The sequence below is a fragment of the Monodelphis domestica genome, chromosome 4 (genome assembly GCF_027887165.1).
Source record: "Monodelphis domestica isolate mMonDom1 chromosome 4, mMonDom1.pri, whole genome shotgun sequence".
NCBI lineage: Eukaryota > Metazoa > Chordata > Mammalia > Didelphimorphia > Didelphidae > Monodelphis > Monodelphis domestica.
In genome coordinates, this window is record NC_077230.1 from 275,302,114 (window position 1) to 276,422,074 (window position 1,119,961).

General features: G+C 40.0%; 3 protein-coding genes, 3 long non-coding RNA genes and 2 pseudogenes across 12 annotated transcripts; 6 read left to right on the forward strand and 2 right to left on the reverse strand.

Moving 5' to 3' along the window:
- Nucleotides 1-4,674: 4,674 nt before the first annotated feature.
- On the forward strand, nt 4,675-51,996 carry DCPS (decapping enzyme, scavenger). 2 transcript variants are annotated; one of them, XM_001372330.5, is made up of 6 exons: nt 4,675-4,910; nt 8,477-8,651; nt 35,189-35,334; nt 42,846-42,959; nt 50,257-50,367; nt 51,624-51,996. In XM_001372330.5, the coding sequence occupies exons 1-6, from the start codon at nt 4,710-4,712 to the stop codon at nt 51,888-51,890; spliced, it is 1,014 nt and encodes a 337-aa protein (XP_001372367.1). In that variant the 5' UTR covers nt 4,675-4,709; the 3' UTR covers nt 51,891-51,996. The 2 variants fall into 2 exon arrangements, with proteins under 2 accessions (XP_001372367.1, XP_007495164.1); XM_007495102.2 differs by lacking the exon at nt 42,846-42,959.
- On the forward strand, nt 40,396-42,806 carry LOC103094949 (protein C1orf43 homolog; annotated as a pseudogene).
- Nucleotides 51,997-77,658: 25,662 nt separating the features above from the next.
- Nucleotides 77,659-127,781, forward strand: ST3GAL4 (ST3 beta-galactoside alpha-2,3-sialyltransferase 4). Of its 2 annotated transcripts, none has more exons than XM_056794587.1 (11): nt 77,659-77,885; nt 121,611-121,686; nt 122,036-122,105; nt 122,802-122,882; nt 123,148-123,245; nt 123,666-123,726; nt 124,479-124,574; nt 124,941-125,130; nt 126,098-126,241; nt 126,446-126,589; nt 127,024-127,781. In XM_056794587.1, exons 2-11 carry the CDS (start codon nt 121,671-121,673, stop codon nt 127,108-127,110), a joined length of 987 nt encoding a protein of 328 aa, XP_056650565.1. In that variant the 5' UTR covers nt 77,659-77,885; nt 121,611-121,670; the 3' UTR covers nt 127,111-127,781. The 2 variants fall into 2 exon arrangements, with proteins under 2 accessions (XP_056650565.1, XP_056650564.1); XM_056794586.1 differs by lacking the exon at nt 77,659-77,885 and adding an exon at nt 79,904-80,049.
- A 14,240-nt stretch (nt 127,782-142,021) lies between these two features.
- On the reverse strand, nt 142,022-922,004 carry KIRREL3 (kirre like nephrin family adhesion molecule 3). 2 transcript variants are annotated; one of them, XM_007495106.3, is made up of 18 exons: nt 921,603-922,004; nt 918,017-918,444; nt 345,556-345,633; nt 290,973-291,122; nt 279,722-279,871; nt 204,851-205,008; nt 193,616-193,766; nt 182,397-182,502; nt 172,497-172,645; nt 171,435-171,562; nt 170,160-170,286; nt 162,045-162,145; nt 158,699-158,897; nt 156,705-156,740; nt 153,172-153,279; nt 145,212-145,321; nt 143,688-143,774; nt 142,022-143,224 (listed from the first exon to the last, which is right to left on the reverse strand). In XM_007495106.3, the coding sequence occupies exons 2-18, from the start codon at nt 918,069-918,071 to the stop codon at nt 142,781-142,783; spliced, it is 2,337 nt and encodes a 778-aa protein (XP_007495168.1). In that variant the 5' UTR covers nt 918,072-918,444; nt 921,603-922,004; the 3' UTR covers nt 142,022-142,780. The 2 variants fall into 2 exon arrangements, with proteins under 2 accessions (XP_007495168.1, XP_007495170.1); XM_007495108.3 differs by lacking the exon at nt 156,705-156,740 and having other exon boundaries at nt 921,603-921,964.
- LOC130453796 (uncharacterized) lies at nt 143,220-163,035 on the forward strand. Its single transcript, XR_008911352.1, has 2 exons — nt 143,220-143,840; nt 162,546-163,035. It is a non-coding gene; the product is annotated as an uncharacterized LOC130453796 (long non-coding RNA).
- Nucleotides 307,518-309,799, forward strand: LOC130453795 (uncharacterized). Its single transcript, XR_008911351.1, has 3 exons — nt 307,518-308,215; nt 309,224-309,446; nt 309,588-309,799. It is a non-coding gene; the product is annotated as an uncharacterized LOC130453795 (long non-coding RNA).
- On the forward strand, nt 323,739-349,292 carry LOC103104418 (uncharacterized). 4 transcript variants are annotated; one of them, XR_008911350.1, is made up of 6 exons: nt 323,741-323,866; nt 325,957-326,088; nt 332,174-332,302; nt 341,225-341,446; nt 345,533-345,666; nt 347,710-349,292. It is a non-coding gene; the product is annotated as an uncharacterized LOC103104418 (long non-coding RNA). The 4 variants fall into 4 exon arrangements; XR_468013.3 differs by lacking the exon at nt 325,957-326,088 and having other exon boundaries at nt 323,739-323,866; nt 347,710-348,116; XR_468016.3 differs by lacking the exons at nt 323,741-323,866; nt 325,957-326,088 and adding an exon at nt 324,926-325,043.
- A 126,834-nt stretch (nt 922,005-1,048,838) lies between the features above and the next one.
- Nucleotides 1,048,839-1,049,469, reverse strand: LOC130458977 (40S ribosomal protein S3a-like; annotated as a pseudogene).
- Between the last annotated feature and the right edge of the window lie 70,492 nt (nt 1,049,470-1,119,961).

Here is a 1,119,961-nt window from a genome sequence, read left to right on the forward strand (position 1 = left end):
TGGCATTTTGCATGATGTACTCAGTATATAAGTTAAATAAATAAGGTAACAATATTCAGCCTTGGCCAATCTTAAACTAATCAGTTGTTCTATGTTTGGTTCTAATTGTTGCTTTTTGACTGGCATACAGGTTCCTCAGGAGACAAGTAAGATGATCTGGTACTCCCAACTCTGAGGCCTTGCCACATTTTGTTGTGATCCACACAGTCAAAGGCTTTAGTGTGGTCAATGAAGCAGAAGCAGATATTTTCCTGAAACTCCTTCACTTTTTCCATAATCCAGAAAATGTTAATGATTTGATCTCTAGTTCTCCCTCTTCAAAAACCTGCCTGTTCTTCAAGGAATTCTCAGGTCACATAAGGTGGAAGCTTGCAGGATCTTAAGAATAACTTTTACATAATTTCAAACACCTTAATCAAGATGAATTGTCTTCTTTTTGTACAAAAATATTTATAGCTGTACTATTTGTGGGGGCTAAAAAATGGAAAACGAGGGGGTGTCCCTCAATTGGGAAATGGCTGAACAAACCGTGGTATATGACATTGATGGAATACCATTGTGCTATAAGGAATGATGAACTGCTTGATTTCTATAAGAACCAGGAAGACCTATATGAACTGATGCGGAATGAAATTAATAGATCCAGGAGAACATTGTACCCAGAAAGTGAAACATTGTGGGACAATCAAATGAAATAGACTTTGCTACTAATAGCAATGCAATGATCCAGCAGGGATTTATGAGAAAGAACACTATCCACATCTAGAAAAAGAACTTTGGGAGTAGAAATCCAGAAGAAATTATATGATTTATCACTTGTTTATATAGGTATGAAATTTGGGGTTTGGTTTTAAAAGCTTACTCTATTACAAAAATGAATAATATGGAAATAGGTATCAAGTGATAATACATGTATAACCCAGTGGAATTGCTTGTCAGCTCTGGAGGTAGGGAGAAAAGAGGGGAGGGAGAGAATCATTTAACCAAGTATATTAAGTTAAAATGTAAAATAAAGATGAACGGTCTTGTGACATAAAGCAATTAAGTGAAAGAAGCCATTACAGTAACAATAAATATGGGGGGGGGGGGAAAGGTCATTCTACTCTCCTTCATTTGCAGCTCTTCCTGGTTTCAACTTCATCGAACAAGATGCCTCTCCCAGGATAAACAGATCACTTTTAATTTCATCACCATAATGTTAATTCAAGCCTTGGAGACCACCTCCTTCAGCCTCCTCTCCTAAATAATGATGGAAGGGACAACTTCAGAGAAATTAAGGAGACCTGTATTAACTGTTACAGAGTAAACTGAGCAGAACCATGGGAATAATTTATGCAGCAACAACATTGTAAATACAAGCAGCTTTGGAAGGACTTAAGAACTTGGATAAATGCAGCAATAAATCATGATTTCTGTTGAGTACTACCCAGGAATCCTGATAGAGAGGTGATAGACTCAAGATAGAGAATGAAGCATATACTCTCTGGGCATTACCAAAGTGGGGATTTGTCTTGTCTGAAGATGGAGAGCAAAACATGAACATCCTGGCTAAAATAGTCCTAGATTGGGAATTAGGAGTACTAGGTTATGCTCTTCTAATTCTGGGCCTCTGTTTCCTTCTCTGTAAGATGGGGATGTTCATCATGGTGGTCTCTAAGGTCTCTTTTATTTCTGATTGTCTAAGTACCTATGAGATTTGGGATCCATTTGACTGCAACTCAGGCTGGTCTTAAACTGCAGGAAGAATTAATTGAGCCAAAAATGTCTTTGCTGGATCATCATCTTTGTCCTGCCCCCTAAATATAGGTGTCCCCAACAAAGTTCTGCTTCTCAATAGTCTGTTGTCGACCTCTTCAGCTCCTGTAGGTTCAAATACTTCTAGTCAATCTATCAATTAATAAACACTTATTAAAGGCCCACTATATGCTAGGCACTGGTACTAAGTGCTGGGTACACAAAAGACAGTGTCTACACTCTAGGAGTTTATAGTCTAATGGGGGAGACAAGTAAACTATGTAAAAACAAGTTGCTATCAAATTTACTTTCTTTTATTCCTTCTACATCTTTTTGGTTACTATTAACCTCACCTGACCAAAACCTGTCCCTTGCGATATAAAAATTTACTTAAGAGCCTTTAAGCATTCATTAGACAAAAATGTAGAGCAAGACTCTCAACTGTTCTCAACTCTGGTGACATGTAAACCTTCCTTCTCAACCAAACTATTTGTGAACTCTCTAAATGTAGTTCAACCTGTAACTTGACTTAGTTTACCTATAGAGTTTGTTTGATGAAGTTTGTTTCCTTATGAGATGAGATTATGACTCAGTTTAAATTTATTCATTTTTTATGAGCTAAAGGAAGTGTAGGATTATGGATTTATCTTCTCTTCAACTTTTATAGCCTAAGAGGAATGTATAGGATTGCAATACGTAAATGAATTATTTATCTGTCATTCCAACCTAATTTTGTCTATAAGAAATAAATACATATCTGGCAGCAATTACTCACCACATGAACTCATAGAACAGATATTTCTCCCATAATGAAGCTACATATAAGATGGAAAATAATTAAGAAAAGGAAGGTTACAGAATTAAGAGGTGTTGGGAAAGTCTTCCTTTAGAAGATGAGATTTTAGTTGGGACTTACTTAAAAGAAGTCATTTGGAGAAGTGAAGGAGAGCATTCCAGGCATGGGGGACAGTCAGAAGATGTACCCAGAGCTAAGAGATGGAGTCAAATTATATCAAAGTTATAATAACAAAATATACCCAGCAAGGAAGCCAGTATCACTGGATCAAAGAACACATGGAGGAAAGACTAGGGCACAAAATGTGAGAGGGCTATGTCATAAAGGGCTTTGCAAGCCAAACAGGAATTTGTATTTGATCCCTAGGTAATGGGGAGACAACAGAATTTATTTACTAGGTGGTTGTGTGTGTGTGTGTGTGTGTGTGTGTGACAAGATCAGACCTGTGCTTTAGGAATTCAGAGGTTAGAGGGAGGCTCAGGGTCCTGGGGACCCACCAGCAGGTGATTGTATTGGTCTAGGTGTGAGGTGATAAGGGTCTGCTCTAGAGTGGTGGTGGTAGTGTCAGAGAGAGAAGGGGGTATATTTAAGAGATGTTATAGAGGTGAAATTGGGAGGCCTTGGCAACAACTTAGATATGGGAGGGTGAGTGATAATGAGGAGTTAAAGATTATAGGAAATGATTCTAACAATATGCTCAGACCCAATTCCTCTTCTGGACTCTAGACTCTTCTCCTGAAAGCACTGAAAACTCCACATGCCATCTCTCTTTTTTTCCCCCAACTCTCCCTTCTTCCAATTTAATAATTATCCTGAGGCACCAGTTAAAAATCTTCAATGGATTCCTATTGCCTCTGGCTAAAATCTCAACATCCTAGCTTGGTATTTAAAACACTCCAAGATCAGATTCCATCTTTAGAGATCTAGTTCATATTACTTCCCTTTACACACACAGAATATTCCAGCCATGGCTGGAATTCATCATTCCCTCTCTTACTGGAATGCATTTTTTTTACCTTCAATATAGAATTATTTAAGATTTGAAAATATTATGCCTTTTTATACTCACAATATTCCCTGGAGATAAATGTTATTATTCTCTTTTTTGTTGTTCAGTTGAATTCAACTCTTGGGTTTTCTTGGCAAAGATACTGGAGTGGTTTGCCATTTCCTTTTCCAGCTCATTTTACAGATGGAATAATTGAGGCAGAGTCACACAGCTAGTGTCTGCAGTCTGATTTGAATTCAGTTCCTCCTGACTCCAGAGCCAGCATTTTATTCACTGTACCTTTTACAAATGAGAAAACTGAGACTGAAAGAGGTGGTGACTTGCCTTATGTCACATAGCCAGAGAGGAACAGTATTTGAATTCAATTTTTTTCACTCTAGGTCAAGCGTGGATCATATCCACTGTACCATCTAGCTGCCTCCAAAGTTCAGCTCAGATGCTATCTCTCTGGTCAGACTTTACTGAACACTGTGCTAAGTATTGAGGATATAAATAAGAAAAAAACAGTCTCTGCTCTCAAGGGGCTTGCAATCTAATGGGACAATACAACACATAAAAGAAAGCTGGGGACGGCGGTGGGGAAGTTTATTCTCTTTTTTTAAATGGAGTTTAGGGTTTTGCGCCCCACCCCCAGCAAAGAAAGGGGCAGAGGGTACCGATGAGGTGTGAGTACCAAGTCTGATTTGATGTCGCAAGATATTTCCCAGTGATGAGTTTGTTGGGGAAATGGTGAAGAAGTCACAGAAGTCCAGAATGAGGGAAATGAGATGTCTGGTAGCTCTTGCTCTCTCTGCAAAGCACCTGGCATTTACTTAACTGTAGACTTGCTGTGGAGTCCTAGTAGAATGTAAACTCTTTGGTAGTAAGGACCATTTCTAATTTTTTCCTATTTGTGTCCCACAGAGCCTTACTCGTAGAAAGTATTTAAGAAACGATTTGGAGCATCAATTCCTAAACTCATCCCACAACCCTCCCTAATACCCATCACATTCGTACAGCTTGTACTAGTAATATGGATACGCAGGTTCGGAGACCGAGGCTTTGAGACCCGCGGCATGATGGGAATTGTAGTCCAAGATCTCTTTCCCGGACTTCCCAAGAAAACTGCGAAAAGACAGGACCAGAGGCTCTGGTCTTCCTGCGCATGCGCACATCACAAAAGGAGCTAGCATGGCCGACCCATTAGTTCAATCCGGCAAGAGGAAACGCGAGGAGGAATCGGAGTCAACCCAGACTCCTGGGCCCAGAGGCGACAAAGCAGCCGTAGGGAATGGAACCGCTGCCTCCACCAGTTTCCCTTTTTCCGGCTTCCGATTGCAGAAAGTGCTCAAAGAATCTTCGCGGGATAAAATAATTTTCCTTCATGGGAAGGTACCATTCATTCCGCTCCTTGGGGGAGTGAGGAGGACGGGACTGTACCAAGCCTTACTTGGGTGGTTCATTATTTCTCCACACCTCACCCCTCCCCGCCTTAGGCTTCGGGGAGTGTACCAATCACTGAATAAGGAATACGGGATGTACCAACTAGGGTTTAGAAGAGGGAGAGTGACGGCATTGACTCTGCATTGAACTTAGAGCCCTGTGCAAGACTTATTCTTGTTCTGATATTTACTCAGATTTAGATCTCGGGGGAAGTACTTGGTTGTGGCCCTGACACTTTAATTTGCTTCATGACCCAGGGCCATAATAATAATACCAGCAAATAGTTACAGCTAGCATCTACGTAGCACCTGCTGTTTGCCAGACCCATTATACTTTACAGATGAGAACACTGAGGCAAACGAGTTGAGTGACTTAACCGAGACCACCCAACTAAGTAAATGGCTAAGGTTAGATTCGAAGTCATCTTTTTCAGACTAGACCCAGCTTCCCTAATTCACCACACCACCTAGCTTGGCTCTAAGTTACAGCCTGAGACTCAGTTTCTATTTAAGCTCCTTCAGGGCAGAGGTCCGTTGCTGCTTTTTATATCCCCAGTTCTTAGAATGATGCGAGGCATAAAGGTGTTTAATGTTTATTGAAATATTGTTGAATTTGCCTGTAAAATGGCGATAATCCTTATTTTACCTATCTTACAAGGTTGCCTTGAGAAATTCACTTTAAAGACTTTAAAGCCCCTTAGTGATGTATATTATAAAATGAATTATCATTACTGACCGCTAACAGCTAGGTGGTGAAATATATAGAATGCCTGGAATCAGGAAGACCCAAGTTCAAATCTAGGCTCAGATACAGCTTTGTGACCTTGGACAAATGACTCAATCCTGTTTGCCTCAGTTTCTTCATCTGTAAAATGAGCTGGAGAAGGAAATAGCAAACTAATCCCCTATATTTGAAAAAAAAAAGGAAAGAAAAGAAAAACCCAAATGGGATCAGGAAGAGTTGGACATGATTGAAATGACTGAACAACAACAAAGAAGAAATCCAAAGAATGTAGGAGATATAATGCCGCCTTCAAGGGCACAGTTTTAATCAGGGAGACAAGAGAAGGGTCTTTATTTTTATTTTAAAAACCCTTACCTTCTGTCATAGAACCATACTAAGTATTGGTTCCAAGGCAGAAGAGTGGTATAGGTTAGGTAGTTGTGGTTAAATGATTGCCCAGATTCACACAGCTAGGAAGTGTCTGAGGCCAGATTTGAATCCAGATCCTCTCTACCTTAAGTCTGGCTGAGCCACCTTGTCCCCAGGACAAATGTTTTTAATAATAGTAGTAGCTCAAATTTCTTTTGAAATTTAAGTTTTTTTAATTGAAAATTTTTATTTAATTAATTTAAAATATTTGTCCACAGTTACATGATTCATGTTCTTTCCCTCCCTTACACCCCCCCACCTCCAGCCCATGAGCAATTCCACTGGGTTTAAATGTGTCATTGGTCAAGGCCTATTTCCATATTATTAATATTTGCACTAGGTTGATCCTTTAGAGTCTACATCCCCAAACATATCCCCATCAATCCATGTGATCAAGCAGTTGTTTTTCTTCTGTGTTTCTGCTCCCACAGTTCTTCCTCTGGATGTGAATAGTGTTCTTTCTCATAAATTCCTCAGAATTGTCATGGGTCATTGCATGGCTGCTAGTAGAGAAGTCCATTACATTCAATTGTACCACAGAGTATCAGTCTCTGTGTACAATGTTCTCCTGGTTCTGCTCCTTTCACTCTGCATCAATTCCTAGAGGTCATTATAGTTCAGATGGAATTCCTCCAGTTTATTATTTCTTTGAGCACAATAGTATTCCATCACCAACAGATACCACAATTTGTTCAACCATTCTCCAATCAAAGGGCATCCCCTTATTTGAAATTTTAAGTTTTGTGAAAGTGTTTTGCAAATATTATCTCCTTTGATCCTCACAATAGCCTGGAAGGTAGCTGCTATTTTTATCCCCTTATAGGTTAGGAAACTGAGATTAAGTGAATAGTCCAACGTCATACTATTATTAAGTGTCTGAGGCAGGATTTAGGCTCACTTTTCTCTGCCTCCAGATGCAGAATTCTATCTACTGTGCCTCCTTGCTGACTTTTATTATTAATAAAATTATAAATAAAAATGAGTAATCGTGTTAATAAATATAACGGGGCCATACACAAAAAGGAACTGAGAACAATTACTGAGCAATTATAAAACATTGACTATGTGTCAGGTGCTAAAAGATCTAAGACAAAAAATGGAAACAATCACTAATCTCAAGGAGCTCAGCAAGAAGATATTCTTTGAGAAATGATAATAGATTAGTAATAGCAAAGAGGGTACCACTTAGTCCAAATATCAGGGCCATGAGACATCCCTAACTTTCCCAGACTTTGAGATATCAGGATCTTTCACCTATGGCTCGATTTTGAGGTTGCTAGCACTAGGCATCTATATCTCCTTCTGACTAAGTTCTCTTGATTTCTCATGTCTCTAGTCCAAAGCTCTTACTGATGATGGTCACCAAAGTACTCTTTAATCTAAGAGTGGGGAAACTAAAATTCTGATTCTAGATTCAATACTGACTTGCTTGGGCAGGTTTAACTTCTTTATGGAAGAAAGGGGCCAGGTTAAGGTGATAGGGCAGTCCTAGCTTCTGGTTTCCCACAAGGACCAGGATAGAGTAAAGTCAGACAGGCTCTGGGGTTGTAAAGGTTAAAAGTTATGGTTGAGACTGAATGTAATAATTATTTGGTCGCCAAGGATTTTATTTATAAAATCCTAAATGAAATACCCAAGTCAGCTGGAAATTTTATGGTGATTTAATTCATAGTGGAGGAGATTAAGGAGAAGGAAGAAGGGAAAGGAATAGGTTTTCTCCCCTCACCTAGCTAGTACCAAGGCAGGAAGAGAAAAGTGATAAGGTTTTGGAGTGTGAAGGAGGAAGAAGTTAGCTTGAACTCCAAAAAGAAGGGCTAAGCTAAGATGCTCGAACCTGAATCAGCTCCAAGGCAAACTCACTGCCAAACCCGGACAAAATAACTGCCACCACTCCAAGATGTAGGAATGCCTAGCACGCTGCCAGCTAGAGTCGCCTCTCCAGGGAAAGAGGAAGAGAGAGGAAGTGATGTGCCCTATATAGACGGTTTTACATCACTTTCCTGCATCTCATTTTTACTAATGATAGCTTAGCTTGACTTAGGACAGCCCAGGGGTCTGTCTGCTGTTTCTGCACATGTCTGTTGAAGGCCATCTCCTCAGATAATTAAATCTTTCAGTTTGGTGCAGACCTTTCTAATCTTGTTAAACTAAGGAGGGGGGGGGGGGATGTAAGAGTTTCCATAACCTGATTCTGTTATTCCAAGTATCCCCATTGTTACTGATCAGGAAATAGCTAAATCAGATCTTCTAAAGTACAGTCTGATTAGGGTGGAATAGTTTTAAAATTCACAGGGTATTCTCCTCTGCTGTCTCTGGGCCTTAGTGATTATTCTGAGCTTCTCTGATGCTTCCTCTCCCCACAGGTGAATGAGACCTCTGGGGATGGAGATGGGGATGATGCAGTTGTTATCCTAGAGAAGACTCCCTTCCAAGTGGATCAAGTGGCTCAGCTCCTGCTGGGGAGCCCAGAACTCCAATTGCAGTTCTCTAATGACATCTACAGCACCTATAACCTGTTCCCACCAAGGCCACTGAGTGGTGAGCATGGGGGATAGGATGGGAAGACAGTGATGATGGGAGGCTATACAGGCAGATTTCTAGGGTTCTGTGTGCATGGTAACTGGGGAAGGAATCCGGGGCTAGAGAATAGAATAGATTTTGTGTGCCAGTAATAGATTTTAAAATGTGAAGAATCTCCATCCTTTCATCCATCTCTGTGTTGTGAGATTAAAGCTTACCAATTTTCTTTCAATAGTTATATTTCATTCTATTTCCTTTTATAATCACACATCAGTAAATGCAATGCACTTTTTGCAATGTACTCTGTAGTTTTATTTCTTGCTTTGGCTTTACTTTTGCTTACACTTAGCATTAAAGCACCGATTTACTTTTATGAAATCTTGCAACTGTCTTTTTGATTGATTCACTATTGGTCTCTTCATCAAGAAAGGTTTTCTCCTGCTTCTTTGAAAATGTCTTCATATCCTTGATGGCAACAAATACTTAGGAAACAAAGAACATAACAAACACTTTGGTCTCTTATTTGAATAAATCTCAATTATTCTGTCTAAGAAATCTTAAATAATTGGCCACTCTGGATTTACTTCCTTAGAAGTTGTCATTTTGTTAAATGTACCCATTAATTTACAAGGGTGGGAAATAATCACAACAAAAGCCACTGTGATGAGCTGTGAACAATGGCACCACCCAAAAAAAGGCTTTTTTGGCCATATTTTAAATTCTGTTTGGATAATTTTCTGCTACCACAAACATCCCACCCACAAAATTATGGAATTGTCATTTAAAGATCATTCTCTTTTTCACTTTTTTTTTATTTTTAAGACTCTTACCTTCTGTCTGATACTGAGTATCATTCCAAGGTGGAAGAGCAGTAAGGGCTAGGCAATTGAGGTTAAGTGACTTGCCCAGGGTCACACAGTTAGGAAATGTTTATGGCCAGATTTGAGCCAGGACCTACCATCTCTAGGCCTCTCTCTCTACCTACTGAGCCACCTAGCTTCACTGCCTTATCATTTTTATCATGCCTATAAGTCACCTCCATCCCCACAATTGTATCTTTGATATTTTGTAACAAGCATTACCATTTTTCCTGCTCTTCATTTTTCAAGGGCTAATTACTTCATTTCCTATAGTCTCTAGTGGATGATTCTGGGCTCTTCCTTTTCCTTCTAAATCATTTTTGCTTTATTCAAAGCACTGTTTTAGGCACTGAAAGAACATTGTTTAAGACTAAGACATAATCCTTGCCCTTATCGATTCTATTGAGGCACAAAACAGAAATACACATCTTGGTAGTACACTATATTACCTCCTAAGCCCATCAGAGGAATAAAACAAAATTATCCATAAGTTCTGAAGGGACCAGGTTGGAGTTTGGAGGGAATTGGGTAGAACTTCAATGTAGTTACTTAATTCTGAAGCATAGGTGTGAATTCAGTGAATGAGGAAGCTTAGGAGGCCATTCCAGACACAAGGAAAGATACAGAGGAAAAAAAAAATCAGATTTTTATCAGAGTTCAGAGCCTAGTTTGGAGGGGCATAGGATCTATAGAAGAAAATGTGAAATAAGATTAATAAAGTGTGATGCCAGACTGAAGGTGGCCTTGAATAATAGGTGAAAGGAGTCAGAGGTTGACTTGCTTGGCAATTGGGGGCCAGGGAAGTTTTTTTTTTTTTAAACCCTTACCTTCCACCTTAGAATCAATACTATGTATTGGTTCCAAGGCAGAAGAGCAGTAAGAGCTAGGCAATGGGGGTCAAGTGACTTGGACAGGGTTAAACAGCTGGGAAGTGTTTGAGGCCAGATTTGAACCTAGGACCTCCTGTCCCTAGGACTGGCTCTCTATCCCAGCTGTCCCCAAGATTTTTGAGAAGAGTAACATGACCAGATTCAATAAAAAGATTACAATCTGGTAGAAAAATAGACATATTGTAAGGGAAGAGAAGAAAATGAAAGTAATAAGATCTGGTAGGAGATTATTACAGTAATCTAGGTAAATTAAAATAAAGCCCTGTACTAGGTGGTAGCATTGGGAATAAATGAGGGATAGGTGAAAGATACCAGAAAGTTAGATTCAATGGGATTTGGTAACGAATTACATATAATAGGAGGCAGCTAGGTGGCTCAGTGGATTAAGAGCCAGGCCCAGAGATGAGAGATCCTGAGTTCCAATCAGGCCTCCCACTTCCTAGCTGTGTGACCCTGGTCGAGTCATTTAACCCCCATTGCCTACCCTTTCTGCCTTAGAACCAACATAGAGAATTGATTCTAAGATGGAAGGTTATTGCTTAACAACAACCCAAAAAGCCATAATAGGCAAAGGAAAGAAGAGAATCACAGATAATAAATGTTTATTGAATTGAATGACAAACACCAAGATTTCCAACACAAAAGACTGATGAATGGTGGTGCTACTGATAGAAATACTAAAATCAGACAGAAAAGCAGATATAACTTGCTTTGGGACATATGAATTTGAAGTGACAGAGAGATTTCTAACTAAAAACTGTGTAGGTAGTTAGAAATTTGGATCTTGAGCTTAGAAAAGAGGCCCAGTCTGAAGATACAGATTGGAGAGTTACCTACATGGTATTTTATACTATGGGAGAGAATAAGATTGGACAGTATAGAAAGACTATTCTGCCACAGCATGGCCTTGAGGGGCGGGGATGGAATGATATTACAGGGAAAGGACAGAAAGACTGGCCTGAATGAGGAGGGGAAGGGTGAGGACTACTTCTTCTGTCGTCAGAGGGAATAAGACAAGTGATAATGCTGAGAGGTTTTGTTAAACAGAAGAGAAGAGCTGATGTGACTAACTTTGGATGGCTTCTTCTGAGTGAAAGAAGCAGCTAAGTCTTTTCCTCTAAATGTCGAGAATAGTACAGTGGAGAGCCAAAGGAATTTGGAAAAAGCTTTGGAATGGCTTCTTCCTTCCCCATCCAACCCCTCGTTCCCAGACTATAAGAGTAATGGTCCATTTATATCATAAGCCTGATTGCCTTCTGTGGGGCCTCCACAATGTCCTGGCTCTCTACAAAATCACAGAATCTTGAGTTGGAAGATAATCTGAAAGTTATTCATTCCAACCTGTACTTGAATAGGAAAACCCTACATCCGTGTTGGTGAACCTAGGGTATAGGTGCTCCCTTTCCCCTTTCCACACATGTCAGAGAATATTTATCATATGACCTGCCCCTCTGCCCAGCAGCCCAGTGGGAGTGCTTCCTCCCTTCCCCCTCTCCATGTCCACCTGAGGACATTCCTCACATGACCCACTCTTCTGCCCAGTAGCCTAATGGGAGCATTTCCTCCCTTCCCTGTCTGGGGTAAAGTGCTGTGGGGGCTCACATGTGGTATGAGGGTGCAGTTTGGGCACTTGGTCTCTAAAAGGCTCGACATCACTGTCCTACATCATCTCCATCCAATGGTTGGTTATCTGTTTTCCTTGAAGGCTTCTGCTGAGGTAAAACCTACTCCCTCCCTACTACCCCTCTTGGGTAACTCATATCATTCTCGTTTGTTTTCACGTACACATGTTTTTGTTGCTTAACTCACAAATTCAAAATAAATTGCCTATAGGATTTGTTAATGATAGCAGCAAAATATTATGTATATCATCACCTAAAGCTAGTAATTGTTGGTTTTATAATAATTTTCTTAGCCTCAACCTCTATTTCATTTATTCTTTCCAAATGACCTCCCTATAGTTAGAGAAGAATACCGCCTTGTGTCTTGCATCATAGTTCCTAATGATGAAACACTATTCCAGAAAATTAGGACATGCTACCTCCCATGCCTCACCCATCAGATTCCTTCTCTTCTTCTTTAGGAATTTCAGTGACTTCAACTTCTGTTTTAGTTAACAGAGAGGCTATATGGTCGGTCCTTCCTTCCTTCCTTCCTTCCTTCCTTCCTTCCTTCCTTCCTTCCTTCCTTCCTTCCTTCCTTCCTTCCTTCCTTCCTTCCTTCCTTCCTTCCTTCCTTCCTTCCTTCCTTCCTTCCTTCCTTCCTTCCTTCCTTCCTTCCTTCCTTCCTTCCTTCCTTCCTTCCTTCCTTCCTTCCTTCCTTCCTTCCTTCCTTCCTTCCTTCCTTCCTTCCTTCCTTCCTTCCTTCCTTCCTTCCTTCCTTCCTTCCTTCCTTCCTTCCTTCCTTCCTTCCTTCCTTCCTTCCTTCCTTCCTTCCTTCCTTCCTTCCTTCCTTCCTTCCTTCCTTCCTTCCTTCCTTCCTTCCTTCCTTCCTTCCTTCCTTCCTTCCTTCCTTCCTTCCTTCCTTCCTTCCTTCCTTCCCTCCCTCCCTCCCTTTACCTTCTGTCTTAGAATTGATATTAAGTATCATTTCCAAGGCAGAAGAGTGGTAATATGGTAATAGCTAGGCAATCAGGGTTAAGTGACTTGCCCAGGGTCACACAGCTGTGACATGTGTGAGGTCAAATTTGAATCTAGATCCTCCCAACTCCAGGCTCCAATGTGCTACTTAGCTGCCCTGAGGCTATCCAACTCTTACCACTTTAGCTGGGACACTTACTCCCTTTCGAACCTTATTCACATAATCTCCAATCATAGCAACATAACTGATCTCAGAGGATTTTTTTTTTTGAGGCTAGATCTCCCTTTCTCTCCTAGACCAGTCCCCTCTGTTGATTAACATGGGAGCTTTGACCCATTCTATTTCCAACCTGGGCCAGTTCACCCCTCCTTAGGCAGCCTGGTGGTCTCCTAATCCCAAAGTTTCCTGTATTGGTGCCAGACTTAATGTGGACATTTGAAGAGTTTTAGCCTTATTATACCTCAGAACTCCCAAAACTCGGGCATTTTGCCAAGATGTCTGGCACTGAGAAGTTTTGTATAAATGTTTATCAACTACAAATGATCATTCAATAACTGCATTCTTAGCAATGGGCACTGTCATGATTTTCAGAATCTTTTATTTTCATTCCAGCGTTTTCTTTTGTGTTTTTTGAGTCAATGATTCTTAGCCTGGAATGTACTAAAAGCCAGCGACTGCCACCTCCTAGAACTCTGCCTTCATCAGTGGCACGTATGACAGTTAATGTATTAGTAACTCAAATTTTCTTTTCATTCACTACTACATCACTTGTTTTACTTAGCTTTATTACATCTGTTTTATCATAAAATTTACCATTTGTTCATTAAACTTTACTTTTTCATAGTCACTAGTAGTAGTCTCTAATTGTTCATGAATTTCTTTTTTTATTTGAAAATTTTTATTTAATTAATTAATTTAGAATATTTTTCCGTGGTTACATGATTCATGTTCTTTCCCTTCCTCCCAACCCCCTCCAACTCCACTGGGTTTTACATGTGTCATTGATCAAGACATTTCCATATTATTAATTCAATGATTTCTTATATCCACTTTTAATTTGGGGATTTTTTTACCCTCACACTTCAAAAGCATGGCATCATTCTTTGTCATAAAAACCTTCCCATCTTCTTAGAGTCATGAATATCTTCAAAGTTCAGAGTCAGTATTTCATTTCCAAACGTACTGCCACTAGAAGTAGCCAACCTCCTTAATTAAGCTGACTTTTTTTTCCTGTTGTCATCCAAAAACGTTTACTATCACAACAGGTGACCTAAATTTTAGCCTGTTTAAAATGATTGGATCAAGTGCTTCTCTTTTGATCTCTTCAGCAATTATGACCAAGGACTTATGGTGACCAAATGAAATTTCAAGACCTGGGATGTGAGATTGAACTTTTTTATTTATTTTATTTTACTTCATATTTCTGATCTTTGACTTCATTAATAAAATATGGAGAGGACATGTGTTAAACTTCATGCTTTTAATCATTACTGCTTTTTCATTCATTATTTTTCCATCCTTCCCTATAATGATTCACTTTCACACAACCTTTTTCATTTCATGAAATATTATGTTGCCTGTTTATACCATGTCCATTTGCAGAAATTATAGCCATCTGAGTGATTTCTTCAGGGGGTTGTGACGGCTCTAGACTGCTCCTTTCATCTCAGTAATGATAGTGGCAGTACCAGCATCACTCCTCTCCACCAGATTTAATCCTTTGCTAATCTTCTCAAAGCCTTCCTTAGCAATGTCTGTGCAAGGTCAGTGGCGGTGATAATAATGTTCCAAACCTCTTCATTTATTTCATTAGCAACATCCTGAACTCATATTTTTATTTTTGTTCTTCAAGGCATTCACTTTTCCTAAAGTCTCATTGTCTCTGTTACTTTGAGACTTCCTCAGCTCTGTTCATTGAATCACAGTTGACTCTTTTGGCCCCGTAACAGCAACGACTTCCACTAAAAAGACCGACACCTTGAAGCTATTAGGGCTTAGGCATCTGCTACAAATTTGACATCTTTAGCATAAGCACAAGTCAGGTGGGGAAAAGTGAGTGTCCTGGATCCTGCTTCTCTCTGATGAAAAAGTGTGAGCAACTGAAGTGTTTTTTTTTTTTCCAGAGGTGGAGGTTGAGGGTGGGGATGGGGCAAGTAAGTGCTCAGTGCTGTTATTAGTAATGAGTTCAAATTGTTAGGTCTCTTCCTCATATGTAACCAGGTCCACCCATTGATTCTAGTTCTGCCTTTTTGAGCATGATTCCTCTTTTGTAGATTACTGTCACATGTCTCCTAAGCCTTCTCTCTTTGTTTTGTTTTTATTTTTATTTTCAAATATTTTTTCATGTTTCCATGATTCATTTTCTTTCCCTCCCCACTCCCAGAGCTGATAGACAATTCCACTGTATTGTACAAATGTTATCTTTTTCTAGGCTAAACACTATCAATTCCTCTCATTGTTCCTTATGTAGTCTGAGCCAGGTTAGATTTGGAGATTCCCAATCTGTGTCATTTTGGGGGGTGGAAAGTTTTTACTGAAGGGATGCATAGCTTCCAGTATATGATGTAATACTGATGAGAAGTACCATATCTTAGAATCTCGTACCTGGAATCAGGCTTTAAAATACTCCTGATAATGAACAAAAATTCAAGCATTTCTAATTTAGATTATTTAATACATATGTCTACTTATTGTTAGGGTAGCATCAGCCACACAAAACTTTAAAAAATTTTTTAACATTCTTTTGACAAACATGAACTTTCCAAAAATAAGTAAGAACTGAAAAGAGGATTGAATATAAAATCAAAAGTATCTTATTTTTTTAAGTCTACATTAAATTTCACACAATAGTACCAGTACTTCCCCTTCTGAATCTCCTTCTGCCCTCTTCGAAATAACTACTAATTAGAACTTCAATATGAATGCTACTCAGAAAACAATTTCAGTTGCTTCTCCTGGTATGGATTCTATAGGAGACAGAGGTTAGGGACAAGCTCTGGAGGTTCCTCTCCTTCCTTATAAAGTATATATTTGAGATGACCATTCAGAGCCTAGCCATGAAAAGGAAGAGACTGTTTGTCATTCAGGTGCTCACCCACAGCACTGAGCTAGGGCCAGTCATGGACATTTAACAGCTTCAGGGGGATGTGGAAGTTGTCTCCAGTCTCCTTACTTTATAGATGAGTAGGTGGGATAAGACCTTTGATCAGGTTCTTTAGGGCAGTGCCTGGGTCTTGCATCCCCTGAGAGAGGCCAGAAAAGGTGTTTAATAGATGCGGAATAAATCCTGATTCAATTCTGAGCCAATTGGACAGCAGCCACAAGGTGGCGGTATTAGCGTGGCACTGTGGGTAATGCACAGCCTGCCCAGGGCCAGAATGGCCAAGGCTCTCCACTGAGCCAGGCCCAAGGTCAGAGCACCATCTTCTGTCTCCCTGCCTGCTCCTGCCCTTCCAGACACAACATACCAAACATGCTCTTCCATGGTGGGGGCTCTTATCCTGGGCCCCATGCATTTGTTGTCTTTTAAAAACTATCTTGAGGGGCAGCTAGGTAGCACAGTGGAGAGAGTGCCAGGCCTGGAGGTGGTAGGGTATGGGATCAAATCTGGCCTCATACACTCCCTAACTGAGTGATCTTGGGCAAGTCATTTAACCCCAATTGCTGAGCCCTTAATACTCTTCTACCTTAGGATAAGATAGTGGAATGGGTTTTTGTTGGTGGTGGTTTTTTCAATCAATATTTTGATAATTATATTTCAGTATAAAATTGGTGTTCTTTGTCATCCTATGTATTTTATTTTATGTATTTAAAATCTAAGAAGGGGTCTGTAGGTTTCACCACATGACACATGCCCTAAGAGTCAGCATTCTTAGCTGCCTTCTCGTTTTATCACTCAAATTAACAAGCTTTTATTAAACATCTATCTTGTGTCAGGGCATTGTGCTGCATGTTGGAGTCACAAAACTCCTGGGTCAATTCAGAAATTCCTCCATCTTCGAGGTTCTTCTCTTATCTCATGAGATCCCTTCCTTTCCCAAGTTTCTACCTATCTGCAGGGCATTTCTAGCTCCTAGATCTGCTGCTTCATTTTGTTTTTTTTTCTTTTTTTATTTAATCAGTATATTTATTCAGCCTTTCCCTCCCCTCCCCTCACCACAGAAGGCATCATCTGGCAAAATACGTAGATTATATTCTCACATTTCCACGTCTCAGTTCCTTTTCTGGAGTGAACATTTATAAGTGATTCTTCCATTATTAAATCTGTAGCTGTATTTAATGTTCTCTTGGTCCTTCTTATTTCAGTCTTCATTATCTCATGTAATTCTTTCCAAGTTTCCTACTGCTGAATTTTTACCCTCAACTTCTCCCTTATACACTTTGGCAGGATTATTCCCAAACCTTTGGAGCTCAGAGGTCTTTAAAGATCATCTCTCCCAGTTCTCTGATTTTACAGGTAACATCCAGGTTAAATGAGTCATCCAAGGATGTATAAGAAGTTAATGGCAGAGCAAAGTCTAAAGTCCTGGGCTTCCTGATTCCGTACAGCAGTGTTATACTTGTGGTGGGGTTTTGGTAGAAACCTTCATGATTTGGTGACTAGCACCTAATCTTAGTGCTCTCTCCAACCAACCAAAGTAGGTGCTGGTATTAGAACATTTCCGTTGAGCAGCCAATCTTGTTCATCCTCTGGCTTTATCTAATCCTACTGCTCAGACACTCATGAGTCTCCCATCATTGGAGCCCATTCATCTGAGATCCTTGTGACATCATACCTGTGGAGGGAGATAGTGCTGAGAGAGGGAGGGGGTGTTGACTTAGAAGCCAGGTTTACTTTCTGAAAAGGCCAATTGTTTTCTAGGATACAAAAAAGGGAATGGAATCTCTGGTTGGGTAGGAGGAGGCTAGAATATGAGGGTGAAGGGGGGTCAGGAAAAAGAGGAACCAATTCTTGGGAGCCATGCCCTAATATGCTTCCAAGAAGCTTTGGGACTTTAGCCCCAGGCCAGTTGGTTTACACCCTATAGTTTTAGGCTATATACAATTTTGAAAAGTACCAAATGTCATTGGACCATATGGCATTTTACAACCATTTGCAGAAGCTGTTAAGTTATTCACAAAAGAACCATTACGACCTCTAACATCATCAATCTCAATATTTATTATTACACCAATTTTAGCCCTAACCCTAGCCCTAACCATCTGAACACCACTACCTATACCTCATACCCTTATTGACTTAAAATTAGGACTCTTATTTATCATGGCCCTATCAGGACTATCAGTTTATTCAATTTTATGATCAGGATGAGCATCAAATTCTAAATATGCCCTAATTGGAGCCCTATGAGCAGTAGCCCAAACAATCTCATATGAAGTTACATTAGCCATTATTTTACTTTCCATTATACTCATCAATGGATCATTCAACTTAAAAAACCTAATAGTTACTCAAGAAAATATATGATTGATCATGGCTGCATGACCTCTAACCATAATATGATATATTTCTACATTAGCTGAAACATTGATCTCCTTTCGACCTAACAGAAGGAGAATCAGAATTAGTATCAGGATTTAATGTTGAATATGCTGCAGGACCTTTTGCCATATTCTTCCAACAGAATATGCAAATATTATTGCAATAAATGCTATAACAACTATCCTTTTTTTAGGCCCACCATTAAACCATAACCTCCCATATGCTAATACCATTGATTTCATAATTAAAACAATACTATTAACAACAGCCTTCTTATGGGTTCGAGCATCATATCCATGTTTTCGATATGATCAATTAATATATTTAGCATGAAAAAATTTTCTACCAATTACCCTAGCATTATGTCTACTATTTATTTCTATTCCCATTGCATTATCAAGTATTCCTTCACAAATATAATATATCTGACAAAAGAATTATCTTGATAGGATAAATCATAGAGGTTTAAATCCTCTTATTTCTAGAACAATAGGAATTGAACCTACATCTAAGAACTCAAAATTATATGTGTTTCCTTTACACCACATTCTAGTAAGGTCAGCTAAATAAGCTATCGGGCCCATACCCCGAAAATGTTGGTTTACACCAACATTATTCTTTGTCCTCCCTGATTTTACATGGAGGAAACTAGAGCCTCAGAGAATGTGGTAGGGCCCAGAAGGAATATACAGAGAAGGCACTGCAGGGCAAAAGTACCCTTTGCTATCCTGAAGTCTGTCGAAGTGAAAGTTTTTAGTTCAGACTTTTTCTTCTTGGATTTTGAGTTTTACTTCTTTTATGCTGGGCTTCCTTTCCTCTTTCTGTTTTAAATGGTTATCTGCATTAGGACCTTTCTTTTTCTCTCTGGGGAAATGTAACTGAGAGCATTAAGGAGGGTGGTTGGCCCAGTTGCTGTGGTTACACAGAACTTCGAGGGTGACTTTGGCCCTGTACAGAATTGGTACAATGTGGATCATTTCTCTAGGAGCTGAAGAGGAGGGCTGGGTACCAGGCACTCCAGGCTCTGCTCTATCACAGGCCAGCACGGGACTTTGGCAATATCCCATCTTCTCCTGGTTCCTCTTCAGCTCTTTTTGCAGCTGAGCCAGAGGAGAGTGTCATTAGAGAAATGACAGTTGTTAAAAGGATGCCAACTGGGGATGCACAGCTGGGGATGGTTGTGGCTAGATTTCTTCTAGAGAGACTCTGTGACCTTGACTGGTCACTTCCTACCTCTCAACCTTAGCTGCTGCTTCTATAAAACCAGAGGGCCAGACTTGGTGATCTTTGAGGTCCTTCCCAGCAGTGCCAGTTTGTGAATCCAAAGGCTGTGTAGCTAGCGCTGCGGCTTCTCTCATTCTCATTTGGTGGAGGGTAACGTAGCTTTGAAAAAGCTTTAAATTGGAGCAAAACCTCATTATGGCCTGGGAAAGACCAGAACAGAATGTTGCTGAGACACGACAGGAAAGTTTGTCCCAAACCTTTTGCCTTTTTGGATCTCAGCACAGTGTCTGACACATAGGAGTTGCTCAATAAATGCTTATGGACCCCCTGAATGACTATCCCTGGGTTTTATAACTGCGGGATGGAAAAAGCAGCCTGAGACCTAGGTTGGATCTGGCCCCTACTACTTATGGGATTGTGAGCAAATTACTCATTTTTTTCAGGCTTATTTCCTTATTGGTAAAACAAGGAGATTGGACTTGATTTCTAAAGCGCTCCCTAGTTCTAGATCCTTATATTTTCTTTTCTTGAAGCCATAGACTCCATCTTTAGAGAGAGATCAGTTGGCATTTAAAAGAGAGTTAGTGGAGGGCCTCCCAGATGTCTTTTCCATACAGTGCTGGAGGGAGAAGGCCAGACTGATCCCAAGAGAGGTCAGCTCTTGCAGCTCAGGCCCAGTTAGGAAATTTATGTTTTGAGGAGCCAGAGTCCTTGGGACATGAAAACTCTTTAAGTATTGCTTTCAGCAAAGTTGACCTACATTTCTTGGAGTATTTCAGGATCTCCTTTAATTTCCCCACATGTGTGTGACTAGCAGTCATATGGAGCACATTAGTCAGTCAACAAAAAGTTATCAAACATCTTCTGTGTGTAAGTGCTAAATCACACTGTTACAGGCCTCAAGGAATTTACTTAGATGCTAGGTGGGGGAATAAGACATACCCATATGGAAAATTAATCGGCTATCTAAGGTATCAGATTAGTCTATCAGTAGGCATTTATTAAGTTCCTGCTATGTGCCTAGCACTGTGCTAGACTCTGGGAACATAAGTACAAAGAACGAAATGGTCCCAACTTGAATCCTCTTGAGAGAGAGACCATTTAGAGAGAACAAAGACAAAATCAGTACAAAGGAAGAAGAAGCACTAGCCATGGTAGATTAGGAAAGGCTTTATGCAGAAGGTAGTGCTAGAGTGTAGCTAGTTTCGTGGAAGCAACAAACAGACTCGGACACACCTCAGGAGACTGTGGAGGACAGAAGGGCCATGGGACCACAAAGAGTCAGGTGCGACTACAAGCACTAGAACTGAGATATAACAGATAGAAGTGATTCTGCAAGGCAGAGATAGTGAGAGGGTGTATTCTAGGCATGAAGGGCTGTGGGAGCATGGGGGGCTGAGGGGTGAATGTGGGAGGGGGAAGCATGCAAGAGCAAAGAGGCTGATTTGGCTAGTCCATAGAATGTGGGAAGGGGAATGATGGATAAAGAAGCTGGAAAAATATATTGGGGCTAAGTTGTCAAGGACTTTAAATGCTAAGCCCTTCCTTTAGATCCTAGAGTCAATAGGAGACCATTGGCTTTTACTGAAAAAGAAAGTGATAGTCCGATATGCTTGGCAGTGGTATAAAGGATGAATTAGAGTAGGGAAAGACTGGAGGCAGGAAGGCCAGTAAGGAGACTGTTATATTGTTAGTCTTGGCAAGAGCTAATTAAGACCTGAACTATGTGGGAATAATGAAAAGGAGATCACTGCAAGAAATGGCAAAATTTGGCAGCAGAATGGATATATGAAATGAGGGACAATGAGTAAGGGGTTGTGAACTTGGGACACTAGGAACATGATGGTGCCTTGGACAATAAGGAAGTCCAGAAAATGAGTGGGTCTGAGGGGAATGAGTTCTGTTTTATAAACGTACTTGAGATGTCTATGGGGTAGCCATTTTGAAATATCCTTCAGACAATTGGTGATTGTAAGAATGGAATTCAGGAGAGACACTAGGGCTGGATCTGTGGGTTATCTGCGCTTTTCTTTTTGGACACTGTCATCTTTTGGATTAGCTGTCCTTGGACTCAGCCACAAGGGTACACACATGGAGACTCAAGAGAGCTAATGCCACAAAGTGAGAAAGTATGGGGGGAGAACAGAAGGAGGTCCAGAACAGAGCCTTGGGATACAGCTGCATTTAGGGGACATAGTGTGGATAAAGAGCCAGCAAAGGAGTCTGAGGACAGTCAGGCAGGTAGGAAGATCTCTGTGATCTCATTTTGAGCATTCCCTCCAGTAATTCTGATCCCAGTCCATTGATTCCTTCCCATCCATGACTCTTGTTTGAGTTTTTACTATAAGCTCACCACAGGAGTCACTTAATATACCAACCACTCTTGCTTTTCCTCCTTTATCAAGAATCTGCCAGTAGGTGTACAACCCTTCCATCAAATGTTCTCTCTTGTTATTGCCATAGGACCAACCTATCTTCTTTCTCACTCATATGTTTTTTGGATGACACCTTTTATTTTCATTTTCCTTTATCCAATCTTGTTTTAATGTATCAAGCCTGCTCACAAAAGCCTGCACAGAGTCTGAGTACTCCATTATGGCATGGAGGTGGCCCTGGGTTCTTGCAGGCAACGCACAAGCCTAGGCAGGTTCTGCCATGCTTTAAAGTTCAGTCGAAGCAATGGATTGGTTTTGCTTTTTGAGACCCATATAGCTAAGTAGACAGAAGCTCAATCAGCAGTTGGCCAGTCATGGGGATAGATTCTTTGGCCACAGCAACCTACGGAACAAAGGAGACATGTTCTCACATGTCAGATGAGTGGTATGGAAAATGAGCACTGAGCCAGAGCAGGCAGGGGAGATTTCTAGCAGAAGGTAGAATGTGAGCCAGGTTTTGGGGTTAAGGTTTGGATGAAGGTATGGGGTAAGGTAGGGAAGCATCGTGCACAAAGGGGCAGGAGGAATGTGTCTATAGTCCATAGAAGAGTGTTGGTTCTCTTTTCTGTGTGAACAGAGGTTTGATGTCCACTCAGTATTTGAAGCAGGGCTTTAGAGATGAGTCAGGAGGAAGGAGGCCCAGAGAGTTAGGGCAGGGACTTATTTTAACATCTCTTAGTGCCTCAAGCCTCCCCTCCCAATTTTTTTTAAAACCCTTCTCTCTTAGAATCCATACTAATTTAGTTCCAAGGAAGAAGAGCAGTAAGGACTAGACAACTAGGGTTAAGTAACTTGCCCAGATACATAGCTAGGAAGTGTCTGAAGTTTGAACCCAGAACCTCCTGTCTCTGGCCTGACTCTCTGTTTACTAAGCCACCTAGCTGTCCCTCTTCCAGAATCCTTGAAGGCATCAAGTTCTTTTCTTCCTCTTTTTGTGTACTTCAAAGCTCCCCATACCAAGATATTAAAGTTTTCTCGAAGATTTAGAAGGAGGTAAGGGAAGCAGGAGATAGAGCAGATTGAGTGACAGGCATCCTATCATGGGTTACTCTCCACTACAGGCCAGTATGGGACTTTTGAAGTGTCCTGCCTCCCTTGGGCCTTCATGTAAGTGTTCTTGTAGCAGAGTCCAAGGACAGTTAATAAAAAAAGATGACTATGTCTAAAAGGAAACCTTTGTTCAAGGCATTAAAGAAAACTCAGGATCTGTACCAGCTGTTTACCAGTTACCTGATCCCTCTTTTTTTACTTCCCCTCCCTCTTCTTTCTAGACCTGCTCACTCCTCCCCACCTCCAGACCTATAACACTCTCTTAGTGTGTTCAGGATCCTCTTTCCAGTTTCTTTTAAAGGTCTATCTTCTGTGGAGGTCTGGCTTCTTTGAGTCTACTGAAAAATGTCATTGCTTCAGGACACCAAATTGTGTTGTTCCCACAGCCAGCAAAAAATTAACTAGCAAATTCTCCTTCTGAGATGGAAACCCTTAGTGGGGCCAAGACCCAAGTCTTGGTGGGCAGCTTCAGGGCACTTGTCAGCAAAAAAGTTCTGCTTACTCAGAGGACCTGAGAGCCAGGCTTGGGCTGGACCCAGATTGCCCACAGCGGCAGCTTATTCCATTTCTTCATTTGGCTCTGTCTTTAAATTCCAGGCTGTGGTAGCCTGGTCCTTTTGCCTCCTCCCACATCGGTGGTTAGTCTCCTGAAAGCCTTTGTGTGGGTCCAGCTTTAGGTTTCAGTGGCTGCCAGACCCCTTTTGGAGAGGACCACCCTGCACCTTTTCCCATTCTCCCCTTTCTCCTTATTAGTCCATCCCCAACCCCAGCCTCACCCCCAGACACAAATAGGAGATAGTATGTGGCACAATATTTCCCCATCAGCTTTGTGTTGAGACTTGGAGTCTGTATTTTTCTCAACAGGATACAAGGAAATGACTTGAGATATGCACTTGGGGGGAAGGATTACTTTTTTATAGCCCAGGACGTCATATATGGTACTTCCTGTTCTGGTATGGCCTGCTCCCTCTCTTTTAGAATAGATTTTTTTTTTCGGAATTTATTGCCCTGAACCAGAATTCAGACGTGTGACTATTTCCATACACCCACCAGGAGTCACTGTCCTGATCCTCATATTTTGCTGAGTGACACAAATAACTATATAGACATCCTACAATATAACATTTCCCATCATCAAAGTCTCATAGTTTCCTTCTCTCCCTCCCCCCTGAAGCCAGCAATGAGAATATAGATGGAAGCCACTTTTTGGTCCTCCTCTGGTTAGGCCCTGGGTGGGGGTGCTGTTCTTCTTAAGAGAGCAGGATTTGATTCTGAACCTGGAAAACCATTCAGCTCTCTGGCATTTTGTCATTTAGCCTACTGTGGCTGGTGAATAAGGAGAAAAAAAGGCTGAGTCCCTACTCCCAGCCATAGCCTTCAAAAGATTGGAAGGAGAGGTGGAGGAACCAGGGTCCTAGAAATGAATCCTGGCAGACCTAAGACCATGCTTAAACCAGGCCTCTGCCTCAAAAAGCAGTTTTAATCTGTAGTGGTACCAGGTAATTAGTGGTTTGGGGATATGTTGTTGAGACATCCAGCAAGTGAACCACACCCTTTGGCCCAATTGATCCTCTCTTTGGAGGTACTTCTGCAGTTTCCCTGAGAGGGTGGAGAATTTACTCTGTAATTCTTGGGCTCCTGCCCCCCCAGCTGTTAACAATCCCCTTGCCTGAATGTGGAAGCTAAAACAGCCACTGCTGGCTTACCCCTTACCTCCAAATGGCCCATCTCTTACCTTTTACCTTAAGCGGAGGAGGATAGAGAGTGTTGGCTAGCAAGAGAAAGGCCCTGGGATAGGGTTTCTTAACCTAGAGTCCAAGAACTTGTTTTTTAAACAATCTATTTTGATCACTGTTTTTCAGCATAATTGGTTTCCTTTGTAAACATTTTAAGAAGAGGTCTAATAAAGGGATTGTGGGACTCTCAGAAAGTGAAGAAGCCCTGGCCCAGGAAGTGACACCTCTCTCCCACCTGCTTCTGCCCCATTGGCTCTTGATGTCCAAAACAACTCTAACCTTGGGCCTGAATTCAGGCCGGCCAAGTTGTGGTTTCCAAACCGCTTTGACCTCATTTTGAAAAGTCCACATCCCCAGATCATGCCTTGCTATTGTTTCCCTTTTCTCTCCTGGGCCTAGCACATCTGGGTCAGATAAATAGAAACTGGTTTATTGTAATGAAGGGAGAACAAAAACCACAGCCTGAGCCATGAAAATGATCTCATGCAGTAGAAGTCATTAGGGACCACTGGAAAACAGTCTTGTTTGAACATGTGTATGGGAAGGAGAGCAGACTGTATGTGGTTTGCATTTTCGTGTTTCTTTTGCAGTGGCGTTTTCCTGGGGATTTGGGTAATCTGGGTTTGGCAGGGAACAAGAGAGGCATCTGCTCTTCACTCTCCTTCAGGCTGCCCCCACCTGCAGCACTGTCTCTTGCCTTCTGCCTCTGAAAACACCTAGTCCTGGGGGCCATGACTGCAAATTGGGAATGGACAAGGGACTTGGTGGTCTGCCCAAGAGCATCGGAGCCAAAAGAGTATTCAGGCTGTCAAAAGAAACGTATATGTCAGAGAAAGGGTGTGGTTTCAGGCTCACTGCAAGCTCTCATATACCCCACTTCTTCCTCCCTTCCTGTCCAGGCTAGTCTGTATCTCTTGGGTGTCCAGTTGCCATCTTTCACTGTTCAGGGCTGAATTCAACCCTAGTACTTAACATCCATGCATTTTTTCTTTCAAAAATTCTAGTAGTAATCTTGTTCCCTTAAGTCTTAGAAGCTAGGCATCTCTCTAGTAATTATAGTCTCCCAATTGAAGATAATTCTCTGGAGAAGTTGTTTCTAATCTAAACCCATTGATGAAATCCCTTTATGTATATGAATGTGACCCTTCGACTACCATTTTGTATTTAAATTCTGCCTTTGATATGTAGATATAAAAACTTTGGTGGCTTTAGTCCTCCTTGAGAGGGACTCTGAGTTAGGCTAGAGAAAAGAAAGGTCTTAAAGCAAATGGATCTAAGAACTGATTTGTTTATTAGCTAGATCATTTCTCAGTCCTGAGATAAAAACAGTAATCTGACCTAGGACTTGACACTTTGTCTAGGCTTTAGACTGGCTGCTACTCTCTCAGAGAACCCAAAGATTGCAAACCAGAGCCAAACCCTTAGCAAGAAGAATACATAGAATTCTACATTTAGAGCTAGAAGGAACCTCAGAGGCCATCCAGTCTAATTCCCTCATTTTATAGATATATAAACTAAGGCCCAAGGCAGTTAAATGACTTCCCCAAATCACACAACTAGAGAAAGCATGAAACAGGATTTGAACTCAGGTCTTCTCTTAAAACAGTCTGTCTTAATGGAGACCCATTTCTGTTTAACAAAAATTTGTCCAGCATGTTGTGTATCTTTCACTAGCTTATCACTTTGAACTTGGGCCTCAAGTGACATTCCAGTTCTCTTTACAAGTTGCTGTCACTGGATGGCTTTGGACAGTCTAGACATCAGTGATTAGGTCTCACTTTTTGGGGGGAAGCAGCCAATTTAAATTATATTTTTCCTTATTTTTTTCCTCCACGGATGGTAACAGAGATCTCCTGGTGGTCTCTGATGATTGTTTCTGAATTCACAACATTTCCTACCTAGTTCAGGGCCCTCATCACCTTTCTCATGGGCTATTACCTCAAGTTCTTCCCTTTTTTTCCCATTCCAGTTCATCCTCTACTCAGCCACCAACCTGATTTTCCTAAAACATGGGTTAGACATGTCAATCCTCCTAACTGCAATCAATAAAACACAATGGCAACCTATTTTTTCTGGAATGAAATATAAAGTTCTCTGGGTGGCATTTAAAGCTCTATATTACCCAACCTCTTCCTGCTTTTGTAATCTTATACTTTATTCCCCTCCATAATTTTTGTGATTCAACATCATTGGCCTCCCTGAAGTTCCTCAAATAGAACAACTCTATCTCTGATCTCTATGCCTTTGTCCTCAATGTTTTTTATTTCCATGATCTGCCTCCTGGCTTCCTTCAAGACTTGGCTCATATCCCATCTTCAAGAGATCTGTACAGGTCTCTTTCCCAATTGCCACTGCCTTCCCCTCTCAGATTAGTCTTGTATTCACCTGTGGAATGGAACAAAGAGGAGAAAGAAATCTGTCTAGATACGTTCCCTTATCCTTAGTAACTGTCATATAGTCTTCTGAGTTTTAGAGTAAGAAGGTACCTTTCAAATCACCTAATCCAGTTCTTTAATTTTATAGATATGTAAGCCAGGGTCTGGGGAATGGGTGTGACCACGTTAATAACAGAGACAAGTCTAGTCTTGGTTAGTCTTGGCTTCTTTATAACCCACTCTCAAACCCTGGTACCAGCTATCTATCTCAAATGTCATAAATCACTTCCTAATCACAAATTCATTGGCCTTTTAAAAATGTTATCTTTCTTGACATCTGTATATAATTGTTATCATTGACTACTCTCTTCTTCTGGATATTCTTTATTTCCTTGTCTTCAGAAACATTTTTTCTGGTTTTCCTTCTTTTCCAACTATTGCTTGTTTCCTTTACTAGCCCATATCTTGATGCTCTTTCTTCCTAACCAATCTCATTTAATTCCATGGCTTTAACCACCATCTCTGTGCTGATGAATTTGAGATCTATTTCTCCAGCCACATATCTATCTTTCTCTAGTTCATCTTCACCTGGATCTCCCACCATTGTTGTAAACTCAACATATCCAAAATTAAGCTTTTTATACCTCTAGCTTTACACTCCTATTTATATGGTCACTATTTACTCAATCTCTTTTATTAGAAACCTTAGTATTATCTTGAAATCTTCCTTATTCCTCATCTTTCACATCCAAGATATGTTCAATTCCTGTCAGCTTCATCTCTGCAAAATAGAATGGATTGGGAAAGTATATAAGTACTTTATGCCAAATCTCATGATAAGTTTTGAGATACAAATAGAAAGCAAGAAAGTTCTTTCCTTCCTTTCTCCCTTCTTTCCCTCCCTCCCTCTGCCTTTCCCTCTGTTTCTCCCTCCTTCCTTTCCCCTTTCTTTCTTTCTTTCTTTCTTTCTTTCTTTCTTTCTTTCTTTCTTTCTTTCTTTCTTTCTTTCTTTCTTTCTTTCTTTCTTTCTTTCTTTCTTTCTTTCTTTCTTTCTTTCTTTCTTTCTTTCTTTCTTTCTTTCTTTTTTTTTTTATAAAACCTTTACCTTCCATCTTGGAATCAATACTGTGTATTGGTTCCAAGGTAGAAGAGTGGTAAGGGCTAGGCAATGGGGATCAAGTGACTTGCCCAGGGTCACATAGATGGGAAGTGTCTGAGACCAGATTTGAACCTAGGATCTCCCATCTCTAGGCCTGGCTCTCAATCCACCAAGTGTAAAGGATAATTTTAGCGTTGTGACCTAAACTATATTTAATTGGTCGCCAGGGAAAATCACAAATAATAAAATACCCAAATCAGCTGGAAATTATGATGATTTCAATTAATATAGCGAGAAGGAATTAAGGAAAAGAGAGAGAGAGAGAGAGGAAAGAGTTAATTTAAACTGCTCTGGCTCAGACTGAGCCAGGCAAGAGTTAAAGGCCTTGGCTAAGGGCCTCCCTTGAGAGTCAAAGGAAAAAGGAAGTCAGTCTTATCACTCACCATGAGACCATCTCAAGGAAGCTTTCTGAGGGAGCTCCTCCAGGCTTGAGTTCCAGGATCGAACTGGCGCCCAGGCCACTCACAGGAAGTGATCAGCCAGATCCACCTCTCCGGGGAAAGAGTGCAGAGAGGAAGTGACGCACCCTATATGGATGGTTTTATGTCCCTTTCCTGCGTCTTATCTGTATCAATGGTAGCTTAGCTTGACTTAGGACAGCCCAGGGGTCTGTCAGCTGTTTCTACACATGTCTATTGAAGGCCATCCTCCTAGATACTTAATCCTTAAGTATGGGTGCAGACATTCCTAACCTTGTTAGACTAAGTAGGGTGGAGCAAATGTAAAGTACTATAAGACATTCCTGATTCTGTTAAAGAGAGTGTCTTCATTGTTACAATCAGGAGATAGCTAAATTAAATCTTCTAAAGTATGGTCTGAGTAGGGTGGAATAGTTTTAAAATTCACATGAGCTACCCAGCTTCCCCCCTTCCTTCCCTCTTTATTACCTTTTTCCTTTTTTTTCTTTTCATTTTCAAAAGTACAATAAAGTAAAATAAAATATTTTAAAAGTTCCTGGTTCCAAGGATCTCATTCTAATTAGGGGAAACAAGAGTTCAGCTTCAGGCAAATGGAAAAGCCCAGGGTAGACAATTCTTGACCAGTGATTTTTGGTTACTGAAAGTTGAAGTACAATGGGATTCTGGGTTATTTCAGAGAGAAGTAGGGATGAGGTAGATCAGCATCCAACTAGGAGAGAGAGCTTTTAACTCCTTGTTAAAACTGGTCAGTGGAAGATATTGGGTGGAGCAAGTCTAGAGGAGGACCAATTCTCCTGATGGCAATTCTCTTGAACTTTCAGGCCCCTAGTTGTCTTCTCTGTCTCCTTTATACTCTTGCTATTGCCTCTCGCTCTCTTTGTTTTAATTTTATTTTTATCATCATGGAAAACATACTTCCATACCGGTCATTGTTATAAGAGCAAAGTCATACATTTTATTTGGGGGTTTTGGTTATGTATGACCAAACCCCCCAAATAAAACCATAAATACATTAATATAAAAGACGACTCCAACAGTTCTTTCTCTGGAGGTGTATAGCACTCCCATAAGCTTAAGTCTTTCAGGATTGTCCCAGATCATTGCATTGCTGAGAGTAGCCAACTTTTCACAATAATCGTCATACAATATTGTTATCATGTACAGTGTTCTCCCAGATCTGCTTATTTCTCTTTGCACCAGTTCTTGTAGATCTTTCTAGATTTTTCTGAAATCATGTTGCTCATCATTTCTTATAGTACAGTACTATTCCTTCACCAACACATACCATAGTTTGTTCAGCCATTCTGCAACTGATGGACATCCCCTCAATTTCCAAATCTTTGCCACTACAAAAAATAGGTGCTATAAATATTTTTGTACAAGTAGGTCCTTTCCCTTTTTCATTATCTTTTTGAGATACAGATCCACGAGTGGTATTACTAGAGGGTTATGCAGAGTTTCATAGCCCTTTAGGTATAGTTCCAAACTGCCCTCCAGAATGGTTGGATCAATTCACAACTCCATGCATTAGTGTCCCAATTTTGCCACATCCCCTCCAACATTTACCACTTCCCTTTACTGCCATATTTGCCAATCTGATAGGTGTGAAATGGTACCTCAGCATTATTTTAATTTACATTTCTCCAATAAGGAGTGATTTAGATTATTTTTTTCCATATGGCTATTAATGGCTTTGATTTCTTCATCTGAAAAACACTTGCTCATATCCTTTGACCATTTATCAATTGGAAAATGGAATGTATTCTTATAAATCTGACTTGGCTATCTATAAATTTGAGAAATTAGACCTTTATCAGAGACATTTATAATAAAAAAAAATTTTCCCCAGCTTATTGTTTCCCTTCTAGTCTTGGTTACATTAGTTGTGTTAATGCAAAAATTTTTTAATTTAAAATAATCAAAATTATTCATTTTACATCTTATAGTACATTCTATCTCTGGTTTGGTCATAAATTCTTCCTTTCTCTAAAGATCTGCCAGGTAAACTATTCTGTGTTCCCTTGCCAGTCTCTTACAGGCATTTCTTCCCACCTACCTGGACAATTTCAATAACCTCCTAATAGACATTTCTACCTCAACTTCCTACTCACTGCAACCTTTACCTTCTATCTTAGAATGAATACCAAGTATTGGTTCCAAGACAGAAGAGTAGCAAGGGCTAGGCAATCAGAGTTAAGTGACTTGCCCAGCGTCACACAGCTAGGAAGTTTCTGAAGCCAGATTTAAACCCAAGACCTCCTGTTTCTTAAGCTATTTAGCTGCCCCCAGGGATCATGTCTTAAACAAACTAGCACATCACACATTATTCTGTACTTGGTAGGTGTTTAATATATCTTCTGATTGCCAAGTCAGTGCTCTTTTTGTTAGACCCCTATCTTTTTACTACCTTGATCTTGCCTTCTTCTCCAGTGCCTTCAGAGAACTAAAAGTCTGTCAAAGGAGCCATAAACAGAAGGGAATTCCCTCTGGTATCTAACTTCTTACATACAGGCTCCTTTGCTTTACCTAATTCATCAGGGAAGGTGTCAACCTAAATACTCCCATTGGACATGGAATCATGGCTGTCAGAATTTTTACCTTGGAATGACTTTCAGGAACTACTTAGTCCAACTCCTGTTCAAAGCATGGTTCTCTTTTCTACAGCATCCTCTATAAAAGAAGATGTAGCATCTGCTAGAAGATCTCTAGGAACAGACTTCCCTATGTCCAAGGATAGCATGTTCCATTTTTGTACAGCTCTAATTGTTATGTGCAGCCAAAATCTACTTTCCTGTGACTTCCTCCTCATTTTGCCCTCACAGACCAAGTAAACACATCTAATTCCTTATGTGACAGTTCTTTAAATATTTGAAGACAGGGATCATTTCTCTCCTAAGTTTCATCTTCATGCCAACACCTCCAATTTTTTCATAGACTCTCATTTCTGGTCTCACTATCTTACTCATCTTCCTGTGGACGTGTCAGTAGCTTTCTAATAATATGGTGGCCAAACCTGGACACTGTCCTCTAGATGTAGTCTGATTGGGGAAGAGGATAGTAGAATATGGACATTTTTAAATTAAATAATAAAAACTTTAGATTTAGGAATTGAAAGAACATTGCCTTGCAGAATGGTGGTAGGAAATCCACAGCAAGCTGAGACACAGTCTTCAAGAGTTGGCTTTCCCTGTAGTCATTACCCAGCCCTATTTCTCACTCAGGAAGAACCAGAGCTGCCAAACTCTAGGAAGAGAATGAAGGTAGCAGTCATAAAAGCACCTTTATTTGCAGAAACCAAGGCAGCTAAACTAGCTGTGGCTGGGGCAAGATTAACTTCCTTCCCTCTCTCCTAATCCTCTTCCCTCATTCATGACCAGGCCTATTTCATCCCTGGCTTCTCACAGCATATACTTGCAATTCTATTACCAAAGACAGATGTCCAGAGGCTTTAGTGAACTCCATGTTTCCTATTTGTCCCTCCCCCACTTTGCAAGCTCCTTGCGGGTGGGATTCATCAATCTTTACTCTGATAAACTGCAGGGCCTGCCTCCTTTCTTGCTTCCTTGAGTGTCTGTGCTTGATTTCTGTAGCACCTCATTATGTCCCCAGCTGTTTATGTTTCTCCCAAAGTAGTTGGAGCTGTTTATGTTCTCTCTCTAAGGTTATTTGTGGGAAGGAAGCTATAGGGGAGGGAAGCTGGCTGAAGTTAGAGAAGTTTGAATGTCCCTTTAAGAATGTGCTAGTAGAGGAAGGAATGGATGGTTAAGGTACCTTTACCTTTGAGGAAAGAAAAACTGGTGTTTGGCTAATCTGCCCTTAGGGCAGGCTTATGAACTAAAGAAGTTACCAGGTATGACCAGTTTTGAGCCCAGAGCTTGGCCAGCCTAGCTCACTCCAAAGCAGAGTATTTGCAGGGCCAGAACTCACACATCCAAGCCCCATCAGTGTGGGGACAAAGCTGCTTAGCCCCAAATTTGCAGTGGGCATTGGCTACCAGCCAACCCCGTTCTGAATGGAGTTGCTGGGTGATCATTTCTGGCACTGTAATAGATGATAATGAGGGGGTATATTTGATGATCCTTGAGAGGAATGATTGATAGATCTGGCTTTCAGTCACTGTCACCAACTTCACCAACAGAGCAAGTCAGAGAGATTATCCAAGTCTAAGAGATAAATCAGCTCCTCCTTTCCTGGTATATGACAACCAGCAGAAGTCAGGTCCAGAGTTCAGCCACAGTTGGCTTTTGCTTTCAACTGTTTCCAGGTAAAATTCCAAATGGAACCTTGGTTTGATTAACAGCTGCTTCTGGCTTTTGTGCATGCTTTCCCAAATTCCTCTTTCATAGGCACCCCTTCAAATGGCACAAGTGCAGGGTGCCAAAGAGAAGTTTGTTGGCTCATCAGGATTTCTGATACATAAGACAAAAAAAAGTTGCTTTCTGAAAATCAAAATCCTAATTCCTGAGTGGGTCTGTCTCATGGATTGGGCCTACCAGATTTGGACAGCTCCCTCCTTCTCAACTGATACTTTGTCTTAAAGTGAGGAATTCTATCACTGCTCTGCTGAGGCTGACCAGCAGTAGGCACTTGGCTAGAGCAGCCCACTAGGATGATCTAGAAAGGCCTCGTATTTGAAATGTGACTGAGCTTGGAAGGAGCATGGTGTGCACACCAGGAACCAACAGGACCAAAGTGAAGGAGTTAGGAGAGGTCCTTTGAGGGGTCAGTGAGATTCAGAGCCCAGATAATACTGGCACAGAAGATGGGTGGGGGAATCAACAAATAGGCTTTGTCCAATGCCATTTTGTTAGAGAGGTGGAAGGACTGGGGAGCAGCCGGTTGAGGTAAGGAACTAGAAGCAAATGAGGTTGCTCATTCTCTCTGCTGTAGTGGGTGGATCAGTAACTTCCTGTTGAGGCAGGCTTCTTGACAAGCCCTGGCAGACGGCAGTTGGCCTTGGTGGCTCCCTGCTCTTAAGAGGCTTAGAAACAGTAAAGTGTAGCAGGCTTGTAGCTTAAGGGTATGTCTAAGTGCCAGGCTGGAAGAATCAAACAGGCTGAGTCCTACCTGTGCTTCCATTTGCCCTACCACATGCAAAGAGAGTGTGTACAAAAGGCTTTTACTCCCACTTTCCTAAACTAGAACACAGAAGTAGGACTCAGGATCTGAAATAAAAGACCTCAGAAACAATTTAGTTCAACCTGCTCATACCTGAACCATAATTCTCTTTGTGACCTATCAAACAAGTGGTCTGAGGTAGCTCATTCCACTGCCAGATAATTGTTTAGAAGGGAAAAATTAAGGGATTCTTCCAGAGGCCCCAAATCAGGGAAAACATACAGAAAAGGCCAGGTGGGTAGAAAAAAAGCCATTTTTGCCTTAGCCATTTTTGGCCTAGTTCCTTTATCTCTTTGAGCCCAAACTGTTTTCGATCATTCTTTTATACTTGTTACCCCCAGAGTATAGCTCCTTTTACTTCTCATTAGTAGAGAACTGTGTAATGATTAATATAGGGGAAATAGGCTCTCCACATTGCCTCCTGACATCTTAAAGCACTATAATTCTCCAAGTGGAAGGTGAATCACCTCTTATCCTACAAAATAACATTGGATTGAACCTGGACTGTGAAAGAAGGAGGTGACTGCCTCTCATTGATGCCTGGCAGATAGATTTTAAGAAAACCGAATGGGTCTTTTTTTTTTTTTCCCCAGAATAGACTAAGCTCAGGAGGTCCCAGGAATTTTATTTTAGGCTAGTGAACCAGCCACCTGTAATAATTGCTGAAGGTCAGGGCCTTATTGTATGTCTCACTTTATACCATCATGATGAATTTCTAGAAGAGACAGGGGCTCACAAGGACAATGAGTTGTGGGTTTTTAAATTAATAATCCATAACTAAATATTGTATTTTATAAAGTTTTATTAATAATGAATAAAACAAAAGAACTGCCTGACTTCAGCCTGGTCACAGGTCCAAGAGAGGAAGAGGGAGGAGTTACAGCCACTTAAATACAATCACGCAAAAAACGTGGGGATGTAGGAAAATGGAATTTTGAGAAATACTAAGTGACTTCTGGGGGATGAAGTCCAAAAGCTCAAAATATCCATTTATACGGAGTAAAGGTTGACCAAAGTGAGGAACTCTTTAACTCTTCTCCTGGACCTAGACTATGTTTAATAAAACAAGAGTTTCTGATTGTGGTTCATTAAAGAGACTGGCAGCATGGGCCATTACCCAGGATCTATGACCTTCTCCTTCTTGGGTCCCTTTCTTCCCTGCACTCCCAGCCTGTTGGAGGTGTGTCTGTGAAAGTTATGTTAACCAATCATTTGGTTTGGTTGCAGATGTAAAGACAACTGTGGTTTACCCTGCCACAGAGAAGCACCTGCAAAAGTACTTACGCCAGGACCTCCATCTGATCAGGGAGACCGGGGAGGATTACAAGAACATCACTCTACCTTATCTGGACTCACAGAGCCTCAGCATCCAGGTGATTCTAGCTGCCCCAGAAGAGATATATGTAGGAGTGAAGATCATGAGGCCCTTCCCCCAGGGCTGGACTTATTCTGGACCAACTTTGGGAGTTGGGGAAAGAGTAAGAGCAACTTGGCCTAGTGAATAGGGTATTGGACTTGAATTAGGAAGACAAGTTTGAATCCTCTCTCTGACATTTACAGCTTTGTGATCCAAGAAAAACCATCTAACTTCTCTGGCCCCAGTTTCCTCATCTGTAAAATGAGGGAGACCTGTAAGGTCTCTTTTAGTTCTAAATCTATGATTTTACAAAGAGTGTCTAATTGAAATTCGGTGGTGGTGTAACTTTGAGGATCCCAGACCCAACTGGACTTTATATCCATTTTAGGAACTTATATGACTAATGTAGCTCCCAAATTGACCAAATCTCTATGATGAATTTGCCATGATTAGTCCTCCTCAAACCATTCCCCACTTTTATCCTAATCCAGACCTTTTCTCCTAGGTGTAGCTCAAGCAAACCAGTCCCCAGGAATTGAAGCTCAGGGTGAAATGTTTTTCCTGTTTACTATCTATTTTCCTTTCTTTATCATCCCACATTCAATTCAATAAATGCTTAAGTGCTTATCCCTTTGCTAAGCGCATTGTTTCTCCCTTAGAGGGTGTCTTTATCTACTACTTGAATTTTTAGGTTGACCCAATCCTTTGAACGTCCTTTCAGCCCTTAGACAATTTGACCAGGAGACCCTAGCTTCACTTTGGCCCTAATCTGTCTAACTGAATCACTGCTCAGAATTTGGCTGTGTGACTATTTGAAATTAAACCTGGTTAATATAGGCAGCATCCTCATCATCTTTCACAATCCCCTCATATCTGGATCTTTCTAAACATTTTGTTTTCTAAGCATTATATTTATTCTATTCTTTTTAATAGAAACTGGAAGCAATGCAATTGAGGTGGTGATTTTGACCTGACTCAGCCTTTGTCCCACTAAAATGAACTATCCCTTTTTTTTCTAAAACCCTTATAAGACAGAAGAACAGTAGGGGCTTAGGCAGGCTTATGTGACTTGCATAGGGTCACATACTAGGAATTGTCTGAAGCTAGATTTGAATTCATGTATTCCCAACTCTGGGCCTAGCAGTCAATCCACTGTGCTACTTAGCTGCCCCTAAACTGTCCCTTCTTTTAAAAGTTCTCCCTATCCTATCTTGTTGTTCATTAGAAGGAACAAGGATGGGTCCCCTACCTTTAGTTAACAGTGGGTACTAGATCCAAAGTAGGGAGAAAGTGGAAAGTAGAATTGAGACCTCCTTGCTGGCAAGGACAGTCCATACACTTCGATGAACTCCTTCCCCAGATCAAGACTTTTTTTCAGGTATTGATCTCTTTTTTGTAGGCAAGTTAACCCCGAACCAGCTCAGAAACAAAGCCCTCCCTGGAAGTGGAACCAGTCTCCTCCCTTAAAGTGTCTTTCTTTGTGGTGAGCAGATGCCAAAAGAATGCACCACATTTGCTTTGTGGCCCGGCCCCCAACACTTACTGTCCCTGAATATCAGCATGAGAGACAAGCCTTTCTAAAGCACCATCTATGCAGAGCCTCTTTTTAAAAATCCATTATGTGTAACTACCTCTGCATAACTCCATCCATGGCTTTCCTGCCACCCTGTGATTTTGATCTGGCCCTCTAAGTCTTTCATTGGTGACATTCCCAGGCTTTGATGGGGAAAGAACCCTCAGAGAGTATTGTGTGGTTTTCTCCATATGCTTGCTTGGTTTAGCAGCTCTAAATCCTGGCAGCTGCTTTCCCCTCTCCTTCCACTGGTCCTTGGGAATCTGCTTAGTTCCCTGCTTAGTTCACTGCTTAGTGGTGGAAGCAAATTGCAATGTGATTTCAGTTACTTTTGTCTTTGGTTTCCCAGCTTCCTCTCTCTGGGCTGGGATTGGGAGTTCTGACTCTTGGTACCAAGGGTATGAAAAAAGCATGTAGAAGTGGGGGAAAGAAAAGAGAGGTATTTGAGCAAGTCCCTGGGACTTCTGTGCCAATTTGGAAAAAGGTTTAGTTGAGAAACTGAGACAGGAATGGTGGTTTTTGCTGAACCTGCCAAAGTCAGCTGTTTTAAGGGCCTAAAGGTTTTTTTCTGACCTCACCATCATGTCCTGCCTGGCTGCCACCTCCAGCTGTGTTAGTCATGTCTGATAAAAGCCCATTTGTGTGAACTTGGGCACTAGCCCTTATTAGAGCTCTCAAGCTGCAACTGACCAGTACAGCCACTGAGGCAGATACAGATGGACAAATCTAGGTGGTGAGTTCACCCCCAGAGCTGGGGAACCCTATATGCTATGCTGTCTAGCCTATAGCAGCAGAAATGAAGGCAGAAGCCCATGGGGGACCCAAAGGGGACAGGGTCACAGTGTCTCCCTCCCCTTCTTCTTTATGATGAACATAAACCCCATCCCATCCATTCCTTCTGTTTTCTCCTCTCCTGCCCACATGTCTTTATCAGCATGTGAAGACAACATTAAGGTTTCTATAATACACTTTGTAGCCAGCCTGTCTCCTTCTGTCATCCAGCTTCCCTTTATCTCATAACAGAACTTACAGTCTTTTGCAATCTTTTTTTTCAAGGCTTCTTTCTCTTCCCTTTTCTACTCTACCTGAGTTTCAGATTACCAACTATGGGTACCTACAAGGTACATTCTCTGTTAAGCAAGTATTGGGAAGAGAATAAAAGCATAGTCCTCAGTCCTCCTAGCTTCCCTAAGCTACCAAGTGCCTTCCCAGACTATGTCCCTACAACCTGAGCTTCAGTCACTCCAATCCTCTACATAATTGGACTTCTTAAAAGTCCTCCCCTTTCTGATTCCTTTCTGTAAAATGGCTAATCAATGGCAGTTGTAGAAGGAGTCTGGGAATGAATATTTCATATTTATAAGAGAGTTCTAAGAATCAAAAGAAATTAACAAATGGATCTAGAGAAACATGGCTTGGTTAACCTGGGCTCCGAGTCCAACTGTCTTCCTTCCTTTAATCTTGGCCCCTAAACTCCCATTTCTTCAGAGACTCCCAGACCTATAATATAAAGTGATCTTGCTTTGGGGACCCATTCAATGACAGAAGGATCAAAATCTTCCCAGGACTGATTGACTTTTGAGATGGGCTATGCAAAGGACCTGAACAAAGACAGAATGTCATAGTTTGGCTGGAGGACCTCTAGCAGAACATCTGTCTGTAGTCTTTTTTTTTTTGGTTTCTCAGACAAGGACATGGGTATTCCAAAAGCCTGCTTATCTGTTGGAGTCTTGCTGGGGTAGCAGAGGACTCCAAAATAATCAGGACTCTGTCATCCCTAGTGGTGTCATCCTCAGAGCAAACCAACACTGACCATTCTGCTAGCTCTCCATGAAGACACCACTGCAAACTCCTATTTGCCCTTTGTCTCCTTTGCATTATGACCTCTAAAGAGCACAGAATGTGAAGGAGGTGGGGATTCCAAAGGCCTGCCTTGCCTCCTTCCCTTTCTGGATCTTGGAAGGCAGACATTTGCTTTTGGGGTGGGAAGACCATGTTTTTTAGTCTGAAATAGTATAGAAAAAGCACCAGGTTGAGCCTGAAGCATATAGAGCCCTGTTTGAGCTGGGCTTGATCCTAGTGATAATTAGACCAATGATGATTTAATATCTTTCTTAGAGGGAGGAAACTTTTTTCAACCTCTGAGCTGGACTTTAACTTCAAGAAGCCTGTAATTGGATTCTGTGAAGCTTAGCTATTTTTGAGGTTATGGTTTATATACTCTTTTTCTCTGCCTTTCTCTGTCTCTCTCTCTATCTCGTTTTGTTTTCTTTGTTTTTCTCTTTCTCCCTCTCCCTCCTCTTTCTTATACCCTTCCCTTCTAAGGAATCAAAGAATTTGCCCAATACAGAATAGCCGTCCTCTAGCTAGCAAAAAGTTATAGGTGCTTTTGCCAGCCACCATGGATTTTTTTTTTAACCCTTACCTTCCATCTGTGAATTTTAAAATTACTCCACCCTACTCAGACAGTACTTTAGGGGAAGCTAAAGTTGTAAACTCCTGCTTGAACAATGAAGGTACTTAACTCATACCTTATAGTGAAGCTAGAACTTTAAGCTAAGTCTGTTTTTAGATCTAATACAAAAAGGTGTTAAGTAACTATAAAGGTTAAATTAATCACAAAAAGGTCAAGTAACTAACAAAGGTGAATTTAACAAAGAAGTGTGAAGTAACTCAACCGATATAATCTAACCAGAGAAGGTGAGAACTAAAGAGTGGACAGTCCTGGAGAAAATCTAATCAAAGAAGGTGAGAACTAAAGAATGGGCAGTCCTGGAGAAAAGTGTCTGCTGTGATTGGTAGATGTGAAAATTTAGGGGAGGTGACACAAGAGAAAAGATCTTTAAAGGGAGGTCTAGATGAGCAGCAAAAAGGCAGTTCAGTCAGTTCAGAGGAGGAACTGAACTTGGAGGATCTCCCTCAGACAGTTTCCTTGAGACAGTCTCGTGATGAGTGATAAGATTGATTCCCTTTCCCTCAGGCTCAGGGAGGCCACTTTGGCTAAGGCCTTTAACTCCTGCCTGGCTCAGCCTGAGCCGGAACAGTTTATATTAACTCTTTCCTCTCTCTCTCTTCTCCTTAATTCCTTCTCTCTATATTAATTAAAATCACCATAATTTCCAGCTGACTTGGGTGCTTTATTATTTGGGATTTTCCCTGGCGACCAAATTAATTTAGATTTTTAAGTCACAATGCTAAAATTATCCTTACACATCTTAGACTCAATACTGTGTGTTGGTTCCAAGGCAGAAGAGCAGTAAGGGCTGGGCAATGGGGGTCAAGTGACTTGCCCAGGTTCACACAGCTAGGTAGTGTCTGAAGCCAGATTTGAAGCTAGGACCTCCCATCTCTAGGCCTACTTCTCAATCCACTGAGCCACTCAGCTACCCCTGGTCACCATGTTTTCTGACTGGGCCCAGCTTTGACTTCTCCCATAAGGAAGAAGCCAGAGAGCACCAGGGAGCTCTGGGGCCATTGCTACTATGGAACCTGAGCTAACAAAGCTTGAGGGAGGCCTTGGCATCCAGCAGTAACTGGTTGTCTGGGTTGAACATTGAACTGATGATGACCTACAGGAGCTTGATATTTGTGCTGTTGTTCATTTTTGTGAAAAGGCAAATAATGCATTTTGCTATGAAGTCTGGAAGAGACCTTCATGCCCCTGTGGGGCACAATGCTCCTAAGGATCTGAAGGAGGATGTTGACATCCGACTATTCAAGGTGTAAGAGTTTAAATTTAGGTTTTATGCTAAATATAAGAATTCTAAAGTAATATTTTGGTCACTGATTTAAAAAATATTATAGCTTAAGTCAAAATGATTTTTAGCAGCTTTATTTACAAAGAGGTGGAAAGAGTGAAAATGGGAAAATGTAGATAAAGAGACAGATTCTAATAATCCTGCCAGCCCTTCTCTGGTGAAGTGAGGCTCAGCCCTGCATGGGCTTCCTCATGTCCCTTGTCCCCATGTGGATTTTCTGATAATCCTCAGCCAGAAGTCTCGGTGGTATCTTTAGCCAGAGTTCTACTCACCCAGCAGGCCAGGTATAGCATCTAGGGAACAGATCTCCTCCAAGCCAAGGTAGGGATCTCCAGAACCAATCTCTCCAGAAGCCAGGAAAGGAATGAATGCTAAACCATGTTGGTCTCTTTTTATACCCCTTTTTTCCACAACACTTCCTGTCATTCCTCCTTCACATAAAACAAATGGCAGTCTTTCAATTTGCCTAGCACTGTCGGGGGTGGGGGGAGGAGCAGTGGCCTTTGGAGTTGTCACTTATTCTAATAAGTGACTTGTAAATTCTCATACTTAATGGTAAGTAAGGGTATTTTAAGTTCTTGATTTGATTAGTTAAAAATAAGCAAGGGGAGAGTTAATCCTGTCTTCACAAAGGTCCAGTTTGTAAAGTATGAACCTCAGATTCTTGAAGAGGATGATGCCAGACTTTTACAGCTGGAGACACCAGGAAATCAACATTGCTACAACTCCCTATACAGAATGAAAGCATTGGATGCCATTCATGCCTCTGAGATTCCATTCCATTCAGAAGGCCAGCATCCTTGTTCTTTGATGGCCAAGAACTTCTGATCATATCTATTGGAGCTTCAAAACACAAGTACCCCTTCAAGGGTATCCAAAAGGCCCTCATTGATACTCTGCTAGATAGTTATGAGAAAGCAGGATCTGGCACTGAAGTCTTTGGCTAGATGGAATATCTACACTATCAGGAAGCATTGAATAAACTGGCTGCCTCATCAAAGCCTGTGATGGAAACTCCCAGTATCAGCACCAGTCAGCAGCTAAGGATCTAATACAATTTCCTAAAGTTTCCTCCGGACAACTATTAGGTCACCTATCTGCCCTCCAGCCAGAAGAGTAAAAGAGCCAAGTACTTCCTAGAATTGAAGAGTTTTAAGCATAACTACAACACATTAGAGAGCACCCTTTAACTGAATTTGAGGGGAACCATAGCTAATGTGGCTTCAATAAGAGAATCCAGTTTCAGGACCCAGAAATTTCTCCAGGGCAGCAGACAGAATTGATATCATTAGGCCCAGAATTCCTGCAGTGTGTGCCTGGAGATCCTTCTTTCTCTGGTCTGCTATAGAACTACACATGAGAGGCAGTCTTCCCCCCTCCACTAGCATTTTTTTTGGATTTGAACCCACATATTCTCTCTCTGTCTATGTCACTTTCTCCTTACCCCAACTCCTTTTTTTTTATCATAGTTATTTTTTGCTCTCTCCTAAAGTCAGTTTTACTCTAAATGGGTTAGTGGGAGTGGGGGTGGAGAGGGAACACATGATGATAGAAATGGAAACCACAGAACCCCTACCTAACCCAGTTGGATGGGGACACCAGCCCATGGACATGTCATTTAAAGTTATGGAATAAGAAGGGCAGGAAGAACTAGGGTATTGTACTTAAACCAAGCCCTATTGAGATTTGTATTGTGTTTAGTGCACTGCCTTGCCTTTCTTTTCAAGGCAAATGACTGAGGGGAACTGTTGAGATACAGGCACTAATTCCTTATTCCCCCCAATAATTCATGCATTGCTCTCACTTTATAAACTGGCTATTTAGTAAAACAGCTGTAAAAATAAAAAAAGCTATGGGTCTTTGGAAAACATAGTCTTATGCAGACAGGACATTAATGCATTGTTAGTGGAACTGTGAACTGGTCCAACCATTGTGGATAGCAATTTGGAACTATTTCTTGATAGGGGAACAGTAATGGGGAAAGAGGGAGAAAAAGAAGCAGTTTTGTTGATTAAGAAAATAAAAATGTAATTTTAAAAAGTTAGCTGGGGTGAAGAAGCATGGCCCCAGGGCGGTTTTTTTGTTTCATTTTATTTTTAAACAAATATGTATACATGCTGTTGCCATTAATAAAATGGAAATTCATTTTTTAAAAAATCCCTCAAATGCAGTTCTTGTTCTTTCTTCTCTTCCTAGTGGGTATATAATATTTTGGATAAGAAGGCTGAAGCTGACCGGATTGTATTTGAGAACCCAGATCATTCTGATGGGTTTGTTCTCATTCCTGATCTCAAGTGGAATCAAAAACAAGTAAGGCATTTTTTTTCCTGGGGCTTTCCCACCTCCTTCAGTGTTCTGCTGCCTGACTTTCTGGCAGTCCTCAGTTCTTGCCTCCTTTCTTTGGCTCCTTCGAACAGATGAAGATCACCAAAGTGGATCATTAGGTTCTCAAATTCAGGAAGAAAAATTGGCAGAGCACATACCTGTCATACCCAAACATGTGGGTGAGGAGAATTGGCCACATGCCTGCTCTGCCCCTCCTCCCACCCAGCAAGTCAGTGTTTAATGAAAAGTACAATGATCACATCCTGGCCATGTGGAGGATTCCTTAATCAGCCATGCAGCTCCCACCAAGAGGTTCCAATTTCCATTCTCACTTGCAGGAGAACCTCTAGCAACAACCTGCATCAACCAAGCTTTTGTTTGCACTGGTAGCTATTCCCTTGGACATTGGCCCCTATTGTCAAAGTGGTTCTGTTTTAGTTGGCTTCCAGGGAATGGGGATGAATCACAGCTCACTCTCTTAGGCTTAGGGATCATGCACCCCAAGGAAAGCTTCAGTTAATTAAATGTATGGAGTAGCCTCAATTAACAACCCAGGCTTTCTTTTCTCTATATTTTTATTGTTGTTATTCAGTCATTTCAGTCATATCTAACTGTGTGACCGTATTTGGAATCTTTTTTTTTTTAAACCCTTACCTTCTCTCTTGGAATCAATACTATGTATTGGTTCCAAAGAAGAAGAGTGGTAAGGGCTAGGCAATGGGGGGTCAAGTGACTTGCTCAGGGTCACACAGCTGGGAAGTGTCTGAGGCCAGATTTGAACCCATGACCTCCCATCTCCAGGCCTGGCTCAATCCTCTGAGCCACCCAGCTGCTCCCTCATTTGGGATTTTCTTGATAAAGATGCTGGAGTTGTTTGCCATTTCCATCTCCACCTCATTTTACAGATGATGAAATGGAGGCAAACAGGGTGAATTGACTTGTGCAGGATGACACAGCAAATAATTGTCTTGAGGCCAGATTTGAATTTGGGAAGATAAGTTTCTGACTCTATAACTGGCCCTCTATTGTACCACTCAACTTATCTTTCTCTATGTAGGAAGCCCATTTTTACTTATTAGTTCTCTTACCTGGTCTCTTATGTAATTCTCAGTAGCCCTACCTTTTAAATGCTTAAGAGCATTATTTGAACTATTCTTCATTCACATGTGAACTTTTATTTCTCTATTTATATATCTCTAGGCCTGGATCCCAGTTCACTGAGCCACTTGGCTACCCCCAAGCATTTCTAATACTGTTAAATAGTATTGGTGTTAATGGGTTTCTTTGTTTCATTCTTGATCTTATTAGGAAGGCTTCTAACTTATCTCCATTACAAATATTTGCTGATGGTTTTAGATAGATACTTCTTATCATTTTAAGAAAAAATTCATTTATACTTGTGCTTTCCAGTGTTTTTAATAGGAATGAGTATTGCATTTTGTCAAAGGCTTTTTCTGCAACTATTGATATAAATCATTATTTTTGTTACTTTATAATCAATTGTGTCAATAGTTTTCTTAATATTAAACCACTGCATTGCTGGTATAAATTGTATTTGGTCCCAGTGTATAATCTTTGTGATACAATGTTGTAGTCTCCTAGCTAGTATTTTATTTGGGATTTTTTTCATCTATATTCATTAATGAAATTGATCTATAATTTTCTCTCTCTGTTTTTGCTCATTCTAGTTCTAGTATCAGCACTATATTTGTTTCATAAAAGGAGTTTAGTAAGACTCCTTATCTATTGTTTCAAATAATCTATTTAATATTGGATTTAGTTCATCTTTAAATTTTGGTAGAATTCACCTATAAGTTCATCTGGTCTTATTGCTTTTTTTCCTTTTTAGGAAGTTCATTTATGGATGGCCTGTTCAATTTCTATTTTCTAAAATAGGTTTATTTAGATGTCTATTTCTTCCTCTTATTGTCTAGACAGTTGATATTTTCATTATTATATTTCTTAACATTTATCTTTTTTTGTGAGTCCCTTACCTCCCTGGTGATAGTAAAAATGGACAATGGCATCTTCTTGTGTCTAGGAGAAGGCTGAAATCTCTATAGGATCTGCAGTATTGATAGCATCAGGATAGGGGGCTCAGCAACCTGGGGAATGGGGAGGAGCTAGATCCAAAGTTGGAAATGAGTGATTCCCTCTCTCTATACCTATTCTGAATCCTTTTTTTTAATTTAATTTTTTTTTTATCATTCTCTTTTGGACTGAGCCTGTTTAACTTCTGTGATCTTGATGTCAGGGCCTTGTCATAGGGCCCAGTTTGGGCTTTGTCCTTTTTCTTCTCCATTAATTCCTTCCCTTTTACTTTTTTTTTTTAGCCTCTAGGTACTTTCAGGCTTTCTGATTCTTTTTTTTTTTTTAATTTTTTTTTGAGGCTTTCTGATTCTTAACTGAGCTGACCTCTGGAATGTTTCAGTTGTATATTTAATCTCTGTACATTCTCCTATCACCTCAAGAGTACAATTAAAGACAGGGTGAAGAGAATTTGGTTCTTAGAAGAGACCTAAAAATCTGAAGGAGAGAACCAAGAAAGGATATCTTTTTTCATTTCTGATAAGGGTAGCAGGGATCCTACTTAGAAGGGGGATTGTGCAACCTCTAGGCATTTGTGGCCTGGGAGGTATGGTGGGAATTTTGAAGGGATTTTCCAGACACGAAATCTTGAGTACTTCATTAGAACCAGGTAAGATCAAAGAAAAGGACCCCATCTCAGTCAAGAGATGATGAGAACACCTGCCTGCCCTCTATGGTTAGAGCCTTCTCCTTGTCTTTACCTTGGCCTGTGGGAGTTAATTGGGATAGTAGGAAGGAAAGAACTGCCAGCAGACAAGCCTGAGTTGGCTTTGGACCTGTTTTTGGAGCGGGTGGAAGATGAAGCTGCTGAGCCAAAGAACACCTGTGCAAGCAATGGGAAATACCCCCAGGACAACTCTGCTTAGCTCAAGAATCAGCTTCTACAAAACTCCTGACCTTCTCCGTGTGGCCACATTCCCAAGAGGCCTGGGATTCAAGCTAAGTCACAAGGTGGTGGATAGATGGTGGGTGTGAGAGATTTCAGCATCACAAGACCCTTGAAGATTCAGGTCTCATGATTTGTAGGAGATTTAAGTCTGAACAAAAGGTTGACAGTAAGCATACATAAACTTCCCCACCCCCCTAAAAGCACTGATTGAGTTTGAGCCTGAGGGTTCCAGAGCTAAAATGTGTTTCTTATTTCAGTTCTAGTACCACAGTCTCTCATGTGCCATTCAATCACAGAGAATTTCGGAATTTCATCTGCCTCTCAGCTACCATCATCCTTAGTGGGAACCAGGGAGGTCCAAAGATTTTAGGTTGTGATTAGAAGAGCTGACTTCATCAAAATACTTCTTATCAACTATGATGGTATCATCCATAATTTTAGATCAATAATATGATCTCTCTTGTAATTGGCATATATTTACTTCATAATCTTCAGCATAGTCAGTGACCTTTGTGTGCTGCAAAGAGTGACGCTGACCTTCATTAATCTCTTGGACAAGGGGATCAACCATATTTTGGCTTTTATTTGAGTTTAGACTAAAGGGTTGAAGAGGAGTGACTGAATTTTGCCTTCAGGATTGCCTTCCCCAGAAAGGATTTTCCTTTTCCCCAAATGGAGTGTATCCAGATTATTTTAAGTATGAGAAGGCACTTCCTTTGAGGGGAGCTGGATGATCTGCTGAAGCAAACCAGGATATGTGGCTTTCGTTTACTCTTTCTGTTTGGACTTACCAAACATTTGCCTACTTTGTCAAAACTATTAGGCAGTAAGGTTACAAAGATGAAAAGCAATCCTTAGCACTTACTCAGGACAGAGTGAAGAGAACAGGGTTCTTGGGACATAAGAGTTAGAAGCAGAGCAGCACCAGGGACATGTTGTCTTTCTTGTTTCTGATAGGGGTGGCAGAAATATTGCTTGGGAGGGACATCATGGAGCTTCTGGATGAGGTTTAAGGGCATGCTTGAAGGAAGGGGGGGGTAATCAAAATATGCATTACAGATAGTTAAGGCTAAGGGAAAGGTTCAAATGATCCATGAGAAATTTGAGGTGAAAGAAAGAATATTAACTCACATTTTGTAGTGTTTTAAATTTTACTGAGCATTTCCCTTATAATAACACTGTGAAGTAGGCAGTAAAGTATTTTTACAAATGAGGAAACTGAGGCAGACAGGTTAAGTGACTTGCCCAGAGCCACATGACTAGTTCTTTTTATTCCAAATCTAATTTTCTCTTCACTGTACATAGTCAGAAGGATGCATGGAAATGTCATCAAAACCATCATCTGTCCTGGTCTTTGAAAAGAAGAGAAAGAGTTAATCAAAAAAGGAATGAGGAAGGAAAATGTTATAGCCATGGGGGATGATGGTTATAAATGTAAAGAAGTCAAAAAGAGACAGGGGAAGGTCTAGGAAGAACTAGGGGTTGTGGTTGGTTAGAATGTGTTCGGGGAAGACTAGTACCTCTGGTGGAAAGGATGGCTGAACCGACTTCAGGGCTGCTTATTCTCCTTCCACCCAGCTCTTACCTATGGCTCCTAGAAGATGTAGTATGTACAGAAGCTACACCCAGGACACCATCTTGGCAGACAGACTAAACCAGGTTGAAGGTAACCCATGGGCTGCATGTCCATTGGTGAGTTAGGGGAATGTCAACCCCATAGGTTGACATAGGAAGACTTCTCCAATAGAATGGGTTGATGAGAACAATTTGTTCCAATGGTCAGCCATGAAAACAGCAGAAATTGGCACTGTGGAGCACTTAGAGCTTGGTTAGACGTTGAAGAAACCAAGGGTCACCCACTGCATCCCAAGCCATCACCAGTCATTTTGACTTTTGCTTTGCCATTGAACTTTGTTGACTCTGAAAGAGAGTGGGGCTAATGACTTTGGGCAACTCTGCCTCACTTAAATCTGATTTATACACAGGTCAGGATATCACCCCATATCGTCATTGGTCTTCACTGAAAACTGAAGACAATCAACAGTATTAATTGGAACTTTTTACTGATGGACAAGTGAAATCCCTTCTCCATTTGACTTTTTTTGAGTATATCACTGCATTGTCAAACACAATAAATATTCCCACCACTTCCTCCCCTTGGGCCACGCAGTCTCTGGTAAGCTTACTCTGTCCCATGAAAAGAGGTTGATGATGCCAGCTTCCCTTGGGCAGACTGCCACCATCTGAGTTGTCATGTAGATTCCTGGTTTCTTCTCAATACCTGACAACTTTGTGACCTCCCTGGAGACCTGTAGGGGCCCTCCATTAGGTTGGCACATTCTAGAGAAACTTGGCATGGTTTCTATAGAACTGGTCTTCATCACTTCTACCCCCTTCACCTGAACTCCCAGAGGATGACAGTCATTTAGCAACCTGATTCAGCCTTCAAACTGACATGTAACATCAGGATCAATGCCCCATTCCATGGCAGTGGAGCCAAGAACTGTAATTCAGTGTGTCCTATTTAGCATTTGTCAGCAGCATTCATCCAAAATAAAAGCTATTATTTGGGAGCACTGTGGCAGTTGATACATAGAAGAGCTAAAAAAAAAAAACACACCCACATGTCAAGAATATTCAGTTCTTCCCAAGTTTGAAACTTAGTTTTCTTTTCTAGCTGCTCCTTGATTTCAGCAGTTTCGTGCTCCTATCCAGTGGGTTGGGTCAGGGACTTTCAGGTCTAAGTAGAGGGTCAAATCACTTTGCCTTCTAAGGTACCAGCTGAGAGAAAGGAAGCAGGACAGGCTGCTGCTCAGGTGTACCGAAGGCAATCAATGGCGAAAGCTCATTTTGTTTTGGATCCAGGACCCCAAGGGATTCAGAGTGATTCTTTACCACCTGAGATAATGCAGTGAGAAATGCAGGGTCTTGGTACTTACCCCCAGAGACAGAAATGTTTGAAGCTGGGAGCCCTTTAGAATATTCCCATAGCTGGGCTTCTTGTATGCTGGTGTTGAGACCCCCACCCCCACCCCACTTTTTTTTAACCCTTACCTTCTGTCTTGGAGTCAATACTGTGTATTGGCTCCAAGGTAAAAAAAGAGTGGTAAGGGCTAGGCAATGGGGGTCAAGTGACTTGCCCAGGGTCACACAGCTGGGAAGTATCTGAGGCCATATTTGAACCTAGGACCTCCCATTTCTAGGCCTGGCTCTCAATCCACTGAGATACCCAGCTTCCCTTCCTTCCTCCCTCCCTCTCCCCCAGCCCCTACACTTCTGAGTTAGTCCATGGCCCTGATCTTTGGGGAACTTGTGGGGAAAGGCTTCTTTTGGTTAGAAGTAGAAAAAAATTCAGTCTATGACATAGGAGCTCACTGATTTTGCTTCTTTAAATTGGTGTACCACAAAATTTGACTCTATTCAAGAACAGGAATGAAGATAGCTCAGAAATGTTATTCCAGGGACTCAATAGGGATGGCAAAGGAAAATAATAGTAATAGCTAATGGAGCAGCTCAGTGTGGATAGAGCCAGGTCTAGAGACAGGAGGTCCTGGGTTCAAATGTGACCTCAAACACATCTTAGTTAAATAAGCTTGGGCAAGTCACTTAACCCCCATTGCCTAGCCCTTACTGCTCTTCTGCCTTGGAACTGATTCTTAGTATTGATCCTCAGGCAGAATATAAGGGTTTTTTTTTTTAATTGGCAATAGTCATTATCCACATAGCATTTTAAGGTTTGTGAAGTGCTTTATAAATATTATCTCATTTGATCCTCCCAACCACTTCATGAGGTAGGTGCTGTTAATATCTCTACTTTCTAGATGAAGAAACTGAGGCAGAGAGAGAGATTATGTGACTTCCCCAGGATCAGATAGCAGGAAAGTGTCTTAGCAGAATTCAAATTTAGGTTTTCCTTACTCCAAGTCCAGGGCTCTGTTACCTGCACCACCTAGCTCACAAGTTATAGTTTACTTCTTGGTGATATTTACAGTAAATACAATCAACACAGATAGTTTTACCCCACAGAAAAACCAAAAAGCCTTTAATCTTACTTCCTCAAGTTGAAAGATTTAGAAAACTTATGTTTATCGTAGCATCCTCCTCAAAGCCATGATATATGTATGCTTGTGTTTTGCTATCAAATTCATCCTGGAATGGATGGTGTCTGAAAAGCAGTGTGTCTAGTTCAAGGTACCCACTGCTGCTCCTGATGGCTCAGGGGCCAGGGATCCGGGCCGAGCATTATGGGAAGCCAGGGAGTTGGTGAATCAGTGCCTCATCACTACCTGTCCTCCCTCGTTGTAGTTGGATGACCTCTACCTGATTGCCATCTGCCATCGCCGGGGAATCAAGTCCCTACGGGAGCTGACTGGGGAACATTTACCTCTACTCAGGAACATCTTGCAAGAGGGTCAGGTGAGCCACTATAGAGGTCTCAGAGCCCCACCAGGGCCTGGCTCTTCATTCTCTCCAGATCACTCCTCTCATCCTTCCCAAAAGTCCATTCGGCATATAGCTTTCCCCTAGGAGCCTGCCACTAGCTTATCCCTAGTGCATCATCCTTAGAATAAACTTGGCTGGCATGAAAGACCCTCCTTGTAATCTAGCTCTGCCCTGACTATCCAAGCATGGCTTCTACAGCTCTGTAATTCAAGCCCTTGGCACTGGCACTGGCCAGACTGGCCTCGTCATTATCTAAGCATTCCCACCCACTCGGCAGGCTGATGTCCACCCTGTGCCCCAGGCTCCATGCAAACTCTAATAGTTTTTCAAGCTCCATTCCACATTGCTCAAACTCTCATATTAGTTCTTCCCTCCATTCCAGGGGCAGACTATCTCCTACAGAGCCTGAAACTACAGTAGCCAAAAACTGAGCGAATGTAGTTGAGGTAGTTCCCCCCTCGCCCTCTGGTCTTCTAGTTGGGAAAGCTGTCTCTTCCATCTCAAGTACAGGAGACTTGAGGGTAGAGCTGGAGGATGAGAGTTAGGAGCAGTAGGTTACTGTAGGGTTAGCCAGTACTTGGGTACATTAGCTCTCAACTCCTGACTGAAAGTTTCATGGGTGGTTGAACATGTGTCTGGCAGGCTTTCCAGAAGTGACCAGGGATTTGTTATGGCTTCTCAGCAATTTCTGTTTCCTCTTCCTCCATGGCAAGCAATCTTCCAAACTTGGGGTCTTAATTAAAACCCATCTCAGCACCAAGATCTCATCCAGAGCCAAATTGAAGGCCTTCCTGCCTACCAAAGAAGCCAAGTTCAGATTTCCCTGGCCCTCAGGCTGCCCTAGCATCTCTCAGCCACCCCTCCACCAGCCTCTGCTGCTTATGTTTTTCTAATTCCTAGTGTGGCCCTGACCTTGTTTTCTTCAGTTGGGGGTGCAGATTCCTTCCACCTACTCCCTTTCCTGCAGTAGGAGGAGGAAAATGCCTGGGAGTAATCAGAGAAAAGGACATAGTGTTAGTCTCAGTGATCTTTAGGAACCAAGAGACCTTGTCTTTAAATCCTGGAGCTTTCCATGTTCTGAACTGATAGGGAAGTAGGTTGTAGATGACAAGTGAGAAACAGTGATAAAGTCTGGCCTCTTGGCCTAAGCCCCTGATCCTGTGTGGTGTTTTGGGAAGGAGACTGGAGTGGACTCAAGTTTTGTCTTTGGGACTCCTTTCTTTTCTCAGGAGGCCATCCAGCAACGCTATCAAGTGAGGGAAGACCGACTTCGAGTTTACCTGCACTACCAGCCCTCTTATTATCATCTTCACGTGCACTTCACTGCCCTGGGCTTTGAGGCACCTGGCTCAGGGGTGGAGAGGGCACACCTGCTGGCTGATGTGATTGAGAATCTGGAATATGACCCACAGTATTATCAGAAGCGCACCCTCACTTTTGCCCTGAGGGCTGACGAGCCTTTACTTAAACTCTTCCAGGAGGCCAAGAAGAACTGAGAGGCTCACATGTGGAAATGGGGGGAATTTTTATCACCATGTTGGTTTTTTAAAACTTTTTGTACTGGTTGGTTCTTTCCCAATGAATAAAATACCTGGTTCACTAGGCCTAGTGTGACTAAATGTCTTGAGGATTGGGAGAATAAGGAGATGGGGGAAAGGACTGGGTTTTCCTCAGGTAGGTGGTGTATCCTTGTTGAAGGTCTTAAAGAAAACAAGGGAAGAAGCTTGGATCTTCACCAAGCCAGTGGTGCCTACTAATCCCCAGATCCTTGTTTATTTTTCTTGGCCTTTTATGGCCTTTCCTTCCAAGCAACTCTCCAACCCACTGGGGCCTAGAGATTTCCTAGAACAACCAACCATAATATCTTACTCTACACATTCCATTGAGTCATCTGGAAACTTCTCACTTTTTTTTCTCAAACATTTGGTTTACCCATTGCCCTTTCCTGCTTCCGTGTTGAGATGTGGGAGTTATCGAGGTGGAGGTAGAGAGGAAACTTAAATAAAAATCAGATGACAAATCCTATAAAAGAGTCTATTGTTCGATCAACAAACTTTTATAGGGCATATAATACAGTGAAAGCATCATACCACAAATATACTGTGTAAGTATATTAAAATGTGTGTATAAGCATAGCAATATAATAGTATAAATATGTATATAGAAAATGAATACATCAAGATGATAGCATATAAATTAAGTCTAAAAACTTCAAGGGAACTCTAAAAGAGTGATTGGTGGGTTTTTTTTTTAAGGTCTTCCTTTATCTAATTTGAATTTTAGAACTGAAAGGAAACTAGAGATCACCTTATTCCAAGTCCCACTTTTCCAGTGAGCACATTTCTTTGTGACAGCCTCAGTTGCTTACCATCTCACCAAAGCTGAAGTCCTCTTCTTCAGAAAAAACAGAAAAGCACAGTAATAAAGAGACAGTTGAAGGTATCTGGGGGAAAAAAGACCAGGAGCTTCTGGCTCAGGTTGTAGCCAAGGAGGTCTGGTAAGGCCCAAGCTGGCAAATAGACTGCCACTGTAATTTGACCAGCAAGATGACTGTATCCCTGCCAATCCCTTTAAATTCTAGGGATTTGATAAGATAGAGTTAGAGGGAAAAGAATTCCTTAGGTGACTACAAAGGCCTCAAGAGAGGTGGGGGCTGCAAGTCTGGGTCTGTCTCGTGCATGAATAGGACCCAAACCACGTACTCTCTGCAGGCTCTTTCAACAAGTGCTGAAGTCTTTGGGCTGTGAAGGTTGAGCTCCTGGGCTCTCTGTATCCTTGGGTGTGCTGCTCAGGCCTTGTTTACTCCAATCCAGAGCCATTGGGAGAAAACAGGCTCTTTGTCCTTTTCCCTTCCCCAGAAATGAATGAGGACTCTGCTATCCCCAAAGCCTGAAAGCAGCAAGATGAACCAGTCAGTCAGGGCTGAGGTTTGAATTAAGGTACAAGAAGTGACTATGGGAAGACCTCTTGTTAATATAGTGAATTGAGATTTACTTGTTGCATGAGCATCACTGGAACAGTCCATTGCTAGTGAGTACAGACAGGCAGCCCCTGGGATGGGGAGATGGTTCCTGCCTTGGGAAACTTGCAGTCTAATAAAGATTTGCCATGAGTGTGTACGTGGTGCTTCTAAGATAAAATAGGGCCAGAGGGAGAACTTCAGGCCATTTTAAATGGGTCTCAGTGCATAATTTGCCAATCATAGTCTTAAGTTCTTTATTCATCCTCTCCACTTGGCCTGAGCTCTGGGGGTGATATGGAACATGGAATTTGGGAGTTATCCCCAAGCAAGAATATATTTGGTTTAAGACAGAATTGGTAAAATGACTCCCTCTATCAGAGTCAATACGTGCTGGCAGGCCAAAACGAGGAATAATTTCCTTTAAAAGTATCTTTGCAACAAAATCTGCTATGGCTCCGGTCGTAGGAAATGCTTCCGGCCATCTGGTTAGTTGATCTACTATGACCAGACAAAATTTATAACGTCCAGCCTTTGGCATTGTTATGAAATCTATCTGTAGATATTCAAAAGGTGTGTAAGCCAGAGGACATCCCCCAAAGGCTTTTCCACGATATGCATGTTGGTTATATGCCTGACAGATAGGGCAGGCTGAACATACTTTAGAGGCTATAGTAGTTATACCAGGGTCTATCCATACTCTCTTGACAGAGTCCACAATGCCCTGGGTGCCCAAAATGACCATTTTAATGAATAGATCGGCAAATTTGGTTATAGAAACTTCTAGGGAGCAGGGGTTTTCCTTCAGATGACACCCATACTCCATTAATCTGTTTTGCTTTATATTGTTTCCATTTTTCCACTTCCTTTTCATTATAGGAAAGTGATAAATTTAAATTATCAGTGGTTGTTAATGTTAAAATTAATCCAGGTCCTTCTATGGCTGCTAGCTTTGCAGCAGCATCTGCTCGGTCATTTCCTCCAGAGACAGGGTCAGAGCCACCTGTATGGGCAGAGCAATGAACTACAGCTAGGGCTTTAGGCAGTTTGAGAGCAGAAAGAACTTCATTAATAATTTCTGCATTAGCTATGGATTTTCCAGCTGAGGTTAAAAATCCTCTTTGGAGCCATAACATCCTGACTGAGTGACAAATGCCGAAAGCATATCTAGAATCCGTATAAATTGTTGCCTTTTTATCCTTGGCAATTATACAAGCTTGTTTTAGAGCTATGAGTTCTGCTCCTTGAGCACTAATGTTAGAAGGTAGTGAAGCTGACCATTCAGTGGCAGGATGGGTGTGTTGTATTCAGATTTGCAAGGGATTATTATTCCCTGCTCTATTAATGAGTTAATAACTGGTGTAATACCCTCAATTGCCTCCTTTGAGAGGGGATACTGAGGGATAGAAGGAGGTGGGCTAGATTTAGTTTTTATCTGCACAGGAACAGCAGATTTAAGTAAGCCTACATCAGAAGAAGATGTGGCCCAAAGAGACTCCGGTATATCTTTAGGTATTTCAAAAATGGAAGGTTCTTTTGCCTCCTGGTTTTCCGAGAGAAGTACAGGGAGTAAATTTAAAGATTCCTCTGGTACTTCTAATGATAATGAACCATCTGGGGAGCAGGTTATTGTGGTTCTGAGTTTGCATAGAAGGTCCCTCCCCAGCAAATTTAAAGGGGAGTCAGCTATCAAAAGGAAGGAGTGTTGTACCTCTAGGGGTCCTACAGACACCATTCTAGGAGGAAGTCTTTTAACGCTTTGGGTTATTCCTGATACTCCCATTACATTCTCTGAGCCAACAGAATAACATTGTAAATCAGGTGTTCTCTTTAATACAGACCAGGAAGCTCCGGTGTCTAATAGACAATCATAATAGGTGTTACCCACCTTTAATGTAACATGGGGTTCATTAGTTTGGGGGGGCAGTGGATAGGGACAACGGGTAGTAGGACATCAGGGTCCAGGAAATCAAAGGTTGTATCCTCTGATTCCTGTGCCCCAGCCCCCCCCCCCCCCCCGGACACCATCACTGTGTTTGGGATATTCCTTGGGCACCCCCCTGAAGGGCACCTCTCTGAGGGTCATTAGTACCTCAAGTATTTTTTGGACGAGCGCCATTTCTCATATATTGTTGTTGTTCATTATCATTATAATTTTCTTCATTTGGAGCATTGTCATTATTTTCCCAATTCCTATTTCTATAATTCTGGTTTCTAAAGTTCTTATTTCTATATTCATTATAGTTATTTCCATAGTCATTATAATTTCTAGAATTCTGGTTTCTATAACCATTATCATCATTTCTATAGTTATTATTTCTAAAGCTATTATTAAACTGTGTATTCCTTCCAATCATCTTAAGAAAGGTTCTACATTCCATCATTTTGTGGCCCTTCTTCTCACAGAAGTGGCAAGTAATGGATTGATAATTGGATTTCTGGAGAGAGGCAATTGTCGTTGGTACATTATCATGCCCTCTTTCTAATTTAGTTATCCTATCTATTAAATATCTAATTTTTTTCATCATTTCCTCCATGTCATCATTATTTTCTTCCTCCTTTTCTTTGTTTCCCTTTAAAACATATATAGCTGTTTTTCGCAATTCTTCAAGGTCCACCTCTAACCATCTTGGGCATTGTGTTCTAAAATAATTCTTAATTGCTTTGCAAGAGTTATTTACAAAGATCCTTCTAACTTGTCTTAAGCTACTCTCTTTAGTTAGGCCCCAATCTAAGTATCAGTCCCCAAACTCAATGGAGGGTGTTTCTTCCTCCTTTTGCTTAATATTTTCAAGTTCCATCCACTTATCTGTACTGTCTGCACATTCCTTCATTGCCGTGAGGATGGCCTCTCTACAACAGTATAGTTGTAGATAATCCTCAGGATTGTTATAGTCCCATTCGGGATCCTGAGATGGCCAATGTGCTGCATTACGCCCCCGGGTTTTGTTGACATGAGCAATTATTTTATTTTTTTCACGTTCAGTTAAAAAAGCCTGTAGCAAGTTCTCAACGTCCTTGTAAGACGGATTATACTGAAAAAATATGTCTCCCATCTTTTTTGCTACTAGAAAAGGATCTTGTTCATATGTGGGGATATTTCGTGTAAATTCATTTATTTCTTGGGGAGTAAACGGTATCCTATGTCTTAAAGTCACCACATCCCCATTCCATCCTATTTCAGGTACTTCTCTTAGAGGAAACAGGCCTCTAGTTGAATTTTGTACCTGTGGGTCAGTTTGACAAGGACAGGTTTCTCTAGGAGGACAAGATCTCCTTTGCGTTGGAATTTGGTTTTCTGTAGGAGAGGGAACATGAGAAACTGGGATTGCAGGGGAAGGGTTTTGGGGATTAAATTCAGTCAAGATTTGCACTGCACGAGAGAAGCAGTCTGTTAACTGGGCTATAGGGAAGGTGTTTTCCATCTCTTTCAGGGAAGGAAATTTCCTCATTCAAAGGTTCAGAAACAGGTCTGTTTCTGGTAGAGTGGGTGTTTGCCAATTGATCCTGTAAGAAACATTTTAGATCTTCTAATTGGGCTTGCATTTTATCCTCAATTTTTTCTATTTTATCCTCAATATTTTTTATTTTAGCATCTCTAAATATAGTATTGAGGAGTACAAAAATGACAGTACCTATTAATATAAAAATTTGGAGGTATCCTACATTCCTCAATGCCCCTAATTCTTCAGCTGCCATATAAATGTCAAAGAATGTAGTACTCATTTATATATATATATATATATATATATATATATATATATATATATATATATATATACATATATATTGTAATTATTTCTCTAACAGTTTTCACAAAACACGTGGGGAGCAGGGCAAAGCAACAAACTTTCCACAGGGTTTTTTTTTTTCTAATCTAGGAAGTTGTTCCTTAAGGGAAAGGATATTTAGAAACAGCTCTTCCAGCCAGGACTTTAGGGTCCTGTTGCTGAGATTTAAAACAGCTTAATTTAAGGAGAAAAAAGGCTTTTTACTCACCCGTTCTTGCAGCTGTAAATTTGAAGTCAAGTTAAAAAAAAAGAAAACAAAACTGACTGATATGCAAGTAATAAAGCAAAAAAATAAAGGAAAGAGATTTCACAGAAATATTTTGAGGGTTTTCTCACCAAATTCATGGTCAGCCATAAACTGTGATAATTAAAATGTTTGGGAGCAAGGGAAATATATATATCAATTATGACCGCTGAAATATGTTTTCTACTGTGTCTTGGTTTTATATAAATATAAGATGGTTGTCAGGGAATATATTTCCAATTTATGAATATGCCCAAACCAACTGGGTTTTATAGAGAAATTTAATTTATAATACACTGATTAATCAATAGAAAAAGAGAAGAAGTAAGAAAGGAATAAGAATGAATAAATCAGTCAGTTGGTTTTATCACTCACCCAAGATCTCTCTAGGTAAGGCTTCTCATGCCAACCTCAGGCTCCACTTTCAAGAGAGCCTCCTTTCAAGAAATGTTTCCAGAGAATTCTCCTCCTTCAGAGCCAGCCTTCTTTCCTGGTCCTCCAACAGAGCAACCTCCTCAGTCCTCCTTCAGAGCCACCTCGCTCAGAGCAAAACCTCCTCCTTCTCTCCTCAGACCCTGCTATCTTTAAGGAAACCATCCAAGTCCCCTCCCCTCAGTTCTCACATCTACCAATCACTGTCCATGGCTCTAGCTTAACCCAGGACCATCCAGAGGTCTGTGGCTTTGCACATGTCTGTTGAAGGTAATATTCTCAAATAATTAAATCTTGATCCTTTGCTGCAGCCCTTCCTAAATCCTTTTACTCTGAGTAGGGTGGAGATTGTATTTTCCAAGACCTGGTTCTGTCATTCCAAGTATCTCTATTGTATTAATTCTAAAATCAATCATGACTCAAAGAACTTCCTGTTCTATGTTTAAGCATAGGTCAAAGCCCTTTCCATTGTTTAGCAAAAAGGTTTCTGTCCTAAAGTAGTCTTAGGTAGGGAGGAGAAGGACCCTCCCATGCCTAGGGTTTCACATTCCAATAGAGTTTCTTACTATCAGTAGGAAATTTTTTCCAGTATGAAATTTCCCAATGGGGAAATTTCCAACATTCATAAGTCTAAGACATTTTAAGGTTTACAGTGGGCATGTGTGTGTACATATTTACTCAAGGTAGCTAGTACAAGTATTGGAGGAGAAAAGAAGGGCTCTTTGGAGAAGTTGAGTGACTTATCCAAATTCATACAGCTAGTGATTCCAAATCCAGGACTCTTTCTACAATACCTCACTTCTACCTCATTAATCCTTACACTATATGTCTGAAATATTAGGCTCATAGGACAAATGGAAAAGCCAAATTGGGAATGCCCTCTGACAGGACCACCATGAAGCATAAAATGACTCAAAGGGGTCTCTCAGTTTTTAATAGCCCTCAGGGCCCAGAGTACAAAAGCATTGAGTGAGTGCATGCCAGTGACCTTGGGCCTTTATCACTGTTGCAAGATGAAATCCCCTCCAGCTGGCTTTACACAAAGTACAGAAGTCAAGCAAGGAAATTTCTTTATCTTTAAAGAGAAAATCATAGCAGGCAGCTGGGTGACTCAGTGGATTGAGAGTCAGGGCTAGGTTCAAATCTGGTCTCAGATACTTCCCAGCTGTGTGACCCTGAGCAAGTCACTTTTCTCCCCCCCCCCCCCCCTTGCCTGACCCTTACCCCTCTTCTGCCTTGGAACCAGTACACAATAATTAATTCTAAGAAGGAAGATAAGGGCTTAAAAAAGAAAAGAAAACCATAACTGGGAGAAGCTGCTTCTTGGCAAACAGATAGGCAGAGACACCAAGCCTAGGATTTTGAGTTCTCTTTTTTTTCGCCCATAGAAAACAAAAATCAGTACAAGACTTGAACTTTTCAAGTTGATTGACACTCAAATGGGTAAATTATCTCATTCACTTGAATGCCATCCATCCATGCCCATCCTTCCTGTGTGACTTGTCCAAGAGAATCCTCTCATAAGTTAGCCACAGAACCTTCACAAAAAGTGTTTCTCTTATTTCTCTTAGATACTAGGGAGGACAGAAGTAGATGGAGCTTTGAGGCTGTCCTGACATCCCTTACCGTGGGACCAGCCCATCTTCTTTTCCTATCATTCAGTTCCCTGCTGACTTTCTTTGGAATTCCTTACTGGGTATATGTTGCAGCCTGCTCATACCCACCATGTCCCTCTCCATTGGCCTCTGTGTGATGCTCATCTTTAGTTCCTTAGAGTTTATTGGGTTCCATGTTTCTCTGCCATATAACAATAGTGCTAGAATACTGGTATTAAGAAGATTTTGCTTTGGGGAGGAAGTTTGGATTTATTAAAAAAAAAAAAGCATTGCAATTTCCTGAAGGTAGTTCAGCCTGCCCTCTCCCTTCTGTTTAATCTAAGTGCCTGCCTCCTCCATAGAAGATGGGGTGGGCAGTGCTTATATTACTGGCCTGTAAATCAAATTCCTATTTAATCAAGTTGGTTTATAGTTTTTTGTTTGTTTGTTTTTTAAAACCCTTACCTTCTGTCTTGGAATCAATACTGTGTATTGGCTCCAAGGCAGAAGAGCAGTAAGGACTAGGCAATGGGGGTCAAGTGACTTGCCCAGGGTCACACAGCTGAGAATTGTCTGAGGTCAGATTTGAACCCAGGACCTCCCATCTCTAGGCCTGGCTTTCAATCCACTGAGCCACCCAGCAACCCCTGGTTTATAGTTTTTGGTTGAGTAGTATAACTTCTGTCCACCACACTTACTATAGAAAAGGCGGAAACTACAACTCATCTGAGCAAACACTGATTTTCAGTTGTTCTCAGGGCAGGGTAGGTCACTGATAAGGAAATTGTTAAATATGGGAGAGAATTTGTACATAAAGACATCTTACTACACCATAAGAAGTGATGATGAAAGAATTCAGAGAAGGAAGACATGAAGCAGTAACAGGAAAACTAGATGACTACAAGACAATAAAATGATTAAAGAACAGGTATAAAAAACTGAATAATATTCAATTATAATGACCAAGCTTGACCTCAAGGAAAGAAAGAGAAAATGCACCTCCCTCTCTTCTTTACAGAAGTGGGGACTCTAGGTAAGGGCATTGCATTGTCAGGCTCAGTTTCTCTGAACTGCTTTCCTTAACCTGCCCTTGCCCCCTGCCTTTTTTATTCTACTTATTTCTCTTATTCTATTTATTCTAACCAGAACTGAGTTGTTGGGTAAAAGGTGGGGAGAATACATTCAGAAACAAACTGATTTTAAAAATAGTTATCTATAAAAATAGAGCCGGGGGCAGAATACAAGAATTTTTCTCAGATCCAGACCTGGGAAGATAAGGAGTCAGTAAATTAATAAGCTGCCACACCTGCTCCTCTTCAAGCTCACTCAGATCACAGAATAGAGTCCCTACTAATAGAAAGTGATATGATAGAGAAGGGAATCCTACCATACTTCTCTTCAGATCAGGTATATTTCTGGAAGGGTGAGTTTTTTCATTCCCCTTCACTAGAAAATACTTCACTAACCTCTGACCAAGGGCTGTAGGCATTAATGAACTTTTTAGACCAAACCAAACCCCTTCTTTTTCTTCATGCAAAAAACCAAATTGACTTGACAAAACATTATAAACATTTCGTGCCAGGCCATTCAGATTTCTGCTTACGTCAAACACACTAGATACCAAGAGGAAGCAGGAACTCAGGTTTATCACCCATCTCTTCTCCCTTGTCACAATCTTTTTTTTTTGTAAACAGTATTTGTTTATAAAGTTTTGAGTTCCAAATTCTCTCCCTTCTGAACTTTACTCCCTCCCACTAACCCCTCCCATATATGATATAAACTTTACATGTGCAATCACACAAAACATTTTTCATGTTAGTAACTTTGTGGAAGAGATTACAGATTTAAAAAGAAGAAAGAAAATGAAATATAGAATAGTTTAGTTTACATTCAGATTTCATCAGTTCTTTCATGGATGACAGATAGCATTTTTCATCATGAGTCTCTGGGATTGTCTTGAATCTCTGAGAATAACTAGGCCATTCACAATTGTTCATCAATAAATATTGCTGTCATTTTCTACAATGTTCTGGTCCTGCTCACTTCATTTTGTGTCAATTCATGTTAGTCTTCCCAGATTTTTCTAATGTCATCCTGCTTGCCATTTCTTTTAGCACAATAGTATTCCATAACTATCATATACCGCAACTTGTTCTTCCATTCCCCAATTGATGAACAACCCCTCAATTTCCAATTCTTTGTTACCACAAAAAAGACCTGCAATAAACGTGTTTGTACAAATAGGTCCTACCTCCCCACCTGTTAAAAAATATCTTTGGGATATAGACCTAGTCATGGTACTGATGGATCAAAGGGTATGCACAGTTTTCGAGTCCTTTGAGTGTACTGTAGTTCCAAATTGCTTTTCAGAATGGTTAGATCTGATAGCAAACTCCACCAACAATGCATTAGTGTCCCAATTTTCCTGCATCCCTTCCAACATTTATCATTTCCCTCTTCTGTCATATTAGCCAATCTGATAGGGTGAGGTGGTACCTCAGAATTGTTTCAATTTGCACTTATCTAATCATGAGTGATTTATTCATTTTTAAAATCCTTACCTTCCACCTTAGAATCAATATTATGTATTGTTTCTAAGGCAGAAGAGCAGTAAGGGCTAGGCAAGGGGGAGGGGTAAGTGACTTGCCCAGGGTCACACAGCTAGGACGTGTCTGAGGCTAGATTTGAACCTAGGATCTCCCATCTGTAGCCCTGGCTCTCAATCCACTAAGCCACCTGACTGCCCCCTCAAGAGTGATTTAGAGCATTTTTTCATACAACTATAGATGTCCCTTGCCACCATCTGCAATCATTCCAACAAAATTCAACTTTTATCCCCTTACAAGAAATGTTCTTGTTGCTGTTTACTCATTTCCATTGGTGTTTTAGAGTGTTTATCATTTTCTTCTCCAGTTTATTTTGCAGATAAGGAAACTGAGGCAAACAGGATTAAGTGACTTATAGATAGTAAGGTAAGTTAAATGAGTCTGAGGTCATATTTGAACTCAGGAAGATGAGTCTTCCAGTCTCCAAGCCTGGCACTCTATCCACTATAGCACCTCTCTTAGACTATATTGATAAGCCCCATTTACTGAATTCCATCTGGGCTGCTGAGATACTCTGAAGGGATTGGACTCAATGATCTCTGATTTCCCTTCCTGCTCTAGAATTTTGATCCTATAAAGTAGTATGATGATACCATTGGACATGAAGATAGTGCCTGATCTTGGGAAGCTGGCAGTTGGATAAAAATCTGCATTCTGTGTGTGTGCATGTGTGGGTGTACATACTCAAGGTAGCTACAGAAAACAAGGCTCTTTCAGAAAAATTAAGTCATTTACCCAAGATCATACAGCTAGATTTAAAGCTAAACCTAATGATTCCAAATCCAGGACTCCTAACAGTGCCACATTTCCTACCTTATTTATTCCTGCACTATTTATCTGAAATCTCCCCCCCCTTAATCCCAATGCTATGGTGCCAGCCTTGAGGAATTAAAGGACTTGCTTCAAATTCCATTCTGTCACTGGTTGCTGCCAGTTTGCTTTCTGACAAGGCACTTTTCCTCTGTTGGCTTCAGTGACCGCATCAGAAACATGAAAGGGTTGGACTTGACCTCTAAACTTCCTTACACATCTGAGCCCATGATCCTATGATCCTACAGGGCACTAAACCGGAAATACTACTTCAAATCTCCTGGGTGCTGAGGGCTTCTCCAAACCTTGGGCAGCCAAATATGCAAGCCCAGCAGCCTTCCTTTTCCACTTCCTCATTAATTTGTTTTTTTTCTTTATTTCTGCATATGAGGAAGAGTTGTTTGTGTTTTTCTTTAATAAATTGTTCAGCTGTACTCCCTCAATATCTTTGCACACATTCCCCCTGCCTTAGAGCAGCACAAGGAGTCTGAGACCAGGGATTATGTCTCTAAAGGCTGGTTGCACTCTCTGTCCCACATCTTTAATCTGGTAACCTTGGCCTCTTTATATACATTCTCTCATTTGATTAGTCAATCGAAATTTAATGCTGATTTCCTCTCCTGTACCTCTTGGTTATGCCCTTCCATAAATCCTTCCTCAAGAATCTACCTAGGTTGGTAGATGACTTCCTCTGGATACTGTCATAATCCTTAAGTTCAATATTTGGTCTGTCATCCTTTGTGTGCACCATCTGACTGGACCACTCTTTATTTTTCTCCAATCAGGCTTTTCCCAGATATCTTTTCTGCTACTTTTTGTATCCAAATCATTTTATCCTTGACACCCTTTTTATACCTACTTTGTATCTCTCTTTTGCTCTTGGAATGTCATACTTCTGACTGTTTGAATTTTGTGTCCCATGATTTTTAGACACATAGTATCACTCAAAAAAAGACTAGTGTTTTTAAAAGATGGGTTTTTGTGTCAGAGAGCAGCTTGGGATCATTGAAAGTGTTGCACAATTTCCCAAATGCAATCCAGCTGGCTCTCTTCCTTCTGTTCAATTCTGGAACTAGTTCATTATCCATCTGTAAAGTCCAAGATATGCATACGGATGCACCAGTTCTGTGTGGGTGCCCATCCAACTGAATATCATAAGCTGGACAACAGCCATTCTTCATCCTCTTGATTTTTCCTGTGTGGATAGTTAGGATGATTTCGTGCCTTATCTTTTTTTTTTTTCCTAAGCAAGGCAGTATTATTTGGGAGGTTAAAAGAAAATAATTGAAAAGGATAATTGATCAGCTTCTCCTATTCACATTACTTTCCACATTTCAAGGCAATTGCCCTCTAAATGAGTGCTTTTATGTTAAAGTCACCAACATAATCAGGGAAGAAAGCAATAGAGCAAAGACATAAAACTCCTGAATCCTAATGAAAATTCCTGAAGGATTTTCTTGGTATTCAGCAGAAGTTTCTAGTAGGTGGAGAATGAATGAGCCGCTTCTCAGGTCTCAATTTGTGTCTCCACCAGCTATCTGAGACTATAGACTTTGGGTGGCAGAAGAGCAAAAAATTCTAAAGAGCTATTAAGGAGAGTGAGGAGTGGAATGGGGATGGTGGAGGGCACTTTCTCTTTTTATTAAAAATAAAAAAAGGTTTATGTCTGTCCCACACTAGAGGTGCTTCAGTTTTCTAGTTCCCAGGAATTCTAGGTCAGTGATTGGCAGAAAGGGATGATGAGCATGGGATCAGTGGGCTCATCCTTCTTATCTCTGATTAAGATATAAAAATCTGTTATCTATAAGAACTAGGCTGCTAGAAAGAAAAAAAATCCATTTGTGCGGAGCAGAGTTGTTTTCATCATTTTGAAAATGGAGTTTCCTAGCAGTTAGGAATGCTAGACAAAATAGTGAAATTTCAGAAAGTCACATAGGCAAGAAAAAAGTCAACAAAGTAGCCAAAGGAGTTGTCTCTAACTTAGTCAGGCCAATGCCAAGGACAATTACTTCAAGTTGCTTCTCTGGAAAGAACAATGAAGCCTTTGTTTTAAGGACTAATAAATTACCCTTTGGATTCTATATGTAATTTGCTGACCTAGGATGGGAGAGAGAAGAATTCACAAGGATTACTGATATAAATTTAAAAAGTTTCCACTTATCAATATAGTGTCATATGCATATATTCTTTCTCTAGCAAGAAATATCAATTCCTTTAGGTTCACAAGAGATTGCATTTGCCCTTACAAAATTCTTAAATTGAAACACAGTCTTATGTACATTATTAACCAAGGAACAGAACTAAAGGGACTATTTGTTGTGGCAAACATTACATCAGTTAAAATTTTTTTGGTCCATCCACAAAACTTTCAGGGGCAGCTGGATGGCAGAGTGGATAGAGTGCAGAACCTAGAGTCAAGAAGACTCATCTTCTTGAGTTCAAATTTGGCCTTAGATGCTTATTAGCTGTGTGATCCTATGTTTAACTTAACCTTGTTTGCCTCCATTCTTCATCTGCGAAATGAATTGAAGAATTAAATAGCAAACCGCTCTAGTATCTTTGCCAAGAAAACCCACATAGGATTGCAAAGAGTTGGACAAAACAATGACTAAACAACAGTCTAAGATTATTTCTTTCCAGTGGTTATGATTCTCGTTGAGGAAGCCTTCTACTATCTGCGCCTTCAAGCAATATACACAGAAGCATGTGCTGAAGGCTAGGACTTCTCTAAACAATCTCCTTCTTCCACCTGGATCCCTTACTGCACATCCTCCATGATAATGGCTGTTACTCTTCTCAAAAAATTCATCTTTATTTTATACCTTCCTTGAAAATTTCCAGAAAATAATTGAACAAACCTGCTTTCATGGTTGTCTTTTAAGGAATTTGGCATAATCTGTACGTATGGATATAAGGCATCATGTGGAGGGAATGAAAGAAAAAGCATTTATTAAATGTTTTGCCATGCACTGTGCTAAGTTCTGGGGCTGTGAAGAGAAAAAGCAACATAAATACTGTTCCCAAGGAATGCACACTGGCTCCAGGGCAGATGGAATTGGGGAAGTCCTAAGAGTTTGTTTGGGGTGGGGGGCAAGGGGAGATACAGAACTACAAGGCTTAGAGGTCCCACGGTCGGTATGATAGTGCTGGGGGATTTCAGGGCTTAGAAGCAGGGCAGATGATTAAGGCCTGCTGGTCCTCTATCTTATCACAAAGAACAGAGTTGTTGACTTCCATTTCTTTTAACTCTTATGAGCAATCAAGCAATTCTGGGAAGGCAAGGGGCTCAATGCCCCCCTCGTGGTACTCTTTATTTTTTAAACCCCTGCCTTCTGTCTTAGCATCAATAGTATCAGTTTCAAGGCAGAAGAGTGGTTAAGGGCTGGGCAATTGGGGTTAAACAACTTGTTCAGGGTCACACAGCTAGGAAGTGTCAGATTTTAACTCAGGTCTTCCTAATTCTAGTCCCAGAGCTCTATTGATTCTATCAAATAAAAAAACATTTTTTTAAAATAGCCACACAATAAACACAGCTCTTCTATTCTCTCCACATTTCAGTCAGTGCTCCTAGGCAGTTATAATATTTTGCTTTGTACTGGAGCATATGGGTTGTTCAAGGAGGAGGAGCATCTTTGGTGCCAAGGCTTTCCAAGACCTTTCCAGAGTTGCTCATCACCTGTGGGGTCCACCTGGCTCTCGGTTCTCACCTGTGCCTCCAAGAAGCTACAGCATGTGCAGTGGCCACACCATCTCGGCAGACAGGCTAACTTAGGTTGGGCTAATTGATGGGTCACTGACTTATAGATGAGTTGGAGGAGTGGCTATCCCAAGGATACAAAGACTTCTCTGGTAGAATAGGTAGATGAGAACAATTTCTTCTGGGAGTCGAGTGCTTGAAGTTTGGCTAGACATTGAGGATGCTGAGGTCCTTCACGGCAGTCCTGGCCATTTTCAGTTACTCTGACTTTTGTCTTACCACTGGACTTAACTAACAATTTTGTGCAACTCTACCCACTTAAATCCAATTCACCTGAGAGTCAAGATATCACTCTGTAATGTCATTGGTCCTCTGGGAAAGGAAGAACCAAACAACAACCTCTTAGGACAACTATCAATGCACGTATCTTGTCTTTCTCATTAGCCTACAGTCTCCAGTGTGAATAGTGGCTGTGTCTTACTTATCTTTGAATTCCCCCTCTGCTTATTAGGCTTGTTCATAACTGTTGTTCATTAAATGTTTGTTGAATGAATACATAAATGAATGAGTGAGTGAAATTAGAAATGTAATTTTTTATGATAATAGAAATAGGAGCTCTATCCTGAATGTTGGGGGAGTAGGTTAGAAATCTTAAAAACAATGGGCAAACTGAGGGAGGAATGTTTTGCGAGTGAGCAATTATTTTCTCTTTAGAGTCTGAGATACTGCAAGAGGTATTAAGTTTAGATGCTAGGACAGGGTTCCTAGTGGTAAGGGGGAAGGGAATTCTAGAATGTTCAGCAGAGATAGTTTTTCCAGGCGATTTTAAAGAAAAGGCAAGAAATGAATTTTTTTAGGACTGAGTGCTGACCCCGTTCAGAGATAGGGGCATGAGTGAGATGACCTTGTATAGGTCTTTTCCCGTTCAAAGGCTCTGCTTGACCCAGTCAGCTTTGTGCAGTTACCAAACTACTGTCCCTGCCATCTAGAAGCCTGGGAAAAACCCGACTTGCTGGCTTGGCTGTCCAGTTGCTTAAATCTGATAAAAATAGGAGCCGAAATACCATCTCTAGGCTGCTATTTTTAAAAAGCATCCGAGATGCCAGATTGGGTTTATTTTCCCTCAACAGAGAATGGCTACAGAGACTTTCCTTTCTTCCAAGAGGCAAGATGCTAATGTGCTACACTTAAAGGATCAAAGCCAAGAAACTGGCAAGACATTTTTCATTGCCCATTCCTGCCCCTCCATCATCCCACTCCCAACACCCAGTGGTTGATAGTGTTAGTGGAGCCCATGGGGCACTGTGTTTATCTTCCATGTCCACATGTATTCTGGCCTCATGATAGTGTTGCTCTTCTTACTATGAGAGACTTTTTTAATACTCTAAGAGATAAATGTTTTTCTACTTTCAGAGAGAGAGAGAGAAAAAAATTGAGGCTCAGAGAAAGCAAATAAATTATTGAGTAACAAATAACACAAAACTTGGGGTTCTTTGACTTAACTCTTGTATCTCTCTAACCTCCAAATGTAATGATTAGTGGTAAAATATATTTGAAATGTGAATACATGAGTTAGATTCTTGCCTCTGAGTGACAGTAGGTAAATCACTTAACTTCTCTGGGTCTCAGCGTTCTCCTTATAAATAAAATAAGGCATTTGGACTAGATGACCTCAAAAGTCCCTTGCAGCATATATCATGGTCTATGTTCCTGACCTCTAGTAAAAAGAAGAGGCTGCAGTTTGGCTGGCCTTAGAGTCTGGAAGACCTGGGACCAAGTCTGACAGTAATTGCAACAAATATTAGCTGTGTGATCACTGGGGAGCCACTTAACCTCAAAGTGGCCCTAGGACACTTTCCAAGACTATAAATTGTAGAGGAGATATTGAGTTGTTTTGATTGAAGAAATTCCATTGGGCAATGAAATACTGTTGGTATTTTGTCTAGACAAAACCAACTTATTTCTATAGCATTTTTTAGTACTTTGCTCCTATCAGCCTTCTGAGATAGGAAGAATAAATATTACATTCACTTTATAGCTGTATCAACTAACACCATGACCTCCTTGTGAGCAGGCAGCAGCTGGTTGATTTTTTGCTTTTCTATGCACAGTGCCTGGTACACAGTAGGCATTTAATACATGCTTGTTGGCTGAAACAATGGTCTCATAGCTTTTAAGCAAAAAGAGTAGCATTGGCATAAAGGGCCTCTGGATTCCAAAATGAACACCCATTCCCAGTCTTTCTATTTCACCAAGCTGTATCTCTGAGAGGAAAGGTCTCCCCTCTTTCTTTCTTTCTTTCTTTCTTTCTTTCTTTCTTTCTTTCTTTCTTTCTTTCTTTCTTTCTTTCTTTCTTTCTTTCTTTCTTTCTTTCTTTCTTTCTTTCTTTCTTTCTTTCTTTCTTTCTTTCTTTCTTTCTTTCTTTCTTTCTTTCTTTCTTTCTTTCTTTCTTTCTTTCTTTCTTTCTTTCTTTCTTTCTTTCTTTCTTTCTTCTTTCTCTCTCTCTTTCTTTCTCTCTCTCTTTCTTTCTCTCTTTCTCTCTCTCTTTCTTTCTTTCTCTCTCTCTTTCTTTCTTTCTCACTTACCTTCTGTCTTGGAGTCAATACTGTGTATTGGCTCCAAGGCAGAAGAGTGGTAAGGGCTAGGCAATGGGGGTCAAGTGGCTTGCCCAGGGTCACACAGCTGTGAAGTGTCTGAGGTCAGATTTGAACCTAGGACCCCCGTCTCTAGGCCTGCCCTCTTTTCTTTCTAATGAACTCCTCTAGGAGGAGCTGGCCTCTCTCTTTCTTTGTATTAATTAACTTTGTTTTATGTATGTCTCTTTCCTTCTACTAGACTCATTGCTTCAATCAGTTTTGCTCATCTTTGTATATGCCTTAGCTTTTTGCATAGTCTAGATGCTTGAATAAATGTTTGTTAACTTGTTGGGGGTGGTATAGTGAGGCAGCACTAGAAGAGAGTACTGGCCTTGCACCCAGAAGACCTTGTCCAAGCCCTAGCTTTGCCATTTGCTTCCTCATTCAGGGAAATTCTCACCTGTGGCACTAAGAAGCTGTAGCATGGGCAGAGGCTCTTGGCAAAATGGGCTAAACTAGTGTTGAAGATAACCAACAGGCCTCAAACCCATTCGTAAGTTAGGGGGTGCCTACCTCAAGCATAGGAAGATTTCCTCTGGTGGAATGGATAGATGAGAACAATTTGTTCCAGTGGCTATGAGGGTGGCTGAAGCAGGAGTGGCAGAATTCTTAGAGTTTGGTTAGACATGGGAGACACCAGAGTCATCCACTGCATCCTGGGCATCCTGACTTTTCTCTTGCCAATGCACTTGCCAATGATGATTCTGGAAGAGAGCTCAAGGGGCAGTTAGATGGCTCAGTGGATAGAGAACCAGACCTGGAGATGGGAAGTTCTGGGTTCAAAGAGGACACCAGATATTCCAAGCTATGTAACCCTGGGCAAATTACTTAATCTCCATAGCCTATCCCTTAATCCTCTTCTGCCATAGAACCAATATTAAAGTATTCCAAAAAACCATTATTGTGAGAATCAAAAAAATGCTAGGAAATCCCGAGGTGCCATGTAAATATGAGCTTCTATTATAGGAAGTATTTGATGAAACTTCTCTATTTCCCTGTCTTTTAGATGAGCTACATGATTAACCACCTTTCAATAAACTAAGCTTTGTCAAGCTTACAGCTCTTCCAAGATTAGACATCACCTACCTAGATGCATCTGACGTACAGCAGGCACTTATTAAATGCTTGTTGATTAGTTGATTGAGTTAAAATGGGACTCTGACTTCTCCCTTCTTGGATTTAAATTCAGTAACAAGTATTGTTATACACCTACTATTTACAAGGGACTGTGCTCTACATTAGCCCTTGGCTGTGGTAGGTGTTAGACCTAGCCTGTAGCATTTAACTTTACAGTGACCTGTATTGTTCTCTTCCAATATTAAAATATTCCAATGTAAGGTAAAGGGATTAAAAAACCCTATTATTACAGTTCTTGTGTGTGTGTATGGTCTCACTTGGGTTTCCTTGGATGCCGTTACATACCCCATCATATACCTCAGTGTCTAGAAAAGCACTGGAACATGTAATCCAGAACTCACTAGATTTGCTTCAAGTGACCAAATAACCCAGCTCATTGCAGCTGCTTTGAGTCTTAGATTTTACTGAAAAGGCCGACTGGACAATGATACTGAAAGCAAGAGGTTTTTGTTATAAGGATTTATAAATTTTATACAAAGAAAAGTATGAGCCCCAGAATGAGTCACTTTGAGAACAGGGCAGACCTAGAGCAAGGGAAGGGAAAATTATACATCTCAACCATTAGAAAAATAAAGGATGCGATAAAATCATTCAATTGAACAGGATGGACATTGATGATTTTATGACAGGCTACTCTTTGGATCCAGTATGACATACACAGATTATTTATTTGGAACTAGCATGGCACACCCAGATTGAATTTTTGGAATTGACCTAGAAGACCCAGGTTTCATTTAATCCTTTTTACTCTTCCCTGTTGACTGGCCTTTTCTCAATTCTCCTTGAAGTCTTTGACTTTTTAAAAATTTTACTTAAATGATTTAGAATAATTTTCCATGGTTACAAGACTTGTATTCCTTCCCTCCTCTACCCCACCCCCCTCCCGTATCTGACGCACAATCCCACTGGGTTTAACATGTGTCATTGATCAAGACCCATTTCTTTATTATTAATATTTGCACTAGGGTGATCTTTTAGAGTCTACTTTCCCAGTCATAGCACCACAACCCATGTGGTTGTTTTTCTTCTGCGTTTCTTTTCCCACAGTTCTTCCTCTGGATATGAATAGTGTTCTTTCTCATATGTCCCTCTGAATAGTTCTAGATCATTGCATTGCATTGCTACTAGGAGAGAATTACATTTGATTGTACCACAGTGTATCAATCTCTGTGTACAATGTTCTCCTGGTTCTGCTCCTCACACTCTGCTTCAATTCCTGGAGGTCATTCCAGTTCACATGGAATTCCTCCAGTTTATTATTCCTTTGAGCACAATAGTATTCCATCACCAACATATACCACAATTTGTTCAGCCATTCCCCAGTTGAAGGGCATCTCCTCATTTTCCAATTTTTTGCCACCACAAAGAGTGCAACTATGAATATTTTTGTACGTCTTTTTCCTTATTTTCTCTTTGGGGTACCGACCCAGCAGTGCTATGGCTGGATCAAAAGTCTTTGACTTTTTAAGAAATAATGAAGGTGAGTCTGAGAGTAGTTAAGTGATTTGCCCAGTATCAAACAGAAAGTGATTTATCCAGCACGCATGAGGATTCACCCTCCTCTTCTTTTATATTTTCACTTTATATTTATGCTATTTATGCTTATATTTTTACTTGATATTGTAAGGAATTAAATTAATGGTTTGACTAAATATATGAGGATTCTAAAATAATCTCGTGGCCACCAATTTGAAATATAGCTTAAGTCAAAATGACTTTTAATAGCTTTTATTTACAAAAGGGTGGAAAGAGTGAAAAAGAGGGTAGAGAAGATGTCTACCCTATCACACTAAATATTACTCCAGTGCTCAGCTGAGCAGGGCTTGTTAACCCTCTACCAGAGAATCCAGAGTATCATCCACACGACCTCCTCTAAGAAGGGAAGGCCTCTCTGAAACTAAACTCTCTCCAGATGCCAGGAAAGGAAGGCCAGCTACTCACTCACCCAAGATGCAGTCCAACTCCCAAGTTACCTCCAAGAGGCAGGTCACCAGTGGAAGGCAATGACTGTGACAGAGAAGACTCTCAGCCAAAGAAGTTCAAGACTTTTATAGTCCTTTCTTGCCTCTTCCCCTCTCACAGTGGCCAATCACAGCTTTCAAATTGCCTAGCACTGCCGAGTGGCAATGTTTGTAGAATTCACACCTCTCATCCTCTGAAGGTGTCAACTTCTTATCATAGGATTCACAAGTTTCTAATTGATTGGGTTAAAAAGGTGGAGCTCTCCAAGTAAGTGACTTGTGAATTTTCTTACTTGATGGTTTAAAAAGTGTTAAGTAGGAGTGTTTTTCAGTTTTGGTTGATCAATTTAAAAGTTGCTGATGCTAGGCAAAGAAAGTCTGATTCTCAGTTCACAGTGTCTTTCCAGAATGTATCCCCCTTGCAATTGGAGATGGTTTTTGTACTTGTATCCTTAGACCTATTAAGTGTCCATCACTGTGCTAAGTTCTGGGAATGCAGATTCAAACAAGACAACAACCTCAAGGAGTTTACATTTTAATGAGGAAAAACAACACACATAAGAGAGTGATGACCAGAAAGAGGCATTTTTGTCTGGAAAGTTCTTTTGGAGAATAGATGACCACAATAGGATCCAGGTACAAAAGTGAGCTTATTTTATGGTTGCTCATTTCAGAACTTGAGGAGTGAGTGAAAGGAAAACTCCTTCATCAACCAGGAAAATAAATCCTACCCCACGTAAATGTAGAAATTTCTCTAGGACATAGTCTCTGGTGTGTGGGGAGGTTGAAGTGCCATTCAAGGGGGACTCTGCTGGTATTTTCTTGAAATAATGTTCCCTAGAGGTTATCATAAATTAGGAGAATGGAGTACCATAGAATGCCCTCTGGTGTATGTGTGGGAGATGGGGGATAATCTGAAAAATTCTGTTAGTAGGAGGGGAAAGGAGGGAGAAATGACTGCTGAGTCAATTGGGTTTAAAAAAAAGATTACCAAGCAGCTGTGAAGGGGATTGTTGAGATCAGATAACATAAATTTGCAGTGGCCTGATTTGGGACCTTTGTGTGACTTCCTTCAGAGAAATTCCAAAGCTTGTGAGTTAGAGTGAAGAAGGCAGATGGTGGACTTTGTTAAGGTCTGAGCAAAAGCCTAGGGTAGAGGATAGTCTAATTGAGCTAGTTATCCACAAGGTCAAGCCTAAAGGGAGTCAGAGAGGCCAAATGGGGCTATACTGTGAGAAAAGGGTGGTGTGGAAGAATTAGAGGCTGACATAAAGATGAAAAATGGTTTTAGGAAATAGACATTTTGGAAGGCAGTTTGGGTCTAGGCTCCAAAAATTTCATGCCCTTCATCCCAGTGAGAAAGAAAAGAACCCATCCTTGCAAAAGTATTGATGGCATCTCTTTTATGTGGTGGTGAAAGGGAATTTTTCCCTAACAGGCCACAAGCAACTCCCCTCCCTCCCCCAGCAATGCTAGGCAAATTGAAAGGCTGTGACTGATTCCTGAGATGTGATGAGGAGAGCTGATTGGTGGAGAAAACTGTATATAAGTGGGAGCCTGAGAGAGATTGGGGTCTTCATTCTCGGGCTTCATTCTTGATGACTCAGCCTCTGGAGTATGAGCATGATCTCTGGTGGGATTCTTGGTGGTCTTGGCCTCATGTGTGCTGAAGGTTCTCAGTGGTTTTCAGTGTCATTTGGCAACTTGAATTTTGGCTTCCTGATCCAGACTTTGGATTTTGGTGAATATCCAGCTTCCTGAATTGGAGAATTGAGCTGAAGAGGGACACTTACTCAGGTGAGACTCTTGCCTATCGGTTTTTGTGGCTCAGCCTCTCTGGTGTTGGTTTTTGGTTGTTGGAATGCCTGACTGGAGATACTCTCGTGGACTGGTGAGATTAGGATTAGGACTGAGGGTATTTTTAGCTAGTCGATATTTTCTAACTCCTTCCTATATTTCCCACTTTAATATCTCTACCTTGCTGTAAATAAAGCTACTAAATAGCCTACTGATTCATAGTTTATCTTTAATTTTTATAAATGGCGACCACAACAAACTTTTATAACTTATAAATTTCATCAAACCATTTTTAACCCTTACAGTGGCAATGATCTAAATGCTAAGGGAGTATTCTTAGTTTTCACTGGGGAACAATTGAACAAAGTATATATATATATATATATATATATATAATGATGAAATGGATGGTTTTAGAGAAACCTGAGAAGATTTGTTTGAACTGATACAGAGTGAAATAAACAGGATCAGGAAAATAATACAAAGACAAAGGATTTCTGAAATATTTAAAAACACTGATCAATGAAATGGCCTACCATGATCACAAAGGGCTAATAACAAAGAATGCCATCTCACTCCTGACTGATAGAGAAATGATAGATTAAATATGCAGAATGAGACATATTTGTGAATAAGGCCAATGTGGGAATTTGTTTTGTTTGACTATGCATATGTGTGACAAGGATTTTTTTCTCTCCCTCCTATGGAGGGAATAGGTGAGAGGGAGAGATAAATAATGCTTGCTATTTGAAAAACAAAACAAAAAAACCCACTGGGTTTTAGGGGATGGATTTAGGGGAAGCACAGGAAGAGATGGAAAAAGCCTCTGGAGTTTATTGCTTAGGGGACCCACATAGCCATCTGTATCCTTTAGAAAAATCACTTTGGCAGCTGTGTAAAGGATGGATTTGAGAGTCCCAAAGCAGGGAAACTATTTAGGAGACTATCTGATGGTACAGGAAAAAGGGGAGGAGAGCCCGATTTAGTGTGGTAGCTATGAGCAGGGAGAAGGGAAGAGAAAGGTGAATTGTTGTGGAAGTAGAAATGGCTAGATTTGGAAACTGGTTGGTTATGTGGGAGTGAGGGAGAGAGAAGGGATGAACCTTGAAGGATGTTGGTATGTTGGCTGGTAATAGGGAAATTTGGAAGAGATGTGGCTTTGGGGAGAAAGATAATGCCATGAGGTGTTCCATACATACTATAATCCATTTAGGCCTATGTCACTGAGCTAGTCCCACACAAAAGGAAAAGGAGGTGGGAGGACTCATTCATGTCACTGCCAAAGGTAGTGTGGGATTGTTTCAGTCACCAGGAGAATCTGGTGGACAGGAGGTGGTTTTGTTTAGGGAGAAGGGCAGGAATTTCCTCATTGATACCTTTGAAACAGCTACATCATCAAGGAAGGGGAAGGGGAAGCATTTATATAGTGCCTATTATGTGCCAGGTACTACCTTTAGAAATATTTTGAACCTCCTAATAACTCTGTGAGGTAGGTACTATTATTATCCCCATTTTACAATTGAGGAAACTGAAGCAAATCAAGGTTAAGTGACTTGCCCAGGGTCACAGTATCTGAAGCCCAAAGCTGCCCCTGTGGGTGCCCAAGAAGCAGATATATAATTATGTAATTATTGTGGGAGGGACCAATTCTGGGTTCAGAAGCTGGAAAACTGGGATCTTGCATAAGAGAGCAAAGGGGCAGAATGAATGGGAATTGTTAAGAGCATAAGAGTGTGTGTGGTTGTGTAGGAAGCAAGCCCCTTAATTGGCTATTATGGAGAAGTTAGCATGGAACAGTTTTTTTACCTTCAGATGAGCTGGTCATCCAACCTTCAGGTCAGACCACTTCCCTATTTTGGAGACTACAGCAGGTTTTAGGGAGGTTGCTGAATGATGTAAAAATAGTGGGGCAAGGAACACTGAGTATTGGGAAGGGGAAAGTTCAGAAAAGCATGGAATTTGGAGAGGAATGTTTGGATGGTATAGATTTCATGGAGTTAGTGGACAGGAACCAGAGTTTATCTAGTGAAACTCTTCTATGGATGTGAGGCTGTGGACAGGGTGATTACAGTGCAGAAGCTATAAACCTCAGCTCAGGACCATAGGAGGAAAGTTTAAGTCTGAGGTTTATTTTCAATTTCACTTCAAGAAAATATTCTGAAAGTAATAAACACTAAATAAAATGGACATTTTAATATATAAATTCGAACAGAAAAAAAGAATTGAATATGGAACTGCAGATCTTTATTTGCTTTTCCTTTTTTAAAGATATATTCAACATGCTACTTTCAAAGTTGTCCTGTTAAGTCTGTTTCCATCTCATCTTCCTTTTCTGTACATTAAAAAAGAAAAGTTTCAATGACCTCTTCTTTCTGTTCTTACCCAGGACTTGTCCAAGAAGTTCTGCCCAACTGACCTGGCAGCCAGAACTTTTTAGTAGAGAGCCTGTGGCCTTTGCTGACCTTGTTTTTGTTTTAAAGCACTGAATTCCCTGCTCCCCCCAACTACCCCCAATTCTTTCTTCTCCTCTGTCTCCCAACAAAGAGATAAAGCATAAAAGCACCTACACTCAATCTGGGAGTCTCATGCAGAGCTCAGTTTAATTCAACATAACACTAATTAAGAGCTTACTAGATATAGGGCAACCTACTAATGATGAGGAAAGAAATAAGATGGAGAGTGACTTCCAGTCCTGGGCACCCTGTATGGGGTGGGGGTAGGGGGTGGGAGGTGGGGGAAATGTGCCAGGGAAACAGAAACAAGTCTTAGACGTTCTCTCTGCCTTGGTTTTGGTTTCTCCAGGGGGGAAAGATAGGTCAGAGCTTGCTGGCCTCTATATCTCTCCCTCCAGACATAGACTGAGGGACCCATTATTCTTTCTGTAGGGAAGTCTGAGCAATTCCATACCCTGTATGCCCCTGCCAGCCTGCCCTGCTCCCCAACAGGCTGTAGTCCTTCTCTTCAGCTTCTACCTGTCAGCCTGGCCCTGGAGAATCCGATGCCCATGCCTCCAAAGCAGCAGTGTTTCCCCTCTTCTTTCTTTTCACCTCCCCTTTGCTCTTCTTCCCCACTCTTCCCTCTCCCTTATCCTCTCCTCTCCCTCCCCTCCTCTCTTCCTTCTCTTAATTCTTTTCTTCTTCTCCCCTCCCTGTCTCCCTTCCCTAATCCCTCCTCTCCTCTTCCCTTTTTCCTTCCCCTCCTTTCCTCTCTTCATCCTCCCCCTTTTTCTTCTTTTCCCCTCCCTGTCTCCCTTCCCTAATTCCCCCTTCCCTCCCATTTTCTTTCCCCTCCTTCTACTTCCCCCCCACTTCTTTTTCTCTCCCTTCACCGTTGTCCTCTCCCTCCCCTCCCAAAGTTTACTCCCATCCCTTTTCTTCTCCTCCCTCCCTTTCATATCCATCCCCATCCCTTCCCTTCCTTCCTTCCCCTCCCCAGTCCCTTTCCCTTTCTTTTCTCTCTCCTTCCCTTCCCCTCCCCAGTCCCTTTCCCTTTCTTTTCTCTCTCCTTCCCTTCCCCTCCCTTCCTCTCCTCCTCCCCCTTCCCCCTTTTCTGCCCCCCCCCCCCCCCCCCCCCCGCTCCTCACTGAGCTCCGGGAGCGTGTGCGCAAGCGTGTCCATCCCAGAGCCAGCCCCTTCCCCGCCTGCCGCCGCCCGCCCGGGTCCCCTCCGGCGCGGACTTTCCCAGCTCCCCCGACCATCCGCGGTCCGGGACAGGCCCCGGCTCCTGCGCCCCCTCCTCCTCCGCGCCTGGCCGCCCGGCACCTAGCGGATCGGAGCGGCGCCCCCGCCCTGACCTGTCCGGCCGCCGGGTCCGCCCCGCCCGGAGGGTGAGTACCGCGGCCAAAGAGGGGAGGGGAGGGGTCGGAGAGGAATCCTTGGGGTCTCCAGGGGAGGGGGCCGGGGCCTGGGGCGTGGAGCCGTGACTTGGGTGAGCTGAGGGGGGCGGTGTGAGGGAGTAGGAGGGAGTGCCTGGCCGCGGCCCGGCCCCCCCACGGCCCCAGTCATCTGGGCTCCTCGGGGGTCTGCAGAGAGTTGCCTATGGGAGGGGGCCGCCGCTGCCGCCCGGCTGCACAAAGTTTCTGTAGTCCGGATGGAGGGCATCCTCTGGAACCCTGGGATCAGGTTGGCAGTGCCCACGCGGGCTGAACGCCCAGGCTCCCAGGGTTCAAGCAGTGGCTTCATTGCTCCGGGAACTGCTTCCCATCCACCCCTCCAGCTCCTTTGGCGTTGGGCGAGCTAAGCGCCCGGCAAGCAGACAGAGATCACCCCTGGGCAGACAGGCTCAGAGCTGCCAACATGTCTGCCCACTGCTTCCCCCTTCACTTTTGTGCTTTCCTGCCCGCTCATCACTTCAAGGCTTTGCCATGTGCCCTCAAAGACGTGGATTTGGCCTGCTTTTGGACTAGTAGGCGGGAAGAGGAATGGTGATCCTCATGCCCAGACCTTATGGCCACCCATGGCTCCGGAGAGCCCTTCGGAAGCCTTAGGACAGCCAGCGATTGCAGGCGCCTGGTGACCTCCTCTCGGGGCTTACATATTAGTGTCAGAACTAGCAGGACTTTGGGGAAGGGAAATCCGGAGGCTGTGTCTTCCTACTCTCTACTGCTGCCTCCTCCTCCCCAGGCAGCATCGTTGGGGTCCCAGTAGAACTTTGAAGTCTGGACCCAGAGCTCCAACCTTCGGGGCTCACACTTTCTCTTTTGAAAAGATCCCAAGCTAGGATTTCTTGGCAGCCCCAACCGGGTTCTTCTCTCCAGTAGGTCTAGGAAGCTGTGTGGGATGGATCAAGGCTCTCTTCTTTTGCTTAAGCTGTGACATCCATTTGTGACATTGCTGTCCACACCCTCAGTCCTGGTATCAGCTGTTGCCCCAGATGGACTTGGAGCCCAAGGCACCCCTGCTGTCATGTTGGGCAGGAACCCCAAAGCTCTGCTTCCCCCAAATATACCTAGAATGATCCTAGCTGCCCAGCTGGGCAGGATCCTCCTGCCCAAGGCCAAAGCCTGGCCCAGATAAGCAGAACTTTGGTTCTATTTCTAAGCATCCATTCTTAGCTCCAATCATGGCCTTCACAGTCTAGTCCACAGCTGGGAGGCCTTGAGACACATGATGCCCCCTCAAGCCACCCTGGACTTGTGATGAGAAAGGAAAGGGAACGCAGGTGTCACAAGTTGTTCCAACTCACAGATTGAGAGTTGGTAGTGGAGTGTGGTGTGTGGCATGGAAGAGGAAAGTAATAGAAAAAGCAGAGGGATGTTTCAGTTTAAAGGGTGGGTTAGATGTTTAACCACTGTGAGGTTGAAGGGGCACCCTTCATCCTGGGTGTGCCAGGTTGTGACTGAGAAGCCGTTGGAGCCTGCTCAGTAGTCTTTTCCTCTCCCCTCTCACTTGCACCAAAGGAGGGCCTCACTTCTCAGAAACTAAATGAGGGCCTGCCCCCTTGCATTAGATTTAGCCCTTGTTACTGACCTAATCTAGGGTTTTTAGACCTATTTTTCTGGGTAGAACTGTATTTCTCTCCCTTGCTGTGTTTATCACAGGTGTGAAGAATTAGAAGAATGGCTAGCATCTAAATAGTGCTTTAATAAAGGTTTGCAAAGGGCTTTATCTTTGTGACTTCATTTAATCCCCCCAACCCTGTGAGGTGTAGGCACTATTAGTAAGTGCTAGAAGTAGGGTTCAGATTCAGGTCCTTTCTGACTCCAAATCTACCAGCCCGTCCACTAGGAAACCCAAGGTTGGGAATACTTCTAGATTACTATTCCTCTTTTCTTCTCTCCTTATCCTGCAGTGACCCAGACAGTATCTTAATCTCCTGCTGGTCCCAGCTTCCCCTGCTTGTCCTAAGCTCCCATAGCTTGGTCACCCAGTGGACTCCTCAAGACTGTTTACAGGCTTTGGAAGGACCTGGGGTTTGACCCTCCCCTCATCTTGTTAGCCCTTCTTCCTTCCCTGCGTGACCTTGGGCAAGGACAATACAGCAGCTGACAGGTATATAACCCCGGAAGGTCCCCAAAGTGCTTTTATTTACATTTATTTTTTCACTTCTCTCTGGCCTCACCTTCTTTGTCTGTGAAAAACAGGGGGTAGAGTTAGGTTAGGTTCTGTCTAAATTCTTTTCTAACTTAAAATCCTGTCTGCCTCTGAATCTCCTTTCTCCCAGCTGAGGATCTTTTCAGAAAGTGCAGCTTAGAAAAAGTGGGTAAAGTTTCTTGTGCCCTGGCCCCTTTGGTGTCACTTTTTTCTCCCCAATTCTGTTCTCTGTGGTTGTTCTGCTGCCTAGTCATTTCCCTCTCCTTCGGAAACCTTACTGTCTCTGCTTTTTCTGTTTCTTTAGCAAGTTATGATGGGCCCAGTTGGGAAGGGCTGGGGTTCCAATCTCTCTTCCATCTTTCAGGCTTGCTTTGAGTGGGACTCCTGCAGGAGGGACAGGACCCTAGATATAGATTATCTAGTCCAAACCTTCCTATCTATCTACCTATCTATTTATAGTAAGAAACTTTTACGTTTTTTCAAAGAAAGTGAAATAGGAGGGGGAGACTTAACTAGCTCTGTGACCCTGGGAAAGTTACTTCTCTGGGGTGATTTCCTCCTTTATAAAATGGAAGAACCAGAATAGATTGATCCCTAAGATTCCTTGAGGTTTTATGATTCTCTAATTAGTCTGCCAAAAGTCACAGAGCCCCTTTGCTCTATAAAAGAGTAATGCCAGAGTCTTAGCCTGAAGGCAGGGTGATTTCAGAGCCTCTGGTTCCAGGCCTGGGTAGATGGGAGTCTGGTTCAGTCTAGAGAATTGCACCACTGATAATTTATATTTGTATGTACTTTATCTTTTAAAGTACTTTTTTGTTCGTTATCTTGTTTGAACTTCACAATGAATCCCAAGGGATTGAGGAGGAGGAGCTGGTCTATCCCTTGACTCCTGAAAGATGGCCAGGGAAAATTTTCGAGGGTCTTCACTCCACTGAGTTGACTGGGGCATTGCTGCAATGTCTGATGGGCTGAAGACAGTGCTCTGGGCTTCGACTGTCTCTTTAATTCTCTTCCTTCCACTAGTAAACTGGGCAGGAAAGATCTGCGTATTTCAGCCCTCCTCCCCATTTTAAATAAAAGAGCATTATCTAGAATCCTTGTTTCACATGGAGTTTTGACTTTCCCTCTGTCCCCACTCTTCCTCAGCTCTGGTTCAGAACTTTAGACCCTACTCCCTGTGTAAGTAGGGGAAGCTAGGTGGCATAGTGGATGGAGCACCTGGCCTGGAAGTCAGGAAAACTTATCTTCCTCAATTCAAATCTAGCCTTAGACACTAGCGGTGTGATCCTGGGAAAGTCACTTCACCCTGTTGGCCTTGGTTCCTTGTCTGTCAAATGAGCTGGAGAAGGAAATGGTAGACCATTCCAGTATCTTTGCCAAGAAAACCCAAATAGTGTCACGAAGAGTCAGGCCACTACTAAACGATGACACCGTGTAAGTACAAGTAACTAGGCAGCTTTTCCACATCCACGTCTGCAATCATAGTGCCCTCTCCTTCCCATCCTCATTGTCTTGGTTTGGTGCCTATGGTTTCTCCAATGGGAGTGTGTGAGTGTCGGGTCTTAGATAAGTTCTTATTTACTTTGCTAGTAGTCCTTCCTGGAATCGTCCCACGACAACACATACCACTCCCCCACCAGCTATCATTAAAGACTGAGCAGTCATATCCAATGACATCAGACTTTCTACCCTTTCTACCCTGACCTGGAAGACGATGCTGGACCTCCAGAGTCCTTCGCTTTATTTTCTTGCAGCTAGATGATTCAGTGGGTAGGACAGTGGGCTTGGAGTCTGAAATAGTTAATTCATATTTCGCCAACCTCTTTTAGCTGTGTAGCCCTGGGCAAGACACTTAACCGCTGTCTGCCTCAGTTTCCTCAACTGTAAAGTGATGTAGAACCAGTGAGACAATACTTGTAGTACTTAGCACAGTACCTGGCACTTAATAAATGTTCCTTCCTTCCCTCCCTTCTACCAATGGACACATTAGTAATTGAGAGTGGGAGGAGGGAGAGGTTGAAGGGATAGTTGGAGTGAAACAGAACCCTCTTTGTTTGGACTTGGAGACCAGAGATGTCAAACTTGACACTGGCTGCTTATTCTTGCCTGTGGAGTCAAATGTAATTGGTAAATGTTTAACAAAATAAATAAAAGCACAACATATATAATATCATTTTGTGGTTTTCTAAGTGAATATGTGACCATCAGGGATCTGTTTTTATTGAAGTTTGCCACCACTGTTGGAGAGGGAAGTGGCCATCTCCAGGCTGTTTAGGGGTGCACCAATCTCCAGGATGTGGGACAGTGGGGCATCTACTGTAGGAACTGTGTTTCTTGCAGGAATGTTTAGGCTTTGGTTTAAATGTTGCCTTGGTGATTTTTCAGGACCTCTTACTTCGAAGGCTTTTCTCTTTGTTTCTTCGGGATTGACTTCAACTTAGACTGGTTTGTAGGTCTTGGGAGCCTGAGCAGATCTTGGTCTAGCTAAAGGGTTCTTGTGCAAAGCTTTCTTCCTACCTATGTGATCTTGGGCAAGTCACTTTCCTTCCAAAGTTTTCTCATTTGTAAAATGAGAGACCGGATTAGGGAGTTGATCTTTCAAACCCTTTCCTGCTTTAAATGCCATCCAAAGGAATGAAGTTGTGATATTCTTCCCCTCCCCAAGAGGGGCAGAGCTGGGGTAGATGTGTTGGTTAATTAGCTTGGCCCAGGTCTGCTCAACCACTCCAGCACAGAGCAGGCACTTAACAATACTTGTTTTAATTGGATTTTATATTAGACTTCATTTCCAGTTCATCAGGAAGAGGAGGGCTGACTAGATAGGAGCCATGGTTTCTAACCTCTCCCTCAGTTTTCCCACCGAGACTCACAGGACAAAGCCTCTTTGCATTCTCTGGGCAGAGGTGCTGGAACTGGGCTTGGGAAGTTTGCTGAGTTGGACGCCTTCCCCACGATGCTCTCCTTGCTGCCTTGGTCCTCTCTTGGGCTCCCTGGGCTTTGGGGTTATGCTTAGGAGACAGAGGATGGATTGGGGTAGGTCTGAGAGGCAGGTGCCCTTGTGGGTAAGGGTCCAGGGACTAAGGAGAATGTGGGATCTACTCTCCTTTGGTCAAGGTGGGGAGGGGAGATGGCATTTGTGTATGGGATAGAAGTCCTCCCGACCCCCTTTAGCGAGTGGTGTGGTACAAATTTATAGGATCTACCTCCAGAGGGTCTGTGCTCACTGGCCTGACCCCAGGGCTAGGTGGCTTTGCATGCCTGAGAGCATCTGTATCCAAGGTTGGGTCTCTGCCAAGTGCATATAGTAAATTCATAAATGTTTTCATTGGAAGTGACCTTAGAGCACAATTGCTCTTACTTTACAGATCGGGAAACCAAAAGCAGCGTTGTCTTATACTCCTTAGCCTCCATCCCCTGCATCTCTTCCCGGAGGCCTCAATAACCTGAGCTCAGCCAGTTGGAATGTTAGCCCCTCTATCCATCGGGTAGGGCTCCCTTCCCTCCCTCTCCCCGCACTGTCTCTCTTTCTCCGGGTTCCCCTCCTCCTTCTCTCCCTTTTCCGCCCTCCTATAATTGCTTCCATCTGGCCAAACGACTCTGACTCTTCCTTTGGAAACAGCGTTTCCAGACTCCAGCTTCCCACACCACTGAATAGACCGATCCTCAAAACCATCAGAGACATAATGGAAAGAGGAGTGAGGGAGATGGTTGCCCAGGTTTGAGTTGTCTCCATCTGGAAATATCAGATTTGAGGCTGAAGTAGTAATAAGTAACACTTATTTAGCACTTCAAGGTATGCAAAGTGCTTTACATTTATATCTCATTTGAATCTCATAATAACTCTGCGGAGTAGGTAGGGATATTCTCATTTTACAGATGAAAAAACTGAAACTTAGAGGGTATAAATGACTTGCTCAGGATCACACAGCTTGAAAGTATCTGAGACAAGGTTTGAATTCAGGTCTCCTTGACTACCAAGTTCTCTCTTAAACCACCTAGCTGCCCTATCCTTGGAGTAGCAGTGGCCAGCACTGGGGTGATGGCAGCTCCATTTCAGGGATGCCCCCTTTAAAGCCTGCCTGTCTTGGGTCAGAGGGAACTTAGCTGAGATCTGAATCCTCCCCTCTGAGTTCTGATTGTGAGCATTCTTCCTCAGGAGTTGCTGGCAAGTATGGGGTTGTGGAGAGAGTTCTGGGTAAGGAGGCAGGGGATAAAGGTTTAAATTCTGGCTCCTCCTGTCCATGTGACGTTGGATGAGTGATTTCCCCCTACTTAGCTCGTGGTTTTTTCCTCCATCAGGTGAAGGAACTGGATTAGATGATCTTGAAGATCACTTCTTGCTTTCAGTCCTGCCATCCAAAGGAAAGGATTTATGACCTTCCTCCTCCACTATTACCCCCATTCCCACTATGAAATTCTTAATTAAACAAGCATTTATGAAGTGTCTACTTGGGCAAGATGAGAGACATCAAGAGTGGAGAGCCTTCTGAGCCTGCATGACTTGTGTTCAAGATCAGCCTTTGACACATCCTGATCATGTTAACTTGGCAAGGCATTACTGAAGTTCTTAGTGTCCAAATGTCTTTCTAAGACTGGAAGTAGCCCAAAAGCTACCAGTCTGCCTCTGGACAGGGATTTCTCCCTCTACCTATGAAATCATGGATAGCCTTTCCCCTCTCTCAAGTTTGCATTCTACTGGAAAGATAAGTCAATGCAAACCTTAGTAAATATGACTCTTAGCAGTTCCAGCCTAGGCAAAGAAAGCTTCGGTCAGAAGTCTGTGCAGCCAAGGAGGAGAATCCTGGGTCTGATCCTTCTAGGTTTGTGCTTAGGTGTGACCTGGACCTGGATTAGGGAATCATGTCCTGTTGCTCAGTAGTTGTTCCCATGGGATGGAGAGAGCCAAGGTGGTTTTCCCCTCTGGCTGTCCTGCCCTTGAACTGTGGCTAATAGACACCCAACTGTATCTCAGGGACTTGGTGCTGGAAAGCTCAGATATAAATGGAGACTCTCTTTGAATGTCCTGGGGTTAGGGGATGGGTTGTCTGTGTTTCGAAACCCTTGCTGTGCCGGGGTGGCTGTGGCTGAGTACTCTTTCCAAACAACTACAGGCTCTTTTCAGAGGCTGTAATTTCAGGCCTGGGGGTGGGGGCTGAAGATAGTCTGTGCCCATCTCTCTATATCTGGATTGGTTAGAATCCTGTTTCCCAGTCACTTCTTCTCAGCCTGATATTCAGGACCAGTAACTTTCATTTCCAGCTTCATTTCCCACCACTGCCCCATACACACCCTTGTACTTTGGTCAGGATGATTTTCTGCTTACCATCCCTGGCATGCTCTGCCTGGAATGCCCTTCTTTTTCTCTCCCTTTCCAAATTGTTGCCATTCTTGAAGAGCAAGTGAAGTGGACTCTTAGAACCCAGGAAAGAGGAGGAACATGGGAGGTAGTCTGAATCTTGACCCCTAATGGGTAGAGTTTCTAGAGATCTGAATTTTAACCCAGTTCTTCCACTAACTAGCTGTGTCATCCAAGGCAAATCTCTGTAGGCTTCAGTGAGACTTTAGATGATCTCAGAGGCTCTTTTCAGCTCTGATATCCCTGGTCCCATTGATCTCTGGGCTTCATTAACTATCCTGCTACTCTGGATGAATAAATTGGGTCCTAGAGAGGTGAGGTCCTTGGCTAGAGAACATACATGTAGTTAATGATTCAGTGCTCTTACTAATACAGTGCTATACAATCTTCTAATAAGAATTTGAAAGCATTTTGAAAAGCTTTGGAAGGATACTATCTGGATGAAAGGTCCTGGCTTGTTCGGAGTCTGGGTAGATTATAAGGTTCTGCCTCCATGCCCTCTTGCCCCTGCTCTGTCTTGTCTTTCCTGGTCAGAGATCTGATGGTAAGGGTAGAAGAAGTTACTCAGCAGGTCTCCTCTGAAGACAGAATCACATAATAGAATTGGGAGGGACCTTAGAAAAGCAATCAAGTTCAATCCTCTCATTTTATAGATGAGGAAACCCAACCCAAGGAGGTTAAACCCAGGTCACACAAATAATAAGGGACAGTCAGTGCCAGTGTCTGAGACAGGGTTTGAATTTAGGGCTCCCTGACTGCCAAGTTTAACATTCTCTTCCAAGTGCCACGAGCCATCCTAGCTTTGGGGTAGTGATGGCCAATACCCCTGTCAGTGTTGGGGTGATGGAAGCTCTACTGTGGGGATGTCCTCTTGTAGGTCTGTCTGTCTTGGGTCAGAGGAGACTCAGCTGGTGGCAAAGTCCTCTGGCAGCTCTTCATACCCTTGAAGGTAGCTATCGTGTTGTCCCTAAATCTATCTTTTGCATGATCCCATTTTCCATGTGTCCAGACTTCCTAGTCATCCTTCTGTGGATGTGCTCTATGTGGACTTAACTGGGAAAGAACAGTGCTCGGCAGGTTGGCTTAGTAGAAAGAACACTAACTAGATTTGAAGGTAGAAGAACAGGGTGCAAACCTTGAAGACTGCTGTTAATGACCAGTGTGACCTTAGGGAAATCACTTAACTGCTCTGGATTTCATCTTCTATAAGATGACTAGGTGTTGTTTTAGCTTACCTATTCTAGCTTGGTATCCTATGATTCTTACCTACAATAATAGAAAGATAGCTTTCTTATTGTCCCCTGATCTCTGTTCAGCTCAACTCAATTCAGCAACATTTATGGAGTGCCTTCTAACATTTAAGTCACTCCTAGTTTTGTGGTCTTAGATAAATCACTTAAACCCTGCTTGACTCACTTTCCTCAACTGTAAAATGAGGATAATAATGCCATATACTTCAAAGGGCTGTTACAGCGATTAAATGTGATGTTTATAAAGGGTTTGGCATGGAGCAGGCTTGCGATAATTACTTTTTCTCTTCCTTTTGCTTCTCTTGGGCTAGGCAAAAATAAAAAAAAAACTGACCTAGTCTCCACCCCTCAGGGAGCTTAGCTTTTCCCAGGGGTAGGGTGGGGAATAGACAAATAACACAGTTGAAGATAATACAAGTTTCATAGATATTTTGGTAGGACAATCAATAGAGACTTCATTGGAGGTGGTTCCTGAGTTGAGCCTTGAAGTAAGATTTTTAAAGGCAGAGATAAGAAAGGAATGTGCACCGGGTATTCACAGAGGTGAGTTTAAGTTCAAAGGATTGCTAATAATCCAGATCCAGTTTGGTTGGAACACTGTGTGAACAGTAGTAAGGTGGAAAGGTATGTCTAGGCTAGCACTAGGCTAAACACCCAGTTTCATGGATGATCCTTGTCTCATCCATTTGGGGCCCTGCACCAAAAGCTAAGTCTTCTAGATGGTAGGTGGGCCTCTGGTGTCTGCATGTATGAGGGGAGAGATAACCCATCTTGGGCTCTGTGTGACCCTCCCTCCAGACAGATTTCTTCCATTCCCCCTGCATACACAGATACAAAATACTTCTCTCCCTCTCCTTTCTCATCCTATTCTTTCTTTTTTCTCCTCCTCTTCCAACTTGATCACTCTCATCAGAGAACTAATTTGTTCTAGATCTTTAGCATATGAAGGGTTTGCTGTCCCTGAAATTGTGTCATCGAGTGGGCTCATCTGAGGTGTCCAAGCTAAGGAGTTGCAACAGCTGAAGATGTTAGCCACTTCAGCTGTTTATAGTAGATAAACTTGTTTTTAACAATTGTTTCAAGAGATAGGAAAAGATATACAGCTTCTATTTTTAACCTTTTGTCCATCATTTTATCTCTTTGGTGATGGTAGGCATTACCCATTCATTTGGCTATTTCTCAGAGTGGGGAGACCAAGTCCTCTCCTGTCCATGTTGGGGATTAGCTGAGAAGACTCAGGGTTCAGGAGAGGGCAGCCATTGGATCAGAGGGAGCATATTCCCTTAGGGTGAATGCCTCTTGTCCAGGCCATGTCACCATTTTTATGGTTACTGTGTGTCTCTAGTCTTGTATGTGCCCACCCATCATTCTGGGTTGTGCTCTGTGGCCATATATGTGTTGCTGTAGCCATGTAAATCCAGGTTTGGGGTCAAATGCATTCCAGGCCTCCAATCAGCAACTTGCCCTGGATTTGTTTCTTGAGTTTAAGTTTTGGGTGAAGGACGGGTTGGGTCAATGCCCCCTGCCCTCCACGGGTGTCTCCTTGACAAGACCCCTCAGCTGTGCCAAGGGGAAACAGCTGCACTAGCTGATTCTGGCTCTGTATGGATTTGATTTGACAACAAAGATCCCTCTGTGTGTTCCCAGGCTTTTTACATAACTAGAGGGAGAGATGGGTGGGGTGTGGGAGAGGCGGGGATGGGGACAGAGAGACACCAAGATGGGGGAAATCAGGGAAATGTAGAGCACAGAGAGAGGGATCTGAATAGAGAAGGCATATTGGGAAATGGGAAGAAACAGCTGGGAATAAACCTAATGAGGAAGAGCAGTGGAAATATAAGGAGTGAGCAAGAGAAAACTGTGCCCCTCAGTTTGTTTCTAACAACCCCACTTCCTGCTCTGGTTGGTTGGGTGGCTTTTCTGGGTCCCTTGGGCTTGTGTTGCTTATATTTTAGCTTCCTGCCTATTAGACTTTCTTGTCCCTGGGCAGGCACAGAGAAGGGGCATGGCAGATGCCCAGGGGTCAGATCCAGCCCTGTTCTCTGGCCAACCTTAAACATAGGACCAAAAAAAAAAAAAGAAAAGAAAAAGAGATCTGGTCTTCTCATGACTGAAGGAAGAAATTCTGAGACTTACCTGAGACTTTTCCTCTCTCCTTTCACTCATTCCACCCCTGGATTCCTATGTACTCAGAAGTTCCAGGATAAAATTCTAGAGTTGGAAGGGGGCCTTCACACAGTCCAGCTCCTCATTTGGCAGGTGAGAAGCATAAGGCTGCGTGGTGACTCCATGCAGGTGGCTGGACTCAGGAAGTGCCCTGAATCCAGGCTACATCCTTGATGCACTTAACTGCTCTGTGGTTCTGAGCCCTCTCTTTGGACCTGGTAGTACCAGTCAGCTCTAGCCTAGTCATGCTGGAACCCCTGCCCTTAGGCAGGTTGTTAGGTCTTCTCCCTTTTCTTAGTTTTACTCCTTGATGGTTCAGGAACCTGCCACCCTTCTTCATTTTTCCTTTGGGATTCTGCCCCCTAAACCCCAAGTTCATCAAAGCTTTTCAGCACTGTCATTGCAACTTTCTAAATGGGAGATGAATAGGAAGGAAAAGAATCTGTCCTGAACAGCTGGACCCAACTGACCAGTGAGAGGGAGACCTAGATTGGTTTGTTCCTCTCCGAGAGGGAATTTTAGAAACTGTTGCTTTTATGAGTGTGAAGGGCCTCAGAAGTTAAATACAGTCCAGGAAGAAACAATCCTGGGATGGTTGTCAGGAATCCTAGTTCTTCCCTTTTGGGAACTTGAACTCTTGACTTCTCTGAGTGCCTTCCTTTTGTGGGGCATAGATCAGAGATTGAGAGCTGGAAGGAACTTTGGAAGTCGTTTAATCCAACCATCTCATTTTACAGGTGAGGAAACTGAGGCCCAGGAATGTTAAGTGAGTTGTCCTAGCTTACCCGGGAAGTAAGTGGCTGAGCTGTGATTTTAATTCAGTTTCTTTTGACTGACTCCAAATCCATTGTCTCTCCATTATTTAACATTCTTTAGTTTTAAAATAGTACCCAGAGTCTTGTCTCTATCCCTTTTAGAAGTTGATTTAGGTGGCTGTTAGGTAAGTGAGGGGAATAGGCTCTGAATGTCTCCCTGCAGCCGGTGGCATTTATTGTTTGGAAGAGGCAGGGATTTTGGCTGCCACTGGGCAGGTCTCAGTCTGGAGGTGTCCTGCTTCATCTTTGGCACAGTCCCCATCTGGACCCAGGGCCCTTGCCCTGGAGGAGGTTGAGCTGGTTGACTTAGTGGGGTGGGGAAGGGGAGTGGGTGTGTCCCAAACCTGTTCTCTGGTATCTAGCCTCTCTGCAGAACTCCAGTCCTGGGATTCCTGAGCCCACAAACCTTGCCTGGGCTGTTCAGAGGATACCATTTCTCCCAGACCCCTGTCCTGGGGCCGTTACCTACTGACTGAAAGAGAGCAGAGGCTGGGAAGGACAGAATGGTTAAGGTCTGTGTGGGCATCGAAGAAATTTGGGGAATTTCCAAGGGTGTATGCATAGGAGGGAGAGGGATAAGCGTGTAATTGTGTATAGCTGGCAGTGTGTGTATGTGTGTGTGTGTGCGTGCGTGTGTGCTCAGAGGCATCTCCCCAGGTCCCCTAATGGTTGCTTCTACCTCTCCTGGAGTGCTTGGATCCTCAGCCCCTCCTCCCGGCCAGCGGCCTAAGCCTTCTTTTATATTCCTGGGAATGTCTCAGGGAGAAGAGTGGATTGAGGGCAGCAAAATGGTCAGGAACTGGAGCCCTTTTAGATCCAGGCTCAACAGATGCCTTCTCTTCTGCAGTTCCCAGAGCTTAGCTCATACACCTAGAGCATCTGCAGGCTTGGCCAAGGGGCCTGTGCTCTCTTCTTGGGATCTGGCCTTGGGGATAGCATCCCCTCTTTTGGGCCTTATAACCAGAGGGAGCCTTCCTTCCTTCCAAGACGACTTGGGGAGGATGACGAGGTCCCCAGGCATTCAGGTGTGCTGCCTTCTGTTGTGCCTGGCTCCCCTGCTGATTGCTTCTGGGACCAGCAACTTGACAAACAAACTCTGGCTTTGGTAGAGGACAGCCAGAAAGGAGAGAGCCTCAGCCGCAGAAACTGGGATACCCCAATAGAGAGATGGGGGAAGGGAATTCCCTTCCAGAGGGGGCCCAGCCTCCTGACACAGTAAGTCCTTGGGTGGGTGATGGGCTAGAGAAAAGAGGTAAAGTAAAGCCATGAGCGCCTTGACGTTCATAGCTGAGGGTTTGGATGGTTGCATTCATGCAGGGTTGTTTGGGTTTGGAGAGTCAGTGTGCGTGTATGGAGGCAAGGGTGTATTCTGGGGCATGTGTGTGTGAATCTGGGGGTTGTATTTTGTAGGGGCATTCTGTATGCGTGCCCATGTAGGGGATGTGGGCTTCCAAGTTTGGGGAAGGTATGAGGGGTGTGAATACTCAGGATCAGGGGAAGACTTGTGTTAGCCACCTTTCCCTGACCATGTTGGGTTTCAGCCTTCATGCCAAGTCCAGTTCTCTGTCCAGTGTTCCAAGTCACCTCCATGATATTGGTACCCATGTTATAAAATTGTAAGCTTGCTGTGAAGATCAAGCCAGGGAATATGGTGTAATTTATAAACTTTAAAAAACTTTATAAACATTATTTATTCATTCATCTATCAAAAAACTCTTCCTTCTGTCTTAGAATTGATACAAGTTTCAGTTCCAAGGCAGAAGGGTGGTAAAGGATAGGTAATAGTTAAAATAGGTTAAATGACTTGCCCAGAGTCACCCTGCTAAGCAATATCTGAGTCCAAATTTGAGCCCAGATCTTCTCAATTCCAGGCCCAACACTCTATCCACTGCACCACCTACCTGCCCCAACATCCATTATTAATGAGTATGACTGTGTGAATTGGGAGAACCATTTGCCTGGGACAAACTTTAGATATTGGTCTCTGGAAAGAGGCCAGGGTAGAACTATGTTTCTTGGAATCCAAGAGCCTGTTTGGTAGCTGGCAGTCTTCTGTAGATTTCAGAGTGGAGATGAGCTGTTTGAAGTTGGGGTGTGGGGGAGCCTTCCTTCCTCGATTCCCACAAACACCTTATTCTTGGCATGATCCCCTTGGTACTGTCAGCAGCCTGCATAGAGACCCAGTGATGCTAGTGAGCCAACTGTAACTTTGTTCCTAGCCTTTCCCTACAAAAACCTTGGGCCCCCCGCCATGATGCAGAAAATGTTCAGATCTCCTGGGCTAGGCAAAGGCTTCTTCCCTGAGAAGCCCCTTTCTGGTCTGGACTTGGTGGGAGCTTCCAGCCCTGGGTGAGATGCTCCCCCAAGGGAGGCTAGGAGAGGGAGGCTGAAGCAGGACTTGGCATGGTATCTGTCCTGAGAGTAGGTGCTCGATAGATGCGTATTGGTTGGCCGCAGCAGGGACAAGGGTTTATCTCATCTCCGCAGCTCAGAGGCTCACGGACTACATGGGAGCTGCAGGACCTTGTCTTTCCACCAGGTATGCAGAATTGAAGCTTTCTGCAGGAGGCACAGAAAGGCTTCATTGTGCTCCCCACTGTAGCACCGGGCAAGACAAAAACTGAGACAATTCCCTGGTTAGCCCTGGACTGCAGAGGGTAGCCTAACTTGTTTGGTGTTCTACCCAGGGAATGGCAGGAGCTGTACCTTTGGCTCCCTGAGGGTACGTGAAAGAGAGGGTGGGGAGGAAGGAATGGGAGGTCAGAAAGGCCAAACTTGGGCACAGGGCTAAGTACCTGGAGTTTAGAAGGTCGGTGGGCCCTGAACAACCGTATCTCTGACCCTGGAGCTCAGGCTGGCCCAGGAGAGGACAGGAGAGTCCCATTAAGAGCTCCAGGGGAAGAAGGCTAAGGACATCCCTTCCCTGTCACAACATCAGGCTGTTTGTTTTTTCAGGAGGGAGGGAGTAGGAAATGGAGTTTCTCTTATATAGGACGCAAGACCATTCCAGACTGGATCAAGCAGTCTGGGGATCTGAGTCAGTACCCCCAGCACATACTCTGTTTGAGTTGTCTATACTTCCGGACATTGTTCCTCTTTCCTATCTCACTGTCTTATCCATTGCTAGCTCAGCATTTTGCCCTGGTGAATGCCTTTGCATCACCCTGGTTGGCATTCTGGCTGATAATCCCTTGGCATGACTAGTGGCTCAGGAAAAGGCCAGCCTTGCTTCTCTCTGCTTGTCTCTGCTTGGAGGGCAGCCCCTGAAGGTGAGGCCAGTGAATTTTGCCAACCTATCTGGTTCAGGATGAGCTCCCTCCTCATCTTGTTCAGGAACTTCCTTCTCCCGAAGGCCCTGGGGCACAGAGGAAAATCTCTGCTGGCCTTGGAGTTAGGAGAGACTGGTTCAGATCCTACTATGTACTGGCTGAAGAGATCACCCCACTTCTTCAGTAAAACGAGAACACCAGTGCCTGTTAGAGTTCTCCTCCAGTTATATCAAACCAAGTGATGGGTGTAAAGCTCTTTGCCAGGATCATAAAGAGCTACAAGATGCTAGCTTTCTTCTTCCATGGGTCTAAAGGACCTGGGCTTTAGATGGAGTTGGCAGTCTGGAGTGTCTCAGGTGATTTGTCTTTCTCTCTGCGCTTTTAAACACAGGAGGTTTGGCATGACTTATTCTGGGGATGAACATTGCCAGTGATCTATGACTGCTAAATGCTTTGACCTTTTCTCTGCACTAATCCTCCTTGATCATCTGCAGCTTATGACAAGGAAGGTACTCCCATTTCCCATGATTGCTGCAATAATGCTTGTTTGATTCTTCTACCTGGCAGGCTCCTCCTCAGTTTCCTCTGCTGGATCCTCATCCATCTCCTGGCTTCCGAGTTCCCTAAGATTCTACACTTTTTTTCCTTTCTCTACATTTTGTCCCTTGACGAATTTATCCATTCCCATGGATTATTGTTAGATGACTCTCAGATGCCCTTATTCAGCCTTAATCTCTCCCCTGAATCAGAATCACAACAGCCTCCCTCAGCACAGCCAATTAACTATGTCCCAAGCAGAACTCATCCTCTTGCCTTTTAATCCTGCCTCTCCTCCCAACTTCACTGTTTCTGTTGTGGGAACCACCCTTCTTCTAGTCAACTAGATTTGCAATCTTGAATTGTCTTTGACCGTTCATTCTCTTCTTGATGCCCCCTCAGTTGTACCACCATATCTCTTGCATCTGTAGCATGCCCAAATCCTAGTCCAAGTCTGTGTCACCTGGACTATGGTCATAACTCCTAATCAGTCCCTCTATCTTTCATCTTTTTCCTCTTTAGTCTGTGCTTTACTCAAATGCCAAAATAATCTTCCTAAGGCATATGTTTGACCACATCTCTTTCCTGCTCAAAAAACATCAGTGGCTCCCTATTACTTCTGGGATAAAATACAAACAACTCAGCCTAGTATTTAAATAAACCTCTCTATAACCTACTCTCATCCTTCCTGAATACTATTTCAGAGTATTCCCCTATTTAATCAGCACCTGGTACAGCAAAACTGGCTTCTTTTGCTGAGCTCACATGCCATCTTCTATCTCTTTGCATTTGCAGTGAATCATTCCCCTGTATGCCTTCCTCAACTCTTCTTTTCAGAATTCCTTTCTTTCTTTAAGGCTTACCTCCTCCATAAAGACTCCCTTATCTCTTTCCACACCTTATTCTATACTTTTCTGTGCATGTATGGATGTATGCCTGTATGCTCCTTGTGGGACATCTATATTGTCATCCTGAGGGCAGGGATTTCCCCCCCTTTATATTCTCAGTGCCTAGAAAACTGCTTATGCACATGGCTAGTGAAATAAATATATGTCAAATTAAAGGAAAGATCTCCCTATTTACCATTTCATCTAAGAGGGGTGTGGGAGAACCTAGTAAGTAGAGGGAACTATAAGGCCTTAGGAAATTGGGAGAGGCTTTGGCACAGAGGTGCCATATATATATATATAATATATCTAATAATATATACTAAAACATAGTTTTGCTTAAAGCTTGATCAATATTTGATTGTCAAATATTGATCTACTTTTATTGTTCATTTATTTCCTTTATGCCCAACTCTTTGTGATCCCATTTAGGGGTTTTGGCAAAGATACTGGAATGGTTTGCCATTTCCTTCTCTAGCTCACTTTACAGATGAGGAAACTGAGGCAAGCAGGGTTAAGTACAAATGTAAAATCCTGAACCTGAGTATGAGAAATCAATGGCATAGTTAACAGGGAGGGGGAGGAATTTTTGTATACAGTGGATGCCTGATAAATGTTTGATAAATTGAATGGAAAGGCTGACCAGATGCATTAGTGGACTGCGAACCAGTCATATTATATAGCTGTCAAAACGTTAATTTTATGTTAGACATCACTAATAGATGGACAAGGAAAGGTGATAGTCACATTTTGCTGGCCTGACCACATCTAGCACATTGTGTTCATTTTCAAGTGCCACATTTTTGGAGGGACATTGAAGGACATGTACAATGTATGCTTGAGGAAAAGTGACCAGGATGGTAAAAGGTTGCAAAAACATGTCATATGAGGAAGCATTAAAAAAATGGGAACTACTCATGCTGAAAAGGGGAAGATGACGGTAATATAATCACTGTGCAAATGTTTGAAAGGTGAGGTGACTTATTCTATGTAGCTCTAAAGTACAAAAAAAGTCAATGGATATAAGTTATTGGGAGTCAACTTTTGACTGAATTTAAGAAAAAGTCTTGAAGGTATACTTTAGGTGGAAAGAAATCAATAATCATAACAATCATTTATTTTTAAATCTTTGTTTATTCATTTATTTTTACTTTGGTCAATTTCAAACATTATTCCTTGGTTACAAAAATCATATTCTATCCCTCCCATTCTCCCCCCTCCCTTCCTGTAGCTGACACGCAATACCACTGGGAATTGTGACCTCGATCAGAACCTATTTCCATGTTGTTGAAGTTTGCACTAGGATGTTCATTTAGAGTCTACATCCCCAATCATATCCCCCTCGACCCATGTAATCAAGCAGTTGTTTTTCTTCGGTGTTTCTACTCCCACAGTTTTTCCTCTGAATGTGAATAGTTTTCTCTCATACATCCCTCCTAGTTGTTCAGGATCACTGCATTTCCACTAATGAAGTCCATTACATTTGATTGTACCACAGTGTATCAGTCTCTGTGTACAATGTTCTCCTGGTTCTGCTCCTCTCACTCTGCAAAAATTCCTGGAGGTTGTTCCAGTTCCCATGGAATTCCTCCACTTTATTATTCCTTTGAGCACAATAGTATTCCATCACCAACATATACCACAATTTGTTCCGCCATTCCCCAATTGAAGGGCATCCCCTCATTTTCCAATTTTTTTGCCACCACAAAGAGCGCAGCTATGAATATTCTTGTACAAGTCTTGTTCCATATTCTCTCTTTGGGGTACAAATCCAGCAGTGCTATGGCTGGATCAAAGGGCAGACAGTCTTTTATCACCCTTTCGGCATAGTTCCAAATTGCCCTCCAGAATGGTTGGATCAATTCATAACTCCACCAGCAATGCATTTAATGTCCCAACTTTGCCACATCCCCTCCAGCATTCATTACTTTCCTTTGCTGTCATATTAGCCAATCTGCTAGGTGTAAGGTGATACCTCAGAGTTGTTTTGATTTGCATTTCTCTGATTATAAGAGATTTAGAACACTTTTTTATGTGCTTATTAATAGTTTTGATTTCTTTATCTGAAAATTGCCTATTCATGTCCTTTGTCCATTTATTAATTGGAGAATGGCTTAATTTTTTTGTACAATTGATTTAGCTCTTTGTGAATTTGAGTAATTAGACCTTTGTCAGAGGTTTTTGTTATGAAGATTGTTTCCCAATTTGTTACTTCCCTTCGAATTTTGGTTACATTGGTTTTGTTTATATAAAACCGTTTTAATTTAATGTAATCAAAATTATTTATTTTACATTTTGTGATTTTTTCCTAAGTCTTGCTTGGTTTTAAAACCTTTCCTTTCCCAAAGGTCTGACATGTATACTATTCTGTGTTCACCTAATTTACATATAGTTTCCTTCTTTATGTTCAAGTCATTCACCCATTTTGAGTTTATCTTAGTGTAGGGTGTGAGATGTTGATCCAAACCAAATTACTCCCACACTGTCTTCCAATTTTCCCAGCAGTTTTTATCAATTAGTGGATTTTGGCCCCTAAAGCTGGGATCTTTGGGCTTATCATAGACTGTCTTACTGAGGTCACTTACCCCAAGTCTATTCCACTGATCCTCCTTTCTGTCTCTTAACCAGTACCATACTGTTTTGATGACCACTGCTTTATAGTATAGTTTGAGATCTGGTACTGCAAGGCCACCTTCCTTCACATTTTTCCCCCATTATTTCCCTGGATATCCTTGCTCTTTTATTCTTCCAAATGAACTTTGTTATAGTTTTTTCTAATTCAATAGAAAAGTTTTTTTTGGTAGTTTGATGGTATGGCACTAAATAAGTAAATTAATTTGGGTAGGATGGTCATTTTTATTATGTTAGCTCATCCTACCCATGAGCATTAATGTTTTTCCAATTGTTTAGATCTAGTTTTAATTGTGTGGAAAGTGTTTTGTAGTTGTGTTCATATAGTTCCTGTGTTTGTCTCGGCAGATAGATTTTATATTGCCTAGGGCGATTTTAAATGGAATTTATCTTTCTAATTCTTGCTGCTGATATATGTTGGAGATATGTAGAAATGCTGATGACCTATGTGGGTTTATTTTGTATCCTGCAACTTTGCTAAAGTTGTTGATTATTTTTACTAGCTTTTTAGTTGATTCTCTAAAATTCTTTAAGTGGACCATCATATCTGCAAAGAGTGATAGCTTGGTCTCCTCATTGCCAATTTTAATACCTTCAATTTCTTTTTTCTTCTCTAATTGATACTGCTAGTGTTTTAGTACATTGTTAAATAATAGAGGTGATAATGGGCATCCTTGTTTCACTCCTGATCTTATTGGGAATTCATTTAGTTTATCCCCATTGCAAATGATGTTGGCTGATGGTTTTAGATAAATACTGTTTATTATTTTAGGAAAGACCCTTCTATTCCTATACTTTCTAGTGTTTTCAATAGGAATGAGTGTTGTATTTTGTAAAAGGTTTTTTCTGCATCTATTGAGATAATCATGTGATTTTTGTTGGTTTACTTGTTGATATGGTCAATTATGTGGATGTTTTTCCTAATATTGAACCATCCTTGCATTCCTTGTATAAATCCCACATGATCATAGTGAACAACCCTCATGATGACTTGCTGGAGTCTTTTTGCTAGTATCCTATTTAAGATTTTTGCATGTATGTTCAGTAAGGAGATTGGTCTATAGTTTTCTTTCTCTGTTTTTGATCTGCCTGGCTTTGGAATCAGTACCATATTTGTGTCATAAAAGGAATTTGGTAGAACCCCCTCTTTGCTTATTATGTCAAATAGTTTGTATATTATCGGGATTAGATGTTCTTTGAATGTTTGATAGAATTCACTTGTGAATCCATCAGGCCTTGGGGATTTTTTCTTAGGGAGTTCTTTGATGACTTGTTCAATTTCTTTTTCTGATATGGGATTATTTAAGAATTCTATTTCTTCTGTTAATCTAGACAACTTATATTTTTGTAAACATTCATCCATATCACCTAGATTGGTATATTTATTGCCATATAATTGGGCAAAATAGTTTTTAATGATTGCCTTAATTTCCTCTTCATTGGAGGTGAGGTCTCCCTTTTCATCTGTGATACTGTTAATTTGGTTTTCTTCTTTCCTTTTTTATGAGATTGACCAGTACTTTGTCTATTTTGTTTGTTTATTTTTTTTCAAAATACCAGCTTCTAGTCTTATTTATTAGTTCCATAGTTCTTTCACTTTTGATTTTATTAATTTCTTTCTTAATTTTTAGGATCCCTAATTTAGTTTTCTTCTGGGTATTTTTAATTTGTTTGCTTTCAAGTTTTTTGATTTGCATGTCCAAATCATTGACCTCTGCCTTCCTTAATTTATTAATATATGAACTCAAGGATATACATTTTCCCCTGAGTACTGCTTTGGCTACATCCCATAGATTTTGAAAGGATGTCTCATCATTGTCATTTTCTTCAATGACATTATTAATTGTTTCTATGATTTGTTCTTTAACCAATTTTGGAGAAATGTATTATTTAATTTCCAATTAATTTTTTATTTGGTTCTCCATGTACCCTTACTGATCACTATTTTTTATTGCATTATGATCTGAAAAGGTTGCATTTATTATTTCTGCTTTTCTGCATTTGTTTGCCATGTTTTTATGACTTAGTACATGGTCAATTTTTGTGAATGTACTATGTGCTGCTGAAAAGAAGTTGTATTCCTTTTTGTCCCTATTTATTTTTCTCCATATATCTATTAACTCTAATTTTTTAAGATTTCATTCACATCTTTTACCTCTTTCTTATTTATTTTTTGATTTGATTTATCTAAATTTGATAGTGGTAGGTTCAGATCTCCCACTAGTATAGTTTTACTATCTATTTCCTCCTTCAATTCCACTAGTTTCTCCTTTAGAAATTTAGATGCTATACCATTTGATGCATACATGTTGATTACTGATATTTCCTCATTGTCTATACTCCCTTTTATCAGGATGTAGTTACCTTCCCTATCCCTTTTAATCATGTCTATTTTTACTTTGGCTTTGTCAGATATCATGATTCCAACTCCTGCCTTCTTTCTATCAGTTGAGACCCAATAGGTTTTGCTCCAACCTTTAATTCTAACATTGTGAGTGTCTACACACTTGAGGTATGTTTCTTGTAGACAACATATGGTAGGATTTTGAATGCTAATCCACTCTCCTATTTGTTTTCATTTTATGAGTGAGTTCATTCCATTCACGTTCAAAGTTATGATTGTCATTTGTGTATTCCCAAGCATTTTGATATCCTCTCCTAATTCTGTCCTTTTTTCTTTTGCTATATCCTTTTAAACCAGTGGTTTGCTTTCAATCAATCCTTCTAATCCCCTCCCTTAATATGCTTCCGTTTCTGGCCTCTCCTTTTTTGTTCCCTTCTTATTTTTTTAGGGTCTGTTAAGTTCCCTCCCCCCCGTTCCCTCCTTTTTTGTACTCCCTTCCCTCTTCCCCCCTTAGTTTTCCCTTCTCACTTTCCCTGTACGATAACATAGAATTCAAGACCCCAATGGATCTAGATGCTCTTCTCTTTCAGAATTGATTTCATTGAGAGTAAAGATTTAAGTATTACCTATTAGTACTCTCTTCCTCTCCTTCTTATAAGAGTATTCTTCCCCTCCCCTTCCCATGTGTATTTTTGTGTGATAAAGATTATCCCATTCATTTTATTTCTTCAAGTATCTCTTGGTGCCATCTTCAATTCCCCCTCTCCTCCATTTTTCTTCTTTTTGCATATCATCTTAGCACTTATTACCCCAATCTCTTCCTGTTAATGATTCTTCTAATTGCCATAATAGTGAATATAAATTTTGAGAGTTGCAAATAACATTTCTCCATATATTAATACAAATAATCTGATCTTATTGAAGCCCTTAAAGAAGAAAGTTTGAATAAAAAAATTTCCCCCCTTTTCCCTCTCTTTCTTATTTACCTTTTTGTGTTTCTCTTGATCTTTGTGTTTGGATATCAAACTTTCCACTTAGTTCTGGTCTTTTCTTTGCAAATACTTGGAAATCTATTTTGTTGAATGCCCATACTTTCCCTTGGAAGTATATAGTCAGTTTTGATGGATAGGTGATCCTTGGTTGAAGACCCAATTCTCTTGCCTTTCTGAATATCATATTCTAAGCCTTGTGGTCCTTTAGTGTGGAAGCTGCCAGATCTTGTGTGATCCTGATTGTTGCTCCTTGGTATCTGAATTGTCTCTTTTTGGCTTCTTGTAGAATTTTGTCCTTAGCTTGAAAGCTCTTGAATTTGGCAATTACATTCCTTGGAGTTGTCTTTTGAGGATTTAGTGTAGAGGGTGTTCTATGAGCTCTTTCAATATCTATTCCTCCTCCCCCCCCCCTTGTTCAAGAACATCAGAGCAGTTTTCTTGGATAATTTCTTGTAGTATGATGTCAAGATTTCTGTTTATTTCTGGATTTTCATGTAGACCTATTATTCTCAATTTGTCTCTCTGTGATCTGTTTTCCTGATCTGTCATCTTCTTAGTGAGATCTTTTATGTTTTCTTCTATTTTGTCAGTCTTTTTACTTTGATTTATTAATTCTTGCTGTTTTGCAAGATCATTGTCTTCCAATTGCCTAATTCTGGATTTTAAAGACTGGTTTTCCTTTTCGGTTTGGTCTATTCTGCTTTTCATGGCTTCCAACTGTTTCTCCAATTGGGAGTTCTTGTCCTTTAAACTGTTATTTTCTCTTTGAACTATTTCCCACTTTTCTTGCAAGAAGACTTTCATCTTTTTGATAAACTCCAATTTAAATTCTTCAGGAGCTCATGGACAATTTCCATTTTTTGGGAAGGTTTTGGTGCATTTATATGGATTTTCTCTACTATTTCCTCTGTAGCCTGGGTTTTTCCTCCATAAAAATTTTCCACAGTCAACCCCTTCTTCTTGTTTTTGTTTTTTTTGTGGTGGGAAGTTATTCTTCCTGGGCACTATTTGCCATCACTGTGGAGGTTTTTCCTTCCTCTTTTAGTTAGAAATCTGAGTGAGATGGACAGACTCTCTGTGTATGGAGTTAAGGAGCAAGGATTATGCCTGAGTCCAGCTCTCAAATCTCCACAGCTTCTGCTGTTTGCTGCCTTTCTCTGTGCTATCTTCCTGTGAGCACCCATGGTCTGAACTCTTTAGTCTGTTGGGGTTTCAGGTCTAGCTGCTCTTAGGGGTAGGTCCTGGGTGGTCTTAGTCAGCTGCCAAGGACCCAGAGGTACCCCTCACTCACTCACTGATTCTAGTGCATGCTGGCTCTGACTCTGGCTCCTTAGGTGGGATGGGAATGGGTAGATCAGCTCGTGTTTTGATGGGAGCTTTTTCACCCCCTTATAGTGTGGAAATGCCCAAATCCTACATACCTTCAATGCTGCGCTGTACTGTAGAGTCCCTTTGTTCATATGAATTTGATTTTTTTGGCCTTTTGAGGTAGTCTATATTGGTAGGTGCAGAGGAAAGGAAGAGTCCTGCATCTAGACTGCCGCCATGTTTACCAAGAGTGGCTGGGCTACCTTAATAAAGAATTCATAACAATCATTTAAATCATTATGTACCTTGCTCTTTGTCTCCATAAAAATTCTTTTGAGTTAGATGCTTTTTTTCTTGTTTGCTCATTTTTCCTACCTCTTTTCTGGGAGGTTAGGGTACCCTCTTAAACTTCAGTCCTTCCTTGATGCTACCCTTAGCTTATTTTCCGAGTTTCTGTCAGTTTTAGTTATTCAGAGATGGTATGATGGCCCAAGAGCAAGGAGCAGTGAGAGCCTCCTCCCACTGTTAATTCAACTTATCCTTGAGATGCCGATTGCTTAAAGTCTTGTCTCAGTCTTGGGTGTAAGCTTTTACTGTCACTCTGAACTTGATCAGGTTAGGGGCTGCTCAATTCTATCCCAGGCTTAGGTGCAAAATTTTGGTCTCTATGTACTTGATCTAATTAGGCACACAGTTGAATTCCCTGTCCTGGAGCTGTGCCCTGATCCCCTGGCAAAAAAAAGATTGGGGACCCCTCTCTTGGGTTAATCAACTACCCCAAGCTGGATTCTATGTCCTCAACACAGGTCCAGACTGGAACTCCTGACTTCCTTTGAGCTCACACAGATCAGCCCCCTTCAGCACAGACTGCCATGGCCTGGGATTTCAGACTTCACCACATGTTTGAAACCTCAAGGGGTGTGGGTTGGCTTGGACCTCTGTTCACCCAGGCAGGGTCTCAGGGAGTGAATGTTGGCTTGGACTTAAGATTACAAACCTGTCACTGCAGATGTGGGGCAGGAGTGTGGGGCTTGTGCTTGGCTTGCTCTTCATTTCTTGCTGTAGTCTTGCTAACTGTGCTCTACTCTCACCTCAGTACCCTAGATGTTCTCTGCCTACCTTTTAAGTCTTTCTCTTCTTGAAAGTTGTTTTTCTCTGTCTCCTTGTTGGTTCTTTCACTCCTATATTCATTTTCTGGTGTTATTTTAATATTGGTTGGAGAAGATTCTCATGGTGACTCTGAGCTTCTCTACTGTGCCATTTTGGTTCCCCATTTAAATCATTATGAATTAAAAAAATAAAATATAATAAACATAAAAATGAATATTCAAATGAGGATGGTCATATATCAAGTATAAATTCCAAATGATTTAAAGTTTATTCTAATGAAATAATAACAGGCTGCATCTTGATTTAAATTCATCCCCTTTGGATAGTCTATATTCAGTCTGTTCAGGATGGTCATCTGACTTTGAAGAGCATTCCAATTTGCTTTACTCTTTTGGCTTCTGTATAGACAAGCCTCCTTTTTCTTTCAGAAGTGACAAAGTGGGTACCTCTCAAGGGTTGTGGATGGTGGAAGGAGAGCCCCCTGGGCTTGGACTTGAAAGAATATGTCTACCTTCCAGGGTTGGTGTAAGAAAATCTCCTTGTAGCCTTTTATAGGATCTAGGAGAAGTAGAAGAGACCTTATTATACAACTCCTCTGTTTATCAGTGAGGAAACTGAAGCCTGGAGAAATTAAAGGACTTGCCCAGAGGCACAGAGCTAGTTTGGGGTTTGAACCTAATCTTCCAGACTGAGGTCAGTCAGGCAGTCAAAGAGCATTCCAGGCACTGTGCTAAGAGTAGGTAATGCTACAAAGAAATGCAAAAGGCAGTTTCTGCCCTTAAGGAACTCACTGTCTAATGGGGAAAGAACATAGAAATAATTATGTACCAACAAAAGATAGGCATAGAAACTAGGAGTAACCTCCAAGGGAAAGAACTCATAGTCATCCATTACATACAAAGTGACTACCATGTGTTAAGCCCTGGGGTACAAATGCCAAAAAAGGAAACCAATCAGTGCCCTCAAGGAGCTTATAGTTGAACAGAGGAAGTCCTGGGCATGGTCAGGTCTGCTCTACAAGGCAATCTTGGAAATGAGGAAGAAGGCCTTTTTTAAAACATAGAGGCAGCCAGCAATGAGGACACAGCTGGCTCCAATATGTGTAGCAGTTACAGAGGAATAAGTGACTTTCCTATAAAGATGAAAAATGCTTACTATTACACATAGGAAGAAATGGGTTGATGCCATTGTAGCTTTTCCTCATGGTTAAGGATGCCTGTTGTTGTGAATCATTTTAGGCAAGCCAGACTCTTTGAGTCTCCATTTGGGGTTTTCTTGGCACAGACACTGGTGTGGTTTGCCACTTTTTTCTCCAGCTCATATTATAGATGGGGAAATGGAGGCAGACAGGGTGAAGTGATTTGCCCAGTGTCTGAGTTGGGTTTTGATCTTAGGATGATGGATTTCTCTGAGCCCAGGCCTGGTGGTCTCTCCACTGTGTCACCAATTGCCCTCCAAGTCTACTGGGGCAAAGGTATTTCTGGATATCCATTCGCTACATTCTGGTTGCCCGTTTGCTCAACAGAGGAAAAGTCAGGAAAGTCTCAAATGAGCGGGAATGAGGTTGGAAGACAGAGGAGAGATGGAGAGGATTCCTGCCCCCAGGGACAGCCAGGAAGAAGGTGCGGAGCTTGGAGGGGCGTATCATGGAGCAGTCGAGTAGAGCAGATTAGGTGGAGGGGAGTACAGTGGAAGGCGCCTGGGCAGCTGGAAGGGATGGGGTTAGGAAGGACTTTGAATTCCAAACAAGGCATTTTGTATTGGGTCCTGGGCAGCAGAATTAGAGAAATGGATTTTTAGTTTTCTACTATGTTCCCTATGCCTTAAAAGCACTTTAGAGGCATGAATTACTGAGTCCTGCCTTTGCCATTTATTATTTGTGTGTCTGTGGGTGACTCACTATCCTTTCCATTTCTCAATTTTTTTCATTTCTAAAATGGGGATAATAATCATTGAGCTACCAACCTCACCTCATGATGTTATTGTGAGGAAACTGCTAAAAGCTCTGCAAAATAGGAGTTATCCTTTGAACCCTGGCTCTCCTACTTATTGGCTCTGTAATTGTGAGCAAGGCATTTAATAAAACAGAGGTTCAGGTAGGTTATCTGTAAAATGAAGATAACAATAATGATCCTGACTCTCAACTCTTTCCTGATGAAAGAGAGAGAGAGAGAGAGAGAGAGAGAGAGAGAGAGAGAGAGAGAGAGAGAGAGAGAGAGAGAGAGAAGAATGAATAAGGGAGAGAAGGAAAGAAGTTTAAATACCCACTCTGGCTCAGGCTGAGTCAAAGTGGGACATTAAGGCCCTGGATAGCCAAGGCAAGGAAAGGGATCAATCCTTATCACTCACGTGACCAATCTGAAGGAAAGCAGTCTGCGGGGCTCCTCCAACTCCAAGCACCAGCCTCCGACTGCCTCTCCTCTCCTCACAGGAAGTCCCGAGAACTCCAGAGGCTGTTCTCTACCTCACTTCCTCCGTCTCACATGTGCCAATGGTGGCTGTAGCTTGACCTAGGACCGCCCAGAGGTCTGTTCTTTTTTGCACATGTCTTTTGAAGGCCATATTCTCAAATAACTAAATCTTGAGTTTGCTGCAGCCCTTCCTAATCTTGTTACACCGAGTAGGGTGGAGATTGTAATTTCCAAGACCTGATTCTGTTATTCCAAGTATCTCTATTGTTATTGATCAGGAAATAGCTAAATCCCATCTTCTAAAGAATGGTCTGAATAGGGTGAAGTAGTTTTGAAATGCACAATCACCCCCTGAGGCCCGAGGAAGACTAGTCTCTCTGATGGGTCTTGTAAACATACCAGCTATGAAATTACAATAGTTAGAAATAAGAGGAAATAGGAGAGGTAGAGAGAGAGAGAGACAACAAAACCAATGTTTTGCTGGACGCATTGACAAAAACCAATTAGGGGGCAGTCACCTTTGGCAGAAGAGTGTACATTCAAAATAAATTCAGTCAACCTTCAGTTCAATCAACCACGCCCCAAGGTTTATTCTTGATCATGATGTAATGTAGGTTTTCTGACATCTTTCTGCAACAGTTCATTCTCTGGATTTAGGAGTTAGCAAGCTTTTTCCTTGAAGATCTTTCTCAAACAAAAAAACTTTTCAAAATCTTGCATTTTTATTAAAATACAATCCCCCTCTGAAGTGGGTGTTAAAAAAATCCAGTTCAGGGGGCAGCTGGGTAGCTCAGTGGATTGAGAGCTAGGCCTAGAGATGGGAGGTCCTAGGTTCAAATCTGGCCTCAGACACTTCCCAGCTGTGTGACCCTGGGCAAGTCACTTAACCCCCATTGCCTAGCCCTTACCACTCTTCTGCCTTGGAGCCAATACTCCAAGATGGAAGGTAAGGGTTTTTATAAAAAAAAAAATCCAGTTCAGCTCAGGATGCATTGTTGAGTTATGGGAGTGTATGAGTCAGTTATTAAAAGAATTCAAAAACAATAAAAACAAAACAAACAAAAAACAAAACAAAATATATATGTAAATGGAAAAATAAGGAAGAAAGTTAAACTTTTGGGAGAAAGGGAAGGAAAAAAATTCAAAATCAGAATAAAAATACCAAAATCTATATATAAAATGTTGAATAAAGAAGAATAACTTCATAATGGGCCCTTGTAAATGTCCAATTTAAAGTAATTTCTATCCCACAAGTCTGTAGAACAGAATGCAGTAATATTTCACTTACCCACCTGCAGCCAAGACTACAGGAAGTTGCTTACTATAAGAAGGAAAGGAACCAGAATTCTATTTTGATAGGGAAGCATCATTCCCTGGTCTGACTTTTTTCATTCTCAGGGATATAGGGAGCCAGCATCAAGTTTTGGTACTTGTATGAGTATTTCATAAAGAGTGTAGATACAAGGAAGTCCTAAGACTTAACGTATGTCAAGGGTCGCAACCTCGAGTCCACATTACTATTTCCTGTGTGCTCTTCTTTACATTTGAGCAATGAATACAAGGGTCCTTCTCTCCAACCTTTATAGATGTTGGAGTAGTTAACAATATTTGCAATGGTCCCTCCCAGGAAGGCTGAGTTGCTCCAGTATGCTGGAAATTCTTAATATACACCTTGTCTCCTAGGTTTGGTCATGAAGTGAAAAGTCTAGTGGTCTGGCTTGTACTGCAGTTCCGGATTCATGGAGTTCATGCAGTTTATGCTGTAATTCCTGTACATAGGAAGCAATAGTAGTATCTCCCCCTAATAGTGATGTATATGCTGGGGAGAAAAGCTTAGCCTGCATAGGTGGATGTCCAAAAATCATATCAAATGTGAGATATGTAAGTCTCCTCTAGGCCTGCTTCTAAGATAAAATAGGGCCAGAGGGAGAATTTCAGGTCATTTTAAATGTGTCTCAGTGCATAATTTGCCAATCATATTTTTAAGTTCTTTATTCATCCTTTCAACTTGGCCTGAGCTCTGGGGATGTTATGGAACATGGAATTTGGGAGTCATCCCCAAGCAAGAATATATTTGGTTTAAGACAAAATCAGTAAAATGACTTCCTCTATCTGAATCAATATGTGCTGGCAGGTCAAAACAAGAAATACTTTCTTTTAAAAGCACCTTAGCAACAAAAGCCGCTGTGGCTCAGGTCGCAGAAAATGCTTCCAGCCATCTGGTCAGTTGATCTACTATGACTAGACAAAATTTATAATGTCCAGCCTTTGGCATTGTTATGAAATCTATCTGTAGGTGCTCAAAAGGTATGTAAGCCAGAGGATGCGCACTGAAAGCTTTGCCATTAATTGCATGTTGCTTATATGTCTGGCAAGTAGAGCAGACTGAACACACTTTAGAGGCTATGGTAGTTATACCGGGGGCTATCCATGCTCTCTTAACAGAGTCCATGATGCCCTGGGTACCAAAGTGACCATTTTTATGAATAGATTGGCAAATTTGGTGATAGAAACTTCTAGGGAACAGGGGTTTCCCATCAGATGACACCCATACTCCATTAATCTGTTTTGCTTTAAATTTTTGTTTCCATTTTTCCACTTCCTTTTCATTATAGGAAAGTGATAAATTTAAATCATCAGTGGGTGTTAATGTTAAAATTAATCCAGGCTCTTCTATGGCTACTAGATTTGCAGCAGTATCTGCTCAGCCATTTCCCCTAGAGACAGGGTCAGAGCCACTTGTATGGGCAGAGCAATGAACTACAACTAGGGCTTCAGGCAGTTTGAGAGCAGAAAGAACTTCATTAATAATTTCTGCATTAGCTATGGATTTTCCAGCTGATGTTAAAAATCCTCTCTGGAGCCATAGTATCCCGACTGAGTGACAAATGCCAAAAGCATATCTAAAATCCATATAAATTGTTGCCTTTTTACCCTTGGCAATTATACAGGCATGTTTGACAGCTATGAGTTCTGTCCCTTGAGCACTAATATTAGAGGGCAGTGAAGCTGACCATGCAGTGGCAAATTCTGTGCCTACAGAAGCTCCAGTGCAGCGTATGCCTTCTCTCATAAACGAAGAACCATCAGTAAATAAGACCAGATCTGAGTTGTTTAAGAGAGTGTCCAAGAGATCACCTCGAGGCTTTTCTGCCATGGACACTAGTGTTTCACAACTATGTAATGGTTCTCCTGAAGTTGGTAAATCTGGAAGCAAGGTGGCAGTATTAAGAGTTGAACAGCGCTTCAAGGTAATGTTTTCATTGTTTAACAAGGTTATTTCATACCTTGTAATTCGCTAATCAGAAAATGCCTGTGTTCTATGTCTTAGCAACAATGCTTCTACCTCATGTGGGCACATAATTATTAATGGGCATTCCAATACTAGATAACAGTTTTTGTCACTAGTAAGGCTGTAGCAACTACTTCTCTAAGACATGGTGGTGCTCCTGATGCTACTGGGTCCATTTGGGAAGAATAATAAGCAATTGGGCACTGAGAAGGTCCCAAAATCTGAGTTAAAACACCTGAAGCTACCCCTCTTTGCTCATGTACATACAAAGTAAATGGCTTGTTGTAATCTGGGATGCCTAGAGCGGGGGAAGACAGGATAGCCTTTTTTAGATCTGATAGAGCTGACAGGTGTTCTGTTTCTAATTTGAAGGGTTCAGGGACCTTGTTAGTGTTATAAGGGGTTTAGTAATTTCCCCATAGCAAGGAATTCCTTGTCTACAAAACCCTGTTGCTCTCAACTGTTTCTTAGTGGTAGGAGGGCTTACATTTTGAATATTCTCAATTCGTTTGGGAGAAATAAAGTGGGCACCTGCAGTCAGGATGAACCCCAAATATTCTATTTTAGGGAGGCACCACTGAACTTTATCCTTCGTGATCTTATGCCCTCTTTTGTGCAATTCCAAAAGAAGGTGTTTGCTATCTTCCTGACATGTTTCTGCATCTGTTGAAGCCAATAGTAGATCATCTATGTACTTGATTAATTTGCTATTTTTAAATTTTATATTATCTGTATCTTGGCTCAAAATTTGCACAAATAAGCTCGGGTTGTCTACAAAACCTTGTGGCAAATGACTCCAGGAGTATTTATGGCCCTGCCAGGTGAAAGCAAAGATATGCCTTGAGTTCTCATGTATGGGTATAGAAAAGAAGGTTGAGCACAAGCCTACTACTGTAAAGTATGTAGCTGTGCTAGGAATAGAAGAAATAATAGTATTGGTATTGGAAACTATGGAGTGTGTCTTTATATGTGCCAGGCCCTGAGAGGGGAACAAATACAAAAGTGAAAAAGGTCTCTAACATCCAGATTCAGCATCATCTGTGGGAGGTGCCTTGAAGGAAACCAGGATTTCTCAGAGAAAGGCAATGAGGAGTCCCTTTCAGGGCCATCAGCTCAGTTTCATGGAGGCAGGGAATGGTGTACATGTATGGGAGAAGCACCCAGAAGGCCAGCCTGGCCAGCCTGCAGTGTGTGGAGAGGACTAATAATGTGTGATAACATCTGAAGAGTAGATTGGAACCAGGTTGTAAAAAGCTTTAAATACCAGGGGGGATTGCATTTGATCCGAGAGGCAATAGGGAGTCACTGGGGTTTGAGTAGGAGAGTAACATGGTCAGATTTGTTCTTTAGGGAAAAATCAGTTGTGCTGACTGGCAAAAAGAAGAGACTTGAGGCCAGGAGAGCAATCTAGAGGCTCTTGTAAGAATGGTTCATGTGTTGGGGGATGAGAACTTTTATTTGGGTGGCAGCTAGGAGAGTGGGGAGAAGGGAGTAGACATGAGAGAGGTTGTGAGGGTAGAAGAGACCACCAGATTTGTAAGTGTGACTAGATATGTCGGGTAAGAGTGAGGTGTATCTGGGGGACTGGAAGGAGGGTAGGGGCTTGGCAAATAGAGAAGTTCAAAAGAGAGGAGGATTTTGGGGAAAAAATGAAGTTTTTACATGTTGAGTTTGAGATATCTGTGAGACATCCATTTTGAAATGTCTAGTAAACAGTTGGCCTGAAGCTGAGGGGATGCATTAGGGCTTGCAATATAGATCTGGGAGTCATTTGCCTAGAGATCATAATTAAATTCATGTGAATGGATGAGATTATAGTAAGAGAAAGACTAGAGAGAGAAAAAGGCCCAGGACAGAGTCTTGAAATACATCAACAGTTATGTAGATGAGATCTAATAAAAGTGACTGAGAAAGAACAGTCAGGAAAACCCAGAAAGGAAAGAATTCTTCAGGAAGAGACGCCAGCAGTTGTGGTAGAGATCAAGGACAACAAGGACTGAGAAGAGGTCATCTGAGTAGGCCATTAAGTGCACCTTGTGGACTTTGGCAAAAAAATCATTTAAGTGATGACACTGGAAGCCAGATGATAGTAGATGATTTAAAAAAAGGGCAAAAGGGGAGAAAGTGAGGATGACCAGCACAGTTCGCTCTTACTTCGTGTTTGATTGAGAAAAGGATTAGAGGTATAGGATCATAGATTGCAAGGGTGAGAGCAAGGTTTTTTTTTTCCCTTTGGTAGCAAGGGTTTTTGTTTTGTTTAGAATGGGATTGATTTGATTGTATTTATAGGGTGCAGAAAAGGAATCAATTATAGGGAGCAATGAAAGAATAGAGAGAGAAAGAGAGCATCACAGTGAGGACAATCTATTGGAGAAGGCAAGAGGTCATGGGATCATGGGCTTGACCTTGTTACATCAATCAGTTTCAATCATCTGCCCTAGTTACACCTCCACAGTCAAATTTCTACCTTTGCAAAAAAAGGTAAAGAAGTACATTTTCATCTCTTTGGGGCCCTGCTTGGTTGTTTGTAATTTACAAATTATTTGGTTTTGATTTTTCCTTCCATTTTTTCCAATTTTGATTGTTCTTTCCACTTACAGTGTTGTCATCATCATAGATTTTGTGGTTCTCCTTACTTCACTTTGATTAGTTCATATTAATCATTTCATTCCTCCTTGTATCCTTCAAATCCTGTTTGTGCATCACAGTTTACTTAGCTATTCTCCAATCTATGGGCAGCTAATTTATTTCCTTCCTTCCTTCCTTCCTTCCTTCCTTCCTTCCTTCCTTCCTTCCTTCCTTCCTTCCTTCCTTCCTTCCTTCCTTCCTTCCTTCCTTCCTTCCTTCCTTCCTTCCTTCCTTCCTTCCTTCCTTCCTTCCTTCCTTCCTTCCTTCCTTCCTTCCTTCCTTCCTTCCTTCCTTCCTTCCCTCCCTTCCTCCCTCCCTCCCTTCTTCTCTCCCTTCCTCCCTCCCTCCTATTGATGCTAAGTATAGATTCTAAGGCAGAAGAGTGGTAAAGGTGAGGCAATAGAGGTCAAATTAGAACCCAAGGCTTTCTGACTCCATATTTGACACGCTCAACATTGTGCTACCTAACTGCACCTAGCTAATTTGTTTTTAATTCTTTACTGCTACAAAAATGCTTTTATAAATATTTTGGTGTATATGGTGCTTTTTATCTTTGACTGCCTTGAGAGTCTGTGTGTATATATATATATATATATTTATATATATTTATTTATGCATGTATAATAATGGGATTTCTGAGCCAAAGGGCATTTTGGTCATTCTTAGCATAGTTCGAGAAGGCTTTCCTGAATAATTGGACTAACTTATAACTCTACCAGCAGAGTACTGGTGTGCCTTCTTTCCAGAACCCCTCCAGCCCTGATGATTCCAATCTTTTGCCACCTTTACCTATTTATGAGGTTTTGAGGTGAAATCCCACAGCCATCTTTACTTCCATTTCTCTTATTGCTGGTGTCTTTGGTCAGTCTTCTGTATTATTTGTTAATAGATGATGGAAGTTAATAGAAGAAGTACATCCTTTGAGAATTGCTTATATCCTTTTACTGTTTTCTAAATCTGAGATTCTATAATTCTGTATTATATGTCCATTACTATATTCCAGGCATACTTTCCATACTATTAAGTCTAAGTGATATCTAAGAGCTTGTTTCCCTTTCTCATTGAAGTTTCATGTTTATTTTATTAACCATATAATTCACTTAAATATGTTGATACCTGAGGTGATAAGTATGGTTCCAAACCTCCTTTAATCTATCAACACATTTATTAGTTAATCATTTAGTATGTGCTAGGCACTCTATTTTTTGAAAATGGTACTAGGAAAATTATTAAGTTGTTAAGAAACATTTTCTACCTTTGCAGGAATGAATCTCAGATCCTTTATTGAGAGCAGATGTTTATAAGGAGCCTGGGAGAGAGAACCTGAAAGTACTGGATACCTTAGGTAGGGGAACCAGGTGTCATTGGAGGGATAGGCAGGGACCAGGAAGACAGACCTGTTTGCTTAGGGCTGGTCCTGTCCAGAGGGAACAGATGAGAAAAGCCAGCTTGGGAGTTCCTCCAACTATGTGAGTTCCTTGGCTAGTGGGAAGAAGATAGTGGTCAGGTAGGTTCTCTTTCTGTGATTGGGGCAGGCTTTGGTCTTCCTCTTCTTGTCTTTGTCACTCTCTTCCCTGGCCAGGAACTTGAATGACAGGGGCTGCCATCACTGATCTGCTTCCCATTTGGTAGCTTCTGTCAGGCTTTGGTGCAAGAAGGAGGAGATGCTGATAGCTGCTGGGTTTAGATTTCCTCTGGAGGCCTACCTTACCAGCTCTAGGGTAAGAACCTTTTTCTTGGGCCAGGTGTACTGTTTGTTACCCAGTTGGAGGAAGTCACCATGTCTATCTGAGGACTCCAGCCAGTCCAGAGTGAGGAGAAAACCTGATGGATATTTTGAACTTTTTGATTCTTCTACCTGCTTTGTTTTCCATGCCTCTGGCCATAGTATGTGTTCCTGGGACTTTGTATGGACATGGAAGGTAAAAATGTCAAAAATTTAAAAGGATGCTGGTGGGAGTGGTTGTTGTTCAGTTGTGTCCAACTCTATGAATTTCCTTGACAAAGATACTGAAGTAGTTTCCCATTTTCTTCCTCAGCTCATATTATAGATGAGGAAACATAGGCAAAAAGGTTTAAGTGACTTGCCCAGTGTCACACAGCTAGTAAGTATCTGAGATCAGGTTTGAACTCAGGTAGATCAGTCTCCTTGATGTCAGGCTTGGTAGTCTATCCACTGTACTACCTAGCTGCCCTAGAAAAATAATTAGCAATCTTTAAATTCTACCACTGAAGTGAAGTCTATCACTGAATGGTGAAGTGGGAGATTGGGGGGTAAGGTCAATTGAAAAGATGCTTATTTTAGCTAAGAAGTTAGCCAAAAATATTCTGTTATGTTTTTTAGAGGAAGAAGAAGGATCTGATTAAAATAAACACTTTGAAAAGTTTGTGGTTTTTTTAGGGAAATGTTAGTTGTTAATGAAAAAATAGTTCAGTTAAATTTTAGTTTCCTTAGTTTGAGGAATAAAAATGATATCTTTTGTGATCATATAGATAATAAATGTTTGCTTTTAAAACAATGTGAAATTCCCTTGGTGTATAGCCTAATGAAATGTGTTTCACATGCCTATTAATATTAAGGATGGCATTGCTGCTGGTGGGTCCTCTTTGCCTGGGTGAATAAGCCATGGCAAGATTTTGCCAGCTTATGATATCTGAGCTGTCAGCTTTTCCAGCTGGGGTGGGCTTCCCAGGTAGGAATGTCTATATAGACCTGGTAAAAGAACCATTCTCTTAGCCTGACTGGATCTTGCCCTTGCCTGGTAAGTCACTCCCAACTTAGTATGATTGCTACTTGCCTGGGTTGGAGAAGGAAATGAAGACGGTATTTCTGGTTATTCCAAGCATATCAAAGTTCTGGGGAAAAAAGTAGTCATCATCTTAGGTTTTCATACCTGGAAGGGTTCCCATTTTATATATGAGGAAACTGAGCTTGAGAGAGATTAATGAACTTGTCCTTGCCAAGCATCCTGACTCATACATATATGGCCCAGTGCTCCTTTTGCCACATCAAAGTACCTCCTCACTGTTCATTAGATGACTAAATTTAGTACTTTCTAAAAAAAAAAGTCTATATGCATGAATGTGATAGTGCCCCCCTTTTATTTTATTTAATTTATTTATTTTAACATTATTTTATTTGGTCATTTCCAAACATTATTCATTAGAAACAAAGATCAATTTCTTTTCCTCCCCCCCCCCCATAGCCGACGCGCGATTCCACTGGGTATCACATGTGTTCTTGATTCGAACCCATTTCCATGTTGTTGGTATTTGCATTAGAGTGTTCATTTAGAGTCTCTCCTCAGTCATATCCCTTCAACCCCTGTAGTTAAGCAGTTGCTTTTCCTTGAGTCCCCCCCTTTTAAAAAAATGAATTTCTCCAAAATTCAATTTGTCATTGTCCCCCTTTTCTATAATTATTCAGCCATGCTGGACTACTAGTAGTTCCCTGAACTTAATATATCTGATCACTTTTGTGTGTTTGCAGCAGCAAAACCTCCCCTCCAGAAAGTCACTTTCTTCTCCTCCTCTTCCTCTTCCTCCATTCAGCACCCAGCTCAGGTAGTTACTACTTTTTCCATGAAATCTCTGATTCTTCCCTTTCTTAATGATCTCCCTCCTCCAGTTATCTTGCTTTTGCTTGTTTATGATATGATTTATGATCTAAAGATCATGAAAGATCTTTGAAGGCAAAGACTGTTTATTCTCAGTGCCTTTTTATCTTTGAGTTTAGGACATTGTCATGCACATCATAGAGGCTTAAAAAAAGTTTGTTCCATTAAATCAAAACAAATATACATCAAAAAGAGGCCCCCAGACATCTCTTTATAAGTTTATACATTAGTAATGGTTGCTATTCTATAGCAGTGGAGGGTATTTCCACACTGGGAAGGTCCTTATGATAATGAAACCACAGATACAGCTAATAAATATGATATGATGGAATTTTATTTTGGAGGAGGTGGGGAACAATTATGGAATTAAAGGAAGAAGGATTAATGGAAGTCCAGAAATTAGGGAAATCTTTGTGTTAGGAGGACAAAGTGTGTTTTTAAAAAATATTTTTCCATATTTCCATGATTCATTTTCTTTCCCTCCCCTCTTCCCTCCCAGCCAGAGCCAACAAGCAATTCCATTGGGGGTTACCTATTTCCATATTATTCATTTTTGCTATAGAGAGATTTTTTAATGCCTAAACCCCAAATCACATATCCATATATACATGTGATAGGTGATATCATATGTTTTGCTTTTGCATTTCTGCTCCCATAGTTCTGAGAAAGTGTCTTAATGATTAACCCTCTCAGCCCTATGACATAGAAGCCCTTTCCATCCTGATAGAGCCAAGACTAAGTTTAAGGATTTATTTGGATTTTGTCATTTACTACCTTACCTTGTAAAGAGGAGAGACACATTGACCACTGGGATAATGGGCCAAGACAAGAAGGTGAGAAAGAGAAGTCCTTGTCCAGGACTTAATGATGGCTGAGATAAAAAGTTGTCTTGGGAATGAGCCAGATGTGCTGAAAGGACCCACTAGAGGTAAGAGTAGGGACTCCAAGCCCCCAGACATCCCTGGGTGATCTCTGGCTCGTCTTCTTGGTGCCAGAGTGCGGGTCCTGGAGAGCAGTGCCTGGTTGGGCCTCAGAGGAGGAGGGTGTGTATGTGGGGCATCACTATGGTCTTTGCATTTGTTCCTAGTATAGATTAATATCCAGTCCTTAATCTGTCACATCAAGTGGGCACCAGTTCATTGGCGCCTCCTTAGGAGCCAGGCTCATTCCAGGAAGAGCAAATGGCCAGAAGGCATCCTTCAGTTCTCTGTGTACCTGCTCCCCTCCCTGCCTGGGGACTGTACCTTCCACAAGGGGAAGGACTCTGCTTCTGCCCTGGGGCCAGGCTCTGTAGGCACTGACTCTCCCATGAAGCTGACAGAAACCCAGGAGGAGATCTTTTATTCTAGACTGAAAAGTTCAGCTCTCCATTCCCACAGTGCCTTAGTGGCTAGAGCACACAGGAATCTCTTCTCCAAGGACTTGAGATGAAGACAAAACAAACCATAGGTCAGGGAGGCACAATGTTCTATACTTCTGCCCCATCTTCACTTTGGAATAAACCCATGTCTCCTTTGTGACAAGTCTTAGGCCTTCCTCTCACCACCACAGATTCAAAAAGCAGTCTTCAACCTACCAACTCACCCCTTCCCTGGCTCCGGGATCTGGGGGGGCCCTAGACATAGGCTAATACAGGTTAATTATTCTTATGGAGGTGGCTCTGTTTGTTAGCCTTGAGAGGCAATGTGGTGGGGCATTTAGTGAGCTGGACTTTCAAGTAAGTCAGGAAGACCTGGGTTCAAGTCTTTCCTCTTACATCCTGACTGTGTGATGCCAGAACATTTTCTTAACCTCTCTAGCAACTCTGAGCCACAAAGTTGCAAACCCTTTGCAGAGCTGCATTGGTAGGAGTTTCCTCACCAGGAACTACTAATATAGATGATGTCAAAAGTTCCCATTGACTAAAAATTGCCCTTTTCACTCTTTTCTTTCCTTCCTTGCTGTTTCCCCTCCTTCCCTCCCTTCCTCCCTGCTCCTTTGCTTCTTCCCATCTAGGAGTCTCTTGGGTTTTGTCCTCTTTCTTTTCACCTGTAGCCTTAGCTAGAGAATCTCAGGGGCATCCATTGTTTCAGCAGCACACACAAACACTCTCTCTCTCTCTCTCTCTCTCTCTCTCTCTCTCTCTCTCTCTCTCTCTCTCTCTCTCTCTCTCTCTCTCTCTCTCTCTCTCTCTCTCTCTCTCTCTCTCTCTCTCTCTCTCTCTCTCTCTCTCTCTCTCTCTCTCCCTCTCTCTCTCTGCTGGTGAGGCTCAAAAGAAATATAAAATGCCATTTGCCATTTTTACCCTTCACTCTCTAGGTTTGGTGGAGTGATATTGATGTTACAGAAATAATAGCATCTATTTTTACAGTACTTTATGGTTTATAAAGTGCTTTACAATGTGTGTAAAAGAAAGTACTTTTCCCACAACCCTGATGGTTTTGGGAATCAGAAACAGATTATGGCCCTGACATACACTAGCAGGGTAACCCCCTGGTGAGTCACATCATTAGTTTCTCTATGACTTTTTCTTGTCTTTTTAAAAATTAACTTTAATGGATATCTTTTGTTCTTTCATCATTCTTATCTCTCTAGCCATCCCTCTTTTTCCTCCCTTTCCCAGAGAACTATTTCCCAAATCAAATAATCAAATAAAAAAAAGGATAAGTAGGAAATAATTGTTGGGAAGGACTTGGAATCAAGAAGGGTTGAGAAAGGCTTCCTGTAGGAGGTGGATTGAATTGGGACTAAAAGGAAGCTGGGGAGGTCAGTCAGAGTAGAGGAAGAAGGGGAAGCACTGTTCACATCCATATCCTTCTACATCTACAAAGAAAGGAAAGGAAGTACATTTTCTTATCTCTTCAGGGCTGAGATTGGCTGTTATAAATAGAATTCAATTTAAGATTTTTTGGTAACAAGTATTCTCAAGCAAAATAAAACCCAAGTTAGCTATATCAAAAAAAAAAAAAGCAATTCTCTTTCTATATCCCTCTAGTTTATCAGTTTCCTGGAAGTATGATTGGTGGTAATTGCACTGATCAGTCATTTAGCATGTTACAGTTGCTTTCTTTTGCTATATTGTAATCTTTACATAAATTCTTATGGTTCTGTTCATTTCACTCTTTACCAGTTCATACAGGCCTTCCCAGATTTTCTCTGAAAAATTTTCCTTCCTTCCTTCCTTCCTTCCTTCCTTCCTTCCTTCCTTCCTTCCTTCCTTCCTTCCTTCCTTCCTTCCTTCCTTCCTTCCTTCCTTCCTTCCTTCCTTCCTTCCTTCCTTCCTTCCTTCCTTCCTTCCTTCCTTCCTTCCTTCCTTCCTTCCTTCCTTCCTTCCTTCCTTCCTTCCTTCCTTCCTTCCTTCCTTCCTTCCTTCTTCCTTTCCTCCCTTCCTTCCCTCTTTTCCTCCTTCCCTTCCTTTCCTTTCCTCCCTCCCTTCCTTCTTTTGCTTTCTTGCTTACTTTCTTTCTCCTTACCTTCTCTATTGGAATTGATAATAAGTATTGGTTCTAAGGCAGAAGAGTGGTAAGGGCTAAGTAATAGAGGTTAAAAGTGACTTGTCCATGGTCATATAGCTAGGAAGTGTCTCATCACTTTTGTCTTCCCCTTATTCAGTGAGCTCCAAAGTATCCCCATTGCCTCTAGGCAAAACAAAATGTTTTTTTTTTTTTGTCATTCAGAGCCCTTCATAACCTAGCTCCCTACCATCTAGTCTTCTTATACCTTACTCACTGACAGGTACACATTGATCCAGTGTCGCTGGCCTCTTGACTGTTCCACAAACAGGATATGCCATCTTTTGGCTCTGGGCATTTTCTCTGGCTGTCCCCCATGCCAGTAATCCTCCCCTTTCCTCCACTCTATGACATTTGTGGATTCCTCAGCTGAAATGTTTGTTACCTTCAGCCCCTCTTAATTCTAATGCCTTCCCTTTGCCAATTATTTCCTATTTATCCTGGACATAGTTTGCTTTATTTATATTTATTTATATGTTGACTCTCTCTAGATTACATGTTCCTTGAGGGAAGGGACTGTCTTTTGCCTCTTTAAAAAAACAAAAACAAAGCCCTCCAGGGCTATAAAATAATGTCTAGCATATAGTAGATGCTTAATAAATGTTTATGGATTGATTGATTGAATAATGTCAGTCATTTTTCAGTTGATGGACACTCATTTTGTTTCCAATTCTCCACTACAACAAAAAGTGTTGTGATATAAAAAAACATGTTTTTTTTTTTTTGTGCTCATGGGAGCTTTCCTCTTATTTCTTTGGGGGTATACATTTAGTGTTTCTGTCACTTTGTCAGTGGATATGAATAGTTTGGTAACTTTTTGGTTGGATTTCCAACTTTGACACTTTGTTTCTTAATCTTAAAGCAAGAAGAAAAAGATCTTTGCACTGCTCTCGGGCTTTATAAGAAGACTGTGTTTTATAAATCTGAAGGCTGTGGAGATGTGAACTTTTTATTATTATATGAGCCATTTGAGAAATAGCATAAGAAAGTATATGGTAAATACTCTAAGATTTCAAAAAATAGTGATTAGGATGAACACTAGTGGGAGGAGAGTCCGTGTAGAGGAATTGGGTCTTACAGGATGGGTAAGGTCTGAATCAGGAGAGAGGAAGAAGAGAAGGGGCACAAGAGGTAAGAGAGCATACTCTGAGACTTCAGGCCAGAATGGACAGAGTGACTTGGGGACAGTGAATAGATTAGCTAGTGGAGAAAGTGACCTCTGAGGAATCCTTGTCGACAAGTCCTGCTAATGGCAATTCTTGGGTGCCAGGACACAGACTTTATATTTAATAGCACAGGCTTGTTGATTGACCCTGTCATCTTCCATTTAACTATCAAGTCACTTAACTCTCATGGACCAGCCTTTTCTGATCTTTCTGGGAAGCTATACTCTGTATGGATGGAAGGTAAGGGTTAGAAAAAGTGATCTGAGATCTTTCCAGAGTACAAACTGAACACATCACCCTCCTATTCAGTAAATCCCAGGGGCTCCATATCACTTCCAGGATCAAAGATAAAATCCCTTCTGGCCTAAATTACCTCCCCAAACAAGATCAGCTCTCAGTGGCTTCCTGTTACCATCAGGACCAAATATCAAATCCTCTGTTCAGTTTTGAAAGCCCCCTTCCTGCTTTCCAGGCTGCTGCTGGTTTTTTTTTTTAAACTCTTACCTTCCATCTTAGAACCAACACTGTATTGGTTCTAAGGCAGAAAACCGGTAAGGACTAGGCAGTGGGGATTAAGTGACTTGCCCAGAGTCACACAGCTAGGTCAAGTCTGAGGCCACATTTGAACCCTGGACCTCCCCTCTCTGGGGCTCTCTGAGCCACCCAACTGCCCCCCATTTCCAGGCTTCTTAAATCTGAATCCCTTCCATACTTCAATCCTGGGGCACTGGCCTTCCTGCTTTTCCTTACATACCAGTCTATCTCTCAGCTCCGACTTCCTCATTGCTGCTGGACATCTCCATGTCCTGGCTTTCTTCAAGTCTTCACAGAAATCCTTCTTTTGGCAGGAAGCCTTTCCAGGTCCCCCTCCATTTCCAGGGCCTTCCCCCTGGGATTAGCTCCAAGTTATCTTGTCTTCTGGGGGTGTTTGCTGCCTGTTAGACTGGGAGCTCCTTGAGAGCAGGGACTTCGACTAACTGGTGGCACAGAGCGGGGACTTAATAAACGTTTGTTCACTAGTGACTAGAGGCTAGTGATTATAACAGCCCATAGATAACCCCCAACAGGTTCAGTGGGGAAATTCTGTTTTGGAGTCAAGAAAAACCTAGGTTCTCAGTTCCTCCTACCAGTTGCTTCTCCTCTCCACCTCAGTTTCCTCAGCTGGGAAATAGGTGTGATGATTCTTGTGCTACTTTTGTCATGGGGTTGTCATGACTTGAAAGTGTGTTGTAAACTCTAAAGTGCTCCATAAATGAAAGGTTATTTTTATTATTTCCTTTTTCTCTACATCCCATAAAATTCCTGGTCAGGATTTTGGCTAGTCAACTCAAAAGGAAGTAAATAAGGTTATGTTGGCCAGGAGGGGAAGTTGAAAGGGAGGTTCTTGCTTTGGGGCACAGGGAGTATTCTTCTGGCATTAAGTGTGGAAAGGCAACAGTCTTTGTTTTTGGGTTTCCTCGATCACTGGGAATTTTTCGAGATGTTTCTGTCTGACCACCCTGCTCTGATTTCTTGGCAGGGCCGGAGTGTCACTAACCTTGGGTTGTTGGGATTGGGTAAACATAGTTGCAGTTGGAACATGAAGCAAAGCTTTGCCAGATCAGCTTGATCCCTTTGAGAAGTTGGGGGCAGTTGTCACCACATGCCCAGCTGAGCCTTTCCTAGGAGGATGGAGTAGGCTTGGGGGGAACCTCTCTTGCCACGGAGAGGATGTGAGAGTGCCTGGCATTTGGTTGTATAACTGGAAGGATTCAGCAATGAATGTTAAAGCCTGAGTTCTGCTCTCTCTGAGAATCTCACAAAGTACCTGGGCCTCAGTAAGGCAGGGTTGGACTTCAAGGTGTAGAGTGGGCAGGTCCTAATTAATAATTATATAAATTAATAATTAAGTTTATAATAAAGTAGCCAGCTATCAGGCAGGCAGACAGATAGCCAGAAGTATGGCCTCCTTGAATGAGGTCAAGAAGTGAGGTTTCTTTACTTTTTTCTTTTTGTTTTAATCCCCTATCTTCCATCTTAGAATCAATACTGGGTCTTGGTCTCAAGGCAGAAGAGGCTAAGACCTAGGCAATGGGGGTTAAGTGACTTGCCCAAGGTCACACAGTGAGGAAGTGTCTCAGGTCATATTTGAACCCAGGACCTCCCATCTCTAGGTCTCTAGGTCTGATTCTCAATTCACTGAGCTACCTAGCTATTCCAAGAAGTGAAGTTTCTGGGGCCACCAGACACCTGCTTCTCTGTCTTCCTAGGTGGCCCAAGGCAGCCGAGATGAGACCTCTCCTTGGGAGCCGTGCTACCTGTTGAGAAACATGATCGGCAAGTCTCGTGAGTGTCTTCCTGGGGGTGGGGAGTGGGGAGGTGGGGGTTGGGGTGGGCCTGCCTCCCTCCAGGGGAGTGGGTGCTTCTTGCTCCCTCACCTGGGGGGAGTAGGGTGGGACAGGGAGCTCGCCTCTGGATCCTTTGAGAATGATGGAGAGGGGGAAGCTCCTTCTGTGGTAGTACTAGACAAGAGGACAGGATGATCTTGAGTAGATGGAGATAGCTAGGATGTGCTTGCTTAGCGGGGATCTGAGGAGCTCCAAAGGGACAGGCAGGGGACCACAATTAGGATAGGTGGGATCGGGGTGGTGGTCCCCTGGATCTCCTCCAGTCTCTTTGCATCTCCTCTCTTTAGGCTGGAAGATCTTGGCCGTGGTGGCTCTGTTCCTGGTCATGGCCTGGTATTCTATCTCCAGAGAAGACAGGTATGTGGTACCTAAGCAGAGCTTTTATCTCCATGATAGTCATTTATCTTCCAGTGTAGAGACCTGGAAGGGGATGGAGGAAGGGACAGGCAGAGAGCAAGGGCCTAGGGAAGTCGGAGCAGGCCAGTTAGAGAGCTGCTTGTTCTGGCCTGGTGTAGCTATTATAAATCCCTAAATAAATTCTCCTTTCCCTTCCCTTCCTAAGGAAGTTCCTGAACTTCCTTTCAGTGGAGAGGAGAGTACTTACACTACCTGCCTCGCAGGGCTGTTGGTGACTTTTATATAGAAGAAGTAATGTAGGGAAAGCTTGATCAATCGGAAAAGGACATCCAGCATCCCCTGTTCTTGTTTCTTTCTCCTGCTTCCCCTCAGGACTGGTAGACTGGGTAGGCCTGGGGCAGCTCTCTTCTGGCTGGGACCCAGGATGGACCACCACAGGGGAGGTGGGAGTAGGAGTAGGAGTTGGGATCAGAGCTTTTGTCTGCATGAGGCCTGGGGGTACGGAGGCCACACAGTTCCTTTCCTAGAGGCCTTCATGTTCTACTGGGCCAATGTCTATTCTCTCAGTATCTTGGATAATTCCAAGGGCGGTTCTGCTTGGCCTGCCAGGATTTGTGGTAGGTGCCAGGCTCGCAGGGCCTTTGGGAGATGGTGGGGGAAGCTCTGACTCCCCTCCTTTCCTTATCTCTGTTCCAGTTTTTATTTCCCTGTCCAAATGGAAGGGCTGAAGTGCCCCCAGGGGGAGGTGGAGAAGAAAGCTGCTCAGCTCATTGGCAAGTATGTGAGGCTGGCATGAGGAGAGGGCCAGGCTCTATGGGCAAAGCAAGAGACTAGGGCTGATTTCAGGGTGGGCAGGTGGGTGCTCTGTGAGGGCTAGTAGAGAGTATGGCTACCTGTGAGAGAGCTGTAGGGAGTGGAGGGAATCAAACTGTTCTGGGCCAGGCAGTGGGTATGATGATAGTCTTGGGCAGAAGCCTGGCCCTGGTCCTCATTCATAGATGCATGCACTTCACCCTTTTCCTTCCTCCTCCTGGGGCTATAGCTACTCTCGAGACCAACCCACCTTTTTGCAGTTGAAGGATTTTTTCTGGATCCAGAAGACATCTACCTACCAGCTGCCTTACGGTGTCAGGGGGAGCGGTGAGTGCGAGGACTCTGGCAGGGCTGTTAACTCCATCCTTGGCCTTGCTTCCACCTGTCCTGGGACCCATCCTTACACACTCATCTCCAGGATGTTGGCGAGCTTGGCCCCAGCCAAGGGGCTATCTGAGGGGCTCTCAGTCACTCAGTTGTCCAGCATTTACTGTGTGTCTCTTGTGTAGCAGACCCTTACACAAGCAACAGACCTTGCTCTTGGGTGGTCTTCATTACTGCTGTCCCATCTAGACCTCTGGAGCATGAGAGGAACCCAGATCCTGGAGGCCTGAGGGGAGGGCTCCAGCTGGGAGATTTCTGTGAGATAGAGGAGGATGGGACACTTTGGGGAGGAGAAAGAAGGGATTTCAAGTCTGGGGCCCCGTGGTTGCTTTGACCATCTCTCCAATTCTGTTATCCTTGCAGAAGATGTGCTCCTGCGGGTTCTGGCCATCACCAATTATGCCATGCCAGAGAGTATCCAGAAGTGAGCAAAAACCATCCCCTACCCTCACTTCTACCCCTTATCTGTCCCCACTGAAGTACTAGTACTGCTCCTCTTCTTTTCTTCATCCTCCTCTCATCCATTTCTCCCCTCCAGCTTGGGACTGTGGAGCACCTTCTCTGTCCTGATCAAAAGCTTCTGGTCCTTTCCACCCTGGACCGTCCTCTTGTCCCATCTTGACATTCCTGGCCACAGATCAGCCCCAGTGAGCTATGAACACCTGGTCCCCTGAGTCAGAACCAGGCCCAGGCTAAACCTCCCTCTCTCAGGAGGGGACCAAGTCCTCATGGCAACAGTCTGCTAAAGGTGTCACCTTAGTGATGGGATGGAGATAAGCAGGAGGATGCTTAGAGAGTCTAGAGCAGAATTCTACTGATTCTGCATTTGTAATGCTCCCCTCTGCCCTGTCAGCTTTCCTCTCCACCCTGAAGTTTCTCTTACTCCTTCTTTGCTGTCTCTTGCCACTAAATCTCTTTTTTCTCCTTCCTTGGCACCCTTGAAGTCCAATCTTAGGAATTGGATTCCAATTGGATGCCAGGTACCCCTGTGACTCTGCAGCAAACCCCCTGGGGAATTCTGAGAATGAGTCCCGTGGGGGTGGGGTTGAGATTTTGGCACATTTTTATGATGTATTGATGAAAGGGGAATCAGAAATCGGTTGTCTGGCTGTAGAGGGAGGTGGTTGGAGGAGGTGGCCATGTAGGATTCCCTGACACTCTCCCACTTTGTGACAGGCTGAAGTGTCTCCGGTGTGTGGTGGTGGGGAATGGTCATCGACTGAAGAATAGCTCTTTGGGAAACACCATTGACAAATACGATGTGGTCATCAGGTTAGTTTGGTGTTCTGGGCTGCTTTCTCCCTTCCTTCCTCCTGGAAGTGGGACTGATAAAAGCCCAGTGCCCTGCGGTGCCTGTCTGGGAGAAGAGCCATGTCTCTAGCCTTGAGGGATCACCATAGTGTCTTTTTTCGGAGAGTTAGTGACTATCAGGAACCCTGGAGTCTACTTCTTCCACTTCCTTCCTGTGTGACTTTGGGCAAGTTACTTCTGCCTTTGGTCCCCAGTTTTCTTACCTGTGAAATGGGATTGCCTTTTATCTTTTAAGTCCCTTTTACCCCCAAATCTATGATGCTTATAGAACGTGGGTGACAGGCAAGCTCCTCATGAGTACTGATCAGACCCTTTCCTCCATCCCAGGCTGAACAATGCTCCAGTGGTTGGCTATGAGGGTGACGTGGGATCCAAGACCACCATGCGTCTGTTCTACCCAGAGTCTGCCCATTTCAGTCCCAAAGTGCAGAACAACCCCGACACCCTCTTGGTTCTAGTGCCCTTCAAGGCAATTGACTTTCATTGGATTGAAACCATCTTGAGGGATAAAAATCGAGTGAGTACAAGGACCTGCTGGGGAGGGTAAGCTGGTGGTCAGGGACTACAGACTGAGTCTCCTCCGACCTTGTCTCTAGGATGCCTAGAGGGTCAACAGATGGGGGATATCAGGTCTTGGATCTCTGGAAACTCACATGGAATTGCTTTATTTCACTTAGGGTCAGTCCCAGAGCGCTTCCAGCGCTGGTGGATGAGGGCTTGGGCCTGTTTGGAGATGTCTCTGAGTAAGGGCGCAGCCTGCAGTGAGTGTGGTGGTGACACTATACTGGGCATCCTGGCACCCAGGGTGCCTGGCCTCTTAAGCTCAACCAGAAGCATACTCAGGGCATGAGAGCTGCCTGGCACAAAGCAGTGCAATTCCCTCCATAGTATCCTCTGGGAAACAGAGCATTCTGTGAGCATAAAGTAGGGCCCTTTAGAGGTTATCTCCTCCTCAGAGCAGGACTGCAGCCTAAAGCAGTGGCAATCTGTTTGTTCCCTCGCTTCTGAGAGATCTTCAGGAGAGATTCCACAGCCTCCAGCCCAGGGCTCAGCTAGCCATTCAGACATTTTACCTACTGTGGAACTCAAATCCCTCTTGGGAGCAGATCGTGCTACTTGCTGATGGGGAGAACAATTCTCTTTGGTCTCCACGTAGTGACCCAGCCTGTATAAAATACATCTTTCAGCTGTGCTCGTCCCCTACGACAACCATTGGCGACACCCCAGTCCTCTTCCTCCTCTTTTCTGGATGGAGCTCCTGCTTCAGGTGCCTCCTGCCAGAGACCCAAGACCTGATATCCCCCAACTGCTGACCCTCTAGGCATCCTAGAGAGAGAAGGTCAGAGGAGCCTCAGTCTGTAGTCCCTGACCACCAGTCTGCCCAGGCTCCTCTGTTTCTTATCTCCAAGAGTCTTTTCCCATCATTTACTCCCTTTCCCAGAGTGTCTGGCAAGCCCATTTCATTAACTCTTCTCCCACCTCAGGTACTAAAGGGCTTCTGGAAACAGCCCCCCCTCATCTGGGATGTCAATCCTAAGCAGGTTCGGATTCTTAACCCCTTCTTCATGGAGGTCACTGCTGCTAAACTGCTGAGCCTGCCCATTCGACCGTCCCGAAAGATCAAGCAGGTAATTAGTAGGATGGAAGGAGCAGGCAGAAGGCAGGGAGAGTGGGGGAATGGAGGTGGAGGGTGTTGAGGACTGGGGAGAAGGGGTTGGAGCCTGCTCCCTTGGGTGAGCCAGAATCTGAGGATCTTTCATCCTTAACCTCTTAATTTCTCCTTTCCTTCTCTGCTCACTCCCCACTTGCCTTGGCTCCTTTCCCCCTCCTAGAAACCCACCACAGGCCTGCTAGCTATCACCCTGGCTCTCCACCTTTGTGATCTGGTCCACATTGCTGGCTTCGGCTATCCAGACTCCTCCAATAAGAAGCAGACCATTCACTACTACGAACAGATCACTCTCAAATCTATGTCTGTGAGTTTCAGATATTTCTCTGGGGGCTCTGCCCTCCCGTGTATCTCCTATGGATTTGGATAGAGAGAGGGGGGAGGCAAGTTTACAGGAGTGCCAGATAAGCAAGCCATGGAAGATGAGGGAGGGGAACAGGGTGGGGGGGAAGGGATCCAGGCTGGCAGGAATGGAAGCTGGAGTAGTTCCAGGGGGACAAAGGAAGTCAGCCACCGTCTGGTTTTAGGTCAGGACTAGACCCCACATGATCAGATTTCCAGGCCAGGATTCCTTCTATTGGGTCACTCTTGATATTATTGTAGTCTTAAGCTTTTGTTCTGTGGAGAAGCCAGGCCTTGGGAATGAGGGAGCTCCTGGGGGTTGTGACAGTTGTGAGGAGGGGACTTTCTTGGGGGCTGGGAGGGGGAGGACCTAAGTGCATTCTCTTGAACTCTCCAAAGGCATCAGAACACAACGTTTCTCATGAGGCCCTGGCTATCAAACGGATGCTGGAAATTGGAGCCATCAAGAATCTTACCTACTTCTGACTTGGGCAAGAACTGTATTATTCAATCTGTGTGCCTCATTGCCAGAGGACCAACTCTTGCACAGCTGTGGGGTGTCCTGGTGCTTGCAAAATGCCCTTGGACCCAGCCCTCTTTAGATACAGGGAAAGGGTCCTGAGACCAGCCAAGGGTGGGGCGGGGGCAGTGCCCCAGGCTACACCTGTGAAGCCCAGGGCCCATCAGGTTGTGAGGCCCTGGAGTCTTACTGAAGAGCGTGAGACAGTCCAGAAGTATGGATTGGTATTTTCACAGCCACTTTCCCCATTGGAGTCAAGAGACTGTTTAATGTTCTATTTAATTGGGGGCTGGGGGTGGTGGTGGCAAGAAGAATTGATGCCTCAGCCACATGAGGAGTTATGGGCTGGTCCCATAATACTCCCAGGGATGTCAGAACCAGGGCCTTCATGGGCACGCAGTATTTTTTCCATTTTTTTATACCCACACAAATGTGATGGGGCCTTTGAGGCCTGGACTCAGAGTAGACAGCCCAAGAAAAAGGCAAAGATTCTGGTAATATTGTTTGGGGAAGGGGCTGCAGCCTCCCAGCTGGCATGGGAGGAGAATGAAAGCATGAAGGGGTTCTTCAGAGGAGGGCCCCCACTTTTTGAAAATAGGTTTATTAACCTGTCATTAAATATTTTTCCTCAAAGGAAGATGGAGTCTCTTCTTGTGTCTTGCTTGGCCAGTTGGGGATACAGGGGTAGGTAGCAGAGGGCTCAGAGCGGGGCTGGAAGATCCAGGGAGCAGCCCATTGTTTGCAGGGAGCAGCTATCCTGAGGCTTCTTGTTCTCAATCATCCTCCCTGTGTCCTTGGGGCTAGGAATGCCTAGTTGTGAAGGGTGCATTGCCTCTCCCACACAGCTCATCCCGGCACTTCTGACCAGAACCTCTGCTGGTGTGTGCAGGTGCCCTCCCCTCTGTGTCTCAGCTTTGGCTTTCTAGTGACTGCCTCTGCTTCCCAAAGCGCCTGGCCAAAGGCTGGGGAGTGGGGCAATGGGGCAGGCAAAGATGGTAGGGACAAGCCCTCCATCTCTTCCTCTCTTCCCAGCTGGGCCCCACTCATCACTTCACTGAATCCTAAGTTGTCGGCTAGATTTTGGAGAGTTTGTGGAGTTAGACATCTGGAGCCAGATTTCCCTCCCCTCAATGCTCTGTCCAGGAGAGCTGCTGCAAGCCAGGCTCTCTGTGCCATTTCCAGAAGAGGAGTGGGTAGGAAGAGGGAGAGGCCTGGGGACAGGCCAGCATTCCCTTCTCCAGCCTCTGCCATCCTGGGCCGTGCATGCATGCTGCTGCTCTCCCTGCTGCTGTCTCCCCACCTACTCCTCCTAGTCCCCCAGTCACTGCTGGCTGCCAGCTGGGCCTCCTGCCACCACACATCTGTTCTGATTTGTCTCTGGGAGGAATGGGACCCACAGCTGTGTTCCCAGCCTTTCCCAGGGTCTGGGAGGTGGCCAGTCTGAGGCAGGACAGACAGAAGGGCTAGAAAGCATTCCTTGGGGGTGGGGCGGGGTGGTAGTATGGGTCTGTATGTGCAGGGGAGGCCCTGGTCTGGGGGAACAGGGAAAGAGTCCTTGACTCACTACAAAGATAGGGGGCTCTTAACTTGGGGGCCAGGATTTCAGAAACTATGATTTTGGATGGGGGAAAAATTGCATCTTTATTTCTACTAATTGCCAACTGAAATTTAGCTTCTTCATTTGTACAAAAAACTTTGATTCTGAGAAGGGATCCATCCATTTAACCAGACTGCTGGAGGGGTCCAGGACATAACCCTTAGACTCGGGCTTCCTTGGTGCTTTGAGCCCCTTGCTCTCACTGTTCCAGGAAGTGAAGTTGCATGCTGGGGAGACTGCTTGGCTCTATTTCATGACCATCCATTTAATTTCTAGCCCCAAAGCTAAGAGGGGTTAGAGCTGGAAGCCAAGATCTCCCTGGAGCTTCGGTACCAATCCCTCACAATGGGGAGGAGGCTCTGGGGTGCAGCCCCCTTGCCCAGCCTTGCCTCATTGGTGTGGGCAGCTAGACTCCTGGTTTGCCTCTTGTTCCAGAGTCTGCTCCCCCTCTCTGAGACCAGGAGGAGTGGCTGCTCTCACATTTGATCCAGCTGTTCTGGATTTCAGCCGCAGTCTGTTACTGAATGTGCCTAAGCGTGAGCCAGAGATCTACCCCCTGCTCACAGTCCTCAGCTAGCTGTCACACACACATACACACACATGACACATACACATATGTGGTCATGCTCCCAAAATAGACATCTGAGAGACTCAGCCATACATCTACAGTCACACATGTCCTTATTCATCTGTGCACATGGGGGAACTGCAAATGCATAGCCATGCGTGTGATTGTCACAAAGACGATGAGATATACATGCACAGAGAGCTAGATCATGTCCCTGGGGTCAGGATGGAATGGGAAGGGAAAGCTTGGGCACATCTATAGGGCAAGGAGGTGGTCGCAACTCCATTGAGGACTCTTCTCTCCCCTCTAGGAAGAGGAAACTGTCCTCTCCAGAAGGTTACATAGCTGAAGTCTTGTTTAGGATAATAAAGTGAAGAATAAACTTGATACACCTGGGGAGAAAGATGCCATTTTCCTGTGGGATGCTTCAATCATGGAGCTGAGCTGGGTCCTGGGGAGCCTTAGCTAGAGAAAAGTTTGCCAGTGAGTTTTATTTTTACTTTTTTTGTGGATACACCTAGAAAGCATAGTACTGTGATTCAGAGTGTATGGTGGGTGGGAATAAGAGGGAAAAGAGGGGGTACAACAAGGGAGGAATGGTAGTTAGGTCAGTGTTATCTTTGAACCAAGGGATCCAAGCAGGGCCCAAGATGGTCAGGAGTTTGGGAATTCTGTTGGGGTTTAGAGATCAATGACATTTTGGTAGAGTGAGAAGAAGAAAAGGCAGCTTGGTGGAGTTGATTCACTGTCAGTACTTCCCATCCAAAAGGCCCAAGTTAAGTCCAAACTCAACACTTTACCTGTGTGACCGTGGACAAATCACAAACTAAGTGCCCCAGGCAACTTTCTACCAAGATACATTTTAGAGGAGTAGCCAACTGGTGCCTGAGAAAGGGTTCTTTCCTCTTCCACTATATGGAGTTCCCTACAGCTATCAAATCTTAAATCTATGCCCTTTTGCCTAACAAAAAAAAAGTCTTATGTCAAAGTCATAAGGGGGGGGGGGCTTGGGGAATATTGGCTCTGTTTGCCATTAGACTTACATGAATGAATTGCTTGTCAGCTTGTCTAGCATTAACTACATTACCCCATGTTCTATTCAGATCCCAAGATGCTACCTTAAAGGGGCATTTCTGGTAGGGGCTGAGGGAACTTTGCCCCACTTGTCCACCTTTGGAGTAGACAGAGGAGGAAGGGGAAAGAAGAAAAAAAATGGAGGCCATAGTTTTGGAACTGGAAGGGCCTTTTGAGGTCCTCTAGCCCAAACCCATCATTTTACAAGACAGGAAACTGAGCCCTACAGACTTCCCGGTAGAGAGGCGTTAAGGAGGGTTACTGAGGGAGGGGGGGGAGGGCAAAACGGAATATGACTACGCATGCGTGCTTGGATTGAGAGCGGAGCTAAACGGCTCAGCCGTAGGGAGGGCGGAGAGGGAGTGTCCCCACCCTCCTGCAGGACTCTCAGATGTCAGTTACTGTGCTGTAGTTTGGGTAGTCTGCGCTTGCGCGGTGCCTCTGCCCATGGTCCCCCGGGTAGCTTATGCTGCCTGTTACAGCCCCGCCTGATTCGAGGGACTCGAAGGAGGGTGATGGGGGCTTTCAGGCGCGGAGCATGCTCGATTCTCTCCCCGGGAATCCCAGCTCCAGGTTAGGGGCTCCTCCGTTTTGAGACGACACCCCAAGCCCCGCTGGGACAGGGGAGGAAGGAGGAACGGAGCTGTTCACTTGGGGTGTCCTCCCACCCTGAACTAGGAATCATACTCTGCAGGGCTTTAGGGCCAGCTTTGCTCTCAGAGTAAGCTGATGGTTCATTCTTCCTGCAGCCTTTCTTGATAGAAGAAACACACCCATTCCCCTTGCCACAGTGGACACACTTTATTCTCACCCTATTCAATAAAAATGTGCACTTAATGCTTGTCTTGCTTCATTCACAAGCCCCACTTTGCTCTGACGGCAGGGGGTAAATTGAATGCCAAAAGTATGGCTGGAGAGGAGAAATAATGGAGGGGAAAAATATCTCTGGAGAAGAATCATTTGGGTGATAGTAATAGCCTCCTGTCGTGATTCAATTTTGATGGCTGGAACTGCGCGCCAGACTTGCACTTTTAAAGTATACCGTCTGTCCCCAAAGACAGTGTCCAGCCCGGTGAAAGGAGGGGCAGAAATGGTGCTTGGAAATGATGCTTGTTTTTTGTATTGTTCGGTTGTCTTGCCAAGAGGATGAGGGTGGGGGCGGGGGGGGGCGGAGGATGATAGATAAACTCAGGGAATGGCTTAAATACTTAGAGGGACCAGACGGAGAGCTGTGCCCAGTTCTGGTTGCCACATTTAAAAAGGAACATTGCAAGCTGGATGGAATGTGTTGAGAGGAGTGTGACCAGGACAGAGAAATCATGCCATAGGAGGATGGAAGATTGGTTGAAGAAAGTGGGGGTATTTTGCCTGGAGAACCTTAGCGGGTGGACAGATCACTGTCTTTAAATATTTGAAGGGCTGTCATGTGGAAGAAGGATTAGATTTGTTCTGCTTGGCTCCGGAGGGTAGAACTGGGGCTAGTGGATATAAGAGAAGCAGATTTCAGCTCAGCATAAGGGGGGGGGGGTGCTGCCTGGCAATTAGAGCTGTCCAGATTTGAAATGGATTGCCTGGGGTGGTGGTGTCTCTGAAATGTAATGCAATAAAGTTGATTAAAAAAAAAAACAGCAGTGAGTTCCTGGTCACTGGAAATTTTCAAGCAAAGGTTGGATAACTATTTTGGAGGTGATGCTGTAGCAGGATTCATGTTTTGGACCAGATGATCACCAAGGTTCTCCTCCAACCCTGCAGCTGATGATCCAATGCTATGATTCTATAATTATGAAAAGACAATTGGCATGGGGAGTAGGTATGACAGATTTGAAGGTCCAATTAAAAATAGATACTCAGGTGTAGTGTGAAATGAATGGTATGGAGTAACAACAGAATTATAAAAGAAAGTCTGTTAAAGAGGGGTAAGAACTAAGTGGAAGAATGAAAAAAACCTGACAGCCAAAAAGGTGATGTGATCTGTGGTTTCTTTAAGAGAGTCCTAGTGTTCAGGACTGGTGGTGGGAGTGATAATCCCAATGTTCTTTGTCTTGTTCAGATCACATATTGAGTCTTAAGTTCAAATGTGGGTCTTCTATTTTAAAAAACTCCTTGATGATCTGGGGAACATTCAGAGGAGGGTGATCAGCCTTAATGCCATCTTTCATGAGAATCAGTTGAAATAACTGGATTTATTTGCTTTGGGGGAGAGAAGACTTTGAGGGCAATCTTAGCTTATTTTTGAGTATTTGAAGGTATGTAGGGATTAGGCTTCAGCCTGGCATTGGGAGATAGAATTAGGAGTAATGAATGGAAATGGCAAGGAAGCAGATATAGGTATGGTGCAAGAAAAAATCAAACAACTTTCCTTATCTTTATAATGAGCTGGAGAAAGAAATGGCAAACTGCTCTAGTATCTTTGCCAAGAAAACCCAAATGGGGTCACCAAGAGTGAGACTTAGCTGAAAAGACTAAACAACAAAAATCATATGGACTACCTCAAATAGTATGTTCCTCCTCACTGAAAGTGTTCAAATACAAGCCAAGTAGATATTTGTCAGTTATGTTGTAGAGTGAATATACTAGAAAGCCTAAGAAATTCTTTCTAACTCTGAGATTCTGTGAAATGATCCATATGCAAATAATAATCAGGTGATGAGAGTGCTCTCTAGCAATGCTTTCAAGTTAAGGTCAGTGAACTAACTCTATGAGTTTTTGGAGAATAACAATAAGCTAACATTTTAATAGGGTTTTAAGATTTGTAAAGTACCTTATAAACATCTCATTTGATTCTCACAACAACTCTAGGAAGTAGGTACTATTATTATCTCCATTTACATATAAGAATACAGAGCCTTCAAGAGGTTAAGTGACTTGGCCAGAGGTACACAAATAGTGAATGGTTGAGGCTGGATTTGAACTTGGATCTTTCTAATTCCAAGTCCAGTGCTTCATCCATTGAGGCCTCCCACTTTTAAAGTAGAGACAGAGCATTATATCAATCAAAAAACCAAACCTTATTAGAGATGATGAGGGTGGGAGAAGAATTTGCAATCACAAAATTGGAGAAGCTTTCTTATAATATGCTAAAAATATTTGCTATATTTAGCATCTTGTTGATGCTCTACCAAAATAAATGCCCCATAAGCTCCATTTTTAGTGATTGACTTTAAGGATGTGGTTACAGACCCTATAGCTGAATTTCCTGTTAAGCTGTTGCTTAGTCAACTGACCCTTCTTGATAGGGGGCATTTGTGGGTTGCAGGCTGTGTCCAGCACTGGGGATTTCCTTATATTTCTTGCCTGTAGACTTATTTGAGTAGAAAAATCACTCCCTCTGAACCAGGAGGGAAGCTTGTCCCCTTTATGAGAAGGGGAAAAAGCGGAGGGAAACCACAGCATCCTGGGGAGGTTGAAATACTCTTGTGATTCCATAATTTATATAACAAGGAGAGGATTATGAATTCTGGGAAGTAGGAGATCTCATATGGTATTTCAAACTCTCAGAGAGGGCCAAGCTTCTCTCTTTTCAAAACAGGCATAGGCATTTCTCAAGTAGAGTTTGCAATGCTTAAGGTGCAAAAATTTGAAGGAAACGTGCAAGAGCTCAATCATGAGAGTTGCTAAACCTATTTAAAATTCCACTAAACAGCAAAGGAAATTCTCATTCTAAGTGCAGTAAAATGCTATATTTACACACAATACTCATTTGTGCTTTGTAAACTGATAAATATTAACTACTTATTGGGAAATCAATTTATTCACATTTATTGAGGGTCAGTTACTCTGGATCTTGTTTGTCGAGGGAAAATGAAAGCAGGGAACAAGTTAAAGAAGGAGACTGACTGACTTCATTGCCCTTTTATAAAGTTTCTTCCATTTTCCTTTTCCCATAGGTATAGGACCTACTCAAATCAAAGTAGCTGTTACAAAGCAGGCTGGTGAGAGCTTGCTTCATTTTGTAATTAAAATACGTGCATAAGAATCTCTCCACAATTTATGCTCCAGGTCCATTTTGGGTTGGCTTCATTGGCTTCATCTTTGGTATTCGCCTCCATTCAGCACTGCCTCCAATGGCAGCATCGATATACTTATATTGAATACCCAGGCAAAATTTTCCCAAGTTTTTCTTGTCTCACTTGGAAGAGGATTCTTCAGTCAGGACCACCTGAACTGCTGCCCCTGTCTGTGCAATTAAAGGATAGTTTTTGGCTTGAGTGACCTCATCCATGTAGATAAGTCACACCCCAAACATGTGGAGTTGGCTACACTAAATTATGTGGAGTTCTTCCTTAGCTACCGTCATTTTCAACTCAGCTCGGGTTCCAAAGTGAGATCTTGGAGAAGCCACTCTTCTTAGTTAAAGTCCATTTGCTTTATCAGGATTCTACTTTAGCTTCTCACTCAAACCTTCCCCAAAATTAAACATCTGACTTCAGTAAAGGTAGCATGGGTGTGATTTGAACTTGAGTCTACCCAACCAAAGGATTTCTGCAAATTCTAGACTCAGTCTAAGAATTCTCCCTGGGATACCTTGTATGTGTGTGTGTGTGTGTGTGTGTGTGTGTGTGTGTGTGTGTGTGTGTGTATGTGTGTGTGTGTGTGTGTGTTTGCTGATGTGAAGTGATGTAGTTGGTAGAAAAGGATATTTTCAGTTGTGTGGCACCTCCTGTGGTGAAATAGCCCTTTTCCCTAGGAGGGAGGAAATATTGCCTCAGCATGTTGTGTTTATTCATGTCTTAATATATCTCTTGGGAAGTGCCCTTCAGAGATACTATTGTCTTGTATATGAGGAGCTTTTACTCTATCCTCTTTCTGGGAGGGAGAACTGATGGATGGAATAAGAAGAGAAATCTTCAAGGAACTGAAAATGGATTTTTTTTTGAAGGGGAGCAAAGTTATTCCAGATTAGGAACCGGGTCAGGTGATTCTTAAATCTATAACCCTTGATCCTTTGCTTTTCTATTTTGTTTTGTTTTGATTTACTTTAGAAACTTCTTTTTAAAAAACAAACAACTAACTTTATCTAGATTGAATTCTGGGAGAAGCTAGTTTATTTCAAGGTCAAGATAACTAAGGGAATCTGAGCCACCCTTGGGGTTCAGTTGTGGGAGGGGCAGAGCTGACAACATACATGGGGGTTGTTAGAGCATGTTAGGTAAACCTGAGGTTAAGGAAGACTGGAAATCAACTCTGGCTTTACTGACTAAGCATATTCCTTCCTTGGCAATTGGAAATTCAAGGTTCTAGTTCCAGGGTTGGATTTCTTTCAAATCCTCTTTCCCTTAGGGAGAGAAACCATGTGTGTTCTTTGAAGTCATTGTTTCAGAGAAAGAGTAAAGGAACAGAAGCAAAAATATAGACAGACAGAGATAGACTGAATGAATAAAATTCTATGATTTATCATTAAATGACTCAAAAAGGAGAAAAGGACCAAAAGATGTATTTAAGGAAATTCTATTTAAGTAGAAGACTTTTAAAGTAAAGCAGTCTATAAAATTATAGGGTCTGAAGCAGTGAAAACTTTCATTTACTGCTAAAGACAGTCCTCAGAAAGGATGAGGAAATGTGAAAGCAAGTAGAAAGGGAAGCAAGTTGATGTTTCTTACATTAATAACTTAATTCTTCAATTTTCCATATCCTGACTGAAAAAAAGAATAAGGTAACCTTTTTTCTTATTTCTGTTTCAAACTGTTGGAAAGATGGAGCAATATGATTATAGGGAAAGGAATCTGAAGACTTACCAGAAACTAGATATTTAATAACAGAAGAACACCAGGCAAAAGAGGATGCTGGGTGATTGGTGATTCTTTCTTGTCAGGCATTTTTGCTGCCCCAAGCTTCAAGAGTTTGCGTTAATTCCAACAAGCAACTTAGGTAAGAGGATTTAAAGGCTTTACAAATATGATGAAGTCTGGTGTAGTTAAGTGATTATTAGAGAAAAGGTGCCAATGTGTAATGTGTACCTAAGAACTGATATTTCCTTACATCTTACTCCAAATGGCATTTTAACATAAATTTAACAAAAATGTAGATGATCAGTAGAGTTAAATATTTGTGTTACATATTAATAAATGCATTATTTTTTATAGAAAAGGCACATTTAAATGTGGACTTACCTGGGGAATGTAATAATTAAAAGAGTGGTTGTCATAAACTGTAATAATTAAAATAGTGGAAGACATAAATTGAGGCAGTTAAAAGAGTGGATGTGTAAATTGTGACCGCAGAAAATATGCTTTCAAGACAGTGTCTTGTTTTAAGTCAAATATAAGGTGGTCGCCAGGGAAAAATTCCCAATTATTAAATATACCCAAGTCAACTGGGTTTTATCATACAAATGAGGAATTAAAGAAAGAGAGAAAGAGAGAAAAAAGGAAATAATGAGAAAAGGATAGGCCAGCTCTGGCCAGCCCTGGCCAACCCAGGCCTAAGCCCTAAGAGAAAGATCAGTCAGTCCTTAATCAGTCACCACAAGATTTGTCCAAGCAAGGATTCTAGTGACACCAGGCCAGCTTCATCTCAGCTGACTTCACCAGCTCAATCCTGAATCTGAAACTGAATGTGAATCTGAATGTGAATGTCCCTCCAGCTCTATCTGAGCTCCTATTTAAAGGGAATTTTCTCCTATGTCACTTCCCCTAAGTCCTCACATCTACGAATCACAGTAGACGTTTTCCAAAGGACTGACCATTCTTAATTCACATCTAAGAAGTCTAAACTTTTGATTAAGTTCACACCAGGAAACCTCTGAGTAAGTTTCTCATCTCTTTGCTCCTTGTAAATTCACAAGTTGCCTGACCTTTATAGGTACTTAGCACCCTTTTGTATTAGTTCTAAAAACAGGCACAGCTTAATAACTTTTTGCCTTATTATAAGTATGGGTTTAAGTACTTTTCATTGTTCAGCAAAGAGTTTATAACTTTATCTTCCCTTAAAGTATGCTTAAGTAGGGGTGGAGTAGAGGTCTTCCCATTCCTGATCTAAGTAGAAGTCTCACATTCCTGATCTAAGTCCCTTCATTGTTTAAAATGGGGAATGGTCTTAACCCAACCTTATGAAGTAGGGTCTGAGAATTTTCAAGGTTCACAGGAAGAAATTAATTGCTTTTCTTTTTCTCTATGAAACAGTATTACTGTCTACCTACCTAGTGGCAACAACTTTAACTGATGGCATAATGCTTAGAAGGAATTTGGGAAAGTACTTTGAAAAGTCAATCCTATTTCAGTTATGGCAAATATCACAAATAGTACAATGAGGGCCATTCCACTTCTGGGCATCCTAAGCAGTGAAAACTGGGGTGTTTTTTTTTTTTTTGGATAACTCTTCTCTCTCATAAGTAGTACACAGTTAATTTTGAAGAGATTGAGGTGGATGGGCATAAAATAATATTTCATTTGTGTGGGATCTTATGAAGAAACTAGACCCTTATTGTTGGAATGTCCATTATCATCAGTATCATTACTATATCTGATACTGGAAAACTGAATGATCTCCTTTTGAGAGAGAACCATCAAAGAGAAACCAATGTGGGCCAGGAAAGGCATGAATGTTCAATGAATTCAGAATGTGTCTCTTCTGAAATCTCACAGTCTGCCAATGAGCAGTGTATTCTGGATAAATATCAGAATTTAATGGAATGTCTCAATGGGAGGGTGGTTTTTAAAACAGAGGAGAAAAAAAAAACCTCAGTTAATTTTTAATTCTAAAAGGTGGGCTCAAATCAATTAGTAGTGATTTTAATGACCCCATAGGAAGTCTAGAGGCTACTTCCTACCTAGGATAATAGATTTAGAAGTGGAAGGGATCTCAAAGGTCATTTAGTCGAGCTCTCTGATTTTATAGATGAGGAATCTGTGAAGCCAGTGAGGTAAAGGTCACACAGGTGGTCAGTAACAGAACCATGAGTCAAACCCAGGTTCTTGTATTTTAAGTCCAGTGTTTGTTCCACTATGATTATGCGGCCTCTCAAGAAGAAGTAAATAAGTCTAACTTTATTTAAAGTTAGAATTAGCCTGTAGAGAATGCTCCATATAAATAAATCTTGGTCAGAAAAAGTAGATCAAGGACAATAATAGGTCCTCTTAAATAACACCATGCCCAAATCTCATCTATCCTGAAAAAAAAGTTACTTAGGTCCTACCATCCTTGCAAGATCCTATATGTCTACCTCTCTTCCCTTTTACAGCCAAACAGCTACAAAAAAAATTCTTTGTACACGTGGCTTCCACTTCCTCTCCTATCACTCACTTCTCAGCCCTCTGCAATCTGGTTTCCTGCCTCATCACTCAACTGAAACTGCTTTCTCTCAGTCACCCATGATCAGATTTCAATCTGACTTCTTTTTCTCAATCCTCATTCTTTTTTTTTTTGCACCAGTATTTGTTGCTGTTGGCCACTCCTTCTTCCCAGAATACTCTCTCTTTCCTCCAGGTTCTCATGCTAACTCTCTCTGGAGATTCTCCTCCCTGTCTAAAAGTCCCTTCTCCATCTCTTTTGCATAGTACACCCCACCCCATTACTGTTAATGTGCCCCAAGGCTCTTCTATTTTATTCTCTTGGTTGATGACTTCATCAGTTCTCACAGAGAGTTTCCAAATCTATATATTTAGATATAGTTACTCTCCTGAGCTCAAGTTGTTCTGTACTAACCGCTATTGATATCATAAACTGGATGTTCTGTTGGCATCTCAAACTCAACATGTCCAAACGGAACTCATCTTTTCCCCTCGAACTACTCCCTTTCAAAATGTTTCTATTTCTGTCAGGATTACACAGAATCCTTATAGTTACCCAGGTTTTAAGCCTTGGCATTATCCTTGAGTCTTCAATCTCCCTCACTCCCCATAACCAGTCAGTTGTCATTTCTCTCTCACCTTTGCCTCCTTCTCTCTATACACGTGGCCACCACTCTTACTCTGGTACTTATCACATCTCACCTGGACTATTGCAACAATCTCCTAATTGGTCTCTGTGCTTTGGTCCTCTCACCTCCTCAATCCATTCTTCACTTGTTCAACTGATTTTTTGAAAAAGCACAAGTCTGACGATGCTCCCTTCCTAGTCAATAAACTTCAGTGATTATTCATTGCTGCAAGCATCCAGTTTAAGCTTCCCTTTTTAGCTCTTAAAGCCTTCTATAGTCTTTCTCCAATTTATCTTTTGACCTTTCTCTTCCTTACTCCATGGTCCAGCCCAATTGACCTTTTTGCTGTTCCTTCCAGGTGACCCTATCTCTGTACCTTTATATAGCTGTACTCTATGCCTTAAACGAACTCCCATCTTATCCCTATCTCTTAGCATATCTTATTTCCTTCAAAATTTTATTTCTGGGATAACTTCTATTTCAGGTCCCCCCCCCCGAAATTCTTTCCTTGCCCCATAGCTAAGCGCTTACTCCCCACATTTAACTTGTCTTTAATTTGTATTTATTTTATATGTTTATTTATATACACATTGCCTCCCTCCATAGGGCTGCTTTATTTTTGCCTTTGTCTCTGTAGTGCTTCAAACAGTGCCTGGCATATAACAGGTACTCAATAAATGAATAAATGTTGACTGATTGATTCCAGGAGTCATAGAGAGAAGGGCAATGAAGGTATTTGGGAGTTCATTGTAGGACCTAAGGGAAGACTCTTTGAGAGCAAGGTAGGCAGGGTCAGCTTCAATCAAAGATTCTTCAGACAGAGTTGAGGCAAAGAAGAGGAAACAGAATCAGGGTATGCCCCTTAGATGGTGGCATTTAAATTCATCTCTGGGGTTAGATTTAGGACAAACTTTCTATACTCTCTAAACTTATCAGTTTTATATTTTCATAAGTTATTTTTATTTTCTCTTAGTTTCCAAGTCTTTAAAAAAGTCTAGCTTTTGTCTTTTTCTCTACCAAGGGAATAAGATGTTTGTTGAAACTAGGGTAAAGATAGTTGGAGGGGTGATGGGGGAGGGAGCCTCATCAAGCCCAAGATAGACCTGAGGTACAGAGCAGGAAACCTCAGATCTATCAGAATCCCAACTGTGAATAATGTTCCCTATCTGCCTATGTATCTTTCTTCACCAGAGAGCATGGGGGCATCATCTATCCCTATGGCTTTGCTAGGCTTGTTCAAGTATGGCCAGCTCTGAGCACCAGAGGCAAAGAGATTTGGTTTGACATTTATGGAAGAGTTTCAATCTATTATTCTAAGTAATGTAAAGAAATGGCAAAAAGTCACAAATGTACTATATTGGTGGTAAATCTGGGAAAAGGGAGCTTGACTCCTTTCCAGCACCTCGAGCCCAGTTGATGAGGTCCTAGGCTAGTAATAAGACCTTGGTGGGGGTTGGGAGTTGCAGAGTCTCATTTTCTGACAGATTTTCTTTTGGAGGTGACAAGGGGTCTCATGTTTGTTTCAATTCTCACCTGAGATAAGAGTAGCTTAGGAGGGGAGGCATGCTCCCTGTTCACCCTATATTGGAATGTGTGGTGGCAACTATCCTGTGGCTTCAGTCCACATTATATAGGATGTGAGTAGTCCCCCCCTGGAAGAATAAGCCAGGACTGCCCACTGCTTTTCTCCCCCTTTTACCTCTTTCCTTTCCCACCCTCATGCTTCTCACAAATTTGCTTGTGAGGTTACAAATAAAGCTCAAAGCATCTTGTTTCTCTATCCTTTGGTGGGATTTGCTCAAGAAGACCTGATCTTTAGTCTTAGGCAAACACATCATGAGACAGACTGGGAGAGGTGACTGAGGAATATAGCCCAGAGGAGCTGGATAGGTCACTGCGGATGCTGCTTTACTTGCATCTCCACAGTCCCTCGTAGCATTTTTCTTCTTGGTTGCCCTTTCTCCTCATCAAGTCCTTTCTTATCTCTTCCTTCTTCATATCTACCTCTAGGCTTCCTTCAAGTCCCCAGCTAAAATCTTACCTTCTCCAGGAAACCTTATCCAATCCCCCTTAATTCTGCTGCCTTTCCTCTGTGAACTATTTCCAGTTTATCTTGTGTGCATCTTGTTTGAATATAATTATTTGCATGTCTTCTCTATCAGAGTGGGAACTCCTTCAGATAAGGGACTGTCTTTTGCTTTTCTTTGTAAACCTCCCCCCACCTCCCAACAGCACAGTGCCTGGTACATAGCGGGCACTTAATGTTTATTGACTATCTTTTTCTATTCCCTTCCAGGCCCTGAAACAAAGGCCTGAGGACCTGAGCACTGGATGTTCTACTATCTGATTACTGGAGTGGAAAGGGAGCTTTCACTGATGAATCCTAGAATTCTGTTTCTTTGAGCTGTCCCATGTTCTTGGGGGGCTGCTATCCTTTCCACTGTCCCAGTCCACAAGGGTATATGAGATACATGCAAGGTGGAAGGACATAGTCTGGCTCTGCAAAGAAACTCTTGGGATCACTTATCATGTACCAGCTATTGAGGATATTAGGAAGAATGGGAAATGGGCAAAATACTATCACCCCGAATCAGGTGGAGAGGTAAGTCAGGCTATATTGCTATCCCATAAAATGGAGGAGACAAAGGAATATTCCATGCCCAGATCTTCCTTTCTACTCTCTCATTATTGTGACTCGCTCTCAAATCAGTCCACTTTGGAATCATGCCCATTTTCATAAGACCCTGTCCCACCTTTCCACTGAAAGAATCCTGGACCAGAGAAGCTCTCACACCTCTTATATTAACTCCAGTTGTGCTATGGGGATACACAAAGCAACAGGGAGGTTCTGTGTTACAGAAGGAGGGGTGGGTTTTGGCAGGGGCTACTTTCAGGGGAGAAACTCTCCCTCATCCTCCTCCCTCTCAGTACCATCAGCCTCCAAATGGGTCAGCCCCTGCCTCAGAATCCAGGGATGTTGAGTCCAAAGACAGAACTTCAATAATATGGACACAAAACACCAAACAGAAATGGGGGAATTTCCCTACCAAGTTGGTTGGGGATGGGGCACCCCAGTTAGGGCTGCTGTTGGCTTCCCAGTCTCCAAAGTAGTAGCTATGAACAGCAGGAAGAGATATGGGTTTTCTGGGGTGACTCAGTGTTAGGAAGTGATGCCTGATTTCCCCAAGGCTGTAGAGGGACACAGGAACAGGAACTGGGAAAGTATGGATACCTGGGAGATAGAGCCCCAAGAGTGGGCAGCAGTTTCATTAAAGCAAAGTGGTAGCTGCTACCAGTACCTGTGTGAAGGGAAGGCTGGGGGCAGGAGGTTGTCCAGCATTGGGCTTTATGCCCTCAGCTATGTTCTTTGTCCATATTTCCCATGCCACGGTCAGGGAGAGAGATTTGTGCTTGATCAGAGCTCTGAAGTGGGATGTTGTCCTAGGGATCAGCTAGTCCTGGGGTCCCCTCCACAGTCCCCTTGGACACCAGGGTGCCCTGTTCTCCCTCCCCAATCCCTTCCCCATGGGTTTGGGTCCTTCAGACGTGAGTCTGCATCCTCCGCTGCAGGGGCCGGCTGGGGTCCGAGTTCTGGGAGGAGGACTGAGAGTGGTGGGAAGAAGAGGCAGAGGCTTTGCTGGCCTTATCAAACTGCACATAACCATCCTGCTTGCCGCTGCTGCTGACGCTGCTGTCACACTGCGTGTCCAGGAAGGAGCTGCTGTCGCTGAGTGAGCCTCTCTGGAACTCACGCTCACACAATTCGATGGAGGAGCTGCCCATTCCCAGCACAAACCTCTGCCCATAGTCGTAGAGGCGACTCTGGCCGCTCAGGGTGCTGTAGATGTTGGTGAAGGACATGCCTGTGGGGACTCGTTGTTTTCCAGCAGGGCGAAGGTCGGGCTGGCAGCTGGAGAGTGAGATGGTGGGAGTGGAGTGGTGCTCCTTGAAGGTGTTGACACTGTAGTAGCCATTGGTGGGGTCCTGGATGGTGAAGAAAAAGAGAGGGTTAGGTGGGGCTTTCAAGGGGCTTCTGGAGAGATGGAGATACTATGAGGAGGAGATGGACTAGAGGGGACTCTGGAGTCTAGGGCATCAAGGACATGGCTGCTTTGTGAGTGGCATGTGTTTAAATGAACTGAATTATATGGGTGATAGCTGAACACTAGAAAATAAGGCCATCCCTGGAAATTGCCACAAAGAGCCCTGGCTCTTTAAGCTGTTTTAGTGTGCGTGGGGGTGTGGTGGTGTCCATTTGAATGGGCGCCTCCTCTGGTGGCCTTCTACTCTTTCTTGCCCACTAGTCATTTGGGTTTCCTTGGGTTCTCCCTGGATGCTTATGGGGTTGCATCAGCTGAATGCTGGAAGTTGCAGTAGATCTGTAATCTTACTTGTCTTCCATCTCTGTCAATTCCCACAGCAAGCCTTCAGGACCTTTGCTCCTTACCTTTAGGTTCTGAAATTCCTTCTCCTCCTCCTTGAGGACCTCCAGCTGCTTCAGAACTGAGTCCTGCTGGAATTCCCCTCGATCCATCTGCAATGCAAAGGAGGCTTTTCAGTGGAAGAGAGATGAGTCAACACTTCCATTTTTTCTCAGAGGGTAAGTAGAGGCATCAGAGAGTTAAAGATGGTGCTTTTCCCAGATTGGGAGAAGCTAGGATGAAATCTCAAACTATAATTTTTGCTTCCCAGTCCTATGCCAAGAGAATAAACAGAGGGAAATGGGGCTCTTAGGATTCTACTTGCCTTGGTCTGGGCCTTGGGGTTTATCCTTTAAAGACTCTATTTTCCAATTACAAGGGAAACAAATATTGACTATGAATCAGAGCTCATACCAGACTAGCCCATTTTCCAGTGCCATGCAATGAAGGGAGAAATGAAGAGTTGGAATGGCACCATTTCCCCTGCCCCAGTGAGTAAGCAGCAAGCTTCATCCAAAGCAATGCCATAGATAAATGAAAATGGGCGTTATCAGCTAGAAGATGGAAAATAATGAGATACGAGGCTAAGGAGAAACTTGTGCACATGGCATTAATACTAGATGCTTCATATGTTTTTGTTAAGTGAGCTGATAACCACCATGACACATATCCTCATAACATATCATTTCCTGTTTCTTACATTTCTCACTTATGATGTTTGTCCAAGGTCCCTGCCTATGCCATGAGCACGGCCTCTTTCCTGCTCCCCGCCCCTCTCTCTAACTGCCTGGTATCTTCTTAAAGTCTTAGGGAGAGGCAGTGCCATTTCTCCTGCCCCATCCCAGGCTCCCTCCACTGGATTCTTTAACCGCACCCTTTCCTCTTCTAGAATGACTCGAGTTCTTATTTGTTCTGGGATCCTTCCTGCTCCCCCACCCATAGATGGTCCTCCAAGGCCAAGGTCCTTGGCCATGTCACCACATGGGGATGGGAGTGGAGAGTGAAAGACACAAGGGAATTGGTTTGGACCTCCTTTCTGTCAGATCTATTTCCATTGCCCTTTCTAGGGAATATAGTGGTGACTGCCTGAGGGTTTGGAGCTCAGGTGGGAGGCTGCCAGGTTAGGAAGCTGGCCTCCTTCTCATCCCTAAGGACATGAAGGAATGGCCCTCATGGAAGGAGCCATCTGTGGGTGTCCCAGCACTTATTCAGGGAACCATTACCATTACTAAAATTATTAAAAATTAACATTAAACATTATTAAACACTGAAGTCTTGGCTTCTCTTCTCCTCACCCCATGATCTTTCACAGAGGTCTGTGAAAGAAATACTTTTGTGGTGACAGAGAGAAGAGGGGAGGATGTGGAAGGGACCTTGGGCTGAGCCCTTGACCTGCTGCTTTATCTGGTTTTGTGGTGATTAACCCTGACTGGCAAGGGGGACAGGGGAGATGTGTTCTCTCCTTATTGAATCAAGCTGATGTCTCGAACTTCAGTGGGGGTAGTCAGGGCAGGTGAGGATGAACATGAGGCAAGAGACAGCATTTTTACCATCAGCTGCTTGATGGTGGGATGCTCCTCAGAATCTCTCCCTGCAGCAGGCTCCTTGTGGACAATCTCCACTCTGATGTCATTCTTTGCCGACACAACACCTTTCAGATCTGAGTAAAAAGTGGGAAAAGACAGATGATAAAACTACTCCTGCCCTGCCCTCACTCCTCAATAGCCATTCTTGTCATTTACCTTTGTTCTTGGTATCTTTCTTTCCCTATTGCCAATGGCCCCAAGTGGGGGACCCTGATCTTTTAGAGCCAAGCCCCCTCTGTCCCACTGCTCTTCAATCTTCAGTTTAAGAGACCTCATGACTAATAAAGCCTTGATTTGAAAATGTAGACCTGTTGTTTGTGGATATCTGTGTCCTGGGCATTTGAGCTATATGGTGACCAGAGCTCTATTGATTCCTAAGATATTACTCCAAGAATACAGAGCATATTTCAGGGTCCTCCAGCTTTAGTACTGTATAAGATTCTTCTTCATCACTCTTGTTATTCTCATTTATAGGGACAATTTCAGTTGTTGCTAGGGCATTTGGCATTACTTCAGATTCTGTTATTTCTTTTGCATTTTCTTCAGGATGTTTCTCTAGATCTTCTATCTTGCTATCAATATTATGGGTATAATGTTATTTTGCATGCAAGGCATGATACCACTGATCTTTTTCTGAAACTTTGATGGATGTAGGAGTAGTTAAAACCACCTCCAAAGGGCCATTCCATCTTGGTTCAGTAGATGTTTTTCTAACAAAATTCTTCACATACACTTTATCTCCAGGCTTGATATTGTGTAATGAGAAGTCCAGTGGTACTCTTTGGGCTAACAATTCGAATTTCCTTAATTCTTCCAACCTATTTTGTATTTCTACTAGATAGGTGTAAAGTTGGCATTCTCCTTTTAACATGGATATGTAAGATGGTTTTGCTGTTCTTCCATGCCACAACGGTTGACCATATAGACTTTCAAACTGGGAGATGTGCAAGTCTCCTCTAGGCCTAGCTCTAAGATGAAATAAAGCTAAAGGAAGAACCTCTCTCCACTTTAGATGAGTTTGTGCACAGAGTTTTCCTATAGTTCTTTTCAATTCTTTATTCATATTTTCGACTTGCCCTGAACTCTGAGGTCTATATACATCATGTAGTCTACTTTTTATTCCTAAGTTCTTGTACACTTCTTGCAAAATCTGTGAAGTGAAATGCGACCCCCTGTCCAAGTCTATAACATCAGGAATTCCATATCTAGGAATTATTTCCTTCAGTAGTGTTTTTACTACTGAGGCTGTGTTGCTACTTTTAGCCAGATATGCCTCTAGCCATCTAATTAGACAATCCACTATTATCAACACATATTTAAATCCCTTGTCATTGGGCATGTTAATGTAGTCAATCTGCAAATATCAGAATGCTGTGTAACTTAAAGGTCTGACTCCCAATGCCTTGTTCTTAAAGTGACCTTGATTGAACTTCCTACATATGTCACATGCCTGATAAACTCTAATAGCATATGTAGATATCCCCGGAATTGTCCAAAACCTCCCTACCCATCAAGCATGGATTGTATTTCGTAATGACTTTTGGAGTGAACCACATTGCACAGATGTTGATACAGTTTTTTAGGAAGTATGGGCTTACCTCCTTCAGCTAGCCATATACCTTTCACTAATTTGGCTCCTAGATGTTTTTTTCATGACTGAATCTCTTCCCTGTGGTATGCTTTGGTAAGATCATTCTTTTCCACCAGAGAAAGGTTCAGAACATGGTAGGGATCAAATCTTGCTGCATATCTTGTTATTATATCTGCCTTTTGGTTTCCCAGGTATCCCTGGGGATATTGTCCTTGCCAGAGGTATATGCTTTGCAATGAATGATAACTACTTCCCTTGATAAATCCACAGCTGCTATGAGATGGGATATAAGATCTTTATATGTGAATTTGTTTACCAGCTGTTGTCATAAAACCTCTGTTCTGCCATGTAAATGCATTGGCATGCACCACTGGGAAACTGTAAGCAGAATCCGTGAACAGGTTCACTCTTTTGCCTTTTGTGTGAAGCAAAGCCATGGGTGCGCTGACATGACTAGGTAGTGAAGTATGTCCTATCGTTAGTCACTATTGCTGCACCAGTGACCCTTTGTCTTCATTATTCTTCAACCCTTTATACCTAAATAAATAGATATCTTGAGTTAAATAGAGACTTCAGTCAGATTCAATGTCTTAGCGGAACTTCAAAGAACATCATTTAAAGAAAGGAGGGCTAAGGGGAAGTTTACTTACTCTTTTAGTCCAGTCAGAACTGACTCTATTTGTTAATAACCCAACTTGGGGGAAGGGGAGAAAGGAAGTGTTACTTTATATTTATCCCCCAAGTAGCTGGAACTTTGGTTCCTTCTTCAATTTCCCCACTAATACAATTTTGGCGCCCTAGTGTAAATACAGAATCCATCCCAGCCAACTGAAAGGGGGGATGACAGTTGGAACCCCCAAACAAGGGTAACCATTTAGAGGGGTTCAAGGAAAGAGGAGTTTATAAAAGAGAAACAAGATGTGGCATATACTTTTGTGGGCTTCTATACTCATGGTATTATGGATTTACTGGACATACTATATTATTTACAACACTGTGACATCAGTTATGATGGACACGATGGAATTCATTACTAATTTTATGTTTTTTATAATGATGATACCATTTACTAAATCAATTGTATGGAGGGAAGTGACCCAAGTGTATGTGATCCTTATGGCTACCATCAAATCCTATCTTATGTGAAATCTTTTCTAAATATGATGTTACCAAGAAAACCAGCACAAATCCTAATTTTAGACAACAAACTTGAGTATCACGTGAAAAGGATTTGCAACGACTACTTGGCAAACAAAGATAAGGACAATGTTAATGAGATGGGGACAGCTGATACAAATAAGGATACATTTGAGGATAAAGTAAAACCAGGCAACGAAAAAGACAAAACCAATGACACAACAGTTGTAGACAATGTTTCTAGCAGTACTAAGGAAGGTAGCAAACTAGACAACACAACAACAGAGGTCACAGGGGCTCACAAAATCATGCCACTCTGTGATGTGGTATGGCTCACCGACGGGTTTTGTGTTTTGCACACGAAGGTACACAAGTCTTTTACCAGCCAAGATGTGGAGTTGCTGAAGAAAAGGTTTCCAAAATTTTACTTTGAGCCTTACAAATGTGTAAAGGAGCTGAAAAGGGCGTTCAAAGTTAATGAACCCAATTTTGAAGATATTGAACTTATAATGGGAGAAGTTTTTAGCCACCATAAACAGAGACAATTTGTGGAAAAGACCAGACAGGATGAGAGCTTGAAAGGCTGACCTAGGGCACATGAATGTGAGGATTTTGATTTTGCAGGCCTGGCTAATTTCACATATCTCAAAAGGAGCAGGGAAGACCTCCTACAAGTGATTAGATCATTTTGTGATAGACCAAACACTTGGAGCAAGTTTGACAGGATAGTCCAAGATAAAAATGAATACCCTGCTAGTTATATTGACAGACTAATGATAATGGGTCATGTAAGATTATTTGTTATGCATGTTAATTTCACATATATAGGGCAATGCATTCACATATACATTAAAATTATAACATGAAGAGGATTCACAGATGGAGTAAGTATACAGCAACAGTACATGAATTAGCACATATACATTTATTCACACTGATTTTTGGTTGCATCGTACATAAGATCAACCTATTTGAGCTTCTGCAGGACTCATGCAGGCAAGAAGATACAAAGATTCTAGTCTACATGACCTCTGGTCAGGACTCGTGTAAAAATGTATCATAGTTGTATATATGTAAAGTTGTATAGGAAGACAATGTACATTTGTATGATATTAATGAATTAACTTACTAACATAGCTTAAGAATACTAATATATTAATCATTAACACACAGGGAAAGATTAGTTTAGGGAAGTTTGGAACTAGAGATAGATTAGGGACAGGAGAATACTATATCTTATGATATAATTTTAAAAGATATATAGTTAACTTAGGAGTTAAGAGTTGATAGTACAATTGTTATGGTTCATTGTGATAGGAAGAGTTAGTTTGTTACAGAAAAAATGTTATAATTGTGAATTTGTTGCTATGTTTAAAATACTTCTGTATTTGAATTAATTTTCCTACCCTCCCACTTTCCTTCAACCCTAATCTCAGCATAGAATTTAGAGAGATTAGGATATTGAGAATAGATTAGGATTTGTTATTTTGGGTGGTGGTGGAATATTTAGGATAGTATATTTCATAAGACAGACAGAATATAGGGTTAATCAATAATGTAAGTACTGAACTTTAGTACAAAGTCTGGTTGACTTTGTACAAAAAAGAAAAGGGGGATTTGTATAAGAGGGGAAGACTAGAAGCAATGGAAAGATTGAATTTTGAAGGGCTATCTCAGGAGAAGAGGAAATGGAACCCTAGATGACTTTGGGGGATGGTATGGAACTTTTCAGCCAAGCTCAGGAGGGGACAGTTGGAAACTAGAAAAGGTTCTTTGCTCCTGGAGCTAAGGGGAGAAGGAACTGATCCTTTGTTGTGAAGATACCAATTTTCTCAAACCTTTTGCCTGAGCCATAGGAGATCTTATTTTTCAACTGGTGACACTTTTAGGATAAAGACTTTTGTCCCTTAGGGGAACCTCAGAATTTATTCTGAAGAAAGACCCTGGGTCAAACCCCCTAGATCTGTATAGGAAATAGCTAGGGACTTCCCTTTCCCTTTGTCCTCATTACCCTTCAACACTTTATACCTAAATAAATAGACATCTTGATTTTAATAGAGACTTCAATCAGATTCAATGGATTAGGAGGGGAACTTCAAAGAACATCATTTCTAGAAGGAGGGCTGAGGGGAAATCTAATTTACCCTTTTAGTCTAGTCAGAACTGACTCCATTTGTTAGTAGCCCAACTTGGGGGAAGGGGAGGAAGGAAGTGTTACTGTATATTTATTCCCCAAGTAGCTGGAACTTTGGTTCCTTCTTCAATTTCCCCACTAATACAGTACCTATGAAGGGAATTATAATAATAGCTAGAACTCACCTAGCATTTTACGACTTGCAAAGCACCTTACAAATATTATAGGAGATGAGTTCTATTATTCTTCCCATTTTTCAGTTGAGTCAATTGAGGTTAAATGACTTGCCCAGGGCCACATAGCTAGTAAGAGCATTCTATTGCCTGGTACATAGTCGGTGCTTATTAAATGCTTATTGGCCAAGTTCAGAGTTCTCTGTCTAGCTGCCTCTAGATATCTCATGGGTTTCCTAGTTCTAGAGGCTTAGTGTTGGGTAACTTAACCTATCTGTTCATTTCTACCATCCCAGGAAATGTTCTTTGGGCGAGGATCAGCTTCAACTTTCTTGTTTCCTACCTATGGCAGCTGACTCACTCTTGTCCTCGTTGTTATTTTCCTTCTCATGGTGACTGTAGTCCTCAGGACTGTAGTCACTCCAATCATTAAACCTGATCACTTTTCCTCATGTACCATGTCATGAAAGGACCCTACCTTTGTTGTTAATGGCCATTGTACGATGCTATTACTGGATGTTGAAAACGATGGCTTTGCTATAAAACTGTGAGTCCAGCAGAGGGTGGAGCTGGCAGCTGGGCTAGGACAGGTGTGAAATGCTAATTGGACTCAGCTGGTATTAAGTCAGCAGCTCTGCAAATGGCCTGAGAGGGAGAAGAAAGCTAGTAGCTAGGGGGGAATTGGTGGACAGACAACAACTGGCCAGAGATTTGAAGTCAGAAATGAAGGGAGCCAGTTTTAGGTGTTGGCCTGGGGCAGCTGTGCCTGGGACCATTGACCATATGAAGAGATTAGGCCTAGACTTACCAGTGTAAAGTCCAAATCCAAGATGCCGCCTGCTCTGCAGATTGGGGAATATGATCAAGGCACAACTGAGAGTGGCATCAGATGCATAGAGTTGGTCACATTAGTCATCAAGGAAATTGAGTGAGCCATAAAGGACTAGGTTCTAGATAAGATAAATGTTAACTCCCTTAAGGTATTATCTTTTCCCATTAGAATGTCATTTTTATTTTGAGGGCAGGCACTGTCTAGATCTAACTTTTTGTCAGCTAAACAATTATTTATTTCAAAGAGGACTGTTGACATCAGGGGGTGAAATCTTGACTTGTGAATGAATTGGGTTTAAGTGGAGTTCCACAAATTTGTCAACCTCATTTTCTCTTCCAGAGACAAAAAAAGGGTTTTCCAACCTCTGATCTTTGGCAAATTTTTTAGCAATCTTACCTTTAAGAGGCAGCTAGGTATCCCAGTAGAAAGAATGCTGAGCCTGGAGTCCTTAGATATTTATTGGCCATATCATTTAAACCTCTATTTGCCTCAGTTTCCTCAACTGTAAGATGGGAATAATAGTGTCTTGTAGCACTCAGCCAAGTGCCTCTACATAGTAGATGCTATAATTTCCCCTTACTTAAAAAAATCCTTACCTTCTTTCTTAGAATCAATACTACTGTATATTGGTTCTAAGGTAGAAGAATGGTAAGGGCTAGGCAATGGGGGTTAAGTGACTTGAACAGGGTCACATAGCTAGGAAGTATCTGAAGTCAGATTTGAAACAGAACCTCTAGTCTCTAGGTCTGGATCTCAATCCACTGAGCCACCTAGCTGCCCCTCTCCTCTTGCTTCTTAAAACCTATAAATAGAACTTGGCTTGAGCTTGGAGGAATTCCTACTCAACTGGGCTGAGCAGACAGAGGTAGAAAATTTAGATTATTTTATTGATTAGAGGCACAGTTTGGATTGGGAAATACTGCCTTTGAGGTCAGGTGGGGCCTAGTGGGACAGAGGGAGAAGCCACGAACCCAATAGTTCTGTGATGGCTTAGAGCCATTAGAAGGAGAGTACAAGCAAAGTTCAGGTAGGACAGGTCTTTAGGTATAGTTTCAGGTGTTTGTGACACTCTTCAGTCTTGGTTCCTACATTCTTGCTTCCACTTTTGCCCCTCCACACTTGCCTGTAAAACCTTCATCATATCTGACCATCTCTTGCCTCCTCTCTGCCAGTCAGTGCATGTTCAAAACTGCTTGAAACTTATTCTGTAGGGAAAGTTTTCTCAGGCTATTTCCACCTGAATATGTTCACTCCATTCAAAGAATCAGGGAATAGTAGAATGGGAAGAGACTTTCTTTGTCATTTAGTCCAACCTTCTACCCAATGTAGGAATCACTTCTATAATATTCATGGTACACATCTAGTGATGAGACTGTTACTTCATTTGGCAGCCCATCTCATTTTCGAGATAGCATAAATTGCTTGAAAATTCCTTCTTTTGTTGAGCCCAGTTTGGCTTCTTTATTAGTCCTACTCATTGTTTAAAACTTCTGTTCTTTGGAGACGGCACAGAATAATTCATTTTCCTCTTTTTAGTAGCTTAAGGGAAGATAATTATCATATATGGGTCTCTTCCCCTGTAAGACTCATGCCCCCCCCAATAAAACCTTCCCTGGCTTCTTTCCAGGCTAAAAATTCTGGGTTCCTTTAACTACTTACTCCCAACATTCTTTCTGACCACTTATATGCATATATCACCTCATAATTACAGTGTTTATAGTTGCTGGTACACATTCCTTGTATTCTTTCTTTAGAACTCTTTTAAGTGTGTGGGTCCAGTTTCACCAGTTAGGCTGGAAGCCATTCAAGGGCAAAGAGCAAATCTCTCCCGTCTTTCTGTTTTGTATCTCTGCCTAGAACTCAGAGCAGGGTTTCGTAATATAGAAGGAAATCAATAAAAAATGTTGCGATGACTGACCATATTGTGACCAGGGTCCCCTGTTCACTGTTCTTCCAACCACAAGATTCTACTCAAAGTTGGGTGGTCCAACTTAGGTTCTATTCTTTCCCCCCTACCCTGACCCCGAGAACATCCCACATCCCCTGCTCCTCCATACTTCTCTGGGAACGGGCACAGCAGAAGGCCACAATGGTTGCCATGAGAACAAGGAAGGCCACACCGGCTCCCACTGCTACCCCAATGATGACAGACATTGGCACGGATTCTGTGGGAGAAAAGAAAGTACCTATTATGGTGATGGTGTTGGAAGACTCAGCTCAGTCACTCCTTACAACTCCTTCCTACCACTGCCATCTTGAGTAGAGCCTTTTACAGGTTGAGGAGGGTGGGCACACTTAGACCTCTCTCTTTCCTGGGAAATGGATACTGGGTAAGGCAGAGTCCCACCTACATCAGACTAATCTAGGCCCACTGGCTGGTGGGGTACCAGGGGAAGGAAGGAGTATGAAGGTGACAGGAGGAACTGAAGAGGGGATCAGGACTTGTGGGAGAGGACTAGCAGGTGCAAACATTGTAGGGTAGAGGGCACACGTGCTGAAGGAAGTGGAGGCAAAGGGACAGAAATTAGTCACTGGGAGAAGAGTTCTGAAAGGCAGAGGGTGAAGAATGATGGGGACAAGGGAGGATGCCTTTGGATAGTGAATGGAGAACAAATAAGATGCTAAAAGAATCCTCTAGTCAGAACCCTGGACAGGAGAGAACCATTGGCTCAGTTTTTGTTTTTGTCTTGGGAAAGACAAAATAGCCTCTATTAAGGTTCCAGGGGGCACAGAATGGATGGAAAAATGCATGCATGGGCAGCATGGTTCAGTGGGAGAGCCTTTGAAAGAATATAGCTGGGCCATCTTTAATACAGGCATCCCTCCTCCAGGAGAAATGGGTAGAAGTGGATGGGGTAGGATAAGGGTTCTTATCCCTCTGATGCCTTGCTCTCTGTGTACCTTGAGCCCACATGGAGGACCAGAGAGGGGGCAGTGGAACAACTTTGGGGAAGCAAAGGGGACACTCCCGTTTATCAGTCTAGGGAGAGCCACTTCTTTCTTTCCCACCCAGCCCTGTTTTTCAATCTAAACTGGTCTTCTGAGCTCTCTGAGGCTATTCCCGCTCTCTTTTAGGTAAACAAAGCTGGCCTGTTTATCTCTGCTTTCTGCCACTGGCATTCTGATTTGACTCAAGTGAGAAGACAACCAGCCCTTTTCCTCCCTGGGGCCTTGGTTTGGGGGAGTTGTGGGGAACATAGAGTGGATCACTGATGGATTCCTTTATTTTTATTATTTTTTTTTGTGGAAGTCTTGGTTCCTAATCTCTCCAGGGCTGAAAGGTTTACTCAATCTAGGTGAACCAACAGCAAGCCAGCTCATCAGGCATCAAATCACTGACTATTAGAGTGGGGAGGGACCTTAGAGACCATCTGGGCCAATTCTATCCTCTGGTAATAAAAATTAAGTCCCAAGAAGGGAGATGATTTGTTTAGGGTCTTACAACCTGTTAGTGGCAGATCAGGGTTTCCTGATTCATAGTTCCTAATTATTTTTTTCTTAAACTCTTACCTTCTAACTTAGGATCAATACTAAGTACTGCTTCCAAGCAGTAGGCAATGGAGTTTAAGTGACTTGCCCAGGGTAGCACAGATAGGAAGTGTCTGAGATCATATTTGAACTCAGTATCTCTTGCCTCCAAGCCTGGCACCCTATCCAGTAAGCCACCTAATCCTTTCCACTATCTTGTGCTGTCTCTCAAGTCTTTCACTTAGACCGGGGGTGGGGTGGGGTGGGGAATGGCAAATAAAGATCCTGAAAGTGATTTGGTGGCTATGTCTGGCCTGACTCAAAGATCTCAGCCTTCCTCTAGCTTTTCCTCTGCAGGCCTCCATCTTGGTAGCCAATGGCCAGGAAGGTAGACTGGCCATAGGGCCATCAGATGTTATCTGCACTGACCTCCGGGATCCTTGCAAAATTTCTTTTCCAAGGGGAGATAGAGATATTAGTCACTTAAGGCCTCGAGACTTTGGTGGGGGACACGGTGTGCTGGGAATTTGCCTAGGTAGACTACTTGGATCGTCCAACCCTGCTGTCCAGAGTGCCCTTTTTTGTGGTTCCCCAGTGGATGGGTAGGGGGAAGTATAGAAGAGATAGGGAAAACCCTGCCCCAATCCTTTCCCCTACCTGGCACTAGGAGTCCCTGCAAGGAAAAGGGGGACTTAGAGGATCTGGAGGTGACTGTTAGCAGACAGATGGAAAATGAAGACGGGTAAGAGATACTCTTCTACTCTGCCAATGGAAGCTCTCTGCAGGGGTGTCAGTGAGAACATTATTATCCTATGGGTCAGGACCCAACAGCAGGAGGCAGATAAGAGTGTTTAACCTTCAACCAGACACCGCCTCTGCCTGGCTTCCAGCAGCTCTCCTGAGCTGGTGCCAATGCCCCTGGGAGGGTACACGGGGCACTTAATAGCGAGTAAGACATCTCTGAGTGCCCGTGTGGTCTAGGAGAAATCCAATCCAACAGCATTTACCAGGTGTCTCTTCTGCATAAGGCCCTGGGCTAGGCAGACACTGGAAACAGGCCTGGATTTTGGTCAGAAGAGATGGGCTTGAAAACCAGAGTAATTCAACATTGGGCAAGTCACTTCCTGAGCCTGTTTCTTTACCGAAAAAGGGACTAATGCTTATACTACCTGACTTTCAGTGTTGCAAAAATTAAATAGATCCTGCAAACATGGGCTTCTTAAACTATAAATCACTAAATGTTAGTTACCCAGTGCAAGAAGGTAAAGATAGGGTCCAAGGAGGTTCAAACTTCACATACATGGTAAGTGCAGAAGCCAGCATGTCCCCATGCCCTGCTGAGGCTGGCAGGGTATTTTTGGGGTTAAGGGAGTTGTCAGAATCAGCAGAAAGGGGCCCAGGATACCAGCACAGCCCCTGTTAGGCCAGCGGGCCAAAGGCTTCCTGTTATCTGTCAGGGCTCTGATTTCCTCTTTAGGTTTTGTACCAAGCTTCCACCGTCTATGCCTCCCTCATCTTGTTCTTGCACAGCACTAGGACAGAACCCATTCAAGCATGGGAAGTTTTGTACCAAGTTGGTGCTTGAGTGCCAGGGGAGATGGGCACTGCCCAGTGACTTAATAATAAGGTACTAAATATCAGGTAAGAGGGCACAGATACTCAACAGACATCAGAGGTGGCAAGTGGCTGCCGACTGTAAGAAGTCAGAGGCCTTCTGGGAGTCCAGTGACTGACAGCGGGCTGGGGCAAGGGGAGTGATCCCCAGGGGCACACAGGGTGCCAAAGGACTCCTAAGAAGGGAGGGAGTTACAGGGTATGGTCAGAGCAGGAGCAGGCCCTGTAGGGGGTGCAGGCAGTGGGCACCACTCAAGAGCCAGGCTTGGTCCCAAGCATGGACAGGATCAGGTTCCTGGGGTCCCTGTTCTGACCCCTGTTGGAGATTAGAAGGAGGCTCCCAGGAGAGCCTCCATTCCTGCTCCCTTGGTACAAGTTGCACAGTCCTCTCTAAAATGTAGGGGCAGTCAGTTTGGGGCCTTCAGAGGCCTCCATCTCCTCCTGGGCTTCCTCCCCACCTAGCCAACAGGGCCCTTCCCTCCCCTCCCCTGGGTAGCTCCTTTCATACCTGCTTCCAGCCCAGCTCCCGACTTCATTTCCGTACCTGTTTGGAAATAAAGCAAGTGTCCACAGCTGGGCCGGGTGAGGGGCAAGTTAGCTGGGAAGACCTGGGTGAATGCTGGAAGGGAACTCTCTTCCTAATAACTCTGAGACCACCCAACAGGTTCAGCCCTGCAGAGTCAAACTTAGAATTTATTCAGTCAGAGTCAGAGACAGCAAAGGGGAACAGGGTGGGTGGGGGGTGAGAAAAGCAACATGGGCTGGGACACTGGGTCAAAGGCTAAGGAGGGGAGAGAAGCAAGGACCGAACATTGAGGGGACACGCAGGAAGAGGCTAAGGGCTTTGGGATGACATGTGGATGATGCCATGCAAATCATGTGCCAATAATCATGTAAACTAGAACTACCATTAGGAGGATGGATGCCAGGAGACAAGCATGATGGCACTGAGTGTCAGAGGAACCTATCTCAGGCTCCTCATCAGTTAGGGTCTGAGTTGGGCAGTATGGTGGAAATGGTCAGGACTGAGGGGCATCATCTAATCTCGACTACTCTGCCTTCTGTACCCAATATCATTCTTCCAAAGTAGCCAAGGCCAGCTCATTCATTCAAGCTTGGACCATCTATAGGGCAGGAAAGGAGAATCCTGAACTTTTTTGAGTGGGAGAGAACAATTATAGCTTGAAACTCTGGAAGGGGTCAAATAACCTCTCTGGCCTCTCCTCTAAGTGATTAGCTGGGACTGGTTGGCAGAAATGGTGTCCAATTGATCTCTGGGCATCTTGCTTCCTGCCCTCTGTTGCCTAGAAGCAGTTCTGGGCATGCAGCTTTTTTTTCCCCGAGTGCCCATCTCTGGTCACATCCCTAACTGGCATCTGGAAGAACCCATTCACTCTGAAGTTTGGCTTCAGCTCTTAGTCAGGATTTACAGAGACCCTGGCACTACCTGGGCATCTCAGAGATAGCAGACCCCTAATGTGGAGGTATTTCCTGTCCCTGTATCACTGGAGAGCTGACCGCAGCTGCCTCTGTAGTCTTTCTAGTCCCAGAGCTGAGACATATGGGTCACAAATGGGGAGTGGGGACTCTTCTTCTTCTTCTTTTTTTTTTTTAAACCCTCACCTTCCATCTTGGAATCAATACTGTGTATTGGCTCCAAGGCAGAAGAGTGGTAAGGGCTAGGCAATGGGGGTTAAGTGACTTGCCCAGGGTCACACAGCTGGGAAGTGCCATAGGCCAGATTTGAACCTAAGTCCTCCCGTCTCTAGGACTGGCTCTCAATCCACTGAGCTACCCAGCTGCCCCTTGGAGACTCTTCTAACATTTCTTCTAGCTCAGCTGCCCTATACCCATCCATCCAGCACAACCCCTTGGTTCTTCCAGCTAGCATGTCTAATTCCCTGGCAATCTTCAGATAGCCTTGAGAGAGAAGGGTTCTTCCAGCTCATTTTCCCTGGCTTGGGCATCCTCTGGGAACTCTCACTGAGTCCGACTTTCTTCTCTGTTTTTTTTCTTGAAGGCAGAACCAGTATTCCCATCATACCAATGCCCTCTCTGTCCTCTAGTGGACACTCCTAGCCCTCAAATGGCTCCCCTCCAGCACAGGACCACCCACCATGGCAATGGGGTATTTGATAGGGGACCTTTGTAAAAAAGGGAGAAGGCACAGTAGCCATCCAAGTCATTCATCGATGCTACTATTTGGATTCTGCTTGGAGGAAGTTGATTCTCAGTTCTGCAAAGTTGGTGGATAGTCGTGCCCAAGGACAGACGTGAAAATTAAGAAAAGAACTTGAGCCTGGTATCTTGCCATTCGCTTTGGCCCAAAGCCTCTACTTTTGTCAAATTATTCTACACTGTGATTTTCCCCCCTTGTCTCTCCCTAATACTGGTAGAATGTTGCCTTCGGTGTTCCAGTTTCCCAGCAGGCTTCCCTCCCCAGCCCTGATTCAGGGACCCAGATTCTCCACTCCCCCTCATCAGCTTCCTTAGGGCTCCCACCTTGCTCCTTGAGTCGTATTATCTCCGTGTCGGAGCCAAAGCTATTCCAAGCCGTGCAATTATAGATGGTCTGGAAGTCGGCCCGAACGATGTTGCTGATGGTCAGTGTGGAGATGACACCTTCTTCGGTGCTGACGGTCTCTACTGTGTAACGCCCCGAGGTCCCCGACTCTAGGACGTTCTCCTTCCAGGACCAGGCCTAGGAAGGGGGGGAGAAGATCAGGATGAGTCACAGATGCCATTTGAGGCAGGCTGTGGAGGGAGCAAGAGCCACCTAAGCTCCTTGTCTTCTCTCCCGTCTGCTTTGGGGAACCCGTCTGACTTCATCAGAAACCTCCATCTACCCAAACATGGGCACCTGCCAGCATTACACAACCCGCATGTATGGGCTCTCATCCATAGACACTCATCCTATGGATAAATGCCATCTTTCAGTGTGCACTGAATGGGAACCTATGTTTGCTTGTGTGTATAGAGGTCTCAGTACCTGGGCATGCCCATTGCTTCATAGGTCTAGAAAGGCAAGCCCTTACTTGTATAGATGGGGAAACTAAGGCCAAGAATTGTGAAGTGACTTGTTCAAGGTCACACTGATAAAAAGTGACAGTTTGAATTTGAACTCAGGTCCCCGAATTCTGAAATGATCTGAAGCCATCACACCAAATTTCCTGATTTTTTAATATATGAATTAAAAAAAACCCTTACTGGGGGCAGCTGGGTAGCTCAGTGGATTAAGAGCCAGGCCTAGAGACGGGAGGTCCTAGGTTCAAATCTGGCCTCAGTCACTTCCTAGCTGTGTGACCCTGGGCAAGTCACTTGACCCCCATTGCCTAGCCCTTACCACTCTTCTGCCTTGGAGCCAATACACAGTATTGACTCCAAGACGGAAGGTAAGGGTTTAAAAAAAAAACCAAAAAACCTTTACCTTCCATCTTGGAATCAATACTGTGTAGTGGTTCCAAGGCAGAAGAGTGGTAAGGGCTAGGCAATGGGGGTTAAGTGACTTGCCCAGGGTCACATAGCTGGGAAGTATCTGAGGGCAGATTTGAACCCAGGGTTTCCCGTCTCTAGACCTGGCTCTCAATCCACTGAGCTACTCAGCAGTCCCCAATATATGAATTTTATAATATGAATTTATATAGACCTGCACATAGAAGATATTGTGTGATGGCATGGAGATGAGTGCTTAGGGATCCTAAAGATGGAAGAATAAATAAAAGTATGTAGAGTTGTATGTGTGTATTTAGAATTTGAAGGTGTAGGAGTTTTGTCCTTCAGTGCTTGGATTCTGGTATGTGTCTGAATATGTGTGCAAGAATAGTCAGGCTATGTGCTTACCAGTATGAGCATCCGAGACCATGGAGGGTTTCAGCTAGAAAGGATTTAAGTCATCAGCTGGCCAGATGTTCTTGACCTTTCTGTGTGTGTCATGAATCCCTATGGCAGCCTATAGACCCCTTCTCAGAATATAATTTATTATTTAAAAATTTTTCGATAGTTCCATAGTTCATGTTTTCTCCCTCCTCTCATCCCTCCCCTCTCCTGGAGCTGTCAAGTAATTTCATTGGATTATACATATATTTATTACTTGAACCCATTTTCGTATTAGAATATTATTTTCAAGTACATAAAACAAAACATATAGGGTTAGAAATGAAAATTATATTGAAATAGAGTTATGAACCCCATATCTAGTCCAATCCCTTCATTGTACTCCTAAGGGAGATGAGGCACAGAGGTTAAGTGACTTGTTCATGGCTGCAAAGCTAACGAGTGCTGGATTTGACCTAGAACCTGGAGCCTAGTTATCTTTCCACAATTCCAGTGGCTCTCCCTACACGACAGTAGTTGTACTATTAGTACCTATCGATTGAAGAAGACTTTATACGAGGACAAAAGCTAGTACCTACCATTCAGTAGGGCTTTAAAGTACTTTGTAGCTACATAAAGACCAAAATCACAGCTCCAGATGCACACAAGGATTTGTCAACCCTCTGAAATAATCCTCTGGTTTCTCCCACATGCGGATATCCTTTGGTTTCGGTAGCTGTGCCAGCAATACAGTGTTTACTTTTATAAATAACACCTTCACACACCTTTCCCTCCATTTCCTGCAACTCCTGACAAAGGAACTAGGTAAACAAGGCTCCAAGGGTCCCAGCTCTGGAAGCCCAGATATTTAGTTTGCTGTAGAGATCACCTTCTCTTGGTAGAGCCTGCTAAGCTGGTCCAATGTTGGACCCTATGGCTGTTCTGCATGGACCATATTAACTAAGTTCAGAGAGGCCCAGAACCAAGAGGGGTACTCACATTTTTTATTCGTAGCAAGTCATAGAGATGAATTGTTGAGGTGCAAAAAGGGTTACAAAAAGCCTTAATATGGTGACAAAAATTTATTCTTGGAATATTCTATTTACAAATGCTTGGGGGAAGGTCCCTAACCTTAAAAAAAAGTTTGTTATAGACATGGTCTGGGGAAGCTTATCAACTCCCTTTCAAAATGATGTTTTTTATTTTATTTATTTTAAAAAACCCTTTGCTTCTGTATTAGAATTGATACTAAATATCAGTTCCATGGCAGAAGAGCAGAAAGTAAGGCTAGGCAATTAGGGTTAAGTGACTTGCCCAGGGTCACATAGGTAGGCAGAGTTGGGCCAGATTTGAATCCAGGTCTTCCTAACTCCAAGACTGGCTCTCTATTCACTGAGCCCAGTGAATATTCACTAAAAATAATAAAAAGAATAATGTTTTTAAACAATTGAAAGAAATGCCAAATTTCAGTCAGAAGTTAGTGAAAATAAAGATGTACTTCCCTCCCAAAATATGCACTCCTAAAATCTTTACAGAGTCCAGGAACTCTGGTTTAAGAACCCCTACACTGTATTCTGGGTGAAAAAGTTTTTTGGGTCATCAAACTATTGATTATAATCCCCCCTTTTTTTAATGGGAAAATGCTTTCTGAGCTGGAAAGAACTGACCAAGCCTTTCATACATTAGGTATTAAATGTCTCAATTTGTCTTAATGACAACTCTGAAATAGATAGGGCAGATTTATAGGAAAGTTGAGATACCTTAATTGACACGTCACACAGCTAGTTAGGAATAAATCTTGGACCAGATTTTCTTGATTGAATATAAGCTCCTTAAGGGTAAGGTCTATTGCATTTTTGCCTTTTAATCTACACCCAGCATTTAGCTCCTAGTTGGTGCTTCATAAATATGTGTGGATTTAATGATTCTCACTCCTGGTCCAGTCCTTTTCCCTAATTCTCCCTGCGTGTGTATGTGTTTCCATCTGGAATGGCCAGAGAGAAAGGACACTCATCAAGGAGCCAAGTTTACTCACGATTCGGTCTGGTGGAGGGGTGCTCCGGATGAAACACTTGATCTGCCCTTTCTCACCGTGCAAGGCATGCTGGGTCTGGGTGCTAGAGATGATGGGGGGTCCTGCGGGAAGACATACCAATACATGTCAGGAAAGCACCTCCAGTGTCTTACCTCTTCACTATCCCTTCCTGGGACTCTACTGACCACAAATACTCAGAATGCAACCCTTCAGGGAGATTTACATAGGGCAGCAGGAGTTGGGAAAAAGAAGGAAGAACAGTCAGGGAAGGAAGTCAATTCTGCTTATTTGGCTCTTTGGGAAGAGCCAACATTTCTCTAAAATGGTTCTGAAACTTAGTCTTATGGCACTGACAGGTTAGATCCGGGGTCACATAGCCTGGCCAGCAGGTGCCAAAATGCCAATTGAGCCCATGTCACCTGGGTTCTGAGGTCTGCTCTTTATTCACGATGGCCACTGTATTCTCACTGTTAAACCATTGCTACCTCTCTTGTGGTTCAGCCCCTTTAGCTAATGACATTCTAAAGATAGCCAGCAGAGGGAGCCCTTGCCTAACACAAACAACATCACCCTGGAAACTGTTGCTTAGAAGAGGATGGAGGAGAGCGGATGGACCCACAGATGCCCAACCACCAAGGATCCTGCCGGTTCACCTTGTCAACCAGGACTTGTGGGCGCTAGTGGGGCATTTGGGCTTCCAACTCCACCCAAATGCTCCCCTGTGAATAATCATAATATTCATCTGGTGCTTTATTTTGTTCTTGTTTACTAATATTTTATTTTTCCTCAATTACATGAAAAAACATTTTTAACCTTAACTATCTTTAAGTGTAAGCCAGACTCTCACCTTCCCTCTCTCCCATTCCCTCCCCAAGACAGCAAGCTGTCTAATATATATTTTACATGCATAATACTATAAAACATCTTTTTCCATTTTAGAACTTTTGTGAAAGAGAACTTGAACAAATAAAAGAGAAAAAATAAAGTGAAATATAGTATGTCTTGGTCTGCATCCAGACGCCATCAGTTCTTTCTCTGGAGGTATAGTGCTTTAAATTAAAAAAAATTCCCTTAAGTAACAGTTTTGTGAAGTAGTACAAGCATTATTATTTCTATTTTACAAATAAAGACACTGAGACTTAGAGGTTAAAGTGACTTGCCCTGGCACATAGCAAATAAGTGGTAGATTTAGGATTTGAACTCAAGCCTTCTGATGATTTCCTCCACATACAATATTGCTTCCAAATATTAGGAATTTATCATGGGGGCAGCTTGGTGCTCAGTGGATTGAGAGTCAGGCCCAGAGATGGGAGGTCTTGGTTTCAAATCTGGTCTCAGGCACTTCCTAGCTGTGTGACCCCAGGCAAGTCACTTAACCCCCATTATCTAGCCCTGACCACTCTTCTGCCTTAGAACCAATACACAGTATTGATTCTAAGATGGAAGGTGAGGGTTTAAAAGAAGAATCTATCATCTAAAAAATAGCCAGCATTTATATAGCATTTTAAGGTTTGCAAATATTATCTTGTTTTATCCTTACAGCAACCCTGGGGAATGGGTGTTATTATTGTCCCCATATTTACATATGAAGAAACTGAGGCCCACAGTGTTAGGTGGCTTTTCAGGGTCATACAAGTAATAAAGTATCTAAGTCCAGATTTGAACTCAGATGTTCTTGACTCCAAATCCAGTACTTTACTAACTGCGCTGCTTAGCTGCTTCAAACACAGGCAATGGAACATAATTCTGCCTTTCGCTTTATCCCACCCAACTCTAGCTCTTAAAATCACTTGAGCATTCCACCTGCTGGGTGGCTTTTGTTTCATATGTGTCTGTTCTGTTTTCTTCTTCATGTTTCCACAGATATGCAGTACAAAGGGTGCTCGAAAAGGCTGCCCAGTCAACAATATTTCCTGAGAGGGAGTTCTTCCTTAGAGTTTATGCAAGTCTTTCATGTTGCAGGATAAACCTATTAACTTCCAGTTCTGAGTGCTGTGGAGATGGAGAGAAGCAGCTATGATGATTCTCTAATAGCCTTTGGAAACTTGAAGATGTTTATTGCCCAGATATCTCCTTTTACTGCATATTATTGAGGCATTTTGTATACTGGCCAATGAGTTTTTGGCTTCATAATGAGTTTCCAACTTATGAATACCTGATATCCAAATGTTTTCTAATTCAAAAAGGGGCTGCCCTAGCTGGGGACTGCCTCCTTTTGAGAGCAGCTATAGGATCTCACCTTTGCTGACCATTTTCTTTGGGGTTATTGCTTCTCAATTGCTATGGTCTTGGGGGATTTTCCTCTCATGCTGGGATCCTTTCCTAAATTCTTGGAACTCACACTTTCTCTGGATACTGGTGCCAGGGCAAGAGTAAGGGAAAGAGAAAGTCTGTCACCATTACTAAGAGTCCTAAGTTGAACCTTGGAATGAGCTTTCCCACAGAAACAAGTTATAAAAAACAATTAGGTTCTACAGGTTTCTCTGATCTGTTATGGGTCAAAGAGGATTTGTGAGCTAGCTTGGGAAACTAATCACCATTTATATAACATTGCTATTATATAGATAGTGTCCTGGGCAAATACACTCTAAATTCTCCTGAACTGACATACAAACTTTCAGAACACAATTCTCAGATGAATTCGGGACTTTCTAGGTAGGTAAGGTTGCCATACACAAATGCCAGGGCTGGTGCACCTCACCTGGTGGACAAGGATCACTCCCCAAGGCTCCTTCCTAATGGATCAGAGATACCCAAGGGCAAACTGGGTTTCTTGACAGGGCAGATGTTGCTTTTCATTTTATGTCTTTATATCTTCTAGTATCTAAGACAGATCCTCACACAAAAGTAAGAGATGTTTACTGAATTGAGTCAAGGTGCTCTTGGCTGGAAAAACAATCAGAAGCCAACAGTCTTAAGGGGAAAGAGATAGGTTGCTCTGAGCAGACCATGTTTTAGAGTTAGATGGAATTTGGAGGTGGAAAGCAACCACAAAAACTCAAGAGTTGGAAGGGAACTCAGAAGCCTGTCTAGTCCTGATTGGACCTGCAAAAAAATCACCTTTTGCTTGAAGACCATTGGCCAAGGGGATCTTTTTCTCTGAAGCAGGTCACTATACTTTTGGATGGCTCAGATTGCCAGGAAGCTTTTCTTTACAGGGTTAGGGACTGGACTTTTTATTTCACTGGCATATGAGGAAACTCCCTTTACCAAAGCAGGCCAGCATGTTTTCTGCAAGTATTAGAGAGTTGCTTAGAGCACTTAAAGGCTTAATGACAACCAGGGTCACATGAAAAGAATTTTTCAGAGATGGGACTTGAACGCAGGTCTTCCGGGTTATAGGGCTCTCTCTGCTATAGTATACTGACTCAAGCTTAAATTTATTTCTCTTTCTCTTCTATCTCTTGCTCCTAGTTTTGCCCTGTGGGGCTACATAGAAGTCAATCTCTCTTTAATCAAATAATCAACAAACATTTATTAAGCACCTACTAGGTGCCAGTCACTGTGCTAAGAGCTGGATACAAAAAGAGGCAAAAGATAGTCTCTGCCCTCAAGAAACTTGTAATCTATTGGGAGAGACAACATGCAAACATGTATAGAAAGCAAGCTATATATAGGATAAATAGGAAATAACAGAACAAAGGCACTAGAATTAAAGAGAGGCAGTGAAGACTTCCTGTAGAAGGTGGATTCTAGTTGGGACCTATATAGGAAGCCAGGAGGTCATTAGTTCCATTAGAGGAGAGAGAATGTTCTAGAAATGGATGCCTGGAACTAAGAGATGGGGCATCTTGTTCATAAAACAGCCAGAAGACTAGTGTTATGGGATCAAAGACTATACAACATAGTAGATAGTAAGGTATAAGGAGCCTGGAAATTTCAGAGGGGGGCTAGGCTAGAATGTGAATGCCAAATAGCATTTTGTATTTGTTCCTCTTTCACAGGGCAGCCCTTTAGAGTCTTAGAGATCACCTAGTCAAATCCCCTTATTCCTCAGATGGGGAAAATGAGTCCCAGAGAGGCTAGGTGGTCTTTTGACTTTCAAATCAATGTTCTCTCCACCATATCATTCTGCCTATGTTTGGGAGGAGGTGGAAATGGGGTGCATCTTGGGTCTCAGGAGAGCAGATACAGGAGATGGAGGAGAAGTGTGATGGGAATGAAGTTATTAGAAAGTGCCAATTGGTCTTGGGGTACAAGTGACCCACTCCAGGGAGTAGAAGAGTCTTCTGTTCTTTTAGGTTCCTTATTTCCCCCTCTCAATTCCACCTGGGAATAGAAAACTAGGGTCCTTGAGGCCTTTACAATATGTAATTGGTCTAGATAGTACTCCATGGGAATTTTGTGTCAGGGTAGTAGCTGGGATGGAGTCTTTTCTATTGCTTCTGTATCACCTCTGGGGTGGAGGATGGGGAGCTCCTTTCTCATAAAATGGAGTAAAGAAGGCTGAGATGACGGGGTACAGAGAATAGTGAATTATACTGGGAACAAAACAAGAAATGCGGCAAACATAATTGTTGTTTATTAGCCCCTTTAATTAAAACAGATTTGCATTTCTATGAGCAGCTTGTAACTAAGGGGAAAAAATACTCAAAAGTTTATGATGGAGACTGACACCAAGGTGGGAGTGGGGAAGAGAGGAAGGATATAAGTGAAGTTCTCTTTAAGAACAGGTGATATGGGGCTGAGGCAGGATCTCTGAGCTCCAGAAGCCTTTAAGCTCAGAAGGGCACAGGTCTGGAGTGTCTTCCTCACTAGCACTCCAAGAAACTGGATGGTTCCTGTCCATGGTACTTACGGTCATTGGTTTCCTTTTAAATCCCAACAAATTTTTTTTTTTTACAAACTCTCTTAATTACAGAGCCTGTTAATCTGTTAATTTTTCCTAGTTATTCATCAGATAGCTAGCTTTATACATAAATAATTGTATATTGTCTATTAGCTCCTTGAGGGCAGGGACTTTTGCCTCTTTTTGTATCAAGCTAGCACTTAAAATACCAGTCTGGGGGAAATAAAGCCAGTGAATCTAAAATGATATATTATTGCCCCTCATTTGATTTTAGGCAACATTAACAGAAGTAGAGTGTTCAAGCCAAGAGAGAGGAAGAGTCCTCTGGTTCTATGTTCTGCACTGGTCAGAATACACACTGGGAATGCCACATTTTAGGAAGAACATAGACAAGAAGCTGGAGGCCAGAATGGTGAGGAGCCTGGAAACTGTCCTATGAGAGCTATTTGAAAGAACTGGAGCTAGAGTATGAGAACTGTTTTCAAGTATTTGGCAGATTATCACATGAAAGCATGAAGGAGGGATTAGATTTCTTTTTTCTAGGCTCCAAAGGAGAAAATTAAGGTCTATTTCTATCTATCTATCTATCTATCTATCTATCTATCTATCTATCTATCTATCTATCTATCTATCTGTCTGTCTGTCTGTCTATCTGTCTGCCTCTCTCTCCCTCTCCATCTTTCTATCTATCCACTTGTGTTTTATCTATACCATTTTACCTATCTCTATATCTCTTTTATCTTTTCCTACCTTTATTATCTCATCTAGCTTCATCCTCATCATTCCCCTCCTCATCTCTTTCTCTCTCTCTGGCTCTTCTAGTGGAAGAAAATTATAAGGAGGCAGATTTCAGACGATATGGAAGAACTTTTTAACCCTCAGCCTGGCACAGGCTGAGAAGTGAGTTCTGCATTGCTAGCAGTATTTAAGCTAAGGTTATATGACCACTTGTCTAGGATGTTGTGAAAGAAATTCATCCATGAGAACAGGCGTTTAATCCCATGAACACCAAGGCCCCTTCTAAATCAGATGGTCCATGGTTCTGTGGCCACTGGTGCCTGAATAGGACTGTTTGTACAGAGCTCAGGACCGCTTCCTTCTCCCTAGAGGTGGCAGCAGGGTGATGGCTGAGCAAAGTGTCAGACAGCTTACGGGCAGGAAAAGACTCCAGCCTCTGTTGCCATGGATATAAACGAAGGCGCGATCAGATGCTGTTATTTTTAGCCCTGAAGTGCCAGTTTATTGGTGGCATCCTGGGGACACTAGAAAAGGCTGCAAACTCTGGACCCTGACTGGGACAGGTGGGACCAGGAGGCTCTTGGCCCAGATACACCTGCTCCTTAGGACTCCAAGGATTGAGGTAGAATAATCATGGGGATATTCAGTCTGGGGCATTCAGTGACCCTGAATCATTGGGTGATTCATCAGACTGGTTGAACAGACCCATAGTACTTCAGTAAGAGCCCCTAGCCAAGGTGGCTGAGGAGATGGCAGCTGCCAGTGGACAGTGTCCAGTGACTGCTAAAGAGCCTTGTGTCAGGACAGCAGGGGCATGGGAAGATGGCCCATCTCTGTCCTATTTCTGGGCATCAGCTCAATGCCTCTGCCCTATGGCACCACAGCAGAGACAGGATGGAGTGAGAAATATCAGGCATAGATTGGGAACAATGTGAATAAGGGCTTAAAAGAAGCAAAGGGACAATAATCACAACAGTAGTAACATTTAAAATTTATAACGCTGAAGAGTTCTTCGAAGAGTTATCCTCATGATCCTCAGAGGTAGGTACTATAAAGCATCAAAGCTTCCATTTTATAGATGAAGAAACTGAGCTGAGGAGAGATCAAATGAGATAACTGATATAAAGCACTTTGCAAACCTTAAAGTGCTATGAAAGTGCTAGCCATTAGCTATTATTATTATTTAGTTACTTGCTCAGGATTTGGTTTCCTGATTCCAAGGACTTCCCATGAACCCTACTTTTGGGGTGTGTTGCACATTGTCTCAGACTACATAAGTACCTCACAATTATTCTGCTGTTAATTTCTGACCACCCTTGGAGGTCATGTCCTGGAAGTTTTCACTTTTTTCTCTCTGGAACTTTTGCACTGTCCCCTTTTCCCCTGGTGATCTGGATCTTTCCCCACTTCAGTCCCTCCTCCATTTAGGTGCTCATGTGGGCTTCCTAAAGCAGGTCTGATCCCCCCACTTTAATAAATTTTAATGGCTTCCTATCACCTTCAGGATCAAATATAAAACTCTCTGTTGGCCTTTTAAGGTCCTTGACAACTTATTCCCTTCTTATCTTTGTAGTTTTCTTACATTTTATACATAATCAACTCCCTGAGACCAGGGACCGTCTTTTGCCTCTTTTGGTATCTCTGTGTTTAGTACAGTGCCTGGCACATACTAGGCACTTAACAATTGTTTATTGATTGAATGATTTTACTCTCCTCTGTATATTCTATGATCCAATGACACTGGCCTACTTGCTGCTCCTTATACATGATTTTCTATCTCCTGACTCCAAGGCTTTTCCCCAGGTTGTCCTTCACCCATTGACTTCTCTTCCTCTTTCCCATCTATGTCTTGCCTCCTCTTAAATCTCACTTTTTTCCCAAGAAAATTTTATTTAATTAATTAATTAAGAATATTTTCCCATGGTTACAAGATTCATATTCTTTCCCTCCCTTTCCCCATCCATGCCCATAGCTGATGCACAATTCCATGGGGTTTTATATGTGTTACTGATCAAGACCCATTTCCATATTATTGATATTTGCACTAGGGTCTTCTTTAAGACCTTCTTTAAGAGCCTTTTGGGAGAGAGATCTCTTAGGACAGTGTTTGGCAAATAGATTGCACTTCATAAATGTTTTTGCATTCATTTATTGTATTAATATCATTTGGGTGTATAATCCTGATCTTACCTGGCCTGGGTCAAATCCCAGTTGCCCAATCATCTTCCTTCCTCTATCATTCAGACTGCCCAGAAAAAGAAAGGCTGCCCAGGATTAATCTTCCCTCATCTTGACCCTTCTATTTGTCTAATACTCCTTTCCGTCTTGGGGTTGGACTCCTCTTAGCATAAATTTAAGAAGGGTATCAGGGCTCCATCCAGTTGGGTTAGGGAACTGGGATGTGATACCCAGGAGGGGCTGAACCAGAAGAAACTGAGATGATTTGTTTAGAGAGAAAAATGGGATGTATTGAGAGGGTGTGGCTTTCATGGACCTTCCATAAATCCCAATGTGGGCCAAGTATGGTCTATAGATTCTATTCCCTCCCTTGCTACCAACCCTCCAAGAAGTGGGATGGGGGATGTTACCATTGACGGTCAGTGAAACCTCTCTCTCCCCGGCCCCTACTCGGGGAACAACAGCTCGGCACACGTATTTGCCAGCATCCTCTTGTCGGACGGTTTTCAGAGTCAGAGTATTCTCATTGCTCAAGACCTGGGAGAGGACAGAGAAGGTCAAGTACCAGGAGTAGGAAAAAGTTGCTCTGTCCTCCAACTCTAGGGATGGTGGAGACTGACACAGCTGTGAGTCCCATAGAGTATCTGAGGGGAGCAGAGAAAAGAGCAGGTGGTTTCATTTTATTTTGGAAAATCTAGCCTCAGTTTTCTCAAGACAAGACAAAACAAAAATGAGGCATCTGAGATCTGTGCATGAGAAAGAGATTCCATCAGTGGTAGGTTTCATGGGAGGCAGAGCAGGAAGGGACTTTTAACAATAACCTAAAGCAGCTTCCTTATTTTGCAGATGAGTAACTTAAGCCCAGAAAAAATTAAATGAATTGTCCAAAGGCACAAAGTATGTAGTAAAACTGAGATTTGAACCCCTGTCCACTAACTCCAAATCAGGAGCTCCATATCTAGCTATGGGTGTATGTGTGTATGTGTGGTGGTGGTGGGGGCGTTTAGTTATAAACTGAGGAGTCATGGAATTTAGGGTTGAACCTTGAGTTCTCCATGTTGGTGTCCTGGCTTTTCCTTGCAATTGTTCCTCCTTACCTGGGAACTAGGGGCTTACCTAGTTGGAATTTGATTTCCCTGCTGTGTCCCCTCCACCCCAAGGTTTGTTCCTTTCTTTTAGTCTCTGGATCTTCCTCCATTCCCCCACTCCAACCTTGGGTTCTCATTCTGTTCATTCTATTGGAGCAAAGGACTGGTCAGCTTATTCACATATGCTTTATTGTCCTTCTCAAAGGGTATTTACATTTTAAAAGAAGCCAAGAGAGAGACAGAGTAAGGTTCAACCTAATGGAATGGCTGTGAATGATGGGAATCTCAGGCACTTTGGTGCCCCAGTGAGGATGATCTTTTGGGAGATGGCAGATACTAGTGATGCTTAAAATTCATAACAGATATGCACAGGTGGGACAGCTTGGTTACTTGGAGTTCTCTCTATCATTTTCTGTACCCCTCTTCCTTTGATTGACACTGCTTTTCCCCCAAGTAAATTTATGGAGAGCTCAGTGTCATCCAATCCTTAACCCCTTCAGTGAGAGGGCAGGTGGAATAGTAGCTCCGAAGGTGGGCCCAGCAGGAAGGGAAACCTGAGGACAATGGTGCCTATTCTTCCTAGGGCTAGACACCTACCACCCCCGAGCCACGCTTCATCCACACAATGGTTAGTGATGGGTTTCCTGTCCAGGCACAGTTGAAGACAGCATCAGAGCCCAGGTCCACCAGCAGTGACTGAGGCTCAGAAGTCATTCGAGGGCCAACTGCATGCAGAGGAAGAGAAGAAGAGATGGATCTGATTGACTTTAACCAAAGGGTTGAAGCTTTTGTTGTAGAACTTCAAGAATTTAATATAAGGAAATGGGGGAGGCATTTGGAGAGGAGCTAGAATGGCTTGCTCATAGCCACTCCCCATTATGGTGGCTGTTGCCTGCTTTGTCTATTTGGAATGACAGTCTTGGGGTAAAAAAACAAAACAAAACAAAACAAAAAAACCAAACCAAGCTGACCCTGTGTCATTGCTTTCCTTCTGCTGTCTCCCTGGCCTTCTGTCATTGCCTCATGAAAGAAGACAAGGCTATCTGAACCCAGTCTGTGCTTAGGGTGAGGGTAGAGCTGATATAGGACTGACCCATCTGGAGGGGTAGAGAGGCACATTTTCATGGGGTCACCTGAAGACAACACTTTAATTTAATTCCAAGAGCCACTCTATGAAGTCTTCTCTGATTTTACTAGCAAGAATTTCTCACAGTTGCCTCCTAGGACTGTTATCTTACTTGTCCTAGACCCCTCTCCAGGGCCCACCTCATCCCTCCTCCCCTTCAATTGTAAGTTCTCTGAGATCAGGGTCTCATTTTAATTTTGTATTCCTAACACGGAGTATAGGGGTTTCCCTGAGGAGCAGGTCCTAATAGATGTTTGGTAAATCACATTCAAATGCAGCTTGAGTTGTTAGTCTGGTGGGAGTGATCTATTCAAGTTCAGAAGGCCTCATGAAATGATGTGATTTAAAATAAGTCACATCACTAAAGTGGCCAGTTCTGTCTATAGTGTAAGATTCTGTATCTATCCAGATAAAGAATATTATTCCTGAACAACTTCTAGTAGTTTAGTTGTGACTTGCTCCTCAAGTTACTTCTAGTACCATAAGATAAGGGAACATCCTTAAATAATTTGCCTTCCTCCAGGGACACTCACAGTAGACATCCACCGTGCGACTGATGTTGGTACTGCCCAATGCATTGGTGACTTCACAGGAGACTGGCTCGAAGAAGTATGTGTGGTCCACAGTGGTCTCATAGGAATCCCCAGATTCGTCCTTGATCACTTGACCCTTCTTGGCCCACCTGAAAGATAAACACCCCCTCAAGCATAGTGGAGACCTCTAGGCAGCAAGGTCCATGGAAGAGAAAGGGTAGAGGGGAAAGGTAGATAGGAGGGAAAGGAAGATGATGGAGTTCTTTTTCTAAGAATCTAAAAAAGGAAATATAGAGGAAGTAGTAGCTCCTTTTCCCCATAGGGAATGGAAATATGGAAAAGAATGAGATCTCAGCTATTCCTTGAGGTCAAATCTTAGAGTAGGAGTAAGTTATCCTTGGGTTTGGGGGGAGAATGAAACTATTTCCTATTCTGTTTGTGTGACAAAGGACCAGAACTGAGGTTTTCCTGACTTCAAGGATGCTTGATATCCATTAAGACAATCTGCCTCTGATACTATGTTTGTTTTATATGTGTTTCTTTGAGAAATAGCATGGCACGACAGATAGAGATCTGGTGTTGAAATCAGGAATATACTTGGCTTCGGGTCTTGCCTATGAGCACGTTCAACCCCTCAGTGCCTGAGGAAACTCTCTAAGATTTTTAGTTACAGAGAAGGTGCCAGGAATTCTTCTACCAAAGAAAGCACCATCCCCAGACTTCTCTGGGTCGAGGTTGTTTCCTCTTTAGTAGAAAGCAATCTCCTGGAGGGTGGAGATGATTTGGTTTTTGTCTCTGTGCTTTCAGTTCAGTATAATGCCTGTTAGTTTAACAAATGCTTTAAAAATGAAACATGCTCCCCACCTGCTAACCATGATAATCAATCAAGAAGACCTGCCTCCAAGTTTAGCCTCAGACTCTTATTACCAGTGTGACCCTGGGCTTCAATTCTTTTTTTTTTAATTTTATAATATTTTATTTGATCATTTCCAAGTATTATTCATTAAAGACAAAGATCATTTTCTTTTCCACCCCCCACCCCCTGTAGCTGACACATGTTTCCACTGGGTATTACATGTGTTCTTGATTCGAACCCATTGCTATGTTGTTAGTATTTGCATTAGAGTGTTCATTTAGAGTCTCTCCTCTGTCATGTCCCCTCAACTGCTGTAGTCAGGCAGTTGCTTTTCCTCGGTGTTTCTACTCCCACAGTTTACCCTCTGCTTATGAATGGTGTTTTTTCTGCTGGATCCCTGCAGATTGTTCAGGGACATTACACCGCCACTAATGGAGAAGTCCATTACGTTCGATTCTACCACAGTGTATTAGTTTCTGTGTACAATGTTCTCCTGGTTCTGCTCCTCTTGCTCTGCATCACTTCCTGGAGGTTGTTCCAGTCTCCATGGAATTCTTCCACTTTATTATTCCTTTTAGCACAATAATATTCCATCACCAACATATACCACAATTTGCTCAGCCATTCCCCAATTGATGGGCATCCCCTCGTTTTCCAGTTTTTGGCCACCACAAAGAGCGCATGGGCTTCAATTCTTACCTCTGTTTGCCTCAATTTCTTTTTTGTAAGTCAACAAGTATTTATTAGGGACTTACTATTTGTCAGGTACTGTGCAAAAATGCAGTGGATAAAGAAAGGCAAAAACAGTCTCTTATCTACCAAGAGATTATGCCTGTCTGAAAACCAAAATGAGGCCATTCTAGTATGGTGGGCTATTCTTTTTCTTTTTTGTGGGGAGGGGGGGAACTAGTCTTAATGAATCCACATTGACTCTTTGTGAATACTACTGGCTTTTCTTGATTTTGAATAACTGTAAGAGCACGTCCAAGAATTTTGCAAGAATCAAAGTTCAACTTTTTGGCTGACCTAAAATTCCTTGAATTCTCTTCCTTCCTTTTGGTCAAAATCAGGGCAACATATTTTACTACTTTAAGCCTGTCATTTAAAAAAGGTCTTCAGTAATATTTTATTTTTCTTAATGACATGGAAAAGCACTTTTTAGCATTCTTTTTTCTTCTTTCTTTGTAAAATCCCATACCATTTGTGTTAGTATTAATTCACAGCAAGGGCTAGGCAATTTGGTTTAAACCACTTGCCCAGGATCACCCAGCTAGGAAGTGTATGAGGCCACATTGGAACCCAGGTCTTCCTCAGTCTGATGCCCTATCCACTGTGCTACCTAGATGCCCTCAGCATTCATATTTTTATGCTTTGAATGCCAAATTTTAATCTTTCCTCCAATTTCTTCCCCCTACTGAGAGAGTAAGCAATTTGATATAGGTTATATATGTGTAATAAATAATATATTCCTATATTTAACATGTTATAGAAGAAGACATACCCCCCCCCAAAGAAAATAAAGCCTCAGTTTTTTTCAAATGAGAAATGAGGGAATAGTATCCACTTCACGGGATTCTTGTGAAGATCAAATGAGATAATAATTGTAAAAGCACTTTAGCCCATTGCCTGGCACTTAGTAGATATTGTATAAATGCTTATTCAATTCCTTTCCCTTCAATTTGCTCCTAGGTCAGATCTCTTAGTTCCTGAAAGGATGCATGACCTCCTAGAAAGCCCTCCCCCCTCCTCAGACTCCCTTTATTGACTAGATTATCCCTCTCTGGGTAGGGATTGATTTTAGGGGAAGTGGGAAGGGGGCTACTTCGTCCAGTAGTGGTAAGCATTGGACTGGGAAGATTAGGAGCGGGTTCTTCTGGTAGGGATCAGTAGGGCTCTCCTCAGCCCCAGAATTTCTGGGAATGGGCAAGAGGGAACTTATACCAACCTGGAGCTCCTACAAATCCACCCCCCTCCCCAAGAAATACACCCTTTCCATGGTTTAGATTCTTCAATGTTGAACAACCTGCCCCATTTAATCAGGTCAATTTCATCAGTGATCTAACCCACCTCCCTTGGGCTGCCCTTAAAGCCATTGTTTTGTTTCTTTGTTTTGGCAAAGATGGAGAGCAGCTATTCTCCTCTCTTCAACTAAAGACTATTCTGCCTTGCCTTTCTCTCACTGAAAGATGGCTCAAGTAGAGGGGGAAAAGTGAGGCAAGACCGTCTCAATACAGTGGATAGGATTTTGGACCTGGAGACAAGAAGAGTGGGCCCAAATCCCACTTCAAGCATTTATTAGTTATAGGACCTTGGGCAAATTACTTCACCCCTCTGTGTAGGCCTCACTGTCCTAATGAGGGTATTGAGGGTACCTGGTCATTGCAGGCATGAAGGGGGATTATGTGTGTACATATATACATATATACACATATATAATATTTATTTATTATATGTTATATTATATATATAAAAGCACTTTCCAAACCATAAAACACCACATAAATGTCAGCTAGAAGCTTTATTATTATTCTCCCTTTTTCCTGAGCCCTGTGTAGGTGGGGGGCTATTTCCTGGTTTCACATTCTCTTCTTGGCTTTCCTCTTGTCCACCCCCTTGTTCTCCCTGCCCCAAGAGAAACCAGCCCACTTCTCTGCAATACAAGGGAACACCTACACAGGCACTGAGATGTTATAGTCACAAATTAATATTAGGTAACTATTAAGAGCACAATTAATAATTACAATTATGATTTAACAACAGAGCACACTATCTCTCCCCAAGAGCTTAAGGAGGTTCCTAACATGCTATTATTCATGAGTTATTCATGAATCATTTCAATTCTTTATTTTAATTTAATGATCAGACTTAATAGCCAACAGCCCTTGCCCAATGCTGGGAAACTCTGGCGCATTCCTTGTTAGAGATCTGTGTCCCAAGTCTCTGGGAGGTGGACACAAGGGAGGAAGAAACAGCTTTAGAGATGGGAGGACTGGAAGACTGGCTTCTAGGCCAGAGAGTGAGACTGAAGGAGGCTTGCAGAAGCTCTGTCCATGTCTCTTTTCCAGATTGTTGCACTTCCTTGTCTTTCTCAGGTCAGTAGGCTAGGGACAAGTTGCTTGGGCAGGATGGATGGTAGTATATGTAGGGAAAAGAATACTTCTGGAGTCTGAAAACTTGGATTGAGTCTTAGTTCTGCCATTTACCACCTATGTGACCCTTGGACAAGTCACCTAATCTTTGGGCTTCAGTTTCTTCATCTGAAAAATGAAGGGATTGAATGGAGATGACCTCTAAAGTCCCTGCTAAATCCTGATATAATCTAAAACCAATTTCTAGGTGAGGAGTCATGTTCCTTTTCTCCAGTCTAGTTCTCTCCTCTGTCCTAACCCAATGTAAATGTAAAAACTATTTACTTCTCTCTCTCTCTCTTTCATGTTCCTTTTTTTTCTATCTTCTCATTCTCTCTCCCCACCATTCTCTTTTCTCATCATTCTCCCCTTTTCTCTTCCCTCATTTTCTATCATTATTTCTTTATTTCCCCTCTCTCTCTCATCATTCTCTTTTTCTCTCTTCCCCTGATTCCATTTTTTCTCTCTCCCCCCCTCGATTTCCTATTATCCTCTCTTTCCTCATCATTTTCTCTCACTCTCTCTTGTTTGTTAGCCCCACTCTCTTAGAATACCAAATGGGAAGTAGAGGTATGAATCTGGGGTGATTGGGGAGCAGAGATGATCAGAAGGTGTATTTGGTGGTGACACAACTCTAGCCCCTTCCCCAAACCTAGCTTTGCTGGGCTGCCAATGCCTCTTTCCCCCTCTTTCAGGCAGCTTTGATTTGTCTTTCATTTTCCTTTCCCTTTTCCTGCCCGCATTCCATAAGCCCTTAGTTCATAGTCAGTGTAGCAGTTTCCCCCATACCTGGCAGGAGGCCCTACAGGGACCTAGTGATTTTCTGTATTGCCTGTCATTCAGGGACAGACTCACAATTAGTGCTTCCTTGGGTGAAGGGGGAGTGTGACAAGAGGCTCTGAGCCCCAGAACTGGTTTCATAAGCCAGGTTCTGTTGGGGAGGGCAGTAGCACTATGTTTATTTGTGTGTCTCTGTATATCTCTCTGTGTGTATTGTATGATTGGGACCTCTGCTGCCCTCATTAGCACTCACAAGGAGCACATAGGCTTCAAGGCTTCCTTTCTGTTGAATGAATAATAATTCACTATTCATGCTTCATAGGAAAAGCTGAGTTACCATAGTTATCTCCACTTTCCTGAGGAAGAGAACTAGGCTGGTTTCTCCTCTCCTGAGTTGAGAAACTGAGTCAATGAATGACTAAAGCACTTGGCTGAAGGTGAGGTAGAAGGAAGATATTCTTGGGTCTTCAGTTTGAGTTTTGGGCTCTACTAGTCAAATAGTAGTTGCCAATGTTGTTAGCTTTCCTAGCTGATGCCAATCTGGAAGTGCCCCCTTGAGGTGGGCAGCAGCTAATAGCTAATAATAATAGTATTTATATAATATTTTAAAATAATGTATATTATCTTGCTTTACCCTAACAACCCTTCCAGGCAGTTACTAACATTTATAAAGATGAAAAATTGAGCCTTAAAGAGGTTAACTTAAATGGCCCATGGCCCCACAGCTAGTGAGTGTTTGAGGGAATGCACTGAAGGCTTCATAACTCCAGAGTTCTATCCTACCTACTAGCCCTCTAGTTGGTATTTCCTAAGATTTCTGGGGAAGGGTATGGGTGGGGTTCACCCCTTGAGGTACTCAGTCCTAAACTCTCTGGGGGAGGGGTTTAAATCTTCCCGAGACACTCAGCTCACCCTAAAATCACACCCAATTCCTTCTTCCTTAGCCTTGTTTTTTCTCTTCCATGCTCCTTCTTTTCCCTTCTCTGCCCTCTTAATTTCCCCATCTCTTTCTTCTTTCCTCTCTTCCCAAACAATTTGCACTGTCCTCACCTAGGGACATAGGATATATCCCAGGGAGAAAGCTCCTTGACATCTTGTCATTGAGAGGTGAAAACGGAGCCCTTCCCTGCTCCATATAAACAGATAAAGATTAGTAGTCATTATCATAATGATGAGAGCAACTAATATGGGTTTGGTGTTTTATAGTTTATAAAGTGTTTTCACATACATTATCACATTTGATTCTGAGTAAGGAGCCATTAAACAGTCACTAAGGCAGAGAAACAATATTGAGATATGAAGGCACACCCAGATAGAAGTGAAACTCTCTTCCTTTCAAATTACCTAACCTCTTCCTTTCTTCTCTTCTGTTTCCTCTTCTTCACCTCCTAGTCCCCAGTCTACTCACTATTTCCTCTCTCTGTTCCTCAGTTTAAACCATTCCCAATCAATGCTTCATTTGGCCTGAGCCAATATAAGAGGATTAATTATTTATATCAACAGACATTTAAAAAGCTTAGTGCCTTATAAGGCATTCAGTTAGCCTCAAGTACTGCCAAGTTGGTTCTCCCATTCTTTCAAATCAGGGCAGAAAAATGGTGTGTGTGTGTGTGTGTGTGTGTGTGTGTGTGTGTGTGTGTGTGTGTATGTGTGAGAGACAGAGAACAGTAAGCCTAGAGTGACATGTGTTCCTGAGGGAGGGAGAACAGAATATGTAGGTATGAAAGGAAGAATTTCCTAGAATCCTCTCCTTTGAAGGTCCCAGCTTGCCCAGATAGCTAGAAGAGTCCATTTTCTGCCTCTCCCTCAAGTTTTTCTTCCAAGTATCTAATTTCCAGAGTATCTGAGGAGGAGATAGAGAAGATTGGGGAGAGGACAAACAAATTTACTCTATATAATCTTGTAAAAGTCTAGAAAAAAATCTATTTGTTTGTGTGGCAAGATTTCCCTCCTCCTTCATATCTTCCATCCTACTGGGGAGAGACAGTTTAGAGTTCCTAGCACCCCAGGAAAGAAAACAGAGATGGGGGTTGAGGATCCTGATCTGGGGCAGTGCCCCCCTCCTACTTTTTTTATTTTGAGAGCAAGGGAGGGAGCAAAGGGGACCTGCACCTCTGCAAACTCAGCTTAGTAGCCCAGAATCTGGGAGACTTTTTTTTTTTTAATCACCTATGGGCTATCCTGGTCATACTTAGGGAGGGGGCTTTGCTTGTGACAGTAGTGACAGTTCCTGGAATGCCCAGCTGCCTGACAACAGATCCAGGTTCTGTGGTCCCAAAGGTCTGTAGCAATTGCTAACCTTTATATAGCTCCTACTATGTGCTAGGCACTGTGCTAAGAGTTTTGCAATCGTTATCTCATTTACAACAACCCTGAGAAGCATATGCTATTATCTCCACCTAACAGATGAGGAAATTGAAGTTGAGTTTGCAGAGGTGCAGGTCCCTTTGCTCTCTCCCTTGCTCTCAAAACTGAACTTGAAAGACATTACCAGGGTCATGCAGTTAGTAAGTGTCCAAGGAAGATCTGAATTCAGGTCTTCCAGACTCTGGGTGCAGGGTTTTCACCCATTAAACTCCTTACTCCAATCAGGAGTCATGATAAGGTCTAATTTAACACCTGTAATCTTTCCAAACAGGGCTAAAACTTTGATTTTAGGAATCCAAAGTGTACCGAATGTATATAAGGACTGATAAATGGGGAGAGAAGAGTGAGGAGGTGGCACAGCCAGTGTCATATTTAAATAACAAGGCTCACATGGCAACTGGAATTGAATAATAATAATAATAAACATTCATTTACCCCTTTACGTACTTGATCTACAACAACCTAGGAGCTAAGGTTACGTATTCTTAGTCTAAGGTCTACTGAAGTGCAATGGACAGAGCATTGGACCTGGAATAAGGAAACCCTGAATTCAAATCCAGCCATAGACACATTCTAGCTGTGTGATCCTGGGCAAGTCGCAGACTCCAATCAAACAATAACAACTCACATTTCCATAGTGATTTAAGATTAATACAACTTTTTCTTCCCAATAATCCTATGATGTAGGTGGCCCAAGTACAACTGTCCCCATTTTCTAGATGAAATTTAGGGAGATATAGTGACAGCTAATTAAGTGTCAGAATTGTTATCTCCTGACTCCAAGCAGAATGTTCTTTATACTAGCTCATGTAGCCTCTTAAACCACTTGAGGGATCCAAGAAATTCTTGTATTGGAAGGGTTCTAAAATGGTCATCTCTTCTATTCCACCTGACCCTTCTTTAGTTGCAGGGAAGGGTGGCTGTTGGACATAAGGACAGTCGCCCATCCTCAGAATCAAGCTCACACAAGCAAGCCAGTGGGTTGCCAAAGATGTACCAGGACTATCTGGCCAGGCTAACATTAGATGTTTTCAGGGTAATGGGTGGAGATACTACCAATGCAGTAGAATATATTTGAGGTATACTTTGTAAGCAACTCTAATATGGATACTATTTATTATATTCCTACATACCACTGTTTCCTCTGTGACCTGTGTGTGTAGAGACTTGCTTTCTGTATTTCTAAGTAAAAGGTACTATGGATTGCTTATATATTTATCTGTGTATTTGGTATAATTTGCAAGGGATAATAAATTTTTTATGGAGGTAGGATATAATAAATAGGTTCAATAAGGAAAGGATTATAATTATAATTCTAAGGATGCCTAGAATGAGATTATGGGTTCTTTGGAGGAAAGCAAAGATTGAATTCTCTACAAGTGGAGCACGTGGCACTGTCCATGAGGCAGCTGCTGGTATTAGAAATCTCTGCTGAGTTCATAACCAGTCTGGATATGGAGGAATAAACTATGGGCAGTGGGTCCATTTCTGCTGGTGAGTGACAAATAGACCAGAGGCAAGTTTACCTGAGAGATGCAAGGCAGCATGGTGACTAGGATAAAAAAACTGGGTAGGGGCAGTTAGATGGCTCAAAGGATAGAGAGTTAGGCCTGGAGATAGGTGGTCCTGGATTCAAATTTGATTTCAACTCGTCCTAGCTGTGTGACCCTGGGCAAGTCACTTAACCCTATTGCCCAGCCCTTACTATTCTTCTGCCTTGGAACCTGCTCTTAGTATCAATTCTAAGACAGAAGGTAAACATTAAAAAAAAAAAAAGGATTTGGCTCCATCTTGAGTTCCTAGCAAAGCCATGAGCTAAATTCTAGAGGAGCCCGATTCCATATCCTTGGAGGGTGGAAGGGCAGGAAAGATTTGAGATTTTATTTTCTGTTGCTTTACTATTCATTTTTGATGAAAAATTTTCTTGGTTCAGTGCTGTCTTTTGTCTTTTAGCATGGTGAGTAACCGGATTCCTTACCCTAAGACTGCTGAAACCCATAGTCCCATAGTTTGTATTTCCCTACCTACTCAGTTTGAAAATAGAAAAATGGACTCAGATCTGTATATAAATGGGAAATACATATGCATACACATACACATACTTTCACAGCTGCACCTATTTAGAAATATATCTGGATATGCACAGTTAGCAACAGATCAGGGCAGAAGTGCCTTGGAAAATGCACAATGCAATCTTCTATCATTCCATCAGTTTTAGGTACGTTCCATGCAAGGCCAGGCTTCTTCGAATAGATCCTATTAGTTCTTCTGGCTTTTCCCACCCCATCTCTGGACACTTCACCCCATCCTTTGTTCACAAGAGATGGGAATAGTCAAACATAGTCCCTTATTGAATTACAGAGCTATAAGATTCCCAGAGTATTGTCAAGTCTGGTACTCAGCAGAGTATTCCAACCAGCCTTCTCTGAAACGAACGTATGCCGTATATCTTATAGTGTAGGACATGGCACAGGGACAGGGATTTCTGGCAGCAGCTCAAATTCAAGAAAGCTGCCTGTGAAATTTTCATTGTGATCACTTGCACTTTAGAAACTAGCAAATGCTACACATCAGGGCTTTATCATTTTGTTGATTGTTTAGACTTAAGAAGATGATATAGAAATTGTTAATAATGCAGATTTAACTTTTAAGCATTTACTGGCACATCTCTGGACAGGGGTCACCTTTACCAGTCCAGGAGATGATATGTGTATTTATGTTTGGGGGAACAGGTGGTTCTTACCCAGGTGATCAGGTGGTGGCTCTTACCTATACTGTGTGACTGCTGGGTTAGCCTTTGCAGAGCAGTGGAATTTGACAGTATTACCATCTAGCACTGGCTGTGGCTCCACAGACAGATTGACGAGGGGTGGATCTGCAAAGACAAGAGTTTAGTTAGACTTGAGACAAAAGGGCTAGTAGCTGCCATATGTAAGGGTCTAGTCTAGAGAATCCTTCTCAGTGGGATGGAGACAAGAGCCAGGGGTTCAACTGCAGGAAGCATTTGTGTAGATGCTGCTCCAGCAGCTTCCACATGACTTAAAAGACCCCCTTGTATTACATAAGAAAGATGATCCTGGCAGGAAACCAGGACACTTTCTTAGCAGAAATGGTCAGGAACTTACTGCTATTATGATCCCTCTGGGTCAGCATTGCCCATCTTCTGACTTTTAGGAAGAATGGTTCATTTCCATAAAAGAGAGAAAAAGACAGATAGACAGAAAGAGCGAGAAAGAGAGAGAGTGAGGGAGAGAAAGACAGAGAGGGAAAGCGAGCAAGTGAGAGAGAGAGAGAGAGAAAGCAAGAGAAAGAGTGAGAGAGAAAGAGAGAGAGTGTGTGAGCTTCACTTAAAGGCAAACTTCCTGCCTTTGACAAGTCTCTGTGCAATATTTCCTGGTATAATCAGTTTGGTGCATCTGTTAACTTGTAAGTGGCATTTATACCCTTTCATCAGACTAATCATCTCCACTGAGTCCTTATTGTTGGTGTCGCAGGGTTCTTAGCTACTTGAGTTACCCAGGGAATTTTCCTTTTACATGATAAGCAGTCAAACTTTGGAGTGTTGAGTGGGATAGCAACACACATACACACAAAATGTAAAAAATTCAGGCCAATATTAAGAGCAAGAAGTCTGTTGTTTAGTCATTTCTGTTATGTTTGACTCTTTTGTGACCCCATTTAAGGTTTTCTTAGCAAAGATCCTGGAGTGGTTTGCTGTTTCCTTTTCCTGGTTATTTTACAGATGAGGAAACAGAGGCAAACAGAATTAAGTGATTTGCTCATGTTCACATGGGTAGTAAACGTCTGAGGTTAGATTTGAATTCAGGCTTTCCTGGCTCCAGGCCTGGCACTCTATCCATTATGCCATATAGCTTTTCTCCCTACCCCACTAAAGCAAGAGGACCCTAGTGGAAAACATGATGGATTTAGCGTTAGAAGACCTGGCTTCAAATCCCATTCCTTCAATTTTCTACCCATGTGAACTTAGGTAAGTTGCTCAACCTCTTTTGACCTCAGTTTACTCATATGTAAAATGAAAGGGTTGAATTAATCCATTGATAAGGTTCCTTCTAGTTCTAAATTTCTGATACCCAAGAAAGATAGAAGGGAGCAGAGTAAAAAGGATAGAGAAGCAATGAGAGATAAGTTACAACAAAAATGAGACAGAGAGATAGGGAGAAATTGAGAGACAGACAGAGAAATCGATGTTAAGAGCTTTGTAGACTTAGAATTAAAGTCAGAGAAATAGGACTCAGAGGGCTAAAGGACAACAGTATCTATCTTTGAGCCAGAAAGAAAGAAAAACAAAATAGTTATCCACTCTCTACACTGGCCTTTGTTATTCCTTTTAACTCTCTGAGTCCAGGTTCTCTGACATCTACAATTCATATTTATATAGCACTTCAGGGTTTACCAAGTGCCTTCTCAGCAACAATCCTATGAAGGAGGTGGGAGTGGTATCATTCCCATGTTCTATATGTGGAAACTGAGCCACAGTGATTTGCCTAAAGTTAAAGGGATCAGGTGGGTGAGGGTAGTGAGCTAGATTTCTTTTCTCTCATATAGGTTAATTTTTGCCAAAAAAAAAGTCTGAAAAATGACTGAGATGCCAGGTCATGGGATGTGATTTTATTCTTAATTAAAAAAAAAGGTTTGGTTGATACTCTTGTTAACATCATTGTCATTTTTATTGATTCTACCTTCCATAGAACCATACCTGTAAAAAAATAAAGGGTAAAAACACAAGAAATTGACTTATTAGCCATGTTGGAAACTGTATGCTTGGACTGTATCCAGGACTTTGGATACTGCTGTCCATCCCTGCTTCACCTCACAATTAACTAGGCAATGCTTTATTATCAAAGGACCAAAAGGCTCATAGAGGCATAGAGCTGGGTATAGATTTCATTTAGTCTTCTTTGCCCATTTCACAGATGAGGAAACTGAAGCTCAATGAGTTTGAAATGGAAATTAAGGACTAGAACTCGTGTCCTGATTTTTAGGCTCCCTTACTCCAAGATATCTCTTCTTGGAAAGTCCCATTCTGTTCACTACCAGTGTCCCATGGAAAAATAGGGCTCCTATCACTTTGATGAGGCTATGGGGGCCAGTGAGTGACCTGGAGGGAGGCAACCCTACACATCATCTCTCAGTTTTGGGTTGAGTTTATTCCAGTGGTCTTCTCTATCTCTCCAAGCAGTTGGGTCATCCCCAAGTGGTATCCAAAGATTGATCACATTAAGGACTGGGGAAAGAGTCAACTTTCTTAGAGTCAAGGAGCTGCGGTAGGTATTTATCCTGGGATGCCATGGCAGGGGTGACTGTGGGCAGCTGGGAAAGATGTGAGGAGGTGGGAGCAGGGAGGGGGGAGACCTAACTCCCTGACTAGCAGGAGGTGAATCACCCAGGAGGGACTCTCTTTCCTTCCTCTCTTCCTATTTTCCCCACCTCCCCCTGGGGGACTATTTACCCTGGAAGGTGTCTGCCACCCCAGACGCCAACCCACCTGTCTTTTCATGAAGAATTATGAGGCAAATTATAGGTATTTGCAATTTACTCTAATCTCATTTTAAAATGTGTAATTCGAATGACAATAAAGACAAGTATAGCGAGGAATACCAATGAGAGCAGTGCACATAACCAGCCCAGATTGGCGCAGGCTCTCCCAGGCCCCTTGCCGCCTTCTGACTCTGCCCTATCATTATCCAACAGCAGCTAATCACCTTCCTTTGTTAAGTATGAATCATGAGTCTCCTCATTGGGATATGGCTCACCCATATGTAATTTGGGGCTTTGGTGGAGAATCTATCCCACATACACTGAGACCCAAAGGCTTGTACTCTCGATGTCCCCACCCCAACCCTGACACTGCCCCAACTGGGGTGAGTTGGTGATGGGCAAAAGCTTAATAACGGATGCACTAATAATTATTCTAATAACCCAAAATATATGTTGCATTAGTGAACTAATAATGACTTGTTATGGTAATTGCAAGAATGAGATTGCTTGATTTAATCCTATTGAAAGCAAGCACTGTGTAAATGTGTTCGTTAGTTTGCATTCAAGAGTCTTTTGGGAAGCTTTCTCTGCTGCTCTCCCCACCCACCCCCATCCCAGATGGTTAAGATCCTTCCTCCCTAAGAATTCATATAACATTCTGTTTGTGTTTTCCTTGTGTACTGACCAGCGATCGTCTTGTACTGTAGTTATTTTATTATATTTTTAAAAACTCTTACCTTCCATTTTAGAATTAATACTAAGTATTGGTTGCAAGGTAGAAGAGTGGTAAGGGCTAGGCAACTGGGGTTGCCTAGGGTCACACAGTTAGGAAGTGTCTGAGTCCAGATTTGAACCTGGGATTTCCCATTTCATTGGATCTCTATCCACTGAGCTGCCTATCTCTGCCCCACCTACTATATATATATATATTTATATATATATATATATGTATATATATGTAATTTTTTAAGCCCTTATCTTCCATCTTGGAATCAATCCTGTGTATTGGTTCCAAGGCAGAAGAGTAGAAGAGTGGTAAGGGCTAGGCAATGGGGGTTAAGTGACTTGCTCAGGGTCACATAGCTGGCACCTACAATATTTTTTGTGAAAGTATAGCCAATTATTTTGAAGCCACCATCTGAGGTTAGGTCAATAGCCTCCATTCTTGAGAGTGTCTGAAGGTGTCTGAGATGTTGAGAAATGAAAGGTCAATCAAGACCCTGGAGATACATTGGTCATGGGAATTTAGGCAATCCAGATCCCAATCATAGATGAGGCATTGCTTAGATAGTAATAGGACTCTGGGAGGCCAGATCTGGAAGCAGGGGGGTTGTTGGGGGTGCCTACTTGTGGACTCTTTTGGCCATCAGTCTCTCACTTCATTTGCTGTACTCCACACTCCAGTTAAACTGATCTTCTCTGGGTTCCTCACACACAGTACTCAATTTCCAGTTTCCATGTCTTAGTACTGGATGTCCCCATGCTTGGAATGTGTTTCCTTCTTCCCTCTGCCTAGTAGACTTCCAACTCAAGCACTATATTCTCGAGGAAGTCTTTCAAGATCCCTCCAGTTCCAGTGTCCTCCATCCCTGGCTATCTGGTATTTGTCTCCCCTGATGGAACATCAAGGTCATTTCATTTTTTGGATTTGCAGCTCTAGCATCTAGCACCATGCCGGTCACTCAATAAATGCTTGTTGCCTGATTGATTGACTCATCTGATTGGTTCCATAATCTGCTCCATCACATCCTACTCTCCTCCTCCCCTGCTGCCCTGAGTAGCATTAACACACTACCTCTCAGGCTCCTTTCTCTGAATCCCCCCGAATTCTAGAGGGCTTGTCTGAGATGTGACTCCCTCAGCGCCGAGTTATCTGGGTAAGGCTTGCACAGCCACACCCAGGACTCTGGAGCACTCGGCCCCTCTACTTTTTTCCTTCCCAAGGTGTAGGATGTGAATTTTCAGGTGCTTGCTGGGCTCCAGTGGTATAAATAGTTTATGGCATATCCAACTATTAAACATGATTTTAATCCCACTTGTGATGTCGGCTGCATAACTCACAGGAAGGCAGCTTTGATGTAGCTGGTGGAACCAAAATCACATTGAGCAGATGTTACAACTGTGAGTCTGTTAGTGTTTTCATCAGCAAGGCTTGAATTTTGGGAAGGGGTGGTGTTTTCTAGTGGGGGAAGAGGGTTGCATTTTGGAGAGAGTAGGAGGAGGGTTGACTTTCTGACTCAGCAATTTTGCAGAACATCCTTTTGAAATCCAGCAGCTGGATGCACAGCACTCATATGAGGTAAGGTGTCGGGCTGCTGTGCATTCTCTCCCATTAGCCAATCTAGGAGCTTTGTCTTCAGTTGGGGTAACACATAAAGACCAAGGGAAACAAACAAATAAACAAACGTGGTTTTGTTGAGTTCAGATGTTTCTCCCTGGCGCATTAAGAAAAAAACATGAAGATTTGCAAAGACAGCACCGATCTAATCCCTGGTCTCCCTGTTTAGGAAGGGACGGAGTGAGTGGAAAGTGTGGTTAGTTTATGTGGATGTGGATATGAGTGTACATTTACACCCATGTGAATGTGTACGATTGCATGCCTGAGAAGAAAAGATTTGGGGAGAGAAAGCACAATAGCTCTCTTCAAGCATTTGAAGGACTGTTAGATGAAAAGGGACTAGGTTTATTCTGCTAGGGATGTTCTCAGAAAAACCTGAAAAGATTTACATGAACTAATGCAAAATGAAGTGAGTATAACCAGGAGAACACTGTACACAGTGGCAGCAAAATTATATAATGTTCAACTGTAAATGACTTGGCTATTCTCAGCAATCCAATGATCCAAGACAATTCTGTAGGGCTTATGATGAAAAATGCTATTCACCTTTGGAGAAAAAACCATGGATGTGATGGAAGTATACTTTTAAAAACTTTTCTAATATTTTTTGTTTTGTTTTTTGTTTTTACTTTCAAAACATGACTAATAGGAAAATTTTTAAAAAAATGATGGCATAGGGTATAACCTATATCAAAATGCTTGCTTTATTAATAAGGAGAAGGGGGCAAGAAAGAAGAGAATCTGGAACTCAAAATTTTAAAAATTGTTAAAAGTTGTGTTTATATGTAATTGGAAAAAAATATTAAAAAAAAGGACTTGCGCTGTTTGTCCCAGGGGTGCAGAAGCAGGAGGTATGAGGGGTAATTGCAAAAAGGCAAATTTAGCTTTGATGTCAGGAAAACCTTCCAAACAATTAGAGCTGTCCAGAAGGGGAATACCTTGCCTTGAGAAATGGTGAGCTTTCCTATTTGGATGTCATTAAACAGAGGCTGGATGATTACTTGCTGAGTTTATTATCAGAGATTTCCTTCATGCCTGGTTTAGACTAGATGGCCGAGTTCCCTTCTGACTCTCAAATTCTGTGACTGTAATTCTGAATGAGTGTATGTGTGTAAATGGGCACATTAAATTAGGACTTTTTCCTCTTGGACAGATTAAAATCTCTTAACTATGGGTTGGTACACCTGGCTTAGGATGGCTGTACTCTTGTCATTATTCAGTTGGTAAGGACCATATGTGTATAAAGAAAGGCAAAGGCATCAACTCCAGTGACTTTGTGTATATGAATCAGGAAAGGGTCAGGGTTAGATATTTCAGCAAATTCTGGAAGATACTAGGCCAGTGGGCAGTTTTGAGGGGCCAAAGACACTGTTGCTCTCTATGTTGCCTGGGGAAAACTACAAAAGATGCACTGACTGACCCCAAAGAATGTTCTACCATAGAGGGGTCCTCCTTCTTCTCCCTCCCTTCACAAACATGGATGCCTAACAACCAGGAGGTTTGGGAGATTGGGAGTAGCTTTGTCTTTCCTGAAATCTAGGGAACAGGTCACTGCTTTAGGTTAAATCCTCTGGTTCTATGGTTCTTGAGGTTTCATGAGCAGGGTGAGGGTTTGTTTCTCTGGCCTTCTGGTCCCCGGAAAGTGCATGTTCTCTGTGCTCCAAGGAAGGAAGAAGTGCCTAGGATACAGAGCTGGTTCCAATTCCTACTTTGACTTCCATTGCTCAGTCCATTGATTCATCTTTTACTTTAGTCTTAATGGTGGTGGGAGTAGGGGAGGGAGATGATCCTTACTTGGAAAGCCATGGGCATATATCAAAGCCTGGCAGTATCTTCTTCCCTAACCACTGCCTTCCCCAGCCCTTTGAAGCATCTGTCATCTGGGCCACCCTGTTAAACGGATCATCTCATTAGAGAGTATTTAGACAAACAGTCTTTTAATAGTCGGATGGGCTATTATGATGATGATGTTCTTGTTTATGGGGGAGATTCTTCTCAGATGATGGATAATGGGTTGGCGCTGAAGCCCTGCTGTTTTTTTCTGTGTTTCTCTTTCCCACAGCCACAGCTGCCAGCTCCTAGAAGCCTGCTCATATAGCATGAGTCTAGGGAAGAGAAGTGGAATTGGAAGGCCTGGGTTCAAACCGAGCTCTTCTACTTCTTGACTATATGCTCTTGGGGAAATCATTTCACTTCTTTTGCCCTTCTTCCATAAAATGAAGGGGTTCCACTAGATGGTTCCTTGGATTTCTTCTCACCCTAAATCTTAGCATTCTTCATGTTTCTTAAACTAGGAACTGGTGTGTTTGAAGGACGGGTCGTTTTGGGGACATTCTTTGCAGCTGGAGAATCAGACGCTATCAGCTCCCACTTGCTATTTTGACAGAGCTTAATTGGAGGCCCAATGAGGATTATTCTTATGGAGTGGAGGAATCTCTGTCTTTTGACATTTAAAGTTTTTTCTTATGTGGCTCCTCCCTACCTTTCCAGTTGGCTTACATTTTTCTCCCCTTCACAAACTCTAAGTTTCAGTCAAACTGGTATGGAAGAGGCATGAAGAAAGAGAAAACTTCATTCTTGCAAAAAAAAAAGCTGGGGACCTGATCTGCCAATCAAGGTGAAGATTCCAAAATAGAATGTTCCCAGAAAGGCAGTTGGAGCCTGACCAGAGGAGATGAACTGAAAAACTACTTCTCTGGGGGTTTGTGATCAAGGGAGACTGGCTTCGTCTGTCCTAGGTTGAAGGACCTTAGGGGTGGGGGGAGGTTCTGGAATTAATCTGAGAAGAAAATTAACTTTTGTTGGTGGTTTTGTGTAATTGGAAGAATAAAGAAGATTTAACAGTTGTCCTTCATCTCTCTGACTGTCCCTGAGTCACAGCTGTGACAGGACAGACATTTTCCATAATCCTCCTAATTCTCCTTAAAGATTAGGGACACCCCTATCCCTCTCACCTCAAACCCCATCCTGTTGTTCCCAATAAACCCTTTACTTGAGAAAGGAAAAGAGAGGAATTTTTCCTCATAAATCTCACAGTCCACTCAAGGGGGAGGGGCAAAGCCAAAAGGCTTCAAGAAAAGGGTGGTTAAGGGAGGGAGTGAGGAAGGAAGAGGGTAGGAAATATCTTGATCTATTAGCCATCAATAGTGATCAATAGGCAACCCCAGAATTCCCCAGAGTAATCCCTCTAGCAGCATCTCTATATCTCTCATTATCTCTCATCTATCTCCATTACAACTAGGCACTCACAGGTATCCCCTAGCAGCTCTCTAGTCAGCCAGAGTATTCATTTACTGCAACCAGAAATAGTTCCACAGATTATATCTTTAATATACTGGTCTATATTCTGTTCCTTGCATAGGACCCACTTCATGGGTCCTTTGTACTTTTACCCATGCCTAAATGCTGTAAAAGAGGGAATCTGCAAGGCAAGCCAAGCATGCAACATGAAGCAAAGTTCATCATCTGTCAAAATGTTACCGGGAAAAACAAGTGGAAGCTAACACCACAGCTGAACTGAACTGGGCTCTCTTGGCTTCTGAGAGGGGAGGGGAGAAGAAGAAGTTTTTGTGTGGCTGAAGGTGGTGATTGAACCTGAAGAGCTAATTGTGTCTCTGGACTTTGATTAACCAAGCTGAGATTATCTGGCTGTCTGGTTAAAAGAAGGAAGAAGAAAAATATTTGTCCTTCAAACTCTACGACTGTCCCAGTGTCACGGTTATGGTAGAACCACCAATTTCCCAATACCCTCATAACTCATTGTATAGATTAGTGAATACCCCATCCCTTTTACCTTATCCTCCATCCTGTCCTATCTTCCCCAATAAACCTCCTTACTTGAGAAAGAGAGAAAAAGTATCTTCTCTAACCCTCATAGTTTCACCTTGGTTACATAGAAGGTGGCTGACTAAGGGGGGAGGGGAAGGGAGGCAGGAGGGAGAGGGAGGAAAAACGGGTATCATTTTGAGGGAGGAGGGTAGGCAAAATCTTTGATCCATTAGCCATCAGTAATAATCAATAGAAACCCCAGTATCCCCTTTATTGCAGTAGAAACTCAGATATATCCATTTATTACAATGCTCTCCCTGTTCATTCACCTTTATGTCTTTGGAATCCTTGGCTTCCTTCAAGACTCAGCACAGACTCTTCTTCTTTAGGAGGCTTTTCCTGGTCTCCTAAGCAGCTAGAGTCTTCCCTTCTAAGGCTACTTTCCATTTACTCTGCATGTTTCTTGTACCTACCTATTTACATACATCTTGTTTCTCCCATTTCTCCTGGGCAAGTCATTTAACTCAACTACCTAGCCCATACCATTCTTTTCCTTTGAACCAGTACTTAGTATGGATTCTAAGACAGAAGGTAAGGGTAAAAAAAATAATGTAAGCTCCCAGGTAGCACAGTGGATAGATTGCCAGGCCTGGAGTCAGGAGGACCTGGGTTCAAATCTGTCCTCAGATACTTCCTAGCTGTGTGACCTTGGATAAATCACTTAGCCCTCATTGCCCAGCCCTACTCCTCTTCTGTCTTGGAACAAATACACAGTATTGATTCTAAGATGGAAGGTAAGGATTAAAAAAAAAGAATTGATACTAAAATAGACGACAAGGGATAAGAAAAGAATGTAAGCTATTTAAGGGCAGGGACTTTTTTCCTTTCCTCCTTTTTTTTGGATCTCAAATGCACAATGTCAGGCAGATAGTGAGTACATAATAAACATAGGTTGATGGATCAATGGTTAATATAAAACTAAGTGTACTTTTGATTATCCTTGTGTGGAACAACAATTGGACTTTGAATATCTTTTGATAGATGGTAACTCTTATGATTCTGTGGATGGAAAATCCAGACCTCAGGTTAGGAGGGAGACTAAAAAGAGACGATATAAAGCCTGGCTGCCTCCCAGACAGAGTGAGAAGATATGGAATGCCTGAGTGAATCAAAATGAAAAACCTATTATGAAGATGGAGTTCCCTTTCTCAGTAGCTAAGCTTCACCATGAGGCCCAAGCTTTGGTAGGCTAGAACACAATCTAATACAATCTAGAACTTGAGATGTATCTTCTGCCTACTACAGATAAAATTGTGCTCTTCTAGACCAGGGAATTAAAATTCTAGATCTCAGGTACCTGAGCTGATCTCTAAAATGTCTAGGACCCAGATTGTGCTCTAATGGTTCTATGAATAAGAATTATCTAAATTCTAATTCTAGAATTATTTAGAATTATGGTGATCTAATTAACATTCCTGAGTAGATTGTCATGAAACCAATTTTATGAAAAAACATGAAAAAGTAGAAATATATGTATTACAAAGAGCAGAAGACCTCAGCCCTGACTTTGTTATTTCCTGTGTGAGCTTAAATAAGTCATCTTCTCTTCCTGGGCCTCAGCTACCTGTATAAATGAGGGTTTTGAACAAAATGATCTCCAAGGGACTTTCCTGCACTAAAAATCTATAATGCTATGATTCTCTATTCTAATCTCTTAACAATGCCCACTGGTGGGTTGTTCAGAACCAAAAACATTACCACCTGGTGTCATTGTGCCCTAATTGTAGAGGGAAATTATCCAAGAAGAGAAAAAAATCACACTTCTTGAGTGCTACAAATATAACTTTCAACCTATCAAATGATAACAGAAATGTCAAAGGGAGCCACCCAGTCAGCTGTGATGAAAACTTTTTATATTTTTTGATACTGAGAGCCAGCGACCTCTCTCCAGACTCAGCTCTATAATGAAATACTTCACTGGATTTTAAGCTTTTGCATTTCCTCCCTTATTCCAGATCCTCTCTGTGATTCACAGGAACAAACCAGGAGAGAGTTGCTATAGGGAACTCTACTTCCCCTCCAGTCTAGAACCACAAACCCTCCAGGTTCCCTTGTAAAGTGAGGGCATTATAATCTCTTTCCAAAGTGATAGTATGCCTTTTAATTGCGGTCATATAAATATAGTCAAACCAGCTATTGACCCACAAACTAGTTTTACTAGTCAGTTCTCTGTGTGCAGGAGGTCCATGGATAGCAAATGAATAAATTGACTAAGGGTAAATTGGAGAGAAACTCTTTGTATGACAGTGAACTAGACTCTCTGGTTCTCCATCTCTTCCCATCTGCCAGCCTTGCTGGGGCTTGGGTACCAGGAAGTACTCACGCTGGATATCAATGGTGACAGAGGTCTCCTTTCCCCCAGGGATGGCTTTGTTGGTGGCTCGGCATACAATATGCTGTCCGTTTTCTACATCAGCAGGTGAGACAAAAAGTGTACTCACAATGCTCTCCCGTTTTCCATCCCGAAGTAAGGTCTAGAAGAGGGAAGGAAAGGGAAAGGAAGAAAGGATTCTGGTTATTCTAGCCTGGAAGCCATGAGGAGGAGGAAAGGAGGTTGACACAAGGTTGACCCATTTCAGCAGAGGTGAAGATTCCGCTTTCAGTGTAAGCTGGGAAGTCAGGGAGGTAGGTACAAAGGAAAGACATTAAATCTGAGTCAGAGGTTCTGAATTCAAAATCTAGCTGTTCTACTTTCTAGCTATATGACCTTGGATAATTCATTTCAATTCAGCAAACAGTTAAGAGTCTAATATGTACTAGACACTGAAGACACAAAGCCAAAAATTAAACAGTTAATGTTCTTGCGAAGCTTATAGTCTATTGGGAGGGCAAGCCAATTCCTCTCTCATCACTCTAATTTCCTTACCTTTAAAACAAAGGAATTGGACAAGGTAGTCTTTTAGCTCCCTTCTAGCTCTAAATCTATGATGATCCTGTGATCCCATGAAGCACCCCCTCCTGGCCTGACTGAATGGCTGACCCATATAAGGACAAAGACAAGACTGTTAAGCCAAACTCTTCATTTGCCATGAAAATCAGCATTAGTCCATGTTTCCACAGTGCAAAAGAAATCAGGTTAATTTAATGGAACCTGGGCATAAGGCTTACTGAAGAATTAATTATAGTACATAATGAATCTTCTATTCCTTCAGTTTGCTTTTTCTGGATCTATATGTTGATTAGGATTCTTGACCTTTTTATGGGTCATGGACTCCTTTGGGAGTCTGGTGAAGTCTACTAGATTGAAATAAAGATTATATAAATACATATATATGTATATTTCCATTAATGTTTACAGATCTCCTGAATTCTATCCATACATTCAGTCCCCAAGTTAAGAACCCTTGTGCTAGAGGAACCACTGAGTATGTTGTAGGCAGATGAATTACATTTATTCCTGCATTCTAGGTCATTCTGTAACCTTCAACCTGGGCAATCTTTTCCTGCATAAAATCTAGGAGATGTGAAGAAATTTGTGCCGTACAAGATTTAACATGATGTCCTCAATGGTTCTGCGGGTCCACACTGAATGGGGCATGTGTGAAAGGGGTTTGGATGAGCAAGGGTAGCACCGACAATCTCTACCCAGTCTTTCTCCTACCTAGTCCCAATGCACAGCTGGGATGCCAGAGCTCCACACTTGCTCTGGAGTGTATTGATGGACTGGTTCATTCACATTCTCCTTCCAATCTCACAGAAACAAGAGCTGTAACTAGTAATTTTGTCACCCAGGACAAGCAAAAATACAAATTCAGCCGAGGCTATGGGAAGGGAGTCTAGACACAGCCTCGTGGTGGGGAGAAACAGATGCAGGAATTCCTCAGTCATTGCTGGGAATGCAGTGGCTATATAGGTCCATGCCAGGAAGGAGTTCATCTGCAGTTAACAGCTGGGGAGAAGAAGCCCACCATTCGGTGGCTTCCTATTTGAATGAATTATTCTTGTTCGTTTGGTGCTAAATTCAGTTGCCCCCTCCTGTTGAAGGGGTACAGATGCTATCATTGTCTTCCAAATTTTGGTGCCCTGGGCTAAATTCCCCATGACCCCATTTTAGTTATTGATACAATAGAAACAGAGACTCAGAATACGCTCTTACTACACTTGCAGGTGAGCTTTCCTTCCATGTTCCCTTGATTATTGCTTTCCACTCAGTGTCTCAACCTTCACACTAACACCAGCCCTAAAGCTACTTCTTTCTTCTTAAATACTCCAGTGGAATTTAAGTACTTGCTTCCTTGAAGTCTTGCAAGGGGGGAAGGAGAGGAAGAACAGCACATTACTTCCTCCTGTTTTCTGTGACTATGCTATAGCTGAGCCCAGTAATAGAGCATACAATACAGTTTGTGAAAAATGTTGGCAAGACCAATATGACTTGCCTCCTTTAATGTCATTTCAGTATATCACTTTCTTTTCTTTTTTAAATCCTTCCCTTACATCTTAGAATCAATACTATGTATTAGTTCCAAGGTGGTAAGAGCTAGGCAATGGAGGTTCAGTGATTTGCCCAGGGTCACATAGCTAGAAAGTGTCTAAATTTGAACCCCCTGGATCTCAATCCATTGAGCCACCTAGCTGTCCCAGTATCTTACTTCTTCGAAGATTTTAATTTCTCCAATGTACTTTTACTTCCAATATTTTTTGGAACCTCCAGACCACCTCAAGAGGTAGGCAGGGCTGCTGTTATCCTCCCATTTGAAAGACAAAGAAGTAGTTAAGTGACTGTGATCTGAGGCAAATCACTTAAACCTCTGGGCCAAGTTTCTTGATATGTAAAATGATGAAGTTGAACTAGATGACCTCTTAAGTTCCTTTCCAATTCTAAAAATCCTGTGATTCAATCCAACAAATCCATTAAGTATTTATTACGTGTGAAGGATCCTTTTCCTTCTTCTTCTTTATTTGGTGGACATAGACATGAAGACCTTAATGTGGTAACCAGTGGCCTATTTCCTTTACCAAATCTTGAGGGTTCTTTTCCTCAAATGGGGCTGTTATGAGCCCTTAAAAAAACAGATCAGGACAACCCTCCTTCCATTAGGCTACCAAGGTAGAATTTACAAGAGCCAGACCAATGTTATTCCTTTAACTCCTTCAGGGAAAACACACCCTAGGTGGAGACCTCTGTTCCCTCAGCCCTCTAGGGATGAGAGTAACCTATAAGGGACTTGAAGGTGCCCCATCATTCCATGGGGCTCGCTTGTCTAGCCTCCTTGTGAAGGAGGATGCAGAATTGTTGTCTCAGAAAAGCTGAGATGCCAGGACCAGAGAGGAGAGAGCATCATTCATCCCCAAGCTGAAGCCCGGATCACATTAACACATTGGCTTGGGGCTCCTCAGCAGACAACACACAGGCTATAAATAGCCAAGCGATAATAAGAACAATTTCCTGGATGGAAATAAAACTTGTGTGTGTGTGTGTGTGTGTGTGTGTGTGTGTGTGTGTGTGTGTGTGTGTGTGCGTGTGTGTGTGTGCGTGTGTGTGTGAGAGTGAGTGAGGGGGGGGGAAAGGTTTTTTTTCCCCCTCATTTCTTTTGCCTTGCTTTTTCGTTTCGCTAACAAGAGACATTTGCATAAGTTGACTCTGCCAGGAGTTCCTTCAATTGATCTCTCCTCAATTCTGCAGAGAAGTGGAGAAGGGGCAGGACTGGGTGCTGGTGGGAGTGGAACAATGAGGCCCCAAGCCACTAATTAGGCCCCTGGCTGCTTCTCCCACCCATTGGTGGTTCTCTGCCTTAGAATGATGATTAATGGCATATTTGCTGTGTCCGGGCATTTGCTTTTCTGGGAAATAAAAATTCTGGTTCAAGTCTGTTTGTTGCATCTAATTAGAGGAAAAGGGAGATGTGTTCATTAAACAAGGACAAAGGAGAGAAGAAGGAATGCAACCCAGGAAGAAGGCTAATCTGCTGATGGATGCTCCCAACTCACCAAACATACACATTCTTACACCTGGCCCTCCCTGGAGAACTCATCTTTTTCTGATTTCCTGAAGTAAGAAAATGGCCAAGGGCATTTAAAGTGCTGCACCAGAGTAGGTGCATCAGAATGAAGCTCAATTGGAAATTTGGAAGGCTAGAATAACTGCTGGATGGCACAAGATCTATAGGACCTTGTGGGAAGAACAGAGATTGGGACATTATAAGAAAGACAAAGGGAGAATTCAGGGGAGAAGGGGCTGAAGTGGGGAGTATTATGAGAGTAGGGGGGCATGAAAGGTTGAAGCTGGGGGCATGCTGTTCATGGGATTATTATGTCTTCACTCATATCTTATATGTTGTCCTTGTTCTCATCCCTGCGCTTTTCTTTCTTTTGATAAAAAATGGAACCCATGAAAATGAGTCTTAGGAGCCTGTAGGGTATGCCTTCTTGAAATAAAGGGTCACTTGGGGAGCTATTGGAGCAATACAACAGAAATCAAGCTGATTTCCATGCTGAGAGATTACCACACATTTTGGATACACATATCATTTCATGGATTGGTATATTTGTGCATCTAGATAGTAAATTTCAAGAGGAAGGCCTCCATCTTTTTGTTAGATGTTCTTTAGAGGATTAGATAAGAATCACACCAAGAAGAAGGCAGGGAGTGGTTCTGATCTCTACTGGGGGAAGGACCTTTCAACTTTGAAATCACGTAGCTGCCAAAGTAGTAGTAGTAGTAGTAGTAATTGTTGAGTTGTTTCAGTCAAGTTCAACTCTTTGCAATCCCATTTAGGCTTTTTCTCTTCTACCTCATTTTTTTTTTCAGATGAGGAAACAGAAGCAAAGAAGGTTAGGTTAAGTGATTTGTCTAAGGCCACACAGCTAGTAAATGCCTGAGGCTGGATTTGAACTCAAGTCTTCTTAACTCAAGGCCCAGCACTTACATTGTACCACCCAGCTGTCCAGCTGTCAAAGTACATAATTAAATAATTTATATGTAACATACATCAATAGAACAGGACTCTTCATTCCACTGAGGCACAGAATGGGAATGCAGTTTGGGAATTGCTGGACTAGATGATTTCTAAAATTCCTTACAGCTTTGGCATTCACATCTGTCTTTCTCCTTTTATCCAATTCTCCCTCTTTGTCTGCTCTTTTCTTTTGTCTTTTTCTTCTCTGTTTTCTAGCCTTTTCTCCTTTTCACCTGCCTCTGTTCTCCCTTCTTCCATTTCTTGGGAGACACTCTGGAGACATGGAGCTGTCATCCTCTAGATTCAGAAAGGTTTGTGAGCATGTAAATCAGCTCTGGGTTAGGAAGGGCATTCATTAGTCACTAGTTAGGCTACTGCACTGTCAGAAGGGCCACATTGCTAGAAGGCTGATCCCTTTTTGACCAATGTGTGTATGTGAGCACGTGTGTGCACATGTACATATCTATTAAAATATGCATATTTGGGAGTTATACCCTCATGTCTGTGCCTATGAATGGGATGCCATAGATGAGGGGGCAAGGGTTACTAGAAAGTGGAGAGGCAGGAAGAGTGAGTCAATCACAGAACCATAAAATCACAGAATTCCAGAAATCTTTTCCTTTGGGGGACCCCATACTGTTAGGAGACGAAGTGGCCAGAAGTTTAGGTAGGTAGATCATGGAAAGAGAAGGGATAATGAGGTCATAGATCACAGATTTAGAGCTGAATGGGATTTCAGAGACCATTGAATCCACACTTTGCATTTTACAGACATGGAAACTGAGAATCAGAGAAGTTAAATGGTTTGACTTGGGTCATATAGCTATTAAGTGTCTGAGGTAGAATCTGAACCAAGGTCTTCCTGACTCTAAAATCTAGAAGTCTCTTCACTACACTAAACTACCTCTAAAAGAAAGTGATGTCGATAGAGATAGTGCTACAACCCAAAGTGAGAGACAGACAGATAAATAGACAGAGAAGAGAGATACAGAGATAAGAAAAGAGACAGGGAGTAAGAGAGACAGAGGAAAGACAGACAGGGACATAGAGAGACAGAGAGAGAAGAGAGAAGAGAGAGACAGAAAGAGAGAGAGACAGAAGAGAGAGTAAGAGAGAGATGGAGAAAGAGAGTCAGTGAATGAGTAAGAGAGGGGAGAGATAGAGACAGAGGAAAAAAGAGACAGTAAGAGAGAGAAAAAAGAGAGACAGAGAGGGAGAGAGAGATAGAGAGAGAGAAAAAAAAGAAAATGAGTGAGAGAGACAGAGACAGAGAGACATAGAGACAGAGAGAGAGAGAGAGAGAGAGAGAGAGAGAGAGAGAGAGAGAGAGAGAGAGAGAGAGAGAGAGAGAGAGAGAGTTCCACATTGTGGGGGTTAGGGCCATTGCAATCACAAAAATATATATAAAATTTTTTGACCCTCCTTTCATACCACAGAAGAAGTCTGATTTTTTCTTTTTCTTTAGGGGATGTTTACAGTAAAAGAAATCATATATACAAATATTTATGGTAGTAAAAGATAAAATGTGTTATATTATACAATACTATACATTCATTTTATGCATTTCTGAGTTTCTAGACTTTTTCTGTGTCACCTGCTGGCCTTCATGTGTCATCTGCAGCTTCTCCCCAAATTCCCCTTTAGTTGATGATGCTGACTTGCAATAAACATATCAATAGATACTGCAGTGGGGAAGGTCGTGATATAGAAGGGAACTCTATTGAATCACTTGATAAAAGTGTGTATACGTGTGTGGGAGATCAATAGAACCTCTTTCCCCTTAACCTCCCTCCCCCAGAGATTACATGATGCATTCTGTAACAGCTCTTCTTTTACCTTCTTTTAGGACGCTGGTTTCCATTTTAACAAGATGGCACCTGGATTAAAATGTTGGAGGGCTGCATACTTTGTCCCTGCCCCTGTAGGACCCCAATATCCCAGATCCCTGAAGGCATGGAAGAATCACTGTCCCTAAGAGAGCAGAGCACATTTTCCTAATGCCCTAACATTAATTAGGTTGAGAGTTCAGGGTCTCATAAAGGTGCGATTTCATTTCTATTCTGAAGAAGTAGAAGAGGTCAACATGGAGAGCTTGGAGAACTATCTCCTGATGATGCTTTTGAGGTCAAGCACTTCCTTCAGCTGCATGAGGGCAACACCAAACTTCTTGGGAGGGCCATGAGGCCTAACTGACCAGCAAGGATAAAAGTGGAGCCCCTCACCAAACTCCCTCACTCCTTCTCCCTTCTAGGGGCTCCCCACAGGCCACTGAGAAAATTCCTAGTTTGGCCATGCTAAACTCTCTGCTGGGAAGGAGTGGAGAGGAGAAGGAAGTGCTCCTTCATCAGAGGGGATGGGGGAGCAGGTGGAGGGGCTTCTAGCAACACCCTTTTCTGGGTGGTCCATTCCCAGCGCTCCATCTTCTCTCCCAAATCTCTTCTGACCCCAGAGTGGCAGTCATGGGGGAAGTGGCCTCTTTTAGTCCACAGATGGGATATAAAGGAGGCTGGGGGCGGAGGGGGGGCAGGAGCAGAGTTCACCGCTGGGGGGGGGGTTGTGGTGATTGGAATTAATTCCTAATGATTACATTATAATGATCTGAGCTCTAATTAATTTCGTAGGAGTTAGTGCCGGCAGGGGAGGACTACCCTCTCTAGCTCCTCATTAGCACAGCTCCTGAGAGCCCTCTGGGCAAAGGTATTGGTGGGGGGTGGATTTACTTGGGCAGTATCTTGGGTCTGCTGTGCCAGCTGTGGGGACTTCTGGGGCTGGTGAGGCTGGAGGCTTGGGGCTATGGACCATTCAGGATTTATTTTACCGAGTGTATTTGTCCTGTGCCCTGTGGACTAATCCCCTCCACGAGCCCTCTGATGGCAATAGCCCGCATCAATCTCTTGCTGCGCTAAACTCCTCTAGCATTATTTGTAACTTAAAAGAAAAAAAAAAGACCAGACCTGTGATTTTGCTGGTATATCACACTCCCAATGAGGAAATTCTGCCTAGCAGCCAACACTTGCTCTGCAAATTATAGTTGTCTCAGAGAGTTGCCCGGGGCACGAGAGGGTTAGTGACTTATTCCCTGTCACCCGACCAGGATGGGTCTGAAGTGGGTTTTCCTGGCTCCCAGGCGAGATCTCCAGCCACTAAGCATCAGCCCCTTTCCATCTGGGCTCCTTGTATCAGATGCGTGCGAAATGCTCGGTCTACCTTAAAGCAGCACGTGAAGGGTGGCTAAGATCCAGATTGGATTGTTTTACTAATGATAGCCCTTGCCTTGGTAGAGTGTAAGGGACAGAGCCAGGGATTAGAGTCAGGAACCTGGGCATGTTAGGAGGCAATGCATTTCCCCTTCTCAGGCCTTAGTGTCTTCATCTGGGAAATGGAACTGGGGGTTGCACCTTCCCTAAGCCTTTGAGAGTCCATCCCTCATTGATTGTGTAGGTGGAAGATTCTGTTGTTTGTGAGCCAATGCTGCATTTGTTGAGAAAGGGTTGAGCTAGGCTTGGGATGTAGGGAGAAAGCTGGTTTCTCTAGGTCTGGTCCCCGACGGAGTGGCCAAATCCAGGATCATGGTGGGTCAGAAACCATCCCGAAGGGGCTTCAGAAGGCATCCTCTTCTCTTTACTCCCGCCTCAGCAGCTCTGCTCAGCAAGCATTCCTCCTTCTAAGGAGCTGGAGCCCTCTCCCGTCACCTCTCCTTCCACTCTTTTATCTATTTATTTGTTGGCATTTCGAATGATAATGCCACTGCCAACTTCAAGGCCCAGCAGCCCAGATGAAAACACAAGGGCTGCAAGGGCATGCTCATTCTCAGACAGCCTGACAATGCTGGCTTTCTGGAGGCAAGGGAGGAAGAAAGAAAGGCTAACACATAGACCCCATTTCTTACTTTCTGTCTTAGGATCAATATTGTGCATTGGTTCCAAGGCAGAAGAGTGGTGAGGGCTAGACAGTGGGGGTTAAGTGCCTTGCCCAGGGCCACACAAATCTGAGGTCAAATTTGAACCCAGGACCTCCGGTTTCCAGGCTTGGCTCTATCTACTGAGCACTCCCTTTTCCCCCCTTTTAAAAAAAGACAAATAGGGTCAGGGACACACACATCAAATAAGTACCTGAAACTGGATTTGAACTTATAAAGATGTGTTCTCTATTCCAAGCCCAGTGCTCTATCCATTATGCTACCTAGCTGCCCATAATTATCCTTTTCAAATGGCTCACTTCCCCAGCCTTGTCCACAAGGGAAGGGATGGTTTCCATTACCTAGGCACCCTTTAGTGTCTAGCTTAGTGCCCTGCAAAGAGTATGTGCTTAATAAATGTTGAATTCTGTCCTGTGCCCAAATCTCTGGTAGGCTTAACCATGGGAGAGAGGAGTTTAGGGGTGAGATTAGAGGGGAATCAGGGGTGTCTAGTAAATGTTTAATAATAAGCTTTCTAAAAAAGAATCTATGCCTGACACACTTAAGTTGAATCTGCATTTTCTCTATTACTTTCTTATGTCTGGACAATCCACAAAATAATAAATCAAGCCCTAATTTGTAGTGTTTGCCAATTTCTAAGGTATAAATGCTCACACTGAAAATTTAACAGTCATCTTGGGTTGGAGCTGACTTTAGTGGCAGGGGGTGGGGTGGGGAGGGGAAGGACCATAAATGACTCTCATCCAGGAATTTCTCTTTTTAAGAGAGAGCATGGCATAGAAGACTCGGGCTCAGGGACTGTTATTGTCTCTTTTTACCACCCCCAGTGATGAACATAGTTCCTGTTGTGGTCTGGTTCCCTTTGGTGCTGACATGATCTCTGGAGAAAATCCTATAAGATGATGACAATGATGCTAAAAACTACCCCTATAGCATATAATCCTTTCACATCCCATTCTTCAACTCCTTGGTCTTCTCCCTTTCTCCTGCTATAGTAGAAAGAATAATATATTTAAGGTCTGGAGGTCCGAGACCTTACTCTAGTTGTGTGACCATGGACAAGTCATTTAACTTCTCTAAGCTTCAGTGAATACACATTCACTCAATATATATTCAGAAAATGCAACATAGTAATAGCTAGCACCTAGATAGTGTTGAAGATTTACAAGCCCTTTACAGTATATCATCTCATTTGATCCTCATAACAGCCCTAGAGTGTAGATGCTATTATTTTGTCTATTTTTTCAGATGAGGAAACTGAGGCTGAAAGGGGTTAGGTGAGCCAGGTAGGATTAGAGACTCAAGTGTTTCTGACTTCATGTCCAGTGTTCTGTTAACTATGCCACCTAGGTGCCTAGACTGATAGCATCTTTTCTCCCTTTACCCACAATTTTGAGGATCATATGTGTTTTGAAAAATATAAAATGCTTGAAAAACTTGAAGGAGGTATCTTTCCCCTTCTCCTCATTATTATTACAGCTCTTTGGGGAGACTTCCTCATGGGCTTATTCCCCCTTCTCAAAAAAGCTCCTTTCCCTTCCCTACTTTTGCCTGCTCCCAGGCTTACTCTCCATCAATTACAGAAAACAGATGTGACATTTTGGTAAGGGTAATTGCTGAGTGCTTAAGCAGAGAGGAGGGGGAGTCTGGGCAGCACTGTTGGATTGTAAATATTGTAAATGGGGTGGAAAAAAAGAGGGTGAGTGACCTGATAGGAACTTAGGGGCTGCACCAAATTCTCTGTGGTCTTATCTCCCCAGCAAAACTATGAGTCCCTGGAAAACAGGAGTTTGGGCTTTATCCAGAATTCCATTGCAGGGCTCTGTGCTTCCTCTTATGCTGTCCTCCCCATATGTATTTGGCAGAAATGAGGTGATCAGTAAATATTTGCAGAGTTGAACTTGACATTCCAATTTCAGGCTTTGAATGAGGGACAGGAGGTCGTCTGAATTTTTGGCAGCTGTCCTTAGCCCTTCCTGCCCTCTGCTGGGTCCTATTAAATTCTATCTTTTCTTTTTTGAGGCTATAAACCCCAGCTGCTACTTAGGGTTTGGGAAGGGAACAGGACTTGACAAGTCTGGGAAGAATGTCTACTTCCTTCCCCCTTTGCCCTCATCTGATTGGAATATTCTCCATGTCACATTTTCATGTTTAATGATACAACTGGGTGGCTCCCCTCCAGATAGACAAGCTGGAGAATTTATCTCCTAATAAGCTCCCAATAGCTCCCAGTCCCAGGGCTTGGGACTATGGTGGAGGCAAGGTGTTTATCACCCACACTCTGGTGGGTGGGTGGATGGGGGACAGAAAGGACCCTGGAGGCTGGGTTCTTGCTCTTGACCAGTGGGGCACTTCTGAACCTGGGGCATTCTTGAAACTACCTCTCTTAAAAAGTATGAATGCCCTTGAACTTAAGGGCTCAGCTTTGTGCAATAGGAACAGGGACAACCAATAAGACTTAAAATTCTTGACTGATAAAGAGTATGTTAGGCTAAAGAGATCAACATTATGTAGTGGGAAGAGTAGTTGGGCTGAAACACATCTGTCTCTGTGACTTTTCACAACCTGTGTGATCACCAGCAGGGTCCTTATATAGATGATCTCTGAGGTCCTATCCACATCTAGCTCAATGGTTACGATCATTTTTAAGGTCCTTCCCAACTTTAGTACTCTGTAATCGTGTGGACTGAGAGAGAAGTCCATGTCTGCCACTCCCCCAATATTTTCCAATTCAATGCCTCACCTTGGAATAGGTGGCTCCATTCATGACCTCTCCTTTCCTCATCCAGATAATAGAGGCAGCTGGTTTGGCATTGTCAGCATGACACGTGAGGTTGAGGGGGTCTCCCGCACGAAGACTGATCACCGGTCCTCCCAGGATGACTGGATCATCAGGAGGCACTGCAGAAGAGAAGCATAATAGACAAATCAGGTTGAAGGCCAAGAAGTGACATTTTCCTTCAGTTTCATTATTTCTTTCTTTGTAGGAGGGTTAGCAATTTTTGGCTTTCTACAACATGACTTTGTTGGTCTACTCTAGCAAGAATATCCCCAGTATCTAGCATAGTTCCTAGCAAATAATAAGAATTTAATAAATGCTTGTTAAATTATTTTGATGGCCATGAGGTGGTGACTGGCCAAAGAGTATTCTCTTTGTTGGGTCGACTTCTTCAGAACAGGCTAAATAAAGCCTTATAATAACCAAATAGAAAAAATAAAAATAGAATTTATGTGGAATGATCAAATATTTTCTACTTTCACATCCACTGAGAGTAGGGATGATTTTATTCTTTATATCTGAATGTACAGAGCCTAGCACAATGCCTGGTACATAGAAGAAGCTTAATAAATGTTTGCTAGTTGACCGATATCCATTTCAGAGATGAAGAAGTAGATGCCTTGCAAGATTTGGGGTTTTGGTCAAATTCATAAATGATGGTAAAGTACACTATTAAAGACTAGAACCCAAGACCCCTTACTCCTATACCAGTGTCCTTTCCATATGTTAAAATATTAGACATAGCATCCAGGGCTCAAGACATTTCTAATCTCTTTCTTTTTTTTGTCTTCCCTGGAAAAATTACAAATGGTGCAAATTCTTCCATCCTTATGTCTCCTCAACTTTTTCTAGTCTCATTCCCTTACTGCTTGCCCCAGAGTAAAGGAGTATAGTCTGTACTGTTGGCCTTGGACATAAGCTCGGTATGGGCAGCAGCCTTTGATTTCTCTGCAGTACATTAGGAATGTCTAAGCCAGGAGCATTGGCCCAACACAAAGGAGGCACTCTCCTCTGGTTACTCTGGATTACCATGGAGGAAGGGGTTCATAAATCTTCAGTCAAAAGACTCATGGTCTTGGACCGGACCTAGCAGTTTAGTAAGGATCCAGCTCCTTGGCATAAGGAGGAGTCTTTATCCAGAGAAACAAAAATAGTGCTGGACCTGGAGTCAGGAAGACCTGAGGGAAAACCCTCAGACACTTACCAGCTGTGTGATCCTGAGCAAATAACTTAACTTGTGATTGCCTCACTTTCTTAAACCGTAAACTAGTTATAATAATAGTACCCACTTCACAGGGTAGTTGTGAGGATTAAATGGGATAATATTTGAAGAGTTTAGCACAGTTCTAGACACATACTAGGTACTTAATAAAAATTCCTTTCCTTCCTTCCTTCCTTCCTTCCTTCCTTCCTTCCTTCCTTCCTTCCTTCCTTCCTTCCTTCCTTCCTTCCTTCCTTCCTTCCTTCCTTCCTTCCTTCCTTCCTTCCTTCCTTCCTTCTTTCCTTCCTTCCTTCCTTCCTTCCTTCCTTCCTTCCTTCCTTCCTTCCTTCCTTCCTTCCTTCCTTCCTTCCTTCCTTCCTTCCTTCCTTCCTTCCTTCCTTCCTTCCTTCCTTCCTTCCTTCCTTCCTTCCTCCCTCCCTCCCTCCCTCCCTCCCTCCCTCCCTCCCTCCCTCCCTCCCTTCCTCCCTCCCTCCCTCCCTTCCTTCCTTCCTTCCTTCCTTCCTTCCTTCCTTCCTTCCTTCCTTCCTTCCTTCCTTCCTTCCTTCCTTCCTTCCTTCCTTCCTTCCTTCCTTCCTTCCTTCCTTCCTTCTTGCCTTCCTTCCTTCCTTCCTTCTTGCCTTTCTTCCTCCTTGGCAGGGCCCCATTCAAGGCATGAACTTTTCCTGGAGCCTAAGACATGGCATGTGATAGCTTCGGGACCCCTAAACTATTTTCTCTAATGCTTCTTGCCATCAGTAACCATGTTCTGTACCAGAGTCAGCTGGGCACTGAGAAGCAATATTAGAAAGCTCACTGGATCTGAAGTTAGGGAAATGCACTTTAAATCTTCATTCTTCTACTTCCTACCTGTGTGACTTTGGGCAAGTCTCTTTAATTCTCTGGGCTTTATTTCCTCATCTGTAAAATGAGGGAGTTGGACTAGATGCTCTCTGAGGGTCCATACAGTTAAAATAATACTCCTTAAATAGAAGTTGTTTCTCTTTGGGATTCATCATATCTATTATGTCTCCAGCTAGGACTCTGGCTAAACGACCTGTCACTGTAACTAAATTCTAAGTGGCTTCAATGTTGTTCTCCTTACATTTTGGATGAGAAAGTATAACCTCTCAATGTTTCCAATATGAAATAAGTTGCTCTGATTCTCCCTACACTATTCCCTTCCCTTCTCCCTTCTCCAGTGTCTACTATCTTGGCGGGAAGACGATGTCCTGGCCTTTTGAGGTCATCCAACCCCTCCCAGCTCTTTGCCTTTTCAACTAATGTCTTGCTGGGAGGTCCCACAGCTCAGTGCAGATGGCCTCTCTGGGTGGGGTGGCCAGAGCCCTTGGGGGCTCAGCAGTAATGACAACCCACTGACCCAACACTTCTCACAGCCTTTCATTTGGGGGCTTGCTAAACACTCATTAGTCCTTGGCTTGCCTTCCCTGGGTTGGTCAGGGCTGGCCAGAGCCCCATGATCACAAGATGGTGCAGGGTGGGGAAGGAGGATAATGATGGGCTTTGATAAATGGGGGAGTGCAAGGGCAGCTAATGATTTGTTCTTAATAATAGAAATTTCATCCCAATGATGTGGAGAAGCCTCCTCTCCATTCCCCTTCCACAGGGGAAAAGTGACTGGCCTCGACATTTTCACAAAGACTCTTTTTCCAATACTTTCTCTTTGTTCACCTGTGGGCCCACTGCTCTTGTCTCCCTGATGGGGGAACCGAGATAGAGGGGAGCTCATGGGACCTCAGTGAGTCCAGACTAGATTGGAGAGTTGGGAACACCTGGCTAGTATTTTAGAAGGAAGAATAAGAGGCAGGACTCTGTTCTCTATTCAGGGTACAAGTGGTCTCTGTTTCCCCTCCCCCCAATCCTCGTCTTTGCTGCCTCCATAAAGACCACAAGTGCCCCAAGTGAGCAAGCCTCTTGTGCGAGTCCTTCTGAGCCATACTCCAATGCCACCATCTCACCGAGGCTGCTTCCTACTGTATTGATCTGCGTCCTCATCCCCAACGTTGCCAAAGGATACTTATAGGTATTTAATTCTCCCCAAACATTTCTCAATCTCTTTCCTGCTTGAGCTTCAGTCTATTGAATTAGAGGTAACAGAGACATGGGGATAAGGAGAGATTAGGCTGATACACACACACACTCACACACACACACACACACACACACACACACACTCAGAATGGGTCCTGATTACATCTTCCCAAATAAGCGGTTATCATCCTGGTTATTCATGTAGGCATGCATTATTGATTGGCCCTCGGCTCATTACACACCAGATGGGGGTGAGAGTGGGAGTGAGGGGTGCGGATGGGGGATGGTGCCTGTGGGGGTGTATGTGTATGTGCCTGTGTGGCAGGAGGAGGAAAGGCTGTGGGAGGATGCACCAGGCCCGTCAAACTGAATAGAAATCAACAGTCGTTCTCCACAGCTGTAACTTTACCGGAAGGAGAGCAACTCATTACCTCTCCATTCAAACTTGGGCAGAAGAGACAGTGAGAGGGAGGCAGCGGAGGGGGAGAGGAACAGTGGAACAGCCAGCAGAGAGATGCATTATTCATACATCACACTAGCTGGATTGGTTATTATCCTGTACCACTATAGAATTTGGTCTCCTAATTTTTAATCACAGGGAAGGTGGAAGCGTTAGCCTTTTGTGATTAATCCGAGGATAAAAATAGTTGCCTGTTTTGGTGGTGTGTTTGTTGTCAACCCGGGAAAACCGAATTAACCATTGGGTGCCCAAGGGGGCCCATATATTCAGTTCAAGTTCCATCCAGAAGATAGAGCTAAAAGAATGCACCTGGGGGAGGTAACAGGCAGTGTGGAGTAATAAAAAGCACAGTTTGGCAATCAGAAGGGCCAGGTTAGAATCCCAGCTCTGCCATTTGCCAGTTGTGAGACCTTTAGCAAGTCATATAACAACAACAAAAACAACAGCTTGAATTTAAAGAGTGTATTGAAGTTTGCAAAATGCTCCATATAGGTCATCTCATTTGATCCTCACAACAGCCCTGTGAGGTAGATACTATTATTACCTCCATTTTACAGATAAGGAAATTGAAGCTGAGAGATGGATTTGGCTAGAATCATAGATAGTGTCTGAGGCAGGATTTGAACTCTGATCTTTCTATCTCTAAGCATAAAAATATACTATCCATTCTATCATCTAATTAACTATTTAGCTTCTGTAAATCTCAATTTTCTCATCTGTAAAATTTGGAAAGATTTTGGGACTAGATAAGATCTAAGATCCCTTCCAGTTCTATCATCCGATTATTTTTAAGTTAACAGCATCCTTGACACACACAGGCTGATGATGTGAAGTAAGGAAAGCAAGGCTTGCTCTGGTGGCTTATGGGAAAGAAGTCATTTTAATTAAGACTTCACAGTCAATGCAATGGGGACCCCAATTCTTTGCAAAGGATTCTCTACTATTATCCAGGACACAGATAGTTTGATATCTCCCACCTTCTTCCCACCACAGTGATACCGTCTTCATTGGCATGGGTTGGCCAATGGGTGTTTATGTTCAAGACATCTCATCCTGTTCCTTTCATCCATGGGAATGAAGGAGTCATGGTGCTCTGTTTCCTTCCTTCCTTCCTTCCTTCCTTCCTTCCTTCCTTCCTTCCTTCCTTCCTTCCTTCCTTCCTTCCTTCCTTCCTTCCCTCCCTCCCTCCCTCCCTCCCTCCCTCCCTTCCTTCCTTCCTTCCTTCCTTCCTTCCTTCCTTCCTTCCTTCCTTCCTTCCTTCCTTCCTTCCTTCCTTCCTTCCTTCCTTCCTTCCTTCCTTCCTTCCTTCCTTCCTTCCTTCCTTCCTTCCTTCCTTCCTTCCTTCCTTCCTTCCTTCCCTCCCTCCCTCCCTCCCTCCCTCCCTCCCTCCCTCCCTCCCTCCCTCCCTCCCTCCTTCCTTCCTTCCTTCCTTCCCTTCCTTCCCTCCCTCCTTCCCTCCCTCCCTCCCTCCCTTCCTTCCTCCCTCCCTCCCTCCTCCTTTCCTTCCTTCCTTCCTTCCTTCCTTCCTTCCTTCCTTCCTTCCTTCCTTCCTTCCTTCCTTCCTTCCTTCCTTCCTTCCTTCCTTCCTTCCTTCCTTCCTTCCTTCCTTCCTCTCTCTTTCTTCCTCTTCCTTTCTCTCTTTCTTTATTTCTTTCCCCTCCCTTCCTTCTTCTCTTCCTCCCTTCCTCCCTTGCCTTTAGTCTTAGAATCAATCCTGTGTATTGGTTCCAAGGCAGAAGAGTGGGAAGCACTGGGTAATGGGGGTCAAGTGATTTGCCTAGGGTTACATGACTAGGAAGTATCTGAGGCCAGATTTGAACCTAGGACCTCCCATCTCTAGGCTTGACTCTCAATCCACTGAGTCACTCAGTTGTCCCCTTTGCTCCCTGCTTTCTGAATGACATCCTGACCCTGGAGGTGAGACATAGGAAAAGAGGGAGAGTTTCTTCTGATCTAGGGCCTTGGGCCAAGCTCCCTGCACTTCTTCACATGTCCCACTGTATGTCAGATCTGTTAGGCTCACAATGCTGGGTGTTATGGCTATAGGTGAACTTTAGCAACAGATTAGAAACAGTTTGCAAGTCAACTGGCTCCCTGATAGAAGAGATTTCCTTGTTGGCAATTTGTTTTTGTGAATCTGGCTCAGCCTGCAGCCCTGAACCCTGTGGGTAAGGGGCTGATACTGGGAGAGCTAAAGGAGAGGAAAGGAACCCCTCAGGTCTCAGGAGCAGCTTGGAAGAGGGGGTGAGGGGTCTGGTCCCTGCTGCTTCTCCTCCTCTAATGCTCTTTCCTTCATTATTGCCAGTATATTTGAGTCCTCACAGTCCTAAGACTTTCCTCCACGTATTTCTCTTTCTTTTATTTCCTTGACAATCTAGCCTCACCCCCATTCTTCCTACAATTTGTTTCCTCAGTCAGGCTTAGTAGCATCATGGGGGAAGAGAAGGGAACAGGAATAGAGCTAGAGACTGGATCTGTGATTTTGACCTCCTAGCCATGAGGAAAGCTCCCTCTATCCATGAAGTTCAATGCCTTTTCCGCTATTTAAGAATACCAGAGAGCTACTGAGACCACTGAGTGGTTAAAAAACTTCCCAAGGTCACCAAGTCAGTAAGTATGCATGCAGACGGTTTTCTTGATTCCCAAACTCCTTCCCTCTCCTCAACTCCCCACTCCCAGCTCTCACAAATCTTGGCCTTCTTCATGAATGCCAATCTGCAGATTCATCAGCTCTCCACAGACCTTCCTCCCCCACTCCTTGCTCTCACAGGTACTTCTAGCCCTAGGCAGCCTGGGATAGTGTTAGAGGGCAAGCTTTATCTATGTATTGACACCCAACATTTTTCCCCTCTGTCATGTGGCAGAGCCATAGATACTCCCATGAATCTCTTGCCACTAGGATCTGATATCTAGGTCTGGAAGAGAGCCTCAGGGGTCATGCATTTTACAGGTGAGAAAATGGAAGTCTAGGGAGATTGTGACCAGCTCCAAATTTCACAGGCAATATGTGTCAGAGGTGGGATTTGAATTCAGGTCTTCTGATTCTGTAGGGCAAAGTGTTTATTGAATGAATGAGTGAGCGAATGGATTAATGAATATCTCAATGAAAGTCTCTTCCTAGTCTTAACAGCTAGTGTTTCCCAAATTCACTTGGTCATGGACATTTTTGGGCTTGAAATACATTGGTGGAAATGCTTCTATGAGGACTTGGGGCTTATGGAAGTCCTCTTAGGAGAGAGGGGGAAGGATCAGGGAAATTGAGAATCAAAAGAGAAATTTAGCTTATCCTGAGCCTGGAAATTTGATAGATGGAGCAAACCATAAACAAACATTTATTAAATCCCTACTAAGGCAAAGACAAAAATGAAAAAGACTGACCTCAGATACCTTACATTCGATTTGTACTTTAGCCAGTGAAAGAGATGAAATCTGGAAGGTAGTAGTAGGGATGATTTTCTTAGTGGAAACACTCAGGAGAGATGAAGAAGCATGGAGGTCAGCATCAGAGGCATGATGCCACACTCTCAGAGAGATATCATGACATCACCAGATGACATCTAAGGACCTTCCACATGGAGACCCTTCCTCTATGTGTGCTCCCATGCATGAATGTCTGTCTATTCTCTCCAATGATGGCAAGTGTACTGGTGGGAAGTTGTGACCCAGGTTTACTGAGGGGAATATTCCACTGTTATTTTTCTTACTATGCTATTTCATTAAAAAAATTTTTTTTTTGCTTTGCTTTGAACTAATTGTATCCCTTTCAGCTAACTTGTAAAAAAGTAAACACTAGCAATGAGTAGTTGTGCCATTGCAGGGTATCTATAAGCCTGGGGGAATTTTATTTTGGGTGTCCAATATGGTAGGAGAAGGGATTCCAGGTGCTACATACTCATTTTGCAGGTAGAAATACCTGCAAATATCTGTAATCTGCCTTAGTAAATATCTGTTGAATTGAATCAAATTGAAATTCATATTCTGGAAAGATCTCTGGGTTTGTGGTCAGAGAAACTGAGTAGCATCTTGGATCTCTATGTCTTCCCATAAGTCATGACCTATTTCAGTTTCACTTTTCATCAACAATCCAAGTACTGGATTAGATGATCTCTAAGGTCCCTTCCAGCACTAAATCTTACAATCCTATGATTGTCCCACTTTTAGGATCTTATTCTTCAATTCCTAACATCTCCATAACAATCATGAACTTTATCTGTATGGGGCAGCTAGATGGTAAAATAAAGAGTGCCAAGCCTGAATTCAAGAAGACTCATCTTCCTGAGTTCAAATCTAGCCACACACACACTTATTAGCTATGTGACCCTGGGCAACTTACTTAGCTCTGTTTGCCCCAGTTTCCCCACCTATAAAATGTGCTGGAGAAGAAAATGCAAAACCACTCCAGCATCTTTGCCAAGAAAACTCCAAATGGGGTTACTGAACAAAACAAAATACAGGAGTTCAAGTTACCTTGTGGCAAAACATGGTAATTATAGACTAAAAAAGTACACAGTGTATGGGATGCCAGGGTGGGGGAATAATTTTTCACCCATCTGTTCTCATGCAATTTCCAAAAAACAAAATAAAAAACAACACAAAACCCCAACAAATTAAACAAACCATATATATGTATATATGTATAAAATGACACATTTCATAAATATATTTCTGGAAAATATCTATTCATTCACTTCATTCATTCATTCAATTATTATTTAACAAATATTTATTAGCTAGAAAAATTAAGAAGCATAGGTAAAATATAATCCAGGTCCCAGGCATTTACATTCTAATAGGGAGATGAAAACACATGATAAATGCATTAGAAAGTTATCCACAAGGTTCCCTGTGAGGTCTTCTAGGGAAGGTTGTTAGAATGGAAGGGTTAGGAATGGGATGAGGAACTGTGAAGGCATCTTAGAGGAGGCTTCCTCTACTCGCTATGATCTTGGGATCTCCCTTACCAGGGAATGAAGTCTTTCAATCCCATCTTCTACAGGTAGCTTTTATCAACCCTTCTTAATTCCAATACCTTCCCTTTTAATTATTTCTTATTTGTATTTTATATAGCTTGTTTGTACGTTTCTTTGCTCATTGTTTCCCCCATAGCTTGCAGTCTTTGAGGACAGGAACTGACTTTTGTATCTTTTTCAATCTGAAGTACTTAGCCAAGTACTTGGCACCTAGTACAGATGTTTAATAAATGTTTATTGACTTACTATTGGCTGGCTCATGTCTCAAGGGAAAAGTGGGCAAGTGCAATTATCTTAGGGAGAGAGAATGCCTTTAAATTGACTATATATATATTTGCTAGGGGTAAACTGTCTTTTCTATTTTCTATTTTAAGTATTTTGTTGATGCTTTCCCCCTTCTATTATATTATTATAACTTCTTAGTGATTCCTTTTACCTCTCTTCCCCCTACCCAATAGGATCTTCCCATGTAAAAGAGAAGTTGTTCAGTCCTTTTTCAGTTGTGTCTAGTCTCTGTCACCCCATTTGGGGTTTTCTTGACAGAGACACTACAGTAGTTTGCCATTTCCTTCTTTTACTCTTTTTACAGATAAGGAAACTGACGCAAACAGAGTTAAGTGATTTGTCCAGAGTCACTCAGCTAGTAAGTGTCTGAGGCTGGATTTGAACTCAGAAAGATGAGCTTTCCTGACTCTAGGTCTAGCACTCCATTCACTACTTCATCTAGCTGCCCCCTCTGAGTTCCCTTACAACTCTGCAACTATGATCCAATAAATCTCTGATAGCATGAACCAATCAGTGGAGGTCACTTTGCTTTTACAAAGGTTGCTATTTTGTTAAATAAATATCCAGATGTATCCCTAGATTGCCTTTAAAAATCAGTTTAAAGAGAGTGAATATATGTTTATTAATTGACTGAATATAGTAATGAGTCAAGTAGTAGGCAGAGGAGTGACTATCTGTTTTTTTCCTATAATACAGAAAGAACTACTACAAATATTTTTGACATATAGGAACTTTTCTTCTATCTTTGACATCATTTATGGATATACCTAGTAGACATAATGATTGCTATATTGAAAATTATATGAAGTTTTCTAATTTAATCCTGTATTGTTTTCTAGAATTGATTCATAGCTCCATCAACCATGTACTTGTCTTCCTATACTCTCCAACATTTACTAAAAAACCTACAAATGGTTGCCATTTTTGCCAATCGGATGGGTGTGAGTTAAAATTTCAGAGTTATTTTAGTTTGTATATTCCCTATTATGAGTTGTTTTTATCATTCTTTTATATGGTTGTTGGTAGTTTGTAGTTCTTCTTTTAAAAACTACCTGTTCCTATTATTTGATCACTTATCTAATTGCCTCCTGTTAAAAATGTATTTTTAGCAATTCTTTATATGACTTGGAGATAAAATTTTAGTAAAGAATCTGCTAAATTGGGAAAATTTTCCCCAACTAACATTTCTTATTATAGATGTATTAATTTTGTTCTTGAAATTAAAAATAATAGAATAAAATTCTCTATTTTATTTTTTAAGATTACTTTTATCACTATTTTGATTAAGGTTTGTCCTCTAGTCACAGTTATATACAATTTACCCTTATTCTCTAATTGCTTTTTGAAATGGCCTTATACTTTTATGTTGACAATTCATTTGGAAATTGTTATGGAATGTGTTGTAAGATGTGGGTCTAATCCTGATTTCTGCCAAATTGCTTTCCAATTATTATCAGATAGGTAGTGTTTGTCTTAGTAGCTTGTGTTCTTTGCTTTACTGAATGCTAGGTTACTAATGTTTGATTGTTTCTTGGTCTTGTTTGCTTAGTCTATTCCATTGGTTGACTTTTCTATTAATTTTTTTTTTGGTTGGGAAGAACTTGTTTTTGAAGATTATTGTTTTATGATATAATTTGCAGTCTGGCAATGGTAAGCCCCTTCTATTCCTCTGTTTCTCTCTTCTATTTCCCTTGAAATCTTGACCTGTCTTTCCAGATGAGTTTTGTTATTATTAGCACAAGTTCCAAATGGATTCTCAGCTTTATATAAATGGTCATATCAAAAAACAATTATAGGAAAATGTAACGTGGTACTTTGGACAATTGTGACTCAGGTGCAAATTCTTAATCAAATGAGTGATAGAGGTGATCTTAAAAGACAAAATACACATTTTTTATTATATAAAAATAAAAAGATTTTGCAGGAACAAAACAAATGTAGCACTATAGAACATAAATCCATTGCATTTGGATCAGAATGTTACTAAATCTGTAAATTAATTCAGATACTATCATCATTTTCATTATATTTGTATAGCCTTACCATGAATAATGAATATTTTTCCTCCAGTAATTTGTCTTTATTTCTGTTAAAAGTGTTTTGTAGTGGTAGCCATGTAAGTCTAAAGTGTATATCTTGGTAGGCTAACTACCAGATATTTTATGCAATTGACTTATTTTGGATGAAATCTTTTCTATCTCTTTCTGTGTTTTATTTTGTTTCATGTGTATATATCTCCTTTTCCCATTTAAATTATAAACTTTTTGAGGGCAGGTGCCCTTACACTTATTTTGCATATTCCACAATGGCCTAGAAAGTTGCTTTGCATTATACTTAGATATTTCTATCCATCTATGATTTTATTGGTGTGGGTACTTTCTTTACTGAAATAGATTCAACCTCTTCATGCCTTTTCATTTTGTAGAATCTTTTCTATGTATTTCCTCAAGTCCTTCACAGAAAATCTGTCCCAGATTCTAGAATTTTTCTTATTCTTTCAATATCCTGGGAGTACCACTGTACCATTCATTTTCACTCCTTGGCCACTTGATTCTTTTTCTGGTCATACATGTATTTAAAATGTATTTTCTTAAACTGAATTAAAAATTTTTCAATGACCAAAAACTATATAGCTCCAATTTAACCTGCTTAAATATAATTGTTTGCATTAGACTATGAATTCCCTGAGAGGGACTATTTTTTATGTTCTTTGTGTCTTGATCGCTTAGTACAGTATCTGACACATTGTAAGGCTTGAAAAATGATTACTGATTTGATTTCTGTTCCTCCATTAAAAAAGGAAAGAAAACCCCTTACTTTCTGTGTTAAAGTTAATATTATGTATTAGTTTCAAGGCAAATGAACAAGGCAAATGGTCTACATGGGCAATTGGGGTTAAGCGAAGTGACACAGAGAGGGAACGTTTGTCCACATTTGAACCCAGGTCCTCCTGACCTATCCCATTGGTTGACTTTTCTATTTTTTTTTTGGTTGGGAAGAATTTGTTTCTAAAGATTATTGTTTTATGATATAATTTGCAGTCTGGCAATGGTAAGCCCCTTCTATTCCTCTGTTTCTCTCTTCTATTTCCCTTGAAATCTTGACCTGTCTTTCCAGATGAGTTTCAGGCTGGTGTTCTATCCATTGGGATACCTAGCTGCCTTTTGGGTCTAAAATCTTGTGGTCTTTTGATACTGAGAGTCTTCCTTTTTTCCTTTCTCCAAGGAAAGAAATACAGATTTATGGAGGCAAGAAGGGATTAAGAATCAGGTTTGTGCCTGATATAATCTAATCCTGGTATCATCCCATTACAGAATGTCCCTTTGAGTCACTTTGATCTCTGAGATCCTGACTATGCTGGGAGTCATTGAGGGCAACACTCCTGGGGACTGGGAACCATTGAGGGAGGTCTAATATTTAGTTGAATATTTTAAAAGGTATCTTATTATTCAGAGGACTGTTCTAATACTGTTATTATTGACCTGCATTGACATTGCATAGCACAAGTGAGATCGGTCAAACATTAGGAATTCACTATGTATTGTACTGTGGCATGTGAATCAGCCATTACTTTTTGACTGTGTGAAATAATGAAAATAAAGAATTTTTTGAATTTTAAAATACTTAGTTGCTGTAGTTAATATTGTCATGACTTCACACATCTAGATAAAATAACCATTCAAATTTATAAATGGTTTCATGGTCATCAAGTATTTTATGTACATTTTATCAATTGAGTCTCACAACAACTTTGTGAGGTTGTTAATGAAAAGTATTTCTATGCCTGTTTCACAGATGATGTAGCAGTCCACCCCTAGCTATGGGCAAGGGGAACAGTTGGTATGTGCAAATTGCCTTAAAAGAGAGCATGCTCAAGACTGAGCATCAGTATTGCTCATGGCTGGGAAGGCCTCTGACCCTTGACCCCAGCTTCTCCCAGGTTAGGCGGGAAAACAAGTTTCTTTGTTCTCCCCTGGTTAAGAGAAACCACACCTATGCCTTGTCATTAACCAATGAGGACCATCCCTATGTACTGCATAGCAAAGGGTATTTGTAGCCCAGCAAGCTCCGCCTCTCGCTCTCTCCTTCTCTTTCAGGCTAGCTGATGGCTGTCCTTGCAGGAGCTTGGCCTCTGGCCAAGCTCCATCTTTAATCTTTCTCTATTCATCTCTCTGACCTGTGTGGTATTAAATATGGATCTCTGGACTGGTAAAAGCCTTCGGAAGGGTCCTTTGATCAGAGCTTAGCTGTGGCTCATTGATAATTAATGAAGACTCATTCTGACCACCTCATATCTCTAATTTGACTCCATCATCCCCCTCGTGGTATCTAAAATTTCTATCCTGTCTCTATCTTCCTACCTTGAGGCTTCTCTCCCCTCTGAGAGAGCTTCAGATGAGAAAATTGTCACAGACTTCTCTACTAGCAGCAATGCAATGACCCAGGACAATTCAGAGGGATTTATGAGAAAGAACAGTATCCAATCCAGAGAAAGAACTGTGGGAGTAGAAACTCAGAAGAAAAACAGCTGCTTGATCATATAGGTTGATAGGGATATGATGGGGATATAGACTCTAAGTGCTCACCCTGGTGCAATTATCAGTAATAAGGAAATAGGTCTTGATCAAGGACATATGTAAAACCCAGTAGAATTACATGTCAGCCATGGGGGGGGGAGAGGAGAGGGAAAGAACATGAATCATGTAACCAAGCAAAAATATTCTAAATTAATTAAATAACAATTTTCAATAAAAAATAAAGAAAATTGTCACAGAGAAACTAAGTACCATGCTTATGGTTACACAGCCCAATATGTTTCAGAACTGAGACTTGAACCTGTCTATCTGAAGACATGTCCGTTATTCTTTCTATTTGTACACCTTGTTGGCTGTTGTTATTCAGTCATTTTTCAGTCAAGTTCAACTCTTCATGGCCTTATTGGGGATTTTTCTTGGCAAAGACACTAAAGTAGTTCGCCATCTTTTGTCTAGCTCATTTTACATATGAGGAAACTAAGGCAGACAGGGTTGAGTGATTTGCCCAGGGTCACACAGCTAGTAAGTGTCTAGATTTGAACTCAGAAAGGTGAGTTTTCCTGACTCCAGACCTGGCACTCTCATCTGTTGTATCACTTTACCAGCCCATTATTCTTTAATAATATCCATTATTCTTTCTAGCTCTACGCCTTGTTGGTTGCTACTGGTGGACAAATTGCAAAACACCCTGATGATTAGAGTCAACAGGTTATTCTGGGAAATCAGATCATCAGAGAGGCCTCTGTTGGCTGGTCTTTGGCTCTTGGAAAAGTACAAAATGTGCTTCCAACTGTCCTAAGCTCCAGGAGAACTCTCCACGTCAGGATTCGACTTCTCCCTGTATTACCTTGCTCCTTCACCTCTGGCCAGTCACCTCCTCTCTTGCTTCAGCACACCTCTATTGGCTCTCCCAGAGTCTGGGCTCAGCAGCCTCTGCTGTCAGACTGTAGCTTGCTGGTACTGTAAATGCCCTCGATCTTCACCTTCCCTTCCCTCTCATTCTTTCCTCCAGAGATTGCTCTTATCTGGGCTGACATCCCTGTTATGAGGAGCTCAATGAGTCCCAGGTAGCTCTCCCCGCAGGGTCAGTGCCTTCTTCATTCAGGCACACTTTCTATACTCCTGCCTGATATTTCAGGCTCTTTCCATCTGGCTAGAGACATCAGGACATTAATTCAATCCTTCACGGCCCTTCACTTACATTACAGGACAATTCTATTTGTGCTCTGATTTGGTAACTATCAACCTGGGCAATGGGGGGTTGGGATGAACTCAGCTGCCCCTCCTGTGTCCCCAGCCTCCTGTTCATTGTATACATCTATGACTTCTGCTCAGGGAATTTGGAGTCGAGGAGGCGTTTAACCCATCTGTTTAAGGCAGCCGTTTTCTTCATACTGGAGTAGGAATATAGGTTGTAGAGATGATTATTTCTCCCTTTCTGACTCTTTTCTCCATCTCTTCCATTTTACAAATAGGTAAACCAAGGCATAAGAAATTGGCATTCTTACAATAATAATTCTTATAATAATAATAAACCAATAGGAGTTAAATTCTAGGTTAAATCTAGGATGCAGCCATCTAGTTTTAATTCACTCAGCATAGCAGAGGCTGTCAAACTTGGAGTCACGACACCCAAGTCAAATCTCAACTTTGTTGTCCATGTGACATTGGGCAAATCAGTTAACCTCTCTGGGTTTCAGTTTCTTCATCTGTAAAATGAAGGGTTTGGATTAGGTCACCTGGGAGATCTCTTCCAGCCCAACATTTATGATCCTGGGATCCTAGTGACCAAAGCCATCTTCTTCAGGTCACAGGATTGTCCCCAAGACTACAAGGGCAGGAGATCTCATAAAACAGGCCACTAACAACCAGGAGGACAACTTTGTTAGGATTAGAGCTTCTGATGTCAACTTTCAGCCAAACTCTGCTTTTCTGGAGCCTTCATTATTATAGATGAGGTAGCAAAGCTGTGCTCTGACCCTTAGAATATTCTCCCCTTGTTACACAACCTGTCTCAGAGGCCAGAGGTTAGTTGTTTGAGGAAGAACTCATGAGATGGGGAAACTGCCCTTTTGCTATTCCAGCATCTCGGCTGGCTTTTGCTCACTTTGTTGGCCTGAGGATTAAGAGCTCTTTTCACCCTGCCCCTGAGACTTTCAGGAGTCACTCAAGATGGCTTGTTCATAAGATCATTTCATGAAAGCACAGTGGAACAGGGAAAAAATAAGGCAGCCTGATACGAGCATCCAGGCTCCTGATGTAAGCACTGACAATAACCCTTGTACTAGGCTTTGCTTCCCAGTGTCTTTCAGAGAGATTAGACCAATGGTTACAACTCCTGCCTCCTCCCTTCCGTGCCAAGGGTGAGTGAGAACCACTTAATTTTGGAAGGAGCCTGGGAGTCATAAGCATTAGAGATTTAATCACGCAGTAAAGAGGTACAAGCTTAGTGGTTTGATTATTTCTCTAGTTGTGAATAGTGTGTGGGGACCCATTTGCTTAGAAGAGAAGATCCACATTGTTCCTGGCTATGGTGCCCAGTTCAAGGTAATTCTGTATTCCTGGGATGGCTCAGAGTCCCTTCTTAGCATGATGGCTTCCACCATATGTCAAAGTCTTGGGGATATTTGTCTTATTCTCCTAATTTCTGATCTACTTTGCTCTCTTTTGATGCTGTCACTCAAGGTTTCTGGGAATAAATACCCAAGGTAGTCTGATTTTTAAGGGGGCACACACCACTACTCAAGGATATGCAGAGTATTGAGTCCAACCATTTGTTCCAAGTTAGATTCTTGTTTAGTCATTTCAGTCATATTTTATTAAAACTTTTTTTGCTATCTTTTTATTTAAAATTCTTACTTCTATTAGTTATTGTTCTATTCTATTCTATTAGTTGTACCAACTCTCCATGATCTCATTTGGGTTTTTTCTTGGCAAAGACACTAGAGTGGTTTGCCATTTCCTTCTCCAGATCAATTTACAGATGGGGAAATTGAGGCAAACAGTGTAAAGTGCCTTGCCCAGAGTCACACTGCTTGCTAGTAAGTGTCTGAGGTTGTATTTGAACTCAGGAAGATGAATCTTCCTGACTCCAAGCCCAGGACTCTATCCACTCTGCTACCCAAGTTAGACTATCCCAAGAAAACTCATGGATGGAAAACAACAAAACTAGGTGAAGGGGCCTCTGTTATAACACTGCATTTGATATTAATTAGCTTTATGAATTTGGGATCCAGTCAGAGCCAGAAGGGACTTCCAAAGTTTCTCATCCCTCAATTTGTAAAGGAGGAAAGAGACAGTGAATTTCAGACATGCATCAGGTCAAATGTCAGCCCTGGATTTCTCCCACCATCTGCCTCCTTTGCTCATACTCTTGAGTGCAGCTGGGGAAAGTCCCACAATTATGCTGAGCAGAGACATTACACACGCACATTACTCAACCTCAACTGGGCTCTCACTGAAGCAGGGCAATCTTTTAAATCCTCTTTCATTGATTCCCTATCTCATTCCCTACAGAATCCATTCCACACCTTCTCTTCCCTCCTCATGTTTCCTACATCTCTCCTTCTCCCACTCTTTGGGCTCTTACTTCACTGAGACAATTGAGGCCATTTGATCCAAGCCCCTCCCCCTTCTTCCCTAGATCATTGCAATCACCTTTTAATTAATTTCTAGGTCTCAAGTCCCTCTTGTTAGTTTATCCTCTATGCTGCTGCAAAATACTTTTCCTTAAAAAATTTTTAAAACTTGATGAACATTTTTTCAAATATCCTTTTTCTTTCTCTCCTACCTCCCCACTCCCATATGCATAGTTAAGTCAAACCAATTTCAGCACTGGTCATGTTTAGAAAATATATGCCTTGTTCTTCACCCTGAGGCCATTACCTGTCTGCCAGGAGGTGGGTAGCATGCTTCATTATTAGTCCTCTGGATTTGTGGTTGTGAGATCAATTGCATTGATTGGAGTTCTTAAGTCTTTCAAAGTTGTCTTTACAATGTTGTTGTTAATGTATAAATTATTCCGGTTCTGTTCAATTCATTTTATATCACTTCATAAATTCTTCCTAGATTTTTCCGACTTTCATAATTTCTTATGGAATAATACTATTCCACTATATTCATATGCCATAATTTGTTCATTCCTTTTCCAAGTGATGATGTAAGTTTCTTTTCTTTTAAAAGTCTTTCTCTCTGTCTGAATAACAACTCTAAGACAGAAGGGCAAGGGCTAAGCAAACAGGGTTAAGTGACTTGCCCAGGGTTACACAGCTAGGAAGTGTCTGAGGCCAGATTTGAACCCAGGTCATCCTGACTTCAAGGCTGGTTTTCTCTCCACTGAACCACCTAACTGCTCCTAAAGGTTTTAGTGAAACCTCTTTTTTTTCTGCATGTAATTTTCCTTAGGTGCAGATCTGACTTCTATCCATTTCCAGTGTCTTTCTCTTACCAGGGATATAAAGCCCAACACAACTTGGCCCCAACCTATACTTCCAGCCTCTCTGGACATTATTCCTCTGATGTCCATTCAAGATAATCTTTCCTTGCACTTACTATTTCTGTGCCTTTGCAATGGTTGCTTCCCATACCTGGAACATGCTTCTTCCTTCCCTTATAGAGAATTCCTCTCTTACAAAGGCAGCTAAGTGGCTCAGTGGATTTAGAACCAGGGTGAGAAATGGGATGACCTGGTCTCAAATATGGCCTCAGGCACTTCCTAGCTGTGTGACTCTGGGCAAGTCACTTAATCCCCATTGCCTAGCCCTTACACTCTTGTCTTGGAACTATCAATTCTAATACTGAAGGTAGGATTAAAAAAAATACAGCACAAGCACGTCTTCTGCCCTAAAACCTTTCCTGATCCTCCTAACCCCAAACTACTTTGCTTATATTTGTGGCTGTTCATTTGACATATTTTATATATATGTGATATCCTAAAAGTCTTAGTGCTATTTTAGACTATTAAGGCTGAAGAGTACCCTGAGACCTTTGGGACAATCTGTCCATGCACCTGTTGTACTCTGCATATGTATCTCCCCCACTGAAAAGTAATTTAACTTTTTTTTTTTTTAGGAAGAATGTTTCATTCTTTGCATTTGAATCCCCAGTGTAATACCTGGCACATAGGAGGTGCTTACTAAATCTTGGTTGATTAATTGCTTCAAACCTCAAACTGGATGTTTTTGCTTTCAGAGCTGTGCTTTCAGAGTGCCAGTTTCCTTCTCTGTAAAATGAGGAGGGCTGGTTTAAATGATTTTTTAAGGTTCCTTCCAGATCTAACATTCCAGAGTTGGTGTTGGGGAGGGTTATGTTGAGAGAAGAAGATATTGCTATGAAGAAGGCATTACAATGTATTGATAATATCATCATTGTTACAAATGAGTCAGTTGAGGCTTATGCATTGACTTGCTCACGATCCCATGGTTAATAAGTGTGAGAGCCATAATTCAAAATGAATATTCATAAATCTAAATCTTTAGAATCTTTTCTCCTCTACTGCATGTATTCTTACTCCAGTAGTCCCACTAGCCACCTTTCTGGGCTCCTCAGATGAGGCAAATGAGGCAACTTTTTGTTCTTTTTTGCTCCCTGCAAAGGGAGAGCAATAGCATCCTATTTATTTCTGATTAAATGCTGAGAGATGGTCTATTTGAACTCAATGCTGAGGAGCTGCTTATTGGTTGATTGATTGGTTCATTAATATAGAACAGAGAAATCAATCAAAGGGGCAGAGCATGAGACAGAAGCAGAGGATGATAGGGTGGAAGGAGGAGTGAAGAGCTGTGTGTGTGTGTGTGTGTGTGTGTGTGTGTGTGTGTGTGAGCATGGGTGCCTTTGTAGCTGAAAGGGAAGGGTGTGTTTGTTATCAAAACATGAAATTACTTGGCTCAGTCACTAGAGGGAGAAAACATGCTGGATTGAGCAGATTGGGTAAAAATCACCAAAAAAAGAGATTCATTGGCTTTTGTGAGGTTTGGGAGAGGAAGGAAAGGCAAGAGGGAGAAAATGGAGGAGAGGAGAGGAAGAAACAAGAAAGAAGGCAGAAAAGAGACTGTTCTGACCTTTTTGTGGGTCTTCTGGTACCTGAGATTTGGGTTTTAATTTTGATACTGCCTGAGATATAGTAAGATGCACAGAATTGCAGAATTTCAGAGTTGGAAAGATTCTCAAAGGTCATCTAGTTCAAAATGGACTGAAGAAAAATTCTCTTTACTCCATACCTGACAAGTAGTCAACGGGTCTTTTCTTGACTATGACCTCTGATGGGGAGCTCATTTACTCTTAAGGCTGCCCATTCCACTTTGGACAGCTTTAATTATTAGGAAGCCTTTTTTTCTCCCCACAAACCCAAATCCATCTCTGAAACTTCCATCCCCTCCTTTAAAGGCTCTGGGGTCAAGTTGTCTCTGGAGTGCCTCATTCTCTGAGGCTCTAGAGAGGTTCTTTAGGGCCAAGTTTAGTCTTTTTTTTTTTTTTGATCCATAGGACTGGAAGAATTCTTAGAGATCTTCTAGTTCAATCCCCTGTTACAGATGAAGAAATTAAATCCCACAAAGGCAATAGTGCCCAAGGAGACTATTACCCTTCCCTTCCCTTTCCTCTCCTGTCCTCTCCTGTCCTCTCCTGTCCTCTCCTTTTCTTTTCTTCTATCTACCTGTCTGTCTGTCTCTTTCTTTCCCCACCCCTTCCATCTTAGAATCAATACTGTGTATTGGTTCTGAGGCAGAAGAGCAGTAAAGGCTAGGCAATGGAGGTTAAGTGACTTGCCCAGGGTCACACAGCTAGGAAGTGTCTGAGGCCACATTTGAACTCAGGTATTCCTATCTCTTATGAGTGGCTCTCTATCTCCTGAGCCACCTAGCTGCCCCTTTCTTTCTTTTTTTTTAAACAGGCGAGGAAAACAAGGCCCAGAAAAGTTAAATGAGTTTCCACAGGCTACAAATTAAGTGAGAAAGGTGGCACTGGAAACCCCAGTCTCTTGGCTCTCAGTTTAGCCTCCTATCTTGGACATGCAGTATTAATTTGAGCCACTTACTTTACCCCTCTAAATTTTATTTCATCATTGCAGGAAAACCCAGGTAGGACACCAACAGGAAGTGTGGTGTGAGTACCTCTAATGGGCCTGGGAGGGTGAACAAGAGACTACTCCAAAGACACACTGAGATCTTCTGAAGAGGATCCTGGGAATAACAAGGTGATATTGCCATTAATAATACGATTACTAGCTAGGACTTATATGGTGATATAAGGTTTGCAGAGCAGTTTAAGTGATATTTTAAACCATCTTCATAAAAGCCTAGTAAGGAAGGTACTATTGTCCCTATTTTAACAGATAAGGAAACCGAGGCTGAGAAAGGTGAAGTGGTTGCACAGCAAATAAATGGCTGAAGCATATTTTGAACCCAGGTCTTCCCCACTCTAGGCTTGGTGCTCTATCCATTGTGTCATCTATAAATGTGACAGCGACCCTTGTGTACCTACCTCTGGGTCCGGAGCAGACGGTGACCTAATGCTGGAGACTGGCTAGGTCTAGAGGAGAGGGGGCTCATTCTCTAAATTTTCGATATGACTTTCGTTGCTGTGATTTCCTTGAAATCTGTCCTGTCAGCCATTCTACCCTGGGCCTACCCCTCCTTTGAAACTTGGAAGTGTCCTGGTCCATAAATAGAGAGCAGAACAGATCAGGTTGGTTCTGCTGCTGGATCCATACACATCAAATCAACCCCAGGTCTGGAGAGCATTTGGTAATGGAGAGAACTAGGCCAGGGGTGGCTAACGTTTTTCTATGGAAGACTCCTGAGACAAAGGCAAAATAAGTTGAGAGATACGAAGCTTTGTTTATTGTTCTTTTAAAGAGAACTAGGAACAGAACCGTAGAACCACATAGCTGGAGGCATGTGGTCCACCCCTGACTGAACAGGAAAGATCCCCACAACAAGCTGGATAAAGTCATCTAACCTTCACTTTGAAGTCCTGCAGTGAGGGGGAGTTCATTCGGTCCTGGGGGCCCTGTGTGCCACTTTTGGACCTCTTGAATTGTTAGGAAATTCTTTTTATTACAAATTAGAATTTGTCTCTTAGCTTTTAAAATTAAGAAGAGGGAATATAAAACTCTAGCTATTAAATACAACGTATAATATAATTTACTTCAGATCTATACTGTGTCATATTAAGGGAAAGAGACAGAGGCAGAAAGAGGAGGAAAGGAAGAAGAGGGGGGACAAAGAAAGGGAGGGACAGATGGCCTAAAGAGGGAGAAAAACATACATGTAAATACCCAAGGAGAGACACAGATAACCTGGAAAATGCAAAAGTATGGGGAGGGATGAAGAATGAAGAAAAGGAAGGAAAAAAAGGAGAGAAAAGAGAGAGGGAGAGAAGAAAGGAGAGAGGGAGAGAGAAAGAAGAATAGGAGGGGAAGTGAGAGAGAGTGGGGAAAGGGAGGGAAAAAGAGAATATGTAATCTCTCTTCTAAAACAGAAATTTGAAATGAAATTGTGGCATGACAAGGAAACATCCCCTAGACCCCATAACAAAATTTCTTCTTAAGGAAGTCTTAAAAAAATGGCAGCTCTCTTCCTATGTGAGCCATTGAGTTTTGTGTAAATATAAGACATAATTGGGAGCACACATGACCCTGTATGTCTGTGGTTATGAAAATAACTCTTCTATTTGCCAGACCCTTGAGAGGAAAGGAATTAATTCTTTCTAATATTGTACTATCTCAAGGTAAAAGGAACCCCTTAAACAAAATAAGAAAGGATAAATATTGCTAGATTTTATTACAATAGATAACATTTATGAAATACTTCAAAGCTGGTATAGTGAATTTGGAGTCAAATCACCTGGGTCTAAAATTTTGGATCTACCCTGTAATAGTTGTGTGATCTTCGCCAAGTCATTTAACTTCTAGGTAACTCAGTTTCTTCATTTGTGAAATGGGGATAATAATATTTGCATTAGCTACCATATCCGAACAATCATGAGGAGGAAATGAAACCATATGCATAAAGTTTCTTAAATAAAAGTTGTTATTAACAAAATATTTTCCTCATCTCAAAACAAAAGAAACCACTTTCATTTAGAAGTATGGTGGAAAAAGCTTAGTCACGGATCAAAGAAACCGGCATCCACATTTTGGCTCTGCTTTCCCCTTTAGTCTAGAAAAGTGAAGATTTAGAGAGGATGCTATTGTTGTCTTGAAAAATCTGAATGGACGTCATGCAGAAGAACAACTAGATTTGTTTTAGATAGTTCTAGATATATTTCAGTTCACCATTTTAAGTTGATAAAACAATGAGCCATCTTGAGGGATGGTAGATTCTCCTCATTAGACATCTTCAGAGAGAGGCTGGATAAACACTTGTTTGGAGTGTTATCGAAGGGATTCTTCAGCAGCAGTGGGTTGGATTATGTTCTCTCAGGGGTCCCTTCCTCTATCATTCCGTGAACCAGCTGCTGGACCTTGGACCTCCCCCATAACTGTTCTGTGCCCCATTTTCCACATTTACAAAATAGGACTAAGGACACTTGCCCTGCTTTTCTATTTCAAAGGGTTGTTGTGAGTCTCCTATGAGAGAATTTATTTGAGAGTTCTTTGTGAGCTATAAAGATCAGGATAAATGTAAAAGACTTTACATTTATTTTTCACAGTTTTGCCCAGGGCCAGCTCTGACCCTACTTCTTTTCTGCAACTCTGGACTGCCAGGTTAGCCTTTCCTCTTGCCCACATCTCTCTCCTGTCCTTCTCCGCCGGAGTGTTACTGGCTGGCACTGTCTGCCCTGTCAGTACCTAAGGGAGCGCTGATGGATGCCCAGAGTGCACTGTCACTTATGGAGATAAAGAAATCAACCTCAGCTTGTGTCATGCCTGGACTTTAGCTGAAAGATAAATTCTTTCTCTTCCAGGTCTGGGGGGATTGATTATTTTCAGAGGTGAGAGATGTTTTTCTTTCTCCTCTCCCTCTTGGAAGGCTAACTTTTATCAGGAGAATTCACCAAGAAATGAAGAGGACATTCTCAATCACTGCAACAATGCTGGTGCTGTGGGGTAGTTGAGGGTTACATAGGAGTTGCCTGTAACCTGAAATCAGCTGGGGCCATTTAGATGGCTATGGTGGGGGAAGAACGGAGGATGGGGCAAACACGCAAGAATTGGGGGTCAGGAAAAGGCAGGTGATAGCTCAAGCGCAGATATGTAGCCAACCACAGTCTATGATCCCAGGGCCACTGGCACAGATCCACAAACAGGCCTGTCTTTCTCCACATCCAGACTGCGACAGGATAAAAGGAGATAGACTTTAAACTGCAGCAGAAGGGCATTAGGTTAGAAAAACAACAAAACCTCCTGTCTATAAGAGCTGGGTGACATTATCTCAGAAGATCCATTTCACCTTATTTCCTCCACTGTCCAATTTTTGGCAATGCTGAGATTTTTGGTTCCTTGAAGATGAGTTTGGCATTGAACCAATGACAGAGGCAGGGGTAGGGGGGTGGGAGTGGGCAGGGGACCTGAAAGTCTGGGAATTAAAAGATGTGGGCTGTAATTCTCATCCTCTTACTGATAAGCTGGCGAGTTATAGTGGATTCTATAATTCAATTCCATAGCTCTATGAAGCAGCTACTATGTACAAAGAGTTGTGTTAGGCACAGAGATGGGGGTACAAAGATGAAAAAACATGATAACAAATATATATATATATATATAGTTCATATATAGGATATATAATTTACTGACTGGTAGGGAGATAAAACATGTGCACAGGTAAGTATAAAGTGAGAATATAGTATAATAAATTAGAGAGGACAATAACAATAGCTGACATGTATATAGTCCCTACTCTGTGCCAGGCAATGTCCTAAGGACTTTATAATTATTGTTTCATTGGATCCTCATAACAATTCTGAGAGGCAGGTGCTATGGTTATCCCCTCCTTTTTAGATGAGGAAACTGAGGCAGAGGGCAGTTAAGTGGCTTGCCTGGGGACACATAGCTAGTAAATGTCTGAGATTGGATCTGAACTCAGGTCTTCCTGATTCTGGGCACAGCAGAGTCACCTTGCTGTCTCTGGGCCACCTGGGAAGCCACTTCACTTCTAAAATAAGGGAGTGGGACTGGGTGATAACCAAGATCCCTTTTGGCTCTAATGTTCTGTGTATCTGTGGCTGGCTGTTCCAAGAGAGGGGTAACTACCCTGAATTGGGAATCAGGAAGTGGGGATTCTAGTTCTGGTGTTGTTAGGTGATCTTGGAGAAATCACTTAATCTCTCTGAGCCTCTGTTTCTATTGTGCATAAATTCTCTTGGTTGCTTTCATGACCTACCTCTTTTCACAGTGATTGACGATCAGATAAGTGTGACCATTACAGCTGCGAAAGGCAAGACAATCTATGACTCCACCCAGGAGTGTCATAACTGGGTTGTAGGCTGCCTAGGTAGAAGCTGTCTTCCCTGACCACCACTCCCAGACCTCTTCTACAATCCATGCAGCTCCATCTCTCTCTCCAGCACCCCTATCCTTTTCTTTTCTGTCCTCCACATTGTGCCCTCTGGAATCCCAGTTCTACTGTTCTGCTCCCTCCATCAATTTCTTTGTGAATCTTTTTTTATTTATCATAGGATAATAGATTTAGAAATTTAGAAATAGAAGAGCCTCAGAGTCTATCTGGTCCAACTTATTTCGCTTTTATATGAGGAACTGGAACTCAGACAGGTTGAAGGATTTGCCTAGTATCACAGTGGCAGTAAAACAGAGCTGGAATTTCATGTGTATGTTGTGTTTCCCTCCTTCCCCCACCAGGGAGAATATAAACTCCCCGAGGTCAGGGATTATCTCATTTTATCTTTGTATCTCACTACCTAACACAGCGCCCGGCACATAGCAGCCACATAATATATAATGTTCATTGAATTGAATTCAAATAAATTAGATTGAATTGACTTGACTGTTAGATATTGTGGGCAATCTGGCCCTTAATCGGCTCCCTCATCTTCTTTCATTCTCTCCCTTTCTCATCTTCCTTTTCTCTTTGGTTCATGATTGACTCACCATGTAAAGTGTTCTGTGCATGAAGGACGCTCTATAAAAATAAATGGGACTGTGCTGTGTTGTTGCTGTGGGTGCCTTGGGACTGGGCTGAGTTAGAATATATAGGTTTCAGCTCAGATATACATCACTGTCATCGCTCATGAATCCGCTGGAGTAAATGCTGTATATATTGGTTAAAATGAAAACGTGTCAGGTGGGGACAGCCCATCAGCTGCTTTGAGAAATGGACTAGGCAAGGTATCTGGGCTCTGCTTTGAGGTGAAATGTATTGGATGTGTCTTAAAGATCCTGCTACCTTTCAATTATCCACAATAACTATGGGGACCAACTACATGGATAATCCCCAAACCAGTAGATCATTAAAAAAGTAATTTCTCACTGGGCTTTGGAATGCATTATAATTCTTTTGACGGGGAAAGGAGGCCAATTTACCTGACTAATTCTGTTTATTTTAGAATCATGTTAAAAATCCGTCTGCATTCTCTGCACACAGCTGCTCAGGAGGAAGTGGGGGAAGGTGCCTGGGAAAGAAACATTGGCCTGGAATAATTCACTGGGCAGGCAGTTCTCCCCTGGACATTGAAAGTTGGTCATACAGTACTGCAATCTGGGGGATATCTAAGGCTCTAGATCCATCTCCCTTCCTATTGCTTCTGAAAATTCCCTTCTCACCTACACTTCCCCAAGGCTGAATTGTTTATTTTAATTCCTGAACTTCCACCTGATTCCAGACAAGGGTCTGAAGAGTATTGTGCAAACTCAGGCACAATGCTCCAGTGGAATTGGCAAGTCCAATTGTTTTCTACCCCTGGAATCAGGGTGACTTATAAACCTTTAAATAAAAGGGAAAGAAGGCATGGGAGCTGAATAGTTTACAGTCATCTATGCTTGAAGGGTCCTCAGAGAAAGGGATCCTGTTGGGTTTTTTTCAGGGCTTAGATTACTGAGGAAAATGTAACCTCTTAGTCCAGTGGGTAAGGGAGGGCCACTGCATTTCCAAGTGGAGCCCCAGGGCTAGTCAGCACATATTTCCTGAAGGATATGGGAGAAGAAGAGAAGGATGGCAAGCCTGGAATTAGAATGTCCCCTGCCAGATTCTCTTTACTTTGCTATGGAGTCTGTCCATTCTTCTGCCTTTCTTACCTGCATAAAGATCAGTCTGACCACCCTCTACTAGATGATGAGAGTGAGTTTTGTAAAAGCTCTATAAAAGAATCAAGTGATTGATCACTTGCTCTCTTCTCAGTGCTCCAGCTGTTTGGCCCACTAATTACTCTGCCAGTCTCAGGACCCAGTGCCAATGATGGAAGGCTATGTATGGGGAGCATCTCTTCATGGTCATCTCCTTAGAAAATAAGAGGCAAGCAGCCTAAGGTTTAGGAATAGCCAAATATTCTATAGCCTTAGTTTCCCCCAACAGAACATTTAAGGGCACCTTTCTGACAGTGTTTACCTTTCTGAAGAGCTATTCCACACAGTTTGGTGATCTGACAGTCTCCTCCAATGCCATTAGATAAAAGGAAATGGATTCAAGTTGCAGTAAGAGGGAGTGAAGTTAGAAAATGGGAAGGAACTAATAAATCCTTAAAATCTTGAATGAGTAGCTGAAGAAGAAGGAATCTGTGGAATCTCTGTATTTAGAGGTAAAATCTCATCTGTCTAGAATAATAACACATTTATGCAGGGTGTCCTAAAAGTCTTAGTGCAGTTTAAAGTTTTTTTTGAGAGCTTAGGTTAATTAATTAAATTATTATAATAAAATACTTTCATTTAATAACTAAAGTTTAATTAAAGTGTAACTTAAAACTGCAGTAAGACTTTTGGGGAGACCCTGTATAGCATCTTATGGTTTTACAAAGCACTCCTCTCACAACAATCCTTTGAGGTATACTTCTTGTATCATTGTCCTAATTTTCAAAGGAGAAACTTGAAGTTTCCTGGGGTTAAGTCCCAGTTGAAGTTCCACTTGAAGTTCCCTGGGGTCATACTTTTAGTAAATGAGGTGTTATTTGAACTCAGTCTTTGTGATTCCAAGGCTAGCATTTGACTATCTTTTCAAGACCCTTTTTGGCAGGAGAGGTCCATGTCTGATGAGACATTTATTTCCCCAAAGTTCCTATCTCCCCCAGCTTCCCTGGGAGCTATTCTTACTAGTAAGGGTGAGAGACAAAGGAGTGGGAGAGGTGTGGGGCCAGAAAGGAGGAGGAAGAGGGTGTGGAAGGGAGAAAGAAATTAGGGAGACAGGATGGGGTGGTTGCTGTTAATTGTCAGCTATCAGGTTGCCTGACTCTGCTCCTGGTACCACTCCCACAGCCAGCCCAGCTATCTATCACAGGAGGAAAACACACACACACACACACACACACACACACACACACACACACACCACAAATGTATTTTTATGGCTTCCTATCAAACTTTGATAAATTGATTCTGAAAGGGGCTTTTCTCGCAAGCAGTTTATGGCTCAACAACTGTTAATGGTGAAATATCAAGATGCTGAAAGGTGCTCTCTGGTGGGTTGCGGGAGGAAATACTAGTCCTTAACTGCTTCAGCACCATGGCTAGCAGAGCGAGGTTGGGGTGGTGGCTCTCCCAGGCTGCTTTCAACCTATCTTGTGTCCACTGGGGACTAGGGTCAAGGGGGAGAGAATATTCTAATGATTTTCTCGCAGGGGTTGCGGTTCTCTCTTCCTTAAATATAGAAGAAGAGATGGGAACTTCAGCTGAGGTCAAAGGAACTTTTAGTTAGATTTAAAGAACTTGATACTGGAAAAGATGACTCAAAGATTGTGGTGCCTGTCCCCTACCTCCAAATAGTTCCATTAATGGTCCCTAAAGTGCACATTCATATTCAATTTAATAAGTAATTATAAACTTGAACTTAACTTTAAGTAATAATACAATCAATTAAAATTGCATTTACAGTTAATTAAGCCTTTTAAAAAAAACCTTTGAAATACAGCTATATATATCAACTTGCCAGTTACTCCCTTCCTCTCTGTCCTTCCATTGTCCCCAGCCTCAAGCTACCTCTCCTAAGCTGCCTGGATCTCTTTTCCTAAAGAGATGGGTATGAGTTCAGGTGTTCCCCCAAAGACATTGTCTGTGGGTTTGGAGACTGATATCTTTAAACAAAGGCTGGAGAATGACTTGTCATTGATGTTCTAGAAGTGAATCCTCTTCAGGCTCATCTGGATGGCCTTTAGGGTTCCTTCACTCTGAGAATCTGTAAAACTACATTTTTTTGGGACAAGTCTATTTTATTTTATATTGTTAATCCATGTTTACACTGATTTTTAGGCTCTACTTTATTTACCTGATATCATTGTATATGACCTTCCATAGGTCTTTATCTTTTTCATATTTGTTTTTCTTAATTGCATTACAGTATGCTGTTTTATATTCCACTACTTATTTGGCCATCTCCCAACAACTAGATATCTATATCCATTTTTTTTCCAAATTCAAACAATTTTTCTATAAATTAATTTATTTTTAGTTTTTTTTTGTTAACATTTTCAGGATATATTCCCATTAAGGGACAAAGGGGAAAAGAAAGGGAATACATATTTATATAAGGCTTATTATATGCAAGGCACTGTGCTAAGTGCTTTACAAATACTATCTTGCTTGATCTTTTTGACTCTTTGAAGTAGGGGCTATTATCCTCATTTTACAGGTGAAGAGACTGAGGCAAACAGAGGTTAAATGACTTGCCCAGGGCCACACAAATAGGGAGTGGTGGAGGCTGGATTTAAACTTAAGTCTCACTGACTCCAGGCCCAATGCTCTGGCCACCATCTAGGGCAATGATGGTGAAACTTTTAGAGACTATGTCCTGTGCCCTGCTACCTCCCAAAGACCAAATGCTGTGCCTAGCCCCTCCACCTCCTTACCACACACAGGGAAGGGAGAAAGCAGTCCTGTTGGGTTGCTGGGCAGAGGGGAGGGTGAAGTGAGGAATGTCCTCAGCTGTGGGGAAAAAGGGAGAAGTGCTCCCACTGGGCTGCTGGGCAGAGGGGTGGGTGATGTGAAAAAAAGTGCCTACAGGTACAGTGGGAAGGGAGCAGCTCTACTCAAGTCCTTCTGCCCAGTAATGAACTTTGGCAGGGGACAGAGCATGTCCACAGCCAGTGCTCTGTGTGCCTTCTTTGGCACACATTCCATAGGTTTGCCATCACAGATTTAGGGCTTTTCTTTTTGCATTGTCAGACTGATTTCTAAAAAGATTCCATCATTTTCAATTGTACCAGCATTGTGCAAGGGTATTTGTTTTCTCCAACTCTGTCAGCATTGGCTTTTAATTAAAAAAATTTTGGGGCCAATTTTGAAAGTATAAGGAGATGTGATTCTGCACAAGTCATTTAACTTTTGTCTCAGTTTCCTCAACTGTAAAATTAGAATAATAATATATCTCTTACAAGGGGTTGTTGTGAGTAATAATCAGGTAATATTTACAAAGTTACTTGGCACAGCGCCTGGCACTTAAAAATGTTTGTCTACTTCCCTCTCTCCTTTTTTGATCATTAGGGGAGGAAAACACTTTTCCAATTGGTTATTTATAATTTATGTATTTTCTTTTGTAAGCTTCTTATAATCTTTGACCTTCCTATTATTTCATATGAGATTTTCTTATTGGATACATGTCAAAATTCTAAAAGATTCCTGTCTCTCTGTTCCTCACTCTGACTTTGAGACCTTCAGTGGTCCCCAACTCTTGCTTCTTTTGTCTGTAATTTCCTAGTCCCTGAGGTATTAGGTTGAATTTGTACTGCCTCTATATTCTTGCTTGAGCAATTCCTGGCCTATTAGCTTCATTCTAAGTTCCTTGCTAACTCTAAATCCTGAGACTATGAGCCACCTGTCTTCATTTCAAAGCTTTCATGGTCAGGAATCCTATTTACATCATTTCTGACAAGTAGTCATTCAGTTTCTCCTGGAAGCCCTCCATTGATTTGGAGCTCACTAGCTACCAAGGCAGCACCCTTTCACTTAAAAAAAACCCAAAACCTTACCTTTCATCTTAGAATCAATACTATGTATTGGTTTCAAGGCAGAAGAATGCTAAGGGCTAGGCAATGGGGTTAAGTGACTTGCCCAGGGTCACACAGCTGGGAAGTGCCTGAGGCCAGATTTGAACCCTTTCACTCTTGGGGAGTTCTTTCTTATACTGAGCAAAAATCTATTTCCTTGGAATTGCCACTCGTCAACTTGAGTTCTGCTCTTCAGGGCCAAGCAGAACAAAGCTAATCCTTTTGACTCATGATAATCCTTTAAATGTTTGAAGATAGTGAACATGCACCCTATTTCTTTTCTCTAGGTTAAATATCCCCAGATCCTTGTGTGGGCATAGCTTTGTGTCCCATTGCTATCCTGGTTAGCTTTCTCTAAATAGTTGGCACCTTGTCAATTTTTCCTGTAATACTGCAAAATACTCTAGATATTTTGTGACCAGGGCAGAGTGCAAGGGGCACTATCACCTTCCATATTCAGAGTCCTATACTTCTGTTAATGCAGCCCTAGGTGGCATTTGCTTCCTTAGCTATTGACTCCTACAAGACATGCAATCCATGAAAAACTTTCAGGGCCCAGAAGGTTCTTTTCTTGGGGGCATGGGGAAAATCATCAAAGATTTCCCTTTCCTCACCATTCCCCTAGAGGATCTGTCATTCTTTTTTTTTTTTTGTCCTAGGAAGAGACCAGGATGGGCAGGTACTAACTTTCCTTGTTGTCTCCAACCCCTGTGCTATAAATGATCCAGAGTCCCCTGATTGCCTAGAGGGAGCTGATTGAGGGGGCGTGGGATGGAAGATGAATGGCCCCAGGAGGCTGTACAGATAGAGATGCTCCTGGTATTACTAAGCACATCCATCACTGTCCCCAGCCCACTGTCCCCTGCCTTAATCATATCAGGTGGCTCCCTTGCCATTAGGGACAAGATCTAGGCTAGCTCAGTTATTCCCACAAGACAATCTTTTACCCTGGTGCTGTATCCAGTGCTAAGCAAAGTACCTAGCACACAGTAGGTGCTTAATGAATCTTTATTGATATGGAGAGTGGCTGCTGCAACGTCCATCTGTCCCTTATCTCTCACCTCAGTTCCTGCTGAGGGTCACCTTCAGCTTACAGGACTGAGGTCTCTCTTTGTTGGATGAAAGGCATTAGGAAGGAATAAGAAAAACTCACACTTATAGAACACTTCATAGTTTACAAAACAGGTTCCTCACCAGAACTCTGTGAAGTAGATCGTCAAAGGATAATTATCTCCATTTTCCACATTAGGAAACCGAGTCTCTGAAATAAGTGATTTGTTCGGTGGTCACACAGCTAATGCTAGCTCTGCGTCTCCTGACTTTGAGTCAAGCAATATCTCCTTTGTCACCTTGCCTTCTGCGGTGAGGTTTGAAGATGATTTCGCCAGTTCTGCTTCTGGGTTAACTTTCCTGCCCCACATTCATGGTCCTCCAGAGGTGGATCCCTTGCTGCCGCTACCTCTCCAGCCTTATTTCCAGATGCTTTCCTTTGTGAATCCTCTTTTGCCGTACCCCAAGGGCAATGTATACCATTATAATCATCTCTGTTTGTCCTGACCAGCTCCTCTTGGATCCATCTCCTCTTCTCTATCTACTCCACGGTCTACCCATTCTTTAGAGAAGAGCTCAAGCTCCATCTTCTTTACAAAGTCCCCTTTGATGACCCAGAACAGGATGCTTGCTCGTTTTTTTTAAGAATTATATAACTTCCAGATCCTTCTATTCAATACTGACATTTGAAGAAGTAAGTATGGTCTTGATTTTGTTCTTTTATGTGTACATATAAATAATGTACTATATTTAAAATAGATGCCTAAATGAGTTATATATGTATTTGTACACATATATGTCTATACAAATATTTATATCTATCTATCTATTTATGTGGAGCCTAAATTCTATCAACAGATATAACATACACATACACTTGCTCTTCTAGATGATTAATTACTTTAGACTGCATTATAAATAGAATACATGCATAAAAGAGTTACTTAGAGCTATTCCAGGAACATTCTAAGGAAAGAAAAACATTGTTTTGGGCTTTGGGATTAGAAAAGTTTCCAAAAGAAAAATGGAACTTGAGTTGGGTCTTAAAGAATTAATTAATCAATCCACAACCAACCAATAAACATTTATTAAGTGACTATTATGTACTAGGCATTGTGTTTGGTGGTGGGGATACAAAGATAAAACTAAGCAGTCCTTACCCTCAAGGAACTCAAATTCTTTATGAGGAAATAGCATATGTAAATTAAAATTTCAAAATATAGAAGTTGGGATAGGATATGTGGATATATGGGCAACTAGGTGGTACAATGGATAGAGCACTGGGCCTGGAGTCAGGAAGACTCATCTTCTTGAGTTCAAATGTTGCCTCATACAATGACTAGGTGTGACCCTGGATAAGTCACTTAATCCCATTTACCTCAGTTTCCTCATTTATAAAATGAGCTGGGGAGGGAAACTGCAAACTACTCCAGTATCTGTGCCAAGAAAACCCCAACTGGGGTCATGAAGAGTTGGACACAACTGAAAAAAGACTGGACAACAACAAATGTGGATATATGGAATAAGTGATGACTGTCTGAACAAAGGCACGGAGGCTATTTTTGCATCGAACATATACAAGAGATGGCTAACGGTCCAATGTTCTTGAAGATTAGTGTTGTAGATAGGATGTGAATAAGGAAATAAATGAATGAATTAATCTACTGTGCCCTCTCCCTACCTCTCATTTTAGAATCTATTAGCAGGAGCTGGAGAAGGTCTCAGGATTAGGGCAAGGAAGTAATGAAGCCTAGCAAGCCATGGGCCCCTGCTGCCTCTTCTTATCTTAGAAAACTTAAAGGCTACTCTGCAGACATTGATAAACCCCTCCAGGGCATTATAGGCTTGTCCAGTTCACATCTCCAGGAGATTCTTGAAACTAGATTAGAGATGGTTTGGAATAGTCTAGAGATGGGTAGACTTTCTTTCATCCTAATAGCAGCTGTCCTATCAAAGGCCAAACATCAGAAGGCTGGAAGTCACTTCCTAACTCTGCTTATTCATTGGCTGCGAATTCTTAGGCAAGGCATTTAATGGTTCCATGCCTCAGTTTCCTCATCTGTACAAAGGAGATAACAATGTCTGTTTTATCTACTCCACAGGGTTATTTTTGAAGATCCAATGAGATAATGGATATTATATATTATTATGTATTTTATTATAATGGAAATGATAAAGCTCCCTACACACTAACTGTTTTTTATTATGAGAAGTGCTGGTGGAAAGCCTCTCTTGCCTATGGGTTATCCTTCATTGTCCCTGTGATGAAGCTGAAGGTTTGTTCCGGTCCTCCAGCTCCGGGTTCCTGTCTTCCCTTCCCACAGCAGGCTCATGCTTGCCTCAGCATCCTTTGCTTCTTGTTCTAGAAACTCTTCTCCAAACTTCTCCCTGTTCATCCCCTCCTCCCTCTCCCCTCTCATCTGCAGCCAGTGCCTGGGGCTGTTGTGGCAGCATTTAGCAAGGAAAATCAGAAGCTGAAACATTCATAAGCAGTCAAAGCGATGAGGCAAGTTTATACCAAGCTCTGCTAAATGGTACCTGTCGTGGGGAAGATGCGGCCCATTGAAGTCCTATCAGGCACTTGGCCACGTTCCTAGCCTCAGGAGGAGAGGGAAGGTTACAGGGCAGCGTCTGATGGAGGGAGATCCTCTTTTTGTCTGACGCTGCCCTAGGCAGGACAGATTCCCCACTTCTCCACCCCCCAAATCCAAACCAAACCAGACCCTGGCTGACTTGTAGGGAAGAACCCCTCTAGGACCATGCCTGGCACAGAGTAGGCACTTCAGTGTTTGACTAACTCCCCTCTAAAACATGTATGCCTCAGTTTATGGCTTTTTAAGAGGAAACACTTACTGTGCAGGGCACTATTGAATAAAGTTAGTCCTTGCCTCAGAACTCTCTAGTCCCCTTTCTCCTTGCCCTCTGGAAGTTTAGCATAAGATCCCAAACAAAATTGGCACAAGCATGGATGGCATCTTGGGGCCTCTTCCCATTTTTTTGGAGATGCCATTTTTTATGCTCTACTACCTCCTTGTTCCTGAGTTTGGACCCAGTTTTAGGAAGGTCTAATTTCTAGGACCAAAAGGCGTCAGGCAAGATTTCTTTGACCAATTATTCCTCTAACACACAGGGTCATAGACTGAGGTCTGGAATGGACTCCAGGACAATCCTCTCATTTTACAGATGGGAAAACCAAGACTCAGAGAGGTAAAGTAGATTCTAGCCTAGATTTTTTTGACTATTTTTTTCTCTGTAAACATTTCTCCTCACATCATAGGATTGAAAACCTGGTAGGATATTAGACCAAACCATTTTACAGCTAGGAAATCCGGGATCTTGAAAGGCTCAAATGACTTTGGCCAATGTCATGGACAGTAAGCAAATGGGATAGTTGGGATTTGAACCCATATCCTCTGACTTCAAAGGTACTGCTTTTTCTACTGTTACCTCCAGGGACTTAGGGCTGTACTGAAGTTTTCTAGGGACATCCCACCAAACTCATTTTGCATTAAGGAGTTTCTCTTTATAATGCTCTTTCCTCACATGCTCTATTCAGACCTCTTCTGGTCCTTATTGCTCCCAAATTATTTTCCTTCAAGAGTCCCAAGTTGGGTTTCTCAGTGCTTTTCATTTCCCTGATAAACATAGAATCAGTGCTGTTTTTCAATTGTTTCTGATTCTCCATTTGGGGACTCCATTTGGGGTTTTCTTGGCAAAGATACTCTAGTGATTTACCATTTCCTTCTCTAGATCATTTTACAGATTAGGAAACTGAGGCAGAGTTAAGTGAATTGCTCAGGTAGTGTCCAAGGCCAGATTTGAACTTAGAAGATGAGTTTTCCTGACTCTATGCCTGGCATTGTTTCCTGTGCCATCTGACCCTACAGAATCAGCAATGACTGAAATAGCTGGGTGGGGGTGCCCTAACAACACAAGGGCCAGGGGAACCTTCAGATCCTGAGGTTTTTGCTCCAGGCTCCATGGCTCTTCAGAATTGGCCAGACACAATTCAAGATGCAGAAGCTTGAGCATTGCAGCTGCCAGATGGTAGTGTACACTCATCCTGGCCCTGGGATGGGGTGAGGAGGGATGCAAGAGGATGAGATGATGTTTGAAGACCAGTACCTTGACAATAGCCTTGCTGAGCCTCTTCTAACTGTTCCGCATTATAGAACCTTTAAATGATTGTAATATCTACCCATAATAACTTACATTAATGCTATAATTTAGAATATATACAGTACTTTACATACACAAAATCATAGCTATGTCAGCAGTGGATAGAGTGCTGAATTTAGAGCCAGGAAGAGTTGAGTTCAAATTCTGCCTTAGATATTTACTAATGGTGACTGCTGGGCAAGTCAGTTAACTTCTCTGGGACTCATCTGCAAAATGGGGATAATAATAGCACCCACTTCACAGGGTTGATGTGAGGATCAAATTGGCTAATGTAGGCAAAGCCCTTGTAAACTTTGAAGTACTATATACATGAGACCTATCATCATCATCATCATCATCATCATCATCATCATCATCATCATCATCATCATCATTTAGAGCTAGAAAGGAACTTCTAGTCAGTTAGTTCAACTCTTTTATTTTACAAGTGAGAATAGTGAGGCCCAGAAAGGTTATGAGTTTTGACCCAGGCCAGACAGGTCTGAATCTAGTGCTCCCTCCATTGTATCATGCTAGCCACCACTTTTATTTGATTGTTGCCACCTCCTGGGGTAGATGGTAGAGCAATTGTTATCCCTATTTTATAGATAAAGAAAAACTTGGTGGAAGGGATGGAAAGCTGTGTTGGAAGACCTTGAATTAAATTCCATCTTTTGACAGACCCAGGGTGACCCATTTAACCCACTACTCTGGACAATTCTCTAAGACTATAAATTTTGGAGAAATAGCCAATGTGTACCATCAGAGGGAGTTTCCTCACCTGGGAGTTCTCTATATTAATGAAATCAAAGGTTTCATACCCAACCTTAATTTTATAGATAAGGCCACCAAGTCTCAAAAAGGCGATGAGACAAGCCAAGAAATGCTGAGATTCTTCCTTAAAGACAAGAACTTCCAATCACCCAGAGCCCTTGAAGTGACCTTAGTGTTAACACCATGATTTGATGATGGGTCATAAAATCTCAGCTATCTCTACCACATTTTTCAGAACCAGAGAGAAAATGTTGCCTTCAGATAGTGGTAGATGAGGGTCTAGAACCCAGGTCTCCAGTTCTGTTCCCCTTCCTCTAGAGTAAGGAATATCCAGGGGGCACAATTTGCACCCATAGGAACCAAGTGTCTTGGCTAAGATTATATTCTCAGGGAAACTACTGAACAAATTTCTGCTTCTCTGTTGTCCTGGGCATAGCTCCAGCCATGAGTCATTTTTGAGAGTCACTCCTTATTTCTTGTTATCATAGTAATAATGAAAGATAGCCATAAAGAGTGATTAATGCCACCTGGTGTTTCCTTAGCATTTTCTTGGCAAGGAACTCAACACGTTTGCTTTCATTTCATAACACCATTGGGAAATAAGAGAGAGAGAGCGCGCGAGCTGGTTCCCTGCCCATTTTATGGATACCACAATGGAAGACCAGAGAGGTTAGAACCCAGACAAGAACTTAGGTTTTTGCCTGTGCTGTATCTTGAACTGAGACTAAAGGTTAGAAAATGAATGTATCTCAGCTTCCTAGAGGCCACCCTCTCAGCTGCTGACCCCCTCCCTCAATCTTTGATCTAGTTAAACTGCCCACATCTATAGGCTCTGGTCATTTCCCCCAGTTGCCCCTCATGCATAGAATCCTCTCCCTCCTCATTGTTATTCCCTTGCTTCCTTCAAGCCTCAGCTAAAACCTCATCTTCTAGGAGAGATCTTTCCTTATCTCTTCCTAACCAGTGCTTTCCCCTATTATCTCCATTTTATGCCATCTCTAGCATACTTATTTGTAGGTAGTTATTTTTGTTTTGTCTCCCTTATTGAATTGTGCACTCCTTGAGGGCAGGGACTTGTCTTTTGTCTTTCTTCGCATCCCTAGAGCTGAGTACAATGCTTGGAACTTATTAAATGTGTATAATCTTAATTAATAAATCAGTAAATATACTTTTCCTGAAACCCCGAGTTTAATTGTGGGGAAGTTGATGGCAGGAAGAAAGGTAGATTCTCTATGTTTTAAATATTGAAAATCCTCTTGAGTAAGGTTTGAAGATTGCTGAAGGAAAGAGGGCAAGCTGGGAGAGTCAGAGGAGTGAGAAGAGGGGATACTGCCCAACCAGTGGTTGCCTCTTGGAAGGTAGAGTCAAAATTTGGCCATCACCCTGGGTGAGGACCTAGAAGCAAAGCCTTTACCTTTTTTTACCTTCTCCACTGGGCTACTCCCCAAGCCTCTCACTCCCAAGACCTCCCAGAATTCCTAGGAGCTATGCAGGGCTTTGGAACATTTCAGCCCAAATGAGCCCAGAATGCAAAGATTTTTGTGGAACCCTCCTGACACCTGGTGGCAGGTGGCAGTAATATAAGATGAGTGGACTTGGGCTCGAGATTGAGTTAAAGGTATTTTCTTAGCGAAATTTCTTGTAAAGTAAGAGGGAGTAAGGAATTGCATTTAGATTGTGTTGGAGAAACCCAGTAGTAAACTTTTTTTTAAATAAAAAATATTTTGGAAAACAAAATAATTTGGAACAATTACTTTCTTATTTATCTTCCTTGCATATTTAATATTTCTGCTGCAGAAATACCCAACCTAACTGGTTTTCTTTTTTCCTCCTCCACATTCACACATTACTTTAGGGAAAACAATGTTATCGGATGTCATTAGATCTCAAAGAAAAAAAAGTTGATTGGCCAAGCCCATTTTAGTGGAATTTTAAAAATGGGAAATATAGGATATTTTGAATTGGATATCTTAGAGACATTTCAAGTTTATTATGCCTCAAACAGAGCGTATTATTCTTTCATTTCCCTCCAAATAATTCTTTTCCTTTTCCTAATTTTTCTATTTCTGCTAAGGTATGCCACTATTCTTCTAGGTTCCAGATTCAAAACCTTAGAGCCATCCTTGGTTTCTTTCTCTATCTTACCCTACATAACAATTTAGTAACTAGGTCTTTTCGATCAGAAATTTAGATCTGGGAGACACTTTAGAAATCATCAGGTCCATCTCATTCATTTTATGGGTGAATCTACAAGTCACAGACTTTGCCCCAAAGAGAACAGGGAAGTTCTACAAGCGAACTAAACCTTACAAAGATCTCCAGCTTCTCTGTTCAGAACAGTTTAGAACAAAGGGCAGTGAAAGGGTGCTGGACTGGAGATCAGGATTTGTGCGTTTAAGTCCCAACTCTTGGGGAAGTCATTCAACCTCTGTTTGTTTAATGGTAAAAATGGGCACAGTGTTCTACAAATAGAAATCATAGTGTTGTGAAGATTAAATACCTATTGAAGGCTACCTAAGCACGAACAATAAGAAGATTCAATAATTGTTGTTTTAGTCAGATTTGTGCTTAGGGCTTGAGATGAAACAGTTTGCAGATGGAAGAGTCCTGAAGTTGTCAAGATCCTAGTAGTTAGTGACTTTGTCCCTAGAAGAGAGAGCTCCACACTGATGCTTCTCTGACTTCAAGTTTTAATTTTCCCCTCCCTCATTCAACAATATAATCTAACACATGGGATTAGGGAGGCAGTAGAGGTTAGAGGGCCAGGCTTGGAGTTGGAAAGACATGAATTTAAGTCCTTCCTCTAAGGTTACCCAACTTCCCAGGTGTCTGTCTAAGACTATAAATCACAGGGAAGTTGCCAGTGTATCAGGGGAGGGAGTTTTTGCAGCAGGAATTCCCTGCTCTAGTGAAATGACAGGTCCAGAACACCTCTTTTCTAGCTACCCCTTGTCCCTCCAAATTCTTTTTTATGGGGTAGATATAGAGGTAATGAGATATTTCTGAGAGGCTGTCATTCTACCTCCTTTTAAGGAGGCAGCATAGCATAAGGCTTGGAGGCACTGGATTTGGAGCAGGAGAATGTGAGTTCAAATCCTGCCTCAGACATTTACTGATTTCCTGACGCATGGGGGCTTCTCTGGGAAATTCTCTGTGCTCAGATGGACAAAACCTTTGCATTCAGGCTACAGAGTAAAAGGTTATGAATGGAAAAACAGAGCGGTGGCCATACAGAGCCTGTGGGATCCAAGGAGAGGAGGCTAAATCTAAAGTGAAATAAAAAACCCAGAGAATTTGGGATGAACTACAGCTCCGTCCTGCTGCTCCCATAAGTGATGCCCAGAGTCCCTCAGAAAGGCTTGGGGTAGGTCAGGGAAACGAGGCAGCTGTGTGTGAGCTCCCCGCAAGCTAGTCTGCTTTGGCTGCCAGGCTCTGGGGATCAGTGTTGCCTTTTTAACATTCACTCCAAGTCAGAAGTTGACAGTCAGTTAGAGTCAGAGAGCAGAGCTCAGCAGAATGGGATGGAGCCACTGAATCTATAAATCCAGAGGAATGTATTCCTGGGGACCCCTGGGTGCCTCGTCTGTCCCAGCCTAGAGCTCAGTCACAGGGGATGGGTTTCCTCAGAAAGGTCAGGCAGTCTGAGACCGTGCTTATTGGCAGAGGTTTCTGGAAGACTCAGGGTGGGCCCTCATCTTAAATCCATGGAAGAAATGGACTGGATTCTTTCTGTTTATTACTGGGGTCACATACTCAGTGCAAGGGATTGCATAGATTTGCATATGTTAACTGGTAGTACATACTCTTTGGAAGCGCTGGGACTAACCTTTATTGGCTATTTTTTTTTCCTTTAATGAAACAGACTGGGAATTATTTTCTGTGTCTCTCCTCTCTGGTTGCCTTTGAATAGGGAAGCAAAACAGTAAGTAGAGGGAGGGACAGGCAAATTATCTGGTTATTTAAAATAGTCAAGTCAAATCATTAAGCCACAAGAGCCCACCTATTTGGACTGATTGGCAAAGTTAAAAGGGACCAAATAATGGTCAAATACTTTCCCAGTTGTCCTGAGATGCCAAGACTTATTCATCTTTGGCTAAATGGCACAGTGGATAGAGTACTGGGATTCGTGTCTGGAAGACCTGAGTTCAGATTCCAAGAGCTGTAGATACTGGGCAAGTGACTTAATCTCTGTTTGCCTTGGTATCTTCAAGTATAATTTGGATATGATAATAATATCACCTACTTCAAAGGGTCATTGTAAGGATCGAATCTGATATTTTTTATTTAAAAAAGTGCTTGACATAGTGCCTGGCACACAGTAGATATTATATTAATGGTTTTTTTCTTTCCCTTCTTTTAATAAATGTTTATTGTTGTATAGTGGGAAGAGCATTGATTTTGTCAGCCAACACAGGATCTCAGTTCTGACACTGGTTTTTCTACCTTGGACAGGGCACTTCTCTCAGTCTTGGTTTCCTGATCTATAAAATGGGAATAATAATATGGACATTCCCTAACTGACAAGGATTTATTTGGTGAGGAAAATGCTTTGTTAATCAGGAGTGAGCTACTGTTAGGAATTGTGTTGCATATTTCCTATACTCTTAGAATCCCAAGATGAGATCTTGAAGGGATCTTGAACATCATCTTGTATACTTCTCTCATGTGATAGATAAAAAAATCTGAGTTTGAAAAGGGAAATGACTCAAACCACTCACCTAGACAATGGCAGTGCCAGGACACAAACCCAAGTCTCCTGGCTCCCTACGTGGGCTCTTGTCTTTTTAGGATGGGACCTTAAAGACTATTCAGTTTTATTCATTAGATGAAGATGCGATCTTATTGCATATGTATGTGTACACACACACACACACATACACACAGAAGAAATCCCTGGATGCTAGTACATAATTCTAAACTGAAGTTACAGGGTCTTGCAGGGAATTTCCCAAATTTCTCTCCCATTTGTGTTTTCTTGATTCTGTCACTCAATATCTATTCATTATAGAAGGAAGTGGAAGAATCTTCAGGCTTAAATTAGGCCAGTTGTTTTAAAACTTTTTTAGTGTCATGGTTCTTTTTGGCAGTCTGGAAAAGCCTAGGGACCCCTTCTCAGAATCACGTTTTTAAATGCATAAAATCAAACTCTTTGGATTACAAAGATTAGTGAAAATAACGATCTGTATGTCTCCATTCAAGTTCACAGGCTTCCTGAAATCTATGAATGAAACCCTGGTGGCTCAATGGACCTCAGGTTAAGAACCTTGGATCTAGTCTAATTTTATTATTTTATATATGAGGAAACTGAGGCCCAGAGTTATAAAGGTACAAAGTCTAAGATCACACTGGTAGGTGATGACAGTCTTCTGACCCCCAGGCTTGTTCTCTTTTCTTATACCACACTCATTTCCCTATTAGCATTCACTCAATCCATCATCTTCCTTCCGGTGAAGGGTCTATTGCATTTATGGAAGGAATGGTCCTTATTTGGGTCATAGATGAGTAGATCTTCATACTCCATGGAAGTCCAGCAGTCTGTGATTATTACTTTTTCCAAAATCCCCCATTGATGGTTGAGGACATATGGCAACCAAAGCTGATACCTTTTGCTCTCTGTGCCTTAAGGAACCATGGAAAGAGTAGATTTGGGATGGGAGCCCAGGACCTTAATTCTAAAAATAAACCATACTGGGGGAGGATGGGAGAACTAAGCATGGTCAAGGGCCTGGCCTCTAATAATAAATCTTTCCAGAGAATAGGCTCATAGGGACATGGTCCACCTCTTCCAAGCTGATTCCAGCAGTAGAGAGAGGAAGAGATTGCCAGGGAAAAAGTGCCCAGTGCCCTACTCTGAGTTTTTCCCCTCATTAATTTTAATCTAATTTGATCACAACATTCCATGGTAAACAGCAGCCTCTCTTTAATAAGCAAGGCTCTTCCCCCGACCCTGCCATTGTGTTCCTAATCAGCTGATGTATCAGGAAAGACTGGGGCTGCTAATTGTGGTGAGGAATCACTGCTATCCTGTGTGTCAGGTATGGGATGGCAGTGAGAGATAATTATAATCAGATCTAATTAGTAATTATAATAGATCGCGACTAGAAATTGTTTTCAGTTAAATATTCCCAGAGAGGCTTTAATAGTCTCTCAGGCTCGATGAAAGCTGTAGGGGGGTGAGAGGGAGTGTTGTGGGGAGGGGAAGAGTTGGAGAAGGTGAGGAGTTGGGAACCCAGGGCCTTGGCAATCTTGTCTTCTACAGAGTCTAGGGGTGTGGGGGTGTAGTGGATAGATGTCCAGACTTGGAATTGGGTAGACTTGGGGTCTAACCACTTCTTTGGTGGATAGCTTGATAGCAATTTGCTAAAAAAGACCTAGGAGTTCCAGAGGATTTGTATGAGTCTGCAGTAGGAAGTGGCAGTCAAAAAAGCTAGGGATCTTGGGCTTTATTAAGAGGAGGAGAGTTTCTGCCCTCTGCCCATACCAGACCTTATCAAGAGCACCGTGTTTGGTTCTGGATGCCACAATTTAAGAAGAACATTGATAAAATGGAGATTGTCTAGAGGAAGGCAACCATGATGGAGATCCTCCCCCAGTATGGTTTATTTTTAGAATTAAGAATCCTGGGCTCCCATCCCAACCCTACTCCTTCCATGGTTCCTTAAGGCACAGAGAGCAAAAGGTATCAGCTTTGGTTGCCATATGTCCTCAAGAGAAGGACTTTCAGTCCACATCTTTTGTGGATTGGTTGAAGAACTAGGAGCACTTAGCATGGAGGAGAGATGACTTAATAGGAACATGACTGCCCTGTCTAAGGATTATCATATGGAAGAGGGATTAGACTTGCTCTTTTTGTCCACTGAAGACAGTCAGGAGCAACAGGTAAAATTTGCCACAAGGTCAATTTAGGCTTGATGCCAAGAAAATCTTCCTGTGATCTGAGTTGTCTCAAAAAGGAATGAGCTATTTCAGGAGATGGGGGGATTCTCCTTCATCAGAGCTCTACACAGGCTAGATGACCATGTGGATCAGATAAGGTGCTTTTTAAAAACTCTCAGCACAGGGTCTGGAATATGTAATAATTGGTGCTCAATAGATACTTATTCCCTTCCCTTTCCACTTGCCATTCACGTGATAGTGGGAATTCCTTTTGGGTATGGTAGGGTTAGATGGCTGCTGAGGTCCCTTCTTGTTTTTAAAATTTTATTTTTATTATCATACAAGATACATTTCGTATGGGTCATTGTTATAAGAGTAAAATCATACAAAACCCAAACCCTGAAATAAAACCATAACCACACTGGTGTGAAAGATAGTCTGCTTTGATCCCCATCCATCCAACTCAAACAGTTCTTTCTCTGGAGGTGGATAATGTTCCTCATGATAAGTCTTTCAGGATTGTTCCAGATCGTTGCATTACTGAGAGTAGTCACATTTTTACAGCTGATCAGGATACAATATTGCTGTTACTGTGTACAATGTTCTCCCAGTTCTGCTTATTTTGCTCTAAATCAGTTCTGTAGATCTTTCCAGCTTTTTCTGAGATCATCTTGCTTATAATTTCTGATAACCCAATAGTATTCCATCATTAACATATGTCACAGTGTTTTTTCAGCCATTCCTCAATTGATGGTTAACCCTGCTGAGGTCCCTTCTAATCCTAAAACTTGGTGATTCAATTTCTTCTTCTGATGATTATCAGCTATGGGACCATGGGCAAGTTATTAATTCCCTAAGTGAGCTTCAGTTTTCTCATCTGTAAAATGGAGATAATATGGATGACCCAAAAGACTTCATGTTTAAAGATGCACTAATATTTTTGGGATACCCTCTAATTATTGGTGGTACCAATCTCACAGAGTTGTTGTGATTTTCTAAATAGTCAGTGCCTGTTAAGTGTTTTGCCCACATTTGTTTTGGTTAAATATCAGTGATGGAGAAATTGAGGCCTAGAGAGGAGTTTACAAACCAATTGGTGGAAGAACCAAGCCTGGAAGCCTGGTCTTCTTTCTTAGAATCACAGCTCACAGATTTAGCACTAGAAGGGACCATCAGAGGTTATTTAGTCTAACCCCTTCATCTTTGCATAGAGGAAAACAGTCTTAGAGAAATTAAGTGACTTGCCCAAGGTCACACAGGTATTGAATGTTAGAGCTAGAACACAAACTAAGATCCTCTTCTTCACAACACAGTGCTTTCCCACCATACTCCCCAGTCTCCCTGACACTAAGAATGAAGCTTTCTTGTTTCATTGATTCTAAAGGCATCAGAAACTACCCTGATGCAGGAATGAGAGGTGAAAATTCCATTTTGTATAATTTATAACCTCAGTGATCTCCATTAGAAACCATACATACAGTAAACTCCCTATTATCTAGTATTTCCCTAATCAGGATAGTATTAAAAAAAAACACTTACCTTCTGTCTTAGGATCAATATTGTGTATTGGTTCCAAGGCAGAAGAGTGGTAAGGGCTAGGCAATGGAGGTTAAGTGACTTGCCCAGGGTCACCTAGCTAGGAAGTGTCTGAGGCCAGCTTTGAACCCAGGACCTCCCATCTCTTGGCCTGGCTCTCAATCCACTGAGCCACCCAGCTGTCCTCTCTAATCAGGATAGTTTTGAGAATCAATCCCATATGTCTCCTGAACAATGATAACCAGTGTTCAGAATGATTATTCATTGAGAGTCACTTAGAGTTCCTAAAATCTCCTCTTGACCATAAAAGAAAAACATGGAACCCAGTGGCTTTTTCCTACATCTTTCATTCATCTTCTCTGCAATGTTTGACATTGTTGATGACTCCCTTCTTCTGTATACTTTCTTTCCCTTGGATTTTCATAATTCTGATCCATTATGTATCTTTTCCTATCTCTCTGACCATTCTTTTTCAATTTTCTTTGTAGGATCACCATCCATATCCCTCTCTTTTCTTCTTTTTGCATTCTCTCTGTAATCCTACAATACCCAGGGATTCAACAGTCATTTCTATGCAGATGAATCCCAAACTTAGATACCCAGACTTATTTCTCCTCTGAGCTCCAGTCTCCTCATCTACAACGTACTTTTAAGCATTTCAAATTGGATATATCACAGGCACCTCAAACTTAACATATTGGTGACAGAACTCATCGTCTTCTTCTCCAAAGTGATATCATCCCATCTTCCTCATTTCTGCTGATGGAACTGGTGATCTCTTAATTGTTCTGCCTTGTAACCCAAGCATCATTCTCAGCTCTTCATTCTCACCCCCATGCCCAGTCTTGCCAAGTCTTGTCAACTGTGTCTCCTCAACATCTCTCATTTCCAGTCATACCACAACTATACCAGTTCAGGTCCTCTCTCATCATTCCTTGCCTGGATCAGTGAAGTTACTTCCTAAAACTTTCCTTGAATTTTATCTTTCCCTTTTCCAGTTCACCCTCCACATAGCTGCTAAATTGACATTCCTTTACATTTTTTTTTATTTATGTATTTTTCCATGGTTCCATGATTCATGTTCTTTCCCTCCCCACTCCCAGAGCTCACAAACAATTCTACTGGGTTATACATGTTAAATGGACATTCCTGAAGCATAAGTTTATGTCACATCCCTGCTCATGAAGCTTCAGTAACTCCCTACTGCCTGTAGGATGAAATAAAAACTCCCTTTATTGATGTTTCATGCCCTTCACCATCTAACTCCAGCCAGTGTTTCTGGGTTGGTTACTCATAATTCCCTCTCATTCATTCTTTGCTCTAGTAAAAGGAGTCTGCTTGGTATATCTACTGTGTATGTAATCCCATCCACCTTTGTGCCTCTGCCCTTTCTCCCTCTCTCCCTCTCTCCATGTTTGGAATGCTCTCTATACCTTTGCCTCTTAGAACCCCATCTCCCTCCAAGGCATAGCTGGAGCACCTTTCTTTTTACAAGGCTTTCCCCTATTTCTTCTAGTTGCTACTACCCCTCCAAATAAAAGACTATATTCATTTTGTATATTTCCTATATTTTCCTTATTTGCAAACATGTTGCATTCTTTATAATTGTATTTGTTTTTTATTTTTATTTAAAAATTTTTCCCATGGCTACATTATTCTTCTTGTCTCCCTCCCCATCTTTCCAACCCCCTTCTGAAGTTGACAAGCAATTCCACTGGGTTATACATATAATGTTGCATTCGTTAGCAGAATATAAGTTCCTTGAGGGCAAGGACTGCCTCCATTTTGGATTTGTACTTCCAATTCCTAGGATAATAGTGCCAGTAAAAGATCCTAGAGGGATGCTAAGGCTGCAGACTCATCACAGGGAACCACTTTCAGTCAAACTGGAGTGAATCAGGCAGATTAGGGTATTATGATAAACTCTATGGGAACACCCAGAATCTACTGCACTTTCTTGCTCCCTTCTTGTTTTTTTTTTTTAGTGTTCTCACCTGTAGGATGGTGGAAATAACACAGTTGTATTGGGAGGGAGGACAAGAAAATGACTAATCTTTGCTGGGGCAGTGGAGAGAGCTCTGAATTTGGAATCAAGAACTGAATTCTAGTCTCCTTCCATTTCTCATCCATTAAAGAAGAGGGTTGGATGCAATGACCTCTACTCTAGGGCTCTTCTAGTTTTAAATCTCTGAGCCTATGAAGCCCAGAGACAAGAAATTAACCTTTCTTCTATCAAGAATGGAAGTAGGAATTTGCAGAAAAGGGAACTTCCCTTCCTCTACCCTTCATAGAACCAATCATCTTGTCTAAATTCTAACTCTCCTTCAAGGGCCCATCTCAACTCTTTCTTGTTCTTTGAAGTCTTTACTGACAACGCTGGTCCACATGGATCTCATCCATTTCTAATGTTTTCACAAAATGATACTTTGGGTGGAGGTCTTACATAACTACAGATATGTGACAGGCTTTTAAAAAAATCTCCTGACAGGGCATTAGCCTCTTGCTGATTCATGGATGAGGTTTATTAAGAAGGTAAAATACTCTTTACGAGTTTCTCCTTTCTCCCTTCCTTTCTTTCTTTCTCTCTCTCTCAGAGATGCACGGGATGAAGGAGTTTAAACAAAAGCCTAGGGGAGAGAGACAGAAGGAGATTGAGAGATTCAGAGACACTCACAGGAGGAGGCAGACAGACAAACAGACAGACAGACAGACACGAATATGACTTCTCCTCCCACAGATAGGTTATAGAGTTTCCCAGTAGCTGGGACCATTGCCATATAGAGTTTAGGATGAAATCAGCTTGCATGAAGAAATGTAGCAATATTCTCAGCAATGCAATGACCTGGGACAATCCTGAAAGACTTACAAGGGGGAATGCTATCCACCTCCAGAGAAAGAACTGTTGGACTCATCTTTTCACAGTGTGTTTATGGGTTGATTTGGGGGTTTTGGTTCTGTAGGAGTTTTTCATGGCAATAAAAAACAAACAAAAAAAGGAGTTTAGCAAAGGCCAGATAGACTTATCAGTTCATTTCAGAACAAGCTAAGTGTTTGTTTCTGAAGCGTCTGTTATACATTTAGTTCTTTGTAAGTAAAACCTTTGCTACCCTTCCAAAGTGGCTCAATTCAGAAAGGGGGATAGGTAGAAGAGGGACAAGGTAGAAGAATGAGAATTGAGGTTGCCGTGGTAGGTCAAGCCACCAGGGCTGATCAGAGAGCAAGAACCAAAGAAGAGCCTGGCTAGGACTCCAAGACCCAGACTGAACAGACGGCTCTGAGGCTTGTGGGAGCCATAGAATTCTGAGAGTTCCCCCAGGCCTCTTCATAGAGCTCTACTAGTGTTTTTCGACAAAGTACAGAATGTATAAAAGCACTAGGTGATACTCTTTAAAAAAAATTCTCTGTTTTCTGTGTATTAGTCTTTATCTACATGCAATAAAGCGTGCTGGTCTTTTATGCTATATAAACCCCTGGAAGGCAGGGACCAGTCATCCTGGAGTGGTGCAGTGTAAGGGGAAAAGCCCCAAATATAAGACCTAGATTTGAATCTTGAACCTCACATTTATGTGTTCTAGGGACAAGTCATTTCCTTGTCCAGTCTCGGTTTCCTCATCTGTAAGTGGGACATTAGGATACTGGTGCTACCTATATGACAAGGATGTAAGAAAGTACTTCTTAAGATCTTAAAGCATAATAGAAACCTGGGTTATTCCTCATCCACGCACAGACACACACACAGACACACTTTTCCCTTTTGTATCCATTCTAGAACCTAGGATGGCACTAGGGCAGCGAGGTAGCACAGTGGATAGACTAGCAGTCCTGTAGTCAGGAAGACTCATCTTTCTCAGTTCAAATCTGGCCTCAGACACTTACTAGCTGAGTGACTGAGCAAGTTGCCTCTCTTTGCTTTAATCCACCAGAGAAAGAAATGTCAAACCACTCCAGTATCTTGGCCAAGAAAACTCTAAATGGAGTTGTGAAGAGTCGGCTTGGCCTGAAATGACTGAACAATAACAAAAACAAGATGGTGCTAGAGACGGACTAGGCATCTTGTCAATACTTGAATCATGAAGATAGAGCGAATAGATTTGTCCCCATTCTCATCTAGGGTACCCAGAGGCCTGGCACCAGGAGGATCCTTCAAGCAAGAAAGGTGAGGCCTTGGAGGCATCTAGTGCTTGACCCGGTGTGTGAGCAGGGCAAGGATGCCCTTCTCAGGTCACAAGTTGAGGACTGGGGTGGGTAGGTCTCCAGTGGAAGGAGGTGAGGACCTGTGACAGCTCCAGAAGGCAACATTCCAGAGGAGAAAGCGATTCAATTAAGAGCTGGTTCATAGTGAGAACTAAAAAACCTCCCTCCAGAGAATCATTTCCTTCTATAGATTTTTAAGACCAGCGGCTAGAGAATCACTCCTTTTCTTTTTTTTCCTTCTTTTTTTCTTCTTGGTGCCTTGTCTCCAGTCAGTAAATAAGTGAGAAATAAAGGATTTGGGAGAAAATAGAATGCAGTCAAAAAGTAAATTGTGGTCTTAAAAGCCCCTAAGAGACTGGCACAGACTTTGAAATGTTTCCTAGTTTGATGCAGTTTCTTTCATTGAGTCCCTGCTTTTGGCCTTACCTATTTGCATCTTTGGAAAGGTAATCTTTAAAACTGATTTCCCCCTGGTTGCATTTCATCGGTGTAGAAACTAAACAGTCGGCTGCATTACAGTAATAACATCAACATTTCACCCACCTTCGCCTTAATTATTTTTCTGTCTTGCCAACGGAACCCGTTTAATAAGATTTATGGGCGGTGGAGAGGTGGGGTGAGCGGGTGTGTGGCTTAGATAATCGGCCCAGCTGAGCTCCCCCTTGTAGTGTGTCACCATTGTAAAAACATAAACTAAGAGCTTAGAGGTACTTAAGTAATAACCACGTCAACATTTCACCTGTCTCTCCCTTAATTATTTTTTCCCCTCACTCTTGCCACCTGAACCAGTTCAGATAAGATTACTGCATGGATAAAAGCCAAAGGCGGGCCTTCTCCCAGGTAGATAAACTTGTTTTCTTTATTTTTTTCCCCTTGAGGAAGAGGGCAGCAGGAATAGCAGGGGGAGGTTTAGAAACGCGTGGAGTCCAGGTGTAAAAGAATGGGAAAGGCAGCCATAGTGTTGGTATTGAGAATGAGCACAACGGTAATAAGAGCTTTTATTTGATCCTCACAATCCTGGGAGGTGGGTGCAACCTTTATCCTAATTTTACAGATGAAGAAACTGAGGCTGAGAGAGGGTAAGTCACTTGTCCAGGACCATGAAGCTAGTAGCATTTGTGGTGGAATTTGAATTCAGATCTTCCTTGACTTCAAGTCTCTCCATTACCCTGGACCATTACTCTGGCTGGGCCAGGGCAGCACCAGCTAGAAATAGAAGGAACATCTCTGTGTTCCTGACCACTCCATTTGTAGAACTGTAATATTTCAAGCTGGAAGGGAGCTTGGAGATCATCCAGTATATATATATTTTTTGTTAAGTAGATGAGAAAGTTGAAAGTGATATAATTAATTTTTCTACAAGATAGGATCTTGCAGCTTTAGAGTCCTTGCTCAGCTGCACCCATTCTCCACCTCCATTTCAGAAGCTAGCACCCCACATCAGCAGAGTCCCTTTTCCATTCTATTAAACCTGATTATCTGGGGATTGTCTGCTGGCTTCCCTCCTTAATTCCACATTGGGCCTTCTCCATTTTTCTGGCCCTATCTAAGAGTGTTCACTTGAGGACAAAGTTCACAGATGCCCACAAACTTACATAGGGCTGTCTCTCTGTCTCTGTCTGTCTGTCTCTCTCTCACACACAGTCACAAATAAATGAATAAATAGGCCCATACCCAGAGAGGCTGGTTTCCAAAAATCTGTCACTTTTTCACATATCACTCAAAGAGGAATTTGTCTAGGGTAATATAGGTAATAAATGGCAAAATTAGGATTCAAACCCACCCTGGACTCTAAATCCATTGTTTCTCTGTTCTAACCACCTTGAAATAGCAATTCCATCTGGGTGCAGAGTACCCAAGCCCAGTTAGGGGCTGATAATCATTCTTGATGGTTCAATTTAAAAATATTTAAAAATTAAAAAAATTTTAAAATATGCCAACAAAATAAACTTAGAGAGCTGGAGAGGATGACTCAGAGGGACCCAGGGACAACTCAGAGGCTACTGGAATAATGAATCACAATTCTGAGGCCAGAAGCAAGGTGGAAATGGAGGAAGCTCCAGGTCTGTCAGAGAAAGAACACGGCCAAATCCCATGTCCAGTAGGGTCACGTACATGGTTGGAGAGTGGGCCGGAACTGATGCCACACTTTGATTAGGAGGCACTGGGGCAAACCAGAAGGAGCACAGATTGGGCAGCAGGGGACCTGGTTTTGTCTGGCTCTGCCACTGATTTGGGCAAGTCATGTTGCCCCTCCAGGCCCTCAGTTTCCCCTCATTTGTCAAATGAAGGGATTAAGCTAGATGATCTTAGATCCCTTCCAGATCTGATATCCAGGTCCTCGAAGGGCTGCTCTGAGGAGCTTCTCTAGAATGGGAAAGAAGGAGAAATAGGACCATAGATTTAGAGATGGAAGGGACCTTAGAGCTCAGTAAGTCCAACCCTCTCATTTTATAGATGAAGTGAGTGACTTGTCTAGGTCAAACAGAGAGCAAGGGTCTGAGGCAAGATTTGAACTCCTTTCTTCCTAAGTCCAAGTCCAAGGCTTTATTCACTATACCACGCGGCCCCTCATAGGGATCTGCATCCTGGGGTGTCACACCTTGGTCACTCCCACCCCTGCTCTAAGTTCTCCCTATCCTGATGGGTAAGGATCCGGGTTTAACTCTGCCTCCTTGGCCGCTGTACAGCCTTCCCTGTTTCTCTCCCAAGACTTCAGTCAACCCCATCTATTAAACAGGGACCTCCTCTCTAGCAGAGGACAAGAGGATGGCCAGAGAGTAAGAAATTCCAGGCCTTCTCCCGTCTCAGCAGTCAAGGGCATGGGCATGCACATTTTTGGTGCGTCCAGACCCAACCTTTTTGCCCTTCTCGGGCAGTGGGGCAGCATGTCCAGCAGGGCTTCCCCCTGCTTCCTTGCTGCCACATCTGTGATTCCAGCCGTATTTCTGGCACCCGGTGCCTTCTCAGCTGCCAATGTTATTCTTGACATATTTGCATATGGAAAGCTCTTGCTTTTATATAAACATTTGCAAACACCTTGATCGACTTGTGAAAATGTGACAGTTTTTTGGAAGCCAGCCTCTCTGGGCTACAGGCTTATTTATTTATTTTGGAGAGAAGGAAATAGCTATGTAGATTTGTGGGTTCCTATGAACCTCCCACAAAGGTAACACTCATGGATTGGACCAGAATAATTCAGAGGGCCCAGTGTGGCTGGAAGGGAAGTAAGCAGTCAATCCCCAGACAATGAGACTTAATGGAATGGAAAATGGGCACTGTGGATCTGGGGATGCTAGCTTCTGAGGTGGAGGTGGAGAGTGAGCACATCTGAGCAGAGACTCTAAAGCTTCGAGATCTTATCTTGTCTAATGCCGACAACCTTCATGAAGTCGGACCCTGACTTGCCATTCAGACATAGAGCTGTGCTGCCTTATCTGAGGGTGTACCCTGAGGGTTCAAGGGAGCTACCAGTGCCTATTCTGGGACCTTATAGAATCTATGGGCTTCCTGGGGCAGGGATTATATCTAGACTATCTCAAAAGGGAGAATTGGTCCCATAGCACTTCCCTACTCAATCAGTGTTCTGGGGCATACTGACTAGCCATTCTCTTTCTAGGAAAGAGGGTGGAGAATGCTGGGCCTGGAGATAGGAAGACCTGAGTTCAAATCCATCCTCAGACATTTACTAACTGTGTAACCCTGGGCAAATTGCTTAACTTTTGTGAGGTAACTCAGTTTCCTCAATTGTAAATGGTGATGATAATGATAATAATAGCACCCAACTATCTCCCAGGGAATCCAATAAGATCATATTTGTTTCACAGAGCCTGATACATAGAAAGCACTTTATAAATGGTTATTCCCTTCCCTTCCCTTCTCAGCCTTTACTGAGACCCTTTCCTGTGACTGTGTAATAGATAATAATAATAAAGGACTATATTTGGTTGTTAATGATAACTAACAGATCCCTAGAATCAGTGGCAAAGGGGTAAAAACACCAGATGAATAGTCAGAGGATTTTGATACAGGTTCTGACTTTGGCATCATCAGTGTGATCAGAGGCAAATCACTTTCCTTCTCTGATCTGTTTTCTCATCACAGTTAATTTGTAACACCCCTCTTAGTTCTAATATTTTATAACTCCTCACTTTTCTGGCAAATAACTCAAAACACCTATCTTCATGGTGGTGAGTCTATTTTTTTTGGCACAAAAGTCAGGGCATTAAAACATTCTTGAGTGGGGAAGATACTTCTCCTTTTCCTAGACCCCAACCAGTCAACATACAGTGAGAGGGGCAAGGATTTTTATTTACAAGGGGAGAGCAAGTTACCACTTCTTTATATAAAAGGAGCCACCTAAGATGCTACCAAAATGATCTGCCTTGTGTTTTGACTATAAGGATTTAAAACTTGCTAGTTCTAGCTAAATTTCCCCAGACTCTCTCCTGAGATCTCATGACATTGGTCATGTTCTCCTGGAACTCCATAACTGTCTCCTGTTCTCCCTGGGACTTTGAACCTCCTTTGTTGGACCCTGGTTCAGCTCACCTCTTGATTCTTTGGGTTTAGCCTCTAGATGTATTTGAAAACCTCTCCCACATTCAGCCAGGTTTGCATTGGCTGCCAGCATCTGACTAGTTTCTGGCCCTCTGAGTAGGTTAGCACCTCCCAAGTTCTTTCTGGCCCTGTCTGTCTGTCTCCACTTCTGTTTTGTATAAATGGAGATTTTAAGCCTTTGGACTTCATCCCCCAGAAGTCCCTTAGAATTTCCCAAAATTATATTTTTCCTGTGTCCCCACGTTTTGCCTAATTGCATTTAAGTGGCTGTAACCCCTCCCTCACTTTTTTTTTGAACCTGCGATGAGGCTGAAGTCAGGCAGTTCTTTTGCTTTAGTTATTATTAATAAAACTTTATAAAATATAATATTTAGTTTTTGATTATTGATTTTAAAATCCACAGTCTCTACCCCTGATTTCCTCCATCTCTCATTCTGTTTCAGCTCTTTCATCCTTGAGGGCATCTAGGGAAGGACACTACAAAAATCTACTGAAGCCATGCAAATTTCTCAACACTAAATGCTTAATTTGACCCAATTCCAACTCTCTTCTAAACTCACAAGGGCATTTTGTTCCTTCATAGGAATGGCTCCCTTTGGGATAGAGGACCATATTCCATTGGCTAACTCAATTTTCCAGTTGGGGATTTGGGCAATGGGGACATTTATCCCCTTCCCCAACCAAAGCTCCACATGTTTCCTCCAGCATGAATTTGATCAACTGCATTGTCCTCTGTTTAGAAACATCATGAGCTTGCCTGTGTTGCTTACTGCCTATGTAATTTTTGGTAAGTCATGTAACTTCCTGGACTTTTGCAAAATGAGGGGGTTTGACTAGATAGCTTTTGAGACTCCTTCCAACTCTAGATTTATAATATTAGGATTTGGAATAGTTGGTTGGTGCAGTAGGTAAAATGCTGAGCTTGGAGTCAGGAAGAGCTTGAGTTTAAATCCTGCTTCAACTACTTAGTAATCTAATCTTGGGTAAGCCATTTAACCTCTCTTTACCTCAGTTTCCCCAACTATAAAATGAGGACTATAATAGTACTCATCTCATAGAGTTGTCATGAGAATCAAATGAGAAAATATTTATAATGTGCTCCAGTTTCTAGAAAATTCCTCCTTATTTTGTTTCAATAATTTCCCCATTAACTTTCATTCATTGAGCCTAGCTTTGTTCTCTGAATCAACAGAGAGTGCTTAATTCCTCCCCACCTTTTAAGGATTTGGATATGCCTATGATGTCTCCCCCAAGTCTTTTCTTTCCCAGGCTAACCATCTGTAGTCCTGTCAATTAAACTGACATCATTAATTGCTCTTGAGAAAGCTAGGTGAAACAACACTACAGAGGGCAGTTGGTTTCATAGGAGCAATGTCATAAGTGGGCAATCAGCCAAAGGGTGCCAGAGAGTTTCAAGTCTTCACATCAGGGTTTGGACATTATAATAATATAATATGATATGATATGATATGATATGATATGATATGATATGATACAATACAATACAATACAATACAATATAATATAATATGGATGTTATTGCCAAAAATCTTGATCAGGACAATGTTATTCACAGTATGCCTGTCTGGGTCCTATTTTTTTTCCAAGAGTGTGGGCTTTGTTTCTCTCATTTGATTGTAAGCTCCCCAAGAGCAGGGATAATGTTTCTTCTTTTCTCTGCATTTCTTCAGCATCTAATAAAGATTGATGTACACATTAAATGTTTAATTCATAATGTTGTCCAACTGGAGAGCGGTTTGAGTCATACATCTAGTCATGGTACCTCAAGGTTATGTTGGTTGCAATGGCACTGAAACATATACTATTTCCCATATGGTGGATTATATTAACCCACTTACAGAGTAGATAAAGAACTGGCCTCAAAGGCAGGAAGATCTGATTTCAAGTCCCCTGGCTCTAAGATCCTGAACAAGTACTAACTTTTTTTCTTAAATTCTTACTTTTTATCTTATAATAAGTATTGGTTCCAAGGCAAAAGAGAAATAAACACTAGGCAATGGGGGTTAAGTGACATGCCCAGGATCACTCAGCTAGGAAGTATCTGAGGTCACATTTGAACCCAGGACCTCCCATCTCTAGACCTGGCTCTCAATCCACTGAGCCACCTAACTATCATCAAGTTACTAATTTTTCAATGCTTTAGGCAAATCTCTACATTGCAGAAAAGGTTGCTAATGTGTATTAGTAGAGGAATTTCCTTACCTAGGAATTCCCATGATAATGAAATCATTGGTCCAATCTTGTCTCTATCCCTATCCCCAGGAAGTATGCTGGAGATAAAGAGCATATTGTTAAATTTCCAGTGTGAGCATTTATACTTAGGAAATTGATTTATTGTTTGTTGACTGTCAATCTAGATGTAAAAAAATGATGGAGAAAATGTTAATAATGCACATTAAACTTAAAAAGTATGCCCTGGCACACATTTTTCTTTTCTGGAGAGCTGATTGTTAACCATTTACAAGGACATACTGCCTATCTCTGTCCTGCCTTTTTAGCCCATTTATTAAAAATAATTGACAGATAGAGTATTTTATAGTTTAAAAGTCTTTTGGATACATTATCTTATTTCATTTTTCATAACAACTCTGTGAGGGTAAGGTATAGGATAATTTATTTAGTGCTGGAAAGGACCTAAAAGGCTCCTGAATTTAATGTTCTCATTTTACAGGTAACCAAATTGAGGCCCAGAATGACTTGTTAGTAAATGTCTGAGGCAGGTTTAGAACTCAGGGTCTACTCGATTACAGATCCAGCACTGTGCACTATGTCATCTAGTTGCCTCAAGTATACTACACTGTGAAGTGTGGCTTCATTGTGATGGGAAGAGGGTTCTGGCGCTAAAGCCTGCTGGAGTTTCACTTTTTCTGTTTTGGAGAGTAAGGAAATGGCTTTTTGTCTCCTCTTTTGGGGGCAGGGGATGGGAGGGATCCCTGGATATCTTCCAAATGCTTTGATGTATATCATATTTCCTTATTGAGAGGGGTTATTGTGTGTTTCTTTTCCAGAATTCTCACCATCACTTTGAATCATCCATTTTGCTCATGATTTGAGAGGTCTAAGGAGCTTTGTTCCAACCTTTTTTTTCCTCCCCCCTTTTATAATGGGGAGGAAAGAGGATTTAGAGAAGTTAAGGGGGTTGCTTTGTCTCATGTGGGAAGACATGGTGAAATAGGACCAAATGAACCAACAATTTTATTCCTTGGCAACACTTGATCATCTTTGTGTACCTATTTTTGTTTGCTGTGTCTTTCTTCCTTAATGACATAATAAAGCTTTTAGGCCTATGATTTCTAAGTCTTTTTAGGAGAAGAAGCCTTTTAATTCTTCATTTGAGAAAGAAAGGAGAGTATATGTGTTTGTACGCCTATGTGAGGTATATGTATGAAAAAGGAGAAGAAGAAGGGGAAGCAAGAGGAGGAAGAGAATGAGAAGAAGGAGATGAAAATGAAGAAGAGGAGGAAGAGTAGGAGAAGGAGGATGCGAAAATGAAGAGGAGGAAGGGTAGTAGTTGGAGGAGAAAATGAAGAAGAGGAGGAAGAGCAGGAGGAGGAGAAGAAAAAGGAGGAGAAGAAAATGAAGAAGAAGAGGAGGAAGAGTAGAAGGAGGGGGAAAACGAAGAAGAGGAGGAAGAGTAGGAGGAGGAGAAGAAAATGAAGAAGAGGAGGAAGAATAGAAGGAGGGGGGAAAATGAAGAAGAGGAGGAAGAGTAGAAGGAGGAAGAGAAGAAAATAAAGAAGAGGAGGAGGAAGAAGAGGAGGAGAAGAAAATGAAGAAGAGGGTGAAGAATAGAAGAAAGAAGGAAAAAAGAAGAAAATGAACAAGAGGAGGAAGAATAGAAGAAGGAGGAGGAAAAAATGAAGAAGTTGAAGAGTACGAGTAGGAGGAGAAGGAGAAGAAAAAAGACTAGGGAGGAGAAGAGGAAGAAGAATAAAGGAGGAGGAGGAGGAGCAGGAAGATGACAAGGACAAAGAAGAGGAGAGGAAGAGGAAGAAAGGGAATGGGAAGGAGGAGGAAAACTGGAGGCAGCTCCAGCAGAATTTGTTATCTCCATAAATCTGGAGTTTGAGCTAATTAAAGAGAGATACCCAGCTCTAAAGATGGTCCAGCTTCAGTTGTGTGTGTGGTTTTCCCTCATGTTATGTCTTTAACAACATGGGGCACCAAAGAATACCAGATCCTGCCGTCTGCCCTCTTGTGACCACCCTGGCTCCCAGAGCTTGCTGTCTTTGGAGCAGCTGGGCAGTCTCCATGTTTGTCCAGAGAGGAGGCAATGTCTGCTTCACCCCAGTCACAACCCCGCAGGCCCAAGCAGTGCTTGGTCTGTTCCTATGTCTGAATGTAGACACAAAGGTTTTGGTTGCAGAAAAACCACAGCAAGAGCCCTGAGACTTGATTAGAGCCCCTGGCAAATGGATTCCCCTGTCTTCTGGCTGCTGATGTGTGATATAGAGGGCCGAGGGGATGACTGCCAGCTGCTGGGCTTCCTCCTTACCTCTACATCTCTTTTGTCTCTCCTTTGGCTTCAGTGCCTCTGTGTGCTTCTCCCTCTTGATTTCCTCCTAACACAACTCTCTTCCTTTGCCTTGCCGCTACCCAGGGGAAGGCTTCCATGTAGTGGCATTTTCCTTTCTCATTTCATGCTGTAATGGAGATTCATTGCCAGTTTTAAATCCATAATTTGCCATGAAACCCTCTGCTCAGGACCGGGCTGAGGTCAGAGCCAGAAAACCTGGAGATATTTTTAGCCACCAGAGGTTTCCCTCCCTGTCCACCAGCCTCTGTGGGCCCCAACCAGAGGTCTATTTCAAATGACTCCAGTGGGGGGCAGGAAGGCTCTGTAATGGAAACCCAAGATGTCTGGGAAATCAGTATCCTCATAGCTCAAATTTATATAGAATTTCACAGTTATGTTTTTTTTTAAAAATATCAATTCATATACATTATTCTACTTGCTCCGCGTCCTAGTTCTCTTAATCACAGCTAGTCCCACTATTATCATCTCTGTTTTGTGAATGAGGAAACTTGATTTTTTCATGTTGGAGGTCAGGTTGGGTCTTTAACCTAGATCTTCTAATACAAATAGCTAATTTTTATATGATGCCTTAAGTCACGCAACATACTCAACCTCTGTTATTTATTTTACATCATCATCTGATGCTCCTAATGTGCCTCTGAGGTAGGTGCTATTATTATTCCCATTTTATAGACGAGGAAACGAAGAGCAAGAAATTTTGTCCAAGGTCACCCAGGGTCACAGATTCGGAGGCAAGATGTGAATTCTGGTCTTCCTGATAAATCCCAGTGATTGTTCTCAAACCCATGTTTTGGACTCAGTGAATTTTTTTTCCTCCTCTACCTTACTGCCTCTTAGAAGTAGGCGATGTGCTCCTGGATCCGTAGGAACGTTGCTACTTGGCCCTTCCTTCCCATTTTTTTTGCAACTCCTCTTGCTCACTGGGTTGCATTTTTCTTTAGGGGGATCAATAAATACCAAAGCAAAGGTCCTCATGCTGGTGGTGCCATGCTTCAAACATCTCATTCTTCTCTATTGGCTGACAAGGGGAGAGTCAATACTTCTGTCAGATCCCTAACAGCTCACTAAATTCTTAACAGTTCCTAGCCGGAGAACTCATGTGTCTCCCCACCGCCGGGGCATCCACAATTCTGCATCAGTGAGACTCACCAAGAGAAGATGTGAGGCTGGAGGGGGTGGAGGGCTGGCACGTGGGCTCTTGCTGGGTGAGTGGTTCTTCATGTGATCTTTTGCTTGTGCATATATGTAGAAATACATGTGCAAAACGGCTGTGCAAATAACCATATGCTTACTTACGATCCCCAAAGTACTCCAGGATCTAGAGCAGGAACAAACCTTATAGATAATCTAAGCCCTTGTTTTACAGATGAGGAAACCGAGGTCAAGAGATTTTAAGTAGCTCACTACCAAGGGTGGTAAAAAATAGATTCAGAACCCAAACCCAGGTTCTTTTTTTTCACTGCCACAATTAGAAAAGTGTGGCAATTTTGCCTGAAATCTTCCTCAGGGGAGGCAGGGAAGTGTGTAGAGGCTCTTATGTCCTAGTAAATTAAGGTTAGAATTTCTGTCATAAAATTTTTGTTAGGCCACACTTTGGGATCAGATAGGCCACATTTGGTTCAAGAACCACTGCAGGATGCCTGAGCTTTGGGACCACTGGAACAAACATTTCTTTCCTTTTCTTTCTTCTTTTAAAAAACACTTACTACAGTTCTGAGGGACTTATGAGAAAGAATGCTATCCACATCTAGAGAGAAAAGCTGTGGGAGTAGAAGAAAAGCATATGATTTATCACTTGTTTATGTGGGTATATGATTTGGGGTTTGGGTTTTAAAAGATTACTCTATTACAAAAATAAATAATATGGAAATAGGTTTTGAGTGATAATATATGTATAACCCAGTGGAATTGCTTGTCAACTCCAGGAAGGGGGAGGGAAGAAAGGAGGAAGACAACATAAATCATGCAAATTTAAATTTAAAAATAAAAAAATTAAAAATTGTTTTCACTCTTAAAAATAAAAAAAAACCCTCTTACTTTCTGTCTTTGAATCAATACTAGGTGTCAGTTACAAGAGAGAAGAGGAGTAAGGGCTAGGCAATTGGGGTTAAGTTACTTGCTCAGGGTCACACATCTGGGAACAAAAATTTCTTCAGGATGGAGTCTATTGGGGCAGCTAGGTGGCACGGGGGCCAGAGGTCAAGAGGACCAGGTTTCAAATCTGGACTCAGACATTCCTGGCTATGTGACCCTGGGTAAGTTATCCTGTTTGCCTAGCCCTTACCCTCCTGTCTTAGAATTGTTACTAAGACAGAAAGTAAGGGTTTGAACAGAAAAAAAGAAAGGGTCTAGGGCTTCCCTGAATTGTGCCAAATACCTAAAATAGGATGACGTATTCAGTGCCACACAGTGTCATAGAAAATGAATTAGGAAGAAAAAGATCTGACTTTTCCACATGAGACTTGCTTACAGGGAAAACTGACCTTAACAGAGGAGGGCATGTGTGATAATTCCTTGTTTCTCTAGATCCCCACTAGGGAATATTTAACCATCTGACCACTGGCACCCTTGATTCCTCCTCTTGGGGGGGAAGAGCTGTGGATGTCTCCAAAGCTGATGGATCTTAGCTCCTTTTGGGGGCTTCAGAGGAAAGTCACTTGTTGGTTAGTCAAACTTCTCCCCTGCCTTGTGCTTCTGCTCTGATATATGGGCCCCAATTCAGAGAAGAAGAAACCACATCACCATTCTGGCATAGGACAGGATGAAAAATGAGGAGGGAGACCAGGGGAGACCCTTGCTTCTGCTTCTGCAATATGGCAGATTAACTGAGTCTGGGAGACAATTTGTCATAAGGGATGAGCTTTAGCCTGTGGCAGAGACAGAACAAAGGAGAAAAACTACATAGGACACAGCTCTAAAAGTTACCACTCCCGTCTCATTCCAAAAGTCTCAGAGACACACAGGGGTCTCCTGTGGTCATCACCATCATCATTATGTGATTGTCACTAAGCAGAAAATGGGTAAACAAAGTCACACTGAGCCCAGGGTACAGACCACATAAATGACACCATCTCTGTCCTTGGAGAGCTTATGGTCCAGTTCTGACAAAAGATACCACTATTCAAGCTAGAGAAGAGTTTCCAATGAACAATAACCATTGAATAGGTAGACATAGTAAATTTATAATTATTTACATTTCTATAGAGGCAGCTAAGTGGTATAGTGGATGGAATGCTGAGTCTAGAGTCAGGAAGACTTTGAGTTCAAATCTGTCTCACTTTCTACCTAGCTGTGTGCCTCTGGACTAGTTACCTAATCTTTGCCTGCCTCAGTTTCCCCAACTGTAAAATGGGGATAATACTAGCACCTACTGCACAAGCTTGTTGTAAGGATCAAATGAAATAATATCTATAAAGTGCTTAGTACAGTGCCTGGTACAGAGTAGGTATTTGATACGTGGTTGTTCCGTTTCCCCCCAGAATTATAGGAAATATAAACATTTTACTCACAATACCACAAAGCCGATAGTATATGAGTTCTTATATCCACTTTATAGAGGGTAGGATCGACACTTTAGAGAGGTTAGATCCAGGTTCATTTAGCTAGTGTCACCAATGGCGAAAGAATCCAGGGCACCGAAAGCCATCAATTCAGCTTGGATCTGATTAAAAATCCCCTTTAAAACAGGCTTTTGTGGCATGAACACTGGATTTGGAGTCAGAGGAGCTGGGTTCGACTCATCTCTGCTGCATACTACCTCTGTGACCTTGGGGAGTCACTTCACTTTTCTCGGATTCCTTTTCCTTCCCTGTGAAATGATGGGGTTGGACCAGATGACTTCTAAGGTTCTTTCTAGTTCTAAGTCTATGACCCTACAGTGTATGATCCATTAAATGGTCATTCATCTTATGTTCCAAGATCTTTAGCGTCCTACTTCCCCCAAGGCAGCTTCTTTCACTTTTTGGAAAGCTCCAATTAGGAGGAAGGTTCCTCTAACACCAAGCTTAAACACACAATGAAAGTCCCCTTTCATTGCCGCTTATTTTGTCCCCTGGGATTGGCCAGGACAAGAGTAGCTCCTTTCCCAAAGCTCTTCAAATACTTGAACACAGCTGTCATGAACAATGGAAGAACAATGGCTACTAGCCAGGGAATGGGAACCACCCATCATCGATGGACCAGTAAGAGGGAATGCCCCAGTTCAAGCTGTTCCTAGGGACTAGGTTTGGAACTCTTCTTCCTCCTGTCCCATAACCTATTGCTGTAAATGGGCAAGATGGCAGCTGTTGGCACCAAAGTTCCTGCTCCAGCATCTCCTCTTCCCTTCACTGTTATCATTATAATGTGAGCTCCTTAAGGGTAAGGACTATTGAAAACTGTGTCAGACAGAAGTTAAATGATTTGCCCAGGACCACACAGCTAGCAAGAGTCTGAGGCTGTATTTGAACTTGGGTCTTCCCAACTTCTGTTCCAGAGCATGCTTCACTGAATCACCTAGCCACTTCTATAGGCAAGAAACATGCACAATAGATATAAGGTTAAACCTTAATGGGGAAGGCACTACCAGCTAGGAGGGAAGGGGCACAGGGAAATGCCACCTCCAGAAGGTGATACTTGAGTTGAGTCTTGAAGGAATCCAGGAACTCAAAGAGGTAAAGAAGGAAAACATTTCAGGCATGGAGACAGGAGATGGAATGTTAGGTATAAAGAATAACAAGTAGGCCAGTATGGCAAGACCACAGGGGGGCATAGAAGGAAATAACACGTAAGAAGACTGGAAAGAGAGAAAGGAGACAGGTTGTGAAGAAGTGTAAATGCCAGGTAGAGGAGTTTCTATTTGATCCTAGAGGTAATAGGGAGCCAGTGGATTTTATTGAGTAAGAGAGCAAACATTGCTGAATCTATGCTTTAGAAACTATCACACATAACTGAGGTACCAAAATTATCTAAAACTCAAATCCCCCTCTTTGATCATAACCTTTCTTTCCATTTCCCCCCATTATTCCTTAAATGATTTTTTGTCTTCACTGTGACATATATTTCCACCTCTGCTCTAGCCTTACTGTCTTCCTTTAATAACCTCTATTCTATGCTACCAGCTAAACAATGCATGCTCCATTTTTGAATTCCCAGTGCCCTATCCCATACCTTATCTAGCTCCAACCCTGGGTTTGTTGTTTAGTCATTTCAGTGTCCAAATCTTTGTGATCCCATCTGGGATTTTCTTGGCAAAGATACTGGAATGGTTTGCTATTTCTTCTCCAGCTCATTTTCCAGATGAAGAAATGGAAGCAATCATGGTTAAGTGACTTGCCTGAGGTCACACAGCTAGGAAGTGTCTGAGGATGGATTTGAACTTAGGCCTTTCTGGCTCTAGGCTTGGCACTTTATCTACTGGGCCACCTAACTGCTCCAACCTTGGGTTACTGTGACCATCTGCCTTTACCATACCTACTCAAGTGTTACCACTAAAGGAAGATACTCAGTCTTGTCAACCAGGCTCACTACAAATTTATATGATCTAATCTCAATTAGGTCCCCATGCTGGATGCAAATCCATTCTGTCCTACTCTCTGTTTACAGTCCTAAGATTTCTCTTCTTTCCTTAAGGTCTTATTGCCTGTATATTCTCCAAGTAGAACACTACTTTTAACTGCTAAATCCAGTGACCTCCCCCCACCCCATCCCACCCCCAGTTTTCAATTCTATTTAAGAAATAGTCTCCGGAGAAGCAGAATGGTGCAGAAGATAGAGAGCTGAACTCAAAACCAAAGAGAGCTGGGTTCAAGTTCTGCTTCTGATGCTTACTAGTTATGTCACTCTAAGCCAATTACTTAGCCTTTTGGTGCCCTAGGCAGCTTTCTAAGGTTTTAAGTAGGAACAAAGGTGTTGACCTGCAGTGGTAAAGGTAATTTTCTCACCTGGGAGTTCCCTATTCCAATGAAATCACTGGTCTAGTTTCTTTCCCATCCTACTGGACTTTTCTGTAGCTTTTAACACCATAGAGGATCACTTCTTGGATACAATTTCTTCTCATGGCATCCATTGAACCATATTCTCTTCTTATCTTATGACTACTCCTTTACTTCTGATAATCTCCTGTACTAGAGCAATAGCGCTCTCATGCCTCCTTCCCATGGGTGTACTCCAGGACTCTGTCCTAGGTTCTCTTCTCTAGTTCTCTATTATCTGTCTTGGTGACCTCCTCCATTCCCATGGAATGGACAACTCCCACCATAATCTCTCTGCTGAAATCCAATTTCATATAGTTTCACAACAACCTGCTGGGCATCTTGCCCTGGGATGTCCCGTTGGCATCTCAAACCTGACATGTCTGAAACAGAACTCATTATCGTCTTCCCTTCTTCTAAAAAGTCCAGATTCTATGGAAGGCATCACCATTATTCCAGCCACCTGTTTGCAACCTCAGATATGTGTGTGTGTGTGTATATATATATATATATATATATATATATATATATATTCTCCCCAAACTGTTCTTCTAGCTATTTTCCAAAATCCACATTTCCTTCTCTCTAGGGTTTGCACAACTTGTCCTTCATGTCTAGAATGTATGAGGCAATTAGGTGACCCAGTGGAGAAAGTGCCAGGCCTGGAGCCAAGAAGACTTGTGTTCAAAGACTGGAAATATGACTCTGGGCAAGTCACTAAATCTCTGTTTGCCTCAGTTCCCTCAGCTATAAGATGTGAATAATAAGAGCACCCACCTCCCAGGATTGTTGTGAAGAACAAATGAAGCATTAATTGTAAAGTGCTTAGCGCAGTGGCCTGCACATAGTAAGCACTAGATCAATGATAGCAATTATATTATCTCTGCTCCCTGGAATCCTCAGCTTTCTTTCAGGCTCAGCTCAGATGCCACCTCTCATCAGAAGCTTGTCCTGATCTCTGGCCCATTTACTTTCAAAACCCCAAGAGGCTCCTTTTCTCCTTAAATGACTTCTGTGTATGTTTTGTATCTGGGTGGTTGAATGTAAGCTCCTTAAGGGCAAAGACTAGGCTAACTATCCTTCAGGCCATTCTCATATGGCATCATCTCCTACTCTTCCTGTCCTCTCCTGTCCTCTCCTATCCTCTCCTCTCTCTCCTCTCTCCTCTCTCCTCTCTCCTCTCTCCTCTCTCCTCTCTCCTCTCTCCTCTCTCTCTCTCTCTCTCTCTCTCTCTCTCTCTCTCTCTCTCTCTCTCTCTCTCTCTCTCTCTCTCTCTCTCTCTCTCTCTCTCTCTCTCTCTCTCTCTCTTCTTGAGTTCCTTCTGTCTTAGAACCAATACTAAATATTAGAAGAGCAGTAAGGGCTAGGCAATGGGGGTTAAGTAACTTGCCCAGGGTCACATAGCTAGGAAGACTCTGAAGCCAGATTTGCTCCAGGAGTTCCCATTTCCATGCTTGGTTCTCCATCCACTGAGCCTCTAGCTGCCCCTTCCTTTCTCTTTTCGCAAGATAAATCTGGTAATCCCCCAAATCAAGTATCAATTATATCACAACACCAAGTCTGAGCTCCTGCATATCTTAGAAAGCCTACCTGGAGGAAGTGAGCACTGACCTGGGCTACAAAAAGGGGGTTCTGACTTGGCCCTGGAGAGAAGGGAGCTGTTTCTGTCCTAGAGGGATAGTGGAGGACAAGGGAGAGGGAGATATTTAGTAAGTCCTAATGTAAGGGAGGAGGCTGGACAGGGCCAGTAGGACAGCTCCAACACTCTCCTACACTGAATGCCCCTCAAGGTGGGAACTACTCCGGCTTCTCCCTCCCGTCACCATCTCGTTTATTACTGCTACTTGGAGTGATTATGCCATAATGAATGTGGCAGGAAACAGATCTACTGTATAAATGAGATCCGGCACCTCTGACCAGACCAGAGGACTGGGCAAAATTCACTTAATAAGGAGATAAGGAAATCAATTCTGCTTGTCTCTGCAGGAGCTGGGTGCCTGGAAAGGGCATTTAAGTTCTAAGATTCTGCTTTTCTGCCAATTTGCTGAAGCAGCATCTCTGGTAGTAGTAATAATAATAATAACAGTAGCTAGCATTTATATAGCACACTTCACAAGTTACCTCATTTGATTCTTACAACAACCATGAGAGGCAGGCGCTATTATCGTCTCCATTTTACAAATGAGGAAACAGAGGCTGAGATAGATTAAGTGACTTGACCAGAGTCACACAGCTAATTAAGGGTTTGAGGTAGAATATGAACTCGGGTCTTCCTGACTCTAAGTCCCTCATTCCCCCCGCCCCCCCGTAACAGGTAGCTGTCTCATGGCCAGTTTCCTCATCTCCCCCCAAATGGAGGTAGTGACAGGACCATCAATGGGAAGCCAGGGTCAGTGGTTGGTGGTTCCAGATTCTATTGCCTCCCCTTCCTAAAATTTCTTCTCTTGTGATTCAGAGCTCTGCCTTTCTTTAGCAGATCCTCCAGATCACTTCTACTCTTCTGCTACAGTTTGACTTTGAAATGCTTGATCCATCATCCCCTCTTCATTCATTCTTTAAGTCAGAGGAATTGTGAGGTAGGGGTAGAGGGGGAGGTGAGGGGGAATAGAGTATCAAAGGTGGGGTCATCTGGAAAAGTCCATTAGAAGGCTTATTTTCCTCCTCTATAGACAGGAATCCTATAGATAGGATTTTCCTTCTATAGATAGGAATGAAAATTCCTGGCAAGCATTTTACAAACTTTTAAGTGCTAAGAACTTTGCGAATGTCAATTGCTATTATTATGATGGTCAGGATGAGTGAGATCTCAATGAAAAGAAGGGCTCTTTGAGAAGACTTCTGTATTATAGGCTCTACTGTGGTCTGACTTCCTGTATCACCTTGAGTAACTTATTTTCCCTCTCTGGGCCTCATTCTCCTCAAAAGTTCAATAAGGGTGGTAAGAAATGATGAGCAGATTAATTAAAAAAAAAGGAAAGATCTATATAAAATTATGAGTGAAATAAATAGAATGAAGAGCATATTACATACATCAACAAAATATTGTCTGAAGAACCTCCAGAAGTGATAAGTTGAAACACACTTGATACAGTTTTATATAACCATTTTCTCAAATGATGCCTTCTTTAGTGCAGGATGGGGAGGAAGAGAGATATCTAGGAACTTCAATGTAACAAACAAACAAATAAATAAATAAATTAAAAATAAATTCAATGAGCTTGATAAATATAGGCATGACAATTTCTGTTGTGGATACGGGGGCAGAAGTTCTCAGCCTCTGGATTGTGATGGGTGACATCTTCTAGCTGAAATGACTTTGGGGCCAAAGGAAAGGGTGTAAGAGAGGAAGAAGAAGCTCTTCTTTTTGAAAAATAAACAAGTGATAAGATACATTTGAATTTGAATCTGTTTGGCCCCACTGATGACATCTGGGGCTCAATGTCATTTTAAAAGAAGATTCAGATGCTCTCTGTATCTGAATCGACTTAGTCTTTATCATTAAATAATTCATGTTGATTTAGGAAAGCTTTATTTCTAATGGGAGTTGCATGAAGGCAGAGTTAATATTAGAACGGCCAGGGAGGTATGGCGGATGGAGAGAGGGGACTGAGAAAATGAACCACATTTTAATAATTAACACAACATCCTTGCCACCCATTTCCTACCAGTGTTCTCCCAGACTCCCCAAACTCTGTTTCCTGAGCTGCTGGGGAGTTAAGATAGTCAAGTTAAAATTCCTCTTCTCTGGTAGCAACAAGAAGACAGGCTTATGGCTCTGGCACTGAAATAGGGTAGATGCATTTAACCTTTGTTTTTTTATTTTTATTTTTTGGTATTTTGTATTTACATCCCAATGTGTACATGTTCACGATACACACTTATGCATGTGTATATACACATATATGTTCACATTTATACACAGGCATGTGAATATGTGTCTATACATACATATTTTATTAAATACAGCAATACATGCCTACTCATTAGATCGTGAGCTCCTTGAGGTCAGGGCCTGGTTTTTGCCTTTTTGCTGTTTCCCCAGAATTTATTGACTGACTCAATGGCACATTTTTGTAGATGCAGCGGGGTGGTGTGTAGCCCTTGAAGGAGAGTACGGGTTCCGGTTGACCTTCATTCAAATCCGGCCTGAGACAATTTACTGGCTGAATTGCTCCAGTCTCAACTTCCTTCCTTGCAACATGGGAATATGAAATAGACTTCTATTTTTATGGGTTGGTTGCAAAGATCAAATGTGGGCCTATGTGTAAAACATCTTGCAAACCTTAATGCTCCCTATTATATTCTTATAATAATTAGTGATTAAATACGTACAGGTAAACATTTATGTGTGCACACGGGTGGTGTAGGCCACAGAACTCATCCTTGGGGGACGAGCCTTTGGATGGAGAGCTTGACTGATCTTTCTTAAGGAGATGCTGTCTTTGCCTATGAAGGACTTTTTGGATTGGTAGGACCAGCAAAGGCTTCTTCCCAGTGGCTCGTCAAGGCGTTTGTGTGTCATGTGTACAACGTGATACCTCTACATGTATTACACACATGTGTTTGTTCATGCACACGAGTGAAGGCACCTCAGAGGTATGTGACTACACAGCCTTTGCAGTTCTTGGTCATTTAGGAGGTCTGCAAGATGGCCCACGCTGGGCTCCCTTCTTTATGGGGAGGATGCTCGTTTTGGCTCTTTTCCTCCTTGGTGATAGCTTCCCTTTCCTGTTTTGTCTTTTATATGGCAGAGAGCCAGTTATTGATCCTAGACACTAAGAACCCAGTTAGACTGTGAGCTCCTTCAGGGCAGGGATTGTACTTACCCCTTTCTTTGTATCCCCAGTACTTACCACAGTGCTTGGAACACAGTTAATACTTAAAAAAACCCCAAACCTTATGTTCTCTCTTAGAATTGATATAAAGCAGAGGAGCAGTAAGGGCTAGTCAATTAGGGTTAAGTGACTTACCTAGGGTCACACAGCTAGGAAGTGTCAGAAGCTGGATTTGGACCCAGAATTTCTGATGCCAGGTTTGGTTCTCTATTCACTAAAGTACCTAGAGGCCTCCATAGTCAATATTTAAGGAATGTCTGTTGACTTACTGACTGATGGAAGGAACCTAGGAGGGTCTGCTAGTCCACAGTCAAGACAAGACCCTGACTGTATCTCACTCCAGAGATATGGAAACCAGTCTAGAGCCTCACAACATGCTGAATGGCTCACTCTGAGGATGGATAATACTTATTTTGGAGAAATCTTAACCCCAGAACTCATCCTGCATTCTGAGGCCATTTCATCTCATTCTGTCCTTACTGGAGATGATGGACTAGCCAGAGAGCATTTTAGAAGGATGGAGACTTCTCCTTGGTGGGAGAACAAGGAAGGCCACTGGCCAAGAAAGCAAATCATTTCTTTAGGTAAGTCAGCAGAGCATATAGAGCTGGAAGAGACCTTGCAGGCCAGAAAGTCAAATAAGTCTTTATTTCATAGATAAGGAAACTGAGGCCCAGATAAAGACACTGGCCCAAAGTCATATAGGGAACAGAGTTGGGATCTGAACTCACATTATCTGACCCCAGTTCTAGTCATCTTTCTGCTATACACCTATTGTCTCCTTCCAAGACATCCTGAGTTCAGAACAAGGACAACTTTGGCGAGCTATGGTGAGTGATAGGAGCCAAAGTCTAGTGCCTCGCATTTCACGAAGGACAAAGTAGCCTGACCATGGATTCTATGCCCTTGGCTAGAAAGGCTAGGGCTCAAATCAGGGCTCCATTCAGTCTTGCATGCTCAGTTTCTGGATCTCCTTTCTCTTCTTCCTCCCTCCTCTCCTCTCCTCTCCTCTCCTCTCCTCTCCTCTCCTCTCCTCTCCTCTCCTCTCCTCTCCTCTCCTCTCCTCTCCTCTCCTCTCCTCTCCTCTCCTCTCCTCTCCTCTCCTCTCCTCTCCTGTCTTCTTCCCTCCTACCTATCCTCTCCTCATCTCTCCCCTCCTGTCTTCTCTCCCCACCTCTCTTCTTCCCTCTTTTCCTCCCTTCCCATTTCTTCTTCTCTTTTCCTCTCCTCCCCTCCTCTCCCCTCCTCTCCCCTCCTCTCTCCTCCTCTCCTCTTCTCTCCTCTGCTCTCCTCTCCTGTCCTGCCCTGTCCTCTCCTCTCTTCTTCCTTCCTACCTATCCTCTCCTCATCTCTCCCCTCCTGTCTTCTCTCCCCACCTCTCTTCTTCCCTCTTTTCCTCCCCTCCCATTTCTTCTTCTCTTTTCCTCTCCTCCCCTCCTCTCTCCTCCTCTCCTCTCCTCTTCTCTGCTCTGCTCTCCCGTCCTCTCCTCTCCTCTCCTCTCCTCTCCTCTCCTCTCCTCTCCTCTCCTCTCCTCTCCTCTCCTCTCCTCTCCTCTCCTCTCCTCTCCTCTCCTGTCCTCTCTTGTCCTCTCCTGTCCTCTCTTGTCCTGTCCTGTCCTGTCCTGTCCTGTCCTGTCCTGTCCTGTTCTCTCCTCTCCTCTCCTCTCCTCTCCTCCTCTCTTTTCATCTCATCTCTTCTCCTTTTCCCTCCCCTCTCTGCTCTCCTCCCTTTTCTCTTTATCTCTCTGCCCTCGGCCTCCCAGTGAAGCAAATTCTGTGTTCAAAGTTGCTGGTGGGCTGATCGCATCAGAGAGCTGGGAAGACGATGCTAATTTATGTGTCTGACTCTGGGCCTGGCTGCCAGGGTGGGGAGGCCTGAGGTCTGTGCACATGCCGTCTCAAGAGCCTCCGCATCTCTGCAAGCTAGCCCTCTGGCTTCTCAAAATACACTGCTGGCAGATGCATATTTTAACAACACACATCTGTTGGCTATATAATCTCTAGTATTTGCCCTCCTCACTTGGTGCTTTGATGGAGGACCTCTAGGGACCTCCAGAGGTTCCAGCCAAAGTGTTTGCTTTGCAATTTTCCTGGAATACCATCTGATTCAATGTGCACGTTTTCTGCAGGTTCTAATCATGCTCTTACTTTATTTAATTAAAAATCTATCCCAGGCAAATACAGACTAAATGAGGAAACTCTCCTATTCCTGGCACGCAGGGATGTTGTCCCCTCTGGGGATCTGAGAGGACACTTTCCAGAGCTGGGACGTTATAGCAAAACAAGAGTCTTTGTTGGGGAATCAGCCAGGTGCTGGGTGGATACCTCTTTGTCCTTACAAATAAAAAGAAATGGACCCTATTCCACCTTTCCAGAATAAAGTACTGTCCTTGTCCTAAGCAGGGCTAAGAGTGGGGACACTAGCTGGACCAGTCACTTAATTCTGTTTGCCTCAGTTTCCTCATCTGTTAAATGAGCTAGAGAAGGAAATAGCAAACCATTCCAGGATCTTAGGTAAGAAAACTCCAAATGGGGTCATGAAGAGACTGGAATGACTGAATGACAGCAGGAAGGGAAAGACTACACACACTCCTGGAAAGGCTTTAGGTTCTTTAAGTTCTTAGGATTCTTTGACATTTTCTTGCTGGTTAACTCTATATCATGGTATAGCCCATCTTTTTTCTTTTTCCTCCCTTCCCCCTTTTTCCTACTTTCCCTTCTCTCCCCTTATCTCTTCCCTTCTCCTTCCAAGTCAGAGTATTTCTTGAAGGCATTGTGTGAGAGTCTCATCTCTCTGGAACAGCTTTTCCAGGGTCTGAGTCAGAGGGATGGACCAGACGATCTCCACTAAGTCCTATGACCTCCCAAGGTTTCTTCTACTACCCTGGGAACCCTCCAATTCTGTGAGCTCTAACAGACCCCCTTCTAGGCACCTTTCTTTCCTCCTTTTCTTGCTTTGCTGTGTTTTCTTCAGTCTGTATTTCTAGCTCCGTTAGCCTTTACCTCTTGGTCCCATTGTTCACTGTTCCCTTTCCTTGCTGTAAAGGAAAATCGGAGGTTAAAGGTGATTTCCCAGGATTACGTAGGGGCTCATCCTTCCCAGCTCTAGAAGCTAATCTTGGCTCTTGGTAAGTGATCCTGAGGGGCCTGTCTGCTGGAGTGTTTGGAAAGATCTGTCCCAGTGCGTTTAGCCATGTAGATCTGAAAACAATGTGACAAAACGTTTAAATATTTAATCTCTGAACAGCCGAACTCCCATACAAGGAGGCAGCATCCCAGGCTGCTGAGCCTGCTGTCAGACGTGGGCTTGGGCTCACAGGTGGCGGAGGCAGAGTCGGTGATCTTTCTTGCTCTAGCATCACATGCCTGCTCTCATGCTGGGGTCTTAATATTGTTTTCATATGTACAGAGGCAGTGTGGCACAATGGAAAAACCAATGGACTGATTCAAATGATCTGAGATTTCGTCTCAGTACCTCCATGCGGTCGTTACATGACTTTGGGCAAATCTCTCAACATCTCCAAACCTCAGTTTTTTCATCTACAAAATGTGCATGATAAGTTTATCATGAGGATTAATCGTAGTTTAGTCATTTCAGTTATGTTTGACTCAGTGATCCCATTTAGGGTTTTCTTGGTAAAGTTACTGAAGCGGTTTGCCATTTCTTTCTCCAGCTCATTTTACAGATGAGGAAACTGAGGCAAACAGGGTTAATGGACTTGCCCAGGATCACACAGCTACTAAGTTTCTGATGCCAAATTTGAACTCAGATCCTCCTGGCTCCAGGTCTGGCTCTCTATCCACTGTGTGGTCTCTCATGAGGATTAAATGAGATAATATTTGGGAACATATGTTGAAAAATTATAATGTCTGATGCAAGCATCACAATAACCATGTCAGGTATCTGATTTGGTTAACGTAGGTTGATTGTGATCCATCTATAACCTTGTAGATAATTTCTAGAAAGTTGCAAATTAGGGGCTTGCCCAAAGCTCTACAGCAAGTAAGTACTAAAAGTGAGCTATGAATCTCGGGCTTCCTCACTCCAATTTCAACCCGACCCATTAGGTACACTATTATAAACATTTACAAGGCTTGATGCTCGATGGTTGCTCTGTGCACCTTACTGATGGACTGGCTGAAAGTTGAAGGATGAATATGGTGGGCTGAGCCCTAACAGAGAATTTCAAACCTTATGCATTCATTGGCTTCATTTCTTTGCCTCTATATAAAACTGCCTGAATGAAGGAGGGGTGACTGCTTTCTCAGGAAGATTAGGATCTCACCAGAGCCATGAGAGGGTTCTATAGACCTTAAAATATTAAGGCAGCTGGTGATACGGTAGATAGAGCGATGGACCTGGGGTCAGAAAGACTGAGGTTCAAATATAAACTTACATCCTTACTAGCTGTGTGATCCTAGACAAGTAATTTAACCCTCCCCCACTCAGTTTCCTCAACTGTAAAATGGGGACAATAATAGCACCCACTTCTCCATGGTGAGAATCAAATGAAATAATATTTATAAAGTACTTAGGACAGAGCCCAGTACATAGTAGGCACTATAGAAAGGTTAGCTATTATTACAAAAGTGGTTATTATTATATGATTATTACATTATATCATATAGAAAAAAAGGTTAGGGTAGAGTGAAAGTGAAGGGTAAGAAGGGAGCAGCAATGCTTTAAGGCTTAAGCTTAAGTTCAATACAAGACATATTTATTAAGTATCTAAGATGTACCAGCCTTGGGGAGTACAGAAAGAAAAACAAGACTTAGTGCCCCACTTTTGAGGAGCCTATACTCTATCATATCTGTACACAGACAAATATTACAAAGTGGGGAGTAGTTGAGGACAGGGAGAGATTAGGCAGAGACCTAGGTAAATCCAAGGAGGGAGGACATTTTTAGTTGAGGGGAAATGGAGAAAATAAAGGAACCAAAGAAACTTCCAGGAAGAGGTGGTATCTGAGCTGAATTTATGGTGAATGGAAGGATTCCAAAAGATGGACATAAAGATCTATGGAATAGCTAAAAGTTGAGAGGGCATAAATGGGGGGCTGAGCTCTAACTTAGAGAATTTCAGACCTTATGAATATGACTACCTGAATGAAGGAGGGATGACTGCTTTGCACATGCTAGGATTGCATCCTACTCTAAGGGAACAGCCTTTGGGTAGAGAGATGGGAAATGGCATTCATTGAGTTTGGGGGGGGGGTGCAACTCAGAGTCTAGTTTGACCATAATATAGAGTATGTGAGGAAGAATAATGTTAATTGAAGTTGCTAAGGTAGGCTAAAACCATATGATTGAGAATACTGGATGCCAGATTAAGGAAGTTTTCTTTCTTTCTTTTTTTTTTTTAAACCCTTACCTTCCATCTTGGAGTCAATACTGTGTATTGGCTCCAAGACAGAAGAGTGGTAAGGGTTAGGCAATGGGGGTCAAGTGACTTGCCCAGGGTCACACAGCTGGGAAGTGTCTGAGGCCAGATTTGAACCTAGGACCTCCTCATCTCTAGGCCTGGATCTCAATCCACTGAGCTACCCAGCTGCCCCCATTTTTTTTCTTTTTTAAATACTAGACACAACCAAGAACCCCTGAAGTTTTATGAACATTGTCTGCCCAGCTAATTAGCCCACCTTCTCAATGTGATGGGAGACCTCTATCTCAACAAATGCTCTTTCTCTATTGACCCACTCACTGGCTTTCCCTATAAGTCAATCCACATCCTTGCCACTTTTCAAGGCCAAAGTACCTTACCAAGAACAGTGATGCGGGCTGGGCGTGACCGGATGGCCGCTTGGATGGCCTGGCATTCATACACAGCATCATCTTGCAGCTCTGCCCGAAGAATTTTCAGGTGATGCTCCCCAGACAAGTGGTTTCCTACCACTAGGTACTGTGGGTAACCTGCAGGGACAACAGGCAAGTCAAAAAAGAATACATGAGAGTGGAACTAGACGATAAAGAGAAGGAAGTTGGGAAAGAAGTTAACAAAGGAGCAATAGGGTCAGTATCCAACAATGACTGGATTTCAGAATGTCCGTGTAGGAATTAAGGGGCTGTCTTTGCCTCAGCCTAGGAAAGGTAGATGGAGCCAGAGAAGCCAGGGCATGGACAGAGCAGAGAACCAATTGGGATCTGCGCATGGAATTATCTTAGCTACCCTGGAGAATGGAAAGGTAGGAGAAACAAAATTTGGGTAATATGTAGAGCTGTATCGTGGGTGGGCATTTTGTATCAGGGTGTCGATAGAACTTAAATTCCTTCAGGAGGAAGAAGCAACTAAGCTTATCACCTAGTCAGCAAGAGAAAATTTGCTGATATTGGAAATAGCCAGTTGACCACTTTTCCTTCCATTTCCCAGATAAGCCTTGGCCTGCATCTGTCTTGTTCCCTTCCCTAACTGGGAGCTTCATGCTATCATTCTGGTGGGAGCTAGTGTTTTATAGTCTCTATCTTCAACCCAAAGAGCTCCAGTTTTGAAGCTACAGGCCCTAGACTTAAATCCTGGCTCTGCCTTTTATTAGCTATGGGACCTTGGGCAAGACTTCAGTTTCCTCATCTGTAAGGTGAAGAAGTAGGACTAGATGACTTCTAAGATATCTTCTAGCTCAAAATCTATCTTCTTATCATTCTATGGGTGAACTGGTAGAATGGTTTCTCTCCCCGGGGTCGTGTGCCCTAGGGTCAGAACTCTCTGCCCATCTACTCTGTTCTGAGCTTGACTACCAACACTGCTGGTTATAACTTTGTTTACCTATGCAGAAGGAGGAAAAGGGGGAGGGAAACAAAGAGGGCAGGGTTGGGGTAAAGCTGGGATAAAACGTGCCAATGAAGGATTTTTGTTAAGAGGGATAGGATGCAGAAATCCTGGATTGTGGCATAGTGGATAGAGTATTGGGTCTGGAGTCAGGAAGAGTTCAAATCTGGCCCAAGATATGTACCAGCTGGGCGACCCCGCCTGAGCAAGTCACTTCACCTGTTTGCCTCAGTTTCCTCATCTGTAAAATGAGCCAGAAAAGGAAATGGCAAACCACTCCAATATCTTTGCCAAGAAAATCCCAAATGGTGTCAAAAAGAGTAGTACAGGCCCTAAAAATAATGAACAACAAAATTGAATAACAACAGCAAAACCCAGTGCCTAGTACTTATGGGGGTGTGGCCTCCTGGAAGAGACTTGAAGCTTTTTTCAGTTTCTTTTCCCTCCACCAATTAAGCCTTTAGGGGACCCAAAGCACTTAGGAATGCCCCCCACCCCACCATCTGCTTTTTGCAATGAATAATAGATAAATACTCAATGAAAATGATAAATCATTAATCCGATCTCACAATGTAGGCTCTAATTTAAATTCTAATGAGTTAAGTTCTTAAACTACAGTATAGCCTTTTAAGTCTTTATTCTTGGCAGAAGCATCCAAAAGGCCTATGCAGGAGAGGATCTGTTGACTACTCTTGACCTTTGTCTTAACCAGGGCAGGTAGGGATCATTCACTCACTGCCATACCAAGCAGATCAGTTTCCAAAGTGACGCTCCCTTTTCCAAGGGCCATCTTTACCTTGCTTGGGGAAGTGATGGAGAGATCTGGAGATGTCACTCCCTTCTAGCCACTTTTTTTGACTTGGGCTAAATTTCATGATGTTGGAATGAAATGTGAGATGCACAAATTTAGAGACATCTCCATCTCAGATGTTCATGTGGATTAGTTGTGCCTGACTTGTGGTTGAGCTTTCTGAGCTCATATTGGTCCGATCAGCCACAGTGGGACACACTGTACATAGACCTCAACACAAGGATGCCATTTTGGTTCTCTTAGAGTAGAAAGGACAGTGAACAACCATGATGCTGGAAAGTCCATCTGAAATCTGAGAAATGGGCTCCCCACTCTTCAATGGTGACTTTTTTAGATCATGTATTCTGTATTTGGACCAGGTCTAGATACTACATTTTAAGAGACATCACGGATGGGCAGCTAGGCAATGCAGCAGATAGAGTACAAGTCTGGTATCAAGAAGACTCAACTTCCTGGGTTCCTACACTTACTAGCTGTGTGACCTTGGGAAAGACACTAAACCCCATTTTCCTCAGTTTCCTCATCCATGAATGAGTTGGAGAAGGAATGACAAAACCACTCTGCCAAGAAAATCTCAGTGGGGTCTCAAAGACTGAACCACGTGGGTAGGAGGTCAACCTTGGACTTAGGAAGCCCTGCTTCTGACACATACTCATGGTGGGCAAACCTCCAAGGGCCCCCATCAGCTTCTTAAGGTGCTATTTGTATAGGAGTTGCCAATCTGCTTCAGTAAAGGGAGTTTGTACCCTGGGAATCCCTCTATATGAATAAAATCATGTCAGGGTCCAGTAGTGTTCATATAACACTGCAAGGTTTCAGATTGCTTTGTTCACCATAATCTTGTGTTATAAGTCATGTAATTAGCATTATTCTCATTTGACAGGTGAGTAAATTGAGGGTCAGAGAGATGAAATAATTTGCCCAGGCCATATATAGATGCCCCAATATCACAGACAAGTCCTCTAGACCTCCAGCTCTTGCTTCATGCTGGGGAATATCCAGAGAATGGCAGCCAATATAGTGAGATGACTAAATTGTTATATGAGGAATGGTTGGAGGAATCAGGGGGTATTTAGAAGAGTAGACTTAGGGGAGCCTGATAACTCTCTTTAAATATCTTCAAGGCTGACCATTTGGAAAGAGCAGATGGACTCTATTACTCGAAAAGGCAGAACTAGAATCAATAAAAGGAAGTAATAGAGAGATTGTATTTGTCTAGACATAAGTATTTTAAAAAATGCATTAATAAGGAATAGCTAGGTGGCTCAGTGGCTAGAGAGCCAAGCCTGGAGATGGAAAGTCTTGAGTTCAAATGTGACCTCAGGCACTTTCTAGTTGTGTGACCCTGAGCAAGTCACTTAACCCCCATTGCCTAGCTCTTAACATTCTTCTGTCTTGTAACCAGAACATAGTATTGTTTCTAAGGCAGAAGGTAAGGGTTTAAAGAAACAATCAAATTCAGTAAGAGGACAAGTTGCCTTGCTTGGTAGTGAACTTCCCAAAATTAGAGATGTTCAGGGAGAGCCCCGATTATTACTGATTATAGCTTCCTTTTATTTTCTTTTTCTTTTTCTTCTTCAGCTGGTGAGAGGTTGGACTAGATGAATTCTAAGTTACCTCCTAATCCTAAATCCCAAGTGGCCTTCTAGGGATATGACCAGGGTCACCTCTGGGAGGGACTTTGCTGGTCATAACCAGAGTATCTTCCTTTAACGTTTGAAGGAGCAGCGACATTCTATCAAGTGCTTCACAATCTGGTGTCTGCAATTACTCTGATAACATAAATACAAACTTGGACAAACTAGCTATCTTGATGTGTGGCCTGAGGGTGCTTACAAAGCCAGCAAGCTCCTCTTCCTAAAGTCACTGCCTCCTGCCCCCTGCCTCCCTTATTTCCCTCCATGGTGCTTTGGGATGGGAGTCCAGGTGAGTCAATTTCTCTCCATCAGAGCTGGGGAGAGAGAGGTGGGGAGAGGGGTTCATGGTGTGTGTGACTTCCTGCATAATTCTAATCTTCTCCCTGCTTCTACTCTCCTTGCAGCAGGCTCCCAGCCACCCCCCCCCCCCCATATTTTGCCCTCTCCCTTGGATCCCTCTGCCCTGCTATTAGTCTTGGGCCTCCTGCAGGTATCTTGGCTCATTCTTGCATCTGGTTGTTTTGCAAGCTATGAGCAGCAGGACTTTGCTCTCATGAGCTGCAGAAAACGCAAATGATGGGTTTGTTTGTATTTGGCTAATTAGAAGACTAGCTGAGATGCTATCCTAAGAATTGGCAGCCTTTCTGGAAAATGCACACCCAGAAGCATTAATTGCCATGACTGTTTCCCGCCCCTAAATGCTTCCTCAGAAATTTTTCTCTCTTGAAATCCCAGTGGAAGATCGGTGAGGTTATGAACTTTGAAGGAACCAGCCGAAAGTCTCGCTGCATGAATTCTGATTTGGGGTGCACAGACAGGGGAACCGTGGGGGAATGGAAAAGATTTGTTGTTTCACAGATAAGAGTGCTGGACTGGGAATCAGGACACCTGAATTTGGGTTGTGTTCTATGTTTACCAACTGTCTTGCCATCTGTGACTCTGTTTGCCTATCTGTCAAATGGAGAGAACAAAATTATTCTTTCTTTCCTTCCCTGTATCAGTGGGGATTTATGAGATGATATTTGAAAAGGGCTTGAACTCCTTAGAAGAAAGATGCTCTATCAAAATAAGAAACTATTCTTTATAAATCATTTCCTTCACTGGCTTTTCCATTTATGTAACTTGTGTTTAATGTATTTAGGGTATGCCCATTCATTATTTTTCATGACCTAAATGGGACTGCACAGTCGAATGGGATAAAATGAGTATAAGAGAAGGTTCCTCGTCCCATCTCTGGGACATTGATCAATCTACAAGCGTTTACTATGTACTAGGCACATTACTTAATTACTTTGGGTCTCAGTTTCTTCAGCTATAAAATACTTTCCAGAAATTAAGTGTCTAATAAATATTTGTCGAATTGAATTCTGGTTCCTTCACCCATTCACTATTCCTGGCACATAGCAGCCTTACTGAATTGAATTCAATGGGATTTCACATATACGTACATACTTAATATACTTACAAGTATGCATACTTATATACTCATATATTTCAAGTTTATTTTTAAGTTTTGTAAAGGACAATTCTTAAAAAAATTAATATGTTCCGTCTATAGGCTCCCTCCTAATTAAACAAATTAAGTGAAAACAAAACTAAAGTCCTTCAATGTTTATCTACAGTTGGCTGGAACCTCTCACTGTTCTCAGAAAAGGAACAGATAGCCCTGCCCCTGAATGGCCCCTGAAAAAGAAGAAGTGATAGTTCAGGAACCAAATGGACCTGCTGACTGCTACCTCTCTGACATGCTTCAGCAATTGCTCTGCTTCAATGCAGCAAAGCCTTCTGAGTGAGGACTGGTGGGACTAGAGGAGGCAGAGGACACAGAGGACACTGCCTGCATTCCCATTTTGGGGTCAGTAAATGGATGGACTCTTCAGACAAGCATGTCTTTGGATACCAGCTCTGGGATACCAGCGTAGGTGAATTGTTCAATGACTCCACTCAGTTCTTTCTGTATGATGATGGGGAGAGTCTGCAGCACATGGAGCAAGGTGGCTCAGAATCCTCCCACATGGTGCCCTCCTACCCATCACCACTGACCAAATGACTACTCTCCTCAAGAATTTCTGCAATGACACGAGTGAGCACTTGCTGATGGCTGGTGCTAACATTATTCCAAGAGAAGGTGATGAGCAGGTTTGCCTTCCCTACCTGTGAACCTGGCTCCACACATGCAGCACCATTATTTTAAACCTCAATAATGGTGCTATACAAATCAACTTATTCCAGGACCATCTGAAGCTGGTATTCTGTCCATCAATGGCTGCTGTGACTTACATGGATGAGAAGCATACAAGCTCCGCCTTCTGGAAGAGCATGGCTGCAATAAGGAGCTGGCTAGCCACCTAAGCTAAGCACGTCCCATGTGGACCAATTTCTTAGTTCCAGGTTAACCTCAGCCCGCCTTAAAACCTCCTCACAGGCTTCCCGAGACTTTGTTGCTTCTTCTCCCCACAGATTCAGAGCTAGGTCCAAGGGTCCTGGACTCTGTGAATGACTCTTCCTGCCCATAACCTTATTTTTTTATGTATCCTTGCCTGCACTGGATAGGTATGTCCCCATCTCACCCCACAAAAAAGGAAAACCAAGAAAAACCTTGGAATGCCCCCCCAATTATCTACATAGTCTAGCAAAAAATTTGCAATGTTAGCCATGTCCAAAAATGTATATTTTTCTGCATTTTAAATTTATTATATCTCCATCAGGAGGTGAGTGATCTGTTTCATTTTCACTAATAAACACTTCAATATTTGTCCTTATATATATATATATATATTTATATATATATATTTATATATATATATATATATTTGCATACATGGCAGGGAAAGTGTTCCTTTAGTACACGGCAGATGCTTTAGTTGCTTGGTTCTGAAAGGGAAGTCCAATCTTGTTTTGTTCAGGAGAACCAAAATGGTGCAAGTGCAGACTCACCAAATCATTGTCTCCTTTTGGGAAGTTCCCAGACTTTCTTCTTGATATTAGCTTAATTGAGTTAATTAATGAACTTAATTGAGTCTCAGTTTACTTCTCTGAATCTTAGTTTCTTTATCTGTTGTTGAATTGTTTCAGTTGTGTCCAATTCTTTGTGATCTCTTTTTGGGTATTTTTTTTTCTTTCCCAAACATACTGGAGTGGTTTCCCATTTCCTTTTCCAGCTAATTTTACAGATAAGGAAACTGAGGCAAACATGGTTAAGTGACTCACCTAGGGTCCTGTAGCTAGTAAGTATCTGAGACTTGTTTTGAACTCTTGTAAGTGAATCTTCCTGATCCCAAGCCCAGAGCTCTATCCATTGTGCCACTTAACATCATCCCCTTCTTCATCAGTAATGAGACTAATTCTTATACTATGTATTTCACTGCGATTAGGGACATCTATCTCCTGAATCTGAACATTTCTATGGATATCTTCCATGATTGGAATTCTATTCTTCCTCATCTGGCTTCCCTGGCTTTCTTCAGGTGTCAGCTAAATAAATTTTCAACCATTTATTTCTTACTTTTGCCAAGAAGCCTTTTCCAATCCTCCTTAATCAGGGCCTTCCCTCTCAGGCAGTTCCCAATTTATCCTGTATATATCTTATTTGTACTTGTTTGCATGTTATCTGCACCACTAAATTGTGAGCTCCTTGACGGGAGGAACTTTTTGAAAACCTTTCTTTGGACCCCAGTGCTTAGCACAGTGTCTGGCTCACAGGAGACTCGTAATAAATGTTTGTGGACTAATTGACTGACAAAGTCATTGTGAGCATTAAGTTGTAATGAACATTGGAGTTGAGGCCAGAGGACATGTAGTTGAATTCTAACTTTATTCCATATTAGTGATTCTGGTTCTCGGTTTTCCTATATAAAAGGTTTGGCCCAGGCAAAGTCCTGCCAGCACTAATGTTCTGTGATTCTAAAGAGATGATGTACATAAGGTACTATATAAATTTAAATGTCATTAGTAAGTTATTTATTAGGTGAATTGTCCTTCGTGACCTCCAGATAGCCTCCTTGAGTCTACCCATTTTGAACCCTAGGTCATCCCCCATCTGGCTGAAAACATCTGGCAGGGAATACAAATTCCTTAATTAGTAAATGATGCCAGGCCAAGCCCACGGCAGCTATTTGGGCTGTGATGTCTCTTTCCCTGGTTATGAGTGGTGGAGGGAGTTCAGATCTTTGAGACTGGCTGGTTTCCATACTACTTAAACTTTATGGCAACAGACAGTATATTTTGGAGAGATTATTGTGTATTTTATCCATGCTCAGCTGGGCTATAACATTCAAATCCTGTGAATATATTGACCATTGCTCTAATCTTTCAACATATATCTCTGGCAAAACATAACTCACATTAAAAAATATTAATTTTTTGGCCATCGTGTTCTTGAAGGCACTTCCCTTTTTATTTTTTCTGTAGTGGCACTCCCTGGGGGAGGCAGAATTACTTCCTAGCTAGAGATACCTTTTTCTCTGCTCCACTGAATCAGGTGGGTGCACACCAAGCCAGCAGCTCGAAAAGGGTCACTCATCTACTTATCCCAAGGGGCAGGCACCATTTTCCCTGAGTAAATGGCTAAGAGATTGTTTTCATTTCTTTTACTCTGAGTGGGGAGGATTGGTATGATGTTTGGGTGGGCAGCTCAGGGTTGGACATTTACTTGCTGTAATACGTGAAATTCTAGAGAGTCAGAATTTCTTAAATTTAAAATAATTATTACTTAATAAAATGGTTTATTAATTGACCAATCAAGATAGCCTAATCTGGTCCAGTGATTCTCGCAATAATCAAAAGACCCATCACTCTTCTAGCCCAGGTGCCTAGATACACTTTAGGAAGCTCATTGTTCAACTCCTTCCATGAACATCCCAAGACATCTCTAATTGGTAAATAGATCGTTAGGAGGTTGTCCATCAAACCTTCAACCCTACCCACACCAAGAGGTGGAAGTTCATAGGCATGAATACAGATTATGAAAAATAAATTCTTACATTGCCAATGTGTTTTATGTGTCTTTCTCATGTGTGTACATGCTGTTAAAATTGCCAGTGAGCATAACGAGTAGGACACATCCTTGGATGGAATACATAGAATGATGGTTCTTGAAATGTGGTCTGAGCACATTTGGGAATCCCAACATGCTTTTTTTTGGGGGGGTCCATAATACAAAGTCAAAACTATATATAATATAGTTACTAGTAAATTTTAATTTCTAACACCACAAATATCAATAGATGTAACCTATGCAAAAAATCTCTTTGGAGATACTTCAATAATTTTTCAGAATATAAAGGAGTCTTGAAACCAAAATGTTTGAGAACCATGGCAGAGAGTTGGGGCTAGACGATTCCTCAGAGATTATTTTGTAATTTTCCTCATTTTGTAGATGAAGAAACTAAGGCTTGCCATGAATGACTTGCTCTCTAACTCCAAATCCAGTGCCCTTGCTACTCTAATTCTAGGAAATGGGAATTTTTAGTTTGGAGAAGATAAGACTAAGGGTAACTATGGAGAAGGAAGAACAAATTTGAGGAGTCTGACATACCAGTTAGTAAAACATCAATCCAATCTGTTAGAACTGATGTTGGTACACCATTACATTTATAGCATTTCAAAGATAGAAGGGAATCTTAAAGATCATGTAGTCATTCCAGAGAAATTAAATGAATGGTCTAGGGTCACATGATTTATGACAATCATAACTTGAAATTATATAACACTTTAAGATTTACAAAATATTTTCCTTATAAGAACTCTGTGAAATAAGGAGAGCAAGTGATCTTCTCCCTATTTACAAAGGAATTAAATGGTTTCATAGTTATCACTCAGTCAACAAACACTTATTAGGTGCTTATTATGAATCAGGTTGGCAGGTAAGTAGCTTAGTGGAGAGGGTGCTAGATTCAGAGTCAAGAAGCCTTGTCTTTATGAGTTTAAATTTGGCTTCAGATACTTACTAGCTGTGTGACCCTGGGCAAGTCACTCAATCGATTTGCCTCAGTTCTCTCATCTGTCAAATAATCTGGAGAAGAAAATAGCAAACTACTCTAGTAGTAAAGAAAATCCAAAATGGGGTCATAAAGAATCAGGCATGACTGAAAATGACCAAACAACAACAAAATGATCCAGGCACTATGCTAGGCACCTGGGGATGCAAAAAGAAATACTCTCTTTTCCCAATGAGAATGCAGAAGACAATATGAAAATAACTGGGTATAAATAAGATACACACACACACATATATATATATATATATATGTGTGTGTGTGTGTGTGTGTGCAATTATGATAAACTGGAGATAATCTCAGAAGGAATCTCAGAAGGAAAACTCAGGTTTTTCAACACTCAAATTCAATGTTATTTCATTTAGACTCCATGGCTTCTTATGATGTCTCCTAATCTTTTTTTTTTTTTTAATCATGACATCATCAATTTGTACTTTCAGAGCTGAAAGGAATCTTGGAGATAATTTAGTTCAGTTTCCTCACTTTATTCATTTATATGAAAAAATTGAGACCAAGTGAAGTAATAGGATCAGAAGATCATAGATTTATAGTTGGAAGAGACTTCAGAGGTCATCAAGTTGAACACTATATCATTTTATAGAATGGGAACATGAAACCTAGGGAAGTTAAGGGACTTGACCAGGGACACACAACCAGTAAGTATCTAAGGCAGGATTTTAATCCAGTCCTTCCTGAACCCAAGTCCAATTCTCTCTTTACCAACAAAAAACATGTTTCCTCTTGAAATATGAATGTATATGTAAAATGCTGTAACCAGAGTTAGTGACACAGATGTGACTTGGATCAAAATTTTCTATTTGCCAGGCCAGTAATCTTTCTACTGTCATGTTTCCTTCCTAAAGATTGGGAATGCATTTAGAGGAGGGGGGAATAGCCTGGAGTCTTTGACCCTGGTTACAAAGAATAATTGATGCCCCTGAATCCTAAAATATAACTAGCATTTATAGATCCATTACATTAAAACTGAAATTAGATTCTATAAAACATTATATTTATTTCATAATTGATCACTTAAAGCATTCCTTCCTTCCTCCCTCCTTTCTCTCCCTATTTCTTTTCCCCTCTTCTTCCCTCCCTCCTTTCCTCCAGTCTCTCTCTCTCTCTCTCTCTCTCTCTCTCTCTCTCTCTCTCTCTCTCTCTCTCTCTCTCTCTCTCTCTCTCTCTTCCTCCCTCCTCCTCCTCTTCCTTCTTCTTCTTCTTCTTCTTCTTCTTCTTCTTCTTCTTCTTCTTCTTCTTCTTCTTCTTCTTCTTCTTCTTCTTCTTCTTCTTCTTCTTCTTCTCCTTCTCCTTCTCCTTCTCCTTCTCCTTCTCCTTCTCCTTCTCCTTCTCCTTCTCCTTCTCCTTCTCCTTCTCCTTCTCCTTCTCCTTCTCCTTCTCCTTCTCCTTCTCCTTCTCCTTCTCCTTCTCCTTCTCCTCCTCCTCCTCCTCCTCCTCCTCCTTCTCCTTCTTATCTCTTTCTTCCTTCTCTTTCTCTCTCTCTTTCTCTCCCCCCTCTCTTTCTTCCTTTTAACAGAGAGAGAGAGAGAGAGAGAGAGAGAGAGAGAGAGAGAGAGAGAGAGAGAGAGAGAGAGAGAGAGAGCACGCATGAGAGAGATTCAAATTCTCAACTGTCCTGGACCTTAGGATTACTTAACTTGATTCTGAATTGATGTACCCCACTCAAAGCTGACCTAAGCATTAGTGAGCTCCACAGAGAATAACAGATATTCATTCTATGGCATGGCGGATAGGTAGAGAGGACTTCTGCTGAGCTGGGGCCCACAGAAGACCCAGGCACACTTACGTGAGAGATCCCGGCCTACACCCAGGGCCAGGCCGTCTTTGATCCAGAGAACAAAGCCATCATACTCTGGGATGGCACAGAGTAGCGTCACTGGCTGTCCCGACACCACCACTTGGTCCTGGGGTTGCTGGCTGAAGGAGTACACTTGACCTGAGGAAAAAAGGAACAGAAAGGGTGGGTAAGTCCTTGTGTCAAGTCCTAGGCTAGGATTTAGGAGGGTCATTGAAAGGTGCTCTGAGGAGGAGGAACAAGATGCTGAGAGGATTGGAACCCATGTTATAGGAGGAACAGTTGAAGAAATTGTAGATGTTTAGCCTGAAAAGGAAAAAAAAAGCCAGTCCAGGGATTGAGGGTTGGGATGGGGTGGAGAAGGACAAGACTCTTGTTTTCAAAATATTGGAAGATTTATTATGTGAAAGAGAGATTAGGCTTATTTTCTGCTTTTCATGGGCAGCTGAGTGTCAACACCAGAAGTCATGAATAGGGTTGATTTCACACATTATAAATTTATTGTGTATAACTTCACCTGGGCTCTCAATGTAGTTTGGAAATCATACTCTGATTTTATTGACTCTATCTCATTTAACAATTGTTCCATACCTTTTCTTCTTTCTCAAGTGTTCAACTATATACCACCTTCCACACTGAGAGCATAGGATTTAGCTTCCTCATTGGGAAGTTGGAGACCATCCAGTGGGAGCACCCCTCAACTCCTCTCCTCTATTCTTCAAAAAACAATTCAGTTCCAATAAACGTATCTTTTATTATTTCTCTCTTTTCTTCAGGGAGAGGTATCCTTAATCTTGCTTTATTTTTTTAAATGAAAATTTGTTTTTTTCCCATTAACAAGCATTTCTTTTCTCTCTCTCCCACCTCCCACTCTGCCACTGAAAATAACAACAATAAAACCCTAAATCCTTATAACAAGTGTGCAAAGTAAAGCAAAGCAAGTTCTCACACTGCTCATGTCCAAAAAAATACGTGCTTCATTCTGCATATTAGTCCATCACCTCTCTGTCAGGAGGCGTATCCTTATTCTTATTCAATCTAGTCCTTCTGCCTGTGCCCTTGATCTCATCCGTTCCTTTTCCTCTAGCAGCCCTCCCTCCACATACATCTTTAATTGCTCCCCAAAGGCTTCTCATCTGCTTACAAACATTCGTAGATTTTTCCAATACTGAAAAACATTTTCCCTCTACTCTCCTATTCTATCCAACTATCATTCTATCTTTCTCTTGAAAAAGTTAGTTATATTTAATGTCCCTCTCTTTCTCATCATTCACTCTTCCATATCATCCCCTTGTAAGCTTGTTTCACAGATGTGAGCATGCTGGGTTCTTGTACATCTCCAGCTATTCCCTTTCTTGTCTCCTTCACTGGCATCTGATCCTCTTTTCAGCCCCATTAGTTGAATCTTGCTCAAAGTCCTCTCTGCTCTCTTCTGTCCAGTCTCTGTCTCTCTCTGTCTCTGTCTCTCCTCCCCATTCCTATCTCTGCCTCTCACTCTGAAATCTTACTAATTCTCATGGCTTTGACTATCACATCTGGGCACATGACTCCCAAAATTATCTCTAGTGTTAACTTATGAAACTATCATGAATAAATTGGTAAGTATTAATTAAGTGTATATTCTAGCTAGGCACTATACTAGGCACTGGAAGACAAAAATAAAGTTATCCTTAAGTTCAAAGGGCCTATGGTCTATTGGAGGATTCAATATGGCAGAAACAGCTCTGTATTTTGAATCAGAGGATCTGGGTTTGAATTCCACCATTGATACCTACTACCTGTGTGACTTTGGGCAAGTCATTTAGCCTTTCTAGATCTTAAGGTTTTTTTTTTTTAATATGTAAAATGAGAAGGTTGCATCAGATGGCTATGAAATACCTTCATGCTCTTTATATAGGATTTTATGTGTAAACATGGATATATGCAAAATAAATACAAGTTTTTTTTAAGGAGGGGGTACTAGAAACTGATAAGTCTGAATCTTGACACAGTTCACTTTTAGACTTTAATTTTCTCTCTCCATCTATAAATCATATGCAGGTTTTCTTCTCTTCTTATATGCCTCCTTTGCATTTCTTCATTCTCTTTCTCATACCTTAATGTGGCTGTCCTGACAAGGGTCTCTCCTTGGGTGAGCCCTTCCTCTTTAATTGCCAACCCCAATCACTCTCCTGGCTTCAACAACCCCTACTATTCAGAGGCTCCTCAAACTATATTTTCTGTTTTGACCTCTCTTCTGAGCTGTGAATTGACATTTCCACCTCTGTGGTCCACCTGCACTTCAAAAACAACATGTTCAAAACTGAACTCATTATTTTTTCCCCTCTAAATTTGTTTATCCTCCTTACATTATTGTTTTTGTCAGTAGTACCACCATTTGCTCCGCCTCCCATGCTGAAAACCTTGGTGTCCTTGGTTCTTCTTTTTCCTTCATTTCTCGTATCTATTCATTTACTAAGTGCTTGCTGATTCTACTCCCATTATATGTATTAAACTCATCTCCCTTTCTCTACTGGCTGCCACCAGCTTAATTCAGACCTTTATAATTGCTCATTTGGATTATTAGCATATACTCAAGAGACTTGCCAGCCTCCATTTTTTCTCCTTCCAATTCATCTTTCATATCACTGCCAGACTAATCTTCTAAAGAAGCTAGAGAGATCATATGAAGTCCTTTTCTCAATAATATCAAGTTGTTCCCTATTGACTATAATGTTGAAGTGCCTTTGCCTGAATTCCAATGTCCTCCACAATCTGGTGCCATGATACTTTCTCTGTATCATAAAATCAGAGTTGGAAAGGACCTCAGATGCCATTTTGGTCAATGTAAACCGACTAAGTATTCCTTCTACCATATGCTTTGGTGACCTTTCCCTGAAGACTTCTAGTGAGGAGAAACCTACAGTCTTCCAAGGAAGCCCAGTAGACTTTCGAATAGCTCTTAGGAATTTCTTAGGAAATTCTTAGGAAGTTTATCCTTAAAAAAAGAGGCAGGGTGAATAGAGTTCTGGGTTTGTTAGGCAAATCTGGTTTAAAACCCACCTCTGATAGTTAGTAGCCCAGTCATCACTGGCTTATCACTTACTTTTCTTTTAGTCTCACTATTTCCTCATCCTCTCAAATAATACATGCAGTATTTATTTCACAGGATTTTTGTGAGGCTAAAATGAGATGTGTATAAAGTTCTTTGCAAACAGTAAAGTGCTATATAAATATCAGTTATGACATCAAATCTAAAATTGGCTGTTTGTAACTTTTACCCATTTGTCCTATTTCTGCCCTCTAGGGCAAGGCAAAATAAACATGTTCCTTCATCACTGTGACAGACTTGCTAAAAACTGAAGACAACTATCATCTCCTCAGGCAGCTAGGTGACGTAGTGGATGGAGTTCTGGGTTTAGAGTCAGGAAGATGAGTCTTTCTGAGTTAAATTCTGTCCTAAGATACTTACTAGCCATGTGACCCTGGGCAAGTCACTTCCCCCTGCTTTCCTCAGTTTCCTTAACTGTAAAATGAGCCAGAGAAAGAAATGGCAAAGCACTCCAGTATTTTTTTTGAAAACTTTATTTAGTCAATTTAGAACATTTTTACTTGGTTACAAAAATCATATTTTTTCTCTCCCCTCCCACCACCCCTTTCCATAGCCAAGACCCAATTCCAATGGGTTTTACATGTGTCCTTGATCAAAACCTATTTCCATGTTGTTGATGTTTGCGCTAGGATGTTCATTTAGAGTCTACATCCCCAATCATATCCCCATCGACCCATGTGACCAAGCAGTTGTTTTTCTTCTGTGTTTCAACTCCCACTGTGTTTCCTCTGGATGTGGATAGTGGTTTTCCTTGTAGGTTCCTCCAAGTTGTTCAGGATCACTGCATTGCCACTAATGGAGAAGACCATTACATTCGATTGTACCACATTGTATCAGTCTCTGTGTACAATGTTCTCCTGGTTCTGCTCCTTTCTCTCTGCATCACTTCCTGGAGGTCATTCCAGTTCCCATGGAATTCCCCCAGTTCATTATTCCTTTGAGCACAATAGTATTCCCTCACCAACATATACCACAATTTATTTAGCCGTTCCCCAATTGAAGGGCATCCCCTCATTTTCCAATTTTTTGCCATGACAAAGAGCACAGCTATGAATATTCTAATACAAGTCTTTTCCCTTATTATCTCTTTGGGGTACAAACCCAGCAGTGATATGCTCGGTCAAAGGGTAAACAGTCTTTCAGCACCATTTGGGCATAGTTTCAAATTGGCCTTCAGAATGGTTGGATCAATTCACAACTTCACCAGCAATGCATTAATGTCCCAACTTTGCCACATCCCCTCCAGCATTCATTACTTTCCTTTGCTGTCATGTTAGCCAATCTGCTATGTGTGAGGTGGTACCTCAGAGTTGTTTTGATTTGCATCTCTCTAATTATAAGAGATTTAGAACACTTTTTCATGTGCATATTAATAGTTTTCATTTCTTTAACTGAAAATTGCCTATTCGTGTCCCTTGCCCATTTATCAATTGGGGAATGGCTTGCTTTTTTGAACAATTGATTTAGCTCTTTGTAAATTTGAGTAATTAGACCTTTGTTAGAGATTTTTATTATAAAGAGTTTTTCCCAATTTGTTGCTTCCCTTCTAATTTTGGTTGCATTGGTTTTATTTATACAAAATCTTTTTAATTTAATGTAATCAAAATTATTTACTTTACATTTTGTAATTTTTTCCCAACTCTTGCTTGGTCTTAAAATTTTTCCTTTCCCAAAGATCTGACAAGTATACTATTCTGTGTTCACCTAATTTACTTATAGTTTCCTTCTTTATATTAAAATCATTCACCTGTTCTGAGTTTATCTTGGTGTAGGGTGTGAGATGTTGATACAAACCTAATCTCTCCCACACTGTCTTCCAATTTTCCTAGCAGTTTTTATCAAATATCAGATTTTTGTCCCCAAAGTTGGGATCTTTGGGCTTATCATAGGCTGTCTTGCTGAGGTCACTTACCCCAAGTCTATTCCACTGATCCTCCCTTCTGTCTCTTAGCCAGTACCATATAGTTTTGATGACCACTGCTTTATAGTATAGTTTGAGACCTGGTACTTCTAGGCTCCCTTCCATCACATTTTTTTCATTATTTCCCTAGATATCCTTGATATTTTGTTATTCCAAATGAACTTTTTAATTTTTTTTCTAATTCAGTAAAAAGGTTTTTAGGTAGTTTGATGGGTATGGCACTAAATAAGTACACTCCAGTTTTTTTTTGCCAGGAAAAAACCTCAAACGGAGTCATGAAGAATCAGTCACAAATGAAAAATGACTGAACAACAACAAATCACATCCTGTTTAATTCTGCTTTTCTTCAAGCTAAACATTCCCACTTTCTTCAACAGATCCTTATATTGCACTAACTCTGGGCATTTATCCATCTTATTCATTCTTTTCTAGATTTTCTTCTAGATTTTCAATATCTTTCCTATAAGAAGGCATTCAGAACTGAGTTTCACACTCCAGATGTGGTGAGAGACCAGGACAGCATCTATGACACTACTACCTCCCTAGTCCTGAACATTCTCCTTTCTCATTGCAGTCTTTTAAAATTTTTTTTTGAAAAAAAATCCTTACCTTCTCTCTTGGAATAGATACTATCTATTGGTTCCAAGGCAGAAGAGAGAAGGGTTAGGCAATTGGGGTTAAGTAACTTGCCGAAGGTCACACAGCTTGGAGGTTTCTGATGCCAGATTTGAACCTGAGATTTCCTGTCTCCAAGCCTGGTGTCAGTGCAGTCTTAAATGCATTTTAGGTTGGCACATTGCTGACTTATACTGAGTGTACAGTTTAATAAAACACCCAAATCTCTTCCAAACTTCTATTTAGCCATAATGGCTCCCTAATCTTTTATTTCTGAAGTTGATTTTCTAAAAACAATTGTAAGAATCTAATTGTTATTACATTTCATTTTTATTATACTTAGCTCAATGTTCTTCTTGTGATTATCACTTTTTTCCAGGATACACTAACAATGTTTTTAAAAATACATTTTAGGATTTTGATAAGGACCGAAGTCAAGCTCACTGACCTATTTTTGGTAGAGTCCATTTTCCCTCCTCCACCAACTCCTGTTTCTTGTTTTGAAAATCAGGACAACATTTGCCCTTTTCCAATCCTGTGGTACCTGACCCTTGTTTCATGATCTTTCCAAGATCACTGAGAATGGCTTAGTCATCACATCTGCCAAATTTTTCAGTACCTGAGGATGTGGTCCATCTGGCTCTACTGACCCGAAATCATCAAAGCCATCTCTTACTCTTTAAACCTTACTTGTGATTACTTCCCTCTCTACATGCTTTATTCTCTAGCCACACTGGATAGATTTTTGTACCCCCATCCCCAGCATGCTCTTTGTTTTTCTCTCTCTATGTCTTTGTTCATGCTTTTCCTTTTATCTGCAACAGCTCCTCCTGATCTGACTTTTCTTCTTTTGCCTATTGAGTTCCTATCCATCCTTTAAATTCCAACTCTAATCTCACTTCTTTTTGGTCTTCCTGCCATCAAGTCAATACTTCCCACTTTAGACCTCAGAATACAAAGTGTTTTATACCTATTCAATATATATATTATGATTTGTGGTTATTTTCGTGTGTCATGTCCACTTAACTAGATTATAAGACTCATGAGGACATGAATTGAATCTTACTTATTATCCTATAATTTTGGAAATTGGTACAGGCACCAAAGGTCATCTGGTATAACCTCTTACCTCTAAAGTATCCCTAGTAAGTGGTCATGTAGCTACTGCTTTGAACATCTGCCATGATAGATGGGTAACTCACTACCTTTTGAGGATGGGAATACTAGGAGTTATGTTAAAACTCTGAGAAGGACTGGTACCAGAGAGAGGTTCCAACTGGAAGTGGTACAATAACCAATATAAGGAAGGAAGGTTGAACTGTGTCATCCCTAGTAAATGCCTTGTGGCACAGAAACCAATCTAGTGACTCAGCTATATGTTGGGCAGGAGGGGCTTTGCAGTCAATGTAAGGTCATGTTGGAACTCTCCTGTGTCTCTACAGATGATACAATAAAAAATTTATGGGTGTATTAGGTGGAAATATCACTTGGTCTTTCTCTGTGCCCTCACCTTATCTCCTGTGACCACCAGGCAGGGTTGCCTTTAAGCCATTTTGGACAGTCAGTGGACCAAAAATTTTCTGTGGCAACTTCTATGTGCAGAGTTAGTATGGAGTTATGGAGGAAGGAGGAAAAATTGACCTTGGCCTCTGGGTGTTCACATTTGAATAAGAGAAATACATTCTGTCCACATATGGTCATATAATAATGACAAGTGCTTATCATATGGCCTGGAAAATAGTAGGTGCTTAATAAATGTTATTGATTGATTGATAATAAGAATCCTGATGAGATAATGTCACACATTGAAATTAATGGTTATGAAATGTTTTATATACATTATCTAATTTGAAGCTCCCAACAATTATATGATAAGGGCAGAGTAGGGATTATTCTACTGATTTGACAAAGTGGTTATGCAGCTACTGCTTTGAACATCTAGGATGGATGGGTAACTCACTACCTCATGAGGATAGGAGTGTTAGGATTTATGTTTCAACTCTGTGAGCAGGATTGGTATCAGAGAGAGGTTCCTGGGGGAAAGTGAGGCTCAGAGCAATTGCATGACTTGATCAAAGTCTTATCATAGCTAGTAAGGGCTGAAGCCAATACATATATTCAGGTCTCCTAACTCCAAAGCCATAGTTCTTTCTATGATACCAGGATAATAAGAAGAGTAGCAAATGTGGGGCAGATTTGCCATTGTGTATCTGGCTTCTTTCAATACTTTTGCTCTCCATCTTCCTTCCATCCCAAGAAATATCTGCATTATTTTATTGCTTTTAGCAAGGGAGTGTCTTATAGGATCAGATCATCCTGAAAGTACAAAGCTGTTATTGCAGCACCCAGAATATGCACAATAGGCAATCTAGAGAAGGGAGAAAACTTTGGGTGACACTAGAAGGAGATTAAAAGTGAGAGTAGTGAAGGGATTGAGTACTCAAGAGTAGAAATGAACTGACGGTAGTGTGAAGATTGGACTTGGCTATCTCCTGACTGAACAATGAAGGTACTTAGCTCTATATCTATAGTTTTTAGGGGTATAAGATGATTATATTAAATGATCAATGGGGAGACTAGTTTCCCAATGATCATCAGGGGGGATTGTGAAGATTGGATTTAGCTGTCTCCTGATGGTAAAATGAAGGTACTTAGCTCTTCCTTTCTTGTGAAGAGCTAAGTACCTTCATTATTCAATCAGGAGATAGACAAATCCAATCTTCACAGTAGCAAGGTGGTCCAGTGGAAAGAGTGCTGGGTCTGGAGTCAGAAAAACTTTAGTTCAAATTCAGCTTTAGGGGCTTACTAGTTGTATGACTGTGGGCAAGTCATTTAACCTGTTTGCCTCAGTTTCTTTATGTGTTAAATGGGGAAAATAAAAGCACCTATGTTGCAGATTTGTTATGAGAATAAAATGAGATAATAATTGTAAAATGACAGTGCAATGGGTGGCAAATAGATAGCATTTTATAAATGTTAGCTATGATTATTATTATTGTCATTAGCTACATGACCCTGGGCAAGTTATTTAATCCCTGTTTGCCTCAGTTTCCACAACTGTGAAGTGGAGATAATAGCACTTAACTCCCAAGGGCAATGTAAAGATCAAATGACATATGTGCAAAGTTTTTAGCACAGTGCCTGGTACATATCAGGCACTATATAAATACTAGCTACTATTTTTATTATTCTTATCATTGTTAATATTAAATGGGTTTACAGAAGGCAGGAAGGTGGCTGAGTTCCCAACCTGATGCAGTTTTGGCTGGGTTTCTGAGGAGTCTCATTAAAAATCAAATTGGCCCTGAATGTTGGGAGTAACACTTTTTATTCTGATTTAAGCTTTACAAATTAGATTTCATAGGACATTTTAATCAGCTGCATGGGGTAGTTTTTTTAAAGTTCTTCTGTCTCTTCAAGTTCAGGGTTATAATGTGACAATGCTTTTGGGGCCAAAATAAAAAGGAGGGAGTTAGGGAAGATGGAGAGAGAGAGAGAGAGAGAGAGAGAGAGAGAGAGAGAGAGAGAGAGAGAGAGAGAGAGACAGAGAGAGACAGAGAGAGACAGAGAGAGAGAGAGAGAGAGAGAGAGAGAGAGAGAGAGAGAGAGAGAGAGAGAGAGAGAGAGAGAGAGAGAGGGAGGGAGGGAGAGGGAGAGGGAGAGGGAGAGGGAGAGGGAGAGGGAGAGGGAGAGGGAGAGGGAGAGGGAGAGGGAGGGAGGGAGAGTCAGAGAGAGAGCAAATTAGTGATACACAGAGAGTGAGAGCCATTGACAGACAAATCAGGAGAGAGAACTAGACAGTGGAAGGGGTGGAGAAGAATAGGAATAGGAGAGACAGAAGAGTGGAAATATTCTTTTTTCATTCCCTTTCCTCATCATCTTAATGATAATTTCATAGCTCACTCCTTAATTTCAATAACTCTCAAGGCAGCCTCAGCAAGATAGATGGTGTCAGACTACGGCAATAGCCGCCAAAGATTGTGTTATTGGAGAGAATTATCGGGTTGTCAGTTGGGAGCTGCGGGAGTTGTAATGAGAAGGCACAAAACAAAAGTGCTGTCCGCACCCTCCGAAAATGTCCATTATGGAGGAATGGTGTTGGTTAATTGCCATCAGAGATGAGCCAGCTCCCCCCCCCCCCCCCCCACTGCCTCCCTTCCTTTAGCTTAAGGAGCATGTGATGCTGGGTGAGGAAGATAGTGGTAGAGATAGTATTGAGGGTGGTGTGTTCAGGGATATTGCTTTCTTCCTGGGTTTTGTGGAGGAGGCATGTGTGCAAGACAGAAAGTTGAGGACAAAAGCTTAGTCAAAATGAATATTCTGTCAATATACACCCCCTGAAATATCTATCTATTACAGATTCATCCTTTGAGAGGAGAGCCTCAGGTGGGATTCTAGTCTGGGACTGGCTCTGAAAAGTTATCCCTCTGAAGTAGTCAGATAATCTCTGACAATTTCTCTAGTTTCTTCCCTCCTCCTACAGATAGTCATAACCTAGTGAAGTCACTACTTGCTTGGGGATACAAAAACAGGATGTGCCTTTGGAGAGACAAGAAGAAAATATCTTAGGAGGGAAACTTCCTGGAACATACAGTTCTGCATGGGAGATCTAGAGGCAAGAAGACAGAGTTTGTGCTCTGTAACAGGGTTTCTCAGACAGATGAGCCATCAGATCTCCAGTGCTTAAGGGGAGTCTTCGTTGTGGGTACTTACAGGCCTGGGCTAAGTGTCTCCAGTGGAAAGGGCAGCTTTGAGAACATGATTCTAACTGCACCAATTATGTGGATGCCATCCTTTGCTCTGCATTTATACCATCCATCTCTCCAGGCTGCCCTTCTGTGTGTCTCTCATATGTACCTTGTTTACATGCTGTTTCTTTCCTTTAGAGCAGGGACTGTTTTTGCCTTTCCTTTGTATAGGTAGCATTTAGCACATTGCCTGGCACACAGAGAGCATATCAATATATGCTGATCAAGCCACTAGGTGGCTCAGTGGATAGAGCATCAGACCTGCAGACAGGAGGTCCTGGGTTCAAATATGGCCTCAGACACTTCCTAGCTGTGTGAGTTTGGGCAAGTCACTTAATCCTAGTGGCCTAGCCCTTACCACTCTTCTGCCTTGGAATGGCTAGTATTGATTCTAAGAAAGAAGATAAAAATTAAAAAAAATCAGATTCTTATTGACTGATTCAGGCTGATTCATTTACTTGTGACTAAGTGATGGGCAAAGTTTTCTAGGAACTGGTTGTTTTATGCTCTGCATCTATGGTCTGGAGCTCCTGCTGTTTCACTGTGATCTCTGTCATGAATTTGACTTATTGGTAATGGGTAGAGGTGGTGGTGTAGGCATCTATTTTAATACTGATATTTCTCCTAGACTCATGAGCTGCCAACAAACTTTTTTAGTGTCAGGGATGGGCACTGGGGTGGTTTTCAGGAAACTTGGGTTCTGACTCTGGAACTAAGCAATGGGGCCTCCTAAACATGATATTAGATAACTTAAAGGAAGGGCTACTGAAGAAGACCCCCACACTGACTCTTTAGCTGAACGAGACAATGAAGAATCAAATATGTCTGGTCATCCTGGGGTAATGAAAACCAGAGAGAAAACTTAGGTATTGGAATTAGGGGAATGGGCATTAGAACCATCTAAACTATGAACAGGATCCATGGTAAAAGAGGCTGAGGGAAGAAGGAAAATGGAGAAGAGATATATTGGTGTAGGATTAGACATTTTCCAAAGGAATCTTTGTAAAAACTCATAAAAGCATTCCTAAGTGTACTTACATTGGTTATCTCATTTGATGCTACATGATTTTTATATTGAAAAGATGTTTCCGGGGGAGATGAATGCATGGGGGAGTTTAAAAAAGGTACAAAAGGACGTTATTTACAACAAATCATTCTTTCCTCTCTGAGTCACTGCTCTATTGATGGTTTTCCTTTTCAATCAGATTTCATTTGCTTTTAAACACCACATTTCAATCTTTGTTAACATGAAAGGATAACTGTGAACAGAAACATCCCTTTCATTCATTTTCTCAATATCCCCATGATCATTTGAGACTTATCCTGAGGCTTCTGTTCCATATTTCCAACTATCTAATGAACATTTCCATTTGGATTACTAAACTGTATCTCCTTGTCAGTCAGGACCAGGCCTTCAACTCCCACTCATTTCATTTCCCAAACTCATACCATATAAGTTTCCATCCCCAACCTTCAACTGAAGCCACTTTCTCCAATGTTATCATGCTACTTAAATTTGATAGCCTTTTCTTAGTCAGCCTACTTGACTTCTTTGTAGAACTTGCCTCTTGACTACCTCCTCTTCCAAGATACTCTCTCTTCTCTTAAATTCCATTGCACTGGTCTTTCCTGGTTTTCCTCTTCCATGTTTTCTGTCTCTTTGCTGGACTGTGATCCATCTCTTACCTTCTAACTGTGTGTCTCCCTCAAGGATCTATTCTTGTTTCTTGTAGAGGGGCACCATGGTAAAGTGGATAGAAACTGAGACCTCAAGTTGCCTGCATCCGAATCCCATCTCAGAAGCCTATGACCTCTTGAGACCATAGTAGAGTTTTAGAATCATACAATTGTATAGTTGGAAGAGACCTCAGTGGTTGTCTAGTATAACCTGTACCTAAAAGGAATCTCCATTATAATACACCAAATAAATTGAAGATCTCTAAGGAGAGAGAACCCATTATCTTCCATCCCACAATAGGGCATTTCTAGTTGTTATGAAGATTTTACTTAACTAACCTAAATCTGAGGCTGCATTTTCCATTATTTTCTCCTTATTTTGCCTTTTGGGGACACACAGAATATAATTAATTCTTCTTTTTCCAAGAGAGTCCTTCAAATGCTTCAAATTTTAGAGTTATCATGTTTTCACTAAATTTTCTCTTTTCATATCTCTAGTTCCTTTAGATTTTCATGTGAGAGGAATTCAAAGTCCTTAACATTACTAATTCCTTTCCTTTGGACCTTCTCTAGCTTGTTGTTATTGAGTCATATCAGACTCTTTGTAACCCCATTTGGGGGTTTTCTTGACAAAGATACTCGAGTGGTTTGCTATTATCTTCTCTAGCACATTTTACAGATGAGGAAACAGAGGCAACAGGGTAAGTAACTTGCATTGTTAGCTACACAGCTAGTAAATGTCTGAGGCTAGATTTGAACTCAGAAGGTGAGTCTACTTGACTCCAGGCATGGCACTTCACACCACCTGGCTACTGCTCCAGCTTATCAATACATTTTTCTAAACTGCTCAGAATAGAGTACCATAACTCTATGTAGTTTGAACAGAGCAGAGGTGAGGTTTTTGGGGCTGTTAGTATCATCCTTGTAACTCATACTGTACTTGAAGCTCATTAAAACTCCACAGTCATTATTAGATAACCTGTTATCTAGCCACATCTCTCCTCTTCTCTCTTCTCATCCCAATCTTACTCATCCTTCCAGGTCCAATGCAATTCCAACCTTCTCCATGAAGTCTTTGCCTTTATCTCTTGTCACCTGTGAAGTATGTCCTGCCTACCTCTTAGGGATGTTGTGGATAACATTCATATACTGTCTCGAAATTTGGCTTAGGGGTTCCCTACAAACCATTGTGACTTTTAGGTACTTTAATTCTATGATTCTGACAGAATTCCTATAGCACTTACTGTCTGTTCCACACCCTTTGGTCCTTAATTTGCCAGTACTTTCAAGGATTATTCATGTGCATATATTTGCATCAATACTTATTTTAGATATCCCGTAATGCCTGGCCCTCTGCTAACATGACGATACCTCAGAGCCCAAATATATGTGGACTCAACAGTATCCCACTGCATCTGGGATTGTCTTAACTGTAAAGTAAATGTGGATTTCAGATATTTTTATTTTTGTACGAATTAAGCATTGTTGAATGAACAGAGTATGTTGATGCAGTATCAATGAATGTCTGCTTGGCAAGTTATTGGAGCAGGGAAAAGAGGAAATAATAAAGGTAGGTTAGGGAAAGTGGAAGATCAGAAAAGTGGGGATGTGGTAGGCAGTAGTGTGTCTTAAAAGGGGGAGAAGGAGAAAAGGAATAAGTACTTATTAAGTACTAGTGCTAGGCCTTGTGCTAAGCACTTCACAAATGTTATCTAATATGATCTTCACAACAACTCTTTGAAGGATAAACTATTTATTATTTCTATTTGATAGGTGAGGAAACTGAGGCAGAAAGAAGTGAAATAATTTGCCCAGGGTTGCATTAATTAGTAAATGTTTGAGGATGGATTTGAGCTCAATCTCTCTAAATTCAAGGCCAATCCTCTAACCATTGTACAACCTAGCTGCCCCAAAGGGTATGTGAGACATTGCAAGGAAATCTTTGCCATTGTAGGGTTGCAGAGAGAGCTATCAAGGAACATGTTAACTAACCAGAGGCAAGAGAAGGATTAAAGATAGACAAATTCCACTGAACAGAACTTGTCCAGGCACACAGAGAATGGTAAGGAAAGATAAAGATGGATTCATGGAGATTATCTGTTGGGGTAGGATACTGGGGCCATATTGTGGCTCTGTCATCGTTAGAGAAGAGTGTGTCCTGAACTTGAGGGTAATGTCTGGAGAAAGCAGAAGGAAAGAAAATTGCTTCCTCAGGAACTTCACATTGGTGTCATTTACTGTGTGACTGTGGTGAATCATTTAACCCCACTGAGCTTCAGTTTTCTCATTTATAAATTGGAGCTATTAATACTTGTACTGCCTACATTGGATCTTTTTTAGAATTAAATTTTAGAAAATGTAAGTAAAAAGCTCAATAATTATCAAAGCACTATTAATAGAGTTAGAAAGTAAAACTGTAGGCATCTGAGAAAAGCCTCTTTATTATGTCAAGCAACATCAGAAAGAATCATATTACAAGACTCCTTATTCTGTACTTGAAATTTGCTTACTTGTATATAGTTTGTCTCCTGAGATTCATTCATTCATTTAGAAAATCTTTACCCGGGACCTACTATGAGTAGAGGATGATGAAGATGAATAAGACCCAATCTCAACCTTCTAGGATCTGGGAGTAAAAGAATTTTTGCATTATAGAACATTTATATCATAAACAATTGACATACATTGTGCCAAGGATGCTATATAGCAGGGGCCCCAAGAAAGAAATAACAGGAAAAGGAAAAGGAGACTCCTGAATGCTAGAGTAATGGGGGTGCAATATTATCACACCATGGGTATGCAATATGTCCTATAGCATCCTGGTGGTCCTCCAGCCTTTCAGAGTCCTGCACAATATGTGCCCATAAAACAGGATACCATATTTCAGTGGGAAAATCTCATCAGGGTGTAGTACAATAAGATTATCACCTACTTCCTCTATTTTGTTTGGCCTCAGATTTCTAATAATGGCATGAAACATTGCTGTAGCATTTTTTGTCACATAATAATAACAATATTAAAAATTTATATAGCACTTTAATGCTTCCAAAGCAAATTAAGTATATTACTTGATCCTCCTGGCAGCACTGGGAGGCACTTGTGAGTATTATGCCCATTTTGCAGATGAAGAACTTGAAGGTTAGTGACTTGGGATCACATGCTGATTTTTAATTTATTTAATGTTATCTTTTAAAACATTCATCTAATAAATTTTCATTTCCAAAGTCTCTCTCTCCCTACAGCACCTTCCTCGCTCATTGAGAAAAGCAAACAATAGGATACCCCTTCTATATAGTATCCTTGGCACAATACATGTCAATTGTTTACAATGTAAATATTCTATAATTCAAAAATTATTTTATTCCTAGTTAAGGGATGGATCATTTTATATGGGAAGATCAGGAAAGTCTTCATGAGAGTTGAGACCCCTGAGAAGAGAATCACTGTGTCATGAGCCTCCTTGTCTAACATTCTACCAGTAATCCAGCTGCCTCACTACAGAGCTGACCAACTGTCTCATGATGCTTCTGGTCTACTGGAAACCCCAGATCTTTATCAGAGGACTATTGCATAGCTGACTCTCCCATTTTGTATTCATGCAATTCACCTTCCCTCCCTCCTACCAGTCTTCTCTGGCCCTGTCCTGAGGCCACTTATATCTCCTGAATACCAGGCCAGCTGGCTCCTGGCTGAGCTGGGTGTGGAAGTATGATCTGGGCCATCTGCTGATGTTGTCTAAATTATGAGGAGATGGCAAAAAGGAAAGCATTATTAGGATTAAATGATAAGTGAGGAGAGCTTTCTGTGTCCTTCAAACCCCATGAAAGAAACAAGAGTCTTTTTTGAAGGTCCAAAAATTGAGTTTCTTTTTGATTTCAGGTTTGTAATAAGGATGGTGATGGTGAAAAGAGCCTCATGGGTAGTGTGAAAACTGGATTTAGCTATCTCCTGATTGTAACAATGAAGATACTTAGCTCTTCCTTTATTGTGAAGATTAAATTGTAATGCACAATTTTTAGATTTTAATCCCCAAAAGGTGATAACAGTATTTTAAGTAGATCTACCCATTTTAACTACAAAAAGGTGTTAAGTAACTACAAAAGATGAACTAAACAAAAAAAGGTGTTAAGTAACCTCAAAAGATATAATCTAACCAAACAAGGTGTGAACTAAAGCATGGACAGTCCTGGAGAAAAGCATCTGCTGTGATTGCTAGATGTGAAATTTAGGGGAGGTGACACAAGAGAAAAAGATCTTTAAAAAGAGGACCAGAGGCCAGAAGATATATTTGATTAGATATTCGAGTTGGATGGAGGATCTCTGACTCAGAGTTGGACTGGAGGAACTGGACCCTTGGAGAAACTCATGCAGGAGACCTCAGACTGCTTTTCCTTTTAGACGGTCACCATTGGTGAGTGAAAGGCTGACTTAGTGACCTTGCCTAAACCTCTGAGAAAGGCCCCTGATTAGGGCCTTAGTATTTCTACCTGGCTCAGAGGAAGCTGGAGTTTCCTCTCTCTCTCTCTCTCTCTCTCTCTCTCTCTCTCTCTCTCTCTCTCTCTCACTCTCTCTCTTTCCTGAAAATCTTTCCTCTATTGTAGAATGAACTACCATAAATTCAATTTTCTTTAGTAATTCATTTTGGGATTTAGAAATTAAATTCCTGGTGACCACCTATATAAATATTCAGGGTCCAAGAACAATTAAATTTAACAGTAGTGTAATGACCGGTTCAAGAGAGAAGATTTTTGGAACGTTGGCATGAGGGCCGAGGGGAAGAAAGCGTAGGTTGGAGAGCAAAGGATTCTGGGAAAGGAAACTGACCTGAGGAAGATCTACAGGGAATTCTTGGCTTTTTGAGCTGAGTCCTTGACCTGACAAGACCTGTTCCTGAGCTGAGGATTTCACCAAGAGCCACCAGAGAATATCTAGTTCCTTCATTCAAATTCTCCCACAAACCTGTCATCTGTCTGATATCTCCAGCATCTCTCCACTGAGAAGATACCTCAAACCCCAAAGGGGGACTGTGGACTCATGGAGGAGAGAGCCCAGCTCCCTTGCCCCTTCCTGCCTTCTTACACCTATCTCTTTATAGTTTCTTTAGGCCAGATAGATACATAAAATAATAGTGGGATTGTTTAGTTGATGGTGAAACCCAAGTCTGAGAAAACTCAGTGCTCAGGTGAGAGACTGTGTAGGAAAATATTTTCCTACTTTCCATCACTCAGTTTACCTATAGATGCTTCATTACATCTTACAACAGCAGTCAGATTTTGCCAGGCCTCTTGATTATATTTGAATAGGTATCTGATCCAAGATCAACAGAGAGTCACCAGGACCATCCCCTGCTGAGGCAAAGACTCTCTGTGCCGGAGGAACTGAGGCCATCCTTGGGTTTAGCTGATAAGGGCTGACGTGTCCTCAACTCTTGACCACCCCTTTTCTCAGGAAACCTCAATATACCTTGTGTAATAACTGACAACTGCCCCTCTCTTAGGAGAGGTGAGAGGAGGGCAGAGAGTCCATTCAAGCCTTAGCTCTCTCCCTCGTATACATGCCCTTCTCCAGAAGCCCTCTGATTACTCCACTGATGTACTCTCAAAATCAGTGGAGTGAACCTTTATTTTTAACTCAGGAACCTCCATTTTTACAGTATAAAACAAGAGGAGAGAGCATCCTTTTCTATTACTCCCTTTCAGTATTCTATGTGCTATTCAAACTGAACTTTTTGAATAATTTCTCATTTCATTACACATTCTCCCCCTTCTGGGCATTTTTATGCCTAGGAACATAAACCCTTCTCTCTACTAACTTAAGTCCTTTTTTATCCCCCTCCTTTATAAACTTCAAAGGATCCCTATTACTTTTAAGACAAATACAAGATCCTTTGTTTGGCTTTAAAAGTCCTCCCCAACAGCAGCTGGGTAGCTCAGTGGATGGAGAGCCAGGCCTAGAAAAGGGAGGTCCTGGGTTCAAATCTGGTCTCAGACACTTCCCAGCTGTGTGACCCTGGGTAAGTCACTTAACCCCCATTGCCTAGCTCTTACACACTATTCTGCCTTGGAGCCAATACACAGTATTGCTTCCAAGATGGAGGTAAGGGTTTATTTAAAAAAAAAAGTCCTCCCCAGCCTGACCCCAACCTATTTCTCTAGTCTCATCACACCTTTTTACCTTTCCTATACTGTAGGGTCTAGTCAAACTGGCTTTGGTGCCATTCCTTACACGTCACTCCATTTCCTGCTTCTGTCTTTGACCTGGCTGTCTACTCTCCTTGTCGAAGGCATCCCTCCTTGTCTCTGCCTCACAGAATCTGCCACTTCCTTCAAGACCCTGGTCAAGCGTCACCATGAAGTTTCTCCTCATCCCCTTCCTTTGGTGCTCTCCTTCCCCAATTACCTTGCGCTTATTTTGTAGGTATTCTTTGCATATTTATATTTGTACAAGCTATCTCCCCGGAGAGCACGTACACTTTTTGAGCATAAGAATGATTGATTTTTCACTGGTGTCTCCGGTGCCTAGCATGGTGCCTGACACACCGATTCTCTTCTCAGGAGTCTCAATCCTCATGACGTCTTCCCTGATCTTCCCATACGAAATGATCCGTCCCTCTTCAGATTATCTGAGAGCACTTCAGGTAGGCTCAGAGATCCTATCAGATGTATTTTCAAATTGCTCAGGCCCTATCGCCTTTATTAAATTGCAAACTCCTGGAGGACAAGGATTAGCTTCTTCTTTAAGCCGTGTATCCCCAGCGTCTGGGACATCGTAGGTTTTTAATGAATGCTTGTTGAATTGTTTGACGGAATGGCGCCCCTCAGGCCCAGAAGTTGGGGCCTGTGGTCAGATGGTCCGAGAAACAGCTTGAACCACAGAGTTGCAGGGACTTGGCACGCTGCCCAAGATAGAAGAGGTAAGCGAGAAGGTGAGCAGATGACTCTTCTGATGGGGGCTGGCAGTGCTGTAGCCAGTGGTGGCCCCATAAATCAGGTGTAAATAGAGCCAACGCAGATGGAGAAATCAGTTCATGTCCTGTTTCAGACACTTACAAGGTGGGCAACTTATAACCTCTGAAAGCCTTAGCTTCTGAGTCTATTGAATAGGAATATTATATTATTATTTTTTTAATTTGGAAATCAGGTAAGTAACCTGGGGCAAGTTACCTATTCTTTCTGAACCTCATTATTCTCATCTAGAAAATAGAAATAATATTATATCAATAGGAATATTATTATTATTTTTAAACTTCTACCCTCTGTTGGGGGGCAGTGAGGTGGCTCAGTGGGGAGAGCGGGGCCTTAGAGGCAGAAGATCCTGGGTTCAAAAAACTCAGTCACTTCCTAGCTGCATGACCCTGGGCAAGTCACTTAATTCCTATTGCCTAGCCCTTATAGCTCTTCTGCCTTAAAACCAATATACAGAATTGATTATTTAAAAAAAATATTTTTCCATGTTTCCATGATTCATTTTCTTTCCTGCCCCCCTCCCGGAGCCAATAAGTAAAGTATTGATCTAAGACAGAAGGTAAGGGTTAAAAAAAAATGTGGTTATAACATGACTTCTTATCACATGGCTTCTGATCTATTGTAGATCAAATGATGTCCTTCTAAAAAAAATTCCAAAAAGCAAAAGCCTATTATTAGCCTATTATTATTAAAATTATTATTATTAGAAGCCTATTACTATATTAGTCAGTCAGTCAGTAAACACCTTTTGTCTTCTATATGCCAGGCTCTGTGCTAAGAGCTGGGGATAGAAATATGGAGAAAGAAAGACAGTCTTTTCATTCAAGGAACTTATAATCCAATGAGGGAAGATGGCACAGAAAAGGCTGAAAAGGGGGAACAGGGATGCCCGGACATGGAGGGGCAGGATCGAAAAGTCAGAGGAGGCTCTAAGTAGTTCAGCCAGATGAGAAATGAAGTTCTGAGCTGAGCTCTTTCCTTAATTGAAGGTTTCGGAGTCTGTGGCGGACCCCCTTAATCAGAGGGGCAATAAGGCATATTTAGCCCTGTCCCCCATGCTAGTGCTAAAAGCCTCACTGTATTTGCGGAGACGCTTCTAGGAATTACAGCCTCTTCAAAAATCCAGGAAACACACAGGGCCTGCTAGAAAGGGAACATATGGCTTGGGAAAATGTTTTACATTCGCTTGTTCATTTCTGGAGTTCATTCATTCATCTAATGTTGAATTTGTGGCTACTGTATGTACTGAGCACCGAGGGGGCCAGCAGTCACAATGGTGACCCTCTACCCTGCATGTCTGAGCCCACAGCAAGCTGACCTTTGCTGAGCCATGAGGAGGGGTGTGGGGAGCGCAAGTCCACCCCGGAATGTCTCTGATAAGTCCTTGGATGAAATAAAGCGTCAGACACTCGGGGCCTGCAAATCTGCCCATCTAGTATTTTCTTGGCCATGCCTGTGAGTACTTTCTCCACTGCCCCACTTCCTTCCTTCCTTCCTTCCTTCCTTCCTTCCTTCCTTCCTTCCTTCCTTCCTTCCTTCCTTCCTTCCTTCCTTCCTTCCTTCCTTCCTTCCTTCCTTCCTTCCTTCCTTCCTTCCTTCCTCCCTCTGTCTCCCCCATATCTGCTACTCTCCCCTCCATCTCCTCTCTTCAACACATACTTTGGACCGTTGGCTCTCGGGATATTTTCTTCCCTAACCAACCCCACTTGTAGACTTTTAGCTCTGACTGAACTTTTAGCTTGGATAATGCCCTTCCTCCCAGGCTTACTTATGCCCTCTGGACCCATTAATCTCCTTGACACTGAGCACAGGCCAGTTCTCTTCCTTTCACTACAAGGGTCTATCTTACTACGTCATGCTATTAGGGAAGGTGAGACAACTACACAAAAAAAACTAGTACATAGTAGGTTGTGGAAGCACAAAGAAGTGGGTGCACAGTACTCTGTGAGTTTAGGAGAAGAATGATTGTTTCTATCTGGGGAATCAGGGAAGGCTTCATGGGGGAGATGGCATTTGAGTTTCCCCTTGAAAAAGAGGTAGACGTTGTCCAGGGTTTCTGGGGAGGTAGTCCAGACAGCGAAGATGGACAGAACATGGAAAGCACAGAGCAAATCTGGGGAAGACAGGAGGTCAGATCTGGCAGGAATATTGGACAATCAAAGCAGCCCTTCCTGGTATACCACACAGATATGGCAATTCCCTCCCAGGTTATCTTTGGGTAGTTGATTCTTCTGCCTTTTTGTTGTGTCTGAGCATAGCTCCTCGTCAAGTAGGCTTGGAAGGAGGTATATGGAATCAGGACACTGCATATCTGAGCCCTTGACACTGGCCAGAGCCAGCACTGCCCAGCCAAAGCTGTAAAGCAGCTGAAGCTAATCTCTGGTAGAATGACCACCAGAGGGGCCTCTTTCATCATGCTCTTCCCTTTTAGCTCTTTCATATCGCCTCTTCCATTCCCTTCCTAATTTGTCTTTCTCTCCTCTAGGTCTCCTATTCTGATGCCCCACCTAGATCTATTCCCCTCCGCAAGCCATCCCTGCTGCCATTAAACTTAGCTGTCCCCATCTTTTCAGGGCCCTGCTCTCTGTTCGCTAATTAATAATAGAAATAACTAGCATTTGTAAAGCTCTTTAAAGTTTGCAAAGTGCTTTACAAATATTATCTCCTTTGATCCTCACAACAACTCTGGCAAGTAGGAGCTGTTATTTTCCCTCTTTTCAGATGAAGACACTGAGGCAGACAGAAGTTAAGTGACTCACCAAGACTCATATGACTAATAAGTACTTGAGCTTGAATTTGAATTTGGACTTGTCTGAATCCAGGTCCAGTACTTTATTTATTTCACAATCTAGCCACCCCTAATCTAGAACTCTGAATTTTTCCTTCCCAGATTACACAAAACCATTTTTTGGAAATAGATTGATCTTTTACTGTGGCCTTCTAGAGGCAATAAATCAAATGCTACTTTTTTCAACCCAGAGAAATGTCTTTGATGGTGGGAATTTCAGGGCTGGTAGTCAGTGCTATGAAAAGCTACTGTGGCAGTATGGATGCAAAAGTCATAGAACTGCTGGAACACTGGGATGTAGAGCCAGGAGGGTTTAGAGATCATTTAGTCTAACCATTTTCTTTTCTAAATGACAAGACTGAGGTTCAGTAGGTTAAGTGATTTGCCCAAGGTTATATAAGTATTAATTAGTAATTTTGTGGTAAAGATGGCTGGACTAGGGGAACAGATTATTCCCTACCCAATTCTTCTCTTTGGATATGTTTATCCTGGATTCTCTCCATCTCTTTTTGTTCTTGTTTTCCTCCTTCTCTCAATCTCTCTCTCTCCCTCTCATTCTTTCTCTCTATGTTTTTATCTTTCACTATCTCACTCATTCTTTCTGTCTGTCTCACAGTCTCCCTCTTTCTTTTTGTCTCACTGCCTCTCCCTCCTTCCCACCCCTCTCCCTTCTTCCATCCCCCCTCTCCTTCTCTCTCTCTCCTCTCTCCCTCCTTCCCTTCCCTTCTCGGTATTTGTTTCTGTCCCACCTTCTTCTGCTTAGTCACAGCTTCTTCTAGCCAGCTGTGCACCTCTCTCTCTCTCTGTCTCTGTCTGTCTCTGTCTGTCTGTCTGTCTGTCTGTCTGTCTGTCTGTCTATCTGTCTCTCACTTCTTTCCCTCATGCTATTATTTTTTCCCTTCATAAGTCCTCAGCTTCTCACAACTGTTTGCTCCATGTCTGCCAATCTGGCCCCAGGAAGGGGGTGGGCTATCCCCTTGCACCCTAGGTCCTTATTCCCTTCACCTTCTCTCTCTTTTCAGCAATGCCCAGCATATATTAGCATCTTAAAGCCATTCACCATCTGGCTCTGGGAAGTCCCCACCATCTTCAATTAAAACATTTTTAAATGCTGAAGACCCCACATTTAGAGGGCAATATATAAACTCTGGAGAGGGCCAAGGCCATATGTTGAGCTTGCTTGGGGGGCAAATGACCCAGACCTTTCAGGTAAAAGCCACCCTCATGCCAGGCCCTTTTGTGACAACCACTGAAGCTGAGGATGGTGAGGCCACCTCTACGCCCTTTCTCCCTCCAACTTTGCTCCATCCATTCCCATCTCTCCCCAAACAACCCTCTAAATCTGGCTCCTTTGCTGACTTGTTTCTTCACAGGATCAGAGACTCAAAGGATGTCAGATGTGGAGAGGACCTCAGAGATCATCTTATTCAACTTGTGATGAAGCAGTTGAGAGGCCCATTGATATTTCTGACTCCCCACCCCCCATGGTTGGGTTTGCTCATCACTGGGGTATCTTTTGGCCACCCAGTTTTCCTCAGTGTTTGACCCACTCTCTGAATAGAACAGATTTTTCCTCCTCTTCCTCCTAGTCCCCACAGCTAGAGGGATCTGAATGAATTCAAGGAGAATACCAGAACAGTTATGGAGGTAGAGTTAGAAGATTTAAGTTAAAATCCAGACTCAAATTCTCCCTAATAGGTGACCCTGGTGAAGTCACTTAATCTTTATTTGCCTCAATTTCCTCATCTGTAAAATTAGAATGATAATAGCATCTAACTACCATGGTTAAGAGAGTTAGTGATTATTACTAATAAATATTGATTTTATTGCTTTTTAAATTTTTATTTTTATTATCATGTGAAGCATGATATTGGTCATTGTTGTAAGAGCTCACTCATATAAAACTCAAACCCCAAAATAAAAACATAAAATACACTGATGTGAAAGGTAGTATGCTTTGATCCACATCCATTTGGCACCAACAGTTCTTTCTTTGGAAGTGGATAGCCTACCCCAATATAAGTGTTTCAGGATTGTCCCAAGGACTGATGATCTATTTTATTTTATTATTAAAATTTTTTTTAATTCTTACCTTCTGTCTTGGAGTCAATACTGTGTCTTGGTTCCAAGCAGAAGAGTGGTAAGGGCTAGGCAATGGGGGTCAAGTGACTTGCCCAGGGTCACACAGTTGGGAAGTGTCTGAGGCCAGATTTGAACCTAGGACCTCCCATCTCTAGACCTGGCTCTCCATCCACTGAGCCACCCAGCTGCCCCAGGACTGATCTGTTTTAGAAGAAGAATCCTGTCCGAATGCAGGTGGGTGAATGGAGTCTAAACTGAGAAGGCACAGAGGCGGTTAGGATTCTAGTTCAGCTACCATCTGCCTTCCGCTTTGTTGACTGGTTATGAGAAGTAGAAGAGCCTGGAATTCTTCCCTGCAGCTTTAGGCTTTAATCCTTATTCCTGAATGAACCTCTGAGCTCAGATGAACAGAAATTAGGAAAGAAAGAGAGGTGACGAGGACCAGGGAAAGAGGATTGGCTCTTTCCAGACAGAGGAACTTGCTTTAAGTCTTGCTACCTGTTTGACCTTGGGCAGCCTGTTTATATCCCCTTGGGCCTCAGTTTCCTCATCTGTAAAATGAGGGGGTTGGACCCGATGGCCCCTGTTTCCTTCCTACCCTAGTTCTAAGATCCTATGAATACAAATCGGGACCACACAATCCCTTCTTCCTCTCTCTTTTCCTTGGCAGGCTAGCTGAGTGCTTGCTCCAACAGCAGGTGGAGGGGAGGTTACGACTGTCCATAGCGTTAATAATATCCAGACCTAGGGGGTGGAGATGTCAGAAGTAACCTTGTAGTTCTCTCCCTCTCCTTCCCCGGGCAGGAGTGCATTTTGCAGACAACCTCACAGCTGTTCCTGCAAGGGAGGGAGGGAGGGAGGGAGAGAGAGATGGAAGCGAGCAGAGCACAGAGCTGGCCAATGATTTGCCCCAGAATATGCAGAAAATCAGTCAGGGTGGAAAAAATAATAATTTAGGTTAAAAGAATAATAAAAATAAGAGAAATAATAATAAAGGTTGAATAAGCTCTTGGTCTCCAGAAGAAAATTCTTATCCTCTATAATGTGGCTCAAAGGATGAAGCCAAGCTAGCATCTAGACCCTTCTTCTTTATACAGGAGGACCCTCTAGAAGGCATTTTAATAGCACACATGTATAGTTGAACTTCAACAAAGTATTTACAAATACAGATAGAAATGAAATAATGCTTCTCACTCATAGCATCATAGATTTAGAATGAGAAGGGCTTTCAGAGGTCGTTTTGTCCATCCCCCTCACTTTATAGGCAAGGAAACGGGTTTCAGAAGCTAATGACTTGCCCAAGCAATTAGCCGAGGAGGGATTTGAACTCAGTTCTTCTTACTCTTTCTGTTCCTTTAATTGGGTAAGAGTATTACTTGGTGTTAGTGTTGTGTTACAAGCTTGCAGAATAGCTTCAAAATGAGTAAAAATGCTAGGAATTGGAGAAGGCCAATTTCAGGTGACCCGACACCTGAGACTGGAGAATAATATTAATAATAACTGATAATTTTATAGCATTTCACAGTAGCTCTGTGAGGTTGGTAGGCACTAGAGGCATTATTTGCTTCATATTTCCAATATGGAAACTGAAACTTTCATACCTCTTTAATTAAAAATAAAAAAATTAAAATTAAAAAAACCCAAACCCTCACTTTCTGACTTAGAATCAGTACTGTGTACTGGTTCCAAAGCAGAAGAGTGGTAAGGGCTAGGCAATGGGGGTTAAGTGACTTGCCCAGGGTCAACACAGCTAAGATGTGTCTGAGACTAAATTTGAACCTAGAACCTCTCATTTCCAGGCCTGGTGCTCTGTCCACTGAACCACCTAGCTGCCCTTTGAGGCTTACATATATAGTAAGTGCTGGAGAAAGGATTCAAATGTGTATTTCTCTTGCTTCTATTCCTTTCATTCCACCATAGCTAACCTTGATTTCCCAAGCTAGAAAGTACTATATATATATATATATAGATATATAGATATAGATATAGATATAGATATAGATATATAGAGAGAGAGACAGAGAGAGACAGAGACAGAGAGAGAGAGACAGAGACAGAGAGAGACAGAGAGAGAGAGAGACAGAGAGAGACAGAGAGACAGAGAGAGACAGAGAGAGACAGAGACAGAGAGAGACAGAGACAGAGACAGAGAGAGACAGAGGAAGAAGGGAGGGAGAGAGAGGGAGGTAGAGAAAGAGACAGAGAGAGAGACAGAGAGAGAGAGAGAGAAACAGAGAGAGACAGAGAGAGAGACAGAGAGAGAGAGAGAGACAGAGAGAGAGACAGAGAGAGAGAGAGACAGAGAGAGACAGAGAGAGACAGAGAGAGACAGAGACAGAGAGAGACAGAGGAAGAAGGGAGGGAGAGAGAGGGAGGTAGAGAAAGAGACAGAGAAAGAGACAGAGAGAGAGAGAGAGAGAGAGAGAGAGAGAGAGAGAGAGAGAGAGAGAGAGATGATATAGTCCAGACTCTTCAGATAAAGAAACTGAGGGTAAAAGGTGGGAAAAATGAGTTGCCCAAAGTCCCACAATACACAGGTTATGAGTGGCCAAAGTGGAATTTAAAGTGATGTTGCAAAATGGGAATTACTACAGTTGTGCACAATATATTGAGAGGAAGGAATTTGAAAGGAAAACAGCACTCTTTCAATCAGGTGAGGGCGTACGATGAGCCTTAGGCTGGAGCTCTGTCCTTTAACTTACCTGCAACAGGATGGGCTGCAGAGGAAATGTAGACATGGGGAGGTACGTACAAGCCAGCTTGTCTTGTGTGCTGTTCTCATATATTCAGAGCAGCCGAGAAGGAACATTTGCTTCCTTTGGGTGGGTGCTGTTATGTTCTCCCGTGCTTTTCATTACAAGTGTATTGATTATAAAGTGTGTGTATTCAAAGACACACACAGAAATATAATTGACATGCTCTATATGTGACTGGATATAGAAAGAATGACATATTTTTTTTTTTTGCCCAGGAAGATGCAATCAATGTTACATTGAGAAGAGAATGGAAGTGACAACTTCTGGTGCTTAATAAATGCTTATTGACCACTGACATACTTTGTCTGCACTGATGGTTATTTGTAAACATGTTCTTTGTCCCCCCCTCCCGAATACTATAAGGTCTTTAAGGGGAGGGACTACGGCTTATCATTCCCCTTCTTGGCTCTCTCAGCAACTGACCCCATGAACTCAATAAATATGCGGTGGATGAAAGATTCACTGGAATAAATTATGTTATTCACCTTTCCCTGATCTCGGAGGATTAGAGATTAAGAGTATGAGGCTGAGATTGTCTCAGAGGTCCATTTCAGCTCCAGATCCTTGGGCTCATCTAGTCCCACCTCAGAAAGGCTGACGAGCCTTGTCTGAAGTCTCACCGGTGGTAGCATGAGAGCCGGGATTTGGGTCTGGGGCTTCTGGTTCCAAATCCAGTACTCTTTCCTCTCTTATCTCTAGGCACACTCACTGTCCTCTCTACCTGGAGAACGATCTAGGGTCCCTTAGAGCTTTTCAGCTATGATCTTATGAGGAGACTGGACGACAACGATTGCAAAAGTCTCTGTCAGCTCCACTAACAAATTCCCCCACATCAGTCATGTTCTCTCTCCTCATGAACCTCAGTTGGTGCTTTTGTTTTATGAATCTTTTGTTGTTGTTGTTGTTCAATAGCATATGACTCTGTGATCCCATTTGGGGTTTTCATGGCAAAGATATTTGAGTGATTTGCTATTTCCTTCTCCAGATCATTTTATAAATGAGGAAATAGAGGAAAACAGTGACTTACTCAGGGTGGTATAGCTAGAAAATATCTGAGACTGGATTTGAACTCAGGTTTTCCTGACTTTAGGCTTGGCATTCTACTCACTGTGCCACCCACCTGCTCTTTATAAATCTTTATTGTATAGGTGATAGCAGGGTCATTGAATTTATGGATCAATTATCTTCCCCATCTCATTTAAGATGCCAAGGCATGAAATTCTGAAAAAGTCACCTGCTTTAGACTAAGCATGGCAAAAATCTTTGGTTAACTAGAATGGCTGTTGAATTCTGATTGGCTGAAGAAACTTTGTCATTCCCTGTGGATTGTCTCTGAAACAGAGTCAGTTTAGACCTGCGTTGGTGGACCATTTTTTTTTAAACCCTTACCTTCTGTTTTGGAATCAATATTGTATTATTGATTCCAAGGCAGAAGAGTGGTAAGAGCTAGGCAATGGGGGTCAAGTGACTTGCCCAGGGTCACACAGCTGGGAAGGGGCTGAGGCCAGATCAGTTGTCCAACTCTTACACATATATTACCTGTTATCTTATAACGATCCATGTATGTGACTTACCTTCCTGCTAAATTGGAGGCCCTTCGAGGGCAGAGACTATGTTTTGTCTAAACACTGTATCTCAAGACAGAGTAAACGCTTAATAAATGTTTGTTGAATTGCATTGTGTGCATATCTCTTCTCAAGTTATACTATAAATTCTTTGAGTGCCTGGTCAGTCTTATTCCATCTTTGTGTTTCTTCCAATTTACCTAATGCAGTAGGTGCCTAGTATGTTTGTTGAATTGAAGCGAAATGAATGAATGAATGAATAAACTACCAGACTGAATTTCTTTCAGGCACCAACCAGTGCCTGACCATCCAAGAAACTTCCCAGGCCCGGGGGTCCTATGAATGGGAGCAGCATCTGTCAGGAGGTGGCTAGGAGCAGGAGAGGCCTTTGGAACTGGAAATTAGAGTTATTAGAAATCTATTTCTCCCTGTTAGTCATGCAGGAGAGAGCTGAACCTGAAAGTCTTCCTGCGGCTCTGACACCATCACCAAATCCCAGCCTTGTTTTCAAAGTCCCACTGACTTGTGTGATCAGCCATGCAGAAAGGGCTCAAATGTCACCGTCTGCTCTGTTATTAGCAACCAATTGGGGAGGGTTTAAGTATACATGTACTCAGGGATATTTATTGCCAGCTTCCTCCCAGCTCACAAATTGTTTCTTACAAGATTAAGAACTGACTGCCCAGTGCTTGGGAGGTGAGCCACCAGGAGGAAAAGGAGGAAGTGGGGGAAGGAGCCACCTGCCCCAGGAACATTCAGGTGTGTGTGTGTGTGTGTGTGTGTGTGTGTGTGTGTGTGTTGGATGGGGCAAACACTAGGCTGGAAACACGAAGGTTTTGAATGAGAGCCTCAAAGGCAGTCATTTGGAAGACTTTCTAAGCAGAAAGAGTATTATTCATCCCCTGTAGGCCCCCGTTTCACCCTGCCTCTCTTTAAGGCCAGTTCTTTTCCTGAAAGAAGCTAACCTTGAGGGGAGCCCCTCAGAACCCTTAGCCATGATATACTTATAGAAAATGGAGGTGGGGGAAGGAGTACAGAGTATTGTGGCACTGGGCCACTAAAACTCCAAGCCTGGTGGTAGTGGGTGAGTGGGTGGTAGGAATAATTCCCTCTGGTAGAAACTATAATCTTCTCTAATGATTTGCATAAAATCCTTGAGCTTGAGAGGGCTTCAAAAGGACATTTGGTCCAGCCTCCTGCTTCTGGGTACCTATTCATTCAGGGTGAGGGAAAAGAACAGCGACGGGCTTTCTTTGGTTCGCCTACCTTTGCTCTTGTGGGCCTAGAAAGAGTTTCCTTCTCAGAGTCACACTCTCAGGAGTCAGGGTCCTTCTCCCGCTCCCTTGGCAATGCCATACATCTTATACTTGATGGACCTGCACAACTGTTCCCTCTGGGTTTGCCCCTTAGGGCCTGACCCCTTTCCTCCTGGGGGCTGGGCAGGGTTTAGGGACTGGAACCTTAGAGTGAAGATAGTTTCCCTTAACATCTCTAGACAGTCTTTTAACTAGCCCTGTCCATTTACACAGAAACTTCCTGGACACACACACCCCTGCTATGGTTGTCCTAGAGAGCTGAGGTCTATAATGAAGAACAACAAGGCCAGCCAAAGCAGGGTGACTCCAAAGTCACTATAAATCCAGTGATTTATCCTGCTTATCAACATCCCATCCCTGAGGCAGGTCATGCTCTGCTCTCATTAGCGAGCAGGAAGAGATGTTCCTTCCATTGATTCAGCCTGTGGCCTGGCTGCCAAATGGAAATTGACAACGGCTGCTAGAAATATGTGCTCATTGGTGTCCGTAAAGGAGCTACCGCCATCTTAGCCCACGTATTCCTGTTGGAGATTGAATCGGGGAATGTCCAAGGAAGGCAATGTGGTCACGGGGCTTGAAGGCACTGCTGAGGCTTCACCAGAGCCCTCAAAGTCAAGGATGCTGGACATGAACCCCAAATTTGCTGCCTGCTTACTATGTGGTTTTGGCTAAATTTCTTTCTCTTCCTGAATTGCAGTTCCTTCCATAACCATATTAAGAATATGGAAGGGTATTTTCCCAGGAGGTGGCTAAGAAGAAACTGTGATTGAATTAAGCATTTGTATTTCTTAATTTACAATATCAGAGATTTAGGTTAGGTACAAGAATGTAGGGAGTTGCAATTTGAATGCAGTCTTTCCTGTGGGTAGGGGAATAGTTTAGACCTTAAGAGGTCTACCTTGAATTTTCAACATAAAGTCAGGAATTTTTAGCCTCATTTTCTTTCTCAAACTTCCTCAATGCCCCTTCCTTGCAGGCACTTAGAACAATATATAATTTAGTTCCTGCTCTGTCATTACCATTGTGTAATTTTGGGCAAGTCTTTTAATGCCTCTGGGCCTCAGTGTTCCAATATACAAAATGAGGGATTTGGACTATATGTTTTATTTTCTTTTTCCTTTTAAAAAAAAAACCCTTACCTTCCATCTTAGAATTAACGCTAAGTATTGGTTCTAAGGCAGAAGAACATTAAGGGCTAAGCAGTTGGGATTAAGTGACTTGTCCAAGGTCACACAACTAAGAAGTTTCTGAAGTCAAATTTGAATTCAGTTCCTTCCATTTACATGCCTGGCTCTCTATCCTTTGAGCCATTTAGCTGCCCCAGGATGACATGATTTCCAAGATTCTTAATGTTTTAGAAATCTATGATTTGACTCTAGGACTGATGAGGATGAGACTGGGTCAAAAGTACTGAATTTGGAGTTGGAGGACCAGGATTCAAATTTCAGTTCTGTCACTTACCTATGTGATTTAGGGAAAGCCATTTAATTCTTCTGGGCTTCTATTTTTTCACATGTAAAATGAGGGGGTTGGATTATGGGCTCTCTTCCAACATCAAATCTTTAATTCTATGATCCAAAGTACCATATAATATAGTAGTTAAAAATTGGGGCCGGGGGGGAATATTAAGAAATAGGGAGAGTAAGGGATCTTCCCAAGAACACTCAGTTTTCTTGGAATAAACCCAAGGTTTGGATGCATCTTTCTAAGACCAAGAAACACTGGTCTGTGTGTCCAAGATCCTGTGTTTTCTGCCCAGTTCTGTCACTATCTGTGCGACCTTCCACAGGTCATTTCACTTCTCAAGGGCTCCATTTACTTATCTATAAAAAGAGAGAGTTGGGCGAGATGATCTCTAAATTCCCATCTAGTTCTTACATTCTATGATTAATGATTTCCATCTTAAAGTTATCATTCTGCCTGGCTTAGGGGCTTTGGCATTCAGTCCTTCTATGAAGAAAAAAATGAACACTGCAGTCTCCTGCTGACATGCAAGTTGAGTTGCCATGGCTGCCTGTGGCAATGGGGCTCCTCCTAGGAAGGGCTGCGTTAGGAGGACCACTTACCTGTCCCTTCAGCTTCATGGTTATTTTAAAATATCAAGAACCATCTTGTGGATTTCCCTGTTCTTTGAACCTCTGTGTAAGCCTAGACTCCCAAGGATGATGCCTGAGTCAGTCCCTGTTTGGATGTCTTTTGTCTTGGTACTGCAACCTGAATTTCTCTTGTTTTGGATTCCTAAATGCCTAAATGAGTCCTCAATTAGTTGTGTTAGGGTAGGAGAAGAGATATGCATAAATCCAAGAGAGAGAGAGAGAGAGAGAGAGAGAGAGAGAGAGAGAGAGAGAGACAGAGAGAGACAGAGAGACAGAGAGAGAGAGAATGCCAAAAAAGCTTTACTTGTTATGTCAGAACACATTTTGGTGTTTATATTTGAACATGGAAGCATTTGATGTTCTAGAGATTTGCAACATTTTATAAAAAATAATGAATCATCACTGGGAAGACTTGAGTGAGGAGTTGAAAATCATGCCTCCTCTTTCTCACGTCTTTCCTCTTACCATCTAGACACTAAGAATAGATGGCATCACTTCTTAGAGTGGCAAAGCACAAGTTCAACTTTGAACTGCTCTCCCCTACTTCTCACAGGACTTATTATCCTTTTGGTTTACCTTTTCCTTGGTAGAGTAAGGAAACAAACAAGCATTTATTAAACCCCTACTAAGTGCTAGGCACTGTGATAAATGATTTACAAATAATAATAGCATTTTTATTGTGAAATATTTTATATATGTATATATATAGCCATTCCTACTTTTACAAAAAGGTTAGAAAGTAGTGCTGTTATGACTACCATTTTTTACAGCTGAAGAAACAAAGGCAGGCAACAGTTAAATGGCTTGTCCCAAGTCACATAGGCAGTAAATTTCTGAGCTAGATTTATTTTTGTTTTTAATTTAAATTTATTTGTTTGTTACATTAAAATACCCAAGTAACTTTTCCCCTCCTCACCTTCTCTCATTAGAAAAGGCATCATTTGGCAAAAAAAGACATATGTACATATAAAACTATGTCTTGCTTATTTCTATTTTTATTTATCAGTTCTTTTTTTTGAGAAACCGCATATACAAGACATTCGGATAGGCAATCTGTTCCCTGTTCCTTTAATTTGCTTATGATGCGAGTTTGAAGTTGGAACTTCCTGACTCCAAGCACAGAGCTTTACTCACTGAGCTGCCTAGGTACCATTGGAATGTTAACTGTTTGGTTTCAAAGGGTTTCTTCTCTTTTGGGGCTGAAGGCTGAGAACAAGTGAGGATGAATTAAGAAATCCTGAGATGCTAGCAAAGGACCTTGTTAAGTAGGTGCCAGTGTCAATAAGAATACTTAACATAAAATACATACATATACATACATACATTCATGTATATTATATGTAATATATCATGTACTGGTAGAATGGAGTTGGGTAGCTAGGTGAAACAGTGGATAGAGTGCTGGGTCTTAAGTCTGGAAGACTCATCATCCTGAGATTAAATCTGGTCTCAGACATTGACTAGTTGTGTAACCCTAAGTAAGTCACTTAACTGCCTCAGTTTCCTCACATGTAAAATGAGCTGGATAAGGAAATGGCAAACCACTCCAGTATCTCTGCCAAGGAAACCCCAAATGGGGTCATGAAGAATAACAATGACAAAGAATAGAGTTGAATTCATCTGTGTCCTAATAGAGCAAAATAATGATCAATCTGCTGTTTGTGATGGGACCTAGAACTTGAGGTATCCCAGGTTCCTTGGGGCTGGTTTGACATAAATGATCTCATGGATACTGCTCTTTTTAGTCCCACCTCCTGGAGAAAAGCAGACCTGAATATGATGGTTTCATTTACATAATCCCTAAAATTACACAGCAGAGAAAATAACTGGCAATTATTGTTTCTTTCTTTGCTTATGTTGTTTGGAATGAAAATATTTGTAAATAAGAGGCTCTGTGTGTAAATAATGGAAACACCTTAAGAGGAAGCTAGTAGAGTTGGCCACTGGTCAGAGAAAGGGGTGGCTATGAATAGGTTTATTTTAGACTTGTATTTCTTTTTTCACTTGCTGGGTGGTTTTTGGTCTTGAAATTTGACCTTAAGTATTACTAGCTGTGTGACCTTGAGTCTTCACCTCTTTGGCTTTCATCTTATTCATGTCTAAAATGAAGATAATTATATTGGCACTAACCATCTCACAGGATTATTGTAAAGAAAGTGCCTTGTAAACATTAAATGGTGATAAAAGTGTGAGTCATTTAAAAAAATTTAAAATAATCACTAAGCGATTGGGACTCATTTTACTTAATGTTAAAATAGGGATGGTGAGGCAAGGAAAAGGGAACAATGGCAGCCCATGGTGAAGGTGCAAATGAGCACAGTGAACCTTGGAGTTCTGAGATTTCCTCGTCACAAAGCAAATAATGGGGAAGTCTTCCCTAAGTATGAAGAAGTGGGATTCCAGAAACAGCCATGAAGCAAAGCTAGATGATACATCAGAAAGGTACTGGAGTTGTAGCCAGGACAACCAAATTCAAATTATGGCTCTGTCACTTACTAGCTGTATAACCTTGAGCAAATCACTTTTCTCAATACTGGTCTCATTTTCCTTGCCTATAAAAGGAGGGTATTGGAGTAGGTTCTTTTCAAATGAAAATCCTATGATTTTTAAGGCAAAGGTTTTTACCCTGGGGTCTTTTTTCCCCCCTCCAGATGTCAATATTTTGAAAACTAGAGTATTTAAATATATCTGGCTTCCTTTCTAATACTATAATTTTACTTTATTCATTTAAAAGCATCATTTGGAGGAATCCATAGACTTCATATGATTTGCCAATAGGGCCCATAACAAAAAAAAAGGTTAAGAAATCTTGTTCTAGGGTATCTGGGAATAGTAGGTACTTCATAAATGTTATTGACTTTAACTTGACTTGTTGACTTGTCTGCTCCACTCAGCTTCCACTTCTTCCCTGTTCACCCGCCATCCCGCCTGGGGAGGGAAGGGAAGAGGCTTTTCCACATTAAACAGAAGCTTTGACTCTTCCTTTCTTGGTCATGCTTGAGGCTGTTCTCAGCTCACCTCTATGAAAAATGAAATGGGGCAAACAGGGGTGGTGTGAGGGCCAAAGACACAAGCAATTGCTACGTCTGTCTGTCATCTCCACTTTAGCTTGAGTATTTTGCAAATGCCACCTACCCTCCTCTCACACAATGGCTGTAAATAACAATTTCTCCCCTTCCCTTTATGTTTGGAGCCCTGAGTCTTTGCAAAATCAGAGCTTGGGTTAAGTCTTCCCAATGTTGCAAAGGTTGAGCAAGGTCCAGCTGTTGCTAGGCTGGGCCACTCTCCTACGGTGAAGATCTAGGAGCTGGCAGAGAAGGGACAGGTTTTTGAGAGGTATGATCCTTTATCCTAGGGGCATCTCTCTTATACTCTCCAAGATTCTTCTGGAGACATTATCAGATCCGGTTCAGAGAGTAACTCACGGCTTTACATGAGAGAACAAAGCAGCTTTCGGAGCCTCCTCCCCTAAATGCAGCAATATCTGGTAACACTTGGCGTCTTGGGGAGAGAATTCATGTCTGTAATTAGTTACTGTATATCATGGTTAGTACTCTGCTCAGGATTTACTGGGCAAATACCATTTAACTGCACAATAACTACAGGTCCTTGCTGCTTATGGGATTATTTAGTAAGACTGGGAAAATGGGGCAGGAGGGAATCTGAATGGGAGGTATTGTAGCCCCTTGAATCAAACTTTATGAGTTTGAGTTTGGCAGGAAGGCTGCTGCTTGGAGCCAGCTCTCATCACTTTGTTTTGCAGAGTTGGCTCATAGAGGCTCTTTCTCTCTTTTGGAGCAGGAAGAGAGGTCCAAGGTGGGGACTGAAGGTTGCTTGGGCTCAAGTCCACCCCAGGATAACTTGTGGTCAGGTGACCCTCCCAGGCTAGAAACAGGGGAGGGGAGGGCAGTTCCATCATTTGGAAAGGGTGTTACATTTCGGATCCCTGGGTTTTAGTCAGTCCTCCAACAACCACTCAGTATGTGGGACGTTTATTCATCCATTCACCTATCCAGGAAAGAGAGAGGGTAGCAGCCTGCAATGGGGAAAACAATTAGCCATTCTTGGCCGACGGCTTTAAGATAATTGCAAAGCTCCACTCGTTTCTCTTGGGCATGGGGTTGGTTGGAAAGAGGCCGTTTCTGGACACTTGGCAGACACTCATGGCCTAGATCTGCTTGAGCAAAGTCTGTCTTTGTTTGGCCCAGCTCTGTCTAAACTCCTCTAACCTATTTAGGCCTCAGAGAGAGAAAGAGACACAATAATGAAAAACCCAATGTGCAACATTGCCCTACGCAATCCAATAAATTACTCGGTGCCCGGCTGCCAGCTCAGACTAAGCCCAATATTGCCTGCAGTAATTATTTGGATCAAATGCAGTTTATCTGCTTCATATTTGTGTTTCTGTGCTCTGTGGTAACTTATAAATGTCATTGCGGTGTTTATTTGTTATAATGAAACTTAATGGTGTTGGAAGCCAGGAGCAGAGCTTGTGGGACAGCAGGTTTAAAGCAATCTCTTCATCTCTGGAGCAGAAATAGGCAGAGATAACATTGAATTATCCTATAGGGAAGAAAGACCCAGAGACATAGGGAAAAGTAAGTCTGTTTGATATGCAGTGGACCAAGAGAGAGCAAGGAGCTCTGGGAATGGGATAAATGGCATCTCTGCCCTCCAAAGGCATCTTTCTGAAGAAAGGGAAGGAGTTGTTCTAACCAAACCCCAGTCTCCCTGCCTTTGTTCTTGTTTCATCTCCTGAGGGACTGGGGAGCCTGGGTTTAATCTCTACATCATTTGACTTTGGCTCTGAGAGAGGCAGGCATTCCAAATTCTGAGGAGCCAATGAGCACCAATAATTGGGTAAGTGCTGGAGAAGCAGCCACATCTGGCCATTGAGCAGAGGGATAATCTGTTAAGACTTATTTCATAAAAAGTAGCATGGTACAGGGGAAAGAGGGCTGAAGTCCGAGTACCTACATTCCAATCCCAGTGCTTCGTGTCTGACCTTGAGTATACTACTTTATACTCTTTGAGACTCGGTTTCCTTATCTGTAAATTAAGGGAATTGAATAGATGTCCTCTTAGGTCTCTTCCAATCTTGAATCTATGATACTGTGATCCATGGATAAAACTAGGGACTCTGAGGGGAGCATGGAAACAAGGGAGAAATGGAGAGATAGGAGAAATATTGAAAGCAGCAGATTAATCTGCAGAACAAACACTCTCTTCAAGTGTTTTTTCTTTTTTTGCCTCGTGTTCTCCTGGTAGTGGGAAGAACAATGAAGACACAAAGGACCAGTGGTCCTAGGGTGGGAGAGGCTGCATTGTTAAGCAGGAAAGATCCCAGAATGGTTCTATAGAAGGACTGATAATTAGGAGAGGACACAGAATGACTGGCTCAAGGATGAGACTATCTTACAATGAGGAAAAAAGACATGGAAGGGCTCTATTCTTCACTGCTGTAGCAATGGAGAAGAATGTCTCCTGAAAGAAGTTGTGCCCTCAGAAGGATATGTCTATGTATAAGAGGTATTGTTGATTATGTATGAACAGATTTCTCAGACATCTATTCTCAGGATGGTACTTGGAGACTGGAGCCCAAGGAATTGCCTTGGTTCCCCTTCCAATTTCAGAATTTTTCACCTTTCCCTTAGTCATCCTCCTTACCAGTTCACGTGGAAGAACCAGCCCTGAGGATGAGGATGTGAGCATGGCCCACATCTTGTCAGGAGCTGGAAGGGATGGTTGGTTGTAGAGTTTCATCTAACCCTGGCTTTATGTCCACTGCGTGTGACCTCATTAATCTTAGGGAGTTGAATCCCCAGAATGTTTCTCCAATGATACTTAATTTCCATGCAGTGGCCCTATTTCTGATGATGGTACTTTAATTCTTCCACTGATTAAGGCTAGAAAAGCCAGTCACCTTTAATTCTTCTCTCTTCTCACCCCTTCCATCCAATCAGTTAGATATGTAGCAAATGCTTATTAAACTTCTGTCTATGGGCAGACTATCATGTTATATATCTAGGGAACTGCAAATTTAGCTAAGACATAATATTTGCTCTCATGGCCTTTATAATCTAGTAAGAGGGAAATATTTAAACATAGATAACTATAATACATAAATGCAATAGAAAGGCAAAAGAAATCCCCATGAAGACTGGGAGGGGGGGGAGAGTTGTACTGATTATCATAGGCTCTCCTTCTGTGCCATAGGGCTCTTTATACACAGAACTTTCCTTACCTCAACTTCTTAGAAACCTTAATGGCCTTCAAAGCTCAGTTCCAGTACTGCCTTCTACATGAGGTCTTTTCTGATCCCTCCAGTTGCTTGTCGTTCCCACCCCAAAATTATCTTTTATTTGGTTTGCATATATCTTGAAAAGACATCTATATTTATACATTTCTATCCTTGCTAGAATATAAGATCCTTGAAGGCAGGAATCATTTAATTTTTGTCTCTATATTCCCACCCTAAAGCATGATGCCTGGAACTAAGAAATCACTTAATAAATATTTGTTGACTGATTGATTAATTAATTGATTGTAGGAGATCCAGGAAGACTTAATTGAAAAGATATCATTTGAGTTAGACTTTAAAGGATGGATAGGAATTCAACAGGTGAAAGGAAAGACAGGAATATAAAGTGAGAAAAGATAAAGTTAGCAGTGCATATTTGAGGGACAGAATGCAGTATTTCAAATTGGCTAGAAAATAGAGTTTGTGGAAGGAAATAAAGTGAGAGAAGGAAAGAAGAGGCTGGTGCTAGATTTGGCACTTTTTTGAGAGCCATGCAAGGAACATCAACTTTACTAAGAAGGTCATAGGAGAGCACTGAAGATTTTCAAGTAGGCAACATGACCAGATAGATGACCATTGCCAAGTTGTTGACGAATCATTCTTTCTCTCCTCTTCCTGCACACCCATTGCTACCAGTACTGTTCAGACCCTCATACTTGGACTATTTGTGAGAAGAGGTTAATTGGCCTACTTTCCCATATTTTCTACCCTTTCCAAACAATCCTTTGTATAACTACCAAATTAATCTTCCTAACAGAGGTCAATCAAATCACATCACTTCCCTGGTAAGAAATATTTAATGGCTCTCTAGCCCTTACTGACAAAATATAATTTTTTTTATTCCTGCATTCAAGATTCTCTCTTCCCTGTCTTTCTAGCCTTACTGTATTCTATTTTCTATTCATCTATGTTATCTACCAGCAAAAACAGATTTTTTCATTTTTTCTATTTACATTCTGCACCTTCTGGCCTCAACCTCAGAGTCATCTTGGATGTCTTTGTCTTCATCATGACCTATATCTAATAAGTTGCCAAATTTTATTAATTCTACCTCCTTAGCTTTCTACCTCTACTAGCTAGTATTTACCTAGCACTTTGAGACTTGCAAAGAAATTTGCGAATATTATCTCATTTTATCCTTACAACAACCCTGGGAGGAAGATGTTATTTTATAGATGAGGAAACTGCAATTTGCTCAAGGTTAGATCTTTTGTCCTTTTCTCTCCATTCATAAAGATATCACCCTAGTTCAGTCCATAATTACCTCTAACATGAACTCTCATAATAGTGTCCTAATTGGTCTCCTTTATACTTTCCTTCATCTATAATTTATCTTCTTCTTACTGTCCAAAACAATCTTAAAAAAATTAAACTCTTACCTTCTACCTGAGAATCAATACCAAGTATCAGTTTCAAGGCAGAATAGTGGTAAGGGCTAGGTGACTGGGGTTAAATGACTTGTCAAGGGTCATACAGCTAGGAAGTGTCTGAGGCCAAATTTGAACCCAGGACTTCCCATTTCCACTCTTGGTTCTTTATCTCTTGAGCCACCTAACTGCCCTTGTCCAAAACAATCTTTCTAAATTCTAGGTCCAATCAAATTGTTTTCCCACAGAAAAATATCACCTGCTTTGCATCAGAGTGGAATTAGCAGGATATACTGCACCCATCAGGAGAAATGCCAAAGAAGTTAGAGAGAATTAGAGGAGGAAGCACCAAAGTATGTGACTCATGGCTTCAGAGAAGAGAGCCAATTATGAATTCAAGAAATAATTAGTCCCTGCAGTTGGGTGTTCATCTGCACATAGAAGCAGGTCTGGGGAGCCCAGCTCAGTGACCTGCCTAGCAATGCAAGTACCCAGTGAGGAGCAGCATGCAAATATGAGTGGTCATCAGGGCCCCGTGGTTGCAGAACCTGAATAGCCTTGATCACCTGTGCTCCCTGGTGTGTATCTCACTACTAATATATTTTAAGTTTGCGCTTTCTCTTTTCACTGAAGTTCTGTGTGTCATACATATGGATGAAGGTTATGAGCCATTGTATATTTTTTTCTACCAACCAATTCTCTTGTCCTCACATTGCATACCTCCTGTGTGGACTTTTGCAGGAATGGGACCAAATTATGGGGCTTACCCAGAACACTAACCACAATTTTTTGTAGTTAAGGGCTGATTCAAATGATCTCAAGTGTTTCCCTATCCATCATCTCACCACCAGTCTCTAAGGTCAATAGGATCAGCATCATCTTCCTTACACAGATGACACTGTGACTTGGAGAAATTGAATGAGTTGCTCCAAGTTGTATGGCTAGCTGAAAGAGTCATCTAGTTTAGAGATGGAATCCTGGTTTCTGGAATCCTAGCAGGGGGCTATTCTTATTTTCTTTTTATACAGCACTACTAGTCTTATAAATTAGGGTAATATGATACATAAGGCATCCTTAGATTTCAGTGAAGACTTGTTAAAGTCTCTCATGTCACCCATATGGATAAGATGGAGAGATGTAGGCTAGCTGATAATACAGTTAAATGGGACAGGTTGAATGCCTGGGCCATAAGAGTAGTGATTAATGGGTCAATAGCAATCTAGAGGGAAGTCCCTGCAGGTCTCCAGCACAGTGGTCAAGGGATCTGTCCTTGACACTGTTCTGCCTGACATTTTATCAGACTTGAATGAAGGCATAGATGTTATACTCATTAATTTTGCAGATGACAAAAATCTGGGAGGAAGAGTTCACAGATTGGATGACAAGAATCAGAATCCAAGGAGAACTTTATAGGCTAGAACGATGGGTTTAGCCTAATAAAGTTAAATTTAATTGGAATAACTGTAAAAATCCTATCCTTGGATTAATAGATCAGCTTCACAAGAATAAAATTGGGGAGCAGTAAGGAGCTAGATAATAGTTTGTGTAAAAAAAAAAGACCTAGGAAAGGGGCAAACTAGGTAGCATAGTGCTAGTCCTGGAGCAGGAAGGACCTGAGTTCAAATCTGAACTCAGGCACTTTGTGACCCTTGGCAAGTTACTTAACCCCAGTTGCCTATTCCTTGCCTCTCTTTTATCTTAGAATTGATATTACGATAGAAGGTCAAGATTTAAAAAAAAGAGACCTAGGGTTTTTAATGGGTTGCCTGAATCAGCAGGGAGACATGGTGTCAAAACTGAGGGATAATATCCAGAGGCTTGAAGATCCTTAAAATTCATTGCTAGCTATGTTTCACTCCTCTTCCAAATCACTAAACTACCTTGGTACTCTCTTCTCTCTCTAGGAAGCAAAGTACTCCCTGAATCCTCTTCGTCTTTATAAAGGGAAAAGGTGCAATGGTCTAGGACCTCACCAGGCTAAAATAAGAGCAGATTTATCAAATGCTTTGAGATCCTTTAATGAACAACAGTAGGTAAGTGCCCCTTAATACTAAGTATAGATGCTGCTATTGCTCCATTTGACTCTGCAGTGTGAAATATTACACTGCCCTATTTATCCCATATTCTGTACGTAGCTATTGAAACTGTCACCATGTCCCACATTCCATTTTGCTATTATGTGTATTTCAAACCATTATATAAATGGACTTGATTTTGTTCCTTTGAATGCTATTAAACTCTACCCGTACCAGTAACAACACAGTTTCCATAGAAACGAATACACTTTAGACAGGGTGAATCTAGAGCTACCAGAGAAACTGGGAAGAAAGCAAATAGAAATTGGGAAAATATACACATACACATGAACACACAACACAATGACCACTTTTCTGTGGTTGGACAGAGCCATATGGCAAGACCACAATACGAGTTTGGGGAGGGGTGTTGGGGTCAGTCTTTCAGGATTTTATTGACTCTCTTTAGATAAAAACCCTGCACAATTCATCACAGTTCCAAACTGCTCATTCTAATACGGGACACTAAAAACTTTATGGCATGGCAGGCCATTATAAGTCTCTCATTTATTTAGAATCCTCTGTGACTTCTGCCCTCAGTGGATACTGGAAATAAAGGGATGAACATGTCTCAGTCCAGTTGGAATTAAGAGAGACGGTGAAACAGAGAGAAGGTTGGTGCTCCACTGAGTTTCAGGGATGGGGGAGAGGTTAGGTTTCCTGGTTAGCCATCATGAATGCACCATGACGACACCTCTAGGTTCTACTTAAACCTCCTGCTCCAGTTCTTGAAGGTGATTTTCATAAAATTTTAGAATTTTTGTCCTAAGGAGGTTGACAAGAATGCTAAAAGGACCTTGAGGATGTGCTGTACCAAAACTGGTCAAAGGAAGTTTGCTGTAGAGAGGAGGAATCTTGGGGATGAAGGGCTAGGCATACAGATCCTGATACATTTTTCTTTATAATATTTCTTCAATCTCCCCTGTTTCCCCCATTTTAATTGATATAGGCTAGCCCTTTCTCATCACAATGAGGCTATTTCAATTTAATTGTTTCCCTTATCTCTTAAAGGACTAGATTGAGATTTCATCTTTTTTCTTCCCTTCTCTACATCTAAGCCACACACTATCATCAGATTCATCTTCTTTGAGCTTCCCTTTCCATGTTAGCTATTGCTTCTAACTCTTCTTCAAAAACATTCTCTAGCTCCACATTGCCTATAATACCAAGCTTAGATTCATTAGCCTAAGCTCAAGGCGTTTAGAACCTGTCAATCAGTCAATGAACATTATTAAACACACATCATATTGAGGGTACCTTGTTTCATTCCATCCCAACCTCCTAGAGAATGTCCCACTACAATGAAGCTGGTTTATTATTTATTTCTCAAAGATAGTGCAGTAGTTTATCTTTTCCTTTGTTACCAATGATCTCGATTCTACTCTTATTTTAAGATGTAAGAAGCTTTTCTCACTTGCACTGACCCGCACTGATATCCCCTCCTATGAACTGCTGCTTTCTGTTTTTCTTGAAGCCTGAGCCACCCACTTAGCATTTACCTTTCATTGCCTATATAGTTTCTTGGCATAGTTCTGGGCACATAAAGTTATTATGTTAGCTATCATAATGATTATTATTGTTATTTACCATTTTATGTTTATTTCCTGTTTCCCCAGCTAGATTGTAAATTCCATAAGGGAAAAGATATTTCATAACTTCCCTCATACCTAGCACAGTGATTAACAAATGTTTTTCCATTTGTTGAATGAGGACTTGCTCTGGACCTTTGCATATACCAATTGCTTTCTCTGTAATACTTTTCTCCTGCCTATTTCAATGAATTAATCAATCAGCATTTATTAAGTACCTACTCTATGCCAAGTTCTATGCTAGTGAATAATTCCTGCCCTCAATGAGCTTATATTTTGTTGTAGGAAAAAACATGTATTAGAATCTATCAATTAGTCATCAGAGAAATTGGTATTTGCAAAACAAAGACAAGATAATTTGGAGAAGTATTAGTAGCTTGGGAAATCAGGAAAAGCTTTTGTTCTTTGTCTTTTGAAAACTAAGTTAGGGCAGCTAGGTGGTTCATTGGTTAGAAATCCAGGCCTGAAGATGGGAGATCCTAGGTTAAAATCTAGCCTCATACACTTCCTCGCTGTGTGACCGTGGGCAAGTCACTTAACCCCAATTGCTTAGCTCTTACTGCTCTTCTGCCTTGGAATCAACACTTGGATCAATTCTATGATGGAAGGTAAGGATTTTAAAAAAAAGAAAAGAAAGAAAACTAAGTGACTCCAAACTCACTTCCTTAGGGTAGTCCTCCTTTGATTGATTCTCTCAAACAATCATTTCGAGTGCTTTCCATATGCAAGGTATAGTGTTATATTATTGAGGAATATATGAAAAAGTATCAGACATTTTCTCTTCCTCAAGGAACTCAAATCTAGTTAGGATGACAGGAGGTCATACACAAAATAAAAGGTAAATAGCAACATAGGCATTTGGTGAAGCTAGCTTTTCTTCCCTTTACCCAAGAGAACTGGCTCAGAAGCAACAATCAAGTAGGCCAGTCTGAAGAATGCCAGCCCAGAAGTTCTACTTTATCTCTGCTTTGATCTGCTATCTACAGGCAGCCTCAACATGGGAGGGAGAGATCTGGTTCAATCTTCAGTACTATGGCTTATCCTAATGTGGTAACAACTGAGAAATTTTCCCAGATTTGATCCTAGCATGCAAAGTATAAAAGAGTTCTTAGAATGAGAATCACAAAATATTAGAGCTAGAAAGATCTGAAAAGTCATCGGGTCCAACCCAAACCTCCAAGCATTAATTGCATCTCACACCTCCTTGAGGAGATTCTTTAGTCTCTGGATAAAGACTTCCAGTGCTCACTGCTCCTGACACAGCCTATTCCATTTTGGACACTTTTAATTATTAGAAAGTTCTTGTCTATGTCCCGTTGAAATTGACTTCCATTTAACTTCTACCCATTGGTCCTATTTCTGCCTTTTAAGGGCTAAGCAGGCAAAAGTTACTCTCTGTGCGAACTTGATTAAGCCAGTTAACTTCTACAGGCCTACATTTTCTCAACTCTAATTCTCAAGGAGGTGGACTAGATTCCATCTAAAGTCCCTGCCAACTCTAAATCTAATGATTCTAAAATCCTTCTTCCATACAATAACCCTTCAAATAGTTGAAGACAGCTATTCATTACTCCCTAAATCGTCTCTTTTCCAAGTTAAGCATCTCTACTTCCTTCATTTGATCTTTGAAAGTTATGATTTTTAGTCTCATTATCACCTCCATCATCCTCCTTTGGGAGGATTACAGTATAACTGGATGCAATACTCCAAATGTGGTCTGACTGGTGTGTGACCAAACCTCCCTTCCTCTATGTACTCTTAAAAAAAAAGTAACCCTTATCTTCCTTCTTAGAATCAATACTATGTATTAGTTCTAAGGCAGAAGAGAGGTAAAGGCTAGGCAATGGGGGTTGAGTGACTTGCCCAGGGTCACCCAGCTAGGAAGTATCTGAGGTCACCTATCTCTAGGGCTGGCTCTCTGTCCACTGAGCCATTTAGCTGCATCCTCCTCTCTCCCCCCCCCCCCCCCATATATTGCTGCAATCTTTTTTTCACACGAACTTTTTTCCTAGTTTTCACATGAACTGTTTCATGCCAAGCTTTCCCATTCTTCATCCATATAATTGAATTTTGAACCTATGTGCAGGGTGTTACATTTATCCCTATTAGATTTCAAATTGTTAGCTTTAGTTCTGATTTGATTATTGACTCTTTTGGCTATTCTTTCCAGTTTTTGGAGGGTAACAGTTCAGCCTATTCTGGGATAGTCCTAGACCCAACAGGGACATCAGCTGGAGGAAAGGGACTAAACAAGGGAAAAAAGAAAGAACAATTGGAAATCTCCATTATACAAAGGAAAGAGAATGGAAACAGTAGGTCTGTCATTCCTGGATGCTGTGTGAATTAAATAACGATCATAAAGTGCCCTGGAAATTGGAGTCCCACCATAAATAATAAACAGGAGCATAATACAAATAACCCACTATGCAGCCCCAGAGGAGGAAAACACATCACCAAGAAAAATGAAATAAGAAAAATGCACCAAAAAGGCCCCAGCTAACAAAATGGCAGTATTAGCCAACATCCCGAGGGCTCAGAGAGGGAGTGAGGAATGGTCTTGAGAAAATGATTGCAGGCCCTTGGCCATAAGTCAGGATTGTGGTGGCTGCTACAGTCAGTGTGGGACAAATACCACCGAGGAGCCAGGCACATTCCCACTATATCACCATGCTAGGCCCAGTTCCCGCTCTGGCATCCTTCCCTTCCCCTGGAAGAGTACAGATGGCTCCTTAGGCTGCTGGGCAAAGGCTGCTCTGGTATCCTCTGGGGTAGTTCCACCCTGACAACAGCTGACTCTGGAGCTGAATCATGAATCTCTATAGACTCTGTGGCTCTCTTATTAGCTTCAAAGCCCCAGAAAACCTGGCTCTTGCTTCTAGGGCTACTCAGCAGTCTCTAGGCTTTCTAGCTCCAAGTAGCCCTGCTTTTGATGATCTCAAAGCACTTAAAGACAGATGGGGAAAGGGGGAAAGGCTTTTTGAACAGTTGAATTTTAGAGCTAGAAGGAAATTCAAATACCATCTAATCCAGTCCTTTCATTGTGTAAATGAAGAAAATGAGGCCCAGGGAGGTAATGTGATTTTTCCAATGTCACATAGTGACATGGTGGCTGAACTGGGACCAGGTAGAGTCTAAGTGATTTTCCTTCCAATTCTCTGTTCCTTCCACAGCAGGCTGCCCATGGTTGGATCCAGTGATTCACCCAATGCCCCACAGGGGAAGTGTAGGAGAAAAGGGAGCATCCTGTCCGTTTTTAGGGATGGGGAAACTGACAAATAGTAAAGTAAAGCCACCCATCTTTTGTCATGCCATTTATGACCTGCTGAGGACTCTTGGGTACTTTTACTTCTAGAACATTTTGTTAACAATCTTCCCAACTAACTACACCCAAGTTCCCTCCTAATGGCCCATGGGGAGGGGGGGATGCCATATTGTAGGTTAATCATAAGTGACTTGAAAGTTTGTTGAATTTCCAAGGACCCCACAGATGCTTGTTAGCCTTGACTTAGGAGACAGTGTCATTTAGGGGGTCATCCTTAGCAAATGAGTGCTTTTTGAAGCCTAAAAATCTTTTTAGGTGGATGGGAGGGTGCATGTTTAACATAGAGTCCTTTCTGGTCATCCTCCAGAGATGCAATGGATTTACTGTCCCTTTCAGCCCCCTCCCTCCTACTGAAGTGGTGGAGAGAGGTGCCCCAGCCCATTGGCTCTGCTCTGAAACATCTCAGTCAGATAAAGAACAAAGCACTCACATCCACAGCAGCCTAGGAGATGCTTCTCCTAATCACTTGCAATTGTTTCTTCTCAGGAAGATGAAAGTGAGAAGGCTGGGGGGCATATCTGCTTTCCCACCACAGTGCTTAAGAGAGGAGAGCACTGAGCCAAATGCTTCCTGCTACTTGAGAAGCAGAGAGACAACGTTGGCATTTCACTCCTCTCTGTGCTGCAGTCAGCAGGCAAGTGCCGCCTGCCCCTCCTCCCCCAACCTGGAATATCCCAGAGCTTTAATGGAGGTTAGATTGTTCACTTCCTTTCCATTTCCCAGCTGCCCAGGTGCAGAGCTAAGAAGAGGATGCTTTGGGTAGCCAGGCACCCTCCTCATAGCCTGCCCTTGCTGGCCAGGACCATGGTCCAGCTCTGACTTGACTTCTGTCCTTCCTTAAGGTATTATTTATTATATAATTATTTTATTTATATAATTTATATAATTATAATTACTTGTTCAGTTTCCTGTACTTTGAGGATTGTGCTCCTTATTCTTTTCAAGGTGACAGATTATTTAGCAAACCTTATCTTCTGTCTTAGTATCAGTTCTCAGATAGCATATTGGCAAGGCTAGGCAATTGGGGTTAAGAGACTTGCCCAGTGTCACATAGCTAGGAAGTGTCTGAGGCCAGTTTTGAACCCAGGAACTCCCAACTCCAGGTCTGACTCTAGCCCTGGTGCTACCTACCTGCCAGACACTTTTCTTTACTGAGCCTCAGTTTCTTTAGCTACTAAATAGAATGATGTCAAAATTCATAGAGTTGTTACAAAGAAAACATTTTGTAGACCTTAAAATATGGTATTTGTTGTTGATGTTCAGTCATTTCAGTCACATCTGACTCTAGGACCCTGATTCAAGTTTTCTTGGCATAGATACTGGAGTGCTTTGCCATTTCCTTCTCCAGATAATTTTAGAGATGAGGAAATTGAGTCAAACAGGGCTGAGTGACTTGTCCAGGGTGACATAGCTAGTAAGTATCTGAGGCCAGACAAATTCTGGAAGACGAGTCTTCCTGACTTTGGGGCTGGCACTCTGTCCATTTAGCTACCCACTTTAAAGTTTACTGAGCATTTTACATAACTTAATACTTACATTTTTGTATTGTCTAACCTAATTCCTCAGTCTCCTTATAACCTATGACCTATACCTTTACTCTACCTAAGATAGAGATAGGAGTAGTCACATACTAGACCTTATTTCATAAGTGTTCCATTTTTCTAATTAGAAACTCTGGCATTCCCCATCCGATTATAAGCTTCTTATCATTCTGCCTCTTCCTATGTCGCCCCTCCTAAATCTTCACTCTCCTAAATCTCTCCAAATCCTCCACCCTTTCAGGCCATTACCCCTGCCCTGACTTCACTTTCTTCCCCCTCCAGTCTCAACCAAGGAGGCAGTCATTTCCACTCTCCACCACCCTTTGCTCTCGAATCCCTCACCCTACATCCTACAGGTGCCCATTTCTTGCCAAACCAGAGGCCTGGATTATTCCCACTATCTGTCTCCTCTGCTCCTATTCATAAGCTATTGAATAATACTACAGGAAATCTCACTGTGTTGAGTAAATCACAACTTCAAATGATCTAATCTTAACTGGGTCCTTATTACTGGAGGAAGTAATGGGTGAGTAGGAATCCAGAAGAAAGCAATCAGGTTATGTTTGCCCAAGGTACTTGCAGACCCTTTAAATTACATTACCTTAAAATGGGACCTATTAGAAGGGAATTCCTTTATTCTTCTCTAATTTATTCCTTATTTTCCCACACAAGCTATTCCAAACCATCTTTTCTCTTCTTAAGCCTCCCATACTATCCTTTCCCTACTCTCTCAGCTGAGGATTTTGCTTCTTTACTGAGAAAATAGAGGCCATTTAACATGACTCCCTCTTTCTCTGTTCTCATCTTAAAATTGCTTAAAAATATCTTTCACTCTTCCCTTTTTTCCTCTAGTCTTCAAATAAGAAAGAAATAGTCCTCTTTCTTTCCAAGGTCAGCACCTTTGTGCAAATGCTTGATATCTTCCATTTTCTCTAGAGATTCCACTTTCAATCATCCTCCCTTCCAGTCATCAAACTCTTTACTTAATGATTTCTTCTTTAGTTTCTTCAAATATGTTAAAATCTACTCCATTATTATAAAAAAATCTTTGCTAGATGCTACCATCCCTTTGAGCTATCATCCTATAGTTTTTCCTCCTTTATCATCCAAACTTGAAAAAGTTCTCCATAACATAGCTGCTCTGATCAAGGCAATGATCCAAAACAATTTCAAAGGATTCATGATAAAAAATGTTATCTACCACCAGAGAGAGATCTAGTGAACTCAATGTACATCGAAGCATACTTTTTTCACTTTACTTATGTTTCTTATTTTTAATCAGGTTTTTTTGCAACATTGCTATTATGGAAATCTGTTTTTCATGACTTCACCTGTATAATTGATATCATATTGCTTGATACTTCAAGGGGTGGGAGAGGGGTAAAAGGGAGGGAGAGAATTTGGAACTCAAAAATTTTAAAAATGAACATTAACATTTTTTGTACAAATAATGTGGAGATAGTTAATGAAATAAAATACATATTAAAAAAGAAGAAACTATACTACTCACTGCCTTCATTTCTTCTCTCATTTATTTCTCAACCCTTTGCAACCTGGCTTCCTATTTTAAACCTTTAAATGAAATTTCTCTCCAAAGTAAAGGCAGCTAGTTGGCCTAACGGATAGAGGAGTAGGCCTGAAGTCAGGAAATTTCATCTTCTTGAGCTCAAATCTGTCCTGAGACACTTTCTGCCTGTATGATCCTGAGCAAGTCACTTAAACCTGTTTACCTCAGTTTTTTCCCCTCTGTAAAATGAGGTGAATAAGGAAATGGTAAACCATTATACTATCTTTGTCAAGAAAACCCCAAATGAGGTAACAAAGAGATAGATGTGACTGAAAATAACTGAACAATAACCAACTCTAAAGTTACCAATGATCCTTTAATAACCAAATATTTTTTTAGTCATCATCCTTATTAACCTATCTGTTGCATTTTATACTATTTATCACTTCCTCTTGTATGTTATCTCCTTTCTGGTTTGTGTGTGCGCGCACTGGTTCACATGGGCAACTACTGGTTCATTCTTATCCTGTGTCCAAGCACTTTTATGCAGGTGACATACAAGTGCTTATATTTTTTAATGTATATAAAATCCATTAAAGTTCAGTCTTTTAACTGAGCTTTAGCAGTATTATTAACAATCCCCTGTTAAATATTCCAAATTGGATATTTTTCAGACAACTTAAATTCAATATGTCCCAAATTGAATTCATTATCTTTGTCCCTCATCTTTCTTATCTTCTAAATTTCAGATTTTTTTAAGAAGACACTGTCATCATTTCAATATTCCAGCACATACAAGTAAACACATGATATCCTTGACTCCTAGCTCTCCCTGATCCCACATGTATAATTAATTGCCAGATCTTCCTATTTCTATCTTCACAATACCTCTCACATCTTTCTTCTTCTTCCTACTTTCAGGAATATGGGATATTGGAAGAATGATGGTGATGTCTTCATCAGAAACAGTAAAGTTTGGAAGGGGAGTTGGTAGAGAAGCTGGTTCACCTGCTTGGGCTGGTAATGGAGAATCTTTGGGCATAAGGAAAATCTAACCTACAACTCCTTCTGTTTTCACCTGGATCATTGCCTTTTCTCCTAGCTCCTTCTGTCTGCTGAACCATCTGCGATTCAATTGCTCAGGTACTGATTTGGCATTCTGGTTTGCAGTGCTGACATTGATATGGGCATAAGCCTTGGAACTGGAAGTAAACTAAGTTCCATGGAATTAGTCAACACACAGGGAATCTCCTTCTAATGGGCCCTATTTTAAGATATTGTGATTTAAAGGCCCTGAAAGTACTTTGGACAGACCTAACCTGATTACTTTCTTTTGGATTCCTACTCAGCCATAATTTCCTATTCTCTTGCTTTCACTTTGCCCCCTGTGTGATCTTTCTTGTCTTACTGATTCCCCACTTCCTCTCTGTTCACAACTCTATTCAAAATCTGATTCATTTTGGATGAGTTGGAGCTAAAAACCAAGGAATGAAAATACATATCCACACACTGAGTGTGAACCCACCTCCAACCCCTTTTCCTATAAAAGCTTCAGGTTCAATGGAGAGGCTATTAAGTACTCCCCAATAGAGCAAACCTCACATTGACTATCACATGCCTTCTTAAACGATCTTTGAATAGCATTTTCTTTTTATTGCTTTGTGTAGTTTAACAGCTCCAATTGCGATTACTCCAGCTTATGATAAACCCTGGATCTATAAAGCTCCCATTCATTCATTATTTCCCTCTAGCTCCTTCTCAAGTTATTTTTTTTTTGGTGTGGAAGAGGGAGAAGAAAGAAGATAAAAAGATATCGGATTAACAGGGAAACAAATGAAACTGAAGACAGGTTTTCCCTTGTGACAGAGCCCCCATTACATACTGTTAAGCCAAACAAACAAGCTTTAGTGTAGCACAAGTGGGTCTTTTATATTTATTCTAAATTAGAAACAAAATTATCACCAACTTATCTTTAATGGAAGAAGCAGCTAATTGTTCTTACATTTAACTAATTTCAGTGTTGGGAGAAAAATAATTATTTTTATTATTTTCTAATTGTTCAGTTTATATCAAGGTGTTGTACTGTATAGTACAGATGGAGCAAATGCCTTTTGTTCCTTGGTGTATGTCATGGCTATGATGCCACTCAATTATTAATATGCAGGAGTTATAATTATTCTGGGTACTAGTATGAGATAATTACAAACTATAAAAACAACTTCCTGTAGCCTGAAGATGCCTTTTCTTATCTATACACATAGTAGAGCCTGGACTCAGGAGTTTCAGAAACGAAGGGGAAATGTTTGAAAATTGAATTTGACAAAAATAAAAGAGTGACAAGGTTAATTTAAAGATGGAATAGGGCAGGATGGTGCTGAGGATCTTCTCTCATCACTGGCTCTCTCCCTATCTGGGAGAGCTGTATCTCCTAAGTCTTTCCATCTGTTTATTTTCTGCTTAAAATCTGCTTTTATCCAGTCCCTTGGTCATTAACTGAAACATCAACATTATCTTATAAGGGTCTTCTGATTTTTGCACATAGTTTTCTACTATGTGTGTGGGTATGGGTGTGGGTGTGGTAGCTTTGAGATCCTATGAAACTTTGATAGCCTATGATTTTGCGTGATATGTTTGTGAAGAGATCTATGAACTTTTATTACTATTGATTTCTCTTTGCCTTAGTGATCTTGTCTTAGTCTATGCTGATGTAGAATTAAGTACACATAAATGTGGGGAAGGGGTGGGGTAGAGAAAAAAACATCTACTTTGTACATGTGTTAGAAGCATGCTATCCTATCCTACTTGATCCCATTGGGAGACTCCAGACATAGGGTGACTGGTGTCCATCAGACTGTTTCTGGTGGTTGTAGCAATGGAATGAGGTAACTATGGAAAGAACACTGGATTTGTGGTTGGAAGATCTGGGTCCCAATCCTGCTTAGATTAATAGTTGAATTCTATGGCATCATTTTTTCTTGTAGTCAAAATTGTGGGACTGTACTAAATTCTCTTTTGTTACCTTATTACTCTAAATCCTAATAGCCTATGTAGCAGAGAAAAGAGGGAGATGATTCCCTTTTCCCTCAGACTTATAGTTGCATTTTTCTGGGGCCTGGATATGTGAATTGATCTGACCTAGTATGAGGTAAAAACTCAAGAGAAAGGGATTGAAATCCTAGTGCTGCTCATGACATCAGGATTTCTTCACTTGTCTGAAAAAGTATAGTCTCATTCAGAACCACGGACAGCAAAAAAGCCTTTTGATCTATTTATAGTTCATCCTATCTGAGCTCTGGAAGGGTCTTTAAAGGTTAGAAGTCTAGTGAAACCCTGTCATTTTTCACATGAGGAAGTTAAATTTTACAGAGACTAAGTCATGGGTTCAAGGTTGCACAGTTTGTATGAAATGGGACTAGAACTCAAATCTCCTGACTTGCAATATATTAACTTGATTTCCTTATTCTACTTCTCTCTCTCTCACTTACTTGGTCTTTCCTAATCCTTTTTTACACTTCTCTTTTCTACCATTTGCAGGTAGTATCTAGAAGGGAGAAGGAGCTGTAGTGAATGATCACCCTTTGGCTGTACTTCTCAATGGTTTTTACCATACATGGAAAGATAGTACTCTACCGGGCAATCTGGAACTTTTTCCTCTTTGCCCTGGCAGGTAGAAACCAGAAAAATGGTTGTCTCCTACTAATTAATTGCTCCTGTTTAAAATTTAGTGCATGACAGTCACTGTGATAGCAGTGAGACATGAAATTGGCAAGGCATTAAGCCTAGGAAAGGGTGCTGGAAGGAAGAAGAACATTTCAGAGGCCAAAGGAGAGCATCCAAGGAATTATAGAGATAGAATTGATTACTAAGATTCAGTGTTATAGAAAATCTGGGGGGCAGAGATTGCATTGCTGTGCAATCTTCTCCTTTCTTCTCCCCTTTCTAGTAACTGGGTCAGAAAGAGTCCTTGGAGTCCCCTCATTCCTTTCTCATAAGGGATCCTTGGTTTGCAAAGGGTGGGGCTTTCTCAGAGCCAACCAAGCTGATGGTAAGGGAAGACTTCATTTGTCTGATTTTAATGAATAAATGACATCTCCAGCTATTGTTTATCCTCTTTTGAATCCTAACAAACAGACTGTGACATCTGATAGAGTAGGTTATTAGCAGTGTAGAGACAGATGGCAGAAGACTAAAGTGAATGCTTCTTTATTGCAATGTGGCCATAAGTGAGAGCACTCCTTCTGCCTCCCCCAGCCACCCACACCTCATCTCACAAGACTCCCAGAGATTCCTTTACCAGCTCTTCTATGATTCAGGCCATCTATGCAGAAAGCTCAGAACAAAGCAGAGGTGAAATGGCTGGTGGGCTTAAATTTGAAGCAATGTGAAGGCGGTTCTAGGTGATCTCCAAGGTCATCTCTAGATCTAAAAAAACTTCTATGATTGTAACATTTGAGAAAAGGACATGGTGTTTAGTTGTAAAGTTCTGAAGAGCAAGAACCATGTGTCTTTCTCCTCTTTTGTGTTCCCCTTAAAGTGCTCTATGTTGAGCTGTTCATGCAAAAATTACTCAGCAAATGTGAATGAATGAGAAAGAAAGGCAGGATGGACACAGGGGTGGGATAGACAGTGGAAGAAAGATGATGAATTCAGTGCAGTTATCAGAATGGAACTAAAGGAGGAAGGATAAAAAACCAAAGATAGTAAATAATATGAGAAGACTAAATGTTAGGAAATATGATTGAATAATAACAATAATTTGCATTTCTATAAGACTTTAAGGTTTATAAGAATTTTCCACTGAGGTAGGTAGTGTATTACAATCTTCATTTTTACAGATGAGGAAAACAAGGCTCAGAGAGGGAAGTAGCTTGTCTGGGGTGACATGTGGAAAATAGTAGAGTCAAAATTTGAACCTGGGTCTTTTTATTCCAAATACAGTATTCTTTTCAAAATATCACAGTGAGCATCTCACTACTTTCTGTCTATGAGTCCTTAGGCTTTTTCTGTTTCTTTTTTTTTAAACCATTATTATCAAGAGTAATAATAGCTATAATTTATACTCATATAGTGCTTTAAGGTTTACAAAGCAATTTCCTCTTGACAACTCTGTGATATAGACTAAGTATTTTACAGATGAAATGAAGGCTCAGAAAGGTTATGTGACTTGCCCATGGTCAGCCATCCATTATTTCTGGAACATAATCCTTTCCCTCCCAATGACTCCCTCAGGGGACTGTTGGGCCTTCACTGACCTTCATTCATCCTCCGGAACTTTTCCTTGGACATGTACCCCAGCACCAGACAGCATCCTCTCTTCTGGAGCCCAAGTTCTGGAAGGAAGCACACAGTAGGATGAGTCAAGAGTGAGTAATGTAAAAAACATCTGTGGGGACTGAGGGGTGTGTGTGTATGTGGGGGGGGTATGGGGGCATCAGCCCAGACCAGTGTGGGTAAGACCTCTTTTCTCTGGTTTTCTGGCAGAGATCCACTCCTGTATTCTCTGAGCCCTTTATCACCCTTCCTTTAAAATTGTGGCCCAGATTGCAGCCCAGTCCTAACAAAGCAAAGTCCAGAGTCCAACCAACAACTATTCACATGATAGTTTACTGGACTCAGGAGAACGCAGTAGTGTTAAAGCAGAGGTTGTCAGGTTTTTGTTTTTGTTTTTGTTTTTGTTTTTTGTGGGGGGAAAGGAAGAAAGGGATGAGAAGGGGTTTGACACCAGCATGGGAAACTGGAAACACAAAGCTATGAAAGCCAAAGGACTTTACACTTAGCCTGTGTGTGTGTGTGTGTAAAGCTCTAAGGCCTGGGGAGAATTCTGGACATCTTCACATTGTTCATAGCACACATAATTAGTCACCACCACCAATGTATGTTGAGTTACTGAGGATATGAAATTCTATTAATACAGTTTCCCTGCCCTTGAGGGGATCACCGTCTAGTTAGAAAGGTTGAAGAGAGATTTAAAAAATATAAACAGTCCAAAGTTGCATGTGTTAAGTGGACATTATTATGCAAACTAACAGGGATGATTTTATTAAAAAGCAAACAACAATAACTAATGTTGATGTGGGCAGCTAGGTAGCACAGTTTATAAAGTGCCGGGTCTGGAGTCAGGAAGATTCATCTTCCCAAGTTCAAATCTGACCTCAGACACTTACTAGCTTTGTGACCTCGGATAGATCATTTAACCATATTTGCCTCAGTTACTCATCTGTAAAATGGTCCAGAGAAGGAAATGGCAAGCCACTCCAGTGTTTTTGTTAAGAAAACTCTAAATGGGGTCAAAAAGTGTCAGACACAATTAAGCAATGTTTATGTAATACTTTAAGGTTTGTACAACATTTTACATAGATTATTCTATTTGATTCTCACAAGGATCCAGCTATTATTATTCCCATTTTATAGATGAGGAAACTAAGACTGAGAGAGGTGTGCCTAGGGGCACATAGCTAGTAAATGCCTGAGGCAGAATTTGAATTTAGGCCTTCTTGACTCCAAGTCTATCTTTTATTCACTATGCCACATAGTTGCCTCTTAAAAAAATTTAGTACTCTTTTTGGTGGTACCAACAACCTTGGCCTGGAGCCATGATATTACTGCTTTCTTTAATCACGAGAAATCACCGTGTGTCCTCAGGTCTAAGTGACGGATGACAGAAGCGAAGGGACCATTCCAAACAACCAAGTCAGCACAGCCACACGGCCTTATCTTCCTTCCCCTACTTCTCTAGTATGGGATCATGTACTTTAGAGAGCGCCTTCCTTGTACAAGGTTGATTATCTTCTTTTTACAGATGCAGGAAGGGAGTCTCAGGAGCTAGTTGACGTGCCCAAGGTTATACGAATGGGAGCTGAGACTTGAACCCAGGTCTCCTGACTCCCAAACCCAGTGCTTTTCCCAATAAGAAGCCATCTAAATTGCTTCGCTTCCCCATCTTTTTCCAGTTTTCTCCCAGGCTTCTCTCCCAAACATCTCTAGGAGACAGGCTACTCCCTGAATAGAACTCTTTGAGAAGGAGAAAAAAAATCCATGGAGAGCTGAGGCATATTTGCTTCCCCCCTCCAGACCTGATCTTGATTTGATCTGTGTTTCAGCTCTTAAACCATGACCAGGGTGGGCACCTGCTGGGGCCTCCTCCCCACCCGGCCCTCACTCCAGAGGCAGCAGGATGAAAGGGAGAGCAGGGCCCGTGACAGACAGCTAAATCAAACTTGGGGGCTCGTGCCCCAGAGAAAGGAAACGGAGGGCTTGCAATGGCAGGATACCATGGCCCGAGGAGGTCACTAGCTTTGATCTCTTGATTCTTTAAAGGGGCTTATTGACTATCAGTAAAGAGCAGAGGAGCAGATCTAAGTGTGGCTTTTCTAAAGGCACTCACGTCTTTCTTTCTTTCTTTCCAGCACGCTGACGCATCTGAAGGCACAGCCAAGCGATCTCACTTCAAACAAACCTCCATCTCAGGCGCCCAAATTGACGATGTTAAGTTCTCTCATCCAAGGCCTTGGCCCTTTCTTTAGGGGATCCTGTGCTGTATAGGGCCGCCTGGATCAAAGCCCCTTTGATGTTTACTTACTATATTTGTGGATTCTTTCTAACAACCATCTTCAAGAGGCAAGAATCCAGACTGCCTAGAAGGGGCAAGCGGAAGTATAAGCGACACACAGAGTTTTAGTGGAACAATAGCCGCTCACCAGAGACTGCAATGAAAGCCCGAACACACTGACGATGAGTATAGTTAACTATCCCATTATGATTGCAGATGCATTGTTCGTCATTGGAATGATACAATTGCTGACAATGTCTATTATATTTTTCATTGGCGTTTTATGATCATCTTAAAGCACATCCCTAACATTTCCTAATTAAAGAGAGAGGGGGGGAAAGGGGTGGAAGAAACAGACACAAAGACAGAGAGACAGAGAAAGAGAGAGAGAGACAGAGACAGGGAGAGAGGGAGGGGGGAGAGAAGAGAGGGAAATGGAGACAGATGGAGGGTGGAAGGGAAGAAGGGAGAGGAAAGAAAGGAGAAGGAAATGGAGACAGAGACAGAGAGAGAGAGTGAAGAAGGGAAGGAGGGAGGGAGAGAGGAAGGGAAGGAGAGAGGAAGATGGGGATGGAGATGGAGACAGAGAAAGGGAGGGAAAGGGAGAGAGTTCAGGGAGGAAAAGAGTAAATGAAAGAAGAGCAAGAGACCCTGGAATACTTCTGAGACCGTCTCAGTTTATCCTCTGGAGTTGCAGCAACATAACTTCAAGGAAAAGGAGGGAGGCAGCAATTCCCCAGGGAATTTTGAGAGCATAAACAGAAAGTTAAGAGCTTTACATGATCTAAAAGCTCATACCTAATAGCTGTGGAAATCTGAAATAGGGCTTTCTAACTGGCTCTGAGTTGAGACTCTATTCTGAGCCTTTAATCTAATAGCTCATAATTTTGTCTTTGTATTTCCTATGTGTCCTTCTTTCAGTCTAACACAAAGTCACTGCTTGTTGATTGGTTGGTTGACACAGGCATAGTTCTTTGTATGGATGAAAACCCCAAGGTTCATTGAGAAGTCATTTGTCCACGGTTATATAGGTAATAAGTGTTTGCATCAGGATTCAAACACAGGTCCTTGGGTTCGAAATCCAGGGCTGTGTCCTCTCTACCAAACACTTGTTGCTTATAAACATGCCAGTACGTGGGATCAAGTTTAATAAAATTCTCCAGATATTTATGGAGTACCAATTATGTGCTGAGTACTGGAGCTGTAGCAAAGATTCTATAACACCTGGTCCCTGTCCACATGAAGCCGGCTGCACAGTGGTCTGGCTAGTGTTCCAGCATCCACTTTGCTCTGGTCTGCTTGTCAAGGGCTGAGCGTACTAGGAAAGATGTTATAGACTATCATTGTAACCAGGAGACTCGCTGACAACATCTGATTTTTGCAAATTAGCAAGAAAAGGAATTTAAAAAACCTGATTAATAAAAGAAATTGGGGATGCGGCAATTTCTCAATGTATGTGGCTCATTGAATTTGACATGTGTGAGTTAGTCTTAATTATTTAGGCGGCTACATTACCGGGCTCTAATAAGCAGGCTGTGGAAAGCTGCTAAACGAGAGGGATTTCTTCTGGAGTCTATGTTGAGATGTTATTTTGGGTCTGTGAGATCCTTGGGAGAATGAGAAAGCTGGAGGATTAGAGAAGTAGGGATGAACCAGCTCCCATTGTCATGCCACTACTTAGAGATCTAAATTGGGGACTTCCAAACTATGGATTAAAGAAGTTTGTCAATGTGATAGAGTGAAGGTCAGAAAAACTGGCAAGAAATTGAGGATACTAACAAAGACACTGACTAAGCAGGCTCACAGAATATTAGAACTTGGTACAGGAGGGAACTTTAGAGATCATCTAGTTTAGCCTGATCATGTTAATGATGAAGAAGCTCAGAGGAAGTTGCCAGTAGTCACACAGCAAGTTAGTGGTAGAGCTGGGACCAGAACCTGAATATCCTGGTACCCAGTCTAGCAATCTTCCTAGGAAAAGGCAAAAGTAAATGAGATTCATCTAGGGAAAAAGTCAACAAGCATTTTTAAAAGCACCTACTATGTGCCAGGCACTGTGCTAAGTTGTTGGGATATCAAGAAAGAACAACACCACATTCTTCCCCACAAAATAGTTCCTGCCCTCAAAAAGCTCACAGTCTAATGGAGGAGATGACATACAGACAACTGTGAACAAACAAGAGATATACAGGATAAATTGGAGGAAAAAAGGGAGGAAAAAACCTCAAAAGACTGCCACCTGAGGATGGTAAGAGGGTGTGTGTTACAAGGAAAGCAGGAATTTGTTCCTCTGTCTAACAGAGGTTCAAAAATCAGACATAAGCTTGTCAGGACCCAGGACAACAGAACCAGCAAGGCCAGGCTAGGGAGTTTCTATTTTAGAATACAAAGGGAAAGATGGTCCAACAGAATCAGGTCTCAGGAATGAAGTCTACTACAGCATCAGAGCCACTAAATACAGTGGAAGCCTTCATAAATGGACAGAGGGGAGGTTGACTGTGAGAACAGTACTGACTTCAGAGGAAAGAAGAGAACAGGAGGAGTACAGCTTCACTTATAAAGGGTGAGAGAAGATGTGGTGAATTTAGGAATGACAGAAAAGAGATCTGAGGGGGCAGGTATGTGCCTCAGTGTACAGAGAGAGCCGAGCCTGGAGACAGGAGGTCCTGGGTTCAAACTGGCCTCAGATACTTCCTAGATAGATGACCTTGGGCAAGTCACTTAACCCCAAACTGCCTAGCCTTTACCTTTCTTCTGCCATGTAACAGAAACTATCATTTCTAAGACAAAAAATAAAGGTTCAAAATAAAAAGAAAGCAGATTTGAGGTTTGGGAAATAAAAACTGGGAGGAAAGATTTAAACTGATTGGACTGATTGAACAACTTTCAGATTTATAAGAGTAATGACTATGTCCTCTTCATCAGCACCAGGGACAAAATGAGAGAAAGTGGGCAGCAAAAAGATTTCAGTTAAAAACAATTTTCAAACAATAGAATAAGACAATAGACTTGGTAATAAGTTATTCCATTTACATAGTCCATTAAAATGCAAAAAAGCTTTACATAACTTATTTCATTTGTACTTTATTTGAGTCCTTTGTAGTACAGACATAATTTTCTCCTTTTCATAGGTGGAGAAACAGACTTGATTTGTTCATAGTCATACAATTAGTGTTAGAGGCAGAATTTGAACTTAGTTATTCCTAACTTAAAGTCCAGTTATGTCATTATATTAGGATGTCTGGAAGTAACAGAAAGCAGGCTGTAGGTATCTGTACACTTTGGTGTAGTCTGCTGGAACCCTATATTTTATACCAAATTCTGCTTCATATATAGCCTGTCTTCTAGGGGTGAGGGAAGGTGGGAGAGTAGGTATGATTACTTTTTCAAGATTAAGATTTCATTATTCGTTGGAACAATAAATGATTCTACTAGTATAGCCATCTTACTACATATTTGTAGTACTATTCTTTTCAAAGTGCTATCAGCCTCACAGCCCTAGGAAAGCCAAGAAAGCCCAGAAAGCGCCCCCTCCTCTCCTTCTCCTTCTGTACCCCTGAATTTCCCAGTGTATCCAGGGCCCTTATCTGCTCCCTTGGGGAAGTTCTGTCTGTTTCAACCTGCTCCCATCAGTGTTTTGTAAGAGTTACTCTGAAATCGCACCCATTCCCAACCAAATTCGCAGCTATTAGCAATGAACATGGCCTAGGGAAGTCTATTGAACAAGAAATAAAATATTATTGATCCTCATCAACCTTAGATGAGCATTGAGGCATCTATTTGTAATTAGAGGAAGGAATCAGACTATTTTTATTCATAGCACACTTGACACAAACATGCAAGTACATAGTGTTGTCTTCTTCACTGGGGCACCCTGGCCTGGCCTCTGTTAATTGAGAATTAAGTAGTTTAATTGCCCTTCAGTACCAAACAAATATTGACACATTAGCTGCAACTGAGGATTCTTTTTTAAAAAAAAATTGGTGATAAGGAAGTCTGAGAAGGTGGAAATTAGTTTGAAAAGTGGCAAAGCTCAGGGTCCTATAGTACACCTCAAACAGTCAGGGAAGAGCTGGTCTTCTGTTCCTATTCACAAATGCACATCCTCTCTGGGGGTCTGCAGAACTGAGCAAAGAACTTCAAATAGTTAAGGAAGAACATTTTAACTGGTCCATGAACTTGTTTAAAAAATATCTTGATAACTGTATGTCAAAATGCTTTGTTTCCTTTATAAACCTATGCATCTTCTTTGATGCATTGAAAAACATTTTATTGTGCTTTGCAGATATTGTGTTTTTTACACACTGGTTTCTGGCAACCCTGTGTTGAGTAAGTCTACTGGCACCATTTTTCCAACAGCATGTGCTCACATTGTGACTCGGTGTCACATTTGTTATTCTCACAATATCTCAAATGTTTTCTTTACTATTATATATGTTATAGGGATCTGTGATCAGTGATATTCAATGTTATTATTGTGGATCTTTTTGGGTGCTCCGAACTGCATCCATCTAAGACAATGAACTTAATCAATAAGTGTTGTGTGTGTTCTGACCGCTCCACCAACCATCTATTCTGCTTCTTGTCTCTCTCCCTCTTCTTGGGTCTCCCTATTCCCTGAGACACAACAGTATTGAAATTAGGCCAATTAATAACACTGCAATGGCATCTGAGTGTTTAAGTGAATGCCAAAAGAGTCAATAGATGCTGTAAACCTCACTGTTGTCTTACATTCAGCATCCACCGCCCTGATCAGTCAAGACCCTTTTCTAGCAGAAAGATTATCACTAGGGGACAGCTGGGTGGCTCAGTGGATTGGGAGTCAGGCCTAGAGATGGGAGGTCCTAGGTTCAAATCTGATCTCAGACACTTCCCATCTGTGTGACCCTGGGCAAGTCACTTAACCCCCATTGCCTAGCCTTTACCACTGTTCTGCCTTGGAGCCAATACACAGTATTGACTCCAAGATGGAAGGTAAGGGTTTTTAAAAAAAAAGAAAGAATATCACTTGCTGCAGGTGCAGGTCATGGTTAGTATTTTTAGCCATAAAGTATTTTTACTAAGGTATGTATAAATCTCCTTTGTGTCTTTGTGCACACTCATCTATCCTCCATAGATGAAAATGCACAAAGACAATCGTCATTCTCAGTTACCGAGAGACTACTACTATATATTATCTTTTAGATAGCATACTATTGCACACTTATAGGCTACCATATGATGTAAACATAACTTTTATATGCACTGGGAAGCCAAAAAATTAGTCCCTTTCTTGTAGCATTCACTTTATTCTGGTGGTATGGGACGAAACCTGCAATATCTCTGAGTTATGCCTGTATTTTGTGAGAGGGGTCCATAGGTTTCATCTGCTTGTCAAAGGGACTCATCACAGAATCCCTGGTTTGTAACAATAGCTAGCATTTAAAGCTTTACAAATATGACCTCATTTTATTCTCACAATAGCTCTGGAAGGTAGATGCTATTATTCTCATTTTATGGATAATGAAATTGAAACAGACAGAGGTTAAGTGACTTGCCTGAGAGCCACACAATTAATAAGTGAGGCAAGATCTGAACTCAGGTCTTTCTGACTCCAGGTCCAGGGCTCTATCCACTGTCTAATTGCCTCACCTAGCTGTTTAGCGAGTGAGTTATGACCTTGGGGCAGGTGATTCCCAGAGGTTAAATAAAAGAGAAAATAATTTATCACCTTTCAAGTTCTAGAAAAAGGCAGGAAGAATTAGTAAAAAGTGGAATGAGCTGACTTTTAGAATTGCAGATTTCCTTTCATTAGAGATCTTCATGCAACACTGTGGAGATATGTTTTAAAGATAAGCCTTTTCTGGTGGAGTCTAAACCAGATGGCTTCAGGTTTCTTTAGCCTTAGGAATCTGTGTGATCCCTGTGGTAGGATCTATTTTATTGGGGATTGGGTAGGGAAAAAGGGGTACAATAATCAGAATATGCTGTGTAGCTACTTTTTTTGACATCATAATGATTCTTATTTTACAAATCCTTTTCACATCGCATCCTGCTTGATCCTCAAAATGGTCCTGAGAGGTAAGTAGTTTACTGGGTTTCTTTACTCATTTTACAGAAGAGGAAACTGAGGCTGAGGTTTTGGGAGGCTATAGTATGTTGATTCTAAGTTCATTAAAGAACTATAAACTTTATATTGCTATTATAATCCTTCCTATTGTGTCAAGGATGGGCCAGGAACTCATACCTCTATTTCAAGTTGGAAGAGACCTCAGTGACCATTTAGAATAACTTTCCCCATTTCAGACAAGAAGAAGCTGAGGTCCAGAGGGCCCATTACTTCTTTTAGTTACTTCGTGTCTGTAAGTCTCAATTTCCTCATTATAAAATGGGAAGAATAATATGTGCTCCACCTAACAGACTTATAGTAAGGAAAGTGCACTACCTAGCATAAAGCTGGATAGGAGTTATGTTAGTATTTTCATTCTCTCCTATCAATCTGTGAAATCTCCTTGAGGGTTGAGGCTGGAGAGAATGTTTGGAAAATTCTCACTCTATTGTTGCCAAGCTCTAGTTTTCCTCATTCAGCCTATTCATTCCCCTTACAGCTTAATTACTCTCAACCCTAGCAGTGATGATAGCCATGAGTCATGCAGAGATCGCCATTTCTGATCAACCTCTGCATTGAAGTGACCAGAGCAAGGGCAAAGTAAAGGTTTATTAATACTGATGTGCATGGCTCTGTCCCTCTAGGCTGGAGAATAAATGTTTAATAGCCCTATAATACCTGTTAGATAATTTTTGGAGCTCATGCTTGCTAATTTTAAGTTTATTAAAGAACTATAAACTTTACATTGTTGTAAAGACCTAATTACGGTTTCATTGCTTATTTAATATTGAGTTAATTATATTAGAACAAAGTTACTTTTTCCCATTCGTATTAAGTATCAATTAGTTGTTTTAAACTATTGATTTGTATTTAATTAACTATGCTATTACATACCAATTAAATTTTTATAAAAGAAAACCTAAACAGCTGGGGTCTTAAATTACCTTCTACAAACAACGGATTACACAAAACACACTTGTAGAATTTTCTCTTTTAGCAATTTATGGTGATAATTTTTGTCTTTGGGCTTAGACCGGTAGAGACATTTTGCATTTCCAGACTTCTCCTTTTATTTAAAAAGATGTGAAAGCTCACCCAGACATTGGGCTAATATGACCTTATACAATGAAAAAAGTGGACTTAAGAGTAAGAAGAGGCCTGAGTTTGAATCACTACTCCTTTACTAATCTTTTTTTCTGTATGACCTTGTCTAAGCCTAAAAATAATAATAATAATTAATAAATAGCATTTATAGATTACCTAATATATGCTCTATCTGAAGCACTTTACAAATATTATCTCATTTGACATTTACAATATTTATTATTATATGATTATCCACACTTTACAGATGAGGAAATTGAGGTAGACAGATGTTAAGTGGGTGGCCCAAGGTCACACAGGAATTAAAAGTCTGAAGCTAGATTTGAACTTGTGTCAAGAAGATGAATTTACTTTTAGGCTTCATATTTATATATATGCATCAGAATCTGTGCTATGTAAACTAGACTTTCTATCTATTTCTATGTTACATTTATAGCTATGTTTTATTTTTCCTTGGGTTATCTAACAAAAATATTTTAAAGATTCTATCATTGTGTCCTCTTTTTACAGCTAGTGTGGAGAAGAAGCCTGTGACCCTCAGCATTTCTGTGCCTTGGTTTATCTAATTCTCAGTTCAGTTTGATATATGCTTCCAACTCTGTGTTGGAGTTGAACTTCAGTTTAGTTGAAGGTCAGTAAGAAAGGGCCATAATGAAGGTATAGAAATTGTGCAGTTGGTCACAAGCTAGTCCTCTGGTGCTTGTTGTTGGTGGTGGGGTTTCTGATGTGTAACTAATATAAAGAATGTTAAGTGATGGCTGGAGTCAAGGGACTACTGAAAGCTGTCCTACCACAGCCTGGCATGCTGGACAAAGTTCTGACTTGAGAATCAAGAAATCTGGATTATAGTCCTGACTCTGGCAGAATAGAATGGGGAACTAGTTCTACTGATCATCTTTCTTCTCTTTTAACTTAATCTTTCTCCCTATCAGCCTAGGTACTTCACTGGGTTCTGGTTTTTGAGGTACTTTGTGACCTTAAGTCTTTTAAACTTTTCCTAAGAGAAAATAAGAAGTTGGTAGCTGATTCCCAAGTGCACTGATGCCTGACTGGACCATATATCCTTCAGTAAAGCATACATAGGAGGCTGAGCACCCTTGGGCATTGTGTTTTACTAAGGTTGAAGGGACAGGCTTTAAGAGTGAGTTACTCTTGCACTCTCCAAAAGCCAAGACAGAGGGCAATGGAGAGGTTCAAACATTTACCAATCTAAATGGGGAATGACTGGTCCTCTTCTCAAGGACCTTTGGAAAACAGAGGTGGGACACAGAGTTACAACAGGAACTGGGTAAAAGCTGATCCTGTGCCTACAAGTTGGGAGGTATCAATAGGAAACATATGTACAGATACCTGTGTGAGTACGAGAGTGCCCTACGTGAGCTCCAGGCGTTGCTCTAAATGGCAGTAAAGAACACTGCTGCAGTCCTTATCTCTGCCAAGTGGCCTGGCTGGAGGATCTGCTGGACAGTTGTACACAATGGTTTGAAGAAGGAAAAGGCTGCCTTCTGTAGAATGGCAGCCCAGGGAAAGAGGTGTGCTGGTTGGGTTGTTAGCTCATCTGTCACATCTTGCACTGGCCATGGTGCTGATATTTGCTCACATGCCAGCAAACCATCTTGTCATCCATTTATTGCACAAATAAAATCTTAAAGGCTGAGGATTAGTTGAGTGAGTCCTGTGGGGACTACAATGTGACCTGAAAGAATTCATCATCAGAGCTCAAACCGATAGGAACCTTGGTCGCTCTGAATGGTTCCCTCGAGTCTTAAACAAAAAGGCCTGAGCATGAAGGGAAGCTCTTGTGAGATTGTGAGGGGGGAGGAATGGGAAACAAAGCTCAACACATTCCAGTTGATCCAGGGCATATTTGAGGTTTTTGGTGTTGTTGGGATGGAAGGTGCTAGGCTAAACCTCTTAGCAAGGCTGGGTGTTGCTACTTTTGCTCATTATGGAGAGAAGATGGGAATATGAGAAACAGGTCAGCTGATAAACATGCTTCTTCCTTCAGTCTCCTCCAAAGACAAAATCAAAGCTGCTTTGTTCTCACTTAAATGGCCACTCAGTATGGACTTTACTCACTCAGTGCCTTAAAACTCTACCCAAACGGAAAGAATGGAGAGATGTCTGGATGAATGGGTGGCATTGCTTCATTTTCCTTCTATAATCTTTCTCTGTCTTTGCAAATGCCCCTGAGCTTCCAGGAATTAGGTCATTAATGGGAGGGAAGGGAAAGGAAAGCAAGGCAGATCTTTACCTCATGACATGTTAAGAGTAAAGGAATCACTAACCCCTCTCTTACCACCATTCTTCCCCACTCCCAAGCCTCCTCTCCCACCCAACTCTTGACATGGATGAAAAGTACTCAGTAATGCTTTGGCACAACAGGAGAAGGCAGGAAACCCTGTGGTCCTCCTATTACTGAAAATCCTCCTCGAGTCTCACACACATGCCATTATGACTTTGTATCTTATAATTAAATTGTATCTGCCAGTTACCTCTCAGCACGGCAGCAATTCGGGCTCATTGGAGGCTCATTTTTATTCACTTATTTATTTATTTATTCTTGATGATTCTATTTCCCCTTTGGCCAAAGTTTCTTCTGCTTTGGAAAAAAAGAGAACTCAAAATGCTTTCCAGCCAACTCTCATACATGGCCTGCTGTGGGACAGGATGGAAATGCAGTACAGCTGACAGGCCAGCGGAAGCTGCAGAAAGTTTTGAGATGAGGACCCAAAGAGGAGAGAGCTACATTGCTCAGAGCTATATACCCTGGGGATACAAAGATTAAAGCATTTCACACTTCTTGGCCTCAATGAACCCTTAATCTAATGGGGAAACATGTCCTATTCAAAGAGAAGTAAAATACAAAGTTGAATATTATTGGGAGCAATGGAGCATTACAACCTTGGGTGGCTGAGCTCTGCACAGGAAGGGAAGGGGAAGGAAATACATATTTCTTAAGCAACAACTTGTGCCAGGCACTATGGTAAGTGCTTTAGAGATATTGTCTGATTTGATTCTCACAACCACCTAGGAGGTAGGTACTACTATGATCAAAATTTTTCAGTGTAGGAAACTGAGGCAGACAGCAGTTAAATTTCTTTTGCCCAGCATCACACAGCTAGTAAGTGTTTGAGGCCAGATTTAAACTCAGGTCTTCTTGACTCAAGACCCAGCACTTTATCCACTGAATTACCTCTGCTGGGGTCCTACTCTTCACTGTCTACTTAGTGATGTATTATGTGGGCATCCATGATTCCTGTAAACTCCACTAAGAGTCCTAACCTTATAGATATCTATTCAATGTACTAGGCTAGTGATATGTAATCTTGTGAGGCGAAAAATGAGGACAAGAAGTACAAAAATCAGGATTTGATTGTCTGTTCAAGATTATATGAGCAGTTAACAAGGATAAAAAGTAGGGCTAGCTCACAGGACAGGGAAGAAAATATTGGCAGTGACTACTCTTTCCCAGAGAAACCCACATGCATTCAATAAGTCTGCCAACCATTTTGCATATAGTGAAGTTCATTCAAATGCTTAGGGTCCCTAGGATCCCTCCTAGTTCAAGGACTCTTTTACCCTCTTTCTGGCCAACCTAGAATGAATAAGGGTCCAAATTTCAGCTTACCAGTTAATTTAGAAGACTCAAAGGTTTCCCCATCCCTTCTAATTATAACCTTCCCTAGGCAAAGGGGTGAAAAAGAAACAAAACAAACAACAGCTTTGATTAAAATTTGATCCCTCAAATGGATCCAGGAGCCATGATTCTGAATTACCATCAGTCACTTCAAATAGCCGCGGAAATTCATTTAGGTATTCTTGGCTATCACTGTGAGACACTGATTGCTAATCTACAAAGCTAGGGCTGCACAAACACCACATGTCAGCAGAAGAGACCTTGGAGAGGTGAGCCCATTTTTGGCTACTGGACTTTTATATTTAAAAATCATTTTTTAAAACCCTTATCTTCCATCTCAGAGTCAATACTATGTATTGGTTAGAAGGCAGAAGAGCGATAAGGGCTAGGCAATGGGGGTTAAGTGACTTGCCTAGGGTCACACAGCTAAGAAGTGTCTGAGGTCACATTTGAACCCAGGACCTCCTGTCTCTGAGCTTAGCTCTCAATCCAGAGGCACCCAGCTATCCCCTGGGCTTTTATATTTCTAAAGGAGCATAGGATGAAAGAGAAAAGAATTGGGAGTGTATATTGAGGGGTTAGGGATAGAGAGGGGCTGGAGAAAGGCATTCCCATGACTCAGACTATTACTTAAAGACCTGTAAAAATGATATTTAAAACTCAGAGGGCTCTTTGGGAGGTAGACCATGTGCAGAGTTGTAAAAAGGCAATTTTGGCATTTGAGAGAAGTTTTATAAAATATCTTGGTGCAAGTATCCCTCAATTTACCCTTAAACCAATTGTTTAGTGGCAGAGTTTGGATATGAACTCCATAGGAACATTGGATTCTTTAAGGATAGTTCTCTGCCATACTATGTCGAGTCCTTATCGAAGTGAAGGATAAAAGAAAGAGAGGATGGCTCAGATCGGGATGTGCCTCTGGTGGGAATAAGTCCAGGCTCTGCCACCATTCCCATATTCTTGATGGAGCATCAACCAGTTTGGAGCTGGTGCTCCGCCAAACCTCATCTCTCAAGTTGTATGACTTACTACAGCCAGTTGGGCTGAGGTTGCCAAGGGCCCACTTTCCTGCTGTTGGGTCATAATGTGAATGATGTGTGGAAACTGCTCCCCAGTTCCTACGGGTGTAGCTACGCCATTCCCAAGCACACAGTCATAAGCCCATTAAAAGTAATGGAGTGAGATTGCCCACCCCATTACTTTCCATAGCTTCAATACAGCCAGACAGCCCTGAGCTGTCCTGAACTCCCCAGTCCTCTTCTGAACAGGGACATCGATCATCCTAGTGTCCATAGTTTTGTTATCACCTTAGGGTCTTCCAGGGCTCTGCGGGCTTGAGGTAAAAGACTTTCTCTCTTTCTCTCCTTTCCTTCCTTCCTTTCCTTCCTTTCCTTCCTTTCCTTCCTTCCTTCCTTCCTTCCTTCCTTCCTTCCTTCCTTCCTTCCTTCCTTCCTTCCTTCCTTCCTTCCTTCCTTCCTTCCTTCCTTCCTTCCTTCCTTCCTCTCTCCTTTCTCTTTCTTTCTTTCTTTCTTTCTTTCTTTCTTTCTTTCTTTCTTTCTTTCTTTCTTTCTTTCTTTCTTTCTTTCTTTCTTTCTTTCTTTCTTTCTTTCTTTCTTTCTTTCTTTCTTTCTTTCTTTCTTTCTTTCTTTCTTTCTTTCTTTCTTTCTTCCTTTCTTCCTTTCTTCCTTTCTTCCTTTCTTTCTTTCTCTTTCCCTTTCAGACTTGGGACGTGTGTCTTCCTTGTACTTGTTGGGGCATATACTTGTTGCTGTGTTCCATTTCAGAGAAATCACTTCCCTCCTCATTTATGGTCCTGTTTTACAGACTGAGGAGTCCAATCTCACATCTCAGGTCCCTGGTATCTGAGGTCAGAGCCAAAATGGCCTCGTCATAGAATCAGCCAGCTGGAAAGAGTTAATTGAGTCTATCTCCAGTCTCTAGGCAGAGCCATACCTAGAACAACATTTCCCAACCCTCCCCCCAAATTCTCCAGAGATGGAAATTTCACAACAGCTCGCAAGCAATATTTTTTAGTGTTTTGACACCCTGTGTCCAGAAATGTTCCTTAATGTCTAATCTAAATCCTCCTTGCTGTAGACAGCTCACTGTAGCAAAAGCCTGGATTATAGCTCATTGGTGATTAATAGGATAACTGTAAATATTTTGACCTGTGGGCATTAGGGGTCCTAGGTGAGAAGTGATTGTCCTAGAGGAGAACAACTTCAGAGAGTAGCATTGACATTAAGGAAGGTTCAAACATTAATTTCTCAGTTGGATTATCTGAGCGATTACAGCAATATAATACCATAGTCTAGCCTCTCTGCATTGGTCAAAGATCACAGAGAGATCCTGGGCCAATGACCCTGGTTTGCTGTAAAGTGAGGTTCCCCTGTGGTGAGGGAAATGCCAACTAGCAGATGGCCCAATGATCAGTGACTCTGAGTGCACTACTTGCTACTCAGGGAGTTGATCACATCTGGCTGTTGCTGTGGTGAGGGGTGGCTGCCAGGGACACTGATGCAGAAGATTCAAAGGGGCTCTCAGGGATCATTCTATTGTTAGAGGCTGAGCACCTGGCTGCCCAGGGCCTCAGCTGCCCTACATCTCCATCCCATGCCCCATTTGCAGAAAGACCAGGCCAGCAACATCTGCTCAGATTTGAGCACCAGGCTGGATATACCAAGAGCTGGCCAACTTTGCCATGCTTGAGTTGGAGGCAAATTCTCTTCTGCCTCTTTCTGGGGGCATGTAGTTTTGTGGAGAAGCATGCTCCCAGGGACAGATACTCTCTCTTCGGCCTCACTTTCCTATGGGCCATGAAAAAATTTATTTTTCAGATTCTATCATAAGCTGAATTCAGAATCCTCAATGGCAAAAAAGTGCCTGATTTTCCCTCTCTCCCTTCTCTACCCAGCTGAAAATGTATAGCTTAAAACTTCTCTGAGTACCTAATGGAAATCATAATTTCTTATTCGGGAAAAGTAGCAGCAGCAGTGGTCTGAGCCCCTGAAAATTCTGCCTAAGGGCTTGACACAATGGGGATTTGACCAGATTGGCACTGTGGCAGTAACCCAAACTTGTTTGTATGCAGTTTGCTCTATATTAACTTCTGCTAGTTTATATTTCTTTCTGTGAGTTTTTATTACTTGAGCCATTTGGGTATATTTGGTCTTTCCCATTAAATATAGAGCAAAAAGCTCCTGGATTCAGTCTTAAGATCTGAATTTGTATCCTACCTCTTCTACCTACTTCCTTGAACTTTCTTCATGTTTCTGTGCAATAGTTTCTTTATCTGTAAAATAAAAGGAATGGACTAGAAGTCCTCTAAGTTCCCTTCCAGATTTAACTCCCATGATCTCTAAAACCCCTTTAGACTGTGTGATTAACTTTAGTTCTCTGTCTATAAACTCTCTAAGAGCATAGACTTTTCCTTCTATTTCCTTTGAAAGGGCTCTGGACTTGGTTGACCTATTCAATACATGCACTTGAGCAATTGACATTTATTCTAGTTTTTGAAACCCTTACCTTCTCTCTTAGAATCACTACTAAGTATTGATTCCAAGGCAGAAGAGTGGTAAGACTAGGCAAATGAGATTCAGTGATTTTCCCAGGGTCATACAGCTAGAAAGTATCTAAGACCAAATTTGAACCCAGGATCTCTTGTTGCCATTTATTCTTTTGCATCGTTTGCATTGGAGTTTCAGGAAGCACCAGTAATGAAGAGTCTAGTACGGGAGGGGAAGTGATGTGTGAGTTATCTGGGGTGTACTGGAATCAATTCCTATTGGTTTATAAGAGTAAATTGTTAAATTTTTAGGTTGAGTGTTTAGATTTGGAAATTAGAAAATGTTACAAATAAGGACTTAATTATTTTTTTGGTTGTCTAGACTTAAAGCAGTGGAGAAGACATTAATAAAGCTGATTAGACTTAAAAGTATGTAGTATGTAAATTTTGGGGGAGTTAGTTATTACACATTTACCAGCATACCTCTCGCTATAGCAATAGCTAATTTCAATGAAAGTATGAGAAGAGCCTCCTATGCAATTTCTCTTGACCTATGCTTTTTCCTCTTTATTCTGCTATTATTTTCTCTTATCTGACTATAACTATATCATTGATCTGTCATGCTGGCAACTTTTCTTACATAAGTTTCAAGTTATTTTTGTAAGGGACAAATGCAAAGGACTTTATTTCCCACAATGCTTGGACTCTATAAGCCCATAGCATAGTAATGCCATTAGATGAGAAATCTGATTCATGAAGAAGCTCTATTCAGAAAGGAAGATGTTTTGGAAAAATGAGATTGTGAGAGTCTTGGAAGGAAGGAAATGAATATTTAAGCTCCTACAATGTGCCAAACAGTTTGCAAATATTATCCTATTTGAGCCTCACAACAACCTTGGGAGAAAGGTACTGTAATATTTATTCCCATTTTACAGCTGAAACTGAAGCAGATAGAGTCTAAACCAATTGACCAGGGTCACACAGCTAGTAAGTGTCTGAGGTTAAATTTGAACTCAAGTCTTCCAAACTCCAGGCTCAGACTTCTATCCATTGCTTCACCTAGTTGCCTCATGGCAGAGAGGTTGTGGGGCAGAGAAAGGGGTGATGGTATGTTGATCTGTGGTTGGAGAGAGAGATAAAAGACAACTAAGTGGGCTGGCAATCATGTCATCCTGAATTCCACTGTCTTATCTGGACCATGATGATGCCTATTCCTCAGCTTGACCCAAGGGGCTTTTGGGAAAAACTCCTCAAAGTAGAATTCACCACATAATAAACATCTACCCCTTGGACTGTGAGTGCAAAGGAACTGTGCCCTTTTGCTATGCTAGAAAAGTGGAGAGATTAAAGAAATTAGAATAACACTTTCTTGCATGTGCAGAAGATTATACCTATGTGTAAGAGTGCAGGAAGTATTGTGCTTTTGATTTCCTTTCTTGTTATTGATGTTGTTTCAGGTTTTAATTAAATGCTTTTGCTGTTGAATTTGTCTTTGGCATGTCTATCCAGAGAGCCACCCACACCAGGTGGGTGACCTGGCTATTGTCTGAATAATTAGCATTTCCTAACTGAACCAATGAGTGTCTGAGGTATGTGGGAGAGGGGGTGGTGCCACATACTGTTTTCTTCCAAGAAGAACTTGGAATTCTTCTCTCTCAAAATAATTCTATTTACTATCTTTTCTCATTGCTTAAGATAGTAGGCAGAAATGTGTGCTTATTCATTCTGGGTGCTTCAAGGTGTGTACCTTGGGAAAGTACTTATTGTTTTTTGGAACCTACTGAGAAATAAGGGACTCATGAGGAGGAACTGGAGACCTTGTGCTATAGGAGGTGGAAGAAATGGGACTTTTGTAGTGACTTTGATCCCTATCTCCCTATCCAAAGATGGCAAAGTCACAGACACCTTGGGAAGAAGAGATAAAGGGAATGTCACCACGGCAAAGTTTTTACCTGATAAAACAGCTTGGTTTAGTGTTTGACTTGGCAACATTTCATATTGACTGAGTGTATGGCACTGGGATTAAGAACTCAGTCAGGTGGTCTTTGAAAGGATGAACATCTTATCTGGAATCAATAAGGCAGAGGAAGTTCGAGGCTAACTTCATCAAAATGCCATACAAGATGAACTTGTCCTCCAAATGCAGATAGCACTCCCATCTATGATAAGAGGCTGGCAGGGATGAATGACTTTGGTGTACCAGGTCACCAGGCATAGATCTAGGGGCTCAGGCCAGAGCTGTTCTATTTCTACTGCAAAAGTCTATGTTCCTCCACAATGCCCCTTTGAGGGTTCTGCTCAACAACATCCTGTAAACTAGTTCCCAGAGGAAGAACTAGGATTCATGAATCTAGAAGTGGAAAAGGCAGAGAAGGTGACTGCTTGGTGAATTACAGATAGAATCAGAGACCTGAGAGGCCATGCAGCCTGACTTCCCATCCTCTTTATGAGTCTAACAGCATCCCTGACAGATGGACATTCAACCTCTGTGGAAATACTTCTTGTGACAGGGAGCTCAGTTCTTTGTGAGGCAGTCCCTCCCATTTTTATTTCTAATTGCTAGAAAGTTCTTTCTTGTATTGAACCCCAATATGCCTCCTGTAACTTCAACACCGCAGTCCAAGTTCTGCTTATTGAAGTCACATGGAACATACCTATTTCCCCATTTCACATGATGGTCTTTCTAAGCACTTAGAAATCACCAACATTCTATCTCTTTGTCTATGTTTTTCTCTATTATAAAACTGCCACATCCCCGCAGTGGAACTACTTCCATATGAATCACTTGGAATCTTAATATATAGAGTTGGAAGAGACCTTAAAAACCATTTGGTCATCAATTCTCTCATTTTATAGATGAGAGCATCAAAGGTCAGACAGGGAAAATAACTTGTTCAAGGTTATTCAGATAGCAAGAGGCAGCCAGGATTCAAACCTAGGGACTCTGACTTCTAGCATTCTCTTTATTCTTTCACAGTGTAGGAGAGTCAGTAGCAGAGTTGAGAAATGAGCACAATTATTCTGAGTATTGACACAAAGCCCTCCCTCCCCTAGGCTGATGTGTGTGTGTGTGTGTGTGTGTGTGTGTGTGTGTGTGTGTGTGTGTGTGTGTGTGTATACACCTGCCTTTGGGAACCCTGAAGGCCTCAGTCCTCCCAAGGGTCACAGATGTGGTTAAGCAGAAGGATGAGTGGGAGGTACTGAACAGATGCCCAATAGCTGCCATCTCAGAGCTGCCAAGGAGCCCCTGACCCAACAAGAAATTTCCCTGAGGGTATGTGACAACCCACTTCTGTCTTGGGCAATGAGTAGTACTCTGACTTACCATCAGCATTGGCTTTCCTGGTTCCTAAGCTTATATTAAATTTCCTTTACCTTGGTTCACCTTGTCCTTGTATCTGGAGTGCCCTTCTCTCTAGGTTTCATGGCTCCACACAGGTTCTGAGTCATACATTTTGAGTTCTTTTAGGTTATCTCTCTAAAGAGCTATAATATGGGCCTAATGTCCCCATTATTTTGAGTGACTTGTGTCTAGCTATTCATAACCTTTCCTCCTTAGAGCAGAGGTTCTTAACCTGGGGTCCACAGACTCCCAAGATGTCTGTGAATAGATTTTAGTGGACATATGAATTGTTTGAAAAATATTTTGAAAACTGTATTTCAATAGAGTTGGTTTCCTTTGTAATCACAGGTATTTTATTTTATGCTTTCAAAATAATATTCTGAGAAATTCATAAGGTTAATCAGACTGTCAAAGGGCAAGACACAAAAAAGTTAAGACCCTCTGCCCTGGGCTATGTGTTGATGAAACATGGTAGAGAGAAAATAACATTGGATTTGAAATCAAGGATCAAGGTTTGAATCCCAGTTCTTCCAATTACTCTCCATGTGGTTTACAGGTAAGGTCTAGTCTCTTAACCTCTAAGTTTTTATTTCCTAAAATCAGGGGGTTGGATTAGATGTCCCCTAAAGTTTCTATCAACTCTAAATCTATGATCCTTTGTTGCAGAATTTATTCATTGATTTCATCTTCTGAGGTACATAGCTTAGGGAGGACCTGACTTAACAGTACTGGATAAAAGATGAGTACTCTTTGTTGGGTTCTTCCTTTGCCTTTCCAGGAGGGTGGTGAAAGCAATGGGCTCTTCTGATAAAGGAGAGGAAAAATCTGCCCCTCAATATTACACCCTAGTTTCAGAGGATCTTTTATATTTTATCAGAGTTAGGATTCAATAGCAGAATAAGGAAATAACTACATCTCTTTGAGAGCCTCAGAATCACAGATGCAGAATTTTACTGATGGCCCTCATCAATCAGTCCAGCTTCTGAGTCGACAGCCTATTCTCCCTGACCTGATCAGTAAAATTCTTCTCTTTCCTGACTGCCTGTCCTTCCTGGTCATTACCCCAAGGGAAGATCTGTGTATAGGGTATATGTTAGGAATCAGTTCAAATTGGCCCCTCCCTTTCCAGTTTTGCTAAGCCCTGGTTTGTGTTCCTATGTTCAGTGTTTTGCCTACAAAAGCCTGGCTCAGCCTGGAGCGATAATCCAGACATAGCTTTAGGGTTTAGTTGGAAATCCTCAGTTGTAGCAGAGAAAAGCAGAACCTGGAGCTAGGATTTTGGCAGTTGCAAAGCCTGCACATTTACCTTCCAAATCTGTGAGCTGGTGACTTGTCAGGAGAGGCTGAAAAGCAGACAAACCCAGTTTGCTACTTGGTGAGAGGAGGGGAGGTAAGCAGTTGGACAGAATTCAATTTAGCAAGCATTTATTAAGTAAGCTTCTACTACATTTCAAGCACTGGGATACAAAAACTAATGAAACATTCCCTGCCCTTAGGGGGCTTACCTTCCACTAAGGGGAAATCTTTCCATCTCCTTTGGCATCTGGGAAAGCTACAGGTAAGGAGCTGTCCAGCACCACGTCTTAAAAAGATGCAAAGAGCTAATATTTATATATAATATTTTAAAGTTGCAGAGCTTTACATATGCTATCTCATTTATTCTTCCCAACAGCCTCAAGAAGAAGTAGGTGCTATAAGCAACCAACCCCCTTTTATACCCGAGAAAGACAGAGATCAAGTGACTTGCTGAGGGTCAGGAAGCTAATAAGCATCTGAGGTTAGTTTTGAACTCAGATCTCCCTGAATCTAAGTTTAAAACTCTAGCCACTGCACCACCGAGCTGCCCCAAGAATTTTGAGTACGCTGTAGGAAGCTGGAAAAGTCACCTCCTTCATTGCTATCTTTATCTAAGGTTACTTTTAACCCAACTCTTTCTGGATTCAGACAGGCATCTATCCTATTATTCGAACTAATTCAAGGAGACTCCTCTCACTCCACAAAGCATTCTTACATCTCACATCTCTACCATCATGAAGTCCTATATAATACCTCACCTAAATCCCTCCTGCTTATAAGTTAAACCCTTTTCTTGACTTCAGTGGAAATAGAAAACAGCTGCTCCCCATCATCTGCAAAATATCCCTTTCTATCCTTGAAAATTAAGTTTTCTTGCCATCTCTTTTCTTCAGTGAAATTACTCCCAATTCTATTAACCTGTTTTTGAAGGTCTTATTTCCCAGTACTTTAATCATTCTCTTGTCTCTCCTTTGGGTCCTCTCCATATCTCTCATACTTTATTTACCTGATGAGATCTCTGACTCTAAAGAATAGACACAAACCCCTTTGTGGTCCTCAGGCAATTCTCAGGCTCCTTCTGAAGAGTAGGCAGTATTGGTCTTTGTCAATGTAGCTCATGCTCAGTTGTTAGGTCTTTCTAGATGCTCTAAGGGAATATGTTATGCTTTCCTAATGAACTTTTCTATTAAGCTTCTGGCCTGAGAATTAGAAGGTTCCAGATGAACTAAAACAAATGGGGAGATAAAGGTTCTTCTCAGCCCAGGGCAGCTGGAGCCAATGCCACGTGCCTGTGTATATGCTGGAACCCACAATCCTTGGTCCTCCTGAGGGTCATAGATCTGGCTAAGCTGAGGGATAAGCAAGGTATGCTGAATAGATGTCCTAGCATTGCTGTTCTAAAGCTGTCAGAGTTTCTGACCCAATAGGAAAGTTCCCTGAGGGCATGGGACAACCTATTTCTGACTCAGGCAATCACTAGTGCCTTGCTAAAAGTGAGGACTGAGAAGGACGAAGGGTGTGTGTGTGTGTGTGTGTGTGTGTGTGTGTGTGTGTGTGTGTGTGTGTGTGTGTGTGTTTGTGAACTGATGGAAAATCCAAAATAAAAGGGAGGAAGAGACAGAGATACACAGAGCAATGCTGAGAGAGAGAAGAATCAGTGTGAGAGAGGTAATCTGGTCGAATTTGCTACAGAGACAAAGAGAGGAACTCAGTGCATCTAGACTGTTTAGTGCCTGGAAATGCATGTTTCCTAAATTTGAAAAATGACAGTTGACTGAGGGCCCGAGGCTGGCAGGTAGGGAGTATGCACAGGCCTCCACCAGGGAGCTGCTGGTGAACACAGTCTTTCAGAAGGCATTACAGGCCATTGTTTTAATCAATACTGTATTATTTCCTCCGCAGCCTCTATCCCCATGTTTATTATGTGTAAATAGGGTTTTTCAATGATGTGAATGTGTTAGTTTAATGTAGCTGACATTCAGCGCGTGCAATCTGGCGGCTGCCCCTCAGGACCTCCAGGAAAATGAGATGATGTATCCGCCACAAAGCTGTCCTTGTGAGTGAAATTGGAAAAATAAAACTGGTTGGGAGCTGGGGGCTCTGTGTGTGAGTGTGTGTGTGTGTGTGTGTGTGTGTGTGTGTGTGTGTGTGTGTGTGTGTGTGTATGCCGATGGAAAACCCAAAGCAAGAGGGGGAGGATGAAATGGAGAGACAGATTTTGGGAGAGAGAGAGAGAGAGAGAGAGAGAGAGAGAGAGAGAGAGAGAGAGAGAGAGAGAGAGAGAGAGAGAGAGAGAGAGAGAGAGAGAGAGAGAGAGAGAGAGAGAGGGGGAGGGAGAGAGAGAGAGAAGATTGTAATATGAGGGGGAGGAATATTTTCCATTGTGGAGAGAATGTTCACCATGACACAGAAATACAAGATTGGAAATAAGATTCCTTCTTGGTCCTGCATAGAATAGTTTGATGACGACGTGACTACCTGTTGAAAGGGCTCTCTTTCTGGCAGAGAGAAGGCAACTTTCTCTGTCTCTTCTGTTCAAGAGAGACAAGCTACCAGACTCGGCGCGTGTGGCTTGTCCAGCTTTGCTATCTAAACCAGATGGGTCTTAGAGCTCAGGTCACTAGATATTTCAATAATACTCCACAGATTTGAAGACTGGCATTAAGGATCATTGATAAAGAGCTAGAAAAGGTGCTAGAGGTTGATTAATCCAACTCTTTCCTTTTAAGGATGAGGAAACTGAGGCTCAGAGGGACTCAATGACCTGCTGGTGATTACACAGATATTATCACAGGGGATGTCTTCTGATTCAAGTCTAACATTTTATTAAGCACCACACCACAATAAGTACAAACCACTATCCTGTGTTGCCACTGAGAACAGAACAAGGGGTGTGGAAGAGTTGAGAGAGAGTGCTGGATCTTGGGTTCAAATCCCAGTTTTGATAGCGACAGGCAGTAGAATCAAAGGAACCTTACTTTCCTCCTCTGTAAAATGGGGATTGTAATACTTATATACTCTCCAGAGTTGTAAACAGAGTCTTTTTATTTCTTTAAAATTAATTAATTTATTTAGAATATTTTTCCATGGTTACATGATTCATGATCTTTCCCACCTCTCTTCCTTCCCCCCCCCCCAACCAGAGCTGACAAGCAATTCCTCTGGGTTATGCGTGTATCATTTAAATGGAGTCTTTTTAAAACCATCAAATATTCTTTAAACTTGAGTTATTATTAAAAGAGAAATGGGTTAAAGATCACAGAATCATAGACTTAGAGCTATAAAGGACCTTATAGGCTGTTTAGTCTAATCCCTTCATTTTACAGATGAGGAAACTGAGGCTTGGGAGGGTTAAATGATTTGCCCAAGATCAGAAGATGGTAAAAATGGTAGAGGTGGGATATAAAGCCAGGTGCTCTAACTCCAAATTCAATACTTTCCATAACACCCAACTGCCTCCTAGTTGTGGTAGACAGGAATTAGGAGAGACAAAAAAAATAAATTTTTAAATAGTAATAATGGAAAAGCTACATGTTAATTGCCATTTTCACAGCCAGGATATATTTTTTAAACCCTTACCTTTCATCTTAGAACCAATACTGTATATTGGTTTTACTGAAGAAGAGTGGTAAGGGTTAGGCAACAGGGGTCAAGTGACTTGCCCAGAGTCACACAGTCACACAGAAGTATCTGAGGTCAGATTTGAATCCAGGACCTCCCATCTCTGGGCCTGGCTCTCAAACCACTGAGCTACTTAGCTGCCCCCCCGCCCCGGATTAATAACAACAAGGTTTCAAAGCTCCAGACAGCAGCCCACTTCCCTAAAGTAACATCAGATACCAAAATTCCTGTAAAATGAACGAATTGAGAAACACTTAAAACCTCATATCTCTAGAGTGCTTTAAGAACCAGGGTCTTATAAGATAGGAATCTTAGAGTGATAAGAACTGTAGAAATGGAAGATTTAGAAATAGGTGATTTAGAAACTCCCCCCTTTTGTTTTCTAAGTGGGGAAACTCAGTTCCAAAGAAATGACTTGCCAAAGGCCACATGGCAGGTTTGTAGAAAAGCAAACAACCTCTTGTGTTGGCCACCACTGGGAAACAACTCCTTCCTCAGGGAGACTGAAAAGCTGAAAAGTGGGGCTGAATCTTAGGCCAGATCTAAAAACACCCAGGCATCAAGGGAAACCAAAGATGATCAAATGTGGAAACTTTCATAAAATTAAGATCCTTTCTGCTCTTCCACTATTCAATCTTTCATCCCGACCCCCAGCTTTGCCTCTCCTTGATCTGTTTTAATCCTAGTATGAACTCCTGCTTTTGATCCAGACAGTTCCATTTAACTCTGGCCCCTCAACCCTGTATCCTTGGCAACCAGCTCTGTGCATCCAATCGGATGCTTCTGGTCCCTCCTTGAGCAGGGATTCTCTGTCATTGTCTTTTCTCCATCCCTAATCCTGGAGGCTTCAGCCTGCAACAGGAAGGCTCTATGGCCCATGGCTCATGGATGATCCTCTCCCAAACCCTTCCACTTGAATTTTGTACCTTGTAGCTTATCAGAATGAGGATTTAGCCTGGACCAAAAGAATTCATGGCATCTCCCTCCGGACAAGAGAAGACTCTTCACATGCCACCTCTCCTCCCCCCTTCCAGTGTTTGGATGGCTCAGTCCTATTTGAAATTGCAGAATCTCCGAGGCCAAATGACACCAGAGCAAGAATCTTCTCTTCCATGTCTCTGATGAATAGCCATTCAGTCTACTTGAAGGCCTATAGGGCTAAGGAATAGCCTACCTTCCTAGGAACCCCCAAATAGGAGAGTGCTCTTTCTTTTCTCATCTTGAGAGTCTGTGATCCTTCATGTGAAATGACAGGAGGAAAGAGAGCCTTCCAGGGTGCAAGGATGCACTCCATCCATAACTCTATAGGCCTGTCTGTGCATCCATCCATGATGTTTGTCAAACTCTGGGGGTCCCTTTAGCTAAAAGGTGCTATATAAATGTAAATGGCCATCATTATCATTAACTGCCGTCTGCCCATCTTAAACTGACCACATGGAATGTAATTCAAGTTGGGCATCCGGCTTCCCTCCATTGGCTAAGAGATATTGGGGAGGTGTTTTTCTTGGCAAATAAATATGATATCACAAGTCCTGGAATGGGTCCAATCTGGGTAATTGCCTTCTGCTTTTCCAATTCCCTCTGTAGCTTGGAATAGAGAACATTACTCTTTACTTTCCTTTAAAAACAACCTTTGACCACTTTCCTCCCAAAGCCTCATCCCCAACAATAGATATTGTTGAACCTGTTGCAGAAAGCTGCCCCAGAAGTAGCTGCATTTCAGGGATGAGGAATGCACAGAATATTCTGCACAGCAGGGAAAACACATTAGAAATCTGACTTTACATTGCAATGAAGGACCCAAAAGGAAACCAGGGCATGGTATTAGCTTTCTCTTGTCTCTGGGAATCACAATGGAAAAATAATGAAGAAGAGGAACATGCCTTCCTCCTTTCCAACCTAAATCATTACTAAGGAACCCTAGGCATCCCCTGGTCTAGCATTCTCAACTTATAGACCTGGAAACTGAGGCCCAGACACATTAGGTAATTCGGCCAAGGTGGCACAGCTAATAAGTGCTCTCCTTGATTATTTCTTCTGGAGAAAATTATTCTCTGTTATATTTGTATTCTTTTCTATAATTTGTAAGTTCCTTGAAGGGAGGGACTGTGTCTATCTTGGTATCTGTGGGAACACTCAGGGCCTAAATGCATAGAGAGCATTCATTCATTCAGCAAACATTTATTAAATGCATAACTATGTCTGACATAGTAGTAGCAGGAGTGGTAAAAATATTAGTAGTCATTCGATAAATGCTTGTTGACTGATTCTAACCCATTTCTAGCGATACATCAGATTTCTAGCTATATTTCAAATGCCAAGTATGACAGCTGGGAGCATACTGCTCTGCATATGTGACTTTTGCTTTTGCCAAATACAATGATAACAACAACTCACATTTTTAGATTAATTGAAGGCTTACAAAACCCTGAATTTTAGAGTGGTTAGCTGAATTGCCCAAGATCACACAACTAATAAATATGAGTTGAGATTCAAACCCAGCTCTCTCCTGACACCATGTCCACTGATCTCTCCACTTAACCATGCTGTTCCTCTGTAACTCCACCCCTTCCCTGAGTGCCTACCTTAAACATATCCTCCAAATTAAACCTTGTTTCCTATGACATAAAAGAAAGAGCTAGAAATCAGAAAACCCTGGTTCAGTTTCTTGTTCTGTCATTAACTGGCCATATGATCATGGGCAAATCATTTCACTTCTGGATCCTGTTTTTTCATCTATAAAAGGAGTGGGCAAAAAAGATGATCTCTAAGATTCCTTCTAGCTCTGAGTTTTGATGATAGAAGCAAGTTTTTATTTTTGTGACAAACCTGGGATCTGAAACCCTAGAGCACAAAGTCCCCATTCCTATCAAGAGGGAGATAATAATTAAGTGGTACAGTGGAATAGAAATCAAGAATTCTTCCATTCTGGTCTCAGCTCAGCCACTGATTTGATATACTTTAGTTTTCTCTTCTAAAAAATGGGAACAATAACAGCCTAATAGGGTTGTTAAAAATCACAGGAGATAATGAGTATGAAAGTGTTTTAAAAAGGATAAGTTATCACACAACTAATAACAATAAAAATCTTAGGAAGTGCTTTTTAGTTTAAAAATATTTTTATATACCTCATCTAATCTGTTCCTTGTAGTAACCCTGTGAGGGAGGCCTCTGGAATTATATCACCACCCCATTTTACAGAAAAAGAAACAAAGATTTTAAGTTAAAGCAATTTAGCCAAGACCACTTGGCTAGTTAGCCAAGATGGGAATCAAGCCTAGGTCTTTTGGCTCCCAAACCAGGCTTCTTTGGACTATACTAAAATATGGTGCAGCATTATTAGAATTTTGTAGTGTTCTTTGTGTTCTATCCTCAATTAGCTATGAGATGGGCAAGCCAGAGAGTCCCTTGAGACAGGAACAGAAAGTCTGAAAAAGCCCTGATGTCCATGACACTCTTACCCTCTTCACTCTGACCCTATCCATGGAAAACAGTTTCCTTTCCAAAACGGTCACCTTCTACTTTCTCTGCATTGCTCACAATCAAGAACAGGAAATGCAGGTCTAATCAGAACAGCCAACACAAGCCATTGAATAAAAAATATTGGTCCTGCTTTATCTATCTGAAGGTCTGTAATCTGGGAGATGTTCATTTAACATATTTCTGCCTTCCGAATGGCTTTTACTTTTCCCTAAATTGAAACTGCAGTACAATATATGTGAATGATTAGGCCATGTAATACATTCCTGCAAATTTAGATTAGGAATGATTATGGCTTAAATAAAATAGTTGAACACAATTCTTATTGCTATCTATCTTTCTTCTTCTTTCCAATAAAGAAGGAGTGATGGAATTTGAGAAATGAATGACTTAAAGGGAGAGGGAAGACCTGGGGGAGGGGATACTTGCAAAGGAGAAGGGAAGGACCCACTGTGCTTCTGAACTTAACAGCTGAGGATGAGCAGAAGGGGCTAAATCTTGGTGATAACTAAAATCTGGGAATTAGGACAGACCTCAGGAAGCACTATCCTTCCAATAGAGTTGGACAGGTGACTGGAAGACCTTAGTCTAGTTTGTGCAGTGCCTGACTCACAGAATCATAGATCTGGAAGAGACCTCAGTGGTCTTGATCAACCTTTACCTGAAGTATGAACCAACTCTACAAGATAATTAATGAAGTTATTCAGTCTGTGTTCAGAAACCTCTAGCAATGAATTCTACATTGGTGCAGATCTCATCTCCATCAAAGTCTTTCTTATCTTAAGCAGAAATATGATCCTTTTTACATTTTCCCCCTTGGTTCCAGATATTTTTGAGGGTCAAGGAGAACAAGGCTAATATGTTTTACCCATGGCAGCCCTTCAGATGTTTGAAAGTTGCTTATCATACACCATTTGGGACTTTACTTGTTTAGGGAAAACATCTCTGAACTAACAACAATGATAATAATAGCTATAACTTAAATAATACATTAGAGTTTATAAACATATATATTAACTCATTTGGTCATCACAACAATTTTGTGAAGTAGGTGCTATTTATTATCCCCATTTTATAGCTGAGGAAACTGAGGCTAAGAGAATTTATGTGATTTTCCTAGGGTCAAACAGCTAATAAATATCAGAGTCTGAATTTGAACTTGGGAATTCCTGACCCCAACTCCAGAACTCTTATTTACTGTACCACTTAGCAGCCTCCAACAAATGACATAATTTTGATTTTTCTTACTCTTCTGGTTGCCCTTCTCTAGGAGACTCAGAATCAGAATCACAAGGTTTGTGGGAATCTCAAAGGCTGTCTGGATTGACCCATAAGAATCCTATTTACAATGCAACTGACACATGATCATCATTTTTATTCAAAGACCTTTAGTCAGGGATACACACTACCTCCTGAGACAATCCATTCTACTTTTGGTTTGCTTTAATTGTTAGGAAGTTTTCTTTACATTGAGCCTAAGTCATTCTTCTGTAATCTCTATTCAATGCTCCTACTTCTCCCTTCTGGGGTTATGTAGAAGCAATTGAATCACTTTTCCCTGAAAGCACAGGTCTCAAAATAATTGAAAGCAACTATCAAGTATTCTTGAAGTCTTCTCTTTTCCCCCTATCTTCTTCTTAGTGTCTTTGGTTCACCCTAATATGTCATAAATTTCCCCATTCTGCTTGCTCTCTTCTGGTCCACATTCATTTTATCAATACTTTCTCCAAAATGTTGGGCTCAGAATTAAACAAAACAGTCATAGAATGTTAGAACTGGAAGAGACCACAGAGATCACCTAGTCAAACTCTCTCATTTTTATTTAAGGAAGCTGAAATTTTGGGAGGATAAATAAGCAGAGAGCCAAATCAAGTACCAGAGATTTAGAACTGTAAAGAGCCTTAGGGATCACCAAGTCTAACATTCTCATGGTGGCAAAACTGGGACTGGAACACTATCTCCTGTCTCTCAAGTCAGTTCATATTCCTCTGGATCACACTATTTTTCTTTCTCTGGAAGGTTTAAAAATGGAAACATCCATATGTAAAGGAGTAGATAAAAACCTCTCAGGAAACATGGGATAGACCAGATGACTCCAGGAGAGCTCTCTCAGTTGAAGTTTAGAGCTCTATATCCTTAGGAAGCTTAGGTTGAGGATGGAAAGGTGATTGATGCAAAAGGTAGTTAAAATTGGAGTCACTGGTTGCCCTGGCAGGCTACATGCTAGAGGAAGATAGGGATAGAGGCTACTTATCCCACTATCCTACCTTTCAGGATTCATCCCAATATTTCATAGTGGTACAAAAGTGTCCAGTGCTGGTGTGGGATCATTAGCCAAGAGATCTATGAATGTTCCAAGGAATCCCTAAGAACCAGAGACTTTGTTGCATTTCACTCTCGACAACCTGGATAGCATCCCTTCTGACTAGAGCAATTACTGCCTCTCTGAACCCTTGTGATATCTCCTCTACCCCATGGCTCTTCTGATTGGAGACAATATTTCTTTTCTTTTCATCAAGACAACTGAGACAACAAATAACATCGCTTTTGTTCAAGAGCCCTTCAAGTCCTCCAAGGCTGAAGAACTTTGAGCTGTTGGCAGTAGTGGCAGTGAGAAAAACAAAAGGATGATGTGTATGGCTCTAATCAGCCCTCAGGGTCTCTGTTACCAGCTGCCAGCCTTCAAATTTCAGGGCAGGGTTTTCCCTCTTCATCCATCTCTGCTAGAGAGGAATTGGCTAGGCTTTACCAGTGTTTTCTTTCCTCATCTTTAGAATGGAATGTCAGCAGGTATCCCGTGGAATCAAGAGCCCTGAAGGGGTGAGACTAGAACCCTCAGCTGCATCTTTCTGATCATCGAAACTATTTCTTATCAAGTCTAATCCCCCTCTGCCAGACACTTGAGGATCTTGACACTGAATCTATCTCATTTTTCTGATTCCAATTCTCTTTAGAATCATAGGGCTGGGATCTAGTCTAACACCTCCCTCTTTTCTTTTTCATTTTACAGATGAGGACATTGAAATGAAGAGAAGGTAAGTGATTTGCTCAATCATATAACTAATTGATGGCAAAGGTGTGCATCTTTGGCAAGTCTCCTGATACCCAGTTGGGTTCTCTTTTTAATACTAGAACATGAGTTTTCAGTCTGCTATAATGGTCCATTACTACTAGAATTTAAATATTGCTTCCAGGTTTGTAAGTGCTTTACAAATATTATCTATTTGATCTTCCCAACAATCTTGGGAGGCAGGTGCTGTTATTACCTCCAATTTATATATGAGAAAACTGAGGAAGACAGGGGTTGAGTGACTTGCCCAAAGTCACACAATAAGAGACTGAGGCAGGATTTGAGTTCCTGACTCCATGTCTAGCACTCCATTCACTGCACCATCTAGTTACCCCATGCTGCTGCTGCTACTAATTCTCTGAAAGGCAAACCTATCATCTATGTCATGGAGGGCAGAGTAAAATAGCAGAATATTGGCTAGAATGATGTACTTTGTGTAACTCTGCTTCACTTAAAAAGAATTCATGTACAAGTTAAGACATCATTGGTCCTTTTCTAAAATAGACAACCACAACCACAACCATTACACTAGGACTTTGGGGACATCCTGTATATTTCTTTGACTCTTAGGAGCAGTTGTGTGTGCAGATTTATTAAAGCTTTTAACCTCATGAGGACTTTTGGAACAAACTGTATATGGTAGCATAAGACTGGAGGCAGTCCTTATGTAAAGCACTATATGATCAGTTCAAAATGGAAGACAGCAGAGTGAGTGGAGCTCCTTTGTACTTTAATATTACAAGAAGAATTCACAGGAAGAAATCAGAAACACCATCACCCTGCTGGTAAAAAAATTCATATGTACATGTGATGCTGGTCATTAAATTGTGCAAACAATGAAAATGTGTGAAATGGAATGAAGATGTGAATACTTTTTTCTATGCCAGTATTATCATTACAGAACTGGAAATGTCTTTTCCCAGCTATAAGCAAGACTTCAAACTGCTTTTAGCCCATGGTGTCCTCAGCTCTATGTGACATAATATATTGAAGACCACTGCAGAGGAATCCTAGAACTATTCCTTCTTCTCTAATCCCAAATTAAATGAAATAGGCATTGCAATAAAGTTGCCACTAAAATCTGAAGAGGCAAAAGTTGAAGGACAAAAAAAATTTCCATGCAACATAAACTTCAGGAATATCATCCAATAATGAAAGTGATAACAAAACAACAATGATTCTGCAAATGATTTTGGAGAGGAAATGGGAATACTTAGATGGGAATTTTGAAAATTCTTTTTTGAATTTAACTTCAAAATCTAACTGGTATGGACAATAGAAAATATGAGTGCCATATTACACAGTTAAGGCAACAACAAAAGAAACTTGCAGAATGGAATCTAGAAGGCAAAAGTACATTCAAAAATCTATATTCCTTTAATCAGTGATTGATAGCAAAAGTCAAAAAGCAAATACAAGAAGTTAAAACACCACAAATAATAAGACCAGCAATTAAAATTACTTAAAAGCTTTGTTATCTGGGCATGGGTAGCAAAGAAACCAGAGCAGAGAAACTTCTGAAGGAAGGAGAAGAAAATTTGTGGTCATCTATAAAATCTATAGAGATTTCCAGGCCAATAAAAATGAAAGTTGAATCAAATGGGAAACAGAAGGTGTGTATTGCCTAATATAATGAACTACAGAAGAGTCAAATCCAGGAAAAAACCTGAAACAATAGCATCCTACAAAACCATAAACCAGAGGACTGGGTAAAGATCCATAATTATTGGCTCAAATATTTTACATTGATGCCTCAGTTATTAGAAAATCATTAGCTCTCAACACACAAGCCAGATTACACCTTTCTTAAGGACAGAATTATCTATCCATTTCCAAAAGGTGATTGCATCAGGAGCCTCTCCAAATACAGGCCAGTGATATGCTTATGTATTTTATATAAGGCATTCATATCATTTATATCACTGAGTTCTATAAACATTTAATAAGAAAACATATATTGGCTCAGGTCCAAAAAAGGGTGTACCAAGGATTCTTAGGGATATAAAAAACAACTTAGTATTGATTCAATAATTATTAAATGAGTCATCTGAAAGAGCCAACATATTTATTCTGCCTTTATCGATTATTGTAAAGCCTATGACTCATTTCCACACTCATGGCTTATTCATGCACTGCAAATATATAGTGAAATATACCCAACTATAGTTCTTCCATATGCAGTTCAAGCATCTCCTCTATAAAGGCTTGATTAATTTCTTCAACTGCTAGTTCTTTCCTTCTCTAATTACTTTGTATTTTGTACTTAATTCTGTATATACATCTTATTATTTAACTTTTGCCTCCCAAACACAGTGCCAGCCCCTTGAAAGTTGGGATCATTTCTTCTTTTTTTTTCTGTACCCTCAGCACCCAGCACAGTTCCTGGCACACTGTAGTTTGTTAATAAATGCTTGTTGATTGTTTGATGTTGCTATTAACAAGTATTGAACCTGCAGTCTACCTAGGTTGAGAAACTTTTGAAACAGAAAGACCTAGCAGGAGAAATCAAAATCATGTAGGAATAGAACATGGCCCATATCATTCCTGTTATCCTGTCTGCTACTCAACTTTTGTCAAAGCCACTTTTGATGAAACTACAGAAGATGAGCTGAAGACCCAATGTTGTTATAGTTCAATTGTTTCAATAATGCCTGTCTCTTTATGATAACATTTGGGATTTTCTTGACTGAGGCACTGGAATGTTTGCCGTTTCCTATTCCACATCATTTTACAGGAGAGGAAATTGAGATAAACATGGTTAAATGATTTGCCTAGGGTCACACAGCTAACAAGTGTCTAAGGCTAGATTCGAACTTGGGTCTTCTACTGCATCACCTAGCTACCAAATCCCAATATTCTTATTCATATTTTTAAAAAGTCATTTTGCCCAGGGGCACCACAGATTGCAAAGTATAAAATATGAAAGAATAATAATAGGATAGTTATGTTTCTATCTGAACTCTATAAAAATGAGACATATGAGAACAGTAATAATAATGTTAGAATGATGCACTGGAATAATGCACTATCCTTTATAAACTAGCAGATGACAAATACCAAAATATCCTTGAGATTCTAAAAATATATCCTGGAATCAGACTATCCTTAGAAATAGAATCATTGTCCACAAATGCCTAGATATAGATAACACTGATCTATCAAAACTCAAGAGCATTTTTAAAAGAACAGATGTCTCCCCAATTAATGGTAATAATCTCCAAACAACATAGTATAAAACCCTTTTAAAATATAGAAACAGCAACCTGTAGGAAAAGATGGGGACATGCTTTTCCATCTGGGAGCTATCCCAATGATGCTTTCAATGAATCTGTAGAAGATAAACCTCCAACTCACTCTAATTCAATTACAAAAAGCAGCTATCCCATTCCCCTTCACAATAACCTATTGAACATTAAATATAAAGGAATAGTAGCAGGATAGTGATTTGTTCTCAAACCATTTCTTTCTGAAGTCTATCAAAAAGGATGAAAAGAGATAACAATGATAATAATGAAAGCAGATATTTCTGTAGATTTTACAATTACAAAGAGTTTACATACATAATCTAATTTGATTGAAAATAGTATCATATCCATTTTGAAGATAAAGAAAGATCTAGATTTGAAAAGTGTCTTAGCACTTATCTAGTCCAAACTTTTAATTTTGTTCAGCTAATTCAGTCATGACCCTACTGTCCATGAAGTTTTCTTGGCAAAGATATTGTAGAGGTTTACCATTTCCTTCTCTAGTAGCTGAAGGCAAATAAAAGTTGAATGACTTGTCCAGTTAATAGTGTCTGAGGCTGAACTGGAACTCAAGTTTTTCTGACTTCAGGCCCTGTGTATTCTCTACCCACCCACCTAGTTTTATCCTTTTTCATTTTACAGTTGAGAAAACAGAATCAAAGGAACAATAGAAAATTGTGACTTGCCAAATGTCACTCAGGTAATAAATATCAGAGCTGAGAACTGATCTCAGATCTTCTGAGTTTCAACTCATAGGTGCTCTTTCCATGACCTCTATTCAAGCCAAAGTCATTCTCTCTCTCTTTCTCTCTCTCTCTCTCACACACACACATACACACGTATGTATGCATGCACACATGGACACACACATGCATATACTTTTGTACCCATTTTTAGATCCCTGTTCATGCTGTTCCCCCTACCTAAATGATTTTTCTTCTTTCTTCCACCTGTCTGAATCTCAATTCCATTCCCATCTCCTCCATGAAGATTCTTTGACTACTCCAGCCCACACTGCTCTCTCCTTTCTCTAAACTCCAAAGTGCACTTAAGGGCAGCACCACATAATTTGGTCCTTAGTTATTTTCTAATTTCTTCCTTTGTGTACATATTGTCTCTCTGGCTAGGTTGCTAACTCTCTGTGCCATTCATATTTGTATTTCCCAAAGCATGCAGAATCCCTGTGCCTGGAACATGAAAAGTGATGAGAAATATTTAGGATTATAGAATTTAGAGCTATATGATAATGAACTTCAGCAGTTATTTAGTTCAACCCTCTTATTTTATATAGTAGAAAATTAGGACCGAGCAAAAAGCGATTTGCCTAGTCACACAAGAGAGTAGTTAACAAAACCAGGGGAAAATATGCATATATACAGCACACACACATATATTGTACTTACATATAAGGGCATGTATTATATATATTTTATACATATATAATAGAAACAAACACAAAAATGTGCATATGGAAACAGCATGTATGCTATTTCTATTGATTGGCTGACATGCATTGGCAGGTTCCCTCCTCTGTGACCCAAAAAGGTAGGTTCAAAACCTATTTAATTAGCTCAGACTTCATCTTTCTCTCCCCTCCCCTGCCCCACTTGCTATCAGTCTTAACCTTAGGGGGTATATGTCTGAAACTGCCTGGTTTGGTTCCAATTATCTTTTCGTTCTCCTTCCTTTCTTTGGCAGTGTCTTAGGTACTAGCCATTGGCCTGGTACTTAATAAAAACACAAAAGGAAGAAATAGCATAATCATGGGCAAGTTGAGGATGGAATAAAAGTGAACCTGCTCGAGAAGGTCACTGCCACTGTTGGTGTGTGATTTGTTCCTATTTTAGTGACCTCGCAGCGAGAGAGTGGCAGAGGGGGTAATTAGTGCTCCGGCTGTGCTTGCAGGGGCCGATGCCCCCTGCTCAAGGAGATTCGGCCGTCAGAGGTGAACTCACTTACTTTGCCCTGAGTGAGAAAGAAGTATGGATGATGCAATTCCTTGGATTCATAAAATGTTAGTGTTGGAAGAGATCTTAGAGGTTTTTTAACTAACCCCTTCATTTTACAGATGAGAAAGCTGAGTTCTAGAGATAGAAGTGACTTGTCATAGGATCATGTGGCTTGCAAATGGTAGATGTAGGGCTTGAATGTAGATCCCTGATTGTGCACTTCCCTTTACAGCACAGTCTTCCTCTTCTTGAACATGTATTTGACTGTACTCCAAAGCAGCTAGGAAATAAGAACCACAAAAGGTTTGAATATTGGAGTTGAAAGAATGGGATGATGGCATTGAAAACTTGTGGGGAATTGTGAAGAAGCTGATTTGTCCTTGGTGCCTTCTCCCCTTCCTTTCACTGCTTCTTTTTGACTAGGACTCAGCTCACTCATTCCACCAGGACTATGACTGTAGAGGTTTTTGGTCTATGTAGAGATTGTACTAGCTGATATCTCAAGATATTCCCAACTCTAAATTGCTGTATGATGCTTTTGCCAATAGCAACATCAGTGTACTAGTATGTAGTAGGTGCTTAATAAATGCTTGATAAATTAAATAACCTCTCGCATTACCACACTCGGAAAATGAGCCCTCTGTAGAAAAACTAAGTTCCTATTCTGGAAGTGTAGTAATATTCTGACTTGAGTCCTAGAACTTAAAGGAGATCTGGGTTTGAACACCAGCTATAATAGTAAATTCTTAGTAGCTGTATGATCCTGAGCAAGTTGTTTTACTTCTCTACTGCCTACCTCAGAGGGTTGCTCTGCTAAAAGTCCTTCAAGCTTTACAAAATGCCTTTGACATGTGAGCTGCTATTAGTAAACTGTACCCCCATTCTGACAGAGGGAGCTTTCATCATGAAAGAGTGTGGGATTCCAGAAGAGTCCTCTCATATTCCTTAAAGGCTTGACTGGCAATTAATTGATTTTAGGCCAAGAGTTTGGGGGTATCTACTGTCTTCTCTGAATCCAAGACTGATGCTGGCAGATAATGTGAGAAGGAATATTGTAGGAGAGCCTGTAGGGAATGGAACGTTGTGAATGGGGAGCAACACTACCTGAGTCAGGATCAGAGAACAAGTCAAGGTCAATGGGGTTTGCACCAGGGTGCCGATATTGGCAGTGGCTATCGATTGCTGTCCTCTGGAGGTGTAGGACCCAATCAGCTGTGGGATTCTGGGGCGTGGGGCTTCCTTTTGAAGAGACTGCACCCCTTCTCCCACCTTCCTCTCAAGACCCAGTCCCCCTCCGAGTTGCCCTGGTCCAGCTGCAGTAGGCAATTATATCCGGGACGGACCTTTCTTAAAGATTCCCGTTTTACTAAAATAAAATAAATTCTTTGGAGAAGCTAAAGACTGAGGGCCGGGGTCCTCGCTGCTGGCGGAGGCACGACAGAATTTTCCATCCCTTGTGTGGATGGATGCGCTTTGTAGTGGCGGGAGTTCCGCGAAGCGTTTCCCCACCATGCTCGGATGGGTAATTTACCGTCTCATCAGTCACCACCTCGTTCACTGAGCCATTGTTAACTGGTGACTTGAAAATTACCTTTATTTAGTTCTGTTATCAGGAGGCTGCAGGGACTCGAGTGTTTCCACTCCACTTAGCTTCTCCTAAGGCTGACTGCGATGCCTGCCCAGCCCTGCCCACTCCTTCCTTCTCACAACAACTAGGGATGCCGGTGGAATTCGCGAAGCTGGCCCAGCACGGAGCCGCTCCCCTGTGCAGATAAGCCCTGGCGCTCTCCCGACGTATGGGGTCCCGTCTCTGAGTACACATGCTCTGGAGGCCACACCACCAGCCCCCCTGGGTTCTGGCCAAGTCTGCCCGACCTGGCCTGCACCCTATGTGGCAGCTAAGCTCACTGCCTCCCTGGACCTCACTTCCCCATCTCTGAGACTCTCCCCAAACCGCCTTGCTGCAGAAATCACAGTTCTCTCTGCTGCGTGCTTTGAAAAGAATTCTGGGAATGTATTCATCTATGCTGCTGCCCCTGAACCTCCCAAGTGCTTCCCTAGCACACTTGACCTAGCTATTTCCCCTTAGTGACCCAACCAAGGTGAGTTCAGGGGAATAAAACTAACCTTAATATAAGCTTAATCACACCAAGCATTAGCAAAATCTTGTTAAAAACTATAGAAAATTCCAGAGCCAGAGATAAGGGACTGGAGGCTTATCTGCTGTTTTGTATTATGTGTATGCCAGCTCTTCCTCCAAACAGGTGATGGAAAAGCTGGCTTCTTTCAAGGCCACTCTGAGGAGCAGCTTAGTGATGGGGGAGAAGGACTTATCAGGGACATCTGGCGGAGCTGTTTTGGAAACTTGGTTCCTGGTGGCCCTGAAGTGAACCTTCTCCCTTTGCCTCCACCTGGCTCCTCTTTTCTCCCACCTTTCATCATTGTATCATCAGTGAATGCTTGCCTACCCTACTGCTTGGAGCAAGCCCTGTCCTGTTACCAGGCAGTCGCTGAATATGGATGAAGGGCTTGTACTCAGCTGGGTCTAGCTTTGTTTCAGTGCAGCTGGGAGGCTGGTGACAAGGTCTGTGGGCTGCTGGGCTAGGGCTGGAGAGTACTTGAGATCCACTTCATCTCCTTCCTCTCTTTATTTCAAAGCACTTAACCCACTTGAGAAGGGGTGAGAGGGATGGAGGGAGTCAGGTTCCTGTTTTGGGGCAGACAAAGGAGCTGGAGTCATCTCGCCTCTTTATCGGGATTGGCTGTTTCCTGGCAGGCAGGTGCTGGATTTGGAGACAGACAAGAAGAGGAAGCTGGCATAGTCCATTTGCCTGAACTACACTGTACTTCTGGGCCTCTGTGATCCACAGGGAGGCTGAAGAGTGAGGATGAGAAACTCTCCCAGAGAAGAGGAAACCCTTGACCATGGGTTTGTTTGGTCTGGTACCTTAGTTGGGTCTCAACCCATCTCCTTAGTCATAATTTTCTCAAAAGGTTCATGCCTGATTTTCAAGAATATTGGTCCTCTAAGGCCACTCTGATGATATAGCCAAGCTATTGGCATCCCCACATCTGAAACTTGCTTCGTTGGGCAAATCACTTAAATTTTTCTTGGCCTCACTTGCCAAGTCTGTAAAATAAGGGAGTTGGATTGGATGGACCCTGAGGTCCCTTCTATCTCTAGATCTATGATCTTCTTCAAAAATATAAAAATATGCCAAGTTGATTAGGAATGATGTGGCACAGAATGATCCTTGGAGTCATTCATGTAAATCTCTTTTGTTTTGTCAAGACTGGCATCTTTTTTCATGAAGAGTTATGTTTCATTTCATTCTTGCTTTTTGCTCATGAAGAGGAATGAATAAATTGTAATTTATAGAATGTCAGGGATACAGAGTTGGCGATGTGGCTCCATCTTCACAGGCATAATCTTCCTCTAGCAGGAATGGGAATAACAGGTGAGTTCTCCTTGGAGAAGGGGGCACAGAAGACTTTCAGTACTGGTAGTTTCTCTTTATAACCTTGTAATTGTCCATCAGATAGAATAAAACTACTTCCAGTTTTGGGAGGCTTGTTCTAGAGCAAGTGCCTTCCTCTGTGGTCACCATAACTCACAAGTGTCACAGAAACTCTGGAGTCACTTTTTATGGATGTATGGGAAATAAGAATTATTTTATTTGCCCTACTGCTCAGAATGGTAGAAGCATAGAAGTTAGACGTATAGTGGATCTTAAAATCTCATCTTCCTTCCTCGTTTCTCTCTCTCTCTCTCTCTCTCTCTCTCTCTCTCTCTCTCTCTCTCTCTCTCTCTCTCTCTCTCTCTCTCTCTCTCTCTCTCTCTCTCTCTCTCTGTCTCTCTGTCTCCCCCCTCCCCCATCACTTACCCCAAGGTAGAAAAATGGTAAGGGATAGGCTAGGCTATAGGGTTTAAGTGACTTGGCTAGGATCACATAACTAGGAAGTATCTGAAGCCAGATTTGAACCCCAGGTCTGGCGTTTTGCCCACTGTGTTATCTAGCTGCCTCTCCATTTCTTTTCCTTTAGGTGAATCAAGTATGATTATCTCCATCTTATAGATAAGAAAATTGAGGACCAGAGAGGGTTAAATGTCTTGCCCCAAATAATTCTTAATAGTGCCTTTCACTGATCTTTAACTCCTTTCCTTTGGGAGAAGTTGAAATATAAAATTCTAGAATGTTATCACTGCAAAGGACCAATTTTCTGGTCAAATGGACCTATTTGTTTGTTGCAAGAACTTAGTACTCCATTTCTTATATAGTCTGCTCCCCATCCCCAGAACACATTTCCTCCTCTTCTCTACCTTTTAGAATCCTTAGCTTCCTTCAAAGCTCAGCCAGGGTCCATCACCTATGGGAAGCCTTTCCTGACCTTCTTAGTTTATGTTCTCCAACTCAAATTATCTTGTACTTTTTTATTTGTTTACATGCTGAGTTCCCTAAGAAGATGTAAGCTACTTGAGAGGAAGGATTTTTTTTTATCTTTGTATCCCCTGTGTCTAACACTGTGTCCTATACTGTTAAATAGACACAACAAATGGTTGCCAAGTTGAATTAAATTGACCTGAGAAATGATCTGTTGCCATCTCTCACTTTACAGAGAAGAAAACAGAAGCTTGGAGAGATTGTCAGGTGGCCAAGGTCAAACAGCTAGTAAATGCCAGAATTGGGGCATAAACCCAGGATTTCTAACTTCTACAGTACTTTCTTTTAAATGAAGGGGCCATTTTGCTTTTATTTTATTTGATTGTTTTTACCAATTAAATGTAATAACAAAATTCCATGCAAGTTTTCCCAAGTTATATGATCGAACTTATTTCTCTCCCTTTCCTAGTGCTTGCAGGTGATTTGATCTGGGTTATACATGTATTATCATGCAAAACATTTCCAGATAGTTCATTGTTGTGAGTAATCTTATAAAACCATAACCTCAGAAATAAACCCAAATAAACCAATTGAAAAATCATATGCTTTGGTCTGCATTCTGACTCCAACAGTTCTTTCTCTGGAGGTGGGTAGTATTCTTTGTCCTAAGTCCCTCAGAATTGTCCTGGATCATAGTATTGCTAAAAATAGCAGAGTCTATCAGAGTTGATCATTCTACAATTTTTCTGTTACTGTGAATAGTGTTTTTCTAGTTCTGCTTATTTCACTCTGCATCAGTTCATGAAGGTCCATTTTGCTTTTAGATGAACAGTTTTTAATCTTTTCTTGTGCCATTGGCCCACTGGATATTTTGGTGAAATCTGTGGACCTCTTCTCAGAATCATTTTTTAAAATTCACAATTGAAGGAAATGTTAAGTTTCATTCAGATTTTAGTAAAAACAGAGATTATTTTTTCCTTTCCATCCAAGTTCACAGACCCTTTGAAATTTATCCATCAACCTCAGGTTATTTTAGACAAGTTCTTCCTGTAATTTGTATTGTTTCACTATATGCTCATAACTGTCCCATGTGGCCAGGTAAAGATAATACTGTGAGAATCATACATCTTCCAGGTTTTTGGAAAGTATTTGGGAATTTAGGAAACAATGTTTCAGTCCAGCAGCTTATAATTCCCTCTGGACTACAGAGCCTATAATCTTGTATCCTTTAAGTCTATCTTTGCACTGGGAAAATAAGGGAATAAGCAATTAATAAATGCCTATGATGTTCCAGGTAGGGCAGCTGGGTGGCACAGCAGATAGAGTGCCAAGCCTGGAGTAAGGAAGACTTTTCTTCCTGAATTCAAATCTAGTCTCAGACATTTACTAGTTGTGTGATCCTGGGCAAGTCATTTAACACTGTGTGCCTCAGTTTTCCCAACTTTAAAATGATCTGGGAAAAGAAACTGCAAACTACTCCAATATCTCTACCAAGAAAACTGCAAATGGGGTCATGAAGAGTTGGACACAACTGAAAATGACTGAACAAAATGTTCTAGGCACTGTGTAAAGCACTTTTAAATATTATCTCAATTAATTATCTCAAATTACTTTTAGAAATATTGATCCTCACAATAGTCCTGTTAATAGGTGCTATTATTACCACTCTTTTACAGTTGAGGAAACTGAGGCAGACAGAGGTGAAGTGACTTACTGAGAGTCACAAAGCTAGTAAGGATCTGAGGCCAAATTTGAACTCAGGTCTTCCTGACTCCAGGCACAATGCTCTATTCCCAGAGTCACCTAATTGCCTCTGAAATAGCATATAGTTCCTTTCTTTTCCTTCCTATAAATCTCTGTTCAAGATCTTATTTCTTTTTTCATAGTCTCTTGGGTAGATGTCTCATATCTAACATAAATAGAGAATCTTGTCAAATCTATAGCAATAGGAACAATCCCCCAACTGATAAATTGGTAAAATATATAAACAGTTTTCAGATGAAGAAATCAAAGCCATATATAGGTACATGAAAAATGCTTTAAATCACTACTGATTAGGGAAATACAAACCAAAACAATTCTGAGGTATAATCTCACATACATCATATTGGCTAAAATGACAAAAGGTAAAATGACAAATATTAGAGGAGATGTGGAAAAGTGGGGACACTAATACACTGTTGGTGGAACTGTGAATTAATACAATCATTTTGGAGAACAATCTGAAATTATGCCCAGAGAGTTATAAAACTGTGCATATCCTTTGACCCAGCAATAGTATTGCTCAGTCTATTTCCCAAGGAGATCAGAGAAAAAGGAAAAGAACTCATATGTTCCAAAATATTTATAGCAGTCTTCTTTGTGGTGGAAAAGAATAGGAAATTGATGGAATGCCCATCAATTAGGGAATGGCTAAAGAAATTGTGATATATTATTGTGATAGAATGATGATCAGATTAATTAAAAAAACAACTTGGAACTACATGAGATAATGTAGAGCAAAACAAGTAGAACCAAGAGAACATTATATAAAGCTACAGATTTAATATTTGAAGGACAAATTGTGAATGCTCACTTCCAGAGAATGAACTAAGAAGTAGATACAAAAAAGACATGATCTACATATACAAATCAGTTTGCCAGATGATACCTTCTACGATGTGGACAGGGGAAGGAGGGGCTGAGATATTTTGAAATAAATTCTATTAACTTAATAAAACTGGAAAAAATCTGCTCTTGTGCTTTTTCAGCTAATTGCCTGGTTCACATGGTTCATCTTAGTTCTGTGGAGTGAATGGAATGGCATTAGCCCTAGAACTGGTCATTATCTCTACATTGCCATTGAAGGAAAGGATTTGTTCTGTATCATGAAGACGATCCACATCACATTCTATGCCTGATCTTTAACCTAAGTTTTGGTGCTGCCCAGGGGCAAGAATATATTGGCTAGTATGAATCCAAAGTGCTTAGAGAGATGGTTAGAATTCCACAACCTATGACAGAGATATGGCAGAAAGTCCCCCAAAATGGTGTAAAAAAGTTCAATTGTTGTTCACTTTATGGCATTGGGTCACTATTACCCAAATCTTTAGGTGCCTTTTGTGCCTACATCAACAGGAAACTTAGAGGGTGATGCTTCTCTAGGGATACTCAAACTACCAAGGATCAAAACACAAAGCAAACAGAGAAAGCCGTCTAGAAACGATAGCCTCTGAAGAGTCCTGGAGCTCTACCCTCTGTTCTTTTCTCCAAGGACAAGTAATGCTGCAGCCACAGTAAAAGGACAAATTTAGGAATCCAAGTCCAGAGGACTGGGAACTCTTAGTTTTGATCCCCTGTCTTGAAGCAGCCTCAAAAGAAGATAGTGATCCGTGTCCTGGTTAGGACAAGAGTAGCGATTGCTGCCTCCTGGCTCCCACAGGTCACTAACCTTGCCTTCCTGACTGTGCTAACAGGCTCGGATTAGGAAAGGCTTGAGGCCAAGCCAGCAACTTTGGCTCCTGAAAATGTTATTTCACATTCAACTATCAGTGTTCAGAATCATTTAGGTTCCTGCTTTTTTTCTGAAGAAGTCTTTCCTGCCTTAACTAATTCTTCTTTGAAGGGCTTCTCCCTCCCCCAGAATTGTGTGATGACTGATCTACCCACCCTATTATATCCCCAAGAATGACCACAGTGGTCTTCAAGCCTAAGACTTTGCCTATCTGCCATCTCTCTCTCAGCACCAACATGGCATTAAGAAGCTAAGGGGCAGAGACATTGGCAGCAACAGTGAGCTGACAAGCCTGAGTTCACATCAGTACTGGGGAGTCGACAAGAACCTCTGAATTAAGTGGCCATGTTTAGTTTTTAATTAAGCCCCTGCAGTCTTTTAAAAAGGTCACTGATGACACTGTCTTCTTTAAGGCCAGTCTGGGAAGACATTCAAAGTCAAAGTTCCAAGACGGGAGCCTTGTTACTTAAAATGTCACTGGGAGAAATCTTGAGATGGGAAGGAGGGAGGTAGAGGGGAAGATGGCCCATATATTCATCATTGGCCTCAGTGCTTCTAATTGGAGCCCTAAACTTTTCTGGTCCTAAAGGGCAACAGTCCCCACTCAACTCTCTCAAGTGCCTTTGGTCTAGAGAGCAAGCACATCAACCAAGGAATCTGTTGTCTTACACTAAGCAAAAGGTATTCTAGCACAGTTGGCCCATTGGCATCAGCAGGGAACCCCTTTGCAGAATGAGAGCACCTGTGAAAAGATGTGGACCTGTGGACATATTATTTATATATATATATATGTATATTATACTTACATTTAAATAACTACTAAGTACCTACTCTGTACTAGGTATTTGTTCTCAAAGCTGAGGATACAAAAAAAGAGGCAAAAGACATTTGCCACCCTCAAGGAGTTTACAATTTAATGGAAGAATTTATAATCTAATGGGAGAAGATAGAAGGTCATCTCAACCTTTCATTTGGGAATCAGAGACCTCTATGGCTGTATCTATACAACAGAAAGTAAGAGAGAGATTGTGTCATAATGTTTGTTAGAACTCTTTATGAAACTATTCTGGATAATTCAGGTTCTAGGTTGGCATTCTGAACACTATTATTCTATGTCAAATGAAGATTTCAATAGTCTTGGGTGGGTCAAAAGAGTAGGAAAACTAAAGAATATATAGGGGTAGCTAGGTGGCACAGTAGAGTTCCAAGTTTAGTCAGGAAGACCAGGGTTCAAATTCACCTCAGATGGTTACTAGCTAGGTGACCCTGTACAAGTCACTTAACCTTGTTTGCCTCAGTTTCCTCATTTGTAAAATGAACTGGAGAAGGAAATGGCAAACCATTCCAGTGTCGTTGCCTAAAAAGCCTCAAAAGGGGTCATGAAGAATGGAACATAACTGAGAAATGCCCAAAAATCTACACAGAATACATGAGTGATTTGCTAGGGCCTACCACTACAACTTGAACAAAGTGAATATTGAGTAACCTTGAACAGCCAGGGGTTTTGCTTGGAAATCTTGGGGTCTGAATTCCATCTTGGACACTTTTTTTAGCTACATAACCCTGGGAAAATAATCTAATCTCTCTGTACCTCCATCTCCTTAGTTGTAAAATGGGGAGAATAACACCTATTTTACAGAGCTATTGTGAAAAAGCATATTGAATAACATGCAATGTGTTTTGCAAACATCCAAGAGCTACATAAATTTCAATTATTATGGAAAGTGGGACAATGATGATGAAGAAGATAAAGATGAGTGGGATTCTCTAATGAGAGAAGAAGAGGATAAATATTAGGTATAGCACTTTGTAAACCTTAAAGTGCTTTATAAGTATGAGTTATTATTAAGGTTCCTGACATTAGAAAAGACAGTAAGGGGGCAGCTAGGTAGCTCTGTGGATTGAGAGGCAAGCCCAGAGATGGGAGATCTTGGATTCAAATATGGCCTCAGACACTTCTGTTTGTCTCTGGACAAGTCACATAATCTCCATTGCCTAGCCCTTAACACTCTTCTGCCTTGGGACAAATACAAAGTAATGATTCCAAGATGGAAGAAAAGGGTTTAAGAAAAGAAAGAAAAAAATATGATGAAGTACTTGCCACAGCAACGGGAGACTTAGTGATTTAAAAAAAAGTCCTTAGTGATTCAAGGTCAATTTCTCGAGATCAGTACAATAACTCATGTGCCAAAACGTGGACAATGCCACTTTGTGACTTGTGTTAATAGTTGTGGTGGGAGGGAGTTTAATGTCCTTTTCTATTATGGACAATTATCACTGGGCTACAGAAAGTAGTATTGGTTGTGGAGGGGAGGGTAATCTTGAATGAGGAATATGTATGTCTTCCTACTTTAAGGGCTTACTTGGGTCCGCTTATGTAGTTCTCTTATGGAATTTCATTTTTCTAATGAACAATAGCCTTCTCCTAGCTCGGCCCTCCTCGCCCAATACAGAGCCCTATTCTGTTTCAAGCTGTTGAAAAGAAAACTTCAAAGGGTTTTTATGTCCATCTCCTCTTAGACTCTGACTCATAGAAATGGTTTTGGAAATCCTCAAAAGCTTTATTAATCTGTTAAGATATCCCTGGAGTAGGATTGTCTTTAATATCATGGGTTCTTCATCAGCTTCCATTGTATCATTCCCATTGTCCTTGCCTAGTTTCTTGGCCCCTAATAGACTCTCTCTGAAGCAAGAGGGCTCTTGGCTATGCTTGCTGTTTCAATCTCTCATCTCCCCCCCCCCCCACCCCTTTTCCTTTTCATTTCTCTTTAACGCTTAGAGATGAAAAGGAGACCAACTCTGAATTTGTTTACTTCTCTTCCTCTCCCAGTTGGTTCTGTTATGTTACCACTTGCCTTTCCTGGCAGCTGGATCTAGGTCAGGTGCCATGGGGCACGTCTCAAAAGCTCTACCCATGGATTTCTTCATATGGCCCTCCTCCAAGTCACCATGCAGATCTCCAAAGTCTATGCTGAGGAGCCACCTTGAATCCTACCATTCCTGGGCTGCTCCAAGACTTTGCAAGACTACTTCTACCAAGAAGTTTTCCATGACTAAACAGAATTTAATGGGTAGTACCAGAAAAAACAAATGATGATCATTTGTACAATCACCTAATAACTGCTACCATTAACCTGACTAACTGGTGCTGGGCAGCATTTCAGTCATCCACTCCAGGCATCTTACCATCTTCCCTGCTGCATCACCCCCCCCCCCATGGCACTGGGTACTTATGAGAAAGTTGCTTTCAGAAAGGGCATGACAATCCATTGTCCTAACACTCTAGACCCAATCTCCTTTTCCTGACCACCACTACCTTTCAGTGTGGTGTTGCCATATGAGAATGTAAGCTCAGTGACTAGCCCAGTATCTGACACAACAAACAGGTGCTGAACAGCATTGATTGATTCATCGATCCATAAATGCCTGCTAAGAACCTATGACATTTATAAAGGCCTGACTCATCTTATTTACTTACTATCAGTGGGGTTTGGATACCTTTTCTCCTGGGGATGATGGTTTAAGAGAACTGAGAGATAGACAGGAAAGAAGAGATAGAGGGAATACATTTGTTGGTCTTGGCCCCAAAGGGCAGAAGTAAGAACAGCACATACCAATTGGTAGGATCAAATTTTAGTTTGACGTTAGGGAAACCTTCCTAATGATTGGAGAGATCTGAAAGAGAAATGAGCTGTTGAGGGCAGAGGGAGTGGTTTCCTCTTTAGAGATCTTTCAGTAAGGGTAGGATGAGCGCTTAGTAGGTTGGTTGTAAAAGAGATTCTTGCTTACATGTCGGTCTATCCAGATTTCTCCACATGTCTCCTCAATCCCTGAGATACTACTGCTCTGTTTGAGCACACACTAGGGACATAGAAAGATAAAATTATTTCTAGAAAAAGGCTACATGCTGAGTTCCCTTTGGAAGCTCAATAAGGGAGGGCCATTACTCAAGAAAGCCTTTAAGGGCCACTCTTGGTTCCCAGAATCTGAAAGGAACTACACTGAATAAAGGCCCTCCAGAGTCAGGGAGCAATTATGACCATGCTGCTAGAGATGGCTCAGAGAAAGTGCTCAGAAAACACTGAATACTGTTGCTCCCCAACCTTCAACACAATGAGGTTAGAGGGCCTGGGTGTGAATTAGTTCCCAGGACGACCTTGACAGGGACCTAAGCCCTCCGGGACACCTTTGGCTCATCTGTAAAATGAGGGGGTTGGACAAATGATCTGTAAAGTCTCATCCAAATATATTTCTATGATCCTGGGGCCCTTCAGAACAGCCGTGAGTTTGCTAAATTCGATTGGAAGAAAAGTCAGTGTTGCCTAATCTTGGCCATAAGCATCTCTTGCTTTCTCCCTCAAATGACAATTGTTCTCTACTGCTGGTCTGTAGCTTCTGCCCTTCATCATGAGAGCAATCAGTGAGTTTCCCTCCCTTTTCTTTAGCTTGAGATTCAAATGGGCCAGGGTTTGACAGAAAGATTCAGGAAACCATCCGGGATTCTGGGGACCTGATAGTCAAAAGCAAAATTCTGAACCCTTTGCCCCTGGACGTTCCATAGAGGCAAAACACAAAGCAATTTCTCCCATCTAGGAAGCAATAAAAAAATGTATTTACGAACCAGTCTCTCTAGCTAAGGGAGGGAATTTATGTCTCTTCATGCTCTTGTTGACAATAATAACTGATTGCTGCATCAATGGGATGCAATATAATTTAAAAACCCTCCAAAACAAGGAGCAGAAAACAACCTGTGAAGGGAGAATGAGCTGGGTTGTGGGCACCTTTGATTTTGTGGCGGGAGCACTGGGCCTGCTAATGCCCCGAGGTGATGGGAACTCAGCTCTCGGAGCACCTGCAATCTCATCTTGTTTCCTACCCAAGCACCGGGGAAGAAAAGCAATTTGTTTGTTCTCATACTTTAAAGATGAACTTCCCGTGCTCAATCAAACGTTATTATCCCAATGTAAGTCAATTTACCTTTGAATTTGAAGGCTATTTTCTTTCTAAATGGCTAATTATGGGAGATAGATGGCTGTAAACAGGAGCTTTCTACTTCACAACTCAGCCTGTCCTCTTCTTTAGCACCCAGAGTGGGGCAGGCAAAGCAGATTCCAGAGTTTGCTTTTCCACTATAAATGTGCCCTTGTCATGCAATGCTTATTTCTCTTTGTTCAGCTCATGTTACCCTTTTATCTTCCCTTTATAAATTTTAAGGCAATATTCCTTCCTTTCCCTTTGAGTCTCAAGTCTTTCCAATCCCTCAGTTACCTGTTCTTCTCCCAGAGCTTTCTTCTCTGTCTTCTCTCTGGATTGAATTCCATTTTTCCTTCAAATCTCTGCCATCTCTTATAAAATGACAGGTGGCTCTCACTGAAAGGTGTGGTACCAGTATTGGGGTGAAGGAAAGGAGGTGGAAGGTTTTGGGTTAGTATTCGGCATTATTTTCCTCCCCATGGCCACTTTCCTGGGGTTTCACTTCCTGAGATTTCACCAACTGGAACCCTGCTGAATTGTACCCAGGGTTAGGAGCAGATTCATTCCTCTTATAGAATCATCTTAGTCTTTTCTCTCTCTCTCTCCACAGGTCTATCATATTTGCTCTTCTCCCAGCTCAAAATTTATGAACCAATCAACTATTAAAAAATGGGAAGTGCAAGGCCACCCTTGATCTGCATGTTCCCCCCCCACCCCCTTGACACTGAACCCCTTCATTAAAAGAAGAGGTTTAGTCCTAGAATGTGATATCCCAAACTCTGGACAGATAGTTTTAAGGGAAAAGAGACACTAACAGAGGTCAAGATAAAGCAAGGTCACCTGAGGGAGGCTGGTGCCTGCTCACAGGGCGGCATCTTTGATTCATCTAGCAAAGTCACGAAGCCTGACTAGCAAAGCACCACGGGGGCAGCTGCCTTCCTCGGTTGTATTATAGGCATCATCCAGGAGTTAATTGAATGGGGCCGTTTGTTTACAGAGATGAGGGTTGGTGTACCCTTCACCATCCCCATGAGTGACGATGAACAGGTAACTCTAAGTGTGCAGTATTTTTGTTTTCCTTTTGATGAATCGCCAAGTGGAGCTGCTTTGAAGATGAGAAACCAATTGTGTTTGCTGGGTCATGGGTGGCTCCAGCTGAGGGCCAGGGCCTTCAGAATGCTTTAGATCTTACAGAGTTTAGATTCCTCTGGTGTGTTAGGCTATAGTGTGATTCTGTGAAAATATTCTTCCCTTCTCTTCTCTCCCAAAAGAAATCTGTCCTCTGGCCCTGAGCTTGTTTCTACTGGAAAATAGGGGCAAAGAAGGCTTCTTTGCCTCTTGACCTCGGTTTTCCTGTAGGCATTGGTTAAAAAATAAGGGATCATGTTGGGAGGGTAATGCTGTACGGGCTCTAGACCAACTACACTTGGAGTAGGATGGAGATAAGTGAAGTGATAGGATCATACATAGCCCAGAATAGAATGTCAAAGTCTGATCCTATCTGTGGACATGATTCAGAAGGGTTCCAGTTAGTAAAAACCTCAGCAGGTCTTGGTGACCCAGTGGCTAATTGGATGCCAGTCTGAGGTCTGCTTAGTCTGAGCTTGAGGACTGGCTTATAGAGGCCTCCTATAGCACTTACTATCTGTATCATTCATTTGTGTACTTAACATATTTGATTATATCTGTATTTCTTATACACAGATCTTTTCAGACCATAAGATCTTTGAAGTCAGTTTTAGACTTTTTTGTATCTCCCATAGTACCTATAACTGAAAACATTCAGTTTAATTTACAATTATTTATTAAATGTCTACTGTATGTATGGTACTAACTAGGTGTTGGGGATGCAAAAATGAAAAACAAAGCAATCCCAGCTCTCAAGGAGTTTATATAATAAATCAATCAATTATTCAAGATGTTTGTTGAATTGAATGAAATTGAAGTAGACTGAATATCTAAAAAAATTGTTATTTTTTTCCAACAAAACTTAATCTTCTGGATCCATTATATTCTTGCTCTCTCTCTCTCTCTCTCTCTCTCTCTCTCTCTCTCTCTCTCTCTGTCTCTGTCTGTCTGTCTGTCTGTCTGTCTGTCTCTCTCCTCTATTTCTTCCCTTCCTACCCCTTCCCTTCTCTCTTCTCCCAATCAACAGTAATGCTCTAGCTCTTCTCTAATTATATTCCTCTGCTCTGGTCTTCCTCTCATATTTTGTTATTACTCTGTAAATAACCATGGCCTCCAAATTTGGCCAAAGTAGAATCATTCAAAAGAAAGTATAAGGGTATTTCTGTTTAATATTCAAAGGGTCTCTTTATTGAAGTGCCCAGAAGTGGCAGAGTTCCTTCTTAAGGAGAACCAGATCCATTCAGTCAGAATGATAGATAAGGACCTTTTATAGGTACTCTTCCTGGATTCCATGATCACTGAGCTCCAAGAAAGCCAGAGTAAGGTCAGAGTAGTTCCAAACTTTGCCTTATATGCTTATTAAACTAATCAATCCACATTGATTATGGACAAATAGAGAAGTGAAGACTCTGTGACTTTCCTGGAACCTTGTTTCTATAGCCAGTTGGGAGACAAATATTTTTCTTCTCTGCAAGAAGGGATATAATTATTGATAATCAAGAGAACAGACATCCCCTTGGGAGTTTGAGTAGAGTTGGCATGAGGGCAGACTCATGCCATGTCATGACAGAGTCATGAGTCATGCCAGACTCATGAAATCCAAAAAGAGAGAGGGAAAGAGGAAGAAAAATGTGATTACCAACTGCTCATCTTCATTCTTCCTCTCACCTTGATTTCTACTATGTCCCTCTATGAGCACTTCTACCTGGGAGGAAAGTAAAAGACCCTTTTCCCCTTGATACAGCTGTGCTGGTGCACTATGCCAATGTGGCTAATGAAGCATTTGCTCTGTCTGACAGTAGGTGGCTGCTTCCACTTGTCTGTGTCTGCCAGCAGCCATCCAAGAGCCTCTTGCCTCCTTCCCATTCCCAACCACTTCAGAACATACACTGAAGCAACTCCCTTTCCTGGTCCTACAGGCTTGGTTAGCAGAGCTAGCCAGTTGGCAGAAGGAGAAAGGGTTGGTCAAGGAATTTAGATGGCTCTGACAAGAGTGTCCCTTGCACCTTTGATATAGACACAGCTTCCACTGTTCCCCACTGAACAGTGACTGATTCTATAATCCAGCCCCAAGGAGGTATTTCACTCTATGTCCTACTGTCATTGAGCCATAGTATTTCATGTTTCTGATCCTCTTCCTTTCTTGCTTTCTTCCCATATATATCCTTTTCAAATGACATGAAAATGGAGTATTTAAATAATGGGCAACAAGAAAATAAGGGTAAGAGAAAAATACTTTTATTAATCTCCCCCCAACTAGTGATTAGGTCAAAGAAATATACTCAGTCTCCAAGGATAGAAAGCTATTACATCTAGTTCACTTCTAGGGTAACCCAAAATACTGGCCTACCTTGTTCCAGTAGCCCAGGAGGTTTCAGCATAGACAATAACAGTCTTGGCCAAGACCTCATCTGAGCAGTATCAGGGGAATGGGAAATTCTGACAAGGGTTTAGATCTAGGTCAGTTCAAACTGACTTAGGCCTCAGTTCTGGAGGTGGGCACCCCAGAAGATGTTTAATAGGATTTTTCTCCTCTTTTTCTCCTGCTTTTGTTCTACTATACTCCTTTAAGAACTAAATCTTTAATTTGGTGTTGAAATCAAATAGCTGGTCCAAATGGAAAGGGGATTGGGTTAGGAGGTCGAGGAATAACATAGTCAATGTGGAATAGACAGAAATGAAAGCTAGGAGTCTGGTTATATTAACTATGAAATGTCAATGAGTGAAGTCACTTAGCCTCATTTGGTCCTCATTTCCTCATCTATAAAAGGAGTTGTTTGGAATAGGTGATTTGTAAGATTAACTTTCCAATAATCACATACTATGATTCTTTATTCATTATTCCTTCTAGAACCCATCCCAGTACAAGGCACACCGAAGGCACTCAACTAGTAATTGTTGACTTGAACCAAATTATTGGCTAGTTAGCTTTGTTCAGTTTCATGGACCCAGGCAGCAACCCAAATAATAACCAGCTATCTTGTAAATTTGTATTCATTACCATGTTATCTATGACAAGAATGTGGACTGATAACTTGAAGCATAAATACAATTGATGATGGGACAATGGTACAAGCATCATATAAAGAGGATGGCATTATGATGACATCCATTAGATCTGAGGAAATACCTCATGATCACTCTCCAGGCAGGTAGGTGTCATAGTGATTAGAATATTGGACTCAGAATCAGGAAGACCTGAATTCAAATCTAGCCTCAAACAGCTACTAGCTGTGTGACCCAGAGTAAGTCAATCAACTTGTCTCTGTCTCAGTGTCTTCATCTGCAATGGTAAAGCTATTTCTCATACTGATAGTATCCCTATACGAGGACTATGGATACCATGGAACTATAATATCATTTATTCTGCATCTTTGAAAAATAGTCAGTTAATAGGATAATAGGAAGCACAATGAAATATCTATATAGTGGAATGGATAGAGCTATTGGGAGTTAGGAAGACCTGAGTTCAAATTCAGCCACAAACACATACTAGCTATGTGACTTGGGGCAAGTCACTTAACTCTTGTTTGCTTTAGTTTTCTCATGTGTAAAATGAGGATAATAATAATAACATCTATCTCCTAGAGTTGTTGTGGGGATCAAGTGAGATAATATGTGTAAAGCATTTTTCAAAATTTAAAGTGATATGTAATTATTAGTTATTAATAACACGTCAGGACATCCAGTATCACATAACAAATATTCTTTTGTAGTCAGGTGCTAGTGGCTGTGTTGCTAATGAGTTGAATTCCTAGGAGAAGAACAGAGAAACCTGAAAAAGTGGAAAGAACTCTGGAGTTACATCAGGTGATCTGGACTGGAGTTCTGACTCTTCCACTTACTAGCAAGGTGACTTTGGATAAAACATTTGACCTCCTTGACTCTCAATTTCTATCTGTAAAATGGGGATAACATTTTCACTACTTACTCTAGTGGGTTATTGTAGAGAGAGCATTTTGTAAGCTTTTAAAGTGCCAAATCAAGAAACAGCATAGAAGGTTGAAGCCAACATGGCAGAGTACAGGGGGCAACCCAGCTGATCTCTCACAAACATTCTCCTCCAAATAACTTTAAAATAACTCCTCAATTTGGAGCAACAAAGTGGTCAGAATGAGATATTTTTCCAATCTAAGACAACTTAGGAGATTGGCTGGAAAGATTTGTGATACTGGGTGTAGGGCTAAATTGGAACATAGTAGCATCATAAGTATTGGACCTTGAAGGCAACTGTGACAGTGGCAGCAATAGCAACTTCAGAAGCTCTCAGTACAGAAATAGTATATGAATTGTACAACTGGTTGGAAATTACAAGGATTACAGGGGACCCTTGCTATCACTGGGTGTAGCTGGTGCCAATGGGAGTGCTTGTAGTTGGTCACAAGAGAGCAGGGATCCTGATCACAGTTCTAAGGCCAAGAAGAACACTAGTGCTTATAGCTACAAGAATGCAGGGATTCTATTCACAGTTCCAGGGCTAGCTCTTATGGCTATAGGAAGGCAGAGGCAATTCCTTGGTAAAGAACAAAACATAGACTAAGAACAGAGTGTCTACACCTCTATCCAAATATTGCCAATTTGGAGGCACTGAAAACTTGCAAAGGTCTAGAATTAGCTTTGTAAACAGCAAGAGAAAAAAGTCTAAAGCTTGGATTAGTGCCTCCCTACATTGAGGTGAGCAGAGTCAATTTTAACATAAAGTTCAAAGGCAAGAAATAGGCTGGGGAAAATGGACAAATAACCACAATGAAAAGAACTTGACTATAAAAATCTAATAAGGTGGCAATGAAGATATAAAGACATAAAACCAGAAGAAAATAGCTCTAAGTAAAGCCTCAAAGAAAAATGCTATTTGGACCCAAGCCTAACAAAAATTATTAGAAGTGTTAAAGAAAGAGATAAGAGTGGTAGAGGAAAAATAGGAAAAAGTAATGAGTGTTGCAAAAATTATGAAAAGAGAAATAACAGCTTGGTAAAAGAGGCACAAAAATAACAAAGAAATTAACATTAAAAAAAAAACAGAAATTGGCCTAATGGCAAAAGAGACATAAACATTCACCAAAGAACTTCTTAAAAAAGCAGAATAAGGTAAAAGTAAAAGGAAGCACAAAGACTCATTGAAGAAAATAATTTTTTAAAAATTAGAACTGGTCAACTAGAAGTTAATTATTCCGTAAGACAAAGAAACAATAAAACAAGGTCAAAATAATTTAAAAAATAAAAGAAACTGATATATCTTAGTGGGAAAACAATTGAGATGGAAAATAGATCTAGGAGACATAATTAAAGAATTATTGGATTTCTAGAAAGCAATGCTAAAAAAATAACCTAGACATCATATTTCAAGAAATTATAAAGGGAAACTGACATAATACTTCAGATCCAGAAGGTAAAATAGAAATGAAATGAATCCACATTCACCTCATGAAATAGATCCTAAAAGGAAAGCTCTCAAGAATATTACAGCCTAATCCCAGAGCTCCCAGATCAATGGGGAAATATTGCAAGAAGCCAGAAAGAAACTGTTCAGATATGGAGCCAAAGTCAGGATCACTCATGATTTAACATCTACTGTAATAAGGTAATAGAGAGCTTAGAATATGATATTCTGGATAGCAAAGGAACTATGATTAGAACCAAGAATAATCTATCTAAGAAAACTGAGTATAATCCTTCAGAGAAAAATGTATTTTAAATGAGATAGAAGACTTTTGAGCATTCCTGATGGAAAATACAGAGCTAAATATATGACATTCAAACACAAGACTTGAGAGAAACATAAAGAGATAAAAGGCTCAATAAAATTAAACTATTTACATTCTTATATAGTAAGATTATACATGTCACTCCTAAGAATTTTATCATTACCAGGGTAATTAGAAGGAGTCTGCAGAAACAGAAGACATGAGTATGAGTTGATAATGTTGGGATAATCTTAAAAAATGAAGGGATGTGAAAGAGGGATGCACTGGAGGAAGGGGGAAGGGAAGGGCAGAACAGGGAAGATTTTCTCATATAAAGAAGTGCACAAAGAAGACATTTTTAGTGGTGGAGAAAAGGAGGCTTTGACAGGTAATGCTTAAACCTCACTCTCATCAGAATTGGTTCAAAGAGGAAAGAATTTATATGTACCCAACTGAATGTGGGTACAGAAATATATTTTACCCAATAAGGAAACAGGTGGGAGAGGGAATAAGATGTATGGGGAGAGGGAAGATAAAAGGGAGGGTAGTTCAAGGGAGACAGTTGGCAGACCCAAAATAGACTTTTGAGGAGGGATAGAATAAAAAGAGAGAGAAAAAGGATAAACAGAAGAAAATAAGATGAAGGGACATACACAGTTAGTAATCATAACTGTGAATGTGGATGGGAGAGTTCATTCATAAAATGGAAATGGATAGCAGAATGGATTAGAAACCAGATTTTAACAATATGTTGTTTATAAGAAACACACCAGAAATAGAAAGACAAAGGGTTGGAGAAGAAACGATTATGCTTCAACTGACAAAAGAGAGGGGCGGCGATCATGATCTTAGGCAAAGCAAAAGCAAAAGCAAAAATAGATGCAATTAAAAGATATAATCAGAGAAACCACATTTTGCTAAAAGGTACCATAGTGGGCAGCTAGGTGCCTCAGCAAATTGAAAGTCAGACCCAAAGATGGGAAGTCCTGGATTCAAATCTGACCTCAGACATTTCTTGGCTGTGTGACTTTGGGCAAGTCACTTAACTCCTATTGTCTATCTCTTACCACTCTGCTTCCTCAGAACCAATACACCATAATGATTCTAAGAATGTTTATTTTAAGGTATCATAGATCATGAAATAATATAAAGAAATTTTATAGAAATGTCTCTGGTAACGGCCTCATTTCCTCAAATACATAGGAAATGGACTAAAATTTATAAAAACAAGAACCATTTCCCAATTGATAAATGGTCAAAGGATAAGAACAAATAATTTTCAAAAGAAGAAATCTAAACTGTCTATAGTCATGAAAAATGCTCTAAATTACTATTGATTAGAGAATTGAAATTAAAACAGTCCTGAGGTACCACTACACACCTATTACAAATGACAGATGCTGGAGGGAATGAGGGAAAATAGGCCCACTAATAAGATGTTGGTGGAGTTGTGAATCCAACCATTTTGGAGAATAACTTGAAACTATACCAAAAGGGTTATAAAACTGGGCAAACCACTGGGTCCAGTAATACCTCTACTAGGTCTGCACTCCAAGGAGATCAAAGAAAAAGCACTTATATATTCGAAAATATGTTTTGCCTAATAATACATGTTTAATCCACATCAAATTGATTGCCACCTCTGGGAAGAGGAAGGGAAAGGAGGGAGGGAGACAATTGGATCACATAACTTCAGAATACTTATGTGGAAATTTGTTGTTAGATGTAATTAATAAAACAAAATATTTTTACCAAAATATTTACAGCAACTTTTTCTGTAGTGGCAGAGAATTGGATGCCCATCATTTGGGGTTTGGCTATACAAGTTGTGTCATATGGTTATGATAGAGTACTATTGTGCTATAAGAAATGATGGGGGGGGCAGCTGGGTAGCTCAGTGGATTGAGGGCCAGGTCTAGAGATGGGAGGTCCTAGGTTCAAATCTGACCTCAGACACTTCCCAGCTGTGTGACCCTGGGCAAGTCACTTCACCCCCATTGCCTAGCCCTTACCACTCTTCTGCCTTGGAGCCAATACACAGTATTAATTCCAAGATGGAAGGTAAGGGTTTTTAAATAAAAATTTAAAAAAGAAATGATGAGGGGGGAGTGGTTTCAAAGAAAAAAAAAACCCAAAGCATGTTAAAACTTTTATGAACTGATGCAATGTGAAGTGTAAAGAACTGGGAGATTGCACAGTAACAGCAGTTTTGTTGTTCAATCTGTTGTTCAATGCTGTTCAATCAATGTTGTCCAATCAGTGTCTGACTCTTCATGGTCCTATTTGTGTTTTTCTTGGGAATATACTAGAGTTGTTTTATTTATTAATTTATTTTATTTATTAATTATGTCTCCAGCTCATTTTACAGATGTGGAAACTGAGGCAAAAGGTCTTAAATGGTTTGCCCAGGGCCACATAACTGGTTTCTGAAGCCAGATTTGAACTCTGGAAAATGAGTCTTCCTGATTACAGGCCTAGTACTTTATCCAATTTGCTACTTTACTATTCTACCAGCAATGCTGTAATGATTGATGGTCAGCTGTGAAAGATTTGGCTATTCTGATCAATATAATGAACCAAGACAATTTGAAAGGACACGTGATGAAGAGAAAACCAATGAACTCTTGAGTCCAAACTAAAGTATAATTTTTCAGTTTTTTTTTTTGGTGACATGGCTAATATGGAAACGTTTTGTATGATTTCATATGTATAATTGATATAATTTTGCTTGCTTTCTGAGTGGGTAGGGGAGGGATAAGAGGGAGAGAGAGAATCTAGAACTAAAAATTTAAAGGCATGTTAACAATAAGTAATAAATAATTAAAAAAGAATATTGTATAGTCTAATGGGTATAAAACTGACCTCAGAAACTGTAAAGACCTGTGTTCAAGTCCTGCTTCTTACATAACTCTAGGCAAGACATTTTTCCTCTGGGGACCCAGACAATTCCCTCATCTAATACCATAAATCGCAGAGGTGAGAAATCTGCATTGAATAAAGGCAGTTCCTCATTGAGCAAGGCCTACATAGATCAAATCATGGGCATATTAAAATATTTCTATGTAAATATGAACTATTATATTGTTATTATGATTCACAACCTTCCCATTTAGAAGAACAGCTCTGCTAACTTTCCTAACTTAGTTCAGATCTCTCGGATATCCCTAGTGATGTGACCTTCTACTGTCTTATCCAGGAATGTTTATAAAGAAAAAAAAACCCTTTACACAGTAATAATAATTGACAATTTCCATCAACGGAAACTTGTAGGTCAGCAAAGGTCTTTCTCATAGGCAATATAGGGAGCTCATATGACTTGTTATCATCTCACTCTTGCCCTCTCCTGTTCACTCTATTCTTGTTCTTAACTTTCTCTTCTGCTCCACTCCTCATATTCCCATCCAACCATAATCCCTGTGGATAACAGTCTCTAGCAATCTTATTCTCAGAATTCTACTACTCTGAAGCTTCAATATGGTGTCCCCTTTGCTGTTTGCCATTGCTCTCCTCAGGTGGAATGTGTTATATTTAATGTAATCAATCAAGGATTTTGCAGACAATACTATCTTCAGATGCAAGAAAAAGGAAGGGAATAAGCACTTATTAAAAGTCTATTATGTACAAAGCACTTTACAAATAATTAGGCTACCATGATCTTCAGACCATTGTTCATATAATTTCCTCTTTCCTTCCTTCCCTCGCTCCTTCCTTCCTTCCTTCCTTCCTTCCTTCCTTCCTTCCTTCCTTCCTTCCTTCCTTCCTTCCTTCCTTCCTTCCCTCCTTCCTTCCTTCCTTCCTTCCTCCCTCCCTCCTTCCTTCCTTTTTCCTTCCTTCCTTCCTTCCTTCCTTCCTTCCTTCCTTCCTTCCTTCCTTCCTTCCTTCCTTCCTTCCTTCCTTCCTTCCTTCCTTCCTTCCTTCCTTCCTTCCTTCCTTCCTTCCTTCCTTCTTCCCTCCCTCACTCCCTCCTTCCTTCCTACCTTTCTTCCTTCCCTCTTTCCTTTCTTCCTTCCTTCCTTCACTCCCTCTTCCTTCCCACCTTTCTTCCCCCCTCTCTCTTTTCATCCTTCCTTATTTCCTCTTAATCTTTTATACAGAAGAAAGAGGAAGGTCCCATCTTGAAGGAGATGTCTGCTGGGTAGGGGGTGATGTTGGTGTGGAGAGGCACTAAACAGAGGCTGCTCAGGGAGAGATGATGGATGAGATGCAGACCAGGAAGCCCAGCCAACATCCAGCTGGTGCTAAGGGTTGGGGGTGGAGAGAGTGGTGCATGTAGAAACTGCTCACAGCCTGTGTTGGGCACTTCATTTCCCAGAGACAACCCGTACGTTTTAATAATGTCTACTTGGGTTAATGAAAGTTGTCGGTTTCACTTAATAAATACATCGCCATTCCCAGCCATAAATATCCATCATGCTGAGCTTGGAGTTGCACATTTATGATCACTGCAGGGGGTGGTGAGTAGAGTAAGGGAGCATCACATAGTCTGGGAGCTGAGGTGGGCTTGGGGGTGGGGACAGGGAGAGAAAGATGCTGAGCAGAGACATCCTAAGGCAGTCTCAAGCTCCAAGAGCTTTTCCTAGATGTGGGGCAGAAAGGCAAAGGAGCAAGGTGGCCATTCCCATTCTTTCCATTCTCTATGTGACTGCTGGCTGCCTAGTGGTATAAGGGACCTTGAGAGACCATTCCATCCATCTCTTTCCCTCTGAAAAATAAGGTACCAAACTATCCCTTTTGGAAGAGTTACCTTAAAGCTCACCAGGAAATTTTGTAAGATGCCTGTGGAGCCCATTCCCTTATTCAGTAATTTTTTGAATGGGGCATTCAGCCATGTCCCAGTGCATAAAAGCTCATCATGAAATCTTAGCACATTGCAGGGGGCTTAGTGCCAGACAGTGATCCTTGGAATTTCAGTGCAATGAGAAATGCAAAGCTGCCTCTGAGTAGTGACCCGAGAACTTCAGTCTGAGTTTCTAGGGAGTATAACTCAGATCTTTAGGTGGAGGAGGGGTGGAAACTCCAGGGGAATATTTAAGATGCTAGAGTCATTCTTTTCACATTCTGACCATGACTTTTATCTTTTCCTGAGCTGATACCTAGTAACAAACTTTTTCCCTTTCCTTCCTTCCTTCCTTCCTTCCTTCCTTCCTTCCTTCCTTCCTTCCTTCCTTCCTTCCTTCCTTCCTTCCTTCCTTCCTTCCTTCCTTCCTTCCTTCCTCCCTCCCTCCCTCCTTTCCTCCCTTCCTTCCTTCCTTCCTTCCTTCCTTCCTTCCTTCCTTCCTTCCTTCCTTCCTCCCTTCCTTCCTTCCTTCCTTCCTTCCTTCCTTCCTTCCTTCCTTCCTTCCTTCCTTCCTTCCTTCCTCCCTTCCTTCCTTCCTCCCTTCCTTCCTTCCTTCCTTCCTTCCTTCCTTCCTTCCTTCCTTCCTTCCTTCCTTCCTTCCTTCCTTCCTTCCTTCCTTCCTTCCTTCCTTCCTTCCTCCCTCCCTTCCTTCCTTCCTCCCTCCCTCCCTTCCTTCCTTCCTTCCTTCCTTCCTTCCTTCCTTCCTTCCTTCCTTCCTTCCTTCCTTCCTTCCTTCCTTCCTTCCTTCCTTCTTTCCTTCCTTCCTTCCTTCCTTCCTTCCTTCCTTCCTTCCTTCCTTCCTTCCTTCCTTCCTTCCTTCCTTCCTTCCTTCCTTCCTTCCTTCCTTCCTTCCTTCCTTCCTCCCTCCCCCCTCGCTCTTCCTTGCTTCCTCCCTCTCAGCCTGATCAAAGATGGAAAGGGTGCTAGGAAGGGGAAGAAAAGGGTTCTAGGATATTAGACAACTTAGAAGAGGAGACAGGCAGACAACTTATGGAAGGAAAGTCAGTAAGTACTCCCCAGCTACTGCAAGCAGCTCTGGTCTACCTGCCTGTCTGCTACAAAGCCTATTTCTGCGCTTTTTAATTACATGTTTCATGTTTACTTCATTAAACAGTTATTCACTTAAGATTGAGCTCTCCCAGGCAGCTAGTGAACAACCACAGTGCCTGTCTGAGACTGCTTATTAATAGTCAAAGAAGCTCTCGGGGTACCATCAGTGGTGGGGTTGGGAAGCCTGCTGGCCATGGTGGTATTGCTTTGTTGGTTAGGGTTGTTAGCAGGGATATGTTTCTTAAATCCAGAGAGAACCACAGACTCTTAGAGATGGAATAAATCATAAGAATCATTTAGAGTGCAATCTCTCTTATTTTACAAACGAGGAAATGAGGAACTGATTTGTATGTCCTATAAGGAAAATGGTAACTAGAAGGTAGTAACTGGCTGTGGTGACCATGGACAAGACATCTTACCCTCTGTGCCTCAGTTTACTTTCCTTCAAAATAGAATTTGTAATACTTTCTTCACAGGGTTGCTTAGAGGAAAGGTCTTATAAACCTTAGACTAGGGTATCAAACTCAAATAGAAAGAGGGAGCACTAAATCAGACATAAGGATCCTCATGGGGAACATATTGTTTTAGAAAACTACATATTAACATTATCTATGTTCTCTTGTATTTTTATTCATTTCATTATATAGTTTCTGTAATATTTATTCCTAAATTGACTTAAAAAAACCCTAAACCCTCACCTTTCACCTTGGAATCAATACTATGCATTGGTTCCAAGGCGGAAGAGCAGTAAGGGCTAGGCAATGGGGGTTAAGTGACTTGCCCAGGGTCACACAGCTAGGAAGTATTTGAGGTCACATTAGAACCCAGGACCTCCCATCTCTGGGCTTGGTTCTCAATCCACTGAAGCACCCAGATCTCCCAATTGACTTTTAAATCTGCTTTAGGCTTTCCTGGAGAGGTGAAGCTGGTGGGCTAAGTGACAGTCAGAGTGATCTAAGTGTTGTTATTATTAATGTTATTTTCATGGTTCTTATTTCTTGCTCTGAGAGGACCTGGCCACTCCATCGTTCAGGGACCCTCTTGGCTCTGACACGGCAGGAGCCTCAAGATCTTGGTCCTGTGGATGGCCCATTTCAGGAGGATGCAGATGGAGTCCCGAGGCAAGCCTCTGAGCACCGTCCGGACTGTTTTCTGTCGTGCCCACCATAATGCCATGCCAGAGCAGGGAAGAGAGCCAGGATTTCCCTTCTTCACCCAGAGCTTTCCTTCCTCGAGTCAGCCTCTTCTGAACAATGCCTGCCTCCTGCCACTGGGAGGAGCAGTCTTTCCACAGGTGGTTCATCTCCTCGGAGAGCCGGAGCTGCTCCATGAACCTCAGCCAGACAGACATGAGGAGCATCCCTCGTCTCTGAGGCTCTGACCTAAGTGCTGGGAGCCCTTCTGGGAGGTGGCCAGCCACCTTGTTATCCCCATTTTCAGGTGGGGAAACTAAGGCTCAGAACTCCTTGCTCAAGGGAAGAGGGTAGGAATCAGGGGCAGACTTGATCTGCTGAAATCTAGCCACGATCAAAGGAGTGCTTTAGCACATCTTAGGGATCTCATCCTATCCGTGGATTAATTAATATTACGGACTCACTGTGTGCTAGGTAAAGAAAAATGTTTTCTGAATTCTTTGGAAATTCTTTTCCAAAAGAGCTTATATTTTGTAGTGGAGACAACATATTTACAGATAATTCTATACAGAATAAATGCAAAGTAAAATGGAGGGGCATCCTTAGCTCTGCCAGGACTGGGAATGGCCTCACTGAGCTGAGCTTTGAAGGGAACGAGGGATTCTAAGAGAAGGAGATAAGGAAGGAGAGCATTCCAGGCAAGAGCTGTGCCAAGACCCAGGGATGGGAAGATGAGACCAGTATGCATGTAACAGGGTGGTATAATGGAGACAACACTGGAGTTCTAAGATGCCAGTTCAAATCTTGGCCTTACAATGAATCAGTCAAACATTTATACAGCTCTTACTATAATATGCCAGGGGCAGCTAGGGAGTGCTGGAGGCTGATCCTCCTAAGTTCAAATTTGGTCTCAGATACTTACTAGCTCTGTGACCCTGGGCAAGTCACTTGACTCTGTTTGCCTCCGTTTATTCATCTGTAAAATGGATTGAAGAATACAGCTTTTATTTATGTCCTGTATTGAATATTTCTGGCTCTAAAAGAAGATTCCTAAGACCATATAGGTTTAAAATGGCAAACTGCTCCAGGATCTTTGCCAAGAAAGTGTCCAATGGAGTCATGAAGGGTTGGCCACTATTGAAAGGCCTGGACCACAACACCAAATACTATAGATACCAGGCTATGTCCTAGGGTTACAGATAAAGGCCAAAGACAGTTCCTGCCCGCCAGGGGCTCACAATCGAGTGGGATGTAAATCATTTTTACGGAGCATTTTAAGGTCTGCAAAGCCCTCAACAGATTAGGACCTTGATGAGTTGGGGGACCCTGAGCAAATCATTTCACCAGTTTGGCTGGGCTGAAGAAGACACGGAGGGAAGTAATGGCTAATAAGCCTGGAAAAGGTAGGTCTGAGCCAGGTTGTGGAGGGCTTCGGATCTGGCCCTTCTTAAAATCAAGTGGAAAAAGCAGCAGCTGTGAGGATTCTGGAGCTTGACTAGGTCTCGGTGGCTGCCCTGCTGATTCATATCCCAGCAGACACAACAGCTGCCCCGTCACAGCAGAGAGGGCTGACTTGCCCTGACACGAACATCCTCTGGAGCCATCAAGATTAGACGGATTCTGGCCATGGGGGCCAGTTTGGCAGCACCCAGTTTCTCCCCTCCGTCATCCTTCTGTTCTTCCATGTCCTCCCCTCCTCTCCAGGTACAGAGTAGACAATTCTATGCAGCTCTAATCTTTTCTGCTCTGGCTTGTGTAGTTCTGAATCTAAAAGAAAGTTTCTAAGATGACAGAAATTTAAAAACGTCACTCTCTTGCTCAAAAACCTACGAGCTCCCTATTGCTTCCCGAGAAAGGACCAGCTCCATGTCCAGCACTTAAGGCGCACCACAATCTGGCTGCAATATACTCTCTGGCCCTGTTGGGCACAAATTTGCTTCATGAACTCTCCCTCTTAGTGGGAGCCCAATTGGCCCACTGGCTCTTCTCTGCACTTGTGTAGGATACAGCTCTGCGTATTTGTACAGGATGTCTGTTCCCCATGTTTCCCAGAGGCTGCCTTCCATCAAGGCTCACTGCAGCTACTGCTCAAACCTCGTCTGGTTCCCCCAAGTTGTTAGTGTTTTCTCTGTATTCATAGGACTGTTTATTATGTTTATATGAATATAGGTTGTTTGTACTACACTCCAATCCTACTTTACCTTCCCCTCAAATGAATGTAATCTCCTTGAGAGCAGGAATTATTTTTATTTTTATTTATATTTCTTATATATTATATTTCTTATAATAAAACACATTATATATATTCATAACTATAAATAATGTATATTTATATATTTAGAATGATAAATATCTAAACATATTTATATTTAAATCATATTTACATTAACATTTAAAATATGTCAGAATATATAATATTTGTATATTATATAATATTTTACATATTATTTGTAATAGGTAATTATTTTATATAATTATGAGTTATATTTATATTATAAATTATAAATATTTAAAATGTTATTTTAATACATTTATATTTCATTATTTGATATTTATAGTTGTTATTCTATTACCTATATCCCCAATTTCTAACACAGTGCCTTGCACATAGTAGGTGTTTAAAAGATGTTGGGGTGTTCAGTGTGTTATGTAGTGCTACTTTAATTCATCATTATGGTTTGTAGGTGACCTTGGGAATTCTAAAGCTACCCAAGGAAAGTACAAGCTGTAACAGGTTCCACCAAGCTGGAAAGCCTCAGGTAGGACCAGCCCAGCTACCCAGGGAGAGACTTGGCCACAGGGTGATGAATCCTGAAGATGACCTGCTAAGTTACAGAGAGGATGCAATCTGCTTGAGTGGAAGATCAGACAGTGACAAAATGAGTCTTTAACATATTAAAGGGTTATGATATTGTAGGTTGGGCAGCTAGGTAGCGCCGTGGATAGAGTACCTGGCCCAGTCAGGAAGACTCATCTTCCCGAATTTAAACTTGGCCTCAAACACTTCCTAGTTGTGTGACTTTGGGCAAGAAATTTAACCTTGTTTGACTTAGTTTCCTCATTTGTAAAATGAGTTTGAGAAGGAAATGGCAAACTATTCCAATGTCTTTGCCAAGAAAATTCTAAAAGGAGTCATAAAGAGTTGGACAGAACTAAAAATAAATTTAAAAATTTGCTGTATTAGTTCCTCACGCCTTTAATAATAATAAAAACTGAAATTAATCTTGTTTTTATTTTACTTTATTATATATATATACATATTTTAAAATTATATACACACATATGCATTCCCCTCATTGAGGGCTTAACAGAGTGTTTGGCATATAGTAGGTATTTAATATTTGCTTTCTGGTTGATTACTGTAGCAGTCTAAATTTTGCAAGAAGTTTTGCAAATTGAATTTATGCCTTGTAAATAGCATGTGAGTTACTACAGGTATTATGACTTCCCCTTCCCCCTTCCCCTTTACAAAGAGTGCCTGAGGTCCAGAGGGAGGGGGGTGTGTGTAAGTGATTCTCCCAGGTACTCAATGCTATTATGTCAGAAACAGGATTTGAATCCAGGCCCAGGTAACACTCAATGTATGTTAGAGCCAGCTCTTCCTGATTCTTGGGGGTCTGTGCAGAGTTTAAATGCCAAATCTTTGTAGAAAAGTGTCAGGCAAGTCTGGGAGAAAAGGAAAGGATGACAATCTAGGAGGGGCAACCCTCCATCCTCCAGTTAGCCCCATCTATATGCTGTTGGAATGAAGAGCTAAATAACAAAAGGTGTTTAATTAGTTGAACACGCCAAATGAATCTCCTGGGCTTCTTGGGACCCTGACGGCCTAATTCCCGTAGGTTTTGCAGGCCCTGGCTCCTCCTCCAAACCCAGGCTATCCAGCCACCTTAAAGCAGCTTCTGATCCTCTCATAAAAATGATGAACCCTGCCGGCAGTCTCCCCTAGTGCTGCTCCTCAGGTACTACAGATGAATTCCTGGCTGTGCAGTTGTTTTCCTAGGCAGGTGCAAGTACTTTCCTCTTCTCCTCTAAATGGGGTGGTTAATCACTACACTCCTTTCTGCAGCATTTTACTCGGAGCCCAGTAATTACACAGAACCGATGGGCCCCAGCAGTAGCATTGATCCATTAAGGCCTATTGGTGGTACCATCCCCTCCTTAGCTTTTAAGGTGGCTGCCTTGCCCAGGTGCAGGGAACCCAAAGAGAGGAGCCCAGATGGGAAAGCTCCCCCTTTTTTCCTTCAGAAAAATTTGGGCTTCAGAGGCAAAGTTTTTAGAAACCCATCCCATAGTTGAACGTACTTGGAAACTGGTAATTGCCTGTGCGATTTGCAATTTCCCGGGGCCTAATTGCATCTGCACACACAATTACCATGCATAGCACCTGTCTGCTTGGGATCTGAGCATTGTTCCATGATGGGATGGGATGGGAAGGGCTGGGATGGAATGGGAAATTAGGGATGCCTTAGCCCAACATGCAGCTCCCTGGCTCCCAGCCTCATAAGTGAGCCCACGCAGGGTGGGCAATTGGGTCTTTATAAATATATTAGTCATTGATGGGGTAGGAACCAGATACACTGTGACCAGAGAGGCAGGAGGGGAAGACAGAGTTGTGATACAATTAGGATTACTGCAGAGAAGGAGAAATCTTCACAGAGACAAGTGTTAAGCCACTGCCAACTTTAGCTCGAAAGTTAATTGTGCTACATTGAGGGAACCCTTAAATGAGTGCTATCCATCCTTAGGTGAGTGGCAGCTTGTGGGCTGGGGCAAAGACAAGAGTACCCTGGGAAAGGGGTGAGGGTAGATTATATTGGCAGGGTTGACTGAGGCAGCTGCAGCCTCCCAGGCTGAGCTCAGGTTCTGAGGGCTGCTACAGACGGCGCTGCCCTGGGCAAATTCCTTAATGTCTATTCTTTGTCTCTTGTCAAAGAGGGCTAATACATTCCTTTCTCCTGGGGCAGCATGCTGGCTTAATTAGATATTGTTTATGCTTCTTCTATCATTTATGAATTCTTTCTAGACTAGGAATCAGGGGAAACTTCCAGCCATGGTCCAGTGACTCATTACTCCATCCATCCATCCCTCCCTCCATTTATCTATCTATCTATCTATCGATCTATCTATCCTCTATCTATCAATTATCTATCTATCTATTTATCTATCTATCTATCTATCTATCTATCTATCTATCTATCTATCTATCTATCATCTCTCTCTATCATCCATCTATCTATCATTTATCTATCTATCTATCTATCTATCTATCTATCTATCCATCTCTCATTCCCTCCCTCTACCCCTCCATCTACCCATCCATCTACCCATCCATCTACCCATCCATCCATCCATCCATCCATCCATCCCATTAATACCTAGAGTGATCAGGAAAGATCTACTTGAACTGTTTTGAAGGGATTGGTCCATCTCCAAGTATTTATTGGATTAGTCTGTGCTAGGTAGGATGCAAAGACAATTTAAAAAGTTCCTGCCCTCAATAAGTTTGCATTCTGTACACTAGTTAAGTAAATATATTATCTACACATCAATATATTAAATTTGCTGGAGAGGGCATGAACAACTCTGTGTCTGTGTTTATGTGTGTGATGATGAGGATAGGTCTCTTGTAGGAAGGGACCCTTGAAGGAAGCTAGGGAGTCTCGAAGGTGTTAGTGAAGAGGGACAGCAGTGGTAATCCTATCTGGGGAAATGTGTGGAGAGACTATGGCTTGCCAGGTTCCCTGGGGTTCTTCTTTTTCAATTACATCCAACTTTTTGTGACTCCATGGATCATCGTGTCGATGAGGATCTCTAGGCAAAGATACTGAAGTGGTTTGCCATTTCCTTCTTCAGTGGATTAAGGCAAATGGAGGTTAAGTGACTTGACCAAGGTCTGATTCTGGATTTGAACTAAGTTCTTTCTAATTTCAGGTCCAGCACTCTATCCACTGGATTATCTTGATGCTTCCATAAGACTTTAATGGAGGTTGCTTAAAGTAATGGAAAGGATTCTGGATTATAAATTAGAAGATTTGGGTTTGGCTCCCTTTTCTACTAGTTGTATGACCTTGGGCAAGTCACTTGAATTCCTTATCCCTTCATTTTTGTACTTGAAACGTTCAAACTAGATTCTGTGTGAGGCACTTTCTACCTGTAACTGTCTAAGAATCTAAACATTTGCTTTGATGAAAGACAAACTAAAAGGAAACAGTGTGGGAGAGAATAGGGGGAAAGCACTGAGGGAGGAATATGAAGAAATAAAAGCAACCTGCTTGGTTCTTTTCTACAGAACCTCTGCAGTGACAAGCTCATTTTGGTCAAGGTTGACTGTAAAGTAACTCAAATCTTGCATTAGTCTCTTCACATTCAGTTTATAGGGCAGCTACATGGTGCAGTGCACAGACTGCTGGGCATGGAGTCAGGAAGATCCTTTTTCCTGAGTTCAGATCTGGCCTTAGACACTTCCTAGCTATTTGACCCTGGGCAAGTCACTTATCCCCTTTTGCCTCAGTTTCCTCATCTGTAAAATGAGCTAGAGAAGGAAATGGCAAACCACTCCAGTATCTCAGTTAAGAACTCCTCAAAGTAGATTGTGAAGAGTTGGGTACCACTGAAAAAATGACTGAACAATAACATGTTCCTTTCTGTTTTGCAGAAAGAGGGGTGGGATAGTTGGGTATGTGCAGACAGTGTCTGTGAGGAAATTCATGAAGCAGACTACCAAAAACCAGGGGGGAAAAGCTTGTAACTAGGAGCCCTTTGAGGTAAGTAACTCCAACTCTGCAGGAAAGAGAAGAAAAATGAAGACTGGACAGAGGACCATTCCCTCACAGATTAGGGGTTACCTCTCAAAATAATGTGCTCTAATTCTGAGCTTGGGAAATCAGGGTTTATACTAGAAAAACATAACTTCTTTACTTTAGTTTAGGGTCTTTTCCCATTAGACCTGGATTTGGTGTCAGAGGACCTGTATGACCATGGGGAAGAAACTACCTCTCTGGGTCTCAGTTTCTTCCTATGTAAGATGGAGGCCGGGAAGAGGTTGGAGTAATTGATCCTAATATTCCTTCTGCTTCTAAACTATGATTCTCTGATTCTCCTTGGGGACTTTAGAACTATTTTCACATCTGTTTCAAACCAATATTAGTTTAGACTCCTCATATCAGGGAGAGACATGAGGGACTGGGTTTCAGAATCCCAAAGGACTGAGTTTATTTGTTTATTTAATTTTTATATTTAAATCTTTTTCCCTGTTTACATGATTCATTTTCTTTTGATCCCCTCTCCCCTCCCCCCTCCCAGAGCTGACAAGCAATTCCAATGGGTTGTACAATTGTTATCACTTGATACCTATTTCCATATTATTCATTTTTTCTATTGAGCAATCTTTTAAAGCCTAAACCCCAAATCACATACCCATATATACATGTGATAAGTGATATCTTATGTTTTGCTTTTGCATTTCCACTCCCATAGTTATTTCTCTCAATGTGGACAGCATTCTTTCCCATAAGTCCTTCAGGACTGTTCTGGATCACTGCATTGCTACCAGTAGCAAAGTCCCTTTCATTGGATTGTTCCACAATGTTTCACTTTCTGTGTATAATGTTTTCCTGGTTCTGCTCATTTCATTCTGCATCAGTTCATATAGAGATCCTCCACAATTTGTTCAGCCATTCCCTAATCAAAGGCATCTCCTCATTTTCCAATTTTTTGCCACCACAAAGAGAGCAGCTATGAATATTTTTTGTACAAGTCTTTTTCCTTATTATCTCTGGGGTACAAATCTAGTAGTGCTATTGCTGGAACAAAGGGTATGCATTCTTTTAAAGCCTTTTAGACATAATTCCAAATTACCAAAGGACTGAATTTAGACCTGGACTTAAGTTATTCCTTTAAATCTGTTTCAACAGTGCCTCTAAAGAACTCTGTGGGAAGGCAATGTTGCTTTTCTTAATGCCAATCTCAGTGGTTAATTGAGCCTCATACATTTCTAAATCCTGTAACAATATTAAGAATCCACAGTATAACCCCTAGTTTGGTGAAGTCTTTCTGGAGTTTGGAGTCTTTTTATGTTTTATGCGAGTTTTTGTCATATTGAATTCCATCAACTTTTTTCCTTATGAAGGAAATAGCACCTAAGCCGTGTTTTTAAAGAAGTTAAGGGGGTTCTGGAGCCAAGATGGCAGGGTAGAAGTGGGGAATCTTGAAACCACCCTGAGATTCCCTTCCAACCAATCTTAAAATAATGCGACAAAATGAACACAGGAGTGAAAGAACCAACAAGGAGACACAATGAAGCATCTTTCAAGAAGAGAATAACCTGAAAGGTAGGCAGAGACCATTTGGGGCACTGGGGTAAAAAGAGAATACAGATACAGTAGGAGTAAGGAGCAAGCCAACAGCAAGTCACTCCAACCCCACATCTACTGTGTCAGGTGCTGAACCTGGGTCCAAGCCAACATCTAGACCCTGAGACCCTGCCCTGGGCCAATAGTGGTCCAACCCATTGCATGCCCCTTAAATTTTCAAGCAAACCTGTAGCAAGGTCTAGAATTCTAGCCCAGAGCTGGGACTTGTGGTGAGGACATAGATCCCAGTTTGGGGCAGTTGGTAGATCCAGAGCTGGCCTCCCAATCCCTAGCAGAGACAGTCCTCAGGGTGCTGACTTGGTGTTGGCTGACCCTTACCAAAATTTCAAGGTGGAGCTCAAGGTCAGGGCATTTTGTTGTGTGATGTGTTCCTAACTTGATCAAGCCCAGAATGAGACAAAAAGCCTATGCCCAAACCTTACGCTAGAATCTGAGCTATCAGCAGCCTCAGGATGTAATTGAATCAGCAGTGGGAAGTGACTCTCAGAGCTCCTAGCTCACAGGCCATCATACCATCTTGGAAGACATGAAACTTGCAGAAATCCAGAAATAAGGCTAAGGGTAGCATCAAGGAAGGGCTGAAGTTTAAGAGGGTGCCCTAACCTCCCCAAGAACAGTGCTTACCTTTAAAAAGTCTGGGAAAATGAACAAACATAAAAACCCTACATAACTATAGAGAATTTTTATGGTGACAAAAAGCAAGGCACAGACACAGAAGTGGACAATGAAAGCAAAGCAAATACATGCAAAGTCCAAAAGAAAACTATGAATTGGACTCAAATTCTGTAAGAGCTCAAAAAGTATTTTAAAATCGATTAAGAGAGGCAGAGGAAAAATGGGACAGAGAAATAAAGAAGCTAATGGTTTTAAGAGACACTGGAGGAATCTAAACTACATTGTCTCTTAAAAACCCTTACTTTCTTTAGAAACACAGTTTAGATGCTACTTTCTATATGATGTCATTCCTGATTCCCCAGGTGTGTTGGTTCTTCCTCTTAAGATCACTTTGTCTATACTTTGAATTTCTTTAATTCTGAACATATTTCCTCTCCCCTTGAAAACAGGGACTATTTTAATAGCTTGTTTTTGTATCTTCAGAGCTTGTCCTATAGTTAAGTGCTTAAGAAATGCTTTCTCATTTACTGATTCATTCATTCATAACAAATGTCTTTTTAGGGGCACAATTGCCCTTTGACTTATGAAGTCACTGCCCCTGACCCCACCCTCTGTCCACTGTTCACTGGCATTGGGTACTGACATAAGGGAACTATCAACTGGTACAAAAGAAAAGGCAAATGCTCCTTCATTTGAAGCAAAAAAAAAATAGGATTGAGCCATATAATTTGCCCACAAATGCTCTAACTTCCCATGTCACTAAGGGAATAGTCCTCCTCCCTTTCATTGTCTTACCCTATTCCTTTTCTAATTCTCTTTATTGCCTTGTGACTTCTCTCTTCAAGGCTGTCCTTGGTATTCATTGTCACTTGTTTTCATATGATTATAATTGCAGGACTTAGATATAAGGGGTCATTAATGGACTAATTGGCCATCCATTGGATGTGGCCTATGTCCCTCAAAGGATAGCCTTTTATCATTCATGATTTCAAACCTTATCAAAAGAGCTTAAAAAGTCCAAATCAGTGAGTTGATTTGACAAAGATTTGTTCTTCATTCAGCAATCATTTGTTTATTGGGCATCTACTAACACAATTAAATACCAATATTATTAATATTAATATCTAGTATTTAAACATTAAACATCTAAACGTTGCAAAATGTTTCATGTACATGATCTCATCTGATCCTTATGCCAACCTGCCTAGGAGAAAAGTACTATAGGCATTATTACCCCCATTTTATGGATGATGAATTGACACTCAAACTATTTAAGTGACTTGACCATGGTCTGGCTACTAAGTAGTTGTTAGAGGTAGGTTCCTAACCCACATCTCCCCAATTCCAAGTTTAGCACCTCCCCTACTTTGCTAAAAGGACTATGAATATGAGTAAGATATGGAAATCCTAGTCAAGGCAAGACAAGTTTTCAGAAAAGGGGTAAGTGTAACAGAGAGGGACAAACATTCTTATTAGGAGAATCCAAAAGAGGGCATGTTCAGGCTTGGAGGCCAAGGCACATATTCACTCCATGGTGAATGATTTATGAAAAAAGACTGCTTTGTATATAATATTCCCATGGATCTTGGGCATAGTACCATAGCTGTGATTTGTCTGTGTAGGAGCTATCCACAATGTATAACCTAGTAGATAAAGCATAGAATGTTGTCTGAGTCACAGGGAAATTCCATTTGTCCATGATCACACAGCCACTAAGTATTAGAAACAGGATTTGAAGACCTTAGCTCTACGTCTAGCACTCTAGCTACTGGACATAGAAGGGACTTAATGAATAGATAGATAGATAGATTGATTGATTAATAGTTTGTTGAATAGGAGGAGGCAGCCTGGTACCATGTAGAAAATGCAGTTTCTGAAGTCAGGACCTGGGTTCAACTCCTTCTAACACTCACTACTTGTGTGATCTTGGGCAAATTACCTAAAATCTTTGGGCCTTAGTTTCCTCATTTGCAAAATGGGAGGGTTTGGACTAGATAGCCTCTGAGGGCCCTACACACTTTAGATCTAAGAGTATGGATTAAATAAGGTAAAGCACTGGGGGCCAGCACACTTGTGTTCATTCCTTTTACCTCTGGGACATTTTCTCATTTTAGAAGGGACCAAGGTCAGTGGACAAGGTCTGTAGAATGCCTTGGATGCCTTATGGCCAAGATGGTGCAGTGTTCCTAGTGTTAGCTACTACTAAAGGTAGGGCATGTGGCAGGGCAGATTATATCACTGCTGGAGTTTGTCAAACACAGAACTCTAGCTATTTCTCAGTTTTTTCACATGGGCATAGGAAATGGGTAATTTGACTAATGAGTTCCGATCCATGTTCTGATTTCCGTCTGGGATCAGAACATCCAGCAGCCAATCAGTCGTCTTAATTTTTTCCACCCACTTTGTAATCATCTGATTGATGTGCAATTATCTCCCCGAGCTCCAACACACATTCCTCCCCTCCCCCATGTTTGCAATTTGATGCCAGATAACCTTCATTTTTCCCATTTATGTTGTGCATTTTGGCCACTGTTTGATATAATTATTTTTGCAATCATCTTCCATTAGGCAGAAGAATATGGCAAAAGAGAAAAAAAAGACAAAAAGAAAATAAATGCCTTCCTGACAAATTCTCATATTTTATGTTCACAAATAATCTCCCAATATCAGAGCAATAATATTATTTTCTCAAAATGTGCATTTATTAAAATGTAAAGCAGCCCGATCATATTGGGAACGAAAAACCTTGCATTATCTTGGCCAGAAAATATCACTTATTTATTTCATATTACTTTTCTGGAATTTTAATACCAACGTCTCTTCCCCCCCACCCCCACCCCTTTCCCTTTATCTAGCAAGGGAGTGAACCTGAAGGGTTGATTTCCAAAGCAGCCCTGCTCTATGCTCAGGACTTTAATTTGGTTTTAAGAATTGCTTTTGGCTCGTGATTTACGACAAGCTTCCTTTGCTGTATAATTCCTTTGGCTAGAAACCGAATAGAGCTCTCCCCTTGTGTCTAGGGCTCTGACACGGGGTATTCAGTCTCCCCAGGAGAGGGGGAGGTGGGATACAGCGAGTTTTACAAAAGCTTGCATGAGAAGGTTCACATATGCACTCTAGGGGCCATGCACGTTCTCTTCTGCCTGTCTTTTGTCTGTTCTAGGATGCCTAAAGAGCTGGCGCTGAGGAAGTGTTTGCATTTCAGGGTTCCAGTTCAAGCAGAGACTGTGAACATCTGGGCAATGACTGCTGGAATTTAGTTGAATTTAACAAAGATTTATTAAGTGCCTATTATGGGTGAGAAACTTAGCTAGGGATTGGGAATTGCAAAGATGAAAGAGTATATGCCCTCTCCTCAAGGAGCTAACAGTTTAAGAGGCAGCTTGATGGCTCAGAGGATAGAAAGCAAAGCCTAGAGATGGGAGGTCCTGGGTTCAAAACTGACCTCAGACACTTCCCAGCTGTAAGACTCCAGATGAGTCGCTTAACCTCCATTCTTCTGCCTTTGAACCAATAATTAATATTGATTCTAGGATGGAAGATAAGGGTTAAAAAAAGAAAAGAAACTTTATTTAGTGGTGAAGATTCAATCAGATCAACCAATTAGCTTTTTAAAAAGCTTCTTCTATATGCTAAGGAATGGGGGTACAAAGACAGAAATGAAATCATGCCTCTCTTTAAGGAACTTGCATTCTGTCTGGAGGGACGATATGTATATAAATAATTTCAGGGCATTAGTGGTTGGAGAAGAGCAAAGGTCTGCCATAGATGAGCTGGGCTTTAAAATAAATTAGGGATTCTAAGGGAAGGAGGTGAAGAGGCAGTTCATGCCAGACCCAGGGAATAGCCTGTGCAAAGTCAGGGAGATGAGAGACAGGAGAATGAGCCTGAGAGACAAAAAGCTAATACTAGTTAGGATAGTGTGGGGCAGTTGAAAGAGCCCTGGATTCCTCTTAATTATTTCCCATTTATCCTGTATGTGACTTGGGAATGTGGGTGTGTGCTGATAGATATGGAATTCAATTCAATTGTATATTATATATACATATTGTTTACATATGCATATGTGTATATTATATATACATATATTTGTTTGCTTGTCATCTCTCCCATTAGATTGTGAGTTCCTTCAGGGCAGGGACTGTTTTTTACCTTTCTTTGCATTTCCAGCTTGTAGTCTAGTGCTTAGTTCATAGCAGGCACTTAATAAATGTTAATTAACTGGTTTACTGGATTATAAGCATTAAGACTAAGGTTCAAATCTTGACTTTCTAATAAATGACCTTTATTTGGATTATAAAACTTTCAAAGCACTGCAGGAGATACATGAACTCATTTGAAGTTATATACTGACTTTGTGACTTTGTGTAAGTCATGTAACTTCCCCGGGACTTGGTTTGCTCATCTGTAAAAGGAGGCTACACTATCTACTTTATAGGGAAATTGTAAAACAAGCACTGTGTAAATCTTAAATGGCTAATAAATGTAGTTGCTGCAATTATTGTTATTATTATTTTGAGGAGAGGGAAATGCTTGGAAGGGTCCAGGATACTAGGTTGGGTGGAAGGACCCCTGGCCTTCTGTGCTGGGCCCTTTGACACTGAGGCTGAGAGATCTCAGCAGAATTTGAATTAAATTTAATTGAATTTCTGTCTGTACCAGGAGTTGTGATAGTAACTGCCTCTCCCCTCCTTCCCAGGCTTGGGATGCTGGGATGATGGATGAGGCAATGTTGGTAAAGTAGTTTACGCTTCTCAGACATAAGCTGGGAGAAGACACAAAGCAGGCTCATTGTTTTTAGAGTGGAATCTCGTTTCTCTGATGACAGCCATCAGTGATAGGGTGGTTCTGTGTAGCTTACCAAAGGGACTAACTCTCTCTCTCTTTCTCCCTCTCCCTCCCTCCCTCCCTCTCCCTCTCCCTCTCTCTCTCTCTCTCTCTCTCTCTCTCTCTCTCTCTCTCTCTCTCTCTCTCTCTCTCTCTCTCTCTCTCTCCTCTCCTCTCCTCTCCTCCCTTCTCTCTTCTCTCTCCTTCCCTCTTTATTCTTCTCTCTCCTTCCCTCTCTCTTCTCTCTCATTCTCTCTCTCTTCTCTCTTCTCTCTCCTTCCCTCTTTATTCTTCTCTCTCCTTCCCTCTCTCTTCTCTCTCCATCTCTCTCTCTCCTTCCCTCTCTCTTCTTCTCTCTCCTTCCCTCGCTCTTCTCTCTCCTTTCCTCTCCTTCTCTCTCTGTCTCTCTGTCTCTGTCTCTCTCTCCTTCCACCTCCCTGTCTCTGTCTCTCTCCCTCTCACCTTCTTCCTGTCTGTCTTTTTCCCCAGGGCAATTTCCTTTAATGCTCTTCAGTGCTTCCTGTTTGCTTCTCACTTGGCCCAGCTTGATGCCAAGGGAAGAGAGGATGAACATCTCCCTACCCCAGTAGCTACGGATTCCCCTTCTCTTTGCCTGGGGAACACAGCCGGACAGTGTTCTAAACAGTTACAGATATAGCACAGAGTACTACATCCTCCTGCATCTGGTGGTTTCTTCTAGTCCATGAGGGAAGATTCTAATAGAGAAACAGGACTCAGGAGATAGATGTTCTCTCCTTTGGTTCTGTTGTCTGTTGTGTGACCTTGGGCAAGCCCTTATACTCCAGTTTCTTCACCTTTAAAATAAAGGTGGACTATAGGGGATCAGGGGCTAACATGAGTCTATGTTCTCCTTCCCCTCTTGATACTTGTAGCCTTCATGGGCAACACATACAGACCCATGCAGCTGGTGTCACATCAAATAGACTGCTGGAATCAAAGTCTGGAATATGAATATAAATCTAGTCCTATATACTTACTAGTTGTGAGCCCCTGGATAAGTCATTGGCTGCTTTGTTTCCTCAACTGTAAAACAGGAACAATAATAGTACCTACCTTCCTGTGTAGGTACTTACATTTGTAAGTCATTTGGCACATATTACTGTTGTTCAGTTGTTTTTCATTCGTGTCCAACTCTTTGTGACCCCATATATGGTTTTCTTGGCAAAGATATTGAAATATTTTCTATTTCCTTCTCCAGCTTATTTTATAGATGAGGAAACGGAGGCAAACGGGGTTAAGTGACTTTCCCAGGGTCACACAGGGAGTCAGTAAATGTCTGAGGCCGTATTTGAACTCAGGAAGATGTGTTTTCCTGACTCCAGGTGGTCTGTCACTCTATCTACGGCATCACCTAGCTGCCCACCTGGCAAAAAGTAGCTAATGAATGCTTATTTCCTTCCATATTTCCATGTATCTATATATATCCATCCACACATGGATATACACATCTCTCTCTCTCAGAATATGTATACGAAGAATAGGAATATATGTATACATACATATATAAAGGAATTTATATATAGGAGAATAGGAAGATCTTATGCATTATATTAGAATTATTGGTTTGGAGACCTAGGAGAAATATCAAGAAATAATTTACTCTGTCTTCACTCCAGGGAGGACTAATGCATTCATTCATTCATTCATTCATTTATTCATCCAGTACCTATTATTTGCAAGACATTTTGCCAGATTCCAAAAGAGATTCAGGAATGAATAAGACATATTCCTTTCTTCCAGAAGCTGGAAATCTAGTAGGAGAGTTAAAATCCTTGTATGCATGTAGCCATCGTAGAAGGCAGAATGTATTAATTAATTGTAACAAACATTTATTATGCACTTATTATGCTCAAAGACCACAGGAGGGATTTGACCGGGCTATGGAAGATTAGTAGCAAGATGACTATGAACAGATTGTGAATGTATGTGAATGTAGCAGACTCCTGGGTGCAGTAAGAAGTGAGGAACATGAGGAATTTAGAGAGACAGATTCGTATGAGCTGATACAGAATGAAATGAGCAGAATCAGAAAAACAATATACACAATGACTATAACAATGTAAGTGAAAAGAACACAAAAAGGAAGCAAATTCCATGCCAGTGTAATAACTCATCTTGGTCCCATAGAATGGGAAATAAAATACTTCTCCATCTTCTTGGCAGAAAGGAAGAATGGGGCAGAATCTCCCATGCATCCTCAAGTATGGTCACTGTATTCGTTGTTTTTATTTAACTGTCTTTCTTCCCTAATATGGTAGAGTTTAATTCTGGAGCTATGAGGAATTCTATTTAGGAATAATTGTGATAAAAAACAAAGGCAATTAAAAAAACTAGATAGACCAGATCTAGACACAGTATTCTAGTAGAAACTGAATAGTGTAGAACAGTAGAGGAATTCTACACTTTTTGGTAAAGCGTAGGATGACAGTCAGAGGCAGGAGTGGAGAGAAAGTCAGGTGTAGAGTCAGGAAGACTCTTCCTGAATTCAAATCTGTCCTCAGACATGCCCTAGCTATGTGACCCTGAGTTAAATTACTTAACACTGTTTGCCTCAGTTTCCTAATATGTAAAATGACTTGCAGAAGGAAATGGCAAACCACTATAGCATCTTTGCTAAGAAATTCCCATATGGGGTCATGAAGATTGAATGCCACTAAAAAATAACCCAACAACAAAAAACAACAGCCAAATTACTTTCTGGGGTTTAAAAAAAAAATCCTACGGTGACAAATACATTCTCTGATTGTGGTTTGTGTCAATGAGTATCAAAATGGTAGTAGTAATCAATCAAGCAACAAACTTCTATTCAGCTCCTACTGTGTTCCCAGCACTGTGCTAGGCACTGGGGAGATACATATAAACAAAAGGCTAAACCTATTCCCAAGGAGCTTCCTTGGCTTAGCAATTTGGTAATTTCCCAAGGAACCTTTCAGACTCCATCTGAGAAGGGCTTCTTAGAGATTGTTCTTGTCCCAGAGTGGAGCAGCCTTTACATATCTACCACACAAAGGATCAGGAAAGAGAGCCAGCCTGATGAAGATAGAGACTGTGACACAGGCATATTTGGTGCTACCACTTGTACATGGCCATGTATTAAGATCCCAGAATGGAAGAGAAGGAGAAAGAGGAGAGTGATGAAATCTCACTACAAGTACCTTGATTTATATACACACTACTCCAGGGGCTTATTGATTTCAGAGATAAAAGGAAAAAAAAATCTAGTCCAAACCCTACATTTTATAGGTAAGGAAACTGAGACCTAGAGAGAGAAAGCGGTGACAAAGGCTAACAAGTAGCAGAACCAGGATTTGAACACTGGTCCTCAGACATCAAATCTAATGACATCTCTATTATGCCATATTGTTTCTGGTCCATACAATATTCCTTTCCTCCTTCCTTCTATCCTTGTTCCATTCTTGTTCTGGGTAGCAACCAAATTATTCTGAGCTACTTTTTGGTGGTGGGATGGTGATGTATTTTACAGAGTGTTGTTTTCCCACCACCGCCTTTCTGCCTTATTAGAGGTACTGAGGACAGGATGTGCTGCCCATTTCCCTCTGCCCATTCATGATTCAGTTAATTTCAATGCAGACCATCCATTACACACAAATACACATAGATCCTGTCTAAATTCTACCTTCCTTCTAAGTATTGTGCATTTGCACTAGAAAAATCTCTCTCCTCCCTCTCTTCTCACTTTTTACTTCTCTCTGTTCCATTAGTGAGGTGGTAAAATGACTAATCATGGCTGATAAGTATAAGAGTAATATAGCATTAGAGCAGTTATCTAGGATGAGGAAAGCCTTGGATTCTGGAGTGAAGTTAGAAGTCATGAAGAGCCAATATCATCAACCTCAAAAGCACTTGGAAAGTACCTGGAAACCTCCTTCAGAAACTCCACAAGAGCCTCCACCTACCCAGAAGGATGGAGCTTAGAAGGAACCTTTGAGATCATTTAGGCTGACCCTCTCATTTTATGGATGGGGCATCTGGGGCTGAGAGGGATAAAGTGACTAGCATTTAAATTCTCTCTGTCTCTGCCTCTCTCTGTCTCTCTTTCTCTCACTCTATCTTTCTCTCTGTCTCTGTCTGTCTTTCTCTCCCTGTCTCTCTGTCTCTCTCTGTCTCTCTCTGTCTCTCTGTCTCTGTCTCTGTCTGTCTCTCTGTCTCTCTCTGTCTGTCTCTGTCTGTCTCTGTCTCTGTCTCTCAGTCTCTCTCTCTCTCTCTCTCTGTCTCTCTCTCTCTCTCTCTCTCTCTCTCTCTCTCTCTCTCTCTCTCTCTCTCTCTCTCTCTCTCTCTTCTCTCTGTCTCTCTCTCTCTCTCTCCAGGACCATGCTGCCTCCTCCTCCTCCTCCTCAACCTCCTCTAATCAACTTTTCCTACAAACTAGCATTCAAGATAAATAAGAAATTAGCTCACCTGATTACATGTTTTCCTGCTTTATTTAATCACTAGTTTTACTGCATTGCTGCTAGTTGGGGGATGGGGTCATTTTCATGTTTTTCTCATTTTCCTGAGTCATTCCTAAGCAGACCTGTGTAGATTGGGGGAGTATTCAGGAGCTACCATTGATGGAGGTAAGAAATCATAGGATTTAGCTTTTGTCTTGAAAGGGATCTTAGAGTACATTTAGTCTAAACCCTTCATTTTACAGATGAAGAAACTGAGGCTCAGAGAGAAGAAGCCAATCAATCAATAAGCATGTAATAAGTGCTTATTCTGTTCCAGGCACTTCACTAAGTGCTGGGCATAAAAAAGATGAAAATGAAACAGTTCCTACCCTCAGGGACTTACTAAAATTCTAAAGAGGAAACCAACTGACACCTTATAGAAATAGGTACAAACAAGATACAAGCTAGGGGGCACGATGGCTAAAATGCCAGGCCTGGAGCGAAGAAAACTTGAGTTCAAATCCAACCTTAGACACTTTCCAGCTGTATTACCCTGGGCAAGTCAGCTTCCTCATCTGTAAAATGAGCCAGAAATGGCAAGCCACTCTAGTATCTTTGCCAAGAAAACCCCAAAAAGGTCATGAAGAGTTTACTGTAACTGAAACGAATGAACAATACCAACAACAACAAGGTACAAATAGCATCCATAGAAGGAAACCTTAGAGGGGAAATCTTTAGCTGCTAGAAGGACTGGAAAAATCCTCCTGAAGAAAGTCACATTTGAGCTGAGTATGAAAGGAAGCCATGGATTTTAAGGGGCACTGGTGAGTGGGCAGAGAATTCCAGGGATGGGGAATATGCAATGAAAAGGGATAAAAATGGAGACTGGAGAACCATATACAAGGAATAGTCAGTAAGCCTGTAGAGCTAGACCAAAGAGTGTTTAGTGTAAAAAGATTATAAAGCTAGAAGGCCAGATTTTGAAGAGCTTTAAATGCCAAATGGAGATTGACAATTGATCTTGGATAATAGGGAGCCTCTGGGACTTGGGGAGTTGGGGTAACATGGCCAGACCCACACTTTGGGAGAAATCACTTTGCTTATTGTGGGGAGCATGAATGGAAGGGGAGAAGGACTTGGGCCAGGCAGAACAATTAGAAGGCTACTTCAGTAGTTCAGAGGAGAGGTGAGGAGGGCTTGAACTCATCTTTCATTAGCACAGTGCCTAGCACTTATTCAGTGCTTAACAAAGGCTAGTTGACTCGTCTAGAACTAGATAGATTGCTGTGTGAGTGAAGAGAAGTTAGATATTGATATCAATTTTGATATCTATAACTATAAAAGAAATGCCAAGGATGGAAACAAAATTTGGGTGGAAATGCAATAGATAGAAAGAAGAAGATTTGGGTGGAAATGCAATAGAAACAAGAAGATTTGGGTGGAAATGCAATAGATAGAAAGAAGAAGATTTGGGTGGAAATGTAATAGAAACAAGAAGATTTGGGTGGAAATGCAATAGATAGAAACAAGATCTGGGTGGAAATGCAATAGATAGAAACAAGAAGATTTGGGTGGAAATGTAATAGAAATAAGAAGATTTGGGTGGAAATGCAATAGATAGAAACAAGAAGATTTGGGTGGAAATGTAATAGAAACAAGAAGATTTGGGTGGAAATGCAATAGAAAAGAAGAAGATTTGGGTGGAAATGCAATAGATAGAAATGAGATCTGGGCGGAAATGCAATAGATAGAAACAAGAAGATTTCGGTGGAAATGCAATAGATAGAAGAAGATTTGGATGGAAATGCAATAGATAGAAACAAGAAGACTTGGGTGGAAATTCAATAGATAGAAACAAGAAGATATGGATGAAAAATGCAATAGATAGAAACAAAAAGATTTGGAAACCAAATGGATATGAGGAGTGAAAGCAAGGAGTAATGGATGGCATTGAGGTTGTGTACCTGGGTGCCAAAGTAAATGATGGTGCCCTTGATGAGGGGAGATTAGTCCAGAATAGGGATTAGTTTTGGCTACATAAGTAGAAAGTAGCTAATCCAGGCTTTTGTTTCTAAATCACATGCTCTTCCCATGGCTTCTTCAGCATTGTCTAGGCTGGTTTTGCCATCAGGAAGTTCTGGGTTCAAATCCTGCCTAATATTTAAAAACTATATGAATCTAGCTAGGCAAGTCACTAAAATTATGTATGCCTCAGACAGTTCCCTAAGACCTAGCGTGTAAGCCATGAAAGAGCTGATGTCTATGCCGATTATTCCTATACTGCCACATTGATGTTTCCTACTACTTGGCATTGTTTAAGTAACTATTATATACATTACAGAGGCTTGTGTAGCCTGACTAGGACACCCAACCACCTATAATGGCATTGTTTCTATGGGGAGGCAATTTTTATGCTCTGAATTATCAATAAAAATACTATGTGGGGGCAGCTGGGTGGCTCAGTGGATGGAGAGCCAGGCCTAGAGATGGGAGGTCCTGGGTTCAAATTTGGCCTCAGACACTTCCCAGCTGTGTGACCCTGGGCAAGTCACTTAACCCCCAGTGCCTAGCCCTTACCAGTCTTCTGCCTTGGAACCAAGACACAGTATTGACTCCAGGATGGAAGGTAAGGGTTTAAAAAAATACTATGTAGTCAGTCTGGTAAGGCCCAGTTCTCATATCCTTTTCCCTCCTACCCAAATCAGCTTTGGGGATCCCATCTACACCCCACATAGGAATCTTGAACATGGTATGTGTTGTTGTTCAGTTGTTTTTCAGTCATTTCTGACTCTCTGTGACCCCATTTGGGGTTCTTCTGGGTAAAGAGGCTGGACTGGTTTGCCATTTCTATCTCCAGCTCATTTGACAGATAAGGAAACTGAGGCAAACAGCATTGAGTGACTTGCCCAGGGCCACACAGTTAGTAAGTATCAGATTTTAACTCAGGGAGATGAGCCTCCGTGATTGAGGCTCAGCCCTCTACCCAGGGCACCACGTAGCCTGTGCTACCCTCTGGACGACAGACTCCTGGAAAGATCCCAGAGAGAGTTCAATGCCGCTGCCTGACGTTTGGGGTTTGTCTGGGCCTCTTGTCCTTGGCCGCATCTCTGGGACTGGGCCCTTTCCCCTCCCTTGCTGGCAGTGAGGCCAGGGTGAGGCTGCTTCTCCGGCCGACCATGGCCGTGGCTGCATGCTGCAGGCGCCGGGATGGCTTGGAGGCCGAGCTCGGGGGCGGCACTAGAGTGCTGGGCGGAGGGGGGCGGGCAGGAGGAGGATGTGAAAGACCGAGAAATGGCACGACAGGGCTGTCGCTGCCCTAGAGAGCCTCGAGGGGGGTTGTGGCCTGGAGTTTGGATGGAACGTTTGGAGAGAGGTGGGTTAAGGAGGGGGCGGAGGTGGAGGAACGGGAGAAGGAAGGTGGGGGGAGCTGTCGGCCCCCCGCGGAAGGTCTTTCTCAGACATGGCGGGCGCCGCCTCCAAGCCAGCACCTTTTTTTTCCTTTTAAGCCGTGGCCTCGCCAGCGCTGGGCTCGGAGCGGGTGGGATTTAGGCTAGCGGTGTAGAAAGGGACGATGATGAGGGTGCTTTAGACGCATCTCCCTCTGCCACAGAGATGTCACATACTCCGCCGGCGACGCTCCCCAGGGCAACCCGAACCAGATTAAAATGTAATTGGGAAATATTTAACAGAATAAATAAAAATACAATAAAATGTAGATAAAAGTACATTTTAAAACGAAGTCAATATGTGGCCCATGGGGATACTTGTGCATGGTTTAGGGGCCTCCTCTTCTATCTGAGTTCGCTACTCCTGCCCTGTGGGGTCTTAAACGCCCGATGAGCTTCCTGGCCTTCTTAGGGCAGTTCCCGGGAAGGCAGGGCAATGATTTTGCTGCTCCATGCGGCAGTTTCCTACTTCCACATTCCCTTTGGGTCTCTGCTTGAACAATTCAATTGTACAGGGAGCGCAGCACCTTCCACAGCACCCCATTGCCCTGGTGACAGCTAGGATGACTAGGGAGCTGTTTTTATTCTTCACATCCAGCCCATGGCGGGGCCCTATCCATTCCGTCTCCACAATATCCCTGATAGACGGGATCTAGAACGGTGGAACTGGGAGGAACGTGGGAGGGCTGTAAGTCAAACCCCCTCATTTTATAGATGAGGAAACTGAGGCTTAGAGAGACAAATGACTGTCCCAAGGCCACAAAGCGAGAGGCAGCTTCAGGACACACACTTAGATCACAGAATCAAAGGCTGTAAAAGGTGGAAGAAATGTCTGAGGCCAGCTAGTCCAAACCCTTCTGGCCACAAATGCCCTTCAGATACATAGACGGTCACTGAATTCATCTCTTCTCCAGGCTAAACATCCGCAGAACCTTCCACTGCTCCTTATATATCATAGATGCCAGTCTTCTCGTCTTGCTATTTGCTGCCTCTCAACACACTCTAGTTGCTGTGTATTCCTTATAGGAAGCACTCAGAACTGAACATCAGTGTCCAAAGGTGGCCTGATGAGGATAGGGCACTATGCCCCTATGGCAGCTATGTGGTGTAGTGGACAGAGCCCTGGGGCCTAGAGGCAGGAAGCTCTGAGTTCAAAACCAGCCTCAGGTGCTGCCTAGCTGTATGACCCTGGGTAAGTCACTTAACCCTGTTTGCCTCAGTTTCCTCATCTGTAAAATGAACTGGAAAGCCAATCCAGGATCTTTGCCAAGAAAACCCCAAATGGGGTCATGAAGAGTCAGACATGATTGGAAAAAAACCTGAAAGTAATAGTTCCAACTCCTAGGTCAGTATTCTTTCTAGGATAGCATGATGTCTGCAATTCCACCCCTACCACCCTGGCTTAGACCCTGGGTCCTTTCCCCTAGACTATTGTAAGGGTCTCCTCATAGGGGAACACCAAGGTAATTAAAATCTAGGAGGGGAAACACGCCAGCCTCTCATCACTCTAATCCACAGTACGTATTCTTATGAGAGGATTTTACCTACCCAAGCTGGCTGTGACGTTTCCCTCCTTGGATCTCTCAGAGCTCTCTGGTTGTGCCTCTCTGAGGCACTCATAACAGTGCATTTCATATCATAGCTCTTGGTGTGCTTGCCTTCTCCCCCCTTGTTGTTGTTTAGTCTTTGCAGTCACATCAAACTGTTGGTGACCCCATGTGGGGTTTTCTTGGCACCAATACTGGAGTGTTTTGCTATTTCCTTTTTCAGCTTTACAGATAAGGAAACTGAAGGCAACAGGGTAAAGTGACTTACCTAGAGTCACAGCTAGTGTCTAAGGCTGGATTTGAGCTCATGAAGATGAATCTTCCTGATTCCAACTCTAGTGCTATCTGCGGTGCCACCCAACTTTATTTCCCCAATTAGATTATAATCTCCTTGAGAGCTAGGGTTGTGTTTTATTACCCTAGCACTATGCTTGGCACCCAATAAGCATCTAAAAATGCTTGTGGAGTTGAACAAAGAATAATAAAGGTGACCCTGCTGACCCACCACTGACACTATGGATTTGTCTAAAAGTTGTGATGAATTTCTATTTATCCATCAGTTTTTTTTTTTGGGGGGGGGGAGGTACCTTCTCCATGTGATTCAGGCTGGCCAAGACTGAATCTTTAGGCTCTAGTCACAAAGGAAGGGAAGCTACTGCAAGTGGCTCACCTATTTGTAAGATAAGTCAAGCCACTGAGCTAATTTATGATTCCAAGGCTCATATTCAGGCTCAGGAGGGATTTTTAGGAAGTTCTACACTGGGCCTGAAACAAACAGTGCCTCATTCTCTGTTATCTTTTTTGGTAGATTTTCATAGACTCTTTTCAGGGGTCCTATTTGGGAGAAAGAATTGTTCTGTGCAGAGATGCTTGATTATTAGTGTCATTTGGAACTCAAACTTACTCACCAAAATTTCTTTAAAGTGGTTAGTTACTTTGAATACTTCTTGCCATCATGGGAGGGAGATCTGACCAAAAGATCCTCTGAAAAGCTCTTAATGCCCCCAAAAGACAAAATATGATCATTGTGACTAGGCTAAGGAGTCACAAAATTTCAGAGGTAGAAGAAACTTTTAGTGATAATTTAGTCCATTTTTCTTTCCCAGGCAGCAATCCCTTCTACTATATTCCCAGGAAGTAGTCAGAACATTTTCAGGATATTGAGAGCTCACCATTTCACACAGTACCCCATTCCTCGCTTAGGCAATTCTATGTGCTAGAAAGTTACCTCTTATTATTGAATTGAAATCAATTTCCCTGAAATATGTATGTTTGTTTTGCCCTTGTGGAGCCAGAGGAAACATTTGTTTTCTTATCAATACCTTCACATACCTGAAGCTAGCTATTACATTATCCCTTCCCCTACTCTTCTAGAGCAACTAGGCAACACAGTGCATAGAGTACCAGGCCTGGAGTCAAAAAGACATGTTCCTGAGTTCAAATCCAGCCTCAGGACACTTATTGGATATATGACCCTGGGCAAGTCACTAGGCCTGTTTGCCTCGGTTCCTTATTTGTAAAATGAGCTAGAGAAGGAAATGGCAGACCATGCCAGTATCTTTGTCAAGAAAATCCCAAATGGGGTCATGGAGAGTCAGACAGAATTGAACAACAATAACACTCTTCTCTTGACTAGGATTCCCCTTTCCCTCAACTTTTCCTCATATATTAGTTTCGGGGGATCTCCTTATCCTCAATCACCTTTGATGGATCTTGGTCCAAATCACTCCCACTTATAGTTGGTGTCCCTCAGGGCTCTGTCCTGATTTTTCTTACCTTTTTCCTTACTATTTTGCTCAGTGATCTCATCAGCTCTCATGGAGTCAATGACCATTTCTATGCTGTTGATTTTCAGATCAACTTATCCAGCCCTAACCTCTCTCCTGACCTTCAGTCTTATATTTCCAATTGCTTATTGGACTTCTTGAACTAGAAGCCCTCTAGACTTCTTAAATTCAATTTTTCCCAAACTGAACTCATTACCCTTCCAACCTCCCCCCTTACTATCCTTTCTACTGCTGTTGACAATACCACCATCTTTCTAATCATGAAGGCTCACACCTTGGTACCATCCTTGATTCTTTAGTCTCTCCTACTCCCCTATGAAATCTGTGGCCAATGCCTATTGATTTTATCTTTGTAACACATCTCTCATATGTTCCTCTCTCGTCTCTGACACTGCTACCACCTTGGTTCAAGCCCTTATTATCTCATGCCTGGGTCATTGCAATCGCCTGCTTGTTTGTCTCTCTGTTTCAGATTTCCCCTCACTCTTGTCCATTTTCCATTCAGTTGTCAAATTGATCTTTCCAAAATACAGATCTGATCATGTCATTCCCCTGGTTAGTAAACTTTAGTAGCTTCCTGTCAAGTCCACAATCAAAATAAACTCTTCTGTTAACTCACTATAACCTAGTTTCCCCCTACCTTTCCAGGCTTCTGATTCCCACATACTCTTATGAACCAGTGACCTGGTCTCCTTGCTATTCCTTGCATAAAACATCCCATCTCCCTATTCCAGGAATTTTTTAAAACTCTTACCTTCTGTCTTGGAATCAATACTGTGTATTGGTTCCAAGGCAGAAGAGCAGTAAGGGCTAGGCAATGGGGGTTAAGTGACTTGCCCAGGGTCACACAGCTAGGAAGTGTCTGAGGTCAAATTTGAACCCAGGACCTCCTGTCTCTAGGCCTGGCTCTCAATACACTGAGCTACCCAGCTGCCTCCCCTATTCTAGGCATTTTTGATGCCTGTCCCTTATTGTTGAAAGAATGACTCCCACCATCCTGGTTACCTTCCCCTGGATGGACTTTAGTTTGTTGATGGTCCACTTAAATTCTACCACAAACTGAAAAGATACTTCAAATGTGGTCTGGTCAGAGCAGGGTACTGTAGGCTGGACCATTCCTCCCTAGAATCTGGGTATTATACCTGACCTCTTCTCAAAGAGGCAGATTTTGGATGAAAGGATTTTAGATGCAACAGGGCAAGAACCTTCACTAGACATCCCATCTCCCTTTCCTAGAGATAACCAACCTTGAACACTGACTACTTTTTTGAAAACCAACCATCCTTGGGGAAAAAAAAAGGTTTGGTATGAACTATGAGTGTAATGAGGTTGGATAGGGAACACTGGGAAAAGAAGGGGTCACAGGGTCGTAGATTTAGAACCAAGAGCCCCCTCACAGGCTACCTCATTTAAATACTTTTATAGACTGGAAAACTGAGACCCATACTGGTTAGGTGACTCACTCATGATCATCTTGGTAATGGGATAAAGATAGGATTTTAGTCCAGGTGACTCCAAATCTGATGTTCTTTCTACTGTACTGAGCTCTAGCCATGAAGCAATTGAAGCATGACCAGAGGGTTTCCCCCTCCTGGACTCACAGATTCGTATAACTGACCAACCAGTTGGAGATAGAAATTCTTTCAAGAGTTGGGGCACAGAGTCAAGTAAGGCACTTGGATATTAGCTAATGCAGAAGACAAAGTCATCCTAAAAATTATTATGCATTTCCCATTGCAGTTAATTTTGGCACCTTCATCAGAGCTTAAATTCTAGCACCATATCAAACTTAAAAAAAGGCATTTGATGTACATGTTAATTACTGCTAAGAAGCAGCTACTTAAATCAAGAGTTTATCTTCATTTGACGATTCTGAATGACTCGGGGAGGGGGGAAGACACCGTTTTTGATTTGGGTTATTAAATAGGTGATGAGAATATCATGTGACAGGAGCTCCAGTCTTCTAATCCAATGTACCCATATCTTGCAATTAGGACTCAACTAAGGAAGAGTTGTTAGGAAAATTGAGTTCCTCCAGGAATTCCTAAGTGTTTGCCTGTGCTACGGAGTGGGAGATAGTCCTTATTATAATTTTGTGTGTTCAAAGCCTTGAGAGTCTGCAGAGTGATAGCCTAATGGTAAGTGATATCTTAAAAGCATGTGAAAAGCTTAAAAAGTGGATCCATGTAGAAAATAATATACTATTATTTAAAAGCGTAAATTGCCAAAATGACACTACTCTGCGATGCGCTCTTCACAAGAACTGTCTCGGATGAATCCTTAATGTGTATTTTTTTTTTTTTACCACGACACTATAAAACCCATAGAAATACCAAGTTATTTACCAAGTGATTAAACCATAGTCATTTATTATAGTTTTACTAGAACATTGTTTTCTTGGATGGCGAAGGCTTTATTGCCTCAGATATAACACTTTACTCCTAATAATCCCTATTGATTTTACTGTATTACCTTATATTTTTAGATTTGTTTTAGTGCTTTGCATTAAATCCCAACCTTAATGGGCTTTATAAAATGAGATATATCATCATGTTTTGCAGACCTTATGAAGGTAATTATCTTGTCCAGTGTGACTTTCATTTAGGTGAAAAATATTCATTTTGGGCTGCTGTCAGACATAATGTTTTTGGTAAGGTGTGGAGATAACACCGTCCCTGGGGCTGGCTGTTGCATTCTGCTTTGGAGGCAGAGGGAAGTTAAATTGAGCACCAATCAGTGCCTCCACTGTAGTTTCTAGTTGTTGGTTGCACAGAGACATGTATGTGAACACACCCAGTGGCTGGCAGAAGAGGCGCACGAGAGACTCGGCACAGAACCTAGGAACAGATGTAAAAGAATATTTTGCTACCCATTATCCTTCTTGGGATTTGTGTATCACTTTCTGTCTTCACCATCCACATCCAATCGATTGCCAATTCTTGTTGATTCTACCCTCATAATATCTTTCACATCTGTTCTCTCTCCCCACTCTCACATCCACTCACTGTCTTCATTCAGGCCCTCCATCACTTCTCTTCGGCTCCATTAAAATAATCCCCTAATGGGACTCCTGACTTCCAGTCAATCAGGAAGGCAGTAAGTATTTATTAGGCACTTATTGTGTTCTAGGCAGGGCAGGTAGGTGGCCCAGTGGGAAGCGTGCCAGGTGTGGAGTCAGGGAGGCTCATCTTTGTGAGTTCAAATCCAGCCTCAGACACTTGCTAGCTGTGTGACCCTGAGCAAGTCACTTAACCCTATTTGCCTTAGTTTTCTCTTCTGTTAAATGAGCCGGAGAAGGAAATGACAAACTACTCCAATATCTTTGCCAAGAAAACCCCAAATGAGGTGACAAAGATTCAGACACAACTGAAAAACAACTAAACAACAGCAGATGTTCGAGGCTTTGTGCCAAGTGCTGGGGATACAAAGACAGATTCCTGCTGTCAAGGAACTTGCATTCTAATGGGGGACTCAACAAGTACATAGTTGAAATAATACGTCAATATATATTTCTATATAACATACCTAGGTACTTAACAATAATAATAGCTAACATTTGTATGGCATTTGTTTGTCAGGCACAGTGATAAATGCTTTACAATTATTATTTCAACAACCCTTGGTGCTATTATGGACCACATTTTACAGATGAAGAAACTGAGGCAATTGAGGATTAAATGATGTGTCCAGGATCACCCAGCTAGTGTCTATGGCTGAATCTGAACTCAGGTATTTATTGATTCTAGGTTGGGTGCTCTGCTCACTGCACCATCTAGCTGCTATCCTGTATATATTGTATAGGTGTGAAGGTGTATGTATATCCACATGCACAAGATATACTCAAAGCAGGCCTTTCCCTTCTCTAACCCATTAAGAATATTTAGTGGCTCCCTATTTTTTTAGGGCAAATTACAATCTCTCCAGATTATTTAATCCTTTTTACATCCAGGATCTAGCATTGCCATTGTTCAGTATCGTCTGGCTCTTTGTGACCCACATTCAAGCTTTTCTTGACAAAGATATTGTACTGTTCTGCCATTTCCTTCTGGAGCACATTTTACAGATGATGAAACCGAGGCACATACAGTGTTTCAGATCAGATTTGAACCCAGAAAAATGAATCTTCTTCATTCCAAGCCTAGTGCTCTATGCATTGCACTTCACAGCTGCTCCTGATTCTGGCATACGTTTTAAGATTTATTTCACAACATTTCCTTTCATCTATACTGGCCCAAGGACTGCTTCTTGACCCCGGCATAATTTTCTCCCCTCTGGATTTTTGTCCCTGGGTTCCAGTACTGCCTATGATACTAGGCAGGCAGGCCATTGTCTGGCCAGTTTTCATCATCTGGAAGATAAGGAAGTTGGCCTAGACTGGATAATCTCTTATAAATAAGTGGAATGTTCTTGTGAATTTCCAGGATATGGACATCAGGAACAAGCAGAGTAATGTATGAGGCTCTGAGACTTCAGGCTTAGGGAATGCAGTAGAAGGGGATGTATTCATGAAGCATGAAAGCCGTCTAGGTGTGCAGATAACTAATTCACAATATGATTCCTCTTGTCCTCTGAATTCACCAATAATTTACTTTTGCTCCTGTAAATATATATCCTTGCTTAAAATTCAGAGTGCCTCTGGCCTAGCAAGGGAAAAGAGGTAGATGCAGGGTGAGAAATGTCAGAAAGGCAGCAGATGCTGAGAAGAGTCCCCAGGGTCATCTTTAAGATAGCAAGACCCATGATGCCCAAGGAACTCCAGCCGCAGGCTTGGGATCTATGGGCCCAGGCACAACCAGGCACAGTAATTAATTTGAGGTGATCTGATGAGGCTGTGGTCATACTTCTAAGGTGTGTTATCTACCTATCTATCTATCTATCTATCTATCTATCTATCTATCTATCTATCTATCTGTATGCCATATTATTCATCATATTATTTATTATATGATAGGATAGATTATTTTTATTATTTTATATTTTATATTACTTATATATAACATAAATATATATAAATATGTTACATATTTATATATAATATATTATATATTACTTATTATATGCTCAGATTTTCAGACATGTGAGGAATGCCCAAATTAGAAAGGAATTAGATCCTAGAACTAAAGGGAAAGATAGCACGGAGTTTATTTCTGATTGTCTCTTGGACTGGTTGGAAGACTTTTGTGATATAGTTCCTTCAACTGTGGCCTGATGGGAATGATGGTTACCTGTTATGCCACAAGGGGAAGAACACTGGATTTGGAGTCAGAGGACATAAATTTATTTCCTACTTCTGCCACTTACTACCTGGGTGACTTTGGACAAGTCTCCTCCCTTCTCTGGGTCTTAGTTTCCTTATCTATAAAATGAGGGGGTTGGACTATATGACCTTTAAGGTCCCTTCTAGTTCTCAATCTATGATCTTAGGGCAACCTGGACAGAGGAAGATCCCTTCAAAAAAAAAAAAAAGAAAATGACAGTTGAAGCCAGATTAATCAGAATGTGAGTAAAGAGAAAATGAGATGACTCAGATGAGGAGGTGAACCTTGATTGAAAGATGAGAAGAATTGAGAGTGGGGGGAGGAGACAGGAGAGAGAGAGAGAGAGAGAGAGAGAGAGAGAGAGAGAGAGAGAGAGAGAGAGAGAGAGAGAGAGAGAGAGAGAGAGAGAGAGAGAGAGAGAGAGAGAGAGAGAGAGAGAATTTTAGATTTTTGTGGCCTCACCTGTCTTTTATCCTGGCTGAACCTTTTTATTTATTTATTTTTTACCCTCTTCTGATTTCTGCCAGGAAGAAACAAAACCCCAGATCCTTTTTAGAAAAGAAAACATGAATCATTTCCGCCAGAAGACAGCCAAGGCACCATTAGGTGCTTGAGAAGTAATGATAGTTGGAAAGACAAGAGAATTAGTCGTCCAGTTTCAGAAGGTAAATAAATGCATATTATATACTTGGATTTTTTTGTTGTTGGTGGTTAAAAAGAAAGCAGGAGTGCTTCTTCATACACCCTGTCATGTGGGCTTGATGTTGGCACAATGAGACTTGACAACCCTCTGGAATGTTTGCCTGACAGGTCAGACCCAGGAAAGGTTGGCTGGTTGACTGTGTTGTGTAATTCAGTGTTAAGTATCATATTGATTCCCTGAAGTGCTGCCATGGATGTTAATGGAGACAAATATTGTGGCTGGGATTTTTCAAAGAGCTGAGTAATTCCTTAGCATCAATAATGCTTGTCACAACATAGAAGCCAGACAACCTCAGGCTCTTGACTACACAGGTGGACCCTGTAGAGGGCAGGACTACTCCGTTAGGTATGTTGGCATTGACTGGATACTCCATAGCAGGCAACCAGGTGGTGCAATGGATAGAGTATTGGACTTGGTTCTGGAGGCAGTCAGGAAGATCTGAGTTCAAATATGACCTCAGACAGTAGATATGTGACATGGGGTAAAGTCTCTTAACCTCTGACTCTTTTTCCTTATCCATATAATGACAGTAAGAATAACATCTATCTTCCAAGATTGTTGTTTATAACTTTTGCAAAGATTAAGATGCTCTAAAAATGCTTGTTATTGTTATAATAGGGTATATATGCTTTGGCACAGGAGTTGGGAGATTGGAGTGTGTGTGTGTGTGTGTGTGTGGTGGGAGGGTGAGGAGACAGTTGCCTGAACTTCCTCAGCAATTCCTTTGCCATGATGGACACCACATGCAGAAGGGTTGCCAACCACCCTAAGCCCCGTGCCTACCCTTCTCAGGAGCCTCACCCAGGAATCCAGCTTCATTCATGCCTTCCCTTGTTCTTTCAGAGTATCTTCCTTCATTAGGCAATGAGAGTAAAACACAGTCCTCTCCCCTATGGAGCTCAACTTTCATTATGGGAAGTAAGATAGGGATATACAAAAAGCTCCACAACAATAGGATAATCCATAGACAAGGCGCAATCAACCTGCTATGAGAACTCTGAGGAGAGATGCTCACTCCAGAGAAAAGTAATCATGGAAGGTTTTATGGAAGACGTGGCTTCTCAACAGGCCCTTAAAGGATGGGGAGGATTTCAAGCCTATTTCAGATGAAAATGGAAGGGAATGGAAGTACCTTCTAGTCACTGGGAGGAAGGGGAGAGACATGGAAAGGAGAAAATAAAGCATAATTTGGAGGAGGCTAACTTATCCAGCTTGGCAGGAGCTAATAGGGTCAAGGAGTATAATCTGGGCTAGAAAAAAGTAGGGGAGAGTCTGATTGTGTAGAACCTTGACTAAGGAGCCAGAGAGTTTGACCTTGATCTCAGAGACAATGGGGGCCACTGAAAGTTTTTGAACATGAAAATGGCGCAATCAAAATATTACATTAGAAAAGAAACAGTGGAAAGAATGGTAGACGTATGAGTTTGGATTCTGGTTCTACCACTTAGTACCTATGTGATCTTGCATAGGCCATCCTCCTCGTAGGGCCTCAGTTTCCTCATCTGTAAAATGGCAAGGAGTTTGATCCTCATTCAATAGGTAAAATAGGGTGTCATTGATTTTTGAGCAGAAGAGTGACACAATCAGATATGTGTATGACAAAGATTTTTCAGGATGTGATTTGAAGGATTAATTTGGAGAGGGGAAGCCCAAAGCAAAAAATGGGGGTAGGAAGACCTGTTGGAAGATTTTTGTAATAGTTTAGGTTAGGGATCAGCAAACTATGGCCCAAGAGCCAACCATCCCCTCAATTTTTCTATGGCTTATGAGCTAAGAATGATTTCTTATATTTTAAAATATTATATTCAAATAAAATATTATATTTAATACAAATGGAATTTAATTGCATTAAATATAATACTCCATTTGACTTAAATACAATATTAAAAAATGTAAAAACCCTTCTTAGCTCTGCAGGCAATGCAAAAACAGGTGGGCTAGATTTGGCCCTCAGGCAGTTGTCTGCCAACCCTTTGGTCTAGGTAATAATAATAATAGTTCACATTGCTTTTATATGTTTAATGAAAGCCTGTATTAAGACTGAGGCAGTGAGAATGGGTCATCTGACATCTGCTTTGTGCTGGAAATGCAGTCCAGGAAAGGGAAAGCCTTGTGTAGTCTCTTAAAGAGAATAGTTCTGAGGTTATGTTTTAGAAACATAAGTTAATATGATATGGTAGAAACAATATGGTATCTGGAGTCACAAGTCCCTCGAACTATTTCTCTACTAAGTACTACAAAGAAAGCTGAGTGTGAAGAATTGTGGTCCTGGAAAAGACTTCTGGGAATCCATTGGACAGCAAGGAGATCAAATCAGTCAATACTTTGAGAAATTAACTTGGACTCTTCACTGGAAAGTCAAATACTGAAGCTGAAACACAAACATTTTGGCCATATAATGAGAAGACTGGACTCTTTGGAAAAGACTCTGATGTTGGGAAATATTGAAGGCAAAAGGAAAATAAGATTGTGGAGGATGACATGGATGGATAGTATAACAGAGACAATGAACATGACCATGGACAGACTTTGGGAGATAGTGGAGGACAATATACATCATAACCATCAAGTTGATAATAAGAATTTAAAGCAATGACACAATAGTAGAAGATTGTGGAGAAACCTTGATATTCATTCATTAGTGGTGGAATTGCAAGCTTGTGGAATCTAAAGAGTAACCTGGCAGCATATAGTAAAAATGACAAATTGACATAATCTTTGACTCAATAATTTCATCATTGGGAATTAGTGTTATATGATTAGCACTCTGTTCATATGCTTTTCAAATGCATTATATCTAATTGAAAAAATAAAAAAAATTGCTAAATGTCCAAGAATAGGGAGGACAATCAAATAAATTATAGTGTAGATATACCATATGGTAGATTATCATAATGCTTTTAAGAACAAAGAGTATGATGAATGTAAAGAAATCTGGAAAGATTTTTATATAATAAAGTAAAACAACAATAAAAACACCTCCAAAATGAGAATAGAATATACAACCACCTATAATTATGTCAGAAAAATAGCAAATGAGTAAAAACAGAAAAAGAAACAATCCTGATGAAAACTTTGAAGGTTTGAATGAAAAATTGTTATGATCTATTATGTATTGAAATTAATTAGTTTAATGTAAGTGATTACTAAGCAAATTTAGGCAGTGGTATTGATTCTTAATGTTGTTTTAAATAAATCATTTAATTCAAACAAAATAAATCCTATGCTCCTTGGGGGCCTGAGAGAGTACTGGTGGAGTTGCAGTGAGCTGATTTTCTAGAGATGTGAGCCAGGAATGCAAACTCTTGGTTTATTATAATAGAATTGCAGGCCTCCCAGAAATCCTGGTGGTGCTAGATAGTCAGGTAAAGCTTATGTCCCCTATGCTGAGGGGTGAACTGGAATATTTGTTTGGGAAGAGAAGAGTGTATTGCCTGCCAGGAGCTCTGGCTCTACATTGCACATAAATAACCCAAGGGTCCAAGTGGCACCTCCTTCAGAGCCACCTAGAACCTTCATGGAGAAGGAGCCATCTCATATCATTGCTCCTTGATGGTCTGTGTCCATGGAAAGAAATCTGGCAGCTCAGGCTATAGCTTGAGAGTTTGGTCTACAGGGAGCACATGGATCCATTGGCCAACTCTTCTTCATGGTCTTGCCAGAATAGGATGGTACAGAGTGTCAGCTGAGTGGCCTAGCCAGATGTTCTTGTTTAGAGCCAGCAATGCCTTCACAGACAGGCTCAGGAATGATGCTCTGCTAAAGGAAATGGTCCAAAGAGACGAAGCTCTTTCATCCAGCTGGACATAGATGGGTAAGCGATTGAGAACAAGACAAACTGAAGAAGGTATTTAGAGGCAGAGAATCATGAGATCTCAGAGTTGGACCTTATAGATCATTTAACCAAACCTATAGACCTTATCAGAACTATTAATGATAAATGACTAGGGAAGTAGTCTGGAATAGAGAAATTGGATCTAGTTTTTAGCAAGACTTGTTGTTACCTAATATTATATATAGTTCAATAAGCATTTATTAGTTGCCTACTATGTGTTGTGTGATAGGCTCTGCTTTCAAAGAACTTCTTATATTCTATATATGCACCCTATTTATATGTCTAGCTCTTGGAATCCTGTCATAGAATCAAAGATTGGTTAAGACTAGAAGAGAAGAACTCTTTGACTTATCTATTCTACCCCCTCTACCAGCTGAAGAAATTGATGTCCAGAGATGAATGGGGAATAGTTTGTCTTTTTCTGTCTCCAGAGCTTGATCACTCTTTCTGAGGAGTGCTGCCCTACAGATTTTGTGGAAATTGACTCCACTTTTTTAATATACAGATCCTAATGGTTCTTATGGAACAGAAATGTAGTGACTGATTCTTAAATGGTTCACACATAGCAAAGTCATTATAGAGAATTTGGGCCATTGCGACTATCATCAAATAACCTTGAGGAAGCTAGAAGTTGTTGGACAGACTGAGTATAATATCCTGGGCTCTACTGTCAAGGGCCTTATAATCTAAACTGCAGGGTACACGCATGGACATCACAATACCTGAAAGAATGTGATTCAAGCAACCCCTTCTGGAAGTCTGTGTAGGCTTGGGACAGGAGCAAAGGTATAGTTGATCTTAATGGGAAGAATGGAAGCAAATGATCCTGAATGTAGTTTAGAAAGAAGAAAGCTCAGAGGGTTGGAGAAAGGAATATGACCCCAGGATAAGGCTTGGTCTGATGTTTTATTTCCAAGAGAAGGCAAAAGGAGACTACAGTCTGGGAAAATCCATGGAACTTCAGGCCACTGGATACATTTCCCAGAGGCTTAGACCACTGTTGATTCCTTGAGAGCACAAATGTCTTTAGGCAATTGGAAAGGTTCCTGAGTATATTTTGAGGGGATGTCTTAGGAATGGGGTCATGGAGAAAGATGCATGGCATCTGGAGGCAGCATGATGAAATGGAAAGAACTCAGGCTCTAATTCCTCCTGTGATGTTTACTACTCGAGTGATCTTGGGCAAGTGTGTAACCTCTTTGGGTTCATTCTCCATATTTGTAAAATGAGGAGTTTGGACTAGATGGCCTTTGAGTTCCTGTATAGCTCTAAATTCATGATCTTATGCTCATGAAGCACCTTATTCTTTGCCATTGCATGTACTCTCTTCCATCGCTAGAATTTACTATAGTTCAGGAAGGAGGAGGGAGGGACTGCCCCAGGGTTCAGCCTTACCCTCCAACTCCCCCACAACTGGCTACAGGACAACCCTCCTTGGGAATTCCAATGGCAGTGCCCTTGCTGGGTTTGGCTCTGTCGCCTGGCAATGGGAACATGGATCTCTTTAATTAAGAATGTCATGGCAGGCTCCCCAGCCCTGCAGTGACTGACGCTGCCAGTTCTGCTGCCATGCGGCCGATGTGTCATACCATGGTACATCATATCCTAATTAACACATCTTGTCAGGTCCAGCAGTTGGCTTTAGTAAACATGTTCCTAGCAGCTGTCACTGGGACCCAGTGTGGGGCTGGTTTGCCTCATTAGGTAGGGAGAATCAAGATGGCATTTGGCATCAGGATGTAAAAAGAAATTTTGGAGTTGGTGGGTGGGAGAGCAGAGAGGAAGAGGAAGGAGCTGTGGGAAAACCTGTGCAGCTTTCACTGATTCTGTGGGTTTTCAGAGAACATCATAATCTCTTTGGCAAATGTTGTCTAAAGGAGTAAAGATGATGGTAGAGTTAGAGTGAAATGAAGACTTCTGGAAGAGTCAGGAGACATCTTCTAGTACTAGTTTCTTCTCTAACAAACTGAACCTGGGTAAATCACTCAATTCTCCTGAGTCAAATGGAGGTAATAGCTGCCCTCTTTCCTTTCTCCCAGGAGGTTAAAGACTGTGAGTATTTCTGGAGAAACTGTATGTGAACGTACTTTGGAAAAAATAGAATACAAATGTAAAGCAGTATTATAATAAGAAGTGATACAGAAATTGCCTTCTTTCCACTAAAGCTTTTCTACACTATGTCTTCTGAACGCACTCCTATAACCATGTGAATAATTTTTTAGAAAAGACTAGACTTATTGTTGGGTTAAGAAACAAACTCCTGATGAGATAACTCCCTCCACCAATTTAGCTCAGCAAATACTCTGCAATATATAGTCTTAGAGACAGTCTTAGAGTGCTAAGAAGCAAAATAACTTGTCAAGGGGGATTTTCAATCCAGCCTTCTGGACTCCAAAGACAGCTATACTATAACACTTTGCCTCTTGCTGTTCATACAACACCAACAAACAAACAAAAAACCCTATCACTACAACCACTCTGACTGCTATTCCAATTAGCATTGTTATGAGTTTTATGCATGCCATTTTCCCTCTCTATGATGGCCTTTCCTCATCTTTCCTTAGTCATCATTCCAGGTCTAGTTCATATCCCCCAACCTCCATGGAGCTTTACTTTGGTCACCCCAAGCTAGAGGGGATGTATCATTCCTCTAAACTCATCTAACTTTAAAACAGAAGGGGATCTTAGAGACGTTCTGTTCTAACCCTTTAACTTTCCAGATGAGGAAACTGAGGCCAAGTGAGGCTAAGTGAATTTGTCGTAAGTGCTGGAGTCAGGACAGGACCCCATATCTTGAGTCCAGGTTTGGGGTTTTTTCATTCACAACATGACTCCCATAGTGTGTATTCCCTGTGTCCTCAGGGAACTTATTGTCCAGATCTTATATTGTAGGGATTCAATAAATAAAGTCAAGAAAGGAGAAGAAGGGCATTTTGGGCAAAGCGAGAAATAGATACAAGGAAGACATGAGGCAGGATATGTACGAGCAACAAAGAATAATCTAGGTTAGTTAAATCATAGAGCAGAGGGAAGGAATGATGAAATGACACATAAAAACTCTACATATGGCATGATTTTAAAGCATATTGTCCAAAAAGAAAGTACTACACCTAGGCAGATTTGAGTCAGATGTAGTTAACAGTATCATAGCAAAATATTTGCAATAAAATTTTAATAATTGAATAATGCTGCCAACTATTAAAATGGTACAATGCTATTTTACCCAGACATCCCTTCCATGCACCAGAAGGCTCTCTTTATGTCTAGAGCCACAGAGTTGGGTGAGATCTTAGAGATCATCTTATAGAACTTCATTATTGTCATCATGACTACAACTATGACCACTACGTTATTATGGGTCCAATAATTATTATTCCTATTCCACTTCTATTTTTTTGAGACTAGTTTACCCTATCTGCTCAGGCTGGAAGTTCCCTGGTCCTGATCCAAAACTGATTGGTAAGGAAACTATAACCTGTTGTTTTTCTGATCTGGGCTCTTTCACCCCTCTTCTATGCCCTGGCAGCACAAATACTGTATCATTTTTAGCTTACTGCAGTTAAAATGCTTGAACTCAAGCAACCCACCAACTTAAGCCTCTCCTTAGTGGCTGGGATTATAGCATTCATAACTATGGTGGCCTAAAAACAATTTTCTTTTATACCCTTACCTTCCTTCTTAGAATCAATACTATGTATTGATTCCAAGGCAGAAGGGCTAGGCAATGGAGGTTAAGTGACTTGCCCAGGGTCACACAACTGGGAAGTGCCTGAGGCCCGATTTGAACCCAGGTCCTTTCCTCTCTAGGCCTGGCTCTCAATCCATTGAGCCACCCAGCTGCCCTCAGGCCTAAACATTTTTACAGAAAAGGAAACTGAGACCCTGGGGGTATGATGACTTGTTTAAGATCACACAATATAGTAGTAGGAGAGCAGAGATTAGGGTCTCTGATTAACCTCAATGTAAATGGAAAAGTAGTTGTTACCAGCTCTTAAATAGGATGGAACCAAAGTCTTAGTACAGTTTTAAACTTTAATAGCTTATCGATTAAGAGCTGGAAGGGACTTGGAACATTCTCTGGGCCAGGAAACTAAGGCCAGAGAAGGTAAATGACTTGCTTGAGATGATAGAGTTGTGATTTGAACCCAGGCCCCTCACTCCAAATGTGGGAATCTAGCATAGTTTTAAGGCTAGATGGATCAGATCCTATTTTACATACTTTTTTTTTTTTGTCTCTGTGAGACTTTGGGGACACACTGTATTGGAAGACTCTTAAGGAGTATCTGTGTCTCTTCCTCATTACTCAGATTTCCGGTAGCCCAAGATGTTCTTTGAACCAGTCATCACTGGCCTCCTTCATGCTTTTTTCTCCATCTGACTGGGCCCATCCTGTGGAATACCTGAAATACTATGCATGCCATGAAATCATAGGGATGTTTACTGATGTAGTAGGGATGTCAAACTGAGAGAATTTGTAAATCTTTGATAATGAGCATTTAAAGGGCACATTCTAATGAAGGATTCCAAGCAATGACTGGCCATCAAATGCTGGATGTAGATTTTAATTAAAATGCTACCACTTTTTTAATCTTTATTTTTTTTCACTCCTTCCTCCTTCAACCACCCCCTGGCAATCCCCCTTTTTAATGAAGGGAATTTCTCGTTCCCAGCCTGGGACTATACAAAGGGTGCCTCTTCCATACTTTTTTTGATTAAGTTGCTAGTGGAGGGGCTTAGGGTGGGGTGCAATGGTTTTAAAGCAATAGGACAGCAGGGTGGACTTTGCCTTTTGGTGGGTATAGAGAGAGAGGCAGTGGAATAGGTGTACTTATGCATATGCTATACTATGAGGATGAAACCATGCAAATACATGTTAAGTGCCAAGAAACATAGTCTAGATTCTGAAGATAGGTTCATAAATAATCTGTAGCCATGGGTCCTGTGAGAAGCACAGCACAGAGGTTCAGGGATGTGGGTTGTGTGTTGAAAAACAGACCTGGGTTGGCCAGGTTGAAGAACCTTTCATCCAAGACCTCCTGACAAGGAATGGCTTTTGGCATTTTTGTTCCATAAGGTAGAGAGAGAGAGGAGGGGGTATGAGTGTGTTGGAGGCAGCCTGGTATGATGGAGAAAAACATGGATCTTGGAATAAGGAGATGCTAGTCTAAATACTTGTGGCTATATGACTGGGTAAATCACTTCATTTTTCTGGATCCAAGTTGCAGATGGTAAAGTGAGGTGTTGTATTAGATTAGGACAGTTTCTTTTTATGTCTAATTCTTCTTCTTCATGGTGATCTGCCTGCTGTCTCTACCGTGTTCCTCTTTGTGAGACTGAATACCCTACCCCTTCTGACAGACTTTCAAGATCCCTGACCTTAGGCAAAGATCTTCCTTCCTTCCTTCCTTCCTTCCTTCCTTCCTTCCTTCCTTCCTTCCTTCCTTCCTTCCTTCCTTCCTTCCTTCCTTCCTTCCTTCCTTCCTTCCTTCCTTCCTTCCTTCCTTCCTTCCTTCCTTCCTTCCTTCCTTCCTTCCTTCCTTCCTTCCTTCCTTCCTTCCTTCCCTTCCTTTTCCTCCTGTCTTTTTTCCCTCTCTTTCCATATTCCTTTTATAGAGGGTAATAGATTTGATGATGATAGTGAAGAAGAAAACAAAGATCAGATCCATCTATCCTTAAGCCATTTGGTGTGATGCTGTGCCAGTCATACATATAGAACCAGAGGATCTGAGTTCAAATCCCAGCTCTGTCATTTTGGGGCAAGTAATTTAATTTCTCTGAGATTTAGTTTTCTGGAACATTTGAAGTCCATTTCAGCTCTCAATCCTATGCTTTCATCTAGTGTATTCAGGGAAAGGATGTAAAGAAGGGTGGGTAGTCTTGGGAGCAGATGGGCATTACTCAGATAGGGAGTCATGGAGATAGAGTAGAGGCTAAAATTGGATCCCCCAAACAGCATCAGTCCTATCTGCCAAGACAAAAAGGAATGCCAATACTGTCATATGTGTGTATCATCAAGGCATGTTCACTCAGTGACATTCCTTCTTGGGTCTAGCTTATTTGGGAAGGAATGATATATTTGAGGTAGAAGGTCTGGGGTCAAATCTTGCCTATTATAATCTTGGGTGAACCCCTTAACCATTCTAGGTTTCAGTTTTTTCACTTGCAGACTGATGGAGATGGACTAGACTCTTCCACCTTTTGAGCCAGGCTTCTATGAACTTTGAACGTTCACAGCCTCTCATCCCTTCTTGCTAGATCTGTCCGATCCTCGGTGGTGTATATAACTATGGTCATATACCAGATGCAGGTGGTCTCTTTTGCTGCTACTCTTGCTTCTAACCATCTAAGAATTCTGGGGTCTTTTTTTCTGGTGTTGCCCTACATACAAGAAGCCCCTGCCCTGAAGATCTCACTCATGGACTGGAGTCCTCTCCCAAGACTCTGGTTATGAGGCTGGAGCCCCAGGTTCGTGATTGTGCTACTGTGGATGAGGACAGTTTAACTTCCATGCATTGGCACAGTGATCTCCCAGAAACCCCCTCTACTGACCCTGACACTCCATTAAGCTCTTTCATCCTCTCTCAAGGCTAAGGAACTATAGTGAATTTTGCCTCATGAGCCGACTACTACGTTGCCAGAAGAAGCAGTGAAAAACCTTAGGCTTTTGAGTTCACATGCAGAAAAGGAAAATGTCCACATGTGAGATTATTAATTCATTGTTCAATTAAGTTATGATCTCTAGAATTATCACAATATTTGGCTCGGAGGAAGCCAGCATTGAAAAGCTTGTTCCAAGTAATGTGTGAATAATGTAACTTTATTACTTTTCTCGCTGGTGAGTAATTGTGACTGACACATTGGCAATAACACAGATTACCTTCCCTTCTTCCCCTCGCCTTTCTTTCAGCACTAAATGCTCAGTTTCTGCTCATCTCTTGTTCATTCTCTTCCTTGCCCAGGCTGATCTCCACTCCATCTGTGATAGGGTGGGAGTAGGGGAGTAGGTGCCAAGTGGCCTGTCAAAATGGCACCTAGGAATAAGGCATAGATATGTAGGTACTCATCCAACATTGCCTGATGTGTAACAACTGTGTGGGGGAATTTTTTTGGACAGGACCTGCTATTTTATCAGTTTTGGGAGCCCCTGGAGAGAAACTTCCTCTCCCAATGCGTGATGTTGGCATCTTCTCTTCCTAAAGAGCTGCCTGGGGAACTGAGAGGGATATTTCACATTTAAATAGGAATATAAGGCTCACAAAGTGTTGATTTCACAATATACATGTGAGGTGTGGGTAGGAGACAATTATTATTATCCTTAATTTAGAGATGAGCAAACAGAAGCTTTCAAACTCATTTAATATGTTCCTTAACTTAAAGGTCCTGCTCCTTTTTTGGACCACTACTCGTGACCATTTCCCTAGACAATTGGCACCTGTTATATCAGGGATGGGAAGTTAACTGGATGAATCTGAATGAGATCTTGTTTTCTCCCCATAAAACACCTGATGTTCTGCATTAATGAAGACTCTAGTCATTGTGTGGGACAGCCCACATGTCTTTTGCCCTGAAGAAATGAAGGAGTGACCATGAACCTGTCATCCCCTGGTGGCCAGGGCAGGAAGGGATTGGCTTTTTTCTCTCTCCTCCTGCCAACTTTAAAGATCATCTCACCCAAGTCTGGAGCCCTGTTCCTTCCAGAGAGCCATTCAGTCAGCCAACAAGAATTTATTAAGCAATGTGCCAGGCATTGTGATAAGTGCTGGGAATGTAAGGAAAGGTAAAAAGGCCAGCCCTGACCTGATAGATAGAGCTCCCACTCTCATAGGGGAGACTGCATAGAAATAATTATGTGCATGCACGCTATAGATAGTGTAAATGGAAGAACATCTCAGAGGGAAGCCATTACTAGTAGTACCTTTGTTTTTCTAGGTGACCCTGATCCTGCCTGTATCCATATTGCCTCTTCCTTTATCCCATCCCCCCTTCAGGTCCTCAGGTGTCTAACATTAAGAATCCTCCCTCATGTGAAATAAAAGGGTCATTCAACAAGGAAAGAGTATTGCTTGCAGATAGAAACCAAGCTTTTTGAGGCCAGGGACTGTTTAAAAATTTTTTTTTATCTCTATTGCCCAAAGCTAGCATCATACTTAGAATACAGTAGTAGCTTAAAAGATGGGTATTGATTAATTATAGCATTATTGACTCTTTTCTTTTTTGGCAGAAATCTCTAAGTTTCCCAAAGCAGCTTCTACACCCTGGGACCCTAATCCATTGCGAAAAGGCTTCTTCATCTCTTTTCTACTCTATTTATTGTTCTTGATGTTCAAGATCCAAACTTTTCATCCATTCCTTTGGCTGGCACTTGTGAGTTTAAGCACTCTATTTTCTTCCTTTCCCATTATCCGTTATCCATTAGTACATTGCAACACCTTTGTTTACACAGACTATCCAGAGGTTGACATCTTCTCTACAGACTATCCTGAAACATGTATCCTGTTGGGGCTTGTTTTCACATGGCCCAATCAAGTTCTTGCTCCCACTGCCTCTACCTATTCAAGCAGAACTCTTTCGTTCTCTCCATAACAGAAAAGACTGTTTCTATATCACACGGATCATTCTTGAAGGAGAATCACAATCATCTGGGAACCCTCCTCTGTCTTGCTCTGCTGATTTGGTTTGATTTTCTCCACTGGGCCATTTCTATGGATAAAAATTAATTTCTCCTTTTCTGAGGAGTCTGGCTTGCCTACAGCCTACAGCCTTACTGCGCTGTGTAAGCTGATGTAATAGGTAAAGCCCATTTGGCTAGGCTGAGTAAGAGGAAAAATTCTTTCTAGCATCTTTTTTTAAAGTTGTCTCATGCTAGATTGGGATGAGAAGGGCAGAGGCTCACACAGAAGACAGTTTGACCTTAATGGCTTTGGCACAGGGGGCTCCCAGAAACCCTCTCCCTCGTTCTTTGTTAGGATTTTCATCCTTTCTCAGGACCTGACTGCTCCTGTTTTCACCTTGCTCCCCAGGGGTGATGGGCATTGTACCTGCAGATTCAAGGTGCAGTGATGGTGGTGGCTCCCCAAAATGATGGAAGAAGCATTCTTTGTAGCATTTCTACTTGGGGCAAAACCCCACCCATCCTGTTAGAGTTGTTATTTGGGGGCAGAGTGACCTCTAAAGTTCTGCATCTTGCTTATTTAACACCACTTTACATCATCTGCGTGGGTTCAATTTCTTTTTGTAACTGGCCTACTCCTTTGTCTATACCATGTAATATAAATACAATCAATTAAGTAAGTATATTATTTTTAGGTCAGCTTGGATGATATGTGCTTGTATTTCCCTCTACCTCATAGTTCTCAGTGGGATCTTTAAACAGAAGTCACTATTCCAAAGCCAACTGTGCATCAATACATGTCCCCTTGAAGGTAGATTTCTCTGAACCAACAAATTAAATTGATAGCAAGCAGAGGCTTGCTTTGGGGCAGTTTGCCAGGTCTTGGCCTCTGTTGCAGATTCTCATCAATCAATCAGCAGATATATAATCAAGGCATCAATTAAATGGGGGTAGACTGAAAGTGGCATAGAAGTTCAGAAAAGAGAGTGATAAATGGGCACTAGAATATTGGAGAAAGGCTTCCTTGAGGCAGTGAGACTTGGGTCAGGCCTTAAAGAAGACCATACTCTTAGCCTGGGTCCTAAGAAGTCCAAAGCCAGGAAGGCATAGTGGAAAGAGTGCTGCATTTAGATCAAGATTACCTGAGTTCAAATCCTGCTTCTTTCTTCAGCTGCATGACCTTGGACAAGTTATTTCTCTTTAAGTCAGTTTTCTCATCTATAAAATGAGGGAGTTAGACTATATGACCTATAAAGTCTCTTCTACCCCTAAATCTATGGTCCTGTAAGTCCTGTAAGTCAAGGGGACACTTTTCCATCCCGTTATTCTTGCTTTCCCTCATTTGAGTCCAATAAAGTATATACCAGTTAAAAGGAGGAAAGGAAGAAATAGTAAATCTGTCTGTCTGTCCCAGTGCTGAGGGCTGGGGTTTCTACTTTCTTGGGGATGGGGGAACACACAGGAAGTAGAACAGAACTTGCTCACTCTTGTTCTTGGGCTCCATATGGACTGCTGCTGAAGTAGTTGGGAAAAATTAGATAATTAGCACTAGCAGTGTCGCATCAGTTAATGATGCAGCTTCCTCTTTACCAGCCCCACATCTTCTCACTTCTCCCCTTCAATCTGTTCTACACGGGGCTTCTCATACTATCTTCCCTTCTCTACTTTCCTCCTATCTGTCCCCTTGGTGTAGCTGCATCTAGTTCCAAATAGCCAGTTTCCTCTTTGGTGCCCCTCATTCCTCTCTGTCCAAGACAGTCTTGCTGCCCCCTCAGTCATTCAGACCCCTGGTCCCCTTCCAGCTTGCCCCTCCTATGTATAGCATCAGAGGGACCTTCAAATCACCAGAGCCACTGACCGCCTTCCTGGGAAGGAAACCAAGAATAGATCATGTGTGAGCCCTGCACTTCCTTCCCCTCAAGCTGTATATCATCTGTGGGTGGCATGATGAATTCTAACCTCAAAGACAGGCTGTAGCTTTTCTGGAGTCCCCACCAGTGCTTCAAAGGGAAGGCTCAGAAAATGGAATCACCTATTAACAGATTTTCAGTAAAACAATTCCTCCTCCTTAAAATCCCTCCTTGCCAGGCATCAATGTGAGCCTCTGCCAGTCTATGCCCCAGTCCCAGAATCGCTACATTCTTCTTCACCTGGTCAAAGCCTTGGGGAGACTTTCCCTCACACACTGAGCATGGAAAGTTGTTTGGCTCCTTGGTTGAGTCGAAAGCCTGATTTTTCTTAGGGTTTTAGGACTGGTGTATCTGAGAATCAAGAAAGTTCAGAGGTCACTCAGCTGCCATACTTGACTAACAGTGTCCAGATCATATTGCAGAGGGAGTGAGGAGGGGTCCCTCCCATTCTACATGGTCTCCAAGGACAGAGATTTCATGACTTCCTTCATATACCTGACTGCCCCTTGGGGAACCCCCCCCAACAATACTATACATAGACTTCTATAGGCTCAGAGTAGGGAGGAACACCAGAGGCTATCCAGTCTAATCCATATTTGGTCCAAAGTGCCTTCCCTTACTGCTTTCCCTTGAAGATCTTTAGTGACAAAGGACCCTCTGTTTTTGGGGAGAGCCATCTCACCCTTGGATAGTTCTTCTGTTAGGAAGCTCCTACTATAAATAATGGGGTCCAAATCTACCTCTTTGCAACCCAAGCCAACTGCTCTTAGATCTTCTGCCTGGGACCATGAGGAGTTTTAAATCCTTTTCTCTGAGAGCTCTTCCTTCCTGACCCACCTTCCTTGCAGGATTATGACCCCGGCCCAATATCATGTGACATTTCACATAAGTCATATTTTTTTAGCCTGGACCTATTCTGGCAGTGAAGGAGCATCTCAAGTGCATCTATGTCTATAAGACTCAGAAGACACTATCTATGTCCACATGGCGCAATGGGGCCACAATGCAATGGGCACAGCAGTAAGATGTAGCAGTTAGGCAAAGCCATAGAAATTTTGCTTAGTGTACAAAGATGGGCTAAACTGTTCACAAAATGTCCTTATTTTATTGTTACATATACTGGCTACTCCACTCATTCATCTGGATAATCCAATCTAATTTGTTGGTGTTTTTCAGTGGTTTTCAGTTGTGTCCCATGTTCTGTGATCCCATTAATGCTTTTCTTGGCACAGATGCTAGAGCTCCAGCTCATTTTACAGATCAGGAAACTGAGGCAAACAGGGTTAAGTGACTTGCCCAGGGTCACTTAACTAGCTAAGTATTCAGGGTCAAATTTGAACTCAGGAAGATGAGTCTTCCTGACTCAAGGCCCAAAACTATCTACTATACCATCTAGCTGCCCTATTCATCTAATTAAGGAAAACTAAATGCAGAGAGGAGGCTATAATAAGGGGAAATCCAGGGGAAGAAGGTAGAGACAGTGTAGTATAGTTTGGAAAAAGCCAAAACAATAACACAAAAAACAATCTTAATTATGTAGTTGGGGGGTCTGAGTTCAAATAACTTTTCTGATACTCATTCCCTTTGTGACACTGAACACATCTCAAGGCCTTGGTTTTATATAGAGATAGATTGGACCAGATGGCTGAGATCCCTTCCAGTTCAGATCTATGAGCTATAGCAATGGATATGATTCAGAACTGGAAGTATCATTAAGTCTAAATATCTTATTTTACAGATGAGGAAAATGAGGCCCAGAAAAATAAAATGACTTGCCAAAGTTTACACAAAGATGAGCATCAGAAGTGGGATTTGGACCCAAGTCTTCTGGTTCTAATTCCTTTTCTCTTCAAATGAAATCTCTCAGGGAAATAATTAAAACATTCCCCAGCCTTAAGATTGGTGATGTAACATTTGAAGATTTCAAACATACCTCTAGAGGAATGGGACAGAATCTCAAATTACTTTCCTAGGAAATTTAGGTTTTAATCTCTATCTCCTCTCCCTCAATGATCACAACTAAAATAGTAGAATTGAATCATTTTGGGGTAAGACTAAAGACATATTACAAATCTACAAGTCTACCCTCCATTTATTATGATGAAACATATCCTCCATCTCCTTCTCCTCTTCTTCCTCTGCCATATTTGAATCCAGATCCTCCTGACTTAAGGCCTGGTGCTCTATCCACTGTGCTACCTAGTCGGTCCCCATCTTTCTTCTTGATTGCCCCAACTGAATGTCACCACGCCATGCTGGGATGCTGATGAAAGTACTTGTGATGTACTTCTTCTCCAGCTTTAATGAGTTTACCAAGTTTACATGCTGACAACAGAAGGCCTAGATGCATGGCTCAGTGAAGTGTGTTCTCTGTCCTCATGACACCTCTCAGCCTCTGGGATGCAATCCTTAAGAGTTCTGTTTGAATTTCTGAAACTTTGCCAGCCCATTCTCCAGCTTTCCTCTAGCATCCAATCAGTGCTTTGGCACTAGTGGAACCACTGACAAGCTATGGAGAGACCAACCCTTATGAAAGGGAAGTTTTTCTAAAAAGTTCTGATCTTTTGGGCAAAGAAGATACAGATGCATGTTCACTCACACAAAGATGCACACATGTACACTTACATACACAACACAAACCCATATACACATATATTTGGGTACATACACACATGTTTATTTATTGACAGAATCTACCCTACTGCTTTGCAAAGGTCTTGGGAGCTACTTGTATTTTGTTTGAAAATTTTAATCTTTTCTTTGTTCTTCTTATACAAGGACTTAAAAGAACAAAAAAGCCCCTTTGCTTGACCAAAATTCACTTAAAAGTTGTGAGGTTTGTTTTTTTTTAAAGAAATCCAATTCCTTAAGCCTTTAAAAGTAACCTCTACTGAGCCCAATAAGCTATTTCCGATGTGGCTGTTTCTAATCCAAGAATGTTTCAGAAGGCAAATGCTATAAACAACAGAGAGTTGTATTCCAGGACCATTTCCTAAGAGCCTCAGCACTCTGCAAACTGGAGAATGTGTCCAGCTAATCCTGACTCTATCTTCCCATCCTCTTCTCTGCTTGCTGGCTTGATTTGTGTAATTAGTATTCTCTCTGGTGTTGATTTTGTTCAAATATATTGGGCCCATCAATCACCCACTTTCCAACTCATCTGTCTGGATCAGTCAATTAGAGACGTTATTTTTGAGCCACTGGGATTCCTGGGAAATAGACACAAGAAGAAGCTAAACTCATTTCAGGTTTGACCTCCTCGGCTGGCAATGGAGTTTGCTTACTCTTCATGGCCATCCGTTCCAATCTGGCCTGTGGAACAGAGGGGCCACTTGCTTAATTGGGAATGTTTTAATATAGATATCCATTAACTTATGCTAAATTACAGCAAAATATCTATGGAGGAACAGGATGGGACATCCGCATGAATGCTAAATAAATTCATTATGATCAGTACTGTGACAATGAATATAAAATGAATGCACCGTGAGAAGGCAATTAATCCTCTACCTTCCCCAGTCATGTTGCCATTTTATTTCCACCCACATTCAGATCTAAAAGAAGGCATGACACGATCAAAACTATCCTGCTAGAAAGTGGCTTCAGTTCATTTGTGGAAGAGAAGTTGTCTCAAGTTGCACCCTAAACCTTCTGGTCCCACTCCATCCCAAGAATGGCTGGAGGCAGCGGGGATTGTGTGGCTGGCATTCTGCTTTGTAGAAATCCCCCTTTCAAAACCAAATAATCACACACAGTTACCAGAACTGAAAAACATTTTCACCTGGAACAAGCATAAAGACTGTCAGTTCTGATTAGCCATCAAATGGATTCCAATCTGCTCCCCTGCTACATAACATACAGAGATCTATGGAACTTAATGGTCTTTACAGCATCATCTTCTAGGCTGTTTGCATCTGGAAAATTTTACTGTGAGTGCCTGGCAGTCAGGTTGATATAGCTTCCAACACTTAAGAGTTTGTAACACACTTATTTGCCTTAAACACTTATGCTGTCTGTGACATTTGGATTTGGAAGTTTCCAAGGACATAGATAAACCCTTGCACTAAACTAATTTAACTGGAGGCATTACAGTTAGCTTTGTTATAGAGAGTATGTTGTTGATGTTATAGACAGCAGACCACTAATCGATCAATTAACATTTATTAAGTGCCTACTCTATGGAAGTGCTGGGGATATAAAAAAAAGGCAAAAGACAATTCCTACCCTCAAGGAACTTAAAAATCTAATAGAGGAGACAATATGCAAACAACTAGATGAAAAGGAAGTTATAAACAGATTAAATGGGAAATACTGGAAAGAAGGAAGGCATTGAAGACAAGGGGGTTTGGGGAAGGCTTCCTGTAGAAGGTGGGATTTTAGTTGGAACTTAAAGAAAACCAGGAAGGTTAGTATTCAGAGTGAAGGATGGAGCCTGAGGCATGGGGTCAGGCAGAGAGAATGCTAAGAGCAGAGAGACATGGGACAGCTAGGAGGTCAGTTACACTGGCTCAAGGAGTATGTGTTGGGGAGTGTGGTGTACAAAGACTGGAAAGGTAGGAGGAATCTAGGCTATGAAGGGTTTAAAGGCCAAATAGAGCATTTGTATTGGCTTTTGGAGGCAACAGAAAGTCACTAGATTTGATTGAGTTGAGGTGGGGGTGCCATGATTGGATTGTGATTTCTGATGGTTATACTCACTGATACGCAAAGGAGACAAGGTGCATGAGTTCTTCATTTCATTGTTATCTGGTCTGATATGGGGATACGTCGGTATGGCCAGCTCAGTCCAGGCAGTTGACTAGTTTTGGGTAGCTTACAGATGGCAGGGGACTGTGAGGTTTTATGCCAAGGAAGACAAAAGGTACTGTTTGTTTTAATGTAAGTCAAACATATCTCAGACATCTATGAATATTCCAATTATGACTTGGTCAAATAAGTCTAAACATAGAGGTGAGTAAAACTGAGGTGCATTGTCACCATTGCTCTGCATATGACTCTTCCCCTGATGAAAGATTTTGATTTAAAGTGCTTGTATCATTACCTTGTGCCATTCTCTGTTGTTTTATGTATGTAGAATACAAAATCCTTGGGGGCAGATATTATTTCCATTGGTGGAGGGGACTATTTCTACCTGGCTTTCAGCCTGGCTCAGTCATGGGGTCTACTTTTGGGCTGGATTGGGAGGCTTTTTATAGGCTACTTCTCTTCTGATCAGGGTTTTGGGTTGCAGTGAATATCACAAATCCATATTCTATTTGAGAGAATTAAAGTGGTATGGGGATCCCATTGTAACTTCTATAAACCTTCTCTGATTGCTAAGGTCCTGTTCAGTTCTGAACATGACCCTATGAACAGCAAAGAGAGAAAAGTCTTTTAGAAAGAATGTCACAAAGAAGGATAGGACAGGGAAAGAAGGTAAGTTATTCCTATAATGAGGGCAATAAATGGCTTCTCATGAATTCTCCAAATTCTTCATGCCATGTCAACATCTTGAAGAAGGCTCCAGAGTATTGGATGACTCAGATAGAGAGGATTTATGAAAAGGACATGGTCAATAGTCATATGGAATTTGAAGACATGGAAGGGATATAATCTCCATCCTTGGAAGGAAGATTGTCATAGAAGAGATCCATGATGCACCAAAGTCTAAATCGGTCCCTTGTTAACCAGTATTACTGTTTGCTGGGCTTTGGATACAGAAATACCTTTACTAAATTTTCCCTTGAAAGAGGAATATTTTCTGAATTTATTGGTGGAAGGAGAACCCCAGCAATCTTGTTATCATGTTAAATAACAGGATTTTGACATAAGCCTAGTTGCCTCCCAGCCCTGGCTCCATACCTCTTTCCTGCATAAACCCCTGTAGATCTGTGATTTGTTCCTACTGTTCCCTCTTCTGAAACCGGCAAGGAGCTCTACTTATGCCAAGTTTCCCTGTAAATATTTTGGGTTTTGCCTGTGCTTGGTGATGCCTTCCTGGGAGATAGCATTGAGATTACACCAGGACCCCTATAAGGAGCAGGAGGGAATGAAAATTGCAACTCTGAAAGCTGGTTATGCTGCCACCCATCCCCACCAAAGCACTTTAAGAGATGCTAACTATGCACTACCCTCTCTCCCCTGTCTCCTCATCCCTTCCCCCTTTACTATACAAATTTCCAGTCCAAGAAAAACAAGCATGATTTCCTTGGGCCACAAATATTTTCAAGCCAGGATTTCAAGTCAGAGGGAGGAGGGCACGAGCAATAAAGAGGCCTTTGAAAGGTAAATAGCATATGATTGAAAAGGAAAGCGCTCAACAGTTCAGTAATATGCAAAGGAAAGACTGTATTGTTATAAGCAAGGAATGGGTCTAGTGTCAGAGCAATGTGTGTTTACCTGTCTAATGGAAGAGATAGGCAGGGCTGGGGCTGGAAGAAAATAGTATGCAGGAATCTAGTTGGGAGATTCCTTTGGCTCTCTTTTGTCTGTGAAGTCAAAACAGCTGCCTGGAATTCAATACCCTTCACAATCTAGTGCCAACCTACATGTCTTGCATTATCTCATAATACTTTACTCATTCTATCTCTTAATATAGACAAATTACACGATATCTTTACACGTCCTCCATTTTCTTATCTCTGTGACTTTGCTCAAGCTATTATCCATATCTAGATGCCTACTCTATTTTTTTATCAACTGAGTTTCTATACATCCTTTAGAGGGCATACCATTTTTACCATAACCTGATCCTCCCCCTACCTCCCACATCCACTACTAAAACCCTCCCTCTGATACCTTAGCAAGCACTTTGCCCTGGGCCCATCCATGAGAGGGGTACTGCACTTTTCTAGGCTCTGCTTGAACTTCTCTACTGTCAGAGAACACCCAGGGCAACATAAATCTGCCTTTTCACAACTTTCCCCCATTGCTCTTCCACTGCTAGTTCTATCTTCTGCATCAGGTAAAATAAGTTTAATTCCCTTCAAATATTTTAGAACAGTTATCATGTACCCCTTTAAGTTTTCTCAAGCATAAGCATTATATGGTATGATTTACAATCCAATCACCATTTTATTTGCTGTTCTCTGGACATTTCCTAGTTTGTTAAGGCCCCTTTTCAAATGGGGTGCCCAGCACAGTGCCCAACACTCCAAAGGTTGTCTGCTTGGACAGAGTAGGTTAGAGTAGGACAGACAGGTTAGAATTAAAGCTACAAAGGCCCTCTTGATGTCTCACTTATTCTCTCCCCTTGGAGAGTGTACATGAGTTGGTTTTTCTTTTTGAGGGTTCAAATTAGGGAGGCAAAAGTATTATAATATGGAATGGTTTCAAGGGCTGCTATTATGCATCACTCCAGAAAGAAAAAAAACACACCATTTTTTCCCAATAAAAACCTTATGGGAATGAATGAGAAAGCACTTGTAGATATTAGAAAGAAAATTATAACTGATATTAGTAATAACAATATTCAATTAGAGTGGCTTAGAAACAGTTTCTCTGGTTTCCCTAGAGTTTGGGGGATAAACATTATGTCCTCTCTAGATCCCTTGTGTTCTAGAAGTGTGAATCCTCAATCTCAGCAAATGCAAACTCTTAAGCTCTACATCTGAGGAAAAGAGTTCAAATTGACTCCCTGAGTAAAAAAAAAATATGAGTAGAGTATTTTGCCCATTAGTCATGTAGAAAACATTTATTAAGCTTTTCTTGTGTGCCTAGTATTTTTTGGATATACTAGAATTGAAACGTAGTACTTTGAAGGAAGGTGGCATAGCTGTACCAATCCTCAGACTGAATGCATAAAGCATAACTTTATACTGGAACACTGAACCAATTGAACCACTGAAATGATCTGATACTGGCTAAGAAATAGAGTAGTGCATCAAGGGAAATAAGCACCCAATATGTCGTAGTAAATGACCAGAATTACCCAGTGTCTGACAAACCCAAAGATTGAAGCTTTGGGAAGAAATCACTATTTCACAAAAACTTCTGGGAAAACAGGAAAACAATATGGCAGAAACAACAGAAACAGACCAACCTCATACTAGACATCAAAGTAATGTCAAAATGGATACATAATTTAGAACTAACAGGTAAAAACATAAACAAATTAGAGGAACATAGAATAGTTTTCCTGTGAGATCTATAGATAAGGGCAGAATTTATGTTCAAACAAGATATAGAGAACATTATGAAGGATAAAATAGATAACCAACTACATTAAATTAGAAAGGTTTTGCACAAAGAAAACCAGTGCAAACAAGATCAGAAGGGAAACAACAAACTGGGAAAAATTTTTATAGCAAATATCTTTTATATGATGATGTCAAAGCACAATGATACTTTGGCAATAGTTTCATTTCTAAAACATTAAGAGAACCGAATCAAATTTATAAGACTACAAAGGATTCCCCAATTGACAAGTGGTCAAAGGATACAAATAGACAATTCTTAGATCTTTAGTCATATTAAAAAGTGCTCCAAATCAATACTAATTAGAGAAATGAAAATTAAAGCAACCATGAGATATCACCTCACACCCATCAGATTGGATAATATGATAGAAAAGGAAAATGATAAATATTGGAGGGGATGTGGAAAAATTGGGACACCTGGTGGAGCTGTGAACCGATATAATTATTCTGGAGAACAGTTTGGAACCATTCCCAAAGTGTCATCAAACTGTGCATACCCCTTGACTCAGCAATACTAGTACTAAGGAGATCAAAGATAGAGGAAAAGCACCTATTTGTATGAAAATATTTATTGTAGTTCTTTTTATGGCAGCAAACTGAAGAGATGCCCATCAGTTGGGGAATGGTTGAACAAGTTGTGGCATATGATTGTAATGGAATACTGTTGTGCCATAGGAAATGACAAAGAAGATGATCACCAAAAACCTGGAAAGATGTATATGAAGTGATGCAAAGTGAAGCAAGCAGAACCAGGAGAACATTGTACATGATAACAAAAACAGTGTATGATGATCAACTGTGAATGACAATTATTATCAGCAATGCAAGAATCCAGGACAACTCCAAGGGTCTCACGACAAAAAAAGGCTATCCACTTCCACAGAAAGAACAGAGACTGAATGCAGATTGAAACATACCATTCTTCACTTTATTTCTACCATGAATTTCTCTCTAGTGTAAGCAATATGCGTCTTGTTTTACAACATGATGAACTTGGAAATATGCATTTTAGGATAACATATGCACAAACGATATCATATTGCCTGCTGTCTTGGGGAAAGGGGAGGGGTGAGAGGGAGGAAGAGAATATAGATTCAAAATGTCAAAAAATGATTATTGAAAATTGTACTGACATGTAATCTGGGGAAAGAAAAATTTTATAAAACCAAGGAAACATAGTTCTTGCCTTCCTGGAGTTTGTGGTCCATTTAAGAAGTCAGTCAATCAACAAGCACTTATTAAGTACATACTATGTGCCAATCTTTGCTAAGCACTGTGGGCACAAAGAAAGGGGAAAATAATTCCTAGCCCTCAAGGAGTGTATATTATAGGGCAGTGTGAGATTTAAAATGGTTGAGGTCTTAAACTGTAGTGATTAAAATAGTGGAAGATATAAATTGTGATACATATAAGAGAGGGTGAGCAAATTTGACTGCAGAAATATGTTTCACTACAGTGTCTTGGGTTTTAAAATCAAATATAAGGTGGTCGCCAGGGAAATATTCCCAATTATTCAAATACCCAAGTCAATTGGGTTTTATAGAGCTTTTTAATTAACAATACAATGAGTAATCAAAGAAAGAGAGAGAGAGTAAGAAAGGAATAAGTATAAAGGGCCTCAAGCCAATATGGCCTAGACCTGAGCCTTAAGAGAGAAATCAGTCAGTTTTTTAACACTCACCACAAGGTCTGACTAAACAAGGATTTTAGTGACACCAGGCCAGTGTCCTTCCTCAAAGAGTCTTCCAGCCAGAGATTGTTTCAAAGGGCCTCTCTCAAGAGCCTCCAGAGCTCCTACCCCAGAGGGACAGAGCCCCTCAGAGGAACTCCTCAAGGAGCTCTCCTTCAGAATGAGAGTCAGAAATAGAGATTCTCAGAATGAGTCTTCTCAAAATGAGCTCCCTCAGAATCAGCTCCAGCTCTTCTCTGAGCTCTTATTTTTAAGGGCAAAATCTCCTATGTCACCTCCCCTAAGTCCTTACATCTACCAATCACTGTAGATGTTCTAAAGGACCGCCCATTTTGAATTCACAGCTGAGTAGTTTTAATCTCTTTAGTAAGTCAGAAAAAAATGCTGCTGTGTCAACAAATTTCATTAAGAAAAAACCTCTGAATAAGTTATCACCCTTTTAGGTTTAAGTAGTTTACAAGTTGCCCCACCTTTATAGGTACTTAGTATCCCATTGTATCAATTCTAAAATAGTCATGACTCAAAGAACTTCCTGTCCTTTCCATAAGCATGGGTCAAAGCACTTTTCATTGTTCTCAAGGAGCTCTCTGTCCTAAAGCAGTCCTAAGTAGGGTGGAGTAGGGATATTCCCAAGGCAAGGAGCCCTCACATTCAAGTAGAATTCTCACTATCTGCTAGGGAATTTTTTTAAGTAGAAGATTCCCCAATGGGGGAAACCCCTAACATTCATAAGTCTGAGAAATTTTGAGGTTTACAGCAGTATACAACATACAGCTATCATTTATATAATGCTTTATGGTTTGCAAATCTCTTAATGTATATTATCTCATTTCACTCTTATAACAACCTTGGGAGGTAAGTTCCATTATTTTTATTTTACAAATGAGGAAACTAAGGCAGACGGAAATGATCTACTCAGAGTCACACAGTTAGTGTTTAAGATTGAATTTAAATGGAGGCTTTCCTGACTCCAGGGTCAAACACTCTATTTACTGCCCTACTTACTTTCCTACATGACTAGATACAAACAAGATACATAGAGTGTATGTCCCCAAAGTCTCTAAATGGTACTTACCCTTTGATCTAGTCACACAACTACTAAGCCTATCCTCCAAAGAGATCAGAAAAAGACGAAAAGAACCCACAAATACACAAATATTAACAGAAGTTCTTTGTGTGTGTGTGTGTGTGTGTGTGTGTGTGTGTGTGTGTGTGTGTGTGATGAAAAAGACCTGGAAACTAAGTATGGGATTCTCACTGGGTAGGGAATGGCCGATCACTTAATGCATCTGAATGTCATGGAATATTTTTGTGATGTTAGAAATGACAAAAGTGATGGTTTCAATGGATTCTGAGAAGACCTGATACAAATTAAAGTGACCAAGATCAGCCAGGAGAGTTATATATATATATATGTACACACAAGTATATTAATATATATAATAACAACACAATAAAGAAAATTAACTTCAAAAGGCTTAAGACTTTTCACCAATGCAATGACTAATTGTGATTTCAGGGGACTGAAAAACCATACATCTGACAAACTATGCCAAACTATACTCTTCTGACAGAGAGGTGATGGATTCAAAGTGCAGAGTGAAACATACATTTTTGGATATGGACAACATGGGGATTTATTTTGTATGATGATGCATATTTGTTCCAGGCTATGTTCCTTTTTTTCTTTTTTAAAATGTGAGTATTGGAGACAGCTAGGTGGCTCAACAGATTGAAAGCCAGGCCTAGAGATAGAAGGTTCTGGGTTCAAATTTGTATATAGACCCCTTCTAGCAGTGTCACTGTGGGTTCTCTGTCAGCTGCCCTCCATAGTATTGATTCTAAGACAGCAGGTAAGAATTTAAAATTATAATGGGGATACTGAGTGGGGAAAAAAGAAATGATTTTTAGTTTAAAAATTAAATTAAAGTGAAATGGGCAAAAAAGGATCCCCCCCCCAATCAAATCTGAAAGGAAAAACCCATTAGCATGGGAGCACCAGAAAAGACTTCTTTCAGAAGGGGAGATTTGACACTAGTCTTAAAGGAAGCCAGAGAAACTGAGGCAGAGAGAAGGGACCAGAGCATTGCAGGACTACAGGACAAATAGTGCAAAGACCAGCGATGGGAGTTGTGATGAAAGGACTACAAGGATTCCTCTATAGGTGAATCACAGGGCATGTGTGGAGGCGAGTACAGTGTCAGAAAGCAGGGAAGGCAGGACAGAGCTAGGTTATTAAGACCCTTAAATGCTGTAGAGAAGCTGGAGCTGATAGGGAGTTCACTGAGACATGAAGAGACAGCTGCAAGAAACAATTAGAGAACCAAACAGGATGATCTGGGAGGCGGTGTGGTATGAAAGCTAGACAGCAGGTCTTGGAGGTGGGAAGACTTTGGCTCAAATCTCCACTCTAAGTAACCCTGACTGTCATTTAATCTCTCAGGGCTCTTGAAAACTCACTAAGACTATTTAAGTTACTGAGAAGATGCTGATCTGTATTGAAAGAAATTTCTTCCTCAGGGAGTTCCCTAAATCAGAGAAATAACAGGTCTAGTCCCTATTCCTCTGGGACATTATTTAATTATTATATTGTGTGGTACAGCTTTTATTATATACCAGAAAAGAAGAGGAAAATCAGAGCAGGCTGGAGTAGTCAGAGAAATTTTATGTAGGAGATGGGACTTGAGATGACCCTAGAAGAATGAGTAGGAGTTTAAGAAAGGAACTTGTAAACAGAGAGAGCAGTTCCAAGTCGGGAAAGCAAGATGAAGGAAGGCGTAGGCCACTAAGAACAGAGGGTCTATCTATTTGAGTATCAATAAAAATTTACTGTTCACACATAAATCTGTGGGAGAAGAAGAAGTTAATTAAGAAGGTTTAACAGTCTATGCATCTGCATTAGTTTGGGACTTCTTTAGAATAAGATGAAAGGAAATAAAACAAATATGGTAGTGGAGGGGGAAGATGTAGTAAAAAAGGATGCAAGAGACTAGATGAAATGTGATTCATGGGGTTGGCATAGGTACTGCCCAGTCTTTTTCTTGAGCTTGTCAAGTCCACTCCCATCTTCAAGAAAGGACCCCAGCCCAATGAACTTCTTTTTTGTGGATCAAAGCTTGAATCTCTGTTGAATATTCCACTGTGTTCTTGTTTCTAGAAGGAGGAATTTCTCTAGTTCTTAACTTATTTGGCAGATGATTGACAGATACATCTGTCAATAATGATCACATCTCTAGTAATTAGTGTCCCCCCACCCTTACTCCCTCCTTTTTGGTTGGATAGCTCATTCAGTCTTTCCATTCTACCCTTTCCTTCCCAAGAGCTGTCCCCCATCCCCATAAATCCTATGGTTATATATATTTTTTAATTATAAAGATTTTATTTTATCACTTGAATGTAATAACAAATTTCCACAGACATTTTCCCAAGCTATATAATTCAAATTGTCTCCCTCCTTCCCTTCTCTCACTTCTCCTGGAGCTAGCAAGCAATTCGATCTGGGTTACATATGTATGATTGTGTAAAACATATTGTTCATTTTTGTAAGAGAATAATCATATAAAACCACCCCCAAATAAAAACACAATTAAACTAATGTGCTCTGATCTGCATTCTGACTGCAGCAGTTCTTTCTCTAGAGGGAGATAGCATTCTTCGTCATGAGTCCTTCAGGATTTTCCTGAATCTTTGTATTGCCAAGAGTAACTAAACCTAGCACATTTGATCATCCCACAATATTGCTGTTACTGTGTGCAATGTCTTCCTGGTTCTTTTTCTTTCACTCTGCTTCAGTTCATGGAGGTTTTTCCAGCTCTTTCTGAAGTCATCCTCTTCATAATTCTTTACAGCACCACAGTATCCCATTATACGATGACATATATGATGTAAGGAATAAAATTAGCTAATAATGCAATTTTCCCTAATGATATAGAGTTATTTTCCCAAGGAGAGGCCAGGATGAATCTGGTGTGTTGGGTGACAATAAGAATGGGCTCCTGACTTTAGTAAAGGTTAAGTACTAGGTGGTGGGAAATTTGATTGAATAGGTAGGGTGGATTTCTAAAACCATAAACTTTGACCTTCAATATTAGGCTGAGGCATTTAGGCACTGTGATAGGAAACAGAGAACCAGGAAGTGACTTAAATTTTAATTTGCCAGGCAGGGGTTGTAACCTTATTCCAGTTGTGGCTTTGGATTTTATGCTGACCTCTGCCTAATCTGTTGTACAAATTGCTATGGTAGAAAGGAACAGGTCTGCAGAGTCTGGAATTTGTTATCTGATGTTCTCTGACTTCTGAATAGAATCACCATAGACAGTTCCGTGAAATGTAATTTTGATCCTTTTGGCCTTTGTTAATAAATACACACACAACCATATCTCTAGCAGACCTTCCCTTGGGGATAAGACCTGAGTGGACAGCATCTCTTCTAAGACTGAGGATTTGTCATGCTCCAAAGTCCAAGGTCCAGGGTAGAGCTTTGGACTTGGAAGTCTGGAAGACCTGAGTTCAAATATAACCTCAGGCACTTACTTACTAGTTGTGTGACCCTGGGCAAGTCATTTAACACATCTCAGCCTCACTTTCCTCATCTGTAAAATGGAAATAATATGAACACCCCTACCTCACAGGGTTGTTGTGAGGAAGAAATGAAATGAATATAGGTAAAATGTTTTATAAATTTTAGAAGTCCTAGCTATTTTTGTTACTATGGGATTTTAGCTCAATGAGAATTTAGAAATCATCTAGTCCAACTCCTTTGTTTTAGAGGTGAAATGATATAAAGTCAGGCTGTTAGCCTGGTTCGGAACTCAGGTCCTCTGATTCACAAAACCAGGACTCTGTCCACTGTGGTGCCTTGTTTTCCTTTGGATAACATTTAATTCATCAGCGGCTCACATCCAAACTGACTACTTTCTCACACACTTGGCTGTTTCTTTTCCTCTCTTCCATGCTACAGAGGGTCGGGACCAATACTAATGCTTATGCTGTTAAACCTTTTTAATTAACTTCAACTTCTTCTGCAGATTTATGTTTAAACAGTAAATTTTTGTTGATACTCAAACACATAGGCGGTGCTCAGAATGATATATGAGTACTCTCGTCCTCAAAATGGTTCTCCGTGAATTACCACCAGAGACATTTTCATGATCCTCTTTTATTAAAATAATAATACTCAGCATGGCAATAATGCCTTACACACAGCAGCCAATTAACCCACCCCACTGGCCTGCAGGTCAGCTTTGGCATCCTTAGGTTAGAGATATGATCACCTGGTGAGTCCACTGTTGGCAACATGGAGCCAATGTCAAACCAACCTGGGCTTTTGCTGGAGAGCTTCTGAGTAATGATTTTCATTTAAAAGGTATCTTTGTTCTTGGACTGTGACTCGATCTATTATTATTGTTAATTGTTTTGCCCTTGTTAAATACTTTCTCTGCACTGGTCTGTGGTTGACCTCCAGGAGGGGAATTTGAGTACACCTTTGAAAATCTATTGGACTTTAAACTCTTGCCTAATTACAAAATCCATTTGTTTTCCTGTAACTTCAGATTGGTTTTTCTAGTATTTTTAATTATGATTCCTGCCGTCGATTGGAATTTCAATAGAGCAGCAATCTGGGGAAAAAAAAAAGAATCTCCTCTACCTGTCCCTGCCTTCTGTTCCATTCTCCATATTGAACAAACACTTTTCTCTGTAAACCAATATAGTCATATTCCATGTTGTACCATCGACCAACCAATTATTTCAATTTTAGCATCAGATTCAGAAGAGAGTTTAATGATCCTCAATAGTTTAAACTGAATTTTTATTCCTACTGCAATTTAGTAACAAGATGACACTTAAGCACTTAGAAAGTATTTCTCAGCTTCCAAACACTGAACAAACAAGAGGCCACATTGCCATCTGGGGCACTTCAATGGGAAAGCCCAGCTGAGATCTCATTGCCTTCACCAGAGAAATCTCCAACTTTATCTGGTGCTATGCTGGGGATACAAAGGAAATGTAACAGGCAGAATTCCCATCCCTAAGGGCTTTGGGCTGAAGTCAGAACGTGGCCCTGAGTGATAACTTGTGGCTATCACATCTATCCTTTAAAAACTGTAGTAACTGAAAACACAAACTCTCCTCACTGAAGGGGATTTTAATGGTTATCAAGTCCCCAACAAAGCAATCATCTAGCTTCCACTCATAGACTTTCAGAGGTAGAAAACTCACTAACTCCCAAGGCAGATTATTTTATTTTTGTACTGTTTAATTGTTAGAACATTTTTCCACAGTCTGACTTTATATCTTTTGCCTTGTAACTCTTATTCACTGGTTCTAGTTCTGCTTTCTGAGAACCAGCAGAACAAGTCTATGCCTTCTTCCCCATAAAAATCCTTCATGTTCTTGAAGACTGTGATGATTTCCCAGTGGCTAAATATCATTTTTTAATATGTTTTTGAGTTTTGACAAGCCTTGTTAACTGTTTTCTGGATATACTAAAGTTTATATTGAAAAACAAACAAACAACCTTTTGCTTATTGAACTTATGGCAAATTGAGGATATAGCCAGAGTGCAAAGATAATTGTCTGCTAGATACCATGTGGCTATAAAGATAGCTCAAGATTGCATTAACTCTTGGACTTACATGTCATACTGTTAACTAATTCTGAGTTTGTAGCTAGTCTTGTACTTGTGCAGCTTAATTTTTTAAATTAAAAATATGATTTATTTTGTTAGATGAGTTCTATTATTCTAACTTTGTGAGGTCTTTCTAGATCTCTGTTGAGTCATCCTATGTATTCATCATCTCTCCTAATATCACATTATGGTCATATTTGATAAGCATACTATTTATATTTTCATTCAAGTCATTATTAAAGACATTGCCAAGAATTGGGACTCCACAGGCGTTCATATCAATCCATTAATCATAATTTTTTAGTCAATTTGGTCAATCAGTTCTGAATCCTCCTAACTCTATCCATTTACTATTGTCAGCATTCCTCTAATCTATAAGTATAATGTAATAACCTCTGGAAAAAGGCATACATAAAAAACTCCAACCTTCCCTGTTAGGGCTGATCTCACTCTAGTCTCCTTCCAAATTCAGAACTATAAATTTGAGGGGTTTTGTGGTCAGCTAATCCCACTCTCAGAGGTTGTTTCCCTAATGACAATGCCAAAAAAGATTTCTAGTTTGTTTTGTTTTTTTTTCTTTCAAGAATTATTTGTATTTGTGTCACCAGAATTTTGTTCTTGAAAAGATCTAATCCTTCTTGAATTAACTTTTCTAGGAGAAATTTAGGGCATGGGATTCTAACTCTTTTTAAAAAATTACAATCTTTTCTAAACTCTAGGCTATATTTCGGTCTATTCCCAGCTCTTTCTTTGATATGAACTCTAAGATGGTATATTCATCTCCTTCCAAGATCTGTTTGGTGTCCACTCTATAGATTGGTTCATCGTAATTGTCCAGAATCTTGTTTAGAATGGTAGTTAAACTCATTACTTCCTCTATCATTTGAAGAATGACATTATTTAGGCAAATTGAGAATTTAATCATTGCTCCGTTTTCAGCAGAAAAGTTTCCATAAGATTTGCATCTCATCCATTTTGCCTCCAAATCAAGTTTGTGATTCATTTCTGCCTTCTAGCTGGGTGATCTCTAATACTAACTCTTCTGTTTCCTCTGCATTAATCCCCAAGTAAACATTAACTGTAATAATGTGATTTGTGAATTTTTTTGCTGGAGTATATCTTTTTGACATATACTGCTGTTCCATTAGTTTTGTTATTTAATTTGTTCCTTTTGAACAAGATATGCCCATTCCATTGTTAGTCCAGGCATAAGTGGTAGTCTAGTGAGTATTTGTGATACCTGAGGAGTAAAAGTTATTCTTACATTAACCTCTCTCTGTCTCTGTCTATCTGTCTGTCTGTCTCCCCCCCCCTTTTTAATACACATAAATGGGATACTTGCATATAGATATTTGATGCTATATTTGCTATCAGTATTTTACCTAGATATTGTTTTTTGGTCCTTCTACCTCTATTCTTCTGTCATGCTTATTATTTTCTGATATATCTGGCTTAGTAGACTGTGGATCATTTCCCTCCTCATCTTCAGTTTATAGTTTAAAGCTCTTCTGACCATACCCTGGGAGCAAAGGCTGAATGAGATTCAGGCATTGTGTTCTATGCAAATTCAGGCTTTACTACCATATTTGAGTCCATTTTTCCTCAGTAATATATATTTGTATCTTGCCAAGATCACAATAATCTGGACCTTCAAAGTATTTGAAACAAACTGATATTAATTGCAAAAGAAGAGTAGTATGCCTTACCACTGGGTAAGCAACATGAAGCTCCTTGGGCCATGTATACATGGTATACAATATATCTTATTCTGTGCAACTATGGGTACCACTTAGGTGGTTTTCCATAACATGGTAAAAGGACAAGATTAATGGGAAGAAAAGCTTTCTTTTGGGTATAAGCTCAGGTCACCTTTACTCAACACAGGATTTTTCTGACCTAAGAGCTATTTGATCAGAGAGATCCTGATATAGCAGTACCATTGAGGTAATTCAAATTTGTCTCCTTTAGTCCTTGTCAAAAAGCATTTATTAAATGCCAATTATGTGCTAGACACTATGCTAAGTGTTGGGGACACAAGACTGTCCCTTCTTTCAAGGAGTACACAAATTAATGGGGGACAACATATGAACAAGATATTAAGATAATTGGAGATAGAGGGAATTCAATAGAGAGGAGGCACTTTCATTGAGATGGTTTGAAAAATCTTTCTGTAGAATGTGGGATTTTAGTTTTATGTGATGACTAGTCATAGATAGGTTATACACAACACTGAAAAGAGGATTATTTCAATCATGGCTTAGTTTTGGATATACTGGTGGGTAGCATCATGAGGATTGCAAAATTAGCATGATCTTTAGTGAGTGAATTTTTCAAGCATCAACAAAGTAGGTGCCAGTTCTTATGAAGTAAGAAGGAAGGAAGGAAGGAAGGAAGGAAGGAAGGAAGGAAGGAAGGAAGGAAGGAAGGAAGGAAGGAAGGAAGGAAGGAAAGAAGGGAGTATTTATTAAGCACCTATGTGTAAAAAACTGTGGTTAGGGCTATCTTATTTGATCCACAAAACAACTCATGGAGGAAGGTAAAATGGAATCTTTAGGATAAATTTCTTTTGTTGATGGCATTAATAAAATGTCCATAGTTTGTGCATAATTACCCCTGAATTATCTAGAGGATTCATCAGGTTTGATTATAGATGCATAATGAACTTAACCAATTTGTGTATATTAGAGGGGTATGAATTCTATATGAAATCTCACAACTTATTCATGTACCATTTGCTTTCATTCCTTCTTCATAATAAGCCAATTAGTTAAAATTATTTGTGCTTGTACAAGGTCTTGAAACACACATAAGACATGATTAGACTATGGAACCCAATAAATGTGAAGTATTGGAGACAGCTCCACATGATGGAGGGTTTGTGAAGCCATAGTTCTTCCATTTGGTTTGGCATAGTAGGGGATAACTCCTCTCTTGCTTATATTCCCACAAAACTAAGTGAAGTAACTGAATATAGATCCCTAAAGACGTCCTTATCTAGGCACTGTGCCAATTCTGGGCAGAGGACAATGGAGGCTGTCTACCTTGTGCCACCCAGAGGTGAAAAGGTCAAGAATTTCTGGGTAGGACATTAAGGGGAACCTGTCAAATCATAGGATTTAGAACTGGAAGAACATAGTGCATAGAGTGCTTTGTGTACACATCCCACCCTTGTGGCTTGTTAGCTGTGTGATAACAGGCAAAATAATCCACCTTTTTCTTCCTCAGTTTCCTCAACTGTAAAATGAAAGAACTAACACATATAGCACCTTCTTCACACCTTTCTTTTTTCAAGCTTTTACTGCCTTATGGAAACATGAGTTAGGGTCTTAAGCTTAAAATGTGGAAAGGACTTGAGACACCATTTAGTACAATTTCTTTACTGTATAGGAAACTGTGGCCTGGAAAGGTTCAATGACTTCCATCTTCACATGAGTTATATAATTATTAGCTAAAATGCGATGTAGTTCATGGTTTTCAGACTTTTGTAGTGACTTTCTATGATGGCTTTCTGGACATATGAATTCTCCACATCAGTATCATCCAACATTCATATTTCTGATCAATTGTCAAATGTTGTACTTTTTTCCTATAGAATATCTCTCCTATCTTTCTTTCTATTTCTCACATGGTCACCACCTTAGTTTGGTTTCTAATCACTCTACCCTGAACTGGTTTCTAGCTTTTATCTGTTCTCTCTAGTTCAGACTCTTCCTACTCCAATTCACCTCCCACACAGCTGATGAAGTGATTTTCCTGAAGTGTAGGATTGACCAAGTCACCTCCCTGCTTCCCACACTCAATACATGCCAGTGGCTCCCTATCACCTCTAGGATAAAATATAAACTCTCTTTGGCACTTAAACCTCTTCCTAGCTGGTAAAGTAATACTCAACCTGGAGTCATGGGACCTGAGTTCAAATCTTAATCATGCCACTTAATTTCTATGTGTCCATGGGCACTTAACCACTTAACCTCTCTGGGCCTCAGTTTCTGACTCCCTTTCCTGGCTTTTCTGGAGGTACTAGCCTCTGGAGAGACCCCTTGTCTTGGAGGAGGTCTTGTGGCTAGAACCCTTGTTTAATTTACCTCTGGGCTTCTTTGCTGGGGCCTCTGAAGCCCTGCCTAGTTTGGACAGGGTCAGAGTAAATATCTACTCTCTCTCATTTCCTTCTTTCTGTCTATTTTATAAATTAATTGCTATAAAGTCATTCTGACTTGAGTAATAATTCCTGGCAACCACATCTTAGAAATTTAGTTCAATCCTTTAATTTTTAACCATTACAAACTTTGAAATGGGGAGGGGGGAGGATGAGCTATATGACCTCTAAAGTCTTTTCCATTTCTAGATCTATGATCCAATGATTCTTCCTTCTTTACAGTCTTCTTACATTTTCCTTCTCTTTGCTTACTCGATAGTTCTGCCATTTGGCCTACATGTTACTTTGCAAAAGTGCTGCTCCATTTTCCATTTTGGTGCCTTGGCATTGGTTGTCTGCTGTGCCTACAATGATCTCCTTCCCTTTCTCTGCCTCTCAGGATCCCTGGTAGTGAGAGTCAATTCAATTGAAGTTGTTAATGTTCTCCTTCCCTAAATTACCTTCCATTCATTTTGTTTACATTATGTATATACTTAGCTATGCACATATTGCCTCCTTAATTAAGATGTAAGTTCCTTAAGGGACTGTTTCACCTTTGTATCATATGCCTGGCACATTGTAGGCATTTAACAAATACTTGTTGGCTGATGGTGGACCACCTCACTTTGGGAAGAGATTCCATGTGCCAGTTCTCCCACCTGTTCCCACTTGCTACTACCAAAAGAAGCTGCCTACATTGAATGGAGAGAAGGATTTTTCAATGGCCAAAATACCAGTTTCCCTTTTCTCAGCAAAGGGTGCTTCTGCCCTGATAAGCTGTCAGAATATGGAATTTTAAAAATAGCAGTTCAAGCACTCATGCCAATACAGCCAATAGTTATTCCAGACTGACTATTTCCATCATATGTATGCTACATATGACTCATAACAGCATGGAGGTGATGGAAATGACTGGATTAAGGGTGGAGAGATCTGGATTCTAGTCCTGCTTTGGTCACTCACTAGTCATGTGAATGACCACATTTTCTCTGCTAGTTTTCTCACCTGTAAATGAGTAGGAGGTAATAGCTTACACTGATTACTTTAAGGTTTGCAAAGTATTTTGCCTATATTATCTCATTTGATTCTCATAACAACCCTAGGAGGTAGGTGCTATTTTTATCATTCCCACTTCACAGATGAAGAAACTAAGGCTAAAAGATTTGCCCAAAGTCTAGCAAATGAGGTAGAATTTGAACTCAGAACATCCTGATTTCACCTTCCTAAATCCCAGGTCAAGCAATCTATCCTTTATGCTGCGGACCCGCATCAGAGAGATATGGGGAAGAGCAAATGAAATAATTAATGTAACAGTGCCTTGAAAAGTGTGAAGCACCATGCGAATGCAAGACAACATATGCTTGGAACAAAACTCCAGATGCTAGTGTACTGTAAGCATGAATATGAGAACAAATGAGCCTATGGATCACTTGGAGGACTCCCATATACCCCAGCATAAGCTAGACCACATGGATAGAACGGAGGAAGAGTATAGCTAAGCTTTGGCAATACCCCAAGAGTAAGCAAAGAAGAGCCTATGTTACTAATGAGAAAATGGTAGGAATGGCTGGTGGGGAGACTGAGGATCAGATCATTTGCCTCTGGAAGTTAAATTGATCTTGCGTCATGGAGCAATGAGATGGTTGATGAATATAGAGAAGGGGGCTTTGGAATACACATAGGCAAGGAATAGTATGGTTTTTTTAATATACTAGTCTCTAGTGGCAATAATGGTTGTCCCAAACCTCTTCTCCCTTCTTATCATTCCTATCCCTATGTCCCATTTTTACAGCAAGTGGTCTAGCCTCCTACTTCACTGAAAAGATAGAGGTTATCCAATACAAAGTCTCTTCTCCATTCGCCATGACTTTTCCTCATCATTGTCACACAGCCTTTCTTCCAATCACAGAAGATAAGACGCCCAAGGATGATTCCTCTACTTATGCCATTGATCCCATTCTATCCTCTTTCCTTTATGACCTTGTCCCAGTAGTTATCCTCTGTCTCTCTTGCATTATCAGGCTCTTTCTTACCATTATTTCTTTCCCTTCTGCCTACAAACATGCTCAGATATCCCCAATCCTAGAAAAAGCTTTCCCTTGATCTTTTTTTAGGCCATCTAGCTTTCATTCCACTTCTCTCCATTCACTGTGAAATTTCGTGAAGTTTTCTGTACTTAATGCCTCATTACCCACTCTCTTTCCTTGTAATTGGGCTCCTGCCTCCATTACTCTACTGAAACTAGTCTCTTGAAGGTCACCAATGACCTAATTGCCAAATCTAATAGTTGTTTCTTTCAGTCTTAATTCTCCTTGTCTTCTCTTTAGCTTTTGACACTGTTGTCCACCCCTACTATAGGATATTCTCTCATGGAGCAGCCCCAGATAAGGAGGCAGAAGGTGCTAAGACTTACATAGTTCTTAGACTGTCTAGAAACATTAATTTGACTATTTGTTACTCTTAATGTGTGGTCTTTGTCCTAGAATTAAGATGCTGACACATTCCTGGGGGAACCAAACCACATCAAAGTGGAAGTTCTTACTACAATTAAAACCAGAAGATATATACAACCAGAAAAAGAGTTGGACTAGTCATGGGGGTAAGGACAAGAGAAAGTCTTTAGCAGGCTGGGAGATGAGCTAACATTTATTTATAGAGTGCTATTCATGCTACGGATAAGAGTTGAGGGGTAGTGATTTCCACTAACAACTTCTGAATGAATTAATGGATGAATGAATGAGATCATATACCTTCTTGATGTCTAAACGGCTCTATTCCAATTCCTGCTGTGAATATCATGAGTACTGTGACTGTGAGTATAACTATTGGAGGAGGTAACTAAGACTACTGGCAACCCTGAGCTTAAAGAGATTTCTGCTGATCAACTCACCCATATCCTTGCCTTTATGCAAGACTACACCTGAGTTACCCAAAACAGAAGTAGGTTTGTCCTATTTGAGAAGATTTTCAGGGAAGGAAATTCCAGGGATGGGGAAACTTATTGCAAGCAATTTTCAGGAGATCATAAGCTACAGCCATCCTTTTCTCCAGAAAGCAGAGCTATAAGAAGGAATTATTTCACCTTGGACCAAAAAAAATTGGAGCATTGGTGGAAGGACAAATTACAGTTCTACCTGGGATAAGAAGAAGAGACTCCAATACCTCTTTGGAATCTGGGGGTAGGGCCACCATAGTGAGAAGACCCTGTGAGTAGTTGTGGCATAAAGGGACCAGCAGAAGATGGTAAAGTGAACGATGGGGCTGGTGGTCACTCTGAGAAGGAAGAGGGGTGCTATTCCTATGCAATAGAAGCAAGCCTTCTGGCAAACAAAAAGTGCCTGCCAAGAAGGAAAGATACCCACTTCACGATTCAGTGCAAATTGGCATCTTAGGGCAAACCCTCTTTACTAGTTATGGCTCTGTAGATATGCCCCCCACATCCTATCTGGCAAAAGATAGAGCACAGATGCTCTTCCGTTTTGCCACTGACTAGCAGGAGCTCTACCTGATGCCATGATACCTCAACACTCCTTGGAATGAAGGCCCACCTAGACTCAAACCACACATAGCTCAGGGCCACTCTCTACTTTATCTTCCATGCTATATCCAGTAATATGCAGTATTTTTTCCATTTTAAATGGTTCTTGGAATCTCATATTTTAAAGGTGTTTCCTCCCCTCCCTCTACATGGACACTGATGTGGTCCTGGCAGGTGGCAGCCTAGGAGACTGTAGCGGTTCAATTGCAGATGCTCGTCCATCATCTTTTTTAAAGCAAAAAACCCAAACAAGAAGGGCCCTGGTAGGTTTGAATTTAAAATAGGACACAACAGTGAGAGATATTCCCAGGCCTGGACAAAGGCTGCTTGCTCTGGGCATGTAGACAGTCCTGCAAGAGACAGGTAGCAGAAGCTGTTTGCCTGTTTGGATGATTTGGCAGCTGTAGTAAAGATTTGTGAAAGGAGAGAGAAAGGTGGGGGGTGGAGAAGAGGATTAGTCATTTTAGTCAGGATAATTTTTCCTTGTGTCAAAGCCACATCCAGGCGAGCTTTTGCCTTTCCTTGCTTTTATCTGAAAAATAATATGAGCAGGATCTCTCAAAATTGGGTCACCAGCTTGCAAAGGCAGGAACCTGCCAAGGTGGTAACTGCTTGAATTCACGTTGGGTTTACACAGCCACGTCCTCTGACAAATACCTTCTTTGTTTCCCTGAAAATTTTGACTTGTTGAAGCCTTCATGCCTGCCTCTCTTCTCCTCTTCCCTCCTGCCCTCCCCTCAAACCATTGAATTTGGAAGGTTAAAATCATTTCACTTGTCAAGTCAAAAGCTATTCCCCCTCCTCCTGATGTTGTTTTACTTCCTACCAAGGAAGGAAGCAACTGTGTTATCACTCCTCAGACTTGAAGCCACTTTGTGGAGGGGGCGGATCTGCAATTTTCAAAACATAATTGTCATTTCCGAGCCAGGAGTGCCAATCTGCCTGGAGGACATCTTATTAAGTCTGCACCCTCTCCAGCAAAGCCCACAGCACAGAGGCCTGGGCTGGGAATCCGGCTGCCTGGGTTCTCACCCTGGATTCACGATGGATTCACTCAGTGACTCTGGTAAAGTCATTTGACCATGATGGGCCTCAGTTTCTCTAGCTATAAAACAAGGTCAATGAGCTTTTCCCTCCCACAGGTTTATGAACAATCCTCCACCTTTGAATGGACAGTGTGATGTGAAAAGAGGCGATATATTCTCCTGGGTAAAGCCCAGGAGACCGAGGAGTCAGGAGCTCAAAGCCAGAATCCCAGCTTAGACATTAGTGAGTAGAGGAATGATACAGTGAGAAGTATATTGGATTTGGACTCAGATAACTTGGACCCAAATCTCTCCCACTTCAACTCTGACAATGTCTTTGGGCAAGTCATTTAACTTTTCTAAGTCTCATTTTCCTCATCTGTAAAATGAAGACATTGAGTCAGATGACCTCTGAAATCCCTTGCATCTTGAACTCTGTGATCCAAGCTGTGTGACTCTGGGAAAATCACTTAATTTCTTTGAATCTCATTGTCATTATCCTTAAAATAGACTTAATAATATGTATACTACCTATTTCACAAGGTCAAAGTCACTTCACCTTTATTTGCCTCAGTTTCTTCATCTGTAAAATTAGGGTAATAATAGTACTACCTTCTAGAGTTGTAAAGATCAATGAGATAATATCTGTAATATGCCTAACCCAGTGCCTCACAGTAGGAAGAGTTGAAAAGAAAAGTATCTCATAAATTATATAAATACAAATTACTATTATATAAATTACAGAAATGGGAATTTATTGCACTCCAAAAGATTCTTATCCAGAGATAAAAGTAATAGTGGTTTGAACTTGGAGTTGAGAAAACTGGGATACAAAGGATGACATGGATAGGTAATTACTTCAATTTTTCATTTTCTTTGGCAAACATACTGAGGGGCTGGAGAATCCAGAGCCTTCGTTTTCTATAGCTTAGACCTTGGAAACTTGAGCTCATAGGGGAATCCCTTAAGCCTAAACCATTCAGACATTGTTAAAATATCAGCAAGGATATAAGGGCAGTCAGCCTCTCCTCTTGCCCTTCAACTGCCATATATAACTTTAGCCAACTAATTGAACCTGCTTGTGCCTCAGTTTCCTCAATTGTAAAATGCAGAGGTTGAATCAGATGATTTCTAAAGTCCTTTCTATCCCAAATAAGTGAATAAATAAAAATAAAAACAAATTAATAAGAGCTTACTACACCCCAGGTGCTGTGCTAAGTTTGGAAATCTGGATTAAAAATCTAGGCAGTGATTGACCTCCTGGAGTCTACCTACCAATAGGGCAAGATAATACATATAGGGGAATGAGGACCAGAGAGGAGTATCTTGTTCATAAAAGTCCAATCATGAGGCAGAAAGAAGGCTTTGAAGATACTTATGGTGAATGCTCACTGCTCAGAAGCCCAGGGACCTCAAGAGGTACTAAAATGCCTATCAAAGGTGGAGGCCATGCAGCTCAAACATGGCAAGAGGTGGGCTGGGGAGTAGTCATGAGATAAGTGAGTCTATCCTTAAGAGTGGAGGTGATTCAAGGATATATTTTCCCATTTCCTGATCTACTGACGTCTTATCGATGCAGAGTCAACTCCTATTTCCCTCCTTTAGCCTAATAACCCCCTTAAGGTAATGTTTGATTTGTGCTAAGTATCTGATTAAGCAACATAAAAGTGTTTAACCTATTGATCTCTTATACTTCGCTGGCTTGACATTCCCATATAGACTTTAATTACTAACTGGGAAGTTTTACAGAAGAAAATCTACATCTTGTTAGGACTGTTTCTCTCCAGGAACCTGTATTGACAAGAGCTCCTTCTTGTCTTCTCTAGGCTGAGGCCTTTCTCCCTTTCCCTTCCTTTGGCAGGGTCCCATTCATTTTGTATTAAGGGATTTGGATTATCCAAGAGCATAAGTCCCTCTTATGTGAATAAGCCCCCTTTATGTGACTATGATTCTTTATACATGTTTTAGAAGACCAATGAAGATATCAATAATTAGCTTTGCTATTTTGCCTAGCCTGATCTTTGGAATTGTGAAGTTGTCCAAAGTGACAACCCCAATTTTAGCTAGCTGGTTAGTTCGGTTGCCCCTTGGTCAAAAAAAGAGCCTTCTCTTCAAGAGAGAACAGGCCAGTAGGCTTCTTACCAAAACCCCCAAAGGAGATCATTTAGGATGGCCAATTAGCTGGCTAATTGCTCTCATCTGAACCTCGTCTTAGAAAACCAAATTCCTTCTTTTGCCAGCAAGGACATTGAGGAGAATTTTTTTCTCTAACGAGCTGACTTATAGGCTGTCTTTCCTTAAAAGAGTTTAGCTTGACACATGTCAGCTTTGGAATTGTAAATTAGTTTGTTTTCCATTTTATATAATCACAGAATCTCAGAGTTGGAAGTAATGGCTGAGGCTATCTGGTCTAACTTGTTCCTGAACAAGAATCCATTCTGCAATATACCAGAAAAGGGGTCTCTAGACTCTCCTTGGAGACCTTTGCCCATCTATCATTTGGATAGCTCTGTTGGTTAGGAAGCATTCTCTTATCTTGAATTAAATTTGCCTCTATGACTTCTATGCATTGTTCCTAGTTTTGCTCTGGAAGAGAATCCTACCCAATTCAATCTGGCAAATTTATTAAGTAGTTCAAGGAATTAATGTTGGTGATACAACTGAAGAATGAAAACCCAACAAACAATGGTTTAGGTATCCCATTTCCCATCCAGGTTGTATGATTACTGCTCAGAGGGCTTAGGTTAGAGAAGGGTCAGCAACTCTACCCTTTCAAGTGAGATGGAAGATCATCTGGCCTTTCTATTGGTCCTGCTCTTGCAGCCCAAGATCCTCCAAGTCTCATCATGACCCACTCATACAATCTGTAGACCTTTGTACCTTGCCATCTGTCTTGGTGCTGTACCCTTAGGAGTTGTAGTTCTTTCCATTTGCTCTACAGCAGTGTGCCATCTCCCTCAGTTGGAGTATGAGCTCCTGGAGAGTAAGAACCATCTTATTTCTTCTATTTATATCCTCTGGGCTTAGCCAAACTCTTAGAACATAGTGTTTACTAAATGCTTTTTCATTCATTCATTCATTCTTAATTTTTATTTTCTCTATATTAACTATCTCATTTCCTTCAGCTGCCCTCACATGGCCTTATTTCAATCTTCTCATCATCCTGATTGATTATTATGGATATTTTCACATAGGAGTCTACTGAAATATTTATATTGGAGAAATCAAGGGCCAAAAGAAATTAAAAGGCTTCAGAATCTCTCAATAAAGAAGCTGCTGTGTATCTCTCTCATTAAGGTAAGGTTTTCTTAAAGGTCATTGGGCATATGGTTTGTGCAGAGAGCTATACCTTTGGGGAAATTTTTGGGAGAGGGAAAAACAGTGGCCTAAGCTTCCTGAAAACTGCCTGTTGGTCTGCCATCCTAGTCACTTAATCTTATCAGAGTTGGTCTCTCTCTGCTTTGTTTTGTTCTCAAATGAATAAACTGTCAGTTATATATTGTATAAAACAGATTTATGGGAAAATGAGCCTCTGAAAAAATACATATTCTCATTTTCTTGCAAAATATCAGTTAGAATCAGGGTCAAGAATAGTACTTTATTGGGGCAGCTGGGTAGGTAGTAGATTGAGAGCCAGGCCCAGAGACAGGAGGTCCTGGGTTCAAATCTGTCCTCATATACTTTCTAGCTGTGTGACCCTGGGCAAGTAACTTAAGTCCCATTGCCTAGTCCTTACCACTCTTCTGTCTTAGAATCAACACAGAGTATTGATTCTAAGACAGAAGGTAAAGGTTTTTTTAAAAAAAGAACATAGGTCTTCCTGATGCAGAATCTGTCTTTCTAACCGCTACAGAGTTCTATAGTCTCTTGACTTTATCAGTCATCTAGCCCAGCAGCATACAACATGTAGTCTGCAGGTCTAGTTGCAAAGAAAATGAAATATAATTGGGAAATATTAAAAAAAATAAAAATACAATGAAATGTAGGTAATGCTAATTTTTAGTTTTCTAAGTCAATATGCTACTCATAGTCATGTTTAGTGGCCCCCATTTCTATATGAGTTTGATACCACTGATCTAGCCCACAGCTTGTCCATAATGGCAGTGCAGGAGATATTGTCAAAAGTTTTGCAGAAATCTAAGTGGAATTTATCTGGAGTGTTCTCCTTATCTCTCAGACTAGCTCAAAACAAGGAAATGGAGTTAGTCTTCCATGACCTAGGTTGGCTCTTAGTGACCTGGCCTTATGAACTGAGATGGCTTTGCAATTCCCATTGGCAGGTGAATGAGTAAAGTCTAAGAATCATGAGATATAGTAAGTAAAGGTTGGACAATAATGGTTATTTTTATATAATAGTATAATACTATAATATATATTATTTACAACAAATTAATACATTATAATAAATAAAATGCAAGAAAGAAAGATGAATAACAATGTAAGAAATATAATTTACCTGGTGCTTCAAAATTTATGAATTGCTTGACAAATATTATCTCACTTGATCCTCTCAACAACCCTTAAAAATGCTATTAATACAGATGAGGAAACTAAGGCAGAGAGATGTTTAAGAGACTTGCCCAGAGTCAGACAATGAGTAAGTATCTGAGACAGGATTTCAGCTCAAGATTTCTCGATTTTAAATTTTCTGCTCTACCCATTGTACCATCTGGCTGTCTCCACAAAGGCTAGGATTTAGTTTCTTGTTCTATTTGCCAATGCAAAAGATGAGGGGTGAAGGAAAGAGGAGGGAGAAAAAGCTTAGCAGAGGATGCCCAGAAATGTCTTTGACCTCAAAAAAGAGTAGCTTAAAACTAGAAAAATCAAAATAAGACAAAAGGTAGAAAAGAGAGAGATTTTCATACAAACAATCTACTCACCCCCATGTCAATGGACAAGACATGTCCACACATTCCCTACAATGTGAAATAGTGGAAGAAAGATTCCAAAGTCCAAACCCCCTAAAACAATGGGTAATGTGAATGTGTGGATGAAGCCTGTAAGGGCAGGCTGCAAAAGGGAAAAGATGGAACAGGAAAGAAGAGTTGACTGACAGCAGAGACCGTTGGCAGTAGAGGATGCTGGGAGAGAAGAAGGGACTTAGTGAAACCGTGAAAAATTCTGGGCTTTTGAGCAGAAACCCTGAACAGGCAGGAAGCATTTCCTTGCTGGGGCCTTGCCAAAGCCAAAAAAAAAGGGTTCACCTGTCCTGGGATTACTCCTACCAAGTTATTTCAACAACATAATACCTCAAGGAACATCTCAACAGAATGTCAAAACTCTTCAGACCCGGGAGTGTCGTGGACTCTCTGCCCGAGAGCCTGGCTCTCTCCCTTTGCCCTTTGCACCTGTTTAGACTATTCCTTAGCCCAATAATATAAACAGGATTGAGAGAATTAGTGGGTAAGGGTTGGAGAAACTCAGATTGGCGTGGCATCTGCCTGAGTGAAGGACCGTTAGGGGGATAAATTAGGGACCCTGACTTCCTCATTCTAACTCCCCAATATTCCTTAGAGTCACTGCTCATAACATCTTACTCGCAGGGAACAACCCCCAGGAAGTGATGCAGAGCGAAAGGAGCAGAACCAGGAAAACATTGTACACAGAGACTGATACACTGTGGTACAATCGAAGGTGATGGACTTCTCCATTAGGGTCAATGCAATGTCCCGGAACAATCTGCAGGGATCTAAAAAACACTATCCACAAGCAGAGGACAAACTGTGGGAGCAAAAACACCGAGGAAAAGCAACTGCTTGACTACAGGGGCTGAGAGGAAATGACTGAGGAGAGACTCTAATTGAACACTCTAATGCAAATACCAACAACATGGAAATGGGTTCGAATCAAGAACACATGTGATACCCAGTGGAATCGCGTGTGGGCTATGGGAGAGGTGGGGGGGGGGGAGGAAAGAAAAGAAAATGATCTTTGTTTCCAATGAATAATGTTTGGAAATGACCAAATAAAAATTAAAAAAAAAATCTTACACGCAGGCAGATCATTTTCTTGTGGCTTATTTCTAGGAGCCAGAGGAAGGGCATCTATGATGGCTAGATCAGCCATACATAACCGAGTGCCATCCAAGACCCCTCCCTGCTGAGTCAAAGATGCAGGGAAGCCTGTCTCCATAACATTCTCGTGCCAGGGAAACCTGGGATACCCCTCATATCACCTGAGAGGGGAGACCTTCCTTCATCTTCCCAGCACCCTCACACAACAAGGGAGCCCCAATTTCCTGAGTAGCACCCCTTGGCAGCGTTACCCAAGAATGAGTAAGTGAGAGAGAGCAGGAGTCATCCTGTCAAAGCTCTTACCTTTCAGCATCTTTCCTCTTTCACAACAAGCTCCCTTTGACAGTCTTTAACCAGCCTTAAAGTAACAGCAGGGGCAGCAACACCAGGGTTCACATAGAACCATTACAAGCCTCGAGTTGAGACTGCATCCTATGCTGTGGGACTTTGGGGGGGGTTTCCACTTTCTTGTGAGAGAAGCTCCAGAGAGCAAAGACTCAACTTTGGGGCATGAATTGTATTTAGAAAAGCATTCTGCCTCTGGGTCTCTGGTGCAGGCTGTTTGACCCGGAAACGTGCATCACAGTGGGAGGAGACACCACTGCCATGTGCCATGAGCACCATTTTCAGCAGGAGGGGCACGCCAGATGGACTGAAGTTCAGCACTCCCGAGACCACATGTTCTGTTGCAACTTAGAGACTGAGCACTGGGCATCTTGGGAGAGATGACTGGTGGAGGTGCATTGCCTTTTTCTAATAACCGGAGAGCCTCTATCTGGGGGCTCTTTTTATTGGGGCTATGGGCCCTTCCAGCAAGGGAGTCCTTGGCCTACTTGGGTGACTCTCCTCAGCCCTAATCCTCAGCCTCGTCCAAACCAGAGGGTTAGATGGATTGTGCTAGTTAAAGACGGTGTTCCGTGACTGATGGCCAGGTGGCTACAGCTTTGGATGGGGCTCTAGGGCATCTGCAGTGGGCTGTGTGAACCAGGGCATTCCGAAACTCTGAGCTAATGGGCAAGGCTAAGAATCCAAAATCTTCTTGGGAATTGCATTCTCCCTCTTATGTAACAACCCAGGAAATAGAAGGTTAGCTAATGGGAGGAAATGGAGAAAAGAAAAAGAGGAGAAATAGAAGGGCAAGGGAACACATATTTGTTAAGATCATTTTTACAGATACCATCTCATTCGATCTACACAACAACTCTAGGGGATAGGTGTTATGATGATCCCCATTTGACAGATGAGGAATTGATGTAGACAGATGCTAATCGAATGGAGCCTTTAGGATTTCACAGTTAGTTTGAGGTTAAATCTGAATTCAGGTCTTTCTGACTCTAAGCCCAATGCCCTATCTACTCTGCCACTTACCTTGCCTTTATAAGGAATGCTAGAGAAATGGAGAGGCAAGAGACCCCGCTTGGGGGGGCAGCTGGGTGGCTCAGTGGATTGAGAGTCAGATCCAGAGATGGGAAGTCCTGGGTTCAAAACTAGTCTCAGATACTTCCTAGCTGTGTGAACCTGGGAAAGTCACTTAATCCCCATTGCCTAGCCCTTACTGCTCTTCTGCCTTAGAACCAATACCCAGAATTGATTCTAAGACAGAAGGTAAGGGTTAAAAAAAAAAGGAGCCCACTTGAGAAGCGATGGGATATTTCTGATTTCTCACTAAGGGCTCCCTACTTCCTCAGTCTGGGAGGGAGAAGTGATTCTCAGACTTGCAGCCTTAAATCTGTACATAGTTGCTCGGTCCCCTGGTATTACATTCATAGACTGCAGAGGAGGAAGAGACCCTATGGCCATCCTCCATTAGAGACAGATCAAAAGGAACTTGCATATCTGTGATGAAGACACCATTAACAGTGCGAGGGTAAGTGACCAGGAAGCATTTATCTTTGGGAAATCTCCCGATTGACTATCAAAGAGATTATAAGTACCTTGGAGAACATTAGAGGCTCCGGATTTTCCATCTATAACTTCAAAGCTGAGCCCCTGTTCGAGATAAGTAGGGAAGACAGAAGCGCTGAGAGAAATAGGAAATGACCCAGTTTATTACTGCACCCTGAAGTGGATTCTCTGCTCTGGCTTTTTCGACTTCTTCAGAGTGGGGTTAATGTGGCTTCCAAGTTCTTTCTTTTCTCTCTCTCCCTCACCCCAACACTGAGTCTGTGTTGCTGAAGCTCTGAATAACAGCAGCAAATCTCATTTTTGTAGCTTAGAATAATAATAGCAGTTTGCCTCTATACAGTGCTTTAAGGGTTAGGAAATACTTCCCCAGAGGCTTCTGAGGGGAGTAAGGAAAGTATTATCCCAATTTGACAGGCAAGGGGCTTCCATGGCACTGGGGATACAGAGCTATCAACTGATTAGGGCCCCTGCCCTCCAGGAGCCCCTCTCAATGGAGGTGGGCAGGCAGAAGGGACAGATGCTCAGGTAAGGAAAAACTAGTTCAAGTAATGGGGTGGGTGGGCAGCACTAGCAACTGGGGGAGAAATAAGAAAAGATCTCTTCACAGAGAGAGGAGATGGGGATGGCAGGCACAGGGGAATGCCTCACATTTTGCAGCTGAGGAAACTGGGATGGTGGGCATTGAGAGTGTAAGTCACACAGTGAATGAATGCCAAAGCTAAGACTTCAGCCAAGATGAGAGAGAGTCCAATGCCTGAATCCTACTGCCTTTCGAGAATGAGAGATGGCACTTTTTACTCCTGGTTCCTTGATGTCTCCACTTCCTTTTGGGAACAGCTCAGCCTGCCAAGCTGGGTGACTCCTGGAACATCCTTCACCTCTCCCAGTCTCACTTCCCTCAGGTGTGAAACAGGGGGTAGGATTAAATCACGTCTGAGTTTTCTGGTACCTGCAGAGTTCTATGAAAAACTGGAGAAGGAGCAGCTTCCTGACAGTACACTTAAAAGAGAAAATGTCGAGGGGCCCGTTTCTGAGTGAGTTATCAGGACAAGGGGATGGCCCCTGGGGGAAAGATGCCATCCTCACACAGCTGGTTTGTTTTAACACCACAGGGACAAGGACTTGTCTCACACACCTCCTAGTTTTCCCCTGGGAGGGAGTTGCAGGTTTTCCCCTCAGAGGCAAAGGATGGATCAGCTTGTTACAATTACATTGTCTTTTGGGAGCACATGTGTTGCTTCTTGGGAAGCTTGGTGAGCAGCAGCTGACTGATTCTTAGACAGCACCCCTGGGAAGAGGTGGGAACTGCCCCCTTCCCTCTGAGTTATAGTGGGAGAAACCAAGGGAATGAAGTGAGGAGTGACATCATCTAGGAGGGAGGGCCTTGGATTTTTCTAAATTTTTGAACAGCCAAAGGCAGGCAAGGGCACTGGGCTGGTGCATTTGGTTCTCCCTGGCAGATTTCCTTCTGCTCTCAGAGGCAGGGAAGGAGCAGCTTCTCTAGACCCCAGGGCAAGCTGGAATGGACCTTAGAAATCATCTAGTCCAAGGGGGTCTTAACCTTTTTTTGTGTCCTGGATCCTATTTGTCAGGCTGATGAAACCAACAGAAGAATGTTTGTAAATGTATATGCTATCTAGGATTACAAAGGAAACAATTTATATAGAAAATATAATTTATGAAAAAAAATTTTTTTTAAATCAGAGACTTTGTGATTGGGTAGACCAATGGTTACATTTTACAGATCTGAAAACTGAGGTAAAGAGAGGCTAAGCAGTGCTTGTCTGAGGGTACCCGGATGACAAAGGCAGTGTTTGACCCTACAGTACCACCTCCCACCTCAGTGTTCTTCCAAGGAAGACAGTCCCCTTATTCCCGTATTTCCCCCACACCCTTCTGTAAAAGGCTGGGCACCAGGAAAGGGCTCTGCCAGGGTTCTGCCAGGGTTCCTGGTCTGGGGAGCCAGGGAATTTGCCTCCCGGACACTATGCAAATGTCACTTGGTATGTGTGTGTGCATGCACACGCCCCTGGCACTGGGGAAATTAACCAGGCTCAGTGTGTTGTGGGAATTCTGCACTGCAACCTAATCAGGGCTTAGTTTTTCATTAAAATTTCCATTAATACTGAAGCTGTTTAGGGCAAGTCGAGTCGGATTTTCCTCCCCCCTTCCCCCACTCCATTCCTTTGGAGGTTGTGGGTCGCTGCTGGGGTCATTAGAATCTTGTTTCATTTAGCAATTTTTTTCATCATCATGCATTTATTACACATGGGTTGGTCTTAGACATTGTGCGGAGGATTAGGTGGACACAGACTCTTCATGAACCAATAGTAGAGAAGCCTCACATTACCAAAGAAAAGGAGAAAATTGCTATAGAATATATGCGAAAGAATAAGGAGATCTTATGAATTTCTTCTAGAGCAAGTCAGAATTGATGATACTTTATCCAAAGTTCAAAAAGGGCTGACAAGTGACCCAAGAAATGGCTAGCTAACCGAATAAACCAATAAACCGAAAAATCCAGATTGCTGGGAACAATGTTTTTTTTTCCTACGAAAAGAGCAAACTTTTTCAAGCACCCTCAAGTATTTTGGAACTACCCATTTATTTAAAGATAATTGATATGCTAATTACAGATTGTTCTCATCTATTCATGAGAACTGGTCCCCTCCGGCTCTCCAGGAGGCAAAGCTTTCCTTCATCTATTTTCCAAGAAGTGTCCATGTAGGCAATGAATGTAAATATTCTACAACACAAACTTTCCCCCAGTCATTCTGAATGAGTTCGGTTTTGTCATATTAATATCAAGAACATGTCAGGCTTTGAAGAAATTCCTGATATAGAGCAAGCATAGTTACATAATTTGGGTGCAGAACTCTACCACAGAGATGCCTTGAGAAGAAAGTGGGTAGATCCATCCCAGATCCGTTATTTATTAGCTGTGTGACCTTGGGCAAGTCACATCATTGAACTTCAGTTTCTTCATCTGAAAAATGAGGGACTGGAACTAGATAATCTCTATAGTCTGTCCCAGATCCAAATAGATTTAAAACTTGAAGGAAATGTAGATATTCTCATGTCTAATCCCCTTCATTTTACACATGAAAAAACTGAGGCCCTTATAAATGAAGCCACGGAAATGAAATGGCTTGCCCAAGGTCACATAGATGGCAAGCAGTATGTTTTGGAAATTTGATCACTCTCTAAGTAGAGTAACTATATACCTAAAAAAGAATTTGTAAGTGAAGAAGTCTAAATCTTGATGATGAAGGATATTGGAAGAGATCTTTGAGATCGAAGGAGCCAGGGCTTGAGGGAACCCCATTAAAGGTTCTGCGCCAATTTGTAGCTATTTGAGAGTGTTGGGTATCTGGAATGGAGAGGGTGGGAAAAGGGCATTGAAATTAAATAGGATAGCACTAAAAGGGCGATGGCAGAGAAATCTACTTTATAATTGTCAAGGCCTAGAACCCCAAATGGGGGCATCAAGAGAAGGACAGGACTGAACAACAGTAAATCCTGCCAAAAGGTAGCACTGTGAAATGGGCTCTTGGCTGTGTCTAGATTAATATGACATGCTCTGTTTCCTATTCATTTTTCAGACCATAGGAAATGGGTTTGCTGATGTGAGGGAATTGGCTTTCTTAACAGAGACTACCTGACAAGGGACATCTCCACTAGTCTGGATGTTTGAAAATCAGTTCTCTTTTTGAAGCCTCAGTTTTCTCATTTGTACAAAGAAAGGTTCAGAAACCCTTAGGTCTCTAAAAGGAAACTCAAAGGTCCCCCTTGACTCTGAAATTTAATAATCCTAAACTTTTAGGGGCCCATTGTATGAGAGCAAGATGGTCTCTTTTGTACCTTCATTTGTACCTTCACTATCTATCTCTAGTTCTACTTGTAAGGGAGGCTACTTAACTCAAGTAGGTACCAAATGTTCTTTTTTAACCTTTCATGTATTTGTTGTTGTCATTTTTTAGACATGTCCTGCTCTTTGTGACTCCATTTGGGGTTTACTTGGCAAAGATACTAGAATAGTTTGCCATTCCTCTCTAGCTCACTTTACAGATTGGGAAACTGAGGCAATCAGAATTAATTGACTTGCCCAGGATCAAATGGCTAGTGTCTGAGGATAGTGTATGATTTGAACTCAAGAAGATGAATCTTCCTGACTTTAGGAATGGTACTCCATCTGGCATGGGACCCAGGGTTTCCCCCTGTACACCCCAAACTCCAGAAGTTTTCTAGGTCAAAGGGGACATAAATTCTTTTCTACTCCCTGAAAAGAGAGTCTCCTACTTTGGACTTTCCCCTAGGTCTCCTAGTTGCATTCTGATAAGCATTGGGTGGTACCCAATCTTATCATACAAGGAATTCCACAGATCATCCCTTATACCCCCAACTCAATGATTCACCCTACCTTCCTTTTCTTATCCTGTAACCTCTGCTGTGAAAGGGGCCTAAAATCCCCATACTCCATCTCCTTGAGGAGGCAGTGTTCTACTTGTACACTGTCTCCTGGCCTTTCAACATGACTTCCAAATTAATAGATTTCTCATTTTATTTTTAAGCTAAGTTTTGGAGTCTTGCATTCTTGAAAAGGGCAACTTGTCCCAAAAAACCCTGGGGTTTCACTTAAAGTTCTCCCATAACATATCCACTGTACCACCTAGCTGCCCATTGGTTAGTATATGGATCTTTTTTGAGCTGGCCAGGCTATTGTGGGTCTCATTGAGAGTGCTACCAGGGAAAGACCTATCCAAGTTTTTTCCACCAATTTCACCCAAGGTTTGGAAAAGTTAACTTGATATAGTCCTTCTGGGATTCACTACCCCAAACCAGGTAAGCCTCAGAAAGTCAATTACTTCCCCAATTCCACAATCATAGATATAAATGTGTGTGTGTGTGTGTTTGTAGTATTTGCATATGTATAAATATCCCTTGGTACTGTCTTTCCATTTTAGAATGTCAGTCCCATGAAGAAAGGGATCATGACTCATTCATCTTCCATAGAGCACTGTAGCTACTGAGGCAATATTCAGCTATAACAACAAAGTACAACCTTCTCCTGATTGTCCAGAAGAGGCAGGAGGGGTGGTTAGCTAGAGCATGGGCATTTGTGTTCCACAGATGAGCAAATTTGAGCTATTTGGGTCAAACTGCTTTCTCTATAGCACTGTCTTGTTCAAAGAGCATAGGACAGCAAATCAGGAGACCTGGCTATGAGGAACAGAGCTGCCACTAATTTGCTGTGTGATCTATCTAGGGGGAATCATTTAAGTTCTTTGGCTTTCACTTCCTTCATCTGTAAAATAAGAGGGTCTGGTCTGGATGATCACTAAGGACCCATCTAGCCCCATTGTACCAAGACAAGTAGCTATGACCTGAACTGCTAAAAAAACCCAAGATGGACGGATTTGGGTTTCATATCCTTTTCTTTTCTCTTCCTCCCTCTAAGGAGGCTGAAGACACAGAAAGAGAAGGCAGAGGACCTGAATAAACCATTAACTGGATGATGGATTATCTCCTGAAAAACTGAGGGGGGATTTTTTGGGAGGGGGTGTAGAGGAATCCTATCTGATTTCTTTTTGGGGGGAGCAAAACGTTCCAAGGGCTAATAGGTTCAGGAAGAACATTTAATATCTAGAAAGTTACAGCCAAGTTTATTGAACAATAACCCATTTTCTTCACTTAGAAACAGCAAAGAATCATTCTCTTCATTTTAGTGCCACAAAGAAACACTCTTCATGATTTGTGCTGCCTGGTTATCAAGTCTCTTAACCAACTCAGCTTATTTTCTTGCTGCCAATATTAGCACTCTCGGCAGAACACAACACTCTGTCGAGACTTTTCTTTCTTTCTTTTTTCTTTCCTCTTTTTCATTTTTATTTGTATTTATTGTGAGATTTTTCATCAGAGGAATAAAAGTATGTGTTCTCACAAGGCAAGTGGGGTGATCAATCCCATTCTATAGCCAACCTATTTATTTGGGGGTCTGGCATTGTATAAATATTTGCTGAATGATTTCTACAGTGGCTTGGGTGAGTCCCTCCAACAAAGGCTTAATGGACCACCCCGAGGCACAGCTATCACCAACAAAAATGACTAAGAACCCCAAGGTATTTTCTGGGGAGGCTGCTAAGGCTGGGAATGTGACAATCCAGGAAACCCTGGAGACCCATAAGCAACAAGGTAATTTAATTTGTCAATATCTCTGCAGCTTTCTGTCCATTCCACTTGAGGCAGAGATAACACAACATAGGGGTATGCTAGTTTTTTTGTTGTTTTAAAGAGTGGGAAAAAACCAAACCAAACAAAACAGCTCCAAACAATTTCTTGGTGTAGGATGAAGCATCTCAAAGCATCTCTAGCAATAACTTTGGAAGCAGAACTTTAAAAAAAATACAAAGCAATCAGAGTATGTGTCACTAATGAATTCAATCACAGCAAAAGTCTATTTCCATTTCTGCAGCCTGGTTTCTGTTCAAACAATTTCCAGCTGCAAATGTCATTCTGAGGGCCTTACACACCTTATTAGGTATGAAGTTGCCTGATAAAGGTTTCAGGATCAAAAACTGAAAAGCAGGAGAAGGTGGAGGAAAAGGCAATAAAGTGGCTTTTAAAGAACTGGGATGACATCAGAGCCTCTGAATGTAGCTTATTTAAGGAGTTTGGAAGAAGGAAACTGTCTAAAAAACCTTGAGTAGTTTCTTTTTAGGGTGTTTCCAATCTATCACAGGAGAGGAAAGAATTGAGAGGTAGGTTAGAGCTGCCCTTTTCCCCTAGATAGTAATAGCTGAGATAGGGTTTTTCTTTTTAAACTTTATATTGATGCACTAAACAGATCACAAAATTCTAATGTAGGTGAAATCATGCCCAACTCAGACCAAAGGGCATCTGTCCAACCTGAATTGGCTGGAGGTTCACTACTCTTACCTATGGGAAATGAGAGGTTGAAGATGGTTTCGTTTCTTAATATTTTTTAATTTAATTTAATTTATTTATTTTATTTATTTTGATCCAAGCAAGTTCCGTGTATGGCTGTTGGCAGTAGGGCAATTTCTCCTGGGAGAATACTTTAAGAAAAGTTTAAAGAAAGGGGGAAAGTAGCACCTTGAATTGCTGGAAGCTGTCCCCATTTTCTGGCATCTGGCTAATGTCCTAGCATATTTATTTATTTAAAAATCCTTACCTTTTGCTTTAGCATCAAACTGTCTATTAGTTCCAAGGCAAAAGAGTGGTAAATGCTAGACAATAGGGATTAAGTGACTTGCCCAAGCTAAGAAGTATCTGAGGTCAAATTTGAACCCAGGACCTCCCATTCCTAGACCTGGCTCTCAATTCACTGAGCTGTCTAGCTGCCCCTGTCTTGGCATTTTTGAAAAAGGTTTCACTCAGTCTGAGGATAGTAAGTACCTCAGTAGCTTCCTTTACTAGAGGCTTTAGTGAATAAAATGCTGTACCTGGAGTCAAGAAATCCTGAGTTGAAATCTAGCTTCAAATACTTCCTAGCAGTGAGATCATGGGCAAGTCACTTAACCTCTGTCTGCCTCAGTTTCTTTATCAGTAAAATAAGGACAATAAAAACACCTACCTCTCTGGGTTTTTGTGAAGATATTTTCACAGCACTTTTAAAATCTTAAGGCACTATGCAAATGCTGGCTATTACTGTTGCTGTTATTGTTGTTATGGGAAGGAAGCCATAAGGACTTCCATCCTAGAGAGAAACTCAAGTCTATTTAGCTTAAACACTACAGCATGCAGGGTTGGATAGAGAATAAATCTATTTTTTTTTCTGAACAATTCAGAACACTGTGTTAAGGGATCTGGACATCTGATGGACCACAGAAGAAGAGGGTCTGAGCTTAAGTCTGCCCAAGCTGCTTCCCTTTCCCAGCAGCCCAAACAGCTGTCTATGGCTTGGTGAGCTTCCTCCAGGGAAAGCAGGCCTTGCCAACTGAACCCCAGGGTGATGCTGTGACATTTCCTCCTGCCCCTTCCTCATTAGTTCTGTCCTGACTCCCAGAGATGACAGGAAGGCTTTGCTCTCCATCTTCATTATGGCTTGAAGTAAGCAGACAACGTGCCATTTGCTGTCTCTGATCTATAAAAGGCCAGTGGCAGGCAGATCATTTTCTATTTCATTCCCCTAGGTGGTTCACCTGAGCTTTTAATAACTTCCAGTTCCATCCCACTCTCCTAGTTACAAGTCTGTCCCTATATCATTTTGCTAGTTTAGAGTAAAAGGGATTTTAACTCACCCCACCCCTTATTGCTAGGGAAAACAGGAAAGGAATTGTCAGGGGAAGTGGATTCTTTTAAAAATTAAACAAATTATTTTTAACATTTAAAAACTTGAGTTCTGAATTTTCTCCTTCCCTCTCATTCTTCCCCCACCCATTAAGAAGTCAAGAAATGTGATATCAATTATACATAAGAAATCATGAATCATGTAAAATTATATTTCCATGTTAACTATGTTACAAAAAAAGCAAGAAAAATAAAGAAAATGAAAACGTGAGCTTCAATCTGCATTCAGACTCCATCAGTTCTTTCTCTGGAGGTAGTTAGCATTTTTCGTCAAAAGGCCTTCAGAATAATCTTGCTCCTTGTATTGCTGAGAAGAGCTAAGTTATTCACAGTTGTATAATATTGTTACTATGCTGATAATTCTCCTGGTTCTGCTCTCTTTACTTTGTGTCAGTTTATAGAAATCTTTCCAGGTTTTCCTGAAATCATCCTGCTCATCATTTCTCATAATAGTATTCCATCACAACCACATGCCACAACAAACCTGGTGGGCGTCCCAGGAGAAGGAGATTTTTAGTGATTTTTTAAACTCTTAGTAATTCTTAGTAAATTCGTAGCAAATTCCTTAATTTTCTTCACCTTGTCAGATTTTCCCTCTTAATATATCCATGAAATATTCATGTAGGGATCTAATTAGGGGATTTCTATCATTCAACTCATTTGTTCTTTATTCTTTTGTTCCTTTGGGGCATCACTTTCTTGTTTTCAGGGGAAATCCCTTTTTTTTTTCTTACTGGTAACTTCTAATAATTAATATTTCTAGTACAACACTTTCCCCTACAACTATATGGGTTAGGTAGTAAAAACCTTCTCATCCTTATTGCCAGAAGAGAAAACTGAGGTTTAATGGAATCAGGTTAAATGACTTGTCCACGTTCACACAGCCAATAAATATCACAACTAGGATTAATTTGTCAGACTACTACATGCAGGTGGAGGAAAATTGAGGCACCTGAGCCTAGGACAAAGTCCTGCTTCTAGATTTTTTCCCACTAGACCATTCTAAATACCTAGAAAAGTGTCCCTTCTCTGGTTCACTGATTTATATTCTCCACCTTTTTTTAGCTCCTACTTTAAGGACGATCTTCCTTCAGGAATCTGCCTTTCTTTAAGCCCAACTAGTCTTTAATATCCTTTTCCCCCAACTAAATGCTTGACTTGTGACATAATATACTGTCAAGGAAAAATTACTGGACCTGGACTCAGAGGAGGGGAACATTTGAATGCTGGCTCTGATGTGTACTAGCTGGGGAGGGAAGAGTTTTGAAGGCCTTCCAGGGCTGTATCTAAATGTGACTTATCATTATCATCTGCGCCCTTAACTCGCTTTGATACTAAACTTGATGGATTTGTATCTTTCTGTTGAATGTGTGCCTCCTAGACAGAAAACTCCTTGTGCTGGGGACGAGGTCAGTATTTTATTACATAGAGTGTTTTACAAATTTTAAAAAGCCATAGAAATGTGTGTATGTATGTATTTATATATAAATATTTATGAACATACATATACATACATATATATGTTGTTCTAAAAGTCCTAGTGCTTTGGGACACCCTTTATCTATGTGTGTATATATGTATACTTATTGTGTACAAAGCTAAGCACAACAACAATAACAGCTAACATTTCTATAGTGCATTAAGATTTGCAAAGTGCTAGGCATATGCTATATTACTTTTCATCTTAGGTCCACCCAATAAAATGCTCGCCAGCTAACTAGTCCTCTAGTTTCCTGTTCATATTCCACAGAGAGTCAAATCCATTCCACCAAAACACATTTTGTGAATCCTTAGTGATGTAATTGGTTCTCGTAGAAAATGAGGGGCAGGGGCATCGAGGTGGCTCAGTAGATAGTGGGCCAGGCCTAGAGATGGGATGTCCTGAGTTCAAATCTGCCTCAGATACTTCCTGGGCAAGTCACTTAACCCCAATTGCCTATCCTTTACTTTTCTTCTGCCTTGAAACCTATATCTAATATTGACTCTAACAATATATGTATAACCCAATACTATTGTGTTCAAAGGAATAATAAAGTGGAGGAATTCCATGTGAACTGGAACAACCTCCAGGAAGTGATGCAAAGCGAAAGGAGCAGAACCAGGAAAACATTGTACACAGAGACTGATACACTGTGGTACAATTGAATGTAATGGACTTCTCCATTAGTGGCAATGCAATGTCCCTGAACAATCTGCAGGGATCTAAAAAATACTATCCACATTCAGAGGAAAAACTGTGGGAGTAAAAACACAGAAGAAAAACAACTGCTTGATTATATGGGTTGAGGGGATATGATTGGGGATGTAGACTCTAAATGGTCATCCTAGTGCAAACATCAACAACAAGAAAACAGGTTCTGATCAAGGACACATGTAAAACCCAATGAAATTGTGTGTCAGCTGCGGGAAGGGTGGCGGGAGGGGAGGGAGGGAAAAAATATGATTCTTGTCATCAAGGAATAATGTTCTAAATTGACTAAATAAAATAAAAAAAATGCCTTCAAACACTTAAATATATACATATATAGATGTATAACTCAGTAAAATTGCTTGTCAACTTCGGGAGTGGGGAGGGAAGAAGGAAGGGAGACAAGAATCATGTAACCATGAAAAAATAAAAAATAAAATTATATTTGTAATAAAATAAAATTAGAAATAATATTGACTCTAATAATATATCTATAGCCCAGTAAAATTGCTTGTCAACTTCAAGAGTGGGGAGGGAAGAGGGGAGGGAGACAAGAATCATGTAACCATGAAAAAAATAAAAAAAATTATATTTGTAATAAAATAAAATTATAAGTAATATTGACTCTACGATGGAAGCAAAAGGTTAAAAAAAAAGAAAACGAAGGACATCAACAACATGTTTAAATAATTGTAGTAGATACTGAAGCAAATATTGAGATGGTATAGAGGGACAGCTCTGGGTTTGCTAGTTGGGGCTATACAAGAGTAAAATGAGTTGACTCAGAGATAGTAAATTTCTTATCTTCTGAGGTTTCCAAGAGAAAACTGAATGGCCACTTGCTAGAGATAATGTGGAAGGTATTTCCTGCTTAGGGGAGGGTTGGTCTAGACAACCTACATGTTCCCCTCAAAGCCAGAGAATCTGAGATTTCCTGAAATACGGCTCTGCTTGAATGTAGCAGTCCCACCAGATTGAGCAGGATCTGAGATCCGAAGCTTTCAGATCCAGCTTCCAGACAACCTCTAGCGTCCTTAACAACTCCAAACATGAACTCAGAATTTCAAGATTCAGTATTTCCTCCATGTTTTCTGAAATAATAGTTACTCCCATTTTCCTTCACACTCCACACATTCAAGATGTCCAACCTTGTCCCTATTGAGTCCAAGAAAGGAGCAGAACAGAACAGGGTGGGCTGTTCTCTTCCCCAGGCTAGCTCTCTTGCAGAGAACTTTTCTAGGCAAAAGAAAGAAAGCCTAGAGCAGGAGAGGGAAGAGAAGAAAAACAAAAGGTCAAATGCTAGGAAAATCCCAAAGATAGGCTGTCCTTGGGATGATGGGGAGTTGGGTATATTCTGCTGACTCGGGCAGCAGTGCTGGTTGAAGTAAGGTGGTAAGCAGATGTGCACAAGTCCATGCATTTGAGAAAACGGAGCAAAACTTGGTTTGAAAGGGCAGAGGCAGAAGTTGAGCCAAGCAAGGAAGATGTGCTGAGTGAGTGGAATCGGACCAATTCCCATCTATTCTCCAGTAATGACAGGCTGATTGCAGTCATCGTCCCAAGCCCAGGCAGGCGGCACCGGCAGGAAAATTTATGAATGGACCTTATGCTCTGGTCATAGCAATCTAGCAGCTCTGGAAATCAGATCCAGAAAGATAGCATTTTGATAACTCCTCTTGACCGTTGCCTTTATGCTAATTATGGAGGCCCGCGAGGGAGAGGGAGCCTGTTTCCAAAGGCAAGAAGTCCATAATTGCTTCTTTAATGTTTCTAAAATTCATCTGCCCTTCTACCCGGTCCCATGGACAGGGCTCGCAGAAAGGCTGAGGGAGGAAAGGATAAATGGGAGCTCGGAAAGGCAGTGACCCTGGCTCATGCCCTGGCATGTGCGGTCCTGCTGCAGGGAACTCTGAAAAGCACGTTTTGCAAGGCCTCTGAAAGCAAGGAATAAGTCAGGCTTGGGGCCTGCGAGCCTTCTTCTCCAGGGAAAACTCATTAATCACTGTTGTACTTATTGATACACTTAAAGATGCTATAAACACAAGGACATGTTTGTTTTTTTTTTCTCTCTGTCTGAAAACAGCAATCCTAGCTGGTAAATAGGGAGATTCTTCTCTGCAAATGAAATCCTGTCCCTGGCACAGAATGAAGGGTGAATGTGCTGTGGAATCCCTGCATTTGGTAGAGGAAGGAACTAAGTCGGCCCCTTTCAGGTCACATAGTGAGTTCATGGTAAAAAAAAAATGGGGCAGAACTCAGGTCTCCTCATGGTTGGATATGAAATCTAAGGATTCAGTTTCCAGCTTTGCAAGTCACATCTCTCCGAGTCTCAGTTTCCCCATCTACAAATTTGGGATGTTTTGTCATTGGTTCTTTCTGGAAGTGAATCTTAGAGATCATCTTGGCTAACCCTATATTTTACAAAGGCCCCCAGAGATTAAATGATTCACCCAAGTTTGCAATGTTGGTATGTAGCAAAACGGGAACAGTTATCTGTATTTAAATATCATTAAATACACTTTACACAATACTATGCATTGGTTTTAAGACAGAAGAGTGGTAAGGGCTAGGCAATGGAGGTTAAGTGACTTGCCCAGGGTCACATAGCTAGGAAGTGTCTGAGACCACATTTGAACCCAGGACCTCTATCTCTAGGCCTGGTTTTCTATCCACTGAGCTACTAGCTACCTCCATGTTTAAATACACTTTAAAAGTTTTAAAATACCTCTTATGTTAATGCACTATTAGATGTTAATGATTAATAGACCAAAAACCCACAGGCCTTGGTCTCAAGGAGTTTACAATCTATTGGGTTGTGAATAGACATGCACAGAAAGATGTACTCCTCTTTTTCCTAGATATTCGACCTTAGAGAAGTCTCTGAAACTCAGCTTTCATGCTTGAAAAAATAGAGTTGACCTAGATGATCTCTATAGTCCTATCTAGCTCTGGAATTCTGTGTCTGCTTTTGGAAATAGCCTGGTTACGCCAGGGGTGATGACAACTTTTAGTTTAGGGAAAGAAGTGATCATTGACTTTTCTGGGGAACTGAAGCATCCCAGTATCTATTTTGGGGGTGGGGTGAAAATTCTCAATATAGGTTGGAAATGGTATTTGGAAAGGATTCTCCCTTCCCCTCCAGGCAATACTATTTTTAAAAAATTTAGAGAGTCTCTTCAAGCTATCAGAGGAGCCTGGGCATTGGATAGCTCTTCTGTATAACTTTATTCTAGGCCTTCCTTTTCAGAGAGTTCTTCCTCCTATCTAACCGAGATTCCTTCCTGCATAGAGTCATTTCCCTAATCACTGGAGTTCCACAGAATGAAGCAGCAAGTCTCTGTGGCTGTCTGGGCTCTGCCTGCCTCATTTGTGCAAGTTCCCTAAGCACTTGGATGGACAGAGATCCTCCCCTGGAAGCAGGCCCTGCCGTGTTACTTGGAGGAACGAAGATGGTTCTCATTTCATTAGCAAAAGGCCCAATGAAAATTTCTGCGATAACTTCTGATAATAATAATAATGATGATAAATAACCACTTCTAGAATGCTTGAAGCTTTGCAAAGCTCTTTGCAAATATTATTTCACTGGATCCTTGTAACTGCCCTGGTATTGTTGTTGTCCAGGTGTGTCCGACTCTTTGTGACCCCATTTGGAGTTTTCTTGGTAAAGACTCTGGAGTAGTTTGCCATTTCCCCCTCCAGCTCATTTTACAGATGAGGAAACAAGGTTAAGTGACTTGCCCAGGGACACATAGCTAGTAAGTATCTGAGGCCAGATTTGAGCTCAGGAAAATGAGCCTTCTTGACTCCTGTTTCTGCATTCTATCTGCAAAAACCACCTAGCCACCCTAACAGCCCTAGGAGAAAAGGAGGGCTGTTAGAGTGGCTGGTGGTTTCCCCCCATTTTACAGATGAGGAGCTCGAGGCAGAGAGCGGTAAAGAGACTTGCTCAGGTCTTCCTGTCTCCAGGTCCAATGCTGTATCTACTGCATCACTCACTTATCATATGTAGTCTTTGTGACCCAAGGTGTGTCCTGCCTCTCTCCTTTTCCCTATTCCCATATAAGGAAATAGCACCCTCTAGAATGAAATTCTGCTGTGCTGAGACCACTGGGCCTGGAGCCAGGATGACCTGAGTTAAGAAGTGAATTCTGATACTGGCCCCTGGGCAAGTCATTGAACTCTATTTGCCTCAGTCTCTTCTTTTGTAAAATAAGCCAGAGAAGGAAACGGCAAACCATCCAGCATCTTTGCCAAGAAAACCCCAGAAGAGGTCATGAAGAGTTAGACATGATTGAAAAGACCGAACAGAGACAACAACAAAGCTGCCATCAATCTTTGAGCCTTGCTTTCCTTGTCTATAAAATGGGTAGATAATTAGATTTATCTTTCTTCCTTCACCAGGCTGGGGTGGGAATCCAATAAAATAAATATGAAAATGCTTTGATAAATGTGAAGCTGGATAGAAATGTAAAGCATCATTCTCATAAATAAATTAGGGAGATGGGAAGAACAGGAAGAACAGAGAGAGTCGAGTGGAAAAAGACCCAGGCGAGGAGTCTTCAGGCTGCCACTCGGAAGTGTAAAGGCATGAACTATCCCCAAACGCCTCATGTCTAATTCTCCTAGGTCAGAAGCCACCGTGGGGCCACCTCCTATGGTAATCCACCATTTGCCTGAGATGCTAGGAGAGAACTTTGGCTTTTGGTGTTTTTCTAGCATGGAGGGAAGAACAGCAGCGGGCTAAGTCCCTGGAAACTCTGATATCCCAGGAATGCCTCCGGTATACTCTGAGAGGTTCAAGCACAGACAAAAGAGGAAGGGACAGTGGCACGTCCACCACCCGCCCTGTCATCGGTGCCTCCGGAAGATGCTGGAACCTAGACGGGTGGAGACGTTGAAGCCTGTGGACTCAGGTAGTCGTCAGTGACTGTGTACCTCAGGGAACTTATCATCTCATTAAAAAGGATAAAGCATATTTTTCCCCCCAGTATGGTTATATGTGGTAATGAAGCATGCAGAAAACCACACAAGATAGATGGCAGCTTTCACTAGTGAAGCTGAAAACTTGGTTAACTTAATAGTCTATTTATTACATTCACTCTCTGAGCTTACAGCCCCTGATTAATATCTTCTATCTTCTTTCCTGCTATACAATTAAAACTAGTAATATGTGATTGCACAAGTTGACTCTGGCACAGATGAGTGTGAACTTTGAGGCCGAGATAAGAAATGGGGGAAAAAACTAATTTTTTTTTTCCTGGCTGATGATGGAGTTAGATTTATTGCAGTTTGAATCAGAATATACATTGGAGGGAACTGCAGTAGAGAACAAGGACTCAGAAGGACCTTTGACCCACAGCTTTGTTCCTTACTCAACTTCAGATACACCCAAATCATTCAGGGCAGCTGGATTATGTAGCGGATAGAGTGGCAGGCTGGAGTTAGAAAGACTCCTCTTTGGGAGTTCAAATCTGCCCTCAGATACCAAGTAGCTGTGTGACCCCAGGCATGTCCCTTAACCCTATTTGCTATACAGGTGTTGTCATGCATGTAGGCTATACATGTGTTATCATGCATGTAGGCTGTGTACAGTACCTCCTTGACTTTATTTCCTCCATGAATTTTTCTCTAAGTCTGATATGTGCCTTATTTTATAACATAATGAACATGGAAATATGTATTGTATGACAACACATGTAAAGCCTATATTCAGTTTCCTCATCTGTAAAAGGATTTGGAGAAGGAAGAGGTGAGCCATTCTATTCTCTTTGCCAAGAAAACCCCAAACACGGTCATGGAGTCCTATATGATTGAAAAATGACTAAACAATAACAACAAATCAATCCAGTAGAAATGAAGACACCGAGATGCCATGGAAAGGGCACTAGCCATGGAGTCAGGAGCTCCTGCTTCTAGTCCCATCTCTGTTGCTAAAGCTACATGACTTTGGGTAATTCATTATACTTCTTTCTGTGGGACACACTTTTTTTCATCAATAAAAAAATGGGGTTTGGACTAGATGATCTCTGATGTCTTTTCAAGCTCTGTAATTTTATAGAACTTAAGTAAACAATTAAGAATAGGAGATTCCACACTCATTAATGATCAGGACAGAGAAGGTACACTGTCACCCTCGCCTAGCTGGGTAAGAAGGCACTAGGTTACCTAAAGAGGGTCAACTATATCATGAGCAGTGATGAAGCTTCAGAAATGCTTTGTGTCAAGAGTGAAGCCAGTAGGGAATGGACAAACAAGATGTGGGATATGCTTGTAACAGTATACTATTGTGCCATAAGAAATGGTGAACAAGATGATCACAGAAACACCTAGGAAGATTTATATGAAGTGATGCAAAATGCAGAACCAGGAGAACGTTGTACATAGTAAAAGCAAAAATGTGAAATGATCAGCTGTGAATGACTTTATTATTATCAAGGCAAGGATCCAGGACAACTCCAAGGGACTCATGATAAAAAAAAAAAACTCTCCACTTCTATATGAAGAACTGATATAACCTGAATGCAGATTGAAGTGTGCCCTTCTTTACTTTATTTCCTCCATGAATTTTTCTCTAGTCTGTGATATATGCCTTATTTTATAACATAATGAACATGGAAATATGTATTGTATGACAACACATGTACAGCCTGTATCACATTACCTGCCTTTCATGAATAGAGGGAAGGATTGGAGTCAAGGAGAGGACATGCACCGAGAAATGTCACAAAATAATAAAAATTATATCAACACATAATCTGGGAAAAAAATTAAAATTAACTTTAAAAAAAGAGGGAAGTGACTCTGATGAATCCCAAGGGGGGAGAAATGCTCTTTCTTCTACTCACCCACCAAAGATAAAGACAGGTCCCACCAAAAAGAAAATTAAGAAGAGACCTTACTGTCTTTCACATACTAAGCTTATGATTTAGAATTATCTAGTGCTACTTAGTGAACCACAAATTCCATTAGGCCATATTGAAAATGAGGAAACTGAAAGTTGAGAGACTTATTAGTCTCTAGAGATAAGTTATCACCAGCCGGATGGGCTCTCAGCCATCTTCTAGTATAGATGCTTCATTTTGTACATGAAGAATTTGAGGTTCGATGTGGTTATTTGACTTATCAAAGGCCACAAAAGTAGGAAGCACAGATATTCCAGATCCAGGCTTCTTTTGAAACCTATTTCCTTGAATCCTGAGTTGGACTTTACCAGATGGCCTCAGCTGCTCTCTCATCCTGGAACTTCCCTGTGTCCTGGTCCCAGAACATCTGTCTACCTCTCTGGCCCTCTTCCCCCATTAATGAATTCTTCCTTGCCAGACATTTTATTCTCCTCTTGACTAATAGAACTTTGCCTCCATTACCCTCTTGTAGGTGTCTTCTTTCTGTCTCCCTTTTCACTTCCCTTTTAAATGTTGACTTTCCCTATTGGACTCTTCCCCTATTAAACTCCCCGAGGGTATGTACTATTTCTTTTTACTTGTCTTTGTTTCTCTTTAGCACAGTGCCTACCATCTAGTAAATACTTAATAAGTATTTATTGCTTTGCTATGCTATCTTAACAGAACTACTCAAGAGTATGAGGTAGGGACTTTGCTCTCCTTGGGGGAGGGGGTGGGTGTCTCCAAATAAGACTGAGATGACCACTCATTCAGGAATGGGTCAGCCAATTTAGACTCTGGAGAGTTCTTTTGACATTGAGGTTCTGATTATTTCTAATAGAAAGGTCCAAGGTTCGAGGCCGGGTCCACATGAAAAATATTCATGTGAAAACTGAAAAAAAAATCAGTGAAATAGATGAGTCGACCAAACTTCTCAACTAAGTGATGTAGGCTTTCAGTTTTCAAACAGATTTTTGGCCTAGTGTAGATAGCTTGAGCCAGCCTTATGCAACAAGTGGTTTGTGAAGGCAGATGGTTGGGAAGATTTAATGAGTAAGGGAAAAATGATAAGCAGTGGAAAAGTTGGGTGGGGAACAGTTGTGGTTATATTCAGCAAGGTAATTAAAGTTTGAATAGACCTCCCAATTCCTCTTTAATCTCCCTTTTCTGGAAGTGCTTCTCTAAACCCTCATTCATTTTAGTGATGATTGCTAGGAATGGATGCATTCAGACATGATGGACAACTTCCAAGCATTGTCCTTGGTTCCTGGACTGGGTCTACACCACACAACACTATGTACTATACAGTCCAAGTGGAAATGTGTCATCAGGAAGCAAAAGCCTATGAATATTGTTTAGTTCAGAACTTCCTAACCTTTTTTTTTTGTATCATAGACTCCTTTGGGAAACTCTTCTCAGAAAGCCCACATTCATAATTTTTTTAAAAAGCCCCTACTTTCCATCTTAGAATTAATACTAACTACCAGTTCCAAGGCAAAAGACCTGTAAGGGCTAGGTAACTGAGGTTAGGTGACTTGCCCAGGGTCACACAGCTAGGACATGTCTGAGGCCAGATCTAAACCCAGGATTCGTGCCTAGGCCTAGCTCTCAAACCACTGAGCAACCTAGCTGCCTCCCACATTCCTAATGGAAGGAAATGCTAAATTTCAGTTAGAGATTAATAAAAATAAAAATGTAATTTTTCCCCATACAACTTCACAGATTTCCTGAAATCTTTTCATTGACCCCAGGGGGGTTTATGGATGCTACATTAAAAACCCCTGGTTTAACTGAATTCAACCAGATTTATTCATTTACAGGTCAGTCAAATAGATTCCATCTCTATAGTGCTGTCTCAGCTAACTTCCTGCAGCCAAAGACTGATTATGTAGATAAAGGAGGAATAGATTGAAGCCAGATAAACACTTAGCTCAGTCTAGAAAACAAGATACTGGGCACTTAGTAGGCATTTGATAAATGCATGTTGCATTGAATTAAATGGAATTGAGATTGCCTATAGGAATCATTTTAGTGATGCTCAAGTACCATTATGCTATTTTGTTAAATGTCAAAGGACATTCTCTTGGAGACTCCTGGGGCTTCTGCACCTGTTCTTAAACAGAGACTAGGATCTGAAGGCTGCAAAATTATTAAGATGTATATGAAAAATAGGAGGAGGGAGCTAGGTATCTCAAGATAGAGAGCCCAGCCTGGAGACAGAGGTCCAATCTAGCCTCAGATTTTCTTGGTTGTGTAACCCCCTTGCCTATCAGCTCTTCTGCCTTGAAACTAATACTTAGTACTGATTCTAAGAAAAAAGTAAGAGTTTTAAAAAAAGATGTACATGAAAGTTAGGAGCAAGGTCAGGATTGAAAATTGGGCAGAACCATAACTATTGTGATTGCACTCAGTAAAATGTCTGTTTACTACCAAAGGCTCCTGACTGAGCAGTTCTGCAGGAGAGAAAGAGAGAGAAAAGGAGAGAGGGACAGATAGAGAAAGAGAGAGAGAGAGATAGAGAGAGACAGAGAGACAAAGACAGAGAGACAGATAGAGAGAGACAAAGACAGAGAGACAGATAGAGAGAGAGACAAAAGACAGAGAGACAGATAGAAAGAGAGAGAGAGACAGAGAGACAGAGAGTGTGTGTGTATTAGCCAAGAAAAAGGGCAAACTCCTTGAAGGCAGGGGCCATTTGTTCTGCTTATTCCTGTCTGCTCCCCAGCACCAGGCACCACAACAGTTCTGTGGCTGACACTCAATAAATACCTGTTGATGGAGTGACTAGCCAGAGTAATGGAGAAAAAATGTTCTCATAATGAAGTATGATTCATTCTTCCCTTCCCTGATGAGAAAGCAAAAGAAATAGGCAGTTCTTTGGATACCATGCTAGGCAATGAAGCTATTTAGCCTGAGTGGGACCACTTATTGATCTAGTCCCCATTAGTCCGAGGCTCATCAGTTCTGCATTGGAGGTGCGCAGCCAGAATCCACTGGAGAAACTTGGCCACCTAGGCTAGACTCCTCTCCCCTATCCCATGCTCCTATTATTCATCAGGAGGCAGGAGAACCCACCCCTCCTTTCTTCCCTCCTTTAGGGCAGAAATTGTCTGGAGAGGGAAAAAAATTGAGTAAACATATGCAAGGACTGGGGTTTAAACATCCCATGAAGATTAACTTATCTGCAGTAATTGACTTAACTAGGGGATTTTTAATGCTTTTCAAGGTTTCTTAGAGGAGGAAAAAAATGCAGAGTGAGTCTTGGAGCAGCTAGCAGAAAAGATATTCAGGGGAAAAAAAAGTATCAACCAGAAGCAGCCCATAGCTAGGAAATTTTAAGGCACTGATTCTAGGGGATTTAATAAGAATGTAATTTGTATAATTAACCATTCATCAATGTCAATTTCATTAAATGAATGCCAGAAATATTACCTTCAGCAGCTCGACCTAACAGGATTGGAATATATTATATGAAAAATGAACACTTAGTGGTTTTTTTCCCTTCACTGTCTGTCATAGCAAGATTTGCAAGACTGTGAAATAATTTAAAGGGTAGTAAATGAAACTGGCTAAGGCAAATGTGTGCATTTTGGTAACTAACCTTCATCTGATGTATGAAAGTTCATGTCAAAATGTTTTCCTATGGCAGTGACTAAAGGGACTTATAGCTCCCAGGTGATGATGTGGGAGAGATGCTCTGTTTTCAGGGACATTTGGGTCCATTTTTTCTTGTCATTGGTGGGCATACGATGCCTATATGAACCTACGGCTTTTTTGCTAAAAGTTTGCAGATGTTTTAAAGCAGTTTTGCAAATAGCCACTTGTTTCCTTGCCCAGACTAGGTGATAATTGAGGCTGGGGTAGGGAAATCAATGGGAGTTTTATTCATTCTGTTGTAAATCAGAGAATTGTAAAATCTGAGAATTGGAGGCAACCTCAGAGGGCTTGAGATCCAATTTCCAATCAAAGCAGGAGACCCCTTCATGCTATACCTAATAGGCATAATCTCAGTCTTTGCCTGATGACCTCTGGTAGTAGGGAACTTATTCCTCTCAAGAAGGCTCTTTCCATCCCCACATTCCCACTACCCACCCCCCATCTCTAACTGTTAGGAAGTTTTTCCTTATGGCAATTTGAAATCTGGCTCCTTGAAACTTCCAGGCATTGGTTTTAATTCTGCCCTTTGAGGCCTAGCAGAATGGTTTAATCCTCTTCTGTGTTGCTTACAATCAAGGAGGACTGGTGGAAGATTCGTGATATTTAATTTCAAGGCTCTTCATAAGGGAGGCAGATTACAGGGATTTACTCTTATTTCCCCAATGGGAAAAGCTGGAAACAGAGAGGGAAAACAACACCTACACATTGTTAGACCCGTGCAGACTGGTATGGCAGATGACTATGGCTTGGATATCATTTCTGCCAGTTTTAAAGCTTGCATCTAGGCTCTGCAAGGTCTAGGCACCTGAATGGAATCTCTGTGATCCTGGCATCCAGGATTTAGGCCACTTGGAAGCAATTTTTCAAGCCACTATTATATGATTTTAAAATGTGGAATCATTTTGCCCAATGATGATTCAGATTTCCCCCCTGATCCTTAAAAAGCAGCAGAGTGCAGTGGAAAGGGCACCCATTAGACCTGGATTCACCATCACCAATAAGCATTTATTAATCACTACTTATATGCCGGGCACTGCGTGATGTGCTGGGGCTACAAACAGTCCTCGCTCTTGAGTAACTACCATTCTCTTGAAGAAGACATCATGCAAACAGCTGTGTACATATAAGATATATCTATATATATCCAGCTGTTTTCTATATCAATCTCACCTATGTATCTTTATGGCATAGGAGCAATCCTAGAGGGAAGGCACAGCAATTGTGGGGAGGCAGGAAACAAAACATTTCTGTTTTCTCTCTGGGCCCAGTCCAAGGAGTATTTATTACCACCGAAATTTTAGGGATGTAAGTGAGAAAGTAGAGTGTCTTCAGCAGGGATGGTAGAGTTTATATAATGTAAAGATTACTAGCTATATGTCCTTTGACAACCTGCTTCATCTCTCTGTGCCTCAGTTTTATTATCGGTAAAATGAGAGGATTGGACTGTTTGATTTCTAAAGTCCATCTCTGGTAGTCTGCAATTCTATTGTTTTCACAAGGGAAAAACTAGATATTATATTCCTTCCATATCAGTACTGTACTTGGATATTACCTGAATGTCCCATGGGTGCCTCACTCTCAAAATGTCCAATACTAACTTGGTCATCTTCCTCCCTAAATACATCACTCCTCCATACTTCCTTAACTCTGTAGAATACATCACCATCCTTCCAGGCACTAAGTTTCTTAACCTCATTGTCTTCCTTGACTCATTCATACCTTCTTCAAGCCCCATCCTTTATTTGGTCAATTGCCAAGTCCTGTTGATGCTACCTCGGAACCACAGATACTCTCAGAGGCCCAGTTACCCAATTCACACCAAATATAACTGACAACTAGTCACTCAGTCTTTACCTGAAGATCTTAGAGAGAGGGAATTCATTCTCTCCTTTGTTTGAATATTCCACTTTGGGATAACTCAGTTTAGGTAAATTTTTCCTTATTCAAGCTAAATTTTTCCTGTGTGACTTTCACCTATTGCTTTTTGGTCTGCCTTTTGGGACCAAGCAGAATAACACTAATCCTTTTTTTCACAAGTAAAACACTTCAAACACTTGAAGATATCTATCATATTTCTCTTCCAGGAAGTCTTGTGAGTATTTCCTCTGACCCTCCAGACAAGTCACCTTGTCAATCACTGAACATTAGATTGGCATGGCCCATTCTTGATGAAGTCATGATGAATTTTGGGGATCATTTCTTCCCTTTTTGGAGATTCACTAACAATTTCTTTACATTTTGGAATTTTAGAATTATGTCAAGGTTTGAAGTCAAGCTCATTGGCCTGGAGTTTGCAAACTCTATTCTATATTTTTAAATGAGGGAATCGTTTGCCTTTTTTCTAGTTTGGTAGTACTTCTATCATTTGTCAAGATTTTTTAAGGACCATCAATAGTGTTTTCAGGGCCCTGAGATATAATTCCTTTGGTCCTAGTGACTTAAACTCATTGGGCATAGCTAGATGCTCTCATACTATTTCTCTACTTGATCACTTCTAAAAGTATCATCTGAGGACTTGCCTTTTCAGGGGGTCCAGGAGATCAAAATATTTTCAGAATAATATTAAAACATTTTTATTCCTAATATGGTAAATATTGGTATACACAATCCATATGAGCAAAAGATATTGGAGGGAGGGCTTCAATAATTTTTTAAAATATTATTTATTTATTTGTTTGTTACATTTAAATTCCCAAGTAAGACATCATAAACAAATTAGAAGAATGGAGAACATATTACCTATCAGATTTATGGATAGGAGAAGAATTTATGAATAAGCAAGAGGCAGAAAGCAATATGAGATTTAAAATAGGTAATTTTTAATTCAATTGTTTTTAAGAGTATAAAGGGTCCTAGACACCAAAAATTTGGCACACTTAACATAGAGAAGGATAGTACTAACAACCTGGGTGGGTAGTGGTGATCAAGGAAAGCTTCACAGAGGAAGTGGTCCCTTAACTGAGTTCAAGGAAGATAAGAAGTCTGAGAGACAGAAAAGAGTACTTTGCAGGCATAAGGCACAACCTGTTCTAATGTGGAGTTGGGGGATGTCATGTCAAGTTCAGGGAACACTTAATAGTTCAGTTTGAGAAAAAAACAGAATGCATGAAGAATGGTCACATGAAATAAGGCTAGAAATTATAGGTTGGAGTCAGGTGTAGAGGACATTAAATGCTTGGACTAAGGAGTTGCCTTTGGGTCAAAGGGGAGCCATGGAGAGCTTTTGAATAAGGGAATAACATAATCAGATATGTACTTTAAGAAGGTCATTTTGGCAGAAATGGGAAAAATGGAATAGAGAGGAGAGGCACTGGATTTTGGCAGACCAATTATGAAGTTATTAAAATAGTTTGGCTGCAAGATGATAAGGATCTGAATTATGATGAAGCTCAAGTGAGTGCAGAGAAAGGAACACAAAGGAATAAATTACTAATGAAATAATTTCAGACTTGGGAGTGGTATGGGGCAAGATGACACAATATTCTGAGGTTCCTTTCCCACGCCTGAGATATCACCGCCTAAGTGACTCCTTACTCTGCTGATGTTGGATGCAGGTTACCAGAACCAAGAAAATCTGAGAACTGGTCATGTGGAAAATCAAGAAACACGGGTCCAAATATCACCCAGATGAAAGCCATCTTGCTGATCTTAGCTCCCTTTTTCTTTCTGGAGATTTCTTTATCAGCAAGAATAAATGCTTCCAATTAGGCTTCATTCCTCAATTTAGGCAGGCCACTGCTGCCAGAGGAGACCATGGAAGTCATCCTTGGAGAGACAACCATGTTGTCAACAGGCTGGGGTCTGAGCAGGTATCTGTCTATAGGAGTCAACTCAGTAATTTCACTTCATTTCTTTTTTTTAAAATTCCATTCCAGGGAAAAAGAGTTAGCAGTCTGTGGCCTGCTGAAAATGTGTATTTTCAGTGAGCAGTGGGGGGAGGGAGTCCGGGCTTTGGTTCCTGATCTTGATGTTCCTGGTTATTTGTCTTCACCCAGCTCAGCTGTAAAGCAGTTGTGGGATGAGCCTTGTCTGATAGCTGGTAGAACAGCATCTCAAGACTCCTGGGCTGCTGTTCTCAGAAGACAAAGGATATGGGAAAGATTGTCTGCAGTCCCATGGATTGACTTTCATTCCTCAGAATTAGAGGAAGTGTTTGGTACCATAGAAAGAGCCCGGAAATCAGAGGCCCAAGTTTTAGTTCAGATTCTGAGTCTCCCTGTTCCAATTTATCTTCCATTCAGTCATTGAAATGATTGTCAAAAGCACAGATCTGAAAACTCCCACCCCATCCCCACGTTCTCAATAGACTCCAGGATCAAATACAAAATCCTCCATTTGGCATTCAAAGCCTTTCATAACCTAACCCTCTACTTCTCCTACCTTTCCAGTCTTCTTACTCCCTAGCTAGCAGATACTCTTTGAACCAATGAAATGACCTCTTGGTTCTCCATATTTGGAACACTATCCCTCCTTAATTCCACCTACTGGCTCCCTGGGCTTCCAGTCCCAACCCAAACTCCAGTTTCTATATCCATCTTCCCTCTTTATTTCCTATTTATGCTCTATCTAGCTTGTGTGTATGTGTTTGTTTGCAGCTTGTCTTTAAGGTTAAAGTGTAAGCTCCTTGAGGGCAAGAGCCCTCCTTTGGTCTCTTTTTGTACCCTTAGTACAGAATACATTTTTGTTGTGGTTTAGTCATTTTTCAGTTGTGTCTAATTTTTTGTGACCTCATTTGGGTTCATGTTTGGTAAAGTTATTAGAGTGGATTGCCATTTCCTTCTCCAAATCATTTTACAGATGAGGAAACCAAGACAAACAGGGTTAAATGACATGCCCAGGGTGACACAGCAAGTAAGTGTCTGAGGCTAGATTTGAACTCAGGAAGATGAGTTTTCCTGACTCCAGTACCATTGTACCACCAAGCTGCCCAGCAAAGTAGGCACTTAATAAATGTTGATTGATTGACTAAACTCACGTAATCAAGCTGTGTGACTGTAACAAGTCATTCCATTTCCATAATTTTCTCATCTTCTAAAATGAGGTGTCTAGATTAGACAATCATAGATTTAAGGAAGCTAAATGTTTTCCTGAAGTTCCCACAGGTAGCAGCTGGTGGGGCTGGGATTTGAATCAATAATCCCCAACTCTGAATCCAGCTTTCCATAACATGTTCTCTAAGATCTCTGAGCTCTGAAATTCTATGCAATTATCTGACTGATTAGTACATTTTATGATTCTTATATGTCATCTTTATCAGCTGTATCTACCTCTAGCTAATGAGCAAGCATGAAAGAATCTTTCATAGTTAAATTTATCTCTTTGGGTGGACTTTCTCCATTGCTTACATGTTCCTGGGAGAAGGGCACTTGCAGTTTTTAGATTATGCTGTTCATGTGGGCACTGAGGCTTGTAAAGACCACCTAATCAGTGGACTTGGCAAGAAGAGCTACCAAGGTATTGGTCACTTCCATTAAAAAAGGATGGAAAAAGAGATTTTGGGGTGGTCTGTTCTGTGGGATGGGGAAGCAAGGGTTCAAGTCCTCAAGGGTTCCTGGGATAAACAAGGTTGTCTTTACATCCCACACCCACATCTAAACACCTCTATAAGCCATGACCACTCTTCTTCTCCCCAGCATAAGGAGACTGTGCTGGAGAAATGCCTGAAGGAGACCGGATTAGAGCCCCACAGAGATGGATATGCTACAGAAAAATACCCGGGTAGTGTTTTAGTCTCTTTCCTGATTACAGTCCCTTCCACCTCCACAGAAGCTGCTGACACTGACTCCAGAATGGGCTCTGCCCCCAGCACATAATCATAGCAACAGAAATTAATAATCTATACTTAATGAGCTTGAATTAATAATTATTTTAATTATGAAGTTCTCTCCTCATTCACTCCTGCTGCCGGGGCAGGCACAGCCCTTCTTACACAGTGAAAGGCATTAGAATGGTAGCAGATAAACCTTAATTAAAACATCTGAAAATACAATGACTAAATTAAAATGCTGTGACATGTCATTTTCATCTCATTTTGATTTCTTGTTTGTGATGCTAAAGGCTTCCTTGCTGCTAGGCGGGGGCATGGTGGCTTCCCAGGGTAGCCTGCTCTCCTTCAGTAATCTGTCTCTGCCAAGTAAATATTCCACTGCTCAACTAGGAGTGGAAACTTGGCAATAATGGAGACTAGGTCATTGCTCCTTGAGGGTAGGGAGCTTATTTTTGCTTTCCTTTTTCTTTTGTACAATACCTAGACCAAGGACATGTAGGAGTTACTATCTTAGTACTCCATGAGGAATTATTCTCTAGTACAGGTATGATGCATAGCTATTTGTTGGCTATGATATAAAGGAGATAATAGCAACAACAATAACAACAACAACAACAATAGCTAACACTTACATGGGAATTGAAGAATTACCAACTTCTTTACACACATTATCTCATAGGAGCCTCATAACAACAGTAGGAAATTATTTAAGTTAAAACAATGCATTGAAATTCAGATTTACCCCAAAAGGTTATTTAGGGCAGGATTGTGAAGGGCCTTGATTTCATGCTATATGAGGATTTTTGGTATAAAACGGGGATGTTTAACTTGGAAATGAGAAGAGGGAGGAAGGAAATGATAGTTATCTTCAAATATCCAAAAAAACTAGGATTAGACTTGTCTACCTGACCCCAGAGGGTAGAGATAGGAAGGCTGGGTGAAAATAGTTGAGACAAATTTAGGGTTGATAAAAGGAAAAATTTATTAAGAATAAGAATTATCAAAAAATTGAATGGGTTGCTTTAAAGAATAGTGGATTTCCATTTACCAAAGGGCTTCAGGCAGAGACTAGATAATCATTTGTTGGATATGATGTAGAGTAGATAATAATAATAACCGTAGCTAATTTTTACATAGTACTTTAAAGTCTGCAAAATATTTTACATATATTATCTCATTTGATTTTCACAACAGTAATGGGGGGTAAATGCTATTATTGTCCCCATTTTACTGACTAAGGCTGATAGAGTTTAAATAACAGTTACTAAATATCTCAAGAAGGATTCAAATTCAAGTTTTCTTAACTCAAAATCTAGCACTCTATCCATCTCACTAACCAGCTTCCTTCACTGATGCTCACACGGGTGTGGGCTGATCTAAATAATTGCCTCTGGGTTCCCTTCCAATTTTGAGATTTTGTGATAGTCATCTTAATTGTTTCCCTTAAAAATTTTACATGAAAAGTTGAAGTATGGTTATCTGCAGGGCTGACATAGATGATTTGCTATGGCAAAGCACCAAGGGCATCTCAATAATAGACTTTTTTTTTCTTTCAGTTGTAGGATCAGAGATCATGAGACCCCAGATTTGTGAGCTTTAAGGCTATCTAATTCAACTTTATTCAACACCTGTCTCCAACCTTGTCCAACTAATCTTTCCAGACTCACTATATATTACTCCTCCTCCAGTCCTTGGAGATCCAGTCAAGCCAGATGACTCTTTATCCCATACCTCTGGGCCTTTGAATTGGAATATTTTCCTCTCCATTCATTCCTGCCTTCCTTCAAAACACAGATCAATCACTACACAAGTCTTTCTTGATCTTCCCAGTTGCTAGTGCCCCCTGCCACAATTTGTGCTTTTTATATTTTTGTCTGTATATACTTATTTATGTACTTGGCTTCCTCTTTAGAATGTAAGTTCTTTGAGAGTAGATTGCTTCATTACTTGCATTCCTAGGATCTTGCACAGTGCCTGACCTTGTTGTTACTTGATAAATTATTTTTTAAAAAACCTTTACCTGCCATCTTAGAATCAATACTATGTATTGGTCCCAAGGTAGAAGAGTGGTAAGGGCTAGGCAATGGGGGTTAAATGACTTGCCCAGGATCACACAGCTAGGAAGAGTCTGAGACCAGATTTGAACCTAGGACCTCCCATCTCTTGGCTTGACTTTCTATCCACTGAGCCATCAAGTTGCCCCCTTAATTAAAGATTTTTATTTATTGGAGAAATTGAGATTCTGAGAGGTTAAGGAATTGGTCTGTGATCACATAGCTAGTAAATGATAGAGGTAGAATTTGAACTCAACTCCACGTCCAGCACTGTACTCCCTTTAATATTTGTTTCTCCTAGATTACACCTTTTGCTACCTAACTTTTCTATACCTGGATGCCTCAATTTAAGGGAATGAATATCTCTTAAAGTAGCTATTTAGGTTACCCAATAATTTCTGCAGGAAGAATTTTCGGGTATAAACTTAATATATACCAATTACAGGCAGAGTTATGACAGAGACCAGCCTCGTTCAGAGAGAGAACATGTTCCAGGAGATTTTCATAATTTTAGATCTCTTATGTTTGCCTTGTAGATCTTTCCCTTTATTGCTAGAGGCCTGTGTTCTTTTCATTTTCACTTTGCTTCTATCCCAGCCTCAAGTTAGAGTGTCTTCCCTAAGCTGCTCTACATTGTTCTGGTTTCTCTGGGTGCTCTCTCTGGGTTTGGGGCTGATCAGCATCCTAGGCTATTCTGTAACCTTTCACTTACACATGCAGCAGAGAGACATCTCTGCTTCTTCTCCCCAACCCATCCTCATCCTGCCTATCTGACTCCTGCTTCTCTCTCATGGTTCACTGTTCTCTTCTTCCCATTGCCCTGGTCCATTGCTTTTCATCTACTGTTGTTCAGCTTCCTTCTTGTCAGTCATATGGCTTCCCATCAATCTGCAAATTTATATTCACAAGCCCCTTCATTTACATAGGGCATATCTACAAAGGCTCCTGATTGTGTGCTGAAAGTGTACCCATAAAATAAGTGCAGTTTAAGAAAGGATCTGCCTATCTCACTTTCATTTAGCATCCCCCACATGGTCTGCAATGACAGGGTCTAATCCCCAGGGATAACCTGGTCTAGGAGCCAACCTTGTCATTAAAAAGTGCCCTTCAGATTGGAATCATAGAAGAAAGAATTGTTTGTTTTATTTTTTTAAGGAAAACACCACCGTAACTTGCTCAAATTGTCCCAGGTGAGAAGAGTTTCAAAAAGTATTTTTACTTGGAGACAGATAATTGGAAAGTTAAACCTTACACACACACCCAGAAACAGACACACATAGACCTCGCTTTCCCTTGGGCCTGCTTGGGATGGAAGAAGTCTCCCCAGCTGAAGCTTTGCTCCCCTATCAAAATTGCTTGCATAGATTCTAAGGCAGGTCTCTGGACATCCCCACTGCTCTCTGGAGTTGCCAGTTCGGATAAGGAAATGGAGAAATGTTCAGGGCTTCTTTGCTCTGGCCTGGCTCCTCTATTCCCTGATGACTCTAGGATTGACTCTCCTTTACCCACCCCATCCAGACAACAGGAAATCACTCCAGCAAAACATACAATCTGGTGCTTTCAGAGCTGCCGAAGCTGCACAGAAAATCTTACTCACTGCAGATGTGCTGAGCTATTTGGTTACTCCCGAAAACTTGGAATGGCAGCTGGGGTCTGGGGGTGGGGAGGAGGAAAAGGAGTGTTACTATCACAGAAACACAGTAAGAAAAATGAAGTGAGGGGTTTACTGCCTGTGAAAAGTGTACCACAGCCCTGTTAAAGCCGTGAGATAAATAATTTTCTTTATGACAGTGTCAGGAGGAAGAAGATACATAACCTCTTTAAGAATAACTCCTGACTCTTTTAGCAAGTCAATATACTGAGAGATCTATAATAATTTTAGACTTAAGATGGATGTCCCAAAATGGCGGGGCATTGTTATTGCCATAAATTAGTCATGCCAATAACATTTGCCTCCCGTCTGCGCCATGCCCACTCTCCAGCCTAACTTCTCCCCCAACCCCCAACTTCTGGCCACAACCAGATTATCAGCTTTTTCCGATGAGTGCATTCAATACTGTTCCTTTTCCATTTGGAACATGATTGTGTGCGTGCTGTACATAAAAGATATTGATTGCAAGGAAGCCGTTGACTGGAATACACGCCTCTGTGGAAATGTTAGGACGGGGGTGAGGGGGAGGGGAAATGAAATTAAAAAAGAGTGAGAAAACACCCACAGCCCCCAGTCGGAAACTGCTCAAATATTTGAAGCTCACAGTGTTTTGGTTGCACTCCCTCTCCCACCCCCACCCCCTTTCTCAGGGTTTCTAAATGTCAATATTGCATTTGCTGCTGAACCAGTGGAAATCACAACAAATTGAATAAAAGGGGAGAGGCAGCCTCAGCTTTCCTAGGAGACTGATGGGTACTTTGGGATCCTGGACTGGTTGGGCAGGTACTGTGGCTGTACCAGTTCATAATTAAACTGCAAAGGAATAAATATTTCTTTGCTATGAAGACACGTGTTTTCTGTAAGGCAAGGGAAGAGTGTATTCATTACTGGCCGTGCTCCTGTCCTTTCTAGTCTGAACCAAAAGGTTCAGAAATGGCCTTGGCAACCCTGGAGGGCATCTTTGCTTAATCAAATCACACAACAACTAATTAAGGCTGTTTAGCCCCTAAAGAAGCGGTGGGGGAATAAATAAAAGCGAAAGAAGGGGAAGCCTGGGCTGAGAATTTACTTCCACTTAGTTACTCTTGCGCTTGTCTTTACGGTCCACTGCTCAGTCGAGATACACGGACTACGCATTTGGGTAGGTGGGTGTATGGGGAGGCATGTGGGGGAACTGGGATGTGAGCAAGAGTGAACAATTTTGCATTGGCTGCATAGACTACTTCACCTTCATGATTTAATTCAAGCTGTTGCCGCTGCCTCTATGTCATAGAAAATAAAGTCTTCATCTAACTAAGTGACATATGAGATGTGCAAAAGACTAGAAAAGGCCAAGCAAGATGCTTTGTAAATGATGTCAAGTAAAAAACAACAAATAGACCTCAGCAAATCAGCTGTTCCCTTATTGTGTTAGTCTCAGAGAAACCTCATGGATGAACAAATGCTTTGTCCATCAAGCCCATCTTACAGCTTGGAGGGGTGAACATATTAGAGAAGGTTCCGGTATTGAGAACATAGGAATTTGAGTCTCCCAACCCAATAGCACGGCCTCATCTCTTAGCTCTTACTCTGGCCAACACCTGCTTTCAGGTGTGGGTTAGGGCACTATGTACCAGGTAGTGTTGGGACTTGCAGACTTGAGAAGCGTCCTCCATTCTCAGGTAGAGGCTAGGGTGGGTTTCTTATTGCCTAGATCCTCATCTAACACCATTTAGCCTTGGTCCTCCACAGTGTAAATACATCTAATGATTCTATCCAGACACAGCTCTGGGATTGCAGAAGATGCCTTGTTAGCTAGGGAGCCCAATTGTCTCTGTTGGAAGCGTCCATTATCTAGTTAGATTCCCTCCAACTCAGCACAACCAGCTCCCTGCCTGACTGCCACCACCTCTCTTCCCCTTTTTTGGTGGCGGTCTGGGTCCCAGTGGACACTATCCTGGGACTGACAGTTTAGCGCCAAAGGCATGATCTGGTAGTCAGATTTCACAGTGTTGCATAGGGAGCAGAGTCCCCTTGACAGGTAAAAGGATAAATATGAGAAGACATTTGCTATTAAATGTAAATGGCAAGTAGTACTTTAGAAAGCTAGTTAGTGAAACAGATGAGGCAGGGGAATGAGAACTGCCTCTTGTTTGTGTCTCTGTTTATCTGTCACATACGTACTTCCTCTTGTGTCTGACCTCTCCACCACAGCTTCTCCCAAGTTATCTGAGAGAAATCCCAGGATAGAGGGCAGGACCTAGTTTATAGTGCTGATGAGTTCACCAAGATCCTGTCAATTCAATATGCCAAGAGCCTACAACCCTTACTGAATAACTACATTTTTGTTTGTCTTGTAGTCACTCTCATTTTCTGTTTAAAAAAAAATAGTGATTTCTGGATGCATTTTTCTTTGATATGACAGTCTGGACAGCTAGGTGGTGCAGTGGATAGAGTTTCAGGACTGGAATTGGAAAGACTCTTCTTCCTGAGTTCAAATCTGGCCTCAGGCACTTACTAGCTCTGTAACTCCAGGGAAGTCACTTAACCCAGTTGGCCTTAGTTTCCTTATCTGTCAAACAAGCTGATACTCAAAGATACTCCAAAAATGTTGCAAAGTAATCTTCAAAAGAAGTCTTGAAGAGTAAGGTACTCCTGAAAATGATCAAACTGAGCATTCCCAGGAGCACCCAGGCAAGTACACTCCTCCTAAACAGCTAAAGAAAACCATCCGATAAAAGGATCCATAATGTTTGCTTATGGGATCATAGATCTAGAATTGGAAAGGACCTTGGAGATAATTTAGTTCAAATCCCTTATTTTACAGGTGAAGAAACTGAGGCCTTTGGAGGTGAACTGATGTCAGCATTGGAACCCTGGAATCTCCGACACCAAATCTGGCTCTCTCTGGCAGCAAGCATCCGCTGTTAACTTTTTCCCTTTGTAGAGCATCACTTGTGAAGAGAAAGGAAGGATGTGTGCTTTAATTTGTTATTAATTTGGTTCCAATATTAAATAGTATTTGACCTGACTTCATCTGCCTCTTAGTGTGGCAACGATCTCTCTCAAAGTTATTGACCATGTCTACTCTCCTTCATTAGTTGCTTTGCTGACATCTCACCTCTCTTTATTCTTTGCATGAGTTCTAAAGCCCAGCAGGCAGATCCTTTGAAATAAAGCCAGTTAATCAGCTACCTGGCTCCAGGGAAACTTTAGGAAGGCCGCTTGCTCTCTGTAGGGCAGCACTTTGCATCAATCCTAGAGATAGTTTCCTGTGTCCTCTTTAGGGAATGCCCCAAGTTTGAGATTTGGGATTGGAAAACATTCACCCTTAATGATTGATCTGGGAGGTTCTTGATTAGGAAAATGGTTGTAATGCCCAGTTTACTGCAGCAATTTACTTCTTCACTAAAGTTTTAGAATTGTGATCTCTTTACTTGAGTTATCCCTAGATGGTCCTTTTATGTCAAATTCTACACATTTTGAGTTTTTTTTTTTAAACCTTATTTTCTGAGTCAGGCAAATTCCTCTGTTGGCTATTGGAAGGTAGGTAATCTTTTTTTTTTTCCTGAATGATTTGGAGAAACTGTAGCCTTTGAGCAAAGGTTGGATGACCACTTGTTGGAGATATCAGGAGGTACTGTTCAGGTAGTCTTGGCTTTAGTGGTATTGGGGGGGGGGTCCATCCAACTTTGAGATTCTGTGATTTTCTAATACCTTGTGAGTCTGCATCTAAAATAAGAGAAGTACCAATCTGAAAAGCTCACTTAATTTGCCCAACAGTCTACTCTTTGATGAGTTATGGCCGGAAGATGTCCTGGCTTCCCTGATGACTATATCAATCAATAAATTAACAAGAATTTATTTAGAACCTACTATTTTCCAGGCACGGCTAGATGTTCATTAAAAAAAATTCAAAATATTAGATAGGTCCTGTTCTCAAGTATATAACATCATATTGGGGTGGATGGGTGCTCAGGGAGGATGAACATCTTTGGTATGAGGGCTTCCCAAATGCTTTTCAGGGCTTTTTTTGTGTGTCTACCAGTCAACCAACTCTCACCAGTAGCTCCAAGAAGATATAGCAGGAGCAGAGGTTTCATCCTTGTAAACCATCTTGACAGATGGGCTAAACCAGGTTAAGGGTAACCAATAAGCCACAAACCTGTTGGTGAGTTAGGGAGGTGCTTACTCCAAGCATGTTAAGACTTCCTCTGGCAGAATGGGCAAATGAGAAAATTTGCTCCAGTGACCATGAAGCCAGCTGAAGCAGTCACTGTGGAACATTTAGAGTTTGGTGAGACATTGAAGATGCCAACGTTATCCACTACATCCCAAGCCATCAGCAGTTGTCCTGACTTTTGTCTTGCCACTGGACTTTAATGACTCTGGAAGAGAGACTGAGCCCAAGACTTTCTGCAACTTGGCCTCACTTAAATCCAATTCATGTGCAAGTCATGACATCACCCCATGCTATATTGGTCATTGGTAAACAAAGGATAAATGATGACAACAAATAATATTATGCTGGTGATAAGTGTGGGACACAACATGATCTATGAATAGTAAATTTAGGATCCATACAAAATAGATAAAAAGTGATGGGGTGGGGTATGTGTCCTCGGAAAACCTAATGAGTTGGGGAACAACGAAAAGTCCTTGGAAGGAACAAAATTCTACAGGGGATTTGGCTGTGCTCAAAATGCATCTGAAATGGGCCAGAGCCATTTTAGAAATATTTTTCCTCCATATCACCAACTCTCTGTTCCAAGGCTGAGTAAGACCCTGAAGCCAGACAATTACTGAGTTTATCAGGAATGGAAGCAAAGCGGTGAGAGGGAAGAAGTCCATGTTTCCTGAATGAGCCTTCTTCTCCTTCCAGGTGACTTTATCAGACATGGCTCATAAATGATGAATCCCCAGGCTGTTCCTTGGATTATTTATCATGTGAACATTCCAGCTGGGATGAGAGTTGACTGTTAGCAGATTGGTTGTTAATGGAAACGATGCAATTTATTGAATTTGTATTTTATTTACTGCCATAACTGGTGTACACCTTTGGTAGGCTATCAGTACAACTAACTCTCAATCATCTTCAAATAGGTTATGGGCTTTGCAGGTTATAATATTAGTGATAAATAATAACAGCAACTATAATTTGTATAATGCTTTAAGGTTGGTGAAGGGCTTCCATATATTATATTACTCGATTCTCACAACCTTGGGAGGCAGATGCTATTATCCCCATTTTACAGAATAGGAAACTAAGACTGAGAAAGGTCAAGTGACTTGCCTGGGTCACACAGCTAAAAAGTGTGTGAGGCTGGATCTGGACTCAGGTCTTTTTGACTTCAACTTGAACACTCTGCAACAATTTAGCTGCAGATCATATACACAGCAATGTAGGGCTTTTTCTTCTTAATATCCAACTAATCCTAGGATGATGGTTAATCAAGACCTCAGGGCCAAGGTACAGAGAACAGTAAACATATATGTGGGCATCTAAGTATATACATCTGACTGCATTCTGATAGTCAATGAAAATTCCTTTTTGGGATTATTGGTTAAGTAAATATAAAGGATTTCTACATTACCTGTTATTTTATATTCTCTGTGTCTCTCTCCCCTTCCAATACCCAAGGAGAGTATGAACTCATCTATGTATATGATGCAAACTCCTTGAATGCACTAGTGTTTAATTTTTCTCTTTGTATCATCCAAGTCTAACAGAATGCCTGGCATATAGTAAGCGCTTGATAAATGTTTGTTGATTGATTGATATTTGTGTATATGGCCCTTGACTCCAGAGAGTTACAGTTGAATTATGAAGAAAATTAAAATCATTAAACATTTAAGTGCCTACTCCAATGCATAGACAAAACCAACGCTTATGAAATGAGCAGAAGAATTCAAAGAGCAGAGAACAGCCGTCCATAATGAATGCCAAGCAGTGTGTTCCTGATAGGCTGATGGTAGCAATGAGAATGTGTGTGCATATATAATACATGTAGAGCTGATCCTGGCTGGACATTTCACATTGGCCAATTTGAGCAACCTGAGATATCCAACAGCCAACTGATAATACTCTTTTTGGATTCAGTTTGGCAATAATGTTAGCAGGAAAGATCTCTCTGTCTCTGTCTCTGTCTCTGTCTCTGTCTCTCTGTCTCTCTCTCTCCTCTCTCTATTTCCCTATCTCTTTTCTCTATGTCCCTCTCTGTCTCTTTCTCTCTTTTCTTTCTTTCTGTCCTTCTGTTTCTTGTCTCTCTGTCAGACCCTCCCTCCCTCTCTCTGTCTCTCTTCTAGCCTGTCTGTCTCTCTTTTTCTCTCCTCTTCTCTCTATATGCCCCTCTCTCTCTTCTCTCTCAATGTCCCTCTCTCTTTCTCTCTTTTCTTTCTTTTTGTCCCTCTGTGTCTGTCTCTCCCTCCCTTCTTCTCCCTCCCTCTTTCTCTCTCCCTCCTACTGCCTGTTTCTCTTTTTCTCTCCTCTGTATTTGTCCCTCTTTCTCTCTTTCCCCTCTGTCTCTCTCTGTCTCTCTGCATCTCTCTCCCTCCCTCCCCCTCTCTGTCTCTGCATATCTCTCTCTCTCTCTCTCTCTCTCTCTCTCTCTCTCTCTCTCTCTCTCTCTCTCTCTCTCTCTCTCTCTCTCTCTCTACCTCTCTCTCACACACACAATATGAAGGAAAAGCAGTGTTTGGTTTTGGCTTTGCTATTGTTTTTGGTGAGTCAAGGAAGTCAGGGCTACCTACTTGCAGGAATCTTGATTTCATTAAAGAGGATTGAAATGACAAGATTGGGAATATAGGAAGATGATATGGTAATACTTGGGAACAGAGAAGGCTTGATGTGTATAAACAGCATGGATTTGAATAGGAGATGCTCTGGCTCAAAAATGAGCAAGATGAAGAATCTTGAGTCAGGGTTTTTAACTGCCTTGTAGTGAGAGTGTAGGATGTCTGGAGTGGCTAGTAGTCACGTTGTGGGAGGCATTTTCCTTTGGTGTGTTGAGAGAGGTAACTAGGTTAGAGAAGGGAGGAAATAATTGGGGAGGGGGTGATGGAAGACAGCAGAAATGTAGCTCTTTCATCCAGAGTGATTGAATTCCCCCTAAAAATAGGGCACAGACATACACACAGACAGCAAGCACCATTCCAAACCAGGCTGGGTCCCCATAGGGGAGATCTCACTTTGACAGTGACAGTTTCTAGGGACTTCTGTACTTATATTTAGCTCTAGCCAAGATAGGGTTGTTTCCCAGTGATGATGTCAGAGAATGTGGAGGAGGAAATGAGAAGGAACAGTAAAAATTCTGATTATGAGAAGGGCTGGATCCTAGCAGATCCTTTGTGTCATTTAGTGCCAAATATAAGACTTAAAAGTTCTGTCTCAGTCTCCAGGTTTTTGTTCTTGCCTTGAAAAATCCCTTTTCTTTATGAACCTATGTATGTTGGCCTTGCTCATTTAGCATGATACATGGGATCTGAGGTCCTAGATTTGACTCCAAAGTCTATTGTGTAATGCCTGTATGACCCTTCACCTTGACCTTAGAGGGTAAACCCAAAAATAATAAGTGTAAGTGGTAGAGAAGGATATCTAGATCTAGGCTTCTTTGCCTAAAATTGTATGAGAACTTGTTTCTTAGTCATTTTCAGTTGTGTCCAACTCTTCATGACCCCATTTGTGGTTTTCTTGGCAAAGATATTGGAGTAATTTGCCATTTCCTTCTGTAGTTCATTTTACAGATGAGGAAACTTTAAATGAATTACCTAGGGTCACACAGTCAGTAAGCACCTGAAGCCAATCTAACAATTAGAATGAAACAAAAGTAAAGTGCCTTGGAAGAAGTGATTCTCCTTAATCTGAGAACTTGAAGCAAAAGCAGCATGTCTTTTCTAGATCTCAGTTTTCCTACCTACAAAATGGACTAGATCAGGGGTTCTTAGTCTTTACAGTTTCATCAACTCCCTTAGCAGGGTGGTCTCTTAGAAAATGTTTGTTGCCTATATAGCAATAATAGATTTTAGAGATTAGTGAAAACAAAGATGTAAAATTCTCTGCTTCCCCCATCTGAAATCTACCCCTTGAGTGTTTGTGGACTTCACAAACACTTGACAAATAGATCTTTCCAGACCCTTCCAGCTCTAAATCTATAATAATAATTCTATCACTTTAAGAAAATGTCTCACCTTTTTGTTCCCAATGGCATCTTTGTTTCAGCTTTTTGAGGAGCGCAGAGCACTGATTTCATTAAAGTTGGGAATTTCCAGAATGGAAATGCCTGCTCTGAAGCAGACTAGTGATTCATTTATAATGTAACTTTAGAGGATTGCAAAGGAACTCTGAGATGTTAGTTGACTTGTCCATGGTCATAGAACTAGTTTGAATCAGAGGTAGGATTTGAATCCAGGTCATTCTGACCCCAAGATCAACCCTCTCTCCATTATACCATGAAAACTCTCTAACCTTTGGTTAATACTCCTTTTTTAATATCCCTAGAACCTGATTTTCCCTTCTCTGTTTCTTAACAAGCCAAATTCTCCCCAGATTCTTGAAACTCAATGGATAGCAAGTCTGGGTCAGACTAAATTATAGAGGTAACAGGGTTGAGGGGGGGGGTGGAGGGTGAAAAGGTGAGAAGCAAAATGGGTATCCTGTGGATAAAGGTAGGAAGCAAAACTACACAAGTTATGTCCAGCACACAAAGTAGCAATTGGGCAATTTGGAAGTTGAGTTTGGCAGGTTGTAGCAGACAAGAGGAGCACGAACTCCATCCCTATGGGAGCCACATTTGTTTTTTCCTCCTTCAAAGTCATCAGGCAGTAAAAGGAAATTGCAGGGATGGGGAAATAATGAAAAGGGCTCTTTGTTTTCCCCCCAGTCCGAACTCCTAGCTCATCAAACCTTGGAAATGTTCAGTGCAAATGGATGTTCCTGTTTTATTGCTTATTTATGGGAATCTATTTAGAGTGAATTGCACTTTTCCATTGGATCCCAGTGAGCATGTGCCAAAGTTGTGTCTCCCCTGGTTGTGGTGGTATCCGGATTGGGGATTCTGTCTGATTGTGTCAGCATCACGCTTCATGACATTTAAAAGCTGAGAGTGAAAATACTGAGGGGAAAGGGGAAAGAGTCCTAGGATTGCTGGGGCCTTTATTAGCTCACAGATGGGTCTGGTCAAGGGTATCCCCCCGGTGTGGGGACTGGACATATTTTGGGTAACAACCAGGTCATTATATTCATAGTGGCTCATGTCACTATAGGTTGTCAGTGGGGGGACTGCCCAGGTCCAGGATATTTCTAGACTAGGTTGTTCCTGGTATCTGAGAGCAATGTAAGTGTCTCTAAGGAGCAAGAGATCCTCATGACACTTGGCTCTGATTGGGAATGAAAGGTAGTATATGTGGAGATTCAGCTCTGTGGAGCTCCTAGATTTTCCCAAGTCCTAAGACTGAGAAGTGAATGACATCTGAAGGTCATCTGGTCCAATCTCCTGATTTTACAAATGAGGAAACTCTCTCCCTTCACCCAACCTCAAAGGCTATGTGACTTGTCCAAAAGCACCATGGTAAATAAATGGCAGTTAGGATTCGAACTAAAAGTCCTCTGAAATTCTCCCTGGATTACAGAGTTCTAGAAATCACTATGATTGGAAACATAAAATCATTTCCCATAAATCACCAGATTGCAAAAATTGTATCTGGCTTATAAACTTTGTATTCCCTTCCAAATTACCCAACGCACAGTCAACCTTCTCTACTATGCTTATACTGGGTGTTGGTGGGAAGGGGAGGACAGAGGAAGAACAAATACATTGAGAGAAGTGTCTTCCTCCTTGTTGTTCCCTAATTCCCCATTAACATTTAACTGAGAAACAACAGAAAGCAGGGATGTAGAGGATATAGTTTCCAGATGGACCCCATGATTCATTCTTCCCTGGCCCTGTTGCATTTCTTTTTGACCCGTGTAAAAGTAATGAGTCAGTTATATTATGCCTAAAGAGGTCTCCTCAGATGTTTAGAAAGGCTTGGGTTCAATACTCTGACATAGTCTGGCTTAAAGTTACCTAATCCTATTAGTGTCCCAACAACTCTATAATACTATAAGTTTCAGATCAATATTTGTGCCCAGACTTTCTTATTAGGTATGCCTAAAAGTGATGAAATCATAGGTTTGGTGAAAAAATAATAATTATAATAAATAATTATAATTCAGTAGTAATAATAAAATAATGATAAAAGCAGACAATTATAGAGTACTTTAAATATTGCAGAGCACTTTACATGTGTATTATTATTATCTCAATTTTACAGATGAGGAAAGTGAGGCTAAGAGAGATTATTTGAACCAACCAGTATTACCCAGGTCCTAAATGTCTCAGAGAGGCTGTGACCTTAGGTCTTTCCAATTCAAAGTTCAGCACTCTCCCCAACAACTGTGATGTTGGCATGACAGGTATCATCATATAATGATTTTTTTCAGACCATAAATGACTTATTTCCTTAGTTTCCTTAACATACCTTCTAATCTTTCCTCCTCCCAAGGTTATTATACCCTAGCTAGTTGTGTATATACATATGTAAAAATATCTAACTATCTATCTATCTATCTATCTATCTATCTATCTATCTATCTATCTATCTATCTATCTATCAGGTTTAAACCTAATATAGCTGTATATGCACATATGTATATATACATATATACCATAATATGTTTTGTTACATCTATGCCATATACATGCTTTCTATATAAATGCGCTCTTAATACATACATGTAAACATACACACACGTGTGTGTATGCATGTGTGTTTTGCTTTCCTTGCCTGTGCATCTAGAATGAATCTAGAATCTAGAAAGTCTAGGGCTGTTATGGAAAAGGAATGTCCCATGCAATTTCTGGTAAGCTGCTCCTTAACCCCTGTCCACAGACAGCTACGTGTAGAGTCATCCCCTCTGAATAGGCTTTGGTGCATTTACCTGGTCAGAACACAATAATTCAGGTCCCTTGAATGACCACCTTCATCAGACCCCAGTGGAGAGTGCAGGAGAAGGGAGCAGAGGTTAGTTACTGGGATGTAGAATCTCGGGCAATAGATGAACAGAGCAGTCAGCCCTGCTCAAGATCCAAGCTCAGGGATAAATGGATCCGTTGCTTCTCTTTCAGCTAAAGGGGGAAGGAAAACCTTTCTCTCACTCCCTTCCTCCAACCCCAAACCTCCAATTTTAAATGCTCATCCACTAGCTTTCCTGGGAGTGCTTTCTCTGACTACAGCTTTACAGTGGATCCCAGGGGCAGAAAGCAAGGCTACCAATTAAATTTATCTTCTTTTCCTTCCTTCATATTAGATTACATCCTACTCGGCCTGCAAAAAGGCACCATAAACCTGACAGACATTTTGAGTCTTTGATAGGAAACCAAGGGAGTGGGAGGCAACCAGAGGAGGAAGGGAGAGATATGAGAGAGAGAGGGAGAGAGAGAGAGAGAGAGAGAGAGAGAGAGAGAGAGAGAGAGAGAGAGAGAGAGAGAGAGAGAGAGAGAGAGAGAGAGAGAGAGTGCCAACAGGAGATGGGGATGCTGATAAAGTTTGAACAAACGCAAAGTCAAGCACAATAATAATTTGGGCAAAATGGCAAATGGCACAGCTGAGGAGGAAATAACATTGTGAATGTAGAAACTCCTAAATGGAGCGCAGATGGGAGGGAAAAGTGTAATCTTCTGGAAAAGCCTCTAATTGTCTGCCCACACTAATAATTTCAGCAAACGCTCCCTCTCTCCCTCCTGCGTGTAATTACACCATTCCATCTGTCTATCAGCAGGTTTTTTACTGTGCCTTGCTGCTACTACGTTCTCCTGCTTGCAGAGAGATGAGGTTTTTCGAAGATTTAAGAATCCTTCTGACACATATCCTGAAGAAAAGACACTCAGGAGAGACAAATCCCTCTCGTAGGCCTGCTAAGACTCTATTAAAAAAGTCATATAATCTCTACGAGCTCCATTATGATGTCAAAACAGGAGGTAGGGCCACACGTTCCTCCCACCCTTGGATTTCTCTTCCACTGGCTTTTCTTTTGGGGATGGCACTCGAGAGGCAACTGGTTGACTTCCTGTTCACAAAATAGTTTGGGTGGAAATGCTTTCCTGGATGATGTACATGTAGGCCATTTGCCATGAGAATCTCCAGCTAGGGTGAGAAGAAACCTGGAGGGAGGGCCATGCCTTTACTTGGACACATAAATCCCAAGGTGAGGGTCACATGCATAAGAAGAGGAGGCAGAAGAAAAGTGGATGACCAAGGTTGGGTTGGAGAGATTGTGGATTTTTACATTAGCTCAGCTCTCCTGTATGGCCCAAGGTCCTTGACCAAGGAACCTAGAAAAAAAAAGAATTGCTTTGGTCTCCTTCCTTTCTCTTAACCCCCAAAATAGGTGAGTTGGTGTATTTAGTTCCATGGGAAATTTCCAGGATATCTACCCAAATTACTGTCTCCTTATGTGCCATAAACCAAAGTATTTTCTCCTTAGCCCTGTTTTCTTATCTGAGAAACCAGAATAGTGGATTTAGTGGTCTGAGAGTAGAGTGATTGGAAAGTATTCTCTATGTGTATAGCAAGTACTTTGTTTTTGTAGGCAACATAACACTCCATCTAAATGGACCTTATGATCCTTGGTAAGAAAAGGTTTGGAATACTGGTTCATCTTTAAGCTAAAAAGAGTCCACATATTAAGGAATCTAGTTTTGAGAGGAAATGAACTTAAATTACATGCATTTACTGTGTGCTGGGGGAGTACAATTTAGGTATGCAGATTAGACATGAGAAGATTTGTGACTCCCAATGATGGAGAATTATAGCCTTTGGAATTTTTCTAAGGATTAAGTTGTAATTTATCCAAGATGGTTCTGATGGCTCCTGTCCTAAAAGAAGGGAATGGATTAGATAACTTTTTAAAGTTTCTGTAGGGGTCTAAGACTGAGGACAATGAAAAAAAAACCAGAAGCAAATCATAGAAGGTCAGAAGTGGAAGGAATCTCAGAAGGCATTTAGTCCAAGTTGTACTTGAAAGAGAAGTCCTTCTACAAACCTCCAAGAAGCAGTTATCCAATCTTTGTTTGGAAACCTGTAGTGAAGGTTCTCATTGTCAAGAAGCTTGGAGACAACTGCCCTGGTCCAATTCCCATCAGTGATCAAGTTGACTACCACCACTGCCAACTCATTTGGGCCATCCATTTCTGGAAAGGCACATCAATGAATGTTTAGAGTCCTCATTAGCTGTATGTGAGGCACCATAAGAACTGGTTTGTGTGGGCAAATAGACAAAAAGATAAGTACAGGCATCCCTGTCACATCATGACTTTGCCTATTGTGATTTCTATAAATCATGGGTAGACATAAGAAATTAAATGCGAATTTTTAGGACTTTTGTGGAAGCTACAGATGACACACAAAGGCCAGGAGATGATAAAGAAAAAAAGTAGGATCTCAGAAATACATATCAAATCTAAAATGTACAATAAGAAAAAAATTCAGCCATTCTCTGGTACAAAGGGAGGGCCAAATTTTTTTTACATGAATTTTCTACTGTACCCCATAAGTCTGAATATGGGTGTGGGATAACTAGCTATTTTTATGTGTGTATGTAGCCCTAACCAGTCTTGAGCCTTTCTGTTAGGATTGTCCTAAATACTTATAGATTTAACTTTATGGGAGTAACAGCCCGAATGTAGAAGCCTTCATGCTCCCTTTTGGATCAATTAAATGAATCATAAGTTCAGCTCTTCTTTCATACCACATTCCCACTTATGGAAGGGGAGAAGAATGGGCTAGTGTAATTATAGATTGGCACAGTGTGCTAATATTCAACTCATTCTCCATCTCTTCCTAACCTCCATGATTACCCACTGTGGAGCTATGTGTATGTGAGTCCTGGAATTTTTCCAAGATCATCTTAGAGAAGAAGATATAATAGAAGAAAGAATGCCAGATTTGGAATTAGGAGCTTTGGGTTCAAATCCTGGGTTCACTATATCCTAGTTTTATGATAGGCAGTGTGGTTTAATGGGAAAAGGCATTCAATTTAGAGTCAGAGGGTATGGGTTCAAATCTTAACTCAGCAATTTACTACATGTGACCACAGGCAAGGCTCTGAACCTCTCTAGACTTTCATTTCTTCATCTGTAAAATAGGGAGATTGTACTAGACAACCTCTAAGGTCTATCTGACCTCTGCTATTCTGTGACTTTAGGAAACGAAGAATTGGAATTATGGCTATTATTCTAGCTTTCAGTGAGGAAGAGATATTTTTGTTTTCTAGTCCTGCAATCTCAGTCCCAGATGCCCTTCTCTCAAAGTATAGTCATCTACATAATCTGTGCCCTTTCCAACCTTCCTCAGGACTTATTGGGGTTCATGAACTCAGTCTCTTTAACCTCAGCTCCTGTCTCAACCTCTCCCTTCTACCCTACCTGCTTTGCAGACAAAGCCCAGAATTAAGGACTTCAGATTCTTTCTATTTAACAATAAGCCCTCAAAAGCCATCCCAGAAGTCCATTCATCCTCAAATATTCTCTGAAAGGCTAGGCATCCATGTCAGCATCTCTTTGAAGAAGCCACAATACATTGTCATGGAAGGGCCATTTGGGTGAGATAACTCTGGCAAAGTTATTTCAATATATATTTCAATCATTCTTTGACATCTAGGTTCCTTTTTCAGTATCATGGTCCTTTTGACAAAAAATGAATTGAATGATGTGTGTGTGTGAGAGAGAGTTTTGTGTGTGTGTACATTCCAACTCCCGTTCATGATGAATTCCTATATGATCCAGTGTCACAAATGACTGGTTCTTCTATCCGTCTATCAATATAAAACACAGCGTCAACACTGCATGTGGAAAAGCACCAGTCCTTCAGGTTTGCTAAGTCATTATGGAAGAAGCAGCCATTATTTTCATGTTGCCCAAAATAGGTATCAGAAGAAAGAAGCCACTTTGGGCATGAATGATCTGTCTTGGAAGTGATGGTTATTCTTCATCATGGAAGAAAAGTTGCAATATCAGCCTATCACCTTAGAACCTATTCTTTTAAAGTCACCATGAAAGATACAGATGAATTAATTCAGACTCAAATAAGCTGAGTCAGGAAGCCAATTTCCATAATATCCACAACAATATAAAGGAAGATGACAGAACTTGATCAACACCATGATCAACTGCAGAAGGCTTCCAAGTGATGCAGTGAAACATGCCTCTTGGGGAGAGAAGTAGTAGACTGAAGGTATGGAATAAGGCAGAAACTGAACATTAAAAAACCTAACTAAGATCTTGGCAACTGATCCCATCACTTCCTGGCACATAGAGGGAGAAGAAGTAGAAACTGCGTCACATTTTATATTCTTGGACCCAAAGACCACTGCAGACAGAGGCGGCAGGCATGGAATGAAACGAGGCTTGCTCCTTAGAAGGAAAGCCATGGCAAATCCAGACAGTATACCGGAAAGCAGACATTTCACTTTAGCTTACAAAGATTCATATAGTCAATGCTGTGAGAATTAGATAATAAAAAGCTGAACACCACAGAACAGACAATTTCAAATTGTGGTACTGGAGAAAACTTTTGGGAGTCCCTTAGACAGGAAGGAGATCAAATCAGCCAATGATTAAAAATGATTCAGACTGTTCACTGGAAGGTCAAATACTAAAGCTAAAGCTTAGATATTTTGACCACATAATGGGAAGACAGGACTCATTGGAAAAGATCTTGATGGTGGGAAGGAATGAAGGCAAAAGGAAAAGGGAACAAGAGAGGATGAAATGGACACATAGTATATCATGATAACAATGAATATGAAGTTGGACACACTTTGGGAGATAGTGGAGGATAGAAGAGCTGGGTAGGCTATGGTCCATTGGATCCTGAAGAGTCAGACATGACTGAACAACAAGGATTACAAAAGGCATACATTACCATATGTGGCCAATGTATTGTTTTGTCATCCTTTACTATTTCTTTGTTTCAGGGGAGGGATTATATGGCAGGGAGGAGACAAAGTTGTTGGTCAATAGCAAGGATGGAAAAAATCATCAATAAAATATTCATATTGAAACAAAAAAGGTTTCTATGTTATATTTTGGGAATAGCTTATATTCTAGTCTCCCAGAGATACCAGAAGCACCAATTCATGGTGGCAATGGCAAAGATGGGAAGTGGAACACCATAGCATAGTACTATATATTTCCATGCATAGACAGGAAAATTGAAATCAAGAAAAGTAATTTGTCCAGGATCAATGGGTATCAGTACCAGGCAATAGGTCTCGTCTTTCCATCTCTTATAGGATCATAGATTTAGTGCAAGAAATGATTTTCAGGTCATTCAGTCCAACCTCATTTTATAGATGAAGAAACAAAAGCCTAACAAGGTTACATAATTCCCCTAGGGTCAAACAAGTATCACATAGCACAGCTAAGATTTGAACTTAAATCCTCTGACATTGCAATTTTCTTATAAGTTTGTTGATCTGACTTGAGCTGTCATCTCAATCCAGCCTCTAGCTTGTGTTGGGTGAGTTCCTTCCTTTGTGATTGTTATCAGTAAAATAGAAAAGGGTAGGTATGTCAGAAGATGCCAAAAGAATACTGGAAAATGAGATTTGTCTATTGGACATTTTTCCCCCAACTCTTTTGGTTTTATATTCTGGTTTTTGTTCTGCTGTTAACTTGATAACATAACCTAAGACAAATCACTTAATCTTTCTGGTACCCATTTTCCCCATCTGTAAAATGGGAATAATATTACCTTTCCTACCCACCTGAAAAGAGTTGTCAATTCTTCTAGAGTCAAACATGTAGTGCAAGGCACAGCCAAGATTTGAACTCAAATCATATGAGAAGATAAATTTGAAAATGCTTTGAAAAGAATAAACTTTAGAAAATTCATGTCTTTAATTTTGTGTGTGTATATAAAACCAAAGCTAGAATTCTCCTCTGGTGCCTCACTGGTATGGAAATAATCCTAGCTTACCAAGTAAGTGTCACAGTGGATAGAGCCTTAAGACTGGAATTAGGAAGGTCTGAGTTTAAATCTGACTTCAGACACTAGCTGTGTGACCCTGGGCAAGTCATTTAAAAAAAATGTCTGCATCAGGTTCCTCAACTGTAAAAATGGGGCTAAAAATGGCACTTATCCATCAGGGTGGTTGTGAGTACCAAATGAGATAAATACTTAATGAATTCTTGTCTCTCTGATGGAGTTTGAATGTAAATGGAAGCACACTATTTTCCACTTCATTTTATTTGTGTGTTTTCATTCTGAGGTTTGGCTTTTATATGAGTGTTCTCTCACAACATGACCACTATGAAACTATGCTTTGCATGATCATACATGCATAACTTAGAGCCAATTGTTTACCATTTTAGGGAGGGGACACAGACAGGAGGGAGACAATTTGGAACTTATAACTCTGGAAAATGTAGATTAAAAAATTTTTAAAGTATAAGTAAGAAAACAAAATATTGAAAGATAAATAAAATATATTTTAAAATGTTCCCTTCCTTCCTTGGAGCAAGAGTTCTTAATCTTTGTGTGTGTGTGTGTGTGTGTGTGTGTGTGTGTGTGTGTGTGTGTGTGTGATGAACTTCTTTGGAAGTTTGGTGAAATCGATTGACACTTTCTTAGAATAATGTTTTTAAATGCAAAAAAAGAAAATTCAGTAATAAAGGAAACAAATTCTCTTGAAATACAGATATCAATGTCTGAAAAAAAAAAACCAAATGTATGGATACCAAGTTCAGAACCCTTACCACAGAGAGTTGCACAGAGTTAAGACAGCTTGAGTCACTTCTCTTTGGTCACACAGCCAGTATTCATCAGATGCTGGACTGAATCTGGGCCTTTGGCCCTCTATACACTGCTATATTGCCTCTCGTTGTCTAAGTATCATTACTGGGACAAGGAGTGGGGTAGGGAAGGGCAGGGAGGTGGGGAGAGCTGCACCTATTCCCAAAACTGTATATGGGGACAATCAATGGCATTAATCAAAGTTCTCCAATTCCCCAGAATTCATAAAACTTATGTACTATTAATGTGAGTCTCTATGGCTCTACCCAGCAGCGTCTGTCAGGGAGTGCAACACGCAGAAAAAACTCAAAGAGCTCTGTTTTGACCAACAATTCAAATGATGGTTTTCCCCAAAGCCTCCGTGGACACCGTCTTCCCCTTTCCAAAACAAAACACACCTGGGTTTCCCAACAGAAAACCCCTGCATTTCAGGAAAGTCTTGAGCTCCCCTGCCTTGGCAGACCTAGCCGCAGACAGGGCTCCCTCCTGTCCAGGCAACCTTTGCATTTTACAGGCTTTCTCTTTGATCACTTAAAATATTGCACCCAGGCAGCAGGGACAAGGAGCTGAAGCCCTGACCACAGGGGCATGTCATCTCCTAATGAAAGTGAGACTGGATGGAAACTGCCTCACTCCAGGCTTGCCAACACTAGAGGGAAGACTTTTTTGAGGAGAACAAAGCCCAGCTCTCCTTCTATCCTGCTAACAGGGTCGCACCCACCGTGTCTTTGTTCCTGTCTAAGGAACTGGAGGACAATTGTCATTTTTTCCTCCTAGACAGCCTCTTCATCCCCATGACGACACCGAGACACCTTACACTGAAAAGCAAACTTTGGGAGGCACTCTGTGGGGTGGGCATGTGGCCCAGTGGGCAGAGCCAAATGAATGCTGCTTTGAAGGCAGGGATTGTGCTTTACTATTATTTTCTCTATAGTAAGAATGGTTATTACAATATTGAGTCTCGGAGAGTGCTCTGATGGTTAACACTGATGAGCTGTATAATTGAAAATCTGTTACCCTAATAAAAAGAACTACATTTCCCAGGAGCCCACAGACTTCCTATCCTTACGTACTTCCTGTAGACAGGGGATATTAGGCAAGGATGTAAAGGGTCCCACCTCTTTACTTCCGGTCCCCAACTTGATTATGGAAAGGCAGGTGTTTGAACTAGCTGATCAGCCATGGGCACATGGTCTTTATTTTGTATCTTCATTATTCCTTGATTTCTAATGATCCTTAGTAAGCCTCATAAAACTATAGTATTTTTATCATTAGAGATTATAATTTAATTTTTAAAGAGCATCTGAGAGGCAGGACCTGTAGGTCATTTGCCCTTGACTTTTCTGAACAATACTGAGCCCATAGAATCTGGGAGGGCAGAGGGAAAAGGAGCCATCAGTTCATGCTGGCCCTTTCTCCCTCTGACTCATTGCCACACTCATCCTGTGCTCCCCTTGAGAATAGAGATCAGTGCTTCTCTCGTTGAAAGGCCAGTGTCAAGGCCAGCTACAAGGACTTGTGTGAGTGATGCTTTGCTAGACTCTCTTTCCCCAAAGCAAGGAAGAACAGAGACATATTTCACACTGAATGGCTCATCAGAAGTGAGTTTCCACATCAGTCTTTAGGAAAAAAAAATCTACCTTTGTTCGAGCCATCACACACACATACAGGCACATACCCAGAGGATACATGGAAATGAACACATGCTCATGAATGAAGACAAATACATAGACATACATACTCAGGAAGACACCCACAGACAGAAGGGAAGGATGCAAAAGCAGAAAGAGCACTGATTTTGGAGGTAGACAACCCAGTTATCACCTCTGACACTAATAACTGTGTGACCTTGGTTTAAGTCACTTCAATTTTGGGTGTCTCAATTTCCTCATCTGCAAAATAAGAGGTTGGGCTTGATGGTCTAACAGAAACATATCCTTTCCAGATCGAGATTTCTTTTCTTTTTTAAAAAATAAAACCCTTAATGTGAATTGGTTCCAAGGCAGAAGAGTGGTAATGCTAGGCAATGGGGGTCAAGTGATTTGCCCAGGGTCACACAGCTGGGAAGTACCTGAGGCCAGATTTGAACCCAGGACCTTCCATATCTAGTTCTGGTTCTCAATCCACTGAGCTACCCAGCACCCCCCCCGCAATGGATTTCTAATCCTCTTTCTAAAGGCCACATACAAGCATATGGTTACATATGTGTAACACATTTGTACATGTAGGCACACAGTTTTTGCAGAATAAATCAAATCCCTATTTATGGAGTAGTAACTAATGAAAATTACAGAAAGAAGCTATTTGTGTGCAAGGCATATTATTTCACCTCTTCTACTGGTGCCTATCACAGCCAGACTGATGGAATCTGAGATTTCACATTCATGCAAGAACTACCTCAGGGTGATGATGGAAAACGTAGCTTTTCTGTCCAAACAGGAGGGATGGGAAAAGCAGCTTGGAAAAGTGAACCCTCTGTTTCTGAGAATGGCAACTCTGTACTCTGATGGAGGAGAAAGGAAGGAAAGGGAGTGAGGGAGAGAAGAAGGAAGGAAGGAAATAACCATTTATTAATTGCTGCTATGTGCCAAGTACTATGTGAAGCCTTGGGGATAGGCATACAAGCAAAAAGAAAGACTGCTCCTGCCCACAAGGAACTTCTCTAAGTGGGAAAGGCAACACACAAAAGGGAACTTAACCGGAAGAGACGAAAGAGGAAGAGGTAGGAAGAAGGGGATTGAAGTTCTGGCTCTCCAACTTACTTGGGTATACTATTTACTCTTTTTAAGCCTCAATTTCTTTTTCTTTCTTTTCTTTAAACCCTTACCTTCTATCTTGGAATCAATACTGTGTATTGGTTCCAAGGCAGGAGAGTGGTAAGGGCTAGGCAATGGGGGTCAGGTGACTTGCCCAGGGTCACACAGCTGGGAAGTGTCTGCGGCCAGATTTGAACCTAGGACCTCCTGTTTCTAGGCCTGGCTTTCAATCCACTGAGCTACCAGCTGCCCCCCCCCCCCAAGCCTCAATTTCTTAATTGGTAAAATGGAAATAATAATACTTGCAGTACCTACTTCACATGTTTTCATGAATTAGAGTGAACACTACATGTAAAATGAAAACCAAAAATGTGAAGTATTACCACTTCAATAAAGAATATTGGAGACCTGAGGATACATGCTGGCTCTGACTCACTTTATTTCCTTAGCATTAGTTTCTTCATTTATAAAATATGAACACTAGTAGACTGTATTTGATAAAGAGTAGGCATGCTTTAAAACACTAAATGAATATGAGCTATTTTTCTGACTATATTCATGCAGATTGGGCAGCTAGGTGGCACAGAATGCTGGACCTGGAGGCAGGAAGACTCGTCTTCCTGAGTTCAAATCCAGCCTTAGGCATTTGCTAGCTTTGTGACCCAGGGCAAGTCACTTAACTCTGTTTACCTCAGTTTCCTCATTTGTCAAATAAGCTGGAGAAAAAAATGGAAAACTACTCAAGAATCTTTGCCAAGAAAACCCCAAATGAGGTCATGAAGAGTCAGACATGACTGAAAAATGACTAAGCAACAAATTTATAAAGACACAGCCAGCATTCAATTTCCTCATGCAAATGAATTTGCAAAAATCACTGCCTGAGAGATAGAAGGGTCCTTAGATGCCAGCTACTCCAACCTTCTCCTTTTACATATGAAGATAGTGAGACCCAAAGTGGTGAGGTGAGCATCCCAATATTCTATCAGTAGTAGGATCTAATTCAAGCCTTGATACCAAGTCAAGTTCTCTAACTAAATGCATTCTTCAGTCTATGATTGGTTTTAGTGTCTTTATGGAAAATGAATTGTTTCTAAAGGTATGACAGAATAGACCAGGGCAGCCTCCAGCAGAAGACTACTTGGAGTGCTCCCTTGATAACTTTCTTTTTTTTTATTGTCTAGAGGGATTTTATTTTTTTTGTCTTAAAAAATTTAATTTAATGAATTAATTTAGAATATTTGTCTATGGTTATATGATTCATGTTCTTTCTCTTCCCTCCTCCCCCCCCCCTCCTGTAGCCAATTCCTCTGGGTTTTACATGTGTTATTGATCAAGACCTATTTCCATATTATTAATATTTGTACTAGTGTGATCCTTTAGAGTCTACATCCCCAATTACATCCCCATCAGCCCATGTGATCAAGCAGTTGTTTTTCTTCTGTGTTTCTACTCTCACAATTCTTTCTCTGAATGTGGATAGTGTTCTTTCTCATGAGTCCCTCAGAATTGTTCTGGATGACTGCCATTCTGATAGTGGAATAGTTCATTATATTCAATTGTACCACAATGTATCAATCTCTGTGTACAATGTTCTCCTGGTTCTGCTCCTTTCACTCTGCATCAATTCCTAGAGATCTTTCCAATTCACATGGAATTCCTCTCCTTTGAGCACAATAGTATTCTATCACAAACAGATACCACAATTTGTTCAGCCTTTCCCCAATAGAAGGGCATCCCCTCATTTTCCAATTTTTTGCCACTACAAAGTGCAGGGCTATAAATATTTTTGTACAAGTCTTTTTCCTTGTTATCCCTTGATAACTTTTTAATGTTATTCTCCCACTTAAGATTTTTCCTTCTCAAATTGGCCTTGGGATGAAGGTCTTTCTTCTCCCTTAACTCCTCTCTAACACTATACTTCTCTGGCACATAATGACCTATTCAAAGTACAGCACGAGGTAGAATTGGAAAGGTTGATAGAGATTATCTAGTCCAAATTCCTCATTTTAAAGATCAAGCAACTCTGGCTCTGAGAATTTAATTAAATGCCTTGCTAAGGGCACCCTCTGGGTTGGTGACAGAGCTGGGGATAGAATCCAGAGTGGTTTCCTCTCCATGCCAGTGCTTTCTCTCTATATTGATACCTTACAGTTAGTTGTAAAGCTTGTTCCTGAAATATAGCTTGATTTATTTGAACATATAGCTGGTTCTTAACAGTTACAACCTAAAGCTTTTCTAGTTTTGAATGTTAGATTTCAGGCACATTCTATTCTTTTCAACCTCCTTTATTCCCTCCAACCAACTTGGATTGAATCATCAAGTTTGTGGCTTCTTTTTTCTAAAGACCCTCCATTTTCTTACCCTCCCTGTTCCCTTTCCTCTCTTATACTTAACCAAGCTCAATCACCTTATGATATTCAACACTGAAATGGATATTGCTAAAGTCTAACTTTAAGATCTGATAGCGTGGCCAAACTGAGAGTGTGTGAAAGAAGATATGGTGCTCATTGTCAATACATTTTCTCTGGAATGGTATCCATAACCATGCAAATGGCACCCTGAGGCCTATAGAAATGATGACAATAGTTGGGAAGGTGAGAAAGAGTGCCCCCAAAAGGAGCTGTTTGATTATCAATGAGAGAAACCACTTTTCATTCATTCATTTGATTATTTTCTTTTTCTTTTTTTATCTATCTTTGAATCAATACTATGTATAGAGCCTCTCATTTCTAGGCCACTGAGTCATTTAGCTGCATCCCTGATTATTTTCATCAGCCTTAAATTAAGCATCACACGACATATTGGGGGGGAGATATAAATTTGAAAACAATCTTTTCCCTCATTAAATTTATAGCCTGGGAAGGGAAGATATGGTCCATATCACATATGGCCATACACATACATTATAACTTAACAATAATGTATATGATAGGAGAATATCATATTATGTGAGAACTGAGGAAAGAAGGGTCACTTCCAATCAGGTGAATTAGGGAAGACTTCATAGAAGAGGTAGCATATGAACTAGGGTTTAAAGGATGGGTAGGATTTCAAAATGTAGAGATAGGAAAATGTCATTCTAGGAAAAGGAAATGACTGAAACAAATGAAGAGGGGTAAAAAGTGACATATAGGTATGAAGAACAATGAGTAGTTCAATTTGCTTGTAGAATCTTGGGAAATGGTGTGACATCTGGAAAATTTGGGAATTGTTAGATTATCTAGAGCCTTGAATGCCAGGCTAAGTAATGAGGTATTTTATTCTATAGGCCATGGAGAATCATTGCAGGACTTTGAGGAGAGGAATGATATGACCACATCTGCATATAATGAAGATTAATGTAAGAGTGGTATAAAGGACAACTAGGATGGGTGAGTGATTGGAGTTAGGAACACCAGTGTTGAATGCAAGGATGTGAAGTTTGATTCTGTCTTATTTCAAGAGTCAGTTGGAAATTACTGCAAATGTCTTCTTGATCAGGGGAGAGACATGATAAAAGGGACCTCTTTTTAGGAAGATTAATCTACCAGGAGAAGGATTGGGATGGATTAGAATAGAGAGCTAATGGAATTAAGAGTTAGTAATATAGGCATAAAATCTAAGTTTGGAGTTGGGTGTCAACCATAAAAATGGAGAGTAAGAGATGGATGTAAGACATTTTGAGGGAAGAATTAATAGGGCCTGGTGACAGGAAATGCTGAAGGTATTAAAAATAAAACAAATTTAAGTTTTCAGTCTTTTGTGAGCAACATAATAGTTGTATCTGATAGAGATGGGGTAGGGACAGAAGTGAGTTGGTTTGACAAGGGAAAGTATGAATTCAGTTTGGGAAATGATAAACCTTGGATGGGACAACCCCACAGATGGGAGCTGTTGGAGAGATAAAACTGAAAATCAAAGTCCTTCCTCAGAGTTGTGAGATTCCAAGATGATGGTTTCCAGGTATTTCTTTAGGTTGTCAGTTCATAATAACTATGACCTCAGAGTCTGAGTACTTTCATATTATCTTTTTGATCCCCCAAACAACTGTAGGAAATAGGTATAACTATTATCCCCATTTTGCAGATAAGGAAACTGATGCAAACAAAAGATATGTGATTTGTCCAAGGTCACACAGCTAGTAAATGTCTGAGGCTGTGTTTGTACTCTTCAGACCCAGTACTCTATTCACTGCATTGCTGAGCTGCCTTACCAGATGTTCCTGTTTGTAGATGACATTATGAATGAATACATTGAATTCCTAAACATTGTAGAGTCTCTTCAATGACATCTATAATTACAGCATTCAAAAGAATTCATCTTAACTAACCACACAGGAAAAAGCAAGTAGATGAAGAATATCTGTTGTCCAGACTATGATTTGCAGTTAAATGGACAGCCTATACAGCTGGTCCATTAGTAAATATATATTGGATGGACACTATAGGCAGATAATGAGATGGACCAAAATTGAACAGGAGAAAGAGAACAGATTAAATTGCATTTGGGGAATTGTAACCTCCTTTCAATGACCCCAAGAGTCTCCTGAAGCAAAATCCCAACTTTTTTATCACCAGTACTCTCCCAGTGATACAGCATGGTTGAAAACTGTGCAACAACACATTCTCCAAGGAATCAAAGCTACCATTCACCCAAAGGGCAAGGAAGAGATCCATAGTGGGCATAAATTAGCTGTATATTCTATCATTGAAAAATTTTTCACAAATGACCTAAAAGGATTCATCAAAGAGATGTATGACTAGAAAAGGAAGTGGGCTGGTCATGTAGTGAAAATGAGGGTATCTACATAATGTCAAGAGACCTTAGTAAGGCCCCTAGTATGTTTTGTAAAATATCTGTTTAAGATTTATGGAAGATTGTAGATGAGATGCATAGGATAAGAAAACATAGTTTTCTGCACCATTGGAGAGAATATCCACATAGGTGGAGATCATGGATCCCCTGGGGTAGTGGCACATTGAGTAAGGGTTCTGGGCTATATTTGAGTTGATAATCTGAGAGAAAGGACTCTTAATTTCCATTTCTCCCCTTCAGACCTTCCCTTGAAGAAGAAAATAAGGCATTTACAACTCAATTACAGAACTGCTCTCAATTTTCCAAAAGAAAATAAAGAGAAATCCTAAGTAGGAATCATTTTCTTGCCAAATGTCCTTGGCTATTATGATAACATTATTCCAATGTTACTTATTTCAGACTTTTGATGGCTCTTCTGACTTCACTTAGTTATTTTGTCTACTGTAGCAGTAATAAAGCATTGTAAACATCCAGGGAGAAAATGGGAAAGACAGTAGCAAAGAAGATATTTAATGATGAGAAGATCTGTTTTCTAACTTCTTACCAGGGGCTTCTATTACACATTGTTGGGATTTCACTCCAGGTCAGATAAGAAATATTTAAGAATAGAACAGAGAACATATTTACCTTAGAGAGCATACCATAGACATAGTCAAGGTAGGAGTTGGGCTAAATGACTCCATTAAGTCCCTTGAAGTTCTATGATTTCCCCTAATAACCTTGGATAAGAGAGGAAAGGGTGAATACATATCCCAATTGTATAGATAAGAAAATAGAATCCAGGAGAAGTGAGTTAGCTCAGTAACTCTCTGGTTGCATTGGGAATGGGTTTGGTTATTAAGGTTACAAAAAAAGACTGGCCAGCATGGAAAGTGTACATAGTTATAATAGGGACCTAAATGCTCCTTTGAAAGCATTTAAAATGCCACTTTCACCTAAGAAGGAGGGAACCACAGACTGGAAACCATGCCATGGGAGGATTGGTTGAAGAAACTGACGCTGTCTAGAGAAGAGAATGCTTAAAGGGGACATAATTATTGTCTCTGGGCATTAGTTTCCTCATTAGTAAAATGGGAGGGAGGTTGAACTATATGGCATCTGTGGCCCCTTCTATTTCTAAATCTATGATCTTATGATCCATGAACCCTAGTCAAGTATTTCAATTAGGTCAACTAGGTGGTGTCATGGATAGATTTCCAGGCCTGCAATCAGGAAGACTCATCTTCCTGAGTTCACATCTGGTCTTAGACACTTGCTAGATGAGCAAGTTCCTTAACCCTGTTTGCCTTAGTTTCCTCATCTTTCAGATGAGCTGGAGAAGGAGATAGTAAACCGCTCCAGTATTTTTGCTGAGAAAACCTCCAATGGGGTAAAAAAGAATTGGACACAACTGAACAATTAACAATTGTCTTAAAATAAATGAAAGGTTGTTAACTCAATTAGGTCACTCAGTAGACATTGAATTTAAACTTTATGCAATAAAAGCACTGATAGAGCCTATATCAGACTATTTACTGTCTTGGGGAGGGGAAGGGATAAAAGGAAGGAGAGAAACTGAATAACAAAATATCAGAAAATGATTGTCAAATTTTTTTTCTGCATGTAACTATAAAAAAGTCAAGAAAAAAGGAAAAAAGATTTTTTATAAACACAAAAAATAATCACTATATGATAGATTTGGAGATTTAAAGTAAAAAAAATAAAAGATTCCATGGCCTCAAGAAACTTATATTCAATTGTACCTCTGGTACATGGGATACAACAGAACAGAGATCAGTATGTTTACAAGGCAGGGAGTAAAGGGGGTATAGGAGAAATTAAAAGTACTCTAGAATAGTTTGAGGAAATGGAAAATGATAAGAATTTGGACAGTCTGGAAGGTGTCATGGAAGTGATGGCCCTTGAGCTTTGATCCTCAAAAGAAGGCAAGGATTTTTAGAGGGTGAGATGAAGAGAGAATGTATCCCAGGAAGGTCAAATAGATTGAAGCAGGAGGTAGAGTGTTCAACTCAGTTCATGGCTGTTAGTCAAATTTGGCTGTATTGTAGAGTGTATGAAAAGGAATAAAGAGAAATGAGGAAGGAAAAGTAAAAAATTATCTGTTGGCTTTCAAAGTCCTTCATAAAGCAGTCTCCTCCTACCATTTAGTTTTGTTGCACATTACTCCCTGAGAGGTAGTGTTTGATCCAATGAACACTGGCTTCCTAGCTGTTCCAGGAACAAAACACTCTGTCTCTCAGCACTGGGCATTTTCTTTGGCTGTCCCTCATGTTTGGAATGCTCTTTCTCCTATGTTCAGCTTATTGAACTTCCTGGCTTCCTTCAAGTACCAATTCAAATTCCATCTTTTATTGGAAGCCTTCCCCAATCCCTTTTAATTCTAGTACCTTTCCTCTGTTAATTATTTCTGATTTATCCTGTATATAGCTTGTTTTGTATACATGTTTGCATGTTGTTTCCCCCATTAGATTGTAAACTCCCTGAGGACATAACTGTCTTTTGCCTCTTCTGCAATCCCAGCATTCAGTACACACAGTATGTGCTTACTGTTTGTTGTTGATGGAAAATTGGGTTAGAAATATATATGTATTTATATACATATATATATAAATATATAGGCTTTGCATACATACCCAGTACTCTGCAAAAACTTAAAAGAGCAATGACAAATTTCCATTATTGATGTTGATATCTCATTCTACTTATTTTCAATGGAATTTATATGAAAGAAGTGATGGGGGCAAATTGCTGTCCTATTCTTCTTTTATTTTTAATGTTAAGCAGATTATTTCACAGATGGATAAAGTAAGTGCTTTTTGTAGTTGAATGAAAGTATTAGGATGTAAATTCATTTTTGGTAGACTTATTTAAAGCATCCCCAAGTAAAGACAAGACGTACCAGATCATTTATACTTCATCCCAGTCCTGTATTACTGTAATTTCTTCTACTGTTATTTATAATGATTCTGATGCTGATGCTGATGCTGATGCTGGCCTTGAGTTTTGGACAGTAACTGTGGGGACTATGATAAAGTCAATCAAGGAAGAATAAAATGATTGCTATATATGCCTAAGAGAATTAAGATTTATTCTGCTTGGCTGAGGCAGCAAAAGTAAGAATAATGGGTGGAAGTTAGAGAAAAAGTCCATTTCATTATAAGGAAGAGTTTTGTAATAATTAGTGCATTTTATCATAGATGACGCTCTAAGGGAAATTGTATAACCACTTGATGGAGTTTTTGTAGAGCTGATTACTCCTTTAAGATGATTTCTTAGGTACTTTGTATCTCTAAATTTCAATGATTTTGTGATTGGAAATGGAAAAGATCTGATGATGGCATGTCAAGGGTGAGAGGGAAACTAGGCACTGAGGAAAGAGGGTTAAGTGTTGGCTGGCTCAGAAATGCAGCCAAATCACAGGCTGAGGAATAAAATTATTATAGGGATAGAGAAGAGTCAGCTTGTACCAGATGAATCAAAGCACTATCTCCTCATCTCCTTAGACCTGATAAATATTGCTCAAGATCTTGAACCCTAAAGTCTTGGTAGTAGTATTCTTCCTCCACTGTCTCATGCTTAAGATCACAAGCCCCTGTAGCAATCTCATGGGGAAACTACTGACTAACTGCCACCCATTAGGCAGGTAAATCAGCCTAGCCAGAGCAGCAAGGAGCCCTGAAGGAGAGACAGGAGATGGTATATGCAAGATAAATGAAATCACCACCACTTCCCCTCCAACCCTGATGGCCAAGAACACTGATCCCAAGAGCACTGGGAATATTAGTACCATCCAGACCACCTGTCATGTTTCCAGCCTGTATCTTATAGGTATCATTGAAGGATACTATCATCATGGAGAAGGGGCCTATCATCCTTGATAATACCAACTACTGGCAAGCTGTCATCATTATGTATATAAGAAAAGAAGCCTGGAAGAGGCAGCACTTCTTAGACCACCTGTCTTGGTTTCATCTTAACTACCCAAAATCATCATCATGGAAAGTGACTCCCATGGAGATGTGGCCTGGTAGTGCTTCAGCAGGGATCTTGGGTATGGCTGATAAAGATCCAGAAAAGAAAGTTCTCTCCATGAATGTTTTTGGTATTCCCAAAGGGTTCAATCTCAGAAACAGATACAATTTTATTGGTGGAAAGGACATTAAAAATAGTTTCTTGTCACTGCACTCAAAGGACAAAGGAACATGAAATCTTTTATGTTTGTTGTCTCTCCCATTAGAATATGAACTCTTTTAAGGAGAAAACTGTTTTGGTTTTCTATTTGTACTTTTTTTACTAAGCATAGTGGTTTGTACATGGTAAGTACTTAAATTGCTCTTTCATTCATTCATTAATTCATTCATACAGAATTACTGATTTTGAGAGGTAGAAGAGACCTCAATACCATCTAGTTCAACTCACACCTAAAAGGAATCCCTATTAGAAAATATCCTAAAACTGATCATTCAGCCTCTTCTTGAAGATTTCTAGAGAGCAAAATGTGACCAAATTGCCACTTCCTGCCTAAAACCCCAAAGGTCAGGAGGATTATGAGGTTCCACTTTCATGGCCTGTATTCATTAAAAAAAAATCACTCTCAAGTGAGATTTTGCCCTTCTGCTCAATGGGAGGGTTCCTCCCTCTTTCAGGTTACTTTAGGACACCTAGGCTATAGTTGGACAAGGGGAGTCACACTTCTCACCTGATGTAGTCCCTGGAGTTGTCTGGGTCACTGCAATCTGGGGCTTAACATTAGTTTCATGCCCAACTCCCTGTCTTCCCCCCTTTCCACATCAGATAAGTAAAAAACTCATTAGATGCCCTCATGCACTGGCATTCTTTTTTTTTTTTTTGTCAGACCACCCTCTTTTTCCTCCATGTAGCTGCTGGGAGCACTGATAAAAGGTACTGCCTTTTCCTGAGCTGGCTCAGCATTACTGCAGTAACTCTCCATGGTACTTAGACTTTCCTAATGAGATGAGAATCAGCCCTTAAAGCCTCAGTTAACATGTATGCAGATGGGAGCTTGGGGGAATATTTCTTTAAACGGTGCTCTCCATGAATCCCCATCACCTTTCATATTTATTAAGAAGTGCCCCATCTCTGTCCTCAGATGTGGGATTCACTAGTCCCACTGTGGACCCAGAGTCCCCAGTGCCCTCAGGGAAAGCAAATTAGTCTCGCTTATAATTAAGTGACTCAAATAAAGGCTTGATTTAGATTTAATAAGAAAAGTTATTCCAAGTCAAACAGATCGCAATTGATTATTAAGAATGGAATTACCAAAGTTCAACAACTGCTATAGAAATGTAGCTTATTTCTGAGTTGCTGAGCCTCAATGAATACTATTTTAATAATTAATTAAAGTTTAATTAATGCATGGTAACAGTTTCAAGTTGAAATATCTTTTCATATAAGCAGCGATGGATAGGAAAAGGGACTCCATAAGCCAAATGCATGTCACATAAGAGAGTATCAAGGATTTCAATCACCTTCGATGAGCATTTATTAAATGCCTACTACAGTTCAGATGCTATTGTAGGTACTGAAGATACAAAGATAAAACAATGAACAATCCTTGACCTTAAGAAGTTCACACTTCTAATGGGGGCAATTCTGAATTCTAAATAAGTGATATGGAGGATGATGATGACTTTACTACTTGATTCATAGGCACATGAGTGAGAATGCCATAAGTGTGACTACAAAGAATGATGATTTTTTCCCCTAGTTAATTTAGGTTTTACATAAGGTCACCAGAAGAGGTAGTGTGGTATAGTGGATAGTTGTGTCATTTCCTGTTTCTTACATGTACCAGTGGTGGCTTAAACTTGGCTTTGGACAGCCTGGGGGGGTCAGCCAGTGGTTTCTGATTTGTCACTTCCTAGCACACACATGGGTCATAGACCTTCCTCCCTTAATCCTTAAGTGGGGGTTTATACATTCCTGGTTGCTAAAATTCTAAAGACTAAGCAGGGTGGAGTAAATCTAAATTTACAAAGCCAGGAAGTCTGGGGTTCAAGTCTCACCTCTGACATATATTGGTTGGAAGACCCCAAGCATATTACCTAGCTAGTGGATGCTCTAAGCAATTGCTACAGATGTAGTCCATGGGCCTCCAGGAGTTCCCAAGATCATATTTTTGAGGTGGAGTCTGTGATTTCACAATTATTTTCAGACTAATATGAAGATGTTCTTTATCTCTGATATAGTAAAAAGGTTTTAGATATAATCAATATAAACAAGAATTCCTTGGGAGGATCTCAATGATTTATAAGAGTACAAAGGAGTTTTAGGATCAAAAATTGTGAAATCTGCTCCTCTACACTATTCTCTAAGACTATAAGTTGCAGAGAAAATATCAGCATGAATGAATTGAAAGAGTTTCCTCCCCTGGGAGTCCTTTATGCCAATGAAATTAGTGATTTGGTCTCTATTTCAATTCCCTATATAGTTACATAGCAGAGGTAGTATGGCCTGTTAATCAAGCATCCAGCCTTGAGGTCAGGAAGATCTGAGATCAAATCCTGCCTCTGATTTGAGTTCTGGTCTGACTCTGGGCCACTGAGCCACCTAGCTGTCCCTTCAAGGCTATTAATTTTTTTTCTTTTTAGACCTTTATTACCAGGGAAGGCTTTCAGGGGACTTCTCAGGATAGGTTATGGATGCTATTTGAAAACATAAGCCATCAATAAAAATCAATATGATTTTAAAAGTAAAAAAATAAAATAAAACAAACCCAAATACCTTCCCTGACATAAAGTGGTTTTGGGACTTTTTGTAAGTCACTTAACTTCACAGTGCCCCAGGCCCCATTCATACTTGTGTGTACACACACGTTCATGGATCCCAGGTTAAGAAACCCTGATGAATCCACTGACTCCTGTCATCTAGGGTCTCTGCTCTCAGTTAGCCAAACAATGCTCCTCTTTCTGTTCCTTTTTTTTTTTTTTAAATCATGAAGGATGGAAGGAAAGGGCTGATTGGGAGAACCTTGGTTTAGCCACACCAATAGCAACTTCTTTCTCCCTGGTGACTTGGAGAGTTTATTTGAATATGAATTTTCTGCAATGATATGATTGCTACCCTGGCTGTGGTGATGTGGGAGAAACTTATGCATCCTAAATAAGGAGGTGTGTGTGTGTCTGTGTGCGCGCGCGCGCGCGTGCGTGCATGCTTGCACATGGGGGTGTCCTCAGGAAAGCAGTTCTCAAGAACGATGGAAAGCAACTGGGCTGACTATTTTTCAGTGAACCAGTTCAATGCTCAGAGGAACCAAGAGCTCCTTAAAGCCCCCTCTGCTGTCCAAATGAGGCTGTGACAGCCAAATGCCCAAAGAGATCCATGGCTCAGCATTCTCCCTCAATCTCCTACCCCCTCCCCTGTCTTTTTGGCTGCCTTTGTTTCCTAGAGACAGGAAAGAGCAGAATGTTCAGCGTCTGGACGCTGCTTCCCTTTCTCCCAGTAACTGGAGAAAATAATACTGGTAGAGGGCTGAGAACCCAAGGGACTCAGTCTTCTGACCTCTGTCCAGCAGGCCAGGCCAATCATGGTGCTTTTAGGCTAAGGAGCAGAGCTTTCAGAGTTGGTTCCTTTGGAGCATATGGGAGGGAGTGTGGCTTTGGGAGCTTGGCTCTGTTCCCTCTTCCCTCATCCCACCCAAACAACAACCAGAATCTCATCGAATTTATACTTCTCAGAGCACCTTAACTACAAATATCTGACTGTTCTCTGGGATAATCTGTGGCACCCAAAGAATCAACTGACTCAGACCCGGAATGACCTCAGTTGTCCATGTAGGAAGCCAACACTTTAATTTTACCAATGAAGAGCTGGTGCCCATCAAGCTTAAGTGACTCACCCAAGGTCATGTAGGTTATAAGTATTAAAGATAGAATCTGAATCAAGATCATCTGCCTTTAGATCTTGAGCTCTTTTCACTACCTTATGCTGAAGAGAATTAACAGCTGACCAGGAAGGATTTTTTTGAAGTACAATGAAAGGAGATTGCCTAGAGAGTTTCAAGCTAGCAAGGATCTGAGAGATAATGAAGTCTGATCCTCTTATTTTTACAGATGAGGAAACTGAGGTTTTTAGAAGGGAAATGACTTGCCTAAGATGGTACAGGTAGTAAATAGCAGAGCCAGGATTTCAATCCAGGTCTTTTAATTCCAAATTCAAGGATCTTTACTCTATACCTGCTTTGATACCATCAAGAGAAGATTGCCCAAACCTAGATTAGAAGCCATAACTCTTGTGGCATTTTAATCATTTAATAAACAAGCATATGCCACATTCCAGGCATTGTTCTAAGCTCTGGGATTCAAAGACAAAGGCAGGTTAGTCTCTGTCCTCAAGAAGTTTGCCTTCTACTAGAATAACTATTTTTTTGCAGTTTAATAACTTTATTAAATCAAAGTAGTAGTAGTAGTAGTAGTAGTAGTAGTAGTAGTAGTAGTAGTAGTAGTAGTAGTAGTAGTAGTAGTAGTAGTAGTAATGAGAGGGAAAGGTTGGGAAGAGGTAGAGATACTTAGCTTTCTAATCTACTGACTGCCATGATGGGCCTGTAGCTAAACTCCAACAAGGATTCCTTCTGCTCTCCATGCTCCTGTCAGAAGGTATAGAATAACTAATTTTATATAGTACTGTAGGATTTGTAGAATGCTGTATAGTGATTATCTCATTTAGTCTTCATAATAACTCTAAGACAGGTGCTATCTGAATCCTCATTTGACAGAGGAGGAAACAGAGACTCAGCCATTCAATGATTTGCCCAGGGCAACACAGCTAGTTAGTATTTGAAGTAGATTTGAACTAAGTTTTCTCTTTCTACATTACTTCTCACAGAAGTGACATGGAGGCAGGATCACAGAATCACATATTAACAGCTGGAAGGGGCCTTAGAATTCATTGAGTCCAACCTTCATTCTATAGATGAGAAAATCGAGGCTCAGAGAATGGAATGAATGACTTTCTGGCACAGTATTTGTAAGAGACAATTAGTTTTGAAAAGAGGCTTTATCTACTCTGATGGAGAAAGAGAGAGAGAGAGAGAGAGAGAGAGAGAGAGAGAGAGAGAGAGAGAGAGAGAGAGAGAGAGAGAGAGAGAAAGAGAGAGAGAGAGAGAGAGAAAGAGAAAGAGAGAGAGAGAGAAAGAGAGAGAAAGAGAGAGAGAGGAAGAGAGAGAGAGAGAGAGAGCAAGAAAGAGAGAGAGAACACCAGCCTGAGATAATTTATTTTGTTGATAATTAACATTTTCACACAGTATGAGAAATAATAGGATAAATTGCTATTCCAGACTGAATTTTTTGCCTTTTGTTAATTTAATTTAATTTTTTTTGGTATACCACAGAGTCAAGTATGTTGCTGACCAGTTCTAGCGACACACAGGACACACTGAGTTCTGTTTGTACTAGTGGAATATATCACATTGGGACAGCTCTGTGCCTAAACCTCCTCCTTGTTTAAAATACTTGAAGGGTGCTTCTTTTCTACAATGAATCTCATAGAGCAGAGAACTGGGCCTTTCTCCTTCTGATGGGATCTGTGGCCAAAACCTTTTAGGACTAGAGGTCTGCTACTGTTAGTAATGAACCAGTCTCATTCCAAGCACTCTAACTTCTTATCTCAAGAACAAGGTTAGATATAAATCCCCCACAAGTCTTACTTTGATGTCTCTTCATGGCATACATGAAGGTCATCTTGAGTTTTTGAAGTCTGTGACAGGGGAACATAAGCTCAAGCAGGTTCTGACATAATGGGAGGACTCCAGTATCAAACTAGATCTGCTGTCTTATGGGCAGAAGACTAAATACAGAGAGGCTTATTTCCAGAAGACTGCCCAGTTGGTGATGAGCTGTTTGGTCATGGAAACCAATGAAACAAAGAAAAATACAAAAGAGTTGTTAACAAAGAAGGCCTTTTCAGTTTCTGCAATGGGGATAGGGTGGTTTAAAATCAGAGAGAGGCGGCTGAGAATCTGTTCATAGACTGCTCTGTAAATATTAATTAAACTGTAACAAGCACTGTAAACGTGAGATTCTTACCCAGTGATCAGTGATTGGACCTCATTAGAGAGATCGAATGGTATTGATTCTGATATTCTAATTATAAATGAAATCAGAAGACAAACATAAATAGTGACTATAGGGAAGAATGGCTTATGGGTTTTCTTTGGAAGATCATAAAGGAGTTGACTTCATTTTGTGGCAAAAGGCAATGAGAAATATCATTTCATGGTATACTTGATTCTCTTAAACTTGCTTAGGATAAATATTTACCAAAAAATCATGAAAATCATTTTGGCTTATGGGCAACGAGTTTTAGAGGAAGAGGTAGAGAAATTCTATCAAGAACTCAATTAGTCACCTTAAATGAATGAATGTATACTTTAATTCTCAGTGACATCAGTACAAAAAGTGGTCAAGGAGAAAGATGGGAAGAATATGTTAGGAAATCAGTTTCAGGTGAAAGAGACAAGAAAGACCAAAGCCTTAGAGGACTATACAAAAGACTTATGCCTACATATCATGACCACTTTTTTCAAGAGGAAAGTCAGGATGTATTGAGCTTTGAAAGCTCAGAATAACATTACAGAAAATGGAATTGCTCTAACAAGTTTATAATCTGACTATGAAATTAGCTGATTCAGAAATGGCCCTTATACATGATTTCTCAATGTTAGAATAAATTTGAAGACCAAAATTAATATCAAATTAGAAACAATAAATAGAAATAATAAATCAGAGATAATAAAAATGAGAAGATATGGTATGTAACTGAGCTTACTCTAATCTGACCTATTTAAGTAGGTAGTATGTTTAAATGAGCTGTTACACTGAAAAATGGGGAGACAGATAAAAGACCAGGCACTGACATAATCTATTGTCATTGCTTAAAGGAGTTTAACTCATCAATTGCTATAATGTGGAGACCAAAAAAAAGCCTAGACTCTGTCTCAGCTAGCAAAATACTTGATAGTTTTTTGCCAGATAGAGAGCTATAGAAGCCAAAGGCAAAACAGATTTAGAAAAAAGATCTATTTCTAAAATATTACAGATGGTAGAAGATTATAAATGATAACACCTGAAAATGGTATGGAATGGTGGAGAGAAAAACAGGTTTACAAAAATTCAGTCAGAGACATGATTAAGCCACTTCATACTGAGTTCATTTAAAGATGAAACTGAAAGGACAGCAGAAAAAATATAGATATCTGTCAAAATTTTTATGACAAACTCTTTTAAAATCAATGACAGTGGAACCATCACATTTGGACTCAATATCACAGTCTCAGATATACTGCCTAAGAAGTAGAAAAGACACTTAAAGAAAATAAAAATTGGAAGGGAAGCTAGATTGTACCAAATTTACACATATGAGGTCTATTCTGGAAGCAACACAATTGTGTGTGTGTGTGTGTGTGTGTGTTTGGGTGTTGAAAGGAATGTTTAAGGAACTGATTATCAAGTTACCTAAGAAAAGAAGATACCAAACACTAAAAACCCCCCAAACCTCATTGTTACCAAAAAAGGCAACTGAGAAAATATTAATAAGTTATGACCAATATGCATATCTACTTTCTCACATCTATAGAATCTTTATGAGTGTCTACACAAAAGGGCATCCATGATGAAAGGATGGGAAGGGAGCAGGTAAGTTTTTGTGAAATAGTGTTCTGCTGAAGAGTACAAGTTTATAACCATACAATTTTACTGAAAGATTTCTTGTTGACTATAAAAGGTATTTGATTTGGTAGAGTAAAATGCTTCCTTAAATGCTTTCCCCTAACAAGGTATATCTCATACATATCTTAAGATCAGAAGTTTCTTGAAATGCATAACAGAGATAACTGTTCATTGACTCTCTCAATATCCTTTTCAAATGAATCATAAAATAAGGAGGTGCACATGCCCCAAAGTGTTTTCCACCATCATGGAGCAGCACAGATCCAAAGTCAAAAAGGGATTTTCTATAGATGGTGGGGTCCTCCAGATGTTCCTGATCACAGATAGCCTTGTGTTTATTGTACCATGCTCTGACACATTGTAAAGTTTCCTAAATAAGGTCCAAAATTATTCAAGAATTTTACTTAACTATCCAAGGATAAAAGTGGATAAAAAATATCAGTCAACCAATATATGTACCTGGATGGATGAATCATAGGCCTGGGTCACCATTATATTTTTTTTGAACAGATAATTGTGGATCAATAGTGAGCCAAGCTCAGAATTGAATTGGAAGAGAATGGGACTGCACTGGGGAAACTGTTTTGTGCTTCTCATGATTAAAGCTTCCCTATTAATAAGTACAATTAAAAACCCCATCAATTTTCTTCTTGTGAATCCTCATAGCTATAAGACATGAAATGCCAGAGTTCTCTAGAATGAAGGTTGAGGGTTAACCAAAAGGCAATGGAGAGTTTTATGATGATCATGAGCAGTTTGCATTATATTCTCCATGTTTTGGAGAAGAACACAGAAGAAATATTCTAAGAAATATTCTAAGAGAGGTGAATGACCTCAAAAAGGATAGACTGACTATGTAATAATAGTGAAGAACAATTTGTAGTCAGACTGAGTTTTCTACTGGTATCCACTGAGTGTCATGAGATTGAAAGGAAGGCTCCATACACAATGAATGGACTCTTCTGCGAAGAATTTATGGGAGGACATAGACAAGAGCATGTGAAAGGTTGGAAGGATTGCGATTTGTACAGTTGAAGGGAGTGACTACACTGATAAGATCACAGAACTATCTATGGAAGGAAGACAGATGGAGATATTCATGTCATTTCTCATTTGAGATAGTGACTATCTTCTTTCCCTAAAGAAATAATGAAGAAAAGTTGTCTTGGCTTACTCATCACCTACCCTACCTATCTTTTGGTGGGAGAAAAGACACAAACGATTTGCAGATTTTAGTTGTTTCCAATCCCTTAGAGGTTCAGAGCATGGCTAGGATAGGATGAGACCATATTTGTTCCTGGATTATCCCAATACCTGAATGGTCTGACTCCCGTTCAGCTTCCAGTTTCAAATGAAAGTTGAAAGAAAATGTTCTATCTCTATGGGATTGTTGACAGCTAAATATCACATGGACTCACTGGTATGAACTTAAAAGAAAGTAAGAGGGAAATGATTGCTACAAATAGCTCCAAATGTAGACAAAGAGGTTTTCTACAATGGTAGGGAAGAAAAACTGTAGGCTTCTCAAAGATATGCAGTTTGAGACTACAGGGAGCTGGGACCATTTGTGCAGATCAAAAACAGGTGAGATGGGAAGGGGGGACACAAGGAGGGATCCAATTGAAGAGAAGAGGAAGAGATTGAGGAGAGATATAGGGAAAAGGAGGATTTAAAATTGGTAGCAATTAAAAACAGAAGACAAAAGTGAGAAAGACAGAGAGAGAGGGAGAAACACACAGAGAAGAGACAGAGAGTGAGAGAAGAGAGACAGACAAAATGTAAGAAAGAGACAGAGAGAGAAAAGAGAGAGCAGAGAAAAATGTGAGACAGAAGAAAGAGAGACACAGACACAGAAACAGACAGATGAGTAAGAGGGATAGATTGGGAGACACACACAGAGAAAATAAGAGAGAAAGAGAGAGAGAGAGAGAGAGAGAGAGAGAGAGAAACACTGCCATATCAACAGAGATGAAGCCAGTGGCAGAATGACTAGTGTTCCCAGATAAAATATAAACAAAAGAGCTTTTTTTTCTACTCCAAAGAATACAAGTGGAATCTATTTTGTTATTGACCCACAGAAAATGGTTCTTCTTGACTGTTATGGAACAGGATCTATGTTTAGAGACTACACTCCTTAATACAGAATATCTGAAATGATTTGAATGGAAAAGTGAGGGAGAAGGGAAAAGGAAAGACAGAAGAGCAAAAGGAGAAGTGGAGGACAGGAAAGAAAAGAGGTAGAAAGAGCGGGAGGGGAGCAGGGGAGAAAAGGGGAAGAGGTAGAGTGCTAGGAGCAAGGATATAGGGGAAGATACAGAGGAATACAAAAGAGAGAGAATGAAGAAGATGTTGGGATAAAGGAAGAGCAGAGAGAAAAGAAGACAGAACTGGGAGAGTCAGACTAATAAGAGGCTAAAAAGAGAGGAGAGAGTTTATGGTAAAATTTCAAACTTTTGAGATTTGTTCCTAACCTATAGTGATAAACAATCACCAGCATTTGATGACATCTAGACTGTTCTTTCAAGCTGGTGCCAATCACAGGATCATAGATTTAGAATGGGAAGGAGCCTTAGATAACATCTAGTTCAACATCATTTTATAGAAGAGTAAACAAAGATGCAGTAATCAAGTGGCTTAAAATGCTGCCTGTTATAAAAGTTTCTAGCCAGAATGTCTGTAAAATAAGGACATGTGTAGCTTAATAGCATGCATTTCTGATTCAGGATCTTGAGCCAATATGGATGTAACATCCTTAGAAGGAAACCTGAACACTGAACAGAAATAAGTGTTTCTTTAACAGAAGGTGACACCAATCTCCCCAAGGCTACAAAATCCAATTCAAAATGCATTTATTAAGTGCCAACTTTGTGCAAAGTACTTTGGTATGTTCAAGGTTGATGAAGAGAAAAATAGTTCCTGTCCTTAAGGAATTTACATTCTCTCAGGGATGTGTCATATAAAGAGATCAGCATATATGTGGAATATGTGTGTGTGTTTCAGCAGAAAGAGACCTAAGACTGGACCTGAGTTCCAATTCCACCTCTGACATTTACTGCCAATGAGACAGACAAGGTAAGTCATCTTATCATATTTCTGGGTCTCAGTTTCCTCATCTGTAAAATGGGGTTTGGATTAGATGGCCTGAGTTCCTTTCTAGCTCTAGATCTATAAAACTATGATAATTTGAGGAGGGAGCAAGGAGGAATAGCCAAGAAATCAGAAAAGACTCCATAGGAAATGGCCTGTGAACTGATCCTGTGAAGCTAGCTATACTAAGAGAAATGGAGAGGGTGGAATGACTTTCACTGCAGGCACATGAGGATAGCTTGTACAAAGGTGAGGTGGAGGTGGGAGACAGAGTGCTGAATTTGAAGAGCAAGAGACTAGCTGTCCTGAGGCTTGGAGCATATGAAGGAGAATAATGTATATTAGTCCTGGAGGGAAAGGTTGAAACCAGACTGTGAAGGATTTTAAATGGCAAGTTGAGGAGTTTGTATTGTGTCCTAGAAGTCATAGAGAACCTGGGCAGCTAGGTAATATAAAAAATAGAGTGCCAGGACTAAAGTCAGGAAGAAGATTTGTCTCCTGGAGTTAAAATCTAGACTTGAACACTTCCTTAGCTGTGTGATCCTAGGCAAGTCATTGAAACTTGTTTGCCTCAGTTTCCTCATTGGTAAAATGAGCTAGAGAAGGAAATGGCAAACCACTCCAGAATTTTTGCCAAGAAAAGTACAAATGGGGTCATGAAGAGTCCGGTATGAAAAACAATTGAATAAAAACAACAAAATTGAAAACCACTGAAATCTATCCTCAGAAGACATGGAGACGAGGTACCAAATTCACTGATATCCCTAAAGCCCAAATCTGATTGTTGCTTCTTGACATAAGGAGGAGTTTAATGGCTCCCTTCTACCTCTAGGTTAAAATATAAACTCAGCTGTTATAAAGTCCTTCACAACCTTATTCCAACTCATCTTTCCAGGCTAATTACCATTACTCTCCTTTATTTTCTCCACATTCCAAGCAGAGTGAACTCCTTGCTGTGGGCTGTACATGACACTTTTCTATCCCCATACCTTTGACTGGGAAATCTCCTAGCCTGGAATATTTTCCTCTTTAACTTTACAGCTTGGAAACCCAGTACTTTTAAGGGCTAGGTCAAGTATCAATTTGTACAAGAGTCCTTTCCTCATTATTCCACTTGTTAGCATCTTCCTTTTATGTCTCTTGCCTTCATTTTGTATTTTCTTATCTGCATGCTCCTACTCTCTTCTTCTGATCAGGATGTAAGCTGTCGGGGTCCAGGGACAGTGTCATTTTAGTCTCTGTATCCCTATCTTCTAGCACCATGGTTGGCACACAGCAGATGCCTAATAAAATGCTTGCTGAATGAAATAGAATCTCTTCCTAAAATGATCGACTGTCCACTACAATCTAGCTAGCCTTGGCTTTCTTGGAGATTTCACAGTGACCCAGTCCTGGTCCTGCCCCACTAAACAATCAGTTCCTGCCCATTCTATTCCTCATTTCAAGCCACAACACTAAAGCATTTCATCACGATTGTAAGCAGCAAAGTTATTTTTCGCCGAGCCTCAGCATCTGAACTTAATAGCATGCTGTAATGCCACCCTGTGCTGATGCGTGGCATATTTAATATCCATCTTTCTTAGAAATAACAGCATTCAGAAATTAGAAGGGACTTTAGCAGTGAAATAATTAATGTGGATAACCATCATAAACGCCACAAATGGAACAAACACGGACGGCAGCGAACCGTGATTGCTAATATGCTAACTTGCTTTGACAGAACTTAAGAAATTTTCCTCTGGAGATTTGGGGATGGAAGTTAAAGAGTCTCCTTCCTCATGACAAGAGATCAGCTTTTCTGGGTCAGGGATGTACTGATTTTCTACCTGTTTGAGGTAGTGTTGCTGCGGCTCTGGCTAATAGGATTTCCTTTTCCCTACCTCCCTGGCTGGGGCATCTTTCCCTCCCTGTTTACCTCTAGGCTGCCATCTGTCAGGAGCCAGTCTGCATCCACAGTTGGCTTTCTCTTAACCTGCTTCTGGCTTAGGGAGCCACAGGGCCCACACCCAACTTAAATCCTGGGCCCCAGTGAGACCCCAGGGGGAAGCTTCCCGACTGGGGTCAGTGAGAAGTCTTGCTGGGCTCAACTCAGCAAGCTGTTGCTCTTTGAAGATTTTAGAGCATAAAAGGAGAGGGTGAGGAGAGAGAACCCAGCCTCCAAAGGCAGAATAGAAATGAAACATTAGCACAAAGATGCAGGAAGGCCCAGATGAAAAAATGAGGAGAAGGGATCACTACCAGAGATTAGGGGTTCAGGAGGGGAAGCTGGGGTGCAGATGCTCACATTTCTCCATTCAAGCAGGTTACTCACTTGCTGCCCCTGATCCCAGGTGCAGCAAAGAGAATAAAAACATAAAGGCCATGCTAGAGGAGTGACCAGTTTCTTCAGAATAGGTCCAGTAGCTGCAGCTAAATAAATGCAGGGAAAGAAGGGAATTAACCCCCGGAGAAAAGCCTAAATCCAAAATGGGGCTCAGCATCACAGTGTTCAGGTGTGACGGGGAGGGATGCATGGCCTGCCTGCCAACCTGAGCCATGCTGAGAGAAGGAGAAGGAGGGGGAGACAACTCCTGCTGCAAATAGGGTTTCTTATCCCCTGGATAACAATGAATGGACCTGGCTTTGGGGGCTCCAGAAAGTCATCTCTTTTCAAAATCCCTCTGAATGGGATTTAAAAATGGCAATGCAATGGAAAAACCAGACACCAAGGAAATATGCAAAACAGGAAGGCACATCTTAAGGAAATAAAAATTCTGTAGGTGAGACAGAAACCAGCTGAAAAGCACTCCTGGTTTAGATCTAAGCTGACTTAAATCTGAGGCCACACCCACCCGCAGGCCAGGCTGCCCTACAGCTCCTTAGTCAATTCAAAAGGGCTTTGGAACCAAATTAAGGACCAGGAAGCTAAATTGGATCTTCCTGCCTGGCCCTCCAGCTTCGACTCTAAAGTCTTTTGGAGTGAAGGCTGCCGCCGTCTGCTCAGTCTGGATTGTGTGTGCTCTGGACGGTGACGGAGACACATTGGACATCGAGTAATGCCACAGAGTGGAAGCAAGCATCCCTAAGAGAAATCCATTAACATGTTGCAAGGTCACAGCCCTCTGGTCTGCTGCCTCTTTGCTAACCAGGTCAACCTCTTGGGGGAAGAATGGAAGTTAGGAGTTAGATGGGAGTAAATCTATTTAAATCCAGAATAGGGATTCTTTGATATTTTCCACATTTCCTTTCACCTAAAGGTCTAGAGACCAAGGTTAACACTGCCCTTGTCCTCAGGAATTCACCCAGCCTTGATGAAAGAAGAGCCATTCTGATGAGTTGTGGAGAGAGTTCTAGTTAGGAAAAACCTGGTTCAAATCCCCCTCAGACATTTTCTAGCTGGGTAATTCTGGGCAAATTCCATAAAACCTCTTCATACTTCAGTTTTCTCATTTGTCAAATGAAAGGGGTTGGACATGATGGTCTCAAAAGTCTTTTATAGATTTAATTTATGATACTGTGAATAAGGATACAAGAGAAAGGCTGAATATTGGAGAGGTTTAGATGTGAAAAGAAAAAGACTATTTGTTGGGGAGGGAGAAAGTGGCAGGTAGGGGACAGAGCCCCAGAGAAGGGTAGGTAGGAAAAAAAGGTGATGAGATCTGTAATCCCAAGTCAACTCTGTGGGTTCCTGTTCCACTTGAAGCTTGTGGAGGGCATCTATTTGGGTCCCATAGATCTTTTACCTTGTATTCCTTGCTAAATATTTTTGACCCATAAACCCTGTCCTAAGACATTAAGCTGGCTTTTATTCTTGAGATCAGATATTCCCTAAATCTGAACTCTAATGGCTGCCCCTCTTTCTCATTCTGGGTACCATTTCTTAATCCTCATTTTCTTTCTTCCTTTCCCCCCCGTCTCATCAAATTTGGAACACAATACCCTTTATGAGATGTTTAAAATTTTTACAAGTTCTTTACATCTATTAGCTTATTTTTTCTTCCCCAAAACCCTGTGAAGTTGGTAACTTTGTTCCCATTTTAGAGATGAAGAAACTGAAATTTAGAAAGTTTAAAGAGATTTACCAAGAAGCACAAAATGAGATAGGAGAGAATAGGCGTTAACTAGCATTTTTTTCTGACTTCAAGTTCAGTATTCATTTCACTAAATGACATTACCCCTAAACAAAATAGCTTGCTGCATACAAGATGCTTAATAAATGCTGTTGAATGGCATTGTTTTCCAACCAAGAAGGTATCTATGGAGAATATGGGAAAGCTTCCTTTCCTTTTATAGACCCATAATGATTAATAGACAGGTAGACAGATAGGGATATATGAGAGTCATGACTGAGCATGACAGAAATAGAAATATTGATGGTGGCATGTGAGCCTTTGTTTATGGCCAGAGCTCAAACTCTATTATGAATCCTATAGGGAAACAACACAGAACTCAACACCACCTCCATCTTTCATGACTTTCATGGGATGACATGGGAGAGATGGCATCACTCACTCCTCTCTCACTGCTTTGTCCACAGATGCTGGTCTGGTTCTAGGCCAGCAAAGAGCAGAACAAGACAAGCCCACATCATATTCCTGAGCTTCTCTGAAGGCAGAGACTCAGGTTGCCACCAGATCCCCTCAGAGCTATTAGATGAAAAGCTCCCCCCACTCCCACCCCGAGTCACTCAGGATCGTAGATCTAGAGCAAGAAGAGACTTCAAGGACCATCTACTCCATACTTACCATTTTACAAATGAGGAAACCAAAGCATAGGGAAGTGAAAGAGCACCTCAAATGACATAGGTGTCAGAGATGGGTTCTGAATCCAAGCCATCTCTTTCTATTGTCTCATACTGCCTCTATCACAATGCCCCTGACCTCCTGGATGAAACCTCAAAAATCAGACTATATTAGGGGCAGCTGGGTAGCTCAGTGTATCGAGCAGGCCTGGAGATGGGAGGTCCTAGGTTCAAATCTGACCTCAGACACTTCCCAGCTGTGTGATCCTGGGCAAGTCACTTGACTCCCATTTCTTAGCCCTATTGATTCCAAGATGGAAGGTAAGGGTTTAAAAAAAAAGAGGGGGCAGCTGGGTAACTCAGTGTATTAAGAGCCAGGCCTAGAGATTGGAGGTCCTGGGTTCAAATCTGACCTCAGACACTTCCCAGCTGTGTGACCCTGGGCAAGTCACTTAACCCCCATAGCCTAGTCCTTACCACTTTTCTGCCTTGGAGCCAAAGTATTGACTCCAGGATGGAAGATAAGGGTTTAAAAAAATCAAATTTACCATTTTGCCTCAGAACCAACACATAATATGGATTCTAAGATGGAAGGTAAGGGTTTAAAAAATCAGACCACATGAATGCATACACACATGTTGTCATAACTTATCCACCTCACAGACAAGATGTGGAGTAAGTTAGCTGGCAGATGGGTACCCTGAAGGGACTAAGCTTTGTCACTACTGAAAAGATCACTGTGTGTCTCACTCAAACGTGGCTTAGAAAGGAGGTGGGCAGGTAAGGTTTTACAAGGGCAAGCTTTGCAAACTTCCAGATGGAATAAAAATCTTACATGTTTTAAAATTCCATTGGAGCTTCTTTATAACACTGTGCTTGGAAAGAAGGCGAAGACCCACAATTATTATTGGTGGCTATCTGAAGTGAATATGCTATGTTAAAATGGGCTTTCATGTAATATTAAATTTGGGGGTGTTGTGGGGTTGGTATATCTAAACTCATGCAGCAGTGATCTCTGCTATGGCATCGTTCTACTCAGTGAATCAGGAAAGAGTGGAGGACACTAAGGTTTACTGCTCTGATCCAAAGTCACTGAGGCAGCAGACTGGTGTAAGACTGTACAGCATGGGTGACTTTACAGGAGAGGACAGCTTAGTGCCAAGCCTGCCACCAAGCATTAATCTCAAGGAGATGCTATTGAACTCAAAAGAGACTTTTAACATCGCTGCAGAGAGATCAAAGATATGATCTCCCTGGCAGCATGTGTTATCAGGAGTGATCAAAGTAAAACAAAAGGGGTTTTTTGGGGCTCTATGTATCAGCAGACTGGTGCCTCCAGTGGTGGGAATGATAGATGAGCTGGCACTTGGGGCACAGATATCCCAACAAATGCTTGAGATTTTTTTTTAGATTTCTTTATATTTTATCCCTGGTCATAAATAAAATAACATTTTTGTGTTTTATCAATTTATCCCTGATTACCCATGAGTCAGGTGTCACTGTGTTTTTATGTGTTTTTATATATGTGTGATAGCTTTGTTTCTTGCCTGAAAGTATCTCTATGTGAGGCAACCTTATGTTTGTCCATGTTAGAGAGGTTAAATGGAATTATAAGCTCCCTCAGCCTCAGCCTGTGATCCTGGTCTTGGTTTACTTGCTTAGAATGCTAGGCCAACCATTAAGCAAGGGTGATAAGTGGTGCCTCCTCTATAGCCAATAGAAAGGCAACAGGGTAGGATGGAAGGAGTTCTAGAATGGGAAATTAGGGCTGTGGTTCAAGACCTTTCATTAGTCAGTTTTGTGATGTTGTGCAAGTTACTGAGCTTTGGGCTCCTCTTCTGTAAATTGAGGGGTGCTGTACTCCACAATCCCTAAGCTTTAAAAATCCTGTAATTCTATGATTCAATAGCCAGATCTAAGCTTCAACTAAACCTGGCTAAGGTTTCCACCTTTTCTTTCTAGAATTCTCCTTCAGTTCTTCTCCAAATCTCTTTTGTGGACCCTGAGGGAAGGTCTAACAATCTAAGAGTCCTTCAGAAAATCAGGAGCTGTGGTCTTTTATTTTATCAAACAGGGTGGGTATATTCCCATGCTATCACCAGATAGATTATATGGCTCAGGTGCATCCAACAGAACAACATACACATATCTTTTCAACTTCATGTCATAAGAGGGAAGCTTGTCTCTACATACATTACATGTTCTGAAGATAAATAAGTGAATGACGACTTTATTTTCTATATGGCCTAGGGTTTAGTTTAAAATCAGAATCTCCCATTTGGATCCAGGAGACTAGCAATGAGGGTTCATCTTGACACAGGCTGTTTTAGATGGAGGGTTCTTAAAGGATGAGGTTTAGAATAAAGCTGCTGGCTTTATTCCCTGAGATGGTTCATTCTCTACCTGTCTTTTTCCCCAACCTTGGCTATCTCACCTTAAAGAATGGAGGTACTTCTTCCAATTTTTCTAGTCTATTTAGCTGGCTCAGTGGGCCACAAGTTAGCATGCTCTCAAGGAAAATCTGAATTGGCTTAATTTGATCCTTCCGGGTTTGTTTCACAGTCACTACAGAAAAAGGTATTTTGTGTTAGTATGAGGTCTATATAGTCAAGGCTTCCCATGAGTCCCAATGATTTTTCTTCAGATTGTATAGCTCCACCCCTGATTAGGTCCCAGAAAATGAAATCAGAAAGTCAGAGCTGCTAGAGTTTTGAGGATAGGAAGTTTCACCAAGAAGAAACCTTTCCATGGAGTTAGCTTACTGAAAGTCCACCAAGATGTTAACTTGAGCAGCTCCTAGGGAAGTGAGGAGGAAAGGTCAACCATCAGTCTTGTAGTTTATCTTGCACCATAGTGAGGTAGCTGATGAATAACACTGGGTTCAATGATGAGGAGCAGACTGTGGGGTCAGCATGAGTTAGAAAGCTAATAACTCTGCAGAAGAGATCAGACATGCGGCAAGAGACAGGACACCTTGTTGTGGGAATGATTGTCTGGTCACAAGTGCTAGATTTTCATTAATCCTTAAGTAATTGGGTTTCATATATGCCAGTGTTAGGCACAGGGGGTGAACCTAGTGGACTGTACCTTGCAGTAGGTCTGAGAGAGGTTGAAAGAGAACTGGAAATTGACTATTGAAATAAGAAATGTTGGGATTTGAAGCACAAAAAGCAGACAATAAGGGAATTTTCAACTTGGAAGAAATTAAATTATTCATTGAAATTCTGCAGTTCTTCCTACCAACCCTGACATATACCTTCAACAAACTTACATGCATACAAAGGGGGAATGGCCTTTTCTAAATCCACTGGCAGAGACAGAGGTGGCTCCTTTGGTCCATCAACTGTCCCCCTCCCTATATTCATTTCTAGCATGCAGCTTAAGGTAGAGGAACAGAGAATATGACTCAGATTCTCTGAAGAGTGGAAAAAAGCACAAAGAAAGTTACAGAAAAAGATGAGTCGTGGTGGAGGTGATAGAGGCAGGCATATTAAGATCAGAGAAAGAAGGTGTATATTCTTTGAATTGGGGTGAGAGGGGGAGACCTTTCAAGTCTGGGGGGTGATGCACTGTGACCTCTTCCTTTCTCATCACAGACTACAGTGATATTTAGACTAGGGGATATAAACAGAACTAGAATAAAGATGAGCATAGCCAAAAAAGGGATTATTGGGCGAATACACTGCCAAGGTCACAGAAACACACAAAAAAATCAGAGGAAGAAAGGATCTCAGAAGTCAGTATAGCTCATTCTGTGTGTTGGGTCAAAAAGTATTTGTCAAGTGCCTTCTATGTGCCAGGTGTTGTGTTAAGTACTTGAGATACAAAAAATGGCAACAGATAGATCATGGATTCAAGGAGCTCAGAATTTGATGGATAAGGCAACATGCAAACAACTAAGGATAAACAAGATATGTAGAGGATAAATTGGGAGGAATCTCAGATTAAAGGTACTGGAATTGACGAAGACCAGGAAAGGCTTCTTACAGAAGGTGGGGTTTTAGCTTAGACTCGAAGAAAAATACATGAGGAGAAATTCCCTGTACAACATCTCTGATGAGTAGTCATCTTATTCTATTCCATTCTTGTCAAACCAATTGTTAGGAAGTTTTTCTCTTTAATCAAACAGAAATCTGTCTCTCTGCAACTCCCACCCATGAGGATTACTTCTAGCCCCTGTAGGCATGATGAAGAAGTACAATTCCACATGACAGTCCCAAGAATTCTTGAAGATGGCCCTCATGTTGCCCTATATATAATCTTCTCTTCTTTATGTTAAACATCTGACACTCCTACAATGAATCCACACATGGCAGGGTTTTGAATACACTCACTATTTCCTTCTAAAGACCATACCCTGGTTTGTCAGTGTCTATCTTAAAATGAGATACTTCACATTGAACAAAATATTACAAATGGCAAAGTATAGTGAGACCTTTACCTCCTTTGATCATGTTATCATATCGTTATTAATGCAGTTTAAGACTAGATTAGGTAAGTTACCTGGTGCAGTGGATAAAGTATTGGGCCTGGAGTCAGAAGACTCATATTCCTCAGTTCAAATCTAGCCTTAGACAATTATTAGTTTTGTGACCCTGGGCAAGTCACTTAATCCTGTTTGACTCACTTTCCTCATTTGTAAAATGAGCTGGAGAAGGAAATGGCAGACCACTGCAGCATCTTTGCCAAGAAAACCCCAAATTGAGTCATGAAGTCAAATATGTTTGAAAAAAAGACTCAACAACAAGACTAAATTAGTTTTTTTAATGGCTGTTCTATTGTTTTGTCAACTTACTTTGAGTTTGTTCACTAATACCTTCTGGTATTTCTTCTTCCCATGCTAAGTATTGCCTAATCAGAGCTGTCCCATCCTATGGTTGTAGAGATGCTATATATTTTTCAAGGCCAGTGTTCCTATAAAATTTTATCCTACTAGATTTAGTCCATTTCTTTAGGCTTTGGGCTTCTCTTCTGGATCCTGAGTCCATAGACTCATGTCTTGGGTATTTCTTTGAATTTTACATTATCTGCAAATCAGGTCTCTTTTTCTGGGAGGATGAAGAAACTCTGGTTTTCACCTCTGTGCCCAGTCTCTCCTCACTATCCCTTCCCATAACGATTGCCTTCCCTCAGAAATCACCTTCAATTTTTACTGTATCTTATATGCACAACATTGTTTACATGTCATCTTATGAATTAAGAGCATGAATTCCTTGGAGGAAGAGATCTTGTTTTTGTGTTTTTTGTTTTTTTAAATTCCCATCACTTATTACAATGCCGGGCACAGAGTGAATGCTTAATAAAATCCTGTTGACTATCTGAATGATTCCTAGAGGTCTTCAAGGAAAGATTAGATATTCACTTATTGTAGGTTGAGTAGAAAGGCTTAGATCTAGGTAACCTCTGAAATCCCATCTAATGGATTTTTATGATTCAATAATCATGCCATTCTTTATATGTATCATTTTCCTAAATACTGAACAGAACCAGGCCCAGAATTGATTTGGGGGAAACCTGACTATAGACCTCCCTTCAGAGTGATATTAATCCATTAAACACCCCACAGTGACTTTGAACACACTACCAGTTTCCAGTTCACCTAATTGAACTATTAGCTATTGTACATCTCTTCATCTGGGTTATAAGAATATAGGACATGGAAAGGAGAGAAATGTTTTAAATTATTAATTTAACTAGTAATTACGACTTCTGCTCAGGAAAGAGAGTGAGAGAGAGAGAAGGAGGAAGAAGAAGAAGGAGGAAGAGGGAGAAGGAGAGGGAGAGGGAGAAGAAGAAGAAGGAGAAGAAGGAGATGATGGAGATGATGGAGATACAGGAGGAAGGAGAAGGCAGTGGAACCTCAAAAAGGCTAGTGTCAATAAGGGAGCTTCTTGGGGGATAAGTCATGAGTGGTAAAAAGTCAAAATTCAAAATGGTTCTGCAAGGCCATTTGAAGCTAAACTTCTCAGAGCTTCTCTGTAATTAATCAATTAATCAATAAGTGCTTAACTCAGTTCCATCAGGAAGTGATTAACCTTAATGTGCAGACAGCATTATCTATGTAAACAATTAGGCTGATAGGTAGGGTGGGAGGAAATGACTTGGGTGTTTTGTTGTTTTAGATTGCTGGGATATCTAGAGCTAGGAGTCAGAGGAGGCAAGTGTTCCTGATCCCTTGGATCACCAATTTATTTTAGAGAGAAAAATCACAAGAATTAGGCATGAGAAGCCTTGTTTCATGTCTCAATGCTGACATGAGCAATTAGAGACCTTTGGCGAGTCATTTATCCTTTCTTAACATCAGTTTTCTTAGCTATAAAATTGATATGAGATTCTCAGTACTGTTCATTCATTAATTCATTCTTTCAGATCTACTATGTGCAAAGCACAGTGGAAAAAACAAAGTTGGGATAAAACCAGGTTCTTGTCCCTATGACATTTATTCATACTCTAGCTGAGGGATAAGATGCATACTTGCCTGTTGGTGTGGAGGGGTTGTTCCCTGCCTTGGTGGAATCATTGACAAAATTATGGCTCTTTTAAAGTATGATAACATTTTATTTTATAATGACACATAATATTATGTAACAATAATGTCTCATCTTTGTACAGTGTCTTTAACCTTTTCATAGAGCACTCATATACATTGTCTCATTCGCTACTAACAACGGCTTTAAGCAGATAGCACAAATATTACCACCCTTCATTTTCAGGGAAAGAACTCCAATTGAGGAGTGAAGTGGCTTGTGAAGGTCATAGAGTGAGCTGGTGATGGGGGAGGAGGGGGAAGGATTTTAGGGCTTGAATTTCCTCCTCTGTGCACTTCCCACTGGACCAGGCTGCACCAAGGAAACATCTGCTTGGCACCTGGAGTGAACAGTGCTAATTTCACCAGCCAGGTGTGTTGCTTGACTGCTCCTCTCTCCTTAACTGCTCCCAAAGGCACACAACCAGCAAGACAAAAGGCTCCTCCCAGAGCCTATGGGGGACCAAAAGCAAAGACTAGAAAAGAAGCTGAATGGGGGATGCTAGAAAAGGCAGCTGCTTTCATGCCAATAACTCTTTGAGGGACAGCTGTGCTCCCCACAGTGGAGGAGGGGGAGGCCCCTAAAACAAAATGCTCAAACCTTCTGAAGGTTGCTACCTTTCTCCTCCTAGCAGCTTTGTGAGGTGGGTAGTCAATTATTCTCATCTGATAGATAAGGAACCTGAAATTCAGACAGGTTAAGTATTGTACCCCCAAGGTCACAATACTAGGATGTGTTTTATCTGGGCCATCAAAACCCTCCTGTTAAATCTAAAAGAACAAGCTGACTGTGAGAACTCATTGGGTGCTACCCTTTTACCTCAGTCTGCCAGTCCCAACTTTCCTCTAGGTCCGCCTCATCAGGACACCAAGGACTTTATTCTTATAGTATGGACTTTTGGTTTTCCTCCAGGCAACAATCTGGGAGCAGAAGATGCTGTGGGTTTGGGAGCCAAGATGAAAGGAAGTTCCTTGAGGGAAAAGATCTCTTTCATTTTTGTCTTATATTCACAAGGACTAACATACATAGTGCCTGGCACAGAAGAGGCACTTTGGGGAAATGTTTATTAAATAGAATTGCAAATAGTGGCAGCAATGAGGGTGGGGAAAAGGAACAAGGAGTTTTATAATGCCTACTATGTGTTAAGTGCTTTACAAATGTCTTATTTGATAGTCTTTTAAGCAAGTGTTAGGCATGACTTAGTAGGGATGAGACTTGTTTTAATGTTTCGAGTTGTTTTCTTTTTTTTGAAACATACACATCAGCACATGCATCCAAATAAGGGTTACCTTCTGGGGTGACTATTTTAAGTGGGACAACATTCCTTTGTATATGTTCTGGTTTGTTTTTACAAACAAAATCCAGTCACTTTATTTTATTGCCTCACTTTATAAGAATTGAACTTTTTAGTTATTTTAGTGCAAGTTTTTTTTTTAATTTAGTGCAAGATAGATGGGAAGATGATTCTAGAAATGGCAATTCTGTGCTGTGCACGTAGTAGAAATTCAGTATGTTTTAGATGATGATAATGATGGTGGATAGTTGCTTCTCGTCTCCTGCAAGTTTATTACTTTAAGGTCCTTCCCAATTTTACAACTCTTTAATGATACTTTTTCTTTTTTCTGTTTTTTTTTAAAGCCTGTGAATTGGTTTCAAGGCATAATGTCCTAAGAGTTAGGCAATAGGGGCTAAGTGACTTGCCCAGGGTTTTACAGATAAGAAGTGTTTGAGGTCAAATTTGGACCCAGACCCTCACAAGGCTCTCAAGACATTGAGCTACCTTGCTGCCTCCTATAATGATGTATTTTCTAATGCAAATAGCTCACCCTTGCACAGCTCTTCATGGTTTAAATTGATAAAATTGGCCTTAGAGCCCAAAAGACTTGGATTCAAGTTCTGCTTCTGATTGATATATACTAGCTATGTGACTCTGGGCAAGCTATCTTACTCTCTCAGTGCCTGAGGCAGATTTCCCCAACTAAGAACTTGATTATTTGCATTGGGAGATGGAGTTTCTTCATTGGGGAGTTCCATATGGCACTATGACCATATCTCTTTTCCTCAAATTCTTCTTATATAAAATGAGGGGATCAGAGGTAATGGCCTCTACTGTCCTTTCCACTGCTTATAGAATCTAAAAAAAAGGTGTCAATCTAATAGAGGGCATCCCTTCATTTGAAACTGCCCTTTATCATTAAAGTCAGAAGTCCATAGCCCATCCTTTCTCTTAACAACTTTCTGAGGTATGTAATACAAATATTATCTTCATTAAACAGAAAAGAAAACTGAGGCTGGGAGAGGAGAAATGACTTTCCCTGGGTCACACAGCTATTAAGTGTTTTAGCTAGGATATGAACTGAGGCTGTCCAATTATCCTTCCATCCCATAGCAGGAAAATTACATGAAGATAATAAGAACTCAAAAACATCTTAGCTGCCTTTATTATACCTTGCCTCCCAAAAAGACACATTGTGTTGAGAAGATCAAACCAGTTTGCATCTTAGAAAAGATCCAGACTCTTCATTTCTCTCCCTGAGCTGTCACTTGCTGTAAAAATGATCATTGATATTCAGCTATTATACTTCCATAATGATTAATATTCTTAAAAGGCTCTTGGAAACACATTTGTACAAGGCTACATGATCAGTTCCTACATTTACTTTCAATTTAAATAACGGTTTTAGCCAGGCTTCTGATGCGCTGTTTACTTTAATTACTGTTCTACCCCTATCTATGTCTTGACACAATGTCATTTAATATTTTATAAATTTCCCTTAGTCCTTTTATTCTCCTGATGCCTGTGATATTAAGGGGGTAGTTGGCATACATTAAAAAAATCTTGAACTTTTAGCTTCTCTAAGCCTCATTGGAAACCAAATATGGCATCTTGTTTATACTACATCATGGTGTCTATTCCATTGGCCATAATGGGAGGGGATAAATAAATTGGCCAACAGCTGCGTTGCCAAATTGGCACGAAGGGGCCGTGGATACCTGTGTCTGCTGAGGTCTTGGAATGACAAGTCAGCAACATCAACAAACCATAGGAACTGGAGCTTGACTAAGGATTTGGTCTGGACTGAAATTCAAGAAACTGGGCTCTGCTCCTGAGATGATGTTGTGGGCACATCCCTTGGTCTCCAGCCTGACTCTATTCATTACTGCCTCAGTGACTCTGAGAAAGCCACTGCCCCCTGAGGTCAGTTACTTCATCTATAAAAGGAAGGGAGTTGCTTTAAAGCTGAGAAGCAGAGGTTCCTAAACCAAGGACTGTGAACTTATCTTAATATTTTGATTATTATTTCCATATATTTGTTTTCTTTGGAATTCTCTGTATTTTATCTTTATGCATTTTCACCCATCATTCTGAGAACAGAGCCGAAAGGGATCCAGGATCCCCAAAAGATGAAGAACCCTTGAATGTGATGAGCTTTAAGGTTTTTTCCAGTTCTATAATCCTACAAGTCATTTTTACTCTCTATGTTTAAAGTTTTTAATCAATATCAAAGGATGATGCTAGACTATTGCTTTTAAAATCTGTAGTGAAAACTACAGAAAAAAGGTAAAGGCCTTTTGTACTGTGGGTCTAAAAGAAATCAGGGTAAACCAAAAGGAAATCAGTCAGTGAAGATAAAAAATATTGACTACCCTCTCACCCAGTTAACAGAATTTTTTGAAAAGATCAAAAGGACTCTTGTAGCCAAAAAAAATGTTTTAAACTTTGAAAGGCTGTATACAGGCCAGCTATTGTTATTATTGTTAGATATCATGGGAATTTGTATTTCAGGAGGAGCTTGGCAGAGTCCCAGAGTCATCTATATATCTATTATCTATAGAGATGTACATAAAGAGTATCCCAAAAGTCTTTGTGCAATTTTAAGCTTTAATAGTTCAAAACAACCCTAAGACTTTTGGGACACTCTTTATAATGGGTTTCTACTGTACTTCATTAGTTCTGAGGCTTTTTGTATTCTTGTTTATCCTCCATATGGAATACCGAAAAATGCAGACAGAAACTGTGGGCTAAATTATTCAGCCTGATATTGGGTTCCCATATGACATCATCTTGTAGAAAACTCTGCTTTCCACTCACTCAGACCATAACCCTAGTATTCAGACTCTTATCACCTCTTAAGACTTTCACAATAGCCCTCTAGTTGGTCTTTTTTTGCTTCAAAACTCTTTCCTCTTCAACTCATCTACAATTGAGCTTTCAAAGTGATTTTCCTATAGCATACATGTCACTATGTCACCTCTTGATAGTCTCTAGTGGCTCCCTATTACCTTCAGTTTCAAATGTAAAGTTCTCTGGCAACATTATCAACTCATCCTAACCTACCTTTCCAGTCTATTTACTCTTTTCTCCCCTGTATGTACTCTCTGAAACAGATATCTTGTCTTGTTTTTCCTTCTTTTACCAAGCTCCCTGACTTTGCTTGGACTGTCCTCCATGCCTGTAATTTTTCTTCCTTGATTCTGCCTCTTAGCTTCCTTGGTTTCTTTCAAGACAGCTCAAATCCCACCTTCTGCAGGAGTCCATTCCTAATCTCTGACCATTCTCACCTCGACAACAAGTGCCTTCCTTCTGATTTTACCTCCCATCTGCTTTGTAAATAGAATATACATAGTTATTTACTTATTGTATGCCCATTAGCATGTGATATTTTTGAGGGCAAAGACAATGTTTTTGCCCTTCATTGCATACCAGCAGGTCGCATAGTGGAAGATAAATAGTAGGACTATAATAATTGCTGATTTAATGTAGGGGTAGTGTCTGTACTTGGTTTTGAATAAATAATAAGACGCAATATTTATTTAGAGCTTACTATATGCCATGCATTGCACTAAAAGTCCTTTACAATTATTGTCTCATTTTATCCTCATGATATCCCTGGAAGGTAAGTGCTATTCTTTCCTCCATTTTACAACTAAGTAAATTGAAGCAAATAAAAGTTATATGACTTGTCCAGAATCACACAGGTAGTAAGTGTCTGAGGCTGGATTTGAACTGAGTTCTTCCTGACCACAGCCCCAGCACTCTATCCATTGTACCACTTTTTCCTTTGACTTTGAAAGAAGCCAAAAATGAACAATAACATAGTAACAATTAATTGTAGAGTGCTTTAAAATTTCTAAAAAGTGGAAATGAAGAAGTGCATTCCCATCTCTGAGATGGTTACCAAGTCTGAAGAGTAGCCATAATAATGGGCCAGATTGAATGGAGCAAAGAGTACATGAAGGAAAGTAATGTGAAATAAAATCTGAAGAGATCAGGTGGAGCTAGGTTGAGGAGGATTTTAAATGTTTGGCTGAGGAACTTGTATTTTACCATAGGGGCACTAGGGAGCCACTGAAGATTTTTGAGCCAGGAGAATGACATGGTCAAACCTGTGCTTTCCTTTCTTTCAATGCCCATCATTCTCATTGTCCGTGCAATTCATATGGGTGATTAATTGGATACTTTTTTCTATTATATAACTCTCTCATGGCTCCTCACTAAGAATAGAAATCTTGAAGACAAGGATCGTGCCTTTTATGTCTCTCTGCACCTAGTATATTGCTATCAAATAGGAGACACTCCATAAATACTTGTTCTTGACTTATTAAATCACTGGAAGCTCACTCTTCTGAATAAATACCATTTTTAGCCTTTCTGAATGTCACACTTTTCTTAAATCATTTCTCTGCCTCTTCTTCATATACTTTCCAATTTCCAACCATCCCTTTTCCCTCCTCCCCTCCTTTGCACTTTCATTGAAGAACCTGAGAGGGGTCCCTTGATCAATCAGACAGCAGGGAGAGATAGCACAATGCTGACTTTGTGGTCCTGATGTCAATTGTGCTACTGGTACACATGATATACCTTATGCTTCAGGCCAGCTGTGTTCTGGGATCAGATTGGGAGCAGATCTGCTGTGTGGTCACTATGGGGGATCGGGCATGGTGGCAGCAGCAAAGGAAATCACCACAAGACACTCCTCAGTACGAAATAAGGATTCCTACAAGTCCTGTGTTATGCACTGATAGAAGTGTTGCTACCCTTTGAGGAATTGAAAGACTAGAGAAATACTTTAGGGAGATTAGAATCTCTCTGCTAGCTTACCTGACATTTGGCTATGGTTCTTGTCCCACCTTATCTACTCTTTGTTATATTCAAACCCATTTTAGGCTTATTATTTCCTTCTCTTCCTTGCTTTGGGGATTTTTAACATACCCATCCCGTCGTGCTCTGTCCTGTTATGGTTATGACTCAGGACTTTGTCTCCTAGAATTCTTTTGCTGACCTCTAATATGTGGTTCCATGCAGACTACTCTATATTTAGCAATAATGGAAGTTACTGACTCCTTAACGGATTCAATAAATATTTATTAGGTCAGTTAAATATCAGTGGAGTGAGATGACCAATGGAGACCTCCAAGAAAGGATCAATGGCATAGGAGAGAAAGGGACAGACAATGGGAAGAACGTCTGCCAGTCATTAATGGCTACTGTCCCAATGTCCCAGGCTCATTCCTCAACACCTTTACTAGATGTTAAATATAGAAGACAAGCCTATAAGTGGGGGGAGGGGGGATTGATCAATACTTCTGCAGAGGAACTAAAGAATAAAAACTCTCCTGGGGCAGGCCAAATCAGGAGTGTGTTCTTGACAATATACATCAGGGGACTGAGGTTTATTGGAGAAGGTGGATACAATGGGTGGTTGTCAGGACTAGGGAAAATGGGACGCATGAGGCAGAGAAATCGAAACCCGTAACTCAGGTTTTAGGACAAATATTATTTCCTTGTCTCTTTCTCTATGAATCAAGCTAAATTGCTCCTTAGGCAGAACTAAGTCTGAGAGCAGCTGGAGTCCCATTGCAAATGAATGAAAACAGTCTGAAAATTATTCTTCCCTGCTTTTCCAGGTTCTACACATAAAATTTTGTATATACTACTAGCAAGAATGGAAATTAATAATTGCTATCTACTGATAAAAATAGAGGAAGGCACTCATGATAATATGGGTATTAATATGTAGACCAAAACAAACTATTTATCCCTTCCTTCCCATTCTTCGTCATACAGGCACCCTAGTTCAGAGCCTCATCTAGACTACAGAGATCTAACTGATCTCTATTATTCTAGTCTTCCCACATGTCAGCTACCAGAATACTCTTTCTATTCCACAGTTCTGGTCATGTTATTTCCTCATTCAAAAACCTTCAATAGCTCCCCAGATTTTACAGGATAAAGTCCAAATTCCTTAGCCTGGCACACAAAATCACCTCCAATCCAGGTCAAACTTACTTTAGTTCACACTGTTTTCTTTCCCACACCCTATGCTCTAGACACACTGAACTATTTATTATTTCCTGAACACATGCCATTCTTTACCTCCTCATTTTGGAAGGAAGGAAGCAAGCATTTATTAGGTACCAGCCAATGTACTAGTCACCAAGGATATAAACATAATAAAAGAAGTTCTCTGCCCTCAAGGAACTTACTTACATTCTCATGGGAAAAGACAACATACAAGAAGGAGCTGAAAGGTCACAGATAATGTCTTGAAGTCAGGAACAGGCCTGGAAATAAAGGCTGGCTAGGGTCTCTGAATGAAATGGAAGTCCCAGAAAAAAAAACAACCAAAAACAACAACTCACCAATGGGAAAAGGCAGAAGGGCAAACCTTTTAGAAGATATTTCATTTTGAGCATGAGACATGTAAAACCCAGTGGAACTGCTCTTTGGTATGGAAGGGGGTGGGAGGAGGGGATGGAGAGAACATGAATCATGTAACCATGGAAAATAGTTCTAAATCAATTAATTAAATAATTTTTTTAAATCCAAAAAGAAAAGAAGATATTTCATTTTGAGAAATCTACAGGAGTGCTAGAACTTTGGGTCACACCATTCCCTATCTCTACAACGTCTGGACACTCAATTCCTCTCTACTAAAGTCTTACTCATCTTTTATGTTCTAATTAGATACAAATTCCTAGCCTTTCATAATCCTATTCCCCCACCATCTTCTTTTCAGCCACATATGATTTTGCCCTCCTTAGAACTCTTTGGCACTCTGTACAATTCCTATCGACACATCAAATTCCACCTTGTATTAAATTTATTCATATGCATGTTATTGTTCATGTTAGATTATTTGCATTTAGATGGCATGGACCATCCTTACTCACATTTCTAACCCTGTTCACACTATCACAAGGACTTGCAGAGCTCAGGTGCTCCACAAATGTTTATTGAATTAAGTGAATGAGTTTCACTGCAACACAATTCCAACTCAAGTTCTGATATCTAAACAACCTCTACTTCTAGGAATAATAGATCTCCTAGAAGGGTTCATGGCTTCACTGGGTTAGAGAAGTGCATTAATAAGACCACAGAAGCTGTTTTTCTCTCTGCATGCATCACTTAGCTTTGCATAGGAGAAAATTCATTCATAGTCATAGTCTACAAACTTAACCTTGGCCAAGCATGTTGCAAAAGTCTACTCCTGGCCACAAGAGAAAATGGGTGGGAAACAACAGGATAGTAGAACCACAGACTTTAAGAGATGGATAGGATTTTAGATATCATCTAATCCAGAGGTTTTTAACCCTTTTTGCATCATGGATTCCTTTGTCAGATTGGTGAAGTCCATGGACCACTTCTTATAAAAATTATTTTAATTGCATAAAATACCTGGGATTAAAAAGGAAACAGATTCTATTAGAATGTAGTCATCACATTTTTAAAGAATACAAGCTTCTGAACCCCAGGTTCCTAGTCCACTGCCCTAATTGTATCAGTGAGTGTCAGTGGTTTCTATGGTCATATAACTTGTTTGTCATGGAGATGGGACTAGAATCCAAGTATTCTGATTTCCAATTCAGAGCTCTACCTCAGCACTGTGCCCTATACAAAACAATCACTATTTTGAAAAAAAAAAAGGAAAGAATAATGCATATGTCCTACTGACAATGGGTGAAAGTCACAGCATGTTAGTGTACAAGTGATCTTAAATATTATATAGTCACAGCAATTGAGTTAGAAGGAAACTATCCTCTAACCCATCCTGGAAAAAAAGAATGTCCCCAAATTAGTGATCCAGACTGAATCTGTCACTCTGCCCATTACAACTAACTTCGACCTCTTGGGTCAAGCAGAAATCCCCTTTCCATCCAACATCTGTGGAAGACAGCTGTCATGTACATTCTAAGACCTATATTCTCCACATTAAACACCTCTAGTTTCTCTAATCAATCCTATTTTTCTCACCATCTTGATTACCCTCTTTTGCACAGACATACTGCACTGTTTCCAAACCTGCTCATCTTTCAGATGAGAGAACAAAAGCCAAGAGAGATGCCATGAATTGCTGAAGGTCACATAGGTAGTTTGTGGCAGAACTGGGAAGAGTATCCAGGTCTTCTAATCTCACTCCAGTCCTCTTTCCCTTAAAGCTTAGAATAGTATCAATTTTTAAGAAAAAATGCCAGCTCCACTGACCAAAGCCATGGAATCATTTTCAGCAGAAAAGATATTATATTCAAGAGTAGTGCCCTTATTCAGGAAAACAACCTTGAACCAAAACAAAACTGCATATAAATGTTAGAATTTCTCAAATACAAAGTTTTTAGGCTTACTCTTTGTGGCAGTGCTCAGAATCAGGCCATTAGTGGAATCTGGGTGAGCGTGTACTTAGCAGGGGTGTGCTTGCCAAGGGGAAAATGAATGTGCCCTCCTGATTTTACATGGCTGCTTTAGATAATTGTGGAATTCAGCAAACTGGGCTGGGGCCCAGAGCCTTGGGAGAAAAGCAGCTGACACCCCATTCAAGGACGGAGATCTTCAGCTATCACACAGCTCCAAGGTAGAGCGGCACAAAGACCAACATCAGGAAGGTGAGGGGGGGGCATGTCAGTTGGCTATCTGTAGATGCCTATTCAGCTATATCTGTGTGTCAGGAAAAGGCACTTGGTTTCCAAGTCATATGACTTGGTTCCCAGCTTTAATACTTCCTTGAAGAAAGTTTTTCTTATGAATGCCTGTGATACAGCAGCCAAAAAATCCAAGGTAATATTGGGTTGCATTAAGAGAGGTTGAGCATCTGAGATTAAAGAGAAAATAATTCCATTTTACTTAATGCTGCTCAGACTATATCTAGAGGATTGTGTTCAGTTTTTTTTTGGGGGGGGGCATCACTTTTTAGAATGGACACTGACAGACCTAAAAAAAAAATCCCAGCTGGCATTGGTAATCCACAAAATCCTAAATGCAGCCTGAACCAGATTAAAATGTAATTGGGAAATGTTTAAAAAAATAAATGAAAAGACAACAAAGATAATGTTCATTTGTAGTTTTCTAAGTCAATATATGGCCTTTGGGGATCCATTTCTACTTGAGTTTGATATCACTGATCCAGAAAAGTGATTGGATCACAGATTTTGAGGTGGAAGGGACTTTAGGAGTGATGTGGAGCAACCACTTCATCTTAGAGAAAAGGAAATAAAGGTCCAGAGAGGTTGGCACTTGCCCAAGGTCACATAGCTAAGACACAACAAAACTGAGAATTGAATCCTGGTTTTATACCTCCAAAATGGTCATTTCTTTTTTTTTTACATTGAACCATGGAAGAAGAAGGAAGAAGGAAGAAGGAAGAAGGAAGAAGAAGGAAGAAGGAAGAAGGAAGAAGAAGAAGAAGAAGAAGAAGAAGAAGAAGAAGAAGAAGAAGAAGAAGAAGAAGAAGAAGAAGAAGAAGAAGAAGAAGAAGAAGAAGAAGAAGAAGAAGGAGGAGGAGGAGGAGGAGGAGGAGGAGGAGGAGGAGGAGGAGGAGGAGGAGGAGGAGGAGGAGGAGGAGGAGGAGGAGGAGGAGGAGGAGGAGGAGGAGCAGGAGGAGGAAGAGGAGGAAGAGGAGGAGAATTATGGGAAACATGAAAGGTGTCTTCAAGTATTCAAAAGGATGAATAGAGAAGATAGAAGATGGGTGGAGCATCAGGCCTGGAGTCAGGAAGACCTGAGTTCAAATCCAGATTCAGATACTAACTAGCTATGTGACTCTGGAAAAGACCTTTAAGCCTGTTTGCCTCAGTTTCATTGTCTGTCAAATGAGCTAGAGAAGGAAATGGCCAACCACTTTGTCAAGAAGACTCCAAATGGAGTCATGAAGAGTCAAACTCGACTGAAATGCTTAAACAAAAACCACATGTACATGAGGGATAAGACATTTTTATGCTTGGCCTCAGAAGGAATATCTAGGGATAACACTTTGCCAAGAAGAAGATTCAGTCTCAAAGTAAGGAAAGACAACAAGGAGAGCTGTACAAAGAATAGAATGGGCTGTCTTGTGAGCTAGAGGACACTTTTACACCAGGAGTTCTTCAATCAAAGGCTGGGTGACCACTACGGTAGAGGAGATTGGTGTTTGGGAAGAAGTTGGACTAAATGAACTCTGAGGACCCTCTCAGTTTTGGGATACTGTGATTCTCTGATATGACTGTGTTGGAAGCATTTAACCCATCTCACTTCCTAGGAGAAAAAGACATGTAATACTCTCCTTCTGGGGTTTGTGTTTGGAAAACACTGTCATGTTTCAGGTGTTATATATAAAGGTCAGCTCTGATCATTATCATTATCACCACCACTACCACTACTACCACCACTAGTGGAAGTATTGAACAAGTGGCTACCCCTAAAGTTTTGGGGGGGTACTTTCAAAGGAAGGTAGCCCTCTTCTGCCTCAAGTACACATATAGGCATTTCTGGAGTTGATGGGCTAGAGGACACTGATCCTGAAATTAGTACGAAAGTCACAATAGCTAGATTTGAGTTTGATAGGCACTAATGATGTAAATCTAGGCAAATTGATTAACTCAGTTTCTTCACCTACAAAATGGGGATAATATTTCTTGTACTACTTATCTTACAGGGTTGTTTGGAGGAAGTGTGCAAACTTCTTTACAAATGCAAGCTACTATGAGCATTAGCAAAATTTTGGTTTGGGGCCTGGAAAGGCGGGATGGCATAATGAATGGAACAGATTTGACCATGTTATTCCTCTACTCAACAAATGCCAGTGGCTTCCTAGTGTCTCTAGAATCAAATATCAACTCTGCTTAGCATTTAAAGCCCTTTACAATTAGGCCATAATGTATTTTTCCATACTTATTAGGCATCGTTCCCCTTCTCTCATTCTATGATCCAGCCAAACTGCTTTCTTCCTCTCCTTTGCAATGGATAACATGATACACCTCCTCTTTCCTCCCTCCAGTTATCACCCACCTCCTTCCTCTTCTCCATGGCTGGAATTCACTATCTCCTCACCTTGCCTCTCTACCCTAAGAGGTAGCTCAAACCCTATCTTCTACATGAAGCCTTCCCCAGGGAAGTTATTCCCCAGATAACAAGTATTTGTTGTTCTTGAATCATTTCAGTTGTATGACTTGCTTTGCCATTTACCTTTCCAGTCCATTTTACAGATGAGGAAACTGAGGCAAATAGGGTTTAGTGACTTGCCCAGGGTCACATAGCTAGTAAGTATCTGAAGTGAGATTTTAACTCAAGTCTTCTTGACTCTGGACCTAGTGTTCTATCCATTATGCTACCTAGCCACCCCATATAGGAATGTGATACGCTTTAAATGAGATAATGAATGGACAGTGCGATCCAGATACTGGCTACTCGTCCTATATGTCTGGTGCTTTCTATGCTGGCCAGGTAGTAAGTCAGGCAGACTGTCAAGACTGGGGACAAACCCCTGAACATTCTTCATATCAAATAAAATGGCTTTCATGATACCTTTGATGCCTCTTTTAAGCTGTGGTGGCTTTCCATCCCCTTGCACCTCTATACTTTGGCTTCCCTCCTAGTTTAACTTTAAAGAATTTAGAGCTAAAAGGAAACCACAGAAGAAATTACATCCACACCCCTTTGTATTAGGGACAGTGAGGTGGTGTAGTGGATAGAGTGCTAGGACTGAGATCAGGAACTCCCTGAGTTCAAATCTGGCCTCAGCCACTTTTTAGTTGAGTGGCCCTGGGCAAGTCACTGATGCCTAATTGCCTCAACTTTCGTTATCCATAAAGTGAGAAAGAGAAGGAAATGGCAAACCATTGCAATATCTTTGCCAAGAAAACTCCAAATGAACATCACAAAGAGTCAGCCTATCAACAACCCTTTTTACAGATGAGGAAATGGAGGCAAAGATCAGGGAAATGACTTGCTTGAGGCCACATAGCTAGAAAATAACAACTGGAATTCCCAACTAGATGAATTCCTAGTAGTACTCAGCATATAAGGTGCTTGGCATATAAGGAAACCACAAAAGTCTTATTTTTAAAGTTTAAAACTCCAGTAAGTGGGGCAGTTGGGTGGCTCAGTGGATTGAGACCTAGACGCCTAGAGATGGGAAATCCTAGATTCAAATCTGGCCTTAAACATGTTCTAGCTGTGTGACCCTGGGCAAGTCAAACCACCATTGCCTAGTCCTCACTACTCTTCGGTCTTGGAACCAATACACAGTATTGATCCTAAGAAGGAAAGTAAGGGTTTATAAAAACAAACAAACACTTCACTAAGACTTTTGTTTGCTCTAGTGCCTCCCCCTTGTTCTGAAATAAGGCAGACTATTTGATTAGACAACCTTCATACTCCTAGAAATCAGTGTGAATTGGTGTGGAGAGAGAAAATGAAGTGGACTGAAAAGAAAAATAGGGAGGGGTAGCAGACTCAGAAATAGGGTACGGTGCTATAGATTTGAATCTTGTCTTAGCCTTTTGTCATTCGATAGGCAAGAAACTTAAAAAAAAATCTCTCCTAGCCTCAGTTTCTCCATCTGTAAAAAGAGGAAGTTGGATTCAATGATCCCAGAGGGTTCTTCTAGCTCTAAATTAATTATCTTCTGGTCTAGAAGAACTAGACCCCAAGTCACGAGAGCTGAGTCTGAATGCTCTCTCTGAGGGTGCAGTCACATTAGGTCTCTCTGAGGGTGCAGCCACCTTTCTAGGGTGTCTTCCTTTGTAAAATGGGGACAATAATATTCCTTCTCCCTACTTCAGCAGGTCTTGTGAACCCGAATGTGGCACAGAAATGTGAGCTGGTTAGACATTTGGTAACTATTTCACATGGTTGGTACCACAAATTATTATGTGAATTATCTCACTCATTGGATTTGCAGGGAACATTAATGAAGCCCTTTACTGTTTAACCAGAACTCACCAGCCTCTCCCTAAGCACTCCACTGCAGTTCCGTGTTTGTTTGGGCAGTAATTAATTGCACTTAATCCTTAAATCCTTAAATTGTTTCTAATTCGGTAAGCAGTAAAGTTAGGGCAATCTAACTCTTGGCTCCTTCTTGATTTTTCTTTTTTCCCAGAAGGCACCTTTTTTTTGTTGCCAAGGGGGTCTGGGATACCCTGGGAGAGGAGGATCTCAGAGTCCTGATCCCCAAAGGTCTTCACAAAGAGATGATACTTGGGTTCGGCTACTGAGTAACTTCTAAAACAATGATATCTGCAGAAAATGAAACATCACCTACACCAAACAAATTCAATGTAGAGGCAGGTTGATGCAATGACTTAAACTTTCTTACCTACATGGATGCTTGAATATTATAATATGTTGTTGTTCAGTTATTTTTCAGTCATGCCTGACTCTTTGTGGCCCCCTTTAGAGTTTTCTTGGCAAAGATACTGGAGTAGTTTGCCTTTTCCTTCTCTATGTGTTAGGTTACAATATTTAAATGAAGAAGAGGGAGACAAGAAGAGAAAGAGTTCATGTTCAACAGACAGATGAGCCGCCATGATGTCATGGAAAGAGAACTGGGTTTGGAAACAGAAGATTTGCGTTCAGATTCCAGCTCTTAGATTTACTATTCATGTATGAGCACAGACAAGTCACTAACTTCTTTAGATCTTAATTACTCATCTGTAAGATGAAGGGGGAAGGGTCAAACAAGATGAAAGGCAGCCTCATCCTTGGGACTGGACCTGGAATCTGGAAGACCTGGGATCAAATTTCACCTCATATATGTGTTAGCTGTATGACTTGGGGCAAGTCACTTGATATCACTGGCCCCTCTGTCCCTTCACCTGTAAATTGACAGATGGGTTACACTGGATGAGAGGCAGGAAAAAAAAAACAACTGCTTGATCACATGGTTCGATGGGGATATGATTGGGGATGTAGACTCTAAATGATCACCCTGGTGCAATTATCAATAATATGGAAATAGGTCCTGATCAATGATACATGTAAAACCCAGTGGAATTGCAGGTTGGCTATGGGAGGGGGGTGGGAGGAGGGGAGGGAAAGAACATGAATCATGTAACCATGGAAAAATATTCTAAATTAATTAAGTAAATAAATAAACTTTAAAAAAGGCAAACTCAAAAAAATTTGCAAAACCTTTACAAATACGATCTTATGGTATCTACACAGTGACCGAAAAAGTTAGCTCAGATTATTATTCTAATTTTACAAATGAGAAGACTGAGATAGGTGGAGGTATAGTAACTTGTTTAGGGTCATGTAGATAGTAAGGATCTGAGCCTAGATTTAAACTCAAGTCTTCCTGACTCTAGAACTAGCTCTCTATCTACTGAGCCAGTTTAGCTGCATCTCTGTGCCTCAGTTTCCTCATCTGTAAAATGAAGGGAGTAGATGATAGATTCCAAGATCCCTTTTTGTTCTAAGCCTATGATTCTATGAATAATTAACCTTTAAACTCTCTTTAAGTTCTAAATCTATGATTCTATGACCTCGAAGGCACATCTTCTGTAATCTTCTGAACAGATTCTATTAAACACCTAATATTTGCCAGGCCCTATGCTAGTTTGGCAGCAAGGGAGAGAGGAAAGAATTCTTATTTTGAAGTGAGCAGCCTTAGGTTCAAACCTACTAATTGAAACTGTATACATAATCTTAGGCAAGGCCTTAACCTCAATAGGCCTCAGTTTACTTGGGTGGGTGAGTGGGCTATATGGCCTCTTAAGGATCCTATAGTACTAAATATGTGATATCAGGTGTTAAGGATACAAAGTAAAAAATGAAACAGACCTCTGTTTCTGACATTCAGTTGTAGAGAAACAATACCCTCCCCCCCCCAAAGTAAATGTAAAATCTATATAATATAATTTTAGTGGGTAGGGAGACCATTAAGTTGTCCAGTGGATAGGGAATTGGGCTTGGAATCTGGAAAACTCATCATCATGAGTTCAAATCCAACCTCAGATACTTACTAACTCTGTGACCCTGGTCAAGTCATTTAATGCTGTTTGCCTCAAGTTTCCTCATCTATAAAATGAATTGGAGAAGGAACAAAGTACTCTAGTATCTTTGCCAAGAAAAATCTCAAATGGAATCATGAAGAGTTGGAAATGAATGAACAACAATAAGGGGAAGTACTAACAAGTTGGGGAGGGAGAAGGATGCAAAATCAGGAAAAGCCTTATACAGAAGGCTATAGTTGAGGAAAACTTTGAAGAAAGATAGGGATTCTGAATAGGCTTTCCAGGCATGAAGGCAAGATGGTACCTAGACAGAGACTGGAGACAGGTTATTTCCTCCTTCCTGTGGCATGGACATCCCAAATGACATTCAAGTTTGAGATAATGGCACAAATGTGGCATAAACAGAAAAAAATGGCAGCATGAATTCCTATTCCTAAAGGAAATCCCAAACCTTGGGGATTTCAAGGGAAAGCAAAGAAAATGCACTCCATTTTGCAGGAGCCATAGGGATTGGAGAAGGAACACTTAGTTTTTGACACTGTACTATGATCATTTTGACGGGTTTAATATTATAGAAATATTTCATTGTTTCAGCAGAGATGAGGGAATCTAATCATCCATCCAGCTGAACTCTAGATTTGTCATGATTCACTGGAGAGGGAGAGAGAGAGAGAGGAAAAAAAACTGATTTAAAATCCAGCTTAACCTGAGGTAATTTGGGCCATTAGTTCAAATTGTGTGGTTCCCCCCTCCCTTCTCCTTTTTTATTTAAGTCGTGGCTCTGTTTTCAAGATATTATTTAACAAAAGTGGCATCTAATTATGTTTTCTCTCCACATTCATTTTTAGCAGGTAATGAAGGCTATACTGTGGAGTTATACAAGTGATTAATGGAGGAAAATGCAGATGGGTCTGAATTGAAGCAACAGTGTAAAATATGGTTTTATAAAAAGGATTGAAAGGAACTAAAGTGCCATATTGCCAATCTAGATGGAGCTGATTTTCCCCTTTTCAAGCCTGGGCTGTTGTGGGAGCTTCAAAGAAAGAGGAGAGGACCTGTTCTGCATCCAAGACTGGTTGGCAGCATAAACTGAATAGTCAGTTACCCTTTCAATGAGATTTAAAAGGAGGTGGAAATGTGTTTCTTCCTGTCCCCTTCCACCAATATTTGCCCTAACCAGGTGCTACAGTTCCTGAATTTCTACCATCAAAGATTTATTCCTTTGGGTTAATTAAACCATCTTTCACTGGCATTAAAAAATATAAATATCTTTGGTATTGGGGCATCTAATAACATCTAGTCCCTACCATGCTAGTATGAATAAAATTCTGGATCAGGAGAGAGGGCAGAGAGCACACTGGAAGTCCTTGTAAGATAAGAAGGGCACAGTAAAGGTTCAAAAGATCATGTGATCTTGAGCAGAAGACATGTCCAAATCCCTAATTATAGATAAGAACACATAATTCCTCTGAGCGAAGCCTGTTGAAGACAAATATTGCCAACTTCCTAATTTTGTCTAATGCAAGTCTTATCTAGATCCCTAACCTATTCAGGTAGAGGGGTTTTTTTTTTCCTTATTTGTTTTATCTTACTTGCTCCTATAATTAGCAGGACACATAGGTTTGAAAAAACCCCAACCCAGAATCAATGACTAAGATTTGCTTTGACTAGTTAGAGCCTCCCAAGGTGTAGAGCTATTAAAAGACTTCTTGGAAACCTACCAGCATTGGTCATACCACATTTATTTTAGTGCTGGTTAAACCTGATGGGAGAATGTAGGGATGAAGTTTCTCAAAATACAGGGCCCAGATTTAATTTTCCACAGTCTCTGGATAACATACCACCTCCAAACATTATATCCCATTTGGGCTAAGTCTTCCTTCTCAAAAGTTAAAAACCTTAGGTAATTTAGGTCAAGGATGGTGTGTCTGCTCTCACAGGTAATGCTTCCTTTCTTATTCCTTTGATCAATTAGTCCCTTCTTTCTCATGCCCCACTCCATAGAATAGCTGTCATTTCTTTTAGGTAGTTTTCTACCCCCCTCCACCCCACACTTTAGACCAGTGGTTCTCATAATGTGGTCCAAGGAATCCTGGGAGGTCCCCAATATTGCTCTTTTAGGAGGGCTGTCTATTTTCCTAATGATATTAAAATGGTTTTATTTCTAATATGGTCAATAACAACAAATATAACTTTCATAAGCAAAACTTCTTAAGAGGACTCAATTTTTAAAGAGTAGAAAGGAGTTCCAAGTTTCTCAAATTTAAGAGCCACTGCTCTGTACATTTTTAGGTTCTTTTGGATCTCCAGCTAAATCTCTCCTCCTTCAGGAAGCCATTTCTATTTCTATTCAAATTTATCTACTGTGCTAATCATCTCTATTCTCTACTCCCTGCCCCTAGGCATAATATATGCAAATATATGTTAATGAACATAAATGTCATTGATGTCTTTGTATTTGCTGTTTTATCCAACATAATATTGTTGATGAGATTTCTTTCCTTAACTCTTCTACTAGATAGTATTAATAATGACTGACATTTATATAGAACTTCAAACTTGCCCAATGCTTGGCCTAGTACACTATCTCATATCATACAATCTACAAAGGAGGTACTATGAGTATTATTATACTTATTTTACAGATGAGGAAATTGAGACTCAAGGAAATCAAATGGCTTGTAGCATTTCAAATCAAATCAAAATAGCTAGTGGCAAAGGTAGGATTTGAATCTGATTCTTCTTCACTCCTATAGTCTAGCCACTATTCCACCTTGACATATCTAATCAATCTTGGATATATCCTTTTTGCATATAGTTGCTTTCATGTTTTCTCTCCCTTGGAGTTCCTTGACAACAGGGATTCTTTTTTGCATTTCTTTACTGAAATTGTTATTTGTTATACCTGTTTCAGGTGTTTATCATAGTTTTTTATTGTCAAGGAGGAAAAGTATGGGATCTTGTAGAAAGTTGTCTGGAAGTTCAGTAAATAGACTCTAATCATAGAATCTAAGGGTGAAAGGAATCAAAAGATGTTAGCACTAGACTTACCTAGTCGAATTCTTACCTAGTTTACCTAGAAGTAACCTCTACCTATCCTATCATCTAATCCTATCCATAGCATCTCAGACAAGTAATTATTCACCTCCCTTTGAATACTCACAGTCATTGGTAAACTAACTATTCTTGGACAGCTCTTGTTATTAGGAAGGTTTTCTTGATGTTAACTTGAGAGAAGTCTCTACATAATTTCTATGTACTGGTTCTAACTCTGCCTTCCTATCTTAGATGTTGCAGATAGAACAATATCTTTACCCTAACAACCCTTTGGATAGTTAAAGATTGTTGCCATGTCTCTATGAAATTTTCTCTTTCCTGGCTAATCCTTTCAACCTTTACATGAACGGCTTCCTTTTGATACTAGAGTATCATGCCTAGAAATGTATACAGTATTCCAGTTATAGTCTAACCATGGCAGAATATAGTGATCCATTAACCTTCTACACATTTAATACCAAAATTAAAATGTGTGTATATATATATATCTCAACACAGTTCTTTTGGCTGACATCACCCAGATAATTTATATGGATTCTGTAATATACTAAAGGTCCTAGATCTTTTCCCTAGGTACTGTTCTCTAGACATGAAACATTCATTCTGTGCTTATACAATGATTTTTTTAAAAAGCCCATACTTTCAGTCTTAGAATCGATCTTAAGTTTCTCTTCTAAAGCAGAAGAAAGGAATGCACTAGGAAACTGGGGTTAAATGGCTTGCCTAGTGTCATGTGGCTAGTTGTCTGAGGTCAAATTTGAACTCAGGTCCTCCTGTCTATAGGCCTGGCATTCTATACCCTGAGCCAACTAGCTACCCCTTCAATTACTTTTTGCAAAACTCAAATGTAGGATCTTATTTGTATTCCTATTAAATTTCATCTTCTGCCTACCATTTAAGTCTAGTAAGCTTCTTTGGGATCTTGAATCTCTTAACCAATGTGTTAGCTCTACCACTACCAGCAAATTTGATAAACTTGGTCATTATGCTTTCATCTTCACTGCTAAAAATTTGACAGAACTAGACCAAGAACAGATGCCTGGGGCATGCCATAAGAGACCAGAGAGCTCTAGACTAACACTGATCTATTATATCTTTGGGTATGGTCAGTGAACCAATTCTAGATTGAATGAGAATTATCCCTCTGATGGCAAAATTCTGAAAGAAAGGGGCAGGATGTAGATCAAGAAGTAAAAATGGTCAATAAATTAAAGATTATGATACCTTAGAGTTGGAAGGATTTTTAAAGAGTATATAATCTGATGAAGCTTCTTTGGGGGGGGGGACATTTTTGGCATTCAGTCATTTTTCAGGCATATATGGCTCATTGTGAACTATATGGAGTTCTCTTGGCAAAGAGGTTGGAGTAGTTTGCCATTTTCTTCTCCAGTTCACTTGACAGATGAGGAAACTGAGCCACACAGGGCTAAGTGATTTTCCCAGGCTCACAGAGCTTGAAAGTATCTGAGGTTAGATTTGACCTCTGGAAGATGAGTCTTCCTGACTTCAATCCCAGCATTCTATCTACATTACCACTTAGCTGCCCTCCCAGCTTTTTTTTTTTTTGGTGGTGGGGAAAACATTTTATAGATGAGGAAAAAAAACCTGAGGCTCATAATGATTGTCTTCATCAAGGTCACAAAAATCTAGAAGTTCAGCCAGGACTAGAACCCAGGTCTTGAACCTTCTCCAGTGCTTTTCCCATGATAACATCCACCATCTTTTCTGCACAGTCTCAGCCATTCAGATGCATCCTCAAGGCATTTTGCACAGGGGACACTTATGTGGGAAACTAGGGCACCAGGAAGAGAAACTTCTATTTACACCAAGCTTCAAACTGAACTTTACATTTTCCCGTTTTAACTTGCTGCATGCAACCTTAATCTAGTTCATTTGCATAAGCTTTAAAATAGGCCTTTAGAACAAATGTAAATGGATCTTCAAAGAACAATATTTTGATGGGTTCTCCCTGTAAATGACTCCAAAACATATGGATGACATTTCGTGAGGCTTTCCCAGAGAAGCTAGCTCTCCATTGGTATGCACAAAAGGCTGGGAGAGGTAAAATTGGGATGGGGAAAGTACAGGCGTGGTTCATGGCTAGGTTAATTTGGCTCTCTCCCTTCTGGTTCCAGGTTAGCCTTCTGAGATTGTACCCCCAAACTGGCAGATACAGTGCTGAGGTTCAGGTTTTCAGTTAGCTTTCCCCTCAGGGTATTTAGAATTTGTTTCATCTAAGGGCAATTTATTTTTAAGAGAAAGTTCAATGAAGTGAACAGCACTGTCCAAATTTCAGGTTTTCCCACCTGCCCTCCTAGGTTACCTTTCAGGGATGGTTTTTTGTTTGTTTCTTTGTTTGTTTTTGTTTTGGGCTTTTCTTTATATTTCTAATACTTAGCATAAAATTTATATTTAATGAATGCTTGTTGACTGCTTGTGAATGAACATCTTTAATCTCTAGCACCTTTCAAGGCTTTGCTTGAGTTCTATTTCCTATAGAATGTTCTTCTTCTTTTTTTTTTTTGACATTCAAAGCCCTACATAACCTAACTCCTTTTCAGTCTTCTTATACCTCACTCCCTACTAACTACTCTTTTAAAAAAAATCTTTACTTTATGTCTTAAAATCTATATTAAGTTTCTATTTTAAGGCAGAAGAGCAGTAAGAGGTAGGCAATTGGGGTTAAATGACTTGCCCAGGGTAGTGTGCTAGGAAGTGTCTGAGCCAGAGAGATCTGAACCTAGGACCTCCTGTCTCTAGGACTGGCTTTCTATCCACTGAGCCACCTAACTGCCCTCCTACCATGTGCTCTTCATTCCAGTGACAGTGACTTCATGGCCATTTCACAAACAAGATGTTAAATCTCTGGGCACTGGACATTTTCTCTGGCTATTGTCCATGCCTAGAATGTTCTCCCTGCTTTAATCTGACCTCCCCAGCAACATTTAAGGCAACCACCTTCTACAGAAAGCCTTACTTGATCCCTCTTAATTCCAGTGTTTCTCCTCTTTTAATTATTTCCTATATATAGGTTGCCTTGTATATATTTGTTTACATGTTATTTTGTCCATTAGATTAGAAACTCCTTGAGGGCAGGGACTGTCTTTTGCTTCCTTTTGTGTCCTTAGGTAGGAAAGAGTTCTCCCCTGGACACTCTCACTTCGGTTGAATCACCAAGCTGAGTAACAATACTGAGCCACAAAAAGGATAAATATAAAGAATAAAAGGAAAAATGAAAAGGCTCATACGAAGTGAAAAGGGCAGAACTAGATGAATGGCATCCATTGAGCATGACTATGTTTTAGAAATGCAACTATAGCAATAAAACACAAGAAAGATATTAGAAGGGACATGGAAATAAATTATTATTTTTCATATTACTTTAACTTTTTTCTTTCTTTTACATCAAAATATAGCTAAATAATTTAGATTTTGTGAGATTTCAGGAAATTTTATGCCACATTCTATTTATTCATTTGTATTTGTCAAAACTATTATTAAGTTAATGATTTAAAAATCATTTGCTTCTCCCCTTTCTCCTGCCTCAAGATATACTCTGGTCTTGAAAAAGTGAAAGAAATGAATCTATCCAGGGTCAATTTCCTTCTAGTAATGCTGTAGAAATAACTTTGCTGTGATAAAATCAGTTTGAATGAAAATATCCCATATGTGCTCTTCAAGATGAGAGTGACAGAGACTGGAAGTCCTTGGTTCAAATCTGGCTTCAGACACTTCCTAGCTATGTGACCCTGGGCAAGTCACTTAACTCCCATTGCCTAGCCCTTTACCACGCTTCTGCTTTGGAACCAATTCTGATTCTAAATCAGAAAGAAAGGGTTAAAAAAAGATAATAGTGAAACAACCATATGTGTGCCTGTGGGTGGGTGAGAGAGAATTAAGACCAGACTCTCTAGTAGCCTCTTTTTGTTTATCATTGGAAAGAATAAAGATGTCATGGAGGTGCACCTCTGTTCCTCAAGATTCCAGGGATGAATGGAGACTTTTCCTGCTAAGAAATCTACCCCACAGGATAAGTTGAATGGAGTATTATGGAAAAGTGAAGCAATCACAGTTTTATTGATTAGTTTCTTTATTTCATCATTGCTGAGTAATGGAATTCCCTTCTGTGTAGAGGTTCTGGAAGAAATATATTTACATTGAACAAAACCCAATGATATGGAACTTTGAAATCAAAGTCCCTGTGGATAGAGTTAATGTTTTGGTTGTGTTATCTGGGGATTAGAGATTACCCAGGTTAGCTGGTAGGACACTCTCACTTCTCTAAGAGGAAGATATCATTTGTGAGGACCTCTGAGGGAAAGGGGATCAGGAAAACCACAACTAGGTTCTTTTACATCAAAGGTTCCTAATCTGGGGTTTGTGAATTTAAAAAAATTGATAACTGTTTCAACTGATGGACTTCTATAATCCTGTGTATTTTATTTTTCATATCTAAAAACATTATACTGAGGGGAGATCCTCAGGCTTTGTTAGAAAGAGTTCCATGGCATAAAGCCTACCTTAGACTGGCACAAAGAATAAATGGAACACCATAGTTTTCAGCCCAGTCTTAGTGTAGCATTCTATTACCACTGCCACATAATTTCCTTTGTCCAGGCCTGTTGAACTAGTTTTCCTGTTCTTAGTTTCTTTTCCCTCTGTTCCACACTCTTCCCTAACCTCAGATTAATCTTCCTAAACTATAGTTTTGTTCCAACCAGAAGCCACTCATATATAACTGATGGACATAGGGAAAAAAGCCTACTATGCTTGGCATCATAGCCCTCTATAACCTTGGCTAAACATACCTTTCCACTGTTATCCTCTATTATTCCCTTCCAGTGTTGCACCCCAGAGCCTGTTCCTTGTGCTTTAGCCAAACTAGTCTATTTGTCACTCCCTGAATGTAGCCACTGTTTTCCTGCCTCTCTGGTCCTTTTGAACATGCCTTCCCTCCACTTTGAATGCTTTCCTTTTCATCTCCATCTCTCATATATTAAAAGCTTTGTGACCCTGGAAAAGTGGTTCTTGGAACCTCAGTTTTCACAGCTGTAAAATGGGAATAATACTTTTACTATCTATCTTATTGTAAGTATTCTACGAAGCTCAATGTACTGTAGACATATGAGTTGTTATTAGGAGTATCTATCCTTCAATCCAACCTCAAATGCCAGCTATTCCATGAAATCTTTCTTTATTATCCTAGTCAGAAACAATCTCTTTATACACTGAATTCATTGGTCTCCTCTTCTGAATACTATAGCATCTCAGAGTTTGAAAGGAATGATAAGTCTTTCCCCAAACAGCTGGAAACACAGTAAATACTATGGGTATGGGTCAGCAGGATACAGTAGCAGGAACACTAATACTGAAGATAGAGGACATGGTTTCAAAGTTCTACTTCTACTACTGTACTTTCTATCCACACGATTTGGGGCAAATGAATATGGACCTTGATTTACTTATCTGGAAAATGAGTTCATTGATCCTTTGCAACTCAAAATCATCCATCTTGTGATGCTTCTCCCCCCACCCCAAACCATGCCATTCATTTGAGAGAGACATTGCCCATTTTCTGCTGCCATTTCATCAGCTCCACTGAGGAGATGTGGCAGTAGGACCTGGGATCAAATACTTCAATTCTTCCTTTGCCACTTGTTAGGCATGTGCCCAAGAGTGAACAACATCTAAAAAATGAGGAGACAGGCTTGAATTTGATGACCCTGAAGGTCCCTTCTAGCTCCAAATGATCTTATAATCCTAATGGAAGGAGATAACATCTAATAACTCTTTGGAGCCAAACTCAGTCATAATAATTCCATAACCTTCAGTTTTCAATTCTTCTGTTATTCTTTATGGTGGTGTAGTCACTGTGTATATTGTTTTCCTAGTTCTGCTAACCGTACTTTATATCAGTTCATAGAAGTCTTCCAAAGATTCTCTGTATTAATCATATTTATCACTTCTAAAAGCATAGTAAGAAAAGACCCCTCTGCAGCAAAAATGAATAATATGGAAATAGGTATCAAGTGAAAACATTTGTATAACTCAGAGGAATTTCTTGCTGACTCTGGGAAATGGGAGAAAAGAGGAGAGGGAAAGAAAATGAATCATATAAACATGGGAAAAGATTTAAAACTAAAATAAAAAAACAAACAAAAATATAATAAAAGCATAGTAAGATCCCATTACATCCATGTATCACTACGTATTTAACCATACCTTGTCAGTAAATATTATAACACAGACACTTACTGTAATTGGAAATTGATATTAAATAGCATACACTAGAATGGGGGAGTCAAATCAATAATGTTAGAAAGATACTTTATTATCCTTTTGGGGTACCCCTAGAACTGTGTAGTGGAGATGTAACTAGTCTTTCTCTAGGGGACCCAACTTGTCAGTATGAATAGGAGTTGAAAAAAAGAGCCCAGAGCCTAACATCATTATTATTCATTCTTTTCAGTTGTGTCTCCATTTAGGGTTTTCTTGAAAAAGATATTGGAGTGATTTACCATTTCCTTCTCAACTCATTTTACAGATGAAGAAATGGAGGCAAATTGGGTTAAGCAATATGCCCAAGGTCACATATCTAGTAAGTGCCTGAAGTCATATTTAAACTCAGGAAGATGACTTCAGGCCCAGCACTCTATCCACTGGGCTACATTAGGCTACAGTTAAGTGAGTTTTAATTATTTATCTAACTGGGTTGGATTAGATGCTTTCTAAGGTCCTTATAAATATAGGAATTAAGTCAGGAGAGAGGTCAGTATAGGAAATATCAATATAGTAAGCATAAATAAGAGAAACTATATTGGTTCACTCCTGCTTGGGATTGAACGTCTTCTAGTATTGAGAAAAGCAAACCTGGGGCAGGTAGGTGGCTCAGTGGATAGGGAGCCACAGCTAGAAAGATGTACTGGGTTAAAATTTTTTCCTAAGATACTTCCTAGTTCTATGACCCTGGGCAAATCATTTAACCTCAGTGCCTTAGCCTTTATTGCCTCTCTGACTTGAAACCAATATCAATTAGAAGACAGAAGGTAAAGGTAAGAAAACAAAAGAAAAGAAAAAGAAAACCCATGATGATTCAGAAATTGCTTTACAGATAAAACATTTATTTAGTGTTTATTGTTTGCCAAACACTGTCCTAAAAGCTAGAAATACAAAATAAATACAAATAATTAAAATGATTCTTACTCTCAAGGAGTTTAAAATAATCCATAAAGGGTAGCTAGACATCAGGGAGGGGGAAAATGGTACCCATGAGAGGTCACTAGGGAGGAAGAGAAAAGGCTGGAGAGGGGAATCAGTCATTCAGTCATGGAATGGAGCATGTTTGGGACCACTGATGAATAAGTGAGTGTAGGCAGGCAATATTTGGCAGAGGAGTGTATGTTAGGGCTGTGTGTGTGTGTGTGTGTGTGTGTGTGTGTGATAGACATACAGAGACAGAGACAGAGACAGAGAGAGACAGAAATGGAGAAAGAGATAGATATAGAGAATGGGAAGAGGAGATGGGAAGGAGCAGGGCAGTTGAAGAGAATGTAGTTGAGAATCTCTGCTCTGGGGAATTGTCATTTGGGCATATCGCCTGCATTCTAATCTTCTGTGAAAACCTTGGTTCTAACCCTGCCTCCTTCTTACTCGTCCCTCCCTTCCCCCAGCACTGGAGTCTCTAGCAGCCAGAGCCTTAGTTTCTCTAGTAGGAGACTCTTTGGCTGTGAGTATGAATGAGTCCCTGTGACACAAGATAGCCACTTTTGCCTGAAGAAAACCACATGGAAATTAAAGGCTTCAAACTACAGCTTTGTAGTGTACCCTATAGCAACCGGGGGAAAAAAAAGATGGTGAGGTGGGGGTGGGAGAGAGGGAGCCTGAACAATTTCCTAGCTCATTAAAAATAACATTTTGTTCACATTTCAACATCTGAAAAAAGACTAAATGGAATTTTACAATATATTCATACACTCTAGTCTCAGTAAAGCAAGCTTGAGAAAACTGATAACTAGTTATATTGCCATGAAGTCTTGGAATTTGCATTTCCAAACGTTCTCTCCTTTTCTACCCCTTGCCCCAACCTCCAAATTCCCAGATATTTATATGAATGATTATCTCCTTTATCCTCAATGGGAGGAAGGAAGTGTGGAAGAGGGGACTTGGACACAGGTATGCCTGATTTCAAATTCTTTCAGAAACTTGCTAGCTATGTGACCCTGGGGAAATCACTTAATCTCTCTCAACTTCAGTGTCCTCAGATATAAAATAGAGATGTGGAATGCTTTACAAACCTCAAAACACTATATAAATATCCATTATTTTAATTTATATTATTTTTATTGAAGAGATCTGGGTTTTAACCCCCCCCTCAGAGACTCACTAGCTGTATGAATACAGACAAGTCTTTTTAATCCCTCAGAACCTCAGTTCCCTCCTATGTAAAATGGGGACAATATTTCCACTACCTCTTACATAAGCTTGTTGTGACAAAAAGTGTATTTAAAATCCCAGAGCACCATAGACATAAAGGTTATTCTTCCCAAGACCAAAGTCCCAAATGAAACATTTTTATTGAGGGATGTGAAGACTGAAGAGATGTCCTAAGATGGGTAAAGATATTGGAGTAGTTTACCATTTCCTTCTCCAACTCATTCAGCAAACAGGGTTAAGTGACTTGTCCAGGGTCACACCAGTAGTAAATATTTGCTCCTAAAGATGAATCTTTCTCATTCCAAGCTCAGTGCTTTATCCACTGCACCACCTATCTACCTACTCCTCTCCCATCTGATAGCTACCTATTTTTATGAGTTTTTCTTGCTAACTAGGTGCTAAGCTCTGTTGTTTCTATGCTGCTGAAAGACTGTAAAAACTTGTCTGTGCCATCTAAATTTGGCAGCCTCTGAATTTGGAGTACCTGGAAAAAAAGCTCTGATCATTCTACCCACATTACAGCCCTGGCAGAGGTGATCCCTATATTTTTCTCAAAACATACAATGTCACATTTATTCCTAGGAAAGAATATTACTGATAATTACAGGCATCTGTGTGCAGAAATTGAAGAAAACATGATCCTGTCCAGACAGGCTTCTCACAGATAATAATAATGATAACTAACATTTATATGACACTTACCATGTGCCAGGCACTGTGTGCTAAATGATTTCCAAATATTATCTCATTTGATCCTTACAACAATCCTGTGCTATTTTCATCCCCATTTTGCATATGAGGAAACTGAGGCAAACAAGGTTAAGTGACTTGATCAGCATCTACACAATTTGTCTATGTCTGAGGCCAAATGAATATATTTAAATCTCCCTGATTCTAGATCTGGTGCTCTATCCAAGGTACCACTTACAAGTGCCCTTAAGGACCAGTCTTGGCTTCCCAGCTGCTATTGTTTGTGACCCTGAACCACAAAAGGGTCAACCTTTAGCTTCTGCTCTCAGGGTCAAATGTCCCTCCCTTTCCTCTTTGCCTCTTGTTCCTAGCTGGCCCCAGCTCCCATACAGCTGCTCCTCTGCTTTCCTCCAGAGAGCACCTTGCACGGTATCCCTCTGTAGAGAGCATCTCTCGGAACAAATGCCTTGTTAGATGATTGATTTATGCATTCTCTGAATAGGGTCAAGTTCCAAGACTGATCTGGCAAAACAAAGAGAAAGAAAGCAAAAAGCCAGGCGGTGCCAGATGCCTCAGTGTTCTATCCTGGAAGCGACACTTTCAACCAGGTTGAGCTTCCAACTCCATCCCGTGGCAAGCTGCTGCCTCCCTACTCTCAGGTTGCCAGGGGTACGGGCATGTTCATTCCATGCATCCATTGCCTTTCACTCCCTTTCCCAATAAGATGCCTGGGCCTCTGTGGCAGGAGACAGCGGTAGCCTCAGGAAGCTGTGAAAGCAATAAACAACTAGATGTTTTCTAGGTCATCGCCTGATCGAGTCCCCACTTAAACAATAATCTTGCCATTGCATCTGCAAAACCCCAGACTCAGGCCCCAAAAGGTTATTTCATCAATAACTCTTGAGCCTGCCTACAGCTAGAATTATTCCCAGCAGACATTTTAGACAATCTCTAAACAGCCTCTGTGGAGGAGAAGGCCCTAGCTTCACTGGAGTACTTAGGCTATAATATTGCCATTAATATTCTGAAAGGGGAGGAGGTCTAGTAAGTGGGCTGAGGGAGGAGATTGACTCAAGGGCCAGCCGGTGTCTCTGAAAAGTTGGAGTGGGAGGGACAGGAGTGGGAATAGAATGTCTGATTCTAAATAGCCTGCCTGGCAAGGAAAGGATCATGTTCATGGTGAAGGAGGCCAAACATCTGACCCTGGGAGCCTAGAGTTTGAAGGGATTTTAAGGGTCATCCTAGAGCCACAGAGGACAGAGCACTGGACTTGGAGTCAAGAAGTTCAAATTTGGCCTTAGACATGAGCGGTGTGACCCTGAGCAAGTAATTTATTTTTCATTCATTCATTCATTCATTCATTCATTCATTCATTCATTCATCCATCCATTCATTTATTCATTCATTTATTTGTCTATCCATCTGTCTGTCTATCTATCTATTGGTGTATTTATTTATTTGTTTGTTTATTTGTTTATTTATTTACTTATAAAACCCTTACCCTACATCTTGGAATCAATACTGTGTATATTGGTTCCAAGGCTCCAAGGCAGAAGAGTAGTAAGGACAAGTCAAGTGTTAAGTGACTTGCTCAGGGTCACACAGCTAGGAAATGACTGAGGCCAGATTTGAACCTAGGACCTCCCATCTCTAGGTCTGGCTCTCCATCTACTAAGCTACCAGCTGCCCCCACCTTGGCAAGCCATTTAAAAATTTCTATCTGTCTCAGTTTTCTCATCTGCAAAATGGGGATCCCAAGAGCACCCACCTTCCAGGGTTGTGGGGAGGATCCAAAGAAATATCTGTAAAATGTTCTTCAAACTCTAAAGCACCATATAAATGCTAGCGGTGATGATGATGATGATGGAGAAGAAAATGGAAGCCAGAAAGGTGGAGTGACAAGTCTAAGACACTGCAGTGGAGGAAGTGGAGTACTGGATGTACAATCAGAAAGAAAATCGACTCTAACCTTAAACACGTATTACCTCATTTACAACAATCCTGTGAAGTGGGTGCTATTATCATACCCATTTTGCAGATGAGGAAACCGAGGCAAATGGGGGCTAAGCGACTTGCCTAGCATGACTTGAGCGTATGCTTGACTTGAGACAATCTCTATGGATCTTAGTTTCATCACCTGTAAAATGAGGCAGTTAGAACCGGATGAGACAGTATACATGTGTAATCCTGGCTACCGGGGAGGCTGAGGCTGGCGGATCTCAAGCTTGGGGATTCTGAACTGCAATGAGCTCTGCCATTTAGGTGTCTCTACTAATTTCGGCATTAATATAGCAAGTCTCCAGAGAGCAGTGGGCTACCAGGCTGCCCAAATGAGCAGATCAAAGCTCTCTTGCTGGATCAGTTGTCATGGAACTGGACCTAAGAATAACCCTTGTATTCACCACCTGGCAAGATGGAGAAATTAGTCTTTTTTTTTTTTAAGAGGCTTAATTAAATGACTTCTAAAGCCTCTTCCATTTCCTGCTTCTACCTATGATCGCATGCGCCTTTAAGGTCATGGGAATTATAAGTGGCAGAGCCAAAATTTAAACCCGGGTCCCTCGTCTCTAATAGCCTTTTCATTATATCTAACCCTTTGTTTCCTCACTTAGGAAATGGGGATAAAAGTGTCTCTCATTGCATTGTTAGGAGGATCGGAGGAGATATTATATACAAAATGCTACGTGCATCAGCAACTTTTATTTCTTCATGTTAGCAAATGGCCATTCGGTTGTGGAGGTGTTATATCATCCGAGAAGTTGCCTTCCTCCCCCTCCCCTCCGCCAACAATCCCATGGATCGACGCCATTATATATGGCAGCCTCTGTGGAGTCCACGGCCTTTGATCTTTTCTGGGTCCTCCTGAGCACTGCAGGTGAGCTGGGCCTCTTTGATTTACTAAGCATATTTACCAAGCAATTTGTAAGAGCAAGTAATTACTACACAGTTCATGGAATCATAGGTGAGAGAGCCCACTGGGTCATCTTGTGTGACCTCCATCTAGCCTCCTGCAGGCTTCCTCTTTCATTCCTATTAGCATTTAATCTCTTCTCTCTTTCCATCCCTCCTCAATGTGGAGTCACAGCCTCATCCCCTAAGGAGCCATTCCACTGCCCAGTCACTCTGAACTTCTTAATGCTTTCCCTCCCCTAGCCAAAGGCCATCCCAGCCTTGTCCTCCCAACTTCCGAGCTGGTGATTAATTCCCTTACTTCATTTACTCTGTTTTCTTGGAGGTATTTATAGACTGTGATTGTGTTCCCTCTGAGCTGTATCCTTTCTCAACTATATAAATTTAGCTCTCTTGCTCTCTCCTGATACGACTTATCTGCTAATCCCTAGAACATTTATTGGTATTTATGTTTTGCTTGGATTTCCTACACCTTTTCTAAATTGGATTGACTAGACTTGTGTAAGTTATGCCACTCCTTGATGCCCTCCCTGGAAAGTGCTCTTCCACTCATTCTTGCCAGCTTTCTCTTGGGGATGTACAGCTGTTGAGAACTAAAAAGATCATTCGTGGGGGAGAGGAGGTTAACAGATGGCTCATAATTATATTACAAGAGCATCTCTAAAAGAAGATAGACCATTTTTCAAGTGCTTTCTTTTCCAAATGGTTCCCACCCACCCCTGCCCCCTGCCAACCTTCCCCCCCCTTCTTGGTAACGCTTTTATTTCATGGTAATGCTTTTATTTCAAGGAAGGGTCGGGAACAAAAAAGACACCCCCTTTCCCCTCACAATTTCTTTCAAGGGGTCCGAGTCACTGAAAATAATAAAGACGCTGAAATCCAAATTCATCATCAAAATCAAACTACCCCAACCCATTCAGGTAGGCTTCAACTGCCAGATCCACAGGATTCCAGGATTTAGAGCTACAAGGAACACTAGAGATCATCCTGACCAACTGCCTCAGTTTACACATATGCACCATGAAGCTCAGTCAGGTTAAACAATTTAGCAAGGTGACAGAAGTAGCATGTCAGAATGCTTCTGACTCTAGAAGGTCTCCTGACTCCAAATGCATAGGTTTTACTTCTACAACACTTCATGGAGGAAAGGCAGTGCAGTGGATAGAGTACTGGGTTTGGAGTCAGCACAACTCATCTTCCTGAGTTCAAATCTGGTCTCAGACATATACTAGTAGTATGACCTGGTACAAATCACTTAACCCTGTTTGCCTCAGTTTCCTCATCTATAAAATGAGCTGGAGAGGGAACTGGCAAACCATTATAGTATCTTTGAACAAAAAAATCCCAAATGGGTCACAACTAAAATGACTGAACAACAACAACTCCTGAGAAAATAGTAGTACATGTGGGAAGGCCACATTTTCCAATCCATAAGGATCATTTGCTCAGAGGGATAGGGATTAGATATGAGTTTTATTTCTTATAACAATAGGAAACTTCTAGAAGTGAAAATTTCCTTTACCAATGTAAGGTAGTACCTTCTCTGCAACTTAGGAGAGTTGCTTGCAGATCTGAGGCATTAAGTGACTTTCTCAGGGTTAGATGATCCATAAATGTCAGGGTCAGGTCTCTCTGGCTCCAAGGATAGTTTTTTTTTTAATCATATCATACTGCCTTTCCATTAACTTGTAATTTGAAGGCTTTTAGAGTTAAAATGGGCCTTAGGTAAAATTTAGTCCATTTCTCTTATTTTACAGATGAGGAAACTGAGTTCTGGAGAAGCTAAATGCCTTGCCAATTAGGTCACCCAGCTCACTTGTGGCTATTTTCCTGTTTAATGTCCAAGATTATTCTTACTTAGATTGCAGAGGTACCTAGAGGAGCTCACAGTCTAATTGAAGAAGTGACAAATGCTTCAAGATTAAGACTTTTCAGTTGGCTTCCTTTCTGAAAATACTTGCCAATTGGAGGCTCTTATACACCAGCTGAGCCTTTGGTAAAGATGGATGGTGTGGAGGAGAATTAAAGGGCCCCTGAGTCAGCCTGCTTCCAGGCATAGAATGTTGCATCTAGTAGGTATTTTTTAACAAATTGAGTTGTAAGGTTAACACATGATTTTACTGAGAAGTTTAGCAGAAAGCATCTGGAGATGGAAGTGGTCACTGGTGCAACCCAGACTGGAACAGAAACATATTTTCTGAATCTTTTACTTCACCAAGAACTGAATAGGTCCCAAGATCTCACTGATATCCATGCTCAGCCAGCTGCAGCTACAACTTTCTGGAATCATAGATTCTAGTGCCAGCAGCGCTGATTCATTCATTTGGGCTAGGCAGGAATGGCATAATTAATGTAATAATAATAATTCATAATAACCATCATGGCAATGATACTCTTGATTTATATAGCACCCATCTTTAAGATGCTCAGAGTACTTATGGATTTTTATAAATCCAATTAAATTCTTTATCTCAACAAGATTTCATATAATTCCCCTTTCTGGACATGTCGCAACAACCAATGTGAATTAGGTGGAGTGTGGGGAGCCAATCTAGTTCATTCAGGTCAAATGAATTTGACTTGATAGTTCACACAATTGAAATGACTCTTCCTAATGTGTGGCACCCCAAACCAAACACAATATTTCAGAGATGGTCTAGCTGGGGCTAATTAAAGCAGAACAATCATCTCCCACAATCTGGATGCTCTCTCTGTTAGTATTGCCTTTTTATCTGCTGTGTTATACCACTGGCTCACATGAGCTTGCCATAACAAAACCTCAAGGTCTTTTCACATGAGCTAGTGTTTAGCCATGCCTCCATTTAAATCTGACTGTGTAGATGTGGCATCTGGTTGATATATACTTAACAGCAATTTGAAAACATTAGGACATTATACAAATGAGAGAATCCTAGACTCTTGAGGTTCTCATCCATTCCCCTAGCCTTATGCTTAAAACATCCCAGAAAGTAAACTGTCTTAATCTCAACGGTCTTCAAGGACAGTTTCTTTAAGTAAACCATCTCAGTGCTTAACAACTCTGCACAGCCAGAAAGTTCTTTATACATAACCTAAAAATCTATGGCTGCAAGCAAATCACTGTTCCTTCTGTTCCATTGGTACTAACATAGGAGAACAGCTGGGAAGGTTACAATAACCCCTCTAACAGACTTCAAAGCTGTTTTAAAAACAACACTCAGGTTTTTCTTCTCCTCTCCTAAGTAATTTCAGTTTTTCAATATTTTTTTACAAGGACCATTTCCTAATAACCCTTGTCAATTGATAAGAAAAAGAGTTGGAATAATTTTTAGAACATTAGCTGTTGGAGGGGAAGAATGATTGTTGACCAGATGAAAGTAGTCTGTAAATATGCTAATAGTGAGAAAGGACAAAAGGAAAGAGAAAGACTAGGAAAGACAGAAATAGAGAGAGCTAAAGAGAGAGACAGATCAAGAGAGAGAGAGACTGAGACAGAGAAACACAGACACAGAGGGACAGAATCCAAGAGACAGAGAAAGACTGAGACAAGAGAGTGATAGAGAGGTCCCATGGAGAGGAAGAGTGAGATAGAGGTAGAGGTAAATAGCAATGTTCATCTATCTGAATGTATGAAGAAGAAAGTCATGAAGTCAAAAAAACTGAAAAAGGACAGATGGGTAAATTGTTTTAAAAAGGCTAAAGTTTAGGTAATCTTTTTGTTGTAGATTTCCACCTTAAATAACAAATCTTTAATTCTGTCCTTCAAGTCTTCCATAGAGTCCACTCTTGAATCTCTCAAGAATATATATTAAGGATAGCCTAAGAAAAGTCTTTAGACTCAGGTCTGTAGAGGTTAAAGGAATTCTAGATGTTGTTTGGGCACTGAGTGCCTAATAATGCATCTGGAGACTTAACACAATCATTACTATGTTAATAATAATTATTGCTCAATAAAACCATCTCCACAAAGAGAACAAATCCACTGAGTGCTATGTATGAGCACAGTTATAGAGCATTTTAACTCTTTCCAAAGCACATGGATCCTTGGGATGATTCACAGAATCCTAGTTTTAGGATTTCTGAAACTGAGGGAAAGGGGAAAAAAAAGACCATAAAATTTCTCTATAGCATACACCAATATTGGTCATTCAGTCTCTACTTGAAATTCCGTAGTATTAAAAAAAAAAAGACAACCTACTTTTCAAAAAATTTATTCTACTTTTGAACAGCTCTAATAATTAGGAAGGTTTTTTTTTTAAAAAAACATTGCACCTAAATCTGTACCTATAATCCATTGTTCTTAGAGTTTTACCCTTTGGGAACCAGTAGAATGAGCCTCAGTTCTCCTCCACATGACAGCCCTACAAATAATTTAATGTAGCTATCATGTGCCTGTTAAATCTACTTTTATCCAAGCTTAACATGCTGAATTCCTTTGATTGGTCCTTATATGGTACAGTCTTTAGCATACTTCCATCCTAAGTCACCCTCTTTTTGGACAGAAAATCATAGATTCATAACCGGCAGGACTTCATGAAGTCTATTTTTCAGAGAACGATACTGAGGTCTAGGTATCTAAGTGATTTGCCCAAGGTCATGCAGATATTAAACATTACAGATAGGATTTAAATCCAGGTTCTCTGATTCTAGGTATAATACTTTTCTCCCCTGAATAGTTCTGACTCCCTTATATATTCTAGTTTGTCAATGTCTTTCCTAAAATGTGTCCTCCCCAAATTAATACAATATTGCATCCAAAGACTATCTTGCTCTTTTTAGACAGTAAGCTTTTGGGGCTGCCATATAACACTATTGACATACTGGGTTTGCAGTCCATTAAAACCTTCAGGTCTTTTCACAAAAACAAAACAAAACAAAAACCCCCAACCCTGCTGTCTAGCCATTCCTTTCACATTCTGTACTTATAAAGCTATTTTGTTTGAACTTCACTAATGTGCGTTAGACATATCTCTATTAAATTTCATCTTATTAGATTTGTCTCATCATTCCAGAATGTCAAGACTTTGTTGGATCCTGGCTGATTCAGTCAACGTTTAAGCAATCTCTCTGAGCTTCATGTCCCCTAAGACATTAGCATGCTATCTGTGCCTTCTTGCAAGTCATTGTAAAATCATCTTCCTCATTCTGCCCTATGTATCCCAGTTAATCCCAAACTCTATGTCTCTGTCAATAATAATTGACACTGCAAAGTTCTTTATACAAATCATCTTGTTGAATCCTGGTAGGGGATATTATTATTATCATTTTAGAATGGTGGGAACTGAGACTCAGAGAGGTTAAATGATTTTCCCATAGTCAAACAGTCAGTATTTGAGGGAAGATCTGAACCTAGGTTTTCCAGCTCTCAATTCCATGTCTACCACTATCTACCACTATGTGTAGTATCCACTACATCAAACTTGATGCTGTCAAAGTTGTTACAAACTTCCATAATTTTTCATTTTTGCTTCTCCTGGAAAAGTCACTCCAGTTGTGGAAAGAACAAAAAAGAATTCTGAATTCTGGTTGCTCCTCTCCCCCAAATTCAAGAGTAAGAAGATATATATATATATATACATATATATATGTATATAAACTAAGTAATAACTCTCCAGTGAAGAAAATATTTGTTGATTAAAGAATGAATCTAGTGTTCTATTTTAGCTCAGAATTTCTTGATAGCATATTAATTTTGTTTCTTCTGTAGCTAATCCTAGAATTTTATGAGATTCATAAATCAGAAGGTGAAAGCAGAGATAGATGTAGGTACTTCCTTAGATGGCCCTGTGTTCTCCACATTAACATCTGGTTACTTGATAGGTAATGGACTTCGAGAAGAGCTTTTATCTAATAGAAAAATCTGGGGTGGAGTAGTGGTATGTGGTGGTGGTAGAGATGCAGAATCCTGAGAACAGACTATATCTTATTTTAAGTATTTATGTATTTATTATACAGTGTTTATTTATGAACTCCCTACCCCAGAGAAGCTTTCCCAAATCAAAGTGACCTAGCATCATAGCAGGTTAAAAAAATCTTCCATGACTCACAGGGAAGCTTTGTATGTCTCTCTTCCATTCTAAGCTCAAAGATGCTTTCAGGTGTTGAGGAAACCTTTTATATGATCTGAGGAGCCATTAGTCACCCTAGGGAGTGGGCCATTTCCCCCAGCTTGATTTCTACATAGGCAAAGTGAAGGGGAGAGTTGAAGCAATTATGTAGATTTATTAAGAAAACCAACCTACCAACCTACCAAACAAACAAACAATCAAGCAAAATACTATGAAGAAAACATTATTCTTTAATGCAGTTAGTAGGCACAGTCTTGGGAAGGTTTACTTGTATTCTGTTAAAGACAAGGGCTCTGAAATGAGGAGAAAAGTTAACCTTGTTGCTATTTATCATACATATACCAGGCAAATCACACAGCCTCTCAGTAACCCCAGATATTTGTGGAGAGGGTACTGATCTGTATTAGTAAAGGAAGTTCCCTATATCAATCAATGAAATTATTTTCTGATAAAATATATGAACATATACACACACATACACATCTATACACAAGTACATACCTTGGTCCTAGGGTTGTTATAAAGAATGTGCTTTGCAAGTCCCAAAGTGCCATAGGTCTGTGATTTAGTCAGCATTTTCTACATAGTCCAAATAAAATAGACATAGCAGCTGTCTTTGTAAGGGGAAAGAATTGGAAATTGCAGAGATGTCCATCAACTGGGGAATGGCTAACTAGTTTGTGGCAAATGACTGAGATGGAATACGCCATAAGAAATGACAAGCAGCTTAATTAAAAAATGGAAAAACCTACGTGAAATTATGAAGAGTGAAACATGTAGAACAATGAGAACGTTATATATGTTTGAAGAATGCTTTATGGTTATTCTACTGAAATGAACTGATGAATAGAAACAAGCAAGACATAGTTTTATATAAACAGATATCTTTTTTTGTCAAAAGATGTCTTCTCTAGTGAAGGAAGGGTAGGGGCTTTTAATGTAACAAAAATAGATTTAAAATATAAAAGAACACTATAGTTAAGAATAATACTTCCATTGGTCTCTTATATCTAATCATCTGGAACCATGGAAAGCTTAGTATATGTGAGAAGAAAGAACTTGACCCTAGAGATTCCTGACTTCAAGGCTAGCTCTCTGTCCTCTATGTTATATTGTTCTTCAGTGTATCATTAGTTTCATTTAATGGAATAACTCATAATTACATGGTTCTTTGATGTTTACAAACCTTTTTGGTTGTTTACAAACAACAAGCCTTTTATGAGTATTATTCTCTATATTTCATGGATGAAGAAACTGAGAATCAGAAGTAAAGTAGTAATACTACTAACAAATACTGGTGCTAGAAGTCCAAACCAGATCTTCTCACTTACTCAAATGTTATTTCCACTATTCCTGACTCTTCTAAGAAGAAGCAGAAAGTACATAATCTACTAAAACCGAGGCTTGGGAATATGGGCTCTTGGGTTGAGTTTCTGTCTGTTTCCCTCTATGAGACTGGGTAAGTCCCATTACCACCTGTTTCTTCATCTATAAAATGGGAATCACTACATCTGTTTCCCTCAAGGGACTTCATACATCTTCATTATGTGGTTTGAGATGATTAGATAGAAGGGTCCACAGAAAGTATTATTCTTAACAATAATGTTCTTAATAAATATTTATGTAGCACAGTTAGTGAGCACAGTGTTGGACGGGTTTGCCTGTATTCTGTTGAAGACAAGGGCGGTGAAATGAGGAGAAAAGTCTACCTTGTCACTATTTATCATTCTTAGTTAACAATATAAGATATATGATAGCTGCTAAACAATTTGGTGGCAGAACATCATAAATGAAGTCTGTTTTCCCTGGGAACTGCATAACCATTTGAATTAATTTAATTTGAAATATCAAATTAAATTAAACTGTAGAATAATCCCCAAGGGAGAGCATATTTCATTTGCAATGTCTTTTGATAGAATATTCCCTGCCAAAAGTTTTGCTTTGCATCTGGCTGCAGATCTAAATTTATTGCATTAGCTTTGAGAAGACTTTTAATAGAAAGTGAAATTAAAAGAAACTTGATGGAAAATAAAGATGTTAAGTACTTCTGAACAGCCCATACACAGACTCTGGCACTCTACCTTTGTGGCCCTTGGTCTTGGTGTCAGACTGAACACTCTCATATGATGGGTAACTTTCATCAGATGACCCTAGTGTAATACACAGAAAATGTCAAAAGACACCAGCAAGATCTGGTCAGTTTGGTGTCTACTGGCCAGACTATGTCATTGCCAGAAAAGATGGTGAGAAGGAAAGAGAAGTAGATGGGTGGTAATGAGCAAAGGTGATCTTTAATATACAGAGGAAGTGGGGGACACAAAGAAAATTATTCATCTGTACCTCCAGGTTGTTTCTCCGCTTCCCTTTCTTTTAGCCATCTCTTTGCTAAATGCCCGGGAGGGTAATTTTCCAATGGGGTTTTTGGTTCAACAGGTTGGCAGGAAAGAAGCTGATGGTGAGTCCAGCAGTTTGCTAAAATATAGGTCACCTTAAATCATCACTTAGGAAATGACTAGTCTGCTTTTCATGGCAAGACACTGAAGAAAATTGCACTGAGTAGCTGCCTGGAGATTGATGCAGTGGGAATAATCTATTTCTTCTTCTCAGTGAGCAAATACCCAGCAGGAAAGGTAGGGAGGGAGGGAAAGTATTTGCTCCAAACAAACAACCCCTGGCCCTTTAAGGAAGGTCTGCAACTGAACTAAAATTAGGCCCCAAGAATCCAGATAAGAAGCATCTTAATCAAATAAAAGGAAAAAAAAAAGCATTAGGCTTTAATCTCCAGCACTTTAGTAACCGCCCAGTTTGTTTTAAATCTTGATTGGAAGAATTATCCTGACAAGAAAATTAGTAGTAAGTCAATAGACCTGTGGCCCAAAGATAGGGCCTTAAGTAAGCAGGGGAAAAAAATCATTGGGACACACAGTCTCTGCCTCCATTCCTGCCAACACACACATGGGCAGGCAGGCAGCTGGCTCTTGTAGAATCTCTTGGACTGTCTGGGTGGGTGAAGTTCATTATGATTTTAACCATGAAACCATGAAGTGCAGGTAATCATATTTTAAAAAGATAAGGGACATGACTAGAAAAGAACTCGGCTTCATGAAGAAATTCTAATTTTCAGCAGTCATGGGTGGAAAATCAATACCACTCTCTGATGCAAAATGAGGCCTGGGCTTGATAAAGCTTTTCCCCCTTCTCTCTTTGAAAAAAAAAATCAGAAAGTTCAGGGGAAAAAAAGAAAAGAGGGAAGGAAAGAAGAAAGGAAGAAAGAAAAGGAAAATGGCCCACAACGGGTTCTGGGTGCTGACTAAATATATACTTTCCTGAACTTCCCCCCCCCCCTGTTGCTGGAGAGATTGTCCTTTGGCCACAAGCTAATTCTGTCTATCCTTGTCACAAATGCATCTTGTTTTCCTAATTTAAGCAATTTTCTACTACTTATTTTCCAGTCCTTCTCCCTTTACCTCCTCTCTCTCAAATGCTTTGCCATCTGCCATGCTCCTGGTGGTTTGAGTAAAAGGACACCCAATGTCAGCCTTGCTTTTCCTTTCTCTGTAGCCAGTGAGCTTTCTGAGTCCAAAGATTCATTGGTATCATTATCATAATGAATGAATGAATGAATGAATGAATGAAGAATGTATCAGTACTTGTTCTGGATATCTTGAGGACATGATGAGCTGATGATGACCCTTAATAACAATGATGATTAACCCCAAACCTTGGGAGTAGCCCTGTCTCTAGCCCAGTGTCCTCAGCCACAATCCTGGAAAGCAATGCCTATGGTAGAGATACATCTCAGCAATGGCTCCTGCAGGTTCTACAGCTACTAAAGATGGAAAATAATCAGTCAATAAACATTTATTAAAGGGCATACTAGGCTAAGTGCAGGGGGACACAAATAGAAAAGCCAATTCCTTCTCTCAAGGAGCTCACATTCTGGTTAGAGACAATGATACAACAATGAAGATTTTAGCTACACGTCAAAAAGAAAACTCCCATGGTCCTTAGGTTGCAAAGCAGATAACAAGGACTCTTCATGAATGTTATATCCACTGAAAAAAATCAGCGGATTTCTGATTTTGAACCATACAGCAGTAAAAAGGAGGCAATTCCAGTGGCTTTCTGTTATTTCCAGGAGCAAACCCAAAAGGGTCTGTTTGGCATTCAAACCCCTTTTTACTCTAATCCTTCCTGTCTTTCCAGTATTTCTGCATTGAAATTCCTGCAATACTCTTCAACATGCACTCTTCAATCCAGTGACAATGGCTTGGTTCTGGACATTTTTCTCTGGCTTTCCCTCATTCTTGGAGCCCTCTCCCTATTCTACTCTGACTATTAACCTATGTGGCTCCTTGCTTTAAGTCTCAATTACATCTCCCCTCTGAATTCTACTGCCTTCCCTCTGTTAATTATGTTCTATTTTACACATGTATAACTTGCTTAGTATATATTGTTGTCTCCCCCATTGGGTTGTAAGCTTCTTGAGGGTAAGGACTGTCTTTTGTCTTTTTTTGTATCCTCATTGCTTAAAACATTACCTGGCACACTGTAGGTCCTTAATAAATGTTTATGAATTAATTTTTTCTGGGTCTTCAGTAGCAGTGACCATAGACCCTGCAAGATCAGTTTCTGGGCTACATTTCCACAGCGATTGCTTCCCAGGATGATGATTGAGAACTGGAGGGAGTGCTATTCGTGAGGCTTTTGGGTACACCATCATCATCATCATCATCATCATCATCATCATCATCATCATCGTTGTTGTTGTTCAATGATACCACCTTTCTCCAAAATGACCCAAAATGGTAGCAAGGTGGTGTGGTGAACAACGATATGTCTGGAGTTAGGAGTATTCTTATTTGTGAGTTCAATCCTGCCTCAGACATTTACTGGCTGTATGACCCTGGGCAAGTCCTTTGCCCTTATTTGCCTCAGTTTCCTCATCTTGAATGAGCTGGAGAAGGAAATGGGCAAACCACTCCAATATCTACGCCAAAAAACCCCACAAAACAAATGGGAGTCACAAAGAATTGGACATCACTGAAACGAGTGAAGAACAACTTAGGGAAAGGAAATCTTGGTGCTCTACAGTGGATGATATGAGAGGATTTGCTTTAAGCCCAATTCTTTTCAAGCATTCTTAATCTTTGGGAGTTTTTTTCCTTTTGAAATAAGATAAAGCAACCTGAGGCAACTAAGTGGTGCAGTCGCTAGAGAGTTAGACCTGAAGTCAGGAAGACTTGCGTTCAAATGTGACATCAGACTCTTCCCAGCTATGTGATCCTGGGTAAATGATTAACTTGTCTGCCTCAATATCCTCAACTTTAAATGGGGATAATAATGGCACAGGCCTCCCAGGGTTGTTGAGAGGATCAAATGAGATGATAATTCTACAGCCTGAGCACAACACATAGAGTAGATGCTTAGTCAATGTTTGCTTCCTTCCTTTGTTCCTGCCTTTCCAGGTTGTGTGGAGGAAGGAAGTCATTGATCTCCATCCAGAAGGTTATGCAGCTGGACAGAAACAATTTTACACACTTGAGGAAGACCTGAAGCTCTTATTCTCTTATAAGCTCTGCCCTTTTGGTTTATGTCTTGGAGCCTTCATTATAGAAGAATTGAGCAATCACATTCAGGATTATAACCAAAGTTATTTTATATGGAGCCCATCAGAGTCCATTGATACTCATTTAAGTAATAAAATCATTTAAATTATTTTAATTAAATTATTTCAACACAAATATGTTAATAATTAAATTGATTAAATCAAATGAACAGTTACTGAAATAAGAGAAGCAACAAGGCTACTATGATGACTACTACTAATATAGGTATCCTTTCTACACTGTGGGGTTAAAGACGTGGCATCTTATGATATGGAAAATCTGGGTAAAATTTTTTGGCCCTCCTTTTGTTCCAGAAAAGTCTGAATTTTTTGTGGGGAGTTTATAGTACTTATTGTAACATTTGGGCTAAGCATTTATTCCTAGACTAAATGTAAGTCAATGTTAAGTAAAAATAGTGTATGAAAAAGAAATTAAAAATATAAAAATAAGAAAATTTAAAAGCAATAAAACAAATTTAAGAAGAATACTGAACATACAGCATGTATAACAAAATACATTTAAAAATAACCTTTGGGGGCAGCTATGTAGCTCAATGGATTAAGAGCCAAGTCTAGAAATGGGAGGTTAAAAATCTGACCTCAGACACTTCCTAACTGTATGATGCTGGGAAAGTCACTTAATTCCCCCTGCCTAGCCCTTTCCACTCTTCTGCCCTAGAAGCAATACACAATATTGATTCTAAGATGGAAGGTAAGGGTTTAAAAATTAAAATAAATTAAAATTTTAAAATGACCTTTGAAATTTCTTACTAGTACTCATCATTAGTCTGTGGTATTTCTGCAATCTAACTAACTTTTTACTTATTTTAACTTTAAAAAAGATATTATGTATATTTATGCTATTAAAAAATAAAATGTTGATATTATACAATATTATGCAGATGTTATGTATTTCTAAGTATTTAAACTTTTTTTCTGTCATCTGATGCCCTTTGTGTATCATCTTTGGCTTCACTAAACTCCGTAAAAATTCTCATTTAATTTCTTTCTGAGATACAGAGATACCATAATGAGGAAAATTGTGATGTGGAAGGGATACCTGTACTGTTTCAAATATTAATATGACAGCATACTACTAGAAACCTGAATTTAAGAATGTTTTAGAAAATAATTCCTATAAAAGAGGTAGTATGGATTAGTAGAAAGAACACTTTGAAGTTGTGGAAACCAGTATATATCTCGGGCTCAAATTCTGCCAATGGCACATCATGGTTATGTGACTCTTCCCTCCAGAAATCATTCAACCTCAGACTGCCCCAGTCATCTCTCTGAGATTCTACGTTGCAAAACACTTGCCAATCGGCAGTGTTTCTAATTGCAATTTTCCTACACTGATGAAATAAATCACAGGCACAAAACATCCTCTTCCCTCAGTCCCCCAACCAAAGAACCCTACTATATCTTTTAGGATAATGTTAGCAGATAATGCTGTTTGATGCCTAACTAAAATACATTGTCATATCTGTCCTACCTAGTGGTATTGTGCCAAAATTCATGCAGGAAAATACTAAGGTAGTAGACTGTTTTTAACAAAGAAGCAAAAATAAATGTGGGTCCTCAGGAATAGCATAATCCATAGACAATTAGAGGTAGAAGGGACCTTGGAGGTCATTCAGCTCAGTTGGAATCTATTCAATTTCATTCAGTAATCTGACCCCTATGAAGCATAAGACCTCTCTATGGTAACCTCAAAAAATTATTATCTTAGAGTTAGAATGGGTTTCATTACTTGGGCAGTTTATGGAATTATACCTCTTTTCATGCTTAGTCATCAGTTTAGAAGGTATTTCTTGCCACATTTGTAGGAGAGGCACATTAGTGGAAAGATGATAAAAGGAATTGTGGGACTCCAATTCATATTTCAAACTGGACACTACTGGTTGTATGTTGTTGTTCAACAGATGTATGTTAATTGTTTCCTCAGTCATTTTTGACTCTTCATGATTCACATGGATTTCTTCTTGGCAAGGATACTGGATTGATTTGCTATTTCCTTTTCCAGCTCATTTGACAGATGAGGAAACTAAGGCAAAAAGAGTTAAGTGACTTGCCCAGGGTCACATAAGTAAGGGTCTGAGGTTGGATTTGAACTAAAGAAGATGAACCTTTCTGACTTCAGTCCTGGTGGGTGTATGGTCAAGTACAAGTCTTGAAACCTGTTTTCTAATTTATAAAATGGAGATAAAATAACTATTTATTCATAGAGTTGTATGTTGGTATTTTGCAAACCTTAAAGCAGTAATAAAAATGAGCTTTTACTATTAAGATAATCCATCATAGCTCAGTCATAGATTTTAGTACGAGAGTTAGTCAACAAATACAATTATCTTGAGGTGTCTAAATAGTGCAAGAAGAGCTGAATTAAAATCCAGCCTCAATCACTTATTGGGACCCTGGGCAAATTGCTAAATCTTGTTCTGCCTTAGTTTCCTCAACCTTAAAATGGGGATAATAAATAGCACCTATCCTCTATGTGTGTTGTACAAATCAAATGAGATAACATTTGTAAACTTCCTAGAACATAGTAGATTCTTGATAAATGCTTGTTGCCTCTTCTCCCTCATGATTCAACTGTTAAAATGCATATTAAAATTTTTGTATGAATCTAGTAGTTGAATATAAATGTACTTAAAATAATATTAATCATTTAAAAAATGGTTTCCCCTGACTTTTTTGTTATATTGTTCTGTCCCTTAACTAGAACAGAAAAATTGTTAGTCTTACTACAAATTTTAAATATTAAGTTTTTGAGAATTGTAAAATGTGGGAAAGATGAGGGAAGAAAGGAGGAAGACAATTTGGATCATATAACTTCAGAAAACTTTTGTGGAAATTTGTTATTAAAGTAACTAAAATAAAATAAAAATAGATTTGCAAAATGTAATAAATGATAAATGCCAATGTGAAAACAGTGTTATAATGGATACTAAATACATTGGGTTAGGGGAACACACTTCTAAAAAGCCTCTTCTAGAGAAATGGACTTCTAGACTCTACCTATTGTCAAGGATTGAGATTCAACTTAAAACTTATCCTCAGCATATTTTAGTCCACAGTTTCCTCAAGGATGATGGTACCATCTGCTCCCTTGGCTTCACTGGTTGCAAGAAATAGGTTCAGGGGACTACATTTTCTGAAGACAATAGGGGAGCAAGATGAGACAACATTTTCTTCTGAAGGCCTTTCACAGAAGTCTTTCACTGTGCAAACGCCTCTTAATGTTTGCCATCTCCTGATCATTCTGTATTCAGGCTGTTCTAGTTTTCATGTCTTTGTCTTGGTACCCAGTTGGCTTCTCGTATGGATCTTTCATGTATTCTCAACTAGAGGGTAAGTTTCTTTAAGATGAGGCAGTGGAAAAAATCCTGAAATGAGTCACCAGGCCCATGTTTGAATCCTGGCTCTATCACTTACTACCTGTGGCCAAGTCACTTAACCTCTCTGGACTGCATTTTCCCAATCTGTAAAATGAGGAGGTTGAACTCCATGACATCTCCAATCCCTTCTGGCCCTTTATCTATGAATCTATGATATTTTAGTTCTTTTGTATTTCCCAATCAGTTCCAGTTACACAGTAGATGATCAGGAAAGACTTAGTGAATGAATGAATTATTTTTCTGAAGCTTTCTGGAAGGCAAAGCTAGTTCTGCTATGGGTGAGCTGACCTGGGACTGAAGCCAGCTTCTTGAAGGTGTCACCTGGACTCAGGACATTAGTTCCTTTGAATGCCTGGCCAGATACATCTACCGAGACACAGGGGTCCGTCTTCCAACAAACACAGCTCCGAGTCTCACATTTTTATATGCCATGTTACACACATCATTTCTGAACCTCTCAGAGCCCATGCATTTCTGAGCATTGGCAATCAAGCAGAAAGTTCTGGGGCAAGCTGTGAAATCTCTGAAATGAAAATCAATTCCATCTCCATTTCATGGAGACTAATGTGGCATTTACAACATAAACAATCACTTCTGTTAGGGAGGAAAATTAAAAGCCGCACTACATAAAGGCACAATGTTTAAAGTTCTGGTGGAAATGAGCACTTGGCTTTGAGATGATTACAAAGGGAATTGGAAAAAAAAACAGAAAAAGGAAAAAGAAAAAAAAGGGGGGGGGGCTATAACAATTCAGAAGCACAGAGGTCGTATAATACAAATTTGCCATTACTGAAACCTTGGCCTTAGCTTAGACCTCTGGGAAAATGTACCTTAGGATTTCCATGAGAGAACTAGGAGACATGTTTTTGTGGATTCCCAAAAATCATGGCCCATTTCCTTTTTCAAACAACTAAGTCAGAAGGTTCAAGGCTCAAAAGATGTCCCAAGTGCCTTGGGACTTGAGGGAAGTAGGAGAAGAAAGGGCTTAAGACTTGGGTAGGGAAATAAAATGGTTATAGAAAAACCTTGAGATTTGGGAATCCTAGATTCTGAACCCAGTGAGGCCCTTTCCCATTTTGACTTCTCATTCAGACACATTGTCTGTACTAAGGATCTAATAGATTTCTTTGAGCATAATATCAAGACTTTTCTTCAGATCAAAATTAAAAGAGGATTATAGAAAAGGAGTCAGGATACCTGGGGCTCAGTAGCTACTATCTGATCCTGGGCAAGATTTTTTTTTTTTAATTTTTAAACCTCAGTAAGCTTCCATTTTCTCATCTGCAAAATGAAAAGTTTTGGATTCAATGATCTCTAAGATTCCTTCCAGCTCTTAAAATTTAAGATTCCTAGACTCATTTACATGTGTTGCTCTTTAAAGCATCCATTTCTGCCAATCAGGAGGTATTCATTTACATAATGACTCTGATTGGCTCATCAGCCAAAGTTTTCATGGAAATCTGGTACAGTCAGGTACCCAGCAACTATAGTCCTTGCCAAGGGACTGACTAAACAATAACTCCTGACCTTGACAGTTTGGACTGACGAACAGCCAACCAGAAACTTACTGATGTTTCCATAAAGCTAGTCCACACAGTTATGAGCATGCTGTCATGAGATCCCATTTAACTGCTGGCTTTTTATAAATTGTACTAATGTGAAAATGTTGCCTTATTATAGTTAGGTTTATTTTTAAACAGTAATACGAATATATGATTGTGTTACCAATATCATTCTATTTCTGTTTATCACTGAATAATTAGTAGTAATACTATTTGGGGAACATAGTTATATCTGCACCATTTAAATTGAAGCCAAATACATATGTAAAAAAATAGGTGAGTCAATATTAATTCTTCTTTGAAGAATATGCAGGCTACCTGGGGTGTGACTTGCTTATATATGCCAACCAGTCACCTGATCTGACAGTTTGATTTACCTTGATCAGTGTACCAATTTGTTAGACACCCCCACCCCCTTAAAAAGTGCTAATCACCTTTTTTCAGGATAGAAGATAGATGGGAAACACTGCACAAATTGCTTGCTACCGTCCAAAAATGCTAATCGCTTATGAAGATCTAAATTATGACTTGAGACCTTGCATGATAAGGTAAGAAAACAGTGTCTGTGCATACAGAGCTATTATTTACCAATGTCAGAAATAACTATCGCATTTGCATAACTGTGGGGCTAGATGACAATTTCTCCCTTGAAACTGCTTCCCCTGCAGAAAAAGCAGTGACTGGTATGAATTGGGGTGTTGTTTTTTAACTTCTGACAAAATGGAGTGGAGACTTCTCTGAATCATTTGGGAGAAGGAAATGTTAACTTGGAAAATAACTCCAGAAATACAATTTAAAACATTTCATCCTATATACATTTTGGGTTCATGCTAAATTATAGATATTATGTTCACTAGAGACTTATGTATACTAGGTATGGTGTGTTCTTTGGAGATGGGCATGAAGATGAAATTACATCATTAATTAGACCTATATAAGAGTTCCTCTTAACTTCAGAATTTTTTTAGAGCAGATTCTTCCAGTGACAAGAAGACCATAAGCTTTGGCTCTGCATTTATTTGATACAGAGAAAATCAGAGAAGCAATGGGTCTTCTACACCTTCTTTCCCTATGGAATACCCACTGCAATTTTCTCTGGTCTTGAACTTGTTTCTTTGAAAAGAAATATTGCACACATTTTTACTATCCCACTTCCCTTCTCCATTCTGTGTATTATTTCTTGTTGCATCTATTAATGTCATTTGTTGTTCTTAATATTAAAAAAACTTAATTTGTGACTAACCCTGAATAAAAAAAATATTCACTGTCCCTTATTCAATTTATTTCAAATAAATAAAATGTTCTTAAACATTAAAAAAATCATTTCAAACCATTAATCAAACTCATCATCCATTATTTCAGAAGGAAGGAAGGAAGGAAGGAAGGAAGGAAGGAAGGAAAGAAGAATGGAAGAAAGGAAGGAAGGAAAGAAGAATGGAAGAAAGGAAGAACAGAGGAATGGAAGGAAGCAAGAAAAGATGGAAGGAAGCAGTTTATAAATGTTATCTCCATTGATTCTTACCAAAAACCTTAGGAAGTAGGTGTTGTTATTAGCTCTGTTTTAAAATGAGGAAACTGAGGCAGATAACTTAGGATCACATCAAAAGTCACATTTAAACTCAGGTCTTTCTGACCCCCCAGTCTTTATCTATTGGGCCAACTAGCTGCTTTAAAGAACTTTTCCTGATTCCTTCAGTTGTTAGTGTTTTCACCCATTAAAAATGATTTTGCATTTCCTTTATTAATATTTTTATTTCCTTATAATAATAGCAGAGATTTAGATAGAAAAGTATAGCGACCCCCACGGGATTCCTATATTATTTGCCTGTGGGTAATAACCTGAGGAGGAGAAGGGAGACTAAGGAAATGGGTGAATAATAAAGATTCAGAGACAACAAGTTAGAAGATATGGGGAGTGGCGCGAACTCCAATATTATTTCCCACTGAGAGCTAATGAGAAATATGAGGAATAAGAAAATACATGGGGAGTAACAACTCCTTAATGCCTCCTATGGACAAAAGAGTCCTAGCATTAATAGGAAGTATATGGGCAACAGTGTTGCTAGGAAAGAGAATAGGTGGGGAGTAACAACTCCTTAATTCCTCCTATGGATAAGATAGTCTGGGCATTAATAGGAAGCATTGGGGTAACAGCGTCACTAGGAAAGAAAGTATGTGGGGAGTAACTACTCCTTAATGCCTCCTATGGACAAGAGAGTCTGAGCATTAATAGGAAGCATTGGGGCGACAGTGTCCCGAGGATCAGCAGGAAAAGATAGGACAAAGCACTTTGAAGATACAGGGAATTAAGAGCTGTAAGAGAAGAGGAAGTAAGGGAGGGAATTCACACTTGTTCCCCAGTATTTATTGGAGGTTTTAGGAATGTGGATTAGGAGGAGATCAACGCATACGTAACATGGCATAGGTCTTAACATTGGTCAAATTGACAATGACAAGATCAAAGAGGAGGAGATTAATCTAACCCGCTCTGCAAATGAATGTACTCCAAGCCATGGCATGGCTGTCAAGGCCCAGCCCAAAAATTTGCCCGTCCTTTGCTAGTTCTTTGGACTGTCCCTTACCATACAATGAACATCAAGTAATCTGACCATGTGTTTGGTAAATGAATATACATCAATCATACTTTCCAGATGCTAACATGCCTGGTATGCTACAAAAAGAAGTGATCATTTTTATTCATTCTGTTCTGAATACCTTTTAAAACTCAAATGGCATGAATAATCTTCCTGGAGTACTTCAAATGCAACAAGGTGATGGGCAGAGCATATTTCTTGTCAAAAATCATTTGATACTCACATATCTGTGAACATATGTTTCCCAGTAGAATATAACCTCCTTGAGGACAGGGATTCCCCTTATCTCCTCTTTTCTTTTTATCCTCAGTACCTAGAATAATATCTTACTAGAATAATATAATAATAATAGTGTGTAATTAGAATCTGCTTCCCAGGACTCTAAATCCCAGCATCCCACTTCTGTTCTCATGATATATCCTCAGGTTTTAGAGAGTTTGTGTGTGACCCCAAACATGATAAGGAAAGCTTTCTTTACTCAGGTTTTTTACTTTTGCCCTTTTATTTCTTCTATTTCAAGTGATTATCAATAAATCTTATACAATGTAATACTTGGAGTTATTGGATATTAATTTTAATCTTAAAGTAGGCTTCATAAATATGTGTTGGATTGTATTAGGAGAGAGTTAGGGACTTCAAACAAGTTTGATTCTATTCTGTTTTTTACTGGAAATCTTCTAGATATTCTATTCTTTCCCAAATCACCTTTTCTCTTGTTCAGATAATCCTACAGTTGTACTTTGGACTTGTGTTGGCAGCTGGAGTTTTTATATAAATTGAATAATTTAGGCTTTTTTTACTCAACATATTTTTATTGTGTGTCTATTATTTGGGCAAAATATTGAATTAGGTGTTATAATGGATATGAAGATATATAATACATTATCCCTGTTTCCAAGGACTTTTAATCTAACTGGGAAGAAAAGACATACACAAATGAAAAGTTAAGCAACAATAATATTTAATAACAACCTGGGACAAACAATTCAAGAGACTAGATTTTTCATTTATAAAATGAGGGAGCTATATTAAGTGATCTCCAACATCCTTTTTAGCTTTTAATTCTATGATCCCATATCACCAAGTATAGATGATGTTCTTTGAAGACATAACACTGAACTTGAAGTAGGAAGTCCTGATCTTGCTAGTGTTTGGGCTGAAGAGGTACTATTTATGAATCATATGACTGTGAGCAAGGGCATGCCACTTAACAGCCTCCACATCTTAGTTGCCTTGACCATATATATATATATATATATATATATATATATAGTGAATGACCTACCATAATTGTTATGATGAGTTATGTGGATAAAAAAACTGTATAAATTTTAGATACTATAATAAATGAGCAGAATAGATACTAAGTGCTAAGTGTTCTTAGGAAAAGGGTTCTTCTGAAGACAGAAGGGTCGGAAAAGACTTCATGGAAGATTATAGACCTACAGTTGATTTCACGAGAACTCTACAAGCTAAATGTGTCGATTTGCATCATCTTCTAGGAATATTTGGGTTCCTAAGTGGATTTATCTGGTTATGAGGGAATCTACTGGAGTATTCAAGGGCAAGGCAGAGGTAGAACAAAAGTGGGAAGGACATAGAGATAGCATACTTCCCCTATGCCATTGATTTTTAGAGAACTGGAGTGTAAATCCAGACCTCGACATTTACTAACGATAGACTTTGAGTAAGTTTTGATTTCTTTGGTCTTCAGTTTCCTTCACCTAAAATAAAGAAGTAAGGTTAGAAGACACTGAAACTAGTTCTACATTTCATTTTCTAGGACCTTAAGTATTTTTCAGGAGGGCAGGGGCTTGACTTGATATGAACCAACCAGGGGAAGGTAGAAGTGACAGGAAGAGTTGAAGACTATGTGCCAGTTCATGACAGTCACTGATAAAGAAAGAAGAGGGGAAGGTGGCAGGAAGAAGTATGGAGATAAGTTTGTATCAGGCCACTCTGATCAGGTAAGCATTCCAAAAGAACAAATCCCTTCAGAAGGTCACTAGAGAGGAACAAAATTGCTGTACTTGGGAAATCCAGGACACTGTTGCAGGCAGTGATGGATTGACCCTCATTCCTAGCATCATTCAATCCATTACTGGTCACCAGCAGAGGGCAGCACTAGGACCACATTATTCAAGCCACATAGCTAGTGGAGATTAAGGGTAAAGCTGAAAATCTTCCCCCTTTCCTTCCTTCCCTTACAGGATGTGCCTATTTGCTGACAGTTTCATATAAAGTAAATGTACTGGAGTGACAAGATTAGTAAATGGGGAGAGGATTTAAAAAGCAAATACATCACTAAAACACAGAGCAGTTTATTTGGTTATTACTCCAGAGACAAAGTAATTCTTAATACTAACTAAGCTATAGAAACATAATCACCATAGTTTCAGTATCAAAAGATCTTAAAATCCAAAAAATCACTATAGGATGTTTTCTTCTAATAGGACAAATCCCTATTAGAACATTCTATTTGATGGCTGAGGTGTGGAGCAGAGTAGTTACCTAGGATATTTCTACTTACTTTTATCTTCTCTTCCACAAAATGTTTCAGGGAGCCTCCTCAGGAATGATCTCCTTGCTCACAATCTCATTTGCTGATATATCATCCCAAAATGTCCCTAATTGAATTGTATCCCCGATGTCAGTTGTTCATCTCAGATCACTGCTATTCAATGTTTCTTCCACCTCTCCCCAATATGTAAATCCTTCAAAGTGCTGGGATCCTGAGGTTCATTTTAGCTGGGGTGCTGTAGGAAGCTGTAGAACTTGGTCTATTAGCTCTATCTATCAGACTTTTGTAGAACTGTTAGCACAATCTGGGCCCCTTTTATATGGGGTTAACGGGAGATCCAAGACTTCATAGTATATCATGTCTATGGATTTTGCCATGCCAAATCTCTATGACCAAACATCAGTTGGCTGGTTGGTCAAAGCTCCTATTCATTTCTTTCCTTTGATACTGCCAACCCTTGTGCCAGAATCATCACAAATGGAAATGAAGCTAGAGCCTAGTATACTAGGAGACCACCTGGTACAGCAGATCTAAAGTCAATGGATCTGGGTTTAGATGCACATTCTGATACATAAAATGTAGAAAATTATATTGGAAAAATAATTTAGTCTTTCCCCAGGGATCATTCCCTGACTCTTCTGTAAATTAAGATATTTGACTTTGAGATAACTTCCAGCTGCAGATCTTTGATTGCTTTAGCCACCCAGTGCCTCCCTTTGGCAGTCAGGTTACATCCTGAAGGCTTGACTTCATAGGCTAGGATGCCTGAGCTTTGAACTCTGAAAGCCAGGGGAGGTAATATTCCTGCATACATAACCTTCACTCACAGCTTCGATCTACTCAAAATTACTCTTCCAAATGCAACACAATCACTGCCAATCTTGGAGCTTCAGAGGCTCTTTCCTACTCTCATGGTGGAAAGGACCTCAGAAAAGAACAGGTCTGTGCCAATGGCCTGCTCATTCATGATCTCATTCTCTTTCCTTCTCATTCATTCATTTTCTTTCCTTTCTCTATTCATTTGCTTTCTTCTTTATTTCCCAGGAAGCTATTGGGCCCAATGGAATCAGTGATGGACATAGGGTCAGGAAGACCTCAATTCAAATCCAGGCCTCAGACACTTACCATCTGTGTCATCCTAGGAGAGTCACTTCACCTCTTTTGATATTTCAGTTTCCTTAACTATAAAATGAATATAATAACAGCATCTAACTCACAAAATTGTGAGAATCAAATAGGATAATATTTGCAAAGAGCTTAGCACAGTGCTTGGCACACAGTAGGTGCTTATTTCCTTTGTTCCACTCATTCATTTTCTTTTTCTATTTCTTTCCTTCATTCTCCTTTCTTTTTTTCCTTTCTATAACTCCCTTTCCTTACCTCACTTATTCACTTGACATTAGTAGTATATTCATTCACTTTTCTTCCATCACTTTTTACTCAGTTCTGCCACTCTTTCAACAAGCACTGAATACCTTCTAAACTCAGAGCCTCATCCACTTTGGAGGGTAGGGGACAGATATGAAGAAGCATACAGAATCTTTTAAGTATAACTTAAGCCCTGATCCTGGCCTTGGGAATGTAGTGTAGCTAGAGGCAGGAAGCATGTATGAAATATCCTGTGGAGAATATGTAATCTATAGAAACAAGTATGCCAGGACTAAGGATGTGGAGCAATCATAATCAAGTCAGCTTGCTTAGGAATGTTTCCTTACCTCATTCTTTACTCCCAGGAACTCAGAAAGCTGAGAGCTCAAATTGCTCAGTTTTTAGATGACATTCTAAGTCTCCTGATCTCTGCTCCCTTTGTTTTTTTTCCTTCTTTTTTTCTCCTATATCTGCCCCTCACCTCATTGCATTTGAAGCGCTCCTGTCATTCCCCCTTTGGAGAGGGCAAAGAGAGGTGGGGCTGTACAGATGCCCAGTGATATTTCAGAAGCTCTAATTAAGAGGAAGATTATTCATGCCATTTGAGTTTTAAAAGGTATTCAGATCAGAATGAATAAAATGCTCACTTCTTTTCTGTCTAACCCACTCACCCACACACCCTAGGGCAAAAATGAAAAGTAACTCACTTTCTTCAGAAAAGAAAGCATTAGACAATAGGTCATTCTGGTTGGTAGGTCAGTAGCAGCTGTGCCTACAGTTTTGGCAAAAATTTCTTCAGTTGTGGATCTTTCCTCAACCTCTTCCTTTGCTGGATTTCTAGAAGTGCTCTCTCTCTCTCTCTCTCTCTCTCTCTCTCTCTCTCTCTCTCTCTCTCTCTCTCTCTCTCTCTCAGTATCAAGTATGAGCCTGTGAACATTTACTGATCCAAAATTTACTGGTACTTACTCTCTTGGCTCCCAAACCCTGAATTTGTTGCATTAATCTTTCCCCTGGGACAGTCAGTCTTGACCTAAGAGCTGTCCCTGGTCCTGCTCTCAGTGAATTAAAATCCTCTATGACTTTTTTTCCCTTTCTTTCTTACTCAATATTTTAGCCTTTTCCTATCACAACTCACAACTCTTCAGAGATGGTCCCAACCTCTGATTATTCTATTGTTATATCCCTTTCTACCTATACACATTTGGTAACCAAGATTTCTTCTTTTTCTTCCAATATCACTGATAGTCATACATTTTTTCAATTTCCACAGCCATCACATCACTTGGATTTAGATTCCTAACTGGCCTCTCTTTATATATAATATCCCATCTCCCTACCTTATCTATTATTTATGCTATGTATTTTAGACTAATCTTCCTAAAACACTATTTTGAACACTTCCTTGCTCAAAGGACTTTGATAGCTCCCCATTGCCTACATGATCATCTAAACTCCTTAGCCTGCCATTCAAAGATTTCTAGATTCTGGCTTCAATGTACCTTCCCAGCTTTATTTCCAACTACTCCCTTCTTCTGATACCCAATTCCAGGCAAATTGGTTTAATGAGTCATGAATTGCAGCTTATGATTCTTTGCCTCACTCAAGGTGTTTTGCACAGAGTAACTGCTCAATAAATATTGCTTGATTTTATTCCATCTTGTGTCAATTTCTAGTCCATCCAAATATTAGAATTCTCTAAATCCATATTTACATCAAGATAATATCAGACAGATCTTACTAATAAAAAAAGGGTAGGACTCTGACTTGTCTAATTTGGAGAGGGCCCTGTTTATGAGACAGGTAAAGAGTGAGAAACAAGAGTAAACTTTGCTCAAAGTATACAATATCTTAATTAATTTGTATTAATTCAGTCATTCAACAATCATTTATTAAGTGACTATTATATGCCATGGCACAGTGGTAGGGACTGGTGATATGACAAAAGAATGATAGTTTCTATCCTAGAAGAGCTTCTATTCCAGTCCTGAAACAATCACAGAATCTTAGTAGCAGAAGGACCTTCAGAGAGTGTCAAGTCCAATATATAAAAATGTATATATAATTATACATATAGGAATAATTAAGATATATGTTTACATACATATGCTGATACATATCTACCTATATATACATATACATGTGTGTATAATAATTTCTTCCTGATACACCAAAGAAACAGTTCATCCATCCTTTGTAGAAAAGTGGATCCAATGGATATCATTGTAATTTCAGACTGTTCTAATTCTTCCCAACCCAAATTATTGGTGCTGTGTTCTTCCTTACCTTAAAATGATTTTATATTCAATTTATATATGACTTGTATTGACTCATCTTTGCACATGTTTCATCCCTTCATCAGCTCTGAGAGGATGAAGCTTGTTTCATTTTTGTCTTTCTATCCCTAGAGCTTTACACATTATAGGCATTTAATAAATGATGGTTGACTCATGAAAGTTAAACTTCACCTCTCTATAGCTTCTACTCATTGCTCCTAGTTCTCTGTCTTGTGAGGAATAGGGCTAATTCCTCTTCCATTGGATAGTCCCTCAAACAAGTCTACTCCTTAAATCTCTTTAGATGATGGAAATCCCTAGATCTCTTTCACATGAGCTCTTGTCTATCCATGTCTCTCTCTTCCTTTATTTGCACAAATGATATTTTCCCCCAATACAGTATTTCTTATTGAGATACCTCTCTCAGTTGTCTTAGGACAGACACCATTGAGCCAAAGTAGGTTTATAATCAATTTGTGGCCAATTTATTTTTATTGTCTGATTTGTAGTTTTCTCATCTGTAAAAATAGAGACTACAAAGCATTGCTTCATCAAAATCCATTTAAAATTCATTTAAATATGGTCAACTGCCTGTTAAAACTAAAGAGAACAGAACCCCTCTCTTCTCTACTTTCCTTTCTGGGACTCCCCTTTCCAAGGCCTGCTTCCATTTGTAGCACATCTTGAAGGTTAATTGGGTACTGTAAAGGATAGTCCTTTGTTACTGCTTCAAATAATGGCAAAGTCCTCCGGAGGACAGAAAAGGCCCTCTTAAACAAAACAAACACACAGTACTGCTGGGCTGGCTAAAATATCTTCCAGAGACTCAACTCACTGCTTTTCATCTTCCTTATTATAGGTTTCCATAATGCTGTATCTTAACAGGTTTGTGGCTTCTGCATTTAGCCCTGGAATAAACAATGTTCTGATAATTGCTGGGTCATTGTTATTTACTTCTGCAATTTTTTAAAAAAGAAAACTCTTTTTCTTTGAGCTAAAGCAGGAGGATAATACTATAATTTCCTTCATAGTCTCCCTTTAATGAGGTCAAAGTGCAGGAAAAGGAAGTTGGACAGTTTTTAAGGAAATGTACAACAACAAAGTAGATCTCAGACTGAAGAATTAAAAATAACTTACTCTTTTGGGCAGGTTTCTTGTTTAGGGCTCCTGAGGGTTGGGCAATCAAAATCCATTTATAAGGTAAGAAGGTGATGGTACCAGGTTCTAACCAAATAGGGTTATAGTTGACCATTTCTTTCCTCAATTAAATCTGTTTTTCTCTATCTGTAAGCCAGGTAAGGAAGGTCCCCCATCACCCACTGCTCTGTGATTTCTATAGTAACCTTATTTTACTGATTCCATTATCAGCATTCTGAGCCCAGCCAGGCTATAAAGATGCTATTAGCTGAGTAAATTCCCTTCCTTGTTTTGATGTTTACATCCAATTTCCCACAATCCATTGCTTTTGCCAATCCTCTAGGGGTGGTAGCTAGTATTATTTTATCCCTAATGTTGTGAGTGGGTAAAGTGATCATCTATTAGGACATCCAAAACCATTCTCTAGCTATAGTATCTCTCTTCCCTCCCCTTTCATCTCTTCTTTTTCAAATCCCTCTTGGTGGCTGAGAACAGTAGGAGTCCATCACCGACAGCACGTCATCTATCCCTGACAGCTCTGGTGCAATAATATGGGCCTGCCAAACCTATTACAGTAATGACAGTGTTGCAGAATTAGAACATACACTCCTACATAGAGAAGAATAAAAAATGAGGGGGAGAAGGGGCAGGATTATAATCTTATGATTTAAAAAAATGCTGGATTTCCTCATCTCTTCCATTAAAAAAAAAGGCATGCACAACCAACCAGCTAACCACACAACGCATTAAACAACTTTCTAGCAAATGCACTGATATTGTTTAGATCCCTTAGAGCCATTAAAAATAGACTATTAGCCCTTCTGCTATACCTCCCAGTGCCATTCAATAATAATTCTCCAAAATGGGACACATTCAAGACTATACTTTTGGATGGGTTTTTACTATTCTTGCTAGGAATTTATGGAATTAACTTTCTGCCTTGGGTTGTTGGATTTGGGAAGGGAAGGAGGAACTTAATCATCATCCTTCTGGCTGGGGATCCTAAAACACTTTTGATAATTATGATAATTAAGGTGATTTGTTTAGAGTAATTAGTCCCCAGGTTTTCATTTTAGAGACAAGGGAAGCTAATTGCCTAGATCTCACAGAATGGGAAATCAAGGCACAGAGGAGTTACTCATCATCATGAGTAAAAGCATAGAAAACAGATGGGGAAGGTACAAGGCAGGAGTTCTGTCTGATCAAGAGACTGATCCCTCACACTGGATGGAGGTTTGAGCTGAAATGCTAAACACCTTCCAATGGGTTCTCTGTGTAAATTGAGAAGGGAAAATATATGCAAAGTGTGTTGTGCTGGGTTGGGTTTTAACACAGCAGATGTGCCCAACTCTGATGTTCCTAGGGTTCCTGCTGAGCCATGGATGTTCAAAAAGAGATACATGATGAATTTCACCTCATTAGTTTTCTTGCTGAGACAGCATATTAGTGGACGATCGGAAGCTTTCCCCTGATGGTCACTATATAAACAGAAAGAAGGGCAACCCAGAGTCATGTACAATTCACAACCCAAGGGCACAGGAGAAGGGGAAAAAAGGGAAGCATCTAGTTTGACCTCTATTCTGCTTCTTTCAAAAATAAAAGAGATGGTCCAAAAGATTGGAGACTTATATGGAAAACCTGAGTCTCTCCCCAAATCTGACATATAAGAGCACTTCTGAGTGAGAGGCAAAACACCGACGATTACTAAAAAGGGTAGAAGAGATCTGATAGGTTGCCTGTGAGATCCCACTTCTGTTTGGGCATTGCAACCAGGTCTAAGGAACTTCCTGGGCACCAATATGAACAGAAGTTTGGTCTCTAATCATCCCCTCCATATCTTCTTAGAATCATACCAGTCAACTAATGTAAATCTAACTCTAAGTACACAATAAGTATTGAAGGGGCATCACAGTATAATAGGACCAAGTCTGGATTTTGAATTAGGAAGATAGTTCAAATATCATCTTTGTAATTTAAGCACAGAGGAAGCAAGATATGGTGGAAGAGTACTGGATTTGGAGTCAGGGACCTTTGGCTCAAATCCTGACTGTTTTTTTAGTAACTATGTGATTTCAAGAAAGTAAATTAAAACTTTTTGTGATTCAGTTTCATCAACTGTAAAATTATGCTGATACATGTAGTACCCATATCATAGGGTTGTGGAAATGATTCTATGAAATAATATAAAGATTTTTGTGAGCTTTAAAGTACAGCATGAATGCCAGTTGTTTTTTTTAACTACCTACCATAGTGGTACATGAAGAACTTGGGACAAGCAATAACTTTGATATGGTTTCATAATGGTCATGAATGTGTGCTTCTACAGATACTAGACTAATGCAGAATGTTTGAGTTTGACCAGATGAAAAGCAATCAAAGTAGTTTTTCCACTTCTATCTAGTTCTTTGTCAGTTGAGTGCTCAAATTCATGACAACCTACTTTTCATTACTCTCTTTTCTTGTGCTTTTAGTTTTGTGGTTTTAAAATATGGATATGTCCAAGAAAATATGCAAAAGTTGTAGTTCTGAAAGGGTACACATTAATGATGATTAGACATATTACAGTGGCTTGTTGGTAGAAAGAAGTAAAATGTTTCAAGCATTATTAAAGACCACAAAAAATAAAATAGGATCAGTTCCACTGAATCATAAGGGGAAGGGTGGTGAAAAATGAAAAATGATACAAAGAATCCACAAACTCCAGCTGGAAAGCAGTCTCATTAATCCTTAGGTAATATACAAAGTCCTTTAGAATGACATAATAACTAAAAAGATTATTAATTCTTCTATAGTTCAGATGAAATTACCTGAAGTTGGAAGAACAGTGAGAAGACTAGTAAAATAAAATAGCTAATAGCCATTGCTATGAAGAAAAATCACTAGTCATATTAAAGTCAATACAAAAAATGATGGACTGAAGATTCATAAGAGCTATCTTTTATTATCGGTTACTTTTCCATTCAAGGCCATAATAAAAACCATTATCACAAGAAATCCAGGTGAGTCTTGGAGATCTAGATGTCTTCACCAATTTATCAAACATTCATCCAAGAATGCTTTGTATTTTCTGGTTACAGAGAGCCCAGTAGTGTTGTTCTAATTGAGGCAATGATGAACTCACAAATATACTGAGATAATGAGAAATTGAATTATACTTGAATTATATAATTCCCAAATGGGGACTAGAATATCCATATCACAATATAACTTTGCACCATGCTATATATCCCAGAAGGCTATGAAGTGTCTTCAAGAAATTTAAATAAACAAGTTTCAGTGGTGTAGAAACTTGCCTAATTTAAACTTAATTGAAAACTATGGGCTATAATCAAGGCTAGACCTGGAAAAATAGAGTATTTGACAAACTTATACTTAATATCCAATGTAATATGTACTTTCATGCTGAAGAATTAAATGTGTGTCAAAATCTTTTGAACACATTTCCAAATCTTGTAAAATGTGAATGCAGGAAAACTAAGTGATATAGCATACTAAAATATTTTTTCAAGATGCAAAATATTGTAAGGTTAATTTGCATAAGTCAATAATTTAATTAATTTACTTTGTCTCAGTTCATTACTACCCTACTGCATCTGTCCACCACTGTGGAAAAAAAGGAATGACAGTGCTAGACCACAAAGAACTTACGATATGGGTGAGGAGAAAACACACAAGTGCAAAAAATACTTAAATTTTACAGACACCACATCCCCATAAAATTGAGAATTAGCACAGTGCCCAGCACACAGTGCTTAACAAATGTTTTACTTAATATTTATCTACTCTAAACCTTAAGTTCTCATCTAAAGGCTAATTATTGTTAATAAACGAAGTTGATACATAATAGGGAAGATTCTTTCATCCTGATCAGAAGTAAAAATAAATCAAATTTTATTCAATCAAGACAAATAATTATTAAGCACCTAAATTGTGTAAGCCATTTGGTACAAAGAAAAATAAGACTATTCCTGCTCTATTTGAGCTTATAAAAGTCTATAAAGGGAAGAGAAGACATAAACACAATTACCATAATTGAAAGTGGGATATTAAAATGTAAATAAATTCAATAGGAGAAGTTAAAAGTTTATGTTAGTCCACAGATAGGAGAGATAATTGTTTTTAAATAGGGAAGATTTCATGGAGAAGGTGGTACAGAATTTGATCTGGTCCTGGAAGGACAAATAAGAATTATGAAAAAGATCATTTGGAAAAGGGCATTCTAGGTTGAGGGAATATTTTGAATAAAACCATAGCATGGAGGCAGGAAATTGTTTTAAGGAACTATAAGCAGTTTGGGTTGGCTGGCATATAAGGGAGCAATGGGACATATGGTTGGAAAGGCTAAATTAGGATTGGATTGTTCAGGACTTTGAATGGCAATTTAAGGCTTTGGAGTTATATTACGAAGGCAATAGGGAGCCCCTGAACATGTTTGAGCAAGAATGTGATGGAATTACCACATTGCTTTAGAAAAATCAATTATTCTTATAAATTGTGACAGATTAGAATGGGGAGAGACTGAGAACAAGGAGTCCCTCCCTCCTCTTCTCTACAATTTCTAACTTGGAATACAAAAAGGAACTAAACTGTAACAGAAAAAGAACATAGATTTGCATTTAAGGCTTCAGCATTTGCATACACTGTACTTAATGCCAACATTTGTAGAAATTCCCAATGATCCTGATCTTTCCTCCTAGTACCTATGGCTGTTCCTTTATCCTGCTTTGTTAATTCATCCATTTATTTAGAAAGATGGTATTAAAAAAAAAACCCATAGCATTTGAGAGCAAAAAGGTTCTTTAAATTAAAAAAGAAATCACAGTCAAGAGAAGTGAAGCAACTCCATAAGGTCACATAGGGTGGGTGTATTAAGTTTTACTGGGTGCCCAGCACCCTGAGGGATAGAGGAGAAGCAGAAATCCTGGTCACTGCCCTCGAGGAGCTCCTACTTTAGTTAATTAATCCTCTGATCCAGTGGAGTTTGCAGAGTCCATTAAAATAATTCACTAGACACCAGGTAGGAGCTCTGACTTCATTTACAAAAATTTTAGCCTTTCTGTCCCCCAAATTTTCCATCATTACAAAATCACCTACCCCAAAGTGACCTTGGAGCTAAGTTAGGTGGGAAAATGTTTGGAGGCCCTGAGTGCAATTTCATAAAATCACAGAACCACACAATGTTAGAGCAGAAAAGGACCTTACTGATCAACTCATTCAATCCCTTTAATTTAGAGAAAGAACTATGGATTTGGAGTCAGAAGACCTGAGTCTGACTTCTCACGTAGCCATTTAATAGTTGTATGACTTGGTCAGATCTCTCTCTCTCTGAATGTCAGTTTCCTCACTTGTAAAATGAAAACAATAACATGGCAGTTCGTTCATGATTTTCTTATGAGAAGCAAATGAGATAATGTGTAGAAGGAGACTTGTAAAACTGCTATATAAAATGTGGCTGTTATTTTCAGGAAGAGAGGCAGCTTGGCAGAGAGGACTGAGGTTTGACTTCAAAGACCTGGGTTTAAGTCCCATCTTTAACAGGGTGGTTGTGTGATGTGGGGCAAGTCACTGAAACTCTGTCAGCCTCAGTTTCCTTGGCTGTAAAATGGGGGCAATAATAGTCCCCGTCTTACAGGGTTGGTGTGTGGGTCAAATGAGGTATGTGCAAAAGATTTTGTGAACCTTAACGTGCTATAAAAATGATAGCTAGTCTTATTACCACTATACACAAATGCCTCACTTCTTTTTTTTTGCCAACTGTCAATTATGGGGGTTCAATTAAATCTCTACATCTTTCCTGATATAAAAATCTTAGCCCTCTCCTTTCTGCTTTTATTCCCTTCTTCTGAGGATGCCCCTAGGAATTCTGGAGTAGATGTATTTATCCCCAGCTCCTGCTGCTAATAGGCCAGTTCTCACTTCTCTATTCCTGTCACTCCAGTCACGACGGCTCTGGGGGTCATCAAGTGGGATGAAGATGCTGAGTCACGATGGGCTGTGTGATTCATTTGTGCCAAGGAGATCTGAATAGATAATAATTCTCTACATATGGCAATTAGTAGAATTCTTTTTTTTTTAAATGCCTTGATGGTTATAAAAAGGAAGGAAGCTGTATAATTTTTGTAGCAAATAATTACTTAGTTGGACCATCATACAAAGGTTTTGAAATGACCTGTTATTTCCATGGAGTTGCAATGAGTTGGAGAGATGCCTTCAACTTTTCATCTTCAACCTCTCTACCTGTATCATAAATACAACATTGGACAAATATTGTAACATCTCAATATAGTACAGTGTCAAGAGCACAAGGAAATGGGAGTTAAAATCTTACTTCTGACATGTATTAATTATGTGACCTTGGAGAAGACAATAAATTTCTTCAGTTTTTTCCTCTGTAACAAGGGGGTTAGACTAAGTGACTTCTGAGGTTACCTAGGTTGTAGGTAAGTTTTACAATGGATTTAAAGTCAAGAAGATCTGAATTCAAATCCTACTTTTGATAAGTAAATAACTTAATCTCTTTCTACCTGAGTTTCTTCATTGATAAAATGGAAATAAAAATAACATCAAACAAACAGGGAATTATGAGGATTAAACGAGGAAATAATACATGCAATGTGCTTTATAAATCTTAAAGTGTCAAATAAATACTAGCTCACATTATTATTGTTAATTCCCTGTCAGTTCTAAATTCATAATCCTAAATCTACCTTTTGAGGTATTAACCTTGTTCCTTGATCTATTCGTAAAGCCTAAGGGGTCTATGACCTTTAATGAATCTTGTTTTATAGTCTACTGGCTTATCCCTCCTTTGTTAGCATCCCACCTACTCCTCTTTGAGTCCTGAAAGACAGGATAATTTCAGGAAAGTGCCCTCCAATAACCGTAAATCTCTTTGTATCTCTGGGAAACCAAGGTGAAGCTCCTGATAAATTTTTAAGCAAATAGCAACCAAAAGAAAAATTCATTCTTTTCATCACTCTCTTCTCCCTTTCCTTACAAAGATTATCAGCCTTGAATGAATTTCCAGGTCTTGGATGGGTGAGAGAACGGAGGAAAAAAAGTCATGCCAATTCACCCACTAAATAAAACAAGAAAAATATGATTTTGGGTTTTCAGGACTAACATGTATTTCTGGTCTATTTGAGAGCTTGGAATTAGGGGATGTGGATCACAGTTCCAGTTCATGATCTTGGACAAGAGCTTTGGAATCCTAAACTGTCAAGTGAGATGCTCTCTCAAATCAGCCCCCCCGCCCCCAGCTCTCAAATGCTCTTGCTCTGTTGTATAACTCTGAACTGAAAAATGATGCTGTTGCCTTTTTCTAATTTTGTTCTGGCAGAGATAAAAGCTCCGTTAGTGTGGGGGAAATGCATCTGAAGATGAACCTAAGGCTGAGCCAGATTCTAATTCAGAGGAGTTTCAGTAGAAGAGGAAGTGGCTTCAAACACCTCATTGCTAAAACAGTGTTGATAAACAGGACACCCTTACAATGCCAAGGGAGGTCTCCATTCCTGAGACAGTTAAAATGGCTGTGGAGAGGCTAGGAAGATGAGGACAGGTAAAAGAGAGCTAGGATGTGGGTGGGAAAGAGGGAGAGTGATTGACAAGCTGCTAATGGATGTATTTCAGAAGGTGCTCATCACCTTCACACCCAAGCCCCCACACCCTGATTATTCAACAGCTCCTACAGAGACTGAATAGTGCAGCCAGAAAGAGAAACTGTTCAGCAAACATAGAGAAGAACTAAATTAAGAGATGGAGTTAAAAATCTTCTTTAACCTTCACCTGAATTGAGCTGGGAGGTGATGGTGATAGTGTTAGGGATCTGGATAGGAGCCTGCTGAATTATTTATCAGCTTACTGAGGGTGTTCAAACCTGTGTCCCTTTCTGTTTTACCAGAGTCTAGAAAATGAAGTGGCCTGCTAGTTTCAGAATCCTCGGAAACAGAATTATCAGCATTTAAAGCCAGAAGAAACCTTAAAGACCATCAGTTAGTACTGTGTCCCATTTTATAGAAGTTGAGGCTGAGAGAGATGAAGTGCAAGGCTCTTGGTCACAGGTAGAAATTGGAGGTAGATCGGGGATCAGACAACTTCCATCCAGAGGAGTGAAAAGATTCCCCAACCCCAGAGCAACGCCAGGACCTTATACTGAAGGGTATCATTGTACCAGGGGTAAAAATGGAGGAGGGGGTGTCTGGCTCCAGAACTTCTAGTAGCACTCACAATATAGATTAAAGAACTGATACCTCACTTCCAAATTAAATATTTGTGGAGATGCTGCCTTCAAAAATATATCAATGTGGGTCAAAGCAAACTAATGGAATGGAGAACACTGAATATGAAGTCATTTGTTATCATGCTGTTTACAATCATTTCCAACTCCTTGTGGACTCCATTTGGGGTTTTCTTGGTAAAGATAGTGGAGTGGGTTCCCATTTCTTTCTCTAACTCATTTGAGAGATGAGGAAACTGAGGCAAACAGGATTAAGTGACTTACTTGGCATTGCACAGCTGTCTGAGGACACATTTGAACTAGGTCTTCCTAATTCCAGGTCCAACACTGTCTATCCACTGCACCATCTAGTATCTAGTTGCCCCCATGAAGCCATAGGGCTTGGGTTTAATATTTGTCCTTCCACTTACCTGTGCAAATAGTAAGGAGGCAATACTTATTCCCTTATATTGTCTTGGATCAATTATTTAATGTATTTTGGCTCACCTATAAAATTAGGGGACTGGTCTAGATGTGTTCTAAATTCTATCCAGAGGTAGTTAGGTGGCACAGTAGATGGCCCTGGACCTGGAGTCAGGAAGATCTGACTTCAAATTTGGCCTTAGGCATTTATTAGCAGTGTGACCTTAGGGAAATCATTTAACCTCATCTGCTAGTTTCCATCTTCATTTGTAAAGTGGGGATGATGCCTCCCAGGGTTGCTGTGAAGAACAAATTAAATACTATTTGTGAAGCACTTCATAAACCTTACAAATAGAAATGTTGGCTATGCTTTCAAGGCATCAGTCTATGTGAAGGCACTGTAAATACTGGGGTTACCAAAAAAAAAAGGAGGAAAATATGGTTCCTGCCATTAAGGAACTCATGTTCTGATGTGAATAACTACTATATGCAAGTTATTTACAGAGTAGATGGCAGATGAAGAAGAATGGTCTTCTGGACCTAGAAGAGAGAGAAGAGGGAGCAGAAGTACTTGAGAACCAGAACATTCCCTATATTCTAGCCCAGTTAGCAACTTACTCCTTGGGTCCTTATCTAGGAAAGGAATAGGAAGGGAAGGGAGTTAACTCTTTCCTCCTGAGGTCAGTGGAGGGAAGCACAGCTTGCAAGACTGCCCCAGGGTCCCCCCCATTAATGTCAGGAGGTCTGTGTGTTCCCCAAGGAGGCCCTACTGACTTTGCCTCTCTTTGGCCATGGCTGCTCCAAAGCTCTCTGTTCTAGGGATGATGTACACATTCTGCATGGCAACATAGACATTTGCCATGGCCAGGAATGCATCTGGGAAAGAAGAGCCAGAGACACCCTCCTCAGGGGATGAGAACGAGCATCCATTTATGCTATGTGCACATCTTCCTCTGGGCAGGAGGGTGGATTGGGTTCCATCAGATTTTTTTAATTCTAGAGAGACAATCCTTCATTTGGACTGAGGGAGCCTGCAGGAGATCTAGGGCTGGTTTCTCCAGGGCAGGGTTCACTCAGAGATGCTGACCCATCTTCTGTTCATCGTTCTACATGGAAACCAGACTGACAGCTTGGCTCCCGCTGCTGTTCGGCTTTACACTCCCTGAGGTTCTATTTTTAAAGTTGCCACATGGGCTGGGCTCTGGGCTGCCTGATGAATAGAGCCAAGCAGGCTGTTGAGCCATGGTCCTCTCTCCTCTAAGCAGCAGTGGGACCTTTAGTTTTCCCACTTGGATTTGGCCTTAATGAAATCCCGTTAGACACCCCTTCAGCTAATTCATATGGTCAGAAAACACAGGATGCTATTTTCCCTAACCAGTAGGCAAAAAAAAACAACAACTCTATGCTGCCTCTCAAAATATCCCCCAAACTCCAAATCCCAGAATGTTTTGCTAATCAGAAAAAGAGCTGCATCTCACACTAGTTATTCTACAAAGGGATATGTACACAGTGGGGAGCAAAGGGAAGGGGCTGTTTGCCAGATCTGCTTGCTTAAGGAATAGATCAATTTTTTAAAAATCCAGATAGATATTTTGGAAGTTGGTTCCAGACCTTGAAATGAAATTCTCTCCAGTCCCTCCGAGTTAAGCACCAACATATGTATCTTTCTGATCAGCATGGAAGCTTCCTCTAAAGTGAACTTTCTATTGGGAATAAATGTTGATAACTCTTTGACTGTGATGCCCGTCCCAGTTCTGAGTGATAACTGTGAACCCTGGGCCAGCACCACTATCTTCTCCTTCCTGAAAAAGCCAAGCATTCATTTGTATTCCCCTCTCCTGGTGTCCCTGGTACACCCACTGTGTTTGCATCTGTCTGTGGGAGATGACTAGGTAAACTGGACAGCACTGATGAGTGACTGCTCCTCTCCCCAGGCCATAGAAACCCAGGTATACATGTTCAAATCAGCACCCTGCTGTTTCAGCTGTTTCTTCAAAGTTTCCCTGAGTACCAAGCTTATAGAACAGGGCTGAAAAATTTCAAGAGATGGTCTTGGGACCGTGCAAGCTTTTACTTGAGAGAAGGGAGCCTTTTTTGAAGGGGAAGGGGACCTGGTTCTCTGCTACTGAAAGAGAACCATTCAATGGAAAAAAAGAACAATAAATTTGGAGCTTAGAGGATGTGGGTTCAAATCTCACCTCTGTGACTTTAGGCAAGTTTTTTTTTTTAACTTGGTTCAAATTTAAGCCTCAAATTTCCTCATCTATAAAACCAGAGTTGAACAAAGTGGTTTCTCAGAATCTCTTATAGACCCCCCCCCCCGATATATAATTATATATGTTTCTTAGAGAACTTTGTGTTCTGGGACAGGAATTTCAGACTTGCATATCGGTCCTTTAGATGATTGCCTAATAGAAGAATGAGTCTTATGAAAATTAAGATTAAGCTAGTAAAAGCATGAAAAAATTAATGATGAGGTTTTTGGGAGGAGCAGATTGGTGATTTGATTGGGAATTCCTGATTAGAAAACCCACTCTTCTAATGCAGAACAGCATCCATTCTACCACTATGAACCCAAATCTTGACTCTGAGGCCATCTTTATAGCTATTCTAGTGAGAATAAACTGGTAATTTTGCTTTCAGACTTAGGTCAAGGCAACTAGCTTCTTGGAGCCCAGAAGAACTCCTTAGAAGACAGCCTGCTGTTTGTTTTTGAAGGAATCCACAGTTCTTCAAAGTTTTCAGAATAGAAAAGGGGGAACATATTGGCCTGAGCCTCAGGAAACTCTGTGGGCTAAAGACAAGAATGTACAGAAGAGGGATTCACAAAAGGTCTAGCATCTTTTTGATTTGCCCAGGCTTGGAGATAGCTGATTTCTCCTTCCATACTTGTTTTAGGGGAAGTAGATGGTGTGGGAGAAGGGATGTTGCTTCTGGAGGTAGAAATAACTCCTTCCCTGTGTGACTTTGAGCAACAAGTCATTTAACCTCTCAGAAACTCAGCTTTTCCACCTATAAAATGAGGGTAATAATACTTATACAATCTTCCCAGTATGGTAGTGAGAAAAGTACTCTGAGCTAATCTAGATAAACGAGTTGCTTTGATTTAGACTTTTGAGCTAATTTCCTAAAAAGCAACCTTGTATGGTTGTGGTCTAAACTAGGAATTTCCAGTCTCTTCCCTCTGCCATCCCTGACCTTTCCATCCTACAGTAATATAAGAAAGAATTTCCTAACCATTAAAGTCACCCAAAAATATTTCCATGGTAATGAGTTTCCTGTCAGTAGACATGTTTAAGCAGAGGTGATGTGACTATTAGAAGTAGATTCTTGAATACATAAAGAAGGGAATTTAAGAGGGGGACAGTCTTCAAATTTCAAAATTATGGTTCCTCTATTGCTGCCTCATCTTGGTATTTCTCTCAGCTCTTGGAACTTCTTGGCCATGGAACAGTCTATCCCACTCATCATGGAATGTCAGTACCTCTTCTCCCATTGGTGATTTACTCAGGGATCCTTTTTTTTGTGGAGCGGTCCAGGTCAGCCTGCCTTCAATCCTTTCCTAGCCTTGTGTCTGACTTTCTCTGAACTTCAAAATCATATCTTCATTGCTCTGGCCTCCCAGTAATTTTTACCTTATTTTTATGTTTTCTTCCCTAATTAGAATGTAAGTTTCTTTTTATCTCTAATTGAATATAAAGAATTTAGTATAGTTCCTGGCACATGTTAAGTGCTTAATAAATGTTTGTTTTTATTCCTTCCTTCCATTTTAAAGTTGAGAAAGCTGAGGCCCAGAAAGGGAATATAACTTACTTCAAACCACATGTTTCCATACCAGTCTGATGAAACATACTATATATTTCATCACTCTTCTGGATCCTCCAGTAGGTAGAGAGATGACTAAGAATGAATTCTTTGCCCTCAGTGAGCTTTCAAGATAACCAATTACATCCTATAATATAATTGGTCTAAACAGTTTAATATGATTTTCACCATAACACAATTATTGCATATGGGCATGGGAAATGAATCAATAATTTTACATGGGAAATGAATCAATAATTTTACAAAGAGGTTAAGTGGTTTCCCAGAGTCTCATACTGAGTGTCCCAGGAAGGATCTGAACATCTAAACCCTATCCACTACGACTGCTATGATTGTTGTACACTCTCTAATTACTGATACCTGCTCAGGAGGAGCTTTTGAAAAACCATAATCTGTTCCCTCTAGTAGGCATATAGGGAGAAAACCTTCACATTTTCATGAATTGAGATATTCATTCTCCTTCTCTTGACCTTGTTACAAAATATCCTTTCCTCCATCTCCTCTCTCCCTAATGATTCTTTTCAGGAATGGAGAAGGTGCAAATCAATAGTCAGTTCCAGTTTCAGAGATGTGATGGGGTGTTGTTCATTTTGCCTTCGAAGTTTAATTGAGTTTCACTTTTTACCTAGGATTGAGTAGTTAACCATTATGAGCCAGAAAATAACATTTTGTTTCTCATCTTTCTCGCCTCTTAAGGTAATTTAAAATAAATTACTTTAAATTTTTGAAAACTGATGATTTAAAAAATATATTTTTTCATTAGAGTACGAGCAGACATGATTTTAGGAAGAAAAATCAAACAAGAGAGATATTATGTACTATCTGAACTATTGAATGACATACTGGGAAGAGAAATGGATATAGATTTAAAAACTTAGTTTTGAATACTAGACTTGCTCCTTGATGACTGAATGAATAGTGGAGTCATTAAACCTTTGCTTGGCCTTAATTTCCTTAGACTAGATCTTAGATCCCTTTCAGCTCTGAATCCAAATATATATATATAGTTGCTATCATATGTTGGTTTTGTTTCTCCATTTAGACTATGGGAGTTTTGAGGGCAGGATCCAGATTTTATTCTTCTTTTGTATCATTCAAAGTTTCTAGCATAGTGCAAGGCACATAGCAGGTACTCAATAAGCATTTGTTGAGTGATTAATTAGCCATAATGCTTGTAGGATGTGTGCAAAAGACTAGATGGTACATAGTAGAGATTCATAGTATCATGTATAATTATACATTCTTTTTTCTGTTCTACTATGTATATAGAAATGTTCGTTTTATTTGGCATTTATTAATTTTAAAATGAAAAAATTCCTAAAAGCAAAAACTCAATGAACAATTAAAAGATAAGACTAAATATCTGGATAGCCAGGAAACTGTTGTATGGTATATGAAAATGTCTTTTTTGGGTCTCCTTTGGTCTCTGTTTCCTCATTTGTTAAGTTAGAAGAGTAAGAAGACTTGTTAGCCTCTCGTGTCCCTTCCAGTTCCAAATCCCTTGAGCCTGTGATTAAAGACTTCAGGGCAGGGCCTAGATCTTAAACCTTAATCAAGTAATTTATTTGATAGTTCTGTGCCTCAGTTTCCTAACCTGCAAAATATTGACAGACCATGCCAAGAGGAGCCCCAGTTTGCAATCAGAGCTCTGTCTCCATAGGCTGAGGTTGGTAAGAGATGTTGATTGCCGCAATAATCTTCTCAGCTATACCCGGATCACCAGAGAGGTGGCATCGCTCTCTTGGAGGAAGGCCAGCAGCATTTGGGGTGTGACTATAAGGTAATGAAACGGACTTCCATAAGTCACACACGAAAATCAATTTCATTACTTTATAGTCATACCGAGTTCATGTAGCTCGGTCTAGGCATAATTAGTCACACAGTTGTTTGCATGCTTCTCTGGAATGTACTCATGCTTCAAAGTTCATCCAGGTGGGTGCTGCCTTCCATGTGAAGCTTCTTCCCTGATCCTCATTAGTAGAGTTCACTCCCATTTCAAACTGCCTTGTTTCTATTTTTCTATGGACATGCCATACTCTTCCAGAAGAACATAAGCTCCCCAAGGACAAGGTTGGTTTTGTTTTTGTCTTTATGTCCATAGAATACCCAACAAAGTACCTTGTCCATCACAGCCATTCAATAATTGTGTAATGAGTGGTCCATTAGTGATTTTTGCACATATTTCTCTATCAGTGATTGGACAAGAGTTTGTCATTTATAGGGTGGGGATTTCTGGAGAAAGCATATAAAATATCAGAGAATGGAGGTGAGAAAGCAATGGCCAAAATTATTCTTTTTAGTACAATGTTACATAAATTATTTTCTTTTCAAGGAAAATAAAGTTCAACTCAAAGTCAATAAGAGAGACTAAGACAGTAAATTCTCTTTAACGTGTAGAGAATGGCCAAAGGTGAACAGTATTATCACTGTGTCATGGTGAGTGGGTCCAGAGGAGGACATCAGGGGATGGGCCAATTTTTCCCCACTTCTCACAGGCCCAACAGAAGAGTAGAAAGAGAATAGCGCCTTCTGCCCAAGGAAGAGTATGAATAATTATGGCTGTACAATATTTCATCACAATTGATGCTCCATCCTGCATTGGTTCAGGCTATGCTGCCCTATGTGGACAGGAAGATCTCAGATAAGTTTCTCCAGTGGCAACCCACTCTGCCTCTCATCTCACTATAGGCAAAATGGCTCTGGTGTTGGGATAAAATCCCATTTTTGGTCCTAGATATCCAGTAGAATTTGTTGTACAAGTTTAATGAAAGGGGATACCTGCCACCATCTTGTTTTCCTCTTCAACCCTGAATAACAGAATTGTGCAATGGAAATAGTTCTGGCATTGCAATGAGTACAGACCATGTTGGCAATGCCCCTTAGTATCTGCATGACCTTGGGCAAATTATTTTATCTTTTTGGACTTCAGTTATAAAATGAATGGGCTGACTAAAGGACCAAGGAGGTCCCTACCATTTAAAAATCTATGAGCTTGCGATTCTGACAGTAAATGTAGCTCAGAAAGATTTCATTTTAATTGTACATTCAAGATTTTTTGTGGTACAAAATATAATAAATTTTTAATTTCATTTGAATGAAATACAAATTAAGAAAATTATTCATGTGGATTGTTTGAAACAAAGTATAGTAGACTGTGACAATCAATATGGAAATTACTTTATTATAATATAAGGCCCTCCTAAATCAGGGTTATTATATTATCCCCATTCTACACTACAGTGCCATCTATGGGACTTTGCTTGTGGTACAAGGCTCATTCATCATGGCCTGACCTAACTTTATACCCCAAATTGCACAACAGAGCTTTCTCTTTGTTGAAATATTGTTCAGGCTTCATTAACAAAGGTTACTTATTAGTCACATATTCCCTTCTGGAAAACCAAACCAGAGCCCTATCTAAACAAAGAGATCATCTCAACATTTATTTCCACTTAAATCTCCAGACAAATTAAATATTAGGATAAACTTTCTGAGTAGGGATTGTTCCGTTCTTTGTATTTACATTTTCAGGGTCCAACACAGGGTCTGGTACATAGCTGTCATTTAACATAAGCTTTCTGATGGATGGACAGACTTGGGTATCAGCAAATGGAAGAGGAGAGAACTAGTCAGGAAATCTAGTACAAAACACAGGGGCTTTTACAGATAGGCAAGGGGGACACTGAAAATGTCTGGTTTTATTTCGTTCGTAGGGACCTTTGGGAAGGAGAAAGGGAAGGAGAAGATTGTATCTTAATGGGCAATGGAGGGTATGTCCTAGGCTGGAAATAGGAGTAAAAAGCTATTTCTATAGTGATTTAAAGTTTACAAAGCCTTACAAAAATATAGTGAGGTAATGCAAATATTATTACTCATGCTTTATATAGAAGGAAACATAAAACAAGGTTGGGAGACTCAGCAAGGTTGACTGATTAGCACAACTAGCAAAATAGTTGAGCTAGGATTTGATCCTGTCTTTATATCTAGTCCCCTGCTCATACCACCACACTACCATGAAGAAGAGGCCAGTGTGCTTCTTTGCCCTGGTTCCCAAGCTTATTGTCTTTGGCAACCTATGTAGCAACTGTCCTAGAGCAATGATTCATGACTTGTTACAGTGCCTGGCACATAGTAGGTGCTTAATAAATGTTTATCAATTGATTATTGATAGAGTTCTTCTCTGAATACCATTAAACTATTCTTTAAGGCAAACAAACAACCAAAACAACCAACCCCAGGAATTAGGAAAAATGGAAACAGAGAAAAAGATACAGATATAGGGAAAGAGACACAGAGGGGTTATGATAGGAAGAGAAAGATAAAACTGGAATCAAAAAGGGACAGGCAACGGAGGGGGCTGGGGGAGAGAAGAGACCTAGAAAGAGAGTCAGCATAAGAGGAGGGAGATGAAGAAGCTATGCAAACCAAGATTTGTGTAGGAGGGTGTACTGTGATTGTGTAAGAACAGCATCTTCTGCTAAATTCACTTGAGAAGTGTTGTGCAGGAGATAGCCTTAGCTTTTTACTCAATGTAATTAATTACTTTGTGGCTTTAAATAAAAACCAGCTATTCAAGGGGAAGCCTGACAGGGTTTCTTTTAACTTAATGTTTGCTGAACCATCCCTTCTATCTCACTTACCTGATGTGGAACATATGTTGGGATCAGAATGACAGTGAATAAATCACCAGATTTGCTTGGCTTCTTTGAAAAATGAATTTGGGGGCTGAGATTTCTCATCAGCATATATCTTCCCCGAGCAGCCTTCTGACAGGGCATTAAGCTTGGGGGGGATACGCTGCACAGAGTCTCCAAGAGATACCCAAGTACCCACATCTGGTGATACACTCAGTGCCACATCACTCAGCCTCTGCCACCTGCACCTGCTGGGATGCAGGTAACCACAGAGTTCAAGGACAATGTCTATCCTCCAATGCTTTAATGAATCTGTGATCTCATCCATGTGGGCATTCTCTCCGTTAGTACATACCCCATCCATGACATGCCTCCTCTTCCTTCTCCCTCTTCCATAGAACTATCTAAATCTTCTGTACGCTTCCCTCTAGGTTCTTACATTTCCTGGGTATTAAGTTAATACCTGAACAATCCATCTATTATCCTTTGCTTCCCTAAATGACTAGCCTATTGACTTTTCCAATTACATATGTCCTCGATGATAATCCTTATGCTACTTCTTGTATGTAAGTCATTACAGCAACTATGCTCTAGCCTACTTGTGCCTTCCACATGTTTCTCCATTTACCTTTTAGGCCACCTGCTACTGTGATTCTCTAGAGAGTGTACTGTTCTGAGATTTTCAACCATATGGTAATGCTGGAAGAACATTTGTGTTAAAAAAGAAGATTCAGTACTTAGTACTAAGGAGAAGCTTAGGATCATTAAAGGCACTGTAGAATTTCCCAGATGCAATCTAGTGCACACACTTCCTCCTATTTAATTTTGGTCCAACTCATTATCCATTTGCAGTCACTTCACAGACTTATGTCCTGACATAATGTCCCAACTCAATGGACTGGCCCTCCAACTATGTGGTATAATGTGGATAATAAGCAGTTTTCATTTTTTAAACTTTTTTGGTTATATTTATTGCTGGACCAACCTCCTTTGAGATTCAGTCTTGGATTTCATTGAAGAGAAGCCACACAGTTTTGGGATTCAATTGATGGATTCAGCACAATATTACTGACAACCAGGAACATCTAAAGGACTTCAGCATCTATGGAGAATCTCTCTCCCATTTGGATGTCAATGGCAATGTCAATGGTGACATGCCTTCATTTTTCTATTTTATTCCTTAACTACTATTAGTGATCAAAGGTCTGTTATAGAGTTTCTCTGTGATTACATACACCAGGAAATCTTGAATGATGTTAACACATTCCTGACAAACTATTCACTGAAGGATAGAGTCTTTCAGTCTTCATATTTTTTAAATTGAGTCAAATATTATTTTTAATCAACAAACAACAAACCTTGGAGGTCTTTTTTTTTCCTTTTGCAACTTTAAGTCATTGTGTTACTATGAATATCTGTTATGGAGAATTATTTAGGAAATCCTGCTCGTTCCCTTCTCAAATTTCCATTAAGGATGCCCTTTGCTATGTGTGTAGAATACTCTCAAAAATTTTGTAAATATGATAAAGTAAGCATATATATATGCATCAATCAATAGTGGTTAATGTTTTCATAATGACTTTTATGAATAAATTTAATATATTATATTCCCTCAACTTGGGAATATCTTTTTTCTTTTTTGAGTTATCTTACAAAGGGATCTTTCAATGTTTTCAAGATTATGTCCACTTAAATAGCATGTGCTTGGTCTTGTCGGGCCACTCTTTCTGACTTCATTTTAGGTGCCATTTCAATTTCTTTGGATAGCACATTCAAATGTTAGGGTCAACCTGTTTAAATTAAATTATGCCTAATTCAGGAGTAAATTTTCTGATCCAATTGTTATGTAATCACAAAGGAACTAGAAACAATTCATATCCATGAAAATTTATCAGAGCATCAGGGATATATGGGACTATAAGTAGCTAGATGTAACAGTAAATATTGGAGACAGTAAGACTGGAGTTCAGATCTCAGCCTGCACACTTACTTAAGTTGTATAACCCTGGACAAGTCACTTAACCTCTGTCTCCCTCAGTTTCTTCATCTGTAAAATGAAGATAATAACAATATACCTACTTCCCCATATTGTTGTGAGGATTAAATGATATAATAAGTATGAAGTACTTTTCAAACCTCAAAGTGCAATATAAATGCTAGTTATATGTTTATGTTTCCTGATTTTACTTAATTCTTTAAGGTTCACAAAATATTTTACAAATATTACATCATTTGATCCTCACAACAACCTGGGAGATAGGTACTATTATTATCCCCATTTTATTATTTTTTTAGACTCTTCCCTTCCATCTTGGAATCAATACTGTGTATTGGCTCCAAGGCAGAAGAGTGGTAAGGACTAGACAATGGTGGTTCAGTGACTTGCCCAGGGTCACACAGCTGGGAAGTGTCTGAGGCCAGATTTGAACCTAGGACCTCCCATCTCTAGGCCTGGCTCTCAATCCACTGACCTACCCAGCTGCCCCCATCATCCCCATTTTAGAGCAGAACAGAGGGGAGGTGACTTGCCCAGTGTCACATGGCTAATATGTGACAGATGTCTGATTTGGATTCAGGTGTTACTGACTCCAGGTCTAGTAAGCCATCCACTGTGCAGCCTAGAAGTGTAAAGGACCACAGAAATTTGTGCTGTTATTCTTCCTCTGGAATGGTGGTTGTCAATTTTGTCATCATTGTTGTTAAAACAAGTAACATCATAGGTCTTCCATCCCACCCAAGTATGCTTGCCATCATTCACCAAAACAAGGACAGGACAAAAGCTAATGTTATGTTTGATGAAGTTCTGTTCTTGTTTGTCCTTGGTTTGGGAACTGGATCAATGATATCAGAATAAGGTCTTGACGTGCTCATGAATTGGATTTAAGTGAGGCAGAGCTCACTACCTCTTCCAGAGTCATTGAAGTCCATTGACAAAAGTCAAAATGACTGGGGATGTCCTCGGATGCAGTGGATGATGTTGGCATCTTTGATGTCTAACCAAACTCTAAGCACTATAGTTACCCTCTCTTTAATTTTGCCTGCCAACTGTGGTACATGGCATATCAAGTTTAAAGTTCTTAACTCCTAGATATCCTGCAGGGAACAGAGTGGGGGATTTGTTCCAAGGCTTTTTTTTAAGTAAATTGATTGATTAGTTCTACAACCTACCGACAGCCAATCATAAATTTCTTAGTATGACCTAGGATTTCTGTACTGAATTGCTTTCTAACTTCTTAGCACATCTACATCATCTTGGGTTTAAGCAGCTATGTAGTATAGACAGTAGGTAGCCAGGTGTCACAGAGGAGAAAGCTGGAAAATATTTAACAACTGGCTCTCAAAAAAAATGTAATCATGAAAGGTATTTGAGTTTAATCTGCATCACTTACATTTTCTGTGTTATGCATAACACAATAATCAATCAAGCCCTAATCTGTAGTGTTTGCTATTTCTGAGGCACAAATGTTTACAATGAAAATTTAACAATCAGTTTTCACAAGCCAATTCAACATATCCCTGTCTCAAACAGAATTTCATGACAGAGCTTGAAATTTAAATATCTAAAATTAAGCTTATTTTAATTACCTTTTCCCCTAAATCTGTCCCATCTCCTGACTTCAATATTTATGTTGGTGTTACCAACCATCTATCTGGTTTGTGTTTGTTATCTTGGGATTTTTCCAATCCTTTTGCTCTCTCCCCTATGAACATTTGCTGAGGTCATCCTTGATTCAAGTTCTACTCTTCACTGGCTGTTAGCTTTGATTAAGTCACCAGTCTCCCTAGGCTCAATTTCTTTATCTATAAAATGAGGGGGTTTGACTTTAATTTGGCCTTTAATTTCCTGTCTAGCTCTTTGGCTAGAATCTTGTGGTTTCTGGAATGCCCTTGCTCCCCCTTACTTGAACCCCAAGTCTAATGCCACCTCCTTCCTCTAGGAAGCCTTTCCTATTGTCCCCCAGTTTGATAATGACATCCCTCCTCAAAATTTCATTTTGTACTGAATGCTTATGTAATACAGTATATTATAGCTGTCTGTGTGATATCTCATATCCTAACTCAGAAGAGCTCTTAACCTAGGGTTACTGAACTTTTAAAATATATATTTAATAACTATTTTTCAATATAATTGATTTTCTAAAAACATCCCTTTAAGAAGAGGTTCAAAGGCTTCACTCAAATGTTAGGAACTCCTGAAGTCTAACAAGATTGCCAGCTCCAGGAAGGTAAGATCCATATGTGCCATTTAGACTTTGTATTTCCTCTAGTGAGCACCATAGTTTGAAGTTAATAAATATGTGTCATTGTTATTTCTGCTAAAGTGCATAGAAGCATTTCAAAATATATTTCTATTAGAAATTAATCTCTACAGAGTTTATCATGCTTCCAACTGCACCTTCTGACGGACCCCGCTCGCACCAGAAGTGAGAGGCTTGGGGACCAGCTAGTCTCATCACGGTTTGGATAAGAACCCTGTCCCACAACAGAAGAGTCATCATCCTGCAATGAGTGGGGGATTTGCTACATGATTGGACTCTTCATTGTACTTCTAGACAGCTCTAAATTTTAGTATGTTTTTCCTTAAATCAGGACTAAACTTTTTCTCCATAATTTGCACTTCTTTGTTTTTCCTTTTGGGCCAAATATAACAAATGTGATCCCTCTTCTGGCGATTGTGAACCTTCCCTAACCCACACTCATCATCCTGTGGTCCACACATTCCCAGTTCTTTCAACAGATTCTTTTTGATTGCCCTGCTTTGATCTCTTGCTACCAGAGTCTTCCCTAAAAGGAAGCACTTAGATGTGGGCACAGTAGTCCATGCAGAATGTATTTTGCTCATTTATATGTGTGTACATATCATTTCCCTCAAAAGCATGTAAATCTCTGAGTTTGGGGCCTTTTTGTTTTTGCGCGTGTATGCCAGCAACTAGCACATAATTCCTGGCACATAGTGGGTACTTAATGAATGCTGTTAATTGATTGACAGATAATAGACTATGGTCTCCTTATTTCTGGAAGTGATTCCTCTCAATATAAATGAAAACTATCTTAGCTATCTTGAGGCCATATCATATGAAAGGTGGCTAGGTGGTTTAAAGTGGATAAAGTGCTGAAATTGGTATCAAAAAGACCTGATTTCGAATCCCACTGTAGCTATTGACTAGGTGTGCAAGCTTTAACTGCTGCCTGCCTCAATTTCCACACCTGGATTAGGATCATAATCACATCTACCTCCTAGGATAAAATTAGAAAATAATTGCTAAGTCTTTGCTAACCTTAAAATGCGTAATATATGAGTATATGTTAATATATTAATGTTAATATATTGATGTGTAATATATAAATGTGGGTTTATATATTTAATATATGCATGGGAGCCATTACATAATTATGTATTTAAACATATAAATTTTAGATTTTATTATTATCAAGTCATTTTAAACTTGTAGTTCATCAAAGCCATCAGATCTTTTGCAGATCCATTATAGTGTAGCCATCCTTATCCCCATGTTGCACTTGTAAAGTTAATCTTTTGAAATCATATTAGATTTTATACTTATCCACCTTGATTATTATTTTATGATATTAAACTCTCATAATATAAAAATATTCTGTCTCAGTTCTCAAAGAGTTTATACCAAAGCAAGATAATATAGAAGACTTTTGTAATATAACTTATTATCAAATGGATTCAGGCATATTAAAGGTTAAAGTATGACCCCATAGAACTAACAACTACTAACTTTAACTTTCTATATTACAGTATTAGTCTGAGAAAAGCTGGCTGACTCTGGCCACTAATACTTATGTTAAAGGAAATGCAGAAAAAAGGTAGCTGTGGTTAAGGAGAAAATAGCTTTCAATAGAAATAATAATCGATATAGAAGGGTACATAAAATCAGAAAACAATTGCTTAAGATGGCTTAAGAGTCAAGATCTAACTGTCCAAAATCATGGTAATTGTTGGATGGTTTTGTCAACATGGCCTATTGCTGAAAAACCGGTCAGATCTGGGCTTGTGTATTGCTAGTAGGTTGGCAGCCAACACACTCAATGAGCTCCTTCAGTTGGTGCCAACATGCTACACACCATTGCTACCCAGGCTGAAAAACATGTCTGGGCTGACTTAGGCATTCATGCTCAAAGCTATGAATTTTGCTCTGACTTGGAAGGACCCACTGATGAGGGGCTGGCTCTGTTTTCTAATTGGGTCCAAGCTCCTGGGTTGATGACAGGCAATGATTTGTCATGGAAGGACAGGACAAAAAGAAGGAAAGAAAAGAGAATCTGAGTTGGCTAGATTGATGAACAAGTGACGACTACTCTCCCAGGGAGTGGAAGCCTAGAGAGAGAGAGTGGTAGATATTTCCACATCCCTAGCTCCAAAGGAAATCTCAGCTGAGCACTGGTTTTGCATTCCCCACATGAACAGTGAGTCCAGTGCCAATGCAGAAGGCCAATGATGGTTTCAGCAGGAGAGCAGGCCTGTCTAATTTTAGCCATGGCAGTGGAACAGCTCAAAGCAACAAATAGCTGAAGGGATGAATGAATGGCTGGTGGCTCCAATCAACCAACAACTGAATGGGTTTTATTGTCCCCCATTGTACCAGCTTGAGGGACTGTTGTTGGTGCTGGGATGGAAGGACAGCATGGAAATGGACTGTTTTATGTGTGAGGACTTAGAGAACAATATGAAAACAGCTAATAATAGGACGGGCAACATTACTGTGGTGTAGTTCATTATCCACAAATCTCTGACACTTGCCAAATGCCTTAAAAAAAAGAAGATACCCCACCCAAATCAACAACAATAACAACAACAGCAACAACAACAAATTCCCCAGACACCCAGCAGAATATTCTCTACCTCATTTCACTTCGCCATGTGAGGGAAGAGAGATTCATTCCATAATTCAAGCTTCTGGCACTTTCTCTCTGCATCCTTTGCCAGAAGGAAAAAGGAAGCTGTTTTTACTTCCCCATGACCAGTATGTATTTTTAATGAGCATTAATGGTCTCTCAGTTTACCAGACCATTTGAGGGGATGGCACAAATGGGAAGCTAGTCCAAGTCAAACAGACGGGGGCTCAATCCATTTGTTTTCCCTTGTTCATTTTCTCCTTTAAACTCCAGTGAAGCCTAAAGCCCCACACACCGTGAAACTTTCTGCTTTTTACAAATCCTTAGCCAAAAAAGACAGCCGGGTCTAGCAGATAACATGCTGGCTAGTAGAGGGAAATATGGTCCTGGATTGTGATCTCCATGAAGGCATACATTTCATTCTATATAATCTTTGAGTCTTCTAGGGTGACTAGAACAGTGCTCAGTCCACAGTAAGCACTCATAACTTTTTTTCTTGGTGAATGAATGGATGAATGAATAACTGTGGAAGATAAAAACTTCCTTTGTGACTCACTTCTTACTGTCATCAGCTTTAAGACACATGAATTAAACACCTATTAAATTCTTAACAATTAAAAATTCCTAACCATTACAATGATCAAAAAATTAATCAGTTGCCTTAGGAGGAAATGCATTCGTTGTCATCAGAAGTATTAAAGCAGAAACTTAGAAGATCACATATTAGGGGTATTATGGAGGGATTTGCTAGGGATGGGGAGGGATTGGCTTTCTGAAGTCCCTTCCAATGCTGGGATTCTGTGATTCCAAAGAGCTGTGGGTAGAGCTGTGCTGCTCACAATACAAAGCCCTTACAGGTGTTCAGTCCGACATTGTTTCTATTAAACACCATGATGCTTGATTGAAATGGATCCAGCCTAAAACAAAGTTAAAGTGAAGGGAGGGAAAGGAAACAAATATTTATTAAGCACCTACTATGTGTCAGACACTGTGCTAAGTGCTTTACAAACATTATCTCATTTGATAGGATAAGGTGACGAGTGAAATAATGAACAATAAAGGATTCTTATGGCATACACCAGGTGAATTCTATCATCAAATGACCCAAAGGAATAAGAATAGTTTGTCCTATGTCTAGTTTGGGTGATATTGGTGCAAGTTGTTCCTTCAGTGAAAGGTAAGCTCCTTGGGGGCAAGGATTACTTTTCATTGTTTCCTTTATATCCTCAGGACTTGTCATAGAAGCTTTTACATGGTAGGCACTTATAAATTTTGAATGAATTGAACTAAAGTTAAGAGAGAAAAATAAATAGGTGCAACCAGGTGCCCAGTGGATAAAGAACCAGATCTAGAGATGGGAGGTGCTGGGTTCAAATCTCACTCAGATATTTCCTAGCTATGTGACCCTGGGCAAGTCTTAACTCTCTCTTCTTCTCTTCTCTTCTGCTTTGGAACCAATACGCAGTATTGATTCTAAGATGGAAGGTAAGGGTCTAAAAAACAGCCAAACAAATAAATAAAGAAGAAGGAAAAAAATTCAACTGAGGTAGGACTGTACAACCAGCATAATTATATAGTGCCTACTATATGTACCAGGCACTGTGCTAAATGCTTTATTATCAATCATCAATAATACTGGGAGGCAGCTGCTCTTTTATTATATAATTATTATTGCCATTTTAGAAGTGAGCAAACTGAGACAGAAGTTAAATGAATTGCACAGGGTCACGCAATAATTTTCAGAGGTTAGATTTGAATTCAAGGTCTTCCTGACTCCAAGCCCAGTACTCTATCTACTGATCCACCTAACTGCCTCTGCATAAAAAGTTAAAATAGGAAACTAAATTCAGTTCATCTTCGGGGGCTCACATCCTCTGTCCCCTCCCTCTGTTGTGCTCCATGTAGCCAAATTCAGATGGTGTCTCTAGTCCCTGCTCCCAGGAGGGCATAAGATGGATGGAAACATCCTAAACAAGAACAATGCCAATTGTCCTTAGCTTATAAATAGATTGTGTTCTTTAAAATATTATGAGTAAAATAATGCGCCAACTAAATAATGTGGCATTTGCAAATGAGGATGCAAATGAGGGTACACTGCCAGGCAGGGCTATCACTTGTGAGGCTCAGGGTGGTTTAAAAAACAACAACCAAAACAACAACCAATCTTCCCCTCTTCCAACCCCAGCTCCACCCTACCGACCCAGCTAAGTGTTTTATACTATGATGGCATCTTTTTATTTTTTTTTGGTCAAAAGACCTTTTTTTAACAAAGGCTCAGAAATTGCATCCTTAAGTGCCTGTGGGATGCTTCAAAAGGAAGGTCTGGATTTTGGAAGCCTCTTGTTGAGGTAAGAGCACATTTTCAGCTTGCACTGACAATTTTTGTTGCTATTTGTTGACCTGATGAGTTGGGAAATAGTCAAGGTATTAAAGCTGGAAAGGGGAGGGAGTTATAATAAAAAACCCACTTCATCTTCCCTGGCCTTGGTCTGATGCAGGGAGCTAGTGACTCATTGGGTCTCTCCTAACAATGGTTTCCTTTTGGCTCTCATGCAATAGGAGATTGCAACATACAGCCCCGCTGCTGCCTTTTCATGGATTGTGGGAAATTGTACATATAATGCAAATCCATTTTCTTTTTTCGCCTTTCTTTCAAAAGAAATGGATGAATTGGCTTAGGAAAATGAGTGATTGTGATTGATGAGAGGACTCCCGGCCAAGCATATTGCAAGCAGGGTATCTGTAAGTTTATCCCGATGCCTTTCTCAGGGCGGTTCTCAGTGAGATCCAGGCCAACCCTGACCTGACCCTTCCCAAAGTAGTTAGCTATGACAGCTCAGCACTATGACCAAGTCAGTCAGTGCTTCCCCCACCCCCAGCATTTCTATCATTTTAGTCCTGAATCTCTCTGGGGGAAAATGGAATCAAAGACTCAACCCAAGGACTTGCATCTCACGGGAACAAGGGGGTAGCGTTTTCTTTCATTTTTCTTCTCCAGCCTTCCTTCCATTTTTTAAATAGATATTTTAATGTCTCTACCTTTGGGGACTTAGACTTGTGAGATGGAGAAGGGCAAGGATGGGATGGGGTTGTGAATGTATTTTCTGTTCCTGTTCAGGCAACCTACTGGGAAAGGGGAATAAAAGAAGGATTGGATTTTTAGGAGGGCAGCTAATGTTAGGTAACAGTGAAGGAGCAGTAAAAGCCTTTGCAGCCTCCCTACATCCCTTTCTATTCTCACCTCCTCTCTCCCATTTGTAGCACTTTATTCTTAGCTAGTCATCATAATTCACCTTAAGGTATCAACTGGTAAAGGTTTATAGCCCCAGGATTATTTGCATTTTAATAGGAGACTTGAATACCTGAAAAGCTCTTTAGGCCCAATGGAATGAATCTCTAATGACTGAATTTCAGGTTCAGTAACAGACTTGGCAGAGATATTTTTGTGGTTGGGAGAGCTTGCCTGGTGCTGATCAAATCACACTCCTAGGTAGCTGCTGACTTTGATTGTTCAAAGACTAGCCCTTCAAGAGGGGCCAAAATACATTCTGCCAGCTACATGGAATTTGTAGGGCCTGGAGGGTTTCTGAAAATCATTTGCAAAGGTGCCTCCAGCCACTGACTTTTCCTAAGATCATAGGATTTAGAGCTGGACTGGACTGTGGAAATAATCAGTAAGTTCAACACAACCACCTATTTAAAGAAGAGGGCAATGAGACCAGGAAAGAGGTAGGGTCTTTCCCAAAGTCCCACAGGAAGTAACACAATGACTCTCTGAACCTAGCTCTTCACTCTGACTCCAAATTCAGGACTTCTGCACCTAAACCCTTTGCCTTCTTCCATTCTCTAGTTGACAGGAGTATAGCTAAGGCTTGAAACCATATCCACCTTATCCCTCCATTCCTCCTCATCCCAGGAAAGTTAAGAGTAGACAAGTAGTACCTGGAGGATCTGGCAATGACCTCTAATGTCAGATTCATTCCCACCTTTGGTAAAGCCTCTTAGAGGCTTCTGGAAAAGCATGAATCAAAATGACAGCACATTTTTCTTACTGAAAGATTACCTTCTCCGGTTATTTTGTTATTCATACTGCCTATATTGGCCACGTTGCCATGATGTCTCCATTTAATTTACTATTTAGACTAACCTTTCACTGGGCCACTTTTACATTCACAAGGGGATGTGGATTCATTTTATTTTTATTTTTCTAATGCAATGAAATTGGGAATCCTGCACACAGTCTTGGCCTCCAGTGATGAGGAGAAAGGCCAGCCACACAATAGCCTTGGAATTAATCATGCATTACGATGGTAAAGGAAGAACAGAACACCCAGGCTAATGAGATACAAGGGTGCATGGTAGTGGCACATGGATTAAAGACAAGGGGAAGAAATTAAACTTCATCTGACCGAGATCTTGCTTTCAAGGCTTCTTTTCTGCTTTCACTGCATTCTCTGTCTGACTTTCTAGCTGAGATTTTACTTTAGACAAACTTCTTCCACTTTCCTTTATATTTAACAATAGTTTAAATAATATTTATATAACATGCATTGTTATTAATAATATGTAATACTTCATATTTAATAACAATATGTTTAATTAAAAGGAATTGACCTTTATTTCCAACTGAGGGAGCCTGATAAAGAGACAAATGTGTGGGCTTTAGTCTGGAAAGATCTGGATTCAAATTAGACCCCTGACACTAGCTGAGTGACCAAGGTCAGATCACTATATTTCTTTGTGTCTCGTGCAATGCTCCCACATTTTTCTTTTCTTTTTTTTTTAATATATTTTATTTGATCATTTCCAAGCATTATTCGTTAAAGACATAGATCATTTTCTTTTCCTCCCCCCCACCCCCCATAGCCGACGCGTAAGTCCACTGGGCATTAGATGTTTTCTTGATTTGAACCCATTGCTTTGTTGATAGTATTTGCATTAGAGTGTTCATTTAGAGTCTCTCCTCTGTCATGTCCCCTCAACCTCTGTATTCAGGCAGTTGCTTTTCCTCGGTGTTTCCACTCCCATAGTTTATCCTTTGCTTATGAATGGTGTTTTTTTTCTCCTGGATCCCTGCAAGTTGTTCAGGGACATTACACCGCCCCTAATGGAGAAGTCCATTACGTTCGATTATACCACAGTGTATTAGTCTCTGTGTACAATGTTCTCCTGGTTCTGCTCCTCTCGCTCTGCATCACTTCCTGGAGGTTGTTCCGGTCTCCATGGAATTCCTCCACTTTATTATTCCTTTTAGCACAATAGTATTCCATCACCAACATATACCACAGTTTGTTCAGCCATTCCCCAATTGATGGGCATCCCCTCGTTTTCCAGTTTTGGGCCACCACAAAGAGCGCAGCTATGAATCCCACATTTTTCTAAGGACGTCTAAGAACAGTGAAAGAAGGCTGGATTTAAAGTCAGAAGACCTGGGTTTGAATCTTGGCTCTGCGATTCATTCCCCTCTCTGTCCTTGGCCTCAATTGCCTCATATGTAATGAAGAACTAGTTTGTAGTCCCTTCCAGATATAACTTTTAAAATATATGGTCTAATAAAAAAGATGGACCATGATCTGCTTTTTTAGTAGAAGACCTCCATGTTGAGGACATCATAGGTCATTATGTATTTTTGGGGATTTATTTCTAGAATCCATTCAATTACTACTTTAATGCCTTATGGAACTTTTTTCAAAGGCTATGGCAATAGAATCAAAGTTCTGCCTTGTCCTACCAAACTGGAGAGGCTCTGGGTTCAGGCCTCCTGATGAATTGGGGGTCTTATGTCAGGAGATCAGGGGCTCAACACCAGAAGGTTGAGAAAACTAGGTGATGAAATGTTCTTGGTCACACACACGCTCAAGAAACTGTTTACAAAGGTTGTGATCTCCACGGACAGAGGGAATATTCTCATAAAGAAGGAGTGCTCAGATCAATGGAATTGTAGGTCTTTTGTAGCCTTGCAAAAGTATGATTTTAAAGCAATTGTTTCATGTTTCATTTGTTCAATAAATATTGAATAACAATTGAACTCAGTGTATTTGCAGAGTTCTAGAGGAGACATAAAGATGAATGACAAAGTTCCTGTCCTCAAGGAGCTTACTCTGTAGGGAGATGGAAGGCAGGATGCCTTCAATTACTATAAACATATAGAAGTGCACAATAGTGGTACAAAAATCAATAAAAGTCATATAATGGGTAAGTAGAAGAGATCCTTTCTGCCTGGATGAATGAAAGAAGGCTCATGGGAAAGATAACATTTGAGCAGGTCCTTAAAAGCAAAGGAGGATATGAAGTGTGGGAGAGGAAAGTAAGAAGAGATGGGAAATGGTGATAAATGAGAAATAAGAGGATTATTCTAGGAGTAGAAAACACTATAAGTAAAGGTGCAGCAGAGCTAAGGATATATTCTGTGGGTGGTGAATAGTCTGATTTAGCTTCAATATATAGTAATTGAGAGGGAGTAATGAAAGATAAGGCTGGAAAACAAATTGGACTCAGATTGTGAAGGGACCCAAATGCAAGGAGCAAGAACTTTATTCAGTTAGCAGTGGGATCCATTGAAAGTTATTCTAAACCTCCACAGGAGGGGAAAAGATCATATTACAGTAGAGTAACAGGTCTATTGAGGTTAAATTTCTTGTCTTAAATCATACAGTTAGTCAGGATAAAGCTAGTACAAAACCCTAGTTCTTCTAACTTCCAGACCAGGGCTCTTACTAGATACTGTTAAGTTGTGAGGGACAAATGAGATAACATGGAAAGCACTTTGCAAACCTTGTAGTGCTATTATTATTATTATTATTATTATTATTATTATTACCCAAGGTTACACAAGTAATGTGAGATTGAATTTGAACCTGGGTCCTCTGAATCTAGGTCCAATGGGCTTTCCAATGTACCTGGTTGGATTGGAGAGGAGAATTCCCCTTCTCACTAGCAGGATTCTATTCCATTCTGATTTTATATTTCTTTTCACCCTATTACATTCTATGAACCGGGCAGTCATATACTCTGGACCACTGGCAGAGTAGGTCCCCATTTTTGTCTGTGTCACAGAAGCAAGGCTTTGATGGACACTCCAGTTTTATCAATGGCTTATTCTGGAGTTCAGTCCTAATCCCTTCTACAGCTAAACCATCCAGCTGGGGCTGTGTGATGGGTATGTTGATGGGGTCCAGGCAGAGCAGGTCTCTGTTTCAAAGCACAATCACCACTAGGTTGATGTATAGGAGGAAAACAGAATCATATGGTTGAAAAGCACTGTAATTGTAATGGAAATTCCAATCACTCCACTGAACCTGTTTTCTGCATTTGAATTTTGCCCTTGCAAATCAACGACCCTGGGAACAATTTATTTCCAAACATTCACAATTTGGAATAGGGAAAGAAAATGAAATAATTGTATTTTGACTGGCTTAAAACAATTCAACTGTATGTGCATACAGATACTGAGTGCATGGATACACTACAAAGTAATATCACCAGGGACTCACTCCTTCCCCTCCCTGCCCCTGCACCTGGCAAAGCAAAGGGAGAATGGAATCTCTAGGACAGGTGGGTTTTGATTTCCAGCTGTGTGAACCTAATGACTGTGGATGAGATGGCTCACTGCACCTATCTACCCCAGCCAGGTGGATGGGAAGGCCTTTCCTCTGCAAGTGATTCAGTGGGAGTTACTTATGCTGTTCACACAATGGGATAGCTTCCAGGTGGCTCCCCATTTCTGAGGCTCCTTTGTGGCTCTTGGGGATACACACAGCAATCTTTACTCTGTATTATGGAAAACACTAAAAAACAAGATACCTGGATTCTAATCCCAGACAACTATTATTGTTATTGTTATTATTACTATAGATCTGCACCAGTTACTTGACTACTTTGTACTTCAAGTATAAAATGAAGGAAGTTGCCACCCCTCACCCCCCACCAAAAAGCTGCTGTAAATATTTTTGTACAAATACATCTTTTAGTTCATAGAGGTATAGGCATAGTAGAAGTACTGCTGTGTCAAAAAAACTTTTTAAGTGTAGCTCCAAATTGCTTTCCAGAATGGTTAAATTTCCTTCCTTCCTTCCTTCCTTCCTTCCTTCCTTCCTTCCTTCCTTCCTTCCTTCCTTCCTTCCTTCCTTCCTTCCTTCCTTCCTTCCTTCCTTCCTTCCTTCCTTCCTTCATTCCTTCCTTCTCTTTTTTTCTTTCTTTCTTAGGGGTTATGTGTGGCCAGATGGAGAGAAAATAAATGCTTGCTAGTTAAAAAAACACATTTAATTAAATATTAAAATAAGGGGGTTGGACTAGATGCTGAAGTCCCTTCCAGCTCTAATTCAATTTAGAAAAAGTCATTTAAATATTCTGTATATACTGAGCACAGTAATAAGTGCTGGTAGATAAACAAAGTTTGGATAAGACTTGATCCCTGTCCTAATAAAACTTATAGTCTTCAATGGAACACCATCCATAGAGAAATAACTACACTATGAAATAATACACAGTTAATGCAAAAAAGAGGTACAAGAAGAGTATTCTGGAAAGGCTAAAGGATGGGGAAAATTATTTCCAAATAGGGGCAGGAGGACTGGGCATTCTCATTTGGACTTAAATGGATGGGGAAGAATTCAAGAGGGAGAGGGAGAATAAGGAGGGCTTTCTAGGAATAGGGAAAGTTATCACCAATGGCACAGAGACAGGAAGGATAGTGTGTATATGAAGAAGCATGAGTATTCCAGTTTGACTTATAGTGTGAGATAAGGCCAGAAAGCTGGAAGGAGTGGAGAGATGGAGAAGAGAAGAGAATATTGTGGAAAATTTTGAATGTCAAATGATTAAGGAGCTTAAAAAATTTACTTAGCATCCTAGGAGCATAGATTTAGGGATGGAAACTACCTTAGAAGTTGTATCCTTGTAGGATGAATTTTTTTCATCAGAGTAGTACAAGCAATGCATCAAATAAATTATTTGGTGATGATGTGAAGCATTGGATGGAATGGAAGAAGTGAAGATAGGAAGTGTTGCTGGGAAGTTATTACAATAATCCAGGCAGGTGGTCATGAGGGCCTGCTAAACCATCACTAGGAGCTCATCCCTAGAATGGTGGCAGTAGCATTAAAGAGGAAGAGGATGGAGGTCAGAAATATTGCAAAAATGGAATAAAAAGTATTGGGTTCTATGAATTCTATCTTGTTCTTAACTGCCCTGGGCCTCAGTTTCCTCAACAATATCATGAGAAGTTGGACTTATTCTTTTGTTCCAATGGCTACACCTTTGCCAAGATGTCTTAATTCTTCTCATGTCTCCTAAATGCCGTCATCTCTTAAGATCAGACTTGAGTCTTTTGGGGACAAAGATATTTCCCTCAAAATGACAGAATTCATGCCAGGTGCATAATGGATAAGCTATCTAGCAAAGGTTTCATTGACAATGTGGCTGAGTTCATTAATGTGGGATTTTGGTGGGGGGACAACCATTTAAAAGCAGCAACAGAAATGTTTTAAGAGGAAAGTCACATTTTTTTTTAACTTGGTCATTAGAAATATTTGATTTAATAATTTGTGATTGGAATCTGAGTAAGTTATAGACCTCGGGGAATGGCCTGAGCATTCTTAAGTAACATCATGCCACTTTTCTGCTCCAAAACCTTCTGTGACTACTAGGGCTAACATAATAAAACCTGAATGTCTTTGTCTAACCTTCAAGGAGTTTATATTTCTTTGTACTATGCCTCCAACTGTTTCGTCAGCTATTTCCTGATACAAATTTTTCTTCTAAATGGACATCCATGCTCCCAAAGGCTCTACAAAGGGTATGTGATGTGCTCCTTTAGGCCCAGTGATATACCATTCTTTGGTATCAATCTTGGCCTAGGAGGGCCAAGCATCCATGAATATGGGGACCAGGGATGAAACAACAAGACATTGAGAAGCTATCAGACAGGTAGGAGGAAAGGGTCCTGTTATAAAAACCACTGGAGGATATGGGTAGGTGGCTATATCAAAGCCTTCAAAGAAGTCAAGATTAAAAAAGATCTGGGTAATAAAGTGGCAAACTGGATAGAGTTGAGAGGATCTGGGTTCAAATATGGCCTCAGACACTTCTTAGTTGTGTGATCCTGGGCAAGTCACTTAACGCCAATAGCATAGTCCTTGCTGCTCTTCTGTTTTATAATTGATACCAAGACAAATGGTAACGGTTTAAAAAAATATCACAGAAGATAGAGGTTAAGAATAAGGCCACTGGAGTCAGCAGTGGTAATATTGGATAGAACAATTTCAGTTAAGTGGTGCAATTGGAGTGAGTCTTTGTTGTAAGGGATTTAGAAATGAATGGATAGTGGGAATGCCATTCATTTAGAAAAAAGAAAGGTTTGTATCAGGAAATAACTGACAATATAGTACAAAGAAATATAAACTCCTTGAAGGCCAGACAAAGACATTCAGGTTTTATCATGCCACCAGTATTGAATGTAGACAAGCTCTTTTTAGAAGTATCACAGTAAAAGGGAGTTTCTAGGAGACTGTGAAAAAAACAGGAGAGATAATGGATGATATATTGAGTGTCCCCAAAGTCTTAGTGCAGCTTTACACTATTGAGCTCATGATAAGAAAGGGGAAGGTCAGAGTTCAAGGTCATGGATATGGCCAAGTTATGTGCGGTGGTGAGTTCTTAGGTATGATGATCTCTTGCAGAAATTGGAGAATGAAGTATATGTCACAGGAATTAGGGAGAAGGGAATTACAATGACTTGTTACTTAGCCTTTTCAGTTATTTTCTACTCTTCAAGACCCCACCTCAGATTTTCTTGGCAAAGATATTGGAATGGTTTGCCCTTTTCTCCTCCAGCTTATTTTACAGATGAGGAAACTGAGGCAAACAGGGTTAAGTAACCTGTCCAGGGTCACATATCTAGTATCTGAGGCCAGATTTTTGGAATTCAGATGTTTCTGATTCCAGGCCCTGGTGTTCTATCCATTGTGTCACTTATAACATTAAAAAAAAACAAACCCCAAAACCACTATTAGGATGGGGAGACATGTTGAGCCAGATAAATGGTCAGCTCTTGCTATTTCTAGAATTTTGTCTTCTGGAGATAGACTTCCTACTCTTGAATCCTTGCTCCAACAACTTCCTTCCCTTGACTGGAGGTTTTCTTAAATCACCAGGACATAGAATAAAAATCAGCAATAACAACTAAAACTAGAATTTACATATCATTTGCTAAAAGTCAGGCACTATGCTAGGTGCATACATTTATTATCTTTTGTTATATATTTATTATATATTATTTATTACTTGATTCTTACAAGAACCATGAGGGGCAGGTTCTGTTATGAATCCCATTTTAAAGATGGAGTCATTGTGTCTAAAAGGAGAGAAAAGGGATGAGATAACAGCCGAGTAAGCCCTTGGAAATTCCATTAATAGATGCGTATCCCCCGACATTTAGTAGCAGGCTTCAGGAAGATGATGTGACTCATCTGGAAGCTCAGGTTATTTTCTCTAATGGAACTGAGACAGAGGCACATTTGTGAATTTGACTGAAGAAGTTCTGGGGACCCAAGTGGCTATTCCCTCTATTCTCTAGGACCTTTGGGCAGAGCTGTGCCATTACTCTTGCTCTCAGCTGCCTGCCTGAGTTCTCATTCCCTCTGCCATCCCAGAAGAGACAGATTTTCACAATAAAAAAGGCACTTACAACATTATGCCCCAGGTGAGAGGAGCACAGTGACTGAAAAAGGAATGCATTCTCATCAGGCCAGGGGTGTAATGACAGATACGGAGGTCTTCCAGGAAAGGTATTTCTCTCTTGATTAAGTTGCAGCTGCATTGGAATACAAGAAACTTTTACACCCCAATTCCTGTCCCTGCACAAGCCAAAGGGCTAGCCTCTCAAATGGGCTCCCCCGCCTCCTGCTTTTAGACAGAAAACAGCATGTACGGCATTATGACCTTCACGATTACCTCGGGAATAATGATCCCTGGCTACCTTTTCAGTTCCATTAGTGACTGTGTGGCACCACAAACTTCCTCCAGCACACAATTGGGCCACGGCGGAGGGCCAAAGGGAGCAGGCTGAGCCCTCGGAGCACAGGAGCCATTTAATGCTTGGACAATGAGTGAGCAAATGGAAAGCCCAGGTATCATTATAAAGCGGGTGACAGCTGCTGCAGGAGGAGATAATGGGATGGTAGGGAGAATAGCAGCTGGGCTCTGATTCATGATTTTAAGCTGCACCTTTTAATAGGAGGTCTGCTGCCTGCCTCGAATTTGCACCACAGTCGCAGGAGGACATCTGGGATAAGGGGTGGGAGCGTTAACACTCGAATCACAGTTCTGATTTATCCTCCAACTCCTCTTATCTATGTAAGTTCATGAACCTGACCTTTGGGGAAATTCAGAGAAATGGGTTCTTTTATTTTTAGGTAGAAAAACCTCGAAAATAGGATCACAGGATTTAGAGCTGAAGTCATCCGGGCCAACCCTCTCCTTAAATAGATTTGAAAGTTACAGCTCAGAAAAGAGAAATGATTTGCACAAAGGCCCCATGAATAGTCAATGATAGAATCAGGATTTGAATCCAGATTCTCTAGTTCCAAATCCAAAGTCCTTCCAATTATATGACACTCCTGTGCGGTAGGGAAAATGTGATATTTTTGTTCCTTATCTTTTGGGGGATAGTATTGTCTGAGAGTTAACCAGATTCCCCTTTTTATTTGAAATCTTGTTGGAAATCTTTTAAGAAATAAATGAGTTCTGCCTTAGTAAGTTTAGCATATACTTTCAATTTGACAGATCTATGTTGATGTGGGGACTCCCTCAGATGGTGAACACTGCAACCTTTTACTCTCCTGGGATTAATATCCATATTTTCCCATTATTCTTCTTTAAAGTACCTATTGAACAGGCTGGAGGCCTTCTAGATGATTTCACATCTCCCAAGTTGGAATGAAAACTCCCGGGCTCTCCATTCTTCTCTCTTGGAAGGTTACGGGTCCAATTCTGTTTCTGAATAATATCTTTTTAGGTAACTTCTCTTGAGAAGGATGAATGTAATTGGATCTTATACATTAAATTTCAGAATCATACAAATACCCAAAGTGGTTGCTTCAAAGTTCAAAATTCTTCCACTTTTTTTCCTTCATAAATTTTTATTGGATGTGTGATATGTTTTTAGTCATGACATGAGCAATATGGAAATATGTATTACATGAAAGCACTGGTATAACCTATATCAGACTATTTACTGCTTCAGGGAGAGAAGGAGAAAATCTGAATACTAAAATGTCAGAAAACAATTGTCAAAAATTGTTTCTATGTGTAACTGAAAAATAAATAATTTTTTTTCAAAAATCAACAGATATCATTCAGTCTCATAGATGTAAATGGTATAGGAGATTAGGATATATTTAATTCAATAGCATATATTAAGGTACTGTGCTAAATGCTAGAGATATATGAACATGGAATAGTGCCTGTTCTCAAGGAGATGATATTCTATTGAGGAGGACTCAGTATTATGAAAATAAATACAAAGCATATAAATGGAAAATACAAAATAATTTTGGAGAATTAAAAACTGGGGCAATCAAGAAAGATTTCCCACTGAAGGCTTGAAGTAGGGAGAGATTCCAAGTGGGTAGAAGCATGGAGGGAGCGCATTCCTTGACTGTGTGAAAGAAAAGCAACAGAAAACAAAATGTCAGGTACTGGGGACAGAAAGTAGGTCTTTTTAACTGAAAGTAGAATGCATGAAGGGGAGCAAATATGTAATATCTAGAAAGTTAGTTTGAAGGCATATTGAGAATGGCTTTAAATGACAAGCCAAAGTATGTATTTTATCCTGGAGGCAATAGGAAGCCACTGAAACTTCTAAAGCAAAGGAGTGACATGGTCATGCCTAAACTTTGGAAATGGTAATATGATGACTGTGTGCAGGATGGATTAGAAAGAGGGGATGATTGGAGTCCTGGAGACCAATTAGAAGGCTGTTATAAAAATACAGGTGACAGATGATGAGACTCTGATGAGACTCTCAATTAGAGTGGTGGCCACATGAATGAAGAAAAGGCAATGCATAGCAGAGTCTTAGTGGATATGAAATTAGCACCATCTAGGAACTGACTGGATATGGGAAGTAAAAGAGTATGAAGGGTTAGGGATGATAATGATGTTGAGGACCTGAGAGACTAGAAGGATGACTAATTTAGACTGACTTCAGAATTTGATCTATTTTGGGCTAACTTTTAATGAATATTTTTATGAACTTAGTTGTCTACCGTTTTGTCTACAGCAGAGGATAAGAACAAGAACAAAAACTCTAGTTAGTTAAATGTTCTCAATAGATTTTATTTTGACTACTAGATACTTTATTGAATACAGATGCCACGAGTATCTAGAGTCAGCATTCAGTTGTTTGTTATGAAGGATGAGGACAACATTTGGTCAAAAGTTTCGACCTGCTTTCCAACCAAACTTTTCTTTCATTAGCAACTACTTCGACAGATTTGTATTTCTTCTCTTTTCTCTGCCAACTTTGGACTAACCAGTTAGATCTGTGAATAAATAGCCAAAAAACATCAAAGTAGGGGGGAAGATGAGACCTCACAAAAAAGACTTGTATAACAAGTTCTTGTATAATGACACAAATGAAGGGAACTAGTTTCTCAAACTTTGTGTAGACGAGACTTTGGTGTGAAGGACCAGAAGACTTCCCTTTTAAAGTCCAAGAACTTCTTCAGTATTTTGTAAGAATCCTCTTAAAACATAAGATTCACTTTGGAATTTTCAGCCAGATTGAGGTTAAAATTTTCTAATTGAAAAGATTATTAGAAAATAGAATTAGCAATCTTTATATAACTTCCATTAACCACCTTAACTAGAATACTGAGGAGAGGAGGATGGATGATCTCTGAATTAAACAGGTATAAGGTTGTACAGATTTCCTTGCCCAACACTAGACAACAAACCTTCAAACCTGCTCTGATCAGGACAGTATTTGAGATGTGTCACCTTTTCTATAACCTGTTTGTTTGATGTTCACTTTGTTTCAGTTCTCAGTTGAACACCCTGGAGGATAAGGGCTCTGCAGAGATCTGTGAATTACTACCACCCCCCTCACCCTCCCACTCATACACACACACACACACACACACACACACACACACACACACACACACAAAATGTCCATTTGTTGCCAAAGCAATGGCTAATCACATCAAATGGGAGCATGGCCCCTTTGTGGTAGGACATCATTCAATGATACATTTGAGAACTTATACAAGCCATGAAGAAAGCTGAGAGAGAGAGAGAGAGAGAGAGAGAGACAGAGAGACAGAGAGACAGAGAGAGAGACAGAGAGACAGAGAGAGACAGAGAGAAACAGAGACAGAGAGAGACAGAGACAGAGAGAGAAAGCGAGAATGTGTGTGTGTGTGTGTGTGTGTGTGTGTGTGTGTGTGTGTGTGTGTGTACATAAAAACTTTATTTCAATCAGGGCACACAAAGAACAATTTTATGTCCTAGTCAATAGCTAAGGGGAAAAAAAGATGTGGTGAAATCTGAGCTCTAGACCAATGAGGTCTTAATCCATGAAGGAAATTACAGTTTAGGAGTATGTGATTTCTCGACTAGCCGTCAAGAATATCTGAGTTCTGTGGAGTGCAAAAGTCTTAAGATGACCTTTTCTTGGCAGACAGGAGAGTGGAGAAGCCTATTACAGTGTATAAGCCAATTTGTTTTGTACATATAAGTGGCAATTTTCCTCCTTAAATACATAACTGTGGAAAAGAAATGTCTATAAACAGAAAGTTGCTCTCCTGTATCAAATCTTTCCTTGTTTGCAGTAAGGAAAAGGTATTAATCCACTCAGTAGATCATGGGAAGTTTTCAGAGGACCAATATGTTCTGTGATGAAGTGAATGCACCTTGTGAGGTATTTTTTTTAATTTCTGGTATTGGAGGCAAGAGATGGGAAAGAAAAAGGTCATATAGATGTATGAATAAATATTATTTGGAAAAAAAGGCTCCTAAGTGTGGTAAATATTTAGGAAAGAAATGATGTGTGTATCTATTTCCTTTAATCTTTTTCCTCCACCATTTTTTTCTTAATAAGCTTTCCAGAATTGTTGGATTAGTGTCCTTCCTTCCTTCCTTCCTTCCTTCCTTCCTTCCTTCCTTCCTTCCTTCCTTCCTTCCTTCCTTCCTTCCTTCACTTCATTTGCGTGGGCTATACCTTTAGAGTACAAGGTCTAATAGCTTCTACCACACTGGACAGGCTTTGAGTGAGGGTCATCAAAATAGATTTTTTAGGAGCTTTCAGATGCCTAGTTTATCTGAGTAATGACAAGCCCATCACCAGTAAGCTGACTTCTTGGTGATGAATTCATTGGTCTTAGTAGTCTGTGGAACAGAAAACATTATTTAAAGGCAAGTATTACTTATTGTCTTTGTATCTCTAGTGCCTGGCACATAGGAGTCACTTTAATAAGTGCTTGACAAATTGATTGGAATTGAAATGATACCTTTGTGAACAGAAAATCTTTATGTATGGGTACAAAAATTAAAGTGAAAATAAATAACAGTAGCAATGCTTGAATAAATTGGTAAAATTCCTCATAAAAATTCACAAGGTTATATATCTATTGCTCAGGACCCAGAATGCTATAAGTACTAGAGTTTAACTATATCTTAGGGCAAATCAGTTATTACGGGGTAGTCTTTGAATAAAATCATTCAGAGTGAAAAAAAAAAAAACCAGAGTTGGAGAGGACCTTAGAAGTTTATCCCTTGTTTGGATCATGAAATACTTTATAATACTCTTTGTCCCAGTGGTTCCCCTTGAAAACCTCCAGTGGCATGAACCCCACCAACTCTTCAGACAGCCCATTACTTTTTAATAAAAGTAATGGTTATGCAACAAGACCTCTCTGCAAAGCATGAAGAGGTAAAGAAATTTTACAAAGAATTTGACAAAATTCTCAGAATCAAGTCAGTATATACTTTGATATTGGGCAGCTTAGATGCAAAGATGGGAACAAAGGATGACAATGAAAAGTATAACTGAAAATATGATTAGCAGACAAAAATACTGAAGGCTTGTGGATCACTCAGCAACTTTATAACTATACCTCAAGAATTTATTCAAGAAGAGAGACAGAAGATACTGATTGTGACAAGCACCAAACAAAATCACACATACATGTGTGTGTGCATGCACACACACACATACATACACAGAGATTGACTATACCTGAGTAGATAGGAAATGACTAGCTACTGATAAAATTAAGGAATCAATTATATCTGTACAGTCAGACCATTGGTTAGTCAGACAAAGGTCAATAACAATAAAGCTAGAAGAAATGAAAAGACACTGTATACAACTGGATAGGTTGAATGCAACCTAATGAAACAAGACACTATTTTCATTTCCAAAAATAGAAAAGTTTAAAGATACAAACTTGATTATTATAATTCTCCATAAAAAATGTAACTAATATAAGACAGTTGCCACAAGGAGGGGGCCAAAAGAGCTGAGAAACTGCATTTGTCAGGAAATATTTGATCACCATGCCATATGGTAGCCAAGTACAACACTGGTTTAGAATATAAACTCATTTATAAAATATTTAGGGGGAAGGATGGTTAAACGTTATGAGCAAAAATAGCGAAAAATCAGCAGAGACAAAAATAAATTCATCAGAAGTGTGGGTTTTAACAATATTGTGGCCAGGGGACTACATCCCCCAGCATGCCCCAGGGGTCCCTCCCCCCCCCACTTCCTGGTGTGGGATTGGTCTTGAACGGATACACAATTGAGTCACAGAGGATATTGATAGATAAATCTGACAGAGCAGCATAAAAATGAAAACCAGGACAGGACACAGACAGTTTTTCATAATGGTCTCTTTTGACTAGTGATGATAGTATAACCACTACATTTGTATCTTCACATCTCAGTCCATTAGGTGCTTAATGAGGATATCAATCTATTATGTGCCAAATACTATGCCAAGAACTGGGGATACAAAAAGAGATAAGAGATGTCCCTTGCCCTCAAGGAATTTACCATCTAAAGGATATATCTAATATTATTTCAGAAGCTGCAGCTAAGAAGAGGGGATGAACCAGACCAAGTTCACAGTATGAAAATTTGTGATAGGGATGACAGTTTCAGAAGAGTTAATGGATCATTAACTCTTAAGATAGCTGAAGAGAGGAGGACCCCAAAAGAATGGAAAAAAACTGTTAACTCCAAAGAGATGGAAAAGTAAATATCAATAACTACTGAATCATACGACTGCTTTCTTGTCTTTATGAAATCTTTATGAGATGGAGTCTTAAAAGCTCTCTTTAAGATCATAAAAAGATTCCTTGATGAATGCAGTCACAAAGAACTGTGCAAAATACATAGTCCCCATAAAAAGGCTTATGCATTTGGAAGACAGGTTTGGGTAAGACAAGGAGTGGGGCTCTCTGATGCTCCTTGAATCTTGAATCTTGTCTTAATATTGACTTAACTGACTCACTTAAATGATAACTTTGACCATCAGTTTCTTCCTTTTGTCTCCATCCCATGTATGTTGGCACACCTAAGAAATTCAGGTTTGGGGGGCAGCTGGGTAGCTCAGTGGATTGAGAGCCAGTCCTAGAGTTGGGAAGTCCTGGGTTCAAATATGGCCTCAGACACTTCCCAGCTGTGTGACCTTGGGCAAGTCACTTAACCCCCATTGCCTAGCCCTTATCACTCTTCTGCCTTGGAACTCATACTCAGTATTGATTCCAAGATGGAACATAAGGGTTTAAAAAAAAAAGAAATATAAGTGTTGACCCAGTTTGACCTTAGGATTATGATCATTTGGATCCCAGTGGAGATCCTGTCCTTGGTTTTTTAACCCTTACCTTCCATCTTAGAATCAATACTGTGTATTGGTTCCAACTGTCCTTCTAATTAAGATGGAATTTGGACCTCTGTATGAGCATCAGTATATGTTGGCACCTCCTGAGAAGGATGAGACACAACAGACCATCCTTAGTAGATTAAGATGATGTTTCTAATCGCTATCTGCATAGCAGGCATTTCAATATTTTTACTCAATGAGGACAATGGATCATCTTGTATTACTTACACTAATTTATCTGGCTTAAGTACCTGAAAAGTAATTGGCTATTTAGAGGTGTTGTGCATAGCTTGGAGCATAAAATCTACTTGAGTATTAAAAAGTTGAGAGAGCAGAACAAATGGCTTTCTTACTTCCATGCCCACTGAAAGATATGATTGGAGACTCTTGGCTATGAACAAGAGTACTCTCATATGAAGATAAGGTAGGTGGTGCAGTGGATAGAGAGTTGGGCCTAGAGTCAGGAAGACCTGAGTTCAAAACCAACCTTAGACATATAGTAGGTGTATGACTTAAGTCACTTAATCCTCTTTGCCTCAATTCCTCATCTGTCAAATAAGCTGGAGAAGAAAATGATAGGCCCCTCCAGTATCTTTGTCAAGAAAATTCTAAATGGGATCACAAAGAGTCAGACGTGACTGAAACAACTAGATATCAGCTCTCTTATTATCTATCCTGGGGAAGGATGAAAAATAGAAGTGGGAAAGAGAAAGGGAAAAATACAATGAAAATGAAGATGAAATGTCAAGAAAAAGCTCTCTTTCAGGATGTTTAACTAAGATGAGTCTCATGGCAATAATAAGAAGATGAAAAATTGTCTCCCTTGTGTTTATAACAATAGCAATAATAAGGAAGATAATTCATCCACTAATTTAACAAATATTTGAGTGCCTACTATGTAAAAAGCACGGTGGTAGACAATGTAAATATGATAATAATGATGATGATAATATAATAGTAATAAAGACATTTCATTTGTATAGTATCTTTTGACTAAAGAGCTCAAAATGTTTTTCCCCCCAGGTAAATATGTTCATTCAGAGAGGCACGGAACAAATATTCTCCTAATTTTTTTTAATGAACAGGAGATCCTGAGCCCCAGAGAAAATAATTGTTACCCTAAGACTCAGAATGTATCTGTGAAGAGAGGGAGGGATTTATACTTAGGTCTCCTGAACACCAACCCAGTGTGCTTCTCAGTGACCTATTCAGTCATGGATGATAAATCTCTTTAAGACTCATCAATATAAATACTGAGGAAGAAATTTCATTAAAATTATTTTCAGAATTTCAATAGAACACGAACCCAACAGACTGGTAAGTCTGGATTTGCTACTACAATGACTGGAATTGCATGATATGGGAAAAATGTAATAAATAATTTAGCTATCAGTGTTCAATAAGATTGTTCACTTCTGCTTTCAACTCCTCCTGACAGTCTGCTCCCACCTCCTGTAACACTATTCTATTCTATACCCCTTTGGGACATTCAGATTGGACTACACACACCTTCTATACTCATTCCAAACTTTCTTGTCTCCACATCTGGAATTTCACTGTGGCCACTTGTGAAAGGCTACCTATTTCATTAAATTAGAGAACCCAGAGTTGTCTCTAGGGATCTCTAAACTGATGCTTCTTTGATCAAGAGTATCTTCTACAAAATGTCCAAAAATTTGTCATTTAGCTTTTGCTTGAATATTTCTAGTGAGGTCTACTTCTGAATAACTGCTTTCATGTCTACTTCCTCCTTCCCTCATTCTCCCTTCTCTTTTTTTTCCTTTTTGAGATCTCATATAGTATTAAAAAAAAAACCCTTTACCTTCTGTTTTAGAACTGATACTAAATATTTGTTTCAAGGCTTAAAAGTGGTAAGGACTAGCCAATTGGGGTAAAATGAATTGTTCAGGGTCATATAACTAGAATGTATCTGAGGTCACATTTGAACCCAGAGCCTTCTCTCTCTATGCCTGGTTCTCTATCCACTGAGTCACCTAGCTGCCTCTTGTCTAGTATTTATATAACCCTAAAAATGGATTAATGAATTAATTAATGAAAGAAAATTATTTATTAATCATTTAACTAAGTGATAGTCCCTACCCTCAAGGAGTTTACATCCTAATAATTGAGAAGCAACCATTATAAGGTAGTGGGAGTCAGGGAAAGGTATTTTGGTTTGGGAAGTCCCAAAGATGATTAGTGGAGCCACAAGGATACAAATAATATGAGTATAAATATATAAATATAAATAATATGAGTGACTAGAAGACAAAGTGCTAGACCTGGCCTCATGATAAACTGGAATCAAATCCCACTTTTGACCTTCCCTAGCTAGGTGAAAATAAACAAGCCATTTAACCTCTAAAATCCTAAATTTTATCAAATATGTCATTGGAATAATAATAACCATATCTTGCCTCAGAGAGTTGTTCAGAGATTTAAATGAAATGAATTGTGTAATGTATGTTTGTATGTTTGCTTTGCAAACTTTAACGTTAAATGTTATTATTGTCATCATTGCTGTTATTTCTGCTACTGCTGCTATTGCTATTTTTGCTGCTATTGCTGCCATTGTTGCTGCTGCTATTGTTATTGTTAGTCAGGTATAGTAGAAAAAGCCCTGGTCTTAGAATCAGAAAATCTGAGTACTTTTTCTGTTTAATCATTTTATCATTTAAACATTCTCTTTAATCTTATTTCAATCTAAAACATGAAGTCAACTACTGAGCCATGAATATTGGTCTTCCAATAAAATCCTGGTTGAGCCCTTTTTTTCCTCATTAAAATGAGGATAACAATATTTGTTCAACATCCTTAATCAGAAGCTATTATTTTTGGTGGTACTTCTTTAGTTCCTGAGGACCCCTGGTATGGAAGCTTCTCCTCTACCTATCTGAATTGGGATTAGGGGACGGTCAGCACAAAGTGGGGGGAACACTTTCCTGCCAAACTTGGGGTACAACATCCTTACTTCACAGCTAAAAAAAGACATTCTTCTACAACAGATGTCATTAACCTTTTCTGCATGTCATGGGCCCCCTTCCAATTTGATGGAGCTTATGGCCTCCTTAGAATCATATTTCTAAGTGTATAAAATAAAATACATTGATATTACAAAGGAAATAAAACATTAGTGAAATGAAAATGTATTTTTTTTCCTCATGCAGGTTCATGGATCCATTCATCCATGGTCTGTGGACCCTAGATTAAGAACTTCTGTTCTAGAGAATAATAACAACTCACATACATGCATGTTATATATATTTCATATATTCATAATATTTTACCAACAACTGCATCAAGCAGTGTTATTACCAATACTATTATTGTTATTTTGGCTGCAATCTCACTGATATAAGGATCTCCTAGTAAAGAATTTTCTCTATAGATGAGGACCAGCATGTTTTCTGCAACTCATTCTTTCCATCATAATATAAACACTTTTTTAAAATAACCCCTTACCTTCCATCTTAAAATCAAAACTGTGGATTGGTTTGAAGGCAGAAAAATTATAAGGGCATGGCAATGGGAGTTAAGTGACTTGCCCAGGATCACACAGGTAGGCCCAGGATCACACAGGTAGGAAGTCTGATATCAAATTTGAACCCAAGACCTCCTGTCTCTAGGCTGGGCTCTTCATACACTGACTTTGATTTTGGGGGTATCAGGTTTAGTGCATATAAATGCAAATTTATATTTATTTTAAATTATTAGCTATTAATACTAGCTGCCCTCAGCATAATAAAATTTTTTAGAAGTATGGATTTTTTAATTTATTATATTTGTATCTCTAGCACCCAGTTTAGAGACTGGAACACAGTAGGCACTTAATAAATACTGGTTGATTGATTATGATCTCAGAGACTCCTTTGAGGATACTGAGATGTTAAATGACTTGCCCCAGGGTGACACAGCCAGTACCAGTCATAAGCTGCACAAGTATTATTACCCCAAATAACAGATTAAATTACTTAACTAGTGTAACAAAGAATTAGGATTTAAACTTAGCTTTCTTCTGTCTCTAATTATAATACACTCTTCTACTATACTACTTATACTATACTTCTAATTGGATGGTAGTTCTAAAGGAAAAGATATAGGCTTCTTGCAAGGAAAAATAGTTCCTAATAATTACAGCAATCTCAAAGTGGATGGACTAATTATATAAAGTGGTGGGTTCTACCTCACTGAAAGTCTTTCAAGCAAAAGGATGTAGATGTTTCAGTTGTGAAATGGATTAAATGACATCTCAGGTCCCTTCCAGCTCTCAGGTGGGAGATAGCAGGGTAAAGTGAAAAGAATGCTAACGTGGGGGTCACAGGACCTGAATTCACACTCAAAGTTTTCTCATTTGCTACACATATAACTTTGGGCAAATTACTTGACCTATGTGGATCTGTTTCCTTACCCATAAAATTAGGGGGTTGGATTAGATGGCCTTTAAGGCCCCTTCAAGCTCTAGAGCTATAATTCTGATCAAATGAAAATCGAAATATCTTCAATGTGTTTTTACTATTCCTTGTGGGAGGCGGGGATGTAGGTTAGGGAATGAGGGGAAAGAATTTCCTGGGGGTAAATTAGTGCCTAAGTTTATACCTGCCAATTACCCAGCTATTTCAGTCTAAAGAAGCACACTTTGCTAGAAATAATCAGGTCATTGAAAACCCTTGTAATTTTGGCCTCATTGATCCATAGAATTGGCCTGTGCAGACCCAGCCTGAGGATATTTACTTCAGGTATGCATCCCTCTCATTTTAACCTATTGCTAAGGACCAGGATAAAAAGAACTATGGATTATAAGGAAGGGAAAAGGGCTTCTGGGAAAGATGGACAAAAATAATAGCCAGTGATTATTCGGCACTTTATGGCTAACAGAATTTGTACATATATTACTTCATTTGGTCCTCACAACAGGTAGGTGTTATTATCCTCATTTCACATTTGAGGAAACTCAGGATGGGGGAGTTTTTGTGACTTGCTCATGGGTTCCCTGCTTGCAAGTGGCAGCTAAGGGCTGTTACCCCCCAGTCTTGGGACTCTGAGGATAGCTTTTTAACTCCATTACCATTTGGCCTCTCAAAGAGCAGTCCACCAACCCAAAACAAAAGGGCAAACACATCTCAGAGGGCTGTGTGAGCAGTCACCCCACAGGGAGGTCCCAGCGAGGACCCACTGTCTCCCCCAACTGCCTTAATACAGCTGGATAGCAACCCTGAAGGAGACAGTGGCTTCTCACAAAGGCTGAGTCACCTTATTTAAAAGGGAAACGCCTTACCTTCTGATTTAGGAGGTTCCTCAATCCTCTTCTAGCAAGCAGTGACCCAGAAGCAGTTTCCACTTGTTCTCTACAGGGGTTCCCACAGGCGCCCCTAAGACTGATTGATTACCTACTAAAGACTACCAGGGCCACACACTTGAAGACGTTAACAGCCAAGGAGTTATCAAGGCCTTGTTCAAAAGGTGCTGTTACATGGGTGGTTTTTTCCCCCTCTTCTATTTTCTTTTTCCAGTGACCTCCTAAGGCAGCCCACTGGGTGGATTCACTCAGGCAAGACACAAAGAGGTATTCTCTGTCCGTAGCCTCATAAATCAATTTTAATTATAACAACAGAAACATCAGCTGCAAATAGGAGCCAAATGGGCCAGGGCCTTTCTCTTTCCTCTTTAACTATCTCAAATTAAATGCTGAATTGTATTTTGGGGTCTGGGTATTGTCATGCAAACGAAGAAAAACAACTTGCTTTCCAATTTCCACATGCAAATACAGAGTGAATTGTAGAGAGAGAGAATATATTTTGCCATCTCAGTGGTTCTGGGAAAGATAAGGGGCCCTTGCAAAAAGTTCTCCAATTTGTCAGCTGGCAGCTTATTAAATACTGAAAACAAATGTTTATATAGCATTAGAGGGACACTGTCAAGGTCGGGAAGTTCCAAAATGGGACCATTTCTGTTTGGTTTTTTTCCCCCCACATAGCTATTTGCAAAGTCTTTTGTTCTTTACCCCTCTCCAAACAAATGAATGCATCAATTTTGTTTTCAGCTACCTCAGGAAAAAAAAAAAAAACAGGAAAGGAGCCAACCTTTGTGTATGGGCCCCAAACAATAAAGGCGAATGGGCAGCAGCTTGGCATTTATGAGCAAGCCTACTGTAATACAAGTTTTGAACATACCTGTTCATTTTCTTTGGCAAGACTATCATTTTGTGTGTATGTAAACGTGCTTTTCCTGTTTCAATAGTCCTCCAAAGATTGCTTAGTATAGTCAAAAGTTTTTTCAGGGAGATGGTTTAATGCTAATATATATGTATATATATATATATATATGATATGTATACATACATATGTAAATCAAAGAATATATACATCAAAGAAATGAATGACCTAATATTTTTTGGCTAGATGCCCTTGGAGGATTTCCCAGAGGAAAAGGAAAAGGATCCTATAGAATGAGAGGCATGGATGGGTTAAGAACTTTACCACTGGAGGAAATACCCTTTTGAATCAGACCATAGAACATTCAAGTGTCAAAGTATCTGGTTTCCAGACAAGGCAACTAAGTCTCAGAGAGGTTGCCACAGAATTTCAGTATCTCAAATTGGAAGGATCATCAGAGATTCCAGCCCAAGTATGGATAGAAATCTCCTTTTCTCCTACCATCTAGAATCTCCTTAAAGATCTTCAAAAAGTGGACAACCAATAATCTCTTGAGGCAACACATTCCACTTTCTGACAGCTCTAATTGTTAGAACATTTTCCCTCCTATTGTTCAGAAATGGGCTTCTTTGGAAATACTAGATAGCATTCTTAGTTCTTCTCATGATGGCCATGCAAAAAGTGGCTTGCCTTCAATTCTACAGCTACTTAGTGGAGAAGAGGTGGATTAGAATCCAGCTCTCCTGGTGCTTTCTCTGCTGTCCCATATATGGCTACTGCAGCCAAATCTCCTACCTGGGAAAAGCTATCCTCTTTTCTGTCTGGGTGCACCACTTCCAAGGGTGTTAGTGATCTGACATAATAGGATAGAGCTGAGATGTTTTAAAGAATCTAATGATCCTTCAAAGTGCCTCAGACGTAACCCATCAATACTTGATCAATGCCTCCATGCTCTTCCTTTCTCCAATCCAATCCCCAAGTCCCATTGTCTTTGTAGTTAGCTTCAGGTTGTTTGAATTTCCAGGCAGGAGGCCTGAACTGCCAGGCACTCTAGCATCCTAGCTAAGAAAAAAGCTCTCTCCTCCCTTGATTGCATGTTCAATGGCTCTGGTATGTTGCATGGCTACAAATAGATTTCTGTCATTCTTAATAACAGCCCAGTTTGATTTGGGAAGGGCAGCTAAATGCCGAGGCACGGACCATACACGGAACCAGAGTGATGAAGTGAAGGGACGATGGGGAGAGAGCTGTCAACTCCATCTGTTCACAGAGGACTAAAAGCATGTAATTCACAACTTCTGTAAGCTCAGGAAGTTATCATCTGAAAGTTGTTGCTCTGCAGTGCCTTGACAGTCTAACAATACAAAATAAATCTCCTATTCACGCCTCTCCTGCAAGCCAGGACTCCAGGAATATGCAGCAACAGCAGAAAACAGTGATAAGTTCGTCTTTGGGTTGTTGTAACTTACAGCAGCTCAACACTGGTCTCATTACCATATATTATCTTTTTGCTTGCACATGAGGACTTCCAGAGAGACCCAAGAGTTCAGGAGGCTTCTCTGATGGCTAGCAGGTTTACGGCACTTTGCCATAATCTCCAAAGTCCAGTCGGGTCCCTCCCCAGCCCTCAATTGTCACTAGTTGCCAGCCTACAGTGTGTTTTTCTCTAGTTGAGTTGAGTAGTCAGCAGAAGTCTCATAAAGGAGGTTTGGAACGAACAAGGAAAAATGATGAGACGAGAGTCTTAGGAGCACTTGCTTGGGTGCTGAGGGCATGAGCTCTGCTTATTTCAGACTGGTGGTACCTGCAGCATTTATGTTGAGGAGGGGAAATTGGCTCCTAAGGAAAGGAGTAGTAATGGCTCATAAAAAGGACATCTGTTAGGAATAGCAGAGCAATGAATATCTCACAGGCCACTGAGTCTGAAACACCAAATTAATCAGAGGGGCCGAGTAAGAATGAGCTGTTTCCACGTTGCTCTAATCCAAGACCTGCCACCAAGAGGCAGGAAAAGGCAGCTCTGTCATGTCCCTTTGGAGGTCTTCTAGGCCCCAAATCCCCTTGGTGCATAACAATTTTGGTGGATGTGGATGTACTTCAGCAGAACACTAATGTATGACACACTTCTAATGATGAAATTCATCAACTGCTTTATCCTATTCACCAAATTCCCCACAAACCACTAGCCCTATCTTGAGATCCTTGCAAAGGCTCTAACAAAGGCATCCAAGCCCCCTGCTCCTAAGGTGTTGTATGGACACATTTTTTATTCTGTTGTCAAAGCTCATTTTATATCAGAGAGACAGTGTGGAATTGTGGACATGGAGCTAGAAGATTCTGAGTTCTAGTCTTGCCTCTGACACTAGCTGTGTGACCCAAGAAACCTCTCTGATCCTCAGATTTCTAATCCTTTAGTTGGAATAACTACATCCAAAAGCTAAATTGGGTCTAAATTGAAATAAGTTCTATCGGCTTCTATTATAGCTTTCCCAAATTTTGCCACTCTGGGAAATTTGGTTTTCTGAAGACTTCATTTTTTTATTTGACTTTTGTCCACTTTGTTTAGACAGGTGGGTTCTTAACCAGAATCTATAAATGTATTTTTAAAAGATTTTGATGAACTGCATTTCAATATGGTTGGTTCCCTTTGTGATCCTATGTTTTCTATTTTATGTATTTGTAAACATACTTCAGAGGAGAGGCCCACAGGTTTCACCAGACTACTAAAGGGATCCACGTCACACACAAAAAAGGTCAAGAACCCCAGACTGACTCTTAGGAACAGTCCATTTATACCACACTGTCTCTGTGACATAAAATGGGCTTTGATGATAGACTAAAATGTGTTTGTAGCAGCAGCTTTGAAGCAGAGGGTTTAGGTGCCCCTGACAGAGCCTTAGCAGAGATCCTGGGATGCTCTGCAGGGCTAAATATTTGGGAGGCAGATTAGAGGGACATAGTGGTGAACAGAATGAAGCAGATGATGGGTTTCATCATTAGAAGTATATATTATATTAGTGCCTGGCTTAGATAGATCCACATATATCAGAAATTACTAGTCACAGTATATATTTTTTCATAGGATCATGTATTTAGAACTAGAAGGGATATTAGAAGCCATTGAGGCAAAGCTTCCATTTTACAGGCAGGGAAACCAAGGCACAAAGGGATAACTTGTCCAAAGTCCAATAGCTAGTAAGTATTTCAACCCCAATCTTCCCGAGTCCAATATCATGCCCATTACATTGTTGCAATCATAGATTTGCTACTCATGGATAGACTATTAGGCCAGGGTCTGAAATAACTGGACCTAACCTAAATAGGAATTAGATTCATAGACAAGAAATTGCTTTTCAATCTAGCCCATAGCATTGCTATGGGCATAGCACAAAGGTTTTGGAATGCATCTTTCAGGACTGAATGATTTCAGAACTCAGTTTCTACAACGATGGTTCCATGCATCAGATTCAGCCTTTCAGAGGCAGCTAAGTGATGCAGTGGATGGAATGCTGGGCATGGAGTAAGGAAAACCCAAGTTTAATCCTTCCTCAAATAGGAGCTATGTGACCCTAGGCAAGTCACTTCTCTTAGCCTCAGTTTCCTCATATATACAGTGAGGAAATTGAATTCAATGGCCTCTAAGGTCCCTTCTAGCTCTAAACTTATGATCCTATAATCTTAAAAGTGCCACATTTATTTTACTTCTATTTAAACTAGACTTACCATTGAGGTTGTAAGCAATAGAAAGACAAGGACCCATATTCTCCTTTCTTTATACCCTGTAACCCTAAACATTTTGTAAACCTTAAAGTACTAGATGAATGTCATCTGTGATAATGATGTTGAAGGAGGTGGAAGAAATTAATTGGGAAACACTCCCTATGTTCCAGCACAGTTCTAGTTTAGGTAAAGAATATTTCTTTCTTCCAATTTCACTTAGGCTGAAGAAACTGGACCTTCCTGATCACATCTATGTAGCAACACCCTGTAATTAATATTTTCCAGCAAAAGGAACAGCCCACATGATTTTGCTGCCAACCTGTGGGCTTTCTGACAGTAATATAATGGGAGGCAATGTGAGCTTCCTTTATCGTTTTTTCTTGACTTTATGCTTCTGCCAAGGGAGTATCTTCCCTAATTTACACCTTTAGAACACTTTATTTGTACCTCTCATACATTTCCTTTGACATTACTTTTTGTTATGCTTATTTATGGACATTTTTTATCTTCCAACCTTTAATTCCCACTAGATTGGGAGCTCCTGGAAGAACAGAGACCATGTCCAGGGACTAGTATAGTTCCTTGCATGTGATAAATAGGAAATAAAAGTTTTGGGGACTAAAGGAAGTTGAATCCTTTAATAAAAGGACATGCTTATATTCTATGTTTTTCCTCTGTTGGTGGAGTAGTATCCTTGATATGCTTTTATGTATTAGAACTCAACCAATCGGGCCTTAGACACTTACTAGCTATGTAATTCTGGGTAAGTCACTCAATCCCAATTGCTTTGCTCTTCCCCCTTTTCTGCCTTGGAACCACTACTCAACCAAGAAATAAACCAGGTTACCTAATTATCTACCAGACTTGGTGCCATCTCCCTGGATTAGAACCACAGAATTTTAAGAATTGGAAGGGATCTTTGAAGTTATGATGGGGCGCCATGACAATTCAGTTGCATGAGAATAAAACAATTGCTTTGAGAGATGAAACCTTGAAAGAAATCTGTGATCAATGGCAACCCTATTCAGCCTATGATCTGATGACTATGGCTCATATGGCTAGACTCAGACTTTTTTGGAAAATGTAGGAAAATAGAATTTAGACTTGAGAGACATCTTAGAGATCCTTTAGTTCATCAGAGGAAGAAAACAAAGCTCAAAGAGAGAAATAATTTGTATAGGTAACAAATTTAAGTAGCAGACTTGAGATTTGAACCCAGATCCTCTGACTCTAGGACCTGTCTTTTTATATTACTCCCTACTGAGAAATACATCATGAGCCATGATACTTCATCTTGTGTCAGGCCCTTTGCATTTTCTTTGAGTCATACTGGAGTGAGCTGAGTGACATTACTGAGATAGTACTTTGAATTCTCTCATAGCAACTGTGGAGCTTGGAAGGTAGCTCAAACAATGAAAGAAATTTAGCAGTTCATTTGAGCTGGGTTGATGCATCTGAAAATACACTGTTCAAGGACAACATCTTCAGACTCCCAAAGATTGTGGAAATTAAGCATTTGCAGTTTTGTCTTCATGTGAAGGGCTGGAGAGAGGGACATTAATGAGGCATTGGGACTAACTTCAAAATAATTAAAAACAGATTCATTAGTCCAAGATAGCTCATGCCACCTCTGTATGAAGGAAACAAATTGGTAGAATCTCTGATTTCTGTAGCATGCTGTTCTTTGTCTTGTTATCAAAAATCTAAATTGCACAGATGATATTTTTAGTTAGAAAATTAAAAAGAAAAACAAATCTGGCCCAAAATGTTATCCTGAGAGCATAGCCATGTGGCATCCACTAAAATGGATAGGAATTTTGCTCTAAGGAGATTGTGAAAGTTATCCTGTTGAATATTGACCTCTTTAATAACCTCATAATGATTTTGATTGGCATTTACCACAATCAAGAAGGGTTTAAAGCAGAGGTTCTTAATCTTTTTCTTTCTTTCTTTCTTTCTTTCTTTCTTTCTTTCTTTCTTTCTTTCTTTCTTTCTTTCTTTCTTTCTTTCTTTCTTTCTTTCGCATCAGTTACTTCTTTTGCAGTCTAGTGAAATGTGTGGATTCCTTATCAAAATAATATTTTTAAATGCATAAAATAAAATAGGTAAGATTATAGAGGAAATCAACTATATTGAACTACACTTATGAAAATATTTTTAAAGATTCATGGATCCTAGAATAAGAATCTCCTGTTTAGATAGAGAAACTGAGTTCTATGGTTTTTGATAATGAGCCAGTGATGAGACCAGACATTCCTCTAAGGTCCTTAAGACTCGGGCCACACAATCATAAGACTAAAGACGCGAGGAGGGATATTTCCCCCTGGACCATATATACATTTCAGAGAGTTAATATTTGCTATAAAATACCATTGGGTAAAGAGAGGCTCAATTTTGCTTTACTGAACTATCTCATTAATTCATTCATTTGTTCTTAGGATTGAAAAACAACAACCTTTCTTCTAGCTTTAGCATATTCATCTCCACTATCATAAAGAACAAGCCACAGCCCACTCATAACAGCACATAATAGGTTTCTTGACCATTATTTTCCCCACCCCAGGTTAAAAGTTAGTGATACTGAGGATGGACATCATGTTTTAATTGTGCCACAGAGATTCTCTAAGAATCAAGTAGAGAATTTTGAGGAGTGGAACATAAGGAGAAGGTTTGCATTACATAGCTTTTCTCATTTGGTTCTTCTGTGATACAGGGTACTCTTTGAGTCTCTTGATTTTTTATCAAAAAGATAGTATTTTAATTGGCTCAAATAAAGTTTTCACACAACCCAAAGCTGAGTTCATCCATCAGAGAAGAGGAGGAATGAGTGTGTGTTATGAATGTTAATGAATAAATGACCTCTTTCATTATTATGTATCTACATTCAAAATGTCACAGCTCGTTCAGTGATAATTATTGAATTTCCAACATTTATAGGAAAACAGCACATACAGTATGGAGATAATTGCCCCGCTGGATTCTTATGAAGGATGCAGTTTTCTATAAATATAGGGGTTTAGTAATTATCTCTAGCGCCTCCTTGTTAAAATTAGAAAGTAGGTAAAAAAAAACAAATAGGAACAGCATTTATTCATTAAAATTCAAAAGCATGTTAGCTCAATTATCCTAAAATTGCCTAGACTGGAGGCGAATTGTTTGTTACTCTCATTTTTGAGGATTCTTTTTTAGTTTGTTTTGTTGTGGAGTGAGGAGTTCATTGTTTCACATGACAAGAGAACTATGATATCTATTGTATTCAGAAATGAGATGAGGGGTCTTTTTCATCTCATCTTGCTTCTGGTTGCCCAGTTGGTATAAGGTGTATTAAGAGATGGCTTGGAATGGTTCATCTGCAATGCAACTAGGTCTTCGTGATAGAAGCACATAATCAGAGAGTTGGAAGGGGCTTTAAAGATCAGTCCATCTGATACCTGAAGCATGAATCCTCTTTACAGTATTCCTCCAAAGTGGATACCTTGTATCTTATGGAAGACCTTTAATAATGGAGACCATTACTTCCTGAGATAGCCCACTCTATTTTTATGTGATCATTAGTCCAATCCATATCCACATAGAAAATGTCTCTTAGACACCCCCACTGATCATCTGGTCTCTGACTAGAAGCTCACTGGGGTGGAGAACCCATGACAGGTCTACTCTTTGGAAAATTCTTCCTTGTTTTGAACTGACATCTGCCTCCCACACTGATTCTATTGGGCAAGGTTATTCTCGTGTTATGTTCCTTTGAGCTGATGTTTAAGCCCATTCTAAGTATACTTTCATCCAAGGACAAAGTCTTTCTAAGTGGTCAGTGAATCCCTTAAAACTCTTCTTTTCTTCATTGCCCCCCTCTAAAAAATTAATTGTAACTCAAGTGTAAAATCTGAGGCTCCACTGGAGTACAGGCAGGAGGCTCATAGTAATCAGTGATTGTTCAGGAAACAAATTCTGGGAAGGGAAATTTGTTGAAGAAAACCCAGGTACCACATTCCTTCTAATCATCATCTCAGCCCCTGAAAGGAGGAGCCTAGCAAGCTCTGCTCAGCAAATGTAGATATACTGGATAGAATCAAAAGCATTTAAAGGGAACATGTTACTTGATGAAAAGGAGTACTGGCTGCATTAGAGAACAAGGCAAAGGTAAAAGGCGTAAAATTATGGGAGTGAGAAAGAAGTCAGGGCAGGGAGAAGGATACTCTATTTAAACTAATAAGAAAGAGGGGAAAAACAAACTACTGGTCCATAGATATTAGCTAGTTCCCATAGTAAATTATAGAGAACCAATCAATCCACATAAGGAAACCAAAGGAAGAACAGAGACAGAGGGGATAAACAACTCACATTGGCCTGGAAATGATTACTTTTGCATCACTTTCTGGAAAAGAGAGATTAAATCAGGGGTTAGGTTTCTAGGGAGGAAGGATATGAAATGTGTAGGTGAAGTGATGGAGGTTAGAAATAGTCTAAAAAAGATTTGTAACAGCATTTACACACAGAATTAGGACCAAGAAAACATCAGAACAGCAAATAACTCTTCTGGCTTCATGGACTGGGGGGGGGGAGGAAGGGGAAGGGAGAAGAAGGTGAATGTGATGCTCTTTTGTTCATTCTAATGAGAGACTGGGGAGGAGGCATCAGTGACACTTGGCCAAAGTTTAATGTTTTCATGAAATTCATATTGAAGATGCAAGCAAATTTAAGCTATTTAGTAATCCTCTGGATCACTCTTTTCCTTTTTTTCTTCAAATTTCCTTCATATTCCCCTTTTTTTCCTTCAAATTGCCAGGGATTGGCAAAAAAATGCCTCAGAGAAAACCAATTCTGGACTTGTAGGGCATGGGATCCCCATTAATCATCTCACTCATTCACACTTGTAAAAATGGAGATTTGAACCCCAGACTTCAATCCCCAGAAGTCCTTGGCACTTCCCAGAATGCCCTATAATCTCACCTGAGATCTCCACCTGGGTTAAGAACAAAATTTGTATTTAAACTGACTGTACCGGCTACTTGGGGCCCTCTGCTTCTGCTTCTAAGCACACACATCTCTCAGGATGTAGAGTAAGTGAAATTGAATGGGCTTATCAGCCCTAGAAACATGGCTTATTGATTTGTATCTTTGATTTCTAATAATCTTTAATAAACCTCTAAAAATAATACTTTTAGTAGAGAAACTAATTTAACTGTTACACACTTAAGGTCCAAAGGGCATCCAAGGCCAGAGTAGTGCTCTTGTCTTCCTTTCTTGCTGGGCTACCTTTGCCCATGCTCCCCTAAGTGGGTACTTTCTAGAATCATCCAAATACCTTCAGGGTGAGTTGGTTTTCCAATCAATGTCCTTGGTATTCTTGAGAATTAAAACTTCAGAGGAAAGAGGCTTGAAACAGTCCAAGTTGATTAAGGACCATCTCTCTGTGATGTCCAGAAGCACAGATCAATTCTGATTAAGGTATTAGAAATCTTTCAAAGGACAACTTGGCTTAATAGACAAGTGGCATGACTCTCTTAGGTGGGCAGAAAGATTTGACAAAGATCAAAATGCAAGGCTCATTCTGAAGGCCAGAAGCTGAATAGCAAGGAATTCAGCCAACTAGTCAGGTGAAACGGAGAATAAGATTTCCATAACTTGGCAACTCAGAGAAAAGAGAAAAGAAATATCTAGATCATTCTTCCATCTCACTTACCAAAAATAAATAATTCTTTAGGAAGTTTGAATCATTAAAAGCAACATCAACAAAATTTTATTAAATGCTTACTTTTTGCCTAGTACTGCACTAAGGATCAGGGATATAAAGAAAATTATGGCCTCATAAAGAAAATTCTTGTCCTCAGGGAGTTCACATTCTAATGGGGGAGACATACAAACAAGGGTGTATACACAATATATATATATACAAATTTATATATATATACATGTGTGGTTTGATTTTGGTTCATTTGATATGTGAACTGTTGAAAAACAATATGAGCATGGTAGGGGGCACTGCTGGTAAATATCTGTACTTATTTGCAGGCTTAGAAAAATTATTAAGTAATAAATACCTATTTTGAAAGGTAATCTCTAGGCAATTCAATGCAAAGTGAAGCTGCTACCATATGGTTTCTTGAATATATTATGACTGGATTTAATTTTTTAAGTGGTTCAGTGGAGATAGTACTGGCTTTGGAATCATAAAGACCTGAATTTAAATCCCAGCCCTGCCTTTTACTGGTTATGTGACAAGTAAGTAATTTAATCTCTTTCAGCACCAGTTTCTTTACTTGCAAATAAGGGTAATAGTACCTTTAGTACTGACTTGTGAAGAACTCGAATTAGATGATATATATTTGTAAAGAACTTTGTACATTTAAAATATTATATATGTAAGTTGTATCCTATCATTATTTCTGTTATTGGTTCTTCCTCAATTCCTCTTGATATTTATTATCTGGGAATCAAGCTCCATTCATTTTATGGGAATCATAAGGATAGTCATGCATTCATTTTCTTTAAAAATGTTTATTGATGACTTTTGTTTTAATATTATAGTCATTTTTAAGTATGACTTCCTCCCTGACCTCATATCTGGAACTGAATCTTATCCTGTAACAAAGAAAAAAAAATTGATAAGATGGTGATGTCTTCTAATATATACTTCATTTTGCCCCTGTAGTTCCCCACCTGTCAGTTGATAGGGAGCAAATATATTTCATTATCAGATTCTGGGATCAAGAGCTTGTTAGAATATAATAAGAAATTATTCATTTCCCTAAGAGGTCATACTTATCTTTGGATAGCATGCCATGTAAAGTAGGATAGGGAGAAAAGAGAAGAGTTCATTTTAGAGCAGCAATACAGAATCATAAAATGTTAAAGCAGGAAGGAGATTTAGAGATGATCTAGAAGAAATCCTTCCCACCTATTTTACAGATATGTAAACTAAGATTCAGACAGATAAAATGACTTGCCTAGGTACAACTCCAGGTTTTTTGCCTCATAGTTCAGTGCTCCTTTTGGCAGAACATGCTAACTCAGGTTTCCACCTCACACATGAATTTGGATTATACCTTTTAGGTGACATCACTGGCAGTCCCCATGATGTGGACCTCAGCATGCCTTCAAACTTTCAAGTTCATTCCATTAGTAAATAAGAGCAAAGAAGAAGGAGAATCAGATGCCAAAGGTAAAGGCAAGAACTGAGAAAGAGAAGAGGAGATGATAGCAGCCATGGTCTATTTTGCCAAGTGGCCAGGGCTGGCACGCAGCTCTTGGGTACAAATGGTAGGAAGCCACCAAACTTTGATATAGCTCACTCCAAGTTACATATCACCTGTACTGCTCTCCTTTTCTCCACCTAGTACTAACCCAAGGATATTAAGCCCAAGGAATGGTGATAAAGAAACAGTCATGAGGCAATGACCTGCCATCACTAAACCCAGCTCACAAAAACAAAAACAATAAGGATAAATTTCTCAGCCAGTATAGAGGCATAATGAGGTATGGAAGAACAGGAGTGGGTGAGCCCACTATGTAGGAGGCTGCTCCTTCCTTCCATTTGTCATTGGCAGAAATGATAGCTGGGGATTCCAGGAAGCTTTCCAATTAGACCCATGTAAGCAATGCCAATTATGGCAACCTCCAACAATTCTCCTTGGTTGTCAGAGTCTTGCTGGGCAGGACCAAGTCTTTGGAAGACTGACTTAAAGACTCAGAGATGCCTTTGTAGTTTGCAAAAAGGGGTGTGTACTTAGGAGAAAACTCAGAAGGCTTCCAGGCTGTTCTAAATGCAGAAAACCAACAATCTGAAAATCTAGGCTCAGGGAAAACTATGATCCTATCATTTGAATGAGAACAGAGACCCTGAATGTACTTCCTCAGACCACCGCTGACCTTGATTAGGGGATAAATCCTTTATCCTGCTTCTAGCAGCCCAGAGATGATGAATCATATTGCTCATTACTGTGAACTCCTTAAGAAAATATATAGGCAGCATCAGCTGACCAAAAGAGCCCTAAACCCCTTGGAGGCAGTTAAAGCTGAGCTTCAGTTTCAAATAGACATTGGACATAATTACTGTACAATGCTGGCCATGTTTATTAACTGACCTGTGCCTCAGAATGAAACTTTCTGTCCATGCCTAAGAGGCAGAGTAATCCAGCGGAATGAGTGCTGACCCTGGAGTCAGAGGGCCTTGGTTCAACTGCCATGTTTAATACTACCTGTGTGAATTTGGGCAATTTACTAAAATAATCTAAGTCTCCATTTCATCATCTTTAAGGAAAGGTGGGCTGGACTACATGGTCTCTGAGGTTCCTTCCAGCTCTAAATCTATGATTTATCTTTGCCATAACCAAACTATCCCAAGGATAAATTAAATCAGTCCATTAAGATGTATTTATTAGAATAATAGCTCATATTCCTGTACTTTTGAAGGCTTACTTTTCTTACAACAATTCTGGAAGATCAATAGTATATGAATTATTAGCGCCATTTTATAGATAAGGAAATTGATTCTAAAAGATGCTAACTGGGCTAGGAAATGTAGAGTCCAGGCTAGAAACCAATCTTTTGATTTCAAGTCTTATTGCCTTTCCACTGTACCACCCTACTCAATACTGTGCTAATTGCTATGGAAAATACTAGAGAAAAACTGTATAAAATGTGATCCCTACCACAGATTCACAACCTAGTTGGAGGGAAATAATCAGACAAACATGATAATAGAAAATGTTACTGGAAATTTAAAAGTAAATGCTAAATTGCAATGTAGAAACAAGTACTATGTCAGAGGTATCAAGCTCCCAGGCTGCCTCAAAACTCTGTAGTTGCAGTGCCAATTAAATTAAAATGTAATTTTGGAAAGGGGGTAGCTAGCTGACTCAGTGGATAGAGAGCCAGACCTGGAGATGGGAGGTCCTGGATTCAAATGTGACCTTAGACATTTATTTCCTAGATATATGACTTTGGGCAAGTCATTTTAACCCCCATTGCTTAGCCCTTATTACTCTTCTACCTTAGAACCAAGACAGAAAGTAAGGGTTAAAAAAAGTAATTAGAAAATATTTACAAAATAAATAAAAATACAAAACAATATAATGTTAACTTGTACAGAGATCCCTTGCCACTTGATTTTGCTAGATTGTGAGCTTCTTAAGGGCAGGCATATATTTTGCCACATTTTTTATTCTTAGTGTCTGACACACAGTAGGAGGTACTTAATAAAAATGGATTGAATGATTGATTGGTACCATTTCTATAGAGTGTCATAGAACACTAGTCAATAATAATCAGTGAAGGTTTCATGTAGTTAGTAGGATTGGAGCAAGGTCTTGGAGAATGGGTAGAATTTGAGCAGATCAGGAGAAACTGAGTCAGTGTTTTAGAGTAAAGCCTAAACAAAAGATTGGAGACTGGAATGAACATGGACTGGGAGGGGGGACAGAAGGCGACTTGCCTGAGGGTTTATGTTGGGGTGTAGTGAGAAGAAAATATTGTGATAGATGCATTTTGCACTCCTTGGAAGAGAAGCATGATAGAAATTCAAGAGATTTCAAATGAGATCCAACATGTCCTCTTTTCACCTCCCTTGGGACTGAAAGGGTTGATGTACTGGAACAATTTGTGGCTTCATTCTGAATGGAGTTCCCTTATCTCAGAGTTCATTATCTGAAGGCTTTACTGGATATGAGAAATGTTGTTTCTTCAATTCCTGGGGACTGATAACAGAGCAATCTCAGAGGGGCTTTCCAGACAAGATTTTTCTTCCCTTTGTTAGGGTTAGAGCAGTTTGGGGAGTGAGGGGGGACCAGAAACTTTTCACCATTGGTGAACCTGGTGGAAAATTACATTTTCACGGGTTGGTGAGCAAGCAAAGTGGTTTTTGACTTCACCTCGGAATGACATCTGCGCCTGGGGAGGAGACTCATGTGGTAACTGTCAAGGCCATGTCCGACTGCAGCAGGAGACCTTCCTCTGGGAAAAGCGCTCTTTTTATTCTCTTGAAGTCAACTGTTATACAGGCCAGTGAGAGGAAAGAGTAGGAGGGAAAGAAGGTGAATGGATGATTATTCCCCCAAAGGTCCCAAGCAACCCCTAGGAAGGGAGCTTCCTTCAGAACTCGCTGCTTAGCAGATATTCACCAAAAGAAAGCAAGATTATTTGGGGGTATTGTTTACTCATTGGGTCTTTGCCCAGGGACTGATGGGACAGCCCACCAACTTCTGCTGAGAACAGTAACATCAGGTTGTGCTGCTTGGCTTTAGAGCTCTATTCAGTCCTTAGCAATCATCTAGTTCAGGCCCTTCATTCTACAGATAAAAGAACGGAGGCTAGAAAGTTAAAATGATTTGTTTAGGGGCAGATTCAAGATTCAAACTCAGATCCTCTAACTCCAAATCCAGTACTCTCTTTTTTTTTCATCTTCTATTTTTCCACATTATATGTAGATACAATTTTAATAATCATTTTCTGATATTTTGGAATTCATGTTTTCTCTCTCCTTCCCACCCTTCTCCCTCTCCAAAACAGCAGGTATATAATATGATATAGGTTGTACATGTGCTATCATGCACTAGATTTCCATGTTTGTCATGTGAACAGTATTCTGTTATATTTTTCTGCCTCCTTTATGATCACAGAGTTAACTCCTAGAATTAAACAATGGAAGATAGTTTAGAGATCACTTATACTGACTGTTCATTTGGGGAAACTCAGAGAGCAACTTCATATACCTCTTCTGCATTTGCCACATGTTTGTTTTAATTTATTCATATATATATATGTATCTATCTATCTATATATATATCTTATCAAGTATGAAGATTATGGGATAACAAATGGCAGCAGGAGTGCTGGTATGTTGGTATTTGTTAAAAAAAAAACAATATAGAGGCAGCTAGGTGTCTCTGTGGATAGAGAGGTCCTGAGTTCAAATCCGAACTCAGACACTTCCTAGCTATGTGACCCTGGGAAAGTCACTTAATCCCCAATCTCTAGCCCTTACCATTTTTCTGCTTTGGAACTGATACTTAGTATTGATTCCAAGACAGAAAGTAAGGGTTTTCAAAAACAAACACAAGATGAAGTTCTCTACCATGATGGCCAGATTGTCTACAGACAATTTATGGAAGAACATGGAGAAGAATTTAAAAGGATGAGAATTTGTAAGTGGTCAGAAGGAGGGCCCACATTTATGAGATCATGAATCCACTGATATATTGGAGTACATCTCATCACCCCTATTAGACTATTAGCTCTTTGAAGATGAGGATTTTTATCATATATATTATTACTTACCTTAGTGATTTGTATAGGGTAGGTACATAATTAAAAAAAGGAAAGAATAAAATCAATGACTGTCTAGCTTAAGGTCAAAAGGCTAATGAAATGGCAGTGCTAGGCCTGGAGTCCTAATCCACTGACTCCTTTTTCTATGTTCTTTATACTATAATTTTCCCTTTCTTAATTCCATTCATGTTAGTGACATCACATAGGGACATGGCAAGTAGACATGGAACTAAATGTTTTGCCCAGTGACCTGGTTTCATTGGAATTTCCCTGATCTTCTCTGTTGTTGTTACATGACTCAACCTTCAATGTCTTAGAACTCATTATCTTTATTTTATGTCATATTATATAAGATAATGTCTTATGACTTATTATCAAGAATAGCAGGTTCCTGATTGCCCTGAAATAGTCATGGAAAATTAAATAGAATTTGATAATGGCATTTGTAAAAGTTTGTGTGTGTGTGTGTGTGTGTGTGTATGTGTGTGTGACAGAGAGAGAGAGAGAGAGAGAGAGAGAGAGAGAGAGAGAGAGAGAGAGAGAGAGAGAGAGAAGGAGGAAGGAGAGAGAGATCTGGGCAAGTCACTTCTCTGGATTTCAGTTTCTTCTTCTGCAAAATGAGGGAAGCACAATGAATGAACTCAGAAGTCCCTTCAATCTCTAGATCCCTTGAGTCTAAGTGGGATCCTAGTTGGGAAATGAGGTGCCTTTCAACTATGAAATAATGTGATTCTGGATAGAAGTTCTCAAGATAAAGTCCTAAGTCATTTAACCTTTTGGAGAAAAAAAAAGCATTATCTGTGAGATGAGGGATCAAATTCCAAGACTCTCCTACATCAAAGAACTTCTAGCTACCCTTTGATGTTTTGCCATTAGGAAAAGGCTCATGTTGCTGATCACATTGTACTCGCATTCTTCTGATCCCAGCTACACAAAATGGTCCCCATGTTAAAACAAGTTGTTTTGGAAATTTGAGTACTACAGGGAACATGGGGCATTTTGAATTCAAGGCAAAATGAACCCCAAATTAGCTCATGTTTCTAAAGTCCTCTGAGTTCCACAGAGAAAAGAAACTATTTCACTTCTGAGGCTGGTTGGTCTCATTGGTGGGACCTGGCAATGGGGAGAGTACTTTGTCACTGGCGGGGATAGGCTTTGGATAAATAGAAGGAAATCAGCCTCCAGGGCTCTCTGTCTGCCACCTTTTGAGAGACAACAAATTAATTCTCCAAAAAAGTGAGACAGTCAACCAAGATGGTGTTGGTATGAGGGAGAAGGTAAATATAAACTCTGAAAAGCCTGAAAATAAAACAAAATCCTTCTTACCCTAGTATATTTTGGGAGGGATGCATAAGGGAAGATTCTGGCCACTTGATCCACAAATCTTGCCCATTCATCTGAAATGACACGAGGTCTTGAAAAGGTTAGTTATCTTGGGCAGAGACCAGGTGAAAGCCAGAGGCTTGTCTAACTAGAACTACCTGCCATGCACATCTCTCAAAATAAGATCAACTTGATATGATTAAAGCTGAAAAACCCCACAAGCCTAGTGTACCACGTGTATCTGACTCCAGGGCCCCTGAACAAATTGTTTTCCCTTTTCATGCTGATCCTGGCAAACTCTTTTTGCTCAGTGAGGATTGCCCACAGGGACAGGACTGGGAATGGAAGCTCAGGTCTCTTCTTGGCACCTAGCTGTCAAAGCTGGGTCTTTGGGTATCACAGCAGCCCCAGTGGCCCTGCAAGAGGGAAAGGAAGAAGGAAACAAAAGGATTCCTCATCTTGTTTGCTTATGCAAAGTGAATGACAAGAACTGAATCCTAGAAAATAGCCATAAAGACATAGGTGGAGGGCTAGAGACTGAGCTTAAAAAAACAAGATGTCCTCTACAGAATGTTTTAGCTGGAATGTCTGGATTTCCAATGAAGATTTCCCCAGAATTATTTATCTTGCTTCAGACAATGAGCTCTTTCTTTGCATTGAAAAGCAGATATAAGGAAATAAGTCTGGGAGGCTTAGAATCACACAATCTTAGAATTTTAAGAGTTAGAAAGGACCTCAGAGTAAACTAATGTAACCCAGAGCACCTTTTTATATATTAGACTAGTTTCTCCTCTCATTCCTCAAAGCTAAGAAACTATTAGTTCTCCAGGTACATTCTCTGATATATGGGATAACAATTTTACCACTTTTAAAGGAGATCAATAAAAATTTGAAAAAGACATAAGCTCATAAGTGAATATTATAGTTGGAAAGAAAACATTAAATATTATCTAAGGTCTAAGGTCATAGAACCACAGAGTTAGAGCTGCAAGAAACTTTCCAGATTATCTATGCCAGCTGCCTCATTTTACAATTGAGGGAATAAAATGGTCATGTTACAGTAAGGGTCAGTTTGGAACCTGGGTCCTATGACTCCAAGTTTTTTCCATTATACCATGTATTTGCAGAAATGCAGAAATGTAAAACAATTTCCCTATGGTTACACTGTTAGTCAATGACAGGTCTTGGACTAAAACCCAAGTCTTTTGATTACCATTCTTGTGTACTTTCCAGTATACTCCACTGGGCATGTGCTCTATTTTGTTCTTCCAGAAAGAATCTTTGCTGAGTTGTCTATTTGACAACCCCTCCTACCCCACTTTGGGGGATTGCTAGACAAAAGAGGGACTATCCAACAGATTGACCAGTCTGTAGTGACCACTATGTCATTACAATAAGCTTTCTTTCTGAGTCATAACAAGAAATTTTTAGGACTTGGGAAAGAACCATAAAATGTTCCTGGGTGCCAACTGACATAAAAGGTGACGTTAGTTATTGAGTAGGATTCGACTTGGTCATGGAGAGACAGAGATCTTGGGATACTAGAGTGGGGCAGAACAGGGGACGAGTTTATTTTAGGATTCCAATCTGCTGGTTTATTAATTTAACTAATTGTTTTTACCAACTATCTGAAAATAGTCTAAAATTTGGTACTGTTTCAGATATCTATTCACATACTCTATGCCTCACAATTCTCTAGTAACCCCACCCTACTTAGAGCCTTACTGGCTTTATGTCTCCTTCAGTCAGCTGAAGTTTCCTTCCATCATTTCCTTTCTTCTTTTGTATTACTAGTTTGAGCTGACAGACCTAAATCTTTATGATGGCTGCTATCTCACTTGATTTTCTTTCTCTAGTCATCATTCTACAAAGAAATAGATAGGTTTATATAGATCTTCTCAACCATTCTGCACCTCTGTTTCCCTAGTCTTAGAATCATCATTTTTTTCTCTCTTTAAATGCCCTTCAATTTCTTTTAACATCATTCCTATTCATGTATGAGGTGTTGGAAGATATCACTCAATATAGAACTTGGTTTCACTATAAAGCTGTGTACTTTGGTTTACTGTTATGAGATTTCATTATTATATCACCATCTTTTCTTAACTCTAACCTTAGAATTGATATTAAATCTTGGTTCCCAGGCAGAAGAGTAGTAAGAACTGGTCAACTGGGATTAAGTGAAAAATTACACAGGATCACACAGATAGGAAGTATCTGTGGTTTGATTTGAACTGAGGTCCTCCTGACTCCAGGCTGAGCATTCTATCCACTGAACCACATGGTTGCCCCTCTATAATCATTTTTACTAAACTCTAGATACATGGCTTAATAGTGCCAAGCAAAGAATTTAGATGAGGACAAACTGGATTTGTCCATATTGAATGATAATATCTTGACTAAAACTTGTTTCCTCACAACAAAATATTTTCATAAGAACTTTTTTACATTAGAAACTTTATTTTGCTGTGCCATGTAAAGTCTTTCTGCCCAAGAACTTATTTGCTTTTGTGTAGGGTCCATACCAATATCTTGATTTTTATGCCCAATCACCTGAAGTTAGTGTAACAGAGAGGAATGGGTGTGACATTTAAGGACCTGGGTTGGATTTTTGGCTATCACTAAGTTTGGGTAGCTCATTTTCTTTCTTTGGGAAGTTCCAGTGATGTAACTGTAAAATGAGGGGGTCACCAGGCTCAGGAAGAGGAGGAGGAAGACTTCTCAATCCATTGTCTTTTTTTGCAATTCTCTACACTTTGCCACTAAGATGATTTAAGAATATATATTTTGGGGGCAGCTGGGTAGTTCAATGGATTGATAACCAGGCCTAAGGATGGGAGGTCCTGGGTTCAAATCTGCAATCAGACACTTCCTAGCTGTGTGACCCTGGGCGAGTCACTTGACCCCCATTGCCTAGTCCTTACCACTCTTCTGCCTTGGAACCAATACACAGTATTGATCCCAAGATGGAAGGTAAGGGTTTAAAAAAAGAATATATATTTGGAGCCAGAACATTTTCTTGAGCAATTTGGAGTTATGCCCAAAGGACTATAAAACCATGTATACCCTTTAATCCAGTAATATCACTACTAGATCTGTATCCCAAAGAGATTAAAAAAAGAAAGTACCTGATTATACAAAAATATTTATAGCTGCTCTTTTTGTGGTGGCAAAGAATTAGGAACTAAAAGGATGTCTCTAGATTGAGGAATGGCTGAATGAACTGTGATATATGATGGTGATGGAATACTATTGTGCTATTAGGAATGAAGAACAGCATGATTTCAGAAAGAGCTGGAAAGAACACATGAACTGATGCAAAGTGAAATAAGCAGAATCAGAAAACATTGTACACAAAATGAAATATTCAGAATCAGAAAACATTATACATTGTAACGGCAATATTGTGGACCAACCAAATGTGATAGACTTAGTAGCTATCAGCAATACAATGATCCAGAACAATTTTGAGAAACTTATGAAAAAGAATGCTTTCCATTTACAGAGAAAGAACTGTTGTAGTAGAAATGCAGATGAAACATATGATTTTTCACTTGTTTATTTGGGTATATGTTGGGGGGTTTGGTTTTATAAGATTATTCACTTACAAAAATGAATAATATGGAAATATGTTTTGCATGATAATGCATGTATAACCCAGATTGAATTGCTTACCAACTCCGGGAGCAAGGAGGGAAGAAGGGAGGGAGAAAAGTTGGATCGTATAATTTTGGAAAACTTATGTGGAAACTTGTTATTACATGTAGTTGGTAACAATAAATAAATAGAATTTAAAATAAAAAAATTTCCTCATATCTAGGCTGTATTATAGAGTTGTCATAGCACTGAAGATATACATTGGGTGTCAAAGTCAAAGGCTGACTCTAAAACATATTGACTGAAACTCTGAAAAAGTTATTTAACTTCTCTCAGTACTCTAGGCAACTCTCTAAGACTTTACAATTGAAAAGGTTCTAATCTCCACTGGAAGAGGGTAAAGACACTCCCTCTGCCAGGGGTGTTAGAACCAAATGAGAGCCTAGGTCTAGTCCTAATTCCTAATTTATTTAGATAATTAAAAAAAGAGAAAAACCACTCTCTCATCTCCCAACGCTAATAGAAAGAATTCCTCCTTAATAAAAATTGTCTCAATGCAAAGCATTTTTCTCCCCCCATTTAAGCTTCTTGGAAACTCGTGATTTTGGGCTCCCTGTTTGTTCACCCTGGCTCTCTTCCAAAGGATGATGGAGTTGTTTCTGCTGGGGGGTAAATGGACACTTCAAAAAACAGCTGCTTGGGCAGCAAAAATAATGGGCTGGCTTCAGGAGAAACGATGCAGCTGTGGCCACTTCAGACAAACTCAGAATACAATCCAGAGGGCAAGGTTTCCATGTTCTGGAGGCCAGACTAAGAACTGGCTAGTGCAGGGTGGCTTGCGCTCATTCCATTCACCCATTATCCATACAGTCAATTTTTCAGTGTGTTTACAGATATAATCTTAGCAAGGAAACCATAGAACTGGGGTCAGTCACCTTTTAGAGATGGTACACAAAGCATTCATTTATTCCCTCCCTTAGGAATGAGACTTGTTTGTCTACAGTAATCCCTTTTAAAATACCTCTCAGAAGGGTCACATGTTAAGTTATAAGAGATCACCTTCATTTCTAGGGGATTGGGAATACCAAATTTCTTCTACTCCTCATTTTTGTTTAGGTCTAGCTCTGACTTCACCACTCCAAGAATCTTACCTGCTACCGTTGATTTCTATGCAATATGTAGGATAAAGATGTTAGATTTAGAATCAGCAGACTTGGGATTAAATCCTAGATTTGGGCAACTAATTTTTAAAATGAGTGGGTCATTTGAAATCATTTTTAAGTTCCCTGTGGGCCCAACCTAGGCTCAGGAGTAAGGGGGGAGAGACTTTTTTTTTTCAAAACAGGTTCCCATTTGTTTTACTGTCATTTAAAAACACCTTTAAAAACAATAATGTCTCTGGCCAAAAGATGGGAGGTGGGATAAGAGGAATCAGTGAGGAAAGGATACCTTTCTTCCCTAGTCCCTCCAAAGGCTCCCTATTTAACCCCCAGGTAGGGCAACAAACATAGAAACTCTAGAATTCTTTGGGCATTTCCACTGTTGGCAGTCTGCCTCAAATTGTTGGGCTGAGAGCTATCTATTTACCTGTGAAAGCCTGGGCAAATGACTTCTTTGGGTCTATTTCCTATTCGATAAAACAAGAAGGTTGAATTGAGTGACTTGGGTTTTTTTTTTTCAGTTGTAAATTATGGAAATCTGGCATGGGGTAAATCACAGTTAATAATTACTTTCTTAAAATAGACAACCTTCTCTGTAGCAGAGCTCTAGCCTCTCCCCATTTCTCTCAGTCTCTATCTGTCTGTCTGTCTGTCTGTCTCTGTGCTGGATTTTGAAGATCTCTTGGTCTTGCCGGGGACATCTGAGGCAGTCTTTTAGTTACACTACACTAATGTGCTGAAAGTCTCAGAACAAGTAGTTCTCCCAGGAACAATTATAAACCAGATAAATTTCTTCTTCCATGTCTCCTGCCCCTCCTTTTTTTTGCCCCTTTCTTCCTTCAGTGTCATATCCCTTCTCCACTTTCTCTTGACAGGTATCCTTAGTTTCTTATCTTCCTTTCCTCCCCCACTCTTCTAAGATAAGGTAAGATAAGGTAATGATATCATGCAAAATATTAGCACTCACTGGGCAAAGTGGCCCATTGACCTGTCATCTCAGCTGATAGGGATGCTAAGAATCTTGGAGAATCTCTTGAGCTCAGGAATTCTGAGCTGTCGTGGGAAATGCCAATTAGGTATCTATATTGAGTCCCACATCAATATGGTAAACCTCCAGGAGCAGAGGCCAACAGGTTGAGGGGCAAGATAACCTGGTTATAAAAACAGAACTAGTGCTATACAGTAATGATATAGGTCACATGAGGGAGTCTTTCATGGAGAAAATGAGGCTTTGGCTGGATCTTAAAGAATGAATGGGAATTATACAATGCTTCCTTTTAACCTATATTATAATGTTCTAGTCCAGTGATGGTGAACTTTTTAGAGATGGAGTGCCAGGTCCTGTCCTCCCCACCTTGCCCTCCCTGCCCAGACCATGTGCTGTGCCCCTCCCTCCAAGTGCTGGGCACACCCTGTTCAGCCCTCCTCCTTACCCTACACAGGGGAGGGAACAAGTGTTCCCATTCTGCTTCTGGGCAGGGGTGGTGGTGAAGTATGGAATGTCCTTAATGAGTATAGAGAGTGGGAGGGGTGTGGCCTAAGTGCTCTGTTCCCCTCCAGCCCTGCCACCTGTGAGCCTTCCACCATGCTGTCTGCGAGCCTCCCACCTTACCCCTGTGCTCCTCTATTGGGCTTCTGGGAAAAAGGGTGGGGGATGTGGAAAAATGTTATCAAGCTCAGTGGAGAGGGGGAGGGCAGCAACTCTGCCCAAGGCTCTTTGTCTTTGTAGTAATAAATTTGGGGTGGGGGGTTGGCCATGTGCCCACAGAGTGCTCTGCATGCCATCTTTGGTACCCATGCCATAGGTTTGCCATCACTGTTCTAGTCTATACATTCCCTTCTTCTCTTTCCATTGGTTGAAGAAAGTGGGGACCAATGCAACCAAATCTACTTTATGACATTAGTCTCCTGGATGCTGTGCAAAGAAAAATAAATTCTAGTGCCAGTGGAAATCAGATTACTTGCTGGCTCATGTGCAAGTCGTTCATGAATTAACAACCTTTGCTAATTACTCTTAGTTGATATTTATCACAGGTACATTTTACAAGATGAATTCTGTCACCAGTGCTGGCAGATACTCACCAAGTCCCACCAGCAGCTGCAAATATTCATTAATAATATTTTGTTTTGGCTCCCGCTTGCCACTTTCTATCCTCCTGCATCATAAGTATGAACGGCATCATTACTAAGTGGCTCCCACAGAATGAAACACAAAGGCAACTTGGAAATTTTAAATGAAAACAGATGTTGAGAAATGCCATTATCCCATGCATGCTACGATAAATAGCATTAACATTTCTAAGTGATGGGCCTCAGAAATTGGACTATAAGGAGCTCACATTAACAATTAAATGAGGGACTTATCATTTTCCAGCCTCATATTCTACAGGTGGCTTGGTGACAGTCATCTCTTAGTGTTTCAGTTTTTAGTGCCACTGTTAAAAGTCAGCTTAGCAGGGATTGGGCAACATGGCACTTATGAAGGTATTGGTTGCCAGATGCTTTCATTGCCCAACTGTCTGGATGCAAAACTAACTTAGCATAGCAGCTGAAGTTTGAGAGCCCTTGAAATGATTTCCTCACATGCTGAATCTGGTTCCCTATGCCAAGAAGAACCACTGCTTATGCTACTGAGAAATTGATTCTGGGCCCCCAAGCATTTTTTGAATGATAGTCCTTCCCTGGACCTATCAGAACATCACCAGACCATCTACCTTCTGATGGAATTTAATAATCAACAGGATATGGTCCAGTGAAGAGCTATATAGTTTAGGAATAGGCTGAAAGCAACACAAGATGGAATCCAAACCTCTGAAATGGATATAATCACCAAGATACATTTTTGAATGACTTCTAAACCCTGCAACACTCCAGATTTAACCAGTAACCTATTCACAACTTTCCTACACTGTAAGGGAGTCATCTAAATTGATAAGCATATAACACTTTAATCTGAGCACCCAAATGAACCTTAGGAGGTAACATAAAGTAGTTAATACAGTACTGAACCTGGAGTTTAGAAGAATAACTTGAGTTCAAATGTCACCCTAGAATGTTGATAGTTTAACAAATCACTTAAATTTTTAGCCTCAGTTTCTTTATTTGTAAAATGAGGATAATAATAGCACTAACCTCACAGATTTGTTAAAAGGCTCAAATTTGATAATCTGGATAAAATCCTTTGAAAACCTTAAGGTTCTATATAAATGGTAGATTTTCTTATACTTTCTATTTTGATGTGGTTGGTTGGTTTGGTCTTGAATGCATATGAAAGGAGCTTTTCTCTTTCATGGAAATAACCAACAAGGAAGATCCTTTCAAAGGTCAGGGAGGGATTGGAGATGAGAGACAGACAGACAGAGACAGACAAAGGCAGAGAGACAGACAGAGACAGAAGCAACACAGACACAATACAGAGATACAGAGAGAGACCCACAGAGATAGACAGAAAAAGATAGACAGAAACAGAGCCAGAGATAAAGATTCAATCAGTTTTAGTAGGTATAAGACATAATGCTGGCTTCTATGGATACAAAAACAAAAATCAAGCAGTACCTAGTATAATCCCATGTGGTTTCAAGGGACCTAAAGTTAGTGTTAATCTTTAATTTTCTCTGGCACCTTCCAAAAGACATTATTTGCCTTCAACTCACTGAAGCCAGTTAAAGCCTTATAAACTGAAAGTCACTGAGAATCTATGAGAGACCGAGGATTAACGGTACACTGTTATTATTTTGTTGGGAATTTTAAATATTGCTTTCTATTTGCAGGATATAGTTCAGAAATTGTCTCGTGTCATATTGGTATTGTCTAATGTATAAAAGTATATTACTTTGTATCATTTAACAGCACATAATTTATACTTCACATTTGTACGTTTGAGGGAAAAAGAGGAAATTGTAATCTGAGAGAGTTCTTTAGACTGCCTTCTAGACACTTAGAAAATGGTTGAACAATTTATGGAAAAGGAATGTAATGGAATACTATTTCATTGTAAGATATGATGACAATTTCAGAGAATCTTGGATAATGTAAACTGATGTAGAGTGAAGTAAGTAGAACCAGGGAGAACAATTTATACAAGGAAAACATTGCAAGGGAAAACAACTTTTAAAGACAAAATCTTTAATCATAGCAATGACCAATCATGTCTCCAGAAGATCTACATCCTGACAGAATGATAATGAACAAAAGGTATAGAGACATATTATTTTGGACGTAGCCCCTGTGTGGATTTGTTTTGCTTGGTTATGCTTATTTTTTACAAGTATCTCATCCTTTCTATTTCTTTCTCTTGAGATTTAAAGGAGTAATGGTTAACCATAGTAATATCCTCTCTCACCAAAATAAAAGATCACTGAAACATTAGTAAAAATGCATAAAGGAGAACAGAAAGTTAAAAAGAAAGCAAAGACAAGTAGGACAGTTTTGGAAGTAACATGTAGTGTTCTTATATATTTAAATAAAAACAAGTGGTGTGAAATAGACACTCAAGTTCATGCAGAATTTTCTTTTCTGTGTTCTTTTGTGTATATAGAAAGGCTCTTTTTTGTTGTATAAAATTTTTAAAAAATAATTGTACACTTGGGTTGGTGTGCTATTCCTTTATCCCCTGGGGCCCTGAACAGGCTACCAAGACAGCCCATGATAGAAAGAAACACAGAGAGGGACAGAGGCAGAAAAACAGAGTGGAAGGGGAGAAAGATACAGAGACATTGAGAGAGACAGAGTCAGAGAGATAAAGAGAGAGGGGAGAGAGAGATAGAGACAAAGAGAATAATATATTCAAAATCATACAGGAAATTAGAGTTAAAAGGGGACATCAGTTTACCTTCCTTGATTCTGAATGTATTTGCATGCAACAAAAATACACAGAATCTTTCTAGTGCAGCATTAAATAAGCATCTAAGGAATACCTAATACTATATTGCTTGCCTATTTCTATATATTTCCTTTTTTCTTCTAAATCAATGGTTCTCAAATTAATATTAAATTATTAATTATAAATCCTAAAGAATTTCTGTTTATATGGGTTATATCAATTGATGTTTACCATATGAGAAATTAATATATATTCATATTATTATGAAAATGATTCTGACTCCCCAGAACTAATGTAAGGGTCTCAGGGACCTCCAGGGGACCTAGACCACATTTTGAGAACTGCTGATCTAGATGATAACTCCTGACAATAATTGTAATCTATGTGTGAAAGTGACTTAAGGGACAAATAAATGCATACAGAAAGACTATATAGGACTTTAAAACTTAACCTACTTCTATATGAAGGTGAAATAAAAACCAAAATGTCAATATGCTTTTAAAAGTTTAGCCTTATCCTAAAAGCACATTACTGAAACTGATGTGTATCATGGCACTTCTCTTCCCCATCCCAGAACCAAGCACTAACTGAGAGGAAGCTTGGAGGCAGTAGTCTGTTTAGTAACAGTAGAGTTATCTCTGTGCAAGAAAAATTCAGAGAAATAGGACTTTGTATCTCATCACAGTAAAAGCAGATCAAGATATAAATTTGTTTTGCTACAATATTAGTCTTGCAGATTTATGGTCCTAACAGGTCTTCATTTCTGAAGGCTTTATTCTCAGACATGGAGTTGGATTTGCATGCTGAGAATGTCTTAATAAACAGAGAGAGTAGTTCTGAGAGGGCCAATATGACATGATGTGCCATATTCTAGTAAACAGAAAACCTCTCCCTTTTCAGATAACCCTTTTCTTGAGCTCTTATCCTTCAAGGGCCTAACAGTGTTTAAACTTGGATTTCAATTTGGTGCATGGACAGCATATTCCTTTTTTAACATGGATTTATTCAAGTAGGCTTCACAGTGGTGCACAGAACAGACTATGCTCAGGTAATGTTAAAGGTCTGTACTAAGGCAACCAAAGGCAGGAAATCCAGAGTTTCAGGCTGCCACACCATCTTTAAATCAACTTAATGTGCCTATGTATGGCTGTCCATAGACTCTTCTCACTGCTGTTATCCTTTTAATAGGATCATTCAAGTACTTTTATCAAGTCTTCTAGACACTCTGTTCTGACTATTTCAAACAGTAGCAATTTGTCACTGAGCAGCACCCTTTCTCCCTCAAACAGCACAAAGAAGAAACAGGCTTGCTTTAGTTGCTTTTATTTATTTATTTGGTTGTTCTTGTTCAGTCTTTCCACTTCTCATGAATATTTTTTTCTTGGAGAGGTGATATGTCCCATATACATGAAACATATATACCCCTCCCCAGATACACACACAAATGAACACACACACAAATACATACTGAAATAGCCTATGACAAACTAGATTAATTTTCATAGAATTATAGAACTAGAGAATTTCATCATTCCTCTAGTCCAAAATTCTCATTTTCCAAAAGGAATATAAGATTCAGAGATGTGCAGCAAATGTCTCAAGATCACACAATAAATTGGCAGAAAACGGAAATTGAAACTAGGTCTCCTGATTCTTCAATCCTGCATTCTTCCTCATATACTATGTTTGTTATTTTAATCCTGAGAATAAGTAACTTAGTTTATAACAATATGACCACATCCTTATTTACAATAAAATGTGTTGTGCCATATTATTCTTATTGATTCATGTGGTGCCTTCATATCTAGGGAAACATGTAGGTGGCATCTACTTATTAGCTATTCTTTCAAATAGATTACCTTGGATATCATGGACAGTACACTTAGACAACCAGAATGGAAATCACCAAAGTGTTTCATCACACAGAAACTTGTAAATTGGAATTCCTTTGTGAAGACAGCTAGTGACATGCTACCATGTACAGACGGTGTACATGCTCACACCTTTAGCCTCTTGTGATCAGCTTGTCTCCTGGACTGAAAGGAAAGTTGCTGGCACAGGGAGCTCTCCGTGGTGCTGAAAAAAACCTGATTTGAAATCACATATGAGCCAATTTCAATTCAATTCAACATTCTTTAAGACTACTGTTCACTAGGTAGTATGTTAGGTCCTGGGAATACAATAAATAACATCCTCATCTTGCTGGCAAAGGAGCTTGCATTGCAATAGGGGATGGGATTACATGTATACAAATAACTATAATGCAAGAGAAAGCCTAGCATAGTGAAAAGAGACCTAGATTTGGAATCAGAAGACCTGGTCTTAAGCCTTATCAAGCCACTTCACCACTATGGACCTTGATTGTCTCAGCTGGAAATAGGAGAGTAGATGATATGATCTCAGATCACACTCTTAACAGTTTGGGGTATATGCAAAAGGGTGATTCAAACAAAATATGAATGAACGAAAAGGCATTTATTATGTGCTAATCACTGTACTAAATGATGGAGAAACAAAGACAAAAGAAGAGAAGTCTCTTCCACCAAAGATCTCCAACAAAGACCTCACATTCTAATAGTGGGAGACAGCATATATTGCTAGGTGATAACCAGGTATAAATATTTTAGTTTGGAAAGATGCATGGTGAGTGAAGCCAACTAGGACACACTTTTCAGTAGCAACGGCTATATTTATTTAATTATAGTTCCAGAAATTAGAAGTGAGGAGTGTATGATTGAGAGCACACATATAATGTAGGGCAACTGGTGAGAAGATGATTGGGGCTATGTTGACATATGATGGGAAAGTAAGGCACTTATAAACCAGAACAACATTGCCCTGGCTGAAAGAATCTGGTCTTCTTGGGCACACTTTCTGGTGCAAGACAGTAGTGACAGTGCAGATGGTTAGAAGATGGCCTGAGTGTGTGTGTGTGTGTGTGTGTGTGTCTGTGTGAGACAGAGACAGAGAGAGAGAGAGAGAGAGAGAGAGAGAGAGAGAGAGAGAGAGAGAGAGAGAGAGAGAGAGAGAGGAGAGAGACGGAAACAGAGACAGAGAGATGGATTCTAGATATGAGGGATAGAAAGGACAAAGAGAGAAAAATGGGAAAAACAAAAACAAGAGATTGGTAGTATATAGAGAAGGGGTAATATGAAATTGCTAGCAAGGTAGGTTATCTCCTTTTCCTTACTTTCACACATCTAATTGGATTCAGAGTAGGTTGAAGGCTATAGAAGTTGTCTTTATTGATAGATTAGGCTTTATCCTCTTGAAAATGCCTTTCAGGCCACAGTTGAATCTAGACTTCTGAGGGAAGACTTAACATTGCATTACTTCCCCAGGTTTTATTTCTTTGGATGTCTACACTTGGCCTTAAAGGCTCACTACATCTTCCTTGTTTTCTCTTGACTACATTCTACAGAATATATTCACTGGCATATGAAAATATTTGAAATTTTATTTTGACTATTTCTGATTGAAGCCCTTTCTCCTCCCCAATTGTGCATCATGGTAGTCAGAATGTGGATCATGGCAGACATGTTGCCATACATGTGGAATTTCACATATGGCTTCTGGTTAGACTGTCTGTAACATCCTAATGTCTTGCAGAGCTTTCTGATCACTGCATTCAAGTTGTAGTTCACACACTTTGAATGTCTCTGGCAAGTTGAAATCTATTTGACCAAAACTTGACTTCCTTTCTGTGTTGCCATGTGTGGAAAGGAAACTAGACTAACAGTTTGTGGGGGAAGGGTCAACTGGGAGTGGCAGTTGGGTCTTGTGACTAGCACTGCTACAAACCTCAAGTTATCCCCTATTTTTCCAATCCCATTTCCTTTCCCAATAAATATTACACATGGTACACAAGACTGTTCAAAACTATGGGGCCCTGATAATTGTATGTGGGTAAAGTAATGCATAGATACAAATTATATATACATATATGTTATTTTTACATAAATATATACATATGTATCTTGTGATTTTCACAACAATCTTGCAATATAAGTACTAGAATTCGTTACTTTTCAAATGAGAAACTGAGAATGAAAGTTGATACTTGTCTAAGGTTTCATATACAGAAGGAGAAGAGTCAGAACTAGGCCCATTGCTGTTAAGATATCCTCAGAAATGAGGCCAATATTTCATTCTGTTTGGGGTCCTCAGAAAATGACCAATTTAGGTCACCAATAATATGTTCTGGAGGCTATTCCCTATTTCAGAACTCCTTAATGGACTTTGGTTCTTCATTGACATCAGAGATCAAATCAATGATATCACAAAACATCTCAGCTATCAATTTTGAGAAGGAAATGGGAGATTAAAAAATGGTGAGACATTGTCACTATTCAATAGCATTTTGAGATGCTGCTGATTTGATAATTTCCCATAGAAGAGTTTTGACCTTCTCTAGGTTGTGATAATGTATAAATAAATATATATTTAAATATATTAATCCCATTTCTTGACATAATTCATAGAATATTGTCTCTTCTACTTTCCTGACTGTGAAATGGTGAATGGTAGTGAGTTATGCTACTAGCCAAACTCCTTTTATACAAGTGGCCTTTTGGCAGAATAGCTTGAACTGTCTTCATAATGAATTGGATACACTCCAGATGTAAAAAAAATTGTTGCCAGCTAGGAGAAACTGATGCTTTTCTATGAAAAATCTTCTACCTGACTTGCTCACAAAACTGAAATTCCATAAATATAAAAAGCCAATTTATAATAAAAAATTACCTAGAATGTACAGTAATATATAGTTGTCTCATGAGGACCCACTATTTTTTAAATCTTTGATCCTTTTTCTATATTTTTAATTTTTCAATTACATTAGGAACAATTTTTGACAATTGTTATGACGTTTCACAATTCAAATTTTCTTTTTCTGGGGGCAGCTGGGTAGATCAGTGGATTGAGAGCCAGGCCTAGAAATGGGAAGTCCTAAGTTCAAATCTGGCCTCAGACACTTCCCATCTGTGTGATCCTGGGCAAGTCACTTGACCCCCATTGCCTAGTTACCACTCTTCTGCTTTGGAGCCAATACACAGTATTGACTCCAAGAAGGTAAGGGTTTATAAAAAAAATTCTGTTTCTCCCTCCTAGTGCTGATAATCTATGGTTTAAAGTACTTGTTTCTGCCACAGTAAACAGATTTCTACATAGAAGTCTCTTTGTTTGACTTAATTTCCTATTTGTAAAATAGAAATGAGATCATTAGAACCTACATCATCAGAGGTTTCATGGTCTAGTGGATAGATGGTTGGCCCTTGAACCAAAAAATATAAGTTCAAGATGTATCTTTTTTGACTCCAGACATCTGTATCATATTAAAATTATAGATATCAATGGACAAAGATAGAGATTTCTGTGCTAGGGACTTCCTATCACATATAAAATCAGATAATAAACAAAAAAATCCCTTCCCCAAAAAGCAAAAATGAAAGACAAAAGAAAAACCTTTCTCAACAACTTACTTTGCAGGCCCATTACTGCAAATGAGATCAAATGAGAAAATGTATAAAATAAATATGCCCTAAAGCACCATCAGTGGAAGATTGTCTTTATACAGAATGATACTATAAAGGAGGGGAAGTGTTAATGCACTAAATAACTTAATAGAATTTGGAAATCATTACTTCATCATGTAAACATGGTCTCAATGTTCAGGTAAGTATATGGACTTATTTATATAGGTTAATGTAATTATATCCACTGGTAAAAGATATTTGATAGTGCAGACATGAGATTCCTAGGTTAATGGATTACCTGCAGTAATCATCATAGATGCTTCTGATAGTGAGTTCATGTTGTTATAGTGATTTACAAAGTACTTTATATGTATTATCCCACTTGATATTTACAACAATCCCATGAATACGTAATGAAAGGATTGTTATAATCACTTTATAAATGATCAACATAAAGCCTGAAAGGTTTAAGGGACTTAAGTCAGGGTTCCACAAGGTAGGAGCAGGAAGTGAACACAGGTCTTCTAAGTTCAATGGTCCTTCTATTATAGTACCATGCTGTTCCATATGGAGGATATACTGTGATAAAACCACCTGAGTTGGCTAAAATTACTGGATTTGGAAAAGAGAAAGCACCCAACAAATTTTTCTCCTAATCTGTCTAAACAAAGGCACATTTCTCAGTGCAACAAATAAAGGAGAACATTCCTCACTGTATACAAAAATAAATAAAGGACATAATAGGTTTATTGTCCTAGACTAGACCTCACTAGTTTACTCCCTGAGTATCTCAGGAAGTAATGAATTTCATCCTTCCTAGCAGGATGATGAAGCTTATGGCATGAGAAGGAGTCAAGCAGAACTGAAGAAGACAAAGTTTTTCAACTCTAGCCACCTATTTCTTTCAGTGAAAACAATGATAATTGGCTTCATTTTTTTCTTCATTCATATAAATATAAAGGATACCAACAGCAGGATCTTGAATATTGGACTCTTTTATTAAGCCAATGAAAAAACATGGTACTTTCAAGGTCAGCTTCCTCTTTACCAGTGGGGTTCCCTTCTGATTTGAAGGATAAAGCCTGACTTCTATAAGAGTTTTCATGACCTATTCCAAATGCTTCAGAGAGGAGAAAGATAATAAAAAGATCTTTTACCCTTCTCATGAATGAGAAGGAAATGGTTTGCAGAGAACAAAGGTATCCACAGACTCAATGACAGAAAGAAGGCAAAAAAAGATCATTAGTTTTAGGGCCATGTGGGAAAAATACAAATCAGACATTATGCCTTTGTTAAGATATGACTGTAGTGGATAGGGAACTATTGGAAGTCTAAATAGAAAACCCAGAACTTTAATGCCCCAGAGGACTCCAGATTATGACTACCATGATGATCATGACCATCACCACCACCACTGCAATGCCACTGCCACCCCCAACATAACCATCACTAATGAATCTAATTTCTATAGTATTTTTGTGTTTTTAATGCACTTTGTGCACATTATTTAATTTTATCCTCAACATATTTTTTAAAGTAAGTAAGAAGACTAGTAAAAATATTAGTTAGGTGTAACATCTGGAGAGGTCCTGAAGGATTAAGAGATTTTTTTACGTTTTATTTTTATTATGATGCAAAGCACACTTCCATATTTGTCTTTGTTATAAGAGCACACTTATATAAAACCAAAACCTCAAAATAAAACCGTAAATACACTGATGTGAAATATAGTATGCTTTGATCTGTATCCATCAGACTCTAATGGTTCTTTCTTTGGAAGTGGATAGCATTCTCCATTATAAGTCTTTCAGGATTGTCCCAGATCATTGCATTGAGAGTGGCTAAATTTTCACAGTAGATCAGAATATAATATTGCTGTTACCGTATATAATTTTTCTCCTGGTTCTGCGTATTTCATTTTGCATCAGTTCATGAAGACCTTTACAATTTTTTCTGAAATCATATCTTGCTTATCATTTGTTATAGCACAATAATATTCCATCGTCAATATGTACACAATTTGTTCAGCTATTCCCTAATTGATGGATATCTTCTCAATTTCCAATTCTTTGCCACTCCAAAAAGAGCTTTTAAAAATATTTTTGTACAAGTAGCTCCTTTCCCCTTTTTTATTATTTCTTTGGGATACAGATCCAGTACTGGTATTACGAGATGAAAGATTATGAACAGTTTTATAGTCCTTTGGGTATAGTTCCAAATTGTCCTCCAGAATGGTTAGATCAGTTTACAACTCTACCAACAATGCATTGGTGTCCCAATTTTGCCACATCTCAAAAATTTATCATTTTCCTTTACTGATATTTACTCAATATCACTTTTGCCTTTATTAGGCAATCTGAAAGATCTGAGGTAGTAGCTCAGAATTGTCTTAATTTCCCTTTTTCTAATCAAGGACATTTTTATATGATTATTGATTACTTCGATTTCTTCATCTGAAAACTATCATATCCTTTAATCATTTGTCAATTAGAGAATGGCTTGTGTTCTCATAAATTTGACTTAGTTCTCTGTAAATTTTGAAAATTAGGCTTTTATTAGAGAAACATTATAATTTTTTCACACTTTGTTGTTTCCTTTCTAGTCTTGTTTGCATTAGTTTTGCTTGTATGAAAACCTTTTAATTTAATATAATAAAAATTAATCATTTTACATCTTATAATGCTCTCTATCTCTTGTTTAGTCATAAATTCTTCCCTTCTCAGGAGGGAATTCTTACTGTATTTGGGCAATAGTTCCAGGATATTGAAAGCATTCTTCTCTTCCTGCCTCAATTTCCCTTTTTGCTCTAATAACCAAGAGGGGTAACAGAACATTGTGAAAACATGAGAAAAAACCAGAAGTCAGAAGATCTAGGCTTTGGTTCTGACTCTGTCACTAACTACTTGTAAGACCTCAGGCAAATCATTTAACTTTTCTGGGTCTCAGCTTTCTCACATCTAACATGATGGAATTGGAAAACATGAACTCTAAAGTCTATGCCATTTTGAAACTGGTCTTCACAGAGGTAACAACAGTAATATTAACTAACATTTATATAGTGCTTTAATGGTTGTCAAAATACTTCACAAACATGATCTCATTTAAACCTCACAACAATCCTAAGAGGTCACTGTTCTTATTATTCCCATTTTACAGATGACAGAACTCAGGCTCAGGGAGATTATGTGACTTGCCCAGAATTGATCACAAGCTGTTAAATATTATAAATAAGATTTGAACTTGTCTTCCTGTCTCTAAGTCCCATATTCTAGCCATTGTGCCATCTAGCTATTTCTAGTATGAAAAATTACTTAGTAAAATGAGATAGGGCAGTGGAGGATGTAGGAATTATTAATATTGGCTTATAGCCCTAGGCCTGACTTGACTATCTCTGTGCCTTGGGCAAGTTAACTTCTCTAAGGCTCAGTTTCCTTAGCTGCAAAATGTGGGAGTTGGATATAAAGATTTCTAAAAACCTCTCTCTAAAATTCTATAACAATCTCTCCAATGCAGAAATTGAGGCCCAGATGAGATAGTTAAAGGGCTAGGAAAGACACAGTATTCTAGTAAAGATATACTAATCTAGTTTCTTCCTACTATATGACCTAATCCAAGTTTATTTCATAGGGGACTGTCAGCTGTTAATTATAGTTTACAAGTTAATTTCTCTAGATGAGACCGCATCCTACCTACCTACATTCATATAACAATAGCTTTGGGTGGGGGGGGGGGGTTAGAACCGCAACTACTCTTTTCCTTTGCAGTTCATGGAAATATATCTGGCATGTAATCTGTAGCTAACTTTCCTGATGATTTATCATTAGCTTAGGTCATTCAGGATTCAAGTTATTTATGTTTTTAGCCCCTTCCTCAGACCTCCAACTCACTACCCATAATTTTTATAACAAATAATAATAAAAAAGACCTCAACATTACATTTGGACATCATCTGTCTGAAAGGTAATAAGATACAGCAACTACAATGATTGAAATGAAGGCAAAGATTGTTAATATAATGGAGGTTTCTACCGGGCATGCTTTAAATCAATGTGCAGAAGCAATTTAAACAACCCATCTTGTCATCAGTTTTAAAACACATTGATTTCTTTCTTTCTCTTTTTTCCCCTTGTGTGTGTGTTTTTAATCTCCTGTGTTGTTTTTGTTTCCCTTTCCTGTGAGTTTCTATAGGGAGCCAAATAATAATTTTTTTAAAAAATCCATCCAAAGAAACAATGGAAATAAACCAAGTGACAGCCTGCCCCATTCAGAACATTCCTAATAAGTCAAAGAAAAAACTTTAAAAATCATCACAATAGTGTTTCATTTGACAAATTGAAAATAAGTTTTACCAACCCAGGGAGAACTAAGATGACCTTTTATGATTTCCATCCCCCCCCCCAAGCTACTAGTTAACAGGTGAGAGGGGAATACAAGCTGCTTGTATTTTTGTTTTTCTATAATACAAAACTCTCTCCAGCTCTCTAATCAATAGATGATCTTAATCTCTTTTGCTCATGGGCTAAAAATAAATGAGGTGACTTTTGCATATATACTTATATGTATATATATTTTTTGCTTCAATTCTAAAATTATTTCCTTGGAGAAAGTGCTAAATGGAATTTTTTCTAGCAGTGAATTTCCAGCATTATCAGCTGTCAGGCTGGAAAAATGTATGGCAGTAATAAAGGGGGGAAAATATATGATCCATAAATAAAGAAAAACGGGACTTGTTTGGCATTATAAAGTTTTAATGCCTTTAGGTAGCAAAGACTCCAAACAAATTCCCTTCCTTTAAATCTTATGATCTCTTCAGACTGTGTCTCTCACAGTTGTGCTCCACAACACATAAACACCACTAGGTCTAAATAAACTATGCATTACAAAAACCTTGAGCCCCAACATTTTTGTACTGCTAGGTAGGACTGACATCACTTTTACACATCTCTTCCCTTTAATTCATTCCAGGATGATGAAAGATTTGTGTTTGGGATGAATGATGAGAGGGTATTAAAAATGTTTATTGAATTAGCCTGAATTGGAGTGACCATAATTTTTTTACTTTATCACTAGTTTTGAGAAAAGAGTCAATATCTTCAAAAACAAATATTTTCTTAACACCTACTATGTATTGGGAGTTTCTGAGTTATAATACACCACACAGTTGTTAAACATCTTCTATTGGATGTAGAAACTTGATAAGACTCTAACTATTCTAATTTATTTTTCTGTCTCAAGTCTCTTTTCTATCTCAATCCATCCTCCCAAATGTGCTAAAGTTAGTTTTCTAAAGAATAAAGTTAGCCAAGCTACTCCTCCTACTCAATAAACTCCACTGTTCGACTTTTAAAGACCTTTATAACCTTGCTCCAATGTACTTTTCCAGTCTTGATATATATTATTCTATATTATTCTTTGACTACACTATATTCTAGATATCCTGGCTTTCCTCACATAGGATACACCATCCCCTCTATTCTTTTCTTTGTACTGTCTCCATGCCTAGAATCCCCTGCCCTCTCTTTTCATCTCTCAGAGCTTTGCTTCAGGAATGTCTTTACATGAAAGCTTTTTTGATCCCTTCAGCTGCTAGCTCCATCTCACCAAACCATCTTCCATTTTCTTTACATAAGATTTTATATGCATTTCTATATGTCTATATCATCTCCCTCAGTGGAGTGTAAGCTACTTGAAGGAAAGAGATTGTTTCATTTTGTCTTTGCATCTCCAGCAATTAGTAGTAGCTGGCACCTAGTAGGAACTTCTTTTGCATTACTGTTCTTAAGGAGTTTGAGAAAGGATGATAAGAAACCAACACTCAGTATTATTTATATAAAGTTTTAATGCCTTTAATTATAATATCCCTACAAAATGTGAGCTTCTTGAAGGCAAATGCTATTTCATCTATGCCTCTGTATCCTTGGAGCCTAACCCAGTGCCTCTGTAATACTTATTCATTTTTCAGGATACCATTATCTCCTGGTTCTCCCCCTACCTATCTGACTGCTATTTCTGTCTCCTTTACTGAATCTTCTTCCAGATCAATCACTCCAACTCTAGGTGTCCCTCAGTGTTCTGTCCTAGACTCTCTTCTCTTCCTCTAATAATACTTCACTTGGTGATCTCATCAGCCCATGGATTTAATTGCCATCTCTATGTTGATCATTTTCAAATCTATCCTGCCCCCAATTCTCGCTGTCTTCCAATCTCACCTCACCAACTATCTTTCAGATATCTTAAATTAGATATCTAGTTGACATTTTAAAGTCAATCTGTCCAAAAAGTAATTCATTCTTTTTCCTTTTAACTCTCCCCCTTTCTTACCTTCTCTATTACTATCTAGGCAACATCATCCATCCAGTTCCATGTTATAAGATAAATGAATTAGAGAATTACAAAGCAAAGCTTGCTGTGTGAAGTCTGAGAGGCAAGGATGTTATCAACTAGGGGAATCAAGATCACCTAGATGAGGACTCATTTGAATTGGGCTTAAAAGTATGGATAGATAGTCATCCAATATAGAGGAGGAAGTAGAGCATTTCAGGAATAGGAAATAGATTGAGCAATATCAAGGACTGACCCAGAAGTATTATAGTACAATGTATGTATATAGTGTAAAAAGTTGTTGTTTCGCTGAAACAGAGGAATGAGAGACAGTGAGAAGTCTAGGATGATTCCTAAGTTATGAATCTGGAGGACTGGAAAGATAGTGCTTCCCTCTATAGCAACAGGGAAGGAGTATGGGGGCAGGTAGTTAGGGAAAGATCATGAATTACACTTTGGATCTATGGAGTATAAGATATCTACTAGACTTCTAGTTCAAGATTTCTGAAAAGTAACTAGTGGTGTGGTGGTGTGAGACTGGAGGTCACCAAGGTTGGAGGCAGGATAGATAGATTTGAGAATCATAAGCATAGAGATGATGACTAAGTCCATGGGGGGTGATGAGGTCACCAAGTATAGAACATGAGAAGAAAAGAAAGCTCAGGGAAGAACCCTGACAGACACCTATGGGTAGAGGGTGTGATCTGGAAGAGAATGAGCAAAGGACCCTGAGAAGTAGGGGTCAGATCTGTAGGAGACAACCAGGAGAAAGTGGTGCCCTGAAAACCTAGAGAGAGGAGAGGGTGATAGATAAGATGAAAGGCTACAGAGAGTCGAAGGAGAATGAAGACTGAGAAAAGGCCATTGAATATAGTAACTAAGAGGTCATTAGTAATTTTGGAAAATGCAGTTTTGGTGGAGTAAGGTCAGAAGTCAAATTGTGATTCAAATGGCTTAATAAGAGATTGAGAGGAGAGAAAGTAGAAGTACCAAGGAATTCAGCTAAAGTTGAAAAATGAGGATAGGACCAGATTATATTGGGATTGCAATGCTAGATGACAAAATGTGCTGATAAAGCAACACATTGCCTGTATAGTTGAATGTAAATGGAACACTGGCATCCATGACATTCAACATCCATGGAAAGTAGGAACTATTTCAATTTTTCTTTGTATCCTCAACATCTAGCCCAATACTGGAACACAATACTTAATGAATGCTTAATTAGAAAAAAATAACAAAAAACTCCTATGGTGGTTTCTGGGAGAATACAGATAATTAGGAGATAGAATGGTACAGAGGAAGAAGGGCTGAGGGTGGGGAGAGTGACCTCTGAAACATCATCATGAGGAAGAGGAAAAAACTTGGTATTTTCAGAAAACATGGTACCAACATCATCCTATTTGTATGTTTTTTTGTTGTAGTTCAGAAAAAAAATAGACTTCACTTAAAGATAAAGCCAGGTCAGCAAATTTTAGGCAAACAATCCATTGCAATTGTGTTCAGTCCTTTGCTCTGATGGAAATGAGTTATCTTTTTAAAACATGCAGCCTGTGCCAATGTTGTCGTATAATTTGCATGCCTCAGTTATGTTTTATGTATTATACAACTTACATGCTAAAATGTACATGCACGCTCATAAAAATTTAGGTAAATTATGAATAAATTAAATCTTATCTAAATAACCAAGTGTCTCTTTGAACTGAAATGCAAGCTGTTATGAATATTTAAGTGGACAAGGATGAATCCTCTTCCTACTTCTTGATACATAGGATTTCCCAGTCTTGATTTGAATGAGGACATATATCAAGAGAAGCGAGATCTGCTCCTCATTATAGAAGGATACCACAGAAGATTCTGGTGAGAAAGAATAACACAATTCACTGTGGGACTGATTTATTGGAGATTTCTCTGTATGTTGGTCAGGGAATAAATACCTGACAAATTTCCACTTTATTCTGTAGACTTCAGAGGTTGAAAAAAACATTATTTCTATTTCCTATTAGTGAAGAAACAAAAAGCACCTTCTGAACTTCAGGGTAACTTCCTTCCTATTAATTTTTCATTTGAGAATCTCATGTAGATAAGAGACACAACAGAGATCTTGGATGATCATGAAATGAATATCAATCCTGGAAAGTACTTTAGGAATCATTTAAGGAAACTGAGGTTCAGTAAGAGGAAATTATTATTTCAGTTTCCACTCAGTTCTAAAACTGATCTTTCAAAAATGCAAATATGACCATGTCACCAACCCACTATCCTCCCTTCAGCAAACCCCAGTCATTCCCTATTACTTCTAGGATCAAATATAAAATCCTATTGAGTGTTCCATTAATAACTTGGACCCTTTTTACCTATCCAATGTTCATACACTTCACCACCCTCTATGTAACTCTTGATCTAGTGACATTGGTCTCCTTACTGTTTTTTGTAGACAACACTCTCCCAATTCTGAATACTTTCAATAGCTATTCCTCATACATGAAACTCTCTCTTCTCACCTCTGCCTTCTAATTTCCCTGAATTTCTTCACATCTTAGTTAACATCCCACCTTCTGCAAGCAAAAAGCCTTTCCTAGTACTATTTAATACTATGCCTTTCCTCTGAAATGATCTTCAACTGTCTACATTGTATTTGTCCAGATTCATCTACATGTCCTCCAGTGGAAGGTGAGCTTTCTGAAACTCTTTTTTGTAGGCCATTCTTTGCATCCCCCAAAGATTAGCATGGTGCCTGTCATGTGATCAGCAATTCACAAATGATTGTTGACATGACTTAACTAACAGAACCAATATTTAGTCACATCTTTTGATTCTGAATCCAGTACTCCTTCTACTTGAGCTTGCTCTCCATCTTAGAAAGCAAGAATAGTAACTAGGATTTATATAGTACTCTACAGTTTGCAAAGATATTTTACATGCATTATTTCATATGATCCTTACAACATCTTTATGAAATAGATAGTTCAGGTACAACTATTCCCATTTTATAGGTTAGAAAGTTGAGACCCAGAGAGGTAAATGACTTGCTTATGCTCACTTAGCTAATGTCAAAATTGGAATTTGAAACCAAACATTCCTAATTCCAGCAGGCATTCAACTCTAGCACACTTTCTACCCTAGAACAATTCCTCTCTCACCTCTGGGATCAAATTGAATACCTCTGCAATACCTTCATATCACCTGTTCTATATGACATTCTTTGCTTTTACTCACAGAGTCTAGTGTAAAATAATAACAAACAAGGAAAATTATAACCTTTCCAAAAGTCTCAAAAGTCTCATCCTAAAAGTTGTTCTTAGAATGTAAATGGAAGAGAAAAATAGAACTTTAGAACTCTGTTCTTTCTTAGATTCTGGTCTACAATCATAACTTTATCTTTGTTTTATAGAGGTTGATCCAACTATCCAACTTTTTACAAGTAATTAATTCTTTTTTTTAAACCCTTACCTTTCGTCTTGGAGTCAATACTGTGTATTGGCTCCAAGGTAGAAGAGTGATAAGGGATAAGCAATGGAGGTTAAGTGACTTTCCCAGGGTCACACAGCTGGGAAGTGTCTGAGGCCAGATTTGAACCTAGGACTTCCCATCTCTAGGCCTGGCTCTCAATCCACTGAGCCACCCAGCTGCCTCTCAACTAATTAATTCTTGTTCAAAACTTCATAATTTGGAATACTATTATGATAAAAGGAATAATGAACTGGAGGAATTCCAGGTGAACTGGAATGACCTCCAGAAATTGATGCAGAGCAAAAGGAGCAGAACCAGGAGAACAGTACACAGAGATTGATACACTGTGACACAATTGAACATAATGGACTTCTCTACTAGTAGCAATGCAATGATCCAGGACAATTCTGAGGGATTTATGAGAAAGAACACAATCCACATCCACAGAAAGAACTGTGAGAGTAGAGACACAGAAGAAAAAAACATTTTCTTGATCACATTGTTCAATGGGGATATAACTGGGGATATATATTCTAAATTCACTCTATTGCAAATATTAATAATATAGAAATAGATCTTGATCAATGATACATGTAAAATTCAGTTGAATTGCTTGCTCATTGGCCATGGGAGGGAAAGAATATGAATCATGTAACCATGAAAAATATTCTAAATTAATTAATTAAATAGCTTAAAAAAACTACAGCAATTTACAGATTACTGCAAGAACTTCTTAATGAGTGTCCTTGTTTAAAGTTGCTCCTTAATCCAATCCATCTTTAACATAGTTGCAAAACTGATTTTCCTAAAGTGCTAATCTGACTAAACTGCTACATTACTCAGTATATTCCAATGGCTCTCTATGACCTCCAGAATAAAATATGAATGCTTATATTTGCCATTTGAAACCTTTCACCCTCTTATAGCATACTACTCTCTCTGTATACACTGAAGTTTAAAAAATGGCTTTCTTAATGTTCTTCATTTATTGTTTCAACCTCTGGCTTGGCACAGGTTGTCCCCCATGCCTTAGAATGAACTCTTTTCTCACTTACTGCCTCAGAATTCTTTATTTCCTTTAAGGCTGAGCTCAAATGCTATCTTTGACTTAAAGCCCTTCCTAATGCCCTAATTATCAATGTCTTAATAGTCACATTTCACCCATTTTGCATATTCCTATATGTGTATGCCTCTTCCTTGGCTAAGTTGTTAGCTTCTTGATGGTAGGGAATGTTTTTGCTTTTTAATTCATATTCATTGGAATTGGCACAGTACCTGGAACAGAGCAGGTACTTAATCAATGATGGATGGATCAGAAGCTTGGTTTCCTCCCCTTAAAAAGCCCTTCCTCCTATGCTTCTGCAATTATCAAGTTTTTATTTGAAGAACTCCCTGTGCCTTTTACTCTCTCTCTCTCTCTTCCTGAAACTTGTAGGAAAATATTTAAAAGGTTACATATATAAGTATGATTGTGTGAAAGGACAAAACAAAAAAAGAATCAATTGTATTTCAGGAAGCCAATATTACTTATGGATAGATTTAATTATTAGAAAATTATTTATTTTTTTTAACAACTTTAAGTCTGATTGTCAGCAACCTCTGATTATTAATCCTAGTTCTATTCTTCTGGACCAAGAGAACAACTCTTGGTCTTCTTCCACATGACATTCTCTCATGAAGATAGGTATCTTCTTCATGGTAAAAATCCACAGCTTCCTCAATGGATCCTCTTATGACTGGATTTTGATTCTCCTCACTATCTTGGTTTCCTTCTACATTTTTTTTTCCAATTTATGGATGTCCTTCCTAAACTGTGGCACCCAGACTGAGCATAATATTCCAGGCATGGTCAAAATAAAGAGAAGGATTATACTCTTCATTCTGGATAGTGTACTTTTACTAAGGCTGCTAAAGGCTTCATTACCTTTTTTAGAGGCAAGTTTTGGTTAGCTTTCTAGTGAACAAAATCTCTCAGGTATATGGACTTGAATGGGTGAAGCCACCATCCTCTCCATTTCCATTCTGTAGTTTTTGACTTATTTTATGATCTCAAGTTCACAATTTTGTTTTATATTTTTCCTTTAAAAGTTTCATTTCTATAGATCTATCTTATAATTCTAGATGGCTGAGATCTTTGGGGATTCTGATTCTGTGATATGAAATATTAGCCATCTCTTTCAGATTTATGTCACCTGCAAAACTGATAAACATAATGGGGGGTCATATAGTGTATCCCTTATGAAGATTTTCATCCCAATAGTTATTCATCTTGTTTTTTACTATCTCCAGAGATAAAGTTAATAGAGTCATTCTCAGTAATTCGTTTCAGGGATTAACCATCCTTTCTTGTATAGAAATTCTTTCTTGTAGCTATCTATGCAATTCTATAATTTAAGCCCCTTTCTTCTCTAAGTGGAGATGAAAAACATCTGGCTGCCATTCTCCACATTAAGAACCCTTCACATATTAGAAGACAATGATGAGAGGAGATCTTGTCCTCCTTCAAAGGCCAAACAATAAAAATTCCTTTAATCTTTCTGCACAGGACCTCCCCGCCCCCCAACCTTTTAATCACTTGAAATGCACTGGCAATTCTAGATTGCTATTACCATTCCCTCAAGGAAAATGAAATTCACCATCTTCATTACCAAACCTGGCTTTGAGTTGGATTTAATGGTTTTTAATCCAGGGTTGGAAAACTCCTCACCCCTAAGAGGTATTGTGGGCTGAAAATGTTAAAGAAGAGTTTAGATACATTCATGGATGATAGATCTGTAATGGGCTATTAAGGGAAAGTTATGAATCTTCTTGGTCTTCCTCTATTCTCTTAAAGAAAGCTACTACAATTATACAAAATGTCCCTTCAAACTACTGTCCAAGACAGAATGCTCAACTGACCACTGACCAGAAGGACATTCACTTTTTTTTTAAAAGTTAGCTTCTTCATAACAAACCAATGACTAATGATGAAAGGATATGGATGTAAGTATACATAAATTAATTTCAAAACAAGAGGTGTTTTATACTCCCACAAGCCAATGCTCCTCAGTCTCTTCTAGCATTCATAACAATGTCACTATAAGACCTAAACAGAAATATGACAGAATAAAAGATGAATGTCTTTGGGAGAGACAAATATACAAAGTAACAGGAATGGAGATTGAATTTTGGTGAATAGCTTCATGGGGCAAATCATGCAGTACTTCTGCCAAAGTGAAATTCATTTTTATTTCATTCACACTTTGCTAAACTAAATGATTTATTAAAATGTGCTTAGTAGATACTTACATTTAAATTAATTTCAAAACATAAAGTATTAACTTTTTTAGTCTGTTACAGTGGATAATAACCTTGAATTCCAAGTCAGAATAACTAGGATCACATCCCCATTCAGGCAAAACTTAGTTTCTCTGGAAAATGAGGAGGTTAGACTAGATGATCTTCAACATTGCTTTCAGTTTTAAAACTATGAAAAAGCTATTTAAAACTATTTCCTTCAGAGGTAGCTAGGTGGCTCAGTGCATTGAACCCAGAGACAGGAGGTGCTAGGTTCAAATTTGGCCTCAGATACTTCCTAACTATGTGGCCCTGGGCGAGTCACTTAAGCCCCAACTGCCTAGCTCTTACCACTTTTCTGCCATGGAGTCAATATGCATTACTGATTCTAAGATGGAAGGTGAGAGTTTTAAAAAAATAAACCAAAAAAAAAAAAAAACAATTTCCTCCTAAGTATTGGAATTATTTGTCATTTTATTATCATTCGTTTTTTTTTTCTCTTATGTAATTATAGCTAGTGTGGGCTTGGTCCTGGTTCAATTTTTTTGTTTCCATTATTTAATAAAGATCTTTTGGAATTTCTTTGTATTTCTTACACTTGATAGTCTTAATAGTATATTAGCCACAATTGAGTTAGCTATTACCATACCATTGGTTGGGCTGGTTTATCTATGTTTTTATCCAGTTTATCTATGACTGGAATTACATATAATTCTGCCATAAAATCTTTAAACAAATTATCGTGTTTTTTTCTGAAAATACTTTCAGAGTATATTTCCAACAATGGAATTATTAGATCATTAGTACATATTGAAATCAATGTTTTTCCTTGAGAACAAGAGTTACATAGAATAGACAGGCATGGATGAATTTCAGTCTGGATCTCTGATTTATGTCTTTGGAGAGAACATCCAAAGTGATGACACCATAGATCTCTTTGTGTATTTGAACTGATATATTTGAAAATCTAACCTTTTGAATGATATATCTTAACTTTGAATCCTTGATTTTCTCCTTACCTTCAGTATGACCTATGACAAATCAATTAACTTTCTTGAGTTTTAGATCCTCATTTGGAAATAATGAGGTTGGACTAAGAGAGCTTCTTGGTTCCATTCAGCTTAAATATATGACTAAAAATTTTTGGAAGATCCTCAAATATTATAGTGGAGTTAGTGGTTGGAGATGAATAAGTACATATAATAATGTTCATGATTATTCTTATAAGCATAGTGATGAAGATGGTTATTACTATAGAGATCTACAGTGCTTTAAAATGCACAAATTTTTGACATACAGAATCTTATTTTACCTTTACAATAACTCTGTAAAGTGGGTTGTATCACTTTTATCATTCCTACTTTACTGATGAGAATATTATGATTCTGAGAGTTTAAGTAGCTTGCCCATGATCACACACCCAGCATTAGAAGTAGAATGTGAACCCAGGTCTTTCTATCTCAGGGATCCACCCTCTATCCATTATGCCAATGTTTCCCCATACATTAATGAATTTCTCTTTTAAAAGAGGAGAATTCACATCACCAATATACACTTGTGTCAGATTTTGCTATGGCCCAATTTAATGTGATGGGTAATAACCATAACCTAGTCAGTTAGATCTTCAAGATCTCATGAACTCTGTTAAGTTACAAAATTTTTATGTATAAGACTTGTCAAACACTATGTCTTTCATTCAAACAGAAACCTAGCTAGCTAATTGCAGAGAGGCTCATTATCACCCAGTGATTAATTTTCTAAACCACAGAAAATCATAAAGGCCATATAGCAAGAAATAGAAGGTCTGTGATCTACACCAGCAAAGGAAGTATTTGCTCTGATAAATCCCCAATCTTTGTGCTTTGAGAATATGAAAGACCTAAGTTATACCATGACCCTTGAGATAATGTATGTCAAATGCTTTGCAAACTTTCAAGCGCTAGGTAAATTTCAACTGTTAATGTTGTTACCATGTAGGTGATATAATCCAAGACTGATCATCAGCAAGATGACACACCCCAGTCACTGAGGAACACCAGGAGGCTTGGTAGAGACTGAATATAGCACTTCTTATCCATTTCGCTGCTCTTGACATTTAATCAATCAAGTTAAGAAGAGAACCAGCTTTGAAAGCCTGAAAATGTATTCTATTTACCAAACTAGAGGGGGGAAAGAGACCTGTCAGGAAGAGGGGCTGGAAGAAGGGGTGGAGGTGAAAAACAGATATATGAAAGAAGAAAGGATAGTTCAAAGTGATGCCCCTATTTAAAAAAGAAAAAAGGAGAGAGAGAGAGAGAGAGAGAGAGAGAGAGAGAGACAGAGAGAGAGAGAGAGAGAGAGAGAGAGAGAGAGAGAGAGAGAGAGAGAGAGAGAGAGAGAGAGAGAGAGAGAGAGAGAGAGAGAGAGAGAGAGAGAGAGAGAGAGAGAGAGAGAGAGAGAGAGAGAGAGAGAGTTGAGAAGTGTAATAATCACAACACAGTCAGCTGTGAGGGCTATCCATTATCAGGAAACTGACAACACATACCAGTAGCCAGTATAGGAATTTTACTTAATAAATCAAAGCTGACATCTCCTCCCAAATTGATATGAAAAGCCTCTTTAATGCCTGTGACCTGAATAAGTTTTATTCATTTTACTTTCTAAAATAACAGATGAATGAATAGCAATCGCAAACAATCTATTTTCAACAGGTAGGAACAGTACATCTTTATTTATCGACTGGTACCATGGAGAGTGCCCTGCTGTCCCTGGTGACCTAGGAGATGCAATCTAGCACTAGCTTAAACTGAACAGATTCTATACCCTCTACTTGCACTATAACCACATTCTTATAATGGACTGTATAGATGTAGGCAGGGCCAGCTAGCCCCAGGCAAATGAGTGAAGGAGAAACTCATTTAGCCCCTATTTCATTGTTTACTCCAAATCCCTCCAAACACTTTTTTTCTCCCTAGCTGATAAAATATAAGCTCTTTGGGTGCAGGAACTGTTTTGCTTTTTTGTCTTTGTAGCCTCACAGCCCATTTAAGCTACTGTGCACATATTTAGGCTCTTAAAATGTTTCTTGAGTTGAACTGATCAGTGCCTTGACTATTTAAGGATTGGAATTGTCTCACCCTTGCCTGATGACTCCTGCTCATTGTTCCTTTCAATGTGATCATTTTTTAATGTCACAAAATTTACCTGTGCTAAGAGGACAAGATAGAAGAGGCTACAGTACCAATCTCCCTCTCCTTTCCTAGAATCTATGTTATTCCTAGGTTAAGCACTGTTTTAGCCTAAATTTAAAAAGTCAGAAGCCTGAGCAATGTAGGAGAGAGAAAGGATCATAAAAAGTGGGGATGTGTGATCTTTAAAGCAAGTGACCCCCTTTTAAGTCATACCATCAGTGCATAATGTATAAGCAGGTGTAGAGGGTTATGGGGAATATGTGTGTGTGTTTTTGCTTTGGCTTACAATGTTATATTTGAGACCAAATGGTAATATCTGAGTGGTTGTTTACATATGTGATTGCCCTATAGAAGGAGGCATTTGGGGGTATATGGTGGAGAATATCTGGTATATGTATTCTCCTCCTCTATTATTACAGCATAATTATTAATGATAACAATTGTCTCTATATGTTCACTGCTTTACATTTTTCAAACACTTTCACATCTAGTATCTCATTTTGGTCTTCACAACAACCTCATATGGGAGGTGAGAGAGACATTATTGTTCCCATTCTCCAGAGGAGAAATCTGAGCCACAAATAGAAATGTTTTGCTGAAAGTCACACAACTTATAAGCACCTTGAAGTTGAGGCTCGAACTCAGGCCTTCTGAAGTGAACTCTAAGGCTTTTCTATACCACATAGTCTTTTGATAATATCTTATACTTATGATTTATGAGGGATGTTCAAATGAGTGGCATTATTAGATTGTCATGACAACTTTATTAGGTAGTCCAAGGTCATACTGTTAAAATATTGCCAAAGTGAGACTTGAACTCAGATTTTTTTTATTTCTGTGAGCTTTTCATTATATCCCACTATTTATAGCTCGTCATTGAAGTTTATTTTTAAAAGGTCCAAAAGAGATTTATTATTTTAATTGTCATTAGCTAATCTGTGAAGAGTAGGGACAGATAGTTATAAGAATAAAAGAATATTGATTTTTTTCATCATAACTTCTCCTAAGTCTTAAGTCCTAGAAGTAACACTAACTTAGCTTCCTACTTTCATGTGCCAAATGCCTTGTATGCATGGCCCCAAGAGGCATTTAAATACTTCTAAAGGCAAATGCTCCTTTATCTCTGGTTCCCTTCCTCCCTCTCCCCAGGGAGTCATCAAGTCTCTTCTCTTTCTGTTGCGGAACTTGAAATTACAGACTCAATCTCTCAGTGAGATTAAGGCATCCTATCTGGGCATCTGCTCCCTGTAGGTTGATTCCTGAAGAGGAGACCATAAAGCTGGGGTTCTTCATCAGAGTTCCTGGAAGGCTCTCAAAGCCAGGGTGGACAGCTGTTTCAAATTACCCAGCACTGCAATTCACAGACTGCTATAAGCAAACTTAAATCACTCCCTTGCCAGAAATATATTTTCTTTCATTGGGACCCCTGGAAGGGCCACTGAGTTGCTTCCTTTAGACACTGCTTACTTAATTCTTTTCTCCCTAGAGGGATTATGATTTTGATCATTTTCATAGAAAGGAAAATCCCCAATGAAAAGAGAATATGACATAAATTCACTTTTGGTACCTTGTGTCTGAACTCAAAGAGACCATGGTAACCAATTTTACTTCTCATTTTAAAAAAATGTTCCATCAATGTACAAAGTGACCAAGTGACTAACTAAAGGTCAAGTAGCAAGAAAGAACTAGAGACAATTTGACAACCTGATTCTCATAGTGCTTTTTGATTGCTTAGCACATTGGGGTATACTAACTTTCACTAAGCAAAAGCTAAAAAGTCTCTCTTGTGGAGTCAGAGCACATATGCTCCCATAGAATTTCTAGGGCACACATGTTCTTTCCACATCCGTTGCAAAGTATGCATTGTAAGTGGAGGAAATAATTTTTGTGGGGGTGTGATCCCATAAGGAGTATTTGTTATCTGCATTCTGAAGTCAGTAAAAGCTCTTTGATAACAGACAGTGCAATACTGGCAATTTTCCCCCCAAAAATGGAAAAACATATTTCTCTTTTTTTTTTCCAGCTACTATCAATTTCAATCAGATTATGTATATTGCAGGGCCGAAAAGATGCTTAAATTGCTGTGTTTTTTCCCCCTTCTTTCCACTCAGCTTCTTGAAGAATTAAGGTTTGGTCTTTTCAAATGTAAATGAAGCAATTTGCAAAATATGTATTTTGGCATATCGGCAACTTGGCTTTCCAAACAAACTAGAGTTTTATTGATTCTGGGAGCTGCCATCTCGTGGAGTTATCTGTCGTCCATAATTTGAGTCTTTAATAAGAGGAGACTGTTTTCGTTTATGATAATAAGCAGTACCACTCTGCTTTTATCCCTCCTCACTCCCCTTTCCTGGGCTTACTTGATGGAAAATGTGGATAATATCCGTCTTAATAAGCTTTGCATGGATTTATTTTCACCTATAGTGTTTTTGGTTCCCCAACCTGTACTCTTGGAATACATCATCCTTGTAGCATTCTAAATGTGACCTGCTTAGGGTTCCATAAATACTGACTGTTTGACCTGCAAGGTGTCATCCCTGGTTACCCTCTCTCTACCCCTGCCTGCCCTGCTACATAGGTATATGCACCCAGATTGATTCTTTTAAAATCCCAGGAAAATCAGATCTGACTTAATTTGAGATCTTTTCATTTCTTGACCTTTTCAAACTCCAAGTTTATTTCTTGTTTTCACTTTAGCAGGATAGGTGGCCACCATCCTCATGAACATAATTCTTCACACATTTTAGACTATTTTTACCATATATTTATGAAATACATAAAAGGAGTATGAGATATTTCTGTATACATGTTATTTTCACCCATGTGATTATAAACTTCATAGGGAAAGGGATTAGATCATTTTTTTTCATCTTTGCATCTCCCAAAACATTTCCTTGCATATTATGGGCACTTAAATGTTTGTGGAATTTAATTACTTACCATGTGCAAGGTATTATAGAAGGTACATACAAAAATAGATGAGACATTGTTACTAACCTGTAGTGCAATGGTTCTTAAAAAATGGTGTCCACAGACTTCCAAGGATGTCTGAGGATAGATTTTTAGAAGGTCCACAAACTTGGGTAGGAAAAAACGCATCTTTATTTTCCCTAACCTTTGCCTTTCTTTGTACTTCTATATATTTTATCTTATCTAAACATTATTCTGACAAAGGGTCCACAGACTATAGCATTCTGCCAAAGGGGTTTATGACAAACAAAAAAAAGTTAAGAATCCCTCCTTTGGGATTTATTTATTTAAGAAATATTTGTATTTCTTAATAATAAGTATTAAGAAATAATAAATATTAAGAAATATTTAAGAAACTTATAAGTAGTTCCACAGCCAACCCTGTTCTTGGATAAATAACAGAACTTTGGGGCTACAAGGAACTTTAGAGATAATCCACTCAAGTTCTCTAATGTTACCAATAGTAACCCACATTCCTAAGTGTTTATAATGCATGTGCAAAGCATTTCCTTCATAACAATCCTAAGAGGTGGGTTGTAAAAACATTACAATCTCCACTTTACAGATGAAGAAATCATGGCCCAGAAGTCTAACGAACATGTGTATTGTTATACCTGGGGCTCATATTTATATTTTCCTGTAGTCTAATGATGTTTCCATTATGCCATCATACCTCTCGAGTAATTTGTACTCAGCCTCTCTAGTTTCCTACACTACCAGGTGGTATAATGGAAATAATGTTGGACTTGGAGTCAAAAATTCCCTCAAATTTTCCTTATCTGAAAAAATGGGAATAAAATTGTTTGTAACATAAGATCTATAGGGTAATGGTGGCCATTGGATGAGAGATACTGTGTGTCTAATTTTGAAAGCTATAAGCACTATAAACATTTTTTGATGCTCTTGATGATGTCCATAGTAGATTTTGATATGGTCATTATTGAACTAAATTACTTTTTCTCTCTAAGCCTCAGTTTTCCAAAGTAGGCATGTAGTAACTTCTGGCTCAATGAATGAATGAGGACTATGAAAATCTCTGTATTTTATACTAAGAATATTTTTTCTTGGGTGCTGAAGGAGGCATTGATGGGGAAAAGGACAAATCCTGGTCACTCCTGCTCATTAGAACTACAGAGATGAGAACCAAATCCAGGTCAGGCAAGGCAGGTGGGGAGCAGAAGAAGGTTTGAGATAGACACAGAAGATCATCTTCCCCCAGGAAATTAATGTGTGTTTATGTTCCTACTCTGCCCCAGACAACCAAAGGCCATGCTGCGTACACTGAAGATGATATAAGAGATAGACATACAACTCTAACATGTTGGCATTCAGCCAAGGATTCACTTACTGCCCAAACGGAGGCAGCCAAACATGGCTCAACCATAGAGGGAAGACGGAGAAATATTACTCTGGACTCACAGGGGGAAGCAATTTGGTCCATTTCAGCTATAACATTGTGGCAGTAAAATACACAAATATAGACCAAATCCATCTAAGAAGCTTTTCTATCATTAATCTTGAAGTGAGACCCACATCCTGTCCACAACTGCTTCAGAGAAAGTGATTGTAGAGCCAGCAAGAGTGGCTGGTGAGCCAGGTCTGATGAGGCAATATGACTTAAACAGCAGACATTGGCACTGCCAAAATGCTTTTTCTATTTGAATACATAAGGGATTCATCCACTTTAGCTTCCAGAGGGAGGGAGGAAGACTTGTGGAAGGTGGAGAATTGCAGTTCTAGGACAACACAGTCTGGCAGCCTTTATACCTGGCCAAAATGTACCATTTGTCACTTACAAGGAAGATTTGTCTCTTGGCTCTGACCTCACACGAGGTCAGCAGAATCAAACATCCTGCACTCGGCCAGTGTGCATCATTTACTAAATAAGGAAGATTCATCTTTTTGGTCCTGACCTCACATGAGATCAGCAGAATCAGAAACGTACACCCATACACAGAGGCAGTGTATTAAGTATCGGGAAAGCAAGGAGGAGGGAATAACCATTGCTAGAACACCTGCCATGTGCCAAGCACCGTGCTAAGCATTTTACAAATATGATCTCATTTGCTTTTCACAACAACCCTGGGACATAGGGGCTAGTATCATCCCCATTTTACAGATGTAGGCAGTGGTTAAATGACTTTCCAAGGATGAAATCACTAGTAAAGGTCTGAGGTTAGATTTGAACTTAGGTCTTCCTGACTCCAACTCCAACACACTATTCTAGCTCTTAGCTTAGCTCTCCTGAATTAATATTAGTATTAATTAATATTAATTAATATCAGCTCTCCTGACCACCCTTTGCTATATAGTGGAAACCATGCTCAACTGGGAATCTGAGGAGCGGAGTTTGGGTGCTGCTCTTACAATTTGCCATCTAGAAGACTGTGGGAAATCAAATTAATGTCTCTGAACCTCAGATTTATAATTGGTAAAATGGGGATGATGCTGAACATGGTGACCCTATAGTCAAGTATTATATAAGTGTGTGCCAGTATTATTATTTGTGAATTATTTGTCTCTCCCAGAGCAGATTAATATTTCCCCAGTTCTGATTTTTATTAGTCCAGATACACAAACATGCATATATACATATATAAATGTATACACATGCATACATACATACATACACACATACACACACACACAGAAACAAGAGATCATTTAAGCCAGAAAGAAATGCAGGTTTTTTGTGATTGGGGGCAGGCAAACAAGGCTTTGTGCTGGTGAAAGATGACATACAGAAGGGGTGAATGGGAATGGGGGATCAGAGGATGGAGAGATATCTGGCTAAAGTGAAGTACTATTTGGGGTAGGGGACAACTGACAAGAGAAGGGATCAGTATCTAACAAGTCATCAAAGATGAGTACATGGACAGCTGAAATGTAGAGGATACACAAGGGAGGAGTCCTATGAATTCAGCTCCTTTCCAACTTTGTTTCCTGAATACAGATGTCCTGTGTGTTCACTACCAACTACACAGGACAGTTGGAAGTGAAGCACATTATAAACTTTTAAAACTCCAGAAATGAAAACTAGTAGTAGTAGTAGTAGTAGTAGTAGAAGAAGAAGAAGAAGAAGAAGAAGAAGAAGAAGAAGAAGAAGAAGAAGAAGAAGAAGAAGAAGAAGAAGAAGAAGAAGAAATATTTGGCTTCAATTCATTTTCCTTGAAATTCATTTTTCAGACATTCTAGTTTATTTTTACCCTGGATGAAGAAGATATCTTAGTGATGGTAGGAGTTTGTTTTTTTTTAAACTTTATGGCCTTGGATTTCTGAGAGTGCCACCTGCTTCTAGGATCTCTGGAGTGAAAGTTGAAGGTTGAGACAGAGAGACAGAGACAGAGAGAGAGAGAGACAGAGACAGAGACAGAGACAGAGAGACAGAGACAGAGACAGAGACACACACAGAGAGACACAGAGAGAGTTTTAAGACTCCATAGCCACAGGACTGAATGAGAATTCAAGGCCATGGAACAATAGACAACTAAGCAACTCAAACCTAGAGTTGAAAAACCCAAGGCAACCTTCTTGTACACATTACCAAATGATATAATGGATGTAAAACACTTTCTCTGTAAACTGAAAAGTGCTCTGTAAATGTCAGCTATTAACATTAGTGGGCACTTTGATCAACTCTGACAAGAAATTAGATAAGAAGGTCAAAACAACAGAAGGGGTAGCCAGAGCTATTTGCTGGGCTTGTCTAAGACTTCAGATCAAAGAAGCAGAGGATTTAGAGCTCAACAAGTCCTTAGAGAGACATAATGAATCAGGTCCCTGCTTCAATTTATCTCTTAGCCCTCAGTCAACACTATGTCCAGGCCTTTCTGTGGGTAAAACAGGTGAGAATATTAAAGAAAAATGGAAAGCAGAGTTCCTGGTCTCAAGGAGATTATAGTTTAGATGGGAGAAAATGGTTTAGCTCAAGCTCTTTCTTTTACAGGTCTCTCTTCTAATCTAAACTATCCTCCTTTGATTTTAAGCTAGGACCAGTCCTAAACTCCAGATTAAAACAAAAAAAAACAAACAAACAAACAAACCCAAAACCCTAATAGAAGAGCCAGAGAATGCGTAGGAGAGATGCTTCACAATGCTTCTTAAATTCTCTATGGTCTTTAGATGCCAGGAGGCCACAGACAAGGAGAGAGAGGTCAACATTTACCAAGTGGTTCTCAATCCCTGAGGAGGCATGGAATACTATAAGAGATCCACAAAGCCATATGAGTCCATAAATAAACCAGCATGTGTTTTATAGACTGAAGAGATGACTATTTCCCCTATGTAAGGTGGATCTATAATGGATAATAAAATAAAAATTAAATTAAAAGTAGCTGAATTCACAGTACCATTTGTTCATCATGTATTTTCTCAATAAATAGATACTAAAAATACAACTACTGTCACAAGGGCGAGAGTTGTTGAAATATTTTTATTTCAGAAAAGTGGGCCTCATATTCAAAAAGGCTGGAAATCATTGATCTAACCCACCTGCAAAAGAATGTCAGTAAATGTCAATGACTTGAGTTCACACTTCCAGCAGAGCATTGTATCAAGGGTTAGGAGACAAAAATATAAGACGGAACCAAACAATTAAACAGAAGATGTGGTCCCTATCTTTGAGAAGCCAAAAGGGCCAAATGGAACAATACTTGCTATCCTCTCTTCTCACTCACATTTAGAAAATATGGAAAGTATGAAAGTTTGATAGACAGGAGAGAGGTTCAAGGGGCTTGGGTTCAAAATTTGGGAAGGAATAGTGCCACTAACTTGTTATTTATTCTGGGTTACATTGTTTATTTCATCTAAGTCTCAACTATCTCCCCTGTAAAAAGAAGAGGATGGAGTTGAATTTCTAAGATCCCCTCTAGGTTTAACATTCCATAGGAATCTTGATGAAAATCAGGATGAAAGATAAGGAATCTTGGATGCCTGAGGATTGCCCCATTGGCTTACTACCTATGACTCCATATAAGTCATGTCCTCTCCTCAATCTGACAAGTCTACAGACTGCACAAGGCTTGCTTCTCCTTTTCAGCTTCCTATGTCTGTCTTAGCTACCTCTCTAACTCTACACATCTTTGTAGAAAACATCTCTTTTATCTTTTGGATTTACCTCTTAATTTCACTGTTTCTTCTGCTATTATTTAACTTTACAACTGTATTTAACTCTGTCAAGAGATCTAATGATATACTATTGTATGAAAAACACCATCCAATGTGAAGTTATGTTATGTCATCTGTTTCATGGTATGCTTATCCCACAGTATCACTAAACACACTGCGCTGGGAGTCAGTCACAGACTGAAGGGAGAAGGGCAGTTTTGACAAAATTTGAGAGAGATCCAAGATGGTAAAGTGTTTTTTTTTTAAAAAGAAGGAGGAGGAATACGGCAAGGAGGCAGGCAGATTTATGAGTGAAAGATCCTAAGAGATAGCTAGGTGTCACAGTAGATAATGTACTGGATTTAGAGCCAGGAAGATCTAAGTTCAAATATTTGGTTTATTGGGTGCCTTACTGTGTTAATGGACAAATCATTTAACTTTTCTCAATCACAGTTTTCTCATCTGTGGAATGGGGATAATAATAGAACCTATTTTTACATTTTGCTGTGAGAAGTTCACATAAAGCTACATATTGCTAGATGAGAGCTATGAACAATGTTCCTAGGACCTTCAGAAATCAGACTCAATCTCCTTTATACTCAAATGTGATTCAGTCTTGCCAACACCTACTCTTCAACCTATGGATTCTTATAATTTTCCTCACTGTCTTCTCTGGAGTGGGGGGTAGGGATGTGCTAGGAGGGTTCCTTTGGGGTTAGTACATTTGGGCTATATGTCTTAAAGATAGGACTAGACAGAATCAGAGTACTAAAGAGTGTAGAAAGTTCTCCTCTCAGAAGACAGAAAATTATAAACCTAATTCTTATTTCTAGTACCCACATGGTCAAGATGACAGAGTGGTAGACGAAGTCACAAAGACCTGTGTTCAAATTCTGCCTCTGATACTTACTAGCTTGGTGACTGGGAGGGGGGGGAGTCACTTAACCTTTCTGAGTCTCAGTCTCCTCATCCATTAAAAACAAAAGGTGGGAAGAGCAAAAACATCAATAGTACCTGCCTCCTAAGGATGTTCTGAGACATAAATGAAATAATAAATTCCAGGCACTTTGTAAACTTTGAAATGTCATATTATAATTATTACTGAAATGAGGAAGTGGAGATATCAAACATTAAAACTGAGAAAATACTATTGGAAGAGGATAACACTGGCTAAACACTTAAGTCTCTCTTGCTACTGTTGGCACAGAGCCAACTAAACCTATTCACAGCCAGTTGGTCCCATTAGTACATTCTACTAGGACTAATCCAGGATATCTTGCAAAATGAAGTAAATATCAATAAAACAGTAATGAGTAATTTTCCCAGCTCCACTGATTCTTACTGGAAACTAAACCCAACATCCGTTGCAGCTATTGACAAACACTCAGTTCCTCATTCACAGGCATTGGCTGGCTCTTGAGGACTGCTTTCTTTCCATCTGGCTCCAGTAGATTCATTTTGGGAGCAAGCAGGGTCTCCCAGCTTTAGTACACATCACCATCAAGTTTGGGACTAGGGATATCTAACCCTTCCCCCCATCACCCCAGATGGCAGTCAGAAGACTTAAAGATTGAAAGAGAAAATCAAATTGTTTACCATCTCAGGGAGGGCTGAAAGGAGAGAGGGAAGGAGAGAGCAAATTTAGAATGCAAAATATTAGAAAATGAATGTTAAAAAGTGTTCTTACATATAATTTGGAGGAAATATTTAATTACTTTAAAAAATAAAATCAAATCAAGGATATTGATATCTCCAAAGTAAAACAAAAAAGATTAAAAAAGAAAAAATAGGACATGTTGGTATTATGAGGAAGAGTATAAAGAGGGGGAGATTAAGCTGCTAATAAGTGGGACTTTTAATGATTTACCTCCCACTTTCAGAATATCTACCCAGTCTTCAGGAGAACAGGCAGGAGCAGTCGAAAACTTTAGCTCTTCAGGGAGTTGCTTACTATAGTGATTCTGTCCACTGAAGCCTTAAATGGGGTTCACACCTACTTTGTGGCCCTGGCAGTTGACAGTAGGAGCTGCTGCTGAGAATGAAAGGGTGTTAATTCAAGACTTAGGAAGTGTGATGCTGGGGAAGCTCAGCCATCCCAATTTTCTCCATCTCCTTAGAAAGCATGTCTGCAAGTCCTTGCTGTTCAGCCTTCTCCTTCAACATTTAGAGTATTGGGAAAGAATGTTTCCAAGGTGTCTTCAACACCTGGGCATTCTAGTTTGAGGAATGAGGCATGTGGAAGGGAAAAAAAACCCAGTTGCTGAGTCAGAGATGTTTTTGCCTAATGAAGAACACTGCCTTGACCAGTCTTCAATCCAAGAGGACAGTTTGGGCTTTGGAATTTCATGTCCCAAACAAGGGAATTGGGGTTAGCAAATATCATAAAGTGCCTAAGGCAAGTTAACTGGAACATACTGGATTTCTGGGACGTGAAGCCCAACTTTGCTCCTTGTCTGTGTCCTAGATACCTACAGCAAAATGAAGTTCTAGGTGCTATCCACCTTCAGAGAAAGAATTGTTTGAGTCAGAATGCAGATGAAAGCGTATGATTTTTCAATTTATTTGTCTTTATGTTTTGGGGTTATGGTTTTATAAGATTACTCACTTTAAAAAATTAATAATATGGAAACATGTTTTGCATGATAATACTTGTATAGCCCAGAAAAAAATAAAAGTTAACCCAGAAAATAAAAAGAAGTTCTAGGCCTGGTTGGGCATTGCCTTGAGTCAGATATGCTGGGACAAGATGCATAGTGACAGCATGGGTATACCAAAGCTCAAGTCTCTCTCACAGGGGTTAAAGGAGGCCACTAAATGAGAACTAATGTCATTATAATAAGGAACTCCATCCCTCTTCCCATAATCCTAGATTTGCACTTCTGGAAGTGATAGAGAGCTATAGAAAGGAGTTGTGTTTATCAGTAGCTCTAAAACATTGTAGGAGATTTGTTATTTATGCTGAAAATTGGAGGAGAATTTTATCTTCTATGTTCTTGGGAACAGTTCTGATTAAAAATCAAGGATCAAACTTAGAAATAATACAGCTGAGTGTCTCATTTGGGCTTTGTGAGTCCCTGGAAACCAACTTTGTTTCCCACGTTGTAAAGGAGGAGAGGAACAGTAGTCAGAGAACTGGTCTAAAACTAGAAGACTGGTCTCATGGTTCATGCTGTCCATGAGACCTCCAACAAATCATTTAACCTCTCAGTAATGTTCTAGGCCACCCTTGAATTTAAGAGAAGGCTCTATATTGATAGGAGTTCTTTCATCTGGGAGTTCCCTATGTCAACTAGTTCTGTTTTCCTATGGTAGCTATGTTTCTCTACACCACACATTCAGCATCATCAACTGAATGAATGAGTAAGGAAAGGGAGAAATAGATTATAGGTGTTGACTAGGCAGCATCCTAAGAGCAGAACAGTGAAAAGGGAAGGTGGGAAATGTTTGTAATGGTAATTGTGGACAGATATGTTCTCCTCTCATCTTCTAGAGATGTTCTTTGATAACAGAAAATAAATATTAAGACCCCTCATTTTATAATTCCAACCACTCTGAGATTTCAGAAAATGTGTTTTAGGATTATTTTCCTCAGTAGAATGTAAACTCCTTGAAGTCAAGGATTTTCATTTTGGTCTTTTTATCTCTAGAGACTAACATAATGCCAGAAACATAACAGCCAGTTAATGAATATTTATTAAATTTGATTGAACAATGATGATTGCCTCTCTTAGCTGTCCCTGATTGAAAGACTTCTCTGTTCACTCATTTAAGAGAAACAGTGCCTCTAGCCAATCAGGTACTAATTTCTGGGTCTGTTCCCCTTTTCCACCATCCCTAGTATGATCCTCTTCCTTCTTTCCCCACCAACCAGTTAAGATACCAGGAAAGCATTATTACCAGCCTTGTTAAATCTCCTGTCATCTCTTCTCTCAAAGTAGTACAATGGGAGGAAAACAACCCACCAAAAGCAAAGCACTGGCACTTAGGTTCAAGCCTTACCTCTGGCCTTTACTACTTGTGTGATCTTGGAAAAGACAAAACTTGGCCCTCAGTTCATCTAGTTCCTAATACCCTTTTGAGAGATATGAATCTCCCATTTTAAGTTCTTGTGATCTGAATTTTGGTTATCAAGAACATATTTCCCATTTATGATATAATTCTCATGAAACTAGCTGTTCCTTCAATCATTGTTTCACTCAGCAACACATTTCATTCAGCCAATTCCTAACAATTGGCAGGATGCACATGTATGAAGGTCTCTTTATGACACTGGTCCTGGAAAATAATGGCACCGCCTCTCGCATAGCCATGAACATTTCATTAGAGTACATACCTAGACATTGTACTTTATTTTTAAAGGTGAATATTTGAATACTTAATCACAAAATACTTTTTTATCCATCAAGAAAACCAAAGACATCAAAATTGAAATAAATTTTAAAAACTGACAACTAAACTTTATTTTAAAAATATAAATTTATACATATGTAAAACACAGTGGAATTTCTCATTGGCTACAGGAAGTGGTGTGGGAAGGGGAAGGAAAGAACATGAATCTTGTAACCATAGAAAAATATTCTAAATTAATTAATTAAATAAATAAATTTGAAATTAAAATACAAATTTTAAAATGATACACAAAACACCACATTTTGGAAGGATGCATTAGGGTATACTTAGGCTCACATACACATAGCATACCTTATATGCATGCCTATACTAATAGACTAACAATGTTTTATAAGAATTTTTCCACATGAACTATTGGGACAGGCTGTGGGGATATATGATGTAACATATGGTAGATAGAAAGTTGTGTAATAATGAGCCAGATATGGGAGTTTTCAGATAGTTTAACTTGTCTCTTTACAATAGGTAGCCCAAATAATTCATTGGCCAGTGCATAGCTTGAGGTTAACTCATCTATCTATCAATCAACAAGTATATACCATCAACCACAATCACAAAGTCAACTAATACAGCTTCCTCTATACTGTGGCTTGGAGTGGGGACACTGGAGTAAAAAGTCATCTTACTGCAGAGCTGGATCTAGAACCCATGCATTTCCTGGATCACATTTTTTCATACCCCTAAGCCATGCTACAAATGTGCTCCGGTGAGAATTTATTTCCCATCTATAGCTAAAACGCCTCTCGGCTATCTTGAGCCAAGATGAGCAGTCAGTCCAATCGTTTACGATTATTTCATCTTCATCGGCTAAAAGCAAATTGATCAAGGCAAACATCTCTGTATTCTAACAAGGCTCTTAGTCTATTTGTATCTCAGTCTGATAATCAGGAGGTTGCTTGATATGTGTAAAGATTACATGCTGTTTCCCACGCCCTTCAGGAACATGGGATGTCTCCGTGCCTAACAGAACATTAGTCTAGCCTGGGGTAACAATAGCTTCTCAAACAGGGTATTTCATGGCTGGTGAGGAAAGGAGAGGTGGATTTTCTCCTTCTGGTTTGGTCATGGAAGACAGAATCATGCTACAGATGATCAGTGCAAGAATCAGGCAACAAATGCCCAGACTCCCATGCCCATCCCCAATTGTCATCACTAACTTCTAAAAGGACGGGGAGGCCAATATTCAATATCCATTCTAGTCTATAACATGTGGTTTCTGTAATGTAACCAACTGGTATAGTCAGGTGATTGTTCTGATGTGCCCAGAAAGAAGAGAATACTAGCAAAAGAGAAATAAAAGTGATTGGAATTACTGTTTAGAAAACTGAGGCAATATGTCTTCTCCCTGACTCCGTCCCCCAACAATAATAAAATATAATAAAAATAATGAGGAAGAGAAATAGACATGGGAGGCTTGACTTCTGAAGAAGATTTAGGTTTAAGTCCTGCTCCTGACACATACTGGCTGTGGGGCCATGGGCAAATCACTTAAATTCTTGGAGCTCAAGACAACTCTTAAAAACTAGAAGTTAAGATGAGTTTGAGTTGTGCATCTGAATTTTCATATGCCAACAAAATTGTACTTATGGATCAAGAAAATTTAAAAAATAAACAATTCTAGTTCCATTACAGGACTATGAAATATTCTGCAAAGAATCAGGCTATTTTTATCTGACATGTGGGGTTGCAAGGGAAAGCCTAGGAAAGTGAGATTTGTTGGGGAGGAAGTAGATAAAAATTTTCTTTTCCAAAGACATTAGCAAACAGAGATAGGGTGAAGACCAGAATGGAAAAACATGTATGTTTCCGTGTTTTTCCCCAAAATTTTTATTTTTAACTTTGTTTTTCTTTGTGCATCCACAGCTCCTGGATGCAGCTGAGATTTCTGGTTGTCTCTGAATTGAATAATACAGTAGACAGCCCAGTAGAGACAGCCCAGTGCTATGCAGGAAGCTCCCAATACACAGGGAAGGGATTTTTTCATTTCATACATCATTTAAAACCTGCTGCAGTGATTTACCAATGTCAGTCTATCTGGAGCACAAAGAAGAGAAGGAAGAGAAATATAGATGCTTTAATTGTGGTCAGGCAGGGGTCTCAGGTGGAGAGAGCTGGATTTTCTTCTTGTCTCAAGCAACAGTGACTGGGTAAAGAGCAGGGATCCCAAACACTTAGGATGAAGCTAAGGGAGAAAAAGAAAGCTTGTAGTACATTAGGAAATCCAGTGGAATCACTTTATCTAAACTGACCCCAAGCGAAGTCGGAATTCTTCCCGTTGGCATGCTAAGTAGTCAGTTTCTCTGATTCTGGTCCCCACTTTCCCAAATTGTGCTTAGACTAATAATATTCCTTAAATCCCACTTTTGTCATGTCACTCCCCTATTCAAGAAGCTAGTATGGTTCCCTAAAGCCTATTGCATCAAGTCCTGCAAGAAAAGCATTTATTAATCACTTACTATGTGCCAAGCACCGTGCTGAGTTGTTAAGGATACAAATAAAAAGTGAGACAGTCCCTATCCTTAAAGAATTCACTCTCTAATAGGAGAAGACAACACATACAGGAATTTTTGGCAGCTGTAGGGAAGATAGAAAGTCCCAGTGGTCCTTAGTCCTGTCATGACAGGGCAAATTTCAGGGTTCAGATGCAAGGCACATATCAATGAATGTGAATGGCCATGCCTACTACAGAACATGTCCTGGAGAGATTTGGGCCTATAATCTTTGTGATGCGAGATCCTAGTGGAATCTAAGGTAAGCTAGGGCATCAGTAAAGGATTCCAGGTAGTCTTTGTCCTCTGGTGCCAGCTAGTAGGAACTTAAGAGGGTAGAGCATTAGGGGAAGGACTTAGTTTTTATTAAAATCTCTAATAATCATACACTACTCTACCTATCAAATTCTCTTTCCTATTTTTAATATTTATTCAGAATTCAAGTTAGGCTACTCTTCTAAATGGCCCTGGTACATATCATATTCACTTTCTACAGCAGTATTATTGCTTAAATGGCTCCCTCTCCTCCTGCTTCTCTAGAATTCTCTCTCCACTGGAAACACCGAGGAAAAGCAACTGCCTGACTACAGCGGTTGAGGGGACATGACAGAGGAGAGACTCTAAACGAAACTCTGATGCAAATATTGACAACATAGAAATGGGTTCAAATCAAGAACACATGTGACACCCAGTGGAATCACGCGTCGGCTATGGGGGGGGAGGAAAAGAAAATGATCTTTGTCTTTAATGAATAATGCTTGGAAATGATCAAATAAAATATTATTAAAATGAAAAAAAAAGAATTCTCTCTCCACTTCCCCCCTTTAAACCTTTTAAAACTAGTTTGATTTACTACTTTTATGAAGCATTCTTTGACTATTTCACCCCTCCAATGAAATTTTCACTTTTCTTAAACAAACAAATAACGAAATGAATGACGAAAGAAGGAAGGAAAGAAAGAGAAAGAAAAAAGAAAGAAAGAGAGAGAGGTAGAAAGAAAGAAAGAAAAAGAAAAAAAGATAGAAAGAAACAAAGAAAAAAGAGAGAAACAAAGAAACGAAGAAACAAACATGAAAGCAGTGTTCAAATTGGTATGCAAAAAATGTATTGCTTGGGAAGGATTTCCAGGGATAGTAGTCATCACTGACCCTTCCTCTCACCATGGAACACTCTAATTCTCCAATGGTTTCCTCACTATAGTAAGGTCCAACAAATATGCAGGCAGCCTTCAGCTACCTCAAAGAGCATTGCACTTAACCCCCAAATAAAAGCTTCTCATCAACCAAGAGATTAAGCATTTATTGACCATCTCTTATGTGCCCAATGCTGTACTAGATACTGTAGGTACGAAAGAAGTCTAATATACTCCCTAGTATACCCACCATAGTCTAGAATTTTCTGATGGAAAGGGCACTTAATTTGGATGATAGGACATGAGTTGAAATCCTGTTTTTGTCACCTACTTCTTGGGAGACCTTGGATAACCTTTTTGGATCTCATGTAACATGAGGAAACTGGACTAAATGGTATTTAAGGTCCTTTCATTCTATGAAATCCACAGTTCTATGAACCCTGGAGGAATCTAAGACCTAAATATAGATAAAAGATTAATACACCCAAAGTTATACACACCCCCCACCCGACACACAAACGCATGAAGAATTGATACAAGAAAGCATATGATCACAAGTTAGGGTGTGTGGCACAATGTCCTCATCTCCAAAATAATGAAACTGCACTAAAAGGTCTTAAAGGCCCCCTCCATCTTTAAAGTTCATTCTTCCATGATCTTAAGTAATAAGGGAAGACTTCATGGAAGAGGTGGAACTTAAATTTAACCTTGAAGGATTTGGGCAGTAGGAAGGGAAGAAAAAGAACAATCATGAAGGGGTAGATGATCTAAACTTAGTGCTTTGATCCAACTATTTGTCTAATGGTGAGACTTGAGAATAATGGGATTGGGTTTCCTTGATGTTTTGTTACTTTCCTGCCATATTTCCCTGGTGCTAAGATGCCCTGCTCAAACTACCTCATCAGTTGGATTTTCTTAATAACTAAACCACCAAATTTGAATACTTCTAGAGCTTTTGCAGAGTACCATTTTCACCTGACATATGCTGAATTTTTCCTAAACATGTAGATGATCTAGATGATCTAGACATACCAATGACCATACCTATTCTCAACCACTAAATTAATTCAATGTCCCAAATTATATCTAGTTTTATAGGCACCTAGTTTTATAGGTACCTCAGCAGATAGAGTTCTAGGCCTGTAGTTGGGATCAGTGCTCAGATACTCATTATGTGACTCTAGGTAAGTAATTTGATCTCAGCCTTCCTCTATTTCCTCAACTCTAAAATGAGGATAAAATGGGGATCAGTGCTCAGACACTTATTATGTGACCCTGGGTAAGTCACTTGATCTCTGCCTTCCTCTATTTCCTCAACTCTAAAATGGGGAGCACCAGCCTCAGAGTTGTCATGAGGATCAAATGGGATAATATTTATAATAGCAAATTCCTGACAGAGTAGGTGCTATATAAATATTTACACCTCCCCCACCTCATTCCCATCTATGCTATACATGGCAAGATGGGTAGAAAGATTTCTAAACTAGAAGTCAGAAGACATGTATATGGATTTATCACTCACTGATCTATAACCTTGGGCAGGTCATCTGATCTCTCTAAATATCAGTTTTCTTAGCTGCAAAATAGCAATCACAGTTATTACTCAAAGTATTTTATGGGTTTGTTTTGGTATTAATTAATTAGTTAATGCATATGAGATTATCATAACTCTAAATCATAAAATGTTATCTTTGCAACTTTGATTCTTTAGAGAATAGAAAACTTGCCATTGAGTGAGTATTTGGATTGAAAAGATGGGAGTTTTCTACTCAATAGTAGATTGGGATCATTCGAAACACTGGTCAATGTCCTACATTGGATTTAGCTCATTCTTTTCTTTCTATTAAATTCTGAACCCACTTCATTGTTCATATTTGGTGCCTGTCTTTGATATGCCTGCTGATGTGCCTATCAACAAACTCAATTAACTCCAATGGCACCCTATTGTCTTGAGCATTAAATATAAATTCCTTTTCTTTAAAGTCCTTCACAACCTGGCTTTAGCTTACTTATTTTCTGAGACTCACTCTACATTATTGTCTTCCTACATGTTCTGACAATCTAACTGACCTCCTCACACAGAGCACACAATATCCCATTTCCATGCCTTTATATTGACTTGTCTTACAATGCTAGAATAGGCTCCCTTCTCATCTCTGGCTCAAAGAATCCTTCACTTTCCTAAACCCTTTCCTAAGCCCAAGAACCACTTACATAGTCTTTCCTGATCCCCTATCTAGGAGTGTCCTCCCTTCCTAACTACCTTTAATTTTCTTTATATTTATTCTCTAAAACATAAATTTCCTTTTCTGATAAAATGTAAGCTTCTTGGGGAGGAAGGTGAGTTTCATTCTTTGTATTTCTATTCCCTGTACTTAGCATAGTGCCTAGCCCATAGTGGTAAGGGCTAGGCAACCTAATTCATATACATTGGTTGATTCATTTACTAATTCAGTGGACTGGACATTCAACTAAATATCAGAATCTGAACACTAGATACTTTTCTTTTCTTTTCTAGTTTTTCCAGCGTGGATGATTAGGCCACTCTTTTTATTTATTTATTTATTTATTTTTTTAAACCCTTACCTTCCATCTTGGAGTCAATACTATGTATTGGCTCCAAGGAAGAAGAGCAGTAAGGGCTAGGCAATGGGGGTCAAGTGACTTGCCCAGAGTCACACAGCTGGGAAGTGTCTGAGGTCAGATTTGAACCTAGCACCTCCCGTCTCTAGGCCTGGCTCTCAATCCACTAAGCTACCCAGCTGCCCCGTAGCCACTCTTTTAGAACAATCATGAATATCATTAAGGAGGCCCTATAGGATTCTGGGTCTTGATGGAATAGATATAATAGAATTGGAACTTCTTGGAGACCTCACTTATTTCCATTTGGATGCTATGTAGGAATCCTGTGTGACAGCAGTAAACTCTTTTAGTGACCAGTTTTATGTCTTATTTGATCCTAATTATGCCAAAAAGCAATAGAGAGGCATGTGGTATATTCGAGAAGGCTGTAGTATATTTTCCATGATGCTCCAATGTACAAGAAATAGCACAAGGGATGTAAAGAAGGAAATATATACCTAGTAAAAAAGATAGGCTGGTCATGAATTAAGAGCAAGAGATGAAAGATGGACAGCCCAAGAGTTTCTCTGGTATTCACAGAATGTAAAAAGAACTAGACCACAAACTCCAGGCTTTCCTTTTTTTGCCACCATCTCTCACAAATAAGAGGCTCCTGGCTTTGATAAGACCTAGCTGTGCCAGTCTTGGCAGGCCCCAAATTGGAAGACAGATGTTCCCCCTCTTTCACTTCTTTGCCAAGTCAGCTCATAGCCTCCTATCTATTTGAACTTGTCCTCTAAGAAAGCTGCAGAGATAATGTGAGCATGAGTTTCAGACTTTTGCTATTAAAGAAGAGTAGAGAAATCTTAAGAGTATACTATCTGAAACCATCCCTTTCTACCTTTCCCACCCTTATGCCAAATAAGTAGCAAGTCCAAGTATTGCAACCTGAGCTCAGCCCTTCAAACTCCCTGACAAATTAAAAAGATAAAGAGGAGCCTGGAGACATGGTGTGTAAGATGCATTATCTTTTTTGTGTGAGTGCAATGTTTGTGGAATTTTTTCTTCATTTTTCTTTCCCTTTCCAACTCCAAATCAGTTAGAGATATAGAATTATAGAACATCAAGCTGGAAGAGACCATGGAGGTCATCTAGCCCAACCCACTGATTTTACAGATAAAGAAACTGAGGTTAGAATTACAAATCTTTATTGCTGGCAGGAACCTTAAAGTGTTCTTAACATGAATCACTGAACTTAAAAATATTTTTAAATAACTATTTCAATATAATAAGTTTCTTTTGTAATTGTATATATTTTATTTTAAGCAATTTAAAATATTATTCTGAAGGACTCCATAGGCTATACCAGATTGTGAAAGGGGTCCATGACACAAAAAGGGAAGTCTAACTTTTTATCCATCTCTCCCTTCTATTTTTTTTTTTGACAGTGAGGAAGAAAGAGGCCTGGAGGGGGGAAAGCAAGATGCAATTGGACTTTTCCAGACTCCAGTCAAAGCTGGTGTGTTTAATCTCAAAAGGTAAGAAGCAACTAGTACCATGTAATACCTGGAAATTAGACTCATGGAGGCTGAATTGAATTATTGAATTGAATTGAAAAGTAGCTGGAACTGGAGCCAAAGGGAAAGAGAGCCTGTGATGAGAACTCCCTCAGTAATGAGAGTGGATAATGCCTAAAGCACAATTGATTCCAAATAGGCTCTTTTGAAGCTCCTAAAGCAGCTGTATATTGTCATCCAGAGCATTTAGGAGGCATTATCATCAACATTCATAGGCTGTACCCAACCTGCTGCCTATCATTGGGTTGTAGAGGTTCTTGGATTACAAAACAGCCATAGGAAAGACAAGCCATTCCCCCCACTCCCTATAATGCTAATAATAATAGCTATCTCTATAATTAGTATTCAATTTAAAATTTGCCATTTTGGTTAAGAAGTTGTACTCCATAAAATGCTACACAAGGTGCCTCCTTAGACATGGAGGTCATCACATGTTCTTTTTTTATTTGTTTAGATCCTTCTCTTCTGTCTTGGAACCAATACATAGTCTTGGTAAGGACTAGGTAATTAGGGTTAAGACTTGCTCAGGATTACACAGCTAGAAAGTACCTGAGATCAGATTTGAACCCAGGACCTCCTGTCTCTAGCTGCCTGTAGAACCCTGGCTCTCTACCCACTGTGCCACATAGCTATCCCTAACCCTGGGTTCTTAAAAGTTTAGGTAATATGTATTACATATGATACATTTTCCCACAGTGTGAATTATTCTATTGTGGTTCTGGTAACAGGTATATCTACTTTCTGAGAAGTCTAGCTAAGCATGGAGAGAGTTTCATCATTTATAGGCTGGCCACTTGGCTATGAATCCCTTAGCCATGGGATCCTATGAGAAGAAGAAAACTACACAATGAGTCTCCATCCCACACCTGTGTACCTCTGCTTCTAGAGTGATGATAGCAGAGTGGCAGAAGAGGGGACAGAGGATCCTAGGTATCTCATCATTTTTAGGATATCTGCAAACTTACACATTCTAAGTGTGAGATCCTTGGCTAGTGATCAACAAGTGCATTTAGTACAGAAGGAAGCATGTCAACCTTGACATTTTCACAGTGAATTAAATGAGAAGACAAATGGAAGTTGCACTTGAATGGAATGGTGACTCACAGGTTATCCTTGAAGAGGCAAATAAGAAAGTTTGATTGAGCTGTTCGCCTCGTTGATTCAGAAACAACAAGGAACAATGTTTCATGGGATGCTTGGCACTCTCCTATCACAGGGCACATAATAAGTATTTAATATAGAGGCTAGGAATATAACCATAGCCTACATGTTCACAACTGTTATTGAGTATGAGGAATAGAGAGGAATTACATAAAAACCTGAGGGTCTTCCTCCAGATTAAATCAACATATACTGTGCTACTTGGCATTTTCAATGTATCAGTGGGCATTGGGAAGGATGGGAAAAATATTTTGGCAACATGGTTTAGGTGTAAGACACAAGAAAGGACAGAGGCTTATTTGTGATAGAGAAGATTCATACAAAGATACAGATGTATATATGCATATATATTTTAAGAAAGTATGCATTATATATCAAAGATTCATCATATGCCTATGTATATCAACATAAGTACAAAATGCTAAATATATTAGGCATACTTTTTAAGAAGAGAAAGTCAAAAGTAAGAACACATGACATAAGTGTCAATAACTTTTTTAAAAATTGAAATTGGTTTCATTACCTAAGTTATTTCCAAGTTTCTGTGTTTAATCCAACAATAGACTTTAGAGCAAAGATGAAGACCAATAACAAATTAGAAAGAGTAAAAATGAATAGATATGACATGTAATTGAGGTTATTCCAATATGACCTTTTTAAAATAAGTTGTTGATGCTGAGATATGTGATGTGGACAAAAGGACAGACATCAATGCTCATCATTACTATTTTCTAAGGAACTTTAACCAATATAAGTAAATTGTCAAAACAAGGAAATTCAAAGAAACTAGAAATGACCTTATTCAGAAAACACTTGGCTTTTTAATGCCAAATGGAGAGAGGGAAGACAAAAGTAACATTGATTTAGAATATAAAATGTCATTGAGAAGGATAATGCAAAATTATGAGTAGTATTGGTCATAAAATAATAAGAACAAGTGAAGGAAAAAACAAACTTACAAAAATCTTGGTTAAAGACCCACTTAACAAAATTACTGGATGCCTACATGCACTTGATGATCCTAGTATTCCAGCTTTAAATCTGTAAACCCAAATTAGATAATTTATAGAATTTATAGAATTATAGAATATAGGACACAAAAATGGAAAAGATCTGTTGAGTTCTATTAACAAACTCCTTTTTTTCTGTCAATGACAGTGGTTCTCATATTAGTCTATGGTATGGTATGTAAGGATGTAGAAAAGATACAAAGTGGTAGGTCAGTAGATTGAGAGCTAGGCCCAGAGATGGAAGGTCTTGAGTTCAAATTTGACCCCAGACACTTTCTAGCTGCGTGACTCTGGGAAAGTTGCTTAACCTCCATTGCTTAGCTCTCATAGCTTTTATGTCTAGGAACCAATACATAAGACAGAAAGAGAGAAAGTAAGAGTTTAAAAAAAAGACATAAAGAAAAACAAAGAAAGGAAGAATAGATGAATTAGACCAAACAAAGGAAGGGAAATGCCTGAGGGAAAACCATTTTGAGGACTTTGAGGGAACAATCAAACAATCAGTTGTTAAGATATCTAAAAAAGGAGAATATTAAATCATGGGTCTTCTTATTACCCATAAATGGCAACTGAAAAACTATCAAGAAATTCTAATCCTTATGTCTACTTTCCCATCTCTGCAAAATATTTAGAATAACCATTTATCGATTACATCCTTGAGGAAAGTATTAGAGGTTTGCAAGCTCCTTTCCAGTTCAGAAGCACTATCGTCTCAAAGTAGGTTGAAAGGTGAAAAGAAAAATGTGATTTTGTTGGTTTATTGTATCTATTTTAAAGAAGTATCTGATTTGGTAGAGTGAGATGCCAATTTTAAAATTCTCTTTCAACAAAGTGTTCCACTCATTTGTTAAAAATAATAGAAGATTCCTTAAAATATGTAACAATGGAGATTAACTTTGTCTCATAAAGGAATGAATTATGGAGACATACTTGCCAAAGGTGTTTACTACAATCTTGAAGGATGTCTGAGAGACCAAATGGAAAATGGATTTCCTAGAGATTTAGAGTGTGGTTTCCTCCAGATATTCTTGCTTGTGAATGACATTCTGATTGCATCAAGTTCTTCAGAAATGCAAAGCCTCCACAATAAGAGCTATAATTTTTCAAAAGAATTTGTCAAACTATTCATACAGGGAAAAAACAAGTAAATGAAGAATGCCTATTATCCTAGATATATGTAATTATTCAAATAGTTCACAGAACTGGTACATCAATACACACATATGGGATAAACTTTATAGTTGGACAATAAACTAAGTCCAAGATTTAATTGGAGAACGAATCATATCCATAATTTGAGATTTAGAGCTAGAAAGGAAGTTAATGGTCATTAGGTCTAACTCCTTCATTTTATAGATAAAGAAACAGAAGAACAGAGAAGTTAAATAACTTGCAGAAGATGAAGTGATTAGTAAATGTCAGAGATGGAATTTAAACTCAGGTCCTCCAACACAGAAACCACTATATCAGGTAAAATTAGTTCTACAGAGCATAAAAAATAAAACAGTTTTGTTTTTTTAATGAGGCTGCCCACTGGATGAGAAAGACAGGGTCCATCACTGTATCCTTACTTGAAGCCATTCTAATTTTTAAGAACTGTCAGATTTTGTGCTTCTCTTGTATGACTCAAAGGACTCCAAACTTCTCTTTGTAACAAAGCTCTAATTTTTTACCATCACTATTTTTCAGGCTACCTAGTATAGACTTTGATGACATGGAGCAATCTAGGATCACTGAAAATAATGCACAATTTACCAAATGCAATCAAGCTTTCTCTCTTCCTTCAATCAATTGCATATCTATAAGATCTGTCCAAAATATAAAAACTAATTAAAGTTATTTCAATCGTGTTTATATGTGTATATATTCATACATATATCCATGCATATGCATGTCTACAAATCTGAATAAGAAGCTATTCTATGGTCTATTACTAAGGGCTAATTCTGTCCTGTCGTGTGCATGTGAAATCTTCTTTTATTAACCACCTGAACAGAAAATTAAATTTGCATTGTTTTATCAATGGCTACACATTCCAGCATACAGATTAATAAATTCTCTCAGAATCCATAACAGATATATCTTTGTGCAGCCACAAAATGCTGCTATTAGTTGTAACTTTTCAGTACAGCTCTTTCAAAAGCATAATATATCACAGACTAGTGAACAGAAGTTAAAAAATACATTTAAGTAGTCTAGGACTCAAGGCAACCAGTATGTCATTGCTGAAACAGGTATCTTTAAAACTTTATGACCCTTACCCTATTTGGGCTTTTCCATGGAGTTTAATAATAAAAAAAGTTTAACTAGCATAATTATATATTCATATATTATGCACATACATACTTATATAGTGAATGGGGTATTCAAGAAAGACTAGTAACTGGTATGAGGGCTTACGTAATTCTTTTCAGGGCCACTTTCCTCCTTTGGTGTCCACCTGCCACCCAAATGTCATTTGTGGTTCCAAGAAACTGTAGCATCACAGTAGCCAGATTCTGGTAAACTGTCTAGGCAGACAAGCTAGGTTGAGGGCAACTGTTGGACCTCAAATCCATCAGTGAGTTAGGAGGATGTCTATTCCAAGCATTTGAAGACTTCCCCCACTGGAAGGGGCAGAGGAGAACAATTAGTACCAATGGCCATGAAAGCAGCAGAATCACGCTCTGTGGAGTACTTAGAGCTTGTTCAGACATCAAAGATGCCAAGATCATCCACTGCATCCCAAGTCATCACCAGTCATCTTTGACTTTTATCTTGCCACTAGACTTTAATGACTCCAGAAGAGAGGGTGAGGCAAATAATTTTGTACAACTCTATCTTCCTTAAATACAATTCATGTGCAAATCATAAGACATCACCAATGATGTTATTTTGGCCCTCTTCAAATCTGAAGCACAACAACCAACCAAACTACCTATATATAATACACACATATAGATATATGAATACATATATATTTTCTTATATTATATAACATATTTATTATGCTTCTCCTGCTATTGTTAATTTATTTTTTCTTAGTTAGATGCTAACTCAAATTGCCTAGTCTAGTAAGGACTTTTAGACTGTCTAATACAAATGTTTGTGTTTTTATTGGGGTGGGGTGAAGTGGGGTGTTCTTTTTTTTATATAAAATATCACTTTTTGTTTTGTTTTGTTGTTTTCTCTCAGGCTCCAGCCTTGTTTTCATCTCCTCTGTTCACGAGTGTGGGCACTTCTCTACTTGGTGCTACCAGGCTGGTGCTGCATATAAATGAGCAAGCAAATTAGACACTGCTCGGCTATTCATTTTCTTGGCGTGCTGAATAATACCCAAACCACAGCTGATGGTAGGTTGAAAGGTAGCTTAGCTCTGTGAGTCCTCTCAGGTGTTTGGGCAAGAGACTTAGTTCTACCTATAGGTGCTGAGTTATTAACCAGCCTGGAGCTCCAAAACACCTCAGTCCACTAGCCCCACAAGGCCAAGGTGTAATGTTTTTCCTCTAATAATCACCTGGATTGAAAATAAAGGTTGTCTTGTTTCATGAATGAAATGGCTATGCATTCCAGCATGCAAATTAATAAATTTTCCATGAATCCATAACAGATACATCTTTGTTCAGCCACAGAACATTGATATAAATTGTAGCTTTTCAGGACGGCTCTGTCAAAAGTATAATATATCACAGAATAGTGGATACAAGTTCAAAAGTACATATAATAATATAATTAAGATAGCTTGACAAGAATGTATTTTAAAAGTATAAAATACCTGCAGGTATAATAGCTTCATAAAGTCTGTCAGATTTACTTCTACTGTGAAGAAATTTAAAATGTTTTACTTTAATGTGATGCAAATGAACTCTGGGATATGCATATAACACAGTCCTTAAAAAATAGGTAGAGAGCAAAGAATAAAAGTCAGGTTCAGGCCAACAAGATATTCAACTTTTTGGGTGACTGGATAATAGATCAAACAAACAGATTGGGGAGCAACATTGGGTTGTTTGTGGAAAATACCAATTTTGCATTTTTTCCCCTAGTTGGTTGTAGGAAAGGAAGCGTTTTTATTCAAAATTAATGATTCCCTCTGTACATTTTTCTTCCTGCTCAAAAGGTTCGGGCATAATTCTTGTTTAAAGCAAAAGCAATTTTTATATAATTACCAGGCCATGGAAAATTATTTTTCAACGTACTAAAAGCTAAGGGAGTGAAATGACTTATGCCCAAAAGAAAGCTCCCTGGGACTTCCCAGTCTACTCAAGGACAAGCTGCCTCTAGTCAAGTAGGAATCAAATCATCTCATCTATGTATTGTGACTAGGTCTGTTTTGTATTGGAAAGAGCAATAAATTGTGGTTCAGTGATAGGATCTTAGATCTTAGACCTTAGAGCTTATTTTGGTTAGCCTCTTCATTTTGCATATGAGGAAACTGAGGACAAGAGAAGGTAAATGACTTCCCTGAGGTGACTACAGGCAGTAAAAACAATAGAATTTGGAACTAAATTCCCTGATCTAATGTGTTCTTTCTTCTGAATCATAGTTCTGTGACCCCAGATAAATCATTTAACTTTTCTGCTCTTCAGTTTTCCTATCTTTTTTTAAAACCCTTATCTTTTGCCTTCGAATCAATACTAAGTATTGGTTCCAAGGCAGAAGAGTGGTAAGGGTTAAGAAGTTGGGGTTGGGGTTCAGTGATTTGCCCAAGGGCATGCAGATAGGAAGTGGACCTCCCTTCTCTAGGCCTGGCTCTCTATGACCTTCAGTTTTCTGACCTGTAATATTAATAACGATAGCATTTAAGTAGCCCTTTAAGGTTTGCAAATTACTTTACATGATATTTTATCTGATCCTTCCAACAACCCCAGGGGATAGGTGCTATTATTGTCTGATTTTACAAATGAGCAAATGGAAGCCCAGAACCACAGAGATAGTAAGTGTCTGAGGCAGGATTCAAACTCAGTTCTTCTTGATTTCAGTTCCATCACTCTATGCAGTAAGCCACCTAACTTGAAAGGATCCAATCCAGCTAGAAATTCTAAAATCACTTGTTATTTTAGAGACCTAGATGAGGATGTGATTTTAGCAGGAAGTCATCCCTGTGTGTATAGGAAATAGAAAATGATTGGGTTTTGCTTTGGAAGCACAACAATCATTGAATTAATCTTATTGATTAAGAAACAGAATGTGGATTATTCAAATACAAAAATTTCCCTTTGGAACCTGGTTCCACTAGTTTGGTTTGTCTGTACTGAAATTTAAACATTCCTCCGACCCAACATCTTCATTTCTTGTCTTCCTTGACTTCCTCAGATAAAATCCTACCTTGTATAAAATGTCTTTCCCAATCTACCTTAGGACTATTGCCTACCCTTTGTTGTTTATTTATAATTTCTCATGTATATGTATATATGAGTTTAATAAACTGTTGACTACCTAACTGCCAGAGTTTCCAGAGTTATACTTTTAAAATACATTATTGTCAAGCTATCTTTAACCAAGAGGACCAGAGTGCTATCCATCTCTAATTCACCTACTTGTAATTATGGTACTTATCTTAGAGCAAAGAGTATTTGCTAAACCCTAATTCCACATTTGTTTTTGTGGTCCTAGCTGAGATTAAAAAGAGAAACAGGTAATCCTGATCATCTGAAGTCTCTGAATTGGCTAAACCACTAGGCTTTAGTAGCTCTCCAAAAAACAATAGCAGCAACACTAATAACAAAAAAAGGTCAAAAAATGGTTGAGGACAGCATTAGTAAAAGGTAAGCCTTTTACTAAGCACAAGTAAAAGGTAAGATGAAAAATTACATGCTCACATCACCACAGCACCATGTAGTTTAAAAATCAACAGTCCCAGTACCACTGCTTCACATGATTGCACCAGAAATAATTTTCAAAGCAAATGTACTTTTCACTATTATCTCTCATTTGCATTCCATTCCATTTGGATAGTGAAACTAGACTAGACTCTTTGTTTTCAGGCTAAGTCTACATGAAGGCAAACAAATACTTTGGGAAGGAATGAGCCATATGGGTACAGGCATTATTTTCTTAATAATTTTCTGAAATTAGGTCAAACTTACAAAATGTTCCACCCAATGTTTATTTAAAATTAATGCACTTTCCTTATTGAGGGGCACCTTTTAGAATGAAACCTCTCCATTAGCTGTCATTTGTGTCACAACTAATGGGGTTGAGTCTAGGCTTGATATCTTCTACAGCCAAGAGTAGAAGATCACGGCAAAGCATCCTGGGCAAAGTCTCTTGATTCCAGAGCATCCAGTAGATGTCCTAGGGCTCTTTGGCTAAGGCCCCTCCCCTTTACCTCTTCCTTTTATGAGAAAGGCACAAAAAGATAGCTGATATTTCAGGTAACCTGGTGGATGTTCATTTGGCCACTTCAGAAATTCTGTTTTATATCTCTTCCTTGTAGAAGGCACCATGCTAGGGACTGTGAGTTTAATTTAAGGATATAATGTACAGCTGTGAGATCTCCATTTTAGAAGGGACATCATCACACTTAAAATTTTGGAAAGTCACCTTTCTGGGCCTCGGTCTTGGCATTTGACAATAAAAGGGTTTAGATTAGATGGATTATATGAGGTTCTTTATCCAAATCTATGCTTTTACAATCCTATGATATTGACAAGCTCCAGCTAGGATTGACCAGTATAATGAGAGATTTGAAATCAGTGTAGGAATAAACTCTCAAATCTGAAGAGCTATCCTCCCTTCTTGATAATCAGTTTATATAAGAATTGGAACTTCATGCATTTCATTAGTCCCTACAACAGTCTCAAGACTAAGGGTGACACATGCCTTTTAAATAATTTACACTATATAAATTAATTAGACTCTGAGGGCATAACAAACTACAGTAAAGACAATAAGGAAGGGGTTAGACTAGGCAATTTCTATGGTCTCTTGAACCTCTAAGAGTTTAGGAGGGTCCATCTTCACCCTTAAGTCTTCCCTTTCTATTCTTTACCCTCCCTTCTGCTCCAACCTCCTCCCTGAAATCAGGAACCCCCCCCAACATGGATAAAACATGGTACCATCCTTAACCATGACATGATAAATAGTTCGTGGCTGGGTAATGATAATAGACCCAGCTAGTATTGGAAGCCACACTGTCAGTGGCACCATGTTCAAATGTGACGGATGACAATATATGTGAAACAGACCTGTTAAGGGCAACCCATTACTTTTGTAATTTATTTAAAAGAAACCAAGTGACTCTTTTAAACTCCAATTCACAGCCAGAAAATACAATGCTGCTATCTTTTCTTCCTGTCTCAAGAGCTTCAACAATAACTTTAATGCCATCAGAAGGCATTAGATGTTAGAGGTGAGCAAAGGCGTAGGATTCTGGCTTTTATCAGATAATTAAGATGCTACCAAAGTCCAACCTTTATCAACATTAGACTAAAAATAAGCCATTTTCATCTAAGGGCCTTCCTTCAAGCATTCCAAGTGACAGTGCTCTGAATGAGGTTTAGCTTTCTTTAAAAATGCTTCATTGTTTTTCAACTTTTATTGGCAATCCATTTTCATTATGCCCAATGCATTTGTCTTCATAATATGTACTTCACAATTACAATATCAAAGAGTTTGTATCAACATAATAAAAATGATCTATAGAATGGAACAGGGAAAACATAATAACACAATGTGATTATTAATGAAATGAACAGTTTGAGAAAAACATAGCATCCCATGGGGGATCCTGTCCCTATATTGCTAGCTGTTAGAAATGGGTAAAAAGGCTTAGAGGTGAAATTGAAATTAAGTCTCTAATTCTCCAGAGACAGAGAGGTTGGACTAATGCTGCTAAACTTTAGTGGAGAGAGGAACAAATTCAGGATTTTCCAGGTGGCTTTACATTTGGAAATAATCACCCCTCAAATGGTTTATGTTACTTTTGCCCACCTTTCTGACCTAGTATATTCTGACAGTTCGATATTGCAAAAACTAACTAAAATAGACTAAAGTATCTGCCATCCATGTATGGCAAAGGGGTAGTTTTCAGTGTTGTACAAGAAATAAATAGAACAATAGAGTCCTAAAGGTAATAGAGAATTCAAAGGGCAACTAGACTAGACCTAACCTAAATAATGAATCCTGTTCAGGATATGCTGAACAAGTGGTCATCAAGCGTCTACTTAAAACCTGGCACTCATTCTCTGCCAATCCTCTGCCTATTCTGTTTGTTTTTTAATTATTTAAAATGATTAATTATGATACATAAAATACATAATTGTATTATTAATTATTAAAATTAATTGTCACTATATCCTTAGTTAGTTTTTCTTTATGTTAAGCCAGTTTACCTCTATATAACTTTACCAGTTGGTCTTAGGTCTTCTTTCAACATCATACAGAAGAAGTTGAACATCCCTTTCAAATGTTACCCCTTTATATATAGTCATTGCGTCCTCCATAAATCTTTTTTTCTCCAGGATAAACATCTCTGGATCATTCAGTCAGTCCTCATGCCTCCCACCATATTGATTTCTTTCTATTATATATATATATGTTATATATATATATATATTCCAGCTTAACAACAGTGTTTCTAAAATACGCTTCCTAGAACCAGACATAATGTGACAAGTGTTCTTTGATTAGGATAGAGTAGAAGGATTTCACCTCCTTTGCTCCAGATATCATACCTCTATTAATATGGTCCAAGATGAAATTAACTACTTTGAGTGCCACATTAATAATCATAATAACTAGCATTTTTAGAGCACATTAAGATTTGCAAAACACTTCATAAATGTTATCTCATTTTAATCTCACAACAAATCTGAGAGGCACATGCTATTCATATCTTCATTTTACAAATGAAGAAACTGAGGGGGGGGTGGTAAGTGACTTGATCAGGATCATACAGCTAGTAAATGTCTGAGGCTAAATTTGAATTCAGGTCTTCCTAACTCAACAGTTAAGACTCTACCATGCCATTACACTGTCTCGTACTCTGGACTCCTTAATTCCTATATCTTCACATTTAGTCTTTTAAAAAACCCATAAATATGAGGTTTTATATTTTCCTTATTCAGTTTCTTTTTACTTTTATCTAGCTTTTTTTAGTTAAAACTAATTTTAACTAGTTCATTATCCATTCTTCTCAGCTTTATATTTTATACAGATTTGATAAATATGCCACCTATGTCTTTAAGATAATATCATTTTACATTTATATAGCACTTTAAGACTATCAAAGCACTTTCTACAATAAATTTGTGATGTATGTACTACAAGCATTATTATGACTATTTTTCACATGGCAGTTCAGTGAATTGAAATGACTTGCTCAGTGTCATACAAGAAGCACATAAACAGACAACCCTTGAACCAAGGTCCTCTAACTCCACAATCCACATTTTCTGAAAAAAGTTATTTATTAAAAGAAAAACCAACAACAACAGGGCTAAGGAGAGGGGCACACCTGGGGCAATCCACTATGGATCTCCTACTATGTAAATACCTTTCCATCCAATTAACACTTTGTGGATCTACCTACTTGAACTATAAATCTAGTCTGTGAACTCTTAGGTGAAATATGTCTGCTAGGTGTAATGAATCAGTGCCCAAAATGACTCAACCTCTTGGGTTGGAGAGGGGCCAGGAAAAAAGATATGCAAGAGCCCTCCAAAAATCAAGCTGGTGCAGTTATATTCTAGTTCAGAAAGTCCTGATCTAGAATTAGGAGGGTAGTTATATGATGCAGTAGATAGAGTGCTGTGCTGAGACTGAAGTCAGGAAGACTCCTCTTCTTAAGTTCAAATATGACCTCGGATATTTACTAGCTGTATAACCCTGGGCAAGTCACTTAATTCAGTTTGCCTCATTTTCTTCATCTGTAAAAATGAACTGGAGAAGGAAAAGGCAAAGCACTCCAGTATCTTTACCAAGAAAATTCCAAATGGGTTCACAAAGAGTCAGATATGACTAAAACTACTGAATGACAACAAAGAATTAGGATAGAACTGATCCTAGCTAGGCACCTCCCTCAACCTACTCACTTACTATAAAAAGAATGATTTATACTCCTTAATGCCTATGTTTTGTAGTCAATGATGAAAACAAAAAAAAAGGAATAAAAAGCAGTTCTCGTATCAGCTAACCCAAGTTTTTTCTGGTGATAGTGCAGCCCCCTTCTCTTCAGTGGAAACAGTGAATAATGGCTCAGCACCACCTGGACACAACCTTCTTTTATGCATATGAAGATTCTAGAATTTTTCCACTCCACATTTCAGTGTAGATAAGTCTTATAGCTATGAGTTTCTTAAGTGAAAATGACATATTATCTTCAGGCTCATGGACATATGGCAAGCACAGAATACAAATCCTTGTCATGCCCTGGAGGCCAGTTGCTATTAGTGATTAAAAAATAAATATAAACCCTCTGCTGAATTGACAATGAAGCCCTCCAATGGTTTCTCTACAATGAACAGAGACAAGGCCTTACCTAGGTCCTGCAATGACATAGCATGGCAACTGAAGGAGCTGCTTCTAATGAAAATGTCATCCAGAATACATAGGAAAAGCAATTTCACATCAAAACCTAGGAAGCACCTGCATGCTTCTCAACATAACTGTAGATCTTTCTCTCTCTCTCTCTGTTGAAGCTATGGAAGATTACATCAAAGCTTTGCTTACAGAACAAGGATCCTATGGGAAGAATCCTACCTGTGTGACCCTGGGTAAATCATTCGACATATCTATGGCTCAATTTCCTTATTTGTTAAAATGGGGAGGGGGGAGAGGCAGGTAGCATTTATTCTTAGATGACCTCTGAGGACCCTTTTGACTCTAAATCAACCTTCTTCAGTTCTTCAGTCTCATATTTTCCTCTCAATTGTTAAATTATTAAATTGACTTCAGAAAAATTCTTCCCTCTTGCCTGATGCCACAATACGTAAAAAAAAAAAAAAAACCATATTGGGCCTAGATCCACACATGCTAGACATCTAGATAATTCAGCTTCCAAATGTGATCTTACTTCCATAACACAGACAATTGGTCTACACAGACTCAATCTGGGCATATTTGCAATTGGGGAGCAAGAAATAGCATTTTGATCTCCCAAGGCATAACACCCCATATCTGATTGATTCAGTCCTTACTGTAGATCACAGAGAGCCTTAATTCATTGATGGCAATACAGGGTTGATTAAACAGTCCTTATTACGAGGCGCCAGTGAAATAGAGAAATAAATAAGAAAGGAATGGGACACATAGCCTCAATGGCTGCTCAAGTTTGCACAAACAGAAAAGTAGGTTGTGGCTCCTGGCCAAAACAGGGAGGGCAGGGGACCCCTTGCTGATAGGAGGTCTGGCAGATGTTCAGAATGTAGGAAGCAGAGCAGATGTCCAGATCTGCTAAGAGACTATTGACTGGGGAAGAAATGTGAGATGCTTAACTGACAGCAAGCAGCATGGGTCAACCAGGGAGAGTGGTTCTTCCTCACTGGAGAGTCAGTCAACAGCTGAATTATACCTGAACCTTTCTCTGGAGGTGCAGAGAAATTTGACTTGAATAGACAATGTTGATTTAGAGAAATCTTACTGGTGCCTCCGCACTTTCAGGTCAGACTGGAAGTGGAAGTATCAGATATAAACTATGATAAATATAGTAACAACAGCAACAACAATAAGATACTTTCATTTAAACTTAAGAAGGATGGTTTTTAATAGATGTTGCCACACCAAAAAGTCATAATCTTCAAGCTCCAAGGACAAAAATGTTTTAAAAAATGGACAACTCGTAGAGATCAGAATCACTTGGGAATAATATGAAGCACCAATCATTACCCCATATCATCATTCTTCTGTCTGCTCCTGAAGTTGTACTAAGGACCCTTCCAGTGAGCATGCAGAGGATGGGTTTTGATCTTTTTATCCAAAGAGCAGTTATTTTATTCATCTGTGCAATTGTCTGTAGAACATCAAAGAGAAAAAGAATAATAGCAGGAAAGAGACTTTTTCTAGACCCATTTCTGTCTGATAGGATTGAAAATGAGAACAACAAAATGGTGATATAATAAGAAGCAGTGTGGTATAGAGAAACAGACAATCTAGAAGTCAAGAAATCTCATCCTTAATTTCTGTTGGCTGTGTGCCTCTGGGCAAGTCCTTTAAGCTTTCAGGGCCCCAGGCAACTAACTCTCTAAAAGTCTCAGAGCAAAAACTGATATGCATTGGTAGTGGTGGGGTTTGCTTTCAGGGAGGCAGAGATATAGTTGAGAGAGAGGGAGAGAGAGAGAGAGAGAGAGAGAGAGACAGAGAGAGAGAGAGAGAGAGAGAGAGAGAGAGAGAGAGAGAGAGAGAGAGAGAGAGAGAGAGAGAGAGAGAGAGAAATGTGTGGTGTGTGTGTGGGCACAGGTATATACACATATAAAATTATCTATGTATATATACTGATTACAGGAAAACATAATGAGTTTAAATACTTAAATACACATATATAATACAGAGCAAAAGATGATTAGTTGAAGGGGAATGTCCTTACTGGGAAAAAGAGGTATAATCTCCAAAAAGAAATTTTATGTATATGTGAATATACACATACTCATATATACACACTTGTGTGTATATATAATTAACACATATCATATGTATCTGATAATAGTAAAACATTTAAATATATGTGTATTTAATTTCATTTCATTTAATAAACATATTTAAATATAAGTATATATATATATATGCTTGTGCACACATTATATATGCACATATGTATACATTTGTATGTCTGTACATGTGTATCCCAAAAGTCACTAAGACTTTGGGGACCACCTGTATGGTTTTCTAAATTTGGGGAATCATTAAAAATCATATTTTGTGAGCTGATCCCAAGAACTCTGAGGTAAGTTCTAGTACCATTTCCATTTTACAGACGACCACAGTGAGATTCAGAGAGGTTAATGACTTTTCACAAGACCATACTGCAAGTAAATTGTCTGGGGCAGCATTCAAACTCAAGACTTCGTGACTCACTTTCCAGATCTCTACCTGACATACCATTCGGCCTCTAGCAGCCCAAAGGAGGTTTTCATCATTTCTCATGGAAGCTGTCACCTCAACAGGAGAAGGGTTGGTAAGATTTCTATTGCTTCTCAGCACTCGCCTCTCCTTTCCCCTCCCTCCCTATCCAAACTAAATCCTCATGTCCCTGACATTCAGACCTTATCCTTCACTCCTAGTAATCTGTTCAGGGAAACACTTGGATCTTTGCCTATATTCATTACTGAGTACGATGGAGAACAAAGTAGCCCTTTACATACACAGAACAATCTGGAGCCACCGTCTATGTTTTCAAGACAATTCTATAGACCGGGTTTCTTCCTTACATGTACTCATACCAGGGTACGAGTACTAGACAAATTAAGTGGGAAATTGAAGGAATTAGACCCCCAAAATTCAAATTCCATTTTCTTTCATTTTTCTCATCTGCATTCTTTCTCCCTGTTTCCCCCACCACTGAGAAAGCAAGAAAAACCAAACTCATTATAAACATGTATAGGCAAGCAAAACAAATTCCCTCACTAGTCATGTCCAAAAAGAAAAAAAGAAGAATTAGACATATAATTCAAGGGCAATAGCACTTCAGCAGCAATAATCTAAATGTTTTGGATGAAAACACTTTTTTTTTTTGGCTTGAACTATGTACTTGGAAAATTGCCTCAATTCACTACTTTATTGGCTTTTCTAACCCCGTAAAGAGTGAACATGTATTTTTTTTTAACAGAAAGAATTAAGTTGGGTATTATTGAAAGACTACTATGCACTTGGCACTTCACATAGATACAATTTTTCGAAAGGGAGCATAAATGAGGAACAAGAAAGAAAAATGCCCCTACAAGTAGTATCTAAGAACAAAATCTTTAACTAGCTATCATCCATTTCCTGTGACCTTGAACCTCTCTGTGACTTAATTTCCTCAACTGTAAATATTGGATTCAGATACAAGGTTTTCTAAGTAGATTGTTAGTCTTTAGAAATAGTCTTCAATTTCAGATTTTTATATCCAGTGGGCGTATCAAAACTCTGCTTGAATAACTAATCTTTACCATATAGTTCCAGTCTAGGAAGAGTTAAACACCCTACAGCATCTTTTCAAACAAAAGATAATGAGAAAGGTGGTAGTTTTGTGACTGATGGGGCCTTATCATTAACCCATCTCCACCAGAAAATAAATTTGTTCTGATGCATTTCTAAACAAGGTACCCAATTTTTTTTTTACTCTTAGGGGAGGAAGCAACTGCTGACTACATTTTTCTCTGAAAACTGCATTAAAACTTTCTTTTGTAAGAAAAATGAGAGAAAAAAATCAATAGAGCATGAAAGGACATGAAAAATGCATTTTAACCCATTTTTTCTAACAGTGCAATTTTTTTAAAGCACTCTTTAAGAAAAAGAGTAAATGCAATTCTCTAGAGGAAAAAAAATGCACCACAACTATGAATGTTGGAGTAAAGGCAAAAAACAGAATAATAAATTTCAGACCTGTTCATTTGAAGAAGGTATAGGATATAGTATGAGTCCTGGCCATCTCATGGGATTGGCACCTAGGTCAAAGAGTACATTTAAATATGGTATGAAATAACTCCTGTTTGGGGGTATTTTGGCACATATCTATAACATAGCTTTTAAGCCTTCAAACTTTACAAAATGATTCCCAGGGAGCTGTGTGGTTGTTGACTTCTCCTTTATAAAGTCTTGTGGTATGCCTCCTCTTTTTGACAAAGTGAAAAGAAATGGAAAAGACTTGTGAGCTGGTCCTGTGAAGACTTCAGTGAAAGGAAAATTGGGGGAAAAAAAGGAGAGAAAGTACAGGTTAAATGCAATATAAAAGAAGATCTCTCCTAATCAGTGTATCTTTCTTCCTTGCTGCTAAGCAATCTTTGTCAATTACCGGGCATTACTCTACACGCCAAGTGGCAATCAAAATGGGATCTTTCTTCTTATCTCTGACAGCAAATGGGGAAATATGCCTAGTCCAGCTAAATGGAAAGTGGGAAAGCCAAGCTCATTTTGAAGGTAGTATAGAGAGAGCTGGCAATAAGAATGCAGATGTTATATACAGCTGTTATGCAAAGAAGCTCCAGTATAAAGAGTGGTTCTGTTTATTTAGCCTAGCGCTAAAGCTAAGCTAATGCCAATCTCTAGAGAGGATTAATAGACTAAGGACTAACATGGAATTACTGAATCATCACACACATCTGGAAATGAGGTTTTCACTATTTCTTCAGGAAGCTGCCATCTCCACAGGAAAAGGGTGGGTACGATTTCCTTGGCTTCTCAGCACCCTTCTCCCCTGGATCGCTCTGGTCTCTCCCTAAATCCTCATATCCTTGACATTAAGACTGTGTCCTTCGCCTCCTTGTGATCTTTTCCCTGCCACTGGTTCTTGGTCCTCATTCAGCCTTCCCTTCCTTTTCTCCGAGAATCTGCCTCCATTGGAGGCATTGGAGGCTCCTGTGCTTACCCAACTCCCTCACATCTGACCAAGTAAACCACATTTTCCAAGCAGCCGTCCGTACCCTCCCTCATGCCACGGTGATAGAAATAGCTCAAGATTCATAAAGCCTGAAACTTCACCTAAATTTCTCAGTTCAGTCAATTTAACCTTTAAATTATACTGAACAGGGCAGTTTAGAGAATAAGCCTTTGGCATAGTATCTGCCCAGACCGTACATGGACTATGCATGGAAAGGGCGCCGTGAGGACTCCGCCAGTAACCATGCACCTTCAGCAACAAAGCCCAGAGAGCTGCTATTGCCATCTGGTGCAGATTTACTCCTTCCTGATGTGCTACCAGCCATTAAACTCTTAGGTCCCCATGATATCAAAGGAAGTGAATGCAGTGGGTGAGAACTGAATATAACCTTAGGCAGGGGAGGGAGGTGCACATGGAGGTGAGGGTGGATAGTGCTGAGAAGCTGGAGGGAAAAGAATGGGTTAGCCATTCCCCTTTTGCCCCCTCCCGCCAAGTCACAGACACACAGATCTATTCCTTTTTCCCATAGGTGTCTACCCAGATGTGCAAACTTCTATCTATTACAGTCTAGAGATGTCAATCTCATCCCAGGACGGTAATATTCTCCTGACCCTGGCTGCTGTTGTAAGGGTTTGCTCATTAATAATTAGAAAGCACTTGGCAACCCAAAGTACCATAGCAATATCAATGAGAAGAGCAATTTATGTCTCGAGATTCTACTGGGGGCTATTCAGTGATCCATTTGCTTCAATCCTCTGCTCACCCACTTTTTCCTCCCTAGCTCTCCCATCACTCAGCTGAAGCCTGTCGAGTGAACATCAGTTAAATCATCTCCTCATCCTCAGTTCTAAAGTACCTTGCAATCATTTGTACTTTTCTCCCGAATACCTCTTTCAGTGCCACATCAGAAGAGCCCTTTAAAAGCTAACAAGAACCAATATTTTAGATTCTGCTGCTAGGCGCTTCAGCTCAAGTCACTTTATTGTAAAATTAGATGTCATTGTGAAAAGCACGGATATAAATATAAGTGCAAAAGGCCCTTTTCTTAATGTGGAAACCAAGGTAACAATATCCCATTTTTCCTCGTCGCCAAAAGTTTTTTTTTTTTGATAGCTCAGCCAATATAATGCCCTGCGTATTTACACTTAGCGTTAAATAACTATTATGCAGAAGTACTCCACAGTAATATCTAAGTATATTTATGGAAAGCCAAATTATATTGCCAAGTTTATTTTAGTCCAAGGAAGCCCCTGGGAAGGGATATTGTGTATTTTAAAGAGTAAATGTAAACTATTAAATAGAGAAAGGCTTTGTGGAATGTAACACATTCTACCTAGGTAAATCACAGAGCAATTACACAGTAAACTTTTCTTTGATGAGGCAGTGAAGTGATGACATGTAATTACTTTTCCAATGCTGCACTGTGTGTTTATCAAAATGTTAATGCAAGCATAATAACAGGCTGTATGTTTGTGCCGAGAATGTCAGAGCCATCCAACTGTCAATCACATCTGAAAATAAAATCGCAAATAAGCAGGCAGCTTGATAACACGAGTGACAGCCAATACTCACTCAACTGACAAGTGCTTTGCTCCCCTCCACCAATCACGGTGTCAGTGTAATATACCTAATAGAAGGGATATAGCTTTTAATAGGCAGCATGGAACAGGGAGGCACGAAATGGGTGTGTGTGGCCTTGCAGGTGGCTCCAGCTCTCTCTTCCTACAGTGTTTTGGTGACAAAAGCCTTGCAGGGGCCAGAGCTCATGGAGGATGCTCTTTCTTCCTGGCCCTTCAGAGAAACATCTTTAATAGTAAATACCGCAGAGTCTGCTGATGGGCCAGCAACACAGATCCTCAACTCAGACCCGTTTTGAAGCTCCCACCTTCCTGGCTAATTGACCCAGTTCAATCAGTGAAAAAATAGTTTCTGCTCTATGTCCAATGGCCCTCTGTCACTGAAATAGGATGTCCTAGAATCGGGACACCTCTTGGTGATGGGTTGATAGGCTCATGTGACCAAGAAATGAGCTCATAATGTTGAAGGCCTAAAAAGCCCATATGCTGATGAGTCAGGACTAGGTAAATACTGCTTGGGGAAAATACGGCCAATTCATGAACTATTTTGCAAATCAAGTTCCTTTTTTTTTTTTTGGCCCAGATTTATGATTTCATTAATGTAGGGTAATGGGAACTGGTTGGGAAAGAAATTTCCATTTCCAGCGTAGTGGTTCATTCTGTGTCTATTCTGCAAATTAAGGGATTGATTATGGCATTGAAAGGTTAAATGACTTACCCGAGGGTACTGGGCAAATAATATGTGCCAGAGTCAAGTTTTGAACTCAGATCTTTCTAACTCTGAGGTCAGCTCGGTATCTATTGCAACACACTGGCTCTCCAAAACTAAATAGAACCCTGAGAAATGGGTTCTTCATATAATTAGAAGACTTAATAAATGAGGAGTTTTCTTCTGGAAAAACTGAACCCAATGTTACTTTTTTGGCACTTGGAATGAACTGAGAATTTGTTTCTCTGAAGGACCTTTTCAGATAAGAAAAGGAATAATTCACTGCATTTTACAGATTGGAAACCTGAGGCGCAGTGTAAATATATTATTTACTCCTTTACATCTTTGATTTGATTTGATTTTTTTCATTGGTGACATATATTTGAACTTGTTGCTAGGGATATTAAGAATGTATTTCATACCTACTACTAAGACCACAGAAGTTTCATGTTCATGAATAGAAGGATGCCTTTGGAAACAAGAAGATTTGGATTCAAGTCCTGCCTTTGACATAATGGCTGTAAGACTGACAGCAGATTTAATGCTGTAGACCAACTCTCTAAGTCTATAATTAGCATAGGTGAAGTCTCCTAATCTGGAAGGTACCTTCACCAATGAAATTAAAAACTCCTAATCCCTTTGTGGGGACAAGAAAAGCAGTTGAAAACACACACACACACACACACACACACACACACACACACACACAACATTCTTTTATGTTTTCACAATGGCCTGCATGTCCATTCCCTTGCTCAAAACAATGGTAAAGAGAGGAAAATATCAAGACTTGGTGGAAGACAAGGAGATCAAAGATGAGGGGAAAGGACCCATTCATCCAAAAAATATTTTTAGCAGCTTTCTTTGTAGTGGCAAAGAACTGGAAATTGAGGGGATATCCAACAATTGGCTGATCAAATTGTGATATATGGTTGTAATGACACATTCTTGTACCATATGAAATGATGGAACAGCATGGATTAAAAAAAAAACCTTGGAAGACCTATATGAACTGATGCAAATTAAAATGAGCAGAACCAGGAGAATAATGTATACAGTAACAGAAATATTTTACATTGTTCAACTGTAAAAGACTAAACTATTATCAGCAAAGCAAGTGTCCAAGACATCCACAAGGGACTCACAAGAAAATATGTTATCCAAAGCAAGAGAAGGAATTGTTGCCGACTGATTGACTGATTGCAGATCAAAGCATGCCATCTTCTATTTTATTTCCTTTATGAGTTTTTTTTTATTGTATGTATGATATACCTTCCATCATGGCATGAATACTAATGGAAATATATGTTGCATGAAAGTATTGGCATAACCTATATCAGATTATTTACCAACTAGTTGTGGAGAGGGGAGAGAGAGAATCTGCATCTGAAAATGTCAATAAACAACTGTCAAAAATTGTCTCTATGTGCAATTTTTTAAAAAAGTAAAAAAAAAAAGATGGTGGGGGAAAGGTAGGATTGTTATCTTCTGATATTTAAAGCATGTTATATGCAAAAATTAAACTTATTTTCTGTTGCTCTTATGATATAACAAGGATCTTTGGGTAAAAGTTATAGGAAAACAGATTTTGGTTTATCACCAACCCCAACCCTACGAAACTAGAGATTATCTCAGGTAAAACAGCCTGTCTCTCAAGATGATTAACTTCTTTTCAATGGAAGTGTTCAAACAGAGCAGGTGTTATTAACCTGGGGTCTATGAACTTATTTTTATTAATATTTGGATAATCAGATTTCAATATAATTAATTTGCTTTATAATCCTTTTTTAGTCAATGCACTTAAAATATTCTCAGAAGAGGTCCAAAGGCTTCATCAGACTGTTAAGTCAACAAGTCAAATCAAAGAAGATTTATTAAAAACTTACTAAGTGCCAGGTACTATGCTAAATATTGGGGAATAAAAACAAACAAAAAACCCAAACTAGTGCCTGATCCCAGGGATTTTGAATTGTAAGAAGTACAATAACACACAAACAACTATTGACACAGATAATAAATTTAGGGCAAATTGGAGGTAATCTTAGAGGGGAAACACTAATATTGAGGAGGAATGGGATAGGACTCTTTTAGAAGTTAGAATTTGAACAGTGACTTGAAGGAAGCCTGGAAACAGAAATGAAGATGGAGGGTATTTAAAAATTACTGAAATAGAGGTTGGAGGACCATCTATCACATATAATATACCTGAAGTGAATGCTCTAGAGAGGATACCTGCAATAGAGGATATTCGCTCCAAGGTCCTTTGTAAAGCTAAGACTGGGTAGCATACTAAGGTTGCTTTCATGATGCACCAACATGTTCCCATGTACTCTTTTGGAAAGTAAGTTCTGGACCATGCTAATATATTACTAATCACTTACCTTGAAATCAATCCTAGGGCAACAATCTTCCCATTACCTAGATAGGTATGTAAAGCACATTCTCATAATAACCCAGTGAGATAGATAGTGTAAGCCTGAATATCTCCATTTTAAAAATGAATAAACTGAGGCTCAAAGAGATTACATAATTTGCCCAAGGCTACATAACCAATAAGTGGAAGAGCCAGGATTTGATCCCAGATTTACACCATTACACCAAATTTTCATGTCTAGTATAAAAATACTGATTGTATTACTAATGTGATGTTAGCACAGTCCATAGCTAACATCTGGTCTATGTGTCTGGGAAGAGTTAAATGTTCAGTGTGGAGAGAAATGAGCATCACAAACTGCATGACTGTCAGAGGGTATGGCTCTCCCGGTGAGGGTTTCCTTTTAGAATGATGAAGGTAAATGGGTTGGTAGACATACAGACAGACCGGTAGGTACACAGTTCTGATTGTATGTGTTGGGTTGATGAAGTCAGATCTGCAGAGCTCTATGGGGCCATAACCAGCATTCGAGCAAAAAATCATACCCCAGGAAGCTAATTAATCGGTCAACTGGAAGGCAGATTTTGAGGCACTTTTCTAGAAAAGTGACAAGGAGACTGGCAAGAATGAAGGAGTGCTCTATAGTGATGTTCTCCCATCCAAGCAAAGTCAGGTGAACTGAAAAAGGACAGGGCAATCACATTTTAGCCACACAGGTATAGCAGGCAGTAAATATCTGAGAAATACAAGCAAGGGTTGCTTGGCAACAGAGAGTCAAGAGGTCCTAAAATTAGACAACCAACATATGACAAAGTATACAAAAGTTTAACATTATCTGGAAACATATGTTTGGTACAAGGGAAATACTGGACTTTGAGGACAGGAGACCCACGCTCTTGTCCTATCCTGAAACTATCTAAGTACCCTGCAGTAAGTTATTTATTTTTTAGGTCTTAGCTTCCTCACCTGTAAAAAGAGGGGATTAGTCTGCATAATTTGCCAGGTGCCTTCCATCTAATAATCTATTAATCTATTTCCTTATGAAATCAATCAGACTAGAGCTTTTCTTTTAAATGTCTGTAGTTTTACACATACATATAAAATAAAATCCTCGTATACACACTAGTTTGGGGGAAATGACTACTAGATTACTAGCTTGGAGAAAATCTCAAATCCTTAGAAAGGGAATACAGTCAAACTCCACAAAACTAGACTAGTAAAATTTTACTTCAACCTTACAGTCCTAGATAACTGTCTTCACTCTTTTTTTCTATACTTTTTATACTGTATCCATGGAGAGCCTATATATTTTAAAACATATTTGTGCAGGAAAGATTCATGGAATTACAGAATTTGAGAGTTGGGATGTATCTTCCAACTTCTAGTCATATTGTCCAATCTAAACCTAAAAGGAATACACCCTATAGAACACACTTCACAAGCAGACATCCAGGCTTTGTTTGGATATATATATATATATATATATATATATATATATAACATATCACATCAAACCTAAATTTGCCTCTATATAGCTTCTGCCCTTTTGCTTCTTGTTCTTTCTTCTAGGGCTAAACAAAATAAATCTAATCCTTACTCCCCATAGCCCTTTAGAAACATGAAGATAGCTGTTGGGCCCTCGGATTCTTTAATCTAAACATGCCCAGTTCCTTCAGGCAATTCTCATATGACACTGACTCAAAGCCCTTTACTATTTTGGTTGTCCTACTCTGAATACTCTCCCATTTTCTTTCTTTTTTCCCCTGTTTTCTTAAACCATGATGCCCAACCTGAACAGAACACATATTACCTTTCAAAAATATTCAAATCCCAAACTAGAAACATGACAGGAAAATGTAAAAGCAAAATACAGTCACCTGCGTGGATCTATATCAATAAAACTAAAATTATCTTCCCAATTTCAGTTATAATGGCTTCCTTCATTTAATATACTACAGCCACATTCTGTTTGGAAAGATGGAGTAGAGGTCTTTCCTGGTTGCCAAGATAGTTATGTCCTCTCTCCTTACAAAATACTTTGCATTTATTTTGTATATACTTATACATTTACATATGTCTTCACTGGTAGAATATAAATTGCTTGATGGGGTAGAGACTGTTTCTGTTGTTATTGTCCCAGCATAGTGCCTGGCATAAAGTGGGTATTTATTAAATTCCTGTCTATTGATCAATTGACTATATGATCTCCTAAAGTCCCTATCCGTCTTTGTTTCTATAAAAATTCAAGGAAGTCTAAGTTTCACATAGAGAAACATTTTTGAGGGTTATGGTAGTGGATGAATGGAAAGGTTGGCTCATCAGCAAACAACCTGTTTAGAGCTTCTGAATATGTTTAGGGTTTGTGTGTGCTGTCTATATATGTGGTACAGATCCTGGGAACTTGTAGCTAAAATGAATCTTAGAGATCATCTATCTAACTTTCATTTTGTAATCATCAGAAACTGAACTCCAGAGATTTGAACTCAGGTATTCTGACTCCAAAGGCAGTAGTCTTGTCCATGTACCAGGCTGCCTCAAGTGAATGACCAGCTGATTATTAAAAAATAAACTTTTTTTAAACTTAGAAAAAGTTGCATTTATATTCCACAAATTAATCAAATATTGGTTCTTATAAACTTTCTACATGATGTTTTTAAAACAAATTCATCACATTTTGTTTTGACAATGTACTTAGGGAATTTCAGGGAAATCGTTCTGTTTGTTTTCATAGTTTTAACATGTTCTAAAAGGATGGAAGGTAGTCAAATACAGTCTGGGATTCTAACATGACCTTTAATGAATTTTCTGAGGTTGACCATACTTTGCTAAAGGCAATGCATCTGCTGACCAAGAGATAGTAGGTTTGGGTTACAGCTCTCTCCATCTTCCAGTTTTTCAGAATTGTCTTCCCAGTTAATGTGGAATTTTGTGACCTTGGGATTAGATGTTAAAATATTCCTTTGAAGCTTAGGAAAATCTGGTTTTATTGATGGATTTCCCTTAATTGTGTCTCCGTATAGTCATTATTTACACAATAACCAACAATAATACATTCTTGACCTTGATAGGCATATTTAATTAGCACAACTGTTACACCTACTACAGTTTCAACAAGTCAAATAGTATAATGGAAGAAACACCAAACTGGGAGACTGAAGAGGTGAGTTTCCATCTCACTTCTGCCACTAAACTATTATATGACTTTGATTAAGTTACTGAACCTCATCTATGAAGTGGAAATAGTTGAAATCTGTGGAATCTAAAGGATTTTTTCAACTCTAAAATGATATGATGCTTTGATAACAGAGAACCATTCAGTAATATCTAAACACTGAATCGTTCCTATTGCTTTCTACAAGGTAATTGTTGGAGGGCGCCCCTTCCATGCTGAGTGATTTAACATTTTTTGGATGGGAGGACAGGGCAGAGGACAATGTATGGGCCACCCACAAGTTGGATGTCACCAGTACATGCTATTGTGTTGTCTAATTCCAGGCTGTGCAGAGGTTTGAATAGAACTCTCATTTTTCTATTTAATAACAAATGTTTCATCACAAAAATTGCGGGTCTCAAAGGATATGTGTGATTTCACTCCTGGCTGAATTCACTGATAACAGACAAGTGAACTTCAATCAGTAAATATGAGGAAGGGGACTAAGTCTGATTTTATTTTCCTCCTACTTTCAAATCATTCTTTCTTAAAATTTCTTTCTTTCTTTCCACTTGCCTTTTGTTTGCCTTGATTTCCCCCTGCCTCGATTCTTCCATGTTCTATTTTATTAATCTCCCACATTCCCCTACCTCCATTTCCACCTCCTTTGCCTCTCAATATTTCTCAATTCCTTGAGGTAGAATGAAGGAAATAAGAATTTATCGAATACCTACTATGTGCTAGCTAGGCATCATGCTAAACACTTTTATAGGTATCATCTCATTTTTTTCATCATCAGTCTAGGAGGTAAGAGCAATTATTTTTGCCAATTTTTACAGCTAAAGAAACTGAGGCATGGAAAGTTTAAGTGATTTCCCCAAGATTATATAGTTAATCAGTATCTGAGGCTAGATTTCAACTCAGGTCTGTCCTCGGTCTGTTGTGCTCTGTAGCTCCCCCAGTTAGCCTTTGTATATAGATCCCAAGTCTCAGGAGTCCTGAGTATGCACCTTGACGACATTGTAATATATGCTTTGAGAGGGCTACATAGATAGGCAGACATCTTTGGGCTGGGATAGAGAATTTATAGGCTATGAAGAATTCACTGGAATCCATCACCTACCACTCGGAATCTATTGTGAAGTCTAAAGTGTGTGGGAGATTCCTTAATTGGCTTTTTTTTTTCCTACTGTCTAGTGTCAGCCTGGCCTGAATAGCAGCCTTACCTCCTGCCAGTCCCCATAAAGACATAGATTCACCAGACAAGGTCAGTTTCTACTCTTCCAATCATAAAAGGCCAACTTGTTTCTTAAACTGAAGGCCTTCCCACTGAAAATGCAGTCATGTTTCAGTACTGCACTCCAAAGCAGGTGTTGGATAATTCAGTAATTAGTATGCACATCTAACTCTATGCAGCTTCTGTTGATCTCTCAATTATAGTTAGCTGGGTCCTCTGAAGTTTGCAGTAGTTAATTAGAGCATTATTGAACAGTCGGGCTGGAGAGCCAAGCTCTGTAATCAGCTGACAGTTTGGTCCCACAGACTTAGAATTGGGTTAGTCCTTGACTGGGTATGCCAGGGATGACCCCAGGCTTGAGTAATGCTCTGGGCTACCTTTGGAGTAAAAGAGGGACAGAGGGCTCTTTTGGGAGCTAAAGGTAATGGATAGTCTCCCTTTTGCCTCACTCATGATAGAGAGATGTTCCAGTTTTACAAAGCACTCCACAAGGGAAAATATAAATTCTAGCTTTGCCTCAGCTTGGAAAAGCCAAAGTCTGTATGAGGAAGTGGAAGAGCAGAGATAGGATGATCCCCTCCTTTTACATCACTTCATCTTGTCCGGCTCAGAGTACCTGGTCATAGGATTATAGAACCAGAGTTATTAGGAACCCCAGATTTTAGCCAGTCTAATGCCCTCAGTTCACAGATGAGGAAATTGGGACTCAGAAACAATTTAGTGATTTGCCCAAGGTCACAAAGGAAGCGTCAGAGGTAGGATGCTTTGACTCTAGCTCAGTCATTTACTCATGTCTGATTCTTCATGGCCCTGTGGATCATACTGTCCGTTGTGAACTTTAGATTACTCCACCCTACTTAGTCTAACAAAAACAGGAATGTCTACACCCATACTTAAGGATTAAGTGTTGAGGAGGATGGCCTATGACAGACATGTGCTAGCAAATGACAAATCAGAAACAACTGACAGACCCCTGGGTTGTCCTAAGTCAAGCTTAAGCTACCATTGGTACATGTAAGACAGAGGAAAATGATGTAAAAACCTTCTATATATTTTGTGTCATTTCCTCTTTCCAGCCTCTTTTTGGCAGCCGAGAGGTAGCTGGTGGAGCGTGCTGAGAGTTCTGGCATCTTAGGTGGTGGCTGCTATTGTCCGGGTTTAACGGTGAGTTTTCCTTGATACCATATTGGAGGAAGCTGAGTAGCCTAGTTCAGGTGAGGCATCTTTCCTGAGCTCTACCGGAGTTTAGGTTGATTCTTTCTCCTTTACCTTCCAAACACTATCCTCTTAAAAAGCCACTAATCTTCTTCAGGGACCTTGTGGTGGAGGACCTTGAACTCCCCCTGGCACAGACCAGGAGAAATCCTACACATTTTCCCTCTCCCTTCTCCTTAATTCCTTCCCTCTATATTAATTAAGCCACCATAAATTAAAAAAAAAAACTGACTTGGGCATTTTAATTGGGATATTCCCTGGCAACCAAGAATAATTTAGATTAAATCACAACCCTAAAATTATCCTTACAACATGAGGTCTTCTTGGTAAAAATATTGGAGTGATTTTGCTATTTCTTCTCCAGCACATTTAAACAGACAGAAGTAAAGTGACTTGCCCAGTGTCACACAGCTATTAAGTGCCTGAGGTTAGATTTTTGCTTGGGTCTTCCTGACTCCAGGCTCAGCTGGGCCATCTAGACTCAGTATATTATCTCACTGGGCAACACTGACTCTAAGGGGCAAGTATGGGAGAATATGTTCCAAGGCTACAGTGAGGGGGATGGTGAATGAGCAACTGGAACCTAGAGCTAAATTATATGAGGCAATTTGAAAACAGTTGCTCCTGAATAATTGAGGTGTCGTGTCATTTCCAACATCAGAGATCAGACTTTTTAAAACTCATGATAATTGCTAAAGTAGAGTTTTGAATGTAGACCATAAATATTAGAGCAAGCGTGAATTCATCACTTTAAGACCAAAAGACAAGCATGTCTTCTTGTCAGTGGAATGGTGAGAGAATGCTTTAGGGATTTGAGAGTAAGGCAGCACTGCTCATTAGAGTCACGACCAATGTGCTTTAAAGAGAGAATTTCTCTAAATGGTTCCATAACTAGCCTTTGGTGCTGTTCTTTTTCCAAATTCATGGAAATCAAAAAAGGGTCATCTCTTTGTCCTTACAAAATCATGCAGCACACTCTTTAGGAACTTGTCTGTCCCAGATGGGACTAGTCAAGCCACCTAGACTAAAGGAGTGATCCTTGTTTCCCAGTCCTCACTGTCAACTCACCACAGATGTCCATATATGTGAAACATGAGATTATCCATACACACGGTAATCTATAGGATGCTGGCCACATAAGAAGGTTTCACTGAAGATTAAATAATAATGTAGTGTGTTGGAAGGTAGAATTCATGAATTCTACTCACTACTTTATTTATTAGCAATATAGCTTTGGATTAGTCACTTACATGACATGTATATTGACCCTTTTATCTATAAAATGGGCTAATATTATATTAAAGACCAGTCAGACGAATATCCTATGTCAGGTCAATAGTTGGTATCTTTATATGGGCATAGAGCGGGTAAGTTGGACAGGGTGGTCACAAGGAAATCGGGGAATTGGATAAGAATAAAGAAACAGAGTCTGAGAAGTCTATGAACCTACAAAGGTCAGCTGAGAAGACTTAACCCTACCACATTTCCTGGAAACTGGGCAAGCAACAAAGAGGAGAGGTTCAAAGCAGCTATTGCTCCACTAGGCATCTGGAAGCACCCATTGGCTTTTAAGGAAGACAGCTCAGGAAGCCCCTCTGGATTAAAGGGTCTTTGTTAATTCCTGACCATGCCCTCTCTCTGCTTGTGGTTGGAGGTAAAAGAGTCTGGAAGACAGTCCCAATGCTCCTGGGGATCCAGGCTTAGCCTGTAGCCTCCTCTGCATCATTGTGGTCTGATAAAACCAGTCCTAGGGCTCTGGGCATTGGGAACTTCCCTCTAGGAGGCTTCATGATCTCCTGGTAACCCATCTACACCTTTAAGAACTGTGACCCTAGACTTTGCTGTTAGAAATCTGATAAATGGGCAATCAGGACACTTAAGAGGTTGCTGAAGTATAGGGATAAAGATGCCAGGTTTGCAGTTGGGAAGATGTGGGTTCATTTCATATCTCTGACATACAGGCTATGTGACCTAACTTTTTGGATCAAGTGAGCTGACTTTTTAGAATCACAATTAACTTGGGCTATAAGTTGTAGGTGCCAGGTGTTGAGAGTTTCTCTACTGAGAGTTTCCTGAAAGAATGAAATCACAGAAAGGCAGCTAGGCATCCTGGTGGACAGAGCACCAGACCTAGAGATGGGAGGTCCTGGGTTCAAATTTGGACTCAGACACTTCCTACCTGTGTGCCTCTGGAAAAGTAACTTAACCCCCATTGCCTCTCCCTTGCCACTCTTTTACCTTAGAAATGATATTAATTCTAACATAGAGGTGAGGACTAAGAAAAAATGAAATCACAGATCCAGTCCCCAAAACAAAAATATTATTTCAGAAGATGTGATTTGCACTGACTCCCACATTTGCCACTTATTAGCTCTGTGACTTTAGGAAAGTCCCTTAGCCTCTCATGGTTTCAGTTTCTTCATCTCTAAAATGAAGGAACTAATTTCCCCAATTGATAAAAGCTATTTGTAGGTAGTTTTCAGAGTAAGAAATGCAAGCTATTAATTGCCACATAAAAAAGGCCTCCCAATCACTGATAATTAGAGAAATAAAAATTACTTGAAGTACCACCTCACATACAGATTGGCAAAGATGACCAAAAAGGAAAGCAATTCTGGAGGGGCTATGGGAAATCAAGCATATTTAATGCATTATTGGTGGAACTGTGGAAAGTCATTCTGGAAAGCAACTTGGAACTATGCCCCAAAAGCTTTTACATTGTGAATATCCTTTAACCCAGGAATACCACTCAGTTCTATACTCCAAAGAGATCAACAAAAAAGAAAAAAAAAGATCCATATATACAAAAATATTTATTAAAATATTTATAGCAGCTCTCCTTTCAATGGTATAGAACTGGAAAAATGAAGCTGTGCATCAACTGGGGCTGGCAACCAAATATGGTCTACAAATGTAATGGAATATTACTAGACCATAAGAAATGGGTAATTTCAGAGAAATCTGAGGAGACATAAAATGATGCAGTGAAGTTAACAGAAAAGGAGAATATTTAATACAATAACAACAATATTGTAAAGACAAACAGCTTTGAAAAACTGAGAACTCTAAGCAACACAATGGAACCAACCATCATTCTAAAAGACTCATAATGAAAACACGCTATTCATCTAATAAAGAGTCTACCTCTGATGGACTCAGAGAGCAGTGTGTATGTGTATGTATATCTGTGTATGACTCTATCCAGAAACATACACATACATATATTATACATTTGGGCATGCAAGTATTTATTGACAACATATGTTTGTAATGGGGGGTGTTTTCTTGATTTCTCAATATTGTACAGTGGGGAGATAGAAGGAAGACAATAGATACCTAGAAATAAAATAAAATTTAATTTTAAAAAGTAAGATAAGGAGGCTAGTCTAGATAAATTCTAAGGTCCTATTAAAGTCTCAAACTAATTCTTTGATTTTCACTTGTAAAATGAGGGAAAGAGGTCCCTTCCTTTCCTAACAATATACACATATGAAAACCTATCAAACCACAATAAAATCACAAAATCTCAGCCTGAGAAGAAACCTTATAAACAATTTAGTTCAATTCCTCCCCAAACCTCAAGAATTCTCTTTATAATATTCAATTCATTTCAACCTGCATTTGTTAAACACTTACTATGGATAAGGCACTGGAAAAAAGGGCAAAAACAAAATAGTTTCTGCCCTCAAGAAGTATTCATTCTAATTGTAGGATACATGTATGGAAATAAGTAACTAGGAAGAATTGCTATTATTATTCTGTAATCCACTGACACTTGGCTCCTTTTTCCTCACACATGATAATCCATATCCTTACTGGTCACATTCACTGCCTTGTTGCCAAGTCTGGAATTCTCTCCTTCCTCAACTTCTTCTCCCAGCTTCCTTCAAGTATCAGTTAAAATCTCATCTTCTGGTCTTCCCAGGTCTCCCCTTAATTCTAGTGTCTTCCCCTTGTTGGTTATCTTCAATTTATCCTGTCTATATCTTATTTGTACAGTTGTTTGCATGTTGTCATTCCCCAATAAACTGTGAGTTCTTTGAGATCAGGGACAGAATTTTTTCCTTTCTTTGTAGCCCCAGAGCATATCATAGGCATATGATAAATGCTGGTGGGTAGGTTGATTGAAAGTAATTTCAAAGAGTGTGCACTAACAATGGGAATTGAGGAAAGACCTTGTGCATGAAGTGGCAGCTCACCTGTACTTTGAAGAAAACTTGGGGTTCTGTAAGATGGAAGTTAGGAAGGAGTGCCTTCCAGGAATGGAGGATGATCAGTTCAAAGGACTGGAGTTGAAATATGAAATGTCATGGATGGGCAAGAGTGTGCTGGAGCCCATTATTACTGCTAGATTGTTAAAATTTCAGTTTGAGAATTTGTACTTTGGAAAATGTAAACATTACAAATCAAGGGTTAGTTGTTTTGTTGATTGTTCAGATTTAAGAAGTGACTATAAAAACATTAATAACATAGATTAAACTTTAAAGTATCATGTGTAGTTTTTTTTCTCCTTCAGAGAGCTGGTAAATATATTTGCCAATACATTCCTTTGAATGGGGGTGAAGGCAATTAATAGTTTAGTTTAAAAGGAAAAGAGACTTGTACAAGAATATTGATAGCCATGCTGTTTGTGGTGGCACAAAATTGGAAAATGAGGGGATGCCCTCCAAATGAGGAATGGCTGAACAAATTGTGGTATATGTTGATGATGGAATACTATTGTACTCAAAGGAATAATGACGTGGAGGAATTCCAAGTGAACTGGAATGACCCCCAGGAATTGATGCAGAGTGAGAGGAGCAGAACCAGGAGAACATTATACACAGAGAATGATATACTGTGGTACAATCGAATGTAATGGACTTCTCTACTAGCAGCAATGCAATGATCCAGGACAATTCTGAGGGACTTATAAGAAAGAACACTATCCACATCCAGAGGAAGAACTGTGGGGGAAAAAAATAGCAACAAAGAAGAAAAACAACTGCTTGATCACATGGGTTGATGGGGCTCTGACTGGGAAAGTGGACTCTAAAAGATCACCCTAGTGTAAATATTAATAATATGGAAATGAGTCTTGATCAATGACACATGTTAAACCCAGAGGAATTGTGCATCACATACAGGATGGGGGTGACGGGAAGGGAGGGAAAGAACATAAGTCTTGTAACCATGGAAAAATATTCTAAATTATCTAATTAAATAAAATTTAAAAAGAATAAAATAAAAGGACAAGAGAGTGTACAAAGAAATTAATATGAAATAATATGGTTAGTGTCATTCCCAATAATGTCACCTTCCAGCTGCTCCTTGTGTTTCTGGTATGTACTATTTTGTATATGTTGTCTCCTCCGTTAGAATGTAAACTCTATGATGTCAGAACTGCTTATGCGCTTTGGGGGGGGGGTCTATTAAGCACTTAAGATAGCACCTGGAAAATAGTAGATACTTAATAAATACTTATTGGTTGACTTATTGAGAGCTACAGAGGACTCATTTTTTGAGGGACTTGAAATTCTACAATGAGGATTTCTTATTTTATCCTAGAAGGAATAGAGATCCTCCAAAAATTTGAGTAGGGTAGTGACAAGCTCAAATCTATGGTTTTGCAACACGAATTTGTTATCCCTAGAAAGGATATCTTAAAGAGAGGAGGAACTAGAGGCAGGGAGAGCAATTAGAAGCCTATTTTAATGTCTTGGGTATGAGATGATCTGAATTTACATACACTGTGTGACTTGAAAAAATTCAGTGGATGCAAGAAAAGCTGTGGAGATAGATTCTACAAGGCTTGATACCTGATTGGATATGGGGATTAAGGAAAGGAAAGAATCCAGAATGATTCTGAAGTTGCAAAGCTGGCTGATGCCCTCAAAAGAAATGGGGAAATGTTGAGGGTGAGTGGATTTAGGAAGGAAGAATTTGATGATGATGTATATACATATTTAATTCATACATATATATTATGGGGAGAGTAGGTAGCACAGGGGTACAAAGGTGGCACAGTAAATAGAGTGTTGGGTCTGGAATCAGGATGGCTTAGGTTCTAATCTGGCCTCAGGAGCTAGCTATGGGAGCCCAGGAAGTCAATTCATCCCTTTTGTCTCATCTATAATATAAGCTATAAAAGGAAATGGCAAACCACTCCAGTATCTTTGCCAAGAAAATCTCAAATAGGGTTATGAAGAGTCAGACACAACTGAAATGGCTCAACAACACCCCCCCACACATACATAACCCATATCCACCCACATACAAAAACATACTTATGCTTACCCACCCATATTTTTATCTATACATCTATCCATGAATATATGTGATATATATGAGAAACTAAACATGTTGAGTTTGGGATGCCACCACTGGTGGTTGGTAATGTAGGACCAGGGTGTAGAAAAGAATAGGACCTGATATATAGATTTGGGGATTTCATCTAAGAGATGAAAACTGAATATATATGAGATCGCCAATGGAGAGAGCATAGTGAGGGGAGAGAAAAGGGCTAAGAAGAGAGTCCTGAGGGACATGCACTCAGTGAGAAGGAAGAGGGTGATATTCCAGAAAAGGAGATAAGCCCCCACTGCCCCTGCCCAAATACATCATCTCCAAACCTCTGATGAAGGAGAACTCACTGCATCTCCAAAGGGAGTGCATATTACTTTTGGAGAGCTCTAATTGGGTGTAAACTTCTCCCTACATCAAGCTTAAATTGACATCTTTGTACTATACAGCCACTACTCCTACTTATGAACCCTGGGTTCACGTCTCCCTCCCTCACTGAGTTGATCAGGTAAGGACGAAAACTCCAGCTCTATTTGTTTAACATGTTCTGTTCAAATGAATAAACCCATCACAAGTTAGATTAGAGTTTTTGTGTACAGCATGCAGAAGAGGCATTTTGAGTTGGTTTTTATCGGCATGTACATATTGAGGTGACTTCTTTGCACATAGCCAAGTAGAGCTCAGAAAGGCATAAACAATAGAGAACTTTGGAAAAATTACGGGAGCAATTTAGAAGTGGATAATTAGATATCCTTTGCAGGGTGTTTGGGAAATTAAATTAGTTTTTTTTTTAAATGAAGGTTTGTGTGGATCACTTCATAAAAAATATTGCAGTGACTGATTATTTTTCTAATATTCTTCACCGTTGTTCTCTGCATATCCAAGGAAGTGGCACTTTTAGCCTTTAGCTGTGGCAGCCAATCATAGCCTATAATTGCATTCACTGAATAAATTGTCAGTGTCATGAATAATAAAATTAGTTTAAATAAACTCCCAGCTATGTTCACAAATAACTATCTGGTGGAAGATCCCAAATCTTTTCATTTTAGGAGAAGAGGTCGGTGGAATCTTTGTTAATAAACTTCTAAATTAAAATGAAAATACAATTGTTCCAACAGGAAATTCCAACAGGAAAGAGAACAAGGGGTTAGAGGTGAGAAGAGAGTGTTCAGAAAGTTCACAAAGGAAACTTGGTTCCCTAGGTGAAATTTGTAAAAGAGCCTTATACTTGTATAAAAGTGCAAAAGAGAACTGACTTAAAAGGGATGATGGAGAAAAGGCTCCAACTAAATAATCCTGGGAGCATACCATCATTTGTCCAGTGGCTTGTAGGGTAGCCTCCTCCTTCTCGGGGAAAAGAGCTGATGGGACAAGCAGCAGTGACTGGCTTACCAAACACTACCAACAAACACTACTGCCACATACTACCACCATATACTCTGCTTTTTCCTCAAGGCATGACTCATGAAAGTTTATGCTCTAATCCCAAAGTAGCATGGAGGAAGGTCTCTAAATTTGGCTCCAGAGGACCTGGATTCAAATACATGTTCTGCTCCTGGCCATGTGTCACTTCCCCTCTCTGGGATTCAATTCCCTTATCTATAAAATGAAATCTTTGGGCTATATCAGGGGTTGTTCACCTGGGCTCCATGAATTAAAAAAAATTTTTTTTTAAACCCTTACCTTCCATCTTAGAATCAATAAAGTGTATTGGTTCCAAGGCAGAAGAGCAGTAAGGGCTAGGCAATGGGGGGTTAAGTGACTTGCCCAGGATCACACAGCTAGGAAGTATCTGTGGTCACATTTGAACCCAGGATCTCCTGTCTCTGGGCCTGGCTCTCAGTCCACTGAGTCACCTAACTACCCCTTCTATGAATTTTTTTAAATTTTTGCTAACTGTATTATAATGGACAGCCAGGTGGCACAGCAAAATTCAAATCTGATCTGATACCTCCTAACTGTGTAACCCTGGACAAGTCACTTAACCCTCTTTGCTTCAGTTCCCTCATACTATAAAATGAGCTGGAGAAGGAAGTTGTAAACCAGTCCAGTGTCTTTGCCAAGAAAATTCCATGTGGAGTCACGAAGGGTCAGACTCCACTAAAAACAATTGAACAACAATGCAACTGTATTTCGATATAATTTCTATCTTTTATATAGGTATTTAATTTAATTCATGTTGTTTATAAAGTATTTGTAAATTATGCTGAGAATGGATCCATAGGCTTCAGCAGACTGCCAATGAGGTTGGTCACACACACACATACAGAGTTAAGAACTTCAGTGGCTAGATTGCTTCAAAGCTTCTTTCTAGTTCCAAATCCTATGATCATATCCATATGCAAGCTTCAGTCTGAGGAGTGGTGCTGGAAATTCCAGAGGCATGCCTCGGGGTGTTAGAAGGGATGTAGAAGACCCCAGTCCTCACTACTTTCCCTGTTGTCTGGAGAATCCAATACACTTTACTCATTCTGCCGTTCCATTTATTAAAACTCTTGTAAGGAATACCATATTTCCCATTGGCTGGTTGCCCTGGCCTGTTTAACTCTGGCATCTTGTTCTGACCACAGATGAGGAAACCAACCTCATCCCTACAATGGCAACTCTGCTTCCCAAGCTCTCTGGGGTTCTCTCAGTTTTGCTTGCATTGTGTCTATGTGGACCACATGATGCATCAAGAGACATTTCCGTCCTCTAGTTTTCCCCCTGCAGTTCCCTAACCCTGAACAACCACTTTTCAGAGGGACTCTTGGCCCTCCAAACTCCCACTTGCCTTATTACATTTCTGAGCCCACTCTGCTGACTTTATTTAATGGGGTTTATTGTTTGTGCTTAGTAATTTTCAAAGGCCCATCACCCTCTTTGAGATTGCCCTTAGATCTCTAGCTTGCCAAAGAGGTGGGCTTTTGAAGCTACCTTCATTAATTCAGCATCTAGCTTCTGCATTTAACAGCACATGGGTTTGAAGTGTACAAAAGCCACAGTAGAAACATCTGAGAAGAGTCCCAAGATACTGCAAATTATAAAGAGTGATTAAGAAATAGCATGGCTCTCTATCTTCCCGGTCCTTAGAACTTCTCTCTTCAAATCAAAAAGATTCCATGGTATCAAAATATCACTGTCTGACTCTGATAATGACTTCCCAGAGTTTCAGACATCCGTGGAACAAAGATTTAATTTTAATTATCAGCAAATCCATTTATTCAACTTCAGTTATTGTAAAGGGGAGGGAGGAAGGGCTTTAGGGGGGAAGGAAAGCAAAAAGGCTGTTTGGTGACTGACTGCCTTTGATAGTGGGTTCTAGCCCCCATCCTCTGGGACCTCCTTCTCTCAGCTTTTGCAGGTCTATGTGGGGTGGCTTTGTACCTTGGTCTGATTTTTCTTGCACTTACTTTGTCCCACAGTCACAGGAAGGAGCTTAGTCCCAAACAAACAAAGCAACCCAGCAACTAGCTCAAATGCATGGGCTCCAGGGACCCAATTGGAGATATTTTGTTTTCAAAAGGCAGGCTTTACTGAGGAGCCTCAGAGAAGAATGGATCCATTCTCCTTTCTCAACTAAGAATGGGTATAAAGCGCCTTGTAACCATTAAGTGCTATATAAATATAAGTAGTTATTATTATCCCCAGGAGTTACTAACATAAATAGCAGCAAAATATATATATATATATATATATATATATATATATATAAAATCACTTTTGTAACCACTGAAAGAAGGGAGGCAAAGACACATGACTCTTAGAAAACCTTGTATTTCAAAGGAGGAGAGTTCCTGATTATCTCATCCTGAAAGGTAAGATAAGTTCAGGGGCACATCATACCCTAGGAGACTATTAGAAAAATCCCATTTTGACTCTTTTTGTCATTGTAAATCTTTCTGCTAAGCCACTGAACTGTAAAGATAATTTTGCTGTCTTCCCTCACTTTCCTTTCCTAATCTGCTGCCATATGTATCCGTGGAAGGAACATTAGACTAGATCCTAGGATCACTGATCTAAACCTGGAAAGAATCTCAGAAACCTTAGGAGGAAACTGAGGCCCAGGGAAGAAATTTGTGCAAGACTACACAGTTGAGAAGCTTTGGAGATTGGATCTGAATGTAAGTCTTAGGACTTCATAGTCAGCACTCTTGCCACTATATTAACTCTCAGCTTTCTCCTTTGGGAGTTAGGGGGCCTAGGTTCTAGTCCTGACTCTGCTGCAAAACTTTTTTGTACAATGGTGAGCTCCAGACTTCAGTTTCTTCATCTGAAAGACAAGAAGTTTGGATCAGATGACCTCTAGGGTCCTTTGCAGCTCTAACATTCTAGGATTCTGGTTTGTAACATTCAGAGCCTTCTTGAGTAGGGTTAGGGGTGGGGATGAGTACATGGAAGGGAAAGAGGGGTGTGAAGGCAGGCGCTACTCTTTCCTAAAAAAGCATCTGCTATTTATCCCAAAAGAGAAAAGGAAAAAAATGACAATTTCACAAATAGATTTCAAGATCATAGATTATACTGACACAGCACAGCTGAAGAGGTTTTTGGAGGGGTCTCCATTTGCTCCTCTCTGTTTCCTTTGCTAGCTCTGAAAAAGGCTTTTAATGTCATCTGGATACTGCAAGTCTGGATGTAGGGCCATTCCACAAAATGGGACGGATGGCAAAGAAATGGCAGATGACAGAGAGATGCCATGTTGGCTTGAAGTTTTCCTCCATTTCCACATTAGTGAGCTGGACTTGAGTGTGTGCATGTTTTCCTTCAGGGTGTGGATCACAGGTACCATTTGCCTAGTGAACAATTTTGTTCCTAAATCAGTAGCTCTGGGTCCCATCCCTCCTGCAGAATTAAGCTGGGGCAATGCTGATTACACTAATTGCCGGTGGGATATGATTTCACCGGATCCCTGCACAGCTGTTTTCATGCTGGTGTTGGAATTTGGCAACGCAGTCATTCCCCCCATTGTCTGATACCCATGACAGGGAAGGAGAATAAGGGAACAGAGTTCTCAGGAGAGAACAGCAATAACATTTCACTTTCTTACAAACAAACACAATGACTGCTTCCCCCTCCCACAAGTTCCCTCAAACCACCCACAAACTAACTCTGATAAATACCTTTTCAAACCTCCAGCAAATGGCTCTTCTCCTATAATTTCCCTCCCTCTAAAAATCATGATGGGGTTACATCTGATGCCCCAGCATGTCCATCATGCATTTATTTTATACAGCTCAGCGCTAGGCAGCAATTAGCAAAGGTAACACTAATTAGGTTTTACATTGTAATATGTGTCCCTCTAAACTTAAGTCATAGCATTTTAAGCTTCTAATGATTGCAAGGTCATTTAGCTATTCTTCATAATAGCCTGGATGCTAATGAGTGCATTTAGTATGCATGGGGATGCCCCAGGTTTTCTCATGGGGGTTATTAGCATTTATCTGGGACACTTTACTTAAATTGTTGCTGAGCAGATAACCTAGGAGGAACTACTGAAACAATAGCCTAAAGGGTGGGGGTTCCAGACTCTAGGAAAATAAAGCCTGGGGGTTGTAGTATTGGTGACTTGATTAAAAGATGGGTCAGTTTCCTTATTTTGAAGGCTTGATTTTAGTTTATTTTAGCCTGATTGGGGCCAAATTTTCTTTTTTTCACAGGTTTCCTTAAAAATCTTTCTTTCCAAACATCCACTTACACTTGTTCCCTACCACTAAAATATCATTGATTCTTTGATTTTTTCCTCTACTAAAGCCTTACTCTGATGCATCATCTGATATGGAAGTGGCACGGGTCCTTGAAGGATGGATGAGTGGAGTGTATGTTCCAAATGTTCCTGCCCTGCTGGAGAAGCTTCAGGTGCAGGTTGGACAAGGGATTGCGAGTCTGGCCTCTGAGGACAGTTGTAGCGGTTTGGAGAGGTTTGTTGGCCACTGGAGGATGGATTTTGGATGGAAGCATTTCATGAAGTTTATCTAGAGTCTAAGTCACTGACTGAGAATGGGCCCATGTGGTAGAAATGAACAGATTGATTCCTAGGTGCGTTTTGTGCATGAAAAGGCCCCTCCATATTTGAAGAAGGCAGCCCCGCCCGATCCTTAAGACTCCCCTGCTCAAGTTTAGGTCATCCCGTCTTGTGATAACACGTGGGTATATTTAGACATAGTCGTAGGAAAGCTTGGTAAAATCTCCTTTCTCCCTGCCCTCTACCATGTTGTGCCCAGCATAGCACCCTACTCACCTTGGTGTTAACAGTTGGCCTCTGGCTGCTGGTTCTAGTGACAAAATTCAGATTCAAATGCAACAAGTAAAACAATCTTCTTCAAACACGGAAGAGTCTTGACATGCACTAAACACACCTAGGAATCAATTTGTTCATTTATATCACATGGGCCTGTTCTCAGCAAGTGTGTAGGACAGAGGGAAGGGTAAGTAAGGATGGAGGCTCTCAAGAGAACTAGACTTTTTCTCTGATCCTCTGGATAGAGCATCCTTTTACCCATTTTTACCATCTATGGGTATGCTTTATAAATGGAAACATGGTATAATAGAAAGCTGAGCTTGGAGTCATGAAGATTGGGTTCAGCTTTTGCCTACTAGTTGAGTGGCCCTGGGCAAGCCACTTAACTCACGTCCTTTGGGCATCTCTCTAGAACCCATCCAGGTGGTTCAGTGAACAGTGTTCATCTTGGAGTCAGAAAGGCCTGAGACAGATACCTACCAGCTAAATGACTATGGGCAAGTTGCTTAACTTTTCTAAGCCTCAATTTCTTCAACTATAAAATGGGTTTAATAACAGCATCTACTTCATATAACTTTTGTGAGAATCAAATAAGTTAATATATGTAAAGTGCTTTGCAAACTTTAAAGTGCTAGATAAATGCTAAAATTACAATTATTATGAGTAATGAGTCCGATGAGACAATATTTTTAAAGCACTTAGCACAGTGTCTCACACATAGCAGGCACTTGATAAGTGCTTATTCCCTTTCCCCTCTAAGTCACTGATGGATTGTCATCCCCGTTGGAGGAAAGATTTTTCTTTTTGACAAAATCAAAGGGGCTCTTAAATGTTTCTGTGCCTCATTTTTCCTAGAGTTTGGCAGACATACACCCCAAACCATGTCAAATAATATGGAACACATCACATAGGTAAGTCACAAATACAGCGTTACTCCTCTTTCATATTGTACAATCATCTCTTGGCTTCATTCTCCAGCCCCATCCCAAACATACATTCTTTATCATCTTGCAGAGAACAAAAGAAATCTTCATTCCTTGTAAAATTCAATCTCAAAAGCTCTAGACCAGCTCTAGACTAATTCCCAAATTCTCAACTCTATAGTTTTAGATGCTACCTAGTTTTACTTAGCTTCAGTTTCCTCCTCTGTAAAATGGGCCCAATTACCTCACACATTGTTGTGAGAAAGGAATTTTATAAATGTAATGTCCTTAATTTAGATGTAAGTGCTTCTTGTCAGCTTATGTGACTTCCAAGAAAGCCTCCTTCTTGTACCCATAATCAGAGACTTCAGGGGTCCTAGACCACAGCTTAAGGAATAATGCCAAAACTCTCCACAGAAGCAGAACTCTTCCCACATCCCAGACAAAGGAAAGGCCTAGGGATTAGAGAACACATATGAGTGTTGCCTTGGCTTTGGGTACTCACGAATGGGGGGAGGGAGTAAGGTATTAAGGTATGACCCAGAGATTCCCTTCTATGGCTAGCCTGAGATTAATTGGAAACCTATTGTGAGGGGGGCGAGGGAGGACATTTGAGATGGTTGAATATCCCAAACTGCAGCCACTTGGGCAAGCTGCCACAGACCCCGGGGAATGTACACCACTTACAGCATAAGCTAATATATTGCAAAGAGAAGAAGCTTCAGTGGATTTGTCAGTGGAGTGAACAGTACATTCTCATAGCCAGATAATGCAGAAATAAAGTGCATTTGTAACAGACAACAAAAGGATTATCCCCCATTCATTTCAAAGAACCCTTCATTCCACTCAGGGATTACAATTTTCTTTACTTATCTTGCAAATTTTTTTTTCTTCTCTCTGAAGAGCTTATGGCATCTACCAAAATGTGGCTGGGTCCTTTAAAGGCACTGACGGTGGTGCTGGCAATTCCCCAGGTACTCTGATCAACTCCTCGGAGTCTGGGTACCAACGCAACTCAGTCCACACTGCCAAATGATGTTGAAGGGAAGAGTGGGAGATGTATTGGGGTGAGAGATTATATCCCCCCAAAATCAGGGCCTTTGGAACAAAGCTGAATTAAGCAGAAGGTCTCTTTGAACCTAGCCCAAAGCAAAAGGCATTCTCAGGGACAAGGTGGAGGCTCCTCAGATTATTCCTGTGGCTCTCTGCTCCTGTCTGCCAAGGTCCTCCAGAATATCACTGATGGCCACAATAGGAATACAGGTCTCAGAGGAGAGTTCTGAAGAGGAAACGCATCACAAGCTGAGAAATAGCCAGTAGTGTTTCGGGGAGATGGGAAAAAAGGAGCAGATGCCCTGGACAAATGCCATAGATTACACTGGATCCAGCCCACGGACTCATTCTGTTGGCAGGAGAAGCCAAGGGAACTGGTTGCTGCAGCTCTTCTCAAGTCCCCCGAGGGAAAGGATGCTTGGACAAGATGGTGACTCCATTCCCTTTAGCATCCTTGGTATGTAGATATTTAGCCCTAACTAGGTGTTGGAGTTTGCTGTTGCCAGCCTGCGTCTTATTCATAGATAGATTGTTTTCCTCTCCCATCATATTCCTCCTCAAGAGAATCTATCTCCTGGCTTTGCTTAATGATACTTAATAATACTCTTTAGGGAAAAGAAAAATCGTGTTCATCAGCATCTGTCAGGTCTGCCTTGCTCTTTTTGGTTCTCCAGGCTGTGCCAAGTGCCAGAACTCTAAGAAAGGTCAAAGAAGGGGGTGACCCTGTGGAGATATGAATGTATTGTGTTCTCTCAGGCATGTGACCATGACCTCTTTCTAATATTTCTACCATTAAAAATATTCCCAAGTATATAAATTATTACAACCCTTACATTTGTGAACTATGGGATTTTATAGGTACCATATGAACTTGAATCCTTGCAGACTCAGGTGAACTCAAATATTTCAGTGGACCTAGAGGCAGAGACGGAGAAGTGTGGTGGACCAAGGATGTGTGTCATTGAGAGCAAAGAATCTAAAATCCCATTCTGTTCATTTCTAGGATGGTGAGTAACCCTTGGGTAAAGGGGTCAGGTTTGCAATGGATTGAAAGGGTTTTCTTTTTGCAATTGAGACTATCCAACAATAATATTAATAGCTCTCATTTATACAGTACTTTAAGGTATACAAAGAATTGCACATATACCATCTCATTTGATCTTCTCAATTTTGTAGTTCAATTGTTGTTTTTTTGAGTCAAGTCCTACTCTTTTTTTTACACCATTTGGGGTTTTCTTTGCAAAGATAGTGGAGTGGTTTGCCATTTACAGCTCATTTTACAGATAAGGAAACTGAGGCAAACATGGGTCACACAGCTGAGTCTTGAATCTGAACTCTAGAAGATGAGTCTTCCTGTATCTAGGCCCAGGACTCTATCTACTGTGCCATCTAGCTACTCCAATGGGTAGAGCCTATAATTGTTTCCATTTTATAGATGAGGCAACTGAGACTGAGACATTAAGTGACTCATTAATGGTTACATAGCTAATAAGTGAGTGAGATAGGATTTGAACTTAGGTCTTCCTAGCCTTAAGTCCAGTGGTCTCTGCATCCTATTACACTGTTGTTCCATTGCAAAAAAACAAAACAAACAACAACAACAAAAAAAAACCCAAGTGCCCACTTATTTAGGAGTTGGAGAAATAAATTCACAGCATGAAATTAGCTCGGTTCTTCTATCAGGCATCCAGCCCCAACCCAGCCCTGGTCTGCATCCTGCCAATGGAGATAACAGTGAATCTCTGATTCCACAGGGGGTTAAATTTGCAGCTTCCTCCTGTTTGCAGATAACAGGGTCATTAGGGTATTTTTATTTCTCCTCTCTCTCTGTGTTGCACAATACTACATCAAAAATACATTTGCAGTGGAACTTATTTTCTGAAGATGGATAATTTGGTTAAATCTCTTCCACTTTGGTTTCATCTCCAGTTTCAGATGAGCAGAAGTACAACATGCAGGAGCAAAAGCCTATTTTATTCTCATGAAAAAGAATTTAATGACCCTCTGATATAAAATTGATTCTCCAATAAGATGACACTTGTGGGCTACTCTAACAGAAACATAAAACTAAGTGAGTTTGTACATATACACCGCAATGGACTATCTCAGGTAGGGGGCTGGGATGGGGAAGCAGGTCTAATGTTAGCTCTGCTCAAGACGGGGGCTTAGAGGTTCATAAAGTGATCCAATTGCTGAGCTGGAAGACTTTTCCTAATAGACACGAATAGAAGGAGTTGCAGTCACAAATGAGAACCCTATTACAGGTCATGCAGTAGAGGCTTGAAGGTAGGGAGGAGAACCCAAAAAAGGAGGAGGATATCTCAGGAATAATCTGCGGGGTGTCTCAGGGGACAGAATGTCAGGTCTGGAATGAGGAAGACTCCTCTTTCTGAGATCAAATCTGGCTTCAGATACTTACCAGCTGTGTGATCCTGAGCAAGTCACTTAACCCTGTTTGCCTCAGTTTCCTTGTGTGTAAAATGAGTCGAAGAAAGAAATGGCAAACCTCTGCAGACTCTTTACTAAGAAAACTTTTAAAAGGGTCATGAAATTTCAGATAAGACTGAAAATGACTAAACTACAAAAATATCTCAGAAAAGCAATATGTGATCTTAGGAAGTCTAGATCAGGTCTCTATTGTTCCTTGTCCTCTGGTCTACTCTCTGATGCTGGTACTTCTTTATGGCCTGGGAATCAGGAAAACCTGGGTTTAAATCTCACCTTTGCCACTTATTAGCTGTATAACCAGGCACAAATAAAAGTTCTTAGGCTCTCTGAGCCTCAGTTTCCTTACCTCTGAAATGGAGATAGTAAAGTCTATAGCACTTACCTTCTAGCATCATTGTTAGGCGCAAATGATCTATGTGAAACGCTTTGCTGACTTGAGAGGGCTATATAAATGGCAGGAATTAATCTCTTTGTGACTGATATCACTTGTCATTTGAGATATGCTGCAAATGATATCAATGTTGACATATATGACAGAAGTCTTACTGATCCCCACTCATCTCTGTAACAAAATAAAAAATCCTTTCTCTGTGTTTTTCCTTTCCTACGTATCAATTAGTAGGACATCCAGCAATAAGAAAAGACTAAGATGAAATGGCTTTGATGCTTTCAAAAGGAGGAAAGGATCTCTCCTCTTCTGAACTCCATGTGGCTGCAGGTAAGGAAGGCAACCACTTGTTGCAAGGCCAATTAGAGCCAATTATAAAGCAACTGACCCAAGGGGTGGGAGCATTTCTCGAAGAATTTGCTCCAGTCTTCTAAAACGGAGATTTCTTCCTTGCACATTTCTAATTTGGGAAGGGATATTGACTTTTCAGCTCCAGTGTAATGATCATCTGGAGGCCCTGATCAAAAGCGGGTGCTGCCTACATGAATTCTTTATAGATTGCCACTCCTGATGGACACAGAGCTGTCTAAGAAGAACTGGATGGAGGCCATCAAAGTCATTTGCATTTATAAAATCTGACCCAATATCCATTAAACATAAATCTCCAGTAATGGGAGCAGAGAATAAAGGAACACCCAGCCTAATTGACAAGGCCAAAAAGAGAAAAGATTCTGGATCCTGAGATGCTGCCTATTCTCCAGTGAAAATTACACCTGCTTTTCACCAGCTGAAACCAAGGGGTAAAAAAGCAGCATCTCCCCCAAAGCCTAGCAGACTTTGGAAGAATTATTATTATTATTTCACCCTGTGAGTCTTCACAGATGCTATCTCCAACAATAGGTCTGTCCAATTCATTTTGTCTCCACTTCTGGGGCCCTGGAGGTTACTGTAGTGGAATGCATTAAAGGCGGTGAGTCAACATGGAGTAGTAAAGAAATCATTCTGACTTCCTATACACCACTCTGAGTTCAAATCCTGCCCAAGATATTTTCTAGGTGTGTGACCATGATGAGTCACTTAAGTTCTCTGGACCTTACTTTCCCCTCTGTGAAGTAGAAAGTACGGGTATTATATAGGCTCATTTTAAAGATCAAATGAGACAAGGTACAAGGGAAAGGGAACAAGAATTTATTAAGCACCTACTATGTGCCAGGCACTGTGCCAAACACTTAAAAAATATTAGTCAAGTGCTAAATATCAGGTGTTATTATATAGATAGAAGCAACCTAGCAGAGATGATATATAAATCAATCTTGGAGTCAGAAAAACAAGAATTTTTAAGTCTTGCCTCTGATACATACTAGCTGTGTGACTCTGGGTAAGCTGCTTAAACTCTCAGTGCTCCAGGAAACTCTAAATGGAAGAGTATGTATTGATCAGCATTGGAAAAGACTCCCCTACACCAAGTCTGGACCAAAAATTATGATGGTATTATTGAAATGATTTTCATTAAAGTCAGCCCTAACTACTCCCTATAATTCTATGAATCACTAGTCTATCCGAAGTCAGATTTACTCATTCTACTAACTCTCTGAATCAGGTTCTCTTGAGATCTCAGGTATACCTTTCAAATCAAAAATGGTCCAAACCCAGGCCAAATGCAATCACAAAGGAATATTTCCGAGGAAGTCAAATTCATAACTTAGTATTTGAAAAATGAAGTGAAATTTATCAAGTAAAACTCCTCAGAGACCTAGACATTCACTCTTCTACCAGATTCTTAATATCTCAATCTCCTTGGAATTGACTTTCTTCCAGTAGGAATTGTACTCTTCAAATGCAGAGATTTAACTGTGGCTACAACAATGACAAGACCCCCATGGATTACGGGCAATTCCATGAACAAATCTGGACAAGTAGTTGTTTGGGTGATGATTGACTGATTTTTCCTCTCATTTTTGTACTATTGATTTTGCATTCAACAATCATTTATTGCATACCTACCATATGTCAGGTTGTTCTAGGGATATCCAATTCAATCTAATAAGCATTTATTAAGCTTCTACTATGTGCCTGGCACTGTGCTAAAGACAAAAATGAAGAGAATCCCTGCCTTTGATGAATTTGGATTATAGAGAAACTAAGCTAGTGAGAGAAATCTGAACTAATATATGGGATTTTGTGTCTGTGTGTGCATACTCCCATGTGTTTGTGTACATGTGGAGGTCTCCCCAAAGTGCCTTGCTTGGAGGAAATAATGGAATAAAACAGAAATAGCTCCTTGTTAGTTGTCAATAATGTGTACCCTTCAGGCAAAAAAAAATCCCACTTGGTCTGGATGACCATGTGTAAATAGCCACCACAGCTGGGGTCTAGAATTGCCCAAAGCTTCCCTTGACTACAGAGATTTTCCTGAATGGAGAATGTGGAGAGGAATAGGAATCAGAATGCCAATAGCAGAAGCACTGGGGAGAATATTGGCAGGGATGTGATAGGAATGCATAGCAGATGCTCCCTACCTTCTTCCTTTCCATAAAGGGTTAATCAAAAAAGTAATTAAACAATGATTTCTTTATAAGTGCTGGACTTCTGAGGCCTGTTTTCTCAGTAGGAGGAAAAAAATAGATTTAAGATAATGGCCCTATTCTCCTCAGAATAAATTAAGCTCAGAGATAAAGAATTCCATTACTAATGCCTTTCAGCAAAGCCCAAGCATCCTTTAAAGTCAAACTTTAAAGCATAATGTGCCGTGATCTTGTTGAAATCTTTCCTGTAATGATATTTAAGTGATGGGCAAGGGTATCAATGGTTCAGGCAAAGTATTGATTGTATATCTTCAGGGCTATTGAGCCCTTTCAGAGTAACTCTGTTTGAGGGAATGCATTCCACTTATTTTAGGACACTTTCAAAACAGTTGTAAGCAAGGGATTATTCTGGGAATCCATGACAAAAAGACAGAAACTTGGGGCCAGGGAAGGAAAGAGAGGGAAAGGGCCTGGAGGAAGCTGGAAGAACAAGCAATGAAAAGTATGGAAATGTAGGACAAACAGCCAGTTGGAATGGGAGAGGTGGCCTACCTAAGGGACCAGCCTCCAGCTGAATATTCTCTTTGGTGCTAAAGTTCTCATCATTTTTTTCCTTCTTTTTTTGCCAGAGAGAGCTGACAAGATGCAATCTTCACACTGATGGCAAAGAGATGCCCATCTTCCCCTGAGGGCTTCTTACAGAGGAACCAGCCAGGCATTGGCCTGAAAATTCTGCACTCTCAGCAAACACCCCTCTGATCTCTTGGGAAGCTGATACTGCTAAAGTATCAGAAGAAAGAACAAGAATGGTTCTGAGGTAGGAATGAACTTGGCAATGCTTAGCGGGCAACAGGACTGGTGGCCACCTGGGACCCCTGTGGTCTAGCTGACACATTTCCTTGGTGCCAAAGAGTACTTGATTCCCCATCTACTCAATCAAATGAGCTGCGAGTATCATTCACACCACCCTATTCAGGAAGCAGATGATGACTGACAGGCCACACGAAATAAATACAGTGTGGAGATGCTAGTGAAAGTGGGCCAGCTGTTTAACAGGGTGGTTAGATCCTTAGCAGCAAGTAAAGGACGCGTATTTATAGCCAGTCTGATTTGTTCTGTTTAACTATGAGGATTTTTAGGATGGGAAAGCTTGGGTCCTTTATCCTTTGCTCTAAATACTTTGATATGAATCTTGTGGGGAGCTTAGTACACACTCTGATTACTAATGCTCTTGTGCCAAGAAGTACCTCACAGGGACCATGGATTTGGTTTTGGATCACCAAGGAGCTCTATAAATAACTCCACCACCATATGAAATGATATCTGAATCTAGGTACTTTCTCTTTCTCCTCAATGTTATCTAGAAGTAAATAGATTCCAATCTCAGTGCTCATATCTTTTTTTTTTAAGTTCCTCATTTTTATTTATTTAATTTTTAAATTTAGAAAATTTTATTTAATTAATTAATTAAGATAATTTTTCCATGGTTACAAGATTCATTTTCTTTCCCTCCCCTGACCCTCCTGTATCAGTGCTCATATCTTAAAGGATCTTAATACCCCAAGTTGGATCCTGAGAATTCTAATAATGATAAAATATTTATTAAATGCTTAAAGGGGTGTCTGACACTGTTAACCCATACAAGAAAGCAAACCAGTCCCTGCCTTCAAAGGAGCTTACACTCTAATGGGAAATGATCACACACAAAGGAGAGCCAGAAAGATGAGACCCACAGTACAAGGTTCCCTAGGGAGGGGAAGGAAGATGATGATGGCTGGCACATAGATGATATCGTTTGGTCGCGGGAGGGATCTTGAGAGTCCTTTGACTGGGGTACTGACTAAGCTATCAGTAAGGTTAATATCCTCGAGAAGAAATGGCAGCCTCTAGCCAAGAGTTAGCAGCTTGCCTGCTATTTGTGCTTCAAGCCCTCAGTGCTCAAGAGAGAATTTGCTGTGGAAATGTATCCTATGGATTCCATTCAAGACTGTAAGCTTTTCCCAGAGTCCTTGTCTACCTAGAAAGGAACCCAATAACCAATCTCAGGCAAAGGTAGAGGAAGATATGGCAATATGAAATGCCTATAGTAATGTCCATCTTCCCAACGCATCCCCCTTTAGTCTATCAGCAATGACTCCACATTCATCCTGTATCCAGGTGGGTTAGGAAGGAAATCAGACTGAGTAACTATTAAAGGTTTGGGATGCTTTGGGTTCTCTGTAGCTCACTATAGTTGGAGAAATGACACCATGAGTAGACTAGGTATATCCTAATTTGGACTCAGTTTGACTTCTTGGTTTAGCTGGATCTTCCTCTAAAGGTGCCAAAATTCTCTCCCACACCACTCCCTATTCACCCACAGAGCAAGAAAAGAAAGGACCCTGGGATCCCATGACCTCCTGAAAATAAGAGAATTCTAGTATCATTATTTATTCAGCAGTACAGTATGTTTCTGCTTTTGTTTCTCTTGCTGGTCTAATTATTTCTAAAAAAGATAGCTATGGTAGGAGCACCCTCTCCTCTACAAATATGCTTTTGATTTAAGAAATTATTATACAAAAAAAAATGCTGGAAGCCCCATTTGCTACATTTAGAGGGAAAACAAAGTCCCCTCTGCAATTACCATTCTGTAAAAACTTTGGGCTCTCACAATTTTTTTTTTGGATAACAATGCAGGGATCATAGTTACACAATTATTAAGAAGAGGCCACTTAAATTCAACCCTCCATAGATACAAAGTCTGTGGCAGTGTTTAATTAGAGATTAAAGCAGAGGAATTGAATAATTGGGGTTGCTAATGAATTTGAAAGCTCAGCAAAGCAAGGAGAATGGAGCATTTTTCCCCCTCTGGCTTTTCTTTTCTTTCCTCTACCCCCTTTTCCATTTTTACTGAACTTCTGGCCTTGATTGCTAACCATTTTTTTAAACTAAGCATAATTCTGGTCTTCAGGGAAGGAAGAAATACTGTTGCCATCTCTCTTCATGGTAGCTACACTCGGATTTGTTTCTAGAGACATTCAGTCTTTGGGATTTATGGAAGAAAGAGAAATCCAAGATCATAAGAAGATGGTAATGGTATGAATGAGATACATTAAGATACCAACTGCTTCAGGGCATCCTTGAGTAGCATCATGAAATTGGGTGCTGTTTATTGGCAAGGTAAAGAGCCAATGTGGCAACTGGGGGCAGTTATGTGGCATGGTGGGTAAAAGCACTGGGCTTGGAATCAAGAAGACTCATTTTTATGAGTTCAAATCTGGCCTCAAACACTAACTGCCTATGTGACCTTGGGCAAGTCAGTTAATTCCATTGGCCTCAGCTCCTCATGCATAAAATTAGCTGGAGAAGGAAATGGCAAACCATTCCAGTATCTTTGCCAAGAAAACCCTACAACAACAACAACACAATACAAAAGAAGAGGCAGAATTAGAGGAAAGCCCTTTCTTCTCCATCTAGCACCCTCATCCCAAGGGAGGCTAGGCTCATTTCTGTAGCTATCCAGAGTAAGGTCAGGTTGGCCTCAGCAGTCCAAACCAGCCCTAGTCTACTGGTTTACCCTTGAGCAGATCCAGCTCTCACAATATGACCTGAGAACTGACCCAGAGCCCATCCCAAATGGGTCGTGCAGATGGCAAAAAGAAAATTGCTTCCCTCTAACATAAGAGCCTTTTACATTCACTCTCTTGAAGAAAAATAAAATATTTAGGGCTATTTTTATCATGTGGACATTGTACTTTGGATGATACATTTCAAGCCTCATTTGGCACAAAATCGAGATGGTCTAAGTCAACATTCAAGGTAAACGTCTGCATGTTTATGGCCAAAGGCCCCCAAACTTGTTATTATTTGCTACTTTGCTGCCTCTGGTTAAATTGAGTCTCTTCTATTTACTGCATCTTAACTCCAATCAGACTGATGGCTGGCAGGGAGCTTATAGCTGAAAGAGAGGACTTGATCGGAAGCAATAACTGAGTAACAGGCTCTTGGTCACCAAGTCTTTTATGAATAAAAGGTCATTTCTAATAACATCGGCTGAAAACTTCTTAGCTCCATATTTGTGCTCAGTTGCTGATGGCTTTTCAATGACTTCTTTAAATATGTTTGTGACAGGATGAAAAGAGTTAATCCATCTTCTAAAATTTGTCTTACTTGGGCCAAGAAAAGCTATTCTTTCTTTCCACCTGCTAAATTCACCCACAGATTGTGGGGAAAGGAGAGGAAGAGGAGGGACCAATCTTGTCCAGTTAGCTGTGCCTCATTGGCACCCATTGAGAATTCAGGCAGGGTCTACATGTCTGTTTGCAGCAATGATTTGCCCCTGAGACTAGCACATCCCTAAAAGGAAGAGAGTGTGCCACACATTCTTTGTGTGGAATCATCTAGTGATCCTGGAATCCCCAGTTGGGTATAGAGTAAATACATGATGGTAATGGTGATGATCCTAGGCAAGAATAATAACTTTGCATTCACATCCTCTTTTTGATTGTTTCATTATGGTGTGCTTAAAGCAAGGGTGCCCAAGCTCTAACATGTCAATCAAGTTTTAAATAAGCTTTAAATAAAGGCCTAGTGACAAAACATGTCTACTTAAAAAAAAAAGAACCCTTAACTTTCTTTTACAAAAATGAATATCAAAATAAAATTAATTAAAATTTAATTAAATTAAAAAATTTTTTAATCCTTACCTTCTGTCTTAAAATTGATCACAAGTATTGGTTCTAAGGCAGAAGTGTTAAGGGCTAGGCAATTGGGTTTAAGTGACTTGCCCAAGGTCACACAGTTAGGAAGTGTCTGAGACCAGATTTGGACCTAGGTCCTCCTGGCTCTAGACCTGGCACTCTATTCACTGAACCACCTAACTGCCTCCCATCAGATCTATTGTAAACAATATCTAAGGACCAGCCTAGCAATATGAAGAGGACGTCATGACTAGGTCGGTTGCAAGATAATTAATTTTTTTGACTATAGTAAAAAAAACCATCTGTCAAGCTAAAACTGGGCTGAAACATGTGTCACTGTTGGGTATACCCTCACTGACAATCCTAAAAGTAATGATAATAGCTCCCATTTCTATCATACTTGAAGCTTTACAAAGTGAATTTCCTCACAAAAATCTTGTCAAATAAATAGGGCAAAAGCATTATCACCTCCATTTTACTGACTAGTAAACTGAAGTTCAAAGAAGTTAATGGATTTTCTAAGGGTGGTGATACACGCTTCCATACTTTGATGATCTGTGATCCTTCCAATGATGCACACTGAAATCCATCTATGCCTTCTCAGCTTGTGCAACTCATGTGCATGTCCTCCTAGAAGTCCTTATTGAAGGAGGGGAAATTGGTTCTCTCATCATGCCAGAGATTTTTCTTTAAGTTTCTTCTAGGTCTCTTGCATATAAATGGAACCTGAGTGCTATCTCTTACCCTTTACTTTCCCTATGTTACTGGCCCATTGTTTTCTTTGGTCATATATTTCTCTAGTGACTTCTTTTATGACTCTTCCTTAATGCATTTGCTCATTTTTAAGTTGAGTCTTGTATCTTATGATACATAAGGGGCAGAAAAACTCATTATCCCAAATTTCTGTGCTAGCCATCTTCAGATAGGTCTCTGACACAACAGGAAGCAGAAAATTAAAAACAAAAACAAAAAAAGCACAGGAGGCTGCACAATGGGGTAGAAACATTCTTGGTGTAGAATTCAGAAGATCTGGGTTCTGGCCCAACTAGAAAATAGGCAATGAGAAAATCTTTTCACCTCTCTGGAGTGTTTGTCTTAGGTATAAAATAAAAGGATTGCTCGGGATTAGCAACTCTCAAAGTTTTTGGCCTCTAAATTCTTTTACATTCTTCTTCTTTTTTTTAATCTTTCTACCTTAGAATCAATACTATCTATTGGTTCCAAGACAGAAGAATGGTAAGGACTAGGGAATGGGGATTAAGTGACTTGACCAGGGTCACACAGCTAGGAAGAATCTGGGGCCAGATTTGAACCTAGGACCTCCCATCTCTAGGCCTGGCTCTCAATCCACTGAGCCACCCAGATGCTCCCCTCTTTTACATTCTTAAAAATTATTGAAGACCCATCTTCCACAAAATGTTATTGTTTCTATGGGTTATATTTATCAATATTTACCATTTTAGAAATTAAAATCTTTGAATTATTATGAAAATAGCTTTGACCTCATGGACACCCTTAAAGGATCTTCAGACCATAGTTTGAGAATAGTTGATTTAGATAATATCTATGGCTTCTTCCAGTTTTTTTGTTTTTTAGTTCTGTAACACTCTAGGGAAGAAAACAGGTTTGGAACAGTTCTTATGGTTTAATTGGTTTCATAGAAAAAGCCCATAATGTCTTCGAACTTACTCTAAAAAGAAGTTCCCATTTTTGAATAGCTACCGTTTTTTTAGACAACTTTGAATTAGCTACCAGAAACCATTGTACAAGCAGAATGCTGCCATTTCTTTTCATTGATATACCATTTAGTCCATAGATAGGGCACAGGATCAGTTTAGTGCAGTGGAAAGAGAATTAGAATTAGATTCAGAAAACCTGAGTTCAAATTCTGTCTCTAGCATCTATTATCTGAGTGATTTAGGGCAAATTATTTAACTTCTTTGGTCCTCCATTTCTCTAACTGTAAGGTAAGAAAGTTAAATGAAGGTCTCTTCTTGTTCAAGAATCAATGATATATTGGAAAATGAGGGGATGCCCATCAATTGGGGAATGGCTGAACAAATTGTGGTATATGTTGGTGATGGAATACTATTGTGCAAAAAGGAATAATAAAGTGGAGAAGTTCCATGGAGACTGGAACAACCTCCAGGAAGTGATGCAGAGCGAGAGGAGCAGAACCAGGAGAACATTGTACACAGAGACCAATACACTGTTGTACAATGGAATGTAATGGACGTTTCCATTAGTGGTAATTCAGTGATCCTAAACAGGATCTATGAGAAAAAACACTATCCACATTCAGAGGAAAAACTGTGGGAGTAAAAACACTGAAGAAAAACAATTGCTTGATTACATGGATCGAGGGGGATACCATTGGGGATGTAGGCTCTAAATGATCACTCTAGTGCAAATATTAATAATATGGAAATAGGTCTTGATAAATGACACATGTAAAACCCAGTGGAATTGCTTGTTGGCTATGGGAGGAGGTTGGGAGGAAAGAACATGATTCACGTAACTATGGAAAATTATTCTAAACTAATTAAATAAATAAACTTAAAAAAAGCATTTAGGGAGGAAAAAAGAATCAATGATATATGAATATGTGTATATATATATATATGAACACATATGCCTATATCTATGTGTATATGTATATATACATAGTTCTTTTATTCTTTGGTTCTCTAATACTATAGATGATATATATATAGATGTTTTATATATATATACTATATATGACATAACACACATATATATGAATATTTACTTTGTTTTTGAACTTCTTCAGGAAGGCAATTTCCAGGTCTATCTCGTTGCCACAGGATCATAGGATTGTCAGTGTATAGTAGAGTTTAGAGTCTTAGTGCCCCAAGGCAAAGAGATGTGCCTCAGATGTTAACTTACTCAGCTTTATACAAAAATAACTTCCAAGCTGGAAGAAACCACAGAGACCATCTTGCCCAACCTGTGCTGGACAAGAACCCTCTTTTACAATATACCTGATAAATAGTCAACTGGCCTTGGCCTGCAAAACTCCACTGAGAAGAAACCTGCTGCCTCTCATTTCTAGGAACTCTGCTTTTAGAATGATGGACATTGTTTCAACCAAAGTCAACAGAATAAGGATCCAAGGAGAGCAGAAAAAAGGACTAGCTCTGAAGTCAAGGAGCTATCGTTTGAATCGCAGATTTAGAATTAAGTATTTGTGTAACCTCCAGCAAGAACTTTGAGTAAATCCCTCTGTGCCTCAGTTTACCCATCTGTTCAAGGAAGGAGCTAGGCAAGATGATTTCAAAGATCCTTTCTGGCTCAAAGTTCTATGATTCCAAAAGACTCGTGGTGTGACCAGGAACAAAACCCTTAAACTGAGCTAAAGAGATACAACTCAGTTTCCTCACTGGCAAAAAAATATCCTAGCATGACAGAACTTGAACATGACTAGTTAATTCTTAGTCATCCACCTGTTAAGTGAGCAAGAGCCAGGACCCCTCTTCAGTTCCTTTCAGATGGGAACTGCCAATGGAGGACGCTTAGCCTTCTTTCTTTGGGGAGTGGAAGAGGGAGGTTCTCCTCTTCTGGGGCTTCTCAGGCTCGCTCCACGTCTGACCCGCAGCCCATAGGAGCGTCCCCCAGCCCGCTGAAGCCGAATGTGATTCAGAGTGCTAAAACACATCTTGCCATTGACTAATCTGTCTGGCTGTTAGCCCTTAACAAAACACCAGGGACACAATGTGAAATGGAGTTATCACCCACCTCACAGCCCTCCAACAGGGAGCCCTATCTGTCCAGCTGTCAATCTGGGCAGGACTGCTAATGAGCACTCAGCTGAAAAGCTGCAGCCAGGGCGGGACTCCTCAAAGAGCGAGATGTTACCTGGATCCAAGCACGGTTTCGGGAGTAGCATATAAATGTCAGCAAGCGCGGTGGAGATAAAACAGGCTGACAGACAGAGCAGTCCTGTTTGGAGTTTGTATACAGAGTTGTCAGTTTAGGTCTCCAGGTCAAAAATCATTTTATCTGCTAAACCATATGCTTTGAGGAACAAAACGTTAGGCAGACTTCAAGGGGGAAGGTTTGTGAAGCTCCAAAATCGCACTGCAGTGACGGCCAGTCCATTCTTCTCTTTGAATTTGCTCAAAGATTTTCTTTCTTTTTTCTTTCTTTTCACCCTCAATTTCTTTTGAGGGCTTCTTGAAGGGCCCTCTCTCTGCTAGCTGACCACTGTAGGGGCAGGAACCAACAGGACATGTTGCAAAGGTCTGGGGAAATGAGAGGCTTGCCCTGCCAAGGAATGTTTCCTTCCTCCCAGAGAAGCCTGGCAAACACCATTTCACTTGCCCTTCTGGGAAGGAACAGAGAACATTAGCTCCATTTTACAGACAGTAAAAATGAGGCTGAGAAAAGTGAAGCATGAGAGACAAGGGGCCCCTGAGAGGGGAAAAACAAAAAACAAACAAACCAAAAAACCCAACCAGAATGGCACCTGTCCTGCAGCTACGGGAAGCCAGGTAGAGGGAACACTGGCATGAGAGTCAGGAGACCTCTGCTCTATTCCCATCCACTCTCCAATCACTTTGGGACCTTGATGAACAAATTACTTCTCCTTTTTTTAGACCTTCATTTTTTCATCTGTTGAATGAGAAGTTTGAACCTCTCACCCTGAGGTCTGTTAATTAATTTCTTTGGACCCTTACCTTCTGTCTTAGAATCAATACTGTGGATTGTTCCAAGGCAGAAGAGTGATAAAAGGCTAGGCAATGGGGGTTTAGTGACTTGCCCAAGGTCACACATTTGAACTCAGATCCTCCTGTTTCTAAGGTGTGGCTCTCTAACTACTGTGCTATCTAGCTGCTCCCAAAGTGATATTCTTCTTGTTTTTTTAAACCCTTAACTTCTGTCTTAGAATCAACACTAAGTTTGGTTCCAAGGCAGAAAAATGGGAAGGACTAGATAATGGGAGTTAAGTGATTTGCCCAGGGTCACCCAGCTAAAAAGTGTCTACAGTCAAATTTGAACTCAGGACCTCTTGTCTCTATATTTGGCTATCAATTCACTGAGCTATTAATTTATATTTTTTAATACTTTGATAAGTGTATTGTTCAGTGGTTGTTCAGTGGCTCCCCATTGCCACAAAAATAAAGTACATATTTTTGATCTTGTCCTTGAAGGCTGGCCCTCTGCTTTCTAGTTCCATTGAACCATTCTAATCTTAATTCCCACCACTCCCCTTCCCATGCTCTATGTTTTAGCTGCCATTTCCCTCTTCGAGGCTCAATCCTGCCACTTTTCTCTAGGAAGTCTTCAGTTCCAACTCCAAACAAAGAGTTTCCCTTTCCCCAAACTTTCTCCAAGGACTTTGTCTAGATTCCCGTCTGGATATTTCTATTTATACTAATCTTCTTGCTATCACAGTTATATTTATTTGTTTATGTGCCTTTTGTGCTTATCAAATTTGGAGCTCCTGGAGCACAGGCCTGTGTCCCGTTAATCTCTGTATTCCCAGTGCCTAGCAGAGTGCTAGAGCACAGTAGGGGCTTAATAAATATTTGTCAACTTGAATTTATATGGGGAAATAAGCCAGGATTGATTCAGGTTTGTTGCTATGGGTTGAGATAGACAATTTGGGCTGATTTTAATGGCTGATTTTTATATATATATATATACATATATATATAATCTTTTACAACCTCTGGAACTGCTGCTTTGCAGCCTTAACAAATTGCTGGCTTTCCATTCCTCTCCCCCTGTCATCTTCAGTTAATGCAGGGTCCATTAGGACTTGAAAAACTTATTATTGCAATAAAAAAATACATCCTAGCCATATCACAGACCATATATCTGAATCTTGCATAACACCGTCCCAGGGATTAATCCATATTTTAAGCAAGTGTTTTCTAATAGTGATGCCTTAGTCTCATCCTGATTTATTTTCATGGATGTTAAAGCAACAATAGCAAAGGGCTACTGTAAAATCAGAATTCTATTTTGTGTTTCTAGAGCCCAGATAGCTAATCAATGTCCACCCCCAACCCCCAACATTCAGTGGTTATTATACAAAGAAGTCAGAGGATCTGTATTCAAATTTTGGTTCTGTGACTTTGTACCTGTGTAACTTGGGATACCTCATTTAATATCTCTGGATCTTAGTTTTCTTAGCTACAAAATGAGGGGGTTAGATTAGGACTCTTGGGCCCCTTCAAGCTCTAAATCTCTGATCCTATATCCAGTAGTGAGTGACCAGGATAGCTAGGAGAGGCTCACACAATGCCTGCTTGAAGAAATTGGATAAGAACTAGAGAAGACAGTGGAGGAAGGCACAATGGCAGTTATCAAAAAATAATGGATTGCCTTAGAAGATAAGTTTGACTTATTCTGGGGCACAAGTAAAAACAATTTGGTAGAAATTAGCAGGAGGTAGAATTTGACTCACTTTTAAGGACAAATCTCCTGATGATAAAAGATTTTCAGAATGTAGAATTGGCTGCCTCTGGAGTTAGTGAGTGCCCTGTCACCAGAAGTCTTCAAGCAGGAAGCTGAATGGCTATTTATCAGGGATGTGGCAGAAAATTATTCATGCTTTAAAAAAAGCTGAACTCAGTGTCCAAAAATTGGATTGAACTACCCTAGGAGGTAGCAAATTCTTCCTCATCTGAAGGCTTCAAATGAAGGCTGGGTCGTCACTTGCTAGAAAGTTGTGATAGTGTTTCAGGTGGTTTGGATGGTCTTTGGAGTGCCTTCTGATTCAAAGACTATGTGGCTTCTTTAGTTTCTCTATTTTAAAAAGAGTTAATTTGTTTGTGGATTACATTGAAATTTCCAGATATCTCCATTCTTCCTTTCCCTCCCCATACTAGAGAAGGCATATTTGATCAGAAAAAAAAAGGATATATAAACTGTCTTTTGGGTTTCTGTTTACCAGTTCTTTCTCTGGAGATCAATATTTACAAATTATTCTTCAAACATCAATTCTGAAGTTGTATATAATATTCTCTTGGTTCTACTTTTTGCTTTTCATAAAAGTCTTGGAAGTCTTTCCATGTTTCTTTTAATTAACCTGCTTATTTTTCCTTATGGCAAAGTAATATTCCATCACAACCATAGGCCACAATTTGTTCAGCCATTCCCCAACTGATGTACATCCCCTCAATTTCTAGTTCTTTGCTATCTCAAAGAGAGCTGCTTTAAACATTTTAGGTTATATAGGTTATTTTCCCTTTTCCCCTATCCCCTTGGGAAACAGACCTAACTGTGGTATTCCTGGGTCTAAAGGTATATACACTTTTATAGCTCTCTGGGCATAATTGCAGATTGGCTCTCTAAAATGGTTGGATTAGGTCACAGGTTCACCAACAGTGTATTAGTGTCCTCATTTTTCCACATCCCTACAACATTTGTCATTTTACCCTTCTATTATTCTAATCAATCTTGTGTTTAGTCTCTTTTAATTCTGGAATTCTATGATTCTAGATCCAGGAATAGGATTACCAGAATTATACAGTAACTCTGGATGTCTCACAGGACTAGAACACTCCTCTTTCCCCTCCACTTCTTAGAACCCCTAATTTTCTTCAAGCTTCAAGTCAAATGTTGCTGTCTATAAAAACCCAATCCCTCTAGCTGTTACTTCCTTCCCCACAAAATTACATTGTACCTACTTGGTGTATACCTATAATTGTACATAGTCTTCTTTGGCTAGAATGTAAGTTCCTTGAAGGGAGTGTCCGTTTTTATCCTTTTTGAAAAGAAAATCCCCAGCACCTAGAATTATATCTGTCACATAATAGTTATTTAATAAATGTCTGACTGATTGCTGCACCACTCTCATATACTAACAGCATACAGAAAGGATATATGTGATTAGTTTCACTATATCATTCACTATAGTTTAAGTTAGAAACCATCATTGGAGGCAGGACACTAGACAGATGCCTGATGCAAATACCTTCACAAATTATATGCATGATGCCTACACAGATATAGGGATAAGCTGGATCAAATAACAGGAAGTGGAGGGTTCTAGAATAATCCTTTATTTCTCTTTCTAAACTAGCAGAAATCCCAGAGGAAATGGGAAACAGATTCATTAAATTTTGATGGTCAAGTGAACTGAGGTATAGTCCTTCCAACAGGGTATTACAGGAGAGTTTCTGAGGGAGAAAAGAGTGTTATAAGTGGGTGGGAGATACTAAGGTAGCCAGATATAGTAGCAAGATAACTGTACTGTTGAGCAGCTAGGTGGCACAGTGGATGGAACATTAAGTCTGGGGTCAGGAAGACCTGAGTTCAAATCCAGCCTCAAACATTTACTAGCTATATGCCCCTAAGCAAATCACTTATCGCTGGTTGTCTGAGTTTCCTTATTTTCAAAATGAACTAAAGAAGGAAATGGTAAATTATTCCAGTATCTTTGCCAAGAAAACCATTGATGGGCCCACAAAGAGTCAGACATGGCTGAAAAATGACTAACAACAGCTTTACTGGAAGTCAGTTGACCAGTTATGCCACTTCTCATCTGTATGATCTTCAAGAAGTCCCTTTACTTCCCTATGATTTAATTTCCTCATCTGTAAATAAGAGCTATACTAGATGAGTTCTGAGGATGCTTCTAGTTCTACTATTCAATTACATTCTGTGATTCTAAGAAAGGAGTGGGGCAGAGTAGAGACAAACATTATCTATTTCTCAATTTTGGCTAAGGTCAGCTCAGGCCCTAAAATGCCCCCTGTGTCCCTCTATAGGAGTGATAATTCTTTGAAGATCTGCCATCTAACATTCCACTCATGTCAGAATAACCAGTCTTTGGTCATGACTAAGATGGTGAATATATCTGGATCATAGACTTGAGAATTGAAAACCTCAGAAATCATTATTCAACCTCCTTTTTTTAATAGATGAGGAATCTGAACCCCACAATTGGGAAGTGGTTTGCCCCGTCACCCAGGAAGTAAATAGAAAAGATAGGATTTGAACCCAGGTACTCTAACACCCAGTTTTGTGCCATTTCCCCTGCACTGTAACATCACCGGTATCTGCAATCTACAGCTTTCATTTCTGGTTGTCAGGCAAGGAGGTGGGACCTATGACCTTGAGCATTCCTCTCAAAGTTTTCCAAGCTTTTTCAATCTAGAAACTTTCCTAGCTTGACCATCATTCATAAAATGTCTCTCTTTTTTTTATGCCTCGCTGTGTTATGTTCCATCGGAAATGACCCTCCATTTCAATTTCCTTTCTGTCACAGCAATCACAGAGTGTCGGGGTGACTGTGTTATCCTCTGATGAAAATCATAATAATGACAGTTGACACAGATAATGATTTGATAAATAACCCCCACTTGGTTTGCATATAATATCCAGGACACACTCATAATTTCCTCCATGATATTTAAATGGTATCTAGGACGTCCCAAGTATTCCCTCTTAGACCTCACACGGCACTTTTGTATTATACTATCTAATACACTTAGTTTACTGTATTCATCTTTATGGATGTCACTTCCCTAATATATCATTTCCCTAATTTCCCTAAAACATTTTAAGTTCCATGAGGGCAAGAGTCATACCTGCACACAATAAATGCTTAAAATATTTCTGGCGAATTTAATGACATAGATAGAGGATTCAATATCACTAGTCCTATTTTGCTCGTAGTAGATGGAAGGCGATCTAATAAAATCCTATGGCAATGACTCATCTTGGCATGGAGATAACCTTGGGTTCTCAAAGTCAAATGTCCCCAGAGCACAAGTTGGAAGGGCTTTGAGTACAAGCCAAATGGCAAGGCACAGTGTATGTTATTGAAGACCAGGCTAGCAAAGTTTGGAATTACTCAATACCAGCAAATTGGCTACTAAGTAATTTTTTAAAAACCAGTTTAGCCAAGATGGAGGGATTCTGACATATGGCAGTGGAGGACTTAACTATGATGGAGAAAACTAAGCATTTTTTGAAATAAAGAAATATGGAAGAATAAATCAGGGCAGACAATTGGGTTCTAGTTCTGTTGTGCCAAACTGTTGTGACCTTGCTCAATTCACTTCATTTTTCTCAGTGGACTTTCTCATCTATAAAATAGGAATGTTTGTACTCCCCATCTAATAGGGTTTTCTTTGGGGAATGTGACTTGTAAACCTTAAATTTTTATATAACCAGGAATCATTGATCTTACTACTACTCTCTAAGCATCAGTTTCCTTGTCTGTAAAGGAGGGATGATGATGAAGCTTGCATTGCTTACCTCACAGGATTATTCTCATAAGAAGAGAATTAAACAGTATAACAGTTTAATTTAAGAGAATTAAACAATTAAACAGTTTAATAGAGTCCTATATAAATGCTAAGTGACACAGTTAATTCAAGGTATTTCAAGTACCTTGGCAAGAATGGTGGGGAGAAAGAGAGGCTAAAAAGATATTTGGGGTAAAGGCGATTCTTTGCATCCTTTATTTCAAGTCTACAGAATCCCAACCCCAAGGGATCACTAGACAGATTTCAGGGAGTCCATGGATGGGAAAATTCAATGCAATTCAATAATAATTTGTTAAGTGCTTGCTATGTGCCAGGCATTGTGCCAAGTACTGGGGATATACAGAGGCAAAAAAAAAAATAGTCCCTGGTCTCAAGGAGCTTATAATCTAATGGAAGAGGGAGAAACAACATGCAAACAATTATATATAAAGCAAGCTATATATGGGGTAAATAGGAAATTATTAACAGAAGGAAGGCACTGGAATTAAGAGGGGAAGATTGGAGGAGGCTTCCTGCAGGAAGCGGATTTTAATTGAGATTTAAAGGAAGCCAGGGAAGAAAAAAATTACATCTTTATTTTTAGGAGCTAAAATTTCTAACTGACCTTTAACATTTTCTTCAATTAGAAACATGGGCAACAACCCACAATAGTATTAGGCTTTAAGAGACTGTCAAAGGTCCATAAAACATAAAAACGTTAAGAACTCCTGCCCTAAATTATACCCTGTAAGCTGCTAACTTTACTGAGGCCAGCCTAGGTCAGGGCTAACAGTGGGCTCTCTTGATTGTATCTTCCAAGTTGAGTAGTGAGCAGTGCAGAGAACACCATGTTCCAAATGCAGGGAAGAAGGAAGGGAGGGACTGACACCCCCCAACCCCCACCCCCCACCTTACAGCTGCATGGGGCGGTAGTGACATGTCCTGGACTTTTATCAGGTCCTTCTCTGTGGGGGAGAAAGTCACTGCTTGTGATCGGAAGGAGGTGGGTCGGAAGAGAAAGAGAAGGGGGGAAAGGGGGCCAAAAGGAAACATGGAAATCCAAAAGATGACAGAGATAGGGTAATGATGGTTCTCCTCCTGATGATAATGATGATTACATATTTAAAGATCCACCCTCCCTTTCCAAGTAGGGAAGCTGAGCTGGGAGAAGGGAGGTTAGAGAAACGGCAGTCTCTGCATAGATATTCTGCTCCGAAAATGGAATTGTTGTCAAACTTGGAAAGCAGTTTCCCGCCCTGAATAAAACACTGACATTTGTCTAATTAAAAACCCTAATGGAGATTTTGCAGACAGAGAGAAACCGCCAATGCATCTGCTGGTGAAGGCTCCATATGGTCCAATGTGCTGTGTATTCCACTGCTCAGATGGAACGGGGCACTCTGGTATTAAAGCTGCCCACCCATTAAATTACCTCGGTAGCCCTGAGGACTATTAACATTAACAGCAAGGAAGGATCTGTTTAGATTTCTTGTCCCCTCAAAGCAGTGGTTGTTTGATGTGGACTCTAAGGAAGAGAAAAGCATGGATCAAGACATGGGCAGGAGAGGAGAGATCCAGAGGAAAAGAAGCAATTACAGAGAGGTTTCTCCAATTGTGAGTATTGCTGGACTGGGTCAGAGTAATGAAACAAGTGAAGCATCTGAATAGTCCTTAGGAGTAAAGCTTTTTAGGATCATAGCTTTCAGGCAAAGAGTGTCCTTAGCCATCATACAGTCCACACTCTTTATTTGACAGAAGAAGAAACAAGCCAGAGATTTAACAAAAGCCATACGGCCAGTAGGTAGCAGAGTCAGGATCTTAACCTGGGACCTCCCACTCCATAGCCATTGTTCTTTGCACTATATTCTGCTAGTCCCTCTATATATGCTGCTTTAAGATAGGTATAGCTAAGCAGCAATGCAATGATCCAGGACAATTCTGAGGGACTCATGGGAAAGAACACTATCCGCATCTAGAGAAAGAACTGTGGGAGTAGAAACACAGAAGAAAAACAACTGCTTCATTACATGGGTTGATGGGGATATGATTGGGGATGTAGACTCTAATTGATCACCCTAGTGCAAACATAACAATATGGGAATAGGTTTTGATCAATGACACATGTAAAACCCAGTAGAATTGTGAGTCGGCTATGAGAGGGAGTTGGGGGGGGGGGTAAGGGAGTGAAAGAGCATGAATCATGAAACCCTGGGAAAATATTCTAAATTAATTAAATAAAATTTTCCAAATTAAAAAAAAATAAAGTTTCAGAATGGCAATATAAAAAAATAAAAGATATGTATAGCTATAAAGTGGCCTGAATAATTCAGACCCCTTGCATGAGATAAGTCTAAGTATGGTAGCCAGAATTAAGTGACACATTCATCATTGGGTAGGTTTAGTTTAGACCTTGGTGAACAGATGCTATTACAAAGACATGGAAATGATGGTGGGGGGAAGAGAAGCACGCATTATCTGATACACAAGTGCTGGTCCTGAGTGTGCAAAAACTCAGATCCTTTAGATCTATTTGGCTTGTCTCAAATGGTTCAGACAACCTAAGTGAGCCTTTCAGTTATTCTCCTACATAGGAACCACATCCTAATCTCCTCTTTGTCCTACCACCTCCCTTGATCCTGCCTATGTCTGTTATTTCTTCCTATGATTCCATCTTTCTCCATCTCACTCCATCACAACTTTCTCCATGCACTTGTGACAGCCCTGTCCTTCCATAGTTCTCCCACAGGGCAAAAACAAAACAAACAAACAAACCAAAAAACCTAACAATCTCATCTCAAGATTTGGGACAGAAATAGCTCATCCCGTCTATTAGTTTGGATAAAGAATCTGGATGAACAGAGAAGAGGAGAAAGGAGCAGAGAGAAACTTTGTCTTTCCACAAGAGGCCATGCTGGGTAGCGATGGGGCTCCTGTCCCCTCCATTCATTATGTTTCCAGGGTTTTTGCTTGGAGTTTGAAGCACCATAAAGCATTCTGCTGTATCAGCCTAATTACCAGCCTCTCTCACTTCCTACTGGCATTGCAGGTGAAGCATAGCCAGGAGGGACTTGTTGTGATAATAGATCCTGGTGATAAACAACACTGGCTGCTACTGGCCATTCATTATCATAATTACTGATGCCATTTATTTTATCTTGAGGACACAGAAGGGGTGCCAAGTTGTGGCAGCTGGAGTGGGTGGCAGGGCAGCAAAAGATGAGCTATCCAGAGGGAACATCTGGCTCCCATGGAAAGTCTCTCATATAAACTAGAGGCAGTTAGTTAGTTGTCCAGAGACTGAGCAGACCAGTCAAGAACACCTCTGTCCAGCCCTACCCTTGAGGACTCCCAAGGCAAAACACTGCTCTGCTCCAACATCTAGGACAAAAGTCGCACCATGGCTAGCAGAAGATAGCTTTGAGGGTGTTTGTTCTCATCCTAGAGATGATTGTTGGGGATAACCAAAGTGATACCCTCCAAACCACAATGGATCCATGCTATCACTAGAGGCTCCTTCTCACCAATAATAAAGCTCTGCTTGTCCTCTGTAAATCTTCCCCACAAAGTGAGCATTGGGGATAGAAGTACCCAACATGTTGAGGGTCTTCAAGGGCTCCTGATCAATCTGAGAATACCAGCAGAGTACACCTATTACCCAACGATTGTCTCTCCCTCTTGTTACATGACCAACCTCTTTTTTTTCTGGCCACATATTTCTCAAACATCCTTCACATCATTTCTCTGGCATAATTCCATAATATGTTGCAACCTGCTTGCAGCCACCCATTTGTAGATAGAGGGTTTTTTGTTTGTTTGTTTGTTTTTGGTTTTGCCTTTTGACTTCATTTATAGTGAACATGTTCACTGAGCTCAACTCTGAATTCTAAATATCCTGAGTACCCTGGGTTCATGAAAGCCCTAACAATAAATTAGAAACTCTAGAAGGTTCTACCATAGTAGAAAATCTCCAAGTCTGGTTTTAGAGAACATCTGCATCTACTTTCTGAGGACCAGAGGGTTATCATTAGGGGGATTGCTTGAAGTTGAATACTTTGGTCCTTGACGATCCATGAAATAAAAACAAAAACAAAATGCCCTTCAGTCCATTGAGATCCACTCCTCTACTTCTGCAAGGACAACAACAACAGAATAGCATACAAAGAGGCAGGGGAAGGAAAAAAATGTCATTTTAAAATCAATAAACACAGGATCATTGATTTAGATCCAGAAGGACCTTAGAGACCATTTTGGTTCAGCATTCTTAACAGGTGAGGAAATAGAGTGCCAGGGAGCTAAGGTGATTTGTTTAACATCACAGAGGAAGTGAGTGCTGAAAATAGAATTTGAATCCAAGTCCTCTGGAGTCTTGTGCTTCCTTACCCTTTTCTCCCTGTTCCATGTTTCTGCTGTTAGCACTCTAAATGCAAGCTCCTCATCTAAGGATCAACAAGTACATGTATTACTAATGGAAGCAACTTGTATACATCTGAAATAGTGATATCTCCAGCTTTTTCCTCCAAAACTTAGTATTAACTGTTGTTATTCACTTAATAGCCAAACACCGATTAGCCTACAGCCATGTACAACATCCCTTCAGGCATTCAGGAACAGTTATATATATGGTTTTTGCCTTCAAGGAGTCCACTTTTTATTTTGAAATATAAGCAGACTACAAATTTTAAAATAACTGAACATATAGGGATAACTGATGATAAACTGATGATAAATTTATCACAATTGCAGGCCACAAAGCCCCAGAATGATCCATTTTCAATAACTAGGGTAGCTAAGTAGCACAGTATATAGAGTGCCAAGTCAGGAAGACTTGAATTAAAATCTGACCTCAGACTCTTACTAGTTGTGCGACCCTAAGCAAGTCACTTGACCACTGTTTGACTCAGTTTCCTAATTTATAAAATGGAGATAATAATATCACCTACCTTCCAGGATTGCTGTGAGGATCAAGTGAGATAATAACTGTTAAGTACTTAGCACAATTCCTGGGACATACTATGCTCTACATAAATGTTTGCTATCACTATAATTAATATTCAGGTGAACTTCACAGCCCAGTGGGACATGTTTATGGGACAAAAATGATGAGACCACTCTTGTCACTCCACAGCTTCCCATGGTCTAATCAAGCAAAACCATTATTGATTACTCATTGATTGTAACTTAATATTCAAGAAGGAGGAGACAAGCCAAATGAAATGTGGCTCTTGCCCTCAAGAAGGTAGCGGGCAACTAGGGGTCCAATAGATAGAAAGCCAGTCCTGGAGTCAGGAAGACCTGGATTCAAATTTGGCCTCAGACACTTCCTAGCTGTATGAGCCAGGGCAAGTCACTTAACCCCAACTGCCTAGCCTTTATCCCTCTTCTACCTTGGAACCAAAACTTAATATCAATAATAAGACAAGAAATAATGGTTTAAAAATGTAATTGTTTTCTCATCCACATTCATGGGTCTTTTGAAATCCCTGGGTTCTATAGACCCCCAAATAAATAAAAATTTAGCCTTAAATTAGAGGCAAGTTTTAGAACTCTCTGTGAGAGAGATGGGGAGGGAGCACTGATGAGAGACTGAAGCAGCTTACTCCACGCTCTCAGGTTTGCAGGGTCTCTCCACCCCACACAGCTCTTTGCAATACCAGCTCTAGCAACAACAACCCTGGTTTTCCCTCCCTCCTTCTGCCTGAGGGAAGAATAGGAGGAGCAGAGATTTCTTTCACTTTCATATTCCAATGAAAATATTCTGGCATAGGAATTAACATTTTACCATTAATTATGCAGACTAAGCAATACCCATGAGACCTCAATATTATGACAGCTTGGAAATGTACTGTTTTCTAACTTAACATGCAACAAGTCTCACCAAATGTATGTTGAAAAGTAGCATAAGATGGTATAATTAGCATCTTTTAATTTTGTACATTCACATCACACCTAAGGGTCAGTGTAAACATCACAAACAACTCCATCGATAATAACTTGACACTTTTCCAGGCCTCAGAATTTAACACCAGTGCTCCCTCAATTAGGCATCCCTTCTCAATCCTCCTCCTCTTCTCTGCCCCTCCCTTTCCCTTTTCCCCCAATTCTTTAGAGGAAATAGATTGTTAGGAGAGAGCTATGATTACACTACATGGTAGCTCACAAGGCCTCTGAATGGTTTGACGTTGATAAAACACAATATATTTCACTAATAGTTGAATCCTGAAACATTAGGTCTACATCAGGGAAACTTCATTGACTTGTTTCTAATTCCTTCACATTTAAAGTATTAAAAGATTAAGGGCATTTGATGTCCAGGGATTCCAGTCTAGAGCTTCATTTCCCTCATCTCTCCCTCTGTTTTTTTTTTTAAATAAAAATTGGGAAATAGAACCTTAGATGGAGGTGGGAAGAAATACACATTAAACATGGTAGCAGAAGCTTGAAATTCTAAACCCAGAAATTCATCATTAGTCCCAGCATTCCAACCCATCCGTGGGCTGTCAAATCACGTGATTTAATTTCTTTTTTTTTTCTGGATGGAGCAAATCGAGGCCTAGAAAAATTTTCTGATTTGTCCTGTAATACTGGTGATGAACTCCTGAAAGGAACCCAAGAATCCCATTCTTTTGTCTTACTGTTCCAAAGCCCACAAGCCAGCATGACAAGATAGAGTCTAATAGACACGAAGAGGATAATGTTCTCCTGCTCCTAAGTGAAAAGGGGAAATAAGTGAAATTTGTTTTCAGCTTCTTCCAATCTCCCTTTTCATTCCTTTCTTCTACCAATATAATACAATTCCAGCCAATCCAAATCCAATTCAAACCAAACCAGAAGAAACCATTTCTATCAAATCTAGCAAGTTACTTCCCAATTACTTGGCACTGTTCTATTCATTGGAGATACAAAGATGAAATGAAATATAGTCCCTCCCTTCAGGAATCTTATATTCTAATGGAATAGTGCTGAATATAAATAGATAAAAATAAATTTCAAAAATTATTAAAAAATAATAATTATTAAAAATAAAAATAAAGTGATTTGAGGCATGTATCTAGATATAGACTAGTTTTAATCAGTAAAAGGATCAGAAAAGGCTTCTTGTGTCAGAGAACTCCAAAATCCTTAACTACCTACCTGATTCCCTAAGGAGAAATACTATTCTCTGGGCACAGGAGAGATCAGTCTGTTGTTTAGGGGAAAGCAATTTGATTAAACTAATTTACACAAATGTAAATATTCTTTAATATTCTCAAGGGTATTTGCATTTTATTAGGGAAAAAATGTTAATTCAATAGAATCTCTTATTTATGAGATATGATAGAGTAGCATAGATATTCTATTAAGAAAGACAAGTGAAATGTTTCAGTTCCTGTGGAGAGATGTAGGTAGGCTAGCTAGCGTCAGTTTCCCTGGGGTTATTGCTGTTTTATTCATCCATCTATCCTTTTTCCACTTCAGAATCCATAGTCTCTTAGAAAATTCCAAGAGTTTTTTCATAGCAATTTACAGGGCAGTCGCAAATGGGAATGCCAGAGTAAGATACTGGAGGGGAAAGGAAGCACCAGAAGTCTTTTGGAGTCTTTGAATTACTTATATTCAACAAACTTTGTTTAGATCTCTATTGTGTGCTAGGTACAGGGCATTGATTAGGTTGAAGACCAAAACTAAAGATAAGAAATGGTCCATGCCTTAATGAACCATGGTAACTACTGTGGAAAGGAAACAAGACTGACAGTTAGTGGGGGAACGGGCAACTGGGAGTGGCAGTTGGGTCTTGTGACTAGCACTTCCTTCCTGCCGGGTGGGACTGGCTTCCTGGTGTTGGAGGAGGTAGTAGCTCATTCAGCCCAGTCTGGAGTGGCATGCTCTTCTTGGTTCAGCCCGAAGATTCAGGCCCATTCATCTCTGAAGGTCAGACCTTGTTGCTTTCTGTGTACTGATAAGAGTGTGAATTAGACAAAGCAAGGACTGATATACTGTAGACAGGAGTGGGAGAACCCTCCGCCAGCCTCTGGGGCCTGGCCGAACTCTGAAGCTGAGGAAAGAACTTCAATTCCAACTGGTTATTAAACTTTATATTATTTGAATTCGCAGTCAGATAAGTGGACTATCTTTTCTGGTCATAGAGGAAGCTGAACTTCAGTCCAGTCATTCCAGGACAAACAGTCCTTATCAGACCCCTGCTGTTTGTAGCAGGGGGCATCTCACCGAGCAATATTCCCTCTCTCCCCTCTCCTCCATTACCCAATACAAACCTCAAGTTATCCCCTGTTTTCCAATCCTCCATTCCCTCTCCAAATAAATATTATACTACCCAGGCAATTATAACACCAAATAATACAGAATGAGATTGTGTGTCTGTGTGTAGGAGGTGGGGGTAGAAATGAGGGTAGAGATGTTACCTGTGGAGGAATCAAGGAAGCCTTCACAGAGTAAGTGAAACAGACATTGAACTTTAAACATCAAGTAGGAATTCAATAAGCCAAGGGGTAAAGTATTTCTAAGATAGGGGCTGACTAGTCCTGATTTAGCTTAGAAAACCAGCCCTACCAAGTATCCCGGGAGAGGGGGAATAGTATTCAGAGACAAAGGACACATAATCTGAGTCTCAAGCATTAACTCACTTAGATGCTCAGTGCACAAACTCTGCATGGATGGTGAATAATTTTAAAAGCCCATTGTTTACTCCCACATTTCCCAGATGCCAGCAGGCACTACAGCCAGACCTAACCACCATGAGTTTGGAGCATGGTCATCCTAGAGCTAAGTGTCTTTACCCCCAAGGAGGTGAAGGCAGGACTCCTCGGCTGAACACTGATCACAGCCACCTGCTCCTCTCATCACTTCCCTTTTGTAGTTCAGGTCCAGTAATTAAAATCACTCCCATTAAGCTAGTAGGGTTGACTCAATAAACCAAGGGCAAGTTTATGGATCTGAAGGATAGAAAGTGCTTTAAACCTTGGCAATTCTGTCCAGGGTGGAGAAGAGCGATTAGAATAATTAACAACCAGGTCCTTGATGTCTAGCCACCTCCCAGGGCCAAGAGCAGAACAAGGACTGCGTGCGTCTCTGGTTGGAGCTGATAACAGGCTTGGGGTTGCCATAGTCTAGCTGCTGAGGCGGCAATAGGGGAGTACGTGCTCAGGCACAGAGGAACAAACCATCCTGGGTCTCTGTGACCTCTCCCGGGTGGTAGGGTGAAGCTTCATGGTTTGGCAAAGACACCATTTCCCTGGTGCTTTCACAAAGACAATAATGAACAGACAGATGGGGCTGCATTACAGTCAGATTGGATAATCAGAAGCCTTGGTGCTGTAAGGCTTCCAAAGAGGATAGGATGAGGCCACTCACCAGCAGCCATACTGGAGCAAGTCTTGGGCAGATGCTGGGTCTACACAGGTATGACCTTAATCATGTCTTTAAGGCATTGACTCTCAAATGAAATTAGCCCATCTGAAAAATCAGGGAAGAGGGCAGAGAGGACTGGCAACCTACTCTGAAGTGTGTGCAATGGCTTAGCCATGAGAAGGGAGTTTCTCTAGAGAGAAATGGATAGAGGTCCAAGCAAATGCAGGTAACATATTTGGGAAGTCAGTGAATAGGACTCTCTGGTCAGAGTAGAGGAGAGCTGGGTTAAATGCCTGAAAAAAAGGAGTTTGTATTTTACCTGGTAGGCAAAATGGAAGCTATTAAAGGATGTAAAGCATGGGAATGACATAAGGAAAGCATTATTATAATACAAGGCACAAGGGCAGCACAGGATAATGAAACAAACACTGGATTAAGACTCAGACGAGTTCAAAATCCATCCTAGTTTGGGGTCTTGGACAAATCACTTCAACTTTCTAGACCTTAGTTTCCTCATCTGTAAAATGAGAGGTTGGATTAGATGAATTCTACATTAAATTAAAACTCTGGTAGCTTAAAACTGTGGGCAGCTAAGTGGCACAGCGTATAGAGCACTGGGTTTGGAATCGGGGAAATTCATCTTCCTGAGTTCAAATACAGCCTCAAACACTTACTAGCTAAGTAAGCCTGAGCAAGTCACTTAACTGTATTTGCCTCAGTTTCCTCATCTGTAAAATGAGCTGGAAAAGGAAATGGCAAATCACTCTGGCATCTTTGCCATGAAAACCCCAGGAAGAGTTGAACGTGATTGAATAAAAATACCTTAAAACTGCACCAAGACTTTTAGGACACCCTGTAAAATCTTAGTGGAAAGTATTGATATAGCAATAAAAAAAAATCAAATTTTCTAAACCTCTCCATAGTACTCAAGCACTGTGTGAGTTTCGGGAAGTTAATATGTTTCTCTGGGCTTCATTTTCTTACTCTGACAAATAATAGAATTGTCCTAGATGATCTCTGAGGTGTCTTACGGGCCTGAAATTTTATGATGATGAAGAAAGCATCATTTTAACACATGATTTTCATCCCAACTTGAAAACTCCAGTTTAGTCATTTAACCATTTTCCCCTGACTCTCTAGAGAACTAAAGTGGGGAAAGGTCAATACTAAATGGATTGTACAATGGAAAGAACATTGACTATCCAGGTAGAGTTGTTTTTTAGTCGTTCCAAGTCTTCATGACACTGGGATTTTCTTGGCAAAGATCCTGGAATGGTTTGCCATTTGCTTCTCCAGCTCATTTTATAGATGAGAAAACTGAGGCAAAAATGATTAAGTGGCTTGTCCAGGGTCACACAGCTAGTAAGTGTCTGAGGCTAGATTTGAACTCAGGAAAATTAGTCTTTCTAACTCCAGGCCAAGAACACATACTTTACTACCTACTTGCCTTCAAGCAAGTAGAGTACTGGGGGTTCGAATCCTAGCTATGTTACTATCTGTATGACCTCAGGCAAATTAACTTTTGTGAGCCTCAGTTTACTCACTAGTACAAGAAAGGGATTGTACTAGAGGGTCTCTGAGATCCCTTCTACCTGAAGATATAGGATGCTACAATCTTGTGCCTTTATGATTTAGCAAAGACTTTTTGTAGAGGATGGCATTTAAGTAAGCTAAAAGATGGGAAAGGATTCAAAAGAGAAACTAAGGAAACAGAGCTCATTTCAAGCAGAAGGGTTAGAAGCAGGAACTAAGACATAGGGCTCTGAAAGCATGGGTCTAGGTATGGGCCAGCTAGGTGGCACAGGAGAGAGAGTGATGGTCCTTGGAATCAGGATGGCTCATCTTCTAAGTTCAAATCTGCCTCAGACTCTTACTATGTGTGGGACGCTGGGTAAGTCACTTAACCCTATTTTCCTCAGTTTCGTCATCTATAAAATAAGCTGAGGAAAGAAATGACAAACCTTTCCAGTGTTTTTGCCTAAAAAACCCCGAAAAGGGGTCTCCAATCATGTGACACACCTCAACAATAACAAGAAGAAGTGTGTGGCAAGTAGTACAATTTGCCTACATCAACTATGGTATAATAGGAGATAAAGCATCAGATGTGTAGAGAATCATGAATGCCATGTTAAAGAGTTTGTTTTTTCTTAAGCAACAGGGAGTCATTAAAAGTATTTAAAGTAGAAGAGTGATATTACATGATCAATACATAAGAAAGATAAGTCTGGCAATAGGTTTAAGGATGATTTGAGGAAAAGAGATAATGGAGGTGGGAAGATTCATTAGAGGCCACTGCAATAGTCCAGGTGGAAGGCAATAAAGACATATACTGGGATGGTGGAAGTGAGAAAAGGAAAGAGAGCATGGATACAAGACAAGTTGTAGTAGTAGAATTGACAAGCTTTAGTATTTGGTGGAAAATGAAGGAAGAGGAAGAGTCCAAGAGAAAGCTACATTTTTGAACCGGGAAGAATTAGTGTCACTGATAGGAAAAAAATGAAATAAAAATGAAGAGCACATTTTGGGGGAAAGATAAGAAGTTTTGTTTTGGACAAGTTGAACCTAGAGTCCTGGTATGCTATCCAGGTAGAGAGACATCCTACAAGTAATTTAAAAGTTGAACCTGCAGCTTAGGAGAGAGGTCAGGGCTTGGAGACATGGCTGCAGGAGCTATTATAACAGAGGCAACAGTTTAAATCCTAGGAATGGATGAGATTGCTAAGGGTGAGGATCTAGGCAGAGAGGACAAAAGAGGGTTGAAAACAGAACTTTGGGGAGCCCTCATTTTAAATAGTAGGAAAAGGCTAAGGTACCAGAAAAGGAGAGAATTAGTTAGAGAACTAAGAGATGAACTAGAAAAACTGGCTGTCTCAGAAGTCAAGGAGAGAAAGAGGACATAGCAGAAGTGGTCAGTGGTATTCGATTTTGCACAGAGATCAAGAAAGATGAGGACTGAAATAGGCAAGTGGATTAGGTAATTAGGGGGTCACTGGTAAATTTCCAAAAAGCAATATTGCTAGACTAGTGTGGATGGAAGCCAGATTATAAAGGGCTGAGGGTTAGTCTGTGGTGAGAAAGGTGGAGCTTTAGGACAGGAGAAGAGCTTTATCACCTATCTTTTGACAGGCTCCTCTGGGTACCATGTTGACAAGTTCTACGACAATGCTAGTAGGTCAGCCTATTGATAAATCCTCTGGCCCAGTCTGAGTCTCACCACTGACAGGAGGTTAAAAAGTACAGATCCTACTTCCATTTGATTCATAGCCAAGTTGGTTTATCCTTCATAGAGGGCTGCACGATATAGACACTCCACTGTTTGGCTCCTCCAAAATCAAGCCCTCACCAACTCCAAGTCACCCTTTGCTTCCCTTCCCCACTCTCCCTCCCTTCCTCAACCTCCCTTCACAGCTGACTCTTTCAATAATAACATTCTTTTCTTCCATTTATTTATCAGTATAAGATGCATCTCTAACTCTCCAGAGACCCAGTGGTTAGACAAAGAGATGCACAGTCACTATAACAGCTGAAATTCATTGAGCTGATGAACAAAAGGCAGAGTTAAATCTCTTTAATGCAAGCACTCTCTTTTCACAATAGAGCCAAGTCAATGGGAGCTGAATTTGGATTCTCCAATGGGAGAAACCCATTCAACCCAGTTTCTTTTCTTTCTTTTTTTTTTTAAACCCAGGCAAAGCTATTGCTTGAGTCCCTGGTGATTATTCAATGGAAAGCTGAGGTTATCGGAAATACAGAGGACCCTCCTCAGCTGCTGAAAATCTCAGCAACCCGTTGTTTAGTGGGATTACAGTATTAAATCAATTTGTAAGGAGGCTCAAGTCTGACTTTTACTACAGGGGAAAAGACTTGCCTTAAATACTCTTTACTCTCTGTTATCTCCCTTTGGTAGGATGAAACTAAAGCAGTGAATGACCTTCACCCAGCCTAGACAAAGGGATGTGCTCATAAATTTTGAGCAACCCGATGTCCAAAAATGAGCCAATATAAGCCAGCTCCAGTATACCCCTATGTTAGACCTTGTATAATACACTACTTCACATTTCTTTTTTGGACTTTTTGGGTATTTGACCTATCCATCTATGTGCCATAGAGTCAGGCATTGTGTCTAATCTAAACTTTCTATTTTTTCTGGATGCCTAGAACCATTTACTTACACATAGTAGGTAATTTATAACTGAATTAAAACTGAGGAAAAGTCAGAGTTATGAGAATGGAGCTATGTTCCCAAATGTAAACCGTTCTTCATTGTTGCTGAGACTTTGGGACTGCATTTGTGATTTTCTTGGTCAAGACACTAGAGTGGTTTGCCATTTCCTTCTCCAGTTTACTTTACAGATGAAGAAACTAAGGCAACAGAGTTAAGTGACTTGCCCCTGATCATAGCTAGTAATTGGCTGAGGCTGGATTTGAACTCAGGAAGATGAGTCAGATCCAGCTTCTTTGCACAGAGTCATCTAGCTGTCACTAAATGTTCACTCCACCCCTTTCCTAAGCCAGGCCATTGCTTCCCTGCAGAGTTGTCTGTACTTTTTCTTATTGATTATCTGACTGATTGGGCAGCTACTATGCACTCATTACTCTCCTGGTAACATCAATATCTTTTTTCCTCTACCCCTTCCTGTTAGCCTTTCCTTAATGATGTGAAGGAAAAAATATTCTTAACTCTCTTCTCTTTTCAAGAGCACAGGAATCCATTATGTATATGAGTACAAACACTTGCATGGGTACAAAGAAGGGAAGATACAAACAAGGACAGCCCTGGAAACCCTAAAGGAGAAGGTGGAGGTGATCTTAAGCTAAAAAGAGTAACAGCAAAAGCTAACATGCAAGCAATGGCTTGGGGAAGAAATGAGATGAGGAACATTTCACAGTTGGGAACACAGCAGCCTGCTTCTGAAATATTTTAATTAATTTTTTTATTAATCAAGTTTTTAAGATTAATCAGTCAGTAAATCCTTATGAAGTATTTGTACTTTAAATTTTACAAAAACATTTTACCAAAATCATGAAGGGGATATGTTATCTCAGAGAAACTTGGGAAGATATATGAACTAATGCAGGATGAAGTGAGCAGAAACAGGAGGACAATTTACACAATAACAGCAATATTGTGAAAATAAACAACTTTGAAAAACTTCAGAACTCTGATTGATGCAGTAATCAATCATGGGTCCAGGGGACTCATGATGAAACATGTTTCCCGCCTCCTGACAAGAAGAGTGATGAATTCAGAGTAGAGGAAGACATGGGGGGGGGGGGGGTTTGGACATAAACATGACCAATATGAGGGTTTTTTTTTTGCTAAATTATATATATTTATTTTAAGACTAGGAGAGAGAAGGCAGATTTTGGTGAAAAAAAACCTAATTAAAAACAAGACAAAACAAAAGCAGTTTGTCTAAATCATCTCTTCTTCCTCCTCATCCCCATAGCTAGCATTTGTATAAAATGTTAAGCTTATCTTGTTTATTAACAATAACCCTGTAAAGAAAAGCTATTATGATCTCCATTTTACAGATATCAAAACTGACAGAGGTTTGGTAATTTCCTCAAGGTCACCTAGCTAATAAATAACTGAGGCAGGATTTGAACTCAGATCTTCGTAATTCATGGGCCAGTATTATCCACTATGATATCTACCTCTCTAATCTCACAACTCCATGGAGTAGGTGCTATGATCCCCATTTTACAGATGAGGAAAGAGGATCAAGGAATTTAAATAACATTCCAAGTCAAGGAGTTAAAATGTGTCTGAGGCAGAATTCAGATCCAGATTTTAAAGTCTCTTATTTGTTATACCACATTGCCATATTTTGCTAGGAAAACTTTGGAACTTCTCGTCTACTAAAATGTACATTCTGCTTTCTTCTGTAAAAAATAAAGATGATGGTAAATAATAAAAATTAGAATGACTCCAATAATATCAAACTACTGGCAAAGTCTGGAAAGCCCATTCAGGTACTCCTCTTTGTAGTTTCCCCTGACAGATCCTATTATCACATGCCAGTCACTGAAAAGTTCGATTTTTCTTTTCTGTTGCTGGTGCTTTCTGGGCATGTCATGACTAGGTGAGAGTAGGCAAGGAATGCCTGTTGAGAAGCCTGACCACCCTAGAGGTCTCAGATTTTCTTGAGGATACAGGCTTCTCCTGGAAGTAAGGCAGCATGGAAAATGAAAGTTGGGAACAAAAGAATGGGGTGCATAGATTACCTACCTATGAAATAATAGTAGCTCGGTGGGATTTAAGCATTAAAAGAAAAGGACTAAAAGAGATGAGCTTGGTTCAGTAAGAAGACTGAGCTGGGGAGCAGATGTCTGCAACTGGGAGCCAGTCCAGCCCTGCCCTCTCCCTCCCTGGCATGATGTCTTCCTGCCGACAGTGACTGCCAAGCATCTAGCTTCATTTGCGACCGGGCCCCAGTTGCCACCAATGTACCCAAGCCCCTGCCAGTGATTCAGTTAATGTGAGAGATTAAAGTTGTCACTCTGGCTTCATTCTCTCATTTCTTTCACTCTCCCCTGGTGTCACAAGTACTCCCTATCCCTCTTCTAGGGCCCCAAGACTGGTGACTTTGCATCTGTTCCAATGCCTGCTAGAAATAAGCCTCCCTTCCCTTCCCCAACCGTCCTGGCTGGTTGAACCTCAGAGGTCTAGTTCAACCCTCCAATTATTCAGCCTGCATTGGATCTGTGGCCGTCAGAGAACCACTCTGCCTAGATTGATGGAGAACAGAAAGCCTTGGGCTTGCAATAAGCAGGAGCTCGTCGGCCATTTATTTTTGTTCACCTGAGTCCATCTGAAATTCAGGGATACTATGCTTTAGGAGCTGTTTTTGTTTGTTTTTTATTATTCAAATCTTCCTAAACTGAAGTGCATTTTGTACAGCTTAGCCTCAGACTGAGACATCCTAGCTGTCCAAATTCTTATTCCCTGAATGTGTAACTCATCATGTTACATGCCAGTAAAATGTAAATCCCCTGAGGGCAGGTGAGGTTTCGCTTTTTTTTTTTTCACTTGGCATCTCTGGAACAAAGAATAGTGATGGGTATGTAGTAGGTGCTTAATAAATGAATAGTAAATGAACATTAATAAAGGAATAAAATTGTTGAATTGAACTAAATGTTGCTCTACTCTTCTACTACTTCTTACACTTGTCATGTGTTAAATCAATATTTTCTACATACTACTCTTTTGGGAGTATAAAATATAGGATTTACAGGATCTTGTATATGCCTACACACACACACACACACACACACACACACACACAGTCTTATTTGATGGAATGTAAGCTACTTGAGGACAGAGACTGTCTCATTTAGAACCTTACATGATGCCTGGCACAAGGCAAGCATTCAATACTTTTTGCCTGCCAAGGATTTAATAGCAGAGAAAACCTTTCAATCGACTGATTCTTGGAGACCAGTACACATCAATCTTAGAGCCACTGCAAAGCTCCATGGGACCCTGACACACCAGAGCCAGATCAAGGTATCTGTGTTCTTGGTGAGTTGCAAAAACTCTGTCCCTTTAGGTTTGAAAATGACAGCCTTCCCTCCTGTCTCCTTCCTATGCCACTGGCCACCAGAGGATTGGAATTTTCATGGTAAAGTGAGAGAAAATAAATACCTGTGGGCCACAGGGAGTTGTGGCATTAAAAATATGTGAATTTAGGGAAAGTAACATTGACAAATGTTGCTCATTGTGCTTCTCTTTAGTTTCTGACCCTAGGCGGTTGCCTGCTTTGTCTGCCCGTATCCCCAGCTTTGCTCCCAAGCTCCTTAGGTACCACTGCAACTAAAGTTATAATATGCAAACCTGAGGGACTGTTGAAAGATCTCCTATACCATTTACCATCACAGACAGATAGGGTCAAAGAGATGTTGGGATCGGATCCAGTGCGAAAGGAGTCAGACTATGTCTGCTTCAAGTGAAAGAGTATCTGGAGCTATAACATCCATTCTTAATTCAGGTCCCAAATGCCTCAATTCCCTCCTTTAGGAACATTCCTTGAACTTCCCATCTTGCAATGCTGGGTATAGACAGTGCCCTTAAAATTTGTCTGTCAGAACCCATGCCTTTGAAGCAATTTAAACTCTCCCACATCTACCTGAGCTGAGGGGCAAAACCCTCCAAGGGATTTTCCTCTCCCGTACTTTGGATGCTGTGCACATCCAGACAGCAGGGAAACATGCTGATACTTGGGTGGCTTCTGAATGCAGAAAAAGGTGAAAGGAAAAAAGGAAATCAGAGATAGATGTCTAAAGTCAGAAATTTTTCTAAATTGCTATAGATTTCAACCCCCCAACCCGGCCATTTTTGTCAGGGTGAGAGGAACAACACAGTAAAGGAGAAAATCAAAAGTAGATTATTACCTACCTTGAACTGGACCCCCCTTTTTCATCATGGATGGTGGTTGCTCTCTTCTGCAGTCTATCTACATGTTAAAGGCTGAAGGATGAGGTAGGGCAGCTATTGACAACCAAGCTCAGATTATAGCTTACTTGGATCCTGGAAGATGGAATCAATTAGAATAGTGCTTTCAGCTGACCAGGTGAATTATCTTTTGAGTGATTTTTCTTTTCCTTCAAGGATCCAATGTTCTAAATACAGTTGAGATGGGGGTTACAAAATGACTGAAAGGCAGAACCACCCACTGAGGCAAATCAGAGGGAGTAGAGGAAGGCAAAAGATAAATTCTTAGAACAAAATGAAAATAGTTTCTCAGCATTTTCATCTAAGGACTTACTGATGCTTCACAGATATCACAGATCTCAAATGAGATCGGTCAGCCCTTTGTGAGGTCTTATGGGACATATTTTTAAAGAAGTGTGTGGAGAGACTCTGAAGAATAGTCACACATCAACATAGTTAGGGCCAGGGTTGGCATTGGTATTAGAGGAATTCAACTAAAAGTTCAGCATCCTAGAAGACAGACCAATAGGTAAGTGGGTCTTCCTTCTCCCTTATGGGCCATGAGATTGGGCAACTGCTTTTGTGATAGAGTCTTAGCAATCTCCAAGACTCTAAGTTTATTCTCTTTGAATGGAAGAATTGGTTTAAAAATCAAAATATGGAGAGACATGGAAGAGAGAGGGAGGGAGAGAGAGAGAGAGAGAAGCATAGAGATTCTGATAACCATAGAGATTCAAAATTTTCAAACAATCACAGGACAAACAAAAAAACAGTACACAACCACTCCTCCTTGGAAAGCCAACTCAGCTCACTTTTTTTGCAGAGATCCAGAACTCAAGCAGCAGAGTAGTGAGTCACCCATGCTTTGGAAACAAAGAATAAACCTGCCATTGGGATTCCCTAGGGTAGCAAAGTTCCTTTAGAATCTATTCATGGCTTTCTCTCTGCTCTCATCAGGCTGCACATTTGCCTGAGAGCAATTTCCTGCTCACCATAACTCAACCTTGGAAAATGCTCCTGGATGGTTTCTTTTCTGCCCTGAATTTCCACTTGGTTTAAGTAATATCATGTGACCTGAACAAAGACATGAAAATGAGGGACTGAAGAGTGGCAGCCCCTCCCCCAGCCTCTCTAGCATCCAATATACTGGGGAGGGGAGCTGGAGGGAGAAGTAGGTAATTTGTTCATTCCTTTCATTTTTATGGAACACTTCACTTACTTTCAGCATAATTATTGTTGTACTTTTTGCTGTTTCCCATTTGCTCTTTAAAAAAACCCCTTCACTCCCCCCATTTTTCTTAATGCATTAAAATTAATAACTTGTAACAGTGACCTAATTTGCCTTTAGTTCTGTAAGCATGGTTTTTCTTTTTTTTTTTTCCTCCCAGATCCTGAAAAACTCTTGACATGTTACTGTGGTAACAGAAACAGCTCAGAAAGTTCATCAATGAAGCCCATTGTAAATTCTCCAAAGACATCTCTTCTGCTCACTCTTGCCATATTTGGGCCTACCACTCAAGGTCTGCAATACAGTTGACTCGTTCATTCAGTCTTTGAAATTGGATGTTACGGCCCAATTCCCTGCTTGTATCTGTCACTACATTGCATGACCTAGAATCTAGATTCAGGAGGATGTTTTTAATTTGTCTTTAACCCTCTAGAACTATTGTCAGATTTCTTTTCCTTAATTTTTCATGATTTCTTGCAAATTAAAACAACTCTGAGGTACCATGTCACACCTATCTGATTAGCCAATATGACAGTAAAGGAAAATGATAGTTGTAGGAAGGGATGTGGCAAAATTGGGACACTGATACATTGTCGGTAGAGTTGTGAACTGATCCAACCATTCTGGAGGGCAATTTGGAACTATGCTCAGAAGGCTATAAAACTGTATATACTCTTTGATCCAATAAAACTACTACTACATCTGTATTTCAAAGAGATAAAAGGGGAAAAGGACCTACTTGTACAAAAATATTAATAGCAGTCTTTTTTTGTGGTGGTAAAGAATTGTAAGTTAATTAAGGAATGGCTATGCAAATTATGGTATATGATGGTGATAGAATACTATTATATATATATATATATATATATAATACTATAATGCTATAAGGAGTGATAAATAAGATGATTTCAGAAAGAACTGGAAAGTCCCTCATGAACTGATTCAAAGTGAAATCAGCAGAACCAGGAGAACACTATACACAGTATGATCAACTGTGAAAGACTTGGCTACCAACAGTAATACAATGATCTTGGACAATTCCGAAGGGCTTATGACAAAGAATGCTCTCCATCTCCAGAGAAAGAACTGTAGGAATCAGAATGCAGAACAAAGCATACTATTTTTTACTTTAGTTTACTTGAACTTTCCTTTGGGGGCTTTGATTTTATATGAGTATTCTCTTACAACAATGAACAGTGGGGAAATCAATATGTTTCACAGGATAAGACATGTATAACCCAGTTCAAATTGCTTACCATCTCCAGGAAGGGGGTGAAAAGGGAGGGAGAAAGATGACTAGGATAGGATGTATAACTTCAGAAAATTTATGTGGAAAATCATTATAGATGTCATTGGTAAAATAAATATCTTTAAAAAAAGAAATTTTAAAAATTCTTCATGATTTGTCCTGCCATAATTCACCCCCCCCCCAAGAGATCTCTAGCTTTCAAATCTTTCCCTTCCCTGGAGCTCCACCTCCACTTATTTTTCCCTAACATGATTTCTAAGGAATTTCAGCCTTGAAACAGGAATATAGTGACATGAAGATAATGCCATGCATGAGAATCTCATTGAAAGAGTGCTAGATGTAAAGTCATGGGACCTGTATTCAAATCACGTCTATAGGACCTTAGATAAATCAGTTTCCTCATCTATACCATGAGACTGTTGGATTATATGAGCTTTTACCTCAAAATATTTTACGTAATATATATTATATATGATACAATAGATATTGTTTAATATATAATCCCATATCCCTCCATTTGTTTTTCTGGATGAGAGGCTGTTTTGGAGCAAGTTCATTTCAGCACTTTAGCAATTAATCCTTTTTCATGATGTCCACAATGGAGCCACATGTTCCTTTTATGCTGGAAAAGGTAACAAACAGTGAGATTCAGGGTTATTTTGATAACACCAAAGTACCCAGCGGTTCGAATTTTGTAGACAAGAATGCCTGCCCTCTTCCCATGCTTGGACTGATGGTAACCAACTTCCAGAGAGAGGTACATGCCTGTTTGGGGGTGGAGGATAGGGGAGGTAGATGTGAATGTGCCAATGCATGCTAGTGTAAAGATTTGATTTCTAAAGCCACTTGGAGGAGGAAATTGATCATCATCCACAACAGAAAGCAAGCAAGGAAGAAAAAGAATGAGAATGTTTCAAGAGGGCTCTGTATTGATTTTTAAATCCCATCTGACAGGAAAATGATTTGAATCCATTTCCACTTTGTGGCTAAGGTCTGGTGCTTCCTCCATACAATCTCCTGGAGCAGAATTCATCAAGGATCTCCCAGGATGGCACTTTAAACCTGACATGCAAATAGCTTCTCCCTCATTTGCCTCAGCAAAGTAACCACATGCTAGGTGCAGGGCACAACCGGTGCCTAGTGCCCTACAGGGTAAAACACCTATTGACAAGTTAAGAGCCTTATTTACAAATTTCCTTTAAAGTTACAATTTTTATTTTTAAAGACCATATATATTCTTGCAAGGAAGAGACACCCAACAACCTGTGTTTACAGAAAGAAAGCTGCTCAGGCAAACTAAAAACAATGGAATATATTCAGTCTACCTTTCCTCCTCCCTTGCTAATAGAAATCTCTACTCATCCCTTCAGAGGAGTACAGAATATATGTCATGTGTTCACTCTCTTTAAATGTAAGGAACCTAACTAAGGGACAAAGGTCTGTGATTTAATTTACTTGTAAGTGAATAGCTAAATATGTTTTATATTCTCCAAAAAAGAAATCCAACAACAAAAAGACTGAAAAAGGGACTGGTTGTTAAAAACTTTAAATGCCAAACACATAACTTCATATTTGATTCTAATGTCACACAAATAGTTAATGACAGAATGGCTCACCTGATCCCTCCTGGCACCTTTACCCCATCCTAACCCCCAATCCTTATATTCCCTAAAAGGTAATTGGGGAGGGGGTAGCTAGGCCACTCAATGGATTGAGAGCCTGGGATGAGGAGGTTCTCAGCTCAAATGTGGCCCCAGACATTCCTAGCTGTGTGACCTTGGACAAGTCACTTTACTCCCATTGCCCAGCCCTTTCTGCTCTTCTGCCTTAGAACCAATACAAAGTGTTGTTTCTAAGAAGGAAGATGAGGATTTAAAAAAAAAACATAAAAGGTAATTGTAGGTCAAAAGAAATATCCATTCTAGGGATTAAAGTTATCCCTTCCACATCACTACTTTCCCCACTGTGTTTTTTGGCATAATGCAGATTGGTATAAGAAATCAAATGGGAAATTTGGGGGAGTTTTGCAGAAGCTGCTGATGACAAAGAAACAGTTTTGAAACTGAGAAAAGTATATTTAACCCAAAATCTCTAATAAGGTACTGAAAACATCCCATAAAAGAAAAAAATTCAGACTTATTCTCTGGGTGAAGGAAGGGCCAAAAAATTTCCCACAGACTTTTGCAGATCACTGGGGTGCCATGCCCCTCACCCCCATGAGGTGGAAGAGATGACTATATCTGTGTGTTCTTTCCATATGTTCTATAAAATTTCCAGATGAATAAAACATGCTTAATAAGGATGTCACTAGAGTCCATGAATGGGCAGGGTGCACATTAAGGAGACTACCTATGATTAATTTAACACAGACCCATTACCAGTGAATGGCTCTTCCAGGAATACCTCCCACTATTACTAGAAGATATACTATATTTATCTAGGACATAAGCCCCACAGATGATGTCAATTGAAGCCATCCAAACTGAACATCATTTGACTGACAGAACAAAACAATATTCTCTGGCTTGGGCAGTTATATGGAGAAAGAAAATGGCCCATGAATGCTTGGAAATATCTGATATACAAGTATGTATGTGTCTATACATATCTGTATATATATCGAAAGTATTCCCAAAATCTTAGTGCAACAGCAAGGCTTTTGAGATACTCGGTTTATTTGCACACACACACACACACACACACACACACACACAAAGGGATGGAAGCCTTTCAAAAATCCAACTCCATTACCTTACTCAAGGACCAAAGGTCCAAGGATTGGCCAAGGTCACCCAGCAAGCTGAGAGCAGAACTTTGGTCTGCTACATTCTAACTCCATGTTATTTCTACTACACTGTGTTCATTAATAGTCATCCTCAGAGTAGGGAGATGTCAGAGATTCCCGGTGCCTCAGAAATAAGAATGGACTGAATCCCAGCAGGAAGAGAAGGTACAGTAAAGAAGCCCAGCCAATGGGAGGAGGGGGTCTGTAGCTTCACTGATAACCTGTAGTCAAGCCCTATAACTCTCCCTGCAGGTGTGCAAGGTCAGGGAAGGGTGGAGGGAGGAAGGAGATCATGTCTGGGCACTGTTAATTCCAAGTTGCTGCCTCTACAGAACAAGAAATCCACCCCATTCAGAGCAGGGCATGGCATCATTCATCTCCATCAAACACAAATGGGTTGCTCAACCTTTAAAAGCTTAATTGGTTTTTCTTTGTTGTTCTCCATCCCCACACCCCTAATAATAATTCACTGTTCCACTTACTCTAGGGGGGTGTGATGAATGGTTCTTTTAAAGGTGGGGATGCTCGCTCCATTCCTACTGGGGCAGAGATCAAGAATCCCAGACCCCAAAGAGAGGATGAGGTAGTTTTTTGTAAAGCCTTAGGGCATGGGATATAGTGTTTCTTGGTAGAGAAAAGGATCATCTGAACAGGGTTCCAACTAATGGCAATGGCTTTGTCTTGGCTGCTTCTTAGAAAGGGGTTCTTTTGGAAGAGATATGGCTTCTCTCAGGTCTGTCAGTGTAAACTGACCCATAAAGGGTCAAAAGAATATGGGGTTCTGGAATTGGAATAATAAATACCTTCTCATTCCTCTTAACAAGGCTATTTTTAGTCAAAATTTGCCCTCATCCAGACCAGACACTGTGTTATCTCTCAGCATATTATTGATTCAGCATTTCTACATTACAAAAAACTGAGATTACATGAATCTTATCGACATGAAAGAAATGAATCTTCCCTGCCAGGTTATTGTCCTCATGTCCTTCAAAGATGCATCTTCATCCTTGGGGTCATTCTCGGCAGCCTAAAGGAGGTATAGGGGTCATAGGATGGGGCAGAAGAAAATCTGAACACACTCTGAAGAGTGTCGTCTCCTATCATTTTTTTCTTTCCTCTTCCTTGTGATAATTCAAATTTGAACCTTTTCCCAGAGTGGACCTCTAGGGATGGACAAGCATTCTCTCAACCTCCTGAATAGCCCATTTACTAGACCCCTCTCCTAGGGCAAGTACCAATCATGGCAAACAGTGTAAACTATTTAGGGCCTTTCTACAAATAGGTATGCCAAAAATGGAGTGTCACACATGATCCAAGACAATGTATCTCTATCAAAAGCTTTACAATTCATTCAACATTAAGGAGGGGGTTTCCTCCCTTTTCTTAGATTAAAAATACACACATACCACAATAGGTTTTTTTTTTAATTTTTATTTCAGCAGGGTTCCAGATAATAAAAAGATTTATAATTAAGCCAGTAGATTTACTTTTGCTATGCTGCCCTGGATTATGAAAAAGTATAATTATATGCAATTAAAAAATGAACAGTATTTCTTACCCGAGTGAAGCTTTAAAAGTCATTATGAATCCATTAGCTCAGCAGACCTTACAAATGGCCTTCAGTACTCTGGACTTGGTTTAAATTTACAACAGAAGTAGCTAACTTTTTCCCATTTCTTCATGTGTGTGTGTGTGTGTGTGTGTGTGTGTGTGTGTGTGTGTGTGTGTGTTATATTAGGGGAAGGCTGATAGCAGGGTGACTTTAGGATGTGGACCCATTTTAGTGACATTGAACTCCCCATCCACCCTTCTGACCACATTGGCAGTGAATTTCCTTCATCTGTAATCCCTTCATTTGGGAAATTCCTAAATGCCCCTTGAATTTCCCGAGGCCTCTCCTTTCCTTTTAATTTGTCTAGACCGCCATTTTCACCTCTTTGCCTCACAGTGACTCCACTATCCTCAAGAGGATGGAGTCACAGACTCTCTCCTGAGCCCATGTCAGAAGGGACTACCTATTGCTGAGGCAGGGGTCACTCAGCAAACCAAACAACATCTGGCATGGGGGCCTCCAGGAGTACAGAGAATAAAATGAAGTCAAGGATGGTAGCAATTAAGTGAACAATTGAATGGTTGAGGCAATATTTCAAGTCGAGTAGATGGCCTGTTTGGACAATTCTGCTTCCAACACACTCCTATGCCTGTAGCCTTGGCCTCAATTATCTTGGCAATTAAGGTGAAGAGAGATTGTCAGGTTTATTTTGGCCTTACTCATCCAAGTCATTCCATAACCTGATTTCTTGTTGGGTTTTGAGGCCAAAACAACAATCAGAATATTCAATTAAGCATTTCTCCTGGATAGGAAATTCAGATGATAGAGGATTTTTATCTGTAACAAAGTCCTTTTGGGGGTGGGAGGGTGTCATGGAATTTTTGGCAGTTTGGTGAATATATGGACCTTTTCCCAGAATTAGGTTTAAAGTGCATAAATAAAGATGCATAGGATTGTAAAGTAAATCGATTTTATTGAAATAATTATCAAAATATTAAAACAAAACAAAAAAAAACCCTAAGCCTTAAAGCTATATTTTCATTCAAAGGGCTGGAACTTAAGGGAGAGATATAGGTGTCATACAATAGATATGGAGAGATTATGAGAAACATACTTAATTTTGCCTGATTTCTAAATTACAACCTTGATCTCCTTGACCTGTCCATAGAATGGGTTAAGGATAAAAGGGTAAAGGATTAAAAATGTAGATAATGGTTTACCAAAGACCTTGGGGACTTGGGTGGATCTTTAAGCGTGAAGGCCTAGGGGCAGCTGGGTTGTTCAGTAGATAGAGAGCCAGTACTGAAATCAGGAGGTCGTGGGTTCAAATGTGACTTCAGATCCTTCTTGGCTGTGTGACCCTGGACAACTCACTTAACTCCAATTGCCTAGACTTTACCATTTTTCTGCCTTGGAACTGATGCTTGTATTGATTCTAAGACAGAAGGTAAAGGATTCAAAAAAGAATAGAGAACTTATTTCTGGGCATCCTTATCACTTCCTTTTCTTTGCTCCTGCTCACAGCTCTCTAGTACAAGTCGTCACCAAAAGGATGAGTTAAGGAAGAGGTACAACCCCTGCCCAGCTTTTGGCAGCGCTCCCAGAATGGGCTGGATAGAAGTAGATTCCCTTGATACCAAGTGATGCATTATCATAGAAGATTTGCCATCAGTAAAATGGTTGACAACCCAAATAGTCCCTGAGATAAATATGAGCATTGAGTCAGCAATTTCCACTTGGCCTTCCTGGTCCCTCTTACTATCACAGGTTAAAGAAAGTTTCCTAAAAAGAGTTAAAACACTCTAGTCCAGTGGTGTTAAACCAAATAGAAACAGATCCCTGCAAGACGCCTATTGACTTAGAAAATGACAAATTAACATTATCTATGTTGTATTATATTTTATATTTGATTTTGTTAAACATTTCCCAACGTTTGACATTTGAATCTAATTGGAGGAAGAGGAAGGGATGTGGTCTGTGGACCACAAGTTTAAAATTGTGTTCTAATGGTCCAAATTAATATAAACAATTCTGGTAATATTTTCTAGATATTATCTTATAACTACTTATAATCATTTTAGTACTTAGTGTTAAAGTGGATAGACAGCTAGTCTTGGAGTCAAGTAAATCTGGATTCACGTCCAGCCTTCGACACATAGTGACTGGGTAACGCTGGGCAAGTCACTTAATCTCTTGGGGCTCTAGGCAACTGTGTAAAACTATTACTTGCAGAGAAGGTGCTGACCTGCACTGATAGAGGGAGTTCTGTCATTCAGAGTTCTTGGTATGAATGAACTCAGAGGTCAAGGTCCGATCTTATCTTTATCACATGGGCACCACCAGGCTCATACAGTGGGGTCAAATCAGCACAATTCACCCTGGCTAATTTATAGTAGAGCAGGAATAACAGGTGTGTGTGTGTGTGTGTGTGTGTGTGTGTGTGTGTGTGTGTGTGTTTAAAGCTTCCATCTTAGAATCAATGCTTTGTATTGGTTCCAAGGAAGAATAGTGCTCAGAGCTAAAAACTGGAGGTTAAGTGACTTGCCCAGGGCCACATGACCAGGAAATATCTGAGGTCAGATTTAAACCCAAGACCTCCTGCCTCTTGGCCTGGCTCATAGAAAAGCAGGTTTTAATTAATTATCAAGTGGAGTTATCAGATGAGAGCTGTAACCAGCTCCTCCCCACCCCAAAGCAGACCAGTTTATCCAGAGAAAGTCCTTTTTCCCTACTTTCTAAGCACTCTGAGACAGGGTGAGTCACTACCAGTCACTTCTCTCTACTCAGGAACCCTTCAGATGTGGAGGTAAAAACTATGGTATGGCAGCCAGATGCTGACAATGCCATGCATTAATCATGGAAACAGCATGGAGTGTACAGTTTCTTTTTTTTTTTAATTAATGAAGTCTTTTAGTGCAGTGGAATCACAGAGAACTTAATACACTGACCTTCTCTCCTCACTCAATTTGTACTGCTGCTCCAGGAGGAAAAACTTTGGGGAGGAAGGTAGATCTTCCCTTGAGTGACAGGGCCCTCAGGAATTCAGTCTCTCCCCATCAAATATTCATTCATCCATCCATCCATCTCTCTGTCTCTATCTCTCTGTCTGTCTGTCTCTCTGTCTCTGTCTCTCTGTCTCTGTCTGTCTCTCTGTCTGTCTCTCTGTCTCTGTCTCTCTGTCTCTGTCTCTCTCTCTTTCTCTGTCTGTCTGTCTGTCTGTCTGTCTCCCTTCTCCCCTCCCTTTTGGTCTCTCCCCTTCTCTTTCCTTTCCTTTCTCCCTCTTTATGCCTTGGGAAACAAAGTCATTCCATTCCATGGGCTCCCTCCCCCCCAGTCAGTTCTGAGTACTTGGTTCATTAACATACTGGCAGTAAAGGGCAGCAGGAGCTCTGATTTGTCATATTAAGAAGGCAATAGCACTGAAGAGAGGCCCATTAAAAATTTTTATTCTTTGCTACTCTCCTCCAACTCCCATCCAATGGAGTATGAGTCTTAAAGAGCCTTCCTATTCTTCTTCCTGTTACTTTCCTGTACCAAACCTGTTGATAAATGTTTTCTTTAGTTCAGAGGCTCTAGACTACTTTTATACTGCATAAAAATATCTTTCTCTTAGACATTTTTTGGTCCTCAATTGGCCACCCAACTTTAGAAATACCTTTAGTCATTCTGTGAAAAAAATCAACCACCTTTGTCTTTCCCATTTGTTTATCATCATGTTTATGTGCCATGAATATTAGGAGAGTCAGTCAGTCAATAAACATTTATTAAGCACCTATGTGTTAAAATTGCATCTTGTTCTGGTCTCTCTGACCACCACCACCACCACCACCACCTACCAGTTAGTTTAGAGGTTAGATATTGCCAGTAGAAAGTTTTTAAGTTCATGATCATCAGAGAGCAACAACAGCTCAAATTTCTAAAGCACTTTAACATCTGTATAAAGCTCTGAATATATTTTCCCTCTGATCCTAACTTCTATGAGTTACCCTCAATGTTTCTTATTTTTCTCAATATACATATGATGAATCTGAGGCTCAGGGAGGTTATAGTCATACAACCAGTAAGTGTCAGAGTAGAACTGGAACCCAAATTGCAATTGGGGTCCAGCTTATTTTAAATCCAGGACTGGATCTATTAGACCAAGCTGTTTTCTTTGTGTTCACAACTGTGGCAAATACCACATGCAAGTTAGCTAAAAAAATTCTGCCCTTGTCTTCAAGGGCACACTTAAGAGACAGAGGGGCAGCTGGGTGGCTCAGTGAATTGAGAGTTAGGTCCAGAGATGGGAGGAAGTCCTGGGTTCAAATTTGACCTCAGACACTTCCTAGCTATGTGACCCTGAGCAAGTCGCTTGACCCCCATTGCCTAACCCTTACCACTCTTCTGTCTTAGAACCAATACCTAGTATTGATCCTAAGACGAAAGGCAAGGGTTTAAAAAAGAGAGAGACAGAATGATACAAAGCATTCAGTAAACTAGATAGGGAAGGGACTGTTCCTTGAGCCAAGCCTATAGAAGAAAAATAAATACTAGAACATATATACTCTAATGTTCATACATAAAGAGTCTCTACCCCTGTGGGCAGTGAGGTGGCTCAGTGAATAGAGTGCTGAGCCTGGAGTCAGGGAGCCTCATCTCGAGTTCAAATTTGGCTTCAGATACTTACTGATTATGACCCTGAGCAAGTCATTCAACCCTGTTAAGTTGCCTGTTTCCTTATCTATAAAATAAGCTGGAGAAGGAAATGGTAAACTGCTCCAGTATCTTTGCCAAGAAAATCCCAAGTGAGGTCACAAAAAGTTGGAAATGTCTCAAAATGGTTGAACAACAACAAAATAATACATTTGTAGCTGAAAATGATCTTAAAGGGTATCTGTACTTCTTAAGAAATAGTGACATTTCCATCTTCATCTGATTTCATGCTGCAGAATGTTCCCAACTCTATCCCATGGTTATGGGAGTGATTCTCTGTGACTTGGCCCCTACCCATTCTCTTCTCCATCACTGCTTGCCTTCCTTTACCACCCTATCCCTGTCCCTACCCAGCTTCCTTTTGTATCCTTTCCCTCTTTTTTTTAATACCATTATCTCTGTACTTTCTGCACCTTATTAAAATGTGATTGTAGCCACACTTCATGCTGCCATCATGATCTTTCCCCCAAATTACCCAAAGAACCAGGCATTCCTGTTCCATCTTATAATTTCATAAATTAATTAGCAATCCAACCTACTTGGTGCCAAGCACTGTGTTAAGTTCTGGAGATACAAGTAACGCTAAAAGGCAGTCCCCTCTTCTCAAGTTGCTCAAGATATAATGGGGGAAACAACATACAAATGCTATATACAAACAAACTATATACAGGACAAATGGAAGATAACAAAGAAAGGGCATCAGAATAAAAGTGGAACCGGAAAAGCTTCCTGTTAGTGGGTGGGATTTTAACTTGGACTAGGAGGAAGCCAGATAAGCTAGGAGGCAGGGATGAGGAGAGAAAGAATTCCAGGCAAAGAGGGATAGCCAGTGAAAGTGAATGGTGCCAGAGATGACAGTGTCTTGTTCTAGCAACAAGGAAGCCAATACCAATGGAACAGAGAACATATTTGGGAAGGAGGTTGTAAGGAATAAGAAGACTAGCAAGTTAGGAGTGGGAAGCAGGTTATGAAGGGCTTTAAAAGCCAAACAAAGAATTTTCTATTTGATTGATCATGGAGATGTTGTTAAACCACTGGAGTCTTTTGAATGGGAGAGCTACTTCATCTTCAATTTAGGAAGATCACCTTAACAGCTGAGTAGAGGATGGATTGGAGTAGGGAGAAACCAGAAACTTTTGCAGTAGTTTAGGTGTGAGATGATGAGGGCCAGTACCAGGATGTTGGTAGTATGAGAGGAGAAAAGAAGGTGTATGCAGTCAATAGGCTGTGGCGATGGATTTTGTGAAAGGGTTTGGGTTAGGAAAGATAGGAAGGGGAGGATCAGGGATGACATCTAAGTCCAAGCCTGGGTGATTAGAGGATGATGTTATTGTTGATCATCTAAGAGGAAAGATAGAAAGAGGAGAGGGTTTGGAGGGAAATATAGTGAGTTTAATTTTGGTTGCATTAAATTTAAGATGTCTACATCTAGTTTTAGATGTTGAATAGGCAGTTGGCTATGAGACATATCAGAGAAATAGAAAGGTTAGGGATAAATAAGAAGATATTTGACTCCATAGGAGTTGATGAAATAATCAAATTCAAAAGTATAGAAGCAGAAGACAAGAGGTCCCAGGATAGAACTCTGTTGGAAACCAATGGTTAGTTAGTGTGACCTAGATGAAGATCCAACAAAGGAAACTTAGGAACAGCCAGATAGTTAGGAGGAGAACAAGAGAGAGTCATGTCATGAAAACCTAGGGGGAAGATGGTATCAAGGAAAAGAGGGTGATCTACAGTATCAAAGGCTACAAAGAAGTCAATAGGAATGAGGACTGAGGAAAGACTTCCATTTGGCAGTTAAGAGATTACTAATGACTTTGGAGAGAACAGTTTAATTTGAATGATAAAGGCAGAAGCCCAAATATAAGAATTAAGCAGAAAATGATGGGAAAAGAAATGGTGGCATCTGTACTAGGCAGTCTTTTTAAGAAGCTTAGCCAAAAAAAAAAAAGGAAGGAAAGATATGGGACAAGAGATAGGAAAGCTAGGAAATGAAGGTTGTTTGAAAATGAGGAGACGTTTGCTTGTTTGTAGGCAGTAAGGAAACAGCCAGTAGACAGGGGAGATTGAAGCTAAGTTACAGAGTAAGGAGGAGAGAGAAGGGACAACCTACTGAGAAGACATGATAGAATGGGGCTACTTGTACATGTAAAAGAGTCAGTTTTGGCTAGAAGGGCCACCTTGTCCTTTGAAACAGGGATGAAAGAGGAGATAGTGGCAGAAGGCCTCTGGATGATGTGAGATGAAGAGGGGAGAAGAGGGAGGTGTCAGTAGATGATTCCATTTTTTTCCTGTAAATTATGAGGTAAGATTCTCAGCTGGGAGGAGTGGGGTGAGAGAGCCATGGGAAGTTTGAGGAGGGATGAAAAGATTTGGAAAAGCCTCACTGTAAGTGGGATAATTAGGGGGGGGATATTCTTTCAGGCATTATATTGGGCTTTAGGGATATAAAGGAAAATTATATAGGTCCTGACCTCAAAGTACTTAAACACTGGAGAAAACAACTTATACCAAGATGAACAAATCTTTACACTTATACCTAGTGCACACACACACACACACACACACACACACACACATATATATACACATATATTCTATCTTTATATACACACATATACATATATTTGAACATATGTATATATCTATATGTGTGTATAGATACATTTATTTCTAATTTTGGGGTGATGAGAGAAATAAGATACATGCTAAAATAATCATCCACCATCTGAAAATATTACCCCCTTCTTTGGATATTTCCTGTCTATATGTCTAATACATGAAATATCTCTTTCTTCACCCTTGCCTCTTAGAATAACTTGCCTCCAAGGCTCAGTTTAGCATTTCTTGATGCCCTCTGATTTCCTATTTCCTGAAATTACCTTGTACTGACAATATATAGATATATATGTAGGACTTGCTGTACCAGTTAGAGTATAATCTCCTTGAGGGCAGGCTTCTTTTTTCTTTCTTTCTTCTACTTTTTTTTTAATCTTTGTCTCTCCAGTGCTCCAGAACAGTCCTTGACACATAAGAATATCATACTTTCTGTCTTAGAATAGATACTAACAATAGGTTCCAAGGCAGAAGAGAGGTAAAGATTAGGCAATTGTGGTTAAGTGACTTGCTCAGGGTCAAATAGCTGAAAGTATCTAAGGCAAAATTTGAACCTAGGACCTCCAGGTCAGGCTGAGCCACCTTTCTGCCCCAACATAGGAATATTTAATAAATGTTGAATGTTTCATTGATGGCACCTGACAAAGGGCCTCTTAGAAGCACACACATTTCCACAGATGTTGGAGCTCAACAAGTAAATGAGAGATAAAAGAGAAGATGCATACCAAAAGATAATTAAATAGTAAGGTATTATTTTTCAAATGCATGCCAATAGGAATGCCAGTTGCAGCAGTGGAGGGCAAGGATGAACTAGGTGGCTGAATCTTAATCTGGAAGGTATTTTAGAGACATGGAGTCCAAATCCCTCACTTTATGGTCGAGAAAACACAGGCTTTTAGTTGAAGAGAGCTGTTCAAAGTCCTATAGTGGATTGATGGCTGAGTGAAAATTAGAACCCAGGTTTCTTGATTCCTAGCCCAATGATCTTTTTACTCTTATGCCACCTTCTTTGCACAGAGTGACTTTGGAGAGAGAGCAGTGCTGGTTAAGGGAAATGGGACACAGGGCTCATAGAGTGGCAATGAGTTCCTTGGGGAGTTTGGTTCCATCTCTACTATACCCTCATAAAAGAAAATGGTATTCACTCTGAGCCCCCAGTCCCGTTTGGCAATAAAGTTCAAAGTAAACCATCAAAGTCTGGTCATCTCTCTGAGCTGCTTGAACTAGACTGCCACATAACTTAATAGCTTGTTTATTGAGATTTAGGCAAGGTGGTCCAACTGGGGCTTCCCCACGACTCACTTCCCTCCCATGGGTATTTCTGAAAAGAACCAATCCAGAAAGTCCCCATGGCTCCTCTCAGATGGAACTGGAGCTCCAGAGAGAGAGAATTGAATTCCCTCCCTCCATTGCTCCTGGGGCTGCTAATTCATAGTTGCATTAGCTTTCATTTGGAAAACAGCATGGGGGACTGTCAGATATTGGCTCTGACCAAATTTAATCTACAGGCTTTGCTCTGCCCTCTATCCACTTGCCTTTTATTTGAGACCATAATGAAGAGATTTATCTGATTGGTTTGCCGGCGACCTAGCTGGGACGGATAGCTCCAGCCCTCTCTCTTGTTTCCACCTCTCTGCTGTCTACTCCAATCAGGAACCCGGCCTCTTCCAACTCTCTCAGTTCTAAAACAAATTAAATCTCGCTGACAGACTCTATCTGCCTCTAGTTCTCCATTACGTTTCGCTTTTGGTTTGCTTTGGCAATGACAAACCTGCTTTGACACGTTCGCAGCTTCTCAGGTCCGTATTATCTACTCCCCCTCTCCCAGTCTCTTTGCCGTCCAGTGTGATTTTCGTAATGACAAAACCATTTTGTGCCTCCTCAGGCATGTAAGTCTCTACCGTCTTCAAGGCTTTGGTGAGCTGCAAATCAATGAGATCCAACAAAAAGTGAAGGACCAGGGCGGAAAGCGAAGGGGGAGGGGCGGAAGACATCTCAAAGACCCAGCTAGTTTGTAGTAGGACCAGGAACAAATTTTCCAAATTTCCTTTCTCGGAAGGGAAGAGACCATTTTATTTTAGATTTTGTATCCTAACATAGAAGGCCATCAAAAATGCTTGTTGTAGCGACTCCTCATTATCTGACAGTCTCTCCTGATTTTGAAAGCCCTCTCCCCTTCCTCTTACCAGGTTTTCTGCCCCCCTTTTCACTCTTCCCCCTCCTCCTCCTCCTCCTCCTCCTCTTCCCTCCCTCCCCCGAAGCAGAAAGTGGCCTGGGGGCATTCGGGAGTGTTTTAATCTCTACTTGCAATTTAGCAAACCTTTAGATGTGTTTCCTCAGGCAATGGGGGTAGAGTTTTCAGGTTTCCTGAGGTGCCTCCAGGAGAAACTCACTAATCTACTTCTCCAGAAACAGTCTCATTGAAGACCAAACAGCTGTTCCCTTCTGAACTGCATCCTTCCTCCCCCTCATGTCCCACTTATAATAGTTGCAAGAGTAGGAATTACAGTGGGAGAAAAATCCCTGACATGCCATGAGCATGATGATGGTGAGAATAACAGCAATCTCATTGGTAATGTTGAATTATGTATTCCATCGCAGCTGCTGTATTCCATAGCACCTGGAATTGCATAATTGGAATTAATAATGATAATCACATTTAATAGGGCTTCAGAGCTTACAAAACTCTTTCTTCTCAATATTCTTGTGATGTAGGTTGTGCAAATAATATTTTCCCCATTTTACACATAAGAAAACTTAGGTTCGGAGAGCGCCCTTGCCCAGAGTCACTTAGTGAGTGACAAGGTAGAAATTTGAGCCTGGGTTGCATTTTTTGATTCCTTCCCTGACTTTTTTTTTAAATCACACCACTGCTTCTCTTTATAAGGGCACTGCAAAATCCATACTTTAGGGCTAGAATCAGGTCAAAGATGGAATAAAAGGATTGCTTGACATAGATGAGATGATATGGAGAAATAGAGAGAAGGAAGAACTACTCAATCTCTTGATTTTGCTTCTGTTTTCTATACCAAAGAGAATGATCATCAGACTAAGGATAAACAATAACAATAAATGGTTAAAAGAGAATTTCAACTCAGTATAAGTAAGGAGATGTTAAGGAAGTACCTTATTGTCCTCAATTAATTCAAATCATTAGGCCCAGATGGCCTTCATATACCCAAGGGTTCAGAAAAAAAAAAAAACACCACCTCCTGAATGTGATTAATTGGTCTCTGTCTGTGACTTTTGAAAAAATGTGTAGAATGGTAACGGTGCTTCATGAATGAAGATGGATAAATGTGATCATGATTTTCCAAAAGGAGAGGAAGGTGAAGTCTTCAAACTAAATAGCAATGAATTTGAATTCAATTACAAGCAAATCTAAAAAATATATGATTTTAAGGTAAAGTTAATGAGCATTTAGAAAGGGAAGCATTGATCACTAAGAACTAACCTGAGTTTATCAACAGAAGTCATGACAGAATAAAATAATTTCCTTTTTTTTGGACAGGTTTACTAAACTAATAAATTCAAGCCTATCTTCATCATAGTAAACCCAAACTTTGCAAGAAATTGTAGCATTTCTCAATATTAAAAGGACCAGGTACCTCAAATGATGTAGAAATGTTCTTGGTCCTTGTATTAAGAAATAGAAAAATATAGTCTGAATTAATAATGTAATTAGGTGAGTTCAGTTCTGGTTGAATGTCCCCAAAGAGGAGTGGTAATGAATCAATGATAATGTAGAAGGAGATTTCCAATGAAGTGCCCCATGATCTGCTTCAATTTTGTTAAACATTACTATAATTTACTTGGGAAAAGGAATAAGAAGTGTGCTTAGCAAATCACCAAATTGCCAAATCACAGAATTTCAGAATTGTAATGGACCTCAAGAGCAACCAAGTTTAACTTCAATTTGATCAGGAATAATCTCTATAACATGATCAATAAGTGGTCATCTAGGTTTTGCTTCAAGACCTCCTATGAGGAAGAACTCACTAAAATCTGTGGATGAAATAAACCTGGAAGAAACAGGTAATTTGTTGAATTATAGAATTGGGACTGAAAAACTTCTCAAGGGTTAGTATAGCAGTTCTCAAACTTTTTGACTCAGATCTTCTTTGACAGTCATAAAAATTCAGTGAAAAGAGTACTGGGCCTGGAGTCATGAAGATGCATTTTCCTGAGTTCAAATTTGGCTTCAAACATTTACTAGCTGTGTGATCCTGGGCAAGTGACTTAACCCTGTTGGCCTCAGTTATTCATCTGTCAAATAAGCTGGAGAAGAAAGTGGCAAACCTCACCAGTATTTTTGCCAAGAAAACCCCAACTGAAGTTACAAAGAGTCAGATGTGACTGAAAATGATTGAACAACAATAGGAGAGCTTTTGTTTAAGTGGGACATATCTATTGCTATTTACTGTATTAGAAAAGAAAACTGATCAATTTTAAAAAATAATCATTTATCAATTCATCTAAAAACAGTAACAAATCCATTACCTGTTAATATAACACATTTTAATGAAAAACAATGATATTTTCCAAAACAAAAATAATTTAATGAGGAGAGTAGCATGATTCCATATTTTTTTTTCAAATCTTTAATATCTGGCTTAATGGTAGACAGTTGAGTTTTCCTATCTGCTTCTGTATTCAATCTGTTGTGGTATACTGTTTTGGTTGAAATATATGAACAAAATCTGGTCTTACACAGATATGTAGACAGAGAAGAAAAGAGTATTTTAATAAGCAAATGCCTTAATGTTATTGTGAAAAAAACTTTTAATATCATAGACTTCCCCCCAACCCCAAAAGGTCTCAGGAATTCCCAGGGAGTTGTAGACTATACTTTCAGAATTGCTAGCTCGAAAAATGAGGTCACTCTATTAAGATAAAATTATTAGTCATAAATGTAAAGACCAATATTTGTGTGTTTTTTTTAAGTGACTACACAAGTAAGGAGAAAATATGGCATGTAAGGGAAAAACAAACCTAGGAATGTTAGGGTATGGGGATTACAAGATCAACAGGAGTCAAATGTCATTAGGATGGGGCAATCAAAAAAAAAAAAGAAATCGAAATAGATCTTTTCACAATGATGTAGTATCCAGGAAGGAAGGAAGAGGATAGAATTTTTGGTTAGAGAACTTCTGGAAAATTACGTTTATTGACAAACTGGAGCACATATAAAAGAAGGAAACCAGAACAGTGACTCATACCCATACCAATCACTCCCATTTTCTAATGCCTCCTTTCCCTGCCCTGCCCCCACATTAACTTTATTCTATTTGGTATGTATCCCATGTTTTCCTAAATACAGGTATCTCTCCCACTTTATGGACTTATGGATGGTGGTGGGAGGGGGGGGAAGGGGCTCAGTGCCCCTGAGATCTGGAAAATCCAAGTAAAAGTTTTTGGCTTTCCCATTGTATAAGAGAAGAAGTCTGAATTTTTTTTTCTTTTTTCCTTTATAGGGTGTTTACAATACCTTACTGTAAAATTTGGGTTAATATTTGGTTATAATGCGTTATATGTAGGTCAATGGTAAAACAGATTTCTAGCCTTTGTACGTTGTCTTCTGGCTTTTGAGTTCTTTTCACAAAGTTTCTAACTCTTTACTTATTTTAATTTTTAAAAAGAAATTGTGTACATGGTATTAAAAGATAAAATATGTTGATATTATGCAACGCCATATATATGTATGTATATACATAAAACACATTTCTGCATTTCTGGACTTTTTTCTGTATTGTCTGCTGGTCTTCCTGTATTGTCTGTTGCTTCTGCAAAACTCTCCAAAACTCCTCTCTTCCACATCATTTAATTTCTTATGCTGGCCTGAAATATATCAAAACTGCAATGGGAAAATTCAGAAGAGATATCTGTATTTACATGTCTCCCCTGGTTAGATTGTAAACTCCTAGGGGGCAGGGATTATTTCCCTTTTGCCTGTGTATCCTCAGGGTGGATGGAGCACAGTGCCTGGCTCACAGTAAGCACTAAGTAAAACACTTTTTGCTTCATCTATTTATTTATTTATTTATTCATCTATTTATTTATTTATTTATTCATTCATTCATTTATTTATTTATTTATTTATTCGTTCATTCATGCATTCATTTATTTGCTTACATATTCATTCATTCATTCATTCATTCATTCATTCATTTATTTAAAAGAGGAGGAAGTTTGACAAGTCACTGTATCACTTAAGAAGCTTCTGAGGCTCCTTAATTGCCTCTAGGAAAAAATACCCAAACTCCTCCCTTTGGTATTTAAAGCCTGTAAACAGTAGGACCTCAGACTACTTTTCCAGGTTCAATGAACATTGTTCCACTTCGCTCACTTTACTTTCCAGCCTAACCAGCCTCCTTATTTTTCTTCATTTTTCTTGCCATGCCCTCCTCTAGAGGCTTTGTCTAGAGGCTATGCCCTATACCTGGAATTAACACCCTCCTCACTTTCACCATTTGCCAATGCCCTGAAATTATTCTATATTTACTTTGTCTATAGCTATTACTTCTTTGTTTACACATTACCCCCCCACCCCCATCCCCACCCCAACCCATGGAAGCTCTTTAAGAGCAGGCAGTACTTTGTTTTTGTATTTGTATCCCCAGTGCCTAGAGCAGTGCCTGCCACAGAAGAGGTGCTTAATAAATATTTGGTGAATGGATAGATGGCCTGGCAAATGAAAATATGAAAAGGCATTTTGTTTGACTCTACTTGGCCAAGTAAGACGCACCTGGAGGCAATGAGTACAGTGGAAAGTATATTGATTCTGGATTCAGAAGACTTGAATTTACATTCTAATTCTGATGTGGATTATTGGTTATTTTTTGCCCTCCTTGGTTCTCAGTTTTGTCATCTGTAAAATGAGACAGTTGGATTAGATGGCCTCTGAGGTCCCTTCCAGCCACAGAATTGTCAGGAGATAACTTTGACTTTAGGTATAAAGGAATATGTTCCAACTCTTAAGGATGGCCCATGATATAGCCCTTCTTTGAAAAGCAATGAGTTTCTAATCACCCAGGGTTTCCAGTGGAGATGGTTACCATGTATGTCTTCTACAATATAATTCTTAATGGACTATCTGGGAGTTTATGGCTTTCTTTATAGAAATCCAAAATGTCAGTCTCATTCTGCCCAATTGTTACTGATGGGGAAATTATATCCATTAAGATAGCTATTTCTTCAACCTTCAGCATGACTATGTAACAATAATAATTGACATTTACATAATGTTTCCAAGTTTGCAAAGGACTTTGCTTACCTTATCTCATTTGACACTCCTCCCTCCCCCCAAACCACCCAGCAGTAGATTTTGTTATTACTCTCATTTTACAGATGAGAAAACTGAGGCTTGGAGGGATTAAGTTACTTGCCCATGGGTTTACATTATGAGTCAATGATAGCAGATGAACCCAGATGCTCTTTTTGATAATCCCCCATTCTATCCACCAAGAAGACCATGATGTCTCAATTCTTTCTTTAGGATCTTATCCATAGCAGGATGTAGCTTTCCTTTTTCCAAACTTCATGATTTCTTCTAGCTTACACTTCACTTCCCCTCTCCCATTTCAACCCAATTCCTTTTACTAGTATGAATTATCTACTCCCCACTCATAAAAAGCCTCTTTATACACACTTGTTCACAATGTAAATATTTATCTAAACATTGTTATATTCTTCCTGTTCTCCACTCATTGTTGTTTCTGTGTAGACTATTTATTAATTGGTGGCTGAGCTGAAGGACTAGAACATTGTCTTGTAGTTGAGGAACACATTGTGAACTTATTTTAAAATACAAGTGTCCCTTCCATATCATGACTTTTTCCATTACGGTTTCAATATATTGCAGATTGGCATAAAAAATTAATGGAAAAATTGGGGCAGTTTTGTCAAGGTCACAGACAACATGTGAAGGCCAACAGATAACACAGAATAAGTTTAGAATCTCAAAAATACATAAAATATATGTACAGTATTATATGATAACATTTTACCTTTTAATGCCATAAATAGATTCAATTTATTTTTTAAGTTAAAATAAGCCACTGTAAACAACTCATAAAAGAAAAAAAATTCAGATTTCTTCTCTGGTATGAAGGCAAGGCTAAACTATTTTTTGCAGATTTTCCAAATCAAGGGGACATCATACTTGTAACTCCTCACGATGTGGAAGGGATACCTGCAATTCATCACATACTATATTGTTGGGCCAAAAGCAGAGATGCTCAATCTCAGTTCAGCTTCTACCATGTAAGCTAACATGCCAGCCAGGAGGGATTTTAAAGTGGCCAAGAGAATCAAGGGTCCCAAGATCTTTTGTCAATAAAATGTCTTAGGTTCACCTATTAAGAGCAGATTGCACCTTTATGTTGTTAGGAAATGTACCTTTCTATAAAAATTCTCCAGTGGTACTCAACTACCCTGAAGGAGTTAATAGCATTTTTAAAAAAAGGCTTGGCTTGGTCACTCAAGTAGAACACACACAGGCAAGTTGCTCATTATTAAAAAATAGGTGTTAAATATCAATCATTCATTAAAACATATTATTTAATGTTTAACTACCGTGTAATTGATTTTCTATCCATTGCCCAGTGGTTAACCCTCAATAAATGTTTTCTTTATAATAAACTTAAAGTACAATACCTATCACGCTTGATGTCTTTCTTTTGATTACTTTAGAGCAAGCACTATATTATTGAGCTTGCAATTGTTGATCAAAAATTTGATGAAATTTTAAGTATATTTCAATGGAAAACTTCTGGCATGTACCTGACAATTCCTAAAAGGAACAGAGTACCCTGACAACATTTGGGCATCTTGCATGGTATTCTGATCATTTTGACACATGAACTCAGATCCAGGAAAGTCAAGTGCCTTGGCTAAAAGTGAAGCCAAAAGTCATATTAGTGCAACTGAGGTAGGGCAGCCAGTGGCATAATGGATAAAGTATAAGACTTGAAGGTGGAGAAAAAAATCTGAACTCAGATTCTGCTTCAAATGTGTACTTGCTGTGTGACCTTGGGCATGTTACTTAAACTCTGCCTCAGTTTCCTCATCTTTAAAGTGGAGAACACAATAGGATCTACCTCCAGGGGTTGTTTTGAATGTCAAATATAAAGTGTTTTCCAAACCTTAAAGCCCTATGTATAGGCTAATTATGATGATGATGATGATGATGATAATGGGAGTACTAAGAATCAAGGATATTAGGAAAGGCCTCATATTGGTCTTAAAGGAAACTAAGAATTCAAAGGAGGGGAGGAGGGGATCCATTTCAGGCCTAGAGATCTTAGGATTGTACATTTAGTAGGAAGGGATCATCATTTATATCAATACAGATTAAATTGATGAGAAATAACATTTTAAATATAAATTATCATTAAGAGCTAGCATAACCTTTTTAGATTTGCAAAGTACTCTACAAATATTCTCTTATCCTCACAAAAACCTGGAGAGGTAGGTGCTATTATGACCCACATTTTTCAAATGAGGAAACTGAGGGAGACAGAGGTTAAATGACTTTCCCAGGGTCACACAGTTAGTAAATGTCTGAAGCTGATTTGAGCTAGGATCTTTCTGACTTCAAGTCCTGGACTCTATCCACTGTACCACCTGGCTGCTCTACCACAATGGCACTGAATATGACTTTTGATTTTTCTTTTGGACAAGATACTTGACTTTACCAGATCCGAAATCATGGTGCCCTCATTTCACAGATGAGGAAACCAAGGCCCAGAGATTTTAAGTGACTTGTCCTAGGTCACATAAATAGTAAATGACAGAAACAGCACTGGGACTCAAATCCTCATTCCACTACCCCAAATTTGATTCAACTCCCTTGGCAAGAGTTGGCCCAGCATATGGTACATCATGACAATGGCTTGGAGCCTTGGCTGCTCAGGAAAATAGGAAGTTGACACAATGATTCAGAGGGGTTGCTACCAAAGGAAAAGGAGATGGTGGCACCTGTTGTTATAATAAAGACAAAGACATAAGATTTTCATGCATTATTCATTCCCTGTATCCCCCACCTGCCAACACGTGGTCACCAAGGAAAGGAATAAGGCTGAGACTATCTGGCAAAAATATCTGCATTGTGCACCATTCCTCACTCCCCTCAACATCAACACATGCACAAATGTACACATCTGTTGTGCTGCCCTTTGGGAGATCTCCTCTTCAAGAATGTTCTTCATGTTCATTTTAACTAGATTGTGCTTATATAAATTTCAAGAGAGGAAAATGGTTCCACAAAGGCCACTCTGTCCCAGGCTTCTCCCCTAGTTAAGGATAACCAAAGGCCAATTACTTCTTCAGTCTAGATCTGGGAATTTAATTCAACAAACATTTTTAAAGTGCCTTCTTTGTGCCAGACCCCTTGCCAGTCAGTAAGCTTTTTATTAAAGCGCTTACTATGTGCCAGGCACTATGCTAAGAACTGCATTCTAGGAGCCTATGGTTGTATGGGGAGATAACATGGAAATAACTAAGTATATACAAGCTATATACAGAGTAAATGGAAGTAGAGAGGAGGGTTCCTGAAGAAGGTAGAGTATGTAGGAAAACTATGGAACTAGAGGTGGAGGTGGAGGGGAGAACCCAGAGCATTCCAGGTACAGAGGACAGCCAATACAAAGTCAGAATCAGAAGATAGAGAGGTATTTCTTAAGAAACTCAATACTGTAGAATTCAAAGTAAAAGATAAATACAATAAATAAACAAACTGATAAGTGGATGAATAAATAAATACAAGTAAGTATAATAGAAGATGTCTAGAAAGGTTGGAAGGGGCTTGGCAGTAAAAGACTTTAAATGCTATCCTAGAATGTCAAATTTATATTTAACCCAAAGAGGAAGCCATTATAGTGTTTTAAATAGTTTTGCTAAGGTCAGATATATACTTTGGAAAAAATCACCTTAGCAGATGAATGGAGGATAGCCTGGAAAATAAGAGATCTGAGGCAGAGATCGATTAGGAGGTTACAGTACTAGTGTACAAGAATGGTGATAAGACCCTTAACTGAGGTTGTGGCAGTGTGAAAAATGGGACCTTGATGAGGAGTTTTGTTGAGGTTAAAGCAATAAGATATGGTAATGAGATCTGATATGGGGAGTGAGCAAGATGGAGAAGTCAAAGGCAGCACCAAGATTGTGAACCTAGAAGGAGAGTGGTGCTCTCAACAGTGATAAAGGAATTCAGAGGAGGGAAACGTTTTAGGGTGAAGTCAATAAATTCTGTTTTGGACAAGTTGAATTTGAGATGCCTATGAGTTCAAGAAGTTCAAAAGGCAGTTGTTGATGTGAGAGTAGCTCAGGAGGGAGTTTGAGGCTAGATATCTAGATAAGTAGGTTTAGGCATCATCTGTAAAGAGATGATAAGTGAACCTGAGAGATTCATGATGAGCTCACCAAATGAATAGTATAGAATGAAAAGAAAAGGGGACCCGGGATGGAGTTGTGGAGGACTCCCACATTTAGTAGCAGCAATCTAGATAAAGAACTAGCAAAAGAGACTGAGAAGTAGCCAGGCATATAGGATGAGAACTGAGAGATAAAAGTATCACAAAAATGTAGAGAAGACAATATATACATGAGAAGAAAATGATTAATAGTATCTAATACTGCAGAGAGATCAATAAAGATGAGGGCTGAGAAAACTCCATTAGATTAGACCATTAAAAGGCTGTTCAAGACAGTGGGATACAAAGGCAAAAATGAAACATTCATGCTTTCAAGGCATTCTACTGGAGATCAGAGGGTATTCAGGGAGAAGAGGGAGAAAACATGACAGACACAGAGAAGGATAATACAAGAGTAGTGTGGTTGTTCAGTCATTTCAGACCAACTCTTAATGGCCCCATTTGGAATTTTGGCAAATTGGCAAAAAAAAAATGGCAAAGATACGGAAGTGGTTTGCAAAAATACTTGAAGTGGTTCCTTCTCCAGATCATTTTTATAGATGAGAAAACTGAGGAAAACAGGGTTAAGTGACTTACCAGGGTCACAGAGTCACCATTAAGTGTCTCAGGGTAGATCTGAACTCAAGATGATGAGCCTTCCTCTATCTACTGTGCCACCTAGCTGCTCACAAGAATAGAGACTTTGAATGAACATCAGGGTGTATATATGTTCTAATATTTATTTTTTTCTCTATAGGCTTAGCTCACATGACAGTCCCTTCTTTACGTTTATCTAGTTTCTGGAATATTTTGTTGTAGTTTCTTTCTATGTGTTTTAAACTGTGAATTCCTTGAAAGCTAGAAAAGAATCTTTTTAGCGAACTACATATGGTATTTGCCATAGTTGGTGCTCTGGACCCAGAGAGGAAAGCCTAGTATAATAGATTCAGTCCCAGGTTCAAAATGAGCCAAACCTCAAGGGTTGCAATCCGGATTCCAAGTTTATTCTTAATCTTACTGGCTGTGTGACCATAACCTCCTTGAACCTCAGTTTCATCACTTGTATAATGGGGAAAATAAGAACCAGAAAATCTAACTTGTAGGACTGTTGTGAAGATCAGAGGTAATAATTTTGCAAATGTTAAAGTGCTTTGTACATCTGAGCTATTGTTGCTGTCTGATGATTATGAACTTATAAAAAAATCAGCTCTAAAATACTGATTTGTTCTAATCCATGCAATGTGGCACTAATATATGTTTGGGACAAGAGAACAAGATCCTTAACCTCTTTCCCTGGGTGCTCACCCTCAGAGATCAAAAGCCACCATTTAGCTTCTGACAAAAGATAGTGATTGTTTGAAATGGTGCTTGTGTCAGACAAATAGAGAACCCTGTCTTCTCTAAAGGCACTCTCCCCCATCATATAGTTAGTGGAAAGTCTTCCATATGTAGGACATGTTCCAAATATAAAAATTCACTGGCCACCAAATGACTCAGCTCAGATCCTCCACTCCCAAGGAGAGAAGGATTTTGAAGGGCAGCATGAAGTACCCACAGATGGTTTGGGGACCAGTTGTATCTAACAGATGCATCTACAACACAGACCTTCTCTTTGAAGCATCAAGCCAAGCTCATGTCAAAGCTCTATGAAGGGTAGGTTAAAACCAAAATAAATCAGCCTGAAAAAATCTACATGTTTATGAATGAGTGCTGAGTACAAAAGACATCAAGCCTGGATTCTGGGGAAGAATTTAGGAAACTGTCATGCTTTGCTATTTCTTTTATGTTTGGCATGTGGGAGTTTGTGGACAAAGCCAAACTAATCTTCCTAAAGCACTATGTTCATTATGCTACTCCCCTATTGAAGAACTTAAAAGATTTCAATCTTCAAGATCCTATCTAGATCTGTTATCACCTCATCTGTCCAACCTTGCTTTCTACTCCTTTTTTAACAAAAATCCTCCACCCCAATAAGACTACTTACTGTTTTGTATACTCATGATAATGCCTACCTCATTGATTTTGTTCATAACATTTCTCTTACCTAAGATTTCCTCCCTTTCCTGCCTCTCTTCCACCATTCATCTTTCTAAAACCTATAATTTCTCCTGAACCATTTTGAAGTTAATACACACAAGATAATTAACTAGATGAGTAATGAAAATGCAAGACAATTTATATGTCATTCATTTCTTTTCTATTCTACTCATTGCCTGTATATGCTCAGTTGTTGTTGTTGTTGTTGTTTTTTTAAACTCTCCTATCCTAGAATCAATACTGTGTATTCATTCCAAAGAAGAAGAGCAGAAAGGACTGAGAATCTGGATTAAGTGACTTGCCCGAGATTGAGATCACAGAGCTAGGCAGTGTCTGAGGCCAGATTTAAACCCAGGATCGCCCTTCTCAAGATCTGGCTTTCAATCCACTGAGCCACCTAACTACCCTGTATGCTCAGTTTCTTGATGGTTACATGTATTCAATGCTTTTAAAAAATGACTATGAAGAAGACTTTAAGGTTATCTGCTACTTGGTAGATATTTGGGTTCTCTTGGCTTAAAAGAGATAAGTAGAGGATAAACTTGAATTAGAAGAGGGGACAGGGCACTTATGTTATTCAATCAACTAATCCATCAACAAGTATATATTCTCTACTGTGTGCTAGGTACTATACTAAACACTGATTATACAAAGAAAGATATGACACAATTCTGGACCTCACAAAGCTATCATTCATTTTTTTTTTAGGAAGACAGCATATACATGTATAGGTGTATGAAAAAATACACAAATAAATGCAATATTTTTTTCTTTGTGGAGGAAGCATTGGCAACTGATAACAGAAAAGGCTAATGTAGGACGGGGGTGAGTGAGCTGAGAAAACTAGGGATTCCAAGGAATAAAGTCCACCTGAGAAAAAAGAAGATGGGCAGGAAGAGAAAGGCACCAAGATCAAAAGCCACAAAAAAAAAGAAAGAAAAAAAGACAGTCATAGCCAAGAGTGTTAATCTCCCAAATAGTCAGGCCAAGATGAAAAGAACAGCTTCCAAGGAAGATGACAAGACTAAAGGCTGTTGATGGTCAGCATGAAAATCATCAATCTAGCCAAAATTCCTCAGGGAACTGTAATTGTTACAATTTTAAACCACAGGCTAGAAGGAGAGGGTTTCAGCTGTTTCCCCCTCTTGCAAGACTTTTTATATAAATTTTGCAGTGACTTATCCCTGGTGTTATTAGTTGGCAATGCTTTCCTCTACCTACCAAAGGCTTATATATGTTATCCTGATTTAGATCTTTTCTTCTGTTCTTCTTTTGCTCCTTTTCCCTACATTTGAGGTTGAGATTTCATGGCACAGGCAGTTGAGTGCCTTATAGATAACTAATGGAACTGTTTGGATAGATCTAAAGGTCTGAGGGATAGCCTACACCTTGGATTATGGCTAGATAAGTACAAGGATAAGAAAAAAGTGAGATTTTTTGGCATATTGGGTAGTCAGCTTCAGATTATGGAGTTTGTTAAAAAGCTGGTCTAGCTAAAGCCCTAGAAAGAAGCCTATTAACATTCACCAAAATAATATATACTGTTGGCTACTAGTTGTCAATCTAGTTTTTCTTCCTGGCTCTGTTCTGTCCAGAATTACTAGCTATATGGCAAAATGGAGTGCGTACTGGCCCTATAGTTAAGAAGACCAAATCCAAAGTCAGATACTAGTAGTATGAACCTGAGTGAGTCAGTTATCCTTTGCTTCAGCTATAAAATGGGAATAATAGTAGCACCTATCTCTCAGGAATGTTGTCAGGATCCAATGAGATCATATTTGTAAAGTGCTTAGTATAGTATCTGGTATGTAGTAGGTGCCTAATAAATGCTAATTCCTTGCCTCTTCCCCTTCCAAAGTCATAGAAGAAAAGAAACCTTTCTTCTTTCCTTTTCTGAAAAATGGGTTCTATTATATTTCTATGCCATTTTCAAAGCAATAAAGTATTTTTAAGGGTCAGAAAGGACTACTGCTCTAAGATTAGAATTCATATTTTTACATATATAACCAGCCTGTACCCAGGACCACAGTAAGGGAAAAGAGTAAGGGATGCATGACCTGGGATTGAAGAAAATTGGGGACTGGGAGTGGGCGTGGCTTCCTTAGATATGGCATTATAATTCCTAGACTTTATCACATTGGAATTCAAATTAGACCTTATGCTGGCAACCTCCCAAATAATTGATGATTTTTCATTTAGTGAAGCTTTTGTTGATCAATTATTCATTACTGAAAAGATGAGGGCTCTTCAAATTCCTAAATGCCCCCATATCTCAGAATTTGGGGGTCTACATTGTGCTCCTCCATTCTGAATCCCTTCCTTTTTTAAGTGGGTTTGATGATTAAAGAATGAGAGAAGTGATGGAATACAGCTTCTGGTGTGGAAAGGGAAAAGCTTACTGAGTGGATGGGTAGATGGATGGATGGATGGATGGGTGTTTGGCAGTGTTCACATTCATCCCCATCACCCAGTGCAAACATGGGGGGTGTCTGGAGCCTTAATAGAAACAGAATGAGCCTTATGGGCAGGACTGGCCCTAGGCAAAATTATTAGTGGGTAAAATTTGTCTTCTACATCCCTTCCTCTAGATATTTCTTGAAGAAATTTCTCTCTCCCTGGTTTGAATCAAAATCTACTTACCATAGGTTCTGTCTCCCTGGGATGACATTGCTCTCTCTAGATGACTCTAGGTGGTAGTAAGTTAATACAATACATTAATAAATGCCTTTTAGCCCCACTGGGTGGCAAATTGCCTTAGTAGAAAATGGATGCTCCAAAATCTTGATGAAAGGGAAAATTGATTGTGGTCAAAAAGGACCTTTTACAATTCGAATGCCACAATGATGACTGTCTATTCCAAATACTCAAGCAGCAAACCCTGCTTACAAGGACCCTCAGTTGAAGGATCACGGCTGCAAAGTGTCTGCTTTCTTGGAAGGTCTAGAACAAGAAAGATTGGCTCCCCCATTCTCCTCCCTCCCTCTTCTCAGGAAATCAAAGTTTAGGTTTTGTGAGATAGGGGGAACTGTCCATATCTCTCCATTACATTGGCCTTGCTATGATTACATTAGTACCCAGAGAGCCATTTCTGGATGAGAGGTAGACTATGGCATTTCCATGTGGGCTCACTATGGTGGCTGGTTGAAGCATCAGTCAAGGGAAGGGGCTAGCTAAATAATGAGGCAAAGGAAGGAATGAAAAAGTGAAAAGAATGTTGTCTTACCCCATAAGAAAGCATTTTTTCGGCACCCAGTCATGCTTTTGAAAGCAAATGACAGAAAGCTGGCTTAGCTCTTGATCTGGAAATACTTACAGCTGTCCTACAGTTTTTAATTAATATACTTCACTCCTTGACAATGGGGTGGAGGTGGGAGCACATTAGAAGACTTAGTCACCCCACATGTGGAACTGCTTTGCTGAAAAGGTTCTCATCTGCCTGAGGGTCTGGCTCTGTCAGTGTACCTACCAATGTGTCTCCCAAACCCCAAGTAACATGACAGTTTTGTACCAGGAAGATTTTTTTTTTTTGAGATACAGGACCTGGCTCCTGCTTAATACAGTGTTTGGAATATACCAAAAGACTTCTGAATTGAATTCTCTTAACTGGGTTATATGATAAATAGGATGCTATATAAGGAATCAAGAGAGCTGCATTCAAATTCCACCTCAGACATTTACTAGCTGTTCAGTGACCATGGATGAGCCATGTAACCTGAGTTCTTAATCTGTAAAATAAAGGAGCTAGGTAGAGTAGTGTTATGGAGTGCTGGGCCTGGGATAAGGAAGACCCATGTTCCTGAGTTCAAATTTTGTCTCAGATATTTTTTAGCTGTGTGACCTTGGGCAAATCATTTAACCCTATTTGCCTCAGTTTTCTTATCTATAAAATGAAGTGGAAAAGGAAATGGCAAACCAACCCAACTCTTTGCTAAGAACACCCCCAATGAGATCATGAAGAGTCAGACATAACTGAACAACAACAAAAAAAGGGGAAGGTGATTGCACTATCTACCTCATAGGAGCATTGTGAAGTTCAGATGAGATAGTAAATTGCTTTGCAAACCTTAAAGGGTTCTATAAATTTGAGCTTTTGTTACTGTTTTTCCCTCCTGAGGTATCATGTCAAAGACTAGGACCCTCTTGCTTGACCTTTATTTCTGAATAACGAGGTTATCCTTTCCTGTATATACCTATTTGTTTGGAATCTCTGCATTCCATCTAGGACCACCTGCCCCTGGGATAAGCAGTTCGTCTGAGGCAATCTCAATTCTCCCTCCCACCTCCTTCGAATGCCTGCTGGAACAACTCTGCCTCCCCGCTCCTTTAGCAGGATCTTTCTCTTTTGGTTAATATCTTGAATGTCAGAGTCATTCCATCTGACAAAGTTTCTCCTCATCTGAATCTCCCTGTCTCCTCATATCTTCATCAGTCCATTTCCACATGTCTAAGCATTTTAATGGCATATGGTTCCAGGGGGGGAAATCTCCAAATGAGAGAAAATTAGCAACTGTGCTTATTGGGCTAAAGAAAACAACTGGAGGGGAAGGTTTCTATAAAAAACAAACCCACAAAGAGAAGCAGCCCACGGAGATGCCTGCAATAAAAAAAATGATAATTTTTTTTCTTAGGAGTGGGGGTAGGGGTGGATGATCAACTGCATTTTCTTTTTCCCCAGAATAGGTCTCAGTCATTAATTTGTTTAATTTATTTTTCTCCTCTTCCCCAATGAAGCAGCTCAATTCACTGTCGGTCTACCCATCAGAACAAATTACACTTTGGAAATATCTGAGTGCTCCAGATTTCCATTAAATAGAAGAAGGAATCACAATGGGCTGTTCTAGCCTGATGACTCCTCACCGAAGGCCAACAAGCACTTTAGTCAAAGCTGCTAAGGAACACTTATTGTCATAAGCACCCACAGGTAAAGAAACAGGTTCAGGACCACAAGGGGTTTACTCCCAAGTGTAGAAACTTTATACAATTTGAGAAGAACATGAGTTATCTGTGCATTCTAGGGATTGGGGAAGGCTTGTATAAAATTATAGGATATATACATATCCCCATCCACAACAAATCCATATCCAAACATGTTGGTTGGCTGCTGCTTGTCCCTTGTATTTGAAAAGGACCAAAATGACATTATTGGAGAGGTCTTTTGACTCATAAATATTAAATTTAAATAAGGCCCAATTGTACAAAGTCATCAGCCCCAGTCTTTCTTCCAGAGTCATTGAAGTTCAGAGTCAAAACAGAAGTCAAGATGACTGGTAATGGGTCAGGATGCAGTAGATGCACACACACACACACACACACACACACACACACACAGGACATGACTCGTTCTTTATTCTTAATTTAATTTCAACACTCTCCTTGCTTCCAGTAGGAATCAGATTTCAGGTCTTTTGGCATTTGTGCTGGAACACATGACATTCTATATCATGGTAGCTTTTCCCAGGCTATTCTTCATGCCTATAAAGCGTTCCTTTCTCACCTCTCCCTCTTAAGAATGCCTAGTTCCCTTCAAAGATCAGCCATGAGTCCTTCACCTATAATTAGCTTGCATTTAATTTTTATACATTAAAATGTATACATATTTTCTCCACCCTCATACCTAGCCCCCTCCCAATGCAAACTCATTAGGAACAGGTACTGTTTCATCTTTGTCTTTATAATCTCAGCATCTGGCACATGGTGGATACTTAATAAATGCTGGATGACTGATAGTCTGTTTCTTTTTTTGTATCTCCCCTCTATTTCTCTATAATACATAGAGAAGACGTTTGATGCATGGAAGACAAAAGGTGGCACATATGACAGTAAAGTGAGTGAAGGGTTAAGGGATCCTGGCTTGCCACTTCCCAGGAAGCTCGAAATATAAAGATTCATTTGGCAATCTTTCTTCTTCCCTGGCCTGTCTGTTTTCTGACTGTCTCCATTCAGTGGTCTGGATGTGAAAATTGCTCACTATTGCAGATCACAGTCTCTCCTAAGAAACATCGCTAATTGACGATTACATTTCATTTTCAGGATGTTATCTTACTTGTGCAGATTGGAAATAAAAATGTCTAGGGGTTACACATATGGCATATATGAGTCTTTTAAGTCAGAGATTAATTGTCAAGTATTAATATTTAATTTTTTTATTGCTAAATCTTTAGGAGGTAGGGGGGGAAACAGGAGCCTAGCTGCATCTTCTTTACTATGGGATCTGCCCATGGCAAGCGTACCTGCACTGCTAACCTGTTAACATTATTTTCTGAAAACATTTGAGGCCTCAGAAGTCAAGTAGTTGAAGACCAGTAAATTCTTGGACAGGAGATATTTTTCTAGAAATAGGAAATAAAGATGGATCATTAAAGGTGCCAATTAGCAAATTGTCTGCTAAATCAGTCCTGAAGAATAGGGGTTCTCATCCTGGAGTCTACACATTTATTTTACTTTTTAACACTATAACTATTTTAAGTATAATTGGCTTCCTTGGTAATCCTACATATTTTATTTTACATATTTAAGAATGGTATTCTGAAAAGGGTATTTAAACAAGCTTCACCAGGTAGCCAAAGGGTACCAAAGGGTAAAGGTTTCTTTACCAAAAAAGGTAAGAACATCTGCAGTAAAGGAATTGGATATCAAGTGAAAGTCACAGCTAACTCTTTGTATAAATAAGTCACATAAAAGTCACAGCTACCTCTCAATAAATTTTAGTCTTGACTTACACAAATTGTCATAGGTAGGGTGGAGGAAAGCCCTGAAAAATTAAATGGAAGACCTAAGTATTAATCCTAGTGCTACCACTTATTAACTGAAATACATTGGGCTCAGTTAATAAAGCATCTACTTAATCACTCAGTGCCTTAGTTTCCTCATTTGTCAAATGGGGATCATGATGCTTTTACTACTTCCTTTTTTCCTCAAACCTTTATTAGTATACTAGAATCAATAACAGAATCTGTCCTGTCCTAAAATCAATACTAAGTATCATCCAAGATCCAAGGCAGATGGGTTATGAGGGCTAGGCAATGGAGTTAAGTAATTTGCCCAGATTCACACAGCTAGGAAGTATCTGAGGTGAATGCAGATCCTTCTGCCTGGCACTCTATCTACAGAGCCATTTAGCTGCCCCTGTACTATTTTCTTCAATAGGTTGTTGAGAGGATCATGAGAGGTGTGAAAATATTTTGTAAATGCCAAGTGTTACTTAATATTTTTGAGGATAGGAGAGCCCTCATAGAACATCTAGTCCAATAATTCTTGTGAATCCTTGGATTTTTTTTGTGGGGGTGGGGATGATTAGGCATTTTTTTCCCCTTTTGCCCCTTTCCTGACCATCAGGTTTAAGGTAAATAAATAACCAATGAAGTTTTAAAGAGATTATAAATGTCAACTTCTATGATTGGCATCAAAAATACAACTAATTAAGGTATGTCCAGCTGCATCTAGACTAGTTCATATAGAAAAGATCTAGGAGTTCAATGAATGTATAAATGAAAAGGCATTAAGTGCTTGTTATATATGCAAAGTACTATGCTAAATGTTCATGATACAGATCTGAGTAATCAAGATGGCCCTTACCTTCAAGGAACTTACATTCTTTCTTTAGGGGAGAGTGATATAGAGAGAAACGAATAAGAATTCAGAAGTTGTGGTGGGAGGGCGACATAACATATAGAGAACAACCAGGAAAAGGAGGCTAGAATGCAAGGTAAATGGCTTGGAGATCACTGGAGGCATTCCAAGATTTGCAAATTCAATGTGATTGAACAGTGTGATATAATGCCAGAAAAGAAAATGGAATCTTTGGCTATTGTAATAGAAGTACAATATCCAGAAAATAGTTCCCTGGTTCTCTGTCTTGGCTATATATATCATGTCTGGAATATTGAATCTAGTTCTGAGTATTATGTTTTAGGCAAGATGATTGTTAAATAAGAGTGTATTTCAAAGAGGGTAAGAGGGATGTTAAGGGCATTTGATATCATGCCCGAGTATAAATGAAGTGAAGATTATTTCGGAGAAGAGAAGGCTTAGGAGAGTCAGCACTTTCAAAAATTTGATTTGCTATCACAGAAGAGAGATTGGTTTTGGTTTTCAAATTTTGGAGGGCATTCTCAGAACCCATCAGTAGAAATTATAGGAAGACCAGTTTGGGCTTAATCTAAGGAGAAGATCTAGAGTAAAAAACCAAAAACCAAAAACAAAAACAAAAAAAAACACCTCTGTGCTTATAAGGGGTAGGAAAGAGGAAACTTCTCCTAAATACAGTAGCCAAGTGGGAAAAAGCAAAGATAGGGATTCTGTATTGGCAGAAGTAGCAGCCCAGTGGGTTTGGGGATAGAGTCCTGAGCCTGGAGTCAGGAAGATTTGAGCACAAATTCAGCCTCAAATACTTGCTGGCTGTATGTCTGGACAAGTGACTTTACCTCAGTCTGCCTCAGTTTCTTCAATTAAAAAAAATTAAGAAAGTAATACCATTTACCTTGTCCCAAGGTCTTTGTGAGGTTGAAATGAAATATTCATAATCACCTAGCACAGTGACTGGGACATAGCATATACTTAATAAATGCTTGTTCTCTATGCCCAAAGGGCTCTAAAAGACTTCCTGCCCTTTGATCCAGCCATAGCACTGCTGGGTTTATACCCCAAAGGGATAATAAGGAAAAAGACTTGTACAAGAATATTCATAGTCCCACTATTTGTGGTAGCAAAAAACTGGAAAGTGAGGGGATGCCCTTCAGTTGGGGAATAGCTGAACAAATTGGGATATATGTTGGTGATGGCGCACTATTGTACTCAAAGGAATAATGAACTGGAGGAATTCCATGTATACTGGAATGACCTCCACGAACTGATGCAGAGTGTGAGGAACAGAACCAGGAGAACATTGTACACAGAGATGGAAACACTGTGGTAAAATCAAATGTAATGGACTTCTCTACTAGTAGCAACACAATGATCCAGAACTATTCAGAGTGACATATGAGAAAGATTGTTATCCACGTCCAGAGGAAGAACTATAGGAAAAGAAACACAGAAGAAAAACAACTGCTTGATCACATTGGTTGAGGGGGCTATGATTGGGAAAGTAGACTCTAAATGATCACTCTAGTGCAAATATTAATAATATGGAAATGGGTCTTGATCAATGACACATGTTAAACCCAGTGGAATTATGCATCAGATACGCATAATAATGTGTCAGGGGGTGGGGGGAGGGGAGGGAAAGAACATGAGTCTTGTAACTATGGAAAAATATTCTAAATCATCTAATTAAATAAAATTTAAAAAAATAAATGCTTGTTTTCTCCCCCTTTTATGTGGAATAGATCATACAAGAAAGAAACAGGAAATGTCAGGCCTTCTTTATTTTCTGTAAATCCTTTACAGATTGTTTTTTGTTTGTTTTCTTATTAGTTTTTTACTATATTAAATAAAATCTGTTTTGTGCTTGATGTCTTTGTTGGCCTGAGAACTCACAAGGAAGGTGAAGGTATTTCCTTTTGAAAGAATTGTTCTATTACCTCTTGAGTAGGGGTCAAGAGTCAGAGAGAATTTGGAAGAAACCTCTGGAGTGTAGGCAGATGACAGGAGCCTGGGTTCAAATAACACTTGAACAACAAGCAGTTGGTTTTCCAAAAAGTAGAATAGGTTACTTCGAAGAAAAATACTTATTGGGGATATTACAGGCAGTATAGTATAGGAGAAAATGATTTAGACAGAGACAGAAGATTTGGCTATGAACACAATACATACTGAATACATGCTTGTCAAAATAAAGAAATGAAGAAACAAACAAATGAAGAAACAGAGAAAGAAAGGAAGGAAAGAAGGAAGGAATTAAGATAGGATATAATTTTAATTATATTGGCCCTGCATACCCACAAACAATATTTATCTAATTATTTAAATTTGACTTAGTATAAAAAGTATTTTATAATTATGTTCAGATAGTTTCTAGATTTCTTTTGGAAGAAATATTCCTGGATTTTTTATTCTATCTATGGTTAATTTAAATGGGTTGTCTCTTCTTGCAGGACATTGTTAATGATATTTGGAAATGCTGATGATTTATGTGGTTTTATTTTATAACCTGCTACATTGCTAAAATTAGTGATAGTTTAAATTAATTTTTAGTTAAATCTCTGGGATTTTTGATATATATTGTCATGTCAACTGAAAAAAGAGATAGTTTTATTAACCTCTTTGTCCATTCTGGTAACTTTAATTTCTTTTTTCCTCTTATTCATCTAATAATAAGGCAAAATAAATAATATCACAGACACAAATATATTAAAGCATAAGCATTACAATGCATACATAATTCCAGATCACCATCAATGCATTCACTAGCTATCACACAATAGCTATGGTGAAGAGTGGACACAGATTTAGATGAATCTGGTAGGGAAACACATAAGGGAGGAAGGTTCATGTCCTTAAGGAAACTCATGACTATAGACTTCAAGTTCCAATGTTATTAGTCCATTCAGGAATATCTTCATCACATGAAGTTGCTTCTCTGCTCACTGCTTGAAATATTAATCCTTACCAGTGGAAAATCATCTTCTGTCCTCTACTCCAACATAGTATTGATGAGTTTTTTCAATTAGCCATCACTTTTAAAAGGACTTTTTAAAAATTATAGTTCTTAATGTGACCATCCAGAGCTCATTATACTATCACCAGCTCAACCAATTACTTGGATGCTGTGTTGTTCAGTTAGAATGACACTCACAACTTGGCAGAACCCAGGTAGCAGATCCCCTTCTGTCTTTCCTAATTAGGCAAAGGTGCATAAAGCAATAGCATTTTTGAAAGTTGTCACCTTTCTCCAACTTAGGTTAGTGCAGAAGAGCAATAGCTACCATTGGAGCTCCTGGGCAGTGAAATCAGTCCATTCTATTGAAGCATTATCTCTAAGCACTTCCTAATGGCTCCAATACTTTTCAGAAGCCCTACTGTGACTTCAGTTCACACAGTAATACAACTACTAGGTCTATATCCCAAAGAGATAAAAAGGGGATGGGGGGGAACCTACATGTACAAAAATATTTATAACTGCTTTTTCTGTGGTAGCAAAGAATTGGAAATTTGGATATCCAACAATTGGGAAATGGCTAAACAAATTGTGGCATGTGATGTTGATAGAATGCTATAAGAAATAATAAACAGGATGATTTCAGAAACTGACGCAGAGTGAAATAAGCAGAACTAAAACATTATACATAGTAAGAGCAATATTGCAGAATGATCAACTATGATAAACTTAGCTATTCTCAGCAAAACAATGATACAGGGCAATTCTGAGGAACTTATGACAAAGAATGCTATCCACTTCCAGAGAAAGAACTGTTGGAGTTGGAATGCAGATCAAAGCATGAAATTTTTCACTTAAGTTTATTTGGGGTTTTGTTTGGGGGTTTTGGTTTTATATGCTTATTCTCTTATAAAAATAAACAATATGGAAATATGTTTTGTATATTAATACAGGTATAACCCATATTGAATTGCTTGCCTGCTCTGGGAGTGGGGAAGGAAGGGAAGAGAAGAGATGATTTGGATTATGTAACTTCAGAAACCTTATGTGGAAATTTGTTATTATAGAAAAAAAATAAAATATGTTTATGAAAAAAATCTGGTTCTGGCTAAGAAACAGAAAAAGTAGATCAGAACAGAATAGACATACAACAAATAGTTGTAAAAGACTAAAGTAACCCTGTATTTGAAAAAGGTAAATTTCTAAGTTTTGGGAACAAAAATTCACTATTTGGTAAAAATTGTTGGAAAAACTAGAAAGCGGTTTGGCAGAAATCAGATATAGACCAATATCTTACACCATTTACCAAGATAAGATCAAAAGGGATACATGATGTAGGTATAAAAGAAAATGATATAAACAAATTAGAACACGGGATATATTACCTCAGATTTATGGATAGGAGAAGAATTTATGAATAAACAAGAGAAAGCACTATGAAATGTAAAATGGACAATTTTGAATACATCAAATTGAAATGTTTTTGTACAAATAAAACTAATAATATTGAGACTAAATGGAAAGCAATGTTAGGGAAAAAAATTATAGGCAGTTTCTCAGAGAGAGGTCTTATATCTACAATATATAGAGAACTTTGTCAAACAAATATATACATATATGTATACAAATATGAACCATTTCCCAAATGATAAATGGTCAAAAGATATGAACAAATAGGTTCTGGATGAAGTAATCAAAGCTATTATATATAACTATAGGAAAAATGGTCTAGATCATTATTGATTATAGAAATGCAAATCAAAACAACTCTGAGATATCTCACACTCATCAGATTGTTTAAAATTATGAAAGGGAAAAATGACAAATGTTTGAGTGGATGTGGAAAAATAGGCACACTAATACATTATTGGTGGAGATGTGAGTTGAGTTACCAATTTGGAGAGCAATATGGAATTATACTCAAGGAGCTATAAAATTGTTTATACCTCTTGACCCAGCAATTCCACCATTAGATTTATTTCCCAAGATGATCTTTTGGAAACAGGAAGAGAAACTAAATGTTCTAAAATATTACTAGCAGCTCTTTTTGTGGTGGCAAATAACTGGAAACTAAAGAGATGTCAATCAATTGGGGAATGGCTGAACAAGTTTTAGTATATGATTGTAATGGAATACTATTATGCCAAGAGAAATGACAACAAGATGATTACAAAAAAAACCCTGGAAAGTCTTATATGAAATAATGCAAAGTGATGTAAGCAAAACCAAGAGATTTTGTACACAGTAACAGCAATAATGTATCATGTGAAAATCAACTGTGAATGACTTAATTATTATTAATAAGGCAAAGATCCTGGACAACTCCAAGGGACACATGATAAAAAGGATATCAACTGTCAGAAAAGGAACAGAGTCCAAAAGCAGATTGAAACATACCATTCTTCACTATGTGTGTGTGTGTGTGTGTGTGTGTGTGTGTGTGTGTGTGTGTGTGATATACCCTATATAAGGGCTAATATCTCTAATGCCCTTGAAGAGCCTTTATATTTTTTGGCCATAGTCTTGTTCTCTTACTCTACTTGGAAGTATACACTAAAGTAATTGCAATGGTTATTTTTTTCCTAAACTACCCTATCGTTACTGAAAGCATTTAATAAATACCACGGATGAGCAAATTACTAGCAAGTCTCTGCTCTTTCAGCTTGAGAAAGAATTAAGTATCTTAGAGTTCAGCCTTCATTGATAATTGCCCCTCCTTGATCTTATTCCTCTTTCTCCAAATTCATACATATACAGCTCAAGCACAGCCAAATCTTGTAGTGACCATATTTCACATGATTTCATGGTTAGGCTCCTTTTCCTTTCCAAATTCTGCTTAACATCACCAACACAGTCAGAAATGGTTAAATGGAGGTTGGGGAAGCTTAATACAACCCGAGGTAGTGAATAACCTTTTTAGTCTTCTAGCTTGACTGAGCCATTGAGGAGAAATGGAAAGAGCATACCACATGATTTAAATACTATGAAGAGGAAAGAAAAAATAAAGAAAGCTAATGTTTGCCAGAAATGATGGGAAAGAAGGTTTGCTTTTCTTAAATTTTAAACAGAGAGAACAGAAATAAATTGTTTTCTTAAGAACATGATAGCTAATGTCCTAAACACACACTGGGAGTTGAAAGGCTGTTGCTCTGAGAGGTTTTCTTCCATGTCTAAAAATCAAAGCCAAAGATAGGGAAACAAAGTCCCATTTTCTGAAACAGCCCCAAGGTCTATTTAGAGTTCTCCTAGAGCAGACTTTAGGATCCTAAGGTCTTGATTCAAAGGACTAAGGTTCAGGAGAAATCCTGAAGCTCTATTAATCTAACTCACAAAGATGGATTTGATTTGAATTGTGGTTCCAGGCTACTGTTAAAGCCCAGACTGCTGAGCTAGCTTCTGGATAGCAATGATACAGCCCAGTTTACATGGCAAAATTAGAGTGAAAAGTTGGCAATGATCCAATGAGTTTGAAGTGTATAGACAGCTAGTCTAAATCATTCAGAAACCATACTCCCCCACTCCAAACTCATCCTCTCTCTCTCTCTCTCTCTCTCTCTCTCTCTCTCTCTCTCTCTCTCTCTCTCTCTCTCTCTCTCTCTCTCTCTCTCTCTCTCTCTCTTTCTCTCTCTCTCTCTCTGTCTGTCTCTCTCTCTCTCCTTCCCCATATACATACACAAAAAGAACATGATATTCCTAAAATTTCTGGGAAATATTGAAAATGCATGTTCAGGGGCTTGGGGGTGTGTGTGAATTATTTATAGGATTGCCAACTTTCTCCAACTTTAGTTGTTTTGGAACCTCCAAAATGAATACTGAGGAGGTGAGAGAATAAATAAGAGGGATAATGTCTCCAGATCCTTCCTAAATCATTTGATTTCTCAACTTCTTACCCTGGAGGAACTAGAAAACAAAGCATAAGGAGAGAGGGATGAGTAAATAGGCCAAGTATATTCCATTTCACTGCATTTGCTAACAAAGGATTGAAGGTCAATATAGGCACTGAAGAAAGTCCTCATTATTAGAATATCTAGGTAAAATAAAACAAAATTACATAAAAAGACAAGGGTCAGTTTGAATTATAATAATAAATTTGTCTATGCTTTGTATGAACAAAGGGCCTCCTAAAGTTAAATGGTCTTATCTCTATATACTGTTCCCCTCAGTGAAGACTAAGGTGCCCTGGCATGGTAAGTGCGGATAAAAATGGGGATGGTTTGGAATCCAGAGAAAAGAGAGTAAGTGATGCCAAGAGGAAGAACTTTCTCACTATTTAAATTTGCTAGTACTTCTTCTTTTCCTCCCTTTCCCTACCCCCCACCCTAGACAAAAAAGCAAAGGACATAAGTAACCATCCTTAAAGTTTGGATGCTCTTCTGCTTGCAAATGGGCCCATTAAAAGTAGATAAATCAATGGGAAATGCATAAAAAAGTCTCATTTATCATATGACATGTTAGAAGGAGTTTGGATTGTTACATGCATTTATTCAGGAAATTTGTTTATCAGTGCAACATTTCTGAACAAAATGCTTCACAATGAACATTCTGTCTATGTGAATCTATATGGAGAGCAATTAAGTTCAGACCCCAAAGCTAAAACGTGATGAACAGAACAGCCATGATATTGATTTGGTATTTCACAAATGTCCTTCTTCCTATTGTGTACATCTACCCTAAAGCACAGACACCTCCCATTTCTCCTCCTACAAAATTCCTTTAACTCCCTACTAAAGACAAATTTTCTGACCTCGTCCTATAGAGTATGTGGGACTGTGCCAGAGAAAATGCTGGAATGCTGAATATAATGGGAAGACTGGATCCCTACTCTTGATTGTCACTACCTGGGTGACCCTGAACAAATCTCATCGTTTCTATTCCAAAGGATCAGAGATTTAGGGTTTTATAGATTAAAAAAAAAAAAGCCCCAAACAATGTAGTATCTTACTCAAGGTAACATAGATAATAATAAGCAAAGCTAGGGCTTAAAATCAGGTTCTCTGACTTCAGATTCTGATACTAATTTCACTACATTATTTTGCCCCCTTATAAAATGAGGGGCTTGGACTAAAGGATCATTAAGGTCATTTCCAGCTCTAAATTTAGAATTCAACAGCCCAGAGATCTCTACTGCTATGGATTTACAACAAAAGGTCTGCATTGTAGAATGTGAAATGGACCTAGGCATATCACTGGGACAGAACAGATGGCTAATTTCTCTCTTCCCCACTCTCTGTCTGTCTATCTGTCTGTCTGTCTGTCTCTCTCCCTCTCCCTCTCTCTCTCTCTCCATCTCTTTTGTTTCTGTCTCTCTTTGAGGATGTTGTAATTGGGTTGTTGTTCTAATGGGATGTTTTAGTGAGAATTCTTGATCAGCTATAGGTTGGACTAGCCAGCCTCTGAGATCCCTTCTAGCTCTGAAATTTTATAATTCTCTTGGCCTTGAAGCATCCTATGAATTTCTAAATGCATAGCCTTAGCCTTGGTGAAAACAAAAGAATGGGATTAATAGCTCCATATTCCTAGGGTTAAGGATTTTCAAAGAATATTAAATCACTGTCCTAACCCATTTGAACACATAGCCTGAATTGTTTGTGTCCATGTGGTAGCGGCAGAGATAGCAGAGCAATAGAGAATTGAGAGATTCATACCATATCTACACATTTCAAATGAACAAGCTATGACTATCGCTGAGCAGATCATTCTAGTCATGATGATTATTAACTGTGTAGTGTGCTTGGTTAAAGAGATCATTATCAGTTTTAGTAATGGCCAAAATAACCAGATTCAGTTAACCCACCACATACAGATACAACCTGAGGCAACACATGCACAGTGGGTTTTGGTGGAGGGGTAGCAGGTAGGTGTGAGGACATCGATGGCAAATAATAAATGAATCTGATTGGTTTATAAGGTGGTACAATTCATCAGACCACAGCCAGGTCTTTACTTCTCTTTGTGTTGTGTAGACACTGCCTTAGGCAGCTTGCAAATGACCCAAAGGATGCCTACTGGAAAATGAGATAAAAAATTCACTATGAAATAAAGCACAATAACTGAATTGTCCCCCCTCAGCAGTTCTATACACGGATAGGTCCCCAGACAGCTTAGCCTAAAGGGGAACTTCAACAGCTGGTGCTACACAATCCTGCAAATAAGGATTTATTAGAAAAGAATCAGTAACAGACCCAGAACTAAGGCAGGACAGATGAAGAGGACTCTGAGGTTCTGGGGAGATATTGACTTTTATGGAGGTCAACACTGAGATTTATTGACCCAAAGAGGTAAATATTGACTGAGCTTCAGTGGGTCAATATTTACCCCAGGGCATAATAAATCTTTCCAGCCACCCCCAAACTGAAATCTGTATACTGTATACTCAGTACCAAAATGAATTAGCCATGACATAGATTAAGATACCATTTCATTGGGTTGTCTAGGGGATTGGAAAGCAATATTAACACTGAGCACTTATGTCTTCAAAGCACTTTCCAAACATTCATTAAGACTTACCACCCCCTTGCCAGATGCATAAAAGTGTGTTATCCCCACACAACAGATGGAAAAACCAGAGATGAGAAAAGGTTGTTTAGCCTAGGCCACAGGAAAAACTGGAAAGAGGACATGAGGGTGAATTTAGAGTGGAGTCCTTGAAATCCGGGGATGAGAGTCAAAGAGCATTCTCAAGATTGCCTTTCAAAAACCTGCATTCACTGGCTCAAGTGAAGTGCCAGTTTGGGATGGTTGAGGAATGATGTTCATTATGCCTCTCTCAGACAAGTACTGAGCTGGTGGAAAGTTTTCATGGGCTTGTCATTTAGTGTGTTAATTTGCAGGGTTCTTTTTCAATGGATGCATATCATCTAATGGAGAAATAGCATCGTTTAGGAGAGAAAGCTTTTGAACTGGGAGTCAACAACCTTGGACCCATGTCCCAGAAATGTCACAGATTAGCTGTGTACTCCTTGGTAGGTCTCTTCCTCTCTCTGGCCTTCAGTCTTATCATCTATAAAATGACAGATTGGGACTAGATAATCTTTAATGCACCTTCAAACTCTAATGTTTTAGAGATATATTCGCTAATGGACATAAACATATTTGACATTTGTTGTGAACCTTAGACATTTGACACAACTCCCAAGTAACTGACCAGAACCCTTGATGCTAGCTGTTGGGAAAGAAAATATTTTCCTCTATGTACCACATGTTGTAAAGGTTTCTCAGTCTGTCTAAAAACCGTGTCTTTCTCAATAGACTAGTGAGAGCTTAGGACTGAGGAATATGATATCATATCCATACTCAGTATGAGTGGAGAGCAACAATGCTTTTAGGGGGTGGGGGTGGAAGGGATTGCCTGATACGCAGAAAACTTTCTTATTATAGGGCTGCTTCTGCTATAGACATGGTCCTACCTCCTGACATTTCCTGGACACTTTTCTATCACAGAATTGAAGAGTTGCAAAGGACCTTTGTAGCCAGCTAGTTTAACTCATAAACAAAAGGGTTTCTCTCTATAATATGTTGAACTGAGTCAGTGGATAGAGCACTGGGCCTGGAGTCAGGAAGAATTAAATTCAAATTCTGCCTTAGACACTTATTGGCTGTTTGACTTTGTTTGCCTCAGTTTGCTCATATATAAAATGAGCTGGAGAAGGAAATGGCAAACTACTCTATTATCTTTGCCATGAAAATCCCACATGGGATCATGAAGTGTTGGATATGACTGAAACAATAGCAAAAACAATGTGAGAATATTTTGCTAGAATATACAGGTTGAAGAACTGTTGAAGGATTCCTTATTTAGACTTAATTTATTTTTCAATGGAGGGAGAGTAGAAGGACAGATTAATTAAAATGTTTACCAAATGAAGCAACATTTAACAATGTTTAATAATTAAACTAGTATCAAGAACTGGACACAATACTTTGTTTTAATGACTAGGCTGAGTAAAGTGGGCTTACCCTTGTTTATGGAAGCTACACCCCCTTATAATGCAGTCAAAGATCATACTAGGTTCTCCCCTTCCTCTGGTTTCTGCATCATATAAATGATTCATTTGAATTTTCTGTTCACTAAAACGCTGGGATTTTTTCAGAACTAAAGTCTATTCATGCCTTCTTCATCTTATACTTATAAAACTGATTTTTAAAATATCCAATTAAGACTTTGGTCAGTCAATAAACAAGAATTTTTAAGTGCCTACTATGTGCTAGACACTATGCTAAATACTGAAGTGCCAAAGAAAGGAAAAAAAATAATACCGACTCCTAGGGAAGATGTTGGAGATGACACGCACACAACTACTGTATCTGAACAAACTAGATCCACAATAAATTGGTTATATTCAACTGAGAGAGAAGGCACTAGAATTAAGGAAGATCAGGGAAAGTTTCTTATAGAAGGCAAGATTTTATATGGGATTTAAAGGGAGCTAGGGAAACCATGGGAAGGATTCCACGCAATGAAAATGCAGAGGTGGTAGATGTAGTGTTTTATTCAAGAAGCAGCAAGGAAGCCAATGTTTCTGAATCATAGAATATGTGGAGGGGAATAAGGTGTAAGAAAACTGAAAAGAGAGGAAAAGGCCAAGTTAGGAAGGGCTTTTAAAAGCCAAACAGCAGGCTTTATATTCCAATACAGTTTTGGTGGACTTTAAAAGTCTCTTCTCAAGGCTAAATGTCCAAAGTACATCTAGCATGATTCCAATGGTACTGAACACCTGGGAGCTTATTAGAATTCAGGGTCTCTCTCTCAAAATAGATGGAGATTCTACTTAGTCATCACTCAGGGAACAGCTAGTCTCCTGGATAAAAGGATGTATTTCTTTACAAAACCCACATGAATTTGAATTTGAGCACTACTAGGACCAAATGATTAATTCTAGCTAGTAATCTTATAGATGTAGTGCTAGCAGAGACTTTAGATTTTATCTAGTCCAACCCTCTCAATTTACCAATGAGGAAACTGAGAATCAGAGAGGACTGTCCTAGTCACAGGACTGAGATTAGCAATCATACTGGTTCAGTTGTTTGAACCCAATTCTTCTGACTTCCAATCCAGCACCATCTCCCATGCATGTTACCACTGCCCCTTCTCATGTTTTGCTTTTTAATTATTTGTATTTAGTTATCATTGAGGAATGAGTTCAAGTAGTTATCAGCATCCCTAGGGATCTGACCTCAGGGTGACAGGCAGCAGTTATGTAGCTACAAAGATGAAGGGAAGAGTATGGAGTGGGACAGACTTAGGTAGGTGACTGGTGGACATTGGAATGGCATTTTTAAATCCCCCCATTGAATATAATTTAATTGGTTTCAGCCCAGTGCTCTAGGATATATCCAATGCTAGAAGCCTTTGTGTCCTTTGCTTATGTAAAAGGGTGGAGTCAAAACCATTCCTAATCCATTTTTGTTTTTATACCTTAATTAGTTAAAAAATTAATTGAGCAATTAATCAAAAGATCTTAGACTAAGTACAAAATAAAAGGCATTCTAGCTAGAATGATTTGGCAATGGAAATTTGATCCCTAGAGATCACCTATTAAGTGAGTTGAGAAAGGATAGAATCCCAGAAATTGAAGTTATTGTACAGTTCTAGCCAAAACTTCAGAGAATGAAACATAGGGGAAAGGGGGAAGAGAGGCCATGTTTCCTTCCTTTTGATTATAGCATAATAAATATAACATAACATAACATAATATAATATAATAATATTATTAATCCTGTATGATTATATATCTTCTAGCTTTGAAGGATCTGAAAAATGATGAACCTCTCCATTTTCCCATCATTGTCCAGAAGGGTATCTCTGAATCAGCTGATTGACTAGAAGTAGTACCAAAAGTTTTGCTAAAACTAAGTGTGCTGAGGCTGATGCAATCAATTCATCAATATGCATTTATTAAGTATCTACTATGTACTGGGCATTAGGGTTTCAAGTATAAAAAATGAAACAATTGTTACTTGAAATGAGCTTCTATTACAATGGGGGTAACAAATATGTATTAAAATATAGAACTTAAATATAAATAAATGTAAATATATGCCAAATGGCTAAATAAAAGATAGTTTGGATGGGAGTCTTGGTGTTAGCCATTGAGGAGAGCCTCTCAAACCCTTTTGGCAGGCCATGTGTGGTCTGTAGAACATCATGCTCAAAGTTCAAATGACTTCTCTAGTTATATCCCTTGTTGCCTCTTTGTCCAACTCTGAGGCATCTCAAATTAGGCCTTAAGCTTTCTCTTGTACATGTTTAAAATTACCATAGTGAAGACCTATTTCTTCAAACATTATTGGCCTGCCTGACTCTTCTGTGAAATTCCCTTTAGTCCCCAAAGTCATGAGAACAGACTGGGACACTCAGCTAATTGGCATTTGAACATATGGCTCCCATGAATGTTCATACTTTCTTCTACTTTCTCCAATAGTTAAATTTTAAATATTGAGCACTCTTTGTTATCTGTACTAATGGGGGGGGGGGGAACAGGGGCATAGATAATCCCAAACATTAGAAAATCCAACAATCTCATTTCTATCTGGCTTCAAAACATATTACATGATTTTTTTCTAGCTCATTTGCCTAATTATGTTTTTCTTGGACTAACATTAAAATTAATTTGCAATCCCTGAGCACACACTGATCAACAACAGGGAGAAATAGACCGGAAGTGTGTCGAATATCAGGCAAGAGACCTTCTGGGATTAGAATTCTGTTGTGGATGATCCACATGCAGGTAATTGAGAACTGAATAAGCTTGGTACCTGGTATTTAGTATTTCCAAGTGTATTTAAATGCTGTCAGTCAGCAATTCATCTTCATTTCCATTCCTCTCATTCAGACTGGAAATGATTTGCCCAGGTGGAAGAATCAGATAAAGAACCCAGAAGTTCTAACTTCCAGAAGCTAGAGTAAATTGGTAAATCAGTCTCTCATCCAGCAACCAAGTTTGAGAGCAGGTTTTCCAGTTTGTCACCAAAGGAAGCAAGTGGTGCCAACAGGATTTGATACAATTGTGAAAGAATAATTTGACTGACAACACTCTACAGACAAATGAAAGTGTTTACAGGGTTTAATATTTAATAATGAAAAATGAAAAAGTCTGTGAAAGCAGGTTGGAGATGAAAAGATCTGTATCAAGTAAGAATTTTTGCCGATTGTCAAAGCAGTGCTTCTCCTGGGAATCTGAATAAGCGAACCACCATTCTCCTGAAATTGTTATCTTGGGTGTATCGATTGTGTGTGCTCTAGTCAAGTTGTCAACTTTTTCTCTTGCCTTTTTTTCCGTTATAAAATCTACCTTCAAGCATCTCTTGGCTTTGAAAATTAGGCAACAGGGCTATGAAGCAGCCTGTGTCTGCTCAAGCCTCACAACTTTTTGGGTCTTTCTTGAATTGGAGCAAAAGGATACCTCTTTGGGAGGGGAAAGCCATGAGCTGGAAATATGGATATCCTTGTTCTATTTAAAAACTTATACTCATTTGTCCTGGCAGCTAGGTGGTGAAATAAATAGGGCACCAGGCTTGCAATCAGAAGACTTTTCTCCCCGAATTAAAATCTAGTCTCAGACTCTTATTAACCCTGTGACTTGGGATAAGTTAAATAACCCTGTTGGCCTCAGTTTCCTCATCTGTAAAATGATCTGGAGAAGGAAATGATAAACTAAGAAAAACCCCAAACCTAAGATAAACCAAGAAAATCCCAAATGGAATCATGAAGAGATGGAAAGGACTGAAAAAAAAAAGACTGAACAACAACATTCATTTGCCCATTTGTTTTGTTTCATTTTTTTCAGTTAAAGCTCTTTATTGCCCATTTGTTTTTAGTTCAGACCCTTATACCTGAGTTCCTCTGTTATCTCCATGATTTCCACAGACAAAATGATTCATTAAGGAATTATTTGGCTCATAGAGATAAATAGTATTTGCATAACAGTCTAAGGATTGTAAATGTTTTACACAGATTGTTTCCTGGTCTTCACAACAACCCTATGAAGTAAAAATTATTATCCCCATTTTACAGATGAGGAAATTGAAGCAGAGGCAATTAAGTGGCTTGCCCAGAGTCACACAGCTAATAAATATATGAGTCAGAATTTGAATTCAAGTCTTCCAAGATCTAGATCTAGCTCTATCCACTATGCTACCTAGCTTTCTGATCAATGAATTATATAACTGGAAGAACTTTGAGAAATTATCTTAGTCCTTGTCCCCCTAAAGTTTTGTTTTCCCCTTTATTTTCATCTTCTCCATAATTTTTTTTAATATGATCCCAATCTTAGAGACTGGTAGAACTCTATATAACAAGAGGAAGGCTACTAATTTGCTTTCCATATGGATTATTTAGCTTAAAATATTGCTATTTTCAATATTTCTATATTCAAATATTCTTCAAATTATATTCCTATAATCACAGACTGCAGCATTCATTATATACAAGCTACAATATATCTTCTCTTATTTATAATAATAATAATAATAATAATAGTAGGTATTAATATTTATGCAGAATTTACTATGTGCCAGACACTGTGCTAAATACAATGATTGCTTCATTTGATCCTCTTAACAACCCTGGAAGGTAGGTACTATTTTATTAACCCCATTTCACAGATGAAGAAATTGAGAAAAACAGAGGTTAAGACCTGATCAGTCACATAGCAAATAAACATCTGACATCACATTGGAAATATAGTCAAATGCCCTGTGTTCTGCATACTTTGCCACCCCCATGCTATTTACTAAGAGGTCAAGTGTTCAGTGAAAAGAAGCCTTCTTATGCATATACAACTCAAAAGCACAAACTCCACAAGCAGTATCACACTCATTTGCCCAAGACTCCAGATCATAATGTTTTTGTTTTGTGTTTGTATCCCTAGTGCCTAGTACATAATAGGCACTTAATAAATGCTCATTGGATTGAATCAGATTTTATTATAGGGGGAACAGTATCTCCATATGGGGTAAATGACATGGAGCTTTCAGAACACCTTGGAAAGTTAAATGAGGTCATGCAATTGTGGAAAGTTAATATAAATTTATACCCATTTTGGCCCCCCAAAATAGCCCTTTGATTTTAAAGTTCCAACAGCTGGATTTTGGGGTTGCAGCTCAGGCTGTCTCTCCCAGAAGTCAAGGGTTGGGTCTTCCTTCTTTTGGCTAAATGTAAAAACTGGCAAGGGGGAGACTAGCTCTTTGTTTTATGTGTAAACAAGAGCTCTCAGATAAGGAGATCAGCTGGCTAGAGCTGCCAAATTGGGAACCACCATACCATGTAGGATTGTCACAAGGACTCTTGGTATCCCTGCCTGGGCTCTCTGCTGGTCAATCAAGCAGTTCATCTCTCTCTGTCTCTGTTTCTCTCTGTCTCTCTCTGTCTCTGTCTCTGTCTCTACTCCCTTCTTTCCTCTTCTTCTTCTCTCTGTCTCTCTGCCTCTCATAAATTAAATTCTAATTAAGATACACTCTCCAGAGAATTTTAATCATTACATTATACAACATGGAGAGCTTGAATCCTGAACCCAAGTCTCATGGCTACAGGTTCTCTGCTCATTCTACAAGATCCTGCTTTTCTCACAGAAACAGCAAAATGCATTTGCAAAGGACTTTGGGATACTCAGAAGAAAGTTATTAGCTAAATGTAGTGTTTCTAGATTTCATGAGGCTGTGGGTAAAGTTGTTTTTATTTTGCCTTTTTAAATTACTTTGGGAGTTGGTGTTCTTTACATAATTACAAGCTGACAAACATGCTTCTGTATTTTTTTTAATTAACAGATATTTGTATTCAAGTTTTCCAAATTACATAACGCAGCTTGCACATTACAGGACAGCTGCCATGCTCCAGATGTGCGCAATAACCAGAACATGGTAATGGCAAAATGCAAAAGAAAAGAAGGAAGAAAAAGAAGAAGGAAAAACCACCGTATCTAGACTGATGAGCAATTCCAGTTAATGTGCTCCTGTTTAGAGTCTGTATGGTGACTAATACCTGAAGTTATCCAAAATTTTCATCTTGGCTTTAAAATGGGGAATGAAGCCTTCTGGTTCATACAGAGCTGTTACCAAAAGGCCCACGAGTGCCTTGTAAAAGCACATTACAGATGAAATGGGGCACATATCAATGTTAATAGTGTGCTGGAGTAACTAGTCAAATTGCTCCAGTTTATATGCGTGCTATTAAAACCGGTCCGTGGCTGTGTTGTGGCCCTGTTTTACAAAAGGCATTTCCCAGATGTTACAAAAAGTACCCTCCTCTGAGAGCTCATTGCAGGGGGGCAAGAACTCCTGGGAGGGAATTCTCTGAGCCCCTCCATCCACTTTTAGTACAGTACCCTGGGGCAGGTATCATCGACTCTGTCAGCCTTGGAACAGGGCTGGAGGGAGTTGGGTTTGCAGGCAAGGGAAGAATAGTCTCAGGAGATGTTGCTCTACCCAGGTTTATGAGAATTCTCTTTTCACATTTATTTCACCAAGCTTTATTAAATACCTGCTCTGTGTCTGACACTGACCTGAGCAGCCAAGGATACAAAGACAAAAATGCAATCAGCCATTGCCTTCAAGGAGTTTATATTCTCTTAGTTGGCTGTTACATAAAAGGCTTTAATTTTTGCTGAAGGTTTTATTTACATGATCTCATTTCATCCTTCAAAGTGTGGGTCAAATAACTAGGCTACCAGGATGTTAAGCTGCTGGTAGATAGCAGAGACTTTGTTGGTCAGTCGTTTTTCAGTTATGTCCAACTCTTTGTGACCCCATTTGGGGTTTTCTTGGCAAACAGACTGGAGTAGTTTGCTATTTCCTTCTCCAGCTCATTTTACTACAGAGGAATCTGAGGCAAACAAGGTTAAGTGACTTGCCCAGGGTCATACGGCTTTTAAGTGTCTGAGACTAGATTTGAACTTGGGAAGAATCTTCCTGACTTCATGCCTGCCACTCTATCCACTGAGCCACCTAAATTAAGTCTTTTTGAGGTTATATTAAAACAAAGTAACTTCAGTGATTGATCCAGAGATTTGTGTGTGTTTGTCACATTTCTTTGACAATTCTCAGAATAATGTTTTTGAGTGCACAAAATAAAATGCATAAGATTACAAAGGAAACCAATTATATTGGAATAATTTTCAAAATATTTTTTAAAACAACAAATTCACAGACCTCCAAGTTAAGATGCACTGTGAGAAATATAAAGGCAAAGTCTTCCTATTTGTACTGCTGAAATGCATGGAATTGTAGTGGTAAATTTTGTGCCAAATTTTAATTTTTTTCTTGTTACTGTGTCTGAGCACTAGGTTCAAATAAGAGTAACTCATAAATAGAGTACTTCCCGTATCTCAATTACTTTTATTGGTTTATACTATGATTCCTCTTTTAGAAGGGGAATAAAACAGTCATGGCAGAATTTTCAGGATTTTTTTTTCTACTCCAACCATTGGCACTATAACCAGGTGTAGAAATGCTCAAGTCCCAAACTATGCTAGATCCTATTGCTTTTTTCTTTTAAAAAACAAAACAACAACAACAACAAACCTTATCGCCTATCTTAGAATTGATATTAAGTATCAATTTCAAGGCAGAAAAGCAATAAGGGCTAGGTAATTGGGGTCAAGTGACTTGTCCAGGGTCACACAGTTGGGATGTACATGAGGCCAGTTTTGAACCTAGGACCTCCCATCTCCAGGTGTGGCTTTCTATCTACGGAGTCACCCAGCTGCCTCTAGAATCTATTTCAACCCTTGTTTGGAATCAGAAAGCTGGGGTTCAAATCCCTCAGTTACTTTCTGACTATGTGATCATGGACAAGTCATGTAACTTTCCTCATCTGTAAAATGGAAGAAACAATACTCATGCTACATACCCCATAGGATTGTTTTGGGCATTAATGAAACTACTGTATATAAATTCTTTATAACCATAAAGTTACTTATTAATATAATATTATGAAAAAATAAGATATTCTAAATTAATGCAACTGATTTAGGTACACCCTGGTTTACAAACTTCTAAATAGCCTATAGAGAGAAAAAAAAATCTCTTGGTTGTCTATTTACCATCTATCTCCTACCCATCATAAAGCCACTAAGAAAAGCAGCAAATCTATCTTTGACAGTTCTACTTGGTGGCTGATTGCTTTACTTAATGATTATTTCTTACACCAGTCTTTCTTATACCTCAATGCTCAAGAAAACTTTTTTTTTTAACGTAGATGCAAACAATCTCTTTAATTTACTTTTCTTTTCAGCCTCCCCTTATTACTCTCCCCAACCCACCCCTGACCATCATAGCTTTTCATAATCATTCTCCCATAATCAAGTCAATATTGCTATTGCTACTAGAAAGAACATGGCAAATAACTCCCCTAAATCTCTATGCTCTTCTCAAGCCAAACATCCTTCTCATGTGTACTGTCTCCCCCATTAAAATATAAGCTTTAAGGGTGGGTATTATTTTGTTCTTAATAGAAAATGTTTAATTCATTTGTTGTCCTATTCTTTTCTTTCTCCTATGCTAATCAATCAAGAGTTGAACCAAGGACCTTACTGGCTTTCATTTTTCTTCCTGTTAAATGAGGTAGATGGAATAGATGACCTCTGATCCCTAGGACAGGATAATATGAATTTTCCCTATATCCTTTCCTTCTCTCTCTTCATTCCATTTATAAATCTAAACAACCCTACTCATGATTACGTTAAGGAGAGTGCTAGTGTAATCAAGGAAAGGGAAAAATGAACGTTTCTAAGATAAATTAGGCATTAAAAGCAATCCCATCGTTCTAGAATCCCTTCAAAGAGTGTTGGGATGCCCTTTTCATAATCATCATAAAAGATTCTATCCTCCCTCATAAATTAGAGCTAGATGAGACCTCAAAAGTCCCTTAGTCACCACTCTCCTCTTACCATTTGGCAGATGAAGTCACTGAGATCCAGCAACCTCATCCAAGGTCACATAGAGAGTAAAAAAAAGAAGTGGAATTCTTCTAGGTCTTCTGACTTTAGAGCCTGAGCTCTTTCCACCCTACCAAGTTACTTCCTCTTCTTTTTTTTTCATCTTTTTCTTCAAATTAACTTGCTATTTTAAAAAATTACTAGTATTCCAGAAAAATGATGACTAGGTGGTGCAGTGGATAGAGTGGATCAGGAAGACTCATCTTCTTGAATTCAAACCTGGCCTTAGTCTAGTTCTGTGACCCTGTTTGCCTCAATTCCTCATTTGTAAAATGAGCTGGAAAAGGAAATGGCAAACCACTACAGTATCTTTGCCAAGAAAATCCAATATGGGGTCATGTGGAATCAAGTGCACCTTAAAAACAACTGACTGATAACAATTGCCAGAAAATAAACCACTTCTTATTCAACTATATTTTGGTTGGTTCTATTAATAGCAGCACAATCTTATTTTTCTTCTATGGTTTCTTCAAATGCTTGGCATTTTGGCTATGTAGTCTTACAGCTTAACTGGACTTCAAGCAGACTAGTTTCCATGCCTAATCCTCATTTATCCATTGTTTCACCAGGAAAATGAACTTGAAATTCCAGATAAATGACTCACAAATGAACTTCTGGAACACAACCCATTTGGAAACTGAAGCCTGCTTGTATATTACTTTGTAGAACCAAGGTCTTCTCACCCCAACCTCTTTGTCTCCCAAAGCAGATACAGAGAAACAAGACAAAGATGGCAGTGTTATCACCATTTACCATGGTGGCTGAACTCTCTCACATTGGCAGGGGCTCCAGGGCTAGAATAAGGCAAGAATTACCTAGATCAAGTGACTGTAATAGGCATACTGTCTCATTAAGCTCTGAAATGTTAAATAAATGTGCTTTTGTCATCACTTCTCAGGTTTTTTGCATGTGCATCTTTTTTATTTTTTTAGCACCGTGTCAGGACTTGTGACTTCTTTGGTCTCGCCTTGCTGGCATTCCACTCTAAAAAGCTGATATGTGTTTAGGTGGTTGTTAACTGGAGCATTTATGAGAACAGAGTGTACTGTCTACATTCAACAGGAAAATTTAAAATATTATCCCAAAAGGGACAGTGTTTGGATGTTCGAATGGGTGTTAACACAGTAAAGACTGTATAATTTAAAATACTACCCCAAAAGGGACAGTGTTTGGATGTTTGACTGTGAATTAAAATATTAAGGACTATATTCCTGACTCTGGAATGACTAGATGATTAGAATATACAGAGGCCAAACATTTGGTCATTCTTTTCCTCAGGTTACCTACTCTAGGATTATACTTTGAGAGTTGCAAAGAATCTCAGAGGCAAGCTACTCCAAACTATTATCCATTTTACAAATGAGGAAACAGAGGCCCATAGAGGTTGAGGACCAATGTCATACAAGTAAGTGTCTGAGTCAAGATTTGAACTCAGGCTCTTCCAGAGCCAGAGTTCTGTTTATTGTACCACAATGCTTCTTTCAAAGCAGGAGTAGATCAAGGCTATTGTAATATTTATTAAGATTTCAATCACTCCAAAATCTCTCTTAAAGAGCCTACAAAAAGTAAGACCAGCTATGAAAATGAAAACTAGATTTCAAGTTCAGAATCATTACTTGTAGGATCTCTTCTGGCTAGATTCTAGGTCTGTTTTGTTCTAGGTGATATAGTAAAGAGAGTGCTGAACTTGAACTGAGGAAGACCCAAGTTCAAATCCTATCTCAGAGAGATACTCACTATGTAATCCTTGTTAAATCACTTAAACTCTGTAGACCTCGTTTTTCTTATCTGTAAGAGGGGATATACTAGCACAGAGTTATTTTGGGGACCAAGTGAGATAATCAATGCAAAGCGCTATACAAACCTTAAAATGCTACATAAATATTAGCTATTTTTATTAGTTATTATGCAGTGGCTAGTTGATTGTGTACACATTATTAGCAATGGAGGAGGCTTTCTTTATCCTGGTTCTACTTCTCATTTTCCTCCTATCTCTTCTCTTCAGAGTGACAAAGAGATACTCAACAAGTCATCCTGAATCTTTACTATGGTTTTGCTCATTAGGAGAGAGAGATGAAGCGAGAGAAAATATAATTACTTATACTAAACCCCTGATGACTAATAGGTCCTAAGACTCCAAATAAGTTTCTTGCAAATGAGTTCTGTTCAGCACCATACCAACCACATGACTGGCAAACAAATCCAATAAGGTAAATGGCATCTCCTTCCAATTCAATCAATAGAGGGACAGATGAATGGGAGAAAACTTCCACAGCACTCTCTCCAATTTATGACTATAAGCCCTGTGCCACAGAGATCTCACATAAGCTCATTTGATCTCCCTTGTCTGAGAAGCTAAGAACTCCAGATGAGTTAGAGGGCAGGCAGGATGCTTGATCTTTTTTCAATGAAAAATATCACAGGGCATATTCTATTTGTTCACATTTCCAGACTCAATGATTGCGCAGGCAAACTAGTGTAGAGAAAGGCACATATGTGCATTCTTTAAGTTTTTCCTTGAAAGGGCAATGGTGGGAGCCCCATAATTTGTGGGTATATGTACATACACACACACACACACACACTTCCTTCTCCATCTGTTTTCCCCCCTTTCTCTCACCATGGAAAATACCATATTGGTGTAATGAAAAGTTCTAAGTTATATTATATGTAGATGGTGGAAAAGGGAAAAAAAAGAAGAAAAAACAAAAGGTAGCCCTTTGTCACCCTACCATTTCCCCGTGTAAAGCAAAGTAAATAATCACAATATGCTGCTCTGATTTGAGTTGATAGCCATAAATTCTTCCCTCCATTTCACTCAAGCAGAGCACAGAATAAAGTCAATGGGAATTACATTTGTGTAACTAAGGGCAGAGCTGAATCTACAGAGACTGGAAACCAATCCAGCTTATTTTGCTGCCAACTCTTCATTATGGAAAAAAAAATAAAGATCAGAAATTGAGTTTTGAGGCCAATCTGCATGAGCATACCAATCATCAGTTTCTGAAAAGGCAGGCCAATTCTGCCCATCATAGAAATCTGCTCGTTGACGTAGTTCAGAAATCTTCTCAGAGCCTTGGGATCTGTAAGGTTACCAACCTGAACTTTAGAATCCATCTGGTATCATCTCTGATAATCTAGGGTCTCGGGGGTGCCCATCTTGATTGTTTTAGAAAGCTGACTAAACAACATATTTATACTCTGCTTAAAGGGTCTGAGATCATGACAGTCATCAAAAGAATAGACTGAGATCTGTTCATGGTGGGCCAAGAACCTCAGATATGACAAGATTTGACTAGGAGTTTTGCCACTGAGCTATCTCAGGAACTTCATTCCTGGCCCCTGCCCTGCTGCAGTGATATCCTTCCATTCTCATCACTGACTTTTTCTTTCTTTGTCTCACATATCTTGTCTCCATCACATGTTCATTTGCCATGGAGATTGTCAATTCTAGATGGTGGTGGTCAAGGGACCAAGGAACCAGAGCAGAAGGGAGAAATGTCTGAGGCAGGATGACCAGGGGTCAATTCATATAAGGAGGAGGGATGCACTCAGTAACATTAAGTTCTAAGTAGGAAGGCAATGGGGCAGCTAGGTGGCACAGTGGATAGAGTGCCAGACTTAGAACCAGGAAGAACTGAGTTCAAATCTGATCTCAGACACTTCCTAGCTAGGTGATCCTGGGTAAGTCATTTAACCCTGTTTTCCTCATCTGTAAAATGAGCTGGAAAAGGAAATGGTAAGCCACTCCTGGGTCTTTGCCAAGAAAACCTCAAATGGGGTCACAAAAATCATATATGACTGAAACATCTGAGTAACAGGAAGGGAGTGTGATAATGTGGGGTATCAAGTGAAATGGGAAGATGAGAGCAGAACTGGGAACCAAATAAGAACAACGAAATCTTGGTACAGGCAAGCTAAGTGCGAATGGAGTTCAGACCTGGAGACTAAAAATAGCACTCAGGACCTACCTCATGCTACAGGTTCAAAGAGAAATTTAAGCAAATTATCATAGGATTGTACATTTTGAGCTGGAAGAAATTTTATTGGTCATCATTTTAGAGATACGGAAACTGAGGCACAGAGAATTTAAGTAACTTGGCCAGAGTCCCACAGTGAGGAAATCAGTATTTGAAGCAAGATTCTAACTGAGATCTATCTAGTCAGTCTAACACCGATCCACTGTGCCATTTTTATATCTATTGACCCTAAGAAGATATTCCACCCTCTACCCTGATTTAAGTGCCCTCTGATAAGGCTCCCACAAGTACATACAACTACATGTATTCCAGGAGGGTTCTGAAGATCACAGGGACCAAAGCAGAGGGTTAGGCTTTCTGAGGGACCCTATACAACCTTATAGGAGGGAGAAAATATTGTGTATCATGAAGGGCACAGGAGGAAACAAAGCTAGTGCTCATTATTTGGGAAATAGTTGAACAAAGTATGACATATGGTTGTAATGGAACATGGTTGAGTCATCAGGGACAACAAATAAAAATAATTTTTAAAAAACTTGTCTATGACTAGTACACATTGGTACAGAGTGAAAAGAACCAATCCAGGGCAACAAGTTACATGATGACCACAAAAGTGAAGGAAAAAACCTCAGAAAGACTTTCGAACTCTATCAATGTAATAACTCATTATGGTTTCAGAAGATGGATGATCTGCGTGCTTATCAGACAGACAAGTGATGGGCTAGAGCTTCAGCATGGGACATCCTTTTTCAGACAGAGATAATGTATTTTTGCTTACTATACTTACTTATTACAAGGTGGGGAGGAGCTTCTCTCTTGAGAGGTGTGAATTAATGAAAAGCAAACAGATGCAAAGAAAACAGCATCACTAAAACATTCAGACATGCACAGAAGAAAGCAGAAAGAAGTCAGAAAGAGTGATTTTGATACTATCTTGTTAAATTTAACACATTAAAAACAAAACAAAATGCATGTGACAGAACCTCATGGCTCTGTATGTGATCTTCTTTTTTGTTCTTTATTTTTGAATAGTGTTGCCTTGATGATTATATAATTTTTTTAAAAGTAGGCACAGAACTAGAAATGAGAAGATGGGCATTCAAATTCTGGCTCTAACAAAATACTCGATGTGAAAGGTCTTTAGCAATCCATTTAATCCCTCTGGTTTCACTTTCCTCACCCCTAAAAATGAAGGGTGAATGGCAATCATTTCTGGAATTATGATCCTCTGAAGGGGCACACTCTCACAGATACCTCTGCTCTTCCCCCTTCCCCTCCCCAAATCTCCCCACCTCCATCCCTACTGGAAATGTACATGTGTTCTAGCTTACTGAACAAACTCCCATTTCAAATGTACTCCTTTCATGCCAAGAACTATCTAGGGATGGTACAGGAATAGCAGCTTCAATGTAGTGAAAAGGACACTGATCTTGAATCTGGAGAACTGGCTTCAAATTGTAGATTTTCTACTTACTAAACTGAGTGGCCTTGAACAAATTATTAAGATGCACTTTGCCTCAGTTTGCCCACTAAAGAAAAATAGAGGTTTGTAATTCCTATACTATCTTTCTCACTGCTATAATCACAAGATATAATGTGTACAGAGTTCTGTATGATCTGATAAGAACCATCTACATGTCAGCCATTATGATTCTATGTCTAGGTATAGTTTAAGGAGGCTCTTCCCAAAATGACTCGAGATGTTCTGCTCAAAAAATCATAGGCCCTTACAGTCTTACAGTTAAAAGGGACCTCAGAAGAATTCTAGTTCAATTTATTATTTTACAGATGAGGAAACTGAGACTAAAATAAATGAAATTACTTCATTAAGCTCACAGCTCACAGATTTTTAAATTAACTTTACATTCTATACATTCTTTAATGAATAGAATATATGTATATATGCACACTACATACTATAACATATACACGTACTATTATACATTCTATACAGTCTTTAAATTCTATACATGCACTGCAATATGTATGTGTATGTATAAAATACACCATTCATGGGCACACACATATTCATATATGTTCTTACCACAACTAAATTCTAGACAGTTTGGTGATACAATGAATAGATTGCTAAACCTGGAGGCAAGATGACTTGAGTTGAAATGTAGCTGCAGATACTTACTAACTCTGTGATCATAAGCAAGTCATAACCACTGTCTGCCTCAGTTTCCTCAATTATAAAAAGAAGATAATATTATAAGCTACTGCACAAGGTTGTTATAAAGATAAAAAGATCAAAGGAAGATCAAAATATTTATAAGGTGTTTTGCAAACATTAAAGTGCTATGTAAATACTAGCTACTATTATTATTTTAATTTTCATGACTTTACTTAGTCCATTAATGATGACCAAATAAGAAGCTTATATAGGCGCAGGCACTTGGTTCCCAACTATAGACCCAGCTCATTAACAGCTGCTTTGCTCACTGGGGTTATGATATTAGATAGTAATTGTCAGGTCTGGATAAGTAATAGATTTTGTATGTGCTTATTCTTTTGTTCTCAAGGTAAAGTTGCTGTGTGGTGATGTTCTCTAACACCCACTGAAGTCCCATCAGCTCCTAATGAAAGCAGTTAGCTAAATAAGCCATTAGGTTAGGCTGAGCTCATGGGAGATATATACTATCAGGCTCCTTGAGGGCAGAGACCATATCCTATTTATCTTCCTACTTCCCCAGCACCTAGCCTAAAGTAGTCACCCAACAAATGTTTGTTGAATGAGTGAATGGATTCAAAATGCTTTAGAATCTGACATCTGGCTTACATCTTTTTTCATGTTCTTCTCTTTTCTTCATCATTAGATCTAATATTTTCGGTATTTCTTTAAGAATTCTTTAGGTCCCTGCTCTTCTGGTCTAGAGCTTTTCCTAGAAACATAACACTCTAAATGTGCCCTGACCAATGCAGAGAACATTGGGATTCTTATCTTTCTTAATCTGGACATTCTCCTTCTAATGCATAATAAAGACTAGAACTCTATATCATCCTGCTGGTTTATTTCTCCGTTGAAGAAGCAATTCAAGTGAAAAAAACCTAGAGGTGTTAGAAGACCATAAGACCGTAACTCCAAAATGAATCAGCAATGGAATGATGCACCCATAAAACCTTAAGCATTCTTGGGGTTACATTAAGGAAGACATGGCTTCTAGAACAAAGAAGTAAAACATGTAGCATACAAGATTGTTGCTGGGATGAAATACGGTAATAAATATAGACTATTTTGCAAATATTAAAGGACTATATATATTTCTATTATTATTGTAGTTGTTAAATCTAGAGTCAGTTTCGGTACTGGGTGTCCAAATGTAGGAAGGAGGCTGGTGAAGGACTACAGAGAATCTTGAAGCTAAGAATGGTGAAAGGTCTCAGGGTCATACCACAGGGATTTGCTCTGGGGAGCTGGGGGTATTTTTCCTGCTTCAGAGAAGATTTGGGAGGAACATAATAGCTGACTACAGGGATTCCAAGGGTAGGATTTAGACAAGGAATGATGCTTGTTCTCTTTGGCCCCAGAGGGCAGAACTAGGAGTGGTGGCTGTGAATTTGCAAAGAGATGACAATTAGAAGTATTTCAAAATAGAATAGACTACCTCAGGAAGGAGAGAGTTATCCCAGACCAGAAGCTGTCAAGCATAGTTGAACAGCCTCCTGCTGCTATGTTGGCATGTGAGCTCCTTGAGCCCAGAGACTGTTTCATTTCATCCTTTGTAGCCTCATCACCTAGCACCATTCCTTACAATTTAAAAAAAAAATCTGGAACTATAATCTTATTGTGTTGAGCACTTCCCTTGAGAAAATTCTTCAATCAATGTAGAGCTACAATTTATAGCCTTAGAAACCAGCATGGATCATTAAGAAATTAAATGATTTGGCCAAGTTCAACCAGCCCATATATTGTCAGAGATAGGACTTGAACTCAGATGTTCCTTCCTTTGAAGCTGCTCTCTAGACTCTATACCATTCTTCTAGAAATAGGAAGTACCTTATAAGTGTTGAATTGAACTGAATTCTTCAGGAACAGGTTGAACTATGAGGTCTCTTCCAACTTGGAGGTTCTGTTATATATGAAAACTACTTGGCTCTTTTTTCCTTTTAAACTGCTATTAAGCCAGGTCTCCCCCCATCTTGTACTTGTGCCCTTGACTTTTTTTAAACCTGAGTGCCACATTTTATAGGATTCTCTTTTATCTTTCAAGTGTCAGGCCTTCACTACAGCTTAACAAGACTTTTTTTTTTTTAATTTTTGATTCTGTCATTGAACACATTCACTATCCCTAAAGGTGTAGGACACCTGGAGTGATGAAATGCATATGCCTTCTACATATTCAAACAGGGAAGGACAAGAACAAGCATTTATTAAGCCCCTACAGTGTGCCAGGCACTTTAAAATATTATCTCATCCTATCCTCACAATAATCCTGGGAGGTAAGTGCTATTATTATTGAAACTGAAGCTGATAGAGATTATGTGACTTGGACAGGGTCACAGAGATAGCAAATATGTGAGGTCAAATTTGAATTCAGATCTTCCTGACTCCAGGTCCAATTCTTTATCCACTGTGCTACCCAGGTGCCTCGAATAGTTCTAGATCCTTCTACCTCTACTCTTATTAGGTACAAGTTTCATTATCTTTTTTTGCGAAGACATCACAAGAGATTTTCTTTAGCACACTGGTGCATAATAAGTGTTTTGGTGAATTGAATTGAATTGTCAAATATTTTGCTCAAATTATGCTATGCACCAGCATTACCATGAGCTACTAATCTAGTAAGTCAATCAAAATGGGAAATGACACTAGTTAGGAAGAGCTAATTCTTAGGAAGCACTATTCCTTCCCTAACAAACCATCTGTATAAAAATTATAGCATGATAATAAGATAATGGTAGGCAATAGAGGTGCTTAGATGGGCAACTTGAGTAGTTGCTATATTATCACTATAAAGGATGACAGAATTGTAATTTGACATTCTAGCAGAATGTAAGCTCTTTGAGGGCAGGATATTTATTTTTGTCTTTGTGTCTAAGATGATTACACAGAACATGGATTAAAGTATGCACTTAACAAATGAATGTTAATTAGCAAATTGTGTTTAGTCACTTTCAGCCACATAGGACTCTTTGTGATCCCATTTGTGGTTTTCTTGGCAAAGATACAAGAGTAGTTTCCCAGTAGTTTCCCATTTCTTTCTCCAGCTCATTTAAACATGGGGAAACCAAAGCAAACAGAGGCTAAGTGACTTGTGCAGGGTCACACAGTTAGTGTCTGAGGCTGTATTTAAAATCAGTTCTTCCTGACTCTATGGAGGCACAGCTCTCTATCCATTGTGCCACCCAGCTGCTCCTGATTAGCAAATTGGCATGACTCAAATATTAAAAGAATATAAAATATGGTCACTAGCTGATTGGTCAGGCTTTTAAGGAATATTTATTAGTAAATCTAGAAAAGAATGAGAAAGTAATATGGAGCTGCAATCTACCTTGGGAGAGATTATAACCTCTAAAAGAATTCTGAATCCTTCTAAGTAGCAAAATAAATAGCAAGGGTATTGAATGAGCAGTTAGGTCATCAGAGTTCTAATGACTCTGTCGCTAATGAGTATATGACTTTGGGCAAATCTTCTCTGGGCCTCAGTTTTCTTCATCTGTAAAATGGGATGATCTCTAAGGTCTGTTTCAGCTCCTAAATTGTATAACTAATCCATTTCAGCACTTTGATTGAGGTTCTATTGTAAAAGCTGACCTATCTGCAGTTTCTGAAGATCCACCTTTTCTCCCTATTTTGAAAACTTGGATAATTTTTTTCCCATCTTGTCCTCTGGGTCTTCCCCCCTTTTCCATGACTTCACAAAGCCAATCATACTGCCACTAACATCTGCAAAGTCTTTTAATGTCCTAGGATGTAGTTTGTCTGAGCCTGGAGACCTCAACTAATTGAGAATAGCTAGTTGTTCTCTTTTTAACTCTTTTCCTATCTTGGGCTTAAATGCCCTCTTAACTATCTTCGAAGATCATGCTCCTGGAAAGAGAAGACTACAGCAAAAGATGGGTAGGGTATTTCTAGTTTCTCTGTATCATCTGTTAAAATAACACCATCTGTTCCAAATAGTAGTCCTTGTTCTTGCTTCAAATATAGAGACCATTTTTTGTTGTCCTTAGGTTTGTGTGTATGTGTGTGTGCAGTGCGCACGCATACATATATGCTCATACATGTATTGCTCAGAACATTCATTGAGTGCTTTCCCATCCCTTTCATCATTATTCTGACAGGACTATACAACAATTATGTTTGTTCCTGGTTATATGTCCCCTTTTCCAGTTTTTATGGGAGAAATTTCTGTGTAGCCACATTAGTTTCTATAAATGCCCTCATCCCCTTTCCTTTCTTACTAGAATCATTTGTCATTATATTGTCTGACTTTTATTTTTAGAGTCTTTCATTGCTCTCAAGTCACCTTTGCTTTTAAAAAAAGAATCTCTGGCTATGGAATTGTAACTACCTTTTCTCTGCATTTTTTGAAATCTAATTTGTAAAAAAAATAAAAATATGGATCCAGATTCACATCTGGAAGAGACCCCAGAAGTTTTCTGGTTTAACCACTTTCATCTAATGGATAAGGAAACTGAAGGGTAGAGAAGTGAGGTAAAACAATATTCCCAAGGTCACAATAAGCAATAAGTGAGGGCTATGGGACTTGAGCCCAGAACTTTATTCTATGGTACCACTTGGTAGGGTAAGTGGATGTTTATATCTACATTCCCCATTTAAAGTTTGAAAATGGATTAATATTAAGACTTATAATGCCACCTCTTCACTAAACTGTTATGCTATGTTTGTTTGGGTTCAGCATGGAAAAGAAGATCCTATTATTACTTGGTTAACCTTTTAAGCACAAAAACACATATAAGTTATCAGAAACTTGAAGCAGAACAGCAATTTTAGCAATAGTCTGGAGAGATGAAATAAATTATCACAGCTCTATTCAACTTCATTATCTATATTGGAAAAACAACCTCCATATCATCTATCCAACTAGTTGATCTGTTGCATACTTCTACACTGATATTATTTGTTCTTCTCTTCCTTTTTATCCCACCCCACCCCATAATTTTTATTGTGCCTCTATTCTTAAGTTCATAAATTTGTTTTAAAGTATGTGCCTTTTGGACATATAATGATATTCATTCACTCTTTTATTAGAATGTTTTCTTTTTAAGGAATAATGAACTGGAGGAATTCCATGTGAACTGGAATGACCTCCAGGAATTGATGCAGAGTGAGAGGAGCAGAACCAGGAGAACATTGTACACAGAGACTGATACACTGTGGCACAACTGAATGTAATGGACTTTTCTACTAGCAGCAATGCAATGATCCAGGACAATTCTGAGGGACTTATGAGAAAGAACACTATCCACATTGAGAGAAAGAACTGTGGGAGTAGAAACACAGAAAAAAAAAACATTTGCTAGATTGCATAGTTCGATGGGGATATGATTGGTGATATAAACTCTAAAGGACCACTCTGTTGTAAATAGTAATAATATGGAAATAGATATTGATCAATGATACATGTAAAATCCAGTGGAATTGCTCATCGACTCTGGAAGGGAGGAGGAAAGAGGGGAGGGAAAGAACATGAATCATGTAACCATGGAAAAATATTCTAAATAAATAAATTTTTTAAAAAGAGAATGTTTTCTTTTTAAACAAAGGCATATCCTTTCTTTTCTACTTAATTGTAATGAATTCCTCCTTGTCACTTTTTGGTGATATCTATAAGCAAATAATTATCCCATTCTGTGTATCCACTTAAGGCTTATTTGTTTATCAACCATATTTCTGTACCTCAATAGCAATTTTCTGAGATCATATGAATTGTTCCTGACTACCTCTTATTATTTTTCTTTTAGAAAAATTAGATTTCTTCTCTTAGTGTTCTTTTATTCAGTTGTATGACTTTATCCAGCTATTGTTCTCTTTCAAATTTCAGTTTGAAATTCTTTTAATGACATTTCTCTCTACCCATACTCAATATATTTTTCCATATTTCATTTGATGATTAGAATCTTTCTTAACCTTGCAACTTCTTAACCTACAAACTTTTGGTTTCCCAAATACTAAATACTCCCTTCTCCAAAAATATTGTGTTCCAGATCTCTACCATACATTTCTCTCTTTTGATTATTTAGATTTAAAATTTACTGTGCGGATAGATCGACTGGCCCTTACACTATTGGCAGTCAAAAAATGGGTGCTACTATGGATGAATATTTAGACAATTTCTGAGAGTTTAGTAAACTTTGAGAATATTCTATGACAGGAACAAAGGGTACCAGAGCTAAAAAAAAACATGAATTCAAGAAGGGACTCTCCTAATTTGTGTTATTCTCAGGCAAAGCTCAACTCCAAACACACACACACACACACACACACACACACACACACACACACACACACAGAAACAGACTTTCAGAGAAGCTACTATTTAATGACATGGAACCCAAATTTATCCAGAACAAAAGGCCTGTCAGCAACCATTGTTTATCACCAAGAAAACACTCCCTTTTTGTTCCATTGTCAATGCTCCACAGACCACATCTGCTTTTGGACAGAGGAAGAGACAGAAAGAAACAAATAGAAATGAGAATGTGAGTTGCTTTATTTATTTATTTAACACATAAATCAGCTAATCTGTTTAACATTCATATTAAAGTTGTAATCACCTTTGCACACATTAAAATACAAACTAGCTCAAGTAATAGGCCTTAAGAACAACATTACAATAGCTATTAACATATAACAGCTACCTTATCAACTTACAACATCCCTATAAAATAATAACTGCATCCAGGATTGATTTGAGGGAAACTCATTCTCCCAAAGCACTGAAGCCTGACACACTGGTGCAGGAAGCTGAAGGTTTGGCTCTTCTCCTCTTGCTGCAATGACAAACTCATAGGCAAAGGGGGATGCTGGAGGGAGCAAAGGAGGTGATATTACCCTCTCTCTCAGATTTAAGGTGTGTGCAAATATGACAGGTATTTCAAGATAGATGCAATTTACATATCAACTAAATTACAAGCTCCTTGAGGACAGGGATTCTGACTAATTGATCTTTGCATCTCCCTCTAATGTTTAGCACAGTACATTACACAAAGGAGAGCACTGCCCTTAATAAATGGTTGTTGACTTCATGGATGAATGAATGAATCTCCAGTTTGCCATCAGGCAGGGAGCCAACTAACTTGATTTTCTATTGCTCTCCACAGTCTCAGAGGTGATTCTCATTACTGGGTTATAGAATCAGCCAAAGGGGATGAATTCTAGGAATCAATACCCAGCAAGAACCTAAATTCCAGGAAGGGCAGACTAAGAGATTTTGGGAACTGGTCCTCACAGGAAAGTCAGGGGCTCTTATGCTACCTGAAAAAAATAATAGGGAAAAACATATAAAATGGGAAGTTATAAATCAATCAATAAGATTCGTGACGTGCCCATTACATGACAGGTACCATGAAACAATGTGGCTGTGTTGTTGTTCAGTAGTTTCCAACATTTTGTGACCCCATTGAGATTTTCTTGGCAGAGACACTGGAGGTTTGCCATTTCCTTCTCCGGTTCATTTTGCAGATGAGGAAAGGGACTTGCCCAGGGTCACACCTTTAGTATGGATTTCAACTTGGGAACATGAATCTTTCTGACTTCAGGCTGGGTACTCTATCCACTGTGTCACCATGCTGCCCTTGTTGTTATCTAAACTGAAAAGATAGGCTTCTGTACATTTTAATTGTGGTTCTTAGGAAATAGGAAGCTCACTTTTTCCAAAGGCTTGGAGCTCATGAGTCTCTCCCTCTTCTACTATATTCTCCTCTTCCTATAGTCTGTGGTCCAGCCAAACTGGCCCTGTGGCTGGCCCTCACACATAGCACCCCAAATTCCACTCCAGTGCCTTTGTACTGGCTATCCCCTCATGCCTACAACTATTACTTCTTCACCTCCATAGGATACATTCCCTCAAATCTTTCAAGACTTAATTCAAGCACTTTCTACACACAGCTGGATCCTTATCTCTCACCTCTTTTCCTAATTTCTTTAGATTTAACTGCCTTGCATTTACTTAGTATATATTTATATATAAGTACCTATATTGTTGTTCCTTCTCCCCTCCCCCAATAGACTATAAACTTCTGGTAAGCAGGACCTACTTCTTTCTTTGGGGGTAGGGAAGTACCTAGCACACAATAGGTCCTGAGGCTTGATTGTCAATTGTTTACTTAGTTCCAGGACTGGGGTGGAAAGGATGGGGAGGAATATAGTTTTAGAGTCATTTTGGTGAACCTATGGCACACATGCCAGAGCATGTCAGAGGGGGCTGATCCCTTCTCCCTCTCCTTGTGAGCCTGACGATATTTCTCACATGATCCTCCCCTTTGCCCAGCAGACCAGTGGGAATGTTTCCTCCCTCTTCTGTCTGGGGTAAGGCATGGAAGGATCACAGGAGGCATGAGGATGTAGTTTGAACATCTGGTGTCTCTAAGAACTCTAAAGGGTTTGCTATCATTGCCTTAGAGATTTCCATATAGCTAAGGAATTTTCTAAGAAGCCATTTAATTTTTCACCTAAAAGCTAATTAGACATCCTACAGATGTTAATATACATGTGCCACAATCACCAGAATCAAGTGATTTCCCAGATAAGAACAATTGCTGACCACCAAAGAAAAGAAAAATAGTTAGCATTTATACAGCATTTAAGATTTGTAAAGCCTTTTACAAATATTGTCTCGTTTGAACCTCACAGTAATCTGAGAGTTAGATCCAACTACTGTCCTCATTTCATAAATGAGGCAACTTATGCAGAGAGGGTAAGTGACTTGCCCAGGGTAACATAGATAGGAATGTCTGAGGATAGATTTGAACTCAGTTCTTGATCCCAGGACTAGAATTCTATTGGTTCTGCTATATAGTTAGAAACACATTGCCCTATGTGAAAATAGCCAATAGTCAATCTAGAGAGAAAAATCATATTATATTAGACTCAGAGGGATGACCTCATCTAGATCCAGGATATGGGAACAAGGGAGATAGTTGAGGCTACTGGACACACCTGTTATCCCATCCCCAAATGGCAAAGCCCATTATCACTAACCAACTCTGCAGGGATCAGACAACAAGAAATGGACTTTTTTATTCTGAGAAAACTCCTTCTCTTCTGTGGCATCATTAAAATGTTAATCCGTTTGTCTGGGTGTTTGAAGAAACCTCAGGCCATACAGCCTTCAATAGGACCTTACCTACTCAACCCTATCTCCATGGAAAAACTTCCTTCTCCCAGGGACTGTGGAAAAGTGGAGGGAAGCCTTTATCTCCATCCCGGAGGGCATCTTCTCCTTCCCAGGCCTCCATCACTCTGACCTGCAGCCCATTTTGGTTCCTCTGGTTGAGGTATCCAACATAGATAACAGAGCTTCAGCACAGCCCATTCCCGGGCTGGGTTATTCTGCCAGGGATAGCAGCCTTTAAACGCCTCATTAATATTCTAATCTATTCAAGTCATTTCAATTTGAATTCTATGCATATTATCAGATAGAACAAAATGCAAATATATACAAATTCATCCATATGAAGAAATAAATAGGGGAAGCTCTGCATAATGGGATTATAATCATTCCTAGGGCATCTCTTTTTCCCTTCTTTTTTCTTTTTCCAAGAATGCTCTGTGACATCATCACCTGGGATTCTTTAGGCCAGTGTCAACATCCCTTTGGTAGGAGTAAGGTTCTAAGTAGAGAACATAGAGAGTGGTCCTGTGATTTCACCCCTCTGGAGAACTGCCAGCTAGGGAAACTCCATCTTCCCTAGCTTTTCTGAAGCTTAGAATCTTAGAGACTTTCTTTGAACACTGTGTATTTAAGTGACTTGCCCAGGATCACATAGTCAGTATAATCAGAAGTGGGGGGAATCTGAGTTCATCAGATTTTTGGTTTTGGGGTCAGCTTTCTATGGAAAGACACACAGGAGTCTGGGGTGCTGTGGAGCCTTGAGTTCTTGTCCTATTTCTGCTTGAGCTTGAATAAAGTCTTTCTTGCTTTAAACTTCAGTTTCCTCATTTGTAAAATTAGAGAGCTGGTTTACATCAGGACTTTTGAATTTGGGGTCCACAATTAAAAAAAATAACTATGCTAACTGGATTTCAATGTAATTGCTTTTCTTTTTAGTCTTGTGTATTTTATTTTATAGGGCAGCTAGGTAATGTGGTGGATTGAATGCTGGGCCCAGAGATAGGAAAATTCATCTTCCTGAGTTCCAATCTGGCCTCAGATTCTTACTAGTTGTGTGACCCTGGGCAAGTCACTTAACCCTACTTTTCTCAGTTCCTCATCTGTAAAATGAGTTGGAGAAAGAAATGGAAAGTCACTCCAATATCTTTGTCAAGAAAACCCCACATGGGGTGAGAAGAGTCTGACACAATTGAAAATAAATGAACATATTTTATTATATATATTTAAAAATATTATTCTAGGAAGGGACCCTTAAGTTTCACCAGGCTGCCAATGAGGTAAAAAAAAGGTTAAGAAACCCTGGCCTAGATGGTCCATAAGGACCCTTTTGAACTAACCTTCTTGGTGGGTGTTCAAAGATCTTTTATGGAATAGTTTTCTCTTTCTTCCTGCTACAGGGATTAAATGACTGGCCCAGGGTCATACAGCTAGGAAATGTCTGAGGCTAGATTTGAACCTAGGATCTCCCAACTCTAGACCTAGCTCTCTATCCACTGAGTCACTTAGATGCCCCAGAGGTAGTATTTTCAAAGATCAATAGACTACCTACTAATGCTATGCTTTTTAGAGGTCGAAGAACTAGATTGGATCAATTTGTTAAGCAGTTCACTTCTAGGTGTTAGCAAGTTTCTATTCCATTGGGAATCTGTAGTTTTGCTATTTTTCCATATCCTTTTGGGAAGGTCTTTAAATCCTTTAAAATGGTCCAGCATTTCAATTAAATTTCAAGTTATAAATAATTCAAAATGGTGAAGGAAACATATAGGGTAGGTATTATACTTGATTTGCAAAAGTGCTAGCCACACAAGTCTGCTTGGAAGAGTCACGTACCCTGTCTAGTATTCCCCACCTCTGTATTTCCCTCTCTCCAAAAATGGAATATCCATTCCCTCTAGGTCTAGCTTTAACTCTCTTCTGCTTCTACCCACCAGTCAGCAGTGTGGGATTATGAAAGAGAAGCATGGATGATCAATTTTTAAATAATAAAGAATGGATTAAAACAACCTAAATGTGGAAATCTCCTTCCCTCCATGTTTGTTGTCTTATACTGATATTTTTATAGCTGTCTCATTCCAATTAATCCACACCTCAGGAGGGGGTCAGGGTATGTGACATTTAAAAGAGGGTTCCCATACTCTATGCTAATGAAATAAAAGTAAATTACTATTAAGGCCAATTTGCAAAGGTTTAATTACAGAATCTGATAGATCTTCCCTTTAATGTCTTCTCCAGGAGAACTAGAAATGGTTGTATCTGTTGGTAATGCTCTTTTAAACAAAGAATAACTTATGCTAAGTAATGGAATAATAAGTTTACATGAACTGCCCTTTCTCCAGAAATCTCAAGGCACCTTACACATATAAATCAGACTCCATTCACCCTCATTTAGAAATTAAGTTCACACTTTACTCTCACTTACCACTCATGTCCATCCAATCTGTTGATACATCCTATCTCTCCTTCCACAGCAATTCCTTCTATATGCCTCCTTCTCTTCCATGGCACTACCACCACCCTATTCTCATTTAGTTGTCTCAATCATATATGACTCTTTGTGACCCCATTTGGGGTTTTCTGGGCAAAGATGATGGAATGGTTTGACATTTCCTTCTTCAGCTCATTTTAAAAATAAAGAAACGGAGACAAATTATGTTAAGTGATTTTCCCAGGTTCACACAGCTAGTAAATATCTGAGGCTGGATCTGAACTCCGGTGTTGCTGAATCCAGGACCATGAATCTGCCTACTGTACCAACTAGTTATTTGCTAGCTCCCTAGGGTTGGGACTTTATCACCTCATTTCTGGAATATTGAAATAGGCTTCTAGTTAATCTCCCTTACCTCAGTTCTCTCCCCACTCCAGTCCATCCTTCATTCAAATGTCAAATTGATCTCCCTAAAGCACATGTCTGATGGTGTCAGTCCCTCCTACCCTCACCCACCTCATTCAATAGATTCCAGTGGCTCCCTATTTCTCCAAGAATCAAATGTCAAATCCTCTGTTTGGCATTCAAGTCTCTCATAACCTTTCTTCCTTCTGCTTTTTCAGGATTCTTGTGCCTTGCTCCCCTGAACAAACTGTGTGATTCAGTGACCCCTGACTTCTTGCTTTTCTTTGCACAAGATATTCCACTGCCTAATTCCACATATTTTTACTGGCTATCCTCCAATTCTAGAATTCTCTCTCCTCATTTTCATTTCCTGCTCACCTTCTCACCTTCTAGAAGAAGGTTTTCCTGACTATGCCCCCACTATCCTTTAATTCTAGTGCCTTCCCTATGTTGATTATCTCCTATTTATTCTGTCTACACCTTCTTTATACATAATTGTTTTCATATTGTCTCCCCCATTAAACTGTAAGCTATTTGAGAGCAGGGTTGCTGTTAATGTGGTTTTATTTTTCCTTGCAATTATTTTGTATCCCTGGAATTCAGCACAGTTCCTGGCATAAAATAAATATTTAATACAATGGAAATATAAAAAGAGGGCATGACTTGCCAATGTTTATAGATAATTCAGGATAAGAAGGGCCACCTTTATTTTCTCCAAGAGGAGAAAAAATAATAACATTGTGATTGACGACCTAGATCCAATTTCAGCCTATCCTGTAAAAGGGTTATGAGGGCTAGGCTCAGAATTCTGTAATTTCAAACTCATGATTACCCATAAGCACCATCTCCAGAGGTCACCCAATGGCTTGACTTGAAAATTTGGTCATGCTTCAGGGCGCAGGCTATCTAATCTTGAGCTTCCATATGGGACTACTTCATTTTTAACTTTTAATCTCCAATGTCTAGTACTACACCTAGATATATCAGTAACACTAAGAATCTATTTATTGGCTTCTTTCCAGACTCACCTCAATCACTGCCTCCTATACAAAGCTTTTCCCTATGTCCCAGGGAAGTCCCTCCTGGTAATGCATTCTAATTTTAAAAAACATCTATTTTGTATAGAGATAGGTACTGCATTTGTGATTTAATTGGTCCAGGAAGACTCAGGTAAGGGAAAACCCTCTACTAATGTAGTTTGGTGCCATCTCTAAATTTCTAGTCTTAGACAGATGTCCAGGGCACTAAGAGATTAAGTTATTAAGAGATTAATTATGCAGGATTGTATGATCCTGTATAATTAATGTCAGAGATATAACTGGAACACAGGTCTTCTTGGCTTTGAGTCCAGCTCTCTCTCCACTATGTGACACTGTCATATAGTCTGTATATCCTCTTTGATGCCCATTGATTCCTGCTGAGAGAATGTAAGCTCCTTGAGGGCAAGGCTGCCATTTTTGTTTTTTCATCTCTAGTGCCCATGCCCAGCACTGTACCTGGTATGCAGTAGGAGTTTAATTGGTTGACCAACCCTTGTCTACATCATAAGTAACAAAAGAGTGATACTGAATTCCTTACATTTGAAGAAAAGCTCATTTTGAAAAAAGCACTTTTATAACTATTTCCTCCTTTGATCCTCAGAACATCTGAGGTAGGTAGGCCAGGGAGACCTTATTGCCCCTAGAGCAAGTCAGTGCCAGAGCCAGGCATGAGCCCTGGTTCTCTTCCTTCCCATTGTTTCTGTTAGCACCATCGCTAAGACTGATGGGTGCTATGAACCCGGAAACCTGCTAGAAATCTGTTAACCTGAAAGAGTCAAATGCTAGCAGGTCTTTGTGGGAAAATATCACAGGCCAAAGAAAGATTCTTCTATGAGAAATTCCTGCTATATTTTGCTCACTTACTAACTAGCCAACACTCTGAAGCACTAACTTGGGTAGTACTATTAAGCTTTCCTCATTATGACTCATTTTTATTGCATGGCCTCATTATATGACGAAGCCTTTGCACAGAGGCCAGAGTGCTGTAGTCTCTGCCATCATTACTGTGGCAGAAATACTGCCCTTCAATCAGGGAAACTGCTCCATGGATATTAATTTACTTGCTCAGGGAATGATGACCCAGTAAATATTCTCTGGACTTTTTCAGTCTCCAAAGTTCAGCTGATCTTTCTTTGAACATCCCTTAGAGCCAGGGATGGCAGAGACCAATTGTTTGCACATCCCATCTCTAACACAAGCCCCACTTCCCACTCACCAAATTATTTTGTAGATAACTTGGATTTTGCTTCTCTGTGCATATAATGGTTCCTCCGAATAGGTTATAATTTTCATGAGGGCAAGGGATATTTTATTCTTGCCTTCATGTGTCGAAGGCCTGCTGTAGGTAACATAAAAGGTTTGTTGATTCTGGTTGTCTTATAAAAAGTATTCTCTTTAAGTTGGGCTTAACACACAGCAATATTTGTCCAAAATGTGAGGGTGTGGTCAACAGCAATGTTTAATATTTATTAAGAACTTGATAGGTTGAAAGCACTGTCCTTTCCTTCAGGGGAGATAATGTCTAGGTCAGGGGTGACACCAACACAAATAACTATAATACATGATAATACAAGATAAATGGATTAGAGAGTTATAAAAAATGCTATACGAGGTCAGAAGAGAAAGGTCATTACCAAGCAACATCATTACCAATGCTAAGGATTAGGGGTCAGAGAAGGATGTCCAGAGAAAATGGCTTTTGGATTAGGTTTAAAGGCAGGGTGGAAATTGAACAGGCAAAGAGAGGAAAGGAAGGTGTCCTAGGGTCAGGGAAAAGCCTAAAGAAAAGCAGATTGACTCCAATAGAGCATTGTCTTTGATAGATATAAGGAGTACAAGGACCTGGAGAAGAAGGAATCTAATGAATGTCTCTTGAACTTAACCATCCCTTGGAACCAATGAATAAAGCTAGGATTAATACTATGGCTTTGGTAGTCAGGCCTCACCATGGCCCATCTGACTCCATCTGGCACCTTGGTCTGAGTTACAGAAAAAGTGCTAGACTGAAATGAGGAATTTGGGGATCTAGACAGACCCACAAATACTGCACACTGCCTTTATGTCCTTGAGCGAACTGCTTCAGGTCCCAATTTCTTTCTTTTTAAACTCTTACTTTCTTTTTTTTACTTTACTTAGAATTGATCCCAGGTATTGATTCCAAGGCAGAAGAGTGGTAAAGGCTAGGCAATGAGGGTTAAGTGACTTGCCCAGGGTCATGTAGCTAGGAAGTGTCTGAGGTCATCTTTGAACCTATGTTCTCCTGACTCCAGGCTCGTCTCTCTACATTCATACAAAATGAAAGAGTTAGTTTAGATATTTTTAAATTGCAGATTCTATGAGATGATGATGAAATATTTGAAAGATACAGTTTGGGGAATGAAAGCTACTGTATAATTACATCTATTAGAATGTTAGCTCCTTGAAGGCATGGGCTCTTGTTGCCTTTCTTTGCATCTTTAGTGCTTAATCTAGCACTTGAAACACATTAAGTGCTTAATCAATGCTTGCTGGTTGATTGGGATCATACTACTATTGGTGTTGGGCTCTATGTTCTTGGGAAGGCTTAAAAAAATTGTCTCTCTATATACCTGGGTGTTCTCTGTCTCTCCCTCCTCTAATCATCAATCAATCAACAAATATTAGGTAGGTAATAGAGATTTTATTATCTCTATTTCACAGCTGGGAGAACTGAGACTCAGAGAGCCTAGTTGATCTTCCCACAGTCACAGTGCTTCTGAGTGTCAGAAGTAAAGGCTGAAATCAGGCCTTTCTGACTCAAACCCATTCGGTGCAGAGGGCTGCAGCTTCTGGCTACTCCTCTAATGAGGTGTTATCAGCTGGGGGATGCCTGCAGCCCATTGATCAGTAGCCATGAAGATGAGGGTCGGTGGGGGGCGGGGAGGGTGGAGTGTCTTTAATTCTGGCACTGACCCCATCTCTCTCTTCCCTAGATTGCTGAATTCATTGGCTCCTGCATTTGGCTTCCCACTGGTGATTTGAGCTGAAGAAATAGGCCCAGAGGCCTAGTGATAGGAACATCTTTTTTCTATGAATTGAAAAATAAAGTGACAGTAAGAAGCCAGCAGATCCCAGTTCACAATGAAGCGAATATCAATGTCGGTGGACGTATTGACCTTGAAGTTTTAAAAGGCAGAACAAGAATTCTCGGGGCGCATTATTACATATATTCTGAATGTCTTCACTGTATAAAGCAGAAAATCAATCCATTATGGACATGAGCCTCTCTAGTGTATAAGTTTTTCTTTAAAACAAACATTCTAAAATGCAGGTGAAACATTGTGCTGGAAGAAAATCTACGGCTATTCTCAGCTGTGTGAAAGAGCATGATATTCTCCATGGCTATCGGATAACTGGCTGGACTTACAGGGAGTTATAGGGAAGAGTGGCAAGTGACAAACCCTAAAGAACGGCTCCCAATTTTAAATTTTCCTCTAAGGAATACAATAAATGTGAGCCATAGCATCTCTGAGTCACTAGGAAGCATTTGGGAGCCACTCTCCAGGGTCCAGCAGAAAACAATACTGGCTCTCACATCAAGAGGATCCAGCTTCAAATCCTGCCTCTGATACTTACAATCTGTATGACTTTAGGCACATCATTTAACCTTCCTGGATCTCATTTTCTTCATTCATAAATGAGGGGTTTGGACTGTTTGGCCTCTGAGAACTCATATAGATCTAGAGCTGTGATCCTCCAGATTCATTCTCTGCATATCTTTAATTTTCTATCCTATGGACATATCTTGTTTTTCATGTTTATCACATCTGCAGAACATTCCATGGCAGAAAGAAATATGTTAATTACTTGCACAACTTGTACAGGTCAGCTAGATGTCCAGGGAGCAAAAGTAAGTTCTTCTAGGGAACCCAGTGCAGTCGCACCATGGAGTTAGAGATGAGGTGAGTAGGTTATAGAAAACAAAGAACAATAAAGTTAGATAGAACCTTGGAGGGCATTGAGGCTGGCCCCCATTTTTTATAAATGAGGAAATTGCAGACGAAGGGAAGCAAACCCAAGGTCACATCAAGGGGGAGGTAAAGAAAGATGTGTATGTATGGGACCATAGATCGGTTCAAGTCATAAAGGGCCCTACAGGTTATCTAGTTCATAGAATCATGGAGACAAGGACCTCAAATGTCATCTAATTTAGTGCCTTGATTTAATAGATGAGGAAATTGAGTCTTCTCAAAGTGAAGTGGGAAGGCTAAGGTCATGCTCAAGAAAGAGAGAAAGTAAGAATTATGTGCATAGGATCATAGTTTTAGAGCTGGAATGGATTTTAGGGATTATCTAATTGAACCCCATCATTTTTTCAGATGAGATAATTAAAGCCTAAAGTGATGAAAGGGAAGTTGGAAGTGTAGTAGGTAAGAGCACTGGGCCTAGAGTCAGGAACACTCATCTTCCTGAGTTCAAACCTGGCCTCAGGTACTTACTAGCTGTGTGACCCTGGGCAAGTCATATAACCCTATTTGCCTCAGCTTCCTCATCTGTAAAATGATCTGGAGAAGGAAATAGCCAACTACTCTAGTACCTTTGCCAAAAAACCCCAAATGGGGTCATGAAAAATCAGGCATGATTGAAAACAACTCAACAACAACAGAGATGAGAAAACAGAAGCCACTCTTCAAACTTAAATCTTTTGACTTCATTTCATAATCCTTTCTGTTATACCATGTGGCTGCAAACTCACAGTCCATTGAATATTTCAAAATAACCTAGAAGAATTCAAATGGAGGCCATCATGACACTATCCAGGCATATGAAATGATTATCTTTCTGGTATGCTGAAGCACAGTCATGAAAGAAGATAGTTATTAGATGGCTTCTAATGTTCCTTTTCCCTTAAAACTCTTCTTGAAAAAGATTCCACTGCTAGGTATATACCTCCAAAGGAGACCAATAACAAAGAGGAAGGCCCCATATATATCAAAATATTTATACCAGTACTTTTTTAATGGCAAAGAACCAGAAAAAAATAGATGTCCTTTGACTGGACAACAGCCAAACAAATTATGGTGAATGAATGTAATGTAATATTGCATTCTGTAATAGCACACATATGCTCTAAGAAATAATAAATATGATGAATGTCAACAAGCATGAAAAGACTTATATGAATTGATACAAAATAAGAAGGTAGAACTAGAAAAGCAATATACATAAAGACCATGACAATGTAAATATAAAGAACAAGAACAAAACAATCAAAGCTAAGTGTTATAGGAATATAATGACCAAACTTAACCCCCAAGAGACAACTAGGTGATAAAGTAGATATAATGTCAGAACTGGAGTAAGGAAGACTCAACTTCATGAGTTCAAATTTAGCCTTAGATGCTTCCTAGCTAGGTGTCCCTGGGCAAGCCAATTAATCCTGTTTGCCTTAATTCCCTTAAATGAATGAGCTGAAGAAGGAAATAGGAAACCATTCCAGTATTTTTGCCAAGAAAACCCCAAATTGGATCATGAAGAGTCAGACATGACTGAAAAATGACTAAATAACAACATCCCAAAGAAGAAGAAATAATGAGCAAATACTTTTATTTGCTAATGCTTCACAGTTGAGGTTGGGATTATGGTATATTGGTACATAGGTTGGAGAAGAAGGGGTGGTGGACATCTTGGGAAATATAGGTGATACAAAAAACCCCCAAAATATTTTAAAAAGAAAAGAAAATCAAGGGCAGCTAGGGGGCTCAGTAAATAGCCATGCTTGGAGATGGGTTTGTGGTCTCAGATACTTCCTAGCTGTATGACCCTGAAAATGTCACAACCAGAATTGCCCAACCCTTACAACTCTTTTGCTTTGGAATGAATATGTAGTATCATTCTCAGACAGAAGGCAAGGGTTTATTTAAAAAAAAAACAAAGAAAAGAAAATGCATAAAAATGAATGTCAGGGCAGGATAAATTTTGTACAAAGAATGTTAGCTGATTTTAGGCAGCCATAGCTTAAGTCAATGATAAAAGTGACTAAGTAGATTTAATTTTAAAAGTGATAGTTCTTATCTACGAATTGAATTTTACTTATAAAATACTGTTAGGCAAAGATCAATCAGAGTGCCATATAGAATGATGATAGAATTAAGCAGTGATAATACTTTAAATACTTGAGCCTCATAATACCTCTATAGAGTAGAGGACAAGTAATATCATGCCCAGTTTACAGATGGAGAAACTGAGGCTCAGAGGATTGAAATGAATTGTCCAATGTCATATAGCTAGTTAGCAATAGACATTACACTCAAACAGCCTTTAGACTTTAGACTTTAGACTCAAGGTTCTTTCCACAATATCCCAGGTCTTCATTTAATTTACATACAGTAGATGACATCATGAGATCCCTTCTGATTGTTTGTTTTTCTTCAACTTTGAATGCATTTTGTTCTATGGATTCCTCTGCCTTTTTTTTTTTAAATGCTTGGGGAAATCTGAAACAGAGTACTAAAGTAAAACAGATTTGATGCCCAACTGGCACATAGGGGCCACCATTTGGTGATGCAATCAGAGCTTTCCAGTGGGATCGTGAATTTAAAAGGAGAGAATTTGATTTCTTCAACATAGAAATCTCACTGCCCTTCACTCTTCTTCCTTAGTCCTCAGATTCCATCTAAAGAAGCTTGGGAGACTTCAAAGAACTCTCATGTTTGTGAGTTTATCGTGGGTGTATATCTTAAACCAATATTATGATTTTAAGCATGACCAAGGTAGCTGCTGCAATCTTCTAAAATGATTTCTGGCACAAGGCAAGATATACCTGGCGGAGCCACAGCCTGGGAAAACAGAGAGTTGAGCAGCATCCAGACTTATATACATTCCAAGAATCATTTTTTTTCTTTCCTCTTCCTTCCTAACAATTCTTATTAATCATTTCAGAAATGTGTAGTCTTCTGACATTTTTACTATTATAGACTTGACGCAAAGAAGGTTTTTGATGTCCTGGAATGCCTTTTTTATGTAGAATGAAGCCTTTTTTTTTACCACACACTGCTAACAGTAGGGGTAACCTCTCCATAAGCAGAACAGAGTTTAATTTTTTGAAAAATCCACTGAAGAGTAGTCAATTGGTGATAAATTCTTGTTAAGAAATCGGGGCTCAGTATTCCAAACACTGGGCTAAGATATAGCTAGGAGGTTCAGGAAGCACAGCTCCCAGACATCTAAAGTCTTCTAAATTATCATTTAGTTTTTATATGAGTAGGGCTATGCACTACCATATTTATTAGCTCCTATTCCATCAACCGTAATGTGAATGAGATAGTGGGGGGAGGATAAACGGGGAGTGAAACCAAAACCTAGAAAAGTATAGGTAGCTATGAGCTCACAGTGCCAGTTTGAGAAGTATGAGGCACCAGCAGGACTGCAGGTCTGCTTTGCCACTTAACTATGATACCAAGTGACTTCTTTCTATGACTGGTCTGTGCTCTCAGATCACCAACCATTCCAAATCTCTTCCACTCTCCCATGTGCTTTGTATTAAGGATCCCAAAGTATTTAAATCCTGTAAGGTCAGTCTAAGAATGGAGGAGAAATGAAAGCACATTTGCCCAACTACCTTAGTATGGCACATAATCTGGCTTTCTAGAGGAACTGTATTTTTCTTTGTGCCTTTCTTTTCCTTTTGACTGACATTTAATTCAGGAAACATTTATTAAGGTCTTGCTAAGTTCCAAACACTACAGAAGGTACTAAGGATACAGACAGAAACAAAAAAGACTCTCTGAGAATCCAAAGAAGTAGCCTGGCCTTGGATATACCTTTATAAAATGGGCATAACAATACTTGCCTGCTCAAGTCCAGTCACTTAGGCTACGTACAAGATGGAAGAAGGTTAAGTTCCCTAACTCTAGCCCCAATCTTCTAGCTCTAGCTCACTAGCTCTCACCTTCTACACTACCATCTCATCTGTGACCCCTCTCTAGTTCCACCCCCAGGGTGTCTCAACCCATCTCCCCTACAGTTCTTTAAAAGATAGAAAAGCTAGACTACCTTCACCCAAAGATAAAAGGTGAGTTTAGTTTTTCATCTCTGAAGCTTTTTGTGTCCTCCTTTCTGATCCTGGAGGAGGCATGAAGCTGTCTTTGGTCACCAAACATAAGGATCAGAATCTCCTGAAAAGGGATGCTTACAAATAAACAGTCACTGACAATGACAAGCTTTATCCTCCTCTCATCTCCCCCCCAGTCTAGAGGTGAAAACAGGGTAGCACCTCAACAGTCAGTCTGGGACTTGGGGTAGCAAGAAGCCAGGAATAATGAAGACTAATTTTAGTGCCTGTTTGTTTTGCTTTTTCAGCATGTGAAGAACAGCAGCAGGGATATTGGCTCCTAGATTGTTAAAGGGGTAGGCACCTGGGAGAAAGGTAGTGAGGCCTATTAAAAGAGTCAGTTCATTGGAGAGAGAAGGAAACTTAGCAGCCTTCCTTTTCTGCTTCCCTCCCAACGCCAAACCAGACACCAGTGGGAACCTGGGAACTACCAGACTACCATAACTGAGAAACAAGAGACAATGAGAAGAGGCTTGTTCCACTCTATCTCAGCTTTTTTGCTCATTTTATCTAGCCACAGCCTACTCCATAAGGGATCCCTTAATACACTCCCTTTGGACTCCATCAAATTATCTTGACTTTCTAAGGCAGAGACTTGATTTTCTTAACCTAGGGACCTCTGGCAGGGTCTGCAGTTGGATTTCAGAGGGTCCATGTATTTTTTTTTAATTATATTTTATTTGATCATTTCCAAGCATTATTCATTAAAGACATAGATCATTTTCTTTTCCTCCCCCCACCCCCCTTGGTCCATGTATTTTTACAAAATATTTTGATCCTTCTCCTATAGCATGTCCAATGTGGAGATATATTTTGCATGATCACATGTGTATAACCTAGATCAAGTTGCTTATGGTATCTAGAATGGGCAAAGGGAGGGAGAGAATTCAGAATTCAAAATTTTGGACACCTAAAGTGAAAAACTGTTGTTATAAATTGGGAAAAATAAAATAATATATGAAATTTTTTAAAAAAGAAAAACATTTTTAATTTCAAAATTTTTCTGACTATAATATTTCAATAGAATTGGTTTTCTTTATGATGCTATGTATTTTACTCATTTAAAAAACATTATTCTGAGATTGGATCCACAGGCTTCATCAAAATGAAAAAGGGGCAAGGGACATAAAGGAGGCTAAGAACCCCTGTTCTAGCAAGTTACTGCTTAGCTATGGCTTATAATGTTAATGGTTTCCTTCCCTGCTTTGAAAACATCCTCCGACCTCAATATGCACCTATGGGCTTTGCAAACAGCAGTTCAATGTTCAGTGTTATGCGGCTCCCTGACTTGAACATTGCCTATGCAGAAGGGATCGGCAGACATATCACCTTAGTTACATGGGCCTGGGTGCTTCCAGTTCTCTTTCTCATCCTCTGCTCTCCTCCTTTGCAAGCGCTGCTGCTGCCACCATCAGGCCAAGCCATAAACTGAAGGCTTCATCCAGTTTAATATTCCGAAATACTTAGCTTGCTCCCTGTGTGGCATGAATGACTAGCCAGCACCCCTCCCCTCCACTCCTCCCCCTTTGCCTCCATCCAGACTGTGGTTTCAGCAGCTTAGATGCAGAGACACCCCTTGCAAGGAGATGGTTCTGATGAAATGGAATTGACTGTGAAAGGGAAAACCAGAGTCTGGAGCCATTAAACAGGACTGGATGAAGCCCTGGCCCTGGGGGGATGGGAGATGGGTATCGAGGATGGGGAGAGCAAGCCCATACCATTAATAACTGACCTAAAGACTATTTTTATGTCTTGTCCCTGAGTTGTTATGGCATCCGTGAAATAGGGTAGGGAAGGGTGAGGGTTATTCCATCTTCAACTGCCTTCTACTAGATACCTAGGGATAAGGTTTAGGCTTTAGTTCTACAAATCCCATGTAATAAGTCAACCTGGCTGGAATTCACTCTGAAACTGTCATAGCTCCCAGCATTGCCAAAGGTGACAGGTGGACTGTCACACAGTGCCAGAGACAGTCACCAGTGACACATATACAGGTGACAGGTACAGATGGAAATTTTAGGGTAGCAGAGGAAAAAGGAGAGAAATAGGTTCTTGCTAAAACTGACAATGGATAGTATGGTGATGGTGGCACTGGAAGGACCTGTGGTCTGTGCCAGAAACCTTATTTTTAGCTGCATATCTATACCCTCATGGCTCCACTCAGTGCCTTGGAAAATTGAAATGCTTCTAATTGCTTTCTGTGTGTGTGTGTGTGTGTGTGTGTGTGTGTGAGTGAGATAGAGAGAGAGAGAGAGAGAGAGAGAGAGAGAGAGAGAGAGAGAGAGAGAGAGATGTTTTAGGACTACTCTCTTTGTTCTTCCTTCCTTTTATTGGAAAAGGAAATATCCCATTCTTGCACTTTAGCTGTCTGGACAGACAACATTGGCAAACCCACAAGCCAATCCTTCCTGAGTGGCCAGAGCCCAAACCTCCCTATACCATTTTCCCTGCTGTGCCAAAGACTGAGTCGGTGCTGGAGAGAATAAAAATTGGCTCAGAATCTTAAAGCAAAACAGAAAGAAAGCACAGATGAATTCCAAGGATAGAGAGACAGCTTTGCCTCTCAGTGCCTTGAAAACCCTGCTTCCTTAACCTTCAAGAGAATGCACTAAAACATTTTATACTATATACTTACCAAACTTACTTTGTGCAACTAGTCTAGAGAGTCCTTCAACTTTATTTACTCCTAAGGATGGATAAAATCATCATTTTAAGCAAGCATTTGCCTAGCACCTATTTGTGAACAAGACTATGGTAAACAAAGAATGTTATAACTTTTCAAAGACCCTAGGGTTCTGATCTTCTCTAAGCTCTTCTCCTGAGGAACTTATATTAAAGGCAGGCTTGTTGAAAGCATCATACATGCACAGGATATATAGATGGGAACAGGACAACAAAACTAGATTCAGCCACAAACTGATCTGGGAAATTTCACTCTCCCATATTCTTTTAAAAGCAACAATGAAGGGGCAGCTGGGTAGCTCAATGGATTGAGAATCAAATCCAGAGGTAGGAGGTCCTGGGTTCAAATGTGACCTCAGATACTTCCTAGCTGTGTGACCCTGGGTAAGTCACCTAACCCCCCCCATTGCTTAGCCCTTACCACTCTTCTGCCTTTGAACCAATACTCAGTACTGATTCCAAGATGGAAGGTAACAGGCTTAAAAAAAAAAAGCAACAATGACAGTTACCAAATTTCACCAACCCAGCTGGTCTTGCCTATGAGCACACAGAAAAAGCAAAATGGCAACTGGAACCAATGCAAAAATTTAACTATGACGATGTTCCATACATTCACAAGGGAGATCGCTGATGCCAGAGACAAACCTGACCTCTCCAAAAGCTTCTCAGCACTTGTTGGGCTACATGGCCTTCTATTCCCTAATAGCCTGGATTATGGGGCTATTAATTCAGCTTCCTCTGAGACAGAAATAGAAATGTGTACTAACCTTTCTTGCCGCTGTTTTTTCCTGTTGGCTCCCTATTTTAGGCAGCTCTGCCCTCTGACCACCTACCCCAGGTAGCACAAGAAATCTACCAGACATTACTGCTTCCTACATAACATAAGAATTCCTCTTATCATCCCTGACTTCTGATCTTTATTCTTCCACACATAAACCTTCCTTCTGCTCTCTCCATGGCCTCCCCACCATGGTTCAGTGATGACCTTGATAAAGGGTTATTTTCATAGACTTAAACACTTTGAGTACTCATTCAGGATTTTTCACACTCCAGTAAGTAAATTAGGAACTCATTAGCTTATCTACACAATGGACCCTCTTGGAGGAGATGGAGAAAGATCCAGGCAGACAAGTCCTTCTCAGAGACATGACACTACAAAGGAAAGTCAAGTAAAGACTGGAAATGGTGAAAATTATAGTTGTCTGTGCTGCTGATCCACATATCCTTTATCATTAACGACCTGGAACCTTGGAATTGAAGGTCCTAAGCTTAAGTGAAAATCTGTACTCACTGATAAACCATTGGTTAGTTTCTCCCAACCAAATCTCTCTCCCCCAGCCCATGTCACATCACAAAGAAACCGATGCTATGTCCACCATGGCCAAAGACAAACAGGTCCTCAGTTCCACCTAGAAGTCATCATGTGAGAGAATCTCTCAATTCATGACAGGCAAGCTTCACTGAATCTCTAAACAATTCCATAATACTGAAGATCATAGACTAGTCAAAGCACAACAATTCAACAACTGAAACAATTTCCAAAGAAGTGCTATAGAATCAGTTGAAAGGAAACAAGATAAATCCACAGTGCCACTGGCTCAGTGGTCTGCTCTTAACTTTGTAGCAAATTACGTTGTCTATGTGAGGACTAAAGCACAGTATGTAGAAACAAGTTGGTGAATTTGACTTGTGTGCACCACTGCCTGGATTAATTCAGGCTCAATAACACAATTTAAAGTTAGGGGCCTAACTTGTCTGGTAAAGTGTCTCAAATTCATTTGACTTTGCCTATGTAAACACAGCCTCTGAGGATAGAAGATATACCTTTTCTCCCTCTACTCAGACCTTGAGACAGAAGTGATTGTATCATTTTGTTTCGGTTTCTGTGTGCATATTTGTTAGTTGTAGCAAAATGTGTGTAGAAGTGGGAGTGGAGTTGATACCTCCCAGAAAAGAATCTCCTCATTTGCTGGAAACTTCTTATAGAAAGAACTTGATGAATTTCCTTAGAAGGTCAAACCCCTGGAATATTTCTCCCATTACTAGATTAGGGCATCCTCTTTAGACTTTATTCCCAAAAATATTCTAGGCCTGTCTCCCAACTCATGCCTTCAATCAATGCTGCTGCAGAATAACTATGGGAAGCAAGAGATACTTCCATTGATGAGTAATAGTTCACGCCCTTCCATGTTACCAAACATGCTTGCTGATGGCTGACATTTCTTTAATCTTCAAAGTCACATTAGATGGCTATGTCCTTACTAAAATATTGCATGCCCTAGAAAGACTTTTGTTTCTAAGCAGCTTATGCTAAATTGTAGCTAGATATAAAGATAACACTTATCCAATATTGACATTTACTGACTTGTAGATGAATACAGCCAGAATACTCATTTATGTCCTGGTGAAGGGGAGATAAAAAAGAAAAGGGCAAAAAAAAGGAACCATGTACTCCCTGTCTCTTCTTGTGTATTAGAAAGAGTGAGTTAATACAAGAAAATACATCTGCAACAATGAGACTGCCCAGGAAAGGTCCTTGGTCTTCTAATCCTTGCTTTACTGTGACACCTCAGGTTCCAAGGGCATGATGACAGACTGAGGCTCTGCTATCCTTGGCTTTAAGACACTTTGAAAGAAAAAGGAGAAACCATTCCTTGTAAGAAAGAGAAACAAGTATTCAAATCATACAGTAGGAAGGCAGTGATCCCACAATAATATCTATTTCCATACCATTGGCAAATCCCACTTGGCCATTTCAGTGAGGTTCAAGGGAAGTATCTTATAACAGGAGTACTATAACTCCATGGTGACTTCATGCTTTGACCTCACTCTCATAAAGGAAGTGTTTACAAGAATGCACTGAGATATATACTGGTGTCATCATTGACAGCCCTGGGAATGGCAACTACTTTTCACAAGGTAAAGTACTCTCCGTAAGAGTTACCAACATAGGCTGCTCCATGAACCCTATCGCTTATGAGTATGAGCTCATGTGTTTGTCCAAGCCAGCCTTTATGAAATGTTCCCATTAAAATCAGGGGCCACTCTGTTGATGAGAATTTGAATTAAGCTTACTGGGCTTCTCCAATGCTGTTAAACCTACTTCCCCTTCAAAGCCTGGAATGCATGTAACATGTCTTCATTTTCTGATTGACCTCAGGGTTACCAATGCTTTCTTTTACTTAAGCTTTCTGTGTCTTCATTTCTATATTATTACACCTCATTATCTGCCACTAACAATTGGAAAATGACTGGAGTCCCTGTCTCTTGTTCTTTATATCTGCATCTTACTCTGGCCCACTCGATTCCCTTCTCATTCATCAGACTTAGGACAATTGCTTTTTCTGGTTCATTTTTCCCAAGACAGTTTATCTTTTTATCTCCATGGAAGAAAACTGCTCTATAAGTCCAAAATACCATTATTATTGTTGTTATTATTTTGCTATTGAAATCCTTTGACTTATCTCAAGATTATTCATGTGCTTTTTTTGGGCCTGCGATACAATACTGCCTAAGTCACCCCCACCAGGCTGAACAAAAAAGAATAAATTGTATCTTCAGGCCTAATCTCCTGCTTCACCCTATCTCCTGCTGGCCCTCTCGCCCCCAGAACACAGGCACACACCATGCATAACAGTTGTTTGGTACCATGCCTAGCTAGCTACAGAGAATCAATGAATAAGATCCTCCCTTTCTTGCCCAGGAGGGGGCTAGCTGGGCATCCTCCAAGCAAATGTGGAGGAGTTATTCCCATCCCACATCCCCCTCTCCCTCCAGGGTTTCTCCTCTTCAGCCAGTACTGGGCCTTTCTAATGGAGGAGAATCACTGCAGGCAACTGGCACTCCACACCCACACATAGAGAGAAGAGAGCTGGCAAGGCTACTCTCCTACCCACCGCACCCAGCCATGCCCCCAGGTCCCCTTGCTAGGCACATTTCTTTTGAAGTTCATATGCCCATGGCAAACTATATGGTGACCTTAAACTCCTTCTATAAAGAAGATGACTCTCCCTTTCCTAGAAAAGCATTCACACTGCAGGGAGGAACAAATCATAATCAGGGGCAAAAATACAAAAAATTATGATACTTGTTTCATCTTTTCCAAATAACATTTCTGAATAAATAGCCAGTGTTTCCAAAGTTTTTGTCCCCTCCCAAATCCTTTCTCCAAAGCTCTTCCATCAAAAGCTTCACAACTTACTTTATTGTTCTTCCTTTTCTTGATGCCTCTGGCATTCACAGTAAACTTTTGGAAACATCCAAATGGAGTTCTCCCTATGCAACTTGTTCCCCCATACCCTTTATAATTACTGAATAAGGGCATCTCAAAGTTAAAAGAAAGTAGAAAGAGCACTGAATATGGGGTTAAAGGACCTCAGTTGAAATCTCGGCACTCTCACTAACTACATGAAGTTGAGTGGCCTTTCTGTAAAATGAAGCAGAGTTGGACTAGATGTCCTTTAAGGTACTGTCCAGAGCTAAATCCTGTGATCTCCTCTGGGCCTCAATTCCCTAATCTGTAAAATGAGGAAATCTCATAACCTTATTATCAAAAGTCATTTAGTTCAACTGCATACCTATAACTCCCCTTTTTTCTAGTTCCTGTCCAGGTCACAGCTAGCCCCACTCTATCCTCCTGACCAACTCTCCTACTTTAAGGTTATTTTCTTTGTTCCCTTTAAAACTGACTCCACAACTAAGTTTACACCTGAGACCATGATCACTTAACAGTTTCTTTTAGAAATTACCTACCAAGCCTGTACAGATAGCTAGAACCTAAGACATTCTTCAACTTCTTAGACTCTAAAATAGGTAGAGATGGTACCTCAGAAAAGCCATTCAGAAGTGAAGTACAGATTTTTACTTTTCAAATGAAAACAAGATACAAGCTCAATAAATCCAACTAAAGGATCAATGATGGCAAAGGAGCCACGAAGTCTTTGCAAAAACAAAATAGATTACAATATTTTCTGCCATTCAATTCAGTAAACATTTATTAAGCACCTAAAGTATGCCAGGTACTATGCTAGACTCTGGGGATACAAATAAGGAAGACAGTCCCTGCCTTTAAGGAGCTTACAATCTAAAGAGGGGGGATATACAAAATGAGGCTGGAAAAGGGTGAGGGCAGAATTGCTACAGAGAATACCAAAACCCAAGTGATTGGGGTGGTGTTTGGGGTTGGAGAAGAGAGGGTAAAGGACAACCTTCTTCTACAATATCTTAAGTAAATCATGCCAAGTTCTCAGCCTTATACAGCAATCTCACTCCCTGAACATTCTCAGAAGTTGAGATATAATGTAAGGCAAGGAACTTTTGGTCCTGCGGTAATATTCTCTCCCAAGACTGTTATGGAATGGGTGGGGAGGTAGGATAGGATTATAAGGAGGACTAGGAGAAAAATTTGTAGAAGGAATGAACTGATAAAGGGGGTAAAGAGCAAGTTCTAAGTTTAGTGATGACAAGAGAATCAATTCTTTTTTTTTTCACCCAGGGGCAGAACATGCCTCCTCTCTGCAGGAAGCAAATTGTGCTGTGACATTATCGGGCTCTCTACAAAGCACTGTGGCCCTGACAGCTGAGGGAAGAGGCAGCCCCAGCAAGAAAGAAACCCACAAACACAGACACACATTGGCAGCTCTCCATATCCTTGTTGGGAGCTAGTCCCAGGGCTGTTGGCAGCAACCAAAAGGGAAGGAATGCCATTTTATTCTTTCCACCACCACCTTAGGAAAAATAAATAAACCATGGATTCCAAGCTACCTTAAAACTTTCGGGGCATATTGCCACAGTAAATCATCACCTTTAATTATGCTTTGATTTCTCATCTCTAAAGGGTCATTGGAGAAGAAGTGGCTTAGACAATGGAGAGTTTAAGAGTGGAGGCATGATTGAAACCTGCCTTTGAAGAGCCAATCTGTTAATGAAGCTACTTGAGATTTAGAAAACTCTTTGAGAGAAATGTGTGGTTACAGCCATATTCCACCACATGGAGACCAGGAATGAAATCACAGAGCAGGAAATGGAAGGGCTTTGAACCCTCAGGGCACTGTGGTCACACACAGGTATTCTCTGTGAGTTGCTACAGGGTAGCACACAGATCAGTCTACCTGTGTGCCAGGCATTGCTAGGAAAAGAGCCCCATAAATAAGCATTTGGGGAATGATGTACCTACCATTCTTCAATCTCAGTGTACTTCTCTTGAATGACATGTCTAGGGGAATGCCACAGAAGAAAAGAACCCAGTTTTTTGAGTAGGTGATTGAGAATGAGAAGGACAATCCTGGTTGGTTGTCTCAGGGAAGCTGATTAAAGTCACACAGAACTAATCCTACTGATCCATTTTGGAACCTGGAGATAGCTACTTAATAAAAGGAGACTATGTGTGATGATGCTATAGAGTTATGGAACATAGTCTATGAAAAGGAAAAAAAAATAGATAGAATCCAGTGGTGGTTAAGGGAGATGCAGGATAGCGTAGTGAGATTCATTTTGCCAAAAAAGTATCCATGGTATGAAAAAAAAATCTATACATCAAGATAAATAGATGTTCCTTTAAATAGTCAGGATATGATCAACAAACTCCTTATTCTAGTACATGGATACCATGAATCCCAAGAGGCTTCTGGGATAACCAATTGGAGCACTAGCTTGAAGTAGCTGCCTCATTATAGTTCTAGCTCTTGGAACTACAATGTCCAGTTAAGAGGAATCTGAGGGAACTCTGATTGTCTGGCTCCTATCTGGTCTGGTTGCTCTCATTCAGCACTGGGTTCTAGATTTTCTTGGCGAAGGACCTGCTGGGGAGTCTTTCCAAAGCCCAGAGTACTCAGAAATAAACAAGGAGCTATGAATTACATAATGCCATGATTCCTTCCTGCTTCACTCCCAGCTAAGGAGAGATGAAACAGCAGCTGAGTGCATTTAACCTTCTGAGGTAAACATTCTAAAGATCCATATGAGGCAGCAGCCGTGGAGCTCTGTGACAAGAAATGAATAAGCAAAGTAGCAGTCACACATTCTCCAGTGATTCAGGCAGGAGGGCAAGCAGGGAGGCACATGCAGAACTGGCATCTCATGCCACTCTGAAGCTACAATTCAGGCTTCTAATGCCACAAAAGATTGATTAGAAAGAAGCATTTACCCCACATAGAATAACTGGAAGAAAGTACTGGCTTGCTCTCAAAGCTTTTGCTAGGCAACTTTCAGAGTAAATCAGTAAAGAGGCCAGATTGTGTATATATGTATATATACCCACATTTACACCCTCACTCACTCACTCGCTCATTCACTCAAGAAAGAAATCATCTTCAAAAATGGTAATACCACTGAAGCAGCCTCTGTGTCATTGTTCAGAGATAGTTCTTAGTCATTCACCCTGAAAACTCTGGAAGAAGCCAATTTATCTTCCTGCTGCTACAGGAGCCTTTGTGATGAGGAGAGGACCATATGAATGTGTGGATGCGTGTATGGACACATGCACTATATGGGCAAACTGCTACATGGTCACATACATAGAGGGATCCCTCATTAGAACTTATTAAACAGAAAAGTGGAGTGTGTGCTAAGGCAGGAAATATCGCACTGACTATGAATAACAACAGAGAGGGAACAGGAGGTAAGCTTGGTTTTGCTTACATTTGGTTTCTCCTTGCCAGGGGAAGGAAAGGAGGCATGCTGCTCTGCTTTCGGAGCCCAAGTCATGCATGGCAGGGCTCTGCTTTCTCAAAACTTTTACCCTTCATTTAATCAACAGATGGACTTGCTCTGTTGTATATTTTCCCCCGAATGCGATTCCTGTCCCTCTAAGATTTGAGCTGGCACAGGAGCTGGCCTTGCGGTGCCACAGATGGCAATGACGGCTTTGGCATTCCACAGCTCTTGGAAAGGACTGTTTGATCTATTCTGTTCAAACTCGATTCTACAGGTGACTTCTGATGCCCCCTGAGAAGGCGGCTACAGTGGATGGCGTTTGCCAAGCTCGGGGCCCCCATTCTTGTCAGCCCCCCAAAGTTCTCTCCAGACACTCAGCGAGAGCCTCTCAGCTCTGGCTAGGCTGGGCAGCAGAGAAAGAATGCTCGCTCCTGGAGGCTCAGTTTGCATTTAAGACAGGGAAAAAAAAACAAAAACCTGGCCCTCAAGCTTGGAACCCAGCACCACCCTGAAATCACCATTAAATCCAAGGGAAACTCTTTTATACAAATCTTTCCTTAACCATTACAAACGACCTACCGCTCCTGCTCGTGCAGGAATCGCAGCGCCTTCCAGCTCCTATACAACCACCCGGAGCACTCTCCCAGTCTCACACACACACTACCAAAACAGCTCCAGGGCCAGCTGAAATATCCATCCACACAAAGCCTCCCGGCTGCTATCTTTGGCCAGGAGTTGTCGGGAAGTTCAGAGGGGAAACATACACATACCCAGCTCCATTAATATCTCGGGAACCTAAAGAACTAGTGATTTCATTTGCATGGGAGAAGGGTGGGCTTTTGTGTTTTGGGGTCATTTCTTTCCTTTTTTCTCCCCTTGGGCATTAAGAGAGAGAAGAACGGCCCCCTTCCATCTCCCTTCTCCCTCCCTCACTTTCAAAGGGGAAGAAACAGTAGCGTGTTGTTGCATTTTAAAGGGAAAAGAAGCAGTGCCCTGTTTGAATCTCTGCCTGCCTGGCAGTGAGCGGCGCATCCATCAGTTTGAGTGGCCAATGCCTGCCCACATCCCTGCCCACCGCCTCGGTGACAACCCCGCCGCCGCTGACTTTCTTTGCAACTCAAGTAATGCATCTGTCCTACCTTGGCTGAAAAGGAAGAAGCAGATGAAGAGCAGATCAAGCTGGAAAGGTTTCATTCCTTAGAGCGAACCGAGATGAAAGCAAGAGGAGGAACTTGGGTTTGCAGTTAGTTTCTCTTCTTCACGGGCTCTCTCTCCTCCTCTGCCTCTGCTGCGTGTCCTCTCCCGAGCTTCGAGATCATCTGTCCCCCTGTCCGTTGGTCTCAGTCTCTGCCTCTGTATCCTTGCAGCCAACTGAAGTCGAGTCGCCTTTTTTCAGCCGCCTCTGGAAACCTGGATCCTCAGTAACGTACACACTCCTTGCAGATCCATTCTCAGCCTCTCAGCATCCCAATCATACAGCTTCCTCCAGCAGGGCTCCTCCCACAGCAGTGAGTGAGGGAGAGAGAGGGTGTGAGTGACTGAGTGACAGCAGCTCCTTTCACTGAGGCTGGAGGGGTAGGGGAAGGAGGTGGGAGAGAAACAGGTCATAATTAAAGAGGAAATACTAGTTTAGGAGAGGAAGGGGGCTAAACATCCTGGCGGTGAAGGAAACATTTTTTTCTTTTTTCTTTTTTTCCCCCAAGGAGGAAAAGATTTTGCTCCTGCAATGGGCACCAAAAAAAAAAAAAAAATCTCAGGCTGGGGATGGATCTCTGACTTTCTGTAAATATAATATAATTTTGTTTAATAGGAATGAAGTAGAGGACTATATACATATTTGCATTTTCTGCCTCTGAAAGAAAGAGGGAAAGCAGAGGACTAATATGGAATTATGACACAGTTGTATGCATTAAAGGAGAGTGAAAAAAAGGGATACAGAGAATCGATGGGGGGGGTGTCACATCTTTTAGTTAGGACTGAAAAAATGTGCAGCATTAGAGACTGAATAGCTTAAGAGATATGCACTTAAGACTCTCCTTTCTTGGAAAGATCACAGAGTTTGAACTGGAAAGTGCTTCAGAAGTCATCTAGTCGGGTCCCTCAGTTTTACAGATGAGGAAATCGAGACTCAGAGCAACAAAGTAACTTGCCATTGTCACCTGGCTTGTGACTTGTTGGGACTTTAATTGTTTTCAGCTAGAAAAGAAAATGAGAGAGGGAAAGGAAAAACACCCAGATTTGGTCCCCCCTCTTTGGTTTGTGCATTTCCTAGCAAGGGCCTGGGGGGGAGCAACCTGTCTTTTGATTTGGAGTTTCTCTCTGGAAGAGAGCTGGGTTCCAACCCTCCTTAGAGCATACTCTTTGTAAAGGTGTTCTGACTTTCTGGAGCCAAGGGCGGATCAAGGTCATAGCAAAGTTCTAGTCTTGTAAGAGCCCTCTAACCTTTGGCCATTTATCAAATATCTCTTCCTTTGTGGTACCAGATTAGGAAAATTCCTAAGTGGTGTTGGTTCAGAAACATTTCTGAATGTTTTTTCTTCTTTAGAGTATCATCCCAGGTAAGGTTTGGAAGTTTAAAAAGAAGTAGAACACAGAGTCATTCTTTGAAGACTCTTGTCTTTAGTTTGGCAAAATTGCACACATAAAGTAGTTCTCAAGAATCTCAATTGCAAAGCAATACATGCTGAAAAGCAGGGTAGGTCTGAAAAGTTCTATGGGGACCATGGGAGCATCTTAATTTGTCCCAATCCATTCCAAATTCAGACCATTAATCTCATCAGCCCCTGGAGCCTGGGGAGGGATTTTAAGGCTCTCCCCCAAAGCCCTACATTAGCATTACATTCTCGCACCAGGGTTATTCAAAAGACTGCATAAACTGTATTAACTAGAGGCATAAACTGTTTTGGGGAGCTCTGAGACAGGGCCACAAGGCACATCCCAAACTACTAGAGCCCAGGTAGGATAAATCATCCTGGTAGTCAAAGATAACTGTCTGCTGCTGTTCATCAAAGATTGTCAAGTTAGTAAAGGCTGTATGCCAGAGTCAATTCTTCTTTTTTCAACCTATTGGTTTGTTTGTTTAACTCAATTCAGAAGAGGGTGTTAGCATGTCAAAGGGGGATTTAAAACAAACATTAGCTTTGGTAACACAAAAGTTAAACATCAAGCAAATGGGAATGTTGAGGTTGTGCTGGGGCAAAAGTGCCTTCCATCACTTAAATAAACTAGGCCAAAAAAAAAACGAGAACCATCAATACAACCTTAAGGTATGATTTGATGAGTTGATAAATATAAGCTAAATGATGGGCATTAGCTGGGCATAGTATAATTTAATTTAGGTGATAAAATATGCCAGATAGGGCTCTTATGAATAATTTCAAAATATCAATATATGAAAAGAAATATAAAAAATCAAGGATTAATACCTCTACAGGTACATTTATAGGCACACATATGAATAAATTATACATAATGGTATTCTTTTATATTTACCACATCATCTCATTTAATTTTTGTGAAATCCTATCCCATAAGCTAAGAGGCAAACATATCATCATCATCATCCCCATTTTATAGAGGAGGAAATCAAATCTCACAGAGGACAAATAACTTGCTCAAAGGTATTCAACTACTGTGTCAAAACCTAAACTAGAACTCATGTCTTCAAATCCAGTGCTGTCTTTTTACTAACTTTCCACCCACCTGTGGCAAAAGCTGTCCATCCAGCCCATATTATGGGGGGGGGGGGCAATTGGACTATGGCCCTAATTCCAAGAAGGGGGGGGGAGAGGACTGAACCCTGGCCAATTAGTTTTTAATCTAATTACACCTGAATCACACCCTAACGAGGCAGAATAGTACAATGAAAAAAGAACTGAATTTGAACTTGGAGTCAAGAGACCTGAGTTTGAAATACCTCTCCTCCACTTAGAAATGTGCCTCATGTGACCTTGGGAACCCTTCTGAGCCTCAGTCTCCTCATCCCTAAAGTGTATGGTTACACTAGAGAACGTCTAAAGTTTCTTAAAACTTATAGCTCCAGACCTATGACCTATGGCCACATTACATTTGATTCATGACTTATCATTTAAAGATTGTATTTATAATTTTGTCATCTCTTGTAGAAAATCCTAACTGGCAGAGGGCCCAGAATTGCTATGGATGAAGAAGGATGGAAGGGGTTGGGGGGATGGAGAACGATAGACTCCTCAGTGAACCACACTCATGAAGAGGAGATGTAGCACGGATAATAAAAAAAATACAAATATCAATCCATAGACTCTCCCTCACTGACTCTGGCACTCGCCCATGTGTTTCTCCCTCAATCCCGTGGGAGTAGGGGCGGAGTGGGGGCGGGCAGCTCGAAAGAGGGGAAGAGTTCCGACCTGCTCTGCTTTTCCCCTCCTTGGCTTCCGGATGGGCTAGGATGTACCCCAGCCAGCTCCGTTCCCTCCAGTCTCCTCTCAGCCCTCTATGCCTCCGGACTCCGGCAGAAACCCAATAAACCGAGTGTTAAGTGATGAGCTGCCTGCCTCTAAAAGGGCCAGGAGGCATTTCAACCCTGAGTGCCGGAAAAACCACTGCAATTTTCGGCAGACAGCACCTGGGAAGGAGGGAGAGAGAGGTACCTTGAAGGGCTGCAAGGCGGCGCGGCTCCGGCGCCAGCCCCGACAGCGGCCGCGCCAAGCCCGGGCCCAAAGCAGGCGGGGTCTTCATTAGACTCACCTTCTGTGTGCTCCAGATTAAACCTCTTCGGCCCTTCCAGGTGGTCTGCGCTCATTTCCCTCCTTCTGACTGAACGGGAGAAGGAAGGAGAGGAGAGCAGTGAAGTAGAGTGTAGAAGCTGCTCCACCTGATGGAGGAGTGAGCGGGGACAGGCTCCGGCGCAGAGATAACTGGTCCCAGCCCTCTGGGCTGAGGACCAGGACTGGTGTGAAACCAGAAATCTTGGAATAAGCAGCACTGAGGGAGGGCCCCCTCAGATGCAACTGGGTTGGCGATTCATGCAGAGGATCATTGCTACGGAGTTGGAAGGGACCTTAGAGAGCATTTAATCTAAACCCCTGATTGGGGTTTGGAGACAAAAAACTGAGACGAGGAGATAGAAGCAAAAGAGGTAAAATGATTTGCCCTGTGGCAGAGATGGGATTCTCCCACAAATCCTCAGTCTTCACATTTATGCCCATTCCACTGCGCGGCACTTCCTCCTTTATTCAATGCTTCAACAAGCATTTCTTAATTACCCTGCGGTTATAGCAAGAAAGCCAGTTGGAGTCAGGAGAGATGAACTAGGGCTTGGGGGTGGGAGGGCTGTGTGGCCACTGGGAAATCACTTTAATGTCTCTGAGCTATTTTTCTCATTGGCACAAAGACAATGATAATTACTCGCATGTTTTAGGATTATAGCTCTAGAACTGAAACGGACCTTAGAGGTCATCTAGTCTAACCCTTTCACTTTATAGATTAGGAAATGGAGGCTCAGGGAAATGAAATGATTTGCCTAACATGCCTGGCACATAATAAATGTCCAAATATAGTAAATGCTTGTTGGCTTGACTAAGGTAGTAAGTAATAATCCACAGAATTCTGAAATAAGCTCCTTAGAAATATCAGTGTTATATATGTCATATATGTGAATGCCTATTATTAAATGCCTGCTAAGTGAAAACATGAGCCTGGAGTCAGGAAGGCTCATATTCCCAAATTCAAGTTCAGACTCAGCCACCAGCTCTGTGAATCCTGGACAAATCACTTAACCCTGTTGCCTCAGTTTCCTCATCTGTAAAAAGAGTTGAAGAAGGAAATGGCAAACCACTACAGTGTCTTTGCCAAGAAAACCTCAAAAGGGTCACAAAGAGTAGGACACAACTGAAAAAGGAACTGGACAGAAACAATATGGAAACCAGTATGCTAGCAACTGAGAGAAATGTAAAGGCAAATAAAACAAAGCCCCTCTCTTCAAGAAGTTTACATTCTGGTAAGGTAGAGATTCTTCCTTCCCTTCAGCCCACCACTGGAGAAGTTATCTGAGTCAGATCAAGTCAACAAGCATTTATTAAGCACTGACTAGGTGTCAGGCACAGAGAAAGAACTTCCATTCTAATGGCAAAAGACAATGCATTGAAGGAAGCTGCAACTCATGGAGAGATGCATGGTGGAAAAAATCTGGAGAGTCAGGAAAAAGATGGCTGACTTTGTGTTCAGAGAAAATGTTCTTAAAAGAGTCAGGATCACTTCAAAAGCACCCAGCTTGCTAACTGGGAGGCAAGTTGGGATGAACAATTTTTCCTGAGCCCTCCTCCTACCTTCTCTTTATTTATTTTTAACCTTTACCTTCTGTCTTAGAATCAATACTAAGTATTAGTTCCAAGGCAGAAGAGTGGTAAAGCTAGGCAATTGGGGTTAAGTGACTTGCCCAGGGTCACACAACTTAGAAATGTTTGATGCTAGATTTGAACCCATGTCTTCCTCTTTGCAGTCATGGCACTCTATCCACTCCACTGCCTAGCTTCCCTATTTATCTTCTTATCTCCCAGAAGGATTGAATAAGGGCATATTGAGGGACCACAAAGACAAAAAAGATGGAACCAGTTAGATTTCTAGGCTGGATTTTAGACTGCTACAATCATGCATGTGAACCCCCACAACCTTCCCCATTCACTAAATTGCTCCAGTGGTCTTTCCCATTGAAAATAATCTTGGAGATCCACTAATCTACTCCCCACATTTTATAGATGAGGAAAGTGAGACCTGGAGAAATAAAGAGTTACCCAAAGTCACATAGTTTGTTAATGATTGAACTCAGGTTAGTTCACATAGCTTATTAATGAATGAACTCAGGCTAGGAACTAGGCCTTCTGACTTATCTGTTCAGGTCTCTTCTCATTGCTTTGCATTGCCTCCCCCTACCTTTCTTCAGAACACCCATGCTCACAGCTAGGAGGCATGAATCATCATGAGTCATGGAAGGAGAGGCAGATGGACCATGTTGGAGAAGAACAGATTTGTTGTATGCAATGGGAGGAGCAACTAAAAGCACAGAATTAACTGTGTCTTTAAACAATGTTTGTTACTCAGGCACATTAGAAATCATACTTAATTGTGTGTGTGTGTGTGTGTGTGTGTGTGTGTGTGTGTGTGTGTGTGTGTGTTTTAATATCCTTCAACAGATCCAAAAGACATCCCTGTGAAGGCATTAAGAGGTCCTTGGACGTTTTCCCTTGTTACCAACTCAGAGTTACTTAGAGTCAGGCAGAGCATCAGTAAGCAAGGTGCTCATTTGGTTTTCATGATCTTCAGTACCTAACCCTGGGTGACCATTTCCTTGTCTGATTTTGACAATCTCCAGGTAAACTTTCACTAGTAATTTACATAGCTCCCAGCCCTTTATTTTGTGATTTCCCTGTCACAAATTCCCAAGATATTACAGAAGACCAATGAGTATTTCTGTGCATCACAACTCTGAAATTCAGAGGAACCCCCAAAAGATAAGACTGTTCATCAACCATAGCCAATAGAATTCTCACCCAGGTTAGGAAGGTCTGGATTCAAATTCAGCCTCATAGATGAGCCTTAAATCTCTGAGTCTGTTTTATCATCTGTCAAATAGGAATGATGATACCATCACACAGTTGTGAGGTTCACATGACATAGTATATTTTAAATTATTTGCAAAGTCCAAAGTACAATATGAATTTACTATTAATATTATTATTACTCAATACAAAAATACATTAATTACTTCTAAGGATGCAAAAATGAACAAAGCCTAGTCATTTGCCTCAAGGAACTTGCATGTGCTATAGGAAAGGAATAAAATTCACTTAAGAAGAAGAGATAGGAAAAAGAGGGCAGTTGATTTAGATTTTCTTAGTACAGGACACCTTCTAGCTGTAATACATTATTGTTCTATGATTCCTAGACAGTTCAACTGGAGAGATCAGATAAACCTTCTGGAGGATCCAGATCTTGAGTTGGGTCTTAAAAATGGGGTATATAAAAAAGGCAAAGATGAAAGGCTGTTGAAAGAGAAGGAAAAGAGTGAACAGAAGTCCAGCTATGCTTATACTCAGCATATGTGTGGGGAACAACTAGAGGTTCATATTATTGAAGCTTACGATACCCAAAAGAAAGTATCTTGAGTTAAATCTGGGGCAAAAAAAAAGATCTTTAATGTCAGGCTGAAATGTTTGAATTTGCTTTCTTACATCAACAGAGACCTCTTGAATGCTTTTGAGCTTAATAGTCACTTAATGACAACTGTGTTTTAGGGATATTACTTTGAAAGCTATTCAGAGCTGTTACTATGAGAGGGCAAATGGGGTTTGCCCCCGGAGTGCCAGCATCTAGAGGGATGCATGTCTTCCTTGTGGTGGCCTCTGTTCAAGTATTTCACCTCCTAGATCTCTACCAGTCTGTCATGCCAAAGGGTACAACCACCCTCAAACTTCCATTGCTATGGTTCTTTTACAGTGGAATCTTTGTGGATCTGCCTTCTCTGTCAACTCTCTTGGAGAGGAAGGCCATGTTATCTGGGGTAGGAGACAGGGGTGAGATTGACCTCTGCACTGTTACAAATAGCTCACTCCCTCACCCCCCCTCAACTGAATTGATCCTGCTGTAATGCCTAGCTTTAGTTCTGCAGCATTAGGAGAAAACCTGAAGGCTTCTGAACCTAAAGGTTTCTTAATAGGAAGCCTATTAAGAATGGGTGCTGTGGAGGTATTATATAGATAGCCCCAGTAGGATTAGATAACTAGAAGTGGATAGTGAGGGAAAGGGAATAGGAAGAAAATAAAATGACCCCAAGATTTCTTGCCTTTAGTGACCTGGAAAAGAGTGATATACCATTAATAGAGACTTCAAGAAAAGGAAAAGTAGGCCAAGAATAAGATGGTAAATTGGGTTCAAAGAATGCTGAGACCTGCCTTATATATGGTAAGTATTGTAAACTATTTTTTAAATGAATGACATCTTAATGAGAGGAGATTGGAAAAGAAAATATGACTTAAAAGCCAAGAAACTTGAACTCCTGCCTTGGTTCTGCTAGTTAGTTGTACTAGTCTGAAAAAGTAACCTAACCTTTCTCTGCCTTGTTTTCCTTGTCTGTAAAAATGATGGCATTGAACTAGATGATTCAGCTATAAATTCTTCTTTGTTCTATAAATATAATCCAGATGCTACAACCTGCCATTAGCAAAACTGCCTATAATGTTCAGTTAACTATTGAATATTCAGAGGGCATATTACCCCATTTAGGGATTATGTCTAGCCCTTTATCATTTCCACCTTTAAGAGCTGTAACCCAATCCAGTCTTATTGAATTGAACTGAACCTTGATTCTCTTTCTTAGTAACTTTGAATAAAAAAAGCTTTGGTGGAGAAAGGAGAGAGGGCAAAATTGCTGTGTGAAATAAAATCTAGGGATTATCTAGGTTTTACCATTAATTTTTGTCCTCTTCCCACAAGGAACTGAGAGTAGGCTATTAGGGTAAACCACCAAAACATTATATTGAGACTTGAAACTCCTAACATCTTTGCTTTCTGCATCATATATTTTTCCAAGATTTTAAAATCTTTTTTTAATCCCTAAAGTACTCATTGTTCTTTAAAATCATCCCAAGGAGACAGATAATTTTATTTTATTGATTTTGATTTTGGGATTCTCTGTTTCTTTTCCCCTTCATCAAAGACTGATGGAGGTAGAAAGCAATGAAAAATTATCGTAGTCTCTTCAGCAGGCCCAGAGCTACAGTATAAGAAAATCAAGATGACTTGTTTCCTTCACCATTTGAGCTTTTGTGGTCAGGAAGTACAACTAGCTGACCACCCTCATTTCGATCCTCCTGGGACCACTTCTTCTCCTCCTCCTCCTTCTTACCATCAGTCCCTGTGTCATTAATTGATGACAACACCTGTCCTTGAGGAAGATTCCTCAACATTTTCAAAGAAAAGGGAGGGGAATATTGGGCCCAGATAAGAACTTAGGACCCTCATAAACTACAGTCTAAGAGGAACAATTCTTCCAGGAAGTCAGTCAGAACAGGATGCCCCCAGCCCCTTATCAGCAACAGCCTGGTTACCCTTTTCAGCCAGCAGCTATAACCAAAAAACTGCTCCCTACACCTATAGAACAGAATTTAAACCCTGCATCAACCCATAGTCGGGGTCCAGACTTATACTTTTGGTCCTGGACCCTAGCGTGAGCTAGCAATAAAGTTCCCCTTGTGATTGCATTGTTGGTGTGGTGCCTTCCTTGCATTTGGGATTGATTCTGGGACGAACACTCTCACCATGTTGTATTTTCAGAGAATTGTTACTGAGACCATAGATAGAGCCTGGCTGCTTCAAGGGACATTTTTGGAGCATGTTTAAATACAGAAGAATGAGTACTGACTCTGAGGTCAGAGGACCTAGGTTCAGATTTTGCTTCTGATGCTTATCCCTTTTGTGACATTGTGCAAATCACTTCGTATCCTGGGACCTCATTTTTCTCATGTATAAAATCAGGAGGTTGAATTTTGTGATTTGAAGACTTGTAATCTGTACAGGACAAATTTCTGAGTTAAAGGCATCTTGGAGATCATCTAGTCCTGACCAGTACTGGAAAAAAGAATCCTATCTAACTGGCATGAAATCATCTAGCCTTTACTTAACGATCTCAAGTGAGGGGTAACACACAATCTCCTAAGGCAGTCTATTCTACTTTTAAGAATCTCTAATTGTTTGGAAGTTTTTCCTGACATCAAGCCTTAATTTTCCTCTTAACTTCCACCCTTTGCATCTGATTCTGTTTTTTGAGGCTAGGTTTATTGTTGTTGAGTCATTCAGTCTTCAGTCAGTTCTTTGTGTTCCCATGGACAATAGCACACCAAGTCCTTCTATCCTTCGTTATCACTCTAAGTTTGTTTGAATTTATGTTTGTTGTTTCCATGATGCTATCTGTTCATTTCAAACTCTGCCATCCCCTTCTCCTTTCCCCTTAATCTTTCCCAACATCAGGGTCTTTTCCAATGAGCCCTGTCCTCCTTACTTATGTGACCAAAGTATTTAAGCTTCAGATTCAGTATTTGACCTGCTAGTGAATGATCTGAATTAATTTCTTTACATATTTACTGATTCGATCTTCTTGTTGTCCAAGAGATTTTCACAAATCTTCTCCAACACTGCAATTTGAAAACACTGATACTGTAGTGCTCAGCTTTTTTTAGATCTTAAATCTTGTAGCCCTGGAAAAACCATAGCTTTGAATTTTTCGGGCCTTTGTCCATTAGGTGATGTCTCTGCTTCTTAATATGCAAGGTAGAGTAAGTCTAATACCTCTTCCACATCACAATCCTTCAGATTTTTGAAGGCATTTTTTCATATCCCCTCTGACATCTTCAAAAAACTCCCATTTCCTTTCATTGATCCTTCCATGATATGAATTCCCTGGACTGTTCATCTGAGGCGTTCTCTTTTGGATGGTCTTCGGCTTAGCAATGTTCTACCTTAAGTGTAGTATCCACAACTGAATACAGTACTTCATATGTGGCTTAATTAGGAAGACAGAGTATAGAGGAATACTATTTCCCTTGTTCCTGGATATTGTTCCTCTCTTAACGCTGTTTCTGTTAGCTCTCCAAGCTGTCATTGTATAATGTTTACTCATTTTCACCTTGCTATTCCCTAAACCCCCCAGACCCTCTTTAGGGGAACTGCTGCCCTTCTTGTGTGTGCCATTAGTGAAGGCTACTCAAACTGTTCTACTTTCACCCTTCTCTGGCCTTCACAATCCTTACCCTTCAAGTTTTAGATTACACTCTCTTCCTTCCCTTTTCCTAGGATTATACCTCTTCCCAGAATATCCAGGGAAGTCTTGCATTCAGTGCATACAAGCCAGCAGGCTGCTGCCCATCTAAAACAGAAAAGGAGTGGTGGGAGTAGGGTGAGGATAATCAGAAAAGACTTCTTTTAGGAGGTAAGTATTGAGCTGAGTTTTGAAGGTAGTAAGGAACATGAATCACTCAAGTCTAACCTAGGGCCTCACATCCAATTTCTTATTTCTTTGTATCCAATTTAACTTATCCTTCACTTTGGTATTAAGCCATTGTCAAACATCTGGCACATGCCTGCCACCACTCTGGCTGTATTTTATAGGGATGGGTAATGAATCCAGACTATATATAGTTTGCAAAATGTGGAGCACACTTTAAGATGCACAGCACTATAGAAATGAAAGATATTTTTATCTTCTCAGCATCATTCCACAGAAGGGTCCAATTCCCTGGCAAGGCTATTTAAGAACAATAGACCTGTTTAGCCCTGACTTACTCTGGCATGCAGGGCACTAGGTATTCAATTCATACATGAGCTGCATTCCTTTTTCTTTCCCAGCAAAGGCCAAGAGAGGATGTAATTTATGGGGAAGGAGCATCACAGAAAAAGGGATGATAGTGCACCACACCATCCCTGATCATGGCAAATTACATAAGCTGGCAGTTCCCCAAGGTTATGGCTAGTAGAGTCTCCCTGAACTTTTACTAATTTTCCAAATCAGTCTGGTATCACTTTGGGAGGGACATTGTGTCTTTTCTGCATATTTTAGTGAGAGAGTCCTATAAAGGGGTGACACTATGGGCAGTGGAAATCGGATTTCTAATTGCTTAGCTCCTCATGCAAGGGAGTCAAGGTCCGGAAGCTTACATCTGGTCTGCTTCTTTCTCTCTTATTCTCTTAAAGTTTATTTACCCTCTCTCTGGTTTGGAAGCTAATGACAACTCAAGCAACAGCTGTGGGAACATCTGCATTTCATTTCATGAAAATCTTTCAGACTTTTTCCTGAGATGGGCAGTGTTACTTCCTTTTTGTTCCCTCGGGTTTACATAAAACTTTTGTTTCCTCCAGAGGTCTTTTTTTTTTTCCTAGAGGAGATGAGGCATTTGGATGAGTAATGCTTTCTACTAACACAGAAGTAAAGAGCTTCCTGCTAAGCTATTTGCATCAGAAGATTGTTTCAAAATTTCAGATTCACCAGACTCTCTAGAAAGTTCCCTGGATTTGGAACTAGGAAACCTGAGTTCAAATCCTGATCCTTCTACTTACCACTCATGTGACCTAAGGTAAGTTCTTTTAGTTCAATTTAATAAGCATATCTGAATTGCTTTGTAGGTGTCAGGTACTTGTGTATTACACAATTATTGTGTATTGTGGTATTGTAGATAGGTATTATTCATACAAAGACCAAAATGAAACAATCCCTGTCCTCAAGAAGTTTACATTCTAAAAAGGGAAAACAATGTATATGCAAAGAAATCAAATAGATATGAAGAAAATGCAAAATAATATTTGATTGTGGGAAAGAATTAAAAGGGAGTGATGAATCAGGAAAAGGAAATGAGTATCCAAGAGAAGGAAATGGAGAACATTCCAAGGATATAAAATTGACTGTAAAGGCATAGAGAGGGAAGATGAGATGCAATGTATGAAGTATAGTAAATAGCCCCATATACCTAGAATATAGAATATATGTAGCTGTGGAGGCTATGGGGAAGCGTGAAATCAATATAGAAAGGTATTGTTGTTGTTCAGTCCTTCCTGCCTCTTCCTGACCCCAGTTGGTGTTTTCTTGGCAAAGGGACTGGAATGGTTTGCCATGTCTTTCTCCAGCTCCTTTTACAAATGAGGAAACTGGAGCAAACAGGGTCAACTGACTTGTCCAGGGTCATACAGTAAGTGCCTAAGGCCAGATATGAACTCAGGAAGATGAGTCTTCCTGATTTCAGGCCCCCAAATCTATTGATTCCACTACCCAGCTGCCCTTGTAGAAAGATAGATTAGAGTAATACGATGAAGGGCTTTAAATACTGGAGAGGAGTTTGTATTTTACCTTCATGTTAATAGGAAGCCACTGAAGTTTCTTGAGTATGGGAGTAATATGGTTAGAAGTATACTTTAGCAATATCCATGTGATGGCTTTGTGGTGGATATATTAGGAAAGAGAGAGATTGGAGAAAAGAAGACCGACTTACCTCTTTGAGCTTCAATTTCCTCAGTGGTATCAAACTCAGCTAGAAACAGAACCCAGTGGGCTATATATTGGCTTCAAAATCCACAAATCAGCATTATCTATGTTGTATGGTCTATTTATTTATTTTGTTTACCAATTACATTTTAATCTGTTTGGGTACATATGGAGTTTTACAGTCTTCTTGTGTCCCAAATGAGGTGAATTTGACATCTCAGGACTAGACAATCCCTGAGGACTCTCTCAACTTTAAATCTTGTGATCTTAAGACTATTTCAACTCCAGTCTGAAAATTTTCCCTCCCTTGCTTACCTCCTCAACTCAGGCTCTAGAGATTTCTTATAAATATCTTTGAACTATGGGGAACTAAAGGGTGGTGGGGACATTTTTTATGCATAGGTGAATATAAAGCAAAAACCTCCAGCCAAGGTTTGTTGTAAACTTATATGTTCTTTGTAACTCCTTTTTTAAAGAAGCATTGTGCTATCAAAGCAAGGATTCTAGAATGAGCATAAGGGATTGGGGTTCAAGTTCCACATCATAACCACAGACAAGTTAATCCTTTTGAGATTCAGGTTTTTTCTTTCTTTATACTTTTAGTCTGTAAAATAGGAAATAATATAAGTAGTTACCTCACAGGATTGCTCTGAGGATCAAATGTAAAAATGTACCTAAAAGACTTTGTAAATCTTAGAGTACCAGATAAATTCTAGTTACCCCCCCCCTTTTTTTTAAAATGTGGAAGTCAGTCTGAACCTAAGATTGTGTCTTCACAGGCCAACATGGGGAATAGCACTATTGAACTAGATAATTCTAGTTCAAGTCCAAGCCCTTGCTATTGAAGAAATCTTGAGGTCCCGATTATTCAAGATTACTTTGCTACATGGTCCTGATTCCCCTGTGAGGACATCACATTTTGTACTTCCTATCTAGATATAAGTGCAGTATGAAGGAAGAAAAGCCACAACTATTGAAGAATCCAACTTCAAGCATTTGTGGACTTTTAGGATTATTTTTTAATATTTGTTAAGTATTGTGTATTGCAGAAGACAGAGTGCCCTCACCTTCATGTGTTTCTTTCCCTCTGAGATTGTGAGCTCCAGAAGGCAGGGGACTCTGTGTGTATCATCTTATACAAATCCAGTGTGGCACTAATTAACCAGAGTTTTTAATAGGTAGAAGAAAATTCCGAGGCCAGGATTATTAGTTGCCTAAGTCAGAGAAATCATCCTTTGGACATGTCCAATAGCCCAGCTTTGGCAGTCTGAAGGCAGAAAAGGAGGTCTAGTTCTAAGTAACAAACATATATGGAAATAAAGAACAGAAATTTATTTTGGAGCTGGGCACAGTGGCTTCTGCCTGCCACTGGGGAGGATGAAGGTTGATGTGGGTCACTTAAGTTGGGGGATTCTAAGCTGTATCAGAGTTAATACCATATAAATTCCAGTACCAATGTGGTGATCACACTGGAGTAGGGAGCCAAGGAAGAATTGGGGGCCATCGGAGGCTGCCCAAGTAGAGGAATTGGCCAGGTCAGAAACTATATAGGTCAATATTTCGATGTTGATCAGCAATGGGTTTAGACCAGTGAGTGGCCACTACATTTCCATTCTGGTTCTATTCCATCAGAGACAGTCAGTCTGAGGGAGAAATTCTTTGTGGATTTGTTTGTCATTTTGAATGGAGCCTTTGTGATGATCATGACAGGGAATCTAGACATCCTAGAATGAAGAACATAAATTTAAGTAGTCCCTATAATTCTCTTTTTTAAAACCCCTACCTTCTGTCTTAGAATTGGTACTAAGTAACAGTTCCAAGGCAGAAGAGTGGTAAGAGCTAGACAATTTGGGTTAAGTGACTTACCTAGGGACACACAGTTAGGATGTGTCCGAGGTCAAATTTGAACCTAGGATCTCCCATCTCCAGGCCTGGCTGTCTATCCACTGGGCCACCTAGCTGCCCCTATAATTTTCTAGATGAAGAAAGAGGTGAAAGGGAAGTGATCTGCCCAAGGTTACACATCCAATAAGTATCAAAATCAAGCTTTTAGTTAGGTCTCCAGACTCCAAATTAAGCATTATTTTTACTGTATTGTTTAAGAAAAAGGCTCAAAGAAACCTAATCTCCATTTCCTACTTCTTTTCTAAAGAGTATGAATTCTTTTAGAATAAACAAAATACTGCAGCTGCTCTACTGTCAGTAGGAAAGACTCTAAAATTGTTTTCTTAGCAATAGTGATAGGTCTGAAGATATTTAAAATCTCCTTTCCAGTCCTGACCCAAAGCATGTATTTGCAGTTAGGAGGGTAAAGGCTGTGCAGACTTTAGTGACAGACAAGAACAAAGCTAACTCATGTACCTGGGCACTGAGCCTATGACCTTGGCTTCAGTAACATTATGCCCTAACCATCCAAGTCACTCAGCCACACTCATATTACAGAAATGTCTGTAGAGTCCCATCCAGACCTCTTTCTCTCCCATGAGTAATCATGGGAGTCTCCCCAAAACTCAAGGGAATACTTGCTCCCTTCTCTAGACAACTTGTGGCAACAACTGACACTTGCATGGAGCGTGATTTGATAGCAATATCTGCAAAGTGTCAGGGAGGGGAGGGGATCAATAAAGTTAATTTACTTGGAATAATTCATTGCCCAACTGGAGTTTTCAGCCAGGGCAGACAAATTCTACACTAACTCAGCTCACCCATCCAGATCATGAGGAGTCCAGCAAATCTATCTTTTGAATGGGATGTAAAACTGAGTTTCTTGCTGTCATTGGTGACTCTTCTGGTTCTGCTGTTCTAGAGAAAGGGGGGCTAGTCTGGTTGTTCATTAAAAAAAGTGATTAATTACATTTACTATATTTCCCTTGCTATTTTTACCTGAGATGATATGCTTCTGTTTCTCTTTAAATTTGGGTGTTTTGCTCTCTGGTTGTCAGTTGAGAACTGTGTGCCACTCCAGAGGAAGGAAAAGGCATCAATTCAATTGAGTTCAATAATCATTTATTAAACCCTTAATATTACATACAGGGAAGGCACTGTGATAGACTGTGGGGATGCAGAGATAGATTCAGCACATTCCCCGCTCATGAAGGGTTTACCATCAATCTAAAGGGTGAAGACATCTGCCCAACTAACTGTGATACAAAAAGGGATGAGATAAAGACAAAGGAGAGATGAGGTAAAGTGACATGTGTATTATGGAGGCAGAGAAATTATTTTCACATGGGGGTGCTAGAAGAATATCAGAGAATACTTAAAGGAGGAAATGGTACTTGAGTAGTTTGTGAGATCCTTGAGGGCAAATAGTGTCTTTAAAAAAGAAAAGAAAACTCTTACCTTCTGTCTTAGAACCAATAAGTATTGGTTCCAAAGCAGAAGAACAGTAGCTAGGCAACTAGGATTAAGTGACTTGCCCAGGGTCACACACAGCTAGAAAGTAACTGAGGTCAAATTTGAACCCAGGATATCCCATCCCTAGGCCTGGTTCTTTATCCTTTGAGCCACTTAATTGCCCCATAGATAGTATCTTTTGCCTTTATTGATAAACACAGCATTTAGCACAGTATCTGGCAAAGAGGAGGCACTTATTAAATGATTATTGACTGACTTAGAAAAGTCTTGAAGTATGAGAGCATCTCTAGGAGATATGCCTGGATAAAAAGCTTATACTTGAATTAGTAGGTAGCAGCATGCTTCTGAAGTAAAAGAAGTATGTGAAGCATTCAGAGGGTAGAGTTTCAAAGGCTAGATTAGAGAGGGAACACTAGGCAGGCAGGAATACCAGCCAGGAAGATAATAGAAAACTCCAAGTGAGAAATGCATATGGCCTTGAATTACGTTTGCAATGAAAATGGAAATGGGGTAAGGGAGATGTGGGAGTATCCTGTAGTTAGAAATGATAGGGATTGGCAACTACCCTTATGGGGGAGGAGTGAGGAAGAAAAGAGAGATGATTCTGAGGTAACAAGCTTGAGTGATTGGATAAATAATGATACTTTCAATAGAATGACTACTAATACTCCTACCATCACTGCTACTGCTGCTTCTCTTCCTACTCCTACTGGCACTGGCTATAGAGTGCTATAAGTTTTGAAAAATTCAATACATATGTTTCTCATTTGATACAACCACCCAGGGAAGCAGGTATGTGTTGTTACTATTATTATTATTTCCCTCATTTTACAGATGAAGAAACTGAGAGAGATTAAGTAACTTGCCCAGGGCCAAATAGCTAGTAAGTATGTGAGATGGGATTTGAACTCAGATCTTCTTGACTCCAAATCCAATGCATTTACTAGAGTAAAGCTAGGAGAAAAGAAAGGGCCAGGCTTTATTTTGGAAGAAGATGATGTTAACTCCTGGGTATCTTGAGCCTGAGGCATTTGTGGGACACTCCAATGGTGTAGGAGGTTGGAAATAGGGAACTAGAGCTCAGGAGTTACTGGGGGTGGATTGGAGTAGACAGAAACACTAAGACAGATATGGGAGTCTTCTCCATGGAGATGATAAAATAGTAGTGGATGAGATCACCAGGAAGACAGTAGACTGGGAGAGAAGAGGGGTTGATGCTGGAATGCTGGGAGAGACTCCTCCATTTGAAGGGACTGGAATGCAGTGAGGGTTATGATGGGATGGTTCACTCCTTGAGTACAGACTCTCAGGACATGGAATTAGAGCATGGCAGGAAGGATTTCTCTTAGAAACAAAGAACGCTGTAGAGTAATAATGTTAGAAAGCCACTGGAGTGGGTTACCAAGAGAGCTTGTGAAGTATCTTTCAGATGAATACTGCACAGGTACATTGAACTAAATGACCTCTTAAGGTCCTTTCCATCCCAGTGATTCTCTGTCATGTGTAAAATGGTTTGTAGTAGGACATGCTATGCAATAGAAGCCATGTGATAAGTCATTGAAAGGGAATCAATCTGGGGGCTCCCTCCCATCTTTGTTCCAGTGCAGTCATCTTGAGCAGAGAGTTAAATGCTGGCTCAGCGACTTTTACATTAGGGTGTAGGACAAGAAGTGAAGGGGAACCCGAGAACCCAGGTGAAACAGCTAAGGGAGTTTGGGGAGACAGAATGTAATTATAAGGCAGTTTCATTACTAACTAATTATGAGAATGCCACTTTTTCTTTTAACTACCTGAGATTCAGTGATCACCCAGAGATTGGCTCCCTACTGCTTCTTTATGCTTCCACTAAAGAAAAAGATAAAACAGTGTGATGATGAACCATTAGCCAGGTGGGGTATCAAGATGCTGCTTGAGTTCACTGAATCGCGGAACTTTGAGGAACCTTAGGGTTTAGCAAGTTCAGCCTATGCCTGACCAATAATTCCCTTAGCAATATTGTCAACAAGCCATTGCCCAGCTTCTGCTTGAAAACATACAGTGATGGGGAACCCTTTCCCTCTGGAGGCAGCCTATTCCATCGCTAAACAAGGCTAAATTGTTTGGAAGTCCTCCTATACATCCAACTGAAATCTGCCTCCCTAGAAATGATAGAAATCTTAATTCTACTGAATTATGAAATCTTTTGGGTTTTCTGAGCCTAAACTAACACATTTATAAAAAATGAGGAGAAATATCTGCCTCACTTGCCTGTCACTGAGGTGGTATTGGCCAAAGTGGAAACTTTCAGGAAGCATTTCTGTTTTGGGGTTTTTCTTTCTATATTTATTTATTCATTCATTTATTTACTTATTTACTTTGTTGCTGGTAAAAATGGGGAAAAGTTAATCAATTAACATTGATTTAGTATTTTTCAATTTATAAAGATTGTATAATAGCTATGGGGAATTCAAAGAGTTAACAGAGAACATCTGTCCTCAAGCAACTTAGAATTTTACCTGGAGACAAAATATATATCCACAAGTAGATAACTGACAATTTATAGCAAAAGCAAAGTGCTCTATGAGTGGTATAAGCAGATCCTGAATGGTTTAGGCATTTGGAAGAGAAAGGGTTCACTGTGTATGTGGAGTTGTGTGTGGAAGAAATCGGACTTTATATTTTCTTTTGTTCATTCAATTTTTCCTCCACTCAAGTCCTAATGAGATACTTCTTTGTGGTATAGGGATCATCTTGGCGCTATGCCCAGGGAGTATAAGTCCTAGTTGGTCCTATCAATGCAGAAATCTGTGAACATCATCTCAGGGATGGAGAGAATATTCATTAGGTGAAGACCAGATGAAGGTCAGGAAGGTTCATTACCATGGAAGCTGATCTTAGGGTTATGAAGTTTTAGACTGAGTAACTCAAAAGAATCATCTCCCAAAGTATGATGGGGACTAGGATCCATGGACTCAGAGTGGACATCCACATTGATTAAATGATAGTCTCTTGAAGTATGAGGTCATTTTCATTTGACTGAGGCAAACCTGATCATAACAGATAATATTCATTTACCACCTTATATATGTCATCCTATCCTATCCTCACAATGACTCTTTGAGGTTATTAATATGGTTATACATGTTTAACAGAGGAAGAACTTGAGACTTTGAGGGGGTTCAGTGATCTGTTGTTTGGGTTTCACAGCTAGAAAGTACATGAGGCAGGATTCAAAGGCAGGTCTTCCTGAATTGAAGCCAAATGCTATATTACTTCATGTTGCCTGGTATATGATATAGACCATAAAGATTATAGCATATATATTTTGTATAAAATAATCTCCAAATCATTCTTAGACATTGTTCTAGGACAGTGTGGTTCTCCCATGTGGAGCACAAAATGGATAGAAGACAAGGTTCAGACCTAAGGATTGCAATTGGTGGTTGCTTCTCTCTCTCTTCCCTTTTCTAATTGAGCAGGTCAGAATCAGAACAATATTCTGTGGCTGTCTTCTCTCCTTTCCATTGATATCTAGATTCTATTTTACCTGTCCAGCTCTGGACTCTTTAGCTAACTACTATGCTGGTCCAGAAGGTGGATGCTGCACTGGGCAACGAAGAGGAGGGAAAAGTGGAAAGGTTGTAGGGTTGTGATGAGTGGGAACATGAATCAAAGATGACCTTTGATTTCCCAAGAATGAAAATTGACCAAAAAGTTAATACTTGAGAATTTTCAGCATAGTAAACTAGAGGTATCTTTCAGGGGAAGGTCAGTCTTAAGGGAGGAGGAATTTTGCCTAGGTCTAGTGTACTTAATTATCACTACTATATGCAAAACAATGTATAGGGAAAGGAGAAAAATAAGAAATAGGAGACATAGTTTATAAAGTCTGAACTATGAATTAATGAAATATAACTTATTAAACTCTTACTATATGCTACACATAGATAGTCTATACCATTAAGAGGTTTATATTCCATTTGGGGAAAAATACATAAAAGAAAATTCATCTTAGAATCAATACTAAGTATTGGTTCTAAGGCAGAAACTTTAGGAGAAAGATCTAGTCTTCACTAGTTGGGCCCAGAGCATAAGCAACAAATAAATAAGGAAGGATAGAAGGCTAGAGTTGGTTTCCCAGGACCTGGTTTCAAATCCCAACTCTGCCCCTCAGCACCTGGGTAATTTCAGGGGATCTCTCTGGGTCTTAATTCTTCATATGGAAAATGGAAGGTGTTGGGGGTTAAAATATTGGTAGGAGTTTGATGAAAGTTACAGAGATCAGTTTGGTAAACCACCAACAGAGTTGGGATAGGAAATAGGAGGTAGGAAATAGGAGATTATAGCTCTTATATGACTAAAAATCTAAACCCTATACTAAAATCTCTAAGCCCTAAATCTAACTTCCTTCTTGGTCAGGATCTTCTTGCCTGACAAAGCAGGTCTCACTAAAACGACTATCTAAGATTATATTCTCTAACTATCTACCTATGCTCATTAAGTATTTGTCATCTCCAACCTCCTTAAACCAGTATCTGAAATCAAACCGTAAATGGTGAAACTGTCTGTCACAGTGACACAGACCCCTCAGAACTCCTGTTCCCTCAGAAGCCAGAGAAATGGGATCCCTTCTTAACTGACTCCTTTTTTATAGTTGGTCTCTTAAAGAGACAGGGGGAGACTAAGTAACTTCCTTTAACATAGAAATTCTTCTCTTAGCAAGACAGAGTGAAATTGAGAAAACTCCTTACAACAAGGGGTTGGACTAGATGACCTTAAAGGTCCCTTCTGGACATACTGTAACCTTTTAGCTTAGGTGTCTTGTGATTTCAGCACCGGATCATAGGAAAAGACAGAGAAGATCTTAAAAGTCATCTAATATACATGACAGTTTTGGAGATGAAGGAGCAGAGGACAAGAGAGGCTGTGTAACTTGTAAGGAGTCACACATGCCCTAAGCGACGGAGCTGGGATTTGAACCCAAGTCCTATGTCTTCAGAGCTAACCTTCTTTCTACTGCATTGCATGTACTTGACTGGCTCTGAAAGGTTTTGTGTAACCAAAGTCCCAAATAGACTTATGTCTTTGACATATTCACTCCTCATGACCCCCCCAATAAGCAATAAGATCTGACAGGAAGAGCAATTGTGGGTGACACAGGCAGAGAGTAAATCACCGAGTGAGCTGTCTGTCTAAGTGCCATGGTGAAAACGAATAAAATGTATAAAAGGAGGAAAGTGATTAGTCCTTAGTGAAGGCATAGCCACCATCACTCAGGGTTCTTCTGCAACCTCCCCTGGGGAGAACACTTGCAAAAACTAGTCCATAACTCTGAACAGCCCTTCTTTTGGAGTACATCAGTAGAAGGCATGGGGGTTCCCAGTGAGGAGCTTTGAGAGAACAGGGAAGATTTACAATGGGCATGACTGTAGAATAAGGGAGGTCAAGCAAAGGGGGCTAGGCAGAGCTGTGTGGACTTCAGGGTCAAACCAGAGAGGGGATGGGATTTTCTCATTCATTTACTCATTGTTTAGGCACGTTGCTTGGTTTAGTTCCTGGTTATAATAATCCCTTACTGGGAGAATGTGAAATTCCAGATAATTGAAGAGGCAATAGGGATAGTGCTTTAGATGCATGTTACACTTTTCTTCTGAATAACTTAAAGTCTATTGATGAGAGTCATTATATTCCCAGTTTCAACATCCCTTCCCTATGTGGTAGGAAAGAGTAGGCTTCCTTATTCCCACTTTACAGAGGGAGAAACTGAGAACCAAAGAAGTTACCTAACTAAAACTCTAGCAAAATGTGAGGACAGAGGCAGGGACAGAATTTGGTCTTGCTGCCTCCTAGCTCAGGTTCACATCACTCAATATGATCCCAAAGATACCTTAATGGACCAAAAATTCAATTTAATTTGATTCAATAACCATTTACTGAGTGCCTATTGTGCCAGGCACTGGGTATACAGACAGAAACACTAAGAGATATTATGTACATAGGTAAGTATTTACAAATTTTATACAGAGTAAATAAAAGTAGTTTTGGAGTGGGGTGAAGAATTAAAAACTGGAATGATCAAGAGTGGGAGGAAGACTTTACAGGAACCCAGACTTCATGAGGAGTTGGTGGCTAAGCTATGCTTTGGAGGAAGCTAGAAATTATATAAGGTGAAGATAAAGAGAAGGAGCATTTCAGATAAAGGACACAGACTGTACAAAGTCAAGGATCCAGGGGATGCCATATTGGATATGGGGCAAATATATAGTTCAGTATGCCTAGAATTCTGCACAGAGAATGTGTAATCTGTCTTGAAAGCCAGGATATGATTCTTTAAAGCCAGGTAGGTGAGTTAGCATTTTATCTTAGAGACAATAAGGGATCACCAGAAGTTTCTTGATTAGTTTTAAATGCTCTTATTGATTCTCATAAATGCTCTTTCATTTTTCATACCACTGTGTTTTCCTCAGATATCAGAATTAGAGATGCCAAAATGAGGCACAAATATCTCCCTACAAATTGACACAAAGTTGGAAGGTCCTGTGTACAGTGTCATTATGGGACAACCATCCCTGGCCAATTATCAGACAAATGGAAACGTACAGGTCTTTACACCCATATGAGGCTAGACAGCAGCATCCATAGTCAGCTGTCCTTAACAAATAGTTTTTCTCTTTATTTCCTTGAAGGTTTCATATCTGTGTCCTTCATTTCTACCCAGTTTGTCTTTAAATATATTGCCATTTTTTACCTGAGATAACATTGTATTATGCTTTGGACAAACCTAAGACTCAATTCCTGTTGTTGATTCTTCTGACAAACAATGGGCCATAACTGGCATATTTTAATCCCAAAATGGCATCTGAAAGCGGTTCTGCAATGTCGCCAAGCCAGCACTTTTAGAAGCATCTGACTGTATTAATTTCGGTCTCTTTCCTGAGGTTTGCAGGAATCTAAAATGTAAAAAAATTGCTGTGGCAAAAAATTAAAGCAAGATGAAAAAAAGGGGGTGAGGGGACTGACAGGAAAGCAGGCTTCAATGGTTATGGTCCCATCATCCGTTTCACATATCAATACTCACAAAAGGAAAGCAGCATCCTTTTCCTCTTATAGTTCAATGATTAGTCAGATTTCTCTAAATATTGGAGATATATGACTACGTTATTAAACATGGTTCAGACAATGCACTGGGGCTTTTAGGTTATGTTGTAAACATTATTTCTAGCCAGATTTTGTTCCTGGGTGGTTGCAGCCTTTATCCAGTTTAAGGCCTAAAGGAGAAAACAAACCAGTTTTTACCAATTTCCAGCATTGGTTTATGACACTTGACTTTAAGACATTCCTCTATACTGAAGATGTGTAGCCCTGGAATTTAAAGCCTTAGCTTCGGCATCTCTGACAACAAACTCACTTTAATTGTTCGTGTATGATGAAAATTTGAAGCACGTTCCACTTGAGCATTGTACTTCCCTTTATACAAGATCTTTATTTGTCTGATTCCTTCCCCCTTCTCTGCCCACGACCAAAGCCTCAAATTTCCTTAGCTACGAGATTTTGAAAAAAATTCTAGCAAAAGCATTGGTTTCCTTTTGCCTGATTTTCCAACCTGCATTTTCTAGCTTCTCGCCAGTAGGTGGACACAATCATTTTTGATTTCTAAAGCATTTCTAGCATGTTGACTCACGCCCTGCTTAGTCCCAGAGATCTCCAGGAACGATTCAACAGTCAGCTGTGGTTTACCAAAAAAGAGTGTGGGGTGGGAGGTGGAGAGGGACAGGTGCTAAGATTTTAGAAGAAAAAATAGCTGTAGCAGAAGGGGGAGTTGAGCATACATTTAAAGCATCTAATATCATTCTACCTCTTATCATCATCCAGCTGGTATTGATTGTTCCGCAGGAAAGAATGGTAAAAGTTGGGAACACAGGACAATGATGATGGGGATGGATCCAAAGATGACTGACTGTATTTTTTTCCTTTTAAACATTATTTTTATTTGGTCAATTTCAAACATTATTCATTGGATACAAAAATCATTTTCTTTTCCTTCCTCCCCTCCCGCCACCTCTCCCATAGCCGACGCATGATTCCACTGTGTATTGCATGTGTCCTTGATCCGAACACATTTCCATGTTGTTGGTATTTGCACTAGGATGTTAATTTAGAGTCTACATCCCCAATCATATCCCCTCTGCCTCTGTTGTCAATCAGTTGCCTTTCCTCGATGTTTTTACTCCCACAGTTTGTCCTCTGCTTTCTGACTGTATTTTTTAAGTAAAGACCAAGAGCCCAGGCAGAAGATAGAAAATGTGCTTGGCCATCAACTGTTAAATTTTTTAAAGGAAGTATGCTGTTGTTGATGTGGAGAACTTCTGGTGTAGAAATGTGAAGACTCTCTTTAGATGTATAGATTAGTGACTTGACTGTAACCAAGAGTTTGCTCATGAATGTTTAACAACCAGCTAAGAAAAAAAATGTACATGAGACACACTCAAGTATTACTTTTATGATTAATATTTCCCCCATTACTTTCTAATTCTAGATAATAAAAACAATAAATTAAGCACTGATTCATAATATTTGCTAATTTTTGAGGTGTAAATGCTCACGCTGAAAATTTAACAATCAGTTCTCATAAGCCAGTTCAAAATGGCTATGGCACACGCTTGAATATATATATATATATTTTTTTTTTTTGAGGCTTTGTCCATACCATTGAGAAAATAAGTGACTTGTTCATGGTCACACACCTAACATGTGTCAGAGGCAGGACATGACCCTAAGTCTTTTCTGCTCCAAGTCTGGCCTTATAGCCATAGAAACACATTGCCTTTTGTACAAAAGAGGGACTTCATCATTCAAAAGTGATTTGGGAATACCCATGTAGGCATTTGCTAAGTCACAAACACAGTAATTATACATGTGAATGAGGCTTCAGAGCATGGAAAAGTAGCAGATAAGGTTCCTGATGGTTTAGCTAGTGATTTTAGGCACAAAGCAATTGTCCCTTTTCATAGCAGTGTCAGCTCCATCTATGCTCATGTCAGCCTAGTTATCCAGAAGTCAGAGTTCTCAAGCATTTTTTTGAAACTGTTCTCCCTTAGCATTGAGTAAGAGGGAGAGAGAGATAATAATAGTAATTGACACATAGTTCTTTCAGATTTCCAAAGCACCTTACCTAGGTTATCTTTGAGTCTCATAACAACCTTTTATGTTGGTAGTAACATCCTGTAATTATTATTACTCTATTTCACCAATAACTCAGAAAAGTCAGAGATGACCCAGGTCTTTCTTACTTGAAGTCCAGAACTCAGTCAATTATTCCAAACCACCTTTCCAAAGCAGTGAAAGAAATGGAGAAAATAGGTCTTGGTCATTTTTTAATAGGTACATGCTTATATTTGCTCTCCTGGAATTAATAATATAAGGTTCTAAACAGACTTGGAATTTTAACAAAGCTGGCAGCTAGGCAGTGTGTGTGTGTGTGTGTGTGTGTGTGTGTGTGTGTTGGCAAAGTAAGGAAGGGCATTTGGACCAGATATGTACCAGTCTCCATCTGCCTGATCATGAAGCCATCCTTCTCTCTCTCTCTCTCTCTCTCTCTCTCTCTCTCTCTCTCTCTCTCTCTCTCTCTCTCTCTCTCTCTCTCTCTCTCTCTCTCTCTCTCTCTCTCTCTCTCTCTCTCTCTCTCTCTTCCTTCCTTTCTTTCTCTCTCTCTTTCTCTCTTCCCTTCCCTTCCCTTCCCTTCCCTTCCCTTCCCTTCCCTTCCCTTCCCTTCCCTTCCCTTCCCTTCCCTTCCCTTCCCTTCCCTTCCCTTCCCTTCCCTTCCCTTCATCTTAGAATCAATCTAAGTATCAGTTACAAGGCAGAAGAGTGTTAAGGGCTAGGCAATTGGGGTTAAGTAACTTGCCCAGGGTCATACAGTCAGAAAGTGTCTAAGTATAGATTTGAACCTCCTGTTTTTAGAACTAGCAATCTATCCACTCAGCCACCTAGCTTACCCCTTTTCTTTTTCAACTTAATTTTATAAATGTTAACTTTCAGTACCCTTCCCCAATCAACAAGAACAAAACTGTCATGGCAGATATTCATAATCAAGCAAAGTGAATGCCTATGTTGACCATGTCCAAAAATAAATATCTCATTTTTCATCTTCAGCCTCAGAAGGTTGGAAGCATGCTTTATCTTTGGTCCTCTGGCATTATGGTTTTGGGAACATTGATGAGTTCTTAATTCTTTTGCAGATTTAAAAAATACTATTGCTGAATAAATTATTCTCCTGGTTCATTAAAAATCAGTTCATACAAATTTTATAGGATTTTTCTGAATCCACCCATTTTGTCATTTCTTATGATGCAATAATATTTTATTAGTTCATATACCATAATGAGTTTAGCCATTTTCCAATAGATGAGAGTATTATTTGCTAAGACAAAAAAAGCACTGCTAAAATTTTTCTTCATACATATGAGTTATCTTCTTTCTTTGAAGTCTTTGGGGTCTAGGGCTAGTAATGGTATCATTAGGTCAGAGGTTATATCCAGTTTAATGACTTGTGGGGGCATAGTTCTTAATTGCTTTCTTAAATGATTAGACCATTTTACCACTCCATCAACAGCGTACTAATGTATGTGCTTTCCTTGCAGCCCCTCCAACAATTGTCATTTTCCAAGCCGTGGAGTTTCTTTAATGTCTACTTCTCTAATTGTTAGTGATTTGCAGTATTTTTTTAAGGTCACTTACATGTCATTTCATCTGCCTATCCCCATCCATTTTCAGTGACCTCTTTCTATGACTGCTCCCTGTTTTGGACCACGGTAGCATTTCTCAAATGCATGTAACATTTTAAAGTAACAAATAATCTCTTTTCCTTTTCTCACTTCAGTTTTGCTGTGCTCAGAGAGTGAAGGTTCATATATAGAGCATGGAAAAGTAGCATTTAAGGCATAAGGGTAGTTGTGAGAGACCCTCTCAGTTGTAAATCTCAAAAACTCCTAAGGAATTTCACAGCTCTCTCTGTTACCGGAGAACAAAAAGAAAAACGTGGAAGAGAATGATTTGATGTTCTCCCTATACCTAAGCTCTGAAGCTTATAAGTGAGTTTTTCCTACAGAGGTGATTCCCTTAATATTTTTCCCTGTAATTTTTCATTATGAAATAATAGATGACCTCTCTATTTTTTTTTTTGCTGAAAAAGACCAAAAAGACTAGTTAGCTTAATCCTTGAATTTTACAGATGAGAAAACTGAGACCAGACCAGATAATGACTTGCCCAAATTCACACAAATAAATGACAGTCAGGATTTGAATTCAGGCGCTCCGCCCAAGGACCATTGACTCACAGTTCTGATATGATTTGTAAATTTCCATTTATTTATCACATTGCCATTGATGGTCAGAAATTTCATGGTCCTCATAGGCATGAACCAGGACCAGGCATATCTTTGTTCAGCTGCCATACTGGGAAGAGTCCTAAACTCTGGTCTCCCATGGTAAGGGAGGTAAAACCAGCTGTCAGCTCCTTCATTATGTGACTGGGGAGCACAGGCAGCCTATAGTCTAGGGACTTTTTTATTCACTCAGGTCAGCATGATGGGTAATTGCTGGCAATCAGGTTTTGTCCCTGGTGACTGGCAGCCACTGAAATCTCTTCTTGCCTGTTTATAGCAGTGATGCTTTTGAGTAGAGCAAGCTAGATGTCACTTCCAGGAAAACCTAATGCTGTCTCATCTAGGGTCAAAAGCCCCAGTGAATGTATGGGGAGGCTAGACTCATCTGGGCTCGTTAGAGGGAAAAGATTGAATGGACTTCAATCCTTGTTCAGGACTATAGAACCATAGAATGTTAGAGTGAATTGTGAACTCAGAGATCATTTAGTCCAGAGATGCCAACATGCAGAGTACAATACTCCTGAGTTCTACTGGAGCCAGAATAAAATGTAACTGGGAAATATTTAACAAAATAAACTGTAATGACATGTACACTATTAATGTATAGTTTTCTAAGTCAATAAGCATCCCCTAGAGATTCTTAGGAACTGTTTAGTGGCCTCCATTTCTTTTTGAGTTTGACACCACAGATTTGGTATAAACTACTTATTTAAGAATAGAGAAACTGGAGGGGGGGGCAGCTGGGTAGCTCAGTGGATTGAGAACCAGGCCTAGAGACGGGAGGTCCTAGGTTCAAATCTGACCTCAACCACTTCCTAGCTGTGTTACCCTGGGCAAGTCACTTGACCCCCATTGCCTAGCCCTTACCACTCTGCCTTGGAGCCAATACACAGTATTGACTCCAAGACGGAAGGTAAGGGTTTTAAAAAAAGAATAGAGAAACTGAGGGGCAGCTGGGTAGCTCAGTGGATTGAGAATCAGACCTAGAGATGGGAGGTCCTAGGTTAAAATCTGGCCTCATACACTTCCCAGCTGTGCGACCCTGGGCAAGTCACTTAACCTCCATTGCCTAGCCCTTACTACTCTTCTGCCTTGAAGCCAATACACAGTATTGACTCCAAAATGGAAGGTAAGGGTTTTAAAAAAAAGAATAGAGAAACTGAGGCACATTGAGTAATTTGTTAAAAGACTTTTCTGGAGATTATCTTACACCAAATGTACTTGCTACTGTAGCGAGAAATGACTATATTTGAACTACTGTGAACTTATTGGGGACTGCTCTTGGTGAAAAGACATCCCTATAATGTAGAGTTTGAGAATATGGAAAGAGTGATAAGATCATAGACCTGGGGCTAGAAGACAACCTCATAGTCCATCTAGTCCAACTCCTTCATTTTATAATGAAACAGGTCCAGAAAAGTGAGGTGATTCATCTGAAGCTATCTAGGCAAGGGTTCTCCACTGTTCTCTTATGTCATACTGTTCCTCAAAGACCATCTAGGCCGGAGGTTCTTAAATGCTTTAAAAAGGGGGTTCTTAAATGTTTAAAAAAAAACGACCTTTGATAGTTTTGTGAAGACTATGGACACTTTTGAATAATGCTCTAAAACGAAAAATAAAATACATATGATTATAAAAGGAACCAATGACATTGAAATAGATATCAAGATATTAAAAAAAACCTTGTGAATAAGTGCATGTTCATCAATTGGGGAATGACTGTACAAGTTATGGTATATGATTATAATGTAATACTATTGTGCTATATTAAATGTGAGTAGGATGCTTTCAGAAATACCTGGAAATGCTTACATGAACTGATAAAAAGTGAAGTAAGAAGAACCAGGAGAACATTGTACACAATAATGGCAATATTGCATGGTAATCAACTGTGAATGACTTAGTTATTCTCAGCAATACAATGTCTCAAGGCAGTTCTAAAGGACTCATGATGAAAAATGTTATCTACCTGACAGAGAAAGAACTGATGGAGTTTGAATGCAATTGAAGCATACCATTTTCCACTTTATTTCCTTTTTTAAAATGTCTTTTCCACAACATGACCAATTTGGAAATATGTTTTGCATGACCAATCATGTATAATGTAGATCAAATTGCTTAATGTCTCAGGGATGGTCACAGGGAGGGAAGAAGGGAGAGAGAATTCAGAACTCAAAATTTTAGAAAATGAACATTGCAAATTGTTTTTACATGTATTTGGGAAAATATGATAAAATAACTTCATGGATCCCATGTTAAGAAATCGTAATCTAGCTAAGAGAGACCTGTATACTCTCTATAATATGTGTGAAGAATGGTTATCTAGCCTTTTCTGGATGGATGGTAAAAGCCTAGGGTTCAAGGATGTGGAAAATCAATAACCTCCTAAACACTTTGAATTCCCCCTTGGAAACACTTACAGCTCTACCATGCCAGAACTAAAGAAAGACAGCCAGATGCCCTCTAAATCCAAGGCCCTCATGCAATCATGGGTTAGATCAGGTTGTGAAATCCTAACCTTGATCTGTTTCAACCCCATCCAAAGTATGCTACACAGACAGTTTCAAGGAGATGAAGATTTTAACTTCCTGCCCTGTGAAAGGAACCAGAATTGCTCCACTTTACTGTGCTTTGCTTCTTCCCAAATTATAAGCCATTGCCTGATGATTTGGCCCAAACACTCAGCTAACATCTTGCAAAGATTTACTTTTTTTTTCTTTAGCAATTAACATTAGACTTAGGCAATTATTTTCTTGGGTCTCCAAGAAAGCTCGACATTGCTAAAAGTATTTTGTTTGTTTTACCAGGATAAAAAGAGTAAAAAAAAATTAATTAGTGTTTCATGAGTCACGCAGCTGACACACACCTTCTACTTTTAAAAACAAACAGCCAGGACACCTCAGTCGTTAAACATCGCCACTCCCTCACCTCCCCATCCGGTTCCAACTCTCTTCCAGACTTCTGAAAACTTTGATACAGTTGAGTGCTTATGGACCCAGTTCTACTTGTAACTAACTTTTAAACAAATGTCTCTTCCTGCTTCCCCCATCTTTTCCTATTTGACTGTCTGAAGCACCTGTAACATTCATTTATTTTGGTGGCCATCATGAATATTGCCTTGGCTGGTAGTATCTCAAATTCAATTCAATAATCACTTATTAAGTCCTGACTGTATTAAAGACACTGTGCAAATTGCTAGAAATAGAAGGACAAAAAAGTAATCATCCTTTCCTTCAAGGAGCTAACATTCTGCTGGAATGCATTTTCCCAACCAATATTTCCACCACGGGCATGTAATAAATATGATTTCAGAATCAATCAATCAAAAGTAAATTATGTATAAATAAGTCCATAATGAATTTGAAAAGATCATGTGGGCTTTGGGTCACTGAGTGAAAACAGATGATGCCATAACAGGAAATAGGCAGTGACTAGGGGGTATAGTGAATGGACAACTAGCACTGAAGTCAGAAAGAACTGAATTCAGATGGTCTCAGAAGCTTAATAGCTGTGTGACGTTGGTCAAGTCACCTCTATTTGCCTCAGTTTTCTCAACTATAAAATTGGGATGATAATGATCCAGGGTTATTATGAGGATCAAATGGGGGTAATATTTATTAAACACAGCACAGTGCCTGGAATATAGGAGGTACCATATAAATATTAATGATCATTATTGTTATTTCTTATGTTTGGTTAAAGAGACTAAGTCATGCCCTGTGGGGCTAGGGATAAAACAACAAAGTAGTCCAGGGGCATGACTATTTCAGAAGCCAGCTGGGTGGAACAGTTGAACCTAGCAGTGGAAGACTCCTGAGAAGGACTTGCTTTTACAGCAAAGGAAAGAGAATTTTCTTTTTTTCAAAAGTTTGGAAGATCTGTAGTTCTCATCAGCATCAGGTGCACTTTTAGCAGCCTGACAGTACCTGACAGTAACATTTTTATCAAGAGATGAGAGATGCATACTGAAGACAAGTAAGATATAGAGGAAAGGTAATTTCAAACAAAGACATTGATTCTTGGAGCCCAGTAGAGGATGATATCTAAGGTGAGCTTTGGGAGGACTCCAAGAAGGTCCTACCATGTCATTTCCATACTCAACTCCGGTGGCTCCTAATTACCTCTGAGATAAAATACGAAATCCTCTGTTTTATGTTCAAAGCCTTCTATAACTGCCTCTCCCCACAGTTTTATAATCTCCTGGCACCCTGTCTCTCCATTTCCCTATTATTACTCTGATTCAGTGTCAATGGCCTTCTGGCTGTTTCAGGAACAAGACACTCTCTCTTGGCTCTGGACATTTTTTTCTGGCTGTCCCTCAGCCTGGAAGAGTCTCCCTCCTCATCTCTATATCTTGGCTTCTCAGGCTTCCTTCAAGTACCCACTTTTGCAGGAAGGCCTTTCTCAATACCTCTTAATTCTAATGCCTTCCCTATATGAATTAATTCCTAATTATCCTGTATGAAGCTTATTTTTGCACATTGTTCACTTGTTGTCTCTCCAGTTAGACTGTGAGCTCCTTGAGGGCAGGGACCACCTTTGGCATTTCTTTAGCACCTTGTGCTTGGCACTTAGTAGGTGCTTAATAAATAAATATTTATTGACTGACAAAGTAAGAAAAGAACTTCTAGTAATCAAGATCTGTGAATTTACTCTTTGGCTACTTGTGTTCTCTAAGTTTGAGCCCACTTTGCCAAAGGATATTGTTTTGGCAATGAGAGAGTGGGCCATATGTTTCAGAGGGCTATTTCTGTGACAACTGTCCTTACTACAACTGCTTAGTAAATTGCTTTTCTCATTGCTAATTAAGTTAAGCTGACAATCAATGGAGAGCAGAGCATAGGTGGTGCCCATGAGCAGCACTACTAGGAAATCTGCCTAAACCATCAGAATTTCCCCTAAAAGCCTGAGATGAAAGAGTAACAGCTGTCCTCTGGAGACCCAATGTGAATGGGAGTTGGAGGAAAAAGCCTCAAAATTGGCACTTCAGGAAAAATATCTTTTTTGTGTTTCTCTCTACAGACAGTGACCTGCAGAATTATTTGTTCAACAGCCAGGGATTAGAGTTCAGGGAAGAACCTTAGCTGACAATCTTTCTGATAACCCCAATTTCTCTAGGTAAGCCTGTATCCATCTCTCAGTCCTATATAGTGACAGTAATACTGTCACTAAAAAAGTACCAGTTTATATTTTTGTAATTGTTTAGCATCTCTCCATTCACAGTGATTTAAATGTTGAAATAGACTCCATATATGTAAAATAATGAATAATGGAATGTGTTCTTGGGGAAGGGGTTGATTTTGTCTTTGTATCTCCAGTGCCTCACACAGACAGCAATTTAGGAAAAAGAATACTGGGCCTAGCATCAGAACACTTGGGTTCAAACTCTGGCTCTGATTCTTACTAGTTATTCGACTTTTCTGGCATCTATTTCCTTTTTTTGTAAAATGAGGATATCAGATTAGAGGGCCCCTGAGGAGCAGAGGTTCCTAATTTTTGGGGAGTCATGGATTCTTTTAGCTATCTGGTAAGGTCTATTGACTTCTCAGGAAGCAACCCAAATTGAGAGGAAGAAATTGAACAAGTCATAAATGGACTTCCACAGATAAAAAACTCCAGGACCAGATAGATAAACAAGAGATTTCTATCAAACATTCAAAGAACAATTAATTTCAATACTATATAAACTGTTTGCAAAAAATAGCAAAAGAAGAGATTCTACCAATTTTTTTTATGACATAGATATGGTCTCTGATCCAGGGGATAGAGCACTAGGTTTGGAATCAGGAAGACTCCTTTTCCTAAGTTCAAATCCAGCCTCAGACACTATCTGTGAGACCCTGGGAAAAATCACACAACTTTGCTTGAGTTCCTCATCTGTAAAATGAACTGGAAAAAGAAAAGGGCAGTTGTATGGGAGTGGGCCAAGGATATCTGAGCTCAACCAGACTTGATAACACTTTAAACATTTCCTCCATAATGTTGGAACTGAATACATTGACCAAAAAAAAGTTGAAATTTAAAAAAACAAACAAATCACTCCAGTATTTTTGCCAAGAAAACTCCAAATGAGGTCCTAGAGAGTTGGACATTACTCAAAATGACTCAACAGCAACAGAAAAAACAATGGTCTTCAATAAATCAGGGAAAATCAAAACAGAAAAAGAAAATTACAGACTAATGACAGATGCAAATGTTTTAAAGAAAATATTAGCAAAGAAAATAAAACATCATAAAAGGTTAAATTCAATGGCAGCATTGTATTTATACCAGGCATGTAGGACTGGTTTAATATTAAGAAATCTATAAACTTAATGATATTAACAGCAAAAATCATGATTATACCAAATGATGAAGAAAAAGCCTTTGACAAAATATAGCACTTATTTACATTAAAAACATTGGGGGGGGGCAGAGTCAAGACACTGCTTAGAAGCAGTAAAAGTTCAGACCTCTGAAAATCCTTCCTTACTGATCACAAACTGAACAAACTTAACAACAGGACAGATCTGGGAAACCCTTCTTCTGGACTCAATTCAAAAGGTACTCCCCCCAAAAAGCCAGAATCCAAGAATACTCTGGTCTAAGGGGAAGGCAGAAGGAAGGTCTCAGGGCCTCTCCCCCTTCCCCACCTAGAGCGCTAAGACTCCAGTGGCAGTGGGAACCTCTGGGCAGGCAAAGGTGCTGGTCTGGAGGGTGTACCTTGTGAGTAGGGCTGGGCCAGGCTCAGAGAGACCAAGACAGGTGGCAGGGAAGCAGCCAGAGAGAGATCGAAGAGCTGGAAGACCTGGTGGCTGGGTCCTTCCATTTGACTCAAGTCCCACCAGAGGTTTTTGCCTCGGGGTACATCCAGACCAACCCAGTTGCTCCTAACCCATCAGGAGTCCTCAGAGCTCAGGGAGGCCAGGATCCCTCCCCCACTAGAGTTCAGGGGCTCCCACAAGGACAGGAACCTCTGGGCAGGCAAAGGCACTGGTCTAGAGGGTGTACCTTGTGGCCAGGCTCAGAGCTTAGAACGCAGGTGGTGGGGAAGCAGCTGGAGAGAACTGGAGAGAATCTGGGCAGCTGAGACCTTTCATTTGGCTCCAGCTTTCCAGGAGTTTTTGGCCTCAGAGCACATACAGCCCAACCTAGCAGAACTTAATCCGGTCAAAAGCCTCCAGAGGACAGGGAAGCCAGCATTCCTCCTCCAGAGACTGTACTGAGAGATCTGACAAAGCTCCAAGAGGGGAGACTGACAGAAAGCCCCAAAACCAAAAATAATGAGAGGAACAAGAGCACAGACAAATACGGGGATCAAAGAAGGGGTAAATACAAGTAAACAACAGAAAAAGAAGAAAGAAATTACAATAGACAGCTTCTGTACAGGTAATGAGCAAAGAGTGAACAAAACAGAGGGGGAGAGATCAGCAAAGGAAAAAAAAAACAGAAATCCCAGCAAATTAGATACAGGCTTTGGAAGAACTCAAAAATGCAATTTAAAACACAATTAAGAGAGGCTGAAGACAACTTTAACAGCAAGATAAGTCATTTGGAAACAGAAAATAGTGTCTTGAAAGCCAAAATCAACCAGCTGGAAAATGAGGCAAAGGAGATGAAATATGAGGTGAAGAAGATGAAAGATGAGAAAAAGGAGATGGAAGACAAAGTAAAGAGGACGAAAGATGAACTCCAAAGAAAATCAGACCAGAAGGAAAAGGATGACCAAAAATCCAGGGATGAAATCCAGTCTTTAGAAACCAGGATACAACAACTAGAATTAAGTGACCTCACAAGGCAGCAAGACACTATAAAACAAAACCAAAAGAATGAAAAAATTGGGGAAAACATGAAGCATCTCATTCACAAAACAGAGGATTTAGAAAATCGTTCAAGGAGAGACAATTTAAGAATCATTTGTCTACCAGAAGACCATGACAAAAGAAAAAGCTTGGACATCATACTACAGGAAATTATTGAAGAAAGCTTCCCCAATATCCTAGAACAAGAGGGAAAAGTGGAGATTGAAAGAATCCACAGATCACCTCCTGTAAATAACCCCCAACTGACAACACCCAGGAATGTTATAGCCAAATTTAAGAACTATCAGACCAAAGAAAAGATATTACAAGCTGCCAAGAAGAAGTCATTCAGACACCACAGAACCACAGTGAGGATAACTCTGTATCTGACTGCATCCACACTGAAAGACAGAAAGGCATGGTATATGATATTCCAGAAATCAAGGGAACTAGGTCTACAAGCAAGAATCAACTACCCAGCAAAATTGACTATATTCTTACAGGGGAAAGTATGGTCATTCAACAAAATAGAAGAATTTCAAGAATTCATAAAGAAAAGACCAGACCTGAACAGAAAATCTGATGTTCAAGCACAGAACTCAAGAGAATCATCAAAAAGTGATTAAAAAAGAGGGAAAAACCAAAACCAAAACAAAACAACACACACACACACACAATTTTTTTAAGAGACTCAATAAGTTAAAATGATATGTATCCCTATAGGAAAAGAGGGGTTGTCATTACCTGGGCAGCTAAAAGAAGTACACTTAGAGGGAACAATGAAAAACTATATAGGATGAAAAGACAAGACATAAATAGGTATATAGATATATGCATGCATAAATACATACACATGTGTATGCATATAAATGTATATATAACTTGAGCAAAAAATAGGTTAATATTAAAAGAACTGGGAAAAGAAACAAATGGGGGCAAATTTATATGTCACAAAGAAGCTCATGGTGGGAGGGGGGAGAACATCAATACACTGGAAGGGTAAAGAGGTCAGAGATAGGAAATACTCAACTCTTACCTGCTTTGAATTTGACCCAGAGGGAAGAACAATCCAATCTATTGGGGCAGAGAATAGATTTGCACCCTATAGGGGAGTAGAAGGGTAACAAATGAACTGGTGGGGAAGGAAGCAGTCCAAGGGAGGGAGGGGGAGAAGGGGTAATTTTAGAAAGACTACAGGGGAAAATAAGGGGGAGGGAATTAAAAGGAAGGGGGTAGAAAGGGAAGTAAAACAAGGGTGTGAACTAGGGGGACTGATTAAAAACAAACATTGGTGTAGAAGGAAATAGTGAAAGAAGAAAAGGCAGGACCAGGGGTAGAAATCAAAATGCTGGGAAATACACAGCTAGTAATAATTATTCTGAATGTGAATGGAATGAACTCACCCATATAATGCAAGTGAATAGCAGAGTGGATTAGAATCCAAAACCCTACCATATGCTGTCTACAAGAAAAACACATGAGGAAGGTAAATACACATAGGGTGAAAGTAAGAGGGTGGAGCCAAATCTATTGGGCATCAACTGATAAAAAGAAGGCAGGAGTCGCAATCATGATATCTGACAAAGCCAAAGTAAAAAGAGATTCTAGGTAAAAGAGATAGGGAAGGTAATTACATCCTGATAAAAGTCAGTATAGACAATGAGGAAATATCTGTACTCAACATGTATGCACCAAATGGCATAGCATCCAAATTTCTAAAGGAGAAACTAGAGGAGCTCAAGGATGAGATAGATAGAAAAACTATAGTAGTGGGAGACCTGAACATTCCTCTATCCGAACTAGATAAATCAAACCAAAAGATAAATAAGAAAGAGGTAAGAGAAGTGAATGAAATCTTAGAAAAATTAGAGTTAGTAGACATATGGAGAAAAATAAACAGGGACAAAAAGGAATACACCTTCTTTTCAGCAGCACATGGAACATTCACAAAAATTGACCATGTATTAGGGCATAAAAACATTGCAAACAAGTGCAAAAGAGCAGAAATAATAAATGTAATCTTCTCAGATCACAATGCAATGAAAATAATAATTAGCAAGGGTACATGGAGAGGTAAATCAAAAATTAATTGGAAATTCAACAATATGATTCTCCAAAACCGGTTAGTTAAAGAACAAATCATAGAAACAATTAATAACTTAATTGAAGAAAATGACAATGATGAGGCATCCTTTCAAAACCTATGGGATGCAGCCAAAGCAGTACTCAGGGGGAAATTTATATCCTTGAGTTCATATATTAACAAATTAAGAAGATCAGAGGTCAATGAATTGGGCATGCAAATTAAAAAAATTAGAAAGTGAACAAATTAAAAATTCTCAGATGAAGACCAAATTAGAGATCCTAAAAACCAAAGGAGAAATTAATAAAATTGAAAGTCAAAGAACTATTGATTTAATAAATAAGACTAGAAGCTGGTACTTTGAAAAAACAAATAAAATAGACAAAGTACTAGTCAGTCTAATTAAAAAAAGGAAAGAAAAAAAACAAATTGATAGTATCCAAAATGAAAAGGGAGTCCTCACTTCTAATGAAGAGGAAATTAAGGCAATCATTAAAAACTACTATGCTCAATTATATGGCAACAAATATGGCAATCTATGTGATATGGATGAATACTTACAAAAATATAAGTTGCCTAGACTAAAAGAGGAAGAAATAAATTACCTAAACAACCCCATATCAGAAAAAGAAATTGAACTAGCCATCAAACAACTCCCTAAGAAAAACACCCATGTCCAGATGGATTCACAAATGAATTCTATCAAACATTCAAAGCACAATTAATCCCAATATTAGACAAACTATTTGACAGAATAAGCAAAGAAGGAGTTCTACCAAATTCATTTTACAACACAAACGTGGTACTAATTCCAAAGCCAGGCAGGTCAAAAACAGAAAGAAAACTATAGACTAATCTCCCTAATAAATATAGATGCAAAAATTTTAAATAGGATACTAGCAAAAAGACTCCAGCAAGTCATCACAAGGGTTATCCACTATGACCAGGCAGGATTCATACCAGGAAGGCAAGGATGATTCAATATTAGGAAAACCATCTGCATAATTGACCATATTAACAAGCAAACTGACAAAAATCACATGTTTATCTCAATAGATGCAGAAAAAGCCTTTGATAAAATACAACACCTATTCCTATTGAAAACACTAGAAAGTATAGGAATAGAAGGGCCTTTCCTAAAAATAATAAACAGTATGTATCTAAAGCCATCAGTAAACATCATCTGGAATGGGGATAAACTAGAAGCCTTCCCAATAAAATCAGGAGTAAAGGAAGGATGTCCATTATCACCTCTATTATTTAACATTGTACTAGAAACACTAGCAGTAGCAATTAGAGAAGAAAAAGAAGTTGAAGGTATTAAAATTGGGAATGAGGAGACCAAGCTATCACTCTTTGTGGATGATATGATGATTTACTTGAAGAATCCTAGAGAATCAACCAAAAGGCTAGTCGATATAATCAACAATTTTAGCAAAGTTGCAGGATACAAAATAAACCCACATAAGGCATCAGCATTTCTATATATCTATAACCCATTTCAGCAGCAAGAATTAGAAAGAGAAATACCATTTAAAATCACCCTAGACAATATAAAATACTTAGGAATCTAATTGCTGAGACAAACACAGGAACTATATGAACACAACTGCAAAACACTCTCCACACATTTAAAATTAGATCTAAACAATTGGAAAAACATTGATTGCTCATGGGTGGGACGAGCTAACATAATAAAAATGACAATTCTATCCAAATTAATTTACTTATTTAGTGCCATACCCACTGAACTACCAAAAAAGTTCTTTACTGAATTAGAAAAAAACCATAACTAAGTTCATTTGGAAGATCAAAAGATCAAGGATATCCAGGGAAATCATGAAAAAAAAATGCAAATGAAGGAGGACTTGCAGTCCCAGATCTCAAACTATACTATAAAGCAGTGGTCATCAAAACATTTTGGTACTGGCTAAGAGACATAAAGGAGGATCAGTGGAATAGTCTTGGGGCAAATGACCTCAGCAAAACAGACCCCAGATTTTGGGACAAAAATCTACTATTTGATAAAAATTGCTGGGTAAATTGGAAGACAGTGTGGGAGATATTAGGTTTGGATCAACACCTCACACCCTACACCAAGATAAACTCAGAATGGGTGAATGACTTGAACATAAAGAAGGAAAATATAAGTAAATTTTGGTGAACACAGAATAGTATACATGTCAGACATTTGGGAAGGGAAAGATTTTAAAACCAAGTAAGACTTAGAAAGAGTCACAAAATGTAAAATAAATAATTTTGATTACATCAAATTAAAAAGGTTTCGTACAAACAAAACCAATGTAACTAAAATCAGAAGGGAAGCAACAAATTGGGAAACAATCTTCATAACAAAAACCTCTGACAAAGGTTTAATTACTCAAATTTACAAAGAGCTAAATCAATTGTACAAAAAATCAAGCCATTCTCCAATTGATAAATGGGCATGGGACATGAATAGGCAGTTTTCAGTTAAAGAAATCAAAATTATAATAAGCACATGAAAAAATGTTCTAAATCTCTTATAATCAGAGAGTTGCAAATCAGAAAAATTCTGAGGTATCACCTCACACCTAGCAGATTGGCTAACATGACAGCAAAGGAAAGTGGTGAATGCTGGAGGGGATGTGGCAAAGTAGGGACATTAATTCATTGCTGGTGGGGTTGTGAATTGATCCAACCATTCTGGAGAGCAATTTGGACCTATGCCCAAAGGGAGACAAAAGACTGCCCTTTGATCCAGCCATAGCACTGCTACATTTGTACCCCAAAGAGATAATAAGGAAAAAGACATGTACAAGAATATTCATAGCTGCTCTCTTTGTGGTGGCCAAAAATTGGAAAATGGGGGGATGCCCTTCGATTGGGGAATGTCTGAACAAATTGTGGTATATGTTGGTGATGGATTACTATTGTGCTCAAAGGAATAATAAAGTGGAGGAATTCCATGAAGACTGGAACAACCTCCAGGAAGTGATGCAGAGCGAAAGGAGCAGAACCAGGAGAACATTGTACACAGAGACTGATACACTGTGGTACAGTCGAACATAATGGACTTCTTCATTAGTGTCAATGCAAGGTCCCAGAACAATCTGCAGGGATCTAGGAGAAAAAACACTATCCACAAGCAGAGTACAAACTGTGGGAGTAAAACACCAAGGAAAGGCAACTGCTTAGGACTACAGGGGTTGAGGGGATATCATTGTGAAGAGAGTCTAAATGAACACCCTAATGCAAATACCAACAACATGGAAATGGGTTCGGACCAAGGACACATGTATACCCAGTGGAATCACGCGTTGGCTATGGGAGGGGTGGCGTGATGGGGGGAGGAAAAGAAAATGATCTTTGTTTCCAATGAATGATGTTTGAAAATGACCAAATAAAATAATGTTTAAAAGTTAAAAAAAAAAAGAAGAAGCCTTTCCTGATTCCTCTTAAAATTATGGACTTCCTGTCTATCAGTTATCTCCAATTTTTCATGTATGTTTTATTTGAGTTCCTTGAGAGCAGGGACTGTTTTTTGCTTTTCTTTTGTACCCCCAGTGATTAGCACAGTTCCTGGTACATAATCTGTTGAGTATAACACAGGCAAGGATCTTTCCAGCAGTGGAGAGTAGTGAGATGCCTCAGTAGTTGTCACAGGCTGCTTGTGTGCCTTTGTTCTTGTATAGGGCTACAATGGAGGCATCTCTGAGTTCTGGGGGCATGTCTTCCTCTTCCCATATGCTGGTCAGCACTATGTGGAATGCCTGGAGTGCCTTTCCATTTAATGCCTTGCATACCTCGGTTGGGATCCCGTCTTTACTGGGTGCCTTGCCTGCACTCATTTGGTGGGTTTTAATGGCCCATAGACAGTCTTGAGGGCACTGAAAAATTGTTTGTAGTTTTTTGTATCAGCAAAGCGCTGGATTTCTTCTGCCTTTTTTCCCCACCATCGGTCTTGCATCTTCCTGATTTCAGGCTGCGCCGTGGCTTGGAGAGACTTGAATCTGTCCTTTTTAGGAGCAGAGTTTGGGTTATTTTGCCACTCCATAAAGGCTTTGTCATCTGTTTCAGAGCAGAACCTGCCTGAATCACAATGTGGCTTCCGACCAGATCGCAGCACCATCGACATGGTCTTCACAGTGAGGCAAATGCAGGAAAAATGCCTTGAGCAGATCCTGAGTCTCTACATTGTCTTCATAGACCTGACAAAGGCGTTCAACACAGTGAACAGGGACACATTGTGGGTGATCCTCAGCAAGCTCGGTTGCCCAGCAAAATTCGTCAAACTGATCCAGCTCTTTCATGTCGACATGACAGGGGAAGTCCTATCTGGTGGAGAGACTTCTGACCCCTTCAACATCTCCAATGGCGTGAAACAAGGCTGCGTCCTTGCTCTGGTGCTATTCAACCTATTTTTTCACCCAAGTATTACGACATGCCGTGATGGATCTAGGCCTGGGCGTCTACATCAAATACCGACTGGATGGCTCACTATTAGACCTTCGCCACCTGACTGCAAAAACAAAGACAACAGAGATACTCATCCTGGAAGCTCTCTTTGCAGATGACTGTGCTCTCATGGCCCACCAAGAAAATCATCTCCAAACCATTGTGGACAGGTTCTCTACTGCAACAAAACTGTTTGGCCTGACTATCAGCCTCAGCAAAACCGAGGTGCTGTTCCAACCTGCACCAGGGAGGCCAACGAACCAGCCGTGCATTACAATCTACAGCACGCAGCTTTCCAACATCAACACTTTCAAGTACCTGGGCAGCACCATCGCCAACGACGGGTCCCTAGACCACAAGATCAATGCCAGGATCCAAAAGGCCAGCCAGGCACTCGGGCGGCTGCGCTCCAAAGTCCTCCAGCACAGAGGTATAAGCACTGCGACGAAGCTCAAAGTGTATAACGCAGGGGTCCTCAGCTCACTCCTGTACGGTTGTGAGACATGGACACTGTACCGGAAGAACATGAAACAGCTGGAGCAATTCCACCAAAGCTCCCTCCGGTCAATCATGAGGATCCGATGGCAGGACCGAATCACCAACCAGGAAGTCCTCGACAGAGCCAACTCCACCAGCATCGAAGTCCTGGTCCTCAGAACCCAGCTACGATGGTCTGGACACGTCATCCGCATGGACCCCCAGCGAATACCAAGACAGGTATTCTATGGTGAACTGTCAGCTGGACTCGGGAAACAAGGCCAACCAAAGAAAAGATTCAAGGATCAGCTAAAGTCAAACCTGAAGTGGGCTGGCATGACACCAAAGCAATTAGAACTCGCTGCCTCTGACAGAAGCAGCTGGCGAACCCCCATTCACCATGCCGCCACCACCTTTGAAGAGGAGCGACGTCGACATCTCGCAGCTGCACATGAACGCCGACACCAGGCCACAGCCGCACCTCCCGTAACAACTGGTGTCCCAGGCCCCATGTGCCACAAACTTTGCGCCTCAGCCTTTGGACTCCAAAGCCACACGAGGGTACACCGTAGATGAGACTGCACAAAGACAACAGTCATTCTCGGTCACCGAGAGACTACCACTACATAGGTACATAGTAGAAGTTTAATAAATACTAGTTGACTGATACTGCAAAAAAAACCCAAACAACAACAACAACAACAAAAACAAAAAGAAACCAACCAAATAAACAAACATTGGAAAACATAGGCCCAAATAGACTTTCCTTTTAAATGACAAATAGTATATGTTTAAAATCAATAATTTTGCCCAAAGGGCCCTAAAACTGTGCATCCCCTTTGACACAGCAATATCACTAGTAGGTTTGAATCCCCAAAAGATCAAAGATGGGGGAAAGAACTTATTTGTACAAAAATATTTAGAGCATCTCTTGGGATAGCAAAGAACTGGAAACTGAAGGGATGTCCATCAATTAGAGAATGGCTGAACAAGTCATTATATGTGAGTACTGTGGACTATTATTATGCCATCAGAAAAGGCAAACAGGGCAATCACAAGAAAACCTGGGAAGACTTATATGAGGCAATACAAAGTGAAGTGAATAAAAGTAGGAAAACACTGTACACAGTAACATCAATAATATGTGATGGTCAACTGTGATTGACAGCTATTATTAGCAATGTAAGTACCCAAGAGTGCTCCAAGAGTCTCATGATAAAAGAAGACTATCCACCACCACAGAAGGAGCTAATAGAGTCTGAATGTCGATTGAATATGCCATTCATCACTTTATTTCTTCTATGAATTTTTCTCTAGTATAAGCAATATGTATCTAACACCCTCATATTTGATAAACATAAAGGCCCTAGTTACTGGCATAAGACTCAATATTTGACAAAACTTCTGGGAAAATTGGATAATAATATGGAAGGAATTAGATTTAGACCAATACATCATACCTTACACAAAGATAAACTCCAAATGGGTAAATGACCTAGATATAAAAGGTCATATCATAAACAATTTAGAGAACATGGAAAAATTGCCTATCAGATCTATAAATAGGAGAAAAGCTCATGAGCAAAGAAGAACTGAAACACAATGGATAATTTTGATCATAAATATTAAAGTTTTTTAAACGAAATCTGATAGAACTAAGATGAAAAGGGAAAAATTGACTAAGAAAAAACCCTTTATGATTTCCAGAATAATGCTTATAAGTGCACAAAATAAAATTTGTAATATTACAAAGCTAACCAATTGCATATAGTTATCAAAATATATTTTTAAAAGATTTCAAAGACCTCAGGTTAAGAAATACTGCTCTGGAGCTATAATTCTATGATCTTAATACATGCTTATTAAATTTGGTTGTTGTTGCATGTGCTAATCTGCCTTTGTACATATTCTGCTTTGAAGCACTCAATGAATTGTTCAAGGTACCATTTGTGCTTGAATTAGGGTTACGATCCTGACTAATAATGACTTTTCCACTTGTCTAAAATCAGTAGCAGAGCTTAGAGGAAGAGGACAGTCACTTTTTCCTTCTAAGACTGGAGACACAAATGAAAAACTAGGCATAGATGTGGTCAAGTGAGGGTAGAGGGGGATTCACTTCTGACAAAATAATGAATGTCACTATAAATAAAGCCTTGACTCTAGAGGACCTTGGTATTGTTCATTGTACCCCATCGTGGTCCACTAACCTGCTATTTATTCTAGCAATGCTTGCCCCTCCTCCTTTTAACTTTTCAAAAAGCAAGGGCTCCTGCTCTATTGTTAAAACTGTTTGGTTTTCAAAGGGCTTTTCTGCTGGTGCAAGCTATTTTCAAAGAATAAATAGAAAAAGACAGATGCCAATAGAGCAAGTCAGTAAGTCCCATATTATAAGTGCTGTCTCTGAGTTTTAAAGTTTGACTTCTAAGGATAAGCCTAAATGTTGATTATTAAGAAGTGATAACAAAGAAGAGGAAGTGGCATGGCATAGGGAAGGTAATGCCAGTTTTCTAGTCAAAAGGATGGGGTTCAGATCCTGACTCTGCTTATCACTTGGGACAAATGACTTAAACTTTTGGATTTGGTTTCCTTATCTGTAAAATGAGAGAGTTGGACTAGAAGTATTCATTGGCATTAAGTGTCTATACCTATCAACAAAAATTTGAACCTAGAAGAACCCAAGTTCAAATAGAGGTGGCCTATTTTTTGAGTAATGTTTGAGTAGAATCTCTATCTAGCAGTTGGGTGATGCAGTGGATAGAGCACTGGATCTGAAATTAGGAAGACTCATCTTTATGAGTTCAAAGCTGGCATCAGATACTGCTAGCTGTATGACCCTGGGCAAATCACTTAACCCCCTTTGCCTCAGTTTCCTCATCTACGAAATGAGCTGGATAAGGAAATGGCAAACTACTTCAGTATCTCTGCTAAGAAAACACTAAATGGAGTCGGAAGAGTCAGATGACTAACAGAATCTTCAATATTGAGACATGTTGAATTCCAGTTCATTTCCTGTTGTTTAGAAACCATTGTGAATATACCGAATGAACTGGAGATGTTTGACTTGGAGGAGAAAAAACTTTTGAGAAGGGGTCATTAAAACTGTTTTCAGATATTGGAATATAAAAAATTTAATTGGTTTTTTAAAAACCCTTATCTTCTGTCTTGGAACCAATACTTTGTATTGGTTCTAAGGCAGAAGAGTGGTCGGGGCTAGGCATTGGGAGTTAAGTGACTTGCCCAAAGTCAAGCAAAAAGGAAGTATTTGAGGTCAGATTTGAACCCAAGACCTCCTGTTTCCAGGCTTGGCTCTCTAACCACCAAACACCCAGCTGCCCTCTTTGATGGATTTTAAAAACCATATTTATGACCTGATGCCTTTACAATTTTCTTACAAAATACTCCTCTCCAAGTACTTTGCAATTCAGTGACATTTACCTTATTGCTTGTTCCTTGCACAAGACACTCCATTTCCCAAATCCTTGTGTTTTTACTGACTGTCACTTTTGCCTGTAATTATCTTCTCCTTCATTTAGGTTTCCTGGCTTCCTTCAAGAATTCTCCAAAGAATCTTTCCTGATTCTTCCTTAATTTGAGAGCCTAAATTATTCTCCTGGTTATTTTTAATTTAATCTGTATAGATCTTGTTTGTACAAAATTATTTGTATGTTATTTTTCATTAGACTATAAATTCCTTCAGAGTAGGAACCATTTTTTTTCTCCCCCACTCCCCCACTTTTAAAAATCCCCAGTACTTAGTACAATGCTGGACACATAGTAGGCTCTTGATAAATGCTCATTGACCAGAAGTTCTGTCCTATAAGAGAAGTTAGATATATTTTGCTCTACTGTGGGTGAGGGGTGCCGAAAGAAGAGTGATGTTAGAAGTTGAAGGGAGGTGGATTTGGCCTCAGTGTAAGGGAGAACTTCCTAATAATTCAAAATATACTAAAGTGGGAATGGAAAATGATGCATTTCTTTGTCACTGGAGGTCTTCAAGTAAAGGCTTTATTACCAGTTTTTGTAGATGTTGGAGGAAGGGTTTCTAATCAGGTATGGACTTGGCCTGGATAATAATATTAATAGTTGTCATTGACATAATTCTTTAAGGGTTGTACATTTTATAAATAACATCTCATTTGGTTCTCACAATGCTGAGAGATTGATGCTATTATTCCAATTTTACATATGATGACACTGAGACAGACAGATGTCAAGTGACCTACCCAAGAGCACACAGCTAGTAAGTGTCCGAGGCTGGATTTATATTTATGTCTTCATGACTTCAAGTCTTGAGCTTGTATCACCTGCAAATAGGTGCCTTTCCATTTGAGGTTCTGTAATTCAGTTATCCTGTGAAGGCTGTAGATACAGCAAGCAGAGGAAGGAAGTGTTCTAAGTGCACAATGGGAAATGAGATTGGAGGTGTAGTGGACAGGGGAACTATTAGAAAAGCAATTTGTGGCCTCAGTATTTAATTTGACAAACATTAATTAAGCATCCACTAAGACACTGAGCTAGCTAAGGATTGGGGACAAGAAAAATAGAATAAATTCCATTCTGGACATACAGAACTTGAGATGCCAATAGAACAGCCAAGTAGAAATATCCAGCAGAGTGTTAGATATGTAGGACTAGAATTTAGGGAAAAGATTAGGGTCAGAAAAATAGAATTAGGAATTATCTCTATAGACATTCATGCTGACTTTCAGGTGGTTTGGTCTTAAATATGTTGACTGGATAGAGGTGATACCTGAGCCCCCTGGGAGCTTATGGAATCATTAAGAAGAAATCTATCAACTTGATCTGCTGTTACCCTGGTACTGATTTGATTTGGTATGAGGAGGTATGGAGCACTCATTTCAATAAACTTGTTAGAAAAGATAATGGAATATAGGAAGAGAGGAATTAAGCAGAAGGGTGTAGGAGATGTTGCAGAGAGAATCCTTGTTCAAATTTGGATTGGACCACATGGTCACCAATATTCATTCCAGTCCCATGATTTTATGATTCTAGAGAACATAATGAAGATATGATTGAGCTGTCTTTTATGAGAAAGGAGATGAAAATAGTATTTATGAAAAGGCAAGGAATGACAATATTGAGAAGGGACCTGAACCTGGGATATGGCATATAATATGGGATATAAAACAGGACTGGAGAGAGATGGCACAGGATAGTCTGGGATGAGAAGGGGACATATTTCTAGATTTCCAGTAAGACAAAGCCACTATTTAGAGACAGACCTGCTTTACTGGCTACTAATTCCAACACTCATGAATTGCTTCTCAACAGTCAATCACTGATTCCTGATTTAAGCCATGACTGTAAACATTTGTATAAATAGTAAGCTTATCATTTCTGCTTGATTGGCAGTTTAATTAGGCATATGTCCTTTTTGCTGGCATTGTAATCAGATTGGGAAGAATTCAGGATTTTTAGGTTATTATGTTTGCTAGGGAAAAAAAAGAAACTTTAAAAAAATGTACTTACAAATGTTATAGTGCTTTGTAAGAAGGACTCGATGCAACACATGGCTAATCTTATTATGTTAACAAGGAAATCACTATGCTAAAGAGAGAGGAAAAATGTGAAAAAATCCCCTCTGAAAATCCTCATTCCTACCCTACAAGACCCTATCATCTCTCCTGAGTCTGTCAGTAACAAGACAGGGTTTCTATAACATTAAAATCAGCCTTGAATTTAAGAGCACTGGCAAAAAAGCAAGTGAAGTCCTTGCTATTTTTACAAGGCAATCTCTGACTTCTTTTCACTCCCCTCCCTCAAATCTTTTATTGCAGCAAGTCTAAAATGATGTAACTCTCCAATGGTTACTTTCATTGGGCCACCCAAACTTAGATCAAGGGGAGAAAAACTCAACAAGGTCACATGGAGATAAAATTAAATGAGAGAATCTATTATGTCCATTCTCTACCTATAAACAAGATCTTTCTTTTAAACGCACCAGAATGACATCACCTTGTACCACAACTTCATTCCAACTTGTGCTCTTGACAGAAGGAAAGTGAAGGAGGTTGACTTGACATGTTTGTCTACTCTAGTCCTTTTAATTTTACACTAGCTTGGTGTTTTGGTAGAATTTTAGTTTCATAGTTTTAGCACTTTGGGCTTCCTTTTCTTCAAATGTAATTGATTCATATGGTTTCCTGGTTTCAGCTATAAGATACATACTTATTTCAGATCCATATGGTGTTTCTCTGCTCAAATGAGCTCTATTATTATTATTATCTTCAGATCTTACAACAGTGAGAAAGTAAAACAGAAAAAACCAATTATCCCTTGGCATGTTTTAAAAGATATAACCACATAGATAAATTCTAATATTTTTATTCTTTATTTTAAATTCATTTCTCTATGGTTATTATTTTCAGAAATTAATTAGAATATTACTTTCTAATACATACCTAACCTTACCATATAGCCAAATACTTTCTGCAATTGGTAGAGAATTCTGAGGCTTCAGACTTTTCCTACCTTTTGTGACTAAGCTTGAGAGAGCCATTTACAATAGATGTCTCTACTTGCTTCTCTACAAAATGTTTCCATTTTCATAATTCAATCAAAATTGCTATCTCCACTTACAAATAATCTCTCACTTGCCAAATCCAATGGCTTTTTCTCACACCACAGTTCCTCTTTCCCCCTAGATATTTACCACCACTACATACTCTGCAATCTATTGACATTTTGAGCAGGGGAGGGAGGAGGGAGGGAGGCTTGTTATTCCTTGAACAAGATAGTTCACTTCCCATTCCCTGGAATTTTCACTAATTGTCCCTAATGCCTTGAATTCTTTCCCTCCTCATTTCTGCTTTCTGACTTTGTCAAATACAACCCAAAATCCCACCTCTTATAAAAAGCTTTTCTCTATATCCTAATGTTAATGCCTTCATATCCTGTATATAGCTTGTTAGCATGTTGTTGTTCATCCTTCATTTTTTGAAGAGGACCAATGATATCTTGACTTGCACAAGAATAGGATTTAAGTGAAATGGAGTTGTACAGGTCATTGAATTGACTCTCTTTTCCAAAAACAATGAAGTCTAGTGGTGAGACAAAAGTCAAGATGATTGTAGATGGTATGGGATGCTTTGGATGACCCTGGCATCTTTGAAGTTCTAAGTTCTCCATAATGCCTACTTCAGCTACCTAAATAATCATTGGTAGAAATTGTTCTCATCTGCCCCTTCCATAAAGGGAGGCCTTCACAAGCTTGGAATGCACAGTGTTCAGAGAGGAATAGCACCTCTGGTGTGAGGGCTTGCTGAGCCCTTTTCAAGGCTGCTCACCCACCTTTAGCATCCACCTATGGCCCAACTCTTACCTGTAGCTCCAAGAAACTCTAGCATGCACAATTGCATGCTGTTATAAGGAAGAGAGGGTTAGAGTAGGTTTGTAGGAGGCATGAGCCTAATGGAGAGAATTCTAAAATGGGAAAGTAGGTTTTAATAAAAAAGAATAAGGTAGAAGGGTATGGGATAACCTAAAGCTAATTTCCTAACAAATAGCAGATGGACTAAACCAAATTGAGGTTGTGTTTGTATGTAGTTGTTTTTCTATGTCACCTCTCCCAACAGATTTTGAGCTTCTTGAAAGCAGGTATTGTTTTTGTCTTTCTTTGTATCCCTAGCACTCAGCACAGTGGTTACCACCTAGTAGGTGTTTAATCAGTGTTTATTAACTGAGATTGAACTGACATTCAAGAGCCTCTGAGAGGTTGTCTCCACTACCAATGGTTTCTCTCTGTCATACTAACAATCTATTAGCATGTTAGAACTGGCTTCCTTTAAATCCCAACTAAAACCCCAACTTTTACAGGGAGCCTTTTCCAACCCCTCTTAATTCTAGTTCTTTTCTTCTTTTAGTTATTTCCCAATTATCCTATGTAATTAACTTCATATTGCTTCATGTTTGCATGTTGTCTCCCCAATTAGTTTGTGAACTCCTTGGGGGTAAGTACTGTTTTTGGCTCTTTTCGTATTCCTAGGGCTTAGCACAGTGCGTGGTACATAGTAGGAACTTAGTAAATGCTTATTGATTGATTCATGAGAATTAACAAAGGAAAACCCCATTTTGTCTTTCTATCTACCTAGAATCTCTGTGTCCTTTTCCTCCTGAGTCCCCTGAATCTTGTCTCCCATATGACTAAAGCAGAGACAGTTAGCTTAGCATTGTGATAACTCCAAAAGAGTGTAACTAGTTGTGACTAGTTCTTTCTAATCCTAGATTTCTCTGTTGTCTTTAGAAGAGTAAAATAGTACTTTAATGACAAAGTGAATATTGTTAAGTGACACATAGCATGTTCTGATCCGATCTTCTGGTTGTTGGACAAGTGTGATAAACTGAATGTAACCCGTGTGAGGTAGTGTATCTAAATCATTAGATTTTTGTAGCACCCCCCAGGGTACCATGGCAGTTCCTTTCATTATCTTCCAAATATATTCATTGAGTATTGCCTTTAGATTAATTTAGAAGACTAGTGAAGATCCTATTATTGACTTTGCAGTGTGAGTCAGGGGCTAACAACAATAATTGTTTTCTAGTGCTTCAAGATTTGTCCTCACAACTTCATAAGGAAGATATAGCAAATATGATTATCCTCATATTGCAGATGAGATAACTGAGGCTAAGGGAGATGAATCAGCTTCCCCATAGTCATATGGCTAATATGTTATAACAGAGAATCCAATTCAGGTCACTTGGCTCCATGCTGAGTGCTCCTTTTCTTATACCATCTTAATTCCATTACAGTTGAGGCTTCATGTATTTCCTTGAACTGGCCTGGAAATCTCATGAGATTTTGGGTTCAGTTTCAAGATAGATTTCCTTTAGCAAGGGAAAAATATCTGGTGAAAACTGCTCCTACAAATATTTTTTTCTTCTTCTTGAAATTAGCTGAATAATTGTCCTAACTATTTGCTTTGTCCTTAGAAAGACTGGAGTGCGGTAGATCAACTCTCTTCCCTCATAGGTACTGGCCCTACTGGATACTTTTAGAAGTGCCACATAATCAGTGTGCCAGATTCCTGAGTGGATGTGAGTTAGAGTTTCGTGGCTTACACAACCCCACCTGTGGATAGATGAACCAAGCTGTTCCAAAGCAAGGCTTGGCATTTAAACTTCCCTCAATGTTGACTCAACAGATACCTGATGCCAAGTGTTTCTGTAAGGTCAATGTGTAGCTGGTAAATAATCATTAATTGTTGGTTGGTTGATTGGTGGATGTTAACCTATGGGGAAGTCTTCCCCCTCCTCCCAATTGTTCTAATGTATACAGATGATATAAAAGTATCCTTTGTACAATTTATTTCACTTTACTACCAGGTAAAGTGATATTTTATACATTAAAGCTAGGCAAAATCCATTTCTGACTCTGCCTGTTATATTTGAAAACAGCCACATAAATTCATTGACAATTGTTATGTTGGATCAATTAGAAAATATGATTTGAAGCAATTTGAACAAAAAAGTATCTTTCCTTCTCTTAGGAAATAAACATCTATATGTATATATATATATATATACATGTACACTTAATATATAGCATTCTTTTAAAATATAAAGTGGTTAATTTATCTTTACACATTTTAAAAAAGCACTTCCCTTTTGCCAAGAATGCTGACAAGATCAGAAGATGAAAAAATGCACAATTGCTATTTAAAAAATATATTATTGTGTCAGTGGTTGAGTGTACTGAATTCATTTCAAATAAGGATTTCTTGCTTTGGAATAATAGAATCTGCAGCATTTGTAGAAATGGGCTGAATTGCACCAGGAGATTCATTGAGTCTATGCCCCTCCCAACTCTTAGCAGAATTTAAGTCACCCAAGACATATGACCCTATAAATGCCTCACTTTGGAAACTGTATTAAATTAAGAAAGACAAAAAATTTTCTTGGGTGCCACCCAATCATCAAAATTGGTGCGATAAAGGCAGAAATGTTTTGGGGTCAGTCAACTGCCCCTTGGATGGAAGTTAGAAACTTAAATTTTTTGAGGTCACTGGAGGACTGGTGTCTTCAATATCTTTGGGGCTGACATCACAGTTATCTGAAAGAATTGATGCATTCTTGGAAGTCCTCAGCTTGCTTAGAAGGAAGTCTTTAGTGAAGTGTCACGAGGCTCTGTTCATTGCCCAATGCTGTTTAGCAAATTTATTAAGGCTTTAGGTAACATCAAATTTTCAGTCAACAAAAATCTGGAGGAAATAGCTAACATATTGGATAATCGGTTCAGAATCCAGAAAAACCTCTAAAGGCTGAAATTATGGATGGCTTGATATAAACAAGTTGAAACTTAACAAGGATAAATGTAAAATTTTACACTAGGTTTTAAAAAATCAATACTAATAAAAATACTTTCATAGATAGAGGCTGAGGAAAACATGACTCCTCAGTTCTTGAGGGAAAAAATAAGGGTTTCAGTGAATTGCAAAGCAAATGAGATAAGGGAGAGACATGGCTACCAAAAAAGCTAAAACAAATTTTAGTTACATTTAAAAGATCTATATAGTCCAGAAGAGATGCAGGGTAGCATAATGGAGAGAGGGCTAGCTTTGGAGTCAGGAAAGCCTGGATTCAAGTACTGTCTACAACATATACTATGTGACCATGTAGACCAAAGCCACTTAACTTTTCAGTACCCTGGTCAGTTCACTGAGCCTATATACATTGTGTAAGTATTGGTGGAAGGAATTTACAAATTGCAACTTCCACATAATATAATCATGGATCCAGAATCTTTCAGATTCCAGAAAAAGACAAGTAATTGTATCATTTTGTGCTTCCCTGGTCAGACCATGCCTGAAGTATTATATTCAGCTTTGAGCATCATATGATAAAAGAGATATTGACAAAATAAGGCAAACCTAGAAGATGGTGAGGGATGATAAGATCATAGATTTAGAGCTAGAAGGAATGGGGCTATGTTATGGTTATAAATTCAACCCCCTAATTTTAACTTAAGGGGAAATTGAAACACAGAACTTAACTTATGAGAGAAAATAATATCAGGTGAGCAAGGAAATAGGAATGACTTTCAGTCATTTTTCAGTAGTGTCCACCTCTTTGTGACCTTATTTTGGATTTTCTCAGTAGAGATACTGGAATGGTTTGCCATTTCTTTCTCCAGTTCATTTTACAAGTGAAGAACTGAGGCAAGCAGGGCTAAGTGATTTGCTTAGCAAATGTCTGAGGCTAGACTTGAACGCAGGTCCTTTTGTCCAGCATGCTATCCCCATTACCATCTAGCTTCTCAAGAAACTTAGCCTGGAGAATAAAAGACCTAGAAGTTCTGATTGTTGTGCTCATGAACTTAAATGTTTGTTCAGTGACAGAAAGGTAATTTCGTCCAACTCCACATTTTCATAGATGAGACTCCAGAAGCTGGGAGATTCAGTTCTTTGCCCAAGCAAGTTACATAGCTAGTAAATAGCAGCTTTGGAATTGGTAAAATGGGACCCAAAAGATTTTAAGAATTATTTTGTCGGGGATACTCCTTTTTTGGGGTGAAAGATTGAATTAGAAGAATTTTAAGGTCCCTTCCAACTCAAAGACACACCGAGCTGAGGTGCTAAATCTTTCAGGCAAAAACTTCTTTTGAGAAAAGGAGGCCCTAAGCTGCTGACTTATACAGTTTTGCTGTCTATACTGATCAGATTCAATGAGAAATGGTTACATCTTTGATTCATTGCTGTTGTAGACACAACCCTAATCTTGATGCTTTCAGGGCATCAGCAATCAACATGCTAGCTTTATGTCCTGGCCACATTGATTTAGCATCTACTTAACCAGTTGACCTATATGGATGGCCCTGACACCTATAGGTTTAGCATCTGTTCTTGTATTTACCTAACAATTAAAAAAAACCAACAACATTCTGTCTCCCCTATGGCTAGCATGCTCTTCCAATATGTTTCTTAAATCCCTATTATCTTGAACTTCTACCCAAGGCAAAAGTCTCCTCCCAGCTTCTCATTTTTATTCTTTTCAATTCAACTTTTCCTAGGGCTCAATTCAGCCCTGTCTACCCCTTTCACTACAGCTTCATGAACTCCTTCCTATTCTATAATAAGCAATTTTGTTCTATGTACTCAGTTTTCTTTCCACTTCCAAGTACTAACTGAAATCTGTCTATCCCCTGATGACACCACATCTCTAGCAATCCTCCAGCAATAAAGGAAAATACTCCTTTACTCCCCCCTTAATTCTCAGGGCAAGACAATGCTTGGCCTATTCAACAAAAAAGGTCAGAGAAAGAAAACCAGGACTCATATGTACACAAATATTTATAGCAGAACTTTACTGGCAAAGAACTGGGAACTAAGAGGGTAACCATCAGCTTGTGAACCACTGAACAAACCATGCTATATGAACGTAACAAAATATGATTATGTCCTAAAAATGATTATAAGGACAGTTTTAAAGAAACTTCAAAAGACTTATATGAACTGGTATAAAGTGAGTATAATCAGGAGAACATATTGTGTAATAACCATAATAGTGTAAAGAGATGCAATTTTAAAGACTTAAGAATTTATATCAATACAATGATCAACCATGACTTCAGAAGACTGATGATGCTATCTATCAACTATCAGAGAAGTTTTTAACTGAAGAAAAAAATGAGACATACATTTTTTTTGGACATGGTCAATGTGGACATTTATTTTGCTTGACTATGCTTATTTGTTATAAGGCTGTTTTTTCTCTCTTCAGTGTAGGGAGAATGAGGGGGAGAGGATAATGCTTGTTAATGAAAAAATTTAAAAATCATAAGGGCAACAAGGAGGAATTACCATACCCCTCATTCCTATTTCCAATTCCAGATTATTATTCTGCTGGCATCCACTTCCCTTAAAGCTTATATCAACAGACTATTCCATCCTTTCCCACTGTTCATTGATACTCTCTATTAGCCTCCAAATATTTTCCTTCCTTCTTCATTTCAGCACAGAGCTCACTGTTTGTTTGTTTGTTTATTTTTTGGTACCATGTCTCTTACCTTCATCTTCAGTAACAACCAGGTTGATGAACTTTTTCATCTCCTCATCTTTCAGTTTCTCAACTTCCTTGACCCCACTGACTCCCATCTCTGTTTGACCAGTAAAGTAATACCTTAGATGTCATCATCACTTGCTACTGACACATCCCAAGATATTAAACTCTGAATTCCAATTCTCAGGCCATAATGGAAGGAAAAAAATGGATTTGGAGTCAGGGTACTTGGATTTGAATTTCAGAGTTTCTAGTTATCATTTATAAATCTTGAGCAGGTAATTTCTTAGTTTTGCAAAAGAAAAGAAGGGGTGACTCTTTTCCTTCTCTTTTAAATGGAGAGGGGTGAATAGGTTTGTCTCACTGGAAAGATGTAAACTCCAGTCAAAGGTTGAGGGGAAATGTGGTAAGGGGAATATGGATGCTGAGGTATAAACAGAAGGGTTGAGGGAAAGATGGCAAGATCTCTCCCTCTCCAGAGTTAGCTGACACCAGAGCTTGAGGCAATCTTAAAGAGACTGGAAGAACTTTTTATCTTTATTCTCAAGGGATATTTTTACAAATTATACCCCTTGAGTCCTAATGTGAGCACAACTACAGGGAAGATGTTTATACCCCTGATCAGTTGTCCATAGCAGAGAGGTTTGAGGTTAAGCCCTCTTCTGTGAAGGGTTGAGGTAGACCAGGTCTAGTTTGCCACAGATGAGGTAGGATTCACCTTTGAATTCTGTTCTTAATCACCCAACTGTTCTCTTGTTATGAAACCAGGCCAACCCCAAAATCTGACTTGCACTAAGATTTTATTAGGAAAGGGGAAGGAAGGTAGAGAAGGGAAAAGGGAAAAGGATACCCTGAAGCTAAAACCCCACAACAGCCAGATCTAGAAGGTTTGAGTCCAAGTCCCAAAGGACTCTGCCTCCTTTCCAGCTTTCAGTCTCTCTTTATTTCTAAGCTAACAACTCTAGTTTTAAATCTCAATCAAATCCAAAGGAGGCAAAGGGGAGTTCCAGAAGAAGTAGGCAGGCTGGCTCAGATGAGAAAGTCCAAACCAAACTCCTTCTGAGTCTAGGGCTCTTGTTGCTAAGTGGAGGAAAGGTAATAAAAGGATTTCTTGATGCAAACAGGTTCACAGATAAGTTGGAAAGTCTGGCTCTTCTCCCTCTTGTGGTTTCAGATCCCTTCAGCCACCCAGGAAAAGATCTCTCCATTTCCCTTCCAGAGCTGGAAGTTCTGAGCTGTCCAGAATTCTCCTCAGCTCCCAGTTGTCTACCCAGAATCCTCTGCTGACTCTCAACTGCCACCAAGCTGCTTGTCCATCAAACATGCAGGATTCTTCTATCCATGTCCCTTTGCTATCCTTTACAGTTTTCTTAGAAGATCTCTAAGGTCCTTTCTAGCTCTCATTCATATGTATCACTCTCCTGTTACTGGCTCCCAACATTATTACTGAACTGATTTTGCCCCATTGTGGCACAGTCCCTCAATCCCTTTCTACTCCTTTACTAGTCATTACTCCTGTTTGTTTTCTCTATGAGTCAACAAGCATTTATTAAACATTTGCTATGTGCCAGACAGTGTGCCAAGCCTTGAGGATACAGAGACAAAAAACATAACCTTTGTCTTAAAATATGAGAAGACATTGATAAAGGTCTCTCAGATAGTAAAAGGAGCAGAGATAAGATTCAGCTAACTCCAAATCTAATCTTCTTGTAGATGGTCCCCAATGTTTTATCTCAACTCTCTTCTCTTTTCAGTCTTATATCTTACTTCCTGACATATTCTCCTTTCCAGTGACATTGATATCTTGGTTACTCCATCTTCCTTCCTCCCTCCCTCCCTCCCTCCCTCCCTCCCCCCCTCCCTCCCTCCATCTCTCCCTCCCTCTCTCCCTCTCTCTTCCTTCCTTCCTTCCTTCCTTCCTTCCTTCCTTCCCTCCTACCCTCCATGAATGAATAAAAATATAGTGAAGTTGTATTAAGTGGTAAAATTATTAGATTCTAAGAAAGATCTAAAAGACAATTTTAGAAGTTATTCAAGTCAATGATCTTATTCTCCTGATGAGAATAAAAGAGATGGGGTGACTTGTACTTGATTACATTGGTGGAAGGAAGAAGTGTCAATATTTGGAGCCATTTTTTTTTGGCTCCAAATACACCATTGATATTATATTATACTGCTTCTTCATATTATGAAAATGATCATATGAAAAAGGAGTATGATATTAAACTGTTACTCCAAATTTGGAGGCCTAAGAAGAAAAAAAATTTAATCTCTTAAGTTATAGCCATAGAAATGGATAACAGTAAATACCATGAATCTTCTATTTGGAACCACTCTTAGCAGTTTGCTGCCCTTTACTTTGGGGGTGAATCTGAATGAAGCAATTCTTTCATCTAAACATATTTCCATCTAATTCCAGATAGATTTGAGCCCAGATGATTTGATCACTAAAGTCAGTCCAGGGTTACAGATTAAAATCTCTTTGCCTGCCCACATAAAATCAGTTTTCATAAGGTCCAGGCATGAGCTTCTAACGTTCTGTTTAACTTCCTCTACTATGTTTTGTATGCTCCTATAAAATTTGGGGCATCTGCTTAACTTAGTCTCAGATATCGTTACTGGAGTCCAATTTTAACATAGATTACTCGTCTCTTCCAGTTGGCTCCATTAAGGAAAAGGTGGCCCCATATAGATAATTATACTTGAAAGCACTTGCTTACTTGAGGGCTCTACAGAGTAATCCTACTACCCTGAGGCTGCCAACAAAAATTCCTATCCTGGACTGGTGTAAGATAATCTGACCTAGCAGTCTGGGTGTGTTACACCCTGGTGTGGTGCATCTTTCACTGGAAGAACTCAAAACAAGAAACTGGAAATATGGAGACATACCCATTATGGACCATGGAAGTGGACCACTCTGCTGGCTATTAGTGGCTCTGTTGCCAAGCACAGTAGCTCTGTTAACAGACCTAAACCTGTCATTGCAGCTATTTAGGCAATGAACTGCTCCTGACCATGGATGGCTGTGAGTTGGTCAGCATCATCCATGTGCTACTCATAAAACATTTATTAGACTATATTGAGAAAGCTACTGATCTTAGTAACTATCTTTTTATTGGAAAGACATGACTTTGTAGTGAGAGGACCTGAATCTGCGTCCTGGTTTTGCCACTAACTAGTGAGTCATTGAAAGTTCTATTCCTCAATTTCTTCATCTAGAAAATAGAGATAATAAGAAGCATAACTACTTAATTTACAGGGTAGGGCAGATATAAGATGCAGTGGACAGGGTACTACTAGACTTAGAGTCAGGAAGACCTGAATTCAAATCCAGCCTCAGATACTGGCTATGTGATCTTGGGCAAGACACTTAACCCTATTTGCCTCAGTTTCCTGTTCTGTTAAATGAGCTGGAGAAGGAAATGATCAACTACTCCAATATCTTTGGATATTGGAAAACCCTAAAGGGGGTCACAAAGAGTTGAACATGACTGAAATGAATGAAGAGTAGCAAAATTTCAGGGTGGGATTAAATGAGGTGACATATAAATTACTTTATAAGCCATGAAACACTAAATAAATATAAATCATTGCTATTATTATCATTAGAGTTATCATCATCATCACCACCATTATCATTATTCTTTTAGAAATGAAAACAATAGGTATACATCATGGGTCCCATCCAATTTTTCAGAACAGCTCAGAAATGCTGGCAGTGTGGACAAAACCCTTCACGATGTGCCCTGTAATCCTCTGAGCTGAGACCAATCATTTCACAATGTTCCATCACTACCCTTCCATCCCAGTGAACTCTTTGATTACTGAGGGAACTTCCTTTCCCCTCCCTCTCACCTCATACTCCCACAAGCCTCTTATTCCAACTGGGTCATTCTGGACTTCAGATAGCACCTGCCATTAGGAGAATGTCATTGAGCTGAATTTCATTATGTTCTGACACATTTGCACTGTAAGTCTATAATGTACTGGAGCTCACCTTTATGTTAAATTAGTTCTCATCTACCCAAGTTATTAATAGAATGTCCTTTTGCATTATCCTTGTCCTTTACCATCACGAATGCCCCTCTCCTCACTTCCAAAAAGAGCTCAGTCTCAAGGGCTCTTCTGCTGAGACAAGCCATGTTCTATGATGCTGTCCTGGATCTGGTAGGGATGCTTGAGCTGAAGTGGGGAAGGAAAGTCCACTGTACAGAATTAATGACCACATCTAGGTTAAGGTTGGGCTGGCATTTGGCTTTCTATCCAATTGTTTGTAACTGGAAACAACATTATGATCTCCTAGTCTGATGTGCCCATTTGAAAGATAAGGAAATTGAGGCTCAGATGTGACTTGCTCAATGTCACCCAGTTAGTTACAGAGACAAGAACAGACCCAAGTTTCCTAGATCCAACTCTAGTACTGTCTTAAGAGAATTATAATTTGTATTTACAAAGTGCTTTAAGGTCTACAGAACACTTAACCAATATGATCTCATCTTAGTCTCACAGTAACCCTGGGGGTATAATTATCTTCATTTCACTAATGAACAAACTGAGGCAATCAGATGTTAACTGACTTATCCAGAATTATATAGCTAGCAGTGTCTAAAGTCTAGATTTGAACTCGTCTTTCTGACTGCAGTTCTATTACCCTTTCTACTGGGCCACCTAACTGAGACTGTTGGCAAGATGAGGGAAGGAATGGATAAAGATGACAGACGTTTCAGTGAGCAGCAGGAAAAGATAATTGGGTGGGGAAGGAATATTTTTTTTTCCTATGGAAGGAAAGACAGCTCACTTTGTTCAAATACTTCAACCAGTTTGTGACAAAAGAGCAGATTTTTTTCCTTTCCTGGATTGAGAACAGGGAAGAGAGCTTCATTGTTTTTCTGAAGCTGCATCTTTGATCAAAGAAGAGCATCTAAATTCTGCACACAAGTCCTTTCTGGATGCCAATGCTGGAAACAAAGTTGTATTTCAGTCTAGTGAGTTGATGAGAGCTTAGCCCTTTAACCTTTCTGGGATCTTTCATTGACTTTGGCCTAGATGGAGGCAGGAAATCAACCCTGGGGATTGTGACCAAACACACACACACACACAGAAAGACAAAGATAGACAGAGAGAGACATACAGAGACACAGAGAGACAGAGATAGATAAGGGCAGAGATTGAGAGATAAAGAGAGGTGAAGAGTTAGAGGCAGACTGAGGAATATATATATATATATACACATATATAAACACATTGATATCTATCTATCTATCTATCTATCTATCTATCTATCTATCTATCTATGTATATAGAGAGAGATGGAGACAGAGAAATAGAGACAGAGATAGATAAAGGGAGAGATTGAGAGATAGAGGCAAAGAGTTAGAGGCAGACTGAGGAATATATATACATATATAAACACACACATTGATATATATATATATATATATATATATATAGAGAGAGAGAGAGAGATGGAGACAGACAGAGAAATAGAGACAGAGATAGATAAAGGCAGAGATTGAAAGATATAGAGAGGTGAAGAGTTAGAGGCAGACTGAGGAATATATATATATATACACATATATAAACACATTGATATCTATCTATCTATCTATCTATCTATCTATCTATCTATCTATCTATCTATGTATATAGAGAGAGATGGAGACAGAGAAATAGAGACAGAGATAGATAAAGGGAGAGATTGAGAGATAGAGGCAAAGAGTTAGAGGCAGACTGAGGAATATATATACATATATAAACACACACATTGATATATATATGTATATATATATATATATATATATAGAGAGAGAGAGAGAGAGAGAGATGGAGACAGACAGAGAAATAGAGACAGAGATAGATAAAGGCAGAGATTGAAAGATATAGAGAGGTGAAGAGTTAGAGGCAGACTGAGGAATATATATATATATATATACACATATATAAACACATTGATATCTATCTATCTATCTATCTATCTATCTATCTATCTATCTATCTATGTATATAGAGATGGAGACAGAGAAATAGAGACAGAGATAGATAAAGGGAGAGATTGAGAGATAGAGGCAAAGAGTTAGAGGCAGACTGAGGAATATATATACATATATAAACACACACATTGATATATATATATGTATATATATATATATATATATATATAGAGAGAGAGAGAGAGAGAGAGAGAGAGAGCGAGAGAGAGAGAGAGAGAGATGGAGACAGACAGAGAAATAGAGACAGAGATAGATAAAGGCAGAGATTGAAAGATATAGAGAGGTGAAGAGTTAGAGGCAGACTGAGGAATATATATAAACACACACACACTGATATATATATATATATATATATATATATATATAGAGAGAGAGAGAGAGAGAGAGAGATGTAGACAGAGAGAAACTAGCTCATGGTGATATGGGTAGTAAATACTTAATGTGGGATTTGGTAGGAAAAAACAATGAATTTATAGGCAGAAGACTTGGGATCTAACCCTGGCCCAGGTACTGAATATTTCTGTGGCCATGAGCAAGTCAGGTCACTTGATCCAGATCCTAACATAAATAGGAAAGCTTGATCTAGAAGCTATCACTGAAACTTGGTGTAATTTATTTACACTAGAATCTAGCTATAGAAGGACGTACCTTCTTCAAAAGGGGTCATGATGGAGAAACAGATATTAAGATTTATTCCCATAAGGAAATCCAGGGACCATAGTGGAGAATGGGGGAAGGGGGGAGGAAGCACAGAACACATTTGAATGAACATTAAGGGAAGGATAAGCAGAAGTGATATTTTCGTTGGAATAAGAAGGAAAAGATGGAGAGTTCTGGAAATAGATTACCATTTTCACATGAGGACATTATATATGTATATGTGTGTATTATGCATAAAGCTATATATAGTTATATATGATATATTACATATAAGATATAAAATATGAAATAAATTATATATAGCATATGTGGGACATGTGTTGGAGATCTCTATAAAAAGTAGGTATGATAAAACTTTCTTGACTTGTTCATAATAGTTTCATTCTTGAAAAAGTGGAGTAAGAAATGAGGGAAATTGCTATTCTAGACTTGAGTCTTAACAATAAGAAAGAGTTTGTTGCTAAAATGATGGCAATTGCAATGGGGAGGTGACCTCTCTACCTTGGAATGTGTGATATAGAAGCAGAGGAAAATGGGCATAGTCTGACAGGTACTCTAGATTTTTTTGAGTCAGTGTCAAAAGGTCAAGAGAAAAGTTATATAGGATTCAATTCCTAAAATTCTTTAGGAGAAGTAAGTCCAAGAGGTATGGGAAACTCTTAAGGAAGAAATTGTGAAGGCACAAAGAGAAATAATTCTGTTGAAGAGAAAAAAGGGGGTCTGTCTAAAGAAGCCAATGTGAATGCATAGGGCCATCAACCATCCTTGATGTTAAAAAAGAAATGTACAGAAAATAGAAGTGGGACAGAAGAGAATTAATACAAAAGTATAGCACAGTCCTGGAAGAATATTGTTAGGATTTTAAAAGCTCAGAAAAAGCTGAGGCTGGTGAAGAATTCTAAGGACAATGAAAAAGGGTTGTTTTCTTCTAAAGACATATGAGAGAATCAAGAAAGGATTAGGACCATTGTTCATGTGGATAGAATGATGATTTAAAACATGATTAAGAGAATGCAAAATTGTTTCTCACTTTGCTTTGGTTTCCTCTACCAAGGAGAATATTCTTGGATTGGAAAGACAAAATAAAAAATGGCTAAAAGAGAGCTAAAAATCTAAAGCAAGGTGACAGTAAGAGAGCACTGACTTATAAACTAATATATAGGATGTTTTCCTTTTTCTCTTTTAAAATATATTTTTATTTACCTAATTAAATATTTCCCAATTACATGTAAAATTTTAAAATTCATTTGTTAATTCCCTCCCTAATTCCCTCCCTTTCTCCTTCCCTTCCCCTATATTTTAAGAAGAAATGCAATATATCACTTATTCATGTGAAATCATATATTTTACCTTTTGTGATATGCTTTATATATGATATTTCATTTAAACCTCACAACAAATTTGTGAGTTAGTTCCTGCAGGTTTTATTTTTATCCAAATTTTGCAGATGAGGGGACTGAGGGACAGAGAGCTAATTGACCATGGTTGTAGCAGGAAAGTATAAGAGGAGATTTTTGAGATCAGGTTTATCTTGACACAGGTCTAGCATTCTAGTCAATTATATGATATCTCAGAATGCTGAAAGAATTTTAAAGGTGTTATTGTGGAGCCACTATCAGTGACATTTGGAAAATTCTGGAGAAAATGGATAACAATTGATTGAGAGATGACCAAAAAATTAGGGTAAATGAATAAAATGGAATCATGTTGCTCCATAAGAAATAATGAATATAGAGAATTCAGAGAAGCATGGGAAGTCATAAATGAACTGATTCAGAGAAAAATAAACTGTGAGGAAGCTAATATATACAAGTACACTAATGTAAATGAAAAGAAAAACAAGACAAAACCAAACATTATGAAATTATAATGATTAAAAGACCTCTTCACTGAAAAGCTGGGGGACTGTGGATATGGATGTGCTTGTCCTTTTCATTGAACTGCCTCTTTTTGAAAAAAAAATCTTTGTTATAAAGGAATGTTCACTGGATAGGAGAGGAAGGAGGTTCATATTTGCAAATGAAGGTGATATAAAATTAAAAGGAATCAACAACAATAATGAAAGGTAAAATAACAAAAAGTGGATGACATTTCAAGACTAAAGGAGGGCAAATGTTCACATTTTTAAAAAATGGATGAGAATGTTTTCTACAAACTATAGCCCAGTGAATTTTCATTCTTGGCAAAAATTTTTTAATGTATTTTTGAGGAGAGAACTAGTAAACATTCAGTGAAATAAGATATGATCACAAAGAGCCATCATGGCTTCATAAAGAACATGTCATACCAGGCAAACCTCATTTCCTTTTTTTATCTCATCACCAGTTTTACACACAGAAGTGGGAGATGTTATAGATAATGTTTACTTAGATATTAGCCAACCCTTTGACAAGTATGTGATATTATTTTTATGAATAAGATGGGGAGGTGTGAGTCAGAAAGCATGGCTGGGTAGATTAAGTTTTTTAATTGGATAGTTATAATAAGTAGTAATTAATATTTCAGGATCAATTGGAGCAAGATAGTATGACCTAGGGATCTGTCTGTCTCTAGCTTTCTGTTCCAATCAATGGCTTAGATAAAGTTATAAATGACATTTTTATTAGATTTTAAGATGACAGAAAGCTGGAACAGATAGTTAACATGAGTCAGGATTCAAACCTATCTCGACAGTATAGACTGTAAAGCTGAATTGAATAAGATGCAATGTAATAGGAAAAAAAACATAGAGGCTCACCTTTGTGAGACTTGTGTTAACAACTTCTCAAATATAAAATAAGGGAGCTGTGACTAAATAGCAGCTTGTCTGAAAAAAGAACTGAGAGTTTTAGTGAATTTGCAAGCTCAATATGAGTAAATAATTTGACATGTAATCCACAAAATCTAATGAGATCTTCAATTTTATATGTATAACATATACATATATAATATATGTGCAGGTATACATATTATATATATGGATATTTACATCTATATTTATGTATAAAACTCATACTTTCTGTCTTAGTATCAATTCTAGGATAGGAGAGCTGCAAAAGCTAGGAAATGGGTGCCTTGCCAAGGTCACACAGCTAGGATGTGTCTGGGGCCAGATTTACAATTAGGTCCTCCTGACTTCAGACTGGGCACTCTATCTACTGTGCTACCTATGTAGTTGCCTTGATCTCCAGTTATTATAATAGAGACATAGTATTGGGGACTTGTGTAATATTTATTGGGAAAGGAAATGGGGGATCTTGTTTCCTTTCCACACTTGGGAGGTGACATGTTGTATGTTGCCTATTCTGATTACTTCTGGGATACTACATTCAATTCTATATTCTTGTATATTCTTGTTTTTTGATGAGATGAAGAATGTCCCTAGGAGAGGGACCATAATAGTGAGAAAACTACAGATTATAGCATATAAAGAATGGTATATCTTGGAGACAAAAACAACAACAACAACAAAAAATTAGGGGAGAATTTCTAGGAAAAAATGCAAACTCATTTGTCTGGCATTTAAAATCTTTTATAATCTGGCTCTCAACTTGTCTTTCCAGCCTGATAGTACATTAACCCCCTTTACTTATGTTCTAGCCAAAGTGGAACAGCTGCTTTTCCTTATAGAGGACATCCCATCCCTGATCATACTGCCTTTTTACAGGCTCTCCCCTTGTAACTTGAAAGATATCCCTCTCTACCTCTTGGAACCCCTAGGTCTCTTTGAGTCTCACTTCAAGTGTTACCTCCTATAAGAAGCCTTTCCTAATATCTCCAGTTGTTAGTTCTTTTCTTTCTTCATATTGCATTTTTCCTTTTGTATATACAGCTTGGTCTTGGTTAATGTGAAAAATGAACCCCTTGAAATGGGTTGCATTTTTCAAATTTATCCTGTGTATTTCCATTGGAATAGACTCAATGACCATATTTTACATAATTATAACTTTGAATAGTGAGAATTTGAATAGATGTGACCACTTTAGGGCATACATTATTTGTACTAATCAAGAACTAATTGTTCTATATAATTATTCAATCAATCAACAAGCACTTATTAAACATTGTGCTAAGTGCAGGGTATACAAAGAAAGGCCATAATTATCCTTGACCTCTGGAAGCTTACATTCTAATGCCTGTATATGACATGTAACAATGAGGTATGTCTAAGATGTGTAGAAAATGAATAGAAAACATGTTAGAAAAGAAGGTTCTAATAGCTGAAGGGACCAGGAAAGGCTTTCTGTAGATGATGGCATCTGAGCTGGGTCTTGAAAGAAGCTGGGAATGCTAAGAATAGGAGATGGTTTCCTTGCAGTAGGTTATAAGCTCCATGAGAGTAGGATCTCTTTTGTATTTGCCTTGTATCTCCAATGCATACCTAGCATATAACATTTTCTCAATGAATGTGTTGAATTAACTCAACTTAATATCTATCTTCAGGAAGGAAGCCATGGTAGCTGACTTAAGGTATTTGAAGGGCTATTATATTGTGGAGGGGCTATATTTATTCTGCTTCGTCTCATAGCAGAACTAGGAGAAGAACTTCAGAAACTAGAGTTTATGTAATGAAAAACTAGATGTAACAAAAAAGAAACCCTTCCTAACCACTGGAACCAAATGAAAAAGGAGCTGAGGGAGAGAGAAGGTTCCATCTCACTAGAGATCTTCCAGCAAATTGTGGATGATCATTTTCTTGATTGTTGTAGAAAGTATTATTGTTTAGTTACTGCTGACACTCTATGGCTTCTGAGATCTTTTCCAACTCTGAGATTTTGTGATTCTGCAGTCAGGTTTTTTTTTTTTACTTCTGTAAAGTTGTAAGGTTGGTTTTACTTCTGTAAAGTAAGGAGTTTGGGTTAGATGATCTCCAAGAATTTTTCTATTTGAAACTTTTAGAATCCTATTAACTATCAACTATAATTTAAGAAATAAAATAAATCAAATTCAATATGCTTTGTCAGTGGTGAATTAAAAAATGTCCCTGAATGGATGGGCAAACACTACTTACAATTTAAACAATAGAATTGGGGGATAGTATTAAGCAATAGGACTACGGAGACTAAAGATAACCAGTAGACAGAAGGAGCTAGTATCGAGGAAGATAGGAAAATGATTTTAGAAGGTGGGATATAGTTAAGGTTTGAAAGAAGCCTAGGACACCAAGAGACAGAGGTGAGAAGGAAGAGAATTTCATACATCCGGGATATCCAGTGAAAATGCACAGAATCAGGAGATGGAGAGGTTTCTGCAAAGAATAGCAAGGGGGGCCAATATATAAGAAGACTGGCTGGAGGCAAGGTTATGAAAACTTTTGAATATTGAACAGAGGATTTTATATTTGATCATGCAGTTCTCAAGAACTATTGGAGTTTATTCAATGAGGTGGGGAGGTAAGATCATATAAAGGTAATTTGACAACTGAGTGAAGCATGTACTAGTGTGGGAAGAGACTTAGGGCAGAGACACCAGCCAAAAAACTACTGCAATAATCCAGGTGTGAGGAGATAACTGCTTCAATCAGAATGGTGGCAATATCAGAGGAGAGAAAGGGAATATAGATGAGGAGTGTTGGGAAGGAATAAGTGATAAGACTGGATAATAGCTGGCATATAGGTAATGAGAGTGAAAGATCGAGGGTGACACCTACATGGTAAGCCTGGTTGAAGGATGGTGGTATATACCTTATTACTTTTACTTAATCAAACCAAGGTTTATTATCCTTGACAGTAATAAGAAAATAAGGAAGAGGAGAGGATTAGAGGAGAAATACAATGAACTCAGTTTTGGAAATGTTGAGTATAATATATTTAAAGGATGTCCATTTTGAAATGTCCAATAGGCAGTGGGAGAAGTGAGATTGAATGTCAAGAGAGAGGCTTGGAATGGATAAGTAATTCTGGCAATCATTAGCACAAAGAAGATGACCGAATCTGTGGGAGGTGACGAGATCACCAAACAAAATAGTATAGAGGGAGAAAGGGAAAGGGCCTAGGACAAATACTTGGGGGATAACCAAGTTTAGTGGGTATGACTTGGATGAAGAACCAGAACAGGAGTCTGAGAAGAAGTGGCCAGACCAATATGAGAACAAAGAGGAAATATTGCCCCAACAACCTAAAGAGTGTAAAAATTAAATCTCTAATAAAAATATTATATTTTAAGAGATTTATTAATTATCATTAGAAATCAAGGAATAAAGAAGATGCAAAATAAAGACCACATGCCCATGGCTGATCAGCCAGTTCAAACACCTGCTTTACCACCACCAAACTTGGAACAGGAAGTAAAGAGGTGGGACCTTCCATGTCCCCACCTAATATCCCCTATCTACAGGAAGTATGTATTGATAGGAAGTCAGAGGGCTCCTGGGAAATGTAGTTCTTTTTTAGGGTAACAGAATTTCATTTATACAAGAGAAAAGAGTGTCAAGAAAAAGAGGTGACTGACCATATCAAAAGTTGCAAAGAAGTCAAGAAGGATGGGAATTGAAAAGATGGCAGCTACATGCAATAATGAATAGAAAGAGACACTTTCGAGTCAAGAAGACTTGAGTTTGAATCCTGCCTCAGGCATTTACTAGATATGTGGCTCTGAGAATGTCACTAAACTCCTCTGTGCCTCAGTCTCCTAATTTGTAAAATGGAAATAATAATAGCACCAGCCTCACATGGTTGTTTTGAGAATCAAATGATGTAAAAACTGCAAAGCACAATGCAAGCCTTTTAGTGCTAAATAAGTGCTATTGTTGTTATGGTGAATGGGTTTTTAGGACAATGCAAAGTCCTTGACTTGCCATCTAAGACCCTCTATAACCTTGTTCTAGTTTAGCCTTATTTCATATTATTTCTATTACCATATGAATTCAGTCAAACTGGATTATTAGCTGTTTTCCAAACTCAATATCCCATCTCTTGTCTGAACATTCATGTAGGCTGTCCTTTGTGTTGGGAATGCACTACCTTTTCCTTTCTCCTTCATAAAATTCTTTTCCTTCAAAGCTCAGTCCAGGTGCCATCTGCTCTGCTTTTGCAGTTTCCCCTGTCTAAAATATTCTCTTTCTTCAAAGTTTTCTATACTCCCTTGCCTGGATTTTACTTTTGCCCTCCTCACTCCATACTTTTATTATTCTTCTACCTCATACCTTGTATTATCATTCTATTCTAATGCTTCATTATCATGTGAAGGAGAGGTGGATTCTTGAAGGCTCTACTAGAAAATGTTAATTCTGGTAGGTTCTAATGATGTGGAAGGGCTTTGGATATGAGATTGTCAATAGGTTTATTTTACTATCATAGGACCCACCTAGCTAAATATGGAAGGGCTCATCACTGAGAGATTGACCAAAACACAATTCTTTTTTCATGACAACTGTGGAAAGGAAAACTGAAGCAAGTTTTGGACTTTCTGCCAATCAGGTGGAATAAACAGCAGTTGGAATATTAGAGAGAAGATATTGACAAGAATGACAATTGGTGGGGGAAGGGGCAACTGGGAGTGGCAGTTGGTCTCCTGACTGATTCTCTTTTCTTGACTGGAAGGAGCCTATCTTCCTGGAAGCCTCTTTCTCTGTCTCTGGATAGAAGTGCCTCTATTCCTGATTTTCCCAACTGTGTGCTCTACCTGGATTCCTGTGATTGTTTCATCGAACAAAAGGATTTAAGGGAAGCAGTTTGAACCGTAAGTCTGGTCTTTAGGGGTATCAGCCTGAAGAGACAGGTCCGACCAGCTCTGAAGGTCAGAACTTTTCTTCCTCTTGCTGTCTACTGCTAAAACTTTGAATTTAAGAAAACTAGCACAGATTAGCATAGACAGGAATAAAAGGAACCCTCCAGCAGCCTGTGAGACCTGGCCTCAGCTAAAAATCTGACAGAGACTGAAACCCAATCTAGGGAAATCCCGATTCCCTCTTCCCTGATACCTCCCCAATCCAAACTTGTTATTAAAATTCATCTTCATTTAAATAACCACAGTCAGATAAGAGGACTATCATTTCAGGGGACATAGAGGGAGCTGAACCTCAGGACAGCCATTCAACCACAGATAATCCTTATTGGACCCCTGCTGGGTGACCTTAGTCGGGGGGGGGGGGGGGGGGGGGGGGGGGGGGGGGAGGGAGGCTTGTCCCTCAGGAGGGTCCATGCTTACCTGCTCTGGGATATCTTCAACATCAATCAACAGAGAAGACATCCCCTTAGGCTATCATAAGTGGCCCATTTCTTGGGAACCCCAATTTTTAAAAATAGCCTCACTCAGGGGATATCTCTCACCTTTTACCTCACCAGCAGCCATATTCCCTTTCTCCCTTCAACTCTTCATTTCCCTGTTACAAAACCTTCCATATCCCCTGTTCTTCAATCCTCTACACATTTCCCCTATAAATATTACACAACCCACAGAACAAACAAACAATAAAATACAAAATGTTCCTCACATCTATATATCTTCCACCCCTACCTCTACTTCTATGGTTACTATGTTAGAAAGTTGGAAAATGTAAGAATGGACTATCTTGTCATAAGCTTTTGTACTCTAATTATGAAATTCTTGTCCAGTGACCAAGACATCAATATATAACTAGAGGAACTGAATCATATCAATATTGATATTCTTGCTATAAATGAAATGAAAAGATGTAAGAAAATTGTAGCTAAATGGAAGGATGACTCATAGGTTCTCCTTGGAGAGGCAAATAAAGTAGCTGACATAGTCAGTTTCATCTTGTTCCCAAAGGAAAGAAGAGACATCATTTTATGTCACACTCGGTCATCTTGTCTTGAAGTACTCATGATGATTATGAGAAAAAAAATAAAAATTATTGCAATTAATGAACCCAACATCTGTTGTAGATGGTGAATAGGTTAAAAAAATTGCCAAAGAATTAGACAAGATCATCTAAACTAAATAAACATATACATTGATATCTAGTGACTTCAGCATGAAGATGAATACAGAGAAGGGAAGCAGCAATTGAATATTTTAAAAACTAGGTCAAAATTAAGAAATAAAAGAGGCTAAAGTTTTGTAGACTACCCAGGAGCCATATTCGTCTGCTTCATGAATACCTTTTCAAACAACCGAATGAGAAGGCTCTAGACATAAAGGGGAGTAACAAATGCAAAGTCATAAAATAAAATAAATGTGCCTGTATCTGGACAAGAAAATCATAAATGTCAAATATGGGAATCATTGGCTAATTAGATCAGAAGAATAAACTAACACCAAATTTGGTATTGTCAGCTTAGAAATCAGAAGATATTTTTTGTAATAAAAAATAAGTAAGCCAACTTTTACTTATTCCAGTGATCTATTGGCACCAAAAGAGACAAATAAGGAAATCAACAGAGTCCAAAAGAGTCCACCTCAATTAGGAAAAAAAAACGTCTTTCCAAATGGAAAGAAATAGTTACTAAAGACAGTCATCAGTTTAATAGATAATTTGCTAATTTGCAAAATGGAGTATGATGGTGAAAGAATATGAGCAATATTGCCTCACAAAGTAGTAAAGAACAGCTAAAGCAAAAGTAAGACTGCAGAAAACATGAGGCTCAAATAAACCTGTTCATCTGAAAAGTATTTATAGCTGAAACTGGAAAAAGGATAACAAACATGCAACAAATGAAATAGATTTGTCAGAGTTCTTAAAATGATCTATTTTCTTCACTGATGATAGTGGTACCAAAATACATAGACATCTAAGCCGTCAGTACCTGATGTGTGATATGAAGAAATTCAAATAGTAATCATAAAAGTACATTGCAAAGATTCTTCAGATATACATGACTTGGGCCATGAGATGAATGGGAGGAATAAAATAGGCTGGATTTTATTTGGAAAATTAATCAGTTATTTCAATGACCTTATACTGATGCTGGACTCTGATACTAAAATCTATTTAAAAAAACAAACCAAAAACAGAAGATCATTCTCCCAGAAAACAATGAAGAGATGCGTAGTGACTGAAATTCTTGAAACATAGTATTTCTTATTTTTTAAATAATTCATTAATTGACCACTCAGTACATCCTAAACTGGCCAAAATTCAAACAGCCCAAGAGAGCAAAAGAGCCCAAACTCCTTAACACTCACTTCTACTCTTCAACATTCCAAGACACCTCTGACAGGTAAATAGCCACTGAGAAGGTGGACTTAGAGACCTCAACTCTTCCTTCATTACTTCATCACAAGAAGGGAGTGTCTTTGCTTCATTTTGGAAGACACCAAGGCATTCAACCATGTGAATTCAAACATGGCTGCTAGAGCTTGCTGGCTCCCTCTAATCTCTCCAGTGAGTCAGAGTTTATGCTTCTCTTAATCTTTTAAGATCTAAACAAAAGAAGAGAGGATTCAACCCATTTTCACAGCCTGGGGGAAAACTGTTTCATCCTGACCTTAGAATTAGACTCTTTTTGGGAGGCAAGATGGACTCTATCTAAAGGGAAAAATTATTTCACAAATATTTCCTAATTCAATATTAATTTCCCATGGATGCAAAATGGGCATAAGTGGCCTGCAGCATATTGTCAACAAGGACTTAGGTGCAAGTAATGGTGTTAAAAATGTATCTAATTATGAACCTGACAATCAGAAAATTTAGTGTAGCAAAGGGACTGATGGTGGATGGCCAACCTGGGTGTTTCCACAATTACTGAAGACTGTTTAACGGCCTAGAGTATAGAGGCAACCTTCCAGAATTTTAGGTAACAATGCCACCAATACTGACTGATATATATATACAATATTTTTCATATGTAATTTATTAGAACTCTGATATGAGGCCATGTTATAGGTATTCCTGGCATCATTATCCTCTAAGTAGGTAGGTTCTCTTTGGAGATCTGTAGGACCATGAAGGCAAGAATCACACAGGATGAGAAAGGGTTGGCTTACACTTGTGAAGCTAATACCTACACTAATGAGATCATGGTCCATCCAATTGTTGATGTAAAAGCAGATCCCTTAATTAAATGATAAACTCTAGGAGGGAAGTAAATTTATAATATTGTATCATTGTATCCCTAGTGCTTAGCCCAATTCCTTGACCATTACATATACTTAATGAAGGTTTGGTGAATTGAAGAAGATGTTAGGATTTTTTTATTCCCATAGAGACAATTGCTTCTATCAAATTTAGGTAAGATACTGCACTTGCTTTTATCTCAGAGATGTGACTGCTTTTGGAAATCCAAAGCAAATCACACAAAATCTCTGGGTCTGTTTTCTAAACTATAATAAAACAATAATATTTCCTATACCACTTAATTCTTGGAATTGTTGAAAGGATCAAATGATATCACAAACTTTTTGTTTGTTTGTTTTTTGGGAAGAAACCTTCAAAATTATCTAGTCCAATTCCTAATGAAGAAACTGAAATCTGAGTAAGCACAGAACTAGGATTTGATTTCAGGTCTTCAGATTCTATTCCCGTATTCTTTCCTCTATTTTACACTTTATGGGCATAAAGTTAGTTAATATTATAATGAAGTAGCCTTATCCCAAAGTAGATTGTGCCCCTTCTGCTGGTATAAAACATTTGGAGTCATACTCTGAATGGGATGGGATGAAGATGGTTTGGTTGTTTGGGACAGAAAAGTGGTCAAGTTTTTAAGCCAGTGGGGTTTGAATTTTGCCTGTAGAGATACAGAGCAGGTGCTTGTTATGTCAAGGATCACTCAGGCCTATGAATGATTCCTCTCACTAATGCCAAGCCATGAATCACTGGTCTGTGGTACTGTAAAATTAACATGCACAGCGCTATAAATAACTCATCTGTAATGGGCTGTCATTGATGGCTTTTTGGAAAGGCTTGACTCAGGAGTAAGAGTTTTAATGACTGTAATTGAAATTAGATGAAAAGCATCAGTGTTGGGCTTTTCTCTGACCCATGCGAGGACAAATTCCATCATATGTCAAAACAATTATGCCATGTCAGGCCTGAGGGACAGGACGGTGCTGTACCATCTCTCCAATACCTACGGACTACAGCCTCTTGAGTCTTGTGTTAGTGAGCGACGAGACAGAAGCCAGTTGTTTCTCCAATTCAGAATCTTCACAAAGGACAGTGGTCTAGCTGGGAATGTCTAGTAGGGATAAAAGAACACAGCTAGTACACTGGAGTTTATGAAGGACTTTACTTATTAAAACAATAATTCTGTGATGCAGACAGTGTATTGTTATTCCCATTTTATAGGTAAGAAATACTGAGGATCAGACTGGTTGAGAAGGTTGCCCTTGCCTCCATGGTAGGTGAATTGTGAGACCATGTTTCAAGTCCAGGTCTTCTGAGGCTCAGTTCAGTGTTCTTTCCAGGGGTCTCGCTTTTGGAGAGCAAGGCTATTCACTGCCAGATCCCTGCTACTCTAGGGCAGGAGGGTTACTCATAAAATCCATGGACATAGGATCTCCGGGAGGACAGGATCATGGATTTGGAGCTGAAAGGCGATTTAGAGAAATCCAACATGTCCTTCCAGATGAGACAATTGAGGCTGAGAAAGTTGAAGTGATCTGAAGGGAAGTGTCACCCAGGAGCTTAGTGGCAGAAGAGGAATTCATAGCCAGGATTTTGATTCCAAATAAGCATATTTCCCATGGCACCATATTGTCTCCTTATATACTCCAACATGCAGCACATCTTATTTATTCAAAATAGATAACCCTACCTTCCAACAACTCTACCTTCCCAAAGTCTCTTATCTAGATGCCTCTTCACTCTTCTGACACTGCAACCACCGTGCTGTGGGCTCTCATCATCTCACTTCTGGATAATTGCAATAGCCTGCTGGTTGATATGCCTACCTCAAGCCTCTCTCTATTGCAATCAATACTCTTAACTTCCAAGTCTATCTTAGCTGCATGGATCTGACCATGTCACCTCTACTACTGAGTAAAGTTCAGTGGCTCCCTATTACCTCTAGGATCAAGTGTATTTAGCTTTTATTCAGGTTTTTAAGTTCTTGACAATTTGGACCTTTTTTACCTTCCCAAAATTCTTACATTTAATTCCTCCTCAATATACTAAATACCCTAGTGACTCTGACTTGTTTTTTGCACATAATAGCTAAGATTTATATGTTACAAATATTATTTCATTTGATCCTTATAATAATCCTGTGAAGTAGATACTATTATTATCTCATTTTACAGATGAGGAAACTGAAGTTTGGAAAGGTTAAGTGATTTGCCAAGAGTCATATAGTCAGTAGTGCAGGGGTTTCCAAACTACAGCCACATGCAGCCCCCTGAGGCCATTTAGCCGGCCCCCACTGAACTTCCGGAAGGGGCACCTCTTTCATTGGTGGTCAGTGAGAGGAGCACTGTGTGTGGCGGTGCCGCAAAGTGAGCATCGCTCACGTACAGTACTACTTCCGGTGACATAGTCCTTTGTGTGGAGCCTTAGAATGAGGCGCCACGCAAAGGATTATGTGGCTACACAATGGAAGACATCAGCATGGTGAGCAGTGATCTGGGGAGGGGATTCCACACTGTGTATACTGCTGCCCGGTTAGGGTTAGGGTTAGGTTTTTATAGTCTGGCCCTCCAATGGTCTGAGGGACAGTGAACTGGCCCCCTGTGTAAAAAGTTTGGGGACCCCTGTAGTAGTGTCTGAATCAGGATTCAAACTCAGGGCTTCTTGATTCCAACTTCAACACTTTATTAACTAGGCCACCTAAATGCAGTGTGATACTCCATCTCCTGATTTACTGGCTGTCCCCCCCCCTCCCCCCCTCCCCCCCCCCCCCCCCCCCCGCCTCTCTTCTTTTCTGTCTCCTATCTTCCTTTAAGTTGCTACTCAAATCCCACCTTCTGCAAGAGGTCCCAGTCAATGTTAATGCCTTCCTTCGGATATTACCTCCAATTTACCCTGAAGAGCTCCTGTATGCTCATAGTTTTTGACATGTTGTTTCTCTCATTAGAATGTGAACTCTGGAGACTAATCGAATTGTGCCAAAAGAATTATAAAACTCTGCATACCCTTTGACCCAGCAATACCACCAATAGATCTATATTCCAAGGTGATCAGGAAAAAAGGAAAAGAACCTACATGCCCCTTTTTTCATGCTTTCTTTTTAAACTTTTTAATTGTTTTCAATTACATGGAGAAACAATTTTTGACAATTATATAACATTTTGTAATTTATATTCTTTCCCTCTTCTACATCCCTCTACCTCCTCCCCTCGTGGTAAGTAGTCTGATACAAGTTATACCAGTGCTGTCACGCAATATGTATGTCCTTATCACCCATACTTGGAAGAAGACACATATCACACATGCAATAAAGAATTCACGAAGGAAATAAGGTGAAAAATAGCATGACCAGATACCAACAATTCATTCTTGGGCTGTGAATAGGATTTTCCATCATGAGTCCCTTGGGGTTATCTTGGAAACTTGCTTTGCTGATGTGATTTAGTACTTCACAGTTGATTATTGTATCCCATTTCTATTACTGTATAGTATTTTCCCTATTCTGCTCACTTGACTTTGCATCAGTTGGTGTAAGTCTTTCCAGGTTTTTCTGACTGTGTCTTGTTTGTCATTTCTTATGGCACGGTAGTTTTCTATTACGACCTTATACCAAAACGTGTTCAGCCATTTACCAATTGATGCATAGTTGCTCAGTATCCAATTCTTTGCCACTACAAAAAGAGCAGCTAAAATATTTTCATACAAGTTGGTCCTTTCCCCCTCTCTCTCATCTCTTTAGGATACAGACCCCATAGTGGTGTTGTTTCAAAGGGTTTTCACCACTTTATTGTCATTTGGGCATCCAGAACCTATATATTCTAAATATCTAGAGTGGTTCTCTTCATGGTGGCAAAGAATTGAAAACTGAGGGGATATCTGCCATTTGGGGAATGGCTAAACAAGTTGTGGCATATGGCTATGGAATACATGTTAAGAAATGATGAGCAGGTTAATTAAAAAAATGGAAAGACCTTCGTGCAATTATGAAGGGCCGAATGAGCAAACCAAGAGAATATTATATACAGCAATAGAAATATTGTTTGAAAAATAACTGTGAATAGCCATCTCCAGAGAAAGAATTGGTAAATAGAAATTGATAACTAGAAAATAATGCATGTCATATTAAATTTTTTTTAACCCTCCCTTTCCATTGGTTCTGAGGAAGAAGAGTGGTAAGGGAGGGTTAAGTGATTTGCCCTGGGTCACCCAGCTAGGAAGCATCTGAGGTTGGTTGACCAGGATCTCCTGTCTCTGGGCCTGTCTCTCAATTCTCTGAGCCATCTAAGTTGCCCCTTGGACATAGTTTTTATGTATATTTAGGCAATGGCTTCTCTAGTGCAGGGTGGGAAGGGAGGGAGATACATGGGAGCTTTAATGTAACAAACAAATTAATTTTTAAAAAAAGAAAAAAGAATGTGAGTTTTCTGAGGACAAGGAGTATTTTTGCCTTTGTATTCCTAGCACTTAGAATAGTCCAGGCATTGTTGTGCATGTATCAAGCTCTTATTAATGCCTGTTGACTGGAATTTTTAAAGATTTGCAGGTAAAGAGTCTTCACGATTTCTTTGGTCACTTGTTTCTATGCCTAATAACAATTGCCAGTAAGAAATTCTTCCTTCTATCTAACCTACATTTCCCCTCTTTTGATTAAAACACTTAATCCTTAAGCAGTCTTGTATAATGCAGCACATTCATCACTAATGGGGGAATAAATACAGCCAAAGAGAGGCATGGGGTTAGCTTTATTCTACTGACCTCTTCTCTTTCCAGGCTGCTTCCTTTAAGCCAATTTCAATCAGGAGTGGAGGTTCCAAGCAGGCTAGCTAAAGAGTATTTAAAACCAGGCTATAAAGTCTTTCAGGTTTCCCTTTTCATTTTTCTGTTTGTGTTGCAGTCCCTCAAGTGTTTGCATATCAGGCGATTCGGTGTGCCTACGTGTCTATCAGTGCGACTTTTCAGGACGCGGGCCCAGATTAATCAGTGCCACACACCTCTCATTCCTCTCTCCTGCCCCTACCCTGCCACCTGGTTTCTAATACAGAGTCCTAGAAGCCTCCTTCTAGAAAGGATTATTTGGTACCTCAAGGTAGGGAGTGAAGTATACTGGATTTGGAATCATTTAACTGGGTTTCAATCTTTACTCCTCCTTGGATCTTGGGCAAATTATTGAACTTTTCTGAGCCTTGGTTGCCTCAGAAATAAAAGGCAGGTAGACTAACCAGCCTCTATGTTCTCTTCCACTTCTAAGTGTATGATCTTATTATCTTTTCCCAAACTCTTCTCTAAGAGCAGTTGGCTTTGGAAGGAATTACCAGGTTCTCTATCCTGCCAGTGACTTTGATCTCAAGAAGCTGAAATCTTTGGAAACCAATAGCCCGCCATGCCCTTCTTCCATGTTTTTCTGCCCCCAACCAGCTGGCCAGTGAGGCAGCCAAAGAAGTTGGCTTCATCCACACCTCCAGCCCTCCTGTCTCCCCAGCTGAACACCCATCGTGCCAGCAGAGGTTTGCAAATGAGCACACGGCATACCTTTGTTCATGCACCGTGTCACCGGTCCCTACTCGGAGGCAGCTCCATAATCCTCCTGCGAAAAAATAACAAGGCCCACATAGGATTGCGTACATGGTCTAATTACACGTAACAAAACAGCTCCTCTCAGGAGAGAAGGAGTGTTTGGTAGTAAATTAAGAGATGCAAAACCCACCGTGAGCAGTGCTGATTAATCCAGCTCTCTAGCAATGGGGAAGCATCCTTGAGAACTGGGCTTGCAGTTGATGATAATTATATGCCCACTATGGGGGCTTCTCATGTATACTGGCTTTTGTGTGGAGAGGAGAATGTGGCTGGGATGGGGAATACAATGCTGATTTTTTCAAGGCCGTATTGATTGACTAGAAATTGCTTCATGAAAACACCAATATTTTATTAAATATATTGGAGTCCCCTTGCACTATGCCATAAAATCATTGCCCAGCACCCATTTTTCTCCAATGGGAGAAAAACTAATCCAGATTTTCTGAAAAAGACCAAATATTTACCCAATTAACCAAATTTAAAACATTTTTTTCTATATATCTTCCCTCTGCATTCTCATCATGCATTCAGTGCCCATTGATTATACTTAATAAAAAGTAAATCTGAGCATGTTGCTCCCTGGATCAAGAATCTTCTAGGGTTCCCTCTTGTCCTTAGGATGATATCTTGGTATCAAAAGCTTTGTCATTTTGGTTTTAGGCTACTTTTCCAGGCTTATTTCATATTACCTTGGCCTATGAGCTATTCTCTCAGATTTATTTGTCTTTCTAGAATGTACTTTTACTTTAATTTCATTTCCTAGAATCTCTACCTTCACTCAGCTTACATGCTGTTTCCTACTGCCAGTCTTTCCTGACCTGATACCTTGGTTGTTAGTGAATTCTCCCCTATAAATTATCATGTATAAAGGCATAAGTTTACATGTGTTATCGCAGCCCCAAAACCCTAAAATGCAAGTTCCTTGAAGATAGGAATGTCTCATGCTTTGCTTTATATCCACAGTCTCTAGCACTTTGGTAGCCATTTAAAAGTGTTTGTAGGATCAGATTGGATTTCAAAGATCATAATAGCTCCTATTTCTATAGCACTATAATGTGGTACTTCTTTACCACAATCCCATGCCCAATTTAGTGCAAGTATTATTATCCCCATTTGTCAGATGACAACACTGAGATTCCATTGGGTAAAGTGACTTGACCATGATCAAATTGCTAGTGAGCAGAGAACTTGGGATTTGAATCCAGGACCTTTGACTTCAAGTCCATTGCTTTGTTCATTGTACCATACTAGAATGCTAAAAGAGAGAAATGAAAAAATATGCATAACACAGAAGCATTCCTAAGTCATAATAAATATCTGTTGAATTGAACGAGTTATAGCTGTAATGATCTGTGCATACACATCCTTCGGGTAACTTCTTTGGACATGTTCATTTGCATGTTGTCTCCTCCATTAGTCTGTGATGTTTTTGAGAGCATGGATAGTTTCCCCCCTTTCTTTAGGCCCCAGTACTTAGCATAGTGCCTGGCACATAGTGAGGACTTAATAAAATATTATTGACTGACTGACCTGCTGACTGGAGGTTGATTGGGAGAGAATTATGGGAGTATGAGTCTTAAGCAGAGATGAAAGCAATGGATGATGGTAAGGTGAGCAGAAGGGAGTCATTTCTGGCAGAAGATAGCCCTTGGCATATTGTATGCAGAGGATAATAGATTTGCTTGGCTAGAGAAGGAGTCTCTTTATTCGTCCATATTTATGAGCACTCTAGTACTTTAAGAAGGAAGGTACCTCTGTGAGAGGCACCATCAATCAATGTACCTGTTATCTCCTCCCAGTCCTTTCACTAGGCAGGTAGGTGGCACGCTGCTGCTGAGTCTAAAGTTGGGAAGGTCTGAGTTAAATTCTAGCTTTAGATACTTGTCAGCTGTATGGCTCTGGGGCAGGTCACTCTGGCTGCCTCAGTTCCTTCAGCTGTAAAATGGGAATAATAATGGCACCTATCTTCCAGGGTTATTGTGAAACCCGAATGAGATAATATTTGTCAAGGGCTTAGCATGGCATCTGGCTAATAGTAGGCTTTCATGAATGCTTGTTTTTCTCCCACTCCCTTTCCCTTCCTCTACTTCAGAGGATGTCTTGGGTAAGTCAGTTAACTCCTAGGTCTTCAGTTTTGTCATCTTAGAGCAAGGTGGACTGTCCAGATGAAGTTCCCTTTGCTCTTCTATATGTGATATGGTTTTATGATTTTAGAAACTTCAGAATATGTCCATTTTACAGCAATCTCTATTCTTCTTTTGTGAATTAGCCACATTAGTTTGGAAAAATCACTTCATCTCTCTGGAACTAATTTTCCTTATCTTTAAAATGAGGTTGAACTGGTTGACCTCAAAATTCCCTTTTGGCATTAAGATCCTTTCTTTCCCTAGAATTTGTTCATAACAGACACCTAGTAAACATTGAATGAAGAAGGTACAAATAGAAAAATTGAGTAAAGTCTTTGAAACCAGCTTATGATTAAAAGTCACAATACTTTTCCTTTGATAAATCATAGAAAAGTTAGATAAAAATGAAACTGGATGGACAACTGGACACAAAGAGCCATGTTTAGTGTCAGTCTAGAATAATGGCTCCAGTAAAGTATTACAGAAAACTGGCTCTATTCTGTTCAATATTTTAATCAATGATTGCATAAAAGCAATGATGGAAGGTTTAACAAATTTTCATGTGACAAAGAGCTATTAGCCTATACTCTGGGCTTTAATTTTTAACTCTTACCTTCCATCTTGGAATCAATACTGTATATTCTAAGGCAGAAGAGTGGCAAAGGCTAGGCATTGGAGGTTAAGTAACTTTCCTAGGGTCACAGAACTAAGAAGTATCTGAGGTCAAATTTGAACTCAGGATCTCTTGTCTCTAGGTCTGGCTCTCTATCCACTGGGCCATCTAGCTGCCTCCATTTAATGCCTTTTTTTTTATCATGAAAATCATCCTATTTCTCTCTCTCTCTCTCTCTCTCTCTCTCTCTCTCTCTCTCTCTCTCTTATCTTCTCTAAATCTTTGATCCTATGAAGTAATCCCATCCTAAGAAATACTAAAGGATACTCAAGTAGTAGAAGCAAGGACCCAGCTAACATTACAAATAATAATACATAGAATTTGTGTAGTGCGTTAAGGTTTGCACAATGTTTTTACAAATATCTTATTTTGTCTTCTGAACAGGTCTGGGAATGATATTGCTATTATCCTCATTTTGTATATGAGAAAACTGAGACAATCAGAGTTAAGTGATTTACCTAGTGTCAAAAGAGCTAGTTATGAGTCTGACTCTAGATTTGGACTTAGGTCTTCTTAACTCCATATAGAATATGGAACATCCTATATAGAATAGAATATAGAATAATATAGAATAGAAAGAATACTGTGCCACCTAGTTCCCTATTATTGGGTGAAATGAGTGTGTGTGCTATAAATTGGCAGCTTATGAAATCAGCTTGGTTTCATTACTTTCTCCAGTGAGGGTCAGTAGGGTAGAAGAAGGAGTGAATGAGAGAGAAGGAGGTTGTTTGGGGAAGAAGAATCACAAAATAAGTAACAGGTGAAGGTCAAGAGGGAGAAGAATTCGAGAGTGAATGTTTTCAATGCTATTTGAAGCAGCAGACCAAGTGGCAAAATGTCAAGGGCTATTAAAAATGAATCAAGAGGGCAGATGACACAAGATCAAAGAATAGGTTTGGTATCAGTGAGAAAAGGGGAGAGGAAAAAGGAGAAGAATTTGAATTTGGGGAGGGAAATTTCAAATTCGTGAGAAAAATGAGTGAAAGTTAACAGATTTAGACTTGGTATAAGTAAAATCTTCTTAAGAATCAGAGCTGTCCAATAGTAAAATGGCCTGCTTTTAAAGCCAGTGGCTTCCCTGGCATTGGAGGACTTCAGGCAGAAGCTGGCCGACCAATTGTCAGATGGGTCTTGTATTAGATAACAGATATTAGATAATCTTATATAAGATGATCTTGGAGTTCCTTCCAATTTTATCAATCAGTTTAGCAAAGATTTATTATGCACCTACAATGTTCCAGGTATTCTGGGCACAAAAACAAAAATTAAAAACAGTCCCTGCTCTCAAGGTGTTTACATTCTTAATTCTCCCAATACCTTTCAAGACAGGTGCAAGATGAAACAGATTGCCAAAGAGTAGGAAGACTTTAGAAATGTCAGATTCTGGCATAGAATGTAGCCTTCTGGTATCTTCTTTAGCTTGTGACAGGCTGTTGGTGCTTAGGGTAACCTGCACTGGTATTGCTTTCTTTGGCTCTCAGTGCTTTCCTTCTTGAAGACTCCATCCCATTTGAAACACTCCAATACTTCTTGGAATGGGATAATTCATAGGTGGATAGAGGCTGCTAGAGAGTGCAACAGATAAAATGCTGGTCTTGGAGTCAGGAAGACCTGAGTTCAAATCCAGTTTTATATACTTACTCTCTGTGTGACCCTGTGTAAGTCATTTAATCCCTATTTACTTCAATTTCTGCATCTGTAAAATGGATATAATAATAGCACCCCCCCTCGGGGTTGCCTAAGGTAGCTAGGTGATGCAATACATAGAAGTCAGGATGACTCATCTTTTTCTAAGTTCAAATCTGGCCTCAGATACTTACTAGCTGTGTGACCCTGGGCAAATCACTTAACTCTAATTTGCCTGAGTACCTCATCCATAAAATTAGCTGGAAAAGGAAATGAGAAATCACTCCTGCATCTTTGCCAAGAAAACCCCAAATGAGGCCACAAAGAGTTGGACATGACTGAAAAAAAATGACTGAACAACAATAACCCGGGGTTGCCTACCAGCCTCGTCCAAGATAGGGGGAGCCCCGCTCTCTATTGTACATGCACATTTCCCTCCCAGAGTCCTGTAATCCTACAAAAGATATGTAATGAATTTCCACAGCAATGGCAAAGAGCTTCAGTGAGAAAGAAGCTGTGTTTTGAATGTTTTAATATACAGAAATTGACACTTATCTACTTCAGTATTCAAAAGCCCTCTCTCTGGAATAGCAGAACAATGCCTCCTCCTCTATATTTTCCTCGCTCACTACCACGAGCTGCTGTTGTGAAGCCAATCCTTCTGTCACAATCTTTTATTTTTACCTCTCCCCCAGTTTGTAAATCATATTCTTTCTCTAAAAGATTAGAATGTGGTAAAAGCTGCAAAGTGACTAAGAAAACGAGCCCTCTGTGAGTCAACAGATCTGCTCCTCATGTGTCTTTGAGGCATATCTGCTGAGGCCCCTTGACACCAGCTAAATTTTCCCCCAGTAGCAAGGCTGAGGAACAAATTGTGCTGTCGTGGGAGGGGGGAGTTCCCACCCTCTTTGCACTGAAAGAACACCTCAATGAATAAGGTGCTTCTTTGGAAAGGTTTGGAGGTCCCTCAAGTAAAAGGATGTGCTTGGTTTAATTTTTCTTTTTTCGTCATGAGCCTGGGCATGAGACCTCTGTTCAACTAGATATGTTTGAAATAAGGGCAAGTCCAAAAAAAATACTAGCCTGGGCAAAGAAAGACTTATTTGATGGGGAGAAACCAGACCTCATGAAGAGAAATCTTCAACCTCAGATCCTGTTGGTGACAGAGTCCAGACACTGATTCTTGGTGGGATATCAAAACCTCCAGATGCTAGGTAGGATCTATATTGTTGAGGAGGCTGATACTGTAGGGAGAGTATAGGGTGATGCTGGGAAAGGTAAGAGCGTCCCTAAAGTAGAGCTAATTATTCTTGCTAACTAGATGCTAACCTTCGTTGTTTTTTTTTCCCTCTCCTTAACAAAATGCACATGCTGTCAAAACCCTCCAAATTTCAGTGTCCTGGGCAAAACCCTGGTCATGTATCCCTCATTATAGCTATGTTCCTGTGTCCTGCTCACACAACCTGAGGGATTAATGCTGTCATCTAGTTGGAGTATTCTACGTGAGAGGTTTTGGGGTACAGTAGTAGGAGAAGAGCATTGGTCTTGGAGTCTGAAGACTACAGTTTTACCAATTAGCTGTGTGACTGGCTATTAGCAGGTTTTTAACTTCTAGGAATCTAAGCTTCAAATCTGTAAAATGGGAATAATAATAAAAATATTTTTATTATTATATATATCAATATATAGATATATGCCAATATATTTGTATCTATATATATCAATATGTAGGTATATATATCAATATGTAGGTGTATATATCAATATAGATATCTCTATATAGGACTATATCAATATATATATATGAATATAGGTATCTACATATTAATATATCTATATATATCAATATAGTGATATATATCAATAACAAAACAATGATTGATAATAATTACACTCCTTTCCTTCCAGAGTTATTGTGAGGGAAACACTGTATAAGTTTGGGAAGTCCAATAGAAATATGAGCCAAGTATATTGTTAACAGAAATGTTCATTTGAATTTAGTGTCTTTTTTTCTGGCTGTGTCAGCTTGCATTTCCTGTTTCCTTACCTCCTAAGGACTCATCCCATGTTCTTTTTTCTTCAACACTCTTATTCCTTTCTCTTTTGCCTTATTGAACCTAACAGTATGAGATCAGCCTAGTCCAACTTGAAAACATTACATAGATTGGTTTGTGATGGCATAGTCAACATCATCTGGAAATTTTGGTCAATGTAGAAATTCACAAACTTGAAAAATAAAGGAATAGTCTTCATAGAACCTTTAATTCTTTCCTTTTCAGATCATCACTGCCCAAAAGCTCGAGATGACGTAGAAGGTAGTGCACTAGGCGCCAAGATCTAATGATGCCAACATTATGATATTCCTTGGAGCAAACTCTGCAGAAGAGAAGGACTCGGCATCCCATGCTACTTCTAGGCTCTAAGGGACACAGTCAGAGACCATTAGAAGAAGTGGTTTCGCTCATCTGAGTTGCTGGTGTGCCCTGGGAGATAAGGATCCTCTGAGACCCAGGATGAGTGGAGTCCTGTTTGCCTTAGAAAGCTTGGTTCTGAGAATTCAAAGCTGGCAAAAGGAGCAGAATTTCTGTGACTCCCTAAAAGCTGCCATGTCCTTCTTGAGGCTATGAAGTGGGAACTTATAAAAAGGGATCTGATTGTTTCCAGAAGATTCCCTTTTGTACATCTCTGGCTGGAATCACTGGGCATCACATTATGTCCAACAAGTCTTCAAATCAGGGGCAATATCTTTCCTCCTCAAACAATAAAGTAAGTTAGGGTTGATAGAAGGAGCTGTTTAAAATCTTTCTATTAATTCCATTTTCCCATTATCTATCCCATTTTCACCTTATTTAGGTCTCAGAATCTTCAACACTAAAAGGACAAAAAAGAAGGATTATGGAATTGGTGGGATCTTAGAAATCACCTAGTCCAACCCCATCATTTTATAGATGATGAGACAGGCCCAGAGAATTAAATCAATCAACCAACCAATAGCATTAACTAAATGCTTACTATGTTCCAGGTACTATAACAAAAATTAAACTGTTCTCATTCTCCAGGAATATTCTACTAAGAGAAACCATAGAGCTGTTACATTGGATAGAGCACTGGGTCTGGAGTCAGAAAGACCTAAGTTCAAATCCAACCTCAGACACTTACTAGCTATGGGAGTCTGGGTAAGTCATTTAACTATTTGCCTCAGTTTCTTCACATATAAAAGGAGCTGGAGAAGAAAGTGACAAACCACTCCAGTATCTTTGCCAAGAAAACTACAGATGAGGTCACAAAAAGTCAGACTTGAGAGAAATGACTGAAACACAATACAATACCTACAACAACAATTTACATATGCATATATTCTGTATGTGTGTATATAGCTTATTGATTGATATTTATTGATTGATATAAGTATGTAGTATAACTGACAACACACATATATGTTTGTATTTATACAGGTAAGATGTGTATTAGTTGAGTGATTATTAGAAAGTCATTAATCTCTGAAGCTAAGCTTCAAATCTGTAAAATGTGAATAATGATAATGATAATGATAATGATGATAATTATACTCTTTTCTCTCCAGGGTTATTGTGAGGAAAACACTTTGTAAGTGTACACACATATATACATACCACATATTAATGTACACATATATACAAATTTACTTGATCTATTATTGCATAGGCAACCTGTGGGGATGGGACACTACTTCTACCAATACAAATCCATTGTTCTGAACCTTATTCTCTTGTAGAATTGCTTGGGGTCAGGTTTTGGAAGGGGTGACTGAGAGATTGAGTAACTTATCTAAGGTTACATAGCCAGTATGTCTCAGAAGTGGGACTTGAATTCAGTACTTCCTGACCCAGGCCAATTTTCAATCCAGTGTGTCATACAACACACTATAAAATAAATAGAAAATAATTTGGTAGTGTTTGGTGTGTGTTCAGAAAAATCTCTTTATGTAGAGATTACATATAAACTAAGCTTTGAAGGAATCTCAGGGTTCTAACAGGCAGAGAGCAGGATAGCTGGAATTCCAGAATCCCAGAAATCCCAGACATCCCAGACATAAGAATCTGGAAGCCCCAGACATAAGAAATGGTCTGGAAGGAGAACTAGAAGACCACCATTTTGCCTGAGCTGTAGAGTATATTATGGAGAGGAATGAGTGACAGGTCTAGGAAAGTAGATTAGAATTAGGTTGGATTTAAATGCCAATCAAAAGAATATTTATTTGATCCTGGTGGCGATAGAAAGCCACTGAACAGCTTAGGACCTTAAACCCAAGAGCCTTGGGCATAGCAGGTCTTCTGGCATAATGCTTAAAGCCAGCATCTTGGGAAACCAGCCTTTTGGAAATGCAGCCTGGCAACTTGTCCTACAGGTGTTACACACATAGTTACTGAAGAGCCAGAAAAAAGGGTTTGTAAGAGCCAGAATGTGAGGAGTTAAAATTAAAAAGTTGGACAAAATTTATCAGAGTGTGGTCACCAGTAATTAATTAATTCCAAATGATTTTTTTAGCAATTTATTTATAAAATATAAATAAGAAATCTAGCTTAATGAGCTAGACTATTTGCTCAAGCCCCGGCTTTACTCCAGCAGGGCTCCAGAAGCTCAAGGCAGAGGACCTAAGGGTTGATTAAACAAGGACAAGGGTTTTAGCCACAAGGCCTCTTCCAAGGCAAGGGGCCCCTCTGGAGACTAGTACCTTTCAGAACAGACCAGGGAAAGGAGTCAGCTTTTCTCACGCACCCACGTGGTAGTCCTAATAGAAGCAGTCCTCATCCAGATCTCCTCCAAGGTCAAGTTGAAGGCGAAAGACTTCATCACAGGAAGTTCTTGGCATTTTTAAAGATCATTCCTTTTCATCACTTCCTGTGCCTTCCTTCCATTTTATGTGGACTAATTACAGCTAAAGCTTTGCTTAGGACTGCCAAAGGGGCAGTCAGTGGGTTTTGATTCATCACCCCCATTTCACACATGGGTCACAGACCTCTCCCACTTGAGAATAAGTGGAGTATATATGCTTCTGGTGATTAAATCTAAAAAATGAGCAGGGGAGAGTTAATCCTGTCTTCCTAGGTTCTTGCCACCAGGGTCCTTGGCACTTGCAAAATGGTTCAACATCAGAAACCAATAGGATTTTATCAGTGGAAATGGTATTAAAGAAGAGGTGCTGTGGTCTGCTTTATAACTTCACCCTAAGCACCATGGGATCTTTCCAATAATGTGGAATTGAAATCTTCCATATTGTTATTGCTTATTAGAATGTAAGGTCCTTGAGAGCAAGGAGCATTAAAAAAATCTGTATCCCTGTAGGGCTTTGCACTTACCTAGTGCTTAACAAATGACCCCCCCCCCCATTTATTTATCCCTTCACAATGAACATGAGATTAAATAAGAAATGTTTTGGCTTGAAATTTCTTTTCAAATGGGTATAGTTGGGGGGAGAGAGGATGAGGAAGAATATATATTTCTCTATTTCCATGCAAAACTGGTCCATGAAAGTGGACTTTAATTACTGCCATGTATTTGGTGGAATGGGGAGGGGAATAATACATTTCTGCTTTTTTGCCTTGGCTTTTGTTGTTCCCAGGCTGGCTGTTGAGCCTTCCTAGTTCACCAGTGATCTCTTCCTCCACCCAGATCTCTTAACATTTATTGGCCAAATAGTCCATTTGATTTGGTACTTACAGAATGAGAGACTTTTGGAGAGAGCTGGAAAGGCTTTAGAAACCATGTATTGCCTTCTAGTGTGTATGTAAGTATTTCTATGTCTGTATCTGTATGGGTGAGCATGTATATATATGTATGCATATAGCTATACAAACGCATCTATCTGTAGATTTCCATGCATACACATGTATATATGTATGCTTATGGCTATAAGTAGACATATATATATATATATATACACACAATATATATGGGTTTGTAGAGATATATACACATACACATGTATCAAGAACATGTATATTGCACACATGCCCCTATATATAAGTATGCATACATGTACATGTTTTATATATATATAAATGAATGTGTACACTAGTGTATTTATATGTCCATATATGCAATACACATTCATATAGTTCTGTATGGATGTAGAAATATATAGGTGTATTTCTATATATATACGTATATGTAGATGTGTGCATATATATGTATACACACATGTATGTATTGTATGCATGCCTAATCCTTTATTACTCTGGCCTCCAGCATACCAATATTGTCCATGGAATTTTCTTGGTAAAGATACTGGAGTGGTTTGCCATTTCCTTCTCCAGTGAATTAAGATAAACAGAAATTAAATTACTTGTTGGGGTATGACTTGCTACACATTGTCTGAGGTCACATTTGAACTCAGATCTTCCTGACTCCAGGCTCAGTGCTCTTACCCACTGAGCCACCTACCAGATGTGTGTGTGTGTGTGTGTGTGTGTGTGTGTGAGTGTGTGAGTGTGTATGTATCTTTAGGTAAATAAATATAAATGGATAGATGGATATAGAGACAGGCAGATGGATAAATGGAGAGATAGATGGGGAGATAGATAGATAGATATACAGACAGTATATATATATATAGACAGACAGACAGATAGATAGTGCCTTTGTACTGAATCTCAGTCATCATGGCATAATGGAAAGAACATTGAATTGGGTTTAGGACAGACCTGGTTTTGAATTCTGCTCTAACTCAAGCTGATCTTGGGCCTCAGTTTCCTCAACTGTATAATGGGAAGAATGATGTTCACTTTACAAACCACAGTGTTGTAAAGAAGTTACTTTGTAAACCTTAAGGTGTTTCAGAGATGTCTTACTATTATTGCTGTAATGCATCGCTGTGGTAGAAGACTCTGGAAAACTATGTCAGCAGAGTCCAGAGTCTATCATGGCCTTTCAAGCTGGAAAAACCTCTGTAAATGGGTTTGGCAATGGACTATGTATAATAATCATGATCATGATAATAGCATTAAAAACTAACACAGAACACTTTAAGGTCTACAAAGCATTTTACATATATTATCTTCAACAACCCTGTGAGTTACATATTAATGTCTTCCCCATTTTAACAATAAGTAAACTAAAGATGAGAGGCTGAGCGATATGCCTGGCATCATGTAACAATAGCTACCATTTATATCGTGCTTTAAAATTTGCAAAATACTTTATAAAAACCATCTCATTTTAGACTCTACAGCCATGGGAAGCACCTGGGAAGTAGGTGCTTGCTATCATTATCCCAGTTTTACATATGAAGAAACTGGAGCAATCAGTGTTTAAGTGATTGGTCCAAGGTTAAATGACTAATAAGTTCTTGAGGCTGAATTTGAACTCAGGTCTTCTTGACTCCTGGTCCAGCTCTCTAGTCATACCGTACCACCTAGCTGCTTTCTATTAGGTGGTGTACAGCAGATAAGTGTCTGAGGTAGCATGGTTTAACTTGGCCCTTACTAAGTTTCAAGTCCCAAACTCTCTCTACTAGATTGATTAACAAGTAACTGACCATTATAACTCATTGCAGCCATTGACTGAGGCATACAGGGGTTGTGAACAATGGAACCATTGATCAAAGACCTATCTTTAACCTTAATGTTCTTCCAGGCACACTGTATGGCAGCAAGTCATGGAATATTGCAATATCCTAATAATTAAGTTGTGGGTTATCCAGTGGGTAATGGTGGATAATGGTGGATGTGAACATTGCTAAACATTGCTGGGAAGGGGAATTCTAAAGGTTGTTGATAAAGGGGTGAAGGGCTAGAAAAGGAGGTGGATCCATCGTGTAAAGAGAGTAAAGAATAATCTAATGACAACCTTCATGATTTATAGATATTTTCACAATATCAAGTGAGTTAGGAGAAGGCCTCCAGATCATTGGATGGACTACCATGAAATGTTTAGAGGCTCAGAAAAGAGGAGCGGGTGGATGAGCTCTGATCTTAATGGAGCCTGTGCCCAATGAGTTCATATACCCTTTCAACTGGACCATGTTGTATGATTCTTTAAGGTAGGAGTCATGTCTTATACACAGATCTTAGTGCAATAATTTCCACAAAAGTCACTCAATAAACCCTTGTGGATGTGTTCATAAACTTCTTCCAAAGCTTTCTTTTATAGAGGGCTAAAAACTTTAAGAACTTTTCAGCTAACTCTCCATTTTCCAACAGTAGCTCAACTTGGTTTTGATGTCATGCAACATCATACTTTGATTCCCTCTCCCTACTGCCCTATGAATTTTCAGCTTCCTTGTGTGTGTGTGTGTGTGTGTTGTCTTTTCCTCATTTTGTCTTTTCCTCATTAGGGTGTACACTTTTTGAGGACTGAGACTGCCTTTTTTTTCTTATATCCCCAGTGCTTTGAATAGCTCCTGTACATAGTAGGTGCTTAATAACTGTTCATTGAATTGGAAAAGGGGAAGGGATGTGGTAGGGGTTAGATAATAGTGTGTATATATGGAGAGGCGTTCAGTGCCTTGTTCTGTCTTTGACCACGAACACAAAAGAACAGATTATATCGATTCCAGGAACAGGAATGATGAATAAGTTTTAGATTCTTGAAGTTAACTTCCACCCCAATTTATCCCCAAGACAATCTATGCTGATATAGTGATATCATCTTTGTCCTTTTTGAGTATGAAGGACAATAACAAGCCAACCCCAAGAAAGAAGAGTGATGAGATGTGTCCTCCTGGTTTGACTCTCAAGAAAAAGAAGTAAATTGTTTTGTTATACCAACAGATCTCTGGAAGCTATTTGGAGGCTGGAGTACTTCTATTTCACAACTTCATTCCAACAAATATATATTTTGCATCTATTATGTGCAGAGCACTGTGCAAGGCACTGTGATGGTGATGGTGTGGAAGCAGAGTTTAAGAGATGTGCTACCTGTTCTTATGGATCTCAAAATCCAGTAGGAGCTATGAAGTGTAAGTAAAGCTATAGTACCAACATGACATGAGTAGAATATGAGGATGGTACAAGATACTATGAGGTCTGAAGAGGGAAAATAATTTGACTTGGGGTTTAAGGGACAGAAGATTTGGTGTTTTAGTGTGAGTCTTGAAGGCTGGATGGACATTGTAGATAGGCTTTTTGTTGAGGCACAGATTGGAACAGATAGCCCAGATACCCTTTCTAACTGTGATTATCAAGAACCAAGAGCAAGAGTTCTTAACCTGAGGCACACAAACCTCCCTCAGGTGGTCCATAGAGAGATTATAGGGAGTCCGTGATTTTGGTTGGGGAAAAAAATCTGTCTTTATTTTCACTAACATCTATCATAAATTTGCATTTTTTCCATTATGAATTTTTTTAAAATGCTATTCTGAGGAGGGCTCCACAGGTTTCACCAGATTGCCTAAAGTGTTCATAACATAAAAAAGGTCAAGTATTCCTTCATTAAAGGGTTGTCTGAATAACATAGCACTTATGCTTTTATTTTTTAACCCTTACCTTCCATCTTAAAATCAATACTGTGTATTGATCTCAAGGTAGAAGAATGGTAAGGGCTAGGCAATGGGGTTAAGTGACTTGCCCAGTATCAGACAGCTGGGAAGTGTCTGAGGGCAGATTTGAACCTAGGACCTCCCATCTCTAAGCCTAGCTCTCAATCCACTGAGCCATCCATTTTGGCTTTTTAAAAGAAGGGTTTTTTATGATTTTTTTTAATGAAAGGAAAGAAAGCAGTAAAGTTCGAATAAGCTTTTCTGTCCTTATCAACTCTGGAAGGAACTTTGTTTAGTTTTAAATTTAATTTTATTGATTAATAAAGGAAATTTTTCCATGGTTACATGATTCATGTTCTTTCCCTCCCCTCCTTCCCTCCCCCTCCCATAGGTGATGCATAGTTCCTCTGGTTTTTACATGTGTCATTGATCAAGACCTATTTCCATATTATTGATATTTGCACTAGGGTGATCATTCAGAGTCTATATTCTGGAAGGAACTTTAGGAACTTAAAAAAAAACAACCCTTAAATTTGTCTTAGAATCGATATTATGTATTAGTTTCAAGGAAAAGGAGTAGTAAGGACTAGGCAATTTGGGTTAAGTGATTTCCCCAGGATTACACAGCTAGGAACTATCTGAGGTCAGATTCGAATCTAGGATCTCCTGACTCTAGGCCTGCTCTCTATCCATTGAATCACCCAGCTGCCCCCTTTAAAGGACTTTTTAGTTGAATTCTATTATTTTCCAAAAGAAGAATCTGAGCCCTGGAGTGATAAAAGAATCTGTCCAAAGTAATGCAGCCAATGACTGCCAGAACCAGAGCTTGAACCCCAATTTTCCAAATCTACTCTTGCACTTGTTTCATTTCACCTGTTAGGCTCTCAAACAACTCATTTCTTTGCTCTTCCCTTCACCCTCCCCTAGTACCATCTTCAATCTCTCAAATGAGACTGGAGATGATTAAAAGGGAATATAAAAAATAAATATGGGATTCCTTCCATCCCCTGATTGTTATATATTTGGTCTGTCACCTGCACATTCTCATCTGGGCTGTCTGTGAGCAGATTAGACATTCCTCGTGGTTAGAGAATATGCCAAACCCCATAAGGTCCCCAACACAGTGACTCGAGAGGGAAAACAAATATTTATTGATGCTGACAGTTGTGAAGCAACTAGAGTTTCAGCTAAAAATGTCAGCATTAGGAAGGGAGGGACTGAGCAGTGCTAAAAAGCAATAACTCTTTCCAATCTTAGGATTCACTTTCTAGGGTGTATGTGTGTTGGAGGCAGAGGGAGGGAGAGAATGTTGGAAGGTGTTTCAAGTGACAAATATCTCTTCTGCCTTTGCAGCTGTGTGGGGGACTTCCCAAAGCAACTTCTCAATCTGATCTCCTCTGGGGTTGCTTCCCTTAAATCTGTCCAGAGATAATGAGCCATCAACAGAACCAGTAGTTGGGTTTCTGAACCCAACTAGCTGGGGAATAGCAGTTACTAGTGCCATTAAGAAGTCCTGAGGAATAGCAGGCAACTAATGGCTGATGGGATAGGGGTGATGATATGGATCAAGGTGTGTTCTTATACAGAGCCAATGGGAGAGAAGGACAGCTAGATGGTGCAGTGAATAGAGCAAGGGCCAGTCTGGGGTCAAGAAGATGACTTTTCCTGAGTTCAAATATGATCTCAGGTACTTACTAGTTGTAAGTGACCTTGGCCAAGTCATTTAACCTTGTTTACCTCAGTTTCCTCATACTCTAAAATGAAATGAAGAAGGGAATGGAAAACCACTCCAGTTTCTACTAAGAGAATCCCAAAAGGGATCACGAAGAGTATGAAGTGACTGAAAGTGACTGAACATCAAAAAGGGGAGGGTCAAGTAGTTATTGCAATACCAAAAGATAAATAAGTCCAAGGGGAAAGGAAAGACCCCATTGTGGGTACAAACAGGCTGCCATAGGGGTGACTTTCTTGGGAGCCTTCAAATACAGGAAGCTGCTGTTACAATAACCAACTGAAGTGACCTTGGTCACATAGCACAGTTCTAAAATATATTGCTGCAATGAAAGGAAACAAGACAACATTTGATCAGAAGAAGAGGGGGTCAGACACAAGGCAAAGTCGATCAACGAATCGATGAATTGGCATTTATTAAGCACCTACTATGTCTCAGGCACTGTGCTAAGTACTGAGCAAAAAGAAAAAAAACACATTTCCTATGCTACAATCTAAAGGAGGAGAAAATGGGAGAACAAATACATATAAACAATCTACAAAATAAATAGGAAATAATTAACAGATGGAAGTCTTGGAATTAAAGGGGGCTGGATGAGTCTTTCTGCAAAAAAAGGAACTTTATTTGGGAAATAGAAAGGAAGTCAGGAAAGGCAGTAGGTGGAGATTAGGAGGGAGACCATTCCAGGCATGAGGAACAGCTGAAGAAAATTCTCAGAAATGATCAGGAAGCCATGTGTCACTGAATTGAAGAATTTGTGTTGGGGACTAAAGTGTAAGAAAATTGGAAGGGTAGTGGGGGTGATGTAAAAACTACTTGAATATCTCACAGTGCATTTTGCAATTGATCTCAGAGGTGATAGGGAGCCACTGAAGTGTCTGGAGTAGGGAAGTGACATACATAGCTGTACCTGCCCTTTAGGAAAATTTTCTTTGGTAGCTAAATGGAGAATGGATTAGAGAGGAGAGGGACTTGAGGCAGGCAGACTCCCCAACAGGTCATTGCAATAATCTAGGCATGAAATGATTGGAGTCCACATTAGAGTGCTAGTAGTGTCAGATTAGAAAAGGCAGCATATTCAAGAGATGTCTCAAAGGCCAGTGCTGCACACTTTGTCATCAGATTGGAAATGAAAGATGAGGATTAAAAAGAAGGAGATAACACCTAGGTTGGGCACCTTAGGGACTGGGAGGATTTTAGGTACTTTAGGTAGGAGGAGGGGAGTGCTCAGAGAGAAAGATAATGAATTCCTATTTTGGTTATATTTAGCTTAAGAGGTCTACTGGACAGACAATTTGAGATCTCTGAAAGGCAATTGAAGATGTAAGTTTGGAGATCAGTTAAAAGGTTGGGGATAGGCAGATTTAAGAATCATCAATATAGACATGAGAATTAAATCCATGAGAGCTGTTGAGGTCACCAAGTGAAGCAATAGAGAGAAGAGGAGAGGACTTTTACAGTCTTTCTTTCTTTCTATCTCTTTCTCTCTCTCTTTCTTTCTTTCTTTCTTTCTTTCTTTCTTTCTTTCTTTCTTTCTTTCTTTCTTTCTTTCTTTCTTTCTTTCTTTCTTTCTTTCTTTCTTTCTTTCTTTCTTTCTTTCCTTCTTTCCTTCTTTCCTTCTTTCCTTCTTTCCTTCTTTCTTTCTTTCTTTCTTTCTTTCTTTCTTTCTTTCTTTCTTTCTTTCTTTCTTTCTTTCTTTCTTTCTTTCTTTCTTTCTTTCTTTCTTTCTTTCTTTCTTTCTTTCTTTCTTTCTTTCTTTCTTTCTTTCTTTCTTTCTTTCTTTCTTTCTTTCTTTCTTTCTTTCTTTCTTTCTTTCTTTCTTTCTTTCTTTCTTTCTTTCTTTCTTTCTTTCTTTCTTTCTTTCTTTCTTTCTTTCTTTCTTTCTTTCTTTCTTTCTTTCTTTCTTTCTTTCTTTCTTGTTTGCCAAGGTGTGGTTGTTATACATGCTACAACATCTTGGAGTCACAGGTGAGGACTGGATGGCAGTTGGACACCAAAGGAGAAAAGCATCCCTGAAAAGGACTCAGAAATCCCTCATACCAGAAGAACTAGTCTTCTATGACTGTCCCCTAGACCCCTCAGGATAATAAAAGAATAAGAGAAAGATCTACAGCTTATATGAGGATTTAAGGGGAAATATGGGCAGGAACTATAAAGAATCAGAAGATGGATGGAAAGGGACTGCTATTAGTATGAATAGAGGAACTATCCATATGGATAGAACCACAGCTCTATTAAAACATTGAAATAAATGTCTTATTGCTACTCTGGCTGTGTCATAAGCTGCTTGAAAAAAGAGACCATGTTCATACTTTTTTAGTGTATCTAAGTCTCCTTCTCCATACAATTACAATAATCATTCTTGTTATTCTTAAATGCAGTTCTAGTAGATAAGTGTTTTGAGGCCTTGTAGCCTGTACAAGTGCCTTGAGATCTGGGGGGAAAGGGACAATAGAAAACCAAGGGAGGAGTTGAACTTTTTCTCACATGTACATTTGCATCCCTTTGGAGCTCTCTGTTAAGGCCTGCTGAATTCTTCCTGTGGATGCTATCTGGAGTTAAGTGCAAACTAAACAGTATCTTGAATTTCTAACATGTTATGAGGCATAGCAGATGACTCTGTATAATCAAATATGCCATTCCACATCTCATTTATAATTTCACAATTTAGCTCTCTGCACCATTTAAGCATATACAAAACCTCTATACAAATCCTCATTTTTTACAAAAGCTTTTATATGTGAGCTTTGTGCTGATTTTTTTGGGTCTTTGTTGTGTCTAATGAGATTCTTACAAAGTTTTCCCAGTGTAAACTATGAGAGAGAGAACAGAAAAATCAATAGAATGTTAGAATGGGTGAATGAAGGATGGATAGAGAGATGGTGGACAAACCATGGATAAAGAAAAAGTACTTGCTCCATTTATAATTCTAACTCTGTTAAGTGTGTGTCCTAGGATGAATTAATTGACCTCTCTATTTTTCTCTGGCAAACAGAGATTGGACTAGATGATCTCTAAAGTATCTTCTACTTTTAAAACCTATAGACCTCTAAAAGTTAGAAGAGGATAAGTGAGCATCAAGTAAGAACCCAGCTGAGAAATTGATCATCCTTTCCTTTCTAATTTGATCATTATGCATGGTTTTCTTCAGTCTCTGGAGGAGTTGGGAATAGAAGGAGAGTACCATTTTAGCTACAGACAAATGCTTGTGTGCTCTGGGTTGAGTTTCATGAGGTAATAAGGGTGCTTTAGTATTTATATAGTACTTTAGGACTCAAAGTTCTCAAGAGCTAGAGGTACCATGGTGGAGTGGAAAAATCTGCAGAATTTGGGATCATGGGACCTAGGTTTAAACCCTGGTTCTGCAACTCTCTGTGTTACCTCTTGGATTTAGTGTCTTCATTTGTAAAATGAGAGGATTGAACTAAACAACTTCTAAAATTCTTTCCAGTTTCAAGTCGATTGTTGCTTGTATAACCTGAACTCCAACGTCAGCTTAGCTTCTTATTGGGACTTCTTTTCATTTCTCTAAGTTTCAGTTTGTCATGTATCATATGGGTATGATAATACTTGTACTCCCCATCTGTAGTGTTATTATGAGGGGAATACTTAATAAACCTTAAAATACTCTGTAAATGGCATTCGCTATATGTGTCACCTCAGGGAAGTTACTTAATGTCCCTGGACTTTATTTCCTCATCTTTAAAAGAAAAGATTTGGACTTAATGATTTCTATGATTCCTTCCAGATCTAAATCTGTAGTTCTATGCAAATTATTATTATGTGAGTTATTCATACATATTCTCTTAGTGTAGTTATCATTGGCCTCATTTTATTCATGAGAAGACTGAGACTCAGAGAGAGATGAAATGCCTCCCTAAGGTGAAACCAGGACTCCAATGGAGGATCACTCACTGGAATTGAGGATGGACAGAAAGAAGGGACAAGAACCATGGAGCTTTATGAACATTTTGCAAATTAAATGGATTGTTTGGGTGGCCAAATGATCCTTGGAAAGTGTACACAAAGAGAACTTGGAGTTATTTGCAAAGCTATGAAGAGACTATCACCAATGTTCACTTTGTTTGGTTTCTATTCGTTTCTGAATTTATGTCTCTCTTCAATTCAATTTAATTCAATGCAACATTTATTAAATGTCTACCCTGTGCAAGGCACTGACTGAGGAGCTGGGGATACAGAAACAAAGACACTGCAGTTCCTGATCTCAATGACTACATATTATGTGAAGGCAGATACAATATGAACCTAAATAAAATAAATACAAAGTATGCATAAATTAGAACAAAATAATTTCAGGAGAAAGAGAACACTAGGTACTAGGAGTATCAGGAAGGCCATGTGTAGGAGGTCAACTTGAGCTGCCTTTGGAAGGAAACTTGGGATTCCCAGAGGGAGGAGAAAAGGGAGTGCATTCTAGATATGGAGGGCCATTTGGACAAAGGTGGGTGATAAATGGAGATGCTGACTCTGAGATTCCTAAGAGACATCCAGGTAGAGATGTCCACTAGGTAACTGGCAATATGGCAATGGGGTTCAAGAGAACATTAGGACTTTTCTTGCCAATAAGACTATGAACTATATAAGGGACCAGCAGTGTCATTTTCTATACACATATATTAGGCATAGTGGATAGAGTGGTAGATGTGGAGCTGGGTTCAAATCTACCCATAGACACTAACAGTGACCCTGGGCAACTCACTTTAACTCTATCTGCCTCAGTTTCCTTGACTATAAAAGGAGCACAATAATAGCAACTATCTCCTAGGGTTTTTATGAGAATAAAAAAGAAAGGTTATCTAGGATCATATGAGTGGTAAGTAGCAGAGCTTCCTATTCCACTGTTTGTCCACTAGACATTGCTTCTCATGGTAAATAATGATCCAATACTTATTGATGAATGAATTTTAAAAATTTTGGCTTAATATATGCCAACCACTTGGAATAAAAATAGAAAAGAAAATCCCTTAAGGAGCTCTTGTTTGCTTGATTCTATCTCTTCAACATTTCTCCTATATCACTCCTTTGAATTCAGAGGGCAGCTAGGTGGCACAGTGGGTAGAATGTTGGCCCTGGAGTCAGAAAGATGCGTCTTTTTTTAGCTCAAATCTGGCCTCAGATACTTGCTATCTATGTGACATGACCCTGGGCAAGTCACTTCATCCTATTTGTCTTAGTTGGCAGCTGGATGGCTCAGTGGATAGAATACTAACTCTGGAGTCAGCAAGATTCATCTTCCTGAGTTTAAATTTGGCCTCAGACACTTACTAGCTGCACGACTCTGGGCAAATCACTTACTTAACCCTGTTTCCCTCAGTTTCCTCAGCTGTAAAATGAGCTAGAGAAGGAAATGCCAAACTACTCAAGTATTTTTGTCAAGAAAACTCCAAATGAGGTCTACAAAGAACTGGGCATGACTGAAAAATGAATAACAACAACATCCCCTTGTTAAGACCTTCATTACCTCTTGCTCTGGATTATTAGTTACCTCCTAACTTGTTTTTCTACAGGTAGACCATCCCCATCTAGTTTATTCTCATGTCATCTGCCAAAATCATAGCTGTGGAGCATGTCTGGCTCTGTCACCCCTTGCTCCAGGGGTTCCTCATAGACTTTAGGCTAAAATACAAACTCCTCTATTTGGTACCTGAAGTCCTCTACAAGCTGATTTCAGCCTGTCTTTACAGACTTAATACACACTGATTCTTTTCATGTACTTTGTGGCATAGACAAACTGTGTTTTTTTTATAGTTTCACTCTTAAGATAGTCTGTCTTCCCTTTCTTTGCTTTTATATAGACTGTCTCCCATGCCCAGAATATAGTACCCCCTTCCCTTCTACCTCTTAAAAATTCTAGTTTCCTTAAAAGTTTTATTCAAATACCACCACCTCCATGAGGCCTTTTCTGATTTCCTCTAGCTGCTAGTACCACTCCATCAAAATAATCTTTGATTTGTGTTGTAATCTATATATTTTGTATATACTTATATACCTGTGGGGTGTATGGGGTCTTCAGGGAGGACTAGCACCTCTGGTTGAGGGGGAGCCCTTTTCTGGACTACTCATCCACTGTTGATGATGGACCTTTAGCCCAACTCTCACCTGTGGCACCAAGAAGCTGTAGCATGCACCATGGTGTGACACAGCAAGTTACTTGTTTGATAATCAGTCTGAACAAGATAAACAAGTCCAAGATCTAAAATAAAAATTAGAAATGATGGAGTGCAAGGGATTCTGGATACCATAGAGAGGTATTGGACAGCACTAGGAATAACAACAAATGCCATTAGAACTTGTCACGCATGTGAAACATGCAGGAGATATAATCAAGGACATTTTAAGGGTATAGCATTAGGAGGCAGGCCGCTCAGCTATATGCCTTTCCAATATATTCAAATTGATTATATCAACATGCCTAAAGACAAGGTATACAAATATGCATTGGTGATTGTGGAGAGACTGACTAGATGGATTGAAGCATGTCCATCCAAGAAAAATGATACTGCAATGGTGGTGAGATTTCTATTAAAGGAGATTATACCTAGACATGGCATTCCCGATACCATAGATTCAGACAAGGAGTCCCACTTGACTTCCCAGGTTCTATAAGAAATCTACAAGAAGTTGGGGATTAAGTGCAACTACCATTCAGTTTATCAGCCCCAAAGTTCTGGGCAGGTCGAAAGTATGAACAAAGAATTGAAAACACAAATAGGTAAACTCTGTTCAGAAACACACTTAAAATGGAAAGATGTTTTGCCTCTTGCTTTGTTCAACATAAGAACCAGGCCTAGGACTGACTTGCATATATCATCATTTGAAATGTTGTATGGTCAGCCTCTTTGGCATGGTAGGACAGTAAAGCCACCTTATTTGTCCATGTTAAGAGGGGAATGTGTTCTTCATGAATATTTAAAACAGATACAATGTAGAATTGAAGAACTAAGGAAACTGGGTTTGCTTGTGCAAAGAATACCACTTGATTTTTCATTGCATAAGATAAAACCAGGTGATAAGGTATATGTCAAGAATTTTAATAGAGAATCTCCTGCAGAACCTAGATGGTTCAGACCAACTACGGTTGTAATGACAACCCCCAACATCTATAAAGTTTTATCAAAGAGATCCATGGTTCCATGCTTCACATGTAAAATTGCATCATACCCATAATGTCGAGTAGCCCTAGGAGAGTAATCAGCAATTGATAACAGTTCCATCTGGGGTGCCAATTGTATTAAAATTGGATGCTGGTGTGTCAATTGTAATAACTCAATACTCTGGAGTGACTAGAGAGATAATAGGGGAAACCTGAAGGTGCCTAGGTATAATAGAGAGAGTGATACTAGGGGAATACTTGAGGAATACTTGAGGGTGTCTATCAATTCCTTAGATGGCTAAGTGATTAATATTTTTCTACCCTCCTCCTCCCTCAATATCTCTCTTCACCTCCCACTTCTGAAGCCTTTAGCTTCGCTCCTCCCTCCTCCTTCCCAGAGTGGACTATGAGGTTTAGAGAAAATACTCTTTCTCAAGTAAGGAGGTTTATTGGGGAAGATAGGACAGGATGGAAGATGAGGTAACAGGGATGGGGTATTCCCTAATCTATACAAGGAGTTAGGAGGGTATTGGGAGTATTAGCAATCAGTCACTATCAGAAACAGTCAGAGAAAGATAAGAGGACAAATATTGTTTTCTTCTTTCTTCTTCTTCAAATAGCCAGATAATCTCAGCTTGATTAATTCAAGTCCAGAGACACATTTAGCTCTTGAGTTTCAGCCACCAACTTCAGCCACACAAAACTTCTTCTCTCCCCTCTCAGAAACCAAGAGTCTCTCAGCCTCAGGTCAGAAGCTAAGAGGGATCCAGTAAGAAACCTCTCAGCCTGGCTCAAAAGCAAGTCTCCCCAACTTAGGACAGAAGCTAAGAGAGTTCCAGTCAGAAACCTCTCCACCTAGCTCAGAAACCACCAGGGTCTCTCAGTTCAGCTGCTGTTTTTTCTCCAACTTCCTCTCCTGGGAACATTCTAATGAAATGTTACATTTGATTGACAGCTCTTCTCAGCTTTGTGTTGCATGCTTACCTGGCAAATTCTCTCTTACACACCACATCGAGGTAACCATTCTGGCAAAAAAAAGTTAAACCAGAATGAAGGTAATGAACAGGCCTCAGACCCATTGATGAGTAAGGGGAACATCTACCCCAAGTATGTGAAGACTTTCCCTGACTGAATGGTCATGAAGGAGGTTGATGGCAATTTCTGTGAAGAGTTTAGAGCTTGGGCAGACATCAAAGACAACAAGCATCTGTTGCATCCTGGGCCATTCTGATTTTTGTCTTGTCTCTAGACTTAGATGACTCTGGAAGAGAGATTGAGACTGTGCATCTCTAGAGGTCTCACTTAAATCCAATTCATGCACAAGTTGAGATATTATGCTTGTGATCCTCTTTGAAAATGAAAGCCAATTAAAAGAATGCCTGCTCTTTGATCCAGCCACACCACAAAATACTTGTGCAAAAATATTCCTAGCTGCATTCTTTGTGGTGACAAAAAATTGGAAAATGAGGGAATGCCCTTCAATTGGGGAATGGCTGAACAATTTGTGGTATATGTTGGTGATGGAGTACTATTGTACTAAAAGGAATAATGAACTGGAGGAATTCCATGTGAACTAGAACAACCTCCAGGAATTGGTACAGAGTGAGAGGAGCAGAACCAGGAAAACATTGTACACAGAGACTGATACACTGTGGCACAATCAAATGTAATGGACTTCTCTACTAGCAGCAATGCAATGATCCATAACTATTCTGAGGGACTTATGAGAAAGAACGCTATCCACATTCAGAGAAAGAACCATGAAAACAGAAATGCAGAAGAAAAACATATGATTGATCATGTGGTTTGATGGGGATATAATTGAGGTTTGGGCATTAAAAGATCACTTTGTTGCAAATATGATTAACATGGAAAAAGGTTTTGAACATGATACAGGTATAACCCAGTGGAACTGCTTGTCAGATCCAGGAGGGGGGAGGGAAGAAGGGAAGGAAAAATCATGAATCATTTTACCATGAAAAAAATATTTCAAATAAATAAATAAATTTAAAAAAGAAAATAAAATGAAAATCAAAGAACAACATATATTTTGTGTATATTTATATATGGTATGTGGTATTTTCCCCAATCAAATGTAAGCTCTTAGATGGCATGGACAGTTTAAGGGGATATAAAAACACAGTGCCTGGCATACAGTAAGAGCCTGTTGATGAGTTTGACAATGCATGCTAATAGAAAATACTTGTCTTTGCACAAATCTCCAGGAATGATTCAGGTAATCCCAAAACTGCTACTTTCATGTTTTGAATGACTTGCCAATTGAAATAGCCATTTAGGATTGTGTGGGCAGAGCAGTGCTCATCATACTAGACATGCTGCCTCAATTAAAGCTCACATAGAGTCATCCTTTTCCTGAACTTTTCCAGCACATAATCTAAATAAACCACAATCATTATTTGCTTTTACACTGTCTTGTGCTATTAATTAATTTGATAATTTAGTTTCCCTAATTGTAAGTTCCTTGATATGAGGGACATAGTTTTATGTTTCACTTGAAATATAAAAATTATTCAACTCAATGCAAGGAACACTTCCTAATAATGAGGGCTACACAAAAATGGAATGAGCTGCTTCTAGAAGTATCAAATCCCTACTCAATGGGGGTCTTCATGTAGAGGGTGGTCTTCAAATCCACTGAGTAGAGTTACTATAGTATCTCCAAGATTTAGTGTCCAATTTATCCATTTCCCCCCACTCTTTTTCCTTATCCCTTTCTATTTCCTCCTGCCTTACCGTGCACTCCAACTCTCCTTTCTCCTCCTTAAGCTGCTGTTTTTGGGAGCTCTATGTACCCAGCTTGTTTATCTCATCCTGTAAAGACTTTTGGGATGCTTGGTATAAAAGACACTCTAAAAAGAGAAATGGAATTGAATTCCACTGAATTTCAAAGTCCTGTGTGTGTGAAGCACTCCTGGGCAGAGGGAGAAAAGAGAGGGAGGGAGAAAGAGAAAAAGTAAAATTACTTCATGCACAGCAAAGAGAGGGACTAATTAGCCTCTGCCAAACAACCATTGATTTCCCAAATCTCTCCTGTTGACCAGAGAAGTGGGAGGGGTATATATACGATAAACTTTGATCCCAGGGGAAATGATCTCAGGAGGAAAAAGCAGTGCCAACAGAGTGTGCTGTTCCTAGTCAGGTCTATAAGACAATATTTTTTTTTCATTATAGAAAGGCAAGGTAATTTTGTGGAAAGACTGTTGGTTTTGGAGTCATGAGACCTAGGTTAGGGTCCCAGCTTTGCCATTTTCTAAAAGTGAGTCCTTGAGTAAATCAGTTCATTCCTCAGACTCACAGTTTCCTCATCTGTAAAATGGGGATAAATAATAGTTGTTTTACCCACCTCATTGAGTTGTCATGAAAATCAAATGATGTGTGTGCAAAGGGCTTTGTAAATCCTGAAATACTATATAAATGTAAGCTATTAGGATCCCTTGGGGATGCTCCTACCTATCAAAATGCACTGGGGGTAATAGCAGAGCCCCCAAACAGTACAACCTGAATGCTATTCATCAAAAGAATCATTATTCCTTTGGCTTAGAAGGTTCTGTTCATCAATACCCCTTGGATGAAAATGTATTTGTGCTGTAGGTAGTGTATTTCATGAATACAGAATCTGGAGCCAGAGTAGACTTCTGCTCGAAGCCTGGGTAAGCTATTAACATCCTGTGTGCTCTTGGGAAAGTCATGTAATAATGAGAATAACAAGCATTTTCAGAGCACTTTGAGGTTTGCAAAACACTCCATGTTATGTCAGTTGATCCTCATGTCAACCCTGGGATAGTTATTATCCCTATTTTTTAGGTGAGGAAATTAATGCCGAAAGAGATGAAATTACTTGCTTAGGCTTACACACTTAGCAAGGTACTAAGGCAGGATTTGAACACAGGCCTTGCTGCTTTCATGACAGGAACTCAAGACTCCCCCCAAGGTACTACACATAGGCTTCATCACTTAGCTGCCTTAAGCTCCTTGGACCTTAGTTTCCTCATCTACACATTAAAGGCATTAATGATCTCTAAGATCCCTTTTAGATCCAAGTCCTAAGATCCTATATGTGGATACTACATCAGGCTCTTTGGAAGGATGCAAGTACATTTAAATCATGGTGCCTGCCCTAAAGGAACTTGAGATTCAGTTAAAGAAGCATAGCCTGGACTTCTCAGGCATGCCAAGATCTCCTTAGAATTGGAGCAGCTGGGTGACTCAGTGGATAGAGAGCCAGGCCTAGAGATGGGAGGTACTGGGTTCAAATATGACTTCAAACACTCCCAACTGTGTGACCCTGGGCAAGTCACTTACCCTCCAATGTATAGTCCTCAACACTCTTCTGCCTTAGAGCCAATATTTAGTATTGATTCTAAGATGGAAGGTAAAGTTGTTGTTGTTTTGTTTTTTAAAGGAGAAACCTATGAAAGGACTCTTGAGCATGCCCAGTTTGCCTAGCATGGAGCCTTCTGCATCTCTTACCATCCTTTGATTGGCTGACTATATCTTTGAAACTGTTGATACTGAGTCATATGACCTTTTTCCATCCTACTCTTTCTTTTTTTTTCTTTTCTTTTGGCTAATCTCATCTGCTACATCTGGAAGATGAAGATTTTAGTTTATGCACAAGAAGGATGCCATGAAATGAACCTGTGAGAAGGAAAAGACATTTTTCTCCATTCCTCTCTGTCTTTTGCCTGTGTGGTGGTGTTGATTTCTATTTTGTGTTGTTCTTCCTCCTCATTTTCAGGTGCTGGAGACAATCCCCTAGGACTAAGTGGGAGCAAGGACAGTTTTGTGATCTAGAGATAACACATATATATGCCAGAATTTAAATAATAATACAAAGCAACAATAGTAAGACTATCACTGGGTTGTATATGAAAAGTTCCAAATGAAGACTAATAAGAACTCATATTTCTATGGTGCTTTAAGGTTTATAAAGCATTTTCTTCAAACTATCACTGTTAGGTAGATAGTACAAAGATTACTACCTTCACTTTACTGCTGATAAAAATTGCTAGATAAAAGAATTTGGAGGATTTGGAATTGGACCTAAACTATAGTCATTATTGGATCAATGCCAACTTAATACAGGGAGGTCTATACTGTAGTGCCTCAGGGATTTGTCACGGTTCCTGTGCCATTCGATTTTTTTAGTCAATAATTGTATGAAGGTATAGATGGTGTATGCTTCTCAAAGTTGTGGATGACGCAAAGCTGAAAGATACACCTAATATGGTGGATGGTAGGACTCTCATCTGAACTATCTCAGCAGTTGAGGGATGATTGATTAAATCTGGTGGTGACATTTCATTGGGATAAATGTGAAGTCCTCGACTGGGGTTCAAAAAAAAATCAAATGGACAAATGAAGGTTGGGAAAGATATGCCCAGCTAATGCTTTACGTGAAAACGGTATCTTGGGATATCAGTGGGTTCCAGCGTCAATATGAATCAACAGTATAACATGGCAGTTAAGGAAGGCAACACAATCTTCAGTAGCTATATGAATAGAAACATAGTCCAGAACATGCTTACATATGTGGACATGTGTGTGGGTGAAATGGTGCCACTTTCCTCAGCTCTTCTAAGATGGCACACTGCAAATGGAATATCATGTTTAGTTTGCAGTGTCACATTTTGGGAATTACATTGACAAGTTAGAGCTCATACAGAGAAAGTTCAGTAGATTTGTCCACATAACTTGTCATTTTCAATCACACATTTTTTTGACTACCTTCTTTTCAATCTGTTGGCACTCACAAGACTCCAGAGCTATGCTGACTTTCTCTGGACAGCACAATAGACACAAACTATCTTAGGCTTGGATTACGTTTGTCATCATCCTTCCATACCTTGGTTGGATGGTCAGTGAGAGGCAGCAAAACACAGTGGAGAGATAGGCTGTACTTAGAGTCAGGAAGAGCTTTCCCCCTTCTACTTTGGTTACTTCCTAATTTTTATAGGACTAAAAATGAATGAATACTCCAAGAATTTAAATTTATAGGATTTAATAACAATAAAGTGAGAGAGAAAGGGGTTCCTTCAGCCAAGTGAGCATAGCAAAGACCCAGAGACCCCCACCTGCTGCCTCAAGCTAAAGCAAAAGTCCCAAAGTCCCCACAGTGTGAGTTTCAGCAAATTTATAAACAAACCCACACCAGGGCACAACATAGGGATGCAAGACTAGGGGACCCTAGGAAGAGTAAAGAATGCTGGAAAATGAAGTCCCCTGGGTACAAATATTTTTTTACAACCCACACTTTGCAATCATGGGTTGGTCACATAAGCTCAATGAGTTTTGCTTTCTTCATCTGTGACATGGGAACAATAAAATCTCGTGGGGCTGTTATGAGTATCAAATGAGATAGAGTAAATAAGTGGCTTTGAAAACTTTCTAGTTCCTATAGAAATATCAGCTAGTAGTATCTCCCAGAGAGCTTTATGCTAGAATAATTATTCATCTGTTAGGGTGTGGCCAAGATGTAGCACTGGACAGAGATAGACGAGGAGACATGAAGAGCTAATATAATAAGATTCTAAGAAATTTATGTTTAATCTCTACATCAAGGTTGTCTCTGTGGGTCTAGTTAATGAAAACCTCCAAGCCAAGTCAAGCCAAATGCCATTTATTAAGTGACTATCATGTGCCAGGTCTAGTGCTAAGTGATACAAAGGGTGCTATGAATACAAAGATAGTCAAGTAAACAAAAAGATAAAAACTATAAAAATATAACCCCAGGGAAATGCTTGTCAACTCCGGGATTGGGGAGGGAAGAGGGGAGGGAGACCACATGAATCATGTAATGATGAAAAATTAAAAATTAAATTAAAAAAATTAAAGTATATACATTGAGGTGGCTAGATTGCTCAGTGGTTTGAGAGCCAGGCCAAGAGACAGAAGTTACTGAGTTCAAATCTGGTCTTAGACACTTCCCAGATGTGTGACTGGGCAAGTCACTTAATCCTCATTGCCTATCCCTTACCATTCTTCTTCTCTGAACCCTATGTACAGTATTGATTCCAAGATGGAAAGTAGGAATTTTTTTTAAAAAGTACATACATAAATGCACAAAAAGTCAGTGCCTCTGGGAGACCATATTCTCATCAGGGAGATAACCTGTAAATAACTGCCTATCTTTCACAATTTATAGAGTGTAAATGGGAAGTAATACCAGAGGGAAACCACCAGCTGTGGTAGCAGTGGAGGGAATGGAAAAAAGGCTTTTTGTAAAATGTGTAATTTGAGCTGAGTTTTGAACCCTGACATTCCAGCTTTGGAGGATGACTAGTGGAAATGAACAGATTTGAGAGATGGAGAATTTTGTGTGAGGTCAGCAAGTGGCTAGTGTCATTAGATTACACATGAAGAGGAGTTAAGAATACTGGAAATTTGGGAAGGGGCCAACTTACAAAGGGCTTTAAATACATTACAAATATATATATATATATTATATATGTATAATATAAAATATTTTATCTTTGATCAATCCTGGAGCTAATAGGGAGCCACAGCAGTTTATAAAGTAAGGCAATGTCATGATCAGACTTGGCTTTTAGGAAGATACTTTAGCAGCCGAGTTGGGGAAGATGAACTAGAGTCTACTCATCCATATATTAGAGACTTGAAGACAGGGTCACCAACTTGAAGACTATTGCAGTAGTTTAGGTGTGAGGTAAGATAGACAGTGCCATGGTGGCAGCTGCGGCACCAAGAAAGGAGAAGTATAAAAGAGATATTACAAAAGTAGAATCAATAGGAGTTGGAAACAGATTAAACATGGGGTGTGGAATGTGAAATCAAGGAATGGAGAAGATGGTGGTACTCTGAGCCTTCCATCTCCTGCTAGTTATAGCATGTTCCTTGAGGAAGGGCTTCCAGTGGCAAGGCCAGGGATCTTCCATCTGCCAACCCAATCTCTCAGTTAGGATGTGGAGAACCTCCAGAGCAAAGAAGACCATTCTTCCATTTGCCTCAGGCCTCCCACATCCTTTTGCACCCATCCTTTGAGGGTCCAAGAATGGCACCCTCCACTCAACTCTGAGCATTCTTAGTCTTAGTCATATTCTTCATGTCCCAGAGACTTTAGATTCCTACAGGATCAAACTCTTTTTCTCACTACCCAGCCTTTCCATGGTGTCCTCTAGAATGTCTATTCCATAAGCAACAAAGTACTCTTCATCTTAAATCTATTTTATCTCCCACTCCTTCTACCTACTATCTCTTACTGAAACCTGGCTTCCCTCTGAAAACAGCCTTCCTGGGAAGAGTTGGAATATTCCTTGCTCTGCATTGCCACTATCAGGTTCTCCTCCTTCCTCAATCACCTAGTAACCTCTCTTATCTCGAATTTCACATAATTCATATCTACCATTCAATCAAAATCTCAGTCAAACTGTCACCTGTACAACCCCCAGGTCATTCCTTTACCTACCTACCTACCTTCCTTCCTTCCTTCGTTCCTTCCTTCCTTCGTTCCTTCCTTCCTTCCTTCCTTCCTTCCTTCCTTCCTTCCTTCCTTCCTTCCTTCCTTCCTTCCTTCCTTCCTTCCTTCCTTCCTTCCTTCCTTCCTTCCTCCTTTCTTCCCTCCCTCCCTCCCCCCCCCCCAACCCTAATCTTGCATCTTAGAATCAATACTGGGTATTGGTTCTAAGGCAGAAGAATGGTAAGGGCTAGGCAACTGGGGTTAAGTGACTTGCCCAGCATCACACAGCTAGGAATTGTCTGAAGTCAAATGTGAACCCAGGACCTCCTATCTCTGGTCCTGACTCTCAATTCATTGAGCCACCCAGCTGCCCCCATTCTTTTACCTTACTTAATGAAAGCTTACAATTTTCTCTCCTTCCCAACCCCTCCCTCATGCCAGAGGACTTCAACATACATACTGATTTTTCCTCAAATACCCAAATCACTCAGTTCCTCAATCTACCTACTTCCCATGAGCTATTTCACCCCACTGTAGCCACACATAAAGATGGTTGACACTTGATCTTGCCATTCACCAACAAATGTGCCACTTTGATGTTCTAGAATTCTGAAATCTCCTTAATTGACTGATCTACTTTTGCCTTCCCTTATATAATCCCACTCTTTATTAACCCTGTGACCTATGATTCCTTGATGTTTTACTCCCTCCTTTTCTCTCTATCTTGACTACTTTGTGAACCAGTTCAGTTTGATACTATCCTTCTCCCTTGAATACCTACCCCTCTTATACTGTTGATTATGCCCAGCCAAGCCTCAACCTTAGATCTCTCCCAGACCTTTGCTCCTCCACATGTGCTACTGGATGAAGGTGGAGAAAATTATGCAACCATTCTGTCTTGGTCCACCTCAAATATATGTTATATAACCTCAACTGAGCTCCCAGCACTAGGCAATCTTAATATATGCCCCTAATCAACTCATTATCCTACTCTCCACAGCAAGTCTTTTAAACCTTTTTATTCCTTCTCCAATCTCCCATGGCTCTCTCTCCCTGCACTTTCTTTCTTAGCTGAGAACCTGGCCATATAATTTACAGAAAAAATTGAGATCATTTTCTGTGAGCTTCCTCTTCCTCATCTCGTACCATTCAGATACCTTTTACCTCTTTCCCCTCTTTCACCCCTGATTCACATGATGAAGTGGCTTCACTGTTTACCAGAGCTGACTTTTCTATTTGTTTAAGTGATCTGATTTCCATCCCATTTTTTTCCCCAACAGATTAGCTCCTCTTTCATCCCCACTTTTTTAAAACTTATTTTCCATTTCTCCTTCTCTACTAGCTTATGCCTAAAACATGCTCATATTTCCCATATCCTGAAAACCCCCTCATTCGACCCTTCCATACATCTCCCCCTCCCCACTATCATTCTATATATCTTGTGTCCTTTATAGTGGAACTCCTTCAAATAGCCTCCCTTTCACTCTCTTCTTAACCCCTTCCAGTCTACCTTCTGACTTAATCATTCCACCCAAACTGCTCTCTTCAAAAGTACTAATTATTTTTAGTTGTTACATCCAATGGATGCTGTGGAAGGGGGGGGCCTGCCCTCCACAGCATCGGGGGTCTTTTGGCTGGCTGTGGCTGTGTCAGTGGATAAGAAATGGATGGGCAGACAGTTAAAAGTTTCAACCTGCAGTCAGGCATCACAAGAGAACTGCTCTACCTTCATTCAGTCTTTGCTTTATTTTATACCATCAGTAGTTACATATTTCCTTGGCACATAGTTTTATTTCTCAACATACATGCTTCTTTACAGATGATTGGATAAGTCATACATTAACTTTTAACAAATCATTTAATCAACTATCTATGATTATCCTATACACTATATTTCTATAGATTCTAACAACAAACGCAAAACTTAGAAGATATATGTGTTCTTGTCACAGGCAGCATGGCTAGGGGTCAGTTCCCCATTAACCCATGAGGCTCAGACATGTGGTTAAGCCAAGATAATTATTCATTAAACTAATCAAATACATGATCAATCAAATTTCTAAGGAGACAATCAACACACAACATTGTTGTCAAGTCTATGTTAATCAACATAACCCAGATTCAGGTATTTTTCCATATCAGGCTTTCCTTTTCTAATATTTCACTAAAGTTTCCAAGATAGATTATTTAGGCTTTGGTTAGCAAAACAAATCAGTGAAGTATAACATACCAGTCTCTCCCTGAAGAGCAATTAATATATCTGTTGTCCCTGACTTGGAGTGGGGGTGGAGGAATCTAAATGAAATTTTGTTAGAGGTTTTAAACCTAGGATATGGGGGTCCCAACTAAGTGGGTACATAGGGATCTTTTAGGTTTAATTTTGTAAGTAGGATCTTTTGGTAATATTCTGGGGAGATAAAGTGGGACATCTGTATTAATCCTGCAGGTATTTTGCTCTCATCTATTTTTTCCTGGGGCTAGGGAGAGAATAATAATCATAGCAATCCCAATAATAAAGGATATTAGTGAGAGAAGTCACATAGAGTGGGTGTGAGTAGGTATTTCCATCCTTCCTGGGGGCTGCTTTGCAATTCCTGGTTTCTATCTGTGACCATGTCAAACAGCATGGGCTTGATGGCTCCCTACAGATGGCTTTTTCTCAATCCTCATATTCCTTGACCTCTCTTCAACCTTTGACAATGTTAATCATTCTTTCCTCTTTTATACTCTCTTCTTCTTAAGTCTTTAGGACACCATTCTCACTGGTTTTCTCCCCTGGTTTTCCTCTTACCTATCTGACTGCTTGTTCTCAGACTCCTTTGCTGGATCTTCCTCTAGGTGTCCCTCTGGGGTCTGTCCTGGGCTCTCTTCTCTTCTTTCTCTATATTACTTCACTTGGTGATCTCAATATCTACTATGAATTTAATTACCATCACTATGTTGATAATTCTCAAATCTACTCTTTATATTCTAATCTCTCTGCTGACCTTCAATTTCACATCTCCAATTTCATCCAATATCTATCTATCTATCTATCTATCTATCTATCTATCTATCTATCTATCTATCTATCTATCGATCTATTTAATCTATCTATATCAAAATCTATGCATCATATGTATATGTGTCCAGAACTGGATGTCTAGTATACATCTTATATTCAGTATGTGCACAAAAGAAATATTGATGTTGTCAAAGGTTGCAGAGAGGTCAAGGAGAATAAGGATTGAGAAAAGGCTATTGGATGTAACAACTAAGAAATCATTAATAAACTCTAAAGAGAGTAGTTTGGGTAGAATGGCATGGTCACAATCTTTCCTCCTCAACCTCCCTCCCCATCTTCCTCCCTTATTATTTATTATAGAGGGCAACACAGTCTCCCTAGTACTCTAGGCTTCCAACTCACGAGTCATCCTGTACTCCTTATTCTCCATATCCAAGCTATTGCTAAGACCTATCAATTTTTCTTTGTAGTATCTCTTAAATATGCTCCCTTCTCTCCACTGACACTGCAACAACTCTGGTGTAAGCCCCCATCACCTAGCACATAGTAGGTACATCACCTCATGCCTTGATTACTGCTGGTGGGTCTGCCCTGCCTCAATTTGTTCCCCACTCTAATATCCTCCACTCAGTCACTAAAAGCACTTTCCCCTAAAGCTCAGGTCTGATCATGTTACCCTATTACTTAATAAACAAAATGCTCCATCTGACATTCAAAGCTCTTGGTAACCTGGCCCCCTCCTATTTTTCAGGTCTTCTTATACCTTTATTACCCAACATTTACTCTTATTTACTCTTTGGTCTAGTAACACTGACCTCCTGGATGTTCCACAAACAAAACTTTGGCTCTAGGCATTCTTTCTGGTTGTCCCCAATTCTTGCAACTCTCTACTCCATTCCAACTACTGACCTCCTTGGCTTCCCTTAAGTCCTAAATCAAATCCTACCCTCTCTAGGAAGACTTTCCCAACCTTTCTTAATTTTAATGTCTTATCTCTGCTAGTTATTTTTGTGTAGAGTATATAGATTGTTTTGTATATATTTGTTTGCATGTTGTCTCCCTCATTAGTTTGTAAATACCTGGAGAACAGGGACTGTCTTTTACCTTTCCTTTTATCTCCAGTGCTTAGCATAATGTCTAGTAGGTACTTAATATGTGCTTATTGCTTAATGGTGCCCTTGAATGGAATGTAGAAGTTTGGAAGAGGTATGGGTTGGAAACATAGTTCAATTCTGGACACTCTGAGTTTAAGATATCTATGGGACTTCCAGCTTGAGAAATGGAAATGAGAGACTGGAGGTAGAGAGAGGTTAGGAAGGATTAAGTGAATTAGATTAATTTACTTATGATAAATGACCTCTGTGAGCTGATAAGATCACCAAGGAAAGTAATATATAGAAGATAAGAGGACTCAGGACAGATCCTTGGTGGACACCAAGTATTTAAAATAAAATAATTTTTGTAAAGTACTTGGCATAGTGCTTAGCACATAGTGGGTGCTTAATAAACGCTTGTTTCATTTTTTCTTCCCCTCACCCTTGTTTAGTGGATGTGGCCTGCATGAAAATCCTGCAGAGGAGACTGAGAGACTGAGGGAAATGGTAGGAGAAGAACTGTTTCGGGAGCGCTCAGAGATTAAAGAGTTGTTTGTCCTTCATTTTTGAAGAGGAACAATGACATTGTGGTGTGATGTCTTGACTCTGGAGTGAATTGGATTTAATTGAGGCACAATTTCACAAAGTTCTCAGCTTCACTTTCTCTTCCAGAGTCATCAAAGTCCAGCAGCAAGACAAAAGTCAGTACAACTGGTGACGGCCCAGGATACAGCAGATGACCTTGGCATCTCTGATGTCTGACCAAGCTCTAAGTGCTCTGCAGCCTCTACTTCAGTTGCCTTCATGGACTTTGGAACAAATTGTTCCCATGCACCCATACTGCTAGGGGAAGTTTCACACATTTGGGGTATACACCCCCCTAATTCATTGACTAGTTTGAGTAAAGAATAATAAGGAGAAAGTATAAGAATGGGGATTGCCATTAGATTTGGTAATTAAGAGATCATTAATAACTGTGGAGTGATATTTAAAGTTAGAAGTAATCTTTAAAATCATCTAGGCTTGAAACCATAAAACCAAAGATGAAAGAGACCCCAGAGGTTATCTAGTTTACTTCTCTTATCTCATAAATGCAGAAATTAAAGCCTAAAGTCACCTAAACAGTAAGACCAAAAGAGGGACCTGCACTATTTCCTCTGATTCATGCAACCTCTCTATCAATCCCTTCCTACAAATAAGGAAAAAGATGATTAGTGGGTCTAGGTGTCTTAACTAAAAGGTATTGAGTAGTAGAGTTAGGATTTGAATCCAGTTCTTCTGACTCCAAATTCAGTACTCTTTTCACTGCACAATGCTACATTAAAATGAACAGACTGGGACCTAACAATGATGGGATGACAATAATATTAACAAATTTCTATATAGTTGGCACAGTAGATAGAGTGCCAGGCCTGGAGTCAGAAAGACCTGAATTCAAATCTGACCTCAGACATAATCTGTGTGACCCTGGACAAGTTGATTCACCCTATTTGCCTCTGTTGGTAATCAGATGGCTAATTGGTTAGAATACTAAGCTCTGGAGTAAGCAAGATTCATCTTCCTGAGTTCAGATCTGGGCTCAGAAACTTACTAGATGTGTGACCCTGGGCAAGTCACTTAACTTTGCTTGCCTCAGTTTCCTATCTGTAAAATGAGCTGAAGAAGGAAATGGCAAATAGGAAACCCCTAAATGGGATTATGAATAGTCAAACAGCTGAAATATTTGAACAATAACAGTAACTTCTATATGTTTACAAAGCCTTTTCCCCTATGAAGTTTTTTTTTCCTCTCTGAGTTTCAGAATATTTAAATGGCTTGTTTAAAATCATGGAGTTAGAGAAACTCTAATTTGAACTGAAGTCTTTGGCTTCTGAGTTCAGTGCTCCCTTCTGCTACAGATAGGGCACTTGCCCATCACCCATTCTGAGGGTTAGAAATCCTCCTCCTCTTCTGAGGTTGTAGGTGGGTTGGCAGGAGCTTGGCCACACAGGTGGGCAGGGTTAAGACTGAGGACTTAGGGCTAAGTGGCTGAAACTCTATCATAAAAATGGAAAATCCAACACAAAATCTTCCATGCAACCCCGTGACTGGTTGTGTGAAGGGGGTGATTACTGGCCCTTTATTACCCTCATTTTGATAAAGCTGTTTTTTTCACCCCCACACCTGTGTTCAAGGTTAATTCCGTGTTATTTTCTCCACTGCAGGCCTTTACAAAGAGCCACAGGGAGCAGCATTTAGTGAAGCAAGACTGGGGAGGCAGGCGGTGGATGCGTTAACTCCAAATGTGACTGGGAGGCAGGCTTAAGCCGATGGCAGAAGAACAAGTGTTTTTCAGGTGTTAAAGGCAAAGGGAAAGAAGAACAGCCAGGCCTCTCGAGCCTCCACTCAGTTCTCTCCCAGGAGCTGTTTCTTTCAGAGGAAGCCACAGGTTGACTCCCAGCTGCTGCTTCCAGATCCTTAGAGATTGATTATGTTGGGAGAAGTCAGAAAAGGAGGGTGAGGGAGAGGCTGGCTCACCAGGTGGAATAATAGCTCAGAAGCAGCACAGATACTGGTGATAGTGAGGAGAGTGAGGAGAGCTGGGCTGGGTGTCAAGCAGCAGGCAAAGAGCTGACTTGGGAGAATGGCTGAGAAAGCCTAACTGGGGTAGGGGGTGCTTGGGGTTTTCTGTGGGTCTGGCTAATGGATCTTGTTCTGATCTCTCTGACCATATTCATTCTGAACCTGCTGCTCTTCTTGTCTCCCCACTATAGGTGTGTGAACCAAGAAGGAAAGGTTTTTGGAAGGGTTGAGGAGGAGAGATAGGCTTAGATTAGGTCACTTCTAGAAGTAGTCTGGGCAGTGTTCACCTTCCTTTCTACCTCTTTGTTGTTCCGTTCTTTGAACTGTGTCCAACTCTTTGTAACTCCGTTTGGAGGTTTTGTTGGGAAAGATACTGGAGTGGTTTATCATTTTCTTCCCCAACTCCTTTTACAGATGAGGAAACTGAGGCAAACAGGGTTAAATGACTTGCTTGGGGTCACACAGTTAGTTAGCATCTGAGGCCAGATTTGAACTCAGGAAGATAAGTTTTTGACTACAAGCCACATAAGTTTTTAACACCAAACCTCAGGCTCTACCAACTAGACCATCAAGCTATCTCTGTAGTCAAAGGATCTGGATTCAGATTCTAAATCTGTCACTTACAAACTGTGCCACTTTCCCCATGTTACAGAACCTCTGTAGGAATCAGTTTTCCCATCTTTAAGGTAAAAAAAGGAGGCATTGTGGGCTAGAAAGGCTCTAAGACTCCTTTCAGTATTAATTCTAGGATCTTCTGATTTAGAGGAGGAAGGGGCCATTCCCATCAAATCTGCCAATGATATAAAGCTAATTTACTGGAAGAAGAAAGCATTAAAGTGGGAGGAAAGAGGGCAGCATGATGAATTGTGCCCATTTTATAGATGAAGAAATTGAGGCTCAGAGAGGTTAAGCAACTTACCTATCATCACCTTAGAAAGGGTTATGGTTGTTATTCTCATTCAAATCCTCCTGATATCAAGTCCAGTGTTCTTCTTGCTATATCATATTATCACTCAGGTATATTTCTCTCATATGCCAGATCATTGCTTCTATGTATACAAGGCATTCCAGGGCCAAATTTCCAAAGTGTAGGAAATATAGAAGGTATTGAATTTGGCCAGTTAGTTATGTTAAGGGAATTATGTTGAAAAAGAAAAGATAATCGTAAAATATCAAGTGCCATGGAAACACTTATTAATCCCAAAGGGATTGCTCTGGCTCTGGTTTCCAGCAAGCAGCTCTCAGAAAGCTCAGTTTCTTGGATTAGAAATCAGAGGATCTACAACACACTGCTTTTGTGCCTACTGTCAAAGAATATCAAAGCATATAAGCAGCAGATACCCCCCATGCCCTTGGGCAGAGAGTGGCACAGAACAGAGGGCGCCAAGCAGCAGGTGTCCAGCTAGTTCTATGTTTGTCTCATCTACTTTTCTTTTTGGAAGTAATTGTCTTCTGGCCTTGCTATACCTTAGAACCTGTGTTTCCTTTACTCATTTTCTTTGCCCTTCTTTCTCTTGCCTTCTAATGGATCTTCAGCTCCTTTCCATACATGTTTTTCTGTGACTTAAGGCTTGCAGGAAGGGGATAGTGTGGATGCCAGAAAAGCCATCCCCTCAGAGAAAAGAAGGGGATTCTTATTTTGGATGACTGTCAGGTAAAGTATAAAAACTTGGGCATCTTATTTAAATTTTCTGGTTCTCAGGTTTTTCATATATAATAAAAACAGCTAGCGTTTATATGGGTGGCATGGCGGCATTGTGGATAAAGCACTGGGCTTGGATTCAGGATTCATCTTCATGAATTCAAATCTGGCCTCAGACTCTTACTAGCTGTGCAATCCTGGGCAAATCATTTATTGTTTGCTTCAGTTTCTTATCTATAAAATGAACTGGAGAAGAAAATGGCAAACCATTTAGGTATCTTTGTCAAGAAAACCCTCAAGGGATGGATGCCCTTCAATTGGGGAATGGCTGAACAAATTGTGGTATATGTTGGTGATGGAATACTATTGTGCTAAAAGGAATAATAAAGTGGAGGAGTTCCATGGAGACTGGAACAACCTCCAGGAAGTGATGCAGAGCGAGAGGAGCAGAACCAGGAGAACATTGTACACAGAGACTAATACACTGTGGCACAATCGAAGGTAATGAACTTCTCCATTAGTGGCAATGCAGTGTCCCTGAACAATCTGTAGGGATCTAGGAGAAAAACACCACCCACAAGCAGAGGACAAACTGTGGGAGTAAAAACATGGAGGAAAAGCAACTGCTTGACTACAGGGGTTGAGGGGATATGACTGAGGAGAGACTCTAAATGAACACTCTAATGCAAATACCAACAACATGGAAATGGGTTCGAATCAAGAACATATGTGATACGAAGGGGAATCTCGCATCGGCTATGGGAGAGGTGGGGGGGAGGAAAAGAAAATGATCTTTGTCTCTAATGAATAATGTTTGGAAATGATCAAATAAAATATTGTTTAAAAAAAAAGAAAACCCTCAAAATGCGGTCACAAAGAGTTAGATGTGATTGAAATGACTGAACAACAAAAGGCATTTATATACACCACTTTAAAATTTAATAAATAATATCTCACTTTAACTGTACGAACCCTAAAATATAGATACTGTTACTATACTCATTTTATAGATGCGGAAACTGAGCCTGAGAAAAATTAAGTGACTTGCTCAGGATCACATAGTTAGAAAGTAGCTGAGGGAGGGCAGGTAGTTAGTTGGCTCAGTAGCTTGAGAGACAGGCCTAGAGACAGAAGGTCCTTGGTTCAAATCTGGTCTAAGCCATTTCCCAGATACATAACCCTGGGCAAATCACTTAACCCCTATTGCTTATTCTTTACTACTCTTTTGCCTTAGAACTAATAAGTGATATTGAGTCTAAGCTAGAAGATAAGTGTTTTAGAAAGAAAGAAAAAGGAAAGAAAGGAAGGAAGGAAGGAAAGAAGAAAAAAAGAAAGAAAATGTGTCTGAGGCAGGATTTGCACCGAGGTCTTCTATGACTCTATGTCTAGTATGTTATCTGTTATACTGCTTGGCTGTATCCTTCTAGGACAAAAGGTTGAACTAGTTAGGGTCCTTTTGAAGTAGTACAATATTCTCAAGTAGGAATGATTCATTCAGAGAAGTAGAAGGATAATAATTTCAATACCCAAAGAATGATAGCTAGAAAACAATGATTTTCTGTATTAGCTATCTCCTCTAAGGACAAGACAAGAGGTAGTGGGCATTAGAATAGCATGAGGAATTTGGGTTAAGTGTAAAAACTGCTGGCATTGAAGCAGGTAAAAAACAGATTATCAAAGAAGGTCATGAAATCATCTTTGGGGCTTTTAATTGGGTCATCTAGGTGATGCAATGTATAGAGTGTGAAGCCTGGAGTTAAAATTGAACCTTAGACATTTACTAGTTATGTTACCCTGGACAAGTTACTTAACTCTGATTGCCTCAGTCTCTTCATCTGTAAAATGAGCTGGGGAAGAAAACGGCAAGTCACGCCAAAATCTTTGCCAAAAAAACAAACAAACCCCAAATGGAGTCATGAAGAATTAGAAATGACTGAAAGAACTAAATGGCAACAACAGCACTTCTGTAGGACTGGGATTTATCTCACTGATAGAGTTACTCTCTCCAGTGATGTAGGGCACAACACATCTACACCTTCTCCTCTCCATGCTATGTTTTGTTCTCCTGCCAACCCTCCCTAGAAGGTCTATCCTATATGCCAACATGCTTGGGGTGGTCTTTGGATTTTTAACTCTTTGCATATAAAAAGAAAATAGAAAAAATAGAAAAAGAAATAAAAAATATGGTCCATGCTTTCAAAGAGCTTAAGAATCGGTTGAGGATACAAAATATAGACATGTAAAGAATTAAATAACAACATAATGCAACACAATATAGCACAGCAAGACAACATATAATACAATACAAGAAATATCAGTGAGTTAATTAACAATTATTAATCCCCTACTACTAGGGGGCAACTAGGTGGTTCACTGGATAGAGCACCAGGCAGACCTGGGTTTAAATCTGACCTCAGATGCCTCCTAGCTGAATGACTTAGGTAAGCCACTTGACCCTGTTTGCCTCTGTTTCTTCATCTGTAAAATGACCTGGAGAAAAAAATGGCAAACTCCTCAAGTACCTTTGCCAAGAAAACCCCAGATGGGGCCACAAAGAATTGGACACAACTGAATGACTGAACAACAGCTTTGTGCCATCATTGTGTTAAGTGCTAGGAATAAAAAGAAAGAGAAAAGACAGTTCCTGCCTTCAAGGAGCTTACAGTCTAATCAGGGAGCTTGAATGCAAACAAATATGTATAAACAAGCTATGTACAAATATTGGACAAGTGGGGATCATGAATAAAAGCACGATGTGAAAAATGCCAAATAGGAAGTGGCCAGAGATCATGTTTCTGTCTTGCTTTAAGGTTTCAAAACTCTTGCTCTCTTGATGTGAGGATACTAGATCTTCTCACTGGCTTTCATCCTGTTACTAGACCATCTTCTTTTCTGCTCTGCTCTCTGATGATTTTACTTCTCTTGCACAATTCATCATTGGTAAGGGATTGTAGCCTAGTTATGAGAATTTCTATTATCCTTTGAGTGATATATAATTTTCATCCTTTAGAGCAGCCTGCAAGATTCTACAATCAGCAACCATATAACAATATCAAAAGGATATAGTTAAAGTGACAGACTTCTGTTTCAAGGAAAACACTGGTGTCATTAACAAGAGATAACTTGAACTGGTAACTCCCTGATTATTCATATCAAGTGAAATATAAAACAGGGAGATGTTTGTACATATATAGGCATTTGCTGCTATCATACAGGACATCCAGCTCAGAGTTCAAAAGGATATGTATTCCCTAGATACACAGTCCAGTTACTAAATGCAGACCATAATCAATGAAAAGAGATTAGCCTAACTATCCATACAGGAAAAATGAAATCAAATGGATGAAGAATGTGTGGCATCCAAACTCTAGTATATATGTGGATAGGAGGCAATATGGGTCAGTGTAAAAGTGAAGTCTCAGGAGAAGATAGGAGGTCAAATTTTGCCTTTGATGATTAATTAAAAAAACCAAATTATATGACTTCAGGCAAGTTATTATACATTTCTAGGTCTCATTTTCTCTGTCTGAAAAATGAAGGAAGTGGGCTAGATGGTCTTTCAAAGCCCTTCCAGCTCTAGAGTCAGGAATCTGTGATCTCACTGATACACACATCTCATGTGCAGACATTTTGGATGGACAATGGATTGGGCCCAAAATTGAAGAAGAGGAAGAAAGCAGGTTGCATTGGCTTTGGGAAATTGTGCAGTGTTGTTAATGACTCTAAACTTCTCCCTGAAATAAAGGGGTTATTAAACACAGTTGACATTTTCATCAGTTTAGATGTAGTTCTGCCTAAAAGCAGAGGAATGGGCCAGATGTGCTCTTAAATGTCTTTCTAGTGTGAGCACTCTGGAATCATTCTTCTTACAATTGTGGCTCATGATGCTTAGAGATAATTTGCCTAATAGGAAGAGAGTCACTTCTATTCTTTACTGAAAATTAGAGAGGGGGCAGACAGAACTATAATGTGGGATAGAGCAATGGAAAGAAGAAAAAGCTAAAGAAGACAAGGGACTGGGTATAGCCCTTTGAGTTTGCAAATTCTGATATTTTGTAGAGGTACCAAAAGAGATTAAAAAACAGTTCTTGTTCTCAAGGAGCTTTCAATCTAATGGAGGAGACACTAGACAAGGAAATATATATAAAGCAGTCTAAATGTAAAAAATAAGAAATAATAGAAGGAAGACAATGAAATAAAGAAGGGGTAGGAAGGGTTTCCAATAAAAGACTGAATTTAGAATGGGACATAAAGGAAGCCACTTAGGTTAGTAGTCAAAATGGAGAAAGTAGAATATTTCTGGCATAGAGGACAGCAAGGGAAAATAGTCGAGATGGAGTGTTTTGATCATAGAACATCTAGGAGTTGTTTACTAGATAGAAAGAGTATGTGTCAGGATGTAAGGTTTAAGAGTACTGGAAAGGTAGAAGAGGACTAGATTATGAAGGGTTTTGAATGTCAAACAATATTTTGTATTTGTTCCTGGAGGCAATAGAGAACCAGTGGAGGAGAGATAGATAGATAGATAGATAGATAGATAGAGAGAGAGAGAGAGAGAGACAGACAGACAGACAGACAGACAGACAGACAGGCAGAGCCAGAGACAGACAGAGACAGAGAGACATAGACAGAGACACACAGAGACACACAGAGAGAGACAGAGAGACAGAGAGACATGGCTGAAACTGAACTATAGGAAAATCACTTTAGTGTTTGAATAGAGGATAGATTAAAGCAGAGAAAGACTTGAGGCAGGCAGATCCACTAGCAGGTTATTGCAACAATCTAGGAGTGAAGTGATGAGGGTTTGTGCTTGAGTGGTAGCATGGTCAGAGAAGAGAATAGTTGAGAGATGCTTGAAAGGGGAAATCTATAGCCCTTGGCAACAGACTAGGTATAGAGAGTAAGAGATAGTGAGGAATTCAGGATGACTCCAACATTGAGAGCCATGGGGACTGGGTACATGGTGTTGCCCTCTGCATTAGGAAAGGTAGGGCATCAGAAGGGTTCAAGAGGGAAAGGGAAGTTCTGTTTTGAATATGCTGAGTTTAAGATGTCTACAAGCTATCCAGTTTGAATTGAAGATCCATGATGAATTTCTAATAATGCATAAAAGCTAGTGTCCCTGGCAAAGAAAATGATAGGCAAACTGGTGGGTGGTGAAGTAAGACAGAGGCTGCCTTGTGTTGCCAGAAATAGGAGCTACTCAGGACAGAGGTGACTCATTCAAGCAACAAGTTCCCTGAAGGAGGGGAGAACCCCTTCTAAGAAATGTCAGAATTAGCAAACTCAAAGGGCTATACCCAGTTGCTAGTGCTTATTTCCCAGCTGGAAGATTCTGATAAAGCTTCCTTTCTCTGCTCCAGCTTTGAATGTATCAAGTACTAGCAATTCCACTTTCTCCACCAAGTCCTATTCTAGAGCTCCACAGAGAGGAAAGCCTTTTCTAACACCCAGCCTCAGCTGACACTGGACACACCCCACTAACTCTATCAAATAGGTTTGTCTATAGGGCTGTAAGAGTGCATAGCTGATTGGTGCTCTCACAAGTCCAGATCAGGCTGACTCTCACAGTGCCTGGACCATAGCCGGTACAAATAAATACTTGTAGATTTAACTTTATTGCTACGACTTAATGCTTACCCTCCCCCCCTCCCTCCCTTCCTCTCTCCCTCCCTCCCTTCCTTCCTTCCTTCCTTCCTTCCTTCCTTCCTTCCTTCCTTCCTTCCTTCCTTCCTTCCTTCCTTCCTTCCTTCCTTCCTTCCTTCCTTCCTTCCTTCCTTCCTTCCTTCCTTCCTTCCTTCCTTCCTTTCCTTTCCTTTCCTTTCCTTTTTTTTTTAATTAGAGTGGCATTTGGCCTTAGAGATTTGGTTTCTCTCTGATAAAAGGGAAATGAGGATTGGAGGCTAATGGGGACAATAGAATCCAGGGATGGCATGTATCCTTGTCGCCTGCCATCCCACAGATTGGCTGATTTGAGCACCAGTTAATGCCAGGGGACCTTTTAGCCTTCCCCATGTGTGTCATTCCTTCAATTCTCATCCAAGTTTGATTTCGAGCAACCTTTGGGGGAAACTTCAGAGTATACTGAAAAAACCCCCAAACCCAAAGCCTCTGGAGTAGAGTAATTGGCTGTCCTCTTCCCCCTCCACACATGCTCCTTTCTTCATTATGTGCCTGCTCTCCTTTAGCAGACCTCTTTGTCCCAAGCCCGGGCCCCATTCAACTTGTGAAACAATCCCACCTCTGCTGTCCCCTTCACCCTCGCTACCTGCTCACAAACCCATCTCCTGCTATTTCTTTTGATGACTTCTCCTTAGTTGCCACGAAGAAGTGCTCGTATCAGCAAACAGATGGCGGCTGAGGCATGTAGCATAAAATATATTTATCAAGGCAAACAGCTGTAGCCCATTTCATTCCGAAGATTTCTATTAAAAGTTCTCTGGAGCTACAAGCTGCTCGGAGTCTGCAGTCTGAATACAGCCCCGGGAGCAGGCGGCTTTGTGCGCCGCGCAACCCCCTCCGCGCCTTTCTTTGCAGGTCCAAAGAGAAAGCAGACGGTCTCCTGTATTCCTTTTTGCTGGCTTCAATTATAATGACACAATCGAATTGGCATCCTCTGCTTTACTCCATTCAGGGAGTTGGGGGGGCAGACCCGAATAGCTTTCGCTCTCCAGGCGAGGCATTAGACAATGGCATCATGGTAGACATACAACTGAAGTGAATTGTAATGGGAGAATGTCTTAGAAGTAGCCGATTTGGGATGTTTCCTTCTCCTTTGTATAACTGAAGAAGACTCATAGGATTTGGAAATCACCTTCGAGATCACCTTATTTCTCTGATGAGAAAAAAAAAAAAGAGGAGGTCCAGAGGTAAATGGGCTTGCCCAGTATCATTCAGCTATTGATAGGAAGAGGTGTAGTTTACTGGAACATTGTGTGTATACAAGATGGTGGCACTGGGCGATTCTGTGATACCCAGGAACTTTGTTGATCCTCTTTCTCTTGAGAAAACTGAAAAGGCCCCACTTTTCATTCACCTGTATAATTTACTTTTTTTTAAAACTTTTTTATTATATGAAATACTCTTTCACATGTGAAGCAGTCAATACATATTTGTTAAGCACCTACTACGTGCCAGGAATTATGTTAAGACAACATGGGGTAGTGAGTAAAGAATTGACCTCACTTAAGACAACTTGAGTTTCAAGACTCACCTTTTACACACAGACACACAGACACAAACACAAACACAGACACACACATTGTTGTGTTACCACAGATGAATCAGTTAACTAACTACTCAGTGCCCCAAGAAATTCTCCAAGATTCTTAGTTGCAGAAAATCTGTAAGGATAGAGGCAGTCCCCTCATTTGGAAGATCCCTATACAGAGGAAAATACAGTTAATGGTCTAAGAAAAAAAAATCTTCCATTATTTTAACATAATAATGATTTTTATTCTTTAATATTTCACTAATGAATAAAAGTTAACTACTATAGTATCTCAGGGACAATTCAGTTTGTAAAGCCTGGTGGTAAAGAGGGCAAAGTTACAATGTGAAGTCTGATACTGATGAGTTACTTTGGCTAAAAAACTGTTTCCTGATCACAAATCTAATCTGAATGAGCTATGATGAATCACAAGGAGGTCTGAGCAAATAATAGCAAAATAATCATACGTGGTACCATGAAAGGGTAGGTGTGATTGTGTGGGAGATATAATACATTTGGAAATTTTGCCAGTAATTGGCATGAAGCTCACTAATTTATAGTTTCGATAATAATACTGACAATAAAAATGATGATAATATATAATAATATAACATATATTTACTGAGGAGATATAGCAAAAGCCCAAGGGTCAAAACCTCTGCTATTGGGCACCCACTCTCCTCTACCATGTGAGTCTCTGAGGAGAGTGGACTCAGACATAGAGAAATGATTACCAACATTTCCCTGATCCAGTTAACTTCTGGTGATGTCACCTCCTTACTTGCAGGACATAGTGTGGTGGCTGCCAGGTCGATTTTCCTGTTGTGTTAGATCCTGAAGTTTGCTCTTCAGGACAGACTCCTCATTCATTGGGCTCAGCTGCTACAGCTGCAAACAGATTCCAATATGGACTCCAGGTGTTGGACCTTTGGTGGTCCTTCTGATTCGTCAAAGCTCACAGGGTTGTCATCAGATGCATTCCATCTGCCACACTTATTCTAAGATCAGGAAAAGAAAAACATAGCAGACACAGATAGTGGTGTATTGCATCACATAACGGTGATGACAGGGAAATGGTGGTTGGTGGCAGGAAGCTTGCTACCATCTTTACTGCTGCTGTTCTCTCTCTGTCTCAGTCTGTCTATCTCCTCTCTCCTAATCTCCCTCCCCACCACTCCCAATAACCTAGAGGCTTCCAGATTTTTTTTCAGTAATTTTTCTAAGAACAAAAATTCTGCTTATGCCTTTCTTATACACACCCAATTCAGACTCAGCAGCCAGTTTGAAGACTTTTTGTTACCTTTCAATAAAGCAGAGAGGAAGCAATCATAGGATGCCTGCACATGCTCTGAGTTAGAGAGGAAAAGAGGCCTTCTGTGTAGTATTTCCTGAAACATACTGATTGTGGCTCTGCATGGACATGGAGAAGGAAGAGGATACTGCATATGCTCCAAGTACTAGAACTTCCTTGGCCAGTCCTCCTTTTCACATACCATATAATAATGAAGATAATAATAATAATAACACAATCAAATAGCAATTTAAAGTACTTTAAAGAATCCGCTTCTTTTAATCTACTTTAAACATCAGTACTTCTGCCTATCTCCCTCCTCTGTAACTTTTCAAAGATCACCAGTGAAGGCTCAACGATCACTTCAGCAATTTTTTCAGTTCTCTAGAATATTTTCCTTGGAGCCTAAGAACTCTGTGGAAGCAGCTAGATTTTCTTTGCTCATCTCTTCTATTATATTGGATTTTGATTGCCAGTTAACAGCCTTTGTTCCATACTATTCATTCTAAAGATCATTTTTCCTGGGTTGAGAAAAGAGAATCAAAAAAGGAGTTGAACAATATACCTCCTTACTTTTGCATCTTGTTATGGACCTATCCACCTCAAGCAGAGGTCCCATCCCTTATTTATTCTGCCTCTTGGTTTTTGAATGGGTCTGTAAAGGCACCACTTTTTTTTTTGCCTTTGTCCTTTGTGATTTCCCTTTTTTTAAAAAAAATACTCTATATCTTTTAAAAAATCTGAATTGGTTGATAAGATCTCAGCCTTATCATGGCATAGCTACAACTAGTCTTTTTAGATATATCCCCTTTTTATTCCTTAATGAGATCATCTATGTTTGTTTGTTTTTTCTTTTGAAACCCTTACCAATACTGTGTATTGCTTCCAAAGTGGTAAGGGCTAGATAATGGGAGTTAAATGACTTTCCCATGGTTACCCAGATAGGAAATGTTTGAGGTCACAGTTGAACCCAGGACCTCCCATCTCTAGGCCTGGCTTTTAATCCACTGAGCTACCCGGCTGTCCCCAGCTATGATTTAATAATCAGAATTTTGTTCTTAAAAACTTCTCATTCAGTTACAGCCAATTTCCTTTTTAGAAATATTGTACCTAGATTTTCTTAGAATTAAAAAAAATTCATTCTAAACTCCAGGTTATACCTGGTATCCTTCTACTTATCTATAACAAATTCTCAGAACAATTACCACCTACCAAGATTCTTGTTACTTTTACTTCATTAACCAATTTCTTTCTATTGGTCAGAATTAGATCCAGATGAGCTCTTTGAGAATTTATGAAATTCTGAGCAAAAATGCCAACAATTTATCTCATTCTCAGCTTTAAGCAGAGAAAGAAGTCATACATCTGGATATCCGAATGACAAGTGTATTCTATCTCCAAACTTGTCATTGAATTCCTGCTTCTGGCTAGGAGGTCTATAGTATACAACCATCACTATATTTTTCTTCTTTCTCCTTTTCCTCCTAAGTGATATTCTCTCCTAGGGGATACTAAGGTTTGTGGATTTCAACAAAGGAATAAATCTTCTTGATACATGATGCTTTCACTAACCATCAAATTAATATTTTAAATTTATATTATGGGTCACACTCTTCCATTGTGCCATTCCAGATATGATTTGTATCCTCTAATATCTCTGTGACACATAATCTTTTAAGCTAGGCATTTAACTGAACTCTCAATTTCCTCCTCTGTAATGTGATGATGATAATAACGTGTATTTCCTTTATCACAAAGTAGTTTTGAAGATAAAATGAGATAAAGTATAAAAAACATTTTCATAGGATCAGAATTAGAGCAGGAAGAGACCTTAGAAATGTTCCAGTTCAGCTTCCTTTTTTCCAAATAAGTAAACTGAGGCCCATATAGTTTAGGGGCATAAGATGCTGCAAGAAGCAAATAAAATGATATAATATAAATTTATTAATGCATTACTAAGCTATATATTATTCTTGCAACATGAATTCTGGCTATGATGATGTCATATTTGTTAGTAAACAAATTTATTAAGTATCTACTATGTGTTAATAGTAATACTAATAACTAATACTAGCTCATACTGCTTATTATATATTATACAACACATTGATGAATGGATATTTGAGAGGATGAATAGGGTTTCCAATTATTTCTAGTTCCTTTATCCAGTCAGTTTTGTTGTTCAGTTGTATCAGTCATATCTAATTCTCTGGGATCCCACTTGGGGTCTTCTCGGCAAAGATACTTAGGTGGTTTGCCATTTCCTTCTCCAGCTCATTTTGCAGATGAGGAAACTGAAGCAAGTGGCATTAAGTGACTTGCCCAAGGCCACATAGCTAATATGTATCTGAGGCTGGATTTGAACATATGTCTTTCTGACTCACAGCTCAGTGCTTTATCCACTGTACCTCTTCGACGGTGCTTAGTGCTAGGAAGAAGACGACAGTTTAATGGGGAGACAATAGGCAAAAAATTATGCATAGGCAAGATATAGCCAAGGCACTAGGATCAAGGAGGCCTGGGAAAGGTTTTGCCAACAAATGACTGTCCTTTTCCCTACTATTCTTTTTCCTAAACCATAGCTGTTCTTGTTTGGACAGTACCTCGGTTTTGCAGTTGTATCCAAGAATCTTCTTTATTCTTTTCTTTTCCACTTCAGGTTCTCCAGGTGAGTTCAGCAAGTCCCTATGCAAATCCATTCTGTTTTGTGGTCTTAATCGTTTTCATTCTGTCCCTGGCTTAGTGCCTGCCTAAACCATGGTCCCCAAAGCTAAATTCTGTTTGTTCTCTGACACCACCTTCTTGGCCAGATGTTCATTTCCCTTATTCCTTCCCCCTTCCCCCCTTTTCCCTCTCATGGTCCTCATTCCAGCCAGGAGCAGGGAATCACGCCGTAGTAGAAAGAATGCTGATTTGGAGTGGGAGCCTATCGGTTTGCATCTTGGTTCTTCTATTTAGGAATTGTATGATTTGGGCCAGTTACCTCCCCCACAAACACACGCTCACATTTCTACACCACTCAAAGAATTGGTTTTCTCACTTTTAAAAATGGAGGAGTTGGACAAGATGATCATTAAGGTCTTTTAGAGTTGCAAATCCCATAGTCCTGTGAAAACACCACCTGTACTCCCAAGTCCTCCAGTTGTTTTTAAGCCCTTACTTTCTGTCTTAGCAATAACTCTAAGAAAGGGCAAGAGCTGGGCAAATGGGGTTACGTAACTTGGCCAGGGCTGCATCGCTAGTAGGTATCTGAGGCCATATTTGAACCCAAGTCCTCCCTCCTCCAGGCCTGGAACTCTTATCTCCTGTGCCCCCTCACTCCCCTCAAAGTTCTCCATTTTTATGACCAGGAATTTATAATCTGTCCTTATTTTTTTCCCCTAAGTATCACCATGAATGGATAGTATTCAGCAACATCTGGCTACATGAGGACAGGCAAAGCTCTGTGCCAATCCTAACAAATAGCTAGTGTTGACATAATGCTTTAAGGCTTGTGAAATACCTTACAAAGATTATCGTATGCCCTGGGAGGAAAGGGTTCTGTTGTCTCCATTTTACAGATGGGAGAACTGAGTCATATAAATGTTAAGATACCTGCAGATATTGTAATGGGGGAGATAATAAGCATACATAAACATGTAAAGAGAAGAAATATAAATAAAAACAAGGAAGACCTATAGGTCCAATGCTCTATCTGCTGTGCCACCCAGCCACCCTCCATCAATTAATAGGGACAATAGGAACCCTACATCCCAGAACCATTAGTGCGGAGCTTTGCCTTCCTCCTTCAACCAAATATTGTTGACTACTCCAACCATAGATATTGCTGATGACAGATGTCTTCTTAGTATGGATAATAGTAGATGGGTTGGCTACTGATGACACTTAGGGATCCCCCAGAACTTTACTCAGGATCACAAAAAATTGGAGCCTTCATGAAGATAGATCTGGAAACCAGATCTTTTGATTCTAATTCCAATACCCATTCGTTATACTCCAATGCCTACCTAAACGGCTTCATGCAAATCCATCCCTATTAAAAGCAAACTAATATAAACCTTCTCTTGGTCTAATGGTATGCCAGTTGTGCTACCATATATGGCATTTATTATTACAATGGATTTTTTTATGATCTAGAAATTTAAAAAGTAAAAAATCTTTATGATATAATTTTAAAGGACACATGATGCTTTTTACAACCTTTTAAAAGTTCTCACTTTATACAGATTACAGTTCTTCTTTATCATGCCTGTTTCATCCGCAGAAGATTTTCCAGAGTTACCACCATACTGAAGTATGCAGTTCCATTATAAGTTTTTCAATTCAAACTTGAACATATTGACTTTTGGAACAAATACATTATAGAATGGGTAAATGGACTGGAAAACCTTTTCCAATGATGTCTAGAATCAATTTATTGACAACATCTTTCAGGTTATTTGTCTGCACCTCCAGGGTCATAATTTCCACTAACTTACCTGTGAATTTGATGGACCTCTTGGTGCTAGGTATAAACCAATCCAGATGAGGTGTATCACATAGCTATTGGAAGTTTTGACATCAAAATGGGCTTCAGTCAAAGTCTGCTATTATTTTTTCAACATTTTGTCCTGGGTAATGTCCATCCCCTGAAAATGAGTCAAAAAGAAAAAAAAAGTTTTGCCCTGAATCTCTTTAGTAATCAGCTTGAACTTATAAAAAACAGCCTCATTATTCTACAGATCAGTAAAACTCACTTCAAAAAAATACAACTCTAGAGCTATCAGAGGTAATTTTCATTCCTTGAGTCCTTATGGTCAGTGCCTTGCAAATAATGATTATATTGAACCAAGTTGGTGCCTTGACATTATACCGATACTTCAAAAATGGGTCAACCACTTTATTTTTGGCTCCTTTTCAGCCATCTTTGGATAGGTGCTTATGTTTGCCAATTGTCATGATCCTACCCGGAAAGCCAAAAAAATCATTCCAATGGATTTTTTAAGAACAGTAGACTTGGAAGGAACTTTAATGGTTTTCTATTCTAATGTCTTCATTCTACAGATGAAGAAATTAAGGTCCAAACAGCTTTCCCAAGGTCACAGACCTCATAGTAGCAAAGCTAGAATTAGAACTCAAGTAATCTTACTCAGTCCTTTCTGCTACATTGCTGTATCTCCCAAAAGTTTAATAAATATAAGTGCTCTAAGGAATCTGAAATGATCATTTACTCTATTCTGCCTTTAACAGAACTTGAGAATTCTAAGATAAATGAACAATTTGTCCTGTATAAAGGGGCGATATTTCCTCATTCCCAATTCAGGACACTTTCTAGTAGTTGATTTAATATGCTTAAATATGTAACCTACTCATAAGGAGAAACTTAATCACAGAAAAAAACGTGACCCCTTGGGTCTCTGAGTCAAACTGTAGGCCAGGCGTTCCAGGAGAGAACATTATTTCTTGTGCCTCTCTCCACAGTAGTCCTTGTTCCCAAGAAGTCCAGCAAGGAGGAAAAAAGACAATCTGTATTTGTAAGATAGAACCCTATGATAAATTTAGATCTTTAATGAAAATAACTGAGAGGTGGTATGATACAGTGGAGAGAGCCAGCATCTGACCCATCCTGCTTGTGTGACTGCATAAGTGACTTAACCTCTCATTGCCTTAGGAAGCTCTGACATGATACATTTCAGGGCCTCTAGATAGCATAGAGTGCCAGACCTGGAGTTGGGAGGACCTGGGTTCAGTTCTGGCTTCAGATCCTTCCTAGTTGTGTGAACCCCAATTACTTAGCCCTGACTGCTCTTTTACCTTAGAATTGGATACTTAGTATTGATTTTAAGACAGAAAGTAGGGGTTTAAAAATCTATTACTAAAAATAAATTTCAGAGAAAGTCCCAAACCATCTTGGGAGAGGAATTTTCAGAAGTTAGAGTCGGCTTCCTGCACAGATCACAGCACATATTTGGTTTAAAAAATGATAGGGGGACCAGATTGACTCAATAAACTCTATTAGCTTCCTTGCCTCCAGGATCAATGACAGGGTCCTGTATGGTATTCAAAGCAGTTTATAATCTCCTCACTCCCACTTTTCCAGTCTTCTTCTATCTTATTCCCTACCACAAACACTTTGATCTAGGGACCCTGGCCTCCTGGATGTTCCTTGAAGGAGAAACTCCATCTCTGGATTGGGGGTATTTTTTCTGACTGTCCCCCCATTCCTGAAATGCTTACCTTTCTCAACTCGTCTACTGACTTCTCTGGCTTCCTTTAAATCCCAACTAACCTCCATCATGTTTTTTTTTTTACCATTTTTCTTTTGCAGAAAGTCTTTGCCAACCCCTCTAAATTCCTATATAATAAAACAAATTATTCCTAGTTTATCATCTATATAGTTTGTTTTGTAGATATTTATTTGCATGTTGTTATCCACATAGGATTGTAAGCTCCTTGAAGAGGCTGTTTTTTGGCCTCTCTCTTTTTTTGCATCCTCATCTCTTAGCACAGGGCTAAGCAGAGAGTAGAAACTTATTAAATGTTTATTGATTGATTGATTGATTAAAATTTGCCTTCTTTTTGTAGAGTATAGCTGTTAGGTGTAGCAATATATCAAGGTCAGGACCTGAGATCAGGAAGACCTGAGTTTAAATTCATCCTCAAGCACTTACTAGCTCTGTGACCAAACTACTTAACTTATGTGTGCCTCAGTTGCTTAAAAAGGGAGATAATAATAGTTTTTTCCCCCTCCCAGGGTTATTGTGAAATCAAATGAAATCTGGAATGTAAGTACAATCTGTTAGTTATCATTATAATTCAGAGAGGATTAAAAGACCAAGGCTAATGTCCCAGAGCATCTCTCATCCCGAGGCTTCCTAGAGGAATCAATTAAAGGAATACTTTGGTCTCTGTTCAAATTAGTTTGCTGTGTTACTTATGGCATAGGCCAGGGAGGTCAAGGACACATTCCGCTTTGCCCATAAAACAATATCCATAGGGAATCTAGTGGAGTCAGGGTCAAAGGTCAAAGGTGTAAATCCTTTATTAGCGAATGAATTACTAGCTGTGTGACTATGGGAGATTACTTAATCTCTATGAGGCTCTGTTTACTGACATCTGTAAAATGGGGCTTATAAGAGTCCATCTCACAGTGTTTTTGGGAGGTACAAATGAGAATGTATGTGAAGCACTTACAAATCTTCAAGCACTATATAAAAGTGAATTTTTATTGTAAATATGAATGATTGTTTGACTGGATAACATCTTTTTTAATTGAAAATTTTTATTTAATTAATTAATTTAGAATATTTTTCTATGGTTAGATGATTCATGTTCTTTCCTTCCCCTTCTACACCACTTCCACTGGGTTTTACATGTGTCATTGATCAAGACCTATTTCTATATTATTGATAATTGCACTAGGTAGACTGGATAACATCTTAAGAACTCTGCTAGCTCTGTGCTCTATGATTCCGTGACCCCAAGATACACTTTAATAAAGAACTAGAAAAGTTCTTTGGGACTAGTTTGGTACTGCAGTGGATACAGTGCTGGGATTGAAGTCAGGAAGACTCATTTACCTGAGTTCAAATCTGGCCTCAGACATTTACTAGCTGTACTATTCTGGGCAAGTCACTTAACTCTGTTTGCCTCAGTTTCCTCATCTGTAAAATGAGCTGAAGAAAGAAATGGCAAACTACTCCAGTATCTTTGCTAAGAAAATTCTAAACAGTCATGAAGAATTGGACGTGACCAAAAACACGTGAACAACAACAAAAAAAGCTAATTGATAGCAAAGGTAAATTGGAAGTAGAAGCTAGAATGTACAGTAGATAAAATGCTAGACTTGGAGTCAGAAAAAAATTTTAATTTAATTCTAACCTCAGATATTTTCCAGCTATGTGACCCTGGGCAAGTCACACAATTACCTAATCTGTAAAATAGAGATGATAGCATCTGCTTTCTTTATTTTTTCTTAATTTAAATTTTTTAAATTATGATTTCTCTTTAACACTTTTTCTTTAAAAATTTTGAGTTTTAAAATTCTCTTCTTCCATCCCACCCCATCCCCCACCCATTTTGAAGGCAAGCAATATGATATAAATTATACATATGAAGTCATGCAAAAACATATTTCCATATTAACTACATTTTTTAAGAGTAAGAAAAATAAAGTAAAAAAAATATGCTTCAGTTTTCACGCAGAGCTAATCAGTTCTCTCTCTGGAGTTGGATAGCATTTTTTTTTCATCATGAGTCCTTTGTAATTATCTTGGATCGCTATATTGATTAGAGTAGCCAACTCTCACAATTGATCATCATTACAGCATTGTTGTATGGGGCACAATGATCTCCCATTTCTTCTCATTTTACTTTGCATCAGTTTATATAGATCTTGCCATATTTTCTGAAACCTCTGCCACCCCCATCATTTCTTAGAGCATAACAGTGTTCCATCACAATCGTGTGCCACAATTTGTTCAGCCCTTCCCCCACTTGATGGGCACCCTCTTGATTTCCAATTCTTTGCCACCACAAAAAGAGTTGCTATAAATATTTTTGTATAAATAGGTCCTTTTACTTCTTTGCTAGTATTGCTATTGCTAGGTCAAAGGGTATATGCAATTTTGGGCATATTTCCAAATTAGTCTCCAGAATGGTTGGACCAGTTTGCTACTCCAATGGCAGTCCAACAGTGTATCTATTTTTCCCTCATCGTCTCTAGCATTTATCATTTCCGATAGGTGGATACCTCAGAAGGTTTTAATTTGCATTTCTCTCATCAATAGTGATTTAGAGCACTTTTTAATATGACTATAGGTAGCTTTGATTCTTTCTGAAAATTGCCTATTTAAATCCTTTGACCATTTAACAATTGGAAAATGGCTACATGGAACCTATTTTCCAAGGTATTTGTGAGGATCTGGTGAGAGAATATTGATAAAGCTTTTTGTAAACCTTAAAATGCCATCCAAATACTAGTCATCATTAATAGGAGTTAAGGAACTATGGTAAGAGGTTAATGATTGTATTCAGTTCTGGTCGTAAGGCATCTTAGAGTGAGATTTTAAGGATATCACATTCCAATGAACCTCTAAAGATTCCAAAATGGGGTCATCACTTTCTTGTGGGGTCACAAACCTGGATAAACTTGTGAAGAGGAGTTCCAGGTCTGTTCCTTGCTAGCTGCATGATCTTAGGCAAGTTAGGGGGTTTATTCTTTTAACCTCAATAAAGTCATCTGGAAATATTCATACTTGCACTCCCTGACAACTTCATAGTGGTGAAGATTACACGTGAGGTAATGGCCATAAAGCACTGAGTAACTATAAAGCTCTCTATAAATGTGAGTCATAATTATTATTATTATGCAAACTTCTTAGTATCTCTAGCTTTGCAGTCTTATTCTCCCCAGGAGCATGGAGAAGGGCTCTAGGCACCTCCGGTTCTCACAGTCGGGAGCCCTTGGCATATCAGTGTGGGTTCCTTCCTTAAATGCCACTTAGCTTTGGGGACCATATGCCCCTTTTTATTTGCTTTTGTTTTTTTGAAGGAAAAAAAAACCTTTTCCCCCCACAGGACTGCAATAAAGGAGCATATGTATCAACTAAAAAAAAAAATCCTTGGCAACAAAAGCCTTTTAATTGAACACAGTCTCTCCAGCCAACTTATGTAAATTCTATCCCAATTTTGGGCATCTATTTTGAGCACAGAGAGAAGCAGTATGAATCTTGCCCTAAAATTGTGCTCAACAGAAGGGGTGATACCATATGGATGCCATGTTATGGGAGGCTGTCACCTGCTCACCAAGATGAGGAATTATAGGTTACAATTGCCTCCCTGCAGCCTGAGTATCTTTTGGGTATGGGGGCTCTTTAGGCAGCAAGGTATACAGATGACAGTCTGAGGATGGGCTGGGACTCCTCCTTCACAGGTGCTGGGGAAGTCACAGGTGAGGGCTAGTTGAAGCTGTTGTCTCAGAACAGAGACTAAGGCCCCCGTCAGTCAGAATATTTTTTAAGAGCTGAATTTTCTCTCTCCTGGAATATGTGAAAACCCATCTCATCTTATAAAATCTTTACTAGCAAAGAAATCTCACAGGTGATTGCTGGTCAATGAGAAATAGGGTGTGGGTCAGGGTGTATTGGAACCAATTCAAATTGTCTAGTAAGAGTGATTGTCAGATTTTTCTTTCAGTGAGCATTTACACTTTGGACATTGGCAAATCATATAAATTAGGGCTTGATTTATTGTTCTGTGGATTGTCTAAGCTTAGCAGAGTGATAGAGTAAATGTTAATAATGCATATTAAACTTAAAAGTGTATAATACATTCATTTTTTTTGAGAGCTGACTGTTAAGCATCTACCAGCATACCTCTGATGGCATCAATGCTGAAGAAGGTAAGCCTAGAACTAGGGAGAGGCAGGGGGCTGTTGGGTTAGGAGTGAGATGCTGGAATTGGAGTCAGAAGACCTGGGTTCAAATCTTGACTCCATCAGTTACTAACTATATGACCATGAGTAAATCACTTAACCTCTCCTGGCCTTAGTTTTCTAATCTGTAAAGGAAAGGATTGGAGTGACTGGCCTCTAAGATCCATCCTATCTCTCAAGCAATAATGCAATGACCTGGCAAATCTTGGGGAACTCAGCTTGTTGGGCTTCAATTTCTTCATCTATTAAATAAGGGATTTGAACTAGATGACTACTAAGGTCTTTTCCAGCAGTGAATCCTACCCATCATTTTGTGTTGTACTCCTAATAACAGGTGATGTTTACATAGTGTCTTATGATTTAAAAGTGCTTTGCATACATTACCTCATTTTAAACTCACACAAATCCTGTTAGGTTGGCAGCAAAAGCATTAATATTTCTATTATATAGATAAGGACACTAAGGATTAGAATTAAGTGTCTCTTTCATGGAAATTTGATCATTGAGTGGCAGAATATGGACCTAGGTCTCTATTTCTGGTTCAGTGCCCTTCCCATTAGAACATGTGTTTTAACTTCACAAGTTTTATCCCCACTTACTAGTCTGAAAACTTCATGAATGAAGGGACCATATCTTCTTTAACCTGTCTGCCCTGGTTCCTAATGCTGTGTTCTGCCCAAAGTAAAAGTCTTAATAAATGTCTGTTGAAAATGAAATTGGGAATCATTATGTACTGTCAAAGAATTAACAAACTTTGTGATGTTCCAAGAGAACATTAACTCATATTTATATGTTGTTTTCTACATAGGAAAGGAGGTTGTGTGATTCTAGGCAAGTTAATGTAAATTCATCGGCTCCTTGGCCCTTTTATAAGAATGTAAGTGGCAGAGAAGGTACCATTGTGAACTGGTAGAGAGAGTTTAGTTTCATCACTAATTTGTATTCCTTCCTTCCTTCCTTCCTTCTTCCTTCCTTCCTTCCTTCCTTCCTTCCTTCCTTCCTTCCTTCCTTCCTTCCTTCCTTCCTGTTAGAATCAATATTGTGTATCTATTCCAAGTCAGAAGACTAATAAGTATTAGGCAACTGGGGTTAAGTGACTTGCCCAGGATCATAGATCTAGGAGGTATCTGAGGCCAGATTTGAACCCAGGACTTCTGGTCTTCAGGTCTGGCTCTCTGTCCAATTTCTTTATTTCCTATATCAATAATCAGGTCCAGAGGATCATCACTTACTTGTTACAAAGTGCTTTATATACATTATCTACCTGGATCCTTGGTGGGCAGCAGATAGAGCATTGTGCCTGGAGTCAGGAAGACATCTTCCTGAATTCAAAGCTGGTCTCAGACACTTAGCTGTGTGACCCTGAACAAATCACTTAATCCTGTTTGCCTCAGTTTCCTCCTATGTAAAATGAGCAGGAAAAGGAAGTGACAAACCACCCTAGTATCTTTGCCAAGAAAACCCCAAAATGGGGTCACCAAGAATCTAACAGAACTGAATCAACACTACAACAACCTAGATCCTCATAACAGCTGGCTGGTAATGTAAACATTACTAATTCCATTTTGGAGATGAGGAAATTCACACTTTTAATTAAGCAACTTGCCTAAGGTTAAAGAGCTAGTGAGTAGTGGGATTGAGGCTCAGATTCAGATCATTTGACTTCAAGTCCTGTGTTCTGTTCATTAAATGCTATTTTCTCCCTATAGAAGTGTTGCAACTTGAATGCTCCCTCTCTGGTTTTTTATGTACATATGCTGCAGGCTGAGATCAAGAGTCTGAAAACTCAGTGATTGGCTCTCTGAGAGCATATGTGTAAAAAAAAATTGGAGGATACTCTCTGGAAAGACATTCATCACAGAGGAAATGACTGTAAAAGTGACACCAGAATGTCCTACATTTATTTTCTGCCCACAATGTCTTTCGCAAAGTCACTCTGTTTCCAGGTCAGTTCAGTTTTAGGTATTTCCCCCCTTATTTTTGAATCTTTTCTGACTTAGGTGGGTACACAAATATATCTACCATTGATGACATAGGCTTAATCAGTTGGAACAACTGATCATATAGAGTTAAGGGTCTCTAGTGCACATTATATAAGGATCTGCTAAAGGTGTCTAAAAAAGCTAAGATTTGGGCATGTGGAAAGGGCATGACTCCTGTACATATGACATGAGACAGCAGTAAGAACACTGGTGCTGGTGTAGGAAGACTATTTTGAAATCCTGTTTTTGATACAGACCATCTGTATGACTTTGGGCAAGTAACTTCCACTCCCTGGGGTTCATTCTCCTGATCTATTAAATGAAGCAATTGTACTAGATATCCACCTATGTTCCTTCTAGATCTAAGTCTGCGATCTTCCAGTCCTAAGCATTCAAAAGGAGAAAAGGTCAAAATTCAATTTCTGTTTGGCCTCAGAAGATAGAGCTAGTAGTAACTAGAAACTACAGAAAGGTAAATAGAGCTTGAGGTCAGGAAAAAAAAACTTCCTTACATTTTGAATTTTTCTAATTTATCTTAATATAATTTATTAATATAATTTGTCCAAGACCGTCCCCATCCTCCCGGAATCACAGAAGGAATCATCTGGAAGAGAGACACTGACATTTAGAGTTATCCAAAAGACAGTGGTTTCCCTCAGGTGGTGGAAGATTTCCTCTGGTAGGAAGTTGTGCACGCATCAGTTGGGCAGTTGTTTGTTGGGTATTTTGTATACTTGTACATTTTTGTTCAAGCAGAAGAAATAGATGTTGGTCAGGTCTCTTTCAATTCTGAAATTTCTGAGATTCTGTGGCAGTGCAGGGTGACATCATTTCCATCTACTCAGTCCTGTTCTTTTTAGGGGAAGGCAGATCCTGTCCCAGGGAATTAATGGGTTTGGTAGGTAAAGCCACAGAATGAATAGTTGGGAGAGTACTTGTTGTTCCCCTTGAGATTCTGTCCTATCCTAACACATTTTGATTTTGACTAGCTCTAAAGGAGGGATGCTTTGAGAAGTGAAATTTTGTAGAGACTGAAAATGGGTAACTGGGGGAGGCTATTGAATCTTAGGATTCAGGAGAGGTACAAATGAGATAATATATGTAAAACCCTAAAAACACTATACAAATGCCAACTAATATTATTATTAGTATTATTATCTCATTTTGACTATTTATTTTCATTTGTCTTGACCAGCTCAAGTATAGGTCTACTGAAGGCAAGATAACCTTTAAGGTTATTTATTGTCCTTGAACCACTTCTTAGAGGTGGTAGCAGAAAGAACTTTGAATTAGGAGCCCACTGGCCTGTGTTCTGTTCCCTATTTATCACTAAAACCTGCTTCATCTTGGGCTGGTTACTTAAATCTTTGTGGGACTCACATTCTCTATATGTAAAATGGGGATCATGGTGCTTGAATTACCTTCTTCATAGGGCTGTCATGAGAAAATGATATATTTTTAACTTGTACAAAATGTGAATTATTATTATTATTAATTTTGGACTCAGTTTCCTCATCTGTAAAATGAGGATGATATAATCTGCCTTTTCTGCTCATAACACTGGATAAGAAGGAACTAATGATCACTTTAGTCCATTAAAGCTTGATTTGATTCCAAAGTTCAAGTCCTGGATGACGATGCTTTGGTCCAAAGCCAGAATGCATTTTGGCTAGCTCAGCCTTTCATATTTTGGCCAAAGGATGTACCTTCCACCTATGTGATAAAGTTAGATGGGCACTGAAAGTCCCTCATACCCTCAAATGTCTTTACAAAAGGAAAACACTAATTTGGAAGTCTCTAGAATTGGTAAATCCTTCTGGGTCTTCTTTTTATTTTCTTTCCTTTTTTCCCCTCTTTTCTTTTAACCCTTAACTTCTGTCTTAGAATCAATACTAGGCAGAAGTAAGTGCTAGGCAGTGGGGTTTGAGTGACTTTCCTGGGACCACACAGCTAGGAAGTGTCTGAGGCCAGATTTGAACCTAGGACCTCCCATCTCTAGGCCTGGCTTTCAACCCACTGAGCCACCTAGCTGCCCTTTCTTTCTCTTAATGGAGGGGACAGCTAAGTGGCTCTGTGAATGGACAGAAAACCAGACCTGGAACTTGGAGGACCTGGGTACAAATCTGGCCTCAGACACTTCCTAGCTCTCTGACCCTGGGAAAATCATTTAACTCCAACTGTCTTGCCTTTACAGCTCTTCTGTCTTAAAACTGATGCTTAATATCAATTCTAAAACAGAAGATAAAGATTTAAAAATATATATTATAGAAAATGGTTTGGGATAACAAATCAGTAAAGATTAGGTAGAAACCATTTTCATGTAAATGGTCAAAGGATATAAACAAATAGCTCTCAAAAAAAGAAATGCAAATTGTTCAAAACCACATAAAACACTTCAATATTAATAGTAACAAAAATGCAAAGCAGGATAACTCTGAGGTTTCACCTCACACTCTGCAAGCTGGCAAAAAAGATTTAAAAAAATGGCAACACCCAGTGATGGGTTGTGGGAAGAAAGAGACAATAATACATTGTTGGTGGAACTGTGAAATGGAAAGCAATTGGGAATTATGCAAATAAAATGACTAAAATGTCCACACCTTTTGAACCAGAAACTCATTAATGGGCTTATATTCCAAAGAAGGGTACTGATGAGAAAAAAAAAAGTCCCCAGGTACTCCAAATTATTTATGGCAGCACTTTTTTTTTGGGGTATCTAACAGTTGGAAACAGATGCGTATCGATTGGGAAATTGTTAAATAAACTGTTGACCATGAATGTAAAAGAATATTACTATACTATAAATAATTATATATAGGATGAATACAGAGGAGCCCAGGCAGATCTACATGAACTGACATCGAGGGAAGTAAGCAGAGCCAAGAAACAATATACACAATGATTACAACAAGTAAATGGAAATATCAGTCTACCAAAAAAAATGTAACAAAATTACAAAGAGTGAGTGGCACTAGAATGAAGTAGTAAAGCAGGATATCCTTAGTCTGTTCTTTTTGTGGGGGTGGGCAGTATACATGTTACACAATGCACATGCTTTTGGACTTTGTTAATGTATGATTGGTTGTGCTGACTTTGTTTTTCTTCTCCAAAAAAGAAAAAGTAATATCTTTTTTAAGGGATGACCCTTTAGGAGGAGAAGGGGAGAGATACATAGGATAATGTATTGATGTAAGAAACAGAAAATACCAATAAAATTATTATTATTTTGAAAAGAAATCATTATCAAATAGGGGGCAGCTAGATTGGTACAATGGTTAAAAATCTGGGTCTAGAATCAGATAGATCTGCGTTCAAATCTGACCTCAAATACTTACTAGCTTTTGATCCTAGGAAAATCATTTAGATTCTATTTGCCTCAGTTTCCCCATATGGAAAAGGGAATAATTATAGCTCCCAACTACCAGGGTTGTTGTAAGAGCTGAATAAGATAATATTAATTGCAAAGTGCATGGCATAGTCACAGGTACATAGAAAATATTATATAAACATTAGCTGTTCTTTGCTATTATTATGATGTAGTCAAGAGCAGGATGTTGAATGGTTGGGACAGAGCCTGGGAACATGAGCTTTAATTCAAAGACTGTGTGCAGCTACAATTTGATGTTTCGGGCATCTAACAGTATGGCACCATTTATGGTACAGTGGATAGAGCACTAGCCTGGGAATCATCTTCTATGGATTTGAGTCTTAGCTTTGACATTTATTTGCCTTGGAGAGAATAATCAGTTATCAAGCAAGTATTTCCTTCATAGGCCCCCCAAATCATCCACAATCATAATAACGATAGCCAATAACATATACAAGGCTCTATGATAGACTTCGGAGATACAGAGACAAAAAGAAAACAGTCCTTGTCTAAAAGGAGCTTAAATCCTATGGGAAGTGACGTGTCCCCGGCTGTCCAGATAGCCAATGTTGGAAACTCAGCACCATTTCTCCAAGTTAGTGCTCTCTGCTCTACTCCCTATTTCCTCCCCAGAATACAGAATACAGAAGTTGTGTCTCTTCTCTCGAAGGAATTAGATACGTTGCTGCTCCAGATAAGGACTCATGTAAACACTACACTATGGCCTCTAGTGCCTCCATCCCTGCTCTGTGCCCAAGGGCTGCCCATGCCAGCGCCAGCTAACCCCTGACTTCTGCATCAGTGCCACTGAGAAAGCCTTTTTCTTGTTGGGCCTATCAGGGGTTGGTCCGAGTGAGGCTGAAAATGGCATCTTTACAGCCTCTCTCCTGGTTCTAGCTATGTTGTGAATTGTGAGCACTGCCTAACTGCTCTCAGGGATCTGGGCCACCGAGAAAGAGAAGTTTATGGCAGGTATTTATGCAGCTGTAGCAAAAGCCAAATGGGTCTCAGGCTCCCTGTTGCATGATCACATCGGTAGTAAACATTCTCCTTTCCTTGAAAGCACCGCTCCTGTAGCCCCTCCCGGTGCCCAGTGCCAAGCCTCTAGCTTCCTAGAGCCTCCTGGGAGGCATTAGGTCACCCTAGACAGTTGATGCAAACACAGCTGTTATTCCCCATGGAAGATGGTCTCTTAGCAGCAATCACTGGGCCTACAGGGGCCCTGGCTTAATGCAATGGAAGCACGCTATATCTCTCCCTGGCAGCTCTGGGGCACAGGATTCTTGGAGGGGCCTGCCGATAGGAGCCTGTTCTCCTTTGGGATAGGCCCCCTTCTCGATTCCTGAGCTGATGAAACGAAGCCCTCTCTTACCCATGGTGTTTGGTAGCTTAAGTACACTCACAGATTTGTACCTGCTTCTCTTTCCCTGGGAGGCCTTCGGTGCTGAGGGATTTCTTAATCAAATGTGTTTAGCATGAATGTTTTCTCTCTGAGCTAGTCTTCATTATTGAGTCTTAAATCTCAGTCATTTTCAGAATGGATAATTATAAAATATTGTTAGCTCTCCATCTAAGCCACGGCCTGGGAGGAGGGATAATCAACTTCTAAAAAGTTGTTAATCCAGAAAAAAAGTCTATTTGGTTTTAGTATTGCTGTACACAAACACGTGATATGTTATGGAGGTAAATTTTAAAAGGGCTAATTCAAGCTTTAGTATGTACTGTACACAAACACGACATGTTACGAAGATGAATTTTAAAAGGTGGAAAAGCTTGTAGTCCAGGGGCTTTAAGCACGAGATACATGAACTTATTTAAAAATGGGCTTCAATCGTATTTCAGTATAATTGATTTCCTGTGTAACCCTATATATTTTATTCTATGTATGTAAAACGGTATGCTTTTAAATCCATTTTTGTGAGAGGGGATCCATAGGTTTCACCCAGACTGCCAAAGGGGGTCCATGACACAAAAGGTTAAGAACCTTTGCTATAGTCCAAAGCTATCATTTTATGGATGATGAAACTGAGGTCCAGAACAGTCTCCTTTATCTCACTCATTTGAGTCATTTCTGTTTATGGAAGGCTACTGAAACATGATGTAATGAAATGAGGAGCTGCTAACTAGCCAGGCATCTGCCAAAGCTCTCTTTCTCTGTTATTGACCGTTAAGGTCTGTCTTTCTGATCTTATCTTTTTTTCTATCAAAGAAGCTGTCTATTCCCTAGTTAAATTCCCTTCTCCTGTCCAGTACCCTTTATTCCAGGTCTTGCTCTCTTTCTGGAATCTCCTTATATCCAGATTTTCTATGTTTGGAAGGGTCTGTTTCTAGACTAGAAAATTCAGTTCCTTGTCTGGTTGAAGAAGTTTACCTGCTCCTCAAGAATTATAAACCAAATCTCCTTATAAAAACTTTGAGTACCTGTGACTGGAGAGTGGCCAAGTCTCACTGAAATGACTTGAAGAAGCTGCTCTGCTTCATGAGCTGCCTTGAATTATGGACTCTGGAATCCCATTGAAACTTGGTGCAACCAGGTATCAAGCCTGGGAGCATTCTTTCACTAGGTCATTGTAAACTCCCACTTCTTGCCATTGCCTGAAAACCAACCTGCCCAAGAATCTCTAGTTGCATCCTTCCATACCTCTTTCCAGTCCTACTTAAGAAGGTGTTGGCCATTGGGTCAACATGATTTAGTGAGCTGCCTTAGAGGGAAGGTGGCCGTCCTAGACTCTTTGTGTAGGAAGAGATTATTGAAAGTCAACAAACATTTATTAAGCACTTGCTATGTGCCAGATGATGAGCCAAGTAAGCCCTGTAAAAGACTGTCTGATCTCAAAGAGCTCACATTCTGATGGAGACAACACACAAACAATTATCTACATACAAGATATATACAGGGTATATAGAAGGTATTCTCTGGGGGAAGACACTAGTAATAAAGGAGGATCAGGGAAGGCTTCTTATAGAAGGTAAGATCCTATCTGAGATTTGAAGGAAACCAGGGAATCCAAGAAGTGGAGGTGAGGAGAGAGACCATTCCAGCTGTGGGAGACAGTCAATAAAAAGGCATAGAACTAGGGACTTCCGGTCAAGATGGCAGCTTAGAGAAAGCTAAAGTTCAGATCTCCGGAAACCCTTCCTTACCGATCTCAAACTATATGCTCCTAGGGCACCGAAATTCAAAACGAACAACAGCATAGACCCCGGGAACCCTCCTCCTGGACCTGGATCAAAAGGTACGACCTCCCCCAAAAGCCAGAACCCAAGATCACTCGGACCTAAGGGGTAGGCAGAAGGAAGGTCCCAGGACCCATCCCCCCCAACCCAGAGTGCTGAGTCCGAGGCAGCAGCGGGAACCTCAGAGCCTGCAAAAGGACCTCAGGGCCAGCTATTCTGAAGGCTGCATCCTGAAAACAACCTGACTCAGTAGCGGGGGCACCCAACATAGACAGCAGGGAAACAGAGAGAGACGGGGGAGCCTGTAGCCCCCTGGCTGAATCCTTCCATCTGAGTTTCACAGAAGGTCCCTGCTTCAGGACATACTCAGTCCAACCCAGCTGAAGTTAATCCTATCAGGAGCCCTCGGGAAGCTGCGACCCCTCCCCCCTCAGAGTGCAGGCTCTTCTGGCCCGCTTCTGGCCCGCAAAGGCACTGAGATACCTTGTGGAGAGTGCCAATCCAGGCTCAGAGCGTGGAAATAAGGCAATGGAGAAGCATCGGGAGGGAACTGAGGAGGGCAGTAACACCGAAACACCAGCAATTCCTGGCTTCCCTGGGAAGACAGAACAACAACTGCATAGATTGGACAATTTGCCTAGGGCTAAAGCCTCTGAACACCAGACAGAGATAAGAAAAGCTAGTCCTCCCCACTCAGATAGAGATGGAAAACAGCACAGAAAAGCCTCAAAACACCAAGAAAAACAAGAAGAAGGGGGCGACTTTGGACACATTTTATGGAGCAAAAATACAAAATGCAGAGGAGATAGAAGAGGAAACAGAAGCAAATGCTCCAAAACCTTCCAAAGGAAATGGAAACTCTCCACAAACCCATGAAGAATTTGAATCGGAAATGTTCAAAAAGACTTCCTTGTTGAGGGGAGTCTTGCTTTTCCTTGCATGTCTTCCTTTCAAAAGGCAGTTCTCTTTTTATCTAAATTTCTTCTCCATAAAGATTTGAGACTATTCCTGTCCTCTATCAAAGTAGTAAGCAAAAAGATTGTCTCTCCTTTTCCAAGCTGTCATTATTCTTTCCATTCTTTATGAGAACTTATGCAAATGATCCAGCCTTGAACCCTAGGTTACACATAATTTTATTCTTCAGAAGTTGAAGGAATTGCTATTCTAGATCTACTTTTGACCTATAGAGAAGAATATAGCTGAGATTGAAATGACTGCAACTGGGAGGAAATGGTAGATAAAGACATACATTTGAGAGGAAAAACATTTCCTTATCATTTCATTTGTTGCACAATCTGATTAAATGCAACTCCTCTGAATGGTTGGTAAAGGTAAACCATGGGAGCTCATGCACTATAGTTTTGAGTGGTTGGCAACACATACTTGGGGAGGATATTTTCTAGGGCCCTACATATAAGGGGGATGCTACATATAGGAATGGAAGCAAGGGCAGACAACTGAGAATGAATATTAAAAAAGGATGCTGTTTTCTAAGAATAGTGTCTAAAGAGCATGAGCATAGGCTAACAATGAGTACTATGGATATCAGAAAAGGCTTTTGTTAAAACTAGGTTGGGTTAAGTGAGAGGATAATGATGGACAAGAGAGAGAAGAGGCACAACCTAATGCTTATTTTGCTTCTGTTCTCTCTAACAAGGCATAAATCTGTAGACTGAGGATAGAACAAAAAAATTGAAGTCCAGAATAAATGAGGCAATGGTAAGAGAGCACTTAATTACTCTCAATAAACCCATGTCACCAATCCCTTGTGAACTAGATCCCAGGGTAAAGAACATGCATCTGGGATTGAGCCCATATAAGTGATACTTGATTTTTTTTTTTTCAGAAGCAGTCACATTGTTGGTTGGGTTTTATTTAAATATTTCTGTTACAAGAGAAGATTCAGTGAAAGAGGTTATATATGGAAATGATTCTGATGTAAAAATTTCTAAATAATTTTCAAGAACAGTTCATGCCAGACAAACTCCATTTTCTTTCTTTCTTTTTTTTTTGATAGGAATATGAGATTGATAAAGAAAGGCTTGGTTTAGAAATAACATGCTTGACTTTTAGGATGAAGTTTTATTGAGGTATTTTGTTTCTTATGCCACCACACACACACACACACACACACACACACACACACACACATAGCTCTCCCTTGGATTATCCCTTGAAATCAAGTCAAAATTACTCAAAACAGACAAACAAGAGGACCTTGCTTAGCAGCATATATAAAACTAAGCCCATGTAGTCCCCCATGTCTCTACTAGGAAGAAGGAGTTCAGTTTCAACATCTCTTCTCTGGGAATGATTGGTCATTATAAGTAATTGCAAATAAATAAAGGCTTTGGCTGTTATTTAATGTTATTTTATTTCTATTAGAATAGTTGTATATATTGCTCACCTTGTTTTGCTTTCTTTGGACTTTTCATTTGACTTTGTAGCAAAATGATTTTTCATTAAATTCACATAGAACAATGTATTTGGTCATTCCTCAACTCATGGACCCCAATTCTATTCCCAGTTTTTTTGTTGCCACAAAATTATTAATTTTTTCCATGAACATTTTGATAGATCTGAGGAATTTTTGTCTTTTAATCCCTGGGGTAGTAGTTAATGGGAGGTTTCTAAAACAGAGTATGTATGCATATGAACATATGTGAATACATGTGTAGTTTAGTAACCTTTGTTATATAATTCCAAATTGTTTTTTTTTCAGAATCATTGAACCAATTTACAGTGTCACTAATTGTGTAGCTTAGCTAGATTTTAGTAAGTTATTTGAGACAGTTTCAAATGATATTATTCTGGGAAAATAGAATAATATAGAATTCATGGTAGTATAGTTGGATGTATCCAAGAATTATTTGAATGGCTAGTGTTGCCATTAATGGCATTTTGACAAATTGGAAGGAGGAGTCTAGTGGAATTTTCAAAGATCTGTTTTTGGTCTGGTTCTATTTCAACATTTATATTAGTGACTTGAATAAGAGCATGGATAAAATGCTTGACAAATTTACAGATGATATGAAATTCATGTAAGAATTAACACATTGGATAACAAAATTGGCACAAAAACCCAACAGTTTAAAAAGATTCGGTGACAATCATAAGATGTAATTTATAGGAATAAGTGGAAAGGTTCAATTGAATCATACATTTAGAGTTGAGAGTTGGAAAGAATCTTAGAGGACATCAAGTTTAACTCTTATTTTACAGATAAATTAAATAAACCCCAGAGAGGCTAAATGATGTACACAGGCAGTCCTAGTGGTCAAGTTGGGTTTAGAACTTAGACCCTCTGATTCCATATTGCATAATCCTTGTCACCATACTACTGCCTTTACAAAAAGTCAGTTTCATTAAGTAAGTATAGGATCATTGGAATGACTTGGAAAATAACTCAGACCCAAATGATCTGAATGCTTTAGAGTACCGCCATCTTGATAGGAGACACTGACCTGACATGATGGCCAAGAAAGCTAAGGGGATCTTTAATACTTGGAGGTGATGTTACTTTTGTTATTAGAGGCATATACCTAGAACAAGAGGATGTAGGTGCCCAGGTTGTTGAAAAGACTGCTACTTATGACATTAATGGATTGCTTGAAGTCCCTAGGGGATGTATAATTGTAGAGAAAGAGTTACTTGGGGAGAAGGCATGGTAGCTGTCTTTATATATTTAAAAGGCTGTTATTTGAAACTTAGGTCACTCAGTAGAAAGAATATTAAGCCTGAAATCAGGAAAATTCATTTTCCTGAGTTGAAATAAGCCCTCTGACACTTAGTAGCTGTGTGACCCTGGGCAAGTGGTTTAACCTTGTTTGTCTCAGGTTCTTCATCTGTAAAATGAGCTGGAAAAGGAAATGGCAGACCACTTTAGTATCTTTGCTAAGGAAACCCCAAATGGGGTTATGAAGAGTGGTACATGACTAAAAATGGCTGAATTACAACAAAAGCATTTGAAACTTTGATTATATTTGTTTTGTTTGGCACTGAAAAAAACAGGGCAAAACTGGAAATGTGCAGAGAGGCCAATTTCAGTTTCTTTTTAGGAAAAGCTCCCTAACAATTGGAGTTGTCCCAGAGTTCCATAAATGAATGCCCTGAGTCAGGAGGCAATCGGTTATCCTTCATTAGACATCATTAAGCAGTGACTGAATGATAACTTGTTAGGCTATTGTTAAGTGAATTCTTGTTCAAGTCCAGATCAGATCCCAAATGATCTTTGAGATACCTTTTGATTCTTTGGTCTCTCTGAAATTATCATTGTCTAGGACTGTATACAACTTATAGTGCAGAACAAGAGCTATAATCTAGGTATATACCATATAATATAAATTCCTTTCTAATTTTATTTGGTTTTGCCCAATACACTGAGTGTTTGCATCCTGAGCTGGGATTAAGTAAAACAAATGGATGAAACAACCTTGTTGCAGTATATATAATGTTCTGTACTCATAGCCCCCCACCCACCTCTTTATTTGGAGGAAGTATGTTTCATATCTGTTATCTGGCAACAAGATTGACCATAGTAACTAATATGGATTTGATTGACTTTAGGTGTTATTTGGGGGGCAAGAGAGCAAGAATAATTCTGGGAGAAAAATGGATGCTATTATTTATATACATCTATTTACAAATTATATGATCCCAAATATAATTAAGGGAGAAAGGATATGTATTGAGTTTCTACATAGATACTTCCTAGGAAATGTGTTTCAGTAGGCAGAGCCACAGATAAGAAACTGGGGAATGTCTCATTCACCAACTTGTTTTTCTGTGATCAACAGATCACAGAATTGTTGGATCTTTGGATCAACAATTGCAATTCAACCAAACATTTATTAAGTGCCTATTTGTGGTGGTGATAAGGGATATGAAGATTACATATGATGGAATCCCTGCAATCATGGATCTTGTTTTCATCAAATTTAAGTTGCTTGCGCTGTCTACCCATTAGTCTTCTCTCCTGTTCTAAAATGAGATGACATCGCTCCTTCTCAAGTTGAGGGAAATGATCACAGATTCTGACCATAGATTTGGGAATCTGAGAGGTTATCTAGTCCAGTTCCTTCATTTTACAGACAAAGAAATTGAGGCTTTCCTAAGATTATACAAAAGTAGAAACTGAATCCCATTCCTTTGTCTCCAATTTTAGTGTATTTTCCCTGGATCCATGGAAAATCCATAGAAGACCAAATTTATTTCAATTAGTAACAACACTGAACTTCTTTTGACCAATGTATCCTTGGGGTGATACATGAATGAGATTTCACAAGAGTTTTGGCTAGGTCAAGACTATAAGGATGATATTAGAAAATAAATAATGTTTTATTAGTTTAGAGATGAGAAGTAAAGTGGCTGGCTTGAGAAAGAATTTGAGTTTGAAGCAGAGCTGAGAGAGTGTGTTAATTTCAGATGCAACAGTTATAATGGTTTTTCTGTGTCAATTACTTTCTCTGGCAGTTGGGAGTTGATCTCTGACAGTTGGCAGAGACACACACTCAAGGACTCTCTCTCAGGGCTGGAGGAGGTAACTTCTTTACCTTTCTCTCTGTCTAAGGGAAAGATCTGAAGGAGCTTAGTGTTTTCCTTTCCCAACTTTGGAAGCACTATTGACTATCTGTTGCAGTTTTTATAGATTGATTTAACTCTGAGAAGACCAAAGAAAAACCTGGTCTTTGGTTTGGACTCTGAGTCTGTAAAGGCTCAGAGTCCTAACTTGATTCTTGGTGAGACTCAACCAGCTAGCCTTTGCTATTTTATAATTTGAAGATGAAGTTAAGAATTATAAGGATGATAGCAGTCATTTTTATTTAGATAGTATAAATTTGGGTTAGTCAGATCAGAGAGGATTAGTGTAGCCTGTGAAACACAGGACAAACAGTTCCTTGTGGAACCAGGGAGTTTATTTGGGTGGATTTAGAATCCCTTAGAATTAGAAATCCTTTTTTACCCTTATATATTTCAATAAATATTTTATTTTATAACTTGCCAATTATTATTTTTACAAGACACAACAGTCAGAATCAGGAAGTCTGGTGGCATGGAACCCTTTCACTTGTATGAACTCTTGACAGAGGTAGTCTTGACATCTTCCAAACTTTGCAGTCTTAAATATTTTCCTGCTATAATTAAGAGAATAGCTTAATCCTAGTATGCCTTCACAGCAGCTTAAATGGGTGGATGGGGGGTGATTGTTTGATCCCTCAGACTGGAATCCTAAAGACTAAAAGAGGCAGGGAATTTGCCAAGGTGAGGATACAGATTTCTGGGACTCTCTTCCCTCCTGGCTCAGCAATGACTGAAACTGTTGTCTGTCTCATTTATTCCACTGGGATGGGCTCAGTATATTATTTGCTGAACTGTTTGCCTTTTTTCTCATTGAATTCTCTTCTATCTATCTATCTACCTATATATCTATCCATCTTTCTATCTACACACATGCGTATACATACAAACATTTTTGTACCATTGCCCAGAGGCATTCAGGTAATGGGGACATTTTTAATAAACCAGATAAGTAAATAACTTTCTTCCCTTCCCAGGCAATCTCAAGGGACCAGATTTCTACAGCAGCTTTGAAAAAAATCAAACCAGGGATGGGATCCAGAGACAATCTAAATGCTGAATCTCTGGGGAATTCTCAAGTTTCTTTGGGGATAAGCCTCATCTGTGCTACAAAGGAAAGTCATGCATCCGTATTAGACTAGACAGATGGGATAGAGAGACACCTCGCCTTGACACCTGTTGGCTTCACAGGTTATGATCTAACCCCACCTAGTGTTGATTAAAGTATATTCTTTGCCACTATGAAAGTGTGAATAGGCTAGGATTGGGTACCATCTTAGAAATTTCATAATATTATTTGGAAAGATAGAGCTAAAAATATGTTAGATTTTTGTACTCATTTCCTAACTCTTATTTTACAGATCAGAAAACTACAGAATCAAGAGGTTAAGTGGGGAATTGAATAGCTAGTTAGTTGTTGAAACAGCAAGAGAATTCAAATCTGATTTGTAGTCCAATATTCTCTTAACTGTTATAGTACTCTCTCTCATACACTACTTTGGGGGCCTTTCCATTAACCATAGACCCAGGGGTCAAACTGGGAGTTTGGAACTCTAGAAACTAGTAGAAGCAGAATATAATGGTACTAAAGGCAGGAAAAGTGGTACAATGGATAATGTGCTGAACCCAGGTTCAGGAAGACATGAGTTCAAGTGCCTTGTTAGACACCAACTGTGTAACTCTAGGCAAGACACTTAATTGTGGTCTGTCACAGTTTCCTCATCCATAAAATGGGTATGATAGGGGGGTAGCCAGAGGGCACAGTAGATTGAGAGCCAAAACTAGAGATGGGAAACCATGGGTTCAAATTTGGTCTCAGATACTTTCTAACTGTGTGATCCTGAGCAAGTCACTTAACTTTTATTGCCTAGGCCTTGCCATTCTTATGCCTTGGGAACAATACACATTATTGATTCAAAGACAGAAGGTAAGGGTTTTAAAAAATAAAATAAAAGGATGTGATAAAAGCATCTGCCTCCAAGGTTTCTTGTGAGCATAAAATGAGGTAATATTTTTAAAGTGCTATGTAAACTTAAAAATGTTATATAAATTCTAGTGGTTATTATTATTATTTTACTAATATGGGAGATCCAACTACCCCAAAAGAAGCTGGAACTTCTGGATACTAAAAGCATAGTACTTGAGAAATTCCTTTATGGTCATTTCATGTAGAAGGAAAGTGAATTCATTTTGATATGTTGTTTGTAGAGGACAATGAAGAAAAAAATCTAACAATGACAACTATATAAAAGTAGAATGGGATAGTTTAGGAGGTAGTGAATTTTCTTTCTCTCTTGGTTTAAAGTAGAGACTAAATAACCATAAATCAAAGATGTAATAGAAAGGGCTAGATGACCTCTGGGTTCTCTAATTCTATGATTTCCCAATTCTATGATCAGTCCATGTTCCATCCTAATTTCACCAAACTTTGGCTAAGTAGTTTAGGAAAACTCTTTCCGAAGAATCACAGAATCAAGTTGGAAGGGGCTTTAGTGATCATCAAATCGAATTTATACATGAAAGGCCCTTGATCTTAGGTTTCTAACAGGCAAAGAAGAAATGAGAACTCTTTGCCATTCATCTTCCCACAAATCTGGTGAGGATGGATGAAATCAGGATAGAAGGTAGATCTTTGATGGGCAAGGACTTTAGGGATTCAATGCAGAGGCATGATTTCCTCCTATGAACAATGTAGGCTAAAGGAAGTTAAGAGGCAGTAGAGTAACCCTCACTAAATAGCTGTGCATTAAAGCACCCTCTTCCTTCAATTTATGGAGGCCAATGTTATTCTAGACCAACTCTGAAGCTGGAGATTAAACAATAGTAATAATAGCTCATGTTTCTATGGCATCTTTGAAAGTGTATTTCTGAAACCACACACTAGGCTGGTTGTGCAAGTTTCACAATTTCTATTTTATAGATAAAGAAGATGAAGTGCAGAAAGAGATGAAAGGATTTGTCTGTGGATACACATCAAGTAAATGTTTAGAGTTGAGACTAGAATCCAGGTCTTTGGAACCAATGCTTAGTTTTTGGCCAATCATTTTGTAGGGCTTCTCAAGTTCTCCTTAATCACTGGTCCCCATTTTTCTCCCTAGAAACATGTTTCTCTGTTATGTTTAAACCAAAGGAAAATAACCTCATTTTTCTTGGCTCTGCCATATTTTTGGATTATGGTTGTTCCTTGTTTCTAGTTTCCACCTTCCCCTAAGGTGGGTGTATATCCCAGGTTAACTCCTCTGCTTTTTTCTCAGCATGTTCCTCATCAAAGATGTCTATATGAATTTCTGCCCATGACTTCAAATTTAACAATTCTAACATTAAGCTCATCATCTTTTCTCTCAAACTAGCACTTCCTCTGCCTTTGGGGAATGCATGTCTGTATTTCAGTACCCTCAGATTCTGAGACATCAAAACCCTAGTTAGCCTAGATTCCTTAAATGGTACAGTGGATGGAGTGGTGAACCTGGAGTCAGGAAAATATGAGTTCAAATTCAGCCTCAGATATTGACTAGTGTGTGATCCTGGGCAAGTCACTTAACATGTTTGGCTCACTTTCCTCATTTATAAAATAGGAATAATAATAGTATCTATCTCATAGTGTTGTAGTGAATATTAAATTAGATAATAAGTATAAAAGCATCTGGCACAGAGTGTTATATAAATGTTAACTATAAAATAATGAAACTTTTTAAACCAGGAGTTGCAACACAGAACCTAAGTTGTCATTGGGGGAATAATGCTGGTGTTTTCTTTTAAACTATAATCTGCTAATTGACTATGATCATTGGTTTAAGGAACACTGAGGGCTCAGTGACACTGTGCTTATGAATATTACTGGGGGAAGAATTTTGGGGTTCATTTTAATTCACCTTAACCAGATCCTGCAATTTTTTGCCTGAGTTTAATAGAACAATTTGGTGAGCAGTATCTCAATTAGAAAGATGCTTGTGGGCATACATACAACTTTTCTTTCTTTTCAAAAAATTTAAATATTTTACCTTTTCCCTAATTACATGGAATAACAATTTTCTACATACATTTTTTTGGAACTTATTAGATCCAAATTGCATCCTTATCTCCATTTTCTCCCCTTTCCTGGAGCTGGTAAGCAATTTGATCTGGTTTATACATATATTATTATGTAAAACATACTTCTATGTTGGTCATTGTTGTAAGAGAATAATATAAAACTAAAATCTCCTAAATAAAAACACAAATAAGTAAAAGTGAGGAATTGTATGCTTTGGTCTGACTCCAATAGTTCTTTCTCTGGAGGTGGGTAGAATTCTTTGTCCTAAGTCCCTCAGAATTGTTCCAGATCAGTATTGCTGAGAATAGCTCAGTCTTTCACAGTTGATCATTATACAATATTGCTGTTACTGACACACAGCTTTTCTTAAGAGGCAAAAGTATTGAAAGAGGACTAGTAAGCACATGGCAGCTAGGTATGATCCCATTTGGAGTCTTCTTGACAGAGATACTGGACTGGTTTTCCATTTCCTTATCCAGATCATTTTCTAGATGAGGAAACTGAGGCAAATAAAGTTAAATTACTTGTGCAGGGTTACACAATCAGTAAGTATCAGAGGCCAGATTTGAACTCAGAGTGTTCCAGGTCCAGCATTCTATCCACAGTGAGATTAGAGCGCTAGACCTTGAGTCAGGAAGGACTAAGTTCAAATCCAGCCCCAGACACTGATTGCCTGACAAAAGTTTCCACTGGAGAACTGAGGCAATCAGAGGTTAAGTGATTCTCCCAGAATCACATTGTTGTGGGGAGACTTGAGGTGAACCCCAGATTTGGGACAGATACCCTTTGCAAGAATGCAAGACTCCAAAACTTAGCTTAAAAATAAAAGGAGAAATTTATTAATCTCTTGAAAGTTCAAGAGACAGGTGCAAGAGTAGATAGGGCCTCCTAGAGGAGATGAGCCTGGGCTTCTTATACCCTTCTGACAGCGGGGCTACATGACTAAGGATGAGGGAATGGAATGAGGTTGGGTGGAAGGTGGGATGTTTGTTATCTGACCTGGGCTAGAGTGATGCTAAGTGACCCAAAGACACAAGGGGTATCCAGGCATAGTTTAGGGGACAAATATTTGTCCTAGATTACAACCAGATGTTATCAGAGCATAAATGGAAGATATATATTTGTGTCCCTCTCAAAATCTAGGGGAAATCAAAACCAAGGGGAATATTTTTCTCAGGGGTCTTTCCTTATTGTGAGTCTCTGATGCCCAAAGTCACCTTTTTCTCAGCATTACAAGAATGCAAAGAAGGAAAGAAATTTTCCTGATTTCTTTCTGACCTGAAATACCTCGAGGGTTTGGGGTATCCAAGGGAAACCTGGTGTCCCATGCCAACATAGGTAGGAAGTGCCTAAGCTGGATTTGAATTCAGATCTTCCTAACTCCAGACCCAGTTGCTCTTAACTCCTAAACCAGCCACAACTACCTCTCCCATTTAGCTTAGTTAGCAGGTAGATGGGACTTAGTGAGCACTTTGGTTTTGTCTAACTCTGTTCAGCTCCATGCACCTAGAAATGGAGAAGGCAAGGATGGAATTTGGAAAGCTGTGCCAGCAATGGGAAAAAAAAAGAGGAAGGTATTTGAGAGTAGAAGACAGGGTAGATTTGAATAGGTTAAATAAAGGGCTGAGCTTGGGAATGAAAGAATATAGCCAGAGGTCCTTTGGGAAGATCTTAGGAGAAGAGTTATTCGTTGCCTTGTCCAATTCAACAGTCATCCATTGAATGTTATCCTCTTATGGTATAGGTGAGAGGTGCCAGACTAAAGCATTCCAACTGGAGTACCGACAGGAACCAGATTAAAATGTAATTGGGAGATAGTTCATCAAATAAGTAAAAATACTACAGAATATAGATAATGTTGCTATATGGCTTTCTAAGTCAACATGCAGCCTCAGAGGTAGTTCAGTGGATCTCATTTCTAGGTGGTGCAGGATAGAGGACAGACTACTGCTCTGAAGTGCAGTAGACTCAGTGAATCCCAGTTGTTGGTGGTATGGTTATGATCAGTCAATGAGTAACCATTTATTACATACCTACTGAGTTCAGTGGATACAGTGCCAGGCCTGAAGTCATGAAGACTCATCGTTCTGAGTTCAAATCTGGGATCAGATGCTTCCTAGGTGTGTAACCCAGTGCAAGTCACTTAACCCTTTCCCCCCCCCTCCATATCCTCATGTACAAAATCAGCTGCAGAAAGAAATGGAAAACCATTTCAAGATCTTTGCCAAGAAAACCCAAAATAGGGTCACCAAGAGTCAGACATGACTGAAATGACTAAACAACAACAACAACAGCAAAAATTTCTGTTTGAGTTTGACACCACTGCTTTGGTTCAGGGACAGGCAACTGTGGCCTGGCATTGCAAGCCAAACCTGGTTCATCGCCTATATTTGTATGGTTCATGAGCCAAAAATAGGTTTTACATTTTAAAATAACATTTTATTGCATTTAAAGAAATGTAAAACCATTTTTCAGTCTCTGGCAGTAAAAAAAAAATTAATAAATACAGGCAGTGGACTGGATTTGGCCCTTGGCAATAGTTTATAACCTGTGGTGTCATTCTCAAAACTGGATATTTGAAAAGTCAAAAGAAAGAATTTGTAGAATCATAAATTTTGAGATGGAAAAACGACTGCATTGTAACCTTAGTGTTTTATTTTATTTTAAACCCATACCTTCTATTGTAGAATCTATACTAAGTATTGGTTCCAAGATAGAAGAGTGGTAAAGGCTAGGCAACTGGGATTAAGTGATTTGGCCAGGGTCATGCTGCTAGTAATGTCTGAGATCATATTTGAACCCAAGACATCCTCTCTCTAGGCCTGGCTCTCTATCCACTGAGTCACTTAGCTGGCCCCTTTTCATTTTACATTTGAAGAAATATGTACATTTACATATGAAGAAATGGAGGCCAAGAGAGGTGAAGTGATTTGCTAATTATCTATTGGGGGTAACTGAGCAGGAATTTTGAAGCAAGGTTGTATGATTCCAAAATCCAGCCCTGCAAGCAATGAATCCCAGTTGTTTGTGGCATGTTTATAATCAATCAACAACTAAACATTTATTAAGCACCTACTATGTGCATTGGAAAATGTGTCAGGTCTGGAGTCAGAAAAACATCTGTAAGACTGAAAAAATGACTGAAACATGCCAGGCAGTGAACTAAGCCCTGGGAGTACAAAAGGAGGCAAAGGACAGTCCCTGCCCTCAAGGAGCTTCCATCCTAATAGTTATAGATGGGATGGGGTTTCATATTAACCATTACTCAGCTTTCTCATTTTTCTATTTGGGAAATATTATTTACCATTTACCCTTCTGCAAACACAAATGTAGAGGAGTAAGATTGCTGCATACCTTCTGTATGCCATATCCTTTCTCAGAATCACAGTATTTGGAATAGGAAGGGACCTTAAAGACCAAACTCCAAATGAACAGGAATCTTCTACTCAACAAGTGGTTTTTCAGTTTATTCTTGAAGACCTCCAGAGAAGAGATGAATCTCCGGAGGAAGCCTATTCCACTTTTAGACTGCTCTAAGAATTAGGGAATTTTACTCTGCATCAAGCCTAAGCCTCTCCAGATTCTGCCTATTGCTCCTACTTTTGCCCTTTAAGACTAAACAAAACATTTTTCCTTTCCACACAGCAGCCCTTTGGATATTCAAAGATGGCTATCATGTCTTTCCATATACTTCCTTCTCCTTGTTGTTGTTTTTCATTTTCATTCATTCATTTCATTCCTTTTCTGTTGTTGGTGACCTCCTTTGGAGTTTTCTTGGCAGAGATATTGGAATAGTTTGCCATTTCCTTCTCTAGCTTCTTTGATCTATGAAGAAACTGAGCCAAATAAAGTTGAGGGACTTGCCCAGGATCACACAGGTTAGTAAGTGTAAGACCCCAGATTTAAACTAAGGAAGAAGAGTTCCTGACTCCATGCCTAACCTATCTTAAAGGGCTACAAAAATGCTAGTTATTTATTACTCAACCCCCATTCTTGCCACTACCATTCCACCATACACAGTTTTCTCTTTATCAAGCTAGATTCCTCTTCTGGTTTATGATGGCACATATTTGTACAGAGTCAGCTAGATGATAAAATGAATAACGTGTCAAACATGGAGTCAGGAAGACCTAAGTTCAAATCTAGCCCCAGGCACCTGTTAGCTGTGGGACCCTGGGCAAGTCAATTGACCTTCATTTGCTTGAGTTTCTTCATCTGTAAAACAGGGATAATAACACTGTCTAAGTTTGTTGAGATATTGTTTGTGAATTGAATTTAAGGAAGGAAGAATTGCATAAAGTTATCACTCTCATTTTTCCTCTTTCTTTTTTAAGATTTAAACGTTTTTTCCAGATTACATGTTCCAGATTACATAATTTTAAATAATTGTTTTCTGACATTTTTTTATCTATGTTCTCTTCCTCCCTCCCATTCCTCCCCCTTCTACAAGATGTCAGGTAATATGATACAGGTTATGCCTGTGTTATTATAAAATATATATATTTCCATATTCATTATGTTGTGAAAGAAGACATATTGCTTATATCACAAAAAAAAAATTCATGGAGGAAACAAAGTGAAGAATGGTATGCTTCGATCTGCACTCAATCTTAATCAGTTCCATGTATCCATGGCAGTATCCATGGCACTGGATAGCTTTTTTTTTTTTGGCATGATTCCTTTGGAGTTGTCCTGGATCTTTGCTTTGCTGATAAAAGATGTCATCCATAGTTGATCTTTGTATTTTATTGTTGTCACTGGGTACAATGTTGTTCTGGTTCTCTTCACTTCCCTTTGCATTACTTTATATGTCTTTCATAGATTTTTTGCAATGATCTTGTTTTTATTTCTTATGGCACAGTAGTATTCTATTACGATCATATACCATACCTTGTTTAATCATTCCCCAACTGATAGACAAGTCTTCAGTTTCCAGTTCTTTGCTACCAAAATAAACGAGCTGCTATAAATATTTTTGTATAAGTAGATCCTTTTATCTCAATCTTTGACCTCTTTGGGATACAGATCTAGTAGCTAGGTTGAAGGGAATGCACAGTTTTAATGCCCTTTGGGCATGCTTCCAAATTGTCCTCCAGAATAGTTAGATCAATTCACAGCTCCACCAATAGTGTATCAGTGTCCCAATTTTTCCACATCTCTCCAATGTTTATCATTTTTCCTTTTTTTGGTCATATTTGCCAGTCTAAGAGGTGTGAGGTGATACTTTAAGGTTATTTTAATTTGCATTTCTCTAATTAATAGTGATTTGGAGCATGTTTTTCATATGACTAAAGATAGGTTTAATTTCTTGAACTGAGAATTGCCTATTCATATCCTTTGATCACTTGTCAATTGGAGAATGCTTTGTATTCTTATCAATTTGACTTGGTTCTCCACATATTTGAGAAATGAGACTTTTGTCAGAGGTGCTTGTTATAAAAATTATTTCCCATTTTGTTGTTTTCCTTCTAATCTTGGTTGCAGTGGTTTTATTTGTGCAAGCTCTTTTTAATTTAATCTAGTCAGTTATCTATTTTACATCTCATAATGTTCTTTATGTCTTGTTTGAACATAAATTATTCCCTTATCCATAGATCTGACAGGTAAACTGTTCTATGTTCTTCCAATCTGTTTATGGTTTCATCCTTTATTTCTAAATCATGAATCCATTTTGACTTTGCTTTGGTGTATGGTGAGAGGTGTTGGTCTGGGTGTAGTTTCTGCCATGCCATCCTGGTTTCCAGTTTTGCCAACAGTTTTTGTCAAAGATTGAGTTCTTCCTCCAATAGCTTGGGTTGATTTAAGTCAGGCAGATGGCATAGTTCATCAGCCTTACTCTCTCTTCAAGAGTTCCTGAAATCAAGGGGTGAGACAAAAGGCAGGATGACTGGCAATGGTCTGGGAGGGCAGTGGATGATAGCTTTGATAACTGGCCAAGCTCAAAGTGCTCCCCAGTGCAAGCACTGCTGCCTTCATTGTCATTGGAGTAAATTGTTCTCGTAGGCCCCTTCCACCAGGGTAGACACCTTCTAACTCACCCACTAGCTTGTGACCCATCAGTGTCTCCGAATCTGGTTTAGTTCATCTGCTGAGATTTCCCTGTGTTGCTGCTGTGCCTGCTATGGCTTCTTGGAGCCACAGATAAGAGTTGGGTGAAAGGTGCCTGAGCACCCTGAGAAGGGCTTGGCAAACCCTCACCCCAGAGATGCCAGTCCTCCCTGAACACGCCGGCACAGAATAGGCACTGCATAAATGTTACTGATTGTTTTTGTGTTTACCAAGTGTTTTCTTTGCTTCTACCTACAAGGAAGATCTGTAAGTATTTCTATTCTACTTTGCTTATAAGAAAACTGAGCTTCAGAGAAACGTAGGGATTCATCCGGGGTCAGGGTGTCAGAACCAGGATCTGAACCCAAGCCTAGGTCTCCCCATTTTTAGGGTGAGTCCTCTTTCTACAGAACCCTTCAAAAAATCTTCATGTGGCCTCATTATTTATTATATCTTCCTCAGTTTCCTTCATTCCTTTCTGGCAGTCATAAAAGGGGATGATGCTTTAGGGTCCCCTGAAACCTCAGGAACCTCCTTGGGCGAATCCCCAAGAATGCTGAGCTGCTGATGAGGAAGTGATTTATAATCCCAAACACCGTTTCTTTCACCCCTTGGTTCCGGTTTCCTGCATCTCAAATCACTTTGCATATTAGCATTACATTGACGACATTCAAAACAGGTGCTGCTGCCTATAGAACAGCTGCTGCAGCCCACTGAAAGCTTCAAACCGAGACCCGGGTGCCTGAACCTTCCTTCTGATAAGCTGCAGAGCAGGTAAAATCATCATTAAAGGAAAATTGACTTGTAAGTATGCCTGAGATGCTCGTCGCTGCATCTCTCCACAAAGAAGAGCGAGGCGGCCGCACCGAAGGGAAGCTTCTTAAAAAGTGTATTCAACAGAACAACAGACAAAGAAATTGCCATCTCGGGAGGGGAGTGAGGACAGAGTTTAAAGATGCTAAGAAATGAGACCCAGCTTGCATTTCCTTGGCAGCAGACACTTTTGAAAGTTGGCGTTTCAGGGGCCTGGGAGAGGCAAGAGATAGGAGGTCCTGGGTTCAAATTTGACCTCAGACACTTCCTAGCTGTGTGACCCTGGATGAGTCATTTAACCCCTATTGCCTAGCCCTTATTGCTCTTCTATCTTGGAACCAATACACGGTATAGAGAATAAAGAGGAACATAAAGGTTTTTTTATTTTTAAAAGAGACAAAACCTGGCATTCAGCAGGGAAGTAGAGCATTGAGAAGCTGGGGCACTGGGAAGCTGAGGGAACAAGGAGGTCAAGAGCTCAGCTTCTGGGCTGCTGTGGTCTTATGTTGTTGAGATCTTTCCACTAGATTTGGAAACCATTAAGATTACAAAAAGACAGCTAAACTGGAGTCAGGAAAACTCATTAGATTCAAATCTAGCTTCAGACATTTCCTAGCAGTGTGGCCTTGGGCAAGTCACTTAACCCTTTTTAACTCAATTCCTCTTGTGGAAAATGAGCTAAAGAAGGAAATGGCAAACCACTCCAGTATCTCTGACAAGAAAACCCCAAATGGGGTCATGAAATGACTGAACAACAGCAAAAAAAACATTACAAAGGAATTTTGCCTTTTCTATCACAACTTGCAAATTATGACTGCCCTTGCCTTTCTTCTTTTGTTGAACCATCATGTTAGAAAGGATTGCAGACATCATCTCAATCACCACTCTTACATTATAGTGAGAAAAATAGTGGCCCAGAAAGGAAATTTAATCTATCCAATGACACACAGCTAGTTAGTGGGGAACTAACTAGTTAGTAGGAAGAGAAGGCAGGATCTTCTGTTCCAGGATCCTTTTATTCTTTTTTAAACCCTTACCTTCCATCTTAGAATCAGTACTGGGTATTGGTTCCAAGGCAGTCAGGTTATGATAAGGGTTAAGTGATTTGACAAGGTTCACACAGCTAGGAAGAGTCTGAGGCCAGTTTTGAACCCAGGACCTTTTGTCTCCAGGCCTGGCTCTCAAATCACTGAGCCACCCAGGATCCTTTTCCCCCCCAGAGGTCATCAGTGAGTAAGGAGGTGTAAGATGAGGAATGCATTTATATAGCTTCTCTTCCTAGGATTCTCAGGTTCTGTAGCCTCTGCTACTCTGGAGGCAGGAGGTGAAATGGAATGGAGGGGAACTCATGGTGGGGCTGGAATGGTCAGAAAATTAGAACTCAAACTGAGTTCTGAAGAGTTCACATAGAGAAGGAGGTAAATCTTCTTTTCCTACGGTACCACACATCAAAACATCTTCTTTTAATGACCAATTCTGATAGAGGTCAGGGAGAGAAGAGAGGAACGAAATGTACAGATCAGCAAGCCTCCATTCCCTGAATCTGTTTTTTTCCCCTTAATTACATTTTTCATTAGAATTGCTCATAAGGATACATTTGATTTTCACCATTTCCCCCCCTTTTCCTGTCTACTTGTGGGTTACTAATTACAGAACTTAGAGTTGGAAGGTCAGCCTTAGACATCTTCTAAACTAGTCCTTTCATTTCACATAGGAAATAAAGCCTAAAGTGGTCATTGGACTAAGGATCATAGATTTAGAGCTGAAAGAAAGGTTACAAGTCATCTCATTGAGTGGCCTCATTTGAAAAATGAGGCAACTCAAACCTAGAGAATTTCAGTGACCTCATGGGTCACAGAGATGGGATTTGAAGTATTTGAACCCAGTACCTCTGGCACCACATCCATTGTTTCCTTCCTTCCTTTTTCTCCCTCCCTTCCTTCCTCCCTCCCTCCCTTCCTTCCTTCCTTCCTTCCTCCCTCCCTCCCTCCCTTCCTTCCTTCCTTCCTTCCTTCCTTCCTTCCTTCCTTCCTTCCTTCCTTCCTTCCTTCCTTCCTTCCTTCCTTCCTTCCTTCCTTCCTTCCTTTCTTCCTTCCTTCCTTCCTTCCTTCCTTCCTTCCTTCCTTCCTTCCTTCCTTCCTTCCTTCCTTCCTTCCTTCCTTCCTTCCTTCCTTCCTTCCTCCCTCCCCTTTTACCTTCCATCTTAGAATCAATACTGTGTATCGACTCCAAGGCAGAAGATTAAGGGCTAGGCAATGGGGGTTAAGTGACTTGCCAAGGGTCACACGGGCCAGGAAGTATCTAAGGCTAGATTTGAACCCAGAATGTCCTGTCTAGGTTTGGCTCTCTCAATCCACTGAACCATGTAGCTGCTCTCCACATCCAGGGTTTCCTCCACTGGCCCATAGTGCCCATGCTCATATATATGGGTAGTACATAGTTGAGTCAGAATGTGAACCCAGGCTTTTTGGTACCAGTTAGAGCACTCTAGTGAAGGAGGAGCTAAGCCACAGGCAGATCCCCTCAGGTCTGACCCCTTGTGCTCCACAGGTGGAGGCTACATCTTCTTCAATCTCTATGAGACCCGGGAGACGAGACCCTCTTGCTCATGCATATCCTGAACAGCCTCTCTTGGCCCAGCCCTTATTCAGGGCCATACCTGGATCCCAGTTGGTCACTGGGAAGATTGAAGTGTTTTAATGAGCAGGCAGAAGAGAAAGTACTCCCTGAGTCACCCCCATATTAATTAGTGTCATTTGAAAAATGACTTCTCACGATGCGTGTCTCTCTTGGAGCCTCAGTCGGCAGTCTGGGGAGGATGTGGTGTCGCCTCATTCCTGCAGGCTGAGCCTGCCCCAGAAAAATGTAATTTTGTTTTAAAACCTTTGGGAGGTCTCAAGGTCCCTCTGATAGAGGGAGGGGAAGGGGAGGAAGAAAAGACTGCACACACAGATTCCTCCCCTGCGCCCAGGCTCTGTGGCAGTAATTACACAGATTACGAGGAGCATTAGAGTCCTTGCACACATCTTTGCCTTGACAGGCTCGCTCCCCAGCAGGCTTGCAGGCACCAACCAGACTTTTCACCTGCAGGGCTGGCATCCTGCTCTCACCACATCCAGTCTCTTACTGGCCATTGGGATGTCCTCCAGCTCCTCATTGCCTTCCTTAGGTTTTTTAGCCATGTTTCTGGATGGGCTACTTGATGGATAATGCATTTTTCTATGCCTGGAGAAAGGAGAAAACCATCTCAAGGAATCATTGTCCTTGGGGATCTTCCTGGAAACCTGGCAACTATCCTTAACCTTGCTGTTGGTGGTGCTCAGGCCTCCCTAAACCCCCTTCCCTTACACCAGACAGGGATTCCAACAAGCTAGACAGACCTTTCCTAAATGCCCTTCTCAGCCTCCTTTACTCCTGTCCTTTTGGGACCACCAGAGTGGAGGCTGAGCTGGTTTTCCTTTTGGAGCCAGAAGTACATTTGAGAATGCCCCAGAAGGTAAGCCTCTCCAACTCAAATGAAACAAGAGGTGACATCATTAGGTTCTGCCATTGCCTATTGTTTTTCTGACCTAGATTTCCTCAGCCTGGCTATATTCAGGGGCTAGATCCTGAAAGAGGAAGATTGTTTTGTTACCTTCTGTTTTGCTTTGGTCATAGTTGTCAGGGAGAGCTATAGTGGGTTGACTTGTTCAGGAGAGGGGATTTGTGTAGAAGGGGAATTCTGTCTCCTGGCAGAGGGTAGGACTCAGACTAAAAATCACAGACTCTCAGAGCTGGAAGGGAGCATGCTACCCTTCTCCTTTTCCCTCATCAATAAATTCCTTATTACCTTCAGGATAAAATACAAGATGCTTAAAAAAAAACCCTTACCTTCTGTCTTGGAATCAATATTAAGTATTGGTCCCAAGGCAGAAGAAAGGTAAGGGCTAGGTAATTGGGGTTAAGCGATCTGCTCAGGGTTTGAACTCTGGTCTGCTAGACTCTAGACCTGGCTCTCTATCCGCTGATGCTCCAAATTCTTTGTTTTTGACACTCTTCATAACCCAGCCCCTTTCCAGACCTTCTTATACATGACTGCCCTTCTATTTAGCTATCGGCATTGGCATAATCAATATCCTTCTCACAGGACACTCCTTTTAGATATAGCCTATGCCTGGAATATTTTGTTCCCAGACTCTACTTCATTGCTCCACTGGCTTTCCCTGGTCTCCTTGCCCCTTCTCTCTCATCAGATCCACTGCTTGTACTTTCCCTCCATGGTTACCTTCCATTTACTGGGTGTGTATACACACACACACACACACACACACACAAAGTAAATGCTTAATAAATATTGATTACATGACCAGTTGACTTCAATATAGTTCTACTTTTAACTTCTACAGGTCTAAGAATCCCTTCTACACACCTTGCAAGTAGTCACCCAGTTTCTATAGGATGACTTCTATTAAGTAGGATTCTACCCACTTGGGGGAAAAGCTTGAGAGTTAATATTGTGAGTTCTAGTTGGGAAGAAGGACAGGTATGTATCTAAGTGGACAGAGTGCCAGTCCTAGAGTCAGAAAAACCTGAGTTTAAATCCAATTTCAGGCACATCCTAGTCACTTAACCCTGATTTGCCTCACTTTCTTCATCTGCTAGAGAATGAAATGGCAAACTATCCAATACCTTTGCAAGGAAAACTACAAAATGGGATCACAAAGAGTCAGACATGACTGAAAAACTGACAAAACAATTGGGAAGGGATCCCTTACATTGAGACAAAAAGAAACATTGGTTTCTTTTTAAACATTTTCTCCCCCACTGCTTCTAATTCTGCCCTTTGAGTCAAAGCAAAGCAAGTCTAATTCCTTTTATATGTGATGATTTAAAGATGAGAAGACCGTGGTAATATCTCCCCTCAGTTTTCTTTTCTCACAGTTAAATATCCTAATTCCTTATATGACACAAACTCAAAGTCTTTTCTTAAGTTGCTTTCCCTGGACTCTCTTCAGCTTTTCCCATCTTTCCTAAAATGTAACATCTAGAACAAAACAACATATTCCAGATATGGTCAGAGTTGTGAAAACTACATCTAGTCTTGGACTCTAGACTTTTCTTGATGCAGCTGGAGTTTACATTTCTTCCTTGGTCGCCATATCACATCATTGGCTCACTTCCAGCTTGTGGTCCTTCGGTCTTTGCCTTTGTCAGTTTACTGTGACTAGTCACAACATTCCCTTGTACTTCAGATCTTGACTTTAGAAATCTAAATTCTTTATTTTTGTTCTTGCTAAGTTTTTTTCTTTTTACATCTTATATATTTTTAGATTGGCTAAATCTTTTTCAATCCTAACTCATCTATTGCTAGCTCTCTTGATAGGTATCTGGCACAAAGATGTGTAGGACTTGGAGTCAGGAAAACCTGAGTTCAAATCCAATCTCAGATACTTGAAGTCATCAATAGTAGTAATGTGTTCTCTTATGGTATCACCACCCATTTTAGTCACAATTTCTAAAAAAACAACAACAAAAAACCAACCTGAATAGTTCTTATTCTCTCCTTTCTAGTCCAGAGATAGGCAGCCCCCTCTATTCTCTATTATCATTGTAAAATCTATTCCAAATAGGAATTTTAATTCTTTTTTGCTCATCCTCTTTCCTAAGGCATTGCTAATTAAAAAACAAACAAAAAATACAAGACCTTTTCTTTGGTTCCTTGGCTTTTTTTTTTTTGACAGCTTCTGTTCATTCTAAGCTTAACACTCCTGATACTATTCTTTTTTCTAAAATGGATTTTTATCTATTTTGTTAAACATTTCCCAAATACATGTAAATCTTTTAGCATTCATTTAAAATTTATGAATTTCAAATTCTTTCCTTCCCTCTCACCCCACCTGGATCCATTGAGAAGGTAAACAATATGATATCCATTAGGATTTCCATATTAGCCATATTGCAAAAGTAAACATGAATACACACACACATAACCAAGAAAAAGGAAAAAAAGCAAAATAAACAGGCACTTAGAGCTCATCAGATCTCTCTTTCTCTCTGGAGTTGGATAGCTTTTTTCTATCATGAGTCTTGAAATTACCTGGGATCATTGTCTTCAGAGTAGCCAAGACTTTCACAGTTGACCATTCACATGATATAGCCATTACTGTTGGACACTATTCTTGCAATACAGTTCTGCATTCTGCCATTCATTCTCTATTGCTTGCCCTGTTTTTTGTCTTCTATTAGGCCTCTTAAGAATCTAAATTGGATTTCCCAATAAACTTTGTTATTGTTTTTTCTAATTCAGTAAAAAACAAAAACAAAAACAAAAACATTTTTTGGTAGTTTGATAGGTATGGCACCAAATAAGTAAATTAGTTTGGGTAAGATTATAATTTTTATTGTGTTAGCTCATCCTACCCATGAGCCATTAATGTTTTTTCCAATTATTTAGATCTAGTTTTAATTATGTGGAAAGTGTTTTATAGTTGTGTTCATATAGTTCCTGTGTTTATCTTGGCAGATAGAATTCTAAGTATTTTATATTGTCTAGGGTGATTTTAAAGGGAATTTCTCTTTCTAACTCTTGCTGCTTGGATGAGTTGGAAGTATATAGAAATGCTGATGATTTATGTGAGTTTATTTTGTATCCTGCAACGTTGCTATTTGGAAAAACAAAAGATCAAGAATATCAAGGGAAATAATGAAAAAAAAATGCAAAAGAAGGTGACCTTGCAGTACTAGATATCAAACTATACCATAAAGCAGTGGGCATCAAAACAATTTGGTACTGGCTAAGAGCCAGAAAGGAGGATCAGTGGAATAGACTTGGGATAAGTGACCTTAGCAAGACAGTCTATGAGAAGTGCAAAGATCCCAGCTTTTGGGACAAAAATCCACTATTTGATAAAAACTGCTGAGAAAATTGGAAAAGGGCATAGGAGAGATTAGGTGTAGATCAACATCTTACACTTTACACCAAGACAAACTCAGAATGGGTAAACAACTTGAACATAAAGAAGGAAACTATAAGTAAATTATGTGAACACAGAATAGTATACATGTCAGATCTTTGGGAAAGGAAAGATTTTAAGACCAAGCAAGAGTTAGAAAAAAATTAAAAAATGCAAAATAAACAATTTTGATGATATTAAATTAAAAAGTTTTTGTACAAACAAAATCAGTACAATCAAAATTAGAAGGAAAGCAACAAATTGGGAAACAATCTTTATAACAAAAATGTCTGACAAAGAAAGGCCTAATCTCTCAAATTTATAAGGAGCTAAGTCAATTGTACAAAAAAATCAAGCCATTCCCCAAATGATAAATGGGCAAGGGATATGAATAGGTAATTTTCAGAAGAAATCAAAACTATTAATAAGCACATGAGAAAATGTTCTAAATCTCTTATAATCAGAGAACTGCAAATCAAAACAACTCTGAAGTATCACCTCACACCTAGCAGATTGGCTAACATGACAGCAAAGTAAAGTAATGAATGCTGGAGGGGATGTGGCAAAGCTGAGACATTAATACATTGCTGGTGGAGTTGTGAATTGATCCAATCATTCTAGAGGGCAATTTGGCACTATGACCAAAGGGCAATAAAAGACTGTCTGCCCTTTGATCCAGCCATAGCACTGTTGGGTTTGTACTCCAAATAGATAATAAGGAAAAAGACTTGTACAAGAATATTCATAGCTGCGCTCTTTGTGGTGGCAAAAAATTGGAAAACGAGGGGATGCCCATCAAGTGGGGAATGGCTGAACAAATTGTGGTATCTGTAGGTGATGGAATACTATTGTGCTAAAAGGAATAATAAAGTGGAGGAATTCCATGGAGACTGGAATGACCTCCAGGAATTGATGCAGAGTAAGAGGAGCAGAACCAGGAGAACATTGTACACAGAGACTGATATACTGTGGTACAATTGAATGTAATGAACTTCTCCATTAGTGGCAATGCAATGACCCAGAAATATTCAGAGGAACATATGAGAAAGAACAGTATCCACATCCAGAGAAAGAACTGTGGGAGTAGAAGCACAGGAAAAACAATTGCTTGATCACATGGGTCGATGGGGATATGACTAGGGATATAGACCCTAAAAGATCACTCTAATTCAAATATTAATAATATGGAAATAGGTCTTGATTGATGACACATGTTAAACCAGTGGAATTGCCCATCAGATATAGGAGGGAGTTGGTGGGAGGGAGACAAGAGTCTTGTAACCATGGAAAAATATTCTAAATCATCTAATTAAATAAAATTTTCAAAAAAAATCTAAATTGGATTAATCCTTCCTGTTGCCCTTTAACTCCTTCCTACCTCCTCCTCTGGGGGTCCTCTTGTGGACTTCACCAAGGAGCAGGACCTCAAGAAGGTGTTTGAGATGATAAGAGAAATCAAAAGATTGAGGAGGAGAAAAAGCTAAAGGGAAAAACCACAGAGCTAGGGCTTAAAGAGACCTCAAAGGTTATCCTTTCAATTCTCATTCTATAAATGAAAAAATGGAGACCAGACTGACTTTTCCAAGCCATAAGAATCATATGGGAAATTCACAGAAAAGGGAAACCTGGGGGCATCTGGGTAGCTCAGTGAATTGAGAGCCAGGCCTAGATACAGGAGGTCCTGGGTTCAAACCTGGCCTCAGTTGCTTCCTAGCTATGTGACCCTGGGCAAGCCATTTTACCCCCATTGCCTAGCCCTTACCACCCTTTTGCTTGGAACCAATACACAATATTGATTCTAAGATGGAAGGTAAAGGTTAAGAAAAAAAAAAGAAAAGGGAAACCTTAATTTGTACTGAGGTACATGCAGTGTAGAAATAGGATTTTACCATCTGGAATGCTGAATGTTTTATTGAACTCTTGATGTAGCCCTGTTAATAGTGTACTGATTACATTCATGAATTCTGGACTGCTTGAAGGTAGTGACTACATCAATTTAATTCATTTTGGGGGGTCCTTTATTTTCTCCCTTTCCTTATTTGTTTTTGGGGGGTTCAGCCTCTGCTCACCCTAATACTATTCTTACGGGATAGCATCACACTTTTTTTATCCTTCATTATCTCCCCTTGATTCTATCTTCTTTGCATGTCTTTTAAAACTCTGTTGGTTGGTAATCACTGGTCTTTATGCTTTATGCTGCTTGCCCTTGGACTCCTTCCTACCTCCTGCTCTGGGGTCCATACACCCTCCAGTCAGCTTACTGACTTCACTTAGGAGGAGGTTCTGTCTCTCTCTGACTCTGTCTCTTTGTCTCCCTCCTCAGTCTTGAGGCAGTGAGTTATAGTAGAAAGAACATTAGACAGTGAGTTATTTGTTGAGTTTGAATGGTTCTGTCACTATTTCTGTGATGGTGGGCAAGACGCTCCACTTATTAAAGCCTGAATTTTCCCCTCTTTATGTGAAATACAAACTATGTGTATTAAATTTCCAAGTGCTGGGCCCACAGTTATCTCTTCTTATGAAACCCTCTGGCAATCCTATGCCTTAGGGTCCATAGGAGCTCTCTTCCACTGGCATAAAGAAGTGTAGGGTCTGGAATCAGGAAAATCTGAGTTCAAATCCAGCCTCAGACACTTGAAGTCATTAATAGTAGTAATGCGTTCTCTTATTGGATCACTACCCATTTTGGTCACCACTTCTAAAAAGCTATTAGTTCTTGTTCTCTCCTTTCTAGTCCAGAGATAGGCAGCCCAGGGGAAGGGGTCTGTAGGATTCATCAGACTGACAAAAGAGGTAATGAATCAAAAAACAAATATAATACTAAAGAAAGTTAAATGACTTGCTCAAGGTCACATATAATCAAAGGATGTGAACTCAGGTCCTCTGACTCTAAAACCAGAGCTCTTTCTAGTGGAAGACTGCCTCTCTATATCTATCTTTACAGTTTGCAAAGTTCCAAAATATTATCATCACCCCTGTCTCCAAAGACAGGGAGGACCCTTATATACTAAGTCTATTTTGCTTTAGACCCTCCACAAAAGCCCTATGTTGAAGCAAACCTAAGTGTCTCTGCACACATAATTAATCAGAATAGCCTAAGAAAAAGAAGGATGATGCATGTGCAGAAGGCATGGGGGTATATGGCTTCGAAGAGGAGAATCGTTGAGGCTTGGGTATTATGGTAAACGTTAAAGGAACTGCTGAGAAGGGGACCACAAAGCTGGAGAAACAGGAAAGTCAAAGGCTAGTAGAGGCTGAAGAAAGGAGCACAAAACAGATAGGATAGATTTACTAAATAGATCCCGCTTAGGAGCCCATTGTGGACATTCTCCCTGCCCTTTCCTCCATACTTCTAGCACTTGTTTTTTCTTTACAGCCTATTTCTCTGTGAAGTGAGAGAAGCTGGTGCTCTCGTACTCCTGGCTTATTAGAATTTCTCATGTGAAGTACTTCCATTTCTGCTTTCAAGGGCTACCAAAGCTGACCACAAGGCTATGATCCTGAGGCCCTGCTGCCCCCCAAAGATGGGGGGAGGCTCTTTGAGTCCAGCTTATGGACACCCTTTCTGGACTTCTGGTCTCTGAAGTCCCTTCTTTCACTGAGGCACAGGCAGCTTTCCTGTGAGCATCTAGGTCTGAGGACTCAGGTCGTATCTTACTACAGAAGGTGCTCAGCATCGGCAACCATGTCAGCCATCCAGCTACTACTGTCTTGTTGGCTGGATGCATCTTTCAATATGGTCCTGGAGGATTCCTGGCATTGATGCCGATCTTGCCTATTTCAGAAAGTCTATCTCATGCTCCTATAGCAGACCATCCCTAGACACCTAAACCCAATCCAGGATTTCTTATTTCCAACAATGATGGACTCTGAAGGCTAGGTTTATAACTAGAATTACATTCTGAGTGAGCATCACCAAAGGTGCCCTGAAATTAGCTTTTAAAGACTAATTAATTGGATGTGTGTGTGTGTGTGTGTGTGTGTGTGTGTGTGTGTGTGTGTGACCTCAGGATTTGAGACAAAAACCCTGGGGGAAGAGAGACCTTAAGATACTAAGGAAATGCTAGAGGGGCTATCCAGATAGGTCCAAGCTGGAGAAGAAACGTCCTTAGAGAAAATGATAGTGGTAGTGGAGAATCATGCCATCTAGTAGATTTTTTATTTAATTTTAGCTGTCTAATTTTAACCAAAGGTTCTTGCTAGCTAGATTTTAACTTAGTTATTTCTACCTGTTGAAGGAATATAAGTTTATTAGTGTCCTCTAAATTTTGGCACTCTGAGCAATAACCCTGATGACCCTGCCCTAGTTATAGCTCCAGAAATGCCAACTTCAAATTCCAAATTCCCAAAATTGTGAAGATGCTTACCTTGGTTTTCCTTCTGTTCCCTTTTTGTACCTACTCAGAGTCCTTAACACCTTCTTTCACACTCTCACCCCACCCCTAGGTGTCCCTATATACTGCACCTTTGGGGGGGTGTTTTCTGTACCCTTCAAAGCATATCACCATCTGCTCTGGCCCTGTGACTCCTCAGTGCCTATGCTTTTGGGCTAGCAGAAGTAGCATGGGCTGTGGTTATCTCATGAAATAATATACATACCATTGTTTATAAACTCCCAGTCTCTACTTAGATGGCAGCTGCTTAGTCCCATTGCTTTGTCCTGCCTCATCACGGCACAGGTACTAGCCCCTGCTGCCAGGGCTGCCTTCCTGCATAGCAGGGTTAGATGCATCTGCCTCTTAGGCTCTCTCACAGACATAACTCAGCTTCCCTCCACCTTCTCCAGCTTTACGTGGAAGAATGCTGTAGCCATGCAATTATGACATCCTGGGGGTAATTTTAACTATAAGTCATTATTCAAAAACAACCAATGCAATCCCTATTTGCCAGCACAAAGAGATGATTCTCACTAGCCTGAACTCGCTGTCAAACATGCCAGGAGAAATAAAAAGGTGCTAATGCAATATAGCCCAGAAATAGAAAATAAGATTAGAGGCGACGCTTGAGATTTCAGGATGTGGAGGGAAAAATAGCACAGGGTTTAGTTACCAGCAGAACTGTCAGACAAAAAGCCTCCGAGGTCATTAAAACCAGAGCCTTCATTAAGCCAAGTGGCTCAAATTAAAGGGTGTTTGGTGAAGACTTAATTTTTCCTGGAGGTTCCTTGTTCCCTGGCTCTCTCCAAGGGTGGTGTAGGGTTTGCTGTGACGCCAAGCCGGGGTGGCCTTGGGGAGGTCATTTTAGGTAGTGGATTCCTTGTTTCTGGCATTTCTGACACCTTGAGCCCACTAAATAGGCAATAGGGCTGGAAAACAGTCCATTTAGAAGCTGCCAGTTATTGAATCTTCCAGAAGCCATGGTCTCCCCGTGGAAACAAGCCGAGGATAATTCCTAAAGCTCCAACAGATCCGATTTCAGTACTAGCATAGGGAGAATAACGGGACAGATGTTGGATGCTAGTAATCTCTTTGGAAGTTGGTTGGATTCCATTAAACAATTTCAATTCAACAAACATTTAAATGCCAACTCTAAACAACTCTCTAGATATCTTAAAGGAGAAAGGTAGGAGGGCACATTGGAGAGTGCTGTCTTGGAATTAGGAAGACCTGAGTTCAAATTTCACCTCTAACCCATGCTATATGAATCTGGTGAAAGGGAGGAATTTGGGTAAAATGTGAAGGGTCAGAGATGAGGATACAGAAGTGTGCTGGATGCAGAAGATGGAATGTAAGAGGGAGCTTGGTCACAACCCCCCTTTCCTACCAGTAGGTGTCCCCCAAAGCTCTGTCTTGGGACCTCTTCTCTCTGGCAATCTCATCCTGTGGGATGGGTTCAGTTATCATCTATGGTGTAGATGATTCTCAGGTATAATTATCCAATCTTGAATCACCAACTGCCTATTATTAGACATCTGGAACTAGACTGTAGATATCTCAAACTCCATCAATAGAATTCACTGTCTTCCTTCCCTGCCTTCAGCTTCCTTCCCTCCATCCTCGCTGCCCCAAACCTCTTCTCTCTTCCAAAATTCTTTATTACTAGAGATGACATCATCATCTTTCCAGCCACTCAGCCTAAGAACCTCCATGTCATCCTTGGCTCCTCACTTGCAATCACACCATACATCCAATCTGTTGCCGAGGTGTTTTCTACTTTCAAAATATTTCTTGTATTTGTCCCCTTCTCTACCCACACAACCATCGCTCTGGGTAGGCTCTCATCACTTCATGCTTATATTACTCTAGTGGCTTGCTGGTTGGTCTCCCCGTCTCAAGTCTTTCCTCACTCCAGTCCACTTTCAGCTGCAAAAAAATTTCTTAAAGAGCAGATCGGATCAAGTCATCCTCCACTTACTCAATAAACTTCAATGGCTCCCTATTAACTCTGGGATAGCCCTTCACAACCAGGTCACTTTCTACCTTTCCAGTCTTTTTATTATTCCTCATGGAGTCCCAGAGAGATTAGCAAGGCACAATAAATAGAGAGTTGGGTGTGTGTTCAGATTTGGCCTTGCATTTACTGACTTAGGGATCCTGAGCAAGTCACCTTTGCTTGACTCAGTTTTCTTGACTGCAAAATGTAGCTAATAATAGGGCTTGCCTTCCAGAATTGCTTCCTTGTAACACTCTGGGTGACCCATTTTGAGGTTCAAATGAGATATTTGTAAAGCATGTAGCACAATGCCTCACCCACTTTTTTGCTTCTTTTTATTTTTTTATTCAAAAATATTTTATTTTCCCAATTACATGTAATAACAATTTTCCACATACATTTCTGAAATTGACCACCTCCTTACTCTCGGATATGGCAAGCAATTTTATCTGGATTATACATGTATTATCGTTGCAAAATATACTTCTGTTTAGTGATTATTTTTGCCTGGAATGCTCTTCCTCTAATTTCTGTCCCCTAGCTTTTCTGGCTTCCTTCAAATATCAGCTAAAATCTTAACCTTCTACAAATCACTCAATCCTGTTTGCCTCAGTTTCCTCATCTGTGAAATGTGACGGGAAGGAAATGACAAACCACTTCAGTGTCTTTGCCAAGAAAACTCCAAATGGAGTCACGAAAAGGCAGATATGATTGAAATGACAGAATAACAACAATAGAATGCTACCTAAAGATTAGTTAGAATTATTATTAAATGTGTTTCCTAATGCCTCTTAATTCTAGTGACTTCCCTCCATGGATTATTTCCTATTTATCCTGAATGTAGCTTGTTTGTACATTCTTGCTTAAGTGTTTCTCCCATTAGACTATGCATTCCTTTAAGGGAAGGACTGACTTTTGCCTTTAGCCTTAGCACAGTGCCTGGCACATAGTAGATTTGTTTTTATTTTTATTTTTTAATTTCAACCCTTACCTTCTGTCTAAGTATTGAGTCTAAGACAAAAGAGCAGTAAGGGGTAGGCCATTGGGGTTAAGTGACTTGGCCAGGGTCACACAGCTAGGAAGTGTCTGAGATCAAATTTGAACCCAGGTCCTTTGGACTGTCCCTGCATAGTAGGTTCTAAATAACTGCTCACTGACAGTCTGACTGACTGATAATTACCAACCTTGTTGCTATTATTTTCACACAACACTTCATCTGCTGATGTTTAGCCTTTTCCCTGGCCATTTGCCATGCCTGGACTATTCTCCCTGCTCATGTTCGCCTCTACTCTTTCCTGGTTGCCTTCCAGTTTTAGTTCAAATTTGGCTATTTCTGCCCTCCTTCCCCAGTGCCTTCATTCTGGGGTCTCTTCTCATTTGTGCTGTATATTTTGTATGTGCTTGGTCTTCCTGGTGTCCTTTAGAATGTAAGCCCTTTGAGGGTAGGAGCCGCTAGTTTCCCTGCCTTTGCATCCCTAGTTATTAGCGCTGAGTACTTAATAAAATGCTTGTTGACTTTATTTCTCCTGCCTCAGGAAACTCCTAAAACTAAATTGTGGAACCGTTCTGGATCTGAATCAAAGGGAACATCCTTCTGAGATTCCCCTGCAAGAGTGGAATAAATATATCCAGACTTCTCCATCCCCCCAAAGTCTTAGACACTAAAATAGAAGCTGGGAACAAACCCCCTCCATACACACAAATGGGTCATCCTTGCCCTTAAAGCGTTTACATTCTACTGGCAGCATAAAACATACGTAGAGAGAAGTAAAGACAAAGTCTATGCAAAGTAATTTAAAAAAAGAGAACACTAATAAAAAGGAATTCATGTAGGGGACTACAACTGAGCTGGACTTTGAGAGAAATTAAGGCTTTGAGAAAAAGAAGTAAGGGGTGTATTTACAGCCAACTCCAATAGAATTTTTTAAACCCTCACCTTTAATCTTAGAATTAATACTGTATATTGGTTTCAAGGCAGAAGAGTGGTAAGGGCTAGGCAATGGGGGTTAAGTGACTTGTCCTGGATTGCACAGCTAGGAAATGTCTGAAGTCAAATTTGAACCCAGGATCTCCCATCTTCAGCCCTGGCTCTCAACCCAGTGAGTCATCTATCTATCTCCTCTAATAGATTTTAAGTGTGAGCATTAGGGCTTGAATTTCTTTCTTTCTTTCTTTCTTTCTTTCTTTCTTTCTTTCTTTCTTTCTTTCTTTCTTTCTTTCTTTCTTTCTTTCTTTCTTTCTTTCTTTCTTTCTTTCTTTCTTTCTTTCTTTCTTTCTTTCTTTCTTTCTTTCTTTCTTTCTTTCTTTCTTTCTTTCTTTCTTTCTTTCTTTCTTTCTTTCTTTCTTTCTTTCTTCCTTTCTTCCTTTCTTCCTTTCTTCCTTTCTTCCTTTCTTCCTTTCTTCCTTTCTTCCTTTCTTCCTTTCTTCCTTTCTTCCTCTCTTCCTCTCTTCCTCTCTTCCTCTCTTCCTCTCTTCCTCTCTTCCTCTCTTCCTCTCTTCCTCTCTTCCTCTCTTCCTCTCTTCCTCTCTTTCTCTCTTTCTCTCTTTCTCTCTTTCTCTCTTTCTCTCTCTCTTCTCTCTCTTTCTCTCTTTCTCTCTTTCTCTCTTTCTTTCTCTCTTTCTCTCTTTCTCTCTTTCTCTCTTTCTTTCTTTCTCTCTCTCTCCCCCTTCCTCCCTCTAGTAGAATGAAATGGAATAACATTTATTAAGTGTTTACTGAGTACTATAGATACAAGCAACATAGTCCTTGCTGTTGAGGGGCTTGCACTCTACTAAGAAAAGACCAAATTCCAGGAGAGTGATGACCAAGGAGGAATGTTTTGGTAGAGTCTGTTTGGTTTCCCTGCTCAGAATTAGAGTGAGGTAGATAAACAGGGAGACATCTAGGTGGTGCAGGGGAGAGAGTGCTGGGCCTGGAGTCAGGAAGATTCTTTGTGTGAATTTAAATCTGGCCTCAGACATTTGCTACATGTGTGACCTTGGGAAAGTCACTTAACTCTATTCACCTCAGTTTCCACATATATAAAGTGAGCTGGAGAAGGAAAAGACATACCACTTTAGTATTTGTACCAAGAAACCCCAGATGGGGTCCAGAAGAGTTGGACACAATGACTCAATAATAAGAGGAAAACAGAAGGCATGAGGGAAGGGTGTCCAGGAAATAGCAAAATGGGTCTGAGGCCAGGCAAAGAGCCAGGTACCAGAAATAGGGCTTGATTTTGTGTTTTGTTCATTGTCTACACTTGGAAAAGCAATGGAGGAAATGTTAATAACTAATATTAAAAGTTTGGGTTGTTAAACATTTACCAGCATACCCCTGATCACAGACATGGAAGCCCAGCAGTGTCAAAATTGCAAGGTGAGAGATGGGATGTATGGCAAGTGGCTAATAAGACCAATTTGATGGGAACATGGAATTCATGGAAGAGAAGAATATGAAATAACATTCAAGGAAATCTTGGATAGGGGTTCACCCTGGGAAGAATTGTGAACTAGGAAGAAGTTTGCCTCAGGTAACCTTAGGTTCAAAAATGGAGTCTTAATCTCAACTCCTTCTCTCTCATCCCACATATTCAGTCAGATGCCAAATCTTGTTGTTTCCACCTCCACAGCAACTCTCATCCATGCTATTTCCTCTCCCCTCACTGCCAGTTCCCTAGTTTATTACCTCATAACCAATCCTGAACTTTTGCAACAACTTCCTAATTGGTTTCTCCTTACTCCAATCCATCCTACACACAGATACTAATTTCCCCCCTAAAGTTCATATCTGGCCCTGCCACCAGCAACTTGGTAAGCTCCAGTTGCTCTCTATTAATTCTAGTAATATATAAGTATAAAACTCCTCTCTTTGGCATTTTAAAGCTCTTTACCACCTGGCTTCATCTGATCTCCCAATCGTCTTATGGTTGTTCAGTTGTTTTTGTCGTGTCTTGCTCTTCTTGATTCCATTTGGGGTTTTCTTGGCAAAGATCCATTTTCGTTTCCAGCTCATTTTACAGATGAGAAACTGAGGCAAACAGAGTTAAGTGATTTGCCCAGGATTACATAGGTAGCAAGTGTCTGAGATTGGCTTTGAAGTCATGAAGATGAGTCTTCTTGATTCCAGGTCCTGTACTCTATCCACTGTGGCCCCTAGCTGCCCTCCAATCTTATTACTCATCATCTATTGCCATTATTTATATGGACTATTAGTAGGTGGCACAGTGGATAGAGCACTGAGCCTGGACTTGGGAAGACAGGAGATTAAAGACAGGGGATTAGCTGTGTGTTCTGGGTGAGTCACTTAATTTCTGCCTGCCTTAGTTTCCTTGTCTGTAAACTGGGGGTCATAACTACACCTAAACCCCAATGTTGTTGTGAGAATAAAATGAGATAATATTTTAAACTGCTTAGCATATTATATGGCAAATAGTTAGCACTTAATAAATGCTTGTGTCTTCCCAGCCCCCATATATTTAGAGAAAATTATAATATTTTTTTAAGTGACTGCTGACTCTTATGGCCAGCATTGCCTGTATCCAAGCCAAATGCAAAAATCTTCAATCTGAAAACACAACCTGGAGACAATACCTCAAGGCTTGAGGAGAAATGGAGCTATTCATATGAAAAGAGACATAAAATCAATCCTGGACACCCAAAGGATGAGTTCGGTTTGTAACGGTGTTTCACACACACCCAGGGAGAATGTCACTTGCTGTGGCTCAATACAGGAACAAATAAATAATAATCTGGACCAAAGTTTACCTTTAGGGTAATTCACTCCCCATGTCACCTTATTTATGTTATTCCAGTGAGATGGAACATTGGAAGCTTTGAGAGGTCAAGCCACTTGCCCAAAGGCAAGTGGAAACAAGGCTCTGAATCAGGAGTTAAGGAATCCAGGATTTAGCTTTCAAAGTCCAAGGTAAGAAAACAAAACAATGACATTAACTGAACAGAAATCCACAGTCACCCTGTTCAGCTTCATCAGCTCTTAGGAAACCCTAATAGATAGCAGCTCCTGCTAAACTGTAGAAGTAGAGACCCAGTCCTGGTGAAAGATATTGTGGAGTAATAATAAAAGAGTGTGGAGGTGACGTGTGAAGCAGCTGGTGATCTCTGAGAAATTATGAAAAACTGGAGAAGTGTTACAGGACAGAAGATGAGGAAATATTTCCAATTTTCACATGGGGAAAAAAGTAGATTCTATAAATTATAACCTGGCGAGCTTAGTGGGCACCCCTAGGGAAATTCTAGAATGCATTACAAAGGAGTGTTTGCCAGCACTTAAGTAGGAAGCGGTGATTGTAATGAGTTAGCACAGCTTCCCTATGAACAAATCATGCCAGAGAAACCTTGTTTTCTTTTCCTGATAGGATTACCATACTGGTAGATCAGGGAAATCTAATAGATGCTATGTATATGAAAGTGAGTATTTGAAGTAAATACATCACCATAACTGAAGACAAGAGAGTGAAAAATGATAGGGTAACAGTATAGACAAATTCGTTATCAGTAGAATGCCCAGGGGCATCTTGTGGTTCTGTGTACAGAATGATGGGCAATCTGGTCAGCAAGACCTGAGTTCAAATGTGACCTTAGATACTTACTAGCTGTGTAAGGCAGAGAATTAATCTCTTCCTTTCTCAGTTTCCTTAACTGTAATAATAGCACCTACTTTATAGGATTACTGTGAAGATAAAAATGAGATATTTGTTAAGGTACTTGGCATAATGTCTGGCACATATTAGGTACTCAGTAAATGCTTGTATTCTTTCCCCTTCCTTCCTTCCTGCCTTCCTTCCTTCCTTTTCAAAGGGCATTGACAAATACAATGATATCACCATGGAAGAGATGGCAGGTGATACGTCTTTGTCCTTGTCCTTGGTCTATTCAACATTTATTAGTGATTTAGATAAAAACGTATCCTGTAATTATCGAATTTCAAGATGTCACGAAACAGAGGAATGAATGATGTATTGGATGAGAGAATACGGATTTAAAGAATCTGTCAAGATGCTTTTTTTGGTTAAAACAAACCAAAAAACTCACCAGAAAAACAAACAAACTATACAGATTCAAGTAGGGAGATATGTGGCTACAAATCAATATGAACAAGACTTAGGAACATAAGAACTGTATAAAAACTCAACCTAATCATAGATTACCATAACCAAAGTACAGTATCTAGAATGAGGGTGATGACCAGCCTAATATACTCTGTTTTCCAGTGGTCAGAACCCATCTGGCATTTTGTGTTTTAACTATGGAAGCTAGTGTTTTTAGGAAGAAAATGGATGAATTCCAATAGACTCTGAGAAGGCTGACCAGAATAGAGGAATCAGGGAAGAATGCCATATGAAGGAGATTCGACAGAACTGTCCATGTTTAGCTAGGAAGCTGGGGACTGATAATTGTTTTTAAATATTTGAAGGGTTGTTTATATGAAGGAAAGATTAGTTTTATTCTAATAAAACTGTGTTATTTTCTAATAAAATGCTGTATTGCTCCAGAGAGCAGAACTAAGACCAATGGATTGAAGTTTCAAGGAGAGAGATATAAAGCACTCTCTAATCATTAGACTTGTCTAAAAATAGAATGAAGAGCCTGTTGAAGTAGTAAGTTCCCTAACACTGAAAGCGTTTAAGAGTAGGGTAGAGGACCACTTTCGGTGATATAGAGAGGATCCATGCTTCAGGTAGGGATTATACAAAGCTAGACACATAAGGGACTAAAGCTCTTTCGTCACCAAATGGGAACCCATAGTTGTGATAGAATCAGAAAAGTGGTTTTAATATATAACTATAATCATTTAACTTACAAAGTATCTTCTATTTTCCAAAGCATTGGCTATAGCATTTTGAAGGGCATTTCACATATATATTTCCCTGCACTGGATTTTTGTCAACATACACATGAATGACTGCTCCATGTTACATACTTCAATTATCTTGTCTTTAAACTCTGTATCCCAGTCAAGTTCACCTTCTGTTTGAGGGTTAAGCATGTTGGAAAGCTAGAAACTACTATGCTGCAAGAGACTGGCTTTATTTGTTAAATTACGAAATCTCTATATAAAGGACTAACCCACCTGAAATAATTAGAAAACAATGAATGGTATAACTTTGTGTCATGCACCATTGCTCTGTGATTTCCTAAATGCGGACATTTCCTCCACTACAGATTGCAAGCCCCCTGTGACAGAGCAGTTAGCTTTTTGTAGTTGCTATGGTTAATTTTTTTTAAACATCTTGCAGTCATCCTGATGATGAATCTCTTTGAATTTAGCCAAGCTGGTCCTTGTGTGCTATCTAGCCCTCATGAGACCTATAGTAAGCCTTGCAAGCTTCGTAGAAGCTATGAGAACCTGTGGCTTGCAGGCATGGTCTTGAAAGCCACGGATGACTTCCGCACTATTCTGAAAGTCTTAGAGGAGCATGGCATTATTTGCAGTGAGCAGATATTGGGTCGTTTGATCATGATCATTTGTGTCACAGGAGTTCAACAAAAGAATGAGAATAGCGTAGGGAGTAAAGATGTAGAAGAAATGAAAGTCAACACAATCGACTGCCTTGTGCATAGTAGGCACTGATATGTTTGTCTCAATGAATTTCAAATGAGTCTTTAAGGACCCTTAACTAGTAACTATAGGTAGGATGAGTTTTTCAGGCTAGTCCTAGTAAAAAGCAGTTTCCAAAATGGTCTACATGAGAGAGAAGTTGTTCAACAGCACAGATAATCTTTTGTTCCAATGATGAGGGATGAAGGAAATATTGGGAGGATGGGTCACTATCTAGGGAAGATGCAGTCAGAGAATAGGCGTCTACAGTGAGAGTGTGAAAACAGTGGGTGCCATTAGGGAAGGAATAAAGAAAGAAGAGGTTAAAGGATTGAGGCAACTAGGTGGCATAGTAGAAAGAGACTTAGGCCCAGTGATAAGAAGGTCTGAGTTCAAATGTGGACTTGGATAATTTACTAGCTGCATGACCCTGAGTGTGGGGTCCTCTGATTACCTCAGTTTCTTCATCTATAAAATAATAATAGCATCTATCTCACAAAGTCATAGTGAGAATCAAATGTGATAAATTTGCAAATCACTTAGCACAATGCCTGGCTCATGTTGGTGCTATATAAATGTCAGCTTTTATTATTATTATTAAAGACAAACTTTTTCCTACTACTTAGTTTTTTCAGTGGACTAGCCTTAATTATTCTATAGCCTACTCTCATTCCCTCTTGTCTAAGCTACCAAAAATTTGTCACCCCAAATTCCACTCCAAAGTCCTAGAGTATAGGTTAGGCTAGACCTTGGGGGACTGTGTTTGCAGGGAAAGGCCCTGAAACAGTCTCTAATTTGCCATCACTGTCAGGGGCTGTGTCAGAGAAGTTGGGTCAGCAGTTTTAAACTATGTCCCATGGGCAAGGAGTAGAGAACATGCTTAAAAAGTAATCTGTGCTATGAGTGTTAAAATGTTCAGGTCCAAAGCCGGGGAATCTGGAAACGAGTCCTCTGACGCTTGAGTCATCCCTGTGGTTGATGGGTTTGAGTTTTAGATAAATGCCATTTCATAGATGAAGCCTTAGGCTATCTTCTCAAGACCTTCACATCACAGTTTCTCCAAGTACATGAAGACTGATTCTAGCCAATGAAGTGGGGCCAAGCATAATCACAGGGAAGGATAACAAACATATGTAAACATTTTTGGTGAAGGAAGTATTTTGCACAGACCAGCAACAAATCTACATCTTTTCTAAACCCAAGAGGCTCAGCTATATCTGGGACATTCATGGAAAGCAACCAAAAAGCTCCTAATAGTAGCCAGTCTATAACAGTCTATTATAAGTTCTGCTTTTCCTTCTTACATTCACACAACATTCTCTTGCTCCAACCTCAATCATAAACTAAACGGGTCAGTGTCACTGCAATGTGGTTCTTCACCCAGTTTCTCCTTCCCTCACCATGCTAATAGTTAATATTAGTTAAAGTAACTTCTTGTTGGCCCCCCTCCCTTTTTCTTTCAGGGAATTTGATCAGATCCCTTTGGTGGGTGATGATGAAGTTCCCTAAACCTGACTGGGGGAGAGCATGGGCATCCTTAAGTAACTACTATGCAATATTCTCTAGTTTATATACCTCTAGTTAAACAAATAATACTACTGCCTCACTTGCTAACAGCAAGCTAAGATTTTTCAGAATTCATATTTTGTAGCCTACCTGCATGAGTTCAAGTCATTTATACTCTTTTCGGTGGAATTTGGGGGAACACATTGACCCAGGACATGACATTTGAAAAACTAAGTGAGTGTTCCAGGGAAATCGTAGGTAGTACATTAATAGGTTCAGTTTCTAAGTATGGTATAAATTCCTTGGTATCTGCCCTCTAAAGTCAGAGCCTACTTACTAGGAAGTATATAAACTTACCAGGAAGGTTTAAACAGATCTGGTGTATGAGTTAACATGAATTCTTTTTCAATGTCTGCTTCTCTGTCATTTCTTATTTTCATTCTCACCTTACTGAATGCCAAATGGCTCAAATTTCCCTTTGCAGCTATTATTCCCAATGTAGCAAGCTTGGCATTTTTTTCTCTCTCTGGTATATCTGACAAGAACATATATGGGGGAAATCTGTAGGATATCTGAAAGGATGAACTTCTGAGGACAGAGTATACCCTGTTATTCCTGGCAAACTCTAGTGTTGGCAGAAATCTATTCTGGCTGTAAGTGTATAGTATAACAATGTAGATACTGTTTAATGTCCTGGTTGGCTTGTTCTACATTTTTATTTGCCTGTGGGTGGTAAATGCTAGGAAGCAGTAACTTCTTTTGAAGTCCTCTGCAGAACTTGGCAGAAAACTATGGACCCCCCATGTGAAACAATCTGGATGGGAAGCCCATGCAAGCAAACAACTTTCTTTAAAGAATACCATGTGGCTTGAGGAGTGAGTGACAGCTTGTAACAAGAGATTGGATGTCATATTCTTGAGAAATGGCCAATGTATCCATAAAGATGGTAGCCTTCCATTGTGAATGGGGTACATCTGTTATAAAGTCAAGTTACACATTGCATCACATTCAAGAAAGCATCAGCAGGGGCTGTAAGAGTCCCTGTAGCTTCTACTAGGGTCTGCTTGTACTCTGGCATTAGTCACAGCCTTGAACATTATGCTGGAAATCTCATGCCAAGTCAGACAACAATGAAGACCAGAGGATTAAATTCTTGGTCCTCATTATCCTTACTTGTTTAGCCCACAGTGTGTTAAGATGAGCATGTAATACTTAAACTTATAGATCAGTGAGGCTAGGACCTTCCTCCTGAAGAACTGTAGCCAGAGCCTCAGCAGAAAGAGACTTGGAGAGATCCATTAGTTATCCCTTGGTTCACATACAGAAATGGTAAGGAAGTGTATCTATGTATCCATGAGGATGCATTTTGCATCACAGAACAGAGACCACCTGAAGAAAAATTCAAAAATAATACTCACTGGACCTGATGAACTGATAACATTTGGATCTCCTGATGAACCAAGTTTTTCTCTAAAGATCATGGCAGGGTATTTTGATTCTTTTCAGTTCTTCTGGTAGAGAAGGGGCAGAGCCATGATGGTGGAATAGACCCACCTGATCTCTACCAAAGTACCTTCCAAAGAAATATGATATAAAGCCTCAAAATGAATTCTGGAGCAGCATAAAGCACAAAAAGATGGGGCAAAATAATTATTCAGCCCCAAAACAGCTTAGAAGTCCAGCACAAAAGATATATTACACTGGAGTGAAAGTAGGGTGCAAAGCAGTATGCTAAGGTAGGCTCCAACATGGCAATAGTCATTGGTGGTAGCTGAATCAGCAGCAAAGGCTTCCTGAGCTCTCAGCCATGGATGGCAAAGTAAGGTTGGACAGCTGCTTAGAAGGAAGTTATAGTGTTCCCTTTTCTGGCTCTGGGTATAAGACTCTTCTCACATTGCCCATATGCAGATCCAGGTCACAGTCCTAAGTTGTAGTCTCAGGATGAGCAAGAGCACTAGCACATACCAGCACTTGAGGTAAGGGGAACAGAGGATTATATATATATATGAACAGAGGTCATAGTTTCAAGATTGAAAAGAGTTCTTGTGGTTGCTCATGGACCATGGCGAAGGACAAGGGGTTATTAAACATGTTTCCTTAAATCATACTACCCTGGAATAACTAAAAACTTGTAGATCCCTAGATATAGTTCTGACAGAAGTTTAACAAAGAACCTGAGGTTTGGAACAGTGCTACCTTCACTACAAGAAAAGACTCCAACTTTAACAGTTTTTTTAAGTCAAAAGAAAAAAAAGCTATACAGTGAGCAACAAACAAAACTCCTCAACACAAAAAGGTGTTTTGCTGACAGGGAATACCAAAATACAAACTCAGAAGATGACAAAAAATCATTACTGCTGAATTGAAATCCTCCTAGAAAGATATGAATTGATCTCAAGGCCCCCAAAATTAATGGAGAAGCTAAAAAAGGATTTTAAAAATCAAATTAGAGATAGAAGAAAATTGGGGAGAGAAATGAGAGTGTTCCAAGAAAATCATAAAAAAAAGTCAACAGCTTGGTAAAAGAGGCACATAAATACTGAAGAAAATAACACCTTAAAAAACCAGAATAGGCCAATTGGTAAAAGTGACACACAAATCCATGGGAAGGAATTAAAAATCAGAATTGCCCAAATGGGAAAGGATATACAAAAATGCACTGAGAAGAACTTCTTAAAAGGCAGATTTGACCATATGGAAAAAAGAGGTAAAAAATACACTGAGGGAAAGGACTTAAATATAGAATTAGTAAAATAGAAAGAAGATGCAAAAGCTATCTGAAGAAAATAATACCTTAAACATTATAATTGGACAAGTGGAAGGTAATGCTTCCATGAAACATCAAGAATCAAAGTCAAAATAATGAAAAAAATAGAAGAAAACCTGAAATATCTCATTAGAAAAACAACTGTCATGGAAAATAAATCCAGGACAGATAATCTAAGAATTGTTGGACTACCAGAAAGCCATGGCCAAAAAACAATTTGAGACATCACATTTCAAGAAATTATTATGGAAAACTGCCCTGATATCCTAGAATAAGAGGATAAAATAGAAATTGAAAGAATTCAACAATTACTTCCTGAAAGAGATCCCCAAAACTATAATGCCAAGGAATATTATAGGCAAATTCAAAACTTCAAAGTTAAGGAGAAAATATTGCAAGCACCCAAAAAAGAAACAATTCAAATGTCACAACATGATAGTAAAAATAAAAATCAGCTTCTGCATTAAAGGGTTAGAAGGAGGGCCTAATATATGATATTTCAGAGGGCAAAGGAGATAGGACTTCAACCAAGAATTATTTACTCAGCAAAACTGAGCATAATCCTTCAGGGAAAAAATGAGTGTTCAATGGAATAGAAGACTTTCAGACATTCCTCATGAAAAGATTGGAGCTGAATGGAAAATTTTACTCTCAAATACATGACTTGAGAGAAACACAAAAAAGTAAACAGGAAAGAGAAATAGAAAGACATTCAATAAAGTTAAAACTGTTTACATCCCTACATGGGAAGATGATTCTTGTAACTTCTAAGAATTTGATCATAATTAGGGCAGTTAGAAATAGTATATATATAAACAGAGGGCAAAGGTGTTAGTTGAATATTATGAAATGATATCTAAAAATAAAATTAAAGGGTTAGAAAGTATGACTTGGGAGAAAGAAGAAATAGAATGGGGTAAACAATGTTGTATAAATGAGGCAGAAAAGATATTTTATATTGTAGGGGAAAGGGGGATGCGGAAGGGGACCACTTGATTCTTACTCTCATCAAAATTATCTCAAAAGAGGAAAGAATATAATCAATCAGTTATAGAAATCTGTCTTACCCTACAAGAAATCAGGAGGGGAAAGGGACAAGATAATAGGGTGGGGCTGGTAGAAAAGAGGTCAAATTGGAGGATATGGTTGTCAGAATTTAAACACTTTTGAGGATAGACAGAATGAAAGGAGAGAGGAAAGGACAAATGGAAGGAAAAAGGATAGAGAGTAATACACAGTAATCATAATGATGAAAAACATTTTTATAATTCTTTATAATGAATATCTCATTTCTCAATAATATAGGGAAATGAGTTGAATGTGTAAGGATACAAATCATTTCCCAATTGATAAATGGTCAAAAGATATGAATAGGCAGTTATCAGACAAAGTAATTAAAGCTCTCTCTATAGTCATATAAAAATGCTCTAAGTCACTATCAATTAGAGAAATGCAAGTTAAAATAGCTCTGAGGCACTACTCCACACCTATTATGACAGAAAGGGAAAATTATAAAACTTGAAAATTGAGACATTAATGCACTATTCGGGGGAATATGTGAACTGAATTAACCATTCTGGAGGGCAGTTTGGTTGTGTGCCCAAAGGGCTATAAAAGGTTATATACTCTTTGACCCAGCAATACCATTACTATGTATGCATTCCAAAGATTCAGAAAACAAAAAGGGGAAGAACCTATATGTACAAAAACTATTTAAAGAAGCTCTTTTTGTGGAGGCAAAGAATTGGAAATAAGGGAGAATGGCTAAGTTATAGAATGTGGTTGTAATAGGATACTATCGTGCTATAAGAATGGAGCAAAAGGAGCTCAGAAAAACATGGACAGACTTATACAAACTGAAACAGAACCAGTAGAACAATGTATACAGTGACAACAATAATGTATGATGAACAACTGTGAAAAACATAGCTATTCTCAGCAATACAACGATCCAAAACAATTCCAAAGGATTCATGATTAAAAAAAATGCCATCTGCTTCCAGAGGAAGAATTGATGGAGTCTGAATCTAGACTAAACCAAACTTTTTTTCACTTTGTCTCTTAATTAATTTTTTTGTTCGTTTCCTTTCCCAAAAGGATTAATGTGAAAAAAAAATTTACATGACTGTACACGTAAAATCTATATCAGATTGCTTACCATCTCAGCAGGAAGGAGTGGGATAGAGTGGAGGGCAAAGGAGGGAAGGAGAGAATTTGAAATTCAAAATTCTTTTTAAAATATCAGAAACATTGGAAACTGTTTTTACTTGTCATTGGGGAAAATAATTTTAATTTAATTAAAAAAAAGTTTTACCGTCAGGTCGCCAGGACAACATCAATAACAAGCAACCTCAACATCCCCATAATGTATTATCTCTCTTGTGAAGTAAATTACTATTAATAATAAGTTATTAGGAGCTAGACATCATCATTCTTTGATGCCTATTCTTTTTCTATATTTTGAGTCAGGATGATCCCAATAGTTATTCCTGAGACATTTGTCTCAATGAAGAAAAATCAAACCAGGACTGAATGCCATAGCAAGCGTGCTGCCATGAAAGCTATCTTTAATGTAGGAAGACCTCCTCCTTTGGGCCATGGGACCTATAAGACATTTTTTTTTCTCAGAAAATTTGTAAGGGCATTGATCATGCTTGAAACCTCCTGACAGGGGCCCATCAAATTCACTACCTCTAAAAGTCATTCGACTTATCTTAATTCTTGCCGTTAGAGCCTAATCAATATGGCACACTCACATATATCAACATGTTAAGTCTATTATAATATTTTAAATCTATTTAGAACTGTTCCTGAACAAATGATAGGAAGTATGAAAGGTTCTTGTGAAGAATCTTAGAGATTGCTATATTAACCACAAAGAAGCTTGATATGTTGCTATGTAATCTACTAGAAGCCTCTCCTGATCCCTTTAGTTATTGCTCTCTAATTCTTGAAATTTTTAATACATATTTATCTGTTTATATACCCACCCCAGTATAGAATATAAATATAATTAATATTTCTCTCTCTTTGGTCTGGGTCACCTACTCTTATCTGTCCTCACACTGGCAGATCCATGTTTCACAAAGAAGAATTAACATGAAGGGGCTTTGACTCAAACATTTCTAGGGGTAATCCTATTTTTGGAGACAATATACTTTTATTTACCATTGTAGCTCTTGACCTGTATGATTCCCTTTTACATAATATTAGTCACTATGGCATTCTTAATTCAAATATAAAATATTACTTAATGTGGTAGAGGCATGGAGAGAGAGAGAACTTGTAAGCCAAGATGCAAGAACCAAGGCTGGGGACCTAGCTGTCAATCAAGAGGAAAGTTCCAAACAGAATGTTCCCAGAAATGGCAGTTGGTGTTTTCTGGTCACACAGAGGAGAAGAAGCAAAAACTGGGATTTTGGACTTGATCTCTGTCTCTCTGGCTTTGGGCAGTTGAAACTGACCAGGGAGAAACTTGGTTTTTGAGTTGGTGGTCTATTTGAGAGTTGAGCTGGCCAGGAGAAACTGAGAGACTTTGAACTTTGTTTTCTCTCTTGGGGAGTTATCTAAGACTGAAGGACCCCTGGGGGGGAGCTTCAGAAATTAAGCTGAGAGACCTTGCTGATTTTGTGAAGAAGAAAGAAGAATTTGAACAGCTGTTGTCCTTCATCTCCTTAAATGTCTTGGAGTCACAGCTTGTGACTGGACTACTTTCTCAAACCCTCAAATTCTCCCTCATTTTAAATTAGGGACATCCTCATCCCTCTAACCTCAGCTTCTCCTCAGTTTACCTTTTTTATTTCAAAGGACACCCTTAGTCTGACAGTACCCAACAATCCCACAGGCAGGAAAGGAAAGATAGTAAAGATGTTTAAACAAGTAGTTTTGGGTGTGGTGATTATTGCAACCATTGCCTGCTTTTGGGTTTACCATATTCTATACAGCAAACTGATTCAAATAGTAGTGGAGACTGGATTATAAAGGAAACTTGACAATGATTGTGTTACAAATACCATTTCAACATGACTTGGTTCTCTGGTAAGTCCTGGCACAGGTATATGTACTCTTTATGGCTGTGTTGCAGACTCTAACCCAAGTGAAGAAAGTATTTAGATTCATGGTTCCCCTTAAAGCAGAGAAGGTTATGACCATTGACAATAACTTAGACAAGATGATTAAAGCAGTATTTGAACAACTCATTAAGGAAAAAGGTCTAGATCTAGTTATGGGCAAGGACAATGGGAAAACAGAGAATGCACCTTAGGAAACTGAAGGTAGCAGTGGAAATGAGAACCAGGCTGCTAATGACCCTGAGGAAATCTGTCCATTGAAGGAAGTCACCATGCTAACAACTAATGCTGGTGCGATTCACTCAAAAGTCCATAGACAATTCACTCCTCAGGAACTTGAGTCCATTAAATGCCATTTTCCAAAATTTGTAGACAATCCCTTTAAATCCCACAAGGAGCTTTAATGTGCATTTAGTACCTTTGATCCAGATTTTGATGATGTTGAATTTCTTTTATCAGAAGTGTTCAGCCCCCATGAACAAAGGAAATTTTTGGAGACAACTAGATCTGATCAAAATTTGACTATCTGGCCTACTGTAGATCAAAGAGAGGATATGGACTTCGCCAATCCAACTAGCATGCCATATTTGAGAAGGTGTAGAGAGGATTTACTGCAGGCAATTAAGCAATGTTGTTCTAAATCTAATGCATGGGCCAAGTTTGATAAGATCAGGCAGGATAAAGGGGAAAATCCTGCCCCATACATAGACCATCTGTCAGAGATGGCAGAGGCAATCTTAGGTTTAGAAGCAAATAATGAAGAGACAGCTGGCCAGGTCCGTAGACAATTTCTTAGGGGATACACACCCAATTTGAGAACATTTTTCAAGAACTATTTCCCTAGATATGACTCAGTTTCCCTAATTGAAATGAGAGAGGCATCAGGTTACTTATTTGAAAATAGTTCAGATCAGAGCAAGGAAGTTAAAGATCTTAAGGAAAAGCTAGAGAGAACTGAAAAGGATTTGAAACAAAAGGAAATTGAGGAAATAAAAAATCTGAACACAGTAAAGACTTACACAAAATCTTATCACAAACCTAGTTACAAGGAAACACCAGTGAAAAAGGAAACTAGGGAGTGTCTTTTGTCACCGGAAAGGACACTTGATTAGAAACTGTTTCTCGAGGAAGAAACATGAGAGTACTAACAGAGACAAACATAATGCAGAAACTAGGTACAAGAAATCCACTTGCTGTTCACACGGCAAGTTCAAGTCCTCACAGCAAGCTCCAGATTTGAAGGGAATGCAAAAGGCAATAGAAACTGGAGCTAAACCTAAGTATTCAGATATGGTTAGAAGGGAATCATGAAGCCAGGCCTATAGTATGACACCTGGAGGTAGAAGAAATTGTGAGGAAAAGGCTGCAGACAAAAACAGTAGAAAAACCTTGGGGAATAGATAAAATGGGTGCAAGAAAGTGATTCTATGAATGGTAGCCATTGCAATAAAGCAAGAGAAAGGCAGAGCCAGATTAAAGAGTCAGAAACAGAAATTAAGGAAATAACATTTCATACAGCAAATGAGATGAGAGACTTTGATAAGACCTGTGTAGTAATCACACAGGAAAAGTCTGTAAAGGAAATCAGATCATTCCTAGAAAACTTTTTCCAGTGTAGAGTAGATAATTGGATTGGATTATGCAAAAGAAAAAGAAAGAGTCACAAGAACTCAAGAAAAAGTTAGTGACAGATACAGAGACCCATAATTTCAATTCCCTAAAGGTTACTGTTGATAAAGATGACATGCCTCTACTATATTAATACAAGGCAATATGTTTAATACATCCTATTCCATACATGAACAGGAGTCTCACTCTGTCTCACTCTAAATAAACTTCCACAAATATAGCAGGGAGGATCAGGATCTAGAAATCCTCATGATCTTGGGGCAGTTTACAACTATGGACTCCATACATTGAGTTCCTTGGTTCATTTAAAAAATGAAAACTACACTCCAAAACTGTTTCTCTGCTAATTGCTGCCTTCCTGGTCCCTACTCTATGCTTACTGGTACACTCTGCTCCTTTTCTCTTTTCAAAGTGATGAAGCAGAGAAATCTATCTTAAAACTCACCATTTCTTTGAAAAGATTTTGAGAAAGTGTTATGCTATTATGAGAACAGCAGTTCCCATTAGCCAGAAAACTAAACGGCTTCTCAGGTTGTCTCTCTGGCCAATTCAAACAAACCCAGACAACTCTTCATTCAACAGGATTCATCTTTATCTAAATAGTGCTTAGAATCTTATTGCAAAACAACTCACAGTAAAACTCCTTTCTCCCTCTGATTTTACTTTTCAAACCAGACATTAATAGAAAACTTCAAGGTATCTCTAAGAAACTTCACCTTTTTAAAACTAAGTGTCCAGCCAGTAGCGTGTTCAGATGAGCTTATAATGCTAACATCTATAGTTCAGCAAGACTTATGACTTTCCTCCTGAAGAACTGCAGTTAGATCCATTCCCACTATTGAGTTGGAAAGAGAACTGGATAGATCCATTATTCAACCCCTGGCTCACACATAAAAATGGTAAGGCCTTTTATCTAAGTTTTCTCAAACTATAGCTAGTGCTGAAGCTCAGGAGCTCAGACTAAACCAGAATTCAACCTTCTTCCAACCAGCAAGCATGTGACCTTTTAATTAGCCAATTCCAAAAGCTATATAGCTCTTCCAATCAGCATATTCCTCTCTATAGCAGCTGAAAACCGCATGTCAGTTGTCTGATTTATTAGATTACAAGTTCTTGGAAGACAGGGACAATATTTTGACTTTCTTTATACCCTCACTGCTTAGCACAGTGCCTAGTATATAGCAAATGTGTAATAAATGTCTATTCATTGACTACTGCCTGATTAATCCTAATGGATCTTTCATTCTCCTCTTGCTGGTTTATCGACTCTCTCCAAACAGGTTACTCCCTACTTTTAAGGGCTCAAATTGGAAAGTTCTTGTGATTCTTTGACTTATTTTCCCTTTGGAAGATGAAACTCATGAAATCCAATTTTATTTCAGTTATGATAACACTCCTTATTTAATCTTCCCATGGTCTTGAAACCATTAGTTGATTTACCTCTGTGAATTTTAACCTCTCAAAATCTAGAAGCAGTCACATGCAAATGAGTTGAGAGACCACAATACCCTGTAGTTTCAGTCATTTCTCTGTTCTCAAATAGATCTTCTCAGACTGTTTATCTGACAAGGGACAGTTAGTTCTTTATCTAATTACCATAGTTTTTCTCCTTATTTTAACATTAAAAAAACAAACAAAAAAGCATATTTCTTCACAAACAGATTTTATTATATTTTTATTTTTTATTATATTTTTATGATAATTCTTTTGCACAAAAGATAATTTCTACTACTTCTAGGGAATCAAACTACTCACACATCAAATCATATATACATATATATTCTATAAGCACATTGATTATATAACGGATACATAATAAATGCATGTTGAATGGGATCAGATCTGGGGTGTTCAGTTCGTGTAGGAAAAAAGTAGAATGTTAACAAGATAATTTAGAAAACAAATTCTTACCCTATTTTGTGTCTTGAACTTTTTGGTAGCCTAGTGAAGCTTATGCATGCTTTCTCAGAATATTTTAAAATACACATGATAAAATACATATGATTATATAGAAAGCCAACGATATTAAAATACAGTTATCAAAATATTCTTAAAAAATACTAGTTTGTAGTTTCAACTGAGAGCCCCTGCCTGAGAAGATCTGTAAATATCTCACAATTAGTTAAATGCAGAAGACTAATGCAGATATATTAGTTAACCCAAAGGGTTAGTCAAAGTGTCTTGATGTAGGATGCTTATAAAGCTAGCTTATAGTAGATCAATTTTCCCATGACCTTAACCCAAAATATCTGAAATCAGAGGAAAGTAATAGTAACTACAGATAGTTATATCACTTTGCTCTCAATAACACAAGGATTACCTTCTGCAGATGACTTGAAAGATCAAATGACTAACTCATCAGTCAGGTGAATGTACTCTCATAAGATCTGTACCTCTAACCAATTAAACAAATGAATCTATCTATCCAGGATGGATGTTCTGGATAGGAGGTATATGTAGTAATCATAATCATAATGCAGAAGGAATTGATATGCCTGTACCTGGTTCAAGACCTCTAGCAATCCTGTTGTTCAGTTGAAATGCCATCTGTCTTCCCTTTAAGAAAAATTTTTGTAGTTGAAGTTGCAGCTCTGAATGCCTTCTGGTCTACACAAGAAGTTCATGCTTGGTGGAACATACAGTGGACTGTATTCCCTTCCATAATGGAGTTGTGTTGTCTGGATTGTAGGAGCCCGAACATTAACTCAATTAAAGCCAGGTCTGTCATCCCTAGAGGTACCCTTACAACCTTATGCCTGCCATACCATGTGAAGGTAATAGTGTCAGCATCATTCCAGCCTGACATTACCCCCTAGCTACTTTCTTTAATAAGGTATCTTGTCCTAAGAAGACTATTTCCTGACTTAGTTATAGGATATACAATTGTTTGTATGTTTTCTCTACTTTTGGACTATGAGCTTCTTGAGAAAAAAGAATTACCTTTTGCCTTTCTTTTCATCTCCAATCCCTGACACATAGTAGGTACTTGAAAAAAGTTTATGGGCTTGATGTGCTAGTCCACACTCCACTGGTATCCCAATGTGACTTTCAAACTGACCTTCAAATTTTTCCTGGGCTAAAAAAATGTTTCACCTATATTTTTGTGGGTTCTGCCACTCCAGAATTAATTTTGAGACATTTCATCAAAGTTCTTTGGAGAGACATTTGGGAGAGATCAGGAGGGGCCCTCTTCATTCTCTGCCATCTTAGTTTCATTTATTGTTTCTGTCAAATGCTTCATTTCTCATGTAGAGAACTGAGCCAAATTATAAGAATACAAGTTATTCCCCAATTGATAAATGATCAAAATATATGATCTCAGATGAGGAAGTTAAAACTATCTTTAGTCATATGAAAAATTGCTCTAAATCATTATTAGTTATTGAAATGTACATTTAGACATCTCTGAAGTGCATCTCATACCTATCAGATTAGCTAATATGACCAAAAAGGAAAACAATGAAAGTTGGCAGGGGTATTGAAAAACTGAAACACTAATACACTGTTGGTGAAGCTGTGAACTGATCCTACCATTTTGGGGTGTGATTTGGGGCTATATCCAGAATAATAAAACATCTTTTGATCTTACAATACCATTAGTATGTCTGTATTCCAAAGAGATCAAAGATAGGGAGAAAAGACTCATTTATACAAAGATATTTATAGCATCTCTTCTTTTGGTGGCAAAGAATTAGAAACTAAAGAGATGTCTGTCAATTGGAGATTGACTGAACAAGATGTGGCATATGATTATAATGAAATACTATTATACCAGGATGGACAGGACAATCATAAAAACCTGGAAAGACTAATAAGAGATGCAAAGTGAAATGAGCAGAACCAGGAGAATGTTGTACAGTAACAGCAATAATGTACAATGATCAACTGTCAATGACCTTAACAGTTATTGCCAATGCAAGGATCCAAGACGAGTCCAAGGAACTCATAATGAAAAAGTCTATCCACCTCCAAAGAAGAAATTGATGGAGTCTGAAAGTAGATTGAGGAATACCATTTTTCATTTTATTTCCTTCATGACTTTTTTCTTATATATGTGACATATGTCTTCTTTTACAACATGATGAACATAGAAATATGTATTGCATGATAGCACAGGTATAACTTATGTTAAAATACCTGCCATTTCAGGGAGGGAGGAGGCAAGGGAGTGAATATGGATCACAAAATGTCTAAAACTGATTGTTAAAAATAGTATCTACATGAGAAATGGAAAAGAAAAATATAAAGAAAACATTTAAACCCTTACCTTCCATCTTAGAATCCATCGGTTTCAAGGAAGAAGTGTGTAAGGGCTAGGCAACAGGGGTTAAGCTAAGGTCAGCTAAAAAGTCAGGACCTCCCATCTCTAGGCCTGGCTCTCAATTTATTGAGCCATCTAGCTGCCCTGGAAATATAGAACAAATTTTAAAAAGTGTTTATGATCTGACTGACCTCAATATTCCCAATCAACCTGCATTTTGGTCCTTCTTTTTTTTTTGTTCCAAGTAATAATGGCAGAGGAACTATCCCTTTCTTCTCCATTCCTATCTTTTAATGGGGCTCTGCCTCTGCCCAGTAAATTCCAGAGGCTATATTAGACTCTAACAGTCCTCCTCAGGGAGAATCTGAACAATGCAAAGAAAATATCTCAGAAACACTTAAATGTCTAAATAGGTAATTCCCTCTACTAATAGGGGGACTCAGTGTAAAGTGGTTATTCCTAATTTTTTCCATTGCAAAATCTATATACATCTGATTCTTTTCAAAGGTGAAATACAAATATAAAAAATAATTCAGACTAGTCTAGAAAGGTCAATACTTGTTCTCACCGTTTAATGCTCCCAAACCACTGGAGATGGATGGTTTGGTGTGTCATATAGGTGCTGTATCAGAAGACCAGCTTAATGTTGCCTCAAGACAGTCTCATCACAGACTCACCTAATTCTTCAGTGAGTAGGAAGCCAGCAAGTGCAATTGCCAGACACAAGATATTGAAGAAGAGAAGGAAGAACACTCCTGTTTGCTTACTGCTCTCTTGGTTACTTTCTAAAGGATAATCATCCTAGGAGAGACACAAAGGGTTAAGCTCATACCAGTTGATGTCCTAGAAATTCTAACTGACTGCTTTGACTTTTCTGAACCTGGGCTGGTCAAATGGGTCTCAGCCTCACCTTGAGTTCCAAAAACAATGAAAATTACTACAAAGTTACAAAGTAGTGATTAGTGACACAGTAAGTACTAGAGGGTAGCAGACCAAGTATTTCAGTGATGTGACGCTGTCTCTCCTGGTGGTACTGATTCTATTCACTGTTCTCAGTTTCCCCATTGTCCCTTGCCAGGATGCTTTGTTTTTGTTTTTGTTTTTTCATTTTGATTTGCTATGTGACCCTGAGGAAGTTGCCTATCCACTCTATACTTTTACTTTATCCTTTGTAGTTTGTGGGGTGTGTGTGTGTGTGTGTGTGTGTGTGTGTGTGTGTGTGTGTGTGTGTGTGTGTGTGTGTGAAGTGGGGCTGAGAAGTGGGGGGCTGAGTGGGGAAGCAGTGTTAATGATTCCGGCTCATATATTTGTTATCATTTCTTAGAGGGGTAATGAAACTATAAGCCATAATACTGGTGATGTGCTTTGAGATCCGTGAAAGAAAGGACCAAAGATGTATCCATTAGTAATTTAAACATTAAACATAATTGATATCTCTTCAGAATGTGTTCTTTCAGTCTTGAGAGTTGATATTGCTTTTTTGACCTTAATAATATCCTGTTAGACTGAGATATCTTCTTAAAGATTTCTTATTGACAAACAGAAAGTTGACCAGGTTCAGGGATAATCTTGCTGTGAAAGTCAAGGGTCCTCACTAAAACTTTAAGAGAAAACTAGAACATGTTACTAATTTGAATTTGCACAGATGGGGAAGCAAAGGCCCAGAGAGAGGATTCGACCTACCCAAGGTCACAAAGCCTGTCAGAGGAAGTACCATAAATAGAATAGAAGCTAAGAGCATCTACTTCTTATCTAGCTGACCATGCATCTCGAAGTTAAGGGACCACACATTCCCAGCTCATCTTTATTGGTCTGAAATACCTTTCGAGATTTTTCAAAGCTTAAGTCTCATGACTACATAACTGGTTGTTTCCTTTCCCAAACAGGCCAGGTTTCCTTACCTGTCCTTAAAGAATGACCTTGTTCGATGGCTTTTAAATTAATCATTTCATAGCATGCTTTTTCAGTACTAGGAGTGGGCAGGCAGCACAATATAGTGGAAAGAGAACTACAATAAGAGTCAGAATACTCAGGTTCTCCTTTTGGCTCCCTTCCCATACTCTCTTTTAAATTAATTAATTAATTTGTTTGTTACATTAAAATACCCAGTTAATCCCCTTCTTCCCTCCCCTTCCCCCATTAAAGAAGGTATCATCTGATAAAAAAGATATATGTATATAGAAATTATGTTTTATTTCTGTTTATCAGTTCTTTTGCTAGAGGTAGACATACACAAGTCATTTTTAAATCATGTTTTTGTTGCTGTATGTAATGTTCTCTTGGTTCTGCTCATTTCATCTTTTTCATGATTATATATATGAACATATAAGTTCTTTTCTTCCCCCCCTAGTACTTTGGTTAGTTGCTTTACCCTGATTGAGCCTCAGTTTCTCTCAGGTTTATTGGATTAATCAAGACTGATGATGAATATAAAAGTGTTTTTTAAAAATCTCAAGTTGTTTTACAGATATGACATATTTATCATTCTGTCTGGCCCCTGTTGTCTCAATCCCACTGTACCCCCATATTCAGTTGGGATGTCTTCATATAGTCAGTCCAATAAATTGATCCTCCGTTGCTATTCCCTTTCTAAAGAAAAGAATATTCAAAGGACAGAGAATATTTATATTGTTACTCCTTGTGAAATTCTTTTCTCCCTCTGTCCCTCCCTTCCTCTCCCGCCCTCTGTCTGTCTATCTGTCTGTCTCTCTCTCTCAGACATGTTTGCCATCATGACTGGGACCCAGTGCAGGAGGGGATTAGCATGGTATTCTGCCACTGGCCATGCCTCCAAGGAGTACAGATTTCTTTTTATCTCTTGAAAGCAGACACTTTGGATTTTATCCCTAGGGGGGATTTATCAGGGTGCCCTAAATATGCTTTATGGCACCAGTCTCTCTCTGTTTCTCTTTTTCTCTGTCTTAATTCTCCCCGTCTCTTTTCATCCCTCATTCTCTCTCTCTCTCTCTCTCTCTCTCTCTCTCTCTCTCTCTCTCTCTCTCTCTCTCTCTCTCTCTCTTTCTCCCTCTCTCTCTCTCTCTCTCTCTCTCTCTCTCTCTCTCTCTCTCTCTCTCTCTCTCTCTCTTTCTCCCTCTCTCTCTCTCTCTCTCTCTCTCTCTCTCTCTCTCTCTCTCTCTCTCTCTCTCTCACTGGAGGATGAAGGCACATACAACAATTATGCTTCTGTGTGTTGCTGCATGTCAATATTGGGACATAGTGTTTCTTCATCTGGGGATATAGTAGGGTTTTTAAAATTTTGCTAAACATGGTTAGTTGGATTTTCTCACTCCATGGGCGGCCAATCTGTTTTCTTTGCATATTCCCACTTGTATGTCCTATCTTGGTGTAACACATAGGAGTCAGGGTAATTTTCTACTTATTCAGTGAGGAAGATTACTAATATTTTAAAGCCTGCATGTATGATTGTGTGTGTATATATATATATATATATATATAATTGGATATATATGTCTTTGCATAGATGTGTTTACTTAAAAAATTTTTTAAGCATTAGCTATGTTCATATTTAAGTAGATGAGCAAGTATATTCATATTCATGGCACATATGTGTACTCATAGTTATGTCTGCATGCTTCTTGAGGGCAGGGCCTATTTTTTGCCTTTTGGTGTCTCTAACACTTAGCACAGTGCCTGGTACACAGTAGTAGCTAAATAAATGTTTATTGACCAACATACCTCCAAAGATGGACTTGAGATAGTATATTGAAAAGACTCTAAATGTGCTGAGGAAATAATAGAACACAGGTGTTTAAGTGGAAATAGTAATGGTCAAAGCCACCATACACTTAAAAACCATAACCCAGCCCAATATTTCCCTTGATATTCATCTTGACGTCCAAAACCCTTCACTCAAATCTTGTACCTTGAATAGATTTTGCTCAGTGTATTCAACTATCTATCCTTATTATATGCTTCCAGGGCTTCATTAAGATCTGAATTGCTGGGTCACTTGCTTTGTCCCAATTCTAATCTCATGTCAATAGAAGCCTTTCAGTAATTATGCCCCTTGATTGTGGAATTCACTTTGAACAGAGAGCTGGACAGAATATTTAGTTTGTTCCAGCACCTAGACCTACAGATAGGGATGCAGCTTGACTGCTGATTTCACTTCTTCATTTTATATGTGGATAGTTAAGTCTTATTCAATTCATCTGGCAGGGAACACAGGAAGCGGCATAGTGGAGGAACAGGGCCACAGACTTGGAGCAAAAATGCCTCAGTTCAAGATTCCAATGGAATATTTCCTAGCTGGGTGACTAAGGGTGAGTCACGCTGTCTGCCTGAGCCTTTGATTCCTCGTTTATAAAACGGATACAATTCTAATCAAACTACCTATATCAGCAGGTTGTTGGGAAGACTCAGTGAGATAAGGTATGGGAAGTGCTTCACAAACATTTCAACAGCATGCATTTATATGTAAGCATTTATGTAATGTATTGCACACTAAAAATATAAATCGTTACTTTTCTTATAGGGTTTTTTGTGAGAAAAGTGCTTTTCACAAATAAAAGTGTTACATAAATGTGATTTTTATTGCCATCATTTCACTCTCCTCATTGTTTTGATGGAGTTCAGATAGAAATGGTCCTGGGATGAGTTGCTATCCTTCTGTTCTTCTTTTTGGGTTAGGATTTAGTGTCCTATTGCTCTGGTGGAAAAAAATGACTGATTTTTATAATTGAATGAAAGTATTGTGATGTGTTGCTGTTGTTGTTGCTGGCATTATTTCTGGAATTTGTTTAAATCCCCAGATCTAGTCATAATCAGAAAACTACAAGTGATGAAATTCAAAACAAAGAAGTACAAATGAGGCCACCAACAGTAATTAGGACAAGATCTTCTGTTGTTCAATTTTTATCCTACCCGATATTCTGTTCACTTAGTTTTCTCTCTTCCCTGCTGGTTTTTCCTCAAAGATCAT

Excerpts from the sequence above, each read along its gene's own strand:
- DCPS (XM_001372330.5), top strand. The coding sequence starts at position 4,710 with ATGGCCGACCCATTAGTTCAATCCGGCAAGAGGAAACGCGAGGAGGAA. Across the intron at positions 4,911-8,476 it reads TAATTTTCCTTCATGGGAAG|GTGAATGAGACCTCTGGGGA; the intron begins GTACCATTCATT and ends CTCTCCCCACAG. Across the intron at positions 8,652-35,188 it reads CCCACCAAGGCCACTGAGTG|ATGTAAAGACAACTGTGGTT; the intron begins GTGAGCATGGGG and ends GTTTGGTTGCAG.
- ST3GAL4 (XM_056794587.1), top strand. Across the intron at positions 122,883-123,147 it reads GCTGCTCAGCTCATTGGCAA|CTACTCTCGAGACCAACCCA; the intron begins GTATGTGAGGCT and ends CTGGGGCTATAG. Across the intron at positions 126,242-126,445 it reads CGTCCCGAAAGATCAAGCAG|AAACCCACCACAGGCCTGCT; the intron begins GTAATTAGTAGG and ends TCCCCCTCCTAG.
- KIRREL3 (XM_007495106.3), bottom strand. The coding sequence starts at position 918,071 with ATGAAACCTTTCCAGCTTGATCTGCTCTTCATCTGCTTCTTCCTTTTC. Across the intron at positions 171,563-172,496 it reads TCGCACGGTGGATGTCTACT|TTGGCCCTCGAATGACTTCT; the intron begins GTGAGTGTCCCT and ends CTCTGCATGCAG. Across the intron at positions 158,898-162,044 it reads CCCCTCCACCAGACCGAATC|GCCTGGTCCTGGAAGGAGAA; the intron begins GTGAGTAAACTT and ends CCCCCTTCCTAG.